Raw genomic sequence first — 1,153,433 nt, 5'->3', positions numbered from 1 at the left:
ATCATTGACTGTGTGGACTTACTGCCTGAATGACAATAAAAACACTATGCATGTTTCCCAGAAGTCTTACTCACCTTCAAAAACTTCATTTTATTAAGATTATTTCACATTATTTGCATTCTTTGTTTTCCTCTCTTTTTTCTCTGCTGCCTCTTAAGTCTCTCACAGATCATTCAGTGTGGATAAGGAGAAATAATTGCAAGTGATTGAGTTACTGTGACTTAAGGAGTAACTCTAAGACACCCCAGTGAAGCTTTTTCTAGTTTACTGAATACATTTAAAAGAAAAGCTGACCCAAAAAATGTGTTGTTATAGTGCCTTGGAAAGACAGTGTAAGCAAATATATAGCTTGTGGTTGAGATTAATTTGATTTATGCAGTTATGTTGCTCACCTGGTGATGAGTCCTATCTCATTTTGGAAGGAGAATTCTGTTGCTGTAGAACATCTGTCTCTCATTCTTTACATTTCAACCTATGATGAGAAACAGGTTCAAGAACACAGGATGTTCCCCTCTTTCCTAAATTCTGCAAAATTTCGTAGCTGCTGTTCATACAAATGATCTATTAAATTGTATGTTCTGAGAAGCATGTTTTGGTGGGGTTTTGTTTGTTTGTTTGTTTGTTTTTTGTTTGTTTGTTTTAAATCCATTAATTACTATGAAAAGTTTACATTTTAAAAAAATTAAAACAGCAGAAACTTTCTGCAAAGGGCATTTTTAAAATCAGATTTGTGCATTTCCTTTCTCACCTGGACTTTGTATGCGTCATGTTGCTGCTCCCTTTGATCTCTCCACCTCCCCTGCTGCTGAGAAGGGAACCCAAAGCAAATGCAGAGCTGAAGCACCTTTTCAGGGAGGTCAAGCAGCAGACCCTGCATGAGTCTGACCCTGTCTGCCTCCAAGTCATCTGTCCTCCCACTTTGGTCAGTGAAACTCAGCTTGACTTTTACATCTGGCCTCTCTCTGGGTGACAAACTGATATTTATTACCTTATTAAAGGATAGACATGAGAGAAACAAGGGGGTGTTACACCCTGTGCGGAAAAATAGATTTTTATATCCTATGGACCGAAAGTGTTTAATGTGGTCAAGAGGGCAGACGTGATAACCTGCATCTTGCAGTAAGAAAAACGAAAATAAAAGTGCAAGTCTTGCTAGCAGGGATTGCTCTGGCCAACAAGAGATCTTTCCCTACAAACAAAGATGGCACAGGTAGTGTCTATAAGAACGCACAAAATAATTACTGAGATCTTCATTACCTTTTTAATGTGATCTCAGTAGTATGGGTGCTTTTCTCTCTCTCTCTTTTTCTCGCTTTCTCTCCTTTCCTACTCCTAATTTTCTCTTCTTGAAATCTGGGTAATTTAGGGTTGGATGGGTTAGAGTTTGCTAAGTCAGTGCTTTATGAAATGCTTAATTTTGATTGAATCCTTGCTTTAAATTTTGCCAAATTCCTGATCCTCTAAAGTTTGCCAGTAAAGTTTGTTTTTTAACCTCCTCGGGACTTCTACTGAGTTCTCCTTTGTGCCACTGCAGGGAAATGTGGTATCTTAAGCTCCTTTTAAATAAACTTGCTGTGACCAGGGCCTTACACCTCTGTTCCAGGCAAGGTTGTGGAGAAGATCATCCTGAGTGCCATTACATGGCACATGAAGGACAGTCAGGAGATCAAGTCCAGCCAACATGGATTTATGAAAGGCAGAAGGGTCCTGTGTGACCAACATATTCTCTTTCTATGAAAAACTGTCCCACACAGTAGATGAGGGAAGGCCTTGTGGATGGTGACGTTAAAGGTCTTTTCCAGTCTTCACAATTCTGCAATTCTTTGTGCACCTATGAAAAACCTGCTTTTTTATCACTCATAGTGCACTATGAGAACTTTCCTTAAAGCAAAGAATTCCCAACAAGAAAACAGCTGAAGCAAGACCCAGGAAATTTCTGGTTTTCTTTGTGTTACCATTGAATTTAGAGCAGTTCAAGGCTTTTATATTTTAACATATCAAATATCTTGAGATTTCTCTTCCTTGGCACTAGAAGAAACCTACATTACAGTAGATTGTAAAGTTTATCTACCTAAAGTCAGAGGAATTCAAAAGGTAACCCAAGGCAGACTGGTTATTTCGATTCATGTATCTTTTAGAGCAAATCAGTCACTTTTACTTTGTCACCTTTGAAACACTGAAGCTTTTTCAGGGTCTGTGACAGGTTAAGAAGAAAATCAAGCCTCATGTCTGTAAAGTCATACAAGGCAGTAAAACTTCCTTGGGAAATGTTTAAGGGGTCAAAATCTGAAAGAGTGTAAATAAAATACCATCATTGCCAGGACACCAAGTCCTAGTGTCATTAATCTGACAAATGAGTCAGCCTTCTACTACTATTTTTTTCCCATGTTTTTGTGTTCATAAAATATCACAGAAAGACTTGACAAGAATCCAAAATACTTGACAGCAGAAAGTATAAATACACATTCTCGTTGGTTTTCTTTAAAGGTATTTTTACACGTTTTATGATTGGAAATATTATGCCCTATCTAAATAGCCTGTGATCTTTAAGAGTTCTTTCTCTTAATTAATTTTTTAATGTGCCATTGTTGATTTGCTCTTTGTGACACAGGTATAAAATTATTTGGCTGGTGGCTGGTAAGACACCATGGAGGTGTTTAACAAAGCTTTTCTATCTGATTCATAAAATTCTGTTTCTATGGCTTGCCTTGGAACAACAAAATACTTAAAATTCAAAATTCATATGCTTCTGAATGGGTTTGGGAATTCATTTTGCTATCATCTTTGATTGTTGTTGTTAAAGCAATCCAGGAATTGAGAAACACATTAGCCTAACCCTGGGGAAATACATGGATATGTTAAAGGCTGGAGGAAAGCTAAAGGCTGGAGAGATAATGAATTCACTAAAGAGTTTGTTTATGTCAACTCTGTCTCAAAAGGTATTTTGAACCATGAGAAAATAGCCCTTCCCTTTGGTCCAGCTCACAGATCAAAGTGGCCAACAGACCTGTGTATGTGCAAACCTGTCATCAACTTCCTGGTACAAGCTTTGAAACAGAGCTAAAGGGCCCTCAAAACAATGGTTTAATACTGTTTTATCTGTGCTGGCTGTCACACACGTGGGAACAAAGGAAAAGTGAGGCACTGATAGTCTGCATCATTTTTTCAAGACTGTTGTGCTTGTGACATCAAGAACTCTATCATTAATTTTTAACGCTGTACAGAAGTGGGAATCACAGTAGTCGTTCAAAGGGCCTGATAGTACATGTTAGATTCAGTGCTGAAAATTGGTCATGACCCTTCTTTTCATGTGTTGGATATCACTGAAGATGAATTAAATGAGGGAAAAAAAGATCAAAAAAACCCAACATGAAACTTAAAAACCCACTTTCTGTTGGATTATGTAAGGTACCAAACTTGAATTTCTTGGCATTTAAGGTAGTTTCCTATTTTTAGTGCATGACTTGGTTGTTTGTCTCTAATAGCATTCTCCAGTCATATTTTTATACTCTTTGCAGCTGAAAGCACAGCAGCATCATAGAAAACAATTAAAGCCCTGCTGTGGCCTGTTATGGAGTGACCCGTATTTTGGATTATTTATTCTGAACCAGAAGATAAATCTTTGATTTCAGGTCAGCTTGAGGCTTCCCAAAATTGTGGTGAAACAACACCCACAGTAAAATTTTAAAGCATTCTTTGTAACTTCTTACTTGCATATTTAGTCTAAACATCCATGCACACTGGGTGGGGAAAAAAAAGGATTATGTCCTAAAAAGGTGTTTCCTCTATGTGATCAAAAAGCGCTGGGTTCTGAAATTAGATTTACATAATTTGATGGAGCAATATTTGAGGCAAATTAACTGACTAAGCTTTATAATGTGTGTTCTACCCTACTAGACATTTGGGGGGTTTTTTACTGCCTTTAATTTCATAAACCATCACCTGAAATCAATAAATATTTATAAAGATGATGCTCAGGAAACATGGAATAGTATTGGCTTGACATGAATTGAAATAGCCTTTTTTTTTTTTTAAATAAAACCACAGGATTTTATTTAATACATATGTAAAATCTGTTAATGGAACAAATACCTTTCTGTTTTGCGGTTCATTCAGATTTATGTGGCTCTTTTCTGGCTTGTTTCACAAAATAATCTTTTCTACTTTGTGACTTTCCTTCCAAATCCCTGTGTTACTAAGCACTATTTATTTTAAAGCTTCCAGCATTCAACAGCAAAGTAATTTGATTTGGTGAGGATATGTTTTCCCTTTAATTTCATCATCAGTTTCTGCTTGGGATAAAAATCAACCCAGCATTTCCAGCAATAAAGTATTGCAAATACCTGGTGAAATTGTGTCTCAGAAAAATCAAAGGAAAAATCATTCAAAATTAAACTAGAAGGGAATTTAATGTATTCTTCCCTGTGAGGGTGAAGAGGCCCTGGCACAGGGTGCCCAGAGAAGCTGTGGCTTCCCCTGGATCCCTGGCAGTGTCCAAGGCCAGGCTGGATGTGGCTTGGAGCAACCTGGGATAGTGGAAGATGTCCCTGCAGATGGCAGGGGTTGGAATGGGATGATCTTTAAGGTTCCTTTCCACCCAAACCATTCTGTGATCCAGTTTTCACCCACTGAGTCCTGATTTTCCTTTTCCTGGTGGATTAAAGAGCAGTGGAGGAGCAGATGTGTTCAGTTCCCTTTCCCTCTCTCCACAGGCCTTGATTATTGCCCACTCAATGGGATGGCAGGATATGTTGGAACAGATCTAGTTGTGTTTCTTCTGCCAGATGCTTCCCATAAGGATGTCCTTATCTAGGGGAGGTTTGTGCTGTAGAAGTCTTTTGGCCTGTATGGCACAGTTAAAAGGAGCAATGCTCTGAGGTTGCAGTTTCTTTTTTCACCAAGGGGTTTTTCTACTGTATTTTCCTTAACCTAGACCAAATCAGTCTTTCCCAATACAAAAGACTGTGCCTTTATACATCCTTTCTAGAGACCCCTGCAGTGCCTTTGGACTTTTTTTCCTTTTTAAAAGCCTTGTTTGAACCCTTAAACTCTTCACATATCACCTCAGTCCCTCTGTCTTGCTTGAAGTATTTCTGATCTCAAGACCATTTTTTTTCAGTCAGGAAGGAAAAACTCAGTATTCCTGTCTTGTTTCAGCTATAGTAAATGCCCAGTTAAGATTTAGTGACCAGCTATTACCACTAGTTTGACAGTAACTTAGCACAGCCATTACCTGCAGTATTTGGCACATACTCTCACAGATGTATCCAAGACTGCAATAGGCCCTAATTAACCGCCTCAGAAGACTGACCAGAATTCATTAATGTGCATTCAGAACACTCAATTCATCATAGTGGGGCAGAAATGCAAAATTTTTCCCTGTTCTATGGCATGTGCTTGGGTGAATATATCTTGAGATGCTTCCAGAAAATCAGCCATTCTAATTCTCTTGTAAAACTTGTCCCAGCTTTACATCTGCAGTGATTTGGAGACGTAAGACCTGTAGCCCTGTAAAGAAGTATACTCTGCACTTCGTTGTGGAGGACAGAGGAGAAGAGGTTGAGAGAATTGGGTTTATTTTGCCTTAGCAATTGAAGACTAACAAGAGATCATATTGCTGTCCTCAGCTGCCTGGAAGGAGAATATGGGGCCAGACACTTGGATGAGCACAGGGAAAATATAAGGAACAACATATCAACTGAAATGTAGGAAATGTCAATTAAATATGAGGAAAAGCTTTTACTTCATGACAGACTATAAAAATGTTTATCCTTTGATGTATTCTTTGAGATTTCAAAGATTGATTGGACAAGTGCTTGTGCAGCATTTGGACTTCCTTGCGAGGGAGTTGACTCCATGATAAACTTTTTGTGAATCTGTCATGGGTTAGTACAGTGAGTTTTTTAGTTATAGAAGAATGTAGAATAATTCTCCAGGTCAGGACCTGGGAATTGCTTTAGAAAAGACAGGGTCCTATCACAGGATTAGTTGAAATATTGGCATCCGTTCTGACTACTGAAAATTGTTAGCTACGACTTTGGGAAGTACCATATAAAACCCCTTGATTTCCGTAGGTGGGTCTTTTCCTCCTTTCCTTTGGCCAGACAGAGACAGGTAACAAAGCTGGGCCTGCTGCTCCCTCCTTTTGGAGAGAGAGAGAGACAAAAACTACGAGCAGATTTAGCCCTTTCCTGACAACATGAAGCTTCCAGATCTTAGCCCTTCTCTGAGAGAGTAAGGAAGGACAGAGTGAACATAAAGAACAAGAGGATGAAGTCAGTAGAGCACGAAAGAAAAGACTATTAAGACAGAGGGTTGAAGAGTTGGCTGTTCCATTCTTACTTGAGCCATGGACATGAACTCTATATTTAGATCATTCCTTTAAATCATGGGAAAGGTATGTATTTGGGGAGATGATTGTTTTAATTTGTGTGTGAATTTGAGCAAAGGTGTTTGTGATGGACTAAGTAATATTAATGCTATAAGATGCTTGAACAGAGATAAAGATGAGAAGCCCCCTGCGCCAGTGAAGAAGTGAGAAGATATCTCTGTACCTTGAGATGAAGAATCCTTTGCTTTGGAGTTATTCATCTTTAAAAGGTGACACCCCAGTATGCAAAAGTCTAAGACCCATGACCAATAAGCAGCTTGGGAAACTGCTTCTGGGAGGGTCACAAAGGCAGGTATCTCTGGGCAGTTGTTTTTGTGACAGTTTAAAACCCACAAGAGAACAGTTTTAGGTTGTCAGTGGGATCCATAAGAGAGACTCTTCCCCTAATGAATTGATGAAAGACTATTGTCATATAGTGAACCTGACTGAAAATTACAAGTTTTGTCTCTTGATGTTGTTTTGTAAGAAAGTGAACGTGAAACTACTACATTAATTGGTGTTTCTGCCTGGTTTGGAAATTAAAACTATTACAGGATCCTATGTCATTGCTTCCTCTGAGTGGCCTTTCTGTACTGGAAAGTAATTTTATCATTTCAAAAAAGAAACACCTTTGTGGCTGCTGCTGTGGAGAGTGCTGAGTCTACCTCACCTCTAGTGGGCCAGCACATAATGGGGTATATTTATTTCATGCCAAATATTACTTAAAAATCTAAATGTAAAATATAATGTTTGTTTTTTCCATTAATGTGTGATTTGGTGAAAATGAATTAATCTATTAATGGCAAGGCAGCTTTATAGAATTTTGATTTCCCTCCAAGTCTTTTAAAAGACTCCTAATTTTAAATTATTGCTCCAGCCTACTAAAGAACCAACCAGTAAAATAATTTTTTTTACCTTTTCATTCTCTCGGTTAGTGTTGTGCCAAAATGAATTGCAGAATATTTTAATCATACAGAAACTTGTGTTAAGCTTAATAGTTTACAACTTCCAATGCTCTAAGTACCATTATGTTAACAAACATTGAAATATTAATTACAAGAATGACTTAATTGACCTTAAATATATATTTCACTGAATTGAAATGTTGGGTTTTTTCAGAATTATGAAGCAAGGGACAGGGGGAAAAAGAAAAATGGCAATAAATAACAACACAAAAATCACAAGGCAACATTTAAAAAAATTAATATAGTTTAGGCACAGAAGAGATTGATATCATCTGTTGCCGTGCAGCTTACAAGACCTCAAATTTCCCGTACTGACTCACATAAAACCTAAAACTAGTTGTTCAAGTAAGATATTTATATGTTAAAATGAAACAACAATTTCTTTTCAAAGTCTATTGAAGCATTATTTCAAAGCTTCACATGACAAAAGAAGAAAAAATCAGCCATATCCCCAGGTAGATTCTTTCAGTGGTTAATTATTTTTGCAGAAAGTAGTAGAGGGCTGGTTTATGCTTGGATGTTTGTAGCTCTCCAGTAAAACATCACAGGGCTTGTAGGCATTTGTCCCACCATGGAAAATGAAGTAATTCTGTCTCACTACCCTGTGCTGCAGAGCCCCATCATTCAGGCTCTCACATGGGAAGGGGGGGATCAAGGTTTAATATTCTCATCATGATGAGAGTGCTTTGTTCATGTGGTGAGGCATATTTTATTTTAGGGCGCTCACAGCCTTCCCAGTTAATGCCATTTATTATGCCAGCATGAGAGAACAAGGGAAAATAACTCCGTAAATTAGGGATTAGGAACTAATCTAGAGGGCCAGGATTTGAGACCTAACTCCACAGAATATATAAGCACCACAAGAGTAAGTGGAACACTGTCAGTGGGATAACTCCAGAGAAAGGCGTAATCACAGATTGCAGGTTAACTGGGATACAATTGTGAGTAATGAGAGATCTGCGATTGAATCTCTACAGGTAGAGAAGAAAATTGAATTTCCTTGCCCTGTCTCTTCCTTGAGTGCCTAAAACCATGGATTATTGACTAAAAAATGAGTGATTTTCCTTCCTTACTTGTGTCCAGTTGGTGTCCCCAGAATTTAAACCAGTTCTGGATTGCAAATTTCACTCAGAACTCATTGTTTTCTCTTTGCAGGTGGTGAAAGAAAGTAAGAGCTGTTTTTCGTCTTTCTCTGTTGAAATGTGGAAGCTCTCAACAAGAAGCTGAAATTACAGTAAACACAACTCTTATCTGAAATTTAGACCAGGTTTGATAAAAAGTATCAAAAAGTCATGTAAGGTAGATAAAAAGTTGGTGATAACACAGCCTTGGAATGAGACTCTGCTACATTATCAGTCAAGTGAGACATAGCAGATTTCAATGTGACTCCATGCCTTTTTTTTTTTTCTCTCCTTGATTTCATTTTAGCACAGTCCATTCAATTCCACTTTCATACAACTGTGAGGCAAAAGCTTTCTTTGCCCAGAGTCTTGAAAGTGCAGATGTATTAACTGTTGCTGAATTAATAAAGATCTCAAGTCTCATATAGAAATTGTGCTAATAATTTAAGAGAAGCCCTGTATAAATTCAGTATATAGTTCTTATTTGTATATGACAAAAGGAGAACAACACATTTGTTTTTCATATATTTTTCAATTTCCAACGCTTACTTTAACTGTAATTTTTTTTCATCTGGTTGCACAATTCCTATTTACCAACCTCTCTTTTCTCATCATCATGGAGCTACATTAGAAGTTCAATGTATATTCTTGTATTTCAAAATAAAATATGTTTCCAACAGAATTCTTATGTCCTACGGGGCATGGGAAATATTTCTTTAATGGGCTGAAACAACAGTAAGTAGTGAGAATAAATAACACAATCTGCTCTGCCTTGCTGTTGTTTAAGCTATTCCAAACTTTATAGAAATATTCTGGACTAAGCTTCCAGCAGGGCACTGTGCATGGAATTCACAAGCAAGAAGGATTTTAGAGCTGTAGAGGAGCGAAGTAGAATACCTGCAAGCTGTCAAGATATGTCAGATACTGAAGTAACCCAAATTTTGTCTTAAAATATATTGATACACACACAAATACAGTTCTCTCCCTTGCGCGATGCATATATATATGTATGTCATATATATAGTGATGTCCAACTGAACAGACTAAAACAGATTATCTCTCTCACCCTAACTACTCTATCGAATATGTGAATGGGAATTATATGTCTGCTCTAGAATTTTGAAAGGTTTTTGGTGGGTTTATTTTATATTTTTTAAGAAGAAACATTACACTTGAGGGTTTTTAGAGCACATTTTCAAGTGCCTTACTACACTTTGAAAGAGGCCAATTTTTTTCCCTCAATAAGGTCCTGCTGTCATGAATGAAACACAACAGGACACAGATTACTGTACAATTGAAAACTAAAATGTAGATTTCTTGTCAGCAAAAAAAAAAAACCCTGAAAAACACCAAACCTTGGTTTCCATGTAATTTAAATCATTTACAGTCTTCTCCCAGCACCAAGTATAATACCAGCTGCAATTACTTTTTTCCTCTGACCTTTTCACTGATATGTAGTGACATTATCATTTTGACACATTGAGGTAGGATAATTAGAAAATTAAGTGGATTTTTTACAAGTAGAAACAATCTTAAATTAATTTTGCCACCACAAGAGAGCTTTTCTCAGAACTGCAGTGACAGAGACTGACGGGGAAGTATCTTGCCTTGAGTGAAGACCCAAACATAACGTGTTCTCATATCAAAGAAGATAGGCAATTAGTTTCAGTGCTTCTAAATTATTATACAGCTGTGAGAGAAATGGGGGAAAAGCACACAGAGATTTCTTCTGTTGCATTGTTAGGGTGTTAAGTCCATCATATTCCCTTTCTATTTGCAAACCAGTGACCATATTTCTCTATCCAGAGAACTTTCTCCAAAGAGTTTGAGCAAAAGCTTCAGTGAACTTGATTCAGCATATTCAATTTTGTTAAACTTCAGTGTGAAGGATTACACATTATGGAGGACTGAGGAGTTCTGTCACCTTTCATGATAAGGTTTTATCTACTAAAAAATCATACAGACATTGAGTGAAATAGAACCTCTACTTCCTATTGTGTCCTTAGCTTTCCTTGAGAGAGGCTCAGGGCGAATAACTACAGTGAGATAAAAGAACTTCACAATGGCTCACCTAAAGCAAGGTGATATCAAAGCAGTGTTGACTCTGATTTCTGTGTAATTGGGAAACCATGGAATGGTTTGGTCTGGAAGGCACCTTAAAGATCATCCAGTCCCACCCCTGCCATGGGCAGGGACATCTTCCACTGTCACAGGTTGCTCCAAGCCTTGTCCAGCCTGGCCTTGGACACTTCCAGGGATCCAGGGGCAGCCACAGCTTCTCTGGGCAACCTGTGCCAGGGCCTGCCCAACCTCACAGGGAACAATTCCTTCCCAATACCCTATCTAACCCCACTGTCTTTCAATTTGAAGCCATTTTCCTTTTTCTTATCACTACAATTAACAGGTATTTGCAGACAAAGAAATGGAAACAACAGGTGGATTAAGTTTCTACCTTTTCCCTTCATAATCCTTTTTTCTTGATATACTATACAGTGATTCAAGTTATTTAGTCTAATCAATTGATATCTGCATTGCAATTAATAAAGTTTATTATAAGGAATTACTTCAAACATATTATTTCAATATCAATATACCCCCTTTTTTTTTTACACCACACCCATGTTATGCAATTTATATAAAAATTCTGAAATTAAAATAATACAAAATAAAAATACTTTATCTGATCAGCAAATTAAATTTAACTGCAAGTCAAAAAATTCTTACCTGTTTTCATGATAATAGTATTGCATCAATTCCCCAATTAATTTCTCTACAGACTCTCTCTTTGTAGATTCCTGCATGGAAAATAATTTCTTTGAAAAGTTAAACAGCACAAAGCAACCTTACACTGTCATAGAGAAGAAAGCTGTGATGGTTATGAACTTGTTGCTGGAACCATTTTTTTTAAATTTTGAAATATGTGTTTAAATATTACTGAAATTGAGTTTCTCACTACATTCAATACCTAACAATTGTTTTGCAATTTAAAATATGTGATTTTAGTAAAAAAAAAAAAAAAAAAAAAAAAAAACATGTCTAAATAAAAGTTATTTCTCATTTCCACATTGCATTTTCTGATGTTACTAGCTGTCACTTACCTGTGGGTCAAATGCACCTCATTGATACAAACCCTCAATCTCTTCATGGATTTCCTAACCACCTGCATTCCACTTTTATATGTGGGCTCTTTATGAGGAGGTGGGTTGATTTACTCAGGCAGTTATCTTCAGCTGTGCGTAGTTTTCAGCAAATCCTGCTGCCTTTTAAATTCTCTGTTGAATTCCTCCTTCTCATGCCTTTTTGTGTTATGTAAAATATAAAAGGCAAACGTTATATTGTCTCTCTCACAGCAGCTAGCGCACAGATCAATGCCACCACATAACTCCCTCGCATAAAATACTTAATGATTTCCAAGCTGAGACAGAAATTACCATTTTTTGGGTTGTGTCTAGTGATATTATAGCTATATTACTATGAAAATAAATATCACCCTACTGATAGAGACACTATTTATATTTATTAGTTCAGAGGTGTATGGAAAGAAAAATAAAGTTGTTAAAACTTTGGGGGAATAACTTATCCTGTTGGGCCATCATCCTGAAATGTTGAAGAGCTGAGTTGTTTGATCCAGTATCCCTTACATCAATGTTGAATGGAAACCTCTTCTGTTCATCTTCTCCTGGGTTTCAGAATGGGCACATGGCTTTCAACAGAAGCTGCCTCATAAATAAGGGATCTCAGTTATCACGATCTCCCAGGCATGTCACACCATCTGCCTCATCTTGCTGAAACCATGGTATGTCCAAAGAACATCCTCTCAGTCAAAACTTCAAATGGAAAGGTAGCCAGAATTTATTGTCCTAGTGCTACTTCATTTTTCCAAGGGGCAGTTTTATCATTCTCATAATTTGGCACAACCCTTGAAGAAGAAAACCCCCAAAAAGGCTCATTACACCATGGTCATACTGAAAATTCCTCCACCTGCATTTCTTACCTGACAGAAATGCTTGGCAGATTTAGGCAATATCGACTAATGCCTTAGAAATCAGTGATTTGATTCCCCCGTTTTCATGGACTCTTTGTATTATCAGGCTGTTAAAAATCTCACAGGTCTCTTTTACTTCCTGCTGAGGGGGCTGGGATTGTGTATCCTGGATAAAAGGAGGCTCAGAGGAGACCTAATTGTTTGCAACTCCCTGAAAGGAGGTTGTAGCCAGGTAGGGGTTGAGCTTTTCTCCCAGGTAATATAACAAGAAGAAATGGCTTCAAGCTACTCCAGAAGAGCTTTAGATTGTATATTGGGGGAAAAGTCTTCACAGAAATGCTTGTCAAGCACTGGAAAATGTTGCCCAGGGAAGAAATGGAGTCACCACCCCTGGAGGGATTTGAAAACTGTGTGGATGTGGCACCTGGGGACATGGTTTAGTGGTAGCCTTGGCAGTGCTGGGGAAATGGTTGGACTCGATGATCTTAGAGCTGTCTTTTCCAACCTCAGTGATTCTGTGATGCTCTGATTCTAGGCCACCATTCAGACATGAATGTCAAATGCAGTGATAAATCAGTGGAGGAGCAGGCCACCAGTCTGTATGCATTGTGTGAATATGAAGATTTTGGTTAAAATTTGGTGTACTTTACATAGGTATCTACTTCATTTGCAAATCCCTTTACAACGCTGGATGCCGAAGCCCAGGAACAATTTTCCAGCTAAGATCTTACTCCACACCTCATCTGCAAGGAGGGAGAAGAGGGCAGGGCTCCGTATTCTGAGTGAACAGCTCTTAAGAAGATCCTTCTCTTCACCAACAGTGTTCAGCAGCAAATTCCAAACTGGACAGGACAGAGTTAAGGTGGGAGAGATGCACAGAACCTAAAGGTGACATAAAGCTTCAGAAAAAGGCTTGACTGAAATGCCTGAGAGATGAGGCAGAAACCGTTCAGCAAATTGGAAATTGTGAGTCATTAATGATGCATATTGTTCAATTTACAAATTAAATTAATTGTGCTAAAAGTTCATGGTTGTGAGTCAAGTAATTTTTCAGAGTATGCACATATTTCGAACCATTAAGGAATTTCTGTGGATGGAAAGTGAGCTGCTTTTGATGATTATGTCTCTTTCTTAAGAACCCTAAATTAAATTTTTAAAATGTCAGGCAAATTATCCGTGTGAGCATTTCTGAGGCACAAAACCCTTTTAAGGATGTTATTCCTTCGTCTGGTAAGACCCACTATGCCTGAACATACACCACACGCTGCAGCATCTGGCCTCTAAGTATTAAAAGCTTCTGAAACTTCTCAGAGGCTGAAGTCATTATGAGGCTTATTTTTAAATTAATCCAATAAATTAAGCAAAAGCTTATTAAATTTAAGTTACATTTATTTTTTTTTTCTGTTCCATAACTATGAAAGAAAGAAAGCACTGCTTTTGTTCCCTGTTCATTAACTGCTGCACTGCAATTGTTTAGATGGCAAGTATGTATCTTACTCTTTTATCAGATTTACTTTTCTAGACATTAATTTGTTTGAGAGTCTATTTTTATTATTTTAATAACCTTTTTTTTTAAGAACAGTACAAAAGTTGTATATTCTTTAAACATTTTATTATTTTATTTACGTATTTACATTTTCTGCATGCAAGAAACACCCCCTCAAAAAACGCAAAAAAAAACCAAAATAAACCACAAAAAAACACAATAAAATGTATTACCTGAGAGGAATATGTACTGATTGGTAATATTTTTTGTGTTACATTTCATTCTGTGATCCTGGCTCCATTGAGGTGATGTCATAATTTCAGTTTAGAAGGCAGATTTTCATCTGGAAGGTGAAGAAAGCTTTTTCTCCAAGTTCATAATCTTATTTCTGCTTCTGCCAGAGGAATCTGTGAAACTTCTGGATGTACTCAGACCAAAATTCAGCTTCAAGCTGGGGAATTTTGCAGTTACATGGTTGAGTGGCAGACAGTGAGGAGATGCAGGAAAGTTCCTTTACCTGATACAGCACATAGCTGTGTTTCAGCTGGTGTTTCTCTGTAATCCCCAAGCCACAGTCTCTGTGGAAATACTTGGTAGAAAATTTGAAATATGGTTCTGTTCCAACTTAATGACCAGCAGGCTGATGATTCCTCCTCTTCCCTGGGCAGGAGATAAACTGTAGGTTTTTATAAGTAACAGGAGTAACATCAAGTTTCCATGATAAAAAAAATAAGAAATACTGCAAACATCCCAGTGTGAAGAGTCCTAAGGTAGAGGACAGTCCTTGCCAGAGGCATGAGGTGGAATAAGAAGGACATTTATGATGAATTTTAAACAGAGCCAGGATAAATAGCTTTTGAAACCCATTAAAACTTTTATAAATGTGGACACTTCCATAAAGTTGGTCAAGTTTCCTCAGCCTCCAGGAAACCCTCTGGAAATGATACCCAACTTCCATGGGTTTATGGGCACTGATAGTAAGCAAAACTGTCCTGAAAGAAGTATTTTAATGCCTCTCAGTGGCTTTTCTTTTCCTTAAATACAGACTCTCTGGCAGCCCTGCAAGTGTGAGCAGCAGTGGCCCACGAGCCATGAGATGACAACATCCCATCCCTCACTCCAAAACTGGCACTTTCTCCGTGTGCTGAGGGGCTGTTATTCCAAACCAGAGATTTCTGTTTTGCAGGGATGACTCACAGCCTAGTGGAAGGCTATAAATATTCATTCCAAAAATGCCAGAATCTGTCTGTCTCCCCAGCCTGTTTCAAATTAAAGCCTGCTGCTTGTATTGCAGGAGAGAGTCTGGGATGGTGGATAATGAAAGCTAAACAGGAACAGATCTGAGCAGCCACTGCTGCTGTGACATTCTGACACGGAAACATGGAACTAAGATGCTTCACCTTAAACACATCTTAGGAATCTTTCATGTAAAAAATCACAGTAGCATATACTAAAATATAGTGGTATGAGCTGTCAGCACACGAATTGCGGGCTAGGAAGCTATTTTTGATTAAGTGTGACAAGAAAAAAGGACAGATACTGAGTTAATAATCAGTTCCAAGATTAAACACACCTCTCTCCTAGCTTCACAGTGGATGGCATGTTCATGTTTTATAAATTCCTACTGTCTAGATCTCAGGAGGTGTGGATTTTTTTTTTTTTTTTCCCCACCCATGTCTGTTTTGAGTAACTTAAGGGGAAAACAAAACCTATTCTACTTTAAAAAATGATTCATTCAAAAAGCAATAGCTACAGGTAGACTTTATATGTGACTACTTCAAAAATGGAAACAATAACTACATTGTTTAGCAAGGTGCATGCATTCTGTGAATATTATGAAGTGTGACTGTTTTTCTTGTTGCTCTGGACACACTGTCAATATCTTTTTTTCTCTGGCTCAGCATGAAATTTTCAGAAATCAGGATTTGGGAGCCAACATGATTATTAAAAATGGAACGTACCAACGCAAAGTGTCCCAATGGTTCAATGAAGAATAATTTAAATTTGAGTGCTTAGTGGCATCAGGTACCATATTAGAAAGACAGAAGAATCCTGTCAGCTCCACTTAGAAACCTCAGACTCCCTACAAAGTCTTCAGCGACCCAGACAGTAAGTGGGCAACAGAATTTGGCATCAGGATTTCTCTTTTATCTTTAGGAATTTCAACCAATTGCTGAGAAAAATCCTATAAAACATCAGTGTTGTATTTGCCTACTCCTCTTAGATGGGCACAGTGTCACTCAATTGGTATTAAACCTCTTTTTAGGCAGCGGAGTTGTGTGACAGCTTTATGAAATTTAGTAGCAGGATTCAACTTGGTGTTTGAAATGCCTGAATCCAGGAATCTCTCTGTGGGAGCAATGTGTGGGCTGAGTGACTACTATATGCAATGTATCCTGGTAGTACTCTCAGAGGAGGTTAGAGAGCTCCAGATCACCCTGGAGTAGATACTGATATTCATTCAGTCAGAAGAGTTTCTCTTGTCAAGTGGGTATGATGTCTTAAGTCAGCCAGGGGCTGGATAACATGGTAGAAATATCAGCTTCCAGCACCATGTGACATTTCCTAGACTTCCTGAGGTGTTTTCTCAGGCTGTTAAATGGGATATGAGAAGTTGTTAATGAACACAACTTCATTGCCTTCAGGAATAAGGCTCTGTTAGAGTCCTGGAGAAGAAGAAAAATGGAATTTTTATTCTTCATTATACTTCCATCTGTGTGGGTGGATATATGGAAACAACAGTTCTCAAAGCTGATAGGAACAGAACTTAGCTCCAATGGCTTCTGCTAAAAATCTACCTTGTGCCAGGTAAACCTTGGTGTGATAAAATGTGGAAAGAAAATCTTCTGATCCAGACCATTCTGTGGTTCTACTGCCTAGTCCCCCACTGTCCCTGCAAATTCCAGTGATAAAAATTTAATGAGAAACACTCCTACTGCAATACTGCAAAAACCAGACACCATCCAAATTAATTCCCCTTGTCATTTGATCAGTGTTTTGCTTGAGGTAACAGGTTTCATAGAATTTCTCTTTGAAATGCTGTTCAAAGCATCACAAAACTGTGTGAGATGTCATCCACGGTATTTTATCTGTGCATGTGATAAGGTACATTTTGGGCTGCTGCGTCGTGTCCCTGTGTGGGGTGTATTTTATAGCATTTAATCACACTGTTCAACGTGTTTGTTTTGAGGTCATTTATGTAGACATTTCATCCAACACAAAGCTTGGCCTTTTAGCAGCAGGTAAAACTCTTCAGGGGAAATATTTCAGAGGGAAGCTTGAACACATGTGAAAGTACAGGAATACAACAGAGCGCAAATGAGGGAGGAAATTGAGAACACCGCTAACCCCTCTGCTGCTGACAGCATTTATTTCACAATGTGTCTGTGAGAAAGATGAAGGAAGAAAATGTTCCTTGGTTGTTTTTCCAGCGTAGAATCATAGAATCATTAAGGCTGGAAAAGATCTCCAAGTTCATCAAATAGATGAGCTGTATCCTGGTAGGATCTCCTTAGGGACCATTTTTGGTAACTGGCAGCCAAAGAAACTTCTAGTCATCTCTCGAGATTCATTAAAAAACCCTCTTTTTCTTTGTTCCCACCGATCAGGGATTTGCTCTGCCACCATAAGAAAGGTCTAGACAGCTTTACTTTTCCTCTGCAAGTCCCAGCTGCCATCGCCCCAGAAGGCCAATTTAACACTCAGTATGCAAAGCATTTTCTCAACCCCATTCTGCCCAGTACCCAGTGGGAAAAAAGCCATAAAAATGGCATTTCAGAATCAATGGAGAAAAATGTTCACATTTTTATTCTTTGATTTTCTTGATAATCTTTTACCTCTGAAGCACAACATCTCTAGGCAGCATCTGGCAACAGAACTGCTGAGAATTCAGCTGAGGGAAGAATGGAGTTTGACTTCTGGAAATCAATCCATAGGTGTGTGGTCTTCATCCCAGGATACAGGCCAGCAACATAAGGGGGTAAGCAAGACTGGAAACCACATTCAGATCCCTCCAAACCCAAACTATTCCATGAATCTGTGGTAAAGATAAAGATTGAGGGGGAGTAATTTACATTAAATATGAGTACATTTGCAGAAGTGTGATGTTATGTTCTTATGAATACTTTAAATAAGTTGTGCTATACAGGTATATTTCCAAACATAGAAGTGAACTTCTGTAGAGTTAAAAAAAAAAAAAAAATAGTTCATTAAACACTAAGGAAATGTCTTCTTAAATTTTGACAGAATATTACATAAAAATTAGAGAAAGTATTCTAACCATAGGTTTAATAAAATACATGATTAATATCACAAAAATGGTCCCCATTAAATTATCCTGAAAGATATAATAAATTACTTTGTTAAATTGCATAGAATATTAATGAAATTTTATTTCTCAGACATTCTAATTTTCATGACGTTTCATAGAAATATTATCAAAATGTCAAACAAAGCATAAAGAAGTAATCACACTCACAAAAATAAAAAGACATTAAAGTCACTTTTTCATACATAAAACATGTCCTTTAAGAGTACACTTCTTAAACTCATATATAAATACTAAACCTGGATTTTCAAAGAGCTTTTGAAAACACTTCTCTTCAAAAGAAACTTCGTTGTCATAGGATAAAAAGAAAAGTTGTCCCATGGATTAACTAGTGATTAATGAATGGGGGAAAAGGTAGGAAATAATTAAAACTTTTACAATTAAGGGAAGTTGCCAGCATATGTAATATAGAAAAGATCCAGAGAGTGAGCTGAGAAATGTTACTGATTATTCAAATTTACCCGAAGAAATAAAGGGAGACTTGGCTGTAACAGCAGCTGAAGGAGGACATGGGTCTCAGTGACAGGAAAATAATAAATTACATTAGATGTTGATGTGAACATTGAAGAAACATCCCATAATCACTTGAGATAACTCTGAGAAAATATTAATAAGTAGAAGCAAGACAAAAAGCAAAATGATGCTGGGTTATTGGAAGCAAAATAGAAAATCAAGGAGGAAATACCTTAAAGCCTCTGTGTAGCTTCTGAGAGTGGTCACTTCTTGAGTACTACCCCTTCTTAGGTCAAAAACCATGAAGTAAAACTGAAAAAGGTATGAAAAGGAAAGGAGCAAATGGCCAAATGCAGCAGTGTCTGTGTGAGAGATCAGAGAAAGCTACAGAATTCCAAAGCGAGCAATTGAAGTTCTGCAGGGAGGGTTCTTACAAATACAACATGTCCACCTTACATCCATCAGGTAGGGGTTAAACTTAGATGAAAATAAGGACAAACTCCTTGGCAAATTGATACTTGAGAATTTTCTCTGCATCAGCAACCCTCATCACTGAATTTTTTGATTATGCTCATTTCTGCAGTAGTAAAATGCCTAGCATCAATGGAATTTCTGCACCAGTCCCACAGTCAAACTTGTTGCTGTTTTATTTTTACCTGGAGAACAAAACCCAAACAGATTTTAAGTATTCAACACAAGTTATAGATCCAACATCTGGCCTTTATGGAGCAAATTTGCAGAGCTATAACTTCTGCCCTCCACACAACGTTATTAAAAAAAAACCAACAAAAAACCAGGATCACCTTGCAAAAAATCTCTGCTCGCCATGGTTTAGGCTTCTCTGAACCTTTAGAAGGCAGAAGGAAGGGTAATTGCTCAGCTGATGTAAAACAAGGCTCAAGGCTACAATTATTTAAACAGTGATGCCTGCTGGCCATGCCTCCAGCTACTGAGCAGAGCTGCTTCCCTCCCCTACAGCAAGTAAACTTGCAAGGGCTGATATATAGTGTACAAAAATGGGTCTTTTCATTCCAAATCCAGTGGCAGCTATGTAACTGCTGAAGTAATGGGTTTGTTTGGAAATCCTGCAAAGGCAGTAGAACATCTGCTCATTATAAGAAACAAATCTGAAAGTGATGTTTCAGTCTTTCAGATTATCATCCAATGAAGAGTTTTAGTAGGTTTTTCTGCGTGGTGAGATTTAGCCATCCTTTAATCATCCTTGAGGAACTGCCTTGGATTCAATCCAGTATGTCAATGTCTCTCTTGTACTGGGAAGCCCAGCATGGACACAGAAATCCAGGTGCACCTCCCCAGTGCTGAGTAGAGAAGAAGAAGCCCATTCCATCACCTACTGGAAACACTCTGTCTGAAGTGCATGTGTCAATTTTTCAAGGGTTTTGCGTTATTTTTCAGGGTTCTGAGGAATATAGAATTCTGGTTTGTTACCTAGATGCACATCAACAACAAAAAGCACTGTTTTCTTCAAATGAAAGCTTCTTGTCAAATGTCTATGCTGCCAAAGAACAGCACCTAGATCTGAAAAACTATTCTAAAATGTTTTCTTAATTTGTTACTTCCCCTTCCCCCATTCTCTTCCCAGGGAGCCTAACATATTTGTGAAAACTGTATCTTGTTAGAAATTCAAAACCACATTTTTCCTTCTTTGGAAGGACAAGAAGGAAGATAAATAGCACAGCACTCTGTCTGGCAAGGGGAAGAGTATGAAATGAGCCAGTAAATTAGGAGTCGACATGGTAACATTTGATTTACAAACCTGAATCAAAATTATGTACAGAAACAAAAGGCTGAAAGTTTCATACTCTTCATATGCTGTCATCTGTGCTTATTTTGTGTTCTGGTACCACCTCAGGATTCTCATTGTGGAGTATGTAAACTCTTAATGTACACAAAATAACTTGGATGATAAAGTCTATAAATTCTCTTTACTTTTATAATTACAATCAGTGATTCAATGGCTATTGAGAGACAAAGGGCAGGTAATTCTATATCTTCATAAAATTTAAAAGATAAAGAAGGTAATTGTGCTATCATGATCATCTAGATTGACCTTTCTGCATTGACTGAATCATTTCACCCAGTGAGGGAATCCTGTAACGATTCCAAAGGCTTGAGATTAAATGAGAATAGATTATCTCAAAGGCCTGGATTCTATCTGAATCTGTCAAAAATCTACCACACATTTACGAGCTCCTTCTTGCAAATAGGGAAATTCAGTAATTTGGAAACAAATGCCTAGGCTACATGGAAAAAAAAAAAAAAAAAAAAAATCATCTGAGAAGTAAATATTTTTCTGGATAACAAAATTTCTAAAGTCTAAAATTAGGTGAAGGGCGTCCCTGAAAAATGGATTTCTAAAAAGATTTTAAGAAAATAATATTTAGGTTTTTGCCCTCTGTATCCACGGCAGGGTAACTGATAATCCCCTTCCACTGACTGGAACAGGATAATGAATTCCCAAGTGTAATGACTCCTATGATGAGCTGCATGGAAAGGTTCTCCAGGACAATATGATATTCAAAACCATGCTGTGATCATTTGCTGACTGGTGCACTCCAAAGCTGATCACATCATCAGCCAGCAGGTGATATCACATCTATGTGAGGAGAAACATTCAATGTGTGAGGTTAAAATTTCAGGGAGCAAGCAGCTCTTTGATAAATGCATGCAGCCAGCTGAGCAATAAAAGCTGCAAGTAAAGACTCATCCACAGAGCAGTTTGGGTTTCCTTCAGTAAGTGAGAGTGGAACCACAGGAAAGGGACTCCAGCACCTGCCATGAGTCTGGCACTGCCAAATCAGGAGAAAGCTACTGCTTGACCAAAAAATATTTTTCATTACCATAAAATGTGTATATATTTACATATAATTTGGCCAAGTTCCATGGTTCTTTTGCTAAATATATGTTCTACTTGAGTGAATCTTCAAGCTGAATAAACAATATGAGATTTCATAAATTTTGAGCTGTAGGGTAATGCAGCAATAGTTATAGGGTATATGTGCAGAGATGCCTTAAAATTAACCCCTAGCTCTATCTGAATGCATTTCTTCATTTGCACTTCAGCCTTTAGTCCATGGGATTTTTTCTATTATTTTTTTTTTCTTACTGCATGAAACTTAAATAACAATGAAAATATTAAGGAAGCCTGAAGTGAAAAGTGGGTTTGAGTATAATCAGTTCCAGTGAACACCTGTGAGCTGCTATGCTTAACTGGGTCACAACTGGTGCTGTGGTGGAAGAGAGGGAGAAATGTGTGTGAGGAGGTTCTAATTTGCCATGTATTTGCAGTGAAGTAAGGTGGTTTTTAGCCATGCCCTCTTTCAGAGCAGCAGATTAGACCAGCCTGGGCAGCAGAATGGAGCACTTGGAGCAAGCTGGGCTAGTGGAAGGTGTCCCTGCCCAGGACAGGGGGTTGGAACAGGATGGTCTTTGAAGTCCCTTCCAAACCAAACCATTCTGTGATTCTGCTCCTCCCTCGGGCTGGACAGCATTTGTATGGCTCAGGTCATACAATCTGGGCTCCTCGGTACAAGAAAAAAATTACTTAATTTTGCAAGCATTTTTAATATATAATCTTAGAGCCAGAATAACTGTGCAAAAATCAGTACTCCACACAATATGAGCTTTAATAATCATCACAAGGCTTGCCAATTTGAATGAAACACTAAGAAAATGAATGTCAGAGGCTTTTGAGTGCATCATCTGTATCCAAACCTCGAGGAAATTGACAAAATCCTGGAGGACCATCCTGAGAGGAATACACCTATTGTGACCACACTTCCCATCTTTCATAAGCCAAACCACTCCTGTTCCTCAGACAAAAATCTGAGTACCAAAGTGATGAAATAAGAGTTGTTGGATTACAGCAGAGATGTGCATTTTGTCTCACCATTTAACTCCTCGTGTTCATAACCACGAGAGATTTCATAATGAGCTGGGTTTTCTGAAACAGGCAGACCCTGTGAGACATTTAGGGAGAAAACTGACATGCAGTCTGCTGTAGTTTCTGTTTCTAAAATCATCTGAGGTCTGAGGCAGTGTATGCAGAACAAAACAGCACAGTGTCTTTCAAGTACAGGAACATTGTCACAATCTGCCAGTTTTAAAGTAAAAAATGAACTGATCTTCTGGCAACTAGATGAAGATCTAACATAGATGAAATTTCAATACATGTGGGAGATAATAGTTATTCCTACTTTTGTTCAGAAATAAATTAAATCCTCACTTTGTCTTTGATTGTTCTGATTTGCTGCACTCTTTCCACTTTCTCTAAAATTTTGACTGCCATTCAATTCAGATTCCACCATGTACTGAGATGAAATAGACACAGAACATGTTCTGATTATATTCTTAAGCTCAATCATCATGGGTAAAAATTATCCATTTTTAGACTTACATCCCATCTTAATCAGGAACTCGATCTTGACAGATTTTGAACAAGTCAATCTAGAGGCAATTGGCTGTGTCTTAAACCATGTATGTCCCTAGAAATTCACTTATCCAAATGAAAATCTGGCATCTCAAGAGGCAGGGTCATTAGAACACATCCTTTTTGAGGGGTAAAAGAAAAGCAAGGAGGGACAAAATAGTAAGGAGATATTTTTAAATCTTAAAACTGCAAATACTGAGTCTGAAACATTTTCATTGAGTGCAGTGCACTCTGTATCTTTTTACATAATGACTTCTTAGTTGAGCTCTGCCCTTTCTCCACACAGCAAGGCATTCCATAGACAAATAAAATCAACATTTATATTATGGAATAGAATGGCAAAATTTCTATTTATTTTGTCAGAAAAAGGAAAAAAGTAGCTTTGCGTTTGGAGATGCATGCTGATAGCAGAGACAGCTTAAAGAAAGAAATTAAACTGCACTTCAGTGAACTAATTTAATCCAGGTGAACGTGACCCTTGTCAGAGCCCCTCATGCCTTTTTCATAAAGGGCACCAGTTTCATTTACAAGCCCAGCTCTGGCTTTAAGAGAACTCATGATGGAAGCATCTTGGCTTGCTTTTATCCCAGGATGCAGGACACATTCATGACATTTCTTCACACTCAAAGGAATTGAATTGAACTTTGTCCCAATGGGAAGGCATTTAGTTATTACTGAAATAGATCAGTACATGGGAGGAACTATTTGAAGAAAAAAACCACATCATTTACAAAGAAAATAACAGATAGTGACATTAATTGCTAAGCTCTGTTCTGCCTATTAAAAGTTGAATGAGGCATCTTGACAGATGATCTTATAATGATACACAGGGGATGTTTTTGGTGGTTTTATTTCTAACATACTCAGGATCTGGCTGGTCTCATTTAGTTTGAATCTTTGTACTGGGCAACGAGGTATCCCCAATCAGATGACCAGACCTACCACCACAGAGTTTTATCAGCTGCCAATAACAAACACTTAATATATATATATATAGAAATTACTCTTAACAGCAAACCTGTCTCTCCGATCTCCCAGTTCTTTCCTTTCATCCTGTATTTTGAATAAAAGGTCTTTAGAGACATGGTTAATAGAATATGAAAGGAAAGGAATGTATTTAATAACTCAAGGAATATTTCTCAATCCCACATTCCTTCTTTGGTGTTGCACAGGGAAGTTTTCAGCTTCATTTTATGGACCTCCTGAGAAACAGCAAATTTTACTACTAACAAGGCCATAAGGAGATTTTCCATCTGCTGAGTCATCTACAGCATGAAAAAGCCAGGTACCAAGGAGTGGAGGAATATGAAGGGTAACTAATGTAAAAAATTCTAGTTTAAGTAAGATGATAATGATCTCCTAAATTCTCTGTGCCATGGTTTCTTTCAGGCCTTGACCAAAACCCCATACTGGTCAATTGTAGTGATCAGAAAGACTGGGCTTGAAACAGTAACCTTGACTTGGAAATAGTAAGAGCTTCCACTGAAAGGAATGGAGCTCCCATCAGCCAAGTGCAGTTTGTCTCACTCTTCAGCAGAAGCTGGTAGAAAGATTTCAAAGAAAATCTTGTATTTAAAATACCATGAAACCCTTAAAGGGAACAAAAAAAACCCACCAAAATCAAACATACAAATAAAAATCCACAGAGGATGAACATGTGAGAAGAGTGTATTTAAAATGACAAATCTAAAGGATTCTCTGTATGGGATGCATCTAAATTATTTAGATGATAGAAGACACTGATAATATTCCTATGAAGCTGTTTTGATATTAAAATATGGCACCACAAGTGTTGTGTATCAGGAAGAATTTCTAAGTAATGATATGAGGAGATGTTTGCTACGTGTTTTATTTCCTGTCTAAAATGCTTTTAAAGACACTTGTTTTTCAATGAGATGGGTTGTGGAGGAGTGAAGAAAAACAATTACTCTGGAAGTGAATTTGTGAAATATTTATATTTGTTCACTTTTCCCCCTTAATTTTAAGTCACAGAATCACATAGAATCACAGAATGGGTCAGGATAGAAGGGACCACAGTGGGTCATCTGATCCAACCTCCCTGCCCAAGCAGGGTCATCCTAAATCAGAATGTTATCCTTGTGTAAATCAGTCTGTCACAGCCGGAGGGCTCATGCTGCAGAAACATGGAGCTGAAAATGATCCCACAGCCAAATTAACAATTTTGAGCCTTATCCATTTTTTTGTGCTCTTGTTTCACCAAAACAAGGGGTGACCTCCACACAGGAATGATTACACATCAAGAACTTATACAGGCTATGGTTCATTTAATTAGAAAACAAAAAGCAACCCCAAAAAAACCCAAAAACCAAGAAACAAAAACACCCAAAGAAAAACAACAACAACAACGAAAACCAACCAATCAGAAAAACTAATTTTGGACTAGGACAAGGACCTCAGTTTTCCATCAAGTATTCAACTTCTTGCCTGTACAACCTCAGCAGTCACAGACACAGAAGCTCCTCTTTCTGGGTCTCTTACTGTTATGTCTTCTTAAATGTCTAGATCTAAATAACGGTATTGAAGAATTTTATCTAAAAGTTGAGCAAGGATGGCCCTTGTAGAGAAAAATAACTTTACCAGAGCTCCTAACATGGTGAGAGGTCTCCTGCATATGCCCTCAGTGCAGAAGCTCCAAAAGCAGGCACAATGTTCTTGGATAAAAAAGACACAGCACTCAAAATTCATACTGTCCAAGTTTTCTTCCTGCAGTGGTTTTGATCTTAGCAGATCATGTTCTGCCATGACTGGAAAGAGAATATTTTACCTGAAGGTCATTCCTATGTACATGATCCTACATGACACTGGACTAATGAAAAACACAAATTTGCCTTAGTTCTACCACATAGAAAGGTTTCACTGAGAGAAAAATTATGTGAATTCAGTTTTGAAGTCTTATCCCCAGCAAGTTCACAAGTGCAATCCCTCAGAAAAAGGGTGCTCTGCTTCCCTCAGAACAACATATCCCAGCAGGAAGCCCCAGTGTATTTCTGTCCCTTTGTCCCTAAGTTTCGCATTCCTGGTGCCAGTTCCCTACATTCCATGTTTGAGCAATTCCTCACTAAAACCTCCTCATGAGCAACGTGGAGGAAGGAATCCAGGTGTCCCAGTTCTCCTGCAGCTCCTCTGACATCTCACCAGCCAGCCTCATGTAGATTTCTTGTCCACAGAGACATTTGAGTTAAGATTCAGGCACCTGTGCCCCTCTCTGAACCTCCTAATTCAGCAGTTTCTCATGGCCAGCGTGTCCTGACTGGCAAAGGACAGCTCACCATGACCTTGAATGAGATTTACAAGATTGTCTAAAAATTGACTGGGGAATTGTCTACTGTGCAACGTGTCCAAGCAAAAGCTGATGACGAAAATGCTAAATTCAACCTTTAATCCCTGCATTTAGCAAATTGCGGGTTATCTACACATACCATTGCTGGAAATGTGAGTTCTATTTGAATTGCTTTTGGTGTTTGCTGGATTTCTGCACTAATAACACTCGGTATAATTTGTTCTGTCACCACCTGTACTGTACTAATTTAATTTTGGTCCCACCCAAGCATCCATCTGCTTGCAAACAGCTACAACAGCCTGAAGGCTCCTCTGTAGGGTGCCAAGCTCAGGTGTGTACATGAGTGTCCTGCAGCAGAGGCAAAATAGCTGATGGAGAATATTTGTCTCTGCTGGGGTGAGATGGTCCCAGTTCTGTTCTCTGGATGAATAAAACCTTGCACATGGGAAGCAATGTGGTTAAGTGACATATAAAATCACATACAAGGTTCTGTTGATAAAAAAAAAAAAGACAAACTGTTGCGTGATACCAAAAAAATCTTAGCAAGAACAATATGCAAAACCAACTGATTTCCACAGAAAGGATTATGCTGAGTTACAGTGTAAAAGTACAAGTCAGCTTCTTGCATTGAAAGTAGAATTAAATAAAGTGTACAAGAAGTGCTCTAAGGTCTCGCTACTTCTATAAGAGACTCTCCCATGGACAAGTTCTAGAGTTTGCAATGATTATTCTGTTAGATGCTGCACAAACTAAGCAGAAAAGCAGAATATCATAAGAAAGGTCCTTGACATTTATAGAAAAAATGAGGGACATGTTCTGAAATTTAATTTATATTCTGCAGCAGACAAGATAAAAGTAAAGCTAGGAAACAAAACTGAGGGATGGAAATTCAGAGGTTGAAAATTATCCTGTAAAAAACTGGGGTTTTTTATTTAATAGTAAATCCCTACCAAGTAGGAGCTTTAACTTTCTGCTAGTCACATCAGAAAATATCTAAATTCACAGCTATAAGCAGCCTGCCATATCAGTATGCACAAGATACTTGGGTTTATGTGTTTCTTATGTAAATGTGCTTCTGAGTTTATAAACAAAACTGTAATCTTTCCCATTTTTTCAATAAAACCCTTTTACTTTGTGCTTTAAGCTTACACAATGTTTAAAGTGGAGTCAAGTTCATTTCACACTCACAGCACAGCACTTCTGTAAAAACAAAGAATCCAAACAAGTCAGCATAGAAACAATCACTCTGTGTCTTGCCTTCATATCTTAAGGACAGAGGTATTTTCTCATTAAAGTGAATAGATCAGTTTGCCCATGGCTGTTAGCAAGCAGGAAAAGGAACACAGAGGTACTGCCAGGCATGTTCTGTGTCATTTTGGCCAGGGGCAAGCCCATAAAGTCTCAGTGAAGATACTCAGGGGAAAATGTAACAGGAATACAAAGGGCTTATCCTGGGTACAAAAAGTGCCACCAAGTTTTTGAATATTAACTGAATTGTCACTTTTTGATCCATGCAGAGTTTTTACAGACACCTAGAGAGCTTAGACTTCTGCATTTTGAGTTCCAAGCATCCTTAACCCGCTGCAAAGCTGAGCACATTTCACGATCAATTTCCCAAATGATGACATAGGTTTATGACTCTGTTTAATGGGTTTAAATTAGTGTTACCCATGTTTTACCTGTCAGCTTCCACTGATGTGAATGCAGTGCTGTGTACTCCAGCATTAGCATTCTCTGTCCAAATCTCCCTGCATGAAGTACTGAGTGTCTGTTTAACGTGTATCATTTCCCCCTCTTTGGCAAAGCTGAATGCATGCACATTCTTCCCTTGACACGCTAAAATATCTAAATGCAGGACAGATTAGGCTCTGTTAGTTTTGCATTTTCTGAATAGAAGGTGAGTTCTTTTTCTGGGTTTGTTTGTATAAAGAAGCACTCTGTCCTCAAAGGAACAGACTGTGAAATCCCAGGAAGATATAAGAGGATTTGTGTCTTAGCTTTAAAATTTGACCCCATCTTCTCCATTGAATTACAGAAAGTTTCCAGACTAGCATGTGAAAACAAGTAAAACTGTAAGCAACAACAACAAAAAAGTGTATAATAAGCTGTTCACCTTCTAGGTTCTCTTCATGACCAACAGGATCTTTGAATTGTTTGGGCCCTTGGACAGATGACATCCTATGATACTTGACTTGATCTCACCTAGCTCATTAATTGCATTTAGTGTGATTAATAATTCCTTTCTGTCAGAGGTATGGTGAGCAGCTGAGGAGATGGCATTCAATAGGAATCAACAGGAATTCTCAGTCTTACACAATATTTTGTGCAGGGATAACAGCCTTGTTAGGAGAAATGTGTTCATCACTGATTTCAGCAGTCATCTCTCTTCCCACATCTCTCAGCCCCTGAAGCTCAGGGCAGGGACTGGGGGAATGAAGCTATGGAACAGAATATTCCATTTGTTGTGGTCCTTGTCCTGACCAGCTGGTCCAGTGGCCTGACCAGCTCAAGGTTGACCAAAAATTAATGTTGTCAAGGGCATTTTCCAAATGTTTCTTAAAACACTGGCAGGCTTGGGGCACTGATCCCAAAGTTGGTGGTAGGATCAAGCTTGGCGCCTTTTGGACCAGGGTCACAACCTGGCCTCTTGTCTAACCGGCATTTCAATGATTTACTCTTAATTTACACCAGAGCAAATGATACATGTATTTATATTTCCAAAGGGTTATTTAATATTAGAGACCTTTCAAAGCTAATATAAATCTGCATTTTCAACTCTGGCAACTATCAATTTTTGGCATTGTTATTAAATTAACATTTGATTCCTGAATTCAGTCAGAGAAGATGTAATTTTGGTCAATCTCAGAATTCAAGGCTTTGCTAGGAAACATAGCTATGCTTCCTATTGGTGACTTAAATAATATACTGTATATCTTTCCACAGTTATATTTTTCCTAACATCAAATTCCTGAGTGCATCTAAAATGAGAATTACACATTAGCCCTCGGCTGAAAATGAGGACGCACAAATGTCTGTGTCTGAACAATGCTTGTAGTCACACAGTTCTGAAATAACCAATGGCCTTGGGAGAAAAAACTAAAAAGCTTGTAAGTGTTTAATTAAAATATACCAAACTTTCTGAAAACTTAAATTTCTTGATTAATGTTTCCTGTTATTCAATAAAAAAATTCAGTGTTCAACAAACACTTGATTCCTTTTGAGAGCAGTGTTACTATCGCAGTATTCACTGCTGCCATATTTCCAGATTCTTGCTGGAATCCCTTTGAAAGCAGAATTGAAGCATTTGGTGGGTCTGTGCCACAGATTCAGAAAAAACTGAATTATTTGAGCCAAACAGGACTGCTAAGAGCCAGATTCCATTCCCTGCCCCTCAGACCTGAGTGCTGCCTTAACTAAAGGAAGTGCAGTGACAGGATATTGCAGACTACTGGGAGAAATCACGACAGAAAATAGTACATGGGGACTATAAAAATTTTTGTTTCTGCGAGTGGTCAGGAATGCACTTTAGGAAGCAATTTTTGGGGTGCAGATGAATGAATAAGTAGTTTTTCCTCTTCTCATATCTTTGATTTTCTGATATTCTGCCATTCATAAAAACATGTATGATTTTTTTCTTCTTGTATTTAAGTTACTAATGTATAGTGTAAACAAATACTACTTAAGATTTCCTTTTGTTTCCTTCATTATTTTCATCCACAACCGGGCCACCCAGAGTTATCACATATAAAAAGACAAAAAATACCTGGGCAAACAATACATATCCCCTTTCTTTGTAACTGGCCTCTTACATACCCTGTTCCTTATCATATATGATCCTGTTTTTCCTCCTCACAAATAGAATTAGTTTGCCTCTAAATATGGTAATTTACCTTAGGAGCAGGAAACTACAATTTTTTTTTTTTTTTTTTTTTTCTGTAGGACTGGACAATTATTGTTATTATTATACTAATTCTCAGCACTCCAGTGATAACTCTGAGAAATGGCATCTGGTATGAGAAGAATTCTGTTTTAAATGTACATTATGCATGTGTGTCCCCCTTTAAATTTGCTTGGCACAGGGCCAGAAAGATAAGGGTGACTAAAGAGACATGTTTTAAGATGATATGTCATTGTAGCCCTTTGCTAGCTTTGCGATGAATGTTTTAATTAAAGAGCAGCATCAGGCAGGCCAACAGCTGGACCAGATTGAGCTGTAATTCCTAATTTTCGCAGTTTGGCATCTTCACTTCTGAGATAATTGGAACACCCTCAGCCAGTTATCTCTTGGTATTCAGTATTTTGCTGAATATTACGTATATATTACGAATATAACCTAAATTTTTAAGGTACAGTATTATATAAAAGGGAAGAGGGCTGCTCAGTTCAGATTAGACAGCTCACAGTGTCCTTTAAAAGAGAAAAATGCCAGATTTGTTAAAATAAACTATGAAATAACCAAGTAGAACATGACCTAAAAAAGACCTGTCTTCAGTGACATCTTGCAGTCATTTGTCTGCTAAAATGCAGACAGATATTTATTGTAGAAGGGACAATGCTGGCTCCAGAAGGCAAATTTGTTCTGATGCTTTACCTGTAAGGATTTCAGATCCATGTTTGTCTCCTTTTATGGGATTCAAAATTGGGTGGAAAAATAGGATAGCTGAAACATCTCAAACATCTCAATTATCTCAATAAATTAACCATAATAATAATTGAGGTAAGAATGTTTTCTGATACTTGCACTTAACTTGTTAAAACTTTATACTTTTGCACCAACCATTCATAATATCAAGAATTTTAGAGAGACATCTGGTTCAGAAACCCGATATTTCAAGTCAAAACTTAGCTGATGCTCTGATTTAGACTAACATGACATAAAAATGTTTTTACTGAAAGTTATGATAACAGGTTTGGATCCTTAGAAGACACATTGTTTTGCCAGCTGAATGCAGGGGTGTAATGCCATGTACTACATCCAGTCAGCTCAAATCTGCACACTTTAAAAAAACAAAAACAAGTTTGAATTTATGTCCTACATTTAATAGACCACCTTGAAGTCCCTGGAACCTGTCAGTTTAACCCTTCAGAAATTTAAGCTTTCACTGGCATTTCTAAATAAAAAGCAACCAGGCTTGTTAGTAATGTAGGTTAAAAGGATGTTCAAAGGGATGCAAGAGAGAAAGAAAGGCTTTATCTCTTTTAAGGTGTCAAAAAATCTGAAAAATCCTCTTCCCTGCCCCATCACTGATGTTTTTCTACTGTTTTACCTCAAAGAGCTCAAGGAAAGTGGTCAATTAGGGAAAAAAAAAAAAAAAAAATTACTCCAGAAAGGTAAATTGTGAGGGGAAGGGGAAGGGGAAAGGGAAGGGGAAGGGGAAGGGGAAGGGGATGGGAAGAATTCCCAGTTGTACTACACAGGGTAAGGGAGTTTCTACTCTGTGGTTAAGTTAGAATGAGAAAAAATAATAACACTGAGAAAATGAAATGGACACCAGGGTAGGGGAAAGGAGGCTCAGGAGGGACCTTGTAGCTCTGTACAACTCCCTGACAGGAGGGGACAGCTGGGGGGGATTTAGGCTCTGCTTGCAGGGAACAGGGACAGGAAGAGAGGGAACGGCCTCAGGCTGGGCCAGGGGAGGTTTGGATTGGATATCCAGGAAAAATTCTTCACCAAAATGGTCATCAAGCTCTGCAATAGGCTGCCCATGGAATTTGCAGAGTCCCCTTCCCTGGAGGATGTAAAAGCCATGTGGATGTGGCACTTGGGGACATGGTTTAATGATGGCCCTGGCAGTGCTGGGGGATCAGTTGGATTTGATGATCTTAGAGGGCCTCTCAAACCTAAATTATTCTATTTTTCCTTAATAAAACTTTAGATTTTGTGCTCCTACCATATTGTGTGAATTTTGAATGACTGCATGAAAAAAGCTTAGAAGCATGCCTGGTGTTCTTCCTGCATTGCAATTGATACAATGAGTAGGCAAATTCTTCTTACCCAGCTCTTAAATTATACATTTGTTACTAATTTCTAATAGATGTTTATCTCAGGAGTAGCTGCATTTCATATTATCATTAAAATCTCATTGAAAAATATCTCAGGAGACTTTGGGACAGAAAAGGAGATATAAATGGAATATCCTATTAATATTCCATTAGGTTAATAATATCTGTCTAAGTGAATCATAGTTGTATTTGCTGCCAGCTTTTAAATACAGATTATTTTACTTTGGTATTTAAATTCCCATTGTGGGAACTAGCTGTGCTAGACCCTGTGAGCCTTTTTTTTTTTTTTTTTTTTTTTTTTTTTTACTGTTTATCTTGTGTTCTTTTAAATGTGTTATAGATAAATTATTAAGCTGGAAGCAGAGGTATAAGAAACAGAGGAGTCTAAGGCAAAATAATGAATTTGACATTGTGTCCAAAGCATAGGCACACATCTCAGTGAACACCAGACTCTGTCTGATTACACATTCATGCACTGCTGGGTGCTTGTTTATTTGCTTTGACAGTGGGTCCAGAGGAATGTTCAATGAGCCTTAATTGCCTTAATTTATACAGAACGGAGGACTTTTCTGGGATTACATTTCTCATCAGCTTCCAGCCAGATCTCTACACACTGGTCACTTCACATTTGTACAGAATGCGTGCTGCCTCATCAGAGACTCCACTGGGTTTGAAGAGGGGAGTAATTTTAAAGGCTAATAAGAGGGGATCAAATTGTTTCCTCCCGTAAGCAGAATAGAAATAAACAGAGTGGTGGTGGAAATTTGGAGAAGGTTGAGCTATTAATGTTACCTCACTTTTTGTGATTTTTATTGTCAGTATTGCTGTTACTCTGAAATGCAGATACTTCTACTCTAGGTTTTCAGTGGGACTTATTCCCTTTTGTACAGATGTACAGGAAAAAAATCAAATCAGCCAGAGATTTCTCATGGACCTATGGGCTCCATGTCCTTGCTTTAGATACCCATGTAGGTATTTTTTAGTGTTCAAATTGGAAGAACAGTAGCCCTGATAGATTCATTGTGCATGAGCTGTACCAGTCTTCTTGCTACGGTCTCATTGTTGCCCAGGAATTTTCCTGTTATAAATCTGATTGTATCAAAGTAAGATCAAAATTAAATCTGGCTAGATTAACAAATCAAAGCCTAGAAAAGGATCAGGAATTATGATAGAAGTTCATTGCACAGGGGCACACTGAAAGCCATGCTGTGCCTATTGTATGAAGCACCATAGTAAAAGAAATGTAAAGTGAAAATCCGAAGTCCTTCTGGAAGAGGAAAAGTCAGTACCAATAGCTTCAGAAAAAAAAGAGAAAATGGTAAGCAGAGAGACAAATTGGGAGTGATGCAAGAACAGAAGTGTTTAAGGAAATAGTGGTTGCTCTTCTTCCTCAAGGAGCTCATCAGTTCTGTGCCGTGGGTGTTTTCATAGACCAGCAATGTCTGTATCATCCACGGATGCCACCAGTTTTTTTTCTTTTTGCTTCAGTCAGTGTTCTCCAGCTGGAAACCTTGATGTTAAAAACGCAGAGTGTTGTGTAGTTATGAGTCACTGAAGTCAGTAAAAGCAGACTGAGCTTCCAAAGGAAACCCAGCACCAACCTGCAGATGGTGAGAGCTGTGCAGGCAGCAGGATCTTGGCTCCTGAGCAGCACTTTCCAGAGAAAGCATGTGGCTCTGGTGTCTCTGCTAAGTTTCCAGGGAAACTAATGGCTAAACTGAGTGTGTACAGGCTGTTCTCTGAGGTGGAGACATTATTTTCATGGGTTCACAGTTCCAGCTAAAATTTCCCAGAGGAGTGAGCCAGAACAGAGGAGCTTAGATGCTTACACTGGGATTGCAGTGGCTCATGTTGGTGCAACTACCAGCTCTGCCAGCTCACCTGTCTCATAGCAGAATAATAGAAAGAAATTGGTGTTTCACTCTACTGTCTGGGATTTTTAAGAGATCTTTACACGATCTGTGTATTTTTATAAGGAGAGAGAAAAATAATGCCTGAGCTTAAAAGGCACTTTAGCACTGTGGAGGACAGAGGAAGTGTTTAAGGACAGTATTACTGCCACCTACTCTTCAATTTTTGTTGATAAGTAACAAGCTCCAAAGGCAAATGTCTCTGCAGGAAATGAACAGACATCACTCTGCTCTTCTTGAAATTTTAAGTCTTATTTGCATAACCAATATTTGAAAGAGATCACAAAGATCTCGTGCAGAATAATTTGTTGGTGTTGAAGAACACATAGGTAATTTCTAAATCCATAGGTGTTTTCCAGTCAGTATATTTGTCTTAAAGTCCCACCACAGCAATAGAACTGAAAACTTTATTTTATAGCAATTCTGTCACTACACATTGGATAAAATAATTTAGAGGGCACTGTAGCAAAGTTCATTCCTTATCATTTCCAAGTGAGATACAACAACCATTGGGCTACACTGGCATAATAAAACTGTTTGCTTGTTAATATAAAGAAACTTTAGTTATTCTGCATGAAATTAACGTAGTTCATTAAAGAAAATCCAAAGATATTCACCTCCTGACACACAGGAATAGCTCACTTGCTGTGATTAGAGAAACCTGAAGCAAGTAGGAGTTATGGCATTTAAGTTGCTGGGCAGTAAAAAATCATTAAATCCTCATCCTGCATTTTGTTCCCATCACTCCTGGCACTGGTGACAGGCATAGCAAACCCCAGTTTGTGTTTTGGAGGGGAATTAGGCATCCAGCAGATACAAAAATCAGTTTTATCAAGAACAAGATGGATTTGGATATACTCCTAAGGAAATCTGAAACTCCTGGGGAACCTCTGCATCTTGAGCCACGTTGCCTGCAGATCTTCAGTTTAGGAGACACGGGGGAGAAATGTCCTAGGGAGATGTGGTTGGGAGTTTATGTCTTGAGTGCAGGATTCAGACTTGACACTTTAATTTCCTTTATGGATTCAACCCTAAATAATTTCCTTTTATGATTAAGCTGTGCTGCCCACAGGAATCTTGTTGCAAAGCAGCAAATTTGACATCACATGAAGGTAGTAATCTATAGATGGGACTGCATCTCCTTGTCAAAGATTCTGAACACACTAGTACAAAAAAAGATACAGAGAGAGAGAGAGAGGGGGGGAAAATGTTCACATATCATGAAAAAACTGATTTAACTTCCTGCCAGAAAGGCTGTAACACGACGTGAAATTAACGCCAGCAAAGAAGTGACTTACAGTTGGATTGTAACTGATTTAGAATTAACACTGTCCTTCAGAATTAAAAAAAAAACAAACAAAAAAAAATCACAACAGTACACAGAAAATTGTGTGAACCAAAATTTTCCCCTATCTGCAGTTCTCCCACCCTCCAGTCCTGCATTCAGGATTTTTTGATATTTTGGAGAAATATTAATATTTCTGAGACTTGTGTTTTTTCTTACACTGCTTTTTTGGTGGATTTTTTTGGTTGGTTGGGTTTTTTTCAGGGCTGGTGGGGCTTTTTGGTTTGTTAGGTTTAATTTTTGGTTTTGTTTTTTTTGTTGTTGTTGGGTTTTTTTTTTTGGGGGGGAGGGTGTTTGCTTGTTTTTTGTGGCTACAATTTACTCTAATGATATTACAGTATCACTGACCTTGAGTCTGTAGAAAGAAACGTAGATCAGATCAGCAACTCTGTATTCAGAATATCGATATGATTAAAGTTAAAACAGACTCACAAAAGCCAAACTAGAATGAGAACTTGCCAAAGGATGCACCATACTTGGCAACATGCTTATTAAAAAAAATAAAAAATGCTACATTAATCTGCTCAGAATATAGAATTATCATCAACAGTCACTGCTGAAAAGAATTGCTGTGGAACTGTGAATTTAAGCCAAAGTGACTGAAGTGTAGTTCAAATGCGTGACGGGAAGAGAGAGAAGAGATGGATATAATTTAATCACACTGTAAAGTCAATATCTGTCTGCAGGAACATTTGCTGTTTACTGCAATTTCCATAGGCCTCTTACAGACTTTTCATTCTTAAGTGGAGGCTTGCATAGGTTTTCTTCTGCATAAAGATTGTGAAGTAAATGCTGCAAACATCGTGGAAGCTCCCAGGATGGCTAAATATAAGGATATACATGTGCAGAACAAGTATAGAATTTATGCTGCTACTCTAAAAATTATGCAAGGCTCAGATTGGTGAATAGACACAGGAAAACTTTATCACAAGAGAAAGCAATAAAATAGGAAAACAAGGTTTTGGACTTATTACTTTTTAAATTTATGGTCCATGAAATATATTCAAGAGTTCAAGCCATAACTTCAGGTGATTTAAACTGGTAAAGTTCTAAGGAAAGGAAGAAATTTGCACTGAATTCCAGCATCCCAGAATCCTCCTCACACAGAGATGCCAAGTTCCCATCTCCACGTTGTTGCCACAGGTCACACACAGCGGGAGAAGATGACTTTCCTAAAAAAATCAGATTATACAAGGAAGCTGATCTGAGCTGACATGATTTGATTTGGGTTAGAAGATTAATCCAGACTTCAGCTGCCAAGGGCTTTTAGATAAATAGCACTTAGCCCACTTACACTGAATGGATTTTTTCTAAAGGAAGGAGTATTAATTAGAGCAGCATGGAAGTGAAAGAAATCTGAAAAGACTTAGGATTCCTGTGACAAAGGCTATGAAATACTGCTGCCTTCAGAGATTAGAGTGTTCATGTTCAGAATGGGATGAGTGTTCTTGTGATCTTCTTAGCTGCTGTACTCGTGGCTCATCTGCTGAGGAAAAAAATGCCTAAAGCACCGTGGAGAAAACAAAATAGCCTGGCCTGATTCAAAAGGACCGTGAGGACAAAAGATTTGAAATTATTTCAAATACCATTCCTGGCCTGAGGCTGAGCAAAACCTTAATCCCAGACAGGACAAGCATTGTGACAACTGAACATTCCAGTGCACTGCATGGGTGGCATCAGCTCCGTGCTGTCAACTGTCAGATGTGCTCCTTCCACATGTGCTACCATGTGGTGTGCCCTCTCTGAAGTATTCTTTGGTTTGGACATGTCATTACTCATGAGCTGGTTGTTCCATAAGTAGCAGAGTGTTTGGCTAGGTTGCCTCTAAGTTGAGGCTGTGGCATAACCAGAATTCTGGTTTGCTAAGCTCACTAAACAGCCCGTTCATCAAATGCTGTGTGGCTTAATTAATGCTGTCTGGGATTTCCAAATGAGGTTGTATTAAAACACTGTTCCAATGGCTGGAAATTTCTGCAAAACTGAGGACACTGACGCTCGGCTTCATGTTTCCCAAATGTCAAGAGTTTAGTCTAATATCATTACCATTTGGGACGGCTCAAATAACGATACGTAGAACTCTGGTTTCTTCAGAGGGCATTATATCAAAGGCTTATTGAAAGACAAGGTCTTTTATACAGTGTTTTAGTACAAAGGATATTATTTGTTGTTTCAGACCAGTGCCTCTTAGTAAACATCTTTACCAGTAAAAAAGTTGGAAAAAGACCAAGTGTCAGGAAGCGGATATCTTCAAGGATGGTTTTGGGTTCCTCCTTATGATTTCCCAGGCCCAAGTGAGAGAGTTATGTACTTGGCTCTTCCCATAGGCTTCAAGCTACTGGAGCCTAAAAATAGAATTTTTGACCACTGTCATTTCCCATAGTCTAAGGCACAAGAATTCCCTGTGGGAAATCACTGGAGATAGGTGACTCAAGGACAGGCACCCATCTTAAATGTGCGCGATAGGTGAGCATGAGTGGGGGTGTGAAACATGTCCCATAGAACTGGCAAAATTCTTTATAGATATTTTAAAATCCTACCTAATACCTGGATGTGGACACAGAGACTGGATCGCCCACACTAAAATTATGCCATTCAACCAAGATGAGGTAATGTTATGTATAGAGAAGCTTGACATCTATAAAAAAGTAAAATATTTCTTTCGAAATAAGAAATCCTGGAATCCATATTGAGACAGGCAGAAGAAGAATCCTTTCCACCACAAATTATTCTGTGAGTTGGAGAGCTAAGTCTCACTCTTTACTGTCCAGGCCTTACGAATTTATACAAACAAGCTCTTAGGACATCTGGTTCATATTGGGAATTTGGACAGGTCCTATCCCACTTGTGTTGTCTTCTTTTATTCCTGTAATTGTCATAAACAAAAAATTTACTTTGTAAATTCAAGTTTTGTAGCTGCACATGTCCTTTCCCTCTTATTATTGCTTGATATTTAATTACTTCTACCATGTCCTATAGCAAAAAGGGAATCCCATTTGAATCATTCAATGGCATAATTCTAGCAACCAGTTCCTAAAATACTGACTTATTTCCCCTCAGTTTTTATTGGTAGCATTAAAGTTGTGATCATTCCATTAATTCATTGTTCTACTAATAAATCACTAGCTACTGAAAAAGCAGAAATATATAGGTTGCACACTAGTGTTTATTAATATCAAAGAAACTAATATCAGTAGAACTTTCATTTTGTGCAAGCACAAAAATTCCTCACTTTGTGAAAAATAATTCTCTTGAATTAAAGGCAATGCTAAGAATACAGGGGAAGTTTCTTCATTGAATCACAGAATAGTTTAGGTGGGAAAAGACCTTTAAGATCATCAAGTCCAACCTTTAACCCAGCACTGCCAAGGCCATCACTAAACCATGTCCCTAAGTTTCACTTTTTATGTGTCTTTTAAATCCCTCCAGGGGCGGTGACTCCCTGGGCAGCCTGTTCCAATGTCTGACCACCCCTCCAGTGCAGAAATATTTCCTAACCCCTGATCTAAACCTCCCTCACTGATGTCTGGAACCTCTTGAACTCATTTCAGAGATGTCTCAGACAAGTCTTGAGTTTGTCTGCAGCTGTTTGGGACCAAAAGTAGGGCATGGAAAGTATAGGAAATAATGGAAGTGATAAGAGCAAGATACTTGTGGATAAAATTTAGAACATTGGGGAGATAGGAGTTTTCAAATAAAAGCTTTCTGAAAATTCAGTTCCTCATCCAGTGAGGGAATCCCTTCCCAGAGAGAGCAAATTACCATGTAATAAACTTGCAAAGCTGAAAAGTACTTTGCCTGTATTATGATGGCATATTGTGGATTCTTCAAAGCTGCCATGGAAGAATTAATCTGTTTCACACCTTTCAAGTCAGATATTAATTTTGTTGATACATCTCTATCTATCTAAATACACTTTTTTAAAATATATTTGCATATATACATATACATGTGTGTAATTATGTACATACAAAAATATATATAAATATAGACAATACATATTGATTAAAAAAAAAATCTCGGGTAAGAAATACATAACAGCATTTCCTGTCCATAATCTTATTTTCAGTAGGTTATCCCATTCACACTCATTCACCTTAGAGAATAAAATTTAAGCCATAACATCCCATAGTTTTCTGCTCAACTAAATTAGTTAGGCATTCCAATTTTTAATTGGAATTTCCATGTGAAAGAAATATTTTTAAAAGTATTTTCCATTTTTTTTCTGGAGAAGAGTAAGTCTTTTAAAGAAAGCATATACTCTGCATTTCTCCCCTTAAAGAACACAAATGTGGAACTAATAGTTAAGTTTTAAAACACAAATATCTTTAAAGCCAACAAAATTAAATTTTTGGAAACTGCTTTTGGAATGGCTGCTGAGTTATGACAGGCTCTTTCTGAAAGCTCTGGCAGACAGCCTCACACACTTTTCTTTTAAGATGGTTTATGATTAGAGCTCTGGGTGTAAATCAAGGAAAAAAGGTGACTATTTTCATTGGCTGGAGACTGAAAATAATCAAGCCTCTCTGTGGTCCGCCAAGATAAATACATAGGTAAGAAAAGTATTAAACTGCATATTTTCACTATTAACAGTGATTTTACATTTTCAAGCAATAGAAGATAAATGAAAACAGAAATATGTGGTGTCCTTCACCACAAGAATAAGGCAGGAAATAAAAGTTTTACAGATCTCCTGTCTGATGTGTTTATAACAGTATTCAGCTACTACCTGGTGTGCTTTTCATCAGTAAACTTCAAAGTACTTTTCAAAGCAGATAATCTTTAGGGAGATTTGGGAAAAATCCAACTAAAACAAATTTTGATCAGGTTTTGCATAAGAAGGAAAAACAAAACAATTTGATTTCTACCAGCTTTCCGAGGCATCAGTAAGTTTTTCACAGAAAGTACAAACTACACCTCAGTTCTTTTTGGTGCAGTACTTTGTGTTGGCACAGGCACCACAACAACCTGAAACATTGTCTGAGAAGGAATTTGCAATTTGTTTACCCCTTCTTTAAAACTGCTGTTGATTCATACAAGACTCTATGGAAATAACTTGGTTTTTAATCAACCAAGACATGAGTGTAGTTGGGGGCTTTACAGGTTTAGGTGTTCTCTGACTGCACATCTCTGTCATTAATGTAGGGAAAGGTAGGAGGACCAGTCACAAAACTGCTCAGAGGGGATAAAGGATCGCCACCATCAGGTTTCACGGGCAAGAGTGGGATAAAACTCCTTCTTGAAGAGGCAAAATCCTCTCAGTACTTATTTGCCCCATCCCTGGAAGTGTCCAAGGCCAGATTGGACAGGGCTTGGAGCAACCTGGGATGGTGGAAGGTGTCCCTGCCCGTGGCAGGAGTTGGAATGGGATGATCTTTAAAGTCCCTTCCAACCCAAACTATTCCATGATTCTCTGATGTTCACATGGCTCCCAATGCAATATAGTTCTCATAGCTGGTTTATCCTGCAAGTTGTGAAATATTCTTTCTTTGCTCAAAGTCTGAATATTTTATTGTTCATGTCAAAGAAGTGAAAGGTGAGAAAAACCAAACTAAAACTATTCCCTAAGATCCTTGCCAAAGCTTCTTCACTGACCCGTGTGATAGCTGGACAGGATTATTGCCAAGAAGAAAGGAACAACAAAAAAAAAACTCTTTAAGGGAAAGGTTTTCAGTGCATAAAAGAGATTCTTTTGTGTGTGTGTGTGTGTGTGTGTCTGATATGGATGCAGAATGCAGTGTTTGGTGACCCCAGAGACGCTCTCTTCTCCTAAGATGGATGGCAGTGTCCCTTAAACTTGTCCTAATGGAGTAAAGGAGTCTATTTCTGCTGAGCCCTTGTGCTGCAGAGAGGAGATGCATTAGTGATGGTGGCTTCAGTGCTGACTCTGTGCTGCAAAGAGAAACTCAACAAAAATCTCCATATTCATTTCACAAAGGTCAACGAACAGACAGCATTGCAATATATCTTTTAAGCCTAAGGGATCTGATTTTACGTTGTATCATTTTAAGTTTATGTCAATTTACTTCTCTGAAATTAGGTTAGCACTGAAATCAGTGGAGTTAGAAATGGCATAAAGCTGGAAGAAAGTAGTGGTGAGTCATGACTTTTATTTTCAAATAGAGGAGCCAAGTGTTTATGGTGGTTTCACTGTGAAGCCAAAATAAAAGGGGAGATTTGGAGTGGGTTTTGATGTCTTGTCTGAACCTGCAGCTCAGTGGGCATGAGTCCATGAAAACCAAACCCAAAATGCAACACATGCACACATCCCAGCTAACAAAACCTGCTTTTACGTGGCTTTAGCTGCAAAGTCATTGGCATTTGACATATTTTCCCCTGTAAAGTGTTCACAAAAGATCCGTGAATAGCCAGAGAGTGTTTGCAGGGAGGAATGGCTGCACAGAAAGGATGCAATCAGAAAAGATCTGATGGTTTACACAACAGGTAAAAAGAGAATACATCCAAAAAAACCACCCTGAAAATAAAGTAGTTATTCTCTTCAGTGATTTGTGATTCTACAAATTGATCAGGCAACAGCCTGAAGTCCTTCTGTGGATTGTTGTCTTTCTGAATTAGTGGTAAACTCTCCAGCTTGTATGCACTGAATCCGTACATTTAATGATGTGCAGCCGAGCATGGCAGCTCTCTGCAGAGCAGCCCACAGGTATTGTCCCCTTCTCAGTCACACAGCTGAGGACTGGGTCAATATCCCCCCAGTGCTACCACATGACCTGGAGAGTGATAGAATTCCAAGCCTTTTTTTACTCCTCTGAAATACAGTTGTGTCCTGGCCTCAGAATGCTGCAGTAAGGAGGGCAAGCATTGGCATGATGTACCACGCACTCAGCCAGTCTGTGAACACACAGCGTGTTCTAAAGATTGTGTACTGCTTCACACCACAGCAGTAAATCTGGGTCAATACAGGGCAGAAGCCCTCAAAGTTTTGGGAAAAACAAAAAACAAAAAACAAAACAAAACAAAACAAAAAAACCCACAAAAACAAAATACCACCAAAAAACAAAACAAAACAAAAACAAAACAAAACAAACCAAAAAAAAAAAAAAAAAAAAAAAAAAAACACACAACCAAAAAAACAAAACAAAAAAAGACCCACCCCCCAAATTTTTTTTTCTTCCCCCCCCACATTTCTGGATGTAAACTCTCTTACATTCCTTCTCCTGTCATATACCCAAAGCACAGTGTGAATTTTAATTTAAAAAAAAAAATCTTACATAAAATTGATCTTTCCCTTCTAGTTTATCTGTAATTAGTGACTTAGGCTTGACCTTGTCTTTGCCATCCTGAGAAATATTTTATACGTTTATTTTTACCCTAGAACTCTTCTAAATCAATTCTACTGTAATTGTTGTATAAAGGCAGAAACCCAGGTGCAAATCTTTCCTGAAACCAGAGAAGACTGGGGCAGAGATGTTTAGAGATTTGGGAACTGCCAAATCACAGCCCCATTCTTTTTCCCTTGGGAAATACGCAATGCAAATTGTGGAGTCCAGCAATACTGCCGAGGGAACAATTTGAAAGCTGTGAAGGCTGCAGGTAAGGTTGGACATCATCTGGGACAAAGAACTTGTGAGCATCGTGTGAGCAAAGATGGGGGAAGAACTGGAACAGAATGGCCCTGGATGGTTCAATCCAGAATGGTTCAAGAAATGGGCAGATGTGGTTCTTGGAGACAGGGTTTAGGGGTGGACCTGGCTGTGTTAGGCTGTAGGTTGGACTCAAAGATCTTAGAGATCTTTTCCTTAAAGATTCTATGATTTTATGAGAAATTTTTACTCATTCACTTAGTCTCATGGGAGAAAATAACATTAAAGCAGGAGTGGTTTTGGGGACCATAAATATACTGAACTGGCAAGTGTAGAACTGCATGTTCAATACCTATTTTTTAAAGTTCTTTTGTAGTGGCAGGTTAAATTAACCACTAAAACCCTTAAAAACCCCCACCAAAACTACTCCAGGCGCTAATTCTCTAATACAAACATACCCAGAGTGCTGATCCCATCATATACTATAGATAATTTACTTAAATATCTTCAACAGAAAAGCTTAGATCCACATTCCCTATGCAGCTAATCAAAAGAGAGAGGTTACAAGGGAATGCTGCAATGCAGAGCACCCAAGATTTGCTAATGTGAATTAGCAGAGTGACCAAGATTCAAAAAGATCCTTTGGAAAGAGAAATTTGCTGTCACACAGGCAAAAAACAGGAAGATACAGCACTAAAGGGAAATTATTGGTAAATGAAAACCACATCCAGGGGCTGTGTCTTTAGAACTTTGAACAGGAACCAAGAAAAATTTTAAAAAATAAAAATAGTTACATGTCTCTACACGGAGCAAAAGAGAAATGACAAAACAAAGACAATAAGAAGGTGCCAGAAGCCTCGTAGTTCTATGGATTATGAGTTCTTTTTTGTAGAAACACTCAGAACAGAACCTCTCTCTTTTAATGTTTTCCTCCTAAGGAGAAATGAGGCAGAAGAGGCTTTTCATGGAGATGGACTGCTAAAGAAGATGCTGTGAAGGAAAGCAAAGTACTTGAGAATAAATTATGTTGTGCTTGCTGGCCTTCCTTTTTTTGTTTTGTTTGTTTAAATTTTCAGATAGTTTCCTGTTTTATCCCAGATCAACCAGAAATATGGTACTATACAGCTGTAAGGGCCAAAAAAAAAAAAAAACAACAGTTTTTTGCATTCTTTAAAGTAGGTTCAGTTATTCCCATAATCCATGAGTGGTTTTTGTATAATCTGTTCATGATGATCTCCCATGTTAGAACTCCCCAGCTTGCCTGATCAATATATCCCAGTGTATCTTAGCCCTAACAGTCATTTTGCACCTAATATTTAACCCAAATTTTCCTCACTGTAAATTAAACAAACTGCTCTTGTCCTGCCTTTCAAGGAGATGGAGAAGAGATAATTGCTCTTCTCTACTGAGTTGTCCTCAGGATGGGTTCTGTAAAGCTGTCTTCTGTAAGCAACACTGGGCTGTGAATAAGTCCTGTAAACATCTAAAAAGTAATATCAGGCAGACCAGAGCCCAGTTCAATTCTTTTTTTTTAATTTTTTTTTTTTCCCTGCATATTTGAGGAATATTTCTATTTGCATTTTTGGTATGCAGATGTTAAAATTGATGTCATAAGGTGTGCCTCAGTCAACATGAAAAAACATCATACGTGATTCTCACCTGTCTGCTCCCTTGGTTTTTATGAAGTTATGACAACTTTCAATTTATTTGTCCTTCTGAGTTTAATATTTTCCATCCTAGCTTATGGCTGTTGCTGCTGGTTCCCACAGGGCTGTGAGATCTCAGAGGGTCTACAATTTCTGTGTGAATACAGATTAAAATTCCAACTTTTTCATTCATCCCTAGTGTTTGGATTCTCCCCCCTTTATTTTCAAATCAGAATTTTGTTTGCTCACAGTTCCTGTAAAAGTGAGTGGAGTTGCAAATGTCGAAAGAATTATGCTTTCAGTTTTGTTCCAATCCTTTTCTTCAGTTTGCTTTTGTTTTGCCTTGGTTTGTTTTTGTTTTGCTTTATTTACCCTTCTACCTCCTCATCTACATCACTGCAAAGAATTTGATATGGCACAATAAACTCCCCCATGTAAATCACATGAGCGCTGTAACGCAAGATGTTGCAGGGCTGAGTTAGAAATAGAAATGTCAGCCTTACTCTGAAACTTGCTGTTGAACACTGAAACCTGTCCTGCCTCTTCCCCTCATTCCCAGGTAAATGAAATTGAGAGGGAAAACCGCAGGAATAGGTCAGAGACAAAAAACAATTATCGAGGCTGGTGGTCACGACCTCACAAAAACAAAATGTGACTTAACTCTGGGAAAAATGAAGGTCCAGCAAGAGGAAATTGTCACAAATGCAGGGCCATGCTGGAGAAGCAAGATTTATCACTTGATTTGCGGGGTTGAGGTGCCATGGCCATGGCATCTCATGCTGGTTTGTGGATCAATCATTCCTGCACAGCTGCAGATTCTCCAGGGCCAGAGTTGGGAATCACAAGAAATAAAGGACATTTCACCCCATCTTCAGGAATGATTTCACCAAGAAATTTCTTTAAACAGCACAACGATGTAGTGACAAACCTGACTGAAATTCCCTTTCAAGATTTTGAAAGACTGCTGGAATTTTCCTCTTCCATCAGGAAAAACCTACACAAGCTTCTGTGCAAGTGGTTCCAGTGCAGCTGGACCAACTTTCCTATCCCAAAGCACCTGATACACTGCCAGAGAATCTTTAGGACTGTATTATAAACTAATTGTTCTCCTGGCTGTGAGCAGGATGAGAAGAACATTCTTTAGATGCAAAGACTTTTAGCATAATATTGAAAGTTCTCTCTCCACCTGCAGTCACAGTGAATATCCTTAAACTACATCCAGACAGCAGGACTGTGTTTACTACATTCCTGCTTATCCAGGTACTCCTTTTTCAAGGGAAGTGTTGGAATAGGAGACAGCACTTGTCAGCAAAGATTGCATAACTGAATCAGAAATATTAATTTATACATCCTTAGTTAAAATGGAAGTTACTGCAGTGAAGCAACTGTGCTGGCAGATATCTCCTGCTCTCTGCAGCAACTGAATTAACAGACCCTCTCACAGCATAACAGGAAGATCTACCTGAAAGCAGAGCTGGGAAGAGGGTTAAAAGAGAGCACAAGCTTCTGGTTTCAGTCCCAGCCATGTTATTAACTGCAAAATCAAGCTGCGTTTTCATCTAGGTATTGGCCTGAGCTTGTCTCTGCTTGTATTGCTGGGCACATATGAAACACAACAGTTTCCTGATGAGAAGATCACAGAGAAGAGTAATGACAATTCCAGGAAAGAAATGCCCCTCCTGTGCTGAAAGCTGCACCAGGCCCTGACCCATGACTCCAGCAGTACCAGGAATATTGGCTGTGCAAATGAATATTGATCACACAAACAGCAACAAGGATGCTGAGGTTCTGTCATCACTTAGCCACCATGCCGTGAGGAGAGGTGAGCACCAGAGAAGACAAAGAGCTTTACTAAGCCGGTGATGTTACTGCCTGATAAAACACTTGGGATGGTGTGAAGATCAATACACAACACTCAAAGGGTTTAACACACAGCTGGGTATTTATGTGATCATTAAGGTCAGTGTTCTTCAGCCCAGAGACAGGCACAGGTTGTGCAAACACCACCCAGGGAAAATCCAGCAGCAGGGAAACAGAGGAACCATGGGTCAGTCCTGCCCTGTGCTCAGATCACACCCACTGGCCTCCTCCCAGGACAGAAGGATGGATGGCAGAAAGGCAGCAGCAATTCAGAGCAGCACTGAGCAGCACAGCTCCGCAGGGTTCCTCCTCCTCTGCTTCCCTGGCATCCAGAGACGGAGCCAAAGACTGAAAGGCAATGCTGCTGATTTTCAGAGCCCTGCCAACCACCAGAATTAGTAAGTGTTCCTGTTATCTGCAAATACAAGATACCTTATGGGCTTAGGAGGAAGGTGAGTTTTGCTTTGTTCCAGAGAGGGAACATGGACAGACTTTACCAGAGCATGGAATGAACCTTTCCCAGAAGTCGCTTTTCTTCCTTCAACCAAGGGTTTAATCTGGTTTTTTTCTCCTGCATTTCTGTGAAAAGCTGAGCACATTCCAGTTAATGTGGTTCATTGGTTGATCATAAGGCTTCCATCACCTGAGGAGATATTTCCTTGAAAATTACACACCAGGGGAGTGGAGTGAGAATTTTCCTGGGGGATAAATAGGACATTGCATGGGCTGTGCAAGGAAAGGTGAACTACTAAGGAGAATATGAAGCCCTGAATAAATTGGAGTAGCTTAAATTGCAGACCGGTATTTCTGCACATATAATCTAACTATTGTGAAGTAGGCAAAAATACAAAATGTTTTGCTCTTGCTTTAATATAAGGGCAAATGTCCAAAACATTGAACAAAATATGAAAATATGTAAAATAGTGCTTCACACATGAGTGCATTATTTAGTCTACTTGTTCTTGTGGCTCTTTTAAGAGACTTTGATCCAAAGAGCCTCTCTAAATGCCTTGGACTGTATAGGTAAGCAATATGATTTTAAAATTAATTTTATTATTATATTGGATGAGATTTATAATTTATAATGGACAAGAACCGGTATTCCTGACAGTTGTCTAAGCTCTTTCTCTCTCTAGCTGGAATTTAAGAACAGATTGTATTGTTTTGTTCAGCAATGTTCTCTTTTGACTTTGAACAGTGCTGAGAAACCATAAGAAAGACAAAAGCAAAAGAATTAGCCTTACTTTCCAAAATCTAGGTGTAAAGACAAGGACAGGAATAAAGACTGCAAAGTGAATAAAGAATCTTGTTTACCTCATCATGTATTTTTTTTCAATAGACAAAATCAGAAATTATTTAAATAAGTTTGATCTAAATTGAAACAGAGTCTCAAAATTTCTAAAAACCAAACCAAAATAAAAATAAACCCAAGGCAAAACAAACGTAAGAAGTTGCCTTAGAAAATTAAAATAGATGCAGGCATTTGTTATTTTCAGGAAAAGGAACAGGCATGGGCTACCTGGTGCATGGTGGCTCTGTAACTGGCTTAGGTAGGGTCATTTGGAGCGAAAAGACTTCCCTGCATGATGGGAATAACCCCGAAACCAGACAGCCCTGCCTTTGAATCATTTCCCTGCCTCATACTTCAGAAACCGATGAGAACTTGAAATCCTGGGATACCTGAAATGACCTTTGAAAATTCATTCCTTACAAGTCAAGCAGATTGGCAAAGAACACTTTGCTATTTTGGAAAACATTAGTTTAAATCACTGCTTCAATAAAACATTGCCTTTATTGCAAATCCTCGTTTGCCTATGAATACGCACAGATCAGCTCTGGCCGTAACAGGAACTGCTCTGTTTTCTCCCATGTTTTCAAATTCTAAAATAAGATAAAGAAAAGAGAAAAATTACCTAAAGCACGATGAAAGCTATTTAATGGTTTGCTAGGAGAGCAGATATCTGTAGTGAGAAGAGCAAACACCAGCTGAGCTGGTTTGAAAATTGGGTTGCTGTGCTGCTTGGCACAAGTCTCACACTATCACATACAAAAAGTCTGCCATGAAATTGGCATTTCTGGAGTATTTCTGTAGCACCTACAGGCATATTCATGCATGACACTTTCTTAAGGTGAAGCTTTAGCAAATATGTCCTTTGCCTAATTTAGAACTAAATATCTGCAGAAAAGCTCTGCACAGAATTGAAATTTCCAGCATGCTGCTTCACCCCCAGGCCTTTGCCTTGCTTCCCTCCGTCCTCAAACACTCTCCAGCATCTGATGTGCAAAAGGTGAAGGGAAGCCCTATTAATCAACCACAAAGTACATTAAAGCACCTAAATAACTTGTTTATACAAATGATCTGCTCCGCTGTAAGTGATGAGGTCAAGAGTCCCATTTGTTGTGCGGTGCCATTTTATTGATGTGGCACGAGGCATCAGCAGCTGCAGTTTTGTCACGGTCTGCTTTCCATCCCTCCCAAGGATCATCACTCCTGGGCTGTCAGAGGCATCGAGTCTCCCGGTGCACGCTGCATGTTTGATAGAGCGCTGCCTCGGCCATTCATCATGCAAGGGAGTTAAATTTCCTCTGTCGATATGGAAATTCTGCAAGGGCAAGGATGTGTTATCAATTTTTATTGAGGGAATGACAGCAAGAAAGTGGGTCAGCCTGAGGTTGCCTTAAAGCAGCTTCCTCAAAATTATAATTATACTGACTTGCTGAATTTCATAGTGTGATTTAACTTTAAACTATCTTCCATGTCCTGTTACATACCAGGTCTCAAGGACTAACTTCTTTTTTTTTTTTTTTTTTTTTTTTCTTTTTTTTTTTTTTTTTTTTTTAATAAAGTGCATCCCTTTCTAAAAGTATAATATCACTTCAGGCAGAAAAAGGAGGATTTTGAACATGATCCCATGACAAGGTCATTGGCTATGGCAATAAAAAGAGATTTTCCAGGGTCTCACAGGTTTTTGGAAAACATTTTAGAAAAACAAATTTACTGACAGGGACATTTAGAAATCCCTCCAAACTATCAATAGTATTCAGATTGTCAAACAGGTGCAGAGACTAAAATAAAGCAATATGAAATATGTCAGGAATTGCAACTTAACATTCCTGTATTCATTAAGTGCAAGAATAAAAAAAATTAAAAAAAAGTTATGAAAACTCAAACCAGCTTCAATAACATCAAAATTCAACTTATAGAATTATGGATGATCAGTATTAACATAAAAAGATTTCTGAGGGAAGAGACCCCTTTGATCTATCAGACAAAAGTATAATGAGACACTCTGGCTGGAAGTTGGAGGGAGATATATTCAGAACAGAAACAAGGGAAACATTTTAAGGATGAATGGAATTAAAACTGGAATATTATACTTGGGTGGACAGTGAATATTCCATCCCCTGACATTCTTGAATCAGTAATTTTCGAAAAGAAACGCATTCACACATTTACAAATTTTTATGGGTTTGGTACAGGAATCACCCTGGTAAGGAGGAAAATAAATAGGCTGATGTAGAAATCTGTTCATAAATGCAATATCCTTTCACTAATCCAATTCTTTTTTCTTTCCTTGTACATTTTTCCTCATTATAGTCATGAGAACAACTGTCCACGGTTTTGGTTTTGGTTTTTTTTCGTCACTCCTTACCTACAGCAACAGAAGAATTGTTAACTCCGTTGAAGATATTTCATTGTCAATGGAGGAGCTGTGGTAAAGGACACAGGTTTTTTGTGGAGTTACTCTTCCATGACACCAAAACCAGCAACTGACATTTAGTGCCGGGGATGATGATACACAAACATTAGAGGATGTAATTTTTATTTCCAAGACAAAGTGACTATTGTGTAGGATGGGCTAGGGAGGTAGAGATATGGTAAATAACATCTGCAGTGGTTAAAATTAAGGAATGTGGATATCATTCTAGCAGAATCACTTCAAAAAGTTGGATTTCTTCCTCAAAGAATGATTTACTGGTGAAGTTCCCTTCCACTGAAGACCCTCTGCCTCTCCTCCTGTTGAGCATTTGAATAATCTCAGCATGCAACATTATCGTCTTCAGCCTGTGAAGTTACACACGGAAAAAAAATCAGGTGTAACAAATAAAATATTTCTTTTAATGTTTATTCTTTCTTACATTCCCTCTAATTTTGCACTGAGATACTGGCCAACACTAAAGAAATCCCACAAAAATGAAAGGACAATTTAACCCTACCTGTAGCAAATTTGCCCGGGTACAACTCTGTGCATATTTACATAAAAATCATTGAAATTGGCTGCATTTAGGTTGAGTGACACGAACGGCAAACAATGCATTATCCTTGATGTACTTATATATCTGATCAGAAATTCACGTGTCACAGAGAAAAAGAGGGGTTTAATATTCCCTAAACACGACAGGAAACAGAAGAGAACCAAATGTGTAACTGCTTATTCTGGGGAGGATTTTTTATTTCACTTTTTTTCTTCCTTGGCCCCATAAGCTGTTCTTGAACCAGAAGCAGCACTTGAGAGGGTCACAGGCTTGAACTTCTTTCTCTTTACACATTTCAGTTAATGTTTCTTTGAGTGGGGAAAAAACTGAATCTGCTGATCCCAGGGTTGAGCAGGCTTAGATTGATGCCTCTATTCTTTGCACCAGCAAGTGACCTTAATTCACATATTCCATCTATTTTAATATATGGTATTATTTACTGCACTGACTCAGTGTAGTACTTTTAAAATATTTATGAAAGCAGCCTTTACATACAGAGCATTGATGTTTATCCTTTGGCTGGTGCTAGGGAATGAGCAGTGCATGGCTTGAACAATGAGTTTGGATTATGCAGAATTTATTGATTTTCTTTTTTATCTCTTTCATGCCATAGACAGAAGCGTTCATCTGTTATAAAGTACAATACTCTTTTCTCCATGTGATAGTATTACTTTCTTACCAGAACTTTTTTTTTCCTAACCCACCCTGTCATTTGAATCTCCCTTTATGTATCTACACATCTCTTTTTTTCTTTTTTTTTTTGTTAATGGAACACAAATATTTTACTCTTTTCTTAATGTCCCATGTTCTACTAATATTTTAAGAGTGTCACGCTCTATTTAAGTGTCAGGATGAAGACATCTAGTGTAATCTCCTTTTCCTGTAAGTGCTTCTGACTTCTTTTTGTCTGTATAATTCTATCTTGCAAGGAGCCTTTTGCAAACTAATGTTCTTAAGAACACTGGAGATGAAAACAGCTCATCTACGGCATTACAGAGAAATGAAACTGGCAGTGGGTGAATGGCTGGGGAAGTGAGATATTAGAAAGAAAAAGAAGTAATCTAACCACAGAGAAGCAGTCAAAAGCTTATAGCTGAAATGAGGGATAATGAACTAAAAATGAGTAATGTGTGTTTCTTCTGAGTGAGGGAAATTCTGGTTGGAGTTTCCAGACTGACAGTTCTGAAGGATTTGTCTGTGAAAAGGATGCTGACTATGGAAAAGTGCAAGTTCTTCCTCATCACTGGGCATTCAACCTGTTCAAGGGAGGTTTTCTGCTTGCATTCAGTCTGTCCCTTGGGGATTTGGATCTATCAGGCATTGATCAGAAATGGTCAATTAATTTCATGTAAAAATCACCTTCAAGTTGTAATTGGTGGTGGTTATTTACATCCTACTTCACAGGCTGGTGTCTCTGAGGTGGTGCTAAACCTTTGATGAGGTGCAAAGAAATAGAAACAAAGTGAATAGCAACAACAACAACAATAATAATAACAATAATATTTTATTTAGGAGGAACTTTGAGAATAAGCATCTCCAGCTGATAGAAATAAATGTGGGTGATATTTGAAAACCACAGTTTTAACTTTACCTATTAAATTTGTTTGCCAGACTGGTGTTGGACATTTCAACAGAACCTACTAACCATAACACCTCAAGTTTTAACATTTCACCTTAAAAATGTAAAAATGCCTGATATACTAAAATAACTGTCTATGTTTGGAAACCAGGAGCATGGTGAAGCAGTAGTAATAATCACATGAGGATGCCTACATTTTACAGTCTGAAACTGTGAGTAATTATTTCATTAAATTTACAAAACCAAGTGCTGCTGTTGCTCACCAGTCCTGTGATCATTTTCCAGATTCAACTGGCCCTTTCAAATCCCTTCCCATTGGGAAGACCAATAATTTTTTACATGAGGCCTAAAAAGCCCCAGATACATTTCCTTGACCTGCTGGGTCACAGCTCTGCACAGTTGATTATTCTATTGGCAAAACCATAAAAGAGACAAGCTGGAGAAACATATTTAAAACTGAAATTTTAAATTAGAAAAAGAAAAATAATCTTTCCATGAAAAATGTCATAACCATGCAATTTGTAAAAAGCCATTAAGGGAAGTATAAGCTATTGTTCATTTTTATTTGTTCTGTTTTATTCCTTCTTTCTGTTTTGGTAGGAAAATAATCAATTTAACAATGCAAATTCATTCTACACTGACATAAAATCATTCACAAACTTGATTTTTAACTCCAGAATTAAATATATCTTGCAGTTAGGAATTACTGGAATATTATTTCGGTATGTAAATAGGTAGTGGATGGTTTATTTACTAGTTTATCAGTAAAAATAATCAAAAGCAATAAATTGCTACTAAAAGGCCTACACAGCAGAAGTTTTCGATTCTTCTTGTTGTTATAAGACTTCCATCACCACACAGACAATTTTTGATAATTTGGGATAATAGCTATTCATTTTGCAAGTGGAGTCATTTGTTGCAGCTAAATGAGCAGGGACATCTAGAAAAAATATAATTTCCAGGATCACAAATAAAACAAACTCAAGGTTTCCCCTTTTGACTTATTCATTTTTTTGGTTTCTTTAACTTGGGGAATCCACAGACCTAATCATAAAGCTTTCTTCTGGTCTGCAGTATTCGACACTTCTTTGATTATATTTTTGGCTTGTTTGTTTTGTTTGTTGACTTTCTATAATTAAAGCCACATAGTGATCAACTCACCAAAATTCCTCACCATTTCACACTGTAGTCCAGCTGTAGTCCAGCTGTACCTGTCTTTACAAACACCAACACAAGTTCAAAACTATATTTATCCATAGTCCTGTGAACGTGTAAAGCACATAAATCATCACTAGCTTTGAACAGTTTACCTAAAAATTAAGAATGTGTTTGACAAAATGTGCTAAGAATATTAAGGAAGTAAAGCCTCAGTTTCTTGTATCCAAAGCCAATTCCATATGTATCTAAGGTTTATTTACTAGAGGCACAACTTTCATAGGTTCGGATCTCTCTGCTGGTAGGCTGGGGTGAATCTAAAAATAAAATATTTTTTTTAAAGTTATATATAAAAATATATAAATATATATATAACCAGGGTTAATTAGAAAATTAGGTGGCACTGGACTATGGTATCATATTTAAAGCAGTATCTGCTTCAGACAACTTTACTCTCCAATGTTCTGGCAAGAGAAAAAACTGGCTAAAGCCTGAAAATTGAGCTGTTTTATCTTTTTTCACTTTATGACTGATAAGAAATGCCATCAACTGTACAGGAAAGCCTAGGAAACAAGGAATTTTTAATGCAAAATCTAAGCATCATCAGAAATCATCATTACCTTGGCTGCCATAGTAAAAAGCATTACGGCTGAAGTAGCTATATAAAAAATCAAACAAGTTTCCCTGAAGACAAGACCCAAGCCTTGCAATTTCCCTGTCAAATGCAAGATTATCATCTACTCATAAATATCCTACAGGGAAGCCAAGGGAACTCAGTCTGGTCACGTTTTATGGATATGCACCATATGGATGAAAGGGAAATGTCTATGCTGACAAAAGAAATCACTGAACAAACAAAATGTTATCTCTGGGGTCCAAAGACAGACAAATTTACATAAGAAATGAGTCACACAGTTTAAGAAGAAGGTTAATTTAGCATTTCAAAAGTTTATCCAAGAACATGGTCAGTTCCACGAGCTAAAGTCTCCAAGATTAGAAGGCTTTTTAAGTGATATTAGCAGGTTTAACCAAAAGACTTTTGGGAATTAATATAAGCATCACTGAATAAACTCTATGAGCAGTGCATTCTAGCTTTAGATTTTGTAAATGTAACAACAAAGGCTTAATGATAGTGGGTGCTTTGACAAACCAGAGCCCTGCTCTTATGGAAAATGACCCCAAAGTTAATTGCAAGCATAAAATATTTTGTAGCTCTTGCCAAATATTTGCTAAGAGGTGTCTTTGCTTTGGACAGACTGCTTAACATCTCCTCACTGTGCTTTTACAATTCATATATGAGTGCTCATAAAATATAGAAATATGGATAAATTAACCAAATATTAATCTGAATCCATATCTGAATACACTCAGACAGAATGAGAAGGCTGTATCTTTTCCTTAAGTGTGATTACTGATATCAGTGAATCTGAAAAGGTTTGAAGGCCTAATGATGCAAACAATGCAAAAACATTTGAGCCTCATTGAACCTGCCCAAAACTACCTGATCTAGAAACTGGGTTGGAAATTTGATAAACAAGCTCTCTCAGGAAAACTTCAGATTTCAGTTTCCTAATATATTTTTCAATGCCTTATTTAATATAATTTCCATGCTTAACATCTTTAATTCGTTTCTTGAACTTCATCCTTTGAAAGAGTAATTTTATATATATATATACACACTAACAGATCAGGGTGTTTGGACATGGAAGTTTTATCCTTCCCTCTGGTATTGTTACAGATGCACGACACAAAGATAAATAAATAAATGTCAAAGGACTATCTACTCTGGATTGTCTTTGAGGCCTGTTTTTGCACCTGAAAGAAAGACAAATTAAGATTGTTAGAAGTGATATGAACAAAGAAAACAAAGGGTCAATAGCCTTGGCCACAGAACAGTGTGTGAGCCTTCAGCAACATTTTCTAGCACCCACAAAGCAGCACTTTACCTTTAGAATCGAGTTGCAAGCTGCTTTTGTATTCTCAGGGACCCACATGTTTGTTTCAGCCTGCCTCCAACTTTGGCTATGCTGCCAATCTTCTCTGCAGCTCATCCTGACATCACCCATCTTCCTCAGCAGAAGAGAAATTCCTTTTTCACACCCCCTGATTCCTCTGCTTCTTGGTATTCTTGAAGAGCCTACACGAGCTCTCTCTATAGTTTTAAAGGTTTCGAGTTTTTAGATGGCCCAGTCAGATTCTGATACATCACAGACCACTTAATGTCATCAAATTATCTTCTGACAGACAGCAATCAGTTTTTTATTCGTACTCTTGAGTGACTCTGAAGGTTTCAGGAGACTGAGGAGTTGTCACAGTTTTTGTAGTTCACTGTAATTGTTTTCTGTGTTAGGGATTTGTGCTTTGTTTTGAATTTATATCAATCCATTTCTAAATTTCCACAATTATGCATGATTAAAGGTCCTTTAGCACTTGGCTTTTTCTTCAGAGAGAGTATTTATGTGCTCTAATGAAGCCAGTTCTCAATCTCCTTGTGAAAATCCAAATATTTATCACTCTCTGGCATTTCTTATGTCTTCAAAAGCCTTTATTTTGCCTGCTGTCTGCTCATTTTTTCACTTTTTAATATCCTAAAGTCACTGAGCATTTGCACTGAGTACGCAGTATTCCACTACTGGGGTCACAGATGTCACAGGATCACAGGAAAGTTATTGTTAACTTTCATTTTCAATGAATTAATCTCTGCTTTGTACATCAGGAATCACAGTCACACCATTGCACAGAAAGCTTGATTTTCTTGACTGTAGAACTCTTAGATCCTTGTAGTTCCTTAAATTTCCAGCACTCATTCTGCATGACTGGCATCCATTGCTCCATGGTCTCTGATACTTCATTCAGCTCTGCTGACACACGATTTGTTTGAGAGATCCAAAATTATCAAGTAAAGCAAAGCTCTTCATGTGACTGGTGTATCCCTTTTTCATTTAACAGAATGAACCTTGGGTTCAAACCTTGGGTCATGTTCAGATTTCACCAGGAGGAAATTCAGATCTGTCTCTAGGTGACTGATGGGCACATTCCCCATCTCTCAGGAATATTTGCTGTGAACATCTCCATCTCAGTGTTTTCCTTCGCCTCAATCTTTTTGACTGTGCATTTAACCTAGAAGACCTCCAGGAGCTCTTCCTCGGTCTGACAGGAGAATGGCACAAGGGATGAAACATTTGTTGAGGTCTCTAGATAACACCATAACACCACAATGATGGAAAACTTCACATTTGCATTTTTACAAGGACTAAGAGGAATTTTGTCCTTTCCACTTGGTTTTCACAAACCAAACCCATCAAGACCTCTCCTGGATGAGGTTATGTGTGTCACCAATAAATACACAGAAGCACATTTGGTTCACCATTGCAACCCTTAAAAGCTTGAAAGAGAAAACTTCATCAGCAGCAGCTGAAACAGGTGGAATCATGACCCACATACATTTTTCTGAATTTAGTTCCATTCAAAGTCCATCAAATGCTGTATCGTTACAGTTATGAGGTAAAACTCAGTCCTGGTAAAGATTTTTTTTCTTTGTCCCATAATTTTATCATTTACACCTCAGTCATCAGAACACACATATGACCTTACAGATATGCAAGTCACAGAGAGCATCTGGCAGCTTTGTGCTCAGCCACCCTTCAAAGCAGGTATCATTCACAAAATAATATAAGCACACCTTGGGGCACTGCTGTTTGCACCAGCATCTGCATTAATCTCTCCATAAGGAATACAGATTTTCATGGATTTTAGTTGGCGATAAAACTTACTTTCATATTGCCACTGCCTGACTGTCATGAAGTTTTTAAAACATATTTTAAAATAGAAAATAAAACTGACAGATTTCAAAGAACAAGAACACCAGCTGTATGCAAGTATTGAAATCAGGCAAGTTCTTGAATTCAGTGCACAGACTGAGTTAAAGGATATTTTATTACTTATTTTCTAGGCAAAGTGATAAAACCATGGAACAACAGGGTGGTTTGGGTTGGGAGGGGCCTTAAAGATCATCCAAATCCAACCCTGTACCATGGGCAGGGACACCTTCATCTATCCCATGTTGCTCCAAGCCCTTTCTAGCCTGGCCTTGGACACTTCCAGGGATCCAGGGGCAGCCACAGCTTCTCTGGGACATTTATTCATGTTTTGTTATCAGCTCTTTCATAGTCACAGAGTAATTTTACATTTGCTACAGCAGAGTGGCTCTCTTGACTGCCATGACCTTGATTTTTCCAGCAAAAAATCATCAGATTTTTTTTTTTTTCAGCTCCATCACACTGAACCTGAATTTGCTTCTGCAATTATGACTGATTAGATCAGCCCTGGCTGTGTTCTTACAGAGCCCTAAGAGGTATTTGGTGAAGGTGTCTTCTCACCAGTTGTTTATAATGTTATTTTTTTCCAGTTCTTTGTGGCGGCCATGGAGTCCATGAAATCATTTTGTCTGCCGACAAACCCACCTGGTGTCATTTGGTACGCTCTAGGACACTCAGTGTGGCTTGCAGCCACGAGCCCACAGGATATGTGTTTTTCTCCTCTAAACTCTGTCTAAACTTGAGGAGATGCCACAGCTCTGCTGCTGTGTTTGGAGTGGCTCCAGATCCCTGGTTTGCAGCAACTGCCTCCAGACTCTCACAGACATATACTTCTAGATATAGCAGAATCTGCAAGCTGAGGCCCACCCCAAAATTTGAATGTCTTGCCTAAATCAAGAGAAGTAATAAATTGTACAAGGATAAAAATAGCAGGAACTTTTGGCCTAATTCTGGTTGTAATCTGATTTTTGAGTCAGGAAGTCTTCTAGTGCTCATTTTTCTTCACTGAATATGTGGAACAGGGGATATTCCCAATACAGACTACTGTTCATTGCTTAGTTTAAAAGCTCCACTTCCCAGTGGCTGTGTGTTTCCACATTTATTCTAGTGGGAGTAACTAAGAAATAGTCACCAGCAGATATAAACCACAATATATTTTGTTTCCTTAGATGACCCATCTTCCTGGGACATTTCTGAACAGTCACAGCCTCTTATTGTGACTAGTAAAAATGGTTAAAAGAACTTATGCTTAGAAATACCAGAGCTGTGATTAAGATTTTTTTTTTTTTTTTTTTTTTTAAATGAGCCTTTTTTCTGGGTGGCTGCATGGCTGGGATTTTCCCCAGAAAGTCTTGATATAAATGAGCTTCAAAGACACATGTGAATAAAGAGATAAGAGACAAGGTTATTTTGGAGAGTTGAAAGTAGTGTATTGCTCTTCCCTGTATAAAATCACAGTTCAGCAAATCAGGCTATTGGGGTCTGGAAGAAAAGTCTTTCTTTCCTTTCTCCCTATTCTCTTCTCACTTGCCTCCCTATAAAAATCCTCCAAAACTTCCCTGAAGTTAATGAAATGTCACCAGAGTAAAAGGAATCAATTTCAGGCCATTTATGTTGTCTCACATTTGATCTTCTTCTTGATGTTTTACTTGTCTTTGTCTTCCTTTCTTATTTCCCAGGAGAACAAAATAAGCAGGATCAGAGCCCAGTTCATCACTGGATTTTTTACGCCAGCATAAAGCCATTTATTTCAGTGCTTTATGCAGGTATGAAATTTGATTTATGATGTTTGGATGTGCACATCCACAAAGTGATAAGTTACAAAGGAAGCATGTTAGAGAAAAGGTAATGAGATGAGATTCATTATGTTATTTTTCAACATAAAGTTTGTTAAGGATTTATTTCTTATTAAATGCCTGAGAGGCAGTGTATCAAATTTAAGATTTCAGAACCGAAATACAGAAAGATCTCTAACTGTCATAACAACAGTAGATAAAGTATCAATAATTTCTGTTTTGAATGCAATCTGAAATTGAATTTCCTTCGTTCTATGACAAAGTTGATAACAGCAAAATGAAACATTCCAATAATGTACATTCCATATTTCTGAAAATAAATATGATTTCTTTGTTGAACAGCCCAGAAACTGGCACATTTCATGTACAGAGACATTAAAGTATTAAAGTAAGCAGTGATTTGCAATCAGAGTAGACTAGAGCTTCAAATTAACATTACATTATTAATACAGTCCATTGCATTTGCCCATTCCTTATGCTATTACTTACAAAGTACCATTCTCTTTTGGTTTTGTTTATGCAGTTTTTGTTCATATTCAAGTAGTTTAAAATGTAAGTTAAGCAATATATCCCAGACACAGCCTGGCTTTGTTATTCCTCAGATGAAAACTCCTCTGAAATATTTTTGAACAATCTTTATTTCTAAAGTAGGTACAAACAAAATCCTTTCTCCTGATGTTGGCTGTGCCATAGTTACACCCAGAAGTACTGGAATTGTATCCAGAGGAAAACTCTGTTTTGTTTAAGAAAGACAGAAAAACTTAACTACAGCTATAAGACGTAGCTTTGATTAACTTCTGGAGACCAAATCTGGTTAATATTTTAATAAAAATGTTTCAAAGGGAAACATAATTCTGGGGAAAAAAAATGGTGAATGTATTCTGAATAGGTTTTACTTTAGAATCCAGTGTGGAGCATAATGTCACAAAAAATTAACTTTTAGGCATACTTGTTTTGGGTAGATTTTTGATGAAGTGCTTTACTCTGTATTTCAAAGGGAAAAGATAAAACACAAGGTTTATAATTCTTTTCACCAAAGCATACTTGAATAATACAGAACAATCATATGAAAAGAAAAGAAAAAAACACACTCACACACAAAAAAAACCAAAAGGAAAACAACAACAAAAAAACCCAACGACAACCAAACCAAACCAAACCGAGCACCCAACCTCAAAGGATTTGGAAAAATTATCTGACAGCATCTGCTACACTGCCACTTCCAAAAGGTGAATCATTTCACTTTCTGCCAATGCAGACTCTGTAGAAAACTTTCTCTGAATATCTTTATTCATATGTTGGATATGTTTTGTCAAACATTTAAAATATATCAGGCAAATTTAATTTTTTTTTCCTTTTTTTTTTTTCCCCTTGCAGGGGGAGTTACTGTTTCCTTGTTTAATATATTCTGGCCCCAAAGGAGCTTGGCATTTAAACTTGTGCATAGCTTTAAACAGAAGCTTAAAGACAATGACTTCTCACATGTTTGAGTACCTTACTGGGCTGGGACCTATAGGCCTAGCCCAATTCCAAACTGTCTTTTCATTCATTTTAATGAGTATTAGATTGGATGCTGTATGAATTTATTTCACCATTGTCATCTCCCAGTATTTCTCCCTAGGGACTGAGAGCAAATACTTGAGATTCAACATGTGTTGCTTATCACTTTCAATTAGAAAAAATGCCGTGTTTCCTATCTTCCTGCTCTTTGAATGGGTGAACACAGAAGGACTTTCCCACAGGATGCCTTTCAGATTTAAATCTCACCTTCTAGAGTTGCTCATATGAGGATTTGATTTTCATTTACTGTGCACATTTGTGCCAGTAAAATTTTACTGTCTTGATGCGTGCAGAAAGTGAGCAGAAAAGACGTGAGAATTTGAAATCCTTTGCTGCTAAATCTCTTTTACCTCTACTATGGCTGCAAAAACCAGGCAGAGAATTTAATTTTGCCAGTCATATTTTTCAATGTATTAGTAGAAATTTCTCTAAATCCTACAGTGCTGAGTATTGTACAAAGGCCAGTATAGAAGAAAATCTTTCAAGATCCTGAGATTCAGTTCAGAGCAACAACAGGAATGGCAGCCAGTGCCACACACACAGAGGAACTGAGGGAACTAAATGACAGCTGACAGAAAATGTTTGAATATGCATTAAAGCTGGGAAAGTAGTAAGGCCATTTTCTGTTTAAACTCTCACGTTGCACAGATGAGAATTGTTAAAGAGCTGCCACATTCAGCATCAGTGGTTCAATTTCAGTGGTGAGAAAAGTGCCTGTGAAGTGTTATAAGCACACATGAGTTGTATGCTAAATGGTTACATCTGATGATAAAACTTGTGAGTAAATACATAAAAATGTTTTCAGAAGAAAAATTTCTTTCCAAGCTGGGATTAAATGAGATAGTTTATACTTATCCCTAGGCACAAACTTGACATACCACAAAATTCTATAGAAATAGTTACAAGCCTAAACAATCAATTCACTTTACAGACAACCTTATAAATCATGTGGTGAGGATGTTTGTGTCTAAAAATGAAGAAAATTCCCTTCACACTTGAATAATTAGAAGCTAGAGCACAAGGGCATAGATGGGGAGAAAAAATGAAGATCTGCTTCTGCGGAAATAATATCCTAAAAGCTATTGGTTATCCATCCAACAGGACAGATTCCCTAACACAAGAGCTTCCTTTTAAATTAGCTCCTGTAAATTGACCAACTCAACTAAACATTGGCAGGATCTTATCACCATAATGCACAATGAAGTCTACACTATTAAAATTCTACTTAAGAAAACTTAGCGTGAGATAAGGCAGACATGAATGATCATTTACCATCAATCCTGATGACAACCATTTCCACTTTGCTATTGAAATTCCCTCCTTCCTACATTTTCATTTCCAAATACAATGCAACCACATGCTCTAATCAATCACTTATACATCCACCATAATTTTTATTTAAAGCCCTGTATCTTAGATATATAAGCCAATGAAGATAATTTATCTTCCCTCTTGCTTTCTGGTCTCACTAAAGGAACGGTAGAGTAAAGTAAGGTGGCACAGAGAGGTACCAGGTAAGATACGTAGTTTTAGGGTTCATTGGTATTTTCAACACTGACTTTTGCATTCAGAATTCACTCAGGGATGAATCACAGATGTTGACAACAATCAAGTTTTGTCCCAAGCCAGGGATATGTTTGTCTGGCACAGCAACACCCTAATGTGATTTTATTGTTACAGACTATGTCTAAGTCAGGATGAGCCACCTCGGCCATCTCTGCAAAATGATTTCAAGTTCAGGTTTGTCTCATGTGGTGTCAGGATGTCATGGAAACACAAAATCACTGAGTGGTTTGGGTTTGACGGGATCCTGAAGACCATCCAGTTCCAACTCCCCTGCCATGGGCAGAGACACCTTCCACTAGACCAGATCCTGCTGTGATTCATGGTCCTGAATTCCCTTCAACCCTAAGTGTAAGGAATTAGGATTTTAGTCATCACAGGCTTTTGATCTTTTACTGAAAATAAGGACTTTAATTTGAAATCTCCCTCACAGATCAGTGCAATGGAACAAATGAAAATTTTACTTACAACATGATTTGGTAAAAATGAGAGTTTCTTTATTTTTTCTTTCTTTTTCCTGGACAAAACAATCTAACTGAGCTATTGCATGGAATAATTTTCTAAACAAAGACAGCATTTCATTCAGTCTCCATCAGAAGGTGCCACTGGGGATTTCAGGTGAGCAAAGTAATAAATGAGAAGAAAAGAAAATAAAGCCAACAATTTTATCAAAATTCACAGTGACAATAGAAAGAGATATATATGTAAAATTATTTGAAATGTAGGCCCATGTAACAGTGGCTCTGAAAGAAACATGAACTAAAAATTACAATAAAGAAAAAAAAAAGGATAAAATGCAATCCTTGTGCATGGAAGTAAGAACAAGGGCTCAATCAGCTCCTGCAAATGCAAATTAAGACATTTAACATTTTGAAGAAGAGCAATATAATGCAGCAGGATGAATTTGTAGACAAGAACACATTCTGGGGACCTGATGGATTCCACCTGAACAGCAATTCACTTATGCTAACCTTAAAAGAAATATTTAGAGTGAGTCATGGCTCCATCTGTTTTCTCTGCATACAGAACAGGTACTGGTAGCCATGAACTTTTCATCTTAAAATATCAAGAGAACAAATCTCTGTCAGAGGCATTCGGAGTGTACCTGCGAGAGGAAAATTGTATTGCTAACAGAGTACTTTCACTGGTTGCAATCATGCTCCAGGAATTTAGATCCCAGGAATTTAGGTCTTACATTTGTAAGTGGTGTCAGAATAAAGGCAGAACCAAAAATTTCCTATAGCTAAGAAGAATTTGGATAGGACTGTCATATGTATCATACCAAACATAGGAGTAAGAGTAGGGAACAAAGAGTCTGATTGAAACAAATCCCCAGGACCCTTCAACAATTTACCTTTTTAGTTATTGATAAACCAACAGTCAGTTGGGAAAGTTTCACATGTCAGAGTTCACAATGAGTTGCTCTGCGACAAAAGATGAGATAATCACCTGTTGTAATGACAAAATGCCATTAATACCCAACGAGGATGAGATGCATTTGATATGTTTCAATGAACAACCTCCGAAATGAACTGTGTTATAAATCTCTTCTCTGCTTCTGGGCTGACCCATACACAAGGAAGCCTTGTGGGCAAGAAAATGTGAGCAAGAGCAGATAAACTAAGAAAGACAGCTTTCAACAGCATGTAGGATGGAAAAAAGAAAACCGTCTGCCCAGAAATGTCCTAATCTTCAGTGAACATTTAAGATCTATGTCCTCATTGACTGTCTTTACTGAATATATGCCTTAAATGACAAAACTGTGAGTTTGCCACGCTTGACTATCTCCCTGTCTGCCAGGTGTCTCTGTGATATCTTCTTCCTTTGGCAGCATTGTCAGACCACTGGCATTTGGGTCCTGACTAACCTCACATCAACCTCACACATTGCACAACACCTTAAGGCATCCCTTCAGTTCACCCCTTCAATATTCTAATATGAATATTACAATGCCTTTCCTCCAGGAGAAGCATGGGCTTTACTATTCCATGTCATCAGATCATTGTGAATGCAAGATAACTGGTTTACAACCATTTTTTTTTCTTTCTTACTGCTCATTAATAGGTCTGTGCAGACAAGGAAAATTTCCTCCTTATTTCTTGTGTACCTATTCATCCTGCCTGTGTGTTCTCATTTTTTATGAAGTTAGGTCGCGTCTTTCAGATAAGGCTGGTAAAAAAGCTCATATTACAAGTCTGAAATTCTTTCAAGAAGAGAATGTTTCACAAGAAAATGGCAGTTTCTGTGGAACGTCATTTAAGGAAAGTGCTTCAGACAAATATATTATATTTTGTCAAACTGTAAATTTCTTACATAAAGGTATTAATGCAGAGAAATAGATATTATATATATATATAAGCGTGTTTATTTCATATATATGTAATATATATATTTGTCAATACATATTCACATAAATAAAGAGCAAAAGAAGAAAATTAACTATTTTGCATAATAATGTAATAATGTCACGGGCTATGAAAACTGCATTTCGAAACATTTTCTACATCAGACCTATCTATTCCAGGACAAATATCCATGATAGAGATAAGTTCATCTGACTGCTTTATTAATGGGAAATCACTAAAGCTCTTTTTTACCTCTCGGTGTAAAAGGGATTTTTTACCATTAATTGTCATGAAAAAGAAAAAAAACTTTTTTTTCTCTATTATTACGTAATACTAATGACCAGCATGGCAAACTTTGACCCCTTCCTCTTACACTCATGCCTTCTATTTTATTCTTGCTATTTTTCATTATTGATTTCCATTGTCAATCAACAGTGAAGAGTGTTTCTTAAGGTACATATTGTTTTACAAAGTACATACATTATTACAAATTTACTTCCATGTCTGGTTTTATGAAATAAAAGGAAAACAGGTCATGGAAAACAAACCAAGGAAAATGAGGATTATTTAAATAGAAATAAACCAGATAGCTTTCTAAATGAAAAGAATGAACAAAATAAAAAAACAAAGCAAAAAATAAAACAAAATCAAAACCAAACCAAAACCAAACCAAACCAAAACAAAACAAAAAAATTTTGAGGTAAGCTAAAATTTGGCAAGACGAAATAGTTGCAGAAACTATTCAAAAATATCACAGGATTCTTTTATGTGTGAGAGATTCCTGCACTGCTCAGGAATGAATCTGTCTTGTTGCTACCGCTGCTCAGGCTCATGGGATGTGCTGCAGCGTGCAAAGACGTCGTGGTGTTTGATGTCAGCGTGAGTAAACCAAACTAATTACTGCAAGCAACATGCTGCCCTGCTTTGATTTTCCATTGGGATCCATTAAACATCAGTTAAGCCACGCACTCAGAGAGGTCTCCAAGAGCGAACCTAAGAGTTCGTCACAAACACATGGAGCACCTCCGTCTCGGGGTACCTCATCCCAGCCACTTCTCAGAAGCATCATAATAGACGGTGATAACACATCTGATATTTAAAACTAACCCATCTAATGTGTTTCTGTGTGAAGTCAGAATGTTGTTAGCCTCACGAAGATGCATCAACTCCTGAGGGATGCCTGCGGCCTCAGAAAATCGCTTATAAAAATAGCAAGATGCCACGATCGGAGGTGTTTGGAAAAGCAAAAAGATTTCAATAAAGATGAAAATAACAAACCATACAAAACAAAAGTAAAAGCTGTGCTTGGTGCAGGAAGAATCCATACACCTACTATCACACCCTGAATATGCACCGAGAGTTTCTGTGCTCTCCTTTAAGTATGTAATGATCTAGGAGGGGTTTATAGCAAGCTGCCCAATAGAAAACAGCTACAGGTCTTGAGCTACAGCTGAAGGATCTAACAGGTGCCTTTGTGCTGGAACTGGGCCAATTATGGTGAGGAGAGCATCAACATTTCTGGTTCTTTTCCTTGTAAGTGAAACCCAAATCCTTTCCCAATATGGGGACTCCTGCTAATGTGTGGGAGGGGGTGTATTACTATTACTATTACTATTACTATTACTATTACTATTACTATTACTATTACTATTACTATTACTATTACTATTACTATTACTATTACTATTATTACTATTACTATTACTATTACATCCATCCTCCTGGGCAATGCAGACCGAACACTGAGAAGACAAAGAGATGGCAAAAATTGCATTCAGACCACAGAATTATTCTACCAGTTCACATATTAATGCACAAGATTTGAGGCAGAGTTTGTCTTGGTTTGAAAAGACAGGTATCTGCTGAGGAGAGGAGGGTCCTCTCTAGGAATTGGGGAATTCCAATCCCTTCCCTCCGTGTTATTATAATCTGGAAGATTAAAAAAACTTTTTAGTAAGAGCTATGGGGAAAGGAATAACAGTCCTTTACTAGTAAATATAACAGGACAGACAAACAACAACAGCAATAATAATAATAATAATAATAATAATAATAATAATAAACAGAACCAAGAACCCTGAGGGGCTTTGTCTCACAAGTCCCGGGCAGTCTGACCTCTTGGGATCCCAAGAGCACCAAACCGAAACGGTGGAAACTTGGGCTGATCGCTGGAAATGGCGGGTTGTCCCCAGCAGGCAGGGGGTGTCCCGGCAGGCAAAGTGAGCAGTGCTGGAGAAGCCACGGTGACTGGACCCAGGCTGACCCAAATCCAGCAGGTGAAAAAACTCCGAATTCCTGGGCGCTCCAACAGATGATAGAATTCTCAGGACCGAACCCCTCCGTTAACCGTGGAATCCACGCAGCTACCAGTCGCCTGACCATCCTCCCTGGAAAACTGAGAGCCAAGAGACTACTACCCTCAGCTCCCGGGAGCCTTTTCCTCTCCCACTAAACTAAGTGATCCACTTCTTTTGTACGGGGCAAGCACCCTTTAAGCATCAATATTTAGTCTCCTAGCAACTTATTGGGGAAAAAATCCACAGGAAAACTTAGCCCCTAACAGAGTTAGAGGTCCAAATGTATGTGATTTACTGGCCCCATGAAGCTGGAGAGCAGTGAGGCCTCAAGTACAAACAGTCTGAAATCTTCATTTAGACAACATTAAATACATGCAACCAAGTGCTATATTTAAGTATGAGAGAAATATTTTTGTTTCCAGCATTCCTTAGGGCCAGTAAAATTCATAGCTGCAAAATCACTGAGAACATTCAATCAATTAAAGGTAGATTAGCAATCTCCATCAATAACATCTCCTTCTCCTTTACTTTCAGTTTTAGAGATTAAAGTTTCCCCTATGGAAACAAAAAAAAAATTCTCCTCATCAACCTCTTGATAAGTAGGTGTATTCTCCATCCATTGCAGGCTGCTCAGTTCTCCCATCAAACAGATTCTGTTGAAACATATTTTCATGTTGTTTTGAAATCAGCATGCAGACATGGAATTAAAAAACCCCACATGCTGTTATTCTCACTGTTCTTTGATCACCTCTCCTTGGGTATTTTTCTAGGGTCACACAAAAGGTCTGAACTGGTGAGGGAGCAAAAAAAGAAACCATAAAAGGGATGCTATTCTGGCTGAGAGCACAGGAAGCTCCTGAGAGAACCGGCTTCAGTTCCCTCTTTATTGCAATCTGGCCTTGTTCCTGTAGGCAAATCCTTTAAATGAGACTTTCTAAAAGTGCTTTATTATCAACAACTGGGGACAGACACTCAGAAGTGCTTCAAAACTGGGAGGCTACAAACACACAAAAATCCCCTAGCCTAGAGGTCTTTTGTAACTTTGGTTGTTCAAGCTCAGCTTTGTAGTCTTCTCTTTTGAAATCACCTGAGGATAACTGGGTTCGTTGCAAAATCACAGGCTGTCCCTTTTTTTCCCTATTTGTAAAATAAATAGAAGAAAATATGCTCCAGCTCTGGGCAAGGATGTATCATTAATGCCAGGAAAGCTGTTCAAGATTTGTGGTGATGTCTTGGGAAGGCTGACTTGGAACAGAGACTGGATAGACCAGAGAATAAAGTAGATATTTATTAAAAGCCTTTAAGGATACACCTTGGGCTGGACAAGAGCCTGGCCAGGGCTACACCCAAGGTGGACCCAAAATGGACAAAAAATGGACACAAAATGGTCACAGGGTCTCACACTTTTATAAGTATTGTTCCATTTGCATATTGGGTTTAATTATCCAATTGCAGCTTCGGGTTATGAAGTCCCATCCTTATTGTTTTCTCTCTTCAGTCTATTGTTGTTTGTGCTTTTGGACCTGAAAGTTCTAACAGTTTTCCTTGGTCTGCAGCAGAAAAAGTATTTGTTTTGTCTCCCTGCTCTGTGCAGAGAGCTGAGTGACGCTGAGTGTGAGGCTCAGAACTGCACCCCTGGGCAGCACAGAATCTGAAGAACAAGAAAACTGAAACTTAAGGCATCAGTGGACTGAAAGCACCTACACATACTCTTAATTCAGGTACATATCCAAAACCAGTTGATTCCCTAAACCCTATTTTAATCCCTAAATCTAAATTAAGTCCCCGGGTGCTTATTTGAAGCCTCTCTGAGTCTCTTTCATGACCTTTGATACGGTCCCACACAAAATCCTTGCTGCTGATTTGGAAAGATATGGGTTTGATGGATGGACTATTCGATGGACAAGGAATTAACTGGATGGCAGCATCCAAAGGGCTGCAGTCAATGGCTGCCACAAGAAGCAAGTGGTGTCTCTGAGGGTCCGTGCTGAGACCAGGTCTGTCCAATATCTTCATTAGTGACAGGGCAGTGGGAGCTAATGACAGCCAGTTTGTGGGTGCCACTGAGCTGAGCAGTGCAGCTCTGTTCTGTTGAGGGAGCTGATGCTATGCAGAGGGACCTGGACAGGCTGGAGAAGTTGAGAGGTGTGGACACTGTGAAATTCAACCAGGACAAGGTCCTGCAGCTGCACCGAGGCAGTTCCAGGTGTCCATACAGATTGAGTGGTGAATGGAGTGGGATCAGCCCTGTGGAGAAGGAATTGGGGGTATTGGTAGATGGAGAATTGGACGTGAGCTGGCACCGTGCACCTGCAGCCCAGAAATCCCCCTGTGCCACAGGCTATGTGAAAAGGAGCCCAACCGGCAAGTTGAGGGAGAGGTTTGCTTGAAGAATGCCTTGCCTTTTCATCTGGAATATTAACTCCAGATGTTTTGGTTCTGAAGGTTCATTTTCATTAAATTCTTAGAGAAAGAAGGGCTTTTCTAGATGGAGGAGTTTCTGCTTGTTTCAAATGCCAGCTACCTTATATGCATAAAATTTGAACAGTGCCTGAAAAAATAACACTAGGGCTTGTAGGAATGCACCCCACACCCAAGCAGGTGTCTCCATATAGGGAAGGGTTTCAGATTCACCCAAAACCTTTTAAAGGAAGAACACTAGAAGTTACTTTGCTCTCCTGACAGCAATTGGCTCAGTGCCAAGACAAAAACACTGATAGGTCTGTTTACCTGTTCCTCAAAAAAGTAGCTATTCTCTATTGGGCACGTTGCCAAAAAAACCCCACACAAACCATCCAGGGAGAGCACGAGGCTTCTCAAGGCATTCTCGAGGTGTTCTAGCAGGTGTGCGGGACCTGTCCCCACACTGTGTTCAGCTTTGTTGTTTGGTTTTTTGTATTATTTTCTTCTTTTATTCAAACCTTTTTGGTTTTTCAAGACATACTCAACCATGCCATCTTGCTATTGATTTACGCCATTTTCTGTGAGGTGCTGGACACCCTCAGAGGTATTGAGAAATTCAATAAGGGCTCTGTTCTATAGTCATATAATTAGCATTATTTTTTACATAACAGAATTGTAAATAAAAGAAAAATCTATCCATTTAAAAATGGATCCCTATATTTCTGAATTTATACCTAGAGAATGTTGGGGTGAATTGCTCTAAAACAAGGAGTTCCTTAACTTATTTGTCACCCTTCTCTCTTCTTTTATGCCCTCATTTCTTGTGCACTTAATTTACCTATAATAATTTAAAGATAACCCAATTAAAAAAAAAAAAAAAAGAACACCTCAGCTTTAGTAGCCTCAATAGGTTTATACCATGAAAGATCAAAATCATTAAGCAATATAAAATTGCACTATATACTATTAATGTATCTGCAATTAATCCACCCAAGCAGTGCTAAAAAATGATAAGTTTTTCCACCACCACCTTTGCAAACAACAAAAGAATAATTTGTTATTTGCTTGGTTAATTAAAAGCAACAAAGGGCTTTTAATTTTTTTTTAATTATTATTTTTAATTCTTTAACCAAGACATTATAGCTCTGCCCTGATCAAAGCAGAGTGTGTAGCAGGAGGTCTCTATGTGCTGATTCTTCAGAGAGAATTTATTGAGATGAGGTGCATTTTTTGTTGCTGGACCTTGTTTCACAGAAACACAGCAATAAACTCCAAACCCATGAGCAGATTGCAATGCACCCCACTATGGCCATTCAGTCAAATCATAACAAAATCTGTATGGTCCTTCTGAGAGTTTTACAAAGTGCAATTCCAATATGAGGAGACTTTAGTTTGCTTGTTTCTTTGACTTAAAGAAAAAAATCTGAAAGATTTGGACATGTTGCAGTGATAAAACAAAAATATTGGAATTGTTTTGGGTGTGTTCTGATATTCCCTCTCCATTTTCCTATTCAGCATCAATTTTTTGGTTAAAAAACTGATTATTTTGTTTTTCAGCAATTGTATCTAGTTCAACCTATTTTCCTCTGCCCTGGGGAAGACACAGCTCTATATCCCATTCATCTAGAAACAACACAGGTTGGCCTTGTGCAGCTCTGTATGTGAAATATTCAATTCCTTTCATCCAGTTTAAAGAATTGCCCATTAAGACCCATAAAATTAGAAGAAAATGCACTTGGGAAAAAAAAAAAAAAAAAAAAAAAAAAGGAGCAAGGTCCCAGAAACAGAGACTTGAGAAATTATTTATAGAACTCGTTTAAAATAAAGTGTCCTCCATTTAGAACTAGATACTAATCTGGCTGCCAAGGTGGGATGCAGCCTTTTCTGTGCTACCACAATTTAATAACACTACGATGATAATTAAAACAGAGTGAAACAGTAAGCTTTATAAATAAAAAGGAAACAACATCTAAGTCAGTTATATTTTCTCCTTTTATTGTGATTTTGACACAAATGAAGACAAGATATATTTTATTCATTTTCTATTTTCTCTTCAGGTTTTGCTTTATGGCCCTCAGGGATACAGGAGTGTGCATGTAACGAAGTCCATAAATTAAACCAAACTGTGTTTATGGTAATACAACTACATCTTTACTATGCGTTAAGTTAATGTGAGCAAACTACGGTTTTCATGGCAGTTCATTTGCATTTCCAGCCCTGCAGTTTCACAGGTATTTCGAGATATCAGTACTTTGCTTCTGGAAACTGCTACAGTGAAGGGAAAATTAAAAGTAAAAAAAGAAATAACAACATGCTCTAAGTTTTCTCATCCTAATCATTTCCCTTCAAATAATTTTCATAGACTCATAAAATCACAGAGCAGTTTGGGTTAAAAATGACCTTAAAGATCATCTTGTTTCAACCCCCTGCTGTGAGCAGGGACATCTATTTTTTACCATTCTTATATAGTTCTGCCAAGGGGTGGAGATGGGGAATCTGAATCTGTCTGCAGCCTGCTGCTTATTGATTATCAAGACAGCTGGATTATGAAGAAAAGCCCTGGGTTTAGGTCCTTGTTTATGAAATTACAATAATTTGAACCTCAGATGTTAAAAGTTATAATTTTACATCCATTAAAACCATGTGCTGCTCTCAGTGGGTTATTACAGACAATCTTCAAAGAGCAGAATCATCTGATAAGAAAAATCTGAAAAAATAGAGAAAAAAAAAAGCTTTTCCCTCTTCTCCAGGTGTTTGTAGACTCTGGATCAGGGATGAAGGCAGAAAGGTTTTCTTTTGATTCTTTGGTTTCTTTGTTTTAATGAGTGACCAGGACAAGGATTTCATACCAACGGGCACCAACCTATGAATCTAAGTTTTCATTCTGCACCTGTCTTTGCTCTCTTTAGTGCTTGAGCAATTCTTTTCCAAAAGAGATGACTGTAGGTGACAAAAGCCTCACCAGAAGTTGCTCAATGAAAGATGGGTATAGCCCTTCACCCATCTCAGCGTGGAGCACTGTGACAGGTCTTTTGGTTTCCCTGATTTCAGGGCAGATGTGGCGCAGAGAAAGGAGAGGGTACGATGGAGTGCCCCAAAAAGAAAAATTTACTTTTATGAGAAATAAAATAGGGACAGTGCCCAAAAAGCTGTGCACAGTGTAAGGACAAAACTCCAAAGACAAGAAATAAGTGAGAAGCAACAATATATAGACTTGGGGTGTATGATTCTGGAACCAATGCCAAATACAGAATGTAGACCACCAATAGGTAAACAGAACTTGGGTTTGTTAACCTAATAACTGCAAAGGTCCCAGGGAGGATACTTTTAGCTCACCCTAAGTTAAACAAATGCCTTCAGGGCTTGAAGCTAAGTTCTGCCTTGACAGGAGTGAGTCTTTGCTGGCCCTGTGCCCCTGCCAGGCTGATGCCCACACACTCCCAAAATGTATGACATCATCCAAATGTCCAAGTGATGCTCTAAACATCATGAAATTAGTGGTTATGCTACCAGTGATGGCAAAGGGAGAAGGAAACATCCTGTACCTTCTGCTACTGGAAGTCATTTTCATCTATCCAGTGGAGTGGTATTCAATAATGTTATACACAGAATCATGGAATACTGGAGCTGGAATACTGAGCTGGAAGGGACCCAAAAGGATCATTCAGGGCAGCTCCTGGCCCTGCACAGACAACCCCAACAATCCCACCCTGTGCATCCCAGGGAGTGATGTCCAAACTTTCCTGGAGCTCTGGCAGCCTCGGGGCTGTGCCCATTCCCTGGGGAGCCTGGGCAGTGCCCAGCACCCTCTGGGTGTAGAACTTCTTCCTAATTTCCAACCTAAACCTCCCCTGACACAAATTCAAGCCATTCCCTAAGGTCATGTCACTGGAAAAAAAATGAGAAAAAGATACTAACACACTACTGTTTCTTTCATAGATGCATTTCTCTTTCCTGAAATACTCTCAGATTTTCATAGACATATTTTCATGTCAGAAATATTGCTATTATGTCTCACTCCTCCTATAGTGATGATGGAAAAAAAGCAAATGTTTCATCTCCATATTATGCAGAAATTAATTGAGTGTAAGAAAGTTCTATTGAATCCAGCTAAAAATACCATGCTTTCAGTTGTCATCCCCAAGTCATATGCTTTTTAGGTTCTCGTGCAAGTGCAGGAGATTAGTACACACCCCATTTAATCTGATCATGATTGCCTGCCATTTTAGTTAACCTTTATTGGCACGCCTATATTGCCAAGAAAATATACTTTGAGAAGCCCCATTAATAACACTATTAATTGTTAGGTTGCTGGTATTTTTTTTCGGTTTTACCCATCAAATTCTTTAGACAGATAATAAATCTGTGCAGCCTAGGTTTACTGGTAGGCTGTTTGTTTTGCTATGTTTTTTTAACAATGCATTTGAAGGTTAATTTTCTGAGAAAAGGATACTTAAGAAAATGTCATCCTTACCTTATGGAGAGAAAAAATGCCGTAGGGGGTATATGGTTTGCCCCTCGCTGTACAGCAGGTCTGAATGCTGGGTTCAGCCTGGGTGATAAAACAGATAACCCAGATAATTCAAATGTTTATTTAAATTTAAATTTAATTATTTATGAATATTTCAAAAATTATTTTATGTTTTAGAATTTCGATTTAAATATTCATACCCTCCCACTTCCCATTCTTCCTCGCCTCCCACTGATCTATCCCTACCCGATTGTGGGTCATACAGACTGGGGGAAAGGATGTGGACCCAGATCCCTTTTATTCTCACTCAGGAACAAGACAGTGAAGCCTTTGAAACATCACAAAGGCAATGGATCATTTATTCCCTTAAGTGACATCTCTGCAGCTGATCACCACTGGCCTGAGGATTTTAGACCAGGGAAAAAGCTACAGTTGAAGTGACCTTTGGGTGATCTGTTAATCCTCTCCTCTGTCCTAAGGCAGGCTTCTGTCCAGAGCCTGCTTGCATCCCCCAAGCCACAAAATAAGTTCCTGAAGGAAGTGCTTTGATTTATTTTCCAAAAGCTTCCAGAAATCACGTTTTCTTATTTTCTGCTATTTTTCTTCTTTGGTATTACACTCTGACTCCATATGTTGCTTCCTTCTACTGTAAAGTTAATAAAGAAATCTCAGCACAATGTCCCCTACTCTTTGGATCCCCTCCACTTTCCTTGGGATGACAGAGCACTAAAGATGATATTTGGCAGACTAATTGTTATCAAAGGGATTTGAATGAAGCATCTTTACGATCACCTTGCTCTGCAAAAGCACAGACAACCCAGAAAGAGCAACATTTGCACCTCTGCACCCACCATAGATTGCACACTTTAAATAATTACCCTGGTTTATTTTTTTTATTATTATTATTGCTTTTAATAGACCTAGTAGAATGCATGTGTTGAATTGTGCTGCCATTTGAATAATAAACACCGCCCTCCATGTGAGTGAAAATTACAGCTCTGGCCTTATGGGCTACTGCTGAAACAGCCTTGTGAGTGAGAAATCACAGCACATCATAAATCCTGTCCAATACTGAAACTCATGCAGAGATAACAAGGTGAGAATGAGTCCTGTTTGTTCTCAGTTATGCTATCACATTTATGGCTGCTTAGCCCTTGAAAAACAAGTAAAACATTTTGTATCTCAACCATGATCTGCAAACAGAAAAAGAAGGCATAATTTAAGGGAGAAATACCACAGTTACCTCTTTAGATTTTCAGAGTTTTTTAAGTAATGTTGCTTATGAGCTGCTGTATTTTTATTTAACATGAAACAAGACAATCTTTACTTTACTACACTTTACTTTACTACTGCTTCCTTTACTACAGGAAGCAAAGTAGTAAAATTTCAGATGGCATTGAGAGCAAAGTTTTCCTTAACTGCAAATGTAGGGAAATTCGGAAATGACATGGTGGGATCTGAAGAGAAAGAAGCAGCGAGAGTTAACTTGGGACATTTAGTGATCTAAATTTGGAAATCTATAATTCTTTGGACATTTATTGTTCTAAATGTCTTCTGTCAAAATTATTTCTTCTTCACTGCTGGTACTATGAAATAAATCAAATAAATACCAATGGAAAGGTATCATTAGTTTCAAAAGAAATTTGAATACCAAATCAGCAAAGTCCACTGACAAAGCACTGAATAACCCTAAATGTTTTTCCCGTACAAACCAGGAGTGGTGTGCCATATGGTAAGAGGAAAAAAAATGTTATCCTACTGATAAACGATAAGTTTTTTAGAGTAAACTAAGCAATACTCCACCCTAAAGTAGGTTTTTTTTTCTTCTGCTCATTGTCAAACTTATGGCTCAAACCATCCTCAGTTATTCTCTGCCTGAGTACAACCTAAAGAATCTGTGTTTTATTTCACATGCTTATATTCGCTGCAACTCAATGTACAGAAAAATAAACCACCTATGCTAAATCATTATCCTTCAGCAGGAAATTAATTTATGGGAGTAATATTATGCATCTTTTGTCTAATAATTCTGGGTGTTTCCAAGCCCAGCTTGCCCCTGTCAAAGGGGGATTTCAAGAAAATGCAATGTGTTTCACTCAATATGCTACAGCTCTGGTGATAAGGAAGTTTCCATCTGACAGTAAAGATGCCTCCCCTCCTGTTGTCTCCCCTAGAAGCTGTTACCATATGATCATAAATTACCACTGGACAAGGACCTGTGAGATGCCTTGTGTATGTGGGTAATTTTCTAGCACCAAATAAAAGCAATTGTGTTCTTTCAGAGCAGCTTTTGTGGAGCTTTTAGCATCATATTTCTGGTTTTACAGAGAAAATGGTTTACAGGCACTAAATTATTTATGCAAGGTCAAATAATGTAGAAAAAGTTAAAACAGGAACAGAATTCAGAATGTCTCATTGCCATATCTGGGTTTTGACCAGCAGAATGTGTATTTGTGTTTGTGTGTTTGGGAAGATTATCAAGGCCACAGAAGAAGCCAGAGGCTCACAAATTGGTTCACACATCTAATTGTCTTCTTTGAAAATATGATTTTTCATATTTGCAGTGGTAGAAGACTCCTAGATCCATATAGGACACTGGATCCAAAGCTCTTCAGCAGGGCACTGCACAAAACTGAGATAATTAACCATATGCAATGCTGGGTAAATACCTTGCTGCTGAACTCATTTTTACATTCATTCCAACAGAGAAAATATTTTTCACTGGGCAAGGCCAGAAAGACCATTTTGGAATAGTAAGGACTGTTGAAGTGTGTCCTGAACTCATCACTCAATTATAGGACAGATGTTCACTTGCTCGATTCCCTCTCCTTTCTCCTGACATTCATTGTTTCATTTTCTGCCAAATACAGATTAAATTTTATGTGTCTGAGGAGTGATAGTTGGTGACTGCAAGACAAAAAACAGGTTCAGAAAAGCTTGCACAGTGTCCTACCCCATGGATAGTTATTGACCCCACACCAGCAGCATCACATACAGCAGCCTGAAGAACTTCTCTTCATCTATTCTAGAGATGACTTTAACAAAGATTTACTGAAGGATTGTTCTACCTCTGTGCAGGCATATCTCTAATTTATTGTTTAAGTAGATAAATAGAGAGTAAGTCTGACCTACACAATTTTTTAATAACAATAAGTGGAGGAAAAGGGTAACTCAGTCTACCAAGAATCATTTCCCTTGTATTAATGAAATATGCAAAATAGCCTTGTTTAAACAAACTTCAGTAATATTGTGCAAACTGGGAATCAGAATATTCAGAAATTCAAGTCAATTTTTACCTTGTTCATCCCAATAGCTCTCATTATTTACCTGCCATAGCAGGTCTCCATAAAAGTAAGGAAGGAAACTTCCTTAGGAGACATTTTTAACAGCAGTCAGGTCCAGAAATGTCATACACAATGGGATAACTGCTGATATAAAAGGAAATCCTGCCAAAATTCTTTTCTCAGAGAAAAAAAAAAGATGTCCATATACACTCACACAAATACACACACATGTGCAAACACACACGTGCAAACACACACACACATACACACACACACACACAAATTTCTTTGTTTATAGAATTCCAAACAGCCACGAGTAATTTAAGCAGAAATTAGATGAGATCTCAGCAGCTAAGCAGGACCAGCTCTCATGAATAACTTGACTGGGCTCAAAATTAAAGCTGTGTAGCCTTGGGCAAGGCATGATCACAGTTTTCATGGAACTGACTACTGGAAACATGTTGTTATGTTGATTTGCACAGCAGATGCCTGGCAGAGGCATTAAGATGGGACGTAAATATTCCATAGTACTATTTCTGTGTGTTGCCTGAAAGAAGATAACCAGCTCATGGATCCTGAGGTTCCATTCCTACCAGTGTTCCTCTGTGGCTGAGGGATGGTGCTGTTGAATTGTGGAATAAGGGCTTTACAATTAAAATTGTAAAGCAGGTATGTTTTATTTCCAGCCGGCATTCATGGGGGATTTTCCACCATACACACATACCTGGCCAAGACAGGTTTAAGGTTTAAATGCACATAGATCCCACAAAAACACACCTCCCTGTACACCCATTCCCTTCCCATCCTCCACCTCCTTGAGCTTCATATTATAATTAGTCTTCTCTGGTGCCATGCCTCCTGGTGGTCACGGGCAGGAGTCTTCTATAAAGTAACAAGTCTTCCTCCATCTTTGAGCAGGTACAGTAAAGCCATGGCTAATTCCCAGGTCAGTTTGTCCTGACCAAAACCAGGAGCCTGGTTCTTGCTGGTTTCTTAATCTTCTGGTTCTGCTTTATCAGGTCTTCACAAAAGCTAAGTCCCACTTTACTGAGTTTTAACAACATACATCTTATCTCTATGGCCTTTACCAAGCAACTAAATTCTTATGTGTTCTGTTACAAGTTGTTTCTCTACTTTTACGAAATTGCTAAATATGCTATACATTCCTGTTCTCCCCTTCACCTGTTTAAGCAGATTCAATGCTTCTACAATTCTGAATTTTCGTATTCATGTATGTTTGCCATATCACTCTCACCTGGTAGCAGGAGCCCAGCAGGACATCACTCCTTCCTGGGAGCTCCCACGGGTGTGTGATGAGCAGGAACCTGGCCACTGCCATGTTCTGGGACCCTGCCAGGCTGCGGTGGGAGGCTGGCACTGGTTCTGCTCTAAAGTTCTGCATGAGGCCTTGTGATAATTCCACAGTGCAGCATTCAGTTTGGTTTAGGATTATTCAAAGAGCTGGTTTCAGTTAAAATACCAACAGAGAAGGGCAGGAGTGGCACAGGAAGAAATTACTATTTTTCATATTTTTCATGCATTCTAATGAATTATTTTAATTAAATCCATATAAACTCCCAAACACAAGTGTTCTGCTTCAAAATCTTTTATTTCAGAAGTGGTGACATGAATCCCTTTGATTTTCTCATCTCCTCCCCTTCCCCTGCTACCAAGCTGAAACAATTAGATTAAGTCACTGTGAATTTGTGATTAGTTTCACTAATTCTGAAACCCCATTACTTTCTTGACAAAAAGGCTTTTCAGCTATTCATCACTACACCAAAAAGGTACACAATTTATTAGAAATGTTGGATCAGCAAGACAAGAACCAACAGAATAGACCAGCATATTGGCCTGGGTATGTCTGAATATTATTTCCCACCCAGCCCTAAGAAGATTTTGAGATTTCTTTCTCATATATAAAATTGACCCTAGGACAGCAAGGGTTCCTTGCCCTCTGCCTGGAGAACATGAAGGTAAAGCAATAAAAACAACAATAAGTTTGTATGGAATCAGGTTTTCTCAGGGTCAGGCACTTCTCTCAATCCCCCAAAAGGAATGCAAGTTCAGAATAGATTATAGGAATGCAAAAATTCCCATTTTTCAACACCCCAGCCCCCGCAAAAATCCTAGAGGATTTATTTAGGAAGAATTGCATGTGTGGATAATTTCAGCCCCTCTAATTCTGACCATTTGTTGTGTTTGAAGATGAAGAGATTGACTCCATTTCACCTGGCTGTGAAATAATTTAGTATTTAATCCTAGTTATTGTCTAGTAGCACTGGTTCTGAATCTGGCAAAGCACCAAGGTTTAAGGAAAGAATAAGGGAACAAATGATAACCTGAAGGGACTCTGGACATAAAAAGCCACACAATATATTATCGTTATCACTGTTAATATTCATTGCTAACACAGTGCCCTGAAATCCTAGGGCTGGACCATGATCCTAGCACACTAAATGCTAGTTTCCACAATAAAAAAGGTAAAAGACGGCTAACTTCTCTTAAGGGAGAAGAGATGTTGATTTATTCCTCAGGGAGCATTTTCTTTCTGTTAGTAAAATTGACTGATAAAGATAAACCACCAGCATCTTAATTTGGGATGCATGGACTGCTGAACCTTGTTTCCATTGTCAGAAACTCCAGGGAATCCATTTTCCTGTCAATGCGAAATCATCTCTAGTCCCAGCTGGTTTCTCTGTCTTCCTGCTGTCTGAGACATTTCACAACTCAGGAAACTGAAATATAGAAAGGAATTACTTGTCCGAGGTTACAGGGCAGGTTGTGGCTGAAACAGGAACAGAAAGTGTAGGTGGCAAAGCACATCACCTTTACTAAAGAACAGAGCAAGGTACCTTTTCATTCTCCATCTTTTCCTAATGTTTCTGTTAAAGAGCAATTTCAAGGTAAAATGTCCTTTTAATTCAAGTTCTTTGTTTGCTTTTTCTGGATTTAGAAGAAAAGACAACTTTGTTAGATGTCATTTTTGGTTATAGAAAATACTTTGGATTTCTTTTATTCAAAAGTTAAAGAGGACTCAAAACAGTTCTATCTAATTACTGCTGTAATTTCTCTTCCTTAGTGCAGAAAAGCAGTCTATCATGTTGATGGGGAAGGAATTTATAAACCTATTTTTTTTACTTGGAATAAAAAAATATATCACTTAGAAATGAAACTGAAAGAAAAGTTCTGAATTCCTAAATTTGTGCAAAAGCCTGATCTATAACATGGAAATAATTAATTGTTTCTAGATTTCAATAATGGGCATTCCCACTTTTCCATGCTAATGAAGACTGAAGGAAGAGTATGTCATTAAAGTGTAATCAAAGCTGGCTTGTTTAGTCAGTGATTGACAGGGGCAGAAGCAGAACCTGGGTTTTTTTCAATCATCTCACAGTAATACTTCAGTGAGACACTGAAGTGCACTGCATTAACAAAGATAATGCTCCCCCAGAAATTACATAAATGCAAATATACAACGCATCTCTCATCTCGTAACATTAATACGAGCTCAATACATAGCACAAAAGTAAAAGCAACCCGAAGTGGACTGCCACAAATTAACACAGTGGGACGGGAAATACAAATTACATAATGTATTTGTGCCACCTGAGTGGTGTGTAACACTCCATTGGTCGGGGACAATCGACTGAGCGGGGATGTCGAAGGCACACGGGCTAACCAGAACCCTCATTAGCTGCACAATGAAGTGAAGGGGGAGGGAAATCAATACCACCTCAGCAGCAGGATGAGGGCAGTGAACCTCCATCTGCAAATCCTCACTCGTGCCAATTGAGGTTTCTCATGCATCCGGCGCCTGCTGAAGTAGAAGGGGGCTAAAATCGCAGTAAAGATTTATAGGGCGAGTTCCACGGCGAGGCTTTTGTTCTGGTTTTGCCCAGAATGAGGGTTATCGAGCCTTGAGTAATGATTAAAGCAAACAGAGCAGGTTGTATCATGAGGACAGTTCATTTTCCCTCATTAAATGGCAAGAATTAGGTGTAAAAAGGACCAGAAGATTCAAGGAACAAATCTGGTCAATCAGTTGATACAGTCTTGCCTGGGCAGTCTAAATGAGAGGTATTAACAGGAAAAAATGAAGATATCTTCAAGAATCTACTATAGACTGGAAAAGGAGATTCGTGGTAGAAACTATTGCCATCCCTGTCACTCTGATTCTGCTGCCTTGAAGTATAGAGAGTTTGACACTAGAATTTGTATTAAATTCTGAGTCTTCCTATGGAAAGCTACAGAACAGCCAAAATTTACTTTGACCCACAATGAGTAAGAATTAGAATTACAGAATTAGAGGTAAAATGATTTAACACCTGTCTGAAAGGCCTTGTGCTTCAGAGACCAATGCTTGCCCAGTATCATATTTTTTCTCTGGATCAGAGGATTTATTGTTTGTATTACTCACTCCTTCTTCTTGGTCACACCATGTTTTTTTAATAGCAGACAGCTGAGAAGCTTGTCCTCATTGGAAAACCAGACCATGTTATTACAAAGCTTAATTCTCCCGTCATGATGCATAATTAAAAGACAATCCATTACATTTTACTTTAAATAACTTTTTTATTAACAACGTTTGAATTTGAAGCTGAGTTGATTATGATCATTATATTGTCCTAATATTAATGAAGTGATTACTCTTAGTTTATTTGTCATAGACCATTTCTAAAGGGAAAGGCAGATATGCCATCAGAAGATCTAATACATCTGACTCCTCAATTCAAAATCAATATGGTTTTAGTTCTATATTTTTTATTTCACTTAGGATATTCACAAGATCACAGTTCCAATTCTTAGAGTAGATGCTATCTTTCTCCTACATCACATTAAGAAGTGGAATACTGGACGTGAGTAATATATTTTTAATAGGATAGGCACAATCCCTAGGCCAAAAAGAAAAAGAAAAAGAGAAGGAAAAAAAAGAAGAAAAAAAAGAAAGAAGGACGGAAAAGCAAATCTAATTGTATGCAAATAAGATCCAGATTCTTTACAGCTGTAGTTCTGCCTTTGCACAGGGGATTTCCATGTTGCAGTTCACCGTCCATAAGTCCATAAGCTGTCAGTTCATTTTATACATCAATTACCCATTTAACCTGTACAAAATATTGTGAAATCCTGTATACCCATCATGCATTAATGACTGAGCTGCGCTGACCCCTTACAGTGTGCTCTTTTTTGTCCTTTCCTTCACAAGTACAAACACCATAGAAGACAGGAAATGCTCCAAAAAAGTATAGAATTTTCAGCTATTCTCCCATTTACCTTCAGGGGGAATAAACCACCTAAACTGTCATATCTGAAGACCTAGAAATTCACATTTATATGAAGCCTAAATATTTATATTTTTTTTCCCTAAGATACCAGGCTTCCTTTGAGGATATGCCCTTCCTGCTTTTTTGCAAGGTCAAGGACTGTAAGAATGCCAAAAGATCAGGTGAAAAATCATATGCCTTGCTAAAAATAAATATTTTACTGCATTATACTGTAATGTAGTAATTCATCATGAACTGCCAAAATTGATGGTTTCAGATTGCAGAAACAATATCTTCATTCTCTAATTTTTAAAACTGAAGAACAGCTTGATGTATAGCTGGAAGCTGGAAGAAAAAGAGATTGAAGGCAAATTTTGTATTAGTTTTGTGTGAGATGGGAATGTTCTGGCAAAAAAAAAAACTAGAAAAGATGTCTGATATTGTAACACAACAAGAAATTTCTCATTTTGAATACTTTTGGCAACACTTCTAATATCTGGTAAGAAAATATTTGTTAGAAATCTTAGCATCCTGTCAGAATATTTGCCACTGTGAACTCTGGAGTGTGACTACTTTTGACTGAATGATTTTTATGCTACAGAGAACTGTGAAAAAGGAGGTGCACTCCTGTTACTCAGACAGATGCTGAGGGCTCATCTTTTCAGAGAGGATTTGCAGGAAGGGCAATAGAATTTTTACTCATGTGTTGAGGGGAATCAATCAAGAAAATTTACTTAATAGCCCCATGAAATGCACAATTTAGTATTCATTTTCTTGATGGGAGAGGATGGATGGTTGTTCAAATAACATAGTCACATTTGCAAGAAGTGATTTGTCTTTCTGCAATTGCAAAGATTATTTTGTTATAAAACATTGGTTTTGCTTAGGACACTCAATGAAACCATGAAGTGAAAAAAAAAGAGCCAGTTTAGAGAAAAGTCTGATAAATTTGGGTATGAATTTCTGGTCAAGGATCTAATAAGAATTTTGAAGGTTACATTAATTTAAATATTATGAATTCCTGATTAACTGCTTAATTAAAATCAACTTTTCATTGTCTTTTCGAAGTTGAATTCTGAGTTTTTAACCCAATTGAGCCACTTCTCTACCTTTATATATTTTTGTCTCAGTTTTTATGAATAAAAAGTACTAGAATTTAAAAATATTATTTAATAAAATGTTTATTTAAAGCTTAATATTCTACTTACATAGTTGTTATTTTATATTTTTATTTATGATATTTTATATATTTTATTATTAAATCTCAAAGCCAAAGGTAACCATATAACCATGAAATATCATTAAATTATCATTATAACAATCTGTTACCAACACAGTCCCAGCTGCAGCTCAGTAAAAAGTGACTTTGTTACTCTCAAATATGGAAGAAAAGTTTCAAATTAGACTTTCATTTTCTTTAGAAAAGAAGAAAAATCTGAAAGATCAAAATTCTATTTTCTTAATTTAGACACATCAAAATGTGTAAAGATTAAATGATGTGACAGAAACTGTGCAAGAAAAGTAATTGTGACTTTAAGTTAAAAAGAATTGTCTTAAATTTTCACTTTAATAGATATAATTTAACATGTCAAATTCAAAAAAGTATGTATGCATAATGTAAATTCATTAAATCATGTACTTGCTCAAGCTTGGTCCAGATATTGGTGAAATTTATTCTCAAATTTTAAATTAGATTATAGTTAGTCAAGGATTTCTGTAAAACCCTTTATTAATCTCACAGCTTCCTGGGACCAGCAGATTTCACAATTCAGGGCATGGGCACAGAATGTAGGAAGGTCAGTTTTCCTCTAGTGACTCATTTGTACCTGTTGTGTTTTCATCCATTTCAGGAGAATTCCTACTGGTTCTGGTTGCTTCATCCATGAGGAAGACTGAAACAAAGGTCTGCAACTTTGAGACCCTTCAGTGTGCAGAGATTTCCCACGAGATGTTGCAGGCACAGCTGGGATCTGTGGGTCACAGCTCCATTCCCTAGCGTGTTCTCAGACCCAGGAAGCTTTCTTGGGGTGTAATGCTGACTTTAGGAAACCTCGTCCATCTCCAGCTCCTGCTCTCAGCCTCCTTCTGTCACCCTTTAGAAGAGGGTCAGGGCGCTGGGCTTTGTGTGAGACAGGAGATCCACCCCTTTCCTGACCATAAAAACTCCACTTATGACTCACCTGGAGCCACTTTGGGTGAAAACAACTAAAATTTTCCTCTAGCACCAAAGCAATGATGCAGCAACAAAGATTTATGAAAGAAAGAGGTTATGAAAGTAAGAGATAAGTGGGGAGAAGAAAAATAAAATAATTAAATATGAATAATCTAATTATCCTCAGATCAAACCCCAAAACCCTCTCTTTCCCTCTTTGTGTCTGTCTGACATATTGTCAACATTTTCTTTATTTCTGTGGCCAGCAACGTGTTCCCTGCCCAGTCCAGGTGCTCAGGCTGCTGCATCAGTAAGCATCCTTTCCTTGGCAAAGTGTTGTAGTCTTTATGTCCAATCCTTTTCTTAAATCTCCCTGGTGTTCCATTTAGATTTAAATCCTCCTTTCTTCCACCAAACACTATTGATCCTTAATTTATTTAGGAGGCAGTTTCAGCACTCCTTCTTCCAGATATTGACTTCCCTTACTGCCTTGGAAATGATAATGGCCCTTCAGAAAAATAGGTGCTATCTCCTGCACTTGAGTAGGCATTAGAAAAATATTAACAGCTCTCCCCCACTTGGGAAGACAAGGAGTAAATCTCCTTTTGGAAGTTTTTTTCTGTACACTGAACCTTATATCTCATATTAATGTGCAAAGTCCTAATGATACATCTACAGAATTGATGTTTGTAGCTCATTAGTGGGTGTTGGTTGAGACAGAAGTGAAAGCAAAAATATAAAATAGGTCCTAGTAAGGTTGACTAAACAGTCCTCTTAAGGAAAACGAAATAAGCCAGTTCACTCAGTTTTTTACATCAGGACCTGTACAAAAGCTGTTACAATTGCAATGTAATATCTCATTTATCTGCCTGAGGTATCTGCTCAGACTCTGCCTCACAAGGCATAAGTCCGTTATCCTAAAAAGAGCTCATGAGAGAGCAGCAACTTCTGCAGGTTTGCATGTTCTGTCAGAGGTCTTAATTACACCCTACCGTGGTTATGAAAGACTCTCTCATGTATCATCTGGTAAAATGCCATTCACCTATTTAATAGCACTTCTAACCCCAGAAATACCCCTTAAAACAACCTCCAAGAACCATCAGAAAACTTAAGATGCATCACAGTTGACAGCAAGTGACTCTGGAGCTGTATTACCCTGGAAACATTTAAAGGGAGGAAATATGTGCTCTTCAACAGCTGCATAGAGGAAAAATTGCATTTGAGAAAAAAATAGCAGCTCTGCAGAATGGTCTGACTACATTTTATATGCTCCTTTTTCCAAACCAGTGACTGTGATCTCGTTAATGAGTGTTAATGAACTACACCGCACACAATCTCCATGTTCCCTGGATTTATGGATGAAGAAATGATTGAGGCAAAGAGAAGCCAGGAGTGTCCCCATCTCATGGCACAGAGAAGGACTTGGGTGTCTGAACACATTGTATTGGCCGTCTTTATTGGATTCTCTGTATTTACACACACAGCTGGGAAAACAGACAGCCTGACCTTTAAAAAACATCCATCACGAAAATTTCCTCAGTGTTTTCAGTTTGCCTTCAATGAAAGGCAGCTTCTCTCAATGACAAACTCTGCTGGGTAATTACATTTGCTACAAAAAAAAGTTTGTTCTCACCTATTGTTCCATGTGTTTATTAAAATAAATCAGGCCTAATGCAGTCACGTCTCAGAGTGAATTCATCTCCTGGCAAAACATTTCATTTCCAGTTTAGACTTTCACTAAACAAAGATGTGGACTTCAATGCATAAAAGCAGCATAGATGAAGTCTGACACGAAAAATTATTGTTAAGGCAATAGGCATCATGCCCCACTAATTTTAATATATTTATTAGTAGCAACTGCTGCAACCTTTGCATAATAAATTTGGAAAGTAATAAATGTGCTAATATTCAGCTTGCAAAAGTAAAGTATTTCTTTCTAATTTTACAGTTTCCTGATCAAGGATGTGGTAGAAATTGTCTTCCTTTAACCCACACATCCTCTGACTGCCCTAGACTGCTCTCTAGAAGGAAGAAAAATAATTATTTCTTGCATATATGGTGTCTTCTTCTTCTCTACCTACATCTGAAGGAATGTTTTATCCTCCAGCAGAAAGAAAACTGGACGTAAACAAGAAAGCATGGTCCATTTTTAACTCCATGTCCTTGAGTATTCATTACAAATACAGGCCAACACCTAGCAGATCTCTTGCTACCCATTTCAGAGCACCCATGTTTGATTCGGCTGCCAAATTAAAACACAAGTGCTGACTCACCCATGTCAGTGACTGAGAAAGTGAGGGCTTACATTTACATTCTGAATTTGCTAAGGCAAATATGAAGTCAGGAGGTAGAAATTCCATTCATCTGTGCAGGAAAGGCACAAGAACAGAAGACCTACCTGTCCTGCAGCTTCTGGTCCACTTAGCCCATCTTGGACTTTATCTTAAAGATCTTTTTCAGCCGTAATGATTCTATCTTCCCAGTCAACAACCAGTATTACATAAAAAGGAAAACAACAACAAAGAAACCAAATCCTAGTAATATGATATTTTGCCAGAATGCAAAGAAAGGTCTCTGATCCAAAGGAGACTTTGGTCATGTTCAGCACCACTTTGAGGTAGAGCAGGAACAGGATTAAAACCCATGCAGAGAACGTATCATTAAATCCCAGATTTAAAAGCTTAAACCTAAATGGGGTTTCCCACTGGAATTAGATGTTTCTGCAAATTTGAAGGTCTTTTTTAACTGTAAATTGGAGGATGAAGGTGAAGTCCCACGTCACGTGAATTCTGAGGATAACTACCCTAAAGATTACAAATAAAATCATGTACTGCAACAGTGTATTCCAACTTAGAATTGTGACAAAATGTATTTTTAAAACTCTCTGTTGTGTTTCCCGCAGAAAGCAGACATTATTCTTCAGATTCCAGGTAAGAGGCTGAATTCCAAAAACGAAGAGGCAATCTGCAGCCTCACGCTGAGCAGAGAGCCCTCTCTGAACTGCCGCGTGCAGCGGGGACTTTAGAAGAACATACAGTCCAGTTGATGACAAAATGTTTGTTTCTACCTCCTTGGAAGTTGTAAAAAATCAATATCCCCATCAGTACCAGGTCCACTGGCTCTAATGGGCTCAGCTTTGCAACAGGCTTGGTTTTCAGTCTGCAGCCTGAGCAGGGAGGGAAATAAATATGTGTGTGTATCAGTGCCTTGTGTGTGTGCTTCTGAGGGAGAGGGATGTGCAGTGAGCTGGAAACCAATTAAATTGTAGTGGTAGATAGGTGAAGGAAAGGTCTCTGTAAAAGCAGGATAGTGCCAGAAGCTGGAGTTTATAAAGTACCCAGCATGCAGTGAATAATAATAACATTAAACACGTTCCGAACTAATTTACGTAGGGAGAATTGGAGTAAGAAAAGAAAAGCTTTAACAAAATGTCAAGTTCAGGCAATGAACCTGGAGGAGAAAATGAAAAGCTGTCAGATCTGATGCTTAAAAATATGCCCAATAGTACAAAAGAGCAGTTAACAATGAAAGGCTTGAAGACTACCAATACTGACTGCCAAACCTCACAGAAAATAACCCTAAAATGTTAAGTGGTTGTGATAAGGACTCTCATTGAGGAGATGGGAAGGAGGTGGAGGGAAAGTATGAGTCATACAACCAATTTGCCAAACCTCTTGCATTTGTCGTCAACATCCTCAGAGGATACTCTGATCCTCAAAATCCAGTGTGGCCTTTGGGTAGCTGCCAATGGAAAAGTGGCGCGGTCGGCCTGGAATCTCGCCTGACCCTGCTGCGCCCTTTGTGCTGCTGCACCCTCACTTCACCCTTGCTCAGGGTGCCCATGTTTCAGAGCGCCCATGTTTCAGCTGCCCAATTAAAACACTTGTGAGTGCTGACTCACCCATCTCAGTGACTGAGAAAGTGAGGGTTTATATTTACAGCACCCTTGCTCCGCACTGCAGCTCCTGCTGCCTCGCAGCTGGTGATGTGAGAGGCAAGAGAGGCACTAGGAGAGTTCAGATGAAATTCACCTGCCTGAGGTTAGAACTTGAGCAGTCCAGCGTGGGGGCTTGACCACCAATGGAGACGTCAATGGAGACGACAGTGCAGAGTCATCTCCAGAGGCTGAAAGACGTTCTGGGAAAACCACTTCCTCTTGGTTTCTCTCTCTCCTTTGTGCAGCTTCTGCTGTTAGTTTGCTCTAATGTCCACCTCCCCTTCCTCAGTTGTAGCCCAGTCTAACTTTGACACGAGGAGAGCTGTAGCACCAGTCTGAGAAGCTTCACTTCTCAGACTACTAAACTCATCAGTCAGGCATGGCCACCACTTAATTTTCTAAAGAATAAATAAAATAAGACTCTAGATATGGTCCCAGCCTGACAGGATGAAGAGAAGGGAGGAAGAAAGATTTCCTCACCACATTCCATCTTCACCCTGTTGAAAACAGCATGCTCAGGAAAAATATTTAAAAACAGTTTCTAGCCCTTATCTGCTTCTGGTAAGAAGCTGAATAAAAGAATGAAAAAGCACAGTGTCCCTAAGCAAGGGGACATTTGTTTAAGTATTTCAAACAAATGCAAAAAGTTAAACATCCCCTTGAACGCATGTACAGCCATATCTCCGTGTTTGGGCAGAACATACAGAGCTCTGCATACAAGGGAATCTCTGGGAATCAGTGAAGATTTTGCCATTAGAACAATTATTTGGAAGCAAAGCCACATTTATCCACATGTTAAAATCAAGGCAAGAAAAAGTTCTCTGTAAAGGGAGTAAATGGAGCTGCAAGCAAACCAGTTGGAAACTGTTGTTTTTATATAGCCAGACTAATTAGCACTGGTTTCAATTTTTGAATAAAGAAATAATTAGGAAAAGATAAGTCAGCATCCCTAATTAGTATTCTACATTGAGTAGCAAAGACAAGTGCAGTAGGTTTACACTGATTATTTTGAAATACAGGATAAAAACTTCTTGTTACAAAGATCCAATTTTACCTGTTGCAATATCATTATTTCCTAAAGTATTTTACCCTCAAAGAAATAAAGTTAAGCACTGAATTAAGCTCAAAGATATTGTCAAAATAGGGTGAAATTGTACACAATGTTGAAGCATTACCCTCTCCAGTCTTTTTGTAAATATCAACAAATGTTCAAGGCTTTTTAGGCTTTCTTGGCTTTCTTTCTTTCTTTCTTTCTTTCTTTCTTTCTTTCTCTTTCTCTCTCTCTTTCTTACTTTCTTTCTCTCTTTCTCTCTTTCTTTCTCTCTTTCTTTCTCTCTTTCTCTTTCTTTCTTTCTCTCTTTCTTTCTCTTTCTCTCTCTCTCTTTCTCTTTCTCTCTTTCTCTTTCTTGTTCTCTCTTCCTCTCTCATTCTCTCTTCCTCTCTGTCTATTTCTCTCTTTGTCTCTCTCTTTCTATTGTGTTATGGATTCTGTGTTGACAGACCTGGTTTGAAATCAAAGCTACACTGAATTTTTTTGGTTCTGTTCTAGTATTAATATCTGTTACCTGATGTGTGAGGGAAATCACTGCCACTGAAATCAGACACATAAAACCCCAAATCCCTCAAACAGAAAGGAATTTAAAAGATAAATGGTCTGTAGTGTTCCAGCAGTAGTGAAATGAGGATCAGGTGTCCAAGTTTAAATTTGGAGCATTTGCAATCAATAAGGGTGCTTCAGATTTGTGCCCGCATGAGAGCAGCATTACTTTTTGATATGAGCACAAACTTAAAGAAATGCCATATTCATGGATCCTGACATGGTTTCACAGGAGGAGCTTCCACGTAATGCTGGACAGAAGCAATTAAAAGTGGCAACGGCAGGTTATAACTGCAAAACACGTTCAGAAGTTTTTGTCTTTTTAGGATATCTTAGTAGTAGTTTTCCCATTGAGATATCCATTTAGACATCCTCTATGGATTAAAGGCATAAAAAAATCCCATTTCACTCCCACAGGTTTGCAAGCTGAATACCTGTCAGCCTTAATACAGGAAAAGAGAAAAAAATTTCTTTCTAAGTATAACAGAGATCCAGTTGGTAGCTCACCATTCAGCAATAACTACCCCATTCTGCATCTCTCAGCAAGAAAGACGCAACTCAATAAGATTTCACCAAATTTATTATAATGGTAGAATTATTGGAATAAGTCTACCAGAACATCTGAAGGGACTGATGGAGTATAAATACCATTTCCATTAGGAAGTAAGTATGAGTCAAAAAATGCCAGCCAAAAAGCTCTCACATCTGCCTGGGTGCTTAGTGCCTCCTGTTTGATTTTCCTGACAGTCAGTCATTTCTCTTTGCACTACATACAATTCTTTTCTTTTTCTTTTCTCTTTTCTTTTCTTTTCTTTTCTTTTCTTTTCTTTTCTTTTCTTTTCTTTTCTTTTCTTTTCTTTTCTTTTCTTTTCTTTTCTTTTCTTTTCTTTTCTTTTCTTTTCTTTTCTTTTCTTTTCTTTTCTTTTCTTTTCTTTTCTTTTCTCTTCTTTTTTTTTCTTTTCTTTTCTTTCCTTTTTTCTTTCTTTTTCTTTTTCTTTTTCTTTTTCTTTTTCTTTTTCTTTTTCTTTTTCTTTTTCTTTTTCTTTTTCTTTTTCTTTTCTTATTACTTCAATATGGTTGATATCGACTGTTGCAAGAGGCTGTCAAATTGCTGTTCCTTCATCAACCCTATTTCACATAAAGAGTAACACAGGAAAATAATTCAGGGCTTCTCTTTAGTTGTGAATGTTCTCAAGCCAGCCTTCCCTTCCTCTTTCTTACACAAAAATAACTAATTTCATAAAATACCACAAACCACAACAGAGAAGAACTAATGGGGGAGAAGAACTAATTTTGAAAAGATCTTTCTTTTGAGAATTGTTCAATGCTACGACAATCTAAAGATCCAGTGCACAAAAGCTGTTTGAAATGTTGTCTGGATAGTTAACCCCAAGGTCTCAAGAATTCATTGATAACTGAAAATTTCTCCTGAGTAAAAAAAAAGCAAAATAAAATCGAAACAAAATACAAAAGGAGAGCTGTTGCAGTCTGTTGTTGAAAAATCAATTGAATGAATGATTGAAATGAAAAATGAGAAGACTGTTTGAGGCAACTCTGAAATCTTCTCTACATCCGTGCACTCCAGGAGACTTCCTTGTCCTACAGAAAAAACTGAGTTCTGTTTTTTCAAATGTATCACTGCATCTAAAATAAATCAGAATATATTCTGGTGAACTGTTTGGTGACCATTTTTCCCAGCATCTCAGATCGTGCCAACATTGTTTATAAGCCAGCAATCTGCCTTCTGTGCTCATGATTTAACAAGATCTAAGTTGTTGGATAAAGGACAGGAACCCATGAGGAATAATTTCTTTAATGACACCTCCTGATTAAGAACTTAATTTGAGATCTGTCTCTTACAAAATTATTAATCCACCTAATGTTCTTTGCTCATTCTATGTAGGGAAAGTTTCTTTTATTCAAATGACAGCCAGTCATACATCAAATTCTCTGAGAAATTTTGTGATAGAGAAAGTTTCTCTATCACAAACAGACCTTTTTGGCTAGACCTGAAATTCTGTCAAATAAAACATGCTCATGTTTTAAAAGAACTTCTTTGAAGCTATGCTGACATTAATCTTATTTTTTTTTTCTTCTAGTCCTTTGCTGCTGGTGTCTGCCTCCATATTTTACTAGTTATGCTACTTTATCTAGAATAAATCAACTGATTGATGCAGCGTATTTCCCCATATAATTAATTTTAGACATTTTCAATACTGAAATTAGTAATCTTCCAAACCCTGGAATCAAGGCTCGACTACTAACAAATACTCATAGTTCAGAGGGCCCTTTGTCTAACTCCCTCAAAGCTTATGATACACTACCTTGGTTTGCTAATTCATTAGGGTCTGCAAGTTTTCTTTCCATCCTGAAGACCAGAGAAGCTCGATCATCTTTTACAGCAGGGGTAGGCAGCCTGTAGATGACAGGGGATGAGTGACCTGCAGCCTGTTATCGTTCTGACACTCTTCAGTGTGGAGGCCTGTAGGTCAGTCAGTAATGTAGATGCTCTCCCCTGGAGAGAGAGGAACGCTTCCAAGCATGTGGCAGCTCCCCTGAGGAAGAAACCCTAGGAGGCCACTCTCATGGCGACAAAATGTGTTGCCCCCATGAAGCTTTGTGGTTAATATGTTAATCAGTTATACCTCATTGGTTCTTTCCCTATTTCCTCCTTTTTACCCTACCGGATTTTGATCCTTCTGGTTTTGATCCTTCCCCTGATTGGTTCATTTCTCAAGCTTTAATGCTATTGGCCAAGTTGTGTAACCCTGCCCCCTGGCTTTCCTATATAAGTCCCTTCGCTCCCTGGTTTTTCACCCCTGGACCCCTTTGAGGGAGCAGCAGATTAAAGGTTCCAAGGAATCTCCAGATAAAGACCCCATCTCTCCTTTTGCGCCACCCTGAGAGCCCACAGCCCACACCTGAGCTGAAATCACCAGGCAGTTGCAGTCGTGCTCATGCTACCAGGACGTCCTTTTCAGGACGCTTCTCTGGGGAAGTCACAGCACTGGCCACCACTGCCTGTTGTGACGCTTTAGGGTGACATCAGTCTGCCTTCCATTAGTGACCATCCTCTCTCTACATGGGCAATGCTCAGCTCTTCTCCCACTTCTGCTTCTCAAGCTTTGCCTGGATGCGTTCTACCCCTTCCCAAAGTGAGCAAAACCCTGCCCTTGCCATCACTATTTTCAGTTCATTTGCATCGGACAGAAGCTGCTGTCCCATCAGTTGTCTTAATTTTCTTCACAAACACAAGCAGTCCTTCCCTTCCTGTGAACCCCAGACTCAGGGAAAGGAAAATCTGGTTTTAAAATGTCCTGTATCATATTTTTTTAATGTTAATGCCTGTTATAGTTCCCCACTTCCTTTGGTTTAATTTGTAACATTCCTGTATTTTGTTGTTCACCACAAATTCTTTGCACAAAACCAAACCTGAACAGGCAATAATCAGAGGTGAGTTGCAGGGCTGCTGTATTTAAAAATAGTGATAAATTTTTGCTGAGAATATAAAATTTTCCCTTGGTACAGGCTTTGCTGTATTTCTGATGTTTTGAAATCTAAGTAGGTTTTGTCACTATGTCAAATTAAAATTCCTAAGCTAAAATTGCTCCATGTAACACAATTTTTGATGTAGTTGAGGTCATTCCTTATTGAGAGTAGGGAGTCCACAATAAATTCCTCCCCAGCAATTTCATTACGTACAACTTTAATGAAGTAGTATTTAAAATCCTGTAACTCTCAGTGGTCTGTGATTTATGAACATCTGACTCCAGCATCTTTCCTTGCATTCTGATTTTTAACAATCACCAGCTCCATCAGATTTCCTTTCTAATTATGGTGTTGGCAACAATGCACACAGGCTTGTTCTTTGCAGGCTTTTTTTTTTTTTTTTTTTTTTTTTTTTTTTTTTTTTTTTTTTTTTTTTTCTTTTCTTTTCTTTTCTTTTCTTTTCTTTTTTTCCCCCCATGAATAAAGGATTATGATTAGATTAGGTTAGTTTAGATTTCATGCCTGAGAATTCAAACACGACTGGTCTGATTTTGCTTTCTCTTTAAATTACTACATTCATAGAATCTACTCTCTCTATACTTGATCTAATATCCATCTGGTGCCATTTAAATATTCTGGTTTTGGTATCTCCTGACTCCTTTCCACTCCATGCTGCAGGATAATAGGTTTTCTGGGAAATTCATGGATAGCCTGGATATTTTTAACTTTCGTCTTTCTACCCAGATCAGTCAAGCTTTCCAGACTATGAGGAGCAGTGCCAGATGCTGTGTCAGAGTCCAACACAGATGGAGACTAAGGTAGACGGTTTTCAGTCCCCCCGTCCTGGCAGTCCCTGAGCATGGTGTTTGCCGTCACTCCCAAAAGGAAATGGATAATTTTGATATCCTCCCAACTTTACACCAAATCCCATCCTCTTCCCCCAGCATCCTCTCCTCTGTGGCAAATGCCACTTGTGGATGCTCTGTTAATGCATTCATTCTGCTCAGAGCTGGGTTTTGCCTAGGTCAGCCACGAAAGGCCTCTGTGTCAAGAGCTCTCCCTGCATCCCTTCATTAACAGAACTGTGCCTTCAGAGGGGGAAACAGGCTGTGACTCACTCCAGCATCTGCTGGCACCATAAGGAATGGGAAGGGATGGATGGCTGGGTAGGGGGGTGGATGGATGGAGCCAAACTGACAGAGGAGTCTCTCAGTCCTAGTGACAACTTCTGAACATGCCATCCCCCAGCTTTCGAACCCTCTGCTGGCAGCTGAGCTGAGGACTTGACCCATGAAGGTGTTGCATTCACACTGCAGTTTCAGGACAGAAGAAGATTGAGGAGCTTCTGGCAGTCATGGTTCTTCCAATTCCAACCTCTCCTTGGCACTGCTCAATAGGAACTTAAACTAAACTACATTCCTTGTTCTCACACTTTCCCTTCTCTACCCTGTCAGTAGTGTGAACCAGCATAGAGAACAAAAGGATAGCAAAAGCTGCTGAATAAAAAAGAATCCTAATATTAAAAGATACTCTTGTTTAATTATTGAAAGGATTTATGGAGAGGGTGATGGATAAATGCCACTTGAAGGATAAAGTATGGGGCTTTCTACAAGCATGAGAGAACACCTCAGCTCTAACCCACACAGAGCATCAGTGTCAGAGCATTAGTGACAGCCAAAAAGAACCTTTTCCGCTTTAACAGACTGAAATAAAGACTGGACATTGGTAAGGATGGCTATCAGCAAGACTACAAAAATTGAGTAGAGTTATAGCAGTTAATGTTAAAAGTTCTGAGAAGTTACTGAGCGCCACCTTTTAGCTTTAATATAATTTTGAATATTACAGGTTAGCAGGAGACACAATGTAAAGAACAGATCATTACACTTCTGTCCAGTGTGAAATTTGTGAAATTCTTGTCATTTTTTATGGAATATCTAGTCCTATGTTCTGCAGGACCCTGGTTCTGTAGTGGACATCTTAGGTTTGCGCATATATTTCCTTGCTAGCTTCATGGTAAATCTTCCCAGCTGTATGAGAAACAGCACTGATAGGATTTAAAAGGTATTTCTCCATAGCAAGAATTCCTTGAAAATGGAATTTCTCTGTAATTTCTTCCCAGAAGATGCCACTTTTGGGGGGACCAGGGCACAAAACAAAAAGGGTCAAATCACTGTGTTTTTTGTTTGGGGGTTTTGTTTGCTTTATGTGGGTTTTTTTTGTTGTTGTTGTTTTGGTTGTTTGATTGGTTTTTTTGTTTGTTTGTTTCTTTGGAGGTTTTTTGGTTTTGTTTTTATTTGTTTGGCTTCCTGATTTGGGTTGTTTTTTTATTCTTTTGGGAAACCACACCTTGTACACTGGTTCCATCTCCACTTAAAAATAGAAAAATCTCTTAAGAATTTTCTGTCAGAACACGGCAAAGTAAGTGACAAGCAATGATCACATTTTCCATACCCTAATTCATGATGCTGTCTTTAAGGTTTGTTCTTTCCTCCCAAAATTTGGAGGTCACTGGATGACTGACATAACCAGAGGTAGAAAAACAGCCTTTTATCCATGTTCAAACATCTATTGTTTCTAACTGGACTACACTGAACAGACAAAATGGTGAAACCATGGATAAACAGGCTCCATATCTTCTGATAAGATTTCTAATAAGTCAGAAATTTGTATCTTTCCCAGTGAATTTGGACAAACTTGTTAAAATTGGATATTAACTTTAACCCAAACAAGAGGAATAATTTCCAATTATGTGAACAGACTTATCTTGTATATTCCTTGCATCTGCTGAAGTATTATATCTTTAAAATAAAATAACTGCTTGGTCAGAGCTGAGCTTCATTTCCCTTGAGTATAGGCTGTGGGAAACCAGTCTGTTTAAAGTTTTTTACTTTATTTGCAATTTTTTCCCTTTTGAGAAACCCATAACATCCACAGAAAGTGAAAGAAACATTTTGAAATGTCTGCATTTGTGCAGCATAGAAGAATGTCTTTAACAGCTGATATACTGAGCTCATAATTCAAACTGTCCCTCATTACAGACCTGAATTTATCTTCCATCCCACACAGATTTCTACTCTATCCCAATTTTTCTGCTCAGAGTTATTCATATCAGAAATGCAGGCCCATGAAATGCAGGGCAGCAAAAGTGTTATTTATGCTAAAGGAACCGATCCCACTTCTTATTTCAGCTTTCTGGCTGTGGGCTTATTGTGTCCTCCCTCTCGGGGCTGAGTCCCACATGGTATCTCACATTTGCACCCAAGCACATCGAGAATGTGGTGTCTTTGCCTCTGAGAGCTTGAATTAATCCACTAGGACTCAGTCATAAAGTACTATAAAGAGCTGGAGGCTTTATTGACTCCAAGCTCTCCGGATGCATTTTTGCTGTATGAATTATTTAAAGTCCTTCCCCAGCTTCCCTGGGGCCTTTTCAAAAGGAACTCACAATCACCTTCAGATATGCTCCGACCAACCCTCTCTTCTAAACCTGCTTTCTCTAAACACCCTCAATTCCGGCAGCATCTTCCTGGGAGGGGAGTGGAGCCCAACAGTCAAAATTTTCAGACCACTCTGCAGTTAGAAGTAATTATTATATTTTAAATGAGTGGCATTTTTTTTCCCCAGGACAATAGAAAAGACATTCTAATAATTATAACTGTTCTGATGCCCTGTTATACTTCTATACACAAGATTTATCTTCATAACAAATATGACAAGTGGTGTTATTTCAGAATTGCACATACATGGCTTTATACAGTCACAAAGTTCAAGAATACCTGATTTTAGTTAATTTGCATTAAACCTATTTAATAAAGCTATAATCATTCAGAAATTGTTTCAGAATAACAAAAAGATTTTCATTTCACAGTCTTTTTCAAGCACAATTTCTCCATGAAAATCAACTCAAAATTATATGGGGCACAGGAATTCATTATGAAAGAGGTCTGTTAATAGAGTCTGATGATTACTCCAAACAATGCTTCTGGGAAACTCAGTTCCCAAAAGCTTTCAGCTGATGAATCCAAGAGTTCAGTCTGAATATTGTTGTAGGAGATACAGCAATGAAAAAAAACCTAAAACATCACCTATAGACAAATTAATTACAGCTCTAATTCTTTTTTCCATCAGACTCCAAGTGGAAGTATTTTTTATTATTTTCTGTTCCTGTAAATTTAAGCAACATTTCTGTTGTTGTTTATGGGTAGTAAGGAAATCATGTTGTAACACATCAGCCAATTCAGGACACAGTAAAGAATCATCTCTACTCTGGATTAGAATCTCTGTTTCTTCCTTTTTCTTCTTCATCACCTGGGATTTTATTAACCTCCATTCAGGCCCAGGTAAAGCTTCTTCACCTGTTCATATTTACAACTTAGACTCTGAATAAACCATTCTATTGACTCTGTCTGGTCTCTCTTTTTCCAGCCCCTTTTCTTATTTAATTTTCTGGCTCAGCCAGGGTTTATTTAATAAGTTCATTCAAGTAGTACCAGGAAAAACCTGCCCTGCTTTGTATTTTTTATACACCACTCACAGTGACAGTCTTAATAAATAATAAGTATTGATAATAAGAACACCACCATTACCCCAGCTCTTTCCTTGAGCTAACAACAGTGACACAAGCCACCAACAACATAAGAAACCACTTTATTCACCCAACAGTCCTGACATTAATTCCCCCAGCAAACAAATAATTATCTAAATAATTTGTAAAATTGTCAAGTAGCAACCTGCTTTTTCTTTTGCAGCTCCCACTTATGCGATGGAATTTCCACTTGCAGCAAAATGCAATATTTAAATTGAAGTGTCCTGGATGCTTGTAAGATGCTACTCTTATCCTGAAGGGAGATCCTTACCTGGTGCACTTCAAGATTTCTTTCTCCTTTAAAGTTAATTTAAGATAACACCAGATGAGGATCTAGCCTACAGTTTTAGTAGGGCTCAAACCCAACACAATGAGAAACCTTCCTATTACGTCAGAATTGATAGATTTCCTTCTTCCCTCCCAAGAATCCACAGTACACAAAAGTGCACTTCTGTTGGATAGTGGTAGTTTCAGCTGATAAGAAAGGTGCATTTCTTGAAATTCTAAGATTTCATGGAATTCTATACTAGGGCCAAAGTTAAATTGCAAAGTCAAGGTCTAAAATTCCAAAGCAAGATCTCATTTCTTCCTAAATTGAGACAATATAATATTGCTGTCCCCAGAGACCAAGTTCAATTAAATCTATCATTAGGAAATTGGTTTCTACTGTATATTTGCAATAAGTTACTTATTTTCTTTTTAATTCAGGTTCTGATTCAGGCAAATAGATAAGTCTGATTCTTACTTCAATGTTGGAACTTTAATCATATTTGAAGACAAAGAATCCCCGTAATTTGGCAGGTCTGTATTAACCTATAGAAACCCCCAACTCATAGATTGTCAGAATATTTCACACTGATTATCAAAATAGCCTTTTTGGTTTTCTGAAAATCATTTTTAACTGTGAAGGAAAATCAATCTCTCCTATACCTTACAATCAATTTACAGGTAGAAGATTTTTAAGTCTTCCTATATTGTAGTTTCTTGGATCATGAAAAATGTCAGACACTGACCAAACAGGTATTAGGACAAAACAAACTAGTGGGAAGATATTTCCAGTTCTAACATTTTTCTGGCTGTTGAACTCTACATGCATCTTCAGGAATATATGGATGATTTTTCTAATAATACATCTATATCTGCAAAAACTATCAGGGAAAGTCTCTGCTTGAAAGTATAAACAAATAAATATATGCATTATGGGGAGTGATTCAAAGGTCATAAATGTCACAATGCCAAAGTTTTCCTGGAGAATCAACAATCAAAGTGGAAAAAAAAATTAAAATCAAACAATGCTACCCATGTCCTCAATATTCGCCTCTTTTCCCAAAAAACCCATCCTCACACAAACACAAAGCAGCTCATAAGTATTTCTAACTGAGGCTGAAGAACAGGCCTCACTATCAGAACTTTTCCACTTCTCCTGCACCCATTACTCCAAGGATCTGCCAAAGTAGGAATCTAGAAATCTTTCACAAACCTTTTGTTTCTAAAAATAACCAGAATTAAGTTTACCTCTTACACAGAGAGGGGCCATTGTCTACCAAAAAAATTATTTGCACCCAAGATAGAAAACAAATTTCTTTGGTCCTCAGTGGCAGTAAGGACAATGATTTCAGACTGATGGCAAAGGCAAAGCAAGATTGGTTCATAGCTTACAGACGAAAATCTCTAATTTTTCATTGCCGCTTCATTCTCCCCACTTATGCCTAACCAAGACACAGGAACAATCTGATCCCTTCTTCTGCCTGAATAGTCATATCATGTTCTGACAGTGGATACAGCAAATTCCACAACTGCTTTGGTTTGCATTTGCTTGAATTAAGAAAGAACAATTGAGATAGTTCAATAAATGAGCATATGAGTTCAGTTTCTGAGTAAAAGGTAAATCAATTAATAAATTTAATTTATTCAATCTTCCTGCATCATTGCACCTTAATGAAATCAGGACAGTAAAAGTCCATTAAGCTTACAAAAGTTTAATTTAATAAACAGCAAATTCTGTAATGTTCTCAATACTCTCAGGATCATTTATACCTTGAGGTTTTGCCCCACCAGTACAAGCGATGGTGTCTCAATTCACTTCCTTCTAGGACATAAAGAGTGATAGTGTCACAGAATCATGGAATTATTTAGGTTGGAAGAGATCTCCAAGATCCTCAAATCCAACCATCAACCCAACACTGTCAAGTCCACCGCTAATTCATGTCTCTAAGCACCACATTTGAACATTTATTGAATGTTTCCAAGGACAATATATAATTCACCTGTTTAATTATTAAATACAATTTATACTTTAGAATTTCCCTGCCTTTATTCAGCTGTTCAGTGGGCCTACACCGCTTAATATTCTTATAAATGAAGCACTAAGACTGTATCTGATGATAAGTTTGCATATCAAAATGGAAAAATGAGTTCGAATTGGAAAGACACAAAAAGAAGTGATCAGAAATTAAGAAACCATACTGATAAAGCCAAAGCCTGAATCTCTCAGTAAGAATTCACTATCAAATCACACTGAAAATACCTATTGAACAACACATAATCTCATTAACTTAAAGTGAAAATTACACTTAATTCTTATTCTCTGAAGGTATGAGTTACAATAAATCCTACTGACATAGTAGTGCTTGGGCCCAGGAGCTGGGATCTATTACAATCTACTTACCCTCTGAGAACCTAATTTCCACTTGAAATAATAATTAAAAAAAAAAGAAAAAAAGAAACTTAAATACATTGACCCCTAATACATTCAAAATGTTAGAATAAATCAAGTAGCAGAGTTAATAATTGACTCTTTACTAATGTGCTGCTATGAAAGAAATGAATTCAGTATGCCTAATGCGATCCCTAATTTGAAGCTCTAATAGTCCATTCTTCATATTACTCTTCCTGCCAGCTTCCAAGGTAAACCTTTTAAAGCATTTTGGAGAGGGACTGAAGATGGAATAAGAGAAAAGTTGTAGTTGCAACACTGTGGTCTGAAAGGGAACATAATTCACCACTTTATGCCGTATTTCCCACATCAGACAAATGATATTTGGGACTTACCTAGGGACAGAAACTAAAACTGTAGCTTCATTGCAGCAAATGTTATAAAAAGGCATCATACTTTAAATAGCAAAAGAGTGAAAGAAATCAAGCCATGCTCTGCCCATTTTTGAGGATGGAGCATGGCATGCATCGACAGAAAAAACTGAACAAAAGTCACACTGAAAACTCGAGACAAAGCAGAAAGTGGAGACAATATGTTCCAGTTGTTAATCAAGCTAAATACACACCCTCCCTCCCTCGTCAGTTCAGTGTCTGATTTTCTGCACACTAAATGTAAAATGTGCCTACTCACAGCCATTCCATTCTAAAGTTCCAAGAGCCACTGACAAAAGATAACCCAGCTTATCTGTGAAGGAGGGAATTTCCAGTGTAAATAATAAACAGTCAGAAATGCAATATTATACCATATTTATGTTATTATTTTTATCAGGGTGAATGGGAGACAATATTTTTCAGAGAAATCTCCTTTTTATTAGACACATTATCAGGTTTATTCCCAATATTTAATAAGGGAAGGGGCCATCTATATTGGTTCTGCAAAACCAGAACATGTAAAAATGTGTTGGGATGCAGTCCCTGTGATATCCTTGTCAATGTAGAACTACCACGAGCTATTTGGACTGCTAACTTTGACGACAAAATCATTTTCAACATGTAAATGTCAATAGGGGTTCCAATTGCTACATTTTCTGGCTGAATAGGAACACAGCATATGTAAAAATCAATATAGATATATTCCAACATATCTATTTTTACATTCCAGGAAAAGCAAAGTGAGGAATTAATTCACTGCTCCCTGTGGGCAGGCAGGAGTTCAGCCATCTCCAGGAGCACTGTGCTCCACCACCTGTAGTGGTGATGGCAGAGATGCGTTTCTCAACTTCTGGCAAAAAAGTTATTTTACGGATCTGTTGCTACAATAATCACTTTATACCATTGGTATTTAGTAACTGAAGCATTTTGCCTTCTAGTTTGATTTCAAACCTGTTTAAAACTCAATGTTTTCAGAGAATGATCAAATTGTATCATGAACTAAAGTATATTTCTAAAATAATCTAGATGTCATTTTCTGCATAAGGAATCTGAGCGTACTGAGTCATTCTGCCCACAATAGTCACTTGTCACTCTTAATAAACATACCTGAAGACTTCTCAAATTATTAGTAGATTCATGATGTTTGACAAAGGCTCACAACATATTTTATATCCACTGGGTAAAGTGGCAACTCTGGTTTACTTGGGGCTAATTAATTCTGACTTTCCTTCAGTTATGCTGCTATGAGATCCATGTTGTTGGGTCTAATATCACAGGAAGAGCTGTCACACCACTGATTCCAAGTTTAACTCTACTGAGTGAAAATGGGTGCCAGTGCATGGACACAGAGACAATGCTGGGAAGGTCTGGAGTGAGGATTTCCTGGAGAAAGCCTGGAAGTGTGAGACAATCACAGATTCATCAAAATGTTTAGCTTGGAAGGGCACCCAGTCCAACCCTTAAGCCAGCACTGCCAAACGCACCACAAAGCTCTGTTCCCAAGTGCCACTTCTACACAGTTTTTAAATCTCTCCAGGGATGGGGACTCCAGAACTTTCCTGGGCCACTTCTTCCAGGGCTCGACCACCCTTTCAGTGACAAAACTTTTCCTAATATCCACCCTAAACCCTTCACTTTTGGTTGGATATTAAGAAATTAACCAATCGCAACTTGAGGCGATTTCCTCTTACAACAGCATTGACAGACATCAGCACTCAAGCCCAGAGGCCAAACATGTAGATATCAGATGAAACAATTAACCATGAAACAGAGACATTCTCAATCAGGACCTGAGCTGATGATCCTGCAGAGAATAATCTTCATCACAGACAAGGCAGTCAGGTCTGTGAGATGGTGGGTTTGAATTCATGGCTACTGATGTCCTCTAACAGGTTAATATGTGCACATATTTTCAGAGGATTTGGCTTCCTGGAGCTTCTCTAAAATAAAGGTTGTCCCCAAACTCCTTTTTTCAGCAATGCAAAGAGTCATGGGCTAACCCTCAGTTACTCATTCATGTAAAGGTCTGTTCCCCAACATGATTCTTTGCGCTCAGACATTAATTTCTATTGCCCAGCTGAGAATGTCTGTTCCTAATTAAATTAAATCTGCCACTGTATCTAAGAGTCTTTTAATTTTTTTGCTTTCCAGTCTTGAGGACTAATAGATAAATAATTTTGATTTGATACTTATCACAACTTCCTAATAGTTTCATTAAAATTCTTTTCTTTGGGTTCTTTATGTTTTAGTGCTTTATAGGATTCAATTTCTTTTGCTAAAGACTATGACCTGCAAAATTACAGTGGTGAAAAAGGAATATTCAAAACCTGATATCAGATGATTTCACATTTCATTTGCTTTTTCGAACTTGAAAGATAGAAAGGAATAAGGTAGATTCAAGTTTGTTAGAACAATTTACACATTGCATAGAGAGCTTTGCTTTGCACCCGCCTCTTGAAACATTTGACTTTTTCCTGGTACATGTCCTAAATCTGTATTGTGATTAATCCCCAGCCAACACCAGCATCACACACCACTCATTTCCCGTCAATGAGGGAGAGATTTGGAAGGGTAGAAGGTCAGATACCACAGTTACAGTCAGCTAAAAGAGATTGGCATCTTCCAAGGAAAAAGTGATTTGGAAATGTAAACTCTATGAAGTATAAATCCAGTAATCCAGGAACAGATTGCTAATTACTTATACAAAGGAAATCAAGTTGATCTTCACAAATCAGCAGCAACTGCAGTTGTTTAGGACATAGAAATTACAATTCCATGCTCTATTTAGGAAAACATAACACTCTTTTAAAGAAATGCTACTGTAAAGCTATGGTAAATATTTGGAAGTTATTTGAGCTTGTAGTTAGAGCCACAGCCTGCCTTTTCTCCTGTGAGTGTGTGGATAAGATGCCACAGCTGCTGTTTCACAGTTATCCTTGCAGTACTGCAGTCAACTTTTATTATTACATATGTCATTACTTTATAATTCATAGGCAGACCTGTATCCTGGTACTTTTTAGGAGGTTATATAATAAAACACATTTGCTCTGCACAGCCATACGAGTCATTGACTTTTCTCCCAGAATCATGCAGAATTCATGATTGTGTGCCTATCCAAGGGGACACAAGCCCAACCACACCGAGAAAACTGAGTAGGTTGGTGCCAATGTTTTTTCTCCTTTTTGAACAATCAATTCCTCTAATGAGTTTTCCAAACCAACTGGGCTGGTCATGAAAGCAGCAGCTGGACTGGTCAAGGTTTAGAGGACAGTGCTCCCTCTTTTCCTTTTGAAAGGCCTCCGCAGTATTCTCTGTATGCAAGAATCACTGCAACAAGCAGGAAATGCTGAGAGGACATAGCTCAGGTACATTCAGGAGCTTACAGAAAACAGAGTAGAATCTCTGCTCTAAGACTGCTGTAGATTTTCAAGATTTGGAAGCTGAAGTTGGAATTTTGTAGAATGCAAACAGCAATGGAAGACAGAAAGTGAAACTCCATGCCTTCCACACCAATTCTTTGTGAAAGTTATCCTAGAGGAGATTCCTCAAAAGCACTGCAGACACTCTTTGTATAATCAGAGCGGAGTCTTTCCCATGCCCACCCCAAGAGAACTGCCAAGCAAGGACATGAGGAGATGACTTTATACTGCAGAATGTTTTTATCTGCATTTCAGTAACTCAGTGATAACGTGAATTATATTAAAGTCTGCAGCAAATAGATGAAATATAAAATGAGCCAATATTCCACAGAGGATGTGATAAAGTCTCTAGATGAAATTAGCTCTGCTTGTTACTTATATAGATATTTAAAAATTGATGATAAGGCATAAGAGTTGTGAGGACAACAGATAGTTCTAAAAACATGAGAAACAACACAACAACGGACAGGAATAGGATTAAAGAACAGGAGAACCCAGACTCCCTTACAACAAAACAGGTCTTCTAAGTCTTATCTTAACTTGTCCCTAGCTCACCATTGAAGATTATCTAAGTCCCAAATCCCAGAAAATCTTTCTTAGATAAGAGCTACAATGATCAGCTTAAGAATTTAGTGTATTTTGTTTGCCTTTGTTCATTGGTTTTGAGAATAATTTATGAAAGAGCAAAACTGGGATTTCAGTGAGGCACAATATAAAACAAGGATCAAAAGCATTGCACAGATACAGACTGTTAAGGAATGTTAAGGAATGTGCTGCTTGAGATGCTTTGTCTCAGTCAAACAATGCAAATCAGCCATGAGATTGATTTAACTGGGATTGCTGCTTATTACCTCAGAGTAAAACTGCTGGAGTATATTGATGAACCCAGCCCATTTCTGCACATATTTTATAGCCATCATCTTCTTCATCTTCTTCCACAGACAGTGATTTTGGTGGGGTTTTATATAAGATACTTTCTAGGTCTTTATTTAATTTTATACTGTTTTCACAGTCCCAAGAGTATCCAGCTCAGGAAATGCATTTTTCTTTCTCTGCATATGCACTTCAACGTGTTTGCATTTGTCATTTGCTAAATGCATTATGACACACCATGGCTTCAATTCCTTAAAGAATCCCTCCTATGACAAAGCGATTTGGAAAGCAGCTGATCAAGGCACTGGGCTTGTTAAGTTCCTAGTAATAGCTAAATCCATACGCTCCAGGAAGGTAACAGCAGATGCTGAAATGTGTTATTGCTGCTGGATAAGTACAGTTTGCAAAAACAATTTCCAGTAACAGGCTTCCAGTTTTCAGTTGCCGGCACATTTATTCTGGTTATAAAATACATACATAATGCTTTTGTAAAAATACACTTGGTAAGCATGCAGCCATTCCAGAGTGCTTTGATCATTGTGTTACCATCAGGATAAATTTCTGCTTAGTCCAGCTGCCAGAGCCTCTTGAGACTGTCTAAAGAACAATGAGGCATAGCTTCATCTTAAATGAATCTGGTTTAAAATGAGGAGATGCCAGGGGGGAACAATTCTTCTCCGTGACCTAATTGTACTTCCCCATTCATAACTCCTGTGTTACTGGCCATCAAATGCAAGTGTGACTCCAGGGTGTATCCAAAGGGACTCCAAAATTAGTGTAAAACTGCAAAACAGTTCTTGTCTTGGAGAATGAAATCTGAGATGCAGATGAGGATTTATGTACCATCATGCTCAATATTAGAAGCCCTAATTTTAGGGGACTTCAACTTCATTACCTACATGAGGAATCTTCTTGGGCTGCCAATTGAGAAATCCCTTTTGATGTGCTCACCAAGGAGAACTTAAATAAAAGCAAGCAGGGCATCCTCAGCCAAATGGTCAAATGTCTTCTCTGGCTTAGTGTGAGACTCTGAAGCAAAAATAAAACCTCATGCCATTTGACCACTATTTCATTATCAAAGACTACAGGATACAGTAAATTTATTTAACAACTACTACAGATTAGCAGAGTTATAATTAAGTGAGATACTTCAAACATTATATCTCACCACAGGGGACTCTAAGTCCCTCTGTTTCTTCTTGATGTTATTAGGTCAGAACCTGCTTCCTTCAGTTTTCTTCTTCACTTTCTTTTCTAATTACTAGCTTTTTATAGATTCCTAGTTATAACTGTGGAAAGAATTTCTCTGCTGGAATAGAGGCACTTTCTAATTCACCTTTGTCAAATTTTATTTCTCACTCCTTGTGGTTTGGACTGTCATATCCCCTCCTCCTTTTTCTTCAATTGTCTTCAGTTATGTTACTGGGGTTCTTTTCCCGTCAGTTCCCAGAGAAACATCTTTAGCTATGTAAAAGCAGTAATACAATCCAAGTTACTCTTTATTAGAGTAAAGATTTTGATTTTTAAATTTTTCTGCCTAGCTCTTTGCCTGTCAGCCCTGCACCTGGTTTACTTTAAGTCCTACACTGGAAATAGGTTGCCTTTAAAATCAAATAACTCTCCAGGACTTTAATATTTAAATAGAAGATTTTGTTTATTTGTTTGTTTGGTTTTTGGGGTGTTTTTTTTTTATTTTTTTGTGTGTAGGTTTGTTGTTGTTTTGTTTTTGTTTGTTTGTTTGTGTTTGTGTTTTTGGTTGGTGTGTTTTGTTTTGTTTTGTTTTGTTTTGTTTTGTTTTGTTTTTTGTTTGTTTGTTTGGGGTTTTTTTTGGTAACTGGGTACCAACAGCACAAACTACTTACTAAAGGAAGGACTTTGTGATTTATCTTTCAACATCACCGCAGCAGATGTGCCTTTCTTTTAAAGAAAAAAAATAGAAGTGTGAGATGCTCACCAAAATCAAAGAGTGAGAAGGAAGATGGGTTCAAAAATAGGTGTAGCAAAGACAGTCCATATCTACTCCAGCTTGTATTGAACTTGATCCACTACCATAAACCTACTGTTTCTTTTTAATCCACATTCAAACACAAAAGGGAAAATAATTCCAGCAGGTGAATTCCCTACAACAGGACAGTATCCCAGAGGGTGGGATGTTCACATCCATGTTTTTGGAGACACAAGAACTTTGAGGGTCTGGTCATGCCAAGAAGCAGAACTTCAGAGGCTTGAGAAAATAACCATTGAAAAATGAAGTTTAGGAGCATCTGGGGTAAAGTGGCAGCTGAACTTCAGGATTGCAGTTTTGATTTCAGATAGTCAAAACTGGAGGTGGGTGGGAGCTTATGAATGAGGGAAAGAGAGCAGGAGGGAAAATAAATACATACTATTTATATATGCCCGTGACATTAAATAATTGCAAGAAATATAGTAAGCGAATTCCATCCATCTGTCCCACAAACCACCATTAGTCAGTAGATTTTTTTATAAGACTCCTATCAGAAGAGGGTGTTGAGCCTTTTTTTTCACTTTCCCTTATGGATCACACTAATGAATCACTATTTTTCCAGCTATTCTCATTTCTTCTCCAAAGACGCACTTCATATTTCTTAATTCCAATTTTAATTATCTCTTTAGGAAGATGCTTCACTATGTGTGATTTATTGTACACAGGAATTAAAAAATAGACAAAGTGAATTACCTAATTCTGTCCTTCTTGCATTTTCCTACAGTGCATTGCAAAGTAGAAGGTGAAAATTGATAACAATTGTCTTGCAATACATAAAAATTTGGTGCCAATCCCCCAATTTGTTAATGTACAAATTGACTGCGTTTTAATTAAATAATACATTAAAAGAATAAATTTCCTGTTGCAAATGTTAATAATCAAAGTAATACATTGATAGTCAATGTGCATATGCAAATAGCAAACCCAGAATATTGTGATAATATACACCATATATTACTATATTTTTACTTACTTTTAGTTCAAAATCATTTCAAAGCTGGAAATATATATAATTGACAATACTTAAAATTTCAGGTCTGAAAAGTAGGTACATCACTACTACAGAAAAACAAACAAACAAACAAAAACCCAAAAACAAACAAACAAACAAAACCCACCAAAAAACAACAACAACAATTTAAAAAAAAAAAAAAAAACAAACAAAAAAAACCACCAAACAAACTCAGGAAAACAAGTAAATAATAGCTCTTGGCAATAAGTAAAATATCATCTAGTTCTTAAAAATCTAACTAATGCATATTTCTGTCATGTGTTGATGCAGGCAGAGGAGATCATCTGATTATTTGACAATAAAAGCATCTTTTCTCCCCCTTTTTATCTGTAAACGATCACAGTTTAGCTACTTCATTAACTCCATGCTTTAAATATTTTACTAGAAAATTTCTCCAAGCTATTGCTACACAAAATTAAAAACTTGTACTTGACCTAGAATGTCTTTTAGGAAGTCATTAATCTTCAATCCAAAGATAAATGATAGAGTTGTTGTTCTGATGACTAATGATGCTAATTGTTAAACTTGTGCATTTTACAGTTTCTTATACTTCTTTTTTCTTCTGATGGACTAAAGTGCCCTTCACTTTCAAAAGTCTCAGAGGATGAATTTACATAGAACATCAGCAAGTCCTCTCTTAACCCTCATTTGCTGAGTTAAATGATTGGATGTTTTATTCATTTATTGATGTTAGGCTGCTTTCCCAGAACAACCATAGTTTTTTCTTTTTCTGAACCTTTTTCATTCAGCAACGCTCATTCTTTACTACTTTATCTATAAGCAATAACTATTTTTTTTTATTATTTTTAGTCAGTATTGCCTTGGTTTTGCCCAGAGCATTATATTTGATATTTTAATGAGGACCTCATCCTCTAAACATTATTGTTTATCTCATACAAAAATGAGGAGTATTTTGAAAGAATATACATCTTTAGTCTAGCTCACTTTTGTCTGTTTTACATGACAATTTGAAACATGTTTTCTGAAGTTTCAAAGTACCCTAATGTAGAGCAACAAAAATATTTACATAAACACGGAATTAAGGAAACCCAGAGTGAAATTTGGCTCACAGACCAACATGCTCAAAACTGAGCTTGGTATTGGGGTTTGCAGACAAGATGCAGCATCTGGAAAAGGCTCAGGGCCCTTTGGACATCTTAGGGCGTTTCCTGGGAAATGTATGCTTGGGAAATTGAATAGCATGGAATCATGGAATATCCTGAGCTGGAAGGAGCCCACAAGGATCATCCATTTCAATGCCCTTCCCTGCACAGACACCCCAAAAATCCCACCCTATCCCTGGGAGCGTTGTCCAAACCCTCCTGGAGTTCTGGCAGCCTTGGGGCCATGCCCATTCCCTGGGGAGCCTGGGCAGTGCCCAGCACCCTCTGGGGAAAGAAGCTTTCCTTGAGATCCAACATAAATCCATCTGGGACAGCTCTAGGCATTCCCTCAGATCCCGTCACAGGTCACCAAAGACCAGTCAGTGGAATTTAAAAAGCTCCAGAGCTCCCCAAATCTCTTATGAGATACCTGAATACCTGCACTGACGGTGTTGATTTGATCTCCTGCTCCTACAATACAGACGTAGACAGCCTAAACTGGTAGACCTGCCCACACTGGCCACTGGTTTAGGTGTCTAATCTTGAAGCTGAACCCTTTTTAAGCCAGCTAAATTACAGAGCAGAAGAAAAATACCTTTCCCTCCTGCTTTATTGTGGAAAATAACCAAGTAAAACGATGTTTGAAGAAGCAGACATTAATGCAGCTTGTTTTGTTGTTTTTTTTTTTTTTTGTTCCCCCCCTCCCCTTTCTTTGTAGTGTATTTGCTATTGTAACTTAAGGACCTGCTGTCCTCATTTTTCCTTGGAAGCCACACAAAGCTTCTTAGGTAGCATTGCCTTATGCTTGTTACAAAACACTGCTGTTTCAGATTTCGGTATAATCTACCAAGTATTTATGGTCCAAGCTAAAATTTGCCGGCAAACTTTTCTTTTTAACTTTACATTTTGTTCACAAAGTGTAGAAAGAGTTCCAAGACAAGTGACGTTGTTCTCCTTTAAATCCTAGAGCTATTCTCATCAGAGTGAATTGAGAGAACTGAAATGATTTTTTATTTTTAAGCTGTTCTTTAATAAAGAAAATGTCATAATTATGAAAATCTGAAGGGGAAAAGAAAAAGATTGGATTTTATCATAGTTACCTAACCAATCTCAACTTGAAAACTGTGGAATTTTTGTACCTGCTAGCCTGTCTAGCAATAGAAAAAAATACCTTCAATTGTTTTTCTTACATTGCTCAAAAATCCATGAGTCTAAGATCTGATAGACATTTTTTTTTTCAAACACTGAACATTAAGTGACCAGAAAAGTGTAACCTGGCCTTCTGTGAGGTCCTAAGTAGCTCATAGCAGGGTTGAAGCTTTGCTTACCAGGTTCAAACTTTCATCAAGTGACATAAGCCTCAGTGAGTATAACATTGATTTGGTGATAATCAAAAGGTTGGAATGGTAAAATGTGTCTGAGCACAGAGCTCCTGGCAGTTCATTTTCAAGCCTGCTGGTTTCAACAAGGTACATAACTACTCACAAACCACAAAACCAGTTTAAGACATCAGAATTAGCCCCCCTATTCAGCTCCATTTATCAGTCCAACCATTTAAAATGCTGGAGTCCTGGATGATATTTAGCACCAGGATAAAAGGAAAGTAGAGTTTTAAAAAAATTATGGATCATGGATGAAGAAGTAAATCATATAGGAAACATATGCAAGAGGTTTGTTCTGCAGAAACAGAAGGGTGAAATTCTGTGTGAAAGAGGGATCGTTTCAACATTTTTCTCAATCCTCCCACAAACCCAGAGGGAAAGCAGGATTGTAAAATATGCCTAAGGTTCTACAGATCTGTGAGTGTCTTTGAAAACAATGCAGGCATCCAAGTACTGCTGTGCTCCAGACACTAGGTAGGGTTCCATAAAAGAATGAAACATCATGCAGATGAAAGATCACAGGAATCCCAGCGCTCACAAACTTCATCCACCCAGAATGAGTTACTGTCACGATGGCCACACAATAACAGATGGCTACTCTGAAGCAAAAGTGCTGCACTTCATACCTGAAGCTGGTTCATTAACAGAATATGCAAAACCTGAGATATACAATATGTTATGAAATCTTTCATGAAGGGTAAAAGTGATCTTTGTGGGCTGTGTTGCATTGCATTGATGGTATGACTGTAATTTTAAAGTTTAGTGCTGGGTTTAATAAAAAGCCTGAAGAATCACTGCAACCTGCTTTGAAATTGCTCAATATGGAAGTTTCTGTCACGAATTCAAAAACTTTCCAATTGGCAAAGTTTCTTACTGAAACTGGTTAAAATGAAAGAAGTAGTAATTTAAGTCTTGAAGTGGTTCAAATCAGTGTAATCTTTAAAGAAGGTCTGTTGATATAAAACTTTTGAAAATAAGATTTATTCAGTTTATGAACACACTACAAAATCTTTCTGGTCTTCTCTCTATGCAGGACTTCCAAGCAGACAGCAAATTATTAATAACTGATTATTATAGGCCTCAGAGTCTGCCCAAATTCAGCACCAGCCTCAATATGTTATAGGTGAATGGTGAAATCTATTAAGAAAATCTCTTGATTTACAGAGATCCTAAAGTGAGAGCATTTGGTTTTTCCTTGGTCTGTTCAAGCCCCGTTGTATCCTTCCCATGACTTGTCCAGCTCCTGCTGTTGAGCACCTGGATATTAAGATGCCTTTGTTGGTTCAAAGACCCTTCCAGTATCAGATATTTTCTCACTTGATCTTAGTATTACACAGCTAATTGCACTGATATTATAGAACTCTCCAAGCTTTTGAGCAATTTCTGGTACTCCATGAAATCTTCAAACTGTTACTTATGTTTGAACACTACAAAAATTTGCAGTTTCAGGTTATATCCTCACCATGGTTTTTCGCTGTGTCCCTCATGCCTGGCAGGCGCACAGGCTAGCTCAGTTCTGCACTGCGGCAGCGTGGATCGGTTGGGGTTACAGGCAGGGCGAGTAACCTCCTCCCGGTGGGTTTTTGGTTCCCCACAATGGCGAGCGGACCCGATGGCATAACGACTGCGGCGATGGAAAAAGGGCCGACTCTCTTGAGCAGGGTAGAAGGTAGTTTATTAAGGGGAGTCCGGCAAGGAGCTCCACCTCAGACCACTGCTGCCCAGAGAGAGCAAAGATCAAAGCTTGACAGCCACTTATAAACGGGGGAGGATCCAGGGGTGGTGACAACGGGTCAGCCAACCAGGGAACACGGGGGTGTAACATGGGGTGTCAACTTCTAAACCATTAACAAATCACAAGAGGGGAGGAGGGGATTCCCCGGGCACCAGCCTATCACTCGACGCCTCTCCTGGATCTTTCCAGAATCCAGGGAAGGGTCTCGAAGTGACAGACAGGGCGACCAAGAGGAGAGAGGGGGGACTGACAGGGACAGGTGCAGGGGAGGAATGATTGGCATAAAACGTCTGGTTATATAACTAACTCATAAGGAGGAAAACTATTACAGAACACAGGGGGGTACAGTGGACTGAACCATTACAAAAATAACTTATAAATCTTACAAAAATAACTTAATAACTTAATAAAACAACTCTCGCACCACTACAATGGTTTAAGCCCAGCCAGCAGCCAAGCCCCTCACAGCCCTTCTTTCATTCCCCCACCAGTGGGATCAGGGGAGGGAACCAGGAAGGTAAAAGCTATAGAACTCCTGGGTAGAGATAAAGACACTTTAATAGAGCAAAGCCCACACCAGCCACTGGGGAGAACATTACCGACCCCAGCCAAAACAAGCAAAATTATCATAAAATATATGGGTAGGATTGAATTCATAACTGTCACTGGGGAGCTGCAATGGACAGACAATTACTAATACATGGCAATACAACAATTTCTTTAAAACTACCTTTGAGGTCCAATGTAAAGCCAATTTTCAACATGCTTTATGCCATGTTAAAGTGAATTGCTCTAATTATGGCACCAACTTAAAAAAATGCCAGTGTGTTCTTTTCTGAAAAATGACTAAACAGTGGCATAAAATGAGAAAGAAGTTGCAGAGTATTTTATAGGGATGGAATCACAATAAGGCTGGCAGCCTCCAAGAAATATTTAATCTAATAAAGCTCAAAACTCTTAAAATATTAAGTTCTTAGAAAGAGAATATTAGGTTACAAATGTGAAGCACCTCCTTCTAGAGGAGACCAGCATTCCATTTATCAGCTCACAGTAATACTTCAAACACAAATATCACTGGACACAAGTCTTACTTTTATGTGCCAAGAGCAACCTATTATTCACAATTTCACTTTTAGCGACAGAACCACTCTAACTGCATTTCTCAGGTCTCTTATTCAGAGTGCTTAAAGATCACACTCTGAACACTCAAGAATAAAACTATCTGGAGCTATAAGATGAACTATATTACACAGCTGGCATCAAGTTAAATTGTTCAAGCAGTGAAAAGAGGTTAAAAAAAGAGTTCAAAGCAAAATGCCCACAAGTGTGCTGGTACAAGCTACAAATATTGCCACTGTGTTCTCACAGAGGTTCCTTACGCTCTGTTGTTATGATGGAACCTGGAAAAACAAAAAGAATTTTTCCACCTTGAGGCAGCATCCTGAAGTACACAAGAGGACCACTGCTTCATCATGGGAAACATCACTTAGGAGGAATATAAAGCTAGGACATCTAAATATAAAAACCCCACAAACCAACCTCAGCAAACAAAAACACACAAAAAAAAGCTGATCTCCATTTAATGTAAGAGGAATTGAAAAGCCTATTGGAAAAAAAGCCGAAATTGAAAAAATCATGAAGAATATTCCCAAGCCTACGCAGGCAGTAGTAGATGTAGTCAAGCTTCTGCAGGAGGTCAGATTTTGCAATTTAACTCATTACCAGCATTCAATTCCCAACTGTTCCCATCATTTCCTATTTTCCTCAGTCATAAAAGGATTCTGCTCACAAACAAGAAAATGTTATTTCTACACACAGTCTGCATTATCTTGATAAGGGAAGCACACAGACACTGGACACTAAACTGAAGTGGGCATTTGAGTTGCTGTGGGTTCCAGCACACAAGCCAGGCAGAATATTGGACAAACTAAGCCAAACACAGCAGTCACAACATCAAACATCAACAAAGAAGCACACTTGAACCCTGGCTATCTTTTCATTTTCACTTTATCATACACTTCATCCAAGCATCTCAAAACTCTTAAAAATATTTATGAAATCTTGCAGAACTCCGAGAAGCAAATTATCATGACTTGCCACTTTACAGACTGATACACTGAAATTAAAAGACAACTCAGCACTAGAGCTAGGGAAAGAATTTCACACATCTAACACCTTCCCTTCAGTCCTGAATAAAAATTTCTTAAGCTGCCTATAACAAGAAGTACTCAGAGACTCCCTGACAGATCTGAGAGACACATTTATATTAAATTCTATTAAATTGCAAAAATAGATGTTTTGCATTAATTGATGTTCTTTCTTGCCATATCTTCTAAAGAGTCAGTGAAGTGTTACTCAGAACTGAGCAGATAGAGACTCATCTCACCAAATCTCTCATCTCAAACAGGGCTTTTCAATGCAGATTCACAGAAACAGTCAGAGAGTTTGTTGTGAAGGTAAATTCAGATAATCCTGAGAATCTTCCTGAAAAACAAGTATCCAGATCTATTTATGCCTCAATGTACTCTAATCTGAACTTCCATATCTAATCGATTCCCACTCTCTTTTTTCAGTGCAGAGGTTATGATCATTACGTCATAGAATTGCTAAATTTGGAAAAGACTTGTAAAATCAACAAATCCAACCTTCAACCCAGCACCACCACCATGTTTCCCACTAATCCACGTCCTTCAGTGCCATATGCACATGTTCTTTTGAACACTTCCAGGAACTGTGACACCACCACTGCCCTTATCAGTCTGTACCAATGTTTTACAACCTTTTCTGTGAAAAAAAATATTTTTCTAATTTCTAACCTAAACCTTGCCTGGTGCAAGGTGAGACAATTTCCTTAGGTTTACTGAATGTTCTGTGTCACACGATGATATTTTGTCAAATATGTTTACAGACAAAATGCTCTAAAATGTATTGAATTAATAAGTTCCCTGACATAGAATGAAACTGGGATAACTTTACAAGTTTCCCATGATTTAGCTCCTTTGTATCATCTCAGTGTAGTGGCAGAGCATTTGGCCAACAATCTTGCATTGCTCAATATGGAAGTTTCTGTCATGAATTCAAAAACTTTCCAATAGGCAAAGTTTCTTACTGAAACTGGATAAAATGAAAGAAGTAGTAATTTAAGTCTTGAAGCGGTTCAAATCTGAATGTAACCTTTGAAGAAGATATCTTGATACAAATCTCTTAAAAATAAGATTGGTTCCATTTATGAGCACACTACATAATCTTTTTGGTCTTCTCTTCATGCAAGACTTCCAAGCAGAATGGAATAACAATGAATTATTAATAACTGATTAGTATTAGGAGTCTGTCCAAATTCAGGACCAGCCTCAATATGTTATAGTTGAATTGTGAAATCTCTTAAGAAAATCTCTTGATTCACAATGATCCTAAAATTAGAGCATTTGATTTTGAACTTGGTACTGGGAAGTGGAACCTAAAAAGGAAGAATTCCACTGAGAAAGTTGGAATATTCAACACTTCAGGCAACAGTAATTTAGATGTGGCATGGTGGATGCTGACTGCAAATGGATGGAAACATAAAAAAAATATTGCAATTTGTTCGTTGTTATCACCCTGTTTTATTTAATGGGCTGTAGCTCTTTGGGAAAGGAACAGCTTCTTCCAGCATTCTGCATGTGCACAGAGCCCTGATATCCATGTTTCTAACTGAACCTCTAGCATTAAAAACAGGACTCACTCTCAATCATGGTTAAAATTCTAGAAAACACTTTCAAGCATGCACTCTACATAGCCCCCAAAGAGAATTTTTCACTGATTGGCAGTGGTGGGGGTTTTTTCTAGTTTTGGGGGTTTTTTTGAGGTTTGATGGCTTTCTTTTCTATAGTCTCTTATTTGGACAGATACATTAATTCAACAAAAATTAGATATTCATGAATTGAATGTCAGTGAAGAAAAATGAGAGTTTCTGATCTAGTGCTTCTTGGTTTCTTGTGCTGCTTTAGGTTTGAACAGTGCAGAACTCAACATCCTCTCAGGCTCACTGTAAAGTACACAGCGGTGCTTTAATCCAATTCTCTATTCCAAAGCAAAGAGGGTGAAAATGAGGGTTTCTTGAGAAGAAAATACTTTTGCAAGATTATTTGTTTTGCCATTTTTTGTTTTCTTGTTTCCTTTCCCATATGAGATTCTTATGTTTTTATGGGACACCAGAAATGCAGAGTTTGTCATGTTTTAGAATGGGTTGGGAATTAGTGAGATATGACAAATGGCTGGACACAGATTACCCACTATGCAGGTTTCTGATTTAAGTTATGGTGAAAGCTGAGATCTAAAGGATGAGATGGGGAGGTAGAATGTGCTTTAATCTTTCCCTCTTTTAAAATTTCTTTCCCTATATCTCACATTTAGTACTTACAAGGGAATTCTTCCCCTATTGTGATAGATTTATCTCACGAACGCAATTATGTATTCTGTCCTTGAGGCTGAAAATGTTATTAAAGTGTTCTTCCTGCTACTCAAAGAGAAAAAAAAAATCTGTAGGAAGTGCAACACTTTTTAGAGTTTATGAATCCCAATCAGTGAGTCTAACTGTCCAATGATCTACTGAAAAGCCCTTATAAATTTTTAAAACATGACTGCATGTCCTGGAAAAAAAAGAAACCAAGAACTTTCCAGAAATTTTCAGTCCCAAAGGGCATAATTTTTAGTATTTTAAGCTCTGGAGTAAGCATTAAGGCTCCGTACTAAACCAGAACTGCAAATCTGCAGACATTTTTGATCTTTAATCAGTGAATATGATTGAGAGGTAGCCAATTAGTTTACAGCTGTGCCACTGCACTGATTTCATTGTATTCAAAGCTAAAAAAGTCAGTTCCTGTTAATATTAAACAGAAATCTTACAGCTTGTTAACATACACACAGCTACACAAGTTGCATACAACGTCAATGTTTCAACAGTTACATTCATTCTGAGGTAAGGAGTTCCTCTCTCAAGAGCTGTACTAAAGTATATCCTCTTCTTAATTGCTGCTTATCATCCATTCCCCTGCTCTATCCCAGTCAGTGATAACAAGATCTGCGTGTCACATCCTCACTACCAGTGGAACCTCACACCCTTTGGGAAGAAAGGTCTTCTCTTTTTGCCAAGAGATGAGGTGACCTGCCTTCCATTGCTTAGACAAACTGTAGACTGTACAAGTGACTCTGGAGGTCCTCAATCTGTCACAAAGCCAAAAAAATCCATGGCTAAACCTCCTTCCACATGCCTGCCAAATGTTTCTCCTCACATGTTGACCCACGCTCTATGGATCTTTTCATTTCCCGTCTTTCAATCTTTTATTTTCATTTCCTGTTCTGTCTCTAAATTTCTCTTCCCCTGTGCCCACTTACCATATGTTGTGTTCTTCCTGATCCTACCATCAAACAGAAATCCAGACTCCCATGATCAGAACATACTCATTGCTGTGTCAGCGCAGATACAGAACCATGGGAGGGTTTGGGTTGGAAGGGACCTGTCATCTACTCCAACACCCTGCAAGGACACCCCCAAGGGACCTTGGGAACAGCTTCAAACTGAAGGAAAAAAGGTTTAAATTGGATTTTAGGAAAGAATTCTTCCCCGTGGGGGTGGGGAGGCCCTGGCACAGGTTGCCCAGAGAAGCTGTGGCTGTCTCTGGATCCCTGGAAGTGACCAAGGCCAGGATGGATGGAGCTGGGAGCACCCTGGGATAGTGGAAGGTGTCCCTGCCATGCCAGGGGGTGGAACAAGATGGGCTTTAAGGTCTTTTCTAACCCAAGCCATTCCATGATTCTATGATCCTCAACTAGACCAGGTTGCTCATGGCCCCATCCAATCTGACCTTGGATGTTTCCAGGGATGGGCCATCTTCCACCTCTCTGGACAACCTGTTTCATCACCCTCATTGTAGAAAAATTCCTTCTTGTATCTAATCACTGATGGCCTACAGGATCTCAAAGAACATCAAGACCACCAGCACACAGCCCAAATAAGTGTCCATCCAGTAAGCCTGCCCAACAAAGGTGGAGAATCTTTCTCAGTTGTAGACTCCACCTGTTGAAATGGAAGAATCTGACACTATTATCAGACCTTCATTAGATTTCTCTGTTAGTAGGATTATTTCTCTGTTATTAAGATTATTTCCATTTCTATGACAGAGCACTGCTACTTCATTGTGTCTGGTTCTGTCCCCACTCCGGGCGGGAGGTGGCCTCTGGCTAGCTCGGGTCAACACAGCCACAGATGTTTCCAGTTCGGATGGGCACGCAGGCTATTTACCTGCTGGTCGGCTTCTTGGCAGCTGGACTCAATAGTGTCGTAACAGCAACGGCAGAAGAAGAGAAAAGGCTGGCTCTCAGCTTTGCAGGTTAAAAGATATTTATTAGCTGAAGAGCTGAGGAGCAGAGAGCTGAGAAGCTCCGAGCTGAGAGGATTTGAATCTCCCCCCTCCACCTTATAAGCAGGGGAGGGGTTCCAGGGAGGCTACAAGAAGACAACAAATCAGGGGATTCAGGGGGTAACAAGGTGTGCCCACCCCCAAGCCTTGGACCACTAAATTCCAGAGCTAAAGGAATTCCCCCCAGGGGACCTATCACCCGAAGCCCTCTCCCTGAGATTTTGCAATCTGGGAGGGCTCCTCAAAGTGATAGACAAGCTGCCCCAGAGAGGGAGGTGGGAGGACTGACACAAAACACCTTGTTATACAGAAAACACAAAAAGGGCTACAACACTGGGGATACAGTGAAATGAACCATAACATAAACTTCTTATAAAACCTAATAAAACAGTTCTGCACCACCACACTTCATACAACACGGTTTCTGTCAGGAAGTGGTCCAGAGACTTCTTCACCCTTCAGAAATATCTGCCAGACCATCCACAGTGCTTCATGGCTCATGACCACCTGTTGCAGAGATCCAGATCCTCATCACTTAAATTAAGAATATGTTTGTCTGCTATAACAATGATTGAGCTGTGCTGACTTGGGGATGTCTTGACTGATGGACTGTCTAGAGGAGTGCATCCATACACAAGCCAGGCATAAAATGAAACATTCTGATAAGTCCCCAAAAGTGGAGGAGGAATCCAGCTTCTCATGTCATCACCAAACTGGGAGGAAATAAGAAAAAACTACCATCTGGCACACTATTTCTTTGCCCCTGTGAACTTTTAAAATGATGATGATGTCATATTAATGAGGAGAAAGTGCTTAATTTATTAATTCATCTTTAAAAAATATGGGTGAAGTTGTGTACCTAGTCATGACATCTTTTCAAAATTGGATGCATTAAGGAATCCTATATTTGGTGTCATCGAATGATCTTCTGTAATTATGACAATGGGTAACAATGGCCATTAAAGTAATGACATTTGTCACCATCATTAGTGGCAAGAGTAATGAATAATGAGCAAGGCAAAATTTCCACAAAGACTTTATAGTTTTGTATTCCACCCAGCAGCAGGCTAGAAAAACACAGAAACAAAATAGTTCCCTGAGGACAAAAAAGTCTGGGTTTGAGGAAGACAGGAGAGAAGCTTTAAACTCTAAAACACACTGACAAAGAAAGATATGGATTAATGATGTGGCATTTAAAAATCCACCAAAAGTTAAATGCCTTGTAGGCAAATCTATCTTATTAGATCTGCAATAATATCACCCTATATATTCTTTTCATGAAGAAACACAAACTGGTTTCTAACGTGACTGCCCACACCTGGAGTATGGTTTCCCTGGTCCCCACAACTCAAGAAAGGTGTGGACAGACAGAGGATGGTCCAAAAGAAGCCTCAAAAATTTTCAAAGGACTGGAAAGACAAACTAAGTTGGGTCTTTCTTCCCCCAGAAAGGAGGTGGGTCTGAGGGCCCCTCATCACAGAATTCCGCTACTTACAGGGTGACTACAAAGAGGGTGGAGGCTCTCAGGGAGCCCATGGAGAAGGCAAGGGACAACAGGCATCAGTTGTACCAGAAGAGGATTCATCTAGGTAGCAAAATTTTTACGCTGAGAACAATCAACCACTGGAACAACCTCCCCAGGAACATTGTAGAGTCCCCATCACTGGCACTTCTCAAAGGTGACTGGGCAGGGTACTTGATAATCCCATGTAGGTTCCAAAAGTTGCGCCAGGTGATCTTTTAAGCTCCCTTCCAACCTGGCTGATGAATTGTTCTGTGATTCCAGGACTTTATACTGAATCTCAGGGATTGTTTGTATCCTCATCTTGAACAGAAAAAAAACCCACAAACCTGAATTAATATTCCAGGCAAGTATTTTGAGACAAAGGAGAATTATCTTTTTGCCCACTTACAAAAGTAATAGTTAATCTCTCTCTGTGATGCTTCCTAGTCTTGCTCTTGCATATAAACACAATGAATTCTAAATATAATAAGCTTTTATTTTCTTTCTGACATGGACAACCTGTGTATATGCAGAAAGGTACAGTGCATCTGTCTTGTATTTACACATTAAACTTCCATGAAAAGTGATGCAATGTAACATAGAGAATATTTCTGCCATGAGGTTTGAGGAAAAGACTAGGGCAAAGAACAGCTCAGGTAGGTCTACAATTCATACCATAAATACCCCCAAACCTGGTGTTATATGTTTGTTTTCTCCAAAAATAAAGGAGAACAAGCACTTTATTTGTGCTCATTCTGTCTGCCCAGATTGTCAAGCTACAGACCAAGCAGGGAGGAAATCTGACTAAACTAATCAGTGATTCCAGCTGAACTGTCTTTATGGAAAACCTCTTCCATCACCTGCAGGACCCCTACTGCCCACTTTAAAATTGGCAAGGATGACACTTAAGGCTGCTCTGATGTGCTTTTCTAGGACATGACATAGTTCTGCTGAAATGAATGAAAGTACATTTTATAATAAGTGTCTTGCTGGCTTTTAATGAAATGTTGCATTATTAGCAAGATTAAAAGAACTAATTATGTACAGTGTGGTTGAATGATGACTGGGGGAGAGACTTGATAACTATCTTTGCATTTGAAAACTGAGCATTAAGAAAAGAAAGGATTTTTAATTTTTAAGGTGGCAGAGACGGGACAGACATCATTAATAAAACAAAAAAAAGCAAACAAGAAAAGAAAACCACAGCTGGAAATTCACTGAAGGCAATTTTGGACTCAATATCAAATGGCTGTTTGTCTGCAAACTGAACTCTTCAAAGTGATTGTGAAATCTCTGTGAGTTTGACTACTGAAAGCACAGAGAGAAAAAATAATATGAAAAGAACCCAAATAATTATTCCTTGAATATGGAAACCAGATTGCCTGAATATATCTTAGACAAAATGGACAGCAGTGCCAGGAGGAAGGTCAAACTCTGGGCAGAGAGAATGATAATTCCTCCTGGTACTCTCATATGGATGTGATTTAACTCTTATCATGTGGGGATCCACAGCCTCTGAGATGAAAAACATCACAGTCAAAGACCCTAATACCATTTTCCTGGTATACAAATCTGTGAAACTCAGGGTTCTTCAAGCACAGTTTTGATACCATTTTAAAATAACGGGTTTAGAAAGAAAAATATTTAAAGCAAAGTTTAAATAGCAGCTGTGACCACCGGGTTATATAATCTATTACCTGTGCTACCAAGCTCTATAACTGTGTTGGAGTATAGTAAAACTGTCCTCAAGCAAAATAAATGGCATGAAAACTTAGATGAAGTGAAATCTTAAAGATAATAGATTTGATGATGCAGAGAAAGATTTTAATAATTTGACAAGGCATGGATAAAGAGTTTCACTAATTTCAAAATGGAGTTTGCTATTTTTATGTTTGTCTGTTGGAGAATAAGGCTTGGTGCAATATCCCAGGAAATCTCTACCTACCTTACAACCCGTAGGAATATTAAATGGAAAAAAAAAATATTCTCACCTGGAGCCTCAAAAGCTATGAAAACTCAAAATAAACAACTTTTTCCTTGGATGGAGCACTTTTATCCTCAGATACTGCTGGGCAGCAGGAGAAGAGCTGGAATAGCATTTCAGTAAATGCCCTGGTCTCTTTATCAAGGGTGGTAAAACATTTTCCTTTAATTTTTTTTTTTCCCATCCTCAGAGTGTTGTTAGAGACAAGCATGCATTAATCCCAGTATTTCCCCCTCTGGTCCTGTCTCCTCCCTCCAAAAACCAGAAGTAAGGGGCAAATAGCTGATGCTACTACTCCTAAGGCAGGCTCAGCCCTTCAGGAAATCAAAACAGAGTCTATGATTAATGTGACCAGGTGAAAAAAAAAGGAAAAAGCTCCTTCAGCTTCAAGAATTATTTTTTTTTTTTTTTCCCCTCCTCTTATTCAGCTGAGGACAGTGAACAGTCCTATGTTCAGTGACAGATGTTACATTCCAATGGACTGGAAATGTGATGAACTATCCAGTTCTGTCCCACAAAGGCTACAGTTTCACTGGAGCAAAACATGACAAAAATGGCAACCAACCAGCCCAGATTTATGAGAAATCCAGAGGACAAAGGATATGGAACATGATCAAGAACATAAAACACCTGAACTCCTTTAAATTATTGAACATTTAGAACATTAAGTTCACTAAATAAGGCTTAGTTGACAAAAAAAAATGAACAGGTATGAACACTATGTGGATTTGTCTGGAAATGTGTTAGAGTTCAGTGCACAGTCCAGAGTACATATTCTCTGCTCATTTGGCTTCTGTGTGCAAACTGTTTCTGTCTGTGCATGAGGACTAAAAAAGAAAAAATAGGAAAATTAGACTAGAATTACTACTTTGCACCATATTAAAAGAAATTAAGAAGCTCAACAGAAGTCAGATCAGAAAGGACCTTAAGACAAACAAAAAAAAAATTTTAGGTTTGATGTGGAAAAGAAGAGCTCACAGATGTGTGGTAAAAAATGGGTAGTAGGATCAGAGGAATGAGGTAGGAAGCATTCCTACTGAGAGCCCCTGATGCAAATTGTAGAGTAAAATAAACTTTATCCAGGGCATGAGAAGAGGAGGATGTCATAGTGAATATTCCAGACGATGAAGCTTGTGCATATTACTTGCAATTTTCAAACAGCTCTAGTGCAAATGTCATGAGGTGCTTTTTCCTCTCCTAAGGTATGGTGATGGTTTACTTTTCACAGTTCAAATTCTCTCTAAACTTGAAGAGCTCATCAGTAAATCCAGCTCTTTGGTCTTCGGCATGTTCAAAAATATTATTCTTTCAGAAAGAGCAAAGCCACACTTGTGGCCTCCTGTGTTTGGAAAAGAAACACAGTGAAGTTCGAGTGAGTTGTGGCTGCCCCATCCCTGGAAGTGTTCAAGGCCAGGTTGGATGGGGCTTGGAGCACCCTGGGATAGGGAAAAGTGCAGGAGAGGTTGGAACCAGATGATTTTTAAGATCCCTTTCAACCCTAGCATCTCTGTGACTATGACTGGATTTTTTTTCCTTCAGTATATATTGCAGTACGCTTTAGCAGGTAAGAGATAAGAGGTTGTGTCCTTGTTTTCATTTCTGTGAAGTCCACCTCCCCAACCAGAAAACTACAAACAAACCCCAAACTAACTATTTTATGGCTGAAGTTTCAAGCTGAGAAATTAGCAAATTTGAAATCAGAACAGTAGCACCCATTGTTTATTTTCTTTTCAAGGTGTTTACACAATGAGGCAGAGTGAGACTCTCAGTTTATCTGAGTTAGTCTCATTCTAAATCCCTGTATCAGATACTCTCCCATTGCAATTTCTTTTATACATAACAAGAGTTCAATAATATTTAAGAATCTTGACTTAAAAACTAGATGTTTTATAAAAACATTAAAGAACCAAGGTTGGTTCTTAATACAACAGGAATATTTCATCTGGCATCACTTGCCTGATTTTGCTGCTAAAAACTGTCACTAAAAACTGACTGTTACAAGACAATCAAAGTTTATGCTGAAAGAAAAAACAAACAAACAAACGAAAAAACAATTAAAAAATAAAAATCCAATAAGCAAAATAAAATTATAAATGAAGAAATATGACCTAAACTTTCAAAGGGAAATATTCTTGATTGATGTAATTCCATAAAAGACAAGAGTATTAATTATGAGCAAGACACCATATGTAGAAATCTTTTGTGTATTATATTCTGTGATGTGCTAGAATTCAGATAATTTGTTTTTTAATGATTAATGAAGTCAGAATCATTAGCATGTTGTGGTTGTTTTTTTGTTTTTTTGGTTTTTTTCCTACAAAGAATGAAGCAGATGGATCTGTCAGGGCTCTATAAAGTTCAAATTAAAGATGAAGATTTTCCTCTCCACAGTTTGTCTTCATTCTATGGGGGAGGAGGAAAGCGAGAAGGAAGAATAACTGCTATATCTTTGATCAAATCCATTTAGGATTCTTCATGAATTCTGAATAAACCCCTAGGTGTTTTAGTGGGTTTTATTTTCTCTTGTTTTTTAAGCATTTGGTTTTTCAAGTGGGTAAACTGTATTTTATTCCTTCTCAGGAAATTCACATTCTTATTTCTTAATAAGCCATTCCCAAAAGGCTTTCAAGAGGGTTGCATTGCAATTGGGGCCTATTGCTCTGCAGTTGCATTGTTACTAGAATTCAGTCTGACTCCAAGAAAAGATCTATAGACAAAACTAAATCAATTTAATCTGATTTAGCATCCTCCAGGGTCTTTCAGCAGAGGCATCACAGTGCTGACATTTGGGATCTTTTCAGATTATGCAACTGTTAAATCAGAGCAAAGAACCCAAACAGATCCTGAGATTTCTAGAACAGAAACACTTTCCCAAGAACATCACACAGAGCATGTGTTTAATGTCCAGCCTTCTGCATAGCTGCACAGTGGCTTTTCTCCTCCTTATCAGATTTACTAATCATGACAATTAGTGTTCTTAGTTTACTTGATACACAGAATATTCCCACAGTTGTGCTCCAGCCATTGCTCTGTTAAGACTCTCAGAATTCCAAATATTTCAGTCCAAGACAAGAGATCTTCACATTTGCTTTTTTTTTTTTTTTTTTTTTTTTCCTAAATGTAGACAAGAGTTGTGTGAAGGCCACGTGTACATCCATGCATGAAAACTGCTCACTCAGACTAATACATTGAAGAGTCTTTATCACACTCCTACCATGTCCTAATTACAAAGTGATCTTTAATAGCTTCCAGATTTAGCAGAGAGACAGACATGACAATTGATAGGTATCAGTTTGTCTGTCTCTGGGACTGAGGTGTCCACAGGGCAAATTGGAGACATGCAATCCAGGTGGATGTTCTCTGCAATGCTGTCCCACAGTGACACCCAGCTTTACGCCAGGGTTGCTTCTTCCTGGAGTTTTGAGGGTTCAGCATTGGAAAGATCAAATCCCATGGACCCAGACCTTCCTGTAAGTACAGGTAAGCTGCAGAACTGCCCAAACTGTCTGGGAGCCAGGAGAAACAATGTTGCATTAAATCACCTTACAGGAAGTCCAGTGATGACTTTTTCTATTACACAGAGCAAACAGTCCCAGAAGGGAGAGCTTGAACTCATGTTCCTCCCCACCGCAACAAGCTCATGGCTTGATTCCTCCAAAGAACTTTAAAATCTCTTTTGCACAGTGACACTGCCCAGCTTTGCTTGGATTTAATGAAATTTTTAACCTTTTCAGTCTTTCTAAGCTGAGGTGGCCAAAGTTCCAACAGGGTCAGGTGGGCAGTGCTCACTCCAGCTGAGTATCAGGCAGGCTTGGAGGGACAGGATCTCACAGCTGACCTGAGCAGAAGGAAAATCACACATGAGCCATGTAGATAAACCTTCTAAATTGGCTGTAGGTCTTGAGGATCACAACTGGGCAGCAAAATGCACACCAAGCACCTTGGTGCTTTCATGAATTTTGCCCCTCAGCCCTAATTCAAATGGTTATCTCTGGTCATTTCATTTGGAGATGTTGAGTCCCTTTCTGGTCAGCAGTGTGGTCATCAAACAATCACTCTAACACACACCTGAAATTAATTAAGCTTACCTGAGATTAAGGAAATACTATGTTGTAATTAGAATGCTTTCCTGGACACTATCTGTTTAATCACACGTCAGTCTGCAAGACTATAATTGAATCCTCCTAATTAATTTTCAACTGTCCACCACTCCACATTATTCTGAAAAAAAAAAAAACAAACCCAAAGCCTTCCCCAGCAGATTGCAAACAAACATTGCATATTTTTTTCCTCGAAATTGTTCTGATAGAAATCATCTTAATGAAAACTTGATACAAAATTTGAAGCAAAATATGAGCATGAAGATAATACCTGCATTTCCTACTGAAATAATGTGAAGGTTTCGATGTCATTGCAAGCAGTTACCTAAAGAGTTGAGAGACTTCACAGATATGTCTGCAGTACCAGCCTATGTGTTTCAGCAGAAAGAGAGCCTGCTGCAAGAACATAAACCTCTAATAAGAGGAGACATTTTTACTAAGCCACTCATGCTTGAAGTCTATCGAAAGATAATCTTTGGTACAGTACTTCCAGAAAAGAAGTGAACTGAAATCAATATTCAGTAAAAAACAGATTAAGAGGCTAAGCTAAAGAAATCAGAAGTTACTCAGCAGAGCAGACATTAATCTTCAAGATCATCATTGATCATGAAAGCAGGGGGTCTTTTTAGCTCTGGGGAGAGAACAATTCCTAAGGACAAGACCCTGTCTCTTTCACTTTAGGTGCAAACCCTTGTAGTACAATAAATTTTAAATCACCATATATTAATTTAAAAATACAGTGGGAAAAAAAATAAGGTTCAGATATCATCTGATGATGGGGAGAAAATCTAGTTTTGTACAAAAAGGAGCTTCTTTTTACTCACACTCTTGAATATGTCTTTGTTTTTCTATGAAAAAAAGACAATTCATTTCTGAGATGAAAGATGATCTTGCAGCCAGGAAATGAACATTCAGCAAATGTGAGTTTATTGCCAACATCTTCAGAGAACTTTGGCCAATTTAATTACTCCATAATGCCATTCCTGACTCCAAAATGTCAATAGTAATGGTGTGCATCCTTCCCACTCAGGTGGCCAATGCTTTGGACCTGCCATAAACTCTTTCCATGAAAATGAGCCCAAAATTTCCAAACGCAGAATGATCTGTATCACAACAGCTGTTTTTTCCTCTCCTTTGCTATATGTTAACAGAATCAATTTGCATCGAGGAATGAATTTCTTTAAACTTTTAATTACTGTTAAGATAAGAAGATGCAAAACCCAAAAGTTTCCCAGCAAAGAAAAGCCAAATGTCTTAAAAGGAACTGCAGGTGGAATGTTTGATTTTGTATCTGAATGATTAATCTCAGCAAATTAAAAAACCTATTTTAGTGAACAGAGTAGTAACTTATTTCCACTGTGACACAATTCAAATCCCGGTCTGTTCAGTAGTCAAAAAAATTATGAAAGGAAAATAATACCAGAAGGAATTAACAAGACATTCTATTTTGTTCTTCATTAAAGTGTATCTAGTATTGAAAATTGTTTATTATTTCCAACATACATCCATATTTTTTTGAGCATTTATTCAGCAGAGAGTATCTTGTAACCTCAAAATATCAAACTTCAAAATAAATTCAAATATTCAGTCCAGTGTTGTGTGTTCAAAATAAATTCAAATATTCAGTCCAGTGGTATGTGTTCAAAATAAATTCAAATATTCAGTCCAGTGGTATGTGTTCACGGCTGTAAAATGTTTTAAAACATACACCACCTAATTCACTTGGTTTTCTTATCCACTAGATCACTTTTTTCTGATTTAATGTTTTATTCGGATGCTTCCTAAAAAAAGTTTCACATTCTTAGATGGATTTTTCATTCTCCTTCACAATTCTTTCTTTTATCATTAGAAGAAGTATAAGTTTAAATATGTAAATACATAACTGCATCCCCAAAGTTGACAACTTTGAAATTCTCCATCTGCTATAAAAACAGACTCTTTTTCTTTCCAGGAATAGGATTTTAGTTTGCAATCCTAAGGTGAAGCTTCTCTTCCCACCACACCATTACTTCCATGGCCATTTACACACAGACAGGTTTTTAACTCTTTGTTTTCAACATCAAAACATGAAATAAGGGGAAGAGAAATTGTCTTCCCCAAAATACAAAAAGCCTGAAAACACAGCAATGATGAGACATTTAATCCTTTCCTTCTACTAGCACAAGGAAGACTCATGGATGCTGCCTCCGCTGAGGCGTAGCGACCTGGTTCCAGGAAGGACACGGCAGCCACACCCAGGCTGCTCGGACCACCAGCTCACAGACACCAATGTGATGGACGGCAAATGGCGTTTATTAACTGGTTACATGGGGTTATAAAACTTCTGTTTACTACGTCACTTCCTTCTGCTTACGTTACAAACTAGGTGTTGCTTAGCTTATCAAGGACACTAACCAACTAAGTGTTGAGGGAGGGGTTCTGTCTGCCTGTACAACGCGATATCTTCCGATCGCCTGTCCCTAATCTCCCACACATGGATGTTTTGGAGTGGGGAAGGACTGAGGGATTAAATATTGATTAAAGGATTGGGGCATCTGTCACATGAGAAAAAGCTGAGAACACTTGTGCTGCCCAGCCTGGAGAAGAGAAGGCTCAGGAGGATCTTCTCAGCATGGATAAACACCTGAGGTAATAAAGAGAAGAGAGCCCAGATATTCATGGTGGTCACTGAATGGACAAGAGGCAATGGTACTAATGGAAATACAGGAAATTCCATTTAAACACGAGAAAAATCTAGTTCATTGTGGAGGGATTGAATGCTGAAATAGGTTGCCCTGAGACATTTTAGGGTCTCCATTTCAGGCCTCTTCCAATCATCCATCAATGATTCTGGGATTCTGTGGTTTACAATAAATGCTGAACCTTCCAAATCATAGTGATGTAAATACCTAATTGTTGGTTTGGTCACACTTGATTAAGAACTCATAAGCATATTGCATCCTAAGCTTGCTTCTAATATCAATCACAGGGAACCCCAGTTGTTTCATCCCAGGTGACAAAACCTGTAAGTTTTAAACAACTTTCCTGTGAAATCTCTCTTCTCCATCTGAAAAAAAAAAAAACCCAAAAACAAAAAAAACCCAGAACACGCAGGGAAAAAAAAAAATCTACAAAACTGGACTTAGTCCCCAGGCATTTTCAGAGCTGCTTCTCTTTCTTATTCTCACTCCTCTCCCCAAGTCAAGTTACTGGGTTTTGGGGCTTTTTTTCCCTTTTTAAGTCTGTTCTCCCAGTGGCACCACCACCCCCACTGATAGGCTCAGCCTTGGCCAGCAGAGGGTCTGGCTTGGGGCTGTCTGGAATTCACCCCTTGAATATGGGGACAGTTTCGAGGAGCCACCCCTGTATCACCCCTGCTCACAAAAGCTGGCCACACAATCCCAAATCAGCCTATTTCCCACAGCTTCTGCAGCCTGTGACAAAGGAGAGCTCATCCTGTGATCTTCTACTTGTTGGCTTTGCTTTTCTTTTCTTCTTTCCCCCACCCTCTGTTCCTCTGATGTGAAAGCAAAGCTGTGTTTTCACTGCAAAGCTTCATTTCTTGTGTATACTTTGAATCTCACTCTCAATTGCTCCTGGTCTCTCCCCTGATCAAGCACAGCCTTCGTCCTGCATTTGTGCTTTCACAGTTACCCCAGCTAGAGGCTTGACTTTGGGACAGCTTGCTGGAGTTCAAAGCAATAGAATTACCCACTCTGAAATGAGGGAAAATTATCCCCTTGAACTGACAGCTCTCCAGTTGTTTACTTCCATTTTTACCTTGTGCTCTCATGACCAGGCACATTGTCTCCTGCTCTGTCTCTTTTCAAGCTGGCACATCCCAAAGGGTCACAGGAAAAGATGTGCTGTCTCAGTTAAACTTGGACAGCAGCTCTTCCCTCCCTGTGGGACCCAGCAGTCTGGAGAAGGGGGGCCACAACCCCAGTGTGACTTAGCACAAGGAAAATGCCTGATTCCTTGTGTGTCATCTTCAGGGTGAAGGTGCTGAGGGATAGGCCAGACTAACCTGCTGCTCAGATCTGGGTGGTGATCACCAAAAGGGACTTTGCAAGGCAAACATTAAGATTAATTCAATTACAAAGCTCCCAGACAATGCACAATGAAGGAAATTGTACCCCATCCTTATGTCTGGGTGTGTCCAAGTTCCTTGTATTTTTGCTAACTAGCTCTCAATTAAAACAGTGTGCGTATTTTCACTGAAGTCAGAAGGCAAAACATTTCCGAGCTTGTCAGCAGGGGAGGTGTCCTGCTGAAGAGGGAGACTGGAAAGCAGAGGTGTATATGATAGATACATCCAGGAAGAGCTCTGTAATCAGATTTTAAGTGTTTCTGCTTCAGTACATAGCCATAAATGTCACCTGCAAGTTAACTTTGTTGTTTATCAAATGCATGTTAATAAGTTAATTGAAAACCAAAGTGCTCTATTGATTGCAAATGTAAATTGGCAATGCTGTGGTCTCTGCCTGCCAGTCAACGACAGCAGCATGAGTCAGGGAGGCAAAAACAGAGTAAGGGAGCTGATTGCAGGAGGCACTGAAGGAAGAGATAAATTGTGGAGAACACTTCCATATTTCAGTATCAGCAGACTCCCTACAACACAACACAACTCTTCATGCAGCAGCTGATAAAGATTCCATCCCTGTAGCCTGTTTCTTTCAAATGAAAGCTTGGATGAGATGCACACAGACATCCCCAGTGCCCGACCACAATGTCCTTCAGGGAAGAGCAAGAAGCAGTGCTAGGTTTCAGGACACAGTCCCTCAGGGAGCTCTGCTGGATGGGATCAAGGACTCCAGGAACATCTCGCTCTTCTCCCCAAATGTACTTTTACCAGCAAGAATGGCATAAAACTTTCAAAGGAGGGACCATATCCAGAGCAAATAGATGCAAGCAACTGGCAACATTTCAAGAGGGTGATCAAAAATCTTTCTTTGGGAAGAGAGAGGGCAGCTTTTTTTGTAACGATGGGCTTTTCTGTACAGGATCTACCAAGGTTTTGGCAAAATCCTTTTTAGTAAGTGTGAACGCCTTAATGTTGCTTGATTTTTTGATAGTGATAAAGTGCATTTAGTATCAACAAAGACTTACTCAGTGATAGGGTCAACAAGCACTTAAAATCTTGGGTTTATAATCTACCCCTCCCTGCCCTTAAATTCCCATCTATCAAACATTATTTGTAATTTTTCTGTGAATATCATTCTGCATTGTTTACAATAATAAGACTCAAATTCACTTGAACTCCTAATTACCAGTGTAGTCTGAGTAACTCTAAATCCACCCCCTATTATTGTATTATTATGCAGAAAGGGTCATAAGTGGGATTTGATTGATGCTATTTGTTTCCTGCACACAAATGAGAGCATCCCTCTGAGCACAGCAGATACTGTCTGGAACAATATTTTTATGGAGATGAAGCACTGTGGAGACATCTTTTAAAGGGGAGTTAAAGTAATTCATGAGGAGCTGAACAAGAAAATCCTGAGTTCCTGTGTGTTGCAGTCCCATCTCCTACTGCTTTCCCCCATCATCTGTTCCCAAAATCTTTTCCCTGTTGCAATAATCAGCAGAGAGAAAGCCACTGTGATGCTCCAGCTGCCTTGTCGTGGATCTGGACTGTTCGCTGGGTATCTGTGCCTGGTTTCAATCTGCCTGTTCATCACTCAGGACGTGCTGCTGGAAACACTGGCTGGCCAACCAAAACAGGTTGAGCTTATTTGTTTTTCTTTGGTTGGAAGTACTGGTTTGGGTTGTTTGCTTATTCTGAATTCTCAGTAAAAGTTTTGACCCTTATCACTCTCTATTTGCCACTTCTGACAAATGGAGCAACAGTAATCAGCAGATTCAAAAAGCATAAAGTGCAAAGGAAGTATCAGGTACATAAAAAACTTCATCTGATCAGCCTCACTCACACACAAAATTATTCAGCCCCCCTTCTTCAAATCTGTTAAAAAGGTTTATTTCCAGCTCCACCAAAACTGTAGTAGTCAGGCAAACATATACTAATCTGATAATAAGTAATTTACATAAACATACAATCTGCTAATTTCAGATAGATGGGGAAGGTGAAGCCACATGAAATTTTTAATACTAGGGGGGAAAAAATGTACATAAAGAAAAATGATTTTGTTAGATACACAATAACAATGCTGTAAAAATCCCATAAGTCTTAAAATGTCAAGTGACAAATTATTTTATAAATTACTATTTAAGTCAAGTAGTAGTTGACTTGATTTTTTGAAGAAACTATAATTGAAGTACTTAAAATTTTTTGCTGCCTATATAAAATAAAATAATTGCATAATTAGCACATAATTACTTTCAGGAGTGACTAATTTTGGATTCCACTAAGTATGCATTAATTGCTATGCTGGCAACCGCAAAACAAAAAGTCAAAAATGAAAACCTTCCCCTGTCAAGGTCAGCATTTGCATTATAAGACCATCAAAATAGTGTAAAATCAATGGCTAGTCCAATATGCAGAGGCTGCAGGGCTCAGGGCAGTGAAATGGGAGGACAGCCCCGGATTCACAAGGCTTTGCTGGAAGGAGTCCAACTGGCCTCACCCTCCAAGGTCTGGTTTTGCACCCAATGAAGATGAAAATTTCCAATAGGATTAAGTTCATTGATGAGTTATTTATTGACTGTTGTTCATCAGCTCCACAGAGTCCACTTTGAAACCTCTTCTCCATCCTCTGTCATACTTAATTACTCCTGTTGCTCTGTTTGAGGAGTTATAAACTCACAACAAATGAGTAAGAATAAAACTATTATTTTATTTTATAGTCCATTGCTCCATTCACCAAGTTACAGTTTGTGAAGTTTAGTGTTGTTAAAACGCTTTTGGTCTTTTTTCTAAATTTGTTTTAAAGAACAAAAAAACCCATACATGAAACACCTGCATTTACATACAATTTTTTGTCTCCTAGGACATCAGGAAACATTAAAATATTCCTGCAGCCCACTAAATGTATTTACACTGCATACATTGCTGAGAAGCCTTTCTTCAGCAGGAGGTCAAACCCCATTTGATCTTTGAAACCTGTTCATACTTTTTTGTTGTTTCTTTGATATCAACATTTATCTTGATCCTGAAATCACCCAAGATAGTTGAGGTACTGATGATATCAAATATCCCAGTTTAGTCACCTCTTATTTCTATTTCAGAAAAAAACCTTACCAAATTGCTACCCCTTTTTTCCTTAATGTTGCCATACAGTGATTGTCCTTTTGCATTTGTACACATTTAAAATAAACCACTTTGTGTTTATCTGAAATATTAGAGGGTCTGGTTGTAGATTTTCAGCCGGGTCCTGCCCACATTAACACCAATCTTGCAGGGCCTTCAGGCAGATGTTTTTACTTCTGTCGTTCCTACATTTTCTGCTCTGCATCCCATCCATATTTCAGGGATCTCAAAGGGATAATTAGCTGTAATGGTCAGACTTAGAGGTGTCCCACAAGTCACATAAATGGCTGTGGAATAATCTAAGCATCTCAAAAATACTAAAAAATTGATTTTCCTATTTCTTTTCACTGCTGGAAAAGTTGTCTGTCTTTGGGCAGGAACAATAGAAGGAACCAATGAGGGAAAGGCATTTTTGCAAGTCTTTCATGGAGTGTGACCTTCAGTATACCCAGACTGTGAGGGAAGGCAACTCCTGCCAACCAGATTAAACTGTCAAAGTGAATGAATTTAAAGCCAAGGTTTTAACTTTCCACCTATTTACATATCACGTGGAGTTTAACGATTAGCAAATTAGACACAAATCATGTGCAAATCGATGCAAATTACTGGTTCACACACACAATGTAAGCTTCATTTCTCATGTTGGGATGTAGCCAGTGCCTGGTTAACAAGCATATGGATTTCTGATCCGGGGTAAATGAGCTACTCCTCCCTCTTCCCCTCTCATTCCTCCACTTGGCACAAACCCACCACATTTCGTATTCAATCCACATAATTCACTCAATTCTCTCCTCATGTCAGGCTTTGTGTAGGCAGGTAATAACTTCTAGAGTCATTAAATTAGTCTGTGTGCTTTCTCTAATTTGTGCTCCTTGGTTAGAGTTTTGTGGTCACTTACACTAATTAGAAATGCTGGGTTTATTAACAGAAGATATATGCTTTGGAAAGCTCCTGGAGATTTCCAAGGTGTTCATAGATCCCTGCAAATTTTGTTGTCTTGACTTTTGAACTCTGTCATATGTAACTATTCTGAACTGAGCTGATGAAAGCCCTTTGATCTCATCCTCATAATTAAAACCCATTTCATTCATTGCTTCTCCAGTGCCACTTTTTATTTCAGAGGGGATCTTCCTTTCCCCAGGAGAGACTACACACAACCAGAATCACAGACTCAGACAACAGTCATGACCAGAAGCAACCTCTGGAGGTCTGTTCTGCAAACTCCTGCTCAAAGCAGGACCAACCTCAGGGACAAATGAGATTTCATAGAGTCACAGAATGGTTTGGGTGGGAAGAGATCTTATAAATCATCTTGTTCCAACCCCCTGCCTTGTCTAACCTGGCCTTGAACATTTCCAGGGATCCAGGGGCAGCCACAGCTTCTCTGGGCAATCAGTGCCAGTGCCTCCTCACCTTCATTGGGTAAGAATTTTTTCCTAATAACTCAATTAAACCTATTCTCTTCCAGTCTGAAGCCATTCCTTTTAGTCCTGTCTTTCTTGGGCAATTCTGGAGTTTGGAAAATCTGCAGGGTCTGTGATTCTGCTCCCTACCTTCTGAGCCTCTGCTCCTGTGCTGAAGGGAAAATTACTTTCCTAAAATCCAGTGTGAATTTCCACTGCTGAAACACGTGGCCTTTGCTTCTTGACCTTTCATTGTGCAACCCCAAGACTCTCCTCTGTCTTCTTGCCATGTCACTGTAGGCAGTGGAAGGAAGATTGCTCCAATTCCCCTTGCAACTTCTCTCATGCCTGTGCTGCAGGCTCCAGCGCTCTCTGCTATACTCACACCAATTTCTCATTTTTTGAGGAACTCTGAAAGGGTTTCCTCAGACTCCCCAGTAGCAGTTAAAATAGCCAACTGTCCTTTGGTGTGCTGCTGCCAATTAGCTGTGAATTTTGAGTAATGAACTTCTTGTGGCAATTAGCAGCTACAATTTTCCCCTCCTCTCAGAAATTCTGTGCAGCAAAGACTTTCCTTTAAGGCCAGGTGAAGTAAAGGATGCCTGGAAAATTCTGTTTATCACCCTCAGACTGGTTTTGGACTGTTGGAGACAAGGAAGATCAAAACACACAAATCAAGGGAATATGCCCACTGGCAACCTATAATCCTTAAAACTCCTGTGTGTCTCACAGAAAATCCCACACAATGTGTGCATACAGCTAAACTTGAATTAAAAACATTGCTGACCTCCCAGCATCCATTTAAACTGCCTCAGGCTAGAACATCTATCTGGGAATGAGTGATTTTAGACCCTATCAGATGTGAATAACATAAACAATCAAAGAAATATGTATTCTCTGACATGACCCTTAATCACAAAAAAAAAAAAAAAAAAAAAAAAAAAAAAAGGCAATGACCTTGATTAACATTGTCCTGCTGAATATGATATGAGAGATCCCATTGATCATGGATTCCAGCAGCTGGGGACATACAGAGCCTTTGTTTTCATCCCTTCATTTAGCACCTACAGAATTTAAGGTATGATCAAAATAGAGGAGAACATTATACAGGCTGCATCTGTAATCTTCTGTTCCCTGCTGAATACAAAGCTCTTACATCTTTTGTATGAAATAAGAAAAAAATGCTCATATAACCTGGGCTCAAGAGGAATTGCCAGTTAAGTTTCTATTTTAATGTGTGTGCAGGAGGACAGAGTTAAAATTCTGCAGGCAGCTGCAAGCAATATGTTGTTGATGATTATCTATGTAGCTTCTACAGCATAAATAAGTTAAATGTGCTTTATTTATTTATTTATTTATTTATTTATTTATTTATTTGGGGTATTTAGGCCTTAAGAGTCACCCTTTAATGGAGAAAGGTGTTTTGTTCTGTAGCAGTACAGTGATCCCTACAACATATTAAAATATATCAATTTTTTCATTTTATTTAAAATGTTAAAGGCAACATCTTTCCCATGAATATTGGGGGTTTTTTTAAGCTTGCTTATTTCACAGTTCATCCTTCTCCCATCTAAGCTGCTCTCTCCTTTGCTCCTTGCCTTACTGCCCAGAGAAATTAATTCTGCTATGCCCATGGTTTTGCATGTATAAAACATCAGATACCAGCATTTTCTGACCTTCTGCTTCTTTCAGAATTCTAGTCATTATTCTGTGGCTTCAAACAACCAGGTATTTTTCATATTTTTTAGACTTCTCAACCATCCATCTGATGTGTCAAACGTATTAAGAGGCTTAGTCAACAAACATCCAGCAAGATGAAACATGCAGAAAACAGTTACAGTCTGAATCCCGGACAAAAAACATCTACAAATAATTACAGACCTCATTCATGAGCCCCAGACACAGTCAAAGAGACTAAGGGTACAGTTCTATGCTAAATCCAGTATTACTGCTGGCATTCACATTCCCAAAAGTTTAGAGCTCTGGAAAGGATGTGTGGCTGCAGCTGATGGCACACTGCTGGGAATTATCTCAGCAATGTCATGAGTCTCAAATTGTGCTCAGGATTTGCTTCACAGGAAGCTGTTCACCGGGTTAAGGGCCCAGGTTCAGTCATCATGGGGATGTACCCCTGTATTCAGGTCCTGAGGACAGCAAAGAGGGGGCAGATAATGTTTAATTGTTTAACAGTGCTTAAGAAATCTTTTATAGAGCATTGGGAAGTGAACGGAGAGTTTCTCACAGCTTTGGGTACATAAGTTGCTTTTGAAAGCCTGCCCTCCTACAGACATCCACTTCTGAAAACACCTCAGTGCTTTGGGTTTAGGAATTAACCTACATGGGCACTGCAGTGACAGAATTACTTCCTCAGCCAGGAGACTTCATTACAGGCCTGCACTTCAGATTTTTGCCCCTGCTGCAGTATATCACAGAAACTCATTAAACGAGGAGCCTGTGAACCACTTGCTTTGTATCTAAAAATAAGTTCAGTGCCTTATTTCTACCTTGGGATCAATCCAAGAGGGAGATGCTTTTCTTAAGGAATCCAAATGCACCATCATGAACACTGCATCCTTATTTTGCCTCAGAAACCATATGAATTCACAGAGCAAGTGAAAAGGTTGTGAGGGTTTTTCTCTCCCTTCGTCTTTCCCTTTCCTTTAGCTATTAAGTCTGGGCATTGTAAAGAGGGTTGAGCACTATACTGCACCCACAAAGAATTTAGAGCTGTACCAGGTCTGTCTCCAATGCTTCTGCAGAATCAAAATAAGCTGACATAAGCTGGACAATAGGATGGCTGGTTTTGTGCTCTCAGAGTTTTTAAACTGCTGTTGAGCTCGAGCTGTGATCAGACTGAAGCTTAACAAAAAAAAAGCAGAGTAACCCGCCCGAAACAACTCTCTCTAGCTTTGGATGGATCCTATTTATCCCTGGCAAAGTTAAGCCTTTCTTCTAGATGTTCACTCTGTGCACTTTATCTGCTCAGGATTGCTCCATTGTGAAGATGAACACAAGTGTGATACTGCTCTGAGCCACAGTTCCCTCGGGAGGATCTATCAGGCAAAGCTGTTGCTTTCTCAGCTTCTGCAGAAAATTCATTCCAAATATATATCCCATATAAAGCACATTTGATTTTTTTTTTTTTTTTTTTTTTTTTTTTAAATACACCTCCCCTCTCTCCAAGTAAATGCAGCTTCTGTTGTGGCTCAGATGTAGAGCCTTGGATCTGAAGCAGAGATAATCATGATCAGATTTACCAGGACATGATGACTCTGAATGCAGCTTCTATATCAAATTTGTGTATTCTCCTTCATCAGTGTTATTTTAATCTTTTCCACAGGCATCACCTCCAGACATCTTTTGAGCCATGTAGTTACCTGTGCAGGACATTTGAATTCCATCTTTCCCTTGATATGCCTGGTGTTCATTAACAGCCTGACATTAATAGGACAAATTTTTTTTTCTCTTGGATCCCAACACTCCAACGTGGTCTTTCATTGCCTTTGCAGATATAGAAATTTGGTTTTTTCCAATTTCCTACCTTTCCTCAGAATAGAGGAGCATGAGGGGAGTGATTGTGTCTCAACAAGCATTGAGACAAAGTAAAACCAAGAACTAAGTTTTAGAATCAGATAATTATTTAGGTTGGAAAGGACATTTAAGAACATTGAGTTCAACCGTTAATGCTGCCAAGGCCACCATCACTAACCGGTTAAGTGCCAGAACAGAGGTCCAAATTAGTAGTTTAAACCTTCATCCTTGGAAATTTTCAACATTCAACTGGACAAAGTCCTGAGTAACATGCTCTGGCTTTGAGTTTAATCCTTTTTTTTGCACAGGACGTTTCACTACAGACCTTACATATTCCCTCACAACCTAATTTTTATATGATCACAATACATAGACTATATAAAATTGTGAAGCAAAGGTGGGATTAAATATGTTCAAATTAAATCCATAAACATAGTCAACAGCTTCTTTGGAGTTGTAGTTAACTTTGTAGCCCATTGTTGCTCACTGGTCTCAGCTGAGGCGGACTGAGATACAGGACAGTGTCTGCAGGTGGTAGTGTTTGATTGTGCTGATATTTAGCAGAAAAAAGGAGCTGATGGCTTTGATTTAGGGTTTGTGATTTTACATAACTGACAAGCCAGGCAGAGTCTGTGTATGGGTGTTTTCTATTGCAGTCAAATCAAAACAAATAATATGGTTAAGGCACCATGCAAACTGTTTGGGATATTGTCATATCATTATGTGGCTTCTCTTTCTGACAAACATTACTTATATTTCAAAGCACTTTTTTTCCCCCAGCTTTCCATATGTCAGCTGCTATCAAAATACACTATTTAGAGTTAAGTGGGAAGAAAATTAAAATTATTATTTTTTCTAGTCTCTGATCTTCAAATGCTCGAAGAAAATCCCAGACACTGAAATGTGTGTTAAATGTCCAGCTTTATACATAACTCTAGGACCACTATACTGCCTGCAAAGATTGTCCAAGCACTAGAGGATTCCATCCTCAGCCTTGTAGCAAACAACAAACCTGTACCTTTCCCAGGCATTGCTTCAGTCATTCAAAGCTCATCTAAAATAGAGACCTCAAGACTGGGATAAAGATTCTCCCATTTCATATAAATGCTAAATATGACCATTTCTTTGGAGGGATACCAAGCTGTTCTATAGTGTCAATATGTGCTGCTAAAAATAAGAAATCAGAAGGAACAATACACACTCTTACACAAAGTGGCACTGCAGGAAAATTTGTCAGAGAAGCAATCTTCTGGGCAACTATTGAGGCCCTATATCTGAAATACCAAATTAGGTTCAGAAGGCACAACCACAGAATGGCTTGAGTGGAAGGGACCTTAAAGCCCATTCAGTTCCAACCCCTGCCATGGGCAGGGACACCTCCCTCTGTCCCAGGTTCCTCCAAGCCCCATCCAGCCTGGCCTTGGACACTTCCAGGGATCCAGGGACAGCCAGGGCTCAGGATCCTCACAGGGAACAATTTCTTCCTAATATCCAGTCTAAACCTCCCCTCAGTTAAAATCCATTCCCCCTTGTTCAATCAATACATGCCTTGTGAACAAACTCACACTTTTTTTTTTTTTTTTTTTTGTTTGTTTGTTTGTTTGTTTGGTGTTTTTTTTTTTGTCTCTGTGCATTGGAAAGCTGCAGTGATGTCACCCCAAAGCCTTCTTCTCCAGGCTGAACAATCCCAGCTCTCCCAGCCTCTGCTCCCAGCAGAGCAGCTCTATCACTCTGATCCTCCTTGTGCCTCCTCTGGACTGGCTCCAACAGCTCCAGGTCCTTCCTGTACTGGGTCCCAGGGCTGGGGCACCTCTGCAGGTGAGGTCTCACCTGAGCAGGGCACAGGGGCAGAATTCCCCATTTCCTGCTGCCCACACTGGGGGATCAGCCCAGGGCATGAAGGATTTCAGGGATGGGTCATGTCCAGCTCTCACCCAGCAGCGCCTCCAAGTCCTTCTCCAGGGCTGCTCCTTCTGCTCAGCCCCAGCACAAATGACTGGTCTGAGAAGTTACATGAGCACATGATCACACACAGTCTTTAAAGTTTCATCAGAACTGCTCCTAAATGGCTGCTTAAAGCCAAGTTCAGGTCATAAGGAAGAAGACATCCATCCAGTGTGCTTCCCTTATGGGAAATAAATGCCAAAGGCATTAAAAGTGTAGGTCCTTACTGTTCTTCAAAAAAATGGCTGTGTGAGCACATAGTAGTGTAGGATGTGACTTTGCATTTCAAATATTTTTGTTCCTGTCTGTGTATGAGTGCATTAATAAGGTAATGAAACATCTAAAACCAAATTCCAGGGAACATGAGCAAACACAAAAAGGAGAAAGTGCTGAAAGCATTGCAATATTAAAAGGAAAAAAAAAAAAAAGACAACACAAATAATTTTGCATGAGCTGAAAGGATTTTACTCAGTTCTCTTGACCTATTATGGAAAATGTTTTCTGCCAGTTCAGGTGAGGGTAGTACAGTAGTGGGCACAGTGCTAGGGAAGAGAAATCACTCAGATTAATTAGTAATATAAATGCAGATTTCAACAGGTGAGTGACAAGCAATTGCTGAAGCTGGATGTACTTCCAGTCTTAAATTCAGATAGTGATGTGAGACTGTGAGACAGCTATAGCATGTTAATGTAAAAAGCTACTCAAAAAGTTAAGATGAAGGTTAAAGCCTACTTTGAGCATGTACACTTCTGTTCCAAATTTATTGATGGATACGAATAGAAGAACAGTTTACCCATACAATAGTTTTACAGCCCCTGATTTCATGTGTAGGAAAAAGCATTAGTGCTCACCTCATGCTAATAGATTGCTGGGAAACAGGAACAAAGCAAAAGATGATCTACACTGCTGAGATTCAGAGTTTGATACCAGTGGGAAATTTATTTCAGACAGGTTTACACCATGCAGTGAATAAAGCACTGAGTTTGCAAGATTGCCTGTATGCAAGCTCACTAGGAAAGTTTGGCCAACAAATCAGCTGTAACCTTGAGTTTGTCACCAGCCTCCCATCCATTATCCTTTTCTCCCCCTTCTGCAGTAGCTCTTACATTGCATATTATGTCTCCTCTTTTCTACAAGGGATAACCCAGATCCCTCCAGTTTTCTTCAGAGGCAATGTTTCTTGATTTCTTATCACACTTCCTGCTTTCTTATCATACTTCCTGCTTTCTTCTTCAGTTGATCCATATTAGACTTGATTATGTATACCTAAATGTAGAATTTTGAACCCAAGTATGTCTTTTTTTTTTTCTCTTTACTCCTTTTTTTTCTTAAGACTTTGAAACAATTAAATCCAAGTTTAAATGAATTGATTCAATTCATTTCATACTTTGTTCTGAACAAATTATTATGGTGCCAATATTGATGGTGTATGTTTATTCACATGGGTAATTACTGAAGCCTCAACACAAAATACTTTCTGACCCTGTACTTTCTGTGGTTTATAATACCTGATATTTTTTCAAAAACGCCTTCTCCCCTCCAAAAATGTGACATTATCTGTGTAGGCTTTATATTTACCCTTATCCTATTGCACTGATCCAGCCAAATGGAGGCATCTGAGTGGCCTCAGATCAGAAACAAAATCCAGGCAGAAAAAGGCTGTTAATTCACTGGGCTTTTCTTAGATCTCCAGATTTTCAATACAGTTACAGCTGACCTTGAAAGTTTGGATTTGTGGCCGAGGAGATAATGGCAGAAGCGCTGATAGACTAACTAGTGTTTTGGGATATGAATCTGGAGATTACTCCCACCAGCAGTATATCATTCTGCAGCTGAGGTATTACTTATCCTGCTACTCTTACCTCTGTCAGCACTAGGAGTAGTTATCTCCCTCCATATCATTAAGGGAGAAAAATCCTGTAGAGTGGTAGGAAACAATTTACGCTTTGGAACAAGGAAAAAAAATATATAAAAGGGAAGAGAAGGTAGCATAATTTGTGTGCAAGATATAAGCTGCGGGGCAGTGAGAAAGGACGAGTCTCTAAGAGAGTGAAAACAAGAATGCAGCTATTTTACTACTATGAGAGATTAAAACAATCCTAAAATCCTTCAATAGGGTGTGGGGGTGTATGTGTGTGTGTGTGTGTGAAATCCCACACAAACACACCTAAGTCCTTAGGACAACTTTTTTAAAATTTCGAAGTATTTCAAGAATACTGATTACCTCACATATTTTCTCAAGTAAAGGGTAAAACTAATACTTAAGTCTTCACTGTATGAAAGCAGGTGATTTTAGTGGCAGTTGGTATGTTCAAGATCTTTACAAAATATACCACTAACCCTTACAAAAATCTAAATTACTACCTGTATTGAACCCAAATGAACTGTGTTTCCTGGAAGTAAAGGGAAGATTTATTCAAATTATGCTAATAATTGAAAGAATCCTTGAAGTAAAGGAAAGCTTTATTCAAATTATGCTAAATAATCCAAAGGATCCTCTAAGAGAAGGAACTGGTGATGTTAAGAGATCTAAACAGAGGCAGAAATCTTCAAAATTCAGCCTGGAGCAAATTTCAGTGGCTCTGGTCATATTCCAGATTACTTCAGTTGTTCAATATTAATCTTTTCTGTTGTGTTATGTCTGATGCTTGTTTGAAGAAACAATATTGGAAAATGAATTTAAAAAAAAATGGACCAGGACACAGGAAATAATTTGCAAGCTGGACATCAAAATTACTAGGCAGGGCAATTCTAAAGCAGTCAATTTTCACGCAGACCTTGGTGATCCAAGAGAATATGCTCTTAATCAATAAGCCTGTCTGACACACAGCCAAAGATATGTTTTGGGCTTACAGTCATTCTAAGGATGATTTGTAAATATTTTGCTACCAAGGTTTACTTTAAAACCTATAATATAATCTAAACATGGAGGAGGGAAGAATCAGGAACTTTCAAAATACTTCTTAAAGTGAGGTATGGGAAAAGAGTTGGTCTCAAATTCAGGATCAGTTGGTTTCAAATTGTCCAAGTAGATCATAATGCTCCACTGCTGGTGAGAGCCTGCCCTGGGCACGTCCGGCAGCTGTTGGGTGATGGTTCCTCCGTGTGCCTGGTGGGTGGACACCTGCCTTGCACCTCCACTCCATCCTCAGGGCTGCCAGGAAGCTGCTGGCATTGCTGCCAGTGCCTGAGGGAGAATTAAGGGGTGACTGGGTGACAGCCTGCATGTCCCCCTGCCTTCCCTCCAGGCTGTTCCTGCCGCAGCTGGAACCTCCTGGCATCACCTCGCTCCTTAAACACACCTTGAACCATCCTCACCGTGAGTGAGGACCAAATCACCCACCCCAAACATGCAGAGTGGGGAATGGAGGAGAACACAAAGTCTCACAGGCCCCACAAGCGACTTGGCTCATGGAAGAATCCTGAAAATAATTGCAGCAGTGATGAGCAAGTGACACCAGTATAAATCTGAGTTTTCTATTTCAGTCTGAGGGGAGGGAAGGTGCTCAGGAGAGCTGCAAGGGACTGGATGCTGCTGGGTAGATGCTCAGCCACCGTAGCTATCAAAGGGATGTGTAACTTTGCCCACTTTCAGTTAGAGAGTGCTTTTTCCAGCTCATCCCTTGGCACCATTAACACAATTAATAATTGCTACAAGTTGCCTGCTCTGCCCATGCTGGGAGTTAGCAATTTCCTAGGTAGCTGCAGATCCTTTGTATCAAAGTTACATGTAATGGTGGGATAAGGATGGAAAGTGAGGAAAGTGCAGCCTTCTTTCCACACATAATGTTATTGTACTCATGATGCAATACTTTCCCCAGTCCTTTTCCTGGCTAAGTCTAGGAAAATGCTACCCCATCCCTGCACATTCATTCTGTTCCTGTGGTCAAATACGGTTTCAGACATATCAAAGCAGCAATATTAACTACATTGTACCAAAGCCAATGGGATAAGATTGCTGGAAGCAGAATCACAGAATATCCTGAGTTGGAAGAGACCAACAAGGATCATCCAAGTCCAACCCCTGGCCCTGCACAGGATCACACCAAGAATCCCACCCTGTGCAGGTAATCTCCTGCCCTCACAAAATAGCTGCTTTTCCAGTGAACTGGCTGATTAGTCAGGACCCAAGCGCCTCAGGTTTTACTTTTTGCTTTGCAGGGTGGCCTTGGGCAATTACTTTCCACTTGCCCAAACTTCCCTTTCCTCCTGTATAAAGGATGTGAAAGTGAACTGCTTCTACCAAGTGCCGCAAGAGATTAAGATATTCTTTAACTCTGGGGGCCAGGTACTCACTTAACTGACTAATCTCCCCAGGCAAACATTCTTTTTCTGTTAAGAAACACAATAACCTGGAAAGGCACCAGCAAAGAGCCTTCGTTGGTGTGGAATAAAGATTGCCCTTATGTTCTACCAAGACTGTTGGAAGTAGTGCTCTGCCAGCTAAAGAACACAAATTATGTGGCAATAATATCTTGCCTGTACTTTCTGAGGAGATCAAATACTTTGGGCTAGCAGATTATGCACTTCTTATTGAGAATCATAGAATAGTTTGGGATGGAAGAGGACTTAAAAAACATCCAGTCCAACCCACCTGGAAAAAGCAGGGAAAGAGGTGGGGTCTCCTAGAGAAGAGGGTCCACAATAATTATTTCTTACTATTTAAATCCCATTTTCCTTGGGAAGGGGACAGTTGTCCAGCTGAACCCTGCTGGAGAAGGCACCTGCCACAGTCTGGGTCCCTGGTTTTCTCCTGGGATCACCTCCACACCTCTTGGAAAACTCACTGCCTATTATTCCATGCTGTGCTCTCCTGCCCAACCCTGCAGCTCTGGACTGTAAAGTGCCACGTTTTACAGCTGACAGTGAAGATGGCAACACTCAGGAAATAAATTCTGAGCCCCCTGATATCAACAGGCACCTTCAATCACACGGGGAGAGCAGAGCAGCTGCTGGCACAGCTCTCCTGACCTCACACTCCCTCAGCTTCCAATGGCCCCGAACAAGGCAGGAGCAGTTTAGTGACATCAGGAATAATTACTAGTTTGGGGGGGAAAAAATCTGCATCGCATTATTTTTTTTCAGCTGGGTATTTCCTCTCTTTTAAACCTGTGAGTGTCGCTGCCAATAATCTGGGAAGGCAGCAGAGCAATCTGAACAATGAACTAATGTTCATTCAGTCTGAACTAATGAACTTGTGCTAATGAATAAAAGAAATGGTCTGTGCTGTGGTCTTTTAAATTTAAGTTTTTAATTTTTTTTTTCTGATAACAGCGTTGGTATTAAAACAGTCTCTTTGTAGTAAGAAAATGGAATTCATGGCTATAATCAGAATTTTATTCTTATTGGTGAGCTAGAAAGAGAACACAGTCTATAATATCATATTGTTGGTGTGCCTCCACATTCACTGCTTATTTATTTCCCAAGAGCCTAAAACATTTTTACTTTCATCAGTAAAAAAGCAGCAATTTCCCATAATATCTTTCAGGTCATACAATGTCTATATTGAGGCTGTCACGTGTTGGTTCTTTTTCATCTGTGGTGGTTTTCTTTCTTTTGGAGGGGTGGAGGGTGTGAAGAGGAAGGAAAAGTGTTTGAGAAAGAATTGTATAACTGAGACTACATCCTAAAGCTCGCAGTCAGAAACTCCCAGGCAACAAGTCCTGCATCCAAGACACTCAGTTTTAAATGAAGACTTAATCACTGAGTTTATTTTAAAAGGAGGGGGGAAAAAAAAGAAAGGGGGCAGGAATTATTCCAGCTTCAGTATTTCAATATTGAGCCATACAATGATTTAATGTATCTTATTCCTGTTTCAGCCTGGTCATGTGCTCCTGATGGGATTTCTGTGAAAATTGATGCATAATCATCAGCAATTTATCTTCATCTGTTAAAAAACATACAAGTCTCCTCCATGAGTGCTCTTCCTGTGGCTCTGTCTGTCTAGCAGCTGACAATTGTCACATTCTGGAGCTTTAGGCTGCACAAAGGCTTCCCTGATGCTGTGGCTAATGGATTCACACACCTCTGCATTCACATTAATATTTACTGCTAATTATTGTTGCCAATACAGAGCAAATAAACGAAGTGAGAGGATTTGTTTGGGCTTCTGAGTGAGGCTAAGGTTTCACAGCAATATCTTAAAGCTGCAATGCATCCCATGAAGTTTTATCAGACTTGTGCCACACAGCATAGGGGAAGTAAATGCCAAAGCCATTAAAAACATAGGTCCTTACTGTTCCTCGAAAAAATCTCTCTGTGATCACATGGTAGCATAGAATGTAATTTTGTATTTCAAATATTTTTGTCTATGTATGAGTGCATTGATAATATAATGAAACATAGAAATAAGATATTACTGAACAGCTTTTCTGTGTGCAGCTATGCCAGGTGGAAAAAACACTATCAGCAGCAAGAATAAAGCAGCCAAAAATCAAAGCTTAGGAAGGCTCAGGAAGATTATTGCATTACTTCCAGTGCAGAGGAGATATAGATCTTAAACATATTCCAAATCTATTGAGGATTCAGAATAGTTTGGAGCGATCAGCTTTTGTCAATTTTATTGAGAGCTCTTATTTAAACACATATCCTAAATAGCAGGGATTCTGAGAAGCGTAAAATTCCAAACAGCCCACTGTCATCCCCCTGGGCTGAACCAGCCCTACCTAACTCAGCTTTGGTTAGAGCCGCCTGTCAGGGAAAACAAGGAAATCAGGGAAAACGGGATGGAAGTTGTGCAGCAACCTCCAACAGGTCCCTGACATGCCTGGCTGTCAGGGAGCACAGCCCTGCACCACAGCAGATCCGGAAGGGAAGCTCTGGATCACGGCCCTTCCATCAGACACAGAGCACATTGTCTGACACGAGATGCTCTGCTGGGCCAGAGGAGGATGCGGACATTTCCAGGAGGTGATAGGGATCCAAGATACAACCAATCACTTAAAGCAAGCTCAAGGGAAGTTAAACAAGTCAAACCAATTTCAAAGAACAAACAAAATGAGATAGGACTAAGGGGATTGGCTTTAAGCTGAAAGAGGGAGGATTTAGATTGGATATTAGAAAAAAATTATTTATTTTGAAGGCCCTGGCAGATGTTGCCCAGGGAAGCTGTGGCTGTCCCATCTCTGGAAGTGCCCAAGGCCAGGTTGGTGAGGGCTTGGAGCACCCTGGGATAGTGGAAAGTGTCCCTGCCCATGGCAGAGAGGTGGTCTTTAAAGTCCCTCCCAAGCTCAGTCATTCTATGACTCTAGGATATTATCATCTTAAAGCATCCTTAATCATTCATATTATCAAATATTTCCTGCCAGATTCAATGAAGTTTCGTTACTAGCTTTCATTCAATTAGGTTTTCCCTTCATATCTCCTTTTGCCCCACTTCAGCCCCCAAATCCTGCAGAAATCATTGTGTGGTTAGAGGCTGACGTGCCTCCAGCTGGAGGACGTGATGCCAGATATGTTATGGATCCTCATACAGATCCACCTACCAGCTCACCTTAGAAACACTTCAAGAAGAAATTTCACCTGCATTAAGTTTATGGATGTGAGATTGGCTGTTGAATGCATTACTGCAGTAGAAAAAACAAACGATCACAACAGAACAATGTTTTTTCCTCTCTCCATAAGAGAACACTGCAGAAATCCATTCCTGCTGAAGTACATTTTAGCCTGAGAGGTTCACAAATAGCAGGTTTTATTCTTGACACTCAGGATGGTTAGTTTTTAGATTTCATCTTTCCAGCAAGGTCCTTTCCCCTAGTGAATCAGCACTTTGGCATCTCATTTTCTCTCTAAAATGGGGGAAACAGTGTCTAGCATAGCAGGAGCACACAGACACACAAATTTTTGGAGACGAGAGACAAGAAAAGGGTCAGACAACTTCCTTTGTGCCAAGGAAATGATTGCACTGACTGGTTGCTTTATTTAGATGTAGTGCAGACAGCTTGCAGTAGGTCCATTAGAACTACCTGGCTCTTAATTACATTGACTTTTAAAAGCTTTGATTAATTATGATAGAGAGCAAAGGTTTCCAGCGGAGAGGTGACTGTATCAGAAAACAGCTCCCAATGCTGACCAGATCGGGTCATTGTTTGAAGCATTTTAAGTCACATAATAAACTGGACACAAAGTTGTCACTAGCAGGATTGTAGATGTTAAGAAATATTTATATTGTTCAAAGAGATCTGTGATTGAAGAAGACTAGGAATTTCCTTGAAATTTCTTTGAATTAGTGAAATCAAATGAAAGGAAGGAGAAAAATAACAGTTTGGGGTTTTTTGTTTTTGTTTTTGTTTTTTGTTTTTTTTTTTAACAAATCATATGTAATTATTTTTATGATTTTCTTCTTTTTTGCCTTAATTGAACTAAAAAAAAAAAAAAAAAAAAAAAAAAAAAAGCTTTTTTTTTTTTGTAAAATTCATTCACCATGTGAACTACAAGGTCTTGAGAGCCTATGTAAACAGAGTCAGATGCCTTGCATCTCTCCACCTCATTTCCATCCAAACCCTCGGTGGATTTCTCAGGTTGGTGCAGGAAGTTTCTGATATCTATGGCACTATTATGAAAAATTATATGCTTGCCTGAGTTGCATAAGGAACAAATTTGCATTCAATTCTCCAAAGAGCCATCAAAGGTTTACATGTCCTTGAAAACATCACTTAAAGTGGGATTCGTTGAAAACCAACTGATAGTGGAGCTTTTCAATGGCTCTGGGAAACCAGCAGAGGAAAATTGAATTACCCTCGGCCAGCGCTGCTGTCTCACCAAGAGCTCTGGATGGAAGCTGGATGACAAGGTGAGAGAAGATGCATAAAGTTACAGGACACAGGTCTCTCTGCCTCATTTTCCACACCTTTAATTTAGTAAAGGCAGCAATTTCCAGGGCTACTGCGTCAGGGCATGTTCATTGATGTTTCAAGTCCTGCTACTAAAATCAAGTATAGGTGAAAGATTTAAGAGAGTGAGATTCTGCTTCTGGACTGATTTTGCAGTGCTGATGTGGCTTCTTAAATCTTACTGTTGAAGACATTCCCACCTTTCCTGAGTTTAAAGTTATTTTTAAACTCTTGAAAATTTCTGATGTTGTTTTTCTCCTTTATGTTTACATCCCGCTTTTTTTTTCCTCTTGTTTTTCTTTCTGGCTTTTTTTTCCTGTTGCTTGCTTTATTTATTTATTTATTTATTTATTTATTTATTTATCTCACTACAATTATTATTTTCCTTTTAAAAGCCTCCTGGAAATATATCTCCTACTATTTTCCTGATAATCAACTTATGGGTATTTTTTATTATATTTGGGTTTTAGCATTACTATTTGAGGTAGAACCTACTGTAACATGCAGAATTGGTTTCAATATTGAAATTTAAGTAATTTGAATGTGCTTTATATAATATTTTTCTTTGTCACCTATGTTGTTACCCCATCAACCTTCATACTAAAGCTTAGAGGGAATAGATTGTAGAATTGATAACATGCTCATAGATAATTCTACTTGAATTTCAAGATCTGATTAAATCTGAACTACCCCCCAGCTTTGAAAATGCTGGTGGGAAGTGTGTAACAAACCTTCAGGGAAGAAGATATGATCAAATGAAATTAAATTGAAAAGAAAGAAAATTGCAAATGAAGTGACCACAACCAAATGTCCTGAGATGAAATGAGTTGCAGTGAAAAGGACCAAAACTTGGCAAAATGATCCACATTTAAATCTTGAAATCAGCAAAGAAAGATAAAAAAGAGACAGGAGAAGGAATGGGGGAGAAAAATGTTACAAAAGAAAAAGAGAAAATTCTGGAACAAAGTGAAAACAAAGTGAAAACAAAGTGAAAACAAGAAAAGTGATTGGGATGACATGGGATGCACAGAAATGGAACAAACCTCACCCACTTTATTGAAATTGCAAGATTTCATTGCTTTTCCTGAAAGGAAGAATTTGAAATCAGAGAATGAAGTGGAACAAACACTCTGGAAAGGATGTATGATAAAATCAAATGCAATCGAAAGAAAACAAACAAAAAAAATTCTAAATGGAGTGACTACGCCAAAATGTACTGAGATGAAATGAGGTGCAGTGAAAAGAGGTCAACGGGGGATGAAAGCAGCATCTCAGGAGAGCATGCATCAGCAGTCCTGGGGGTCAGGCAATATAACACAAGAGACACAGAGAAAATTCAATAGTCACCTCATGATGTATTGCTTTCCTTACTGCCTTCAGAATGGGGCTCTGTCACAAGCAGTACAGTGATACATTGATGCTGTAACTTCCCCATCCACCCCATCAACTCCCCTTTTCAGATCTGACACAACTCTCTATACAAAATACACTTTTTCCTAAACTAATCCTGGTCACTGGGATGTCCCTTCTGACTTTACTGTAAGGTGAGGTTACCACTAAGAGTTCAAGCTCAGAAATTCAGGTAATTGCCCTCAGTGGATTTTAGGGCCAAGCAGTCATGGGGAATTTCAGAAAAATTTCTGAACTTCTGAATGAAGTTTTATTTCAGAAAAATGAAACATAAATGGTTCCTTAGTGGGACCCACACCTTCGAGACCTTTCAAGCTGTTGCCCTCACAGGAGGCATCCAAAGAGCAATTTCCCTTTTGTACTGGGGCAACAAAACCCAGGGAAGCACTATGAGCATACATGTGCACATCCTGCGTGTTTTCCAGGGAATTAAGGATCCCTGGCAGCAACAATATGGGAAATCAAAGTGGGAAATATCAATAAAAACAACCAACCAACAAAACAAAAAGCACTCTAATAACCATTACTTGAAAAACCACATTCCCTACTTCAAATCATGGTCCTACACAAAGCATTAAACAGAAGCCTGATGTTGCATTTACTGTCTGCATAGAAACACCTGTACAGAGAGTGAACCTCAAGGAAGTACACACAGCAAGTTAGAAGTAACTTAAGCATGGTCTGAGTGAAAAAAGAACTCAAGCTTCCCTGCAATTTAACCTTTCCCTCTCTGCACATATTTTTTGTCCCTGACAATTAAGCATTTTCTGAAAATTAAGAGGTACAGCCTCTCATCTACAGTCTAAAATATAGGAAAAAATTACACTTTAACTGCAAACATCAAAATTCATTTCAACAACAAGTTCAATTTTAAAAAAATATTAAAGTTTGATTACATATATTTGATTTAATAGTTGAATAACAAAACCTTCCTCTCCTGTTTTTCCTTGCCATCATAACATCCACCATCTCTTCTCTTCTTCCCCTTCCTTCTACCAGGGGACAGAATAGGCAAATTTTAATTTTTTTTATTATTATTATTTTTTTAATACAGGCCAGTCCATGCTGATTGGCCCAGTACTAATTTTCTTCTGGCTGTAACGTGGTTGTTACACACTGCAGTTATGTGCAATAGTTTAAATCTGTGGTGATAAACAAACCGAACTTCCCCCTTTGGGTAGATTCGTACAGTCTCTCCTGCCTTCTCCCCACAGGGTGATAATAAAAATGAGACAACAAAAATCAAAGCACTAAAGGATGTCAGGTCCTCAGGGGCAACTGAGTCAGAAATTCTCCAGTGATTATGGAAAGGGCAGACAGTTATCTTTTCCTGATGGCAGTGATCCTTAAATTACTGCCTTAATTAAACATTTGGAGTTCTTACTCAGAGATGTATGTATTTCACAGAGAGCTGTGCTGCAATTTTAGCAGAGGAGTATCCTCCTGGCTGCCTGTGTTGTGGGCAATTTCATTCCCTGTCTCCTCCTCGTAGTTAGGGTTTGATTTGTTTATGTCTCTGTCACCAAAAACTGTCCCCCCTCACTGGAGTGTGTCCAGAGGAACCCACTAAGGGCATCAGAGGGATGGAGCAGCTCTGCTGTGAGGAAAGGCTGAGAGAATTGGGGTTGTTCAGCCGGGAGAACCAAGTTCCAAGGTGACCTAACTGTGTCCTTCCAGTGCCTGAAAGTGGCCTACAGGAAAGATAGGGAGAGACTTCACAGGGGCCCGGGGTTACAGAACAAGAGGGAAAGGTTTCAGACCAAGAGTAGAGTTAGATTGGATATTAGGGAAAAATTCTTCCCTGTGAGGGTGGTGAGGCCCTGGAACAGGATGTCCAGAGAATCTGTGGCTGCCCCTGGATCCCTTGCACGCTTCCAAGGCCAGGCTGGACAGGGCTTGGAGAAACCTGGGATAGTGGAAGGTGTCCCGGCCCATGGCAGGGTGTTGGAACTGGTTCATCTTCAAGCTCCCTTCCAACCCAGGCCATTCCATAATTCTGTGATCCTTAACCTGCTTTTCTCAATTTCTAGAGCAAATCAAACCTTAAAACTTTGGAATTCTTTTTCCTTTTCTATGAAGTTTCTCTGGCGAATTTTTGTCCTCATCTCATCTGTCTTGAGCCCCTCTCTTGCTAACACTTATGACAGTTCTTTAAAAACTTATTATGTCCCCATCAATACCTCCCTTCACTGTGACACTTTCTAGCCACTGTAATAAAGACTGCAAAAATGACCAGGATCCAGAGGACAAATTCACACCAACAGGCCCTTGTGGTTTATTGGAAGGACATAAATAAACCAAAAATAAGATGGAGTCTTCTCAGCTGAGATAACGAAAAATTACCTTGTCCTCTGAGATTCAAACATTTGTTAACTTAGGTTTTATTTTATATATTCTTATAATTAATAATCAAATCAAACAAAAGGAACATCTTTTTGCTTTGGATTTACACAGGAATTAGCCCAGTGAAGTCTGGAATTGATCTCCCTCTGTACAACAAATGCTGATTACAGTCCCTCCTCTCTAGATGTAATTTATTTATATTTTTCTAAATGATCATTAGTGAAACATCATTGAACTCATGGGGAAAAAAAAAATGATAGACAAATTATGTTCTGCTAATGAAGACAGAGAGAGAGATTCAGATCTTTCTATTTTGTATCTCACAGCCTCACTGGAATCTGTCAGAAGTTTGATGTAATATCTCATGAAATTTTATTTGTATACCAGCAGGTACATCCATGCCATGTAATCAGAGAAAAAAGGAAAATAGAAAAATTAATTAAACAACAATTCACCAGGAGGAGTGAGGACTCTAACAGCTCTAAGAACCTGGGTTACACTGGACCTTAGAACTACTCAAGGTTTTCAAGTGCTAATGAAATTTCTCTGCTAGAATTCATTCTTTTCAACAGGCAGGGACCAGAGAAATTTTCATAAAAGTTTCTTCCTCGTGTTGTTGATACAGCTACTTTTAGATCCTTCACATGGCTTTCAAATCCCAGAAAGAAGGTGGAGGGTAAACAAATATTTTTAAACTAAGTGTGATTTTTTTTTTTCCTTTTTTCTTCAGTCAGCTCTGTTAAATATATTCACTACATAATTTTGAAAGAGAAAAGGAAAAAGAAAAAAAGAAGAAAGAAAAAATCTATCTTGTTAATCATTTATGACATTACAAAAACTAAATTCACAAATTTGTTTTTTGGCTTGTATCACAGTGGAAGAGGATTTTTTTCAAAGTTCTTTTAAAGTCATTCACGTCACAATCAGTGTCTTGACTTGTGCTGTCTTTGAACTCATGCAATGTAAGGAACAGCAGCTCAAGATCTCAGCTCCTGTTTTACCAGTCATGCTGCACACATTGCTTTGATCTCAACCAAATTTAGCTGACCTTTCCAACAAAACCAGGACAGAACCCATCCAAGTGCATGAAAATTTTAGTCTTCTCAACCTAATTAAGGAAGAGGCAGAGAAAAGCAACTTCTTGAAGGAATATTTGGATAAACAATGACACCAAAGACTCAGTAGAAATTATTGGGCTGTAACCACTACTTTTCTTAGTAAAACCCTCTCTACAGCTAAATCAATTAAATATTTTATTTCTTTCTTTATTTTTTTTTTTTTAATATTGAGGGAAGTGTATTGTCACTAGCAAATTTCTTTTATGGCATCGTGTTCTTATCTACAGGGTATCTAACCTATCTTTGTTTCTGTGATTCAATTTTCCTCCAAAGTTCATTACTTTCCAATTTTTTCCCTTCTATCAGTGTAAATATACTCCGGAAATGCACCTTAGCTCTCCCAGCTCTCTTTTCTGTATACCTCCTGTTTTGTCCTTATTTTCTTGCCTCCAAGGACTCCTTTCAAAACCTTGTCTGTAAAACTGCAGGATGAAGAGAACTCAGCTTTAGTTTCTCTCCATAAAACAAAAAACAACAACAAAAAAACAACAAAACAAAACAAAAACAAACACACACACACACACACACGCACACACAAAAAAAAAAAAAAAAAAAACCACCCTGAACAACAAAAACTCCCTGCATTTACTCCTTATCACAAGTCATTTTGAAAACACAACTGGAAAATCACTCAGCCTGACTCCGTCTTTCTCAAGACAGCCCACAGCACATTGGGGTATAGCTCAAACAATGCAGGTCTGCTCGTGAAAAACCTTTGTCACCACCTCCAGGTTTAATTCCATAAGCCTTACATGTTTCTCACCCATGAGAACTCCCATTTCACTTTCAGACCACGATCTCAAAAGAATTTAACGGTATTGGGAGATTTGTTGTCAGTATTCCCATTCCCCCGTAAATTACTGACTTTGGAGAGCAATGTGGGGCCTTGACACTGATCCTTCTCTCCCTTCAGTTGTCAGAATTGAGTTTAACTTGGTGGAATTGCATTAGTGGAAAACCAGATAATGGTCCTAACTCAATAAAACACATTATTTGTTTATTTTTAATCTGGTAGCAGTCCCATTGAAGTTTGTCAGCCTTGAGTATATTCCAGAATAGCATCGAGTTTTGAGTGAGGGTTGGAATATAAAGGTGTTCAGCCTGAATACTTCCCCCCTAATCTAATACAGAAGCATATGTTTATAATTTAGGAACCTGTGATATGGGACAGAGAGAGAAATATTTGGCATGAAAACTTCACAGATATGCCTGTTGTAGAGGGATTTCTTCAGAATGGAGAATCATACAAAATGGCCAAATTGCCAGGCACTGTCAAAGGGGGATCCATGAAAAAGTAGATTCCAAATTAAGAACATTGTGTAAAATTTGTAGATAATCACATTGGATTTGGGGTCTTGATCATACACACATATAGATCTCCCCTGTAGCAGGACTTAAATGGTTTATTCAGTAACTGCCCCTTGATCCCCCCTTCCCCTGCTCTCACGTGCAAACCAGTCTCTCAGTCGACTCCCAGCGACTCCCCACAGCGACTCCTGCATTTGCCTTTGATCTTTCTGATCAGTTGTCAACCTGCAGACCCCCCGGTCTCTCCAGAATCCAGCAAAAATCACAGTCTGAAAAAAATATCAGTCTTCATTAGTTATTCATGATCAGTTTTAAGTTCCTCCAACTTCATGCCTAAATTAAGGGACTATTATTATCAAACTAAGGACCCCCACAGACAGGAGCTTCCAACCCCGGGTTGGTTGGTCTGGCTTGAAAAACAAGATTCATGGTAATTCCATAAAATCTTCAGCTCACATAAAGAACTTAATTTTAAACCTCTCATTTAAACACAGCTGACTGGCTTATCTCTATAACTACTAAGACTATAATAAATTGATCTTAATTTATGTGGGTGTCCAAATAATGGGGTGTAATGAAGAGGAGATTAGAATGATGTAAAAACTGTTACATCCTATTTTGACTGAATACAGTCTCAAGACAGATTACCAAATTAAAAGAAAAATATTTTGATTGCATTCTATGTGATCAAGATTTTGTCTGCTGTGGAAATGGCAAGCAGTTAAAGTGCATCACTGAAAGATAATTTGTGGAGGAGCTCTGAAGTAATATGCACACAAAAACCCCAAAAGCCTTCAAAGAAGATGAAAGATTTTTTAGGTCAGTTTTTGAAGCAGAGAAAACAAGAATATATTTATACAGATGATAGAAAAAGAAAAAGGTGTGATGGGTTAGAAGTTAAAATCACATTATTTCGAATAACAAGTGTTTAAAAGCACAACTGAGTCTTTATCATGGTGGAGGTTTTACTTTCCTTTAGGATAAATGGATGATGGGTTGGGCTTGGCCTTACAACTTTTAAGACTGTTCAAGATCTCTGCCCCTCAATAGACTTGCTCTATGACTTCCAGGCCTTATGTCCTGAGTCATAATTCCCTGTTTCTAAAATAGGGGAAAAGCTTTTTTCTGCCTCCGAGGATTTCTGGGAGGATCAATACATTAAAGATGCGAGACATCCAGATATGGAGGTGATGGGAACTGTACATCTCTGAGATGGATGGCTGCTGAATGGAAGCCAAACCCTCAGTTTTCAGATTCTCAGAGAGATTTATTATTCTGGTCCTTACAGAGTGGAGAGCTGCATAAAGAAAATGTGACCTTGAGATTCTGTGTCTCCTGTTTCAATTGCCTCAGTGCTCAGTAAAAAACCATGTAGATTGACCCAAACCTGCTCAATTTTCTGTTTCATTTTGGGGTCCCATTAAGTGACGATGCTCCTGCCCTGGCCAATCTTGCACTATTGTTTAAAAGGGAAGGAAAAGTGTCATCCTCTTAATAGAGTCTTGTACCTTGCCCTGATGTGATGGCTGAGACTGGAACCTCAAGTGCAATCTGGTGGTACTCCTGGTCTATGACAATCCCACCCGGGAAAGAACTGTGTCACTTACACATTAAGGTGTCACTCCTCTTATACCAGTGACTATCTTAGGCCTTTGCTTCTCAGTTCCTTAAGAGACACAAAAAAACACATTTCAAGGGAAATTCTTTCTTTTCTCCCATCCCACCCACCTGATCCATCAAGATATTCCAGCAAAGACCACTGCAAATGCAAACAAATGGATCAAACTTGTGACAAAATGGAGATGGATATGGTCCTCCTTGGTTTAACTTTTTCATTGCATTTCAAAATGTTAAAGCAAGTCTACCAATACAACCTACAAAACTGAAAACATGTCTGATGCCAGATAAAATCAAGAAAAAAATATCTTTAGAGTTAGAGAACTATTGTCGCTGAGTAAGGATTCAGAAAACAGAAATCAGATCAGTGTCTCCTAAACAGATAAAGTGGAGGTGGGGAATACAAAAATCCGTACTTGGAAATTGAGAGATATGGCAAGAAGCAGCAAGCAGGAACAAATCAGAGAGGGCAAAGTGCTAGAAGTCCAGGTTTTATACTCCTCATTTTAACATGAAGAGGGATTAGGAAGTGTTATTACTTCCCTTCTGTTCATTCACAGAGCACAGCTAAAATAGGAGAGAGGATTTTTTTTTTTTTTTTTTTGCACTCAATGAACAGAAGCTATGGAAACTGAGGAGAAGTAGGGTACAGCATTCATTTTAGTCCTAATTAAACACTTTCTAATCTCATACTGAGGGCAAAGTTCATCTGGATTGACAGAAACACTGCCAGACAAAAGAGAAAAGGAATGAGTCAAAATGGCTGAAATCTCAGCAAATGCAGCAGGAGAGGTTGTGAGATTTGTGTTCATACAACAGCAAAGGTATTCATTGTTTATTGATTTGTTTCACCAGGAATTATGTTACACACACAACAAGAAAGATGTCAGGTAAAGCAGCACATTATTTCCTGCTATTCAAGAATAAGCACTCTAAGAGCTCTCATAAAGACTTAACATAAGATAACTTAAACAGTAAAATAATAAAGAGAGTATTTTATAGTCAGGACTAGCCAGTGGGACCACTAGAGCATTTATAAAACAAAAACATGTAAATTGCACCAAAGAATTACCAAGGTCACAGAAATCATACAATGGACTCCAGTGTGAACTCTGTTTTCTAATTATGTAAGTTCACGTTAATTTTCTGTTTCTTTCCACAGAGAGGAGAGTGCTCAACCTCCTCCTGAATTCTTCAGTGCTTATTACTATAGTAACCAAATGCTTAAAAAACATTAATTAATTTTCAAAGTATCTCTGTGGAAAATTAAATCCATCTGGACATGGTCCTGGACAAATGTTTTAAGGGGGCCCTTCTTGAGCAGGTGGTTGGACCAGATGATCTCCAGAGGTCTCTTCCAACCTCAGTCATTCTGAGATTTTTGAGAAAAATAACATTGTCCTCATTTTATTGAAAGGGAACAGAGGTAGAGGGTGATTAAGACTGCTTTTTTTTCATCTCCCTCTCAAAACACATTTGTACAATATTTTAGGCATATTTGCATTTGTCTCTTCAAAGAGAAGTTCTTTCCATCTTTAGTTTAGTATTTTTGCAGATGAGGTACAGAGTTTTCCTTGAGTATCAAAGGACTGAAAGTCTGAGGACTGAACCAGCACTTTAGGATCCATCAGTCCCAGATCTTTTCTCTCCTGCTTTCTCTTTATCAGGTTGCTCATCCTAATTTGTTGATCTTCGGACCACAAACTATACTCCTCTCAAGCGGCTTTCTTGAGATAGTTTTCCCCACTTAGCATGCCTACACTTGTATTTAATGTAGGGGGAAGAGGCAGACACTTCTGTGGCTGTCCTTCCTTCTCCAAAACCTGTCACAGAAGATTCAGCTCAGAGAAGTCAACAAGAATATAAAGCTTCAGCTCAAACCCAGACTGAATCTTGTAGAGTTATGAAAAACTGAACAGACAGATTTACAACAAGGAAAGTCAGGAAATAACATTATTGAGTCTGATGCAGATAGAAGAAGTTTAATTCACCAGGTGTTTAACTACGGCAGCCTCACAGTAGTCTTTTCCCCTGTTAGGTTTAGACGACTAAATTAGGATGGGATTTTGTACCAGCTGAGCTTTCAATGTAAAAAGAGGCTTTGGGGTATGAGTTTTTGCCTAAAGCTTGGATTCTCTAAGTGGAATTTTACGGGCTTTAGGAAATTTATCTTGCCTGACATCACAGCTGAAATAAACCCAGCTGGTATTACACCAAGTAATTCTGGGACATAGTAGACTCTGCCTGGGAAAGACCTCCAGCCAAGGGTGGGAGTCACAAACCCAGCAGCCTCTATGCAGAGCATGCTCCAGTGCTGGGCTGACTTTTTCCAGCTAGGAAAAAAATTGCAGGTAGCTGGGTCTCAGTGCCATGCAATTGCAGTCATTTGGCAGGCAGCAAACCACATCAAATTAGCCCCACTGAGTCCAAATCATAAAATAAACCCTCAGAAACCACAGAGATTAGCTATCACAAACTTCTAATTTTGTTATTTATAGCAACAACAATAGCATAATAATCATGTTCTTGGGAGCCTCTATCCTAGCAGGCACACTAGTGGGTTTTTTAAAAATTATGCTGGTGCCAGACTGAAAATACGGAAGTAATAGGGAGGAAAACATGATTTTTTTCCTACTTAAATTCTTATTTTTCTTTCTAGAATTTTCCAGTAACTTCCTGTGATTATTCAACACTACTCCTTGGTTAAAACCATGTCAACTTCCAGCAGATCTGCCATCTTCACTGGGACATGAAGGGCAATTCCACCAACTTCAGCACCTCTCTTCACATGCTGCTCTTAGCTAAAGCAGGCAGGCAATGTCTGTGCAAACAACCTGGTAGAATTCAGTAACTGAAGCAGAAACAACTGATGATATTGTCTCAAAGTGCTTGCAATTTTTAATATTAGTGCCAGTAGATTAATTAAATCTGAGGGGGGTCTGAGAAGCAGGACCAAATAAAATAGATATGGTTGCAGTAGGAGGAGAGAAATACAGAGTAAAATCCTGTCTTTGGGTTGTTGTACCCCAAACTGTGTGGAACGTGCATTTCTCTGGTAGTTGAGCCTCTATTACACCTTTTCTCCCTGCAGCGTCACAGGTGAACAAAAACATGAAGAGGAGGAAAAAGGGCTTGCACCTTGTAGGAAATCTAGCATAAAAGGAGGTAAACATTTGATTCCTTTGCAGTGTGGTACATGCAGCGCTGGCTGACTTCTCTTTCTCCCACGTCCCCATTCCTTTTTCATTAAGGCCACCCCATGTCTGTGTTACACTCCCCAGGGAATCCTGATCAGTTCATGCTGTTTCTCTTTTCATTAATTTTTTCTTCTGCCAAAAATGCCATTTTTGCTCCTCTAGCCTTTGTTCTTTACCATGACCAGCCCCTTTCTATTCACACTCTGCCTGTCTTGCTTATTTGGGTGAAAATTCCTCAGTGAAAGTTTTGTGGGTGCCTCTGGGTTTGCACAAAATTCAGCACCAGCTGCTCTGCTTTTAATGGCAATCATAGCACAACATAACAAAATACACAAGCCATAAATGGGGTATGTTATGTCAAGTTTGAAAGTAAGAACAGTCCTAGAAGAAAAGTCTTTATGCTTGTTCAGTCTGAAAAGAAATTCAGCATGGAATTTCATGCATTAATTAGGACAGAAATAATTACTTGAAGTAAGATCCCCATTTTTTTCTTTTTCTTTTTTTCAGACCAGACATGATGATATAAAAATATTTCTTTTTTTTACTGTGCAAAATTAGAGTTAAATCTAGGCTAAGCCTGTTTACTTTCTTGAAATCTCGTAGTAATATATGATACTGCAAAGGCTTGAGGCTCAAAGGTTCTTTCATAAAAAAAAAAAAAAAAAAAAAAAAAAAAAAAAAAAAAAAAAAAAAAAAAAAAAAATCAGAAATTGCACGACAAGTAAGTGTCGTTTCCACGGATTAAAAATTGTAATGAATCAGGAGAATCAAGAGAATGTTCTTGTACCATCTTGATGTCATATATGTGTTCCATGACTGCATTTTAGAAAACCCTCTGGAGACAGGCTAACTTTATTATTCCCATTTTATAGAGAGCTGAGATAGAGAAGGAAAGACCTGTCACCATTCTCAAAATCTGCAGCAAGGTCAAATATTGACACATTCGTACTCTTCCAAACACAAGATTGTGCTTCCAGTACAAGTTGCTAGACAAGAACCCTTTTAAGAAAGCACTAATTGATTATGCACTAATGTGGATGTTGCTTTTAATGTGCTACAGATGCCTGGATACTGTACACACTAGATTTCATGTCTTTCATAAAACAGATGACCAGGTGTAAAAGAACTTCATAATAATATTTAATATCTTAGCTATTATGAGATTTTTTATTTTTTTTTTAATGCCGTTTTTCATATAGTGAAGCTAAGGATAAAAAGATACTTAACTTTCTTTCTCCTCTAACATGCCGTTATAAGTTATTTAATTGTGCAAACATATATGCAGAAATACAGTATACATGAATGCAAAAAATAACTTTGTGGCAAGATAGAATATAAATGTAACCTGCAGCTTTTTTATTACTTAGCTCTGAATCGTACCTAGAGATTCACTGAGATTACTGATGCAGAAAGAAGCGTTTTCTCAAGGTAGGTATATTGTTTATAGTCCAGCAGTATGCCTGCCATTGTCACCAGGTGCTGGGCATTCCTGCCATCTGCAACAGTGTTTTGTCCTTTAAAATCTGCTCACAGCTCTGTCACAAATAACAAAATACTACTCCCATTTAGGGTTTTGTGTGGTGGCCACAGCTGTGTCCAAAGCACAGAACAAGAAGTCATTCAGGTTATTCACACCGCTGAGATCTTCCAGGCGTCCTTCTAGCTACTTCATATACTTAAAATTCCCAAATAAATCTCTGTACAATATCAGTTTAACCACGTCAGTATTTTAGAGCAGGCTCATGGCTGCATGAGCTGAAACTGGGGAGGTTGAGACAATCATCTCCTCCTGTTGCTGTTGTGAGAAGTGAGAGTAGGAGACATCAGAAGATTCATCAACCCATATGTGTCAGATCTGCTGAAGTTTTATAATGGATTGGGCTTGGCAGAGATCCTCCTCTTGGTTTGCACTTGGAGAGGTGAAGTATCAGTTCTGCTGTTTGGCAGAGAACAGGAGCACTCATGGGTAGAGAAAAAAAAAAGGAAGGAAATTTCCCAAAGTGGAGGAGACAAGACATATGTGTGTCATTTCTGCATTTTGCCCTGCTTAGTTGCTGCACAGAAAAATGCATGGAGCAAAAGGATTACTGGAAAAACATTTCTCCTTCAGGCTGGGGACACAGGGAAGTGTCTCTCCTGGAGTCTGCAGCTGAGCAGATATTCCACAGACCCCCTTGCTGCTGGAATGCGGGGTGTAGGACCAGCAGAGCAATTAGGTATCGAGAGCAGATCAAAGTGCATTTAGGAACAGAAACCAAATATTTAAGTCTTTACACTTAAGAGGTTTAAAATTGAATAGATAAGTATTAGGGAATGTATATATAAATCCTCCACATTTCCTAAGGAGCTTTCCTTGATGCCATGCATAAAATAACTGCCTACTGTACAATATTCTGCATTATCTGCCAGCCACCAACAAGCAAAAGATGCTGAAGGAAACAAAACTTCAGTTGCAGACTGATGAAAATTCCTACTTTCCAATGAATAGCCTAATGGAAAGGTGTCTTCCATAAAGAGCAATTTAAATAATACAGTCCTTGAATTTTAGTCACAGGTATTCAAGTACCTGTATTTTAGCATTGTGGGCTAAACTAGGTGAAGATTGAACAGAAGTATAGAAAGCACATATGATTATAAAATCCTATTTTCTGAAAATTGGGATTAAAGAAGAAAGATCTACTTATATCTTGACCTGAGAAATTATTATTGCATTCAAGCAATCTAAATAGAAGGGTGCAATTTTAATTTAACAGGATGCAAATGCAGCTAAATTGCAGATTTGATTATTTGCAAAATTATTGTGTCATTCTTCTACAATTAAAATTAGGGAAAATGTTTTTTGTGGTCTGAAAATTCAGGCAATACTAATGCAGTCGGTATGTTTCGGATGTGAATCTCATTCAATAGTCAAGTGAGCCCCAATCAGTTTTCTCACAGAACTTGCATGTGTGAATTATAACTGACAAATTAGATAGTTGTCATCTGTTGGCTCTTTCGGGAAATAAGAAATCCCTCTACAAGATCATCAAATTAGTTTTCACCAATTGTATGAAATGATATTAACTGATTACAGGCCATGTTTTATTTATTTGGAAGTCTGCATCGGGAACTGATGAGTCAAATCCAACAAAACAATCCCAAGGGTAATTTTTATGAAAACATCTGTTTCAGACCATGGAGTGAATGTGACACTTCAAAAGGACTGGGGCACAGGCAGCACTCACACACAACCTCTGCCACAGGTTAAGAGGCTGAGCTGGGTTTGCATTTCAGCTGAACCACAGGAAACTGAGAGACCTGGAGGTGCAACCAGGTGTAACCTCCAGCTCTGGGTTGGGAAGCAGCAGATTGCCAGGCCATTCCAAACCATCTGATGAGGGACATCTCCATCCTTTCCCCAGAAAGAAATAACAAGGGGTTATCTTAGCAGGGGAAAGAAATTAAAATGGAGAAAGGAATGACGGCTTTCTCATCATGGTCCTTTCAGATCATTCCTGAAGGTTTTACTGCCATTGTCTGCTCAGTCTTGCAGATCTCGCCAGTGAGTTTTTGCACTGTAGAGAACCACTTGGAAAACTCCTGAATAATTCACTACAAATTGGTAAAAATCTGGCATTTTTGCCACCTCCGTCAGAAACCTTGACTGTCTGAACAGAACAAAAGTTTTCAAGTGTCCCATGCAAACCTAATATGTGTCTATTTCCATCCCCGCTCCGGGCGGGAGCTGACCTCTGGCTATCTCTGGTCAGCACAGCCACAGATGTTCCCAGTCCGGGGGACACGCAGGCTATTACCTGCTGGGTTGGCTTCTCAGCAGCTGGACCAATAGTGTCGTGACAGCAACGGCAGCAGAAGAAAAGGCTGGCTCTCAGCTTTGCAGGTTAAAAGATGTTTTTTCAGGCCGAGCTGCGGGAAGCCCGCAGCCAGTCCAAACCTCAGGCCAGAGAGGCCAGAGACCAAGAGCTGAAGAGCTGAGGAGCTGAGAGGCTGAGAGAGTCTCTCTGCCACCTTGTAAGTGGGGGAGGGGTTCCAGGGAGGCTACAACAAGACAACAAATCAGGGGATTCAGGGGGTAACAAGGTGTGCCCACCCCCAAGCCTTGGACCACTAAAATCCAGAGCTAAAGGAATTCCCCCCAGGGGACCTATCACCTGAAGCCCTCTCCCTGAGATTTTGCAACCTGGGAGGGCTCCTCAAAGTGATAGACAGGCTGCCCCAGAGAGGGGGGTGGGGGCAGAGGGGATGTTACAAGTCAGGTGAGGAGTGGGAGGACTGACACAAAACACCTTATTATACAGACAACACAAAAGGGATACAGAATTGGGGATACAGTGAAATGAACCATAACATAAACCTCTTATAAAAACCTAATAAAACTAATACATTCTACCAAATTCCATCATTGTAAGATACAAAAACACATTTGCTAAATCAAAGTGTATCTATTTCAGAAATAGTTATATGGCATTAAGAATTATTCCTGTGTAGAGACAGGGTGAAATTGGAGTTCTGAGAACTGCAGTAATCAGTTATAAATTAGAAGGAAATTCCACAAATAAACACACCAAATCTGGACTAGGTAAATAAACTCTTTTCTAGTGGTGTGACTAAACCACCTGGGAACTGAATAGGATTGATTTGTTTCTTGGTCATGTAACTAAAATTAATTTTGTGTTCCCACTTTCCATTTGTCAAGCATTCTCTTAAAATTACCTGTTAATTATTAATATAAATTTATTTTCATTTTAATGCCAATTGGGGATTTTTGAAGTCTTTTATAAACTTATTTAAAATTACTCAGTTTCGGTCTGGACTCAAAACTACTTTAGTTTTAGCCTATCTGTAATACTCATTAAGGCAAACCAAATGAAATTAATTTACCAACAAAAAAAACCCACCAAATCATATTCCTAACAAATTCTTGTGGATTTTCTAAAAAGAGTATAATAGAAACATAAAATATTTTGGGTTGAAAGGGACCTTAAAGGTCATCTGGTTCCATCCCCTGCCATGGGATGCCATCCACTAGACCAAGCTGCGGATGCCTCCATCCCAGCTGGCCTTGAACATTTCCAGGGATGGGATAAATACAGTGTAAAACACACAGTGGGAAATGCAGGTAGCCCCAAAGGACAAGTCACAGCACAAATTGCAGCTGACACAGGTAGTCCAGACTCTCTATGCAGGTCAGAGCTGCTTGAGGGGATGCTGTTGCAGCCTGACCTCCATGGAAAATGGACAACAGGAGGAATCTTTCCCACATGCTATATTTCAAAATTCGGTCTGCACTCATCTAAGAACATACATTCAGGGAACTGTTTTTCAGGGTTTGAGTAACATCTCTCTGTACCCTGAGCAGCAGTGCTGCTGGATTGTTTCAGCCTCTGATACCCTTCACTGCCCTCCCAGCCTTGTGCAGCGCCAAAAGAGCAGCCATGCCTTTTGCACCACCCATAAAAACCATGATTCACTGAGGGTTTGCAGGTGAGGAATGGTCATCTGCAATCCTGTTCCCTGAGTGCAGGGAACTCTCCACAGCACTGGGCTCAAAGGGACCGAGAGGAGGGAAAGGCGACAGAGGGGGCAGGAAGGGGAGGGAGAACCCACTGGGAGTCACGAGAGAAGCACGCAGTGGGCTGTGTTCATCTTCCAAGGCTTCACTTCACTTGTTCTACTTCTACTTTATGCCATTCCCACACAGAAAAATGATATTCACTGTGAACATAATGAATGCATGTCAAGAGCTAAGTATAAATAAACATATAAGGGGTTTTGGGTTTTTTGTTTTGTTTTGTTTTGTTTTCCCTAAAGATACAGCAAAAATCACACAAACATTGCAATAAGTGGGGAAACAAGAGCTATAATGGGAAATTCTAAAATACAGTTAATCCAAATGTTGCTATTTTTTGCAAAAATATGGGGCATACAGCACATAAAGGGAGTTCCTCAAATAACTTCAATGCTTTTCTGCCAGAATATTCTAAAGGGGAGTGACAAATAAACCACCTTTAAAATAGTATTTATCTATGGCAACAGATAATAGGTAGCAGCAAATACAGTCTTCCTGTTACCAAATTATATTACTGTAGCCTAAATTCTTCCAGGTGATGCGACTGCTGAAGCTACAGTGGCTTGGTTTAAAATATCTAATCTGGGTGTGTAGTTATTAATTATTTTGTGGGAAATTACACATGTATGCTGAGCCTTTTGTTCAATATCCTGTGAGATATAATCCATCTACACATAGGTAAATCACAAAATTCCAACTTCCATGAAATTATATAGATATACATACACATATAAATATGCGTATAAAACATCTTGTGTAGATACTCAGAATACTTTTTTCTAAATGGAGGCTTAGTTCAGAGGCAGATTTGATATTTTAGTCTTATCCTCCTGCATAAGGCCTAGGAAGATAAATCTGATGCCATCTTCAGCTGGATTTAGAAAGACTCAAAGAATTGTTCTGGCATAACCCTTAAAGCTTAACTGCGTGTAACAACTTCATGTTCTTCACTTTGGAAAAAGTTACTTCTGCTCTCCTGGATTTAGTGACACAGCAAAATGTCACAGATTCTTCTGCTCCAACATTTCAGAGAAAAAATGTGGCTGTGCTGGAGTCAGAACGAATTTTGCAGTATTTAAGCTTTATTCCTTGCATTTGCAAGTTAGGGCTGAAGACAAATGACTGAAGTTTCTGACTAAGCCCTGGCTCATGGGAAAAAAGAAAGAAGCACTGATAAAATTTCCAAATACTTCAGAACATGATACCTTAGGCAGAGAAAGGAGTGAGTCCATCGGTAAAAAGATTCATCTTAGGATACAGGTTTAAGCTCACTGAAGCTCACTGAAACTTTTCTACTTATTTTAAATGATTCACCTTATATAAGTTTTAGGTTCAATGTTATGATCTTAAAAAATTCCTGACAATGTTCGACCCCAGAGGTGTGAAAGTATACATCACATTTCTCAAAAAATTTCAGTAAGAAAAAAAAAAAAACAAACAAGTGTGCACATCAGAAAGGCCAAAACATTTTTGCTGGATGTACTCAGAGCAAAATTCCTCAATTTTGCATAATGAAATGATGTCCCTTTCCACTACGCCCACAATCAGCATGAATTGGTTTAAAAGAGGCTACACACAACCAGATTTTTGAAGGGGGTCAACTGAAACCAAACTGAAACAGTTTGGGGTTTTTGCGCATCTCCACGTGTGAGCTGTATATTCAGCTGACACTGAGCAGCAGGTTCAGCAGGGGAAAGAAGTTAAAATGGAAAAAGAAAGAATGCTTTTCTCATCATGGCCCTTCCAGATCATTCCTGAAGTACACTGAAGCTTTCACTGCCGTTGTCTATACAGTACTTGCCTGCTTTGTCATTAAATGGGTGAATCAATCATCACAGAGCCTGAATTCACTGAAAAAAATATTGGGTAGTGGAGCTGTGCCAGCTCTGGGAAAAATGGACCATTGACTTCTCCCTCTCAGTGACAAAGGGAAAGGTTCTTTCAGTAAAAGGCAGAATTGATGGCCTTTTCTTGTTGATTATAAAAGTCAAAAGGCTGAAGGGAAAATACAGCAACTGGACAGTGAAAAACTATCTTTGCTGAAGAGCCCACGAACTGCCAGCGGCACCAAATGTTTTGCTTTAGTTTGCATCGACACCCTGAGTGAGGTTCACTGACCAACCCTCTGGCCTTATTCACCCCATAACCATGAAAGTATAATAATGCTGATGACTCACCTCCTGCTACAAACACAACTCTAAGTTTGAGAGCCTCATTCTGATCCTTTGGATCAATAAAACATCCACAGCTCATTTCTACACACCAGTGCAGAGGTGCAGAAGCAGGAAGCACTTTTCCCAGTCTGACAAGCTGAGATTTACTGCTGTGGTGGATGTAAAGAGTCACAGAATGGTTTGGGCTGGAAGGGACCCTAAAACTCATCTCATTCCACCCCCTGCTATGGGCAGGGACACCTTCCACTATCCCAGGGTGCTCCAAGCCCTGTCCAATCTGGCCTTGGCCACTTCCAGGGATCCAGGGGCAGCCACAGCTTCTCTGAGCACCCTGTGCCAGGGCCTGCCCACCCTCACAGGGAAAAATTTCTTCTTTACATCCTACAACCTAAATCTAACCTCCTTCAGCTTAAAGCCCTTACCCCTTGTCCTCCCACGCACCCATGAACTGTACACTGTCCTCCTCATACACTGAGATAAGTTAATTGGTGCTCCTTGCTCCATACTGAAGCAGGCAGTACATCCTCACAGAGCAGCAGTACACACATGCTGCTGGATCATCTAAGACTGTATATTTTTAAAATATGTTGTAGAGCTTTTATCAGTTGCTTCCTTTCACATCCAGCTGCTTGATCTCTCTCCCTTTGCAGAAAGCCCTGTTCCATCCCAGCCAGGCTTCCTGGGAGCACAGAAACCAATCTTCTTAGGCAAATCAGTTTATATGCAACTCTAATAATGTGCTAATTTGAGCTGATTTATTGATGTCAGCATCCCACCCAGTGTGTGACAGCAGCTGCCCTGCTTTAAAGGATTCATAATCTGCCAATGGGGATAAAAAACTCTGCATTCCGACATCCCTTCCCTTTTCCAGGCGTTTTCTTCTGTGCCAGTTCTTGTGCTCCCTCATCTCAAGGACCAAAACTGTGTCTAGTCTGGAGTAGGCTCTCTTGGGGAAGCCTGGAAAGCCTGTAGTAATAGTTTTAATTTTGAAACTGGGCAGAAATACCAATTAATGTAGTGGTTTTATGTTTACTAAATTCTGGTCTTAGTACTTACTCTTTCTGTGAGAGAGAGACTAGGAGAAAAACAAAGCAGGCTTAACCTTAAAAATGAACAAATAGTTTTATTAACACACACTAAAAGAATAGAAAAATAAAGTTGGGGAAAAAAAACCCCAAACAGAATGAAACTCTGAAAACACTCTTCCCTCCTCTTACAAACTGTTAACTTTCTTACAAAACAACATCAAGAGACAAAACTTGTAATTTTCAGTCAGTTTTAGTATTTGACAATAGTCTTTCCTCAATTCTTTAGGGGCAGAATCTCTCTTAGAGTTACGGATCCCACTGATTACTTAGAACAGTTCTCTTGTGGGCTTTTTAACTGTTACAAAAACAACCGCCCGGAGAAACCTGCCCTTGTGACCCTCCCAGGAGCAGTTTCCCAAGCTGCTTATGGGTCATGGGTCTTAGACTTTTGCATACTGGGGTGTCACCTTTTAAAGATGAATAACTCCAAAGCAAAGGATTCTTCACTCCAAGGTACAGAGATATCTTCTCACTTCTTCACTGGCGCAGGGGGCTTCTCATCTTTATCTCTGTTCAAGCATCTTATAGGATTAATATTACTTCACAAACACCTTTGCTTAAATCTACACACAAATTAAAACAATCATCTCCCCAAATGCATATCTTTCCCATGATTTAAAGGAATGACTTTATAAATATAGAGTCCATTTCCATGGCTCAAGTAAGAATGGAACAACTAACTCTTCAACTCTCTGTCCCAATAGTCTTTTCACTCTTGCTTTACTGACTTTGTCCTGTTGTTCTTTATGTTCACTCTGTCTTACCTTACTCTCTCAGAGAAGAGCTAAGCTCTGGAAGCTTCATGTTGCTGGGAAAAAGTTAAATCTGCTTGAAGTCTTTGTTTCTCCCTCTGTAGCTCCTGGTGTTAGATCTTCAAGGCTGCACTGGTGAGGGAGGAAGAACTCACAGAGAAACATCAGAGATCGGAGCACTCAGGCAGTCCGGAATCACAAAAAAACCAGACAGGATCATAAATGCCTTCTCAGCCTCGGTGTAAATCAGGGTGGCCTCGGCCCAAATGGTGCCCATAGCTCTTATCAAGGGCCCAGCAGAGATCTCTCCCTGCTCCAGGGAAGCCTAGAGAAAGCAGCTGTTGCAGAACAGCAACCTCTTCTTCCCTCCGCCTCCCCAGGAGCCGATGGAATCCGGCCAGGCCTCAGGCCAGCTCCCCCCCAAAGGGGAGGAGCAGCAGGCCCAACTCGATGTTACCTGTCTCTCTCTGGCCAAAGGAAAGAAGGAAAAGACCCACCTACAGAAAATCAAGGGGTTTTATATGGTACTTCCCAAAGTCTCAGCCAACGATTTTCACTGGTCAGAACAGATGCCAATATTCCAACTAACTCTCTGATATGTCCCTGTCCTTTCTAAAGCAATTCCCAGGTCCTGACCTGGAGAATTATTCTACATTCTTCTGTAACTAAAAAACCAAACTGTACTAACCCATAACACCTGTTTGCACTCATCTCCCACTCTCCCAGCACCCACACAGGGTCAGGCACAACTGCACCCCTTGTGTCTGAACAACTCTTCTAGTCATTTTTCCCCCCTTGGGAGTTCACAGCTTGAGTAAGAGCTTATCTTTCAGCTGGGTGAAAAGAATCCCGTCTGAATTTAGCAGCTTTTTTTACATCCAGCTTTTGTACTAGGGGGTTTGATCCAAAAACCTATGGCAGCTTCGCCAGTTGTTTCAAAGTGATTTGGAATGGGCTTTTAGCAACAGGATTCTCTTCTGATGAACATGATTGTCCCACAGAGGCTGATAAGGTGCACGCAGCCAAATGGTCCTGGGCTGTCCCTGCCACTCACCATTTAAGCTAGGGGGCCCTGTGAGTACATCTAAGAGAATGACAAGTGTAATGCATCATTTTTTCCAAGTGCTGTGATATTGTAACCTGCAGAAGAGTTCTTTGATTCACGCTGGGTTAAAAAACAGTCACTGATTCAGTGCATTCTCATTTGGTGTGTTCTGGCCCAGTAATTTTTTTAAGGCACCTCTTGATTCCACTAGACTGCAGGAACCCCTAAGGAGAAACCAAGGACTCATTCAGATCATGCCATTCAACCTTATTCTAAAATCCCTCAGAATTTATGAGTATTAACCCGGACATAAAGTGTCTCTGAAAGTTACTGCACATTGAGCAGGCAAGTCTTGATTCAGAGACAATTTCTAAAGAGAGACTTATGCATTCAAACACTTTTATTTACACCAAAATCCTTCAGGAAGATCAGTTGGCTGCTTGTTCTCTTGGCACATGCAGCCGAAGAGAGAAAAGCACATTAAACTTCTTATTCATGCACAGGATATCTTCCAGTCTTAACATTTGGATGCTTCAGCCCGCAGCTCTGCATCATGGAACGATCACAGAATCACAGAAAGGTTTAGGTTGGAAGGGACGTCAAAGCCCACCCAGTTCCAACCCTCTGCCATGGGCAGGGACACCTTCCACTATCCCAGAGTGCTCCAAGCTAGCCTTGGACACTTCCAGGGATCCAGGGGCAGCCATAGCTTCTCTGGGCACCCTGTACCAGGGCCTCACCACCCTCATAGGGAAGATTTCTTCCTATTCTACCCTCTTTCAGTTTAAGCTGAAACCGATCAATGACTTCTGTACAGAGTCAATTTATTAAAGATTATCATACCCATTAGAATAAAAGGAACCATATAAATATAATTTATTTTAAAGATTTTTTTTTTCTTTCAGACTAATTCTACTTGTTTCTTAAAAAAACATTGTCCTGGTTTGGGACAAATTTGGGAGAAAACCCCTGTAGAGGATCCCTCTAAGGAAGCAAACCCAAGTGGCCCCTCCCTCCAACCGATCTGGTAAAAAAAACCTCTTTGGAGAAAAGTGGAAAAAACTATTTTACTAAACAAATGAAGTGCATACAAGTATAAAGAATGAATAATATGAAAACAATAAAACCTCTCCTTCTGAAGTAAGATGGCAAACTGAGAAAGTCCTTGCTGTGGGTGTAGCTCGGCTCTCTCTCTGTCTCTCCTCAGTCCCAGTCCCTCCGGCGCTGCTGGAAAATGCCGAGGTCCAGGCCCCGGTGGGCCGCAGGTGCAGCCCCCAGTGCTCCCCTGGGTTTTCAGTCCAGAGCAGGTTTAAACAGTTCTAAGAAAAAGGGAAAAAAACAGTCCAGGGAACTTCTCTGCCGTAGCTAGCTGAAACTAACTAAAAGCAAAACAAGATCTCTGTCCTGCAGTCTCTCCAAGCCTCCGCCGAACACCCCATCTGCAGAAGAATGTGGAGGAGTCAGGCAGTTTTCTCAAAACAAACTCCGCGCTTCTCCTTGCTCTTAGAACCAGTCTTAAAGGCACAGGACTCAATATACAGCACAAACAGAACAGACGATTGGGGATAGAAGCATCATAAAGTTACCCTAGGACAAAAATAGATAAAACCATTGAGAACTATAATTAGATTATGCAGCCACAGGACAGAGTTGATCTATATTATAAATGTTCAGTCCGTTCAAGGGACACATATCTTCTTTGGTTTACACTCTACTGAATTTCCTCCATATCTGAAATCTACTTTGAAGAGAACCTGGCACTAGAGACCATTAGGCAATGTTCGTGGTGGGAAAGTATCATATCTGCCCCAGACAACACTGGGGGAAAGTATTAGCAGGTAATGACATGAATTCCTTCAACAAGTTGAAAAAGGGAGTACAAATCAAAGAGCAACCATGGCTTCTTCCGAGAGGAGGAAAGCTGAGTGTGCTGAGGACATCTGAAAATCAATCCTGTCATATCCTACTTCACAGATCTCTCTGTCAAACCGTCCCTCCCATTGCAGAGTACACTGAGACTCCTGTGATTCTTTATTGAATCAAAGGCATTCTGACCAGATTTCTGTGCGGGTCTGTCTCATGGGGCACAGCTGAAGAGGTTTCTCAGCAGTATCTGCATCTTGCTGTATGACAGAAGGAGCAATATCAAAGTACCTGACAAACATGGATATCTACCAGCTTTTTTTCATTTTTCTAGATCCCTGTTTCTATCTTCAGGAGCCCGAATCTTGAGGCTTGTTTCTATCTTCAGGAGCCTTGACAAATCAGGTCCTTTGCAAGTACAAATAGAAAAAAACATAATAGACAATATCTCTCTGTGCTGTAACTACAAAGATATAGGCACAGACCTCAATTCCATTCATCCTGAAGTTTAGGTCACCCAGACCAAGCAGAACATGGATTGCATGGTACAGACTCTGCTGTCCTGCTTATCTGGGAAGCAGAAATTACAATTTATGGCCCAGAGAAGAAGACAAAAAGAGATAAAAAATATTTAAAAGATAAAAAGCCCACAGCAAAACAAACAGATGAACAAAAAAAAATCCACCCAAACTGCCCCACCCCCCCCAAACAACCCAAAAAAACCCACAAAAACAAACACACCAAACTTCAAATAATCTTAAAAGTAGAAGAAAACGTTGTCATTTTTTAATTATATGTCATGCAAAATGCAAGCAATGCTGAAGACAAACTGCTTTGGCACAAGTCATTGAAGAGCCACAGCCTTACGAATCAGAACCAGGGCTCTTCTTGCAAGAAAGAACAATTTCAGATTTTCCTGGACACCCTTTCTCCAAAACAAATAGCTGTGAAATTCCTACTTCAGATACTACTGGATCTATGTCAGCAGTAGAAGGTTGTTTTTATATTTTCTTTTACAGAGGCTGGACCATATAAAAATCACTTAAAAAAAAAAAAGTGCATGAAGTGTGGTTCCATCTTGCCAGTTTATTGGCTGGTAGAACTCATCCAACCTGAGTGAGCATGTAAGAATTAAGCCATGCCAAGTAGTAGCTGGCACAGTTTTCTACCCTCCAGAGCAAGGATTAAGCAAAGACCAGGTTTTTAAACTCCTCAAGTTTCCAATTTGGCTGTAGCTCTGCTTGGTGGGCAGAAAAACTGTTCCTGGCCCCTCAGAAATGTTTAAAATTACATTCAACAACTGTCCCCATGGCTTGATTAGTGGTATTTAAATATTTTTTGTACTTTTACAAGCTTAAAAAATATGTATCTTATTGTCAAATTGAGATGAAAATCATATGAACCGACCAGTAGTATTGCGCATTCCCAATACCCTGTGACCTTACACTGTGAAGATTAGAGGCAGCTCTATGTGCTAGGCTGGTAAATAATAGCTCTAGAAACTTGAAAACTTCAGTCTTAGGAAAGCTCAAGTCTGATCTCAAAAAAGAAAACCCTCACATATACTTGAATCTTCATTCAGAGGGCAAAACATTTCCCACTACACCAAATACTCCAAGTTTTACACTAAAATGTTGAGAACACCAGTTAAAAGCCATGGCAGAGAAGGAAGAGTTAAGTACAGCTCAATAAATATTATTATCCCCATCAGGAGGAAAGTAAGACCAAACATCCCCTTGCCCAAAAGCAGCTTCTGATCCCAGAATGGCTCAATTTCAGTCAGAGCTGCTGGTGAGGCAAATTAATAAGGAGATGAATGGGTTGGCTGATGTCAATGGGTTGGCTTGTTTGTCAGCATGAATGCCTCGTAAGATTAAAAGATCTCATCCCCACTAAAGGCAGGAACTTTGTTATTATGAGTTACAGAAAGCACATGGGATCCCTTTCATTTTAATATAATACTCCGTTAATTCAAAAAGAGGGATTCAGTTGATACACACACAGTTCAGCTTTTGATGTGCTGTTGAACATTATCTTCTGCTGTTGTTCATCTTTTGTTGTGAAAAGAATAAATCCTGTATATCTGCCCGACCCTGCTCATCTCTCTAGTCTTGTCTTTTTCTGTTTTTATGTTTTGGGGTTTTTTTAGTTGTATCTTCACTTTATTCACTAATATTTATAGTGAATATTAAAAAAAAATCTTACTCCCTCCCCGCAAATCTTTCATTTGGTGTCATGACTCTGTTACCTTTCTTGCATTAACATCAAACAGTTTGTCTGTGAAGACAGTGGCTCATCAAAATCACTTGGAGTAATTTCAATTTCACACTGATCACGTAGACCTGAAACCTCTCCAAGCAGAGATTTTCATCATAGGAGAAAATTTGGTCTCCTGTTGGGGTGGTGGATATTTCAGCACTGTCTCTTGTTAGCTCTTGCAATAGATGTGTCATGGGAGCTTACCTACAAAATTGAATTGATTGCAACAATGATTCAGGATTAAACAAGATTATTGTATTTCCTTCCTTCCAAGTAGCATTTTTGCTGCTCTTTTTTTTTTTTTTTTTTTTTTTCTTTTTTTTTTTTCCCCCTCTCTTCACTTGTACTTTGAAAGATGGCCATTTTCCTGGTTTTGTTCCACCTTTTCATTGCCTCTTTTGCCCCTTTCCTGATGTTGTTTTTCTGTTAATTCTCTTGCAGTTGCACCTGGATTCTTCAATCAAGATCATGGGAGTGGTGATGACAGGCAGTGCACAGGTTGTGAACAGTGTCCCCACAGCTCTCCAGTACAAAAACAGGAGCACAGAAAATAGAGCATAAGGACAAAAATATTTCTGGAGATCTATGGATGTGTCTCAGCTCTTCTGAATTTTCTGGTCGCTTTCTGTTCCTGATTTTTGACTGTATTGTTGTCCATACACTGATTTGAAAATTTCTTCTGCAGACTCTGAGATCAGTGTCAGAGATGAAATCTGGGGTTTTTTTTGCCAGGAGCAAAAATTTGGAGCCATTATAGGAATAAAAATAATTAATCACACATAGAGCACAATAACTAAGGCAACTAAATTTTGTGACAAGAAAATATTTACTCCTTTCAACTAACTCTGTAAAACTGCCCTAAGCCAATTCAATATATTGATTGTGAAGCAATTCTTCCCAGATTTTCTTCATCATGGAAGAATATTAAATGTTTTAGGTGCTATGTACATAAATTCAATGTTCCTTCAGACTTTTCAGAAGGATTTTTGGTTAGCCTACAACACTGTACATGTGTTCAAAAAGGCACATGTTGCATACTATGGTAATGAATGATCTGAAAAAGACTAAAAGACTGTGATGTTTAGATCACCAGAAAGATGAAAAAAAATTTTGAGCAATCTTGATGGTATTTTTTTAAAAAGGAGAGGATCCTGGACACCATGCATGAGTATTAATTTCTCTTCGGAATAATGGGTCTAGCTCTTAAGTTAGGTGCAACTTCCATGGCCTGTCCTAAGCAGAAGGCAAATCTTGATGACCTCCAGTGGTCCCTCCCAGGCTGCGTGATTCAGAGTCTTGGGTGCTGAATTTATTCTTCATCTCCTGCTCTTATTCAGAAAAGATAATTCTCTCCATTTTTTCTAACTCAGAACTTACTGCACTTTGCCAGGGTGCAGAATATATGCCTGATTTTCCCCGAGAGGATTCAAAACCGTGTCTTTCTCCAGGAGAATGCACTGCACCAGATTATAAATATTCCAGGGTGAAAAGTGGAAAGGATATCCCTGACCTCGTCCCTTTAGGTTTGATTCATTCCATATAATGCAATTAAATGGAGGGGGAGAGAGAGAGAGAGAGAGTTTAAGTCTCTAGCTTAGTTGATTCATTTCTTAATCTGGGAAAATTCTGGTTTATGTTTTCTGTTCCAAGGAACATTAGTGTATTTATATAGTACAGAGGTAAGAATACAGAGAACAAGGAATAATGTATTCTAATTTAAATCTTCAGACTTTTTCTCACACTTCTATGGTTTTGGGTTTTTTTTGTGAAATATGGCTAAATTCAGCCCCAAACATACTATAAAGCAGAACCCTATTCTTCCTGATATCCCTAATTTAGAATATCTATCTACTAATATTATGTTGCAGCATATCTTTTAATATTTACTCTTCTTCTCCTTCATATTACCAAAATAATTTTCCAGCAACAATATCCTTAACCAACAACCAATTTTTTTCAAAAAGCATCTCAGCCTTATCTGATTTCCCGTTGAGAAACTGTTATGGTACTTAATAATGAGGTGAACAGGATTATATTTGTATATGCATCTGTTACGTGTAACATGAACTATTATAATTTCTATTTTTTAAAATTAAAGAAAAACAGATAAAATCAGGGAGAAGATATATCAATTTAGGCTGCAGACTGAGAGGTATTTGCCCTATGAAAAACACCAGAAAACACACAGAGAACCATACGTTGTTTCTGAGGGGTAAAGTAAGCAGCTCTTGAAATGCTGGCATAAACCTCTCTTATTTTTAATTTTCACACTCCTCTCATCTTTTAGAAAATATTGCACTAGGAACTGCTGGACTCACTTAAAAAAAACATTGCAGTAGTGCTAATCCTGGCCTCCTTAGCTGCGGAAAGGCTTGAAAAAGCAAAACTCTTCTCACAAGACGGAACATGCTTTACTCATCTATTTGCTCATCAAGCTTAATTTATCCTTCATTGGAAGAGTTGATACAAAGTTCATTTTCATCTCAAAACAACCTTGACAGGCAGGAAAAATCACAATAAGTGGGGTTTTTTTTAAAAAAAATAGTTCTCCTACTTCTTATTTAAGACAAAACATTTTGATGTTTTTGTCATCATATTTTAACTCCTTATTTTCATTGATTGTTAATTCCTCACCTGCTATTGCATTCCCTAATATTCTCTCTCCAAGTGCATGCAGATTAGGATTCAGATATCCTAATTTTACATACCTTCACACCTGAGCAAGACACCTCAGGGTCCTTTTTTTTTTTCTCTCTGCCAAAGGCAAAAATAACTATTTTAGATTGTGATCTCCTTGCCCAAAGGTAGTTGTCTGCTTCAGGATGCAACTAGCTGCACACCACAGTCACTCGTTTATTTTCTTTACTAAAAGAAGAGCTTCCAGTGACTCACTGCAATAATTTAAATATCTGCACTGTAGAGTCTGACTGTTTGGTCAGACAATCCTGATCCCTGACATCAGACTTGGAAAATACTCGGGTCATTCAGCAAAAGTTTGGGGAATATCTGAATCTATCAATAGCTTCCCTTTCCCAAAATACCGCAGGGTTTATTTTTGAGGAGGACAAAATCTCTGCAGAAACAATCCCAGGGGTGCCAGCAATTGTTCACCTCCCCCAGGAACATGAGACAACAGCAGCCGCCACCTTCCCACAGTGCACAGGAATAGCCAGAACTTTCCAGGAGAGGACAAATCAGCCCCCTTGTTTTTCCCAGTGTTATTTATTGCTCCTCATTTTCCATCAGCTAAGTTGGAGAATGTAGTTCCCTCAAATTACTTTACACAGACATATAATCTATTTCCACCTCTTTCCACTTCTTTCCACAAAAAACAAACCCTCAGGTGACACTTGGGGACATGGTTTTGTGGTGGACTTGGCAGTGCCAGGTTAATGGTTGGACCTAATTACTTTAGAGGGCTTTTCCAGCCTAAATGAGTCTATGATTTAATGTGATTCGTGTTTAAAAGCCTGGCTGTAATGATATAGGGGTTTATTTCAATTTTTTATTTCCTGCATACTCCTTTCAACCAACAAAAAGCTGAGCAGAACTGTCTGTTGTCCTCAAGGCTCAAATCCTGTTCCATTGTTACTGACAAGTGTAAGATTTTGATTATTATGCAGAACACAAACAAACCAGAAGAGTTCTTTCTGTGGTCAAAAGCAGGAGCTACAGATTGCAGGGGAATGCAAAGAGCAACTATTTAATGGAAACTTAAAGCTCTAATAATAGGTCACAAAACTTCTTCCAACATAATTAGAATTTTGTCGTCACACAAAATTGCCCAAACAATTATGACACCATCAAGACAAGTGGTGTTGTCAAGATCAGACTGAAAATTTAGTGGTTTTTACTTTTCCACTCATGTCCGTCATTGATTTTTTTCTCTCCTCTTACCAGCTTCTCTCTAGTGACCAATTTATTAGATGAACAAGATTCCTCTCCTTTAACTTTTTTTTTTTTCTATTTTAATTGCCTGTAATTATTAGAGAAGCACTTGTGTTCAGTCACTGAGCAGTCTCTCAGCTAAACACTGTGGTTAACCCTCTTTATATTACAGTAATTTTACACACGTCAGAAATGTCAATAAAACAAACAGGCAGCTAAAAACTTCGGTTTATTTTATCACATGCTGTATCTACACACTGTAAAAGGTGGTTTTCCCTGAAAGAGACTGGAAACTGGGAAGTTTCTGACATTTAAAGAGGACATCCCATGATCTATGAGGGATGTGCTTTCAAACTGGAAATGTTGGTAACTGAGACCTCTGAAGATATGTAAAGAGTTTATGTGCTCACAGATTTTCAGCTGTTATTAGAAAAAAAAATTATATCTAAAAGTGTCTAAATTCAGCAAATACTCCCTTCAGGATCTCATCTAAAAGACCTGAGCCAGCAAAGGTATTATTAGATTTTTCAACCCCAACTGAAGTCCTACCTTAGGTGTTTTAAACATCTCTATAGGCACAATTCCTGGGAATTAAATATCAATTATTTTGTATGGTCAAATGATTTGCAAAAGTCAGAGGCAAGAGTTGTGAGATGTAGAAGATCTTTTGGAAGAGTGTGAGAAGCTCAGGAGCATCAAGAGTGTTTGGGGCTGTTGGAGTGAAGGGAGACATGGCTGGGGGGGAGAGATTTGGCCACTGCATCCTGCTTTTCACATCAGCTGCCCACAAGTGTCACTGCAGCAGTGCTGGATCAGGGTGTTACACTATTCATCCTCAAAAAAACACCACCTGCATGAACTGCACCTCAGGGAGGTTCTTCAGGCCCTCTGCAGCCCCGGACACCAGAGGTGAGTTACGACTCAAATGCGGAAGACTTGTCCAAGTCTTCATAAATTCTCTTCAAGATCCTGGCTATAAACACCCCCAGTTTAAACTGTCACAGCCCAAGAAATACAAAAATAACAAAAAAAAAAAAAATAACAACAACAGCAAACCCAATAATAATATACAGGGGGTGTATTTCACCTGAGGACACCCTGATGTCTCTCAGTCATCCTCCCTCAGTGTCCCTGGACTGTGACATTTTACTCCCTCTATCACAAATAAATTAAGAATCAGCAGTGTGCACAGGATATTAAAAGCAGCTCTGCTGAGAAGGGGTTCCTCTGTGAAATTTCCCTGCCAACACACAATTGCAACCCGAACACTGATACCACTGGTAGACAGCAGCACCATGGCCTAGCTAGATAAAGTTAAGATTAAATGGAAACCAGTGACTTGGAGCTAATGGGACTTGGAATCACTGTTTAACTGGCAGAGGCAGTCTGCAGATTCAACTGGAGAACTGATATTGATTCCTTAAATGAATACCAGTAATAAAAAAATAAATTATATTTAAAAAAAAAAAAAAAAAGTATACAAGCAACAAGACAGACTAGGAAGCGGGGGTGGAGCAGATGGGGGATACGGTGGAGAGAGACCATCTTGAGTAAGAACAGGCAGTTCTGAGGAAGGGGAATGCTAAATTATACATCTTCAACTAGTCTGTGATGTCTGATGGATGTTTCCTGGGAGTTATGCAACTCAGTAATTGCTGCTATTTTTTTTTTTTCATACCACTCTGATTTGTATTAAACCATTCAGCAAATGCTAATTTCAGAGTCCCTTGCCCTATTACTCATGATGCTTCATGGGTATCTCTGCTAGTGAGCAGATCCTTCAGCCTTTGTTCATCCTGAGCAATGCTTTTACCCCCTAAAATAAGGATTTGTGCTTCCCAGGGCAAAGTTGCTATGAACTACCTTTGACATTTCACCATACACAAGCAATTTGCTTAGTTGTGTGGTCAATTTCAAAAAAGATGGCTCTTGTACATGATACTCTTCATAAAAAATAGGCAAATTATCTGCCAATCTAAATTTGGACAGATGAAACAAATATCTTTGTTTATAATACTTAGAAAAATAGTATGTTTTCAGGGAAAGGGAAATAAGAAATTAGAACTTTTCTACTTTAACTAATTTAGATGTGACTGTTACAATTTGCAATGTTCCTTCTGAAATCTGAAAAAACCCCCTTGCTAATTCTAACTGCCAAAACCCCAAACCCTCTTTTTGTCAGTTTCTTGAAAGCAAAGGGTTTTTTTTTTAAAAAGGAACTGTTCAATAGAACATTTTCAAACAGCACTATTAAGTCTGATAGCAGCATGCAATTCAATCTTTTTTTGCAGGTAGATATTACACACAAGAATGATGATTTAATTGGCACAAAGAGAATGTCTAATCTATTGTAAGTTTTAATAATTCTTAGTTTATTGAATTGAGCAGTGAACATTAATTTCTTTATTCTACTTTTACGATGCATTATACTGTAGAAATGGCATTTTATGATATTTCAATTTCTGCTGTCTGTACTGTTTGTAATGTATCTGTCATCAATTTATGTATCTGTAAAACAAAGGGAATGGTTCTGCTTATTTTCTCCTTTTTTTGAGAAGTAATATTCCACTGATGAGAAGTGTTATATAGGAATCACTCTTCTTACCCTTAGAGAATTTTCTGTACATTTGCATTTTAATTACAAAAATATCATCATGATTATTTGCAATTATTCAAGGACAGGATTATTTTCACAAGCACGTTGAATACACGAAATGTCAGGGATTTGAAGTACATTTTTCTTTCACAAAAATCCCTCAACATAAGTTCCAGTAGTTGATCATAGGATAGAGTTTATGCCTCCATTACTACCTGACTTGGCCTTGTCCCTTTTCACATCACAAGAGTGTGGAAGGTGTCTCTGCCCATGGCAGGGGGGAAACTGGATGATCTTTAGGGTCCCTTCCAACCCAAACCGTTCCATGATTCTGTGATGTTTCTGTGAAGAATAACCCGAGACAGAAATTTGCATTTCCTAGGGACACAAAGCCAGGTGCTCAGCTTTATGCAGAGATTGTTAATACATGAACTTTGTGTCTGCATTGATGTTTTGCTCTGGGATTCCATGGGAGCCTGCACACTAAAATAGACGACGACTTGGAGTTCAGTCTGTGTCTCCTTCCAGAGTTCAAAAAGTTGAAAATGTGTTTTCTTGAGTAAAAGCTTTGTTAATTTTTTTTTCCTCTTTCTTTCCAGTTGAAAGAATAAATTCAGAATAACGTTCAAATCATTTTAGTAAGAAAAATTAATTTATTTTACCAGGGTAACATAAGGTTCTAAAGCAAACCTACACCATAACATTCCATCAAAAACGTGGTCCAATTTTACAGTTATCTGATTTCAGATATCTGGAGTTCAGGACAGACAGAAAGCTAATTGCTTGTCTTTCACACCTCATCCACAGAGAAGAAAGGACAATGCTCACTTAATCAGCTGCCATTTGACACTCATCTTTCAGTTTACTGTCCTGTCCTGTATTTACTGTGCCCTAGTCAACTCCAGCTTCAAAAATATAATTATTAGTATCTCCCCAAAACTTCTAGTGTGCTCATCACTTCAGAAACCGACTACTTCTTAAATATTAATTAAATAACCTTCGCTGGGAGGTTACATGTGTCCATTCTACCAAGGGGCAGCTGAAACATAAAGAGATTAAAATCCACTAAATACAAATAATAAGGATTCTCCAGCCTGAAACGTATTTTTTCAGGGTATTATCCCTATATCCTGGGTTGTTTTTTATTCAAGCACAGAGTCACTGACTTTGGCTGCTGATGCAGGAGCTCAGGCTCCTGCCAGTCACCATCTGGGATGTGAAGGTGAGAGACCTGGAAACGAGGGATGTTCAATTAGTGACCATTTGTGCAAAGATTGGTTTAAGTGACTCTCTGGGCATCACGTAATTGAAGGCAGAGGTTGAAATCTCATTTACTCCTGGCCTCACCACAAAGGTGTGTTCCTGCTGTCCCTGGGCTTGCTCAGCCCAGCTGCTGACAGAAAGTTGTAGGAGCCTGAATTGAGAGAGTGGGACAACAGGAGGCTCTTCAGAACGCTGTTTATTGCATAGATGATGTTAGAGCAGTCCTGGGTCGTGGGTGACAGAGCCACGCCTAAAGTTGCTAGCCACAGTTATGGGCAAGCCTGAAGTCAAGTTAGTTCTGGTTACAATGCATTATATATTCTTCTTAATACATAATAACCAATCAGCCACATACACAGTACCTTTACCATTACCTAGAGCCTATCATAACTACTATGTTGAATTAGTATGTTATAGTTTAAGCTTAAAGTTGTTTTTCTGGGTTTTTTGCAGTGGAAAATTCTTAGACCTATTTTTTACTAGGTAAAACCCTGGTTTTTTGTTTGCCTGTGGTATCTTTTGCTTTTCCTAAGACCTATTTCTGTTTGCTAAAAACATCTTTGTTTGTGGTCAGCATATCCTTTGCTCCAGCCATAAAACGTCCTTCAAGCTCGACTTAACCTTTGTCTTCTTAGTTGTCCAGTAATGACTGGCTCAGAAATTCTTAATTTAGACAGTTTTTATTGTTCTATATCAAAACTTGCTTCTGTCCCTCTTCCACTCTCAGGTTCCACATTCAGAGAGATTTCTGCCAAGCACATGTATCTGTGAAACTTTCTTGTCAAATTTTCATCTTTCCCAACAAAGAGGGTATTAAGCCTGACAGACAGCCTCCTCTGAATTCAGCCATGGTATATTCCCAGAACTCCATCATACTTGTGGGTTAAGACAGAATATTGCTTGAAAAAAATGTCTAAGTAATTTAAAACTGTCCCATAGTTTAGACCAACCTGGGAACAAAAATTTGGCTGTGCAGGTAGCAGAGAGTCAGATAGCTTAACTATTAGTTTTGCCTAATTTTGCCATGTAAAGATGTGCTGTCCGTAATGTTATGTCTGTTTCCATCCCTGTGATTTCCTCCTTGGCAATCACTCATCATACTCCATTTCCCTCAGAAATATTGCTCAGCTGACAGGCTCTGGTATCCTTCCATTGTCCTATTTTCTTTCTTTGAACAACATTCAATTTGAGGAGTTGGCAGAGTGAGGACACCTATGAGCAAATCATCTTAAACTGTCTTCATCCCCAACGGTGAGAAAGAGGCATTTCCCAGGGCTTGGTTATTCTCACATATTTCATGATTATGTGTGAGGACGTAATGAACTGGAACTCAGCTGCACCCAGCAGTGTCATCTTTGACTGCAAGATTTACGTGTCCCCATTAGCCCAGATGAATGTGAGTGATTTCCAGTCCTGGAAAAAAAAAAATCTGAAAACACAGCAATCCCTTGTGCCCTGCATCCACATCCTTCAGATGGAGAGAATGTTGGTATTTAGATAAACCAGTATTTAGATAAACCAAGTAACTACAGGCACACCAGCCCGACGCTGGTTCTGAGGAAAATAATGGTTGACACAAGATATAGCAGATAAAGACATAAAACAAGATGCTATAAATCACATTTTCTTTTGAAAGTGATCCTATCAAGCTAATTTAATACCTTCTTTCACGAAATTGCACATTTTTAAAGAGTATGGTGTCAGTTTTGCCTACTGAGATTGCTGCAAGGCATTTTTTTATGCCATTGAACACTATTGGGGCTAAAAAAAAAAATCAGAATCACCTCTAACTCTTCGTAAGAATATATAACAAGCAATAGAGCAAGAGGAAACAGCATCAGGTTCTATCAGAGCAGGTTTAGGTTGGATACTTGGGAAAAAGTCTTTACAAAAAGGATTGGCATTGGAACAGCTGCCCAGGGCAGTGTTGGAGTGCCCATCCCTGGGGGCATTTAAAAACTCTGTGGATGTGGCACTTGGGGACATGGGTCAGCGGTGGCCTTGGCAGTGCTGGGGAATGGTTGGGACTGATGATCTCAGAGGGCTTTTCCCATCTCAATAATACTGTGATTAAAATGGGACAGAATTAGTCCAGACTGTTTTTTTCTCAGTCAGTTCATAAATAGACAGCATAGAAAATGCCTCTCTTAAAAGGAGATACTTTGGCAAAAAGGCCAGCATCCAAAAAAGAGGCTCTTTTTAACATGTGCATTGGGCAAGTGCTCCAGAATGCAGAGCCTGGTGAGTCCTGCCTAAAATACTGAAAGTGAAGAATGAAGAAACCATCCTGGTTTCAAAATCCTACCAGGTAATAACTTAGAAGACCCTAAAAAATTAACCTCTAATGACAGTGCAGCAATTCTGGCTTAAATCAGATGATGCTGTCCTTTGTGGAAAAGTCTCTGATTCTCCTCAACACATATCCAGCTGGAACAATATTTTATATTTTGATGATATTTTTCCTCACAGAAAAAGTGTTTGTTTGTTTGTTTTTTTGTGGGGGGTGGTGTTTTTTTGTTTTGTTTTGTGTTTTGTTGTTGTTGTTGTTGTTGTTTGGGGTTTGTTTGTTTGTTTGTTTAAGAAAGCTTTGTTTGATCTAAAGCTTGACTACAGGAATATCAGTTGCTCCCTGTAACCCTTTAAAGCCTCAGTATAGATTTTTTTACTGTGAGTGGAAATTAATTTGCATTTTGAGATTCTCTAGTTATTGGACTTCCCCCTCTAAATTATGTGCTAAGAAAATACTTATGAAATAATATAACAAATATTTTTCCTCTCAAAGTAAATGCTGACAATTTCCTAGCCAAATCTGCTTGAAAATATTGCAATTCAAAGCAGGTAACATTTTTAAAGCATTTGTCTTGTTTTTATTTAAGGGGGAAGTGACAGGAGAGAGGGAGGATTTTACTTAAAGACACAGCATCAAAATAAAGAGTTTTGCTCTCAGCTATAGAAGGATAGAGTAGGAAGATTTGGAGCACAGAAATCTTCCCAGCCTTGGATATAAACTGAACCCTTCACCTCCAGCTCTTAAAATATTATGGCAAATTTATTCTTCATATCTATGACAGAGGTGTTCATGTGGTGCATCATTTGAATAATATCTTGTCCTCCTTCAGAAAAATTATTATCCAGGCTCTGTCCAACAGGAGCCAGAGGCTGTCAGACAGAGACCAGAACAGCCAGTGGCTGTTTTGGGCACAGAGCATCACAAGTCATCTCTAACTGTGCTGGGAACACAGAGAATGGCAAGAACCTCCTCAATTTGCTCTGAAGTGTTTTAAAATACAGAAATCTGATCGTTGCCAGGCTTCATTTTTGCTACCTGTCTGCATTTCCCCCCTGTTTGACATTTGACAGTGCTGATGTCAAGGTGCTCTGTGTTTCAGGAGTTATTCTTAAATATTCCAACGTTAACACCACCAGGAGCTCATTGGTTACACAGATCTCTGATTTCCTTCTGATTTTTATGCTCAGAGCCATTAGCTCCATGCCTTGTACTTGTGGCATGTTTGTGAGAGCAAGTTTAAATGCCTGCAGCAAGGCCTCAGAGTAGAATCAGAAATCTTGGTGGAGTCACAGTGCAACAATAAAAAGATACACACAAGACCAGCTGTAGCCAATATTAAACACTCAGCCATCAATTATTGATGAAATATGTTCCTTGTGCTTGCATAAGAATGCTTTTTAGGATACGATTATATAGAATACTTAGTGAGGCTTTGTCAAGTAAATACAGCTTCCTGCAGTTTGAATACCTTAGAAGCTTTAGGTTGTTTAATGTTTGGGTATTTTTTAGCCTATCTGAACTCACTGACTCAAATAATATGCTGCTAAAACCAAAGCTGTGAACACAGGAACATATTCACAGAATCAACAAATCATAGAATGGTTTGGGTTGGAAGAGACCTTAAACACTTTGTTTCACCCCTGCCATGGGCAGGGACATCTTCCACTGTCCCAACTTGCTCCAAGTCCCATCCAACCTGGCCTTGGGCACTTCCAGGGATCCAGGAGCATCCACAGCTTCTCTGGGCAATCTCTGTCTCACCATTCTCACAGTCAAGTTTCCTCAAAATTTCCAATCTAACTATACCTTGCTTTAGCCTAAAGCCATTCCCTCTTGCCCTGTCACTCCAGACCCTTGCCCAAAGTGCCTCTCCAGCTCCCTCAGGGCCCCTTTAGGACCTGCAATCTGCTGGAAGCCCTTCCCAGAGCCTTCTCTTCCCCATACTTGCTTCAAAAGCTAGTCTCACAAACTGGTATGTACAAGCCTACAAGCAGTAGGGAAAAAAAAAACAAAAAAAAGTTCACAAAACTATGGATTAATCTGGGCTAGGTGCTGCATTACTCCAGTTAAATACCAGTGATTTCCCCTTTCCTCTGGAGAGGAGCACAACAACAGGCCTGAGTCACTTCTCAAGTTGTTTCACATTTGGAGAATCCAAAAGCCACAGGGCTCACAGGGCTGGTGATCCTTTAAAGACACTCAGTGAACACAGTGCCAGTGAAAAAGGCAGAGCAAGCACTTGAAGCATGTTCTGCGTGCCAGAGATCTCTGCCACGGTGCCAAAGAGTCCCTCAGCTACTCCCACCCTACAGCTTCCCACCGCCTTGTTCCAGAGTTTCCTTGGCATAATCTGTGTTAGTCACCACAGCCAGGCATTCCAGGGGCCAGGCATGCCCAGAGTTGCCTGTCAATGGTGCTAAAGGGAAATCTGGGATAGCACTTTAAATTTTACACCAGAGAAAAATAGAAATCTAATAAAATGACAATAGGTTTCCAACTGTTAATCCGCTGCCATTGACTGATTTTAGATTGATTGAAGTTGAAAGAAATAAATATTCCCTTCCCTTCTTTTAAATAAAGCAAAACAAAAAGACACTGTGGAAAACATGTCCTTACTAACGCAAATTTCAACTGGGGTCAAACCACTACCATTGGGGAAAATAGATGCATAAGAACAAAATCCTTATTCAATTTCAGTGCATAGTAAACTAAGCTAACTTATGACTGAAGGGTCATTTTGGCAAAATAATTATAATCAATTTATGATAAAGAGAGGGTGTTTTAAATTGTCTGCTGTTTTATTTGGGTACATAAAGGATATAAAGTCACATTTATGTTACTGCACAGGACAAGGATCCACAGTTATGAAACATTTGCATTACAAAATGATATACGGTTTCTTACCAGAACCTCAGACAAAGATAATTAGATTAAAATATGTTTGTGACAATTTAAAAAAAGATTAATATAAACTACTGATAAAATTCTTCACAAGGGGCATCACTATTGAGGATGTGACTCCTTGCTTCAGTATTATCCATACTTTACTGGTGTCTAATCCTCCAATATATGGATTGTAATATAGAATTAATTGCAGATAGAAGATTTTACATAGCATAGTTATAAAGTTCCTATTCATTGATACACATTTATGACTTCAGGAGTGAGGCTCCTGCAATTCCTCCACCATTTATTGTCAAGTTTAAAGTGGTTTCTGAACGTTCCACATGGAGAGAAAGCTTCTGTGCTCACACGGCCTCCTACAGATGCTGTGTCAGATCACACAGGTTAACGAGACAGGCAGGCGGAAGTGGGAATAAAGGCAGAGCAAACAGGTTAACAATCCCTCACCGAACTTTGTGCCATCCCACACAGGCTGCTCCCAACACCCCGGGCACTGCAGTCAGAGATTTCATCTCAACACACGCACCATGCAGCAGGAAAACTTCCACACCCGATCACAGAAATCAGCCCCAAAGCTCCCCCATTTGGTGCAGAAGCTCTGAGTGTGTTGTAGAGGTCAGATAAACTCAGCTGCCACACTTGATCCCAAAAATCAACCACAAAACACCTCCATTCAGTGCAGAAGTTCCAAGTGTTTTGAAGAGATCAGATGAACTCAACTCCCACACTCCTTTCCATCGATGGTCTGGTTTCCTTCGCCACCTCCACCACCAGTTCCCGCATCTGCCAGACTTCTGTTTATTTTTTAAGCAATCTGACATTTTGGATAAAGATTATTTGTACCTCCAACAGCAGCCTAACCCAAATAATCAAACTAAATGCCCAAATACTGCCTTTTATGCCCTAGCTGCAGTAAACAACCCAAGTTTAATGTTACCCAGCACACGCACTTCAGCACCATGGTCTGCGAGAAAGTTTTGTGAGTCTTACAAAGGCACAGATCTAAAGTGGAAAAATTAAGTGTCTGTAACAAACACATCAGCACTTCAGGGTCTCTCTATGAGAGATGGAAAGCTCAGGAATAAAAGGATTTCCAGGCAAAGGAAGCTCTTGCTAAGAGGGCCAATGCTGAGTGGTTCCCACAGTGACACTTGTGAGGCACAAGTTCAGTTCAGGCAATGCACAAGTCCCCATAACATAAAACATGGAAATTAATCTCTCTCATCAAAACCTGCTCTAAGAAAACACACTTTGACAGAAAGTAAATAAAAATCTAACCCTCCCCAAAAAACTCGACAGAGCCAAAGTGAGGGAGGGCAGCAGTCAATTTGAAATTTGAAGTAGCTGGGAAAAGTGTCCCCAAAATGTAAGGAATTGCTGCAGGGAAATCTTAGAATCCTCTCCCCCTATTCTACATTGCTGGTCCACAGTGTGGAGCCCCTGAGGTGTTTTCCTGGGGTATCCCAGCCAAGTTATTCCCTGTAGCCAGGCAGCAAACCGAGCTCAGTGGTTTAGCAAAGAGGGTCTCAGGTCACTGCTGAGTGCAGCCTGACAGGATAATGCAGAGCCAGCTATCAGGCCTTCTCTCAGGGTAAACACCACAGAGTGAGTAATCCAAAAGGATTTTGCTTCTGACAAATAATGCTTTGGAGACAGTCTGGGATGGCCCAGCTTTTGGACAATCCTAATTCACACACTTGAGACAGAGAGCTGCACATCCTCACCCTGCAACACCTGGGGCAGTGGCTCCCCAGCCAGCTTTGAATAGACAGAGATTGCCTGGGAAAAATGGTGGGGAGAAGGAGATGATCCCTGGAGAAAGGGAAATTGGGCTCCAGAACAAAGGGGAAAGACAAGGGAGGGAGCACTTCATGCAGAGAAGGGCATCTGAGAGGTGCAGGCATTGAAGCAAATGGGAAGGGAATTTCATTGAGGACAGTTTCCAGTCAAAAAGCCAGTGATTGATGGAAAACAAGCCTGAATTCAGGGAACCAGCTGCAATAATGCAGTGGACAAATGCAGTTGTTAATTTTGGGGGTTTTTGTGACTATCCTCTTTCCTCAAGACACTTTTGCATTTTAGTTCAGTAATATTATGGCATAATGAATCTTGACTTTTACAGTTATTTTAATCTCCTTATAAAAGATTACTGTAGAGAAAAGTAATGTCTTTTCTGTGTTCAAACCCTGGATAACTTTTTCAGCCAGTGTAAAATGCCGCTTATCAGGGATTTACTTGCTCAGAAAAAGGCTGTGGGGCTTTTTTGCAGGCTCTGGTTTCAGCTGCAGCTCAAGCACAGTCAGTTTGGTTATCTCCAAGTCATATTCTGTGGCACAAGATAGATTACATCTCAGAAAACAACACAGGCCATACAGAGACTTGGACCCATCTGAGTAGTCTGAAGTGAAGATCCATGAGAATTCTGAAACCATTAAACCTTTGTGAGATGGATGCACCTGGCCCACGTTTTCTCTTGCAGAAATTCATGATAAAGGACAAAGCTGTTTGACAACATTTCCTCTGTCCCAGGCCACTGAAAAAAAAACTTCCTGATGCCATCACAGTGGGGAATTATAAGATGCCCCACCCAATCAGGTTAATATAAATAATGATGCTTCCTCCTGAACACAAAATGTTGAGGAGGTAGGAGAAAAAAAAAAAAAATCATAACATAATCAGTAAAGTAATTTTATAGGCAAGAACAGAGCTTTCAACAGCTTGACTGCAAACCTAAAATCCAACGGCTTTGGAAGGAGTAAGAAGAAAGTGAAAGCAGAATATAAAAGAGCAAGGTGCTCTTTAGGATTGAATTAATAATGTAGAAAAACCTCCCAAGTAAGAAACGCCAATCCTGAAAGGAAAAATAAAATGTCACTGCAGTCTAAAATACTTCATCAATAATAAATACGGTTCACTCTGAATGAGGTCTGTTGGCTCATTTTTTCCTGTAGAAGTGCTGTAAATGCAAGTTACCGCCTACAAGCTGCCTTTGTTGCACGCACAAGAGACGTTCTGCTGCTCAGCTCCAGCAATTTGAGGAGGAGCCTCTGCAGCTCCTGCCAGCACCTCTGAGCCCTAACCAAACCAAACCAAACCAAACCAAACCAAACCAAACCAAACCAATGAATGTGAATCCCTCCCTTGGCAAGAGCCTTACCTTGCCCACATCCTCACAGCCAGGATGATGCCTTAAGTTTTAGCTTTCTCATTTTTCAGATTCTGTGCTGCCTAGAGGTGTAGCTCTGAGTTTCATTTTAAGTGTTAGAAAGTTCTCTTCACAGGGTAGTTAGACAAAACTATTCCTTTCTAGCTTGAGAACCAAGAACAATGGTTAAAAGTTTTCAGGCCCAAAAGCACAAACTACAGTGGGTTGAGGAGAGAAAACAAGAAGGATGAGATTTCATCATCTGAAGCTGTAATTGGACAATTAGCACCAATATGCAAATGGACCAAAATTAATAAAAGCGTGAGCCCTCATGACTGGTTGTCCATTTTATGTCCATTTTGTGCCCATTTTGGGTCCCCCTTAGGGGTAGCCCTGGCCAGGCTCTTGTATTGCCCAAGGTGTATTCTTAATGGCCTTTTAATAAATATCTACTTTATTCTTTAACTCTGTCTAGTCTTTGTTGTAGGTCAGCCTCTCAAGGCATCAGTTCTGGCACCCCAGATGAGACAGAATCCTCCATTCAGCAGGGGAAGCTCCAGGGGAGCAATTAAACAAAACAGGAGCTGTGGCTCCCACATAAATCTCTCTATTTATCTTCACCAAGGCCTGGGGAAGCAAAGGTCGGCATGCCCTCTGCAGCACCCAGGACATTCCAACATTCCCACACCACCTGCAGCCTTTCCATTTCTCTTTTGAAGCTTAATTGATGCCCTCTTTTCCTAATCAGCTGCAGCGAAGCAATAAACCCTGACGAGGCAGGCGTTATCAGGAGACAGCTTAGTATGCCCAACACAAGATGCTCTACAGGTCAATTAACAAACCATATTCTCAGCCAGACGTTTTTGGGAGTGAAACCAGTATAAATTAACAGGCTTCAGAGTTGCTTCAGTAATTTTCTCCCTCTGTCTCTCTTCCCACCCCCCTTACCCCCTAAGTTTGAAAGGCATTTGAGGAGGAGACTAAGGAAAAAAAAAAAGTAATTTAAGGAGTTTTTCTTCATATTTTTATTAAACAAAGGCAGTAGTTTCTGAAATGGAAACAGCAGCCTTTTGCAGTTATATTTAAGTCTGAAAGCAGATTTTTGCACTATCTTTCTGTAGTGAGGGAAGGAACTAAAAGATCCTTGTGCCTGGCTGTGCACAATTAAATGGTCTGGGGACATGAGTCAAGTTAAATTATAAATCCTCCCAGATTCATTTCATACAATCCCAGTGTGAAAGCCTTTATCCATGAAATCAGCTTACATGTACCATCTAATTTCAGATTGAGACTTGAAAGTTTCCCATAATCCACAAAATTTGAATCTGAAAGATGTAACAGTTTCACTGTGAAGGATGGTGACCACCGAGTCAGCCCTTCCAGGAGGGGAGTTGTAGGTGATGTGTGTTGGGTTTGTGGAATAATATGGGTAGATTTGATATCTGGAAAAATCAAGAGACAAATAAATATGTATCAGGGTGCTCTTTTTTGTTTTTCCTTTTTTAATCTTTCTGAGTGGTTTCTATTTGACTTGTGCTTTACTAAAAAACAAAACAAAACAAAACAAAAACCTTCTCCCCCCAAAAAAAAACCCCAAAAAACCAAAAACAAAACAAAAAAACCAAACAAAAAAGAAAAACAAACAAACAAACAAACAAAAAAAAAAAAAAAAAAAAAAACAAAACCAAACCAAAAACCCACGACAGATATTTTATTTTTTCATAAAATTCTTAGGAATCACACAATAGAAATTAGCTGAGGAAACTGATGGTGATAGAATAGGATGCAGTAACAATATATGTCTCAAAATGCAACCCACAACAGTACAAAAAATATTTTTACTGATGAAACATCTTTAGAAATTTAACAGAGATTACTGGTTTACATGTGACTATCTGTGTGGGTGTAGACTTAGACTAATCCAGTTTTATTTTTCTTATTATCAGCCTGGTTAGGGAGGTTCAGTGAGAGTCTCCAATATCTGTCTCTTATTCAGAGGATGCAGTGGCCAGTGGTTTAGGTCTCTTTTAGTCTGAAAATTTATATGAAACATTTACAGACTTTTAATTTTTTTCTTTAATATACAGCATATATTTACACAAAGTGGGATAGGAAAGCCTGCATCAGCCTGGATAAGCACAATATCACAATATGCTCAGCTGACTGCAATTTCACCATGAAAAATCCTTAGGATGATGAAAAGGGATGAAGAGAGACTTTGAAGATCCATCAAATCCCCATATTTCCTACATTCTTCCTCAAGATCTATTAAAATTTAAATGATAAAGGCTCCATACACCTTTGCATCTCTCTTAAATTTAACTTCAAATAAATACATATTTAAAGTTATTTTAACCTATTTCTTCACTTGTTTCCAAGGAATTAGTCCTAGAACTTCAAGATGACAATACCTGACCATGTCCTGTTTCATTTCAGGATTTGTTTTTTGAGGCTTCTTTCCAAAGTGTTTTCAGAGATGCCAGTACAAAATTCTTTTTATCCTCCTCACAAAGATCTTAATTTGAAAATTTTCAAGGTACAATCTGAAGTCACACAAGTGCTGTCACAGAGCTATAGACAGAGATAACCCCCTTTTCATGATTATTTTAAAAGCAAAGAAATTTTTAAAGGGACAGATTTGTGCAAAAAATCAAATCCCAGCCCTAAAATCTTAGTGGGTGAAACAGTGGTCTAGGTCCCCTTCAATCATGAGAGATGCTTCCAGCTTCTTCAGGCTGAAGTGATGGAAGTTTACTCATAAAAAAGAAAGAAAAGGTAGAAGTGGATAACTCAAAACAGGAAAAAAGATATTAAGAAATAAAGAAAGAGAAAAGGAAACCTTCAAGGTCTTATACAATACAGTTTTTTTGACTTCAGGAAATACCTATGATTTATGAACTTATATCACTCCTTCCCACAGATACTTCTTTCATGTGTCCATGCAAAATAGGAGCTCAGATGCAAACTTGTTTTGTTTTGTTTTGTTTCTTTTGTTTTGTTTTCCTACAATCACTTTACAAAGTCACTCTTGTAGGTAAAAGGGAAAAAAAGAAGATTATTTCTATGAGCGGTAGAAGTACTTGAAGATGGACACATTGAGAAAAGCTAAAATCTCCTCCTGTGGACCTGTGACTCATGTTCAGTGTACAATAAAGCTGATGTTTGAGATACCTGCAGCAGACCCTGTGCCCTCAGGCAGGGAATCTTTCCACTAATCCACACAAACACAAACCTGTGGTTTAAACTGCTCCCAGTGACAGGAATCTCCCACAGCGTGTGTGGGATTTTCGAGGCATCACTGCCAGTGAAGGGAGATCATAAAACTCTGCCCTTTGCTCCCCAAATATGGAAAATTGTGTGAGCACCCAAATCAGTTTAGATCAGGGCACTAGGGAAGATGCCTTAAGTTTTAGCTTTCATGTTTTTCAGATTCTGTTCTGCCCAGGGGTGCAGTTCTGAGCTCACATTCAGTGTCACTCAGCTCTCTGCACAGAGCAGGGAGACAAAACAAATCCTTCTCCCACTGGAGACCAAGGACAACTGTTACAAGTTTTCAGGCCCAAAAGCACAAACAACGGTGGACTGAAGGGGGGAAACAAGAAGGATGGGACTTCCCAACCCAAAGCTGTAACTGGACAATTAAACCCCAATATGCAAATGGACCAAAACTTATAAAAGTGTGAGCCCTCATGACCGTTTGTCCATTTTGTGACCATTTTGTGACCATTTTGGGTCCATCTTGGGTGTAGCCCTGGCTCATGTCCTGCCCAAGGTGTATCCTAGAGGCCCTTCATTAAATATCTACTTTATTCTCTAGCTCTGTTCAGTCTCTTTTTCAGATCAGCCTTCCCAAGGCATCAGGGAGAGGTGGAGAAGCTTTTCTTCCCAGCACAAATAACCAACTCCCTGAAAGACCCCGGACCTCTGAGCCCTCCGCTGTGCACTGCAGATTTACAGCTCTCTCTGAAGGAACAGGTGAACCTCAGACGCATGTGGGCTTCATGTACCACTACGACAAAGTACAGTGGTCTCAATTTATTCCACAATTATGGACCAAATGATGGAGCTTCCTTACGGCCTCAGGTGTAGACCATTAAGTAATAATGAAACTTGTGCGTGACAGGAGCTCCTGCAGGTTCCAGGCCTGGGGCTGTGTAATGCTCAGTGCTGCTGGCAAGCTGAGGAAACCCCGGGCCTGGGCTTAACAGAGCCAGACTGGGCTTCCACACAGCCAAAACACGACCAAAACCAAATATAACCCCAGTACAGACTGCTTCTGGGTTCATATATGTATGAATGATTCATTGGGGTTGGAAAAACTCTCTAAAACCATCCAGTCCAACCATTCACCCAGCACAGCCAAGGCCACCACTGACCCATGTCCCCAAGCGCCACATCTGCACATTTTTTGAACACTTCCAGACATGATGAGGCCACCATTTCCCTGGGCAGCCTGTTCCAATACCTGACAACCTTTTCTGTGAAGAAATTTTCCCAATATCCAATCTAAACCTCCCCTGGCCCAGCCTGAGGCCATTCCCTCTCCTCCTGTCCCTGTTCCCTGTGAGCAGAGCCCAAATCCCCCCGGCTGTCCCCTCCTGTCAGGGAGTTGTGCAGAACCACAAGGTCCCTCCTGAGCCTCCTTTTCTCCAGGCTGAGCCCCTTTCCGGCTCCCTCAGCCTCTCTGGGGGCTCCAGACCCTTCTCCAGCTCTGTTCCCTTCCCTGAACACTCTCCAGCCCCTCAATGTCTGTCTTGGAGTGAAGGCCCAAGATATATGTATATATATATAAAAATACACACACATACGATCTGCAGAGATCTTAAAAAACTCAGTACATCCCACCCTGATCTTGTGTGACATTCGTGCACTATTCCAGCTAAATAACAGCCACACCTTCATCCTGGGGAGTAGATTTCTGCTTGTCAGGTTTTTGGTCATTTCTCTGTATCCTGGAAATTTTTGCGCAGGCACACCCAGAGTACACATTATTAAAAATAGTTGCAGTTATAGAAAAATATTCAAAGAGATTATGAGATATTAAGATTTAAAAATGGATTTTTGTTTTCATTTATCCTCCTGCTAGCATCCAGATCTATGGTTTGGTGAGGAAACAGAGCCATAAAGATAATTTAATATGACCTCCTCAAAATGCCAGCCAAAGAACATTTCTTTTTAAAATAATTTCTACATGAAATATTTCAGGAAAAGAAAATAATAGATCAAACACATCCTTCTAGCAGAGCCATTACCTCTGAATATTCTAGGAGGCTTTGAAAACACATCTTCCTTATGTTTAATTTTTAGTGAGCTGGGATAAAGCAGGTAAGGATAAACATTTCACATTCCGCAGCAATTCCACTCTTTTCAAGCCCATTATTATGCAGGAGCTACCAAACACTGGAACTTTGAAATTTTGCCCAGAGGGAGAAGGTAAGATTGGGTAGCAGCTACTCACCTATGACACCTCACCTAACATTATCAAAAGAAGGAAACATTCTTCAAGTAATTAAATATTTATTCCTTTAAAGTTATAACTAGAGCACAAAAATACATATCTACCTCCCACAGCTTTTATCAAGCTGTCAAGTTCTCCATAACTTGGTGTTAACTGAGTCATAAAGGGAAAAATATCTAAAGCAGGAGAAATGTGTGAACCCTTGCTTGAGGATGCACTTGGTCATTCAGTGAGAAACAGGAAAAAAATCTTGGTTATTCCTGATCTCTGCAGGTGCAGCTCAGCAGCAAGATCAGGGTGTGCTCAACTTCCAAACAGGCGCCTGAATTCCCTGCTAGGATGGCGTGGGATAACGTGCCTGCCCTTGGACACAGCTCCAGACCTGACCTTTCACTTCTGGGTAAACTCCTGATGAAGTTTCAACCAAAAATCTTTATTCTTTTTGTCTCTTCAGATTCTTCCTTCTCCACACACATATTCATCATCTTACAAACTAACTGAACAGCCCAGCCTGGTCTGAGGGTTTGTTTATAAATTGTAAACAACTGAGTGTATTTATAGAAAGAGTAAAAAGAGATACATTGACTTATTTCCATTATAAGCCTTTAATTCAGATTCATACCAGGGGGATTTATTTAAAAAAACTCCAAACCTATTAATTTTTTTGCTTCAAAATCCAACTGAAATCTGCATTTTTATATGCAGAAATGTCATTTTAAGTCTACATATATCCATCCTCTGTATTAAAATTGAGTTTCAGAGAGACACGGTAACCTTGCTTTGTCCAGCTGTCTTTGAGATACAGAACAAAGCAGCAGATATAAAAATATCCACACAATATTTTTGTTTTCATAGGACTGTTTCTCTCTGCGTTTCCACACCTTGGTCCACCTCTTTCTAAGGTGTAAAAGATCTGAACTATTGACCAGCATTTCACACTCGGAGGGCAGTGTGGTAGGAAAATACTGGATCAAAGTGAATCTCTGCAGATGCTTTATCCCCTGCTCCCTTTTTGCCAAAGCATTTGTTCAGCTTTAAACCTAGGAAAACTATAATTCATAAGGAGCCAAGCACTTAAACTCATGTGTGAATTTAATAATGAGATTGAGATCAGTGGGCACTAGGGATTAAAAAGTGCTATGTCTCAGTAATGGACTAAGTTATTTTGCTACAATTCAAACTTCTATTCCTTCATAGTAATGACTGGCTCAGTAGCTCCTTGACCTAAAATACATATTTAGCTATGTTAATTCTTGACTTTCAGATTCCCAATTTAATAAATAAACAATGGAAAACAAAAACAAAACAAAAAACATGCAAACAAACAAAACAAAACCAAACAACTTAGGAAATTATTGTGAAAATTATCTACAGGCTTTCTGTGTTCTCTGATTTCTTAATCCAGGAACTGTCTCCTTGCTGAAGATGTGTATTATAAATTGAAATACCTTCATGGCCATTTTCCTGTGGTTTATTAAAATGGGAAAGCCAAAATGGGAAGTTTATCAAAATGGAAAGCCAAAAATTTTCTCTAGCCTTCTTCTTATAGCCACAGGTAAAAAGCTACAGACATTTCTGACTGATTTTGGTAGCTTGGGTGTCTAATTCTCACAGAGAAAATACAATGCCTGCCATATGAATACCAAGAAGGGTGACCACAGAATTTAAAACCACACTAGCAACTGTCCCCAGCTCAGAGAGGCCTCTCTGACCTTCATGATGACCTTCAAAACTGCCATTTGCTGTATATTTATCAGCTGGAAGCAAATTATATAAAAATAACTAAGTTTTGTCATTAAATATATATATACATATATTAACTTCTCCTGCATTTTAGGTACAACTTGAAAATTTTCCATGTTGTAGCTACACAGGAAGATGTGATACCTACACATATTTTGGCTGAGAATCAAGGTGATAGTCATGAAAAAGATGCAGATTTCTGAGCAAATGTGGAGTTCCCTTTTTTTAATGGAGGACTGTCTCTAGAGAATATTTCTGAAATCCACGTTATTTTTTTAATGCCTACCCTTTATACTACACTCAAAATTCTTCTAGATCTGTTAAGATTTGCAAGATTTCAAGATGGAAAGTCTGTGGGATGAATTCTCAATTGGTGCAGTTAATGGAATTATCATTGTGGCAATTGTGACATTGTGAAAATGAATGTCATTAATTTACTTATTTTAAGAAAGAAAAATAAATTGAACTTTCTGTTTGACAGTTCACTTTGTAACACTGGATTTTTGAGTTCTAAAGGCCAGTGGTTACTTTTTACTTATTTAGTAATTTCATAGAATCATAGAATGGTTTGGCTTGGAAACTAAAGACCATATAGTTCAAAACTGTCGGTGCCTTACCTGATTTAGTTTCTCCCTGCATGACAGAAGTTCCAGATTTTGTGATGCTTCTCATGTTTCCATGTACTTTTCCATCCCTTGTTTCAGAGGAGTGGACAAAAGCTGCATGAACAATTCAAACACAGGCACCTGCTATTTTCCTCTATCAAACCTGTCCTCATCCTGTTGGCTTTACTACATGAGCTGGGGACTGAACTGGCACATCCTGGTTGGTTCTTGGCTCATTTTTTTCATGTGAATTACTTTATCATTTATCAACGTTACATTTTATTGTGTGACCATGAAGATATTTAGAGCATAGATGGACAAAAGACAAATAATCCCTCCAAAAGTAGGATTCTACTGCCATGGACTAATTGTCCAGAATCACTCTGGATTCTTCCCTCACTGACTCTGATTTTCCTGGAGCATTTTACAGACACAGTCACTATTCTGAGTGGGTGACTGAACCCAGATTTCACTATGATCTTAACCCATGGAGACCCCAGCACTGGAGAGTCCACATGTCCACAGAGTCCATTAGACTAAACTTTTCCAAACTTGAGATGCCTTTTAAAGCAACAACATAATTTTAAAGCAACCACTGAGTTAATCCATCAGAATTTTAGAGGAAAACACTCCTGAAGAAGTTATTACTTTTATTCATGGCAAATTGCCTATTTTCCTTTTTCATGCAGCACACCAGGACATTTTTACTTGTCTGCTATTTGCTATTTTTGTCTTTAGTCTCTTTATCTGTCTTTTGTCTTTGTAATTTCATTTGTAAAGATCCCAATTACTTTTAGGGGGTAATTGTTACCACAAGCAATGTCAGACTCCAGGGCTTTACAAGAAAGCTCTGCAAGGACTTCCCCACCTCTCATATATTTTGGTCATGTCTGCACTCTCCAGCTCTGATTGGGGAACTGCTTTTATTACACAGTACAACCAAACAAAGCAAAAATAGTAATTTCCTAAAAGACCTCTGAGAGTACATTTCTTTACATAGACTGTGTAGGAGGGCAATAGAACAAAATTTGGTGCTTTGCTATTCTGAGGAATAATCAGCGTATCTGAGACAACATCCAAACATCATAAACTCTGCAAGGGCTACACTTGTCACTATTGGTGTCACTCAGTGTTTACCACAGTGTTCCAAATTCCCCGTGAGACCATCAACATTCCCTTAACTTGATAGTATCTAATTATATGGAAAATTAACAAATGCTCGTTTTCTTTTATATAGTCACCCAGACTTTTTGATAATGATAATACAAGCTCTGTAGTAAAGTAAGTGTTGGTGGTAAAAAGGAATTAAAGTAGATATTTGTGCAGTGAACTTTGCACAGGTCTGTGAAGTGTGGCACAACAGATGATTCCAAGGTTTTGAAGCGCCAACCTTACAAGTGAATAAATTGAATTATCTTTGTGATTGTTCTGCGGTGTTGCATATAAACAAATAATTTCATCCCGCATGATCTCGTATGTCTCATATGTACTGAGGGTTAAATCTGTCTCAGATTGAAACCCTGGTTTTGACCCACTGACCATGTTTGGCTTATTCTGGTTATTAAAAAATGAGAAAATTCACAAAAATTAAGAATAAAAAAGAAAGTATGAGGCAGAACTAGTAACTCTATATATCAACTATGATTCAGGAGATCACCTGTGCATTAAAGGAGATGAGCCAGATTGAGGATTCCCAGGTTAAATGAGTTTATTGAGTTAGTGGTTACAATGGTATGTCAGATACCTGTAATCCAAGCTACACCTACATAATTGCCTCTAAATTCTCACACTGTCAGTTTCCGTGTCTCTAAACATTCCACCACCAGGTCTTCTATTACTAATATAATAATAATAATAATCAGAATAATAATCATAATATAAAAGGCAATGTCAATCACCATATTGTGCTTCATACTCCACCATAAGGAATTCAATTGGCAAAAGTAAACCTCTGGTCATAGTAATGGGATTAATTGAAATGTGAGCAATCATAACATTACTAGAATATAAAGAACAAAATCTGGTTCAAAAGAAGCATTTTTAACATGAATTAGTTTGAATCTGTTTTAAAAATTCACATACTATAATGAAGATGACTTAAAAGTTATATCATTTAATTAGTGGGCCACACATTGAAGCATATTGGCTAGTACATTTTTGCACTGCAACAGAAGCAATACAAGCTTTATGGTCTACTATTACAATTCCTTTTTTTTTTTTTCCACTTAATATACCTGCCAACCTAATGTTTCTTGCATGCATAAAAATTTCGGGGTTTAGATTTGAATTTATCATTTATTCCACATGTATACCCCCACGATGCAAATTCTTTGGCCAATTTAATGCTATTGTTTAGTTTAAAAAGGAAGCCTGGAGTTAAGTCCACTTAGCATCAGAAGGTGATGCCCTGAATTTTGGGCACTGCAGAGAGTTATTTACTGGAACAGAGTCTGAGGTCACATGCAAATTGTCACTTTGTCCCCCCCAACCCCATGCCAGATGCACACAAGTCGGCAGGTATGCATACAAAAAAAGAATACAAAACCCTCCTGGTAAAGCTCAGTGGTTTAGAATGAATCCATAGCTTTAAATTCACTTAAGGCCTGTACAGGGGAAATATGTTTCTTCTGTGACCCTCTCCTCACTCTTGTCTGATATTCTTCTGGTTTTTCTCTCTTTACTAGAGGTTTCTTCTCAGGGGCCTTCATCTTCCAAGATACAACGGGAGAGTTCACTGCAGCAGTGCCATAGACCTTCTGATATTTAGTAGAAGCCACATATGATGCTTTCACTGTAAGGACCACAGCATTCATCAGGTTTTTAGCTGCCTGGATGAGAGAAGTGGCACTGTCCAGCTACAAACAGAAAACAAAATGAAATATAGCAAGGTTACTCCAAAATAAAATACAGCAAGGACATTGCACGGCTGGATCACTGGGCCATTTCCTGACTGGAGCCTGGATCCTTCTAGATCTCATTAAAGATGGAGTAAATCCACTTCCTCGGGGTTACCTTGGAGTATCCAGCACTGGCAACATCATGCACTGAACAGTAAAGGTGAGACTGTGGTACCTCACACTAAAGATTTTAATAAGTTAAAGGAAAAGCTTGTGTTGTCTGCAGGTTGTTTTTTTGTTTGTCTCTGAGTTTTTTTCTGGTTGTTGATAATTTTTCTACAGTTTAAGAAGTTTTCTGTTTTCTCACAAAAACCCCTTTACTTCTCACTTAAACCTTTAAAAATTTACTGTTACGTGTCAACTGCAAAACAGGTCAACAGGGACTTTCCCCAAGTGTTCCAGTTTGTTCTAATTATTCCTGTTAAGCCCAGGGTAACACCCCCAGTGATGTCTACAGGAACAGTGTGAGGCCAGCACTGAGCTTGTTAGAGAATCCCACCTGAAAAGATGAAAGGAGGTTCTGAAACCCCTGCAGAAATGAAAAGATGAGACCGTTAACTGCAGGTTTTGGCAGCTCCTGTAATGTGTGAGTTACTCATAGTCTCAAGGAATGTTACTTTGTGGTTACCAGGCTTTTTGTGTCTTTGCGCTTCTCCCATGCACCAACCTGCCTGAGGTTCCTGGGTGTGCTCGGGATGTAAGAGCCCTTAAGGACCTGCTGAGCTTCAAAACACCAGGACTTCCAGTCAGCAAACTTCCATCACACACTGAAGTGAAGTACACACCCCTGGCCAAAATTTTCAAAAGGATTTCGACATATAATGGGGACTTCCAAGGCAGTGTCTCAATGTTCCACAATGTGAATCAGGCACTCACCAGATCCAAGCAGATATTCTCAAAGTAACACGTCCTACAAATACGCTCCTAAGGACTGTAGCAAGCAAAGCTGCTACTTATGATGTTCAATTATCCCTTTCCTAAAACACTGAAGCGTGGGATTCACTTTAAATTTTTTTTTTTGTGGTAAAGCCTTTCAGATATACAATGGAAGCTGCTTCAATTATTTATGTCCTTCCCACACTGTAGGAATGATACGGGATGCAGTATTACTTTACCTCTTTGATTCCACCCCACATGTTCAGTAAGTTTTTTAGCTAATTTTAATTAGTACAAATGGCCTGTGCCACTCCAAACCTTTCTTGCTCCCTACTGTGGAAGCATATGGCTCTGTAATATAAATGCTAAGCAAGGTAAGCAGGACAAACAGTCACAAGGTAATAACAAAAGCCACACCATACTTCACCTCAAGCATTTTAAATCATTAAGAGAAGAGTTCAGGAGAAATCTTCGGAAGTGTCAGTGACTGATGTGAACAAAACCAGACATTATAGAAAGCTTGTATCTGAAACTACATTAATCTATACTTACCTGGGGTATTTTATTTCCTCTGCTTTGGCCTTAAACTCATTATGGTTCACCAAATACATAAACAGCCACACAGTGAGGTAAAAACCAAAAAAACAAAGCACTTTAATGATATTCATGTACATGGTGCCATTCCCTGAAATGCACAGTTAATTGCTTGCTCCTAGTAAATATTTTTCCTAGGGACTAATTTGTATTTCTGTTAGTAAAAGAAATGAAGTTAAAAGATGGAAAATTACATTACATGGCAGAAACATGACTGTTCAATAGGGAGTAATGAAATATAATCCAGTCTAGTGTTATTCTATAACCACACTGCTGCATGATTTATAAGGCAATCTGTATGTTTGTTGGCAAATAACAGATCACACTCTATTAAATTAGGATATTCTAATTTACTACAGAGATCTACAATCAAGCATTATTCATTGTTAAATGATTCTTTTTGAAACACTGGTGGATTGATATTGAATATAAAGTGATACCATCAAACAGTGTTTACTTCATAATCAGTGTGGATAAACTGACTGGATTGAGCCTCTCTTACACATTCCTGAATGAATTCTGGTTGCTGAAGTTTTCCAACAGCTTCACATTTTCCACCATGAAAAGCTGTTTTACATACATTAAGAAACAGAATAATTAAAGGAAGCATTTTAAAATGAGGGGGCACCAAAATACGAGGCTTAAACCCAAACACAGAGCTCAATCCACACCTCTGAACATAGTAATCAGTAATTTTATGGACATTAGTGATAAGGGCATGCAGACTCTTGCACTTCTTCATGACCAGATGCAGGCTACAATGACCCCTCTTAGGAAACCAAGTTTTGTATTTTGGTGACATTTTAACTCTCTTCAGTTTCAATATTCTGTTAGAGTAGATAAGAGCTACCTGTTTTCACCATTATTAATCACATTTTAAGATGCAGATACTCAGCCTTTCACCCCAGCATCCACTTCCGAGTCTTGGAACCAGAAAAGAGACATAAAACCTCATCACAGGCTATGAGTGTTCTCCAAAATCTGCTGATGGTCATTCCATGCATCCAAGTTGGCCACCTAAGCAACTTCCAATGATTTTCTTATGGCCTCCAGTTCCTTGCTTGTATTGTGGCTCAGTAAAGAAGAATTAAACTGAATGAACATCATTCCAATTAACATGTAGATCTTCCTACACCACCGTGTTGCTCCAGCTCTAAGCTGTGCTTTGCCACACTGGCACAAAGCTGGAATGAGGCAGCAGTGAATCAAGCCCTGAGTGAGTTAATTCCTTACAAAATCTGGGCACAGAAATACATGCACTTTTCCCAACATTATGTTAACAATAAAAAATCATTAGAATGAAAATTAACATTTTAAATAAAAGCACCACTAAGAAAACTACTTCACAGTACAGAAGGCAACCTTTACTCCCTGTAATACCCACAGAATTATAACAATGAATTTTGGTCCTAACAGCCAACAGAGCCTTTGACCTTCTGCAAAAAGTAATGGTGTTCTGCTGCTTAGACCTCTTTAAACATATGTTTGCATGCTTTTAGGGGGGAAAAAAATAATAATAAAAAAACCCAACGCTCTCTCAACCATAAAAGATAAACATAGGTTACTGTCCCACAGAACTCTAAGAACAGTGAATGCTGAGGAAAATTAAAAATTCATAAAGAACCCAAGAATAACTGCACTGGACCTGGCCACGTAGAATAATTAAGGTTGGAAAAGATCTACTAAGAATATAATTTCAGGTTTACTTCCGACTAGAGAAAATCCTTCAGGTTTTGAGGAGTTTTTTGAGCTGCTTATCAGCTGTTCTGCAATTTTCCTGCGCTATTTGCAGAATTTTCCAGAATCTTGAGATAATCAAGATTTCTTGCTTCCTTTACACATACGCATAACCTAAGTAAAATAACCAGCAATTGCAATGGCAAAATAGCTGAAGAAATGGGAGGGAATAAAGCTGGAAATTTTTGTCCTTAACAGTAAAGCAATGAAAAGAGATGTTCTCCCTGCATTGTCACACCGTTGTAATGGGGAAGAGAAAATCTAACTTCCAGAGATGTCTTCATATTTATTATAATAAATATCCATAAAAAGTAAGGGAAACTGAGGGAAAAAAAAAACCCCGTCTTTCCGGTGAGTAAGGACACAGAATGGGTAGTTTTAAAAGAGCTGGTTGATTTAGAATGTTCTGTATTGTTACTGCTATTTTTAATAAACCTTGAAAAGTGGGTGAAGACATCAAAAGAATGGTAGATAGTTTCTACTCTCAAAATATTTGAGCGATGAAAATAAAATGACCTGTGAAATTATAGGCCAGCTCAGCTGACAGCAGTCCCAAATTAAATGATGCAATGTCTGTGACAGACCCCATAAATAGAGGAAAGAAACACAGTTAATGGTAAGCGAAGGGCTGTGTGGGTTAAAATATTTTCAAAGTAACCTACATCATATTTTGGTATGATTAAACTTTGAATTGCTTAAAATAATGCTGTGTGTATAATTGGATCTTTGAAAGGTCTTTTGCTTAGTAATACATGACAGTTTGATTAAAAACTCAGTTGACACAAAACTAACAAGACACATACATAGAAGGATTCCAGATTCCCCAGCAGCTGCTTCCAGAAGTACACACACACACACACATACACACACACACACACACACAAAAATCAGTGCTCAACAGAGAATTTCGCAGTGGGGTCTTGGAGAAACCATTTGGAGGCTTCACAATATTAGTATTTCTGCTAAAAACTTGAAAAGGAAGCAATTAATTTGACAAAATTTGCAGATGATAATTGGGAAAGTGTCAAGTCGTGCAGAGGGCAAGTGATTGACATCTAATTAGCTGCTAAAAGTCACAAAAGTAGATTTAGTTTTGGCCAGATCTACAGCAGATGATCCCTAATCACAAAATGAGGCACTTTATTCTCTGCAGGATCCCAGCCAATCACTCCTTGAATACACAAAAAGGAGGAGACTGATGAAATAGGTTAAATTATCATATTCAATTTATCATCTGTCCACACTTAGGGATACTGAGTCCCCTTCTCAATTCAAGGACAATACTGAGGAACTGGGAAAGAGCTTAAAGAAACTCAGGAACAAAAAACATCATTTATGGGAATGACTCAGCCAGCTCTGTTTTTCCAACTTTCTAGTGAATGATTAAAAAATGAGTTGACTGAAATCAGCAAGTATGTGGTAACAAAGCCGATTACATTTCAAGTTCCACAGGTTAGACAAACATAAAACAAAACTTAAAGGCTGAGAGGTGAAGCAGGCCATTTTAGTTATTAATTACCTGAAATTATTTATTTAGCAGCTATATTAATTAGTCACAAGTACTCATGAAAGATTGATACTATTTCTTGAAATTGTGAAATCAATATTGGATGTTTTTGCTTAATATGTATTTACTATCGGACATTTTTAGGGAACATCAATTCAGGGAGCCTGTGCACCAGTTCTGCAGGAAGGCAGCTTAGATGATAACAACAGCCCCTACTGACCTTGAAAGGTATGAAAACAAAAAATTAGTATTAGGAGCTATTGATAAATAAGAGTTTGGTCTGGTTCACTTTGTAAAGATTGGAAGGAGCAAATATATTTTATTTTATGTTGAAACAGAACCTGTAGCTCCTCAACTACTCTTGGCTAAGATTTGATTTGTCCACCTTCAGCAGGTGACCTAGGCACTACCAAGCCCTTAAGGCTTACTGTGAATTCTGGGTAAATTCCTTGCTTCTCCTCCTTTCCAAAGGAAGTTCACACTTTCCTGGAAAAGGTGCAGTTGCTCTTATCACACCCCAAAAGTCAATCAAGATTCTCCAGAGAAAATAAGGTTACACTTAAGCAATTATGAACCTGGATGGTAAATCAGGAGTATAGATTTCTCAGATTGTATTCTAAAGCAACAAAACATTTTCCTCTCAGCTGCACTTAGCAGTAAATCCCTTCCTGTGTACACAAGAGGTATGCAAGACAAAGATCTTATTTATAAAATTACATCTTAGGTTTCTGTGGCACATTTCACACATAAAACACGACCCTGTTAGAGGGAGCCAATGTGAGAATGGCCTGTTTGCTATCCAGAGGCTCTCTTCCCTATGGAAGGAGACATCTGCTCTTTATCAGCACTACTATGCAATGGCTGAGGGTCTGCTTCAGTCAGTCACTTCAAAATGTTCACAGGGCTCTTGCTAGCTACAGTCCATTTTGAGAAAATTATCTCACATACTTGAAAATCTCTCTCAAAGAAGTCTTTATCTGGAATGCAATGTGCTCACAATACTGTTGAAAATGGATCTGTAGCTACACAGAGAAAGTTGAATTGTACTTCCTTTCCTAGCTATTTGTTTTCACATTTGACTGCAATTAACTTACTCCTTTATACATGATGAATATTTAATTCATTCTGGGGGTAGTTTTGTTTTATAGGTGCCCAATCCACTGAATAACCACCCTCATCTGCATTTTTTCAATTACAGGTAAGAAACCCATGGGATTCCCAAGCCCATTTGGTTGTATTAAACAAAAGCTGCCACGTCTAAGGACAGCAGAAAGCACAAAAATAGAGCAATAACTATGGGTATCTTCTGTCTTCTATGGACTACTGTCATTTTAAAACACATTACCAACTGCTGTATGCTAATTTGCAAAAGCAGAAGCAAATAAAAATACTCCCAGAACTGACATTCCCAGTAAAAGTTAAACGGGCATAATAGAAATGCATTTCTACATTTGCATTACTTATTCCAAGTAAATTTTTTAGTATTTTAGAATCAAAAGCATAAATGACAAAATGATATCCTAATTCATTTGCTTTGAGAACACTTAATGTGAAAGCTCATATTTTAACAACTGAAATGGTGAAATGACAAAAAGACAATTGGAAACACCTGTAAGTTAACTAATTACCTAATTACTTAATTAACTAATTACCTAATTACTTAATTTATTTTCTGGAAAATAATTATTACTGGTATCTTTCCAGCCTGCAGGTCCCAAAGGTGAAAATACATTTTTGAATTTTTGATAGATATTAGGTTTTTTTCTATTCAGGAAATGCATTTACAGTGAATAAATTATTTCTCCAATACTATTGCTATTAAAAAAAAAAAAAAATTACAATTTTTCCTGTAGTTACCAAATATAATGTAGGTTATTTCCTCAGTATTTAACATATAACATTAACATCTTGTTGCATTCCTTTCAGAATTTAATGGGGGAAATTATTTTGACCCATAACAAAAAATCTCTCAGAAATATTTTATTTTCTGTTTCTGCTCATTATCTGCCATTTCACAGGAGGAAAAAGATGCCGAATCAGTACAATCATTGCCACTCACCAGAAACTCTGTAAGGACAAGCAAGCCCATACAGCATTGAAATTTTAAAAATTCAATTCCTTTAGCACTCTTTTTCATCCTGCAGCCCTGTCTCAGAACTTTCAGAGTCTGTTGCTGAATTAAAGTATTTCACAACAATCTGAATGCCAAAACATCTGGAAAAAATCTACAGGACCAGGAAGAACTCTTCAGTGAATAAAGCTAAATGAGTTTTGTAGACGGGAACAGGATTTCACTCCACAAATTTGTTCGTTTATACCACAAGTTTTCTTTGCTAAGGTGGAATGTAGAGGAAGAAACACTTTCTGCAACAACTCACAACTGAGAAACATGGGAATGAGTCTTCTGCCATGATGACTTCAGGGGCTTTTTCTTCCAAATCTTTCTCATTCTGCACAGAATGAATGTCTGGAGGATGATGCCAAGGGTGGAATGTCCTGGACAAGAGCAGGATTGTCTAATGGCCATCAGAATTCCAACGCTACCTGAAGCAAACTTGGCACAACCACATTTACAACTTCAAAACCATTCTGCCCCATGGAGTTTGCTCTGAGTTCCTGGATGATTAACAGAAAATAGAATTTTCTGTGACTGATTTAAACCCAATATTCAAGAAGATAAAACGTCTACAGAAAGATGAAGTCCAAACTGTCATGGGAGAGGCAAACTTCAACTATAACTAAAACTTTTTTTATACTGCCAGGAGGATTCCTGAAGAAAATTGGAGTATGAAGTCTGTCAAAACTCAGTATGAAGCCCAATAAAAAAGCAATTTACACTAATTTACACAGGGATTCACATGTCTGAAGTCTACCCAAGACACAACATTGTCTGAACCATAGGTCACACAAAAGCACGGGCAGGTCTCCATCAAATACATCAGTACACATTTCCATTATCATATCCAATTGCAGCTAAATCTGAAAAAAAAGAGGAAACAGAGGATATCTAACTAATCTGTGCTATTGATCTCCCTGCTCTCAACTGGAGTTCTGACCTGTAATTTGACAACAGAAATACATTTTAAAAACCCAAAATAATCTAGTGCTGTTTCAAGCTGAGTTTTAGGAGTAAATTTTTGTTCTTTATCCAAAGAGCAGATACAATATAAAGGAAAAAATAACATGTCTTTCTAAGACTCTTACCTGAAAGAAGCCCAATCATGTCTGGTTGGCTGGAAATTGTACTCAGTGATAAAATGCAGGAGACTTCGGATAAGAAAAAAAATCAATAAAGCACAGAAACACTCTATGCTTTACACAAGTAAATGTGTTATCTCCTGCTATTCCTCCTGATTTTGTCTCACAGAAAACAAAATGAAGAGCGGCATAAAGTGGGATTTAAGACTGCAATGCTGAGAAATGTGCTATTTCCCCAAATTCTTTTTTAATTTGTACAAGTGTCAGAGTGGTATCTGTATGTGATTTATCTCCACGTCTTCAGCTGTGAGGATCTGCCAGTTTTTGAGGCAAATCTGCTCCTTCAGCTACTTTCTTGTCTCTAAAGTCATGCTTGCCAGGTCAGCACAGGGACACTTTTGAAGATAACTGCTCCATGGGCACAGCTGGCTTTTCTCAGGGAAGGGCTTGGAAAAAATACATCAAATGCATCAGAATAATAAAATAAATAAAATAGTAGAAAAAACTAATATTTATCAATAAAAAACCCTAATATCTATCAATAATAGAAAAAATAAAATTAAATAAAATCTTGTTGTAGAATGGAAGATGATACCAGGAAAAGTATTCCTGGCTTCCTAATATTTGCCTGCTGTTGTTCATGAGTATTTTATGTCTTGCAGAAGCAGATAAAGGCTTCGATCATTCAAGATATTGATCATTTTTGAGGCACTAAAAAGATTTTACTTCCTTGGAGCTGAGGGTCTTTTCAGTGTTGCTCAACTCAATCAGTGAAAACATTCCTTTCTCTGATTACCTGAACACTTTCCAGGACTTTACAGCAATGTGCAATGAAATTAAAAAAAAAAAAAAAAAAAAATCAGAACTCCACAATAGTCTTCAAGGGAAAGCTCTATTGCAGTCAAACAGAGCTGGCTTAATTGTATATAACAAATAATTCCTAATGGAAATTCTATCATTTTATACCAAATAAATTATTTATTATTGACTGTTTTATTTATTCGGCCAACTCAATCAATGGTTAGCAACATTCAGTAAGTAACAAGAGTTCCCTACTAGAAGGAATTTTTTCCCCTGGTCAATTAGTGAACAAACAATTTGTAAATGCATCTGTTCATTACGTTTTTAACTTTAGCTAACACTACATGTCATTAAAACCATTACAACAGGTAACAAGTACCTGTTCTTAATTACTGCAAGCAAATGAAACCAGAACAAAACAGAAACATTTGTAAAGGCTGTTGCAATTCACAGGGAAAGAACAAGTAAAGATGACAGCAAATTGAGCATAAATTGGAATGAATAAAATCTTGCTCTGAATTCTAAGGGCTCATTTTTATTACTCATGTTTTATTATGCAAATATTCTTTAAGGATGAAAAGAACCTTTTGAGGTCATCTAGTGCAATGCCCTGTTGAAAATTTGAATTACATGAGGTAGTTCTGGATTTTGCTGAAATTCGGGTATGTCCAAGGATGGATAATTTCACATCTCTGGGCTAGAGAACTCCACCCTGCACTTGAATTTCACTACTTTCCAGCTAAAAAATGTTTACCTTATATCTAATTGGTATTTCCCATGTGAAAACTTGTTTTTACTGCTTTTCCCATCCCTATGACCATGCAACTCTGACAGGTCTGGATCTGGTTCTTCTAATCCCTCCTCAGAGGAGCTGTAGACAACAGTATCTTCTCTGAGCCTTGTTTTTACACGTGCATATGTATCTATGACCTGCGTAGATGATGTTGGCAATCTCATTTTCACTGCTGCAAGAGCAAGTGTCCTACCCAAATGGGAAAAAAAAAAGAGTAATTGTAGAAAAGAAGGAAAAAAATACATTTTTAAAAAATTTTTAATAGCTCAGTGAAAATGTTTAAATCCAGTACTACTATCTTCAGAAAACACTTCCATTAGGGATTACAAATTTACCTGGAGTCTCCTTTCCTTTGCAGTTCAGTATTTTACGTAATATTTTCCCTGAGCAACAAATGCAGAAGTACTGGTATCCTCAATGATTCAAATAATCCAAATTATTCCTGTGCTCTTCACCTCAGGGCAACCATCCTTCCACAAAACAAATTATTTCAACCACATCTCCAAATCTTGCCACTAATCCAGAATTTACATAAAGGAGGGGAAGATACAGATTTCAGAAGAATGGTGAAATAAAAAAAAGCATTTGCAGAAGCTCTTTTCTTATAAAGTTCTTACATAGTGTACACCAGTCGTAATTATCTACAGACTTGACTGAACTTAGTTGGCATCAGAAAAATTCAGACTGAGTGTCTTTAAATATTAGTCATGATCCACCATGGCTGGTGTCACTTGAACCCCCAGAATTTTTTCAGAAGCCTCCTATTGAGCAATTTCTCTAGGAATGAAAGCAGGCAAAATGGGGCTGTTCCTAAAATCCATTGACTTGGTGTGTTTGGTGACTGAGTTAAAGTGTTCAGAGTTTTCATTTCTACAAATTAAGTCTTATCCTGCACTCAAACTCCCTGATTTCAGGTTCTGGACCAAAAGATTCCAGACTCCTCTTGTACTTGGTGAAGAAGACCAGGAACCACTGACCACTTGAAACCTTTCATGGTTTCTTTCTCTATGAAGATGGGCCAGAGCATTTTACCTTTTAAACTCAGTTTAGAGATCCTAAACTGCATTAGAATCCTAAAGATAGTATAGTGAATCTGGGCGGGTGCTCAACATCTGCAAAAAACCCTGTCCTTGGATTTGACCTAGTGGTCCAAGAATTCAAATACCTTAATGAATGTTTTTGAGACTGTTTTCCTTAATTCTCTTTTGGTCCCCAAAAGTGTCAAATGGGAGAAACCCACAAACTACAAGACATATAAATTTCTCCAATCTCCAGAAACTAAAGAGATCAGACCATCAACACAGAAAATTTACATAGATAAATGCTTCTTAATAAGCAATTTAAAAATTTCTGATCAGAAGAGAATTACGTGTCAGCTTAGTTCACAGAAAGTTGAATTTACTTACATATCAATATAAACCCTGAAAAGAAGCCCAAGGCTAAACTCTCTCACTCTGTACACACGGTATAATTCACCCACTCATGCCTCTGTATTTTTTAAGGTATTACCAATCTAAGCAGTTGTCAGTGTCTACCTGAAATAAGAATCTCTGCCCTCTGGAAATGCCTCTTGAGTTCCATGTAAAGGAAGGCTCCAGCGAACATCTCAGATGCAGATGTTTACACTTGGCTAGATGAGTCAGTATTCACACAGCAATAGAGATGAGAGCAAAAACCTCTTCATAATTCAATTAAAATCTTTCTGAATAATAAAACAATCAGTTTCCATTACACCAGAGACCTACTCTCATCTTTTTGCACAGCTGGAGTGCGGCAGCCTCCCACTGTTACTGCAGGATTTCTTTCTATCTTTTTCAAAACATACTTAACTTGGGTGAAGTCTTTCTCCTGTTTTTTGGGGGGGAGGGATGGCAGTATTTGTGGTTAATTTGTTTTTTGGGGGTTGTTTTGTTGGTTTTGGTTTTATTTTAATTTGGCCATCCAGGGCAGAAACTAGAATATCAAATGGAAGACAGAGAAATGCTGGTCTTGAATGTGAACTGAGTCATGAAGGAGTATGTAATGTTTGAAAACCATCATGATTCTATAGATGTTTTCTGCCTTGAGCATGGCTCAGCATTATTTGTAGAAAGGAAATAATGACAATATTTACTTCTGTTTTCAGTTATACCAGAGTACACCATGTGTTTGCTTTGAGACACTCAGATCGGACTGATAGAAATCCAAAGGATTGTGATTTAAGAGAATCATGTTTAATGTCTTTCAGTGCAACTGTCCCAGGATCAGAAAGTCCAGGGTGTTAAGGCAGTCCTGGTTTCCTCCTTCCCCTACACTCAGTTCAAGTGCCATGGAGCATTTGTGTTGCAAATTCAAACAAGCTGAGGCCGAGCTTTAAAAGGACTGCAATTAAAATCAACAGGATTTGTCTAGAGTCCTCTAGAATGCTATGCACTGTCATTGTGAATTCTCCTGCTTAAACAAGATTAAATCCACACAACTCGTGTTGAGGCAGTGGTGTTAAACCAGCCCAAAACTGCAGGGAGAAAGGGCAGGGGGAGAAGCATCTCCTTGCCAGCTGACATGGTTTGGGAACAGATGGTGCATTTCACAGCTCTCCCTCACTTCTCACAGAGAAAAAGAAGGTAAGAGCCAACCCACAAAATTTTAATTCAACTTCTAAGAGAAACCAGCCTGGCAAATAGAGAAAAATTGGGAATTTCACATAGCTGCTTTAATCATACTGAAAAAAAAATGCTTGATCCCTGTAGATGATCTTACATCATCAAACTACAGCTCACGCTTTGCCATTATGACTGAGGAATAAATCTTTCATTTAAATGTTGATCCCCTTAAATATATAGGTATAAATAGGCTAGTGAATATTTTGGGTTTGTTTTGAGATGATTATACACAACGTGCTTGCAAGTATAAATTTTTTAAGAATACTGCATCAAAAATTTCAGTTTCCTAATAATTTATGAAGATTTAACTTATTTGAATTAGCGTGTATTGGAAGAAGTTTCTCAGATATTTGCTTTAAAAGTTTTCACATTAAGCACTAAAATCAGCTGAAATCTAGGCCTTATAGTATTTTAATTTTATGTAATGCACATGAAAATAACATTAAACAAACTTTGTAATTGACTGAATACACATTTAAGCCTATGCTGTAAAATGTAGGAATCTGTGCACTTCAGACATCTAAACATTTTTTTTAAATCATAGCTGCCAGTAAAATAATTTAACAGGGGAATTATCTCAGTAAATGTAACATTAGTTTATTTGTTCTTCCAATGTTAAGGTACTCTGCCAAACTCACAGCCTGTGGTTACCTGGACAAAAAATTATTATTAGAATTGGCACAGACAGATTTCAGGTTAATTATTGCAACAGTTCATGTAATTTGGAATATCTTTCCCTCGACAAACTCCCCACTATACAGAAGTCAGCCAACTGCTAATTTGCTCATCTTACAAGACAAATTTAGAATGCAAACTTTTCTGGATTCACAGTAATCCGCTGATATCTCTGTTCCACGACATCCCCTCAGTGCTGATCACTGCCTCTGATTGACCATCATTATTGAATGACACCAATTCTGGTTCCCTTTTCCCGATACTTACACCAGTCTAAAAAGAGTTTATCTTTCTATTCCACCAAAATGCTTTTGTATCATTGAAGTGAGATTAGGGCACTTAACACTTGCTCTTTGTGTTCTATAAATTCTGTGCAAAAACTGAAGTCTCCTGCATTATGCAAGAATAATTATGTGCTAAGGCAATTTGATAAACTCATCAGCAAAGGATGTGCTTCGGATCTAAATTAAATTTTACCTCCAAGCATTTGCCTCTGAAAAGAACAAACTTCAAATCAGCTTTAAGAGCAGCAATTCCCATAAAGTTTTCCCAGTGAAACATTAGAGATTGACTAACCTGTTTTTTGTCTTTGTTTCCTGAACAGATTGAAGAGTGATGGGGAAGCTAAATTTCCTAGGCAAGTTTGGGGCTTTGCAAAGGAAGATTTGGAGATTTCAGTGTTTGGTTTACTAAGGGAATAAAGAGTAGTAATAAAACACCTTGTGCACATTATTCAAAGCTAGAAAAGCTGCCACCTGTCAGGGAGACATTTTTATATTCTTGGTCATTATTTTTCTCTTTGACAGGGAGGGAAACAACCACTTGTGAAAGTTTTGGTAGGTAGCTTTGTAAACAAGACTCTCACCCCTCCTGAGCTCCATTTACATGTCCTATGCATTGATACAAAAAGCATCCCTGAGCCATCAGGGAGGAATATCTATCCATCACTATGGACCAATTCCCAACAATGCCACTGACCACAAGATGGAATGGTCTGCACCCTTACCCAATTGCTCAAAGCCACCTAGTCACCTGAAAACAGAAGTACTTCATCAATCAGACCGTGAATCCCCACTGCTGAAAGGGCTGTGACTGCACTCTCCTTCTTTGATTTATTGAGGACAGGTTGCTGCCTCTTAGATCCTCCCACTGGGATATGAGCAGACCCCACATGAATCTGGTAAAGAGCTTTAAATGAACAAGATTTGCAGTATCCCTAGGGCCCAAAATCTTCATATGATCCTTCTTCTGCCCTTTAGTATGAGAGCTCTGACATCTTGACAGCTTTAATAGATACCCAGGAGGCAGAACAAGAAAGGAAGGTCTTCGTAGTCCATCTTGTCTTTTTTAATATGCTGAGGGATATTAAAACAGTGAAGCAGTAATACCTGGGGCTGAGGGAAATAGGTAACAAGACAATGCTTTAAAGTAAAATTGTAACATTTAGGTAGTGAGACAAAAAACACACCAAGAAAGTCAGTCAGCATCATCCCTGCTCATCTCAAGTTCTTATCAAAGAAAGAAGAAAAATCAAATGCTTTGATTTATAATTTCAAAGGTTAAGACTGAGTTACATCTCTTCTGGGTTTTCTGCTTAATTTTATGTCTTCCACAATCTACCTTTGAATTTTACTTCATCTACGAAAAAGGTCTATATAATTGGCTTGTTGTCAATACACAGCTTCATAAATATTCTGGATAAAGTGAATAAAAACAGTGATAGAGATTATATATAAAAAAAATCCTGTCCCATATAAACAGCCATTATCCACAGTTAATAATGATAAATATATAAATAACACCATCTTTAATTGTAAAGAACTTCAGGAAAATTATGGCCCAGCACTCTAATTAAATACTGTAATTAAATTAATGGAAGTTTAGCAACTGAGTTCAAGGGGACCAGAGCCTGCCTTTTCACAGGGCAAGATAAACACTGAAGGATCAGTTTAACCATCAGCCAATGGACCACCTGTGCAGAGAAACGTGGCCATTGCTTGGCAGGTGAAGTTAACTCTAGACAGGGAGGAAACGCTTCTCCACAGGTGACTGAGACAACACATGCAATTAACTCTGTGAGTCCTATGGTTAATTAAAAAAAAAAAAAAAAGAGAGAAACTATCAAAACCTCCCCCCATTCTCATGTGTCTTCCCTCCACCCCCAAAGCTATAAAGAAAGAGATGAGACAGGAGGTTACTCACCGTTGAGGAGTCACCGCTTCCAGTCTCAAGCGTAGCTCCCTCAGCACAGGTGGGTGGGTGGGTGGAAAGTTGACTAGCCCTGCCCCCATCTATGACATCACACTCTACCTCATAAAAGGTAGTGAAAGTGCTCTGAACTCCAGTCTGATTTCCGAGAGATACAGAAAAGAGATAGTGAGAGAGAGAGCAAGAGAAATACTGTGCCGTAGGGTAGAGGTGAGGAGAGAGGGGAACGTGTGCTGAAGGAGCTATGCTTGGCCAAGGACACAGGGCCTCCTCCACGATGAGTAACCCCACGAGCTGGGGGTTCCTCTCACTCCTTCCCACAGCACAGGGTCAGCCTGCTGGCCCCACGGGGCTTGCTGGTTCAAAAGGGGAACATTTTTGGCATGTTTTGATGACAACCAGAGAGGACAGAAAGCTCTATCCCAATTAAACGCTGACTGGCATCAGATCAGGCATGAATTTGGTCAATAGATTCCCAAGTGACTCTATTTTATTTGTGATTTTGTAGAGCCAAGCTGCACAAAAACACCCACACCACTGCAAGCAGCTAAAATTCCAGTGATTGCAACAGGAATTATGCTCATGTTCCCCCATGTGGGATAAACAGCCAATTCACACCTGTAGATTGACCCTTGAGTAGAGTAATCCAGAGGGTTGGGCCTCCTACACCACAGCAGGAGGGAGGTCGGTAAAAGAATTACAGTTTTCTTGCATTGAAAATGAGAACTGACAAACTGTGCTGAAAGAACAAGTGAGGGAAGTATAAAAAATTCTGGGCATACATTTATTTACAGAGCACACTTTCAAGTTCCAGAAAATATCAATAAAATTGCAAAGAGGCGATGTTTTTAAGGATGTACATTTTTAGACAATGACAGCCATACAGGCTGAGGCACACTTTTTTTTCAAACATCCCAAACTGGAGGACTTAAAATGGGATATTAAGTCTACTTTATTGTAAATGGTACTTTTATCATCCAAATTCTGGAAAAGCAGGTTTGGGAGTAAACATAATTGCTTATATTATCCACTGGGATTTTCTTAATAACCTAGCTGTAGACTAAAATTGAAAAAAAAGTAGTATATTTATTATTTTTTTTTTTCTGCTGCTTCACCTAACTCCATTAAATAAAACTGCTTAGAGAATGGGGGACTATTCAGTGCCAGTAAAGTCTGCTAGCCTAAGAGCCTGCCTTTTGGAAGAGGAAAAATAAATACTACTTAAATGTCTTTTCAGGGTATGTATTATAAGCACATGGAGTTAATATTGATGCTTTCCCCCGGGCTTTTTGGTGCTACAAGGTTCATGTAAATTGTAATCCAATCATGATTAGTTTTTCTGTCTTAATAATGATTAATGTGCATTCCCTGCTCTGTCAGTGTGTTCTTTGCTTTTCTCTCCTTTCCTTCTACTGAAAAAAGGAAAGTGTGTGACTCACATCTAGTACCAGTCACTCCACCTAATAACAGAGTCAAGCATTTTCCTTCCTAACCTTCAAAACTTTTATCATTGAGGTGATCCTGCAGTATTTGCAGATGTTGCTTTAAAGCAGTGCATTTGTGGAACTAAAAACTCAACAAGTGGATGCCCAGTGGGCGAAATGAAGAGTTATTGTGGCTGTTAGAGATGAGATGTAACTGCAGGAACACAGTGCAAAACTAGGCTGCAGCTGAGGAATGCTAAATGATGATAGTGCTGTTCATAATTTAACTGTTTTCTCTGTACATCATCGCTTGGTTACAAACTATTTGCACATTTGAAGACAGAGAGGAGGAAAGCCTCCTCTGTTCCCCTGTCTTGCATCCACTCCTTATTAATATTTATGTCTAATGGCCTGCTAAAGAGAAAAGAAAAATCCAATTTTTAAAGGCTTTTATGGTAAAAAGTACCAAGTAGTACTCAGTGAATTCATAACTTAGGTAACCTATGGCTTGACCACTGCACCACAGTTGTTTTTGCCAAATAAAGTAGGAACTTATTTCGAACTCCTGTGACCACCAGACCTGATGAAGCCTATGTGAGGTTGCTCCTTCTGAAGAAGAGAAGGATGTTCAGAGGCTAAAATCTTAAATATCAGAAAAAATACACATGTAACAGCAGTTCTAAGATCTTCTAAAGAGAGAGTTTAGAGGGATAAAGAGTTGTCTTTTATTAGGATGAAACATATGGAAGAAGCACAATTAAATCCTGGAAAGACTGACTATGGCCAAGGATATTCTCCAGAAAAAAGATAAGAAATATGGAAAATTCCACCATGATAATGTGATACAAACAGTTCAACAGATTGGGTGGCAGATTATACCCCAGATAGTATTTTGAGGGTAGTACTATGTAAATTTGAAATCTTGTTTTGACCTGCTTAGTATGATATCTGTAGCCGATAAAGAGAATATTAAGTGAAGGGCAAAGTTAAGACTGAGCTGTGCACATAGATTTAAACACATTACTGAATAAAAGCAGAGAAAGAATACACCTCATGAAAGCGTTTTTAAAATGTATATACGCAAGAAAGTAGAGAAATCTTCCAAATGCTCCAAGGAACACAATTAAGATTAATTAAATAAATGCATGGAAATGCAGAGAGACAGTAAATGAAGAGTTCAATATCAAATATTTTCTTGAGGGACGTAAGTTAAGCCTAACTGAATAAGAAAACTATGCAAATGCTGTTGAAGTAATTGATTTAACCACTTGCACCCAAGCATCAGAAATCAACTTAAAGTAGGGGTCCATGTTTAGTCTGACCTCAAAGATCTGATGGAAAAAAAAATCCAAATGTGCTTTCTTTCTTGCTTAAAAGGATGAACACGTGGTGGGAAAGGCAGGCACCATACAGGCACCTCTGGGTGGTGTCAGTGAAGTATGAGCAGGGAGAACCAACCCTGCAGAACCATGACCCAGACCGGTACAGACACAGAAGGGAAAAAGGGATGGATTGTAAGGAATTGAAACGAGAGCTGGAAAAGGCCATGTAAAAATGCCAAAGTGACACATATCATAAAAGTCTGAGAGCTTAACACAGACACACCTCTGACCCAAAGAGAGTCAGCTGCTGTATCCATCAGCATGATGCATAAGTGGGAAAATCCTTTTTGTACATTATCTGTCATCGTTAAGGAATGATGAAATATGGAGAATCATACCTGACACTGAGTAAAGCTGCATCTTCTCTAACTTCTTGACAATGGAAATGCTGAACCCAGCTGCAGGTATAAAAAGGGGATGAAAATGTTTCTGCAGTCTTTTGGCTCAGATATTGATGCTCTAATCCAGTTTTACAGAATTGTAATTTGGTTTTTGATGCGATTTGGGACACATTACGTGTATGCTTCATCTCAGTTTCTAGACATACTATTACCTACCTGGTAACCCAGTTCACAAGGTTTTGATGATGTATTAGTCAGAATCAGAAAGAACTGATGTTTAAAGAAAGCTTTTGAGAATACCTAACAGTAAGAGGTTAGGATTGGTTTTTCTGATACTGGGTAGCTTTTTACTTTGACTTCACATGAATGTCTTAATTACATTACACAAAACAAACCCTTTTTGTTGAAGCAGCTGCTTACCTGTCATGTAAGATTAGATGTGGTAACAGAATTATTCTTCCTTTGCTTCTATGAGGTACATTAGTAATAATTTTAGTCATAATATGTCCCAAGTGTGGAAGAAAATTTTTCAAAGGTTAAAGACAGAAAGCTAATTTTAACCTTCCTCACTCAGTTAGCTCTCTTCCTAAAGGCCATTATGACCTCCCTCATTTAATGGAAACACATCTCTTTTGTGGATTTTATTAAAAACTTCGTTGTAAGCTATTCTGTTCAGTATTTGCAGTTGGTTTTACTCAGGCTGGAAAAACCTGCTGTAGTTTTCCCTCGAGGGCACATCTTCTTGTCTGTGGATAGTTCTATGTGTGTGTTACTTGTCTGCAACTCTGGTTATCAAGAAATACAATTATAGTCAAAGCAACTGACGAGTCTGAACTTTAGTTGTTATTCTTTTAATATCCGCAAAAGCACCATCTGATAGTACTTTTAGAAGCAGGATTTAGTGTCACCACTTTCCAACTCAAGGAGTTAAACAATTTCAAGAGCTACAAGATGCACTTCTGTATAAGAAATGCAATCCAAAATCTCCTGTTATGGGTTAAACCTGTCATATGGAAATTCAGTCCCCCTAATTCCACGTGCAAGAAACAAACCTCATTTTCATTTATGGCTTTGGGATTAGCAAATCCATGCTGTGCATTAGGGAGGCCAACTGAGACTGCCCCAGGGAACAGGAATTCTTATTTAATACAAACTGGTGATTCTTGGTCCCAAACCGTCTCTTTTAAAGGCAGTAAGACAGGAAAACAAGTGAACATAGGATAGCACCAAAGTCCTCTCTTTCCTTACAGTAATTCTTAAAAGAAAAATCCTTTGGGACCATATCTTAGGGTGTGTTAGAATGGTCTTTGAGCCCTGCTAATTATTGCAGGGCTGGTGTAATTTGTTCATCACAAAGCCATTATATTCCCATTTTGTTCCCAGCTCCTTCAGCATGGCCTGGAATAGGAAAACAGGCTGAAGTGAAGCTGTAACTACTGTAGCAGGTGAGCTTTGAATTTTTGAGTGGCTACAATTTTTAAAGCAATTGCAGTATGTAATGAAGCACATACAATAGCATTTTCATCAATTCTCTAACCTTTTTCTATGGTCATATTTGTTTCAAGCCTCACTCTTGAATCTGTACCATTTTACACTGTTTTCAAGGAATTAAATGGCTTAATATTGTTTGGTATCAGAAATGCTTTTCTTGGCAGAAAATTGTTCTAATGAGAAATTTCAATAAATTTAATCTTCACAAATGCATGAATATTAGTCACTTGATAAAGCACAAGAGCATGTTCCTTGGAGCCAAAACGGTTCTTAATAAGGATAAAAGTCTGACATGTCTACATTTAAACCTACTGAATGCAGATATATAGATGGTGTGTGTACTGCTTGTCTCCATGAATATATTCTAATGAAGACAAGTGCAGTGTAATTTTGCTTTGCAAATTAAATTCCAGATAACACCTTTCCATTTATGCAGGATATATTGTTTCATATTTATGTGTGTTTATACATGCATTCATATAAAATGAGTTATTTTCTTTGCCCTAAAAATAGCTTTATATATAAAAAAATTGAAGCTTCAAAAGAACCAAGATTATTGCACAAAAAGTATTTTCTTGTTGGATTTTTCAGTTGTGTCTTGAGCTCTGTTCATCTGCCTTTCCTTACATAAACTCTGTCTACCACCATCCACATTCTCTGAAGGAACAGCCATACAATAATAAAAATAAATTAACCTTTCCAGAGGCTTCTGCACAGTTTTTTCTGTGGATCACAGTTATGATCTCCCTGATGCCCAAAGCTCAGGGTACACACTATCATCCAATCCAGCGTCTTTTATAAAGGCAAAACCCTGTGAACTCCCTGACACAGGAACAAGCTCCTGCAGGATCTTTCACATGGCTGAATCAAAATGCTGTACAATCATCACTTAAAAGAGACCTCTGGAGGACTCTTGCACAACTTTTAACTTGCAATGAGCTGACTATCAACATTAGATCTTCTCAGATGCTACACTGTCTACTCCAGGCTTGAATCCCTCCAAGGAAGCCAACTTCAAAAACTCTCTGAGCTCCTGGTCCATGTTCCCTTTACTGAGATGCAACAGGTAAGCTACATACAATGAACTCAATTCCTATTATTGTCAAATATTTGGGAGAGGTATTGCAAATGGCTTTAGAGCCACTACTAGTACATCTATTTATGCCTCTTTTTTTTTTTTTTTTCCTTTTTTTTTTTTTTTAACTTATCTTTAAGATGTTTCATAGGATAATTAGAAATTCCTCACTGTTTTAACTTAGAGAAAGCCCTAAACAGAGCTTCCATAAAACACATCATATATAATGAATATATGACCATGAGGGATTTTATCAGCACTCATTTTGATTAACCTGCATAACTCACTGGTGTCTTTGTCCTTTAGGAGTAGTAAATTGACTCAGTGTCAAGATGATAAATTTTTTATGTCACCACATCATCAGGTAGTCCCTTCATGGACAGTGTACCAAGGGACATTCTGTGCCTAAATTCTGAGACTCCTAAATTAGTCAGTTCAAACAAATTTTTTCCAGATGAAGGTTTATCCAAACCTGTATAAGTATATACAGTATAAAAGTATATATGCTTCACATAGCCGTATATTTTGGACCCAAGTACACTTACTATGGCTGTGTTTCACCCTTACACATATCAATATATCTGCATACATTCACACACTTATGTAGAAGTTACTTAAATATATCTCCAACCCAAACTGTCCAGCTAAAACATCTTTCTGTATTTTTCATGTCTTTAATGTCTCTCAAAGCAGATGACATGAGATACTTGAATACACAGTGTAGATCAAGGTCTCACTTTCACAACCCAGCCCCAGCCTTCCTGTCCTGGAAACTGTCTTATCACAATGTCAGAACAAAGACCCTGAGTTTTTTATTTTCTCTCCCTCCTTGTTATATTACGAGAGTAGAGATCATGGTGGAGTTCAACAAACTTTATGGTCCTGACCTCATCTCAGTCCTTTCCCAACACTGCAATTCTTTGATTTCATACTCCTATCTTGCTTTTTGTTTGGCTTTCTTCTGCTGAACATGTCATATCTCCTATTTCTTTGGCTTAATTCTTTATTATTTCCTAAGTGTTGTTCTCTACCCTCTGCTTCCACAGAATCACAGGATCAACTAGGTTAGAAAAGACCTCTGAGATCATTGAGCCCATCCTATGACTCAGCACCACCATGGCACTGAGTGCCTTGTTCAGTCTTTCCTAAACACCCCCAGGGATGGTGACTCCACCACCTCCCTGAGCAGCCCAATGTCTAATCACCTTTTCTATGAATATATCCCTCCTAACGTACAAGCTAAACCTCCTCTGGCACAGCTGAAGACTGTGTCCTAATACTGTGGCTGGTTGCCTGGGAGATGGGGAGCATCCCCTCCCTCCCCTTCTGCCCACGGTGCTTTGGATGCAGATGCAAAGTGTGGTGTGGTTTCTGGGCTGCACATTGCTGGGTCACGTGGAGCTTTTCATCAGCCATCACCCCCAAGCCCTTCTTGTCAGGTCTGCTGTCAGTCCATCCTCCTCCCAGCCTGTGATTGTGTCAAGGATTGCCCTGTCCCAGCTGTGTGACTCTGCACTTGGCCTTGCTGAACTTCACTAGGTCCTTCCAGACCCTCCTCCTCAGCAGGCCCCTCTGGATGACATCCCTCCCCTCCCAGTGGCACCACACAGCTCGGTGTTCTCACAAAACTGAGGGTGCCCTTGATCCCACAGTCCATGTCAGTGACAAAGATGTTAAACAGTGCCAGTTCCACCACCAGCCTATGAGGAACACATTCATCCCTGGTGTCCACTTGGACAGCGAGCCCTTCACTACAACTCTGAGTGTGACCATGCAGCCAACTCCTTATTATTGACTTCTCTACCGTTTAGAGACAAGGATATGTGAGCCAGATGCTAATTTCTATTATAAATTTATAGCAAAACTCATTGTGGTGCTAGCTGAGTCCTCCTTTGCACTCCTGAGAATCTTGACGAGAAGGAACCCAACAGTTTTGTAAATTAACCAGATCTCCCTTTCGTTCACATAATCCTCCATTCTTGCCTGGTTCAGGAGAATGAAATTTCTCTGTTTACCAAACTCCACATCAACACTTTTCCCATTCTCTTAAGCATTTTAAATGCAAAGGTTCTCTCTGACTGCCAACTTTAAAACAAAGGGTAATACCCTAGCAAGGCTTTCAGCTTCACGGAAATGAAACACCCCATCAGTGGCTCTTAAGTAACTGCTCTTAATCCAAATCCAATGAGAGACGGCCTTACTCACTTTTAGTAACAGGTGAACCCCAAACTACCTGATTTTTCTTTGAGTCTATAGAATTTATATGTAGTAACTTGATACTTTACTGCCCACATGGTACCAACTTGCTTGTACAGTATGAGGTAGTTTAGAGTGATTCAGCCTTAATTAAAAGAAAAGTAGGACATTTAAGCCATTTTTATTAGATGTAAGATCCATAGGCAGAATTGATAGGGAAACTGCTGGTGAGCTCATCTGAAATAAATGCTGGCTGCTCACTGTTATTCTCTGATAAATATTGAGGCTCAGCCATATTTGATGAGGCCTGGCTCTTTCTGGTTACTTTACTCTTATCACTGATCACAAATAAACATATAATTATTTTGCAGTACATCTGTATTTGTTCAAACTTTTATCTATCCACCCTCCCAGCCCAGGTGTTATGTCAATTTTCATGTCTTACCCAAAATTAATGGAGTGGCTCCAGCCCTTCACCTTCCTGTTCCTGTTAAACTCCTCACTTCAATTCACCGAGCAAGAATCCTTTAAAATAACTTCCAAACTTAACTACACTGTCTTGTATCTTCAACAGAATACAGGAATCCTTCTCAGGGTATCACAGTTGAGCCTGTTATGTTAAGATAAACAGGACTTGGAAAATAACTGGGAACTGGGTCCAGCTAAAGTGTATGTTTGGAGTGTGCTTTAGCTATTGATTCTGTACTTTTGGACAGTGTTCAAAGGCACGTGGCTGCTACTCTGTATGACACTGCATATCTGTCTGGTTCAGAAGTTTAGGACAGGCAAATTTTCTGATAATACAGCTGATTTTATCTGTAGGGCTCTAAATCAAATCAGAACATGATAACGAGCTGCCTTGGATAAGGGATTTTCTTAAATTCTGCTCAATCTAATCCCACAGGAAAAACTATGCCAAATCTACTAACATAAACAAAAGCTTTAAAAAAATGCAAGCTAAATGGATAGTAGGTAAATGAGCTGAGCACCTTCTGAGCTGCAGTAAATGGGACAAATGGATATTTATTCTAGAATAGGAAATGAATATATAGATTTGTTTTATTGCAATTCTCTTGCTAACAAGAGGCAGACAGGAATGCTAAGAAAAATAAAGCAGCCCTAGAGTTAGAAGTCTGTTGGTTTTTGGGTTGTTTTTTTGTTTTGTTTTGTTTTTTTTTTTTTTAAATCCAAATAAGAAACATCATTAAAAGCAACTCTATTGAACAAAAGTAGCTCTCACAAAAAAGCAAGGCCATCAGCAAGAGCTAAGTATATGTAAATGGGATTTACTTCACTGTGAGCAGTGTACTCTCAGCACCTCAGAGGATTCATTCCAATACAATACTGCAAGTGATTATGAAGCAAATATGCATTACCTTAAATAAACCAAAGCAAGAGACAAAGCAAATTATTTTGAAGTGCTTTTACTCTGTAATTTCATTAAAGGAGGTTGTTTATTCTCAGAAGGGAACTAGAAATTGAATATTGAAATCTAAAATTACAGAAACGTATATCTGTTTATGGACCAAGGTCAAAGAGAGTTTTATTAGGAACAAGGCTATCATCTACTCAGAAATATTTTTAAAATATTCTGAAAGTTTTGATATTAATTTCTTTTTGCTTTTATCTAACATCCTCCTCACCATTTTTGCTTATTTTCTTCCCTGCAATCTTTTTTGGGTTTCCAGAGCTCCTCACTGTAGAACTGATATTAGAGTTTTTTCCTTACTTTACTTTTCAAAACTCCTTTGGAATCAGGAATTAAGAATCTCACCTTGGAACATAAAGGGCCAAGCCACCAGACTGTCTAAATTGTCCTTGCCCTCTTAATATTAATGAGGAATTAGCTGATGTGTGCTAACACACAATTGATTGGTCTTACTCAACTGGTAAAAATAATTTTGCTGTCTGCATTGAGGGAGTCTGATGGGAAAGATCAAAGAAGAAAAAAGCGGAGAGGAAAAGGAATGATAGAAAGAAAAGGGAAAACAACTGTGGGTTCTTTACTGAAATAATTTACAATTCAGGACTGTGACATTTTCTAACTTTTTGATCTGTTTTCCTACTTGCAGCAAAGTCACTGATGCCAAAAAGGACTCTTCATATGCTATGCTAGAATCATATCAATCTATAGAGGAAAAAGCAAACAAGATCATCTTTATGCTTATTTTCAGAGGTGAACCATAGTGAACTACTGATTCTTGGGGGGAAAAAAAAGAAATAGAAGTATCATCAAAAGACATACGGCACATTAAATGTTATGTACACAGTATTTTTGAAGTTGTGGCAACATATTTTTCTCTAACAAAACTGTAAGAACTGTGGGGTGGCTTTCATCTGTCTTTTAGCTTTTAATTGGTTTTATGTCTCTTTCCTTTATATATAAATATTCATACACCCACACCAAGTTTCAAACATACATATGCATACATTCATTTAATTTCTAAATATTGATTAATATTCTTAATAATGAAAAAATTCAAGCAGAGATCCTACTCCCCATCACAGTTCTGAATCACAAGTCATCTTTTGGATCGATCTGAATTGTCTCATGGTTCTTTGTAAACACAGTAGTAAATTACAATATTATCATAATTGTCCTGGTGCTTGATATTTACATCAAAACACTTAAATATAGCACAATCACAGAAACTTACTTCTGTAGTCATAGGCTGGAAGGCTTGAGTTCTGGATTTCTCTCGTCTTTCTAACATTGTACTGTATGCAAGTTGCCAAATAATGGTATTTCATTTTAGTATAAATAAAATACTGTTTATTTGTAATTGGCTATCCAAGAGAGGATGAAGAAGAAGATGGAAGCAGAAGCAGCAAGTAGACAAGCGGATGGGGATGTGCACTTGGATACCAGACCTCTGGATAGCAAAGGAGCATACAGTACCCAGCACCCTGAAGACCAACAGCTCAGAAAACACTGTCAGGAAAGCTCTGCACTGACTGGGTCACATCAGATCACAAGATAATGCTCTCACAAAGGGATGCACAGGAGTTCAACTCACTATACCTCCTCCTGCTCAGAGCACCAGCAGAAGAAGCAAGCTGGACATTCTTCAAATTTTCTGTAGGTCTGTTTTACAGGGAGTTTGAAGCAGACCCAAATAATTTCCGTGGTTGGAGCTCATGTTGCCTTTGAGACTGACTGTGAAAACCCCACCAAACAGAAACACAATGGTGATGGAGCCTCGGAAGCAGCAGGTGCCAACAATGCCAGACTGGAATGATGAACCCAAGCAGTTTGGCCACTTATAATTCCACAACGGATGGGGATGTTCCAGGAACGAGGAGATGCGCAAGGTTCACAATGGCTTATTCAGCATCCACAAACACTGAATAAAGAGACTCGAAAAAAGAAACACACACAACCACAAAAGCCAAGCCAGGAGAAGCACTGATTTGGGGAATTGTTTGAGAGAGATGAACATGACAACTTGATGGGTATGAAAGGCTGGACCCAGATGGCAGGAGGTAAGAAAAGATCATAGCAATTACGATGCAGCATAGCTGTCAGTGATACAAGGACAGACCACGCCGTTGGTGTCAGGAAAATGGAAGAGGATCTTTTCATTGCTGTGGGAAGATCAAGGTATTAAAATTACATATGTACATACGTCAAGAAGTGAAGACCAATTGCAGGACAGATACAGGAACCTTTAAGCAGCTCCTTTTAGGACTGTGTGCATGGCTTCAGAATGCCTGATCCAAGAAAGCCTGGCAAATGTTTAAGACCTTCTACGGTGCTTTGCAAAAAAAAAATTAAAAATGCTATGTGACTGAGAACACTTTCTGTGACTTCTGATATGTTTGAGGAAGGCCAGTGATGCCACTGGGGAATCTCATGGATGGAATGAAGGGCTCAAGTCTGTTGTCCTAATAATCTTCGTACTTGATTGGGCTTAAACAATGAAAGGGTGCTGTTTCAAAACCACATTTGGAAACAATTTGTTTTGAGCGTTTTGGGTCTCACAAATCATTATCATTTTGAAAACACTCAGGAGAGAGGTATATGTTACAAATTTACACATGGTCTGTACTTGAGTTAAAGGATAACAAAGGCGTCATGGGGCTAAACTAGCGTGAAAGAAAAAAACAAAATCGTGAAGAGCAGTTATTGCTTCTTCTTGGTTCTAGCCCACCTCCAGAGGCTCAAAGGCCAACACAGGAGAAGGAAAAAAAAATTAAAAATGTAGGAAAAATCGTTGCTTATAATATTACTGCTGCCTGTCTTTATTTTTACAAATGGTTGTGTGTAAGAAGTTTGTAGTGTTCATTGAAAATAACTGAAATAGCTGGGTGGTATTAGAGTATATAATCACTGTGCTTGCAATAGGACTTGAAAACAGCATATGCATCAAAATTTAAAATATTTTGCTGGCCTTCAAGAGTCTTTTGCTAAACCTAGTGTGCATTGGAACCTGAGTGAATGAATCCCATTAGTCATCACCATCTTAACAATATGCACTTCATATAGAGTTGGCTTCTGTACAGAGGAAGGAAATTACCAGTACTAACAGAGGAATGACAATTTATAATGAGCAAATATACAAAAGCTCCAAATAATTATAATATTCACAGCTTGACAATGACTTTCTATGCTATGAAATTACTTTTCTTTTGGAAGAATGAAGATTCTACAAGGTTAGTATAAACAAAGGGTAATTGGAAAATCAAATTGCTCTACACACGTTATTGTAAGGCCTGGAATAATGGTGATAGAATTTAAAAAAAAACCAACTTGCTTATGAATCAGTGGATTTTTGTTTTGTACATTATTGCAACCAAAAATACTCCCTTTCAAGTGCTACATGGGAAACAAATGGCTAAACTCAAATCCCAGCTTACCCCTGATACAATGAGTTCTCCTCCCAGGTTCTGAACTTCTGCCTTCACTTTGCTGCAGATATTGAGCTGGTGGCAGTACAGGGCAATGCGCTGCAGGTAGGCCAGCAGATCCTGCTTGCAGGCTGAGTCTGGGCACTGCAGACAACACAAACACTCATTAGATGGAGCTGAGTTCATGGGATTAAAGACAGGTAATCAGATAGTGGCAGTGTGTGTGCATTAGGTGGATCTATTCCACTTTGTCTTTACATGAAGTACTAGATAAAATGAGAAAACTCAAATTCTACCTTTCATTTAACTCAAGATCTATGAGTTGCAACCTAAAGATGCACTCTGCCTTTCTGAAAAATGAGAAACCTCTTTATCAGTATTATCAAAATAATAATTTTAAATTATGCTCTGCATTAATTAATGGAATTGTACGGAGCAGCCAAAAGACTGGGTTTAACTTGAAAATCCGGGTTGCCTGCTGGATGTCCAAGTTAACATCCAATACATACCAGTTAATGTCCAGATAAACCCAGTTCTGAGTGGTTACCCCCACTCTAATGCCAACTCTTGTCTGCCTGGCAGCTCCCCTGGCATTTGTGCAGGCGTTCGGAGGATTAGGTCGGGTCGAATGTGACGGATGCTGTGAGGGTTTCATAATCAATAGAACTAGAAAGGGCCCCAGTACAATTTATTCATAGTCTCTGGGACTCTTAATAGAAACTGCATCATCCCTCACAATATCAACAGCATAACAAACAACAGCCCCTTAGTTAATATTCAAAGTCTTGCCTCAGGAGAACAGACCTCAGTAATTCACTCTGATGAAACAGAGCTGAAAGGATCCACTGCTAACAGCATGTCTCCAATAAATGCTCTTTGGGGCTACCCAGCAAAGTCTGACTGACAATGTTCCTGTATAGCTTGGGGAACAAAGATTCCAAAGCCTTTTTATCGCCTCACAGAGTTTATGGTCAACTAAAAAAAAAAAAAAAATATTACCAGAGCACTTCAAGAAAAACTGATAGAACTAAATGTACATGAGTCAACAACATCACAGCTCCTACTTTGAGATCACTGCTCTGGCCCCAGCACCTAATGCTGGCAAGGAATGTGCTCATGGTGAAGTAGTTGGATATATTCTTGTTCATAACCCCAAAAGGAGTCACTTGGCTTTTCTTTCAGGCATTAACCCCTAAAAGACCTCTTATCCCTACCAGTGCCAATTTAATATAAAAAATATTTACTCAGTTCTTGAAGCCTATGAATTGAAAGGATGAATTTAAAGCAATACTTCTGCAGAGTTGTCAAGGCTTTAAATATAAATACCTTGGAGCAAAAAAAATGCAAGGGCTCTCTCATTGGAACAATAATTAAAAATGCAATTGTCCACAAAAAGTTTATATTACATGAAGGTCTCCAGAGTTCTGAGAAACATCTTTAAAGTGCAAGCATTAAAACAAATACTTCATTCTCACAATAATTTCACCGTTTATTATTAGGGTTAAAGTCCTCTGAAAGTTAAAATGTGACTCAAGTCAAGGCACTCTAAGCATAACAAGTCTCCTTCTGTTTCTTTCTTTAAAATATTCCACCTCTGCAAATACTGCAGACTAGGAATTTCATCAGCTGACAGATGGATTTCTTCTTTCTTGTGTTAAAATGAACAGATGCTACAATTGAAAGACTGGAATGGGTTAACTACAGGAAAAAATGCTTGCTGCTGCTGAAGACCTAAACCTAACATTTCTGAGGTTACAGGAAAATTGTCAGCTTTAGGGTTTTTGCCACTCTGGCCCATATTCCATGGCAGGGTGTGTTAAACACTACCACACCCTTAACTTGAAGAAGAAAATGACATTCTTATTTTGAAGAAAAGAATAGAGGCAAGTCAGTTACCCGATTCCAGCAAATCTTCTCTTGATGAAAATGAAATGAAAAAAACTACTGGAAATTTACAAATATGATGTTTAATTTGCCTGAATCTAAAATTAGCTATACAGGACCTGGATTTGAAATTTGGCTCCTGACTTTTAATACGATGCTTCCTCTTGTTCTCAAGATGAATAGATAATCCAGTCTGAAAATATATATACAGCAAAGTCATCTGCCCAGCTGTGACATGAATTTGGTAAAAGTAAGTGAGGAGACGAATCCCACAACATGCACAGTACACCAAGGTAAACCAGAAAACAGGGAGTCAGAGAACCTTGAAGGAGAGAAGTGCCAAATCAAGGGGAAATTGCTGGAACAAAGAGCTGAAAAGAATCTAAGGATTCCAGGGCACTTGGCAAGGGGAAAGGAGCATCCAAATCCCTACTGCTTTTTTAACAGCAAATACATTTTGGCTGTGATGATCTCACAGGTCTTTTCCAATCTGAAAGAGTCTCTGTCTAATTCTAACAGGCCCAGAAGTGAGGCTGAGGAACAAGTCAGGCATTTCTGAGCTTTGGAGACACTAATTTATGACTTTCCTGCTCTGCAAAATGCTGATGGGTCTAGAAGAACCACCTTCTATTCAATGGGAAGATCAGGATCCAGACCCTCAACAGGCAATTTTCTGATAAGACAGACTTTTCCTGCAAAAGGCAACTCATCCATAGAGGTTACAGTGCATTTCAGCTCATTTTGGGGCTACCTGATCAGCTACTGCCCGTGCCAATTTGTCCATCCTGGATCCTGCCTCTGCAATCTTCTTGGCTGCATTAATGACATCGGATGTATTCTTCAGGGGGCCTTTCCCTCTGTGAAACACAAAACAATTACCCACAATCTCAATAAATCACGAAATGGAATCAGTTTTAGTGACCCTGTTTAGTGCTCGATTTTAAAATAGTAACACAAATGTCTTCTTAATTTATTACAATTTTGCCTTTTAAGTACTTTATAGTACAGCTTGATTAAGAAATCTGTCTGCTGTATTTCCTTTCCCTTACAAAATGCCTCACTGGCAATTTAGTCCGATGGTGCCTTCAAGCACATGAGCTGTACTTAATAGTATATGCATTTTTAAGTGCTCATTAAGCCAGTGTTGTTCCTGGAATACACAACTATTTCAAAATTATGTGATTCCCAAGCCAGCGCTAAATGTTCAGCCCATCATGTCAAGGGCAAGAATGTCACATTTTAGAAAAGCTATTTTTAGTAGATCTTTTTGTTGGAAAATAAAGAGAGGTGAAGCATAATCATTATGTTACACACTTGAATGTCACGCTTAAAATGTGTATAACTAGCTTTAAGCCTGATCTTTCACTATATTTTTAAGATGATACACAAAATTCCGATTTTAGTCATTAAAGCTACTAAAATGTATTAAGATAAAAGGTGTCCGCAGACTCTCCTGAGTTTGCTTCAGACTCAAAACTTTAATCTGTTTAATCTGCTCGTACCAATAAAATTGCTGCTGCTCCTGAGAAAGTCTCAGCTGTGAATTAATTTTCCATTTTTTTTTAATGTGGAAAATCACAATATGATCTAGCATTTTTTAAATGAAACAGAAGGCATTTTTTTTCTAAGCACAACATTGCATTATTTTTGGAATGTTTTAAATCTATAATGGCAAGAATAACATGCTGAAACATATTTCCCTTTTAATCTTCTTTCTGGAGTTTCATTACCACCTTAAACAGATGAAATACAAGTATATTTAAGTTCACTTTTGGTGAACTTAAAACTGCAGCAAAAATACTTCTTGGTGACCTCATGTGCTTCAAAATTAACTACATGAGCAGCTCTGTCACAAACTCCATGCATTTGAAAAATTATTCTATTCTAACACTGCTGAGGTTACAGCCAACCAAAAAGGTGTGAAAGGCTTGTTTCTGTTTTAATGGAATATATTAAACAACTTATTATTGAATCTGATTCAGACAGAGGTGCACTTTGATACTTTGATGTTTTTATTTACTTCAAATGTGTCAGTAGTTTTTATATCATTCTCAAATTAGTTTTCTTCTTTTGATGCTAGAAAACATAATTATAAAACTTTCAATTTCATGTTCAATGTATCAAAGGCTGTCCAGGAGGTTGCAGAAACTGTGCATATTCTGGGCTGCTGCTTTAGGGCATCATTTTGTCCTTCCATGATACAATGGCACTGTTTGGGCAGATCTCACTCTATTTTTTGCTGGCAGAAGGATCAGAGACACCAATACAAGAAAAGTAACACAGTATTCTGTAAAATATCATCTCCATCCAGTCCACCCCCTGCCACTCTCCCAGGCTGCTGCAAGGCCCAACCAACTGGCCTTGAACACTGCCAGGGATGGGGCAACACAAAGAGATGAAAAAATGGATGCCTGTTTTTAAACCTGAAGAAAACCAGGAAGATTTTCATCCTGTTTTGTGTAATCACATTTTGATAAATACCATTTAAACTTTTGAACCCGCTTTAAAAATAAACACTGAACAAAATTTAATTTACTACAGTGATCTGGAATTCAAAGAATCTTGTAAACCATTCTCCCTGGTGTGATTAACAATATGACCATAGTTAAAGACAATAATTCTGTTTACATTGTATCATTAATGAATGGCCTTTGGACACTCTGCGATCAGAGAAGAACAAGACATCAACAGAGAAAAGAAATGAAAGCAAAAAAAAAATCATTACTGACAGACTCCCACGAAGCAATAGATCAAATCAGATTCATTTCATTGGAGGTTTTTTTTTTGGAAGGAAGTTCAGTGTTCAAGTGATATAAATAGTTTTGCCATTACTTTTGATTGACACAAATTGTGCTGAAATGTTGAAGGTTCAGAGAGGCACATGCATTTAGATGGGTACTAAACGAAATGTCACTGGAGTGTCTGTAAGGTCACAGACTAACTTTGCTGCTGAAATACAAAATGATCTGCAAATAAAAGAGACCTGCAAATAGCACAAAAACTTCATGTGATTAATCCCATTTGGACAAATACCCAGGGCAGGGTATACGATGAGCGATCCTTGGCTTTGCATCCCCAAAAACCATAGCAAATCACCTCAAAAGGGTACAAAGCAAGGAGAAAAGGGAAGATGTGGCACACCTGAGCTCCTCAGCTGGGGTTGTTTTGTCCTTACCTGGTGAAATCTGTCATCTCCATCATAATCATGCACATCTGCTTGGCCAGCACAATGATGTCATTGCCACTGTCATCCCACTTGGCCACCTCCGCATCCAGCTTGCTCTTTTCTTGGTGGAATATCTCCACCTGCTCCGCAATCTTTGCCTTCTCCTCCTGGGGCAGCTGAGCCATGATAGCCTGGAAAAAGAACAGGAGTTGGGCATGAAAAAAGGAAGATAAAGACTAGATCTTTCCAGTGGTCCCAACAGCTTGTGTTTCTTTTTATGGGAGTTGAAGATGCCAAGCAAAATCCTGTAGGCATTTGATTTCTGTCAGGACAGGCAAAAGCACATTCACAGCATGTTTATGCCTCTTCTTGCACTTTCAAGATGATAAAATTTATATTCATGATGTCGTTATTATTCACCAGTTGACAAAGGAGGATTAAATCTCGCTTATGGGGAAGAATAAAACGAGTGACATTTATGGGAGAAGGCAGACCGAATTGCCATGTCTCCCCTAGTCTCATCCTCTGTCAGAGACAGAGGATTTCAGGTTAACACAACAGTAAAATAAGCTATGACACACAAGACAATACACTTGAAGTGAATTGTAACAAACATATCTTTAAACATATTTAGTGTTCTAATTTTCTCTTGGAAGAGATGCAAAAAGGCACTGAACAGGTTGGTACTGATCTGCCTCAGCATGAAAAAAGCACAAAGTTCCTGCCCCCCATCAAAAAAAAATCCCTAAAATATTATAATAATTACTCTTGAAGATCAAATGGACACTTTGAATAATGATTTCCAAGTTAAGCTACTATTTGGCTCTAGGGGTTCTGAAGACCACATTATGCATTTAATGGGGTGTGACACATATTTAAGTGTCATTACATTTTTTTCTTGTTTATGTCACTTTCAATCAACTGAAGTCTTTTTCTACATATTCTTAAAATGCTCGTGGCTTTTAAAAATTCGTAATTGACCTTTTCCAAAACTTAAATTAAAAAGGGTTATAAACAGTAGATCAGAAAATGCAAGTTAATCAAATTAAAATTCAAGACAAGTTTTAATTAGGCCTTATCAATGTAACTCAGCAGTTTCAAATGTCAGCATAGTAGACTTTGCACAGAAAAATGCAGTGTAAGTCAAGCTAATAAATAAATATATAAAATGAGAACAGAACTCATGAAATAGAGCTGAGGAATTAACTGAAGTTGAGAGAATGTGATAGGAGTAGTGAAATCTGGGAAGTTTATCTGTGTGACTTGCCTGTGGTTTCTTCAAGTGGCAGCTTCACCTGAACACTCTTTAAACTGGTGAACAGTGGTTTAATATTTCTGTTCCAGCTGCTGATGTGCTTTCAAAGCAGCCATATCCTACAGCAAATGCAGCCCGTAAATTCCAGTTTTATTTCTCCTGAAGACCAACACAAGTCTTTCTACTGAAACACTAACAGCCTTACTGAGTAAGCATATTAAACAAATCCATTACATTGCACAAATAAAAGTGTTTTGCATCTTTTCCACAGAAAAGGTTCAGATAAGATTCTGTTCTGCTCAGCACTCCAGACTGGGGACTGGGCAGCTTCTGCTTAGCATGTTTCCCTTTTAGGTTTTTATGATTTGTTGCTTCATGTGCCACACTGCACGTTACTCAGAACTGTCTTCATGATGTTTATACAGCGTGAAGCTGATCAAAGCAGAAGGTTTTAAGTGCAGCAGTAATAATTACCACAATAAATGCAATAGAATTTAAGACTCCTAAATCCCCAGGTGAACTCGATTCTTAGCAAGAAAAATTACTGCAGTCTTTACTTGGGTTTCAGATCAAGAAAGGATGACATGCTACCCAGTACTAAATGTAACCAAAAAGATGAGAAAGGCTGTGAAATTTGACAAAATAATCTGTACTGCATCTAATTTTTGTTATACCTGAGTTTTGTTTTAGTAGTCAATACTTCGAATATCTCAAACAGGGCTTTATGCCGTTTAGAATGTGAAAATCACGAAAGATGGTCATTTACATCCAGAACAGTTCTGTCACCAGTCTCACAGTAAGGAATGCAGGTAGTTTTTGCCTTAGGGATGTCATGATAAAACTCCAGTTTTTCTGATACATGCTATGGTTTACTTACCATCTATATTCAATTTTCAGGAAAATAATTTTAAGACAAAAAGAAATCTCTGCCCATTCCACCGGATCCATGCCTTGCATTTCTCCCACACCGCTGAGTAAGCTTGTTTCAGATTTTGGTCACTCTACTGTTTTTTTTCAGGGTGTAAAACCTTTGTGTCGAGCCCCAGCCTACAGCAGCTGAAAACTCCTCTGTCCTGGTCCTCTGAGCTTTCTCAGCATCTTTGCCTCTTGGTCTTTAGGTCCTCAGCCCTACAAATCTTCTTCCAGACTCCAAGGTAAGAAATCCCCATTCCAGTTACCAACTTTTGCTGGTGTTTGAGTGTGTGGGGAGGACGCTTCTTATTTAGTCCATAGCTTCACTTCTAGCACATCAGAACAAACCAGACTTGTGTTAAAAAGACATGAAAATCATTCAGATAATTCCCATTTTCTCACTGGTTCTCTCCTGGAAAATGTTAAAAGGCTTTTCTTTAAAAAAAAAACCTTTATTTCTAGGCAAATATATTTTCATGATGCATAAAATTATATTCTGATTTTTTCTTTTTTAATAATCTGAGCTGAGAAGCTTATGCAGTAAAAGGTAAACATTCATCAGAGGGTGGCACAATCCTGAGTGTTAACAGGAATATTCCTGAGTGTTAACAGACTTCACTTCCCCAGCCCCTGTGACCCCGAAGCACTCATCAGCTTAATTTGCAATCCCCATGCACAAGCTGAGGTCGCAAATCACAGTGACTGGAGTTTATCATGATGTAATTACCCTGGTAAAATTACATTGACTCAGTAGCAAATGTCTTCAATTACAATTAAATTACAGGGACTACTCAGTAGCTTAAACAGATCTTCTTGACAGGTTTGCACACTGGGAAACATGACTAATGTAAGATTTCTCTGGATACAGCACATGCTGCCCTGATGGGATTTTTTTTTTTTTTTTTTTTTTTTTTTTTTTAAATTTGCTGTCTACTCCCACAGTTTCAGCACATTCCAAACCTGCAAAGCCTTCTCTTACAGCACTAGCTGGATCAAGTAGCTGATACTAGGCACCACAAAAGCCTCAAGATCATTCAATAAATGCTACTTAGAGAGGTTTGACATGAAAAAAAACCTTCAACAGCTCCGTTAGCCTGGTCCCATCCTTTCTTAAATGACCCTGAGGACTGGAAATAACTCTCTTTGCTTTCTGAAGCAGAGATTTTATTGGTCACTACCAGACACTCACTGGAGGCACGTGGGGTTTGGACTCACCCTTGCACTCTGGCCAGCAATGAGCTGATCATCCTCAGTCTGGACACTCGTTCGGCTGCGCACATCATAATCCTCCTGCTCGAAGTCTGAGTCGTCCTCCAGCTCCTCGGGCGTCTGGAGAGAGGGAGACACGGGAGAGAAAGCCACAGAGAGGGGATGACAAGCTTAAAAAGGACATAGAGTCCTAGGCACAGTGAGCTCTTATTTCATTGACTACCTGCCCAGGAAATACTGCTCCATTCTCTGAAATGAACTTGCCTGCCCCAGCAGTCAGGAACTGAAATTGAATTGTCTTAAAAATTAAATTGTTTCAACCCTAGTTTTCTTTACAAATGGCATTTGTCATTACCTTGCCACAACTTTTCTTGCTGTGATTTCTCTTGTCTGTTAACATGATGAATGCAGTTCCAGGAACAAATATCCTTTGGAAACATTAACAACTGGAATGCAGTATTTCAAAATAATGTTATTTCGTATATAAATGGACACTAACACTATTATGTTACTGGAAGCTACACGTAATCTTCGAAAGAGAAAGTAAATACCTGGGAAAAAGTAGCTAACATCCTGGAAGAAAAATTCATCAAAGCAAGTAAGAGATTTCCCATTGAAAGAAATTGTAAATGATGCCAACTGGTTTTGAAACATGAAATTTATAATCTGTGTAATCTGGTTTGTTCACGTGGTCCTTTTCATATACAGAGCTTTGGAATTTGACTCATCCCCCAGATGAGACCATGATGTCTCCACTGCTGGTGCTAAGAATGATGGGAGGGTTTCTTGGAAGATTGATAAAATCAAGTTATGCATTTTCAGGCTTCAGATTGCTTACTGTTGAAAGGAAGGAGAAAAAAAAAATAATTGATGGATTTGTTCATTTGGGTTTTTTCATCTTCTAGCAAAAATTTCAGAGAAAAAAAAGTTCTTATTTATACACAGAAAGACAGTCATATTAAAATCACTATTTAGTACCATATTTAGTAAAGATGATGCAAAAAATCAAATCTTTAGAAGGAAGATTATATTCCATTTTATGGTTGAATAGCATCTGGTACAACAGCCCGGCCATGAGTGAGTTCTGAGAGTCCCACACATGACAAAGGTAATAGGAGAAGAAAACCACAGGAATTGCAGAGAAATCCTCACCTCCCTGGACACCCATCAGCCCCAGGGACAGCCTAGAAGGCAAAAGCACTACAGAAGAAATCATCCAGGCTGGCATTTGGAGCTTGGAGGCCACATCAAGTTTTCTAGCAGAGGTGCTAATCACTGCCAGTTGTCATTACAGCTTTGTCTGGAGGATGCTCAGTCACTAGGAACGGCTCCAAGCCCTCTAACGTAACGCAGAGGAGGCTTCTGGAGATATTTCTGTTCCAGCTTGGCTTCCAACACCAAGTGCACATCACTGTTTGTAGCTGCACCGTGAAGTGCACAGGATGGGGAGAGTAAAACACAGCCATCTTCATCTGATTTGAAGAGTATGAATTAAATACGTGTTTTTGTGCTGAGCGCTGGAGGAAGAAATAATCAAGCGTGACAGTGTGGTAATTAATGAACCTCGGTCTGCACCTCTGAGGAGAGCGTGCACAAAAAGTGTGTAACAGCACAGGCAGGAGAAGAAGTTTAGATGAAAAATGAATTTACCTTCTCTCTACTGTCACAGGTGAAATAGAAGGGTTGGTACCCATCATTACAATGACCAATGGTTCTTGTTTTCCAATCACCTTTAATCTCTTTGTTCCCTCTGCTCAGCTGCCCAAGGGCAGGATGAGACCTTCCTATCTGTCATAAACAAGCGAGCTACAAAGAGAATCCTACAACTCCCGGAGCAAAGAGTATTTTCTATCACAAGGCCCAGCTTTTCATCTGCCTAGGCTTTGCTGTTTAGAGCAAGAACAGCGCGAGAGCTTCAACAAACCAGCTGGCTCTTCCCCATCCTCCAAGCCCCCCCAACGAGCCAGTTTCACTGGTCATTGCAAAGCCAGTACCCTTTCACACCCCAAATACACTCCTCTAGTGTCTCCTGTCTCCACTTTTAAAAATAAGATAATAAAACATAATGTGCACTCCTTTCCAAGGCTTTCATAGCAGTCATGTAATATTCAAAATAGTAAAGTAAAGATGTAATATTCAAAATATTGCATCTCAACATGGTAACCAGTAAGGACATGAGGTTGCCTTATAAAAAGAAAAAAAATATTCTGAAAATTCCATGCAAGGACTTATTCTCGAAGAAATATCCAGAAAAAATTGTATTGCTGTTACTATCTGACATTCATAATCTTAAAATCTGTGGTCTTTAAAAGACTGAAATTTAATCGGTATAAATGTTGAACTTGGAGAAAATGTAGTGCAAACCAAAAGGGCAAGTAATGCAACTGTTAGCAATATACTACAAGCACAAGACATCTTCCTGTTTCCCCTCTGTACAAGTGAGATCTAATTCAAAGTGATCTTTTGGATTCACTCTTTTCATGTTTTCAAGTGTGGTGAATTTTATACTCTCATTTTCTTCCCCAAACAGCTGCATTTTGCATTAGGGTGAAGAAGTAGGGTTAAGTTTTATCTGTATGCTGCCATTTCAAACATTTTCATGCTTTTCACCGTTGCACCATGCTTTGTCTTAGCTCATCCCCTGGAGATGCAGCACACATAAAATATAAAGTAGGGTCTCCCTTTTGTTTAGACACAAAGGTACCCAAACCCCCTATATATATATTGAATTTGACTCAAAAGACTACTCTTAACAAGGCCTTCTAAACATATCAGAACAACTCTAATTTTTGTGCACAACTAACAGGACCTTGATATTTAAAACCTTGTTTCCAAGACAACAGAGTCTGAGACTTCATTTCTCTGAGCTGGGAGACAGAAAGACTGATTCTGTCTTGCAAACACCTGGATTGATGGTTACACAAATGCAAGAATCACATATCTGAGGTTGGAGACAGCTTCCAAACAGAGCTGACAGCCACCAGTGGCAGAAGAAACTAGAGTAATATTCAAAACTAATGGATTTTATGCACTGATTGATTCCAGCAGAAATGGATCAACTTCTTTGTAGCACAAGCCATAAGACTTCCCAAGACTACATTTTTTTTCAACTACAGTATCTCTACTACACACAACATTCATCTAACTCAGAGGAAGTCTTCCAGTGAAGAAGAATCTTTCACAATCCCAGATAAATCACACAATAAATATATGCTTTCCCTTTTAAGATGCATGTTTTATTTCTAATATGAATGTGGTGACTTTCAGCTTCCAGGCATTGGAATATATATATTTTTAATATCTCTCTGGCTATTTGACTGAAGAGCTTGCTGAGAACAAAATATCTTCCATATCTGTCATTTTTTTAATCATTTGTGACTGCGGTATGAAAATGTGAATTATACAAGTGTAAGACATAAAATGGCATATATATGCAGATTTATAAATTTCACCAACTCAAATGTGTTTGATGAAGACAGAAACCCCACTTTGCTATGCACTTAAAAATTGTAAGATGCAATTACAAGAATTTCAGCACTGTGAACACCAAGTCAAGCCAAGCTTGTAATGAGAGCAAAGACTGAAGAGATGAAAAGATACTCCCCTATTTTTTATAATGAAAATTCCCACTAATTCTAAAAGACAAATAGGAAAACCCCCAGACTTTACAAAATTCTTTTAAATCCAACTCCATGCAATTCTGTACGTTTGTTTTTGGTAGCACTGCAGCCTGAGTGACTCAGCTGCAAGCAGCACCTGAGTGCCTCAATCAGAGAACCTCTCTCACTGCAGATCTTCAGTTCTTTGGTGATTTACAGTAAAATCCAACACTTCAAATCCAATCTGAGGAGCAGCAGGCACTCAGGGGAAACACTGGATCCCACAACACCCTTTATAGACAGGATGCTTCCAAAGATGATGGGATTCTGCACCAGATCTGGTTTTAGAGGACCTGAAATGTTGCAGCACTTTGGATTTCACCACAGTGGCTGCCACAGAGGTGGTGGTGGCTAAACCTGACAAGTCTGGAAGAGGAGAAGAGCATTAACACACCCAAACAGTTGGGGCTGAGGTCTTCTCCCAAGGACTGTAAATCCCTTAATGACAGAACAGAATAGAAATGGAGTTAATAATAGAATAAAATATCCCAAATTGGAAGGAGCTCATGAGGACCATCAAAGTCCAGCTCCTGATCCTGGTCCTGCACAGGACATCCCAATGAGACACAACTTGTTCCTGAGAGCATTATCCAAATGCTTCCTGAACTCTGTCAGGCTTGGTGTGAGAGACTGGAACTGTGGAATGGCTTAAACACTGTTAAAAAAGGACTTTGCCATAGTGACAAAATTGTGTAAAAAGCTGTGACCACCGAAGCCCCGTTCAAATGTGCCTCCTGAGGGGAACTGGCCTGTGAGTTAAACCACTTGATGGGAACTTGAGCAAAGGTAAAGGTGGCACTACTGTCCAGGTCTAAAGAGAGGTGTGAAGAGAGCTAAACAAGGCTGGGGGAGAAGAATCAGCTCTGGCTTGGTTTGATGGAGGGGAGGAGAGATTTTGGGTGTGTGACAGGGAGGGAACACCCACCCTGCCTGAGCCACAAACTGGCTCAGCTATAAAACCCACCCACCCTGGGCCAGCCACATCCATGGGACATTCACAAGAGGGGCAGCAGAGGAGAGGTCATAAACCAGCATAGAACCATCAAAGACCCCCAAAACACCCCCAGACTCATTGCTGAGGCCTTGCAGCAGAGACCTGCACGTGATGCCAAGAGATGCCACAGTTCTAGAGTCTGTTGAAGCAGGCAGTTTCAAACTTGTCCCCCCCAGGGGAGGAACCAGGCGTTCCCAGCTGGTCCAAACCATTAATCCATTGACTCTGTGTTTTGTGCGACCCTCACCACTGAGAAGACCAGAAGAAGAGGATCAATGAGATGCTGCCAGGAACCACAGAGTGGTGATAATTTCTGCTTGATCTGTCACTCTTTCTCTCCCAGCCTGCCCCTCTTTTTCTTTCTCTCTGTCTCACACTACTGTTAAACAAAATCCATACTATCAGCAGCTTCAGCATATGGTCTCATTTGCCCCTTAATTCAGGCAGAGGCAGCTCTCTAACAATTTTAATAACCAGATCTTAACATCAGGTGCTGTGACCACTGCCCTGGGGACCCTGTTCCAATGCCCAACAACCCTCTGGGTGAAGAACCTTTTCCTGATATGCAACCTAAACCTCCCCTGACACGGTTCCAGCCATTCCCTCACCTGCTAAGACACTCCCAGAGGGCATCTCCAGGCAGCACCCCAAAGAATCAAGTTTACAGATGTTTAAAGTCTACTCTGTAACATGAACTGAAACAGGGGAAGAGGGAACACCTGGATGTTGGCTCCAACAGTGCACTCCTGATCCAAACAAATGCAACACTCAGGTCGATGTAGATGCCTCCAAAAACAAGGCTGCTAATGGCAAAGGCCATGTTTAAAACCAGTAACAGCAAATTGGCCTTGGAGATGCATAAGAATGAGAATAGGTGCCATTGTGAGTCCTCCTGACTATAGAGAAGGTTTCTGGCCAATAACTGAGGGAATTTCATAAGCAGCTGTGAAAACACAATGTGCAATTTCATCTCTATGCAGTAATAGGAAAGGCGTTGGAATGAAGTTACTTTCTATTTAATTTTAGGTTCTATAATTATACTCTTAAATTCATCTATACTACTTCTTAACTTGTGTAAGAGATCTTTTTCTTCTGTATAGAAAATAATAATAGTCCTCAATGAAAAAAATGAGTCTCCCTTCTCCTCCTGAGGGACAATAAATTCTCCTCTTTTGAAGGAAAAAGAGAAGAACAGAGACTATCCACCCTTTCCTTCAGCTTACTAAAAGTAAAAATACCAACCAAAATTAATTTTTAAAGCGGCTTTATTTACTCTCTGGAATGAGGAGACTCATCTCAGATAAATTCAATCATTCACGGCTTGCACACCAACAGTCACTGCCTGAAAATAATTGTGTCAGATGCTCTAAAAAGTTTGCAAGATTGGATTTTTTTTTTTCCTTTTTTTGTCATTCTGAAAAAGTTTTACTACCTGAATTAAAGGGTGCAGAATATTTGACAGATTATTAGATGAAAATATTCTAAAGGCTTTTATAGCCTCACCCTTAATTATACATCCCATTTTAGTGTGAGATGTTCAGATGGAAATGTTAAAGACTATCTCAAAGTGAAACTAATTTTGTTTTCTACAACAAATAAGGTTCTGATTCAGCAAACTCTGGTCTGTGTAAGCTTATATATGTGGATTTTTCCAGTTAACTTACGTGGATAATGAGTCCATTTATGTGCTTTAGTTCTCTGTCTGGGTAAGGAGTATTACATCGAGCTCCCTAAATAAGTTAATTGTCTGAAGGCAAAAATAAATCTTCCTAATCTGGGCAAACAGAATTCGTTAACTCATATCATACAAGGGGTGAAAAGTAGCAGTGATATAATGGCAAAAGTAACTCGGGATTTTCCTAAGGGGACTGAGAACCTGAATGCTGATCAGCTCTCCAGGTACACAGAACAGTCAGGCAGCAACAGTGATCAGGTCTTCAAAATTCAAAATTTAAAATTAAAAACATCTCACCAGGATGGACATTTCATTACAAATACTTGGGGGTAACTCTGATGTACAGGGAGGTGCTGGAAGCTGGAACTCTGTGTAGGGGATGGGAAAACCTGGGTTTGTAGGAGATCCCACCTGATGATTGACTCTATGCTACAATCACAATTTGAAGGGACTAGAAAAGATTGAAGTGTGCTAAGAAGTTGTTCCTGTCCTAAGAAAAGTTTGGAAACTGTTGTTACAGATGAAGGAACTAGGAAATCAAAGGGAAAACAGATCCCTTACCATGAAGATATTTCATTTCCCAGAATCATAGAATGCTGGAATGGTTTGGGTTGGAAGGGACTTCAAAGCCCATCCAGTCCCACACCTGTCATGGCAGGGACACCTTAAACTGTCCCAGGTTGCTCCAAGCCCCATCCAGCCTGGCCTTGGACGCTTCCAGGGATCCAGGGGCAGCCACAGCTTCTCTGGGCACCCTGTGCCAGGGCCTCACCAGCCTCACAGGGAAGTAATTCAAGAAAAGATTCCCTCCCCTTCCAGAAGAGCTGCCAATCCTGCACACCCAGAGAACAGGATGGGTTTGTCCCTCTCACAAGCCATGACTGTAATTCAGGCCACCTGGGATGAGCACTGGGTATGAGAATGGAATTTATGTTTGGCAGTTACAAAATTAAGCCTGTCAGAAGCTTTTTCTGGAAATGTTAATACATAGTGACAGATGACTAAAATGGAGCTATTTTGGAGTGTTCCAACTGCCTGAACTCTTACTGCAGTGCCATTATACACTCATGACCACAAGTGCATGTTACCTGTTTGCTCAAAAGGATCAGTTGATGTTTCAGCCCACAAAAATTTCCTCTATGATGTTCTCCATAGCTTTACTTGTACTTGGCTTTCATTAGGGCAGATTCAAGGCAATTTGGGTTTCAAATAAGTTTCAGTTGCTGAAAAGATGTCCAAACCAGGTTTGGTTTGCTACTTTTCTTTTTTAAATCTTTGTCTGCTGACTAAAGTGAAAAGCAACACACACCTACTATCATAAAAATGACGTTCTATGGTGTCATTTATTTGTTTATTTATTTTATTAAAAGATGTCTAAGCAAATTGAATCAACTCGTTAGTCAACACTGAAATAACATGTTTTGTACCTTGGTAAACATTCAAAACCATCCCTGCAGTGGCTCACTGGAGCAGCAAGATAATTTATTCATTTAGATTAATTTAGATTTTAACCAGACCTACCTCAAATCCCAGGCAGCACACATATATTAGGGAAAAAAACCCCAAATAAACAAAACAACAAAAATCTACGCAAACTCTGAAGACCTTGGCGAATTAATGCTATTACTATGGAAACAGTAATGAAGTTTGCATCTATTGGCAGTTGCGATCAAACCTTCTCCTAGCTGATCAACACACTAATTGTGATTCAGCTACTAAATAACCTCATCTCTTTATTTACTAACTCTTCCGTTGTTGCACATAGTTCTGTTTTGTGCCCGTTTCAACATCAAGCTTTGCTGGCTTATTACAACACATAGCTGATTTCAAGCAGCTTTTGTGTTCCTCTTAGCCATGATACCTTGCTGTAAATCCCAACTTTCACTGCCCAGGTGCTTTACATACCCTGATCATCAGGACAGCTTTCCTGATGTCCCGAACTCCATCGTAGACCAGGCGCGAGGCGTCGATGAACTCATTCTCCTCGAAGGGCTGGGGCACGTTGGCACTCAGGGCTTCGATGGCCACCTCCACTTGCTCAGCAAAACGTGGCATCACTGGGTTAAACACAAGGAGAGGCAGCAGGATTAGGCACCTTCTCTCCTGAGCACTTTCCTGCTGCTCTAGGGCATGGATAATTTCCAGGAGACACGGCACACGCTCTCCTTGTGGATGGGTTTGTACCCACCCTGCACATGGACAGCTCTGGCACTTTATCTGACAGCTTGGAAATAACCATCTCTATTCTCTCCTCCAACTGTGCAACAAAGAATAGAAAACTTCCTGCAAAACCTGTGATTTACTGACTTTTGAAAGGCTGGGAGACACCTGAGCAGTCAGAAAAGTTCATGTAAGAGCTTTACAACCTGTAATGAGCACAGCAAATACTTGTATCGAGTGATCAAAGCAATCTGCAGCCATTATGCCTGCTAATTTACATAATTTACACTCTAGCTCATAATAAATAATAATAATTTTAAGGGACAAAATGTAAAATCAAGGATATACTTTTGTGAAGACACCTAAATGGATCTCCTCTTTCTTCACTATCACCATGTATATAGCACAAAACATAGCCACAGATATTGGCTAAAAATATTATAATGTGGTATGAACTTATTTAATATACAACTTAAAGCGATTATTTACTTTTGTAAATGGTCTCAGGGCATTGCTTGAAGCAGCAAGAGACTTTTCTTCAAACTTCGTGGAGGATTCCTTTGAAGGTATAATTGCTTTCTGCAAATCGTGTTTGCAGAAAAATAACTCTTCCCCAGATCAGTCCTCTAAATATTCAAACCCAAATCCTACAAACATGAACATCAGGTCTCACTGATTATAATGCACATACATTCCTGTACCTGTTTACTCCTCTTCATAATTTTAACATTAATTTTGGAGGGCCGTGCTCATAGAGGACATAATGTTTCACTAGAAAGCTGGATTAAAAAAAATGCAGTTGGATTAATTCTTAAAAATTTAAGGAACTTGGATCAAGTTTAGGATTAATAGATAGCCATCTTTTCATCATATTCACATCACTTTTATTCTAGCATTTAGGTATCCAGATCATGTATCACTGACTTTATATTCTGGCAATATAACTAGAAGAACAGGAAATGATGATTCCCACAACAGTTATTGCTTTTTTTGTTTGTTGTTAAAATATTACCTTTTCTGCCCATCTCTTCCCTAAACCCTATTTTTAATACACTTATTGGTAACCTGAACCCTGCTGATGAATACAAAGGGAAATTTCCGGTGTTATTTTCATCAAGAGCAGTGACATTCTTTCCCAGGAATTTCTACTGTGGTAGGAAATCACATTTTCTTCTTAACTGAATGTTCTTAAATTTATTTTATAGTATCTGACTTAAAACCACAAAAAACCCCATGATATAAGAATAGTTAACATTTTGAAGAAGTGGCAGCAACCATGAGCTCAAACTTTCTGCTTCTGGCATTTAAATATTACGCATTGGATGCAAATGAGGAAATCTTCAAAGGGATATAGTGATTCAAATCTTGTTTATACATACATACATATATATATAGATAGATAGATATATACATATACATATACACACACACACACACACACACACACACACACACATATATATATATATATATTAGACAGATGAAAGAACAGATTTGTATTTTCCACGCAGATAATGTTCAGTAAGTTCCTGGGATACCCTGGAGAAACAGGAAAAGGAGACAGAAACAATAGACTTTAAAAAAGTAAACATTACAAAACATTGCTAGGCAGAGGGGAAACATTTTAATTAGAAAAAGAGTTTGAGAGAGATGGAAGGTTTGGATAGAGTATTTAATAAATGCATATATCAAATTACCTTAATTAATAGAACACTTGAAAGTGTAGCAGGAGACTAATACGTTTGCATAAGGAAGTCTCTAGCCTGAACATCAAAAAGCAATCATTAAAAATACAACGTAAACAAGTAAACCTAAAGAATAAACCAGCAATTATTTTGGGTTGTTGGGATAAAATAAGTAAAACTAGAGATGCAATAATGACAAAAATAATAAAAAAGGAGGAAAAGAACCCTAATACTTAGGGTTAAATTAAATTTAACCTTAAATTTCTGTCTACAATTTCCTAACTAGCAGAGATGGTCAGGTATTGGATATAATTAATAGTAGGTGCAACAGGCCTGGATTAGGAATGGGCAGTTTGAAGAACATCTACATAAGCATAAGGAAATTTATCTTTTACATATGTGTTCAAATTAACAGAGTATAGTAAAATTTACCCTGTAGTTCTTAAGAAAAAAGTCAAAGAAATTTCTGAACCATCTTTGAGAACTCAAGAAAAACAGTAATGGTGAAAATTCCAGGGATTAGGGAAAAAACAACAAAAAAAGCAAAACTAGTCTGTTTTAGATAAAGCTATATAACCCTTATATAAAGCCTCATGTAAAGGTAGAGAAGAAAGGAAGGAAGATTTATACTGTGTTCAACATAATTTCAGTACCCAGAAATAAAATGAAACATGATGTGGAGCAATTAATGTTTAATTATCTGCAAATAATCAGCAGATGCTGGACAGGGAATAGATTTGTGGAAAAAAGTTGCACCAAGATTTTACAATAGCTTGACAGGGCAGTGACAGTGGGGGAAGCAGATATGACACAGCCAGACTTTGTCATGGCCATGCATGACATTCTTAGAACAAAACCAGGGAAATTTAAATTAAATGATTATAAGGTGGAAAGTTATACTTTGTTCATATTCCTGAACATGAGGTGCTCATTCCTGACCACATTTATTACCTCCACTGGGTGTGGAAGTTTCTCCCATCAGTTTTGATTTTGCAGACCTGGCTATAGTTTAGTCCCTAATTAACATTACTACATGTGAACATTATCTGCCGTTTCAAAACGGGAATAGATATTAAACTGATTTATGAATTTCTTGCTTGCCAATCATATTTTTACATCAGTGCTCACTTTTGATTGGACAAGCAATAAAAAAATCACCTAAAATGGGGGGCTATTACTTATTGCTTCTGTAAGCGTATGTTGTCATTTAGTGCAGTGAAGTTTTTGAAAATTGAAAACTGAGTTGAGAAATGTGTTATTCTCCAGTTAAGGTTATTGAGCTCCAAGAAAAAAAAAAAAACCTCCAGTCTTTCTTCTCTATTATTTACCACACAAAGAAAGATATTCCTGCGCCAAAGGTGAAAGAACCACAAGTAAAATCCAGGCAAAGGCATGAATTTGAATCTGGAGCTAAAACTTGTAAATGCATCAGACAGAGAATGACTCATTTATTATGCACAGAGAAATTGGCTATAAATTTTAGATTTAGAAGCAAATCAATACTTCTGGGGAAAAATTAAACACTGGTTTCTTAGTCTGAGCTGTGGCCTTGAAAACAGTCACACATGTGCTTAGACTGAAAAATGTGGTCCATTAACATCTCTCAGCCTAACTACATTAATTAATTAGGCACCTGCATAAATGTTGACAGAATCAGGTCCCAAGTTAATAGCAACACTTCACTGACTTTGTCATTCCAACAAAATAAAGATTTTAAAGCCTTTCTGTGGATGAGTTTTCAATGGCACTGAAAGCAAGACCAATGCCAGCAAAATCTAGGCAGCTGGAGAAAAACCGGGAATCAGCAAAGTTGAAATTACTTCCATTTTATCAATTGATGAATATTGTTACATTACACTTTTTTTTTTCTGATGCAAAATAGAAATCCAGCATATCACCATATGTGAATTCATGCCTTGATCAAACTTGTATTTTTTTGTGAACCACTCTGTTCCACAAAGAAAATATTTTCTCTAAAGATCTTGTTTTTCTCCCACCCACCAATATCTCCTACATATTAAAACTATCAAGTAATTATCTGTTTCCTAAAATATATATTCCGTGTTGACTTTTTCTCCTATGGCAATCAGTTTGTACTGCAATTTTTGTAGTTAGAAACATCACTGCAAATTTTGTTTAGTGATATGGGAACAATAAGATCCCTGACAGACAGAGAAATGTTAGGTTACGTAATAAAATTATTGAGATAAAAATTAAAAAATGTTTGGGCGTTCTCGTTCATAGCATTAGAACAAAAAGTTTCATTAATATGCAAGATTAAATGAATGCCTTGCTGATTTATTGCACTTTTATGGCCTTACTATTTAGGAACTTGAATTCCTCAGAATCTTAAGTAGATAGGAATGTTCAGAAATGTGGAAAGGGATAATTAAGACACAAAAAAAGTAATAAAGGTCAAGGACCCTCCAGGTGCATGGGTTTCTAATTCTTAGTAGCATCAATGGGAGTCAGGAAATTTGGTTTGGTTTTGTCCCACTTCATACAACTGAAAGTTTGAAATCTCTTTCCTTACACCAGGCAGAGAACAGTAGATGCTTCCATTAGACAATTAACCACACCTACCCTAATTTAAGGACTCAGGTTTGGCTGGACAAAATCCTGATTTTCCTGTGCTCACTAAACAGAGAGGGAGGTGCTTGGCTTAGACCAGATGTCTGCTTTAGACAGCCCAGTTCTGGCATAAATCAACCCCATTTGTGCACCAATTCCTGGCACATTTTTGGCTCTGAATCAGGATGAGCACAACGTGGCTCCTTTGCATCCCAACCCCCCTGGAACTGAAGGGTTCCCAGGGGTCTCATCTTTGGGGCCATTTTGCTGGCGAGAAGACAATTTCTGAAACATATCAGCAGAGATATTTCTAAGAGCTTCATTTTGAAAAGACAAGCACCTACTTGACTCCTTTCAGAATCCAGGGATTGGATCCAAGGGAAGCACCCTTCTCAAAGACCAGGGGTTGTTCCCTGGAGCCAGACTGTCCTCAGAAAAATCAGATATTTGAGCTGCAGAGAAGTGACTGCTCTCTGTACCCACTGCACCCAGCTGTGCCCTCTGGCTGGCCCTCATAGCTCTGTATTTGTTCAAGAATTCATACCTGTCCTCATGAAAACTGATTTTCCTTACGCCACGTTGATAGAGACACATCATTGAAGGTGCCAATCACCTTAACTAAGTAGCCCTTAAATGGCTATAAAAATCTGGTCAGTAGTGGGTAAGATTATTCAAGAAAGACTTGGCAGTCTAAAGGTTTGGACAACTACCCTGTTAAAAGTTTCAGGATCCCTGAAAATGTCTGAGCTTCTCCTAAACATCATAGTTGTTTGTGTCACATAAATCAAGAAAATTATCTGGAATGATGGGCAGGATTGTAAACTTAAGGTTATCAGGGGAGACTGAAAAGGAAAAGAACCATGAATGATTAATTACAGAAAAGAAAAGAAAAGAAAAGAAAAGAAAAGAAAAGAAAAGAAAAGAAAAGAAAAGAAAAGAAAAGAAAAGAAAAGAAAAGAAAAGAAAAGAAAAGAAAAGAAAAGAAAAGAAAAGAAAAGAAAAGAAAAGAAAAAGCTTTCTTAGGAAAAAAGCCCAGCCATCAGCCATCATTCAGATTTAAGAGGTTTTAGTATTAAACAATTATAAAGTTACAGCTTAAAAATTTCAGGGCTCAGGATGAAATTTCTTCTGTTGGTTTTTGTGTGGGTTTTTTTGTTAGTTTGTTTGGTTTGGTTTTTAAATTTGTTAATTTACTTAACTGAAGAAAGAATGCAGTCTACTGGGAAATTCAAGTATTTAAAACAGGTATTTAAAAGATCATTCCTAAGGGATATCTGACATCCTCTGTCAAAGACAGCCCAGTTTCTCGGTTTTGTTTGAAGGATGAATAAGGAATAAAATATGATACCTTATTTAGCTCAAAGTGTTTGTCAAAGCCTGTTTCTAGAAGAACTGTACATTCCTTAGCAGAAAATACTAAATACTTCACAGAATGTTTTTAAGTCCTGGTCTCATATTATATAATTTACATTTCAGTCATGACTATTATATTGCTAATTGAAAAGGAACAGCTTTATAGAGGTCTACTGAAATATTACATAACATATCATAGAATCACAGAATTATTTGGGTTGGAAAAGATCACTCAGATCATGGAGGGTCCAACCATTCCCCCAGCACTGCCAAGGCCAGCACTGACCATGTCCCCAAGTGCCACATCCACATGGCCTTTAAATCCCTCCTGGGATGGGAAATCCATCACTGCCCTGGGCAGCTGTGCCAGGGCTGGACAATCCTTTCCATGAAGAAATTTTCCCAAATATCCAATCTAAACCTCCCCTGGCCCAGCCTGAGGCCGTTCCCTCTCCTCCTGTCCCTGTTCCCTGGGAGCAGAGCCCAAATCCCCCCCGGCTGTCCCCTCCTGTCAGGGAGTTGTGCAGAGCCACAAGGTCCCTCCTGAGTCTCCTTTTCTCCAGGCTGAGCCCCTTTCCAGCGCCCTCTGGTGCTCCAAACCCTTCCCCAGCTCTGTTTTGTCCAATGCACAAGACCATCTTTTCCCTTCCTGCTGTTTATTGATTCACTTTTCCCGTGATGAAATGGTTAAAAGTCAGGTGTAAAATAATGAATATCCACACCCTACAACCGTTTGCAGTGAACATAAGACTTTCAGGAAGAATCAGCCTTCACTGCCAAACACTGATTTAGCCACAGCCCATAAAAACAAAGTTCTCAGGCTTCCTGGAATTTATGGCCATGTCCTGACCCTCTGGCCCCCTTGTGTGAAGTCTTGTGGCACTTCCCAGAAGGCTCCAACTTTACCTGTGGGTTTATGCAGCCAAGCAGACTCACATGGGAACGGAAGAAATGGATTTGCTCACGTGCAGCCCAGGTGAGATGGACATTACAGAAATCACTGCCACATCTGGAGCTACGTTACCAAGTGTTGGGAGACAGGGATGCACACACTAGAGGGAAAAACACACCTTCAACCTTTGTCCTGACTGAACTGCCATTCACAGAAAGATAAATGTCAGGGCAGAAGCCAGGTACATCCCAGAGTGGACAGAGGAGGATAACAAATGTCAGCTGCAGGGACATTTGTGCCTCACCAGTTTCAGCTGTCTCACTTTCCTGTCCACCTGTGAAAAACTACTCACAGTGAGCATCCCCAAAATATTATTCCTGCCAAACAAAACTCCCTTCAGGTTAATATTTAAAATGAAAGCAAACTCTTCAGAAAATTCCCTCAAGAAAGCAGGCTCATGCTCTTGGACACTAAGTAGGTCATGTAAAAAGCAAACAACCCTTCCTGGCTTAGCTATAAGTTTGTGTATATCAATATGTAGGTGTGTGTAGGCAATGGGATGCAAGGAATACCAGTGCTTTTATTTTAAAACATTATTGTACAGTTCACACTTGTATTCACAAAACATTCTGTTGGAGTTGTTGGATGGATATTCACTCCATTTCTCTGCTTATATTTTCTAGGCCTTGTAAATTTCTTTCTACTTCCACCACTACCCCCCTTATCTCAAAAAAAAGGGCTTTTAAGAGCATAAAATATTTTCAAGAACAGAGACTAAATAATAATAAAATAACTGGTTTATGAAAATCGGCATTTCTCTTATATTAACTCACTGTTTATTACACAAGGTTACTCGCACATCCAAAATAGATAGCCCTTTTATTTTTTAAACTCTCAATGAGTTAATTCATGTCTAAATCTTGAATTTTCTTTGATTATGTAATCCTTGTCTTGACCGTCTTGCATTTCTGGAAGATCTTTAGGTTGTGGAGAACAAAGTGGAACTATGCACTTGGGGTATTCAGCGAATATTGTCCTATAAGCACAACCTAACAACTTCAGCATTGATGCTGAGGCTTTTCAGCAGGAAAAAGTATCATTTCTCAGCTGCCCATCACAATGCCACAGTTTTCTGAGATGATGAACTAGCTCAGAACCTTTCTACCAACGCAGAGAGCACAGATTTAATTGTTCCATTTACCTAGAGAAATTAAATCAAAATATCTTTTAGTCTTTTCTTTTCCTCCCAATCAGCCCAAACAGCATTTTCCTTTTGGCAAATTTTGCTGCTGCCTATGCACCTGTTAACGAATGCATCATCTCCAACCACAGCTCTGACCCTGAAGTGTCACAAGATTTCCCTTTCTGCCTGTTGAGAACTGATCACTTGTGCTTTGCTCGTGCCTTGTCACCAGCTCTTAATCCATCAAAGGCCTTAACACTCACCCCATGGTTACCCATTTGCCAAAGAGCTGTGCGTGCAGGACATCAGGAAAAGCCTTTGAAAATCTGGATCAACCACATTATATTCTTCTTTAGCGTTGTATTTAATTTTTAAACTCTAAAAGTGGAGAGAAAAAGAGCTAGCACTTCAGCTTTGAGCTACTGTGGTGATTTATTCATCTCTTATCTCCAATTTAATTGCTCTATAATGCATTTTATATGATTTCTTAGTGTATTCCTCTGTATATTGATCAGAGTTTCTCTGGTTAAAAATTCTTTGGGTCAAACCAAGCAGTAGGGGAACACAATCTTGGGTGTTCTCTGGTCCTTATGTAAAATACCTTTTCTTTAATAATGCATTGATTTTTTTTTTTTTTTTTCATTTTTTGTTGGTGACACCTCGACCTTTAGATTTCAGTTAGCAAAACTTTAAAGAAAATGCTACAGTACTTTGCAGAATAAAAGTCATAATTTGATCAAAACTCCTGGATAAATGATCTCATGTTCTCAGGATGATGGTACCCATAAGTTTTACTGTAACTACCTGAACTCCCATAAAACATGAATTTAAAATCATTTATTTTTTAAATAGGCTCCATTTCACATCTTTTAGCTCTCCCTTAGATCCAATATGTGGTGGTGTGGGTTTTTTTTTTTTTGGTTTTTTTTTTTTGGTTTTTTTTTTTTTTTTTTTTTTGGTTGTGGTTGTTGTTGTTGTTTTAATTACAGCTATGCTTAAATTCATCTTCTTGCTTCTACATTTTGTTTCCTTCATATCACTGCTGAAAAATCCATCTTTCCCAGATTTTAGTATTAGCTTTGGTAACATCATTGAGCTGCCTTTAAAGTTTGCCCTACTCACACTGATAAAACTCACAGGCTTATTGCTGAATTGACAGTAGTGCTGATTTTCAACATTAGTCCATTCTGATAAAGACAAAATGAAAAAAAAAAAAGTGTCAAAGCAGAAGTCAGAGTGACCTACTTAAAACCAGGGAGTTACAAAGTTACTGGGATATTTTTAAAAACATGCTAAAAGCTGAAACTCCAATTTCTGGTGTGAATCAGACGATTTCAAATTTCCAACGTCCTTCTCGGAGTAACCCAAGTAGTATGGTACTTGCTGTTCCAGGATGGTTTCCAGACAGCCCAGTGCAAACTGGAGCAAAAAAAAGAAAAAAATCCTGGGAAGTTTTCACAGCCTTTCCCAGGCAGTTCCAGTCCTACTTGTCCTGCTCTTATCCCTATCACTTTCCATTCACCTCCTTTCATCACAACCTTGCAAATTCTGCTCCAGTTCTCCCGCCTTATATCCAACCCTCTTGACCTTTAAAGAATGCTATGGCTTCTTCTCCTTCCTGAACCTCAAAAATCTTGGAAAATAGGATGTGGCCTCATTGCCTGTTCCTTGACTTCTTTCTAGGGACAATTCTTTTTATTTGTTTAGGAGCATGGGCTTCTTGCCTTTGGTTTTTACAGCTTTTGCAGTAATTGCTGAGTACATTTCAGTCTCCTTCTTGGTGAAGGCAATGGGAAAGTCTCAGCTGGCCTTGGTCACTCTGGGTGCTGAGCAGGACAAGAGTTCAATATTCAACCAGCAATTCTGCTCTGTTTCCTCGTACTTCCCTCCCTTTCCTTTTGCCTTCATTTTGCCTTTGCTTTTAATTTTCTTTCTCCTCTTTTTCCTTTCCACTCTTCTCTCCTTTTCCTCCCCGCCCCTGCCATGGACAATTCGTAACAGGATGATTTCACAGCTTTCTACTAATCTGAATAACAATATAACATTATAAACAACAAACAAACAAACACATCAAAACCAAAACAAAAAAAATCAACCTCCAAAAAACAAACGCAAAACCAAATAAAACAAAAACCAACCAACCAACCAAAAACCCAAAGAAAAAAACACAAAGAAAACCAAAAAGTACCTTTAAACCTACCAAACCACAAAAAAAAATGAATTCTGAGGCTCTGGTTTACTCCTGCACAGGTAACATCCACTAAAATTTATGAGTTTGGTGTTTGCTCCCAGTGAGCCCCATCGACTCTCTGGCTTTATAGGTTTCCTCCTGGATTTATAAGAAAATCAGCAAGGGAGAACTAAGTTTTTGTTATGGTTTTTAAAGGAAAATGAAAGTACTCTATTTTGAAAGGACATTAACAAGTCTGTCACACCCCAAAACTGCTGCCAGAGATAAGAACCCAGCTTCTACCCAGTACTTGGCTTTAAATGCAGTTTGTGAGGCAAGCATAGGCAAATGAAACACTAAAAACCCCACCCCATACATTCCAATGGCTGTAAATTAAAACAAAGAACAAATAAAATTTGGAGGTGAGACTGGTTATTGAAGCATTGCTTGCAGTTTCCACTTCTCGGAAACTGTCAACATCATTTTCATGAGGGATTAATTTTCTCCCCCTTAAAAATTAAAAAACATTAGCAAGGTGCCTATCTTTCCAAAACACTGTATCCATATTTCTCCACTGTGGATCCCACCCAATACTCACAAGAACACAGTGAAATCTCTGGAACAAGAGGCTTGACTGAGGCTTTCCTTTTCTGAGCTGACAGTTAAAAGTAAATAATAATTATAAGAGAAAGGTAATGTGCTTATTTTCTTTCCATTATAATTTAACTATTTTTTCCAGCTTTCAAAAGCACTTCATTTAAAACTAAATTAAGGTCAATTAAAAAAAAAAAAAAAAAAAAAAAAAAAAAAAAAAAAAAAAAAAAAAAACCAAACCAAAACAAAAAAAAAACATAAAAACACACACACACAAAAAGGAAGGAATAAAGATGAAAACAGTGAGATGTTCATGACTGTGCTTCCTTTGAGATTTTGATGTGCACAGCTGTGGATAGAAGCTGGATCCAAATCAATCACTGCCACCATTCTTGAGTGTTCAATAAAATCTGGGCAGGAACTTGAGGTGAGGAACTGAAAGAATATTGAAATAAATGTATGGATTCATAGGTACCCAGATCATGGAATCACAGAGGTTGGAAAATACCTCCCAGACCATCAAGTCCAACCATTCCTCCAGCACTGCTGTGTTCACCACTATGCCCTCTCCCCAAGGGCCACATCCACAGCCTCTTTGAACACTTCCAAGGATGGTGATTCCAGAACGGCGTGGGGGGATCTAAATTCCATTTTAGCCACTTTATTCTAAGGCGATGAAATGAGTCAGTTAATTCTGCTTTTTTTAATCACACAGAAATTATAATCAATGCCTTTGTAAATGGCCTGAAAAGCTGTAGATAGAAATTGTGCTCTAATATTAATGATCCACATTCACAACTGGCAGAAATTGTTTCAGCTTCATCAGCTTCATTGAATTTGGGCCCATTCTGTCCCCTCAACTAGTGCTACACAATTTGTGCATGATATAAAGTTCTTAATATTTTAAACATAATATTTTATTTTTTTAATATTCACAAATTTGTTTACACTTTATAAAATAAAAACGTAAGTAAAAACTTGGAGTTGGAGGAACAGGGACTTGTTCTTAACTATTGGATCCCAACATTAACACATTGATGTTTTCAAGATGCACTCAGTCAAGAGTTTATAGCACTAAGTTATAATTCAAATTATTTCAGAAAATGGATTAAATATGGAATATAAATATTTTCTGTGCATATTATTGATCTATATAATGGCACTTTATACCTGCCCGTTGAAAAAAATGTTAATAAAAAAAATTATAGAATGTTGGGTCACAAATTTTAGCTCAATAAAAACCTCGAACCTACATTTTGTTTTGAATAATAAAGAAATTTTAATGGTAGGAAGATTTCTTCATAGCCCCTCCTTGACCAAAACGTGATTTTAACAGAAGAGTGCAACAAAATATTTTACCATGTCAAACTGAACAGATGATCTTCTTTCTGTGAATTCATAAAACCAGCTCATAAACTTTTAAAAATAAGGTAAATTTACAGTACTTATTCCACTGATCTCTTTTTGGGTAGTAAAAGTAGGCTGACATTAACCTAGGGGCTAGAATACCACGAGTAATATTAAATCGTCCCAAAATCAGGGTTTTTTTTAGCTTATTTTGTTGATTCCTGTTCTTAAAGCAAACACAGAGACTGCAGAGCTAGAACAGTTTTGCTTTTCCATCCCACAGGGCAATTCCTGGGCTTCAGTCCGAGAGTCACATCTGATGTGTCCTGAACTGGTGCAATTTTCATTCGTTCCTTCTAAAATAATCTTGATGGGTTTAAACCTCAGATGAACAAGTGCAATCAGGGAGGGGAGGATCAGCTCAGACACTTCCAGACAACCACAATTCGTGCACCTCTATCCTACCAGGGCATCCGATCAGTGCGTGGAAACCCAGACTGTGAAGTCAATGAAATTTGGAGTGTGATTCACACAAAACCACCCAAACCCACTGCTTTCAGATGAGAGCACTTGCTAGCACTGCCTGCACTGAGTCATTGAGAGCACTGATACAAAGGGCTTTAAAATGACCAGCACAGACCTAATCACCCACACTGAGATGAATCCAATCCCTGCTCTGGAAAGGCAAAACCAGACTGAAAAAATAAAAGAAAATTTTCCCAGTCTATCACTCTAGCAGACTTTTCTACTTTTATATAATCTACATGTTTCATACAATTTATCAGACTTCTATATTTTTTCAATCAAGTGGTGCATTTTCAGCTGCTGATATGTATCTTTCAATGAAAAGTTGTTTTGTTTAGCAACACTTCAGTCGTCCACAAGTACATCCACCTGCAGAGACTAAAGAGTAATGTGTGCAGTGATTTTCTGGAGGTGCATAATCCAAAATCAATCAACTCAGAAGAAAAGGCTGTGTATTATTTATTCAAATCATAGAAACTTTGATGTAGCGGCCTAGTCTTGATGTGTTACTGAATCTCCTCTCTTATATGGCTCCTGTCAGTATGACTTCTGCAACAGCACTGAGCAGAGAATAAAAAACACACTCACGGCCATGAATTTGTTTGTATCTTGTTTTCAAGAACAGATTTCCCTCTGATTTACAGACCTCAGGGAATCAACTGAGAGTTTTAAACGACCAAATAAGAGCATTTCAATAATTCCTTCAGCATTACAGCAAACTCACCAGTTTCAGAGAGCAGCTTGGTAGCTTCCAGCACCTTCTCCGTGTAAACCCCGGTCTCGTAGTTTTCCATCTCTGCGTTGATGATGTGGATGACTCTGGCCGCACGGCCCCGGATGGCACCCGCGGTTCTGTCCAGTGTGTCCACGTCCCCCTCTTGCAGAGCAATCACACACTTGTTCACATCTTCCAGGATGTGGTTTTCTGGAATTCAGGTAACAAATAAAGCTCGTTCAATTTCACTCTTCCTCACAGCAAAGCTTACTGATTTGGGCAAATGTCAGTATGTTAAAAAAATTGGTACCTACCTTTATCCAGGCTGCAAAACAGAAGCCCTTCTGTGATATTGTCACATAATATAGAAATCTGTGTGATATTTATCTTTAGTAGGGACTGGGATACATTATCTTACCTCTACTCTGCTCCCAACCTGTAATTCCTTGAAAACCAGTCACCTTAATTTAAAACATCACACTGAATTTTATCATAATGAAATTGTAATTAAAATGAATGTAAAAGGGAAAGCAGTCAAATATTTTGTAGATTCTCTAATAAACAGTTGGGCAATTTTCTGAAGGTGAATTTACGCTCTCCCATAAATGTTTATTACATTTGGCTCATTTTTGCCTAAGTAAGTCAGAAAAGAAAATAAATCACATTGAAAACACAACAGTAAATGGCCTTTGTAGATAGCACAAAACCTGGGCATGAGCAGTTCATCTCCCTCACTCCATCTATGCCAGAGAATAAGCTGCGAATTTCTAATAACACACACTTATAATTATTTGTGACTTGGCATGATCTGAAGCAAGAGATGACAACAGTGACTCTGCTCAGAGGAGCTGGTATCAAGCACCTTTATTGTATTCTTGGGAGAAGCATTCTTATTTTTCTGGCTCTGAATTAGGCCCTCTGCTCTCACGTGCTGCAGTATCAGAATTTATGTAGCATTCTTACACACAAATTATGTGGGAATTATGACCATTCTCACATACAGATTATGTGAAAGCATGCAGAAGACTTTGACTTTATTTCTCTGCAGTCAGTAGAGTCAAAAATAATTTTAGCAAGATCGCGACTGAATTTCATATTTGACCAAACTCAGTCTGAGAAACTCAGTGACTCCAAACAGCAACTTGATTTTCTGCTAGGGACACCTCTAAATCAAAAATGAAAGGCTGTTCTTTGTAGTAGTAGTAAAACAGAATTAATTAGTCCACCGACTGTTTTTTGTTAATTATCTTTTGCCACTAAAATGAATGACTCACTAATCTTCACAGTTAAAAATTCTAAGGTTGGATCATTTGATGGTTTCAGAAATGTTTTACATGATGTCAAATTTTACAGTACAACTTTGGATGAAAACTGAAAGTCCCCTGAGCTGTGAATCTGAGTAACTTGCAAGGCAAAATTCTTTGTTTAAAACACTCCTTACTCAGAATGAAAAGCAGTGCTTAATTAAATTTTTTCCTCACTGTTTCCCTTTCACCATCACCAAACTGCTTTTACAATGGTACAGACAAATCTTGCCCAACAAGAAGCAATATATGAATTTGGACAGTGCATTTGGAATATGAAATAACTTCTTAAAATTATGGCCAGCTTTCTTCTGGTAGCCACCATATTATTAAAACATACCATCAAATGTGACAGCCAATATGAAGAGGAGGAGGTGTCATTTCAGGAGGTACATTTAACCAGATAGTGGCATATTGAATGCTTCACTGGTTTAACATCCAAAAATAAAAGTATTTTGTGTAAGCTGAGGCTTCCAAGCTTTACAGCAAGAGCTACAGGCTTTCTTTTTCCTCATGTTTAACAGAGATGTCTGTGCAAAGAATTAGGAAAAAAGAATCTAAACTTTACAGAAATAATACTTCTCAGCTGCCTTGGAAAGTTCGGATCTAAGTCAAAACTCTGTTTGAAGGAATTTGAGAAAAGGAAATGAAAAAATGAAAAACCCCATCATCCATTCAAATTACTGCTGGTTTATGTGTGCAAGCACTTGGAGTAAGCAAAATCCTCAAACAGATTTCCAGCTCTGGCACATCGACTGGTTCTGCAGTTTACAGCCTGGTCATCCCTTTCTCTTAGAAGCAGTTCTGCCAGAAAGTGTTTGTCAGCTTCAAATCTCAAATAAAAATCAATGTGCTCACAAATTCTGAAGTACCCTTCTATTCAGAGAGATCATTTTCATTTTCTTGCCATGGCTTGCAGGAAACACTTGCAGAGGAGTGTAATTAACTAAACTAAACCATTTCCCTGTTAATAAGAGTAGCAGGATAAAACCAAACAAGATAAAGAGGGCAAAAAAGAAGAAAATTACGGATTTTTTTTTTAAAGGATAAATATTTCTTCTTTCAATATTTTTTTTTCTCATTCACTTCTTTGGGAAAATTTAGGAAATATCAAGGAAAATAATGTAGAACAAAACATAACATTTTGGCCAGACGGTCTCATGAAATTTGGCTCTTCCAAGACATTTGAGTAAGCAAAGGCCTCTTGGCACACTCTGTGTCCTTACTCACAGCAATGAAATTCACCCTTCTAAGTGAAATAGGAAAATGAGTTTTCTGCAGCAGAAATTAACCCAAGACACCACTTTACAACTACAGCATTCACTGGGTATGATCAAATTGTAACAACACACTCTGCCACAAGCTGTAGCACTTTACCAGGAGGATGGAGAAAAGACTGAGACCCAGGGTCAGTGTTTTTCTGTTCTCCATCCCTTCTTTACCCTCCCAACCCAAACCATCCTGTGACTCTGTAAAGTTCACCTGTCCTCCTCTTGCCCCCAACTGCACGAGGATTCCAACAATTTCTACAAATACTCTCAGCCTGTAACAGGTCTGGAACACATTTTTTAGAAGGTGGACAAAATCCTGCTTTGTGCCTGAGTTAAGACAAAGCTTCCCTAGGAATAGAAGCACAAATAGGTGCTATTTTCTGGGAGGTGAAGAGCCAGCCATTGCTACCAGGGATTAATTAACAAATTAATTGGCCCTACTGAGTGCAGAAGATCAGCATTCCAATACAGACAGACTAATGGATTAATGATGTTTTAGTAATTATAGCTTTTATCCCCTCTGACCCAATACTTTAATTTTGGAGTATATTTTTAGAAAAGTCTCTTGACCCCAGTACCTGAAACAGAGAGGAAATCATCCACTGAAGTGATGTCATCAACAGCCTCGGTGAGAACTCGCACCTGTTTCTCCCACTGGTCCTTAAACACGTCCATGTTGTCCTGGGCTACTTTGCTCTGGGGTCTGGCAGCCAGCGTGAGTGCAGCATTAATTACCTGTTAGTCAAACCCACTTGTTAGAGCATGAGTGGATTTTTTTTTTTTTTTCTATAATTTTTTTTTTTTTTTTTTAAGGGAAAGAGCAAATAGATTGTGGACTGTGTCAAAAATACACTACTACAACCCATTTGATATAAAGGGTCTCAAGATGCATTTTTCACAGTTCATGGAAACTGGGCAACAATCTCATGACAAAGACAAGGCTATGCTCTTCTTCTAATGCTTTTAAGAGCTAAAAGACTTCTCAAGTACTTTTTAGCATGACTCTTCACTCACCTGTGGACACAGACTATCAATCTGTGTGGCTGCCATACGGACTAACTTCACACCTTCTTCATTATTGGAGATTGAACAGGCCAGATTTGCAACCTGCAATGAAGGCATGAAATCATCAGGATGAGAATCAAGTTCTAGGCAGGTGAGCCATTTTATTCCTTTCTCTGTTCTTATCAAGCTTTGCCTGAAATGAATTTTTTTACAAGAGAAATAATACATCTTCTGTGCTGGTGAACAGAAACCCATGTAGATTATTTCCTTACCAGCAAACTGAACTACCCATCATCTTTGGATTTTTCTCAAGAGTCCTCCTTCACTGTCAAGTGATTCACATCCTCCTCTATATCTTGAAAATTATCTACTGATAAGTCATTCAGGGAATGCAGAACATCCAGACATTTATCTGTACATTTCCTTTTCTCAGTTTCTTTTTCCTCTTATGAACTATATTCATTATTATTGTAGGTAATCAGGCTCATCCATACACTCTGAGCTTGGCAAAAGGAAGGATTTTTTATGTCCTAACACATAGAATCATACTTTTGAACCCATAATCAAAACTGATACATTCACTGATACTGGACAGTTACATATCTCTCAAATATCTTCATTGTTTCTGATGGTTTTGTGCATGTTAAAATAATCTTATTTTCAGGTGGATAATAATAATAATTTCAGGGGAAAAATAATTTTAATTTTAATTTATTAAAAATAATTTTCATTTTCAGGTATGTGTTTATCTGCCCTGCAGTAAAATATCCATTAGTAGCAGTAAAGTAACTTAGAGATGTGAAATAACTCTGTTGAAACCTTGTTCTGTAATATAGGTCTGAAGATCTCATTCAAAGATCTTTAAAACCACATTTACTTGCCCTGGCACAGCTTTGGGAAGTCTGAACCTCTAAGACTGAAGGCTATTTGGATAAGATAAAGACTTGGAGAGACATCCGAATGAGATCTAGAAATCAAACCACATCTCCAGACACAGCAGAGCTGTAGCCCTGTGGCTTGGATTCCAGTGAAGGAGCATGTTCTCCCCACTCAGACAGCTCTTCCAATAACCCATTCCCAAAAGCTTTGCGCCAACTCCATGAATTTGTCCTGGGTTTTCCAAACAGCAATTCATGTCCAAGTGCACACTGTGATATTTAAATCATTAAGGAACATTTTAGGATATTTTTTAATCATCCAAGATTACGGCTCTTTATTCTAATCCTCATTAAAACAAACTTATAAAATTTTAAATATGCTTCCTTGATATTATTCACTGTGCCTGAAGGCACAGCTATCAGTTGGAAATGATTCATGAATTAGTTCAAATGCCCCCATCTTTCCAATTTTCCTCCAGTCTCCCCTTGTGGTATTAATCTGTTCTCCTCTGCAGTGCACATCCCTGCCTTAGCCCTGATCCATCTGTTCTGCATAGAACCTATTTCACTTCCAGTTCTGTGCAGCGTGGTTTGCATAAATCAGAGTGCCAAAGCCCAGGCAAGAAAAGAACCCAAGGCTTCAAAGAGTCTTGCAGGCATTTTCTAGTCAAGATTTTATCATAATGTTGTGATTTTCATTTTCATTTCATGATGAGACAAATAAGTTGGTCTGTTTGTTAACAGCCTTACAGCCCTCATGTCAAAAACATTCTCCTGTGCTGACGTCTTCCAATTAATTTACCGTTTTCTGTAGTCACTTCTTTGCACAGATCAAACAAAACACTTTCATCTTCACCAGAAGCAACAGCTAAGCAGGATAATATTTGGAATTCATTAACATGAGTGGAAATTACTGACTTTAAAAACTAGTAAATGACATTAAGTTTAGCAAGAGTCACCTTCCTGTATTGGAACTAAGTGGCTTTTCAGACTGCCCTTACAATTTGTGATTAAAAGGATGAGAATTTGTCCCAAGGCTTCAGATGTAGCGTTTACTTTTTTATCAGACAAAAATACATGACTGAAGGGGGCTGGATGTTGTGAAATGGCCATCAAACTATAAAGCAGGTCTTTGAGTTCCTCTGGAAGGGAGCAATGCAGATATAATCAGCAAAAATAAAGCTTATTTCTTCTCAGTGTCTGTTAATTACTCTTTAAATAGAATCTGATGAGATAATATTTGGATGTTGTAAAGTGCCCTGTTTTTTTGAGAAGGAGGCAGACACAACCTGATAAATCTCTTTTCCCCCTTTTTTTTTGTAATATTGAGTTCAGCACATTGTTTTGGGTGTTACTATCAACACAAGAGTACAAATGTAACTATTGCTGCATTAAATATATATCAAAGAGCATTACAGTTATCTGTTTAAAAGGCATGATGATACACATCATGTATAATCCTAAGTTTAATAGTTAGTGGTATATTTCAAGCCTTGCATAAATCTATCCCTGTATCATCAGTAGTCAGGTAGCAAAACTATTCCACAATCCAGCAGGGAGTGTGCCAGCCTGCACCACGGCAAGATCTGATTATGTCAAATAAACACAGAGATAAGCAAATTCCACAATGGCAGATGCAATCTGGATAAAATTGAATCCAGCACTACAAACCTATGACTATACCCAAAACTTAATTTTTAAAAAATGGCAAGAAATAGCCTTTACTTTCTCAAGCCTGTGTTTCAGTGCACAAGCATGGATTTGTGAAACAACACAAGCTTTAGGTGCACTCCATCACCAGATACCTCACTTTTTAATTACTTTGATTGACTGTGTTATCAAATACACAGTCAAGTCACCATCAGTTAATATTCTTGGCACAGCAAGGTCCACGCGCATTCTCTTACTTGATAGAAACCACAAAGTAATTCCCCCTCCTTAGTTTATTATAAATTCAGCAACTTCAGATATTTTTCCTACCTAGAACTATGAATAAAAAAAATTAAGACACAATTGCAGCCCACTTAGCTGAGATACTGGGATTCAGTGCCAAACTGATCTTCTTGGACAATGGATAAAAAAAGGGAGGGGGTTGTTCCAGGTGCCTGGTTGGCTCATCCTCTAGATTTCAACAATCAGCATTGTGCTTGTTGGAAAAGGTATTAGTGAAATAAAAGATGGTTCATTATAAGTTCTTTTGCACGAGTATGTTTAACAGAACATGCTTTGTGAAGAACACAGACACTTTTGAGGGTGAGAATCTCCTTGATGTGCCACTCCTGTGCTGGATGGAGCAGAGAGCTTGGAAAGGAAAATAAAAAGGCTGCGTATTAGTGCAGCTGCCAATTTACCAAAACTTTGATTTGAAGCCTTTACCTTTGCACTTCAAATGCTCTGTCTCCATCAAAGCATTGAAGGGGAAGTTTCCTGAAAGGCTATGGAAGCAACCAGGTAGTTAATTTCTTTTTCTTTTTTTTTCTTTTTTTTGCTGTTTACTAAGTTCCTTGAGCACACTGAACTCACTGAGTGCCTAAAGAGAATTTAAGATTGTACTGAGATCAATGTGAACTGTCTGAAGAGTATTTATATCAAAGAACACATTTTAAATACAAAAATCAATGAACAGTGAATCATTCTCAAATATACGTGGAGAACTTAACAACAGTGAAACTGCTGTGTAGATGAGCATTATTGTTCAGAATTTCAGGTCTGCTAAGCTGCTCTTGGGCCATCAAAACAACTGCTGAACACATTAAACCTGTCCTTGTGGAGCATGGAGAGGTAATGAGCAAGAAGATAAACATCCACCTCCAGTGATGCTGTATTTTTTCAGTAATCACCAAATTCACTGAACCAATCCTAGCACTGGGGATGTGAAAAAGCAGGAACCAGCTCCTCCATATTAATTTCAATCCGTGGCACTGAAAGCCCAAGATGTATTTCTGCATCTTGCAGTATCTGTCTTTAATCATGCAAGGAGTTCCATTAGTTTCAATTTTTAAAAATACATACAGGATCAGTTCCTACAAATTTTTTTTTGTTTGGTTGGGGTTTTTTTGGTGTGTTTTTTTTTGTTTGTTTGTTTGTTTGTTTGGGTTTTTTTGTTTGTTTTTTTTTTTTGGTTTTTTTTGGTTTGGTTTGGTTTGGTTTGGTTTGGTTTTGTATTTCAGCCGCAGTTTCCTGCTGGATAACAGATTGGCGTGGGGAATGACTTTGTTTCTAATGCAAATTTTTATTACTCTTTGTAATGACCTTAGGACAGGAAAACTTTATTTCTGCCACTAAATTGCACTCCAAACTATAAAAGTAATCAAGGATCTTTCATATCAATTTACATTATTTTTATACTGATTAAAATCTGGTGTAGTTACCTTTCATTGTGGTTTTAAATGAGACTATTTCCATTTTTGACTTGAGCCCTTTGTCTTATTAAAGGTAACTATGACTATCAAGATGTATTGCGCTCTTCTGACTACCAAAATCCATTGACTTCTGGTTCAAAATTAAATTCAAAGATTTAACATGGCCATTTGGAATTAAACCTAAGTGAAAAGGTCCAAAAGAAAAAAAATCTATTGCTTTGAGGAAAAATGTTAAAAAAAAGGAGCAGTATGAGCTACCACAAAAGAGCACTAGCAATGAAAAAGCTGCAGAATATTCTAATTTTTAACATTCTCCTTTTATTCTTTCTTTTCTCACCATAAATTGCTTAGAAGAAATGATACTGAAAAGGCTTTGTTCAGCTTCCCCAACCATTTAACCTTTCAAAGCTAGAGAATGAAATCTATTTCTTAGTTTCTTAGTTTTCCATATTTTTTGTAAATATGTGATTTCTTCTCAAATAGTTTTATTCACATCTTTCTATTTATGTAATTTATGCTTTCACTGCAATTAACTGGTGGAAGTAATAGGAAGAAAAAAAAATTGCAAGAAATTATTTTTTATTTTGGAAAATGCAGAGTAATTTACACAAACCCAAGACGCTGGGTAAACTTATATGTCTACACCACACATCTGAGAAGCTGAAACTTTTTGAGTGATTCAGCTTGAGTTGAAGTTGGTTTAAGTCAGAGACTTCTGCAGCACTCACAGGGGACTAAAGCCAAGCAAATAATCAATTATCATGTTCAGCTGATGAGACGTAACTTGCTGAGCTGTGGCGTCTCAACTATTTATAATTATTTATCCACTCACTTAGTAATTTATCCAGATATTGTTTCAATCTCGGAATCTTTCAAAATTCTGACATATATTAATGTTGGTACCGCTGTAGGCAGCCCAGTGATATTCATGGAGCCACAAATAAGAGATTTTTTTTCTAGAGGAGACCAGAGTTTAAGCCAAGTTACCCAAGATCTTCAACTTATTTATCCTCGCTGTACTCACTCAAGCATTCTATTATGAGCAAAACTCTATTTATCACCAGACAGGATGTTTTTGCACATACACAAACAAGTGCCAAAAAAATCAAAATGTCACTGAGAGTACACATTGCAGCAGATTCCTGCTCCTCATCATGCACTGCAGTGCCAGCTTGTACTGCCATGGAAATATTAGACTGTGGCCTCTCCCTCACAGCCTATTCCATATGGCAGGGAGGGAACCTCATACTGCATAATACGGCAAATTTTCCCCCATTTATATTAACCAGTCACTTCTCTACATAAGAGATGGATTTTTAAGTTCACCTGTACATATGTTTCACATCTGTTAAATTATCTAACTGCATGCAAAGCCATAAAAAAAGGCATTTCTTTTATAAATTAACAATGCACTGATTTGCCGAGTTTGGCGTTTGCTTTGAAAATTTCTAACACCAGACCCTGAACATATTTAACATGAACTGCTCAGACATTTACCATATGTATCTAAGGAGACCGGGACCAGCAGGATGTTAGAAAGCTACAGAGCACTTCAAGCACAACAGCTGAATGTTTTATTTCATGTCTTATATGCTGCCCACTGAACCTATGAAAACCTCTTTTCACTCTCAAAAGGTCAACAGCATTTTCTCTCATACTTACTACAGGGAATGAGGCTTTTTCACTCCAACTCCCTCGAGACTTCCTCTGTATCAGATTTAGTTGAAAGAGCTTTAAAGATTCCTGCTTTTGGTAATGCTCCAAGTACCTCAGCCTTCAATGAATTCAGAGGGTCTTTGTCTGAGATTTCTGAAGGAAACGTAAGAGTGTTGGGAGCCTCACGTGTACAGAAAGCTCAACTCTAAATGAAAATATCCTAATTTTAGACTATTTCAATGAAGTGTTGTTAAATCATTCTGAATCTCCTTCATTTTCCAGGACCATTATGGTGCATGCCACAATTATGGCCCACAGGATGGAATAAAAGGGAGATCAAAAATGAAGTACCTTGAAAAGTCCTTCTACTTCACTATTTTCATAACTGAAAAGAAGCCAACATTGGCTCATGTTCAATTATAGAGCTGCCAGTGAAGAATAGAAGAAAAAGGTATCATATTATTTTTGATCCTTTTAATATCAGACAATAATGATTTCAGATATAAATAAAACTATTTAGTAGAAGTAAATACTGTCTCTTCTTTGCTTTCTCTTTATACATGGAATTTGATCACAAAACTCTTGTCTTCCTGACACAGCTCAAGTTTTTACTCCACACTGATAGGCCTCAACTGTGATAAATATGCCTGATTGCAAACTCCCTACTGTGTCTAAAGACTTTCTGGAAGAGTGGGACAATCCCTGATTTTAGAGCACCTTTCCAGGTCATTGTGATTTCTCAGCAAGATCATCCACAGAATTCTCTATGAAAAACAGGAGAAAGCAAACTGATTAAAGAAAAAAGCAGATGATTTCTCAGATCATTTTTCCAATTTAAACCTGAGAAAAATAAATTATAAATTACTTCAGTTTCATTTTTTTTCTTTTTCATTTTCATTTTTTTTCAGGGTTTCAGTTTTACTTTACTTTCATTTGTAAAATTATTCAAGCAATGCTGTTGGACACTTGCAGTGGAGCACTGCCTAGAACTATCAACTGCTGGAACTATTCTCAGCTGGAATCAAAGGGCCTGACAGCAACTGCCCGAGTTCCTACCTGAAGATCCAATCTCACAATTAAAAATCCACATCTGTCAGGAGTACTCTGTTCCACTGGATCTCTAAATAGCTTGAAATTCAAGCACTTTTAAAAAGTGGGTGTGGATGTTAATCCCCAGAGCCGAAACCAGGGGAAATGCTTTGTGCTGTGACTGGAAACTCCCTTAGGAATTATGGAGGATCCTGCCTTGTTTTCTTAGGGGTGTGTTTGTGAGCCATTCAGGTGGAAGGGATCTAAATGACAGAAGCAGTGGGGAGCCCAGAGGTGAGGGCAGCAGGAAAGGATTTCCCTCCTGAGGTTCACTCTTCCAGAGTTGGGAAGAGGAATGAACACTCAGCGTCCTCCCTTCAATGATTTGCTCACTCCCTTGATGTAATTTCTGAGTTTTCTCTCCATACATGTGCACCCACTGCTAAAAAAATAAACAGCAAACAGCTGGAGTAAGCCAAGAAGAAGAGCAGGACTTAGTTAAGACCAGATTTGTACTTTAATTTTAACTGGCCTTGAACAATATCTGCACAGATAGAATGCAGTGACTCTTTCTCCTACAAGAAAGCACCTTGTAAAGATGCAAGGGATCTGTTCCCTGTTGTTCATCTATTCAGGTGGATCATGGAGTAGATATCCTGTTCTAAACCATGTCACTCACATGATTGCTGCAAGTCTAGCTGGAAGTGATTGATTTCATTTACTGACTTTACTGGTAAAACTGCATTTTACAGCACATTGGTACACACTTTTTCTTCCTTTCACAGAGAGCAATGGTAACATGCTCAACTACAAGAATCCCTTCTGTAGAGGTCAGAGATCCTTCTCAGTGCTTTTCCACCTCTGTTAGCTGGATTGGGTTACTTTTCTGTTTAAATTGATGATAGGTAATGGGTTTCAGACACTATTCCTCCATTACTGGTCTATTCACAGTGAAACACCAGTGAACAAAGGATGCAGAGGAACACAACAAAAACTACAGCACCGCCTCTGAAATGTCAGACACATTGTCACAGACAACTGAACCTTTACCCAACAGTAACTGTTACGTTCCAAAATGTGCAAAATGGCCAAAAGAATTTCTTACTTTGGTACATCAACAAAACTCAGGAAGTTTTGTGTATTAATGCTTTCTGGTCAATTTGCAACCAAAGCTACTGCTACTAAAACTCATCATGAATTATGAGCAGTGTATCCTGAAATATCCAAGGAGCAAGAGGGCACTTGGTGTCCTATGGAAACAAGATTTACAACACTGCAATGTGTGTGAGTCGATCCCATAAAGCAATTTTGACAACAAACCCCTGGCAGTGCTGTAATTAATAGATATTAATAGCAAGTAGTTACCAAAGCGATCCATCTATCTAATAACAGTCCACAATTTTGGCAAACTGCTCAGTGACCCTGGGACACGGATGCGCGCCTGGCTAGGCTGTGAGAATTAAACGTTGGTTATATTATCTGCAAGCTGTATTTTGACAGCTGTTGAAGAAAAAAGAGGGGACTCTGTTGGAACTCAGAAAAGTTCAAGACATTAACAGAAGCTCTGAAGGCATTAACAGTGTGATATCAGACACCCCAGGGTATAAACAAAGCACAAATTATAATCACTGATCCCTAAAGAAACATAACTTGCAAGTTGGATAGAACCAGCTTTATTTAGCTGCCCAAAGTGGATGGAGCTGAACTTGGCAGGGGATGCAAATAATAAGAAGGGCTTGTAGAGGTACATCAGCCAGAAAAGGGAGGTCACAGAAAAGTGCATCCCCCCTGACAAGCAAGACTGGCAAACTGGTAACAGCACATGAGAAGAAACTGAGTTACCCAACAATTTTTTTTTTTTTTTTTTTTTTTGCCTCAGTGTTCAATAGCAACCTCTTCTCAGAGGAGGGACTGGGGGAGCAAAGTGCCTCCTGCTGACAGAGAAATGAGGTTTGAGACCACCTGAGGAACCTGAACATGCACAAGTCTATGGGATACAATGAGATGTGATGCCTTGGGAAGGTTGACCTGGAACAGAGACTGGACAGAGATAGAGAATAAAGAAGATAATTATTGAAAGTCCTTTAAGGACACACCTTGGGAAGGACAAGAGCCTGGCCAGGGCTACACCCAAGGTGGACCCAAAATGGTCACAAAATGGACAAACAGTTACGAGGTCTCACACTTTTATAAGTTTTGGTCCATTTGCATATTGGGGTTTAATTGTCCAATTACAGCTTCAGATGATGAAATCCCATCCTTCTTGTTTTCTCTCTTCAGTCCACCATTGTTTGTGCTTTTGGGCCTGAAAGTGTTCCTTGGTCTCCAGCAGGACAAGGATTTGTTTTGTCTCCTACTCTGTGCAAAGAGCTGAGTGACACTGAATGTGAGGCTCAGAACTGCACCGCTGGGCAGCACAGAATCTGAAAAACATGAAAACTGAAACTTAAGGCATCAGATGCACCCCAGACTCCTGAGGGAATTGGCTGATGCAGCTGCCAAGCCACTCTCCACGATATTCACAAAGCCATGGCAGTCACGGGAAGTCCCAGGTGGCTGGAAAAAGGGAAACACTGCTCTCATCTCTAAAAAGGGTTGAAAAGACGATCCTGGGAGGTTCACCTCTGTGCCTGGGAAATCCTGGAACAGAACCTCCTAGAAGCTCTGCCAAGGGACATGGAAAACAGGGAGGTGATTCAGGACAGCAAGCACAGCTTCACAAGCTGAGGGAGCCCCTCTGCCCCGCTCAGGTGAGACCTCACCTGCAGAGCTCAGCACAGAGAAGATGTGGACCTGCTGGAGTGGGTCCAGGGGAGAGCCACAGAAACAATCAGAGGGTTGATTTCCTTACTAGGGGTGAGTGAGGAAATTTAATTTGGAGTGATATTTTAAAGGCTCGCAAAATCCAATTCAGAGAAAGACTGATTTTACATTAACTGAATTTTTGTGCATGAATAGTTTATGAAATATTTTTTACAATCATTTAGTAATGGCTCAACAGGAAAGCAAAACTAAGTCATCTGCCCAGAACCAGAATGCGTAGACAAGGCAACAGAACTGGATGTTCCCTTTCCCATTCTTCCTGTCAGCTTTAACCCTGGCGTGGAGAGAGGGCTCAAAACATCATTTAACTTGTCTGCTAGCAGCCTTTTTTCTGCTAATAAATCGCCTTTTCTCTTGGAAAAGTGATATTTATGCTTATTATCCTTACAATAGGAGTGTCTGATGCTAAAAAAATAAATATCCAGAGTATTTTGCAGAAAAGCTGTAAGTTGATATGAGGTATTTTCCAAGTTTTGTATTATAAAAAACTCATCAGTCCATTATTCCTGATTTTTTGTCCTGTCAATGCCCATCCTTTTTGTATGACCAGAAAAAGAGATTTCTTAAATATAGTTGTTTACCAGCAGCTGCATTTATACCAGTAAGGTAGACACAGACCTGAGCACTCGTCCTCCTTTTTCAACCATAAACATAATCCTAGGCAGAGTTTCGCCCTAAATTACCTCTTCTATATTACACATGGTCTCTCTCATATCTATTAAAAAGATGCTGGCCAAAAAGATGGCATTGAGAAACCTCGATGTGTTCTTAAAGATATGACAACGGGGTGAGAAAAACTGCTTTTATATTAAGGTCTCTCTCCTCATTTGAATTGGGGAATATATTAAAAAAAAACCCAACAAAACACAGTATTAATTATTTAATGTGCTGGGACATATATTCTCAAATTATAATTTCTCTTAATTTAAAACCACACTCTTAGGAGTTTTTGCATAGAATTTTAGTTTTGTTATAGCAAATGTGGAAATTTTCATCTCAGTTGTGAACTCAATCATGTTTATTTGACTAAAAACTGTCTGAGCCAGTCTTGGATTTTTGTCCTAGTTGTTACATGTTTGCAGTTATGTGTATGAAAGCTGATTACCTTTGCAAGGGATCATCATTAGCCGATAAACACCCAAAACCATTTAAAACAAACCCAGATAAGTTATTGTGTATTACAGTGATGATTTTGTGGTTTTTTTGTGTTGTGGCTCTGCAAAAAAAAAAAAAAAAAAAACAACCCAAAAACCAAAAAACCACCACCTTGTCATATGAATGCAGCTCACACACAACTGGTTTTTAATAATGAGATTTTAAACCAAAAGCTCTCCATGTGACTTTCAGCATTAAACAAAAATTGGAAACAAACATATATTTAAGAAATCAATACTGACATCACCATTCTAAACAGAGCTGCAGATACCTTTCATTCACTGTGCTTTGATTTATACTCCTCCTGGCATGCAGAGATGAGAACAGTAAGTCAATTGTCTCTGCTGTTAGTTTTAATGGCAATAGCAGTACGACTCTGGGCTTTTTTGCAAATTGGCATTTGAAAGTCAAGGGCCAGTAGGTCCACGATGAAGCTGCAAAGAGTACACCTTACTAATTTTTTTAAGCTTTCGATTAATTTAATTCAAAGGAACAGAGAAGCCTCAGTGAAAATTAAATTCAATGAAAAATTAAAATTTAATGAAAATTAAATTTCAGTGAAAACAGGCAACTGTTTTGAGGGCACAAACCTTATTATCCTCCTAATGCCTCACTGAGGAAAGAGTTTACCTCATGGCCCACACTGGGGAATCTGAGTAGCTGAGAAATTTCTTAAAATCTGTGGGCAAAGCTTCACTTGGATCTGACACTTGACCACAAGCTACAAATCTCTAAGAAGCCATGATTCACCCTGTCTGCTGTTTACAGAGCTGCTCGTCTGCGAGAAGAAACTCCTTCTTCCTACAAAACCACAGCAAGAACTGCACATCTGAAGAACTTCTGACTGGGAAGCAGAGTGTGGGTACATGAGGACAGGCTTGGAGCTGGAAGTTGTTTCAATTTGCCTCCACAAGGCCTCCTGGCCATTGGGATGTGCTGAAATTAACTTTTAACATCACCCTGGACGTCTGAAACCCTGCACGGGGCCAAGAACAGCTCCAGCACTTGGGTTTCAGGTTTCTGTAAGAACCTTTTAGTAAATCACCTTTAAAATTAGCCACAGGTGAATGAGTGATGAGAGTAGGTTTTTCCCCCAGTGTTATTGGGAAGTTTTCCTTCATCACGCTACAGGTCACCATTCAGATTTCCAAGAACTGTTTTTAGATTAAATGATTTCTGAGATGTCAACCTGAAACAGGAAAAAACTGAAGGGAAAAAAAAAAAGAAAATGCAAGGACATATACAGTAAAATGGAGCATTATTAAGTCCTCTCTCATGCTGCTTTGAGACCTGATAATTTCAGTCAATAATATCTCCACGTATGGTGATGGATGCTACCTGTATTTATATTTTATTAACCCACAGACTGCCCATCTGTGAAGCAGGTGGGGGATAACCCTCTGTCCTTCTTTTGGAGCAGGCAAATCAGGTTTATTTCAATATTGGAAACACGGTGGCTAAATCTGATTTAATTTTTCCAGGAGAGCAGATACCACAGAACATCCATGTCTCTGCACTGAAATTAATACAACACCACCACAAATTGTGGAAATCAGAGCCTAAAGGACACCTGAGAGATGATGCTACTGCCTGCAAGCAGGATCAGCTGTGCCTGAACCGCTGCTGGCAGGTGTTTGTTTCACTTAGAGCCTGCATTGATAGCAGTTGCATGGATTTCTGTACATGCAACATTTAATTAGGGAAAACAAACAGCAGCAGTGTGTGAGGAGGTCAGATTTACTGCACTGCCTGCAAGGAGTGTGCACCAGCCTGTGCTCAGGGCCCATTCAAATGGATATTAAGAGACTGAGTAGTGACAGCAACAGGAAAATAAAAAAAAAAACCACCAAAAAACCAAAACCAATAAACCCCCTCAGCACATTTCTCCTTTGCAGACTCAGTGTGAGCTAAAATAGGTCTGGTCTGTTCAAATTTGTGAGCAAACACAACAAGGAAAAATCACATTTACCTGCTGTACAGCAAGAATTTTTGTATCCCTTAGACCATTTTTGCTTAGAGAAAATTCACAGAACTTTAGGACAAAAAATCCAAAAAAAACCAAGAAACAAAAAGCCAAACAAATGAATAAAAAAACACCCCACCAAAAATAACATAACCAAACCAAAAACCCTTAAAATGGGATATACCAAGAAGATACCACCAGTGGAGGCGACATTTTAAGCTAAAAGAAGTTCTGACATCCCTTCATACTGTCTTTTCTTGCATGTGCATTTCTGTGCTTGGATTATGACCCAAAGGATTATTGGTTGAGTCTAAAAAATTAATCTTTTAAATTAAATTGCCACAGTTACCCAGGTTCTTACAATACCTTTATGCACTTGGAGGAGCAAAGAAAAAATAAAAAATAAAACATATCTTTGAAGGATTTTTCTTTCTCCCAGAGAACTTTGTGCCATCAGAACACGTGACATGCTGGAGCCTCTGAGGTGTTTAATGTGTTGTTATTGCTGTCCTCACTCAGATGTCTGTAATAGCTCAGTCTCCCCAAACAACGCAAAAATAATGATAAAAGTTCTGCTCACTCTTCATGCTGTTTAAAGTGGATTGCAGTCAACTCAATTCTATTTATCTGAAAGCCACTCCCTGTCCTTATGGGGAGAAACAGCAACAGAAACCCTGAATACATTAGAAAAGGTTGGCAAATTTTAAATATGAATTCTTTAAGTTATGTGTGTGAGAGCAAGAGATAAAGGGGATTCAAGTGCAGCTAGACACAAAGAATTCAGCACTTCCACACTAAAAGTGCTATTCATTGTCTCACTCAAGATTTCTATAAACAGACACGACTCCCATCAAGCCTCACACAAAATGATGAAGCCTCTCCACTCAATTTAGCCCCTGAGACAAAGCTGGAGATCCTCAGCTCACTTCTCCATCAGCACAATGGCATTCCAGAAATGTTCAAGACACTGTGTGTAGAAGTATCTCTGTAGTGCCACCCCATGTATTGAAATTAATAAAACAGTATCTTCTAAATGTGACAACTGATCACCAAAGCTTTTCTTTCACTGGCATGAACAAGGCATGATTTCCTGGCCAAAGAGCATGTCATAGTCTACACGAAAAATTGTATATACCATTGCTACCAGAAATAATGAGTAATGCAATACAGAAATACATCAATCCTATACCCTTTTATTCTACTAACCCACAACTCTTTCATGGTTAATGTGTAATGTATTCACTGAACAGCCATCAGCATACATTTGCACTCCCACAAACTGGAATTTATTCATCTAGCTGCACAGAGGGATTTGTTAGTTATTGGGGGTCAGCGAACACAGCTTTATAAACTAATATGGAACAGGAAGGAACTGCATCAGAATGGAGCCAGAATAACAATAAGATAAAGAGTCAGGTGAGCATTTTGTGCTTCAGCTCTTAAATACACTTTTCCCCCCGCCACTGTCAGGGGGGGAAAATATATATATATATATATATATATAAAATTTATTTATTTATCCAAAATCTTTACTTTCTTTCCATTAATATTTTGTTTCTCTCTTTAAAGCCCTTGACAGCTGCCCTGCTGACAGCCTCCTGCCAGCTGAGAGGGCAGGGGAAGGAGCAGAACCAGTGCAGTGACTGTGGCTGGCCTAAGCGTGTGACAGGGGTTCCTCTCAGAGACAACAGGTCCCAAGCAGCAGCACATGCTCCAACTTCTCACTGCTAAAAGCTTTAATCCTACCTTTTCCTCTGCCCTTCTCCAAAAATGTGCTTCTGATGTATCAAATTTATGATTCTTCCTGTGTATTTTGCATTACAGGGTCATCTGCCACAGGAGAATTAATCCTGATTTTGCTGGTGCGAATGACAGGAGAAATGAGCTCCGTGGTTTTGGGGTAACAGCTGTTGAAAATGTTTATTTGTGTAAGCTCAAGGAAATAAATTCCATTTCTGAGGCACCGGAAATAAAACTTACCCTAGACAACTCCCATCTGAGAAAGCACCTTTTCTGTGGGAATGACAGACAAATTGTCTATTAACTGCTACTTACACCAATGTTACACTGCAGTCTTAAGAAACACATCAAGAAATGAGGTAAAATCACCCAGAACTGTGTGGTTACACAAGAGTGACATTTGAAAAATATAACACCACATACATCAACAGCCATGCAGGTATTCAGGACTGTTTAAATATTAAAATTTCAAACAAAACAAAACAAAAAAAAAATCAATTTATCAACTGAGGTCAAAGTTCCTAAATTTTTGTTTCCTAGCTGTCAAAACCCAGTATCAATAAAGGCAAATGGACTTGCGCTGAGGATATTTGAACAGGACAGGTGCTGAGAAAACACTGGTGTATTTAAGACGAGCATTACTCATTTCAGAAGTTCACAGAGGAACAGCTGATTTTCAGGTTCTGTTATTCCCAGTTCAGGCAAGCATTCAATCTGAGAAGGGAGCACAGAGGTGATTTAAATTTAATATCTCGATCTCATTTCAAGAGAAAGGCTTAAACGCAAACACAGTCAAGTTGAAAGTCTCAATGTTCTACTTGAATTCACATGATTCATGGCAGGGGAAAAACAACCCTGCAGTGTTTCAACAGCCTGAGAAATGCTGGTTTCACCTACAGGGTCTAGAGGAACCCAAATTCAAACTACAGACACTCAAACTAACATTTGACACTCAGAGTAACATTTAACACTCCAGCTGATACTCAACACCAGCATTCAAACGAATATTCCAGCCAGGAATAAATATTCCTCTGAAAAATCCTAAATATGAAACAGGGCAGATACAGCATTCATCTCCAGTGTTATAATTAGGCATACTGGACTGAACTCATGTTCTTACCCTGGATTTACGCAGTGCAATTGAAACCCATCTTCAGCCCTCAGTCAAATGCCAAATATGCTGCTGAGAGGGCTCAAGTGGTAGTTCTTTCTCATAAGAAATGCTGCTCAAATCATAATTTAGATGCCCAAATGTGCTTGTGAAAGCTTCTCAAGTATTTTGAAGCGTTTTTATCCATTTCCAGAATCATTCATTGGCTTTAGCGAGCTGTTCTTCACGTTAGAAGTGCACTCGCGTATTAACCAGAATCCCGTTTTTCCTTTAAATAAATGGCTCTTTTCCTCAAGGTACTGAAGTCTTTACTGCCCAGTTTTCTGTATATTCACATCAGAATATGCAAATGTGACAACCTTGCGCTCCTTCCTCTGTGAGACCCGTACCCAGATTGCTGATATTGGTTTGCAGACCCAAGCCAGTATATGGGAACACAGGCTTTCATAAAACTCCCTAAATGTGGGTGAAAACAGGACAAATGACAGCACCACGAGTTTCAAGCAGCTCTCTGAGTGTTTTTTTAATAGGCTATCTAATCTCTATTTGCAGAACAGGAAGTAAATTTATTAAATTTATTAAATTAATTAAATAACTAAACATTTATTAAACAACTAAACAAACTCTCTCATTTTGTCTGCTCTGAGGGAAACACTTTCCTTTATACAACGGATAAGCCTATTAGAAAAGAATTCCCACACAACCCGAGTAATTCTATCCAACTCGAGAACAATTCATGAGGATTTTAGAGTGTATGTTTCTTTTCTGGACTGCTTTAAAATTAACCAGGAGAATAATCCTCCTTAATGTTTACTTATGGCCCAGCTGCTGCTATCAAGCAGTTTTCTGCTTTTAACCAGTTAAAACCTCATGTCCACTGTAAAAAGGTAGATAATAATGTGCCTGGTTTAAATTGGGAGAGCAGTTTAACTTGGCAGTGATGTCTCAATCTGCATTAGTCTGTTAAACAAGAAAAAACAAAAAAACCTCATGATGATAAAGCAGAGACAATAAGAATTGTAAGATTTTTCCTGCTGCTGCACTATTTTTCCAAGCTAATTTTACAGCAGGAGGTAATGAAGGGCAATGTAATTCCAGAAGAGAGGCTCAGCTTCTATCTATAATATTACAAATTTGAAAATCAGCTGCTGTAAGTGATTAAAAACTTGTGTGCCCAAAATGCATTCATTTTTCTGCAACTTCATCCATTTAACAAAAACCAAACATTATTTTGACTCAGGCTCTCGGGTTACTAATGCTTTCTGCAGCCAAAGGAGCACTCAGGCTTTTCCTTCTGCCTTAGCACTAAAAACTGGCATCAGCAGCTCAGAGCAATTTGTAAGAAAACAACTTTACAGAGCCTCAAGCTGCTTCTGCTCTCACGTCACCAACGAGAGAACCAAGGGAAAAACTTGTGTACCAAAGGGTCATGGCTGGTGACATTTTCCAGCAGGTGAGAATCTTTGTCCTCTCCCATTCCACCTTCCCAACAGCAGTGGGGTCTCCTTGATTTTGGAATTTGGTGAGAAGAAGAGTTGGTATTTATCCATCCTTGTACAACAACTTAATTTTTTAAGACATCTTGGAACATTTCCATGCTTTGCCTGCAGGTGCACAAACAGCTTTAACCTCTGCAGGCCAGGATCCAGAGCATTTTTCCCCTTTCCACTGCCTTTGTAGCAAAGTTTAAACACTATGCAGAAAAAACTTTGGGATTCAGTAAAAATCAGCACGATGTTTTGTTCCAAACACAATTCCAAACACATAATTCTGAACTTCCTTTAAAGGGAGTTGGAAATAAAATAGTCATTTGTTGGAAAAAACTCAGGCTAAAGCAGATAAAAGTGCTAAAGCAAGGGAATTCTAGTTCTTGAAAATCAAAGCAATCCTATCTAACCGTTTATGTCTTAAAAAGAAAAACGTGTCAGCATTTGCTAAATGGGGTATTTCTTCAACAGTGAGCAAAACTTAATTAAAGAGAGTAATTACACACAATCCTTCATGTTGATAGTATATGATCCTGCTTTAAATCGCTACAGGGTTTAGAAGTTCTAACATCTTTACTTTTTCTAATAATATTAGCTTATTTTTGCAAAAACTAAAGACAATCGATACTCCTTCAACCCAAGTAAAATACAGGATTCTCTCTCTGAAATCACAGATCACATATCTCAGTGTGTTGACTTCCAGGTGAAAAGAATTCTAGAATGGTTTGGGTTGGAAGGGACCTTAAAGATCATCCTCTGCCATGGCAGGGACACCTTCCACTGTCCCAGGCTGCTCCAAGCCCTGTCCAACCTGGCCTTGGACACTTCCAGGGATCCAGGGGCAGCCACAGCTTCTCTGGGCACCTTGTGCCAGGGCCTCACCCCCCTCACAGGGAAGACAAGCAGAGAAAATAGAACATGAAAATTTATTTCCTTCATTCCTGGACAACTGTGGCTCTCTGAGCACATAAAAAAAAAAAAAAAAAAAAAAAAAAAAAAAAAAAAAAAAAAAAAAAATCAAGAAAGAACCAAGATCATATCATGCTGCTATTGCATTTTCCCCCAAATGCATGTATTAAATCCTGTGTCAACTTAATTTTCTCTATTATCCATGGACTGTTTTTTATCAAACTCACTTTTTTTTTTTTTCCCCCCAGAAAAGTCTGTTGGTTTTTGTAACAGAGTTTATCAGATGTTTACAAAAGAACCCTGACATTTCCACATTTCAGCTTAAGGAACGACATGAAGAATATATCAGCTGAACAAAAATGAGAGGGATGAGTAAAATAGTTCCAACGGCAATTAGTCAGGGCATCATGTTTGATATTACACAATTCTGCAGTAAGCATGACCAAGTTTCTAAAATATGAAAGAGTTCCCACACAATTTCAAAAGATGTTACTAATACAGTAATTTATCCTGTGTCTTTCCTCCAGATCATTATTGCTATTGAAATTGAAAAGATATATGGCTGAGGGGTTTTGATTGATTATAAAAAGAGATGACAGATTCAGGAAAATTCTCTCATAACAAGAGAATAAAAAAAAGAAATTGCACCAGATGTATGATCTGTATGTGAAATACATGCCAAAAATATAGCTGTTTAAATAATATAGTTTTTTTGCTGTTTGGTGGCTGCAAAGAAAAATAATCACCAAAAAATTGTGTCAGATTGATAACAAGCAAACCTATTGGCCAAATCCAGCCAACTTTTACAAATACGTTGGCTTAAAGTGTATTTCTTACCAGGAAAACATTCATACAAGATATTTCACTCAGTTTCTCCCAAGTTCCAAGTTTTCCCAGAATAATTCAAACCTACATTAATACAATATGCATTTCTGTATTTAACATCCCCCATTCACATTTGTTGAGGGGTCAGGAGATTTTGTGATCAGTTTCTTGGATTAATTCAGGAGCTTCCGAGTCGCTCCCCCTGTTATTTTTAAACAAACCCACTACTTTTACCTGCCAGCTTTACCCTTTACTATCAAGGCTATTTTCTTAGTGTTTAGGTTAGCATCTGACATCACCCCAAAAATGTAATGAGCTGTCTTATTTTTCAGTCCTCTTTTCATTAAAAATTTCTGCCTTTTCTTCATGGAACTGACATTTTCCAGCCCCACAGAGTCACATGCTAGAAATGAGGGTATATTTATCCAACCATTATCACCAGCTACCTGAGAGCTCCAGCTTCACAGATATTTTATACATTCCTGAGATTTTTCAGGGCACTGACATGACAAAATACATGTCAGTGTGTCAGAAAATAGTTGAAACAGCCCAACCAAAAAATGAGGTGGGGGGAAAAAAAAAAATCAGATTAAATACTAACTGCTCCTACCCTCCTCATGATCATCCTGCCCATGCACATTTCAACAGTTTTCTGGGAAGGAACTTTGCTTCTCAAGAACAGTACCGCAAGAGTCTCCAGGCACAAAGTGATTTCCACAAATGATTAACCACTATCCCTTTAGATTATCCATGTGTTCCCAGTAGATCTTCCCTTAAAATGCAACTCACTCCTGTAACAAGGGATGTAAAGGGTTGCTTCACAAAGAGATGTTATTCTACATCTGCACTGTTAAATAAGAGAATTCCATTGAATTATCTCAGCTCTTGAGTGAGTTCCCTGATCCTCTTTTATTCAGAATTACAGATGTATCTACAAGGCCAAAGGTCTTGGACTCAACTCACTGAGGAGCTGCCAAAGAAACCTGGCTTACCTCGATGGCCATCAGACCAAGTTACTGCAGAGCAGGGGAAAGATTAAGAAGAAACAGAAATTCTATGATCAATCTGATCAATCACAAGGAATCATAACAATCCTGACAGGTTACAAGCACAGATGATAATCTACTGTAAGACTCTCATTTGTGGGAGCAGTTTTAAAACCTAAACAAACCAGATCAGAGCTAAAGCATCAAAACAGAAGCAGATAAAGATGTTGAAAAAATGGTGATAATTTAAGAAAATACTTCACTTAGAAGAGTCACATGTAAAGAGAGCAGCAGAAACTGCGAGGCACAAAGAGTTCCCAGGAAGTTTGGGGAAATATGACATTAGAGGAAGCTACAGAAATGTTTTACAAATGCATCCAAGGTAAGTGCTTGGGAGGAAAAATAACCTCACATTCTGGCAGGATTTTCAAAACAAAATTTAGATTTGTGGCCATTGTGGGAATAAAATTCTGGAATCACTTTCCAAATTGCTCTTTGACATAGAGCTTGACATTTTCTGGATTTTACAGCTTAGAAATTTGACTCGAATTAGAAATTAGATTATTGAATACTTAAGAGAATTTGAATGACAATTTACTTTCTCACACTTTATTTGTCTGACATTCAGTCTGTTATAAGCAGGGTTTTAATTGCCACCTGTTTAGGCTTTTGGTTTGTTTGTTTGCTGTTTTAGTCTTGTTTGTCTTTACAGGCAGCCTCATTCACCTTCACAAGAAGTATTCTGCTCGGCTGGGAAGTGCAGGATCTCATATATCCTATGAGAAGAATTTAATTAATTTGAAGTTTTAATTCTGCCCCAACCATCTTCTAACACAAGGAAAGGCTCTCTTAGACATCAAGATGAAAAAATAATAATGATAATTATCATAAGCATGACAGAGTTGCAGAATGAGGCACAAACATGAAATTTAATTTAATGAAAAGAACTTATTGAAGATGATTATTTATATAGCAAAGATGTATTCTTCACTTTGTAATAAAGTTGTTTATGAAATTAAAGCAGAGTTTCAAGCCACAATACTCTTCCTTTATTTCTCTCTTCTCCACACTTTCTATGAATCATCTCAATAAAAACTAAATAAGTCTCTCCTGTAAGATTCAGATTTCCATTTCTTCATGCACAGAAATATAGCTGGGATTTTTTATCTTCAAATCTGTATTACAACAAAAATGTCATGCTTAGAGTACAAGACATGAAGAAGAACACACAAGAGCTTGTTTTTATTTATTATGTTACTGAAGAAAAAATCACACAGGAAGAACGAAAATGAGTATAGAAACCTGTACAGAAAAAGCTGCAGGGAACAGGATCAGTGAGTAAAAGAAATAGATTTCTCCCTACTGTAATAACTTCTGTTGAAAGCATCTGTATTATTTAGTTGCATAAAATTCTTTTGTCCTTTTTTTGAAAACATTTGGGGGGGAAAAAAAAAAAAGCAAAAAAAAAAAAAAAGCCATCTAGAGCTAGACTTCATAGTGTGCTCACATCCGGTAGAGGAAAATCAGTTTTGCATTGTGTGTGTAATCAGATCCTGGTATATGGCTCTATCTGTAACTGCATGTACATTTGTAGTTGGTGTAATTGAAGATATCAGAACAAAAAGCCCTTGTACAATGCACGTGATATTTGCCCAGCAGCCCAAAGCAAGCAAGTATTCAAATATGTTGCTGCGCTATCTCAGTCATATTGTTTTTTTAGAAGACAAGCATTCCATATATTTTGCTCAATTTTAAAGAACATGCCGAACATTTTTTAAAATGTGATTCTATAATTATATTTATATACATACATATATATATTAAAAAATGTAAATATTCCATGCCCCAGTCAGTGTTAGCTAAGTGCATTCACACTCCTGCCCAACAAACGGGACAGGAGCTGAAAGGAGGGAGCCTAAATTCATGTATGAAAAGTTAATCCAGGATGTGAAAAGACGTAATAATAATAATCTCTAAAGACAAGGTGCAATAATAATCATGTCTAGAGACAAAAAACTGTTGAAAAAGGGTAAGAAAATGTTAATGAGACCTTTATCCCTCTCTCAGAAGCTAAGGGCAAGGGTCTTTTTCAACAGCTTTTCAGTAACTCCTATCTTTTATATTTTACTAGATATATAAACTTCTAGTGTTCATTTTTTCTGGAGGGGATTGTATCCCTGAGTTTTGCAGTGGAGTACCTGAGTTCCTCCTGGAACTCTCTGTTAGAAAATAAAACCTGGCCTGCTAAAGACTTAGAGCTGGTAGCTAATGCTCTTAAAACCAGCCTCAAAGGAGGGTAAATCCTGAAGAAATGGAGCTGAAAACAACAGAACAGTGAGACCAAAGAGAAAACTTTTTTAAAATGGCAGATTGAGATGAAGCGTGTTGAGCATTTCTTCAGCACCACTTGTCAGGTGCCAGTGTTCCAAGCCCTGTTTGTCCTCCTCAGTCTCTTTCCAACGACAGCAAAAAACACAAGCATGACTTTGGAAACTCTTACTAATAAAATCCATGAGCGCTCCTAACAATGTTATTTTCACTTCTTAGTCTTGGTTGGAAGAAAATCTAAGTTTTCCAGGCATTTCATCCCTCTGGTTCTCATTAAAATCACCCGAAATATCTTCTGATCCCATGAAACCACTATGAAAACTGTCCTCCTCAGCTATTCCAATTGCAGGGTGTCAGCTGGCACTCGTTAGCTTGGTCTAGAGAGTAAGGAGTTCTTGGAAGTTTATTTTATGGTAATGAAATCAGTTGAGCTACTTAAATGGTGAAAGAAGAGGTCAGCCAAGATGCAGTGTGTCCCATCTGTTGTGTTACAGTTACGAGCCGAGAGAGCTTTCCACGCACACAAGATGGAAACAGGAGCATCTTTGACAGAGACTGCAAACTAAAATAAACTTGGGGAGCTCAGACAGGTAAAGATCCAAGTGATCATGGGCAGTGGCTGCAGGATGTTATTCTTTTGCTGCAGATTAAAAGAAAATAGCAGGGAAACATACCTTCAGCCTGCATGAGGTGGGAAATGCCGATGCTCCCCAAAGACACATGCACTACTGGTTGTCTCACTTGCAATGAGACTTGATATTATGGTGTTATTACAAGGGAAGGATTTGATGTAAATGAAGCATTTCAAGCTCTCACCAGAAGGTAATTACATGCACAGAACATTCCCTCTTCAAGAAGCTGAGGGAAGATTGAGAAGTACACCACAGGAAAGAGCAGCGTCTTCTGTGGGAAAAGTTTTTGCCACAGGCAGGATTTTTGTATTGGAGGTTCACCATATGCAACTCATCATGACCTGTCGAGAAGACATTTTTTCCCCTAACTGTCTAGGATCCACAGAATCACATCCAGAGCTGGAAGTGACCCACAAGGATCACTGATCCAGCACTTGGCCCTGCACAGACACCCCAACAATCCCACTCTGTCCCTGGGAGCGTTGTCCAAACCCTCCTGGAGCTCTGGCAGCCTCGGGGCCGTGCCCATTCCCTGGGGAGCCCGGGCAGTGCCCAGCACCCTCTGGGGGAAGAGGCTTTCCCTGATGCCCAACATAAACCTCCCCTGGGACAGCTCCAGCCCCTCCCCTGGGTCCTGTCACTGTCCCAGAGAGCAGAGATCAGAGCTGCCCCTCAGGAGGAGCTGCAGACCCTGACGAGGTCTGACCTCAGCCTCCTCCAGACAGAATAGACCAAGTGATATCAGCTGCTCCTCACAGAGCTTCTCTTCCAGACCCTTCTCCATCTCCATAGCTCTTCCCCTGGATGCTTTCTAACAGCTTTCTATCAGACAGGATCCAAGGGAGAGTTGCAGAGATGGCAGATCCCTACAAAGATGTGTAAGGGAGAAGAGGATCTTCAGTCAATGCCTCACACATATTTTGCCTGATTCCTCTAATTTGGAATAGCAATAAACACCTTCTAAAAGTCCATCTCTATGCTGTGCTGTCCCAGAGGGTGCAGACAATAGCCCAATAGGTTAAAGGCAAAAGTTGGGCAAAATTAATTTTGTCTTGCATGTTAGCAAGGTTCTAGCTATTTAAAATGAAACCTGGAAGTCTACTATGTTTACTTTTACTGGCTTAAATATAGTAGAGAGTAGGCTGCATCTAATGGTTTCCAAACACTCAAAGTTTTTTTGCTCACTTGTATCTAGTCTACTATTTTAAGTGATATGCAAATAACAAGTCAACCAAAAGTCAAAAGATATTACGATTAAAAGCCAGAAATTGGAACAAGGAGTCTGAAAGTCTCACTGATGAACAACTGATAGAAATCACAGATCCATTTTTCTCCATCTGCCACAGGTTCACTAATAAGTATTGCCTATGAAGTGGAGATCATATTACTGATTAAATTAAAGAAACATTTTGAGTCAAAAAACCCCAACAAAATAACAAACAAAAACCAGAAGAAAACACTCCAAACCCCAAAAAGTCATGCAAGACAGACATTTGGTGCTCTTGAGCACTAAAATGTGTTTGAGGCAAGAAGCATGACCCAAAGAGAACCTGAGCTGTTGTAGTTCTAAGTTCAGTCGAGTCAGAAGCCCTGGGTTTACACCTGGTTGATGGACACCGCCACTGTGTCTGTGAATTTGGGGGATGATTTATCATTTTACCCCAACTAAGCATCTTTTTTTTTACACATTTGACACATTCACCTACAGCGTGCAAAATGTCAAATTCTTTTGTGTCAAACATTACAAAAAAGGAAGGAATAAAAATTGCTATTCTGCTTTGAAGAGGTTGGAATTAATTCTCCTCTACAAGAGAAAAGACTTCACAAAAGCAGGTAACAACAAAGAACGGGATTGGACTCAGCAAAAACACTAGGGAAGAATTTTTTTTTTTGTATTTGTAACTGTGAGGCATAAAAATGATGAATCATTCCAATGATTGCTACCAATTTCGGGTATGTTTGGGTAACACCTCATTCATTTGCAAAACAGCAAATTTCAAAAACGGGGACAGAAATGCAAGTTTCTCAGCAGAATTTGGAGTTTTATTAGAAATAAAACTAAAGTAAAAGATGATTTATGGCCATGATATGGATGGGAAAGGAGGTAACTTCTGCAGCAAAAGGCAAAGACAGAGAGATGTAAGGTAAGACCTAAGGTAAAACTGTACTTGCACATTTGCTCCCCAGAGCTCCTGCTGCTGCCTGGCTTTTTGCCATCTCATTCTCAGGACATCATTTCAGATGGGAAAACTGCTATCAGTGACTTTCAGAAATGAAAATATATGGTGTGACTCAGAAGTGCCTTTCTAATGCAAGGAAGGATGGAGAGGAGAAAAAAAAGACAAGACTTTTACCTGGGGTGTAAGGGGGAAATATGGAATAGTAGAATATTATGGTACATGTGAAAGATTCATTAACTTCAATTTTTAATTGAGCAGACAGTAAATAAAGGACTGACTGGAAATAATCATATTAAATGAATGATTTATGGCCTTAATGCTTTTATCTGTTAGGCTTTTGAAAATCGTGTGTCAGAAATTAGTGTAATTAACACTTACACTGATGTAGAACCTTCTGGATAGCTCTGCCAGTGATCTGTTCATCCTGTTTGTTTATTTCCCAGTATCCAATGAAATGGGCAAAGACTACAGGAACACTGCGATATCTGAGTGCAAGCCAAGGCATAAAATTTCATCTGCTCTTGCTTTCTCTTACACAGACTGGGAATGTGAAGTGTTGCAGCTTCCTATTTGTGTTATTTAAGTGTCTTATTTTCTTTAAACCAGTGTGTGTTAAGGTAACTCAGTGATTAGCTGCAACACCATGCATCATTAGAGGTTTAATATTACACAATATTGTGAGAACTACTGTCAGTAGCAGCTATTCCTACCTACACTTCACTTTGCAATGTAAACCAACAAAATCACCAGACACTTCTGTTCAATGGGATGTCCTTTACCACTGTTATTACCTGAGAGGGGTCTCATAAAGCCCCAGGGATTTTCTACTTCTGCATAAATTCTACATCTATATTGGCATCCCAGCAAGAAAGATTCTCCCAGTGAGGACTGAGTCAAACAAGGTATCATTATTGCTTCCTCTTTTCCCCCTCTCCCATCTAAAAATTTCCATGTTTTACTGTTAATACACACTGTTGAGTGTCTTCATGTTCCTTCTGACATTGCAGCAACAAAAATTTCTGAAATAAAAAAGTATCCATGGCCTTTCGGTCACACCACAAATAGGTTTCAGACCTTATGGTTGCTCTTACCTATTTCCTTGGGCATGGTGATATTTCCAAATCCCTTGATGCTATGAGCAGTGCAAATGGTGTCTTGGGAAGGTAACAGCTCCACATAGCTTTGGTCAAAAACTGTCCTTATTTCATTACAACTAAAAGAAAAACTAAGAGTCCATTGATTGGTGCCCCAAAGGGTACGAGTGTGAAATTACAGACGATGAGGAGACAGCAACACCACCAGCTCTGGCTCTGTGATAAAAGGTTCTCATCACAAAGCAATGAGCTTGACTCTGTCACCCAGATGTAATGACCCCATTATCAGGGTGATGGCAGCAGCCTCTCAGTTATTCATCTTTCAGAGGCCAGACCTGAGTCCTACAAACCTTTTGACTGCAGGAAGTGCAGGTGTTGATAAAATCTTGACTTTTCCTCCCTTCTCTATCTTATGCTTTTTTGAGCATAACATATTGTAAAGAGATTAAGGCTTACAGAACCAGTTTTCCTCAACTTTTTAAGTCTTGGAAGCACATCAGGATCATCAAAACAGTAGTTTTAAAACCTGTGTACTGTGAAACTAAACTTACTGTTGAGATTACACTTTCATGCTAAAATCATTTTCTCTGCTACTTAAAAGTTTCTTAAGAAGTTGTCCTCAGGCTGAAGTTCCTCCTGCCTGCTCTGAGGCCATAGGAAAAACTTTCTGGAACTTGAAGAAAATCCACTTAATTGTTCTATTTGATTTTCAGAAGGCCAAGCTTTGAAATAAAGCAGTGAAACCAATGCTTTTTCATGCTAAGCCATGGAGTCAGTCCTCCTCTATTATCATCAATATTTCATGAAAGATTTTCTAGTCAAGTGTGATCCGCGCATTTGTTATAATGTTATTCTAGCCGAATAGTGAGGTGCTTGGTTTTATCTTTGGAAATTTAATTAAGGTAAAAAAAAATTTCAAACACTAGGGAGAGTTTTTATTAGGCTTATGGTATTTTACTCTGTAATACATAGATATTTTCTGAATGAGCTTGCTACTTTTTTATCTCATGAGACTTTACAATGTGTCTTCTCTTTCATAACTGAGCCCAACTTTTCACCTAGGATAATGCTGACTGAGAATATTTTATTTCTGGATCCATATCTACACGACATGATGGATTTTCTTCTTGAATCCATGGGTTGTCCATAAGTTTAAAAAAAAAAAATTCATGAGAAAAAAAAAATCTAGCCCCGTATGTGATTGACACTCAGCAATGACATTACAAGCAGGTATGAATAAATTTACTGAAAATTCACCCTAAAGCCTTCTACCCCAGCAGCTCTCCCAGATTCCTATTTCTCACAGCTTGCTCTGTGTCCATTTGTATCATCATCCTGATTTCTCCTGAAATTTCCTTCATGAAATTCTGCAGCAAAAGATTCCAGCAGGAGATGAATATTTTGTCCAAATAACAGCTATCCTGGGGGAAACAAAGACATGGTTTATCTGACCCTACTGCTTATCCTCAGGATCTGCTTTGACAGAAAAAATATTTTAAAGCTGCACAGGCCATTCAAGGCTGAGACTATCGGTGTCAAAACACAACAACAGCAGTTACTGAACCAATCCAAAATGGCAAAAGATGCATTTTATTTCTGCAAACACCTGGAATTCTAGGAAAACACAAAAAAGAAGCAATGTGAGATATACCTATGACTGGTTTACCATAACCACTATGCTTCTTAGAATCCAGCTAATGGGGAGAGCGGAAAAAACAGGGTAAAATCCACTCTGACCCCCACATTGCATCACCTGAAGCAAGAGACACTCCAGTGCAGTTCCTGTGTACCTGGACACTAGGATTTAGATGCATATTTTTTCCGGATTAATAAATTAATAAATCAATTTTACAGACCACTCAGTGGTCTGTATTTGAGTATCTGACATGTGTATTTTGCCTGCAAAACCTTTTAAAAGCAAAACTGCTGTAACTTTTGTTCAAGATCATGAGATTTCTAGATAAAGGGTTACAATTTCTTCTTTTGCGTGACTTCAAAACTCCATCATTAAATATGCCATTCTGTGCTCAGATCTTTGACAGGTATTTTCACTGGATATCCAGTCAGTTTTTGAGCAGGTCTGAATGGTCTCCAATATTTCAGACTCACTATTTCCTTGTAAATAATTTTTTTCAGTTTCCTCAGTACTTACAGCTTTTACTGAATTTTCTGACTTCTTATACAGTTCTCCCCCTCCATTTCTGCCCTGAAATGGCTCAATTATTAATGACAAATTCCCTTTCTCTACAGCAATTTCTAACTTTGTTGTGACTTTGGAATAACAGCATAGATTCCTGTATTTCATCCTTTCATTCCCCACCATTCCCATTATTTCTCTTACACTCTGAGCTCTAGGACAGGCTATTTAATTAAGCTCTTACAGCGTAAGATGCTCATGTAAAAACAAAGTGCTTAATATCTACTGATTGAAATATAACCCTGCTAATACATCACACAACAAAGGCCAAGATGCTAAAGTTTTTACAGAGTAATAAAACGTTAACCTGTCTTCAGTAGCAAAAATTTATCCAACACACAGATTTTACAAGACAGATTGTGGTGCCCATTTTAAAGAAGCACAAGAGGAAAATATCAGTTCTGGTTAGGGCACAAATAAAACACTGTACCAAATAGGACCAAAGAGTAAAAAAATAAAGAATGAGCGTAATTAGGTGGGGCAGTATAGAAAACACCCTTTCTGAACATCCAACATGCCGGATGTTGTACTGCACCATGGTATACTGAGGTTACAAATTCAAACAACTGGTTTGGAGGAGCTAAGTCATTAATTTACACAATCAATTAATTACCAAAAGTACCAAGCGCTCTTGATTGTTTTATTCACAAGTTCTAAATCACACAGACTGGGGTGTGATCAGATTGTAAGGGATAGTAGCTATAAATGGATGCTAGAGTTTGTAGGAGTCCTGTTATTTTGGGAAAATATGAATCACACAGCACAGAGCATGATCAGACTGAAGTGAGTCCCCTGCTCAGAGGATGCTATCCACTAGAAAAATATTTTTTAAATATTAGCAATTAAAAAGGGAGTAATTTGATTTCACCTCTTTTAAAGAGGCCTCAAATGAGCCTGGTTAAAAGTTAATTATTAAAAAAAATAAAAAATCAGGTAACTGGAAAATATTGCAAAATTATTACGAATAAGTTTTGCTGCAAGGAGATGACCAGGTATTTCTCATGAAAATAAGTAACAGAGAACACATAAAAATGTGAAGGAATGACAGAAAAAATGTGAAGAGGTGGTCTGACTATGCTTTCGTTGGTAGGAAATGTTCCAGCATTCTTTTCCTGTGTGTAAAATCACATGATAAGTCATTTGCTAATGAATTATGACCTCCAGGAAATCAGATAACAGAATCAGCACAGCACTGGCTTTATGTTTACAGTCCCAAAGCTAAAAACGCTTTCAAGTTGACATGGGAGATTCTGCAGCAATTTCCCAGTTAGTATTTTTCCAAATTTAATTTTTAATCTTCTACTCTCCTGGGAAGGAAGAAAAACATCATCATTACCCACAAGTTGCTAACTTCATGTAGGATTTGTTTCTTATTTACATAACAGAAATATGTGTGAACAAATGAAATTGTCCTTCAACCATCTTGGTGTTGCTACGAAATGTAGAAGTGCAGCAGCCTAAGAAAAAAGGGACAAATCAATAGAAAGTGATTACTCAAGAGAATGGCAATAGTCTCACTGACTCTGGTGTGCTTGTTTACTCAGGTGTTTATGGGTAGGAAGAAATTTTGGAAACAGAGCCATATTGCCAAAGTAGCCGTGAAATAAAAATAATGCAGCTGACAAGGAAGCTCCTCCTCCTTCCAGCCATCCTGGATTCCTTGGTTTCAGCAGAAATCTGCCAAGGGCAGATGTTGAGGGATCAGCATCTGCTGTAGCCAAGCTCTCCATGTCAAATTGTTTCATTTCCCCCCTATTTCTGTGTCAACAATGCCGTTTACAGACCTGAGGTTCTGCAACTGTTCGCTCTCACAGCATACACCAAGCCTTGGAGATGGCACTTTGTGCCTGACGGCAGTGCTGGCTTTTGGACAAAAAAAGTCATGACAATGCAGGCACTGAGTATTTACCTCCTTTAATAACCCACCTTCTCCAGAGGCAGGAAGACAAGGGGCTCTAAAAGTCACAAGGCGGCAGCTATTTCTTTGTCTCACATTTTCTAAGGCACTTAGATTCCATTTCAGCATTAATCGAGATACCAGAAGATGAAACTGGCACGGATCCCAGTGGAATACCAATATCCAGTGTTCAAGTCAGTAAAAAAGGCAGGATAAAGAGTTCACCCATGACACTGCATTACCAGAAAGTTTTATCCTGAAAGAACTGAAGTTCATTTTGCCTCAAAGGCATTTATCCCTCCAAGGAGGAGAAACAGACATCAGACCTGGCTGCAGGAGGGACTCAGGAACTTCACTAAAAAGTTCAAACTTTTCATTGTCTCACTGCAAATAACCGGACTTGAGGCTTTAGCTATGCCAATACACTCCTGATGTTTACTGGGAATTAGGAGCATCTGCTGCCCACACAAGGAAGAAAGGCCTGGGATGGAAATTAAAACTGAGCTGATGAAACACTAGGACACAAAGGCAGCTCACAGCTTTAATTTCAAATAAAATCTCTCAACTTGAAGAGCTTGAATGAAACTAATCTATGACCTTCTTAACACTCCTTGATTAGACGCAAGGATTACCACCTGCTAAATAGTACTTATCTAGCTTAATGCCAGCTAAAAGAAAAATGCAGAGTAAAAGCTGATCGGTCCGTAAGAGTAAACCCAGGGGTGTACACATTGTTCAGGATGCAAGTTGGGTGCAGAAGCTATGCCAGGATATTGACACTTTTTCTCCATCATCAGAAGCAAACAGTGTGTGCTCTGATGAAGCAGCAGTGTGCACTTAAAAAAGAATAGAATATATCAAGTATAAGTGAAAATATCAGCAGGAACAGTCTTTGTTCCTTGAACTAAAGCTGCAGAAATAAATGAGCTTTTTTTCTTTTCCTTAGGTTTCTTCCTCTGAGTTTTGTCTGTCTTAAATTAAAATCTGTCAGTTTATGAATTTATACAATGTTTACAAAAGCACAAAGAAAACTGCCATCTATTCCTTATGAAGGCCACCAGTGCCTCCTGTAAGGGATCTGAAGTGCCACGTGTGAACCCCCAGCTCTGCATCGACCTCAAGTGCACTGCGGAGTGACACAGAAGATCTTCACTCCCTAGGAGAAAGTCTAGTTTTGCATTTCTTTTGGAGCAAATACTCCTTGTGGTTTTCTGAGAGTTATTTCTGGAAAGAAAAAAAAAAAAAAACAAAAAACACCTGGTTTGGATATTAGTTGTATAATGCTGATGTAAATTGAGATTAAATCCATTGTGAACCACCAAAGTAAAATCTTCTTTCACAATTTCCCCTCTTTTCTCTCATTACCAAATGAGAAGGGGTCACTGAGCAGCCCCAGCTCCTTGTTTTGTGTGCTGTGCATACTGACAGTGGTTTTTTCTCCCCTCCTGTCTTCAGCATGCAAACTTGCTTTCACATTTGTGATGTGAAAGATTACAGTCAGTCTGAATTGGGGAGCTCCAAATAATACAATCCTTAGAAAATTAAAGGTAGCCTGCATTGCATCTCAGGAAGAAGTTCAAACTCGTTTCTTCTTTTTCTTTTTTGTAAAATTAAAAAAGCCCAAGCCCCTAACTGCCCAAAGGTAACCCCATTATCCTCTTCAAAGTGGCAATTACATGGAGAAAATTAATAAAGGCTCCTGCAAACTTAACGGACAGAGAGACTATAAACCAAAACCAGAATGGTGCTGTTGGATTTCATCTGCTACCATCCAACCTTATGATATCATTGATGTGCTTGCACTATATCAACCTTAAATGACCATAAACCATTGCCCAAATCAGTTCTTCCTCTGGACAGGTGTTCTTACAAGGCAACTTTGATTATCTGTGGTGTCTCCAAAAATCTTACGATTTCGTATGAGGCGAAACTGATAGATCCATGTGGGCGCCATAAAATTCTTCATAAAAATCAATTCATGCAAAAGTGGTAAGGGGCTTTTCAAAAGTTCATTTTTAGGTGTTTTAAGTAAGGTGCTTCATTCAGATTTTGTTGGGAATAAGAATAATGCAACTGAGTTTCACTCTTGTAAACGTTCACTGACCACCAAAATGGTGAAGTATTTCCATAAAAGCATTTAAACTCCCCAGACTGAAACAACTAGTAGAAAGCTCTTGGACTTATGTCCATCCTTTTGAGAATGGAAAGTCTGATCCAATCCACTATAATCTGAATTCCAACTGAGCAGCCTGCTACCATGGCCCTTAAGAGTTCACTGGATGCTGAATTTCATCTGCCAGGAAAACCTGTTAGAATTAATAATGCAGTTTTTCAAGAAACAGTCCAGGGGACCAACAGTTAAACCAAGTTTAAACAGTTAAACCTTTACTAAACAGAATAATGAAAATTATTAATTAGCTTCCTTATAGTGCTTTGATAGATGCATTGAATAAATCAGTCAAGTGCCTTTGTGTGGCAGGTATTAGAATTATCTGTCATTATCCTTATGCTACTAATGAAGGTGCTTGGGCAGAGAACTCAAATGACTTCCCAAGGTCACATCTGAAGTTGGCATTACAACTCAGGCATTTACTTTCAGTCATCAGAGCTAATTTCTTAAAAAACATAAAGGGATTCATGAGATAAAGATCATGACCTGGAAAGGCACCATCACTTCTCTAACCTCAGTTTCAGAAGGCAGTAAAAAAAATTGAGAGATTGGCTGTGAATAAACATTCCAAGCAAAAGAGTTACCCATCCAAACCTGGAGTGGTACCACCTAATTCTGTTTCATTATATTATTATGTTTTATCCTAAGAATCTGTCTGACAATTTGATTTATTTTGTATGATTTACATTCTAGTTAAGTGACACCTCACTCTGTGTTTCCAATAAAACCCACAGACAAATCTAGTTGTCAGTGAATATCTCCAAAAATGACATCCATCTTTGTTGTTATTAATGTTATGGTAAGAGGTGGGGAAAGGAAAATATTATAGAATGAAAACAGCTTTTGAGAGAAGATTTAAATATTCTGCAATATGGAATATAAAAGAAACTTAACCTCCTTAAGGCTCAAGCTGACAAAATATATTTTTAAAAATGTATTGGCTATGCAGAGAAAATTTTGCCATTTGTATTCAACAACTATCAAGAAGTGCAATTTTTTTCCCCCTCATGATGGAAAAAGGTAGGTTTCGTGTAAAGAAATACTAAAACATGTATTATTTTTTCCTGACCTTTTGACAGGCTGCCTATTGAGCCTGGTAGGACATCCAAGTAATTCAGATTCAGATTTCAAAATTAATGATTAATACTAGAGACTTTTCACAGTATTGAATTAGCAGTGCCAAATTCCTCTAACATGAGCAAGTGCAACTCCACGCACTTCAGCAGAGCTGTGTTTGCATATCTTAGCAAGCAATTCTGGCCCCGTGCCTGGGAAAGCATCTTACATTTCATAGTCACTTGATTATGTCTCATCTTTAAACCACACTTTACTATTTGCAAGATACTTGACCCACAAAACCAGAGAAGTCCATCTGCTAAGATTCCATTGTGCATCAGTAAGTAAAAACTATGAAACTATTTGAAGTGCAAAATCTAGTATAAAAGGAACATAAATATATTCCAAATATGTATTTGCTTCTGCAGACTGATGAACTTGAAATTTGGGGTTAAAATTTTCACATGCAATAGAAATTCATTTCTTCAAGATGCTTTTCACCTGAACCAGAAATAGTTCGTACAACTAAAAGGGCAGTTCTTACAACTAATATCCCCCTAAAAGACCCCATCCTTGGAAAAGGGTAAGAATGCACCCACAAGCCAGTACCAGCTGTCAGACGCACACAAGATTCAATTAAGAATTTGCTTCTGATAGTCTGGAACAATCTAAATTGAATAAAAATATTAGGTATTAGGCTCGAGAAATCTATTGATGCCAATGTGGTTGCTTTTTGGCAGGATACAAGACAGCCACATGTCAAAAATCATTAACCAACCTCCAGTTGGTTAAAATACAAAGTCTAGTGTAATGTTAAGCTTGTAAAACCATGAATTAATAACTAAAATTGCTCTTTGTTTCTTGGTTTCATAGAATCATAGAATCCTACAATGTCCTGAGTTGGAAGGGACTTTAAAATCCATCCCATTCCACCCTCTGCCATAGGCAGGGACACCTTCCACTATCCCAGGTTGCTCCAAGCTCTGTCCAACCTGGCCTTGGACACTTCCAGGGATGCAGAATCAGCTTTTCTGTGGGTATCAGGGCCTCACCACACTCACAGTAAAGAATTTCCTCTTAAGAACAAAGCTAAATTCTCCCTATGACAGTTTAACACCATTACAATTCTTTCTTCTTCCCATTAAAGTTGTGGGTTTTTCTGGCAGGGAGTTTTTGGTTCTTTTTTTTTTTTTTTTTTTAAACTATGCCCCTAAAAGGTATTTTTCCTCCTTTGATGCCGTTACCTCTTGTGGTATTTTTAAAATATCTACTTAGCTATTTTAAACTTTTTAATAATGCTATTAGACCTGTCATTGCAACACTCTGTCGCAAATCTGTGGAGGATGTGACTGCTATAACACTAACCCAACATATGTTCACTGCATGTAAGCCTACAACTCCACTGCCACTATAATATTACTATGAACAAACATTGTGGAGGGGTTTTCCATTTGTTTAGGTGTGGGTTTTTTTTTTTTTCCCTCTCTTTATATACCTACCACCTATTTCCTTTTTCATTGCCACAGCTCTAGTCACAAGGAGGGAGCAACAAATCTTTGCACACACACAGGGGCGGGGACCGAAGGCTGCTGACAGTCCTGCGATCCTCTTGCAGACAACAGCAATAAACTTCACTGGATTCAGCATTGTACAGAAATTTTAGACACCCCAAGACCTTCCTTTAGGCACCTACAAGTTAAGTACTATAGCAAACACCTGATTCCCAGAGCAGAATAAGGTACCTTGACTCCCTGTCTGGGACATGGCAAGAATGAGATGCTCCAGAACATTTGAAAAATCAAACCCACTGCAAAGACACATCCAGACACTTATTTTATGAGGAAACTCTCCATATTTAGTCAACATTAACCAAGAAACCCTCCCTCTCAGCCTCAGCTCAGGCTCTACATAATTAGGATGAATCCTGTTTTAACATAAGGCATTCAGAGGTATAGTTCAGTATAGAAGTTCCCTAATTTAATTTCTCTTTGCTAAATAGCACACTGTGTGACGAGAAAATGCGTTGCAAAGGGGCTACAAAGCCTTCAAAACATTTCTAGTCCAGAAAAATGCCACACAATATTATTGAGCAAATCACTGGGTTATATTTGTCTTTAAAAACACAAGCATTTTTCACAGCCAGTTGGAGGGCAAACTAAAATGATTATTATCATAATTTTATTAGGTGTCCATTCCATCAGTATCCAAGGTTTCAATCATTATATTTTATACTCCTCATGGTAGAATAAACCTATTTCAATATCATCCTGAAGACTTGTAATTATCTCTGGTTGACTTTACAGTGTGTCTCTTCAGAAAGAGAAGATACTATAAATATTTGTATACTTATATATGAAATACAGACCTCTCATGACCATGTATATTCTAAATGCATTGACCTCTCTGTAGGTCCTTTCCCCTATTTTAGTTCAGACTGACAAATAATTATGTTTAGAGGAGTTCCTGGCCAGGACCAGACTATGAAGCACCAATTTGGCTTTTTACTTAACAGACATTCAGCTCAATTGTACCGTTAGGGATGCTGAATGGAAATTTACTTTTGTTGCTCATGTCTTTTGACAAACTGCTGGAAACACCATTTCTTAACATTCTCAGTTGCTTTAATTAACGACTAAAACACAGCACTTTCCTCTGTCCATCATCCAAACATTTCCTGGGCAATCACGGGCATAAAGTTGACCAAAACTCCTGAAACAACACCTCTAACATTTCATCCAGTATATCACTTTTCCTGCCTCTCCTAGAGGTTCCAGATGGAAATCTGGCTGTGTCAATGAGGTCACTTACCTCCACTAACTTGTTGGCGTGTTCACGGAAGACCTGAGCATATTCCTTCACTTCTTTCTCATTCCCGCTTTTCGCGGCCTCGATGAGGACCAGCAGTGGGACGTTGGTCTCCAGGAATGAATCTGATATGTGATCCATCACTGCCTTCCGGAGCTGTGACAAAAGAGAGCCGACCAATAAATAAAGGACGTTCATCAGCACACGTTCCCGCTGTCCATATTTAAGCACTGATGTGCTGCATCTCGCAGCGTTACGTGGGAATTTGGATTTTTTGCTTTCATTTTTCCAATATTTCTGGCAAGCAAAATTAAAAACTTGAGGGTCTATGTTCTGCAAACCCCTCCTAGGATTTGTGCTGACATATACCTAATCCTCCTGGCCTGAATGGATCTGTACAGAATGATGATGATAACTCATGTAAGACGTGGCAAATTGATGAGAATTGAAAGCTCCGCACTACTTGAAAAAACAGTTCAGCTCACTAAAAAGCCAAATATGGATTAAAGAGCTTAACTCCAAGCAAGCATTAAAATATTAGCCTGAATATTTCTAAGCCTTCTGTAATTCCTCCAGTGAATAGTATTCCATGCAATAATTAAAATTTTGTGTAGCAAATGCCTTGTGTTTTGTATTCCCATTCAAATAGCTCCAAAAAGTATAAACAGAAAATCTTTTTGGCATTTTCCAGGCAGATTAGAAAACACATTACAATTTATTCTCAAGGAAGAAAAAAAAAACCACCTTACAAGTTACTGAAGATTTAACACCTATTAGTCCATATAAACATCTATTTGAAACAATATTACTGTAAGAATGATGTCACTAACCTCTTTTCCACCTTGCTAATGACCACTAATTAATGTCAAATGTCACTAAAATTTGAAAGACATCCAGAAAGAGTGACAGAATTCTTAAAAAATTCTTCCTGGAAGCTGAATTGCTCTGTAGAATTGTGGATCAGAAACACCTTGATTATGTTTTCTCCAGCTTTTGGGTTGTTGAGAATGAAAAACTGTGGACTTAAAGAGAAGCTAGGAGCTATTCAGCCTGGAGGCTTGGGTATCCATTAGTCTCCTTAAATCATGCATTTTTAGTTAGATGAGGCATCCAGAGAGGTAATTTTCTCTATTCTGCAGCCCAGAGAAGAAAGCTTTAGCTAGACAAGGTGCCATCAAAACACCCAATCACACCGAAAACTGGCCTATTGTCAGACATTGCAAATACACAATCCAAGATGCATTTGCTGTTTGATGATAGCAATTCTTAGCTCTGTTTGAATAAGAGGAAAGCTAACTTTGAATATTTTCCTTCATTTCCTGAGTGCTGCAGTAAAAACAAGCAAAGCAAAATAGCTTATATGTGCTTGCAGGGGGTATTCCTTTTATTTCCCCCACGACTGAAGCAGTCAAGGTATTAAGCAGTTCTCAATACTCCTTAAAAATTAATTCCACTCAGATTCAGCCTGGAAATTTTCTTTCCACTTTCAAAATGATTAAAGGTACTCAGAATAGCTAACTCAGTAACACATACAAACAGGGGGAGGACAGAAGACAAAAAGAAGAAAAGAATCATCTATCAGCAAGACCTGCCAACAGTTTGGAAGCTGGTGTGTGTTTGCTACCACCTATTACATTTCCATATTGTACTCTTTATTTTTTCCCTCATCAATCTGCTGCTATCCACTTGCTGACTCTTATTTTATTCTTACATTTAAAGTTCTTTCAGGCCATGCTTTGGGTCTATTTGCACAGCATCTCACACAATGAGACCCCAATCCATGAATTGTTTTCACAGGTACAATCTCAATATAAATACTGATATTGCTCCAAGTACATCAAAACATTGCAAGAAAAAGAAGAAAAAATATTCCAAGATGCTCAGCATCAGAGAAAAGTTCAGCAGCGCAGCATCCTGCATTCTAGGGTTGATAGATTTCCAGTCAGTATTTATAAAAAGTTTTTTACTTAAAAATTCAGACACATGGTGGGATTCTTGGAGTTGCTCTATGCTAGACAACCAAGAGTTGTTCTCAATGTGGGTCCCTTCCAACTCAGGATATTCTGTGATTCCCTATTAAATCAATAGCTTCACTTATAGCCAGCATTAAGGGAGAAATACTGCCAGGGAAGGTGCATCATAAATTTGCATAATTCTCCTCTGCAGACATCCATTTCCCAGGGCTTGCTGGCAAACCCCAGGTCAGACACCTCATTTGCGTATCCACAGTTAGACTTTAATGCCCAGTGTACCGAAAAAGGCCAAATGGTAGCATTTCCAGGGGAATACACAAAGCTTTCAAAAATCCCATGTGGCTTCCAGCTCATTCTCAGTGAAAGATCCTTAAAAAGTTCTGCTTGCTCAAGTTCAGCATGTGCCAGCAAAAACCTACTGTCCACCGCACTAAAAGAAACCTTACTTTAAATGCTGAATGAGCACCGACACTTTTCTGTTTGTACCCTGCTGTAAGGAGAGATCTGTTCCAAAGGCTTGTATTTATTCAATGAACAATCAATCCCATTTTTAATCTAAGGTAATGTGGCGTTATAGATCGGGTTATAACAATATGCCCCACGGAATTCTAACAGTAGCTTCAGGATGTTCAAATAAGCAGCTTATTTTCATCAGTGTTAAATATCTTCAGCCTACAACCACATACCAGAAATCAATAAAAAGGACAGCAAGAGCATCAGCTAACCAGCAATTTGGGGGTTGTAAATATACAGCAGAGCCCTTTCTGAATCAAAATGAATGAATGAATGAAATGGATATCTTGTTTCTAATGGTAACTGTGTGCTGTCCTCTGAAGTTCATAATTGCAGCAGCTGAAAAAAAAAAAAAATCTGAATTCTAACTGTCACAGATTTAATAAATACAAAATTAATACATTCTATTTTTCTTCTGCTGTGTTAATCATAGATGTCAGTAGCATATTTCTGGCCCCTCTTGTAAACAGGCATTATAATTTCTTTAGGAATTTGTTATCTGAGTTTTAGGACGCCCTTGCATGGAAGTTGAAAGGTAGAGTTAATGGGTTTTATGTACGCAGGAGACCACAAATTTTACCATCCTTCAGCACAAGCTGTAAAGAACGACTTGACAAAATCATTTGTTAAATGTGACAGCAGTATGAAGGCAAGACTTTCATCCAAGAGCTGAAATGGATACATGACAAGGTAATATTAATGGCACAAGACAAGACATTTAAAAGTACTGGCTCACCATTACCAGTCTATTTGATCCAATTAGGGCTATTCATCAAGGTAAATAACTACTGGAGAAGCAATCTTGTGCGCTCCTGTGCCTACTGCAACAAAGTCCAGTCTAAGTGATGGCTTGTGCACCCAGAGATTTCAGTTTCATGCAGGGGGAGTCAGTTCAGAAGGGAGTGGGAGAAGGCTGTGACTTGACTTGGAATGGTCATAAAGCAAGCAGCAAAAGCCCATCATGTTTTATTCCAAACCCAGCACCAGAGCTTTGCTCATGCACCTGCATTAACAATTGCCTTTGCAATGCCTTAATTTATGCTGTGTTCTGATGTAAATATTATGACACACACTATTATTCATAAGACAATGCTTTAGGTTTCTTTCCCCTCACTGGATTTTTAATTTAGAGATGAATTCAAAGCATGAATTCCACCACGTGAAACTTCATTTATTAGAGGAGGAAGCATGTTAAACTAAGGTCCTGCTTACATTTTTTCAGAGAGAAAACTTTATTAATGTACATAAAGCTAAGAGATTAATAAATTTGCCAGATCAACAGAAAATATAGAAGGAAAACACAGAGACCTGCAAACATTTTTGAAAGCATGAATGGTGCACAGGCAGATTTTATGTCTTTCCAGTTCAGTCAATTTTGTCAGTTTATGGTGCACAGTCAAGTTGGTGTTTTTGATAGCATCATGCTCTACTGTTCTAAGCACTGTTTAGGGCTGTTTTATCATTGTCGGTTCACAGCCATAATTGAGCTCAAAGAGGTTAAATGCCCACCAAAATGATGTTTTCCATGGCTATATAACAATTTTAGAACCAAAATGTCTCAGTGCTACTTACAGTCTAGTAGAGAATTAAATGTCTGATCCTGCCACTGGAAGGTAAAGGCACAGCAGGAGATTAATGACTCCAGCAGATTGTTAAACTTTATAAAGCCTGGCAGTACAGAGCTGCCTGTAACAAAAGTTTACCAAGGAGCACCTTATTCACCATTTTCCATTTAACTGGAGCAACCGAGCTCTAGTTTACACCTCCAGAGTGCTCCCAAACAGGCATTAACTCAATTGAAAGGGATGAAAATAAAGCCTTCTCCACTGCAGTGAAGGTGTGTCACCTCCAATATGCTGTGAAATTGAATTCTGAAGAATAAGGCAGTGACCATTAGGAGCTGCTGCAGTACAGCGCTAAAGAGAAAAGTCTCAGTCAGTTCTGCAGACTGTCACATGAGGATGTGACCAAAGAATGGTAACTTGGGGGATGGGGACAGCAACGCCACCAGTTCTGTCTTGGCAGATTAAACAGCAAAAAGACTAATATTTAGAACATGTATCACACCTAGACACTCAAACTACAGATCTATGGAATGTATTAAAAAAAAAAAAAAAAAAAAAAAAAAAAAAGGTAATATTTGAGCCAAAGATAAGTCAGGAAGAAATGCTGTTACAGAGATAGGCAGTACTTATTAGAATCATGAAATGGCCTGGATCTTAGAGATCATCCAGTTCCAACTCCCTTGCCATGGGCAGGGACACCTTCCACTATCCCAGGGTGCTCCAAACCCTGTCCAACCCGGCCTTGGACACTTCCAGGGATCCAGGGGCAGCCACAGCTTCTCTGGGCACCCTGCGCCAGGGCTCAGCACCCTGACAGGGAAGAATTTCTTCCTAAAAACTAATCTAAACCCGCTCTCTTTTAGTTTGAGCTTCCGGATACATTTTTCCATATATGAGCTTTCCTCTCTCTATAGAGAATCTTCCATAATCAGGAAAAGATTTGGGGTGAATTTGCCAACAGAAAGCAAGTTGAAGTGACAATTTTTGACCAAAACTTTGAAAGAGTATAAGAAACACACACAAAAATATTCCTCCTAGTCACAGGCCACTACAAAGGATTCCCCAAAATGGTTCATGGCCGAAGCATGGAAGAACCCAGTTACCAAGTGCTAAGGTAACTTGGGGGGTTTAAATCAACCCCATTGATTTAAATTTGTTTGCTTGTTTGTTTGTTTGCTGTGTTTTTTTGCTGTTGTTGTTTTTTTGGAGTTTTTTGGGGGTTTTTTTTGTTTTGTTTTGTTTTTTGATTTTTGTTTTTGTTTTGAGGGCCTAAGGTGGGTGATTTATCAATTTTCATGACAGAAAAATTTTATACCTCCTTTTCAAGAAAAAAACCAACATTTTTCAGTGAGAGCAAGCCTCAGGCTTGCTAGCAATATTAGTGCAGTTACATAAAAGCAGAGGAAAAAATGATACTTTTGGGGAAGGATTACCACATACCCCTCAACCATGTGAGGATTATCAGGGCATGAACTCTGTCTTTCATGTCTGGATAGAACAAAAAATACCCAACCCTGATGGCAATGCTGGGATTCTATTAAATTTTTATTATTTCTAAAAATCAAGAATTATACAGGGGATTAACAGGTAGAGGGCAGTACAGAGATTCCCATCAAAAATGTGAGAAAACCAGAAATACTGGTAGGAACTGGGCAGACAGTGAAAAGCATCAGGGAAGTCAAAATAACCCAGAAGTGAAAAGACAGGGATTAACTTTTGCAATCTCTATGACCTGAGAGAGTAGAACTGTGATAAAGTGAATGTGGGAGGATGAAATTGCAGAACGGGAAATTACATGTAGGAACAAAGAAGGGAAAAACTATAGGTTATCCCAGCAGAGAAAAAAAAAAGGGATAAGACTTTGAAAAATAACCTTGTGAAAACTGAAGAGGACTGTAAAGTCTTGAAAATGTCATCAAAACTGCAAATCTAAAGGTTCTGATGTAAAAAAGGTGAGACAAAGAAGAAGGTCATGAGGAAGAATAGAGATAATTGATTAAAAATTTGAAGATTAAACTAAGAACCACAACCCATTGTGTAGCTTCATACACTGTCTCAGGCCCTGTTGAAATGATACTTAAATCAACTAGGGCAGCTTTGGAGCTTTATGGGGTTGTTTAATCAAATACAGTAAATAAATAAATGGAGAAAAAGCTGGTTTGAGGAGATGAAACAGCTATTTGGTCAAGATGGGAAGGAAATTGTCTATGAAAACTCATAACGAAGTTATACTCATTATGAGCAGTCAGATCCAATAAGCCTTACAGGTTTAATACAATAAATGTCACACGTGTCACACTTGTAGTCCCACCCAACCCAACTCCATGAACAGCCTGACACTGGCATAGTAAATATTGTCATCAGCTTCTCCAAGACCTAGAGACTGAGCCCAGTGGAAGCTGGTGACAGCTCTTGGGTAGACCTGTCTGTTGAAGTGCCAGACAATGGCTGAAACAAGACTAAAAATTGATTGTGTGCCGCAAAAATGGATTTCTCATCATCCTGTCCAAGAGTCACTCAAAGTCACCGGCAGATCCTGCCCCATGGACAGAGATGATTGATATCTGATACTATCAATTATCATCCATGCCTTTCAAAGAGCCCTTACAGCAGCCAGATCAGTCTGGATTTTGTTCCTGGGTTTGTTTGGTTGGGGGTTTTGTTGTCTTTTTTTCTTGTTTTGCTTATACTTTGTTTTCTTCTCCTTTGCAGTAATTTTTACACAGTAAGAATTGGAAATAGAACCTTTTGTACCTGGTTGCTTAATTACAATTAGAACATAACATTAAAGATATTTCATGATGCTTAGAAATAGTTAGTGAACAAAATTAATGTCAATTAAGAAACAAATGTAATGCTGAAATCCCATTTGGCAATTAAACTCTATGTACTTTGCCACTGCTCATAAAGCCATTAGGAAGGTGGAATTAGAGAAGTCTTTGGAAAAGGATTATGTTTTCCTCCACATTTATAGTGCTCCCTACCTCATGCTACTGCATTATTGATAACAAACACCAGCATTTGAAGCTGTTGTTATGAATCCAAACTTCTCTACGTTCCTTTAGCTGATGTGACTGTAGGTCATTCTCAAGATGACACTACAGAACAGTGAAAGCTTCTTTATGTAAAACAATTATCAACAGAAATCTCTTGAAATACGTTTCTGGTGGGTTTTTTGTCTTTTTTTTTTGGTCTATTTTGTAGGTATTTTTATTTATAATATAGCAACATTATACACTTCCACTGAGCTTCTCCCACATTTACAATGACTTTTATCAAAAAGATTTTTAAAAACTCCATACTTATTCCTCTGCAGTGATTACAGAGGTAGGCATCTTCTAAACACAAAGATTTGTTGAAATATCAGAGGTTTGATGAGGGCTCATTATTTGAGGAATAATACACAAACTATGTGCAGTAATCTCTTCCAATGCAGTAGAGCTCTCACTGAGTTTTGCCTCCTAATTCTTCTCAAGGCACTTTGAAAGGCCAACCCTCTGCTCATGACTTCAGTTAAAATATATACATATATATATACACATACATATGTATATGTACATATATACATACACACACACACACACACACACACATATATATATATAAAATGAAGTCCCTATTTCAAAAAGCAAAAGCAGCCATGGTTACTACACTGAGGGTTTTCCTGAAAGAAAATAATCCATTGTGTTATGTTACAGATCAAAGTTTCCTTTGTTTGATGAAAATGTTACACACTGCAGCCTTACCCAAACCTACCTGATTTGGGCATGGTTCCCTGAAATATGGCACCATATGTGCATCAGTAAACATTATGTGTAGACTAAATTAAACCAAGCCTTATAATTAGGCAGTAAGGAAATTACTGCAGACCTGAAAGAGTAAATCAGCAATATTAAAGCACTCTCCATTTCCTCTGGAGCACTTCAGAGCACCATAAAAACCTCAATGTCACAGTGATAAAAACCTACAAGTGCATTTTGAGGGAGATAAAGACATGTGCATTCAAAGAAGTTCAAATCAAAACCCTTATTGACTGTAATTCAAGTAACAGTGCATTTTTCCTAATTCTTTAGACTGGATTTTTAAAAATTTTACTAGCCTGAAGTAAATAAATCAGTTATTCTCCCAAATGGGAGCAGACAAAAAGTGTCTGATCAGCATGCCAGGGGCTCACAGCTCTTTCAGACCACATTGGTGACATTCAGAGTGTCCCTGCTCCTGGGGTCATAAATTCAGTGGGAGCTGGAAGAGCAGAGAACTTCATTGAGTGGAGCATCGCTGTCTCTGCCTTCTAAGCCAGTGTCACACCAAACTCCAGCCCAACACCTCTGTACAGCCTGCAAAACCTAGAAAACAACTACAAATCTAGAAAGTAACTCCACACAATGCAGTGCACCCATATTAAATGAATACACGTAGCCCTGGCACAGAAATAAATCTGTATTAGCATTTGATAGACTGCTTTTGGGAAGGCAGCTTCCAGATTTCCATATTCACTGCAGGTAAAAATCAAACCTATTAAGCAACAAGGAAAAGGTGCTGAGTTTCTCACAAGCAAGAGCTGATGCCACAGGTGGCCTTGGGTTCAAAGAGGTTTAGATTAATTTTTGGATGGCTCCCTTTAAAAAATGCCAGCATTTTGTCAAGATGTATTTCCTTGCAACAGAATGGGGCAATCTCAGTAGTAAGAGCGCACTTCCCCTTGCAAACAGCCAGAAACTCTTTGGAAATACAACACAGACTCCTGTGGATCATCTGTTTAAGTGTGACCTTGCTTCAAGTCTGCCTTTGCAAAATAAATCTGACTAAACATTCCTGCAAGACTAAATTCTGAAGTTGCAACCTCCTTGGAAATTTTGCTGCTTCTTCACACTTGCATGAAGCGCTGCATCTTCAGAACACCACATCAACTCTTACAAACTTTCAGTGTTACCTGAGCTCGGGAAGGGCTGTGACCCTTTCATTCTCTGTTTTCTTCCCCTATTTAAATTATACAGTTCTTGAATTAAAAAATAAAGCCCTCTTCAGGATTTATAACCTTACCCACTGCCCTCCTGTTTGCAAGGAAGGGCACATCAGAGAAGGAGAACACACTTCCCCAGCACCCCCAGAAATGCATCCATTGCTGCAGTCTCTACTGGCTCCAGTGGATAGCTGGAAAGTCAAAGGACTCCTCACTCAAATCTGCCTTTAGGGTGCCTAAATTAGAAAGCAGATTGTTCATGATCCGCCATGTACAAAGAGTTTATACAAAACACATCCTTGAAACCCCAAGTCACCCTCCAGAAATGAACTCTCCAGTGACTGTAAGGGAGGCCAAAGGAAAACCACTTCTTTACATCACCACCTGATTTCTATAACTGACATCAGCTGGTGTGAATTTTCAGAGTTCTCTTTCCTCTTCCCCCTGTCCCCTCAGTATGAGTTATTTTATTTCTTTGGGTGTGCTCTTCATTGTTTTTGGGAAGCTGAAAGGGGATTTTTATTTAACATACATTGAGTTTGATTAGAATTGGGTTCACTGTTTTCCACTGAAGATTTTGTTTTACTTTCTGAGTGCTTATGCTTCCCTTGGGCTTATATCTTAATATTCAGATGCTGTGTACCTCGTAATGCTGGTACAACACAGAATACCTCAAGTGAGGCAGCTTCACCTTCAGAAGCAACTTTATTTTCTGAGCTTCAGATTATTCTTCTGAAACTGGACAGTCAGTCTTGCTTGTCCTCACAGAGGATAGTAAAGAGAGGATAAACAAATAAACAAAAAAAGTTTGTTAATCATGATTTAGAGATTTAATTTCTAGGTGGTGCTGGCCCTCCCTACAGCACTTGCAAGTCATCTGGTCTGGGTGTGAGACAGCAGCTTTGCTGCAATAAGATGATGATAAGATTTCCTCTTCTGGAGGATGTCCTACGTTCTCCTCAAAAGATTTCCATTCTGTAAAGAAGCAACCTATGCATATCCTTGAGCAGAGAGATTTAAGCCCACAGACTTAAAACATTATGTAAGTGTCTATCCATAATATAATTGACATTGTATGGGTTAGCTGCAATAAAATCTGTTCCAACAGAGCACATTCTTTCAGTTTTAGGTGTCCCATCAGTCCAATTCCATGAGTTAATATTCATGCTTTTTATTCTGAGAGTCCTTCTAGAGTCCACATCAATTTTTGGCAGGTTTCAAAGTGCTAATTTTATTTTATTTTATTTGATATACCCTAAATAGCATTTATAAACAGCAATATAACTTAATCTACGTGGAAGTGAGTGACACAAAGAGCAAATGGAGACACGCTGCTGCTCAAGGGCTGGAACAGAGGCAGATGATAAATAAGCCTAAGAACATGCTGAGGCCTGGGATCTAGTTTTAACTGGTGTAACCCATATTAAACAAAGGACAGCAAATTTCAAGCCCTTTCAGAGACCTATGAAGTTGATAAAAACTGAGTAAGATCGAGACGTTGTCCCCGAGGTCTTTGTTTTTCTAAATTTGCACGAATAAATTACTCAAGGTATTTGTCTCATCAAACTTTAAGCTTTTTCAAGCTTTAATTGTAGCCTAATACAGCTACTATCAAGGATTTAATGATCATTGTGGGTGCCTTCAGCTCAGGATAATCTGTGACTAAAGGATGATGTGATAACTGTAGATTGAAGGGAGGGATGTTAAGGAATATGGCTGATACCAGGCTGATGAAAATCATGCCCAGAGTCCACCAAGCGTCTTACAAAGGAATTTGCAAGAGCCCATCTTAGCACAGGGGAATGTAAATGACTGATCAAATATACATAAGGGTCATGTGAAAGGATGTACTTACTGCATTATACATAAAGAATTGATTAGAGGTATAAAAAGGGCAAATGTGACCTGGATTTTTTTTGGGTTTTGCAGAGTGTGTGCCTGGTAGAAAGACAGCACAGTCACTATTAATACTAGTTCATGGCCAAACCTGATTCTGAGTACCCCAAAGTGTATTCCCATTCCTAGGACACTGATAGTGGCTACTGGGAAAAGCAGACACTGAAAAGAAGCCATTAATATCCTAACCCATCAAAAACAGAGAAAACTCATCCAAACCAATGCAGAAATCCTGGAAAACCCAATCTTACAGCTTTCAGCCTATACAGGAGCTCTGATCAAATCACCAGTAACAAGGAAAAATCCCAGATACACCTGAAAGCCGTTTGTGGGAAATCATAAAGGAAAACGAGTTCCATGCCACTGTGGAAATCACATAAGGAATTTATTTATGAATAGTAACCTGCTGTGGTTACACAACACCGATGTTACTGCAGTGGCAGATAGTAGAGGAGAACAGAACCATACTCTGGGCTTTACTCTCTGGACTGGCTTTCTGCAGGAATGATGCTCACCAGAGTAAATCTGCCCCCTTTATTATTTTCTTTTTTTTTGTTTTTTAACACATAATAATCAGTTGGCCAATTTTAAAACCATCTGAACAGAGAGAAAAGGTCTTAAGGATGGTAAATTGCTGGAGTTTGATAGGAAGTTGTCTGGGTAAGGAGGAGAGTGACCCAAATCAGTGTCCTATGGAGGGAATTTTGTTATGTGAAGTCGGAAGCTGGCTGGCCAGAGTACCCCCACAGGTGCCAGCCCATTCCTCTCTGGATTTCACCTGGAGTAACAAATGAGCCTCAGATGATGAGGACTTAGCAGGGAGAATGATGAGCAGGGAATGAGAAAATGAGAGGAAACAGGACCTGAGATTATTGCTGTAGAAAGCCCTACATAGACAGTACAATGCTACAGAAAGCAAAATTTAATTAATTCAGCTGTTCACAAGTTTGGTTTTCAGTTCTGTGTCTACACAATATGGATTCCTCAGAGGTTTGTAGGATGCTGTCTGGAAAAGACAATCTGAGAAGAGGACTTTTTTAATAAAAATAAGTGCTGAAGTGGAATGTTTTGCCTCAGACGGTGGTGTGAAGAATTCTTTTTTCCATCCTCAAAATTACCATCTTAGCTACTACCTGTATGTAGCTACTAAGAGGATGTTGATGTTTTTCTGTTTTTTGTGGTACCTGTCCAAAAGGCTGAGCTGGATTTTACCCAACAACACACAAAGGCCACAAAACTATAATCAAGTAGCAAAAAAATGCATTTTGAGACTGCACACCCAAACTTAGATATATAACAATCAGATTAATTTCTATTAGGCATCCATTCCATTAAAATGAAAGCCCAGGATGTCAGCCTAAAAGTGTAGAAGTATTTATCAGAATACAACTGGAAATACAGTTATTTCAGGACTTTCTACTCCACAGTTCCTATTAATATATATGTTTTAATGAAGTTTTGTTGCCTAAAACTGCCAGGAGAAGCAGAAATCCAACATTAGGAAAAACCAGTACTTTTTAATTTTTGCTTTATTCTACTTCCAGATGAAACATGAAAATTTAAAACCTAGCAAAACGCTTTGAAACAAAGGAAAATCTCCCTGGCCATCGTAAAAAATGAGGGTTTAATTTTTGGTATTTATTTATATGCAAATATTTGTATTTGCAATGCTAGCCTAAAAATAAATGAACAACTTTCAAAATGAAAACTGGAAACTTCTGGAAAAAATCCACAATAGACTTTTCAACACTCTCAGGTTCCTTTTTTTTTATAATTATTATATATTTTTAATTTTCAAAATTAAATTTCTGGGTATTTTTTGGAAGTTTTCCATTTTTTAAGAAAATTATCATTTACTGTGGAAATTATTTCATGCAGTATTTCTAAGCAGCTTTAGCAATAACATAAACCTCAGCCTGTAGGAGTTGGATGAATTGTCCCTAACAGCTGTATGAGAGTACAATTTCCAGTATAAACTGAGAATTAGTGGTTTAAAAAAAAATCCTATTTCTTTCCAATTCCTTCCACTTGGGTGCACAGGAAGCCTTGAATGGGCAAAAAAATAAAAAAGAAATAATACAGGCAGGCTGCTGCAATGGCGGCACAGACGGGTGGTATTTAAGGCCAAACAAATGGTTTTGGTTATTCCACCTGGAGTGGAATGAAGCAGCTCAGCTCTCAGCTGGAGCAGGACTGGGGGAATGGCAGCAGGGCAGCAGGTGGGACAGCAGCGGTGGTGACAGCACGGCAGTGACAGCACGGCGGCTCTGCTCACACAGCTCCGGGCCGTGCTGTGCCTCCAGGAGCTGTGACCAAACGCTCTGGCGTGTCCCTCCTGCTCCTCTCTCTTTCAATGTCACCCCAGAGCTGCAACGCTCAAAATGCCTGAAATTTGGGATTACCTGTAGCATTTGAACTCTGGGGCTGGTGTGTCTGTTTCTTCCTATGGAGGAAAAACAAACTAACAAAAGAATTGGCATCAACCAGCACCTGCTGCTGGCCTGGCTTGCTGTGCCACACAGGGAATGATTTCTTTGTTTAGATTTTGGGGTGGTTTTTTTTTGTTTTTTTGGTTTTTTTCTCCAAACTACAGGCTTGCATACCAGCGGGAAAAAGAGATCCCAGATCTTGCCATTTGGCACAATTTTTTATCAGATCCAGCACTTTCTCCAGCTTGTTCAAATTGCAAGGCTGATTCAGCCTGGAGGAGAGAAGGCTTCAAGATCTTCTAGCACCTTCCAGTAACTAAAGGGGCTACAAGAGAGCTGGACTGGGATTCTTGGGAAGGGCATGGAGTGACAGGACAGCAGGAAGGGCTTTCCACTACCAGAGGGCAGGGTTACAGAACAACAGAATTTTTAGGGTTGGAAGGAACCTCTGGAGTTCATCCAGTCCAAGCCCCCTGCCAAGGCAGTGTCACCTGGAGCAGGTGTTAAGTTCTTCCTCATGTTGAGTTGAAACCTGTCCTGTTCCAGTTAATGGCCATTAGTCCTTGTCCTGTCACTGGAAAGAGTCTGGCACCATCCTGTGACCCCTGCCTTGGAAATATTTATATGGATTGATGAGATCCTTCTTATTCCAGACTAAACAAGTCCAATTTTTACAGTATCTCCTCATGAGGGGGATGCTACAGACCCTTAATCATCTTTGTGGCTTCTGCTGGACCTTCTCCAGTACCTCCTTCTTTAAATTGTACTGAGGAGCCAGGGTTAGATTTTAGGAAGAAATTCTTCCCTGTGAGGGTGATGAGGCCCTGGCACAGGGTGCCCAGAGGAGCTGTGGGTGCCCCTGGATCCCTGGAAGTATCCAAGGCCAGGTTGGATGGGGCTTGCAGCACCCTGGGACAGTGGAAGGTGTCCTGCCATGGCAGGGTGTTGGACAGAGATGGGTATTGGGTCCCTTCCAACCCAAACCACCCTGTGATTCCATCAAACTCCAGTAAGGAATGGCTGCAGTAAGCCATGAGCTGGTGAGATGTGTCTGCTTCCAAGAACTTGCTCAGTCTGACTTAGGTTGATGTTCTTACTGGCAGTTTATAGTAAGACATATAATTAGATCTCCATAATAGTTTCTCAGCTCCCAGGAGTGTTTCAATGATGAGTTTAAAAGATGTAATTCCATCAGAATAAGCAATATTGAAGTGACTGTGAATTGTGAGGAGGAATTTTAGCACCACGTGTTCCATCCACAATCGTTTCCCATGTCTGCATGTTATGCAGATAATGAAATTGAATCTCCAAAATAAAGAGCTAAGTGACCTGGGGAGAAAATGAAAAATCAGTCTTAGATGGGTGATTACTGAAGACTTGCAAGGGAGCCTGACTACCAATTGGAAAAAAGAAAAAAAAAAAAAAATCTGTCTGTATCATCTATATCTATATCTATCTCTATATCTATATCTATATTTTTCATCACCAAAATGTCTGTTGTAGGTTATCTAGTTCTATGGTATTGACATTAAACTTCCAAAGTCTGAAAAACAAGCTTTAAGAGGGATTCATTAAAAACAAAAGGCATGATGATGCTCAAAGTTGGTTGTCTCTCCAGTGATTTTGCCCAGAATAGAAAGACTGAAATAGTGGGACTCTGTAATCGCCACTGGAGCTCATTTCCTCTGGATCTTCAGGCCTCTCTCCCCAGTCATTAAACCAAGCCCTCAGTGTCACCCTCAAATTCTGGAATTTAGCAGGGAGTGTCCTGGCATGTCTGGGCAGACACACACAGGCACGGGGCTGATTATATTCATGTGATGAAGCACAACATCGATTATGATTCTGAAGGATCATGATTTACAGTCAGAATGCACATTGTTGAAAGCAGACTCCATCCTCCTCTCTGTTTGTGCAAAACCCAGCACAATTATGATTTAATCTTGATTAGTTTACTAGCAAGTGCCACAATTTAATAAACATTATACCTACGTGATTAACTTTCATAAATATCAGAAACTGTATTAAAATCTCCAAGGAGGAGAATACAATATCTGCGCTTCACTTTACCCACATCCAGAGTTCCAGCCTCTCTGAGGCTGAACATTCCACGGGGCTGAATACACATGAGAAGCACACAGCTTATTAAGAAAGGTGCCATTTTTATATCACGTTTCAGAGTAAATTTGGCTTTAGGGATGAGTAATTCAGGCAACTGCTGAGAGCCTCACACAGAACTAACTCATGTGTTAGTCTGCTACTTCCTTAAAGCAGTGAGAACAGAGGTGGGAGGCAACACATGGTCCCAGCTCCACTGCAGAGCCGAGGATCCCACAAATTTGGAGGTCAGAACTGCAGAGATCTTTCTTCTGTCATTAGCTAAGCAGCAGATGTGGCGCCAGGCTTTACACAGGAGACTCAGTGATTCATATTGTCTCTACATCCACTGCGATGGGGTTGTTATTTGGCAAAATAAGCTCTGAGAAGACGGTCTGCAAACATGTCTGCTGAAGGTTAAGAAGGAGGAGCTGAAATAAACTGAGTTTTAGCAGTGCAGAGTACTGATTTCAAAATGCCTACAGGGGCCACTCTTTCTGAAACTATTGTGCTGTAAATAGGCAGCTGAAGATACATTTAAATCCTTACTTCATTGGGCAGTTTTCTGGATTTGGGATCACTTTCACAGAGACCAGGTGGAATTTTCATTTTTATAATCATTATCATCATTATTACTATTTTTCTTATAATCATTATCATCATTATTATTATTATTTACCTTTAACAGAAAATGCAGAATTGGGGTCATCTCAAAGGGAGAAAAAAGAGGTCAAAAGAGGCAGTCTGTCCTGCCTTAACTTGAAGGTCTAAAGAGAAACAAAAAGATTTTTCCCTTTTGGTTGCCAATCTCCTTTCATTTTTCCATCTCAAGCTTTTCAAATTAACCTTTCTTTCTTATCACAAAACACAACGAAAAATGTAATAGAAGAAAGCCAAAATCTATGGTTTAAACTAGATTTTGCAGTTATTCATAAAATCACGGGACAGTTTGGGTTAGAAGGGGCATTTAAAGGTCATCAGGTTCACCTCCCTGTGCCATGGGCAGGGCCATCCTCCATGAGATCAGGTTGCTCAGACCCATCCAATCTGGCCTTGAGTGTTTACAGGGATGGGGCATCCACCTCTCTGGCAAAATTGTTATTTATTATGACTTTCTGTATCTTCACAGGATCTTTATTTAATACATTTCCTCGGAAGTTCTCTTTGAACATAATTCTACTCTTATAATTTTTCTTTTTCATATTCTGCTCATCTTTCCTATTACTCCAGTGAGGGTATTCAAATCAAACACAAATAAGCACATATGCCAGTGTTTTTATGACTGGGGCTTTTGGGCTGCCAAGGCAGGGAAGGTCTGGACAATCTGCCTCCCCTCCCACATGGAAAGACCATTGGGGGTTACACTTGGAATAGATTTCTTTCTCCCTTTTTTTTTTGTCTCAGGAAATGCTGCTCCGTTGCTTACTGTCATGTGCAATGTAAGGCCGTATCTAAATGAGGACACCAATTCTTTATACTTCCACATGTGGCAGAATCAGTCTGAAACTGGAAAGAAACTATTTCCTTGGAAAATCAAGAAGAATTAGCAAAAGCACAGCTCACCTGTCTCCGAAGGTCTCGTGTTTTCTTGGTCATCTTGTCAATGGCAATGTTGAGTGGGTCTCCCTTCTCCTTCCTTCCAGTCTGTTAAAAACCAAAAATTACAGAGTTAGAGAAAAAATCCTTCAGGTAATATAAACTTAAAAAAAAAAAAAAAATAGTAGGGATATATCAAAGGAAATTTTTGCAACTTTTTTGTTTGCTACCGTCAAGTTGTTACTTCCAAAGTAATATTTTTAACGTGTTTATGTGCAGGAGGCACAAAAGATTATTTTAAAACAATCCTAAAGCGATAAGAACAAAGATTAAGGTGACTCACCGGAGAGTTCAGAACTTTTCCACCAATAAATTATGTGCATATATTACAGCTAATACTCCAAAAAATCTGGCAAGACCTTTCACTATAAAATGATTATTAAGAGTTTCTAATCTCCATCCTGCCAAGCACTGGGAGTGTTAAACATGATAATAAGCAGCAACACAGCTTGAGGACAGAAGGAAAATGGTCCCTACGCCTGTAACAGGAATCGTATTGGCAGACATTAGGTTCGGTATAAAGAAGAATTCCACTTAAAACACTTTCCTGCAGGAAGTCTCAAAGCAAAACTCCTCACGAAGATTAAAAAGGGGGGAAAAAGCCTTTTGTGGCTCATAACCAATGGGGGAAAAATACAGTTTTTAGGTTCAATGGCACAAAAAGCATTAAGTGACTTTGTTAGCTTTATTACCTTTCTCTTAAAACTACTCTAAAGATTTGTCACATCTCTTGCACATTGAACTCTGTTTGAGAGCTTTTCATCAAGAATCAAAATGATCTTCCATTCTTCCTGGCAATACTCTTTCCTTCCCAAGGCTGTTTTCAAATGCTCCTATTTAGACTTGTTCCTTGCATATGATTAAGAGAGATTTTCTCTCTCCAGCTGAGTCTAATAGCACACATTTCTGGGAGCTATTGAGAAGTCACTTTTGGGGTGGGATGGGGATTAAAGACACCCTTTCAATGATATCCTCTCACACATACAGCACAGTTATCAGCCCTACATTGGCAAGAGGCCTCTGTTCCAGTCTTTGCTTCAGGCATTCATTCCTGCCTGTAATTCTAATTATGACACGAGGCCACAGCTTTTATGATCATTTAGAAATCTGTAAAACCCATCCCTTTTTTTTTCTTTAATATAGAAATTCAAACATAATATCAAGTGCCACCAGAATTTAATACAAAACATAAATTTACCTCTTAGCTTTCTAAAAAGGATCCATTACAAATTCTGGAGTTAATCACGCAAATTGACACCAGAAAACAAAGAGAGAAAGCATTTGCTATCACACAAGAGGAGGCATCTGTGTCACCCGCTGATATTTTTATCTCACTTTTCTTGCGTTCATCCTTTGACTGAGTTCTGGTCCCCAGCTGAAGAACCGTGTCTCTTTAGCCTGAGCAATGTCAGCACAGGCTTTTGGTTTTAGATGTCCCAAATTCAGTCCCTGGTATTTTGTTCAAGACAGCAGCTGTCATATCTGCACACAATCAAGCCTGTTTTTCAAGCTGAAATTTCACAATAAAGCTGAGGCAGGGAAGTTTGGTTCGGGAAGTCTCTCCTGACTGTTGGAATGGCACAGCAGGGACTGCCAGATGAGCCAGTCTCAGCCAGGTTCTCGTTAGTTAGAATACAGACTTATATTCTAAGAAAACGTAGAAAACAAGAAAATTACTCCAGCTGTGTGCTGTGCAGTTGCTGAACCAAGTTTCTTTGGTAACATTCATGTTTTGGGATGCTTTATTTTCCCAGTCAAATAATTCAATTTATCTTATATTCTTTAAATTCTTCTCTTCCTTCTCATTGTTTAAGCTTTAATGGACTGGCTTAGAAAGATCCATAACCACAGAAGATATGTTAAGACTTTTTTTTAGGGCAAAGATAACCTTCATTTGTCACTTTTTCTTTCCTTATTTTTATTAAAATCAGGGAATAATTTGCTAAACAGTCCAAAATTCCCATGGGTATTAACAGAATGTGAATAATCAAAGAGCAAACACCAAGACACTTAAGACTACATAGAGATGGTATTTTACAGCTCTCAAATAAAACAAGTGGTTCACCATTCCTCTTCACTGATCTCATGCAGGGCAGATATATTTTGTATTCACCACCAACATGGTGAGGTCAAGCAATTAATGCTTGGCATCCACTTTGGGGGTCAGAAAGTTGTCCTTGAGCGGGAACTTGGGAATCCTTCCAGGTTAGTCAGCTACAGGATACAGTAACACTAAATAAATTAAGCATTTGAGAACCTGCACCATTTAGAGGACAAGGCTCCTGGGCATTGGGGGGGAAAAAAAAAAAAAAAAACAACAAAAACAACAAAAACAACAACAAAAAAAAACCCACAAAAACAAAAACAAAACAAAACAAAACAAAAAAAAAAAAAAAAAAAAAAAAAAAAAAAAAAAAAAAACAACAACACCATGAGAAATAGGAGAAATTTTGTGATTGACCTCGAAGGTTGTAATTTAGGTTCCTAATCTGGGTGTTTTGTATATCTCATAGGTGGAAACTCTCACTGAGAGCAGGCCCATGGCAGCCTAAAATCCAGTACCCCTCCTAAGCCTCCCTTCAAATCTATCTGGTAACTTTTTGTCTCCAGTTTTAAATAAACAGTGTTTATATAAACAGTGGCCTTTAAGGTACATCCTATTGTGAACTATGAAACAACTGGCAGCCCTTCTGTGACCCTTAGGCCACACAACACAAACTGTCAATATCCATCTGGCTGGTCCCTTGCCCCTCCAAATCAGAGCAAAGCCTGTTCTACATTGCTGTGTGCAATTGCCCAAATCCTGCCTCCATGCTGCCTGAGATGCTAAATGGGATGTGCTGGAGAACTAAATCAAATCAAGAGATCCAACTGAACTCTCTCAACGGCAGTATTTTATTAACTCACACAAATCCGGATGAAGTCTCCCATTCTGCACCATTTTTACTTATCCAGAAATTTTTAAGTGTCCTTCACCTGTTACTTATAAAATGGCTACTGCCTTTTAGTCTGTATAAAAGCCCCCTTCTTCACTGTATGATTTCAAAGAAATTTGTTTAGTAAATCACATTACTGAAAAATAACTAGCATGGCATGTGATGCTACATAGCTTCAGGCAGGTCTGTCAAACACCATCTGCTCTGTGCTGAAAATATAAGTTTATTAAAGTTTATTTATTTAAGTCCTTAAATACTCTTATTTTATTGTTGCTCTGTGATAAATTTTTGGCCTTCATTCCTAGAAGGGATGGAAAGGAATTTATTTATTTCCTGAAAAAACGAAAAAGCTTGGTATTGAGCCGTTTGCCATTTCCCTGTTAATCTTTCTCTGCAAAGGGAAGAAAGACACTTTGGGATGAAAAGGAAGTAAAAATTGCTGCTGGCATTGGGTTAAAAGGAGAAGGAGGAGAAATGCACAGAATTCCTTGAACGCCAAAATATCCGTATTCAAGTTCCTATGGACAGAATTACATCTATTCATGGTGTAATGAGGAGAACTTTGCAACAGGAGAATATATTAATCAAGTCCCTGATTTCTTGTGACCATTAACAGCATTTGCATACTGCTTGTACTTGAGATATTTTCAAACTATTTTCTCAGTCTGAGTTGCTTCCATCCTAATTTCCTTAGAGTTTTTTCCCTGCCCATCTGGTTTATTCTCAGTTCAGGATGAGCCAATTCCCAGGGGCTGTGCTGGCTGCAGACTCCCCCAGCTCAGGAGAGGGTCTTCCACTGCATTTCTACCCCAAGGTTTCAGTTCCCTCCCAGGTCACTCAACTCAGCTCCCTGAATATAATATTCAAGTGTTTTCAAGCTTGATTTACCACCTGACATGAGAAGTCGTGTGGTTTCTCAGCACATCCATGTCTGGAAAGTGGAAGAAATCAAGGTACTGACTGCTCAATTATTCCAGAAAATGCCTACAGTCTCAAGCACTGTCAACAGTATTACCTGAACAATAAAGACAGGGCACAGTCATTTATATTAAGCAAAGTTTGAAAAGCCTTACAGGTAAAGCTGCACAGTATTAAGGCTAGAACTTATCTATACAGGGAACTTCAGCTTCATTTGGTTGGGAAATGAAAAAAAAATAAGAACAAAAAAGCTCTTAAGGATGGTGAGAAATTTCAGCATCTGCTGGATGCCAGAAAGATCTCTGCTAAGGTATAGCACTGGTATTCCTTTTCACAAAGACCTTTTCCTCTCCTTCCTTTTTCCCTTTTTACAGTTTAAACTGTTGGAGTAAAATATTAAACTCCCGAAATACGTATCACAACTATTAAGGACATTTACATCCCATGATTTGCTCATTACAGAGCTCTTTTGATCAGCATGAGGTACTTAACAGGACATTTTTCTAGCCCTGGAGAATATCACAGAACTAAGACAAGGACAGTCAGGCCAATCAGCCCAGAAACTCGGTGTATTTTAGATGAGATATGGTCAACCTTGGAAGAAGATGCTCCAGACTGGAACTGTGTTGCTGGTTTTTAATAATTCCAGAAACCACTAATGAAGAAATCACAGAGCTCTAATTTCAGCATATGAAACAGATGAAATTGCTACTACCAAAATTAATTTTTTAAAGACAGATGTTATTGTAATGAATATCCTTGCATTAAAAAGTTAGGATCACGTAGAGATGTATGAGAAGCAAAGCCAATACTTTGAGCACGTTATTATGAAATAAAGCCAGATGAACAAGGATTATAATGATAACCTATAAAAGAAGAGGATGGAGAGCCAAGAAATACACAGAAAGTGGGGTAGCTGCAGGCCTACAAAATAATGTCACAGACAAAACACCAATGTGTATCACAACTAAAGGAATTATTGTCAGAGAACGCTATTTTCCTTTAAAGTTTGTGATTTAAAAGCTCAGAGTTTCAATTAAACAGTAACAATATTATTAACAATAATCTACATAAGATGTTTTGGAATCACCATTTTCAGACACTTTTTTTTTCTCTGCTGTTTTAGATGTAAGCCAAAAATATCTGGGAGAGCTCTGTCTCCTAAAACATCAAATGTTGCATGTGCAAGACACCTTCACTACTCTTTCAAGTAATTCAGCCTCCAGGAGACAGCTGGAAAGATTATCTATTGATCCAAAAGCTACCAAACACTGATCTATTTTTATATTTTCATCATCCCCTAGGTAGAGGGCTCCATTATTTACAGGTTATTCAGAACTTCAATATCACAATGTTTTATTAAGGCATAAATTGCTGCTCAAAAATATATCTGTCCCAATATTTTATTTTAAATGTTGAACATCACTCCTTGAAAACTATGCCAATGTTCAATAGCCCTTTTAAAAGTGATTAAGATAAGCTTAGTACTAAAAGGATAAACATTTTGAACAACAGGCACAGGCTGCATCAGTGCTTTTAAGCAGAAATCTAGGTTTAAACATACCAATACATAGCCCCTTCTGACAGAATAAAATTCATTTTGGGTCAGGAAAAGGCTAAATAATATATTCCAGGAGAAACAGAGACTAAATTTCACTGGAAGTTGAAAATTCTAGCAATTTTCTAGGGAGATGGGTCAGGAAAACAAGTTTTATAGAATCTGTATGGTTCCTCTAGAGATGAGCTGAAGAAGACTTCTTAAAATAATATGTTTAAGAAAGATTGAATGTTAAGAATTCTCTTGGGAGCGTGGTATGAACGTGAATTACTGCTGTACTCAGTTAAGTGATTCTATTGTATTTTTACACGTATAAATTATTTTTGGTTTAGAATTTATTCTAAGGAACTACACTAGAGGTTCTGCAGTTCCCTATTTTCCAGCTTCAGTTTTGCTACAGAAATTGGTGTTTCCATGTCCTCTTAATAAATCATTTATTATATCGGGAGGAAAAAAAAAGGATAATTTTGCACATAAAGGGGGTAAAAAGGTTGCATATTAAGGTCTTTAGACCTTTGTTTAGGTGGTTGCAAAGGAGAAAAACTGAGTCACCACAGATAAAGTAAAAGACAGAAATCATGGAATCACAGCATAGTTTGGGTGGGAGGGGACATCAAAGCCCATCTCATTCCACAACTTCCACTATCCCAGGTTGCTCCAAGCCCAGTCCAACCTGGCCTTGGACACTTCCAGGGATCCAGGGGCAGCCACAGCTTCTCTGGGCACCCTGTGCCAGGGCCTCACAGAGAACAATTTCATCCTAATATCAGATCTATACCTGCTCTCTGTCAGTGTAAGGCCATTCCCTTTTGTCCTGTCACTCCATCACTTGCAATTATTCCCTCTCCCTGTTTCCCGCAGCTTCCCTTCAGGCACTAGAAGGCCACAGTGAGCTCACTCCAGAGCCTTCTCCTCTCCAGGCTGAATAATCCCACCTCTCCCAGCCTTTGCTCCCAGCAGAGCTGCTTCATCCCTCTGATCATCCTGGTGCCTCCTCTGGACTTGCTCTTCTCTTCCTGGCTGGTTTTATACTAAAGGGTGCATTAGGAGTCACAGGAATTAAATGCAGGACTTCCTGCGACATCTCAGCATTCCTTGAAAACATCTTCTCAGTATTTTCCAGCTCTCTCTCAGAGGAATAGAACCGCATAACGCTGTTTGGTTACAAGCAAAGACATTTTTGTCTGTTCAGGCATTTAAGAAAAAGTCTCCATTTGATAACAACACTTGTCTGTAATGTTGGCTCCCACACAGCTCCCTGCTGGGTCGCAGGGCTGGAGCAGCTCTGCAGGTGGGGTCCCACCTGAGGGGGGCAGGGGGGTGGAATCCCCCCTTTCCTGCTGCCCACCCTGCTGTGGACGCTGAGAAATCCCATCTTGGTCAGGACGTGGCTGCTTTGTAACAAAACACTGAATTACAGCCCCTTCCCTTCCACAGATACTCAGTTCTAGAATGCCACTGACTAAATAATCTGCTCATAAATGTATGATACAGGCAATAAGTTCTCCTTAAATAAAACAATCGCTCTCAGCAGTGTTTAATTACCCTGTGACCAGTGAGTATGTCTGGTTCCAGGGTAGCATGAATAATTATAACTATGGAGAAAGCTGGGGAAGCCACATCCTTGCAATCTCAGATAGTAAATAAAGTCAATAAAATTAAAATGAACCATGAGCTGGACACAGTATCAGTACCTGAGGTGTGCAAATCTTATCCTTGGCCTGCATCCAAGCAAGTTTTATCTATGTCTGTACATAATTAAAATGAAGTATGTAATAAAATAAAGAAATAATAAAAACTGTACCCATTACTGGTTGAAGAAGCTTTTCTTGTTATATTTTATGTATGTTTTTTTAATGTAGGCCACATCACCGCAATATCTGAATGCCTTCAAGTGGTGAATTGGTGAATTAAATGCTTTGTTTAAAATAGCCACGTGCAGCTTCTTCTTTTAACCTCTCCAAAGCGGAAAAACTCGTGTGCAGGGGAATATTTTACTTTGGTTTGTGACATTATTTTTCTTGGTTTTGCATAATTCCCTCTTGTAGCTACTTCCTGTCTTTTGGCAATAACCAAAGATTTCCAGAAGCGTCATCAGTGGCAGCAGTTGCATTTGAAACACCAGATCAGGGCTTGACCATCTTGGTTCCCAGGTGGCAGCTGCTATTATTGATTGATATTTACCAATAATTACGCACTGGCATCTAAGGGTCCAAAAAAACCCAAAACAAAACAAAAGAACTGGCTGAAGAATTTACATTTAAAATTATATTAGAGGCTGCAAAAAAATGGAGAACTTTTTCACTCTTGAGAATGAAGGCAGCAATGTTTTGGGTTTGGTGATCTTTTTTTTTTTTTTTCCATTTGTAGAGGACACACTGAATAGTTCTGTGTTTCTGCGTATTTTTGAAGAAGGGTTTCCAAGATCACCGTGTGGTGAGGACATCTTCCTGCTTTTCTAGCCACTAGCCAAGACTGGATTTTGCAGCATTCTAAGGCACTGAAAGTTCAGAAAAGGCATCTGGTGGGACCTTCCTAAGGGACAAAGCTTGTGTAACTTCCAAATCTTGTTGATTTTTATTGCATAAAATACATCCTTTGTTTGGAGGGTTTTTTTGACAGGGAGTGAAAGCCATGCAGCAATAGGAAATTCTTCCCCTTGGCTGGAATATCCTGCTGTCATATAAGAGGTGTGTCATTTAATTAAATTCAGATTATAATGTAGCACACTCTGCCACTCCAGAAAGCAGTGATAGTGCTCAGGGTAGGATCATCCCATTTAATTTTACCATTCTGAAATACTGAATCAAATCTAGTTATTTTAGCTCCTTCCATATTCAATATATAGTGACAGGCATTTTTAGAGCACCCATCTGTCTTGCATATTTATTTTAATACAGAGTACTTATCATCACAGGGGATTGCTTCTCTCCATTGACAGTGGAAGGGAGCTTGAAGTACTTGATGATTAATTCTTAGAAGAATACTGAGTTACATGAGATAAACTGCCTATTTAATAGCTGCAATGAGTGTCCAGCCCTCCTAAGGATCAGGCTGGAGATCTTGGACCAATGTGTGATTTGCATAATTTTCTTCCAGAGAATTAAAAAATACAGCACTAGAAGGGCATGTTTTTTACAAGCTTCTGCACAAGACATTCCTGTCCTCCCAGGATGGGATATTTTGAGGTTCTGGGAAAAAAATCCACCTTCTTCCCACTGCCTGAAAAAAACACACTTCGTAACTTAGATTCAACATAGAATCTTAACACTTTCACGTCCTCCCCAGCTGGCAGCCTGTCTCAAGTGGGGTCCCTCAGGGATCAATATTGGGCTCAACATTGTTCAATATTTTCAAATAGGCAAAAGAGAAGTGGGTAGGCTGAAAAGGCCCAGAAAGGGGCCAGGAGGATGATCCAAACACTGGGAATGCCACGTGAGGAAAGACTGAGAAAACTGGGTCACAGAAACACCACAACTCAATGAAGAAAACCCAAAACCCTCTCCAGTTATATCTGCATTTCTCTAATCAGATAATAGACATAACAACATCACCCTAATTTGGAACTGAAGTTTGCTGATAACAGGGAGGGAAACAAGGTACTGCAGCTGGAGGAACCAAGGATAAGAACCTGAGGGAGGTTTTCTGATACGTCCTCGAGAAATCTCTGGCAGTGTGTGTGTGTAATGTGATCTCTGTCGCTGCGAATGCAGGGGACAAGAGCGTTAGCATGCAAGTCCATTTCTCATCCTCGTTTCTGTCCTACTGTCCTTGGGAGCTGATGTCTGCGAAGCTTCCCCTCATCCCTTCCTGGCTGAGGGGTGCTTTTGTAACAATATGTATTAGAATTTTAATCTGGCGAAATATTTCTTGTCGTTGAAGAACATCTTTTCCTTTGCCATGCCTACTCAGAGGACTCAAAGAGGAAAAAATCAGGGTTTTCATAGAAGAAACTATGCACATTTCTATTCAGGAGATGCTGGTACAGAAAATTGATGCTGTTATGCTTAAATGCTTACAAAAAATAGATTTTTTGAGGAAAGAAATGTGAATGATGTAAACTGTTATAAAAACATCAGCCTCACTGAAGCCACACTAATTTACACCAGCTGAGAATCTCCCCACTCATCATTTAAGCAAAATCTTGCAGATGTTTCCATTTAGAAGGTCAGAAATATTTACTCTAGAATTCAAAATTATTCTAATTTCTTCACAGACTTCTACTTGCAAAGGGTCCACTACAAACTCCTCATTTAACCACCAACTGCTTTGCAGATGTAAATTGCAATCTGACTTCAAATTGCTCCTCTTAATCTAAAAAAATGAGAAAAAGGAGGTAGTGCACAATTTTTTCTTCCCATTCAGATATCAGAGCCCTTAGTGAAAGACTATGTAAATAAAAAATGTGAAAATTTACCTACTTTAATACAAGATTTTAAGAAAAGTCAATTCTATTATTTTAACCATAATAATGTTCCTGAGTCATATATAGTTATTAACAAAGCCTTGTGTCATACATTCTGTTAAAATTCTGTTGGTGAAAAAGTTGATGCAATAGAGGCAACTAAAAAAGAGGAGAGGTAGAGAAGTACAGAATGTCTTACAATGCATAATGAACAATACTTCATGCATCTGAACCCTGAAATATACTGACTGAATCTTTGTCCCTGTAACAGATTAGTGGAAATCCCAGTCAGAGCTCTTAGTGGAGGTGCTATCTGGTATTTCTATCAGTTTTAGGTTTTATTCACTACACAGCATCTATAGATCTTCTCTTCCTGGCTGGTTTTAGACTAAAGGGTGCATCAGGAGTCACAGGAATTAAATGCAGGACTTCCTGAGACGTCTCAGCATTCCTTGAAAACATCCTCTCAGTATTTTCCAGCTCTCTCTTGGAGGAATAGGAGAACCACATAACGCTGCTTGGTTACAAGCAAAGACATTTTTGTCTGTTCAGGTATTTAAGAAAAAGGCTCCATTTGATAATAACATTTGTCTGTAATTTTGGCTTCCACAATGTGGATCTTTATGCATTTTCTTTTTTTCAGCAAAGAAGCTTTTTAAGCAAATAAGCACCTCTGAGAAATGAAGTGACCACTGGAGCTTCATCAAAGTATTCACATTTACAGGTATCAAATGAACATTTCTCATGAACATATTGAAGCTCCAACTCTGCAGTTCCATTTAGGTACAGAATTACTGTTCATGGCACAAAGACAGGCATTACTCAGAATTCAACCCCCCGCAAATGTCACATGTCTGTGCCCTGGAAGCACAGAACCGTTTTGGCTTACAGTGCTTTGATTAACAAATATCACTGAAAAATAGGATTTCAACTGGTTGGCTGCATCTGTCACTATGCAATAGACCTCTGGACAAGATATGTATTGACTATTGCATCTGCATTTCTTTCTTTTTAATTGCATTGTGCTTATATTCCTTGGGTGATCCATGAGGAAACAAGTCTTATGTCCACTCAAAAATGTGGTCATCAAGGCAGGCAGCTGAAAGTCAACGGCAACTCAATATTTTTACTTATAACAAGGGACTAAATGCTTTATCTGATTAATTGCTACTTTTTCCCCCTTATCTTGCCAGTTTCCTCCAGACCTCCCAGGGAGGTTTTTTTCTCTGTGCATTCTCTTTAATAATCCAGCTTCCTCTGAACACCTAATTAGAGTACAGAGTGAGACAATATTTGACATAATTTTGGGTGATGTTTCTTGCATCCATTGAAACCACTGCTGCTTCGCAGTGCTGGATCCTACCTGGCACCTACTGTGCGTTCTCCACAATTACCTGTGAACGTGTCAGACTTTCTGAGGGCAGTGACAAGTGCCTGGCAAGAAGGGTTTTCACTCTGACACTCTTCTGTGAAAATGCCACCTTCAAGCACACAACTAGTGTGAACTTTAATTGCACATGTACCATAACTTCAGTTCCTGTTTGAAATTAATGGAGACACGGCAAAGAAAATGACTCGATCCTCATCATGGCAATTAATCTCTCAAATTGAGTACAGGCTTCTTTGTGTCCACATGCTCCTCTGTAGGATATCACAACTCGTGAGGCAACAGGGATGAAATAAAACAAAATTAAAGTTTTTAAACTCCAACCAGAAATCCAAAAGAATTCAAGAGCAAAGGACCAGCTCTGTTTTCACAGAGCAAAGCCATGGTCTATTCCTGCCACTGCCTCAGATCAATGTGTTAAATTATATCCATTCAAAATACTTGTCAGTTTAATCAGAGGGAGTGAAACACAATTAGAGGGCATTAGTATAAAAGCCAGCACAAAATAACAAAATGTCCACGTGGGATATCTGAGGCAAAAAAGCCTGTTGAAAATAACTCTGTGACATTTTCATCGAGTCTTTTTTACAGAAAAAGAAACCCTTTGGAAATACTATTACAAACTAATTAGGCATAAAATAATGCTTTACTTCTACAGACTGATTAGAGGCCTTATTTCTTCTTGTAGATATCACAAATATTTTTGGCTTTTGTTTTGTTATTAGAATAAAATTAAATGCATAAAGATAAAGACCTTTACTGAAATGATAACTAGTGCATTTACAAAGCCTCTCTGTGCTCCCTCTCAAGTCAGCATGAGTTTTACCATTATTTCCACTGAATGATTGGAGCATTCATTTTTCACGGAGACTCCAAATTTCCATTGAATAAAAGACTTATTTTTGGAATCCTGAAGCAGATGACTTGGATTAAGTGGGTGAAATGGGAGCAGGGAAGGGTAGGGATGACTCCTTCTCCTGCTGAAGGCCCAAAGGAAAAACAAATGCAAACTTGCTCCAAAATCCCTGCCTGGAGTCCCCAGGTGGGATATGCTGGGGTGGGCACTGTGCCCGGAGTCCCTCTCACTCCTTCACCCCAATCTGCACCACAGCTCAGTTTCACTGGAATAGGTAAAAAGGTACCCAGTTCAGAGGTGGAAAGGAAATAAGGATTTCTGAACCCCCATGACAGGAAAGCAGACTGAATCCCTACATGATCCTCATGTATTAAAATTAAAACATAGGAGGTAAAATAATCTCTATGTGTGCTAGAATTTTATTTTTTTTTTTAAACCCCTGTTAATGCATGTCTTCAGGATAGAACTGAAAAAAGCTGGAAAAAGCCTTCTCCTTCCAGATCTAATTGGATTTTTAAAATCCAGAAGAGATGGGGGCTTGGACTTTACTCAGCACAGTGAATCTCCTGGAACAAGGTGACTTCACTTTTTTCAAGAGCCACAGTGCATAACCCAGGTCTAGGTGCCCCTGTGGTAAAATCACTTAAAATTATCATCTTGAATTCTGGGCTCAGAGACTTGGAGGACTTTAATTGGATTTGGCCCTTTATTTTCTATATTCATGAGATAGTAATTAATCTGACCATCCCTCCCTGGTCCACAGGGTAATTGAATGAATAGCTCTGCACAGCACATAAATGCCTCCAAAAAGAGTTATTACTATGACTGTGCAGTGTGATGAGTTAACTCTGCCCTGTTGGTAATGATGGCATTGAAATTCCTACAGAAAGTTCCACTGGAGCCCATCTCACAGCTAATGGGAAAGGAAGAAAGTGTGTGAATATGCAACATGCAAAACCACTGCCCTTTAAAATAGTGACAATTAAAATTTAATCCTATTTTTCCAAGTTTCCTCACCACACCTTCATCTTCTGGCACTATTAAAACCCTGAGAATACCTCAGAAGGGGTTAAAAGCAACTTAGTTCTTTTGGTAGATTGCCACAAAGACTTCTTGTAGGAAATGAGGTGGAAAAAATGTTAAGGAATGTTACATGACATCACAGCAGACTGAAACCTGCGGTTCTAGTGCAATACACGAAATAAATTTGAAACAGATGCTAATTGGCACCACCTTCACTCTTATGTTCATAAATGTAACTGAATGAGACTTCAGAGGTGCCAGAGGAAGACGAGGCATCCAAAGAACATTAAAACAGGCTTGGATTAGGTTTGTCAGCTCCAAAGTTATTTATATCTATCCAAGTCAACCAGATCCTTCTGAAAATTCATCCAATGACACGACACACATGTGTACATTTTTAAAAGGACTGAAAATCTGCAGAATTGAAATTCTTAAATTACCCTGGATATGCCTTCCATTGGCATCAATGTTGGCTTTGGAGGTGAACTCCAGATCTGAGGTTGTACTGAGCTGTTCTCCACAGGAGATTTTTCCCTGAGGAATGGGCAGGGGTTTTTACCAAGGCAAACAGGGCTGTTTACAAGTCTCAGTACAAATCATGAACTGCCGCAGACATCTGCAGCTCTTTGGAATCCCTTTTAATGACAAAAGCTAACAAAACTAACTCCATGTGGTAAAAGTGCTGACTGACCACTACATCTGATCTGATCCTTTCCCTCCCAAAAACTTGATGTTACAAATCAAACTTATTTTTAATATATAAGGATATCAACCATTTCAAATAGTGCTATTCTAATAATTCAGCAAATTGGCCCTTCTGTGACTTCGATATCAATTTCTGTATGCAGCATTCCACACTTCCTATTTATTACTCTATTCTTATATGCCACAACCCACAATTCCATCTTTGATATTATAATTAAATAAATGCCTACTAAAAGAATTATTTCACTAAAACAGGAACAACTGAGGGACTTCTGCACATTCCACACGGTTGTGATGTGCACCAAGAGGAGAAACAACAGGATCCAGAGTCTACAGGAACTTGACTCTACTCCTAATTCCCAGCCCTGGCTTCTAATAGACTACATTTTAGCGATTATTTCTTCAGTATGGCAATTAGTGTTAAGGGTGAGTCAATTCCATGATGATCAAATGCCTAAAGAATTTTTTTTAAAAAATAAAATAAACTAAAGCTCGGCAGGAGAGGCTCTGCGCTTTCCACACCGCATGATGCTTTTCACTTCAGAATTACCAAGTGAATTACTGAGAAAAAGTTACTGCGAATAAAACGGGCTGCACTGTGTTAAGTAATTATTTCTAAAGTGTGAAATGGGTAGGAAGTATCTCATCTCAAAGTAGTGCCATGATGCATATTACCTCTCCGGTATAAAGTGAACAGTCTTTTTTTTTTTTCTTTCCTCCTTTTTTCTTTATCTTGCAGGAGCAATCACAGGAATGAAAACTTTATTTTTCTAATGATTTCGTATGTGGGAGAGAAGTGCAAAGACTCAACCTGTGAAACTGCTGTGCTCCACTATTTGTACTGTGCTAGGGTTTTGAGGAGGACTTCTCAAGTTTCATGAGCTGTCAGGAAATCACAGAATGGTTAAGGTTGGAAAAGACCTCTAAAATCGAGTCCAACAGTTCACCCAGCACTGCTGTGTCCACCACTACAAACTCACTAAATTATGAATATATCTGGGTGACGTTCCCCATTTAAGGAATGCAGGATGGAGTTGTGGTCTGCTATGCCAAAGACCAGCGCTTCTGTGAGTATTGAGGGATGCACTTCAGGGATGATTTGATTTTGGAACAATGCACGGCACCACTTGCTTTAAGTTTGTCTTTCAGTCATGTCATGCCACACACCCATTCTGTCCCTCAGTCTTGGAACCAGTGGTGGAACAAGGTCATTTTAATCGAAAGGTACCTCACAGCACGGGGCAGGAAAATACCCTCCTCGCTTCTGAGAGAACAGGGGGGATTCTTGCCATTAATTAATACCTACATGCATAACGACAGGCTGCAAGAAGAAAAGGCAGGGCGGTGTTGTTTTTGTTTGTTTGTTTGTTTTGTTTGTTTGTTTTTAAACAATTGTTATTAAAAGTTGCCAGGACTGAGGAGAAGAAAGGGGAAAAACCATGTAAGAATCAAAGAGGAGCTTTTCCCAAGACAAAAGGTGACACAAATTGGTTGTAATGACCTGGCCAAATACTGCTGTCTATTTAAAGGATAATCACACAGACATTAAAATATTTATGCAGCATTCATGTGAAATTCAATCCCAGATCAAAATCAAGAGATAGAAGAGATTAAATAAGAGAATCCTAGTTCAGGTTTAATAACTGACAAGCATGATTATTTTTCCTTAATATTTTTCCTTAATAATCTGTTTTAACAACATGCAATACAAGCCTTTACTTTATTTTGTTCATACACATAAAAGATTCATTGCAAAAAGATCAGAAAGGGTTGCTTCCTGAGATTAAATATCACATGGATATCCAAATCATACTTTTCAGGGCTGTGACTTTTGAACACTCAGAGCCATTCAGTGACCGCCTAAGATAAAGAGCAAAAGTGCATCTACAGAGTGTAAACTCATTTTGGCATCTGTCCTGAAACTATCTTTGCAGTTTGACCTTCAGAGGAACTTCACAGAACACAGATGGGTTGACTAGGGCTGGCCACAGGAAAGTGTTTAACAAGTCATTGTTGCAAAGCAGTTGGAAATGATGCAGAACGGGCTCTAAACAGACCAAGTGAGCTTTGCTGAGATAGCTGTGTGTTCATAGCTTGTTCTCTGGCATCAGGAGGGGAATGGAGAGAACACCCCAGTTTTAACAGAGTTTGGGAATGGTATGTTATTATTTTCCATTTTTAATACTTTATTATTTAATTGGTTCAATGATTCAATTTTATGATTGCGTAATTTAGTTTAATGTTTGAAATAATTTTATAAATGTGTGTACTTCTAAACACAGTAACTGTTAGGTGGGGTTAACCTGTATTTAGAGGTAAAATGCCAAGTCATTTTGGAAGCTTCCCTGTGATGTAGGAAAATGACACAAAGCCACCAATGCTACATCAGGAAATTGTCACATTCCCTGATGGCTGCATTCCTGGTGGACATGGACAGGGAGCGGACAACCTCAAATCCATGGCCACATCAGACAAGGTACTGATAAATGTGAGCCTGTTTAACCTCACATGCTCATGCAAAACAAAAAGAATGAGTCTACAAAGATAGTATTTCATCAACTTCTCTTTAGACAGACATCTATTTCTTTAAAAAAATAATATCCTTAAGTTTACAACTGTGTGTATACATTTGCAGATATTTTTAAACTCAAAAATGAAATTTCTTTTATTAAATGGCTTGCTAAATCAAGAGAAGAGTGCCCATCAATCACTTAATATAGATAAAGAGTAGAAATTCTGATAAGGAGTGCTTTTTTTAAAAAAAAAATTAGGCTGGTAGAACGATGGCCTACGCCAGCATTCAGTTTGACTGATGAACTTCAGAGTAGTTTTTTTACAAAAAACAGCATTTCCTAGTGAAATTCTCTCCTAATATCACTGTGCTCTACAAAAATGCATTTTTGACACCAAAACCAAATTGCAACAACGTGCAGAAAAATAATTTGTTGCCTCTGAAATCTGTTTCCAAAATACCACATAACTTCAAATTTTATCTAGACAAAAAGAAAGTGGGATGACACAAATTTATGCATTTCTGTGTATATAATGCTTTTGTAATTCAAATACACCACGTTTTACCATCAAACCACCAAAATAAATCAAACTAAGCATGTTTTCTTGACTGGTATCATTATTATTTTCAATGCAAAGAAGGACAGTGCCCAATGTTATGCACTGTGTAAAATACCTTAATTCATTTGCCATTTTTTTCTTTAATGTCACTGCCCTCCTCAGCTGGGCAGGATAAGGTCAAGATAAGGACAGGGAGAGATCCCTCACCAGTCCTGGGCAAAAGAAGCTCAACAGGGAGAAATTCGTTTAACTTCTTACCAAGCAAATCAGAGCAGGACAATCAGAAATAAAATCAAATCTCAGAACACCTTCCTGGCACTCAGAGAAATTATTTAGAACAGCAAAAATTGAAGTGAAAAAATATTTTCTTCTGAATACAGAATATCACAAAAAATTTTGGCATTGTATCCTCATGACCTACGGCTTAAATCGACTTTTGAATTATATAGACTTAACCAGTTTTGGTAGCATTGCTGATATCTTTTTCTTATAAGAAAAGACAAGCATTACTAGAATTGGTTATTTCTGTAAACCTTGAATCCAGTGAGTTAAATGTGACCATGATTCTTCCCTTCTGTAATAAATCCTAATAACCCAACTGGATTTATAAGAGCCTATTATACAGCACATTCATGAATATAGACCAATTTTCAGTTTCCTGGACTAGAAATCATGATCATGTCTAATCTCCTGTGCCTGACAATAAGTTTATGATGTTTAGTGGAAAAGCTCACTTACTTCTGAGGTCACTGAAAGAGATCACGAACTACTTTACACAGCACAGTTTTTAGTAAAAAGAAAAACTCAAAAAAACCAGTAGTAGGAATAGAAGACCAATGTAAACTCCGAGTTCTGGGGTTTTTTTTCCCTTTTCTTTTCTCACGTATTTTTGGAATGTCAAAGGTCATATTTTGAGGTTGGATGTCCCATCTCTGGGCAGGCCCCATTCAAGGTCAGGTTGGACAGAGCTTTGGTCTAGAGAAAGATTTCCTGACTCACGGCAGAGAGGTTGGACCAGATGATCTTTAACAGTCCATTCTATGATTAATTTAGATTCTGAAGTGTATTTTTGATTCAGTATGAGTTTGTTTTCCTAAACAGAGTAATTGAAACTACCCAAAACCTGCCCTCAGTATTAGCAGAATAAGAATTAATTCACCAGTCTACGAAACAAAACTTATATTCCTGAAAATGTCCCAGATTTCCTCTCTGCATTCTCCCACTCTCCCACTCTGTGGAGCAGCTTTGAGATCCTGGTTGAGCTCTGCTAGAAAAATGCACAACTGTGGTTGGATCAGCTGGGGAGTTCAGTGGATTAGAATGAGAATTTGGGCTCGGATTTGATCTCTCACCACCAAACAAAAGGCACGACTCGACCTAAACCATACATAATAAAAACCACAACTTTTTGATTTCCCGCAGTTACACACAGTAAAAATTATTAATTTTTGATTGAGCACTGTAAAACCAGCCTTTAAAGACAATAATCTTTTTAAATGAATGCACAGAAAACAAGCAGACCTGTTTACTGCTTTAGAAACAGAGGGTGAAATACTGTTTTGTAAATATTATCTGCAAATATTTATTTTTAAAAGCCAATAACCTAAACATTCTTCTACCCAAGTCTTTATTTAAATCTCAATTACTATAGCATCAGAGAGCATTCATACAGCTAAATGATGCTTCAACCAGCTTGCATTGATGAATGTTCTATGACCACTACAGACTAACTATAAAATATTTTTCATTTGATCCATTTGCAGGACTTGCATAAAACTAGCAAACAAGTTGAAGGGGAATAAACCCCTCTAGTGATTCCTAGAATCCACATTATAAATATAGTAGGGCAATTTTAACAAATTTGGACATTTCTCTTTTCAAAATTCCTCTTTGAGAGCCCTTGTGGGATGATCCCCCTCTTTACATTCCCTTTCAAGTGTCAAAAGCCCACTGTACTGAACAACAAAGATAAAATCTAGATACAATAATGGCACTCTGGAGATTTTGAAATAGACACATAAACCCAAAAGAATGCTGCTTAAAATAAAACTTTTTTTTTTTTTAAAGGCATTTTTAATTTTTTTTTTTTTTAATGTCTTAAGAGACTGTGCTTCAAATATCTCCATGCATGCCCATCAGTCAGAAGTTTCCTTTATTAAAACAAAATCAGGAACATTTTGCGTGAAACGAAGATACGGAAACTTCAAACTGAAATATTTGGAGATCTGGAAAGACAAGAGCTTGCTACAGCAACCACAAAACATAAATAATATTTGCCATCCTCCTACTTTATCATCCAAGCCCTTCCCTGTTCTGGGGCAGTTGCCACCTACTCCCTCTGTATCACTTCAGCAAAGGCTGCAAACGCTACTCAACATTTATTTGATGTTACACAAACACATGCAAATCCTTATGAATATGTATAAGCACAGAGACACGCCTCCAGAACGAAACTCAACTCCCTCCATCAAGGTCAGCGTCCTCAAACTCACAGCTCCCAAGCCAAGGGGTCTGACTGGAATGGCCATTGCAGTGAGTGGGAAAGGCGGATTGGGAGCAGTATTGTCACAGAGGATCCCTTCAGGCTGTAGGGTTCAATCCTTTGTCTCTCCAGTTGGTAGATTCTTAAATCTTTTCTACTTTTTCTTGCCCACAGGTTCAAGGTTTGCTCCTCTAAGTGGCAGTTTGAATGTTTATATAGCTGAATTTCCGCCTATTTAAACGGTCTCAGATTGACCATCTGGCTCATGGTTTTTTTCTTACAACAGAGTCACAATTCTTTTCATGTTCCTTTCTTTTCCCTCCTTTCATACACTTACTAAATAACCCGGGTTTCCTCTGACAGACTGTCAATACTCTGCACAACACCTGTGTGTGCTCTGAATTTGCTCTGCTTCCAGAGAAGTGCTTTTGAGATTGCACCCATGGCTCAATACGTTTTCTTTGCCTCCTCATTCATCCAAGTCATTCTCGTTCACCCATGAAATAATTTCTGGACTTGAGATACCTGAAGAGCCTGTGAGGCTCCCGTGGAGACACCTCCTGGTTTGTTAAGCTGTAAATGCAACCCCTCAATATATCCCAGCTCTCCACTGTCTCATTGCTTCCATTTCTTTACTTCAATGTTGCCCCAAATTTTTGACCAATTGACTTTCCAGCCTCCACTCTCTCTGGCCATACAGGATCAACACAAAGGCTTATTTTGAACAGTGGGATTGGATGTTGTGCCTTCACAAAGACACATGAATATCAAATCTGGAGAAGATAAAAAAACCCAAAGAAACAACAAAAGGGAACATTTCACAAGCCTAAGAAAATATAAAAAAATTTAAATTCTGTATATTCTCTTTTTAATCAATGATTTAGCACACTGATTAGTATGACAGCTAACTGTATTTGTGCAAACTCAATAAAAGGAATTGAAACACAAAATGTTGCAAACTAAATGAAATAATAGCATCAGTCATCTCTGAAATCATTATCACACTTGAGAAACATAATAAAATTCAAGTGCATGAGCCTTTCCTGGAAATTTCCCACACACTTTTTGAAGACATCTGTTCAAAGCAAAAATGTAGGGTAAGTTTCTGGAGAGAGAATTAAAAAAAACAACAACAAAGAAGCTGTATCTTCCTGATTTCCCCTATAGATTACATGATGCAGAGCAATTTCTTTAGGGCATTATGTGACCTTTTCCGCTTGTCTGAACCTCTCCTGCACTCTGGGGTGCTCCAAAAGAAGCCCTGAATCAGCTCTCTGAAGCTTCTCATGAGGAACAGAAACGGACTTTTAGCCTGGCTTTGCGTCTTCAGACTCATCTTTAACTCGTTCATCCCATTTAAATCGAGTGCTGGTGATAAAGGGACACCCCCAGCACCCACAGGAGCCTTTTGCTAATGCATTGTGAACAAATTTAATTGTTAATTTAAATGTAATTTTACATTTCCAGTATTAGACTTTGTCACTGTTACTACCCTAATCTTCTTTCCTTACTCCAAGGCTACCGAGCATCTTTATATTCACAGATTTTAGTTTTAATTGCACACACAACTACCCTAAATTATTAGGCAATGTACCAAGGTAGCAAGAAATTTGCATTATAGCATTTTCTCCATATGCTAAGCGGGTTAAACTAAATCACCCATATGCTAAATTCCTCCCTGCTGTGAGTAAAACCAAAGAATATGGTCTTTGTACATCTGTAACAGACTGCAGAACTGTCCCGACCTGCTGACAGCTTCAGCAGACCTTGAGGAACCAGCACCAGTTGCACTGGGTATGTTTTTCTCCCAAGGTTCTAAATATTAGATCACTGGGTATATGTACATTTGCATAACTTCTGACTCAAAACTAACATTTTTACCAGTTACATCAAATCCTTGACACTTCCCCACAATATCAGTACCTGTAAATTTATTGGGTTTTGCCCCTGCTCTTTTCCAGTATTGTATTTTTTTGTATCTGCTTTAAATCCTTCTGAGTCAGCTCTGCCACTATTTTCTCTCCTCTCTCACTACTCACCATTTCAACCTCACAAATTCACAGCCAGTACTTTCCTGCCTTTCAAATCCAGCTGTAATTCCTAGCTCTCCATTTACAAGCCATCCTTTAACCCATCCCCTCACAAAGAGCCAAAGTGCCTTGACCAGCTCAGCTTTTCTGGCCACACAAATATCTGAGATTCACAGGAGAGGAGAAAGGATTGCAAAAGCTGTCGGTGGTTCCTGCCTTAAAACTGCAAGTCCAGTAAAATTTTGTCCAGTGCCAGCTCTGAGATTCCGTTCTGGCCAAATGATCTGGCCTGATTTGGGAACCAAAATATGGGACAAAGAACAGGGAGCTTAGGGAGAAAGTACTTAGGGGGGAACTTGTAACCCACAAGGAAGGAAGCCAAATAACTCTTTAATCTGCAGGGTAAAATGACTCTTTGGGAGGTGGTGGTGCCAAATCCTCCTCCCAGCCAAGCTTTTCCTGTGTCTGTGACACAGGTGGGACCTGGCAAATAAAATATTTCCAAAGTTTATATTACAAAGATTCACTCCTTTATCTCTAATTCATGAGACATGGTGCATAATGAGACACACTCTGCACTAAGTGTCCAAGGGATATACAGATCCCAAAGGCATTGGGATTGGGATCAGCCTTTGGGATTTCCTCTGCAAATGCTTCTGCACAGCTGATGATCAGGTGCAGACAAAATACCACCAGCACCTTGTGTGGCCATTGGCATGTGGCCACCTCCTGCTGCAACCCCCTGAACCAATGCAGGACTGGTGTCCTGCAGGAAGGAGTAGCAGCAAGATAAAACGAGAAGATCATAATTAGCAACAGAGATATTAGATTTTACCATCCTGGGGGAAAAAAATAAAAAAAATCCTCTAAGCATTTAATAAGGGACATGAGATTTGAAGCTGCACTGAGGGAAATTTCATATTATACAGAGCATTTACAAACTGTAACATGATTCAGCAGAATAATTCCATAGAGGTTTCAGGGCTGCGGTGTCAAAAGGATGGAGCAGAGTACCTCTGCATCCACCTACTGCCAGCCCTTTCCAGACCCCGGGGTGGGGATGTCTGTCTGGAAAACAGCACGAGCCTGGGTGTCATCAGCCCACGCGTGACAGTGAACCCATTCAGAGAGGCAGGCAACATGAAACAAAATCTGAGACACAAACAAAGGAATGAGAAAGCCACCTCTGGACAAGCTGTTCTTTCTTCTTTGCACACCTCAGTAAGGTATTACGACCTCATGGGCATGAAAGCCAAATCTCTGTGTAGGGGTGAGCCGAGCAGGATGTTTTGTGCAACAAGGTACAGAAGAAAAGGGTTGGATGCCCGCGGTGTCAGTTTATGACTTCTGAAGCACAAAATCTCTGCTTCAGCATAGGAATCCTGCATGGTGTTTGCTCTGTTTAGTCTCTGTTTACCTTCTCTATCTATTTATAAGCAGGAATATTTCATGCAGGTGTTTTGAAAATAAATGACATAGAGAAATATAGTGGAAGTGCAAAAATACTATTGCACTAAAAGCTGCAGATGTACTTTAGATAGGTGGAAGGGCCTAGAGTATTGGACAGGTATCAAATAAATTTTAAGAAATATTATAATAGATCATTCCACATAAGCTAAAGTTTCATGGAAATGCAGTTTAGATAATAATAATAATAAAAAAGTCCTATCAGCTTGTCATTTATTGTGTGTGTGGGCTTGTAAATAACCATCCCAACAAACCTGTTTGGGTGTATTCCCAGGAGAAAAACACTATGGAAAAAAAAAAAAAAAAAAAAAAAAAAAGGAGTTTTATTTCAGCTCGGAAAGCCAAAGGTGCCAAAGGGTCACCGCTTTCAATATATTCTGCATGTGAGCTGGTCACTGAACTGGGATGAAACAGGGATGAAAACCTGAAGTTTAAGGCAGGCAAATATACCTGCAGCTTAATGCACATAATATATTCCAGGCCTTCACTGTAATAGTTAATAATGCCTTTGAGAGTCTTCAGGGGCACAGCTGTCCAGCTCCATCAATTTTTACATGTAATGCAGATAATCAGTAATTCAAATGTTATACTGAGCTCACAGAGACAGAATATATGAATGTAGTAAGTCTCCTCACAGAAGCTCTAACGCTAGAAATGAGGAGATGTATTTATTTAAAATAGTAGAATCTTGTTTCATATTAAAATAAAATTTAAGAAAATCCATAATTCAGCACAAAGTGATTTGTGTGTTTAAGTGAATGCTTACAATTCTCAAGCTCTGTGGGAAAGGCTGTTACACAATGAAATGGTGGAGATGGGAGCTGCAGTTGTGTGGGCACCTGTGGGATCAGAGCAAAGACGAAGGAAACTCTTTTATTGTGAGTTCTTGCAAATTTCCTTATTTAAATTACAGAGTTTTATTCAGACTCTACAGACTTTCTGGGCAGGCAGAGGAACGAAATATGCATTGCACTCCTTATGCATCTTACCTAAACACTCTTTCCTTCTCATTACAGGACTCAGGCTCAGCTCTAGAAGAGGAGAAAATCTATTTTTTTCTTCCTGTGTCTTGCTCATGAGCCTCAGATGGTACCGAGGCACAGCCAGGTAACTTCAACCCAGGCAAAAATTGAGAGGAAAAAGGGAAGTCTTGGTGTAGGCAAGTTCTTCCATCACCACCGTTTGATGCAGGTACTTCCTTTTTACACACTTTCATTAATATAATATAATTATCCACACTATATAATGAGCTTTCTACCCACAGCAATTCACTTAGAAATGACATAGAAAGGTTTTTTTTCCTGGGCCCATCAATATTTCATATCATACCATCATTAATGACCTGGGTCATTAGCACATGGAATATGCTTATCCAATTTGGAGGTGACACCGAGCTGAGAAGCACTGAAAGTGCTCAGGAGAGCAGAATAAAAATCCAATATGATTCTGACAAATTGCACTTTATGTCCTCAAATAGGAAAAAAAGAGAGATGCTATTCCAACAGGGTCATGTGCAAAATGTTCACTCAGTCAGGAATAACAGCGATAAAACCCAGAACAAGTAGCAGCTCTGCAGAGAATCTGCAGAAGAGATCTTGCACATCATGTGGGGACCACGAGCCATCAGTGTCACCCAGGTGCCACCAAGACAGGCGCCCTTCTCCTGCAGGAGCACCCAGCAGCAGCCAGGACAGCCTGTCCTCCCCATCAGCAAGGCCTCAGCTCCTGTACCTTGGGGTTTGTTTGTGTGTATACAGAAAACGTGATCAGTTCAGGAGGGATCCAAAGCAGATCAAAGGCAGTTACCAAAGATCAGTGTAAGACTGCAGCAACAGGAGAAGCCTGGGAGCACGGGGCTTGTTAAACTGCTGGAATCTGAGAAGTGAATCACAGAATTACAGATCACAGAGTAGGAAGGAACCACAAGCATGGCTGAATCCAGCTCCTGGCCCTGCACAGACACCCCAACAATCCCACCCTGTCTCTGAGAGCATTGTCCAAACCCTCCTGGAGCTCTTGGGCTCATGTCCATTCCCTGGGGAGCCTGGCACACCCTCTGGGGGAAAGAAACTTTTCGTTGAGAAGTTTTCAGAGCCTTCAGGAGGAGCTGATGTGTCAGGAATGACCAAATAAATATTGTCTTAGAGCAAAGGCATGGACCAGGTGATTTCTTGAATCCTTGGCACTTCCATGGACTGAGAAGGTTCACAAAACAAGGACTAGCCCAGTTATAAATGAAAGAAAGAATCATGTCAAATGGAGCTGAGTGACTTTTCAACTTATTCAGAGGGGTTTATATTTCTTAAAGAAGACTGGGTTAGTTGGGAACCTCAAAGTAAAGCATGATTTATAAGGAGGCTCCAAAATACAGTCAGGGCTGAGATTCAAAACTTTAAAGGTAATGCAAAAGCCCTCATCCCATCACTTTGGTGAGAACCCACCTCAGCTCCAGAGGATCTACAGATCAAAATACACATTCTTAAACTCCGTCTCTTCTCCATATTCTAAAACAACTCAGCACTGAAGTCAAACTTCCTTTAGACTTCATGTAAAAATATTTTAAAAATTAAAATAAAATAAGCCCCTAAAATGGCTCCACTGTTTTATTGTATTTTTTACTGGTTAAAGTAGAAGCTAAATGGCAGGAGTTTCTGCAAAATATTATGTCTTATATATTGACTAAAACTCTATTATTTTCTTTAGGGATTAAGTGCAACATTGGAGAAATCAATCTTTTAGACTTGGCTTAGTAGCGGCCTTGGTGCATGATCTTAAAGGGCTTTTCCAACCTAAATGATTCTGTGATTCTACACTTACTGCACCTATAAATATTTTTCTGTTTCTTGATATTTTGATTAAGCTCACTGGATTACACATTTCATATGAGGGTGTTTTTAATTCCCACTCCGTGAAATGTTGTTTGAATTTTATAAACTGTCAAGCAAAACTTAAATTTACATAGAATTTACTCCGTTAGCCTTGACACAATGTTATGTAAACTGGTATTCTCTAAAATTCCAGCAGAAAATAAGCACATTGCAAGAAAGTAAACATATTTTTACAGTCTCCTGTAGTTTCCAAACTATTCAGTTTTGTAGATAAACACCTAGAAAATCAACTTCAGAATGAAAAGTAAGGAGAGTGATGTAGGTATATAGCAAAAGTAGATTTTTTTTTCAATTCCTGCAGTTGTTAGGCTAGAAATAAACCATAGAAATGGCTATAGGGGAAATTTCACTGTATATATGAAAGTAATAATTTATATTTAAAATATATATAATAGTTAGAATGCAATATCTATTGTAACATCCACCATTTGCTCCAGATTTTGATGGGGCCTCTTAGGTAATGTCACATTTGCAGTGTCTGAACAGAGCATTCAGGGAAAATCCAGTCAGCAGGCAAAAAGGAGGATGTCAATGTGCTTGTGAGCCATCCAAGGAACCGTCCTTGACAAACACAAAGGAAAGCCAAACACCTGTCTGCCCATTATCCACTACCAATCTCTTTTAATATCAAACACCTTCACATTTCAAAGGATACCTCAGTCTGTAAAGCACTGAAAGAGAACAAACACTCACAAATTACTGCATTTGTAAAGACTACATGATCATGTTTTAAAAGCAGACCAGCAAACAGAAAACCAGCAATTTTGGTTTGGGCTCATAAAATAAAGATCTTATTCTAAGTCAATATTTTATTTGATCATCGACATGAGAAAATTTTAAAAACTAGAAAAAGAAAAAGCCTTTTTAAAACAATCTATTGAGTCACTGAGTTCAGAAATACTTGCTCATACCACTGAGACAAGTTTCAAGGAAGAAATTTTTTTACGAAAGTGTGTCGTGGTTTTGGCTGGAATAGAGTTAATTTTCTAGAGTTTCGGATTTAGGATGAGAATGGTACTGATAACACACGGATGTTTTAGTTATTGCTCAGCAGTGCTTACTCTAAATCAAGACCTTTCCAGTGTTCCGTGCTCTGCCAGAGAGCAAACACATAAAAAATTGGGAGCGAGCATGGCCAGGACAGCCAACCTGAGGTGGCCAAAGGGATATCCCATACCATGGGACATCATCCCAGTGAATAATCTGGGGAGAGTTGGCTGGAGGGGCCAATCACTGCCTGGGGATGGGCTGGGCATTGGTCAGTGGGTGACAAGCAATTGCAATGTTCATCACTTGTTTTGTCTATTATTATCATTATTATTACTATTATCTCTTCCTTTACTGTCCTAATAAAGTGTCTTTGCCTCAACCCACGAAGTTTAATATTTTTCCCCAACTCTCTTTCCTGTCCCAGCCAGCGGGAGTGGGGACGGTGACAGCGAGTGGCTGCGTGGTTTCTGGCTGGCGTTAAACCCCAACAGCCCTTTGGTGACTGCTTTTCCTTTGCAGGCTGAGATAGAGTTTCCATCCCACATCCTCGTGTCCTCTCCTTCGTCATATGGGGCAACCTGTGAATGCTGTGAACATTTATCCTCTCTCCTGAGCAGAGATTTACTCCCAATAGCTGAGATACAGGTGGGGAGTATGTTGGGACCAGGATGGGGTGGGGAGGCCATGGCACAGGGTACCCAGAGAAGCTGTGGCTGCCCCATGATCCCTGGAAGTGTCCAAGGACAGATTGGATGGGGCTTGGAGCACCCTGGGCGAGTGGAAGGTGTCCCTGCTGAGGGCTGGGGCTGGAAAGAGCTGGACTTTAGGGTCCCTCCCAACTCAAACCACTCTGTGATTCCATGATGTGCAATACGGATTATTAAGCAATATCTGGATTATTCACAAGCAAGGACTTTCAGGAAGCAATGATATTTACTACCCCCTTCAGAAATTGTGTGATCACACCAGGAGCTGTGGGATTTGAATGGCTTTTACCAGCAGTTAACTCAATGCTCTGCTGTGCTTGGTGTTTCAGTCAGAAATAACTGGCAATGACCTTTCCCAACGCACGAGATCTTCGGGACACATTCCTAAACCACATCCTCACTGATGCAGGTGGCATTCAACGGGGTTTTAGCAGAGCAAGAAACTAGAGACACACAGTTCAGGTGCAGGGAAAGATCCACAAATGTATGCTCTGCACTCCCTAATAGGAGCAACAAGGTCTTTCCAATACCAGAACAGAATTTTTGATGAAGTGCCTGGTGGTGAATTTGAAATACTAGCCTGGGGGCCCTGATGAGACATAATTCATTCCAGAACAAATCCAGCTTCTACATCCATTCCTCTAAAGTCATTATTGACCCAAGGGAAAATGCTGGCCTTAAGCAAGTTTTAATAAAGACTCTGGTGGAGTCGTTTCTGCAGCACTAAATGCGATAATGAGAAACAAGCCACTTAGCTGCAATAGACCCAGGACCTGTATATAACCTGAAAGTCAGTTTTCTGAGGTTCTTGGGATTCCTTCCAGAGATGAAACAGGCATCCAAAAGAGATTTAATTACCTTGCTCACTAATTTGTTACATAAAAATCAGTCAGGCTTAAATGGACCAATATTCTGCTTGTCCTATATGAGTATAATTTATTTTAATACTGTTTCTGTGAAGTAAAAATATCCATGGACTAATCAAGTCTGGGTTGAAAATCAAGGTTTTTACTAAACCAATAAAAGTGTGAACATATAAATCTGGCCTTAAACATCGCTCTACTTTGGAACTTTTCTTCAGTTTATTTTAAACAAGAAATGTTTGCATCTGTGACTCTAAGACTTAATATGAAATAGCAATATTTTCTACAGACTCTGGCAGATTGAAAGTTTCTTATGGCATTACTGAAAGTTCTCTGTGGATGAAGTAGGTTAAAAAACCCTGATAAGTAGCATGTATTAGTTTTAAGTTAGATTTGTAGCTATATATTTTTTTAATAACTATCCTTCACTCTGTCCCTTTCTAACCATCACCCTCAAAATAAAACCTTGCTAGACACTGTGGAAGTGATTTGAAAATTAAACTGCAGTCTTGATAAAGACAGATAGAGAAAGGACCCTTTGTGTGACTGTTATGATCCTTAGTCTCCATCCCAGGCAGAGCAAGCACAATCTTTTGTGCCTGTGTCTGATGTCTGGCATTCACTCACAGAGAGATGCTTTATTTCATGGCTTCAGATTCTACAGGCAAGTACTGAAGTTGTGAAAGTCAGCAGAGGAAAAACCAGAAATAGGCTCCTCCGCACTGGTGCTTTGGTAATACAATTGATGGGAGAGAACTGATGCACAGCGAGGAGAGGATGAGTGTGGCAGTGCTTCAGGCAGGAGGGAAACTGGAGAATATTCCCATGGCTAAACCATACAGTGAACCCCTGGGCCTACTCCTGCCCTCACCCAAGACAAGCTGTATCCAGGTATATCGTTATGCAATTCACAATTTTTTACAGCTCTGATCAAGTTTACTATGTTTACCATGAACAGCAAAAATAAATTCAGCATTGATCAGCGGGAGATACACTTCATAGCCAGACCATCAAACTGAAAGCCAGCCTGCTGTACTTGCAGCAAATCCCTTCCTTTATTTTACACAAAGAGAAGTTTGGGGTACTAATCCTTTTTATGAAAACTCCTAAAATATGTTCTAAAGTTATGAGGGAATCAGTATGTGCTTTATGATCCAGGAAGATTGGCACTTACGGGCCTTTATTTATCATCTTTCTTTTCGGTACTGTTTGAGTTGAAATCAGATACTGTGTGGTAATTTCAATAAAAGTAATATTGACTCACATTTCTTTGAAACTCATAGCTATCTATATGGACAAGATGCAGGGGCGGGGGCACAGAAAATATTACTGGTTTGAATGAAGATGAAATGTCAGGAAGACTGGAGTTGCCATCTACTGGAATGTGCAACGAATGACAACTGCCATGCAAAAAAATCCTGAATTTCAAGCATTAGCCACAGTAACAGTCCAGGTACGTCGCACTGGCTCCAGAACAAAAAAATACATACACAAAAAAACCAATCAAATATTATAAAGGAAATCTCCAACGACAAAGAATTATTCTCCGCTCAGCTTTTGAGAAGTCAGGAGATGCACAAGGAGGCTGTGTCAAACCAGTCTTATTTGCCTGCATCTTTTATCCACATTCAGCAATAGATTATATTTATCGTTCCTCATCAGAACACTGATAATTGCACTTGCCAGCTTCAAAAGCACAAAAGAATGTCAGAATCTGAAAAAGAGAGAATTATAAATTCTTCAAATACGGGCATCTAATCACCACTGCATTTTTAAACCAACACTTTTTAATACAAGATAATATTTAGAGTATCTTCATCTGAAGAAACACAGAAAAACATAACACAAAACTTCTTAGAGCTGCTTATCATCAAAGACAGTTACTCCATATTAATTTTGCTGTTCCAATAATGTGTAGTAAGTTCATACCAGTAAAAAAAAGTATTCAAGTACTCACTCTTGTGCTTGTGGATCATCTAAAGCAGATTTTTTGTTTCCTACATCCAGGTCTTGCAAAAGACCAATTATTTAGCTAAGAAAGTTAATACAACAAGTCTTTACAGCTGGACAGACAGACACCGAGAAAAGAAAGCAGAAATGCCCTGAAAGTGACTGAAGTGATACCAAATGAGGAGATTTGATGCTGGTAGCAGCTACAGCCTGGAAATTCAAGGTATTTGCAGACATCAACAGATCACGACCCACCTCACAAGACCTATGCACCAGGATTTTCTGAGAGCAGTTTAGTATTTTCTCACATTAAGTGAAGATGTTTATTAGTTTCTTAATAAATGGAGAGTATGAAGTGACTGGAGAGAACTATCTGACATGTGAACTGTGTTATTGTGATTAATGGAGTTCATACATAAAAGGTTATTTCTCTGGAAAACGTCAGATTGAATAATTACTGGAATTACTCCCAAAGGGCTTTAGAAAATGTTCTGCCCAGTTTCAAGTCACGTTCTTATCACAGTTTTCTTTTGACTAGAGGGTGACCATTAATTGCAGTTTTAAGTAAAACAAGTACTGTAAGAAATTCATTAAACATTATGAAAAATGATGTATTTCTTTAACAGTCTTTGAAAGCAGCTTTTACTTTTTTACCCTTGTCTTCAGGCAATACAGCAAAACCAAATCAATAAATAAAGTGGCTTTCTTCTGCCTTTCAAACAAAAAAGACACACTGTCCCTGTTTCCCTGCACCAGATTAGGTATAGAATATCCTAGAATTGATGTATTGGAATATTACTGGCAATATTATTAAGATAAGTAGGGAAGAGATGATAGCATGATTTGGTCTCTTGGATTTCTTAAATCTAATCAGTATTTAATGGATACAACGGTGCCAGAAAATCCAGACAGCCAGAGAACACAGCTCAGAAGCTTCTGAATGTGTTTCAGGGAAGAATCCCAAGGTCAGCACTACTTTGCAGTGCTGCAGTTGCTTCCAACAGGCTCCAAGGTCCTGTAGAGTCAGGGCCAAGGAAAAGCAGCACAGATCAAAGGAAGGGATTTTCTTTGGGCTGAAGATAAAGAAGCCAATACCACCCAACTTCATCCCACTGGCACTAGGGAAGCTTCTTCCCACCATGTTTTCAATGTCTTCTGCTGCTCATTGCTCTCATGACCCTCATGGGAACAGCTACAAAGTGACTTCTGCTGACCTCATGTCAGTGCACAGTCCAAGTCCAAGCTCAGCTGCAAGATAGGCTGCAGAAACCTCACTGCACAGACACCATACCTGGGAGCATCGCAATGCACTGAATTCTTGTCCAACAGCTGTTGACTTCAACACCAGAATTGTGTTGATTATTATAATATTCATTATGGGGGTGCTCAGCCTGGAGAAGAAAAAGCTCCAGGCAGACCTTAGAGCCCTTTTACCTAAAGGAGCTCCAGGAGAGCTGGGGGGGACAAGGGACAAGGGCGTGGAGAGCCAGGACAAGGGGGAATTGTTTCCCACTGTCAGAGGGAAGGGAGGGATGGGATATTGGGAAGAATAAATCCTTGACCATAAAGGACAGTTTGCCCAGAGAAGCTGTGGCTGCTCCATCCATGGCAGCGTCCAAGGCCAGGATGGACAGGGCTTGGAGCAACCCGGGAGAGTGGAAGGTGTCCCTGTCCATGGCAAGGGTGGGAATGAGATTATTCCTTGAAGGTCCTTTTCAATCCAAAATGCCCGTGATTCTCTGATCGGGACACAGCAAAAGATAGTCCATGCTGGGCATTATGCAGGGACATAGGAAAAGACAATCCCCAAAATTAAGAACGGGAAACAATAAAACCTAACAAAAGTCAAAAACAATTCTAGATGTAAGAAGAAATAGAGCCCAAAACAAGAAAAAAAAAAAAAATTGAGATTCAATTAAAATAAGCAAATTGAGTGTCTGGACCTGCTTCAAGGATTGATTTTTATCAGGTCTGGCACTCACTATTGTGCATTGCTGAATCACCTTTAGTCCCCTACCTGCCATGGGTACACAAACTCCCAGCCAGCGTTCACAGACCACACCAAGCGTGAAGGGGGATCATTCAGAAGTTTCACACCAATGGTTTCCCAAAGTTTTAGGATTGCTGTAAGGAATGTTACTAGTGCAATCGTGAAAAGTGGGTATTTGTCCACAGCCACGTGTGCATCACACAGCCTCCAATTAAACACATAAACAACTTTTCATAGGCAAACATATCTGAATAATGGGCAGAAAACTACAATATATCTTGAGCCACAAGCATTTCACAGATACCGACCTATGGTTTTGATTTAGAGGCTCTAACTAATAAAGCCTGGCTTTGCACCAAATCTGAAGAAGAAAATCAAGTACACTCTTGTCAAATCATAATTAATTTGTACTACCAAAAAAAGAGCAGAACTAAGCCAAGCGTACTTTAAAAATGGTCTCTAGAATTCAAAACGCTCTGTAAAATGTCCTGTATCTTGAAAAACAGGATGATATTTTCCTGCCTTTTCAAGTTGATTACGCATCTTTCCACTCATTTAAAATATAAATTGAGTCTTAGAAAACAATAAGCTCTTCATTTTACAGGGATATTAAAGATTCAAAAGTACAGCAGTAGGAGAGGGAATTTTATTATGAAACACAGCTGAAGTGAACCCAACAGCTTTGTTACTGTTTGTCCCCCAAATTTGCTGTTTCACCTTTAAAAACATATAAAATGTCAGGCTAATTTACATTCATACTACTGTACAGATTTTGAGAATGTATTTGGCGTATTCTTTCTAAAACCTTGGAAAATTCAGGATTTTGGATATGTTACTAGAATGTGCTATGACTTTTTAAGTATTTATTAAGAGTAATGGAGTAACACAGACTTTTGATTACATTGTATTGTTTCTTCCTTCTAAGACATTAAAAGTCTTCAAACTACATTAAAACAAAACCAAATAAGAGTCAGGAATGCATATTTCAAAGACTGCCGTTGGATCTCACAAAATTAAATTAGCTGTTGTGCAAAGCTGAGTTTCTAAGATTTCACATACACCACACACAAACCTCCTCCACTATATAAACTCTCCAGTAATGCCTTGAGTATTTTTAAGTTGGTTTAAAAAAAGAAGGTCAGGTTATTCTCTATTTTTTTTTTTTTTTTTTAGAAGGCATGACTATCTTTTGTTATGCCTTTAAATATGTCCTTCTGAGACTTCTGACCCATGACTATTTCTCTTAGACATTACATCAGTTGCAAAATAAAACGTAATGAAACCATAAATATTGCAGGTAGTCAACAAACCATCATCTATCAGCTTGCAAAAATCACAATGACTTCTCTCTGAAATATGAGTCTTCAACCTGGTTTCTGCATTATTAATTCTGTCTGAGAGCTAATGATCCAGAGGCCCTCTAATCTCCCTGTAAGATGCAATACACACGCGACCAGGATTTCAAGGCATTTCATCCTGAATTTTCCCTTCAGAGCATGGATATCACGGAGCAGTAGGATGAAAACATAAAAAATCCTGCCTTCCTTCTCTGCCACAATTCACCACGAGGAGCACACGAGTGATAATGCCACAGCCTGCTTTCTGAAAAGCAGCGTTTTTCTGCAGAACAGCCCCTTTGCATGCAGTGACAGGACAAGGGGGAGTGGGTTCAAACTGAAAATGAGCAGGTTTATGGTAAAGAAGGAATTGGTCCCTGTGAGGGTGGTGAGACCCTGGACCAGGTTGCCCAGAGAAGCTGTGGCTGCCCCTGGATCCCTGGAAGTGGCCAAGGCCAGGCTGTAGCACCCTGGGATAGTGGAAGGTGTCCTGCCACGGCAGGGAATGGAACAACATGGTCTTTAAGGCTCCCTCCAACACAAGCTATTCTCCAATTTTATGGTTCAATTTTTCTGTGGAGTCAGTTCAAACGGTGTCTTATGTGATGGAAGAGAACCCAATAAAAGTCTTCTTTCAATTTCAAAGTACCAGCACCAACTTCATAACTAACCTGCATTTCTAGAAATAACATATCCACAAAGGCCAGCATAAAGTTTTTGTCTTTTTTGATTGTGCTTTAAAATGCATCTGGAAATGAGCACAAGAAATGGATTAAGAAAAACTGGTTGTCTAATGCTGAGAACAGATTTTCTGTTCTGGGAACATTTTCCAAGAGCAGTTCATCCTCTTGTAAAAAGACTTTCCAGAAGACTGCCAGGAACAGCTTTTAACTTGCTCATCCTTGTTTTTAGTAATTGATTTCATAAATTCCTCTCAATTCTCGATATGTCCAGCACTTTGAAAAGCTAGAAAGTGTTCACTGCCCCTCAAGTGATGCCATTGGTAAAAAGAATGAAGAGTTTTGCATCTGGAGGGCTATTCCAATGTATTACCAATGACTTCTCTACATCATGGTGTTACCTGCATCCCCAGGTGAGACCTCACAACTTCCCATGCAACACAAGTTATTCCGGAAATGGACACAAAATGCCGGTAAAACATGGACTCATGATGGGTTTAGGGCCATAACCAGTTTGGCTACAGGGGGGATTTTTCACAGTCCTAAAAAATCCTGCTATTCTGTCACTTTATCCAACCTCTTGGCAAGTCTGAGTAAATACACCAAGAACCAATCAACCAACCAGCCTATGGACCAACCCCAGCTGCAACACTGGGAGAAGTGACAACCACAAAAGAACAGAACCTTTCAGCTGAAAAGAGTCTCAAAGCACAAAGACCATTTAGCACCAGAGTTCATAAAAAAAATAACCCTCACAGGTGAACTAGCAACAGTAGCATTGGGCACAGTAGGTGTATTCAAGAGTGTGGATAAGCTGTGGCCCTCACTGCTTTTAAGAGAATTGGAAATTAATTACAGTTGATTTGCTGGTACCTCTAGAAATGCTTGGGAAGGTGTTGAGACAAACCTTTGCGGAGTGTCTCGGCCAACTAAAACCTTCACACTTGCTAATCATTGCACTCCACACGTGCTTCCTCCCTGACTCCCTAAAACATTTTTAGAGATACAGATTGGCAAGGGTTAATCAAAACCCAAGGTTTACATTTTTGCTTTTCCTGTAAACCAGGAGTTCCGCCAACCTGGTAACGTGACTGTAACACACCGGCCTTTGCCTAGACAGGATGTTGCATGATCTTTATGTGTTGATTAATCACAAAAGGATAATTTTACTTCTTGTCTTTTTCCCATTACCCCATGACATTCAGCACTAACACTGTCAAGAGTTTTGCCATCATGTCCAGAAATCCAAAGGTATCTTCACAGATACTTAAGACAGTCAGTCCTTTTTTAGCTTATTCAAGTAGTCTACCAGTCATGAATGGAGGAGAGAGTTACTTCATCATTACCTCATCATACTCTGGATATGTTGTCCTAAAAACTGACATTTCTGCACTGCACTGACAATTCTGCACATGGGTCTCTTCTGTCAGTGGCTTTTTAGAGCTACGCATGACCACCTGCAAGTGAATGTGGTTGATGAGGATGGAATAACTGCAATGAGACAGAAAAATGTTTATCACCTTGTCAAAAACAATAAAGTAATTTACATAAGAATATCTATGATTTAAAGGTAGCCACAAATCCAATGTGTCTGTCAGGTACGTAAGAATTTAATGGCACTTGGAGCCACTAGGACTGTTCTAGTCAAAATCTTGTATGATGTTGCTCATTCTTATATCTATTAAAACAGACGTAATAGAACTGGACTTCTTATCAGCTGAAATCCTAAATTTTATACAGAAGGGGCAGCCAATAAATGTTCAGGATGACCAAGACAAAAATACAAGAGAAACAACAGAATTAGATTGCTTTATCTTAGGTTATGTCTTTTTCCCCCCTTTTCTGTTTTTAAATGTTTCTTTTATACAAAATGCCATGGTTCAGCACACTTGAAAATTAAAGACTAGCAAAGATCAAGGTTTGAGTCCTCCCATTCATGAAAGGAAATTAAAAACATCACTAAGAGCATCACTTTTTTATTATTCTGATACAAACCACTCAGAAAATACCAAAAGGAAGAAGCATACTCAGTAATTGGTTGTTTTGCCTTTTTGTATTTTGGTGGAGAATTTATTAAAAGATGTGTCTATGAAGAGTTAGATATCAGCAGCCACATTCTGATCTCATCTCAATCTGTCCCAACCCCATCAATCCTGGATTGCAAATTAAGGTAAGGTAAATATCCAGGCACAAACAGTAAAGGAATATCCAAGGAATTAGCAAGAACTAAATCGTTCTGAGGCCAGTTAAATTATATGGGACATTTAATGGTTGGACTGGATGATCTTAAAGGTCTTTTCCAATCTTGATGATTCTATGATTAATCTGAACACAATATTAAAAATGTGTAGAGCAAATACATTGCAAGGTGTTTTCCTTTCCCAGCCTGAACAATTCTGACCATCGCTGCCAGTGAATTACCCTTGTCATGACTACAAGAAGGAGCCTCCCACCTAAACTTTCTAAAACTTTATTCATGTTGTTCTTCTGTAACCTACTTTACATTGATTTAATCAGGCTCCTTTAAACACATACTAACTTAGTTTCCCATTCTTAAAATGTTTTATAATAGCACATTTAATAAAGCTAATTTAAATCTGCTAATTTATAGAGACTTGCCAGAGGCTTTGAAACTTCAGAAAATGTGTAAACTTAACAGTTTGGCTGTGATAACAGCTCAGACAGTGGAAATTAAGCCCTTTGCATTACAATCATCTTCAAAGTGGATCCCTGGTTTGATTGCAAAAAGGGTACATTGCAAAAATACAGTAGTACACCAGTTTACAAAAGATATTTCAGATGCCCCAGTTCTTGAATTTGGTCAGTACTGTGCCTCAACATCACAGCCTCAAACATACACTGAGGTCTTTCATTTTAATACTACCTGGATTCTTTCTTACAACCAAATTTGGGACAAGAGCAGAGTTTCTTATTGAATAGCCCTCTGTCAGAGCTCGGAGAGAGTGCACTTAGGGCCATTAATTCTGGGTCCCTAATTCTGGTTGTCAGTCTTCCAGCTGCTGCTATATAGGATTGCTACTGTCTGCTCTAATTCCTGCCTTTGAAAACCAAATGATAATGGATTATATGCCAGAGTGGAATAGGCACGTTGGTTGGGATCCAAGCTGTATCCCAGGTGATAACAAGGAGAAGCAGCGAAAAAAAAAATCAGCTCTTCAGTGATGTATCAGGGAGCTTCATGCCTACCAGAAGAAGTCTTTATACATAGCTTTTAAATGGTAACTAAGTGATCCTTATCATCATCTGATTTGCAGAAAATGGTAGCTTTCCTTGAAGACATAATTGAAATTTTCAGGGCTACTGTTGAAGACCTCTCCCCAAGTTTTCACATGGGAGAAGGCATCAAGGCTTCCCCCATGAAGACTTGTCGGGTGGCAGATTTTTAAGGGACACAGCCTCTCTGCTTTGAAGCTTTTCTCAGTTTCTGCTAAGTTCAAGTTATCCTTTAATTTTTTCCCCTGCTAATTGCACCAAAAAATATTCGTCAAGGCAATATGGAATATATTCTTGGATGGGATTCTTTAGCCTCCTCTGCTTCAATGCTTTTTCTGTTGGTTCTGTCACTGCTTTCCTTCCTGCTTTTGTGCACTGAGAAAGAGAATTAAGGTGTACTGCAACCAGTGGACACTTGCATAAACAGCCTGCTTTGAATAAAACAGCATGATCTGGGGAGAGGAAAACCACCTTCAGCTCTCCTGCCCAAATGCTAAAACATAGATGAGGTTCATATACTATTAAAGCATCACATTTTTGCTTTGAGACCACTGAAATGCTGTGAAGAGCAGAAAAATGTAAATAAAATGAACAGGGAACATAAAAGCACATTGATCCCCAGGTTCTGAAACCCCAATTTAAAAGGTTTATATTTGTAATTTATTTAAGACTGTTTCTGGCAAATCCATTAGTAATGAATCTCCTTCATACGTTTTTATTTTTATGCACAAGAGCTTTAAGTTTGCCAGGACTTCTGCAAAGCAACTTTTACTGCATCAAATTACTGCATTCCTTGATCTCTCTCAGCACACACTCACAGCAGTCACACTCAAACACAACATTTAGCTCTGCAACAGACACCTCTAAAACAAGGTATTGCTTTTAAATTAACACAGTTGAGAAAAAGAAAGCAAGCACAAAAACAATGGTTTTGCCCTGTCCCTCCAGCATTTTGCATCCGTTGTCTGCTTAAAATCAGCACGATCCTCTGCGATACTTGTATCCTAAATCCGTGGGGAACTTCTTCATTGGGTATTGATGCAGAATTGGGAGCTGTCAGCTCCGATCGCTCTCACCAGCACACGGGCTCGAGACTCTATTTCATAATAGGAAAAGATGGCCAGCATTTTTCTGACAGAAATACCATACATTTTTCAGTCAGTAAAAATTACAGAGCTCATTGACGATGCCTTTCCCATAGAGAACGAGGACTGCAAATTATCCAGCAATTTTTTTTTTTTTTTTTTTTTGGTACATGGAACAAAAAACCAGCACAATCTGCAAAACTTATTAACTAATGGGGTTTGAAACCCCCTCTTTGCATGCTGCTGACATGCTCACAGCATCCTATGCATTGATCTTATTCAAAAACCACAGTAATCTTTATGCTGGTAGAATTTGAGTTCTGTGTGCCATAGCATACACTGCAAAGAAAAAGGGAAAAAAAAATAAAAAGCCTTTAGGAAAGGCATGTGCTGAACACACAAAATACGCAGGATGGAAAAAGACCAATATAATTAAAGCTTATATGAAATGAGACATTCCTATTTGCAGAGCTCTGGCTGCATTTCTATGAGAAAGAATGCACAGAATTTCAAATCATGCTCTATTTAGACAAAGTCAGAAGAGAAAAAAACCCCAAAACCAACACATTTTCCCCCCACACACCCCTCAATACCCCACCCGAAGACCAAAAGGCAGATCTCATCATCAGAATTAGAGAGAAAAGGCAATCCAAAGAGACTGGTTTACATATTCCTTCCCAAACCAAGTAATCGAGTCTCTCCCTCTCCCGGCTAATAGCTTATAAATTCAGGCTTTAAACAAAAGCATCCAAGAAAAAAAAAGAGAAAGAATCCTAATTCTCAAGCTTCCTACTTAGCACTGCCTCGCTTTTGATGATTTGTGCGGCTGTGTGTGCGTGCCTGTTTGAGAAATGGCGAGATAGGCTTAAAGTATTTTCCATTTCATCAAAGAGCATATATTACTTTCCTGGTTCGCTCCGATGTTGGTTTTATGCCCACCCCTTTTCAATCTGCCCATGTCTGAGATGCACAGTGCAGGCGTACAATCATGAGCAGCTTACGACACTCAGTGAACACTGGGTGCCTCTGCATGCTCTAGCAACATACTGCTCAGCTGAAGGGAAGGGATTCTGGCTGTCTCTCTCTGCTCTAAGCATCACCTAACAAGCAAAGCGAACAAAGAATGGGAAATAAAGCGACCCTTAGCCTGTCAGTGAATGAATGGTAACCTCTCTCTGGAGTAAAGGTTGTGCCGGTCCATGGTCGTTGCAAATGATGGACATTAAACAGATTGACAAATCCTGTGGAGTCGTTAGTAAAGAGTTTGGAGTTTTTTTCACGCCACAGTGTTAACTGCAGAGGAAAGGACAGAGGGAGAAGGAGAAGATCAAGCTCATGTACATAGTTCTGAAACTTGCAGGTCCTAGGAGGCAGCTCAAAAGCTAGCTGGACAAGCCTTTCGCTCGTTGAGCAGAAGCGAAGTGAGACATTGTGAGCTTGCCAGCCTTGCACAACATTGAAAGGGACTGAATTTGTAGCACAGAGGGGTCTTTTTTAGCTCTGCATATAATTAGTCCAAACACAAAGGAAGCAACTGAATGGAGGTTGTCACTCTCTGGAAAAGGGTGGGTAAGACACTTTTTAATTAAATTCTTTCATGAAGAAAGATTTTTTTTTTTTCCTTTGCTGCAGCATTTAACATGAACAAAATCACTATCATTTTACCTTTGAATGTCTGTGAACTTTAATGCTGCACAGCTCCTGCATGCTATAAAGTGAAATATTTGCCTCTGTGTTTGTTCTGTTTGCTGTTTTGCTTTGGTTTTCGGGCTTTGTTTCGTCGGTTTGCTTTTTTTTTTTTTTTTTTTTTCTTCTCCCTTAAATAAAATATGATGTAGAATTTGAAAAGATTCAATGGACATTCTCAAGCATATTTGGAAATATTCTTGCTAATGGATTTCCTTCTTATTGGTCTCTGTTTAAACTGGCTGCTGAGGAAGCCCCCGGGGTTGATATTGTGTACGCTGGGTATCTTTTCTAAAATGCTTCCAGCTGTGAATAGTGGGTGTCCACAGCTCTGTCGGTGTGAGGGCAGGCTTTTGTACTGTGAATCACTGAATCTCACAGAGATGCCTCGCAACCTGTCGGGCATGATGGGCTTGTCTCTGCGGTACAACAGCCTTTCAGAGCTGCATGATGGACAGTTCACAGGGTTAATGCAGCTCACGTGGCTCTATCTGGATCACAATCACATTTGCTCAGTGGAGGGGAATGCCTTTCAAAAATTGCGGCGAGTTAAAGAGCTCACCCTGAGTTCCAACAAAATAACCCAACTGCCCAACACCACTTTCCGCCCCATGCCAAACTTGCGCAGTGTGGATTTATCATACAACAACCTACAGTCTTTGGAGCCTGACCTGTTCCACGGGCTGAGAAAACTGACAACTTTGCACATGCGGTCAAACGCCATCAAGTTCGTGCCAGTGAGAATTTTTCAGGACTGTCGCAGCCTGAAGTTTCTGGACATAGGATACAATCAGTTAAAGAGCCTGGCTCGAAACTCTTTTGCAGGCTTGTTCAAACTCACTGAGCTGCACCTCGAGCACAATGACTTGGTGAAAGTGAATTTAGCCCATTTTCCCAGGCTCATCTCCCTGCACTCCCTCTGCTTGCGAAGGAATAAAGTTACCATTGTAGTAAACACTTTGGACTGGATATGGCAACTCGAAAAGATGGATCTCTCCGGCAACGAAATCGAATACATCGAACCTCACGTTTTCGAAAGTGTACCTCATCTCAAATCCCTGCAGCTGGACTCCAACCGGCTGACCTACATCGACTCCCGAGTCCTCGACTCCTGGAAGTCCCTCACGAGCATCAGCCTCTCTGCCAATGCCTGGGATTGCAGCCGGAACGTCTGCGCCCTGGCCTCCTGGCTGAGCAACTTCCAGGGTCGCTACGACAGCAACCTGCTCTGTGCCACCCCTGAGTACGCCCAGGGAGAGGATGTTTTGGACGCCGTCTACGCCTTTCACTTGTGCGAGGACAACGCCGACCCCACAAGCGTCAACACCTTCTCCCCGGTGACCAACAACAGCGAGCAGACTCTCGGCTATGGCTCGGCCACCGCCACCTACGACGTGCCCGAGGGCGACGAGGACCGGACCACGTACGCCGTCACCATCACCATGCCCGGCGAGAACTCCGAGAATGCCGTGCAGATTCACAAGGTGGTGACGGGCACCATGGCACTGATTTTTTCCTTCCTCATCGTGGTTTTGGTGTTGTACGTCTCCTGGAAGTGCTTCCCAGCCGGCTTAAGGCAACTAAGACAGTGCTTTGTCACACAGCGCAGGAAGCAGAAGCAAAAACAGACCATGCACCAAATGGCTGCCATGTCAGCCCAGGAGTATTATGTTGATTACAAACCCAACCACATTGAGGGAGCCCTGGTGATCATTAATGAGTACGGATCTTGTTCCTGTCACCAGCAGCCAGCGAGGGAATGCGAGGTGTGATTTTCCTTTGGGATTTAAACAGTGTGCAACCAAATAACAGTGTGCAGGCAGACAGTGGCATGGGGTGGGGGGGGGGGTTGCTGGGCTTTGCTGGTGATTTCTGACGTGCACCCCTGCCCAAATTGTTTAAGGGAGGCTGTCCGAGAGACTTGATATTTTAGCTTTATCGTGTCTTAAAAACCTTCAGGACAGCCAATCTTAAGGTTTCATATGCTAATACTCCCTTTGAAGATCTGTCAACATTCAGGAATCTGAGAGTGTAAAAAAGGTACCAATTATTGATCTTTTGTAAACTAAGAAAACTGTTTAAAATAAAAACAAATAGCATTTACAGTTTTTACAGACTGGTGTATATTACCTGAATGGTTCCCTGTATACAAAATGCAACAGTTTAACCTCTCTCTCTTAGTGCTGAGTGTTGAAATGAAAAGTCGAGGAGCAAAGAAGCCACGTAAAATAGAAAGCGTAAAATTACCCAGGTGGCTTCCCATTGTAATTAGCACACATTCACGTACATCCTGTTGCTGAAGATATGAAGCATGACACTGGAATTCTATTTTTGTTAATATGCTACCTGTAACTGGACGTCAGTACAACAAGGAGCCAGAGCACCTCAGAAAGGCTGAAGTTTTGCCCGTGTCCCTAAGACAGGATTTCTGAGGATTTTTATGTACAGCTCACTTGTTAGTTGCTGTAAGATCCATAAAAACTGCAGTATAACCCCTAAAAGTATTTTGTATTAAAACTGATAAGATTGCAAAGACTCACTAAAAAAAAAAAACAACAAAACCCAAACAAGTGAAACACTGCCAAAATGTGCTCATCAGAATTTTCTTTAATATAAAAAAAAGGAAAAAAAGTGCTAAATTTAAGGGCTTTTACTTGCATTTGCCACTTTTATGCTTATTTTGGGCTATGCCAAGAGCAAAGATCACCTCATTTTGTGCCCCGTGGTGCCATGGTGAACGGAGAAGAGCAAAAGCCATTATTTGGGTTTTAGTGGTGAAACTCAAAAGCAAAACCACTGTCAGGGCAGGACAGGGAGTTTTCAGAGCACCCTTCTGGGTCCTGTAGCAAAGTGCTGGCAAAGCCCAGCTCGTGTCCCTCCCTTTCACCACCAGCCTTCACTAACAAAACAACCCCAAAACCTCTGCAGAGGCTGGAGGCAGATGCACCCTCCTTTCTAAGGACTGAAAAATGGCATTGATGGATATAAGCAGTGATTTCATGATGTAGAATCCCACAGCTCTTTTATCTGACTGCCCTTAAATAAAGGCTTCCTTTCCTTTTATTTTGGATTTTTCATTCCAGAATGTGAACAAGCAACTGATTGATCTTTTCACCAGCTCCTCTCACACTAACTGACGATGAGGGAGTTTTATAACATCAGGCAGAGCATCTTGAAATTTTCTTCCTACAGCATTACATGCAAATAAAATGTTATGGATAATGAACTGGGTGACATTTCTATGCTTTGTACTTGTTTCTCTATCCTCAGGTTACCACCAAGAGAGGAACGATTCCAAAATCTTACATGTAATTTTAATGTAACACAGATTTTTTTTTTTTTCTTTTTTATTGCATTAAAGTGTTACCTACTCTTAGAAGGGTACAGCAAGCATATAAAGCAAAAAACAGGCACAGAAGAAATCATTTGTTTTCTTGCATAGTAGGTTTTAGCCATTAATTTTAAATGTAAAGAGTGAATTTTATTTTTTTTTTTTTCTGACTGAAGCTATTTTTAAGGAATCAGAACTTGTTTTCCTCTATTTGGTACATCTAATACTGTGTATTGTAAAACATGAAAATAGCCTCTTAATCAAAATTTTTACTCAGAGACTATAATGTCATCTGTGAAAGCAATGAGACTGTGTACTGGGAGAGGACAGTTTCACAGAAAATTTAATGAAAATCAACTGTTTTTCTTCCCCCTAAAGCCACTGCAAATTCACCCACAGCTTTCAAACAAGCAAGCACTGTTAAACCCAGGCTTTTCTCTCCTTAAACAAATGCACATTTCTCTCTCTGTGCCTCAAGCCCACAGGGGCTCCCAAGAGACCTGAGCAGTTGAGTGTCCATGAACAAACCTAACAGGAAGGGCAGACGGAAGGTCCAGAGCCCCTCATCTCTTTGGGTTCCTGATCATGTTGGAAGCAAAAGCACTTTATGCCATGATAACTGAGGACCCAGCTATATTTATTTTCCCCATTAAACCCTACTCTGAAATCAATAGGGGATTTAACTGTGAAAAATTCGCTCTCTAACTTTGGACTGGGCTATGTGTTCCCCAAGCCCCCAGGCAGCACTTGGTTACAACCACTTGCCAGGAAGCTTCCAAAATCAACCAAGGTTGTTAAAATACTGTCTGCATATGGTAAAATGAAATATGAACTGGCTTTATTTTGATAATGACCCCCTGTTGCTATCAGGAAACGTGTTGGTGCAGTCATGGTTTTACCCCTGTGAACCTGAGACAAGCCTGATACCAACGATCATCCCGTGGTTGTATTTCCATGTATTTTTAGCATTTTTGTGGGTTGTGTTTCAAACACACGAGTGATTGCGCCCCTCTGGAGTTATCCCTGCTGTTTATTGGTGTTAGCAACTTCCAGCTATGTTTGCAAAGACACAAGCACTTCTGCCTTTGGAATTTATTCACCTCTGTGCTCCATGCATCTCGCATTGACAGCCCGAGTAAACTGAAGAGAGCATTTTCCTTTGGAGGTGCAGTGACTTCTTGAGTGAGAGCTGATTTGGGGTTTGCCTGTTGCCACTTCTCCTGGAGAGAGGTGATGCCCACCAATGACTTGCCACCCTGAGCAGGATGATGGATGGATCCCTCCATGGAGAGCAGAGCACTTATTAAAGGATGTATTTCAAAAAATCCTTCTGCAGAAATCTTTTCTAAGGGTAATCCCTTCTAGAGACAACCTCCTGGCGAGCCCCAGAGGATTTCTGGAGACCTTGACACCCTCTGAATACTTACTGGAGAAAAGAGGGTGTCACTGCTGTTACATGGCATGAAGGCACTCCACAGGGTGCCTACATCCAGGCTGAAAGTTTACATGAAATATGTGTGGGTAATAAAGAAATAAAAGAGCCTGTATGTCCTCTCAATCCAGCTATTGCAAATCTAGTTATTCATCCTGCTCCAGGCTACTTGCATTGGTGTATATGAGCGTTATTATATTTGTACTGCATTTAGAGCAACTGCAGGGACAAATTTTCCCTAACTCTTTCTTCTAAATTTCATGTTCAACAACTGCCCAGAGATAAGCTATTCCCTCTCTTTTGATGCCTTTATTCTGACCTATTAAATGGCTCCAAAATCAAAAGGAAAAAAAAGAAAAAAAAGATACTTTTTTGGTGAGTTGTGAACAGTGTTTTGTCCATTAAATGCCTGAGGAATATCAAAGGAAAGGAAGTATTTTAAATATTTCCTTTTTGATGTTCCACTGATTAGGACTAATATCTCTTTTATAATTAGGCAATTAACATTATTTTTTTATATATTTCACTGTCTTTTTGCACACAAGACAGGGTGAAAAGCAAGCAAAAGCACTACCTTTCCTGAAGCTGGTTAACAGTAGCAGTGTTACAGATCTCTAATACGCATTCTCTTGCTGCTAACATCAATACCCCCTCACAGTGCACCCAGTGCTGAAGGAACTGTTGCTGTCTATGCTTTGAATGTATGTAAGGGATGATTTATTTTCCTTTCTGCCTTTTTTTTTTCCCTTCCTTTCTGTACTATTAAAAAAACCCCCAATTATATGAAACCATAGAATCAGTGCTAATGTACCACATTCTGTTTCTGGCCTCAAAATATAAAATACAAAGAAATTCTGTTAAAGCTGCCAATTCCCTCCTTTGCCATGTCTGGGTGCTGCAGGGGGTGAGCCCAAGGGATGACCCATTCCTTGTGGTGACAGCAAGGATGTTCTGCACCAGGCTGGCACAGCCCCCTGCATACCTGTGCCACAGAAAGACCATGAATCATCCCTAAGGATATTTCTGTCTGCTTTAATATATTCTGTATGTTTTCATGGCTAAGGCATTGAGGGGTAGTTGAGACAAGTCTATTTGATAATTTTCTTCAGTTCTGATAAAAACAAACAGACAAACAAACAAAAACCAAGCCTTATTTGCTTTTGAGATGGACTACATTTGTTCCTTGTGTGTGTCTCATTCTGCATTAACAGCAAAAGGACTCTCTGAGTCCCCCTTCCTCCCTCCTCCAGCTTCTACAGTGGCATTCAGAATGGCAAAATCAGAGTGTTTAATGAGGAAGCTCATTTCTAGTGCTATTATAATAATAACAGCAGTGATAATAATGAAATTAAGAGGAGACAAAAGATAAGAGGAAAGACTGGAGCAATGGCAACCAAATCGGGGTGTTACTGGAATCCTCTGCCTCTTCCTTTTGTAAAGATGGTTAACTTAAAGAAGTAGCACAGATGAAAAACCAAGACTGAGGGTGGGTGGAGAAAGCAGTTTTAAAAACTGTGCAAGCAGGGATGAAACAGCTTCTGCAAAGGAGGGTACAACACTAAATAGCTCCATTCAGCAGGAGAGAGAAAAGGAAGGGGTAAAGGGACGGGATGAAAGGAAAGATGAGAGCTGGTGAGAAGGCAAGGGGGGCACTGTGCACACATGGGAAATGAGATTTTTCCGTGCCTTCCCCTCCCACGCTGGGGCTGTGGCAAGGACAACAGCCGGGATTTAAGGAAGATGCCCAGTATATCTCTCTCTCTCTCTCCCTGCCTTTCCCAAGCGCATGGAAGGAGGCACTGGCAGACACGCTTCCCCAAACACACGTGCCCACAGCCCTGTCATTTCCTCTGCCACCTCCCGGTCCCTGGGAGCACCATGTCCCCCTCACCCACCACTCTGCCTGCTCAGCTCCTGCTCTCTGACACCTTTTTTTTTCTTTTTTTTTTTTTTTTTTTTTTTTTGGGCTGGATTTCTTAGCTATCCCAGTCATCCCAGTCACAGTTCACCACAGGCTTGCTAGAAAATCAGACTTTTCTACCCCCCAAAATATAAATATATATATATATATTTTTTTTTTTTTTTTTTTTTTTTTTTAAATAAATCCTCCTCTAGAGGGATGGGTGATCTTGAGCTACTGCGGATTCTCCTGCTAATTATATCTCCACTCATAGTCAGCTTTCACATTCACAGCTCTAATGACAAACAGATCCGAGATATTTTTGCTGTGTTCAATTTGCCATTATGCACCAAGGTTATACTTTTCCTTGACCTGCTCAACCCAGTCTAATATTAACAAATTGAGAATTTATGCGGGTTCCTTTCCAAGCATGAAGTTGATTAGGAATTTAGGAAATGCTGGTGATTTAAAGATTAACCTTTCATATAATTACTGACATAAACCAGAGCTATTAAGGTATTAGAAAAAACTATTCAGAGCATATTCTACATTAAAAAAAAAAAAAAAAAAAATTCGAGCCATGCGAAAGACTTTTCATACCAGCCAATTTTTTTTTTTTTTTTTTTTTTTTTTTTTTTTTTTTTTTTTTTTTTAATGGCAGAAGAAAAACCTGGTGAAAGGAAAGGAGTAAGCACAGCCTACCTCTAAACTTATGGGGAGGAAAGCAAAGCTTTAAAAATAATACAGAAACCAAGCAACAGTCTTCTGCTGGCAAGACACAGCTTGTAATTGGGTGGGTGGCTGTGAAGAGCTGAGATGAATGCTGCAGAGCACTGTAATTTTATTGCACCCTGTCTGCTCCAAAGTGAACATATTTCCAATGAAATCTGTATTTCCGTGAGAACTGGGCAATTTTTTTTGTGTGTGTTTGTGGTTTTTTTATTTTTTTTTTTATAAAGATCACGTCACTTGTTGGCATTCAGGCACAATTCTTGAGGCTTTAAAGCAATTACTGTTCTTACTCGCCTTTGCTGGGGTGATAGCTGGGGGAGACAGTCCAAGGGAAGAGGCTGCACTGAAAGGAGTTTGAGCTCCAAGTCCCAGATTTGCATCACAAGAGAAGAAATTCAGTTGAAAACAAACACCAGCTTTTCACCTTTTCCTCCATCCCTCCTCTTCCTAAAAATCCAAATATGCACATCGCTGATAAAAACCAGGGATAGGTGGCAGTGGCTAAAGGATTAATACTACGCACATCTGTGCTTGGCAAACAGCACCTACTATTCTGCTAAGGCACTTTTATTTTAAATCATTTCCCTACTCTCATGTTCTTCACATCCTCATCACACACAGTAACTACTGCCAGAAAGATGTCTTTCAGCACGGGTGCTATGGGAACATGACCAATTCCCTTCAATTTCTGAGTTAACAAAGACTAAACCCAAGATTTCAAAGGCAATAGGTAAGTAGACAAATCTACTCCATCACTGAATTATCACTTTTAGCACAGCAGATTGCTCTGACTGATGTGATTAAACACTAAGCCCAGTTATTCCTTTATTACCAACTTTAATCTGACACTTTTTTGCTGATGTCTTTCTCCTAAGAGCACAACACGGGAGAGAGGGTTAAAAACTGTATTTTTGGTAAATTCTAAGATTTTAAAAATATGCTTGGACGCATCAAATTGATTTAAGGGCTGATCCAATGAAAAAAATGCAGCTTATGTTTAGCAGATCTTCCTGTAGTAGCACACCTCTGTACCCTAGTGGTTACAGTCAGGTATGAGCAAACATCCTCCTGTGGAGAGCTGGGGGACTCAAACTGAAAACAGATTTCTGAATACCTTTCAAAATACATACCTTCCCTCTAATGTTTAACCCTTCTTAGCCATTCTCACGTTTTTCATTCCCAGAGCTTCACAGACAGGGTGATTCAAAAAAACAAGAGGGGGAGGAAGAAGAGGAAAGCCCTGAAAAATCCCCAAGTAAGCTGCAAGAACAGTCCACAGCTACTGAATTCCTGAGGTTTTGAGTCTTTTCACAACTGTCAGCCCTTTGAAACACGTCTGCTAACAACCCTCTCTGCAGGATGAGAGGTAAAGCGAGCACCCAGGAGTAAACCTGGATCTGTGTCTATGCTCCAGCGCGTCTCTGACAGCCTGGCTTGCTTAGAGAGCCTGGCAAATATTACAGAATGTTAATAATAATGAGATAAACCATCTAGGGATTTTTTTTCACGACCCCTTTTTTTTTTTTAAAAAAAAACTTGGTTCCATAATAAAGCTTATCTTGGCAGAAAAATCTACTTCTCTGATCCACATTGTTTCCCAACACAGTTTTTTTCCACAGCAAACAGAAATTTGTGGCTGCCGCTCAAAGGTTTGCAATCCTCGTGCTAAAGAGGCCACTGGATGTCAAATGTTTACCTTAATTGCATGTAAATGTCACTCCATATTGGACATTTTGTGTTTCCTTACCAGAGAATTCAGCTGCCTCCACCTTCACAAACTTTCCCCCTGCACCGTAAGGCCCTTTCCAAACTGCCCAGAACCCGCTGTTCCTGTCAGATCGAATTCTCAAACAACTGGATGCCATGAATTTATTCTGTAATTGCTGTAGTCTAATAAATTGGATGTGTATCCTATGGCCTGAAAGATGGAGAAATCTTGGGAGGAGGAATGCAGCTGACATTCTCTGCCTGGGGAGATCCCACAGGACAAAATCACTGCGTGGGACAGTGCTTGGGAAAGGTGGAGGGCACAGAGCACCAGCTGAAATAAAAAAGGGGGGGGATTACATGGGATAGAGGAAATCACTGCTAAAAAATAGAGGGGAGAATTGTAAAGGGGGCAGTGCCCATAACAGATTAATCAGAAAGAGATTTAGATGATAACCAACACAGCTGCTCCTCACCAGGGGATAACAAAGCTCTGTGATGATTTTGGATGACAGAATGAGTCTATATAAACCTACATCTTCAGTGGGAAACTGAAATCCACCAAGTCCCAGGGAGCGGAACCCTCAGCTTATTCCTCTGCGCATCTTGGCTTTGTCATGATTGGCTTTTTGGTAGACTTTTACAAGCTTTTGCTTTCTTTTTTGCTGTTATGCACAGAGCTGAACCCATGGAGATTGTGCTTTTGCTTCATGGGGAATAGGTAGGCTAAGCCAAAAGTTGTTTTCTCGATGGACGGCACTTCTAGACTGAAGCAAACCTTCTTATGCTGCTTTGTGTGTCTATTTCTCTGATTCTAGCAACTGATGGGAATTCCATTAGGTTGTTCTAGCTGGCGGAATGAAGAACTTCCCAATAAATTCCCTGAGTCGTTTTATGAAGTTATGCTGAGTATCTTTCCTATTAAGAAGAGTTGAAAGCATTTTTTTCCCCCCTTGGCTCTCTTTTCCCATCATGTAGGATACTCCAGCCCCAATCTGTCATTTTTCATTAGCACAGGAGTCAAGCTATGGCTACTAATGAAAACTCTTAATGAGGATTTGGTGAGTAAGTTCTGGAAAATCAAACTTGAAACAAACAAGCTAAAATCTGTGTCAGATCTATTGTTTGTAAGTATTAGAAATCAGGAAATGAAGGACGGTATAAAGCACTAGGGAATTTAAAGCAACAAAAGTCCAAATATTTGGACTTTTGAAGAGCTTTTGACAAGATATTCAGTTTGCCATCAATAAGACAAGCTCCATTGTCATTGAAAATTAGGTAGGAACTCAAAAATACAGTGGCCTTTTATTGATACAGGGAAAAAATGAAGCACAGTGTGGTCCCAGGGCTGGCACTGTTGAATCATCTCAGCTATGATCAGGAACTAGATGTCAGTTTGCAAATGAAAGGTTATTTATATTGTGAAAAATAATGAAAATCGTGTGGATGTGCAAAGGGACTGCCAAAGGCTGAAGCATATACAAGCTTTGATGGATGAAATGCTGAATTGTCAAATACAAAGCAAAAGACAAGATCTAAGGGAAACTATTCGTCCGTGCCTCGGTGATGTAAGCTACAGGCAACAATTGGACAAGTGTCTTCCAGGGTATTGCATTAAAATCTCTGCGGGGGGGGGAGGAAAAAAGAAAAGTGAAATAATATGTCAAATGGAACAGCTCTCAAGAAATTAAATAGTGTGATATAAACCACTCCGATGGCTTCACCTAGAGAATTCTGTTAAGTTAGAAAAGGATCTAAGTGCTAGATAAGGATAAACTCCTGCCAGGTAAAAGGATGGGCGATTTGGGAAAGTTTGCGAGGAGGGAGGAGAAGAAACCGGAGCTCCAAGCGCGGCACGAGAGGAAAACGTGGATCCACCCCCCCTCTAGCGGCCAGTGCCCGCCGGCTGCTGCAGAAACCACCCAAAACCACTGGACTGCGACTTTAAAACAAGCACACACCCGTCGCTTTTTATTCCCCGTTCAATTTTATGTTGCTTCACCGTATATTATTATTTGCTGTTCCTCATTAAACTGCCTGCTGCACTCCTGTGTTGTTTCTTGTCATTACTCGGTGCACAAGCTGTTGTGCAGATGGATTTTTGTTGTGTTTTTTTTCCCCCCTACCTGACTGCAAGAAGAGGATACAGAGTGTGACAGGGGCCACACACACCGTGGCATCAGGAACAGTCATCAAATTAAAAAATAACATTTGGAACTCACTGTACAAGACATCATCGATGCAAAAATAAGGTATTAAAAAGAAGGAACAGTGGTACAGAACTATGGAACTAATTTGGTACATACATCCCTAAAACTTTTTAGACTAAAAAAGATACTTTTTTAGAAACAGCATCTGGGACAAGGCAGTGGTTTTTTGTTTGTTTGTTTGTTAGTTTTGGTTTGGTTTTTTTAAATTTTTTTTTTAATTTTTTACTCATGGACCAGAGTCACTGAACTTCCGTGTTTCCAACCAACCTGCATGCCCGGGGAAACTGAGGCTGGGTGAACCCTTCACATACCCACACCCTAAATACACAGATTATTCTTGATCACTTCTTCCTCTGTCTTCTGTTAGGACACGCACCAAAACTGGAAGAATCCCCATTTTTTGCGATTTTTTTTCCAGATAATTCAATATAACAGTCCATTTTCTGCTGCTATTCTTTAACAACCTACCCTAGGACACTTTGTGGAGTGAGGAGAGGAGATGCTGAGCTGGGTGCACTGAGAGGGGCTGTGAGCACTGAGCAGCAGCTCAGCCCCATTTCTGGTTGAGGAAACATCAAACATTTTGTCAGAACTGTGCGTTTTGTTAAATGTGCACTTTCTACCCCCCAAAAAAAAAAAGAGGAAACCAGAAGAAACCTGGAGCAGAAGTGAACATCCTTCAGCTGCATCTACTGCATCCTCAAGCTAATGCATTCCACTGTGACAGGCTGTGCTTGTAGGGCAGATGAGAAGTCACAAGGAGTTAAATTTGCCTCTTGTAAAAATCTTTCCATCACTTCCATTTTCTCAATCCCTGCTTCTAGCAGTGATTTTTAGGATGCAGCAGGTAAATTTATTTATTTGGTAGGGAGAAATATTAACTAACACATGACACCTTCCTACAGGCAATTTGCTAAGAAATTGCTCAAGAATGTATTTTTAATTAAGGTTTGTAAGACACTATGCACTCTTGGATGCATTTTAATAATTAAAGCAGGGCTGCTGCCCTTCTATAAATTATTCTGAAATTACCTGTTGATTATCTAAGATGGTGCCTTGTATCCTATGGTGGCTCAGATGGAGCTCAGAGCACCCTTAATTTAATTTGAATAATTAGTTGGTTCAACTGAAACTGAAGAATGAAATCACGAACAAGGCACATTTTGACTTCTCACATCTTAAATTTCAAGAAAAAACACATATTCAATGTGCCTTGATAACGTGAGCTTGTTACAAAGTCAGACAACAGATTATTCAAAAGATTCATATATAATGATGTAAGCAATTTGATCTTCCATTACCAAATTAATTCATTACTGGCAGATTTGACAGTCCATTTCTTACTGCTGCCATTCCAGACAACTCTTTTATTCATTTTATGACCTCTGTCAAGAGAGATTCAAAAATGAGAATGTAAAGAACTGCACAGACAATTTAAAAAAATAACAAAAGGCACTCGAGCACTGTGGGGACAGGCACAAGAATCAGGAGAAATTTCCAGGGAATTCTAAAGAAAGCAGAATCTCTTCTCCATAAGGAAAGAGATCCAGGTGATCCACCCATGACATCTGTGTTTCCATCAATACTTTGAGAAAATCCTGAATTTATTTCTGATACTTACAGTAAGGATTACAAGTGAGAGATTTGGAGTATTTGACTGAGCACCTCACACTGGGTGGGGATTTTTTACCCATTGGGTTATGCAATAATAAACTTAGTTTTATACAAGAAATTAGTATTTCTATCCATACAACTTCTCCATCTTACTCTGTCAAATACAGATATATTTATATATACATATATAATATTATATATATATATATATTTATATATTTCCTATATTCCTCCTTACAGCTGACAAAAGCTAGATCCTAATTTTTTATAGGGCCATGAGTTTCTAGACATTGAAAAAAAAAGGGGCTTCTTCAGAATAACAGGCAACTGTAACCAATGCTTTTCCCTGAATCTCATTACTGGGGTAGATCAAGCAACAGGTTCCAGATTAATTTGTCACCTATTAATTAACAATATAATTTTTTTCATTCTAGATAATGCATTTTATGGAATACCAGAAGCAGGTTTTAGTATTAAAATTATCTCAAAGGCTTTACCCAGTATCTGCCACAACTAAAAAAAAACAACCAACCAACCAAAACCCAGAAAATTTATTTAATCATAATTTCAATGACAGATGATTTTTCCTTTCTATAAAGTGAAATCTTAAAAGCAATTTAATTAAACTGAACAATAACTGAATTACTTTAACCACTCTAAGAATTAAAGCTGCGGATTCTCTCTCCAGACACTGAAATGCCAATGCCAATGATTGACCATAAGGAAGAAAACCTTAAGAAAACAAACTAATCTGAGCAGGCTTTTCATATGCTCAAATAAGACCCCTCTTCAGTAACTTCAATTATTTGGATTTTCAACCATGATTTTTTTACCTTTCTATAGCATTCAGAATGACAAGAAGGTGTCAGAAGTGACCATGGGCTCTGAAAATCAGCAGAGTAAAATCTCTGAGCAAAGTCTGAGTTCTGTTTAAAATTCTCACTGCTTTTAGTGAAAAAAAAATTAAAAAAACAAACCCTAAATGTTCTGCTAACCACCTGCTTCAGCCCCCTGGTGTGCCTGACAAACCAATCACAGCACAAACCCAGCCCTGTCCCAGCTGCAGCTTTCCAACACCAATGACATTTACCTGGATACGCCAACATTGTTTGCAACCAGCATAGAGTTGGAGCAATTTATTTTTCTTTTTAAATAGTGTTCCTATTTTCCCCTGCTTCAAGAGTTTTATCTAACCTATAGCTAACCTTGGATGAGTTTGTTTTCCCCTTCCAGGAGTTAAAAAGAGAAAGTTTCTGTACGCGGCAAGTATTATTTGCTAAGTCTCTTCTGCGTGTATCCTGCGCTTCCAGAGGATTAAAGAAGGAATTTTGTCGCTGAAAGAATAGGAAAAGAGATTTGCAGATGTAGCAATCTTGTAAAACCCTAAGCTCAGAAAAACATTTGCAATGCCACCAAGAAGGAAAAATAATTTCCCAAATTGTCCTAAGTCTCTTCCTACAGAGATTAAAACTGCACCTCCTACGTGACTCTTTTCAACTGCTTGCAGGAACAGGCCAGCTCCCATTCCCTTCCCATGATTAAGCTCAGGAGTATTTCACACCTGTCTCTTGGTTCCTGTATTTGTCATGTTAGGCATTTTTTGCAAGGTGAACACAAGCTATTTTATTCAGAGATGTGGGGGAAAAAACCAACCAAACAAAAAAAAGACCCTGGTTCTTGCTGCATTAGTCAGGTTTCCATCATATGAAGAAAAGCATCAATCGGGATGAAAACTCTAGAAATCACTTCTTTTTCTATTTTTTTTTTTTTTTTTAATTCTTGCCAACTACATAATTACACCTCAAATGATTTTGTGCCAGGTGGTTTGGCTAACAGATGGAATGGTATATTTGTTCACTCTTCATAAACCAAGCTCCTTTCAAAAGCTGGTGAGCCAAAAGTATCTAAATTATTGATTGGCAGCTATATATGCCTAATAAGTAATTAAACTAGCTACAAATTGCAGTGACTCCTGTGAGCACTTAAAAAAAAATCATATAGAAAATATGTGATTGTGTCTTTCCAGTAACATTTTTAAATCACGGCAGATAAAAATACTGGTGTGAAATGATGCACTATAGACAAAAGAGCTTTGGTAGGAAGCATCTCCGAATTGTCTAAAGCAGGACACTCTGCAAAACAGGGATCCATGGCTGAGAGAGGGACCTGTGAGAACCTCAGGAAGTTCAGCAAGGCCAAGTGCAGGGTCCTGCCCCAGAATGAGAGAATCCCAGGCACAAACATGAGGCTGAGTGGAGAATGGATGGAGAGCCGCCCTGGGGAGGACGTGAGGGTGCTGGAGGATGAGAGTTGCACAGCCCAGAAACCTCACAGGCTGATCCCCCAGCGTGGGCAGCAAGGGAGGGGGGACTCTGCCCCTGCTCAGGTGAGGCCCCACCTGCAGAAATGCCTCCAGCCCCGGGGTCAACATCAGAAGGACATGGAGCTGCTGGAGAGAGTCCAGAGGAGGCCACCGAGCTGCTCCAAGGGCTGGAGCCCTTCTGCTCTGGAGCCGGGCTGGGAGAGCTGGGGGTGCTCACCTGGAGAAGGGAAGGCTCCAGGGTGAGCTCAGAGCCCCTTGCACGGCCCTAAAGGGGCTCCAGGAGAGCTGGAGAGGGGCTGGGGACAAGGCATGGAGGGACAGGACACAGGGAATGGCTTCCACTGCCAGAGGGCAGGGATGGATGGGATATTGGGAAGGAATTGTTCCCTGTGAGGGTGGTGAGGCCCTGGCACAGGGTGCCCAGAGAAGCTGTGGCTGCCTCTGGATCTTTGGAAGTGTCCAAGGCCAGGCTGGATGGGGCTTGGAGCCTGGGATAGTGGAAGGTGTCCCTGCCCACAGACAGAGCTGGAACGAGATGGGCTTTAAGGTCTCTTCCAACCCAAACCATTCTGTGATTCCATGATAAGATTAAAAAATGTTCCTGTAAGATTATTTTTCACAATCCCAAACATTACCAAAGGCTTACTAAACCAGCTAGAGCTTGTGAACAGATCTAACAAAGGCAGTCAGGTTCTCAAGACTCTCCAGACAACAACTCCTCAATATAACGACCACTCAGGAGGGAGAAATTAAATTTCGACCAAATCACGAGGTAACTATTGCTTTATCCATCCTGCTTTGGGAGTTATCTGGGGCTCATTCATTTCTTGCTTGCTCATCCCAAAAGGAAATCCAGAAACTTTTGTTTTGCATGGAATGGCCAAGAGTCTATTTCATCACGATGTGTCACAATGATTGGGGATGTGCTCAACACACAGGGAAGGCAGAGAGTAAATCCCGCCCAGCAGGAAGGTGCTGGGCTTGGAGCACACGGGCAGATCAACTGTGCTGAGGAGGCACAGCAGGCATTTGATGAACAGCACATGTCAGCAGGCATTTTCCAGCCGGAAACAGCCTGGATTTTCTGCTCCTGTGCCCATCAGCTGGGCTATAAAGGTACAAGAATTCTGTGACAGAGCCGACCCTGTCCCATTAAACGTTTCCCTGAACATCTGCAAACAGCACTGATTTCCCAGCCCATGTAATGATCCTCGTCATAATCCCACCAAGCTGAGGGTAACAAAAGATCCATTTCCCACCCAACCAGCCCATGGGAAAATAGTAATTAATTTTAAAAAAATGAAAAAATGAGAAAAGCTTTTTGTCATTGTATATTAATATCTGTACTTCTGCTATCACAGAGCTGTGCCAGAAACATTGATTTAATAGGCACTGCAAAGCAATTACCATGCAAATAATATTAGCCAGCAATTTATTTTTTTTTTTTTTTAGTGAAGTCCTTGTTTTGGCTAGCAGACCACAGTAACAGATTCCAATAAAACTGGGTAATTGAAAGAAATTGCAAGTGTCTAAATAGCTGTGACACCAAACATATGAAGCAGCAGTTCTCAGCCTGGCCTATTGGTCTGCTTGTGATTTCAAATATGGACAACCTGGGGAGCCAACAAAGGAACAGCCTACACAGCAAAAAGAGAGCACTGAAGCAACCAGAAGGAAAGATACTGAGGAAAACTCTCTTCATAGTGACATTGGTAAGAAGGACAATGGAGAAAAATGCAGAGGGTTTTAAGCTTCTTAGAAAACAGCATTCCTGCCTCAAATCCTTCCTTTTCCCCTGGTTTCCTCCATAAGAAACATATTTTTTGAAGTCTATCTTTTTTTAAGCAATATATGCTCATCTATTTATAGCACAGGATTGGAGACTTGCTTAGATTAACTGAAATGTTAAGCTCCATGTTCAGCTTCACAAGTTTCCCATTGATCCTCTTGCCTTGGATTGATCAGAGCAATAGGATTTCACCTAAATCACTTTTGTGTTCTTCCTGTGACTACCAGAAAACGAACTAAGTTGCTTAGCTCACACCAGAGTGCTGTGACATTCACAAATTTAAGGAAACAGCCCATTGCAAGGCCTAAAATATTAAACTCCCATACAGAAGAGATACTGACAGCTGTGTACTTTGAGATATAATAACATGGCTAACAATTAAATGATGCCTCCTAGGAAATCTGGGGCAGGAAAACATGTCACAGTCAAGTCTATCATCCCTGGAAAGACCTTTGAAGATCATCATATATATGCATGGACTTTCTGAGCAGGGCCAGCAGAAGCCAGAAAGGTCACTGGAAAGCTGGTAAAAAATTCCAGTAGTGAAAGAGATGAACAATTTTTACAAAAAAAATTTCAGACTATTTGAGAGAGCAAAAACCTCATCATATTTTCAGCACTCAGTTCACTACTGGACTGAATCAAGAAGCAAGGGAAGAATAATGGAAAGATCCTGTGCTGTGTCAAGCAGGTTTATGTGCGAACTCAACTTGTTACTGAATCTGTCTTAATGTAAATGAACAAACATAAAGGTATCATAAAGCATATGCCTCCTTTGAAATAAATACCAGTCTCTTAATGTCTTTATATCTCTAATAATCTTAATGATCTTAATTACTAATAATCTCTTAATTATGTTAATCTTGGCTTACAACAATACCTATGCTGGCATGATAACTGAATTAATACTTCAGCATTTTACAGTCAAAATCTGCCTCGTTTCCTCAACAGTTCTTCAGGCAGAATGGCAGCTGACATGACAAAATCAGGCAGGAACATATTTGGCATTTGCCACAAACCTATATCAAGATACACAGTCTTGACTCCGTAGCTTTGCCAAGGAGTAGGAGGATTCGCAGGCAAGGATCCCAGTTTTAGACACCGGAGTTTTAAATACAGTAGAGGTGGTTAATAACGCACCAACTCTCTACACCTGAATTCAGTGCTCAGTGTCAAAGCTTGCATGGATTTTCACAAACTGGTGGCTCATAGTGCTGGGCTGATTCTGTCACTTCTGTTTCAGGTGTGACACTTTTTGGCAGAGAACAAACCCAGGGTCACTGAGAAGAAGTTGCCATAGGCATTACTGTTCCCGTCTAATTTGAACAGCAGGATGTCTCCCAATCCAAACACGGATCAAGGGCTGGTTTTTTTCCCTTGGAATGGAGGTTGGCCTAGAACTGCTGTGGCAATAAAGTCTAAAACCACAAAATCTGTAGGTGAGTTTATTTCACCCCTCACCACAGGAGCCCCAGAGGAAGCCAAGCTAATTGAGCATAAATTGCAATCTTCCTATTCCATGTAGGCTTTCACAGCCAAAAGGTTATTTCTAGACCTGTCCTACGTGTAGAAGTTGGTAGCTCAGCTCAGTTAATTTCCAAGTCTGAGTTTACCACAGGAATCTAAAAGACTGACAGTGACACCAGGATCACAGAGAAACCAGAACCTCCTTGGTTATGGAGTTCTTCCCTTTGCCTCACTCCACAGATGGGAGCTCAGCGTGGCTGATGCTGATTGAACTGGAGCACGTCTGGAGAGATCTGGAGACAGATTTTTTTATTTTTCCCCCTCAGGCACATCACTCCATCAAGAGCTTGGCTAAATCTCACACCAATCTCTAATTCTCAGCTATCAAAGCTCCTAAATAACCTTGTTGTCTTCTTTCACCGTCAGGGGCTACCTAGGTTTATTAGACAGCTAATACAACACAAACACTGGTGATTAGACCATTTCCTTAAAACTCTGTGAATAAGTTTAGAGATTTGAAATGTATCAATGCCATCAGAAAAGGAAAAAAAAAAATTGTTTTAGATCTGCCATGGTAACTAAGAGACATGATTCTCAGATCACAGTCTGGTTCATCCAGAAGGTTTGTACTCCTCTAGTGATGTTACAGTCTTCATTTTTCTGGAAGTTTCTGCTATATTTGTGTATTCAGCTGGCTGACTTCAGATTTGTCAAAGGTAGGTGAAGATTCTCCAGAATTATGCTGGCAAGGGAGTATCAGCTCCCCCCAGATATCTGGACGATTCTTGGGAGTGTAAAGCCAGGGCTCTGGACACAACATTTTCTTGCATGGATAGAAAATGAGTGGTCTCACATTTCAGAGTCAAGAAGGAACAGTCCAGAGCCACACAAGGACACACCCCCCCAGGGAGGACAGCAGCCTGCTGGATGAGACTTTGAACAGCTACTTCCAGAAGCAGCCTTAATTTCAGCAGTAAATTCTACTAAAATAACTGAGATCACCTCCAGCAAGGTCCTTTATCTCTGACTGATTGAGCAATACAAGTTTCCCCAGCAAGGCTCACCAACTGTTGCACTCAAAATTCACACCACACTTCAGAGAAATCGTCTCAAGCAGGTGAGTAATGCCTTTTGAAAATAGCAATGTGCCCAATGTCAGAAAAAAGAACTTGTAATAAGGTAGTGCCACCAGAATATCAAATGGCTGAATTAGAGCTAATTGAATCCTTTCAATCTAGGCTGGTGTCACCAGCCCGTAGAACTGCATCAGGTGATATTCATGGGATAAGAAACTCTATTCCAGACAAAAGTGGCTCTGAAAAACGACAAGTCTTTTGTAAGGGAAACTGTTCAATCGTCTTCTGTTCTGTGCAGGGTGAGATAAGAAGCAATCAGCTCAATTTGCAACAAAAGAGATTTGGATTCCATATTAGAAAGCATTTGAAAACCGTAAATATAGTTCACACAGAAGAAAAAGGAAGTTCTGTTTGTGCCCAGAATTTTGGCATTTTAATCCTTTATTGCAACTGAACTGAATTAAGACTCTTCCAAATAACTGTCGATATTATATCGCTTTTTAGAACTGAAACATTTTGCATTCTACTTCGAAAAATTACGACCTTCTTCATTTGCGTCACCTCATGATGTTTTCTTAATCTAGAGAAACCTACACACACAAATATTTAAGTGCAATACACATGTGCATGCACGTGTATTCACGAGTTTCCTGACAGCACACAAACTGACACGTAATTAAATCATTAAATTGGATTAAGGGAATTGTCAGGGAACATCTAACCTTGACATTAAAGCTGGTGTGTAGTGCTGGGATCCTGAGGTGTGAAATCCCTGAGTGGCCATCAGCTCCCAAGCAGGTCCATGGGCAGCTATGGTGAGAACCTCACAGCGAGGTTCGATAGAAAATTTGGTGTCACTCAGCGGGGCACAAACTCACACTTTTCCTTGGAAGAGTATCCATATATTGTCACTAATTCACTCTGGACAGACTGAACACTACTGGTCTTCAAGGTAATGGAAATTCCTGTTGATTGGCAGCACAGGCAGACCACTGCTTAGCAATTTTGAAAATAAAGTGTAATTGGAGAGTGAAACAAAGACATGATGTCAGCTTTATTCTATTTCTTTGTTTTTTATATAACACAAAGGTAGACTAGGACAGAGGTGTACATCCCCCGGTTTATTTTATTAAGCTCCTAGTTTATAAATTGGACTATTTTTTAGTCTTTCTTTTTTTCAGTTGCTTTCATTCCAAGAATTTTTATTGTTTCAGTTTAAAGAAGGAAGATTGCCAGAAGAAAGAATGGGCATCACTAGCTTGGATTGTTCTTATTCCGAGCAGGACTAAAATTTTAACAATTCCAAATGGGTTTGATGACAGGGATACGGAGCAGCTTAATTCAGCAATGTCTTTACACTTTAATTCTCTAAAATATTGCATACAAGTGTATTAAACATTGTTATTCAGAAGCTAAAATGACAGGGGGGAAAAATGGAAAGCATTTTAAGAATCTATTTAGCTTACTTGCCTAGAAAAAGTCAAAATCAATTGTATCATTCTTGACAAATGTGGCTATTATCAACACGCACCACTGATAAGGATTTTGCAGCATCCTCAGGCAAAATCCTTCTGTGCTGTTTTCTCATTACTCCTATTACACTGTCTTTAATTCTAATCTAAACCTTTTCTGTTGCAGTGTTATTCCAGAACTATTTCTCCCATCCAGTAGGAAAATGAAACCTGTTTATTCTATTCCACTTTGCAGCAGCATTTTTCATCATTCAGGACCTGGAGGAAAAATGAGTGCAATTTTCACTTCTCCAGACAGCAGTTCACTCAGTCTCCTCTCATAGATCTTATTTTTTCTAGGTGTTTGATCATTATTTTTACGTTCCTTTTCAATCAGACTTTGTCTTTCTTGAAGTGTGTACCCTAAATTGACACAGCATTTAGCAGTGCTCTTACCAGGGTGCTGGGGTGATGCATTCTGCTTAGAATATGTTAGAGTACCTGGCTGGCCCAGGAACAGGTTATGGTGCACTGTAACTCATTGACATCCTTTCCTAAAGAATCACTTCATGCTGCATTTGTTGTCCCTTTTTTATAAACTGCATATTTTGTTAGGTAAAGATATAAGGGAAGAAGATGAAGGTAAGATATTTAGGATGATAAGAGGGCTGGAGCACCTCTGCCATGAGGAGAGGGGATGTTCACCTGGAGAAGAAAATATTCCTGGGGGAGCTCAGAGCCCCTTGCAGGGCCTAAAGGGGCTCCAGGAGAGCTGGAGAGGGACTGGGGACAAGGCATGGAGGGACAGGACACAGGGAATGGCTTCCCATTGCCACAGGGTGGGTTTATTTGGTATATTGGGAAGGAATTGTTCCCTGTGAGGATGGTGAGGCCCTGGCACAGGGTGCCCAGAGAAGCTGTGGCTGCCCCTGGATCCCTGGAAGTGTCCAAGGCCAGGTTGGAAGGGGTTTGGAGCAGCCTGTGATAATGGAAGCTGTCCCTGCCCATGGCAGCGGTTGGAATGAGATAAGCTTTGTTGGTTCTTTCAACTCAAACCATTCTGTGATTTTATGCTTTTGCTTTTTTATGAATAAATATTGAAGCTCTGCACATCCACACTTACTAGTAATTAAGAATTTATTTTTTTTTTTCTCACTGTAGTCTGTGTTTTATTTAGTATCGTAGTTGCATTCATAAATTCTGTCACTATTGTGTATACATGAGACCACATTCTTTTAAGGAACCACTTTGAGTGAAGCAGCTCATTCATCTAATTTGATCACACATAAATACGTTTGCACAAGCAGAGTTGTTAATTTATATGCCTATTTCAGCCAGGCACTTAACCAGAAATATTCTTACTCAGAAATACACTTTACAGTGACTTAAACTGGGAATAAACCATTCAATTTAAAACAGTAAGTTCTTCCTCTCACAACCTGCAGTCTGGAAATAAACCATATTGGAAAACACTTTTAGAAATAAATTGAAGACAATTTTGTTTCAGAAAATAATTTACTAATCAGAACTATTATATACTGGGCAAGACACAACTAAACAATACTATTTTATAAGTATATTGAGGGCTTTTTTTTGTCATATGAAGTAGTTTCATTTTCTTCTCCCTCCCAGGGAATGGCAGCTCTCCTGGGAGCGCTGCAGTGCTTCCTCTGGATGTGGCCCAAGTAAGCTGACATCTGACAGACACCAGAGAGGTGAGAGGAATTATATTAATTTTTATGAAAAGCCAAATCTGACTTTAGAATACCTCAAAAAACAAATAAAAAAAAATCAGATAATTCAGTATTGTCTAAAACAGGGTTAAATTACACCCCAAATATTATTTTAGGCTCAGATCTTTGTTGTAAGATTTAATTAAATGTTTCTAATAAAAAAACAAACAACAAAACAAAAAAGCACATATCTTTATATAAGCTTTAATGAGAATATGAATATTCAGGTGGGAGATGTGAAAGCTAAAGCTCTGTAATGACCAGATTCAAAGGTCACTGAAAGCAAACGGAGACCTCACATATCACAAAATCACTGAATGGTTTGGGCTGGAAGGGAACACAAAGTCCATCTCATTCCACCCCCTGCCATGGGCAGGGACACCTTCCACAATCCCAGGCTGATCCAAGCCCTGTCCAGCCTGGCCTTGGACACTTCAGGGACCCAGGGGCAGCCACAGCTTCTATGGGCACCCTGTGCCAGGGCTCAGTACCCTCAGAGGGAACAATTCCTGCCCAATATCCTATCTATCCCTGACCTCTGGCACTGGGAAGCCATTCCCTGTGTCCTGTCCCTCCATCCCTTGTCCCCATTCCCTCTCCAGCTCTCCTGGAGCCCCTTTAGGCCCTGCAAGGGGCTCTGAGCTCTCCCTGGAGCCTTCCCTTCTCCGGGTCAGCACCCCCAGCTCTCCCAGCCTGGCTCCAGAGGAGAATTGCTGCAGACCTAACATTAATCAGCCAAGATCAGCCCCTAATTATCAATACACACAAAGGTATCTCACACAAACTTCTGATTTTTATCACAAATTCCCTGTATTTTTTTCCCCTTTGCCTTCAACAGCTGTGTGCACATGAATCTCCTTTTCCTCGTCTCCGAGGCTCACGACTTTGGGCTGTTCTTTCTTATGCACTTTCCCATCAAACAGCTTCTTCCTCCACACCTTGCTTGCCTGAGGTTTTTTTTTTGTTCCATCCTATCCTGTCTGTCTGCAGATCTGGCACCAGCACTTCTTCCTTGTCTTTCGTCTCCAGCTTTATTCCCTTCCACATTATCACAAGCAAAAACATCTTCATGGGAGCAGTCCAGAAAGGGTCTCTGAGTATCTATGGCCCTTGGCTACAAACCTGAATTTATCATTAATTACTCCATATCCAGCCACACCCTCAAATTTTTTTTTTTTAATTTATTTTTATCTATGACAAGTATTTTTCTTCTTTTTTTGCTAAACTGATGCACACATTTCCTGCAAATGCATTGCATCCTCACGGCTCACTTTAACTCAAACCATGAATTAAGCTAGAATGCCTTCCAAATATACTGAATTTCTAAGTTTGCCTGTAATACCAGGTTTTCAGACATTTGCTCCAGTTTCTGCATGGGTCGTAATCACTGTGGGACATGCTTTGTGGAGCTGCTTTGTATCTTCATTTGCATTCTGAATGTAACATTTCACTTTTTTTTTTTTTAATATGAATTTTGTTGTTGTTGTCACTTGTGACTTTAGCATTAAAGCAGTATCACAGAGTAACTTTTAGAAAAGTTTGGTCTTTAGGAAGTTTCTGTTCAGTCCTAATTCAGGCAAAAATTGCCTGGATTTAATGAAATCTCTGACTAAATCCTGACTGACGTAATACTTCGATCTGTGAACACTGGGAGTTTTCCATGACGTAAATGAATCCAGAGAAGTAATCTAGAGACATATTATTAACAAGAACATTTATATATATATGATTTAATGCTAAAGATTACCTAATTGGAGATACTTTTTTGGTACATATGTGTGAGTAACTGTCCTGAGCTTTACTGCTTCTCCATTACAGTTATTCCCAAAAATCCTTCCCATGTGGAAGCAGACAGAAATGCATTGATTAGAACACAATAGCAACTCTATTTGGTATATTCAGCGTTAAATATATATTTTCATGAACTTTTTTTTTTTTTTTAACTGTCTCCTTTTCAGACTTTAGAGCAAAGGATTGCCAAGAGTTTGAATCCAATCAATTTCTTTGCGAGTTCACACAACTAATTTGGATAAACTACCCTTGTATTTCACATGGACACTCCAGGATTGCTAAAAGCAGCAGTTCATCTCTTCATTCCAATGCAATCCCCAGCTGAATTAATGAATTCACTGCCTGGCCTTGAATCTTTAGTATTTGATTTAGCACAGGCAGAGTTAAGTCCCACATATAATCCCCCCCTGGCACCTCTCTCTCCCCCTCCCCATATATGTGTACATATAAGATTATCAATACTATATATCTATATATATATATATATGGATATGTATATTCATGCTGATATTTCTGTTCCAGTCATGCCACTCATTATCAGTCAGATAAGACTAATCCTAAGAATTTCTTGACTTTCTTATATTGCATTTACCATAATTTAGTATTATTAAGTAGTTAATACTTATTGGTGTCTTCTGGAGCTCTTAGAACTGATTTTACCAGCAGAGAGTGTGCCCACCCTGCTAAAAATACAGATGCAGTGGAGAGAGCCTTTAGGAGAAAATAAGTTTCTATTATAAGGACAGAGACAAAATGCTTCCTTTAGTCCCTCATTAGTTATCTATTTTAATTTAACTGATGCTGTTGTTCTGCCTTTAGCAAACAGAGCCTTGGTGAAGGCCCAGCAGTGATCCCCAGTCAGGAGTGGCAAAGATCCCACAGAGATTTCAGCCTTATCAGATAATAATGCTGCTGCTGAAAGCCCCTTCATCAGGATCTTTATATGGCTCTGCTAAAACATTTTTCTTTCTGACTTGCCAGCAGCCAAACTAACAAGACTTCAGTGACAAATGATCTGTTTCACCCTCCAGAAAGGAATCCCAGCTTGGTTTTTAGGACTGTTTCCATTTTTATGTCTGAACGACCAGACAAAGACATATCACCTTTCAAGGAAAGCGATGATGCAATCTCAACGTTTGGAGAAATGTCTCAAAAACATCATTTCACCACAGTGTTTCTGTCTTTTTATTTGATGGCTTTTGGGAAAAGAAGAAGGTATATACAGAGCACAATAAAAACCTGAGCTACAACATGATTGCCTTAAATTCTTGAGAGGCTATTTCCCAAATTAAGCAGAACAAATGAATTATGTATGTTTTCACCCTTTCAGGGGTGGAGTCTGGGAAAGCCATGTATCTGCTAAGCTTTTTTTCATTATGAGTTGATGCAATGACAGAGTCATTGAGAACAGGTGTAGCTGGGACTTTTGGAGGCTGTTTAATATTTCCCTTTCTCCTTGTCATTGTGTCATGACCCAGTGCCAGCAGGAGGATGAGGGGTTTTTTTGAATGTCAGACTTTTAAACAAAGTGAGTTTTGTTCAATTGCTAAGTTTATCTTAAAAAATGGTTACTTTTTTTTTGGTAAGAGATGTCCTCCTGTAAGGAAGTCTTGACTAAAGCAGTTAATTTTCACAGATGCATAAAAAATCAAACCAGAAGATATTTGCAAAGTCATCTTGTAGTCCTACAGCTTTCAGAGAGGGCAACAATATCTCATTGACTTCAGCATCAGATCTACTTCTTCCAGTTCAAGGACATGATTTTTGTCTAAAAGCAAACTGGTCAAGTTTGAGCTGGACCAAGTCCATGTTTGTCTTGACCCTCTTAGTCAAGACATTGTGGATTTTCAGCTTTAATCCTCCTTGTATTCATTTCATTCTCTCACAAACCACTGGAACTAAGAGTTACATAATCAGCTTCAATAATTTATCTTTTCTTTTTTTCTTTTTTCCATATCCATGCCTTTCAAACACCTACATACATATCACATCCTCCTGAGTTGCTCCAGATCCAATGTTTGAACTAATTCTTCATGACAGAATGTCAATGTCAAGCATTATTGAGCCTTAAACAGAGGCAGTGATTGCCAAGTGTAATATTCCAGCACCTTCCCAAGCAAACTGCTGAGAGCTGATTGAAGGGAGGGTCTGATTCAGCTGCACTTACCTACTTTTCCAAAAATAGCTTTTTTACCTCTTTTTTTCTGTAACATTGGTTTCTGTGCCTTTGCTCTGAAGGGTGAAACAGTTCATTGCTCTGAAGGCTCATATGAGAATTATGCTCAATTTTCATCACTGGAGCAGAAAAAGCTGTGAAGCCAAGGCACAATAAAGACACTTGACAAATAATGTGTGGTCTGCTTTCCTTTCCTTTCACAAATGGAATGGGAATGAGAAGATGGTGCAGCTCAAAGGAAATCTTCATGGGCTCTTGAAAAATAAACACAGAGCTCAAAATTGTCTTTAAATTTTGATTCAAACATACTTTAACAACCACTGTTAAGGTGGGTGACTCATAAAGAGATGGTATTACACAGGCAGGAAAACAAAATTATGAAAAAAAGTGGACTTACTTTTTAAATTACTGTAATATATTACTAAACCATCTTTATACACATACATCTTTAAGAAAATAATGACAAAAATCCAAGCCAGACCACACAGGTGGAAATTTGGCAAAATTAATACTCTGTGACAACTCTGAAATTCCTGTTTTCAATTTGTAATTCAGCTGAGTCGATGACAGATTTCTCCTCATCATCACTGATTTATGAGCTCATCTTGCCAACTTTCCCCCCCTTCCTACACTTTGTACACAAGCTGAGGCAGTGTTTCATCCTCAGAACAAAGGGCAGCATTTCAAGGAAAAACGATCAAATCGTGCAAATTCATTACTGCCTTTTGAAATTAAGGAGATTTTGTCTGGATGCCACAGCTCAAGTACTCTAAGAAAAGGACACAAACAGAAAGCAAAACTAAAAGAACACCATATGATCTGTCTGAATATCTCAAACATATTCTCTTTTTTCCCAGGCTTTTGGATTTTAGTTTGGGTTTTAGCTTTTTTATTTATTTAATTTATTGGTTGTTGGTTTTCTATTAGATGAAACCTGATAATTTGCTCATATTCTACTTTAATAGAAGGACTTTTATGAGAAGCAAATGAGTTGTTGGATCATTAATTAGCACACTGCTACTAAGAACATGATTAATAAGATGAGTAATAATTCATCTAACATTGATATCATCCAAAGAGGAGAAATGCTCAATGAGTATCTGTTCAGATATTTATAAAGTATTAGCTGATAATGGAATATTTCTTATTCCAGAGTTAAGAAGGAAGATATCAAAGAGTAACTCCAACAGAAGCTGGAGATTTGAGTCAGAATGTTTAAGTGATTTGTGTTAGAGAATATTAACAGGTCTAGTTGGTCAGTGCTCTGGGGTGGAAGTGCAAAAAGTACACAAAGAAAAATGGCCATAAAAATGCATTTCAAAAGTCAAACCCAACAGAAGGGGAAAAGAGGATTCTCTAATATAGTTATTTTGGGGCTGGAAGTTTTACAACTTTTCCTTTTAGGCAGAGAAACCTCACCGAGTACTCAAACATCTCAAGAATTCCAGCATTTAACTTCTCAGAGTAAAACTTACCACCCAGTTCTTCTTGTCTCTCCTTCCCCTTTTACAACTGCTATCATCTTTTTGACCTCACACCTCCAATCCAAATGATAAGGCTTGGAAGACAAGAGTGTAGCCATGCAATTATGGTATTTTTATTATCAAGTAGTCCGTGTCCTTGTATGGAGCTGCAGAACAGGCAGGTAAGAGAGCCTGGCTGATTCTTCTGATTAGCTGAATAATCAAGCAGTTGTTTCTCCAAATGACCTTGCCTGTTATGATACAGTTTATTATCAGCCTCCTTACACTGCCTGCTCTCTAAATACTCCTCTCTCAATTGTAATCTCTTCCTTGACTCAGGAGAATATATTTTCTCCCTTACTTTTCATCCCCTGAAATTGTCAGCATCTCTCACGGTGCTTCTTCTCTGACCTCTTGGATCAAGGTAATTGAATGTTTATATCTTGTTTAAATGATACCATTTAAAGTTTCATTTCAGTATCAGTCTTATTTCACATCACATATGATACACACAAGTTTCTGTAACCCTGCCAAGAAAGGAAATTTCTACAGAAACACCAGGATGGGTTAATGTTTCCAGTTCACTTATCAAAATCACATTAATTCATTCAGCCTGAAATTCATACAGGAATTTGTTAATTGTATTCAAGGGTCAAGCTCTACAAAAACCTTGTAAGAAGGTTATTGTGTTAGAGTTTCTTGGTTATGTACTCCAGGAACAGCGGTGTGGAAAGCCCAGTGTCTTTAAACAACCACATTTGCAAGAAAAAGAGTGTTCAATTTGAATAACTACCAAGTGCTTCATTTTGCTGTTGGTCCTACAGAGACAATTCAGTTTACTGGTCTCAAATGCTAGAAAAAAAATAAACAAATGCAAGTAGTTTTGTTGATGTAATTTATGGAGCTAGTTTAGAAAAAAACATTGAATGTCAGCAAAGGGAACTATTTTTATCACAGTCTATTGTTTAACAACCCTTCACGGTCATCAAATTTAGCGCACCTATAAAGTGCAAGGCAGCTGCAGGGGATGAACCAGCAGTTTAAAAATACCAAAGAGCCAAAAATTATCCAAGCCGCCATCTCCCTGATCCACTGATACCGCATGGAAATCAAAAGAAGTACATACACAGTTTTTACAAAAAGTTGGCAGAGTTTTAAAATTAGGCAATTTTAGGATGCAGTTCAAGAAATTATTAAAATTTGGAGAGTGGGTGACTGCCCAGAGCTGCATGCTGAGTTACGGTGCTCAGAAATAAGCAGAGAAGTCCTCACAAGCCTGAGGTGAAGTCCACGGAAGAATGTTGTGACATGCACCAGACGCAGAGGACGAAATTCACACTTAATGGGAGCTCCTGAATTTCATTAACTTCTGAGGAGCTGGGCTAATTTCCATCACAGTAATGCACAAACCAAATGGATAATTGAACATTTTTAATGGTCCAAGCCACCATAAGATAAAATTTCACACAAATAGTGTTGTAGGGGGGTTGATCTTGTTTTTGTTCGATTTGCATCCTGATGGCATGGGAAATAATTAATCATTGGGCTCACTCTCCAGTTTCCTGGAGAAAAAAACTGGAATTGCTTGAAAAAGACTTGAATTTTTCCCCTGTTTCATTAGGTTTCATCTAGCCACCAAGTATTTGGCTCTGTATTGACTATTTTTGTCTTTCAGCTTCTCTTCCTGCTGCTGTCAAGCCCACATCCCTTCTCTCCCCCACTGAAATCTCCATCACCAGCTCTGCCCTTCAACCTCCCTACCTGCTCTTCTTCCCAGCATTCTTGCAGGATTTCATCTCCTCCCCTGGAGTCAAAACAGCTCAAAGATTTGGGCATTGGAAAGTATTTCTGTGAAAAGCTTGCTTAAAAATCTAAAGGAAAAGTAAAATCACAACAAGGAGCTGGAAGCCTGTTCCAAGGAGCAATGAAGGAGAACCTTTCCCCACCTGGCTGAAAAGCTCCAAGGCAGCACAGGGCAGACTCTTGTTAATGCTTGGCTGAGTAGTATTTAGCTTAGAAATCTGGTGTGTGTACCAGCCAGTAAATATTTGATCTGTGCTCTTACACTGAGTGTACAGGGCTTGCAGAGCCTCCCTGTGCTCAGCAGAAGGTGCTCAAAAAAAGGGACATTTTCCTGATGGTTTTACCAGTGATAGAGCTGGTGGTGACCCATGATCTTACATTGCTGCAAGAATAACCCAATCCCAGCTAAAATCCCACCGTTCCAAAGGAAAAATCACAGCTATTGTCAGCATTTTGCAGCAGCTTCCTAACTACTGAGTGTATTTATGCAGGCTAACAATTCAATTTTATTTTATGAATGACGTTTTATCTTCCATTTTGTGCTGGACTATTCAAGAGAGAAGCAAACATTTCTGCTTTGGCCACAGCTCTGAATGTGAAGGACAATCAGAGTCTGTGAGGCAGATGATTTTTCATTCAGATGGAAACAGCATGACACAAATAGCTGGCCACTACCCCAAAAAATCCATCCTGCCAGGCTGCTTTACAATTGTCCACTTAAGGATGGATCACCTGGTTCCTCTCCCTGATTTTTTTGGAGATGTTTTCAGCTAATGCTCTGTTATTGCCAGGATTCAGGGGCAATATTTAAGTCTGTTTTTCACTTGTAGGGTTTGGTATTTTCCTAAGGAACTGAAATTTCTTAGAAGGTGCTCAAAACCATATCTTTGAGTAGGTGGCCTATGAATTCTCCTCCTGTGGATAGTTTTGAAGTCAGCCAAGAAAAAGTGGTTTTGGTTGTGGGTTACTCTTCCTTTGAGGATAGATTAGAATCAGGACAAAACATGATCAGCAGGAGAAGTAATAAGGCAGTCTCTCCATTGCTAAATGACCTGCCATAGCCTGATAGCCATGGACTAATGCTATTTATTCATAGAATCCACTTTTTATTCCTTGGACAAGCTTATCAAAGTGACAAAACCCATTTAAACCTGACAGAAAACACAGCAGACATGAAGCACTTCTGTACAATCACATCCAGTTAACTCTTCTCACATCTTCCCTTTGGCTGAATGTGGGATTTCTACATACTGGACCTTATTATCCCTGCCTTTCAGAGACCTTTGATGTCTCTGTTAACATTTTGCAAAGAAACTTTTGTTTTCAGTTCTGAGATCTCTAAGATCAAAAGAACCCTTACTGATAATAAAAAGCCTAAAGTTTTCTGTGTTTTGGGGCTTTTGACTTTGAAATACCTACAAAAAAATCAGTGCAAAACGAACAGCATGGAATTTCACAGAATTTCTGAGGTAATTTATCCAGATAATCTTGGCCTCTAACAATATAGAGATAATGTTAATCAGAACTATTACTTATTAACAAGTTCCAAATTTACACATGCATCAGCTTTGGTCTCAACATCCCTGAGTTATGAAGATATCCCAATCTTTCAAAACCACTTCTCTTTGTCTTTTGTGCCACAAGAAAAGGAAGTGGATTCTCCTAAGGATCGATTTTCCATATATGTGTCAGAATATTTTAGTTCATAGTATGCATCAACAAGTGGACATAACAAAGGAGAAAAGAAATATCCTTGCTGAGGGATTGGGATAGATGATGCTCAGGATAAAAACTGGTCTGTTCAGGAAAGGGTCTGCATTAGCTGGTAGCTGTTGTTAGACTGGGATGGGTTTCTCTAAATCAGGGAGCCCTTTCCAGCTCCCTGCTTTCTAATCCTGGGGTCTGATGGTGGACTAAAGGAGAATATTTCATGCAAGCTATTAATAATAATATCCTTACCAATACTGACCCCATGGGTGCTTGATAGCAAATGTTTTACGTGAGACCGCAGCACAGTCTGCATTCCTGCATTCCCTGCTCCTAACTCCTGCAAACCTTCACACTCCTCGGGTTTGTTTTTGTCAAAAAGGTATTTCCACTTCTTTGTATGGAATAAAGAGCTCCAATTCAAGCAGGGAAAATAATTACAAAATCAAATGAGAACAAAGCTGGAAAATGAGTGTAACGCAGATCTGCATTTATGGCTGAAATCAGCCTGGCGTGAGCACAGCAGGGACGCCACACGAAAGTCACCTGAATGTAACAACCACAGCTTTGGAAATAAACTGAAATCATACCTGCGAGGAAAGAGAGGTGGCTCCTTCACATTTTTTTTGCAGTGCCATGGAATATTCTGTAGTTCCAAATTGTTCCTGAGCTAATTTCAGAGTTACTGCTACAAAGGCATGTGCAGGGAACACTCATCAGAAACTTGAATAAATGAATTAATTGAATTCATTCATTAAAAGGGAGAGATAGTTCTGGCATAGACTCATTACTCACTAGCCTAGTTACATAATTTTTCTAGATCTGTTTATGATTCTCTGTGTCTCAACCTTACACGTGACAACAGAGCTCCTCTAGGAAGATAAACTGATCCACAGACACACATTTTTTCCACGCTAATCTTCTCCTTCAAAGAACACATAAACAACAGTACTGGAACTCCTACATAAATCACACAACTCAATAACTTTTCCACCTGCATATTTTTCTAATCCTATCTTAAAAGATGCTGTGATTCTCCACAAGAGAAAAAGGAAACTCTTTGTCTCTGCAGATGAACAGCAAACAGAAGATAAAACAACCCATAGAAAGTCAATGTTCAGGATTTTTTTCTTTTTAAATAAGAAAATCCTGCTTCATCAGTATTAGACAATTTTGTCAAGATTTTATTTCTCTTTCGTGAACTCACTCTCTGAAACGAGGAAGAGAGACAAAAAAATAATTGCAACAGACAAAGGGCAGAATAAATAATTCCCCTTGTTTAACTGTGTATGCAAACTGAAAGTTGCAATGGGAGACACTACTTCCACACTTTTATTGTTTTGATTGCCAGGTTCAAATTCCTGTATCAAGTCAGGTGTAGCGTCTCCTGTACTTCAGTTATTCTGTGCTAAAAGGCTGGTGGGGGTCTGTGTTTCAAAACACCTCCTGCATTCCACAAAAAACCTCCATGGCATAAGAAATGGCTTTTGTAACCCTTATTTTCAGTAATTTGTCCTGGTGTATAAACATACAAACACACACATATTTGTAAATAAACACAAATTGACCTACAAGGGCAACAGGCAAATGAAAGGCATAACTGAAAGCCACAGAGCAACATGTGTGAAATTATGACTTGATTGAAACAGATTCCTTCCATTATTAGAGATAGCCCTCTATTAATATTAATTTAAGGCTAAATAACTGCAATGCTTAATTATTTGATTAATCAGGCAGAAAGCTCTTCTTGGAACCTCTCAATAAACTATTACAGACCATCAAGGCTGAGATCCCTTGTGGCTGAGAAGCTGGAACAGCAAGTCATGGGGAGATGTGGGGTTTTCTCCTCCTATATTTTTTCCTCAAGCTTGACAATACTAATTTTGAGAAGATGGGGAGAAGAAATTCTGAGCAAATCAGGCCATAAAATTGTACAATTGTATACAGTTATGAACAAAACTTCCTTTTTTCCTTTTTTTTTTTTTTGTTTGTTTGTTTGTTTTGTTTTTTTTTGTTTTTGTTTTTTGTTTGTTTTTTGTTAGGAAGGTGTATATATTTTGAAGTCTAGACATTTTAGACACAAACATTAAAGCTTTCAGATGGTATCTGAGCTGAGATTATGTGTAACCCCACCAGAATCTGACTCAATTGATTTTTAAGACCCTTAACAGTCTTTCAAACTCTACGCCTGATCTATTTAATTCTGCCTGCTGCCAGGTACCAAAAGGATTATGGCTTTGCACCTGCTAGAAGTAATTGATTTAGGATGAGAGAAGTCTAATTCTAAGCATAGAAGTGATAACCAGATGGGGATGCATTCCTCAAAGAAATCCAAGCCCTCTGTAAGAATAAACAATGGTTTAGGGAAAATGAAACCTGGGTGGTGACTCTGAAGGCTGCTGAGAAAGATGCTCAGTCATGGCAGTGAAACATCAGTGATACCAACGCCATTCTCAGAAAGAATTGTGAAAATCTGAGGATCGCGCTGAAGGTTGTAGGGGGAAGTCCTCTCTCCATACTCAGGCTTCCCAAATTGTTTACCTGACCCTGACAAAGCAGAGACACCAGCCACTATTTTTAGGCTAAGCAGCTCGCTAAGCAATCAGTAAAACAGAAAAATCAATATTAAGTGCATGGTGTGACAGCCCCTCTGCTGGGAGTTTCCTGGTGCCCACCACAGAGACCATCACTGATGAAGATCACCAGATGCACATGCTTTGTTTCATTGCCAAACAAATAACAATAACAGCTGAAAACAAATCAGCCCATTAGCATTGATTGAATGGGGAAGGAATTAAAAAATAAATTAATCCCTCCTAGTCAGAAGAATTGGAAAGAAAAGTCATTAGCAAAATTTCTGCAAAGACTCGGGGTTTAGAAAAGAAACCCTTTGACTCTTTTCACTTCAGAAGCCTCTTAACAAAGTGATATTCTACAGTATCTTTTTACTTATTTATAGATATCCAAAGTGAATGCGATTATGTCTTAGTGGAAATTATTTATATAATAAATCATCAGACATCACCAATGTAAGAAACTGTTTTGACCATCTATTTCAAATTAACTGAGTTTTAAAGGTTAAATTGAGCTTTCTATTGTAGCTACAGACTGCAGACTGTTATAAACTGGGGAAAAAATGCAGCCTATATAATTTCTATCATCATTAAAATGTCATGACATTCAGTCCATAAGCTACAAAGACCATTCAAAGAAAATTGAAAGGAAAAGAGATTTTTGAAATAAATGACATGACCTTCCGTTCTTTACCACTGAACAGAAATTAAGGTGAAGTTACACACTACTAATGCCCAGCTTGCATTCACATTCCACCAACCCACCCCCCCAAAAAAAAACCAAAAAGAAAACTACTGAAAGCATTTACAAGAACTCCAGAAGAATTTGATCCCCTAAATTCTTGGATATCTAAAAGTTTGGATGATAATACAGCATAGCTATCAGAATCATATATGTAATACCAACATTCTTTTATGAAGCTCTTTAAAATCCGTAACACCACTGCAGAAAATCACCCCCTCTTTTTAAGTATCCGTGACCTTCAGTAACTCAACCTCTAAAATATCGTAAATACACATTTCCCACTTATTCTCAGTAAGAAACAAAGGTGAGCACCAAGTGTGGGAATTTACAGCCTTCATGGTGTCTAAGGCCAGATTGCAAACTCTCATCCTATCGAGACCATTTCCCACTGAGGTATTGGTGCGGCAAGGCTTGAAATCAAACACCGGTCCTATGGTCAACACACCATTTTTCTTTCCAGCATATCATTTGGTCAGACTGCAGGAATGTGACCTGGAAAATTGGGAAACCCTGAGCCATAAATTATCCCACACCTCTGCCAACAGGTTGGGCACTGGAGCAGCTGGGAAGTTTCACTTTTAATCCAGGTTAAGGCACGTGGCACCCCTGAGCCTCCTGCTGGTGCTCAGTCTGAGCTGAGTGACTTCACAACTGTGTTTTCTCAATATGCAAGAGTAACAAAATGTAATAAAAATGTTAATGAGGTAAATTAAGTGCAAGAAGTTAAATGATGCTGATAATATCATAACTCTGTGTCAGCTATCTTGTGCGCAACATCCACAATGAGTTAAGGGAAGGAGGAGGCGTTTTTCTTTGTATTGAACATGACGGTTCTTGAAATCTAAACAATCTCCTCAGATAATGATATCTATAAATTCAGAAAGAAAATATTTTTCAGGGCTGTGGAATACCTTTTGTTCAGATGTTAATTTTCCATTTGGTTTAGCCAGGAAGGAAGGAAGGAAGGAAGGAAGGAAGGAAGGAAGGAAGGAAGGAAGGAAGGAAGGAAGGAAAGAGAATTTGCAATATACCCAAAGAGATGTTGAAAAGAAAATAGACTGGATATGCACTGGTGACAGAAACCTGGTTTCTTTCTTGCTCTGTGCTTCTCATGTATTTTCCCAGGAGGAGGGATGTGCTTGAATTTCCAGGTATCTGAATTGTAGGAAACAGCCAGACTCCCCTCACTGACATACTTCTCCTTTTGGTAAAATCACAGAGGAGGAAAATGAGAGGCAGAAACTGCACATCCCACTGCTGACTCCCCTGTGCCTTTGCCCAAGCTCACACCAGCCAAAGGAATACATGAGTACCAAAGAGCTTCAAATCCTCACTGCAAAGTTTAAGGTAAGCTCCCTTGGATTTCTTAAAATGCAGAGCACCTCAGTGGTCCCAAATGACAAGTTGTCTCAAACTGGAAAGTCAAAAAAGAGAAAAGAGGGCAATAAAAGAAGAAGAAACAAAAGGAAAACCAAAAATAAATCATTTACTCCCACTGAAAATGCTGGCCAGGAAGAAACAAAAGGAAAAACAAAGAGAAATCATTTAATCCCACTGAAAATGCTGGCCATGAACTCTGGATTGCTTCAATATACTGTAGACATTTTTGTCATTTCACAACCAGCCTTTATCAGCTTCACTTGACAGACACAAAATGTACATTTTATGGCAATAAACTGCAAATTCCTGCTTTCCAACTTTATTCTAAAATATGTACTCTTGGTAAATTAAGCACTATACACCTTGCACTGGGTATTTTCTTGATTGTACACTAAGACTGGTTCATTACTGACATAAATACTGGCACAGAGAGTGCTGGGATACAATGCAATGCATACTGAGATCATGCATCTACTCTAAATTTCAATTATATGCATCCCAGTGTATATATACATATAAATATATATAATAATAACTTTTTTTGGCCTCTCATGCTGCAGTCACTTGCAACTCATGTTCCTTTCCCTGAGCTCTATACATCTCACTGCACTCTATTTTATCCACTTGCACTGTTAATATTTCTCCCACACCTGCATTTCCTGACCTGTGGGGGCAGAGGTATCAGTACAGAGTTCAGCACAAAGACGTGGCACTGACTGCCATCGTATTTGAATTTATTTGCTTTCAAGAGAAGTCTAGTGGTTCTCAAACAGAGTTAATTCTGGTTTATTTTTTCATGACTGGATAAGACTTGACTTCACACTGATGACTTTTCTCCACCAGAAGCAGCCTAGATCTTCTTGGAATTGCCTATACCTTGTTTTCCTTGACTTTCTTGCACCAAGTTTTATTACACCTGCCTGGCTCCAATACTGGCCCCTTTTACTATCATCCTGCTGCACTTTTACTGTCATGCTGCTGCACTACACTTACACCTGCCCTGCTGCTGGAGAGCTGGAGTTGCTGCATTTGATGTCTGACCCATCACACCCTCAGCCTCCTTCTTTCCCAGTGCCCAGGATTTTCTGAGGCTGAACCATCAACCCACTGTACATCTCTTGCCTCCTCTGCTGTGTTGGGCTGCCAAAACAACCTCACAGTCTCTTAGTAGGTGCTGTCTCCTTTTTATTACTTCTCTACATTTCTGTCATTCTCATATTTCTGTGTCTCTGTTCTTCTGGAATACCCATCCCCGAGGATACTCAAGTTTGCCTGGATAAGACCTGGGAACAATCTGATCTAAGATGACCACAGGCGTGGAACAGACACTTTCACAGGTCCTTTCCAAACTGTTTTTCTGTGCTCGTCTCACAACTAAATGGGAAGGAGGATCTGAATTGTTCACTCTGTCTTGATGCTGGGTATTACCCATGAAATCTTTACAGCACCATCCAATCTACCAAACTTTGCTCTGTATTTTCTTGACTTCCTTTCTTTTGTATGGAACTCTTGCTTACTTTTTTTTTTTTTTTTCCTTTTGCCACCAACACCCTTTGTTACTTCATGGGTGCTGAGATGAAGTAATCCTGTACCCAAATTCCATGTATAGCTCTCTGTCATCGCTATTTGGAGCCATTTCATTTGCTCCGCTCTGCTTTTCTCAGCAAATGATTCACAATTCCCATGAACACTCCTGCTTCTAATTAGAGATTCGTTAACATTTGCAAGGCTACTCCCAAATACCACAGTTCTAACACAGCAGTGTCTACTCTTTCAATTTTCTATTCCATGCAAGAGAAAATGTAGAGTGCTCGTGAACAATGATCACAACCCACTGAGGGCATGAATCATCAAAACACACGTAATTCCTTACCTTAGTGCCTAAATAACTTCTTGGGCTATTTCCTCCCCAACAAAGGCTTAGAAATTCTTAATTCTGAACTTGCAATTTCTGTTGCCACTATAAACCCAGTGCTTTTATGCTGGTTGGATGCCTGGTGACTCTGGCTGCAGCACCTGTGGAAATTTATTCCATATTTTGGACACAGCAGACAGTGATTACTGATAGCTGGTTTCAGGTAACAGCATTTAAGAGACTCTGTACCAGTAGTGAGAAACTCTTGCTTCGTGCTGGGGCACTGGCAGAGATTCTGCAGCTGCAGGTTGTCTTCAAGACTCACTTTCCCTTATCTCCTCCAAATATTTATTTCCAACACCTGACTACGTCTCCAGTTTTAAGACTGTAAATGTAAAATAATATTGTAATTGTAAATAAAGCAATGTATTGACATTGTAAATGTATCATTTTAAAGATGTAAAAGGTTGGCACATGTAACAATGGAGATCCAAGACTCCCAAACATATTTAGCTTTAGAATATTTGGATTAAGGAAAAATCTGGTCTTTGGGGAAGACCAGAGATGTTTTGTCCAGAGAATCTGTGGCTGCCCCATCCCTGAAGGTGTTCAAGATCAGGTTGGACAGGGTTTGGAGCAACCTGGTCTAGCAGATATCCCTGCCCCTGGCAGGAGGTTCGAACTGGATGGTCTTAAAGGTCCATTTCGACCCAAATTATTCTGGAATTATCTAATAAGACCCCAATTTTTGTTGTTGTTGTTTTTGTTGTTGTTGTTGTTTTGTGTTTGGGTGGGATTTTTATTGTTGTTGTTTTGGGGTTTTTTTGTGTGTGTTTGTTGGGTTTTTTTGGTGGTTTTGTTTGTTCGGTTGGTTGGTTGGTTTTTTGTTTTTTGGTTTTTTTTGTTTTTTTTTTTTTTTAATTTGTTGGTCTTCATTAATGGAGTCTTTAGTGAAGACCCATAAATAATTCCACTGAGAAGCACAGCTGGGGCACAGCTTTCCCACAGCACCACAGAGAAAATGAGCAACAGAGGCTTAACTGAAAGTCTTGAATCACTTTTCTTTACCATAGAAAGAGAATGTGAAGCTCTCCCCTAAAGGAAATTTTTTTATGTAAACCAGAGTGGATTACCAGCATGGCCCCAGCTGCTCTTGGATTAAAATATGGATCTGCAGTTGCAGAAATTAGAATCACCCAGAACTCTGCTGAAATTGATGTCATGATGCTGTAAGGGATGTATGGAGGATACATGATGCTATAAAGGACGCAACCTCAGAGGCAGATGGTCTGATCAAAACCCTCCCTATGTCTGAGAAGAGTCTTACTGATTTTTATAGGATTTGAATGATTTCTTATTGTAATAGAAGTTCCTTTGTTGCTGGGGGAAGATATTCTCCATTATTCTGCATTTATAAGTTAAAGCATGTCTTGGTAACTTCCATTAAAAAAACCCAAACCTTCATTTACAACTTTCTGCTGATTTATTCCACTTTAATTTCACACAGATCATTCAGAAATAGGCCTGATCTACTGCATCAGATCTTCTTTTTCCTTAACATCATCCTAACACCCCGAAGTGATCAACAAGGCAAACACTGTAACAGAGTTGGCTACTTTTACTCCTTGTAACATGTAGGGCTCATGTTACAAGTAGTAAGCAAAGTATTTCTTTTCAATAGTATTTAACAGCAGCAGTGAAAAAATCACTATGAACATCTTCATTTTCCTTGCATCAACAAGAAAATATGGCACAGAATCAGAGTAATAAAAGCAGAGCTCAGCCACCTGGTGAGGTAGTTTAAGAATATTTCTGGAATAGTCAAGTGAAATTAAATCTTCTCTACTAAAATTAAACAATGGAAATGATGATTTTAAAATATCCCTGAATTGAGTGTATTTCTGAGGATGCTTCATCTTTAAATAATACTTTCAACATAAAAATACAATTTTACCTATTAAAAGAAATCTAAATTTTATTTCCAGGTATGGTGAAAAGATGGAGAAAACAGAAATGCCGGAAAATATGAATTAAAGAAAAAAGTAAATACACTTAGGGTTTGAAAATAAGGCTCAATAGCTGTTTTCACATTGTTTTCCTGCATGGGCATTACCACAAAATGTAGGTTTCCTCTGCTTTGCTTTTTTAAAACTGTCCTTCTGAAGTGTATTCCTTGCTTCCTCACATATTCCATTTTTCACTCTTCAGCCTCTCACACCATTCTCTCCCCTCTCTTCTCCTTTTCCTGACAGGCAGTTATGTGCTTTTGCCCTTGAGCCCCAACCTCTCCCGCAGTGCTGGTCCCCTGCTCCACCTAGTGGGATCACTGCTGCTCCAACAGCCTGCAATGCCCAGGGGAAGGGATGGGGAGCACGGGGAGCCTGGCCTCGGATACAGCTCCAGGCTGTGCGGCTCAATACCCAGCTACATTTAACTCCGAAGCCCACAGTTCATTTTATGAAATGTGGAGCACAATCCAAAATTGCTGCTGGTATGACCTGACCACAGTACCAAGAGCTACGGTTCTCAACACCTACGGATTTTACAGAACATCACAACAGTGTTTTTATCTTGCCTTTATCAAACAAAATTAAATGCACACCAGCAGCTTGATATTAATACCCAAAGAGCCAGCCCTGCCTAAAGATGTACAACTAAAAGTAAAGAGAATTTGATGCCAGTCCTTCCAAGCCTTTACAACAGACTCGGAGCGCCAATTTGGTAAATAAAGTATTTAAGCCCTCAGTGCTATGTGGGCTGCTGTAAGATTAATATTTGAAGGACTTTGGCAATGCAAAAAAGGTCTTTAGTTTATTTTCACTCTAGGAGTCATTGCCAGCATCAGCACCATGGCCAGCATCAGCACAGGAAACTCGCTCTCTGGTTATCTTTTTAATACCGATGTTTTTGTGACACGTCCATCTTTTGCTTTTGTTTATTCCCTGTGCACGGGGCCCTGAAGCACTGACTCGAGGATGGTCTGTCCTTAGCAAACACTAAATAAACGCAGATCTTACCACTGGACTCAGATTTATTTGCAGTGGCGACAGCTCAGTTAGCATGTCGCAGGAATTTGGAATTTAACTTGGCTGGGATTCAGGGCCGCAAAATGAGCTCACCTGAGCCCAGCCAGGAGACGGTCTGCAAATGTGTTTCCCACCAATGTGACATCCAGACTGCATAAACCCCTCAAGAATATGATCCTAATGTCAGTGAAGTTGGGAAGACTTGTGAGGACTGAATGCAAACTCCTGGTTTTAGATTTTGCCAGCCTGTGGGACAAGGAGGCTGCTCTCTCTGTTGGATGTCAAACACCAAACTCACTCCTGCTTCAGCTGGTCCATGGCACACACACACACACACGCACACACACACACACACACACACAAATGACAGAAATGCAGACATTTCTACACCAGTCCACAAAACTCTGCAGATCACAACTGCTTTAAGTATATGGCAACTTCAAAACAAGACACATTGTAATGAAGAAAACACCCATGGCTACCTCTTCAGGAGAAATGGGGTAAGTGAACAGTTCTAGAAATTATTCCTGGAGTCCCAGCAGGACTTTAAAAGCGCTGTCATCTTTTATCAGTGCTAATTACATATGGTTGGAACCACCAAATCCTCACCTGGAATGTATAAATAGGTATTTCCAAACCAATGTAGTCAAGTCCATAAAGTAGTTCGGGCTCCTCATGCAGTTAATGAACAAGGCCATTCAGGGCAGAGATGGAATTACTGGCTGCCACAGGTGGTCTGAGTGTCTCCAAGTTAGGAACTGAACTTGCTGTTACTTTCTTTTTGATGCCTTAAGTTTTAGCTTTTGTGTTTTTCAGATTCTGTGCTGCCTAGGGGTGCAGTTCTGAGCCTCAGAGGAAGTGCTGGCTCTCTTCACAGAGTAGGGAGACAAATCCTTTTCCTGCTGGAGAACCTGGACAATGGTTACAAGTTTTCAAGCCCAAAAGCACAAACAACGGTGGGCTGAGAGAGAAACAAGGATGGGACTTCATCATCTGAAGCTGTAATTGGAAAATTAAACCCCAATATGCAAATGGACCAAAACTTATAAAAGTGTGAGACCTTGTGACCGTTTGTCCATTTTGTGACCATTTTGGGTCCATCTTGGGTGTAGCCCTGGCCAGGCTCTTGTCCTGCCCAAGGTGTACCCTTAAAGGCCATTTAATAAATATCTACTTTATTCTCTAGTCTGTCCAGTCTCTGCTCCAGCTCAGCCTTCCCAAGGCATCACCTTGGCGCGGGTGAGGGTCGGTAGCAATGCTGAGTCCCCACAGCAGGCACAAAGCAGAGCCCCTTTACTGCAAAAAACAGGCATTTTGAAGCAGTTTGTCCCTTATCAGTTACATTGTTTTAAAACATAACAAACATAATTCAACCGACCACATACACCACACTGTGGACATGCAATGGTTGCATAACTTGTTTTTCTCTCTCTAATTCAGCTGATTCCCTTTCTGACAATCCTTTTCTACTCAGCTGAAATAACAGGCGTGAGCCATGGTTTTACAAGGCCTCTCTTTTATAAAGCCTTACTTATCATGGTTTTGGTTTAGCACAACTTCTCTGACTCGGAATGCAAAACAGTAGAATCACAGAATGGTTTGGGTTGGAAAGGACATTAAAATTCATCCAGTTCCAACCCCCTACCATGGGCAGGGACACCTTCCTCTATCCCAGGCTGCTCCAAGCCCTGTCCAGCCTGGCCCTGGCCACTTCCAGGAGAGAATAGCAACGTGGACTGCTCTGTTGCATTGACTGCTGATCTGAATGGACGTAAGCAGCTTCGGAAGCTCATGCTGAGCAGTATTCAGGAGGTGAGACCACTGCAAAGAGAGAGCACTGCAGCACTCATTTTGCTCTGATGCATGTGTACGTATTTATCTAATAATTCCAAGTTACTGTGACTCCAGCACCCAGGATCTCTGACCATAAATGCCACTCCACTGGAGAGAAAAGCCTCATGCTCAGGCATGGATCCCTGTCAGCAGCGAGCAGAACTGCTCTGCAAGTCCCATCTGCTGGGAGGTCAAGGCTTCATTATCAGAACGAGTAAACGAGAGATTAAAATGGATTCTGGCCAATTGAGCACATCTGCCACGGTGCAGCATCAACCACTGGAGCTCTCGGGGAGATGGGTTATTAAATGGAGTTTCTCCAGAGACAGAAAAGTTGTGAAAGGCACAGCTGCCTCTTGCTGGGACAAATCCTCCTGACCCCACCCTCAGGAACACCCTTGGATGTGTCCCAGAACTGTGTGGTCTCTGAGGTGACAGTGCTCCTGTGGCTCTCATGTTCACAAGTGGAGACATAACTAAAGCAACACGAAACTTCCCGGCACATCCCTGCTCCCCTAGCATTAACACCCAAATTATAAATTTCTGGCAAATTCTTCAATGTGGCTCATGAACACAAGTGAGAACCTTAAGAGATTACATCAACCTATACTAAAAAAAAGGAGTAACATCCCCAAAGAATCTAATTTCCAATATGAACCCGAATCACCTGGTAAACACAAAGCACCACTGTCCACAAAGCTAAGCACATGGATGCTGGTGAGAATCTGATGCTGAAAACGGTGGTTTAGTGATTTATTACATTAATTTTATTCAATAAGATTAAGTACTGAACTGTATTTTTACCAGGGAATAAAGTTTGTTTGTAAGACACCTATTTCACTCCCCTTGAGCTATCTACAGAAAGAAGGAAAAAAATTTTCATATTTTTCTTTCCAGGTGTTTTGAGGCATCAATTAATCAATGCTTCAGGTTCTCATTAAATGCATCACTCAAAAGAAGCCCTAAAAAAGTGAGTCTTTTTAAAAAATACAACAACAAAACCCCACAGATGCTCTGATTTTCGTCATGAATTTTTTTTTCCTTTTTTCCATAGTAGAATTTGGTTTAGTAATTCTCATGTAGAATCACAGAATATGCTGAGTTGGAAGGGACCCATCAGGATCATCAAGCACAACTCTTGGTCCTACCCAGGAAACCCCAAGAATCCTACCATGTAAAGACAAACCTACATTTTTAATAACCAATAATAATATAGTTCTAATTCTAAATCCTAAAGCACCACAAAGTATAAAATAAATATTTATAAATTAATTAATTAAAGGCTAAAAAAGGTTTTTGCTCCCTCTTCTTACTGTCCCGTTGTGACTAATTCTTTTTTTAAAGCATGAATAACTCAGTAATTATACAAAAATCTCCTATCTGTAAATAGAACAGGAAGAACAGTGAGATGCAACAGGTCCAGGAATATATATATATATTTTTAATTTAACTCCAAGGATGACCAATTTTTTAGGCTCAGGTCCATTCCTGCAGCAGTTGATGCCAAACTCCACTAGGTGTCATCTACCACTGTATTTCTACTGGGAATATGAAAATGCTGGCACTGAGCACATCTCACGTTAATATTTCTATATATTAGTCCTTCCTTCTGTTCAGTCCTCGGGATGTATCTATAAATTCCCATTCTATATATTACTTATGCAGTATCTTATTATTACAGCCACTGTCAGTACTCTTAATTAAGCTTATTTTCTAAGAAAATACACTTTTGTGAAGGCATGGAAAGCTGCCACATCCCCAGGAAAAATGAAATAAAAATCACCAAACTAATTCCAACGGAAAACAAAACCTGTTCCATGCCTTTTTATATGACATCCCTTATGCCTGAATGCTGCTATTTTGGGGTGAACACACCGTTTCTGAGATACAGCTAGAAAGAATCAGTCACAGAAACAAAGAGAAAGGAGTGAAGCTGTGTCAGGGAGGGTTAGGGTGGATCTCAAAGAAAGGTTCTTCCCCCCCCGAGGGTGCTGGGCACTGCCCAGGCTTTCCAGAGCTCCAGAAGAGTTTGGCCCCAAGGCTGCCAGAGCTCCAGAAGAGTTTGGACAACGCTCCCAGGGACAGGGTGGCATTGTTGGGGTGTGTGCAGAGCCAGGAGTTGGACTCGGTCCTTGTGGGTCTCTTCCAGCTCAGGATATTCCACGATTCTGTGATTTTTTCAGTCTTGTAATAAAAACCTTCAGTGTTTCTGAGAGCTCAATAAATATTCTGGAGGTACCAACAGCACTGTCAAAGCTGCAATGCTGAGAGGCTGACACTCCTGGGATAAGAGCTGGAGAAGCCTGGTAATACCAACCCACAATAGTCCTAAACTAGTCTAGGGATCCGACTGTCTTAAGACAGTCTCTGCAACCCACCTCATACAACTCAAATCTACCTCTGGTCATTAGAAATGCAAATCAAACATTCAGCTGAGATTCCAAACCAGAAAATCACAAGACAAGTGCTGTTTTCAAACCTAGAGTGGAGTTCATGTAACATCAAGATAAAAAGGTATGGTTGCTGCTGCCTGAGACACTGATACTGAAATGTGATAAAAAATCCTATCACTCCTGGTCAAGACTGATAAACCCCAACTATACGGACTGAGAGAAAATTGCTGCCTGTGCGTTCAGCAGCACAGGGCTGTCTGTGCAAGGAATGGGACCCAGAGGGACTTGTTGTGTTTAGAAGAGTAAATAAAACCAGAAGGGCGTAATATTTTGAACAACTGATACCTCTGGAAGAAAGGAGCAGCAAAGACTGACTCAAGTTATAGGGAAAATCTACCCAAGAGCAATTAGATATGACAATTAATTTCAGTTAATGCAAAAAATATGAGTAACCATTAAAAAGGTTAAGGTTTATGAAATTACTTCTCAGTTGGGAATATGAACAACTATTTTTAAGGTGGACACTTCTCTGCTTATCAAACTTACATCATACAATTCCCGTTGGAAGAGTTTATGAAAAAAAAAAAAAAAATCAATGGCTTTCTGAAGCTGAGATAATATTACTTTTTAATTAACTTTGTAATATAACCCTGAAAATGAACACATATCACAAATTAAATTTGATTTTACTTTTTAGTTTATTATGCTTCAACATTTCACTATCTCAAGACACAGTATCTATTCTCTACCTCAACGAAACAACACACTATAATGTAGTGAACATTCATCTCTGATAAGGAACCAGATAGCACCGGCCAAGTGCTAATAATTTTCATTCCTTCTTACTGCATTACTTACAAATTGTGTTTCCAAGCTCAGGCCCATAGATACAGTTTTTAAAATGTTGCTTTAAAATACTGCAGAATTATTAGTTATTTCATTTTGCACAGAGTTCATGCTACCCATTGGACATGGGTGGCAGGGGTTGGAAGGGGATGGCCTTTAAGGTCCTTCCAGCTCAAGTCATTCTATGATTCCATGGTTCTACATTTTTCTGCAGTAGTTCATAAAAGAGCTAGACTGGAAAATTTCCCAGAATTTCCGACTTCAAAGTGACTTTTGGGAAGCATATTTGGCAAACTAACTTAAGGTAACTGGTAAAAAAAAAACAAGGGGGGGAAAAAAAGAAAAGAAAAAGAGAAAAGCTCTCCCTGTAGAAACTTTGTATTTTCTTACAATTTCATGCATGTAATCAGTGTTTAACTCCACAGAAAATGTTTCCTTTATTATTAACAAAGATAGCACAGCCCGAGTCACTTCCCATGTGGGTCTCTGTTGTATCTTTATTCCTGCAATGTCTCCTTTCCTTTCCTGGCAATGACTTCCCTCAATCCAATCTTTATATCAATGACCCTAAAATGTTGGTGTGTTGTACAAATAACGCAGTGTCACACTGTCTATCTGTATGCCAAATCCCATACGCTGACTTTTCAAGTGAATTTTCAAATGGCTTCTCTCAACAGTCACTGAGTGGAAAGCTTTACACAGCCCATAGATAGCTGAGCACCTGAAGAAGCTTAAATTCCCACTATTATGGGAAGCCTTTCCTCCCTTACCTCACATGTACATTTATTTGCAATATTTCATTTTAAGCAGTGGTTTATAAAAGATGCAGTAGTTGGGCACCTGTGATTTCAGTAGGAACAGTCAAGTCAGTCCTAAAAACCACATTTTTTTCCCACAATATCCCTGCACAAACCCTTCGGGAGGAGGAATCCCCCTGTAATTAACAGTTGATCTTTTCCCATCCTCCCTTTTCTCACTCAATCAATTCATTATTAGAATTAACCAGAAATTTCCCAACTTACTAAATACCTTTGCATTTCCCAGTCAAACCCCCCAAAACACATGTTCCTCCCTCTTCAAGAGACATCTGGAAATCGGACATGAGAAGAGCCCAGTCTTCAAAGAAACTGCAGGAGCACACAGGGATCTGTAACCAACCCAAGCAAACTGCTGAAAATTCAAATTATGAGATAAATCTAATACAGCTACAAACAAAGATTTACTCTTTGGCAGCTTGGTCTTCCATGACCTGCCCTTTAAGTACAGAGGGATTCACACCATTTCCAAGATCGAGACCATGTATTTTTGAAAAATCCAGAAGAGCATGTCTAACATTAAATACTATATACTGGTTGTAAAATGGAAGAGAAAGTGTGATTTGAGAGCCAGTTTTAATACAGAAATGTTTCCACAAATGCTTAAGTCAGGATGATCCTTTTGGGTCCCTTCCAACTCAGGATATTCTATGACTCCACACCAGCCAGATCTTAAGGTATTTTAACAAGCATCACCAGGAACACAAACTGTGTGATGTGTTTTTCTAACATGGAACAGGAAAGACTGAGCTTTACCAGAAGAGAGGACATCAGATCAACATAACACATTAATCTTGCATGGCCAAGACCTGCTCGTGGTTGAATTTTCAGACACTTTGTACAGAGTCTACCAGTGCAAGAATTGTTTACACTCCCTTCTTCCTTTGTGAACCCAAATCCTTCATGGATAATGCTGAGACTGGACCAGACCTGGAGTAACAGGTTAAAAAAGTAAGAAAAACCACAACATAAACCAATCTGTGGTTCTACAGTTCTGTCATTTCTCATCAATACTTTCCATATCCAATGTCAGGGATGTAAATGCAGAATTTCTGCCTTCTCCTGAAGAGACCACTGTGTCAGCATTTTAACTGTTGACCTCAAAGACCTGCCAGCTTCAGCTGTATAAATAGTTCAAAGAGTCATTACTTCAGGGCTTTTGTCTGTGTAACGGTAAGGAGATAACAGGCATTTGGTCCAGGAAATGTTACGAGTTGCACAAAGGGATCTCAACCTGCCTCACGGCATGCCTGCTCACATGAAAATGCCCCTTTTATCTTTGTACATAAATACACAGCAACCTTTGCAAAGTCTCCAAAATATTTCATTTTCTTGGGAGAAAGAAACTGTAATTGGGTGGGCTGTGCTCATTCTTCCTCCTGCTAGTTAAGCCACAGACATTCATCTTTCCACAAAGAGCTCAAATTGTTCCCTTCTGCACTTGAATCTTTTGTTGTCTGATTTTAACTGACCCATCAGGCCATAAACAGCGGCACAAGGCCCTCACATCTATTAACTGGTGTCATTAGGAGTCCTTCCTCATTTATTGTTTAGAGGACTAACACCTCCTAGAGAAGAACTGAAAGTCTCATGAGCAGCCACTCTGAGGCCATGCTGATTAAATAAAATTCCTCATTAAAAGATACCAAGCAGCTGGGCCTGGCTTTTTGAGTATACAGACGTTTTCTATTCAGGTTCAAATGAATAAACAAGGTTTCATTTGTGGTTTTCTTTATCCTGCATTATTCCCCTCTCGGAGCACGCTTCTGGCTCACTGTGAAGAACTGCAGAATTATATCCATGTGACTTAAATTTCACCTACGTCTCCCAAATAAAAAATATTATTTCCAATATAACTGCTGCCAGAAAACATTCATCAGCTGAAGGCTGTGAAACTTCAATTAACAGGTGACCTGTAGGCAGCATTGCCTGGCTGCGGGCCGTGAACACACATAAAGCAGCGCATTAAAACCACCGCTACATTAAACAGCTTCACAGAGCACCGAGCACCTGAAGACACTTTGTTCTCTTTCTACCTTCACAAAGGAGATTGTCCCCTCACCAATCCTGCAGGACACAAAGGGTTCTTAGGGAAAGGGTCTGATTGCAAAACACGGTTGTGAAGTGATGGACAACGTAGAAAGACATTAATAATGGGATCCGTTCCCTTTAGCTGCCTGTGTATTTAACAAGGACATTATACAGCCTGGATATACAATAATAAGGTCACCCTACTTGCCTGGCCTTGTTAATAAAATAATCTCATGCTGGCTGAATGGAGGTGGCTCAAAGGGTGCACAGGAGCGGGAGGAGGGCTGGGAGGTGATGGAGCCCGATGGCTGCAAAGCCGTGCCCAAGCTGTGCTGCCAGAGGGGATGCAGGAGCAAAGAACAGACTCTGAGGTATCTGTGGTAGCCTAAAAAAACCTCCTGTCAGATAAATTGCCTACTGCCAGGCACGCTCTTAAACGTTCTGGTTTAGACTTGCTTTACACTTGCGCAGGGGGAACCACACAGCAACTGGAAAATCCTGAAATGTATTCAAGAACCTGATTAAATTATACTGTGTGACAATTCTGTTAGACCCAGCAGGGCTGCTATCTGTAAACCAGGCAGTTTATGGAGCTCTTTCACAGGAACAAATCCTACCTCAGCAACTATTCAGAATTTCTGATTCCACAGGCGATGGGATCTGTCTCTAAAGCCTTTCACGAGCCTCTCAGGAACCTGCTTCCTGACTATGTTACTAAGTTTTCTAATTTAAAACAAGCAACAAGATAATTTTTGGCAACATTTGGAAAAGGAAAGTCTTCTCTTGACTGCTAATGATGCAAATGATATAAGCAATCTTGGATCTAATTTACCCTCCACACAGAACTCTTGCACAGAAATTGTATTCATTCAGCTGACAACAGAATTTACTCACAGTTAATAAATAAAAGCCTTTGTATGATATAATCAATGACACAAACAAGTTGTAGCACTTCTGTATTTGTCTTCATCCACAGCTCTGTTTTAACAGCTTTCCAAGTCTGCCAGACTCTTCTGTCCTAAGGGGTTTTTTTGCTTCAATAAGCATTTGATGGATTATGGACACAGTGAAATCCTATATATCAAGAAGATTTCTGCTTTGTCTGGTCTTCTCAACTTTCTTACGCCTTCACTGCCCTGTAAAGATCCCAGGAACTGATGGGTCGCTGGGTCAAGTAGGTCAGCTACCTCCCTTCAGCATTCAGAAACTACTCCCTGGATTTTCAGGGAATAAAGGAACATGAGGAGTCAGCTTTCCCAGGGCTTGCTTCTGCAGGAAGAGTAGAAATAGGGGAAATCTCAAAACCACTAGGTTTCTGTGGTTCATACCTTATTTTTCTAACACGTACCTTCAGTTGCATTCATTATCCCTTATCAGAGCTATTTAAGGTCATAACTAAAAAGAACCATCCCAAATGTGAATGTCCTTTCCCATGACCAGGCTGGGAATAAGCTATTATCATAGGAAGTTGTCTAAATTTATCTGGTTGAGGCCAGCAGGTATAGAATCATAAATCATTAAGGTCAGAAAATACCTCTGTGATCACTGAGTACAGACATTAACCCAACGCCATCGTGTTCACCACTGAGCCAACTTCCCAAGTGCCACATCCACCTTTGGAACACTTTCAGGGATGGGAATTCCACCCACCATCCTGGAAAACCTATTCCGATGCCTGGACACCCTTTCCATTAATAAATTTTTCCTTATTTCTGTCTTAGGTTACAATGCAAGATGTAACCACAGTATGTATTCTATGACCAGCTGTTAAAACCAGGTGGGGCAGTGTTCCTTATCTCTTCCATGAACCATTCCTCGTAACTCCGGGGGTATCTGCTGTTAATGGGCCATCGAGGCTCACTGCAGGACTGATAAAATTTCATCATCCCATTGGGAGATGCTCCACCCAGTGGGAGGAACCAAGCATTCCTACCTGGATAAAATCTGAGATTCAGAACAGCACAGCATGTTTGCGCTGGATTCCCAGAGAAGACCAGACCCATCTCATCACTGGATCTTAGGAGGAAAACATCACCTTTCTACAGGATCATTGCTTCAACAGAACCACATCTGTCACTGCAGGAGGATTTGATTGGTCTGCCACCAATACCCTGACCAACAAGGTGTCAGGTTGTGTTCTGACTCTGTCAGTGTTTTCTTTCTTTCTTTGTGTTGTTTTTTGGTACCACTACTTTTTAATTTTCTTAGTAAAGAACTGTCATTCCCATATCTTTTGCCCCTTAATTTCAAAGCTATAATTTGCAGGGAGGGGATCTATATTTTCCATTTCCTAGGGAGGAAATTTCCTTCCTTAGCAAGTACCTGTCTTTCCAAACCAAGACAATTTCCAATCTAAACCTTCCCTGCTGCAACTTGAGGGCACTCCCTTTGGTCCTGTCACTACGTGCCAAGCAGTGCAGAAAATTTCACGTCAATATACAATGGGATAAAAAAAACGAAACAACCAAACCCAAAACATAAATATATTCATTTAATTTTTTTTTCATATTAATTGGCTTAAAATACGGTGATATAGAAGAATCCATTGTTATACGAGCAGAAATCAGTAACTAAGAACAATTTACTTGTCTTATCCTGAGTTATCACAGCTGCTCTGAACATGTTTTCAGCCTGACTCTTATGTAGCACAACTGCACCTAAGGGCTCCTTGACAACCAAAGTTTCATCCTGCTCCTATTAGCATCAACACAATTTGGAAAATCCACCATAATTTGGAGTCAAAAACGTAACACCCACGGATATTGAAAACAGCAACCCTGCAACAAATTCCTTGGATTTATTTTAATAACTCCTGGTAAATTAGCTCTTGGGGGAGGTAGGTTAACATTGACAAACACACAGGGGAAAAACAAAAAGGGCTCTACTGAACAGCTCTAAGTAGATTTGAGGCACTGGTAACCCAAGTGGTTTCCCTGAGTCATTTCATAATATTCAGCTGGAACATTCTAGATGCTTATTTTAATGAACTGACTCAAAAGGAAAAGCCTGCATATGGGTAGACTCATCCCAGATGTCTGGCAGACCAGATGAACTGCGAATAGTGTGTCCTTCTGACTCAGTTTCATCTGAAGTTTTACCCTTCTCTACAGGAGGAAAAGACTCTGAGTCTACCTGTGACGGTGGATAGAGATTTATTTCCATGATTCAATACTTGGGCATTGAAGCTGAAAAAATTCAGAACACCAATAAACTCCTAAGTGAGAATAATAAACCCAGAGGAAAACTGATCAAGGCTCAGTGAAATCTTTGGATCAAAGCTGTAGGGGAAAGATGTGCTGGATGTACTGGATTTTGGGCAGGGGACAGGGACAGGACACAGGGAATGGCTTCCTACATCCAGAGGGCAAAATTAGAGGGCATACTGGGGAGAAAGCCTTCCCTGTGAGGGTCATGAGGCCCTGGCACAGGGTGCCCAGAGAAGCTGTGGCTGCCCCTGGATCCCTGGAAGTGTCCAAGGCCAGTTTGGACGGGGCTTGGATCAGCCTGGGACAGTGGAAGGTGTCCCTGCCCAGGGCAGAGAGTTGGAAGAAAATGTTCTGTAAAGTCTTTTCCAACCTAAACTATTCTGTGATTCCATGGTTCTACATCCACTAATCTGAGCTAGTTAACACTCCTGGCCAGTCTAAACCAGAGCTCAGGCAGAGAGAACAGACAAGACCCTCAGCTGGCAGCTCAATTTGTCATACTTCAAGTAACTGAACACATGGAATGACTTTTTTTTGAAAGGTTCTTGTCTCTTTTCCACTTAAGAGAGCTGAGGCTGACAGGGGGTTTTTTTGGGGAGATGAAGTTGGATGAGATACATTATTCATCACCTTCCCAAGTAGCATGGACTTAATCACCAGACATAATGCAAGTGGAAATTTATGTCATACGTTATGCCAAAGGTCAGATTACACATAATCAGAATGGCCCTTCTGACTTTAAAATCCGTAATGGCTACAGATTAGGAGCAGGTCCCTTGAAGGCAGCACAGTTACATGGATGGGAAACTGATGTGAAATGAAAGTCATTCAAGACAACTAGGTTATATTTCTTTTTAATAATGGATGTCAATAAAGAAAGCTCAGTTCGTTTTTAAATGACTGAACTTTTGAAGCGATCTGCTAATGGCTCCTGTGACATTGACAAAACCTGAACAACATTTATCAGGTACATAAAGCTGAGAACATGGTCTGTATCTTGCACTAGAGGAATTTTCCCTAAGCTACCTCGTTCTTGCTGGCATGTTTAGAGAAAAAATGTCTTTTTCACATAATAAATATTACTACTGTCTCAAGAGACAGATGATATTAATTTTTTTCACTTCCCAACAAACCAGTATTTTTTATCTGCATAGAAGATTGTTTTGAGTTCTGTCTGGAAAAAAATGCCCTTTAATAAACATAATGTGCTAGCGTGCTAGGCAAAAGCTGAACATCATCAGATTTACATTATTTTAAATAAAGATTGTCTGAGAATGTTTTAATCTCCACCCTGTTCAGCTTCAGTGTTTTCACAGGGATTTGCCAGGGGAATGCACCTGAATAAGCAGAAACGGGGTATAATGTGAACAGGACTGAAATTTAATGTCAAAAGAGCCATTCACAATTATTTGATTCTATTGATTCACAATACAATCAAAGAACATATTTTTCTTAAAATGTGTACAATAAACCCTTCCTATTTTGGCATCATCAAGATTCTCGTTTCAATAGGACCAGGGGTTTTGCTGTGGCTACCACATCCCTGGAAGCGTCCAAAGCCAGGCTGGACAGGGCTTGGAGCAACCTGGGATAGTGGAAAGAGGCCAGGGGTAGAACTGGATGGTCTTTAAGGCCCCTTCCAGCCCAAACCATTCTATGATTCTGTGATTGTTTTCCCCATTCATAACAATAAAATAGTCTATCTGTCCCTATTATTTATTTTTTAATGGCAGTTTCCCACTGACAGAATAGAATTATGTACTTTAATCATATGCTGACATTTTTATTAATATACTGACACAACAGAAACAAAATAATAAAGCCCCAGAGAAATGATTATTTAGTGTGCCTGGGATGGGTAGTAATGCACAGCGGGTAACAGAAGCCAGATGTTACAGCTAAAATTTTATCTGAATTATTGTTAATATAATTTCTCTGTAATTTACTTACCTGAGGACTGGCAAGAATTTACTTTAAAAACCACTTGGACTCTCGGAAGAACTTCTAAACTTATAATTGAACTGGACAAGTTGCCAGCTTGCAGTAGTTGCCTCAGAGATTATAAAACACTTTAAAGAACCCCACCCTATAAAGCAGTTAAGCCTAAATTGCAAAAGTTACAAGTAAACCCCACAGAGGAAGGGAACACAACACCTTCCAACCATCCATATTGCTCTGGCCCCTCCTAACCAAATGGAATACAGAGAATGAAGTAGTTCCAAAATGTTTAACAGACAAAAATCCTTGTTAATCTTTCTAACAAGGAAAAAATTTTTACTGGCCCCCAAATCTGCTGACTTGAACATCCTTAAGCATCCTTAATCTCAGTAGGAGCATCCGGTCTATGATACATCTCTACACTGGTGAGATTCCTCAATAATTCACAGCAAGGCAAAAAGAGTCAGAGAAATAATGAAACCGAAGTAGGAAGAGGAATTAAGTCTTAATGAACACAAAAAGCCCTGGATTATGAGATGAATATTGTATAAACACAGTCCAAATCTTAGTTATATCCAAAGGTTGCAGTTTCAAGATAAATCTTTTCTGGAAATAAAAAGTCTTCTTACCTTTGCATCATAATCACTGCTAAGAAAATGTGTAAGTAAAGTACTTTATAGTTTTCTTTGAATTTTGATTAAATTTATTTGCATTTAGGTTCTGTTTCTCTTCCATTTCCTATCAAAATTTTCTTAATCAGTTGTACAAGATTTGTTGTCTGTTTTTCTCTCCACAATTTCCATGTTAGAGATCTTAAGAGTCACCTACTCCACGCAGACACATCACTAAGCAAGGGTAGTTGAGCAAGATATAATTAAGTTTTTTAAACCTTGAACAGTACCACCACATCAGTAGAATTTTGTGATTGATTCATTAAGAGAAACTCTTCAAGAAATTATCTGGTAACAAGGAAAAATTCCCTCATAGATCTGTATCCTGTTAAAAGATCAAAGACAGTCAATTTTGCCAATGAAAGGAAGTTATGATTAGAATCCCACAGGGATCTGCTTTGGTTCTTTGCTCATCTTTATGTCTCTAATTGATCTAGAGCTGGTGAAGGAGTGAAATCTGATTATACACCAAAATATTCAGCACAGTTAAAACTAGATGGGTATTAAAGTGTTGCATCACCCTAACAGCAGATTTACAACAATATTTCCTATTTTAGCAGTTCACTCAGGAAGGAAATCTTGTGTTAGCTTGAGTTGTTCTGTAAAAGCACTTTTATAAATGAACAGAAGGAATTATTTTGAAAGGCTTAGAGAACGACACAGAGACCATTACCCATTACCCTGTGCCTGCAGTGCCACAGCTGAGCCAAAGAACAGAAAATACAGACAAGAGTAATAAAGGTATGAAAATTCTTCCATTCAAAATGAGCTTTGTGGAGAAAGGAGAGGAAGAAAAAAAAAAAAAAAAAAAGAAAGGTAGACCTATGCATTTATAAACTTAATGGAAAAGGTGAATAGAAGGTAATTATTCATTGCTTTCATTATACAAGACCTTGGGGAGAACTGCACTGAGTGATTAGACAGGGGAAAATAAATACTTTGTAATGCACAAACATTTGTCATAGATATCTTGCAGCCATATATTAAAGAACTCCAAAAGCAGTTAAACAAATTCAAGAATTATTACACAAGAATATCACAGATGCAACTTAACTTTTATCTGAGAAATGCCTTGAATCTAAAAGGGAAGGATAACTCAGCACTTATTGATGATTTCAGGAGCTGTAACCAGCTACTCTCAGAAGCAGTTTAGAGATCTTTGATGTCTCTACCTCTGCAGATACAACTCCATCTTTAATTTGTGATGAACATCCTCACTTCTCTCCACCCCATATTTCCCAACACCTCCAGCTGCCCTCCACAATGCACCTGTCACTCCCAAAGCCCAGGATCATGGACTCACAGAATGGATTTGGTTGGAAGGGACCTTGAAGACCATCTAATTCCACCCCCCTGTCCTCGGCAGGGACACTTTCCACTAAGCCACATTGCTCTGTGTCATCCGTAAGATCTCTTCCCATCCAACTCTCCCAATCTGCAATTGGGTCCATCCATTCCAAACCTTTTCACACAACTCTGAGCACTTCCCATACTCCTGCCTCACATCCCTTAACCCAGAGAGAATTTTTGGCTGTCACAGCTCCTTCTGTTCTGTTTGATGAGGCTCCAAATTGTGCACTGACAGCTACCAGTGCTGGCTCCTCTCTGATGCTGAGTTCTCCTACAAGTTTCACTATCCCTGGAGAAGCAAAGTCCTTGCAGCTACTTTCACAAAGATCAAACCCAGCAAAACCGCTCAGACAGAAAGCTGTTCTCACAAATTGACAGGATTCTGGAGGCCATAAAGGAGAACATGAAGGAGAACACCAGGTATTGCTTGTTTCCAGGCAGAATGGGTCACACTGAATGATTTTAAGAACATTTGCTTCTCTTCTCAGTTCTCTGTTTGAGGAGGGGGAAACATCCTGTGTCATTTACTAACACGAAGTGCTCTTCTGAAGTGTGAGTGCTTCGTATCTTCAAAAATCAGGTAATTTATTTAAATGTCTAAAAATGGATATAATAGGAAATTATTTCCTTTCTGTCAACTTTAAAAATTTAAAAAAAAAAATACACTGAGATTCAAAGTGAAACTCAATAGTTTCTGTACTGTTGTATCTTATCTTAGATTGGCTTAAATAAAACCCTTGAGAGCTCCACCACGAGCCTATAAATGGGTTAGACTTCTGTGTTAAAAATGCTGCTTTTCCAGAAGGCATAAATAATTGCTGGGAGAACGACCAGAAGTCTCATCCAAAGGCAGTAGGAAGACTCCTACTTACTTCATCATACCTGGATCAAGCCCAAGGATTGTATTATAGCTTAATGTATTTTTATACTGGCACTGCAATGAATTCCAACAAAAATAAAGCTCTAAAATGTTAAAGGGGGAAGAATAGGTTACACTGCTAAATCTAAGGAAATTTTAAAATGGATGCACTTCCTACACCCAGAGCATCAATCCTGCTCTTCTATTCCTATCTACAACAACATAAAAGTCCCACTAGGTGTAAAAATCTCCTCCTAATGCTGTCTCCTTTTCAATATGTACAAGACAAAATGCACTCCGTAAACTTATTTCCCTTCACAAACTGTTATTTAAGTAAGAATTTCATCTCCTCTTCTGCTCCTTGTTTAACTCCTGCATCACTTTTCTCCAGCTCTGAACATTTAAAGAGCTTTATACCTGTTTGATTAAATTCACGAGGCTGTTTATTTCTTGCAATGATTTAAGAAATAATCTATCAGTGGAGTTCTCAGCTCCTCAGGACAATATACTTGGGAACACACACTCTTCTCTTTTAGGGATAAATCAGTTTTTTAACTCCCATTGCTGAAGTCAGACTCGGAAGCATCCAAATCACCTGGACTGGAATTCCTTCAGGAATTTTCTTAGAGCAGGTAAGAAAAATGTTTTGGTTGCTTCCGTTTAAGGTGGAAGCCTTTACCTAGAAACAGAAATTATCACCAGATTTAAAAAAAAAAAAAAAAAAAAAAAAAGAAAACCACCAACCAAATTATGTTCCTCAAGTAATTATTGGTGACTTTGTATTTTGCACTTTCAAAACACGCCAGGGAAGAACTGGTGAGCACATTTCATGAAAATTATCGAGATGTTATGGTGGAAAAAAAACATGGGATTTTTTTTTCATCACAGAAGAAAAAGCCATAAAATCTCATTCCCTCACAGAAGTCAGGTCAGCCAGGATAATGAATCTTGAATGTGAGCATTGCTTGTTTTGTTGTTTTTTTTTTTTCTCAAAGCTGTTAGAATTGGAGTGCTGTTGTTGGTTTGGAATCTAGTGCTGTACACCATGAATTTTAGAGTGGAATGTTGTCAGAGAGACAAAAGACTGCAGGAATAAAAGATTAAGGGCAAGAGGGGGTGAGTTCATCAATGTTTGTACTTCTCGAGGACCTGAGCATTGGCCACATGGTCCTGCTGCATCACTGTAAGGTCCTTCATGTAAGCAGCATTGTTGATTTTTTTTCCCCTTGCCCAGTGAAAAATGGTGGCAATTATATAAAACTGCAGAGCTACCAAGAATTTAATTTTGTGCTTTAACAATACAGAAATTAGGCACCGGCACAGCTTCTCTAAATGAGATTTGCTTCATTTCCCTGTCTCCTAGACAGAATGCTCCCTCCTTGCAGAATAAAATACACCAAAAATTATAATAGCCCAAGGGAATCCCCTCGACCACGGATCCCCTCCAGAATTTGGCTCATGGAAAGAGAAGTGTTGGGAGGCTCCAGATAGCAGCCTGAAGGAAACTCAAGGCCCATGCCTGTCCTCAAACATTTATTCTTTCCCTTCCCCCAAATTAAAACAGACTCATTTCTTCACCTTACCCTAGGTCTGCTAATTCCTCCTAGGCTTAAAATTAAGTTTGTTCAGATGTAGGTTAAACATTTTTCAGCTGCTGAGTTAATGCACGACTGCAGGTCCCAGCAGGATCTGTGTCCTGGCTGGTAAATGCAGCCAACTGAGCCCTGTGGAAAGACTCAGCAGGTAACAGCACCGAGAGCAGCTCATAGCTTGATAGTAATGTCAGCATGCCAAATTATGCTCTGCTTAATTGCTAGACACAGAAGGAGAAGTATATCAGTGGAATAGAATTTGTAAATAAGGATTTACGCATTAGAATTGGGCTGGGTTTGGAGGCGGACTTTTGTTTTGGTTTCTAACTTGGCCAAAGCTATTACATACTAAGTATGATAAATGCACTGAAAAGTTACTGATTGTATTACTGAGCAAATCTAAAAAAGAGAAGCATACTTTAATGTCAATGGATTTTAATTTCTGGTATCACAATAAAATCAGCTGAAATGCCTATCCTTCCTCCAATAATTTATCTTCCAGGGATTTTCTGCAACAAGCATTAATGCCCCTTGCTGATCTAATGTCAGTGATATAAGTATTTATTGCAGGTTTTGATTAGCTCTGCTATTATAATTCACGGAAAACAAGGCACAGCACAAATAAGGAATGCTGTAAATCTTCAGAGAAAGCAGAAGCAATCAGGTTCCTAGCAAGGCTTGGGCAGTTTAGGCCCAGTTTTAATAACACACTTTACTGGGCACTTGGACTAAGCCCATCTAAGCATTTCAGGCAGGTGCAGAATTTTGTGCTTTAACACGTTAAAGCCAAACTTCCAGGTGTGCAAACAGAAGAAGAAGTGGGCATTTTTGGTGACGATGCAGATATTTTGGATGCCCCATCCCTGGAGGTGTCCAATGCCAGGTTGAATGGAGCTCTGAGCAACCTGGGATAGTGGAACGTGTCCCTGCCCGTGGCAGGGGGTTGGACAAGATGAGCTTTAAATGCCCCTTCCAACCCAAAGCACTCTGTGAGTCTGTGATTGAATATCGAACATCTCCCTTCAAGTTATTTGGAGCAGTCTGGGATTGTGATATCTCTTGGAGACTGTTCACATTGTTCCAGTGGCCAAAGGACACCCACTCCTCAAGAGAAGTCTAAATAAGAGCTATCTGAGAGTGCAGTAGCAATGTAAACTGATAAATCTCCTGTCAAATCTAACCGAGAAAGAAACCCAAACCTCACGGGTTTTGGCAGAGCACCCGGTTCTGTAACAGAAAAATAAAACAAAACAGAACACAACAGCATAAAAATGAAAGAGCACATACTGCAGCTTCAAGCTTTTAAACAGAGTGACTTTGGGGTGTGTTTATAACTTTTTTGAAGAGGGGCATTTGTTCCAAGCTGTGTCAAGGTGAGCACTGGAAACAGTCTCAAAGGAAGCACCACTGCTTCTCTTACCATCATGGAGGTTTACAAAGTTTTTCAGACACTTGTGCCTGCTTCAGATGCCAAGCCCATTTTGTTTTTCCATTAGTGAGCTTGGCATGATGCTTTAATTATTCCTTAGGAGGCAAGCATAAAAATATAGGGGTGCTTAATGTAGTGACAGAATTATGATGTGAGTTATGCAAAATTTATTCCCCTTTTAAAATACATGGTTGCAAATTATCAAGGAACTCTACAGCTGATTTAATTTAATGTATTTATTTATTTATTCATTTATGGGCAGCAAAGAGAGGTGACTGCTAGATTTATAAATATATAAACCCTAAAATTATTCTGGCATTTTTGCCTTGTACATATCAGACATAAAGTTCCACAGAAGTTTGAAGGAAGATAACTTGCATTACAAGGCTCTTCCCACTTCTAACACTGGCAATATTTGGCACACTGATTTCTAGAAGACGTAACTTAAGAGTAAGAATTCACCTAAACCAAACCCTTAATATAAAGAACTTAGTTTATGAGGAAGCCGACATAAATTGTAGGGACAGAAAGATCAGAAGCCAATATGTGAGGCTGATTAAATATTCCACAGAAGTCAGTTTTATATTATAATGGAGAATCTGCAAGCAAATTTCCATTGCAAATGTCATTCATCTATAAATATTAATGCATAAATATTAACTAAAGTTATTTCATACAGCTACATTAATAGACCTTTCATATTCACGATGTAAATAAAACAGTTTACTATTTTTAATTTTATTACTTGTAAAACAAGATTTCTGGGCACATTTTATGTAACTAAATTATATAATTAACAAAATAAAATTATGGCTCTATGTGCACAGCATGGAAGATGAGAGTCATCACCCCAGGTGTACTTACACTTCGCAGGAAGAATTGTGACCATATTAAAGATAACAGTAAAATGTAAATTTCAATGAGCAATATTATATTGCTTTCCACATATACAATTAAGAATGCTCTGGAGATAACTAGAATACTCAAACACAAGTTATTACTATAATCATAATGCTGGTTGAAAGCCATTCAAAAAGAACCCTGAAACCTCCCAAGCTCTGCCAAGTGATGCCTGTTTGAAGGTGGAATATGCTCCCAGGATAAATGGCAGAAGATCTTTAGTTGGCAGATTTTAAAACATCACAGTAGGAGAAAAATCCTGAATTTCTAGGAAAACGGAATGAATCACCTATTTTTTTTTTTTTTTTTTTCATTCATCTTGCAAAACATTTCAAGAGATGGAGCCGGGGGTTGGAACTGTATGCTCTTTAAGGTCCCTTCCACCCCAAACCAGTCTGTCATTCCATTGCCCTGGCAATGCTCTACTTCAGCAAGGAAGAGAGAATGAAAACGAAGAGCTGTCACGTAAATTTGGGGTGGACATTCCCAAAAATGAGAGAACCAAATCTGAAGGCAGATAATGGGAAGGAGCACAAAATTTATTTTACCCAATTTCAGCCACCCTAAAGTTGTGCCTATAAACTATACCAGACAGGAGAGAAATGCACGTTCAGAGCCTGATTCCTCCCATGCTACCACAGCACCCAAGGCAGTCTGAAATTATCCTCCTGCCTCCTTTTGCTGGCAACATGGAGAACATTGAAATGCTTAATTTTAATTGTCTAAAGAGCAGGTGAAGTGCAGAAAGGGCTCCTTGACTTTGCACCTGCAAGAGCTCTGCGTGGCTGAATCAGCACTGAGGGGAAATGAAGAAAATGGCTCCAAGAGAGATTTCCATGACTTTTCTTCATGCATATAGAGAGTAACACAGATAAATTTCATTCCTACCTCGCTCCTGAAGTAGCACAATTACAGGCTGCTCTTTTTTGGGGGTGAAACTCCTGAGTTTGCCCCAAACACACACGGTTGGCACTCTTCTGGTGCAAGACACAAAACAAAGAGAGGGAAAAACTGTGGCAGGTTTTCCTGTTGGAATGTGGCGTGAACTGAACTGCACTGTCCCGCTCCGAAAGTTGGTCTAAGCCTCGTGGTAACTGAATTTAGGGAAAATATATGAGGTGATCACTTGAAAGTGATTTGCTGCCCACAGAATGTGTGGATGTCCCCATTCCTGGAAGTTTTAAAGGCCAGGTTGGATGGAGCTCTGAGGAACCTGGGACAGTGGAGGGAGTCCCTTCCAACCCCAGGGGTGGAACCTTTAAGGTCCCTTCCAACCCCAAACCATTCTGGGATTCTGAGATACTTTTAAATTGTACCTGGAGACCAAAGCCTGAGTGAAACACTCTGGTAGTCAAGGTATAAATGTATTAATGTATAAAGTTGTATTAGTTTTCCTAATCTAAGAATACTCAGAGAACTTTTCCAGATGATTATGGGGCACTGGTATCAAACATAATCTAATATTTTCCTGTCATTTATTAACTTTTACTTTCTTATTGTAAGCAGGAAAAAATAATTGTATCACATATGCAAACTAATGCTTAATGAACTATCTGCAAATCAGCATAGCTTGGCTCTCCCTAAATATAGAGTATATTTCTCCAGAAAAATGAATAAAATATCAGAGTGAATTCTGTACTGGTGGCCCCAGCATTAACATCTCTGTTCCCAAACCTTGCAGATGACACAGCCAGTTGAATAATTTTCCCCTGCAAATACTCTATAAATACAAAAAATATATATTGTAAAATATAAAATATAATATACAAACTGATTTTTTCTGTAGTATTTATTAATTTTTTTCTTGAAACATCTGCCAGTTTCATGAACCAGAGCACATTCTCTGAGAAGAGCAGAGACTCCCTGGATCTGTGATTCAGGTATTTCCATATGTTATGTGCCTGTCACAGCTTTGCAAGAGGTTTCTAATAAAGAATTTCCCAGTGCCCACACAGGCAACCCCTTCCAAGATGCACAAAGCCTAAAGTCACAGTCTTGTCCATTTTATAATTCAAATAATCTCACTGCAGAAATGCCTGTGAAATAAATAACAACATTTGATTAAGGAGTCAAAAAAATGCAGCGGCGGCAAATTGCATCCAATATTCTGTTTAGGAAAGTACATAAATGAAGTTTTTGCCTTAGGGCAGGAAATGTAATTTTCTTTCACTTTAGAACATTTAGCATCACAGGATCCAAATCTTGCTGATAAAAACGTCGAGCCATATAAAAGTCTTTTCCAATAAATCTGAGCACTTTTAATCAATGTGCTTATCACAGCTAAATATTTATTTACTAATTAAAATCTAAAACACAGGGCTTTTAAGATTAAGAGAATCGAGCCAGAAGGCCTGTATTTGTTGAATGAATGCTGTGCTGTTTGCAGTCTGAGGTTTGTGGCTGTTGAGCCCTCCTCCACACTTTTCCATACCGGTGCAAGCTCAAGCATGATCCTGCTCGAAAGAGATCACAAAAACCCCCCTCACTTCATTACCGCTTCATAGAAGGGCGATAGCAGCTCTGAAAATACCTAATTCTGAAAATTCACATTCAGGAAAGTGCAGGGGACACATCCTAATTGCCACAAAGAGTCTGCAATGTCAACCCAACCTCCACCATTCCCTGGGGAGCCCAACCACAAGTCCCACACGCCTAAGAGACAACTTCAGTAGTTCTGCTGTCCACAGGAAGCTTCTGTTTCCTCCAGTCTAGGCCAGGCTTAAGAGCAGACAAACCCATGAGTTTACAAAAGCTGAGGTGGTAAAAAACTTCTAAATTCAATTTAGTGAGCAATTGTTCCATTTGGGGATGGAATCTTGTCTGCCCATGTTGCAATTGAAGTTTCTTTATGAGAATCAAATCTCACCTCACTGGCTCTACAGCAGTCACCGTGTTTTTCAGCAATTTTATTTTCCTCTCGCACTTTGCCACTGGAGGCATTACAAAAAATGGTTAGATATTAAAAAAATACTGAAATAATTTAAAAAAAAATACTTTTAAGGTATCTTCAGTGTTTCTTCCCCTCTCTCTTTCCAGTCAGAACACGGCCCTGCTCATAATTCTGAATGGCTCTGGCTCTGGCTGCTTTTACCAGATGATTTTAATTTTAGAGTAAAAAGAGGTTCTTAAAATTAATTTATTTTTTTAAATTATTATTATTTTTTTTCTTGGATAACTTCAGCTGGTCCCAAGCTTGTTGAGCACATCTTGAATCAGTCTCAAATGACCTTAAGTTCTGCTGCTGTTTTTCCCCATTGAAAGGTTGTTGCTCAAGCCATTCAGTTATGCAAAGAAAAATCCAAAATTCAGTGGACAGTCTGATGTACAGCCAGGGTAGCAAACACTAAACCAACAAATTATATTACAATAAAAACAAATGACAGGTGAAACTTGTTTAAAATTTTTACTAGAACCTTACTAGCTAAGCAATTTGAAACTGTTTTATCTTTGATTTTCTATTCAATCTGCTAAATCCTGACATTTTCCAATATTTTATCTGCTACTGGATGGTAAGATTTAAGATAAAAATAAGATAAAAAAATCTTATGAATGGTGCATAACACACTCGAAACTCTAGAGAAGAGACCTGAGCAACTCTGCTGTGGTGAGATTCTCCAGGCTCTATGGAATTTTCTCTTCACATTCCCTCCTTTACCCAGATGCCCTCAATTAAATACAGCATATTCCAAGGAGAAGAAACACCAAATAAGGAAGGGATCGTCTTTTGAGAAGCATATTTATTAGCCAAGGCAAAAATCATCTTATGAAGGGTTAATTCACAAATACACAGAGGAGGATCTACAGAAGAACAAGGCAGTCTTCCTAAATATTTCCTTAATTATGAAAACACAGGGAAATCTAGAGCCACAGAGAGAGAGGTGTGAGTGTATCACACACAACCACTTCAAGGTCACGATACCACCAGCTGCTTTACCTGATGAAGCATTAAGGCAGTTGGTAGATTTGAACAATCCTCTCAAATAAATCCCATTACTCAGTCTAAAGGTTTAAAACCAGGTACACATTTAACATCTTTATGGCAGGAAACTGGAAAGGCTCCTGGCACAGCACATTTTTGCACAGTTTACATTGCCCACCAAACAACAGTACAAAACCATGCCGCTCCAGCTCTCTACATATTTATTTTTAAACAATTATCTACATTTGACACTAAACTACTCATTAACCATGCAATTCAAACATAACCTAAACTCTCCTGCTTTGTTTAAAGTGTTCTCCCTATGCTTTTGATTCATTCCTTCACACCTTTTCCTTCTAAAAACATCCTCCATGCCTGCACTCTTTCTGATTTAACAGATTGGACAGTGGGGAGATCTCTTCTTTACTGCCAGGGAATTGTTGAATTTAGCAGCAGCATATTCAGGGAAGAAACCCCAGGAAAAACCTGTACTCTTTCTGGAATGGGCTACTCTCAGTCCTTAGCAAAGGGAACATCACTGGGAGGGGGGGTGGGTCACTGGTACTGACACAGATCACATCAAACAAACAAACAAAAAAGGATTAAAAAAAAAAAAGATAAAATTATGCTGCTACAATTACAAATTAAAATTTTAATACCTGTAATATAAATACTCAAAGCAGCTACAATTTTAAGCCAGCAATTAAAAGAAGAGGGGAAAAGAGAAGAAAAAAAAAAACAAACTAAACACTTTCCAGAATGTCATTTGAAATAAATTAATCTCTGCGTTGAAATGGAATTTTATTAAGTTTGTCAAGTGTTTTAATGAGCCCTTCTTGTTAGAGCTCACACAGAATCGATGTCTGAAGGGAAGTCCAGCTCCTCAGGCTGCAGCAGCAAAATTTACTGACATATTCTTCCTCTAATAATGTATTATCTTGACTTATTCTTGATATGAGTTGTCTGGTCCTAACAGTAAATACAACCATAAAGCAATGAGAAATCCCAGCAGGATGATGACACTAATTGCACTGTCTTGACTTGAATTCAAATTGCTGAGCAGTAAATGAGATTACTAGCCTAAAGAAAATCTTAATTTAAATGTGCAGCTGCATTTATCTCATCTCAGATACAATTTTCTGAAGTGCTTAAAAAAAACTAATACCAGGCAGGCATCGAAGAGAAACCTTTATTTCTGAAGGTTTTCAAGATAATTAAGTGTCCTCATGTGCTTTGTTCTTTGGCCGTATTTTATAACAAGCAGTAATTTGCAGGCCAGAAGAGAAAAAGGAGAGAATTTCTTCAATTGTTGCTACTTTTTCTGATTTTCATACTGTCTTCTAATTTTTGTTTTCCAACATGGAATAGAGAATCAACGAGTTAAAACAGATGAAGTTTCAGACCCATGACTTATAGATAGTCTCTCTTGAATCATGTCATTTTCTTGTAAGCATTATAAAGCAATAGAAAACCTTTAGAAAATTATTTTAAAATATTAATTAACCTACCAATTCTAAATATAAACTAATGTGCCAGTTTTTTTCAATTTAGGGATTATGCAGACAAGCTTAATTAGAAGAATAACAAACAGAAGTTGTGTTTTCACTGTATTTGCATATGTGTCTGTCCCCAGAATAAGTGAGATTTCTCTGCAAGCATTTTTCTTTTAAATTTGGAAAATATGTGGAATACACACAGTTAATAGAGGTTCCTACACTCTTGGATTTGCAATCCAAGATGATCAGATTCTCGGGCAAAAGGGAGGACCCTGACTGGACCAGGAAAAGTCTCAAAAGTAAAAAAAAAAAAAACCAAAAAACCAACCCAAAACAAAACAAAAAAAAAAAAAAAACAAAAAAAAAACAAAAAACCAAAACAAAAAAAACAACAAAACAAAACAAAACAAAACAACCAACAACACCAAAATTCAAACCAACCCCAAAGACATTTGAGATAAATACTTCGGAATGGATTAAAATCTTGCTGTAACATTTTAAAATGAAGATTTTTTTTATCAGGTATGAGATCAGCATCTTGGTAAATATGTATCATGCCTGCTTTATGTTCTCTTTCAAATTTCCTAAGCCCTTATCACCCTTAAGTAATATTTATTACTAATTATGTTAATTCAGAGTGTTTAGGGAGTATTGTCCATACTCCAGAACTCTTCAAGCAGCTTCCCAGAGCAAACTGGATCAGGATTTAATGTATTTCCATTTGGAGCAGAAAATATAATTTCCAGCTGCAAAGCCTCTGTACATCACAGGACCTGGGGCACAGGCAGTATATTAGAAGTTTTAAGGAGGGTTAAGGCTACCATCACTCGACTTCTCTTCTCCCCCAAGTAAATTTGCACCTGAATTTTATGTCTGCTAATGCAATAGGTTTTTTAGCTCACAGTAAACATCAGCTTGAAGAGCAAAAATCAGGAGTAAGAAAATAAAGGAGAGGGGGAATGTAGCGATTATTAACAAAACTCCCCAATATTTTGACCTGAGCACAGAAATACATTTGCAATAGAGATCTCTACTCTGATATATATGTAAAGTGCCTATAGCTATATACACCAGGGTCAGGCCTGAAAATACAAATCCCTCCTCCTGCTCACACATTTGAATGCTTCTTCATGCAGCTCTGCTTGCCTCAACAGGAGGATTTGTATTGATCTCCATTTGAAAGGCAATTCTTTATATAATTGATAATTTTTCATCCCTTCATAACTCCAGGGTGGCATTTAACAACGAAGCCCAGCAGCCTGTGCAAGTGCTGAAATGGAAAGGTCAAGGACAAGAAGAAGTTTTTGTGAATTGCAGCTCTTGCCCCACATTCCTTCCCAAGGTTCTTTTTGAATTAACAAGTTCTGTTGATGCTGAGCAGATGGGGGGTGGGGGGAACAAACCAACCAACCAACCAACCAAAACATGGGACCTGGTTTGTGTCTGAGTTACATGAAATAAAACTTCTTGTTCCACCTGGCTCCTGCGCCTGACTGTTCTGGCCATCCCCTGCGCTGGCCTTGGCTTTGCCACCTCACAGCAGCTCTGAAAAGCTGAGTTCTGTCAAGCTGCGAAAAGCAAATGCCAACTGTATTGTGATAAAAGTCTCAAGATGGATGAATCAAGGTCTGCAGAAAGAGAATTCTGTCCCATTCTCTACTTTTGATGGTGAAAATGGTTGGAGGAATAATCAATGAGAACCCTTCTGTTTTTCAAAGGTACATAAGCACTGAGGCAGACTGAGCCCTTCCTCAGTCAGAGCCCACCCTGCCTTAAAAAGTTAACAATAAATCTATTTATGTCACCCCTAGAAGGACCCAGCTTCTATCCACAAGGATCAATCGATTTATGGTGCAGTATTTTAAAATTACCTTCCCTCTGGGAAGATGCATATTGGTAAAAGCAAAAGGAGCTCATGTTTTTCCAGTATAATATTCAGTTATTAGCACTCTTTGCTCTTTTCTTTTCCCCACCAGAGCATACATTTGTTAAATATAATCATTATTCTTTAACTCTCTGGCTATATGATATCCAATGATGTTTTCCAAGTAAATGTAAACAGTCTCTTGATTCAGCATAACTGCACACTATCCTATGATTTATTAATGCTGGTGACATTTCAGTCCTCCAATTTTTATAATGATCCCACAAAAGCTGTTCTATTAATTTAAAAATGTAATTGTTAGAAAGGAAATCTCAGAGATCTTACAATTATGCATAATGCTGACATAAGACTGATGTTATCTGTTTATTCCTACCATGATGATTAATCCCAGCATCTATGGAATTCTGTACAGGAAAGCTTGCGTGCACGCATGTTTTTATTTTCTTTATGTCTCCATTGCTATTATACACTTCTAAGGTATGGTCTTTCTCGCTCTTAATTGTGGTGTGATTTTTTCATGGTTTATTCATTTGGGGTTTCTGGTTGATGGTTTTTTTGCTGTTGTTTTTTCTGGTTTTAGTAATTCCTTTTCAGAAATTCCCAGAATACTAGCATTATGTGTTTAGAAGACAACTTCCATTTAGGGATTTAGCTCATGGTCTTCGAGTAATTCTTTCATGACTATCTGTAAATATAAACACTGTGGTGAATCAAGTCTGTGACTCATCTAATTAATAAGCATAAAGCATCTTATAAAAAAGAACTTAATTCAAAACACAGGAGTCTTTCAGACTGACCTCCTATACCAGCAATGTCTGCAGGAATGTTAACAAGAGGCAGCTGGAAGTTGCTAGAAAGGAGAGTGACAAAGGGAAGGGTGGAGGTGGAGTTACAAACCACAAACACAAACCTAGAAATCTTCCCTTAAAAAAAACAAAATCAATAATGGATAGACTGGTATTCTTTTCCTACAGGAAATGATGGATGCTCTGCTGAGTATTTTTGGTCATTACAGTTTTGAAGGAGTGACATAAAATGTGATTACACATATCCAGTTTTGCCTTCTGTGCTGCTGAAACCTATCCTGTTTCTCCTCTTTATGATTCCTGAAGTACCATGTGCTTGTACGGTGCAGCACAATCAGCTCTGGTTCATACCTAATGATTGCTTCTATGGGAAAAAAAGATGAAAATGAAACATTACCACATTCATTTGCGTATGAAAAATCTGCAGATAGATTAAGGGTTGGTTTCATTTCATTGAAATATAACCCTGTAGAAATGAGACATCCAGCCTAAGCAGTTATCCAGGCTGTCTTTACATGGGAGAGAAGGCAGTTTCCTTAGAGGATACAGCCCAATCATCCCGGGCAAATATTCTGGATTAGGACATAATTCTGCTGAACACAAGATCACATCTGACCCTTGCATTTCAGATAATTGGAGTTTGGAGTCAGATTCTACTCTCCATGATTTTCCCAGGACTATACAACATGGCAAAGGCAGAATCATCAGAGATTGGTCTCACAAGTCCCTTCTCCACAAGGACATTCCCTGGACATCCATATGACTCAAATGTTTCCATTTTCAGATGATGCATCCATCACACAGGAGAAATTCAATTCAGTTACCCAAAAAATGTCATTTTAGTGGGCACCACAGTTAATCCAAATGGATATTTCACAGGACATCACTAATCTGCCCAGAGAAATGAAATTCCCAGTCATCCACTCACAGGCCATGGGGTATTGAGTATATAAATTGTCTGTATCAGGAAGCACCACATATTCTGTGATTTTTTGAGACCGCGTAGAAAATGTGAATGGAAAGCTCCAGCCTCTATATAAGGTAACCAAATGTTTAGAAAGATTAGAAAAGTTTGGAAGAAAAGTGGAATTTGAATGGAAAAATACACGATTTTTTTTTTTCCCCAATGTTAAGACTATGCCTACATATCCCTCATCAACAACTGTAGAAAAATGGAATGTCATTTTTTATCCTTTTATTTTTCATAGAATCTCCTGTACTCCTGTTCTTTCTTCCCTGACCCTATCTACACCTGCTATAAAATTCTGGTTTCAAGAACTTCTTCCTGTCTTTACCTCAAATCTTTCTAAATATGGTGGAAATCTTCCCTATCCACTGACTAAAATATTCCCAAATTGTTTTTTACAGTAGTTTTTTATATATAAAAAGTATTTTATGGTACTTTAAAAATAGGTTTTAAAAAGAAAAAAGATGTTACTTGTTTAAGAAAGTCCATTATTCCATTTGAGGAGCAAAACAATATTCTCATGGTAAGCAATAAAGAAGCACCATGATTCAGCAGCCACATAGTAGGAATTACAGCTGAGTCGTTCAAGTTGCAGGAGAAAATGTTCAAAAACTCTTGATTTTGATTATAGAAACTCAAAGAATTCCATCCACTTAGATGCAACCATAAAATTGGACATGTTATGAAAAATACCAAAGAAGAACAATGTTCAAGTGCGTGATTTGCTGAAGTAAAGCAGAGGTCGGCTTGGCTCAAGAGAAAAAAGGACTCCATCTGTTCTTGCACTTCTCCAATATCCTCTTGGATACTTAAAATTATATGACACATAGATTCTGATGCTGAAAAATTAAGAGATCCTTTCTGGAGAGTAAAGGCAGGCCTGAAGAAAGAGCATCAAATCTAACGTTACATGACTTTGTTTTCTGCATTGCTGGAGGACAAAGCCCCCATGAAACAGAGCCTTCACAGCATCTGTACAAACACACTCTACCCTGGGGCTACAGAAGGCAAGAGCTACTTTACCTCCCCTTTTACTTCAATTTTCCAGCTTTATTCTGCCTTTTTTTTCCCCTTTTCTTCTTTTCTATAAGCCTCAGCTTCCTGCTGACTTATGTAACAGCCTTTCCTTTATATTTTATTTTATCTTCTCCTTCTGTGACTTCACAAACCCAGCTGCTGCTGGTGTTTTCCTGAGTCAGCCAATTCTGTGGAACATGAGATGGAGCAAGTGTTCCTCTACCACATCTCCTCTCATTTTTACACCATTTCATCCACTACCTCGCTTCCACATGAGTGAAATGGTCCATCAGTACTTGCTGAACACAACAACCATCTCAGGAATGGCTGAAGTCTCTTTCTAAAGAAAATACACATGCTATAATTTATTTTAGCAAAGTATACTTGGGGAGAAAGAAGAAGTGCCCCCAACTTCCTTGGCAATGAGTAACCAGCAATAATAACAAATAAAAAAGAGCAGAATTGAAAATGCAGGACTCAAAATGGCCGAACACAAAGTCTGAGCAGCTTGAGGTCAATGAACTTGGCAATTTAAGCATTGCAAGAAAAGAACTTTTAAAAAAGACAAAATGGTGATGTTGTAATTAAGACACTCCACTGATGAACAGACGTCTTGCTTGACTTGGGATATGGCACCAGATTCCTGGAACAAAGATAGTGCTGCTCAATTAAACTGCTTTTCTATCTGATGGGGCTACTTGAGTAGTAAAAGGTTATTATATGGGACCACCAGCAAAAACTCTTCTTTACTGTAGTCCGGCTCTTCACAATTAGACTGATAAAACCACTTTACTCATGGGTTGCTTAGAGCAGAATTCATTCTTTAGGATCTTGTATATCTACTGCAATGGGCCTCCAAGGCATTTCTGAGAATTCCAACTACCATCCCTATTTTCACCAGATTCTAATTAGCTTAATTATCTTTTCATCCACACTTTTGCCCTAATATAATTCATATTCTTCAACTCTTGCACATTTTTCAAATGCTGTTGTATCTTTTTCAAACTGCTACAGCCTTTTAAAGGATGGTTGCACTGTGGCAATAACCAAAAAAACTGTGTGAGTGAAAGATTTTGTTTGCTTTGAAGAGAAAAGGGATGGATAAACTCATCATTATTTCAAAAGAGAATGCATCTTAGGAGGCACATGTAGATATTCTTCTGCTGCTGTTTTACACCTAAGAAGAAAAGAGAGAGGGAAAGGCACAAAAACAGGGGGAAGGAGCAAAAGACAATAACAAAGAGAAAGAGAAAGTTAAATGAAATAGATACCAAGGAGATGACTGAAAGTGGAAGGAAAACATGAGAATCTCCAAACATCACTTGGAAAAGAAATATAATCCTCACTCCCTTTTTGCTAGACCCTTGCTCAGTTTCTTTTTTACCTCTTCTGTGGATAAAATCTCAAGCTTTTCTTGCTTTAGAAAGTATGTCCTCACAACTTAATATCATCACCTAGGTTTTGTATGACATTGTCATTAATTTTTCCCCCCAAGTCCTCTTGAGACTTGTCAGAAGATGTGAGGAAACAGTGTCAATCCCTTTATTAAGGTCATTTACCAACCCTCCTGACACTCATTTAGCCAACTGTTTTCTTAATAACCCTAACACTTTTATAATTTCCACTGGTACTCTGAAATTTATCCAAGAGTTAGCAGCCATCACAATGTCCTCAAGGGAATCTGTTTATACTTGGCCAGATTTTAAATTTCAGAAAAACATTATCTGAGTCCTTTGCTGCAAGATCTTGCCAGAAGCATGCCACTAAAGCCTTTCAGATTCATCATTAGGATCGTAATTTTCTACTGACTTGATTTGATTAGACTTTGCTTGTCAAGACACTTACTGGTGGGCCAAAACTGGACACAGAAACATATTTTTAACACAAAATTAGTGTCTCATGCAAGCCAGTGATGCTCTGAGGACTGTATGGAACTGGAATTCCCACTTCAGGAAAAAAAAACCAAAAACACCAACAACCCACACACTCACCCCACACGCCCCCCCCAAAAGAAACGACCAAACAAAAAAAAAAAAAAAAAAAAAAAAAAAAAAAAAAAAAAAAAAAAAAAAAAAAAACCAACAAAACCCTGGAGATGAAGAGAACGTGTTTTTAACAAATATTACATTTTTCATCATGTAGAAATGACAGCTTTATAGGAAAATCAAGATACAACTCAATTATCAAATATTTTCAGTTTCCGTGAGGTATCTGGAGTACTCTCATGATAAGCAAAAACCAGAAAAGTGAGCAGGGATCTTTGACAGCTGATATAACCCAAATTTAGCCAAAACTGAGAGTTTGGATATCAATGCTGCCCGTGGAAAAAGGTTATACAGGGAAAATTCCAATCTGCCTGGGTTATCCTCTTTTCAGAGGGCTTGGCCACACTGCAGAGCAAAGGGGAGACATCCTGAAGTCATGTTTGCTTCAGATCCTCCACTGTCGGATGTAACTCACAGCCACACACAGGAAAATTCTCAGAGCAGCTGTAAGGAGTGAAGCTCAGTCTGAGCACCAAGAAAAGGCTGCACACTTTGACAATACCACACACACACACACACACACAAAAAAAAAAAAAAAAAAAAAAAAAAAAAGTTTAGGCAGTTTAGCATCAAAACTGAAGAGAGGACTCTGAAGCTCACCCAGAAGGGTTCCTGTATTTTTCCTTTCCTGCTGCCTATTCCTATTTCCAACTACAGCCTTTCAACTCACGTAATTAATGAAATAAGGAGAATCATTCATTATATAACAGGGATTTATCTTGGAGCATAAGTCACTGATCAGTGGTTATAATCAAAGACTGAAATAATTTTAATTAAAAGACAAGTTATGCTGAGGCCATTCCCTGCCGTTTAACCTGGGAGCAGAAACTCACGCTTTATCTTCAGCCATTCACTGCAGAGCTTTCTGAATTTTGGGGTCCTGCCTGTTCCCTTCTCTCCATTTCATCTTTCACCAAATCCATTTTTCACAACCAAATCTTTGTGTCTCAACTTTGGTAGTGCAGAGGAGTGAACAAAAAAAAACCCAGAGATCTTTCTAGCTTATAGTTTATAATGATTGAATTAATTAATATCATTTAAGATGATCATGCTAAAAATAATGGCACTGCTTTAAATTCATAAAAGCAGAACTACTTGATTATTAAAAATTAAACATTTTTGGTTTCTTCTGTTAAGTGTGTATTTTCAGGTTAAATAGGCAGCTTTCAAGACAAAAAAAAAAAAACAAGTTAAATATTAGACACTGTAGAGAACTGAGAAAACTGCTGTTAAACTACTAAACTCACCTAAAATAAAAAATAAGACAAAATTAATATTTTAGGTCAAAGGCAAAGACTTGATATGCAAAATACAGCATTAAAAGTTAAAATACCACACTACAGATTTGCATTCATTTATCTAAGGAGAAGTCTATGCCAGCTTCATAGGTGCATCCTCTCTGTTAGGAAATTACTGAAAATACCACAAAACCTCCCCAAAAAAGCCAACAGACAAATTCTGCTCAGCACACACATGGAGAAAAGATGGATGATCTATACACCAGAAACCAAAACCAGTGGCAAGAGTTTTCACAGAGCAAGCTAAGCTTTACAAATTCCTGTTTAGTCAGTTCTTTCTCCTGCAATGTACAAATTTTCAGCACCAAATCTTTTTTCATGTCCTTCCTCCCACATAATAAATCAGAAATATTTTCTGGTATTTTCCAAGGATAACTGATGCAGTATTTAAGCTGCTTTTGAATAATGCTGAAAGGTACCTTAAGCATTAAATATTCAGCTTTGCTGCCAAACATTTAATTTTCATATTTTGGATATATATTTTTGTACTTCATTATATGTATTTTAAAGAAGCTCTCCACTTCTTCACATACACACACCGATATTTAGATTCCTCTATGTTTAAATATATGTTGAAAGATAACAACCCAACTTCAAAATCTTTCTCTCATTATAAAATACAGACACTTGGGAAAATAGTATTTTATTAATATATATTAAAGACTCTTAAATTTTGACACCATATAATCCCCTGTGTAAATCCTATCAATGGGAAAACTTTTCATACAGTCCCTCAACTGGTTTGAACTTGGCTGCGAACTTTCACGGACTGTCACCCCTCAATGCAGTTTATTATGCAAAATGAAACAAAATTACACATTTCAAATGATGCTTTTCAGATGCAGCCTCGAGTCAGTTCTCACCATAACTAAGACAGGTCAGTTGTGAAATCTGTGAGCCCCATTAGCCTGTAAAAACTGTTATTTTTCCCTAGCAACTGGAAAACCTTTTTTTTTTTTCCTCCCTAAACTGAAGCCACTGATCTTTTAAAACTCTGGAATGCTTGAAGAGTTTGAATTCCACGGATGTATTAGACTTCCTAAGAATTCACAAAGTGCTGAACAACTGCTGTGGTTCAGGAACACCCGAGAATTTCTTGGACAACAACAAGTTACCTTTTTTCCTTAAGGTAAAAGACACTCTAACTTCGTAACAAAGCTGGGTTAGGTGAAACATGAAAACACAGGGCTGCCTGTGAGAATATTTAGCAGTAAATTTTTGTAAGAATGGTCAAGAGTTTCTAGTGATTACAGTAGAGAGGGTTATGCAGGAAAGCCTGGAAGATTCTTGGGGGTAAAAGGGAACAAAATGGGGGGAAAGCATGACAATTTCTATGATATTTGTGTTTTCAGGTAAGAAAATGGAGCTGGGAAGGGTCTGGAGCACCAGGAACAGCTGAGGGAGCTGGAAAGGGGCTCAGCCTGGAGAAAAGGAGGCTCAGGAGGGACCCTGTGGCTCTGCACAACTCTCTGACAGGAGGGGACAGCCGGGGGGATTTGGGATCTGCTCCCAGGGAACAGGGACAGGAGGAGTGGGAACGGCCTCAGGCTGGGCCAGGGGAGGGTCAGGTTGTATTCTGGGGGAAATATCTTCATGGAAAAGATTGTCCAGCCCTGGCACAGCTGCCCAGGGCAGTGGTGGAGTCTCCATCCCTGGGGTGATTTAAAAGCCATGCGGATGTGGCACTTGACGACATGGGTCAGCGGTGGCTTTGGCACCAATTGGGCTCAATGATCTTAAAGATCTTTTCCAAGTTCAATGATTCTGTGGTTCTATGACAAGTATGAAACCATTAATAAACGCTATGATAACCACAACAAATGGCAGCCATTAAGATGACTACAAGTTTGTCTTTTCTGTTGTAAAAGCACCGTCTCATTTTTAATACCAAAGTGCCTTTGGAAAATACTTCTTAGGAAGTCCTGCTCATTGCAGTAGCTGCCCTTCAGCTGAAGAGTATCAGAAGAAAGGAAAAGTGAAGTGCAGGAATTAACCACAAGAGGTATTAAAGAAAAGATAAAGTACTCTTGGCAAGAAGAGGGGGAACTAAAAGCTGATTCCTTCTTGCTTTCCCTAAAAGAAAAGCACAAAATAGTAATTCTGCAAGGCATCAGCTTGAATGTGACCCTGTGAATGAGAAAGTCATTCAGAGCTGTTTTTTTTTTTTCCTTAAATAGTGCTACAGATTTTATATCTGTTTCAGCCTAAAGTTGTGAGTGTAATGGAAATCCCATTTGGGTTGAAAAGTTATTGGAAGCAGCATCTTTTAATGGACAAGGCATTAGACATGGTAAAATAACTTGGGATATATTGCTGTAGATTTCTGTGACTTTGAGGAAAATAACAGACAGTACTTATTTTCCCTATCTGCAAAATTCAAAAGTGATACTTTTTTATCCTTTGTCATGTATTTTGACATCTCTAGATAAAAGGCAAAAAGACAGATAAGTAATATTAAATTCTTTATTTGTGATGAATGCAATTATCTTCATCCATATACTTTTTATGGCCTTTTTTTTTTTAAATTGAGTAGTTACATGAAGTTTCAAAATCCAACTTTATATTATGCGAAGCGGTATTATTTTAGAAAAAGAAAGCATAAAAGATCATTACACTTGACAGATCCAAAGGATAATTCAACCCATCAAAAATAGGTGTCTTAAGTAACTTATGACTTTTTTTTTCCTGTGTGTCTCTCCACTGACTGACTACAGAAGGATGATTATCTTATATTATGTGCAAAACTTTTCCAGAGCTGTGCAGGAACCCTATAAGCACAGTAAAACAGGATTTGGGATCTAATCTCACAGTTTTGGAGTATGAACTATGGAACTGTCATCAAGCCAGAAGCTAAACGCACTAAAAGCCAGATGAGTGAATCTTACCTACATGACCACAACTATTAATGTGATTGCAGTGACAGGAGAATTTTGGTGCTAAAAATCATATGTTTAATTGGAGGGGTATAAAAGCACACTGGAGATTACAAGGTTGAGTCTCTAGAGTGTATTTTAAGAGTTTATTGCCAGAATTTTATTTTGGCTATGGGTTATTCTTCTTAGATGTCTGGTGGATTTAGTGATCACTGAGCCACTGCTCAAGGGATTGCTGTGGAATCAATGTGACAATCACTTTATTATCAGGGAAGAGAAGTCAGACTGATGCAATTATTTATGAGTTCAGATTACACTGTCTTAAAAATTCCCATTCCTTTATGTTTTTAATTAAGTTGAAAAAACTTCAACAGAAACACATTTTTCTCTTTTTATATATAGCATTAGGACTTCCATCCAACACATTCCAGTGCCTAAAAGGGTTCCAGGAGAGCTGGAAAGGGACTTTGGACAAGGGATGGAGGGACAGGCTTCATTGAAGGAATGGCTTCAAACTGTCAGGGTACATGGTTAGATGGGACATTGGGAAGGAATTGTTCCCAATGAGGGTGGGGAGGATGAGCAGAAGTTGATCAGAGGAGCTGAGGCTGTCCCTGGATCCCTGGCAGGGTCCAAGGCCACTCTGGATAAAGTTCTGAGCAACCCGGGCTACTGGAAGGTGTCCCTGCCCATGGCAGGTGGATGGTTTTCAAGGTCTCTTCCAACCCAAACCATTCTGATTCTGTGACTTCTCTTCAACACCTTAAAGTCTGAATGAATCCAGCTGCGCTCATAGGAAGTTCCTCACTATTTAGCCCCAACTCCAGAAAAACAAAGTAACAAAGACCATTCAAGTGAACTATCTGGATGTAAAACCTACACACTAATATATGCATATAGGCTCCTTTATAAATAAACCATACTTTTCCACTCATTTACAAATATAAATAATTGCCCAAGTTCAGTTATCGCCCCTTTCGAGCTGAAAAGCTGATATAAATAGCTTTCTCCATGAAGTTCAGCTACTCAAAATAAGAAAGACATTTTAATATTGCAAAAGTAGCTAAAGCCAATATTTGTTCTGCAGCAAGACCGTGTGTTGTTTTCTTCTCTACAATATTTTGAGCTGTTAGAGAGACATTGCTATATTAAACCTAATGGATTTCAAATTAATTCAGCATTTATATTCTGATCATATTTTCCATCCTATATCTGAAAGGATGCATTCAGCTGATAATAACAGGCTACAGGAAACAATACTGATTATTTGGAATTAAAGTGGCCAAGCTGAAGCTATTTCATGCTGGAAGGAGCCTATCGATGCCTTAATTTGCCAGGTGCAGTCAAGTCATTGACACAAGGACCAAGGAAGGGACAAGTCAAAGTTAACTGCAGTAGGACTGGGTGTTTGGTGATGGTCCTGACTTCCTCATCCCTTCCCTTGCCCAGAACAGCATCCAGAAAAGCTCTGAAAGCTTATTCCTCCTATTTTTAATGATAACAATCCCAAGAAAGTACAGGAATAATCCTATCTCAGAGCCGTGGGGTAACTCAGTGTCATATGCAGACAAACAATAAATGCTAAGGGGGCACAACCAGACACAGCAGGGCTAAATGCTGAAATCACACAGTAAATGTAATAAATGCCACATACCAACCTCCAGATATCGCTTTATGTGCATGTAAAGCAATGATGAGCAACATTAATTAATTGGCAACGTGAGCTTGTAGCCCAGAAATTCAATTGTGCCCTGGGCTGATATTCCAGCGTGGGCAGCAAGGGAGGAGGGGATTCTGCCCCTGTGCCCTGCTCAGGTGAGATCCCACCTGCAGAGCTGCTCCAGCCCTGGGGCCAACATCGGGAGGATGTGGAGCTGCTGGAGAGAGTCCAGAGAATACCACAAATATGTTCCAATGGCTGGAGCCCCTCTGCTTTGGAGCCAGGCTGGGAGAGCTGGGAGTGCTCACCTGGAGAGGAGAAGGCTCCAGGGAGAGCTCAGAGCCCCTTGCAGGGCCTAAAGGAGCTCCAGGAGAGCTGGAGAGGGACTGGGGACAAGGGATGGAGGGACAGGACACAGGGAATGGCTTCCCATTGACAGAGGACAGGGATGGATGGGATACTGGGAAGGAATTGTTCCCTGCGAGGGTCATGAGGCCCTGGCACAGATTGCCCAGAGAAGCTGTGGCTGCTCCAGGATCCCTGGAAGTGTCCAAGGCCAGGCTGGACAGGGCTTGGATCAGCCTGGGATAGTGGAAGGTGTCCCTGCCCATGGCCGGTGTGGAACAAAACGAGCTTTAGTATCCCTGTCAACCCAAACCACCCTGATTCTCCGCATAAGCAGAAATGTTTCCCTGCTATCTCAGGGGTGGCCTAACAAGGTGCAGTGCAGCACCCACCCCTCAGCCTCCTGGCTGCTCCCCATGGACACAGCCATAGATTTCTGGCTGCAAGAGCAGCACTGATGTTCCATCATTCCTTGGGCCTGGCAGTACTTAATCCATAGGCAAATGGTGCTGCTGCTGCCTGCCAGCAATACCCAAATAAAGCAAATTTATGAGCCTTTGTTCTTATCTCCATCACCAACATCATCACAAAGGTGAAGTGTAGAGATACACATTTGTTAGAGACTGGAAGGTTTATTTTCATAAGGAAACACAGATGAGCTGCAATACTCATTGTGTTTAGCAATTTTATCCAAAACACATAATAATGCCAATTGCCAAGGGAAAATGGTCCCTACACTGGGATCCTCCTGAGGTCTAACACAGCAATCAGTAACTGGCACAATCTCATTTTCAAGTCAGAAGGAGGTTTTGACATCACTTGCCCTGGCAGCCATTATCTGTCCATGAGATGGGAGCAACAGAAGAGCTGAATCACCAGCTACCAAACCCAGGCAGTACCTAAAAAGTCACAACTTTGCACTTCTATAGCTTTTTCATTTATTTTAATTGCTTAGCAGTCCACATTATCTGCCTTTGACCAATTATCTGTACTTGGTTGCACTGCTGCCTATTTTCATATGTGTAATATACTGCTGGACATCTTTCAACAGGTAAAAAAAAAAAAAAACAACTATTTATCTGCATAAATCAAAACACTAAAAACCAAAAATGTTACATTTATTATGATGAAACAATTTAAAACTGTGCTTTCATACATCAACTGCCTTGCAAATTTCTGTGGCTTTTTTGTTCTCCCTACTGAATATATTTTCATAATTCTTTCCCGTAAGTATAAAAGTTTCCACTTCAGAACTTGCAATGTTCTCCTATTGCTTCTGGGTTTTTCTCCACCACAAGAGATTTGTAGTCTTCTCAAGTGATGAAGGTCATGGATTGTTTTATCATACAGCCAAGCAAATAGCCAGAATTTGGCCAAGCAGCCCGAAGTCATTTTTCAAGTTCTGCAGCTCCCTGCCACAGAGAGGTGATGGAGCCCGGAGACTTCACTTTAATTAATCTCTCTTTTCCCTCATCTCCTCTTGATTCAAAGTGGGTAAAAAATTGACCTCATCCATGACTATAGAGATTGTTCTGAAATTTTACTAACAGTTCACTAATAATTAACTGTCTCAAATCTGCCCAAATGTGAACCATTGTGAACTTTGTATTCAGCTAAGAAAAAAGAAAAATAAAACCTCCACCAAAATGTAAATCACAGTAACTTTACTTTTTAAGGTGCTCTTGCTCCACAAGAGAAATCTCTTACCCAATAAAAGACCATACATACACGCCTGTAAATAAATAACTGTGTAGCAGCAAAAAGCAGGAATAATACAGTATTTTGTATTGGAACCTACATCTGGTCTAGCAAATCATCCCCTGTGGCTCATTTCAATCACCTGATTATGATCCTTAACACACCTGCTTTACTTTACGATTAATAATGTTTACACCTTCCCTCTGAGACTCATCTAAGAAGGGCAAACAGCCCACAGTGCCCATGGGCTGGCCTTTCTCCAGGTGCAAGCAATGATCCTTTACCACAATGACACTTTTCTAGGTCAAAATAAAACAAAGTAATGTGCAATCCAGCCCTGTGCTAACCAAGTGAAACACCTCAAACTGTTCCCAGCTCCTCCCCAGCAGCCAACAAGAGCTGACTTTCGATCATTGCCTACAACTGTAACTGAATCCAGACGAGTATCTTAAAGCAACAACAAAATATCTATGCAGTTAGATTTAAACAGAATTCACTTTCCAGTGAGTTATACAGCCTAAAACTCATGGGTAGATTTTAGCTCAGGAACTTAGAAGTGATTTTTTTCTTGCTAAACTTGTGAGTTTGCCCCATCCTGCTGGGCAGGAAACCATCACCCTCCTGGAAGCTCCAGCTTTTTAGGGGAAAGCAGAGTAGGGAACAGCACTGATTTCCCAGCCCTGAATCTGCACCCATGCCGCTCACTCCTGCAACAGAGGTGAAGTTCCTCACTGCAGGAGACGGGTTTTTATTGCTCAGCTGCAAACTACAGGGCAAAGAACCAACCACAGAAAATTACACAATTGCCTATGTTCAATTAAAACCAAAAAAGATTACTAAAGATTATATAAAATCTAGATAAACACAAACAGAAATAAAGCTATAGATCCAGGAAGATAAGGGAGCAGATCCAGAGATGAGTGCCAAGGAAATTAAACATTAATAACGCAATGCCTGTCTCTACAGAAAAACGTATTTTTACTCTGAAAAAAGATTAGAGGAAGGATAAATAGTTCATAGCAGCTGTTTGACATGTCACTAAATATGCATTACTGGGAGATACTTCACTACAGTAGCAGTGAAATGGAAGAAGAAGCTGATAATCATGAGAGCAAGAAAATGTAGGGATTTCAACAGCTGGACCTCTTAAAAAGAATTGATATTTCAAATTTAATTTTGTGAGTATAATCTACATGAAAAAATAGTTATTCATGAAGGCATTGGTTTCAAAACTCTTGAATATAACAGACTCATAAAGAATTATCATTTGAAAAAAAAAAAAATGCAAAGCCAACAAGCCCACCTGATTTTCAACAAGGAGCCACAATTGCCTAAAGTAGAAGAAAGTGGATTAAAATATATATCTATATATATGCTTATGTCATGCTGTAGACAGTAAAGAAAATTCAGTCTATAAATATGAGAAAAAAAAAGAATCTGAATCTGGATGGAACAAATCACAGCCACTGGAATGACGCCCTGACATCTCCCAGCAGCTCCTTCACCTTCCCTACTATCACTTCAATTTTTTTGGTTTTTTTTTTTCTTTTATTTTTTAAAAACATCTTATTGCAAAAAAAAAAAAAAAAAAAAAAAAAAACCACCCCCAAAAAAACACAGGAGATGCTTCCAGCTGACTTCAGGTGTGAGCCAGGCTGTGAATCTGCTGGAGCTGCGCCTCTCACTGTCCTCTGGGCTGGTTTTCTGTATCAACCTTTCTCCCTGCATCCAGGATTTCAACGGCATCACTGTGCATCAGACAAAGCTGCTGCTCTTCCCTTTGCAACACAAACCCTTCATGCCAACCTCAAACCCAGACTCCAGGTACTTTACTGAAATAAATACCCTATTCTACCTGGTATCAGGTATTTACATTATGTTGGCAGTTTAGACACAAGTGAGTGGGAGTAAAGGACTAAACTCCTGTCTCAGTTTTCCCCTGAGGTTGTTCAAATTATGATCAAGCTGTTTTTTGAACCAGACACTTTCCTGTGTCTCTTATACAGCATAATACAAACTCATTCAAAAAGAGATTATTCTTGTTTTTCTGAATCTGGACTCCTAAATGAAGTCCTCCTGCAGTTAACTCTCTTTTAAATTATTTTTCTAATGCACCATAGGATTCATCTATGTGAGAACACTGGTTCAATTTACCCATTCACAATTTGATTTAGTTGAATGCAACCTTGCTTTATTTCCATTTATCTTGTTACAGTTCCAGCTAATGGGGAATTGAGTGAAGTTCTGGCTCAGCTGCACAGAAGCAAACAGCTGTAGAGATTTAAGATGCTCCTGCTCTCCAGATGCTCATTCTGTCCCTCTGCCAGATCCTACTGTCCCTGAAAATCTGGCAGAAGTGGGTCTGTCCTACAGCCTCAGGCACTGTGGCTGACATTTGTCCTGATGCAAAGGAATTTTCACACATTTTCTCTCTTAAATCTAGTGAAGATGCAACAACCTTCAGAGAAGGGGCACAACAGAGCACGGACAGTGTCACATTTGAAGGTGACTTTCCTTTGCTTATGTCCTGCTGAACAGCACTGGGTCACATGGAGGGCACCTTACCAAAACTGCCCTTTCACTGACACGAGAAAAATATCCTGCACTGCCATGTCCCAAAGGTTTTCAAGTATTTTGCATAATTAATAGATTTATCTGGTCTGCTTGAATTCCTTTATGTCATGGAAATTTCATAAATTTTGAACCACTTTGTAGGTCCCTTCCAGCTCAGGATATTCTGTGACTCTACAACCTGTCAGGTCTGTTTCACAGAACTACACATAGAATTGCAGCACAGTTTGGGTGGGAAGGGATCTAAAAAAATCATTCTGCCATGGGCAGGGACACCTTCCACAATCCCAGGCTGATCCAAGCCCCGTCCAGCCTGGTCTTGGACACTTCCAGGGATCCTGGGGCAGCCACAGCTTCTCTGGGCACCCTGTGCCAGGGCCTCACCACCCTCACAGGGAACAATTCCTTCCCAATATCCCATCCATCCCTGCCCTCTGTCAATGGGAAGCCATTCTCTGTGTCCTGTCCCTCCATCCCTTGTCCCCAGTCCCTCTCCAGCTCTCCTGGAGCCCCTTTAGGGCCGTGCAAAGGGCTCTGAGCTCTCCCTGGAGCCTTCCCTTCTCCAGATGAGCACCCCCAGCTCTCCCAGCCTGGCTCCAGAGCAGAGGGGCTCCAGCCCTCAGAGCAGCTCTGTGGACTCCTCTGGACTCTCTCCAGCAGCTCCACATCCTTCCGATGTTGGCCCCAGGGCTGGAGCAGCTCTGCAGGTGGGGTCTCACCTAAGCAGGGCACACAGGATCTTTTCAAAGCGACAAAGTGACAGCAGTTAAACATTTAACACAGTACCATTAAACGATTTCCCTTTCAAGTTTCCAAAGGATTTGTCTCTGAGTTCTCCTGGGAAGGGAGAGCAGGGTCATGGAGCTCCTCCATCCCTGAGCAGCTGTCTCGCAGAATTGACCTTTAAAACAGATCAAAGGGAGAGGGTTTCTACCTCCATCAAAGGTCAAGTCCAGGACTAGTTTTCATTTCTGTGTCCTTCCTTGTTTCCTTGCTCAAGATAGAAGCCCAGAACACAATAGCAGAGGGCAAAGTTTTAGAATAGTCTGTCTGCCCTTCACAAATTTTCATGTTTGTGGAGTGTTTTTATAAAATGAATGTGTATCATTCCCAAGTTGCCACTTTGCTGTCAGATCTCCCAAAAGACTATTCATGGCATAGTACAGGTGATAGCTCATGCATGCCAACTATGTTCTCCAAAATCATCCTCCCACCAACATTTCATGGCTCATGATGTCATAGCAACTACCTAAACTTCCACCCAGCCAGATCTGCCTGGGAGCCCATCTGTCACAACTCCATCTAAAATGATATGAGTGGCTCTTTAGAGAAAACCACACTGAATGTGAGAGGCTGTATCATTTAACAACCTCATTTTTTAATAGATACGGCAACAGTTTGGGTAACGTCATGGGGAAAGTGGAACAGAACTCCCAAATTGCTTAAATATTTTCATATTGGCTCTCACAAAAGGTAAATCCTGTGAAATGCACCCAATCATTGTGGTTAAACATGCTGTTAACCACTCCCTATCAGAACCTCCTGATACTACAGCAGAGTTCAGGCTTTATTTGATTCCATTTCCATGTCTTTATCTTTTTCCCTTGGAACTCAAAGGTTATTTCATACACTACAAAACACCTTCAAGTAATTACAACCATCTGACTGCACTGGGGCCCTGGCATCCCTTCACACTGGAGTCTTGAGGACATTTGCTCTCTGAGGGCTATTATTCTTCAGGTTTTGTAAAATTATTTATTGCCTGGAGTTTTTCTTAACAGATTAGCTGACAAAACTATATTGTACAGAAAAAAAAAAAAAAAAAAAAAAAAAAAAAAAAAAAAAAAAGTAGCACTTCTATTTTCATCTATTTGCTTTTGAAATGAAATACATTAAACTTTAATAAAGGTGTTTATTACTACATTTTTACTCTTAAAAGTCCAAAAGCTAAACCAGAAAGCCTTCAGAAGAAACTCAGCATCTCTAATGTTTTATATTCTGGCCCTGCAGGTTTGCTTATGTTAATTGCAGAAGGTTTTGGTTTTTTGTTGGTTTTGGGTTTTTTTTGTGGGTGTTTTTTTGTTGTTGTTGTTTCTTTGGTTTTAGGGGGTTGGCGGGGGGGGGGAGGTTGGGTTTTTGGGCTCTTTCTCTTTTTTTTAGTTAAACATTTTTGTTTCTTATTGTTTTAAGAAAGGTGTTTCAGACAGCAGCATTTTGTGATACTTAAAGGAAGAAATGTTGATCTTATATCTCCCCATTTCAGAAATAAATCGTGTCTTGAAAGGACTTTTATCCAGCCTTTTTCTCATTGCATGGCTTATTAACTGACATAAAATTCATCTCTCCACTACTTTCCTCCTGACATTAGACTAAGAATCATGGGAGACTTTGTTTCCTTGCTTTTATCCACCTTCTAGACAAGAAAGACTTCTGGTAGTAGCCAAAAATATCCACCAGAAAGTTCTTCACTTGGTTAGCTGTAGCACCTCAGCATAAGGTAAAATACCACATTCTGTGTTTCTGCACTGAATAAAAGCCCAGTGCAACGTCTGAGCTGGGGTGGAACAAAGCTGCAATATCCAGACAGTGAAGTACACTGGGATACAAAGGTGCAGATCTTTTGCTTGGGTGCATAAATCCTGGGTTTTAAACTGCCTGACTCACACCCCACAAAGAACCCTTTGGTAAGGTCCATCTGCATAATCCCAAATTACATAGGAGCTTGGAGGAGAAAAAAGCCAAAAATCTTTTTACAAAGTAAGAGGAACCAGTGTGATTATTAGATTAGATCACAACGGCACTCTTTTTATGATGGGTGAAGTATTTAACAACCAGGTAGGAATGGTAAATGTTAAGGATATTAAGTAGTGCAGGTGTCTGACTATATCTATATTTATATATATGTATATAGCCATATATATGTATGTATCTCTATATATATATATCTATATATATGTCTGTATATGCATATACATAGATAGATACAGATATATATATATAGATACAGCCATATATAGATATGTAAAAAAGTGTGAAATCATGCTGCAAACTCAGGTTTCCAAACAATGTTTCCCCACACGTTCCTCCTGTAGTGTAAAAAAAAAATAAATATATATATATAAACCAACTCCCAAGATAAGTGTGTGTCAGGAATAATTTGAGTGTAACATCACCAAAAGGTGAAGAAATTATCTGATTTCTTTGACACATTCATGTTTGCAGATTCACCCTGCAAGGACTTCACTCCACCCCTCCTCTGTCCATGTAGTCCTTTTCCTGGTGCTTTTTCCCCACAGTAGGAACGGATCACCAGCAACCCCAGAGAGGGAGGGAGGGAGGCTGCCCACACCCTCCTACCATGACAGCCTAAATGGGCTCTCAGGTAAAATGAAAATGGAAACTGTTTATGAACAACACCACAGCACACCACGGAGAAAAGCAAGTTCTGTTAAGCTATATATAAACCAGAGGAGTGAATTGGAAATTTAACATGAAAGGCAATTTCCCAAGAAAACTGAAACAATTCCATTTGTGGCTGGAGGGAAGAAATAGTCTGCATAGTGGATTAAAAGACTGACAAATATTTCTGAGGTATCTGAAGATGGACAGCAGTAGATAAATCCTCAGTGCTTTTCAAAGGAGTCAGTTTTTTCCAAAGCAGTAAACATGACAATCTGGTATTAGGCTAGAGACTTTATTTACCTTGTAACTACTTTTAGTGCTTTCATAAAAACTTTCTCTGCAGCATAAAGGTATTCCAGATGTTGAAGCCCAACCTCATCCCAGTTCCCCTTATTTCCTGATCTGCTATCACTGAGTTTGCTCCCACTGGATGCAGAGGAGGGGAGGAAAGAAACCACAAGGAAGAAGGATGGTCTCTTTAGCATCTCTCCACAACTCATCTTCCCACCTGCACTCCTGAACTTTTCCCTGAAACAGTGAAAACTTATTCCATTTCCCAGAGCTAAGGGATCTTTCCTTCCTTTTGTCCAAGGAAGTAGAATCTGATCTGCAAAGCACTTCATTATGGCATTTAATAATCTGGTTTTCCAGAGCACAGAGAGAAAACAGATTGGACACCAATACTTTTTTAACCTTGATTATTAAGGGAAAAATATAAAAGCATTCAAAATGATAAATTCTGATTGAGGAGGAAATAAACATTACAAATCATGTGTTTTCATGTTTTGGTGCAGCATTTCAGCCATCTGCAAACCACCCCATAGCCTCACACTAATCTGACTTTCTACCTCGCTGCAGGTTGACATCTACTGACATCAGATTTTAAAAATGCTTCAATCAAGATCTCTATAATCCTCATAACTAAAATGTCTTTGTTCTATTTTATGATCAAACATTTCTGGAAAGAGAGCCACCAGTCCCAGCAAGCACTCAGGATGCTCAGAGGTGAATTAAGGCACAATAAAAAGCTCAGTAATCTCCCAAATCTCCTCAGAGCACACGTTTGTTTATCACTGTGCCTGCAGACTCTTACACTGCAAATGTACTGGCAACCATTTCTAGCAGACATGAATATCATTTGAAAAGTTTAAAGATGCACAGAAAAAGCAATCAACAGCCTCAATAAGAAATCTCAGGAAAAAAGTAAAATGATTTGGTAAACATGAATGATTGATAAGTTCTTCAGTGGGAAAAAAAAAAGTTGGAAATTAAGAAGCAATGACCTTTTATACCCATCCTTCAAGTAGCAGGTTTTAGAAACTTTTGTATTGCCCATAAAATTAGCTAGAAGATAAATCTCACTATGGTGATTTGCTCTTTATAAAGTCCAAAGCCACTGTTCTGAATTCTCACTGTATAATTACTTCAATACAGATAAAGCATGAGTCATCTGTTCTACTCTAACCTTTGCATTTAAATTTGAATTTTATTCCTGCTTATCTTTTTTTCTTAAATTGATATTACTGTCTACTATGTTTATTAAAAACAACTTAAAGCCACACTGCATGTCAAACTCTGCAGTGAGGCACCATTAGTTGTGTTATTTTAATTAACATGTCTCAGGGAGATTACAATTCTAATAATTTCTTTTAAACTATGTCAAAGTTTTCTCACTCTTAGATGTCAGATTTTGTTTCCTGTTTCAAGTTATGCCTTAATAACCCAGGAGGCTTTTAATAAATGCTCTGCACACCCAGGCAGGAAACACTGTCCTGTTTCTCTGGTAACAGCAGAACCCTGGATGATTAGGCAGTGTCTGTAGCAGGTTCCCAAATCTGCCCCCTCTGGATCTCTTCCTCCTGCCCCACCCTCAGTGAGACAAAATTTCTAAAACTGAGAAAACACAGTCCCAGAACGAGATCAGTCAGAATCTCCTTCTCTCATTAATAAGGATGTCCTGGGGCAGGACTATAATTGAAAGGAAATGAAAAAGCAAGCCCACCACATCCAGACTGAGAAGAGTTTAAGGCGCAATACTTGGGGTCTCCCCACATTTGGCCGTGACTTACCAAAATCCCTGCATGGCAGCCTGGGGCAGCCAGCTGGATCTCTTACATGGCAGCAGGGTGAGCTTCTGTGCACAAAGAAAAGCTTTAGTTCACACCTTGTTTGGGTGAATTTCTTCTGAGGTTTGGCCCCAGGTATCCAACAGTGGCTCTAAGACACTGAGGCAGGAAGAAAAGACTCGCCTCTTGAGGCTTAAGGGGGTTGTTGTTACTTTTAAAAGTTTTTTACCCCCTTCCTCCCTTTTTGGTGACCCAGCCATGAGATCTGTTTTATCTCAGCCATCATGGAACTGCAGTGTGACATGTTCTGCTAATCTGAATAAAGAACAGGACAGCACTTGTCCAGCATGTTGAATGGGATTCCCTTCCCTCTGAGGGACCCTTTTCCATGATGGACAGGAGCTGACTGGGAGGCTAGGTGCCTCTCAGAGCTGTCAGGGGGCCCTGCAGGGAGATGACTCTGGAGAAGGTTTTGCAGATCTCTTGCAGAGAGAGCAGGCAGGGACATGTCATCTCAAGAACTCACACACACCACACTGAGACACTACAGGAATACCTGGTTTTGTTGTTGTTGTTGCGTTGTTCTGGTTTTTTTTAATGTCCCTTTTCTTAATTAAAAGATGAGTGGTCCATTTACTACCATCAAGATACTTTCACAGTCTGAAAGACTATGGAAGTCTTTCAGCTCTTAGTTTTTGGACAGCAGGACATACTGACATCTACAATTTCACTACTGACAATTAAATTCAACACTGCTCTCCACCTTTCCTTCAGAAATCCAAACAAGATTAAATTAGTCTGGACTGTCTTCTCTCTCTACCTTATATATTAAAAAAAAGTATTTAAGATTTTGGTACTACAGTCAGTCTTAAGACATATCATGTAACTAATCTGCCACCGTGGAAAAGGGAAAAGCAGACCTTTCACTGCAGATTTTAATTTGGGTCTTGATTATAAGTGAATATCAGGATCTTTGAATGGAAGAGATTGAAGTCTTACCTACGAAAAAATAATCAGGAAGTCTTTACACAAAGCTCAAGTGCTTTGTCTCCGCTTTTGTTCCACAATGCAAGACTACAAGAAAAAAATCAATTATTGTTGCTCGATCTGTATCCATCAAATATGCTTAACAAACTCCTTTAATTCTACTCATCTCATCTCTTCATTCTTACATAAAAGCATGATGTATTTCTGCCATTTCAATTACTTCTCACAATTCTTTGCTCAAGTTCCACAACCCTTTTTCTACTGTTTGTTGAATTTTCCTAGATTTTTTGATCCAAATTACCTGAGTCCTACCATAATTTTCAGAATGTCGGATAAGCTTTCATAATTACTTGTCAATGCCATAATTCTTTGCATAGCTCTCTACACCACAGTGGGTCTAACCTGCAGAAAGCAGCAGCAGAGAACTCCCTGAGGTTCACCTGAGGAGGGTGTCATTTGATTTTGCAGTTTGTAGCACACCCGTGGATTTTTTTGCACTCATTTTCTCTAAACTGTTTCTTGCTTTTCTTGCCATTTGAATGAAGTTTGTCCCTTTCTCCCTTCTGGTGAGAAGAGAAGGGAAAAAAAAAAGAAAAAAAAAAAAAAAAAAAGGATTTGGGTTTCAGAGTCCCTCAGTGAATGCTCAGAATGCTTATTCTGAATATAGAACCCAACTCACCTAGGAAGGAGGAGTTGCAGGAGCCCTTTAAGCCTAAAAACTTACAAGTAGACACAAAAAAATCAGCTCAAATCCACCACCTTTTCTTCAGCTGATGCTCCTTCAACATTCACATTTGTTCACAGACCGCTCCAGTCCCTGAGCAAGATATTTTCAAGCACCACTCAAACTTGGGAACCTTTCCCAAGTGCAAGGCTCTGTTTCACCCCCCTCTACTTACTTGGCCCTCCACACCAATGGCAAAAAAAAAAGTGAAAAAAGAGGTTTCTATGTGGTTACACATTGCTGCTGGTCCTGTTAGAAACTGCAGCCTCTCTGGTTCAGAGCAAGAGAGATTGCTGATCCCAAATATTTCCCATCCTCACCCTCTGAGGTTTTCTATAACCCCACAGAACAGCCTGTTCTCAATCTGTGTTAACGAGCTGAAGTGACACCAAACTGGGGTGGAGGAAGGGCTTCCCCTCCCTCAAACCCTGCCACAGTCCTAAGGAGAGCACAACTCAAAGTTCTGGACATCCTGCAGCCATTTGTTATGGGAAGGTTGGAGAGAGTGCTTGGAACGGTGCCACAGAAGGAAGATTTTGGGTCAGCTGAGAGGCACATCCTTCCCATCCTTGTTTGCCCCAAGCCCCACCGGAATGAAATAGCCAAGCAGAAAGCACAACATCAGACAAAATGATTTTATTGTTTGAAACTCCCCACACAGCCTGGCCTGGCTTTTGTCTCCCTGGCACAGAAGGGTACCTGAGCAAGAGGAAGAGGAAGTGGATAAATGTGCTCTGAGATCTGTTCTTCTGGAAGCCGCGTTGTTCAAGTATCATTTAAGAGCTCCTAACATCCCCTTCAGACCCTTGTTGGGGAGTATTTCTCAGGTGAAGAGCTCTCCTTTCCCTAAATCAGACTCTGGATTTAGAAGCACACCCTAGCTCCTACCTCACCATCGGAACTCCTGAGCACAGCTTGGCCAAAAGCCTATAGAGTGAAGGAGTATTTAAATTGCTCCATGGAATTGTGACAGCTTCCCCAGAATAACCTCCTCACTAACTGGAGAGACTGAATTTGTTTTTCTAAGAACTGAACTGTCCCAATTTTAGCCCAGATTTTGCTAAAACACAGTGTAAAGAGAGAGTTCACCTTTGACCAAGAATGAAATCCTGCTTTTCAGAAGAGGTTAAGGTAGAAAAAAGAAGAGGGGGGAAAAAAGAGAAGAAAAACATAAATACCCTCAAAGCAACAAACAAACAAAAAGGTGTTTTCAATTCCAAGCATTTAAGACAAAACCCAAAGGAGACATAAAGCAAACACTGCAAAAGCTTCTGTTTAAAAATCTATTTCCAGGAGAGCTGAATGGGGACAGAGGAGGGAGAAAAGCGGAGGAAGAAAAATTCACCCAGACAAATCCTTTTCTGCCCTTATCCCTCATTTTAGCCTTCAGTGAATTTGCCCACATGGTCTTTCCCAAACCTTGGGAAGTGGTGGAACCGTAACACAGTGAGACTCATAAATAAGAAATATATTTTGATTTGTTTTTTGTGGGTCACTACTGATCCTGAAGCAGTTTCCAGATTGACGCCACTGACCTGCACCCAAAAGGTACATATGGATTTTGGCACCATTTCAGTACCAAATTCTTGCAAAGGAGAGTTAGAACACTTTGCTAACAGTAGCAGAGTTTGGCAGAGCCCTGTAATTAATGTCCTGTTGCTTTTCCCTTTTGTCAAAGTAGTCAAAATAATGTCATATGAAATGATTTATTTTTGTTTGTTTGGCAGCTCTCCAGCATTTCAATAGCAGGGAGGCTGCTGTGCTCAGCGTTGATTTGTCCCAGCACATTATATTTGTACAAATTCAACCCTGTAGTACACAGCCAGGCAAGGGAATAACACAAAGTTTTTTAATATTCTGCCTTTGCAACAAGCAAACAACCAGAAGAGTGTATTTCAATTTTTGCCTGGGGATTAACATACAAATGTTCTGGAAATTAGGGATATAATTATGTGAAGTCAATTACAATTTTCAATTACTTATTTCCTAAGGCTTTATGCTCAGCAATGTTGGACATTCTGGGCTTGTAGCTCCTCACAGCCCTGTTTATCATCTACAAACAAAGAAACATCGCAGCCAAATGATTCAGAATAAAAGGTTTTAAGTATTTTGCAGGTAAGCAAAAGTGAGCAGAGTTGCATCTCAGCTTCACAAGGTATTTGGGGTGTCTCGGGGCTCCTGACCTCGCAAAGCTTTTGTTATGCTGGTGAGAGCAACAGAGAGCTGATGACACAGATATATTTTTTAGGGCTTAATTGCAATACAAAATAAACTTACTGATTAATAAAGCCAATATGTGCGAGTGCATGTGAGCCTTTGTCAAGTCTTATTCACAGTTTATACCTAATAAAGAAGTGAGAGTCAATTAAACTGCACCGAATGTAATCACAAGCCCATGAATTCTTTTTTACTGTATTGAGTTACAGCCTTGCATACTAATGGATCATATTCATTTCACTTTTTCCCCTAGAAGTTTCCTCTGCAACGTGGTAATCACAGAAATTGCAGCTTTTTTGTTTTGGTTTGGTTTTTGGTTTTTTGGTTTGGGTTTGGTGTGGGGTGTTGGTTTTGTTTTTGTTTTTGTTTTTTTTGGTTAGTGCTATCAGAAAAAAAAGTACATACGAATTTTAAAAGAATCATTGTTTCCTTGCTTTTAGGAGACTCTCACATCTGTACACCCCCTGCATCACACCTCCAGAGGCAGCACATTTGGGAGTTATCTGCCACTTCCATGACTGGAAGAGTCAATTCCAATATTTTGCAGAATTAGGAGTGTCAACAACAGAGACAAACTATGCCGAGGGAAAGGTGACAGTGGATGGGGAAGGGTTCCTCAGATAAAGCATTTGTTCAGGGCATCTTAGGATAACTGAAAACTTCTTGGAAAATGGGCAAAGGGTAACTGTAAGCACCTTGAAGAGATATTCTCTTCTCTGTGAGAGAAGATTCTTTGTTTAGTCTTCCAAAAAATTTAGAAAAAAGATGATAGTTACACATCAAGCACAGCATGGGTAATGTCAGTCTGGAGAGGACCTTGGCAGGCTGGCAGAACAACTTCTGGGGAAGAATTCTATTGTATTCTGCAATTAAATGACTATAAGGGACAGGGTCATTTTTTAGGTGTCTTGTAGGTAATTCTGTGGTTCTTTAAAAAGACGATGAAAAGGCAAATCTGAACTGAAGGAAGCCTTAAAATATTTTATCTGGATTTTTAAGTTCTGTAACAGCAAACCAGCTTCTGTTTCTAGGTTATATAAAACAGATTCCTATCTATTTGTTATTTGGCTACAAACAGCAAAGAAGTATTTAAATTACACATAGCTACAATTGTCATGTTTTTCAAGCAAATTACTGAACACCCTTAGAAAATCTCTTGAATATATCTATGTACTAATGACCAAACTCATTGTTAGTGTTATTCCTGCTATTCACCCATTACAGTCCGGGTTTGAAATCTAAACCGCGTTTGATAAAATGAGATTTTCATCAGGTACCTACTGCCAGCCAGAAAAGCAAAAAATAGAGAAAATGGCCATTTCTATTTCATATTGCTTAATATCCATCACTTTAATGGAAATGAGATAAAGTAGATAATGGCAGTAAGAATTGTATTAGCAGCACAGACATATATTACATATTTCTCAGAGGTACCATTGTTGTAGCATTTACATTGTTAATATTAAAATGTCTCGAGCAGCACAATCCAATGTAACCAATATTATAAATATTACCTTTAATATGAGTTGAATGAGCTTTTAACCTTGAATTTGATAGTGTTGAAAATAACTTTTACACTTACATAACCTAGCGCCTTGTGAATAGCGAAATACTTTCCCCCTCAAATAAATCTTTCTCCAAAGCAAAACTTCCTTGCACTATTCTTAGCTGTAATTTCCACTGCACATTAAGTGATCATAGACCTTTTCTGTATTTCTTTTAAGTGTAACTCAGAGGCAGAAATGTCAATTTAGATGAGGCTTCTGAAGCTAATGTTAAATACAAATAAAGACTTTAAGTAATATTCCATTTTGCAGATGTTTCATTAAACAAGAGTGTACAGGAAGGTTATACTCATGTTGATATATCCTAAGTCCAAGTTGAACTGTGGTTTAAAATGGTTTTTGAAAATGAATATTTAAAAAAAAAAAAAAAAAGAAAAATCAAAAAAAAAAAAAAAAAAAAAAGAAAGAAAAAAGGCAAGCAGCTGTGTCAGGAATGAGGCAGAAATGGAAAGTCTGAGTATAAAATAATGTTGGGGTTAGGAAAAAGGGAATTGTTGGCTTCAGTCTGCAGCATGCTGCAGCACGTCCAAGGAAGAAACGGCAGGGCAGAGCTTGGGCAAAGGAGAAACTGAAAAATCACACAAGACTAAGAAGATAGTACAATCACACATCCACACTGGCTGTCAGGAAATTTGATTATGCAGAAAAAAAATTGGACAGAATTTAAAACACAAATCTGAATGCCTCTCACTGTGAAGAGCTGGATAACCACAAGGTTTAAATTTATGACACAGGTTAGAAACGAAGAGTGTGAAACTCAGCTGCTTAATCTAGGGACCACTGGTAAGAATTTGTTTTAAGTCAGGCAATCATCAAGTGCAAATGGTACTGGAGGGAAGATCTATTACTCTAAATAAGTTTAATCTACCTGTGAATAAGGCAAGTGCAATACCAGGAGTGTCGCGCAAGCACAGAGAGGAAATAATTGATGGGATTGAGTAAGGCGGTGAGTTATCATCTGGAACACTTCTTGTCATTTATGTTCCAAAAAGAGGAGTCTGGATGAGCAAAACAGGAAAAAAAAGAAGTTAGGAAGGCCGCAAAAAGAAGTTTAAAAAGCTGGAATCGTGCAGTTGTAGCAAAAGGAAGACTATGAGGAGCCACTGTGAGAGTACTCTGCTGAAAGATACGAAATGGAATGGTGCAGACTAAGATTTAAGATGAAGGACATGGTTGGCAGAAAATTATTCACATGTGAATTGACTAGGAATAAATACAACCCCAAAAATACAAAATTCCTGATAGTAACAAGACTGGGGATCTGAAACAGCCCATCATGAAATAAGGGGACAAAAAAACCCCTTCATTTTAATGACTATCCTCATGGATTTGGAAGCAGGATTAAAAGACAAGTCTGCAACACTGGGGGTCTGGTGGTAAGAAATGTAAGAGGCTTCTTTTTGGCTTTATTTTTTCTCTCATAAATAGACATTTAAGGGCACACCAATTGATTCCCAGTGTGGGGCTTTCACTCCCTAAGATGAGGCACAAACTCTTGTCTCCGTGGCGCACAAGGAACAATAGAAAAGTCCACTATTAAACACACAAGTACTGTTTTATTTTTCATAAAATAATGGAGTGATACCGCAATGAGAAAAAGAAAAATACTCAATGTCAGACCTCCCAAGAATGACATTAAAAAGTTAAGCAGCACTTAGTCTTCTTTAAGGTGTCATTTCTGCTCAGCATAACTCTAAGACACTTAATGCAGATGGATGGGCTGAGCAGACTCTGCAAAGACAAGGTTTCCTTCTTTACATCCAACCTAAAAGCTTTTAAAATCCCTCTGTCAGGAACGATTTGACTGTGGATCAATTGCATCCCCCTGCCAGCGCAAAACTTATAATGAGAGAGGATCGCGGGGAAGAAAAACCACATTTTGATAACTGACAGTAAAATGAAACACTGTCAATGTGATGGGCTGCAAAGCTGAGGCTCTACATTAACCTCACTTTGCTCTCATCCAATTAGAATTGCAGCTGGGCTGTGTCTGAGTGCTGCCACACTTTGGGGCTGCCAACAAGTTCATTTGTGGTGTCTCTCTGTTGGCCTCATGAAGAACAAGCTCTGGGACAGCCAAGGTTTCATGGTTTGCAATACGGATCAACTCACGAAATAAACATTGCCTCCCTTCACCTTTGATACAGAGGGCGTGCAGTGCCTGCATGTAAGAAACAAGTCAAACATTCTCCTGGTGTTCTCCTGATTTATGTACAGTCTGAGGTTTCACACAATTCCTAAAGCATAGGATTTCTGTGGATAAAACCATTCTGATCTAAAAAGGAAAGATCTGGAACAGGACTCATTTCTTCCTTATATTAAAGAAGAAGACATAAAAAGTTCGTAATTTATCCTAGTGTTCTTGAAAGAAGAAAAAAATAGTTTTATCCACAAATAATATATTTATCAACATACTAAAATGAGAGTAATTGAATCAGCTTTCATACATATCTATAGGAACAATCAGACTGATCCCCAGGGTGAGAGAGACCATTTCCCAAATGCTTGTATTCTATGTGTCACTAAAATTAGAATTCTCCTCACATCATCTCCATTTAGATCATAGTTTTCATAATGGTTCTAATAAATAGCAATAATACTGGATATTTTCAAAGAACAAACTGGCGGCTTTATTCTCATTTCACAATACAGCCTAAGCAAAAGCAAAAAGAAAATAAAGTAAATGCCAGACATGCAGGGAAGACTGGGAGCAGCTCCATTAAAGTCAATAGTTATACATAAAAATACATAAAACGAGGAAAGAAGAAGAACAAATGTCTTTAGATAATGTATGAGAATCACAGTATGAACCCTCAGCAGAGATTCATCTACAAAGAGAAGTTAGTCAGGAGAACTGATTTTTAACTTGCCATTTCAAGCTGAAGGGGGAAAGAATAAAAATTTCAGAGCAGCAGCATTGTCTGAAGAACTCTTTTGTGCTTAAACAGTAAGTTCTGAACAATTTTAAAGCTCAAAGTATGGAAATTAGCATCACAATCAGTTGCTTCTACTGCTTTCATCTGTGGTTGGAGCTTGTTATTTAGCAGGGCCATCAATTTGGCACCTTCAGTGACCAAAGCATTGCTTTAAAAAATAAGTCTTATTAGCCAATGTATTTGCATTATTTTCAAAAGCTTTAAAGTATGATATTTTTTCATGATTTAACAAACTGTAAGCGTCTTTGATTTCCATCCCTGAATCAACTCAATTTAGCTGGAAAGAGGGGGGAAAAAAAAGAGGTTTCTTTTGTTAAGACTTTGTAACAAGTTTAAACAGAGGCTTTATGGAAATCTCGTGGTTAAACCTCAGCCTGCAACAAAGTAGTACCATGGGACTGCTCACTCACTGCTCTGCCCCACAGGGATGGGGAGGAGGGCCCCAAAAATGGAAAACCCAAGGGTTGGGATGAGAAGAATTGAAATAAATAAATAAATAAATTGTTGTTGTTGTTGTTATTATTGTTATTGTTATTATTATTATTCATACTATTAATAATTGATGATGATGAAAAGAGAGAGGCACAAAGCCCAAGAAACACAAGTGATGCACAGTGCTCAGCACCCTGAGCCCAGCCCATCCCTGAGCACACTCCTCCAGATTATAAACTGGGACGATGCTCTGTCATTTGGAATATCCCTCTGGCCAGCTCAGGTCAGCTGTCCTGGCCATGCTGCCCCCGGTTTCTTTTTCTTTTACAAAGTCCTATAGCAAAGCAAAATTTTTTTTCTTTTTTTTTTTTTTTTTTTTTTTTTCCCTGGAGAAAAGCCAGTTTAGCAAAGGGACTGTTTGCTGCATTGTCTCTCCTCAGCTCCCAAGTAACTCCCCTGCATGAAAGCCCTGGATTTTTCTCTCCTCAATCCCTCTCTCCAGCCTACCCCAGTTTTCCCTGAGCTGACGGTAACAGGGACATTTTCCACTGTCAAATCCCTGCTGCAGTGGATCAGCTACACCAAATTACCCCATGCAATGTTCCAGAGAGTACAACTCAAGGCACAGCCACACAATTCCCAGTTCTGCCCTTTGCCTTTGAGTGATGCTGTGCAGGTCACACCACCTTTCTATCCCCCTGAGATACAAATATTCAATCTTTTACTAAGCAATTTGAAGCCTACAATTAAAAAAAAAAAAAAAAAAAAAAAAAAAAAAAAAAAAAATTAAAAAAAGGCTTTTGTTTTTTGGGGGGGATTTGTTTGTTTGGTTTTGTTTTGTCTGTTTGTTTTTACTTCTCATTAGTGACCTCTCCGATTTTCTAATTTATTTTGGGTCCACTCTTCATTCCAAGAGGAATGAGTTTGTTGGTAGAGGAGGAGGAAGTGCAGCAGGTTTGGCAGCATGCTGAGTTCCAATACTGAGCCTTTAAGGTGTATATTCAATTCCAAGATCCAGGAAAGTCAAGGAGAGGCTATATGGTGAACCCAATCAGTTTAATAAATATATTCCAGCTTTATGGTGCTGCAGATGCTCATCAGTTGTTTGCTTTTAAGTAAGATTTATTTAAATAATACATCCACCGAATCAATACAATGCCACCTCTTGCTGCATTTTTTACTCAGCTCTCACCTAGCAAATCAAAATATTCAATAGATTTATGATGAAATTCATTGTCCCCAGCTGCTGCTGGGTTTTACATCCTTTCACACCTAATCCTCACCATCTGCACATTCAAGATTAGACATGATCCCTTGTGGACCTTGCTGCGTGCGAGCATCCAGCTCAGTGGCTCAGACAAATTTCTCTCATCACTCAAAGCACCCACAGTTACTTCACAGCATTACAGAGAGGCTCACTGGAGCCACAGAAATACATTCATATTACTTGGCAATTATTCAGCACCTGGGAGGATTATACTATTAAATTACTCGTAGACTGCTAGCACATAGATGCTACAGGTTTTCATGTGTTTCAAAAATGAGTAACTATGGTTAGTGTCTGTTTAGCACCATATTAACACAGGGCCTGCCTTATTACACTGGTTTGGAATTCAAAGTAGGCATCTGATTGCTCAAAACAATCTATGTACAAAGTGTATACAAGCACCTTTGAAAGGTCAGTTCTAAAATGCTCATTATGGTTTTGGCATTTCAGATTTTTTTTTTTTTTTTTTTTTTTTTTTTTTTTTTTTTTTTTGTTATCATTCATAATCTTAGTCCTGAAGCTGTTTGAGCAGAAAAACACACAATGCAGTTGGATAACTCTAAATACTTCATCCAGTATGTGCTGGATAATTCACCTTTCACAACATTCAAAGACACTTCCACAGCTTTCATCAACATTACAGAGTTAACAGCACCATTCCTGGCTACAAGGCCTTTGAGGTCACTGTCATCTATGGCTGCAAAATCAAACATTAAGCTGACATATCAGCTGTTAATTGCATTAAATGCTGCTGCCCTATTCGTTGTTTTAAAGTTATTTTTCTAAGAAAAAGATCCTAACATCCTCTTTCTTGGGAGAATTAAAGCCTGATCTACATGACAGCCCAGATATGGAGCTACTTTGGTAGGTGGCAATTCAAGAAACAGAAACCTAGGGTTACCAAATCAGTTTGAGTTTTAGTGAACATGTGTAATTCAATTGAAGAGGACAGGAAACGATGGTGACACCAGCTCCAAAGCAGGGGAGTGACACAAATTCAGATGACCAGCACAGAGCCACTGTAACTGAGTGTGACAGCAGCAGTGCATCCTCTAAGGTCATGGCATGCTCCACATCCCAGATGCTTTGGACTTTGGGAAAAGGGGTTTTACACACAACCAAATTCATTCCATGCAAGTGGATATGAGGGGTGAAAACAATCCTGGCTCCTCTGTTTAGATATTCCTGTAATTCTTCTGTCTTTGCTATCATTTATTTCTGCTTCACCAAAGTCCAAGGTGTGCTTTGGATGGGGAGTTTGAATGCAGCCTGTGTCTTAAGAATAAGCTACTACTTAAATTAGAAATCAAATCATGCTAAAAAAAAAGCCTATGGCAGTTGTCCCAATCACAATGTAAAATGAGCAATATTTTAATTTAATATAACAGCTCTCCTCCTCTCTAAAAATTCTGGCTCTTGAAGAAGTTTCAATCTATGGAACAGAAATAACAATTTTGTCCTAATGTATTTTCCTTGCTACTTTCACAATAATGAATAGTTTTAAACAAGAGAGGAAAAAAAAATTGTAATTTGTGTCCTGGAAAAACACCTCTATTTTTGGAAAAGCAATGAGCATGATTATCTTCTACTGAAGCACAAGAATAATAGGTATTAATGATGGCACTTCTGCTAATTTCCTAACCCATTCTCCCAGCTGAATGAAGCAGGGTTTATTCAGTGAGCCTCACTGAATTCAAACATTTGAACACCACGAGGTGTTCAGCACTATTCAGCACATCCTAACACTGCAAATACTGTATTTTAGCTCAGTGCTAGATAAAGGATTAGCTGTACTGGCAGGCCTCTGTAGCAAATAGTCTTTAAAACAAAATTAGCCTTTAGAAAGAGTATTTTGAAACAATCAGTGAACCCCAACAGCTTGGGGAAATAAAGTGCAAATCTGCAATAATAAACTCTGTAACTGCATTTTATTGTTTTCAGTGATTTTTCCATGGATCTCCTATCCCCTAATTTTAGAAAACAACTGTCTCACTCAGCAGTTTTTTTAAATATAAAAGAGTCGTTCCTAGGAACATGATATATGGATGTAACTCCCTCATGTACTAGACAGAGTTATTCTCTCTAAGGAGTAACCGTAAGAAAGAAATGAGCACTGGCACAGAATTCCTGGTTCATAGACCTGAAATTTAACAGGAATTGTTGTAACAGATGGGAGTCTTTGACCCCCCAAAAATGGGTCAGTCCATGTTCTTTTCTAAAGCCAAGGTGCATCTGTTCAGTACCTGCTCCCACAACATTCACGTGCAGACACCTGGAGCCGCAGCGCCCCACTCCCATCCCAGCTGGGCAAAACCTCCTGCCAGCCTCGGCGCTGGATTCCTGCCAGCCAAGTTGGAAACTGGCTCTTGAAATGCATCTGCAATTGGGAAGTCAGGGCCACTGTTTTCACACACACATCGACCTGCTGAATGCTAAGGAACTGTTCTTGAAAAAAATGACAAAAAATACCTTGGCACAACTATTCCTTCAGGAGCTTCCCCAGGAGATGGGGAAGGGGAATCGCCCTGGCTAAAGGAGGTGAAAATCTGCAGCTGATGTGAAGTGAATGAGACAGGCTTTCTGCTGGGAGGACAGCAGATGATGGTGTAATTAAATATTTACCATAATGAGAGGTCACACGGGAGTGTCCATAAGCAAAGCTCGCATTTGCTCCTGCCTGCTTGGCCTTGCAGCCCTCACAGAGCTCTGTTAACAGCGTGTGTGTGAGAGTTAAAAGTAATTATACACACACACACACACTTCACCCACACGCCAGTTTTCATATGGTGACATTAACATCCCTTACGAATTAATTAAACCTAACAAGACACCCATAATTAAGACTTCTGAGGTTTATTATTACTCTTTTACTATTGGGAAACAGACCCAGGGAGACTAAGTACCTTATCTAAGTAAATGAATCTTTAAATTACAGTGCAAACACAGTCCAGCGGCCCTGATTCCCAACAAATTGACTACTTAAACACTGAAGCCTTTGTGCATGGGCATTAGACAAATTGTCTGAGTTTAGCTGTCAGTGTATCCTTTTCTGGATGAAAAATTATTTCTGGAACTAGATATCAGCCAAGTTGTGAATCTTTCCCTTAAAAAAAAAAAAAAAAAATCAATCCTATACCTGTCTGAACTTTTAATTGTGAGTGTTTGCTTTCAGATGACTTTCAGCAACACATTTATGCTCATCTCCGTGAGATGCAGGAATAGACCCTTTACTAAGCCACTTCTCTAATTATTGAAATGTTTTTGCAGACTGAAAAATGCATTAGATAAATTATATTTTCTATCATCAGGCTGTCTGATCAATTAAGACAGGAGCACACACAGGTATCGAGGCAACACCTGGTTATTTTTTAACTTTCAGCTACAGTTCTTGGTAAAAAGCAATGAAATTTTAGGGGATGCTTCATCTTCTGGATCACAAATAAACACTAATAACAGTTCTGAAACATGACCTTGAGGTAGCCTTCATTTTCAAAGGCCATTTCTAACAACTAGAGAAATAAGTATGGGAAAAATGCTTAAAAAATGTTTTAAGTAATGAAAGTTGCAAGCCTACAGAGGATCTGAAAGACCATCAGTCTAATGCAGGGTGGCAGCTCCTATATTCCTAATGTAAAGGAGCCATATAACAACCTACAGTCAAATCCATTAGGAAAACTAATCACCTACCGACCTCAAATCACATTTTTTTTACTCTCTGTTTAATTAGAAAATCACTGAACAAGGGCAATTTATAACCATCTGCATCCAGCCCCTTATAAAACTTCTGTATGGGTGAGCTCTAGTGAGCCCTTGTGACGCAGAGTGGCACAGGAAGTGTCACCTCACCCTTGCACGCCATTCAAACTCAAAAGAGAACCACACACTTGTCTTTTTAGGCTTGAAATCCCTCATTATTGATCCCTGGAACATTAAGATGTTTCATGGCTTGTTTGTTCCCTAAAAATAGTAACTACATTGTGTTCAAGTGCCACTTTTTAAGGAAAAAACAAAACACAGCGAAGTCAGACAAGCCTCAGTGCGCAGGTAGGTCAAGACTGCCCAAATCCACTTTGGAAAAGACAAAATAAGTGATTTCCCAAAAGCTGCACACACCATTTGCCTCATCTCTCAGCCACTCCTGAGGACCTGGGAATCCTAAAATTCCAATTTGGCCGAGCTCTTGTCTTTCTCTCCCCCACCTCTCCAATTTTTCCTGGGCACAAACCTGTCCTGCCCCTGCTGCCAGCCAGGTCATGGCTCAGTGTCTCTTTGGTCTCTAGCACTACTTCTTGCAGAGAAACCCAACATGATAAAACAGACAATCAATGCCTGTATCAATCATTCCAGCAAAATTATTTGAATTTATACACTAAGCAGTGATAGCAGCAAACCTATGTTTTCAGTTTGGGTTTGGGTGGGTTTTTTTTCCTCTCTTTCATTTCCATTTTACCAACTGGCCTGGTTTTTCCCTGCTGCTAAAGGAGTCAAAGTAGGCACTTCACAACCACTCTGCTGCTTTCTTCTTGCCCATTTTTCTTTGGTTGTGACTTCCTGCTCTGCTGGAACTGCTCTCAAACCAGCTTGGCTGGAGATGTAAACACAGAGAAACTCAGAACAACCTCCACCAGCAGCACCAGGAAACAGAATCATTTAGACATGTTCCAAGTACAACAACACCTTGTCAAACACAGCAGAAGACGAGCTGGGAATCAGCCTACAAGATACCTGAACCAAAAAAAGATGAAAGCTGGTTGAACATCGGTTAGTTATTAGAAAGAATTGAAAATATCAGTCACACAGCAATCTCTGGAGAGGTGATACTTTTTCCCACTCCTAAAATCGACAGATAAAAAGGAAACAGCCACAAAGTAGCATTGCATTTACTCATCTCTGCAACCTTGCCTTGGAAAGGAATCCCTGGAAGTGCTCTGCTCTCCCTCCTGATCTATACAGGCCCTTGGAAAGGCTTCTCAGCCGTCTGCAGACATCAAAAGTTATCAACCACTCCAGCAACCTGCTCCCCTCCTGCTCTGCTCCTTGGCAAAAAGAGACAAGTGGCAAACAAAAAATGAGAATTCACAAACCATAAATCCTTAACTGTTGTGAGTGGGACAGTCAAGGGTATATTAACTAATACTATTACATGACACACAGAACACAAAAATTTGGTGCCTGGGGTACTACTGGTTTTAAGGCTGTTCCCATCTGTGCAGCTCTCAGTGCTGCTTTCCAGTTCATAGGGAGATATTTTTACACTTAGCCCTCAAAATATTTTCTCATGGATTTTTACAGTCTTATTGTGGAAAAGCAGGACCAAACAGTATCTTTCTTCTCTGCTTGATAATAAGCCCACTTCGGAGCAACATTCCATGTATTTAATTTTTCCACCCATACTCGAAACAAAAAGCTGAAGATTTACAATGTGTGACATTCTTCTCACCTACATCTCACCTCCTCCTTTTTAGTCTCCTGCCTAATTTCTCTTCTTCTGTCTTTGTTTAATTGTACCATCTATATTTCTTTCATATATCTACCCTCCTTTACTTCTTCCTTTTACTTCTCTGTAGCAAACTACTCTCACTTAATCCATCAGCTTTCTCTTCTCACCCAGCACGCAGGTGCTTGGATTCTGCAGATGTAGGGGCCAAAACTCTTGGTCAATTTTATCAAGAACATGGAGAGGGAAAAAAAAAAAAAAAAAATAGGTGAGAGAAGAAATAACCACACTTTACCAAAAAGTAGAATACAATGGTTTTAAGTTGAATAATGATGCTTATACCAAGATCAAAAGCACAGTGAATCACAGACCTGCAGATCCTCCTGTGCAAGAATTAATGTTGGAAACAATAATTCCCAAACAAATAAAGAAACAAAAGACCCAACAAGATACATTTTTGCTTGTGGGCCAAAAGAATGTAGGAAAATAACAGTGGGGAAGAGAATTTAAGTGCTGTCAGCTTTTCAAAACAACACTTCACTCCATGATCTAGAGCACTGGTACTCCCTGTTTAAAAATTCAACTTACCTAGAGCTTTGACACTCCCTGTCTGGAAATTCAACTTATATTGACATTTTCTTCCTCCCCTCTGTTTCACTTTAGCCATGAATCACCTGTTCTGCTGCTCCTGGGTGCAAGCTGCTATTAACAATCTGACATCCTTGCCACTGTGCACTAAGCACATTCCAGTGCTTGCTCCTGCTGATTGCAAATGGGACACAGGGATCTCTCAGGTAAAATTATTTATTATAGGATCATAATGCATGGCTACATTTATGCCGTGGTGGCCAGCAGTGCCTATCTAGCAATAAACATCTTAGGAATAAGCAACTCAGATACAGAGCATGAAAATCTGGGATGGAGAATTCCTATCTCCTAAAAAATACAGACTTGTCTCCCAGTGGATCCATCGGATCTACCAGGTGATTTCAGCATATCTAATTCTTATTTACTTTTCCACTTCTGTCTGCTTGAGTTTTTTAACAACTTGGTGGGTATGTGTCCCAGTTCCTGTATTATGTTTTACTTGAACAAATTCATATTAAATTTGAAACTTTGCCTCATTTTCCCAGCTCCACCTGAATGCAGCATCACCCATCAGCTCATTTGCAGGGCACAGCTGTTCTCATCACCCAGGTATCACCAACAACCACCTCACTTTGTAAGAGATCAAGGGTGGGGAAGGTACATGAAATAAATATACCTGGAGATTTAAAAAAGCTGGCTGAGAGATATTAAAAGCAGATGGAAAAAACCCAAACAAAATACTTAACAGTTGGGGGTTTTTCTGTCTTGTGGGGTGGTGGGGGGAGGAGGTGAAGACAACCAAGAGAATAATAAAATTATCTGGCTTATGAAGAGGAAATATACATGTGAAACACAGAGTTAATAGTGGCTGACTTTGCCTCTTTTTATTTCCAAATTATTGGAAAATTTAGGTGTGATTTTTTTTTTTCCCCCCAATCTCCCCCCTACTCTCTAATTAAAAGTCACACCAAAAAAAAAAAAACAAAAAAACAAAAAAAAAAACCCAAAAAAACCCTCATTCACTGATAAATATATGGAAACTTTAATAGTTACCAGAATAAGTGTGCTATATATGGGTACAAAATTAAATGCTAAAAGTAGAACTATTTATCATGCTGCTTTTACTTTCCCATTCACATGTCTTATATACATATATCCTAGTTTTTTTGGAGTGGGGCTATATCTCAGAATTCTAAGTCCCGTCCTAACAAACACGGATTTTTTTTTTTTTTTTTTTTTTTTTTTTTTTTTTTTAATACAGCTCTGTGCTGAAGAGCAGCAACGTCACACTTTATCATTCCATGATTCAGGAAGCATCACAACATCTGGGACAACAAAATCGTGACCTACACGTCTGTCTAAAATAACAATATCACAGTTTTGAGGGCGGAAGGAATCCAGTTCACCACCCACATCCCTTTATACCATGACTGTTCTTAAGGAACATCATTTCCCTTTCCCAAGTGCTGATGGCAGAGCCCTCACACTGCAGACACCACACAAATACCACAGCTTCACTTTTTGACATTAATGGGTTTTCTCTAACATATGATGGAGAAAATGCCTCATTTCTCCCCATCATCTCCCAAAGAGATGCTAAGTGTCTTTAGTCAGCTGTGACGACGCCACCATGTGTGACAACATTCTTACAGCTTTGAAAGGAGCAGGAAAAAATTTCAATAGTCTGGGGAAAACAACAGCTTCTTGTATGCAATGAAAAGAAGCTGCCAACTAATAAGAAAAAGACTGTTATTTATTTTCACATGCAGGAAACTGAGAATCAGACATGACTTCAGCAATGTCATGAGGGATCAGAACACAGGGCAAGCACTGAAGTTCAACCATGGCTGCTTCGAATTCACGTCACAATAGTAATCAGGTGTTGATGCTGCTTATCCATGGGGAACTGGGAGCAAACCACCTGTAAGGAGACATTAGGACACACTGAGTGTGTTAACCCATCCCACTCCTGACATTCCAGGAGATTCCACTTCTGGTGGGCCAGGCACAGTCTCTGCTGCGAGGAGACAGGGGGTGAAAGCAAGTTAAAAGCCTATACCAACATGAAATCACAGTTAATGATTACATGATTCTTTATTACAATTAGTGATTACAGAACACAACCCTGCCTTGGCACACACACTCCAACTCCATCCCACACACCGTGCTCCCTTTCCCTTTCCCATGCCATAGTCTCAGAATTCAGCAGAAAAACCTTCAAATTCCAGATTTTGGAATAAGAAATTTACCTATCACACAAGGGTGTGGTGGCTTCCCCAATTAATTTAAAATGCACATATTATTGAGCATCCTGCTCTAGTGGGAGGTGTCCCTGCCCACGGCAGAGAAGCTGCAACGAGATGATCTCTGAGGTCCTTTCCAACCCAAAGCATTCAGTGACTCCACGATATCATTTATCTATTATCTCACAACTAGAAAGAAGTGCACTACAGTGCATAAGTGCTGAAGCTCCAGCTCATTCTCACCTTGCTTGTTGCAGTTTTACTTAGTTAAGAGATTTGCATGAAACTTTCAGATGACACACAGTACATATGTGCAGACACTTCAGTATATATATATTTTTTACCCCATTCCCACTGTTGTTGAGTGAAATTATGGCATCTCTCACAAAAGCAGAACAGAGTAGACTGTTACAACTCTACTACTAAGAGACAGAATGTGAATAAATGATCCTGAATGGAGTGGTTTCTATAATTGCTGAAAGCCTTGTGACATGGGCTTCAGGCTGCACCAGAAACCCAGGGCAGATCTCTACCAGATATTCATTAAACCAATTTTCTCGCATACAATAAGCTATTAAGGTCATAATGAATATCCTATAACAGCAATTGAAGAAAACAGAAGAAATACCACAGTCAAGCCCTTTTCTGCAGTACATTAAACTTGTTTTCTACTCCACAGGGTATGCACAATTTTATGTCTTATTTCCACAAAGAACTTTATAAGCAAGCTAGAGGATTTACTCTGATTTCACTCTCTATCTCCACACTAAGAAGAAAGAAAAAACCAGAGCATGTGCTGCAGCACAATTATCTTCTTACAAACAAATCTCTAGCAACTTCAGGAAGAAAACAGATTCTCACAGAATTCAGTTAACCTCTTGGGTAAAACTGCATTTCTAAGTATAACTCCATGAATTTGTAGACAACAAACAGGCAGTATAATTTAGTGTTGGCTTTGAAATACACAAAAAATATTTTACTGGGCCAACATAGCTCACAGCACTAACTCTCTGAAGTACTCAGCAATTCAGAAAGGAAAAATTGAGTGAATGCTGGAATTAATTTGCTCTACCACTAGAGATGGGGTCCAGCTCTATATATGGGATATGAAGTTCAGTTTCTTTCAATCCACACACATAATTATGTTCCATTTTTGTTAAACAGATACTGCAGAAAGGGGTTTGTTTGTGGGTGCTTTTGTCCTTTTCTCATTTGTCTTGGCTTACAGGAGAACAGAGGTTATGGGAGACAGTTCCAAAATACTTTTTTCCCCCAAACAAACCTTTATAACATAAAAATATAGCTCAGCTTTTGTTAATAAGCCTTAACAATTTGGTGGCCTGAGATATGTTGAGGCGGTAAAAGGATTTAAAGAAGTCAAGCTAAAATCTTCATGTTTCAGGTACTATTTTAGAAACACAGATTTTTGTCTCAGACAGCTTTAACTTCCAGTGGCATTCGTAGAATCACAGAATCAACTCCTAAATAACAGCAATAAAGGAGCGAAGACCCAAGGTTTGTTTGACACTGCCTGGATGAATTCTCAGCTCTTCAGTGGCTTTTCCTGTGCTCCATTTTCTGATGGCAATAATATTTTAATCTGTGCTAACGGGTGACTGTCAAGTGATGTTACAGCATCCAGGTAGGGACAAAGTGATGGCTGCTCCAAGTCTGCCCCTCAAAGGCAAAACCCTAAATCCAATTATAGCAATGCAGCACCCTCCTGCATGGGATCTACCCTACTTTTACAGACAGGTCATTTCAAAATACTCCCTCCCTTTCTCTACTGTTTTAATTCAAGTGGGCTTTGTTTCTTTATTAATTTTCAAAATCTAGCTAGGAGAATCAGGGAAGGGTTAGCCAGTCAATGTTAAAGACAGATGAATAGAGGCTTTTGGTGTAATTTTCACTGACTCCATCAAATTATTCATTTTTATAATTTATTTAGTTTAAACTCAGCATCTGATGCATGGTTGTCTTTGATTCAGTGTGACAAGAATATAGTTTACTGTTAAAGATTAATCATGTTCTTCTGTTCCCACTCTCCTTCTGCTCTTAGATTTAGGAGGATGTACTCAACTGGAGCTTGATTTTCACATTATGAAAAAATCTGGTTTAGATTCCATGTATTTGTAATTTATTCTTTCACATTTCTTATTCAATAGTAATGTAAGTAACGCATGTAATAAACACACATTTCATTCATTCCTTTTGTACTTCACTAATAAATGGTGACTACTCTCACAAAGTCCTTCTGTTTATCCATGATTCTAAAATGTGTAGTTGTCTGTTTCTTCTTTGTGCTTCTCACCTTTGAAATGCCCTTATGGTATTACCTCTCAATTTATTACCTCTCAATGTATTTTAATTGGAAAAACTCTAGCTCCTGATTTTGGTACAGGGAGCACTGCTACCTCCCCTCTCCCAAGAACCAGCTCCCACCATCACCACGCTGTAAGAAAATGCACGTGCTGCACACCCAAAAATGATATTTTCCTCTTTTTCCCTGGAAATGTTCAAGGCCATGCTGGACAAGGCTTGGGGCAACCTGGTTTAGTGGAAGGTGCCCAGGGGGTGGAACTGGGTGACCTTTAAAAGTTCTTTCCAGCCCAAACCATTCCATGATTCTGTGATTTTCTCTTTTACTTTTGATGTTAAACTTCATTTTGTATAAAGCCTGCTGTGTCAGGAGCAGATCTGTCATTCCAAAACGTACCATGTATTTATCAAATCACACTCATTAATAACAAAAAAAGGAATAAACCCATTTTTTTGTCTTTAATAATCTCATTCATTTCTTATCTGAAGCTTAACAAAGCCATATTTTCACGGTAAGTAGCAATCCTTCCCACATGATTGTCATCAATGTCTACAGAATTGTAGCTTTTATTTTAAATGGTATTTAAAAGAGGTTCTGTCATTTCTAGTTGCAAAGATAACTGCTGAAACATGAAAGCAAGAATATCAATGCTGTAGCTGCCTCCTAAGCCTGACAGATGCAGCGCTTCTGCTGCTGCTCAGAACAAGATGCTGAGCAGCCATGGTGAAATTAAGAAAAAACAAAACTAAAAATGATTAAAAAGAAAACACATAAGCAACTTTTCTCACTTGGTGTTGTTCCTAAGAAACTTGTGAGAAAACTCCTTTCTTTCCTGCTTGTCAAATATGGCAGGATTTGATGATACAAAGAGACAATTAGGAAGAACTGGAATTGAAAAATATTCCTTTCAAAAGCAAGCATAGGATCCTGCACAGAGGAAAGGAGAGATAAAGATGGGAACAGAGGGAAGGAAGGTGAAGGAGGACGGTTCACCCAGCTTCACTTCTATGTTCACTCTGCTGTGGCAAAGTTGTTGGGTTTTTTCCCCCTTTCTTGACTTCCATCAAGAGAAGCCCGTTGCCCCACACGTGATTCTTCAGCTGCAGTGACCTTGCAGGGCCCCTGACCCAAAGGATTTGTGCCAACCCTACACGCAGCACTGCAATCCCACTGCCTGTGAGGGTTGCGATGGCTGGGACACAAAACGGTAAATTTCTTTGTGATAACACAAATCTGCCCCACTCTTAGAGCTGGAACTCATCTGAATCTGAGACTTAAATCCAATTCTAAAACCATCTATTCAAAAAAAGAAAAAAGCTGCATTCTCTTTCAACACAGAAGTAATCAAATAACTGGGCTGAATTGCTGCTGATGGGTTTTACCCAATTAAATTACTACTGGGAGGGCAAAAGTATTGGTCAGCTCAGAGTGCAGCACATAAAAATACTGTGCACCAGAAAAATCTTAACAGTCAAGGGGTTAATGGCAATGCTAGAATGAAACGTATAACACTAATCACTATATATTGTCAATTATTTGCAAATGTGTAGATAAACAAAGTAAATGGATGTGGTATATCCCTTTCAATAAACTAAATACTGAAAACCACATCACCAGGAATTAGACAAATTAGCTGCATATTAAATGAATGCAGTAAATAGAAAAGTTTAAAATATAACACATCTTTAAAAAGTGAAGAAAATTCATTTCTGACTAAAGGAATGGGCAACACTGGGATCTGAACTGAGAAAGCCTCAGTTCTACAACTACATCAACCTTTACTGCAGCTCCACACAGTTAATTGCCCTGGGATTGACTGAACCCTTCCCTGGAAATGGCCAGAGCATTCCAAGCTGAAGGAGGATAGTTTTATGGAGTGCTGGTCGCTTTTAATTCCTTTATAGCACATTAAAATACAGTCACTCTTTTAGCCATTTTAACCTTGTTTGGCACAAATGGTTGCACTTGAAATTCATTGACTTAAATGGTCCATAGAAGGTGTCATTAAGAATTGCTGTAGTGGATTTTTTTTTTTTTTTTAACTTGCAATGCATTTAATTATTAATGTCTCTCCATCATTTATGGCCCATTGTTTTTCAGATTTTATACATCTTTCACCTTATCTGTTCAAAGAGTTACAAAAGCCAGAACAAAGAATTCCAGATACAAAGACATTCCCAGTTATCACTAGACCTTGCAATAGTCCTGAGTGTCTGTGCTATGAGTTTTGGTGATTATATCCAAATATCCAAGGTTAGGCTCAGTAACAACCTGAGGGCAACACTGTCTTTACAAAAGACAATCTAGAGATACTATAGGTTTGTACAATGTACCACTGAGTATATTTGCCATGCATATATATATGCACATTATTTTTTTATTTGTTCTTACTTTAGGATGACCTCTGAAAATAGTTGTATTTTTGTTTCTTTGATCTACAGTATAACTTGAGGAATACAGGTCAGCTCACTGAATTTCAGTAACAAGAGGGACCGTCACCTTCGTGGTTACGGTTATAAACTTCCGGTTAAAGATTATTAACTTTCCTAATTTTTCTTTGATCCACTCCAGAGTTGTTAAGATTTAAATCTGTAATCTTCAAACACTGATCTCCTTTCTGTAAAATCCAACAGCAGAGTGACAAGCAGGGCTTGTCTTTGACATAAAAAAGGAAAAAAAATCCATAAAACTACCTTAATTCATCTAGCCAGTACCTGTCTTTACTTCTAGATTTGGTTTTATGTATTTTAAAACAATTACTTCCTTTGTAACATTGTTGAAGTAGTCAAGGACAATCTTCTTTCTTTTTCTGTACAAAAACAGAATTGTAAGACGAAAAACCACTAAAGCAAGAGTTATTTATTTATCTTTCTTGGAATCATCACCTATTCCTTTCAAACATTACCTATAATTTTACTGTTCTGTAAATAAAACTGGACCAGGTCTTCCAACAAACCTCTTCCCTCTGGTTGCTACTTCCCAGCAGTACATCAAAAAGTAAATTCCTGTTTCTTATCTTGGAGTAATTTATCCCAATCCCACAAGAGCAGCCACAACAACAATTCTGAGCCTCTCCGCCATCACCTCCAACTTCCAAAGGGAATAGCTGGAAATCCTGGAAATGGATCTGGTGAGAGGAAAACAGCTATAAGAGGAAGCAACTGAGTTGAAGGAACAGCCCAATTGAAAATATGTATTTTGGAGCTCTCAAGGTGACTGAGAGCCAGGGAATTTCAGGTGAAAGGGCTGTTGCAGAGGTGCCCATAATTTTCTCAGGCTTAAGTTGGTGGTACATAAATCAATATCGAACAAAGTACTTCTGGAAAAAAACAAAACCCAGCAAACCAAACCCCACAAGAATATTTTGGAGGAAGAGAAGTGAAGAGCAGAGCAAGAAACCCAAAATTCTGCATTCTTATGACATAAAAGCATTTATCTTAAGATATGTATTATATATGTGCAGTAGAAAAACAAAAGGGTTTATTACACGCATGAAGACTAAAAAGAAAATAACATAATTTGTCTAAGACTTGGGCTTTCCGTGAGAGTGCTGATTTATGTAGATTTACACAGCCTGAAAGATCGTGTTAAGATCACAGATACACTGACTGAGTCCCATCTCACCAATTTTCTTCGCTAATCTTTGAAGAAAATTATCTGACAAGAGGTCATGAAGCCCAGAGCTCTTGGTACCTAAGAATATGTTCTTTCCTTTCCTGGCCATGCTCTAAACCAATTCTAATCACCACATAATATCAATTTAGCACATTCCAGGAGAGCATTAAATAGCATATCTCAGCTTGAATACCAAAAAGCAGAAATACAATATAAAACCAAAGGGTTCAGTGTTGTAAACTCCTCACAGCCTTGGACACCATCTCTGGACATAAAGGGGGATCAGACATACTAGAACTCTCCTTTGAACTTTTTAAGCTTTTTGTAACTTGTTTGTGATGCTGATTAATAACTCGAAGAAATAAAAGAATCCATTGACTCACTAAAGAAAAAAATGTGTGAATATGTTAAAAAGCAAAGGAGGAAAGACATTTGCAAACACTTTTCACGGCACATCTCTGTATGTTTATGTCTTCCAATAAAGGTGTATTTTCGAGGGGGGAAAAAAAAAAGCTGATATAACAGTAAACTTTAAATTTCAGGAAAAACAAACTGAATCTACTTCAACTTCCCAAATATGACATTAAGTCAGCGTGAATGTATGTATCCATTCTGAAGAACTTGTATGGAACCACCCTAGAAATGAAGTAATGAAAATATTTCTTTATGTATCTCAACAGAAATTTGGATTTAGCTACCAAAAGCTTAACAGAGAGTAGCAGTGTCCAGTTCAGAACCGTGCCCATCATGTACATTTTTTTAAACCAGCACAAGAAGTATAGAAATAAAACTTGTCTCCTGACTTTTTAGCAAATGCATTTTAATTTTCAGTCTCCTCTTTCTTTACAAGAACGTGCTTTAGCTCAGGCTGGGGAAGCATTCTAGGGAAAAATCACTTCACACTTGTTCCATGGATAAATTTTCCTCCTAGGCACCTCCTGTTGCCTGTGCTGTTCTGTGTTTTCAGAAAGTCGTGGGAATCTTATTAGAAATTGTTTTCAAAGGAACCTGTGCAATTCATTGGGCAGATTGAATTGCAGAAAAAAGAAAGTCTAGTTCACCAGGTTTCTTCCAGAGCTGGGAATACAGAAGCAGCAGCTTCCATGGGTGTGTATATATATATGTGTATATATACATATATATGTATGTGTGTGTGTGTGTGTGTATGTGTGTATATGTATGTATGTATGTGTATATATATTTAGGTTTGATAATTCAGTATAAGCAGAACAGAATGTATTTTCTATATAGGAAGCAAAAAAATCAAAACAAAGTATGGAATAGCCAAGAATAGTCCTAAAATTTTTGCACAGCAACAGAGAAACCAAATCTTTCCAAGTCAAATAAGAACAACTTCTACAGGAGACTTTTCCTCTTATGCATTCAATGCCTTGTCCAGAGTTACAGTAACAATTAATACTGCAACAATAACAAGGTTTGCTAAGACCATTCATTACAATTTTGTAAGAAAATATAGCTCTAATCCCTCATGTCCTCAGTGAAGAGCAGGTAAACTCTATTTTTATTGCTGGTATTTCCTCAGTAAGTAATCCACACTGAATAATCAAGACAGAATGACAGCCAGGCAATCCAGAGCACTGACAGAGCCTCTCCTCCCAGTTTTTAATTTTCAACATTTAATTCATTTGGGCCATTATTGCTCTGTTACCTCCATTTATCTTTTCTGCCTACACCTTGTAATAAAACATAATTACTACAATATGTTTATTTAAATTATTATATATAACACACAAACACACATTCTCATACACACACATATGTATGTACTGCTTATTCATTATTTTATCTAACTGAAATCCTATGTCACAGACTAATCCATGGCAAAATATTCCCGGGGGTTTAAAATGTCCCTGCACAATACTCATTATAAATGGAAAATTAATGAGGAAAGTTGCTTAAATATTGCCCCCACTTTCCCAGAGATTGGAAATTAACAGTTTGGAAGCAAATATAAACTCATTTTGATATGTTATGTCTTTAGCAGTAAATAAGTCATATTGTTTCTCAAAATTGCTATTAAATTAATCTGCTGATGTATTCTGAATTTTGCTACAGCACCTGCCCAACACAGTAAACACTAACTCCAACTATATCACTCATAAAATTCTGTTATTCAAGTTACAGAATGGTTACAGATATTGCTGACAAGAGATCGTGAAAACTCCAAATTTAGACAGCCCCTGTAGGAACTGTGACACAAATATACCCAGACAAATTATGATCTAAACAAACTAAATAAATAACTAAATGGAAGAGTAAATGCTGGGTCCAATCTTCCAAGAAAGAAAAAAAATATCAAACTGAAGAAGGAGGAAAGTGGGGATTTTCCTTTTTTGATCCTATGTCTTCAAGTTTTACAGATCTTTAAGAAATGCTAAAAACTGCAGTAGAATAAACTTAATAAATTATTTTGATTCTAATACAGGAATACTAATGGGCACAATGGTTTCTTGTTAAATTACTCAGCAGTTAGTAACTCTAATTGTGCTATATTCCCACTTTGGGAAAAATAATCAAGCATGATCTCAAAAGACATTAAGAAATTAAACCCAAATGAAGGACACGAATAACTTCACTCACTGGGAACAACTATGTCTATATATATTTTTTTTTCTTCTGTTTTTGAGGTGACAGTGGCATCAGGGATTTCCTATGTGCAGAATTCTCCCAGTTCCACAAAAAGTCCAGTTCTAGCTCAGTCTTTTGCATTTTCCAAAGGACAAGAGGCAGAAGAGCTGCTGCAACACTTGTACTGAAAATCATCTCTATTCCGTGACCATTTCAAGCAAATTTACTTTCTCATTATATTTGAAATATATAAAAAACAAGCTAGCCAGGCTATGAGATCACCAACTAATCCCTTTTCCTGCTGCACAAACAAACATGAAAACATCTCAATTTTTTCTCAATTTCTCCCCTAAGTTTTCTTGTTGCTGCTGAAATGTGTTTCTGGTGGGGGGAATCACATGGTAGTTCACATCCTTTGGTCAAAATGTGAGATTATTTTCACTGCCAGAGAGATTACTTGTGGATATACAAATACTGCATTTTTTGCTTGAGTCATCCAAAACACTGGCCTATTGATCTGGTACAAATCAACGATGACAAATACCAAATTTCCTGCTTCCTTCTCAAAAAAATTGCAGTTCAAATTATGTAACACACAGAACATCTCAATTTAGCATTGCTTGAGAATATCAGAAAAAAAGAATTTGGGAAATGTGATTTGTCTTCTTCCATTGATATTATCAGGAGCTCTTTCAAGACAAGCATTACAGAACATTCCCCTTCTCTTGATTCAACTCTAAATCTAAAGTTAACCATTGAGTTTTGTACATTATAATCCAACCAGGGTGTTATAATCAAGCCCATTTTGTGTGTGTGTGTGTGTGTGTGTGTGAGGGGGTACAAGGAGTGTGACTGGGGCTGAATTTATGTAAAGGAAGGCTGAGAAGTTTTCTGGTGAAAGGCTCTGTTGATAAGTGGTGGTTAGGAGAGGAAAATTGGTTATTCAATGAACAAAGTGGTGTGTAATTTATTTTACTTCATTAGATGCTGAATTCTTCAAACACTGCTAGGAATTAGAATGCTTTGAAACTAATTATTGTAAGTACATTTAATCACAGCTTTGAAGTTACTTTCAACATTGCATGTTCTTTTTGATTAAATTGTATCTTTCTGCCATTCCACTACAAGTACCCGGTTCAAGGGCAGAAGAGGAGAAAAAAAAACCAAACAAACCTTTCAAAAGTCATAAATAAAAACAACAATAATTTTGCTGTTTTTTTCTGAAATATTTCCACAACCTCCTATTGCTACGAGTGTACCAGCTCCTGCAGAAACTTGAGTACAATTTTGAATGCATAAAAATTATCACAAAATTAAACAATTATGTTATTACGCATGGTGCAAATAATTTCAAGCAGAGAAGAAAAATAGCAGGGAGCACAAAGATGTACTAAAAATGCACTTGCAAGGTGCATGGATTTTTTTTTTTTGAGCAAAGATTAAAGGAGTTCAATAGACTCTCTCTCTCACCCTTGCTTCTTTGTACATATAGTACTGGTAATTCAAGCTGTCTGTTATGTGATATTTCTCTTTATCATGATAAATGATGGCTGAAAGGAGCAATTTTGGTTCAAGCCTGCCTTCTGCTTGAAAGAAAATTTTGGTTCAGTGATTTAAGCAAGGCAAAAAGCACCGTGAATCTCCTCCCAATTCCCGAGCTTGACTTGGACACGAGCAACCGGAAATTGGATCAGTCCAATGAAAGATCACAAATGGAGCTTCAAGGAGCTCTGCTGATCTCCATGCTCCCCAGTCACCTTCTCCATTTTCAAATGTGCATCTTGTACTTCAGTGATTTCACTGGATGTCAGCTGGTTCTGTAAAGTTCTAAGTGAAGAGAATATTTTTATACTCTTCTGAGTGTCTTTTCTCTTTTCTTTTGCAGTGTAAAGCAGCAGTACAGTAATGCAGGACTATGCATTACTTTAAGTAAGTCCTATCCCTGGAAGCATTCCAGGCCAGGTTGGAAGGGGCTTGGAGCAACCTGGGATTGTGGAAGGTGGGTGGAACTCAATGATATTTAAGCTCCCTTTCATATTCTCTCACAGATAACTGGCATACTAAAGGAGAGAAAAGCACTTTTTCTTCAAAGCTTTCTTAGGATTATTAACTGTCTGCCCAGCTTGTAACAACAAATGGTAAATTACCTTATGGCAGAAATTAATGTATTTGATAGCCAAATGTTTTACTTTTTCTTTTTTGTGTTTCCATTTGTACAACATGGGCACTTTACTGCCTTTGGCTGAAGGGCTGGGAAGGTTAACTAGCTAAGATTTATATTGCAACTCTGCAGAGAAGTGTTACAGCCTTAAATAGCAAAAAAAAAAAAAAAAAAAAAAAAAGTCCCACAGAAACAGAGAAACAAATGTAGATCTCAGTGGGCTAATTTCTCATAGTTTTGTAACAGGAAATAGTAACAAAGCTGCTAATCTGGATCTCCAGAAATAAAACCAAGAGGAAGGAAGTGGGAAAAGGCAAAGAGTGGCCTGGGGTTGGGAGCTAGTGAGGGCAGTTAGAAATTTCTAGAAAAAAAGTAGGTTAAGGAGGTAAAATAAGCAGCAATTCTTTAGCTGATCAAATAGAGAAGTAGCAGTATACAAATAACGAGATATCAAAGGGAAATAAAAGAACATGTATTGAATATTATCATCAACACTGGAGAACAAAAGTATGAGAGAACAGCTCTTTCTTCTTCAACTCCAAAGCACAATATTCAACAAATAATTGCAGCCTATCCCCAAAATGTCACCTAAATAAAAGAAAAACAGAACAACACCTTAATGGCACAAAGCAGTGGTTCTGCTTGTTCTTTTTACTTTCTTTCTTAATGACATATTCCATCAGTTCTGAATTTGTCAGAAACAGTGATTAGAGGAGGAAAAAAATCTCTTTTGTTATCATCTACCTTAAACTTCAAAGCAGCAGGGACACTGAGTGAAACATAACTCTATCAAAGTAAGCACTTATAATTCTTCAGTTTGATATTAATAAATTTACAAGGCTTTCCTGGTCATGCTGCTCAGAACTACCAAAAAAAAGCACATCACAGAAACTGTAAATATTTGGAGGCACCTTGTTTTATTTTGCCTCAATCTATGGGCTTCAGTGCACACAGCCTATCAAGGGCTGGGGGAAAACCAAAACCCCCAAACATTTTCCCTGCCTGTCTCCACAGAGAAAGACTCATTGAATGTTATTAGGTATCACTCACCCACTTGACATCCATTAATTTCAAGCACTGGCCAACCAGTTCAAATCTACTTTTTATGCAGGAAATTTTCTTTAGAAGTATCCCACATCCCCGCTCATCCTGGCCGTTCCTGTTAACATCATGTTCAGCCCATCTTCGAACATCCAGATCATCAGAATCTGGAATCAGGCCTTAATCTGTTTTGCACAGGATGTTGATAAACCATTCCATGCTTCCCAATCAATCAATCAATCAATAAATAAATTTCCATTGTGTAACTGAACTGCTGGACAATTTCTAAGTAAACTGAAAGACTCCCTAATATTTGAGCACCCTGAAACTGCAAAAGATTTTGTACTGAGTTTCTGTTGCAAACAAGAAATATCTCTGCAAATGTCAAAATCAAATTGCCAAGTAAAAAGTAATTTGAAGTCTGTTCGTTGTGGGCCATATAATTAGGAATATTATTTTAATAACATTCTAATTCTTGAGCCTTTGATAGTGGTTAAGTTCTAAACCAGCAATACATGGCTTTTATTGTGTCCATGCTCTGCTTTTACAGCAGCAATATTGATGTAAAATATGCCACACTACACAAATCTGCATTATATGGGCTTCAGATTTCATTTTTAGTTATCTACATCTTCTTTACATTTTACAATGTCAGCTCCTCAAATGGACCAGCTTTAGATCGTTAAATGCAGTCATTGTATTTCTAAATCATAGCCAGGTTCAACACAGAACAGAATTTAGGAAATTTATAGTTACACCTGGATATTTTTCTTAAAGCCTCTATAAATATATTCTCTTCATTTTGCCCTGTTTCCCTTGGATTATTGTGCAGGAAAACAGGACAAGCTTTCTGGAGTCTTGCTTTCTCAGATCTTGTGATGCTGTCATTGAAACACTTATGCACAAGGTAACAAGAAATGCAGATAGAGCTGTAACTATGCAAATGTTTGAACTCAGTGACAATGAACCACCAGGGTCCAAAATAATTCCAGAGACAAAGAGGAAGGGAACAGTAGGAAGCTGGACTCCTTTTGGGTTGTAATCGACAGCCAAATAAATGACAATTTATAAACAACACAATAAAAGGTTTAATAGTTGGGGTAGTTTTCAATGTATATATATCAATGCATGTAAAAAACACAAGAAGACCCCCAAAACTCATGAATCTTTTAAAAGCATATATATATACATAATGTTTCTTATAACAGTATCAGAAAATTAACAATAATAATAATAATAATAATAATAATAATAATAATGGTTTCACATATTCAAAATTTTCTAAATTATTCTGATCTGAATCTCTCTGTAATTCCTTATTGATTACAAGGCTTCCTGCAAGATTTTGCAGATTCTAAGTCACCATCAGCACTGTTGTATCTAGAGGTTTTATTTCTCATCATGATTACAATTGGACTGCAAATCTTCATAATCTTCCAGAGAATTGTCAATATATAACTAAAAGTAACAGGAGAGATGTCACTGGAATTAAAAAAAAACAAAACAAAACAAAACAAAAAACACCACCACAAGGAAAAGAGAAGAGCATGCAAAATATTTAAATTCTTATTATAGGAGGAATTAATTTTTTTTTTTTTTTTTTAATCTATGACATACTTTGATAATCCATTTGCTCTACAAAATGGCATTATGTAGAGCTACCAAAGCAAAAGTCACCATGCTAGAAATTCTGTCAGTTCAGTCTTTTACTCACATTGGAAAGAAAACCATCTTTAAAATATTAAATACAGCTGTGGGTTTTAGTCCCTCAGTAACTTCATGACTGTGACCTTCATAAAAGGCTTGGCAATCTCACTGTCATAGATCTCATCCAGGATATTAAGGAGAGACATTGAAGGTCAGCACTGAATTGCCCTGATTGAATTCAAAATCTAAAATCAGATTTTCACTGTGCATTTTCTTGCATTTTCATAATTTAAATTCCCTTTGGTAATTAAAGAATACAAAAAATGCCTTAGAACAGAGATTATCCTGTGGTGACCATTGCGGGTAGTTGACAATGTGGCTTATTTTATAACTGATGTTCTGAACAGGAATGGGAAAGGAAAAAAAAACAATCACCACAACATGATAAAACTATTCATCCTGCTCCTAATGTATCATCTGGGAGGTGTCAAACTGACCATGACTGGGCACCTACAGCAAATTGTTTAAGGGATAATTTGGTATGTGATGGAAAAATAAAGAGATTTGGGAGTAATCAGAAGACACACAATTATTTAGAATTCCTAGTTCCATTAGGGCTTTACCAAATCTTACCTCAGTCCAGCAATATCAGAGAATATCCGATTACATTGAAGTTCCAAACCCATGAATGTGTCCCACAGATATCCTTAGTGCTTTCATGGAGCTGCCTTCACAGCAACCTCAGGAACCAAGATCTTCAGTGGGACCAAAGAGAGTGGGATCACCCCACTGTAAGGAGTCATGGAATGGTTTAGTTTGGAAAAGACCAGAAGGACCAACCAGTTCCAAGCCCTGCCATGGGCAGGCACAGCTTCTACTGTCCCAGGGTGCTCCAAATCACATCCCAGCCCGGCCACGGACATTTCCAGGGATGGGGCAGCCACAGCTTCTCTGGGCACCCTGTGCCAGGGCCTCACTACCCCCACAGGAAGAATTTCTTCCCAATATCTAATCTAAATCTACCCTTTTCCAATTTAGTGACCCAGCAGCCCAGTGGTTAAGCAGGAAAAAAAAAAATCTAAGCCTTCCAAAACATAAATAATAGTTACTGGTGTTACTAACATTTTAAATTATTGTGGTCAAGTTTATAGTACAATTGTGCAACAAGTACCATCATTTATGAACAGTAATGAGATGTTTCCATTCTAATATCTAATTGTCATTCTGTAGGTATCTGCAGTCTAGAGTGAGACCAAAATGCCGACTTAGACAACAAGAAAAATCTAATTTGTCTACCACACTCGTCAAAAAAATCAAAGTGAAAAAGATCAACATCTCCTGGGCAAGAGCTGATGGTTTATGATAGTTCCTATCACAGGTTTTGCCGTATTAAAAAAAAAAAAAAAAATCAGAAATAAGCCAATTGCTACTGTTCATTCTCCTCATCATTATTTATATTGATCGATGATTTTTCAACTCCCACATGAAGGGAAACCACACCCTTCACTGCAGAGAACCAGCACTCTGCAGATTTACCAGAGCCTCCTCTTTCTACAGAAAACACCAAAATACTTCCCACAGCAAACATTCCAAGGCTGTCACAATGCCCTCACTTCACCAGATGGGCTGTTTGTAGCAGAGAGGGGATGGAAGGACAGGAATTCCACCAAAGCACAAACCACAGTGTGTGTGGGACCGGCTGCTCAGCGACGCCCCAGGCAGCACACACAGCCCTCCTGTTCTAGAATATTCACTGTTTTTCAGAACAGATTTTGCCATTATTTCTGGGACATGTTTCTGTGGGGGAAGGAATCACAGGGAACCTCTGGTCGACTGTTGTCAGCAGTTTTCGTGCACAAAGAGCATATTGATCTGCACTCTGCCTGGCCTGGTAGCTAATATCTAACAACTAGCTATGACTATTTAGCTACATCATCTAATAATGGCCAGTGATTTAACATAACTTACTCCTCATTTTTAGGACTAATGTAAGACAAAAATGTCAGTATGTCATTTATTTGACTCTGCAGTTTAGACCCCAAATTCATCTCACCTGGGGATGGTTCTTCTGCTTCCAAGAGCTCCATCCACAGCAGCAACCGAGCTGCACACACACTAAAAGCCATTTGAGAATCCTAAAAATGACTCCCAAAGACCCCAACACACTTTGTCACACAGAGATAACTTTCACAATGCTCCTCCACATGCTTTTGCGGCATCCCCTGCGGAGTCTAATAATTCAGGATACACCCAACTTTGATGTCATTCCGAGTCAACATATTTGAGTGAGTCTGTAAATCAGTCCCAGAGCTCTCATTACCTCCACTGCCTCAGCCTCCTTACTCACCTCATGGGCTACACACACAGAATTTCCAGGTTACCCAAGGCGGAATAGGTAGAAGAGACTCAAACCCACGCAAGCGGACTTCATATCACGTCTCCCAAAAAGAGACTTTCAGTGGTGCCCAGTGTCTCCAACAAGAGTCATTTGTAGAAGGAAAATAAAGTCCTGTGAAATTTTAAGTGAGGATAGAGACTGCAGCTGTCTAGGGCACCATACCTTAATTTCTTGGCAACTGCAAACCACCTTGGGAATGCTCCATAATGAGCTCAAGCAAGAGACAGGACAGCAAAGTAGTACTAAAAATGATATTTCCAGAGCCCTGACATCCTTTGACAATTTAGGAACTACCCAGTTTTGTTTCTGAGACTGCTAAATTACTCTGAAACTTACTTTTTAACAAGAGAACTTCAGGATTATTGTGATATGTCTTGAGCTGCTTCACATCTCACCACCCAAGCTGATCAACCATTTAAAGACACAAGTAAGATGATTTAAAATCAAATATTCGAGTATGTTGTGTCTTATCTACTATAATAACAAAACTTGATTTGTTTGTCCAAAGTTGTTTTTCTTTTTCAAAGCACAGCCTGAAAGTACAAAATAACTTCAGGTCATTCTTCAGGCTTTCATCCCGCGCTGTGTGCTGCTGTCAGAAGAAAATTATAATGCTTTAAAAAGGAGTTCAAGGAAAAGCCTAGAATCACGTCTAGCACAAACTCTTCTCCAGAACAAACAGTCCATGACAGAGGTTTTCTTCAGATTTTATCGCAACCTCATTAATAGGAAAATTTCAACTAATTGGAAAGTCAAACTACCTACATTCCTTGCTTTACCTATTGCCTTTCTAATGAATTTCTATACTCTCACAACATTTTTATTTGCATTACTTAAAATGGCAAAATTATGTGACTGGACAAGTGTCTTCCCTAATATACCATATGGTGAGATATCTCATAGTGTGATAATATTTAGCAAGAAAAGATCTGCTCATTTCTGCAAATCCCCTGTTGCCCAAGCCCTTGATTAGACAGTGTTTCTGTGGAATTCAGCTATCTAATTAGCCTGCTTGATTATTTGAAACAAAATTAGGTCTCCAAAATTGTTAAATCACCATGTACTTTTCCATCACATTGATTTGCTGCACGTGGAGAAAAGCCGAGTAATTCTCACCTGAACACTTCCCATCACACAAAAAGAATGACAAATCCATGGCTCTCCACCAGTTTGCCTGAGTTAAAACACCAGTGACAACTCCTGAAGAGTGGTCCAGACCCTGTTAGAGGAAAGGGGTTGAAGGAGATTCCTGTCCCATTCGGATTAGGGACAGACTGGAGCCACTGAGTGAACACAGTGAACACTGCGGGGATGGTGACTCCACCACTTCCTTGGAGAGCCTGTTCCAATGCTCAACCACCCTTTCAGCAAAGAATTTTTTTCTAATATCCAACCTGCACCTCTCCTGGATCATCCTGAGGCAATTTCCCCTTCTTCTCTAAATTTCTTATCTTAATGCATGCCTGAAACTCACGGCCCTACATCACGTAATCACTGGCAGAGCTTTCATCCCTTGATGTCATCTGCTTAGCAACCACAGAACACCCCAGGGAATTCCATGCCCATGATGGAATATTTTCTTTTTTAACAAAAGGGGCATAAAAGATGGTCTGTTCCGCATAATCCTATTTTGCTCCTCCATATTAAAATTCTGTTAGACCCACTCCTACTCGTGATTAATCTCATTACAATTCAATTAATTTGGGAAGACCAGCAACTCATTTTACACTACCATAATTATTTCTGTAATGCCAGCCAAAGCAAATTACCTTAATACATAACAAATTGACATATGACAGCTCACATTAAAGGTTCTTCCTCTCAAAAAAGTAGGCACAGTTTAAGGAAATATAAGGAACGTACCTAACACTGCAAATGAATGTAGGAGAAATGGAGGGAATGCATGTGAAGTCCACAAACATATTTTCCCCATCATCAAGTCCCATTAAACTGCCAGCTGTAACTTTATTACTCTTCCTCATTTTTTTTCTCAGGCATCCACTTCTTATTTTGATCCCCTGTTTGTTGTTAAAATGGCAGTAATGTTTTACAGAAATAGCCTAAAATTAAGGAATTGTACTCATTGCTGCAAGTTTTTAATTCCTTTCTCAACATACTTTTCCAACATTACAATGAAACCTCTGGAAAATCTAATTTCAAGAGTAATTTGTATTAAAAACAAATTAAACCAACCCACCCTGATTTATTAATATTATTCAGCTGTAGCTAACTCTCAGCCAAAGGTTACTCAAAGATAACAAACTGGGTGACACCAGCATAAACTTTGCTGCTGTATTTCGGTGCTGCTGCTGGGGTATGTGACTAACAAATAACAGTAACTAAGCAGATCTCAGTGGAAGAGCACCACTCCAGTCTAGGACCTTTTTGTATAATTTTAGGGCAATTTTAAGGAAATAAATTACCAAAATGCTTGGCTGTAAACAAACTCTTGGAACAGGTTGCACATTTTAGGGGTGGAGTTACCATTTCTAAAAGTGCTCAGGAAGAAAAAGCAGAATTGGAGCTTCAAAACATGATTTAGTGGCCATGGTGGTATTTGGTCAAGGTTGGACTTGATCAGGGAAGTCTTTTCCAACCTTAATGATTCTGTAGGGATTCGAATCCCATCCCATTCTTTTCAGCTTTAAGAAGATGCAAAGCAGTTCTCAAACTGTCCACCTAAATTTAACACACTGTACTGCACGACTTATCACAACATCTGCCTTCAAATATATTATTCAGCTGAATATGAGCACTACCTCCACATTTTTTTTAATCAACTTATTAAATTGCACCAAGTTTCTAAACATTATATGTAAAACGACAGGTTAAAAGGATAATCATACACACCATGTAGGACCAGACTAATCTCTTTTCAAGAACAGAATGACAAAGCTAAATATATATTTGAGAGCTTAGCATCTCTTCAGAGATGAGTAGATGTAGCAGTTCAGGTTCTAAATGAAGAAAATGGTCAGTAAGAGATGGTTATTTGGAAGCTTGGCCAGTAATCAATAAATTAAGTGGTCTAAAATAGGATAATCAGGTTGGACATTTAAAACGAACAACAATAATTACTGTTTCATACAGTATCTAATTAAATTCAGAAACTCATTGTTGCACGGAAGCTCAAACATATGAGTGGGTTCAATAAGTCTTTAGCAAAAAGAGTGGATTATGGGTCCACAGATGGCTATTAAAGCAGCGATTCAGATGCTAATTTCAACTCAGGAAGTTTCTAAATCACAGCCTGAGGAAGCTTGGGAGATACAGCAGGGAAAAGCTCACTCCACACTTTCCATGCTCCTTGAACTCTTTGTTAAACAACTCTTACTGGACAGGGAGCTGAAGGTCAGGTCTCACCCACTCTGACGGCTGGGTCCTGGTCTTATTCATTCCTTGCATGAGTTTCTGACTTAAAAATATATCTGCTTAAAAATAAATTCGCCTTTCTTTTTTATCTTTGGAGTTAGCAGAGGAGCATTTTCTGCTTAGTTAGACAGGTGAACACAAACTTCAATATTTCCCCATAATTTTCAAGCACAGCCTTTTTTACCTCTGTGGGACACTCCTGGCTCATGTGCTGCTGTACTGTAAGAGACCTAATGATCATTTGAGAGGAAATATCTTTCTAAATGTTGGAACTGACACAGAAAATATCTACAGGTAAAAGTTCTCACAAAATCACATTTTTTTAAGGAATTAAAACCATTATATGAACAAAATACATTTTTCCAAGAGACAACAATCAAAATTCAATGTACTACAGGTGAATTTTTAATATCATAACATTTCAGTACTTCATCTGTGTGCTTAAATTCCCTGGTTAAGATGGCAAAATAATTACTCATTAAGCTCAGGAAAGTGTTTTCTTCTGCAGGCATACTCCTGTGACAAAGTACAGCATTTCATTTAATTTTGGAGAAGATTATCACCTACCAGAAAAGGGATATAAAATGCAGTAAATCAAACTACAAACAATAACACTGACTTTGGGGGTTTTTATTTAGTATTTTCATATTTTATTTTAGTTTTGTAGTGACAGCTTGTTTAAATGCAATTGTGTTCTTTGAACATAATAACAACAACACCTGGCACTTAGAAATTCAAATTATGTATGAATTCTTTTGAAAATAACAATGATTTGATTCACAGGCATCAAGTGGAAACTACCAGTCACAACATGACAGTGAAGAGAAAAATGTTTTACAAGAGGAACAGAGTTATGGCACTTGACGCCAAAACTGGGACGGGGTAGAGATTCATGTTCCCAGGTGTTCCCTTACAGATAAAGCTCCATAGAAAAACCATTTGGGAACTCCTTTCTCCTTCTTTTTTCTCAAGGTCCTCCCCTCTCACACAGCTTTCCACAGTTTTTTTCTCAGCTCTAGCACAAGTCTTGCTTTACAACAAAGAATAGCATGAATTTTATTTTGTGGTCAGTTTGGCACAGTAACACTGTTCTATCACTTCTTTGGTGCCAGGGCTTTGTCACGTCAAAGGCACAAGGAAATTCTTTGGGTTTGATATGACTTTTCAAATTAATCTTGAGATTGGCAACTTTGAGACTTAACACTTTCAGTAAGTTTGAAGTTCATGTATATTAGTAAAATTACAGAGGGAAGTTACCACTTATTCCATATATAAGAATTTAACTGACAAAAATTCAATAATATGAGCAAGAGATTTCCCAATTGTCAGCCCAACTCAATAAATAATTGCCTGGTGATTAGTACCAGTAAATCATTCACACTGCTTCAAAAATGTTACAGTATTAAAAAATGGGGATGAACAAAAAAGAAGAGACAAAAATTGTTATGAAGTTCTGCTCCATTCTACTATTTGCTTCCTGACAGCTCTGTGTTCTCATTCCCTGTTTCCATTTTTGAATACCTTTAAGGTTCAATTCAACACCTGCTACTTTTCCATCCTTTCTCCAACTTTTTGGGAATTTAGACATAATAAAGAAAAATAGACGTCACCACTGAAAGGAGCAAAGCAATCTTAATGACTAAAAAGAGGAAAGCCTCTCTTAGACCTCTAAATTAGAATGAAGTCCTTTCAATGAATCAGAATGGATGCTCTCTATGCTGGGGAGAAGTACACTGGGGGAAAGCAAAGAATGAAAAAGATGAAGAACAGGTAATTTAAAAGACAAAAGGAGAAAAATATAGTCAAAACACAAAATAAGTAATAAACATCAGGTACCGAAACAAGAGAGGAAGGAAAATAATGAGGACTCAAACAAAACAAGATGTTTCAGTGAAGAAAAGAACACAGCTGAGCTTTTCATTTAGAATGTGATGGGCATACAAACAATAGAACGTGCATCCTGGTCTTTCAACACTTTCAAAAATACCTATTAAAAGAACCTTGTGCAAGTTACAAGCTGCACTTGTGAAATCTGAAGCTTCATTTTTAAGACTAAGCAAAGACAAAGGCAAAATTTGTTGAAATGCGTTACTTGTCTGCTCCTGAGCACTGTAATTGTGCTTACTCTGTATTCCTGCATGCAACATTGAATCCCTCAGTCTGCTGCCAGGTTTTCATTCCATATTGTGTATTATTGAAGTGTAAAACTGCTGAATGCGCCCCAGCGCGATTTTAATCATATTATAGACAGTGTTCCAAGCCGATGTAATCAAATGCCTTTAATTATGGCAATCAAATATATTATCAGTTTACTACTGCTAACCCATATTGGGTACACAGAACAGCCTGGAATAGCAGGGTCTGCTATTTACACATGACTCAGTTCAACCTCATGGCAAAACACCTCATTCAGTTTAGGTGCAAATATTTTCACAGAATCACGGAATGGCAGGTTGGAAAGGGCCTCAAGGATCACCTGGTCCAGCCTTTCTTGGCCAAAGCACAGTCTAGACAAGATGGCCCAGAAACCTGTGCAGGTGTATTTTAAATGTGTCCAGCATTGGGGAACCTACCACTTCCCTGGGAAGATTATCCCAACGCTGACTGTTCCTGTTGGGAAAAAATTTCCTCCTTGTGTCTAACTGGAATCTCCCCATCAGTGACATGTACCCACTACCCCTCTTCTTTCTCACCAGCACTTTGGACCCTGCTCCCTCAGTGTCAAGCTCACCTCACTGATCCAGTCAGCCCAGTGCCAAAAACTCCCCTCGCCTCTTCTAGGCACATGGATTCCATCCCTCCAGTATCTCTTTACTGATTATCTTACAATAAAAAGAATGGAAATGTATGCTTTATATAAATTTCATTAAAAAAAAAAAATTAAAATGAGAGAAATGGGTTGTTTTATGGGAAATTCACAAAACAAAGTCATTTATTTATTTCAGATTCCCATTACAGACAGGGAGAAAGCACCACTGGAGAGGACTACGGTTGCCCAAAGAGACTGTGGAGTTCACCATTGGAGAGAAAGTGAGAGGACAAGGCCCTGAGCAGCCCCGTCATACACTGAAGGCAGTTTTGTTTTGAGCAGACTTGATCAGATACCAACCCCTGGCTCCTTCCATCAAAAGGTATTCTCTGATTCTGCATTAGCACAGTAACGGCAGTCTTAAACTTCAGTTCTGTGTGCTAATGCTGGGAGAAAAACTCTAATGCTATGATGTTATTGAGAATAAAATTCACGGTGAGAACTACTAAGAGGTCATTAAGTTTCCTTGTTACGTACATTGAGTTTGATTATCCAAGTAAATTACAATTTCTCACTAATCAGACAATCTTTGCAGCACAATACAACAAGAAGCTGCCATAGTTACACAAGTGAATCAGTTTGAGGGGGCCATGAGAGTTGTCATGATATTAGGAATTCTATTTGGGGAAGTAATTATCCACACACGATGCAAATGATCAAAATCATTGCGAAGTTAGTAACAAATGTGGGGTTTACATGGCTCATTAGTATCCATGATACAGACACACACTACAGAAAGTTTCTTTGTCACTGAGAATCACAAGTACTGCAATATGTTTTTCCTTGACTTTAACAGACAGGAGTTCTGTGGAAGAAGAAGACCACATCCTCTTCTTTTATCCCAAAATTCTGTCAGGAGTCAGGATTCTTTTGTTGGTGCAAGGCTATGAAAGGAAAAGGGTTATCACCTGTGCTGCTCTCAGAAAACCTGAGGTATTGGGAAAGTAACTGCTCCCTCAGCCGGCAGGGAATAGCAGCCAGGTCTGGCAGGAAAACTCCCAATGTAGGGTGACACAAGCACTGGAATATTCACAGGATAAGATCAGCACCCGGTGCTGGGAACTTTTTGCATTTCAAAGCCAGGAAGGGGATTCATTGACAATTCTGACATCAAAGGCTGAGTCATTGAGGGGACTCACTCACTGACATGGAGCTTTAAATACTTTCCCCTGCTGCATTAAGCTCTGAGGCTGCACAGTTCGAGAGATCACAGGTCAGGAAAAGGCTGCAATTTAAACAGGTTGGGACAAATCTTGGGATACCAGCACCAGAATCTAAAAATAGAAAGGTTACTGCAGGAGCAGTATTTACTTCTCTTCTTAGCACAGCCAAACCCTTGACTTTAAAGATTATCTTGTTTGTTATTAAAGTAGTTAGCTAATTACAAAGGCAGCTGTATTTCCCTGTAATGACCGTGATTAAGGACGTGAATTGACCTCAGTTGACTACTGATTTTTGCAATTACCTTTTAAGTATGATAATGGGCATTTAAATGTTGCATCTGAACACAAAGTACCTCTTCCAGATGCAGAATGAGTTTGTCCATCAGGCAATAGATTCATGTTTTTCTTGAGATGGTTTTCTGGAGTTTTTGGCCCACTGTTGGCTGTATCAACATTAGTAAGCAGCAAAGTATCACAACACCAGGAGAAACTGAGACAAAGGTAAGATTTTACAAGGTTTGTGAAATTCTGAATTGAGTAAACAAGAACTGTCAAGATCAGAGTCAGAAGAATTTTAAAACAGGGTATTTGAAATCCTAACTTCTTATTTTTGAGACGTTAAAATTTGTCCAAATAAAAGTAAATATAACAGCAAGCTTATAATTAATATTATCAGAACAAATATCACCACCTTATTACTTATGAGTTGGACATCTATAAACTTTAATATAAATTAATCAGAGGTTAGAACTGTCCTTAGAAAGGCAAATTAGTCCCTCAAAGCCATAAAAAAAATACAATCCCATTTTAAATCCATGTTCCAAAGCTGGATTTGGATTTGTATGCTGGGAAAAATTTGGTATTGATTCTAGGCTTTTCTTTTCTCACATCCAAGAAGGAACATTGCTACCAGTGCTGAAGATGTTACCTGATGTATACTTGTCAGAAAATTACAAAAGCAATGATGAAAGATAGAAGCCAAAAGTATAATTTTATGAGTTCAATGGCTTATGAAGGAATGAGCACTACCTCAAGGCAGGATTTTTGTACCAAAAGGCAAAGTCTATCAACAGAACAACTTGGCATTTCCAAACTATCATTTGGCATTTCATAATTCCCAGGTGACACTTTGGATCACAGAATGCTGTCGGCTGAAATATGTGAAATGAAAAACCTAGGACCAGGTTATCTATACATGTACTTGGAAAAGTAAGAAACAGAAGTGTCACAATTTTTTATAAACAGCACGAGACAAATGAAAGAGGAAATGAAGTTAAAATAAAGGGTCTCATAAATGAAAGTCTTTGTGATCACAAGACTATCAGCAACCAAACAGGAGCAGTACAAGGTTCCAACTTAGGAAAAAAACACCCTGAGAAGAGAGAGTGAACCAGAGATCAGCAGGAGAGAGAAATTCCTTCCAGATTTCTCAGGTGGAGCTGTTTTGGTTATAAAGTATCTTCCACTTCCAAACACAGAACAAATCAGATAATATCAGAGAATTCATGGAGAACACAGCAGCTGATCACTCAACATCTTACAGAATGACAGAATGGTTTGGGTTGGAAGGGACCTCAAAGCTCATCCAGCCCCACTCCCCTGCCATGGGCAGGGACACCTTCCACTATCCCAGGTTGTCCAACCTAGCCTTGGACACTTCCAAGGATCCAGGGGCAGTCAAAGCTTCTCTGGGCACCCTATGCTCTTTGGCAGAAGAAAGCAAGGGACAAACTGCGTTGAAATGCACCAAGGGACAATCCAAATGTTGAGAAGATGTATATTTAATACATATTTTAGGCTTTCAAATATTTTCCTCACTAGTTTTTTCCTCCAATGTTTGTTAACTTGCTATTTGCTAAAGCACTCTAATATTTGTAGAGTGTCTCAGAAACCTCATTAATCACCTTCTAAAAGCACTAAGCCAATTAGTATGTGTGGCACCCACCAGAAGAGAGCTCTGAACTGTGGTGTTGTCACCTACTCCTGTAATAAACTGCTGTCATCATCATTACTCCTAACAGCGATTCAGTGTAGATGTTTTACAACACACTGCTAAAACACCAGGCTTTAAAACTGCCATCTCTTTAGGAAATGATTTCTTCAAGGGCCAATTAAAAGAAAAAAAAAGAAAAAAAAAAAAAAGTTCAGTAAGTTAATAAATGAGTGTCTCAAATTTTCAGAGTTCTCAAACAACTCTGTTGTTTTGCTCTCCTCACTAGAACTAGCTCATATAAAGAGAAATTCATATTTACCCAGTAAGGTATCTCTTTAAATCTTGTTTTAACAAGTTGCATTGACACACAGGAGATTCGTATGCAGCATATCAAAGTAAGTATTCCTCTGTTTTGCTCTTTGTGCGTGTGTTTGATATAAAAATTAAGGAGAAAAAAACTGCTTAAGCTTTAAAGAGAATGATTCACCACAAAGATTTAATTCATTGAAAGGAAAAGACTACAATGCCTTTGGAAATAAAAGCAAGAATGCTAACACCAAATCTTAGTTCTACAGGGAAACAGAATTTATACAACACAGCTCAATATCCACAGGTTACTTATATTATTCACAACTTAGTAACAGCCTACACTCCCATCATAAATTGCAATAAAGCTTTTCTTTATGAGAACATCTCCTTTCATCTCCAACTAAGAATGTAAAAATATACTACCCTACCTAAAATATGAATTGCATCACTTCTAAAAATATACTGGCATCTATATGTGTCCCTTCACTGGAGGAATTTTTAGCACTATAACCAGGCAGTATCCCAACAGCTCTTTCAAGAATTAGCAGGAAGAAGAAAGGGGCAAAAATATCTGTTTCACTTGGGTCAGGCAGCCTCACTTAGCATCATATGGTTTCTGCAGGCTGCCAGGCAACAACACTGTCTGGCAATTCTTATCTCCACTTTCTAAATTTCTGAAATTGAAGGTGCAGAACAGCAGAAAACGTGCATTAATAAGCCCAGCATTCCCACTTGGGTACCTTCTCCCATATTCCCCCCACTGGTTCCCTACTCAAACTCACTCAGTTCGATTTTTGCAGCAGGGCATTTAAACTCTTGGAATAAAAACAAAACAACAAAGAAAAGGAAAACAGGGAAAAATGCATGAACTCGGTTCAGTACTCATGATTTACTAGTAGTAAATCATCGAGTATAGCCCAAAGGAATGTTAACAGGTATTCACTGCCTTCAGAAGAACTTTACATGATTTGAATATTGCTTAGCAACACCGACTCTATTTAAAGGGCTGTGACAATAACATATGTACGAGTAGGTCCAGAAAATAGCAGCTTCATGACATCCATAGCAGTGCTTTATCCACAAAGCTGGATTCTTCTGCCTTATGTTGTTGCTCTCTCAAGGAGCAGGTTCTCATTGCAGAACCCAAACAAGACTTAAAAGATCAAAGCAAATAGAAGACTTAGATAATGTCAAATAGACCACACACTTTTGGCTTCTAAAAGCTTAAAACCATGGTTCTAGCAAATACATTCTCATTAAACTTACTATTTATCCTTTCACAGAAGAAATTCCTACATTACCAAGTTCTGCCCTGTGCTTATGAAGCACCAGAACATCTTTTATAATGGGCAAATTGAAGGTTTGCTTAGCAGATGAAATAAATATGAAAAATAGATGCAGTGGGAGTTCTGTTGCTGTATCAGATAATGAAGAGGGGACTGGAGAGGTGACACAGAGATGTTCACCCCAGCCTAATCCTCTCAACATCCTACTTCATTCCCACACAGCATTGGACTTTGCTAACAAGGTACCAGTTTCTTAAAGTAAAATGGTGGCAGCAAGTCACTGTAGCATCTATTAAAAACACAACAGGGAACTGGGTTTTGTACAAAGTATTGGCTTTATCAGCTTATTGCAGTGGAATTGCTGCCTGTGTTTAAGAGTTAAACCACAACATGGGACTGACGAGCGCAGCAACAACGACAAAAGCGATACACGTATGTCACTGTGGAATACGACAGCAGACATCGTGATAGGATAAAACAGGCGTAGAACGGAGATTTGGGGACATTATTCTCTCCAAGTGGTAAATCATAGGCACGAGAGTGATGAGAACTCCGGAATCGCTGCAAAAAAAAAAAAAAAAAAAAAAAGCCATTTGTGGTGCAGGGCTTTATCCACCCTCCAACGCCCGGAATAATGCGGCAGGGCTGCCACCTGCTGGAACTCGGCAATGCACAGCCAGGAAAAAGGCCGAGGAATCAGCCACTGCTGGATGGAGAAAAACAAGAAGGAGTGGCTGCTTACAAGGGAAATTGTGGTATTTATAGTAAGAGCACGCAGATAATATTGGATTAGTCAGGCATCCGAGAAAAGAGCATCAATATACTCTCAAAGTCCTTCAGACCAAACCACATTTAAGGATCCCGACTTCAGCGACTTCTCTACACTTATCAGGAAGGACTTTTATTTTTTTTTTCCAAAGGGTTTGGGCAGTGGTCCAAGACACACGAAAAAGATAGAAGAGCAAACAGAACACATGCTAGCCCAGAAACATTCAACCCACTGTAATGCAACTCAACTGTAAAAATCGACCATTACCAGAGTTACAATACCATGAAAACACCAGAAAAGACATTAACTGAAGTGAGGTTTTTTGGTATTTCTATTGAATGGAAAGAATATTCTTATTTTTACACAAATTGATCAAATTAACCTGCATTTCAGACCTAAAAAGTACAGCTTTTCCAAGTAAGACACAATTTCCAAATAAATTGATACATGAATATTGTCTTACAAGTAAACCACTGCCACTTGCCTTTCTTTTTTCTTTACTGCTCTGTATCTCCTTCCTTATCTCTACCTTTGTATCTTCTTCCTATAATTCCTCTTACTTTTAATGTTTCCATGGCAATGGGAGTAAAAAAAAAGAAGATTAAATATGCTTTGTGTATTTCTTTTTTTACACAAAATTTTGGAAGATGGCAAAGGGAAAGAAATAGTATCACATATCCTTCAGACAGCAATGCCAGAGTCAGGCCAATAACTCTTTATGCAATTACAAGGATTTACCAATTAACAGCTATTTGTATGCTATCTTCATGAACATTTAAACTGAGAACAACAGCTCTAAAGACAATCTATTAAAAAAAGCAGAGGGACATAAAGTAAGAAAGTATAATCCAACAGAGAGTGAAAGTTAAAGTATTTCAAAATACTTTATACCCTAGAACTGTTAAGGGTTATTGGATACCTTCTGGATAGCATCCAAAGTGTATTCTGCATTTTTATATTGAAGTCTTTATATTAAGGCAAAAAGCTGCAGATCTACAGTTAAGAATAAATGGATCTTTGCATCTGAAATTAAAATTAAGTAGGGGAGCCTATCCAACACTTGCATTTTTTCAACCCTACTCAAAGCAGAGGGTTCCTCTTTAACAGTTCACTTGTTGGAGGAGGAATTCTGCAATTAAACTGCAATCCCCACATCTCAAGAACATGCCAGATGCCCTAAAAATGTAAGTGAGACCATTTATTGTAGAAATAGTTTGGAATGTAACAAGGAAGACTTCATTCTTTTTTTAAAGCCCTCTCCTTAAGCACCCATGGATCAGTAACAGACATTTCCATCTCTTTCATGGTAACAAAGACCCCCTGTAGATGTTCAGCACAACACTCAAAAATATACAGAGGTGTTCGTGGCAATGTCTTTAAAGAGAGAATTCCCCACTTGGGGAATCTGAAGACCAAAATGCTTTGCTACTTGTAACTGTGCAACTTCAGGAAATCTGAGCTTTTCTCTCCTCCTGCCCCACAGCCCCTCTGCTTGGGTGAATGTATTTCCTCTGAAAATGGAAGCTGGGAGACATCCAAAGTATTTGTCAATTAGGTAAAAGGGAATAAGTTGTTCTGGTGATTTTTTATGACTTTTTTTTCTGTGAGAAAATGGTTTCCCAAATTAAGCCACTGACTCTAAAACTATTGTGTCAAGGTTACGTTTAACTGGGAAAGGTAACCGGATTATCCAATAATTGTTGGGAATTAATATGACATTATTTAACTTCTAAACACAATCCAGCTTTTAGTCTTACAGTAAGCATAAACATCGAAATCACTACACTGGTTCCTTTTTAATTTTATTTAAAAATGGTTTAGACCAGAGCTGATTGAATTCTGCCTCAGGTTTTTCTGCAAGATATCCATTTTAAAATCCTTTGGTCGCTTTTATAGACAGCTGAAGTTGCTGCAGGACTTTCCATTTCTTGCTTTAATATTCAAAGTCTGATAGATGCTGGTTCACTGATATTTAGAGATCTGGTCTACTTTCAGAGGAAAGAGGTATTTATATTCCTCAGGCAGTTCAAGTACTGAATGTATGACAAGGCTGTGCAGTATCTACAAGTATGTGAACCCCAGAAATTCCAGTTCCATGAGTCAGATGAAATATTTCTCTGAAGCACTGCTAACTTTAGTCATGCAAATATTGTATGTAAAGAGAATCTAAACCATCCTTCAAAAATTCAGATGGGTTGGAAATTATATGAAAAATGGGCTTTTTCTTTCCTGTGCAGAATATACATCTTAACTCAAATGGTTCAAATATCTTTGGGGATATTCTTCCTCTTTACTTCTAGTCCACAAAGGATCCATCACCACCTTACAAAATGTGAAATGCTCCAAAGCTTTACTCTTGCAAATCATATTGACCAATTGGTTTGGGTGTGAGTTTTTCAAGATTCCAAGATTCCCACAAAATTAACGTAATTCTTTCAGATATTTGGGTCTCCACAGACAATGGAGAACACTGATTAACCCTTAAATTATACTTTGAACCACAGGGAGTTTATACAAATAACCACCAAAATGAAAGTTTTCCTATACTGAAGTTCTGATGAGATGTTTAAAGCAGCTCTTTATAAGAAAGCAATAAATATTGGAGAAGTGTACATTACTTGTGACTGACTGATTTCCATTCCCTGTCTGCAAGTGCTTACACAATTAACCTTTTGACATGAAGATCTCCTATTAATAAGAAATCTGGAATGTGTGCGCCAAGGAGTTTATAAGTTAATATGATGTATTACTTGACTTGTCTCCAGAAAAATAAGCACACTGGCCTGTTATTGCATCTCTAACCACCTATTTCATGTTCAAAACAGAGTCCTTATAATTTGAGTAATCCATCTTGAAATAATTTTTTGTGATTAATTCATGTTTTCCCCCATTAAATCCTCAGCCAAGTGACAATACATACTTTTATATGGAAAAAAAAAATTGATCTAAGTATATAATGACTTCTATTTCAGAACATAATATATAATTTAATGTATTGTTCTTCATCACTAAAGTACATCATCATTTTTTCTCACATTTGGTGGGGTTTTTCCTCACTTTAATTGTCTGTGAAGGTTATTGCAGTTTACAGCTTAATATTGAAACCTTTCAGGCCTTCTTGCCCTCTGACGTGAGTTTTCTGCAGGACTAACCAGACCCTTCTCTCACTATTTGGAAATCTTCAGAGTTAAGCAGTCTGGATGGCAGCATGTGAACTTTTTTTCCTCTAGAAACGTATGACAGAATAAATTTCCTCCTAAACAAAACTGTTTTCTTCTGGAAGCTGTACATTCCCAAAATAAAGCACAACCTTTCAGAAGATGTGTTTCCTCAGAGTAAGAAGAAATTTCTTTTTCCTCTTCCTTTCCTTTCCTTTCCTTTCCTTTCCTTTCCTTTCCTTTCCTTTCCTTTCCTTTCCTTCCTTTCCTTTCCTTTCCTTTCCTTTCCTTTCCTTTCCTTTCCTTTCCTTTCCTTTCCTTTCCTTTCCTTTCCTTTCCTTTCCTTTCCTTTCCTTTCCTTTCCTTTCCTTTCCTTTCCTTTCCTTCCTCCCATCCATCCATCCAAGAGGAAACCCCCTGAGAGTGAAAAGTACCAATTTGATCCTTCTTAGGGTATTTTAAGAGTCTGAATGAAGGTTGGATTTGATGGTATTGAAGTTCATTTTCAACCTCAATGATTCTATGATTTCCCACAGAATTTTTCAAACAGGGAAAAAATGTGCAATAAAAATGTGATTGATTTCAAGGCACTTGCAATATATTGTCCATTTCTCATACTCTCACATTTAACCGAGGTTTAAAAGTATAAACAAAACAAAAGCAACAAAAAGAAATTGATAATGCAAAACTACACACAGGTTTAAATAGATCTTTTTGAAAACCATGTGAAGGTTTTCAATTAGAAATTATTCTTGATGGTATTTGTAACAGCTTAATTTGCCTATTTAAAATAGATATACTGCAATTCTTTTCTCAAATGCTCTTCTCCCACTCTTAAATGACACAAGCTCATTTAACAACTGGTAGTCAAACATGTTCCAAACTGCAGAGGATTATTGTGAAGCAAAAATAATTCTGCCATTCTAAAAAAAGTGGCTGGCAATTAGTGATTTCAGTTGGCCTTTTCTCCACAGTGTTTATCAGAATGTTATATTTAAGCCTTATTAAAATGTACAGAGATTCTAAAACCTTAACTATAGATTTCCTTGCTAATTCTCTGTCAAAGTCAAATAGATAAAATGTAAATGTGGAAACAACCTTAGACAATAGAAATGGAATGGCCATATTGGATAAAAAATAAATTGTATTAATCCACCAATATGGTCTGTATCACCATTTGATTTTCCAGAGCAGTCCCCTCTTGAATGCTTAGCTTCAACTCTCTTTTTACCTAAGAGTAGCTTGAAACCTAACATGGACAAGAGAAAATGAAAATGGACTCTTTTAGATTATATTTATATCTACTAAAGTTAAGCTGTTGGCTTTTTCCTAATCCGAACTATCAGCTCCTCACTAGAAAATTCCCTGTCTATGTCAGAAATATTCTACCCATAATTGATGGCTTGGAGAACACATGGAGGATCTAAACTATTACTGAGATTCTTTAATTTATATTCTCAACTCATTTCTCCATCAATCTCATCATTTATTTGCATAAAACTAGAGCAATAAAGTTTAATTGTTTTGGTTTTCCATCAAACTGAAATGGATCGTCCAATTCTGATTTTGTTATTCAATATTAACAAGATATCAGTGTATCACAGAATGCCACATTTTGTTTTACTGGTTTTTATCAAAATAAAGGTGAGCTGGGCTATAGCTTTAGACATGCCCAGCACAAATTGTCTTCAAAGGTTTTCCCTTTGGCAAGAGGAAACAGTGAGGGCACAAAACCTCACATCAATTTCATGATCACTTTTCTGTGTGTTTCCAGGAGGAGAAAGTTTATATGGGTGAAATAAAAGTGTGAATATAAAAGCGAGGTGCACATTCTGGCCTGCCTCTTGCCTGCCCTTGCTACACACAAAAAGAGGATTTAAATAGAATCATAGAATCATTTAGGTTGGAGAAGACCTTCAGGATCATTGAGTTAACTCAGCACAGCCAAGGCCACCCCTAAGCCATGTCTCCAAGTGCCACATTTACACATAAAAGCTCTTTCCACGTTGAAAAAGCTTTGGATTCTACAACCTCCACAGCCACCGTGGAAAAACTGAGCAAAGACTGGATCCAAATAAAGACTCACACCGTATTTTAATTTCTAGACAAGTTGAAAAGGACAAGAAATACACAGGTATCTTGCACCACTTTTTGCAGTATTATATTTTAAGATCTATATTGTTTTTCTGTCTCTGCAGGTTGCTGAAGCCAGTGCTCTTCCTTACCCCTTCTGCATCTCCTGCATCAATGGCTGGGCCTCCCATTCCCATCCCCCTTTTTTGCCTCTCCCACCACAAATTGTAAGATAAATATTAAAATGGAGAAAAATACAGAGAGAGTCTGTGTCATTCAGCAGTGAAGCACAGACTGCCTTGTAGAATGGGTCATTTCCGTGGCACACTGGAACAACGATGCAATGCAACCTCTGGAAAGCCTTAAAAAGAAATATTTTGATAAAATTGCCATTTCTTCCCTTGATTTTGCCAAAACTGAACAACTGCAGTAACTACAGGGTTTCTCATTGACTGTAAGGCAAACACAGAAAATTAGAAACACTCCAATTGTAAAGAGTGGAATAATTATATTAAAAATTAATGCAATTAACTAGGTACTCCTGAATATCCAGCACAGGCGTTAATTATTTGCCTTTTGTACGTGCTGAGCTCAAAGGTTGGATTAAAGCTCTTTTTGGTGAAAATTTCATCAAGCAAAGACAGTCTTTGTACCTTGAATAAGACAGGCTACACACACTAAGAAATTAATGCAGGAGGCAAGCCTGCAAGTCAGCGTGGTGAAAGCATTTGCGGAATAATGATAATATTTACTGTCTTTCCAAATTTTTATACTGTGCATAAAACTTTCCAACTATTATAAAGAATAACTCAGAGACAGGTGACAGAACAAAGTTACTGGTGTATCTGTGTTTCCTTGTGAGAATGTGTTCATGCTGTACCTATTAATAAATATCAGTGAGATTAAATCATAATAACATACACGGGCAATTGAGCATGAATTTTCTGAATCACTGGAGATTGCTACCACCGCTATTTACAGGAGCATGAAACAAATCTCTAATTATATTAAAATATAGGTGAAGGCTACATTAAAGCAGAGGAGGTGTAATGAAGATTAAAGAGAAAATATACCTATACTATTCTTACAACGAACAGATAAAGACAAAAATTACCATTTCCTGTTGAACAGGGAAAAATGCTTTTCTGTTAATTAAGAAGAATGAAGTGAAAATAATAGTTTGCACACAATAGAAATTCTTCATGGCTTTAAAGATGTTAACAGCAGAAGGTGCATTTTGGATCACATTCTGTCGTGCTCAGGCCTAGAAAAATAGGTATGAAATTCCACTCAGTGTTTTGAATAAAGATTATAATGTCTCGTACAGGAAATAAAGAGAAAAATATTTACATTTACATTTGTGTCGACTTCTTTACACAGTATTTCAGACAAATTTAGTTCAGAAACAACCAACAGATATATCTAAAGAAACAAATATTGTTTTTGTCCCATCCTGCCCTGCAGAAGATGGAAAAGCAACTTATTTTCATTTATCTTGGCACTGTGGTTGCAACCCACACACCTATCCTTGGAAGAGCTCTGGCTGACACTTCCCAAAGCAGGTGAGACCCCTCATTTCTCCCCATGCCCAGGCTCTCAGTAGAACGTGGGGGCTCTAACAGATACAGCCTGCTCTGATTTGAGAACTGACCTTTCTCTAATAAGAGAAGCACAGCTGCTGTTTTAAAACAGTTCTCCAGATGAAGAAAACTTCAGGGAGACATCACCTACAACAAGGACCTACTCAAACTTAAATGATTTCCTCCCAAATGTTTCTCACTAGTTATGGTTTAGGAACCTCATTGCACAGAAAACTAGAAAAAAAGGAAGGAAAACCACAAAAATTGTATATTTGAATGGCAATTATTTTCTATCCCCCAGCCAGTTCTTGCAGTTATTTTAAAATGCCAGAGAATTCACTGCACTCAGATGAAGGCACTTGTTATTTCTTAGTTGTGAATGAGACAATTTCAGGGCACAAAGTTCAAAAGACAGCATTCACAGAAAGCAATAATTAGACTCAACTACACCAATATGCTCTTGCAACTGAACAGCTCTGTCTGGTGGTTTTAGGGTCAGAAATTTAATGTCGCACCATTTGGTGTAATGGCTCTGGAAACTGCTTGCTTGTTTTCACACCTACAGTGGAAAGTAATTAAAGTCAAATCCTTTTAGCTGTAATTAGATGCCAGGACTCATTTAAACTGATTGCAAGAAAAAAAGGATCAGAAAAATGAAAGAAACCTCAGATTTTATAATAAGCAGATCAGTACCTTCTCTAGTCTGAATTTATTCAGAAAAGAAAATTATTTTGTAAATGCCTGAAAATTACACACCTTTATATTTTAGTTTTGCCGCAAAATATCAAAAATACTGAAGAAACAAATGTACGTGATTAATGTATTTTTAACAGAGATTTTATATTTCTACGCATAGGAAGTAATTGTATTAAAATAAAACCATAAAAACTTACATCTTCTTATTTGGTACCACTTAGTGTTTGGTTCAGCCTTGAGAAGAGAAGGTTTTTGGGGTGACCTAATTGGTGCCTTCCAGTACCTGAAAGGAGCCTATAGGAACGACGGAGAGAGAGAATTTACAAGGGATGGAAGGCCAGGACAAGGGGGAATAGCTTCCCACTGCTAGAGGACAGGGATAGATGGGGTGTTAAGAAGAAATTCTCCCCTGTGAGGGTGCTGAGGCCCCAGCACAGGGTGCCCAGAGAAGCTGTGGCTGTCCCTGGATCCCTGGAAGTGTCCAAGGCCAAGACTGGACGGGGCTTGGAGCAACCTGGGATAGTGGAAGGTGTCCCTACCATGGCAGGGGGAGGAATGGGATGTTCTTTAAGGCCCCTTCCAACCCGAACCAGTCTGTGACTCTATGATTCCACTCCTTCCCCTTGGGATAATGGTGAATCCTGCAGCACTAACAGGCTGTGAACCACAGACTCTTGTCTGTGCTTGCAGGAGTTTTCCTTTAACTATTGAATTTAATTCCACAACCTTCCTGGACCTCTGAAGAGGTGAAAGCTTGCTCTGAGATTAGAAAGAGAATCAGCATGATTTGACAAGCCATTTGACGTATTTGCCTGTAATAACTCTGGCATTGCAACCTTCAGGGGGACAGAAAGCTGACAGCCAGAGAAAGGATACAAAGAATAGAGTTCTGTGACTACAAGCCAATCTTCAATAAAAAGCACCGGGGATTTTTATGAGGGGAAAAAATAGATACATTTCTAAGCTTTTTTAAAACCTTTCTCATCTGAAAAACAAAGAACTTCTGATTGTGAGATATACCTAGTGATCAACATAAAAACTTGTATAATTTGAGCATAAAGTAGTCAGAAAGTCCTGCACACGAAGATAATTTGAGTATCTGATGCACAAATCAATAGTATTCAACTGTTGGAGGCGTTTTGACTTCAAAATCACATAAAATTGGAGAGAGTGTTAGAGAACTAAGACTTTGGAGTCTTTGGAGAAAGAGTCTTAGGTTTGTTTTATCCTGGAAATGCCACTTCACCACAAAAACTTTCAAGTCTGTTTCTTATTTTTCCTTTTTATCCTTAATTTAAGTCATGAGTCTTACGGCTTCTTTGAGATTCTTGGCTTTACCATCTCAAGTAATTTTATTTTGTTGCCCTCAGAAGTCCTCTCAGAAAGGCCTCAGCCTGGCTCACTCTACAAACACTGACGATGCCAGTGCAGAAATGTAGAAATCTCTCTAAAACTCCACATATCCCAATGTCTAAAAACACTCAAGTATTTTATTCTGCACATAATCCTGGAACAATTGGGAAAACTAATTAAGCAGTGAAGCATATAAAGAAAAGTGAGCAACACAGCCCAAGACAGCCATTAAAAAAATCAGAATATTTCTGGATGTAATTTATTTACACATTTTCTACTCCATTAATTTGAAATGAAAATGTATTTATCAAGTCACTGAAAATTTTCCTCCTTAAATATGCAAGTGTATCTTCTGGAATTTCCCAATATTGAGTCACATAAGCTGTACATAAACATTAAAACTCCAAAATACCATAAACTTGTTAAAGAGCAAGTTTTTCCTCAATGTACTACAGAAATGAAAATTTATCAATTACATAGTCTCAATTATTTTCCATCTATTGAGACTTAAAATTATATATATATGCTTGGCTGAAGACAGGTATTAAGGCTGGGGAGAAATTCCTGAGTTACCAGAGGAAACATTAAATATTCCTAGGAATATAAACTTTGATCAATGTGGCAGTTCCTTAACTAGAAAAGTTTCTAGCTGCATATTTAAGAGAGGGTCATTTATTTAATTTAAACAGCTTTTAAGAATGCCAAAATCTTAATAGCATCTTCATACACCTGGGCTAAAAAGAGTAATAATCCGGCAGGAAAAAAATAAAATAATTACAATGCTGATGGTTTTCAACTATAAGTAGCATTGATTTAACCTTTGACAGTACCCAAGATGCACAAGGTAAATTTTTTGTACAAAAAGCCCAAGTCCCTGTCTTTCCCAAAGAAAGCCACAGGCTTTTTTAAACCTGTTCACAGAACTCTGTCACTTGTGGTGCTATCCATCAGGATTAATATTGGAAAACCAGATTATTCTTCTTAGGAATCTTACATCGGTAAAGTAACAGTTCGAAACAGCAGTCGAAACATAATGCGAGGCAAGAGAAACAGTTTCAACAACTATTCATCCATATGAAATAAATATTTAATAATTAATAAATAGTTAATCTTATGTTTTTAAAAATACATTCCCCTCCCCCAGAGGTAGGCGTGGCTGTGTTACTGAGAAACAAGGAAATTATTAATAAATTATTATCTACACACAAGTGACGATGGACAACTCTATAAAAGACTGAGTCAAGCAGAATGGCAGTGAAATACCGCATGTAACACAGCACGGTTAACCCAGTCTCACAAGAAAATAACAATTTCTACCTAGCTTCCAGTAGAAATTTACAGAGAATTGTATTTAGAAAGAAACATCTGGTGAGAAATTGGATCTAGTGGGTCCTGCTCTGAGCAGAGAGCTTGAACTACAGGATGTCCAAAAGCCCTTCCAATCTCAACAATTCTGTGATAGCAGTGAAAAATGAGGAATTAATCCAACTCACGCCATAAAGACAACTTTGATGATTTGGGGATTTTTTTTGGAGTTGATGTGGGAAACACTGGGGTCCAAAATGAGCTCTTTGGAAATGAGAACAATGATAATCACATCCAGAATCCAAAATTATTGAAAACTGGGTTCCAGGAGATATCCCCCACTTTTATGCTGTTGACAGGACACTGTTGAGATCTGCGTGGACATTCATGGTAGATTTCTTTCGCATACATTAAAGAAAACACCAGCACTGAATTTTCTGGAGTTCTTGGTTGGCAAAGCCAGGATCTGACCTGGTTTCACAGCCCTGTGTTCTCCCTCTGCTCCTAGGTTTGTCTAAAGACACAATTCAGAGTAGACCGAGAAATTTAGAAGCAATCTTTTGTTCCCTCGTGATGCAACTGTCACAGAAGTGCTCACATCAGTGTTTATCCTCGCACTGACAAAATCCTGAAGGAAATTTTAAAAAAATTAGATGAGCTTGAGCCCCGGTCATCTATTTTACTAAGACATTTAGTGAATCAATACAAAACCACCAAAACAAAACCCCAGGAATGTATATATTTGAGTAGACCACAGAGGAAGAATGACATTATTTGTAACTATTATTCCTCCTTACTCAGTGAATAGCTTCAGTAAAACTCATCATTCATTAAAAATTATTCATCTCCCTTGGCCTTTATCCACTGCTTCATGTTTCTAATGAACTTAATGTAGCAAGTGATGTAATCAGACAAAAGCATGATGAGAGCTCTTTCTGCCACTATAGGCACAATCATATTTAATTAAGAATTTATCATTAGCTGAAGGTATTAGTTAACTATTACAGGCCCACAGGTCTAGCTCGGAGAAGCAGCTTCCTCATTAACAAACAAGTGCTTGGATCTAATTGCTGCCTCTTTAATCAGCTCGGTGCATTAGTATCTCATTAACTGGGCCTCACAGAACAAAATTATTGCTTTGATACCACTGGAAAGGATTAAAAAAAAACATAATAAATTCTTGGAGGCTCTATCCAGCACCCCCTCAGGAAGGAGCAGGTATGAATACCCTTTAATTACTACCTGGAAACAGTGAATGGAATTAAATTCTAATGAGTGAAGCCTGGATAAACGTTTCAATGTGGAACGAGTATTCCTCAGTGAACTGCACACTTCCCTTGCAGACAGCGACTGAAACAGCTCAGGGATGGAAGGATAAGGTCCAGCACCTACTAATTTTGTCTTCTATTTCTACAGACATTTTACATTCATATTTCACTTTGATCCCACATATATCTAAGCTGACAGCAACTTCTTTCTTCTCTAGGTATTACACTATGGAATTAAATAAATGTAATAGCCACTAATTTTGTGTTTGCTTAGCATTTTTCTCCTGGGTAGTTTTTTTTGTGATTGGTTTTTTGGGGTTTTTTTTGGTTGGTTGGTTGGTTGGTTGGTTTTTGGGGTTTTTTTTGTTTACTTTTGCAAGAAATCAATGAACATTCTGGATCTTCTTGCTTTGTTCCCTTCACTTCATGAATATTCCTTCCATAACTCCATAGATCAGCACAGGATTATCATGGATTCAGGAGATCTGTTGGGAATCATATCTGTTGGCCTGTTTTGAAGTAGGCACTACTACCTTGTAAGCAGAAGGTCCCTAAAATGTTTCTTTTTTCATACCTAGGAAAAAAAAAAGAAGTTGCCTAATATTAAACAAGCAGTGTTCCATTTGTTCATCATATTAATCCGAATATCAACAGGAAAAAAATTCCAACACTATCTGCACTCAAACCTTCAAGCGATTTTGAGTTGGGGATTCAGTGAGTCAGAGCTTCCATCTTTATGTACAGAAATTTATTAGGTCCCACAGCTTGGCAGGACAGAACAAGAGAGGTAAAGTAATCTCTTTCTGCTTTCAGGACAATTTTCAATAAATAACTTGAGCAAGATAATGCTGTGGGAACAAAAAAAATCAAGCTGAAGGAATGTCTGCTATAAAAGTGATTTTTGTCTGAATAACAATACTCTAAAAATAAGTATTTTTTTCAGAGACGAACTGATTTTTCACTGAAGAATAGGTCAGAAATACAAGTGCAATAAAATATTATTTCAGTTTTTTCTAACACTGTAATGAGCAATCTGATCCATTATTGCCATTTTGAAAAAGGGAATCAGAGCAGCTAATATTAAAAAGAAATGTTTCTAAGTAGTTTCTTTTTAGACAATAAAATAGAGGCAGGCTTGTTTTCCTTTCACCTCCAAGAGACAATCATTCCAATGTGAAGGAAAACTACTTCGTATTTTTAAGAAAATCTTCTAAAAATGTATAAACTTTAGATTTCCTTGCAAAAAGAATCTTCAGTTTCCAGTTTACGCTCATACACCCACTGTCAAAAAGATGGAATTCAAGTTATTTTTTAAGACAAAAGAAAAAAGACAGCAAACGTGCAATTTAGGAAACTATCCAACAGTAATACAGGATATCAAAGGTCTGCCATTGGGCATCACAGCAGCCTTTACTTCGATCACCTGTAATAAAATTATCAGTGCAATGTGAGCACTGCTGCTCTGGAGGGCACAATGAGTTGCAGATCCAGCAGGGTAACAGGGTTGTGTGTACTGGGAATCGGGGAATCACAGACTGGTTTAGGATGGAAGGCGCCTAATGATGCCGTTTTGGTTTTTGCCTCTTTTCTTTTTATATGTTCTCTATAGTCTTCGCACATATATTTGTAGCTCTGTAACCTATTGTTTTCATGGCTAGTTTTCCCACTAGTTTTCCACGCCTTTCTCTAGATAAAAAGACAAAACAAATTCCAGAACTCCAAGCCTTGGAGGGTACAAGGCCTCTATCCTATCTTGCTTCTTTTTGAGAAGCAAAGCCAAGAATAACTCTTCAAGATACATTTTCACAAACAAAGTACACCTAATACCAAAGGAGGGACTCCAGAGAAGAAGCTTGACCTGGGAAAAAATTCCGTCACCATTTGTCCTCCTAACTGGTGCTTTTTTGTCAATTATACTAATTTGCTAAACGTATAAAAACTGTATTCACCCCATGTGGGTGAGCTTTTTTGGACATTCCTACAGCTGCCCCTGGAGATCTCCAAATAAAGATCCACTTTTATATTACCTCCCATACTAATATAATCTCAAGTTTCATTTCTAGGTTGAAAAAAGCAACACTTAAAACTCATTCAGTGTCACCTCTGCCATGGGCAGGGACACCTTCTACTGTCCCAGGCTGCTCCAAGCCCTGTCCAACCTGGCCTTGGACACTTCCAGGGATCCAAGGGCAGCCACAGCTTTTCCAGGTGAATTGCTCAGGAGAAATTCTCATTTTAGAGTCTGTGCAGCACCCGCCAGTTACCTGTAAACCAGGCACAGGTGAAATCTGTGCACTGAGCACAACCATAATTTGATATCGAGTTAAAGACAGCACTGTTCTTCCTCCCCACATTGAATCCTGCAGGATCCTCAAGAGTGTTTTGTCTTACGGCAATCACCTTAATTATCCATATTCAATACCTGTAGATGGCTCAAGTGATGGCAAATTCCTTTCTTTTTCCCCCCCTTTTTCTTTTTTGTGAGTTGTATTCTGTGCCAGGCTGGTAGCTTTTTTTAATTCTGCTTGCTTATTTTTACAAATAAGCAGAGTTTTCCAATTTTTAATACGTGATTCATATTATAATCATTATTGTTATTGTTTATATTATCTCTTTTTTTCAATATTCACAAAGTCATGTGTTTTTTCAGAATACGGTAGGAATTAAAACACAAGAAAATACCAAAACAAATTTTGGACAGTCAAGCTGAATTTAAAAAAATCTCTCTGAATTTAAAAAAAAAAAAAAAAAAAATCAAACTTTTACGGCACAAGAAAGCAAATTTTCTTAAATATAAAACCCCAGCATTTGAAAATCAGCCCTAACTTTCCTTGTTACCAGTGTTGGAGATTTAGAAGCTTAGTCTCCAGGTCAGTTTTTCTGCTGAGCTTGGTGAGAACAACTTTCTCTTGTTATTGAATTCAACAGTTTGAGATTGAAAAGGAAGTCATTCTGTCCAACTTTTCATACATTTCAAAGATAAAGAATACAACAAGCATTTTTAATTAAAGCTTTAAAATTAAACCACAAGTGTTCTTCATTAAAAATATAGCAGTTTGTCTCCTACTAAAATAAAAAAAAAAAAACTAAGACTTTTAAGTAAGTGCTGAATTATTGTTCTTATGCAGAGCAACAGTTCTATGCCTTCTCCATAAAGCTCTGAATTTGCCATTTCACCTGTCCCACTCTCTTTTTTTTTTCTCCCCCAAATCCTCTCTAATCTTCACTCCTTTGCTGTTTAAGCAGTGCTTTTCCTGACATGGATTTTTATTTTGTTATTTAATAACTATGTAAGCAATAAGTTGTGTATATCTTAATAACATTGACCTCTGCCCATCTGAATATTGGCATTTAAAGCCATGATGCTGCTGCTTACAGATTTGCAGCATTCAGTGGATGTTGGCACTAAACACAAACAATTTACACAGCCCATCACACTTTTAAAAATAAATACAGTGAAACCAACATTTTTTATCTTTCTATCTTGTAAACGTGCTATGTTTCCATGTTTACTTGGGTTCATGGTATTTTTTTGTAAAGTGTTACCCCCGAAAAATACATGCAAATCAGCATAAAATAAAATATATAATTTTTGATACTAGTAAATGACAAAAAAACCCCAAACAAACAAAACACAAACAAATAAACAAACAAAAGCTGTTGCTGTCTCCTAAACAAGATACATCAGCAGCAGTATCTACTGACAAGTTAAACTTCAGGAATCTAAAAAGTTCAGAAAATAGCCTAAAAATGCCTATACAATGTTTTGAAGAGATAAAAAGATTAAGGCAGTGAGGAATTGGGAAAAACAAGGAAAACAGGCATTGAATTCCCTGCCTACTTTACGCTTAGAGTTGCTCTTTCAATCTATTAATATCAGCTTAATTTTTCAGTAAGTGCTGCTGGTTACACTGACACAAAAAAAGAAGTGTGAAGAAACAGGACTTCTATTTAATTTGTTTTTCACACAAACATGCAAAATATTTGATTATTCACTTCTTTTATCTTTGCCTAGCAGTGGGAAATCCTTATCAGTAAAGAACAGCACCCAAATTACAGCGTGTGTTTGCCTCTTCCACAGTCCCATTCTATGGCAGTGAACTCCAAATCTTCCTGTTAATGACTGCAGAAGGCCAAGATTTCATCTACAAGCTCAGTTGTAATAAAGAATTGCAGGCTAAGATGATCAGATGATTCATAGATAAATGAAAAAAAATATATGAATTCTACATAAATCTATCCATCCTCCTGTCAGGGAGTTGTAGAATGCAACAAGGTCCCCCCGAGCCTCTTCTCCAGGCTGAGCCCTTCAGCTGCTCCTTATCAGACTTGGGCTCCAGACACCTTGAAATCATAATTAATTTGATAGAAGGAAGGGAAAAACACAAAAATTAAATGAAAAAGGCTTTAAATTGAAGAGACTCTAAGCCATTGCTGCCTGACTGGTCAGGGAAAGCGGTCAAAGATATTGGGATGAGCACGATGTTGGTAACAAACTGATGTTTTAGTTTTTACTGAGCAGTGTTTGCAGTGAGTCACAGATGTTCCAGCTCCTGACACTGCCTGGCCAGAGCTGGCTGGGGGCACAAGGAGCTGGGAGGGGACCCAGCCAGGACAGGCTGAGCCCAAGTGTCCAAAGGGATATTCCAGACCCCAGGGCATCCTGCTGAGCAGGAAAACTGGGGGAACTCAACCAGGGCACTGCAACTGCTGCACAGGGACCAGCTGGGCATCCAACAGCAGTGGTGAAATACTCCACTGTGCATCACTGCATCTGAATATTCTTTATTACTACTACTATTACTATTATTATTATTATTATTATTATTATTATTATTATTATTATTATAGATCTCTGTCCTGTTAAAATGACTTTATCTTAACCCATGATTTTTAATTTTTTTCCGATTCTGTCCCCCATCCCACTGGGGAGGAGTGAGGGAGCAGCTTTGGGGTGTTAAAAACCACAACAGCATCCTATCCCTCTTGGGTTCTCTAATTCCCTTTGGAGAACTGAGGAAAGGCAGGAGCCTCCTCCACCTTCTGGCACAAGCACCTCACCATCACCTTGTACAGCAGAAGAGGACCAGAAAGACAGGAAATGGCTCAGAGGTCCCTTTTATCATTCTCTCACTCTGCCAAATCACTGATTAGCTACTTTCAGACAATAACAGAAGATTTTGTTGCCAAGGTGACCTCATTTCTGAGAACCCAGATCTCTTCCCGGGTGATTACATTTCCAAGCTAGAGCCCTGAAGGGGGGGGGAAAAAAAAAAAATCCTCAGTGCTTGTATTTATTTTAATCTCTGCACTCATCTCTAATTTTTAAAGGAGAAATTAGTTACACATCAAAAAAATTGAGTTAGTGGCTCATTAAAGACAGGCAGAATCTAAATGCCCCACTAAATTTATAATGGGCAGGCAGACATTTCCAAACTTGTGTGGCATAAAGTCAAGACTGTGAGCAACAGATCACTCACATCCTGCTGAATGTCACTCACCCTCACTTCGGTGAAGGCAGAGAACAAAGGAACAATTCCTCTGACTTCCCCATATTTCAATTTATCCATTGAATAACATCATCATTATGCCTTCAACACTCACTAATAACAATTAGTGTCTTAGCACAGAGTAGGAAGCATGAGATGCTGAGATCCACACAAGAAAACTTGATTTTCCACAAAGCCCAAGGAAAAAAGAAGCAAACAGAGACTTTGAGATTTCTCTTACCACACTGAATATGGATTTAAAAGGTTCTTCCAGAATCTAGAGCATAATATTAATTTATTCTTTATGAGTGTTTAAAACTCTGTGAAACACTTGGTTTCTTAAAGAACAATTAAGAACTCAACACATACAGAAAAAGAAAATAGAATAAAATACATTAACAAACAAGCAGATTGTGCTGGAAACTATCCCCAAAGACACACTCAAATTTTACTGGATTAAATGAGTCTCAATACACCAGTGAAAAATGCTTTCAACCCCCCGCCCCCGCAAATAGTCGGGTTCCTGGTTAGCAGATGAACTGCACACAGGGAGGCTGGGATTCAGATCCTCTCTGATTTTTCCCCCTCCTGGCTACACATTTCAGAGGGGAGAGGCAGAGGGGAGCAATTAAATTCCAATTCTACTGATCAGCCACATCCTCACCCTCTCAAAAAAGAAAAGTGAGTGCAACAATGAAGCATGGGAGCCTATGGCAAAAAAAATGCCTTTGGGAATGAAAACAGAATATATGAACACAGAAAGTTCTTATTCCTAACCATTATTTGAAAAACAAATGTTCTATAAACAACATGGCTCCAGTTAAATCTTATCAGAGTGGCTTGTCAGACAGGACAAAAGCAGCACAACAGAATTATTTCCATTATACATCTCTGCATGTATTTTTAAATGTGTTAATTCTTCTCACCCTTGTGTAGAACATGAGACCTCTCAGAATCTCCAACACAGGATCAACTGCTAAAGAAGGTTTCAGTATTTTTCTGTTCCTAAATGAACTTTTACAGTACTAATATTTAAATTATTAACTACTATGAGTGTCTCCTTTATTAATTAAATGCATACCATTCGTAAAGATGTCTATAAATACTAACACCACAATAATTATATTACTGTGATTTTCTCTATGAAAATAAAAATGGTGACAGTCTAATGACATGCCTGATTGCATAATAAAATATCATTAAATTATCTTCAGCAAAATCATTTAAAATACTCAAATTTGAATTGTTTTCTTCACCAAAATGAGACTCTTGCCAATGCCACCTAAGTATCCCAGCCAGATATCCAGACTAGATGGGGCTCTTTAAAAGCCCACTAATTTCAAACTGGAATCCTCTTTTAAAAAATTTAAGTATTTTTAAAGGCTTATATCACAGAGATGAATAGGTAAAGAAAATCCAAAATCCTCATAAATCACATTTTCATAGTTTGAACACAGTTTATGTCACACAAAATGTGTTTTAATTTGATTAACTGAAAACACAGTTCACAACTGTTGTGCCAGAAGTCCAAGAACATTCAAGAAAAAACAAGAAACAGAAACTCGAAGGTGAGTCCTTGACTCATAAATTGGCACAACCACAAATGCAAATCATTGTTTTACACATTTCCTCAACAAATACAGGCACTGAGAAATCTGCAGCATTCACTGGGAGTCTCCATTCATTCTCTAAACCAAAGAGTCCCCTCATTAGCTTTTACTTCATGAGAGACTTGCAGAACATCATTTCAGGCAGAATATGCATAAATCAACCTCGCTATTGGAAGTGAGAACTGGTAAAGAATTTATCTGCAAGCATCCTAAGTTATAATGACACAGGTAACAGAAGTAAATAACGTTACTTTCTTGGCTTCGAGACTTCAAGCTTCAAATTTAGCTAATTTATTTGCAAGCTGCAACGCTGTATTTGGGCAGGAACACAGATCTATTGATAACTTAGAAGTAATTACAAACTGACATAGTGAAGTGTGCTTGAGCCTCATTTACATGTATTTTATTTCTTAACATGAAAAAATAAAATTATTCTTAAAAGAAGTTACAGAAGAAATGTATCTTAGGTTAAAAAAGCCCAAAAAATCTAAAAGATAAAATCTAATAATAAAAAATAATCTTTAAAAGCCTAATAAGCACTTTAAAAATAATTTATTATTGCATATTTCAACCATTTTTGTTCTTTTCCTCTGTAAATGATTTAAAATAGAAAAATGAATTCCCAGGTAGGTGATGAATGCAAATGGAGGTGATTGCAAAACCATTAAGCTCCAAGGTAAATTCTCATCGTGTTAACTTTGAGTTAACATTCCATAAATATTAATTCTCAATTTCTCAACAGTACATTTTAATTACTGGTATCCTACAAAAAGACTCAAATAAATTTTTGAGGAGCAGAGAATACAATGACGAGCTACCACATCTAGTCCTGCCCGGAAATCCCTGGATGACTTCAGCTATTGAAATCTTTCTGATAAAAAACATACAGTCATACCATGGAAAAAGAGAGAGTAATTTAATTTGGTGAAGTAAATCACGATTTTCAAATGAAAATGAAATTAAAACCATGGCAAGAGGATATTTTATTGTTTTTGGGGTTTTTTTCTTAACCGTATATAAATTATCCTGAAATACACTCTGCTTGTAGAATTTGGGGCTCTCACAAAGAACCAACGCACGTTTCTTCTCTACTGAATTTACTTCAGTAAGTTCTAAAACACAGCTAGTGTTTTAAAAACAGCCAGTCCAGTAACGACCATTTATAGTTTTCCTAATTCCAGAAAAAAAAGAATGATACTGACACTGTGGCCCTTCTCCATTATACTAAAATTACCCAACTTTTAGCTTAACAATTTGCACAGGCATTCAGGGGTTGATTGGGAGTTATGCATCCCTTCATCCTTCTACAAGAAATCCTTATCTATTTTTAACTCATATTCAGTTTTTCTGTTTCTCCACCACCTGGCAGAAGCATCAGTTCCATCCCACTCTGCAAAATGCCAGGAGTAAAAATTTCTGTCAGCTGGAAATGGACAGGATCTCAGGATATCAAATGAGCTGTCACTGTGCCCAAACTCTCTTAAATATCATAGAGTCATGAAATAACTCAGTATGGAAGGGACTTCAGAGGTCACCTGCTCCACCCAGGGTCAGCTGGGAGGCAAAACAGAGCTCAGAGCTTTACCCAGGCAGGTCTTCAAAAGCCCCACAGATGGAGGTTGAACCTGTTCCAACACCTGACTCTGCTCTTGGAGGTAAACTGATAATTTTGCTAAATGCTCAATCCTTTCACTACAGAGAAGTTTCCCAAATTTTCTTAGATTTCCCTGCTAGGAGTTCCCTGGAAGTTACAAGTGCTAGTTAGGAATCAGGAAGGAAACCACCACCTGGAAGATGAATCCTTCCCACAGAGACTTCCTTGGGAGCTTGTCCTGCATCCTCTTCCTCCATTTCAGGAGTGAAGTCAAAGCCACTCTTAGCTACAAAAGCTTTTTGTCAGGACAACAAAGCAGATAATGTTTATGGGCAACTAAACTCACACGTGTCCTTCAGAAAACAACAATAATGATGAAAACCAGATACTGATTTCCACTCCCTCACCACCCCACAAAGCTATCCATCTACATAAAAGTATTTTAAAAGAACTCATTGAAAATCTCAGAATGCCAGAATTTGGGTTGGAAGGGACATAGGGATGATCCAGTCCCACTCCTTGCCATGGGTAGGGACACCTTCCACTATCCCAGGTTGCTCCAAGCCCTATCCAACCTGGCTTTGAACAATTCCAGGGATCCAGGGGCAGCCACAGCTGCTCTGGCAATCTGTGCCAGAGCCTCATCACTGTCATAGGAAAGAATTTCTTCTCTCTCCAGCCTTCCTATAGGCCCCCTTTAGGTACTGGAATTTTTTTAAAGTTTTAAAAAGGACAGGAAGAAACCGTGTTTTCCCAATAGACATGACCCACTTCTGCACCTTTATTTATTTAACAAAGTAAATACACCAAGAAAAGAAGAAATGCTAGTTCTAGAAGCTAAATAAAACTGCAAATATTTAGAAGTGCCCCAAAACAAAAACAAAAACAAACAAACAAAAAAAGGATACAAGGCAAATAACAAAAACTGAGACCATCATAAAGTAAAACCAAATCAAGTTTATAACTTTTTTCAACTACGTTTTTTACTATCCCTCTCAGAGAAATGGGATCGCAGGTGCCAGACACACTTTAATATGATAAAGTGACAGGTGAAGGTTGCATTTCATATCCCAGTGTCAGGCTCCTTCTGCTCCCTTCCAGCTGAGGTCTTCCCACATTATGTTCCAGGTAAATCTTGTCAGTTATGTGTCAGGAAATTTGGAAAGGAGACAGGGAAATGAAAATGACTCCAGTAAGAGTAATACAGACATCAAGATCAAAATGAAAATGGAAGAATTGTTCCAAATTCTTAATAACATCTTTGAAAAGGTCATTTAGCAGCTCTGACTTTAGGTCCTTTCTCCACAAAGAAGAAATGAACGACGTAAAATGGGTAAAATTTAATACTTTATTTTCCCAAGACTTACTCAATTAACTAAAATACCATGAAAAATATCCTGTCCAGCCTCTCTTTTAATTGAGGTTTGCAGCTCACAGGAGGCTGGGAAAAAATGCTGAGAACCTTAAGCAAAGAATTGGGCACATTTAAAAAAACATCCATTTATCTGGTGGGAAGTCCAATCCTTCAGTAACCCAGGAGTAAATAAGTATTCCTTCTGTATTAGGCTATGATGGCAGTTTTTCCTTTTGGATTCACAAAATCCAGTTATAACAATACTTAACAAAATGCCATTAATCCAGTGAGACATAATTAATACCTCTGCAAAAGCCTTTGGTATCAGCAGAACAATGAAAAAAAATCTGCAACTCAAGCGATGATTTGGATGTCCAGATTTAAAAAATGAACTACTTTCAGCTGGTACTCAGAGAAAAGGTCAATAAAGAAGCCAAGGGTCTCTCCTCCCCATGCTGACCTGGAAGACCAGGCTGCTGGTCAAGGGTGAACACTGTGTTTAAAGAAAAACAATGCAGATTCTGAGAAAAAACAGAAATTTTTATTTAAGAAAACAATTAAACAAAACAAGAAATATCTCCAGCTCTCAGATTGCTGATGTTTCATTCAGTGATTGAAATTAACAGGATGAATTTCCTATCCAATGTAATTCTTAAGTGTGTGGTATTTCAAAGACTTGAAAAATCCAGATAAACTGTGTCTGTGTCCAGACTTTTATTTTCCCAGCAAAGGGCTGTTTTGTGTTTTGGGAACTCTTTTCTTATACCTTTCACCACAAGTGTGAAGCTATTTAAGAAACTTTGTTAAATATTTTGCAGAATACAAATTTCACAATGGACATGTACTTAATTTAAGAACATCTTGCTGTGAATCCAAGAAAAATCAAGTTATCTGTTAGCTGATGTACAAGAAGTATTGCGACAACACATACCTACTTTTTATTTATAGCTCGTTGTAATAGAACATTAGAAAACTAGAAAACAGGTTTGTATTCTATTCTTGGTGGACATCACTGCTTTATTACTGAAGATAGATTTAATTTCATTTCCATCAGCTGGCGTTGCACTTCAGTTATTATGGCTCCAATGGGTGTAATGAAATGTCACTGCTCTGCAAGGCGAGACTCAGGAACAACATTATAAAATCAATACCGTGGTCAGGCTATTCTGGCATTCCTAAGACTTATGGGTTACTTTATAAAACTCATGTGCTAACTGCGTTAAGGTCGCTTTCCTTACATCCTCTAGTTTTCAATTTTCTATGATATTGAAAAACTTCAACCGCTCGACACAAATTCTCCACATTTGGTTCTATCCAGTGCTAGCTCCTTACAGAAAGTCTGATGGTTATTGCTTGTTATAATAGACAAGACCAAAGATGCAGAAAACAGCAAGTTTAACTCGATTTAAAAGCCCTCTGCTATGTATTGCTGAAAGCTCCCTCCCTTCCTTTCATCAGATTCTTCTTTGGGTTCAATACTGCCAGTCATCCAGGGACTCAAGAAGCACTTGAACAGACCTGAAAATGATCCAGCCTGAGCAAGGCTCCATCTGAAATTAAGCCATAAGGTCTCCTCCAGCAAGCTCTCCATGCTGAAGGCTGGAAATTTGGAATAGCTGAGCTCTGCTGATGATCAAGCAGTACAGTCATGGACACAGTCATGGCTTGGAAGAGAGGATGCACGGCTCAAGCATTGCAGCTGGGCAACAAAAAGGTTCCCATTTACGCACAGACAGCGGAAACATTTTGCTTCTTAAGCTGCAAAATGTGCAAACTGGCAGGTTCTTCCCTGCCAAGGCAAAAATTGTTCAGAATATGCCGAAAAAAATATCAGCCTTAAAGTGAATAAATATGATGTACATAATTTGTCACATACTCACTATCCAATGAGCTCATGAATACTCCTTTAAGTACATACACTTGCTACCTTTATTAATCCAGATGTCAGAGAAATGTATTTCACTGAAAAGTTGGGCAGAACTGGTTACTCTCTTCCAGACCTATCAGTTAACAAAGAAATCAGCCACGGTAAACTGACATCAGGCTGGAAGAAAACAAACCAACAGGGTTGTACAGCCTGGAGAGGAGAAGACTCCAGGTAGAACCATCCAGCACCATCCAGTGCCTACAGGAGCTGCAAGAGAGCTGGAGAGGGACTTGGGACATGGGCCTGGAATGACAGGACAAGAGGGAATGGCTTTAAAATGAAAGAGTGAAGGTTTAGATTAGGTATTAGGAAAAAATTCTTGCCTGCAAGCATGGTGAAGCCCTGGCACAGGGTTCTCAGAGAAGCTGTGGCTGCCCCTGGATCCCTGGAAGTGTCCAAGCCCAGGATGGACAGGGCTTGGAGCAACCCGGGCTAGCGGAAGGTGTCCCTGCCCTTGGCAACGGGTGGAATGAGATGGCCTTTAAGGTCTTTCCATCCCAAACCATTTGGATTCGATGGCTCATGAGTGTGACTGTTTGTGCTCTGTGCTGTGTCAGGGAGAGGGAACTGCAGAGACATGGCACCACTCATCACTGGAATACACACACACACAAATCCAACCCTAAGAGCTCCTGCCAGCACAGCTCAACCAGTCCCAGGTTATTACCCTCACTTCTTCTCTCTAAAGCACAGCTAGCAATTAACATTGTGTCTAATACATTTTAATAATGTCATGGAAAAAAAGATTGGTGTGTCTCACTGTCAGTTCGGGTGAAAAGAGAGAGGCCATGTTTTTGACATAATAGACATGAACAGCAGAGAAATCTCTTAATTGCTGTGATTTTTTTTTCCTCCTTGTTTCCTTAGATCCACCCTGTAATGAACATACAATTTTAATCAAAGCCCATTAAAGAAGTATTGCTCCTTTTCTCTCATCAACAAAATAAAAAATTACACCAGACAGTGAGAAGTTATTGCAATGACCAGAATGCTGAGGGTCTCCTAATCTGTTTTAGCATGTTTTGAAAAGATACTTCTTTAAGCATAGTCAGTGAGGCTGAAAAGCTGCACCTCACACCATCACTCTGCTGTGCCTCAGATCTGGGCACACAGCTCAGTAGCCAGACACCTGTACTACCAGCTAAATGTTAATGTATTCTGTCAAAACCAGATTACCTTCCCCACTAAATTATTCAATGTCATTATTCGACTCGGCCATCTGCAATCCTAATGCCTTGTGTTCAAAAACTCGGAGCTCCTGCTGTATTATTTTTGTTTTACATTCCTACATAAATCCGCTAAACGCAATATGTTACAGCGAATCCACAAAATCAAATGCAATCTGCTGGGCTGTAAAACACCAGTTACTGAAAATCGAAGGGTTTATTATAGTAACAATTCAAGGAGTCACTGAGCAGTCTGGGTGGGCTGAAGGTCGAACCACATGCTAAGGAACGAGTTAGATAACCCATGCTGCACAACAAGGTATGTGTTTGCTATACATAGCATGGCCTTGAACCCATTCGTGTATTTCATATCTAATAAAAATCCGAACAGTTGGTCTGATTGGATTTTAAGTGATGCAAATTTGGAAATCAAATAGGCAGACTCCCTTTAGACTTGGTCTATTTAAACCATAACTGTAAAGAACCGCAAATTACATTTACGACGCCGTGGAATTCTCAAGGGATCCAGTAAGAATTTTACCGTAGGAAAAGTATTCATCATTTTAAATTTGTTATTAACAAATCAAAATGTACACAGCCTGTGATGCTCTTTCGTTTTGTAATTGCCATTTTGCTTACATGGCAGTACAAGTGTAACCACTCTTCAGCAAATGGAATGCTCTCTAGTTTTCATAGCCATTTAATTATATGCTTTGACAAAACCCAGTTATATTATTGTCATTCTGTTAGTCTGGCAACACTAAGTAAAGAGATAAAATACCACTTACATTTCCCAGACTACAGATTAAGGTGTGATTTGGAGACCAGGTTCCCATTCTCAATTATAAAGCAGAAGTTTCATCGTCACAAATAAATTTTAAAAGCAATGATGGTCTTGAATAACTTTCTTCCTGTCACTTAACACTCGGGGAGAGACTTCATTTGCCTTTGGTTAAGAGCTGAAAGACAGACAGAAGCTGAAAATGCGACACACACACCCTCTACCCAATACATTGCTAAAAGGGACCACATAGAAACCAGAATAAAAGAGAAAAAAAACTTATTTTTCCCTGTTATTAGGGTCTCCACCAGAAAATGACCACATCCTAATTCTCAAGGCAGATTTATGAGCATGGGCAAATCACAACAGTGTTGACATTTTTGTGCACTTTCACACCCAAAATTCATTCATTTGCTCTGCTCATGATCTGACACTGTTGTTATTCCTCCTCTGTGCAGGGAGTGTATTTTGGCACCGATTCTGACGTCTTAGAGGAAAACCCTTTAACTGAAGTAATGCTTTACTGCACATTTTATAATATTTTGTGACGAAGAAAAGTGCATTGGCAACATCTTCATTTCTGCCACACAGTGCAGCCACCCTGAAGGTGCTGCACAAGGTGTGGGATTTTTGTTGTCAGGTTTGTTTCAAAAGTGAGAGTTCAGGATTGCAGACCATCCCTGCTCCAGACCTCCACAGCTAATTTTAGGCAGATTTTCCTCAGCAGGAATTCCTGCTGCTCTGGAAGCTACTGGTGCTAGTGAGAGGCAGGTATAGCAGGAAAATTGCAGCAGGTGGAAATAAAGTGATCATATCTCAATGGATTAGGCTGGATACATTTAAATGATGTAGCACATTCTGTTTTGTTTCAGTATTTGAAGAATAAATGCAGGTTAAAATGCATCATGTCGACAAAACATGGTTCAAAAAGGTTTTACCAAAGTATAGAAGTTTTCACCACCTTCCTTGAGTAACTCACTCCATTCCTCCCCTTCCCAACTCTTCCTGGACTAAGCATCTTGCAAAACTCAGGAGAAGAAGAGTTAAAAATAAAAGGACAGCTGGGTCAAAATGATGCAAAAACAGCTGTTCCAGAGGCCTTTGTAAATCTCTTAAAATCTTAATGCTCGACAGACTGTTTAAGTAAGGATCTGGATTATTCACTTTTAAACAGTATCACCTTTGGTTCAGAACTCCCTGAACCATAAATTGCTGAAGGCTAAGGTAATAAATTTTTCAAAGAGGAATCACAATCACAGTATGTTTGCCAGGTTCTTATATTCTTCTCGAGCCATCCCCTGTGACTATTATCAGAGATAAGATACTAGGCCAGATAAAGCTGTATTCTGAGCCCTTTTATGCTCTTATTTCCCCAAATATAACCAGCTTCTTTGAAGATAAGACCTATTCTCAGCGCTAAGAACCCATACACAATTATCTAACATCACTGAGATGAGCTCTCAGAAGAATATGAGCAAATCATCATGTGAAGTTATTTTATTCTCAGTAACAGACAATCTGCTACGTCCAAATCTCCCTGAAATGTGGGACTGCTGAAAGGACTGTGGCTATTCATTGGCACAATGTGTTTGAAACACTTTCAAAAACGTCTTGATGATGTTGCCCTTCACAATCTGCCTTCTTTAAATTCTCCTCTGTTTTGGGTTGTTGTCTGCATTGATTCTTACATCATTACCAAGCTTCCCCTGTGTATGATCTAGTCATGGTAAGAGAAAAGCATTCCAAGAAAATAATCCAGGGCACTTAAAATTCAGTATATTTTGAAGGTAGCAATCTTGGGGGTATCCACGAGGACCTGGTTCCTCACTCACACGCCTGAGTGATACGAATCCAGCCTCAAATGAGCAACCACTCCTCACCCTAAGCACCTGAAGCAACCTAAATTCATGAAGATAAGCAAAAATTCTACAGGAAAATTATACTAGAAAGCGAATATAGAATCACAAAGTGGTTTGGTTAAAGCCCATCCAATTCCACCCCCTGCCATGGGCAGGGACATCTTTCAGCAGCCCAGCTCGCTCCAAGCCCCATCCAGCCTAGCCTTGGACACTTCCAGAAATGGGTTATATCATTCTTGCACTATCACCTGTGCAAAATCATTGTACTTTTGCATTTCATGTGTATTTTTTAATACATTCTCAGAGAGGAGGCAATGAGTTTAATTATCTACCGAAACAAAATCCAGTAATAGGCAAAGACTGTCGCAATAACTTCCTACCCACAAGAGTTTCTGGGGAGGATAATATCTAACAGATACACTACAAATTGGAAAAAATATTAGAAATTGATATGAAACCCTAAGAAGTTGAGTCACCTGAGCTATTTATTTTCTAAGAAAAAACAGTGTGCACAGAGTTCTAGAAGTAGCTGTCCCTCTAACTCCTGTCTGTAAGGCACAAAGAAAAAGACCAGAAAAGCAAAGCTATTTACCTAAAAATCTAAATCACCCTAATGCAGTTAGACTACTGTGGGCTTGGCCATCTGGCTTAGAGGCTCATTAGTAAAGAAATGAACCCTTCACATAAAACACAGTTGGGTCATTCCAAGCTAATGAACCTTCAAGTTTTATTGTTTTGTACACACAAAGGGACATAAATCTGCCTGGGAAGTCTGGCCTTACACACTCCAAATCAGGCACACCTTTAACTGATTCACTCACTTATTTAGTTACAGTGAAAGGACAGAAAAGAAAATAGAAAGAAAAAAAAATTTTCAAGCATCTGTATTTCTGAATCAACATGCATGTCAGTAGTTAAATCCTGATATTAAATTGTTGGGGGGGAGGTGTTTTGTTTCTGGTTTTTCTGGTTTTGGGGGGGGGGGTACTTTTTTTGTTTGTTTGTTTGCTTTTTAAATCTGATTTCATAATTTTAATTAGAATTCACACTGACAAAATATTAATAATTGAGCATTTGGAAGGATCATGGGACAGCTCTCCAGGCAGAACACACCAGGAGGAACCAGCCCCCATAAAATCCAGGACCCAACTCTCACAACATATACAAAGAAGTTTTAAATTTTGTGAGTTAACCTTACTGCCTTTCCTGGGGATACTGAGATACTGAAATCAGGCACCTCATATTCCAAACTGAATCCCTTACAAATACACGTAGGGATGAACAACATTCCCTGACATCCATGGGATTCAGCTCCATCTCCGCATCCTGGTAAGCAGAAATCAAAAATACTGTATGAAGCACAAGGTTTCATGCTCACCTACCCAGTCAGAAGAATAAGACATAATTTTCTATTGAATGAGTGGGTTTATGACAGACATCAACAATAAAAAATTCCTCCTCTCACTTCCTTTCTCTCTTTTTATTTTTTTTATGGTGTGTTATTGGGGTTTTTTGTTTGTTTGTTTGTGGTTTTTTAGTTTATATAGGATATTTTTAAAAAGTAAAGATTGATGTTTACTCTTGTGGATTAATATGGTGAGCTAGCTATGACACTGACCCCTGTTGTATCTTGGATAATAACTTACTCACAATAAAGTTTGCCCTGCAAGGCCTTTAGTCATTAGACCTATTGTTCAGCTTCAAACAATAAAAAAGTGTTTAAAAACAAAATAATGGAGTTTGCTAACAAATTAGTTCAAGTGCTTGAAATTTGTAACTTCTAGAAAATGCTAAGAATCTGATTGCATCCATGTGGAGGACAAAAAGAAGTTACAAGAAAAAATCATCATAAGGTACTTCATAGAGAAAATAAATACGCAAGCAAATGGTTTGGCCATTTGACATCCCAGCAGCTTCTGCTCTGCTCTATCAGAAACAAAACCCCTACCATTCAATAATCTTAGGAAATTCCCTGGGTGAATGGTCCCACAGCTTGGGAAAATGCAGCTTTGGGCTTTTTGTCTCCTTTCCCTCCAAAATGCTATAATAAAATCCAAGTGATGTGATTTTCTGCAGATTCCTGGGTCTCAGGGGCTGCAGGCATGGGGGTGATGTCATTCCGTGATTCCATCTCTTTCCAGCGAGAGTTCACCCAGGGTTTGGTGCAACAGCTTAAGGGCACCAAAGGTTTCATGACATTAATCGTCTCTGGTTAATTCTACCTTAACTACTTGCTTGGCTTAGCCTTAAAACCCAATTAAAATGTAATTTATCTGATGCCAGGGTTCAAGGGCATCCCTGGCAATGCATTTGACAACCTCACAGTAACCACATTATTACACACCGTGTACTTTAGAGCACATCCCAACAGGCTCAGGGCCACTGAGAGCCACACAACTGCATTTTAGGCATCTCAGTAAGCAGAAATACAAAAACTTCACTGAAACTTTAATGCATAATTACAGTTACGATGCATCTGTGTTGCCATTCTCTTTGTCTTGTTCTTTTTAAATAAATGCAAGAATTGGACAAGGCTGCAAAGATCTGACAAAGATCTAAAAATCCTATATAATGCAGGTATTGTGAAAAGGTGAGGCCAGTATGTTACCCTAAACTTAAACACAATTTACTTTATAAAGCAGATAAGTGTAAAGCTTTGGTACAGAATCACAGAATAGTTTGGGCTCAATGGTATCTTAATGATCATCGAGTTCCAACCCCTTCAGATGGACAGGGGGACAAATTAATTGACAAATTATAGACAAATTAATTTCACAAAATGATAAAATGCTTCATTTCATTCTGTTGTACCAAAAAAATTGTAAACAAAAATATTGTAAACAGTTGCAATATCTGTTAAAAGGCAACGTTCTGAAAAAGTTTCCAAATATTATGAAGACTGAATCAATATTCCAAAAAATAATCCAATACAAAAAGAAAATTGCTTATTCCTTCAGCTCAGTCATCTCAAAAAAAGAAACAATCCGCCTACTCTTACTAAGCAAGTTTTCAGGGAACTGATTACTGCAGAGACCTTTTCTGTCTTCCATTCCTCAAGTGAAAATATAAAAAACAACTCTATGTGCTTCCAGCATCTGGTTAACACACAACTCTGGAAAAAGCAACAAGTTACTGTGTCACAAGACGCGATGCCTTTGCATTTCTATTGCACTTTGGAAGTTGTAAAATAATTTCCCAGATCAAACACCAGACCCCACCAAACACTGACATTTTTGGTTTCACATTATCATACATTTCACCTCTGTAGAAGTTGGAAATAATTCTGTATAAGAATACACGTGCTCTCAAGCATTCATGTACCTATAGCTGAAATAATTTAGCAAAAAATGCAAGTAGAATTTACCACTTCATTTCGGACACTTAATCCACTTAATACTAATTTTATTAAAATACTTTTTTCCCGCCCAACAACCTTTTGAATCTATTTGTTTCTGAATAACCATAGCAACGAACAATGTAACATCTTTTCTTTGTGTACTATTACATTTTCTTGGATTACAGCTGTACATCAGCATGCAGATCTTCAGTGATGCACAAAACATTTCTGATGTGCAAGCATGCCCTCTTCTGGATATCCAGCGCCATCATTTCAGCTGAAAATCCCCTAAATTACAGCAAATTCCTCCTACACTGCCTTGCAGAGCCTTGCTCTCATTTGTAAAAACATTCCTGGTGTAAACAAACAAAAATAATCCAAACCAGTGCAGGATTAACTGCAGGTTTACACAAAACTGACATTTTCTGTAGATTGGATTGTTAATGGCACTGTAAATACTGCAGAGACTTTACTGATAGGAGAAGAGCTTTGACCTTTCCTGAGGTGAAGTGCATCCTTGACTATCCAAACGCTGATCTAATCATGTGTCATTTTTGTCTCAGTTTTCAGTGCAACAGGCAAATCAAAGCTATCCAGAGGTTGGCCACTTACAATAAAAATTCAGTCCCTCTGCTGAGGAGAATCAGGTAGTTTTCAATGAAAATAAATGAAAAAGAGAGAAATCCCATGTCTTTGAAAACACAGATGTTTTGCACCCCTTTCAACAGTCAAACACTACACTTATACAATTACTGAAGGATTTTTAATGTGAAACAGAAGAAATTCTGTAGCCTCCGAGGAGACACATATTTTTGGTCTGGTTTTCTGAAAGCTCACTAATTGTAGTTAAGTCCATGCTTCTTTTATTTTGATTCATTCCCAGTAGTTCTATAAATGCATTGGGAATATTTTTCTTGGCATACAAAAGAATACAACACCCAACAATGTTAATCTGGATTGTGTAAATACTGAAACTAAAATCCAGACACCAAAAGCAGGTACATAGAGAGCTAATAATCATATTATTATTGGTATAATATAAAACACACAATAAACTTCTCTCATATTGATATTGACTTGCAGACATGGAAAAACAACAAATTAATAGCCCATAAATGCTAACTTCAGTAGAAATAAAATTAGAGAGGTTATGAATCACACTATATAAACAAGATTGATTAAGGACTTACTTTCAGGTGGACAAATAGCTTTAAAAACATTTTAAGACACACTATGAAATTGAGGCAATGCTTTCCAGCATTATCAAAAGCACCAAGTCATTACTTCCCTAAGAACACACTTCAGAAAAAAACAAAACAACTAACTAATTAATGCAAAATTAAATGAGTTGAACATGAAAACCATTGCATGAAAATTAAGTTTTGAGGGGTTGGTATGCTTTCACTTTGATTGTTGGGGATTTTTCTGAAGAAACAACACATTTTTATTTTCTCTGAATACACTGAAGTTTAAAATTATCAAATAATCTGACAAGATACCAACAGTACAGTCAGACCTTTCATATGCATACATACATTTATGAGATAAAACCATGAAGAATAACAAAAACATTTCTCAAGAAAAGCAAGTTTCCTGAGTATTGATAAAATTGCAGTCCACTTACTGAACCATTTAATCCTAACTATGGCATATAAGAAATTAATATGGTATTTTATAGGAAGGCAGTTTGGGTTGTTAGTCAAAAACAATGAAAAAATCATCAAAATTACATCCCACACCATTTTGACTGTTGTGCCATTCATTCTGTCATGTGTTGGTTTTGTCACAGCTTTCAGTTTAATGGGCAAACCAAAGCCGAACACTGAATTATACAATTTTTAATGTGGGAACAGCAAGACATTAAAACTTTAATGAATTCAGACTGGCATGACCTCAGTTTTAATGTTGAGTAGGAGAGGCCCAGGCAGACTAAGCCCTACAGGAACCGAGAAAATCAGATTTGGATTTACTGTCAGTCTAGAACATTTCCCTGCTAATTTGGAGGGAAGTATCTTGTTAGAAACATCACTCAACCTAATATGTCAATTCAGCCTCCGACTTCATAAACCTCCTGTGATTTATTTACATTTTAACATGACACACAACGCCTTCATAATGACATATCATGGTCTGCCTTTAAAGACAAAGAGCAAAAAAGGAGGCAAAAATGTACTCTATTTGATACCACCAAGGAAAATCCAGCACTACGGTTCAAAAGCATTCCACAAATATTAGAATCAAAGAATCAGTAAGACAGCTGGTGATGGATGAGATAAGGAAAGAGGGGAAGCCTGTGAGGCAGGAACTGCTCCTTGTCCTTGTCAGTGAACTCTGCTGTGCTGACTGCCCTGCCCAGGAGGTGCTGGGACATTCACAGGTGGCCTGTAGGTGTTCACTCTGCTGAGGGGCCACAGTGGGCCATGATGGGCCCAGCTGCACTCATGCAATGGGCAGCTGCATCGGATTAAGAAGGCGTCAAAGACTCCAGAAGTGTCCCCTGATGCACAGCATCCCATCATCCAGGTGTCTCTTATCCACAACATTCCACATCCAGGTGTCCTTGATCAACAGTATTCCACATCCAGGTGTCCCTGACCCACAACATTCCATCACCCAGCTGAAGCTCCCTGCCCCAGGGGAGGTACCTGGGTGTTCCTACCCGACCGTTCACCTGAGTAAATACAAACCCAATAGATGTGGTGTTTTAGGGTTTCCTTCCACCACCTGGTGAGTCCAGTCTGTGACCATCATTTTGACCAACTGCCATCAAAATTGCAACCACCAAGTCTTGTCATGAAGCCTTCAGGTTATGAGCTATTTTTGCTCTTATCCTTTCCTTCTCTTTCTTAAGCATTTTCATAAGTGAATTTTATGCCTTTATATTGTCATATTACTAAAGATGAGAACCAAAATGCCTACACATCTGTTTTTCTCTGACCAAATTAGTCTACAATAAACCTTACAAGTGTATATTTACAAAAAAACACCCATTCAGGGTCTTTTCACTCTAACTCACCCCAAGGGAGTGGATTTTAACAGGTAGTTGAAAAGAGCAAATTACTTTAGTAAATTTAAAGATCTACATATCCCAACAGGGATGTGTAAACCTGCAATCAGAACCTGAAATCTGGGCAATTTTTTAGGATATTTTTCATTTCCAAGCCATGAAATTTCCTTTTCTGAGCTTTTTTATTTGCTTCTGATTGTAAACACTGGTGTGGTTCTCTGGATCTGATAAGAAAAACATAGCAAACACAGAATATGAAATTACAAAACCAGGAAATTTGGGAATGAATAAATAAATCAAAACTAACTTGTGCAATTGTAAATGATGCAGCATCTACTGAAAAATAATGGACAGGCCTTAGGATGAGGTCCTGACATCATCAAAATAGAAGAGACAGAAGGTTCCTGAAAAGGTGGCTGAAGTCACACTGCAGGCTGCATTATTTGGACAGTGATTTATGTACGGTTGTGAGCAGTCAAGGCACTCAGGAGGGATTCATAAGTGCACAAATCTTAAACTGACCAAGAAGCAATGCACAGAACATCTGGGAACATATCCCATTCCTCCAATAATAACTACTGTGTTTCTACCTGTTCAAGTACACAATGACAAAACTGCTCTAAAAAAGCCAGGTGAATAGTAAAATAGTTCATTTCCAGCTTGAAATAGTGGAAAGCTTTAAACAAGCTGCTGTCCTCTAAAAATTATTTGGCCAGCCAGGAATTTGACAATGGTACTGATGGAAAAACTGCCCTGCTGCTCCAGCCATGCCTGAATCAGTCGACGCTGCTGCTCCAGCAGTCAATCTCTTGTCACTCACCCCTGATTCCTCATCTCAGGACAGCTCTGGACATTCCTCTGTCTCATAACTGTAATTTACTGCTCACTGTCACCCAGATTAACCTCACACGAGTTATCTCCAGAGCTGAAATGTACACACCAATTATTGCTTATCTTAAATATGAATTCAGATGAAGCTGTTAAATGTGACAGCTGGCAGTATCTTGAGAGTTTATAGATTTTTCAGTTGCTATCGTGTTTTTCGTTCTCCAATCAAGCACAATAACCAGCTGTCTGCTAAGGACATTTCATCCTCATGTACTGCAGCACTGTTTTTCCTTTGAGCAATTCCAATTTTTTACTGATATATTTGTGAAGAGAAGATGCCAGCAGGCCTGTGCTTTCTCATTTGTTTTTCTGCTATTTTGTCTTTTCAAGAAATGTCATTTTCTTGTCTGTAGGGAACAGGAATTAGAGCCTATAGCAACACAGGAGTGAGCAGGTATCAGGGATGGGTAGTAACTTTAGAGAGTAAAATTTCAAAGAGCAAACATTAAGCAACATTACCCTCATGGTAACGCAGGGTCTTCCTAAAGCACATTGCACAGGATTGCACCCAGATGGTTCTGGAATGCTTCCAGTGAGGGACAGTCCCCAGCCTCTCTGGGAAATATGTTCCAGTCCTCAGATGTGATCCCCACATCTAACCATTAAATCATCAGTAGTAATACAAGACTGCATTAAGGATTGATCATAGCACTCAGACACACAGAAATATTAGCTGTCCCAAAACCCAATTATAATTAAACAAACAAAAAAACAAGCTTCTCTTAACAGGGAGCAGGGAGTGGGAGCAGGAACACGGGCTAGGAGGCAAAGCAAGGCAGGAGAATGCAAGTTGGCTTAATAATGAGCCCAAAGGCTTAAAGAGGAGAAAATCATATTTGAACCAGCTGGGAAATGCCTTTTCAAATGCAGATTTGAATTAATGCCAAGCCAGTACTGGAGTGATTACAGAGGTCTTTAACACTCACGGCTTACTCACTTGTCAACTGCTTTCCAAATTTATCATTGATACACCCCAGCAACACAACATTCAGTCTGTCTCTGGCACTGAATCTGATGATGTCAGAGGGAACTCAAAGAATCCTTTTTTAAGCATATTTTTCTAAAGATATAATTTCCTCCCCTTCTTATGTTAATCAGACATCAGCAGCACCCTGAGTCTTGCTAGAAAGGGTGCCCAGCACTGGGTTTGTGTTGGCAGTGCATTTCTGACCCAGGAGTTTAAGAGCTGGAACTCCCAGGTTCCTGGTATTTTTGCTCCCTGACAGCCTGCAATACAAATCATGAAGGATCCAGGAGAGAAAACCAGCAGGAAACTAGGCCCCAATCAGAGCTAACCATCCGTTAAATAAGGCTTTCATTTAAACAAATGGAAAACAATTGCATTAAGAGCTTCTGTGGTGCTGCATTTAGGTCTTCTCTGTAGGACAGAAGCCTAGAAATGTAATTTTATTTTGAAATAAATTATGGGATTTATCACATATACATAAGGAGCTGAAAAACACCCTATCAATTTTCTCTGAGACCCAGGCAAAAAAAAGTCGTATGACTCAGCTGACTGAGAACTCTCTTACCTTAGTTACCCAAAGTAACAGATTCTAAACCTCAGATGAGTTCATGACAGAAATAATAGATACCATGCTGGGAAAAGATTTTGTCAAAGTTACTCCTAAGGCAAATGAAAATATGCATATTTCTGGATATACAAAGAATAATGAAACAGTTTATATCTCATCTCCACAGAAGTTCTTGCAGACGACTCGCAGGGATTTCCCTTGCAGAGGGTTTAGATACTGTGAGAAGCTGGTCAATGCAGTAACTATACAAATACATAATTGTTCATAGAATTAGTAAAGAGCCTAGGGACTAATTAAAAACATTATTTGACAGGTAGGAAATGGAGCAAATCAGTATTTATCTGAGGAGAAGGAAGAAGAAACCAAAACACATCTTTTATAACAGTAAATAACACAACCGCAGAAGCAGCACCATTTTTACTCACTTAAGTTGAAATCTCCCCTATCCTTCTTTCTACCAACTTTTTTTTTCAGATTTTTCTTGGATGCCAAAATTTTGAAAGTATTTACTCTTTCTTCAATTCATAGCCCTTTCCTGCAGCTCTTGAAGTTTTGTAAGAAACACCTCCGAACCCAAGTCATAGATGCAGATGAATGAAAAGGAACTGTTTTCAGCTGGAGAAGGACTGAACTAAGATTGACTGAAAAGCACATTGCCAACACCCTGCCCTTCATCATCTGCATCCTTTAAATATCACCACCAAAGGATTTACTTTGCAGTATGTTCATTTGATCAACACTCATTAACCCCCAAAAAATCATAATTTTTCCGCTATCATCAAACAGAAGAAACCCCAAAACATGAATGTCTGATTAATTTCACAATCTCTAAAGCAAGAGCAGGAGTGCAGTGGTTTAAAACCATGCAGACAGAGGGTGTTAAAGATGCCCAGTTTTGCAAAATCAGCCTTGATCAGATTTAGGACTGTGTCACGTTCGGTGTGTGACATTCACTCTTACCCTTTTGAAACTCATGAAAGCTTTAAAACACTTTCCAAGTGAGATCTTTTACTATACTGAACATGCTCAGAATTATTGAGAACCCAAGAAAATCAATCCACAGGTTTCAAGGAAATAGGTTGAGTACCAAAGCAAATTGTGCTAGGGCAGAATGGGTGAAATTCAACCCTTGGATAACAGGAGCTGCCTACAAGCTCAGGATTTGATCTTCTGTCCTGGCTATGGAGACTTAATTAATGTATCAGAAAAGTCCAGAGATACTTAACTCACCCCCTGCCCATATTAGATTGTAACAGTTGTCATCTCAATGGCTCTTCAGGCTCTCTTGGCAGTATTGATCTGATCTCCAGTATTGATCTGATCTCTGACAATTATAACTGAAGCTTAAGCAACGGAGGCTCAAATGATTTAACGAAGGAAGGAGTCTGGCAATTTGTCCTTTCCTGGAAAATACATGACATGGAAGTGGGGCTGGCAGCTACAAGCTGACCCATGGAGGATTCAAATGCCTTGGAGGGGCAGATTGAAGAGTCAATGCTCAAACAAGCATTGGAATTTTTTAACCTGGTATCTTAAAATGGCTTCCACCCTCAAAGAACTGAATTGACCCCCCTACTTTACCTGTCCCTATGTACAAAAAAACTAGATTTAGCCATAGTAATATGTAATCTTGATCCCATTCCTTGTAACTGCTAACATCAGCTTGGAAATTATCATTGTGAAATTCTACCACACCAGATCTGGTAAAATCAGAAGTACTGCATTTTGTGTAATTTAGGCATATATTCAGTTTTTATAATGTTTATTCAATAGGTATAAAAAAGTCTTATTTAAGTTGACTACATTTCAGGATAAAGCAGAAAAAAAATTACAGGGGTCATGCAAGTTAGACTAAGAAAGACACAAAAAAGGGGGGGAAAAAAGACTGTTTCAAAACCCATATGCAGAAACCATAAATGCAGGTGCTCACACCATTATGTGTTTAAGTAAAAATGATGAAATTATATTCGCAACCTTCAGTGTGGTCATAAATGCCTGCAGGAATTTAAAACTCTCCTTCCTCTGTAAATGCAGTCAGAAATAAAATAAGAATGTTTCTGGTCCAGGGGCAAATTGCATTGTTACCAAAACTCGTTGTACCGAAAAAGAGGCACCACAATAAAACAGAGGCCACCACTCATCAGTTCTCAAAGTTTCTTTGAAAGACCTTTAAGGATTGCACCAGTATTGCTCCTACAAAGCAAGATTTTGTAGGAAGAAACACAACAAGTTCTTTTCCACCACAGCCTCATCATCCGGCATTTAATGTTCTCTTTTATAACTTCTAACCCATAACACAGCAGCAAAACTTCACATTCATTCAACCTTTCCTAAGAACCTGTCAACCATCACTTCCGAAAAACTAAGGAGCAAATAATGTTTTTCAATCAAACAGCTATTCCTTGAAGTGACTCTATTACATGGAACAATATCTTTGAAAAGCAACATTTAAGTTTGAAGTGTAAAATGAAGTGACTGAAGGACTGAAGTTCGCACTATTGGTACTGAACTACATCACTCTAACAACTGTAACAGTACCAAAGAATATAACAGGTATACAGACCTTAGTTAAAGGTCTATCCTCTAACACCCTCTTCAGCATGATTTTGATGATTCCAGCAAAATGGGATCAAAATATGTCATCTAATACTCTAGGAGCAACCAAAGACAAGAAACAGCGAAGTAGAGGATGCTCAGTTTGATACCTCTTGGCAAACATTTTAATTTTAAAACAGGTTGTTGGTGTTGCTTTGGTCTTTTCCCCACATCCTAAAAAGGACACAGCGAGAGAACACCTGAGTTTTAATACAGAACGTTGGGTGGAGAGAATTCTCTGTGACAGGCTGTGCAGAACAAAGGTAACGGACTGCCAGTTCACACCACACTGAACAATTCAACACCTCTGGAAACCCTACCCAGAGAGTTGTTTTTAAGATTGTGCGAACAGTCTGTGAACTAGTGCTGAACTCACTGCTTTCATGGTAACTGAGTATTTCATAGGTCCATCAGAAAGTGAAACCTTCAGTGGTTTAACCTCCGCACCAAAAAGTCAACCTCTTATGAGTAAGTACCATCCTAAAAATCAAACACAATGACCATCCCACAGGGGCAAGCCTGCTGCAAATTACCCACATTCATATTCAATAAGAAAATAATTCTTGGGCCATTTTTGCATTTAGATTACTCACCATTGTTTTCATTTTAGAAAGTATTCTACTTCTAAAGGAACTGCTAGTTATTACATAAGAAGAAACTTTTATGCCGAATTCACAGGGAGCACGAAGTCACTTGGCAGGTACAACAACATCAAATCCCCAATGCCTTAAGTTTTAGCCTTCATGTTTTTCAAATTCTGTGCTGCCTAGGGGTGCAGTTCTGAGCCTCATATGAAGTATGTTAGTAAGCTCTCTTCACAGAGTGGGTAGACAAAACAAATCCTTTTCCTGCTGAAGACCAAGGACAACGGGTACAAATTTCAGGCCCAAAACCACAAACAATGGTGGACTGAAGGGAGAAACAAGAAGGATGAGACCTCATGACCAGAGGCTGTGTTTGGACAACTGGGCCCTAATATGCAAATTAACCAAAACTTTTAAAAGTGTAAGACCTTGTGACCGGTAGTCCACTTTTTTGGGACTATTTTGGGTCCACCTTGGGTGTAGCCCTGGCCAGGCTCTTGTCCGGCCCAAGGTGTATCCTTAAAGACCTTTTCATAAATATCTACTTTATTCTCTAACTCTATCCAGTCTCTGTTCCAGGTCAGCCTTCCCAAGGCATCACTGAGCTTCTGATCATACCCAACTCCTGTCAAACATTTGCAGAGTATTACAAAGTTCTAACAACTCAAACAGCACCGCCAGTACGCTGGGCACAAAGCCGTGTCACTACTTCTGAGACACATTAAAGCAGCTGCAGCCTCAGGGAGGGTGAGGCACCCCGAGAGCGAGCAGCGGTTGTGACTTACGTTGTTCATGTACTCAGAGAGCAGGTCCTGCAGGGCCTGGCGCACGGCATTGCACTCGGCCACGATGCGCTCGCGCCGGTCGTCGCGCGTGCACGAGGAGTCGGCCATGAGCGCCGCCCCGCTGATGATGCTCTCCAGCCGCTCCTCCAGGGACGGCCGGAACCGCGCCTCGCTGAACGTCATCGGGTCCAGGATGATCTTGTTCTGGAAGGAGAAGGAAAACAGGAAAATGGTGAGCAGTCATGGGTCTCTGGCATTTTCAGTGCCTTCGGAGAGGTTTTTTCAGTCTTTCCTATAAATAATTTATTCTAGAATACCAGGTTGGATGGGACTGCAAGGATTATCAGAACTTTCTTGGAACAATTATCTACTGAATTCCTGAAAAAGTAAGTAATAGAGAAAAAAAAAATTTATATCTATATATGTATGTATGTATGCATGTAAATCCTGGATCCCTGGAATTCTCCAAAGCCAAGTGGGACAGAGCTTGAAGCAACTTGGGATAGTGGAAGGTGTTCCTGCCCATCGCAGAAGCTTGGAACAAGATAATCTTTAAAGTCCCTTCCAACCCAAACCTTTCCATGGTGCTAAACCAGTATTATTCTTTCACAAATATTCTGAAAAATTTCTTGGCTCTTCAGGACATTCATATCCAAGGTGTAAGTTTTTTATTCCTGAAGATAGAGTGGGATGTTCTCCATTAATAATTTCATTCTGATTATTTTTATAAGCAGCCTACACTGCTGAAATTTTACTATATTACCTCAATATTTCATGAATTTAAAAAATTGAGGAAGTTAAGAGTGCAAGGAAATCATTACTAGATAATGACACACAAAAATATGACATCTCTGATTTCCATTCTGGAGAGCATCTTTTAACAGCTTTTTGACTTTTTTTGGTTTTTAGTCAGGAAAAAAGTGCTGGATTAGTTAACTAAAAAGGGAGCACTACATGAAGACAGTTTGAAAACATCTTCAGTTTGTCAAACAGTCTACTGGTTAGCAAAGTATCTTTATTCTACTAGAAAAAGAATTGATTTTCAAAGAATCTTTTCAAATAAAGTTTAATTCCTAAATTATGATCTGCTAAACACTTGTGTACTGTATCAAACTTATTACCAGCTATCAAATAGGTTTAAACCACATTGATTCTACTCTTCTCACTGTAAAACTTCATGTTAACTTATGAGTTTTGAGTCACTGCTGGATTATATTTTGGCCTGCTTTTCTCCTTTTGCAGTTCAAGGTAAGAAATACAAAAGCAATAATCACCTGCTCCCACTCTCGAGCACATTTACAACACTACGTAATCCAGGAACCTTTCGTTAAAAGTGTGGTAAGAAATCTCCTAATTGCATACGGACTAAAATTGCTCTGTAAGCGGTGCACTTGTTATTTGAGTTTTAAAAAAAATGAAATAGGAATGAAAAACGTAAAAGTATTCTGATTTCTAATAATCACACACATTTTATAGCACATAAGATTTGTTAATGAACCATTTTAATTTTCACAATATTCTGATAACTTTGTGATTAGTCTATTTCTTTCAAAATCCAAGAGCAATCAACAAGTGCAAGGCAAATGATACAAGTAATTCGAAAAAAAAAAAATAAAAAGGCGAAAGAGTGTATCAAAATGTACATCAAAATTTAGGAACATGACACATAACAAACAAGTGCCTTTAGCACTGAAAATTCTATCTGTTTATTATTAATCAGAAAACACTTAAGTTTATTCAAATATATTCAAAGCTAAAGACAAACTCCATTTTCTTAATTTCAGCAGGACAAGACTCTTAGAAAAGATCTTATTTCTCAATAAAAGTTCCAATTCACACACAGACCCCATAACTCTCATTACTATACAGAGAAAGGAACACCTGAGAAATCCATAACTTAACTGAATCCTCAGCAGTTAGATAGTAACAAACACAAGGAATTTATGAAAATCTATTATTTACTAAAAGGACAAATAGAAGAATTTTAACCAGATAATGTATTGTTCCAGCTCTAGGAACTGCTGACTTGGCAGAAAAAATGCTGCATTAGCCAGGATGTGAAATAATGTCTCACATGTATCTTCTGGGGTCGGTGTTTCACAGCAGTAAGCAGAGCAGTTTTTACAAGCACCTAAATTAGAAATGACTTCTCCAAGAGTTAGGCCTGTGCATATTTATGTAAAGGGGCTTTTGAGCCAAAGGGTAATGCTTGGGATTTTCAGAAATCAGCTGTATAAATTCATTTTCACAACCTCATATTTCACACTGCAGTAGCAAGACTACAGTTGCACCAAATGAATTATATAAGCAACTTATGGAATTAGCAAGAAAAAAAAAAAAAAATTGAAAAAAATAGCTATTTGTTTCAGATTCCTAACCAATCCTTCCAGAAATGCCTCTCTTTTCCTCCTCTTCCTCACAGCCATAGGTGTAAGGTTCTCTATCTACACAGCAACTTTCAAACAGATCTTACACCTCTCAGCAAGTCATGAATCTCATTTTTCTCCTTAGATTTGAAGAAATTCAGTTGTACTCAAAAATTTTTCATCCATATCCCAATAAAACTTTTTGCTTGTAAATCATTTGCAGGCATAAATATTATTAAATATTTGTTTGGGATATCTGTTAATGACAATTCATGATTACAAAGTAATTTAGGTTGGAATGAACACCTGGAGGTTATATTTAAACACCACCTTAAAACACAGACAACTTCAACATCAAGCCAGGTTGCTCAAGATTTCATCCAGTCAAGATGAAAATTCCACCCTTGGGGATTTTCCAAACCTCTCTGCCTACCGTTTGAGTGCCTGATCACCTACATGGGTGACCATGAGTGACTTTTTCCCTTCCAATATCCAGAATTTTCTCAGAATCACCTTGTGCCAGTTGCACCTCATCCCAACACCACAAACCTCAGTTTTGCTTAAAATATAACAAATAATGATGTAGTTACTTTCTGATGGTTATAAATAAATGATAGTTCTAATGATTATAAATAAATGATAGTCTAGACGTTTACTCTAAACTTTCTCAAATATCTCACAAGGAAAACAGGCTTTGGAGTTTTGGGAAAAAAGGAGAACCAGCTCCATGACAGCTCCTGATGTTCAGTTACCCAAGAAATACAATTTTTTGCTTACAAAAGTTATTACTCCACTTCAAAGAGAACCTGGTGCCAAAATTCAACTTCAGCCTGTATTATCGACACCTATAAAATTCTTACACATATATTAACGAGGAAATAATGTCGTCTTGGAAAGAAGAACAAAATAGTTGGCAGGAAATCTGGCTAAATAAATTTCTTTAGAAGTTGCAACTTCCCATCACTTATTAAAAGCCAGTTAATGAGTGATGAATGTAAATGAACTGGAACACTTTATATTTCTAATTAGTTACCTAACATTAGAGCCATAAATCAAGGAGTGATATCCTAATTCAGTTCTTATAATTAAGTGTTTCAAATCTCTCTATAAATGTTCAGATTACTGTAAACATACATCATTTTTGGCTGCAGCTGCTGAAACAAAATCCAAGAAAATGAATTTTAATATAATTGAAGACTTGTTTGAAAACTGTCAAAACTTGTGATAAAATCTTATTTAAATATAGTTAACTATTTTCTCTTCAACTCTTTTCTTTTCCTTAAATTATATCAAGGTGTATTTACAGAGAAGTTGCCATGTTTTAATAAATATTAGAGACTTCTGAAAATAAACCTCTTAGTACTAAGTACTGTTATAAACCAACTTTCTCTTGTTCAGAAGGAATTAAGCTATCTGACACACTAAAAAACTAGAGGACATGACTTTGGAAATTTAAAATAATGGATGAATTATTCACACTTCAACTAAAAATACTGAGAATAGCCATATACCCTACATAAATGTATTGTATAATCAGAAAGCACATCATTATTGAAACTTCGTGACATTTGTCTGGATTAGAATCTCATTTTCAATCATACCAAAAAAATCTTCACTTTTATTAGAAATAAATATTAGAAATAAATATTTATTAGAAATATTAGAAATATAATGCAAAGCAAAAGAAAAACATTACATTGATAATTTAAAACAATTTAAGAACTCAAAAAAACTCTAGAATTACTGTATCATTGCCTGCATTTTCCAATTAAATTACTTCATTATTATGTGCAATTGCCTTATTGCACATGAAAAATCTGCTCATCCCCTAGTTTGTCTACGTAGAAAGTCTTCAGGAAATTTCAGCAGCTTCTTCATACCTCTGCCTTGTTTACTTGTTAAACACATTTTAATTAATCTATTTAGAATGTGAAACCTTCAGGGCAGAGACCATTTCCTAACGTGGTTCTTAATGATTCAGAAGTACAGAATCACAGAATGGTTAAGGTTGGAAAAGACCTCTAAGATCGTCAAGCCCAACCATAAACCCACCATGACCACCATGTTCACCACTAAATCATGTCCCCAAGCGCCACATCCACAGGGTTTTTAACACTTCCTGAGACACTGAATACACAACTGCCCTTAGCATAAGGAAAATCCAATTTTTTAGTTAAATGCCACTGCAAAGTGTGATAGATATTTTACATAAACAATGCCACAACCACCAGACAGCAGGAAAAACTGACTTTGTGTAGAAGGCAGCACATGATATACTGAGGGACCCGGTTATTCTGAGTAACTTGGAGACAGGACTGTATAAATAAGAGTGTTTGATGTATTTCTTTGTCGGAAGTGCCTGAACTACTGCGAAAACAAATGCTGTGTGCTAGCAGGTTTGGTTTCTGCACTTTTGTCCGTTTCTCCTGCAATGCTAACAAGGCTGTTGATCTCCTGCTCAGCAATAAATCAAATATCAAGTGTTCCTGCCTGCCACAATGCTGTGTTACACACACACACCATACAGCTGGAAGAGTGTGACAGAGCAATGCTACGCTGCAGCTTCCAATGAGCTGCTCTGGAGTGATGAAATAACACAGAAGAAGTTCACAGGGGGCTTCAAGAGAGCTGGAGAAGGACTCTGGACAAGGGCATGGAGTGACAGGACAGGGGGAATGGCTGTCAGAGCCAGGGTTAGATGGGATATTGGGAAGAAACTCTTTATTGTGAGAGTGTCAGTGGCTGCCCCATCCCTAAAGTGTCCAAGGCCAGGTTGGATGGGGCTTGGAGCAACCTGAGATAGTGGGAGGTGACCCTGCCCACGGCAGGGGGTGGAACAAGATGGGTTTTAAGTTCCTTTTCAACTTAAACCAAGCTGTGATTCTCTGACCTTTCCCTCTGGCACCAGACTGGATGCATCCACAGCAGCTTCACAAGCATCCCACTTGGGCAGAAGTGCAGAGCCACGAGCAGAAGCAACAGCCCCACCTTCCCAGCCCCCTCTCCTGACTGCTCTCCAAATGCAAATGGAGATGCTGCTTCCCTGAAATAGTGGTGGAGTTCACTTCTCACGTACCTAAGCTACAGAAGCATCTCAGAGATACTAAATAAACATGAGCAAAATAGTGGCAAAGTGTGGTCTAATTAGAACATTTCACTTAGTGCTCTTTTCAAGCTATTATTATATGTAACCCAAAAGAAAATTTACTGTTTTTGATTTAAAACTTCTGATATTCATACTTACATTAACAAGAAAATAAGAAACCTGAAATAATTTGAATAATAATGCAATAACTGTACGGCTACAGAAAACACATTTTCTTATAGAAATGATAATTAGGTTTTAAAATTATGTTTCTTTTCTGTGTTTTTAGTACATCTAACAAATTTGTGCTTGACGGTTCATTACAAAAATTCCTGTGCAAATAAACCGGCCTGCTGCAAATAGGTTACATGTATTTTGATAGGGAGGCGCGGGCAGCAGTTGGTGTGCTGGCAAAAGGCTTTTTCTACCACCAAAAGAAATAGGAGCAAAGTGTTATGGTTAAACTCTAACAAGTGTTTTTGATTGCTAAATCTTTCCACAATACTAGTTTACTATACAACAGCATTTCAAGGGAAAAAAGATATTTCTAGACTTAAAAAAAAATAAACCAGAAGCCCACTAGATGGTGCTCCTATACAGCAAATACAGCTCAGCACCATTCCCACTGCTAAAGGGAATGAAGGCAATGAGATCCTAACCCACAGATACCCAGAGTGGTTCCCATTACAGAGATCACATTTTTGCCATGAATTTTCTACCAAAATCTTGACATTTCCAGTGCTGTCCCCTGTGCTCTGGAGCTGATCCTTTCCACAGTAATATATAAACAAGCCCACATATACACAGAAGAGGTTGTAATGGGAAATGCAGCAATAACTGAAAGGAAAAGCTCATTGGGCCCCTCAGCATCATCAGGATCCCAAAAATTTACTCTGACTCTTCCTCATTTGAGACATCACTTCAGCATCCTCAAACATACAGCTCTGCAAACAGGTGAAGCTTTTGGGTTTAGCACAAAATGCAACATTTTGCTGTTGGTGATTTTTTTCTTCATATGCAAAGCATGACCAGTCTGATGTTTCCCCTCTCAGGGGAGATCTCAGGAGTGCAGAAAGTGGCAAAATATCTCAATACTGCACAGAAGTTTTAGAAACATTGAGGTGCAGCCTGGCTGCCTTCACACAGGAAATGGTTGGCTTGACACTATTGCTGCGTAAAAGCCACTTCAGCCACACCAGGGACAAAAAAATCCAATTGTATTTTGGGGGTCCTAACACAAGAAATTTATGGACTTGGGGGAATGAGTCTAGATGACACCCACAAAGTTGATCAGAGGGCTGGAGCCCTCTGCTCTGGAGCCAGGCTGGGAGAGCTGAGGGTGTTCAAGAGAAGAGAAGGCTCCAGGGAGAGCTCAGAGACCCTTCCAGCACCTAAAGGGGCTCCAGGAGAGCTGGAGAAGGACTGGGCACAAGGGATGGAGGAACAGGACAAGGGAGAATGATAGGTTGGACAGGACTTCGAGCAACCTGGTCTAGTGGAAGGTGTCTCTGCTCATGGCAGGGGGTTGGAACAAGATGATCTTTAACACCCCTTCCTACCCAAAGCATTCTGAGATTCTACAATATTTCATCCAAATCCATACATGAGGTTATCTGAATTTGCACTTGAATGTACACTTTCACCAGTGCACTCCTAGTTAAATTCAATACAGAGCTGCTATTATACAGAAATTGCCATTTTCCTGGGCTAGAGCTACTCAAGCTCAACAGGTCTGGGTTCAAATTGCTGTCAGATGTGCAGTAATATTATTCCAATTGTTTCTTATGAATTTCAGTGGTGAAACAAACACATTTCAATTCTTGTTTCAAAGCTCACATTTTGTCCTGTTCTCTGCAGCATCACAAATCACTTCTCCGAGGAACATATTTACAAGCAAATTGCAATTCCATAAACGTTCTGCAAAAATCCATTCTCAGATAATCTAGCAGTTATTTGTCCAAAAGGGAACATTTTAAAGGTAGTCACTTAATGACACAGCATTTCTTCTGCCACATTTTGACAGCTCTTAATTTTCGTACCAAAAAAAAGCAATCTTTGCTATGGCTATACCCAGATATTTTGTCTTTTCAGTTTCCCTGTAATGTCTTCCCCTCATTACACACTTACTAGATCTTTCACTCCATTTAAGGTGTACTGCATTCTCTAGCCATGCAAAATATTCCTAAAGGAGCATTAATGTATTCACAAAATATGGTATGATTAATTATGAGCTGCATTTAACAGACTGGAGGACAGTGACCAGTGTCATCAGACACTTTTTCATCAAATGTAGTCAGCTCCAAAATAGTTGACTTGCTCAGTTCAAAATTTCATTAAAGATTGAATTATTTTGCCTCTAATTTCCCAGTTCAAATGCTGCTCATGACAAAAAATAGTAGAATTTCTGTACCCTGGGACCTATCCCAAATACATAAATACCTCAAGTACTAAAAAACATTTTAACCACCTCTTTCAATTCTGAACCATATCAAATCAAAGAATCATGCCTGAGTTGGGAGGGACCCACAACGATCACCCAGTCCAACTCCAGTCCCTTCCCAGGGCAGCACCAAGAGTCTCACCCTGTGCCTGAGAGCATTGTGCAAATGCTACTTGAACTCTGGCAGGTTTAGTGCTGTGACCACTTCCCCTCATATTCCCCTAAATCCCTTTATAACCCAGATTATTTTTACACTCAGAAATCAGAAAGTAAAGGGGTGACCCACAGGCTCAGCAGTTCAAGATGTGGCAAGGACCAACACTGCTGGACTGCAACTTTAAAGCCAAAATAGAGAGAAACAGTAAATCCAGTATTATAAAACATCAGATAAAACAACATCAGCTATAGGGCATGCCTGTTTGGATTAACATATATTAAAACTAAGCCCTATATAGTTCTTCTAACAAATAAAATATCATTTTATTCCATTGCTAGGGGAAGAACTTGCACACAAAAACACGACAGACAAGGAGAAAAGTCAGCTAAGCCATCTTATCAGTTCTTTCTGGAGCAATACAGAAAACAACAGATAATTGTTTTTGGCATCAGCAGAGAAAAGGGGGTTTGGTCCTTTTTTTTTTTCCTTTAGATATCTTCTCCTTCCCTCTCTAAACCAGAGGATTTATAAATTCTATTTAATTTTATTGCAGATAATTCAAGCCTTGCTTCAAACACAGGAATAATCCTTTTTATGGAGTTATGGTGCATGCATAGTAAACAGCTTTATATTTACAACACCATTACACCCACCTTCCCAGCACTGTACAAGAATGATTGCCCTCATTTTTCATATCCAAATCTAAAGGAAATTATTTAGAATTGCTTAAAATGTAAAGCATTGTATGTTACCCAGCCTGAAACCCCTAGAATCTGAATTGCCACTGTGATTAGCACTTCTGAGGTGTTGTCAGCACATCCCACTGACACAGCTACACTCCTTGGGACTCAGGAATTGTAATTCCAGTTCATATTCTGAGAGGAAGCTCCCTCCTACTCACCAGAGATCCCAAGTGCCCAGTAAATCCTATTTTTGCCCATCACTGCCCCTACTCTATTCCATCATGGAGAACCCATTCCCTAACAATCTGTGTGCAGCCCTTGTTGCAGCACAGACAGTCACGGAATCACAGAATTGTTTGGATTGGAAAAGCCCTCTAAGATCATTGAATCCAACTCCAGCTCTGCCAAGGCCACAAATAACCCCTGCCCCCAAGTGCTCCATCCCCATGGCTTTTTAATTCCCCCAGTGTTGGGGACTCCACCACTGCCCTGGGCAGTGGACAAACCTTTGGGTGAAGAAAACTTCCCTGATACACAGTCGAAACCCCCCTGGCGCAGGCTGAGGCCGTTCCCTCTCCTCCTGTCCCTGTTCCCTGCGAGCAGAGCCCAATTGCCCCCGGCTGTCCCCTCCTGTCAGGGAGTTGTGCAGAGCCACAAGGTTCCTCCTGAGCCTCCTTTTCTCCAGGCTGAGCCCCTTTCCAGCTCCCTCAGCCGCTCCTGGGGCTCCAGATCCCTCACCAGCTCTGCTCCCTTCCCTGGACAAAACTATTCCTTTACCTTATTTCCAGACATAAATGTAAATTTTTACATCCTCATATATTTTTACCCCTTCACAGTTCTCAAACCCACACCAGTGTTGATGCCATCTATCTTCACCTTAGTTTTCACCCCATTCAGGTTTCCTGCTCCTTCTCATTGCGTTTCTTCCCACTCAGTAATTTCACTGTCTTTTTAAAAATCTCCCTCCCCACCACACTCCAGTTTGATGTGTAACTTCTGTCTCTGCTGCACACCATGAGGGCTGTGGGGACGACACCAGATTAATCCATCCCACAATTTAACATGTGCCAACACAGCAGTCCCTCGATAACCAGAACATGTGGGACCTTACCAGATCAAAATTGCCACTACCTGAGTGAAAAAAGAGCCTTTCAGAGTTCACAGTAAGTTCTTCAAAAATATGTCTACACAGCTTACATAAATTTGGCCAAATGTCATGAGTAGGAAATAAACTGTGCACCCCCATTTCCATTAAGAACTGAGAAATATTTCACGAGCATAAAATATATGCCAAATTTTAATAACAAATTACTAATAAAACCAGAAATATCTGTTTTTAAATGATCTAAGATTAAAGCAGCAACAGGGAAGTTAAAGGACAAAGCAACAAGGCATTAAACATGTTCTTTTGTCATAAATCAACTTCAAACAGGACTTTAAAGGAAAAAATCTACTAAAAAACAGATTTATGAGCTCTCCTTATTTCTACATAAATTATCTCTGAGAAGCAACAAATGGCAACTACCTTCAAAATTTTGCAGGTAATAACTCACAGGTGACTTTACACAACACCCAATGTATAGAGTGTGACAATTATTAAAAGACCTAGTTAAACACAATGCCTGTGCTTCAAATAGGTAGAATAATTAGTTGTATTCCATGTGATGATATTTTGACTGAAAAATATTCAAATTACTCACATTGCAGTTATTTGAAATGCTCAACCACAGAACTTGTGTTCCAAAATTTGAAATAATGAAGGCTGAGAAGTGTTAAAAATATGGAAAAAAACTGTACACTTATTTTTAATATAGAATAATCCTCTTGGCACATAATGCAGGGTTTAGTAAGCACTTCATACCAAACACAAACTGATCTCAATTAATATGACTGAGACTGTAAAATAAATATTCTGTAAAGTTATTTTCATTAGAAAATACAAAGTTCCTTTCCCTTGCTGAAGTAATGTACTGCCACCATAAAAAGCAAGGTTTTTTTCTCCACCACCTTTTTACTCATTACATAGTTTCACTAGTCTGGTAATATTGCTTGTTTTCCTGGTTGTAAAACATAAAGGTAAACTCACAATCATTCCTCCATCACCAGCTGGAAGTTTTGACTTTTCCTTGGAGGTCAGGAAATGTCACGTTTGTAGCAAAATTAGGTGTGAATAAATCTCATTCAACAGCTAAGCAGTGAGTTAGAAAATGGATAATATAATTGTTTCAGTCTCTGTATAAGTCAAAGTTTTCATTCAGTTTCCTAAAATGAGAAAGAGAGAATTCCCCAGAAATGCTGTTTTTCCACATGTAATTATGAACAGAACATGCCACTATAGCTACACATCCACACACATGCATGGCTCCTGCAACATCACGGAAAGTGGAAAAGACTTTACCTGAGGAGAAAAAGGATGAATATTTTCATAGAGCCCAGGGGACAATATCTGGTGTCTCGCACAGTCTTCACTACATTTATTTTCCCCAAGCACAGCGACTCTCTTTGCATTGAATAGCAGCCTTTTTTTTTCCAGAAGGCAGCAGCAGCATCATCAGTTTGGGACTGAGAAGTCACATGTTTTCTGTCCCTGTTTGTGAAACCTTTGCTGTCCATAATGTGCAAAGTCCCACACAAAAGCCAGAATACAATCAGGCCACACAGGGACATTATTCCCAGGACCTTACCAACAAGGGACCCATGAGCTGAGGGGGCCCTGAAAACCCTGAGGAATTCTTAAAATCTCAACCCACAGTAATTGTGCAGGAAAAACCGCAGATGTAAGAATAGATGGAGACAAGCCCAGTCCAACAGGCTGTGAGATGAACCACCTGCACTATACCTCCATTTCCAACCCCAATCAGCAGGACTGAGCAGCTCCTGATTGCATGTGACAGATGCTGGGATTGCAACCTTGTGGCTTCATCAAAGTGAAAAGGACACCGTTCCCCAATAATAAGTTCAACAAATCTCTGCCTTAAGTCAAAAAGAAAGACGAAAATATTGTCAGAGACTGTCTGCAATAACCTTTTTCTTCACTGCCTGAAGAACAATCCTCACACGTGAGATAGGGGGAAATCATCAGACAGGACTGCTAATGAAATTAACAGCTAAACAACTAGCTGTCAGGAAAGTTGCTTATGTGAACCTGTATGTATTGCTGGAACAGAGGCTGCTGAACTGACTGCTATCAACTGTGTCTGACAGATGCTTTTTCCATAATTAATGGATTAACATAGTTCATGATTCAAGTTGAATGTTAATGTTTCCAGGACACTGAGCTCCATCACCATCTTCATTTTTTTGTCTTGTCTTCCTGACTTGTTAGACAAAGATGATTTTACCATTCAAGCAACCCAGATCTTGGTCACATTGATGCCTTAAGTTTTAGCTTTCATGCTTTTCAGATCCTGTGCTACCTAGGGGTGCAGTTCTGAGCCTCATTTCAGTGTTGGCTGTCTTCACAGAGTAGGTATACAAAATAAATCATTTTCCTGCTGAAGAACAAGGACAACAAGTACAAGTTTTCATGCCCAAAACCATAAACTAAGGTGGACTGAAGAGAGAAAACAAGAAGGCTGGGACTTCATAACCCAAAGCTGTAATTGGACAATTAAACCCCAAAACATATAAAAGTGGGAGACCTCGTTACCAGGCGTCCATTTTGTGACCATTTTGGGTCTACCTTGGGTGCAGTCCTGGCCAGGCCTTGTCCTGCCCAATGTGTACCCTTAAAGGCCTTTTAATAAATATCTACTTTACTCTCTAGCTCTGTCCAGTCTCTGTTCCAGGTAAGCCTTCCCAAGGCATCAACATAACTAAACAGCCAGATTAATCAGACTTTGCATTTTCTAGAAGTATATAGTGAGATTTGCCAAGGATCCTAAGGATAAAAAGAACTATTTTTCTCACTATCCCAACCACTGCATATGAACACAAATAACTCCTAATTAGCAACAGACAACTATTCCTCACTAAAACCAACACAAATTGATGTCTGCCCTTTGCCTGTGCAGTCTGAGGAAGTGGATGTGAATGAAAAAAGGAATTTGAGTCCTGTATAAGAACTCCTTATCTAAAAGCTCAGTAGGTTGTGTGGAGAAACACCTCATTTTCCACAGCCTGCTGATACTCACATCAAACTCATTCAAAGCAGCAGCGAGTTCTCCTATGCCAGTGTGGCCCTTGTTCTCATCAGTGGGCGAGGTGGCCTGGGCAGCATTGGAGATGCCAGCAATCGCTTCCTGCACCTGCTTGAAGACGTAGTCCCTGTTGGCCCTCGTGGCTGCGACGTCGGGGTGGCGGAGGAAGGCCTGCGAGGCCGTGTACAACATGGTGGCGTTCTTCTTCAGAGCCCCTCGGGCTGCAGCCATCTCGTCCCTGCAGTGAGGATCCTTCAGCTCCTGGATGAAAACACACAGCTTTTAGAGAGGGAAACGAAAGGGGTTGTGTTAAATGTATTGCCTTGAGCACCCGGGCGTGAACGCCGTGCAGTGGTTTTGCAGAGATGGAATCAATGGCAGAACCATAAATCGCTGCAGGAATTCCTTTCCTGCCCAAGGAAGTCCAGTCCTTCTGTGTCACTACAGCTGTTACATTCTACTCACAGTATCTTACCAAAGAGTCACTTCCCTTTTGCAAAAACCTATTAAAAATGTAAATAAAACATTCAAAATTACTCTTCCCAAACAACTGGATTCCTTCTGCTGAGTCCATAATGGCAATGCAAGTGCAACACCCCTCGTACAGCAAGCGCCTGATTTTTCTAATTACTACACCCATGTCCTTTTTTAAAATTATCATACGGTAGACCTTTAAAAAATCAGAAGTATTACATAGATGAATATCACAGAATCAAAGAATTAACTAGGTTGGAAAAGACTTTTGAGATCATCATGTCTAGCCTGTGACCTAATACCATATAGTTTTAGTTATTAAAGACCTACTAAATATGTCTCTCAACATTTCTAATTTGCTTCCCTTCATATTTTGCTCTACTCATCATTTTGAGTTTGTATACTTAGAATATAATGACAGATACTTTCTTTTGCTTTCCCAGACAGCAAGAATCAGATACTGCACAATATGTTACCAGAATTATTAATTATTATTATTTAACCCATGATTTTTTTTTTAGTTATAGTGTATACCATACTGTCCTTGAAAGCCTTACAAACATTAAGACAGCCCTAACAATAAACAAAACTTTGTTACTTCTATTTAAAAGCTGTGAACAAACCAGTCACGAGAGCTAAACAGTTTATTTATGTTCACACATTGAATCTATCACGACATTGAAAAAGGACCCAGATATTCCAACCATTTGAAGGTTCTACCCATTGATGAATTTCAACCATACATGGCTGACAGGTCTTCAGAGAGATTTTTTTGCCATATTCTTGTGTGTTCAATGAGGACTTAAGAAATACAAACATTAATTAACCTTCACATTCTTCCCTTTTTCCCATATTTGGTGCTTTATTCCCACAAGGGAAGTGTCTGAATGTACAGAAGAGCACTCTCCATATAGTGCCTAAATTCTGCATTTTTAATTTATTTGTCTTAGTCAGATGGTTTGCTTTTCTTTAGTCCTGCAAGGAGCAGGGAGATGGGCTTGATGATCCTAACAGGTGTCTTCCAATTTGAGATATTCAATAATGAAATTTCAATATAACCCCCCAAATGGTATTTTTTCATTAAAAAGCCCCACAATCATGATTTAGAAGTAAATTGCCATTACTGCATTTCAGAAAATAAATAGGTAATGAATATGAAAATAAATAGGATGAAAACGGAAAGCCAGATTTTCAAGTCCTGTGTGCAATGCAGTAGAGAGACATCCTTGAATTATTGCTGGTATTCAAATATAATTGAAGTTGGAGAGACCTTATATAACTCTACAGTATCTTAAAAAGAACAGGGTTCAGGGGAAAGTTATCTTTATTGCAAAGTTGTACAATGACTGGCCTTGAATAAATGTTATCATGACTTTCTGGTCTCTTTTTCAGCTGCCTTAGCAATGAATAAATGGATAAATTATTTTCTTTTAATCTGAAAATTATTAATAATGGTTTTAAGCACAAAGTAGATTTCTGTTCCTCCTGAACTTGAATTATACTGAACTAGCAAAGAGCTCATGCTTTGCCAGCTGTCAGAGTGACCTGAAATCTACATAGGTTAGAATTAAATGGGAATAATCATTGAATTAATACTATCCTTAACCTCCTGAATCACTTCCTTCTTCACTCTTCAATCTGTTATTAATTGCAGCCTCTTGGAAGCTACTCTTAAAGAAACGGCCCTTTTGAGAAACTTCATCACATTCAAAAATAATCAGTGCATATAAATTATAGGCCATGACATAGCAACAAATGGTTCATTGCACATTTTAAACCAGACTTGGACATAAAACACAAGAACTTTAGAATTAAGATGGACTTTTCCAACCACTCCTGTACTCACCTGTTGTCGCCTCGCAGCGACATAGTTCAATTTTACCATTTCCTTCCCAAATTCCTTAAAGCGATTGGCTAAATCTTGCTCATTTGTTGCATTTTTCACAGCTTCTAGTGCCTCCTCTACCTACAACGCAATAAATCAGTTCCGTCAGCATTTTAATTCACTTCACAGAAAGCCTGTGACTCCTCCACCCAATACTCTGTCTTACATGGACCCAATTTAGGTTTCACATCCATCACTGTACACATGCTTTATGAGAGTCCTATGAACTTTAATTAGGTTTTTAATAGAGCAGCTGTCACTCTGCATTACTGTCCATTTACTGTGCCTTGGGATCATGTAAGACTAATGTCAAAGATATCACAGTATTAATTTCCCTGCTCACACTTATCAGATGAAATATTTAATATCTGAGGGGTTTAAAACAAAATACATGAGTATGTTCTTAATGTGTGGTAGAGGTTTTATGGGGAAACAAAAAAAGTTATCACTTCTGGACAAAAAATATATTAAAAGGAAATTCAAACTTACCATTATGGTTGAAATTTACCCTGATAAATCCAAAACACTCTATCTTTGTGAAACAAATGATAGCTTCAGCTCAGAGTATTTGTATTTCTTTTTTTTCTCAGCTCTGAGCTTTCCTTCTTTAGTTATTTAACACTGAGGAAAGAATCTACCAAAAAAACACACCTGCACTTATTCAGTGACACTGTAGCTAACAAAGATAAAACCCCAGTTATACCAACAAGTTGATCTACCAAATGTATTGTGAACCTCTACCTTATATGCAAAGCAAGAAGAAATATCTGAAGGGATAAAATGCTCTTTTCATGCAATAAGTAAAGGAAACATTACTGTGACTAGATGGGAATTCAAAGTTGTGTTTCTCTCCCTCAGAAGATAAAAATGCAATTCCAAGCAAAAAAATTGAGAACTGAAAAGATGCTACCAATCCTTCTTGCTAAAAGCTATTGTTCAGCTAAAAGCTACGGTTCATAAGAACATGCGTAACAAATTTTCCCCTCAAAAGGCAAGGTCTTATTGGGATGGGGACAAGCAGAGGTTTGCAGCTCTCCAGACACTGCTGGGAATCAATAAATTCAGCAGTAGCTGGTGTCTATATAGTTTAGAAAGGCACAATTATGTGCAGAACCTGTCTTTTTATTGCTTGAGTTGCTCTGTTTTCCTACCACTGAGAGAGTATATTTTGATTTTGAGCTTTTACCTACTTACTGCAGATTTACAAATTACAGGGAGTAGAGTAGCAAACTCATACATTTCTATTGGAAAATGCGTAATTCAGGAACATAAATTCATAGCTGTTACCTTGAAAATTATAAACCAAGTTCTGCCAATTTACAAGCTACAAGCTTACTCAGAATCCAAATTACCTCTTCTTTTACTCTTAAGGAGAACAGAGATTTTTAAAAATGAACTGACTGCCTTACCATCAACACAAATTGCAAAAGCATCCTTGTATGAAATCTCTTGCAGAGCTTCTTGCAAAATATGCACATTTTCCTTTTTCATCAAGAAACATTTACATTAAAATACCTTCATCTTTATTATGTTTGTAGTGTCAAGCACAGACATGACAAACTGATACACATTTTTCTACGTCCTGCTCCATATGAAATAGACTTCATGAAAAAATTGTCAGAGATTCCACTCTGATTATCAGATTTCAAAGGATGCTGATCGTACTCTGTGATGTCAGTTGGAGTTCAAGACCACAGATTCCAAAATTAAGAAATCAGTTATGAGAAATACTAGAAAGCACAGGAGCACAAGCCCCTTTTTAATGGTATTTTTATTATTACAATTTTCTTTTTATTATTACAAATCCATTCTGGAGTTCTCCATCCTTGAGAAAACACTCAGCTGACCTGTTCCTCTGATTAACTAGGCTGAAGTTAATTACAATAAATCTATAATTCTCTGTGTGCATGACCACATACTATAACAGTACATGGTTTTTTAATGTGTTAACAAAAGCTTCTGCAATGACCACTATTTCTAATTTTAGCAGTGCAAAAGATAACCTGAACGCAATGACCAAGAGTCCTTCCAGAAAGCACCTCCATAAATTTCCTCTAAAATACTAATTAAAATGCACCATTTCCTGGGAAGCCTTTGACATGCTTTCAGAGAAAACTGATTACAGCACAATTCAGCATAAATTAGGCTTCATTACTCTGACATGCAGAATTATTTTAGTTCATTAATTTTATGGGTAACTTACACAAGTTTTTGAAGGTTACCTTTGACTCAATAGAAGAGCTGTTCCTTCATCAATTTTCTATAGTATAACCACTTTCCCCCCCAGTAATTCATCTGCAAATTCATCTGCAAATTCATTAGTAATTCACTAAAAGCAGTTAGCATTGTTAAGTGGTAAAATAAGGATATTTATGTGTTTAATCCTCAGAAATAAATTACCCTTTTTACCATGAAAATTAAAGTCATAGTTAAGGCCCTTATGTCGAATTTTGCCGAAAACAACCAGAGATCTCTGACTTCTGAAAGAGAACTTGTAATACCATTAGATAAATGCTGAGATTACAAAGCACATTGCCAGACACAGCCTTTGCAAATCTGGGGTGCAAACTGTGCAAGGAAATCCACCCGCTTACAAACCAGCACTGGACATCTGTATTTTACATAACAGAGTACTCCGCTGCAAAAGAAATCTCAGATGGGACAACAGAATTTCTCATTGCCGGTGAAAGAGCTTGAATACAAATTTTCATCATAATGTTCAGAAAATAACTGTTGTTTATGATATTCAAGTGTTTGCCTTGCTAGGAAAGGACATCTTGAATTACAGCTACACGGCGCATTATAGAGAGGAAAAATTAAAAGCATATTGGAGAGAGACACTGCTTACACTGCACCCAACCAGAGGCATGTGCTGACAATTCTGAGAGCAGCATTTGATTAATTAAAGCAGAGCTCACTAGAACCTGCGCTGAAAAACAGGCCTTTTTCCTTATGAAAAGTGTTTTCCAGCTATTCATGTTATCTGCACAGTTTGCAAGTTGAAGGGTTCTCACTGTTTTTCCAGAACATGAGATTGTTGTGCAGTTACACTGTCAAAAAGATAAATTAAAAAAAAAAAAAAAACAACCCAAAAAAAACAAACCACAACTTTCTGAACAGTTGCTAAAAAGAAGCAACTCTCCATCTCCTCTGTTAAAACCACACATGCACTCTGCAGGCTTTAAATATTCTGTATATGACTTTCTGCACAATTTTGTTGTGTTTCAGAGGTTTTTGATGATTTGTTTCTGCAATAAAAATGTATCAGTGCAACAACTAGGGAGAGTAGAAAAATATATCTCCTAGCTTCAAATGAAAATCTTTTTAATACTCCTGTATAAAAATGTGAATGGTGGTGGTCAAAAGTGAATATAAATATGTTCAAACTATCTGGTAATTTTTAATTCCTCTTTTATTCTTTGATTAGACAGTTGTACTATTGTCTCTCTCAGAATTAAACATTCAATCTTTAGATATATTCAGAAGTCAGAAAGAGAAAAAAAGAAGAGTAGACAACTATAGTACCTAAACTGTGCCAGAAGACAAAAATACTGGGACAGGAACTGGGATAAGATGTAAGTGGAGCAAATGCTTCAGCTCAGGTCAGAGAGCTGATTAACAGCAGTATTAGTCCAGTCACTGAAGATTGCTCACAAATTTTGCTGTAAGTGTTCAAATATTAATTTCTGCAGGATTATGAAAATGAATGAGACTAATGCAGAAATGTGTTAACTCCTACCTCTGATCTGCACTTTAAGAGGACAAAGTGGAGAGTAAGGAATGAGGACAGTTACCTTCCTAACCAATTTATCCCCTTTTTGCCCGCGCAAAGCACACAAACCCAAGAGAGAAGGTGAAAAACACCTACGATTTTGAGGTGTGAGAGGAGCCTCATGACATCAGCCATGTCAGCCAGGATGAGCAGGCGGGTGACAGCCGAGAGTAGGGCGCGGGCAGCGCGCACCATGGTGCCCCTCTTCACCGAGGAGCAGGGGTCGTCCGCGAACTCCGATGAGGCGATGCGCATCGTTTCCCCTGCGAGTGGAACACAAACGGTCGCTCTGGTTAGCTTTCTGCCTTGAGGTTTTTATTTGTCCACGAAGTATAAATAACTCACTAAAAGCTAAACTAAGTGCTGTTGGGAAATAAATCAGAGAACCACAAAACCCTTGGGTTGGAAGGGGACCTAAAGCCCATCCAGTTCCATCCCAGGGACACCTTCCACTGTGTCAGAGCAACCCAAGCCCTGTCCAACCGGGCCTTGGACACTTCCAGGGATCCAGGGGCAGCCACAGCTTCTCTGGGCAACCCTTCCAGGGCCTCCCTGCCCTCATGGGGAGAAATTCCTTCCCAATATCCGATCTAACCCTGCACCCTGGCAGTCTGAAGCCATTCCCCCTTGTCCTGTCCCTCCATGCGTTGTTCCAAGTCTCTCCCCAGCTCTCCTGGAGCCCCTTTAGGCACTGGAAGGTCTCCCTGGAGCCTTCTCTTCTCCAGGCTGAACAAGCCCAGCTCTCTCAGCCTGGCTATGATTCACAGATTTTATATTAACCCAACCTTTGCTGTTTGTTTCCAGTGCAGAATCTCAAAAAGAAAGTATTTCTAATGTGAAATCAAAGCATATTTACATTGCTTTTAAGACCATTATAACAACATTAGAAAAAAAATCCCAGATGGCAAAACTTCCCATGAGACACTGTAAATAATGGGTGAGAGATTTAATACGGCCACAGTTATTAATTCCCATCAGAACTCTTTTCCTTATTGTATTTACCATTAGGACTGAGTGTTCAAGTTATAATTTGCAAGCAGTGTATCTTGAATGATAAACTGACAATATACAATTTCAAAATACAATTCAAGTGGCTCATTTCTAAGGCTACATACTCCTCTTAGCTTTCCATAAGGTTGGCAAAACTCTACAAAATTTCCGAGAAGAAAATTAACAATCATTGCTAGATAAAAAGGGAACAAACCAGATTTCTAAACATACTTAAATGCTATATTGCTCAGCTTCACAGAGCTGAAATTCAAGGTAAAACAGAAAGCAAGGTTTCTGGAAGAGGACCACAGTTTGCTGTCCCTACCTTCCCATGCATTTTACCCATGTGCCAAAAATCACTGAAACTAGGAGCAAGGAATTCTGCCACTACAAAGATTTTTATAATATATATTTTAATTCAAACAGTTATTTGAAAATTTATCCACAATTCTTGGCTGAGAGTGGGCTAAAAATTGAAAATAAAAGTTCTTTATCATTATTATTGTAATTATTATTAGTCAATGACTCAAATATTTCATGTAAAAGGAGATATTGAGAGCAACCACAGAACAGCTGAGAGCCCAGCATGTGAGCAAGGGTTAGAGTTTCCTAACTGGGAATTTGATCCCAGTGCTGGACTAGCTTCATCTAACCAGTGTAAGATTGTAAGGCATCATCGTGCCTTCAATAATTTATTGAGGGAAAGCAACAATTCCAGCTTTGTGTAGAGAGTTGCACTCTTGGAGCATATTGAGTTGATTGAACCCAAGGGGACACAAACCACAGGAAATCCCAGCAAGGCTTTTTCCCTTATTTAAGCTTTAAGTAGGATTCAGATGAGATGGAAGCGATTCCAAGCATCCAGCAACAAAACTCTTGTAAGTGAAAGTACTGAATTTTAGAGAAATCCAATCTGAAATGGCATCCAAAGCAAGCTTTCGATTTTGGAATCAGATGCCTGCAAATTGTTTAAATTCCATTTTGGTGCTGAAGAGATTTTACCATTTTCTGCCAAACTGGCAGTGTGTTGCTTCAGATAAATATTTAAATTGGATGATGAAATACAGAAATAATATTTGGTAATGGGCCAGTGGCACCAGAAAAGCAAGAAGGAAAATTATGTTCTAAGCCTTGAATATCCAAGGAGATAACCCTAGCAAAAGATTCGAAAATCAACACTCAAGGGTAGAGGAAAAATGCACAGAAGGTCAAAAGGAAACAAAGAGAGAAACAAAACCAAAAAGCTATTAAAAGAGCTTGGATTAGATATTTAACCTTAAAAGGTCACATTAGGTGAAATAAGTCTCCAAAATAATTAAGCAAAAATTATTAAATAGAAACAATCAAATAAGCAAAACAAAAATATGAGTATAAAAGTTCACAGCAGGTTGTTTAAAACTCAACAAGATCTAGTAGTTCATAATTTAGACTCTAATAGCCAAAGACACCAGCAGTTATGGGGAGGAAGGCTCATTTGTCTCAGTGCCAATTAACATATTTTAATCCTTTTACAGGAGTGGTAATAAACTACTCTTAGGCTAAAGGCAATACTGGAGCTTCAGCTAGCCCAATTATTTTTTAGAGAAACCTTTTTATCTGGAAAAAGTCAGCCCTACGTTTAGTCATTCATTTCTTTCCAAATGCATTTCAAGTTACTCTATATTAAATTACTTTCAGTGAGAATTGGGTCAAGACAAGAAACACATCTGAAGTCATCAGGTCTCATTCCTTGCCACTGCAGTCAGTCAAGTGATAATATAATTAATAATGATCTTAATATGATAATAGCTACACTCCTAAACTTATCAAGTTTCCATCTTAGAAACAGCTCAGACATTTAACCCCAATTAATCCTGCGTGAAGTGGGAAAATCACTCCAAAATTAACTCCAAAATCTGACAGGTTTTTTTCATTAGAAACACTTCAATGCCATACTGCCTGTACTTGTAGATAATTAAAATCCATTTCTTCTCATGCCCCATTTGTCCTTCATTTTCACTGTGTTCTTCTTCCACTCTTGTCCCTATGTCCCCTCTTGGCTTTGTGCATTTTTGTGAGGAATTCTGTCTCTTCTAATTGCACACAATATCCATTTCTATAAACATCACAGCAGCCTCATGAAACAATTCTGCTTCTGGAGTACAAAGGATAAGACCTGCAGGTTTCTAGGACCATTTGCAGCTATGAGAAATTTTCGTGGAATTCCAAAATATCCTGGGTTGGAACTGTAGGGATCACTGAGTCCAGCTCCTGGTCCTACACAGGACACCCCAAAAATCCCACAGTATCGCCAGAGTTAAAAACAGCAAAAGTTTATCAGCAGATGATTGCAAAGGTCACCAAAAAAAGCTACTGGAATTTCATGGCAAACTTAAGGTAAACATCTACCTGGGAGAAAAGGATTGAACCAAGACTTTCGATGGTTAATAGACAGAGGGAAATGTCATTTTTTCCAAAGCCCTGAAGTGTTTATTAAGAAAGACAGAAGATGGGCACAGAGCAGCAACCTAGAGAACAGCTGAGATCAGTAGGGAATGCTGACAATACACCAAACACCTGGAAATAATTACCAGAACAATGACAGATTGATTGGATGCACCACTCCTGAGCAGTTCTCAAATGGAAGAAATTAATAAAGCTACAGTCTAATTAATCCATTTCTTTCAGATTTTTCCTTCTACATGTCCAAAATTAAAAGACAGAACAACTGATCCAAGACATAATGGAAGTATTTTCCTCGTAATTAGAGCAAAAGCACTGTTACGAAGCTATTCTAAATTATAATAATATATAGACCCAAACTGAGTTGCACATTCCATATAAAAGAATGAGGATTATACTGAATCATTATATGATAGATTTGAACAACCCATAATTGTTAATAAGGTATATTTAAATTATTTAAGCAGGTTTTAATCCTTTCATCATAGATGTTGTCATGTTAAGAAACAAAAGCAAACCCTTCCAGATGCAAAGATCTGCAATTTTATCCCCCTTGGTTTTGTCTAGAAATTCACCAAGCAGAGTAGGATCACTCGCTTTCCATCCCAGTATATATCTGAACAGTTAAATTTTAGGAATAATGACCTTACTCTGGTCTTGGATGGTTGGTTTCTCACTGTCTACATTCCTCCTACCTTATTAATCACATTGATTATTTACCATGTCTCTTCAAACATCATATTTTCAAAATCCAGTCTCCGCAACTGAACATGTTCCTTTCAGTATTAACCTCTGTTTGACACTATCAGAATGTGGGAAGTAATTTGCAAACCATTTTCATCCTGCATACTTACTAAATACAAATATACATTAAAAATTCTATTCAGAATTCTAAAAGCTTCACACAAATGTCTGTTTAGTCTTCCCTTTCCTTAACAGCTCTTTTCTAAATCTTTACTACTATGTCCCCTAAACTTATCTCCTCTTCCACTTGCAGCTGGGACTTTGTGCTCCATCTGTGAGAGAATGACCACTGTTCTCATCATTTTAATGGATTTCAAGGCCAGAAAAGCCATCTCTGATCAAGCCTGATCTTTTCCAGTCACATTTCAGCTCCTAGAGTTGTGTCTCTGGAACTGATTGTACAGACAACCCAGTTCACTTACATTTGATTCACTTTACATTTGACATTTAGATAGAGCGATGGAAGATGAATCATTCTGCATTTTAAAGCACAATGGATAGCCTTAAATCTAGTAGGTATTTTAGATTCAATGTTCTCTCTTAGATCCAAGAACACACCACATCATTCAATTCACGGACCATTAAAATATATAATTTTAATTAACGGAACTCCTTTTCTGAGGGAGAGAAAATAGCAAGACTACAGAACTTTTAAGATATTTGGCCAATATTTATGACAATGTAAGACAATTTATCCATGAATGTTATGTTTTAGAAAGAACTTTTCTAATTAATAGTCAGATTAATAGTGTATTTGGAACATTGCTGATACACTTAAGTGCAATAAAGCACAAATTTTAATTGAAAACTAAATTGTTTGGGATGTGAGGATACATTAGCATCTCTAATCCCACTTTGCAACTCAGCTGCTCTCCATGGGTTAACATCCTTCAGGGACACACTAAACTGATCTGCCTTCACTGAACTGGAGAGTTCAGTGAACATCAACATGAACATTTCAGATGCTCAGCACTGTGTTTGAGAACATGAAAACACATTGGACCTCTTGAGATACCAATAAATACAGAGGCAAATTTAAAACTCAAGCTCAACTGAATTATAATGATAATGTGGCTTTATTTGTATCCTGGCAAAAGTCACGCTGCTAAACTACAATGTTTGACAGAAACATGGAGTATAAAGAAAGAGTATAAAGAAAGTCACAGAAAGGTTTGGGAGGAACCATAAAGCCCTTTGCAAGGAACCATAAAGCCCAACTTGTTCCACCCCCTGCCACGGGCAGGGACACCTTCCACTGTCCCAGTTTGCTCCGAGCCCTGTCTAACTTGGCCTTGGACACTTCCAGGGATCCAGGGGCAGCCACAGCTTCTCTGGGCACCCTCTGCCAGGGCCTCCTCACCCTGACAGGGAAGAATTCCTTCCCAACTTCCCATCTACATCTACTCTAAACTCTTCTCCTTTGTCCTATCAGCAAGAAGTTCATCTACCAATTTTTCCACAACAACTATGCTTATACTAAAAATTTGAAATCTCTAATTAAAATATGTATTTTCTTCCTTCTCCAAATGCTGCAGAGTTGTGTCAAGATGCACATTCAAAATGAATTCATCACCTAAACAAGAAACTACAGTGGAAAATGTTAGGAAAAGTTGCTGTCTTTCTGGTGAACTGTGCATGGAACATTTATTAAAATCATTACTGTGAAAAAGGACTAAAATGAATGGAACTGACAAAGAAAAATCTGTAAGTCCTAGTGATTAACATCTTGAATTTAATAATTTAATGGGTTTCTACATAACAATTTATTAATTTAAATAGAACTGTCATTAATAAATATAACGTATCAGGTATAGACGGGAACAACATTTGAAAAGCACCCAAAATTCACGGGAAAGGAAGCACTCCAAGAAAATGACTGCGGCATTCAGCATTAGGCACACAGATTCCACCATTCTGGATATTATTTTCATTCTGGGGCATGAAGAGGCTCACAAATACTGTACAGGAAAGCAAGTTAGAGGGTAGATTCTATCTGTGCCCAAGGCACCGTGAACTAAGTTCAAAATCATAATTAGAATCAGTTCCATCACTCTCTATTATCACATTAAAAAAAAAAAAAAAAAAAAAGAGTTTATTTGAAATTGGTATTTTTTGAGATAAGATTCAGTTCAAAGAGTTGATATTTTCCAGCAGGATGCATTTTCATAACAAATTTATCAAAAAAATCCCAGCGATCTGTGAAAAAGAAGGAGCAGCAGGTTGCTCATTGTCAGCACATGGGAAGCACTGTGAGGAAGGGGAAGGATTGATGATGAGATTGATCAGTCTGGTGGATTATCAACTCCCTATTTGTTTTGAGGGTCACTTTTGCATGCCTGCTAGTTTATGCTTTCCTTACACTTAGTTCCTGCCTGAAAGTCTTGACAGAAGTAGTAAGAGCAGCAGGGAGCACTGCTTAATCTGGGGGACAAACATGGTTAAAAGTAAAAAAAAACCTTCCCACAACCCCAGCTGGGATTAAGAGGAGAGGCATGTTAATGTTGGACAATTGAGAGATTTGCAGCCAAGAGAGAAAAATAACAGGAAAAATTTAAATACAAAAATTTAGGAAGATACTCCACTATGAGAGAGCATAAGAAAGGGGAAAAGCAGGCATGGAAGCACAGGGAAAATCTACAGTATAGACTTACAAAGGGAAAAAGAGGAAAAAGAAGACAACATAAGATACAGAGAGAGCATCTGCAGATTTGCACAGAGAAACAGATAGAAGGTACAAGAGCACTTTTAAAAAATTATTTCTTCTATTAGGTCGCATAATCTTCACACATTATCTATGATAACCTATATTTGAGATCCAGTACAGTTATCTTTTTGCCATAAAACAACAAAGATTCTAAATTCATGCTCAAAGCTTACATGCAAATTAAGTTTATCTTTCCAAAATTGGGAATTACATTTAAAAATTAATTTTCAGAGACAAAAAACCCAACAGTTTTTTACTGAATTTTACTTGGCAACATTCTAGAAACCTAAGAATTTCTTGCTAGTTTCAATGGGAATTCACATGCATGGAGTGACGCCTTTGCGTTAATATAAGAGCTCCCTTATATAACTATACTCATTGCTTGAATGTTTAAAAAGTGCAAGAGCTTCTGTGCAGAGATAATGAGATAACTGAGCTTCATGGTGTGAATTTACATTCCAGTGCAGAGATCAAAACATAAAACTGATCTATAGCCCTCCATCAACACCCAGAAAGGCAGATTGCTGTTATGCACACGAAAAGGCTCATAAACAAGACATGTTTATCATTAGATTTGTAGTGAGAAGAGGAAGAAAGGATCATTAGTCTAAGCGTGTAACAGGCTTTTTTATAGGTAATAAAAAATTACCTCTTTTTCTAGGTAATAGAAAAAACTATGGTTGAGTGTTAGGACTGTCCTTCATACAGGGCTGTCCTAGGGTAACTTTATGATGCTTGTATCCCCAATCGTCTGTTCTGTTTGTGCTGTATATTGAGTCCTATGCCTTTAAGACTGGTTCGAAGAGCAAGGAGAAGTGCGGAGTTTGTTTTGAGAAAACTGCCTGACTCCTCCACATTCTGCTGCGGACGGGGTGTTCGGCAGAGGCTTGGAGAGACTGCAGGACAGAGATCTTGTTTTGCTTTTAGTTAGTTTCAGCTAGCTAGGGCAGAGAAGTTCCCTGGACTGTTTTTTCTTCCTTTTTCTTGGAACTGTTTAAACCTGCTCTGGACTGAAAACCCAGGGGAGCACTGGGGGCTGCACCTGCGGCTCACCGGGGCCTGGACCTCGGCATTTTCCAGCAGCGCCAGAGGGACTGGGACTGAGGAGAGACTGAGAGAGAGAGCCGAGCTACACCCACGGCAAGGACTTTCTCAATTTGCCATCTCACTTCAGAAGGAGAGGTTTTATTGTTTCATATTATTCATTCTTTATACTTGTATGCACTTCATTTGTTTAGTAAAATACTTTTTTCCACTTTTCTCCAAAGGGTTGTTTTTTTTTTTTTTTACCGGACTGGTTGGAGGGAGGGGCCACTTGGGTTTGCTTCCTTAGAGGGATCCTATACAGGGGTTTTCTCCCAAATTTGTCCCAAACCAGGACAAGGGCATATATAGGACCTGGGCATGGCAGAAGGGAGGCTGATGGGAATAGAGGCTGGAGATGGCTCTGAGCCACCTGGTCCAGTGAAAGGTGTCCTTGCCCATGTCAGAGCATTGGAATTAGGTGAGCTTTAAGGTCCCTTTCATCCCAAACCATTCCATCATTCCACAATGTCCATCCTTTCCGGGACGCAGAGCAAATCTCAGTCACAAAGGATGAGAAAATGCTGAGGGACTGAATTCCTCCTCTGCCACAGTCTGCAGCAATAAGAGGAGCTGTTCTTCTGGTACTCAGGGCTCTAAGCTGCAGGGCAGAGATGGGAACAGAATGAAGCCCCCAAAACTGGTTCTACTCCAGTCATTAATGAATTTATAGATTCATTTTTATTAGTTTTCTATGGCAGTAGCCAAGTTTCAGTTCTAGCTGGGCTTTAGCCCTTGCCATTTTCTCCCTTCATGACCTCCAAGCGTCCCCATAGCTTTCCTGAGCTGCCTGTCTCTTGTCCCTTTCCACAAAGGTCACAGACTCTCATTTTTTGCCCAAGTTCCACTCAAATTCCCTGTTCAGACAGATCAGTGTTGAATAAATAAAATAAGGAGCAATTAAAAATCATAAAGTCCACCACAACAGGTGAAAAGTAGAGGTGGCATAATTTCTGAAAAAAATCCACATATATTTCGTCACATACTGCAGAAATCACATAATATGAACAGAGGTTAAAAACGGACATATCTCAACTAAAATTAAAAAAAAAAAAAAAAAAGAAAAGAAAAAAAATTTAAAAAAAACCACAGACCTCAAATCAATCGGAAATCGGAACAATTACAACTCAATGAAATTTGCAAACATCGAAAATCAAAATCAGAGGAGAGCCTACAATTTCATTTTTAGTAGATATAAAAATAACTCTGAATTCCATCAGCTATACAGAACAGGCTCCTTTTCCCATGTTCATATATAAACAGCAGTAGGAATATCTCACAGATCTAAAGTCTAAAAACAATTTGTCTCTGATAAAGGGATTAAAACACAGAGAACAAGATAGCTGGAGATCAGAATGCTATAATTTGACACTTCTCAGAGGAAATCAGTGCCTGTTATTTGATTATAACATTTTATATTCCCTCACTCTGTAAAGTATTACAGGCCTTTGTAGTACGTGAAAAATGTACTTCAGAAAAAGACGTGTTCAAAATGGTAAATGGAAAGGCAATAAATTAAAGCCTTTTATATACTGACTAAGCATCTTTTAGGACTCAGATATTAGAAAATATATTTCAAATTTTCATGCTGTCACTTTTAATACTCCTCTCATTGAATACCACTTTCTGAAACCATATCCAAAATTAAAGCCTAATCTGTATGGGAGAAAGAAGCTTTTATAAAACTTTTGAAGTTGGATGACTGGCATGGAAAATGCAGTAAAAAATAAAGAAGACAGAACAAAATGTACTGTAGGCAAATAGAAGGACTGAGCAGAGTGGCAAGGAAGACTCCCAAATAAAGTTTAGTGCTCCAAGGACTACTTGTATCCTCTCATTAAATGACACTAGGTAATCACAGAATCATGGAATGGTTTGGCCTGGAAGAGACCTTACAACTCATCTTGTTCCATCCCCTGCCATGGACAGGGGGACCTTTCACTCGATCATGTTGCTCCAAGCCCCATTCAACTTGGCCTTGAATCCTTCCAGAGGTGGGGCAGTGACTTGGTTTAAGACCATTTAAATAATTTGGACATTCCAAAATGAGCCACCTCCGCTTAATTCCTACCAATCCCTTACCACCAGTAAGGAAAGATTATGAGCAAATATAAGTGCAAAAACAACAGTTCACTAACAATTGGAGCAGCAACAGGCAAAAAACAACAATAAATAACTGCTAGATACAGAACTGCCCAATCTCACAAACCTCACGGACACAAAGAGAGAGCTGGAATGTTGGAATCGGCCTTCCCAAGTTGGTGCCCATCTGAGGTGGCGTGTGGCTGAGGGACAAAGGGAGGATGGCGCCACACCCTTCCCCTCCAAAAGGACGACTGTGGGCCCCAGGAACTAAGAGACAAGATGGCAGCAACCCATACCAGAAAGGCAGGAGCCCATGGAGCGGTTCTAGAGGCAGACAAAAATTCATCTCACGTGGGGTCTGTGCCGCTCCCACTGTTTGTTCCCGCCATTTACAGGCTCTGCCGCAGCCGCTGTGGTGCGTGGGGGTAAAAGGACAGGTCTGACCACACAGGCACATGGTAGCCTGACCTCAGGAACCTGCTGACTTTTCTCACTGCTGCCAGAGTTTGCAAAATTCACCTCAAAACAGTTCCTAGTTGCAAAATCCATCTTTACCAGTAGCTACCGTTGCAAGCATAAACAACCACATCTGAAGCGAAGCTCCCGCCTTCCACAAAAGCCGCCACGAGAGGAAGAGTCTCTGCTCCCACAGCCTGCTCTCCTGGAGCGGAGCCACTTGTGGCAACCACAACTTCTCTGGGCAACCTGTGCCAGGGCCTCTCCACCCTCACAGGGAGGATTTTCCCCTAATATCAAATCTAAACCTGCCTCCCTTCAGTTTAATGCCATTCCCCCATTACTGAGCAGAAATAATCCTGGCAACGTGGATCCAAACTCAAGATCCTCACATGTTATATGAATCACATAAGTATTTACACTTTTAAAAATGGAATTCCTGTGCAGAATTTACTCAACAGACAGAAATTTTATTGTCAAAGTTTGATAGTAATTTTTTTCTTTTTTTTTTTTTTTTCTTTTTTTTTGGGGGGGGAGTGGGAGTGGGGGTGTAATCATCACAAAGTCATTCTTGTAATCTTCCAGTTAGTTTTTGAAAGACTGAAAATTCACTGTCCAGTGACGGAAACATAAAGCAATGACTGAACCTTAAGCTCATCTCCTTGACTCCTCCCTTCAGTATACTGAAGGGAGAAAGCACACTGATACTTCTCAATTTAAATATCCCAGACAAAGTCTCTACACCACTCCTGATCTCCCACCAGGTTCCCTGTCCATCATTAGACAGCTGGTGAAACTCTCAGTTCCTTTGCTCTGCTAAAAACTTCCATCACTGACCTACACAGTCATCTGTGGTCACTCCAGTGCCAAGCTAAAAGGAATTTCCTTCCAAATACTTTTGCTTCAACAGACTAAAATAACTCACTTTCCAGTTCAAAGATGACTCAAACTTTTCCTTTTTTATTTCCTTCTTTTTTTCTTTTTTTAATGTTGAAGAAAAATAATTTCAGTTCAGAATTTCTGCCTAATGAATCAACAGTGATTTCATTTCGCTGCGACTCAGAGCATGTTTCAGTAACACATAAATCAGAACAGCTTCAAAAGGGGAGGTTGAGGTGCTCACCCTGTGGTGCTCTGCAGCTTCACAGAACTGTTCTGAGGGGTCAGGGACTTCAGCTCCTATCTCCACATTGAATTACGGACAGAGACAACACAAATACAGATTTCATGCGTGGAGGAAATCTTGCAGAACATTGCTCATGGTTAGCTGAAAACTTAATTGAGAAGGCTGTACACTAAATGCTGCCGAGGATTACTCACTGTGGATTAAGCCTACCCAGTCTGGGAATTGCTGCTGGAAGACAGAATAGGGCAAGATAACTGCCTGTAGTACCTTTACTAATTTGTAAGATTTTTTTTTTCTTTTAATAATTTTCTTAATTTAAATCCTAAATTTGACCTGAATTCAGAAATTTCATGCATACTAATGGTGGTGGAGTCAAATATTTACTGCAAAACATGACCTAGTTACAGTCCCTTGATAGGGATTTTTTTTCTTTTAAATGTGCTGCATTTCTGCAATACTTTCTCAAATAATACCTTTACTAACAGTAATATTTCTTCTAAAAGAACAAGCAGTAATTTTAGGATTTGATTTTAATATTCAAGTCAAATATTTCTGGAGGAAACACTACTTCCCTATCTTTCAATTTCTGAGTATAATTTAATTTTTGACAACTGTCAGAATTTGGCATGTTAAATGAATGTAATTCTGATTTTATCCTGATATAAAGCCACAATAGTAATAAATTCAAGAAAGACAATGTTAATAAATATAGTATTAAAAAATGGCCAAATGTATTAGTTTATATTATTTTTCAAACTTTTATCACTGCTTTTGCAAAATCCGTCTCAAACTGTCATGTTCAGGCAATATATCAAACTACCCTTCATATCAAACATACCCTGGAGATGGAAGTCATTTTCACAAATTTAAATTAACATGAACTTAAACAAAACACTGAAAAGTGAAATGAGCATCAGAAAAGCTCCAGCCAAGGCTAAACAGAAATAAATATTTTAGAAATGATACAGAGAATAGAGAAGCGAAGATCTTCAGACAGCCAGCTGGTTTACCAAGAACCAGTATCATCAGCAGCTCTTCCAAAAAGCCTAAACCATGTGTACAGAAAATCATAAAATCATGGAATGGTTTGGGTTGGAAGGGACCTTAAAAGACTGTCCAGTTCCACCCTCCCTGCCATAGGCAGGGACACCTGTATGCACTGCATTTTTTCTCCATTTTTAGTTTTCTCCTTAAGGATCAATCCTGATCAGGAACAGAGGGGAGCAGGACAAGACATTGGTGCTGTTGGGTTTGTTTCACTGAAAGATAAAATAGTTTGGGTTAGAAGGGATTTTGAAGGTTACCTAGTCCATCCCTTGCAATGAGCAGGGACGTCTTAACTAGACCAGGTTGCTCAGAGCCTCACCCAACCTGACCTTGAATATTTCCAGTGATGGGGCATCCACCACCTCTTTGGGCAGACAGTTCCGGTGTCTCACAGAATCATAGACCAGTGAGTGTCTGGTGCAGTCAGCCATAAATATAAATTATATATGTATATTATACATGTATATGCATCCATGAGCTGTGTATGTGTGTTTGTGTGCATGTGCCTACTGCAAATACAGGGTCAGTCTCATTCCTGCTTTGAACTGAGGCCATGGAGCTGCAGTAGCCTCACTCCTGCTTTTGGGACCCCCTGACCCTACTTTTCTGTATAGCAACTCTCAGAGATGCTCTACAAGATCTGCTTTTTCATCAGAAGTGTTTTAAATTATTTCAGAGCAGGAATTCTAGTGTCTTTCTGCAGCTCAATACTCAGAGAACTGAAAGATAATTAATGGATGGAAAGGAGTCTGAAAGAGTCAGCATTACAGTATTTGCATGGAATGGCATTTAGAGGGCCAGATTCCTCAAGAGGAGCATTGCAAACATGAGTAACAACTGAAGTCTTTTCCATATGTAACAAGCAATTCAAAATAGATAAGGAATATTCTTTATTAACAAGGCAAGAGTTTTCAGGCCACAGCTCCAGTAACTTGCTGAATAGAAGACTTCAAACCTTTGTGCTAAAAAGCTTTCAGCCCAGGCATGAGCCACCAGCTAGACAAAAATCAAGTTGCAGAGCACCACATCACAGATATTACTGGCAAAAAAGAGAACGTGTTTATTGTATACACAGGTTCTTTCAAAAGTGCAGACCACAATTCATTGTCCCATTAAGGAGCACTGCCCACGTGCCACCCTTCAGGATGAATAGGAATTCTAGTTTGTCTAAAAAATCTGTTTGCCAGTAATTCCTTTCCACAGACACTTTCTCCTCTATCGAGAACTAGCACATGCTAACTTCTGTAAGCCAAAAAGAAAGTTCTCATATACTTCAGTGAAAGAGTTTATAAATAAACATAGGGAGAACATATGTTTAAGAGAAAAGATATGGGGGGTTTTTGGTCCAAAAAAAAGTATTATCTAGATTCTAGAGAAAATATTCTAGATTCTCTACATTTCTCTCGAAACCATCTTTCATAGAATTTAGTTTTAGTTTTAAACCTTAATTCAAAAAAAATTCAAAACTAGATGGTTAAAAGCATTAAAGCACTAAAAATATTATTTTTAGTGTGTTCTGTCAGAGAGAAAAAAATTGCCAAGGAAATTAAAGTCACTTTCATGCCTCAGAGATGTTCACCCACAATGTTAAGATAGTCAGAGAGTCACAGGTCACATTCTTTTTTATAATATCCATAAATCTGCATGAACAAAAAATTAAGTCTATGTCAACTTTACCCTGCCTTAAAAAACATCCACTGCTATTTTCTGTCCCTTGATTGAAGTAAGCATTTCATATTCTGGTATGAAATTTTATCTACCATGCTTGAAAAGAAAAAAAATTAAAACACAACGATCAGCAGCTGTTTCTAAACTAAATCATGTTTCTAATGGAAGCTGCAGCTATATGCCAGAAAACTTCCATGAAAATTACATTAAAATCAGGCAGCCACCAGCACATACCTACAGACAGATATTGCCAAAGCCATTTACCAGACAGAATAAATTTACATGAATATAATCTGTTTCCTTGTGTTGCTTTCTGCAGCAACAGGCTGTGTCTTAACAAATTTAATCAAACCTGAGCCCAGCGGACCTGTAGTCCTTGATAGATTTTTGTGTCAATCATGGCCTGAATTTCTCCTCCACAGGGAATTTCCTTCTTCTCTACTGATCAATAAATGACCAGTTGCATTTAGACAACTTATGCTGTGAGTACAGTATATACTGTACTTTTCAGTCCTGTGAGTACTTCTTCACTTCTTTGCAGGGTTTGTAGCTTCACTCTTTTTGGTCACAGAATCATGGAATGGTTTGGGTTGGAAAGGACCTTACAGATCATCCAGTTCCAACCCCTGTCTGCTTTCCTTTCTCTCTAATATAAAAAGACATGAATGATAAACTTCCACATTTCCCAGGTCTTCCTTGTGTTCCATCTGGGAGATCTTTCACACAATTCTGACAGTTTCAGAATAAACACCCACACAGCAAAGCATTTAATGGCCCAGCAACTGGATAATCTCACTTAGGTCGTTTTGAAGTATAAGTGCTCCTATTATGGAGTCATTATGGGATAACAGAGATACACAGGGATGAGCTTTAGGCATCAAATCTTTTCTTTTTTGCTCTTTGTGTTTTCAGAATGGGTTTCATAAATCAAACCCATTTATCACCGAAGTTTTCTACAGCCAACAGAATTTACCCTTCCACACTACAGAAGGAACAAGAATCTTAACACCACAGACCCTCTCATTCATTCCAAAGCATTTTGCAATGACACAGAGCATTTGTTCCACACCTATCAATGGAAAGCAAGAGTCCCTGGAGTGAATTGCTGCCTTTAGTAGTACACAACAGAGCCCAGCAGGAAATGAGGAGCACACCAAGAGCCGGCTCTAAGTGCCGCAGACATTTTTAGGTTGACGATGTAATTATCCCAGCTGGAACCCCGCCAGGAAATCAGCCAGGAGAACACAGCCTCAGTTCACTAATCCAGCTCTTTATGGCACGGAGCTAAACACATCATTTCACATCACACCAGGGCTGGTCTCGTTTACACGGCTCGTGGGTGCTAATAATGGTGTGTGGTGTCTCCTGCTCTCCTCATTATGGGATCGTGTTGAACAGGCCCCCAAAAAAAGCTGCTCCACTTTTCTGACAGGCTTTTTTACCAGCCTGGAGTGTTGACAAGAGATGAATGTCTGCGTCATTCTGTGTAACTCTGTTTAGATCTTTTTTCCTCCTCTCTGCTTCTTCATTGTTGTTTGGGTTGGGTTTTTTTTCTAAATACAGGTTAAGAAAAGAAAGTCTTTTTATCATGTAAAAAATCAGAAATTCAGTCTAGAAAAGAGTGTGCAAGTTTAAGTTGATGCCTCTAACTCAGGAGAAGGCTCCTGAGGAGAAGCTGAGTCAGCATCACAAACCCAAAAGGAAAAATGTTATAAATTCAGGGAGAACATGGGCACTCATGTCACCACTGAAGATGCTGAGCTACAACTTGACACAACACAAAATAAGTCATGTAAGCAACAGGAAACTGAAGTAATTGACAAATTAAATTAATGCCAGAACAGCCAGGCATCAGCATTACAAAACTAAAAAAAAAACCCACCCAACCAAAACCCCACCATCACAACAACTAACACCCAGCAGAAAAAATAATCAACAAAACCCATAAAACCCCACTAGAACACTGGAATATTACTGTACATACAGCATACAGCAAATACTTAACTTATTCTGACATACTGACAATTGAGTATTTAAGAAAATCCAAACCACACACGAACATGAAAACAGTGAAACCAAGTACACAAAGAGTGGAGAGGAGGAAAAAATACCTTCAGGATAGACCAGACTGGAATATTCTCTAATCAGTGCCTATATACACAAAATTTAACCCTGCCTTCTCATATGATCACTTCAGTCCAATTTTCACAAGATTAAAAAAAACATAGTATGAGTTCTGGGGGAATAACTAGCTGAAAATCAGCGTTTTACACCCAAATCCTTTAGATTCCTTTTGAAATCACAGTTGGAGGCCTCTCAGTCTTGTTCTAAAACCCAGGGATGATGATAACTGGCAGATGGTATCTTTAGATTATAAGATTTACAATGGAATAAACCTGAAAGGTAGCTAATTCTGCTGCAATAAAGATAATTACAATCAAGGTCAATAAAACTGAAACATTTTGTCACAGGCATATATTGAAAACATATTTTTCCCCTACCACACAGGTAAATTAAAAAGCACCTCATACCCATTTTATTTTTTGAAAGAAAATTGTCAGATATCGTGAGTATCCAATACCCAGAAAATAATTGTCTGATATTGTTGTTATACCTGCATTTTCAGGCTTTGATATTATTTGTTTATACAATTGAAATCACAAGTACTTCTATACTGCTGTTTTATCTGGTTGACAACTGTTAGATTGTTCAGAAACATATGCACCGTAATCCTAACTTGACATTTGTACCCACAGGCCTTAAACCACTGCTCAGATTTAGCCAATTGAAAAAAAAAAACCAAACAAAAACATAATCTTGTCAAACAGCAGAATTAAAAACAGGCTGAGAAAAGAACAGCAAGCTTTCACACCGGGCAAAGCTTTACTCCCATCAAGCATTTTTTCCCGCATACCTTGTTTTCGAACATCTTCTACAGCAGCAACCAACTCCTCCTTGAGATCCTGGCTCTCTTTAGCAATTTGGTCTCCTTTTTCCAAGAAGTTTTGAGTGGCCTGCTCCACTGAGGCAGCCAAAACATGAGCCTTCTTTGAGCGCCCTTTCTTCTTGCCAGACGGTCCTTTATTGCTGGTGTTCACAAGCGTCGTTACCTTTGGGCAGGAATAACAAGTTTTTGTCAGTTTGAACAATTCCCCAACTATTTATAGGAACACCTAATTCAATCCCTTCTGTGCCCTGGAGGGAATGTAGTGGCCGCATGTTTTGAATAGATAAAATTGGAGGCATGAAATCCAGCAGCACTTCCCCAAAAGAGGGTTTTCCTTTTAACCTCTCCTCAGTCTGGGCTAAGCAAAGCACAGCCGAACAGCAAAAAAAAAAAGAAAAAGATAAGAACCAGGCACGGCAGGGCTGTGGTGCCAAAGCATCATTTTTGTCACTGGTTTTCATTTTTAAAGAATGAAGATGCTGATAAAATGGAACCTGAACAGACAAGGGTCAGAAATCATTCAAAAAGGAATTGTCCCTTGAGATAATGTAGTGGCAGTGACATGCAAGTGGTGACAAAAACATTGTGGCTGTTTTCCAGATGTGAAAGGCACGAAGAGCTCCCATTGCGAAGATTATACAGGTTAAAACTCTTTGCCTTAGTGCTGCTTCACTCTGCTCCTAATATTTTGTCATAAAACTACAGCAGGCAGTGAAATGATCCTACTGGTATTTAAACAGAAGGAAACTCTGCCTCCATGTTTGCAGAATCTCCTGAAGGAATTCTTTATTGAGCTGTCAATAAACTGATTAGAAAGCTTAAAAACACAGCACAGTGTGTACATCCCACAGCTGAGTGCTGGGCAAAGAGGGAATCCTGCATGACTCCAGCAGCACCAGCCTGCTGCTCTGCGAAACAGGAATATTGAATTGGGTACTATCAGGTGTTAAACACACAAAAAAATAGCACGGGATCAATAACGCTCAGGGATGCAATTCTCCCTAACCAGGATACAAACCAGGGCACCTGTAGTGTTGTATCAGTGTTCTAAGCCACAAATTTACTCTAAGAAAAAGACATGCCTTTGTAATAAAGATATTTCACTAAAAGATTCTAAAACAAGTATGAAAATTCAGTCATCTCATCCCTGTAAGAGTGACAAGGTCTTTGGTACAGTTTTGACCAAAAAGCCTTTTGCCACACTCTTTGTGCTACATTTTTTTTTCCTCTTTCAATCATGTTTGTTTTTTTTTTTTTCAAATCACATCTAAAAACTACAGACTGTGGAAGAATAAATATTTGTACCTATATCTGTATCTATATCTATATAGATATTTATATCTATATTTCTATCTTGAAAACACCATATGCATGGATATATTGGAAGAAAAACAAATGTATCCCAGAGCCTTCTTTCAGGAAGGAGTCTGCCTGGCTATTGGAATTTAATATTCATCCATCATATGGAAGCGGTTTTTTTCCACTATTTAGATCAACATATAACATTTTCTTTATTAGTTTTCCCTTGCAAATATTCCTCATGAGATTTCCTGAAGATCATTTTGTCATAGATCATTGTCACTGGCATCTAGTCATGGACAACTACAGAAACGTAAATAACTCTAACCCATCACCAAACAACAAGAAATGTTTATCAGAACTTCCTGATGTGGAAATAATGATAAATTAAAATAAAATATTTAATAATATTTTATTTAAGGCCTTTCTGAAATAAAAGAACTGCTTTGTCCTATGCCCCTTAATATGCAGAAATAGAAAAAAATCACTTAAATTGTCTACAAGTGCTCAAAACCTTCTGAGTTAAGAGCTTCTGTGTCAGTCTGTGTAGAGCAGAACATGTGCACGTCCTAGAGGTGAAGAGGATCCGGCACTGGCAGAAAACCTTTGCTAATGTTCTGAGCTGCTGAGTCCAGAACTAACACAGTCCATGGGAAAACCCAAATTACCACAGAACACGGAGACTTCTTCTACCACTTCTCACAACACACATCTAGGAAACAGCACCCCCAAAGTCAATCCTCTTTTTCAAAAGGAAATACTGTTGTATTCTGTTTGAGCCCAATTCCTTCCTAAATGCTTTGCTGCCTTTCTTTTTTTTTTTTTTTTTTTTTTTCTTATTTATTCTGTTTCTACCATTAAAAAAATAAGTTTCCATCATGTCAAAAGCTGGCACTCAGATATAGTCATGGAAGAGTGCCAGCAAGAGAGAAAAAGATCAAAAAGGTGCTAGAGGCTTTGTTTGCCAATGAACCTCAATGGTTTGTAAATTTGAAGCAAAGACTTTAAAGTTTTAAACAAGACCTAGTGGCATGAAATCCAAAAAAAATAACACCTCACTGTCCTCTGATCAACAGCATTCAGATGAAGCAAGGAGAGAAATCTCTCTCCATGTGGGGCTAGGACATTCCCTTGCAAAAGGACAATTCTGGATTCCAGTCTCTGCACCAACAGGTTGAGTTCTGGATAACACAGAGCTCTCATGGGAAGAAAACCACTCATAAAAACTGGAATATAGCCATTTTACCCACCTTGTGTCAGCTTCTTTAAATTACATTAAATTACAAGTTAAAAAAAGCTGTCTCTTCCAAAATTAGAATTCCTGTTCCAGAAAGTCAGCTGTACTGGGACAGGGCGAAGGGGAAGGAAGGCTTCTGATACCAGTGACAGAAAAATCCATGGCATATTAGCATCTTTCCCATTTTTAAAAAGCCAATAATCTATGAATTTATATAAATTGCATGAAAAAAATGAAGAAAAAATAATAATAACCTTTTTATCTTATTAAAATAGCTCAGTTTTCCAGCAGGGCTTTAAAGCTAGCTGGTTTATTTTAAATATCTTACCCCACCTAAAGTGGTACAAAGAAAAGAACATCTCCATCAGCTTCTGTTACTGATTAATGCAGAACCCACCTCAAATTCTGTACAATTATCAAATATATCACTTGATAATTACCATAAGCTCATTTGGCAGCCTCATAATGATCCTGGCTTTGTGATCACACTAGGGAACCTTGCTTTCTTATTTTATTAAAGAAGCTTCACACAGTCCTAGCACAGATCTCTGCTGGAATAACAGAACATCACTAATTAATAGTTCAGCCCCACCCTGAATTAAGGCCTACTTGCCCAGCTCCACAGCAGCACAAAAGAAAGGTGAGGATGTCTTTGCTAAAAGCAGAAAATTCTATTAGCATGGATTTCCCCATGGCAGAGGTCACGTGTGGGCGGGAAATGCCAGAAGTGAAAGGGGATAGAGCTGGATCACACAGTTGTCAAATTAATCCCCTGTCAGCAGCTCCAGCTCACACAAGAACATTCCTGGCTCTCTGAATTAAACAGTCTTCCCCACAGATTTCTGAAAGGGCTGGGCCACAAGTTTAAGAGTTGTAATTCTCCCCCTTTGCCTTCTCTTTGCTCAGTATCTGCTCAGAATTGCATTAGTTACCCAAGACTTTCCATAACCACATTAAAAACAAGCATATATTGACAATTATTGAGGCAAATATTGATGGAAATTTTTTTCCCTTTTTTTTTTTTTTTTTGAATTATCCTGCTAATCCTTGTGGTTCCTCTCTGGTCCCTCACACAGGACAGATGCCTTGGTATTGTGTTTTCAGCACAGATTGAGTGATGAAAGGACTGAGAGCAGCCCTTTGGAGAAAGGCTTGAGGACACTGGTGGCACATGGAAGGGGGACTGGACCAGGTGATCTTTAAAGATCACTTCCAGCACAAATGCTTCAATGATTCTGTGATTCTACAAATTTAAATATCAATGACAGAGGCTGTTGAGGAGTTTTGAGTGTGGACAGCATTTATGTTTCCCTGTTTTTAATAAACCAAAACAGGCAAATCAAATGCAAGTATGTCCATTATGAAAACCATTTGCAAAAATACTTGGCTCTGGTTGTGACAGCTGAAAGGGTTTCTCTAAAGAATCAGTAATTATTTGCAAAAGAAAAAAGAAAAAAAAAAAAAATCACTATTCTCCCCTATGCCCCTTGTATTTTTTTATTCTTCCCAGTGGCATTTCTTGGATGTGAACTTGAGTTATTCCTCCCTTCTCTACTAAAGTTAAGATAAATAATACTTACAAAACACCAAGCTCAAGTTCAAACTTAAAATGTTTATCACACCTCATCTATTTACAATATTTATAAGCTCACACGCTATAGAAGATAGACTCATAGATCACCAAGGTGCTGGAAACACTCAATGACATGAGCAAAGACATTTCAGTGGAAGGGCCCTTTCTCTTCTGGGTATCAGCTGCCCTTCCACTCCACTGCCCCATCTCACTGCCTCGCTGGCTGGACTGTGGTCACCCCTCGAGCACTCAAAATCCTGCTGCTTCCAAAAGAAGATTGTTTCATCAGAGGAAAAAATAAATAAATCATTACAACTGCCTGGAAACATAATCTCTTTTTCTGAACTGTCTCATGGCTGGGTTTGGTTGGTTTTTTGGGTTTTTTTTTGTTTGTTTCCTTTGTCAGAAGACACCTTTCAAAACACCTGGAGAAGAGAAGCAGATTGTGTTGGGGGTTCCAGCACCAGCATGGCCATGGGAAGATCTAATTTGATTCCCTGCTGCAAATGAGGTAGAGAACAGACTTGAGCACTGTGTTTGCGACCTTCCCTTGGACCATCCAGCAGCAGAGCAAAGAGATGGAACTTTTCTGTACAAATTCCTGGCTCTGCACACCAAAGACTTATGTTATGATGTGGTTCTCAGCAGTAGCTCATTAGCTGATCCCACTCCAACTTCAAGGTGTTACTGAGCAAAATACAGGAGATAATGCTTTCAACAACTACTTTTCATTCACATACAAAACAGAAAAGCAGCTAAATTGGATTTTTTTCCCTATTTGTGCAGAAGACCAGATAACTTGCTGGGTTTTTTCCCATATTTGTGCTTATTCTCTGGTGCCACACAAAAAAAAGGGGGGGTTTTCCCTATTACACCAATATGTGTGAACACAGCTGTTCTGCTGAGCATGATTCAGTCTGTAACACAACTCCATTTTTTGATAATAACTGTTCTTCAATTTTCCCTATCAACTTGAATAATTTGCCACTGTCCTTACCCCATAAATCATAACAGCTTACATAATTAACTCTTGTAATTATCTCCACACGATTAGCACCAGCTGGCTACCCAATTCACAAAACTGAAATTCCCTTTCTATTCTACATGGATATTTGGATTCCCATTGATGAACAGAACTTTGCCCATCCACACTGAATTCCAGTGGTTTAACCCAGCTTTTTGTGCTCCTTCCAGCTCCCCTCAGAGTTTGCAAACACCTGCGGGTTAGAGGCATTCAGAAATAAGCAGACTCCTCTCTCTAATGCATAAATTATTAGCTAGGGTGCTACAAAATGCCAGTGCCACACCTCCCTTTCGGCTGGGAAGCACCCAGATAACTGAGGCAACCCTGCTTAGAGCCAGGATATTTTATATTTTAATCCAGTGTAGCTCGAGGACAGTGAGCAGCTCCGATTCACGTTTCTGCTGCCAAACACTGATTCCTGAACAAATCTGCATATTTCCATTCCACCCACACGATGCACCTTTAGGATGTAATTTGGTGATAGCAACACCGTTGCTGCTAATTTCTATTTTCCTTATCAGTGCTCCCACCGCAGGAAGAGGTTTACATCCTGGCCAATGTGACGGAATATTATATAAAGCACTTTTAAAGTTCTTCAGCAAGCATTAATTCTCAGTGGAATTTCCAACTACTTGTTATGTTATCAGAAATAATTAAAAACAAAAAATAAATAAATAAACCACGCCACACTTACTTTCCTCCTACAAATCCTCCCAAAAAACTATAAAAAAATTTCTGCAACAGACACACAAATCTGAAATATGTTTTCACAAAACATATTAAGAAAACGAAGAAGAGAAAAACACAATTAAGTGAAGAATCATGGTTATGTTCTCCTACAAATCTTCATTAAAAATGTATACAACCGTCATGAAAACCTGCAGCATGTTTTCACTGACTCTCCCATAACTGAAACAAGAATCAATATAAATTAAGCTAATAAAATGTCTCCCATAATACAATTTGCCTCTAATTTGTAATAAATTAGGCGCAAAGATTATTAAATTCTCCTTTTGTGACAAATTTCTCCTGTTAATTGGCACTAAAGGACTGTGATGCTATTTAGAAGCCAAATATGAATTCCAGGAGTTACCTGGTAGACAGGAAAAAGAGATTATGTTAATATTCCACTCATGAAAGACAGATTTATATTCCTCAGGTTTCCCAAAGATTCACCTGCTCCTGTGTGTTACTTTGAGGTTCCTGACACCTTCCAGTTGTCAACTGGTAACTCCAGGAGCTGACCATCTCTTGGAACTGGCAGCACAAGCAGCAACATCCACTACAAGATCCCCTCTCTGTGCTGGCAGGACTGCAAAACCTCACTTTTAAGAACTAAATAATCCCATTCCTAAACACAGGTTTCAAGTATCTTGTTAGGATTTTGGCAATTCCAGCTTGTGCCAAGAGAGAAAAGGTGAAGCAGGTGTTTAATTGGAGCAACTACACATTCTTTAGCAAAACCATTGGCTTAATCTGACTCCTAAAAAGTCTGTTCAATGCCTTTAAATGCAAGGAAAAGATGAAAGTCAAATTTCAAGATGTTCCTCTCAACGTGTTAATTCACTGTGGGTTTAATTGCACAAAAGGGTTTGATCCCAGTCAAGTCCAACAGCCAAAGACAGAACAGAAACCATGGATTCCCTTTTTTTTTTTTTTTTTTTAATGTTACACCAAAGCACATTAAGCTTAACCATGCCCATGGCTTGTGTTAAACATGCATTTCCTCTTATCTCTTTCTTCATTATGTATAAGAGTAGTTCATGATCTTACTAAGATGGAAAGAGGAACAAGAATTCCTCCCCACACAATGGCCTAATTTTGGCAGGATGACCGTCTTAGGGGCCAGGCTGTGAACTGAGGGGCACAGCATTGTCTTGAGGGTAAGAAATGTGGGTTTGAAGTTCCTCAGGTTCAGCAGAGAAGTGAACCAGGTCTTCTTCCTTCAGAGGTGACCACTTTACCACTAGGGATATTTTATAAGGCAGGCTGCAACACCAGAATATTTGGTGCCTGCCTTCTTATAAAATATCTCATTGTTGTGTATCTCCCTGTTGTCTCATTTCCCCAGTGAAATAAGAAGAATGAGCCATTTTTTAACCCTGAAGCAAGATTTCAAACCAAGTACAAGCAAACTTGTGCTTTATTAATCACCATGTGATGTAAACTCCCCTCTGCAAGCTCAGAGTTCAGCATATAAATTCTGGAAAAGGACTGGGATTTCACAAAGCTCCCTTTCACATCTCTCCCACTACATCTTCTAAATCTCTCTCCTAAGCTTCCCTCTTGTCTTCTCTTCTCCATGTGTTGAAAAGGAGAACTAATCATGTAACTTCTGTTTATGGATTACACTCCCAGAGATGGGTGCCTAAATGGACTTGGCACCTCCAAACTTTTGAGTCTTCCAAAACTCTAAAACAAGGATCCTACTGGGTCTTATATAGCATAGATTGAATTTTAATTGGAGCAACATTTGGCAAATCCTTTCTGCTTGTGATCCTGTCGCTATCTTCCTTCTGTTTTTCATTGTCCAAGTGAGACAACAGCACGTATCCATGTGGGAACTTAAAATGTTGAAAGCACCAAAGGCAAAGTTATTTGGCTCCAAATGATCTCTGCGCAACTCAGCAGTGGTTTAGCAGACCACAGTGCAGAAACCATTCCTTTAAAGAGTAAAACATGAAGTTTATCTTACCCCGGCTAAAAAAAATCAGAAAGCTGGAATCTACCTGATAATTAGTAAATACACATTAAATGCAGTGACCTCAAAGCAGCCAGAAATGTCAACTTCCAGTAGTTCTGTGTTAAATTATCTTGGCAACCAGTGAGCAGTAATTGAGGATGAAGTAATTTTTTGCCTTCAATAACTTTAGTTAATTTCTCACAGTCAATAAGTTATTACTACTGCAAGCCCCTGCTGACATCTGCTATTTTCCTTGTTAATTAAAACAGTAAATGCCACTGATGCCATAAGTGTGCGTTTTTCTACAGTTTTACCAACTTTTCGTTTTGGGGAAAACTTTGTTGCACTACTTTTGGATGTAGAAGAGAAGTCATCATCATCTGCAGTTTGCTGTCAGGATATTAAGCCCCCCCCCCCCCCCCAAAAAAAAAGCTGTCCACAATCTACGTGAATGATAAAATAAAAGTACAAACCAAAAAAACGTATAAAGCAACACCTCATCCTTCTAATAACCTTAATTTCTTCCAAAACTGAATACGGTGCTAGTAGTCAAGCTTACAAACACATCACATGCAAAATGTGAGATATGTAGTCAATAGCTATGTATTATTATCACAAAATTAAGCCTTGTGGTACTCAAAGGGTATCAAAAATGAAAGATTGCTTCTATTATGTATTGTGTGGGAGAAACTCAACAAGCAACTTTTCATTTCCATACTCAGTTATCAGTATTAATCCATCAGAAATGAAGCCACCTTGGCATAAATATTATCAAGTGGATCCTCAAAATCTCAAAAACACCAAGACAAGGAAAACGCAAACATCTGTAGCTGAATTAGAACCAAATGCAGGTACATTTATACTCATGTCAAAAGTATCAAATCACTTGAGAGCTGTAAAACAAACAAACAAACCAAACCAAACAAAAACAAAACAAACCAAAAAAAAAACAAAAAAAAAAAAAAAAAAAAAAACAAAAAACAAACAAACAAACAAAAAAAAAAAACCTACTTGGCATCACACTGCCTCCCATTCCACCAACAGCCTTTATTTCTCCCAGTTCTTCAGCAGAACAGAGAATAAACCCAAAGGGTGTCGGGCTGATCCAAGGAAGATACTGCATTTAACCACATGAGGGCACACCACACTAGAGCAACAGAAAAACACCAGTGAAATCCCTGGAATCATTGTACTTGTGCCGTTTTATTGGATCTGTAGGAGAGCACGAGCCTTGGCACTGTAAACAGCACACGCCTGACAAAAGGAAATTCTAAGCTGGTATTTAATGCACTATGTTCTTGACACTTGTTGTTGGTTTAAAAATCTGTTCACAATCTTAAAAGCAGCAGCATTTAAGATGTAGTTATCAAAGGAAGTCAACCACAGAGCAGGCAGCAAGTTGTACTGGCTGGGGTGGGGGGAAGAAAAAGGAAAAGTGAGATAGCAATGGCTTTAGTGAGGTTCTACAGCTTTTTGTAACCAATTCAGGGGGTGTGGACTCTCCACCCCTTGAAGTGTCCGGCCAGGTTGGACACTGGGGCTTGTGGAAGGTGTCCCTGCCCATGGCAGGGGGTGGAACTGGATGATTTCAATATCCCCTCCACTCCAAACCATTCTATAATTACACCAGGGAAACAAAACAAGCTTTATTTCCTACCTTACTAGGTACCACATCTGGAATAGAAACTTCAATATCAGCTTTCTTTAGGTTTTTTCTCTGATGACTCAGATATTGTACAAGGAGAAATAACACAAAAAGGATTTAAATAATCCTTATCTGGATACCAAAATAAGATAGCAGGCAGCTACAAAGGCAGGTAGAACAAGATTTATGTTTCTCACAGGCAGCTGATCTCCCCAGGCTTCCAGCAGCCAAAAGAGAGACACTGGTGCTCAGGCTGATGGAACCACCAGGAGTTACTCCCTCAGAGTAATGTTATTGTTTGTGAACTGCCCTAAACAGCACCAAAACCAATCTCATACATCACTAAATACCAAAGGCAAACGATTCCCAGGAGTTTCTGTTTCAGTTAATGTAAAGTACTCTAAGTGAAGGCAATAAAATATTTCAGACATATGTGGTGAGTTAGTGCTCCGGTTTCTCTGTAACAACTAATATATCTTTTTTTAATGAAAAACTTGCCCATAAAGAACAGCGGAAAACAGAAGCAAGCAATCTTCCACTCTATATATACATAGATTAAATCAAAACTCCCCCAGAATGGATACTACTTAATTTTATGGGAAGGTCTATTTTGAATAGTAAGAATAATAATGAACTTAACTTCTTCATGCTGTTCCATTGCACTCAGGCTTATGTTATGAACAGCAAAGAATATCCTGGTGAGATTGCAAATCCAGAGCACCTATGAATTCTCACTCAGGAAGGCAGAAGAGAGTATTCCCTGAAGGGTGCTTAATTTAGGTTGTTTATTTTGCACATTTCACACACTGTATAAAATCTCCATTGCCAACTTAAAATTCTAAAATTAGCACAGAACGACAGAATATCCTGAGCTGGAAGGGACTCACCAGGATCACTGATCCAGCTCCTGGCTTTGCAAAGACACCCCAACAATCCCACCCTGTCCCTGGGAGTGTTGTCCAAACCCTCCTGGAGCTCTGGCAGCCTCTGGCAGCCGTGCCCATTCCCTGGGGAGCCTGGGCAATGCCCAGCACCCTCTGGGGAAGAACCTTTCCCTGAGATCCAACATAAACCTCCCCTGGGATAACTCCAGCCCCTCCCTTGGGTCCTGTCACTGTCACAGGGAGCAGAGAGGGGAGCTGCCCCTCTGGAGGGAGCTGCAGGCCCTGACTCTTCTCCAGCTGAACAAGCCCAGTGACCTCAGCCACTCCTGAGCCTCCACCACCTTCGTAGCTGTTACACACATCATTGTGACTCAATTTAGGCTGGAAAGGACCTCTGGAATCCCTAGCCCAGCTCCTCAGCTAAGCAGGGACACCTTCAAAGTAGGACAAGGATTTGTTCCAGTACTGCCATGTCTGGTTTACTCGTGAGCCCCAAAAAGGACTCAGTACTGCAGATGTGTTCTTAGAACAACTGCTTAGAGGGGAACTCTCAGTTCCCTTCACTCTCTATTATTATTCTTACGCTAAACCCACGAACACAGCTCCATGTTGATGCAGCTCTCCAGTCCCACGCTCTGAATTTTCCAGCAGGACTCTGCCATTCTCCCTGCAGAGCAGTGCTCAGTCAGCCTCTACCCAGCCTGCATCACACCACCAGGTGACTCCATCCCCCTGCAGGACCCTGCACTGGCTTTTGCTGAGCTTCCCTTGGTTCTGCCAGCCCATTTCCCCACCTGCTGAGATACTCCTCATGCCAGCCCTACTTCCTGAGCCTATCAACCTTCTTCCCAAATTGGTGTTTTCTGGAAATTTATTGAGGGTGCATTTCACCCCACTGCCCAGAAAAATGACAATACATTAAACAAGGTCACCTTGATCCCAAACCCTGCAGAATTCCCTTGCAATTGGTGGCCATCAATCTTCCACCCCTACTACTGAAGTCCAGAAGTCCAGCCAATTTTTGACCTCCTTTGTAGTCCCCATATCCCCAGAATACTGTAGAGAGACCGAGAAGGCAAAGCCTATATTTCATCTACGTTTCTCTCTCGTGTACCTTTTGCACATCAACGCAGGAAAAAAACAAACAAACAAACAAACAAACAATCCTAACAAAAAAACACCACAAGAAAAAGAACAGAATCATGTTACTACAAACAACTTGTGTGAGAGATTTGATGGAGTCTGTAGAAAGGTTCTCTAGGATCTTTTTGGGGTTTGGTTTTTGGGGTTTTATTTCTTTTTTTTTTAATACCAACTGACTGTGCTCTCAAGTCATTACTGTACAGCTAAAACGAGATTCAAAGCTATCTTTTGATGGTCATGCACAGGGTGTATCTGCCACTGGAGATCAACCACCTCATCCACTTAGGCTTGGGGAGCCTCACATCACTTCCCAGTACAGCATATTTCATTAATTAGAAGGGTATGGTGCAAAGGCGGTACACAAATACGGAATCATAGAACCATGGAATGGTTTGGGGTGGAAGGGATATTGAAGACCATCTGGTTCCAACCCCTTCCCATGGGCAGGGACACCTTCCGCTATCCCAGCTTGCTCCAAGCCAGTCCAACCTGACCTGGGATACTTCCAGGGATGGGGCAACCACAGCTTCTATGGGAAACCCATGCCAGGATCTCACAGGGAAGAATTTCTTCCCAATATATAACCCAAATTTCACTTTTTCCAGTCTAACTCTTTGCTTCTTGTCCTACCACTACAATTCCTGATGAAGAACTTGGCTGCTCTGTAGCTCCTTGGATACTGGGAGGCGTTGTGAGGTCTCCACACAATCTTCTTTCCAGCCCCAGCTCTCTCAGCCTGTCTTCATAGGGGAGGTTCTCCTGTCCCCTTCTCAACTTCATGCCTCTTCTGCACTGGTTCCCACAGTTCCATGTCCTTTGTGTATTGAGGGCACCTGAAATGCACCCAGCAGTGCAAATGGGGTCTCATAAGAGCACAGTAAAGGGGGAGAATCACCTTCCTCAACCTGCTGGCCACACTCCTTTGCATGCACATTTATTTTGGAATTTTGTCACTGGGGACCTGCCAAGGCAGTACAGATGCTGATGCAAGCAGCCTGTTGTTCAGAGACAGAATTCCGGACAAGGCAAAAGAGAAAATTTCCAGAAACCTCCTTTGGTCAAACTTGAAGTAAGCACTGGCTTTCTCCCAGGCTTCTCCAGGAACTGATCCATCTCTGTCCTCCTCCTGCTGTTCTAGACTTTTTTTGTCAGAAGAACAGAAAGCAGCAACATCATCCCACGCAGAAATAACAGCCGCTTTTGTCCCACACACTCCACAGACAGATCTAGTTGAGGAAACATCAACTCTTTTTTTTTTTTTTCTCCTTTGTTTATTTCAACAGAACCATGAGTAATACCCGTAATTATGCCACTGCATACGGCACCTAAACCTTCCTGATCACCCCAGCACTAGGCATTTGTCTGCCTACCTGATCCCTGGATTTGGGATTGTGTTTTTCTCCCCCATGGCAAAGTTCAGGCTGTTTTCCCCTCCTCCTGCAAATTAAATACTCCTTCCTAACCCACTGCCTCTTGCCACTGCCCCCATCGGCATCGATTTTCTAAACAGCAGCACAAAACCAGTAACTCTGGACTAAACGTTACCCTGTGGTGAGGGAAACAACAACATCACAAAATTTGAAGGGCAATAACCTCAACTGGCAGTGACAGCCAAGGAAAGTCTTGAAAATGTAAAAGAAAAGAATCTGATATATATTCCCAGCACTAAGTGGCAAGTGGCAGAACACAACAGGAGGTGCCAAAGAGAAGTTGGTGTGTCTGAAACACAAAGTGACATTAAACTGGTTTTCAGCTCATTCTGACTAAAGCAAAGAGACACAAAATAAGTTTTTTACTAAAACCCAAATGCATTAATTAACACTAAATATATGAACTTCAGGCTGTATTTGTAAGAATAAGCTATTTAACAGAGATGTCATCCTTAACAGCATATAATTCCATACTACATTTTAACAACAATTATCTCAGTAGGCTATTACTGCTAAAAATTAAAAAAGAAAAAGAGCAGATCTTTTCAGTCAGCCTCTTAACAAGCACATCTAAACTGTTTTCTTTAATTATTAAAAGGAAAGCCTTTAAAAAATGCCAAAATTCTCCAGCACAAATGTTAGAGAACACAAAGCCCTGTAACACAAATTTCCCTTCCCACTAAAAACTGCTCAAGCAAAGAATGGTTGTTCTTCACAAATGATACTTAGAAATGTTGAAAACCACCCAACATTAAGTCTTTGGGGACGCAGTTTAATTTCTCTGCCTTCAGAGCAATGCATAAAGTCAGTAGAAATCTGCACATCTCTAAGTAGCCAGGAAAAAAAAAAACAAAACCCGCAAGGATTGACTTACAAAAATCCAAAAATTTGCAAATAAATACGTCTGAATGTAGAATATGAGAAGTTTTAGGCAGTTACCACAGGGAACTTGTAACAGCTGGTAAAAATACCATCCATAGTATAACCTAGGAGACTCCAGAGACTGGGAATAGTAAAATTAAGATTAGTATCTATGAGTGGAAATGTTTGTTAAGTACCACAGTAAAAGCAGAAAAAAAGGATTAAAAGAACAAGCATTTAGTCAAACTAAACATAAAAATTCTTCCACTCTGCCACTTGAAAGCTTGCACATTAGGCTAAGTACTGCTCCTACTGCTGCTTCAAGGAGCGTGTTTATACTTGGGTTGGGTATTGTTTGTGTTCTTTTATCTTAGATATAATGAACCTCTCTTTATTAACCATGTTAATTGATTAAAGTTTAATTTAAATATGAATGCATCTCCTACACTGTTTCTAGATAAATTCTCATTTTTGCGTTTGCTGTAAACTGTATGAATATCATTATCAAGGAAGAAATACCCGATTTTCCTTTTTTTGTTGTTGTTTTTTGTTTTTTGTTTTTTGTTTTTTGGGTTTGGTTGGTTGGTTGGTTGGTTTTTGGTTGTTGTTGTTGTTGTTGTTGTTGTTTGGGGTTTTTTTTGTTATGAAGACCACAGCTCTGTGTTCTTAGAGAAAATATTCTCTTACAATTTTAAAGGGAATTACATTTCTATAGAGTAAAAGACGAGCCAGGTGTGTTCTGGAGTAAGTTAACAGAAGACAGTTTGTTGTTAAATCACTGTAGAAGATAATTCTACATCACTGAACAAAACCTTCAGTAAGATTTATTAATCAAATTCTATAATCTGTCATTCATGGGGATTATCCACCAGGATGACATAATGATGAGTAACTGAAACCAATACTTTCTTTAATGCAAATGTATGAAGTTTTGGAGGTGCCACCAGGATAAGAGAGCTATAAAAGGTTATAAAAGAGATATAAAATATATAAAAAACATTTGATTGTTACAAAACTGTACTGGAAAGATTCCCTGCCAGAGCTGCCACTGCATCTCCTCTCTCACAAGCTCACAAGAACAGCTGGGTTTTTTTGATCTGCAGCCCCAACAAGGATCTTTTTTAGGCAGCAGCACTGGTCCATCGTGAACAGCAGCCGATGACTTGCAGCTGGTCCTGCCCCACCAGCAGCCACAACCACACCAGATTTCCACTTGGCTCACATAAATTGTCATATTCACCAACTGATCGAGTTAAACTTGTGCAAAGCCCACTACGGCCAATTATTGTGAATTCAAAACCAAGACCAAGCCGCTCAAATGATTTAACATACATGATGATATAGTGTTAGCAGAAATAAGAGCCCTTATGCAAAGATTGCTTGTATCACTTTGGTGTTTAGGATTTAGCTATCAAAAGTTATGATCTTGAACTTTTTCACTCAATATGTAAATATTGGACCTCTTCAAGGCAATTCTCTTTGGGACTCCTGACATTTAAAATAAAACAATGGCAGAAGGAGCAAATGAACTTTCTCACTTTTAGTGCAGGACAACACATTCAGACTCTATTCCTATCTATTAAAATGCTCCATTTAAAAATCCTATCAGGATTGTACTGCAAGCTGGTTTTGCTCTTTTGTTCCAATTATTTACTTGCTCCTAATACTTTTTGCCTCAAGTTTTCTAATTAACAAATAAACAGCCAAACCTTTCCTGTACACACAGGTTTTGATGACAGAGTGCTACCTAAAAGAAGTTTCCTACAAACTGAAAAGATAAATGTCAGTCTTACAAATTACACTTATTTATTACTATTTATTAAGAAAACCATTTAGTATTTCAAATGCCTACTTTTATGTTTGAAGGCCTTTGTTAAGTGAACTGGTTTTGCAATAAGTCTTAGGCCAAATAAATGTGATTTGCTGTGTTGACAAACTGTTGGAAAGGTGGGAAGAGGATTTAGAGGTAGGTGTGGGAGTGCGATATAGAAACGCACGTGCCTAACAAAGGTTGTTGGCGTGATTGAGGTTTTTGTTGGATTGTTTTTAATACTGAACTACAAGAAAAAATAAGAAACATCCTGTGGAAAAACCTTTAAAAGGTTTGATCAGTTCTACATGAGACAAGGAAGAGGAGAGACTGTTCAGTGCATACATTTCAGATAAATAAAACAATCAGCATTCTGAAATTTAAGGAATTAGGAGATCTCTGCACTTTATTGTGCAAACCAATAATCTGCATTTTTGATACAAACTGCTAAGTAAATCTTTTATATATATCTGGTTGGTCAGATTGTTTCTGAAACAGGAAAACACCATCTCCAGATAACAAAAATATATTGATATATGCTGAATTGTTGAAAGTTAACCCACAACTTCAAGAGAAATGCAGAAGAACAATCTCACTGCACTCATCCCAGTAGAGTCACATAGGTCTGCAACAGAGGGGCAGCGCTCAAAAACACGTCCACAGAATTATTCAAGTTATTAATTTGTGAAGGAATTGCTTTAAGCTCACAAGAAACTCTCTAAAGCTTAAACGCCATCTTAACAAACATCTTGAAAACATCAGCAACTAAGAAGGCTGAGTCCAAACATAACAAGTGTCTTTTTTGGATGTATTTATATGAAATTAAGGATGGGATTACACACATTGAATAGCAGAAAATGTTTCTTTCAGGAAGACAAACAGATTCTTGTGCCACACAAGAATAATTAGAAAGATTTACATCTCCTGGGTCACCCTCTCTTTTCTAATATTCCTCGGTGTATTCAAGATTTGTTATAAGTGCTGATTTTAACAATTTGAAAAAATTGCACCCATGACTGTGAATACAAATTAATTAAAATAAAATCAGGAGGAAAGATTACATTCTTAAGCAACTAAATTAACCCAGGTCAGCACCCAAAGATTGCATGCAGTATTACACAAGCAGAAACTGTTTTCATTAATATATTCAAATTTCCAGAAGAATTAGAAGCTGGTCAGTACTGGAATAACCATTGATATGTTTATTCTCCCTCAAAGGCTTTCTTGAGAATTCAGATTTCACAGAAAATGTTGTGGGTATTTTTTTTTTTTTTTTTTTTAATCATGTTGACTATAGAGTAGGCAAGAGAAAATTAAATTACATGGTAAAAAAATAAAGTTATAATATAACATGAAAACAAGGGGCAAACAACAAACCTTGCCTCTAAATGAGGCAGGATTTGCCTTTAAGTGACAGATGTTGTTTTACAAACACAGTTCACACATAGAACACCTTCAGTATTCCCCATATGTGTCACCACCAAGCAAACCCTGATGTTTTCCCACACAGCCAAATGCAGGTGGAAGTAATATGCTCATGAGGCTTAAATATTCACTTTTGTTCATAAATGAAATAGAAGTCACAGCTAGGACATTAAGTTAGACAACCTCAGACAATTGCCATAGAAACCCAATTACATCTGTTAAATATTTCTGGCCAGAAATTGAATTCAAGTCATTAAGTATTTATGCTCTCTTAAATACAATCTGTTGCAAATGGAAAAAAAATTATTTAATATTTGATTGCACAAGCAAAGACTTTCACACTTGTTAATTTCTGAAAACCCCAAATACTGCCCGTTTAGCCGCAGAGGCTCTGAAGGCTGTTGTTTTCCTGCTATTTCACCATCCCTGATAAACTCTGCAGCTCCAGTAGAGGCTGGGAAGCCCAAGGAGGTGCCCTTACTCATCGGGCACACGATGCTCCTGCCCAATAATGAATCCCAACACTGCTCTGCTCTGACTCGGGGGCACAGCTTGCACTCACAGATAAAGCCCCCATTTAAAATCCCATTGCCACGAGAAGAAGAGCTGCTGATTTACCTCCAGCCTTCTTTTTAAGAAGGCACTAGGTTGCTTATTAGTCTCAAAACTTGAGCACTAGCTCAGGGAGAAGCCAGAACTTCCTCACCAAGAATATTCTGGCTCTTCCAGACTAAGTGGAAAGGAATGATTTGTTAGGAGAACAATAGGTCTTAGTGCTGACCTGAAACTATGCAGTCTCTAAAAATAATAAAATGGAAAACCTACACATACACACTCCAGAGGAGCACATTCCTTCCTTCTGTTTAACACGGAAGAAAGACTCGCCCTTTCAGAGATAGCAGAGAAATATCCCAGAAAAAGGTAAAACACCCACAATATTTAGGTAAAGTTACATTTCTCATTATTTCTGATTATCAATCTCTGTGTGAAGACAGAGTGTGGTTGTTTATTCTTGACCCAGGCTTTGTTCTCAATCCCACCACTTAATAAAAATCTTACAGCTTTCTTAGACTAGCAGAATCTGACAATCTTTTTCTTCTTAATGAAAAATTTCTCGAGAACTGAAATGGAAGAAAGGTCAAAAAAAGCATCATAGCCTTTCCTGCTTGCACTATGACAAAAAATCTTAATATTATGCCTTGTGTTTGTTCACGTCTGTTTTTTCTTTTCAGGAAATTGCTCAGACTGTAATCATAACCTTTCCCAAAGCCCAGAATAATATAACTCAATAATAAATGTAATTAAAATGTAACAGCTAAGATCCCTGGACTCAAGATGTTACAGAGTACCTCTGCTCATCAAAGGTCTCCATCAGTTTTCCTACTTTCTCTCGGGCCTGTGATAGAGATCTTGGAAGTGAAATACTTCAGCCTTCAAATTCAGCTGAAGGAAAATAAATAAAGGGACATAATAAATAAAAGGACATAGGAATAAAAGGACAGAGGAAAGATACCCGAGAACTCAAGAACAATTCTGGCAATTTGATATATGAATAAAGTGGAAAGGAAACAGATGGCACAGTATGCATAAAATCCACTATTATGCTAATGAAATTAATCAAACTAAAGCTGACCACAAAGTAGCACGGAGGACACTTGCTGCATTTAGGGATAAAATGGGAGACAAACTTCAATGTTAAAATAAAAAGTTAGCAGAGAGAAAAAAAACAAGGATATACTTAAAGCTGTTGTTGTTCCAAAGGGATGCTGTGATTGCCACTGTTGACTAATGGTCAGAAAGGGATAGGAATGAAATTTAGCAAAACAAATGACAAAAAAAAATCATTCTGGCACCATATGCATGGAAAAGGTGTAAAAATATCTGGGCTGTCTCACCCTAGCCCTCTGTCCTTGCTGGCACTGGCACAGCAGAACCAGTATCTACTCTGGTTTTAAAGACCTTGAAACGGCCCCAAGCTGCAGCAGGGGAGGCTTGGTTCAGGTGTCAGGAAAAGGTTTCTCACAGAAAGGGCTGTCCAGCATTGGAACAGACTGTGGAGTCACCATGCCTGGGAGTGTCCAAAACACATGTGGATGTGGCACTTGGGGACAGAGTGGAGTGGTGAACGTGGTGGTGATGTGCTGATGGTTGGACTTGATTATCTTAGAGGTCTTTTCCAACTTTAATCATTCTTTGATTCTATGAACACCATCCACTGCATGACTTCCTTGGGAAATCTGTTTTAATGCTTCCCCAGTCTTACTACAATAGAGCTTTTCCCGATATCCATTTGCAATCTTCTGAGTTAGAAATTAGGTCCATTATTTCTCTTCCTACCCACTCCTGCCACAGAAAACAAATTGCCCCGTTGCATCCTCACATATTTGAGAACTGCTACATTCCACTTCACTCACCTTTCCTTAGAATAACTGCCCCATTTTGTCCCATCTTTCTTAGAAAGTCATGTTTTCAAGGTTTCTAATCTTAGTTATCACTCTTATCTAGACGCCCTGTAATTCGAATCTTTCCTCAATGCCAGGCTTAAACTGAGCATCGTATCAAACCTTGGAGGGACAGACATTGATCTCTGCTCTCTGTGACAGTGACAGGATCTGAGAGAATGGCTGGAACTGCCCCAAGGGGATTTATGTTGGATTTCAGGGAAAGGTTCTTCCTGCAGAGGGTGCTGGGCACTGCCCAGGCTCTCCAGGGAATGGGCAGAGCCCTGAGGCTGCCAGAGCTCCAGGAGAGTTTGGACATCACTCCCAGGGATGTCCAGGGTAGGATTGTTGGGGTGTCTGTGCAGGGCCAGGAATTGAACTGAATGATCCTTGTGTGTCCCTTCCAACTCAGGATATTCCCTGAATTTACGACCTTACTTGACCAGTACAGCCCCACCAGGGCTGAAAAGCGTGGACTGAATATTTTTTAGGATGGTTTATCTCTGATCCACAGCTGATTTAGTGCAGGCCTGTTCAGTAAATCACACCACTCTTGCCATGCTCATCTGTGAGGCACTACAATTCCTTGTCTCCTCTGCGATGGCAGGTCACTGATGTGTATTTATGCAGTTAATTACACTTGGCCAAAGGCAGAGCTTTCTAATTGTCTGGACTGAATTAGATTCTATATTTTCAGATTATCATTTGCACTTTGCCAAGGTTATGTTGACTCCTCATTCTATCTCCCAGCAGGCATCCAACTCCAGCTCAAGCTTGGTGTTGAAGGCATTTCTCCATTCCATCATCTGAACCTTCAGTTAAAACACTGAAAAAATCAGAATGCCATTTGGTTGACACACCTCTATTGACAGTGAAACCAGGGAGTAAATTTCATTCCATAGCTGCTGCACCTAAACCATGGCTTCCCCCTGACAATGTCACTTCAGGCAGTATTAAGAGTTTTTAAAAAGTCAACATACATAACACCAGGCTCTCCTTACTTAGTCAAGTTTCGTCCCTGACAGAGGAACTGCAAAAATTCACATTTCTTACACCCTGTACAAACACCACGAAAAGCGCTGACAAGAATTAGCTGAGAATCATATCACTGCCTCAAAAAACAGGCAGTGGAACTGGAACAAAAAAACTGATGAAGGAGAGTGACTGGAGAGACCAAACCTTCCTGCACACCCCCTTTGAGAAACCTTCACCAATTTCATGAGCTACCTCCTTTTTTCGCCCAAACCTGAGGCTGAGGAAGTCTTGGCTCCTGACAATCAGTGGTTCAAGGAAAGAGATCCCTGAAAATTTACCCAGCCAAGCAATCTCCCACAGACACCTGCTCCTGTGATGCCTTTACTTTTAGCTTTCATGTTTTTCTGATTCTGTGCTGCCCAGGGGTGCAGTTCTGAGCCTCACATTCAGTGTCACTCAGCTGTCTGTACAGAGCAGGGACACAAAACAAATCCTTCTCCTGCTGCAGACCAAGGACAACTGGTACAACTTTCAGGCCCAAAAGCACAAACAAGAAGGAGAAACAAGAAGGATGGGACTTCACGACCCAAAGCTGTAACTGGACAATTAAACTCCAATATGCAAATGGACAAAAACATAAAAGTGTGAGACCTTGTGGCTGTTGATCCATTTTGGCTCCACCTTGGGTGTAGCCCTGGCCAGGCTATTGTCCTGCCCAAGGTGTATCCTGAAGGCCTTTTAATAAATATCTACTTTATTTTCTAGCTCTGTCCAGTCTCTGTTTCAGGTCAGCTTTCCCAAGGCATCACCTGGGCACTGCTAAAGATGGGATCAACCCCCAGCTCAGCCTGGCAGCCCTTCCCAGCATCAGATCTTAGCAAGGCATCCATCCTGCAGGGGATTTTGCTGGTTTTCAATGGGGCTTTGCCTCTGAAAGGGCCTGCCTGGATGCAGCAGCTGATAATTCCTATGTCAGTGCATTATCCTCTTAGATGGCTGGAAGAAAATTTCAACAGAACCGATTTTCGCCATCAAGAAATAATTTCATGGCTACCAGAGTACTAAAAACCATATTTGATCCCACCTGAAAAATCTGTTTAGAAATTGCCTAGAAACTGTGCAGCTCCACGGGTATGTTCAGAGATGGCCGTAAATCTGCCCAGACCTCCCCGTGCTGAAGGCAGAGATGTGTTAGAGCAGCTGGATGAGTGACAGAAATCATTCCTCGTGTGCCGTGCCGGGGTATGGCACTAACACCTCTGCTGCAGCACCATTTTAATAACCTTCCTGCAGTCTCGGCATAGTAAAGGCCATGATGTGTAATTTTTATTCTAACATCTAAAAAAACACCAGAATTTTAAAGCTTGAGTATCTCCTTTAGCAAAACACAGACTTTTTTTTTTTTTAAAAAAAAAGGTTTTATCTCTAATGCTCCTTCACAAGTAAAAGCACTTCTGTTTATTCCGTCTTTGAATAATCTGATTTTACATTTACATGTAGGAATCTGTATCTAAAAGCACACATGATTTAAAATAAATCTAGGGACACTTGTGGAATCTACAAGGTAAAATTTTTATCAGTCCTAATGCTTTTTAAAAATGTATTTTACAGGCAATTTCCTGTCACACATTAATAGCAAAGATAACATAGATGTTTAAAATATTTTTACGCAACTATAAAAAGAATTAAGATTGTATCACTTAAGAAAAATGTCTCTTCAGTAGAGCTACAGAAATCAATCCAGTCCTATTGATTTCACAGGCTAAAGGGAGTAAGATCCTATTTTTTTTCCTCTTTCTTTGGGGTTTTTCTTTTTTTCTTTTAACTGCCACTTGTTCATGACAAGCAACAGCTAAAAAGAAACCGAGGACTGAAAGTTCCAGTTCTTACCAGGGAGGAATTTCAAGGAAAACCTGCACCCAGCATGGCACTTAAGTATGTCCTTAGCACTAAACAAGTACTTGCAGTAAAATTAGCAGGAGTTTCAATTGCTTTCATAAATCAAGTGAATAAAAATAAACCAGTAAATCCCAGAGTCATGCAACAGAATTCTAAGATACCACGTTATAAATGCCACAGTATTTCTCGCAGCACAAACCTGTAAGGATGAGAAAGTAGAAAAATTAATTCCTCTCAGCTCATAAACAAATAAGTAGAGAATATTAGACTTGAGACAATCTGCTACTAATACTCTGCTTTCAAGTCTTTATGGATTTGCATGGAATTATATCTTCCCTCTTGCTCCAGTTTCACACTCTGGCTGTTGATATTACACCACATTTTTGTGAAGAGGCTCATTAACAGTGATTTTACCATTTCCAGCCCACCTTTACTCAAAAGTGTTTTTCTTGCCAGTGTTCTACAGCCCGTTTGCTGAGCAGACCCAGTGTCCCCATTTCTTGCATGGCAGAGGTGCAGCTCAGGGAGGCACCAGAGGGAGAAGAGGCTGCCCAACGTGGCACTGGCTGCTTTGGCTTTTTGTTGCACTTGAACCTTCTCCAAAACGTGGCCAAGTGATTTCCAGGCCTCTCTCCATCAGAAATCTCAAAATGAGCAATAAGCAGGAAAAATTCAAAAGTTCACAGGACCTTTTCCCAACATCTTAGTTTTTCACCCTTTTTTTTTTTTTTTTAAATCGCAATTTCACTCTCCTATGTCAGAGTATTAAAAAAAAATCATTGCTTTGAGTAACGCGGATCTTAAATCAGCAGCGTTTCTATAACTTGAGAATCTGAGAATCAAAGAATGGTTTAAGCTGGAAGGGACCGTAGAGATCATTCCATTCCACACCTGCTGACATGGGCAGGGACACCTTCCACTGTCCCAGGCTGCTCCAAGACCTGTCCAGCCTCGCCTTGAACACTTCCAGGGCTCCAGGGGCAGCCACAGCTTCTCTGGGCACCCTGTGCCAGGGCCTCGTCAAAAATAACATCATAATGCTTGCAAATCTTCCCGTTTTAGTTATGTTTATAAATACTCCAATTTTGGATGAGCTGATAAAGTTTGGATAAAAAGAATGTATTTTCATTGTATCCTACTGCTGGGCAATCATGCCAGGAAAAAAACAAATACTAGCAAAAACCCGTGGAGCAAACACTAATGTTTTACAGACATTTTCTTTCAAAGCATACTGGCGTATGATCCCTGCAGTACCACAGCACCTCAAACGTGTGTCACAAAACAGCAGCCTCTCTTCTGAGCTCCAAAAATTTGAAATTGCCTAGGGCATTCTCCAAATACTTGAGGTTTCTGTTATTTTTCTTCTTTCATGAAGTAAGACAACTGCTCAGCTGTCTCATCCAGCAATGTTTTATTCCAATCAGCCACTTCAGAAGCAAGGCAAAGGCAGGTCAGATTTTCATTATGCCTAGATTTTGCTGATCCTTTATACGCATCTGGTAAGAGACTCGGGGACAACCTTGTTGTCATAAAAATTTACCTTGGGAGGATAAGTCTGCAAGCAGTTTCTTTGTTTTGGATGAAGTGCTCACAGTAAGTCAGATGAGGCTGTTCTGTGAGCACTCACTCCACGAGCATTTCAGCCCTTGAAGGGTTGTGATTTTCCAGATCCCATCATTTGCTCCCCAGCACACCCAGTTCCCATCCCTCCAGCTGCAGAAGGGCTGACTGGCTCCCTGGTGCTCCCATGGGAATGGATCAGCTGCCTCATGCTTCCCTGTGTGGAACAACTTACAAAAATAAGTAAAAAAAAAGGTGTATGCTAAATTAAAAAATAGGATACAGCAAACAGAAATGCTGGATAATTAGCGAACCATCATTTGCAACTCATCTCCAAGCAGAAGCAATTTTAGAATATTAACTGTGCTGGGGGATACAATATAATCAAAAGTTTTACATGGGGGAAAAATATTCGAAACATATTTTCCAAATTAATTTAGAGCCAGCATCAAACAATCTGATTCAGTTAAACTTCTTTTTTTTTTTTTTTCCTTTGTCCTTCCCCACCAATTTTTGTGTATCTGGATTGCCCTCCTCTAAAACACCTCCCATAAAAGGAAAAAGATTTGAGTAATATGTGACTCTTGCCATAAAATAATTGAGCATTCAGGTCTAAGGTGGTTAATCATACTTGATCAATATGGTCAACAGGATGTGGTGACCTCATCAATATGGAAAACATAATGCAAAATGCTGTTATTTTTTTAATATATGCACCTTGTATCAAGACAGAATCTTAACTAAACCCAAAATCCATTAAACCTAAATCTAGACTAAGTCTCAGAAACATCTGAAATACAGAGATTTAGTTACTTCAAAAGAAAATGCGTCAAACCAGAATAAAACAATAAAAAAGCCTCAGATCATGTTTTTTATGTAAAGTTCTTCAGTAACCCGTACGAGATTTACTAAAGTAAGACCACAATAAATAAATTTACAAGGACAAGCAACATCATAAAAATCCCATGAAAAGTAAAAATGAGTTGTGCAGGAGTATAAAACAAAATTACAAATGTTAATAAAGGCTTTACGAATATCAAGTTCTCCACATATTCTCAGTGGACAAAAGTGGGACTTAATGACTCCAGCAAAAGGCACATTTTGACTCCACAATTAAGTTTTTGATAGTTCCACCCTATGGAAATGGAAATGCTTCCCTGCTGGACTTCTGTGAAATGAGATGCTGATTACACATATTCATTTTCTGGCTCCATAAGCTCCTTGCAGAGTGTTCAGGAACTGTGGTGACAAATCCATCACCTCACAGAGTGCAGAGTGACAGCCCCACAGCCCCACCTCGACACAGCCGCGTGCAAGTTTAGAGCGGCCACCGACGAGGAAATCAATAGGATAATGGTCTGTACAGTAATGGGTAGTGAGATGGAGAAAAGGAATATAAAAAATGATATATTACATTCATTTTTATACCTTCCTTTGAAGCCTCAGCACTCTGATGGCCACATCCATAAAAGACACGATAGAAGAGCTCCTGACTCACTGCAACTGAGTTGACTCATCCCCAGTGTGCACCACCTTTGTAACTGCCAACAATTCAATGCAAAATTTGCAACTAAATATGCACCTCAGACTGCCAGTTCCACAGAACAGTTATAACAGGACTGACTTTCCAACGAAGACTTCTTTAAACAAGCCTCATGAAACTCGATATGCAGCCAGCCAATGAATCCAGACCCAACAGGCTGTTAACCCGAAACTATTTTCTCTAAAACAGGTAATTCTAAACTAATAAATGCAACCCTGCTGATTTCTCCCCTTTCCTGTAATAAAAACACACAAATTCAAAAGCTGTGTCAAAGTCAAGGGTAAAGAAGAACCTGGAAGCGGATTATCATGGGAGCCGTAAGGAACACTGAAACAACAACTGGAAAAGCAAGGAACTACTGTGGAGTTTGGCAGAGAAAATCAAGGACCACCACAGAGTGTGGCCTGAAGAAAGGCACAACAACCTCAAGGTAAAAATTGCAGAGATTTCTAATGGTTTTTTAAAGCAATCATTCTGAAAAGAATTTAAGAGTACCCAGGTTTTATATCCAGGAAGAATAAGGAGGAAGGAAAAAAAAGAGAAGAAATTATCACAGAACCTAGACTGATGATGTAATAACTAGATTTTTCTTGGCCAAGGGGAGTATTTGAAAGAATAGACAAAAATGGTCAAATGGGAGCAGTAAGACAATCCTTCATAAAGTCACTACAGGAAGCTAAAATCTGAAACTGAACTACTCCCACCCTCGCCTCCAACATTCTAAAACTGCTTTCCTTCACAAAATTCCACTCCATAAAGAATGAGACCTTTAATATTTTCAGTCATCTCCCTTCCAGTTCAAAAATATTTAATTGCACTTTTTTGACATGCAATTTCTAAGTTTTGTAGGTATTTTGGAACAGGATGGGGCCTGGGGACAAACCCAATTGATTGCTGAGAGCAAAGGGCCGGAGGGGAGCCCACGAGGACGAGGATGCTACAGAAACTTAAAGATCCTTTGGGTTCCCTGTCCCAGAAGTCTTGTAGAAAAGGCTGCAGAAGACTTTTGAAGGATCTATCCCACTTCAAGGCAAATCAGCTTTAGCAGCATCACGGTTAATGAAAGAGAAAGCTCATAAAGCATCTTAATTTATTCTTAAGTTTTTGAAATAATTGGATTCTAATTTTTCTGCTGACAAAAGTATGTATGAACCCACTGTTTGATTATACGCAAAACTCACAGAGCTCAGTACAAACTGATATTCCAGCCTTCCCATCTCATTTCCATGAGAGATGTAAAATAAAAGATCTATGGATGTTTAATGCCTTTGCTGGCTCATCCAGCCTAAAGGGCTTGTGCTGGGTTATCACAAAGCTAAATAAATAAATAAGTTAAAAGTACTGAAATCAAACAACAAAAAAAAAACACAAAAAAACCACAAAAAAACACAAAAAAAAAAAAAAAAAAAAAAAAAAAAAAAAAAAAAAAAACAACCAAAGCACAAATTTCACAGCCAGCATCCCTCACAGACTCCAATGTCTACTGAGAAAGCTGCAGGGCCAATCACTTGAAAAAAGAACACAATTGTGTAACTTGATTGTATCAACTCTTGGACACTTTCAGTTCAGTGAAAAAGGCTGAGAGGTATGCAGAACAAATGCATTACTAATCTCTCATTAAAGATGTATAAAACATTATGCAGTGACCTGCTACACTGAGCTCAAAATTTCAAGCTTCAGTTTCAGAGTGCTTAGTAACTTTTGTTCAGTAAAATTTAAACACCTGAAAAAGCTCTAGGATGATGATTACAATAATCATTTCCACTCCTGCAGCTTGTCTACTGCTAGAGGAAAGCTAATTTTTAAAAGAGATCAAATCCCCTAAAGACCAGTACAACTGCTGCAATTTTTACCAGTGTCAAAAACTATCCTCCCCACCATTTCTTCAACAAAAATCTAACTCTACTTCCTACACACTGTTCAAAACAACTAAAATGTCAGTAGAGATGGACTCGCAGGATGCCCTCCGAAAGCGTAAAACAAAACCTGACAGTCAACCAAGGCGGAAATACAGGAGAGCCCCTAACAAAGACACTAAAATCTCTAGCAACAAGGTACCAACCAAAATACAAAAATAGAAGATAATTTTCCTGATTTATTTTTATTGGCCAAGCAAACCAGCAAGGAAGTAGAAACTTCTGCCTCCTGAGCTGTCTGCCACACAGAGAAGGGGACAGGTACAGCTCACAGCCTAGACTTTCCTCTTCTGTGCTCAAACACAAGCAGAGTTAAATTATCTTCCAGGAATTCTTGAGAGTTGCAGTAATGTCATTAAAAATCTGCTGTGGATGAGAAGGGTCATGTGTAAAGTGGCAGTGATTTCTGGCTGGAACCAAATAATGTGACCCTGATACATCCTGAACATGTGAGCTGGAACGCTGTTGGATCCAGAAACTCCAAAATGAAGTTTTCTATTTGACAGTGGATTTAATCATCATATACGTGGCTCATAAAGAAAAAGGGGATGGACCATTATAAAATTAACTCACTGATCACAGCACTGCACCAAGGATACACCTGCATGTTTCCAGCTACTCTAACAAGTATTTCAGTTGTGTCAGACAGGAACTGCTCAAATGAAAACCATTTACTTTTCCATGAAGGGTAAAAACACTACCACAAACTTTGTTAATCCACCACACATCCCAACAGTCAACAACATCACACTGCACATACGTGAAAGCACCGAGTCCCTCATCTTAAAAAGAAACAAAAAATATAAATATTACAGGCTATGGAAGCATTCACAGAGATCTTATGAGGTGGAACATAGGAATGTAGCAGATTTAAAGAATATGGACGGAGGACAGAATAGAAAGAAGAAAAACAAGACAGATATATAGATACTAAAATAGATATAGCTGTTATGCTTCATATGCCTGCATCTCCCTCAAATTTTTGCATCCTTGTCAGAAAAATATAAAGCTACCTGCCAATTAATGTATTTCAAGCAGAGCAGAAAACGCTTAATCACTCCACACTAAGGGTGTAGATATGTGTAATTCCCTGGGAAAAAAAAATTGAATAAATTAATATATATTCCCTGGAAACAACTCCATATTCAGAATCCATTCAGCACACTGGATTAATTATGCTTTTACATGAACACCTTCCAATGGAAGTATTTATTATTAGCATAAGCAGATACAATAGATTTTCATTACTAGGGAGACGAAATGAATCAGAAAAACTAATTCCCGGTGCAAATCTCTTTTCTCCAAAACCCTTCTCTGAAAACTTACAGATTAATTGTTTGTACAAACAAGATAAGGATTTAGAGCAAGAAAGTGCACAGGTGTCAGCCATGTCCAGTGGTGAGTCTATCCTGGAGCTGGCTGGAATTAGCTCCATGGATGTGGGGAAGTTTCCAGAAGCTTCTCACTGGACCCTGTAGCTCCCTCACTACCAAAACTTGGCCATGCAAACCCAATACTTTTGGTTTATCCTTTTCCACACTACTAGCTTCTTAAGTGAAAAATTAAGCTGTATTCCTTACTTTAAAATGTTACACATAATCAATTTCATCAATTTTCATCTTTAAAACATGTTTATAAAGAACAATACTCACATTACTAGGTTACTTTGTTATGACTGTACTTTTTTTTGGCTAAACACTCTTTTATTCATGAAGAAAGAGAGGAAATTTGTGCAGATTGTCCCTTGTTCTACACTGACCCAAGAAACTGAATGAGAATGAAAATTCTAGCACTGACTTCATTTAGGATATTAAAAAGACTTATTTAAAAAAACTGATATCTACAAAAAGGAAAATTTCTACTCAGCAGAGAAATATTCCTTGTGTATTTGTCAAAGGTCATCTGCACAACACTGAATTAATCTGTGTTGAATAAGCTAAGCATGAGATATATCCTTAATACTCTTGTTATAAGTTAGTAAAAGGTTTGAAGTCTCATCAGTGAGCATCAAAGTACTACAGGAGTACAGAGAAATAGACTAAATAAGAGAGAAATTCCAATATAGAAAAGGGAAAATATTATCATCTCATTGAAAGAGACAAGTAGAATAGGATATTTCTTCCCAGTCTGAGCATTTTCTGCTCAGACACATAATATTCAGGAACACCAATCACTGATGAGCTTGTGAGGAAAGATATTGAAAATTAATTTACCAAACAGGGCAATAAATATGGTAATTTACACCATGTGCTAAAGGCACAATTACACCATGTTCTTAAGGCAAAATTGTATCTGAATTTCTCTGGCTGAAAATCAAGGTAATCTTTAAAATACACCAAAAGCTCAGATCACTCTAGTTGGAAAAAAAAAAAAAAAATCATTTCATAAAACAGTCAAAGATTACCAAAAAGTCTACTTGGATCCATCAAAAGGTGCACACCCAATGGAATCAATATTCCATAGAAATTAACACAGGAAACAAACAGAAAACAAACCAAAAATATCCATGTACCCATGCCCTGAATCCTCTGAACTGCAAATAAATCAGTCAGTCTCCAGAAATACGTATTGAAGGGCAATGGAACAGAAACTGCCACTGCTTCTCAGAACATGGATCATTAAAATTAGGTTAATTAGCACCTCAAAGCAAAATCTTGTAATTAGGGTATTATTTTTGTAATTAGGATTATTTTCTATCCTTTCTAACTTTTGCCGACTGATGACACACACAGCTAATGAAGTTAATGAAAAAGAAGAAAGTGAGTAAGATTTTCAGATCACTCTGAAGAATGAAGCTAAGATGGATTGCAAACTTCAATATCCAAATTGCCCCCAAAGTCATTAGAAATACACATATTTAATCACAGAGGTGGTGTATCTATTTTCTCTTTCCCCTAGCAAATCTGACTGATAACAGAAAACAAGCAGCAACCCTGCTCCCTGCTCCCTCCTTGATTCATAAAGAGAGACGACCCATCACTGTAGGGTTTTGTTCTTCCAGCAATAATTTTCCCAGTTTTATGACTCCTGGTGGACCTAAAGCATCTCACAGAGTTATTAAGATTGGAAAAGACTTTTAAGATCAACAAATCCAACCATTAACCGAGGACGACTAAACCACACCCTCAAGTGCCACATCCACGCATTTTTGACCACTTCCAGAGATGGCGACTCCCTTAACGACTCTTCCCATGAAAAAAATTTCCCAAATATCCAACCTGACCCTCCCCTGGCCCAGCCTGAAGCTGTTCCCTCTCCTCCTGTCCCCGTTCCCTGTGAGCAGAGCCCAAATCCCCCCCGGCTGTCCCCTCCTGTCAGGGAGTTGTGCAGAGCCACAAGGTCCCTCCTGAGCCTCCTTTTCTCCAGGCTGAGCCCCTTTCCCAGCTCCCTCAGCTGCTCCTGGGGCTCCAGACCCTTCCCCAGCTCCATTCCCTTCCCTGGACACACTCCAGCCCCTCAATGTCTGCCTTGGAGTGAGGGGCCCAAACTGACCCCAGGATTTAAAATGACCCATGAGTGCCACACTTCAAAAATATATCCAATTCTTCATCAAAGATTCAGGTGGCACTGATCTTCCCATCTTTCTAGGAGTACTCTTCCAGCTTGTATGGAATTTACATTTTCTTTTTAGTAGATATTCAGTTACCATTTCATTTTCAAGCCAGAGGATTTTGTAGGATTAATAAAAAACCTTCACTACAACACAACCTCTTGCTCATACACAAACACACACTGCTTGAGATCATAATACCTCTTACCTTACTAAGTTACTACTTCTGCAAATACCTACTCCAAAATCCTTTCTGAGGGCGTTTAATGCTGGGCTGTTTTAGTTTCAGGGTGCGAATCCCATATTACAGTTTAGTTTAGATTAGAATCATAAAACATTATTTGCACTGTTAAGTGCTACCAGAAATAGTCTCAAAATCTATACTGGCAGCAAATTTAAGACAATTTCTTTTTAATTGATAAGCCTTTGCGTAGAGGAAATGCATCCAAAGTCTTTAGGCTTCCATTAAAAGACAAAACCACAATAATTCACATAATTCTTCTCTGATCTCATTCCAATTTGTCAACAGCTTTTTTGAGAAGGGGAAATCCTTCCAATAATAATCTCATTAACAAACACTAATAATAATGCCTAAATAAAATTCACTTTACACCCAGCAGCTGATGCACTTATAGATCATTTTATCATGTTGTGATGAGCTCACAGTCAGTTGGATATTTGAGCAACTATTTTGAAGTTGCTGCTTAACAAACCATACCAAGACCTTGCTCATTCAGTATGTGACTAAAATTCTTTTTCAACACATTGGATTCACATTTACTGATGTGAAAAACATTTTTTTTCAAGTTGCCCCCCTGCTAAAGCACTACATTTGTATGTCAAAAATATCCTAGACTTAAAAACATTCCAGTTATATAAATTATTATATTAGCATTTGTATCTGCTGCAGTGATTCTGAAGTCTTTAATTTAACCACTGGAAAAATAAAATGTGTCAAACACTTTGAGTAAATCAAAGTTTATGATATCAACAAGAATTTGCTTATCAGCCAAAATGAAAAACCATTTCTTATTTTGTATCAATGCCACTGCCTTTTAACTATGCAATCATCTTTTAAAATATGATATATCAATCCTGCTTTAATTATCATTTTTAACATAAACAAAGACGAATGTAATTTGTTAATATATTTGTTGACCCTGAGAAATTTTGGAAGTGACAGGTAGTTCACAAGATATTCTGAAAACAACCCCAAAACACAGAACTGCTTTTCAAGCAAACTGGGAAAAATCACCTAAAAATGTAACCAAAGCAAAATTTTCCTCAAAACCTTTGGATGTTCCTCTTCTACAGGAATGACCCAAATTAAACCAACAGGATTGTTAAGAATCTGCTGAGTTGTGGATTCAGGGACATGAAAAAGGCTCATCTCTGTTTCACTAGGCCTCTCTATACATCTTTAAGGACGCAGGCAAAAGAAAAACACTTCAATAACTAGTCTGATCTTCCTGATTAGAGTTAAGAAATCCCAGGCAAGAACATTTTCTGAAAAGTCTTCCATGAAAGCCGCCAGAAAACCATCTGCAAGAATAGAACTGGGTTAGAAAGCTGTCTAGACAAGTTCCAAAGATACTATTTCAGGATACAGGATGGAGACAGGATCAGGGACATTCCTGGGCTCCAGCAGAGAAACTGCTTGCAGTAATTCTTCCCTACACTTACAGGAAAGAGTCAGCCAGGCTGGACAGGGCTTGGGGCAATCTGGGACGGTGGAAGGTGTCCCTGCCTGTGGCAGGGGGTTGGAACAAGGACCTGTCAGGTCCCTTCCAACCAAACCATTCTGCGAAGAAAATGGTTTTGTTCATATCACACAAAGACAAAAACACTTTCTGGTAATGCTGAGCCACTAATAATTGCCTAATGATGAAGAAAATTGAGGAGTTATCCAATGCAGGGAAAATCTAGCATTTAATACAAAGAATTTCAAATTAGAGCAGGTTCATTTTAGCCATGAGCTTTCTCAGTCACAGCACACCGAAGATACTCCCAGCACAATCTGCATTTCCAGCTAGGATACACCAGTGACAAATCTTCTCACCATCTTTCCACACTGGCTTGTGCAGCAGGAGAGGAGAAAAAGCAGCCATCATATCACATTGTTCTGAGTTAAGAACCATCACTCCATGAAAGCAGAACATGGGAGTAATGGATAAGACCTAAAGCCCTCTGAGACCTCGTTCTCCCCCCTGCAAACACCAACCTGCACATGTATAAACTCCAAAGTACAAACACACCCATGAACACCTCTAAACAGTGAATAAAAGCAGAGGCACAGACTGACAAGGTCCAGACCTTACAGGACACCGCATGCCAAAAATACCCTGCAGCTTTCAAGCACCGGAGAGTAAAAATAGAAAAGACAAAATTTAGCTAAAGGTTCTCCTAGACAGCACAAAAAGTCCCTGAGAACGCTGAGAAGATCCCAACTAGAGCTGGCAGAGAGGCACAGATGTTACTGAATCCAGTGGCAAACAAGAAACAGGGACGGCCAGAGCACAGCAGATGCCTCTCACAGAAGCCAATGGTTGAAAAAACATTCTGAAGTTAAAAGGCAGCTGGTAGTTTTCAGTTCAGGAATTATTTTAAGCAACACATAGTACAGACTTAGGACAAGAGCAATGTTGTGCCATGGGAGGTTTAGATTGGATATCAAGAAAAATTTCTTAACTGAAAAGGTGGTCAAGCACAAGAACAGGCTGCCCAGGGCAGTGGTGGAGTCGCCATTCCTGGCAGGATTTAAAAACTACGTGGATGTGGCACTTGGGGACATGGGTCAGTGGTGGCCTTGGCAGCACTGGGGAACAGTTGGACTGGATGATCTCAAAGGGTTTTGCCAGCTTAAACAATTGCATGACGCCATAATGCTGGAGACAGAAAGGAGGATTCTCCTCCCATTCAGAATAATAACTTCATAAAAATGTGGAAAGTTCAGTTTCAGAGAGAAAGGTTCCATATCTCTTTTGTGATACGATTTGTCTTGCCGGCATGGAACAGCTATCACTTAATCCATGCCAGGGAAGGCTGGTGCACAGTCCAACCTCCCACCCTCCCAGAAACATCACAGATTTGGGACTGCTCTGACAGAAAGACCTTAAACAAGAATTAGTTTCACTATTGGGAAAATACTCCTGTTCATGTAAAAAAAAAAAAAAAAAAAAAAAAAAAAAAAGATAGATAGATAGATAGATAGATAGATAGATAGATAGATAGATAAAAATAATACTAACCTAATATTGACCTTATTATACAACTGAATTGGGTTTGAATGATTAAAAAAAATAAACCTTTATAATTAATTTCCCCTTCGGTCTGTCTCGAAGGCGACTTCAGCTGAATCCAGCTATCAAATAAAGAAATTGTGGAGAATTCAGTGCAATTACTAAAACAAGTGCAACAGGTGTCAGGCAAGTAAGTGCTCCATTACCCATCCTCTCCCAAATTTGTCTGAAATATGTGAAGACATTCACCAACCCAACAAAAAGTAAAGCTGTGGTTCAAATGCAGCTGAGAAGACTAATAAATAATGTATTTCCTATGGAAAAAACCACACCAGATTTAGGGCTCAAGTGCAATAAAACCAAGGTTCACCAAATGTAAGCAATACCTAATTGACTGGAATGGTTAGGAGTACAGTTATATTTATAAATTTATGCCAATATAGACATTTGACGATTTTCCAAACGCGGAGTACAAGGGATTGGATTAGTCCCAAGTTAATGAATAATAACATCAGCCATGATTATTATGATTTTCTACATAAACAACACAAAGTAAAACTACTTGGAATGTTACCCAAGGACTTATTTATTTCATAGGTATGGGCAGTTAATTTACTGAGTATTGCTATTATTTTAAAAAATGCAAAATCATTAACCATTTGGTTTTGTCAGCCTTATGATATACTGTTACTTCCTTTAAGATGCTGTAACTGGCATCTTAAATTTATCGGGAAAAAACCCACAAAACATGCACTGCAATCAGAACTGTCTCTTCCCAGCAAATCTAGAAGGAGAAAAATGTGTCATCCTGAAGGAAAACAGAATCACTCATGAACAAATTGCAACAGGAACGCTCACCATTATTTGTGCTGCTGTTAAAACTCTGCAATAACAAATAACAGTCCAAAAATGTAAAGATCCTAAAAGGCCCAGCTGCTGCATGGCTCTGGTAATAAAGGCACAGCTGTAAAACAGCCACATAGGATATTTAAAATTCCTAGGCAAAACTAATGAAAAGAACCACAGACTGACATTAGAAAATTAAAACCTTAGCAACAGAGCAATTCTCATCTTCTTACCTTCAAAAACTTGACACAGTTCGTTCATCTTTTCATCCATGTGTACATGTATGATTATTTTTTGTTATTTTTCCAAAATACAACTGCAGGGATGTTGGTGGTTTATAGTTGGCATTTATTTATTTTATCTTCTTAACATATATATATTGCATTCATATTCTTCTTTAATTACCACTCAAAACCACCAAAAACATAAAAAAAAATTCCCTGACTCCTTATGGACAATCTCCAAAAGTCTTATTTTTCAGCTATATATAAAATATTGTGTAGTTGCAGTTAAAACATTCCTAAAAGTGTAATTCTTTTTTCTTAGGAAAACCACCCACAGTCTAACAAATAAAATGGCAATCCAGTTGGTTACTATGCAAGAAGGTGAGAGTAACAGGCAGCAAGCCTTGAGAATATGTTTTAGTTATATATAGTTCCTTACAAAATGTCATGGAATCAAAAATTATAAAATTTATAATTAAAAAAAAAAGTCAGAAAACAAGACTAGCAATAAATACCATTACCTTATGCTTTTTAGCTAATTGTGACACTAAAGCCAGAGAAAAGAAACACACTCCAATTAGTAATTTCAATGCTGTGGAGAACAGAAATCCTAGTATTTTTTTTCCAGCACGTATATCTTAGAAAATCTCAGAAATGACAAGTTAATAAATGACGTGACAGGCCCTACCTGCTCCTCTTCCACCATGACAACAAGCACTGGGAACAGGGTAGCCCAGCAATCCCCTCACATCTCTGACAGCCACACAAAGTTTTAATTAGTTTGCTAGTTCAGGGCTTCCTAGAATAAATGCAGTTCTGTCATTTCTAATGCATTCTCACGATCAGTTAATGGATTTTCAGGTTTTTTTTTTTCTTTTGCCTCCAGCTCAGACAACCTTATTGTCTAATAATTTCTTCTAAATCAATTCCTAGGTTATCCATATTTTCTCATCTGGAACACTAATGAACTTGTCTAAAATTCACTTTTAATGCACCATTCTCCTACCCTGACTCACGGAGGTGTTCCTTGTCAAACCCACATGGCATTTCTGCATTACTCTCTGAAGTATCCCTAGAAACCAGTGGATGTGCCACCATTTGGAAATCTGTCAGTCACATGCCTATACATACACTGAGTTCAGAGTCCAAGTTCACAGATACAAAGGACTAAATCAGCACTTTTGGAGCCCTAAAACTTGTGTACAACGATTTCCAGTTTTTCCAGTATTGTCCAAAATCATACGCAGCTTGGCAAACAAGAGGGTACTCTGACTATTCAAGTGTGAATACCAAAATAAAACATGGATTTGCCCTGGTGGTGATGGAAATCACAGGATCAAGCAAATTTTGGCTGCAGGGGACTCAGGATTTCATCTGCTCCAAACTGCTGGTCAAAGTTCCTCTGCAACTCCCTGAAAGGTGGTGGCAAGGTGGGGACTGGCCTCTTCCCCCAGACAACCAGCAAGAGAATGAGAGTACATGGCCTCAGGCTGTGCCAGGGGAGGGTCAGGTTGGACATCAGGAGGAATTTCTTCACCGAAAGGTGGGCAGGCATTGGAACTGCCCAGGGAGGTGTTGGAGTCCCCATCCCTGGAGGTGTCCAAGGAAGGACTCCGTGATGTGGCACTCCGTGCTCTGGGCTGGGGACAAGGTGGGGACTGGTCACAGGGTGGACTCCATGATCTTGGAGGGCTTTTGCAACCTGAATTACTCTATGGAAGTAGGACTGCCTTCAAAGGTTACTCGGGAACTTTTGCAGCAAAGTTCTGCTGCATTTTGTGGCCATTAAATCTCTCTCTTCTCCCCAGTGACCTGTTTCAATGACTTCAAAGAATCACAGAATCACTGGCTTGGAAGAGACCTCCAAGATCATGGAGTCCAACCCAGCCCTAACACCACTTCAACCAAACCATGGCACCAAGTGCCACATCCAGTCGTTTTTTAAACACATCCAGGGATGGTGACTCCACCACCTCCCCGGGCAGACCATACCAGTACTTTATTATTCTTTCCATGAAAAACTTTTTCCTTATGGAAAGAACTTCCCATCTCCGTGATCTCCTTATTCAGCAGCTCATTTGAATCCACAAGTGGACTTCAGAGCTCAGATTGAACGGGAATAAATACCTATACATTTATATATTTATTTATTTATTTGCCAAGATAAAGTTTCAAATTAGATGTCCTCTCTCTCAGGAAGGAAATTGCTTTGAAACTTTCTACGAAGATCCAGTCTTTGCACGTGGCACGGGCAGATTGTGATCGAAGCCCCCACAGAGGTAAACCAGAGACTATTCCTCACCTAAGCAGACTGCAAATGCAATTTCAGGCGGAGGAAAAAAAAATAAAAAGTCTTTAAAACTGGGATGATCGTTAACTTATCTGAGAAAAACAGAAAGAGCAGCTGAATAACCTCAGCTAGAAATGCAAGAGATAAACACAATCTGAAGGTAACACATTTTTCATCACTTGAAGCTTTCATGATTACACTTGTGTGGATCATATAAAACACGTTTTAGTCAAACATAGTCCACTGGAATCACGGTAGAGGGAAATAAGCCAAACTACTTACTTTCCTAACACAAGAAATCAAATATCATGTTCAAAAAGGAGGTTTTTATTTTATTTATTTATTCATATTATCTAGAAACCTATGAAAAGAAGAAATCAGAATGGAAATATTCATAAAAGTTGAATAAAACAATAGCCTAACATTTCTCTACTCTCTCTTGACAGCATTTTATTTTCCCTAGTCTCCTTGACACGCTGCTAAAATAGAAACACATTGTTCCTCATCAAAATACAATCTTGAGAACATGAGTTTTTATCATTGAAGAAATCCACATCCTGCAGCTCAGCTTGTAATTTCTTGATTTACATTTGCTCAAGCGTACTATCAAACAAAGGTGTAGCTGAGCCCAAAGTTAACCCAGCACCTGGTGAAACTATGAAGCTACAATGGTACTTTTCCTTCTTGGCTGATGTTTTCTCTTCTCTGGGCACAGCAGTGGAAAATAAAGCAAAAGGAGAACAGGGAATTCCCTCACACAGGAGCCAGTAACTTGGGTTTCACAACAGTTTGGTGCACAGCAGCTTCACTTGCTGGGCCAACATCAGTACTAGAATAACAGAGAGCTGGCAACCTCATTTTCAATTGGTTTCACAGTGAATTCAGGATTTTAGTCTGTCTTTCATATCAAGAATAAAATTTTCAGGGTTTTTAATGCAAGTTAATTACCATTTTATCACCATGTGGAATGAAAGAACTCCCTGCCTTGAGTCTGTAAAGGCATGTACACAGAGAATTTCATGTCCAGAATAATTTGTAGAGAAACAACTTATTTTTTCTTTTTTCAAAAAACAAAGAAAGACAAGCAGATGTCATTTCTTTGGAAAGTGACTCACTGAAACTGCAGAGGAACCATACAGAGACATCATTTTGGGGGAATTAAAGAAGCAGCTTTCCATTATTTACAGCAACTCAGAAACAGAAAGGCACCAGGCCTCTTCACACACCCCTAGTGATGGCAGCATGAAATAGAACAGGTTTTAATAGTTTCTGTAATTTGGATGGTTGGTTTTGGTTTGTTTTTATTTGGAACCTGTCTTTCATGGTGAAATAATAAACCAGGAGCACAGCTCAGTCAGATCCCTATCTTACATTGACTGTTAAGTTTCTAAATTGCTTTATAAGACAGACATAAGTAAATAGTTGTTGCTACTGTATTCCTGCTCACATTTTGAGAGTATAAATTATTTAGAACAAGAGTCTCTAAACACATTTGAACAGAGCTTTCCAACAGAGATCACGAAAAAAAAACTGCTCATGTTTTTATTATCAAATACTATTAAGATAAATACGTAAAAAGAGTAAATACAGCATCAGGCTGAAGAAACAAAACAAACCAAAGATACTTGCCTGGGTAACAAGTGGCTCCAACAGCCTCTCTACTGTGAGAGTCCTGATTTCCAAACTTTTGGGGTCCCATTTCAAAATGATAGGTGATGTTGCAGAAGTCATACTCCCTGCAACACAGAAAATCACACAGCATGAAAATTATTAGCGCAATATCAATACACTGCTTAGCATTTATTTACAGAATAAATACATATAGCCACATATAAAATACTTCTCTGTAATCCTGCTGGTGCTCCTCTACTCGCAAGAACTCCCAGGTGCACCACTGCCACATCCAGTGGGTGTTTAGATGTTTATATTCTGAATTCTTTTTACTGCTGTACCTCCAACACCACAGCAGATGGGTGTGTCCTGCAGGAACCACATCCCATGGAGGGCACAGGCAGGAGCAGGTTTATCCTTAAGGACTCCACCTCACCGAGAGACCCCAAACTAGAGCAGGGGAAAAGTGTGAGGCAGGAGCAGGAGTTTTATGATCTTACTACAACCCCCAAATCGCCCTGCACCACTCGGTGCACCACTCGGGAGAGGCAAGGAACTGGAAGAGTCAGAAGTGGAATAAAACAGATTCAACAGCTCTGTTCAGATTTTTGAATCAAACCTCCCCCACAGTATTCAGCGTTCCTTAATTTTGCTTCAAGAAGAGGAGCACACATTTGAAGCCAAAACAGACTCTCCAGACCACTTTAGGCTTAAAAGCTTAAACAAAGCGCAAAATGAAGACAACAGCAAATTGCTGTCATTTTATTCACCATTTCAGGTTTTCATGTGATTTTCTAGACAGTTGATTTCATGTTGGAAATTCCAGATACAGAGAAGTCCAGCTGTCAGGCTATAAGAAACATCCAATGCACCTCATTGAGCTGGAAAGTGATTGAAGTATTTGGTGACAAGCAAAGCCACATATAAATTAACTTGTCCACCAAACCCAAGAAGAAAGAAAAATCTCAAGAAAAAAACTGTTCATTTTAAGTAATTCTGATTTAAATATTTCCCTTTATTTAAAAATTAAAATGAAAAATTAGAAGTCCCGTATACCATGAGGACACCTAACGGGTAAAGACAAACAAGTAAAATCATACTGGACATCGGGTGAGATTCAAGTCAAGCCCCTCTTATCTTAAACATCCCAAAAGTTTTAAATAGTTTTCTCCAGAAAACAATTTCAGTATTTTTAACTTAATAACTTTGGCATTTCATCTTAGCATTCTTAACCAATAAGCTAATTTCAGTAATAAAATTTACAAATAAATAAACGAATGAATCACCACCCTAATTAAGGGAACAAAATCAAAGGAAATTCAGCTGTTGCTCCTTGAATCACAATCCACTTCATGAAGCATAATTCAGTAAGGTACTTACTCAGGATCTAGCAAGTACTTTGTATTTTTGTATTATCCAGTACATATAAAATAAATTCTACTGCTCTACTCAGGAGAATGCCTTGAGTAATCACTATCAATCAATATAAACAGACTGGTGAGTCTCTGCAGAAGATTCTCACTGGGTTAAAATACTTGCTCAAAAAGAGAGGCATATCAGAACTCCCTAATCAATGTATCTATAAATCACATAAAAAAAACCCATTAGCCTCCTCTCAGTTGCAAACATTTGCTAGCAGAATTATCAGATAATATCTAGTGAGTGCTAAAATCACTATTATTCAGTTTCCACTCTTCCACAAAAAACCATTAGGTTTCATGTTTTACAGTGCTGAAAACACCCAGACATGATTAAAGAAAATTGTGAGACAGTTTCCAGTTGCTGTAAACATGGTTGATGTGGGAGCCATCATTTTTCCAACAGACAATATTTAATTGTCTTTCAGAGCCTGTTTCTTTTTTAAATAAAATTGGTTGCCACTCCAGTTGGCCTCTGGAATTCAAAAAATAAGTCTGAAGTAGACAATTACCCTAATTGGTTGATTATGAGTTACAATATTTTCAAATGTGTAACAGTCTTTCTTTTCACTAAGCACACTTTTCCTCTCTAAATACTAACATGAGTACTCAAACTTGTCATAATTAAAAAAAAAAAAATTCAAAGCTGTACCATAGTCCAGAGCCTACAAAAGCAAATTGATTTCAGTAGATGGCAGTCATGCAGGTGGTACTAAAAATAACTCAGGTCATCAGTTGTTACAGACAGAATATGGCCTTGGGTTCAACCTTTACTAAAAAATAAAAAAAAATATCCCTCAGAACTCAATATGAAAGGGTGAGCATGGCTTTCAAATATAAAAAGGGCACATGCAAGAAAAAAACCTTATTAAAAACTTATGACAGTTTTTCATTTGCAGTCAAATCTACACCACAACAGCAAATAAGCAAATAAAAAGTAAAATTAATGTATTTTTCTCAAGACTCCTTCAGCTGCTGTTACAACAGCAATGTTAAATGACAAGATTAAAAAGAAGTTACCTGCCCAAGTTTATGTAAGAATAGATGGAGTATTTCCTCTATTGCAATTTCAACACTGAACTTCCTACACCAAACAGGCAAACAAGGACTGCTCAGCTGGATAAAGGACAGGATACTAAGAGTATTCTATCACTATTTGATCAAATATTCCCCAAAAGTAGCTTTAAGTACTCCACTGAAAGTAAATGTAAGTTAAAAGTGCTGTAATAATACTGCCATACAAGTACACAGACACTGCAGTGCTTAAGCCAGCTCCAGACTTCCTTCAAGAATATATTTTAGGAATTCTATTGCCTGTGTTTCTTCTTCCTTGAGCTCATGCCAAAACATCTCTTGTTCTAAGCTTGTAGCTCTTCTTAAAAGCAGCGATACAGAAATGTCTTTATCCAGCTCAGTAACGTTCAGTGTGAGCATTTGTTTAGCCAGTCTGTCTTCAAAGCCTATCTGTAAAGCAAGTAAGTATTTACTTCAGCAAATACTAACAAGTATTTACTAGAACAAGTGGAACAAGTGGGGCTGAAATCCACATCAGTAGAACTCTCCATTACATAACAGTCCCCAAACATCTAACCCCACACCACCCTTACCACCAGCCTCTTCACACAGCCTACTTCACTTTTTGGAACATCCTACGAACCCAAAATGTTCAGCATGTGGAATTGTTTGTCTGTCACACTACAGCTCCTTGTTTTCCTCCACAAGGGATCCACTCTCCGTGTGACCTACACAGAGGAGCTTGCTGAGGGTCAAAGTAGCTCAGGAGTGACAGTGCAGCTCACTTCCATGCTGCAACTCCAACGTAAGCGTGAAAATGTTTAAAATCTACATAAGCAAAAGCAACATTTGCCAAAGCAAAGTGATTTTTTTTTTTTTTAGAAATATAAACATTGCCAGTCTTGAGCAGGCCTCCAGCTGTTAGTCCAGCTGACATCTGCAATGCAGACATGAAGGACAGATGGTTAACATTTCATTCAGAATAAAGTAAAAACCCTTTCTACCTGACTTATGGCAAAGCTGTAGGATTAATCAGCTGGCAAGAGTAAATGGGCAATGCTGGCAGTTCAAGTCTGTACTTCCAATACTCTATTTGCTACTGGAAGGCAAAAAATGATATTCATTAGTGAAAGAAAGACATCGAGCAAGGTAGAAGATCAGTAAGGTGAGAGGATTCAAAAGGCAAAATAGCAATAATTTAGCCCATCTTTCCAAATAGTAGTTAAAATACTAACTTTTTAATACTCCATGTTTAATACCTGATGCTTAAGGCCTTTATTTGGACTAGTGAAGAAAATACGCTTTACATCTGATTCTCCCCCAGCAGTCACCACCCCAGATTGCAGTCCCCATGTCCAGATCAATGGGGCACCTCCACACATGCCTTAAACCCACCTGATCTCCCAGCTCAGCTCTTCCTGCATGTTTCTACCCTTTTCCCTTGGTAACAGGGCTGTGAATTCCAGCAGGAACAGAACCTGGCTGAACGCTAACTAACCCTACAGAAGGAAAACAAGTGCTCAGCTTCGTGCCTGCCTTTGAAGCCATGTTCACAGCAGCACAGATAAATACCAAACCTGTAAGAGCAGCAGAGGTGGAGGACAGGGCAGCCTCTCTAGACACAAGCTGGTTTAAGATGAGTTAAAAACCGAACAACACAGTCTGCACTTCCTTGGTTCACATCTGAAGATTGAGAACCACGTCAAAACAAACACCTCTCTGCACAGAGACAGACTTCTGTGTGGAATACGGAATTCCTTCCAGCAGGATACACAGTCTCTTGAGACAGAGAAAAAAAAAAAAAAAAATCTGACTGATTTCACAGACATTTGCTTCACTGGGAGGTGGAAATCTAAACACATGAATGGTTCTACCCTTGAGTCTGCCTACAGAGCATAACAGCGCTTAGAGATGCATGAGCTGGCTCTGGATTAGCTCAGGTACAGGGGAGGTGGGAGCACAGGACAAACCAGCTCAGACAGCAGAAATCCTACCAACACACAGCCCTAGAAAGCCCACCCCTGGCTGACCTGGCTGGCAGAGAGAGGGCTGCACTGAGATATATATATATACACACAGATATATTTATATATATAAACCTGGTGGTACATATAGCCAAGATTCTGTTCCCTTACATTTATCTGCAGTATTGAGCAATGCAGTTGCACCTCTGCTCTGACCTGAGCAGCAGAAAGTGTAGCTACAAGAGCTCTGATCCTCAAAGGAGCCTGGTTTCCAGCACAATTCCCAACCCATTTGCTCCTTCTCTGTCTCTACTCGCAAGAATACAAATAGAGACAGAAGGACAAAAAGCAAGAGCGCATAACAATTGCAGGGAAGGGAAATAAAGGAGAAGTGCTAAGAGGACAGAGCCTTACAATGAGGACTAAAAGTGCAGCGGGGAAGGGAATAGAGAACATGCTTTTCTGCAGATAAAAAAGCTGTTATCATTAGTCAATGACAGCCCAGTACAGCCTCCAGCAGATCTGGCTGAAACAATCACAGTTCAAGTGGGTACTTCCCACCACCTTGCTTAAAAAAAATGGAGGAGAAAGGAAAAAAATAATGAACAGAGCAGGATGGTTTGGAGGAGTATACGGAATATCCATCTCCACACTTGAACAACAACTTCTTGACATACTCGTTTGTTTCATGAATGTGACTCCTCTCTTCTTTCCTAAAACTTAGGTGGGGAAGAAGCAAGCCAAACTAAACCTTTAGGCCCCATTCTCAAGTTTAACCACGCAGAGAATTTTTAATTGGAGCTTTTCTAAGCTCTCAACTTCCTTTCGGATTCACAGCCCTCTCCCCTTCCGCTAACCCTCCACCTCCACAGTGGGGTGAGATTCTGCTTTGGCCTCAACAAAACCAAGTTCTTAAATGGGAACAGCCCATGATGCAAACTCAGATTTCTAACCAATGAACCACCAAGGAAGGAGGGAAAAGGGCTTTAGGAGGGGAGGATTACCGTGGTAACAGAGCCGGTGGGACAGAGACCATGGAGAGCCCTGACACGGGAACTGGCAAGCTAAAAAAAGGCAACGCTGGAGTGATTCACATTTTTCAGTCACATTAACCAGCTCAGTCTTGGAGGAAACAGCTTACACCAAGACATGCATCAGGCGGGAGGGCAAATTGCCTTCAAAAACCAAAGAGACCCTGAAAATCCCCCATGGAAGGTGCAAACACCATGGTAAAGGCTGGAATAACAGAGAGGCTGTCTCTGCTTCGACTAGAAAGTCAGCCAAAATTCTTGCAAACCTTAACAGCATGCAGTGTCCAAATAGTTTTTATCTACTCTATGTCCTAGGGAAATAATTCCACTTTAAGGGCTCCCACACCTACAGCTGCAGTCTGAGTGCCTGTTCGGGCTCTCCCGTCATTCAGCACTCAGGCAAAGTTTATTATTTAGAAGATCTTCACTCCAGGGGGATGTTATACCCAATAACCAATCCTTGAAACACCTAAATTTCTAATGGTTGGTTCTCCATGAGGAACCTGGTGATTTAAGGAGTGCTGTCCCCAAGAAGGATGAAAAATAGGATTGTTCGCATTTCTTTGCTTTAATAAATATTACAAGTAGAACCACATGAAAAGTAATTTACTCCAATACGAGTAAGCAATCAAAGTGCTTGAAAGCTGCTTTGAACAGCCACACATAAAATTCCTGTATTCAAACAATTCATCTTGCATTATTTATACAAGCAGGCTTTTTTCCACTGAGGAACTTTCACAGTCAAGGTAGGAGAGTTTCCCAAAAAGCTCAGTGAAAATAGAAGATTTTAAGGAATCTGAACCACAAGGCAGCCCAGGCCTCGGGAAAAGGCTGTCCTGTCTCTTCTGTACAACCACAGATTTTCCCACAGATTGCTCTGTATTCACACAGCTCCTCAACACCTCCTAATAAAAGCCCTCTCACAGCTCTGGACGTGATCAAAGCCCCTGAGCTCAGTGCTGCTGGGAGGCTGGTTCATGTCAGGTCATGCTGCAAGCCCAGGAAAACCAAATCATTTTAAATCAGGTCCTCAGTGTAGGACCTTCTCTATCCATCATATTTGCCCCCAAATGATGCAAGTTTCTACATGTAGCAAAGTAACATCTTTAAAAGACATAGAAATTACTGTAGATATGCTGAATTTACAGAAATTACCTTCCTTTTTAGTAATAAAACCGTAAGTTTTGAAACTTTTTTTTCTGCTTCTACGTAAGGCAACATTATTCACACACCTTGCAGGGAAAAAAAAATCCAAACGAACATTTATTCACTTCTTCTATTTCACTTCCTATTTTTCTTCATTGTATGAACTTGGCATTTGTAATCCAAGCTCTCATTTTACAGAGGCAGAGAAGTACTAAGAATCTCTGGTTTCAATGAACACATTTGCTCCCCTTACAACACAGAATTAGTATCTCAAGTTCCAACAGTTCTTCAAAAAGAGTTCTTGAACTTAATCCTAACCATGACTTTGCAAGCTTCTGCTTCGGCGTGCAGGAGTCATCCTTTCACCAAAAGAATCCTATTTACAATTCCTCATCCTTGGAAACTACAATTAACCTTACCTCTGTATTACCCTGCAGCTGCTCTTCATTTCTCTGACAGAGAACTCTTTATTCCAGGCAGATCAACCACTGCGGCCTCCAAATGAAACAACTGACAGATTTTCCTATGGAGAGTCAAAGCTTTAGGGGATTTTGAGCTTTTTTTAGTTTGGTTGGCTTTTTCAGGAGCTTGTCACCCTGCTGGTTTTACTAGAATGGCAAGGCTATAGTAGCATCTCTACACACATTTCCCTTTCACTAAATTTTAAATTATCCAGTTATTCATCATTTTAATTAAGAGTTTTTTCCTGTTGTTCCTCCAGGTGCAACATTATCTTCCTGCATTGAACAGAATCTTTCAGTTATGTGAAGTGCAGACAGAACCAGCCCAAAGCTTGTACAATTTCACTGCATGACAAGAGTCTCCCCTTGCCCTTGGAAAGTCCACAAGCCCCTGCAGCACGGAGAAGGAGCTGTGCCATTTTCCAGCTCCATAATTAACACACTAAATAGGACTGGCTTCAAACAGTGAAGCTGTTTCAGTGGAAGTGGAAGCACAGCTGACATTCTCCTCAGCAATTAATATCTGGGGTCATTAACCACCTCTCTGAACATTCCCACAAACTTCCAGATGTCACATTGTCCTGTATCTGCATTTGTCCAGCTGCTCATCAACTGCCTGTGAGAAATTCCTAAAAATCTCAGAGAAATTTATCCTCTAACCTTGTATGCATTATATCTGCTCTTCCTTTAAACATTTTACAAAAAAGTGGCTCTATCCGTAGAAAAACCTATTCAGAATAGGCCTCATTCTAAGACAAGCCACAGGTACCACTCCCTAATTATTTACCACCAATCCAAAAAAAGGACAAAGTAAAAATCTGCAATGATAGGACTAAATGTTAAGAATAAGAACCGAACTGCTTAATTCTGCTTGGTCACTCATTATTGAAAACTTTCCTGATGTTATTCTTATGCTGATGGATGTTTTAAATAAAGCACAGTGCATGATGATGTCTAAAAAGTTTTATCTTCCCCAGCTGTGTGTTCACAGGATTTGCTGTAGTTCTGTTAGCTGGGAAAAACTGAAATACAATGTGGCATAAGAACTGCATCACCATTATATTCTCAACAGAACTGACTGAATTAAAGATAATAAAGCTCTGTCCTTGATAAAGAACAGTCCTTGATTCAAACAGAAGGGATGTAGACAATCAGGGGACATGTACAATTTCTAATGTAAAAGTTGCCATGTGAAGCCTTTAAAGAATGTGACTTCCAAAAAAAAAAAAGTAGCTGTTTTTCTCCCAAAACTTACATACAACTTTAGGAAAATGTCAGATAAAGAGAGAGAGAGAATAGGCTTCTAACACTTAACCTCTCTTTAATGCATTATACATTTGGACTAATCTTGATTTTTTTTTTCCCCCTTACTTTTCCTGAGTATGCAGAGTATTGAAGACAATCCAGAAAAGAAGCAGAATTATCTCAGAGTAAGGCTGACAATTCAACATTAACCTCTTACAAAAAAATGAGAGAAGAAGATACTTTAACATTCAACAAAGTATTAAAAGGGGCGGGGGGTAACAAAATTAAACTGGGTATCACAAATTTGCAGATTTTTATTTAAGAGAATTTTAGAAATCATAAAAACAAAAAAAAATAATCAATTGTTGTAACAGACTCCCCAATTCAGGCAAAGCGAATGTAAGCTGAAATTAAACAGGTTCTTCACAGAAATAAACAACTTATAAGATTTCTAAATAGGAAAAAAATATGTATGAGGAACAGGAACCTGAGACAAATTTTTCATCCCTGCTTATTTTAAATTCAGAACTTTACTGTCTCCATGATAAGGATTACTTTAAGCAGAACTGACTTCATTAGAAGATACAGTGCATGATATGGAGGTGATTATACTAATCACATCTCTTCCTTCCTGCAGGACACTGTCAACAAAAAACAAAAAAAGGCAAAGGATAGGATCTGGCTTCATTTCCATAAGTCCTGTACAGCCAGGCAAACACACAGAAGGTCATTCTGTAGTCCCCAAAAACCAACCAGGTTTCCAGAAAAGTCGATTCACATACTCCAGCAAGAACTAAACTGCTTTTATCCAAGTGAACTCCAGACCCCTTGAACTCCAGTAGTGAACACGACACAATCTACAGCACCACCTTCCATTAACATAAGGAGCATATAGATTTAAGAGTTCCCACTAATTATAAAAGTGCTGGAATGGGTCAGATAGGCCAGTGACATCAGGAGATTTATGCTCCATGGCAATACAATTCATAGAGCTGCAAAGGCACTGGCACTGCCTGGTACAATCCACTATTTGTTTAAAACTACCCATAAAACACAGAGAACTGTTTGATCATAGAACGGACACATTGGAGGTGGTTTGTTTTAAGCAATATTTCTCCAAATAAAGGGATTAGTTACAGAACTGGAGCTGATATAATCACAGAATGGTTTGGGTTGGAAGGGAGCCTAAAGCTCATTATGTCCCACCCCTGCCATGGGTAGGGACACTTCCACTAGACCAGGTTGCTCCAAGCCCCATCCAACCTGGCCTTGAACAGACAGAAAAATCACAATCTAGCGGCAGCTGATATTTCCATTACACATACACAGCAGTAGAATAAAAACTCATCATCGCAAATCAGTAATTTCCTAACCGTACCAATATTTTAAAGTTTCCTCCTTTACGTCTTACTATGAACAAACCCAGTTTTCAACACAGTAAATTTCTTTGATTTGGCTCACATCCCTGTCTTTAATAACTCCAGTGTATGCTGCCAGCCACCACAATGATGCATGAATGTTCCTGGGCTTTAGTGGGGTATTTGCAGCAGAATGAAAGAAAATGAAGCAGATAATTCAATAGTGACAAGTGTCATCAGAGTTTCTCTTCACTGCACAGGCATGGGAAGTATCCACAATCACCATTTGTCCCTGATCAAGGGATGTTCAGCCTTTGAGCCCAAGCTCCTTTCTGTTTTGTTCCCTGCATCCCAGTAGGCAGTCAATAGGTGATTCTGCTGCCCTCACTAATCCGTGGCATCCTATCACTCCTTCTGCTGCCATGTACAAAGCACTCTAAGCTCATTCCTCCTGGCTGTTTTGTTGTTGTTCGCTTGGTTTTAACTACAGGTTTACATGCCACTCCCTTAAATACCCCATTTGTCCTGGCTAATTCCACTGTGCCATACTATTTCTTCAAAAATAATTCTTATCACTGTGGCTCCAGCTCTCTACTGTGTGAGAGCAGACTGACGGGACTGTTTCTCATCTGCTCTATTCTATTAATGCTCCAGTCTGCAACAGAAAATCTAATTTATCATCATCAGCCTGTATTTTTTGATTTCAATGTAGTACTTAGAACTAAACATGTTTTTTTCCCCACCTACTCCATGAAGAAAGCAATCATCCCAAGGACAAGGGAGAGGTTTGTTTTTTTTATCTGAGATGTAATTGTGTTGTCCTCTTAGCTTTAATATGCAGTCCAAGCCACCATGACCTGCAACACCTTCAGAACATAAATACCTTTTCAATAATGCTGTGATTTACAAAGGCCCAGCATCATATTTTATGAAAAAATCCTTGCCTTAGATTTGTGTTAATCAACGTCTGAAATAGAGGGAAAAAAAAAACAATTAAGGAAAAAAAAACAAAACCAAACTTAAAAAATCAACCAGAAAAACAAACAAACAAGCAAAAAACCAAAACCCACAACCCAAAAAAACAAAACCCAAGTTAAAAAACTTACTGGCAAACCAAATCTGGAGGTTTTTAGTTTACATCAGTCAACTGTCATACACAAAGAGGTTTAAATTCTACCAGCTAGAACTTCTATGGGTCACTGTTCTGGATATTTTCAGAATTTTCTTTTTCATTTAGCTGCTGATATTTATGGTGTGACCACAAGTGAAGACAAGACAGTTCAATACAGTAGTGCCCAGTCTAGACTACATCTGCAACTGGTAACTGAAAGAATTTCTCAGATTCATCACTGAGACTTTAATTGGGCCCTCTGTCAACCCCTACTTTGAGCCACATCTACTCATATCTTTTTGTTCAAAGTGAACCAGAAACAAGGCAAGGGCTTTGAATTAGCCATTACAATAAAGAAAATTCAGGAAGAGAGAATCAAAATTAAAGGGATTTTTGAACAAATGTATCTCCTTCAACTGCATCCTTCCAGGGCTGAGCTCTTCCTTCGGCTTTGCTCTCAGCACTAGCACTTTGTGCAGGTTTGCTGGGTAGCAACATATTTTACCATGTCCTTGAGAGCCTGAAAAACTCCATTTCCACCCCTGTTACAACACATTGGCAGCACACCTGTTTGGGTATCTATTCATTACTCTTCAGAAGGCATCAGGGTGCTGGGAATGCTACAGGTTCCATTCTCACTTCTGGATCTCAAGCTGCCTCCCTGAGCCACCACACAGAAAGAATTCAAACTACAGATGTTTATTATTTACCTTTAGTTTCATGTCCTTTCCCTCTCTTCTTATGTTTCCAGGAAACCTAGTTACTGACAATAAATTAACTGATCGCAGGACTGAATACATTACTGAAATGCAGAATGCCAGCCCACAGAATTTGATTATCTCCCTGTTCCTCCCTTCTTTCCTTCCAAACAAACAAGAACCATGGGGCAGGACTGCTTTGAAGTTCTTACAGTGGCAGTGAAAAAGACAGATTAAATTTAACTTTGATAGATGCAAAGTGATAAAAACCAGGAAGGACCAGGATCCTGCCTGCATACATAACGATGGACTCTGAATTGGTTATTAAAACCCAGGAATGCAATCTGTGAATTATAATAGCTTTCTGTAACACCATCTTAACACAGAGCAGCAGCAAAAATAAGGTGAGGAATTATTCTAAAAGGGAACAAGAACAAACCAGAAAACATCATTATGCCATTATAAATCCATACCATTAATATAATTTAGCCATCACTTTCCTACAAAGAATATTGCAAAACAGAGGAATACAGTGGCAACAAGGGCAGTCAAGGACTTCAAGGAAAAACTACAGAGATTAAAGAGTCTTCATAGTGCAGAACAAAAGAAATCCTAAAATCATAGGAACATAGAATATCCTGAGCTGGAAGACTCCCACAAGGATCATCAAAATCCAACTGCTGGTCTGGCACAGTTGAATCCCAACAATCCCACCCTGTGCATCTCTGGGAGCGTTGTTCAAACTCTCCTGGAGCTCTGGCAGCCTCGGGGCCGTGTCCATTCCCTGGGGAGCCTGGGCAGTGCCCAGCACCCTCTGGGGAAAGAACCTTTTCCTAATAAATAATAATAATATTAGCAACCTGTAGTGTCATGGATAAAATTAAACAATGTTTTGCTTTTGTCTCTCCCAATGGAGGAAAAAAAAGTTAACAAAACCCTTTTGATGTTATCCAGAAAGGTTTGGGAACTCACTGTCATACTGCATTACAGATGTGAGAAGTTTACATCAGCTGATAAAATGCCCTAATTCATTCATGAAAGGGAACAGAATGGGAAGAAAACACACAAAAAAAAAAAAATAACAGACTGCCCTGAAGCTGCTGAACTGCAGGCTGCCTGAGGCTTGAGAGAAGTCCAGGAAACCTATCAGGGAGTATTTTCCTGCACTTCTACTCAGAGGCATCAACCACTTCATCCCCTCAGTAACTGGAGTGTAAAACTGTTGACACCCCAGCCTGCTGCCTACTCTGGTTTGGAGAGCAAGACAAATCACTTGGAGGCAATCTCCAGCAGATAAGGAAACCTCCAGGGTACAAAAGACTGGGCCAGCTCTTAGGAGTGAGATAAATCTCCTCCTTTTCCTCTCCCCGTGTTTATAAAGCAAGAGGGGCACGTGGTGCCAGGCTCTTAGAGCAGGAATGGCTTTGCCCTGACAGGGAGGGTCTGGAATCAAGGAACCCAGCAGATCTGAAGGGAAACACCGAGAAGGCAGCTCCAATTTGCCTTTCTAGCATCAGCAGCTTCATTTACTAAAAGAGGCGCACAGAGGAACCATTCAGCTTCGCACAGAGGCATTCATGAAAATTACTTCTTGTCACAGACTCACGATGTTCCTGGAGGTGAGGAATCACTAATGAGAAGGGCAGGCATGGAAAAAACCTCAAGGGTTGAACCGGGGGTGACATTTTCCTCTACACTATCTATACGGCAGTGACACATTTGTTCTGCTGTCAATGTTCTCACATCCTGACAAGAGGGAGGTTCAGACAACTCTCCATGGGTTGCTGGTGCCAAAAGGGGTAGAAAACACAGCAGAAAAAACAGATTATGCACATTCTATATGAACTATTTATTAGGCAGAAAGAGAAGCCCTGTTTTTGTCTTCTAACACAGAACCAGTAAGGTTGGAAAAGACCTCCAAGACCATCAAGTCCAACCTCTGAGTATCACCATTCCTGCTAAATCACGTTAAGCACCACATATACTCATTTTTTGAACACTTCAGAGATGGTGACCCCACCACAGCCCTGGGTAGCCCCTTCCAACACTTCACCACTCTGTCAGTGAAGAATTTTTTCCTACTATCCAACCTGAACTTCCCTTGGTGTAACTGGAGGCTGTTTACCGTTGTCCCCTTCTCTGCCCTTGTGCCTCCTGACAGCAAAGAAATATAAAAACTACCTTTAAGTCCCTTTCAGGTTGATCAGCTCCTTAGTATCATTTTAGTTTCACAGGAAAATAAAAACTCCTATTAAATCTAATATTCCAAATTTTTCCTGCACCTCTTCCCTTCCCTAGCCCCTCAACAGTTCACACGTTCCCCAAAGCAGCAATACACATTCAAATCCTCTACAATACTTTTAATCCATGATGATCTTGCACAATTACTTAATTGTAAGACAGCAGATAATGAGGAAATTCAAAAGAAAGTGAACTCATTTCAAGAAATAGGATTCTATTTAATAGCACTTAATTATTTCCTCAGATCACAGAAAGGAAATCAAACATTCCTACCAGCAATTAATTTTTTAATATAATCAGTGCAAACTCAACTGAAACCAGATATTAATAAGAAAATACTTGCCTTTTGAAAGTTTAATTTAATTCCAAACATACAAAATACACTATAATCAAAAATATATCAATAAACTACTACTGTTCTATTTCTACCATCACAAAAAAACATTCTAAACTCTCACAGTGGGCGAAAAATTAATTATGTATGAAGTAATAGCATGAAACCCCAGGTACTGAACTTCCATTACTTTGAAATTCCTTGTTAGATACAAATTTGGGAACATCGCCACGGGGCTGGCCTCATAAGGAAACTTCTGAGCAAGGATTGGTAATAAATGATAAAACTTTGGAAGAAAAAACTAATTCTGTGCAATTCCACCAGCTTACTGCAATAAGCAAAGTAAATTAAAAGAATAACCTAAGATAAATCTTAGCTATGCAAGACTTGCAACAAAATGTTTCACAACAATGAGCACATTTAATCAAAACCATTTATGAATCTAGCCTATTAATATACGCCGAACCCAAGCCTTGTTCTACAGTTTATAACTGAATTACACAAAATGCTAATCCCAGAATTTCACTGTTATCTTGCCTACTTCTATATGGCAAAATTTGTTTACACAAACACAGGTCTGAAATCTACAACTAAACGGGGTAATTTAAGGTAGCATTTGCTAAAAATGGCAATACAGGAAATCAGATTTATAGGTCAGAGGTTTTTGCCAGGAATACCACAGCAATACGTGTGTGCGCGCATTATTTTTAACCAAGACAACTCAGCTTATTATTTTTCCTACAAAAAAAATAAAAAAGTATAGTTTATAAAGGGCTTAATATTTTATTTCCATTGCCACTGAAACGTCATGCTCAAAGCCTGCATTCAAGCAGACCAAATAATGCCATTATTGTAAATATTTCTTGTTATCAGACATGTTGACAGCACTTATTTGCCATCCTTTATGTTTGTCCTGGGCCTTCCTCTCATTTGTAGTCATCTCAGGACAAAGGCAGCACTGCCTCTGAGAGTGGGATGACCTAAAGGGAGCAGACCTTCAGCATCCATCTTCACTCATGTCACCTTCTGCATCTCCTATACAGCTCTCTTCAGATGGGGAGCCACACACTTATCTCTTCCCATTAATAATTTTGATGCTCTGCATTTCCTCTCAAAACATGGTATTCATGCCTGAGAAGAAAGCATGAACTCAGAAGAGATTATTTTGTGGAATTTATTTTGATCCTGCCATCAGTGAGACAAGTGCATAAGAGGAGGAGAAAAATGATAATTTCTTAAATATTCCTGATACAATCAGTGTTCTAATCACCACTGCTGTTTCTTACTCTTATTCAGAGTTATCTATCCATCATCCACTGCTCCATTCTCTCAGTATGCCTTAAGATAATGTTTCATTCTACCAGCCAGAAGCAGAGGAATGAAAAGTAGCTCAGTTAATCCTGGGCAGATAAAAGCCATTACCAGTGTGGACCCAGTCACTTCGAGTTCCATTAAAATAAACTTAATTAATTTAAATGTAGCATTTTCAGGAGCAGCTTTGTACACAGTTGACCTTGCTCAAACAATCTTCTGCACCATCCTGTCTGAATCACATAAATTGTCTCCTTTGTCACTTCACTGCACTGTGGCTGTGATTTTTCCTTCTCATATCCTGTCCTTATCAGCTGCAAAACCACAAACACATCCCAGATATTACTCTGTCTCAATGGTATAATTTTGTACTGTTGTTGTAAATTATAGCTGAAAATGTATGGAAATCCACAGTTATATACTAAATATTTAATTTGCCTTCTTGGGAGATAATTTAAATATATTTATATGGGTGAAAATTTGTTGTTGATTTAGGAATTATTCAATTTTTTTCTTTATTCTTACTCTTCCCAAAAGCAAAACAAACAAATAAAAATATATGTGTACTTTTAAGTGAAGTAGGAAATTCGAGTTATTCCTTCTAGTTAAAAGGAACAGAAAAGCATTTATAGTTCTTCCTGAAATTAAAAAGAACCATTTGACAAGTTACTCTAAATTTCCACATCCATCACAGAAGAATATAATATATGGATGAATATTATTAGGAACACAAAACTGTACAAGTCAGCTTTCTAACATAGGAGAAAATTCAACATTTTTGTGCCTTTCATGCTTAAACAAGAAGGAGCCATAACTTGTATATCAGCAGCTATACACGCTCTACCTCCTTCTCTAAAGTGACAATTGCTGAAGTGTTTAAATAAAAAATTGCACATAACTGGTTTGATTTTTTTTTTCCCATTCATAATTCTGCACTTTGCATTCAAAATCAGACATTCCATATGACTGCTTGATGAGGAAATTTCAAAGTCATTTCAATTCTGTTTCAAAGTCCATTTCAATTCTGTTTCAAAGTCTATTTCAATTCATAGTTTTGGCATGTTCCGGGTATTACCTGCCTTTCCCACTGCCCACTCCCAGCTTTCCAGTGCCTACAGGATTTCCAGCCAGGGCTGAGAGTGCCACAGCCCATTTCCAGTCTCACCTCGCAGGAGTCCCTCAGAGTTTTCCAATCACACAGTTCAGGGCTGAAATGGGATTTGTCCCAGGGTTTTTTTGTTAATGTAGCTCACAGACGGCCCAACACTGCACACTGCTGATCCCACAGAACGCTTCAGCATCCAGCCTGAATCCCAAAATCTGAATCATGGCTCCTGCTTACAACAACCTGATGAGTTTTTCATGCATTTGCCTGCAAGTTACCATTTCCTATTATGCAACATTAGGCATGAGTGGTTAATTAGTTTTTCCCATATGCCAGCGCATACGTAAATTCCAATTATTAGCAGTGTTAGCTTACACAAATTACCTTTAAATCCAATATTTGCATATCTTCTGGTCTGCACAGCCTCCTCCAGAAAACAGCATTTATGTTTTGGAAGATTTTATTAGTTCTTTGAAGAGATCTGTGTTTCCTGATATTTAACCAAGTATTTAAATGATCATTTGCGTCACCAAGGTCTCCTTCGCTTCAGCTGAAACACTGCAGAATCTGAAGCAGGCTCACATATAGTAACTGAAGGGCATGATAATTCTGTTTCAAACGTAACATTATTCCTGCTCAGTGCACCACTAAAACTCATGAACCTGAGAGTGCTGGATGGAACTTGATAAAAGCTGAATGGCACTTTCCAGTTTCACTAAAACAAAGCAAAACAAAAGGCAGAGCATTATTCCACTCAAATCAGTGAAATCTCCATTTACTGAACTCCCATTCTTCCCTCCTTTATCAGGAAAATAAGGAAATATATTTGATTAATGACTCCACCATCAGTCACAGTGAAATCCTCTGGGTACAGAACACACATTTGCCTTCATACCGGTGCCACACTTTTGATTTTTTAAGCAGCTACTTTTCCTATAACCTGGGTAGAAACTCCTCAGGTAATTAAGGTAGTTCGTACATGATAAAATACTCAAAACTAAGCAAAATACAGAGCCAGGTTTTCTCAAATTCATATTTATTTTGGAAGGTACAATGGGAAGGGAAAAGCAGTTAAAATACGCCAGCAACTCTCAAAAAGCTAAACAGAAAGCAAAGTTCCCATTGACAGCCACATTATGATCTTTGAGATTTTTCATGAGAGGTGTTCGGGGAGAAAAGGAAATTTAAAAAAAGCTAGATTTCACAAAATTATAAGCAGAACAAATCAAGGTAAAATATGTATACTTCACTTAAGACTCTGGTATTATAAAGCACTTCAGCTTTGCTTCATGCTGTTTAACTCCCACAGAAACTTCCAAGTCATTTTCTTATACTACAGAAAAATGCATTAATTTGTCCCTTTTTATTTTTTTCTGGGTTTTTTTTGTTTGTTTGTTGGTTTGGTTTGGTTGTTTTTGCAGGGGGCTGTTAATAGGGGGGTTTTTTTGTTGTTGTTGGTTGTTGTTGGTTTGGGTGTTTTGGGGGGTTAGTTTTGGTTTGGGGTTTTTTGGGTTTTTTTCAGTCTGTTGGGGTTTTTGGTTTGTTTTGGTTTGGTTTTTGTTGTTGCTCTTGTGGTTTTCCTTTGCCATCTGTGGAAACCTAAGACTTGGGTATCAAGGAGACATCTGAACAAGGTTTTGGACAGAAAGCATTTCAGTATCTGCCGTGGATACACAGATGTTTACTCATGCCAAAATGTGAGAACGGAATTCCCTCTCTAACACAAAGGAAGCGATCATCGGAAAAAAAGACCACACAGAAGACAATCTTGTACCCAAGGAAACAGAACAGCATCCCATTTTTCACACCAGATTACACAAGCAGTTACAAATTCTAAAGGAACTAAACTAAAACAACTCCTTTCCACTAAAAGAGAAAGGATATGATTTTACAAGCCCACTATTACGTTTTCATTCATAAAATCTGGGAACAGGGCCAGACCTGACTGCATACATTCCATTTGACCTTTCAGGAACATTTATTTCAATGCAGAACCTCCACACTAATACATAACTTTGAATTACTCCACTAATGCCAGCCACAGATACCACCTCCCAGTGAAGCTGGAGTTATTTATAAAATCCTTTTGGGATCATAACCCGTAAAGCATCCGTCCCACAGATTACACCAGTGAGCCTGGCTGTCTACAGAAAGTGACAGCTCTGGATGGCAGTGATGCAATTCACTAAATTGTGTTGATTAACATGGAACCTTGCAATAATGCTCCAAGGAAATAGCTCCCCTTTTCGATGACTCTTCAGCTCAATGGTGCCCAAATTTTTCAGCCAAGAAGAACATTAGCTTAGCCTGTTAATATTGAGGTGGCTCCAACTACAGCAAGATGAAGGCAACCTACTCATGGATGGACGTAATGGCAGCCAGAAATGAAACAAACTGTGGTGATTGCAGAGTTTACAACTTTGCAGTGTCCACATGAAAAGACGCGGCCCAGCCCAGGATCCCTCGTCCTACCCAAGACCAGAAGCTTGTGGGGAGCTGTTACTGTCAGAACAACTCCTACACTTCACACTTACCTTCTCTTCTCCTCAGAGACCTTTTGACAGCCAGCCCTACCACAGGTAATTTTCCTTCTGGGTGTATGTTACACTGGAGTAGAAGCCATGGAATTTTGTTTCAAATCCTTCCTCAGCTTTTGGGTTTTTTTAGTAATTTCAAGGTACCACCTCATCTGTGTCATTCTCTTTCTCTGCAATAGACGAAGAGCGTTTCCAGCTTGCCAAAGGACAGAATAAATAAACTGGTTTTGTGAGACATTCAGTGTTATGATTTCAGCTATACTGTGCTATGCAAGAAAGGAGAATATATATTACATTTAGAATGAAATTTTAGTGTACTCAAAGTAAGAGGACTTGGTCGTTGAACTGACTGGCAGCTAATTAATTAAAAAAATAAAGGAAGACTATCATTACTTTTCATTACATATCAGACTTTTTAAATATCTACAAATTTTTAAACTCAACTCCCAGGATCCCAGGCTGGGTCAGGCTGGAAGGGACCACAGTGGGGTCACCTGGTGCCACCTCCCTGCTCCAGCAGGGCCATCCCAGAGCACAGGGCACAGGATTGTGTCCAGGCAGCTCTGGAATATCCCCAGGAAGGAGACTGCACAGCCTCTCTGGACAATCTGTTCAGTGCTTGGTCACTGCACAGTGAAGTTCTTCCTCATGTTCAGGTGGAACTCCCTGGGCTCAGTCCCTGCCCGTGGCTCTGGTGCCATTGCTGGGCCTGGAGCAGAGCCTGGGCCTGCTCTGACCCTCCCTGCACACAGGGACACAAGGACAGACAGGGACAGACAGGGACACCCAGAGACGGGCAGGGACACACAGGGACACTCAGGGTCACCCAGGGACACACAGGGACACTCAGGGACACCCAGGGCTGAGGGCCCCTCTCAGCTGAGCTCCTCTCAGGGCTGAGCAGCCCCCGCTCCCTCAGCCTCTCCTGGGCTCAGAGTTGCTTCAGTCCCTTCATCACCTTTGCAGCCTCCACTAGACCCGGTCCAGGAGCTCCAGGTCTCTCCTGTGCTGAGGATCCAGAGCTGGACACAGCACCACAGATGAGCCTCCCAGGGCCAGACAGAGGGACAGTATCACTCCCTGACCTGCTGGCAATGCTCTTTCAAGTTCATTTCCACAGAGCTGCTCCAGCCAGGTCACCCCCAGGCTGTGTTTGTGCCTGGGATTGCTCTACCTGAACTTGGCATTGCTGAATTCAGGAGTTTCTCAATGCCAAAGTTATTTGCAATAAATGAAACAACTCACACAATTTATTATGCGTTTGAGCCATGCTATCTCAGTAGATTCACTAAAAACCTTGGCAAAATAAAATTCAAATACTTACATGGTACATGAATTTCAAAGACAAACTAGATTCTAATTGGAATTTTTCAGACTTTTTATCATGAACCTAATGAAAAGCCTGACACTCAAGTCTCATACATTCCCATTCTTCAAATTATTTGAAATAACTTTAGTTTTCTTTTTAGGCAATACTTGCTGATACTAGAGTCAATCCACCACATTTAAGTTACAATTATGACCCCGAGTGCTGCAGATTGAGATAGGATTCATCAGGAGCTGGGCAATTCAGAAGTGTGTTAGGATGAGAGGATCTCACAATAGTAGAGATTTCTGTCTCCCCTTACAGACCATGATACAAGCTCTAAACCTGCTCTATTGAAACCACCAGTAATTTTCTCTATTGCCTTCAATCACTAAAGATTTGACTTCCATTATATAAGATTGATGACGACTTCACGGTGCTTAAAAGCACCAAAAATTCTCAAATGCGATTTAACCCCTAGTCTTTTTGAAAGCCAGCTTTTTTTTTCCAGTTTCTTATTTCTTTTTTTATTATACACACATGTTATCACTTTATTAACACCCTTTGGAGAATACTTCTATATTCAGTCTAGCAGATGACTTGTCCCAATTCTTTCTTCTCTTAGTAGTTTTCAAAAACTTTTCTACAACTACCTTTTCCCATCAACGCAGCATTTCAAAGATGTGTTCCTTCCTGCTGACAGTTTCTGATGATAATAATTGCACTTTTGCTAGTTTGTTTTTAAGTCAAACATACACTGAGCCCAGTGCATTTAAATGTTTGTAAATAAAATTAATTCTGTACATATCAAACTGGCAAATAAATGGGAGGGCAAATTCAGATTCCTTTTGGTTCCCTTTATAAGATCAAGCTGATAAAGTGTGACAGACTTAGCAGAACTGAACTTTATTATTAGTCAGAAATAAAACCAGTGACCATAAAGCCAACATCCAATGTGACCTGTTTATTCTCTTTAGCCAAATTTTCTTATTTCCTATTATACCACTAACTCTGAAGTCCAGAGACAATTTCAGATTTGTGAGCAGACAATTTATGAGCAGTATCCCTAAAGCCAAAAGGCATGGGACAGTGCTAAGTGGCCCAGAATGGGATGATTATTCTCAGTACTTCCACTCAAAGGTTGACTCCTATTTTTCAAAGTTTCTCTGTAATCTCTTCTGTTATTTAAATGCCTCATGCATACACAACAAAAACCCAGTGGGAAAAAAAAAAATAATTTCCATAGCAACTCTTCCAAGGAACACAGTTCAGTCATTTGTACCATAAAATTTTATATTTTATGGACTTTGACCAATGCTTTTCTTTATCTTTTCTTTTTATTGTCTTTTTTTTTTCTTTTTCTTTTTTTTTTTTTTTTTTTAATATGGCTTTGTCTGTGTTCAAGTGGAAATATTAATATTGGGCATGAAGAATTTCATAGGAACTTATTATTAAAAACTAAACTTCACCAGACGAATGATCCCTAGAGGAACTGTGATTCTAAATTCATTACAAGCAAGAATTTGCTTTAATATTTGAAACAGCTACAGTGGCATCATGTAAAAATAGAATTTATACAGATTTTTACATCAAAAAATAATTTTCTGCAGCAAAAAGATACAGAAGTAAAGAATAATCGAGTGCAAGGGAATTTTTTAATTTCTTTTTCAATTTAGATATATTTTTTTAAGGTTTTGGAGTAGATTGATTTTGTAAAATCTTTGGGGATTTGCACACTTTGCACTCTCATGACAAGGTCTCACCATGAATGTACTATGTAGAGTATAACCATTCTTTTGGATGAACAAGTACAAACTATCAGCTCCAAACATCTCAGAAGAAATTTTGATTCTACTGCACAAATCTTAACTATAATCTTAGTCTTAAAATATGGGATATTTATTCTTACAACATCAGATTTGACAAGATGCATGACATTCCAACTCATTTAAGTGAGATTATTTACTTAAGATACACTTGGTTATATTCTTGCCTATTACAAAATATGCTGGTACTGGTTTTCTTTACAGGAAAAAAGGGATAGCTCTTCTCAGGAGAAAATTCCTATCCAACAGTGCAAAATCTCATTGCCTCTTCCTACTAGGGAACTCCCCTGATATAGAAACAAAGGCACATTCCAAGAATAATTTTACTTACACAAGAAAATTCAAGCTAAGTTGGTAAACCAGACTGGAGATCAGAACCAAAAGAATGCAGACATTTCACAAGCAATTTTTTGTTTGCTTCTTTTTACACGACCAACTTGTCCTTCTGTTGAAGCCACCAGATTTGTGTCAAAAAATTATTCCTGGGTAAATTCATTCTTTGCTGCAATGCTGAACTTTGCTGAAGGAGCCTACAGTAGAGTATTTATCAGTATTTATCAGTATTTTTATCTGTTATCAACAGAGCTCCAAATTAGCCCCACTCAGAGCAGAATGCCACATGAAGTAGTGGCTGGAAACACAACAGACACTATCTTAAGCCCATCTTCTCATCATTCTGTAGGACTTCAGATGACAGATCTGAAAAAATAATTATTAGGAACATGTAAACAATGTGACTGAAGCTACCTCAAAGTTCGTAACAGCCAGTCTAAGAAACTTCTGGGTTTAAGGCACTAAACGTTATTGATGGATGAGGTTTTTTATTAAATTCATTAATAGGTAATGGCACTCAAACGCAGAGACATCAAAGCATCCAATATTCCAGGAACCTCTGAGAAACAGTTAACGGTAAAAGGGGAGTCTTCAATCAAAACCAAGACAAAGAGTGTTTTTATAACTGAATGGCCACAGAAACTGTTAACTGATTAAAAGCACACAGAGAAGTGTGTTTACAGTCTCAGAAATAACCCTCACAGGTACTGGTGGGGACAGGCAAGTGACAAAGATCTCAACCTTTGATTTAGCTTGGCTCATCCTTATGAAAGCTCTCCCACATTTAAAGGGGATGTGTTAAGCACGACAGAAAATTCATGTAAGCTTCAAGAGAAAAAGGTGTGGTAGAAAGGGGAAAAGGAGAGTGCGAACTGTTTATCTAAGAAGGATCACAAAGTCATAGAAAAATCAAAATTACTGATTGAAGAAGTACAGAAGCTTTACAAAAAGCTCTTCTCCTTTAACCATTGTCATAGATTAGTACAGTTTGGTTTTTTAGTTATAGAGGAATGTAGAATGTATTAACCCATGACAACCACTGACTTAAAAATTAAAATAAAGCATCGCAGAAGCAGTAAAACCAAATATATCCCAATGTAACAAAGTCCAAAGGCCTTCACCTCTAAATTATTCACACTGAAAGGTCTATAAATATTGGTGACATAAAGCAAAAAAAGGAAAATTAGAATGGGAAAAGCCTAAGTATAAAAAGCACAACTTAGGTTCTCTTTCATCACATCAATCTCTCAAAATTATCAATTCAGGAAGGTATTAATGCCCATTAAAATTAAACAAAATCCTACTCACTAGAACTTCCAAATCCTCCAAATACCTGGAGCAGCAGCAGCACCACTGAGGTCTCCACTAAAAGCAAGAAAGGCCAAAAAGCTCATTTGATTATGTAAAACATCCAATTTTAATCAAGCAATCAGTTGATTACTCTAGAGAGAGAGGTCACTTAAAAATAACACAAAACAGAAATAAACATTGACTCCTGAAAGGAGTGAGGAGGAAAGGCAGGACCAAAGAAAACCTTTTCCCAATCTGCCCAAAAAAGACTTAAAAATGTGCTGTTCTCCAGCTTCCCAGCAAGTCTCCAGAACTTCTCCATGGGCAACTGAAATATGGCTGGTTCTGTCATTTTTACTCAGACATCCACATGCAAAAAACAAAAATCTGCCCATGGGCAAGTGGCAGCTGGAGCAGCAATCGCTCCACCTTCCTCATTTTTGCACAACACAGCTCTGGAGTGAAACCTGGCTTCACATTCCTGAGAGATGATTTCAAAATAATATAAAAGGCAGTGGGTGTTAGTAAGTTACCAATATTGTCTTAAACTGAGCCTCAAAAAATTAGAATCATTGAGACAGGATGTGTCACTCAGTGTCCTTGACACCTATTCTATAAGATGAATTATTAAACCTGCCCAGATCTCTTCCATCGGAGCAAATTAACAAGATCCTGTTAATTTGAAGCAGAAATCACAACAGAGATCAACAGCAGTATTTGTTCTCTTATAGCATTTATGGGTTTTATTCACATCAGGTTTAGAACTTCTGATCAATACAATGAACTTCCGCTCACTAACATGAAAATTAATGAGCAAAACTGATTTAAATTGCAAGTTCATCAATTTATAATGAAGCTGAAGAGAAAACCTCTTTATAGTTTCCTTTTTGCCAGCTTTTGGAAATCGTACCCAGGAACACTTTTCAAAATCAGATTTTATTGTTTGGTTGGTTTTTTTAAGTAAGTAATAGATTAAATTTTAAAACAATCCTCAGTATATTTATTACACCCAAAATAAACAGAGAGAGGCAGCGTGTAAAAATGCCCTTTATTCTCTGCAGGAGATCTCGAGGTCAGAACTCCATCTGCATTTTTTAGCGCTATGCATATACGCTAAATCACAGTTGGATTTATGTTCCAGCTTTGGAATTTATATCACATCTATGTCATGTCTAATTCCACACCTTCATTCAAGGTTCAGGCTCTAAATCATATTTTAAAATGCTGGAAAGTTTTGTTTCTTCTCTTCACCTCAGCATTTAAAAAAAAAAAAAAAAAAAAAAATCAGTATAATAACCAGAAATCTCCCACTTCTAAAATTGAAAGAATATGATAATATACATACATACCCAAAAAAATAAATAAAATCATTTACAGCTACAGATAACATTTTTTACACAGATTTAAACGGTAAGAAAAATAATGCATTCATCCTGCATATATAGTCTTAAAATAAGAACTATTTAAATGCGAATGTTCCGTATGTTAATTAAAATTTCCATCCAAAAGTTAAACAAAAATAAGTATAAAAAAATAGTATCCAGAACTCTTTAAATGTAAATTATTCTAAAAAAAATTAAAATTAGGCAAAGGAATTTAAACACCACATAAGCAGGCAGACAAAATGGAAGACCACAAAGGAAATGTAGAATATAATGACATTGTGTCAGTTTGTCAAGCATTGACTTCTAATTTCAATTTTAATGTTAGTATTTTCCATAGATATGATGCGTAGAATAAATTGTTTTTACAGTGATAGATGGAAACTAATGTTTCAATGTGAATATTGTGGCCCTTTTTATTCCCCTTTCATTAGGAATATAAATGACAGATAGTATTTAAATGTAAATCAACTAGTTTTAGAGGTCACTGATCAAGAAGAATGATTTGCCTTTAGAAAAGTAACTGATGAGGAGAAAAATGGAACTTCAAGCTGTTTTTTTTTTCTAATCACAATTATTTAATATGAATTAGAAGTACAACAAGGAAACCACAAAAACTGAGATACAGGATGCCTTTCCTATCGTGAACTGCATTTCGAAACCATGGAAAAAAACTTTTGGAAAGATCATTTGTGATCACAACAGGCACACATCTGAAAACATTGTTTAAGGGGTAAGAATCCTGCATTGTCAAAAAACTAAGCCATAAAACCTGATAGGTCTTTTCCCACTTTAATTGCTTCAATTTTGGGCCTTGTGCATCACGAATTACCCCACAGCAAAACAGAGCTGTTTAAGACACAGCTCCACTGCCTAAAACATCAGCAAAAACATTCCAGAGAAGAGCTGATGGCCTTTCAAATTTAAGTTGTGGCTGCCAGCAGCATGTGCTTATGTTACAGAGGCATTCCTGTGCTCTTTTACACTACCTAATAATTAAAAATAAAAGCACAGAGGTATCTGTATCTATTCCATACAAACGGGCTATCACATTCCGTATCAAAAATAGAAAAAGTGGTCCTGTTTGTAAGAATATTACTAATCTAAACAAAGTGAAATTAAAGAGCTTTATCCACTGTGTGTTATCTGGAAATATATGGTGAGGAAGAAAGATACAGTGAAATAATAATGATGCTGTAACCATTTACTGATAGGGCAAGTCTTCTTCATTACTCTTTAACTACCTAAGAGTTATCTCTATTAAATGAAGCTTTGAGATTTTCAAAGAAAATAATTATGTTTACAATTCACTTTTGTTTTGTCCATACACTATTCAAAAGTCTAGGCCAGTGTCTATAGTTATTTTCAACTTTTATCTTCCTTTTAAAAAAAGTTAAAAAATACTTTATCACACTAAAATGTAGCTCTAAAGCAGTCTCTTGAAGCCCTTCTGGATTTAAACAAGTTTCAATGTAACAGAACTTCTCGGAAGACGGAGCGGAGACAAAGATGAGCAATATATTCCAACTAGGCAGTTCAGCATCCTTCTCATGCATAATGCCTCCAAGAGGAAAGTAGGATAAAATATCTCCCTGCTGGCCTTTACTTTCAGTCCTTGTAAATTTGAGTTTGGCTCCTTGGGGTGACATCAGTGCTTTGCCCCCTGTGGATTGTGGCTAGTTTGCATGGGAATCACAAAAATCACAGAATTACTTAGGCTGGAAAGGCCCTGCAAGACCATGGAGTCCAACCCGTGACCAATCCCCACCTTCTCACCAGCCCAGAGCACTGAGTGCCACATCCAGGTCTTCCGTGGACACCTCCAGGGTTGGGGACTCCAACACTTCCTTGGGCAGTCCCTTCCAATGCTTAACAACTTTTCCATGAAGGAATTATTCCTGATGGCAAACCTGACCCTCCCCTGGCACAGCCTGAGGCTCTTCCCTCTCCACCTGTCCCTGTTCCCTGGGAACAGAGCCCAAATTCCTCCCAGCTGTCCCCTCCTGTCAGGGAGTTGTGCAGCGCCACAAGGTCCCTCCTGAGCCTCCTTTTCTCCAGGCTGAGCCCCTTTCCAGCTCCCTCAGCTGCTCCTGGTGCCCCAGATCCTTCCCCAGCTCCATTCCTTCCCTGGACATGCTCCAGCTCCTCCAGGTCTCTCTTGTCATGAGGGGCCCAGAGCTGGACACAGAATTCAAGGTGGGGCCTCACCAGCACCCAGTACAGGGGACAAGCACTGCCCCGGTCATTGCTGTTTCAGAGAGCAAGGAGGGGACAGATTTTAACAAGAATAATTCAGTGAATTCCTAAAGCAGAACATGGGGGAAGGAGAAAATGACCAATTAATCCACCTTCCACTAGGAAGAGATTCAAATACTCCAAAGGCCAAAGCAGAAAAATTCCTCTGACCTAAAATGCTGAGGGTGAGGACGATGTCCTTCAGGCAGCTTTGTCAGTAGATTCAGTTAGGGGGGGAAGTAATTTTTTGGGATCTGAAAACTGAACTGGACTTGGACAAATGTGGTTGGAAATGCAACCTCTAACTTTGCCTCAAAGAAAGATTCTCTAACCAACCCACAGCCTAAGTTCCTTCACTTACTGGGACAGGAATCGTGAACTCAGCACCTCTTACTAAAGATGCACATATGATTACTACAAACCCCCATTTTCCTTATCTCCCAGTTTAATAAAACATCTCAAAGCTACATTTCCATGCTGTAGAAATTACAAATCCCCTGTATTTTCCAAATGTGTGTTGGAAAAGAGCACGGATTTCTGGAGCAGGTTGCACTCCAGAGCATTTGAACCCAGCACCAATCAGCCATGTGCCACAGTAACACAAACCACGTGCTCAATATCCCATTTCTGAAACTCTGGAACAATACAGGAATAATCAGAACTAAAAGAGTGACAATTATTTTTTCCTTAATATATGAAAATCACCGTGCAGCTACAAACTCCGTTTTCTACAAAACTGTCAATCTTTTCAATAAAGGGAGAAAGAGATATCTGTCAGAAGAAAAATCAGTTAAAATGCCTGACGAAAAACCATGGCTTTTCATTTTAATACTGATAATTACAGAAATTAAATAATGCTGGCAATGGTATGATAATAATTATACACACAGAAAAAAAAAAGGGAGCAGATTAAGCAAATTACTCAGAAAAGCTGTCTCATGAAAGTACATACTTTAAGTTTTTATATTTTTTTAGACAGGAAATGGTGATATCACTTAAAAAAAGAATTATCATCCATTCCTCTTAGAAAACAGAATTTGTGACATCACTTACAGATTTCTGATCTACACTCTCCAAGAGTATCACCTTCATATCCATCCACTAACAAATTTTAACACAACTAGATTTGGCTACAGCCCAAAAACTTAATCCAAATAAATAAAAACCAAAAACCACACTGCAAGCCATTTCTTTTTCTTAAAGCAGAACCAGCTGGATGTGCTGCTCAGAAATCTAATTTCAGCTGTAACTGAAATAATTTCTTTTGTATTCCAGTTGATAGTCCAAGTTTACTACACACTGGCATCTCAGCAAGAACCTGTCCAGCACAGCTCGTCAGTGCTGCCACAGCAACATCATGGTGAAAAATCATCTGGTCATCTTGTCCCACGTTTCATCCCATCCAAGGACTTTTGCTATGTGAAAAAATGCTCTGAGGGCAGGAGCCCCTCTCCTCTGGAGCCAGGCTGGGAGAGCTGGGGGTGCTCAAGTGGAGAAGACAAGGCTCCAAGGAGAGCTCAGAGCCCCTTGCAGGGCCTAAAGGGGCTCCAGGAGAGCTGGAGAGGGACTGGGGACAAGGGATGGAGGGACAGGACGAAACAGAATGGCTTCAAACTAAAAGTGGGAAGGTTTAGATTATATTTTAGAAACAAATTTCTAAATGGGTCGTGAGGCATTGGAGCAGAGTGACCAGAGAAGCTGTGGCTGTGGAAGTGTCCAAGGCCAGGTTGGACAGGGCTTGGAGCAACCTGGGACAGTGGAAGGTACTCCTGACCACGGCAGGAGTTGGAAGTGGATGTTCTGCAAGGTCTCTTCCAACCCAAACCATTCCATGATTCCGTAATCCATCAAAATTTCTTCATGCACTGCAGTGCTGGGCTACTTGAACATCTCCATTTCCTGCATCTAAGAGATGCTCAAAACAAAAGTGCTTTGCTGTTTGGTAGATGCGGGAGGGCTTCTGCTCCTGCCCCACGACCCAGGTGCATCCTGAACATCCCTTTCACCCTTGAGGTGTAACAAGAGCTGCATCTCCCAAGCTGCACACTTCGAGGACAACAGCATGTGAACCACAAGCGGTGCCTGAATTGTGGCAGCGAAACACAGGGACTAAACAGGTTAACTGCAAACTGCAGCTTCTAATTTCCTTATTTTATTCTGGTGTGAACAAATTAACAAACTGTTATTAGCCTCAGTCAGAACTGAACCAGTGGAGGAAGAGCTGGGAGGAAATTTCAGGTGCCACTGAACTGGAACTTATCTAATGAACTTGCTGTTTTGAATTCCTGGCTACATTAAGTGCTATTACTCTAAAGGCTTAGAGGGATCTATTACAACAAGAAGGAGAGGGGGGAAAAAAAAACAAAAAAACTTTTTTTTTTAAATTTCAAATTAAAAAATTTAATACATCTGATGCAATTATTTCCTGTACGGAATAACAGGCCCAGGCTTTTCCTTTTCAATCCCACAGTACAAATTCACCATAAATTTGACATCAAATCCATGGCTGGGCTCAATGATCTCAGAGGTCTTTGCCACCCTTAACAGCTCTATAAATCCAAGAAGGAAACCAAGAAATCACTGTCTCTAGAACAGTCTTTTTATTCTAGCTTTGCCTTTGCAGGTCCCAGATGAGATTTCTCAATCATTTAAGATTTCATGCCACATAAAGTTTGCTGCACAAACAGGAAATTCAGCATTTAGGCAAATCAGCAGCTCTTTTCAACCCAATAATTATTTCTTTTATAAGGAGAGAAGTTTACAACAAAGTTATGCAAATTGTCTCTCTAGTTTTTTGGTCATTTGCTTGTTTTTTGTAAATAATGCGCACACTGTTGACTTTTAAAGTGCTTGAGAAAAGTTTTTAATAGCACAGCCGCACCATGGAAGAGCTTGACTATACTTTTATTGCCCTATAAATGGAAAACCAACTCTTTTAAATTTACTAATTCATAAATTATTCCAAAATATGATTTTTTTTAAAAAACACAAATTTTGACTACACATGCATTTTCAGTGCTGTTTAACATTTGAATTCTTCTACCATTGTTAAATTTCTGCAGTGAGTCTAAGTTCCCATCATACAACCATGTTCTGCCTGAAATCTTTCCTGAAATTATACCAAGGGCATCCCAGACTAAGGGAGGGGGAGGGTTTAACAGAATTTTAATGTAATATGTTCCACCTCATGATTTTATGTGTCAGCTTCCATGTATAACTTTGAGTTTCTTCAAAACCATGCAAGAGGGCAGAAATTAATCGATCTAATGATGATGGATATTTTTGGCCAGCTTTTTACTAGCACTATGAATGCAGCAATAAACAACTGAAATGAAACACTGAAATTATCAATTACTGTTTACATACATCTCCATTCAAAGTGTGATTTTATTATGACCTCAGCCTTAATACATGCAGAAAGAAATGTTTAGCCTTGCAAGTAACTTGTACAAAACTGCTCAGTAAATTTTCACTTGTTCCAAGTATCAATATAGAGCATATTCATCCAATATTTGCCCCCAGCCTAAATGTTCTCTGATACAAAAATCCAGAAGTGAGACATAAGAGTATCTGCACCCCCAAGTTAAATGTGGAACAACTGGCAAAGACTTACATCAACATTCAGGTGACCAAAACAACCACTCCAAATAATGTTTTACTGCTTCACCTTTCTTCGACAAGGACTAACAAACAGTGACCAAATCAAATTCTTTAACTACCTGCTACAAGCACAAAGATCTTCCTGACACAATCCATTATCCACCTGCCTGCAGAAAATCAGCTTAAATGTTGCTAAGATTTCTCAGAAGGAAGATTTTCAGCCTGTTCAGGCTGGCTGCCCATTACTTGAAATAAAATATTTTCCCAAGCATCTTCTATTTTCTACAGAAGAAAGAATTAAAAAAAAAGAAAGAAGAAAAAATAAAAAAACAGGTAAAGTGATGGAAATTACAATCACCACAAGGATAAAGAGAATACTAAAACCAGTTCAGCCACAAAATCTGAGTTATTTGGTAATTTGGGATCATTCATGAAAATTGACGCAATATAAAAAATCAAACATAAAACAAAAACAAAAAAAAAAGAAAACAAAACTAACTATTTCTGAAGGGAGTGGGAGTAGTGTGGAAAGGAATGACTAAAAGGTTTTGGAGGTCACAGGGAAAGCAACAGAACTGCCACGGTGCATTCAGTCTGGATACTCAGCTTTTAGAGCAGTTACCAAGAAACAAGAGGTACAAAAGGAAGTCACGTGGCCTCTAAACCTTCTATCTACAGAATCACACTCTCAGTGAAAAATGAAATTATCTCTCTGTCCTGTTATACAGGTATTATTTTTGGATTTCTTCTTATGTTGTCCAATCCAACCTACACCTAAATCTTCCAAGATATTACTCTTGTGACATTCTGACTCATCAATATACCTGGAGCTGTGCTTCCCCCTCCTCTTCTTGATGTTATCATCCTGCACCTCACTGTCTGCACTCTCTGTTAACAGCAATCTTATTCCATCACATGCACTCAGAAAACTACTACAAAGGTACTTCAGTTTTTTTGTAAAGTCAGTGCTTTCTCAAACTTCTTCCACGAACTAAATCACCTCTCTGCATCACTCTGCTCACCTTCACTTTTAAAGCATTTCAAAACTTCACTCAGACACCCACTGGGCTGCAGTTTAATGAGCCTTCCCTCCTGCAGCACTGACGGTTTCAGCAGCATCCACCTGTTCCTCACCACTTCTTCCTATCCAGACACTCTGCTCCCAGTTCTGCTCATACAAGGACCTGTTCTGGTGCAGAACAGAGTGAAATGAAGAAGGAAAAAAATGTCCAGGTTTGGATTAAGTATTTCTAAAATGAAAGTTAATTTAGCACACATCAACCGTGGACAGAGCACAGCTCTGGAGCTGGCACAGAATGAGAATTGTCAACAGCAGCTGCTTGACTTAGCCCTGGAGCTACTGGAATTACTGAAAATAAGCTTTCTGTAACAGGACATTGAGTTCAGCTCCAAACATCCCATAAAGCGGCTGACTAAACTGTTAAACAGGTAACGCTGCACCCTCTCAAAGGCTGGGCTTGACACCTGCAAGGAAACTCTTGCAAAGAACCCTCATTGCTTCCCCTCAACCTCCTCCCAGCACTTGACCTGGCTGTTCCATGGAAGGAAACTCAGCAGCGGCTGGGATTGGGATGGGTTGTCATCACTGACCCTTACTTCGGTGACTGATCCTAACTCTGCGTTTGTACTCCATCTGAAAAACTCCAGCTGCCACTTGGAACAGAGGGGCTGACCCTGCTTTTGCCAGGTATTTACACTGCACTCGGCACAAAACAGAATGGGAACGCTGCCCAAGACTCATAACCAAAGGTACTGCAGTGAGTGACACCCCAGCCTGCCCTTCCCTGTCAAAGAGTCAAAAACCATTACAGAAACCATCGCTACCCACACCACAACAGCAAGGGGAAGTTCTCTCATTTCCCATCTCCCTATTTTTTCTTGAAACAGAAATTCAATCTGGAAGTGCTGATACAATGTTCATCAAATCACAGGCTGGTCTGGGTTGGAAAGACCCCTAAAAAGCATCCAGCTCCACCCCCTGCTATAGGCAGGGACACCTTCCACTGTCCTGGGGTGATCCAAGCCCTGTCCAGCCTGGCCTTGGACACTTCCAGGGATCCAGGGGCAGCCACAGCTGCTCTGGGCACCCTGTGCCAGGGCCTCACCACCCTTCAAGGAACAATTCCTTCCCAATATCCCACCCATCCCTGCCCTCTGGCAGTGGGAAGCCATTCCTGTGTCCCGTCCCTCCATCTCTTGTCCCCAGTCCCTCTACAGCTCTCCCGGAGCCCCTTTAGGGCCGTGCAAGGGGCTCTGAGCTCTCCCTGGAGACTTCCCTTCTCCAGGTGAGCACCCCCAGCTCTCCCAGCCTGGCTCCAGAGCAGAGGGGCTCCAGACCTCGAAGCATTTTTTCCCATGGCAAAAATCCTGGAATGGGATGAAACACAGGAATAGAAAGAAGGGAGCTCTTGCACCACGACACAGAGAACCCTGATCTGACATTCCCTTCTCTCTGAACCAAAGTGTCTGGAAGCTTCAGTGCAATTTTTGCAAACCACCTGTCTTCCAGAGCAGGTGGAAAGGCTGTTCGGAGAGCATTTTTCTCCAAATGGAATTTGATTAGTACACGAACCTTCCATGTAATGTTCTTATAATGAGTAAATTAGTAGGTGATATAAACCTCTGGAAAAGGGAAGACTGTAATGAAAACCTTATTATCCTTTTTACAGTAAGGCTGAACAGAAACTGATGCTATGTTTAAATTGATCATGGTTTTATTCCCACCCCCAGGCAAACCTGCAGAAACTCAATGAGCAGTGTGATTTAATTAAGTATATGTATAATGAACAATTTTCCTGTCCTTTGAAAACAACTGATTTGAAGGAAGACTGCAGCATAATGACTGACATCTGGGTTCTACAGCCTTTTCAATCTGCACAGGATCTCCTATTACTGACTGAAGGTGAAAGAATCACAAACACAGAGAAAGGAGAGGAAAAATAGTCTTAATAAGCTGGGAGCACATGAATTTTAAACAGCTGAGAGAAGTGCAGCAACTTTGTGGAGTTGGTGGGAAGTCTGCTATGCTGAGAAAGCTTTTCAAACATCCCCTCTGCTGAGCCTGGAAGAGGATGCTCAGGACACCCAGGGACTTGAAAGAAATCTGGAACTGCTGTGGATTAGAAACTGCCCTGACCGTATCCATCTGTACCCAAAGTAGGACAGCTTGGAAACAGGACAGACAGCACTTGTCTTGGGAAAGCACTCTAGGAAATGGTAGAGAGTAAATATTTTGCTTTCCAGATATAAATCTCTGCTCTTGGGAAGGAGAGAGCAGCGGGGAATGAGACAAATACACAGAAGTTACTCAGCTTACTTGGTTTTGTCCTAACTCCACAGAGGGAAGAAACCTGGCTGACCTCTAAACTCAGAAAATTCCCTACACCAGGAAAAAAAAAAAGGCATTTAAATGTGAATTTTTTCTGTATCTCTTACATAAAGATGTCTGAAGAACAGTACTTGATCCTTAAAATATCCAGCACTCTGCAACTGTACTTTTTGAACCAAGAGACATCTATAAACACACATGGTTACAGGCTGTACAGTTCCAGTGAGAGAGAGAGAAACTGTTGGGTATTTCACTGAGAATCCTCAAAATTCATTCATCTGGAAAAGCAGCAGCCAGATCCATATGGTCAGATCACATAAATCTGAGATGCTTATGGTTCTGCACTACCATGTCCTCTAAGTGGCCATTCCAAAATTATTATGGAAATTTTGAAGGATTACCTGTTCTCAAAGAAACTGAAATTTTGAATAGAAAAAAAAAATTCAAACCCATTATAAGAGGTTCAGTGCAAGGGCATTTCTAGAGTTTAAAGAATTTTTTTAACTGAGGCTATGATGTTACTCTCAGAAGGAAACTGACTTCACCACTAATGGATCTGAGAAAAATCTGGAGAAGGAGTGCAGAAGAGTACCAACTCAGAAAAAAAAATACATAGCTATAGAGATATTTAACAGAAAATCCAAGACACAATGGTACAGTAACCGCAGTGTTGTATTTTGAATTGTCTGCAACCTGTCCAAGCAATTACCATCACTCCGTGCTCTGACCACAGAGGAAACCAATATATTTTATCTGCTTTTCAGTCGTCAAAACGTCTCTCCAGTCTGACTCTTACTGGAACTGAAAATCCCCCAAATCAAAGAGAAAGACAAAAAATGCATTTTCTTCTCTACCAACGTTTAAATATGCAGTAACTTCTTGCATAAATACATAAAAACCTGATGTTTTATGATGGGATTAATTAACAAGTGATTAGCATTTGCAGGCTAAAGGAAATGTGAGAAGTGAATAGGTGACAATGGAATTCCAGTCCTTCAAAAAAAGCAATTTTCCTAACATCAGATTCATTTTTCCACAGAGGAACTTTTCATACATAGTTTTCATCTTGATAGTGAATCTTTGATCAGTGCCTCTGAAAAAAATAATCTCTGTGAATATTAAGAAAACAAAGGAACCCAGATAAACTCAAAAAAGGCAATGAAACTTTCAAGCTATCAGGTAAATAAATTATTTCAGGCACCTCGATGGAATACAAAGAGTTTCCATATAGGATTATGATGGAAAATAAAAGGGTTTAAAATCAAAAACAAACAAACAAAAAACATGAAAACAAACAAAAACAAGCAAACAAAACAAAAAAAAAAAAAAACCAAGGTGAAACTGGCACCCTTTCAAATGAAGTAATATATTAAGTAGTGATAAAAATTGGCAAAAAGCAGCCAACGTCAATACAGGATCTAATCACGACGCTCTCTGTGCTATGAAACCTGACCCTGAGGCAGCTGATGTATCTGAGACAGGGGAACAAGGGTGAAACCAAACATGACTACATGGAGAGCTAGAAAGTAATTCAATTTTAGTGACATGGTATTACTCATTGTATCCATTTCCCCTAAAACACCTCTAACCAACACTTCAGTCTCAGCCATCTTTTATGGAAGCTTCCCTGTGAAGACCCTTCAGAGGCTGTTTCACAACAAGGATCTTCAGACTCGGTTTTTTTTCTTCTGGGCCTCATCCTCTTTGTCTTTTACCTTTCCTACCTCCCTTTTCTACCTGCTGCCAACTCTCTGCAACACTTCTTGCTTCCAAAGCGTTTGAAAAAGATTCATAATTGGTTTTCACATCTTGAACGTTTTTGCAGAATTATTTTAGTCTCCCGTATAACGTTTTGGGCATGGAATACTTGCACATTATGATACCTTTTTTTATAAAAATTCTCTTATCTAAAAGTAGCTTTCGCTGCTCTCCTGAGTCCTCATTGCCTTCCCCTCATTTTCTATTTTAACCAATATTATTTATTTTCCTTATTTCCTTGAAATGGTTGGACTCTGTGATTTACCAGTTCTTTTCCAACCTAAATGATTCTATGATGCTGTGAAGCTTCTCAAGAACAAAATCCCAAAGTGTTCTTTTTAATTGCCTTTTAATCATATCTCCCTGCAAGTGTAGTTCTTTCCAGAGATTAAACACTACCATAGTGAACTCGCCTTTTTCCCCCACCTCCTACAAGGCTTTGAACCAAAAGTTCTGTGATCACTGTTTTAGATGTTTTCAACAGTAGCGGTTTTAGTCCCAAACACCTTCAAAACCAAGTTTTCCTCTCCTGTGATCCCTGACTACACTTCAGTAAAGTTGTCTTCAGACAAATTCTGCCTCATCCTCACTGAGACTTTCCTACTTCACTGCAGAACTTCAGTCCACGCAACAGAATTATATTGCCTGTTAAAACAATTAACTCCTTTATTTAATTGGATTCTGAGTTTTCTGGAATGTAAAGAACAACCTCACATCTTCCCTTTATAACGTGTACAATATCAACAGTCCCCAGAAGGAACTCCCGCCACCACTTTAGGAAAAAAAAAGGTGAAGATTAAAGTGACTATTTCCAATGATTAATATAAATAAATAAACAAAGCAGAACATTCCATCATAAATCGCCCTGTTCAGATTGCAGATCTTACCAAGCTCAGCAACCGGGGGCAAAAGTGGCTGGTGAAAATGCATTTTCAGTGCATAAAATGGACAACAACATGGGAATACCATGGGGAAAAGTAACTCTACTTTAAATGTAAAATGGTCGGCTTGAAAATGGCAACTGATCCCAGAGCCCTCTGAAAAACTAAAGCCCTGCACAGCTTTGTTCAGGGAAAAAATTCAAAATACTTGTATGTCACTATCTATTCTACATCAACATTCTTAATACCTCACATCCTTCCACCTCCACAAAGGTCTGGCAGAACCAGAAGAAGTACACATAGGGTCTCCAAGACAGGAGACATGGAATGCTTTCCATATGAAGAGACTCTAAACACACCTCATTATTCAATTTTTACATAAATCACAGAGAAGAAATATGATTAAACCATATCCCATCCCTGGGAGTGTCCAAGCCAAGGTGGACAGGGCTTGGAGAAGCCTAGGAGAGGGGAAGGTGTCCCTGCCCATGTCAGGGGGTGGAATGAGATGATCTTTAAGGTCCCTTCCAGCCCAAACCATTCCATGATTCTGTGTGAACACAGACAGCATGGAGACGAACAGAGCTCACAAGAGTTCCTATGACACAAGAGCTTAAATGCAGCTCAAATTCTTCACTCATCAGATTTCAAACCATCAAAGAGGAAACATCTCTCCCCTCAGATTCGTGGATGCAGGATGTTTCAGACATGAAGGAAACATTAAGGAGGGACTCCACGAAACAATACCGTATCTGTCCTCAATTAAAAACTCTGGTCCAGTTGCTGCCCTGGGACTCAGGGAGTCCACTGACAGCTGGTTCTCAGAGGCTGGCTGGAATATCCAGGGATCAAGCAAACCACACACACCCTCTTGTTTCCAAACACCACCATAGAAAGAAGGACAGATTTTATTATTCACTTTCCTTGAGATCAGCATGCTTAGTATTTTCTGAGTTGCAGAAATCTCTGCACAACACATGCTTAGACTTGGGCATTTTGGCATTCCAGAGATGTCATCAGACCAACCCACAATTCTGCTACAATCCTACACTTGTTCTAACACATAACACTCGAGGAACTTCATCAAACTTTCAGTTTGATGTGCTGTTTGTGTTCAGCTCACTTTCAAACTTTTTAGGCATCCACGTGTTTATGTTTAGGTTTAGGAATCAAAGCTCCTGAAATTGAGTCAATGGAGGAACTTCCAAATACTCTTCAAAACATCCCAAGCAGATCTTCCCAGCCCTATTAAAGTTCTACTGAATTCAATTCATCCCAGTATTTGCTGATTCACAAATGTGTAAGACAGCACTTCCCAAGTCTAATTAAAACTTTCCTCATATGTCTGTTAAAAGCAAAAATATACTAAAAAATAAAAAAAAAAAGCAGCAATAATAAACTACATGATCCACTGCACAAAGCTGGATGTCATTCACAAATCTATCAGGTTTTATTCTCCACATGAGACAACTCACTGCATGTTCACTCCCTTCAATCTTCAAACATTTTGGTAATGCATGCAGGTAACAAAGCTAGAATGGTTTGCTTGTGAAAAGGGAGGTTTTTCTATAAACCCAGAGCTTGCAAAGGTGCAAGAATTTGTACATAAAAGAATACTTAGCATACAGTGGAATATTTAAGTATCAGAGACATTCCTTCAGTGGGATTTATCCATGTATCACAGAATAACAGAGAAATAATGATAATAATGAGGAATTAGTCTACATAAAAGAAAAATAATCAGGTAAACTTGGCCCAAAGCTAAAAGGAAATATCAGCCAAATATTGGTAGGGTTTGCCTGAGATTTCCACTTTCTTTACCAAAGAAATGAACAGAAAGGCACAAAGCCCCAAAAGCTCACTTTCAGTCTGAATTTTATGATGATACACTATTCTTGGTCAAAATGTAATGGAGAAGGCAAGAACGCTGAGAACAGTAAAAACCAGATTTTACTCTTGGTCTTTCATCAGCCTGTTTTTATGGTATTTGACAGGAAGCCACCCTAGCATCCCCTAAAGAGTAAGAACACCACAAAGCTTAGTTTTATTGCCCTTTTCATAAAAAGTTCTTCAAAAGCTCATGTTTCATCCATCTTCTAACTCCAGATTTTTCAACTTTGATGTTAGGCTTTAAACAGACAGGTATTTTAAACTTCTTTTCTTGTTGTGCTTTCCACTTGCACATCATAACACCTAACCTCTCTTTCAGAATTCCTTCTACTCGTTTTTACTGCTTCATGCAAGCCAGAAGAGTGCCTCCACTACTTTTTCACTCCCCATTCTGTACCTGGCAGAAATCTCTGTTTCCTTTGTTTGATTTGAAATCAGAGAGTTTTAAGAAACTAGACAGCTCCTCACAACAGCAGAGGAAACATACAGAGAGCTCTGTTTTTCTCAAACACAAGACCTATCATTTTACCTCATCTAGAGAAGAAATAAACTCTACAATTCCTTTAAATCAGGCCATAGGCTATAGTTTGTATTATCAATCATAACCATTACTCAAATCCAAACAGTTCCAACATCCACAGGCCTTCTCTATTAATAAAAGCAGCAAGACCATTTCTCAAACTGAAATGCTATGTAACAGTAGCAGACAACAGAGCAAATTAAAAATAACCAAGTAAAATGAACAAAACATTCCAGTAGGTCCCACCATCCTCTGCTAACTGATGAGGTTGTTCCTCTTCTTCCTCCCAAATCTTCAACAAACTAAGTGTTTACTTCCAGGGATGGGATTAATAAAAAATATGATGACAAAGGGCTCTCTTTTTCTCTACCTCTGAATTTCCCCAGTCTAAAACAGATGTCACACAAGTCTTGGTCAAAATAGCGACCTGTTCTGTTGTGGGGAAAACTCACTTTTTCCCTTAAAATCAGTTGAAACCATGTAATCATCTAAAGAAAACAAAACAAAAAAACAAAAAACAAAAAACAAACAACAACAAAAAAAAATTACCTAGTTGTTTCTGGCTTGTCACCTCCTGGATTTAAATGGAAGTAGAAATGTGGGCTCTTTGATCATTACAGAATGTTTATGAAGCTGCACAGAAATAATTCATAGTGCTGGCCTGTGACAGCAAAGCAGCACTAAAGGAGACAGTGATTTAATTTCCAACACCTCAGCGAGCCCTGGGTAGGTGCTGTTACTACAAAAGAGGAGAATCATCCTTGCTGAAAAAGTTCTTCCAACCTCCCCCTAAGCCAGGGCAGATTTGGGCAGAAGGGCTGTAAAAGCCAGGAGTCAGGGATAAAATGTGACATTCTTTCTAGAGGACAGGGAGCTGTTGCTTAGGAACTGTTTACAGACAGATCCTGCTGGTGTACCTAAAAGAAAAATAAATTAGGTCATTCTTGGCCGGAGGTAGGAGAGATCTTTATTGATATAAAGCCCTCCACGTCTCTCTTTACTGTCAATAATTAACAATCTTTTAGGAAGCCTGTTTGGATGCTCTTTTAACCAACAACTGCACATTCCCAATGGCAGAAATTACCCATTTTGAAACAATCTGGTGGGTAAATTGACATCACAATTCCCTCAGGAGGGAGGCTGAGTTCCTGGCATAGACGGTGCCATCATAGGAAGGCACTGGCATCAAAAGTGAAATTAAGACAGGGTGGGGACAAAGTGCAATTAATCTTAATTGTTGCAGAGGGGAAAAGAAAAAGAAAAAGAAAAAGAAAAAGAAAAAGAAAAAGAAAAAGAAAAAGAAAAAGAAAAAGAAAAAGAAAAAGAAAAAGGAAAAGGAAAAGGAAAAGGAAAAAAAAAAAAAAAAAAGGAAAAAAATACGACAGTACTACCAGACCAAAGGAAAAAAAATTCTGTTCTACTTTTTAGACGCCTGATGAAACCAGGTCTGCTAAAAATGAAAGGGAAAAGGCCACAACACTTCTTTGAAGCCATGAGAGAACAAAGTTCGCCTTGAAGAACAAAAAGGTGAGGTTGGAATTGGATCCCATTTTTAAGGGAAGTACTGAAAGGAGTTCCTAAGTATCTAAAACAAAGTGGTAAGCAAGCACTTACTGCTCAGAGAAAACAAATTCGTTCAGAGCAGATGGGAAAGAAAAATTATATCAATCCAGAGCCAGTTTTCTCCTCCACATAAATAATCCATGCTTGAACAATTTTTCCTCATATAAATAACTACATTTATAAGAAGCCTCAAGTAAGAAGGCTCTTATATCATTATTCACTTAAAAACCACTCCAAAAATTCAGACAAATCACTGCTTTCTAAGTAAAAGAAAATAAAACGCACAGCTTGCGGTAATAAACAGCTCATTGTCATCATTCCAGAGAAAGCAGTTTTTTTCTCTTCACTTAAAAATAAATGTAGCACAGGCTTGTTTTCTTATATTGAGCAAATCACATCAAATGAATGCAAGTATTAGAACACAGAACCTGACATGGAGAGGGGACAAACATCACAGCGACAACCTCAAAAAACAAAGTTGGGTGTTGTAGAACAAGCACCTCTGGTTGAAACTTCAAGGGCAGATCTCGAATGTATCAACGAAGCCCACATTCTCTGTAGTGTCAGCAGAAGGTCACCGTGCCATTCTTAAGGCCAGAAAAATAAGGATCAGGAGAGCCTTTGTAATTCAATCAAAGTTCCTGAACTCTAAGGACAAACACGAGCCTGTGTTGTGACACCATGAGTGACAAAGACACTCTCTTAGGAACTCTTGTACAGGTGCAGTTAACGTCTAAGACACAAGTTTGGGGTTTCAAGGGTTCTCAAAACCTCGCTCATGTTCAAAGTCTGGGAAAATCATTTAACTCCTCCACCCAGTGCATGGCTTCCCACCCAGAGAAGGTGGCTCATGGGATAAGATGCCACTCCCCTATGCTAGAAACACAGGCAAAAACAGCCAAGAAAAAGGGAGTCTTAACAACCACAACTATAATTATTCACAAATTCATCTAGAAACACACTTTGGATTAAAGTAATGCTAATTATTTAAAAAATTAAAGATAACATGGCCCATTTCCCAAAGGCTCCCAAAGCCACATAGGAGACTTGTGAAGCGTGGAGGAGAGACCAACCTGATTTTTATTCATGTGTTGTTGAGCTTATCTACATGGGAAACAGAATTATACTCTATTTAGCCCTCTGTCAGGTTGTTCAGGTTTTAAAATAACTGTTAATGAAATCACAAGCCTTCAACACAAACAGCAGCAACAAAAATAGCACCAGGACAGAAAACATTGGACTGCAGCAACGCTGAGCCAGTGTGGAGCAAAAAAGCATCTCCCTACATTCAGCTGGTTTGAAATTAAAGCCGAAGAATAATAGATTGCATCTTACTGAGGCCTCACTACAATGATTTGCATTTTGTAGCAACGTTCACAGAAATGCACCACTTAAAAATTAATTTTTCCTTTGGCTTACAAACTGAACTTAGCAAAAACTAATTCAGCATGGGAAGTGCTCATTACTTTAACACATAGGATATCTGGAAATCACCTGAAGCACAATAATTTATCATAATAAAAAACAACATTTCCTATTTTTCAGCTTTCTCACAATACTGTACAGAACTCAATTTTAACACATTCTAATCGTTTTAGCTTTAAAAATATTACTGATGCGTAATTTGCACTCCATTATTTAGAAATATACAGACATACTTTTTTTTGATCTGAAGTTTATATTGAATTTTAGGAACGACTCTTAACAATATTCTTTCCTTGAAAGAATAAAATCACAGGATCACAGAATCACACAATGGTTTGGGTTTGAAGGAACCCTTAAAGATCATTTCATTCCAAACCTCCTGCCATGGGGAGGGACACCTTTCAGTAAAAGGTGGTGGTGAGTTTTTGCTTTGCATTTTCTTGAGAGATGACTTTGATAAATATGGCTAAAAACCCAACAACTTCTTTAATGGTGATTAAAGGTGGCATGGTATCACTGCTGGGACAGAACAAATCCAAGTGATTACACCAGATTTGGTGATTACCTCCACAAATCCATCTATTTTATTCAGTGGGATCAAAAATGAAAACACAACAGTTATTCTTCAGACACCAAAACTTCCTTGGAGAAACGAATAATGACAAAAAAGATTTCCAACATACTGACTGTGATCACTGCCCTTGACACATCTCGCATCTCTCCGTGTGATGTTTCCCACAGTACTCTGTGTTTAGAAACACAGGCCCAGAATTAATTCAGATTCATCACACAGAATACAAGATACATGTCTGTAATACCCAAAATTTAAGCCATTTGAAATTATACCTCCACTTTGCCGAATTTGCTCTGAAATGCCGGTTTCTCTCATGACATTTCACCGTCATTTCATGTACCCTGCCACACTAAAGACTGACCCTGAGTTGTGGTTCCTCCCAGGGCATCTTTCCACCCACCTCAGCACCTCTGGGGAGAAATACTTAGAGTGAAACTTTTCAAGTAACTCAGTGCCTTGGTATGGCTGAGGTTGTTTGTGGCACTGAGTTATAACCCAGAGTACACTATCAGACCTGCATGAGACCCATGACGTAAGTGAAAAACAAAGCTGAACACTACAAGGTCTCTCCTTCATATTTAGGGAACTCAATCCACCTGCAATGTTTCCTTCTACAGGTCCAACATGACAAAAGAAGCTTCTCACTTCAGAGGAGAAATAGTCTTCAGATTAAATCAACAACACAAAAAAATAGCTCATTAAAATGAAAGATTGAGCAGCATGTATTGTGTATTTGCAGCAGCTCAGAAATCAGATGCAAAGAAGAGCCTGATGTACCAGACACTTATTGCTAATGTTTTTTTTAATGTTAAAATGGCAAAAAAAAAAAAAAAAATCCTGCTCACATAAATCATTTGCTTTCTTAAGCATGTAACAGACACAATCAGAGCTCACGACTGCTCTACAAGGTAACACAGAAAAACATTTGAATTTTATAGAGATAGAAGCAATTTATGTATCACTGTAAGAGCACACAGGGCTGGCTCCAGCCACACTTTTTAAAAAAGACACAGACACAACCCACAGCCAAAGGAAGAACCAGCTCCAGAAGTGTTCGGTAAGAGCTTTGCAACACTGATGAAAATTCTGCAATTAATTTCAGAGGATCAAGGATTTAATCTTGCATAATCTGAATACCCAAACTAGTCCCTTAGACAAGACAGCCAGAAACCATCTGAATGCTGGAAGAGGCTCCTGGTAAAATAAATCTTTCTACTCAGTCCTTGTTAAGTGTTCCTCATCTTTTGCACATTTCTTGAAATTGGAGGAACAGATTTCAGATTCAAGGCACTGAATTCACTGCAAAAGGAGGATTAAGTGAAGACCAGAGTTTAGATTCAGTAGAGGTCCTCCAGTTTTATTTTAATGCATAAAGGAGGTCTACCTGCTCAGTACTTTTTCCTTTTTTGTATTTACATACTTTCATCTTAATTGTCCTAGGTTACAATGTAAAATGTGCCCAAAGTATGTATTCTATCACCATCTACATGAAATGTTGAAACTAAGTTGTGCACCACTGTTTCCCTTGCCCCCTCCCTCCAGACTATCTTCTGTTAATGGCCCATCAATGCCGTCCTGCATGACTCATAGATAACTCCCTCCAGGAGCTATCTTTGTTTAATGGACAATCAAGGACCCATTACAAAACTGATAAAATGATATCAGTCCATTGTGAGATGCTCCGCCCAGGGGGAGGAGCCAAGCATTGCCACCTGGATACAATCTGGGATTTGGGACAGCGCAGGCAGCCTTACCCACTGGATTTCCAGAGGACAGGAGCTACCAGACCTTTCCACAGGAGCACTGCTTCAACAAGACCACTTCACCTGGACTGCTACCGCCACGGTTTCAGCTTGTATTCTGACTCTGTCAGTGATCTTTTGTACCACTGCATGTGTTTTATTTTATTTTACTTTTTTTTCTTCCTCTCCTATTAAATTGTTTTCTCTGACTTGGAGTCTCTCGCTAGTTTTGCCTTCAAGCCAGCACATAATAAAAGGATGTCTAAGTAGTTGAAGCTGTTAAAAGTTTTGCTGTGATGTACCTGTTCCGCACCCGAGATGCAATGGCCCAGAGGTGACTCCCATTCCAATTTCCAATTAAAGCTAAGTGGAAATTATTAAAACCACATTTTTTTAAAGAGTTGATTTCAAAATTCTTTCCTCATTTACGTGAGCTTGCTTTCACCCCAATATAAAACAATTTAATAATGAAAAACAGCACTGAAAGAGAAACATCTGAACCAGCCTGGCCAAAGGGTGAGTGTAGAAGGCCACACAAAATTTTTGGAGATAAAATCAGTCTGTGCAATTTTCAGCAGTAATTTCAAGCACACCTGAAGCGTTTAAACTCCAGTGTCTCATTTTACAGAATCACAGAATATCCTGAGCCGGATATCGTTCCCCACACATCCAGGGCTGTCCCATCCCAGGTGCAGGATGCAGGACTTGCCCTTGATAAATTTCCTGTGGTATTTCTCTGGGGAATGTGGTTTTCAGTCCGACCTTAAAGGTTCCTTTTGTGTAATCAAACATTGATTTCTCTGATCCACCCATGTCCTAATCATTACACAGCCCGTATCACTCTGTTTCAAGAAATATTTAATTACTGTGGATTACCCCCCAAGGGTTGGCCAGAAAAAGCTTTAGACATCACAAATCCTGCAGCACCCTGAGGGTGGCACAATCCTTTCTTCTGGATATCGTGGCAACAGAACAGACCTCACACCACTTCTAATGTGTTTATGGTGCAGAGAGAGCAAAATTAATAGTTCCCCATTTTTACACCATTATGAAAACTGGTTTTTAAAAAAAAGTATTCAAAATATCCATCCCTACTGTTTCCTCTTCCTCCTGACTGATCTTTTTATGACAAATCAGCCAAGAAGCTGTTCTTGGGCTATGCAATTTTTTTTTCGTTTGTTTCTTTTGGCTGACTGTCAACCACCCAGCAAAAATAAACTCATTAAGCTGACAAGAGACCTGAACACACTCATGTTGTCAGTGCATCTCAGCATCATTCTCGTGAACCCAAAAGCCATAAAACAATTAAAATAAAGTTAAGCTGACTCCACCCTTAGGATGCAACCAAGTTTGCAAGGATCTGTCAGTCCAACGTCAATGTCTGGCAGCATCTGAGCTAAAGGGGATGTGCAGCTTCAGCACATGTCAAGCCAAAATAGTGCTAAAACTAGCAGCAAAAAAGGAGAACATGGAGTGTGGAGCCTCCAAAAAAGCATCTCTGCCACAATTAGAGCTCTCAACCTAATTGTGTTTGCAAGCCTACTATTTTTGCAGCCAATCCACACTGCTCTGTGTTGAATCTGTCCAGTTATCTGGGATTTTTCCTTTGCTGCCACCACATTTGTAGTTTGCTGAGCAGATCCCCAGCTTAAGGCTCACACGGAGCCTTGCAATCAGCAAGGTTTCTACTTAAAAGCAAAAGGGAAAAAAGTTACCATGACTACTACAGTCACTCAGCTTTCTCAACTACTTCAAGACATTAATTCTGAAGGCTTTCTGGCTATGTTTGCATAAAAATGTATGCTTCCATACTACTCTGTCATGTAAATTAGGTTGTGCTGCAGCGTTTCAGATCACCTGGGACCATTCAATACCTTTGGCTGGCATTCCAAGAAGCCTCAACAAGAAGCAAGGTGATAGTTTCACTGATCACATTAGGGAAATTATAATTAAATATATTAAATATAATTAAAACCAGTAATAAAATGTTGTTTCTTACCCAGCCAAATGAAGGTAAATTTCTGAACACAGATACCCCAGACATTTTCTAGTTCTTAGGCTGAATTTGTAAACAAAATACAGTTGGTAGAAATTACAGAATTAGAACAAAGCAAACCATAAAGTATTTGCAGAAAATGCTTTGGAAATGCACTGAAGTTATTAAGAAGATGAGGACAGCATACAGAGAATGATAAAAAGTGTATGAGATTTGATGCTGAATGAGTAGAAGACAATCCTGCCTAGGACTTGTGTCCCCACTGCTCTTTATCACCTCGAAAGCACCTGAGCACTTTCTCTACACTCACCTGCATCCCCTGTGCTCAGGCCTGAATGCAAGGATTGGAATTTGAGTATGAAAGGAAAAAAAAAAACCCAAACCTCAAAGTTGTTCAAGGATGCAATTAGTGTGCGAGAGCAAATTAACGCATTGAGGGATTCAGTTTGCTGCCTTAGCGAAGCACAGAATTCTCCCTAAGCCACGCAAGGAAAATTAAATCACAGGCTAGAAATAGTTCTTCTCTTCCCTTTTCTTCACCTTCCTGTTTCTGCTAGGCATAAGATGTGACCCAGAAACAATACTCAGCGAGGCCAAGAGTCCAAAACACGCCAAATGAAATCCAGCTTGAATTTTAGGGGGATCATGGGCCACCCATGGAAGCCAAGTAAGAGTTCTGCAAACTCTGCAGTGCTCCCAGCGCTGCAGGACATTTCTCGGAGAGTTTTTGTCCTGATTCTCTCCCTATACCACCCCATCCTCCTCCACTCACAGGCTTCCTGATGATTTCTTGTTCTTAGAAATATTTCTTCGGAGCATCCGAGCGCGGGGAATGTAGATGACGGAGATAATAGAGACGTTTAAAATTAGACGAAGCAGCTGTAATTCTGAATTTGCATTTCTGACTTGATTATAGTAAGCACTGAAGACTAGCTGCACAAGATCTAGAAAGGAGTTACATTCTGCAATAAAAATATATGAATCTCTCTCACTTTGACCCCATTAAGAGGAATAAAAAGGGTAACAAATGGTACTTTTATGGAAGTTGTTTCTTTGCTATTCTGTAACTGCATTTTAAAGAGTCACCTGTGGCTTTTAATTGCCAGAATTAAAATAAACAGCTTTCCTATATTTTACAAATTGAAGAACTATTCTCCTGCTTACCCTGGATTTTTTCTCACTTCATATTTTAGCGGTTATTTATTTGACACCTTTCCTTATAAGCCTGTACAGTCTCTTATCTGAAGAGTAAACATTTGTAACCATGGGATAACAATTTATGAAATAGTTTGATAAATTCTCTACCAAAGTTAAGCACAGATGACACAATTTTACTTAAATATTCTGTCACAATAAAAAATGTTAGAATCAATCTTGTTTTATTTTTGTAAAAAATGAAACAACCATTTTCATCGTGTGATTTTTTTACAGAAGTGCAGAAGAAAAAAATAGCATTTGGGTTCTATATTCAAGGTTTCTCCATAAATATCATGAAGGATTAACCATTAGTAACTTATCACAGATGGTAATTTTATATCTGGAAGTAAAACCTGATTACTACACTCAAGAAAGTTAATATTTAATGACAGAGGACATCACACCTATTCTCTGTTGATTTATATTCATTCATTTACTTAAACCTATTAATTTACAGAAATCTCCAAATTAATTTAAAAGTTACAGAACAGCCTTGAAGAAGAAATTTCACTATCCCAAGAAGCATAAAAAATATTTTTCTAGTTGTAGCTAAGGAGAAAAAATACCTAATTTCATAAAAACATCTACCTCAGGTTTGCAAATAATTCTTATGCCTCTTTTTAAAAGAGCTTATTTATTTTTATTCGTGTGGATTTCTGGAAAGGACACAACTATTGCTACTGACATGATGGCACTACAACAGAACTAAAACCAGTGCTAACCAAAATTTTACTCCATTTTTTAAGGGCTTTACTACAGTCCAACTTGAAAGTTAAATCTCTAGGAAGAAGCCTTTTGGAGTTTCTTTTGATGTTTGAAAAGACACAGAGAAGTGATAAAAGTGGTTTTGTCAGCTCTGCACAGGATGGACACAGCTTCTGTATTTAAAACATAAGGAATATTTCCAGTGGATCCTTTCCTTACAAGCACAACTGAGAGAACTGAGAGATTCAGCTGCTCCTGCTGTGCTGAATGGGCTTTAATGGAGAACTGCCATAAAAAGAGATTCAATGGAATATGGAAGAGTGGGTTTTGTTAGTAAATAACAGCATATTAAAAATTAAGGTTGATTAGTTGTAGAAAAGGGCAAAGTGAAAAATCTGTTTAGAAGCTCTAAGTAACTTAAAAGTTTAAGCCCCATTTGCAGAAGTCACCTGGGCAACTGGTGAGCCTCCCCTGACTGAAACATCTTCTGCTTTTTGTATTCAGAATTTAAGTTCCACTTACATTCAAACTGCCTTCCATTTGAATATTCTTGTCTGCATTAAGCATATTGTAACATATGCTTGTTGTTTTTTTCATACAGAGCTTCAAAGAAAAAGACAAGCCCGCAAGAGAAAGAAATGCCACATAATAATGACTGTAACACCAGTAATAACAGCAGATTGGAGTATCTACAAAAACATTGTTAAAACACTCGGAACACAGAAATTCTTTTGTATAACTACAAAATCTACTGTTTTTCTTACCTCTCAAATGCAATCCCTGTGAGATGTTCTTAATGTTACAGGATTCAGCTTCACTTAACTGAGTAACTCTCATTACTTAAGAAGCCTGAAAACTTGGGCAGTCTCTGCTGCAACGCTGAAAATGTCTCTCCACTGTTCTCTGTACCAGAATACTAATGCAGGGGGTGATATGGCTGAAAAGCACAGCTAGACATAAAATATTCCAGAGGAGGGGAAGAAAAAAGAAAAAAGAAAAAAAAAAGAAAGGGGAAAAAAAAAAAAAAAAAAAAGGCCTGGCTATCAGAAAATGCTGATTCAGCAGAATTAAAGTATGTCAAGGAAAAGATGTGCTTTCTCCACACAACCAACAAGAAACTACAGCTTTCCTCCTGCCTCTTACAAAGTCAAAACACTTTGTCTGATGACAGCACAAGACATCTGAAACAATAAAATGGGTATGGGGGTTGAGATAGTGCTGCTAGGGGAAAAATTGTTCATTTTGCTGGCAATTTTAAAATTCACTTGCTCATTCCATGCTAAAACAAAAAAAATTATGCAAAACACAAGGCACACAAAAAATCCTGTCTTCCAAATGTACTGGTAACTGATGGTCACAATAGTTTATTTCCCCAGAGCGGCTGATCTTTTGTTGTACAAATATGCCTTCAACCTATCCTAGTGTTTATAAACATTCACCAATGCCTTCCTGTACCCAACCACTGCTTGGAACCAGATATCACTGCTTGCTCAGTGGCTCATGTGTGACGCTGAGGAAACCCGGAGAAAACTGAGATGTGGAGCTCTTATCCAGAAACCTGATACAAAAATTCATTTATGGCTGTGGAGTGCTGAGCATGCCCAATCAAAGACTTGATACAACAGTGTTATCACTCTGGGATATATTTTGGTGTACAATGGATTCCTCTAAGACAGTAAGAAGCTACAACACAATAAATTAGAATCATAGAATAGAATCATGGAATGGTTTGGCTTGGAAGGGACCTTAAAGACCATCTGGTTCCAACCCCCTGCCATGGGCAGGACACCTTCCACTAGCCCAGGTTGCTCCAAGCCCTGTCCAGCCTGGGCCTTGGACACTTTCAGGGATCCAGGGGCAGCCACAGCTTCTCTGGGCAATCTGTGCCAGGGCCTCCCCACCCTCACAGGGATGAATTTCTCTGTATTTCTAACCAAAATTTCCCCTCTTCCAATTTGAACCCATCACTCATTGTCCTGTCACTACAGTTCCTGATGCAGAATCCCACTCTGGATTTCCCGCAGCCCCTTCAGGTACTGGAAGGTGCTGTGAGGTCTCCACACAACCTTCTCCTCTCCAGGCTGAAAAACGCAAACTTTCTCAACCTATCTCCACAGGGAAGATGCTCTGGAACCCTTAGCAACTTCTTGGCCCTCCTCTGGACTTGCTCCATCAGTTCCATGACCTTCTTATATTGGGGGCAGCAGAACTTAAAATGTTGTTAACTTAGTTATCAACCAGTTTTTTTATACAGGACAAAAGCTGGCTTCTGGTCTTTGTCCTCACTTCTTCAAATTTTTCTTACATTAGTCTTTTAAAAATCCTGTCTTTTTACTTTCCAACACTGCTCAAGGAAGGCTAGACGCACCTCAAGTGCTGTGTCCAGTTCTGTCCCCTCAGTTTAGGAAGGACGTTGAGACACTTGAGTGTGTCCAGAGGAGGCAACGAGGCTGGTGATGGGCTTGGAACACAACTCTTGTGAGGAACAGCTGAGGGAGGGAGCTGGGGTCGTTTAGCATGGAGAAAAGGAGACTCAGAGGTGACCTTGTCACTCTCTACAACCTCCTGAAAGGTGGCTGTGATCAGCTGGGGGTTGGTCTCTTTCTCCAGGCAGCAACTGACAGAATGAGAGGACACAGTCTCAGGCTGCCCCAAGGGAAATACAGACCGGATATTAGGAAAAAGGTTTTTATGGAAAGAGTGATCAAGTACTGGTATGGTCTGCCTGGGGAGGTGGTGGAGTCACCATCCCTGGATGTGTTTAAAAAAAGACTGGATGTGGCACTCAGTACCATGGTTTAGTTGAAGTGGGGTTAGGGCTGGGTTGGATTCCATGATCTCAGAGGTCTCTTCCAAGCCAGTGATTCTGTGCGTGATTCTCTGCGTGTGACTCAGCAGCAGTTTGCTGGTACAGGTGCTGTTGATCCAGCTGGAGGATCTCACCCATCAGTACTGGAGCTCCAGAGACAAACAAGAGCTGCAGCAGCCGGTTGGCTTGGAAAGCTGTGCCTCAGGAATGTTTTCAGAGCACTTAATCCTAACAAATGTAACAATGTAGTGTTTATAAAAAATCAACAAGTTTATCTTAGTCAGGAGTAGCTCTCACCCTCCTGTGAAATACAACTTTCTTTTTGTAACTTTCATCTTCCCTTCCCATTCTGGTCTTTTTTATATCTTCTTCTTGCATTTTATATCTAAGGGAACAATTCCTACAGACCTGAGCCACAAAACCTCCCATCAAGCTATATCCTAAGCATGCCACTCTAATTACTAACAGCTTAGTGCTGCTACTCCTGATTTCCGCACATTGTCCTTCCCATTTCCAACTGCATATCATATTATTTATTTACTTATTCTTCCATGTGAGTGAGGCACAGGATGGCCAGAGAAGCTGTAACAGCCATGGGATCCCTGGAAGTGTCCAAGGCCAGGCTGAACATTGGTGCTTGGAGCAGCCTGGGATAGTGGAAGGTGTCCCTGCCCATGGCAGGAGACTGGATGATCTCAAAGGTCTCCTTCAACCCAAACCATTCTGTGGTTTTATGATTATTTCTGTATAGCTGCCCTTCATCCTTCCATGACTATTTGATATTATATCTAAATTCAAAGTATTCCTTTGCTTTATGCACCTATGAACAATCTGTGAAGCAAGCGAATAAAGAGTTCAGCTTTCTGTAGCCAAGCCTTGGAATATGCTGTATTAACAGCAAAGCCTAGTCACCTAAAATGCAATTTTAGGTGAATAAAACGTCATTCTGTCGCTGTAGACAGGAAAAAAAAAAAAAATCTCATGCTGGTGTGTTCAGACAGCATGTAATACCTGCAAGGCATTGTCATAACTACCACAATTTGGCCACAAAACAGATTTCAATAAATACTGTCGTTATAATTCATATGTAACAAGAAGAAAAGTGTTAAGGGATAAAAAAAAAATCATACTTTCTGAAACAGTAGGTGTAAAAGAACTAATGGGGAGGATGAAGAAATTTCTTGGCAGCGGGAAAAAAGCAGGGGGGAACTGCAGGAACAAAAGAAATCTCAGCTGTCACACAGGTGTGGTGCTAAACAGGGATTCTGAGCTATACCAATAGTGCAAAAGGGCAGATATATTCAAAAAGTAATTCTGCATGAGCAAAGAAGTGATGATTTGCTGGTACCTCATGAGAATATTAATTGCTTCTTGATCCCATGGCAAACAGTTTTACTTTGCAATAAACATTTCCTGACAGCAGCACTAAAGATCACCACGGTGGAGCACTCTCAGAAGTGTCCAAGTTGTCTATCCCACCAACAGGGATCTTTAGGAATTCTGAAAATCCTGGGGAAATTCCCGAAGTCTGAATGAATGCTTAGGTTACAGTCTTCTCTCTAAAAGATCCTGTGAGACAAAGGTTTTAACCACAGCAGGGTTAGAACAAGGGCAGTCCTGAACAAAACAATAATTAAAGAAAAATTATATGGGCCTCAACTGATACCTCAGAGCTCTGTAACAAATAATAGGAGTTAAAATAATGAAAGCTGACTTTCTCAAATGATTGTGGTGTAATTCCTTGATAGGACTGATACTTCCAATTGACAGGAATATCTGTCTGTACGCATAAACTTCTCTGGCACTTGGTGCAGCGTTCTGTGAGAGCCTGCACATTAAACTGGTGAAGAACTGGTAAAGTGACATCTCAAAAAGAAAAAAAAAAGAACAGCTTTTGAGAAGAGCTCATCACAACGTAACTCAGATTAACATGGAGCTCCCCAAAGGCGGAGCCACTACCACAAAACACCTTTTCAATTATTTGTAAGTCTACACCATAAATCATGACATAATTTGCACAAGTATAAATTGATAGAGTGCTACATAACTGAGATAAATCAGTTCCAAAAAGCCATCAGGAGTGTTGGGTATAATCAGTCAGTGCTGGAAACAAAATGGTATTTAAAAAAGCCACATACAAAGTTATAAAGCTGCCATCAGGAAAACACATGCCAGTCTACGGAATGATAAACTCTTGTGGAAAGAAACAGTCCTGCAAAGGGTTTGCCACAGTGAGAGTACCCAGATAAAAGGAGATGAAAATGCAGGGCTGCAAATGAAGGTTTAATATGTAAATGTGATGCAGAAGCAGGTGAGTAACACCAGAGAGGTAATATTTAAAGGTACAAAACACTCCTGAGACAAGGTTCTGGTGTCCTGCATGCAGCTCATGTTTTCATAAAAATGCTGAAAAAGTGGATTTGGAAAAAACAATCCCCAGAAACTGAGTTGTGAGGAAAATGCATGCAGTGACAAATTTAAAGAATTTCAGTTCACTTGGTTTTTCAAGTAGATAAGAGAGGGAATACTGGGCTACAGCAGATGAACACTTCCATGGTAAGAAAATACTTTGAGTTCTTTAGCATAGTGGCGAAAGGCACATCACTAACCAGTGACTGGAAGCTGAAGCCAAATAACTTAATAAACAGCAGATTCTCTACCTCTCACTGTCTTCCGATCAAAATTCCAATTTTTCTGGAAAACATGTTTCAGCCAAATGCAAGTTACTGCATTCAAGAGTAACTGGATGAAATCCAACTGACTACAACAGTCAAGGGGTCAGAGCAGGAGATCTAATTGCTTCCTTCAGCTTTCAAGCCTCAGCCTACAAATACTCTTGGTTTTCAGTGCTTCAAAGGCATTTCAGTAGTACCATGCATGCTCAACATTAATATTAAAAGAGCTCTCAGAAAATCTGCATGAATTACAGTTGTATTTCCATGTAAGGGCTCCAGTGACACCGGAGCTTTCCTGTTGAGGCTTCTGTCACCAGCAGAGCCCATTAACGGAATTACAGCTACCTTGTACCCAGCTGAGGTGGTGTTTCTGTAAACAAGCATTTACACCATTGCGTGCAAAACTTCACCCTTCAGGGCAGTACTTTTTCTCCTCTAGAAAGAATCCTGTTTGACCTGGAGTATGAAAAGGTCGATACAATGCATTGTATCCATCACAGGCACTACAGGTAAAAAAAAAAAAAAAAAAAAAAAAGGAAAACCAGCAGCATTGTAATAGCCACAAAGCCAGGAAAATCTGGTGCTCGAATCAGCAGCACCGTTTGAGCCTGCCCCTGTTTGTGGTCCTCATCTACCTGGCACTCCAAAACACAAACAGCACTCATGGCACTCTTGACAAGTCCAGCATTTTCCAGGAATAGATGCCAAGGGGATGTAAAACATTAGCGTAAAATATCCAGGCTCACAGAGTGGTGCTGTAGCATCAGCTGCTGTGGTATCTGTGTATTTCTAAAATAACAGGGGGGTTGAAACGTTTCTATCTTGGTGAAGTATGAACTAACTTCAAATTCAGCGAATGGAAGTTTGAAAAGGCTGGAATTGTCCGAAGCTCGCAATCAAATAAATGCTCCACAGGAGAGAGAGACACAACCACCAAGTGACAGAGCAGCACCCTAAAAAGAGCCCAGGCATCACACGCAACCAGCGAGACACGAGGGAGGGCATTCACCCCTCCAACCTCCAGAGAAGGAAGCACCTGCCACCTCACGCTACAGCCCGCTGTAAATGTGTATAAAAGTTTCTTTTCCCGAAGCCCTGGCACACAGATGTCCCGCCGAGCATCCCCAACGCCACTTCCCAGACCCAGACGGGCACGGCAGCCAGGCAAGTCTGGCAGCTCCCCACCACCACCAGCACGGCCGAGCAAAACTTCTTCCACTCCAAGAAGCCCCACACAAGGAGACACTTCGGCTGCCGTCGCCTTCCAGCCAACATCCCCACGGCTCCTCGCAGAGACAAAGCCACGCTTTAAACTTTCGCTCCTCGCCACCGGAGCAGATCCTCTGCTGGGAGCTGGCACCTCTCTCGGGCTGGGCGCTGGCTGGGATGCGCAGCGAGGGCTTGGGAAGGTCTCAGACCAGGGCAGAGGCCTAGAGGGAAGGGATGGAGGAGCCGCCCGCAGCCCCCTCCCCACCGCCCAGCCCCGCTCCCCGCTCCCCTTCCCCGCCGGCTCCCGGCTCACAGCGTCGGAGCAGCGGCCGCCGCACAGCACAGGGAAGAACAGGGGGATGGAGAAAGGGAGCAAGGAGCCTCTGACGCCTGAAGAAAGGAGAATAATTTCAAACAATACCCACCAAAAAAAAGGAAAAAAAAAAACTTAATGCGGAGCCAGGTTTCACCTCGAAGTGATGGCGGGTAAATAGATGAATAAGTGAAACAACACACCTTTGACCCTCTCTTTTCTTCCCTAAATACAATCCCCCCCTCTTCCCGTAATAAACACACCACAAAATGACCACTGATTAGAATCCATTCTTTACAGGAGGGGGGATTATCTCTGTGACCGACTCTGTCTCTTTCTCTCTCTCGGTCTTTCACTGCGCGAGAACTGAAATTGCATTTTTTAGGGGGGGAAAAAAAAGGAATAGCGGGGGGGGCGGGGGGGAGAGGCAAGATTATTATATCTGGAGGGTGCGAAATGTGGGCACGGGGAGAGCCTGGGGGATGGGGAGGAGTGGAGAAAGGTGGCTAAGGAGAGAAGAAAGGAAAGGAGGACCAGGAAGCGCAGGGAAGGATGAGGGGAAGGCGAGATAAGGGGGAAGGAGGATAAGGAAAGAAGGATGAAAGGAAGGAGGTCGGGAGGAAGGATGAAAGGGAGGAAAGGATGAGAGGAAGAAAGGAAGATGCTTTGCCCTGGCCTCACCTCAGCTCGGTGGGTGGGGGTGGGAGAATCTCTCGCCGCCGCCGCCTCCTCCGCCGCCGCCACCTCCTCCTCCTCCCCAGCAGCGCCGGTCACTGACGGGCCGGCTGTGCGGCGCGGCTCCCTCGGCCGGTCCCCGCCTCCCCGCTCACCCGGCTCCCTCCTCCCGCCGCCGGCCCGAACCGCGCTCGCTGGGCTCTGAGCGGAGCCGGGCGCTGCCGCCGCGGCCGCCCCGCCACAGCCACGGGGGGAGGAGGCGGCAGCGCGCCTGCGCCGCCGGGGGCTGCCGCCGAGGGAGGGAGGGATGGAGCCGCTGCCGCTCCCGGCTCCGGGGCCGGCCGTGAGTACGGAGCGGGCACGGCTGCGGCGGGTGGGGGGCTGAGAGCGGGGCACGGGCGCTGCGGGAGCGGGGGACGCGGCCCCGGCACGGGCGGTGCGGAGCGGGAGGCGGAGGGGAGGCACGGCAGCGATGGAGAGAGGCTGCTTACGAGTGCGGGTTGTGACAGCACGAGCGGAATGGGCTCACGCTGAGAGAGAGTGGGTTTGGGTTAGATAATAGGAAGAAATCCCTCCGTGTGAGGATGGGGAGGCCCTGGCACAGGGTGCCTAGAGAAGCTGTGGTTGCCCCATCCCTGGAAGCGCCCGAGGCCGGGTTGGATGGGCTTGGAGCGACCTGGGATTAGTGGGAGGTGTCCCTGGCCGTGGCAGGGGGTGATGGAACGACATGAGCTCCGGGGTGCCCTTCCAGCCCAAAGCATTCCGTGACTCTCTGAGGGCAGTGCCGGCAGCGGGGGCTCTCCAGGGACAGCGCTGGGGGCTGTGGCAGCAGGGCCGGCGCCAGGAGCTGGAGGCGTTCTCTGGGTGCCTTCCTGTCATGCTCCCGTGCGCGGCCTCAGCTGCCTCGAAGGGGAAGATCGGTGGGTTATGGATGCACCGTCGGGACTTAATGCGAGAACCTCCGTCCTCCTGTTCTCTTAGGCTACAAAAACTCTGTGTATGTGTTTTCTTCTGTGGGTGCTCGGCAGCCCGGCCTGACAGGACGGTGTAGCCAGGTGGGGGTCGGGCTCTTAGTCGCAGGGTGTCGGCGACAGCCTTAAACTGCGCCAGGGGACGTTCAGGTTGGACATTCGGAGGGATTTCTTCACAAAAAGGATGATTAGACATTGGGATGGGCTGTCCAAGGAGTCACCATCCCTGAAGGTGTTTAAGGAAAGGCTGGACGTGGCATTCGGTGGTGTTGGCTCGTAGGTTGGACTCGATAATCTCAGAGGTCTTTGCCAACCTCACTGATTCTGTGATTTGCTGATTCTGTGCACCAAATACCGGGGTTTGGTCCTCTCTGCAAAGCCTTGTGCTTTCATTTCCCCCTTATTCCAACTGTATTGCTCCAACTTTTTTTTTTCTTTTTTTTTTTTTTTTCTTTTTTTTTTTTTTTTTTTTTTCCTGCGCTGGCAGCACCTTCTGCTGTCTCTTTTGGACAGAAAGTGCTGCCACCACCCTGCTCCGAAACCGCTGAGCCCCAAGTCCCGTAAAGCCCAGCGGTGGAGGATCCCTGTGGAGCGTGGGTGCCACGAAGGGATTTTGCCATTCCCATGCAGTGCCAATCCCACTGACGTGCTGTTGTTCCAGGCATCCTTTGCACCTCTTGCGGCATCCATCTGCTTCCCTGGCTTCTACGTAAACTCACAGGCAACAAGGAGGAGAGGAGGAGGAGGAGTCCTCCTCCTCTTCTACCTTTGCTTGACAGTTTTAGGCTTGCAGGGATCTTGCCAAAACAATTTCCCTGCCTCAGCCTATATGGGAATGAAGTTAGTGGTACAGGTACCTGTTAGGCCTCAAGTAGAGGCAGCAGTTTCCAGTCCTTTTCTTCTCTCTTCCCATATAAAAATATAGTCAGGATCTATATTCATGCTTGCAGTGAATAAGTGAGGAGTGGAGCTGCATAGGAACCTTCTCTCAGGGATTGAAACCGGGGGAAAAAAAAAATTCTTAGGCAAGAACTCATTTAAATTATGAATTTAAATGTGACCAGATGCTTCATGGCACATACTTGGTGCAGCCATGTAGCTGGAAGTAGTCAGAGTCAGTAGTGTACAGAAATACTTTGAATTATTTTAACCTCACAGTGTCAGGAGTGAGCCAAGACCATGCTAAGCTGACCTCCCCTTTATGACGAGATGCAAATTTTTTGGTGCAAGGCAAACTGGGGATTTGGTTTGTATCTTTAATAGGCTTCCAGGTGGCACCAAATTCCTTTTCTAGGTACTGTTATTGTCCTTCCCAGCCTGTTAAATGGAGCCATGTGATGTTAGGGAACTGTTACCTGCAGACCTTCTGTTTCTCACCTACATTTTTGTAGTCCAAATGTTTTGGATTGCTGGTTCTTCTAGGTAAGGGCAGTGCTTCCCTTTGCAGCTGGCTGGTGTGTCGTGAATATTAATGGCAACAAGGAATGTTCCCAAATAGAATATGGTAAATTACCTCCTGCTTTATCACCGTGCATTACTTTGCTAATTGAATGTCAGCTAAATGTTCCTCCGGGCATCTGACTGAAATGAGCATGAGCTATAGTGTACTTGTAAGACCACAAATAATAAATAAGCATGATTATGAAAAATAGTATTTCTCCCCTTCACCAGTAGCAAGGCTTCAAATTCATCTCTTGTAAATTTGAACCTAAGGACTCATTCAGCTGGTTTCGTATGTTTTTGTTTAAAGTGTGTCAATTTCATAAATAAATGAGATTACTTACCTAGTCCAGTTTACTTTTATCCAATACAGAAGACAAGGATTGCTGGACTGCTGCTAAGAGATCTCCTGGAATGCCATGAAGAAATCTGAAGATCTGGAAGCGCTGTGTGAACTTATTTTTTTCATGGTCCTGGAAGTGGCCCTGTCACTTCTTTCTTTCCTTTAGGTTATTAACTGATTTTTGAAATCACCCTTATTTTTATCACTGTCTCAAGGAAAAGGAAGAAAACTGAATTTGTTACCACTGTTTACTAAAAAATGAGATAAGCTGCTGAGCTGCTCAGTGAGTGAATGTGGCTCACACCAGCCAAGGGAGGCCAGCTGACAGCTCCAAACAAAATGCTTTTGACTCCATGAGATCTCCCAGTGCCAACATCCAGCTATGGAGAGAGAAGAAACATCACCAAACCTAGGAAATATTGGGCACTTGGATTAGCAAGGCAGACAAAAGGGCTGTCCTGCTTAAGGGAAATATGCACAGATGCTTTTTGTTGGTTTTTTTTAAAGTTCTGTGTCAACTGTGGAACTGTCACAATCTAGAACCCAATTATTGAGTGGGTTTTTTGCAAGATGAACCCTCTGACTGTGCCCTTTCTCCTTGTTTAGCTATGGAAAAGGCCATCAGGGAAGGAGTGGAATCATTGTTGAGAGACACCGATGCAGGACCTGGATCTGTGAGGACAGAGTGACCAACCAGGAGAAGGATGCACGGGAGAATCTGTGGTGGCTTGTGAGCTCTGGGATTTCACAGGATTTACGTGGCAGGATGAGCATTTAGGTTCTCTTGGAAGAACTCAAAGCTGGGTGGTCCCTGGGATAACGAGGAAAGGAAATCAAGGGAGGGTGAAGTTGCTGTGCTCAAGGAACTCTGCATTGTCAGTTGTGGCTTTACAGGCAGACTTTTGTTTCCAAGGGTATCACACAGCAAATTTCAGCAGTCCTGGTTCTCAAATATTAATCTATAGTTTGTTGATGCCCAGACAGATCTGAACATGACTTTCTAAATAATCTTTTGACTTTCCTTTTTCTCTAATAACAACATTAGAAAGGAGGGACCTTGACATGATGTAGTGCAATGTAAATGATTTTCTTCTGCATACCATTAAAATCCAGCAAATACAGATTTTCTCCATAAAATTACATGTGATGTTCTCTGACAAGGTTACTTTAATAATGGGGATAACAAGCTAAAACTTTTATCTTTTCCAGCATGCCGGAAGAATTTACATCAAGGATAGATCTAAAATTGAACTGAGCATGTTTATAAATATAATCACAATATTATTTTGTCGTGCTAATTCTAGCTTTTTGTCTTTATTTTTTTCTTTTCTTCTTTTTAATGTAATAATCAATTTATCTCTTTTTTTTCCCTCATATTTGGCTTAACTGGACATTTAGAATTTGCTATAATATCTGTCACATAATTTATCTCATTTTTTCCCTCTGTTTTCTTTTATTTTCCTTGCATCTAAGTGCTGTACAATACCAGCTTCTTCAGTCAGACTTAATGTTTGACATATTTTCAGTCTTACAATAGCTTAGTCTGCTTCTTGAAGTATGACAAACTGTGTTTTTTATCTCTACATCTCGCTCTTGTGAGAGTGCCACGGCAGGAATTACCCCCCTTTCCCCCAGCATAAAGTCTCAGCATTGTGTCTGTGTACACTCAAAAAAACCCTCCACACCTTTTACTCATCGTTCCTGTTGTAGGATTTTCTTCTGCACCAAGAGAGGTTATTGCTGGAAACCGTTTTGATTGTTTGCTTCAAGAGTTCTTACGTCTTCTGTTATTATCTCAATACCTCTGTGTCTAAATGGGAGTTCTTCACCACCTAATCCTGAATGCCTGTTCCTGTTTGTACTGCATTTGTGCTTTAGTGAAAATGAGAATTTTACAGAGCAGGGAAACTAGGACTAGTGGGGGTTTTTAATGAAAAGAATCATTTAACTAATATCTAAGTGAGAGAAATTGAGGAGGAAGTATCTCGTAGGCAATTCAAACAGAATTTGAAAGCTGCAGGTGGAATTTGGAACTTTAAGCTTCTTTTAGGCCCAGTGATCTTTAAAGACAAACCAACTTGTTGCTTGAATGTAGATGGATGGCTACCTGTGCTGAAGGGAGGTTGTCAGCAGCTCTCAGAAGATCTTTCAGTGCTTTATATAATAATACATTTCCTTTTGGGCTTGACTGAGTGCACATAAATAATCCAGGGATTGCCTAACATCACTCCCTATCCCTGAACACATTTGGCTATCTGTATTTCGGTTTGGGTGTGTCAAAATTATGTCCTCCTTCTCCTGTGCAGGATATTCTGGGTATACTCTGCCACCCCATTCTCTGGCTCAGAAGAACCTGCCAGGCAGAGCATCCAGGGGCTTACCCTGCCTCAGACCCCTGAATTGACTTGCAGGCAAGCAGCAGATGCAGTTTCGTTTGGGAAAAAAAAAAAAAAAAGTGGGGTCTGTCTACACACCGTTTAATGTCAGCGGGGTTGGGGCAGATACCTTCACTGCTTTCAGAAAGCTGAATTTAAAAATTCGAAAGAAGCACAAAAAATACACCTGCTCTTTGCTGGTGTTGAACTTGGATCAATGCCCACCATAGCAGGCTGTTAAAAGGCCTTTTCCTTAAATAGCTTCTTCTCAAAACCATTGGGAAAGGTTTTAAATTTTGTTTAAATTTTCCTTCGAACTTCAGTTGACGCCACCAATTGTCAGAGCAGGGGGTAGTGTGTTTGTGTAGATCATCTCTCAGCCTTTAATTGCAAGAAGGGCACTTTGCAGTAGAATTGTTGGGTCTCTGTATTTCCAAGGGGGATAGAGAAAGAAGGGTTTAGAAGTTTTGCATGTACTCAGAGAATGTGATATAAATTTTGAAATATTCGGTTCAAATGCCGTTACTTCTTTTTCTCACATTTATGAAATGAATGTGTTTTTGTCCCAAGGACTGAGGCTCAGGAAAATGTATCTTCTCCACTCTCCTTGAATAACAGACCTGACTTCTTTAAAGCTGCCTCAGTTTCTCTACCCCAGAGCTTTCTTAATTGTACATATATCAGAAAAAAAAAAAAAATCATTTTCTATCCCTCCTCAGAGCTCTCCTTTCCTACAAGCCCCTTGTTCAGACAAGCAGCTCTTAGGCAGAGAGTGCTGCTTCCCGTGTTGACCGCCACCTTCGAGCTGTTTGTCTCCCATCTGTTGTTTGTAAACACTTCATGCCTTGTGCTGCTGATGTTGTTAGCTCCTTGGAAAACAAGTTCTATTTTCCTATGTTTGCACACTGCATCAAAGCAACAGGAAATCTGTCCATGACTTGGAAGCCCACGCAACGCCAGAATAGGTTTTTTTTTTTCCTTGCTGGGGATCTCAATTAAGGAAACTTGTCAGAGGTAAACAATGATGATGCAAGCTGTAATTCAGCGTGGTTCATCTGTGCACAGAATTTGTGTCCAGGGAGTTTTGTCCAGGGAGGAGAGCAAGGAGAGGGAGACATCAGAGGAGGAGGGAGCTGGGCTGAGAGAAGGGACAGGAGGTGGCAGAGGAAGGAGGCAGAAGGTGCACAGATGAAGAGCTGCAGGATGTATTTTTGTCTCATGCCTTTGCAGAACTAGTTAAAAGGTGTCTTCTGGAACTTCTCTGTCCCTAGAATCCCTTTCTTTTCCCAGCCAAAGAAAAGCATAGGGAGAAGGATTAATACCCAGATCTTAATAACTGTCACAAAATAAGATTGACTTCAGAACTGTCAGTGTGAGGAGCAGAAGGGTTTCTGTGCTGCCATGGCTGCACATCCAGTTCAGGATTCTGCTCTTGAAGAAAACAGCCAATGGATTTGGCTTCAGGGAAGGTACTGCCCTCAAACCTTCTGCTTTTTCCATTATTGCATCCTGCTGTGCTTTCTACACATAGGTAAGATGAAAAGCTGTCCAATACTTGTTCATCACAGTGAAAATTGCTGGATTCCTCAGTATCGCAGTACTGTTCTTCAATTTCATGAGTATTGGGCTAAGTTTTGATCCTTTCTCAGGCCCTATTATACAAACTCCTGTTGCCTTTATGAGATTTATAGAGGGTAGAACATGACAGGGATTTTTTATATCTGATATAATCTGATATAATGTTGCATGTTGGTAGTCTAGAGGTAGCTAGGTATAGAACAAGAAACTTGGGTTTAGAAACTTTTCTTCTTGTTTATCGTTTCTGCTTTGCTCTACATTAATGATTCTCTGTGCTTAATCAAGGGTTAAAGCAGATGGTTGTGATATATGTTTTCCTAACAAGAAGAAATGCAATCAAATGTTTTTTCTATCTTTTGAGCACAAAGCAGTGATTGAGACTTTTTTTATTTACCATAATGTTTACATGAATTATTTCCCACATCTTAAAGAATATAAACTTTATAATTCCTTTTTTTTTTCTTTTGACAGAAGCCCAAGACAATGCATCTCTCCTGTAAAAATGCACAAGAGACTTTCAACTAAAACATGGCCTGAAGAAAGTTAATGAAGTTGTTAATAGTCTGTGTCACAAATGAGAAGACTGTGGATGATTCTGGTTTTTTCCTTCAGGCCTTAATGAGTCATGAAAATGATAGAAAGCTAATTTTTCTAATGGAGCAGGTTCTGTAAGTAAAAGAAGAGGAAAAAATCAAGAAAAAACTAAAATACAGACATCTGATGACAAGAGCTACTACTGGTGGTGACCAGTGTGTTGTAAGCTGGAATTTTCTTGAATCTTAATGGTCGTTTTGACCTAATTTACTTTTTTAGAAAGGTCAAAAACTTTTTTTTCTGCTAAAGGTCATGTACTTCAACTAAGAAATCTTCTCTCATCTACAGAACAATACAGCAACATAAAATTCAGGTGTTTTTCATTCTGAACATATTAATGGATCATGAGCAATAAGCCTGGAGTATTTCACACCCCTTTGCCCTGCCCTCATTAAATAATTCCTTTTTGTGCTTGTGTGTGTGAAAGATCCCAGGCTTATGTAGTTACCCAGCAGCAGGGTCATCCACTGGAGCCTGGAGATGGATGTAATTTCACACAGAAGGAAAATGACATTCTCAAAACCCACATGGACCTGATAATTGTGAGAGAAGTGTGAGAAGAAAGCTCCTTGTAAAACAAGGGTGCCACATTTAGATAAAAACCTTGATTTCAGTCTCAGAAATGCTGTGGACGTTTCAGTTGAATAATGCAGCTTTATTGCTTCTGGAAATGGTTGCACCTCTTGGTCAATCAGGTCAGGTTCTTCCTGAGGGCTCTCAGGCCTTATACCTCAAATGGGAATGGCACTGCAGGAATATTGACATTTTCACATCATTCTTCCTATCGGAATAACAGCTCAATGAACTGCCCCTAAAATGAAAAAGAAGGAAAGAAAACCGAAAATGCTTTTTCAATAAATTGGTGATCTTGCTCAGAAATATTGAAGGGACGCATAGCAAACTAGAGTGGTCACAGGACTTGCAACAGTGTGTTGTGTGGGGAAAAAAGCTACCGCTATCCTAATTGGGGAATTTCTCTGACAGGAAACTAGGATCCATTCCACTTGACAATTTCTTCATGTAAACTACATAAAATATTTTATAAAACCTGATTGATTTCCATAACAGAATTTTGGCAGTTTAAAGCGAAACGTGTTGCTATGACAGTTCCTACAAATCTTTTAGCTTTGTTTTGTATTATAAATATGTCAAAATGAAGCCATTTCTGTCCAAACAAAAAATCCCCAAGCTTTATAAAATTGTTTCTTACTTGCCAAAGTCAAGATGAAGGCTAATTTCCAATGCTGTAACTTAGATCTGCATAACCATAAACCCACAAGGACATAGCTTTGGTCTTATAAATAAGTAATGTCATTAGATACAGTATTCTTAGTTTAATTGACTCTGTTTGCTACTCTGTATAACAGTGAATAAAAAATAAAGGACATGTAGCATTGGTGAAACCTTTTCTAGTGGTTTCTGAACTGGAAGTCAATAAGCACAAGCCAGTGCCAGAAAATGTTGTTGGGTTTGGGGTTTGTTTCAGTAGTAAAATGCTGAGTGAAATCTAAGTGGATGCAGGGAATTGCATCTAATCCTTTGTAAATAAGAATCAGGTGAAATGTCAAAGGCAAAGACATAAAAATAGCACAGATTTATCATGCAGACATCGCTGATGAAACCCCACATAAGGAATTCATTTCATTTCCTGCAAGTGGACCACTGTAAGTAAAAAAAGTGTCTTTTTATGGGGGATATTTACCAAGTTGGCAGTTGAGTCTTTTCCTTCAGAGGTGTTGAAAGGACTGGGTATTTTCAGATTTGGGATTTTTTTACATCAGAAGAAAATATGTTTAAGTTGAAGAAGGAATTTCCAAAGATAGAATTTATTTCTGTGAGGCAATAGAGTTGCTGAATTACAGTCAAAGCAATTTCTTAAATTAAAATTCATATCTATTCCTCCCTTAAATTAACCCAGATGTGTCCTATACATGAGTTAAGCATGGGTTTAATCACAGATTATCAACTGAGGGTTATCTCCTCAGAGGGGCTGAAATCCATGTCGCTTTGTGCTGTGGTCTCTCAGAAAGTGATTCAAGAACGACAACGTGGCAGAAATAAACACATTAATTTTGTCAGGGAACTAGAAAGCATTTGATTAGTGGCAGTTTATTTTCTGACGATGTGAAGTTGCTGAGAAAGAAGGAAAAGGGAATATCCCTAGGAAAGAAACAAGGTGTGCAGAGACCACACTGAAATAAAAGCAACAGAGGGTGGAATATTCTGAAAAGGGATCTGGAAAAGAGCTGATTTAAGAGCAAGGAGATGAAAGACTGCAGGAGCCAGTGGTACTTATATTTTTTCAGCACATGGAGAAAGGCTTTATGCTCAAAGAACTAGAACACAGACTTTTCTCTTGGTCTTTTCTACCCCAAGCCATGGAGCTTTCTCAGAGACATAAAGCTGTTGGGAATGGGAGAGAAAGGTGGTCAGTAAGACTGTGATGAGATGTTACAGAGCCCTATGACAAGTGATCCTAATCATGAAATTTTAGAAAAATTCCTGGTTTGATGGGTTTTTTAATATATTCAAGCTCTAGCTAATTTCACTCTTCCCCCCCCCCCCCCCCCCCCCCCCCCCTCCACTGGACATTAATACAACTCTTGCAATTGATTTGAAGGACCAAGATATGCATTTTTTATACTTTTATTTTAATGCTTCAGTGGTGGTGGTTTTGTTGTTTTTTTTTTTTCCCCTGTTAACAGGTTATAAATGCATATGGGTTTGGGAGAGTTTGGAATAATAGGGAGTAAAATGGAAAGTGCTCCTGGGAAATCGCTTATTTATATGAAGCTGATGAGAAAACAAGTGTTTTATGGGAGGGCCCTGACTCTTAGGGGATATTTGGCTGGGGGACAGGGTACTTGCTGGAGCACACATTTAGGTGTGTCTGTTATTGCACTGCTTTGTGTTGGGAGTGGAAAAACACTGTCTCTCAGGCACTTTTTATTAGATACTTTTATATATTTTTTTTCCTCTAAGTGTCAGCATGTGTTGGGCATATACAGTCTGATTCTGTGGACTTCTGTGTCCAGAGAGTTCTGATATCACTGAGCCATTACAGTCTAGACATGGAAAATACGTGTAAAACTGGCAGCTTGTCTAACACAACTCGTTTCAAGGCTCAGCAGGTGTAAATGTACCAGTAAAAAAGACTCTAGTGCCAAGAATATCTGTAATTGCTACACTGGGTGTGATCACATTTGAGGGAGCAGAGTCATAGAAATCATAGGAGCAAATGACAAAACAAAAATGTTCCAGAAGATGAGGAAGACTCAGTAAAAAACCCCCAAAATTTACTATTCAGTGTCTTGATTTTCTAAAGGTAAGTGGCCAATACAGGCCATCCCACGAGGTGCTCAACTCTGTGTTACTGATAATATCTCAACTCACCCTACAGTAAAACTTACTGTCAGAGTAATTCAAACCTGTGATTTATTTGACACTGTAAATGCTTTAAAAACCTTACTAATGATTTTAGAAAAAGACATGCAAACAAGCAGAAAAAATGAGCATTATTCAAAGTCAATGTGGGTGTGATGCCTTGACCCATTTAGAATATTAAGAAATATGCTGCATTGAAGTATTGAATATAAATTTTCATTATGTGTTGAGTGGCCAAAAATATCTTAAGAGCCTTTTAAGGTGATTTATAATAACATCTTTTCCCCAAAAGTGGGTCAGGGCTTATGTAGTCTGCATTTCCAACATGGGTCCCTCTTAAAAGGAAAATCCCAATGGTGCAGAAGAAGCTAACACAGCAAAAGAGTCCAAATCCTGTATTTTGTGATGTCCTTTGACCTTGATCTGCCTAAACCCAGAGCAACACCCGCAGGACCTGGTCTAATACATATTAATGGCAAATTATCTTGAAATACTTGTCTTCAGTGCTGCAAAAGTGCAATGACGACGATGATAGTGCTGTGTACTGGCTCCTTGCTTTGCCTCCTGATAAAAACTCCCTGTTTCTCACTAAAACAGCAAGAGGAGGTGATAGGAGGGAGGCTCCAGATTACTGCCCAGGACATGGGGTGGTGTAAGAATAAAGGAATAATGTGCCCTGAATGTGACATAGCAAAGCACCTAATGGGATTAGCAAGGGTGAAAAGGGAAGGAGTGAGCAAAAGTTGCCACAAGATTCTCCACCTGTTCATGTAAGACCTTAATTCTTGTGCCTGTTATTAGTTGCAGGGAATTATAAAGTTGTAAATTACAAGGTAATTTGATGAGCTACAGCTGCGTGGACATCAGATACAGGTTGAAAGTGTAAAAGTAAGATACTGAGCAAATAAGCTTAAATAATACCTTGTTACGCAGCTCACATCTCCCTTCTCAGACTTTTTTTGTAATGTTATTTCCAAACACTAAGTTTCAGGAGTGTTATCTCAGTAGGCAAATATTCAGGTATTCCAAGACATTCTAATACACTGAGGACATTTACTTTAAGTCTTTTTTTTTTTTTTCCCCCTCTATAAGGTGACAGTGGTTATCTCTTGAAAAATTGCCCAATCTCTTCCCTGTTTTATCTCCAGATTACCTCTGAAAACTGTATCATTAGAAATTGTAATTAAACTCAAAAAGTGACCAGAATAGTAATTGACAGAAGACTTGGCATCTGCAAAATGGGACTTGGATGCTTAGATAAATGTGGTGGAACAGAGCTGAATGGCCCTTCACACGAGTTCAGAGCAGTGCTGGTAGGTGTGATGTTATGTAACACACCCATTAAACGTGCCTCATCTGGGAAGACGAAGGGGAAGTGTTTTAATGAGTCAATCTAAATTGCTGAAGGAAATGGCCATAATGATGGAGACTTGGGAAATTATGTGTGCTTAGATGTGGGACTGCAGCACAGCAGAGGAGGTGGTGGCTCTGGCTGTCACACAGACCTCCTGCGTGTTGGCTCAGATGTGCTTTCCGAGGCTTCTGTGCCTTTGCGTTTCATCCTAGAACCACTTCAGTGTCAGTAAAATGGAAATTAGAGATCCTGTCTTCCAGAGCTAAAGGGAAAAGCGGACTGCAGACCAGCAGACTACAGTTTCAGGCAATAAATGGTTTCCAAGCTCTTCACTTCTCATGCCAAACAGGAGGTCTGGACACTGCTAACCCTCTCCTCCTGCTCACTGAACAAGAAGGTTCCAGCAAATGCAATAAAATTAGGTTCCTGATTTTCATTCCTTTAAATTAGTCTATAAAAATGTCCCTCTGTTAGGAACTCTGTCGTACAGTCAGGTATCAACTTAAGGCACCCAAATTCTTTATTACCTCTTCTCTTGCCAAATTCATCTTGGTCCTGTAAGGTCAAGCACCCTTTCCCAGACAAAACCCTATACTAATGAGAATGAGAAACACCAGTTTTTGCACCACAAATTTAAAGAGATGGAAGAAAAACCTTTCAGCCATAGACTTTTCTGTACTGACAAGAGTAGACTCAAAATTATTTAAGTATGAGAGACTAAAACAGTCACGGTATTGCAGCTTTTCTGGGAAAGCTCATTTTAATGGACCTCCATATTCACTTATGCACAGAATAAGCTCGTCTATGAATAGCATTAAAGGACTTAACTTTCTGTGGATTTCTGTCCTGTATTTTCTATACAGATTCTCCCCAAAATCTTAAAGTACCTCCAGCTTTTATTGTGCCAGGTTCCTGACCCCCCTCACGGCAAGAAATGAGCACGTGCCACACAAAGCTTGGCTTTGCCAGTTGTCCTGCTAATACACATATGCTGTCAGACCAGCTGGCTCTTGGCAAGCAGCAGAGGTAAATGTCAGGTTCTTTCCTGTCCCTTGCTATGAGGAGAGCACAAAACTGTCCCTGAACAGCACAGTGCAACCAGAGTCCACTGGCTCAGTTTTGTTTCGACAGCCTCCAGTGTGGTAAAAAATTAACAACAACAGAAGGGTCAGATGCAAGGGGGGGAGGAAGGAAGCACGTTGCTCTCAATTTCTGATGAGAAATTTAAATTTTGTGGTTTTCATTTAAGTTTCCCTGTCCTAATCCAAGTGGGGTTACACAACTGATGAACTGTCTTAAGAGCATTTTTTTTTTCTTCTGTCAGTAAAGGTGCATTTATTTCTTAGTAGTGAGAAATGAAGGGACAGATCATCAGATGGGAGAGAGCAGTGTTACTCCATTCAAATAAGATTTATATCTGGCACTTGCTGGTTCTGGTCTGCTCATCTGCTTGTGTGAAAGGAAAAGAAATCCTCCTACCTGATTTTATCAGGACTATCTGGTTAGAGATCAGATTGACCTCCTCCACCATTCACCTTAAGAGTTTTTAGCCAAATCAGGTCCATCAGGGGGTTGTGGAATAGTGGGGGAATTGTACTCTGGCATTTTTGGGGGGGTCATGCACAGGGGGGTGAGCAAGGATGAATGTTACTCCCAGATTGATCATGATTCTTAAACATGGAAGAGAAAATGTGTGGAAAAGGTTTGCTGTAGGAAGAAAAAACAAATGAGGAATGCTCTTGCTCCCATGGACTGGCCAGGCTGGACAAAACATCCAGGATAAATGTGGCTGCTGAGCAGCCAGTGACACCACATGAGAAGAGCTTTAGCGGGAGAACAAAAGTGACTCTGTTTTATCTTTACTGCTGATTAAAGTCTGCAACTACTGTAGCAACAAAATTATGCACATTTTAAACAAAAGCCTGCACCGTGTCACAAGCAAGAAAAACAAATCACAGGGTGCAAGGCAAAGCTTTCCTCAGAAGCGCTGATGTTAACTCAGTCCCTCTCCCACAGTGGCTGCAGTGTCATATGAGCTGGGGACTCACTGCCCTGTGCCAAGCAGTTGCCAAAATAGAGTTGTTTAACCCTTCCCTTTGCTTAGATGAGCCACCAGAAGTACCAACCCTGGGGCAGAGAGAAGGGGTTTTAATTGATACCTTCAGTGAAAGATAGGTTCATCCCAAAATGCCTCACCAGACCCCACACCCCTCTAAACCGAGCATAAAATACCAAATCCAGAAGGCCAAACAAAAAAAAAAAAAAAAAAAAAAAAAAAAAGAGGAAAATAATCTATGGCATCCTGTTAAAGAAAGCCACTCTGCAGAAAGGATTTAGTACAGGGAAAAAAAAAAAAAAAAAGTCAGGCATAGTTTTAAATAAGTACTACATAACATAAGGAGGTCTGGAGAAACTCTAGAGGGGTTTGCTCAGTATTAAATGATGATGAAACATCTGTACATTCCATCCATCACCGAGTAGGTGAAAGAACATTTGATTTGGCAAATTACAGAGAGGCTTAACCCTTCAGCTTTTACAGAGGGGGAAAAAAAAGAACAGGTTACACAGCCTTAAAAAAACTCAATTTTTCTTTTGTGTACACAGAAGCAAATTTATGTACAGCCTTTTTGTGTGTACAAAGCTGTTTCTGAACAGGTAGTCATAAAAATATCAGTTGTTCTCCTACAATGAAGAGCGTTCAAATATACCAAGGAAATGTGTTTTATTTAAAAAAGAAAATCATTTAATTAAAGATATAAATGCAGATTTAGATCCTGCATATAAAGGCCTTGAGATTTTACATTGCCAAACTCCAACCCGTTATTTGAGCTGTAGTCCCAGCTTAAATTCCAAATCGTTTTGCCATCCTAAAGCTCGTGGATAACAAAACATAAATAAAACAGACCCACAGTGAATCTTTTCTATCCTGCTCCATTTCATATTGCTCTGCTCATGTTTATTAACCCTTCAAGAAGCACCTTTCTTCACTGTGCTTCTACCGAAGCAATTAGAGGATAACATCTGGCCACAAAACCCCTGCTAGAGCAGGCAGCTACAAAGGGCCACCTAATTTGGGGAGTTTCCACACTCATCCACAAAATAACAGCAATCCTGAATTTTAAGCTGTCATAGAATTGTGCAATGGTTTGGATTGGAAGGGACAATAAACACCAACTAAATCCAGCCCCATCCATGGGCAGGAACATCTTTCACTGTCCCAGGTTGCTCCAAGTCCCATCCAGCCTGGCCTTGGACACTTCCAGGGATCCAGGGGCAACCACAGCTTTCCTGGGCACCCTGTGCCCGGGCTCAGCACCCTCACAGCCAACAATGTCTTCCCAATAGCCCATCTAACCCTGCCCTGTGTCACATTAAGTTATCCCCCAGCCAAATGTTTGAACATGAGCCAAACGTCAGTCCTAGCCCAAGTATCACTAATTCTGTCTCTAGAAGCTGCTTCCTTACATCTCTTCAAGATCCAAAGTCCGTTTTTTGCTCAAGCTGACATGAAACTGCTGCTTGAAATTCCCTTTCATTCTGAGCAAAGGCCATGACACAGGGCCAGGGTTGTAGCAAAGTCATTTTGGGGAGCCCAGAAGAGCACCCCCTCAAAGCAATTGCCAGCTATTTTTTCCATTTCTACCCTGTTCAAAGTTCAAAACAAAAGTTACTTTGAGAACACGAATCAGGGTGTAACATTGCCAAAATGCACGGCTAAGCAAGAAATGTCATTCACTCAAGCCATCACCGAAATGTTTCTAATTACATCCCTGACTAATTACATTACTGTATCCCTTTTAAGTAGTGGTTTTAAAAGTAAAACCCTTGGCTCAGAATTTTTAGGCAATTCTTCCTATCAACTTGAACCAACAGTGTTTAATCGGGTGATAAGTTTTCACACAGAATTGCTGATTATAGTCCCAAACCTGCAAAGTGCTGCAGGATCAGAGGGGGAAGGGATAATAAAAATAATAAAAAGAATGGAGTGGATAATTTCATATTCAGCTAGGAATAATTAGTGCAGTTATTTTATATGATATCCTAAGGATATACTGAAACTCGCTGTCCTTTGTGTGATACCAGAAAAGGACACTGCAGATCCCAGTTGAAAACAGGCCAGAAATCTGAGATCATTGCTCCTCACCAGCATTTCTGCCACTGAGTGGGACATTTCCATACAGCTGGAAGTCCCGAGTCTCCAAAAGTTGTCATGCAATTCAGCTGAGGAGCATTGGAGACACAGCTAATGCTGTTCCATTATCTTTTGTTTCTTAAATAATTTGGCTCTGATGGCGTGAAGAAGCCAAAAGTCCCTGGCAGTGTCCAAGGCCAGGCTGGACAGGGCTTGGAGCAATCTGGGACAGTGGAAGGTGTCCTGTCCATGGCAGGGGGTGGAACAAGATGGTCTTTAAGGTCCCTTCCAAGCCAAACCATTCTTTGATTCCATCATAGCTTAAAATTCGGGATCATTGTTATTTTGTGGATGAGGCTGAAAGCTCCCAAAATTTGGTGGCGCTTTGTAGTTGCCTGTGCTGGTGGCACAACTACAACCAGTTCTGTTTGTTGTTCTCTCCCACCCTCATCTTCCACGTTCAATCATCTCAATATTCATCAAGTCATTGCATACTGATGGCCCAGAGGGTTTGGGAGCTATTTAAAACACACCAAATGTAGCAAAAGGTGTCCAAACCCTCTCCAACATTTTTCAGGCCCTGAAAGTGACACCTTAGCTAAATTTTCTGATGTTTAGTGTCTTGCAAAAGGCCTAAACTAATGGGTACAGATAAATCCTTGAAGGAATACTTCATCTCTTGCCAACATTCTTGGCAAAATTTATGTTCTTGTTAATAGTTTTGTACTTAGACATTAAACAACCCTTAAGTGCTCCCACTTGGCTGTATAAATAAGGTTTTTATTCATGTGAATATTTCTGTTCAGCATATTTATTGAGAGATACCTGACCCAAGTTTAAATCTGGAAAGGACAGGAAAAGACAATTTCCATCCTTTCCTGGCATTTGGTTTGGACTAGAAATAAAAAATCCACACTAAGGTCCAAATATTTTTGTGGCAGGTGTTACACAAACCCTAAATGGAGGCATCATTGCCCAGCAAACTTTATGGATTAAAACAAAAATACATGAAATTGGACATGAAGTCTGAATTTTCACATAAGCGAATATAGTAAGGTATTCAAACATTTTAATCATTTATGTCTCTGAGTACAGGAAATTGTTCTATCAAATATTTTTGATGAATATAAAAAGAAGCTGAATCACATCAAGCAAAATATGTGCATAATGTTTCAAAAAAAGGATAAAGCTGAAAAGGATAATTTCAAACTAAAATTAGTGTTTAAAAAATCAATTTCTTTATAGTAAAAAATAGAGTTTAAGAAAGAATTTTAATTACTTTGTGTAAGGTCAAACAAATACTCTTTCAAGTCAAAATAATTTAATCTTCCTTTTCATTTTTTGCCAGGCTGACTAGAAATGAAAGTAAAATGAATTATCAGAAGAAAGTATTTCAGTCCACGGAAAATAACAAAAACGAAATGAGGCAATTAGGCATTTTTAGTATTTTTATTGCTGTTAATGCAGGGTAGAGGTTGGAAGTAAACAAGCAGCAAATGGAAAATGTGAGTAGGTTACATGAGGAAAATGAGCTGCAAAGCAGGATTTAAAGAAAGATAAGGTAACAGATGTTTGGATTTTAATGTGATACTTCTACATTTGACGAGCAGTCCAAGGGACTGCGGAGATCCAGGATAAATTGACAGCTGGACAAAAAATTTTGAGAATTCTGTGAAAGGTCGGAGTTCTAATGGGTTAATGGATCAAAAATCTGGGAACCGCTGGGGTGCAAGCACAAAGGCAAGAAACCACTCCTTGCTGGAGAAGTGCACTGGAGGCTCCCGCTGAGCCTTCATGATTTGGGCAACTTTCCCCAGATTTGGGGGTCTGGCTCTTCTCAAAACCAGCGAGTGACAGGATGAGAGAAAACAGCCTCAGATTGTGCCAGGAGGTTTAGACTGGATATTGGGGGAAAATTCCTCACCCAAAGGGTTTTCCAACCCTGGCACAGCTGCCCAGCGCAGTGCTGGGGTCCCCATCCCTGGAGAGATTTAAAAGCTGTGTGGGTGTGGCATTTGGGGACATTGGTCACTGGTGGCCTTGGCAGTGCTGCCTTAAGAGTTGGACTCGATGACATCAGAGGGCTTTTCCAACCATAAGGATTCTATGTAAGAAGCACCAATACAAAATGTCACGGATATCAACGTGCCTCATTTGCTTTCCTCGTTTTCTCATCCAGTTTTCCTGTCAAAAGCCCCAGTGGCATTAAGCCACCCTGGATGGTACATGAGGCACAAGGTCCCAGCTCACTTTTCAAAGTAGTTCTTATTTGCCAGAGGGGAGAAAATGTTTAAAACCCTTATTTCCAGGACTGTTTCTGTGCTACCTGAAATCTACTCTGTAATCTGTCTGTTATTTCCCATTGCCACCAGGGTCACACCTATGTGGAAAAAAAGCCTCGGTTAAGAGGCTGTTTTGCTTCCTGTATTTCAGATGTTCAGAGTTTGACATTGTTCTGCTGCTCTGTGGACAAAGATTATAGTGTTCAAAAGCCATGCTCGCCCCTGGATAATTTGTTTGTCCTTATTACAGTAAATTTGTATATTGATCTTTATTATAGTATCATCTAGCAGGTTGTTTAGCGTCCACACTCTGTCATGCAGGGCTCTGCACAGCTATGAGGGAAGAATGCAGAGTAGGTATTATACCATACAGGAAACAATATATTATATTTTACACATGTGATTTACATTTATATGTAATAAAGAATTATGTGTGTCTGAACAAGGAATTTTCCTTATATCCAACTGACTGTAGCACTTAGAAAATATTTTTTGGGTGTGTGGGGTGGGGTGTTCTTTTTCCTATTGCCCTTTCATGATCTCTTTTTCTTACATCATGATTTCTCTCTCACATTAATTTTGTTGGCAAATTTCTCAGAATTTCACTGAGATGAATTTTTCTGCCTATTATACGCCTCTACTTTTTTTTTATTATTATTGTTTAATAATCTCACACTTGTTAGCATTTGGACGGATATCATAATAGCACAGCAGCCATGCTGTTTTCGTTGGCCATTTCAATGAAGAAAAATACACTGTGACATAATAAATGGACATAGAAGAGAAATTAAGTCCCATTTCTCAGAAGAACATCTTAAAGTGAGCCTATATATATAGGCTTAAGTCATCTAAATGACTTGATGCATATTTTTATTTTAGTATCTGCAGTAAGATGGATCCCAGCCCATTAAAACTAAAATTTCCAGAAAGACAGGCACTCTGATGTATCATCTGTCAAGGTAAAGCGACTAGGAACCTCTAACTGATATGATGGATTTTCACTTTCCTACTTGCTTCAAGAAGGAAGAAAGTGTGGAGCTGAACAGCTGGTAACATTTGCTAAAAGATTATGGTGCTGAGATTCTGATTTAAATTTGACTTTTTGGTCGTAAACACATGAAGCACACATGAAATGTTCTTATTCCTTAGCATATTTTCACTTGAAATGGGTGATTCAACTGCTTCCTCTATAAAACCTATATAGTATTAAAGAGCAAAGAGGTCTCCAACTGAAAAAAAGAAGTATTTCCTGGAAAAGGAAACCATGCAAGAGGCTTAAAGCTTTCTCTAGGGTAGCTGCTACCACCTTCTGTAAGACTGTTGAAACACATGTAAATGAGAAGTTTAAAAGTATAGATATAGGAATATTTGGCAATATAATGAGACCCTTCCCTACATTGTCCCCTTTAGGCTTAGAGAAACAAAAGTATTTCCTGGTGTACATCTGCAGATGAACCACATGAAAATATCTCTGGCTGCTTCCACCGTATGATGTAAATTTGGAAATATTTTAGAAAGGATGTGAAACAAGCCCACAAGCTGTCACAAACACTGTTAGCACCTCTTATACGTGCAAATAAAGAGAGTAGCCCACGTATTTGCGGCCTTTCACCAATCAGGATGCAAATTCTACGAGATGTTTTGGCAAATTTCAGAGGAAAATACTGGCTCACTAAAGCCAGACCAAGACCCTCAAACCCATTCAGTTAAAAGCAAATCAGTCAATCAAGTCATAGTGTTTTCAAAAAGCCATCCAGAAGTGAAAAGCTGAAGCAGCATGAGAAACTCTGATAAAAATAAATTATAGAGTCCTTTAGTGGAAAAGACATCTAAGATAATAGAGGAAGACTATTTTAGTGGTTTTCTGAGAGGAGTCTGTAAACAAAATGTGAGCATGATCCATCAGAACTCTGTAAAACCTAAATAAAATCTGGATTATAAATGGGATAAGTGATCAGACAGCACCCCTACATCATTTATCACCAAGAGCTTTCAGTGATAAAAAAGTAAGAGCAATAAAAGACTGATTTCACAGACATTCTGAACGCTTTGGTGAGGTGGCCTGATTCAAGTCAGAGAGTAAAATTAAACCAGGGAAAATCATACAAATAGGAGAAGAAAATATGTCAGATATTTCAGATATGACACCACGCCTTGCAAAGTAGTGAGTCCAAAAGAGTGTTTGGATTTATAGAGGTCTGGAAAGCCTTCTTTACAGCCAAAGACTAAACAATATTGATTTGTTTAGTTTATCTGAGGAAAGATTATGATTAAGTCACCTTCTAATCTATAAGTAGGCACACAGAGAGAAGACTTCTGATAATGGAAAGCTCTTTAATCTGGCTGACAGAAGCGTGGCAAAAGCCAATGGACAAAATCACTTAAATCATTTTGGAAATGAAACACACATTTTGAAACCATGGGGGTTCTGTGTAACAAATTACTAAAGCAGCTTATTGATTCCTCCTATTTCGAGTCTTTGGGGATGTTTTTCTGGAAGAGCTGTCAAAAGTTACAGCCTTGATGCAAGAAGTGCCCTGTGAAAGTGCACGAACTGCACCAAGTTCAAATTAAGTGAACATGTTGGTGTCTTCTGATTTTATAACCTATGAATTTTCAATATTAGGCCATAGTTATGCATGTCTGTAGCTTCTGAGATAAGTTGTGTTGTCCTTTGGGGAAAAATAAAGCTGATAGTTGATAATTCTATTATTTTCTTTTTATTTAATGACATCTCCCAATCTAGCTGGCTGGTTTATGCCTGCTGGAGAGTTGGTGTTATTTAATGCTTCCCAAACATATGTCTCTGGGCTTCATTTTGTACACTACAGCTCACAGATTCTAAGAATTAATATCTTGTATCCATCATTCTCCCATGCGCATCACTTGTTGGTTTTTTTCTTTTTTGGGGGGGGATTGTCCCTGATATTTTTAAGAAATCCAGAAAACTTCCTAAATACTCTTGTAATCTTCATTTCTGTGATATGTTGGGTTGTCTCTGCATCTATCGCTGCAGCTGAAGTTTTGGATGTGGTTTTAGAAGTTTCAAGTGGGACCAATCTCAGTGGGAATATTACAGGATATTGCTCAGAATATATATTGACAGATCAGTTTGTTTATTGAGTAAGAGGGAAGAATTGGACAGCATTTTCTAATCCCAGTAAATTATAGTTGATTTGTTTACTAAAAGGAATCAAGACAGGCTGATTTCACAAGTGCAAAGGAAATGGGGATACCAAGCTATAAAGGGGGTGTGTGGAGGGTGTCATAAGTTGTGCTCATCAAGCACTGGAGGACTTGAGCAGAGGTTTTGTAGCAGAAATGTTCAGGGAGGGCACATCAGTCCTAGTAAATAAAATTGGTGAGAAGAGTTTTTTGACCAAAAAAAAAAAAAAAAAAAAAAATCACCTTTTTTTATAATGCAGGAACTGGCAATAATTTTAACGAACGGTTCTGCTGGCAGGGAGTGACTCACTCCGGCACAGTAAAGACTTTGTTGTTAAAAGTACTTACACTCACATTAGGGGCCTGAAATCATCCCAGACATAATGGCTCACTTTGAAAGAGCAGGAAACATTAAACAGATTGGCCAATCCAGAGAAAATAATCATAGGAAAATTTATTGAAAGGCAGTTCACCAAATAGCATATCCTGCAGTTAAATCCAGTGGGTTTTGCTCTCCTCATACCAAGTCTCCAGCCTGTGATTTCTGCTCAACAGCATGACTCTGTAAAATAGGTCTTTCCAAGACCATAAAACTAGGAGAGATTTTGGGGCAAGGACTGCATAAAGATAGAAGCCACAATAAAATCCTTGTTCTGCAAAGCGGAGGGAAACCAGTGCAGCAGTATGATTCATCCTCCTTAACTTCAGCCATCCAAAAGGTAGGTGTTGAATCAAAGTTAGTCACTCCTTTTTTGTCACTTGTGGAGGAAGATGTGTCCTGCCTGCTTCAGATAACTACTTTGGGAACTGCTATTTAGAGACACTTTCCTCTCTCCAGTGCCTTGGAGGATACCCAAGGAACAGCCAGCAGAAAGCAACATCTTCCAACCTAAATCTAGACAGGATTGCTCTATCTCTGGGTTGCCAAGAGAAGCTGTGGCTGCCTCTGGATCCCTGGAAGTGTCCAAGGCCTGGTTGGACAGGGTTTGCAGTGTCTGAACTAGTGGAAAGTGTCTCTGCTCAGGGCATGGGGTGGAATGAAATGATCATTAAGGTTCCTTCCAACCCCAATCATCTCAAAGTCCCTTCATAAGGCCCACTGTGCTGAAACCAAGGCTCTGAAATTCACTCTCTTCAAGGTGTGTGCACAAAAGTGTGTTGGTTTCAGTGCATACACAAGGTTCAGTGAAATAGCTAAATAGAAAGAAATCAACAGATAGCCAAAGTAAAATTTACCACAAGACCCCAAGAATCACACTTGGCATCTTCAGCCCATAGCAAAAAAACCCCAAATGCCCCACATTCTGAATCCCAGTGAATTGAGATGAGGTAAAAAAATTCTGTTCAAATGAGATTATTTAACCAATATACTGTGCCAGCTGCTGAGTGTTCAGGGGAAAAAAAAAAAAAATCAGCAATGAAAGTATAAAAAAGGAATGAAAGAGAAGTTCAGATTGGCATTGGATTAGATTGTCATGGGAAAGGAACAGGAAAACTGTGGCATCATGGGGGCGGTTAATAAACCACATATGCAGCACTTGGGGGCATGGTTTAGTGGTGGCTTGGGCAGTGCTGAGGAAATTGTTGGTCTTGATGATCTTAGAGGGCTTTTCCAACTTAAATGATTCTGTGATTTCCCTTTTTACAGCTCTCTGCTTCAGAATGATTTACTGCAGGGTTTGTATTGATTTACAATTATTAGACAGTTATTGTAATTTATGTTGATAAAGTAATAAGGGACTACGGAAAATATTTATTAAATATGAGAAACTTTGTAGCATTTGGACATTAATCAAAGTTGATCATCTACAATAGATGTGCTAATAAACCATAAGTGAATATTTAACCTGCAAACACGATGAAAAACTGATAGATTACCTCCTTCAGGAGCAGAGAGACTTTGTGGGAATTTTGAATTATTAAATTGTGACACAGTACAGGATTTAGGAGTGGGAAGCAAGTTTACTGTGAGATTTTCTTTTTTAGTTCCTGAGATCCTGATAAAAAGAGTGATGGAACTAATTTTGTTTCTTGTTGATTTAAACATTAAAAATCCCTGGGTTTGCAAAAACGTTAAAAACAGTTGTAAGAGTGAGTCAGATACTCTATTGTATAACAGAATCATTGGCCTTCTTTGATTTTAGTGCAGAAAGCATAATAAAAAAAGAAAAGCCCTCAGGAACTCAGGCTTCTCAGCACTTTGTTGCAGATGTCAGAGAAAGAAGTATGAGGGGTCAGTTTAGCATTTGCACTAGTGACCTGATTAATTGGAGATTAAATGATCGTTTGTTCAGCAAGCGGTGCAGAAGGCTGGGCACACTTCCCTGACCAGCTGAGCCTGGCTTTGCTAGGCACATCTCCAGGCTAGGGGACACTTCTCATGCTCGCCCTGTCCTTGGAAAGGTGGAGGGATGCTGGAAGGGACACTGCCTGGAAAGGAGTTAATCCATTAACTCCTCCTGGTTGATTAATTTTCTGCTTCAGCTCATTTTAATTCTCGTTCTGCTGATTGTTTCCTTTCAGGGAGGGCATTTGTGGAAAGGTTATCAGCTTCTTGGAAGGACATAGCAGAGCCTCCAAGCACAAACCTAGCCCACTTTTCCAAATAAACAGCTACAGACAAATCCTGGCTTCATTGATGGGAATGGAAGTTTTCAGAGAATGCAGAATGGTTGGGGTTGGAAGCAACCTCTAAGATCATTTAGTGGTAGTCCAACCACTCCACTCAAGCAGGTTTTGAATATCCCCAAAGAAAGAGACTCCACCACCTCTCCAGGCAGTCTGCTCTACTCTCACAGGAACAAATGTTTCTCTTCATATTTAGGTGGAACTTCCCGTGCTTCAGTTTGTGACCACCGCCCATGGTCCTGTTGTTGAGTACCACAGAAGAGTGTGGCCCCTTCCTCTTGACACCCACCATTAAGATATTTGTATGCGTTGATAAATCCCCTCTCAGGTGTCTCTTCTTGTGGCTGAACAGTCCCAGCTCTCCCAGCCTTTCCCTGTAAAGGGAAATGCTCCAGTCCCCTCCTCATCGTTGTAGCCTCCATTGGACCCTCTCCAGGAACTCCATGTCCCTCCTGTCCTTAGGAGCCCAGAATTGCAAACAGCACTCCAGATGAGCCTCAAAAGGGCTGGGCAGAGGGGCAGGATCACTTCCCTTAACTTCCTGGAAATTCTCTAATAAACCCCAGGATCCTGTTGGCTTTATTGGCACAAAGACACACTGCTTGTCATTGACACTTCTTATCCGCCACCACCCCGGGTCCTTCTCCCCAGAGCTGCTCCATCAGGTCACCACCAGCCTGAGCTGGTGCCTGCGGTTGATCCTCCCCCAGGTGCAAGACCCTCCATTTGCATTTGAATTTCAGAGCTTTGCTAAAATTCAGAGGTCCTTTTTTTTTCCTTTTTTCCCCTTTTTTTTTTTTCCCCAACAAAGGAATCAAGCACCAATTACTTTTTAGATAACATTCCACTGCTAAAATAAATTAAAAAGTACCGGCTCTACCATTATCTTAGTTTTTTAAATATCACAGGATTCCAGAATGGTTTGGCTTGGAAGGGACCTTGAAGAGCATCAAATTCCAACCCCCTTGCCATGGGCAGGTGTGTCTGGTTCCGTCCCGCACCAGGCGGGAGATGACCTCTGGCTAGCTCGAGTCAACCCAGCCACAGAATGGTCCTGGTTCGTTTCGGCTTCTCGGCTTAGCAGCTGGACCCCAAAAGTGTTGTGACAGCAACAGCAGCACAAGAGAAAAGGCTGGCTCTCAGCTTAGCAGGTTAAAAGATGTTTATTAGCTCCAGAGTTGAGGAGCAGAGAGGCTCAGACCTCCGAGACTGAGACGCTGAGAGAGTTTTTTCCTCCCTCCTACCCCCTATAAGCGGGGGCCAGGTTCCAGGGAGTACACAACAAAATAACAAATCAGGGAATTCAGGGGGTAACAAGGTGTGCCCACCCCCAAGCCTTGGACCACTAAAATCCAAAGCTAAAGGAATTCCCCCCAGGGGGCCTATCACCTGAAGCCCTCTCCCTGAGATTTCGCAACCTGGGAGGGCCCCTGGAGAGACAGGCTGCCCCAGAGCAAGGTGGGTGGGAGGACTGACACAAAACACCTTGTTATACAGAAAACACAAAAAGGGTTACAACATTGAGGATACAGTGAAATGAACCATAACATAAACTTCTTATAAAAACCTAATAAAACAGTTCTGCACCACCACAGGCAGGGACACCTTTCACTGTTCCAGGCTGTTCCAAGCCCTGTCCAGCCTGGCCTTGGCCACTTCCAGGGATCCAGGGGCAGCCACGGCTTCTCTAGGCACCCTGTGCCAGGGCCTCCCCACCCTCACAGGGAAAGATTTCTGGTGCTCAGGGTTATTCTTCCCCAGGTGCAGGATCCTGCATTTGCCTTTCTTTGAGATTCACTGGGTTTCTCTTCACCCAGCTCTCCAACCTGTCCAAGGTCCAGCTGGATGGCCCCACAATCTTCGGGTGGATCAGCCTCTCCTCCCAGTACTTTATCATCACCAGATGTGCTCAGGGGACTCTGTCCCTTCATCCAGGTCACTGCTGAACAGTAAGAACAAGACTGAACCCATCACTGGCCCCTGGGGCACACCACTACCTCCAGGCCTCCAGCTGGACTTTGTGCCACTGGTCACAACGCTCTGGGCCCAATGAAGATGGTCAGCAAAGACCAAAATTTGGCCTTAAGCAAAATGTTTCAGCTCTGAGTGATGTGTGTGTTAAAAGCAGTGAAAATTGGTTGTTTTTCAATTAGGACTGAGGAAAGGAGGAAATGGGCCCTGACGCTCCGTGGTCAGTATGGGTGGGACCTGCAATGAAAATACAATTGCAGTAGAAAACTGCTTTTAGCAGGAGAGCCTAATGGGAGGTGTGAAACATTAAGCTTCGTAGATAGGGATCCTCACTACACAGAAGTTGGTTATGATCACCAGAGGAAATGGTAATGTTATGGCAGCTACCAAGGAGGCATACGATGCATTATGAGAAAGATTAGTCTGAACTGCAAAGGCTTCCCTTAAACTATCTTAATTAAAGGTCATTCAAAACTTCCCCCAACATCTTATCGAGATCGGCTACAAAAGTACACCAAGTGCTAAAAATTTCCTCTGTGATGTTTTGATCTGTTTGAGCCATTAATATTTAGCTTGTGTCCTATTTGCAGATCAGAATTGCCCGCCTATGGAAATGGAGCTGTTGGAACTAATTATTCCATTACATGGGATGATTATTTTGTTGTTCCCCACCACTCCACACCACCAGACTATTCTGCTTGCTCACAGAAATGAGTCTTCTCAAGGATTTTTATTTCCCAATCACAATATTGATACAAAATACATTCCATCCTTCCTAGGTATTCACGGCACACGCTGTAACAATCCATCTGTTACCAACACCCTGCTCTGCAGAATGTTTAAACTGTGTGAATTAGGAGGAAGAATGGGTAGGATTTCTTTCGTTAACTATATCTGTGATTTGCTCAACACACTGGGCATGGGAGGAAGGAGAAAATAGCTTGGCTGATGTGTAGGTTTTTAATATTTTTGACTATTATTTTTAATATTATCAGCTGTGCTGTCCCAGCAGAACTTGTAATAACAGTAATACAGCCAAACATGGCTGTTAACAGAGCTCTGGTCTTAAAATACTTAAAACAGAGATGTTCTGCTATAGTTTCTCTGAGGACCCTTCTCATAGGCGTAATCAATGACAGAGGTACAACCTGTCTTTATTACATCCTGTCAGCAGCGCTGATGTTTCCCAGGACTTTTCCCCCACCACATTTGTATCCAAGATTCATCTGACTGTGTCACTTGGACATTCACAGATTTACTTCTGCTGTTCAATGTAAAGATGATGTCAATACCCAGTAAGAGATGAAACCGTCTTTCACTTCATACTACGTAATAAATCAACTTATAGACCAGGGAAAATCTGCAAAAGATTATTCTCTTTATCCACAAGACCCACATATCCAGAGCTTCCATTTGTGTGCTAGATAGACTGGAGGGTGGTAGTGAGAAAAAACCCTGTAGGTATATTCAGCGATTTTCTCCTTGGCAGCATTTAAAAAGGAAACAAAAGAAGTTAATTCAGTACATGCTTCAATGTGGTAAATTTTAGATCGAAATGCTGCTTGCCCCCAACATTTTTATGAGTTCCAGGTGGAAGTTCTATGGCCTCAATGATTCAGCAATATCTGGAGATAGCACAACCCATCAAAAGTGCAGGAATTATCCCGATCCTTCCTGTCTGCTGCCAGTAGAATACACAGCCAGCAACTCCTGAAGTCTCCCTCCGGCATTTCTCTGTTGGATTCACATAACATGCCAAAGAAATGATTTTTCTCTTTGATTACTGCAGTAAAATAAAAGGCACTGAAAAAGCACCATCTCAGAAACTTACCTTGCAGTTACATGAAAAACCCAGCTCCCTGTATAGAAACGTAATGAGGAGGGAGTCACGGTCGTTACTCCTTTTAACAGCACTTTAGAGTAACAATGCCATTTGGAGACCCTTGCAGCAGGAAAGTCAGGAAAAGCAAGTCAGCAATCAACTCCACAGGCCAACAGGCTAAGATATATCAACTCCAACTTTAGTGCATTTGGACTCTGCAGAAGTTCCCTGTGTTGGCTGAAATGCAAAGGCTGGAGCGCAGCAAAATTTTTCTGTCCCGTTGGCTTTTTCTATCTCTTTCCATCTGGCAGTGACTCTTAGCAGTTAAAGCAGGAAATGAAATTCTGGCTCTAAAGGTCCAAAATAGAATTATTGTCTTAAGTAATGATGAAGAGAAAAAAAAAAAAAAAATATATATATATATATATATATATATATATACACAGCTTTAAGGTACAGGTGCTTCAGTTTTACTAAACCAATTTAGAATTAGGCAACTAAGCACCTTTCAAAAGCTTACAGATCCCTTTCAAGTTCTGGTCCTGCCTCTCCCCAGCCCCACTTCTTTTGGATTTCTGAGACAACAAGAAACATCTGTGGGTTTTTGTAATGCTTTACTTTCAGCCCTGCCAGTTACGTGCTGTTCTAATTAGAGTCAATGAGAGGTGTGGGCTTCTACTTCCCATGTTAAAACATTATCAAATGAAACAGAGCGTTTTATTCCAGCCTTTTTACTTGATTCAGCACATCACAGGTGTGGTACTGAAGCTGTGAATGTATTTTTTGAGGCCTGGAGAGGGAGAGAAGAGGGAGCTGTCCTAGTGCATTACAACCATTTAATTACTCTGGTTTTACAACAGGTCTAAGTGGAACAAGCAGAAACTGACCCAGGGAGCACAGTGACCTCCCAAACAGCACAGGCTTGGCTATGCAAGGCAGTAGCTACCAAAAAAAAAAAAAAAAAAAAAATCCTTAAGAACTAAGGTTAACCTCAGCGCAAGAATTTTGTATTTAGCATATTTTCAATACAGAAGGAGGACATTTGAGGTCAAAATCTCAGGAGCCCCTGTTTAACACTTACTATTCCCCTTTCCACCACCTCTACCCATTCCTGCTACTAGACTTGGCTGGCTTCACACCGCACTGAATCGGCAATTTTTTCTCTTTGCATTAGAGAACAAATTCAAAAAACAGCCATGTGTATCATGAATAGAAAGGCAGGGAGGGGATTTAAATCAGCTGGGAAATTCCAAGGCTGGAAACACTTGTTTGTAGCAAAGAGAAACTAATGGTCCTTACTGAGTAGCACAATGTTCAATTCTGCTTTCTCACCACTATTCCCCATCAAACAGGGCTGCAGTTATATATTTGTCTGGGGAAGGATAATGAAGAAACTGTGAGTAGAAAACAAAGAGCTTGTCACCAGTCAAAGATTAGCCCATGTTGTAGCCCAGACATTTCCCTGCAAGCAATATATTCAGCAGAGCATAAAACTACATTTTACTGTTCAAGGTGCATTCAAATACTGAGGCGATAGCAGGGAAATACACAACTTTTAACAAGACAGCAAAATAACTTGGATTTCTTATTTGGCTGGGAGATTAATTTCCTCAGAACTTGCCAGATGTTCTGGAGAAAAGCAGATTTCTGCCTAGAGCTGTTTGTCCCATCAAAGCCCAATGGTCTGACTTGTGTCAAAAAATTGGGAAGGCAATCCCAATTTAGATACCAGGTGCCTGCTTTGGAGATCCTTGATTAACTTGAGAAAATCCAGCGTTCTGGCGTTCAAACAGCAGTGAAATTACATCTGGAGGAAGATCAGACTGGTATTTTGCCCTGCAAAGGGCCATAAATGTCAGTCACATGTCACACATGACGTTGGCATTTATCTTAGCGTGTCAGTAGAAGAGAATAAGTGGTGAAATATAATTCAGTATACAAGAGAATTGCTTCTATATGGCTTTGGGATGGTTTCTAATTAATTATTCAGAGGGAAAAAGAAACCCCAAAAAAACAACTGTTGGTTCCCAAAGGAAATAGAGAACAAAGTTATTTAATGAGCTGCCATAAAACACAAACAAGTTCAGTTGGCATTATGCAGATAAGCTCATAGAACTTTTTCAAGATAACAGTTTAAAAAGGGGACGTATTTCAGAAGTTCTAATAACATTACCTCACCGTCCAGCTGTTTATATTGTACTTGCAGCTTCTTTGAAAGGATGCCAAAATAAAGTAAATTTGAATATTATCTGCAGTGAGCTTCTCTATGGAATAATCACCAGACTGCTTTTCATTATACCACAATTATATCATCAGCATCTAATGATCAGAATGCAGAGCAGCTGATTATTTTCATAATGCAATTACTTCATTACATCTTAGAAAACTCAGCTGCATGCAAACAGTTCTCTCCAAATAACTCATTTGTCTGATTAATCATCTGACGGGAACTCCTCTCCCTCTTGCCCCCTTTTAAACGTTCACCTGTTTTCCCTGTGCTTCCTGTCTAACTCGGTCATTACAGCATTAATCACTCAGGAGGAAAGAGGAAGATGGGCTCTTTCTCAAAATGTACAGACAGAGCCAGATTTTCCAAGTGAGGCCAATGCAGTTGTTCACATAGACTTGCCCTCGTTACTTTTGGTGTGTCCAAACCTCGAGGCGTGCATATAAATCCGGGATTTGTGCAGGGGTTTCTTGGCTGGCAAATGCAGATGGCTAACACGATGCTCCCTGGTACACTTGATGTGTCTGGTGGGTGTTTTATAGGCAGACATTTCCAAATAGCTGAATTTAACCCTCTGCTCCTCACTGTCAAGAGGAATATCTCTGAGGCTTTTGCTTGTAACTGCTGTCTTTAATCCTAGTGGAGCAAACCAGATTAAAAAAAAATATAAAAGGCTGCAGTGTTTGATTGTTCAGCAGGATTGTTTATACAGAGATGCTGGAATAAAAATAATTAGCACTTCTAGGGACTTACAGCTGTAGATCTGGAACCTTATTTGGGGAGAAAAAAAAAGAGTTAGGCTTACATTTAGTCTGTTCCTTTTGCAAAACTCAGTGACTCAAAGAAAAAATGTGAGGGCCAATGTAAGTGCTTCTTTTTTGTTGTTGTATTTTATGGTGCTTTGCTCAAGTTCACAAATCCCAAATAAGAAGGCCAAGGAAGATCACACCTCCAGACTCCTAATCCCTCTCCTGACAGATAACCACAGTACATTATAGGATCAATCACATCCTCAGAAAGGGAGAACTTACAAAAGAAAATATTTTAGGCAAATCTACTGAGACCTAGACAGAAGAAGAATGATATTTAATTGAAAGAGAATCTGAATTAAATGCCCATATGAGAAACAGACTTATGAGATTGTAAAAGAAAAATTATTGTGACAATTATAATGGCAATAACAATACCATTAGAGATAGGATTCTTATTGTAGAGGCTTCTGTCATTTTGGGCAAGTAATTTATTCATTTTCATTTCCATAGACTAGTATGCTGATAATCAGCTTTACTCCAAAGGGTTTTTCTACAATTTAGAAGGGGAAGAAATTTGTAAAATTTCAGCTCCTTATGCTTGAAATCTAATTACAGCTGTAGAAACCCCTCTGCCTAACGTTTTACTTCATAGGGGTCCAAGCCACATATTTCACAGCTGGGTTTCTCCACAACTGTTACACCTCTGCAATTTAATTTTGTTAGATAGGTGATGAACAGCAAGTTTAGGCTTGATTTTTAACAGAACTTTCCACTGACTGCATTTTTACAGTTCCTCTTTAAGAAAGTTAAAAACCCTCCCAGTGAAAAATACAAACTATAGGATTCCAGGATGGTTTGGGTGGAAAGACACCTCAAAGACCATCGTGTTCCAACCCCTGCCATTGACAGAGACACGTTCCATGGACCAGTTCACCCTCCAAACCTTGTCCACGCTGGCCTTGGACACTTCCAGGGATCCAGGGGCAGCCACAGCTTCTCTGGGCATCCTGTGCCAGGGCCTCACCACCCTCAAAGGGAAGAATTTCTTCTCAAGATCCTATCTAAGCCTGCCTTCTGACAATGGGAAGCCATTCCCTGTGTCCTGTCCCTCCATCCCTTGTTCCCAGTCCCTCTACAGCTCTCCTGGAGCCCCTTTAGGCCCTGCAAGGGGCTCTGAGCTCTCCCTGGAGCCTTCCCTTCTCCAGGTGAGCACCCCCAGCTCTCCCAGCCTGGCTCCAGAGCAGAGAGGCTCCACACCTCATAGCAGCTCCATGGCCTCCTCCGGACTCTCTCTAACAGGTCCAGGACTTTCTTGTGCTGAAGAACCCAGAACTGGGATAGCCCTGACCAAGGTGCAGCCCCTTGCCTTGGACATGAAGTTCTCCTGAGCCCATTTCCCCAGCTTGTGCAGTTCCCCCTGGATGTCTGTGTTCTTTTCTTGCACCAACTGCACCCCTCAGCCTCGTGTCACCTGTGAAATCACCAAGGGTGCCCTCAATCCCACTCTCTATGTCGCTGATAAAGAGCCCTGGTCCCAGGGCAGAGCTCTGAGGGTCACCCCTCATTCCTGGCCTCCACCTGGGCATGGAGCCACTGACCACAGCTCTCTGGATGTGTCCATAGAGCCAATCCTTTATCCTCTGGATACTCCATACATCAAATTTGGGTTCTCTCCAGTTTGGACAGAAGGCTGTCATGTGGGACCATCTCAAAGGCCTCTCAGAAATCTGAGTAGTTGAGGGTCTTTCCATCTTCCCTGGGCATATTCCTGTTCTTTGTTCTGAGAAGTGTGGACCCCACTTATAAGACATGATTTGTTTTAAACCAATTGCCACCTCCTCCCTGAATACTTCTGAACAAAAGATTTGTCAATATTTACTACAGATTTTCCTGAAGCCCCCAAAATCCTCTTCAAGACATCAGATGTGGTTCTGCTATGGGGAGATATCACATCAGGAACATATAATAAATAATCCAAATGAACAGCACATCTTATCTGCAGTGGGGATTCCAATCCAATGCATTAAACTGGTTAAGGTGGTGCTTTCTGCAGCGCAGGTATAGATTGGAAGAACTTCTGTAAAACGCTTTACCTAAAGCCGATGTAATTTGGAGAAAAGTGCAAAAGAGAAGGAAAAAAGCTGAAAGCCACATAGAACTCAGCTGGAGCTTCTGCCTGCGCTGTAGGAGTGTCTGCACATCCTTGCTGGGTGGCTTTTACTGGGTTTTAGGGTTCAGGAAAGCATTTGGAGGCACTGAAGGGAAAGCTGGAGATGCTCGTGACTCGAGCTGTGGAAGCTGCTCTCCTGTCCTCTGTGCTGGGGTTTGGGCACCTATAAAGAGCTTCACGTGTGAAAAACACATCCTGCTGGATTAACAGGACATGGGCATCTCCCTAAACCAGGAGCCAGGCTGCCTCTGAGGAAGCAGCCAGCAAGATGCTTGCTTCTCCCTCCATGTACCAGTAAGCAAGTTTGGTAAACACAGAAATAATTTCTTTACAATTCTCCTTCTTAGGATTCTCCTTCTTAACTGCTCTTATTCCTAGCAGCTCTGGGAGGCTGTTAGTTGAATGCCTTCCCAATTTCTTCAGCACTTTAAACCAAGCCATTTTCAGTTAGTAATTTTTTACAGTTTTTTGAACACATCGTTACCAAAAGACTGGCGGAATTTGTAACAACCCCCCTAAATTTGTGGCAAATAAAGCATTTCAACAAACATCATGGAAACATCCAAGTAAAAACCACCTAGTTATGAACCCTTTGAAGGACACAAACTCTAAGAGAACAAAAAAGTCTTCTGGATATTCCCAAAAAAGTGTGGGAAACAATTTGCTGCAGTGTGATATCTTCACATTCTACATGGCATCAAAATGGAGGAATAAAAACCCCATCTGTGCCCCTCATTAGGTGCATGTTGTTTATTGTGGATGTCACACTGATAATACAAGGGAGATATTACCCGGTGCACATCTTTCTTTTCACTCAGCTGGACTTTCGCCACCGGTTTCAAAGAGAACATATTATCTCATCATTAGAGAAAGCCCAGGAAAAACAGAAAAAATAGGTCATCATGTTCAAAACAACTACGATTCAATGCTTCTGGCCAGTTATTTTTGTACACTGTGATTAATTTAAGTTAATTTAATTTAGCTTGTTTTAATAATTGCATAACTTTTATCTGGATGCCCATGCCAGATGGCTCAACCAGCCTGAAAACAGGAAGATGCTGTAATTGTGGCAGCCTAATAACATTTATTTACTACAAGCCTGACTGTCTGTGACACTTGTCAGAGCTCTGCATATTGTGCTCTGCACTGTATTGCTCCAGTGCACTTCACTTCTAGTGACACACAATCTTTCACCTTTACCAAATTTTATGAGAAAATTTGGGGTTTTAATGCACTTTTCCCCTTTTGTGCTTCTTGTGAGAACTCCAAGTGCCCCAGTTCTGCCTCTTTGGCTCTGCAAATCATCAGGTTAAGCTGTGTGCGTCAGCTTCCTGGACTGATCATGGCCCTGATGATTTCTGTGCCTCAGTAATTATCTCACAACATTTGGACAACAAATGCATCTTCAGGTTGTTAATTCCTTGATCCAAAATTATGGAAGAATTCTACCTCTGATTTGTTACAAAAAACCCCTTTCATTTTTAAAGCTGGAAAATGAGTAACTTAGTGCTTTTGAACAAGCAGCATTTCCTTTGTTTATGCTTATTTAATTTCCATTTGCTCACAGTTAGGAAGCCAGTGACTTTTAATTTAAGATTTAACACCAATGATTTCCAATATTCCTTCTCTCTGACCTGTGAGTGTGAGTCTCATTTGCCCTCGTACAGCCCACAATTCCTGAAAAACTCTTCTGTGAACTTTTTCAGAGACTGAACAAATGAGACATATAAAGTAGAAATACTGATTTAGATAGTTTGAAGGGAAACTTCTGAATTTTGGAGCAATTTTGGTACATTCAGTTTATTTTCTTTTTTACAATTGCTGCCCTGAAGATTGCCTGGTCTAGCAGCTGATCCACCTCTCAAGCCATGGACAAAAAATATGGATGTTCTTGAAAAATTCCACTTCTGCTGCTGTTTTTCTGCACTTATGGAGAAAGAGATTGTTATAAATACACACCCTTGAGTATGTTGGTGCAAAACTTCTATTTAAATGAAATAAATTCATCAATATGCATTAATTTGGGACATTTGCCTCTGTCATCCCCATCTGTGTTGTGCTAACAGAGATCCAAATACTTTTGTCAAACAGCAAAAGGTCCTGTAGAAACATATTTTTTCTCACTTCTTACAGAAATAATGTGTCATTTTTATGAAGCTTTTTAGATAATTGAGAAAGTTTTTACTGCTGAACTGAACCAAATCTTTTCCTTAGAAAAACTAAAAATCAATTGACTTGAGAAATTTCATTAACAGGGACCAAACCCTATTTTCAGTGAAATCAGACCAGTGGGAAATTTGCTATGCTTGACCAGGGACCCATATTCTAATTACAATTAATCAGTTATCCCATATATTTTTCTGCTCTTTTCCAGTTCTCAAATAATTTGCAAATCACACTGAATTTCTTGCATTCTTATTTCTTGTCTGGAATTGTTCAATACTAATTTAACTGGATCCATTTCAGCTCATGATGTGTTCATGCACTATTTATTTAGATTTAAGGCATATTTTTTTTTTTTTTTTTCTGACTGAGAGAGGGTATTCTTCCCTGAATAAATGTCTGAAATATCAAAGTGGGGATCATTCAAAAAGAAATGATCACAAGTTATTTGGAACTCTTGTTTTGTTTATTGACCAAATAAAATGTGTTTGTGTTTTCTTTTTCCTTCCCCATTATCTATTAAAAGCCATGGGGAAAGGAAAGATGGGGAAAGGAAAGATGGGGAAAAATAAAGAAGACAATAGCCAAAAATACTGATGTGCGTTTTGTTTTGTTTGAAAAACCAATGACTGCAAAATTCTGGGCAAAGAGAAAAATAAGATTTCTTGAGAAATGGTGGTTCTCTTAAAAAATAAAAAGAAATAAAAAATCTGTGATGTCTTATAGGAGTATGACAAATAAGAGATGAAAAATAACAATAGTATAATTTTGTGCACATAAGAATTTAAGTGCAGAACAGGTGCTCGTTGGGCAAATATCTGATTCTACAGAGTTCAGTAAAAAACAAGAAGTGAAAAACCATTCTGAGTCTAAATGAACGTTTCTGGATGCCAGTTTTACAACAGTCAGATAGGTCTGGACTCACTTTCTTGGGAATGGATAAATTGGAACATAATCCAAACTCATTGCTGGAAAAACTCCCCTTGATATGAATGGACTTTGGGTCAAGAAAGGAAATAATGAGTTGGAAAATGAAAAGATGCAAAGAGTGGTAAGGAACTGTCAGGGCAAGAGTTGGACCCTTTTTGTTTAGGCATAAATCACAAATTTCTCCCCTCAGCTAGAACAGGTGCAAGTATCAGGGACTGGCATCCTGTGGATGCTTCCCAGGGCATGAAGCACAGGTCCTTGGGGTTTACATTGCACCAGGGGCAAATTCCCTCCCCACCTCCAGTTTCCTGTAGCATCCTCTTTGATCCATCACCTCCATTCTTGGCAGTTTGCAGTTTTTAAGTCATTGAGGAAAATTTACAAATGAACTTTCCCAATATGCTATATCAGGTACAGCATTTAATTTGTCTTTATGGTGTCCCAGGATGATTAATTATGTTCTGGAAGTGCTTTGTGTATCTCAAACTTCTGTTTTACTGAATTTTTTGTGCTACCTCTTTGTTTCCTGAGAGTGCACCTGCTTCTAATTATATGCAGATGATATACAATTATATCTTTAGAGGGATTCAAATGACAATGTTTCCCTGACTTTTAGTGCTGCCTTTCTGACATAAACCTGTGGTTTAGTACAGGTTTTAACAAAGCTAAAATCAATTAATCATATACCTTGAATTACATCGGCTTAGGCATTGTGAAAGAAAAAAATTGAGAGCTGGAGCCTCTTCATTTTAAAATGGGCCTGTATCAGGGAAATACTGCATGAATATTTTAACTGCTTTTAAATCACTATGGTATTTTCTTTTCAACAATTCTCATTCTCACAGCCAACTGTAGCAGCAGAATTTTGAAAATCAACTTAGAAATTGATGACGACCTCATTAGAATCCTAATTTTATGATTCACAGTCATCTAGAAACTGATTTTAGGCATATAACATGATGTCTTTGAGCATGACTAGCTCTTTGAATACAGAATCATTACAATCAAAAGTTGGCTAATGAGCCATAGGAAGTATTAAACTATAGATACAAATAGTGTTTTCTGAAGAGGTCGTAAGCCTTGATAATTCAAGAAACAGGAGAAGGTAAAATTCAGAAAATACATTTTTTTTATTATTATTTTTTCAAACCACTTTATTTTTTATTATCGTTTTAGTAGATACCTAGGTATTTTCTGCATGTTGGCAGAAATTTCTTGTTATCATTTTAGCAGATGCCCAAGTATTTTCAGCATGTTGGAGGCAGGAGACTATGAGCAGTCCTTGTGAGTTATGTGTAGAACTCTGCCCAGATGCCTTTGTGTGGAAAAGCATTTACTCACTGAATACTATATTATGACTGCTTCTTCCAGAGCAGAAGTGCATCAATCCTCAAAATATTCCCCTAATTCTGCCCTCCTGCCAGGTGTGTCCATGCCCACCCTGCCAGGTGTGTCCATGCCCACCCTGCCAGCTCCATGGGCAGGTTGCCAGAGTGCTTTGCCACACCAGGAAATGCTGCATTTCCACTGCCCATCTCCACCTCGGGAAAGAGAATTTAAGGGATGCTCCAAGCCAGTCTTGGATCTGCATAAAACTTTTGGAGTGATGTGATTAAAGATGGCAGTCCAGGCAGTACTGCGGTGAAGTTTTTGTTATTTAATAGCTCTGCAGTGTTCTTAGGAATAATAAAAGAAATTGTGTTGTAAAGAGCATGTGTAGATTGGTAAAAGGAATCCGTTCCTGGTACAGAACTGCAAATTTACTGACAAACCTGCTGAATTGGTTTTTGTATCCTTTATTCCTTTCCTGTTAGGTAACACAGAAAAATAATCATCTTTCTTGGCTATTCTGGACATGAGAGAGGGTTTCCTCTATATTCAAATCAAACATATATATTCATGGAATATTGACTTGGGGTTGGAAGGAGCCCCTAAGGTCATCCAGTCCCACTCATCTGCCAAGGGCACGGACATCTTCCTCTGTCCCAGGTTCTCCAAGCCCTGTCCACGCAGGCCTTGGACACTTCCAGGGATCCAGGGGCAGCCACAGCTTCTCTGGGCACAGTGTGCCAGGGCCTCATCACTGTCAGAGGGAAGAATTTCTTTCCCTACAAGATCTCACAGCCTACACAGACTCTACAGGATTGATCCAAGGGCTCTAGTTCAGGGTCTTGTCCTCAAGCAGAGGGTGGTCAATGAAATCAGGTACTAATTCTGTACTGTGTGTTACATCAGTACTTATGATTTATTCTATTTAGCCAAGAAGGACATGCACAGACGCAGGCTTTAGGAAGATCTGGCTCAGATGAAGAGGGAAATGGTTATATCATTATCCTCATCATTTCATATCCATTGGTAAAGATGCAGCAAACCTCTGGGCTGAATGATTACTAAATTATACTTTCCACATCTGCCCTTCTATTACACCCTCTATCCACTTATCATAGAGTGTAACTGAGGCTTTGCAGCTATTTATTATAATTTTCAGTGGAGAACAGTTAACCTTGTGTTTGTAGATAACTTCTTTTGACCTGTCCACTTTAAAGCAAAAAAAACACCTCCAATCAGTTTATAATGGTGGAACAGAGGGAGGAATATAATGATATTGATGAAATGGATATAAGACTACTGAGGCTGCATTGTAATTCAGTCCTGGTGCTGTTTGCATCTAATAAAATTCTTCTCAGGGAATTTTTTTTAAGCTGACCTCTTCAAAGTAAATCACAGCATGACTCACTGTATCGCCAGTTTTCATAATCACAGTGTGTGAGATAAAGCAGAGCTGCAGTCAGGCATGCAGCTACAGGACAATTGCAAACCATCATCCCACTGGAAACGAGCAGAGAAATTCAATTAATACTCCACTTTTGTTGAACAATCAGCAAGGATTTGTTGTGTTTGCTTGGAAGAGGAAATGGCACTCAGGGTTTCAGCACTCAGGTCCTGACCCTGCCACCAACCCTCTAAAGGTGACCCTGCTGATGGAAAGACCATTTTCCCATGGTTCCTCTGCAGCTGGGGCTTTTTGGGATGCTCTGTGGCCACTCCTTCATTGGCAAGTAATGTTAGAACAGATCTGTGGGGTGAAATACTTGGCCCACCATGTGTATGTTTTGAGTATTTTCATGGAGGAGTAACACCAGTCCTTCAAAAATATGGTGCGGCAATGTCTCAGGTTGCAATCCAAGATGTAACCAAAAGTTTGTATTCTGTTACCAGCTGCTAAAACCAGGTGGGGCAGTGTTCTTTATCTCTTTCAAGACCCATCCCTCGTAACTCTGGCAATATCTGCTGTTAATGGGCCATTGAGGCTCACTGCATGACCGATACAATTTCATCATCCCATTGGGAGATGCTCCACCCAGGGGAGGAGCCCAGCATTCCTACCTGGATAAAACCTGGGATTTGGAACACCAGCACAGCCTGTTTGCACTGGATTCCCAGAGGAAGACCGGACCCATCTCACCACCACCGGAACTTCAGAGGAAAACTCCGCCCCTCTACAGGATCATTGCTCCAACAGAACCACATCTGTCACTGCAGGAGGACTCGACTGGAATGCTCCCAACACCCTGACCAACAGGTTGTGTTCTGACTCTGTCAATGTTTTATTTTAATTTTCTTAGTAAAGAACTGTTAGTCCTATTCCCATATCTTTGCCCGAGAGCCTCTTAATTTCAAAATTATAATAATTTGGAGAGAGAGGGTTTACATTCTCCATTCCAAGGGAGGCTTCTGCCTTCCTTAACAGACACCTGTCTTTCCAAACCAGGACAGGCAGCTTCTCCAAAGCCAGTCCACGATGGCAACCAACATGCGCTAACTGGACACAGCTCATTCCAAATTTAGTGATTTTCCAAACCACTCATGGAGGCTGACCTGAGAGGATAAGCTGACACCATCCATGGATTATGAAGCTTCCCATCAAGTGGAAATACTCCAGCGATGTACAAAGTCTGTTTCTTGATTCCACAAAGTCTGGGCAAGCTCCACAGTGGTGATCTGAGAAGAGGACATGAGTTTTAATGCTGAGTTTTACATCACAAGGTGATTTGCAATAAAACTACTTCAAAGAAGAAGCAGCTTTAAAATCCTTCTTAACTTAAGCTCTTCTTCCTTCTCCCCAGACTTAATGAAGTTTTATTTACTTTTAAGATAGGGATTCACTTATAGGATAGTACTGAATGGTTCTCTCAGCCAGGCTCTTTTGAAACTGTATTTGCCTACTGCATGTGGCAAGTTATGAGGCTTAAGACATCTTTTAGAGGGAGAAAAATCAACAGCAGTTGCTGATATTTTCAGCCGTATGGTCCTAATTTCCTCACATTCAGGGATCAAAATGCGGAGGGGGAAAATGCAGAAATAGTAGAGTCGTTTAAAAATTTTATAGCAGCAAACATGAGACAGAAAACAGACCCTTGCTCACATGTGCTTTGGATGCAGGCAAGACAAATAGAATATGAATACAACATTTTTCTAGTGAAAATGAGTAGACATAAAGAAAGAAGACCCAAATCCTCCTCTTCCTCCTCCTATTCAGACCCTACTGAGGTATCGCTGCTCCCCTGGATGGGAGTGGAGGAATTCTGTTCCTTGCATCACTGTCTCCTCACTGGGTAGCTTGAATTGATTGCAGCTGGGGCTGCTGGGATGTTTGCTCCCCATTAAAAGCAGATTTTTTTCCACTGAGACACTGTGGGAAATACACATTCAGGCGTGTGGGAGTGGAGTCAAGCTCCAGAAAAAGAAATGAAAACGACCTCGTAGTTATTTATGGAGAAGATTCCGGTGAGTCTGGAGTCATGGACTGGACTGAATCACTTTTTTTTTTTTTTTTTTTTTTTTTTTTTTTTTTTTTTTTTTTTTTTTTTTTTTTTTTTTATTGTTCACATCTCTGCTTTCGTTCCTGCTGCGTCATGTCTATTTATCTACATCTGTGACAGGTGATAAAGATGTTTGGTTCATCTTTTTTGCTGTTCAATGTGTGGAGAAAATGCTCGCAAACCAGGATGTCTCCCTGAAATGCCCCTGCAGAGGCCCAATTTAACCACTCTCATATTCTATCAAATTCCCTCTCACACTGATCCCCTCTTGCCATGGGAGACACTCACAGCACTGTAAAATTATAACAGGTCCCAGGCTGCCCCAGAACCAGCAGGTGAAAAAATAAATTTATTCCACTAAGGGGAGGTTTTATCTTAAAATATTTCACACAGAAAAGAAAAATCACAAGGAATATCAGGAGTCAGTGTAACTTCCAAAACTCTGATATCACAATCTGTAGTACTACACACTCACAGGGATCCTGAAATACTTCAGATTATCTGCCACATGCTCCTTGTCAAAGTGGTTGTACACCACTAAGCTTTCATTAGAAGCAGAATTTCTTTTATCGTGAGTTTTTAATGGTTTCCCTTTGAATTTAGAGATCTTTAGATACAATCAGCACAGAAGCCTTTTTTTTTTTTTTTTTTACCCAGGTTTTCTTATCACCAATCCTTCTTTGTGTTCCTCTTTATTGTAGTAGTTATGTATCTCAAAAGAACAGCATGGTTGGCAGCCACTAGCTGTGATTGTGTTCAGGGCAGGACTGGTTAGCAGGAGGAACGTCTTTCAGTGTGGAAAATAAATAAATTCCCACATGCTTTTCAGTGCCTGCCAGAAATCATCTTTCTGTTTACAGCTGAATGGCCTGAATTGCCTTTTTACATATACAGATGAACCACTACTCTGAAGGTAATCAAAAGACCATTGCAATGTTTTAGATGCTGATCCCTGAAGCAGAATAGCAAGAAGTCCAGAATTGTGTTTAGTGGAAAATGCAGGTTTCAAAATGTATTTTCCAGGCTGATGTAGAACAGAAATGAAGTTTTGTAAATGCATTTTTGGTGACAAATACAAAACAACCCCTTGCCTTCCTTAGAACCCACGGAGATTCTGGTGTCCGGAGCTGTACTGTGAGGTGTGGGGAGGCTGGATTCAAATTCCTCCTCCTTGTCTGTTGAAATGACATAGAAAGAAGTAATCCTGGGCGTTCACCTTCTCAGAGTCTCCTGCATTTTTCTGTCATTATTCTGTACTGGGCGTTTTCTTGGGGAAAACTAAGAAAAATTGCATTTGATGGGAGTATTTTTTTCACTGAATTAATGTACTCCTTGGGTAAAAATTTTTCATTTGGACAAATGATCTCAGGTCTTGTGCACATCTGTGGGTGAAGGTGCCTGTTTTGTGCACACCCGCTGCTCCCTGCCAACCCAAGGTGTCACTTTGGGCTCGTGCTGGCACAGTGACACCTCCATCTTCAGCTTGAGGCAGCAGCAGGTCTGACCTTTCACATTTCCCAGCCAGGCTCCCAAACACCCATCCCCTGTGCTTCCAGAAAATGCATCCCCAAACCTGGGAAACCCTCACTAAAATTTCAGATACCCACCACATAACTGCTGTCATCTGCAAAGTCCCTGGCTAGCTCCCTTCTGACAAGGTTTGATATGGTGTAAGGCAAAAATGCATATTTATCCCTGTTTTTATAATATTTTGTTATGGCATATTGCCTCGCATCATCAGGCCATACTCTGGAACTGATGAGATTGCAGCTGTTTGGGGCATGCATCACCAAAATTTTATAGAGTGCCTTCTACTCTTGATTTTCAATTGTCACAACCCAAAAAAGATGTGCTGTTTCACAGCTTGGGGCTCTAAGTCACAGGAGATAAAGTGCATATTGGAAGAGTAAATTGAGTTTTTTACTTTAAATGGAAGGAAAGTCATAGTTGGGGTAGAGAAGAAATAATAAATCTACTTTCTGGAACAAATAGCAGCTCTCATGGTTTCCAGCAATAAAAGTAGGAAGAAAGGCCTAAAGACATGAACATTTAAACAAACAAGCTGAAGATCTTAAAGAAGTGACAGTGGGAGCTCTGAAAACTGCTGCCAACTTTCAAAAAAAAAAAAATCCCACTTTTATTTGTTTGGGTTGTTTTTGTACAGGAAGGAGGTGGGGAGAGAGAAAGCATTTTAAATAAGGGCTTCCTAACCACATGAGTTGAGGTAGGAAACTATGTTTTCATAGTGGTTGCATGCAGAGAAATTGTTATTTAAAAAAAAAATTTAGAGGGGAAGCTGTTAAAAAAATAACAGGGGGAGGAGAGGAATAATAAAATAACAGCAGATTCTCTGAACCGTGAAGCTTTGGGGAAGAATAAACAACCAAACCCCTGCCCCTGGTAGATATTTCCCTACTGGATTGGCTTTTCATGGCCAGGTTTTGGTGATGAGGGGGGTACAGCGGTGGCTTCTGTGGGAATCTGCTGTAAGCTTCTGCCATGTCCATGGAGCCAATTCCAGGAGGAACTGCCCTGCGGCCCCCAGGTCAGTGCAGAAGCTGAATTTGCTTTAGCCATGGTGGTTTTTGGTGAGGGATCTCTCTCTGTGGGAACCCTTGGTTACATTTTCTCTCCCTGGTCCAGCTGTGCACAGCAGTGACAGGGTGGATTTGGTGGGCTCCTGGTGTCCAGCCAGGGTCAACCACAACATCTGCCAGGAGAAAAGTTCAGGTAGACAATGTTGCCAAATCCCTTCTTGGGGCCTTCTGTACTCACTGGTGTCCAGGGACTCAACTACAGCAGCAGGAATGTTCACACTCCCCTTGGAGGGTGCAGGAGCCTTGCTGTGCTTTATAACCCAATTTATCTCCTTCCTCCCTCCTCCTGTGAGAGCCACTAACCAAACTTCTGTCTTGGATGTATCACAGAATAGGAAGGGACTTTAAAGCTCATCTTTCTCCAGAATTTGCCATGGGCAGAGACACCTTGCACCCAGGTTGCTCCAAGCCTCATCCAACCTGGCCCTGGACACTGCCAGGGATGGGGCAGATCTGCCTTCCTCGCTTAAATGTTTGAGGAAGGGAAGTGTAACCGTATTGCAGCTTCCTACTCTGCCTCTTTTTTCTTTCTTTGCTTAATTTATGACCCTTTGGCAAGTTTATGCCTAACCTTCATCGAGCAGAGGTTCTGCAGAGAGATCTCTGCAGAGACAGGGCCTGCAGCAAAACTGAAAGCAAGGCATGAATATGTTACTTATTTTTTCACATCTAATATAGTCTCTTAAAATCTCTGCACTTTATTTGGAAGCTGAGCAACATGGACCAGATTCCAGTGTAATATTTCATTAACTCTGTTGGAGTGACACCACTCTGTTGGTGTGCTGTGTTATTTAATGCTTAGCCACAGACTTCACTGAGATGTGGAGCTCAGATGCCAGCATTCTTGCTAGGAAAAAAAAAATATTCATGTTAAGGATTCACATCACCATTCAATTATTAATTGCACCTTAATTGGCTGTCATAAATTCATTTGCCCTTTGATCTACAACAGTGATTCTTTGGCGTTGTTATGACTGCCTGCAAGCATGAGTAATGACTTTGACTTCAATGCAAAGATGTTAGAATAGTGTTGCTGCTACAGCTGAGGTGGCTGAAAGAAATTGACTTGTGGAGGTAGTGGGAAGGTGGAGAAGTCACAGATTTCCAGCATTTCAAAGCATGATGATTTCACACCAGAGAAGAATTAGACCAGCCTGCCAGAACAGTGACTACACCAACATCTATCCTTGTGAATGAATATTAATAGAAAATAATTAATTTGGCCTTTCAATACCTAAACAGGGTCCGAGAGTGGGACAGGGATGGAGAGACAGGACAAAAGGGAATGGATTCAAATTGCCAGAGGGCAGAGTTAGGTGGGATATTAGGAAAAGAAATCTTCCCCTGTGAGGGTGGGGAAGCCCTGGAAAGGCTGCCCAGAGAAGCTGTGGCTGTCCCTGGATTCCTGGAAGTGTCCAAGGCCAAGTTGGATGGGTCTTGGACCACCCTGGGACAGTGGAAGCTGCCCATGGCAGGGAGTTGGAATGAGATTGGCTTTATGGTCCCTTCCAATTCAAACCATTCCATCATTCCTTAAAATTATATGATTCTATGATAAAGGAAACAAATAAATAAAAAACAGAGCAAAACTGAAGAGCTAAAAGGTGCAGCCTATAAAACAGATGGGTCCCGTTTTCTGACAGCTCAGATAAACCGGGAGGCTGCTCTCGGGCTGAGCCATAAATCTGAGCTGGCTTGGTGCAAAGTGATACCAACACACAACACAAATCTGTCAGGCAAGGCTTTATTAAAACTGCACGGTTTCTGAGTGCATGGCCACAGCACCCTGGAGTTGGGGAAAAAAATCTCATCAGAGGGGAGTCCTGACAAAGGTGTGTGTGCTCGGAGCCCAGCGCGGGTGTCTGGCAGCACATTCACCCGCCCAGCAAAGTCTCACATCCCTCCCTGTCACTCCTGCATGTCAGAAGACACAAACTCCTCCACAAGACACCCTGTAACAAGAACAGACACTTGTGCAAAATGCCAAAAGTCACGAAACTCCACGGAGGTGCATGAAAAGGAGTATTTTTAGCTCTAGTGTAGAGCTCTACATATATAATCTGTAGAAGGATGTTTTTTCCTTTGGGTTCCCTGGTAAGCCTTCCACTGGAAAATGCATGTTATGAACAGAATGTGTCCCAGGGCAGTCCAGGAACCAGCGGCTGACTTCTGTACAAGCAAGCTGGCAGCGGATCTGATCCAGGTCAGCAGTTAGAGCAAGAACATCCAACTGCATTACGTAACTTGGCAAACTCCTTCCTTTTCCAGGCTCCTGCATATTCAATGTACCTCAGTCCCTGCAGCTTGAAAGTACAGGCTCTGAGGGAAGAGTCAGCTTCGGATTTCCCACATCTTGCTCTGAAATAACCTGTCCCCCTATCCCCATGTTCTACACATTCAGTTGAAAGAAGATCTTTTTGTGCACTACAGGCTTTTGGCTCACGTGGATCTGAGCAGGCTGAGGGCAGGGTGATACCTGGCTCCCTTTACGAGGAGGACACTTCCCTCATGCTTGCTGCTGCAAACATTGCTCTCCATCTCCAAGGAAACAGGCAGGGAGAGTCACTTTCATTCCCCAGCTGCTTCCAGAGATTCCCAGGAATGCTGGGGGTCCCTCTCTCTAAGGTAACAAACTGGGATTTTTGCATTCTTTCATTGCTGTTGCTCCCAAGCTGTTGCGTGAGCTTGGGGTGAGTTGCTTCCCCTCTCACTTTTGGGCATTTTGAATTTTTAACTCATTCAGGAGACCCGCTTTCTGCTTTTTTTGTTGTTTTCTTGCTGGTTTTCTTGTAGTTTTTTTAATCACTATTTTTCTTATATTAATTTTTAAAAAAAAACCTTCAATACACTGAGATTTTATGGCATTCTGGACATCTTCTCTACTTCTTGCAGTGTGAAGAAGAGAAAATAATAAACTCTTTAATGTCTGTCATGGGCATCTTCAAAAAGCATCCCTGGTGTCCTAAGGGAATGGCTAACTCCAACTATCAGAGGAATTAAAGGAAGAATGAAACTCCATCCTGCTACAGGATTTCTCTTTCTTGCAGCAGAAAAGTTCTCAATTTTGTTCTGCATCTGTGTGTGTTGGGGTGGGGAAGGATGGTTTAAAATTTCATCTTCAATCACAGAATCCCAGAATGGCTTGGGTGGAGTGGACCTTAAATATCATTTTGTTCCAAGCCCCTGCCATGGGCAGGGACATCTTTCACCTTTTACCAAGAGGGTCAGCCTGACACAGGAAGGATTCAGAGCTTTTCTCCTCCCCAGATATCTCACCCTGTGTGTTTGGCAGGTTCTGCCTGCAGCCAAACCCCCCATCTGCCTGGCCCCCTGCCATGCACTCAAATAAACTGCACTCACCACTTTCACACCTCCAAGTGTCGAGAGCCTCCTCTCTTGGCAGAGAGAGGAATTCATGCCTGAGCACTGCTGAATGACAGGGAGACAGGAGAAAAACCTCTGCAAAAGCATCAATAAAGCAGCAGCAAGGAATCCCTCCCTGATGCTAATCTATTATTCCAGTCCCACGAGGAAGGCAGATGTCACACAGCCCAAATCTATTTCTGGCTCACAGTCTCACCTTTTAAAACCTTGATTCTCCACAGAGAAGGTGCAGTTGATCCTCAGAACCAGAGGATGCAAAGAGAATTAAAAGTGCTTGAAAGGTGCTTACCAGAATGCCAAATATTTGCAGTAATGAAAAAATTCCTACAATATTGATGACACTTTGGCTGGATATAGAATTAACCATCTGTTGGGACACCTCTTCTAGTTCAGCCCTTTCCCTTTTGTAGAATCACAGAATCATTAAGGTTGGGAAAACCCTCTAGGATCATCCAGTTCCACCATTCCCCCAGCACTGCCAGGGCTGCCCCTAACCCCTGTCCCCAAGTGCCACATCCACATGGCTTTTAAATCCCTCCAGGGATGGGAGTTCTACCATTCCCATGGGTACCCGGGGCTTAAAAATTCTTTCTGGGAAGAAATGCTCCCCAGAATCCAACCTAAACCTGTCCTGGTTCACTTCTACTCAAGGGTGCATTGCATGAGTACGAAACCATTTTCACGTCCCTGCTCTCTTTGACTGCCTGAGGTTTTGGGCACACGTTGTCTTTACTGGGTTATGAATATCTTCAGGCTTTACTGATTTCAATCAGTTTGTTGGCATTGAGCACCTTTGGAAACTGGCAGATTTGTCAGTGCTTCATGGCATCCAGAGCCAGGAGGGTTTTTTCCTAGATTTTTACAGATTCAATGGTTCAGGCAAGGAGACACAGAAGAAAATGATTTTATTATAAGGCAAGAAAAAGAATCCAGAGTCCAAATTCCCTGATTTAAACTCAGAATTAAGAATCAGAGAACGGCCAGGCTTGACAGGGAAAAGTGGGGGTTTTTTAAAGGCTTTCCAGGGAAATGGCACGTTTTTTATTTTATTTAATGAAGAGACAGCATATTTACGTTACCAGTAGTAATACTTTTCAAATGAAAATGAAGCCATGAATGCACATCCTTCTCTCCCTGAAATTCCCTTCATTCAGTGCAAGCTTTGCATAATCTAACATTTCTGTACCATTGATATCAGACTTGATTCTTTAGTAATTACTGGAAGTGCACACAGCCACTCAGCATTAGTGCTTTTTCATCTCTCTGAAGGATTGACATCTCCATGTCTGGGATAAGCTGAATTCTTTGCCTTTGAGTCATTGAAACTCCAAGCGTTTTGCACTCAGAAAAAGCACAATAATTTAAACTAAATGCTTTTTTCTCACCAAAATTACCGAGCTGCTGGTGAGGACAGCTCCAGGAATGGGCATTTTGGAGCACTCACCACAGCAGCAGCTCACATTAGCATCCTTTGGTCATTCCCTCTTGCTTCATTATCCTCTCCTTGGTTTAACCTCACATCACCTCCTCATGGGAGGCTCTGGGCTGCAGCTCGCCCACCAGCAGCTGAAAGCTGTTCATCTCCACCAAACCCTCCACATTTAACCTTGCTGTGTTTGGAGAGCCGGGGGATGGGAATTCATCATGAAAAATGGGGCTTTGTGTGGTTGTAGAAGCGAATCTGAGTCGACATCGATTTATTCGCGGTCTGTCTTTATGTCGTGTCAAGCTCCCTTCGGGCGCAATGTGTAATTTTTGCCGCTTTTCTTCAGGCCCTCATTCCCACGTCTCCACCTGTGATGTGGCTGATTTTAGGGGGTTGATTTCCAGCCTAAAGCATGCTGAGGGAGAGGGTCTGAGTGACACCTGGACCTGCTCCCCTGGTGCCAGCATCGCCCCGTTGGTGATGCTGAGCCTCGGGGGCAGCCCTGGGAGCCCCGGCGCTGCCTCTGCCAGCTGCAGATTTTCCAGCCTTAAACAGATTTGTAGCAATCAGCAGTTCCCAGTTTCCAGAGGGACACAACTATGTGTTTCTGGATGGCTGCTAGTTTTTCCTCATCTGAAAGCTCATCCCCATGGAACAGGAAAAAAAAAAAAAGAAAAAAAAGAAAAAAAAAAAAAAAAAAAAAAAAAAAAAAAAAAAAAAAAAAAGCCAGGGCAAAGCCTCACACACTTCAAGAACTTTCTTTTTTCTCAGTTTCCCCTGAGCCTGTCCAATGTCCATCAGCCTGTTATCACTTCTGCCCAGCATGATGAGCCCTCTCTGAAAAATAAGACCAAAACCAGCTGAAATAAAGCATAGAGGAAAAAAGAAAAACAGAAAAAAACCTCCAGACTGACTCTCGTTCCAAAAAAATGATGTTCCAAAATGTTAAGCGAAGCTTAGATATCCCAAAAGCTTTAAACCAGACTGGGTTTGTATCTTTTTATATTTCCTTGTGGATATAACATCTTTGTTGAAAAATGGTTGGTTTAAAACAAACCCACAAACTCTTCTGAGGAGAAGAAAAAACACACTTTGAAATTATTGACTTTTGTAATGTGGCCTATATTTTTAATGCAAGTATTTTTAGTGCAAATACAAGGCTATTCTATTACATCAAAATTCCTGGCACCGCAAACACATGAGGAGGTGAGAAGTCAAAAAAAGGGATGCACTTATTCCACATGGCAAAATAGAAACCATTTCAATTTTCAGGAGAATAGTTTTCCTGTGGGTTCACCTGTTACACTTAGATATGTCAAATGATTGTAACATATATGTTCTGACACATTTTAAGAATTACAAAGCCTAATCAGACGTCTGAGCTGCCAGGTTATGTAATGCAAGGAGGGGAGGAATTGAGGTCAGAGAAAATCTGATACTTGTATGATATCCAAATAAAAGCAACACTTCTGATTGGCTAATTTTTAACAGTCCTGGGGTATACAAGGTAAAAGAACAAGTGTATTCAAGAAGAAATAATAAACCCCCTATGGCAGCTGTCAGAATACAAAACACAAAATAAAATGCTCTTTTACAGGTATTTAAAGCCAGGAGCATCAGCTGGAGCTTGATGTGACTTGCAGATAAAAAGAAAATCTGTGAGTCTTAAATATGCACAGGAGGAGGAAGATCACAGACACACCACAGGGATGGCATTGATGCCCTCTCCACTCTAGGCATTCCAGCTAATTGCTCACTGCTGCCTTGTGGCAAAACCCATATTCAGTGACTGTCACAGGAGCTGAGATGCTGCTGCTGCTACTGATTCCTGATGCAGATGATGGAGAGAAGGTCCTTAAAAAGGGTAGAAGCTCAGAATCTGTGTAAAATTAAAGAGCACAGCTCATAAATCATGATTCCTACAATCCACACAGCTGTTAACTGCCTGAAAACATCTCAGTAATGCTTGTCCTGGTACAGATCCACCCGTCCTGTAGCAAGAATTTTAACATCTGGCTTTGATTTAAGCTGGAATAGAGTGAAGGGATGTGAAGAAATCCCAAAAAAACAAACACCTTCACAGGACACCCAAGGACAGACAGGACTGTGATCTCTGCCTCAAAATACAGTGACTTAGGGAATGGTGCATGAGGTGTAAGTGCTGAACTGAAATCCAGCCTCTGCCTGAGAGCCTTCATCTCTTCCAAGAGAACAAGAAAATATTCAGCCCCTGACACACAGGGATCATTTATGGGGTGGTGAAGGAATCGTTTGGGTGAGGTGTTTGCCATTGGGCTGTTTTGAAGCTGCTACTCTTTCCAGCCAAAGAACAAATCAGGGGACCAAGAAAACCAATAATATTAAAACAAAACAAAACAAAACAAACAAACCAAACAAAACAAAGCAAAACAAAACAAAACCAATCTCAGGTTACTGCCTTTTTTTTTCTGATAGGTAAGAGAAGAAGGTAATTCTGAATTCTCTCCATCTCACCTGGACAGCTTAAGCACATTCTGTGTTAAATTACAAGAACTGGAAGCAACTGAAAACCAGAGACCTCCCCATGCTGAAGCACCAGGCTACAGACAGACACATTTATGTCATTTTTCTCTCCTGTACACATGCATTAAATTGTAGCATTAAGAAGTGAAGTACAAAGTACCCAGAATAGCTCAAAGTTGAAAAAAAATAAATTTTTCTTCTGCAAGGTGAAACAAGTGGGCTGAAACCCTTTCATGATGAAAAAGGTGGGTAGATGAACCTCTTGCTTTCAAGCTGAGCTCCTCAGCCACCACCAGATGATGTGAAAGGTGCTGAGTGTCACTTTGAAAAGACAGCAGTGAACTCCAATCATCATTTTCAAAGAGAAGGAAGCAATTTCAGAGACTCTTGTTATTCAAGGACAGGTTAAATGTTTGTACACTCTCCATGCAAGGGCTGGGGGTGCTGCATGGATTTCTCTGGCTTTTTCTGAGTAGCCCTGAGGCCCTGAGGCTGGACTGGCTAGAAAAGCCAGAACATGACAGTGAAATAACCAATGGAATGGGGTTTGGAGAGAACCCAACTCCTGTTTAAAATGTGTAAACTAGGCCCCAGAACAAGCCCTCTTGGTGGAATAACCCCCAAATGCTTTTCAATGGTCATGTCTATTTTTTTTAATCTGGTGTTACACCTCCTCTTCTGTGCAGCGTGCGGAGCTCAATGCCTTTGCCTATTTGCCTTGCTCAAGTGGTTGGTAGATTTTGCTGTCCATTTGTTTAACTTTTCCTCTGCTGAGGGAAACTCACATTGCATCAGACTCTGATCTGTGTCGGGTTCACCAGGGCAGTGCTGGCATATCATTATATCAGATTGCAATGTAACATCAAACTGCTTTGGCTTAATCATGTTCTATCTTTCAGGGGGCAAAAGTTCCCATTTTCTCATTTGTTCCCAACTATATGAGGCTCAAAAAATACCAATTTAACACTGCTCTGAGAATACAAGTCACCATAACGCCTTGTTTCAGAAATACAAGGTAAGAAATCAGATTTTTGCATCAGAAAAATGGTTCTAAAAAGTACACAGAATAAACAGCAACCATATACACTTATTCCTAAAGTGGTTCCATTGGAGCCCTTTGATAGGAGCAGAATTAATTGCAGCATTGTGCAGCAGAGTTGGACAACCTGGGGAAAAATATTTTGGACATTCACACCAATGGAAAGCTGAGCAGTTTGTTGCTGAAATCTCTGTGTTTTATTCAAGAACGTTCAGGTGGATGATGTTTATCACAATGTGGGTACCAAACAAAAACTGCCCAGGGATGCTGTAAGCGTGCCAAAACAGTCTCAATGGGACTGCTCTCGCAAACATTTTGGAAAGCTCTCTTTTCAAAAAAACCACTTTGCTAGTGCATTGTGTCATGTTGTGGCCATGCCTCACCCTTGCATGTGATTTGGTTTAGTGGGTCAGTGACAAAGATTCGGGGACATGTGGGAATTGTGCCCTGTCTGCATCATGGGCTGGGCAGATATTTCCCTGGGCAGAGGGAAATATCTCTGTACTTGGAGAATGATTCCACAGGATTGCTCATTTGTGCTCCCCATGAGCAATTTCTGGAGGCTGGGTCCTTTTAAAGCCTGGAGGGTGGTTCAGTTTGCAAATAATGGCTGAGTCATCACCTACAGGGAAATAGGGATTATGGAAGGATTTTTGATTTTAGAAATATGTCATGTGAGGATGGTGACACATCCTACACAGATAAGCCATGGATAGAATCACAGAATCACAGCTTGGCTTGGGTTGGAAGGGACCTTAGGGATCATCTAGTTCCAGCTCCCTGCTGTGGGCAGGGACAGCTAATAATAATCATCAGCTCTGTTCTTCTCAAGAAAATAGGTTTAGAAGTAGAAAAATCTGCCAACTAAAGACAGTTTGGTATTAGAGCAGGGAAGAAGATGCCACTTCATCGCTATATCTTTTAGGACATGGTTAAATCAGTCATTTTCAGAGACAGTTAAAACACCCTCTATTTGTCCTCAAAACATTGTCCTCAAATTGTCCTCTAAACTAATTTGTCCTCTACGTACATGACTGGATCCTGCAATGAGAACCATTTAGGGTTTGCCAGACAGGATTTCAGGATATGGGAGATGCAAGGGGGTTTAGATGGAGTGGGAGCACAGCTTTCAAGCTGAAGCAAGACAGGCAGTGAGGGGTAATTCCCTTTTGATTATGCAGCTCTGGTGCCAGCTCTGGATGCCTAAAGGAGCAGGGAATGCTTCCCTAACCCCTTCATGGCTGTGTGGCAGCTCACAGGATGTCACATCTCAAGAGCATGAACTGAGGCATTTACAAATGGATGCCCAAGTTTGTCTTGTTGAAATTAAAGCCAAAGGTGTGAAGGTTGTTTTCAAATGAAATGTGATTTATCTTGGTCACTTAATCAGGAAGGAAGATAAAAAAAGGATTATATTGAAGAGTTTAAGGAATATGTTTACTGTCATTATAACCAATTCTTGGCAACATAACAAGGCAACAGGACTAGCTTATTGTGACTAATGAATAAAAGGAAATAATTTTCTCCACCCACAAACATCACAGCTGGATAGAACAATACATAAGGATGTCATTCAAACTTACTGTTTCCTTTATTTAAATACTTACAGTAGCAATCAGGATTTCCAAGAGTTCAGAAAAAATGATTGCAATCAAGAAATCTGCAGCCATAAACTGATTTGCAGCCTCCCTGATTTCCTTCCTTCTTTCTTCCCTCTCCCTTCTGTGTGGCAAAAGGCAACGGGAAAGGAGTCCCAGCAAGCCAGCATTAAGGGTTGTTATGTGCATAATTAATGGCAGTTTTCTGTTTTGTCATATTAATAAACCAGAGGGCAGAGAAGCATCTCCAGGATATCAGAGACCAGGAGGAGAAAGGGTGCAAAGGTTAAAATATAGTCCATATAGGTTTTTTTGGCTCATATAATATCAAAGTAGGAGGGGGAGAGCATTTCTCCAGCCATACAATTCTGAAACTGTCCTTACAAAGCAAACCCCTGGCTTCCTGGTGCTCTTTAATTCGTTCTTTATACCCTCTTAAGGACTCACTGTGTGTAGGGATGAGGCAAGCCCTGCTTGGAGTGCAGGAGTTTGCTGATGACTGCTTCACTCATACTTGAGCTCAAAGATATCACACAGGGTGGATGGACAGAAGTTAGGCAAAAGGAATGCGCAAAATTTCAGGGGGAAAAAAACCAGAAAAAACTATTTTAAAAATGATTTTTAGATACCACCAGCTGTCAAATGTTGTTTTTTATACCATAAACTGACAAGAGAAAACCAAACCCAGGCCCACAGGGAAAGCTGTGCCTTACTAAGCCTCTTGGAAAGTAGTGTTTGACTGTCATGCAATTAAGTTTATTTGAATTAATCAGCTTCTTGAACTGTCTGGGCAAATGTTTGCCCTTGAGACAGTTGATTTGTAGCAGTTTTCAGTGATGCGTAACAAAATTACCCTAAAAATCGTACTGGAGGTCTGGGTAAACAACCACCTGTAGGTGATTTCCCATGAGTTATAGAAATTTCTCTCAACCAGCAGCCACTGCCCGTAAAATCACCCTGGTTGGAAGAGACCTCAGGAGATCCTAAACCAAATTTTCTGCTCAGAGCAAGGGCAGCTGAGAGGGCAGCCCAGAGTGCTCAGGGCTTTGCCCCTTCAGCTTTTCAGGGATGATATTCACCCACAGCCAGGCTCTGCATCTGTTGCACTCACAATGGAAATCAACCCCCTAAAATCAGCCACATCACAGGTGGAGACGTGGGAATGAGGGCCTGAAGAGAAGCGGCGAAAATTACACATTGTGCCCAAAGGGAGCTTGACATGACATAAAGACAGACCGCGAATAAATCGATGTCGACTCAGATTCGCTTCTACAACCACACAAAGCCCCATTTTCCATGATGAATTCCCATCCCCCAGCTCTCCAAACACAGCCAGGTTAAATGTGGAGGGTTTGGTGGAGATGAACAGCTTTCAGCTGCTGGTGGGCGAGCTGCAGCCCAGAGCCTCCCATGAGGAGGTGATGTGAGGTTAAACCAAGGAGAGGATAATGAAGCAAGAGGGAATGACCAGAGGATGCTAATGTGAGCTGCTGCTGTGGTGAGTGCTCCAAAATGCCCATTCCTGGAGCTGTCCTCACCAGCAGCCACCACCTGTAAAAACACCCTGGTGGAAGAGACCTCGGGAGATCCTAAGCCAAATTTTCTGCTCCGAGCAAGAGCAGCTGAGAGGGCAGCCCAGAGTGCTGAAGGATTTTCCCCTTCAGCTCTTCAAGGATGATATTCACCCACAGCCAGGCTCTGTGTCCATTGCACAAAACAAAATGTGCCAGAATAAATTGTTTTCAGTTTACTTGTTTTACCTTCTATTTGCGATAAGAGCATGCAAAAGACCAGAGAGTGCAGTTTAGCTGATAAATGGCTCTGCTTTAGCCACAGCAGTGTCAGTGCTTGAAATATTTCCACAGGGATCTACCTGTGCAAACAATATTTAAATGAAGAGGCTGTTGACCCAGATTACAGCCTCTAGATGCTACTGGAAAAATAGGAAATGAACACCACAATAATTGAAGTAAATAATTGAGTGTCCTAAGGGCTAGAATGAGGTTCTTACAGTGTTCTTTTCCTCTGCAAATTAATTTTGCCCTATTTTATGTACGATTGCAGTGTAGCTTTAATTTTTATCACCACATAAATAGTATAAAATAGGTTTTATTGGTGCCACGGTCCCTTTTTGCAGGGAGATGGTCTTGTAACTATTGAATGCACTAAAAAGAAAACTCTACTACTTAGCTGCATGGGCAGGAGTAGCTTCTGTGTGGACATGGAGGGAATAAGTTTCTGCAAGCAGAGCTGCCAGCAGTGTGTTTCTGTAGTGTGCACATTTTCAAGGCAAGGTAGGTCTCTCTGAAGAAAGAAAACAAAGTATTACCTAGGGGTGTTTGGGACATTTCTTAGAAATTGCCTTTTCTTTGATGAAATGCAGTTTCATCAAAACATATTTTTTTATTATTTTTCTCGAAGCAAACTAGATATCAATTTTCTCAGAAAAGGCATTTGGGTGCAGGTGGAATTTCTTGTAGAATTGAAAAGAGATGGGGATGAGGGACACAGAGCCACAATCCCCTATTTCAAAGAGCTATTATCTCTGTGGGAAAGAGACACAGGGCACTGAATCTTGTATTCCTGACAAAATAGCTAGATATGAGTGGTCCAGGTGCCATAAGGAAGCAACATGTGACACCACTTGCTTTCCTTGCTCTACAGATTTTGTAGGTATCATTTTGGGAGGGGAGCTCAAGAGGCACCTGAGCTCCAACCATCTCCCCTTGAGAAAGTGTCTGAACCACTCAAGGGCTGAGATCCTGAAATGTTTTGGAAATTCCTTGGATTTTTTTGGTCAGAACATGCTAAAACTTTTCCTTCCTTCCTTCCTTCCTTCCTTCCTTCCTTCCTTCCTTCCTTCCTTCCTTCCTTCCTTCCTTCCTTCCTTCCTTCCTTCCTTCCTTCCTTCCTTCCTTCCTTCCTTCCTTCCTTCCTTCCTTCCTTCCTTCCTTCCTTCCTTCCTTCCATGATGCCTTACCTTTTAGCTTTCATGTATTTCAGATTCTGTTCTGCCCAGGGGTGCAGTTCTGAGCTCACATTCAGTGTCACTCAGCTCTCTGCACAGAGTAGGGAGACAAAACAAATCCTTTTCCTGCTGGAGACCAAGGACGATGAGAACAAGCTTCAGGCCCAAAACCATAAACAATTTTGGATTGAAGAGAGAAGACAAGAAGGATGGGACTTTACAACCCAAAGCTGTAATTGGACAATTAAACCCCAATGTGAAAACGGACCAAAACTTATAAAAGTGTGAGACTTTGTGTGTGGTTATCCATTTTGTGACCATTTTGTGACTATTTTGGGTGTAGCCCTGGCCAGGCCCTTGTCCTGCCCAATGTGTACCCTTAAAGGCCTTTTAATAAATATCTACTTAATTCTCTAGCTCTGTTCAGTCTCTGCTCCTGGTCAGCCTTCCCAAGGCATCACTTCCACTATCCCAGGCTGCTCCAAGCCCCGTCCAACCTGGCCTTGGACACTTCCAGGGATCCAGGGGCAGCCACAGCTTCTCTGGGCACCCTGTGCCAGGGCCTCCCCACCCTCGCAAGGAAGAATTCCTTCCCAATATCCCATCTATCCCTGCCCTCTGGCAGTGGGAAGCCATTCCCTGCATCCTGTTGGTCACTCCATCCCTTGTTCAAAGTCCCTCTTTTCTTGGAACCTTTTTAGGTTCTGCAAGGTCCTGGAAAGTCTCCCTGGAATATTCTCTTCTCCATGCTGAACAGCCCCATCTCTCTCAGCCTGCCAGCATTACCCTCACAAACAACGCTCCAGCACTCAGGTAAGTTCTCTGACATTTCAAATTACTGGAAATGCTACTCCCTCTTTACAACCAGGAGTACTACTCACATCTTCAACTTTTCTTTAGGAAGCCAGGTGAGGGTGGTGTTTCCTTGTACAAAGGGTCGGGCAGGCAGGCAGCAAAGCAGAGTGGTCAGCATCCCTGGGGAATTCCAGTCCCTGGATTGCACACACAGCAGGTGGCTGGGATGAAAAAAAGAGATGAAAGCAGAAGGCTGAGAGATTAAGACAACAATATAAAGAATACTTTGGATGTCCAAGTCCCTGCTCAGCTTAATCTGCTCTGCAAGTCACCAGCTCAGCAAAGCTGAAAACATGGTTAAATCCAGCTCTCCTCCACCAAACTCTGGGACACGTGTTTAGTTTTTAGCTGGGGACGAAGTGTTCTGCTAACTACGGATTGACTGCTGGGTCTGAGCCTGAGGATGTTGTTAAAGTAGTGGTGAGAGGAGAAGCAGTTAACATTATTTATTAAAAAGCTTTTAACATCATTCCATACAAAAAAGCTGCATAAGAAAGCCATCTATCATGGGGTAAGGTTCTGCCTGGGGTTAAAAAATGGTAAAAAGATTTAAAAAAGGGACAGACTTGATAGTCACATTTCAATGACAATTGTCAAAGGAATCCACAAAAGAATGAAGCCCTGTAATATTCCTACAGGGACATTGAGTAACCTGAAGTGTAACTATGAAGAGTTGGGTTTTTTATCAAAAGTCATTCAAATTATATGGTTATGCTTTTTAAAAACTATTTTATTTTCACAAGGTGTAGTTTATGATCACCCTGAATATTTCAGTTACACTGTGGGATCCCTTGCCTTAAAACTGAACTCCTTGGAGGATGGCTTCTACTTTCTTTTTGACATGAAAAATATCTTGCAAAGTCCAGGCAGCAGCTGAGACAAATACCAACAAATATTGTAAATAATCTGGAATAAGGCCTTCAGCAGCACTTTTTTGTTGTTGTTGTTCCAGAAAAAAAAATGTGGTTTATGTGACATAATTTAGATTGGCCAAGACTAAATAAGACTTTAGAGAATTCTAGATGGCCAGACTGAGCTCTCTGCACAACATTCATGACAGATGAAATTTGCTGCAGACAAATTTGAGGAGACACATGCTGGAAAGGAGAATTCAGCTGCTCATATGCATAGCTGAGTTATAAATTAACTGTAATTATTCAAGAAAATATCTTGCAGTCACTGAAGACCACTCCATGAAAGCATCTGCCCAGTGCACAGCAGGGATCAAGAAGCAAAAAAATTGCCAAGATGTATTCAGAGAGGGTAAAGTTTTAAGGCTGGGAATACTATAAAGCCATAGCAGAATACTATAAAGCCATAGCCTAAGTCAGAGGTGTGCAGACATCTTGAACACTGTCATCAAATATGATTCAGAATTAATTTACTGTGAAGAGAAAAGATTCAGGAAAAAAATTGTGAGGGTAACACTGAAATAAGCAAAGGTATATAGATTAATAGAAAATCTCATTTTCCCCTCTCTTGCAGCACAAGTTATGGAGTTGGCCACTGTCTAAAAGATGAACTGATAGAAGTCAGATCTTGAGAGGGTTTTTTTGTTTGTTTTTGGGGTTTTGTTTGTTTGTTTGTTTGTTTGTTTGTTTCATAATTAAAATGTGCAACATATTCCTGCAAACTCTCAGCTCAAGAGCTTAAACACCTTCAAAAGAACTGTCAACATTGAAACTTAGAGATGGGTACTCTAAGAAGTGACATAACCAACAAAGTGACAGTAAAGGACATTTGGAGGAAACATCCCCTCTGGCCAGGTTATTGAATATATTTCATAGTCATTAAAATCTTCTGAGGGTTTTACACTGTGTGTTCTCCAGTTTGCCTGCAATATTCCATCTCACATTACAATACTCTAAGGATTTCTGGGATATTGCCAGATTTCTATGTGTTCTGGACTGCTTAACCTGTCTGATTTGAGGAATCAAACTTTGTGAGAGGGAAAGCATCAAGCCAAAATGTTGAAATAAAATGTCGAAATAAATGTTAAAGTACAGCAAACTCAGAAAACAGAAGGAAAAGTAAAATTTAGACCAAAAGACTTGATAAATGAGACTCCAGTTCATATCCTTCAGCAAGCCAAAAGTGTAAGAAAATAGTTCAGTGAAGAAAAAGAAATATTAGGCAAAACCAGCTCTGGGAATTATTTCCCAACAAAAACATTTTAAGGATGTGATACACAAAAATCTATTTTTTGCTCCTCTATGCAGTTGATCATGCATTCCTTCAGGCAGGAAAATCCTATTGACTAAACAAGATTTATGTTCAGGGAGCAACAATGGGATCAAACTTGAGGAACTAGGCAGTTAATACCAGAGCAGGGCAAGAAGCAGCTCTTCTATCGTGGCAAAAGTATGGGGGATTTGAAAAATAATATGTCTGTATATGGAAAAAAACTCCAAAACAACATTAATTGTGGGAAAAAGGGAAACGGAGGGAGGGAGGGAGGGAGGGAGGGAGAGAGGGAGGGAGGGAGGGAGGGAGGGAAGGGGTCCCTGCTCAGGGCTGGAGTTGTTAAGTAGATGATCTCCAATGTCTCTTCCAACCTGAACCATTCTGGGACTCTGTGAATTTCCTCATGGAAGTGAGATTACCACATTCCACTCCTGTACAACCCTGCTGGAGAAGTGACCATCCGTTTTGCCTGCAAGCAAGATGGAAAGTGTTTGTTTTTCCGTAGCTAATTCCCAGCTAGAGAAGGTTTCAATGTGTCACTTGTGCCTGCAAGTCTAACATTCATGGCAGCCCACAGATCACTCAAACAGCTTTTAGCTGCAATTCTGTTTTCTTCCTTCTTTGCTCAATTTATGCCAGACCAATATTCTGCAAAGTATTTCAGTATCTGGCAGCACAGAAGATTGATGTAGATCAGGCTTCTCAGTTTCCCCCATCACCAACTTGGCAATAACAGCCAAAGAGAAGAACCTTTTACAGCACTGAATGAAGAATAAATCTATACAAATTTAATTAACCTCTGCAGAGCTTATTGAATCCTAACCAAGTTTAGTCACAGTTCTGTAAGTTTGGAAGTGCTTGGCATATTTTTGACTCTTGTACAATAGTTGGAACTGGCTATATCTACATAATAAATTTGTAAAATGAAATTAATAGTTGCTCTTGTTGGGGTTTACTGGTGTAGGAATTGCCAGATACACAAGCAAAAAACCCACTTCTGCTATAAATAGCACTTCATTTATTTTTCTGAAATGCAGATAACTAAAAAAGAAGAAAACCAAAAATAACGAAGGTGACATGAATCGATGGACGGAAATGAAATAGCAACATTCTTTTCTTCTGACTGGGCTTAACATGCCTGGTGCTCTACGGGTCCCAAAGATGTCAGTGTGAGTTATGTCAGCTCATGCTGAAAGAGTGGATTGAAAATGAGTTGTCTGGATTAATCCACCCCGCCTCCTCTGTTTCAAGAGGATTGAGTTAAAAACTTATTCCAGCACTGAGGACCCCTCAGTGCTACCTTTGTTATTTATTGTTGTTCAAGGCCGTCACTCCTCCACCTCGGGTTCACTGCCCAAGGCTCCAGTGCACAAAGCGGGGTGGGCAGGAGGTGTTTTGTCATTGAAGGATTGGCTCTGAGAATTGAAGGAGGGAATTGTGTCAGAGGGAGGTCTGAGGAGGGAATGAAACCGTGCTGGAATAGGCAGCAAGGCTTTACTGAGCTGCTGGAGGGAAGTCAGGAGGCAGCTCCTTGCAGTAAGGACACAGAGATAGGCACAAATAGCCAAAACCTTCTTTTCCACACACATTCTGAGCCCTTTGCCAAAGCTCTAAGTGAAATACAACTACATCTGCTGCATTGGTGACTCTTTCTAACAAAGTGGAAAGGAGTTCTTGGACCTGCCTTTCTTCCTTTGTGGTTAAATCCTTGTCCAGGTGGTTTTGTCCTTTCCTAGAAGCCCACAGGAAGCCTCTGTCCTGCCAAGCTGACTTAATTTCTTAGTCACACAGCAAAACATAATGCTTTAAAGAAGTCTCATGAGGAAGTCAAGTGTGACAAAAAGACAGAGCTTTAAACAGGATCTCAGGTGAGTGTTTAGTCTGGTGTCCTGATGCCTTGGGAAGGCTGACCTGGAACAGAGACTGGACAGAGCTAATAGAATAAAGTACATATTTATTAAAAGGCCTTCAGGATACACCTTGGGCAGGACAAGAACCTGACTAGGGCTACACCCAAGGTGGACCCAAAATGGTCACAAAATGGACAAAGGGTCACGAGGTCTCACACTTTTATGAGTTTTGGTCCATTTTCACATTGGGGTTTAATTGTCCAATTACAGCTTTAGATGATGAAGTCGCATCCTTCTTGTTTTCTCTCTCAGCCCAACGTTGTTTGTGCTTTTGGGCCTGAAACTTGTAACACTTGTCCTTGGTCTGCAGCAGGAGAAGGATTTGTTTTGTGTCCCTGCTCTGTGCAGAGAGCTGAGTGACACTAAATGTGGGCTCAGAACTGCACCCCTGGGCAGCACAGAACCTGAAAAACATGAACGATAAAGCTTAAGGCATCACTCCCTCCATACCAGCCCAAATTCTGGCTTTAATGCCAAGAAGAGAGATTTCCATGGAATAACAGTGCAGGATTCATGGAGGGGATCCGTCAATCCTTGCCCATCCACTGCAGTCACCCCAAGGGGAAAAACAAGGCTCTTTTCCATTAAAAAATCCCTGGGTAACATAGTGGTCACCTCCCTCCTCAGGAGCTGAAGGGAACAAAGTATTTACACTCTTGAAGATGGTCTGAGTGGACAAACCCCTGAGTGAAAATCTGGCCCCGAGGGTCTCATACCCAGTTTCTGGGTCTGCTGCCCACCTTCCTTGTCTGCCACTCTCATTGTGGACATTTTAGCTTCTCTTACTGATTTCTTTGAGTAAGATTTAAAGAGTAAAGTAAGAATATATAAAAACTAAGTTTGGGGTTTTTTTTCCAATTTTCACCATTAAAAATACCACATGTCCTATCTTTTTAAATTAATTCTCCTTTTTTTTTACCTTCCAGTACCTGAAAGAAGCCTATGGGAAAGCTGGAGGAAGACTTTTTCTATAAGGGCATGGGATAACAGGACAACAGGGAATGACTGCAAACTGAAAGAGAGTAGATTTAGATGGGATGTTGGGAAGAAATTCTCCCCTGTGAGGGTGGGGAGGCCCTGGCACAGGGTGCCCAGAGAAGCTGTGGCTGCCCCTGGATCCCTGGAAGTGTCCAAGGCCAGGTTGGACAGGGCTTGGAGCAGCCTGGGACAGTGGAAGATGTCTCTGCTCATGGCAGGGGGTGAAACAATGATCTCTAAGGTCCTCTCCAACCAAAACCATTCTACGGTTCTACATTTCCATGCTTTTCACAAAGATTCCTCATAACTTTACTGTTTTTTAAAATCAAATATAAAGCATGTTATTTTGCCATTCATGAACTCACTTGTTTTCTCTGAGACGTGGGATGTAAGCTCAGAATATCTTAAAGTCCTTGTAAATCTCCAGAGTAAATGTCATGGTCAAAAAGTTAATTTCTTTGCCACACTGTGACTTTCTTCCATATAGTGAAAGGTCAAATGTGCAGCAGATTTACTGAGGCCAGAACAACATCCTCATAAATTTTGCTTCCCTCCTGTAATGGGCCAGATATTTGCCTTATTTTTCACACCTCCATAAAAATATATAAATGTACTAAAAGACATCCAAACTTCATATCCCCTAATTAATAATATCCTTAATAATAGAAACGAAACCGACCCTGGAACCCTTTGAAAGGGAAGCACTTCGCTGCACGTGTTTGTCTTGCTGCAGAGACAGGAGAAGAAGAAATGTGATAAATAATGGTGATACAATGCTCTTTGTGGAAAGTGTTCAGGTGTCATGGAGATGATCTCAACATTGATATAAAAGACTCCAAAGCAGAAGTGATCTTGGACTAGTCCCAAAATTTCAAGTCTACTTGTGAAGCACAAACAACACTTTCCCTCCCTCCTAACATTAAAATACTGATTTCTGGAGCTGCTGCTCACATCACACAGGGTTTCTCTTCTCTGTCTAATCAGAAATGGAAGACTTTCAGTGCTGAAATATCTTCTTTCAGATTATCAGCTGGCAGAAGCCGTCCACTGTCCATTACACACCTCTTTGCACCAGCTGAGCTTCTGACCGCAGATGTTTTCCTGCCAACGAGCAGGAAATGAGCATCCAAGTGAGGCAATAAGAGCTCTCTATTAATTATTCATGAGAAGAAGAAGAAGGAGGAGAAAAAAAAAAAGCTACATTGTCCAATTCATGGAATGTATTGACTTTTGGATACCTCTGTGGCACAGGGAGGCAGGGCTGTCCACACTTGCAGTGCTGCATTACTTGTGATTAGGGGAAACAGAGTCCATGTGGCTCAGAGCCTTTGGTGACTCATTTTTCATTCCAAATGTGCACTCATGTGCTTTACTCACCCTTTGTCCAGCTGGAAAGGATGTGCAGAGAGCAGAAACCTAAGCTAATGTTTGAAAATCCTTTAATGTAGAATAAGCTAAACCAGTGTTTTCTGTAACTGGAGGACAACACAGGTTATATGTCATAGTTCAGGACTAAGAGGCAAATGCTGGGCCTGTAATGGAGGTGGAGATCTTTGTTTTGCAATGACAAAATTCCTCTATTTTGCACATAAAGTCTGTGTATTATTATATGGTTAATTTTCAGCTTGCGTGGAAACACAACTGCTCATGCTGCATCCAAACGAAACGATCTCAGGCAAGAAAAATTCCTTGTTTAGGCCAAATGGAGAAAAGACCTGAAAAACTTTACATGATGTTGTGTGAAATAACAGAGTGGATGCTTGAGGCCAGTCAGAGATTTCAAAAGTCAGAAGGAACTGGGAGGGAAAAACACTAAAGGTTAAAGTGCAGGTGAGGAGGGCATGAAAATGAAATTTATCACATGCTTATGAGGTTTGTTATATTAATATCAACACCGGGTGGGGTTTTTGCATCTATTCCTCATCTTTTCCACAAAACATCATCAGCCTTCACAGTAGCTCAATGCATCAGGATACAGGATACTGGCACTTCCCAGTATATCAAATATATGCACTCACATTTTGCAGTAATGGTCATTACTCTGGGCTATTGTGCAAATAGGTCTGAATGGATCTTCTAAAATTCCACTTTAAACACTGCCAGGAAATGAGGAATGTGTGATCCAGTTGCAGAAAGAGCTGGGGAAAGGAAAATGTATTATCCAAATGTGCATTTAGCTGAGAAGGGGCACTGAATGCTCCCAACCCTTGTGAGCAATACCATGAGATTAACTCACTGCAGGCTGCCAAGGGCTTGTCAATGTATAATGTTTAATTATATATATCTTATGTTATAATTACTACTCGTTAGTAGATTGGCTTGTTCCATTGTCAAGGCATGCTAATAATTGCCATTTCTAGATAAACCATAGCCAAATACAAAACACCTATTAGGATGATTATCTTTGTAAGTAGAAAAGAATTAAGCTCAAATTAGTTTGTTGGGTTTTTTTAAAAGGCAGCTAATTATTTAATTTTCTTCTGCTTACCTTACCAGGGTTTTGCTGAGGATGAACATATTTTCTACCCTGGCTCTTAGCCAACGAAAGAAAGAAGATGGAGGGTAAAGGGGGAGGCAACCTTGGTCATTGATTTGCAGTCTTCATTGCATAAAGGCATAATAATTATCTACCTCTTTGTTCTGCATTCCTCAGGTAGGAAAAATGATCATTCCTAAGAAACAGGATTACCATTCCTGGTGACACAGATCCAATATAATCACTGCTGTTGGCTGGCGCTCATTAATATCTACAAGATTCCTGCCCAAGCCCAATCTAATTTAATTTTCCGTATGTTGGAACTTTTTCCCAATTTCCTTTAACAAAAGTTTTGTTACTCAAAACACCATAACTTGGGATTCATAGGTTGTTTTCTAGTGCTTCTTAGTCACTTTTTAATGAAGAAAGGCACTTTTACTCCTAGATCCTTTATTTAGAAATGAAGTGTTTAGTTTCCATTTCACATGTAAGCGATGGAGAAGGGCTGATCCTTATCTTGGGTTCTCTGCCCTCCTGCTCTGTGACCTCTGGAAGCAGTCTTAGGAGAAAATGAAAAATAAAATTTCCATTTAAGAAGTGAGATATTATTATTTAATACCCTTTTTAAATTATTATTATTATTATTATTATTATTATTATTATTATTATTATTTATTTTTTTAAAATAGCATGGGACCCCTTCAAGTGTATTAGGTCTTACGTAAAGGCACAGAGAGTCATCCGGTCCTCAGGGGAAGTTATTAAAACTTTCAATTTTTCTTGGGTTTTTGCTTCATAGGAATTGCACTGGTTGGCACCAGACATAGAGCTGGTCCTTTTCCTGGCTGGAATTTTCATCAGAAAGTCTCACATACCTGTTCAAATGCTGCTAAGGGCCTAAAATAGAAGCACTGAGGTCACATCTGTTCTGCACGTGGAGAGGAATGGGTGGGAACTTCAAGGGAACAGAAATGCAAAGGAATTTGTCAGTATTGTGGTTGCTATCAGTGGGAACTCTGCTTGTCAGCAGGGTATCACAATCAAAAAAAAAAACAACCCACAAATCAAAAACCCCCTCACCATATGTGGATTTATCTAAGCCATGTCCTTACAGAAGAGTTGTGGATGAAGAAGTGGAAATGAGGAACAGCAGCATTTTGACTTCATCACTGGAGTTTTTTGGGAGGATTTGCTGCATAATTTTTTAAAGGTAGCAACGTGCAGCTCCTCAGCTTGTCTGGAGCTTTTCCACAGGTAGGATGGTGCCTGGAAACCAGCAGTGCTGAGTGACTGGGAGCCAGCAGCTCAGCACTGTGACTGGGACAAAGGAGAATCCAAACAAACCTCAGGTGGGCTCACTGCACGGCTCCTGTGTGGGGTTTGAATATATGGAATATAAATGGGAACCAGGCCACAGCAGGTGTAAGGTGGGACAGAAGAAGAAGGAATAGTGCCTGAGGGTTATTTTGATTGGATCTTCCCTGTTTGCCTATTTAGCAGAGTTTTGGTCATGAAGAAATGAGCTCAGACTCTGTAGAAATGTTGTGAGACCCAAGTGAGTGGGGGTGGTAGAAGAGGGAGGGATCTCAGGCTTGGTCAAACCCATCCCTGTGGTATTTCTCCCCTCTGTAGTCTGTAAAAGCACACTCAGGTTTCCATCAGGAAAAATTCCCTACATTTAGGCCCCAGACTCATAGAAATGAAGATGTAACTGCAATTTGCAGAGCCTCTTGTCCTTTAACAATCAGATTTGATGGTCTTAAAGGTCTTTTCCAACCTTAATGATCCTGTGAATCCACGATGCTGCAGCCACATCACAACAGGGCAGTTCTTGCATTTCAGATCTTGGGGTGCCTTTGCTGTCCTCCTCTGAGTTCCTGCAATATCAAAACCTTGTTTACAAGGAAGCAAAATATCAGGAAATGATAGAGCAGGACAAACCCTCAGGAGACTGGAGAGCAGCAGGATAAATTTGGGGGCAGCCTGGGCCTGCTTTGCCAACCAACAGCCACTTTTTATGAGAGAGTCTTATTAAATAATGATGACTCACTCTCCAGACAGTAATTTATTTATATGCCTTCTTTAATGTTTTGCAAATCACTGCTTTAAAAAATGTCCAGCTGGTAGACAGGGAGGCTTGGGAGACAGGGAATGATCTTGATAGAGAATCAGATTAAATAAAAATGACATGGAATGACAGCGGGGACACGTGGTTGGAAATGAAAAACACAACCATCCCCCAAGCAGAAATGCAGCCTCATCGCTGGGACTGGTTGCTGCAGCTTGAGAAACCAAATTCTTAGTGGATCCAGTGAGACAAAAACATTGAAGAAGATAGGAAGAGGAAAGGAGATGTTGGCTGATATTTAGTGACAGCGTTTCTCCCAGTCTGAAACATTGATGAGCTTACATTTTTACAAGCCAGAAGCGACTACTTTGATATCATAGCCTGAATTAAAAAACATAAAAAGAAATGTTATGCCTTGTAAAGACAGACCAGTAGAACCAGTAAGAGACAGAAGATACTTTTAAATTACAATTAATATTGGAGAAGTGGGTCTAGCTCACACAAAGAAAATTAGCATATTGACCACAGGGGAGGTTTCAGTGCAGGTTGTAGCAGGTGTGACAGCCTGGGTTTGATATCTGGGCTGGCAGAAGGGTAAGGACAAGTGGAAGAGACAAGACTAAAATCCCTGTTTGATTTCTAATTCTGCCTGAGGACCTCCCATGTCCGTGTGCCTTGAATCCCCCAAGAGTCCATTCAGTGTCATGGGTACAAACTGCTTTATAGAGGGCCAAAGTGGGGATTACCAAGGGTCTGGCTCAGTTTCAAAGATGATGGAACTGAGTTTTAAATATATTAATGGAGCATTTAAAAATCCCCCCTTAACTGCAATTAATATCTGAGCATTTTAGGTGATGCTCTCTGCCACTGTCCCAGGCATCTCCTCCATTCCCCTCATGCCTGTGACCTGCTGGACGTTTCTGCAGCATCTGTGCAGCCTGGAACAGCTCAGCTTCTCTTGGCATCTCACTTTGAGATGATTATTAACTGAAATAGAACCTGGACTTTTTGACACCACTTCCATATCTGACCACCTGCCTTAATCTGGGCCTGGGTGCACAACCTGCATTCTTGAGCCACTCTCCTGTCTGGAGCTGGTGCTTAAAGCCCACACAGGAATTTTATTGTTTGCTGGACAGCAGGCACTTGGCCAACTCCCTCAGAATCATAGACTCATTTAGATTGGAAAATACTTTTAAGATCATAGAGCCCAATTTTTCACCCAGCGCTGCCAAGGCCACCTCTAATCCATATCCACAGATGCCACAAGGCTTTTAAGTCCTGCCAGGGATGGGGACTCCAGCACTGCCTTGGGCAGCTGTGCCAGGGCTGAGCAACCCTTTCTGTGAAGAAATTTTCCATAATATCCAATCTAAACCTCCCCTGGCACAATTTGAGGCCATGTCCTCTTGTCCTGTTGCTTGTTACCTGGGAGGGGAGACACCTTGCTGTGGTCTCATGTCAGGGAGTTGTGCAGAGCCATGAGATGCTCCCTGAACCTCCTTTTCTCCAGCCTGAGCCCCTTTCCCAGCTCCCTCAGCTGCTCCTCACTCTCTTTAGAGGATAAATTACAGCTGTTCTGACAACCTGGCCAAATGCCAGGACAGTCCATAGCCCCTCTGTGGAGGGGGCAGATGCTTCACTGCAGATTTAAATAGAGCCAAGGCCCTGCCTGGGGTTATGGTGCAGCCAGCCCCAGCCTCCCCTGCCCGAGCTCTCAGCTGGCTGGACGTGAGCCAGCCCCTGTCAGGAAACCATAAAGCTCCCAGGCCATGCATGGTTGTTCTCCTGCAGGAGCACTAATGCACTGATGTGGTTATGCAACTCCTGGTGGGGGGCAGTGAGAGGAAATCAGGTCCTGGTGTGTGTTGACATCATCACAACTTCTCCTCCAATGTTCACATATTGATGTTTCCATCAGTTTGGGGTTTCCAGGAAGCTCCTGAGATGGTTCAGTCTGAGAAATCTGAACTCCTGTGTTTTATCCCCCTCCCAGTTGCCAACATTGAAATCACTCTTGCCTTGGTTCACATTCTCATTTTTTAGGGGTATCCTGAGCTCCTCAGAAGATTCAGAGGTCCTTTCATGGGAAGATAAATGCAAAAGGAAAGAAGGACTCATTATTAACAGAATTCTCCTTATTCCAGTATAGTAAAAGAGGTTTTTTTTACAGACTGCTGTAATTTCCCCAAATTAATATTTTCCATGTTCTTTCAGCTTTCAGGGTAACACATCCGTTAAAAAAACTTTTTTTTTTTTTTTTTTTTTTTTTTTTTTTTTCAAATAGATCCAGAGGCACGAAGTCAATTGATGCTCTGGATCTGGGTTACAGCCTGCTTCCAGGTGACCACCATGTCCATGGGTAGGTGGTTGTCCTCGATGGAAACCATTGCCTATCTTTGCCTTTGCAAAACTTGCCACCTTATCTCAGGACACTCTGGAATTAGCTAACGCTCCCTATTGGCTATAGAAGGGGCACAGGTGCGTGGCTATCACTAAACTGCTGCCCTAAATATCTGTGAAGTGACTTTGAGCTTTAGATTTTGGCAGGCATTGGTGACCTGTGCTGCTGGACACAGGTGTGACACAGGGCTCTGATGTGCCACTGAATTCAGGCTTTTTTAATTACCATTAACGTGTGATTAAATACTGTTGCTTGCAAAAATAATTAAGTTCAAAATTAGGAGTAAATCAATAGCCAATGATTTCTCACATCAATTCTTTGCTCCTGTGACTCTAAACCTGTGGTTATTTGTGCTGAGTTTTTGCTGTGAATTTCTGTGACGGAGAAGCATCCACTGCAGAAAATGCTGTGTAAAACCTGTTTTACACGTCAGCTAAGTCAGACCTCTGCCAGGTCTGTGTTTCCTCCACACAGTGATCTGTCCCAGACCTCAGCATAACTCGATTAATGCTGCATTTCTTCTCAATGTTTCCATCAGCAATTCACATCAGTTGGCTGCAAAGCGTTCTGTCAATAAATCCTCACCCACTTCCTGCTTTATTAAGTAGGGAAACCTCTGGGTTTGGGACTCAGATGTCTGTTTCAGCCCGCACCAGTGGAAGGCAGGGCAGTATGTGGAGGCACAGCCCCATAAGGGAGGGCTGCATGCCCTGCAGCTGGTGCTGGGATTCCCCTGGGACATCTGGGATAAGGCTACTGGCAGCGCCCTTGGAAGGTGCCTGGATGGAGATGGGGGGTGTGGAGGGGTTGGCTCCTGCCAGCTGCCTTTTTGTGCAAATCCACACGCCCAGGACCACACAAGACCCAAAAACCCGTGACCTTTCAAGGTACTCTCCAGTCACTCTCATTGCGATTATTGCACCAGGTGCTGTTAGCCTCAATTTGCCTGCTTTCCTGCCTGCTCCTATCTTTTTAATTTCTCCCCTCTGCTCCTCTCTGTGCCTGGATGGCTGTGGAGAGCGTTCAGTTCCACTCAGCTGTGATTTCAGGGAAATCCTTCCTGACGTGCAGAAGCGGCGAGGTTGGGGATTTTGCTCCCTGTCCTTTTTCTGAAGTGTGTGCATTTCCTTGCACGCTGCTCTGTTGACTATACACAGGCTTGGCTCCTCAAGAGACAGGAAGGAATATTGTTTTGGTCTCCAGACACTTTGCAATGTCACAAGCTCTTTGTGCAACACATTTAAAATTTAGTAGTAAGAAAAATGAGGATATGTGTGGGATGGATTATGCAACACAGCAACGACTTCTGGTGATTTTCCGTCTTAAATATGAACTTCAATATAACTTAATTGTTATTTTTCTATTCTCTTCCCTTAACTCCAGGTTTCATATCAACATCACAGCACCATTCAATTCCTGCTGGCTGAGGCAGCTTTAATTCGGGGTCAGAGTCAGGAATTCTGTGGATTTACTCCTGTGCAAGACCACAGTGAAGAGGGAATTGCAGTTTTTCAGCCTGGCCTCTTTTTCCTAGGGTCCCTTCTAGAATTTTTTCTCAAGAATCTTACACTTGAGGAGTATGATGGATATATGCTAATATGTTCTTGGTGTATGTCTTAAAATTCAAACAAAATATGTAAGTTAAAAAAATAGCTTGTTGATAAATTTAATTAACTCTTCCATTGGAATGAGCTGTTTTTAAAAACTAGAAATTAGACTGTGGAACCTGATGTGGTGGAAAATGGTCAAGGAAAGATCTGAGTTACAAAAATCACAGTGTATCAGCACAGACTGCTGCTGTTGAGAAGGTATTCTTGACCTGATATTGATAATTGCTGCAGCATTCAGTAAAAATTTATCTCCCTTCTCCCCCTTCAAGCAAACTAAAGAATAATTTTAATCTACATCACTGGAACTGGTTGGGTTTTTTATTTTGATAGATATTTTTTCACTGCCCTTGTCCCTGTTCAAACAAAGTAAAACCCTGAATAGCTGTAAATTATTTAATTTATCAGGTTACTTACTCCCTTTCAGGCCCTGCCTTCATCTTCCTCATTATCTGCCTGGAGTCTTCTGTGTGCAAAACTTGATTTAAAAATATGCAATTTCAGATGGAAGGATTACAGCAATTTTATCCCTCATTCAACCAGTCCAGCCCTCATCTTGAGCAGTGTCATCTGCAGCATTTAGAAAGGGTCTTTTCCTGAATTTTTTTTTTTTTTTTTTTTAATTCTCAGTTATCATTTAACTGAGAGGACAGAAAGGACACAAAACTCTATGGAAAAACAGAAAAGAAACTAATTTCCAAGATTTCGCAAACCATTTCATCTTGTTAGGAAAAAATTATAAACTGCTTTGACTGGGAAATAAGACAGAGGTCTCAGCAGATTTATGTTGCTGTGATAATCTGAAGCTATCAAGCATCGTGGGATGTGTCTCCCATAGCCAACTGATAAGCTTTTGGCAAATCACAGAATCCCGTGATTTGGAAAGGTTGGAAAAGACCTTCAAGACCATCAAGTCCAATCTTTGACCAAGTACCACCGCTCCCACTAAACCATATTGTGAAGGGCCACACCTACCTACTTTTTAAACACCACCAGGGACGGTGACACCACCACTGCCCTGGGCAGCCTGTGCCACTGCTTGGCCACTCTTCTAGTAAAGAAAGTTTTCCTAATATCCAACCTGAACCTCCCCTGACAGAACTTGAGAACTTTTGACCTTGTCCCATGGTGACATCCTATAAGGAGAAATCACTTTCTGTTCCCTGTTCGACCCACACTGGCTCCTTCTTATATCACAAATCAAGAGTGGAATCACTCTTTCCTCACTCACATCTCACTTTAATTTCTTTCTTCTAGCAAACAAGAGTGTAATATTTTCTGTTTAATATCTTTGTTGAACAGGGCTGGCTAGAAGTGTGTGCACAGCTCCAGATGAGAAAACAGCTGCTTCAGAAGGCACAATTAACATTTCCTGATGGCTCCTCGAAGCATTCAACCTGAAGCCTCCAGAATCACATTTGTCTTTTAGATGGCTTTGCCATGTCAGTGCCTCACAGCCATCCCCTGGCTGACCAACACACCCTGTCATGTTTTCCTCTCAGCTATTTGCACTGGAAATCTTGAAGCTTTGTTAGATTAATAGCCCCTAATCTCCAAAAGTGTGACCTTGTCACTTCAAAGTGTTAAATCTCATCCCATTTCTGTTATTCCAGTTCCCATTTAATTACTTCAGTAGACTGAATGCCTCTGTGTCAGCGATGCCTCTTGTCATCAGTTTAATTAGTATACTCTCAGTTTTGCCAAGTTTATTAGTGAAAGCATTATCAAGATCATTGTCAGCACCCAATACTTATAATTGTCCTTGGAAAATCACTTTTCTTCTTCAGCCCAGCCCACTGACATCCTCTCACTGCCTCTCATCCTCTTACTTTCCTTGCAGCTACAGTTCCTCCCTTGTTCTTCCACTGAACTTTCTGTGGAACACCTTATTAAAAATTTCACTTCTATTTAAATGAGCTAATCTAACATTTAAACCAGCAGTTTCCAGGAGATGAGTGCCTGTGACAACAAAGAACTTGTTTCCATATCAGTGACAAAGAAGGAAATGCTTTTCCCTTTATGATATCAAGATTCCTCACTGATGACATGTGCCATGCAGAGTTCTATCCCCTTGGAGAGGCGGCTTTGAGTACGAGGCTGGATGACACATATCTTATCTCTGAGGTTCTTCAAAAGGAACTTCTTCCGTGATTAAAAGGAATCAGCCTTGAGAGACAAGGAAAGGAGGAGAGCTCCAAGTCCTGGCTATGAGAACAGGTTTCCAGATGGGGTTCACAGTCTCCAGCCTTTCTCGAGGATGGACAAAGCCTTGTGTGACTTGCTCTGACCCCAGAGCTGATTGTGCTTTGAGCAGGGCTCCTGATAGTCCTTCCAACCTGAATTTTCCCTGCACTCTATGATCCCACATTTTATTTTACACCACCTTCCTAAAGATGATACCTGATCTCCAGGGTATCCACATCACCCCATCACCAGCAGAGAGAAAGACAGTTCTCCAAAGACAAAGCTTCCTCTATAGAGACCCTCGGTTAAAATTAATTGACCCCCTGAGGTTTTTTTGGATGGATATGTTTTCTTATTTGCAGAACTAAGAATGTGATAAAAAGGAAAGGTGTCTGAATACCTGCTGTTGTTTTTACAGGAGGTTTGTTCTTCGGTTTTTAATTTATTTTTTCTATTTTCCCTACTATAGTTTGACATGAAAATCTCCTTTCACTACTTTGCCTAGAATCGTTATGAAAAAGCTTTCTGCGTGTACATGTTCAGAGAACATAAAATAAAGTGGCCTGAATTGCTGGGAACAAACCTCAAGCTCCTCACAGACACCCAGAAGAAACCACTGCGTGCACATAACACACCACAGTGTCTGCACTCTTTCCCAGCCTATAAACTCTGGCTGTGGAGGAAAAACATAGAAAAATATCACCATGGGATAGGGGGCTGCTGAGGCTGAGATTGCCTGAAGCTAAAGGCTGAAATTTCTTCATATAACACTGAGACAACTTTTTTTTCCTTCTGTCCTGAGGGCAATATTTCACTCAGCAGTTCCTTAAAACAAAAGGCTGAAGAAATATTACGACAAGTCCTCCAGTGATTTTTTTGCCACACAAACCCATATAGCCCCCATGGTTTTATTCCATTTCCCTTTAAACATCAGCTACTAATGAATAATGGGCAGGTTGAATGTGTTTCATATATGGGATAGAAAATAGCTAGAAGAATAAAATGCTTAGGCTGGAAAGCCAAATAAGTAAAACTCAGGAAATGCCACAGTTTAAGCTGTTCATGCAACTTGACCTTGACTTTGTTGTGGCCGGGCTCTGGGTTGCAGTTATTGCATGTTATTTTCCAAAGGCACATGTTGCAATTAGGCTGTTTCATTCTGCTTCTCTCTGACCCCCACTAAGAAGTTTCACATTTCCAAAAAAAGCTCTGCTTATTATCACTTGGAGTTCTCAAGCCTTCTTGTCCCTCTTGTCCTCAACATCTGTCCATCCCCAAAAAATGAAATAAAATTAAATAAATCAATAAACTAACCAACAAAAGTAAGGATAAAGTATCTCCTTGATTTTTTATATATTTTTTTATTTTTAAATTTTTTTAATTTTTTATTTTTTTTAAATATATGAAATTAGGAGAGCCAGGGGTGTTGCTTATTTCAATGCGGCCCTTGTGTGATAAAGCTGTGTTTGGAATTAAGTGGAAGGTGGCAGTAGAAATCTTTACATCGGTCCACAGGTCTTCTGGAAAAAAACCCAGTGTTCTCCACTGGAAAAAAAAAAATTGTTCTCCATTCAAAAAAGCAGTGTTTTCCATGGGAATAAAGCATTGTTCTCCACTGGAAAAAAAACAGTGTTCTCTGTTGGGAAAAAAAAGTGCTCTGCATTGGAAAAAAAACAGTATTCTCCACTGGATCCCTGGGGTCTGGTGCTGCTGGGAGGGATTCAAGACTCCAGCAATGGGTGCTGCTCTGAAAGCTGTGGTAAAATAACTCAAAAGGTTATGAAGGGTTTCTGACCCTGTAGAGACAGGAATGGAACAAGCCACTGAAACACAGCCCAGCTCCTTAACTGGAGGACCCTTCTGCCAATTACCCCCCGATCTTCTTTCCCTTCTTCATCCCTACACAGAATGATAGAAACATAAAGTCATGGAATGGATTTGGATTAGTTGGAATGGTTTGGATTGGATATCATTCCTACATAGAATGATAGAAACATAAAGTCATGGAATAGATTTGGATTAGATGGAATGGATCAGATTGGAGATCATTCCTACACAGACTGATAGAAACATAAAGTCATGGAATGGATTTGGATTAGATGGAATGGTTTGGATTGGATATCACTCCTACACAGACTGATAAAAACATAAAGTCATGGAATGGTTTCGATGGAATAGTTTGGTTTGGATATAGTGCCTACACAGAATGATAGAAACATGAAGTCATGGAATGGTTTGGATTGAATGGTTGAAAGTGGACTGAAAGACAATCCAGTTCCAGCCCCAGCCACAGGTAACAATCTTCCACTAGACCAGACTGCTCAGAGCTCTGTCCCACCTGGCCTTGGATGCTTCCAGGAATGGGAAATCCACAAATATCCAACACTGGCATTACCCCACGGATGACCATGATACAAATGCACTGACAAATCATCCTTCTCATAAGACAGTTTATGAATCTCTTGTGAAAGTACCTCTCACAGACTTTTGAAAACGATGTTTCTTTCTCCATTAGTTTTCTTTCTTGGCCTTGTAAACACATATGGAGGGAATTAATTTTACACAGTTATTGTCTGTCAGTTACTACTTTATGTGTCAGGAGGTTTATTTGGAAAATTAGGGTGCTGCTCCTTCAAGCATTAAGCAGATGTTCACTGCTCACAGTGAAGGCAGCCCCTGAAATCCATAAATTATTTGTATGTGGGAGGCTAAACAAACCTGCCTGCATTTGCAGGAGCAGGGACCTCTTAGCTAAAAATAATGCATGTTTTGGATAAAAGTCCAAGATTTCCAGTGAAGACAGCTGGTCCAGAACTTGTCACAGATATAATGTTTTATATTTTTTTTTTTTTTTTTTTTTTTCCCTTCCCCAGTGATCACCTATTAACCCTATAATGGAAAAAGGGCAGCAGATAGACCTAGACACAGAAATAGCAATGGTAATTTGTCTGTTTATGTTCATATAACCCCAGCATATGGTGGCTCACCCTCCACAATGCTCTCCTCCCCCAGTCTGATTAAAATTTACTGAGAAGGGAGCTATGAATCTTTTTTTTCTTGTTAGCATCACATATTAAAAGGTGACAGCTCTATCATACCATAGCAGCAAACATTTGCCTGATGCCTGAGCCACACATTTCTCCAGGCTGACAGAACTGTTCTTATTCTTACACTTCTGGACACATGTGACCACATTGTAGAGCACATTGATGCTCCAATATGTTTTGGAATTTGTAATATTTTTTCCTTTTTTTTTTTTTTTTTTAATAAGTTAAGAAAGAAAGTTTATGCTTTTCTTTCTTTCTTTCTTTCTTTCTTTCTTTCTTTCTTTCTTTCTTTCTTTCTTTCTTTCTTTTCTTTCTTTCTTTCTTTCTTTCTTTCTTTCTTTCTTTCTTTCTTTCTTTCTTTCTTTCTTTCTTTCTTTCTTTCTTTCTTTCTTTCAAATACGATCACAATCACAGAGTAGTTTGGATTCAGAAGGACCTTAAATACCACCTAGTCCCAACTCCCCTGCTATGGGCAGGGACACCTTTCACTAGAAATTTTGAATTTTAAATAACATTTAATATAGCCTTTATTTTCTTTCTGATGGAAACAGAGTGGAACTGGAGCAGGTCCCAAATGATGTCTCATGAGAAGAATCAGACTGTGTCATTACTTAAGTGCTTTCTGCGTCATTTTTCTCATTTCCAGAGTAGAAATATTAATAACAGGGTTTGGAGACGTCGTCCACAATAGAGAAATGGCCAAATTTGTATTTCTGCAGGAGAGGAAACTCATTTAACTCCAGCTGTGACTCAGTATCCTGAGGAGATGGGTGAGGAGAGCACGGAGCCTTCCCGCCCCACTCAGGAAGGGCACAGCACCCTCAGCCAAGTGCACTCCTCCTGCACTGCCAGTCCTGATTTTGATTTTAACCAGAGCATTTCTAATTTCCTTGATTAGCACAGCTGAAATCCAGCTGAGAGCCCCTTCTCCTCCCCTCATGCCACGAAAGGACTGAAATCTCTGCTGGTCAGGTTTTTCCAGCCTAATGGTCCCTGTTGAAATCACCTCTTGACTTCTGGCAGTGACAAGGGCTTTGTAAATCCTTTCTTCCAGGGATCCAAACAGAACACACTTCCCTAAACCTTTATATTTACAACAAAGGCGTTCACATCTCTGCAAAATTCAGTTTCCTCCCACAATAAGCTGCACATTCTAATTTTTCATGAACGTCAAGTTTCTGGACTGCAATTGCAGATGTAGAAACAATTGCAATGACAAAGAAAACCCCAAAACAGAACTAGAAAAAATGGAAAAAAGAATAACCATTGTCTTTTCCATGCAGACTTATTAGACATCTACCCATGTTAAAAGGTTATAGAGTAAGTGAGTCTTCTTAAATCAAGTACAATTTTTTCTCAGGTTTTCATTTGTAGGAGACTACAATAAGAAACTGATGGCATAATTTGACTTTTTAGGCCTGAAAGTTGTTTAAGGCCTTTGAAATGAAGGAGGCAGTGAAAAAAAAGATTTTGGGAGGCAAAAAATAAGGAAACAATGGGAAAAACTGATTAATATTGTCATGACAAAATAGCTTCCTTCAGGGGACAACAAACTGGGTTGATGTACTGTGTGTACCAGAAGCTGAAAAGATTTGTGGAGCTTGGGTTCAATTGCTGCTTTTTCTGGAGTAATTTTCATATCCCTCTTCTCCCCATCACTACTGAGGAAACCAAATTAGTCCAGGGGTTTGGAAACTGAGGTGCTGCCTGCTGAAGTGATTCACATGGTGATATTTATAAAATCCAGTTTGAATGGAGCTTGGAAAAACCTGGGATGGTGGAAGGTGTCCCTGCCCATGGCAGGGGGTGAGCAAGATGGTCTTTAAATTCCCTTCCTACCCAAACCATTCTATGATTGAATTTTTGATGTGAAGAAGAAAATGTTCCCTGGACTCAGGCAGTAGAGATGGTCCTACTTTGGAGACATCTGAACTATTTTGAGTTCTCCTGGAGAACTTCAGAGGCTTCTTAACTCAGAGGCTTCAGACTGTAAGCTAGCACAGCACCAGGCACAGAAAATTGAATTGAGGTGTTAAGGATGGGAGATCACCTTGATGTTCTTTGACTTCTTGATTTGTTGTCTCTTTTCTTCCTTGACATAATGCTGTTGGCTTTGCTGAGGAGTTCAGGCAACATCAGACCAGATTTCTTTCTCTGCAATGATAAAATTCATAGAAGTGAAAAATGAAATATTTTCCTGCTTATGCTTTATTTTTATTTCTCTTTCTGTCTTTCCCTCTAAAAGAAGAGCAAAGCTTTGAAATTAAAAAAAAACTCCTTCCAAGCCAGGGCCCTGTAAATGTTGACCTATGTCTTTAAGCAGATTCATGAACACTTGGGTCAAATTTCAAACCTTCTCTGTGGGTGGTGACCATTTCCAGAGCCTCCACCTTGCAGCCTCATCCTTTCACAACCAGCTCTTCCCTCTCACACCTAATTTTTTTGTTCAAATTTTTACCCATTAAAGATAAAAATGAAAAGGCAAAATCAAAGTGAGTTCTTCTTGTGCAATGACTAATGTGATTAGTGTTATTGTATAGAAGAGGTGGTGAAGCTGCAGTTTTGATCTCTCCCTACCTTGGCAGCCATAGACATATTGAACAACAGACTTTAAGATCTCATGCTCTTGGGCAATGGGTTTTGCTCTTTGAAGTGCTTAATTTCCCTCTCCTCCCCCTTCCCTGCTCTCTCTTTCTTTTCTTTTTTTCTTTTTTTTTTTTTTTTTTTTCCCGTGGGTGGGCAGGAAAACCAGAGAAAACCAGCCTAGATTTTTCCACGGTCTCTAACCGAAACTGTGATGGCCCTCACAGTTTGCAGTGTGACCACCAGGATCAGGAGTGTGTGTTTTGAGCTGTTGGTTTTGTGTTGAACACGGTGATAACTCTTCCCTGAGTCCCAAGGTGCTTTATGGATGTAAAAGGGCAAGCCCCATTTCGCAGCTGGGATATCTGAGGTGCAGGGGGGTTAAGAAACCACTTAATTTAGTGCAGTAAGTAATGGAGCTAGGAATGACTATTCACCACATCTCCAGGCCCTCATGCACTCATTTTGGAAATGAAGTAAAGAAATATAAAATGCACAAGAAAACAATAGAATCATAAAACAGCCCAGCCACCACCACCATCTCCATCTGCCAACCCTGCTCAGTGCAGAATAAAACCACTTTTTTCTTATTGCTCCCTGGAGTGCTGTTTGTCATCAGCCTTGCTGAATTTTTCTCCTGTTTTTCTCAGTGTTAATCACAATGGTGGCGGGTCTGAACTCTGATTGAGGGGCTAAAATCTGTGCTTTTACAGGAGGTTTCTGCTGGTGGCATTTGCTTGAAGTCCATGAAGTTCTTACAAAGAAATTTGATCAATGCAGGTGGTTATTAACTAATTAGTAAAACTTCAGTTTTTAATCCAGAAATCTGCCTGAATCCAGGTCAGTGCAGGATGGGGTCAGAGCACCATGTCCTATTCTTGTAGGGACAGGAAATGAGAAGAGCTCCCCTGAGTTGAGGTGTTTACAGGGCAGAGTTCACCTCTGAGTTAGTTCTTGAGCATCTCTTTTGAGCCAAGCAAGAGAAAGAAATGCTTCTACAACAAATTGTTTATCTCACCACTCTTAGACACCTAAAATCCACACTGTGATGGTTTGCACTGTAAATTCCTATCAGAGCCATTTAAATGACCAACACATGTGGACACTGGAACTACCTAAAATCAAAATTTAGAAAGTGAATTCCAAATGAAATCATTTCATCTACACAACTGGATGTGGCAATCAGTGCTGTGGTTTAGTTGATATAGTGGTGTTTGGTCAAAGGTTGGAGTCGATGCTCTTGGAGGTCTTTTCCAACCTTAAAGATTCTGTGATTCTCTGATTTATTTCTTGGTTTGGTATAAATATTTTCTTTTCCCTGAGCTTATGTAATTTTTATACATGTCATTACTTTTGGATGGAGAAACAATTACAAGAAATAAAGGCTGAGGAGAGAAGAGGGTTGGAGTGAACACTGGATTGTCTAGTCCAAATCCTGGCCCTGGACAGGACAGTCCCAAAAATCCCACCCTGTGTCTGGGAATGTTGTCCAAACACTCACTGGGCTCTGACAGCCGTGGGGCCATGATCCCTCACTTGGGCTATGAGATAAAGGACCTCGATTTATTTCAAATTTCATTTTGGTGCAAAGGGTCCAAAGCGTATGAAATGTCGACAAGGAGATCAATAAGGTAGCACTGCACAGGGGGCCTGATGATGGCAAAATCCTATAATTACTAACTCTCAGGGCAAAAAATTACTGATGAATTTAGTCATTACCAATTATCTGCGTGGCATTTGTCTCCTAGAGATCCTGCACTGTACTCACAGGGCAGGCCCTGTCCATATTGACAGAAAGGTCTGCACCTTCAAGACCTTATTCAGCCTTATACCAGAATGAGAAATGGCTGCAGAAACCACTTTTTCAGCACAACAATGGAAGCTGTCCTCCCACAACGGCAGCTTTGTGGCTTTTTTCCTGTATATTGCTGTGAATGAAGGCCATCTATTGAAGGTAAGAGCTTGGTGGTACATTTCCCTCTGTGTATTATTTTGCCAACATGGTTTTCTCCTCAGTTCCAACAAAGTGGAACAGATCAAACTCACAGTTTTATAAGGACAAAGTTTCAGGCAGAATTTCAGCACTGGGATACAAGTTAAATACACCTTACAGAGCCTCTCTTTAGGTCAAAAGTTAAAAATAAGGCAGCAAAAGTACTGGTGTTCAGAGCTCACTGTTTCCACCATCAACCTCCCTGTTTTATAGGGCTTATAAATCAGCTTTGAAAAGTTTCTCCAGGCTAAATTTTGGCATAGAAGGGCACAGGAAAGACTTGGTTTACTAAAACTCATTAAAAAGAGTTTGATGTTTTAAATTACACTGAAGCAAGAGAGGAAAAAATTCTATTTCTGTGGCTTTCAGCGATTCCTCCCCCACCACCCCATCCAATTTGAATTAAAATGCGTCTGAATAACTATGCTATGGTACCACTTTCTTTTCTTGTGGTGTTGCCATCAAGTCTTTCTGTGGGTAAAACAGACCCTTTCTAATCTCCAGAATGTGCAGCTCAGCTGCTGAACGCAGTTGGAAAACATTTCCATTTCAGAAGTGGGGTTTTTTGCTTTGAAAACTTTGTAAAATCTGTGGCAACTTAATCCATCTGAGACCAGCTGAACACCCATTTATTTCTCTCTGCTGACCTCAGTGGACACAGGGAGAAGCAGTGTAAGAAACAAATGTGACTCCTTTGGATAGTTTTTCACTGGAATTATGACATGGATGGCTGGAAATGAGAAATTAGATGGAATTAAGCATCACTAGACAAAAAGGGACCCAAGTGAAAAGAATCCACCATGAACATCCATCCCCAGTGAGAGGCTCTACATTAATTATTGCCACTCAGAGCAGGGATCTTGGAGACCCTGCAGACTGGAGCAGCAATTAGGAAGTGCTTGGAGGCAAGAAGGGGTCTTAGAGATCATTAAGATGGGAATGGAGATCCAAACCACCACCACGGCCCTGTTTGAATTCACATCTCTAGTGTCTCCTGAGAACGATGTTATCTCAGGATAGGCAATTCATCTCAAAAGGAGAGGGGAAAACCACACAAAGGTGGCAAAGATCGCCAGGTGTAACAATTTCTGAAATAAGGAAAAAGAGATGGCCAGAGGTGTGTAAGAGTTTCTGCAATAAGGAAAAATCCTATAAAACAGTCCCTTTAGCTTAGCAACAATTGGGATGGACCTGATCAGACACATAGAAAAGAGTGAGTGACATTTAAAAAGGGAGCAGGGAGTCATTACTCTTCCTTTCTTGAAATACACAGAATAGGAGACATCCAGTCCAATCAGTCAAGCAGCTCAAAACAAACAAAGTGAAACAGAATTTCATATGGAGTGTAATTAAATTACTCCATAAACTGTGGAAATCAGAATGATTGTCAGCTCAAAACCTGACAAGACTTTTTCAAGGAGTACATTTAAGTTTGGAACCATTAACTGCAGTGGCAAGTCCTTACGCCACTTTCTGCCTGAAGGATTTGCCATGGAAAAGATTTCACTATAAATGTCTTCTTAGCTATCCACTTTCCCATAGGATCTGCCACTGGATAGTATCAGAGGCAAGGAATTAGCTTTGATGAATTTTCTGTCTCATTCTACACAGTTCTTTACAAATTCTTTTCTTGCTTTATTTTTGGGCTTATAAATTCCAGCCCTGGAAAAAATGTGTTTGATTAATTAAGTTTTATAGCCTGTGGGAGGGGAAGTCTGTTCTGAAAAGCTTAAGAAAGCACATAAATCTACAAAAGAATGAGAGACACTGTGGAGATGGGGAGGGTCAATTTTCAGCAATAATTGTAGCTGGATGCAGCCAGTTATTGATCCGCTTCACCCTCCTCCTGCATCTTTTCAGGGAGTTTCTACATCCACACCTAAATCTGCAACTGTCCTTGCTGTCGTGTGGTTGGGATGATGGATGGGGACACCTGGTGCATTCCTGTCACAAAATAAAGCAACACAGCCCTTTATGTTGGCTTTGGGAGCAGGGCGGAGCCCAGGGTCACACATTTCATAACCCATTATTGCTCCTGAAAAACAGAAGCAGTTAATTCATCAAGTGTGACAAGGTACTAAACTGATTTTGCCGGCTCTTGAGGGGTGAACATTGTTAATGCCACAACCCCAGGATTCTTATTATTGAAGAATCTTGGTTTTCACTTGAGAAAAAGCAATTTAAGGATGGGATTCAACCTGCTGAACAGATGGAAATCATGGTATCATAGAATCACAGAATGGTTTGGGTTGGAAGGGACCTTCAAGACCATCCAGTTCCACCCCCTGCCATGGTCAGGGACACCTTCCACTATCCCAGGCTGCTCCAAGCCCTGTTCAACCTGGCCTTGTGCACTGCCAGGGACGCAGGGGCAGCCACAGCTTCTCCTTATCCCAAGTCCCTCTCCAGCTCTCCTGGAGCCCCTTTAGGCCCTGGAAGGAGCTCTGAGCTCTCCCTGGTGATGCCTTCAGAAGGCTGACCAGGAACAGAGACTGGACAGAGCTAGAGAATAAAGTAGATATTTATTAAAAGGCCTTTAAGGGTACACCTTGGGCAGGACAAGAGCCAGGCCAGGACTACATCCAAGGTGGAATTAAAATGGTCACAAAATGGTCACAAAATTGATGACCGGTCACAAAGTCTCACACTTTGATAAGTTTTGGTCCATTTGATATTGGGGTTTAATTGTCCAATTACAGCTTTGGGTTGTGACGTCCCATCCTTCTTGTTTTCTCTCTTCAGTCCACAATTGCTTATGGTTTTGGGCCTGAGGCTTGTTCTCATTGTCCTTGGTATGCAGCAGGAAAAGGATTTGTTTTGTCTCCCTACTCTGTGCAGAGAGCTGAGTGACACTGAATGTGAGGCTCAGAACTGCACCCCTGGGCAGCACAGAATCTGAAATATATGAAAGCTGAAACTTAAGGCATCACTGGATCCTTCTCCTCTCCAGGTGAGCACCCCCAGCTCTCCCAGTCTGGCTCCAGAGCAGAGGGGCTCCAGCCCTCGGAGCAATTCTGTGGCCTCCTCTGGTCTCCCTCCAGCAGCTCCATGTCATGGGATGATTAGTCTGGGTTTCTCAGTCAATGAAATCATGAAATCAGTGAGTCCTTACAGATTCTACCTTGTGAGGCTGCTCGAGTTGTTTTCTCTCCAGGCAGTGACTGAGATCTCAGCTAGACCTGGAAATCCCAGAAAGTTGGACATAGCAGAGATAAAACCTACCCTAAAATTTACTTATTTAAAATAAAAGGCTGCTGAAAATTAGCCAGAAAGACAAAATACAATTTAAATCACCAGGTAAAGAAGCAAGACATAGAACTAATCATAATTCTTCTGAGCTTTTTTTTAAATTTTGAAGCCATTTAGCTTGATCCAACACACCTGACTACCTTTGGGAAGGAAAAGGAAAGTCCCTATAAAAAGAGAAGCTCAGAAGTGCTGGGAATTAATTGTTTGTGGCAGTTTGCCTGTTTTTCACACTGTGTTAACAAGAGACTCTTGCTCCAGAGCACACGTACCTTGGGAGTTTCTTTATTGTTTCGAAAGGTTTACCCAGACCAAGTTATGAGTTGTTCTTTGAGTCCCATTGCAGGTTATTGTTTTTTCTTAGAACACCAAATTGTGTAATGTAATGAAGTTATTGAAATAATCTCTGCTTCCACCTAGGAAGGACCTGCTGCTCCCAGAGTAACTGAAGAAAAGCCTGAAGAAATAAGCTGACAATTACATAAATTCTCAGGCATACATAAATGGAATATCAAATGTATTTGTTCGAGAAACTTCCTGCAGCAGGGGCCAAGCTTTGGGCTGGCAATACCTTCAAAAAGTGTTTATCTTTCTAAAAGTTCCTCAGATATTATTTTAAAATATTTTTCAGTAGATAGGATCCATAACAACAATTTCTGAAGGTTTGGATTAAGTGTGGAGGCAAATAAGAGAACATCCAAATCCCTGTTGTGATTCAGTAGGTTTGACTCTGTTAAAATGCCCCTGTACAATCTTGTAGAGGACTTTAGATACATTTTATCAATACAGGACTTTATCTGTGAGATGTAATCACCTGCTTAACTTAATGCACTAAAACTAGTCAGGTTCATTAATTTTATCTTCAGAGATAGTGAGTTTTCCTTCTGAAAATCCTGCTTTTCCGTAAAATGAAGAGTAGTCTTAAAGAATATAAATTCCCTGTTAAGCTTTGAGGCTCATTTTTTTGTTGGTGTTTTTAAAAAATTATTTCCCCTTGAGGAGAAACAGCCACCAAACCTCCTTTAAGACCCTCTGAAATGAAATGTACCATATTTTGAAACTGGTTACAACTGATCAGCAGTTGAATAAAATCTTGGAAGACAAAAGGAGCTGTTTAACCCACCTGAATTGCTTGTTCTTCTGAGGAATTACATTTTACTTCAGAGACTTCTTTTTTTTTTTTTTCCTGAGAAATATCCAGATATTACACATAAAACTCAAAGCAACTTTTTTTATTTTTTTCCAAACATAAATTCTCATTAGAAAAATTAGTTTAGACCAGTTCTACAAAACATTCTCCTAAAAATGAACATTTGAACATGTTTCCTGATGTGGATTTGGCTCCTTATTTAAGAGTACAAACTTAATTTGGTTTCAAAAAAGAAAAGAGACCTTCAACACATCAGAATTTCAAACCCTTTTGTGAGAGTTTTGGGTGGACACTGTCAGGCACTTTGCTGGTTGAATTTAGTCAGAGCAGAGTGAAGAGTTTTAACATGGTGTTGACAACACTGGCTTAAGCCTGTTTGCTTTTGCTCTAAATACTACTGGGCTTTTTTGCCCTAAACCATTGCAAAGTCAAACCAATGAGTGGGTAGACATGAGCATTTTATGGCCTTTTGTTTTTGCAGAGAGAGAGAAAAAAATTATCTGCCTGTATTGTGTTTAATAGTTGCTGTGCACCCAAGCAATAATTATTAAAAGATGCAGCCAAATATCAATATGACCTGAAATGCTTCACTGCATCCTGCTGCAGCTCCTGCTCTGTAAACCACATTCATGGAGACTGAGGGATCCAAGGGGTGCTTGTGTGAGTGCTCCCCAGGGAAGTTCATTCTTGGCTGGAAGCGATGCCAGAGCTGGGGATCCACCCAGCCAGGGTGAAACTCCTCAGCATGGAGGTATTTGACACCTCAGAATCATCCTGCGAGGGCAGGGGATGGCTCTGAGAAGAGTGGGACAGGGAACAGGGAACTGAAACATCTTCACAGCCCCAGAATGACTGCACAGCACTCCACGAGCTCACGGTGAAGCAGTGGGGTGCGCAAACAGCAATTTGAGCTGTGACAAAGCTAATGCCTGACACAGGAATTGTTAAGGTTTTGGTTTCCTTTTCTTCTCTGCCAAAGTCAGGATAAATAATACGCAGGAAATGCCAAGCTCGAGTTCGGACTTGGAATGTTTATTATATTTTATCTTTTTACAATATTTACAGGCTCATGCACCATGAGCTCTTAGAAAACAAAGGTAAAATGGAGCGCTTCTAACTCTTTCCAAGGTTATTTAAGTGATAATCTCCCAATTACAATACGGCACCTTTATTATTTATACTTTTGACCCAATAATGATCATCCAAGGCCTGCAATGCGGACATTTTTCACCCAATTACAGAAAACCTCCCAAACCCATGAAGAAGAAGGAAGAAGAAGGTGAAGAAGAAGGAAGAAGAAGGTGAAGAAGAGGGACTTAGACAACACCCAAAATCCTCCATCTTGACTCATATGTATTAATATACACTAAAACCTCAAATTCTAAGTTTCTAGGATTCCAACAGGGAATTAACAATTTTCATTCTTTACCTCACTGGTAACCAACTAAACATCCCCCAAGTGGAGTTGTGGATGCTGTGAAGTTAATGCACATCTGTTGGCTCTGTGCTGGCCAAGAGGCCTCTGGAAGCTCCCTGAGGACCACCCAGAGCCTGTAGATCATGGGCTGAAAATCACAGGCACTTACCCAAACCTGAATAATCCTGGGATGGAAATCAAAATGAAGTTTCAAAATTCAAAAAGTCCACGGCTGTGTGTCAGAGCCTTCCAAGAGAAGAAATGGCACAGATCCTACTTGGCTTCCAAGCTTCACTGATTTATGAATGAGATGGTAAAAGCCCTAAGAATTTAATTTTAGGACTACTTTATGTTTTCTGGTATGTGTCCTTGAACTTTTCCAAGGAAAAAACAAGAAAAAAATGTTCAGCATGGGAAGCCTTTTAAAACTTAGCTGGAATTTTTGAACATTTAACAGTCCTAGAAACTATTTTTCAAGCTGCTAATCATTTCTGTGGGGAAAATATTAGATAAAACTAGAGACTTTGTGCATGGTCCCACATTTGGAGCTGCTTCATAGTTAAGTTGTGTCCTGTATTTCCATACTGAGCATATGGGCACTAATTCTAAAGATTTTAGAAAGTATTGATCACTGCACTGATTCTGTTCATGAGTTTCCCATTTTTTTTTCCCATAGAGGTCTTCAGTATATCCAATATTCATTGGATCCAATTGTCATTTCTAGGGTGTATTTACCAGTTCTATACCCTGAGATATTTGAATACAGACCACAATAGGTCTGGCTTAAATTAGATTGCTGACTTGAATAAAATCAAGGTATGTTGGAAGATTATGTGAAAGATTGAAATCAACAGACCTAATGCTCATTGAGAAATCCCCACCTATTCTCTGATCTAGGGTGGCTGAACATGCTTTAATCTTAGTGTCACTGATATTTTGAGGTAAAAACAGGCTATCTGAAATAATTCTGAGTGTGACTTACCTAACCTATTCAATTGCACTTGTGAAGCGTCTTGAGAATGGCATGGCCAGAGTCCCACTCCCTGTGAAGGTCTAACTTCCTTGAGATCCATTAAGAAAAAATGTAAATCTGTCCATAAATTCATAGGATCAAAGAATTGCAGAATATCCTGAGCTGGAAGGGACCCACAAGGGTCATTGAGTCCAACTCTTATAGCTTTGCAATTTATTTTCAATGTATTAATTGTTGAAACAATTGTTGAACGTCAGTTTAGTTAAGCAAGCCCATTTTTAACATATGTAATACATTATTTTCAGCCCATCCTTTTGCTGGCATGAGCCCTGCTGCAGTTTTAAATTCAAACAGCCTGGAAGGAGGCTTTTTGCCTGAATCCTTTTTCTGTTGAAGGCAATGGCAGAAGTCCACTCACTTCATGGGAATAAGATCTGGCACTAGTGAAGATGTTTGGCTGAAGATTTGCTTGAAAATCACTTTCTTGGGATGTGATCCCTGTTTTGCAGACAGTTTGGATATCTTCTCAAGGATATGTCCCTTCTTAGGCAAAATGTGCAAACTTTATGCTTCCATCATGTGCCTAAACTGTTGATGATGACAGCTAAGCCCAGCTCCTGCTTCACAGAACTAACTTATCTTCCTTTTTTACTGACTGAACTGGAGTTGAGGGACATAGAGGTGCCACACAAGGTCTGAGCTCCTGGAAAACCTATGTTACCTTTGAGGCAGATTCGTGTAATGAAGTGCAGTGCTTCACTTTTAATTTTGAGCCAGACAGGGTGATTCCCATTTTCTTTAAATATCATATTTATCCTCTTAGACCCTGTTTAGCCTCTAAGACATTTCTGCTTCACCAGAGGCAGGTATTTCACACAAGTCCTTTTCCTTCCCTTCTTTCACCTGTCCTACGCAGCAGGGAAAAAGTCTTTCTTGAAAGATTCTCCCTTTATCCTCTTAGCAGGAAGCCGGAAATTGCTTCCTTGCAAAATATCTGATAAACTGGCACTTAGAGTCTGACAGTGGAAAGACACATCTCTTTATTTCCTTGGACTGAGGTGGAAATTAAAGTTATGTTAGCTGTCTCCTGGGGTATTGATCCTGCTGCCTTTGGAAGGCTGCTGATGTGCACTTTTTGCACAGATGACCTCAGTGAGAAGCGTCCTCAAGCAGAACCCCCATGCAGCCAGCAAGGACTGCTGGATTCTGTGGAAGAAGCCGTGGCTTATAGCCCTGCTGGCTGGGGTGTTTAGAAAGGGGTAAGGAAGGCAGGTTGATTTTCCTTCTGCTTTTCCTCTCTGTTTCTTTACCCTAATAATTATCTTAGTCAAAATCTCCAGAGAAAATTATGAAATAAGTGACTGGAATTGTTTGCTGCTCTGTGTTGCAGCACAGCTCTGTAGCTGTAGCCCATGGAGGTTTGTTCTCAGCCATGCAAGAGATAGGTTGAAAAGCAGACAAAATGCTTACCTGATTGTAAGATATCACAGGAAAACATGAAAAGAGTGGGACTGATGGAAGAGGTCTCCACAGGAGGGCTTTCCCCAGACTAGGACAATTATTTCTGTACCATTTCAGACAGATTTGATCTCCTTCATTCTACAAAAGTATCCTGCAATGGTGTTTTCACTGTGTCCCTCAATGCTGGCATCCTACCGACACTCCTGATCTCAGCCTCCACTTTCTTCAGCTTCACAGTTCACTCAACAATTTGATCATTCTCACTCCTCCTCCCTGGATTCCCTCCAACTGGGCCATGGTTTCTTTCAGCTGTGGTGTCCACAACTGGACACAATATTCAGTGGAGATGTAAACCCAGTTTATGCCTCCCTGAGGGTTTTTGTCTCCACGAGAGCTTTTCTCATCTCTAAGTCCTTCACTAATTCCGGGGTTCCAGCCAAGAGGCAAAATGTTTGCTTAGCGAAGAGCAGGATGCAAATGTTTAGCAAAGCTTTGCTCTGGATGATTTTTTTTTTTTTTTTTTTTTTTTTTTTTTTTTTTTTTTAAGTTTTGAGTCATTGAGACAGCTGAATAGAGGGGTCATTTAGGGTGGCATTTATCAGATCAAGGTTTCTCACCCACTCAGGTGCAGCAAAGCAAACCTGGCTCCATCTCTGCCCACTCCCTTCTGGGAGGCACAGGGATATATTCCCTGCCTTGGTGTGGGGAGCTGCAACAAGCTGAGGTGTGAAACGAGGGGCTGCACTCAGAGAAGGGCTCACCATGCCAGATATTATAATGTTAAATGTGTGCTGAACACTTCAGGAGCTGTCGGAGGATTTGGTTTGGAACAGTTCCTTGCAGCTGGTCAACAGGTAGAGGTTTATAAATGCTTCCCTACACTGCTTCAGCTTTTTTTTTTTTTTTTTTTTTTTTTAATTATTATTTGGTTTTGGTGTATTTGTCATTCAAAGATGTGAAGTTTTGTTGAAAATATAAGCTCTGACCAGATTTCAGTCTTACTTGCTAAAAGCTTTACTATATGTAGTCATAATTTTAAATGCTAATGTGTAAAGAGAAAAAGAAAAACAAAAAACAACATCAAATCAGGGAGAATTTAGAAAGGAAATAACAGAATTTTGTGGGATTTTCCTTGAATTTTAGTGCAGTGTTTGAGCTGCCTCCCTGTGACTGACACCTTGCATCTCCAGTGTGTTTGGCAGGCTGCAGGCTCTAAGCTGAATCCTGTCTGTGTGCTCAGGACTGATGGAATCAAAGACTTCATAGGGGGCAAATGCTTGTTCACAGATAAAACAGCCCAACTTTCCAAGACTGAGATTTTCTAATCAGAGCATTTTAATTTAAGTGATCATGTACAAATATTCAGGGAGGTGATTTCAAGAGCAATGACTCCATAGGGGCTGTTTTCCTAAAAATGTCCAACAACCCCCTCACGCACAAGCTGCTGATTCATGGGCAGTTAATACCAGATGTACAGATATTAATAAATTCTCTGCAATTCTATTCCTTGTTTGAAAACTGGGGCTGATTTTACTCACACCTTAAATTTAAACCTGGGTTTGACAATAATAGTATCCACATCAGTCATGCACACGTCCAGATCACCTGCCCACATTGTGAAAAGAACAATGTCTTGTCAAGGGAAGAATTTAAAGGCTCTAGATCAGCTTCTGAATTTGTGTAACACTTTGGGGAAGCGTGCCAAAGCTGTAATGCAAGCCTGGCCTTTTTAAAGCCCACTGAATTGCATTATTAACCTTGGAGTAAAAGAAGAGGGGACCGTTTTCAAATTTTATTTTGATAATTATCATTCACAAGCGATAGAAAGCAAACAGCAACCTTCCCCTGGACACCTACTCCTCATTTGCACATCCTAATTACTTACATTTGCATACACATATGAAAACACGGTGCTTTCCCCATTAGTGCTGATCACATTCCTCATTAAGTTAAGTAAATACCCCCAAAACACCAACACAGTTGTAGCCGAACCTGACATTGTTTTACACAGACTAACAGCCAATGAATTATTCTGGTTTTCAGTTATGTTGGATAGTAATTTTAAAGAGAAAAAAACAACAACTACATGGTTTGATACTGGAAACAAATGAACCCCTGGTTAGGTCACCTCATGACTCTGTTCTGCATTTTGGTCTGCAGTTCTCAGATGCTGGAGAGCTGAGCAGCTGCTGGCACAAGCTGCTCATCTGCAGGCAGCTAAAACAGCATTTCCTCCCTGCGAGTCCTGAGTTCAGTTCTGGGCAGCCCTTGAATCGCTGCAGCAACACCATGGGCTCAGCAGAGCCCTCTGCTCTAACCACAGAGAGTGTTTAGAGGGGAGGGTGGGAATAAACACATTACATTCCTGCCTGGAACTTAGGATGGGTGTTGCATAACTGTAGGTGTTATTTTGTGGGTGGGATTTTGGTGGAGCTGGTTGGGGAGCATGGAGATTGTTTTTTAAAAAGTGCTGTGAAGTCATTCAGGCCATACCTGGAGCCTCTCGATGGCACAAAAATTCATCTCAGAATATTAGGTATGAAATGGTCATGACACCAGGATGAATATTTAGCTTAAACCCAGAGTTTACATTACAAGAGCAATACCTAAATCACAGAACTGTCGTTTAGCTTGGGCTGGAAGGGAACTCAAAGGCCACCCAGCTCCAACCCCAAAATATGCTGGATGCTCTGAAATAGCTCAGTGCTGGGCTGTTTTGGTTCCTCAAAGACACGAGCTCTACAGCAATCCCAGTGTTCTCCTGCCCTGCCTCGAGCTGAGCTGGGCTTGCACCTGCTCTGCATCAGCAGAGCAAAGCAAAGCAGGCACAGAATACTGATCCTGCTCTGGGAACACATTCCTGCTTCCAGGTGTGCTGCTGCAAGTAGGAGAGCGCTGGTATAAGGATGTCAACTTGCTGAAACCCTTCAGTGTTTCACTGAAGGGAAAGGACAAGCTCATTTTTCCTCGAGGGAAAGCTGTCAGTGGGGAAGCTGAGAGGTGCCCTCCAAACACGGCGGTGTTTAAAGGATGCTTTAATAATCTGCAGGAGGCAGTGAGCAGGGGAAAAAAAAAAAGGGATTTGAGGTAGCTCCCATGGTTTCCAAAGTAGGAGAAATCCTGACGAAAGGTGCCTTCCAAGCTGTATAAACAGCAAAAATAATGTATAGTATATTGAAATACTCAAATGCTTATTTTATACAGCTGGCTATAGAACTTCTACATTGATTCAGCTCTAGTAGATCTGTGAGTCATTAGAAATAACTTAATGAAAATGTTTACTGCGAAGGCAAGGTCAGTGGAACAGAATTGTTAGTGTGCAATGAAAACCACAGTGGAGAATAAGAAAGAAAATGATATAAACCTATGTAAATCAAAATGCCTTTTCGCCTTGAATCCCAAGTGCAAGTCCAGGCACCTAAACTCAAAAGTGGACTCAGGAGAAATGGAATTGAATCTGTGGTTTGTAGCAACAACTATTCCAAAATGCGTTCATTCATCTTAGGAGAAAATGATCCACACCATTTAAAATATGAATAAATAAATAAGGTATAGAGATTATGTAACTGCAGATGTCTGTTTAGCACTTTCTTTTTTTTTTTTTTAGAAGACATAATGTTTCCTGAAATAGAAAGGCAACTTTTTTTTAAACTGGAAAGAGGAATCATTTTTGCAGAAAAAATCATAATTAGCCTTTGGACTGCACTGCACAATGATGTTGTGGTGATTACTAAAGGTTAAAGATGTTGTTTAATAGCAGGTGAAAACCTGGGGTTCCTGAGGTTTGGATCCTAAATCACTCCTCTTTCCTGGCCTCATTTCCACCTGCTGGACTGAGGCAGTGGCCTGTGTCCCGGGCAGGACACACACACCCTGATGAGTTAATAGGTATTTCTCTGAGGGAATGAGATTAACATGTTTAAACCTTCCCTCTTTCTTCTTTCTTTCTGAAGGCTGGTGGAGCTTGACAGCTCAGAGACTTCTCTGGTTGAAACTGAGAAACATGTTCAAAAGAGAAAGAGATAGAAAGGCTGTCAGATCAAAAGAAATGAGGATAAAAGAGTCCTGCTTGTCCCTAGAGAAATGTCATTTGCTCTAGGCTGAGGTTCAGTTCTCATCCTGGAGCAGCTTCTTAGGAGACTGATCCCAGAATGCCACCAGGTAATTCTGGGGAATTGCAGAAGATTCTGTGAGTGTTTCTAGGGTTGGATGAGCACTGAAGCTGGACAAGGCTCCTCCGGATGGGGAGCCAGGAATGTGCCCCTGGGGAGGGTGGCTCTTCTCTTCCCCCCTGCCCCGCTGCACAGCTGGAGGGGCAGGATGGAGCTGGGGACAGGCAGGGCTGGGTGCAGAGGCAGAGGAGCAGGAGGTTTGCTCGGGGAGAGCCAGGGCTGAAGCCTAAATCTGACGCAGCAGAACTTGAAAAAGTTGCAGAGCAGCTTGATCAGGAAACTTTGCTAACCTATTTCTGTTTGCTGGAAGTGTCGTGTGTCACGCAAGGCTTTTTGCTTCCTCCCTAGCTGCAAGATATAATTCTCTAGTAATTGTGGATATTTATTTTATACTCAGATAAGCCTTTCCTTTTCTCTGACATTTTCCCTGCGAAATAAGGATGTCTTGCTTCTGATACTCCTTTTTCAGCTTGTAGCACTAAAAGAGCAGATGCTGCTTCAAGAGAGTGAAGAGTGAGTACTTCCAACCCAACATCACCTACCTGGGATCAAACAAAACCGTGTGCAGGAATAAAATGTCTCCAAGGGACATTTTGTTGTCCGTACACATCCCTTTTGTACAAGCACAGTTTGGAAAATGAAATACCTTCTGCCATTATATGCAGCTAGAGATTCTTCAGAGTCAGGAAGTGCAATAAAAAGCAAAGCTTCATGCGCTGTGTGCAGCGTCCTGTGCAAATAGCCCAGATTTTATCTGTACCCTGCTGTTGCTGCCAGAGAGCAGTGGTGGAAGATTTAGACGTATATTTTGATCTCTGCATCCTCTGGTTTGCGTTGAAAACTTTTCCATTGGTCCTCCTGAAGCCTATAGTGAAATAAACTCAGAAGTTGACTTTGCAAAGCCGGGCTGTAACTTCTTCATCTGCCTTCACTGCGGGGAGCCAGCAAAAGATCAGGTGCTCAAATAAGTTTTGAGAAGGAGATATTGTGGGGCTCCAGCGAGGACAGATTCCATGAAAAATCCCACTTGTTACCACTGGGATAAATTTAAAGGTGTCTCTGCTGCTCCTGAGTATCTGTACAATGTCTGTAAAATCACTGAGGCAGTCCTTTTGTGGGATGTACATGGAAAAACCCATAGAGATGAATGAGTTTTACTCAGAGGTCAGGCCTATTTGCAACTTATTCAAGTGAGACTAAGGAGCAAAACTTTGAAGTGGAAGCTGTAGAAATGCAGCCTTGAAATTGTTTGTTTGTTTGTTGGTTTGTTGGTTTTTTGGGGGTTTTTTTGTCATTTCAGGAAATGTATGTGTGTGCCAAAGCATCTCGTTGTTCTTCTGATGTTTTTATCAGATCCATGCAAAATGCAGTTGGTTCCAGCCTTGAAATGCAAATTTGTCTTGCACTGCTCTTGCTGCGAGTAGGAAGACTAAAAATACATATGTAATGATGTTCCTGGAACATTTCCAAATGTCTTTAGGTGATGATTCTGTTGTGTTTTCTTTTTCCTTGCTATCCAATATAGTGTTAATTTTGCAGGCTCATTTCGGCCAAAATGTATGGACTTGTATTTAAATTCTAAATTCCTCAGTGGATAAAATAACTCAGCTATTAGAACAACTTTGCCAAGTAGGTAGGTCACCAAAATGGAGCCTGAAAAAAAAATAGAGTAAAATTAGGTTTTGTCAATTTATTATGCACACATCTGGTTTTGTGATTTTCTTGTTACTTTCAACATTCTTTGCAGTATTAGAATCCCCAAACAACCCACAAGCCTGGTAACTCAGGAAGGCTTATAACTGAGGCAGGTCTATTTAATTTTGTTAATGGAGAAAAATGAGAGAAGTAACAAAAAAGAAGCATAATCATCATAACCAAAGGTGGTTGTTACAAAGCCTTCTGACTAATGCCAATAGAGACTTTTGAAAGTGGGGATATTTTAAGCCTGATGCCAAAAAATATGGGTTTAGGAAAGCATACAAAAGTGACTAAAGTGTCAGAGTCAGGGAAATTTTCCTGCTAAAACCATATTTCAAAACTGTCCCGAGTGGAGGCAGAATTAGATTGATTTCAAGAGCTAAGTTTAATTTTTTTATGTTGACTTCATGCTCCTGGGTTGGTTTTTTTTAACAGGAACCAGGAGCACTCAGACCTCCTGAAAACCAGGAGGCATTTTAGAGATTTTTGTCACATAAACCTAGAAGCACAAGATGGGACACTTTGAGCTGGCTTCAGTGACAAATATTTAAATACAGATGTACTTGTGGGATAAATCTGGTTGAACTCGAAGCCTCCAGTGTGGGTATTTCTGTTGGATTCAGTTGCCCACTTTGCCTCCAGGCACAGATCTCATCCTGGAGCAGTTTTCCAAACCTGGTCACGTGAATCTTCCCCTCCAAGGGCACATTCCTCTCCCAGGAGTGTGGGATGGGTGTCGACACCACAGATGTCTGAAATTTGAAGAGCTACATCTTGTCCTGGATACCAAAATCCAGGCACCATCCTGTGAACATTTTGCTCCTTTCTCCTTCCCTTCACCACTTTTAATGTATGATACAGCAATGCCCCTTTAATGATTTCTTTTCCACGGGGCTCAGAGGTGGAAGAGATTTATGCTACTTGGTAAATTTAACTTCATACTCGGTGCAATAAAGAAAGTGAAGGTGCACTTAAGAGTTATAAAAAATCTTGGCTCTCAAACCATAAAATTTCCGCAGTGTGGGTGTTTCAGGTGTCTTATTGCTGAATGTGCTCAAAGTAGCCTGAATGGACATCAATGATGGGAAATCAGTATCAGGAATGTGGTAAATCAACGAGTTGTCTGGATAGCAGGGTGAGGTTAAATATCACAAGCAATGATATCAGAAAGTGTCTTGAGAGATAACCACGTATGAAATTCTGGAGAAAGAGGCTTTAAGGTAAGGCTAATAAAAGATAACATAGCTAAGCTGGAGTGATTCAAGGTGAAATTCAATTCCCAGAAAATTCTTGGTGCTTTGAGGAGAGCGCATTTTGCTATCATGTCTACAGCTCCTAAAGAGGCATGGCAGCATCAATCAGAACGAAATATAGTTCAATAATTAGCTGCAGAAAAGGATCTGAAATTATACAGAGCATCAACAAATAAATACCTGAAATGTTGGACAAAATTACTTGTGTTTAATGAGAATCAACTTAGCTTCATTTAAAATTGCTGTAGAGACTTAAGGTCATTTCAGTCATCAGACAGTGATGATTTATTCCCTAGAAACTAACAAGCACACTCCAAACCTAAATAGAAGTGAAGGATTTGCAGCACATTACAATGTTCTATATTGGCACAGAGCGAGAAGCCTTCCTGAATGAAAGCAAATGACTTTCTGTGGCTGTAGCATGGTAATTGCTTGAAGAACAACAACAAAAAATCCCAACAAAAAAACCAGGAAGCTATTTCTGAAATACAATGCACCGACAAAATAAGAAATGAAATTGAATGAGAAAAAATATATCTGCTGAGGACAAAATCAGACAGCGGGGAGAATTTATAGCCCTGTGCTAATTTCCTACTATCAGACACTGAGCTGGATTGAAAAATGACAGAAAGGGGCTTTATCGAAAAGATGTGGCAGAATTGATGGGTTTGAAAGATGACAATCTTCATCTGAGCAGATAACAGAGATTCATATTCTTAGAGCTAAATGTTAAACTTTCTCATAAAAGTGAAGTGTTTGCACCTAATATATTTAGAAATTAGAATCAGGAATTGCTTCTCCTCCCATCTCATCCCCTATAGCTTTTTGGAACAAACTAAATGGCTTTCCTCTGCTCGGGAAATCAGGTAAGTGCCTGCTGAGCCTGTTTGCTCATTTACTGCCATCACCAAGCTGAGAGACTTGTGAATGTGTTTGTAAACAGTGACTTACGGGGCTCTGAGTTTGCTGTGCTGCAGGACCATGCAGGTCACGTAGTCCCGTACATTTTCTCCTGCAGGCTTTCAAACCAAACCTGAGCAGGCAGGGTTTGTGAGGGGCAGGGGAGGCCCACGTGCTGCACAGAGACAGGGCCAGTGATTCACTGGCTGACAGTCTGCCCTTTAAAATAAAGAGTAGCAGGGGATGAATCAGCTTTACCAGGATTTAAACCTCAGCCTTTTACTTAAATGCATAAATCTAATTTGATCTGTTTTGCCTAAGCTTCTGAAAAGCTCAGGAATGCTGATGGGATGGCTGAGCTGCAGCTTTGGGGTCTCCTGGACCCTGTCTTGCATTAAGGTCAGCCTAGGCAGCATCTTCAATATTTCCTACCTTAATCTGCAGCAGTGTCCACCTGAAAGCGCCTAGCAGACCAAAGATCAGCGTAGTCAAAACTGAATTTTTATTCCTTTCCCTACCAAACATCCACTCACTCGAGTTCTTCAGACACAGGCAACTTGTGTGCCCTTCTCTGTCTCTCTGCTGGGTGGGTTTGGCTTGACTCTGACTCATCTCTGAGCACTCCTGGCATAGCCAGATCTAAGCTATATATAATTTTGGGTGATGCAATGACTTCAGGATTGAGGAAATCTCTTGTTCAGGTCATTCTCATCTCACACCCTCATTTACTCTTTCCCCTGACAGCCTCTTTCTCATCCATGTAAATCCTTTTCAGAGAGAGGTGAAATGACTGTTCCTGTAATTTCACAATTTCCTTATCATTCCACAATTTAAGGGAAAAAGGCACTTTTCCCCATTCTTTTTGCATTCCTTTATTGGAAATCTGCACAGAATTCAGCACAAAACACTTGTGCACTTTCACAGAGCCCCACAGCCTTTACCAACCCTTCTGATGGACTCTTGGTTTCCTTATGCCTCCCAATCAAAGAATCTGTGTGTATTGCATAAATGTCATGGTTTAATCGTCAAATATTGATGGATAAAACTGCAGGAGAAACATATCCACTGCTTGTCTTAGGGATGGAAGTCTGAAGTGTTTGGTAAGACCATTTAACACTGAAATATTTACTGTATAAAAGGAAAGCCCTGCTAGCAATGTTGTGATGGGAGAATTGGATGCTAACACGTTACTTTATATAGTAAAGAATTATAAATGCAGCCACAACAAACAAAATCAGACACTGGCCTGGAGTCTGGGCCTGATGGAAGCCTATTTGAGTTATTATTAAATCCCATCACCATTAGGGCACAAAGAACTTCAGCTCAGGACTGAGCATGAGAGTGGGAGCAGGATTCACCTGCCTGCTGTCTTTCACATAAATATAGATGATGTGATCAATTATACAAGAACCAAGCTCCTTGCTGGCTCATTTCTCTCCTAGCAAGAAATCACAGAAATTTCCAGAAGTTCAGATCTTCCTAAACTCCTCAGAAGCTGGGGAAACACATCAATGGAGATTGCAGACCTCTAGCATGTCTGAAACCATGAATAAAATAAATTCATTTGTGAATTTGATTTGTGATTACTTCTGCACTGACATGTTTCTTGAAGCATCCTGCTGTCTTAATTGCAGACCAATCCTTGCACTTATAAGGATATCACACATTTATTTTGCAATGTGAATATCACTAAATATGTATTTTTCCCCCTGATTTGGGAGGAAAAAATTCCAACTAAGTATTGCTTGCTTCTGGTTAGCTGGTGTTATAATGGTGAGAAAAGCTGTGAAAGGGAGGGAAAAAAAGTGGTGGCTCCAGGCAAGGTGAAGGCTGAGATTGGTGTGATGCGTTTGGCCATGAACTGGTTAAAAGACAGGAGGGCAGAGCCTCCTGGCAAGACAGCGAAACAGGTGGACAACTTTGCCCAAACTAGAACTCCTCTCAAAGAGGGGAGTGCTGGAGAATCTGTGATGAAAGAGTCGTAAATGAATATTCCAGGAACCCAGTAAGATTTGGGCTGTATCTTTAACCGGCGCAAACTGGAGTTCACGGAGCGCTGAATTGGGGCTCGGACCTGCTGCCCTTTTCCTACCTCTTCACTGAATGAAGTGGTGGAGAAAAAAAAAAAAAAAATTGATCCTACGCAGGTGTGTGAACAGCAAAGTATTAGCAGAGATAAGGAGAAGTCATGGGGAGAGCAGAGAGAAGATATTCCATGATATGCGGAGGATATGCAGCAAGACAAATCAGGACACTACAGAATACTTTGCAAATGTATTCCCAGCCTTAAATAAAACATTTCCTGCTAAAAGAAATATTTCAAGAAGATAACCTGGAGCCAGACTGGCTGCAATCAGTGAGATCACCACAGGGCAGCACATCAGAAATTTTGGGGCCACGTTCACCCCTCCTTGGGTGGAGGCAGCTCTTTTTCAGCCCTAGACTGGATGTGAAGCTGGCAGCCAGTTTTTGTGCTTGCACTGCATTCAGGGCATGCAGAAACATTCCCTCCCATGCCATAGACTCTTTTATTGCTCCTAGGCTGCTAAAGGATTATCTGTAATTCAGGTGATTTGCAGAGAATTCCAGTAACAGTCTCTCACTGAGCCCTGTGCAAGAGATAACGATGAAAATGTATTTCAGACTGGGAAAATGCTTCCTATCTCTTACCCAGTCAAAAGTAATTCCACAGCAGCAAGGTACTGTACTCTGAGATGGATTTTAATCTGCCTTACACCAGTTGAAATTAGAGAAAGTTCAGGTGGAATCAGCAGAGTTGAGGTAACATAAATCAAATCCTTTTTCAGCGCAGCATGTACGGAGAATTTTTTTTTTTTCTCCAAATAAAGGAGGATTGAAAAGCACAGTTCTCTTTCCCTACGTATGTCTTCCCTGAATATACTGATGAATTTCAGGTGGAATGAGTTAAGACAGGGCTATGCACGAAGGGGATCAAGTAATGTTGACAAGAAGTAGCTGGTGACAACAGCAGTTAACACCAAGGAGGCCAAGAGAGGATTTAGTGGTTATGGCACTATTACACAGACTGCTGGAGATAAGGCAGAGGCAGGAGGAGGAACAGAGTCAGCAGAAGACAAAAGCAATGAAAGGAGCAGCTTAGACACTAGGAGAGCAAAACCACTTAGAGGTATTTGTGCTCTTCACCCAGGTGCTTGGCTGTCCTGGCAGTGCTGTGTCATGACAGGAGAAGGGAGCCCTGTGGGTGGGAAGGGTGTTTATTTACCATCATCTGTACAGCCAGGCAGTTACACGGCCCCATCACCAGCAGTTTGCCCAGTTTGCTTGGCACTCTCATCACACCGGTGGATCAACTGGAGAAGGATTTGTCTCCTGACCCTCTGGTGATGCCTGCGGGGCCCTGCCCTGTGACTCAGTCACTTACTTTCTACTCTTAATGTCACACAGAAACTTTGTGCTGTAATTTACTCCTCCAGCCCGTGTCAAGAGATTGCTTTTCATAAGGTCAGTGGCATTTTCAAAGAGCAAAGCAACAGTTTTCTGCAGGATGCTGCTGCCACGTCCTGAATATGCACCATGCCATGGCCAGCCAGGCAACACGGTGTTAGGAGCATTGATGTACTGACACAGAGCAGGGGAAAAAAAAGAATTTCTATGTGCTTTTGAACTGCTTAGAGCGCTCATTCAGCCAACAGATTCAAAGAATTGGAGACAACACTCACAAAACTGTGCTGAATAGGGATAAAAGAAGCATGGATTCAGTGCTTTCACCCAGCTGAGTGCATCAAGCTGCAGCTCTGTGACAACACCCTGCTCCTGTCACTACAGACAAAAGAGCTCTGAAGGCCTGGCCCTGCTGACCATCACACTCTCACAGAGGGGACAGGCTGCCAGCCCCAAGCATGTGTGCTGCCCAGAGGATTGGTAATTATCATCTCTCTTTTTAACCACCCAGAGGCCAAACCCCCTCTGGAGTTCTGTATTGATCCACACGAAAGAGTAAAATTCTACTTTTTAATAAGGAAAAGCAGGTGGAGGCTGGCAAAGCTGTGGGTTTTATCAACAGAACTTAATTTTTCTTACTTAGTTTTTTGCTTAAATGTGAGCATTTGGGGAGCACCACGAAAGAGGTACTCATCCACCTGTACCCAGCTGTCTTTCAAACAAGGAACAATTTGGAAGATCTTACCTTGCAACAGCAAATACTCACCTTTTTTAACTGAGTAAGAGAGAGAGAAAAACAACCTTCGCCTCCTTTTCGTCTCCCTGTTTTTAACATGCGCCAACTGCCCCAAAATCTCTTCTGGCAGCTGGGGACCAGCAAGCCAAATCTGGGCACGTGGATTTCCACCTATAACCTTTGACCCTCATCCCTTGTGAGGGGTGGTCAGGGTGTAGCCATCACTGTGGACATGCAGATTTTTAGGATTGTGGCCACAGTGACCCTGAGGCTATTTCCTACTGGCAGCAAGCTGCAGAGCCGCCCCAGCAGAGCTGAGGACAAGGCCCCCGGATGAGGTCAGTGTAATGGTTTACATTTGGCACGAGCATCCCCTCGGGCCTGAGCAAAGCTGCGCCAGAGGAGTGGTGGGAGCTGCACCGCATTTAAATGAGAGCCTGAAAAGCACTCCGAGCTGCTCAGATGGCAAAGACATCTGCACCAACATCCCCAGCCCAAGACTATAAAAGGCACAGATCTCCAAGTGCCAGGGCACAGCACAAGTTTACCAATGGCATGCAAAAATCAAGACAATACAGGCTTGGCCACTGATCTGTTGAATCTGTTACCCTGTTACCAAAAGGAGCACCCCCCTCCAAAAAAAAACCACCCCAAGAAACCATTCAGCACAGATGACTTCAATGAGACTCACCCCATCTCCTGCAGCAAGTTCATTTCCCACAGAAAATAATTGACAGAGAATGACAGTTGCAACCCTTGTGTGTGTGTGAGAGAGAGACTGTCTCTGTATCTCAAAGCATATTTTTATGAGATTTTGGAAAGGAGCTGGTTGGGGATAATTGTTGCTGGAGACAGTGAGAGGCACTGAAAGCACCAGCAGGCATTTTTTGACTAAATCCAAGAAATTCTTAAAATGTAAAACGCAGTGTGAAAGGGAAAAAAAAAAAAAAAAAAAAAGAGAAGAAAAGAAAAAAGAAACCCCACTAACCTCCCCCAAACCCAAACTCTGCAGTTGTGAAGCCAAAAGAGCCCTCTGAAGACAGACTGTAAAGTTGACTCCCTGCAATGGAGAGTTCTCGCAATCAGAGAACACACAAGCAAGAATTTTTTTTCTTTCCTCATGACCTGGAAAAAAAAGTCTTTGATATTCTGGAGGGAATTAGGAAAAAAAAAAAATTGAAAGTGGGTGAACTTCACTAACAGCCTTCTCCCCTTCCCTGCCCCTTGGTAAAAGGATATTTTTTGACAGAATGCTCTCCTGTTTGAAAATGCTTTTTTTGCCTGCTATTAACTATTTTTCTAGGAGTTTCCTATTTCCTTTCTGAAGGCTTATCTCTCTGATTTATTCATATTTCTTAATGTCCAGAGCTTTACCTTATAGACAACAACAAAATTAATTTGTGGCTGGGAAAGGGACCTGGAAATTGTGATGCTTGGGAGAGCCAACACATGCAGAAGATCTGTAGTAATATTTTAAAGGTAACAAATTAAATCAGTAATGTATTTTGCTCAGTTGCTTCTGGTAGGTTATTACTTAGCTGGAAAATTCAGAAGTAAGTAACTAATAGGAGTTCTCTGGCCCAGGACACACCTCAACCCTCAGATATTTTCCTCTGCCTCCAGAAGATTCCAAAAAGGAGATACACCCATATCAATAAAATCCTTTGCCTTATTTTATGAAATACAGGTAGACTTAAAGCCTTTCCTCTGCAGCACTTAGCAGGTGAGCCTTATATGCAATATAGGGAGCAGAGCAGCCTTTTTCCTATATGGATTAGCACACAGGAAATTTTCTTCTGTTTTTTATAATTCTTCCCATATAGTTGTGTTTGAGGTCCCCTTTCATCCTCCAAGTGGGTAGGAGACACCCCAAGAGAGGGAATGCCTCACTCCACAGCATGAGAGTGGCTCCTCAGCAGTGCCCTCCTCACAGCAGATCTTTGGATAACACATGGAAACAATTCAAACTGGCATCAGCTGCAAAAGCAGCTACAGCTTCCCATTAAAAAGTAATAATTTTTCATTGCCTTAAAAAAAAAAAAAAAAAAAAAAAAGGCTTTTCATTTGATTTTTCATCTTTGCTCTACAGTTGAGACTCTTTCATGCACCTGTCAGTATGGCAGTGCTGCCTCAAGAATGAAATTTCCTCCAAGCATCTGTTTCAGCTGATTGAATATTCCCTTACTGTGTAAGACGAGTCCATTGTCTGATGAATGCATGTGATTTAATTTTTGAAACAACGTGTCAGGGACTCCTACAGCTTGTGTATGCAAATTCTTTACATCTATAAAAGAGCCATCATCTTTGCGTCTTGATGGATCATTTTCAAGGGATAAGGCAGATAATTAATTTATTATATATATATTTGGTTGAAAATATGAAAGGGTGGTTTAACAGAGAGAACAATTAAGAAGATGTGAAAAATTTGCAGGATTAGGGGTGCTGGCAATGCAGATTGGGTTTCCTCACAAAGAGCCTTTGTCAGGGCACATTGATATTCTAGGTAAGTCCAGACACTTGTAGGGGGTTTTTTTGTTGCTGTTGTTGTGGCTTTTTATTCATGGTTTATTTTAGGTTGTCTTTTTTCTTTTTTCCTTTTTTTTTTTTTTTTTTTTTTTTGGTTGTCTGAAGTTTTACAGTAGCTGCTCTGAGATGTACAAAATACAGAGCCAAACACAAAATTAAGTGGAAATGGGAAATTAGTTTACTGTGCAGTACAGTCTGGCTGATGGATGGCCGCAGTTCACTTTCAGCTTGCTTTGAAAACAATGCTGGTTTACAAGTAATCTTTGTGAGCTGACTCTCCTTTTCACTCTTACAGAAAATAAAATAATAATTAAAAAAAAAAAACATAAAAAAGCTTGTTCTTAACTTTAATTGACTCGACATCATTACTTTGAAATAAAACCCAGGCTAAGACAAGGCAGTTTGGCACTTTAGCCCAAGTTGCCACTGTAAATTAGAGCCTTCCTGAGGAGACAGCCCCAGGCTGGTGTAAATCAGGAGCAGCCAGTGCAGGGGCTGGGAGAGCACCTCTGATCCAGACAAACTCACCAGCTCAGTGACTAGCAGAGCACGGGAGGTTGTCGTGGCTACAAAGGTTTGGAAAAACCAAACACCCCAACTTTTCCAGGAGTTTTCCCACACATCAATGATGTCCAGTACTGGTAGATTTGGCAAACCTGCCTCAAGCTGGCATCCAAATGTGAATGACTAGGCAAGGGACACACATCAAACTGCCCCACCAGGCTCAGATTATTTTTGTTGCAGCCTGTTTGCTTGCCCATCCAGTCCTTTAGTGCCAGAAACTTTGAGTAATATGGTCCCAAAATGGCCAGAGCCAAAGCAGCTCCATCCTGGCTGAGCAATCCCAGGACCAAGGCTGTCTCTGGAAATGTTCTGTATTAACTGGAAAATGTTCTGTATTCATGCAAGCCTGCTGCCTGCCCTCCCCTCAGTGGGCCCTTTCACAACTGGATAAGCAATTCTGTCTCTCAAGGTTGTCTGATAAAGCTTCAGACCCATCCTGATGTCCATGAGGTAACACAGTTTCAGAGATATTGAAGAATACTCTGGCTGCAGTAAAAGCAGCTAATAACAGCTCCTTGGGGCTCTCCAAAACAGGATATTTATTTTTTTTTAAACCACCACAAGTATGTGGATTCCAACATCAACCTCATGCAGTGTGGAATAATGCAAAGATTTCCTTTCAAGATTTAAGTATTGTGGGCAGGTTATGGATTTGTTTTTTATTAAAACAACGGGGATTTTTCTGTGTATGCTGATTCATTCCATTTTCTTTCTAATTTCATAGAGGAGAAAGTGCCAGAAACAATTACAGGGCAGTTGCTTGGAGGACTCAAGGCAGGTGGCGGTTGTCGTGGAGAGTGCAGAGGGCTCTTTAGCCACACAGCAAATAATCCTGTATGCAATTGGAATAATAGCAAGAGACTGGTTTGGGTTGAAAGAGACCTTAAAGAACATCTCATTCCATACCCCTGAGGTGGGCAGGGACACCTCCTCCTAGACCAGCTTATTTGCTGAATGTCTTTTTCCTCTATTTGATGCTTAAACCAACATTTTTCAGGGGATTGCTTGACAAGCTTACTACTGGGTAGTAAGTGCTGCCACAACAGTGACAGCAGCACAGACTCCTATGCCAAAAACTTCATAGCTGGTCACAGATGTTTATCCAAATCCATTACCTTAACCAAATGATCCAACCTCCACCTCAAAGCCCCACTGACCAAGGATGAAAAAAATGCTCAGGTCCTCGCTGCCAAGTTGTGTCTTCTAGAAATGCAGGCTGCCTCTCGCTAGTGCTACTCTGGGAGGTTACAACCAAGCTCCTGGTAAATGTAACCGGGAAAATCAGGGAATGGCAGCAGATTGTTCCCACCAGGGGTAGTTTATCACTGGATTTGACAAGGAGAGGGCTGGCAGGGCGGGTGTATCCGCAGGGGAGGTGAGGTAATGCAAGCAGAAGCATTAAGTTTCCGTGGGGGTCACGTCTTCATAGCTGATGGCACAAAATGCAATTAGAGAGGGAGGAAAATTAGATTTAGTGACTTCCCATCTATAAACACAGGCGCTCGAGCTGCATTTTAAAGCAGTGCACAGTGAGATGCAAAGGACTGAGTGGCTGCTTAATTTGAGAGACCAGCTCCTCAGTCTTAGGCCAAGATAAAGAATCAAGGGCAGCTATCTCAGTGTGGAGGAGATTGAAGATTAGAGATCTCTTTTAAAATATTCATAGAATGCTTGAAGTATTCCATGGTTATCAATGGATGCAAGAAGTCCCTGGATAAGATTTCATTCTGAACTACAGACTCTGAAGATTGTATATTCCTATTGAGGACCAGGAAGGGAGGATGGTTCTTCCTTTGTAGGTGAGCAAATTTCTGTCTGAAATGGATGTTTTTCCTGCAAAGTTATTACATAATCCACTTCATTAAACACACGATGACCCACCCAACCTTTTTAATGTCCACCACCTATGAGGCAACTGACTTTATTCTTCAGTTTTAAAAGGAAATAAATTGTTTAGATTTTATCTTGTTCTATGACTTTGAGCAGCTGGAGTCTCCAAGTTGGTAATCTGCAAAACTCTGCTCTAACCTCTGGATTTCTAGGAGCTGCAGCAAGGACTCTTTCTGACAATGATGAGAAAGAGGTTGATTTTTGTCTAAAATCATGTTCAAGGAAAGAGTAATTTGTTCATAATGATACAATATCTATTTTCAGATGGCTCTATTTTCAAAAAGTTGCCCTCAGCATGTTTAAATAAACACAAACATTAAAACATAAATGTACAACCCCATTAATGTTTCTTTGTTCTTTAATGGAACAGAGGAAAAATCTGCCAATCCTTTGTCAATCCTCTGGTTGGCTTCCACTGAGAAATGAGAAGATATAAGGCATTTCTAACAGGGTTTAAGTTATGTCTCAAATAATAGTTGTGAGCTTGTGTTATCTGAAAGGGGAGGGAAAATAACTGCTTTAACTTGGAGTAGAAACCATTACATTGGGGATTTCTAATGGAACTTTAACTATACAAGAGTTAAATATTTGATTCCAGTACACTGTCTGTAGGAAGAGTAAAATGAAGAGCAGTTTTACAAGGCTGTTCATCTTACCTCGAGATAGATAACCAAACCAGGAGCCTGGATCCTACCTGTTTCCAGTGAAAGAGTTACTTAATGAAGTATGACTTAATTAGTTGGTATTTGACGTCTGGCAGTGGGATAAATCCTAACAAAGTGAACATTTTGAAAAGTCAGGCTGAAACCACATCACAAAGAACATTCACATAGACAGGAAGACATGTATAAATCACACCACTTTTCCTCCTTCGCAGACATCATCACTCACAAATCATCTTTAATGTGTGTTATAAAGATAATTAATGGCCCAATTATAACTTATTTTTTCCCACAGTACTTGAGACACCCAATGCATGTAGACATGCTCAGAAGATCTCAGAGAGTGACTGCTTGCATCTGGAGGAGCCTGGAGATCTTTGAAAATCTGCTTCTGAGAGGATTTGAAAATGCTGCCCTGTTTTTTAGCCTTTTTTAAATATGAACTTTCCTGCTGTTTTGTTCATTCCTTACAATAATGAAATGCAGCGTGGTAGAATGAGGGAGAGATTCTCTCCAAGCACGTTTGGAAGCTGCACAGCAGCACTTACAAATTGCCTTTTGACTGGAATGATTCAACCACAGAGGCTTGTTAACTGCAGTCATAGATGTACATAGCTGGTTTGTTAAAGACTGGCTCTGCCAAACAAATCAACATCTTGTAGTGTTGCAAGGAAGTTGAAGCTTGGACTCCTCATGCAACAAGAAGAGGCTGCTGGTAAATCCCATAGCGTTGCTTTTGTCTTTAAATAAAATATGGTGTGAATTCAACATAAAAGCAGACATCGAGCATGTTGTCTGATAATTTGGCTTGGGTTCTAATCAACAGTGTTTACTCAAGTGAAACGTGGTGATAAATACTCTGAATCAGAAGCATGTTGTGATGCGCTGCAAAATCCTCTGTGTTAAATTGGCTCTTTCCCCTCCTGACTGAAACATTGTTTGAACAGATACAACAGAAAACAATTTCTTCAAGGAACCTTGCAAATCAAACTCTGGATATATCAAAGCCTATTGAATGAGCCTGAAGCTTCTGTAACTTAGAAAGAGAATGTCATGGGGTGACTGTGTATCCCCAATCGTCTGTTGGGTGCAGGGGGGAGGGCAAGCGCGGTTTGTTTTTCCCCAGGAAAACCCTGCTCATCGGAGTGACCTTGAAGCGGGGGAGTTGGAACACGGCAAGACAAAAGAAGCTCTGTTGTTTTTTTGCCCTGGCAGTTAGTTAGTTTAGTGCTAGCGTAGTTAGACGCTGTAGAATAGCTGAAGCTTTTTGCTTTTTGCTTTTTTTTCTTTTTCTTTTTTTGTCCTTTTTTCCTTCCTTTTTGCTTTTTTTTTGTCCTCTCCTCGGAACTGTTCCAACCTCTCCGGACTAAGGACCTGGGGAAGCACCGGGGGCCTCCACAGGGGACCCACCCCACCAAGACCAGCCCTGCACATCTCCTTTTCTCCCAGCGTCAGCAGAGACGGAGCGGTGGAGCACAGTGACGACCCTCGAGGAGACTTTCTTTAAGTTTGTTATCCCTCCGTAAGCGGCACGAAGCTCTTGTCATCGGGTATTGTGCTGGGAGTGCTTTGCCTGTTTAATAAACAGGTTTTTTCCACTTCTCTCTGAGGAAATCTTTTTTCCCGAACCAGTTGGAGGAGGGGAGGGCGGCCTGTGGGAGGGTTTCTCCCAAAATCTGCCTGAAACCACCACAAACTTATTGGCGCCCATACGTGGGGCACGAGAGAGTGGAAAAACCCTGTACTGATTAATATTTAGCAGTCAGTAATTATGCTGTTTGACCTCATGTCTCTTGGGATGGGGGCCTTGCTGTGTTTTGGATCCTTAGGCTTCTTTGAGGTCTTAATACCTTTGTGGTCCTTAGGTTTATTTGCATATCCAGAGATAGCCCCAATATTGTCACTAATACGCAGTTTTTACAGCAGAGGGACACGGATTAGAGTAGCTATTGGCCTTGGTTTAATCATAATCATTTGTAGGAAGTTTATAAAGGTGCTGAGATCTTTTCCTACTATGTATGGGTCATGGTTATGGTTATTCACCCTGTTTGTGGGAAGAGGAGCAGAGGATGAAGCGTTGCAGTCTTTTGTTTCCTTCTTCTCCTCTGAATCAGTTAAATCATTGCTGGAGAATGTTGAGTTTCCCCTGAGTGTTAAAGAGACCATCTTTCTGGTATGTCATCTGGTAAGCCTCCTCTATACAGTCTGCAGCTTCTCTAGAATATGGGCTGAGATTTCTAGAGAGGCTGATAAAACTCCTGACCCAGGCAGAGGAAATCCTGAGTGGTGTGGAGAATGGGAGGATATGGGCCAACTCCTCAAGGAATTCTCTGACCCTGTAGTCTGGGATTTTCCACGGGAACAAATTCAGAATCCAGTGGAGTTGGGGAAATACCTGAAAGAGAGGTACCATGATGGCTCTAAGGGGGAGAAGATGGCTGCAGTAAGCTGGGCCCTGGCATATGCTTATCGCACATTGCTAGAGACTGTAGGGCAGCAGACAGAGGCAGGGGGGAAGGGATACAAATCAACAGCCACCCCAGTCACTCAGGCTACAGCCAACACCCCAGTTATGAAGCCAGCAGCTAGACTAGAACCTGAACCTGAGTTGGCAGCTAAAGCAGACAGTAAGCCTAAGCCCCTGGCAGTTGCTCCTGCAAAGAAGCATACAGTCAAAACCGATCGACCAGTGGACGATGATGACCCAAGAGAAGGACCTTCACCAAAATCAGAAGCCAAAGCTTCTAGCGCAGGATCAGAAGCAAATATTGATTCCTTTTCCCTGAAGGACCTTCGGGGCCTAAGAAAAGATTACCGGCGACAACCTGACGAATCTATAATTAGTTGGTTAGTCCGTCTTTGGGATGCTGCAGGCGAGGCTACAATTCTGGATGGCACTGAAGCGAGGCATCTGGGATCCCTGTCACATGATCCAGTCATCGACCAGGAGATGATGAGAGAGGCTAGTCCTTGCAGTCTCTGGATACGGGTCCTAGGAAGTGTGGCAGAAAGATACTTGTGTGCAGATGATCTCTATATGCAGCAAACCCCATGGAAGACCATAGAACAAGGGATTCAACGCTTGAGAGAAATGGCAGTGGCAGAGATGGTTTTCTCAGATGATATAAACACTAGGAACCCAGACTTGGTATCATGTACATCTGTGATGTGGCGAAAACTTATACGACTCGGGCCATTAGAATACGCTTCTGCTTTAGCAGTAATGAAGCGGGAGGACATGGAGGAAACAGTGCTTGATATGGCAAAGAAGCTCCGAGCATATGCAGATGCTGTGCATGGCCCAACACACGCCAGGATCGCAGCTGTAGAAACACGTCTACAGAAACTGGAGGATAAGATAGATGAGAACCATAAGAAACTCAGGGAGGAGATTAGAGAGGACCTTCTCCAAATCTCAGCAGTGCAGATCAGAGGTTCTGGTAGCCAACGTAGACGCTCCCCGGCTAGGGAGAGAGGATACACTCCACGTGCTGAGCTGTGGTTCTTCCTGCGGGACTGTGGAGAAAATATGAACAGATGGGATGGAAAATCTACGGCTGCCCTGGCACAACGGGTGCGTGAATTGAAGGAAGTCAAGACTCAAAGAGGGAGTTCCACCAAAAGGGAAGCGGCTCCAGTTGCCCGTAGCCGAACTGCCAGGTATGATGACGATGACATGTCCGACCCCCTTGAAGGAACCTCTAAGACATATGCTCAAGGAAAGAAGGATAACCAGGCTTAGAGGGGCCCTGCCTCTAGCCAGGTAGAGGCTAGGGAAAACCGTGTATTTTGGACTGTGTGGATTCGTTGGCCTGGCACATCAGAACCACAAAAATACGAGGCCTTGGTTGACACTGGTGCGCAGTGCACATTACTTCCATCAAGACATGTGGGGGAACACAGCAGCAGAAGTGTTTGAGAAGGGAAAGAAAATCATCCAGGTCCTCCTGGAAGCTGGTTTCGCTATCAAGAAGAGTAAAGTTAAGGGACCAGCTCATGAGATCCAGTTCCTGGGAATAAAGTGGCAAGATGGACGGCGGCAGATTCCCACTGAGGTCATCAACAAGATTACAGCGATGTCCCCACCAACCAATAAGAAGGAGACGCAAGCTTTCCTAGGTGCTATAGGTTTCTGGAGGATGCATATTCCCGAGTATAGTCAGATTGTGAGCCCTCTCTACCTGGTCACCCGCAAAAAGAACGATTTCCACTGGGGCCCTGAGCAGCAGCAAGCTTTTGCCCAGATCAAGCAGGAGATCGCTCATGCAGTAGCCCTTGGCCCAGTCAGGACGGGACCAGATGTGAAGAACGTGCTCTACTCAGCAGCCGGGAACAATGGCCTGTCCTGGAGCCTTTGGCAGAAGGTGCCTGGGGAGACTCGAGGCCGACCCCTGGGATTCTGGAGCCGAAGCTACAGAGGGTCTGAAGCCAATTACACCCCAACTGAGAAGGAAATCTTAGCAGCCTATGAAGGAGTTCAAGCCGCTTCGGAGGTGATTGGTACAGAGACGCAACTCCTCCTGGCACCTCGACTGCCTGTGCTAGGGTGGATGTTCAAAGGGGAGGTTCCCTCCACCCATCATGCCACTGATGCCACATGGAGCAAGTGGATTGCCCTTATTACGCAGCGCGCCCGTATGGGTAAACTGAATCGCCCTGGGATTTTGGAAATAATTACCAATTGGCCTGAGGGTGAAAACTTTGGCCTCACAGATGAAGAACAAGAGCAAGTGACACGGGCTGAAGAGGCTCCACCATACAACCAATTGCCAGCAGAGGAGACGCATTATGCCCTTTTCACTGACGGTTCCTGTCGTATTGTAGGGATGAACCGGAAGTGGAAAGCAGCCGTGTGGAGCCCCACACGACAGGTTGCTGAGGCCACTGAAGGAGAGGGTGGATCAAGTCAACTTGCAGAACTCAAGGCTGTTCAATTGGCCTTGGATATTGCTGAAAGAGAGGGGTGGCCGAGGCTCTACCTCTATACCGATTCATGGATGGTAGCCAATGCTCTGTGGGGATGGCTGAGGAGGTGGAAAGAGGCTAATTGGCAGCGTGGAGGGAAACCAATTTGGGCTGCTAAGGAGTGGAAAGACATTGCTACCAGGGTAGAGAGACTACCTGTGAAAGTTCGCCACGTAGATGCCCACATCCCCAAGAGTAGAGCTAATGAGGAACATCGAAACAACGAGCAGGTAGATCGGGCAGCAAAAATAGAGGTCTCAAAGATTGATTTAGATTGGGAACACAAGGGAGAGTTGTTCCTAGCTCGATGGGCCCATGATGCCTCAGGCCATCAGGGCAGAGATGCCACCTATAAGTGGGCCCGAGACCGAGGGGTGGATCTAACCATGGACAGTATTTCTCAGGTTATCCATGACTGTGAGACGTGTGCTGCCATCAAGCAGGCCAAGCGGGTGAAGCCCCTATGGTATGGCGGGCGATGGTCCAAGTATAAGTATGGGGAAGCCTGGCAGGTTGACTACATCACCCTTCCCCAAACCCGCCAAGGCAAGCGCTACGTGCTCACAATGGTGGAAGCCACCACGGGGTGGCTGGAGACCTACCCTGTGCCCCATGCTACTGCCCGGAACACCATCCTGGGCCTTGAAAAGCAAGTCCTGTGGAGGCATGGTACCCCCGAGAGAATTGAGTCAGACAACGGGACTCATTTCAAGAACAGCCTTATTAACACCTGGGCTAGGGAACATGGCATTGAGTGGGTGTACCATATTCCCTACCATGCACCCGCTGCAGGCAAAGTGGAGAGGCACAATGCATTGTTAAAAACCCAATTGAAAGCATTGGGTGGGGGATCTTTCAAGAATTGGGAGCAGCATTTGGCAAAGGCCACCTGGTTGGTCAACACCCGAGGCTCCACCAACCGAGCAGGCCCTGCGCAGGCTGAGCCTCTGCATACAATAGATGGAGATAAAGTCCCAGTGGTGCATGCCAGAGGTCTGTTAGGGAAGACAGTGTGGATCAAGTCTGCCTCAAGTTCAGACAAACCCATTCGTGGGGTTGTCTTTGCTCAGGGACCAGGTTGCACATGGTGGATAATGCAGAAAGATGGAACAACACGATGTGTACCTCAGGGAGATCTGATTGTTGGGTGAAAATCATTTACAAACATCACTGTCTGCTGAATGTTATTGCCATTGTCTGTACATTAAACCACGCAGAATGAAATAGAAGGAAATGTGTAAGTGAGAGGGTATTGCTTGTATTCTTTTTTTTTTCTGTGGGGAGAATGGATGGAAGTTTTATGTGGAATATATATTGGTTCTGTCTGTAAATCAACGATATGGGGATAAGGGGTGGAAGATGTCATGGGGTGACTGTGTATCCCCAATCGTCTGTTGGGTGCAGGGGGGAGGGCAAGCGCGGTTTGTTTTTCCCCAGGAAAACCCTGCTCATCGGAGTGACCTTGAAGCGGGGGAGTTGGAACACGGCAAGACAAAAGAAGCTCTGTTGTTTTTTTGCCCCGGCAGTTAGTTAGTTTAGTGCTAGCGTAGTTAGACGCTGTAGAATAGCTGAAGCTTTTTGCTTTTTGCTTTTTTTTTTTCTTTTTCTTTTTTTGTCCTTTTTTCCTTCCTTTTTGCTTTTTTTGTCCTCTCCTCGGAACTGTTCCAACCTCTCCGGACTAAGGACCTGGGGAAGCACCGGGGGCCTCCACAGGGGACCCACCCCACCAAGACCAGCCCTGCACATCTCCTTTTCTCCCAGCGTCAGCAGAGACGGAGCGGTGGAGCACAGTGACGACCCTCGAGGAGACTTTCTTTAAGTTTGTTATCCCTCCGTAAGCGGCACGAAGCTCTTGTCATCGGGTATTGTGCTGGGAGTGCTTTGCCTGTTTAATAAACAGGTTTTTTCCACTTCTCTCTGAGGAAATCTTTTTTCCCGAACCAGTTGGAGGAGGGGAGGGCGGCCTGTGGGAGGGTTTCTCCCAAAATCTGCCTGAAACCACCACAGAGAATTATTTAAAGAAGATTCAAATTGAAAGCCTTGGGGTTTATTTTGGCTTTTGTTTTAATTATGTCTCTGATAAACTCTCGTCTTTATGATTTTCTTTAAAATTTTCCCCAATTTTATTTATGCAAGTGAGAATTGGGAATGCCAGCATGGAGTCACAGAGAAGTGGGAAGGAAAGAAGCCTTTCCATAAAACTTGTTTAGATTTTTTTGATAGCTGCTGTGAATATTTAGAAGACTCATTTCAGCACTGCTGCATTTCATTGTTTGGGCCTCTGGGCAAACCAGCCTTCCTTCTTTCCTTCCCAGTATCCTTTCCTCCCGCTTTCCTTCCTCCCCCTTCAGTCCCTTTAAATCCTGTAAATGCATAAGAGACAAACACTTCTCCCAGGGAAGCAGAAAAAACCACAAATCCTGCAGGACATGCTTCCCCAAGCAGGCACAGCCTCCCCAATCAGCCAAGGATCCCAAGGACAGATGAGCCCCTGGTGAAAGCACCCAGGGAGGTGCTGGGGCCACTGCTGTGCTCTGCTCTGTTCTGTGAGCAGCAAACCACAAACTCAGAAGTGCTCCATTCTTCCTGTGACATTTATGACCAGATTTTCCAGCTTTAGTTCACTTCCTCATGCCTGATGTCCCGAGGAAAATCTAAGCCTTTGAAGTCTTTTTCCTTGATGATTTTCACTCCAGTTAGAGGTCCCTGGAGGCCCTGAGCCTGTCCAAAGAAGGCATGAGGATGAAGACAAAACCTTGACAAGGGGAATTTGGGCTTGTTTCCTGAATGGTCCTCGAGGTCTTTGGAAAACCTGGCCTTGAATCTCAATTCTCCATCATACAGATGGGGAATTATCCTTTCCTATATTTCTTGTACACCCTGTTTGCTTAAACTCCTTAAGGATGGTCTTTGGTGAAGCACAATGGGACCTTCATCCTGGTAAAGTTCATCAATTCTTCAATAATACAGATAGTGCAGAGTCACCTCAGTTCCCACAAATGAGTATTGTGCATATAGTGCATTGATTTTTTCCCACTTAGTGAGCTTCCCCTTTCTTTTCTCCTTTCTCCTCTGATCTTTTTGATAAAGAAGATACAGATTTATGAGGTCAGAGGCCTAACAGAGAAAGAGAGCAATTTAACTGTGCAACAGTAAAGAATTCTGAGCAAAAAAATATCAATCTGCAAAGAAAGAAAAATCAAAAGATAAATAAGAAGCTGAAGAAAGACCACATTTGAAAGAAAATTCTCCTCTAAAGGAGATGAAAGATGAAAGGCAAATGATCTTTAACATCAAAAAGCACTACCCAAACAGAAGTCCAACATGATTTTCTTCTAAAATAGCAAAGGGGAGAAACAATTAGACTTAATATGAAAGATGGAGAGAGAGCTGGAGGGAATTTTAACTCAACAGAAAACAGTGCTAGGAAACAGAAATGTGAAGCAAGTGGGAGCCAACAGGAAAGGAAGAGCATCTGCAGGCTCAGAAGGCCACACAGCAGAATATTATTTTCAAGAGACATATCTCTAGTTCCTTAAGCCTTGATGGAAATACCTGGTATGGAAGATTCAGCTGGTTTTTGGCATGTCGGCTCTGCAATTTTAACTGGCAGATGTTAACTGTCCTTCCCATCAATGTTCTGTCCTCACTGCCCCCCCTGCCCCCATTCATTACCAAAATGATGAAACCTCCTGGTCCATTCCTGACCAAGGAAATCCAGACAGCAACATCTGTGCAGGAAATGCATTTTCACAGCAGAGCTCATTTTAGTGGTGACCCCACGCGAGCAGCTGCTTGACAATAGACTAAAATCCATTTAAAAATGCCAGCTTGAAAGAGCAGCTGAAGGAAAGCTGGGCACACACTCCTGAAATATAGGCCAGAGGTAGCAGAGTAGATTTTCTTTTTTGAATTTGAAATGAGGAATCCTACTCAGTGACCTTCCCAACTAAACAACTGTGAATGGCAGAATGCATAGTAACCTAGATGTAAAATAAATGCATTGTAGCCACCCTCCCCACACAGAAAAAATATAAGAATTTGGTGTAGATATAATTCAAAGCAATTTTCAAGGCATTTTTCTGTCTCTGCTATCATTCACAGTAGGAGTAAATGTCACAGCAGCGGGTAAATCATAATCCTTACCTTTCTGTGGCAAAAAAAAAAAAAAAAAAAAAAAAAAAGGCAACAAACCAAACCCCCTCCAGTTTCCTTTTATAAAATGTTTGCTAAAAACCTTGATTTATTGTCTTGTAGGCATGGAAAGTGAAGACCTGCCTGTAACCTGTGAAGCACAGAAAATGAATGTTAAAGATGCATGATGGGTCCCAGTTAGGATAAAATATTAATAATGTGAGTAGGGCTGTGTGGATTTTGCAAGCCTGCTGCCATCTAATTAGAGCACATTGTTTCCTAGCAGAGTTATAATAAAAATGTTTCTCCTGAATATTCCCAAACTTTCTGCTTCTCACCCCCAAAGTGCTTGTGAAAATTTGGAATATATTGTTGTTTTGACTTATTTTTGTTTGTTTGTTTGTTTGTTTGTTTTGTTCTCTGCTGCATAAGTGATTGAAAATAAGCATTGAAAATGGTATGTTGTTTAGAATTGGTGTCTAAGCATCATACGTAGCAAAAGCAGGACCTCTGGACATGTTAAGACAGAGGTTTCCAGCCAATGTGTCACAGAACCTGGGTCATCCAGGACGCTCTAAATATTTGGAATTCGGGCAGATGTCTTGTCACGCTCAAAACCACCTCAAGTTTCACTTGGCTCACACAAGTACTCCTCTCATGGTTATTTATTAGCATATTGTAACAATTTTAGATTTTTCAGGAAGAAATCTGTCCCTGTGAGGGTGCTCAGGCCCTGGCACAGGGTGCCCAGAGAAGCTGTGGCTGCCCCTGGATCCGTGGAAGTGCCCAAGGTCAGGCTGGACAGGGCTTGGAGCACCCTGGGGGAGTGGAAGGTGTCCCTGCCATGGCAGGAGTTGGAACTGGATGAGCTGTCACCTGAAGTTGCCCATTTCTCTGAATAGCTGTGTACAGGTGTGACAACTTTTTTCTAAACATCTCAGATAAACAGTTGTGTAGGATTTGTAGCTGTTCTTCACAGGGTAAAGAACTGACAGCTGTGGACAAGCCCCAGGGTGTGGGACTGTGACTAAAACCAGTTAATGAAAAGAGAAGTGTCTGAGCACTTTAAATATTGACAACAATTGGTGTTTAAAAGCCATGAGCGAGGCTCAAAGACACAGCAAAGCTGGCTGATAAATCTCTTAAAACTGGACATTTACTTTCTTGCCCTGTAGTCGCATTCGGGTAACATTTGCAAGTTCTCCTTCCCATCAGAAATTTTTCTCATTTCCTCAATGCCACATTTACCATGCCTTGGTTTCACCAGCTGGTACCAAGTGTCAGCACCTCAGCAGTGTGACCCTACACGGGGCACTGTGGGACCCAGGTTGAGACATGCTTTATCACTGTAAAATCATAATTGCCACAATCAAAGGTTCCTGCTCATCTGTCAGTGCAGACCTTGCACCAGAATTTTTTTCAGAAGGTCATTTTGCTGTCATCACCTCACCTGAGTATTTCACACAGGACTACCTTCTCCTTCACAAGGTGTGGCAGGGAATGTTTCAGTCCTTGCTAGATGGCCATTACTTCAGGACCTAGAATAATTAAGCAATAATTTCTCAGTTAATTCCATGGGGTTTTGGGGTGTTTCCAGCCAACCCTGTCAGAGAACTGCTTTCTCCCTCTTTGATAGGAGGGATAGGATAGGAGGATTCAATTTAAAACAAGAAACTAGACACCAGCTTCACTACAAAGTCTGAGTGTACGTAATAGTAAATCACAAGCATATTTTGGTTTGCATCTTCCATCTAAGGATGCAAAGAATTTCACAAGAAATCTTGTGTTTGAAGCCACACTACTGAAAGTGTTAACTTGAAAAAGGCAACTTTAAAAAAGAAACTGCTGGGGATTTGCCTGTAATGAATGTAGGGCAAGATCGGCCATTGAGACTTCACTGTATTTCTCATGTGATCTATTAAACATGGTTGTCATTTCCCATCTGACATGATCTCATTTCTTACTCTGTTGATAATAGTCAGGGCTCCTCACATAATTGAAGACAGACTCAGCCCCTGGCATTGACTGTACCAGGAAAGCACCAGGCTTTGATTGAAGACCCAACATGAATCACAGTCTACTCTCACCAGCACAGAATTGTGTCAGATGAATGAGCAACAATTTCCTGTTAACAAACTCAGATTATCAGGCTAAAATTTTTTTGGTAACAAATGAAAAGGCTCACAGATGATCAGCTGAGGTGTGCAGCACAAAGCACTCCAAACGCAGATCTTGCCCAAAGTGTCCCAAAACTTTTTGCGCTTTCAGGAAAACACCCAAATATCTGGAGCTTAGTTTTGGTTTCTCTTGGTCAGGGGCTCTCTGACTCCTGTGGTGACAACTAACAGCTCAGCTCGCTTGTTATCCTTGGGAACAGTTTACAGCAAAAAGTGTGGCTTTGCTCATTAACATCCCAGTCATAAGAGTCATCCTGCTCATTATCATCCTAAGAAGGGTACTTGAACAGGTGTCTTCTGCAGAGGGACATGACGAATCTCCATCCCTTATAGGTACAAAATTCATTAGACATTTCTTTTTCTTTCAGTACTCCATTTATCTTTTGTCATGGACCAGCAGTTTTTAATTCTTGGTTTCCTACAGCTCTTTATCTTCTCGCAGGCTGGAGTGGAGTACATGCCTGTCTGATCCAGCAGAAGCTGCTCTCTCTAGTGAACTGGAAGAAATGTGTCTAAATTAGAATTCAGCTGAAAAATAGGACTTCCTATAGCTACTGCAACACTGAACTGTTTTGTTTGGGGTTTTTTTGTACTGTTGGAAAGACCTAAGATGCCGTTTTGTTATGGTGCTGCATTGTTTTGTATGACATAAATCAGACAACTCTTTCTTTGGTACCTCTGCTCAGACATGACTTACATCTTTGTACAAGGTGCCAAATTAACTGTATGTATTCCACTAGGATTATGAATTTTCAAATACATGAGTTGCTCCAGGTGATGACCTGTTTTTGGCAGAAATCCTTCTTTTTTCTTGACTCTAGGTGATGAAGTTCCTAATACTGGTGCTTTAGAAAATGCCCACAGTCAAATAGTCTGAGCAGGGGTTGTTGGGGAACCCTTTTTGCCTGCTTTGGGCTATTTTAGACATTTATCTGAAGTGTGGTCCAGAAGACCAAAAATCAGAGCCCAGGTTCCCATATGTACAGACCATGGTAGGGATTGGGCAATAATTCGATCTGTAGGACTGAGTTACTGATGAAGCACACCCAGAGCAGTTTGAAGGACACAGCAGTGGGTGTAGGAGCTAATCTGAAGTACCTGATCTCACTGCCCAGCCCTGCCTCCTTCCAAGACAGTGCTCCTCCCCAAAAAGCAGATTTCCAACAGAGTTTGGGAGTGAAGTTGAGTGCAGGAAGAGGGAAGGTGTTTTAAGATTTGGCTTTCCATCTCATTACCCCCACTCTGATTTGATTGGCAATAAATCAAACCATTTTACTCAGATTTTCTCTCCCCTGTCCAGCTGAGGAGGGGAGGGACACAAGGGCTTTGAGGGGCACCTGACATCCAACCAGGGTCAACCTGTCACAAACAAAATACTGGAAAAAAAAATCTCAGGCTAGATTCACTCATGAGTCTTTTCCCTTCCCCAGAGTCTCAGAAGAGTGTCCTTGACTATCTTGTGTGTGCTCACCTACTTCACCCCAGGATTTTGTTTTTAAATTTACTTTTACAAAATTGTGATTTTACTTAGGAGTATGACAAATCACTGCCCCTGTGAAATTTGCCTCTTTCCAGTGTTACCAAGATGGAAGAAGTTACAGCTAAAGCACATAGTTTGTGATGGAAGAAAAAAAATGCTGAACTTGCTAAGCCACGTGGGAGAAATGGGCTTTAATAAGGGCATAGACTCAAGTCTGCGAATTCCCTGCCTGAATTTCTCTCAATGTCAGCAAAGCACATTTGTGTTGAACTTTTTCAATTGCCTCGAGTTCAGCCGAGGATTAGCTTTGCACTAATCTTCAAAAATTGGGAATGACCTTAACATTTTCTGCAAGGTGAGCTCAGACACAAATACGGGAATCATTTGAATGTCATAAATTACCTCCACTCTCCTCTGTGTGTGTGCGTGCACATATAAGTAAACAAGTCCTTGTGTTTTGTCCTTCTAAAGAGCCTGTGGAAGTTTCTTCAGAGCTAGGCTGACAAATTGAGTGTTTAATTTCCTACAGAGGCAATCAAATTTTGCCTGCTTCTAAATCCCCCTCCTCCTTTTCAGCTTCCTCTCCCTCACTTCACATTGTCTCCAAGTGAACAACACATTTCTGTCCTCTGAATTTGATTTTGTGTATGAGGAATTTTGAAGGGGCAGAATATTAAACATATGAACACTGAACAAAGAATCCAGTAAGGTTTTCCATGGCCTAAGGTAAACCAACCACTTTGTTACTGCATATCACTTCTGAGCTTTGACCTTGCACAAGCAAACAAACTGCTTCCCAAAAGTGGGAATCTAATAATGCACAAAAACCTCAATAAAAAGTTATGACCCTTATCCTGACCCTTTCGGAGCTAGTGCTACCAGGCATTCCATGCCAGGGCATAGCAAAGTATTTATCATTAAATTATAAACCAAACACATTCCTTTGCCAGCCATCCCTAGTTCTAGAGGGGTTCCCAAAGTGGAAGGAATATATCTGATAAGCCAAATAACCTGACAGTCAGTCTAAAATTCCCCTGTGTATATAAAAATATGCTTAATTTCTACTTCTGCCAAAAAGCATTTAATCATGTGCTTAACTCTGAGTCCCATCAAAGGCAATTACTGTGAGGAGGGGACCATTTGGTATTTCTGTATGCAGCCCATCTACCCACTCAATATTGAGGTAAGTGCTTGCTCAACATTTTCAGGAGCACTCAAATATCAACAAATTCTTGATGCAAATATATTTGATGGGCACAGGTTTGGTTTTCTCAGTTACAAGTCAGACAAAACAGTCCATGTGAATTTGTATTAAAATATGCTCAATATATTTTAAGGTCTTCATAGATAACTCCAATAATTTATAAAATGTCAGCTTAGTCAAAGCAGCCACTAAGTTGGCCATGGGCAACAAACTATAGGAACTATGATGGAACAAGTGACTTTAAAGCTAAAACTATCTATGTTCAATTAAATAATGTTGTTTTGAAACTGTTATAGCACAATAACCTGTTCTTCTCCACAAGCTTAAATATGAAGAAAATACTGCAACTGTTGTTCCTTACGGTGAAAAAAAAAATTTACAAACCACTGATAGTCCAAGGAGAACTACAAGCAAATTAGGAGTCCGTCATGAGCTGGATTCATCTTGGCTGCATGTTGAGGTCAACGGCTTCCCAAGGAAAATTTCTTGCATGGAATTGCACATGCTTGATCCTACTGCCATACCCAACACATTTTCGTGTTCACAGATGGTCTGGGGAAGGGTCTGGAGTACGAGTCTGGTGAGAAACAGCTGAGGGAGCTCTGGGGGGGGGCTCAGCCTGGAGAAAAAGTGGCTGGAGGGAGATATTATCAATTTCTATAGCTGCCTGACAGGAAAGTGGAGCCAAGTGGGGGTCAGGCTCTGCTCCCAGGGAACAGGGACAGGACAAGGGGAAACAGCCTCAAGTTGTGCCAGAAAAGGTTTAGACTGGATATTGGGGAAAATTCCTTCACCCAGAGGGTTGTCCATCCCTGGCACAGGTTGTCCAACACAGTGGTGGTGTCCCCATCCCTGAAGGAATTTAAGAGCTGTGTGGAAGTGGCACTTGGGTGTGCAGGATAGTCATGGCCTTGGCAATGCTGGGAGAATGGTTAGGCTTGATTATAAAGGTATTTTTCAATATAAATGATTCTATTATTCTAATTCCTTACTCTTTGTCTTAGCACCATGAAGCTGCAGTGCCAGAAGAGGATTATTCTGTGTTAGGTGCTGTGGAAACACACCCTGAAAGGAAGATCTTCCCTGAAGAATTTAAATGTAAAAAGAGATGAAGAACTAATAAATACGATTAACCTGGGAAAGAGAGGAAAAGGAAGGATTAGAACTGCTCAGTATCACAGGACACAACCTCAAGAGAACTCTTGAATTTTCAGAGAACAGAAACACATCTGGGAACACATGTACCTGTCACAGTTACATTTGCCCTGACAGCATCCTGCCTTCCTGTCAGTCTAAAGGGTAGGAAAACATAACCTGTGGAGCATCCCTGTACCTCTTTTCCAGCTGCTCTTGGAGCTTAGGTTTTTTAGCCTAAAGCAGATGCTGGGCGTGCCTAAACACACCTAAGACAGCTAAAGCTAGGGAAGATGAATCCCAAGTGATGGGAATTTGAATGAGAGTTTTGCCTCAAAGTCAAGTAGAAAAGGCTGGTGTTTGCTTGTTTTTATTTTAAGGTATGTTAAGAAAATTTTTCCCTGCCCTCAGCCGTGATCCCTTGCCTGAAGGATGACACAAGCTGTCTGAATTCTTGGATGAGCACAAGAATGGCTAAAGAGAATGAAGATAGCCCAGAGGGATCACAGACAGGGATTATAAACTCAGTTCTGATCTTGCTGAGCTTGAATTGGTACATAATCACACTGAAGATGATGTGAGTTTGCCTGGAGGGAGACTGGAGTAAAGAGATCAATCTCTGAGCTTCCTGCTTAGAAAGGATGAACATTTTTCCTGAGACTTCCCTACAGGTGACTGACAGATCAAGATCAAAAAGGACCAAGGAAGACCAAGGAAAATGCCCTTATAAAATACAGGAAATATTTACCAGATGAGGGAGGAGGAGGCAGGGTGGAAACAAAGGTCTGAATTCATTTTTTGATTCTGGGCTTGCTTGATGATGCCATGGCTACAGCTAAACTGACTCTGTGTAATCTCTTTTTGTCATTGCAGAGGGGTTCAGAGGTGCTCCAATGCAGCTTCCAGCAGACTGCAGGTATCGGGAAGTCTTTCTGGAAATCCAGATGGTCTCCAAATATTTTCATCCTTGCTCTTGGCAAGCAGAAGATACTCAGATTAGGAACACCTTCATCTGTTTAGTGAAGTGTTTGCTGTCATTCTTGGAGGTTGCCTCTCTACTACTAAGTAAAAAGGGGAGGAAAAAAAAAAAAATCGGCAGACCTGAACTACCTTTTTGTGGTTTGATATGAGGTCATATAAGTGTGTTTTGGAACACAAAGCCTGTTGTGGCAGATTTGTACAGGGTGGAAAGAAAGTTCACACGTTCTCCACAAAATGTCCCAAGGGCAGCCCCATTCCCAGACCACTCCCAGGCAACCAGTAGATGATAATAAAGCACCATGGAACACAGTGATTAAACAGTTTGGGCAGTCATGGATTAGCACTTTAACCAAATTCCCTGCTGTATCTGACATCAAACAGTCAAGAACCTGGAGGAGCATTCCCTGGCAGTGGTCTGCTCTTATGATTTAATTCCCCAAGGAGCAAGAAGAGCAAAATCCTCACACAGAAAACTTAAAAGAAAAAAAAATAAAAATCAACAATGCAGAACTTGTATAAATCAAATTCTTCAGTAAAAGCTATGTCTTTCTACTGATCCATCCCACCCACTTAAAGGCATTTAACAGAAAGGAGTATATTAAGACTTAAATGATCTTAGGTTTTCTCCATCATCAAAAAAAGGAAGCAGAAGAAATTAATTATTTAAAAAGTTTAAATTCACCCTTCAAGAAGTGTTATTTCTATTCAATATTTGCATACTTGTTCAATATTTAGTCAAACTCTAGTACAATATAGAATTTCAAAATAATGAAATTTTTTGCCTATTCCACCAGTGATTTCTGTTCTCCAGTTATTAATCAACACCAGTTATAAAACTTTGATTGCCAAATAACTCCAAGTAGGGATAAAAAACCACCAACCCCTGAGGCAAGACTTCCTGTCTGTCAGAAGTACGGAGAAGTTGGTCTTCACATTCACAATCACTGCTAACCTAAAAACAAAGCAAAAAGCATCTTTGCTATATGGAAGGCATTGCATAAAATTTAGAAAAGGGAATAAACATCCCATGCAGAGTGAGAAAAGGAATGTTCTTTGAGTTCCAGGTCATGGATAGGAGTAAAACTTCAGTAAAGGCAATAATAGCACAACTAAAGCCTTTGTAATAAAGGATGAAACAATATTAGCAGAGGCTGTTTGCAGAGGAGTTGGATTTTACTCCTGCAGAAAACATTAGAAAGGGGGAAATGAAATCACAGCAAATACAGAGAACAAAGAGGAACACAAATGAGTGAGGAAAAAATTCTACATGGTGAGGTGGTCACACTGCTGCTTTCCTCTTGAGGGAGCCACTGGTACCGTGGGTAGGAGGAGGTGATTTGTATTCCACTGTGCGGAGGTGAAGGCATCTTCTCCACGTGGCAGCAAGAGCAGCAGTGTCTATCCTACTTCACAAAATGATGGATCTACTGTCCTGGTTAAGGGCAAATTTGGGAGAAAACCCCTGAATGGAGTCACTCTGGGGAGCAAACACAAACAGCACCTTCCCCCAACTGATCTGGGAAAGAATTTCCTCAGAGAAAAGTGGAAAAAAACTGTTTTACTTAACAAACAAAGTGCACACAAGTACAAAGAATGAATAATATGAAACACAAACACCTCTCCTTCTGGAGTGAGATGGCAAATTGAGAAAGTCCTTGCCGTGGGTGTAGCTCGGCTCTCTCTCAGTTTTTATCAGTCCCAGTCCCTCCGGCGCTGCTGGAAAATGCCGAGGTCCAGGCCCCGGTGCGCCGCAGGTGCAGCCCCCAGTGCTCCCCTGGGTTTTTTCAGTCCAGAGCAGGTTTAAACAGTCCCAAGAAAAGAAAATGAAAAAACAGTCCAGGGAACTTCTCTGCCCTAGCCAGCCTAAAAACTAACTAAAAGCAAAAAGATCTCTGTCCTGCAGTCTCTCCAAGGTCCGGAGAAGAATATGGAGGAGTCAGGCAGTTTTCTCAAAACAAACTCTGCACTTCTCCTTGCTCTTAGAACAAGTCTCAAAGGCACAGAACTCAATACACAGCACAATCAGAACAGACAGTTGGGGATATAAGCATCATAAAGTCACCCCAGGACATCCATCCAGGATTAGAACAGCAACATTCCAGTCTCCACCAGGTCAGCTATAAGACCTTGTGTCTTTGGAGCTCACAACCACAAAATCCAGCCCTGAGCTTCCACCAACCCTGCAGGAGCTGCAGCTTCCTCACCATCCCTTTATGTACCTGTCCCAGAACTTGCCCTTATGCCTCATCAGGAGACACAGGTGCTGGCCCCACTTGTGTCCATCCCATGGATAATGGAAGGAGCTGGGAATCTGTGCCTTGCTCCGGATGAGCTGGGCAGTGTTAATCACTGACTGATTAATTAATGCCTGGAGGTGTTTACCCAACACCACCTCCAGGGAGGTCAGGGCTAGTAAGAGATCTGTCACCTTGCAGCTCCTGTAAAAGCCTCTCAACGGCAGATTTAAAATTATTTATTATGGTTTCTTTAATATTCCCAGTCTTGTGTATAACTGTCTAGGAATGCTTAATCTATGGGTTTTTATTTGTGTGTACTTAGAAATAAACACCAACAAACACAAGCATGCACCCATGTATGCAAATGAGAGGCGCTGGGCACTTTAAGTCACTGGAAATCTGGTTTGCTGCCATCAATCCCACCCTTTTCCATGTGGGCTCATTTCCTGTCTTGCTTTATCCATACAGAACAATCACAGGGTCATAGAATAGAATATCCTGGGTTGGAAGGGACCTACAAGAACCAGCAATCCAGCTCCTGACCCTGCACAGGACACCCCAGCCATCCCACCCTGTGCCTGGGAGCATTGTCCAGGCATTTCTTGAGCTCTGTCTCTCTGGGGAGCCTGTTCAGTGTCTGACCACCCTTTGGTGGAAGAACCTTTTCCTAATAGCCATCCTAAAATGCCTTTTTGTGCCATTTCCCTGAGTCCTGTCACTGCTCACAGAGAGCAGATATTGGTGTTGCTCCTCATGATAATGATGAAGACCACGATGAGTCTCCCTTCAGTTTCCTCTTCAGGTTGAACAAACCTTCAGCTACTCCTCCTATGGCTTCTCCTCTGGATTCTTCATGATTTTTGTGGCCTTCCTTTGGGTGTTACAGCCTTATATCCTTAATCCTGGTATATCCTTATGACATGGCTCAGGAAAATGGACTGGCCAAAATCTAGATGATGATCAAAATCTGACTGGTTTCTAATTGCATCAGCATCCAGAGCAACCTAGCTACATAATACTGCATAAAATATCAATGTTTCTAACAAATCTGGTAGTGCCAGTTGGACGATGAAGGCAGGAACATGAGGCTGTGGGTGAAGGAGAGGGAGTGATTGCAGTAGCTCTGGTTTGGCTGAGCTAAAGTGATGCCTTAAGTTTTAGCTTTCATATTTGTCCTGGGGTAACTTTATGATGCTTGTATCCCCAACTGTCTGTTCTGTCTGTGCTGTATATTGAGTTCTGTGCCTTTAAGACTGGTTCTGGGAGCAAGGAGAAGCACAGAGGTTTTTTTGAGAAAACTGCCTGACTCCTCTATGTCCGGTTGTGTCCCCGCTCCGGGTGGGAGCTAACCCCCAGCTAGCTCGGGTCAACACAGACACAAAGTTTCCAGTTCGTTTTGGCTTCTCGGCTTGGCAGCTGGACTCAAAGGTGACAGTCAACAGCAGCAGAAGAGAAAAGGCTGGCTCTCAGCTTAGCAGGTTAAAGGATGTTTATTAGCAGAGATCTCCAAGCTCCGAGGCGAGCGGCTCGGAGCTTCCAGGCTGAGAACCCCGCGGCTGAGAGCTTCTAGGTGGAGAACCCAGCGGCTGAGAGCTTCCAGGCTGAGAACCTGGCGGCTGAGAGAGTTTTGCTCCTCCCTCCCACCCCCTATAAGCGGGGGAGGGTCCCAGGGAGGATACAAAAAAGACCACAAATCAGGGGTTTCAGGGGGTAACAAGGTGTGCCCACCCCCAAGCTTCAGACCACTAAAATCCAGAGCCAAAGGAATTTCCCCCAGGCTACCTATCACCTGAAGCTCTCTCACGGAGATTTCACAATCCGGGAGGGACCCCGGGAGTGATAGGCAAGCTGCCCCAGAGAGGGGGGTTGGGGCAGAAGGGATGTTACATATCATGTGAGGTATGGGATGATTGACACAAAACACCTTATTATACAGACAACACAAAAGGGATACAGAATTGGGGATACAGTGAAACAAACCATAACATAAACTTCTTACAAAAATCTAATAAAACAGTTCTGCACCACCACACTCCTCTACATTCTTCTGTGGACGGGGTGTTTGGCAGAGGCTTGGGAGAGACTGCAGGACAGAGATCTTTTTGCTTTTAGTTAGTTTCAGCTAGCTAGGGCAGAGAAGTTCCCTAGACTATTTTTTCTTTTCTTGGGACTGTTGTTTCAACCTGCTCTGGACTGAAAAAAACCCAGGGGAGCACTGGGGGCTGCACCTGCAGCCCACCGGGGCCTGGACCTCGGCATTTTCCAGCAGCGCCGGAGGGACTGGGACTGAGGAGAGACTGAGAGAGAGCTGAGCTACACCCACGGCAAGGACTCTCTCAATTTGCCATCTCACTCCAGAATGAGAGGTGTTTGTGTTTCATATTATTCATTCTTTGTACTTGTATGCACTTTGTTTGTTAAGTAAAATAGTTTTTTCCACTTTTCTCCGAGGAAGTTCTTTCCCAGATCAGTTGGGGGAGGGTCTGTTTGTGTTTGCTCCCCAGAGGGACCCCATTCAGGATTTTTCTCCCAAATTTGCCCTAAACTAGGACAATATTTTTCAGATTCTGTGCTGCTTAAGTGTGTAGTTCTGAGCCTCATATGAAGTGTTAGTCAGCTCTCTTCTCAGGATTGGTAGACAAAACAAACCCTTTTCCTGCTGAAGACCAAGGACAATAAGTACAACGTTCAGGCCCAAAAGCACAAACAATGGTGACTGAAGGAAGGAAAGAAGAAGGATGAGACCTCACAACCTGAACATGTAAGTGGACAATTAAATCCCAATATGCAAATGGACCAAAACTTATAAAAGTGTGAGACCGCGTGACCAATCAACCATTTTGTGACCATTCTACGTCTATCTTGGATGTAGCCCTGGTCAGGCCCTGTCCTGCCCAAGGTGTATCCTGGAGGCCTTTGAATAAATACCTACTTTATTCTCTAGCTCTGTCCAGTCTCTGTTCCACGTCAGCCTTCCCAAGACATCAAAAGCACCGTGGGACTGCACCCTTGGAGTGTAGTTAGGTGATTTACAGGCATCCTCACGCATACACACGGCCAAGAGCGTGTGTGGAAAGAAATGTGGCAGAAAACTTTGGACAGACAGAAGAAGTACTGGTAATAAAAGCTTCAGGGAATTATGGTACCTTGTCTGTCTGTAAAGTTTGGCAGCCAAAAAAAAAAAAAAAAAAAAAAAAAAAAAAAAAAAAAAAAAAAAAAAAATTAAAATATTAGCAGACCCCTGGAAGAGAGGAGGTTGGCAAGGGAAACTTTCCCAATCTGAAGAGGTTCAAATGTGGAAATGAGGTGTGAGCCCTGCCATCAATTTGAAGCATGGCTGATGGAACACAGCGAGCGTGCTCATGTGAAGGCAGCAGAGACGGCAGAGGCTGCAGCAGATGATTCACAGCCACATGGTTCTCATCCTATTAAATGGAAATGAAGCATCCACCGCCCTGGCGGCAGCTCAGGGGAGGATTGTAGCTGTGGCCATGAAATAGCAACGGGTGAGGGATTTTCCAATTATTCAAACAACAGTGAGCAAGAAGGGCTGCCCTCCAGCTCAGAGATGCCATGAGTGCTGTGGCTATAGTCACACTTGCAGAGCAGTTATTTACAAAGCTTTATAAGCTTCCCTCAGCTCAGTGTTGGAATTGGGCACTGAGAATTTCAGACTTTCTGTGCTGACAGGCACTGACCCCCAAGCAAACACTGCATTTGACATGAGGCCGTGGAGAAGGCTTCCAAAATTGAGTGATAGCATTGGGATTGTGGGTGTGTATTTTGGATAGAAGTATGTGATATCACATGGTGGAAAACACAGAGTTTAAGGTTTTAGAATATAGTAATATATATAAAGCAAGATGGAGTTTTTAAGGTGTAAGCTAGTCCTTCTTTTTCACCTTCTTCTTCATGGGTTTGGGTGGTATTTTGTAATTGGGTAGAAAACTCCTCATTGTGGGCCACGAGTGGTTGGTTATTGGGTTAAAAGAAAAAATAATTTAGGTGTCCTTTCATAATTGGACAATTCATCCTTAAAAGGCCTTGTAGAGAGATAGAGATAAAGCCATTTTCTATCTGTTAGCTAGAACTCACAGCTTGTGAGACTGTAATGTAGATAAGAATTAATAAACATCTGAGTCCAAACATGAAACACTGTCTCTCGAGCATTTAATCCCAAATCTAGCAAAAAAAAAGAAGATAATAAAGCAACAGCTCAGCACACATTTAACTCACAACTTTAGGGCTATGGGATATAGGGACTCATCTAGATCCATGAAAACCCCTCTCCAGGAAAAAAGTTGTATTATACTGGAAACCCACATTGGGGGTTTTCTGATTGAGGTCCAGTCTTCCAGAACCAGGGAAAAGTTAATCAAAATCAAGGGAAGTGCTTCCATGTCGCATCAGTTGTGGACAAGGAAGACACAACACTTCAAAGGTTCAGCAGCCCAAGCCGTATTTTAATGTTACTGCCTATTTTTATACAGTTTTCAAAGTCACTGTGTTTAATTCTAATTGGTTAGTAACTTTCTTGCCACTCAGTTCATTGGTTAGAACGTGCTTGTGTGTGTACATGCTAAGGCTCTCTCTTTGCACAGGTGTTTATATTTTTTATTTGTGGATTCTCACGGGATAGACTTTTTATTCCTCACAGATGCAAACTGCCTTCTTACAAGAATAGATTGTTGTGCAAACCGATTCTCATTCTTATGATTCTTTCTCATGGGAACTTAACAGGCTAACTTAGCTTAGTCAAAATAGCAAGGCCTAATTTTACAAGGCCTTTCTTTTATAAGGTTTTACCTGTGTGTAACTCTTCTTGTCTTCCATCATCTTTGGATCAGGCTCTTAATGAAACCATCTGTTCCAATGCATCTTCACAATGGGAAAAACCAGCTCCAGGGGAAGTTTGAGACCCTTGTTCTTTGCCTTTTTCATCCTTCACCATCTGCCCTCTCTTCTTCAAGTGAGTAATAAGAAGTTTTTTGGTGCCACAGAAAGAGAGGACAAGTGAGGCACAGCCCAGAAGGTGTGGAAGCTGTGGACATGGATCACTCACCACTCCTACTAGGATGAGTAAACCTGTGATGGCGTTGGAGCAATGAGTGTGTCCTGAAGCCATTCCTGAGGCGACAATTTCTTAGCAGGAGTGTGGGAACAAGCACACAGAGGTAAATGCAGGTATTGCAAACTCCACCTTCTAGTTTTCCTCATCCTGCCAGGTACTGAGCAGTGCTGAGTCAGTTTTCTATTAATTTTGTTCTCTCTTCCTTAGGAAGTTGCTGCCAAAGAACAAGTACCTTCAATCAACAAAAAATAGCATCTTGTACAGAAATAGGAGAGCTACACAAAATCAAATCAAATGGGATTTAAAAAACATATGGAAAGAAAACACCTCCTAAAAAGCTTGACCATCCTCAGCTCAAAATTCATATAATCAGGAGCAATATTGAGATTCCCTTTTCACAGGTTGTTCTACTCATCTGTCTCAGGTGTGGCAAAAGGAATTGCTGAGGATTTGTTGCTGCTTTTTCCCTCTATGTCTATTCTGCCACCTTTACTGACTGGATGATACATTGGATTTTATTTTTTTTCCCAAAAGGAAACAGAAGCAGTTCTATTTAAACTCAAGGCTTGACTCAGAGCCAGCAGAAGTCATTCAATGGGTGAAAAGATTTTCAGCCTTTTCTTTTAATTCACCTTCAAAGACCATGTAGGTCTGCCCTGCCAGGCCATCAGACAGCGTGTAATCTACACAGGGATGTGTAAGTATTGAAATACAGTCACTGAAACAGCATTTTCATAGCTTTTTGTATAACCCATACAGTCAATGAGAAAACATCCCACCTATTTGAAAGCAATATCTAAGGATGGGATCAATGGTATTTCCACAGGTGCCGAAATCCTTTTCCATTGACTGCTGAGAGCCCAGACAATGACCTTGGGTCAGGCACTGAGCTTTTAGATGCATCTACATAAATGAGTAGCCTTTTCTGTAAATTCTCAAGGCTTTCTGCTCCTTCCAATTGTCAAAGGAGAGCTTTCCCTTCCTCTGATACTCTCAGCAGGACAGCCTGTGAATCAATCCACATACTTCTTCACAGACAAAAATGGTAATTTTTTTCTGCATTCCTGGAGCTGGAGGGGCTGTAAATGTTGTCCTCTTTGCTTTTTTTTCCCTTGAAGCTGCAATAGGTAAGGCAGTGAGATCTTAGCAGAGAGGAAATTAAGCTCAAGAACACTCAGTAGAATGTCCTGTCATGTCATGTGGGAGTGATGCAAAGTTAAACTCTCCCCTGCAGTGGAGATAAAAAATTTGTCAGGTTCAGGTATGGATGAATATCCCTGCTACCAGGGACAAAATTTTCAAATACTGTGCTGCTCCAGGTCATTCTTAAATCACACTGGCTGTTGGAATAATTGAGGGGCATAATGTGAACTCAGAGACTCATGGTTATTCTCATAGACAGCAAAAATATTATCTTATTTTTTTCTGCATTAGTGGTCAAAAAGTAAGTTAGGATTTTGATAAGAAAATATGATTTGTGGGTTGGATTTCACTTCTGGCTCTTTCACACTTGCCTAGAGTAGTGCCTAAAGTGTCAGTAGAGCTGTAGGACTTCCAAGGTTCCCCTGAAAGTGGCTAAAACTTTGACAAAGCATTGCAAGCATGTCACTGAAAAAAAAATCTGACTGGGGTTCCGCTGCTGTGGAGAACAGGAGTCTTATCCACTGCCTGGGATGGGTGTGACAAAGCCCTTGAGCACCTAATTTCAGAAGCAATCAGATCCTGTCCAGGCTGCTGAGTGAAGAAAAAAAATATTTTTGCAGCCTGGTTGTTAGGAAAAGTGGATGAAAGATTTTTAAGGTGCTTTTAGTGTGTACTCAAACCTGGCTCAGATCTGCACAAGACACCTCTGAGCCCCTCTGTCCCTCCAAAATACTTGCTCTCTATTTACTGTGATCCTCTCTTAGGTCTGCCAACCTCCTCTCCACTGCTGTGCATGGAAATGATCTTTCTTTAAGGCTGATAATAAAATGAATGGGAGTGTAGCAATGCAAAGAACGTCGTATTAACACCTCCCCCCCCCTCCCCCCCAAGAAAAATTCTCCTTGTCGACTTTCTGCAGTTAACTTGAAAAGCACAACAAAGTTAATACGCTGTCAACACTCAGCCCTGAAAATCCAGCTGGGATCTAAAGATAGCAGATCAAAACCTGTCACTGGAATGGGGGCATAGTGCTGCTGCTGAACAAGCTGTTCTAATATTTACAGGTTGTTTTAAACAACAGTAACGTTCTGATTCCCCCGCTGATACAATCCCCTCTCACCGAGGGTGCATTGCAAATATCCTGGATAGTGGCCCAGTGTCTCCATCTGATATAAAGCTTCTGCTGGTGGCTGGCTGGAATGCTGGATGGTGTATGGCCTCCAACTGCTGGCTATGGCAGGAAGATGCATGAAGCCATGCGAGATAAGAAGGTCACAGGCAGAGCTCGCTGGATAAATGCTTCCTTGAGGATCTTTTCTGGCTGATATAAGTCAGTTGTCCCAAGGGAAAAAGAACATTTACGAAAGTCACAGACGTAACTGCCTTCAGAGCAAAATATCACGCGGGAAGTCTTTGATATAAAAGTGCTTACATTCCATGACTGAGGTTTGGGATTTTAATTTATTGCTCTGGTCAGACTAAAAAAGAGCTTCTGGAGGTTTAAATGCTTGCAAAGTGTTTCTTTACCTTCCCTTAAATAAAATAGCTAAATGTGTGGCTTCTGTCTGCTAATTTGAGCTCAGCCAGGGATGTTTTAATTGCAGCCAATAACAAATACACTGGTGGTGGGTTGGGTGAGTCCCTAAGTGCTTGGAAACCTGGAAAAGTAGAAGTGTCTTTCATCTGTTTGTAGTTCATGGCTAAGAAATCTGAACGAGATTAAACCCAAAAGGCACAACTGGCAAATTTCTTTTTTGTGGGTTGAAGCAAAAAAATGCCACAGTAGGATAAGAGGCTGGACATGCCCAAGACATGTGCACTCACTGCCCAGAACCTGCTGTGTCCTGGGCCGATCCCTCAGGGTGGGCAGCAGGAAAAGGGGGATTCTGCCCCTCTGCTCTGCTCAGGTGAGACCCCACCTGCAGAGCTGCTCCAGCTCTTGGATCCCAGCACAGGAAGGACCTGGAGCTGATGGAGCCAGTCCAGACGAGGCACCAGGATGATCAGAGGGATGAAGCAGCTCTGCTGGGAGTGAAGGCTGGGAGAGGTGGGATTGTTCAGCCCAGAGAGGAGAAGGCTCAGGGGTGACCTCACTGTGGCCTTCCAGTGCCTGAAGGGAACTTACAGGAAATATGAACAGACACTATTGACAGGGGCCTGGAGTGACAGGACGTTGGGGAATGGCCTCATGCTGGCAGAGAGTAGGTTTAGATGAGATATTAAAAACTAATGATTTATTTGTGAGGGTGTTGAGCCCTGGCATATGGTGCCCAGTGAAGCTGCGGCTGCCCTTGGATCCCTGGAAGTGTCCAAGACAAGGCTGGATGGGGCTTGGAGAAGCCTGGGACAGTGGAAGCTGTCCCTGTCCATGGCAGGGAGTTGGAACTGGATGATCTTTAAGATCCCTTCCACCCCAAACAATTTCCCACTTCTGCAATTCTTTGACAAGAGAACTTGCTGCATTGTAAGTATCTTGAAAGTCATGGCAGTAGAGAGGGCTATTGGACTGATTATTCTTTATAAAAGAGTGTCTCAGAAGTGCACTCTTTGCAAGAAGAACTGTACTCAAGAGCACTAGCAAGGCCTAAGCAGATGTGAATGTCACTGTAATTTCCTTTTTCTAGGGTTTAGTATAGTCCAGATGTCAACAGCTGATGAAATGGATGACCCAAAAGCTCAAAAATGTTAAGAAATCAAGACATCTTGACAAATAGATACCTGCTTGTCCAATATAACCAAGACTCAGTGAAAAAAAATTTAATTCCTTGCTTAAGTAAGATTGAACATCCTTAGAGGACATTTTGGGAACGCACTTCAACAATCCATGAAATACATTCAGGAACACAGCTGCAGGGAAGGAATAAAATGTAGGCAATTATAGAGAGGCTTGAAAAAGATACAAACTGGGCAAATTGTATGAATGTAATTGAATAAAAGCCTCCATTTTTCATCAAATTATTCACTACGCACTTGCAAGGTACTTAAAAAATAAAAAGGGGTTTTTTTTTAAAATGAATGTTTGGGTTTGGATTTAGGCAACATAAATGAGGTACCTTAGTCTGTCTATCTAAACACTGCATGAATTTTCATTGTAATTAGCATATGGAGATCCCAGAAACAGCACTAGAATTTAAGGGTCTTCAACAACATTGAAAAAAGGGATCATTTTATCTGTGTGTTAAATACAAGAGCGGTGCCAAGCTTGGTACATCGCTGTCATAAAGTTTGGCCTCGGGTCATAACTGCTTGAGCAAAATGCAATCCAAGATTAAAAACACCCTAAACAATGGGGTTTAATGGCAAAGATAAGTAACTACTTGATCTAAACTCTCAGAGGCTCATCGTTCTGAAAATGCACTGACTTGAACACTATGAAAGAAGGTGCAATTAGGTCTGCATGTTTTAAAATCCTTATCTTAATGAATGTAGGAGTTAATATATGACTACAAATGAGGAGAAAAGAGGGCAACAACAGTTCTCTGGAGTTAAGAAACTGTTTTGTCTCTACTTTTCTGAGTCTAAAAGATGGTGATAAAATGGGGGCTGGGGTGAAATGAAAAGAGAAAGTCACATGGGTTTATTAAATAGAAACTTTGAAAGCACAGATAGATCTGATTGGTCACCATATGAAACACAGTCTGAAGGGAAGGGCAAAGCTTGCTTTGAAAGACAAAAACCATGCTAAAATGGTGCCAAACTTTACCCTTAGCGAGTGTTATCTGACATCTAGGAGCTGTGCTGCCTCACTCTGCCCTTCCCAGATGCTGTCCTCAACGTTGTAGTATCAAATCTCTTTGACTGTGTCATCATAAGGATTTTCCCTGACTGCAGCCAACAGAGCAGCTGAGTCTTGCAGTAGAAATGGAATAAAAGGAAATCCAGATAAAAAGACAGCTAAGAATGGATGAAACAAAAAAAAAGTAGAGAAGAACTGAGGTGAGGGGTGACCTTTTTCGCATTCCCAGGACTGCAACGCTGCAGGGTAGCAGCCAGATCCTCAACTGCTGCTGAGCTGATAGAGAGAGACCCAGATTGAGCCTTCCAGGCTTCACAAGGATTCCCAAAAGTAGGATCCTTCTATAATTGGTGGAGACTGTCCCACAAGCCGAATGACAGGGAGATACTTGTAAAAGAAGAGGCACTTCTCTTCCTTTGCTGGCTTTCAGAGCAGGAGTTTGTTCATGTTTGTAGAGTTCAGGGGTGATTTTTGAGGCACGGATCATGGATTTCTGAATACGGGTCATTGTCAAGCCCGAGATAACCTGAAAGGGATACAGAGGCTTTCAAGCCAGGGCTGAGGTCTCTTTCCTCATCTCTAATCTGTGTCCTGAGGGCTAAAGTGTCAAGAAGGTGACAATCAGATTATTTTAAAAGGGTAGAAAGGAAGACTCAGGGAACTGCAGACCAGTGAGCCCCACCTGTGTGCTGAGAAAATCATGGAGCACATCCTCGCGGAAGCAATGTCAAGGCATGTGCAAGACAAAGAAGTGATTTGAGACAGCCAGCAGGGCATCACCAAATCGTGCCTGACCAGATTGGCACTTTCCAGGAGAGAGTGACTTCAATAGTCAACAAGGAAAGGCCAGTTGGTTTCATCAACCCCTGTAGAGGGGCATAGAAATCAGTCTGAGAAGTTAATTTTAGACTTGCAAATCCATGGTTTTTTAATACAAATTCCCAAGTGGATCTCTCTTTTTTTCCAGCCAGGAAATGATGACAAATGGTACAAGAAAGGTAATCTTACTATCAGGGGGGAATGCAGATAGTTGTGTACCTTTGGAAGTTCTGGTGAGAATTTATAGATCTCAGGTCAGCTTTCTTCCAGAGCACTGTGCTTTGGAGAATAAAATCCTACTGTTTGTCTTGAAAGAGTACAGCAGAGTGCAATTAAGCTTATCTGAAATAAAAGGGATATGTATTAAAAATGTCAGATATATTGTGTTGCACTGCATTATTTGGTGATTGAGTGGTTAATTCTATGGGAGAAATATAATTCTGATGCCAACTTGTGAATTATATGGATCTAGCCTGCTGGCACAGATCACAGATGCGTGAGGGGTTTTTTTTGGTTGGGTGGTTTTTGGTTTTTTGGGTTTTTTTTTGACTATAAAATGAATGGTTTAAAGGGAAAGGGAACACACTCAACCCCTTTTTAAGGGATCAGAGTGACATTTCAGCTTTCATTTTAACCAAAATATTCTGTGTTTGGATGTTGTAAATATTACTGTTCAGTAGACTAAGTGTTTAAAACAAAGCATTTAATGCAGTCTTTTAGAAGCGACATTTCAGTCTTGATCCACATAAAAACCCAATCCAAAAAAAAAGCAGTCCAGCAAATAAATAAAACCCCAACCACTGATAAAAATAAATCCATCCATAGGAATTCAAAATTCTTTCCTCATCAGAGAGCATGAGGAAAGCCAAGGTTTTTGAAAGCCAGTAATTTTATTCAGAGCATAGCATGTCCTGAAATTCCACCTTCTTCAAGGTGTCTCTAGCTGAGCACCTGAAGCACCTGCAATAATTAATTGCTTTTTCAAAACCTGGACGAGGACCCAGATTCCAGGAATTGCTCCCGGTCAGGACAGCAATATTTGGTCCATTGACGAGATTTCTTTCTCATGCCACACTCTTCTGCGGTGCATGAAAGAGAGGAAATGTGCAAATTTCAGAGCGACAGTGAAACTTATGCTGAGCTGGAAAGCTTCCAGCAGTATTTTAGATTCTACTGCAGTACAGACAAACCCAGCAGTAACAAACCTTGTTTGCCATTAGATATGTTTTCTAAAATAAATGTGGAGGTAAAATTGTCAGCAAATTGGACCATCTGAGGCTTTTTACTTTCCTCCAGATTTATAGCTATAACACCCCTGAAAATTTTTAAGCTAGTATCAAATCCCTGCAGAATCTTTATCCTTCTTAAACCAAATAATTGTCTTCTGCAGGAATACCAATTTTCCTGTGCCTCTGGACTTGTAGTCTTTGATAGAAATTTCTTTTGGATGCTAATTTATTTGGTTATATTACAGAGAGAAAAATCTCTTTGCAGCCAGTTTCTGGTAGGGGAAAATAATATAAAACTACACCATCAGTGTGTATTCCAGAAACATGATGAAAACTAGGAATAGGAGAAGGAAATTACGGGTAATTTGTCCTCCTGGATATATGGGATTCCCCCTAGGATTATTCACCCTAAGTGGCCATGCAAAGAGGCTACAGAGGACAATGCGGATTAAAGGGTTGGCATGGGTCACTCAGGGGTTCAGATTTATTCTTGAGCTGTTGCAGCTCTCTAAAAATTTGGCACCTTTCAAAGTGGTTGTTTGGACTCCCAACAGTTGTTGTGGGGAAAGGAGCACCTCTGGAGGATTTGATTCTCATCCTAAGGCAGGGGTCTGTGATAAGTAGATAATTTTTCTTCAGAAAAATAGACTCAGCTCATATGGCTCTCATTTCCAGACAGTTTTTCCTTCAACTTTAGTAATTTAAATATCCCTTTCCATGAAGAAGCTACTGGTGGGCCAAAAGCCCACTTGCAGCTCAGATGAAGTGACATCTGACAGGAATCAGAAGGACTCCAGCCTCCAGGTGTCTCCCGACCTTTCCTCCTGGCTTGTCAGGTACCTCTGCAGTTTTCAAGACCGATCAAGCAGCATGCTCCTCTTTCTTTTTCTTCTTCAATCTCTTTGAGAAATAACTTGTCTGGTAAGGCAATGAGTTTCACAGCTTTGGTTGGCTTCTTAATTTTTCTGCATATGGAGGTAAATTTATTTGCCCTTTGCATTATTAAAGATGATCAGTGCAAGTCTGGGGTGCTAATTGGCACGTCTCTAATTACCTTCTACCTTGGACTCATCCCCCAGTGTGGGCACCAGGGAAGGGGGGATTCTGCCCCTCTGCCCCCTCAGGCAGTGCTGCCTCCAGCCCTGGGGCCAACATCGCGAGGATGTGGAGCTGCTGGAGAGAGTCCAGAGGAGGTCACGGAGCTGCTCCAAGGGCTGGAGCCCCTCTGCTCTGGAGCCAGGCTGGGAGAGCTGGGGGTGCTCCTCTGGGGAAGGGAAGGCTCCAGGGAGAGCTCAGAGACTCTTGCAGTGCCTAAAGGGGCTCCAGGAGAGCTGGAGAGGGACAAGGGATGGAGGGACAGGACACAGGGACACAGGGAATGGCTTTGGACTGCCAGAGGGCAGGGATGGATGGGATATTGAGGATGAATTGCTCCCTGTGAGGGTGCTGAGCCCTGGCACAAGGTGCCCAGAGAAGCTGTGGCTGTCCCATGATCCCTGGAAGTGTCCAAGGCCAGGCTGGAGCTTGGTTTGGAACAATCTGGGACAGTGGAAGGTGTCCCTGCCCATGGCAGGAGTTGGAACTTGATGGGCTTTAAGGTCTCTTCCACCTAAAACCATTCTGTGATTCTGTGATGCAGACACTTTTCTGTGACATTTCTGCATGACCGACAAGTTGCAGATTTATGGAGCCATCTTTACACTGATTAGTTACCAGGATTGTTAAGCTTATGTGTTTTCTCACAGATGTCTTCAAGCAACCTAAAATTCCACTGATACAGGGACCAGAACTCTGAATTCCCGAGGACTTGCTGACAAAGGGTAAATGAAAGCCTTCAGGTTCCCTCTGTGAATTCACACCAAGACAGTGACACTGACATCCTTGTTCCTGCCTGAGTGGGAATTTTTCTAACCTGAAAAAAGTACTGAAAAAACCCAAAGGAGCAAAAATAACCATCAAACAAAACCCCATACCAAACTAAAACCAAGCCAAAAACTCCAAACTGACACCCCTTTCTTTTATTGATGCTGTTAAACTACTATAAGCAGTAAAATATCTGCATCAGCAAGAACTAAATCCTTAAAACTAACTAGATGTCTGACTCATAATGCTCCATTTAGGGATTGTCTCTTTGATCCCTTTGGAAAATAAGCTTATACTTTAAAACATGTGATTTCCTCTTTTATCAAGACAAAAAAAGAAAAAAGAAAAGAAAAAAAGAAAAAAGAAAAGAAAAGAAAAAAGAAAAAAAAGAGAGAAAGAACACAAACAAACAAAATCAAACCTCATCTGGTGTTTATGCACCTTTTTCTGAGTGAACTAAGGAGATAACAGACTGGAAATCTTCAGACGGCAGAGCTTTTTGTATTACTTTTTTTGGTTGCTTTTACCTGCCTTTAGACTTAACTGCCAAGACTTCATTGTTAATCTGCAGAAGTTTTGGAAACAAGTCATTGTTCCTGCAGCTCTGCAGGTTGTGGGAAATGATATTTCTGAAGCTGCGTGGGTCTCAACAAACCAGGATTTCAAAATCTTCATTAACCATAGGTAGCTGCTGCTCCAGTAACCCTACTGCGTTCTCCTTCTCTCTTGCTAAGCAACAAGACAATTAACTTGACCGATGTCTTTGTAAATTTAAGTCAGATTTTCAGCAGTTAATTACAGAAAAATGGTAACAACATTACACTTAAGGCCATGCAGTTTTCATTTCAGGAGAAGCGATAATGTTTTCTGCAGACCTGTATGCTCTGAATTACAGCAATAATTTGAAATAGTTATTGTAATAATCCCTGCAATGATTAAAGTTTCTAGGGCAATTTGAAGGTAAGAGAGAAACCTCAGCGCTGTTAAGGCAGAAAAAAATTATTAAATGAATAGTTGAGGTGACAAGTCAGAGAGTTAAGGCAGACAGATTGTGGGCCTTATTCTGTGCTGATTCCCTTCCCTAGCAGTTAGGGGAAATTTTCTCACTGTGCCTTCATTTATAGCAACACCTTTTCAGATGCATTGTATCTAACACTTATTGTTCAAATTCTCCAGCACTTCAAAATTAAAAATCACATGATTCCACAGTTTCTGCCTTCTGTGAATAAGTCACAAAGCGGGATTTCATCTCCAGGATTTTCCTGTCAATGCACACCACACAATGGAGTATTTGCTGCTATTCTGATTTTGCAGCAAGTCTGATAGAAAAATCCTGCTTCATTTCTGAACTCAAAGCAGGAATTAAGGTTGTATCTATCTTTTTTTTTTTTTTTCTTTAAACCAGGTCTCAGCTCAGGTATGTATTCTCACTCCTTTAAAAATAAAACCAATAATTTGGACAGGTGGCATATTATATAAATCACATAATACATAGTTGGATTGATTTAAATAAATATTAGCAAAAAAAAATTTCTTCTTGGTAAGTGCCTGTGAATTGATCTATGCTGTGATGTGCTGCTGTGCTTACAGACCATCATATCCTGAAAGAATTTCCTGCCTTTTTATTGAAATAAGCTCGGGTTGTCACTGCTTGGACAGCTACAGCTGCAGTTCATCGTTTGAGTTTGAGCTGCCTTTGGTCCTTCGGAGATCAAAACTGCTGGTCACCAAAAATTTGGCTTTTCACAAAAAATGCAGCTACTGCTGTTGTAACGCAATATACTGCTGTGTGGCTGTTGCAGTAAAAGCCTCACTTCCTGGGGCTATCAAGACACCTGGATGGAACAACTTTCTTGCCACTGCAGCATAACTCTATAATGTGGGTTTATGCTTTATGCAGCAGAGATGCAGGGAACAGAGTTACATCAGTGCAGCAACCTAATGCAGAGGAAAAGCTCTTTACTTCTGCAAGTCATCATTCCTCGGAGGAAGGGATGTTGTAAAACACATGTCCTCTGTTAGAGTCAGCACTGGTTAGAGTTTAACTCTCCTTGAAGCATTCTGGGAAAAAAAAACTTGCTACAAACATAGCTGATAAAATATCTGTTTACTTTTTCTCACACTGACAGGCTTCTCTCTGGTGGCCAACAAGAGGAAGCCAGGGAATGCCTGGAGTTGTGTCCGGGGAGGTTTAGGTTGGATCTCAGGGAAAGGTTCTTCCCCCAGAGGGTGCTGAGTACTGCCCAGGCTCCCCAGGGAATGGGCACGGCCCTGAGGCTGCCAGAGCTCCAGAAGAGCTCAGACAGCACTCCCAGGGACAGGGTGGGATTGCTGGGATTGTCCTGTGCAGGACCGGGAGCTGGATCAATGATCCTCGTGGGTCCCTTCCAATTCTGGAGTTTCTAATTTTCTGTGACCTTAATGGTGCTGCCCTATTGAGTGTATTGGATCACAGAGCAGCTCCTGACATTCCCAAATTCAGTGCCACTATTTCAGAAGAGAGACTGCCTCCAATTCACACCCCATTTCCCATGCAGGCATTGGGCAATCCTGTCAGACAACTCCAAAATGCTCCTTTCCAGAAAGAGCACTTTGCAGAGACGTTGGAGCTGCTTTTCTACCCTTGCATAAGGACTCACTCTTGTGTCTCCTTCCAACCTCCTCCCTACCTGTTCTGCAAGGCTTGCCACAATTTTAACTTTTGTCTGCCAGTAAAATTGCTTTGTCTATATTTGATTGCTTTCTGTAAATTATTTGATAATTACAGTTCTTCCCTCCATCTCAGTGAAGTGTAAGTGATTCTGACAGTGCTACTGCAGGGCTTGTGAAAACAGAATGTGGGAAGAAAAGCTTGTGTTTCACAGGGGAAGGCAAAACAGGAATGAATTCACAGCAAATATTGAACTCTTAAAGGAGGGCTCGTAAGAAGCACTGGAACTGTGGGGTGGCTGATGTCAGTGTAGAGCCCTCAAAAATACATAAAACTATATGCATAAGGCTTAAAACTAGGACAATCAAAATGCCCAAATACTTGCCTAGAAAGAAATGAAAAAAGATTTTAAATATCTACCTGTGGGGTAGATAATCATCAAGGATCCCCTCTTAATTTATTTTATTGAGACATAAATATAAATCTAATACTGGTAGTACCAGGTACCGACCTTGGCTGAAGATAAGTCCCAAAGCTTTTTTGCTTTATATTCATAAAAAAATATAATAGAGATGGGCTTTATTCCTTTGTGTGATTTTATTTCCCCTAGAGCTTAATGAATAAAGATAGACATTCTCCCATTAACTGGACTCACTCCTGCCTCAGTCATACTTACATTCATTATTAGCTTCCTGAGAAGACACAGCTATGTGATCTTATGTCTACAAACCCGGCTCTGCTCCTGCTCCTCCCTCCATCCTCTCCCAACTTTTGCAACTCAGTCGATACCAAAAAAGATTTGAAGGGGAGGAGGTAGGAGATCCGGAGAGAATTCAATATCCACAGGGTGGGGAAGAGAATTAGCATTCTCTGAATTGAAAAGACAGGAAGAACTGACATTAGACAATTTATCTGGTGGCATCTGGCCAGGCTCACAGGCACTGGCCCAGTGGCTGGCAGGCATCTCTCTAAAACAGGGATAACACACATTGTTTCTCACCCAGCAAGACAGTGAGAGTCTCAGAGGGAGAGTTGGAATTGATGCTGTGAAGGAACAAACCCATAACAGAGCTGGGTTTTTACCTCCTCTGCTCACAGAATGGCTTCCTTCACCCTCGCTTCATTACATTCCCAGGAACCACAACCCTTTCGTTCAACAGAAGTTACTGAATTTACTCAGGAGAAAACAGATGGAATTTGGAAAACTTAAATTAGATGACTTCAGAAAACCCTCTGGCTTTAAATTCTGTGAAGCTGTGAAAAAATACGCAGATCAAAAAGGAAGAATAAAGTGAACTCCTAAGTGACCTGTGGCGGTGGGTAGTAGAAATGGACTGTTTGGCTGGCCATGGTCATCCAGGTGGGAATCTGCAAGGCCATATAACTTTTAGAGTCAGTTATAAACACACAACTGCGATTACATTTTAATATTCCTGATCAGTGTATGACACCTGACACTGTCCAGAGAAGCTATGGCAAAGTTGGGCTGGAGGGGGCTGAGAGCAACCTGGTCTAGTGGGAAGTGTCCCTGCTGGAACTGAATCAGGTTTAAGGTCTCTCCCAAACCTAATAATTCCATGATTCTATCATCAAATTTCTGAAAAGGTGCCTGTGAAGTACAGTGAATTCACTGGATAATGTCAATCACCATGGAATTTTTTGCTCATGTCTTGGTTTTGATAGACAGTTGTCTGCCAGGGAAAGCTAGAGCGTCCTTTGGAATGGAGAATGTAAACCCCCTTCCTTCCAAATTATTATAATTTTGCAATTAGGGGCTTTCAGGCAAGTATATGGGAATAGCAGTAACAGTTCTTTGCTAGGAATATTAAAAAAAAAAAAGTAAAATACAAATGTAATAGTACAAAAAAACAAGCAACGAAGCAAACAAAAACCCTGACAGAGTCAGGGATATGACCTGGCGCCCTGGTGGTCAGGGTGTTGGAAGCAGTCCAGATAAGTCCTCCTGGAGTAACAGATGTGGTCCTGTGGAGCAGAGATGGTCCTGTAGAAAATCCAGTGATGGTGAGATGGGTCTGGTCTTCCTCCGGGAATCCAGTGGAAAAACCAGATCCCTTGTGTCCTTCAGCCCCAGTTTTTATCTAGCTGGGAACAGCTGGCTCCTCCCCACTGTGTGGAGCATCTCACAATGGGATGATGGAATGTGTCACGTCATTGGTGGGTCCTGATGGCCCATTATCAGAAGATGTCCCCCTAGAGGATGGAGGGGTGGTGAAAAAGATAAGAAACACTGCCACACCTGGTTTTAATGGCTGGGCCATTATCAGGAGGCATCCTCCTCCTTCCACCCTGGAGTAAGGAGGATAAAACATCTCCCAAAAAAGCAGCTTTCAAGAGATGAAATATAATACACATTTTTAGGTTACAATCCAATACAGCTCAACTCTAATATTTCCTTTCCCTCTTTGAGTGGGATTAACAACAATGGGATTTCAAGTGGAATAAATGAAACTGTTACAAGAGGGAGCACCTGGGAGAAGAAAATAAGACAAACTGGCCAACACACTCTTGTGCTTTACCCTTTCACCTCTGGAGACTTGATTTCCAAAGTCTTTTAGAGCCCAGCAGGGAAGAGGAGACAGAAGAAAAAAGGGAAAATTAGAGGCTGCTGGCCAAATTTTTGTATAATATGCATCCCTTGAGTAGTATTTTCTCCTAAAGAACAATCCCATCAGGGACCTCTGAGCCTGATTCCAATGGTAACGTTACCCTGATGGTCACTGGTGGGGGAGAGAGGAGGATCAGGCTCTCCACACACAGTCCCTTGGCACAGTGAGGTGCCAAGGCAGGACAGAGTGCATCAAAGAGGATTTTGTCTGACACAGCACTTTTTTAAAGGGATGTTTAGTTTCCCAGAGAAGTGGGAATCTTGCCTAATCCATAATGACCCAAATCGTTTTGAAATACGTCCTTCTGAGCGTGTTTGGCCATGTAGTTTCTCACTGACAAAATCCCTTGATTTTCTCGGGGTGTAGAAAAAGATTAGTGCATAAAAGACCATCTGTCTCCATGCTGCTGACAGGCTAAAAGATGGTCTTTTTCCTCTCTGTGGAACAGGTTGCAACCCTCCCAGTCTGGAGGCTGCGAGTGTTCGTTATCGCTGTGAAACACCAGCCTGCAACAAGCACCTCCTTTCCCTCGATTTGCTGTCCTGGGATAATCCCCTGGCTGCTCCGTGGGCTGACCTCTGTGTGAGCTCCTGGAGCCCCTCCACACCCCAGGGACAGAGGCTCATCCATCAGGTATTGATGGTTTGGCTCCAGGACTGGATATAATCGTGCCTTTCTGCCAGGCAGGCAAGCCTTCCGTCAGGAAAGCTTTCCATCCTGATAAAGTCTTCTGGGAAAGAAGGGAGAGTTTTCCACCTGTCAGAGGTGGCAAACAGACATTATTTCCTGTGTTGTGGCCAGTGCCGTGCAGTGAGAAGAAAAGAGGTGTCTGAGTCTCATTATTGCTCACACCAGTGCAGCATTTGGGGCCTGGGGCTTTTCCATATTGTGCGCTTTGCAAACTCAAAATAATCACCACTTCACTTCCTGGGGGATTGGAGCATGAATAGGTAAGACAGGCAAAGAAAAGAAAGAATTATATTCCTGTTCCAGGGGTGGAAAACAGGCATGAAGAGACTGAGCAATCTGCCCAGAATATCATGGGGTGTAAGGTCAGATGTGGGATACATTCAAGTCTTTTCCCAATTTATTCACTATATCTCTGCAACTTTCCACTTGGGTTTGTTCCCGTTCTGTCACCCCAGGTATGTGCTGACACAAAATATAACCACATTTGATAGTTTTAAACATTTACAGCAGATAGATACAGGAAGCATAATCCACTGTCATGGATCACTCTGTCCTCGCTTTTAGGTGCCTCGTAAAAACTATAGTTACTTCCCCCTTACACATCACACATGCAGTAGGCTAGTTTAATATCGGATTAATATTTAATAGTTTTCAAAATGTTATGCTATCCTCAGGGAAAGATGCTTCCTGAATGTAAAATGTACTCTCATATTTGGTGGATTTGAGTTTTGCACATGTCATTGGATCAGCTGCTGCTGTTACCAGATAGGCTTATCTAGATCCTGACAGAGGTAAAAAATTGTGTGTGTGTATCTTTGGGGTTGTGGTCTGTGTATCCTACCAGCCACATTCGGTTCTTCATTCTGGGGGTCTTTTATTTTTCTTGGAAAAGAGACTCAGTTTCTTGCCTTCTCCCCTCCCTGCATGGTTTTTGGTTATCAGAATTCTCATTTCCCCATCCATAAAGCATAGATAATAAAATAGGGCTGTCTGCAGTGTGAAAGTGTAACTCCTGGCACCAAAACACAAGCCACTGTAGCACTGATATTCCTGGCAGGCCATTGAGGGCAACAGGGGGCTTTCAATACCTTCTTATTGGTCCATGTGTTTTAAGAAAGAGAAAAGCTTCAGTCACAAATTGTTTAGTATAAATTATTTTAACTAGTAAAAGGAAGGCAAGATCAGGAGACAAGTGGAAAGCCAGGAGAAATGTTCATGGCCCTTCTAAGTGGAAGAAGGACAGAGACTCCAGCACTGGCTTTTTTGTTGTTGTTGTTTCCCTATATTTATTTAATTATTTATTTAATTGATTATTTAATTGTTTTTATCTGGGAGTTCCCAGAGTTGACAGAGCTTGTTAGAAAATCTACCTCAAATCCTCTTTCCTGAGAGAAGGTAGTTTTATCTCTCACCAGAGAATTTCCAGGCTCTCCAAGAGAGAGGTTTGATAATATTTTCTGTTTCCACCATGCAGGTAACACATAATCACAGAATGGTTTGGGTTGAAAGGGACCTTACACATCATTTACTTTCAATCCCCCGCTGTGGGCAGCGACACCTTCCAGCACAACACCAGGTGGGAGCTTCCTTCACAGCAGCTGCCCCAGTTCAGGGCTGTGCCACGTCTGTGATGTGTTTGGTAAAGCACCAGAGTCACAAGGCTGCGGTCTTGGTGCTTTTTCCTACAACTGCTCAAGCTCAAACTTGCCATCAAGGTTTTCCAGCTCTTCGGCTATTTCTGCACGTTTGCCAGTAACAGGAGGCTGTGACAACAATTGTACTGCGTCAGATGAAAATTCCAGCATCCTTTTTCTGACAGAAATCAACTCTGGATGCCTGGGAAGAGCTTGGGAGCAGGCATGCATGTTGCCCTGCTTCCTCAGAGGGTTTGTGAACCACTCTGTGAGCTTGTGCCTTAGAGCTGTGCTAAATGAGAGGTGGTGTTTCCACATTTAGCTATCCTCAACATAGGACACTTTTCCCATTAATCTCTTGGGAATCATCACCTTTGGAAAGGACCTCCACAATCATTGAGTCCAACTTCTGACAGAGCACCACCTTGTCACCCAGACCAGAGTGCCGAGTGCCTTGTCCAGTTATTCCTTGAGCACCCCCAGGGATGGGGACTCCAGAACACCCCAGATCAGCCCATTCCAGTGCCTGACCATCCTTTCAGTGAAAAAATTCTATCTGTTGTTCAACCTGAGCCTTCCCTGGTACAGAATGAGGTCTTTTCCTCTTGTCCACTCACTGGCTGCCTGGAGGAGAGGCTGATCCTCACCTGGCTACAGCCTTATTTCAGGGAGTTGTAGAGGGTGGTAAAGCTTCCCCAAGCTTCCTTTTTCTCGGGCTAAGCAAACCCAGCTCCCTCAGCTGCTCCTGGTGCTCCAGTGTGGGCCTGACATTTCTAAGTCTGAAGAGATTTTAGCCTGCTAGCAGTGCTAAGCGTTTCCCAAGGGAAAAATTCTCGGGAAAGTCTCTTCTCAAAATAATCTTGGCAAAACAACAATCCTTTCCCAAAACAATCTTTCTCCAGGTGGTGTTTTACTGTTTCTCTAGTTTCACCAATGGAATCAGAGAGGTGTCGTTCCTATTCACCAATCATGTTGGGTCTGTATCAGACTACCTTATAAAAGGTGGTAAGAATTAGACAATAAAGCCTTCTATACTCTTTGCCTTCTGAAATATTTGGAGTTTTTCATCTTTCTTTCGTGTCTTATGGCAACACTCCAGACCCTTCTCCAGCTCTGTTGTCTTCTCTGTGCATGCTCCAGTTGATGCCTTAAGTTCTGGCTTTCATGTTTTTCAGGTTCTGCGCTGCTCAGGGGTGCAGTTCTGAGCTCACATTCAGCGTCCCTCAGCTCTCTACACAGAGCAGGGACACAAAACAAATCCTTCTCCTGCTGCAGACCAAGGACAGCTGTTACAAGTTTCAGGCCCAAAAGCACAAACAACGGTGGGCTGAGAGAAAACAAAAAGGATGGGACTGCATAACCTAAAGCTGTAATTGGACAATTAAACCCCAATACGCAAATGGACCAAGACTTAAAAAGTGTGAGACCTCGTGACCGTATGTCCATTTTGTGACCATTTTGGGTCCACCTTGGTTGTAGCCCTGACCAGGCTCTTGTCTTGCCCAAGGTGTACCCTTAAAGGCCTTTTAATAAATATCTCCTTTATTCTCCAGCTCTGTCCAGTCTCTGTTTCAGGTCAGCCTTCCCAAGGCATCAGTTTCTGGCAGCCCAGATGGGACTTGAACCCACAATCCCTGGCTTAGGAGGCCAATGCCTTGTCCATTAGGCCTTAAGGAAGAAGAGCTTCAGGCATCACAGTCCCTCAATTTCTCTCTTGTCCTGAGGGGCTGAAAACTGGACAAAGCACTTGAAGTGTGGCCTCAGCAGTGCCCTGCACAGGGGATGGGCACTGCCCTGCTCCTGGGGCCACAGCACTGCTGACACAGGCCAGGTGCCATTGTCCTCCTGGGCACTGCTGGCACATGTCGAGCCGCTGTCAACCAGCACCCCCATGTCCTTTTCTTCCAGCCCACTTTCCAACCACTCTGCCCCAAGGGTTTAGTTTATCTCTGCACTGATGTAAGTTAAGTTTGGCCCATTATATCCTGTGCTCACTCAGGCTGGGTACTTCACAGCTTTTCAAATGCTTATTTAAACATGTGGGAGAGGCTTTCTGCTGTGCAGAGGATGTGGATTTTAAAAAAAGGTTTTGTTTCATCCTGAGAAAGCCATGTTACTCTACAGAGAAGCTAATCCAGACTCTTGCAGGCAGGAAGCTGAGATGGTGAGTTTTAATTGCCAGCTAAAAAGAGTCTGAAATGTGTAGATTTCATTTGTCATACTGGGATGGTTTGCCTGCTTCATAACCTGTTTGCTAGGAAGGGTTCAAACCCACTGCTGACACTTTTGCTGCCCACTGCATATCTACAAGCTTTTTGCACTGCCATATGCTCCTGGGGTTGTGCTTCCACCACTCTTATTTCAAATGGCAAATTTTGTGATTGTTGTGGAGCTGGCAGGAGCAGAGTAATGTATGTGCAAAGTTGCGTCTCTGCATCCATCCCAGACGGGCGGCTGGAGCTTGAACATGGTCCTGCCTTCCCTGCCAGTAGATTAGGAAAGGATTAGGAATGATAAGGATACTAGGGGGAAGCATCATTTCATGTCTGTACTGCAGCAATTCTTCAGCTGGCATCAGCCTCCATTTGCTCTATGTTTACATATGGGATCCACAAGGGAGATGCACAGAGAGAAACCAGGAAAGCCCAGAAGCAGAAGGCAAGTTTTCTGGCAATTTTAATTCTTTTATATTCAGAGTAGTGCGAGTCTGCAAGACAACTGCAGCACACATGGATTGGGTTGGATTAAGGATTTGGGTGCTGCCCAGCATTTGTGTTTCTGCTCCATCACAGACTCCCCATGGCCTTGGACAAGGTATTAATAGCCAGGTGTGGATCAGTAAGGTGTGAACATACCAAGCACAGAAACTGTGAGAACGACCATCAGGTGAGTTTTGGTGTCTCCACCATCAATACAAACCAATACAGAGACACAGCTTGTGAATGGGCAGGGTGAAAGCTAGTGTGAGCTTCTCAAAGTCAGCTACTTTAAGCTAACATGGCATAAATATGGGTATTTCCATGTCAGACTCCATTGGAAGGCACAGGACAGACCAGAGGATGGAAAACAGGTTCCTAGATCATGAGCTATGATCATAAAAATTAGTTCTACAGCCCAGCCATGTGCTGAAAGGAGCACTCACACATTCCCCATCCTATGGCACAGATCTGATGCCACCCAGTCTCCCATGTCCCACATATGCAGCCAGTGTCCTCACCACCAGGATGTTCCAGCCCACCTCTGGAAACTGTGTCAGCAACCTGGCAGAAATTCAATAGCCACGGGGATGGAGGGAAAGTATTTGTGACTAAACATGCTGTAAAATATAAAGTAATTGAAATTGTGGTGTTATGGGCTTGAAGGTTAGCACAGATATGAGAAAATACCTACTAAAAGATTCTCTTTTTTTTTTTTGGCTGAAGTCCCTTTCCAAAGAACTCAGTTCTCTGTGGAAGTAAAGTTGTTGTGTCAGGTAACAGCAAGCGGCATATTTTAAACCCACTACACTGAACTTATTAAAGTCACGGAATTTCTCTGAGGGTTAGAGTGAAAAAGTAGTTTCCCTGGCTATGAGCTTCCTGGGAAAAATCTTCAGGATGTGAGACAGTGAGCCATCTCCTAAAGCAGAGGAGAAACGCAAAGCATGCAACTCTTAAAGCTCATCAGAGAGCAGGGCACCTGCACCAGGCAATGCATTACACAAATGGACATGAGATGAGCTAAAAGGTCATTTTTTTCTCCTCCATTCTAAATACGGATCCAGAAGGAAACATGCAAAGAGCAAGGCCACCTCCTGCTACCAATTATCCAGGAAGGTAAGAGTCCAGACTGTGCCACAGAGACCCACTTAGACTTTCTCATCAAAATGTGGCTCTGGCAAGGTGAATACTCTGGGAGGTCAAATATATTTCCACTCAGGGCAGTATCACTTCCAAGAGCCTGAATGGAGGATTAACAAAGATGACTTGACATTTACCTGGATTCATGTGCAGCTAATAGGGCTGATAAAAGTGCTCCATGAATAATGCATATTGGGTAATTCACAGATGGAAAGATTCATCTTCTTCCGTAAGCAGAAGGGATGGGGGAGGGTGGAACATCAGACAGAAAAGATTGGTCTTTAGATCCATAATATCTTTATCAGTAGAAAGAGAGGTCAAGGTTTCCTGGTTTAGTACCATAAGTGCTTCCATTAAGGAAGTAATTTTAATTACATAGAAGGTCACAGCCCCATCTTTGTTTTGAGGGTTTTTTTGGGGGGGAGGGAGGAGGAAGGTGGGATTTAGAGTAATTAGCAAAATGCATTCATTGCAGCTGATTTCTTTGGGGGTGGTACATGGAGGGGCTGAGCACTGTGCTGCAGAGGCACAGAATAGCTGAGCTCAGAAGGGACCTCTGGAGATTGTCTGCTCCAAAAGCCACGACCACAGAAACACCAGCTACAGCAAGGTCTCCAGGCAAGAATCTGGGACAGCTGAGTTTGAAAATCTCTAAGGATGAAAATTCCACAGTTCAATCACCCTGAGAGGAAAAATGGTTTTTAACCTTGTATTTAAATTGTTTATTGTATTTCCATTTATGACCATCATCTTTTGTCCTGCTACTGGACACCACCTGGTCCATCTGCTTTACTCAGTGTATTTTGTACACCTTGAAAAGATCTCTCAGAAAGATAAATCAAATCAAGTCAAATCAGTCTCAACCCTCTCAGCCTTTCTTCACTGAGAGATACTCCAATCCTTATTCACCTTTGAGGCCCCTGAGCCAATGTTACTGTGACCCATTGTGGCAGTATTTTGACCATGGATGCGGTGATTTCTTGTGCTCCCAGGAAAAGGTGAATGTTTGGGGGAACATTTCCATGTCCCGGAGTGCAGCTGACAGGAACAACCATCCACCTTGTCCTGCAGTTCACAGAAGGGGTGACACGGTGACTGCCTGTCTTTGTGCATCTGGTGTTCTTCAAAATCCAGCTTGTGAAATCTCTTGTAAGAGAGGCTTAGAAAAAAGATGTCTTGCCTGGAGGCAGGATTAATGAGGTTGAATCCTACTGGTGGCCACAGAACTGATGCAGTTTGAAAAGCACTGCTGTGGGGTTTTGTTCATTACTGTGATGGGACCGCAAATCAAGCACAACTTTCCCAAGTTGTGGGAAAGGTTGTGCCTGGATAATTCAGTATTATCCCCTTGAAGACCACAGTGCCTTTTAAATTCAAAAATCTGGGTTTTACACAGACTAGAACAATTACATTTCTAATTAGGACAGCTCAAAGCAATTTGGTAAGGCAGAGGAAGAAAGAGAAGACACTGTCCTTGCTTCTCCTTTTGACTTCAATCAGCTCAGTGGTTTTCTGGGTTTCAAAAAATTCTAAACAGCAGCTTTGCTCTCTCCAGCAGTCTCCCAGTCTTGACTTGTTGTATTCCAGGTCTTTGCTCAGCTCTCTGCCTGTGTCTTCCTGTGCCTGCCCTATCCTTCAGTCTTGAAGCCTCCTTGAGGAGACCAATTAAGCCTGGAACAGGCTTCCCAGGGCAATGGCTACACCATCAAGCCAGTCACGGATCAAGAAGTGTTTGGATGCTTTCTGGAACAGGGTGGGATTCTTGGGGCGTCCTGTACAGGCCCAGGAGTTGGACTCGATGATCCTGATGGGTCCTTTTCTACTCAGAATATTTCTATGTTTTCATGATTCTTAGTCCCAAAGGCACAACTCGCTGTCCCTCTGCAGATTTCCATCTGTCCCAGTCACTTTTCCAAAGGAGTGTGGCCTCTGACACATCTTTAAAATGCCAGATTTCTTTTGCCATAATCAATCAGCTGAAAAGGCTCTGTCCTGTTGATACAAGAGGGCAGAAGGAAGTTCCCCTGGCCACCAAAATTCTCCTTTTCCCCACAGATAAAAATTAATGTGTACTTCAATGCAGTGTCCTCGAACCAAGGACGTCCACTTCTTCATTCCCCTCTAAATTAGATCTGGACTTTAGTCTGAAGTTGCATTTAAATAAAGGGCAAAATTCCTCCTGCTTTCAACAGAAGGAAAAATTCTTTGCTTGAATTTTACCCAGTCAAGAGTTCACACTTGTCTTGGTAAATAGGAGAAGACATCCCCAAGCTGGTGAGAGAGATTCTGACCAAACACCCTGAGGCTGCACAGAAGGGTGAAGTCTTCAGGGACACAAAGCCAGGACATCTGCCTCCAACCCTGGAGTCTGCAGGGACAGGACTTGGGCATGCCTTGACTTCAGTGGCACAGTGTGCACACAGCTCCCATCATCATGGTTGTCCTCTGCCACCACCACGGGCCCTCAAAGAGCAGTGACACCACTGCCAAGAACAAAGATTTTAGAGCTCCCTAAAGGGGTCCAGCTCAGCCTGGGCTGTGCCCACAGACTGGTCATGAGCAGGCGACACCAATGTTGGTGAGAAAGGGAGAAAGCATCATGGAACAGGAAACACTGACAATCCATGTCCTGCACAAAATCCTCTGTATTGTGAGTCTTCTAAAGCAACATATTTAATGAGGGGCTTTATGTGATGATTTGTAGTACTTCAGTCAGTGGAAGTTTAGGCTGTTTGTATATTCACAAACTGTGTGAGACTGTGTCTGTCTGTGTGTGTGACAGGCACTGGCAGCCACATCTCCTCCGGGACATATTTGTGGAATATCAGCTGTTTAGTGCCATCTTGTTCACTCAGTGGGCGAGCCAGAAATGACTGTGGAACAAGCCCAAAACAAGCCCTTCCTCTCCTGGAGGATCTGATGTCTCCTTTGTCCTGCCAGACACGAGCCAGGTGAAATCACAACCTGGATGCCCTGTGAAGGCTGATCCTTGCTCTCCATTGGATGTGCAGTATCCCAGGTGAGGCTTCCATGCTGTTCTGACACTGCATCCAAGGCAAGGATTATTGTTTTTCTGTAAATCGTGGCTGAGCTTTTACAAGAGGTAACTAGTTTCAGACTGAATTGTCTCCAAGCACATTAGACTGAATGCAAAGGGACCTGAGATTCAGCTACCAGAGTGGAGAGAGGAATAACAGTGATGTGGGGGAGAAAAGAATCAATTTGGTGAAAACTGAAATAAATCAGACCACAGGAACTCCTCCACTTTGTGCCAAGTGGAAAAAAAAAAAAAAAAAAAAACAAAAAAACAACAACTGTTGGTGAATAAAAAATTTTAAATATTTCTAATTCAGAGCACCAGGGAGGGAAAAAAAATTAAAATAAATAAAGAACCCTACTCCCTAACTGGAGAAAATAAGCCCAGCTGCCAAAACACTGACCCTGGGTAGAAGAGGCACAGATTTCACCCCTGATTTTGCTTTGGTGTGTAAAAAAACACATCTCCACAACTTTAATCCTTTTGTTGTTGGCCATAAGGGGCATAATTATTTCTGCTATTGCTTTTCCAGTTTGCTTGTCCATTTTGGGTGTAGCTGTTTGGAGACAGGAGTAGCCTCTCCTCTGTGTGTGCGCCCCACCACGTGCTTGGGTTCAGGGAATATTGAACACAGAGTGGGACCCTGCTGCCAAGAGGATCTGAGGGACAAAACACCACCACAGAACTCACCTGAGGCTGCAGTCTCTGAAACAAGCAGCTCATCCATGTAAAGCAGACTCCAGGCTCCAGGGAATACTGACATGGAGGCAGAGAGAAGTCTGAGCTAGGCTCACTAAATCTCTGCTTCATTTCACTAAGGCAGGGAAGAAGAATGAGTTTGAGCAGCCAGGACAATTAATAATTAAGCCTCATGTCAGGTGAAAGTGTAATTAGTAATGCCAGATGGAAGTACATCGACAGGAGGCACAGAATGCTCCCTCTCCCTTGGAATATGCCACACGGCAGCCACACAAGGTGCTCCTCCAGGAAAGCAGGGACTGAAATCTCCTCAAGCAGAAGATGGAATTGGATTTAGGTTTATACACACGGACTGATACCACAAGCCCTGGGCAATTGGTTAACATGACCTGCTGTGATTATTTTGTAATTCTTATGCTCCTCTCCCCTTTATTTTCTATTTATGCTGCAGCTACTTAATGAGGTGTTTAAAATCCTGAATCGTTTTGGGAAAAACTTGTGTGATGCTTTCTGTTGGTAAATCAGCTTCTCACCTTCCATTTCTTTTCCAGTTCTCAAGCTTCTTCCATGGAGAAAACATCCAAGTAATTTTAAAAGGTATTTTATTTTATTTTATTTTATTTTATTTTATTTTATTTTATTTTATTTTATTTTATTTTATTTTATTTTATTTTGAACCAACCCTTTAGTAAGCAGGCTGCCTCACTGCAGACTGCTCACTTCCAAACCGAGGAGGAGGAACTCATCTAACAATAATTATAGCACAGTACTTCCCTTGAAGCACCCCCAGGAGGCTCTCTTTATCTGGGAAAGGTATTGGAATATTCACACCTAATCACCACGACACAGAAATACAGTTTTTTAAAGGGGGAAATCAATTCTCCCACAACATTTGGAATACTAACAATGTACTTTGGTGGAGCTGAGTGGTTAGACAAGATCATATATCCAGTGCTGATGATCAGTCTGAGAGGGAGGGGGCAAAAGGCGACAGTGTTAGTGTTAACTGTAAATAAAGCGAAATTTATTAACAGAAAGGAAAAAAGAAAACTGTCAGATGGTTCTCTCTTCTCAGTTCAGTTCCACAGCAGTACAAAACCCCAACAGTGTTGATCCCTCAGGTTAAAGGTCTGTTTTGCCATCCTTTGTGACATTGACAGGGTTTTTTGCTGCTGGCAATATCCCTTGGGATCTGTGGCACACAGATCTTCGACACTCACCTGGAATTCTGGTATCTTTTCCCTCTGCTGTGCCCCCTCACTTTCTTTTGTGAGTCACAGTGGTGGTAGCAGTTCTGCCCCCTGAGATCACATTAGGGACTTGCAGAGAAATTCATCTGACGGAAAACTGCATTGTCAACCAAACTTAATTTTTTTAAAGAAAAGTGTTTCCTTCCTGTAGGGAATTCACAATGTCTGCTTAAAAAACTCCAAACAAACCCCCAAAGTGAAATACTTTCATCCTGAATCTTTCATTTTATGATTTGAGAAAATCTATAGGGGCGGAGCTCTTTTGTTTGCTTAAGAAAAAAATCCATTGTCCTACTCAACGAGACTTTTTGAAAGAAAGTGTATGTGGATTAGATATTAGGAAGAAATTCTTCCCTGTGAGGGTGGTGAGGCCCTGGCACAGGGTGCTCAGAGAAGCTGTGGCTGCCCCTGGATCCCTGGAAGTGTCCAAGGCTGGGTTGAACAGGATCAGCCTGGGACAGTGGAAGGTGTCCCTGTGGTGGAATAATCCTTAAGGTCCCTTCCAACCCAAGCCATTCTGTGATTCTAAACACAGAGGGTAGCTGAACAAATCTGACCTATTTCTTCTCTACAACATCCTCATCTCCTGAGAATTTCAGTTATGTCCCATTTGTTCCTGCAGTTAGCCCACAGTGCTTCCTTCTTTCCCTCAGTGTTTTTGTCTATTTGTTTGTTTTTGTTTGTGGTGGGGTTTTTGTTGTTGTTGTTTTGTTTTTGGTTTTGTTTTGTTTTTCCTCCCTTCCTCCCATCTCTCCCCTATTCCAAGGTCAGTGCAAATAAAGACATCTCTGGAAAAACATGGAGAAACCTGGCATTCACTGTTTTTGTAGCCCCAAACAGAAATCACATTAAAATCTGAAGTTCAGTGAGTCTGTGGATGTATGCATGGATGGATATGATTTATTGGATGTGTCAGGGGTTCATTTCATCTTTAAACAGGAAAACCATGAGGTGTGACTTGACGACTTATTAAAAAAATGTCACACCACCTAGGAAGAGTGACACCATAAAATACTTACACATCCAATTCCTGAGAGGGGCTTGTCAGAAGGATATCCCAGCACACCATTTAATGGGAAAAAAGAATTGTTCATGGATCATTAGTTTTGTTTTTTACAAACAACGAGTCCAGTTAATTTTGTCATATCACTGGCTTGTGTTTGCAAGCTTCAATCACTCCTTTAAAACAGCCCAGCCTTCCCAGGGCACACGGAGTGAGAAGGCATCATTTTAATGGGCTTGTACCTAATTAAAATGTGTGACATTCAGAATGCAGCTGGAACACGGCATAAAAATGTAATTACAGGACAATGCATCATGTCACGGACAAGTGGCTAAATGTGAGCATGTGGTGGCAAACACCACGCAGGAAAATCCAGCTTGAACCAGGCTCTTCCGAGCACTCGGGACTCTGAGTGGTTCATCCAGATGTGGCAGATGTGTTTTTACTGTGGATAAGTTTCAAGACCTGTTTTGCAATTTTCCAAGGTTCTGTCTTTGATGTCCTGGTGTCGATTGACCTCTGTCCTCACAGGGTGGTGGCTGCTGTAAGGGACAGTGTGGCAAACAATGTTTGATTCCCAGGGGCAGCGTTCGGTCCATATTTGGGGTTTTTGCCTGATATTGCGTATTCCAGGCTGCTTGGTCTCCTTCAGTGCACCTGCTAAGGAAATGAACATATGCCACTGTCCCAGGTTGCCCCAAGCCCCGTCCAGCCTGGCCTTGGACACTTCCATGGATCATGGGGCAGCCACAGCTTCTCTGGACATCCTGTGCCAGGGCCTCCCCACCCTCACAGGGAAGAATTTCTTCCTAATATTCCATCAAAATCTTCTTCTTTCTGTTTAAAAGTGTTCCCCTTTGTCATATAAGTCCACGCCCTTTCCAAATATCCCTCTCCAGGTCTCCTGTTCCCTTTAGGCACTGAAGGTGCTGGAAGCTCTCCCTGGAGTCTTCTCTTTTCCAGGCTGAACAATCCCAATTCTCACAGCATTTCCTTTTAGGAGACAAGCTCCATCCCTCTGATCATCTTCATGGTCCTTAGAAAAGCAGTTTCAAACAGCAGCCTGGATTTCAGAAGGCAGCTCACCAAAAAAAAAAACCCAGCCTGAATCAGAAAGGCTCCAGAAAATAATTTGGAAATGATGATTGGATGGGCCAGTCTGGACTGTGTTTGCATAACCTGCACTAGTGGAAGGTGTCCTTGCCCATGGCATGGGGTTGGAACTAGAAGATTTTTAAGGTCCTTTCCAACCCAAACCATTCTGTGATTTTATAACTGAGGTCTCCAAATAGATGATGAAAGGAAATACTGCTGTATGGGCTGATATAGTTAAATATTTTTGTGTCCTAGCTTTCTCCCCCTCTGCTTTTCAAACTGCTTCTATTTATTGCAGATAATTAATTCTTTTTCTTTCTTAGCTATGAGCGTTGGCTCACACTACTGTAAAGATTAAAGGCTTATTGTTCACTTAAAATCTTGCTAGAATTAACCCCAGATTCTTAACTTAGCAGTCAAAATGGACTCCATGCTGAAGTCAGCAATTCTTTTTTAAAAAGGGAATTAAGAATATCTATTTGTCTGCTTTTCAAGGAGACTAATATTAGAAAAGGGAAAAAAGGGGATAAGGATAGAAAACAAAATGTACCAGTACTGTTAGATTTATTGCTTTTATTATAATTTCTTTGGCTTATGTAAATTTAACTGAAGGTTTTCAGACCATTAATCCATAATACCAACTATAGCCCTCTTTGTTCTTAATCAAAAATGGATGGATTTGTAGAAGAGGGATAAGATTTTCGGAAGTACCTAATGCTGGCCCAACTCTACTTTGATGAAGTTGGTGGTGAGAACTCCCTCAGAAACCATTAAGAACAGAGTAGAGCAGAGCATTTCTGAAACCCCTTCCAGAGTGAAGTGTGGTGAGTGATAATTTCTGAGAGCACAGCCAGGGCTTCAGCATCTTGGTTTCCATGTAGTTCAGTTTATTCTTTCTTTTTCTGTCTTAAAACTGGTTTGAGCTGTTTAAAATCTACATCCCAAATAGGTTTTGTGGACTCTAAAGGAGCCTCTTGAGCTCTTGTGGTTGGGTTCAGAAATTTGGAGTGGCTCGCAGAAAAGTGCACTAAAAGCACACGTAAGGGAATTGGGAGACAGCACAAGCAGCACTGTTTGAAAGCAGAAATGAGACAAAACAATGTGGCAGGAATGGGTTTAGAAAGTCTCAATGTGTTTATTACTTGCAACTGACACAAGTCCCTAAGGTCAGTAGTAGTTTTAACACCTTTGCCTCTAGAATCCAAAGGGAAAACCAGAAAGCACAGAAGAAACAAACACGGCAGATGAGTCCTGGTGCAGAGCTGGGAGAGAGGAACTCCCCTGCAGCATCAGGAAAGAGAGTTCATGGAATTACAGAATGGTTTGGGTTGAAAGAGGCCTTAAAAACCCATCCCATTCCACCCCCTTCCATGGGCTGGGACATCTTCCACGGGCTGGGACATCTTCCACTATCCCAGGTTGCTCCAAGCCCTGTCCAGCCTGTCCTTGAACACTTCCAGGGATCCAAGGGCAGCCACAGCTTCTCTGGGCACCCTGTGCCAGGGCCTCCCCACCCTCACAGGGAACAATTCCTTCCTAACACCTGCTCTAAATCTAAACGGTTCAACCAAAGCCTTAAAACATCTTAAAATTCCCTGTGGTTCAAAGCATCAGGGCTGGTGGGGCTAAATTTCAAGCCAAGCTGCCCTTTTTTGCTGTCAAGGCCAATTTTGTTTATCCTTGTCAGGGGGAAGGACACAATGTGTGACAGACACTCATTTCCTGAGGGATCAGATGGAGAACACGACATAAAGTGAAAGAACTGACCTGGTGGCTGTATCTCTAACTGGCCAAATGCCTGTGAAAACATACGGCCCCTTTGCCAGCACAGAGGCTGGAGGAGAGGCAGTTTAATGGGGCTCTGCACACAAGTTTTAGAGCCTTTCATAGCACAGATATAAATGATACATTTCATCTTTATATCACCCTTCTAAATCACTAAAAAGTAAATTTAGTTAATGCTGAAAGGCAGAAGCCCTGAGCTGCTGCTTTGCTTTGCTATTTATAGTGTCAGAACCAGCTCTGGCTTAATCTTCTGGGTGTCATTCAATATATTTCTGACCCAACCAGGTAGAACAGAGGATTTGGCTGAATTTCCAGGCTCTCAGAGATTTTAAGACAATCCCACAGCTTTTGCTGCAAGTAGTTTTTGCCATGTACTGATAAATAATCTCAGGGAGAGTGTAATTGTCCATAGGGAAATATCAGCTGCAGACCAGAAAAAAAAATCCCCACCAAAATTAAAAAACACAACACCAAACCTCAAGCAACAAAAAGTACACACAAAAAAAAAATTAGAAAAGGGACATACTGACTTCTTTTTCCCAGCAGATGTCTTTGCTGAAGGCCCTCCCTTCCCTGGCTCTATTTCTGCCATGTTAATTGTCATAACTACGCCCTGTAGCTCCTTGGTAGGAGAATTATCACAATTAGCCTGTGACTTCACACCAGCTGTCTTGGCACAGACAAGACAACGTGCTTTGGACCCCAAACACCTGCAAACCCAGCCCATGGTGGATGTTTGCATGCTAAACCAAACAGCTGTTTCATTTCAGGCTTGTTCTCTTGGTGAGGCTGGGGGAGAGAGGTGGAACAACGTCAATATGCCTGAATGCCATAATTTTCCCTTTCTGAGGTATATTCTGTGCATTCTCTTCCAGTGTGCTGCCTGTCAGCTGATGGAGGAACGGCCCCAGCAGTTATCCAGAGATTACACAATCTGTAGGGTTCCATATGTTGGTAGCTCTGAGTAGCTAGATAGAATGGGGGCAGGGGGTGAAAGAGAAAAAAAAAAATGCTCCACATTTATTTTGATTTATTTCTAATTACTCCCTTTCCAGGGCTCGGAGAGGACAGTTTGGTTTGGTTGGTGCACTTCTGGATGAGTGTGGTCTGGGAGCTGGCAGGCAGCACTTTGGCAGTTTTACCCCAGCGAGTTTAATAACCCAATGAGGATTGCCCAGAACAGTGGGATCAGATTCATGGAACAAACCATGAATGCATTTCTGTTCCCCAGTAACTGCTCAGTGGGATTATTCCAGATTTAAATGTGGGTGGCATCAATTTGAAATGCAGATGGTGTATCTTATTAAACACCATTTTAGCTATTTGTAATGCTCAGAACAGTATTTGCCCTGAATTTAAATAACGATGTACAGTATTTGTTAAAAAACATGCTTGGGCATGTTTTGTTTAATTAGTGGCTCGAAATTTCCTAGCATATGGCTTGTCATTTGCTAAAAAGATATGCAATTATGGAAGTTCCTTGAAGTTTTACTATTCAAATGCAAAATTAACTTGGTATTTTCAGCAGTTAATGGCAGGCCATTAAATATAGTATTTACTAAACAAAAGACATATAGGAGCAGCTGAGTGTGCCTGTGCCATCTGTACCTCGAGCATTGTGCATCTTTTGGTTCACAGGAGGTGGACTGGACCCACTCTGCTCCCAGAGTTCATTACCAAGGTTTTCTGCACTTCAGTGCAGATGACATCGTGTCTGGTTATTATCTTTAAAGGCCTGGATACCGCTTTAGAAACATCAATTTAATTTTTATACTTCAGGAAAGCAAGCAGACCATCTGCTTAGAAATGCCAGCACTTTCTGAAGAGCTGCAAATTTTTTTTTTTTTTTTTTTTTCCTTGTCAGGTTTTGAATGGCCTTTTAAAGTTTTTGAAATTTTTAGTTGCCTGCCTGTTCATTTTTCATTAGGAAATGGAAATGAGAGTCTGGAAGACTAAAGGATGATGCATGGGGTTTTTTTACTCCCTGCTATAACTTACCTGCTCAGCTTCTACTCCTCATCACGACAGATGACTAATTCAGCATCTCCACCAGCTCCTCTCGAGCCAGTTCCTCCATCCAACACCTCCATCATTCCCCAACACCAGCAGAGCTGATGGAAAGACTTGCCTCAGGCATCTCCACCCCCCCTCATTGCAGGCAGTATTATGCACTCAAATGAGTCACAGATTGGAGGATTCTCATTTTTACTCTGGAGAGAGACTTATCTCAGGAAGCGGAGAGGGAAGCAGTGAAGCCTGATGAAGCAGTGAGAAAGGAATGACCCCCAGCCTGACACATTCCTTCCCTTCACAACTCTGATTTCATGGCTTTATCACATGCTTTACTTCTTCAAGCGCAGACAGCAGGATTCATCTCGGTGCATTATAGACACATACACAAGAGCCAGGCCCTCCTAGGCTGAGAATTTATGCAAGAAAGAGGCCTTTTTAGGATTTCACCTCTTCTATACATTTCTCTCTTGAGGAGGTGAATGATAGCAGTGAAACCCCTGTTTCTGATTATTAACTCTGAAGGGAATGTAGGTATCTACACTGAGATACAGACTCCAAGTGAAGAAAAACTTATTGTTGAAACCTTCAGGTATCACTGAAAAATTCCTGTGGATTTTAGGAAAGTCAGGGTTTCACTTTGTTTCCTTTCTAATCACAACTATATCTTTGTTCAGTAGGAACAAGATGCTCAGCTCATCAGAGGGACAACCAAAGCCCTGATCCTTTCCAGGGTGAGCTGTCAAGCAGATGAAAAGAGAAACAAAACAAACCAGAGGGGAAAAGGTGGGAAATCAGAAGCATTAATCCATATCTCTGTTTCTTTGTGGATGGTATTTATCTTCTCACTTTAGCCAGAGTTGCCAATACTTTTGCTTATATTTTATCCATCTTTCATCCCACTAGCCTGACCACAGTATCTCATCATCTCACTGATCTGCTTCACTCCCTCTTTGGTGGCTTTTTCCAGGATTCTCCTTTGATTTACAGACAGGACTCCTGCATTTACCACCACGCTTCCTTCTGCTCACTCCTCACTCTGCCTGCTCCACTGCTTTCCCTGATCACTGCTGATTTCCTATCCCAGCTCTGTTATTTTTTTCATGACAGTCTGAGCTCCCTGTCTAATGAACAACTCTCCTGTCTCCCAGCTCCCTGCTAATGAAGATGGAGAGAGCTTTACCTCTTCAGTCATAGAACCCTGGGCAATACCATATAGCAAAAGGAATTATGATACAAAAATAGGTCCATAATGTGCTCACTCTTTCTTCTTCTGTGACTGAGAGTGACTTCCTCAAGAGGAATGTTTCTTTTGTTATCCACCTTCAGCTCTTACATCCCTGCCCAGTGATCAATTGTTTTTTGTGGGGCAGGGGGCTCATGCTGTGCAGAAATGGGAGAGGAAGGGGAAAGGGAAGGGGAAGGGGAAAGGGAAGGGGAAGGGGAAGGGGAAGGGGAAGGGGAAGGGGAAGGGGAAGGGGAAGGGGAAGGGGAAGGGGAAGGGGAAAGAGAAGGGGAAGGGGAAGGGGAAGGGGAAGGGGAAGGGGAAGGGGCACCTTCTGCTAGACCAGATTCTTCATCTAATGAATTGTCTTTGGATTGGTGTTTCTTTTTAACTTATTAAGACCTCCAAAATGCTTCATTTTTGGTCCAGACATGATGGGAAGAAATATCATTTGATCTCCTGAGTGGATGTCTCTTGATAGACAAAGGGCCATTTTTCTTCTGTAGAGAATTAAAAGGGAAGAAATTTAAAAATGCACCAGGCCATTAATCCTTTTTTGGCTTCAAATTGTTAGTCCAGCAGGAAAACAAGCCCACACACGCCAGAAGAAATCAATGAGACTTGATAGCAAAGCATTAGAGGAATAGTGGAGGGAGGGAATAACATAAACTTTTAAAAATACAAACACACTCTAAATAAATATGAAAATATGACTTTTCATCCCTACAATCTGAATGGAATTAATTGTTGTCCAATTTTGACCTTCTTAGGTGCCCCAAAGTCTAAACAGTGTTCATGACATTCAGTTAAGGGCAACTCCAAAAATACATTGAATATTCAGAAGAAATTATAATAAGGATTCACCATGAGGAGCTCATTCCTCCAAGCTGTTGAGAACCAATGCTTGGGTTCCCTGTGTTTAGGGACATAATTTCCTAAGAAGAAGACATAAAAGACACCTCGACAAGTTGTCATTAAAGATTTCATGGCAATAGCTGTGAGTGCAGGAATTCCTGCCCAGTTGCTGTGGCAAAATTCACATTCAGTTGATTACATTTTGCCTGCTTACACTCAGGCTGCATTTTCAATTCCATGTGTCATTCTCCTTGTCTTCTCATCTTAAATTATTGTATAGTGCTGCTGTGCATTATTAAACAGTTGCCACATTTCATCCCAGTGGATCTTGCATTTAAATGATGGGTTTACAAAGGCTCTGCTGCTTTGTTAAGTTTGCCTGTGCAGCTGGTTGAGGGTTTACCTCAAGAAAAAAAAAATTCCTTCCAAAGAAGACTTCAAAAATCACTGGGTTTCATTAAGTCTTTTCCCTCTCTCATTTCCCCCCCTATGTTTCTGTTTTGTTTTGTTTTGTTTTGTTTTGTTTTGTTTTTAATTGAAAATTAAATTAAATAGAGGTATTTACAGGAAACGGTGTTAGAAATCCATGTTACTAACAAAAAATATTTTTTTCCCAATTAAACAATGAAAATCATCCCAACAGTATTTTAGCCATCTGCTTTCTGGATACTACAGTGAAATAAAAAAGAAAGAAAGAAGGAAATAAATTCAAACAACTGAGAACGGAAACAATGGCTGAGCTGCCAGTATCACAGCAGAAAACTTTCAGTTGTTTCCAGCAAGTTCTTTTTGTGCATCATCTTCTGAAACTTGAAAATTTCAGAAAGAAAAACTGCCTTTTATTCTGTTCCTTAGCAGTTGTATCCATAAAACAAAACCCAAGTGCAATTTGTTTCTTAGATTAGAGGCTCAATGAGACTGGGATCACTGCTCCATGAAATTAACCACCCTGTGTGTAGGCTGAGGGAACATTCCTGAAAAGACAAAGTACTAGGATGTGTCCCAAGGAGGATGCAGGGGCTCTGTAGGGTGTGTCAAGAAATGGAGGACTTAGTTAGAGGCAATGATATAAAATACAAATGTTAGAGGGTGGTGAAAATGAGATACTGAAGAGAGGGGTTACCCGTTGGTACTAAAGACCAGGCTGGATGGGTTTAGAGGAACCTGGGGTAGTGGAAGGTGTCCCATGGCAGGGGGTTGGAGCTCAAAGATCTTTAAGTTCCCTTCCAATACAAACTGTCCTATTGTCCTGGTTTAAGGCAAATTTGGGAGAAAACCTCTGAATGGGGTCCCTCCAGAAGAGCAAATTCAAGCAGCCCCTCCCCAGTCGATCGAGGAAAAAATCCCCTTGGAGAAAAGTGGAAAAAGCTATTTATTTAACAAACTAAATGCCCACAAGCACAAAAATTGAACAATATGAAACAACAAACCTCTCACCGTTCTGAAGAGAGATGGCAAAACTGAGAGTCCTTGTCGTGTGTTAGCTCGGCTGGCTCTGTCTCTTATCAGTTTCTCTGGCCCTGGAAAATGCCAAGGTTCAGGTCCCTGCAGGCTGTAGGCATGAGATCTGAGTGTCTTCTGGGTTTTTCAGTCCTGAACAGGTTTAAACAGTTCCAAGAAAAAGGGGAAAAAACAATCCAGGGAACTTCTCTGCCTCAGCTAGCTAAAAACTAACTAAAAGCAAAGGAGATCTCTGTCCCACTGTCTGTCTGTGCTGCAGACAACACACTCCAGGAGCAGGATGCAGAGGAGTGAGTGCAGTTCCTGCAAACAAACCCTGACTTTCTTCTTTCTCCACCTTTGCTCTCAGAACCAGTCTTAAACGTGTAGAACTTAATATACAGCATAAACAAAACAGACAACTGGGGATACAAACATAAAAAGTCACTCCAGGACACCTATGAACCTGTGACACGATTCCATGGCATCTGTCATGCTTCAGCTACTGTTCAGTGGCAAATGAAGAACTGAGATTGATGGGCCCAGTCAGGGAAACCATCACAGTGTCTGTGTGTTGTGTTATCTTGGGGATAAAACAATCCCCAAATGCAAAATTAGAGTAGTCAACACCCTTGGGAGAGAACTCAGTCTATTTTAAGACATGTGGAAAGATCTCTAAGGATGCAGATTCCCTAGAAAACTTTAAAAAGCTTTAAGGCATCATCTCCAGTTATTTATAGACAGTTTCACAAAGTCAGCTGCTAAAAGACAGTGAAATCAGTGCTGTGGAGTCCTTTTAGAAACAATGAATTTCTCAGGATGAGTTCTGATTGGGCTGAACTCCACACTCAAACGTAAATATTTTCTATGGCTTGAAGCACTGACTGCAGGGGTAGCCCTGGGCAGACACTAATGCACAGGTAGTGTAGGTAACTTTGGAAAGCAAGAGCAAGCCAAGATGTGCCACACTTTGGAAAGGCATTGCTGGGTCCTACTCTGAGGAAAATTTCCCCTTGTGTTTTTGAAGACTCCTTGTCTGACCATAAATAATTTCCAGCTCTGAGAACAGGCGGGATTCTGCCTCCCGGATTTCATAGGAGTTTGTGGTGACTATTAGGAAGATTTCAGGAGATGTGTATTACTGATATATATATATAAAAAAGAGAGGCCTCCCATCTCCACCTGTGCTGGATCCAACCTGTGTTTTAAAGGAAAGGGGAGATTGCTAGCAAATAATCTGGTTTAATGGGGCTACAAGGGAAACATAAACACAATGAAGCTGGAAGAAAGCACCACTATTCTTCATAATTACCTTTTTTTTTTTTTTTTTTTTAACATCAAACTACATTAAGCAAAATTGCCTCACAAATTAAAAGCATCTTTAGAGCTTTGTAGCTTGTGTGAGGGACAAACCAGCACACAGAAGTCTACTAGATGTGTTTGAAGGGACTGACTCTTATTTCATCTAAGTTCAGTAAGCAAAGCAGCATCTACATAAGTGGAATCCTCAAGGATTTTAAGGAAGTGTTTAGGATGAGGCTGGGTGGGGCTTGGAGCAACTGGATGTAGTGGAAGTTGTTGGATGGTTTTCCAACCCTAACCGTCCTGTGATTCTAAGAATAGACAAGCGTTTTGTGATAGCCCAGTTTAGAGGTCAACAGGAATTGCATGGGTGAATTCCAACTGTGCAGCTCATTTTAGCTTCAGATAATTCTATGAACACCAAGTAATTAATCCTCAAGCAGACAGCTAGAAAGGACAGTTAGGCAGACATGCCAATGAATATTTAATCTCCTTCTTCTTCTTCTTCTTCTTCTTCCTCCTTTTTTTTTTTTCATGGTCAGTTTTTTGGAGTAATTCCACAGATGGACTTGTTGGTATCAGCTCGTTAGAAGAGGAAACAACTGTGACATGGTAGATAAGATACATTTTTAAAAAGTAATCCTAGAGGTGATGTAATACTGCAAGCAGAAATCACTCCTTCCAGTGGCACATTGCAGAGAACAAATGAAACAGCAAAATGTTCAGTGACACAGATGCTCGGGGGACCTGCTTTGGGACTCCTGCTTTATCTCTAACTACAAAGGCAAGATTGTCCCTTCTGTGCAGCAAGGATGTGCCAGAGGAGGGGCTGCTGTGGCAGAGAACAGCCACACTAAAATCTCCCAGCCCTGAGCTTGTCTGCTCCTGTTTGCAGTCACTCGCCCCTTCAGGCCAGGCTCAGGTGCAAAGCCTCTGGACCTGGAGCTCAGACCAACCAGGGAATTCTTGTCTGGGCAATACGAGGCTGGATTTTGGCACTCCACATCCCCACCTGTGTCAAGGCACACGCCGTGAGTCCAGCCTGATGGATTTTCCACCCTGAATTATGCCCTGGCCATCTTCCAGCCAGGCCATTTGGGACTATGATGTTGTTAAATCCAATTCCCTTGCAGGGTCAGGATTGATCAACACAAGGCTTATTTTCAGCAGCACAAAGGAACGTGTTTATTGGCCAAGTCCTGTACCAGTAGGAAATGTGAGTAAATCTTCCTTTGCCTTCACAAAGGTCAGATTTTCAAATTGCCCTCAAGCATGTACTGTACCAGGCCATGAGAAAAAGCATTGAGCACCTTTGTAACACTGAGGAGAGGGAGGGCTGTCATGAACTCAGCACCTTCCAGGAGCCGTTCTTCAGGGCCCTCTCATTCCACTTGAGCCAGGACTCAATCCATATCCCAGCTTAAGAAGGAATCCTGCCTATTTCTGCTGGTTTTGCTTCAGCAGAAATGTGAAACCAATCTGCTGGCTGATTTTAGCTTGGATAATTACGTTTCACTCACATAGATTACTTTATTCGTTTCAAAGGGGGGAAATTACTCTCTCCTAACTCTTCCAAAGCTCTTTGGTAGCGTGAGTAGGAAAGATGAAATTGCCCAACCCACAAGAGAGGTGGCTGTGTTTTGATGGGGCATGAGATTCCCCTTGTAGACAAAGTGTTTTGTGCGGGGAACTTCAGTCCATGTCCAGCCTACATGAAAGATGGAGAGCTATTAGCTCCTTTCTGAAGTCTCACAGCTCTCAGCCTGTGATCTATCTCCCTCAGCCTGGCTCTCATGTATCAGGCTGGCTCTCTGACAGCTCTTCTGGGATGGCTTAATAAAGCCCTATTAAATCCTCATTTTCCCATTGTAAGCTGGCTGGATTTTGCCTTTCCTTCCTCTACCACCAGCCCCCTTTCTTCAGGACCCACTCTGTCAGCTGGGCATTGTTTGTTGTTATCACCCAGTTTAGCTGAAAGGCTGCTTGGCTCTGCATCCATCACATCTGGAGGAGCTGGGATTTTCCAGACAAGATAAAAATCTTGCTGGTGACCTAAACACCCACTTCTGCATCCCAGCATCACACCATCCATCCTTGCCTCTGCCTGGCACAAACTGCAGCTCCTAAATTATTCCCTACTGCTTTGAATGATCCTTCTAGAGCCTGCTGTGGGAAATATATTTTAACTTATCTTCACCCTTCTATATTTCTGAGGCAAGCTGGTTTTTCCCCTCTGTACCGCATCCAGTATTCTTATATTATATCTTGGGCATTAAATCCATCACAAGTTTATCTTTCTTATTCTTTCCTGCCCTTCTTAAATTTCTTCAGTGTCCTTATCTATCACATCACTCATTCCAACCATGCTATTTCCATTGTCAACACTTTGGGTGTCACTCTGATGCCTGAAACATCCTAATTTTTCTCATCTTTTAAGTATGTGACCCAAAATGACATCCTGCATGAATCAAGGAATCAGAAGCATTATCCTTATGATTATTCATTAAACAGAAGTTTTAGGACAGCTAATGCATATGCATAAAGTTATTGTTCACCAAAGTCTTATTGTTCACTCATTCTGTAAATTGTTCCTGCAGGAGGAAATTTCTCCAGTGTTTGTGGAACACAATAAAAGACACACAGGATGGGCAGGTTTTGAAGTGCAATGGGCAAGATTTTCTTGCAAAACTCATGATATTTGGAGGTGTTGAGCTCATTCATTTAGTCAGACCTGGTGATCTACGAAGGCTTACGCACATCTAATCTGGATGTTGCCAGGAGTCCCACAGATTGTGATGTGCAGGAGGAAAAGATTGGCCTAAACCATTGCATGGGCTGGATTTTGTTTGGGTAGGAGTTGTAGGTAATTCTACTCATCAGCTGTGAACTTACCTCAACTTGGCTGCTGAAAGGATTAATATTTTTTAAAATATTAGGTTTTTCAATTTCTGGAGTTGCAGCAGTTTTAATGGATTTGAGGTTTTTGACCTTGCACTTTTATTCAAACCAAAGAGCCCAGTGCTGAAAAAAAAAAAAAAAAAGAAAAAAAGGCACAAATATATTCCCTGAATACCTTTATGAAAGAAATGAGATAAAAGAAATATTCTTTCAAAATTTCCCATTAAATTGTTGTGCCATTAACTATATTTCAAAAGCTGTGGATGTTGAATGTTTTGGACAGTGGAAGATCTTCCTCACCAGTCACTTTTTATCAGTACTCATGCTAATGTACTCAGCATTTGCCATTTTCTTCTTTTGAATATCCCTCTGTGGTTACTATTTTCTCACTAAATACTTAAATACCTTTTTTCGTCACTTTGTGCTTCTATACTCCCTCTGTCCTCTCATGGGCAAAGTATGTTTATGTAATAATGTGATTTGAACAAACACCGAGATGTAAGAGGAAACAGGTGCTGGACATGAACATGAACAGAAATTCAAGACATTTGCCCTAAATTACAGTAAAATTTTGGGCTCCCGTACTCCAAGCTTTGCTAAGGTCATCTACTTGTTAGGCCTTAGGCAACAGCCACCTGGAAAGGAAAATTTGAGTTCCACAAATGATCCTGAAGATGTGTGTAATGGTTTTAATTTAATAAAACCGGGCAGAAACACCAGAAACACTAATTAATGTAGGGGTTTTAGTGTTACTTTTGTGGGAGGGAGAGCTCAAGAGAAAAAATAAACAAAGCAGGCTAAAGCTTAAAAATGAACAAAAATAGTTTTATTAACACACACTAAAAGAATAGAAAAAAGAAGGTTGGAAAAAAAAATTAAAACAGAATGAAACTTCAAAAACATGCTTCTTTCCTCTTACAAACTATTTTCTTATTGAACAACACAGAGAGACACAACTTAGGATTTTCAGTCAGTTTCACCACTTAGACATAACTACTCATTACTCTAGGGAGAAGAGTCCTTCTAAGATCTTTTTATGAAGATGTTTGCTACAAGACAAAATAGTCCAATGCTCTCTGTTACACATTCTGCTGCCGCCTGGAGTTTTCGCAGACTGTGATGTTCTATCTGCAGAGGTTCTCAGTGTATCTGGGCAATTATTTACGAATACTTCTTCTGATCTAAAATTATCTCTGTCTCAAAAGGCTGACACCTCCCTTTGACCCAGGAGCGGGGGTTTCAAAGTTCCCAAATAAATCTCTATTACATCAGTCCTTATTTTGATTAGAATAGCATTCTACCCAAATAATACTAAGATGCTGCAAGGAACAGTTCACTTCTTCATAATTTACCTTAGAAAAGTCCGGTTAAAAATGTCCACTTCTTCAATCCTATTCCAATATTATTAGTTCTTTCACTTCTAATCTAACTGACTTCATGCAGTGTCTGTTCCATGTACTTTCTGGTTTTTTCTTTCTTCTTTCTCTCGAGGAAGAATTGTGCTTTAAAAGTTCCATGTTGCTAAGAAAGGCTTAAAATCTGCCTGGGCTTACAAAGTCCACGTGCACGCGCCGGGCTGCAGGGCTTCAGAAAACAAGAAATGCAAGGCCGTGCTGGTAGAGGAAGCTGATAAATGCTTTTTTTTCCACCCCTTGGTCTCATCCAAGGCGGTCCAGCTCGGAGCTATCACTAAGCTGTAAAAAGGCTTCACCCGGGCTGTTCTCATGCGGGCAGCAGCTCTCAGAGGCTCAGCCGGCAATGAGGGGCCCAACCTGGGCTCCCCCCGCTCTCCATGCAGGCAGCAGCTTCTGGAGGCCCGGCCGGCAATGAGGGGCCCAACCTGGGCTCCCCCCGCTCTCCATGCAGGCAGCAGCTTCTGGAGGCCCGGCCAGGCCCGGCCCGGCCACTCAGAGGGGCAGCAGAGCCCGACCCGGACCCGGTCCGGCCCGGCCGCTCAGAGGGGCAGCAGAGCCCGACCCAGGCCTGGCCCGGCCCGGCCGCTCAGAGGGGCAGCAGAGCCCGACCCGGACCCGGTCCGGCCGCTCAGAGGGGCAGCAGAGCCCGACCCAGGCCTGGCCCGGCCGCTCAGAGGGGCAGCAGAGCCCGGCCCGGGTCCGGCCCGGCCGCTCAGAGGGGCAGCAGAGCCCGACCCGGGCCTGGCCCGGCCCGGCCGCTCAGAGGGGCAGCAGAGCCCGACCCAGGCCTGGCCCGGCCGCTCAGAGGGGCAGCAGAGCCCGACCCGGCCGCTCAGAGGGGCAGCAGAGCCCGACCCGGGTCCGGCCCGGCCCGGCCGCTCAGAGGGGCAGCAGAGCCCGACCCGGTCCGGCCCGGCCGCTCAGAGGGGCAGCAGAGCCCGGCCCGGGTCCGGCCCGGCCGCTCAGAGGGGCAGCAGAGCCCGACCCGGTCCGGCCCGGCCGCTCAGAGGGGCAGCAGAGCCCGGCCCGGGTCCGGCCCGGCCCGACTACAACGTTACCTCATGGCAGATCACCGAAGCAAGAGAGTGGGCAGTCTCTGCAGATTTGTTTTAAATGTTCCTTCCAAAGTCGCACTTACAATTCTCATTGGTCAACTCTAGCTGCCAATATCCCAGCCTGCTTTCTGATAAGTCCTTGTCCTCCCCCCGCAACTCACGCTGCGGTCAGGGCAGGGCACAACATTTTACATCTCTCTGTATCTAGAAAACAAAATTGTGCTAACCCATGATAATGTGAAATTTTTAAAATCTGAAATCAATGGCAAAGAGGATGCATTGCTTTATTTTTCCTTACTGCATTTTTGTCCTGCAGAAGTTAAATATTCCAGTTTTTCACTCCAAATTCACTGAGATAGTCTGACCACACAAAGCCTACCTGTGTTTCTCCAAAACAAAAATGTGCTTCCCACTGGTGTTGCCTTTTTTCTAGGATGAGCAGGAAAAAGGGAATCTGTATGCTCTCCTCTGTGGAAAAGACTTAGGCAGACTGCCAGGAGCTGGGAGCTTGGAACATGGACAGCTGTGCTGTCAAATGCCTGCTGGGCTGGGAAATTTGGGTTTTAGTCAAAGGACTTGCAGTTCTGGTGTGCCTCTCCTATGAAAAGAGGCCAGATGAGCTCTCGTGGTGCTGGGAAGCCTGGAAACATCTGATCCTGAAGCATTCACACTCAGAGCTTCCTGAAAATTTGCCCAGCAGTCAAGGAGCCCAAGTTCACTACTATTTGTAGGTACAGTTTCCTTGGTCTTCTCTGAAAATAGATACACTAACTAAAATTTCAGATCTACAGTTTCTAATGGAGAAGCATTTTGCTCTGAGAGCTCCTAATTATAGTTACAGAGTCCCTCCAGAGCTTCAGGGCTGCTTTCCAAGTCACAGCCTTCACACTGGGCTTGCAGGGAAGCAAAGGGAAATGTTGACTGCTTCTTTTTCACTGGAAAATTTCCCCTTTATACATCACTGAAACACACACACAGAGCTGGAGAGAAACGTTTTCTTCTTCCAAAAAATATGATATTAAAGTGCTGTAGCACATTACAGAAGTAAATTTTGATATTTCCTTTGAAACACTGGGATTCGTATTTTTGAGAAACCTTTCTTGGCCACCAGCTCTAACCTGAGGAATTGCTGGATGGACACGAGCTCACGTGTGCTGGAAAGGAGGGGTGGGGTGTGAGAACAGTGGTGTGCGGAGTGTCAAGTCTGAGGAAATGCAGCCAGATAATGTGACAACAGGGATTAGACTCCATAAAATTTCAGTGTTGTCCTTGAGAGGGAAGTCCTGGAACGACTGCATTGCATAACAGCAGCATCACTTATTAAATGTGTCTTGTAATTAGTGTGGAAGCCATTAATGACAACTTGCTTCAAACCCAAGCAGCTGGCACCGGGACCCTCTAGGTAACTACAAATGCAAGAGCAAGAGGAACAGGAATAATTCAAATCCACAGTACAGCCAGTTGCTGTTCTAAATCCTAAGGTATTAACTTTTTATGCGTATTTCAATGACAAACCAGCTCTGACACCTGTTCAAATATGTAACCACTGAATCTGGAAGAAAAAAAAATGGATTTAATTATTTGCTTATTTATTTTATCGGCACAGCACTAGTTTATTTTGGTGTAATCACTTTCATTCATGTCTAAAAAACCCTCTCAAGAAGCCATTGTGCTCTTAAGAGCATCACTATCATAAATCAATGTAGCTGCACTGACTTTAGAAATGCTCCCATGATTTATTTGATTTGTAGCAACTGTGGATCCAACCCTCCATTGTTGGGTGCTTGGTACCAGCACAACCCACCACTGAACTTTACTAGAAGAATCTCTACTTTCCTTTTTAAAATTCTAAGCCTGCATAGTACTCAAACCCAACTTTCTTGCTATTTGCAAAGGCCTCTCATGGAGTTCAGTGGGAAACTGAGGCTCTTGACCCTCTGCAGGACAGGACCTTAGAGTTGGAAGGAAATGCCTGGCATCTTGTACAACCTGCTAATGTGCTTGTGCATTCATGCACAGTAATTGATCTTACAAGCCTCTGAGTGTTCAGTGGACTTGCCATTATACCATGAATATTTTATAGCTGCACCACTGTAATAACAGTAATTACATTTGCCCTTTTACAGAACCTTTTACATAAGGGTTTCAAGGTGGTTTATGGATGGTAATTAAGCCCCATGGTCTTCTTGTGGAGTGAGAATTATTATTACCTTTCTGCAAATGGAGAAGCTGAGGTACAGAAAACCTGAACTTGACCTTGCCCAAGGTGATATCTCAAATCACTGCCAGGATGAGGAGATGAATTCAAGGATTCCTGCTGCAGGGTCGCTGTAGTTATTTATTTCACTTGGATTACGCCTCTGACTGCAGAAAAACTTTTAAAGTTGAAACTGTCAATATTTTTCTATTATTTGGAATATCACACATTTTCTTCCTGCTCTGAAGAGCTGCTGTGCCTCCCACCACATCCTCACAAAAAGCCCCCACATGTCAGAAGGTACAAAAAACCCCAGTGCCAAGCAAAAAGTAGCCAATACCCAACCGTGACAATTATTGGCGTGCAGTTGCCAACGAGACAAATCCCGTAACTGATTGGTATCACTTGGTGCCCTTTGAACCTCAAGAATTGGAAACCCTTGGTTCTTTAATGATGGAACTTTGTACCTTGGCTGAAGGAGGTTTGCAAAATATGTTTATATGTATTGATCATTACATAGCAATATTAGTGACAGTGCCTTGTGTACTTCACTGTGTGCAGCAAATGATGAATAAGAGCATCAAGGAAGTTTTTACAGTTCAAGAAAGAGGAGGAGAGGTGAGAAATGGATTTTTAGAGGATTCTCAAAGCCTGGCTGAAAGCTCACATAGTTTTGTACATCTGTATACCAACTCTGAGATAAGCTGGGCTGACTTAGAAAGGCCATGGAATAGAGAAGACATTGAGAGAGAAATTGAATAGGAAACAAGTTTCCAAGGATGGCGTCACAAGCAGATCAGACATTTTGGAGAATTATAAATGTGAGAGATGAATTGTAGCAAGACCACATGGGGTAAAATAACAGGTGATTGGTGTTAGAAGTATTAGCAGCATTGTGTGGCAAAAGCTAATAGGCTGAAAAGGATTTATAAGATATTGTAACAAACAAATATGTTGGCTTCTGAAGAATGGTGTTGAGTTTTACAGCTCTTTTGTTTCACCCTTCTACAAGATTGACAACGGAATAAAATCTTTAAAAACACCTCTCAGTTGCCCCGTCTCTGTAGAGCTGGCTTTTTCCAATACTCATCTTACACAGAGATTCCAGTGGGGACCTGTCGCTAAGGATTAACCCAAGTACCAACACAAGACCACTAATGCTACCCTGAGCCGCCCGCAGCTGTGAACAAAGCCCATGGCTGAAAGGCGCTTTTCTCTCAATTGCTTTGCTAATAGTGAAACAGTGTCCCAAGGTAGGTTGTAAAGTCGCTGCCTGTCTTGAAATGAATGGAAATGACTGGCTGTGATTGCTGTCTCGATAAATTTATTTACTGCCACAATGCCAGCGCTTGGCTGGGCTGTAGAAAGAATGTAATTATTATACAATGATTATATAATGAAAAGCACCTATTTATTGCAGGAAAATGAGCACATTTCCTGAGTGGTACCTCAGTCTAAGTGGGGCGCAGGCTCACAGTCAGAGCAGGGCAGGGCAACATTCGGGAAGGTAAAACTCCAGCACAAAATTCCCGAGCAGCGAGCCCACACGCACAGTAGAAGGAAGCTGCGGTATTTTTATCTCAGTCGCAGCTCAGAGGGAACATGAAGCGTCTCCACTTTTCCTGCTTCAGATTTAATGTGACTGGAACCACGTGTAGGATTTCCCCGCAGCTGGGGAACAGATGGTGCCAGGTTATGCAATGTGGGATGTGGGGACAGCGAGCCAATGCCCCGGCCTGCTGCTCCCTGTGGCACTGAGCTGCTCTGGGAGAGGAGAACCCTCAGAAAAACATACATAGGTATAAAAATGTTCTCTAAGAATACAGAATCCTGGCTTCACAGAAGTAACTTGAAATTTATCACTTAATTCTGCCTGTTCAGAACGTCCTTCAGGGAGTTCAGAGACACGTTTGGCACTTAGGAAGACACTGTAATTACTGTAAATGATGTAAAATCCTTTAAGCTATGAGAGATTCGACCAGTCTGATCAATACCTTGCAATAACAAGGTTTAGCTTGGTAAGAACTGTTGTTCAGTAATAACATGGTTTATGATTTATTCTGCTTAGCTTCCGAGTTTTTAGTCCAACAAGCCTGTGTATTTGAACAAAACAGAGTCACAGAACAGTGGTAGTGGGCTGAGACTTTTGGGTTTTCCCAGCAGGAAGCAATGGGCTCCTGGCCTCATTGGAAGTTGAAAGGGAATGAGGAGGGTGCCAGCACATCCAAGATAAGCAGGGATAAACACAAGACCACCCCTAAGCACAGAAAAATACCTGATGCAGACAATATACCTTGATAAAGGAGTTATTCCCTTTGCACAAGTTTCCCATCCTCTTTTTTTTTTTCATTTTTCTTCCTTGTGGGATCTACGTGTGGGTCCTACCCCAAAAAACAGTGGAGTTTCCTGTTCCTAGCAGGGTTGTATGAGCAGCTTTCCTTTTATTCTTTAAAAGGAGATCATTCATGGGGAAAATATCCAAAGGAAACTACTTGCTCTGTCTTTGGCTATAACTACTCATCTGAAATAAAGCACTGGACATGGCAACATCAACTGAGTAATGTTCCACAGATTGTAGGCAGCAGCTCTCTGCACTGTATGTTCTGAACAGAACTGTATTTTAAGTTTAAGCTCCAATTTGCAAATACCTTAAAATGCCTGGAAATTTTGTCACTACCTTTTACTTACTCATTTCAGCTCTTGTGCCTCGGCACCTCTCAGCTTTGATGCATTGAGAGTCATTAGCAAGTAAAACACTTTGAATATATGCTTCTGAGTTTATGTTTCTGAACACAAGCAAAAACTCATACCCATTAGTTATTTACTGAGCTTGAGACTGCTAAAATATATCTCAAGGAAGTTAGTGGTTTTTTTTCATTTCAGTTCATCTTATTGGGAGTTTTTTTAATGGAAGTGTCAGCAGGTGAGGAGCTCTTTTATTTTTACATGCACTATATGCACTTTACATGCCATTTCATTAAAAGCTGTTTATGAACAAAACACTTAAAAACAGATGTGAATTGCCTAAAGCATTTTCCCCTATTGTCTGTGCTTAGGCTGTTCCCTGGACTCAATGGTTTGATGGACTTCTGTTTTTCTTGCATTACAGGTTTTTGTCTCATGCATGTAACAAATGAAAACCATGAATTGGAGTGGACGTAGCATTTTGAAAACCACAAAGCATTTGTTTTATTCAAATTATGTTTACACAGGGATTATTTCCCCCACCAGTACAATGCAGCTGCCTCTGGCTTGGAAAACGTCAGTCTTTAAAAAGAAACATTGCTAAGTGAAAATAACTTTATCTCATATAAAACTTGAGGAGGAATGTAGGCTTGCAGAATGTAATTACTCATTTGGATCTTAGCCCAGACACCAAAGCTATCATTGCCTCTTTAGCAAGAGTAACTTGGAATCTTAAGTGGTTGCACATAATGAGAGCCTTGATTCCGCAACCTTTCTGGAAAATAAAATTTGTATTACTAGTATAATGCTTCCCAAATATTTAGCAGTAATTGCACCTATGATTTACACCACACTTTGAACAAGAGACCTCCAGATACTCTGTAAAAGTAAAGGTGGGTTTGATTTTTCAGAACAGCCGTGTTCACTACTTCTGGATCTCCACATTTCAGAACCTGAAAAATGTTGTCTCAAAGGAAATAAGTGACTCTGTTCTGGCCCCTGCATCCATGCAGAACTCCTGTGTTCCAAAAGGGAGGTTTCCTGCCCGGATCCCTGGCAGATGCAGCTGCAGGGATGTGGTCACACGGTAACCACTGTGACAGCAGGAGCTGCTGTGAAGGATTGGTTCACCTCCCAGCCTATTGATTTTGGGGTTTGCAGCAGCATTTTTAGCACTGGTGTCCAAATCCTGGATGGATTTGTGATAAAACTTCCATGATTTTTAAAAGCAGTGAGATTCCAGAGTGGGCACATCTGTTTTCTCCGTGATGTCCAACATCAATGCCAACATTTCTAGCCACAGAAAAATTGGTGGGCATGTTCCAGCAATGAAGATGTTAGCTTTTTCCTTCTGTATCCTTGGCATTCTCATCAGTCTCCCCAAAGGATTCTCTGTCTTCCCTTCCCAGATTTTGAACTATTGCCAGACTGTCATCCGTGTTATTTTAACATTGTCTTGGTAAAATATCTGACCCAAAATTGGAGGAAAAGGGAAACATCATCCAAATGGTATTAAAATCCATATTTTACATACTATGGTAGTTTCATAAAACCTATTGGAAAGATGGGAAGAGAGAGAAAAGAATGGAAGTGTGTAAGGAGTGACACATAAACAAAAAGAATAAGGATGTGGAGGTTTTCAATTTTTTCTTAAACAAGGAGTTTTGGTCTGTCTTAAACTGTCAAGGTTTTTGGTCAGTGCTACCTTACAAGATGTTATAGAGTCTGTTATGTGAAATCTCTGTAATAATAATTAAAGCAAAAATAGTTCCCCTCAGTTCATGATCATAGAACCACAGATTTAAAGAATAATAAAATTAAAGAGTCATGGGATGGATGGTTTGGGACCATAAAGACCCTCATTCCAATCCAGTCATGGACAACTGGCTCTAGGTGACCCGGCCTGAGCAGGGAAGTTGGACAACAAGACCTCCAGAGGTCCCTTTCAAAGTCAGCCTTTCTCTGATACTCTGATGCATAATTCTATGACCCTGAGTCTCAATATCTTTCAGCTTTATGAAACTGAAGATCTTCAAAATAAGATTAGAGATGTAAAAACATCTGGCTTTACAGATTCTCTCCATCTGTCGGAAGTACAAATTCTTCTAAGTCTACCAATTGGTCTGAAAATCCATTTTTCAATGCTTCAAATGCTTTTTCACCCGATTTAAAATATCCTAAACCAAAAGGCCTCTAATTATACATTGTCCCGGGGAAGGAAAATTGCAGGTTTCCTGCATCCTGCTGTTGGATTTCATGCTGCACATCAGAGAGGGGGCAAGAGGTAAAAATAGGTCAGTGTGTGGTGGAGCAGAGAGCAGCAGGTGAGAAAGGACAACAGAGGTGCCTGAGAAATTGCCCGTAATTGTGGTCCAGCCCTTCAAAAATTCCTGTTAAGAGGCAGAACTAGCCACATGCTATTTTTCAGTTGTCTATGAGCCTCTCATGATAATGAGAGAAACTTGGGGTTTTTTTCTGCCTCTGCTCTGTGTCTGTTTGCAGCCACATGAAGGGGGAGGAAGAAGTTGTTTGTTTCCTTACAAATTGATAATTGAAATCTTCTCCCCTTTTAACAAGCTCATTCGTCTTCACAGCACCTTTGCTACCAGGCAATTTCTACAAATCAAGCTGAACATTCAATCTGTGTTGTTTTTAATGCTCTTTCTTGCCAATATTTATAATGTGCCTTGAAAGCTGAGGCAGACCATGTGCTAGATATTTAATATTAATTAACGTGTCACTCCCCAGAACATGCACATGCTGAGGAAACAAGTAAACATGTTTAATTCTACCAGAGGTGTTGGAGGCCCTTGTAAATTGCTAATTAATTTTAAAGGTGTCCCTTCCTCCCTTTCTTTTGGAGATTCATTTCTTCATGATCTCCCCTCCTTTTTAATTGCTGCAATTAAATTCTGCAACCTGAATTTCACTTCCATTTTGCCCACACTTCCATTGCCTGTGACTCTTTCAAGTGAGATTAATAAAACTTTTTATAATTGCTATCAGTGCCTTTTCAGTAGCACCCAGTGGGGCAGATAACTTTGGAAGGAAAGAGAGGGTTTTGGAGAAGAAGATCCCAAAAAAAACAGCGGACATGGAGGTGACTAATTTCACAAAATTTGTGTTATTTCTACACTGTGCTAAATGCATTCAAGAAAGGCCAAGAAATGTTCTGCCATTGATATATTGTGAGTCAAGGCTAAGATAACAGATAGAATATATAGATATTAACAACAGATAAGGTAAAAGAAACCCTAAGAGGCAGCTTTGGTCTGTGTGATAAGGAAACTGTAAAAGTATTATGGAGCCAAAGATGATCAGAAAATCAACGTTCCCTTCCCTTTTCCGTAACAGAACTTAAATCTTGCCTTCAGGACATCAGTAGCTTTGGGTCTGCTCTCTGTCCGTGTGAGATTTATTTTGTGCTCAAAGCATGTAGGATTGAGTTGAAGCATGGTGTCTTTTATGCATAGATATCCCAGGTGATAAATTAAATGGCCAGTCCAGTGATGATCACGCACAGATTTTCCCTGCCTCCAGTGTTTATTTCCTGTTTTCCTTTTCCAAAGCAAAATGTCACACAACTGCGGTTCTGTCTTGGTGGAAATAAAAAGAAAAATCAAATAGAATAAAAGTGAGGGGCATTTTGTCCACTCTCAGCAGCTTTTTGGAGGTGGTGTTGGTTAGATTTGCTGCACCCTTGAATCATCTCAAGCTCAGTTCCAGTAATTTTCCTATAAGAATGTGAAAAAAAAACAAACCCTGTATCTTGGAATTGTTAGTTTTTCTGTCAAATGTCATGTAAAAGCCATTAGTCTGAATTAAATTCCTAATATAAATCGGCTTATTTCTGACTTTATACTTTTCCAGGAGATTCCCATGTAGTCCTAAACATTTCCTGAAGCTCTTCCTTCAAGATAAAAGATCCCTTCCTATATTTCTTCCTCTCTCCAGCTGCCTTATTCCTCATGAAATTCCTTCCTTATCATCTCAAGAGAAAGTTAGTGCATTTTTAATGTCTAGTTCCCCCTTTCTGGATTAATGTGGGATAAACCTAATCATAGCTGCTGTTCAGAATAGCACAATGCCACTGATGGAATTAATAAGGAAGGAATGAAAATATGTTTTCAATGTCTGCCCAGCTCTGTCCTAGAAAGTCCTTCAGATGGGCGTGAACTGAATGCTCTGGGTTTAAGAGATATTAAAAAATCCTAATAAACCAAACCGGATTTCACTGAGCTCTGCATGTCCTGAGCTCCTTGTTACCCCACCTCCAGCATATTGGTGACACGCCAGCAGATTGATCTGCAAAATTTCTGTTCTTTATGACATTCTATAAAGTACTTTATGGGCCAAAAGACAGATATATCCCTGTCTTACAGAGCTTCCAAATTGCAGCTTAATTAAAGCACTGGGAGACACAAAGGGAAGACAAGGGCACAAGATAAAAATCAGAGGGTTGTATCCTTGCACAATTCCCATTACCCTAAACAGAATCGTACCAGGGAATGGATGTCCCTCAGCAAGATATCTTTTATGACACTGTAAATACAGCAAAGAAAATGCTCAAGTTTTCATTCTGTTGAACAGGGAGGAGGGAAGATCAGACAGAAAAGGAGAAGGCAGAGTCTTTAGGGAATAAAAGGATCCCTGGCACAGGATGACAAAGATCCTCAGTGGGCAGATTCTTGGCAAAAAGGCAGCAAAGCTGTGTGGTAGAAGCCAGGCTGAGGCAGTGAAAAGGCAAGGGCAGAAATCTCTGGGTGTGCCAGCAGAAGGACCAAGTCAACTCCCCAGAGCTGCAGGTTCTGCGTTGCTGTCACAGAAAGCTGCTCTTTGTGTTGGTCGAGTTGCTCTTTTTCTCTTTCCTTAGGTTTGGGAACTGGTGCAGAACCCATTACACAGCAAGTGCAGAGAGGAGAGAGAAGGGTGATAAGCCCTCTGGTAAAGTCATGTGTATGTCATTACATTTTGAAAATGTGATGTAGTGACAGCCAAACTGAAGGCCCTTGGACTCAATAGCAAGGCACAGGTTTATTTCAGCCTGACCTCAAACAGTTAAGAGTGATAAGAAACATGTCTGGGGGAGATGGAAAAGCAGTATTTGACTACTTTTTAGAGATGTGACTGTGTTCAGGCAAATTTAAACTGCCAATAACTATTAAAGCTGTTAAGTTTGTTTATTCAGAATGACAACGAAGGAAGATAAATAGTCCTGTCTTAGAAAGAGGTAGAACAAATCACGTCCAGAAACAAGCCTGAATAATTAATTTAATCACAGAACCACAGAATACTGAAGGAAGGATCTCACAAAGATCGCTGAGTCTGACTCCTGGTCAGACAGAAGGACAAAGGACAACCCCTGCAGTATCACCCTGTGCCTGAGAGTGCCAAATGAGCTCCTTGAACTCTGTCAGGTTGGGTGTTGTGACCACTGCCATGGGGAGCCTGTTCAGTGCCCAGCCACCCCCTGGGGGCAGGACCTGGTTAAAGTGAAGAGACTGATTTGAAAAGAAGGAAAAGATGAACCTTGACTGATGTAAGGCAGGTTGCTTTAGAGCAATTAATTAATTATATGCAGATAGTGCTTCCCTGTGAGGGTGCTGAGCCCTGGCAGAGGGTGCCCAGAGGAGCTGTGGCTGCCCCTGGATCCCTGGAAGTGTCCAAGGCCAGGCTGGACAGAGCTTGGAGTAACCCGAGATAGCGGAAGCTGTAAATTGGAACTTTGGGTGGAAAGTTTGGGGCACTGACAGTTTGGATTCAACAGTGAGGGGTTTATACCATGAAATATTAGGGAATTAAGCAATCCAGTCCTTCCAGAGGGATTTACCTACAAGGACATCCTGAACAAGCATAAGATGCTGGTTTTATTCCCAACATCTTACAAATAGCTGGAATATTCTTAGCCAAACTGAATTACGCATCACTCCACCCCAAAAGCTGTTCAAACCAGTGTGTTTTATTGTGCAACTGGGATGGACTGAGAACTCAACTGGTGGCTGTCAGGGAGCTGGCACTGAGTGATAATTCAGTGCTTTTAGTCACATCCACATTCACATTTACTTGGAAACTAACAGAGGGGAAAAAATAATACAAATAAACCCAGAGGGGTTTTTGCTGAATTTTATTGAACTAAAAATGGAACTATGAAATGAAGTTGGTCAGGCAATAAGATGTATGCACAAAAAATTTTCAGCTTCAATATGAGGATAATTGAAAACTGCCAAAGTTTAACATTAGCCTATTAGTAGGGGTTTTGGATTAATATTAGAGCTCCAGATGGGGAAAAATGAAAGGCTTTCCTCCTCCTTGTGGTATGTGTTGTGCTGCAAGTAAAGAGGGAAAGTACCTAGAGCAACACATAATTAGTTAATACCAGAAAATGGTCCTTCTTTGTTAAAATCAGCAGCTTGTGTTGAGATCCATAAGTGGCTGCCTCCTGGGCATTGTTCTTTAAGCACTATTAATTGCAGCTAATGGTATTAATTGCCTTTTGCGTTTGTCTGTCAAATGTGGAAAGAGCTATACATTGCACATGCAGTCTCTTCCTGATCTTCCTTTTCAGAAATAAATGTGGGTAAGACTGAAGAGAAGAGGCTCAGAGACATCCCAGTTCTGTGTGAGGAAAAATCTCACAAATCTCCCCTAGGAGAGTTGGAGCATTTGTGCTCAAGCTTTGTAATAATAACGGGGTTTGGTTTAATATTTTATGGAGAGATTTTTTTTAAATTGAATTGGAATTCCGCCTTAAGTCTTCATCAAAAAGACATCTACCCCCCACCATGCCTAATTCTTCCCACAGAGCTGCAGATTCTGCTTATTTTTTCTTCGGGATAATAAAGCAGTAGATCTGCTCACGGACAGCGCCCATCTCACACGGATCAGAACCCTGGCATGTGCTGCTGTGTGAGTGATGTTGTGCCTGTCCTGCACAGCAGCTGGGAGAGGAGCACAGGTTCCCCTGTTGTCTTGGGTTGCAATATGTAACCAAAAGTATGTATTCTATTTTCCATCTGTTTAAACCGTTTGGGGAGGTGTTCTTCTTTATAATTCGTTTAACCCACTCCTCATAACTCCAGGGTGGAAGGGGTGGGTGTCTTCTATTAGTGGGCTAGCTGTTAAAGCAGGTGGGGCAATGTTCTTTATCCCTTCCAGGACCCATCCTTCCTCCAGGGATATCTGCTGTTAATGGGCCATCCAGGCTCACTGCATGGCTGATACAATTACATCATCCCATTGGGAGATGCTCCACCCAGGGGAGGAGCCAAGCACTCCTACCTGGATAAAACCTGGGATTTGGAACACCAGCACAGCCTGTTTGCACTGGATTGCCAGAGGAAGACTGGACCCATCTCACCACCACTGGATCTTCAGAGGAAAACTCCACCCTTCTACAGGATGATTGCTCCAACAGAACCACATCTGTCACTGCAGGAGGACTTGATTGCATTGTGACCAACACCCTGACCAACAGAGTGTCAGGTTGTGTTCTGACTCTGTCAGTATTTCTAGGATTTTTTCTTGTTTGCTTGGTGGGTTTTTTGGTTTTGTTTGATTGTTTGTTCGTTGTTGTTTGTTTGTTTTCTGTACTAGTACATTTGTATTTTTAATATTCCTAGTAAAGAACTGTTATTCCTATTCCCATACTTTTTCCTGAAAGCCCTTAATTGCAAAATTATAATAATTCAGAGGGAGAGGGTTTACATTCCCCATTCCAAGGGAAGCTCCAGCTTTCCCTGGCAGACACCTGTCTTTCCAAATCAAGATGCCTGTTCAGCCCCGGCTGTACCTGCATGTGACCATCTACAGCCTCATGCTGAGAACCTTGCCCATAGAACAAAGTCTGTCACAGGACTGTGTCTCCAAAATAAGTGTTACTATAGCTCAGGAGTCTATAAATGCCAAAGCCACAAATCATTTCCCATTATCATTTTGCAACTGGGGCAAGAAAACCACCACAATTTATCTGGGATGTATAAACACTGAGCCTGACAAAGATCTGCTGGAAAGATTCTGCTTCCAGATGCTCCATCCAGGGCTGCACAGGGCACAGGGGGAGCATTGTAAAACCACTTGGGCAAAATCCCACAGGTTATTCCTCACTGCCCAACTTCTGCTGTCATTTATAAATACACAGGTTATTTGGTTTCGTACAGGACAGAATAAGATGCCCTACAAAAACCTCGGTGCTCTCCAGCAGAGGGTGGAGTTGTTGGGGTGTCCGGTGCAGGGCCAGGAGCTGGATTCGATGAACCTCATGGATCCCTTCCAGCTCCAGATATTTTGTGATTCCATGGTGATAATCAAGGTGCACTGGACCACATGAGGGGGAGAGGCACAGCCTGATCTTCTAAACCATCTCTTACTCCCATCTGTCAACGTGGGAATTTGTCCATGCAGACAGACAGACAACAGGAGAGCAGACAGCAGACCTAGAGTGTATCAAGATTATTGTGTCCCATCACTTGTATTTACATTGGACTTTTAAGTTAAAATTTCAAAATTTAGATGTTTAATTTGTAGCATTAAAATTTAACAAATTTAACAAGTTTAGATCAAACAGTAGACTTCCTTTAAGTCATGCTACTGTATCAGGGTGTTTGATGCCAAATTTGGAGCAGTAATCAGTGATTTCCAAGATGTAATTGGAACAGCTCAATTGGCAAAAATAGGGATTTGAGCACCTGCCTTACAAAATTGATGTCAGCTTAGAAATAAAGAATATAGCAATCCTTAGTGACTGTTGAAAACTTTGGTCAAAAATAACTCTAGAAGTCAGGGTCTTCACTTTCTGAAAAGTTTAGAACTTACTACAATGTAATGCAACATTTAAAAAGCCACTGTGTTCTCTCAAATTCATATTTTTACTTGCTTTTAGGATTGTTGGCAATATCCCTGTGGGACTCAAAACCTGCAGGAGGAAACTGGTTTCTATGTGACCATTTCAGTGCAAAGTTTCAGCTGAACCTGCCACAACAGGAACACAGAAAGTCAGAGCAGTTTGTTCTCAGATCAGAGAGAAACAGAGACATTGGAAACTTGAGCTGTGGTGATACAGATCTTTATCCAACAGGCAGCACAACCTGGAAATTAAAAACCTGCTCTCATCTGTTGCAGTACTGAGCCAGCAAGTGTTTCCTGCAGAAGGCATGACGTGAAAAGTTATTTTAATAAGTACTAGAGAAGTGTTTCAAGATTTTCTAAGGGAAACTCTAAGCCATAAGTCTGGTACAGAGAAAGAAAGAAAAAGAGTAAGAGAGAGAGAGAGAAAAGGAAGGAGAGGATGGAGAAAGGAAGGAAGGTAGGAAAGGAGAGAGGAAGGAAAGGAGAAAGGAAGATAGAGGGAGAAAATAAAAAGGAAGAGAGAGAGAAAGAGAGAGGAAGGAAGGCAGGAAGGCAGGAAGGCAGGAAGGCAGGAAGGCAGGAAGGAAGGGAGGAAGGCAGGAAGGAAGGCAGGAAGGAAGGAAGGCAGGAAGGCAGGAAGGCAGGAAGGCAGGAAGGCAGGCAGGAAGGAAGGAAGGAAGGAAGGAAGGAAGGAAGGAAGGAAGGAAGGAAGGAAGGAAGGAAGGAAGGAAGGAAGGAAGGAAGGAAGGAAGGAAGGAAGGAAGGAAGAAGGAAGGAAGGAAGGAAGGAAGGAAGGAAGGAAGGAAGGAAGGAAGGAAGGAAGGAAGGAAGGAAGGAAGGAAGGAAGGAAGGAAGGAAGGAAGGAAGGAAGGAAGGAAGGAAGGAAGGAAGGAAGGAAGGAAGGAAGGAAGGAAGGAAGGAAGGAAGGAAGGAAGGAAGAAAGAAGCAATGGGAGGTAGGAAGATGAACTCAGAGGTAGATTGTTAAACTCATTTAGCAGTCAAGCAATGCTAAGATAGCAGCTCTCTGTTATCAATGAGAGTTGTGCTCCAGGCAGAATTTCCTTGGCGCATTATTGACCTTTAAAATTACATCCTACTCCCAAATATTGCTCCATGCTGCTATCTTTTATTATACTTGGCTTTCTTACAGCATTTGTTTATCAGTCTGCTCTTCTGTGTTTACCTTCAGCCTTTCAGAAGCAATTACAGAGGATGGGCGTAACTCAAATAACAGGTACGTCACAGAGACAAGAGAGGCTAGCAAAGCTCAGGATGAAGGAAAAAATGGGGATGGGACTAGGGCTGGAAGAAGGAAACAGTAATAGAAATGATATAGAGGAATCCTGTCACTTCTCATTAGGATTTGGCAGCACTGCAGCATAAAATATGCACAAAGTGGCCACCCTTTGTCAGGCCAGATGTCAGGTGCACGATCTGTGAAATAACACCGAGAGATGCTGGTTGCACAAGGTCACAAATTACCCTTTGATAGACTCTGACCTTAGAGTTAACCTAAACCCCACTTTTAGCAGGTGAAGTTGCTGAAATGCTCTGTTTAAGGAAGGTAAAGTGGAAAGGCCCAGAGATGCAACAAGGGATCATCCTACTGCAGCCAAGCAGGGATTCCATGTGGTTTCAGGTACAAATTGCTAAATCAGTCTTCTGAGTCTTGCCTTGAATAGTACAGGAAATACAAATAGAATATAATTTCCTCCTGATGTGACTTTCTTCTTTCTGGAAGGGTTCCCAGGACATGGCTATCCCAATAAAAGCATCATTGTTCCTGCTCCTGTTAACGTTAGACCACAGATCTCTCCTGATCTTCATTCAGAGAGTGAAAAACAATCTCTCACTATGAACAGTTCAATCAACAGATACGTAAGTAAAAACAAGTGGGAGAGAGCACTATGCTGCTTTCTGGAGATTTTTGCACTGTGAAGTAGAAAAATACTGTAAAAAATAAAATGAGATGAATAAAAATTGAAACACTGTTTAAAACAAACAAACAAACAAAAAAACCCCATAGAATGGCTTGGGCAGAAAAGGACCTCAAAGTTCATCTGGTTCCACCCCCCTGCCATGGGAAGTGACATATTCCACTAAAGTGGATTCTTTGAGCCCCATCCAGCCTGACCTTGAACATTCCAAGGTGGTAAAATTTTCCTTGAGTCTTCTTTGCCTTGATAATGTCAGCTTGCTGGTTTGTCAGGTCTGATCTTGCCATCTCAGTGCCCAGGGCTGACACAGACACACTGAATTTCTCCAGGCTCCTGTCAGGCAGTGGAGAGATGGTGGGAACACGGCAGAGGGATCTTCCCTTACTCCTTTATTCATAATTAAAATTATGAGCAGCCTCAGACTGACAGCTGAGCAAGCGCCCAGCAAAGTCACCCAGGCAAAAAGGACATGAGGTTGCCACAGTGTCTTTAACTGGAAAATCAGCTTTGATTCCAGGAAACTCCCTGGGAATTTTTTGGAAGAAGCTTCATTAAGTCCTTCATGAACACTGGTGGGCTCCATGTTGCTCTAATGAGGACAAAACCCAAGGAAAAAAATGCAATTGAACATAAGGGGCATCTAAACCCACAGATCTCCTACACATTTTCTGCTTTGTGCTGTCTGCATCTCATGATTTGGTCCACTAGAGTTCCTCTGTCATGCACAGGAAAAACTAGGCACAAATTATACAAGGATTGGATGCTGCTTGGTTGAACCCCAGAGCCTTTTCCAGAGCCATCCCTTGATTTGTGGAGACCTATTAGCATGAGCCATCCTCTCCACCTGTGAAGATGGATGAAATAGCCTCTCTCTGCCTCACAAAAGTATTATAAACCCATTATAAAGATTACAAGGTGCTTGGAGACCAGGAAGGTGTAAGAATTATGAACAGATTATGATGTCAGAGTTGCACTGAGACCCCTGAGCTCATTTTCATGGATGCCTACAGTTATTTGTCAACAGTTAATGATTTTTTACCTTCATCTGCACAAGTTAAATTCAAAGTTGGGGTGTAGAGCACATTTGCCAACATATTTCAGTCAGTTCCATTCGAATCCTGGCTTATCCCAGCCCTGGAATTATGTTTTCCAGTACACATGCTCTATCAGGGCAGATTCAGATGGAACAGGTTGCCCAGGGAAGTTGTAGAATCACTGTTGTTGGAAATGTTCAAAAGTGTAAATGTGACACTTGGAGACGTGGATCAGTGGTGGCCTTGGCAGTGCTGGGGGAATGGCTGGAGTCGATGATCTTTGAGGGCTTTTCCAGCATTTATTATTCTGTGATTCTATGAATAAGCCACTTTTGGGAGAGGGAATATTTCTTTTTCGTGAACTTGTAATCAGATTTTCTCGCGGATCAGCAGCGAGGCCACAGAGTATAATGGAAACATTTGCATAGACTTTAATAGGCTTTGTGTTGGATCCATAGCATTGTGGGATAACAGAGTGTATTATTACTTCTTCATCTAATAATCCCACACAGAAATGGCCTTACACATATCCCATTGCTTTCCAAGGATAAAAATACCTCCTTGATCAATTTTGCCTCCCTGTTAAATTATTCTGTCAATTATTCGGCAATTTTGTTTTTCTCACAATGACTGGCATTGCAAACACCATTTCCATTCATTTTCAAATATCTGTGCAGAATTTATGAAGAATTCAAATCCTCTTTATCACAACAAACCACCGTGGAAAATACATGTGTGTTGGTGTTTATGTCTTTGTGTGTCCTATCAGGAACTTGGCTCATTTCCCTCTGATACAATCAATGTGTGTTTGTGTGGTTTAGGACTCAGAGCATTGCATTTTCCCATGGTTTCATTAACTATGTCAGACTTTCAGATGAATGTAATTGCAAGTGCCAGTCTGAAGAAATCCATTTATTTTGTGGCTATCATCATTAGGTGGAACTGCTGGAAGTTTAATTCTGCCCTGTAGAAGAGATCCACAGAGCAAAACACCTGAGTGGGAATAGCTACTGCTTTCTCATTTTGTATCAGGAATTACTCATCAGATCATACTTTCTTTCTGCTTTAAGCACATTTTCACTAAGTTCTCCATGCAAGGGAATTAAAAATTCAGGGAAATTGTATCTGAGAAATGCTTCACCCTGCAAAAATATAATATTTATCTCTGGTGTGAAGAGTGAGGATAGCAGCACACTGGAAATTTACTTCAGACCCATGGACAGGCTTTTGGCTCATCCCCTGGCCTAGATGGTTCTTGAATAACCAGGTGCATGGCAGCTGCTTTGGTTGGGGTCCAGGACAGAAGGAGCCTCACTGTGTTACAGACCCTCTCCAGAAAAACCCTTCTTTCTTCCCGCATGGCCCAGCTCTCAAGTGTGCTGAGCTCATATTTGCTGGTTTGCCTGTGAAAAGGGGTTTAAAGTTAATATAGATAGATAAAATGCCCCTCAGGCCAGATGGCAACCCCAAAATAATAATATCAGGGCAACCTCATCCAATCTGGCCTTGGACACTTCCTGGGACGGGGCATCCACAGCTTCTCTGGGAAACCTGTGCCAGGGCCTCACCACCCTCACAGGGAGGAATTTCTTCCCATTAGCTACTTTAAATCTACCCTCTTTCAGAGGGTAAAACCACTACCTCTTGTCCTACAAGTACCAGATCTGGGTGCTGGACAGGGTGATTGAAGCTTTCACTGAATCCTTGTGACATCATAGAATTCTGGAAGATTTTCTGTGCTGGGAAACCTCAGAAAGAACAGCCACTCATTCTTCAAGGCCAGGCTGGGCAGGGCTTGGAGCCACCTGGGATAGTGGAAGGTGTTCCTGCCCGTGACAAGGCGGGTGGAATGAGATGGCCTTGAAGGTCTCTTCCCACCCAAACCATTCTGGTATTCTATGAGTCCTTCTGGGTCTTAAATTGTTTTGTGAAATTTGAGTTTTCTTTGGACTACACAGGGCAGTACAGCACTTAAAAAAATATTTTAACCCCTCAGGAAAATACAGCCTGATAATTTGGGGCTCTTTACTTAATGAAGGCAAGGCTGAGTGAGAAGAATTACTAACATATCCTTTCTTACTCTGCTGTGTTTCTCCACATATACCTTGGTGGTTTGAAAATGTTCTCAGAGGAGATGAAAGTTTGAGTCCCGTCGAGCAGAAAATGAAATTGAACCTGGAGAAATGCTGCAGCAATTCAATTTTGGGTTCGAGGGGGTTATTTGTAGGGTTCTTTTTTCTGCTCAAGTGCTTTGATCTGCTATTCACACTGCAACCCTGTGAGATTGCTCTCTGCTTTCCTGCTCCAGGAGAACAACTCCCAGACCTGGATTCAGCACACACTCCTGGGTGTTTCGTGTAAACGACTCAGGCCCCCAGGCAGAGTCAGAAGAAGAATGCTGACAAGTAATTTGGGGATTCAGATGAGAATTAAATGTGAAACAGGTACCGGCAACCATGCTCTTCCCCTCCAGAGAAGTAATTTCCTCACAAGCATGAACAGAGAATTAGGATATTTAGAAAATTTTCAGATTAAAAAAAAAAATCTAAATGTCTGTGGGTTTGGGGTGTTTGTAACAGCTGAGGAATGGGACTTTCTTTCTACCCCTCACAATCATCCAGCCCTCAATTTATTTTGTCTCCTTGTTTTGTCCTACACATGGCTGTGTTACAGACTCCAGAATTTTGTGAAAGTCCCAAAGATGCACTGAAAGTGGTTCCCAAATCACAGAACTCGTTATTTCTCTATCTTTGCCTTAACAAAGAACCACCTTCCACCAGAAGGAATTTACAGACCGACTTTCAAACTTTGACTGTGACCTTTAATATAAAAAAGGTGCAGACAGAGTTTGTCTTTGAAATAGGAACATAAAAAGTGGAGCAAGGGGCAAAAGGGCCTCAGATATTACAAGTGAGCTGCAGCTGCAGGTGGAAATGAAAGGGAATGTCTTACAGAAAGAATGAGATGTCTGGAGAGAGCAGAGTCCAATATAAACAGCTTTTCCAAGGGCACTCAATCCTCATTAACATGCTCTGGGGCTTTGCTCCTCCCCTGTGACGGGTTTGAAGAAGGATTTGAAAATTTACTTTTGCTTCTAGCAGGTAGGCTTAATTCCCCATCTAAAGCTCACTGAAATCAAGGAAAAAAAAGACTCTTGTTGAGGTTGGTGGACCTTGGCTCAGTCTCTCTGACATTTAGCTGAGGTAGCTGAAACTCCTTCCCCTCGAGCCATGCAGAGGTTGTGTGGAACTGAGCTTTCCCTCTCTGTGTGAGGTATAATAGGCCATAGTTGAACATATTAATGAAAAGGGAGGTCAGAAATTTTACTTTCTTGTTAGCTCTGTGTCCTGCTGCTCACACACTCCCTCCCGGCACTGGGGTGGAGGAGAGAACTGGGAAGGAAAAGAAATTTGTGGGGTGAGATAAAGATGGTATAACAGGACAGAAAAGGAAGGGAATAATAATAATAATAATAATAATAATAATAATAATAATACAATTTAAAAAATAAATAATCCAAACGAGTGATGCACAATGCAGTCCCTCACCACCCACAGACTGATGTTCAGCTGGTTCCCAACCAGAAGTCCCAGCTTTCCGCAGTTTATAAAAACACCCCACTATGCCACATGGTCTGGAATATCCTTTTGGATATTCCCTGGCTGTGTCCCCTCCCAGCTTCTTGTGCCGCCAGCCAGCTCTGGCAGAGCAGTGGGAGGAGCTGAAGGGTGCTTGATTCAGTGCAAACACTGCTCAGCAGCAGCTAAAAATCCATGTGTTATCAAAATAATCCTCACACTGAATCCAAAACACAGCACTGTGTTAGATACTGGGAGGACACATAACTCTACCCCAGCCAGGGCACACTGCAAAGGCTCAAAATTTGGTAAACGCTCTAGAAGACTTCGAAGCAAAATCACAAAACATTGGTGAATATGTATATGTATATATGTGAAAGCCAAATACTTGGAAACAAATTACGTTTTTCCTTTGTGGTTAAAAAAAAAAAAAAAAAATTCAGGAAGAAAGGGGAAAAAGCAACTATTTGCTTCTGTGTTGCTGTAAACATCTGTTGTAGCAAAATAACAGATGTGGGTGCGGAGCAAGATTCACTGCAGGAGATCAGCACCTGGCCTGGCAGAGCAGTATCCAGGGCTCTGGAACAGATCCACAGGCTGTGCTGTTTGTGATGCACATCAGAGCAAGGGATTTCGCAAATGGGCTCTCAAAAAGGAGCCTCCTGAGCTAAAAACCCATCAGATTCTGCATGGAGGAAAAGGCAGAAGGCAAAAGTTTAATTTCCCCCCATTCCTCAGATCATGTTTTTTGCAGGGAAATCATTCCTGTTTAGGACTAACAAACATTATCTGCTCTCTCAAAAGCAGGAAGTCTCTTTCCAGAGCTTGGCAGAGAGTTATTCCAGTTTTCCACTGCACAGTAGGTTGTTTCCACTTTGTATTTACAATCCAGCTCTGTTATCAGAACTCCTGCAGGAAGCAGAGCAGATCAAGTGCTTGTCTTTTCTCATCACCTGGAATCCAAACCCTGTGCTCAAGGACAGAGTCTTATCCTGCAAGGTAAAGAACAGCTTCTTATTCATTTTGGTGGAAGTTTTCACTGTTCAGACACAAAATGAGTGTAGATTACCCAGAAAAGGTGAAAAAGGGAGATAATTGTGGCACGAAGCCATTAGGACACTCCTCAGGAAGAGGATCAGGGTTTGAATTAAGCCTGGGGACAAAGATACTGACCTCCTCTTCAGGGACTAGATCATAGAATAAAAGAAAGGATCAGGTTTTTAACAACCTTAAAGCTCATCCAGTTCTATCCCCTGCCATGGGCAGGGACACCTTCCACTATCCCAAGCCCCATCCAACCTGGCCTTGGACACTTCCAGGGATCCAGGGGCAGCCACAGCTTCTCTGGGCACCCTGTGCCAGGGCCTCAGCACCCTCACAGCAGATGTATTGTGTAAATGCAAAACGTATAAAGTAAATGTTAAACGTATAAATTACATATAGATATGTATTATAAATAAATTAGAAACTGTATTACCTGAAAATCAACTGCCAAAGCAAGGTCACCCCCTTTTCACATGGTTACATGGACTGTGGCTTCAGGTGGCATTGCCTTTTGCCATCTCTCTGGTCCCCCCACATCTCTAAAATCAAAAGCCAAAGTTCCCAATATCTCTTCCTCTTTTCCCCTTTTCACCCAGACTGTGATTTGGTTGTGAGATCATGCAAAGTAGGACAGGACAGGTACGACTCAACCTCATTCTCCAGGCTCTTGCTGGGAGCGCCAGACCAGGTAAAGACAGGGAAGGGCTCACAGCATCCCCAGGCATGGCAGAAAGGAAAGTTTTTCCATCCCTGTGAGCTGTGTGGGGCCCCTTTCCAGCCAGCCACGCTCTGTGCATGCCTCCCACTCCAGTTCCCTCAGGCAGCTGGGCAGAATGTGGGTAATCTACAGGGCTGGCAGGATTTAGGGCTGAGCGAGCTCCAGTGAGCCACCCTGGGGCTGAAAGATGGATCAAGGGTTCACCTGCCAGCCTGAGAGCCTCCGTGCTTGCAGGCAGCATTTCCTCACTAATGCTGCAACAACACTGCCCGGGAGCACCTGCGGTTTCACAAGGGGATGATTTAAAAACCTCAGGAAAAAATCGACAGCACTGATGCAGAAATTAACTCTGCCTTGCAATGGACATGCAGTTTGACTTCTGCCTGCACCCCACTGCACCCCACATCATTTGCTGTGCTCAGACCTCTGTTTCAGACATTTTCTACTGAAGGTTTCTGTAGGCTGTCTTTCGTAAAAGAGATAAACATCCATATCCTCAATTGCTTCCAAAGAACTCTTTCCAGATCATTATGCTAAAGATTGTTTTCCTGTGTGGAGGCTGTTACTACTACCTACAGAGCTTGCTCTACCTTGACAGCAATTGTGCTGGTGATTTTTAACACACAGGATTCACCTTTTCAACTTTTTATTTTTTTTTTTTTTTAAATACATCTTCAGCGCAAACTTGAGGATAAAATCGGTTTTTATGAACATTGGAATAGAAGAAAGGGTGTTAAGTTTGAAAGCCCAATTTTCACTCCATCAGCTCGGTTTAAGCCACGTAGCATCACCTTCACTGATATAAAATGCCTAGCTCTAAGCAGAGAGGCAGGAGGAACAGCAGAGCTGCTGAGATGTTTTACACAAACCTGGCCAACCCTCACCACCAGCTGAAAACCAGATGTTATCTTCCCACATCCAGAAAACTTGAATTTCTCCCCTCTACGCAAGAAAAGCAAATATATAAGTATCTTTCCCAGAGCTGGACTAAGCCTTGTGAAGAAAGCCATCATCTCGACATAATGCCATAACCAATTGAGCTCATTCTGTGTTCTGACTTCTTCCTGGAGGTCAGGAGGTCCAGGCCATGGAAATCAGATATTCTATCCTGCAAGAAGCAGCTGGATCCCCTCCTGGATGACTTGTGGGTATCCTGTCAAATCAGAAGCTTAAGATAGTTGGTTTTGTCAGTCTTATGATCTTTTTGGCACACATAACAATTGAAAAATATGGGAACCAAAGAAGAAATATCTTCATTGTAAAGCTCACAGGTGACAAGACAAAGGATTTCTGGACACCACTAACATTTTCAAGGGTTTAGAAGGCAGGGAAGGGAGCAACAGGCTGCAGGACTGACAGTCCTACACATGGCCAGAGTGTAATGAGCCTCCTGAAGATGTATTAAGTCTGAGGGCTGACCTGCAGCCTCCCAGAGTGGCTTAACAACAGCAAGACAACTTCTCTGGACATGCTGTGTAAAAGAAATGGTTTAAATAATGACAAAAATAACAAAAAGTATCAAACAAAAGAAATATAAGTTGAAAACAGTGTAGAAAAAATTCTTGCACTCGCTAAGGCAGTCCAAAAAAAAAACACCTGAGCACCTCTATGCTCCTTCTTAAATGCTTAATGTTTTAGGAGGGCTAAATTGGCCTGTAGACTGCCAATAGAATCTAGCCACATTTCTGAGGAACAGCTAAACAGACTTACCAGTGTTTTTGTCTTGGCATTCAGACAACCGTCAGGATAGCAAAGAATTTTCTGGGTCCTTTACCTTATAAGAACAGCAAGGATTGAGTCTTAAACCTTTCCCTGCATGGAAACGCCTGCTCAGGTGTGGGGTGCATTCCTACTCAGAACCAAGTTGTTCACTACTTTATACAAAGAGGAGTTGATGTTGTAGGTGCTGGAGACACAGGTAAGGAGCCGCTGGAACAAAGTGTAAGACTGAAAATAAAGGTACATCATCTCTATCAAGGCATAAAAGCCACAGGCATCCAAAGGGAACACTTTTCCCAACATGTGGAGTCCAGCTCCCTCCTGGAATTGTCCCTGCAGTACATCCCACACTGTGAGCCCAAGGAACTTGTTTGGAATATTCCAGTAGCCTTCTAAGATCTTTGTGAGCTGAACACTGTTATTTATGTCCCCAGCTGTGCCAGGGTGAATTCTTCCTATTATTTTTTATTGACATGCTAGAGTTACATAGCAGCTGCTGTATCCAGCCTAATTTTAAGTATTTTTTTGAGCAATGGGATTTTTCTCAGTTTCCTTGAGAGGATCTTCTGCAGTCTCACAGATCAATCTGCGGGGGAACAGCTTTCTTGATCCCTGCTTCCCTGGGTTCATCCCATCACTTGAGAAATTCTGCACAGACCTTTTCATCAGAAGAATGAATGTTCCCAGGATAAATTTTCATGTTCTACTCTTCACTCAGATTAAAGAGTTTTATCTGTGCAACGGGGCATTTCACAGTTATGGAGTTAACATATTTTAAACCACCATGATATATTTATAGGCCTCCTTGCTATACATTGGCACTTTTCCTTAAAGGTTTCTTAAATTCTCCCTAGCCTGGTAATGATTTACAACAAGTTCACAGATCTCCTAACCTTATTTTATTTATAAATTCAGACATCAAAACCCCACTGCCATGAGGGGAAGTGGTTTGAGGAATTCATCACAAGAATCTTATTTTGTGTGCAAGTTCTGCTTCATTCTGGTTCGTCAACCTCCCCTTCAAGGTATCCTTAGCAGAAGTTTTCTGCGTGTAAATTGGTGATAAAGGTGGTCAATTAAGAATCCCTGAAAAGTGTTTCTTTATTGACTAACAGCCTGCAGAATTGCATGTTCTTCCTTCCTGAGAAGCAAGGCTCTTCATCATGATTAATTACTGTCAAATCTCCATAGGTTTGTAACAGCAAGATACAAGATATCTATCATAAATCACCAAATACAGAATTTATTAGAGAAAATAACAAGAGGAACATTTCAACTGTCTCGATGAATTACACACAGGTGGATCTGGCTCAAGTGCCTTCTCTGAGCAGTAATAGAACCCTATTTTTTTTTTTTTTTTTGCCCCCTTTTTTCCTCCCTCAAATATTTCATAACAGGTCTGTTGAAAAAGGGTTCCTGTACCATTCTTGTACATCTCACTGTTCTGTCTGAGCACTGCTTGAAATAATGAATCAGATTTAGATGTCTGCTATCCACAAAGCATGAAGGCAAGCTTGGAAAGGATTTGGAAAGGAGTTACAGGAGGAAAGCCTGAGAGAAATAACTAAAAAAATGGGATTCATTTTCAAAATTCATGTAGACAATCTGAGCTAAGAAAAAAGCAAGCTCATTCCTTGAATTTTACTGGCAGCTAAGGGGTCTGTAGTATGGAAACAGCAAGTCAAACTTTGTGTCTCTAGGTGAATTTTGAGAAATCATGTCTAATTTTTCTATTTAATTATTAAACACAGAACACTCAGCTTCAAACTGGAGCCTTTCAGGCAGTGGTGGATACTTCTGTAGAGCATAGGGAACAGCTTGACCTAACTAGACATTTGCTGCTGCATTTTCTATGTCTCTGAAAAACACACGATGGACAATCCTCTTTCCACCTTTTAACTGAGTGACATCTTCACTTACCTATAAGCAAGGAAGCCAGTTAAAGGCAGACAATTTGAGGGACGAGCAAAGTCATGACTGAAGTGGTGCAACAACAATTCATTTAATGGAAAGGGACTGCAAGTTTTGAGGAGATTACTTTACTGGGGAGGCAGCTGGATATCTGTCCTTAATCCCTTTCTCTTCAGCCCTGAATGGTTATGAAGCAGGAAACACTGCCAATGTTGATGAGGGAAATCTGCACCACAAGGCTACAAAACCCACAAAACCCTTTTGCCAATACGATAGGGACTCAGAAACCCAAAATATTGATTATTTAAGCACCAAAAGCAACAGCAGTGATCACCAACTGGTTTCCCAACAGAATAAAACACTTAGATGTTTGTAGTAGGTAAAGTATCTTCTGATCTGTGCCACCAAGGATACCCACATGGAGAGAAGCATCTTTGAATCCAGACCTCACAAAGCAGATCAGCAGGTTCCACGTGAGAAACCAGCCAGTGCTCATGCTTATTCCCTGCTGAACAACCTATCCAGATGGTGAGAATTAAAAAAAAAAAAAAACATGAGGGTTTTAATTGCACACCTTTGTGCCAGGCTCAAGTTCCAATTCCCAGGCGAAGAAATAATCCTGGTGCTCCAGGGCCATTGCCAGGAGTCTGCAACACTGGAAAAAGGGGTTTGGCAGCATTTTGGACTGCCAGATTTGCACTCTCATAGCCAGCAGAGGGAACTTCACTCTCATCTGGAACAAGTGGAAATTTGCATTTCTTGCTTTTCTTTGTGCCCATTGTTTAGCTGGAACAAGGGCAATCCTGAGGAAAGGAGGTGAGAATTAGAAATGGCAAATTATTATAGGACAAGGGAGAAAACCATAACATGAGAGGAATAGGAGAGGTGAAATGGCAGAGAAAGGTGCTGAAGCTAAGACCAGAAACATGACATCGAACAAATCTTGACATTTTATTCTTACTTCTAACTGGATCTTGTAATTTACTCTTTTTCTAAGTATTACATAACAGTTGCAAATATTTGGAGCATCAATTCTTTGCAGACAATGCAAAACAAATGAATATGCTACTGCATTTTCTTTCCTAAACAAGAGAATATTTTCTGATTCCTGTGGGAAATTAAATATTTTTTTGCTGCTTTTATACAGGACCATAGTTCATTCCTGTTAAATGCAGGATGTCTTCTTTCCTGGGAGGCGTTGACCAGCTCTAGAAACAATGGAAACATTTACTTCTGTATGAATGAAAAGTTATTATGAATTTTCTAGTCTGGTGGGTTTTCAAAATATGAAATACACATTATGTCAAAACAGAGGAGATGTAGTTGTAATCACTCTGATGCACGACACCTGATTAACAAAATTCACAAATTTGCATTTAGGAATAAAATTCCAGTTGAAACAGATATTCAGCAGGCAGCAATGAGGTTTGAGGACACAGCCAAGGTACGTTCATACAACATAAATCAATGAGGCATACGGGCCGAACAAACACATGAGCAGGGGTAGCACATTTCTTAATGAAAAAGTCAGGAGAATCCTGGCATGCCGAGCACTCTCATCACCAGCCTCCATTTGCTGCTGAAAGGACCAAAGCCTGGCAGCAGGACCCAGGATCACCTTGAGGGACAGCAAACAATGCTCTGCTCGGGTGATGGATGAAAACGTGCACAGGTTTCTCATGACTCTCCCCAGCCAGCAATCCTCAGCCATCCCTCACGGTTTATCAAATCATTCTGATTGGAGATGGGCATGAAGGAGGGGATGAGAGCCCAGCTGATATTTCAATGTGCTGGAAGACATCAGTAGCTTTTTTTTAATTCCTCTTCCCTTTTGCTAATTTGGTGACCCTCCAATGTTTTTCTCTGCAATATTTCATCCAGACAGGTTTGGCTTTATTGCAGCCTCAGGCATCCATGCATGCAGGTGTTCCTAAGTAATCCTTGGAAGTACCAAGCATGAGCATTAAGGTTTTGCCTCAGGCAAATTTGAGGAATATTTGAATTGGGCAAGAAACGGGTATTTTTGTGAACACAGTAATATAAAATATCCATAAACTATGAACTATGAAAAATGTGCTGGAGCATTCTGAGTGCAGGTTTTTCCAACCCAAGCTTACAAACAAGGTACCTAGAATTCTCCAAGGAGATTGGTAAAACAAAATAGAAACAAAAACAAATAAACAAATGAAAAAGTTAGCCAAAAAGGGTAAGAATAGGAAAAAATAGCCTACCTATGAAAAGTAGCCTTGCAGGTTAGCACAGGAATCAATTGCTAACACCTGCTGCCCAGGCACATATTGATAAATTGGAGGTAAAGGATAAATTGGAGGCAAAGACAAAGAGAAAAATGATTAGTAGGAAGAAGGGACTGACTGCTGAGAGAAGAGCAGAACTAATGAGGTAGAGCTTGGCTAAAGGAGAGCTCAGGAAAGGGGCATAAATCTACCTGTCTGTAAGCTGAATACCAAACCAATACCAAAGGCAGGGTTCTTCAAGTTGGTTCATAGCAAAATTGGGCGATCTGTGAAGGAAAATAGAGAAAAGAGTTCACTAAAAAATGCATGTGGAAAGTGGAAATGAAGATTCCCATCAATTTTGATTGACTCTGATCTTTTGATTGACTCTGATCTTTTGATTGACTCAGACCCCTTGCTCCAAGCTGCTGCATTTGAAACCTCTCAGTTTTGAAAATGCCAGGTTTTGACTTTATCACATTTCAAATGATGCTTCAAGATTTAATGTAGTTACACTTTACTGTTCACAAAACACTTTTGTGTTTTTGGACTGTTTTGTTTGACCTGAAAAATTTCAGGGAGAAGAAATGTGTTTCCTTTCCAATCAACCTTGAATAATTCTCCTCCCCTCAGTTTGGCAACAAAACAAAAGAAAAAAATCAATTATTCACAGAGCTCTACTCCTGAGGGTACAATTAAGAATAACTGGAAGAAATTAAGCAAGAGAGAATGTAGGCTTAAATAGCAGGGTGAGCTTTTCTCCTGATGAGAAACATGGGCTTGATCTTGAAAGTCACTGAGTGCTGCTGGTGAGATGCTCGGTCTCGTTACAGCATCCCACGGGAGATGCCAGCAGTGTTGGAGCACTATTAAATATCCTGAGAGCGCAGTTTAAAGTCACACTGGTCATAACTGTTTGGAAACTCTCTTTGGGCCATCAGGCATTCAGGTTATGTTGTCCAAAAAGGGAGGTGATTACCCAAAATCATCTCAGTTTCTGTCTCTATCTTGTATCTTTGAGCAACAGCTCATTTAACACTACTTAGGCAGGGATTTAATTTCCTTTTTTACAGAATCAGTGCTGTAACAAGTCAGGCAGAATTTCTGGACTTCCTGGATAAATGTAAAAGAATATTTATATTTAAGGAGCTTCAGGCTGGGAGGGGTGGGGTCAGACTGCAATTAAAGCATAGAACTATGGTATAGCATGTACATGTCTAACAGTAATAGTATATATAGCACAAAAGTGTAATTAACTCATCTAATTCCAATCACTGGGGATTGGAACCATTGCAACTATTTCCTTTCCTTTGGGGGTGGAACTAGGTGAACTTTGAGGAGCTTTCCAGCCCAAAGCATTCTGTGATGCCATGACACACTCTGACCTCCACATGTCATGGTTACCTAAGTTTTACTCACATAATCCTTTTCCTTTTACTTTTTCCTTTTCCTTTTTTTCCTTTTTCCTTTTTCCTTTTCCTTTTCTCCTTTCTTTTTTTCCTTTCTTTTTTTTCTTTTTTTTTTCCCTTTCCTTTTCCTTTCCTTTTTCTTTCCTTTTCCTTTTCCTTTCCTTTTTCTTTCCTTTTCCTTCACTTTTCCTTCCCTTTTCCCCATCCAAAATCCACCTCTGTGTTTTTCTACTGGAATATAAAGGACTACCTTATAAAAATTTCCATGACAAGTATGTGATTTACTGATAAAAATTTTAAGTTTTTGCAGACCCTCTGACTATTGTTGTTCCATTTCAGCTATGGGCACACGCAAATCTTGGCTGCTCCCTTCCCCTTGGGAGTGGGATGCCACAGGATGGTGTATTGGTATTTTGTAGTGCTTTATTTTTAGCTGTGGAGCTGTGCAATATAAAAGTGAGCATTTTAGGAAAGACTGCTGCATTTAGCACTAGGATTTCCAGCCCAAACAGTAATATAAAGAACAAAATTGAGGTTATTTGATGTGGCCCATTTTCTAGACACAGTTTTGATTGGCATTAATTATATTTACAGCCTTTACCAAGGGGATCTCAGATAAGGTTTTCCATTATTTTGCGTGGGAGTGACGGATGCAGGGTGTCCAGCCTCACTCAATATTATCTCCCATATTATCCCTCTGCCTTCTGGAATTTCAGTGCAGTGAAATGATTTATTAACATTCACTGCAGCTTATCAGCTGCTCCTCTGCCAGATCCATCAGTGTCTCCTGAAAGTTGTCTGAACTGGCTGATCATGAAAGGAGGGGATTTGGTGGGTTTGGTTCTTTATTCCATTTATAAACAGGGCTGTCATCACTAAAAGTACGGAATAGCCTCTTGTAATTTTCCAGGGTGGAAGTGTTTGGGGACCACTCTTGATATTCTGTGATATTGTTCATAATGGTTATCCTTGTCTCCTGCAAAATTTCTACCATTAATAAGATTTTTTTTTTTCTCTTAATATATTTTAAAATTTCTGTGAAACAGCTTACAATGGTTTTTACCCTCATGCCATCAGCTTCTTTGTCAGTTAATCTCAGAATTTCTTGGTCAGAGAAGTTGTATTTTATTTTCATTTCTTAAAATTTTAAGTTTTCCTCATTTTTATTTTGGCTTGGGATTTTTTTCAATTTCTGCTTTTCTTTCTCTCACTCAGATGAGTGTTCAGTTTATTCTTATTTGATCTTGTCTTAGTGGGGTTTTTGGACTTTGAATCTATATGCTAAAAGGAAATCTGATTTTTCCATCCCTATTTTTTATTCCTGCCTCCGTTGGCTCATAATTTTCTTCACCATTGGGAAATCACCCTGTTGAATGACTAAGTGAAAATATTTCTGCTTAGGCCTGTCCTCTCTTTATCCTGCATATAATCAGGTTGTGACCACTGATGCCTTAGCAACCATCATTTTCTAGTCCAGTGATTAATTCATTTTTAGTCATCATACCCAGATCCCCAAAAGAGTTATCTTATATTCTGTGTGGCACATGTTCTTTGAAATGTCGGGGCATTCTGGTGGAAGCAGGCTGGATGATATTAAATTAACAGCAGAGGAGCAAACACCAAAAAAGAAGCTCATTATATTTTTAAATCAGCACTTCACGGAGAAAAATAAAAATGGGGAGAAATGGAGAGGTTTGAAGCTCTCACAAAGGGTGCTTAGAATGGAGGCCAAGCAACCCAGCAGAAATGCAGCAAAAAACCAAATCAAATCTCCTTCTCAACTGGCCCACACATCAGTTCAGAGAGGTGCAGGAAAATAATTTAGCAAGTGAGATATATTTAATAAAGATGGTCCCAAAACATCTGGAAAGCCTTTTCAGTTCAGAAGGCTATTAGGATGTGAACGTGTATTTATTTGGTCTGCCTCTAAGTATTTCCAGAGAGCAAAGATTTAAGAGTCCATTCTAAGACAAAATCCATCTGTTTCTCCAACAATTTTAAAAAACAGTTTACTTTCTCTAAAATTAACTTGTCTGACACATTGTCATGCTTGGTTACCACAGCAACAGCAGCAACAGCCGTGCCACGGGATATTAATTTTATCTGAATTTTTACCACCTAACTTTTTACTTGTATGTGTGTAGATGTGTGTGTATGCAATACAGAGCTGCACCAAGCTCCCAGCCAGCTGAAAATACCCATTTTCTTTGCTGACAGGCCTCAATAAAAACACTCATCCCAATATTATAACCCCATGATTTACTCTTTTATCTAGATGCAACCAGCAGTGCTCTTAGTTTTCTATAAACAAAACATGCAAGGGTCTTTCCTGCTGAACCCCCAGATTCACGGGGTTTCACACCCCAGTCCTGACACACCCACACCACCCTGAGCAAGGGGCTGAGGAGGTGGGAAAGCATTTTTGTGGCACCACAGAAGCACAGATTAGAGCTAAGGGCATTTTTATCAGTGTTTTCCCATTTCCTGCATTATAAAAAAATGGAATTGGTTCTAATGGGGCCCGAGTTATAACAGGAGCTCAGAGGCTTTATCATTATAGCATCTCCACTGTAACAGTGCAGGGAAACTGTGGATTTCCACAACCCGCCTTAAAAATAGGTGTGAGATCTTTCCTTTCCTCCCTTCCCCCCGTAATTTCACCATCTGCCATCCACATCCACAGCAAAGCAAAGCAAACCCAGACCAATCTTCTCCTGCTCATTCTATAGAGCTGGGGATTGCAACGCAGGCAAAGCAGGGCAAAAAAAAAAAAAAAATCTGATATCATTTGTAAAGTCTTGTAAAGGTGAACTTAAAATTTCATTTAAGATGACAGAGTAGTAAAGGGTACATTCGGCTTTGGTCTTTCAGAGCTGTCAGTCTGTTGGATGGCCCTAGAAAGCCTCAACCTGCGAGAACTGGAGTTAAAAAGAAAAAAAATCAATAAGAAGAAATTATGCTGGCAGTATCAGAATCAATAATTATTTGGAAGATCTCTTCCTTGCCCAGGAAAAGTGCTAACCAAAGGAAAAGAATGACCTGGGCAACCTGCCCACCACAGAAGAAGTGGGGGAAACTGGAAAAGCTCCTCAGATCCCATGAAACACTCTCTATCTAAACTTGGAGAGCCTGTCAGTGAAGTGCCAGGAAAAAGGGGTTGTGAATCAATTCTTGCTGCACAATTTACAGAGTGATGTTAAATAAATGCTTTTATAGCTTGCATATTCTAATAGATGCTTCTTCCTAGGTCATGAGTACTTTTTGTGAGTTGAATCAGTTTTAGCAAGGACCATAACGTTAAGGCAGGCTACCGAAAAGAAAAAGTTAAAAAAAAAAAAAAAAAAAAAAAAAAAGCATTGCTTTGCTTCACTTACTGATCAAACCTCTGCCTGCAACAAAATTACTGAGAAACCCCACCCTCACAAAGGGTTTTTCCTCTTCTTCTGTCCTTTATGCTCAGTGAAGGACGTCCAGGAGGAAGATTGGCTTTAGATATCAACTTGGGACACCACCAAAATGCAGAACAAGTTAAAACCGAATAAATCCTGTCCTAATAGCGAGCCAACACAAGAGGGTGGTAGAAGCATGTCCGGAGAGCTTTTTGGCTGCTATGGAAACATCTGAGGCTGAGGAACTGCCGCTCCGATGTGCATCCATCGATTCCTCCCCGTTATCAGGAGGTCAGAGGCACCGCGGAGCTCCTCATCAGCATTCCAGGTGGGAGGAGAGACGCCGTGAGCTGGGATCCACGAAGTCGGGATCTTCCTTCAGGAAGGAAAGGATGATGTTCTGCCTGAGTGGGGACCAGGCAGAGCGCACCAAACAGCCAGGCAATGAATGAAAAGGAAAATAAGCACAGGCAAGGTGTTACAGACGGGATGCGTCCCCTGTAGGAGATGGAGCGCCCCCTGAAAACGAGGGCTGTCCCCTTCCAGCCTCAGGTGAGTTGGGAAGGATCTCCCTGGGATTCTCAGCCAGCACTAAGTGATAACTTGGGTGCTCTCTGCACCTGGAGCTGACAGTACCCACGGTTCTTGCTCCAGGATATCCAGCTGGTCCCTTCTGAAACCACACTGCAGCAAGATCAGGAATTCAAATGTCAGGTAATTCAAACCAGGAGTTCAAACGTTCCAGGTCACCCAGCCAGCTGCTGTTAGAGCTTGGATCCCCAGAGTGCCTGGTCCCTGCTCCAGAAACCAGGGAGAACTTGCTTTTTAACATCTCCTACAGCCCATCTGTGCTTGTTTTGAAATGTTGTCTGGTTCCCCTTGAAATTAAATACTGTCCTTTCAAATCCCAGTTGTGGTCACAAGACTTTTCCTGTAATGTCAGTGGTGGGTGCTTCATGCCGGTGAGATAATGCTTGGATGTCCCAAAGGATGTCACATTGCCACTGGAGACAGAAACAACATTGAGTCACCAGAAATTGTGTTGAATTTTAATATAGCAGGCAAGGGGGAGGTTGGGTGCTGGGATTAAAATCTGTACCCAGTGCTGTTTTCCTATAAGAACAAATTCTGCTTGATCTATGTGAGGAAAGGGTGGACCTCAGCTGGCAGAAGGGAACACAATTGCACTGCTGACAGCAGAACTCCCCTGTCCTCCATGGCCTGGGATCAGCCCATCAACATTTCCAGCATCCCAAATCAGAAGAACATTTAAAAATGTAGTGGTAATTTTATACTTGAGAACTTTTTCCAGCTGGGTGCCTGTCTCAGTGGTTTTCTCTTCTTGACTTAAGCAGTAGAAGAACTGCAAATCAATTTCATCAGGATTTAATTAAATTTGTGCTGTGACCTGCAATGCAGTGTAATCCACATGAGTGAAATCTCTGATTGCAGCGGGGCTGAGCATGGACAAGAGGGTTTGTTGTTGGGACCTTCTTGCAATCAACAGGGCCCAGCCTGTCTTTCTAATTTATTCAGGAAAGTCCTGAGCAAATGAAATTACTTCTCAGCCTGTCCACTTCAACCTGAGCATGAGGCAGATTAAATAATATATTCAGAGCCCCAAATAATCTGCACCAACCTTAGAGTTCAGACTGGGATCCCCAAGGGAGGTTCTTTGGTGTCAGGACAAACAGCAGCACTACTCTCCGGGGCAGCATCTCCTTCCCCCATGAAAACTCAGTGACAAATCAATGGATGGTGTGAATTCTCTGGAACCGAGATCCTGGTTTTGCAGTGCAAGCCATTGACTCCTGACCATTTACAACAGTAATTAGCTTAATTACCTTCACTGTAGCATTGAGCAGACATTTTAAATGTCAAAATAGGGATTTTTTTTAAAAAAAAATTCTGTATTATAACTGTATTCAAACATGACAGGCACTCAATTCAGTACAATTCACCTTGATGTGAAAGCCACAGTCAGTCAGATTTCAATGCCAAACTCACTGAATTCATGTCCTTGTGGGGGTTTTTTGTTTGTTTGTTTTTTCTGTTTGTTTGTTTTTTCACTTACTTTTCAGAGCTCAGTCCACTGCACAATTGTCTGCACTTCCTTTGGGAGGAAGCTTCATTTTCAGAGGGGGAAAAGAAGATCCTAAGCACTGTGCTCACCCTGGAGCACTGAGGATATTTCCAATCACCTGAGCCACTGGAGACATTCAGCAACCTGAAGAACAAGGCTGGTGCCCTGCAGTGGATTCCATAGTCTGTGCAAAGATTAGCTGGGCCCAGGAAAAGGCTTTTCCAGCCTGAAGGGTTCTGGGGTTCTACAAATCCATGTGGGACTCAGCTGCCCCTGGCTAACCGCAGCTCACTGAAACTTTCATCAGAGGGTGGTGTGACTGCAAATTTTAGTGCCAAAGACAAAACCAGGATTTGTGGGGTCCCTGGAGATGGATGGGCACCCACTGACAGGGAGAGGGTTGTTTAATCCTAAAGCTTTTTCCATGGAGCACCTTCGGATATGTGACAGCCACAGGGGGAACCTATATTACATTACAGAAATGTAATTTACATTGCTGGTATTCAACCAAAAAAAGAGATGTAAGATTAAGAAACTCTGTAAATGAACATAAATAAATGGTGTGATTCAGTTCAATGATTTATTAATATTCATAAATACTTTTAAAAAATAGTCATGTCTCATGCAGATCATTGATTTCACCCTAATCCCCAGTAAACATTTAAAATTTCCACAGCATTCCAAGGGGAAAATGTGATATTGGAAAGCTGAAAGATGTTTTCCAGCAGAGCTTCTACTCTTAGACCCTGCCAGCTAAAGAGAATCTGATTTGGAAAGGTGTCTATAAACTGGAAACTGGCGAGGAGGTTTATATGGTACATAAAGCAAACATTCTCAAATTGTGATGCTGTATTATCTGCTTCAGTATGGATTTCACTGTCCAGTTTCAGGCATTTCACTTTGAAGGCATAAGCTGAAATGTAGAAAGCCCAGTCCCAAGCATGGTTAATGAAGAATAAAAAAATTCCACTGAATAATTCCCAAACATTTCATATACTGAATAAGGAAAAACAATTTGAGCAGTGCAAAGTGAAACAAAAATGTTTACAAAGTATTAACTGAGAAGTCAATAGAAATACCCAGTAGTTATCCACAACAATTTAATTTAATAGAATTTTTAATCAAAATAAACCCTTATATCATTCTGTACATAAAGGCATTGAAAATTAAAATTTTGCTGGGCATAAATCCTTACCCTGATGTTGGGACATTTTTAATCTGTTTCCAGCTTGTCCCTGGAACTAGACATTGGCTATTATTTAACGCCTTTGTATTTTAGCATCTCTAGCTCTGAAATCAAAGTAATGTTGTTTCTGACTTACTCATTTGAAATTTTGTTTATCAATATGTTTAAAGGATTTCAGGATCCCCATACAGGAAAGTAAAATATTTTCACTGTCACTGTGAAAACCCCATCCTGCACATTCCTACCTGCTTATATGAAGAACAGCTGTAGTTGTCTTGGAAAAAAATAATAATTATTAATGTGTTGTCTTGGTGTAAATGGCTTTGCATGAGCAACAGAGCGCAAATTCCTGACATCGCTTGGTTTGGCTTGGTTGTGAATACTTAAAGAGTCTTCCAGGGTTTATGATCATGGAGTCATGGAATGGTTTGGGTTGGAAGGGACATCAAAAATCACCCAGTAATGGTGCCGTGGGCAGGGACACCTTCCACTGTCCCAGGCTGCTCCAAGCCTGGTCCAGCCTGGCCTTGGGCACTTCCAGGGATCCAGGGGCAGCCACAGCTTCTCTGGGCACCCTGTGCCAGAGCCTCACCACCCTCACAGCCAGGAATTTGTTCCCAACATCCCATCTAACCATGACCTCTTCCCAAAGCAGAAGAAAAAACACGAGGGTAGCACCTTAAAGCCATCTCCACATAAATCCATACCCCATGGCCACCCACCTGCGCTTTGCAGAAATGATTGCTGTACTCCATGCATTTCATGGCAATGGACATTTCCTACTTGTTGAGAATTACTGGTATCACTGGTGCGGGCTTGGGAAAGGCTGCCAAGCATTTGTCAACTTTTTGTGACGAGTTTGGATCCAAAATCAGCTGAGATTCCTCATCTGTTAACTGAGAGTGATTTAATATCATTCAGTCCCTTGTTTATCAAGATCATTTCACTACCAGGGTGCTCCTGCTTTCCACGTTGTACACATTTGGGGCTGGAGCATTTTTTTGTTACTTCAGAGATGAGCTTGAGTTAATGCTGCTCTTCATGTGCCTGCCAACTTCGAGTGTTGGAGCTGCTTCTTTTTGTTGTTGTTGTTAAAACAAGAGCTTAGCAGTGCCATACCAGTTTTAAATATATTAATACTCTTGATGTATTAATACTCTTGATGTATTAATATTCTTGATGTATTAGTGCTCTTGATGTATTAATCTGCTGGGAAAGTGGTTTAGACAGAGGACAAAATTAATTCTTGTCTTGTTCCCGCATAATTTTAGCAGTGTTTTCAATGATGATGCCTTGTGTTTGGCATTTGTGAGTGCTATGCCCAGTTTGGGGGCTCTCCAGTGCAAGGAAGGGTGGTGAACATGGAGGAGAATAGAAAAATACAAGGAAAGGTGCAAGGAATGTGGTGCATCTAGATTTAAAAGCAAGATCAGAGGGTGGATCACTCAACACACAGAGGTCTTGCTCAGTCCAACCTTCTTCTGTGAAGCTGTGATTTTATACAACATGAAAGAAAAAAAAAAAGGCAAAGGTTTAACATCATCAAATAAAATCACAAAATTGTAGAATTGTTCAGGTTGAAAAAGATCTGCAATATCAAATCGGCGTGTTAACTCAGCACTGCCAAGGCCACCACTAAATCGTGTCCTCAAGTGACACATTCACATGGTTTTAAATCCCACCAGGGATGGGGAGTTGTCTTGGTTTTTGAAAAGACAGGTGTCTGCTATGGAGAGGCAGGCCTCTCTAGGAAATGAGGAATTTGAATCCTTCCCTCTGTGTTATTATAATTTGGAAGATTAAGAATAAAACTTTTCAGTCAGAGCTATGGGGAAAAGGAATAACAGTCCTTTACTAGTAAATATAACAGGACAGACAAAAAACTAACAGCAATTATAACAATAGTAGAACAGAACCAAGAACCCCGAGGGCACACGGTGGAAGCTCCGGCGCTGATGGCTGGAAGCCGGGCGCGGTGGACTGTCCTCCGCAGGCAGGGGGTGTCCTCGGCAGGCAGAGGTGGCAGTGCCGGAGAAGCCGCAGCGGCGGGACCCGGGCTGACCCAAAATCCAGCAGGACAGCGAAGAAACTCCGAATTCCTGGGCACTCCAACAGATGGTAGAATTCCCAGGACCAGACTCCTTCGTTAACCGTGGATTCCAGCAGCCGTGGCCCGCTCGGTGCTCCCCCCCCGGAAGAAGAAGAGAAAAAACCGCGAGATCCCCCCACCCTCCGCTCTCTCCGGGAGCTTTTTTCCCTCCCCCCAAACTAAGTTATCAGTTCTTTTGTCCACGTTAAGCACTCAGCACTTAGTCTCCTAGCAACTTGGGAGGGGGGAAAAAATTCCACAGGAGACTTAAACCCCAACAGGAGTCCACCCCTGCCTTGGGCACCCTATTTTGGTCCTTGACAACCCTTCCCAGGAAGAATTTTTCCCAAATATCCAATCTAATCCTCACTTAGTACAATTTGAGGCCGTTCCCTCTCCTCCTGTCCCTGTTCCCTGGGAACAGAGCCCAAATCCCCCCCAGCTGTCCCCTCCTGTCAGGGAGTTGTGCAGAGCCACAAGGTCCCTCCTGAGCCTCCTTTTCTCCAGGCTGAGCCCCTTTCCCAGCTCCCTCAGCTGCTCCTGGGGTTCCAAAGTCATTCCCAATGCCACTCCCTTCCCTGGCCATGCTCCAGCCCCTCCAAGTCTGTTTTGTATGAAGGTCCCAAAGCTGGCCCTGGGATTTGAGGTGGGGCCTCAGCAGTGCCCACGCAGGGGATGGACACTGCTCTGGTCAGCAGGTGAGAAGAGCTGGAGGTTTTTGTGCTTTATCTGTGACAGTAAAGCCACCTATTGTGTGTCCCAATTTCAACAGCTGCAGTTTTCAAGCACACCAAGCTCTGTATTGACATTCCTTACATTTGCTGACTGACCACCACTTGAATTTGGGGAGGTTATAATCAAAGCAGAATGAAACAAACGTTATGTACATTTAGCATTATTGTGACTGTGATATTCCTGCAATATTCCAGCTGGCTCTGCCCAATGGAAGAGTTCAATCTCTGGTTTCCAGAGCAGAGCCAAGCACTGCAACACTTTCTGCATGTCTGGAAATTTATCGCCCAGACAGCCTCATCTCCAGGGTCAGAAATCATCTGTTCCTGACCTCCAGCCCGTGCACACCTCCACCAACATCCCCTGGGAACTGCTTTCCTGTCCTGCCCTGCTCTTCAAAAGCTGTCTGAGACGTCTTTTCTGCTGGAAGTGAGAAGGAAATTCCTGCAGACACCACAGCTCATCAAGTCCTCCTCAGTCTCCACTCACCAAAGTATTGCACTAAGGAGGGAAAGGGGGATCAGGAAATAAAAGCAATACCTGCCCCATCAAACAGCCTCACATCCCCCTTTGGAAAGGTATTGGGACATTAGAGACACAGGACCACTGGGAGATGTCTTAAAACGTAACTTGTTGCCTCAGTCTCAAGGACTGAGAATGTCTTCATGCCAGGAGTTCATGGTCAGTGGTCGCAAGACCACAGGTTACAAGGGGTTTTAAAGGTTTATTAGCCAATAATCTACTGCCACACATATTGTTTCAACTTTCACACCAATCCCTAATTAATTTGTATCATGCATCTTGCTGCAATGCGGACCATTTTAACCGATCATCTAATGACACACAAACTTACAGAACTATAACTTAAAACTTCTTATTACCTTCATAACTACTTCTACAACTTAAACTTTAAACGCTAAAACTTTCCACTACCTAGCTTAACATGTTTCTGCTTAAACTACAAACCCACATTTTTACTCATGGTCTCTACATCTGGAAGCCTTTTCCAAGGTCTCAAGTTGAACCCTGTATTAATTTTTTGTATTTGGGCCAGCATGCACAAGATTTTGGGAACTTTCTGTGCCTGGAATTCCCACAGAAAGGGTGTGCAGCATCAACCTCCCTGGGTGCAGGATTTTTGGTGGTAGAATGAGGACTGGAAAGGTGAGAATAGGGAATTTCTCTGCCAGAATACGACATGTTCGTACCTCTTCACCTGAGAACAGAGGGTGCAGAAATACCTAAGGCCACTTCCTATGAACTGCATAAGTTCATCACACAGCAGTCAATGTGAAAATCTCTCCAAGAGTCACCAGGTGAATGAGCTGAGGCAGACTGGCTCACCAGCAAGGCTGTGCTCTCACCATCCTCATATTCCCGTCCTGAATATTGCACAGCAGGGATACACCCGGCTGCACTCCATGGTAATGGCTTCAGGCCAACCCAAAGATCCCAAACCCAGCACTGCCACCCAGTTTCAAGGCAGTTTTCCCCCTCCACATAAGTTGTTTTTATCATTACAGTAGGTTAGCACAAGAAAGGACTTTTCATGAAAACAGCTTCTGAACAAGGCATGTGAAATAAGTGGACTGGCACTGGGAATTTGGATCAATAAGGAGCTCTGTGGAGTACAATGGATAGGGAAAAGAAATTTGTCTCTGTTCTGCCACAGATCAAGAGAGTAAGATATTGATTTTTGCTCTCAGCACAGTATTGACCTAAGAGGGAATTGCACTTGGTGACAGAGTGTGGTGGGGCTCAGGCCTCTCTTTGTATGACCTGCAATCTCCAGTGGGCTCTGGGATACGAATGGGAAAGTGAGCAATGATTACTAAAAATAAAATAAAATAAAATAAAATAAAATAAAATAAAATAAAATAAAATAAAATAAAATAAAATAAAATAAAATAAAATAAAATAAAATATCAGCAATAGAAACATGTCTGGTAACAACTGCCACGTCTCCAGAGCATCACTCATCCTCATGCATCTGAGCAATATCCCCCTCCAGAACTAATCCTGCAATTACACAAATGTTTGCTTAACTAAACACAAAATGCCTCTCAAGTGGAGCAAAGGGTTCCTGGGCTTGATATTTTCAGCAAAGAGAAAGTGAAGCAACTTGGCCAAGCGCAATAATCTTCTGATGGATACATTCAGCAAACAATAGACTTCTGCTTGGTGTTTGCTGTCAGCCTCAGGGGCACCAGCTCGGGGGGGCTGAGGCCTCAGGCTGCATCATGAAGATAAAATAAAGTCAGCTGTGGCTCTGTGGCTTCTTACGTCCCTCGTCTTCCTTAATGTTGGAATACAGAAGGGAGCAGAAAAACTGCCAAGAAGCTGCCTCCTTGAAGACTTTCTAGTGCCAGGAGACCCCAAAAGACTGTAGGAAAAAAGAGCTGTAGGTGGGAGATGAGAAATAGGTGATTCAACCCATGGGGAGAGAGATCACAGGGAAGGAGCTAACATGGGATGGCAGAAATTAGCCATTCATGGTTTCATGGCAATAGCTAATGCATTTTTAACACTTTCTGTAAAATAGGCTTTTGTTTGTTTCTATGTTATAAAGAAATAATCCTTCCCATAATTTTTTTACCTTTTTTCTACAAAAGCAAGTTTTGGCACAATTTTGAAAAGCTGCTCTCATCTCTCCCCAAGGTTTGGGGTGTGTTTTGTTCTTATTCTATTGAGAAGCATAGGGTAAATCTGCCCCAAAATGGATAGATTTCCATTTCTAAAATGCCACCAATAAAACAGGAGCGAATGCCTGTTGTATGAAATGGGGAAAAAAATTATAAGGTCATAAGTTCCTTTTGTTTTTTGGAAGTCTCGTGGGAAAACAGGGCAGGTCAAGGATGAAATATATGCACAGCCATCCTCAAAAAAGGAGACAAATCTCTTCTTTCTGGTAGGACTCCCAGGACAGAATTTTACCACATAGAATCGCAGAATCATGGAACCACTAAGGCTGGAAAAGACCCTTGGGATCACATCCAAGTGTCAGTTTAGCACCATCACCAAATATCTCCTGGGTTTGTTTCTAGGTGTAAATGTTGTGTTCAGGCTCAGGCAGAAAGGTTTCCCTTTCTCCAGCTTTTATCTGCTCTCCAAGGCATCTCCTGAGTAGGTAAGATCTCAGGCTAAGGCAGAGGTTGTTTCTTGTACCTGAGGAAATATCCACCATAAACATAGTACATTTGCCTTCCATCAGAGACCATGTCAGAGCTTTGTGAGAGATCTTTTCCTGCGCTTTTGCCTTTTTTTTTTGATTATATTTCCAACACTTTTTATTTTATTTTTTTAGACCAATAAACAGAAAATGCGACACGTCTGAAAACTTTGACACAGAGAGGCTGCTAGAAAAGACAGCTAAAATGCCACTCGTCTCTAAACAGACTTGATGGGAAAGGAAAAAAGAGTATTTTCAGATGGTGTGTGCATATGGAAGGCACCCATTAGTGTGGATGTTTCCCAGAATTGCTCCTGCAGCAGTTAAAGAATTTGATGTAAGCTGAAGGAGTGATAAATTGGGGTAAGAACATTGCTGATCCAAAAAATGGCTACTTCTCATCATCTATGGCCTGAGAATGGAAACTTTAGTCTTTCCTTAGTCAAAATTCTGGAGTTTTAAACTCAGGGTTTTTTTATATAGAGGCAGCCACAAGAGCCTGCTTCTTCCTTTTTCTTTTGTTTTTTTTTTTGTTGTTGTTTGTTTGTTTGTTTTGTTTTGTTTTGTTTGTTTATTTGGTTGGTTGGGGTTTTTTTGGTTGTTGTTATTGTTGTTGTTTTCTCTTTTTTAGTGGATTAGACTCAAGTGGTTCTCAAATTTTAGTCAAACTAGGTATAATTTTTATGTTAAACTGGGCAGGTGCACCACCATGTTAAAGCACTAAGTCCTGCTTCAGCTGGGCTTTTATGTGCTGGTTTTTCTTTTTCAGTTCCCACCTGCAAAGGTCCGTCAGGTGAGCTTGACCTCAAGTTCGATTGCCAGCCGTAGCCACAAAATGCACATTGCTTTTTATTGCAGTTTATTTTAAAGTATCTGGGTATTAAATTCCCATGGAAATCTGAGACATGGCTCATAAAATGTCATGAAACACCTTTTATACCCCAGTGCCAGTTACCATCCATCTCACATGACAGCCTCTTCCCAAAGGGTTCTGCAAGGGAAAGATAACCATGCAGCCAGGAGAGGTTCTTTAATACACAAACATTTATTTAAAGGTGACTCCTTTTATTAATCCAGTTATTAATTGATCTTGTGGGTGGCATCCCATCCCATGGCATGGGGTGTAATACAGATGATGCTTAAGGTCCCTTCCAACCCAAACCATTCTGTGATTCAATGATTAATGTGTGACCTTCCTAAGTTTTCCTAAAATTTTTATGTCATCTTGGTAATTGTGGAGTTCTCTCTCCCAAAATAATAATAATTTTGTTAACAAAGATTAAAAAAAAAAATAAATATTGCTACGTGGTAGTATTTTCCTTGTTAAATTCTTACAACTCAGTGATTCATTCCTATAAATCATACTACTCGGTTTTCATTAATTCCTTTTGTTTTACGAGAAAATTATTCTGATTTTTAGTACACTGTCTTCTGTCTTAGCAACATCAGAAAGCTGAAACACTATTTGATACAGGAACCAAGACATTATCTTAACCTGCCTCACATATTCTCTCAGTTTTAAAGAAGTCTTCATATTTCTCTTCTTAGCCTTTTGTTACCCAAACAATCCTCAAGATGGAGACTCTCAGCAATTTCAGATCAGTAGCTGGGACACCTAAGGAAAACACATGGAGGAAGTAATGAGGTTTGGTAGTTGTACACATTTTATCACATTTAACTTCACCCCTAGGACTAAAATTTTACAGATTCATCTAGGTCTTATTTCGAGTTCCAGAATTAGGCCAATACACTTTTTCAGCACATCCTTCAGATCAGTTCTCTCAGAAATCCCCCTCTCTCTTTTCTCCAGATCGGCATAAGATACAGCTCTGAAGGGAAGAAAAACACTTCAGGATTCTGTTTTGAGCTGGTTCATCTGTGATTTCTCAGTGACAATCTCTCAGTGACAATCTGTCTCATGGAGTTTGGGCGCTGCTCCGCCAAGTTCAGCATGTGCTCCGTGTGCTGCCAATTTCCTGCAATTGTCTCTGCTCTCAAGGGCTGGTGCAGCTGCCTGTGTTCATCCCAATGATGGAGAGAAAGGTCTTAAAGTTCTGGGGTTTTTCATTCATTTCAACAGACCTTGGATCAGGTCTTGGTGGCTCCTGAACATAGGGGAACATAATGAAAGCAGCCTTGTGCAAAGGTATTTGTGTGGGGGAAGGAGGGGAGGGAAGAGAAAGGGAGAAGAGGAAAACAACTTCTTCTTTAGTAGGGATAAAAGATGAGCTTTTGAAACTTTCCTGACTTCTCTAAGTTTCTTGTCAAAATCCTTTCAGGTATGTGCTTGAATATGTTGCAGCTGAAAAACTGCTATTGCTTGACCCCATCAAGACCTCTGCTGAGCTCCTGTCATATTTGAGAAACTCTTCTTCGAAATGCCCTCAGTAACAAGCCTGATAGTATTTGGAAATAATTGGGCTCCATGTTACCTTTTACTTTTTCCTAAAAGCCGTGTAGTTTTCTCCTTACTTCACTTTCTATCCGTGTGCATCTTTTGCTGTTCTGAATCACAAGAGAAACTCTTTTTTTGTTGTTGTTTTCATTCCTACCTGCATATAAATTCTGCTATTGCAAGAAAGTATTCTATGAAAGAATCATTGGAAAAATCATCTGAGAGACACCTCCAATGTTATCCTGCTCACAGAACCACAGAATGGTTTGGGTTGAAAAAGACTTTAAAGACCAACCAGTTCCAACCTTGACCATGGGTAGGGACACCTCCCACTAGCCCAGGGTGATCCAAGCCCTGTCTAACCTAGCCTTGGACACTTCCAGGGATCCAGGGGCAGCCACAGCTTCTCTGGGCATGTGGGGCCAGGGCCTCACCACCCTGTGTATAAGGAATTTCTTATTTAAGTTCTAATTTCTTGACTAGATTAATGCTTTTTTGTTCTTCGTGTATCAAATGTCACTTCCTATTTGGAAAAGGGGAAAAGTTTGGGAAACAAAGTCTGAAGAAAAGTTCTTGTTGCAAAGGTCCTTAGCCCAGTATAGGTCAGAATATTGCTGTTCCCAGAGCATTCTCCCTAAAAGTCAAGACAAAGGTGGGTAAAGTAACTGATGGGAGAACACTAAACTAATGTGGAGAGTAATTTCTGCAGGGCCTTCTGCCCACTGTAGCTCATTCCCCACACAACTGTTCCACATCAGTGAGCATCACACTATTTTATTAATCGTATTAATAAAATAGCATCCAATAGGTTTTCCAAGGCACTGGAGTATCCAAAGCTGATAGATCCATGCTCCCTGTAATGCAGCTGTTTACGTTACTTACAACTAGAACCAGCCTTCTGGAATGACAACTTGTAGCTTAACCCCAGTGTCTTAAGAGCAAAAAACCTTCACAGAATTGAATGGGATGGGACTTGACATCATTTCTTCTCACATAACAATGTTCTCTTGTAAATTATCAGCCCCAGCAGTGGGGAATGCCAGCCTGACAAAGCACACTTTCATCTTGTTTTTTTTCCAGTTGCCCCAGCACTGTTTTTGCAACTTTTACAGGGCATTGTTTTCTTATAATTTTCAGCAGAAATGACAGGCAGTTCTTTTTCCACATCATTAATATCATTCCTGCCTCTGGCACAATATGCTGTGCAGAATGAACCTTCCCTTAGCCTGGAGGTGGAGGATGTAAGTTTTCTCACGTTTTAGCCAACACAAGAGGGGATGGGGTTTATCCAAACCTGTAGGAATACATTTCAAAACCCAAGAAAATTATTCTATTTAAGGAAAAAATTTTGGTTTACCTTTGAATATATAAAGAAGCCAAGCTAGAAGGTTCTGTGCCCTTCTCATCAGCATTGGCCCAGTGCCAGCACAGGGGCATTGGTTGAGCTTTGGAGGTGTTTCTCAAAACCTGTAGCTGCTCCTATTGGCAGTAATTAAAACTGCCCCTGCTTGATCATCCTGTACTTAAGAATGAGTTCAGAGGTGCTCAGGGTTCTTTGGGTGTGTCTTAGCAGGGTGTCAGGGGCTTCTCTGATACCTGAGCTCGGCTTTTGCTTTTTTGTTTCCATGTGGTGGTGCAGAACTGTTTTATTAGGTGTTTATAAGAAGTTTATGGTTCATTTCACTGTATCCCCAATTCTGTATCCCTTTTGTGTTGTCTGTATAATAAGGTGTTTTGTGTCAGTCCTCCCACTCCTCACCTGACTTGTAACATCCCCTCTGCCCCAACCCCCTCTCTGGGGCAGCCTGTCTATCACTCTGAGGAGCCCTCCCAGATTGCGAAATCTCAGGGAGAGGGCTTCAGGTGATAGGTCCCCTGGGGGGAATTCCTTTAGCTCTGGATTTTAGTGGTCCAAGGCTTGGGGGTGGGCACACCTTGTTACCTCCTGTATCCCCCGATTTGTTGTCTTGTTTTATTCTCCCTGGAACCCCTCCCCCACCTATAGGGGGTAGGAGGGAGGAAAAAACTCTCTCAGCATCTCAGCCTCTCAGCCACTCAGCTCTCATCTCAGAGGTCTGAACCTCTCTGCTCCTCAGCTCTTGAGCTAATAAACATCCTTTAACCTGCTAAGCTGAGAGCCAGCCTTTTCTCTTCTGCTGCTGTTGGCTGTCACAACACTATTGGGTCCAGCTGCTAAGCCGGGAAGCCGAAACGAACTGGGACCTTCTGTGGCTGTGTTGACTCGAGCTAGCTGGAGGTCAGCCCCCGCCCAGTGCGGGAGGGAACCAGACACATTTCCATATTTGTTATTTTCTCTTTCATTAAAACCTTCGCTTTACAAAACATACCCAAGGAGCCATTTTGCTATTATTAAGCCACTCTGAGAAGTTGCAGGTCAGCCCTCAGACTTGATACATCTTCACACTCTGGCCATGTGTAAGACTGTGTCACAAACCCATTCCATAATGCCAGAAATTCTTTCCTCCTGTGTGCCCCAGCTCCATGGTTCTATTTCCTACTGCAGCTCTCCATCCCCCCACACAGTCATCCTGCATGACTGTATCCAACATGGACAGTGGAATTTCACTGGGACACAGGAGAATGACACAGGAGATAAAACAGGCCTTGCCTCCATGTTCCAGACATTCCACTTGGAACATGTCACCTGCAGTTGGGAAGAGTTTTTATACGGCAGCTGAATCTAAAATGTGTCGGTGAGCTGGGGGCTCCTTAGGCTTGCTAGCGATGCTGGAAGGAATTCAGTCCTATCAGAGCTTTCATTCTGAAAATCAAATAACTAACTCTCATTTTTGGATGATATAAAAATATTTAAAATAAACAGAACTTTGTAAAGAAATGCCTAATTTTGTGGGGCTTGGAAACAAATAGAAGTTCACAGAGAGACTAAAATCCTTTAAATGACAGAGTGATTTCTTTTCCTTCTTTCCTTATTTTGTGGTGGTGGGGTTTTTTTGGGGTTTTTTTGTTGTTGTTGTTGCTGTTGTTTTGTGTTTTTGTTGTTGTTGTGGGGGGTTTTTTTGTTTGTGTTTTTTTGTGGGTTTGTTTGTTTGTTTGTTTTGTGGTTTGGGGTTTTTTTTGTTTGTTTGGGTTTTTGGTTTTGGGCTTTTGGTAGTTTTTTTTGTGTGTGTGTGTGTGTGTTGTTGTTGTTGTTTTGTTTGTTTGGGGTTTTTTTCCCCCCCGCCTTTATTTTTCTTTATTTTTCTTCTGGTTCAGGATCTTCAGAATTTATGCAACCTTTGTGTAAGTCACCATAGAAATCTATTTGGCTAGTGGAGTTTGCCAAGGATTTCTGGTGAGCAGATTTGTGGGTGTCTCTGTGTGTGTGAAAAAGGGAAGGGAGAGTTTTGCATTGCAGACAGTGCAAGCAGGACCAAGCCAGACATCTGATCTGCATGAAGGAAATAAATAAATAGATAAATAAATAAATAAATAAATAAATAAACAAACCACCAGCATAAAGGAAATATCTGCTCTTCTGAGTGCAGAAATTTAGGGAAGAAAATGAAGGAAGTTTTCTTTGTTGGGACTGTGGATGAGACTGGAAACTTACTCCAGGCTCTAATGGATGCTTAATAAATTATCCTGGAGTTTCTCTGAAAAATTTCTCTGATTTTCACAAGCCTATAGCACCATGCCCATTAGAATTACCAAACCTGTGCAACATCTCCCTAAGAGTTAAGTTTCATCCCCATTTCCAAAAAATAAACTGAAGGTTGCTGGATGTCTTAAGTCATCAAAGATGATCTTTGAGGTTCCTTTTAGCCCAAAGTTTCTGTGATTCTATGCTTTTATGACTTGGGTAGAAAAACATGCAGATGGGAGTAAAACCCAATGATTTCTGTGACCCATGGAATAACCAATAATTGTTATTTAAGATGATGAAGGAGGAATAAATAACCACTTTATCCCAATGTACAATCCTGTCTGTATGTGCACTGTAAATATTTATCCCAATATGACTGGCTTTCCATCAGGATAGGTCTTATTTAGCAGAAGGAAGAGAATAGATTAGTGTTGATACTCACATTCATTGAAGGAGCCTCCACCATCTGTGAAACTAATGTGACAAAACAACATTTTCACACGTCATTTATTTTTAATTTATTTTCTGGTTTTTTTTAAGAAAAATAGTCTAATTAAAGGAAAGATTGTGAAGGGGAAGAGCAGGAAGGGAAGAAATCTCAATGCAGAACTTGAAAGCACCATATTGCAATTTGGGATTAGAAGAGGGAAAGATGAATTTGCATGTTGATGCCTTTCATACTTATTCAGTTAGAAAACTGTTTATGGAATGCTTTAGGCACAGAACATTACAAACATGCTCAGAATTTCAGCCACTCAAAATCACCAACAAAAACATGCTCTCTCCTTCCATGGAGGAAGTTCAGAAGCCAGAGGCCCCCAGGTCAAACACTAGAACACTGGTCCAAAAAGCAGCAAGATCTCTTTTGGAATTCCTCTCCCGGTGTCAGTGCAGGGACCCGAGGGAACAGCTGGAGCTGGTGTCAGGGGGATTTATGTTGAATATCAGGGAAAGGTTCTTCCCCCAGAGGGTGCTGGGCACTGCCCAGACTCCCCAGGGAATGGGCACAGCCAGAGGCTGCAAGAGCTCCAGGAGAGTTTGGACACCGCTCCCAGGGACAGGGTGGGATTGTTGGGGTGTCTGTGCAGGACAAGGACTCAATGATCTTTGTGGGTCCCTTCCAAATTGGGATAATTTATGGTTCCATTAAATGTTTCTTTTTCAAAATTACTTTAACATACATGCTTAGTTGAATGTATTGAAGCTAAAAATTAATTAATACATGTTGCTAGAACAAGCAAACATGTATGTTTGGTTTCTCCAACTGGACAACTGAATCAGAACAGGAAAATCAGAAAAGATTATACAAAATATAAGGGAAAACTAACCAGAGCCACAAAAATCTGTTCTTGGCAGCTCTAAGATTCATCTGTAGCAAGTGAAAAACAAGGAAAGTTTCCATAATGTTTCAACAGAAAGTGGGAGTTTTCAACAATTAATGCCAAGAGGTCACAATGTTTAATGTCTTTTTTATTTCAGCCTTCACTAAAATAATTATCCCTTGTCAGATACACTGATAAAACTTGCACAGAGCAAAAAGGCCAACCTAGAAAAGGCAAGTGGTAAGAAAACCAGATATAAAACACAGGGGGGTGTGATGCCTTGAGAGGCCACCTGGAACAAAGGCCAGACAGTGTTAAAGGAATAAAGTGGGTATTTATTAAAAAGGCCTTCAGAGGATACACCTTGGGCAGTACAAGAGCTCTGCTGAGGCTGCACCCAAGCAAGATATACAATGGGTCACAAGGTTTCACACTTTTATAAGTTTTGGTCCATTTACATATTGGGGTCAATTGCCCAATTACAGCTTCAGGTTATGAAGTCCCATCCTCCCAGATTGCTCTCCTCAATTTGCTGTTTGCACTTTTTGGGCCTGAAGCTGCAACCTGGTGTCCTTGGTTCTCGGGCTGGAAAAGGATTGTTTTGTCTAAGTAAACTGTGAGGAGAACTTGCTAACACTTCATATGAAGTTCAGAGTCACACTCTCAGGCTGTACAGGATCTGAAAAATATGGAAGTTAAAACTTAAGGCATCAGGTGTGGTGGGAGGTATTAAAAGCTCCCACATAACTTTATATTGTTTAATTACCTTTATGGAGAGAACTGGTTCTAGTAACTCCCAAACAGGTCATGATCCTTCTATAGAATGGAAACCTGAATGAATAAAACTTCTAAACAAAAAAAAAAAAACCAAACCAACCCCCCTCAAAAAAACACAAACAAAACACCACACAAACAAACAAACAAAATCCCACACAAACCACAAAACATATTGTCTATCTTCTTAAAACCCTCTGAGTTCAGCACTAAGGAATTATTATCATCATCCCCAGGATAAACATAGACAGTAAGGAAATCAGGTGTTTAGGAGCTAATGTGAACATATTCAGTACCAAGAAATGTTTCAGGCCAGTCTATTTTCAAGACACAATAATAATTTTAAGGTGAAAACTGTTGGTGTCAAAACTTAGCTTTTATGAACACTTTTTTTTTTACTCTTATGGTGACACTTTTTATGTTATGGTATAGATCATCCTTGCAGTAAGATGTGAAAGATTAACAGAGTGTCCAGAGAGTGTAAGTGCTCTGTAGAGAGTTCAGAAAGAGCTGAAAAACTGTCCTAAGGTTGTTAAAGGTTCAGACAGAGACACATGATGCTGAAACGCTCCTGAGCTTGGTACTGTTGCATGTCCTCTAATCCTGCTTAATAAAACATTGTGATTTTAGGGTTGGAGATTCACAAAAATGTTTCTAGTACTGGAGAGGATAAGTAGAATTCCGAGTATTATTAATAAAGATGGGAACCATGGTACTATTTATTACAAACAAGTGCAGCTTTCTATATTCAGACAGTGGTGATCAGCTTTATAAATGCAGAATAAGGAAAATTGGTTCAACAGCAAATCCACTGAAAAGAGATTTATGGAACTTCAATGTGAAAACTATCAAAGGAAACTCAAACAAAAAAAAATCACATTTCTGGAGAAGGAAAAACCTTATCCTGTATATATATATACACACTAATTGCGATATACTAATATACTTGTATTTTGATGCCCAGAGAAGCTGCAGCTGCCCCATCCCTGTAAGTGTCCAAGGCCAGGTTTTATGGGATTTGGAGCAACCTGGGATAGTGGGAGGTGTCCCGGCCCATGGCAGGGGGTAGGAACTGGATAGGTTTTAACATCCCTTTCAACTCAAACCGTTCTGTGATTCCATGATTTGAATACCACACTTGAAACCAGGACAACACCAAAGGGAAAAAAATGAAGAAAGTGTAGTGAATGAGCCTAGAGAAAACAACAGCGGGTGAGGCTGTGGCCAGGCTATTCAGACACACCAGAGGAAACCACAAAGGCAAAAAATTATTCTAAATATACACAGAGATAAGACAAGATACAAAGAATAATTTCCAGCTAGCAGATCCCTGAGGATAAGAGATAAACTAAATTGTCATTTAAGATCCCTATGCATTTTTATTTTTTTTCTATTACAAAATCTCTTTGAATTTTATTTTCTATTTCTACCTCCTAGAAGAGGGCAGAAGTTTTTGAGTTTGTTTTGTTTGTTTTTTTGTTTACTTGGTGTTTTTGTTTGTTTGTTTTGGGTTTTGAGTGGGATTTTGAACATATATGTAATCTTTTTTTCCTATGATTCTGGGGATCACTTTAGACAGAAAGTTGTCATATATATATATATATATATATATGTATAACATAAAATGAACACTGCAGTACTCTGCTGCTCTTTTGTGAGCCCACATTGCTTCTCCCAATTATGAGGGAAATTATTGTTGTAACTCCTTTGGACCTAATCATTAGTCCGTTACTTTGGCCATTCTTTCACTTTCCTACTTATTAAGTTGTGGTGTATTTCCCCAGGGCTTGCAATAAATCCATAAATGCCGGCAATTTGACACAGGGATGCATTGTTAGAGCAGCAGGAAAGCCACGGCAGTTATACAACCAGCACATTTCATCCCACAGGCATCGTGGGGCACAAATAATGGCTATTTTATTCTTAGCCTTGCAGAAACCAAATTGCAGATGCTTTACTTGCAGTTTTGAGTCTTTGTTCCCATGGGCCAAGGCATTTAGAAATCTGGCGCTTTCATGTTGGTGTGATATTTCTCCCAGGCTCCTCAGGAAATCTGACATCATGTTTTGTGACATCTCTTGCAGATAGCATTTTCTTTTCAATTGCTCACCCAAATGTTCCCTGCCTGTTGTACACAATATAAATTAATATCACAAGCTGCTGCTATACTCTGCTGCTAAAACTTAATTTGTTCTTTGTATTTCTCCTGTGAAAAGCGGCTGACATTTATTTCTAATGCTCAAATTAGAGAAGAAGCTCAGAAATGAGGTCTGCAATTAGGCAAGGAATTCAACAAACCTCAAAGAATTCACGACTGCTGTTTTTTAAAACCAAAGATCAAAATAAATTCCAGAATGTATATGAGTTTGAATAGCCATTTATGCAGTGAATAAAGAACAAGAGAATTGTCTGACTTCAGAAGAGTTCCAATTCAAAAATAAATGTTATAAATGTGTAAAATTTTAATTATGTGGCAAATACTGACTAATGTCATCACCATGAAAAGAATGGATAGAAGATACACTTCAACTAAAAAAAAAAAAAAAAAAAAAAAAAAAAAAAAAAAAAAAAAAATAATTTTCATCATTTGAAAGCAAGTAAGTGAATGAATTTAGAGAGAAATGTAGATTTAAAAAAATTAATTATATCTTACAAGGTTACTGTGAGTCAAGAGAAACACTATGTTTAGCTGAAACTAAAGAAGCCTTAACATGTTTTGCATATTTGGAATTGTTCTGCTGCTTTTTATTTTGGCCACGGCAAGTGGATCTTTTTGACTATTCTCCACACTTTATCACTAGACATGAAACAAGAAAGCAAATGCACAAAACAAATATTTGCTCAGCAGGTGAGAAAACCATGTCAGTTGACCCTGCATCAATAAGAACCTTGGGCCTGCAAAATACACTAACAGAACTGAGCACACTTCTTTATTACCTAATTTATTACTTGTCCCGAGTTTTGCTGACGAAGGAGTTCTATCAGACCATTTGAAGCCTATGAGGTTTGGAGGGATGATTACTGAAAGCTCTGCTTCCCTATCTTGTAGTATCTTGGGTTGCAATGCAAGATGTAACCAAAAGAATGTGTTCTATTGCCAGCTGTTGAAACTGGCTGGGAACGTGTTTTTCTTTATCTCTTTCATGACTCATCCCCCTCCAAGGATATCTGCTGTTAATGGGCCATCCAGGCTCACTGCATGGCTGATACAATTACATCATCCCATCGGGAGATGCTCCACCCAGGGGAGGAGCCCAGCATTCCTACCTGGATAAAACCTGAGATTTGGAACACCAGGACAGCCTGTTTGCACTGGATTCCCAGAGGAAGACCGGACCCATCTCACCACCACTGGAGCCTTCAGAGGAAAACTCCACCCTTCTACAGGATCATTGCTCCAACAGAACCACATCTGTCTCTCCAGGAGGACTGGACTGAACCAACACCCTGACCAACAGGGTGTCTCATTGTATTCTCACTCCGTCAGTGTTTTCTTTTAGTTTGTTTGCTTTTTTGCACTTCTACATTTTTATGTTTGATATTCCTAGTAAAGAACTGTTTTTCCTACTCCCAAATCTTTGCAAATTATAATAATTTGGTGGGGGCCGGGGGTGGGGGCAGGGTTACATTCCCCATTCCAAGAGAGGCTCCAGCTTTCCCTGGCAGACACCTGTCTTTCCAAACCAGGACATGTACTCATGCTCTTTCTCCACAGAGAGGCTTGCAGGGATATGAAGCCTCAGCTCCAAATTTACCAGGGGGAGATGTGAGCTGTGGTGCCATTAAACACCTTTTTGCTCAGATACTAGTTAAGAAGGTGGGCAAGTCCTGTATGCATTTTAATATGAGAAACGGCAGTGTCACAGTGACTATCTTGCTTCTCCAGGCATTACCAAGCAGCTGGAACTGTGATGGAGAGCTTCAGGCTCATGTTTCCATGTAGTAGTATTCAGGGATTTGCAAAGGAATATATTTTGGTCCCAGGGTGCCACTTATCCCGTCCAATTAACCTTGCATGGATCTGGGACTGCCTCACATAAAGCTCTGTGCTGCCTGCAGCCTCCATCCCCTGCAGGGTCCTGTCCAGACTCACATCTCAGCAGTCAGAGGGAACTGTGCATTTTTGTCTTCAACTGAATTAAGCGATAAATTTATCTTCAACCTAGGGATCTCAGTTTGGCTTCGGGCAGGAACACGCTCCCAGGTCTCTAATATATCCCTTATAACATTAAGTATTTACTAAGCTAAATCAAGGCCTAGATTTGACCTACAACTCAGCTTCAGGTGTTTCTCCCAGGCAGCAGGAGACTCCAGCACAAGTCCCTTTTGCAAATAATATTTAATTCTAGCTGGAAGGGGAAGGACCAAGAGATGCCCATTTCACAGCAACGTGTATCTCATGGGCTAAGGCGCAGACCCAGCAGGTAGGAGGAATTGGCACAAGTTTTCATCCTTTTTCTCAGCTACAGGAGCTAAAAACAAAACAAACTTTGCACCAGCTTCAGGATTTGAAGTGCTGCCTCTGCAACAAAATCTTGAAAGTTGACAGCGCAGGAAATTTTACTGACTTTTTAGTACAAGTTCTTTGTAGCAGTTTGACACCTGCCACCTTCTCCCTCAGCAGTGCCAGCAGCAGCAGCTCAGGCACTTAGCTCAGATTTGTGGAATCTATCAGACAATTGGAGGCCTAATGGGCAGTGCTGAGTTTAACTCTGCTTTGTCAATCTAACAGAACACACGTGTCCTCAGACACTTTTCCTGTGGGAGAGCTCAGCAGCTCTCGGTACGAGCTCATGGCAGCAAAGAGAAGTCTGCAAGTTTCCTTGAACAAAGAAATAATAATAAAAAGCTTCATTTCTCCCACTTGTTTCCTGAGACACACTGACCTGGGCATTGTGCTGAATACATCAGCCTTACAACCCTTCTTGGGCTCCCAGTCCCACTGCACAGAGACATGGATTAAGCACCCTTTTTCCAAGAATTTATATTCCCATTAGGAAAGAGACAAAGATGGTTTTGTTTTGACATATAACACTGCCTACGGAAGCCATATGCAGCATCACTAGAAAAAAGCAGGAGTGATACTCACTGGTACCTACAGATTTTTTTTTCCAGCAAAAATACGTATGCGACCAGAATATTGATCTTAATATGCAGAACAGGGGATGGAAGTGCCAGAAAAAGGAGAAAGATTATTTACAAAAACACATAGTGACCGGACAAAGGGGAGTACATTCACACTGCCAGAGGGGGGGGTTAGATGGGATATTGGGAAGAAATTCTTCCCTGTGAGGGTGGTGAGGCCCTGGGCCAGGGTGTCCAGAGAAGCTGTGGCTGCCCCTGGATCCCTGGAAGTGTCCAAGGCCAGGTTGGATGAAGCTTGGAGCACCCTGGGCTAGTGGAAAGTGTCCCTGCCCATGGCAGGGGCATGGATTGGATGGTTTTTCAGTTCCCTTCCAATGCAGTCCATTCCGTGATTCTATGATTTTGTAGCTTTATCAAAATGTAATAGAGAATAGTCACTTTTCCAAGATCCTGGATGTCCAGCAATCTGGATGAATCACTTCCTTTTTCACTGCAGGGCAAGATGTGACACAGAGAAGTGACAACCTGCGATTAGAAATGGGCAGAGTGGGAGACAAGAGGGGTGGGAGGTGGGACGTACAAACTTGCTAAATGAGGCAATGGCCACAATCTGGTGAATGGTCCCAACTGCACAGACAATCAGGCAAATTAGTAAGATTGATGCTCAAGTTCTTTTCCTGTTCACACACCATGATAGAATTCAATATTCATAGAATCACAGAATCATCAAAGTTGGAAAAACTTTCTGAGGTCATCCAGTCTGAACAGTCGGACATAGTCTCAGACTGTGTCAAGGGAAATATAGGTTGGACATTAGGAGAAAGTTTTTCACGGAAAGAGTGATAAAGTACTGGAATAGTCTGCCCAGGGAGGTGGTGGAGTAACCATCCCTGGACATGTTTAAAAAAAGACTGGATGTGGCACTTGATGTCATGTTCTAATTGAAGTGTTGGGGCTGGGTTGGACTCTATGATCTTGAAGGTCTCTTCCAACCTACACATTCTGTTATTCTGTGATTAACTCACTACTGACCATGTCCCCAGGTGCCACATCCCCATGGCTTCTAAATCCCTCCAGGCATAGGGACTTCACCACTGCCCTGGGCAGCTGTGCCAGGGCTGGACAACCTTTTCCATAAGTTTTTCCCATAACTTCTTTCCAAAGAAGTTTTTCCCAACACCCAATCTAAGAATCCCCTGGTGCAACTTGGAAATATGCATGTCCTCTGGAGTACACAGAGGCTGAACTAATGTTAACTTATTCCATTTGGGATTGTAAGGGTACAAAGAAAAAAATTGCAAAGAAGCAGCTCGATTTTCATAATTTTTTTTTTTTAAGTTGTTCATAACAATTTCACAGCTGATAGCTGCAAGTGGTGACTTTGTAACTATCACAAATGACTCACAAGCACAGCAAAAGCAGTTTTTAGAAGGGATATTGCAACATGGTCAGCAGTACTTGTGAAGAAACTCTGTAATAAAAAACAGATTAGCTGGTCAATTTATCAGTAAATAAATTCTTTTTCCACGAAAGAGTCCTTGTCAAGCTGTATGACCAGAATATTCAATTACCTTTCATAGTAAATACAAATCACTTTACAAGACTCTTTCCCAGAAATAAAAGTAAGAGGAAGATAAAACTGAATAGAAAATGTTATCCCAGCCATTTCAACCTGAGTCTCCCAGACGCCTTTATAGTGCTTTTCTGAGCACATTTCACTGGAATTCTAATCTTCTGTTTTGTTAAATATAAATGGTCTTCTAATAATGAGAGCAACATGGAAATTGCAGATGCTCAGAACTTGTGTATGATTCATCCACTTGGGAATATCAAGGCTGCTTTCACTCCCACTTGCAAATCAAATGCATTTTCCAGAACCCAAATGAATCATGGTGCCCCACAGTGGCCAAGGCCCCCATACCCTTCCTAGCAGACATGACTTTGAGTCAGAAAATACCATCAGAGATGAAATATTGTTGATTTTTCCAGTATTTCCAGGAGAAGAAAGGCGGTGCAAGCACGTGTTGTGAGCTGCGAAGTGCATTTTGGGGCAGAAGGTTCTGGGGATTTAGGAAGAGTTCTTTGGTAGGTGAGGAATAAAATTTTGGGATAACATTGATGGGAAAGTCAGTATTTCAAACAGCTCCCCAGAAAAACTAATCATAGAGTCATGGAATGGTTTGGGTTAGAAAGCTCATCCTGTTCCTCTCCCCTGCCAAGGGCACGTACATCTTCCACTGTACCAGGTTGCTCCAAGCCCTGTCCAGCCTGGTCTTGGGCACTTCCAGGGTTCCAGGAGCAGCCACAGCTTCTCTGGGCACCCTGTGCCAGGGCCTCAGCACCCTCACAGCCAGGAATTTGTTCCTAATATCCCATCTAACCCTGTCCTCCTTCAGCTTAAGGTTGATGAGTTGCTTTCCCCCACAACTGTTTGCTGAAGTTCATTTTCTGACCGTTCTGGCTTGACCACATCCAAGTACTTTACAAATGTCTGCTTGCCTCTTGGGAAGTATTTTACAGTTTTAGGATTCTTTCCTGATCTTTCTGTTTGGGTTTGTCATTGAAACTATGTTCACACCATATAAAAGCCACTTGAAAATCTTTAATGAAACACTGATGGTAGCCTGAAGTGTGTAAATATATTAGTACCTTTCTGTAAACCTGAAAACCCCACACAGAGACAGAATCAAAGCCACTTGATTAGAAAAGAAGCAGGAGTAGTACTTGAAACTTAATACTTCAATAGAAGATTTTTGATATTTCTCACCTTTAAGCCCTTTAGGTTAAGAAAAAACACTGCCTGGATCATATCTGAATTTTGGTCTCCCAAGAGCCACAACTGTGAGGTAAACCAATGAGAAAAGATTTTCTGAGAGATTATTTTTTTTTAGAGATTTCTAGAGAGTTTGCAAAGATAGCGATTCACCCCTAATTTTGACTTTATGTGTTTATTCACTGTGGAGAGAGGGGGAACAAAAGATGGAAGGAAGGGAATGATTGAACTTGCAAAATATATATCTACATTTTGTCTACTCAAGCATTTGTCAGAGGTCTGGTTTTGATTGGGTTCCTCTGAGATTCCCTGAGAGATATCCAGGTTTGGACTTCAAAAATAAACACACAGGACTGAAACTGTTTGTGCCGGAATCCAGTTCTTGGCTGACATTACCAAACAACAATTTCTTCACGTAGACACATCAGAATTTCCCCAGATATATTAAATTTTCAGTCATGGAAATGAACAAATATTCTGGAAACTGATTTGTTTTAATTGTTTGGCTTATCCCCAGTAGGAGCAATGCAATATTGACAGTGTGTCCTCCCCCTGCTCATGGGCACAATCGGTGCTATATTCGAGCCAAGAGGAAAAATATGAGCAGATTCTGTGCTATTTTGGCAAAATTAAAAGCCTTGAAATGACTGTGGGGGAAAGCCTTGTGGTAGAGATATCAGAGTTTCACAAGTAGAACAGCCTGAGCCTGCATGAATTTGGGCTGGGTTAACTTTCCTTTGTGACTAAGCCACAGGAAAATATTTTATGCTGGCAGCACTCTGAGCTGAAAGATTTACCTCAGGCTAGAAGTTTCAATTTCTTGCCAAGGGCTCTTTCTCTGGGAATGACAATGGGGTACTGAGGTGGGCAAGTAGATCTCCTTGGAGGGCTTTTCCCTCAGCTGATACCTAAGAAATCTCGTCCCGTTTAGACTGAACATAGAGGACAGTGCTCAGCATGTTCTGAGCACAGCTGCAGAATTCTTGACCCATGTTTGGTAGAAATTAATATGCTGGATGAAAATTTCTCTGTGAAAACTAGCTGGACTGAGAATAAAAGCAAGTCCAGTCTAGCACAACTTGGCAGATCCAAGGACCCGTGCAAGGCCCACTGGGGAGTAAGGACTTCCCTTTCTGTGAGCTGATGGCCTGGCTGTGGGGCAGTTTCAGGGATATATTTGTGAGGGTGTGGTGGCTTCATCCCAGCCTTGCAATGCTCCAGTTCTGGGTACCACATGGAGGTTCCTCGCTCCTCAGCACTGGTGAGACTTCCCTGCTTGGGCAGGTTGGGATCCCAAGCACAAGAGCAAGAAGAAGACATGAGAGAGGATCCTGTGAAAGCCCTGAAGGTGATTAAAGGCTGGCAACACCTGTAACATGAGGAGATGCTGAGTCAGTTACGGCTGTTTATCCACCAGGAGAGAAGATCTCACCAACACGAGTTGTAGCTGATGAGTACCTGATGTGGAGACACAGATTTTTCTCAGCAGTCTCCATTGAACGGACAAGAAGCAATGGGCAGAAATTGAAATACAATAAATTCTATATAAATACAGAAAACTGTTGTGGAGGTTGCATGGACACATCATAGCAACCTTTCAGTCTTTGGAGAAGGACACTTCATCAGGAACAGTAGTGACAGGGAAAGAGGAAATGGCTTCCAACTAGAAGACAATAGATTTAGATTAGATATTAGGAACAAATTCTTTGTGAGTGTGGGGAGGGCCTGGCACAGGGTGCCCAGAGAAGCTGCGGCTGCCCCTGGATCCCTGGAAGTGTCCAAGGCCAGGTTAGACAGGGCTTGGAGCAACTTGGAATAATGGAAGGTGTCCCTGCCTGTGGAAGTGGGAAAACTGGATGGTCTTCAAAGTCCCTTCCAACCCAAACCATTCCATGGTTCTATGAATAATAACTGAAAGCACATAGAAGCATATTCCAGCTTTTTGGACAATGGTCCAGCTCCACTGAAGTCTGCAAGGATGTGGCCAAAGCATTGTCACAGCTGCCCTTGCAGCAGGGAGAGGACACATTCCGCCCCACAGAGTGGCCAAGGATGGAGTGGGGGACCTTGGGGGCAGACTTTAAACATGCAGACACTAACAACGAGGCTTCAAGATTTTAATCACTGTTTTATGTGTGCCACGCACGCCGCTCTCTTATTTTGGGAACAGCTTATTACTCTGTCTGGTCTGCTGCAAATGCTAATGCACGTAGATGCTAATCAAGATTCCTGCTCTGCTTTCCCGCCTCACCTAATTGGATTGCATTAGAGCTGGTTTGGGAGTCTGCACTCGGAATCACAAATGGAATTTGGATCACGTCTCCCTGGTCTCGGTGTGGCAGCAGCTATGCTGCAGAGGAACAGGGGGAACAGCCAGCAAGGCCAAAATCTCAGTGCAGCCAAATAAATCCCTTTGTCATGAAAATAAACATCCTGCAGTTGGATGTGGTTGCACACCTCACTCCAGAGGCTCTAGCAGAAGTACAGGACTCTATCATTTTGCGACAAGCAGCAGAAGGTTTGGAGTGGCTACAGGAATGGGGTGAATCTGGGACGTGCCAGAGGCTGGTTATTGAAATGTGGCACAGTAAAAAAACTGTGACCTGACTTTGGGAGGGAGAGAGTAAGGAAGGGGTTGTAAGCTCCTTCCTCCTGCTGTGGGTTTGGCTTATCTGGTTTCGATGCCTGAGGACAAGCCCCAGTAGCTGCCCTTTGGTTCTCAGTGCAATATTTGGACTTCATGGAAGTAATTACTCATAAATCATAAGGAAACAAAAATAAAATTCATCACTTAGCTAAATTCACCCAGTTTTAGTGTGAACTCTCTTCTTCCAATGGGCCAGTTCTGCAGTTATTCATATTTTTATTCAGTCTAAAGTCGGTATTCTCAGAAGCAATACTTGGATGACAGATTCAAAATTTTCTGAAAAGAAAAGCAAGGTGAAAACATCTATCTTGGGGGGGGGGGGGGGAAAGTTTATTTCATCTTTTAGTTTTTTCCAAGCTTTTCAATGTGATGCGATTGAAAAGAAAGACCTATGAAAAGTACTGAGTTACTTGGCAACTTTTACCTAACAATCACAACCCTTTATATGACAGATGATAGATGATGTATGATATATATAATATTTAGCTGATAAAAAATGCCACAAATATTTGTGGTCAGAAATTCCTCAAGACAAGAGATTTGAATGAAAATGATTTGGCAAGATCTGGAACCAACTGCCCTGTAAACTACACTGACTCCAAGCCCTCATTTATTTTTGATAAACAACCTTGTCTGCTTTTTTCTTTCCTCCACGGAGAGTTTGAAAACATCAATTTTTCCATCTCTAAACAAAATCTCCAAGTGTTGAGAATGGTTCATTCTGTCCTTTTTGAGAGAAATGGGAACAAGAGATCAGATATATTAAAAAGTAGAGCCTGGAAAATATTGAAATACTGCTAAAATTCATGGCACTGAGCCTAAATCGCTTCAGATTTGGCTCGTAGATGATAATGTCATCTTCACTGCTTCCCCCTAAATACTTACCTAGCTACCAAGAAGCAAACCTGGCTTTTTATGTATGTTGATGTTATTCACTGAGATTAGTTGTAAAACTGTCTAATCCAAAATATTTTTGATTATTTGTAATTTTATTACAGATGGAGCCCAGGAATGAGAAAGAACCAGGAGTTCTAGGCACAAGGTTTACACATTTTTCCTTCTAACACTCCAACTCAAACTCTCTCGGTTCCTAACTCAGTGCTACAACACATTGCTGTTTTACAATTTTCTTTACGTCCTGGCAGAAAAAGAAAGAACAAGAGGAGGACAGAAGCCACTACTCATTTTGGCTTTTCGTGGAGCAAAAGACTGAATGGGTCCCTCTCAGTGGGAAATGAACCCCAGGGGCTCTCCAAAGATCCAATTTGAACCCATCCATGGGATGTGCAGAGGTTATGAGCACACCAAGATGCTGAAGAAGCTTGAGAGCCATTTAACTTTTAAGGTGAAAAAACAATCTTTACGTGGCATCTACTTGATTCAAAGAGAAGGGTGAACATTAAAGAGAGAAAAGAGGTACTGAAAGGGAGTTCCTTGGCAAGAAATGAAGGTGTAATAACCCCAGTATGATAATTGCTACTGTCCTGGTGGTTATAGTTATATTTAACATGTTCAAACTCAGAGACCGCACAGCAAAAACCCCTTTGGGTTTCGTATAAATCAACTCTCCTGTTTATTATAAATACAGCCCAGACTGGGAATCAGCAAGAGCAGCGATGAAAGAATTACTTCTGCTCCTCTGAGAAGCCTGGCAGCTTTCCCTTTGCTAATGCTTCCTCTTTGTGTCTCCTAAGGGTTCAGCCCTATTTGCTGCAATCTTCCTTGTGGGTGTTCAGTGCTCAGTCTGTAATATCCCTGCCAGCCTGACATTGAGTAATAGCTTTCTAAAAATGCCTCGAAGGCCATTTCAAGTGTGGCAAAATGGTCTGTAACAAAATAGGTAAATGCAAAAACCTCATGGGATTTATATAAAAAGCCCCTGAAGAAGGCAAGGAAACTAATTGCTGTCTGTGTTCAGCTGTTCTGTTAAAACATCTTTTGCTTCAACACTTTTCATGGATACAATGCTAATACATTTTCTTCTGGGGAGATGTAGCTTTTCTCACATGAACGTCTATCATCTCAGGGATAAGACATTATTCAGGTCAAGAAACATGCCAGGAAAAAAAAAAGAGTCACATATGGGAGTAGTTTCAGACATTCTTTTCCAAGGCCTTGCAGAGCCTGGTGGAAGATCCTTCCATGTGTCAGTCATCTCCACAGCCCCAGCTTCTGATTGAGAGGTGCAATAAAATCTCTGGTAATGGTGGGAAATGGTAAAGTAGATCTACGGAAAAATCTTCTGTGGTGGAAAATACTTCTGTCTACATAAACGTAACTATAATCTGTACGTGCTAACTCGTATGTGAAATTTTATTCCATATTTATAAGTACTAAGGGTTGACAGCCATCTACAGAAGATGACAGAACAGTCTCTTAAATCACTGTTTTCTCAGGAATCAGCTTCTCAGGACTGGAAAGAAACAAAGAAATAATGCTTTAAGATTGAAAAACCCCCTGCGGGATAGATGGTTGCCAAAGACTTTATCTTCTGATAACTATCTTTTCCTGTCTCTGCTGGAACGGAGGCAGAGTTGATGAGCTCTGTTGAGGCACATTTTGTGGCTGGGTTTCTTTTTGTGGCCCTGACACACAGTGTGTGTGCGTGCTGCCTGAATGCTGTGCCGAGGCTGAGAGGGGGTGAGACTGCCCTGGGTGGGGGCCTTACCTCGGTGTCATTGGAATTTCTCACCAGAGGTAGAGAACAGTGTGCTATCAACCTGTGAGGATGTGCCACTCTCCCTACCACAGCGAGGAGCACCTTAGAGACACTCTTAGCGCAGAAAACTTCACAGGAAATAGATTTGGCAATCAACCTGGCAGCTCTCGCTCCAGTGAAACCATTATCTCAATCAGTCACATTCTTTTTTTTTTTTTTTTTCCCCAAAGTAGACACTGCAGGGTGTAGCCTGACATGTCCAGATTTTTTTTTTCATAACTGTTCTGCTTTATATTTCTCTTTTTTTTTTTTCTTTTTTTTTTTTTTTCTTTTTTTTTTAGCTTTTACATTTCTCTTAGCTCTGCCAGCTATTGGGAAGCTTTATTATTATTTTTACAACTTTCCAAATCCACTGCAGGGTTATAACAAGCATTTTCAATGTCTTGAGGCAGTTCCCTCCTGCCTGTTGCCAAACCACTTTGAGTAATGTGGCTATTCAAAAAATAAATACATCTCTCTGCAACACATCTAAATGTGATCCTCTCTGAAAATGAGTTTAAATTCCATACCACATCTTTGGCTCAGAGGTTTTGGGGGATTTTTTTTAAATCCCTCTCTCTCAAGTCTTTCAGTCACAGCTGAAGTTTCCAGGTATAAAACTTCCAAGAGTCTTATACATGATACAACGAAATTCTGCAGTAGAAATGACACAAACTTTTATCCACTTGTTGGAGTCAGATTATTTCAAAAAAGAGGTTCTGCTCAAAGCACCATCATGTTCCTCTGCTCTGTGTGTTTCTGAAGCAGTCATAGCTTTCATCACTTTGCTTTCAAGAAGCCTTTTGCTATTTCTCTGTGTGCTGAACTACAGGTGCTGAGGACCTGTCAGTCTGAATTACTTTCATTCTCAGAGTCACTATCAGGAGCGGGGTAGAAGAAAATCTTGTTAAGAAATAACATCCTCTGCTTTTCTGCATAACCACATTTATGCTAAAAAAATAAAATCTTTAAAGGCACCTGCTTGGTGAGACCTTCTGAAATTAGTAAAAACGGACAGAGAAAGCAAAATATCTTTAGAGGTTCTCTGCTGCACCCACTGAATTTCGTGACTGAAAGCCCTTCTTTCAATCACAAACACCTTAAAAAAAATAAAATAAAATAAAATAAAATAGATGCAGAACACATTCAATGTAAAGAAAGGTGTCCTAAGGAAACGAAGATTCCAGCTAGCTGGCTGTCCTGTTATAGTTCTTGTGTCACCATGACCCAGCTGCTGCACGGCACAGACCAAGCACCCTTCTCCGTGGCACTTTTAGGAAGTTTGGCTGCAGCAGAGCCCTGCCAGCCATAAGAGATTGTGGTGCTGGTGCCAGTGCTGGAACAATCCAAATGGGCATCTCAAGGACTCACAGAATCATTCAGGCTGGGAAAGACCTCTGAGATCATCAAGCTCCACAGTCAACCCAGCACCACCACCACATCCATCACGCACCATATTCTCAAATCTGGGATTTCTTTTCAACACTTTTGGGGGTGGTGACTCCAGAATTGCCCTAGGAATCTTGTTCCAGTGGTTAACAACACTTTTCCATGAAGAATTTGAGGCTGTTTCTGCTTGTCCTGACCCAAGGAGACTCTGCTCTGGGCCTGCAGAAAGAGTCTGTGGGTCAGCATTGTCCTGGAAGAGCAGTGGTGGCCTTGGTGTGGGTAGAAAGAGGGTGATAGGCAAAAATAAAAAGATGGAAAGTTGTGCAGGAGAGAAGGAGAAGGAGAAGGAGAAGGAGAAGGAGAAGGAGAAGGAGAAGGAGAAGGAGAAGGAGAAGGAGAAGGAGAAGGAGAAGGAGAAGGAGAAGGAGAAGGAGAAGGAGAAGGAGAAGGAGAAGGAGAAGGAGAAGGAGAAGGAGAAGGAGAAGAATTGAATGGGGTTTGGGTGGCTTAACTCAACAGCTCCTCTGTTTTACAGCTCTGCCTACACAGCAGCTAAAACCATTTTTAGGTGAAGGGCCAGCCAATTTGTTTCCAACATCTTTTTTAAAAGAGATAACCAAGCTGGCTTGGGGAAAGCATGCAGAGATATCAGGAGACAATTCACAGAGCTTTGGGATGGACTTGCAACTGGTGAGGAAGTTGATTTCACCTGCAAGAGGAGGGAAGCTGCTAACAGAAAAGATCGTGCTCGTGGGCAGTTCACATTTCTCTAGCAAGCTTCACCTTCTGGCAAGAGTTGCTCAGGAAACCTTTTCCACAGTGTGATGGTATCTGACAGAAAATTGTAGCTGCTGATGGAGAAAATGCTATGTGCCTAGCCAAGAAGGATTTATCCATCTGCTCCTCACTACTAAAAAATATCTGATTATAATGGGAAAGGCCTAAAAATATTCTTTAATTTTCAATTAAACCCTTCACTGCACAAAGCACTACACAAGATTTTATTTGGGCTCCTGCTCAATTTGTTGGAACGAGATCATCTTTAAGGTTCCTTCCAATACAAACCAGTCTATGATTTTATGAAACTCTTTTTTTCTGTTAACAAATGTACAGATACTTGCTTTAAAAATCACTAATTGTCAAAATAGAAATAAAAAAGACACTCTGACTCTTGGAGACAAATTTCATCCATAACTCAATTGAAAACAAATTTTAATAACCCTTCATGACAAGAAATGAATTGAAAAATATAAACCATGAGGGTAGTATGAAGGTCAACATAAAACTTCACATTGAAATGGTGCTCCAGTGTTTAGAGAAGAATGAGCTGTGAAAATATATTGCTTTTGGCCCACAGAGTCAGACCAATGGACAAGAATGATCCAGCAGAGGGTTCTGATTGAGCTCTGTGCATTGCTGGCATGGGGCTCCGGGAATTCAAACCTTTCTGTGTGATTAATAAATACTGAGTTAATGGGCAGAAGGGACCAGCAGATCAATCACAGTGACATCTTGCAGAACAAAGCTCATGAGACCTCATCCACTTGTCCTGCTCTCTTCCCAGAAAAACATCCAGTCTTGATCCATGGAGAGCCAAAGATAGAAAATCTTCTGGCTCCCTTGGGACCTCATTTCACTCTTAAAAATCTCTGTCCTTCCAGCCACTGGAACATCCCTTGTTTAATTCTTCCAGCTGTTGTTTCTCACTAATATTTTCCTTTCCAACCTAAAAAAAACCTGTTTTGCATTTGTGGTTATCTCCCCACAGGAAAAGTAACATTGTTGTAATTATTATCTAGTAATAATTATAATTTATTATTGTTCTAAGTAATGCTGATAATCAAGTTTTCTTCCTCATGTTTCTTCTTGATAAGAGTTTATCGGTGTTTGGCACTTCTCACAGCCTTCAAAAACTTTTTGCAACTCAATTCTTTATTTCTTCAGGATTGTCCTGGGAGACTTTGCACAATGTGGACACAAGCCCAGTAATGCTCCAAATGTATATATTAGGTAGATGTTGACAAATTTAATCTTCTTGTTTGAAGGGTTTCTTCATTCTCCCAAGACAAAATTATGAAATGTTCACATACTCAGCGCTGTAATGAGCGTTACATTGCACATTTCTCTATTTCTCTAGTTTCTGATTTCATGTGGCCAAATGTTATGTCTGACATGCAAAAATCTAATAAAATTTTAAAAACTACTGCATTATTGCAATTCAGCTGTCAATTTAAAGAAGTAATGGAATGTATTTACCCACTAGCATTGCACCTTATTCTAAAGTCAGATCTGGTTCAGTCCTCTGCCTTCCACCTTGTCAGTTGCACCTGAATTTACTGATCAGATCATCTTCCTCAAGGAGAGGAGGCTGCTGTACTTTCTGATTTAGAGCTCACTCCTGACCCAGCAATCACAGTTCTCATTTTAAGTCTGTCACTGATGGTGGCCTGAACCATGAAATTCAAATACTCCCTGGCTGTGAATACGATTGACAGCCTAGCCATAGGTGTTTGTAGTGGCTGAACTCCAGCCAGCAACCAAGCACCACACAGGCCCTTGGCCACCCCACCCCTGCTGCCCTGCCTGGTGGGATGGGGAGGAGAATCAGGGAAAAAATATCAAACAGAGGGGTGAGATAGACACGGATTAACAACTGAAATAAAATAATAATGATGATAAAGGGAGAAGAAGAAGAAGCAGAAGAAGAAGAAGCAGAAGAAGAAAGGTACAAAATCCAAGAGAAGCAAGTGGTGCCCAACACACTTGCTCCCCACCTGCTGACCAATGCCCCGCCTTTCCCCCAGGTTAAATATTAGGAATTATGTTCTATGGACTGGAATATTCCCTTGGCCAATTCATCCAGCTGTCCTGCCCATGCTCCTTCCAGGAACATGCAGAATTGAAAAGTCCTTGATGCAGACTAAGCATGACTTCGTAACAACCAAAACATCAGGGTGTTATCAACATTATTCCTGTACTGAATCCAAAACACAGCACTGTGCCAGCTACTGGGAAGAAAATTATCTCTATCCCAGCCAAAATTAGGACAATGTCCCACAGAGCCTTTTCCTTGGCCTGCTCTGTTCTCCCAGAAATGGTTAACCATGCCATAAGAAACGCACTGTTCTCACTTTTGCTTTGTCATCATCTGGCTAAAAATTATGAGTGATATTTTATACAGATGCATTCTGTCTGTCTGCATTTTGTGAAAATGAGGCAATCTGAATCTGATTCCTCCCCCTCTGCAATTTTCTCATGGGATTCATCAAATCCCATTATGTTCTCACTGAAGAAGGCACTTCTCTCTTAAGCAGTGTGAGTCAGTGCCAAAAAGGTGACAGTCAGGAGTCAGAGAGAGCAACACCCACAGGTTTGGTAATTGTCTGTAGAGAGGAGGAAAATGAACTAAACATGAGATAGACATTTATTAAAAAAAAATTATGAAAATGTGTATTTGTGATACACACACATCAATCAGGGAGGAGATGTTGCCACTTGCATCAAAACCCTCCTGACTATTTATAGAGAATCCCAGAGTTACAGAATGGTTTGGATGGGAAGGGACATAAAGATCATCCAGTTCCCACCCCCTGCCATAGGCAAGGGCTCCTTCCACTATTCCAGGTGGCTCTAAGCCAAATTCAGCCTGGCCTTGGACACTTCGAGGGATCCAGGGGCAGACACAGCTTCTCTGAGCAACCTGGTCGAAGGCCTCACCATCCTCACGGGGAAGAATTTATTCCATATATGTAACCTAAATTTCCACTCTTTCCGTTTGCAAGTAGCATTTTATTACTTCCCTAATAAAATCACCCCTAATTAATGTTAAGAATGAAGAAAATCCTACCATGTTTTCCTCTTTGAATTTGTGATTGGATTTTGTTGTTGAGAGGTTTTTATGGCGAGGATTTCCCAAGCTATTTAACCACCTAAATCTGTTGTACTCTGAAACTGCAACACCTGTTTTTTTCCAGTGTGATCCTGATGTGCCCAATGCAAGCAATTCAGATATTGAGCTCTACATATTTACTCTGGTCACATCTCTAGACTTATTTATCCTCCTGTTTTCTCACTCTTTCTACCCTAAAGCCTCTGAAAACCCCCCATGACTCAATTACTTTCACTAAACCATTCATGCACATGACACTGCACGACGTGTCTATGTTAGACTAAATAAAGGCTTTTGGCATCAAGCCCCTGCCTCAAAGCATCTGCATCTTGTTACAGGCTGCATCCCATCCAAATGCCAGGCTCAGCTCAACAATTTCACAATCCTGTTGAGCAAACACAATGGAATGTGGTTATTTTGCAGAATTTTGCTATAAATCTGGAGAAAAAATTGCCCTTTGGAGGTTTACTGGTCATTGAAACTTACAGGATTGCTTGACCACATGAACAAACCAAAAATTGTTTAACCAGGGCTGTTATGTTGAATCCATCATATTTTTTGCATGTTATTTGGTTTCACCATCAAAACTAACTCTATTTTTTTTTTTTAATCACTAAATTATTAAAGCAATTGAAAGACATGGAACTGAAGATAAAGGTGATTTAAACCAAAATAGAAATCCAAATTTATACTACTTTGTGGTTATTTAAAACAGGTTAATTTAAGACCTAAGTAGATTAAAACGTCATACTGCAAATGGTTTAAATCCCTGGTGGGGCAAAGTTAACCCAGATGGATTTTTGTATTTTTTTTTGTGTTCAAGGGGCCTTTGCTCAGTATCTTGCAGGAAACTGGATGGTTAATGAGGTCAGACCAATACATTCGTTGGTCAGAAGCAGTCATGCTGTCAAAACATTATTTGGGAACTCAGAAATTCTCAACCTTAGGTCTCATTCTGTCCTAGTAGGAATGATATTTAGAGGAGATATGTTGAAGTAATTAGGTGTCCCATGGGTGAAGATTTTTATTCACATTACACATTAGTTGGGCCATGGTTGGCTTTTATTGGAAACCTCAGATTTGGGCTTCCAGGTTCAAATGGGATTTCAGAACCAGGCTTGTTCCAAAAGCTAGAAATGAAATATATAGAAAAATCAAATAGAAAATGAGTTGGACTAGAAATGAGCTGTGAAAGACAACACTGAAATGGCAATGGAAGCCCTCCTCACACAGAATCGTGGAATATCCTGAGTTCCAAGGGACACACAAGAATCATCGAGTCCAAACTCCTGCACTTCCTGGGCAGACCCAAGAGTCCAGGAGGATGGAGAGATGCTTTCTCTCAGAAAGGAGAGGAGACAGGGATATTCATTATCCAGGAGGACGAGGTTTTGTCTCAGGATACTTCACATTATGAGCAAATCTAATCTGATTATCAGTTTAAACTCTTGCGTTTAATCATCCAGAACAATGACATGGTTTAACTGGAGTTTAGGATGGCCACAGAAAGAAAGAACTGAAACAGATTAGCTGAGACAGCAGAAACATCTTCAGCCTCAGAGGCTTCTCAGAGCAGACAGGATGGGTTGTGCTTGTCCTGAAGCAGGGGGATGGACAAAGTGACCTTCCAAGGTCCCTTCAAGCCCTATTACCTCCAGTTTAACAATCCCCACGTATAAATGGATTAATAGGAATGGATTAATTCAAATGCACTAATGACAGGGTCTGAGGTGGGAGCTGAGAACCACAGGTCTGCCAGGATGGTTGCAAGGCTTGTTTCTTTTCCTGCCCAACAATTCTGGGCTGAAAGGATTTATTCAGGCTATTAAACAAGAAGCTCTTTGCATGTTCCATAGCTGGATGGCAAATTTAATTTCCTGAAGTTTGCAGAAGCATACACTGAGGTTAAGGGCCAACCAGAAGCACATCTTCTTCCTCTACTCTAAAGGTTATGGGGCAGCATGAGAAAAAGGCAGGTGAACCAAAAAGACCCTGGTGAGAGTGAGAATAAATAATTTAGTCATCTTCCAGCATTTGATTCTCTCTGTGCTTGTATAAAATTGTTATTAATTCTGATATAATGTAATTCTCCTTTCAGGGTCACACTTACAACCCCCGAAGAGCAGGTCTCAGCTGCAGCCCATGTTTGTTCTGCCTGTGTCAATCTCTTTTCCAATTATCACCCTCTAGATCCCTTTGCAAACAAAATCAGTACATGCAACTGGCTGTGAGACTTTTGGGAACAACAAACAGAATGAGGTTTCGAAGAAAAGGTCAGTCCTGATCCATACCTGACATCTCTCTCACTCTGTTCTGAAGCTTCTGTGAAGGGACTCAAACTAAGACAGACCTGAGTGTGAAATCTGACCCTTTATTTTGAGTAATATGGGATGACAGGGAAAGAAAGGGGAAGAAATTAAAATCTTAGCTATTTTTAAATTTATTTGCCAAGAGAAAGGGGGGTTTTTTTGTAGGGTTTTTTTTTTTTTTTTTTTTTTGAAGAATGAAGCTGAGCAGATTGATAGAAATAAATTAAAATCTTTCTAATTCTGCACAGATCTAGGCCTTTTTCCCTATTGCCAGTATCCAGACACACTTCCTCGGAACCTGAGAGCTTTTAGTAGGACATTCCCTCATTCTTGAAAGGTTTCAAGGCCAGGTTGGACAGAGCTTGGAGAAACCTGGGCTACTGGAAGGTGTCCCTGCCCATGGCAGGGGGTTGGAACATGATGATCCTTGAGGTCCCTTCCAACCCAAACCATTCTGTGACTCTATATTTGGAAGGAAAAACAAAACAAAATGAAACAAAAAATAAGCAAAACAACGAAAAAAGCAGAGATTAAATAGATTAAAGATGCCCAAGGAACAAAAAGATCACTTTCCCTGAGAAAGAATCTCTGACAAATTTACTTCAAGTGAAAAAAATATCTTAAGCCAGTGAAGAACTGTTGTTTTCAGGACTCCCCTGGGTCTTCCTTATGATAGCTCATATTTTTCTGCTTGAAAGACAACACAAGGACAATAAAATACTTACGATTCCTGCTCACCAGAATAAGACAGTGAAAATTTTGGGGGTGGTCTATGTTTTTTTTCAAGAATGGGATGCCTATACGGGAAATACCAAATGATGCATGAAGATAAGAAACAATTTTTAATCACAGACACAGTCACTGCTTAATGGAGCATACCACTGAAAACAAACAAAATGATAGGGTGGAGGGCCTGTAGTTGAGGATCCAAGACCAATGATATGAATTTTGACTATTCTAGATAATTTTTTTCTTTCATCATAGAAGGGTTGAGCACTGATAAAATGTTTCATGGAGACATCTGAACATAACCAGACGGAGGGTTTTGATGAGATTTATCTCTGTTCCTTTTCATTGAAATCTGAGGAGTTATGGACCTGAGCAACTCTACTCCAGGTGTGTCACGATCTTACAATAGACAGGCAAAATCACAGAATCCCAGAATGGTTTGAGTTGGAAGGGACATCAAAGATTATCCAGCTCCACCCCCTGCTATGGGCAGGGACATTTTCCACTGTCCCAGGTTGTTCCAAGCCCTGTCCAAGCTGGCCTTGGACACTTCCAGGGATCCAGGGGCAGCCACAGCTTCTCTGGGCACCCTGTGCCAGGGCCTCACCACCCTCACAGGGAACAATTCCTTCCCAATATCCTATATATCCCTGCCCTCTGGCACTGGGAAGCCATTCCCTGTGTCCTGTCCTTCCATCCCTTGTCCCCAGCCCCTCTCCAGCTCTCCTGGAGCCCCTTTAGGCCCTGCAAGGGGCTCTGAGCTCTCCCTGGAGCCTTCCCTTCTCCAGAGCAACACCCCCAGCTCTCCCAGCCTGGCTCCAGAGCAGAGGGTCTCAAGCCCTCGGAGCAGCTCCATGGCCTCCTCTGGACTCTCTCCAGTAGCTCCACATCCTCCTGATGTTGGGGATCTGCAGCTCTGCAGGTATCACAGCCCTTCATTCCCACTGACCAAACTATTGCAGCTCTTTCCACACCAGGCTTGGATGCTCACCATTTACTGGAGTGTGGTGCCACACACTTTTGGGACATTATCAACTGTCCTGTCCCCCTGAGGTCTATTCTGAAGCTCTTAGAAATGAGGAAAGCACTGCCAGTTCTCACCCTCTGTTTTTTGTACCGGGGTGCTGACTCCACTCCACAGTGACCCTAGAAGGGACAAAGGCCAGAAGTCACCAGTTTCCCTGCTGAGCTCAGACCTCGAGGCATCTAAAGAGAAAAATCTAGAGAGCTTATCACAACTCTCACTGGAGATTTATTAATGGCAGAAATGTAAACCCCGTTCAAGAATTCTGACTTGGCTTTGCCCACCGCAGACTCGTGAGCTGTGCTGGTGGAGAGGGGAGGCACTGCTAACCTAGGAAAGGCTGCAGCTGTGAGCACCAGAGGAAAGATAGCAGCCAAACCTTCTACAAATATTACATGGAAAATCTCTTGACTTGTGTTTACTGAAAGGCTTTAGCGGGGATTATCACTGAGCTCAGTCCATTCCTGCATGAGCTGAAGGACAGGATCTCATGAGCACTGGCCATAAAAGACGCACATTCTTAATCCCTGGACTCAGAGATGGATGTGAACTGCTCACTAAGCAACTATTCACTATTTTGAGGGGTTTTAAATGCTAAAATGTCCACATTTGAATCTACTGCCTGCAAGAACATCTGCAGTTACTGGTAGCTGAGGGAAGAAAAAGTAAACAGCTTAAAGTCCCTGGAAAATCTATTGCTTTTCTTTCCCTGCATTGCAAAAACAAGTGTTAAAGCACAGGATGAAGCCATTGAAATGTGTTTTCAGTAATACCGGGCAGGGCAGAGTCAGGCAGGGACAAGGTCACTTTGGGATGTTAATGAGCTGCTTGCTTGACCCTGTCTCTGACCCAGAGCAAGTTTCTGTATTTCATTAATTTCACCCCTTCCTTGCTCTCACAATCCTTTTCCCTCAATGCCAACCAGCCTATGTGGAAATACTGAGCTCTCTTCTGGTATTAACTGCTGTGCAATGTGCAAGATTCAGCACAAGAAATGTGTTTCCATGCACGTGCAGGGCGGGTGCATCCTTTGTTTTCACAGAATCATGGAATGGTTTGGGTAGGAAGGGACCTTAAAGACCATCCCCTTCCAACCCCTGCCACGGGGCACCTTTCACTGGACCTGGTTGCTCCAAGCAGCATCATGTTTTAGTGAGACACTTCATATTTCTGCAGCAAATTATGTCTGATGGATTAAGAGGCAGGAACTTGCCTCCTGCTGGGTCTATCCATGCACAAACAAGCCATAACCACCTTTGTGTCTGGTTCCGTCCCGCACGGGGCGGGGGCTGACCTCCGGCTAGCTCGAGTCAACACAGCCACAGAAGGTCCCAGTTCGTTTCGGCTTCTCGGCTTAGCAGCTGGACCCAATAGTGTTTTGACAGCCAACAGTGGCAGAAGAGAAAAGGCTGGCTCTCAGCGTAGCAGGTGAAAAGATGTTTATTAGCCCAAGAGCCAAGGAGCGGAGAGAGCGCTCCGGGCTGAGAGCTGAGTGGCTGAGAGGCTGAGAGAGTTTTTTCCTCCCTCCTACCCCCTATAAGTGGGGGAGGGGTTCCAGGGAGGACACAACAAAATAACAAATCAGAGAATTCAGGGGGTAACAAGGTGTGCCCACCCCCAAGCCTTGGACCACTAAAATCCAAAGCTAAAGGAATTCCCCCCAGGGGACCTATCACCTGAAGCCCTCTCCCTGAGATTTCGCAACCTGGGAGGGCTCCTCAAAGTGATAGACAAGCTGCCCCAGAGAGGGGGGTTGGGGCAGAGGGGATGTTACAAGTCAGGTGAGTAGTGGGAGGACTGACGCAAAACACCTTATTATACAGACAGCACAAAAGGGATACAGAATTGGGGATACAGTGAAATGAACCATAGCAGAAACTCTTATAAAAACCTTATAAAACAGTTCTGCACCACCACACACCATCGCCTCTGTTGCTTTCCATCAGTTTTTTGCCTAAAATTTGGAGTCAGTAGTACAAAAACTTTAAAGCTGTGCACATCTCCTTTAAATGTCCAGGAGTCATGGGAAGCAACACTTAATGAGGACCTTACTGTACAACTGGCTTCTCTCTGGAGAGGGAGAAAAGCAGAGTGAACTTGGGGATGCACAGCAGCCCAGTATGTGGCAGTGCACAATGGAGCACAGAAGTGGGAATTTTCCCTCCTAGGATGGAGAGGGAAGGTGTATTGCTCTGATCCTCGCAGCAAAACCCACAAGTCTCAAATCTCATGACATTGCCCAAACTTGGAGAGCGATGGACATTAAATACCTTTCACAATTTGCATGAAAACTGGGGTAAAATACTGCCAAATCCATGCTGCTGGCTTGGATTATTTTACAGCTTTGCAGCCTCTGGCTCAGAGCATAGTCCCACTGTGCTGAGCTGTAAAACTACAAAATGAAAGGATTATCTTCTTTGCCAGTCTAACCACATGACAATAAACAGCAGGCAAGTCTAGAAGGAGAGAACACTATGAGGGTATTGCTCAGCATGTAAGGAAGACAAATGGTTCATTTCATATACCAGTAAAGGGGAAAAGGCACAAATGAGAAGTGACTTGCTCAAATGAACTTCCCCAAGTCCAGCAAAGTGTGGGAGGGGAAGACTCTTCAGATGTAAAAATCTGCAACCTTCATAGCAGCCAAGACATGAAATCAGGAGAGCTGTAGCCCTCTAGCAGAGAGGACAAAATATTTCAGAAGGATTACCTGAAAGCACCACAAGTTTCAGATAAGACCTGGGTTAACACTGAAGTCCAGATAAAAGCCCACAAGTTTTGTCACCTGTAACTGTTTACAGCATTTCCAGGCAATGAGAAACAGCTGTAAAAGAGGTAACAGGGCACAAGGCTCACCAGAGACTCAGCGCCAGGTGTTTTGCCTTCCTTTATCCAGTCTGATGCTTCTGACAGCTGAGCTACCTCATTTAAAGGTGCTTGGGAGGTGTTTAAAACCTCTGTTGTCAGCTCTCCCTGTGCTGCTCCTGGTGACTGTGGACCTGAGGTTCCTCAGGTAACAAATAGAAACTTCCAAGGGATTAAGGGGAAAAAAATTGACTGAAGTGCTCCAATGGAAGATTAGTTATTGTGAGTTAAATGTGTTTATTGTGAACTACTGATTGGGCATAGGCAGAGAAAGCAAGAGGTAACTGAGTGAGGTTCTTGTAGATTTTGGCTGCCTTTAACTCTGTATCAAATGAGGCACATGATAGTCTTAACAGGCATAATTTTTTTCTAGGTGCTATCTAAACAACTAAGAGCACTCTGAGATGTAGAATATTGGGAAAATGGAAATAAGGGGCTTCAGTTTTGAAAATGATGCTATGAATCAGTTAACTGGAAAAAAAAAAAAAAAAAATGATTAAACCTAACAAGCTCAAGGGAAGTAAACAAGCCCGCTGCTGGGAATTGTTTGGGGTAATGTGTTTCTCAGGTCACCATGTCTGCCTAGGTAATTGCAGGGAACTGCTCTCTTTAGTAACATGCCTCTCCAGCACAGAAACTTAAACAGCAAAATTTGGTGAAATATGGGGGAGTTTAAAAGAAAAAGCTGTAGGTTAAGGACATCCTTAACTAAAAATCAAGGCCATGTTGTTAATCTGGTGAGAACTCACTCTCTTCCCATAGGAGAGGAAAGAATCTTGTCTGGGTGAATCTGTTCCTCCCAATCTGAGTGGCCAGGTGTACACTTTACAGCTGGGCTAAAGAGAAGGGATCTAAAGGAGGTTGAAAAATGCGATAGTTACCTTTTTAAGTTTTAATTGATCTAAGAGGCAGATGCAGCCTCTATTTAGAAATGGCACTTTTCATATCACAGGCTTGTTGGTGGGACACTGACCTACATGAAACTTTATGGTCCCTGAGTAGAAGAGGCTCTAAAGCACAAGTAAAGAAATACAAGGTTTATGATATTTTGGATTCCTTGTTTTTGAAAAAAGAGGAGAGTGTTGTATGAAAGGATCAAGGGTGCTAGAAGGGAGAACTGCACGTGGCTGTGTGTTTATGGAGAAGGCTGCTGCAGACTCCTGGGTGCCTGGTGGAGCACAAGATAAGAAACATTTCACGATTTAATCCAAGAGAGTGACCTGGGCCAAACAAGACCTAAGGACTTTATCACTTTTTGCAACTAGAACTACCAGAGCCAGATGGGTGTTGGTCACTTGCCCCAAGCAAAGAGCTTCAAGTTGTGCCAGGGGAGGTTTAGGTTGGATATTAGGGAAAAATTCCTCATGGGAAGGGTTGACTGGCCAGGGCAGTGGTGTAGTTACCAGCCCCAGAGGGATTTAAAAGCTGTGTGGGTGTGGCACTTGGGGATGTGATTTAATGCTGTCCTTGGCAGTGTTGGGTTAAGAGTTGGACTCGATGTTCCTGAAGGTCTTTTCCATGCTTAATGATTCTGTGGGTCCATGGCTCTGTGCTCCATGAGCCTCTGACATTCAAAGCCTCAAAATTAAACAATACTCAGCAAAAGGATTTAGTTTTAAAGTATACTCCCCAGACAAGCACTTCCACTCATTTCCTTGGAGAAAACCTCCTCCCCAGCCTCTAATCACATCTTTCATGCATCAGGATAAGTCTTGTATGTATATGAAAATTTACTGCCCCAAATTGCTCAGGAAGGCGTCGCTCCCCGACTGCTCTCTTTGTCTCTGAGTGCTTTGCAAACGTCAGATGATTCTGAAAGGCTTCAGGGTAACTTCTCTGGTCTGGAAAGCAGGATTTTGGAACACAGGGTGGGGAGCTGTGGTTTCCTGAGAGAATGGATTTGTGCAGCAGGTGTCAGCACAGCACAATATTTCATTTCTGCCAGGATCAATCTCAATAATTTGGTTCTGGTTACTCAGCTGTTAAATCGCATCCTGACGCGTGTGTAATGCAGTCTGTGCCTGCCCCTTTTTGCTATAATTTCTTTCATTAGTGTTCAGTTGTGTTTTTCTCTGCTTGCTGAGATGGTTCTTCACCTTATTAGGCTGTGCAACCGCTTGATAATTTTTTTCCATCATTTAATGTTGCAGTGAAAAATCTGAAAAGAAGCTAATGCTGCACCATATAATCCATCATAAATGTCTCAAAGACATTTAGGAATATGACTCAGCTCTTAGATGACATTTTAGTTATCAGTGTTCTAATCCTTGCAGCTTTAAGTCCAGATTTCAAGGCATTTAGGCAACTGATCTCCAGTAAATTAAAAGGGGAAAAAAAAAAAAGAGAGAGAACATTCATCTAGGACCTATCTTTGATTCAGATTTTCATCTGTGAGCTCTCAGATTGTGTTGAATGCTAAAGCCAGACTTGGTTTTATCCCTTTGGGAAGATAACAAGACAGGAGGAGAAGGAAGAGGAGAGAGACCACATGGAAAAGAAGACAGTCTCAAATCTCTTCTCTGATCAACTCTGGAAGAAGTTTTTTAAATCCCAGAAAAGAATTGAGTCTCAGACACTCCTGCAAACACATCTCTTTAAATCTTCACCAGAAAAAAAATCCATTTTGGGTAAATAAATACTCATTGGAAGAAGTGTTTGACCTTGTCTCCTTGATAAGATATTGGGAAAATATAATGACCAAACTGTATCTCATTTTCTGGCTTGTTGGCTTTTAGATGCATTGGAAATTGAATATTTGCACAAAACAAAGCAACTTCAGTGTGACTAATTTATCCAAACCTCAAGTTTGCAGCTGCATCTTTGCAGAAAACTTATAGTTTGTTTTCTGCTTCCAATCAAACACCAGTGGAAAACAAAAGCAAGTTTTCCAAATTCCAGAGCCCCGTAACAGTGGGGCAAAGCCAGTTTCTTAGGTTGCAACGCAAGATGTAACCAAAAGAATGTGTTCTATTGCCAGCTGTTGAAACCAGCTGGGGACGTGTTTTTCTTTATCTCTTCCAGGACCCATCCTCCCTCCAGGGATATCTGCTGTTAATGGGCCATCAAGGCTCACTGCATGGCTGATACAATTCCATCAACCCATCGGGAGATGCTCCATCCAGGGGAGGAGCCCAGCATTCCTACCTGGATAAAACCTGAGATTTGGAACACCAGCACAGCCTGTTTGCACTGGATTGCCAGAGGAAGACTGGACCCATCTCACCACCACTGGAGCCTTCAGAGGAAAACTCCACCCTTCTACAGGATCATTGCTCCAACAGAACCACATCTGTCACTGCAGGAGGACTTGATTGCACTGCTCCCAACACTCTGACCAACAGGGTGTCAGGTTATGTTCTGACTCTGTCAGAACCTCACCTCAGAGGGAGGGGGTTTATATTTTCCATTCCAAGGGAGGCTCCTGCCTTCCTTAGCAGGCACCTGTCTTTCCAAACCAAGACAGCCAGATAAGGACTCTGTGTAAAGGGATAAACCTAGACTTCCTCTGGATGCACTGTGATGTCTCAGCAATACCTTTGGAAGACCCCAGAAAATAAATCTTCCCAGGGAACCTGGGATGTAACTGAAGTTTTGGGGCTGTGGGAACAGTTGGGTGATTGTGTTCGTGCCCACTGGCAGACAGAAAATTAGCTACTGCAGGAATATAAATTACAATGGGGTCAGGGGGGTGTGTGGGGAGGGAAGTGGGCTTTGGAAGTCTTGGCTGCACCTGAGCATCAGACTTTAGCATGCAAAAGAGCTGCTGATTCTCTCTCCCTTCACTGTCGTCACTCACATCAGGTGCAGTTTTTGTGGTGTTGGCATCAGTGCCTTGGACTTGACATTGGGATGCTCCTGACTCTGGGCTGGTGACCCAAAGAATTATTTTCGGCATGTTATCTGAGCATATTTTGTTAATATTCAGCCTTTTTTTCCCATTACAAGGAGAATTTGACTTTGCCTCAGGCTTTTCTTTTGTTGGAAAGCTGCTTTTTGCAGGGATCACCTGCATGATCCTGCTCCTCTCTGCTCAGGAGAAATTCCTCTCCTTTCCTTGGGTCCTGGTGACCATATCCAGCACTCTTCCTACAAACCTCCAAATTGTCCCAATGACAGGTTGGAAAATGAGGAAAGCAGAAATAGCTTGAACTTTTTGAAGTGTCTTCCAAGTTTAATCAGGAAAGAGCTAGGGCTGTTTTCTTTGGTATGCTCATGGCTAAATGACTTTATTAAATTACCTTTTTGATCAGCTAGAAGAACAGTTTGGAACTGACCAGATCCAAAATCCACTAAAGCCCCAGGGGGTGTTTTGATAGCTGTTAGTGAACTTTGGGAAAGAATTTGAGAATGCAAAATCCAAGCATTTGCAATGAGTGTAATTGAAGATGGTGAAGGAAATTCATGGTAAGAATTGTTGTAAAACATTTATTTTGACATTTTGCAATGTTCTTTCTTGCAAATTTACCTCTCAATTAGGTTATAAAATGTGGTGGTGCAGAACTGTTTTATTAGATTTTTGTAAGAAGTTTATGTTATGGTTCGTTTCACTGTATCCCCAATTCTGTATCCCTTTTGTGTTGTCTGTATAATAAGGTGTTTTGTGTCAATCATCCCATACCTCACATGACATGTAACATCCCTTCTGCCCCAACCCCCCTCTCTGGGGCAGCTTGCCTATCACTCCCGGGGTCCCTCCCAGATTGTGAAATCTCCGGCAGAGAGCTTCAGGTGATAGGTAGCCTGGGGGAAATTCCTTTAGCTCTGGATTTTAGTGGTCTGAAGCTTGGGGGTGGGCACACCTTATTACCCCCTGAAACCCCTGATTTGTGGTCTTTTTTGTATCCTCCCTGGGACCCTCCCCCGCTTATAGGGGGTGGGAGGGAGGAGCAAACTCTCTCAGCCGCTGGGTTCTCAGCCTGGAAGCTCCGAGCCGCTCGCCTCGGAGCTTGGAGATCTCTGCTAATAAACATCCTTGAACCTGCTAAGCTGAGAGCCAGCCTTTTCTCTTCTGCTGCTGTTGACTGTCACCTTTGGGTCCAGCTGCCAAGCCGAGAAGCCAAAACGAACTGGAAACTTTGTGTCTGTGTTGACCCGAGCTAGCTGGAGGTCAGCTCCCACCCGGAGCGGGGACGCAACCGGACAATAAAATTTTGCCACTGTTGTCTTAAAACTTGAAGCAAGTTTTGGTAAATTATTTGCCGAAGCTTGGAGCAGAGTTCTGGGGAAATGAATGTTTATTTTTTATTTTTCATTCTTCTGAAATCACTACTCTTTTTTGCCATGACAAGTGAATGAGATGCTACATAGCCTTTGGAGATTTTTTTTTTTTTTTAAGCACTGTTCATTTATGAGATCCTGTGTAAGGGGCTGGGAAATTATACAAGTGCTTTCTTACAATTCGTCCACATACTCCCACAAATAATCCTAAATGTTCTTAGAGCAATTGAATGCAGGACAATATCCTAATAGGTTCTTTTAATACAGAAGTCACTAGAATTTTTGCTGTCACTTCCAGCCCTTCCCAGTGCCCACTATTTCATCTGCCCTGGATATAAATCTGCTTAGACTACAGGATTTAAGTGACAGAGGATTTCTGTTTCTGCTTCCCCACCAACACTACAGAGGGGCTTTGATGGCTTCTAGGATTCCTCCAAACAACTTTGTAAATAAAAAGATGATTACACAATAAGCAAAAGAAAAAATGCACATGAAAGCATATTCAAATCAAGAGAACTGATAAAGTGGTTCTCTTGCCAACCACCTCTGGACCCAAAGAATCCCAAATATCCGGAGCATAGAAATTACAGGAATATCCTGGCTTGCTGTGGCTTATTTTCTAGGAATGCAGGCAGCTGTGGGTGTGATCTTGTCCACAAACACATCAAACAGGTTTCTTGTGCTAGCACATAAATTTCCCAACTTGAAAAATAAATACTTATTAAGGCTGTTTTGTTGTATGTGTGTTTTATCTTGAGGATTCCAAAATGCTGTTAGCCTTTATCAGGTTCTTTTACAGTGTGGTTGCACAGCTCCAACACTCTGGTTTGTGGATTATAAATTACATCAACTGGCATTCACACACGTGCAAAGATTGCAGCCTGGTTCTCCTGAAAGGGAGAGTGAGCAGGGGCACGGTGAGCAGTGAAAGGAGCTGGCATCTGGCTTAGTGCATCCTTGGTCTCCCTCTTCTGGCTCAGCTGGAAGGAGCTGCTCCATCCAGGATGTGCTGCAGCTCAGTATCCCCCTCCTGCCAAGAGCTGAGACCACACTGGTGAAGAGAACAGGTTAAGAAGCATTTTTTTTCCAGTGCATGGCTGCAAGTAGCAGCATGGAGAACAGAGCAGGGGGAGTTTCCAGTCAAGCTCTCCACCCTTCTCTCTTTTTTTTTTGTAGTGCATCAACTACAAACTTTGAGAAAAATCATCAATACTCTTTACTGCACACATGGAGTGGGGAGAAGGGATGAAGGAGATCTGGAAATATGAGTGGTGAAATATATTCAGGTTGTGACTCAGGATGTTCTGTTACTACTGAGCTCTGGCTCCCGCATTTTCCCTGCTGGATGGTATTAAGGGTTTAGAAATTCTTAAACTCAGTCACTAAGTTAAAATATCATTAAAATATCCACAAATACGGGGGGTTGTACTTTTTTATACTGATCCAAGTATTGTCTCAGCAATGTTGGAATTCTGGAAACTTAGATTTTGAGGTTTTAGTACATTGTGATACATGTGAGTAAAGATGGAGGGCTTTGGGTGTTGTTTGAGTCCTTCACCTTCTTCCTTCTTCTTCATGTGTTTAGGTGGTTTTCTGTAATTGGTTGATGGAGTCCGCAATGCAGGCTTCAAGTAGTTAGTTATTGGGTTTAAAATAAAAATAATTGAGGTGGCATTTCATAATTGGACATGTTGTCCTTGAAAAGACCGGGTAGAGATAAAGTACTCCATTTTACCTTGTTTCTCTAGCTTGCTAGTTAGTGCTCGCGCCTCGTGAGAGTGTCCAAAGATAAGAAACAATAAACATCCAAGTCCGAACTCGACATCTACATTTCTTGTGTATTAATCATCCTGACCTTGGCAGAGATAAAGAAGACAGAGCTGCAACAAGTAAGACCAGGGCAGTGACTGTCCCCCGTGCCGGGCTTTGCAGAGGTACCTCGAATCTTGGGGTCGGTTTGGGGCCCCTCAGGACAAGACATTGAGGTGCTGGAGTGGGTCCAGGGGAGGGAACAGAGGTGGGGAAGGGTTTGGAGCCCCAGGAGCAGCTGAGAGAGCTGGGAAGGGGCTCAGCCTGGGGAAAAGGAGGCTCAGGGGGGTCTTGTGGCTCTGCACAACCACTCAAAAGAAGGTTGTGGCCAGGTGGGGATTGGTCCCTCTTCCTAAGTAACAGGACAAGAGGAAACAGCCTCAGGTTGTGCCAAAAGAGCTTTAGGTTGTATATTAGGGATTATTTCTTCACAGAAAGGGTTTTCCAGCCCTGGCACAGCTGCTGAGGTTAGTTGTGGAGTCCCCATTCCTGGAGGGATTTAAAAGCGGTGTGGATGTGGCCTTGGCAGTGCTGGGGGAATGGTTGGACTCTGCTTTTAAATTATTCCATGAGTCTTTAAGTCACCCTGTCAGCAAAATCAGGTGGTAGTTTGAGTTTCTTCTAAAGGGACTTTGATGTGAAGAGCACATTTTGTATTCCTTTTCTTTGCCTTTGGCATTCTGAGCCTTTCTTCCCTAAACTGGTCTGTAAGTAGTTTTGTTTTTCTTTCTTATAAAAAAAGAGTGGTGGTTACAGCTGTTAACATCTGACTTTAAAAAATGCAATTTCAGACTCCTGTATTTCACAATACTGGGGGTTTTGTGTATTTTAAAGCTGGGCATTTAAACTCTGAGTAACAGCATCGCCCACTTGAATTGGCTTCCTTTTCCTACACCTGGCTTACATATGTGTCACAATATGTGACATTTATCAGGGAATTTGGCAAGAGAAAATGAAAAAAATGGGTGTTAGATGGAAGTGTAAGCTCTGAGACACAGGAGGAGACCACAGAGGAAATGGTTTGTCTCTATTGTGAAACTGCTGCCTCTGAAATACAAGGAATTATAACCCACTCTTTGCCTGTGTATGGTCCTGTTTCTGACACTTTTGGGACTTTTAACCAGAAATTTTATACAAGAAACCTCTGCCTGTATATATGAAAATAATATCAGAAAAGCTGGATTTGTTTTTGCTGTGCTTCTTGTTGCTGCTTTTGAGTTTTCCTCATTGTGTGCCTCCTCATTGATGATTTATGTGTGAAGTCAAAACAAGGCTTCTGAAGTTTGGGAAAGAATTTGTTCTTTTTGGGGGGGTTTGAATTTCCCCTCTTTGTTCCAATCTTTCCTTTGGAGAGACATGTGGCAAGTGTGGAAAAGTCCAGCAAGAACCTGCTTGATAGGAGTTGCAGCTCAGCCTAACACTTGTTCAAATTTTTTAATGCCATGATTGGGCTTTAATAATAATAATAATGGTTATAATAACAACAAATAAGAGAATACAACAAGTCTTAATCTTATTAAGACTAAGAATCTTAAAATGAGAAAATCATCCTAAACCTGACAGGGTGCAAGCCACCAGTTTCTACAAGTAGTTGCTCATTGGCACTTAAATACCCTGACTTGCCCAACTCTTTAACTCTCTTACAGGGATAAGGGGATTTCTCTTTGCAGCACAGATTAAAATTGGAACACAAAAAAATTAGAAATAACGGGGGCAGGGGGGTGAGGAAATAACTTCAGCAAGATTGAGAACGGATCCTGCTTTTTTAGGGAAGAGGGAAGTTAGCTTTAGCACAAAAACTCTTTAAGCTGAGGATTTAGGAGCACAGGGATGAAAATTGTGTGTAAATTTACAGAGGCAGATGTGTGAGCAGTGATATTCATGGGCAGAAGTGAGGGTGCCCAGCCATGTGATGTGGCACAATTTGTGTGCTGTTCCTTGGGATCTTCTGAGCTCCAATTAGTGCAACACTGAGTGCCTGAACTAACCCTAGAGGGCTCTCACGACTCAGGAACAGAAAGGATGGGACTATCAGAGAGAGGCTTCGAGCTCCCAATTTTCTCCTTTCTTAAGGACATACCTGCTTTATGCTTATGTGTGTGCATTGGCCCAAGGGTGCAACGGTATTTTTGAAACAGAATTAGAAAGTATTTGGGATTTTACTGTGCCCTTCCCTTCATGCAGGGAGAGAATTTTGTCATTAAACAGAATTTTAAAAAGATTTGTCAAATCTATTGACAATTTCAAATAAGTCATTAAATCTCAGATGGTGAGCTTCAATTCTTGGAGCCATTTGTGAGAATTATGAAAACAACTCTGAATTGGAAAATGTAAAGGTAATATACCTTCCCTTCATTCAGAAGGCTCTGGTGTTTAAAAAGTCAAATGCAAATATGAGATCTGTGATAAAGTTCTTCCCTGTGAGTGTGGTGAGACCCTGGCACAGGTTGCCCAGAGAAGCAGTGGCTGGCCCTGGACGTGTTCAATAATTCTCTGCTTTTTTTCTCCCTCACAAACATACTTTTAAAACAAAAATATAATTTGTGGTTTGGTTTTGTGTTTCTTTTTAAGACATCCACTACTTCGAAATTTTTGGGGCCAAGTCCAGGTCGTATTAATCATATTTACCCAATCCATAACATTTCCTTAGCACAGTTTCATGTGCAGGGCAATTTTTCCACCTTTACTGCCTATAACTCTAATTAAACCCTTGAACTTAAAAGTGAAAATGCCCTGATTAAGGAGATACTTCTGTTGCATTAAGAGAACACTTTACATTAAGGATTTTCAAGTGACTGTTTATACACTAATGATTTTAATCCTAATGAGGACTTGATGTTCTGCTCCTCCAGAAGAAAAAGCCCTGGTCTCAGCACTAAAGTGATGCAAGCTTTTATTTTTCCTGACATTCTAATTATATATGAGAACAAAAACAAGACAGCACTGCTGGCATGTCAGATGGAAATTTTTTAAAGAGGAGAATGGCAAGAAACTGGTTGTAGCCAAACTGGAAAATCCCACATTATTATTCAGGATTCGTTCGTTTGGCTTTAAAAAAAGCAGGAAAGGATTAATGCCAGGCATATTACCTTTTTCAGCTACACTGGCTGATCAGAAAGCATGTTAGTAATATGGTTTAAACATGAAAGATAACCTGGCTTGGGTGCCAGTGTACTCAAACCAAAGTGTAAAACACAATAAAAAATAAAGCTAATCTACCAGAGGAACAGATTTTTTTCCCTGAAACATGACTAATTACTGAGGACTAAGAGCTGCCTTATATTTTTGGATCTGGCATAAAATAATTCTTTTGCCTTTTGAAATGTTCACCCTAAGATTGTATTCAAGCATCAGAAGTGGTACAGCTCTCATGTCAGCAGAGGGGAAAGCTTTTCCACTTTGTGGCAACTTTCTCCCATGAAAAAATATCATACAGAAAAGAGTAGGAGAAATTAGATATAAATATCTCAAAGTTATCTGAACAAAAAAAAATGCTCTGACTGCTGGAGGTTGGGGAGTTGAACCTTACTTTGATATCCACTGGGGTATATCCCAACATTCCCATTAAAGAGAGCATTCCCATGAAACATTAGCATTTAAAATCAAATAACAGCTAGGATGGGAAAGAAGAAGCAGTCATAGTGTGGTCTCCTGAAAAGCAGAAAAAAGATTTGCTGGTAAGGGATTATTATTGCACAGTTTAGGAAGGACAGATTGGCAGAAGGAACTGATTCATGCACAGCACTGCAAAAGTAAAGGTTTGGATTTACATTTTAAAAGCATCAATTTCTGCAAATTTCCACCATGCACCAGAAAAAAGTAACCAAAATTAAGTTTAAAAACCTGTAAATTTGAAGGATATAACCAACATCTCCTGAACAGCAGAAGAGACGCTGGGGAACACTGAAGTGTTTGGGCATTTATTTCTTTTCCTTCTAGTCCACAATATGCTACCCTTTACCCTCTAATCCTGTCTACCTTCCTGCAAAATAAGGCACAAATGCCTCCACTAGATAAAAATGAGAAGGACTTCTTGTAAAATGAAATTTTCATTTCCAAGGGGCCCATGCAAGTCTTGTTTCAGGCCCAAAGTACTACAGTATTACTAAATTAACTACATAGTCTCAAATTCAGTATCTTTTCCTTGAAGTTATTAGTGCTTTTGCAGCCTGAAATCCAGCTGTGAGAGAAAAATCCTTCTCATTCTTGTAGCACCAGAAGAGATCTGGTAGGTGTGTGCTGTACATGTAGAATAACTACCTTTAAAGAAGAGATACAGGATGTTCAGTGCAGGCTCTGGGCTTCATTGCATGATTCAATAACCCTTCATTAAACAAAGACTTTTCAGATGCTTGTAATAATGTGCATTGCAGGGAAATAGAAAAGGAGAAACAGTCTGACAGATTTAGAGTCTTTGCGTCAAAGGATGAGCTGAGGAACAATAAAGTAGATGTGGATTTGGTTCTGATTTTTTTTCTTTAAATACTGTTTTAGGCAAGGCAAATAGACCATAATTTCTTTAATTAGCATCTGCTGAAGCACATAGAGCACTTTAGAGAAAATTAAGGAGAAAAAAGAGCCAACTGTCTCCTCCTCTTCTTATTTCCACCTTTCAGAAAGCTAAATAGACTAGAAAGAGGCTGCTGGAAAATGCCAGGATGGGAAACTTCAGCCCAGACTAGTTACAGTTCTTGTTTTAGGTGGCCATTAGATGTTGGAATGTACTTTGAGCAAGGGTGGGGCACAGGGCAGATGCCCAGGGACATTTCTAACCCAGAGCAAGAACTGTCCCCCAGGGCAGGGCATGATCTTGTCCTTGGGGCTGGGGACAGGGTGGGTGGCAGGTGCCTTGAGAAGCTTTGGGGACGTGCCAGGTACCCCTGGCTCCATGGAATGCCCCAGCATGGCAGGGATGGGGCCTCAGGAGACAGCTCAGGTGTTTCTTGTCCTTTGATGGGGCACAGCCCAGCAGGGGATGACCATCAGGGTGGCTTGGACAGGATGGGCCCTGGGCTGTCTCCAGCCAGCCTCTGTGGTCCCTTCAGGCCTGTTCACCCAGACCCGCTGCATAAACTTTTCTCTCACCTCCTCCAGGCCATGGCTGTGGCAATCATGTTCCTCCTGGCTGTGCTGGCCACCCTGCCTGGGCAGACACGAGATCCACAAGTTGATTTGGCCATAGCCCAGCGGATGCAGCAGCACGAGGAGTTTCTGCACCAGGAGATGTCGCGGCTGTGGCAGGAGGTTGAGCAGAGGGCCCTGGCAAAAGCTTTCCTCCACGCTGTGTTTGACTTGTTATCTTGGGCTACTGTGGCAGCTGTGCTCCTTCAATTCTGCATGCAAAAGCAGCTTGGCTCCAGCAGCTGTCCTGAGCAGAAAAACTGCAGCAGCAAAGAGGACAACAAGGAGCATGATAATGAGGAAGATGAAGATCTCAAAGGAGCACAAAATGCTGCCAGGTCTTTGGCTTGGCCCGCCCTATTTCTGGTGCAGGAATTGCCCGACCTGAGCAGGAATCTGAAGCAGCTGCTGGGTGACTTCTTGATCAACCGAGACATGTCACAGAACGCTCTCACACCAAAGATTTCCCCACACACTGGGATGAACAGCACCCGTGAATTCCACAAGAATTGAATCTTCTGCCAGCTCCTCGTGTTCCTGCGGCCACCCCCTGGTCACTTTTCCATCCTGGAGCAGGACACCATGGGGCAGCACCCAGAGAGCTGCTCTGACATCTGTGTGGTGCTGGAGTGCTCCATGGAGCATCTGATGGGATGAGTTTTTCCTTGTGTTTTTTCTCCATTACTGGGACAATGAGCTGCCTCAGGATCAGAGCTCACTGCTCCAAGAAACCCTCTGCACAGGCTCCTACTTACACCTGGAGCAGATCTCCAGCTGAGTGCAAAACTTGCTGTTTTCAGCCTGGCTGTGTTTGCCTCAGTGCTGTCTGACACTGACTGCTCCTGCAAGTTCCTGGTGAGCCCCTCTGAGGAGCAGAGCTGCTCTGAGATGGTTTTGGCAGTGCAGGAAGGCAGCACAGGCAGCTGCCTGATCCTAGGCTAGGCAGGAGCCGGCTTTCCCAGTGTGCTGGTCTAACTGGAGCACAGTTAGACTGGTAAGGCTCATGTGGGCTTCTATTTTCACTTATAAAACTTGAAAACAAAGAGAGATGTCACTGCTGATCTGTGCTTGTGCAGTGTCAAGGTCCTTTCTGCTCAGCTGGTGTCACCTCCAGGCTCATCCACATCAGTCTCTCAGGAGGGATGGGAGCTGCCACCACACTGGGGCAGAGCAGGACAGTGGGGCTGAGGGATGATGGAAAAGATGAGGGGACCTGGGGGGCTGGAAGGGGTGCACTACACACAGCACTAGGGGTAAGAATACGAGAAAACCCCAGAGCATGTCCTCTAGCATGAAGCTGTTATAAAACAACAGCTCAGGCAGCTTTGCAATGAAAGTAGAAAAGACACATTAAGTCAATCAGAAACTAATTTGGTCAACAAGAATGAAAAACGGGTTGCTGGGGCTGTGTCTGGGATGCCTGGTGACGCCTGCTCTGGTGTGGTGGTTTTCCACAGCGCTGAGGCACACCCAGATGTGGCACAAAGCGTTCACATGGATCACAGACTCATCCATGCCTGTGTGAGCCTGCTGATCAACACCACCTGAATATTTGGGCCAGGGGTTGTGTTTATGGGGACAAGCAGTCAGGTTTCAGAGCACTCTGTGGAAATTAATTTTTAAGGATGTTGCTTTGGTCCCTTGCAATGTGAAATGATGAAGGTTGCTTTTTTTTTCTCTCTCTCTCTCTCGCTTTTAACACAACAGCAATTTTTGCCTTTGGGGACCTGCTTTAATTAACAGCATTCTCTGGTTGCAGATCAAAAAACTGGGGAATGAAAATGAGTTAAAACCTGGGCTTTTGGACCCTAGGAGTTTCTCCATCCTACTGAAATTGCAGAAAATGAAAGTGTTTTGTTTTGTTTTTTTTCCTTCTACCAATAAAATATTTAGATGTATTCAGCTAAATCTGTTTCCTTGTTTTGAAAAGAGCATTAACAAGTGTTTGAAAACCACCTTGAGTACTGTGTGCATGTATCACTCTGAGTCTTCTGTCCATTTCTGGGCCCTTCACTTAAAGAAAGACATTGAGGAGCTGGAGATGGGTCTGGATCAAAAGTCCTGTGAAGAGGAGCTGGGGTTGTTTAGCTTGGAGAAAATCTATGGGGAAATTATTCTATTGAAAATGCCCTAGGAAACGGACAAGTATAAACAACTTTTTCCTGTCTTTCTCCTGCCATTTTTCAAAAATTCACAATTCCGGATCATTCAGGAATACCTGCTTTTCTGTGGCTGCCGAGAGCTAGAGTAAGAGGGCAGAAGGATTCAGTTTAGTGTTTCCTTGTAGCACAAGTGAAACTCTGGGTACCACAACTCCCTCTGGAAATGTAATGTTAATTGTAGTAATTTTATGTTGACTTTTGTGAGCCCAAGGTTTTTATTATTTGAAACAAGATGATTTACAGGTTGACAGCCCATCCCTGGAAGTGTCCAAGGCCAGGTTGGACACTTGGAGTAATCTGGGATAGTGGAAGGTATCCACACCCATGGTAGGGGGTGGAATGAGATGAGCTTTAAGGTCCCTCCCAACCCAAACTCTTCCTTATTCAATTACTCTTCAGGATCGAATTATTTCCTTACCCTCCCTTGTCCTTTTCCCAGCTTTAGATCCTGTAGGTGCCCAACCAGAAAGGTCTCATTGAGGACTCCAGTGGGTTGAGAAGGTCTCTGAGGTGCCCACTCCTCTCCCTCTGACAACTTAAAGCAGGTCCTACCAAGCAATTTTCTTCCATGAAGTTGCTTCAAAAGCTGGACTTTGATAATAATAACTTTTCATTCTTTCCTGGGCAGAAGGAATTTTACTTGATTAAGAACAAGAGCATAAGGAAAATTCTTTCTGGCTCCAAATTCCATGAATATCTCTATTTTCCATGCTTTTTTTTTTCTTCAATAACTCACAAACACTATTACAAGCTTGTCAGAGGAAACAGGTCACTGCAGTTTATAAGCTGCTTAAAGCACGCAGCAAACATGTCACTGATACTGAGGTGCTGAGAAAAGCCATCAAAGTAATATTCCAGGATATTTTTAAGTGGTCACACTTCAAATTTGCACTCTACGGGCATAAATTCCGTGAAACTAAGAGAAATGTCTTTCTTTCTTTCTTTTTTTTTTTTTTTTTTTTTTTTTTTTAATACTGTGCAAGCAATTGAAGTTCCTTTAGCTAAAACTGAGAAATTAAAGCCTTACTTTACTAGGGGCTTTTTCATGCTATTCTAAGAAGCCAGGAGCCCATTGTATCATGAGGCTTGTCCAGAAATCACAGAAATATGTTAACTTGTGCCATTCACAGCCTGAAAGGCCAGGACATGAGCTCCTTGGGGACAATCAATGCATGAAACCCTTCTGCAAATCAATTACTTGCTCACAGAAATTTAGAGTCTCCAGAAAATCATTTGTGAGTTTTTCTCCCAGTGTGATGCAGAATCCAATGGATCTATGTCTAAAACTGCTCACAGATATAAAAATGCTGCATCTCAAAGCAAACATATCCTTTCCTCCGAAGAATGAGTAATTGCAGTATTTTTAGATTCGAATTAATCTAATGTTAATCTAATTTTTAAATTTATTTATTTATTTATTTAGTATATGGCTGTAGTCAAAAGTAGCCACCATCAACTAGAGGGATGAGGTATAAAAATCTCCTCTATTTTGGCCATCTGCCTTTTCAAAAACTGTGGGGTGATTGTGATATTCTGAGAACTGGACAGCCTGGAATTTTTATTATTTTTTGACTACTGGCCTGAAACATTCACCTGAACAATTAATTTGCCAAAACTTACTGTCCTGGGGTGACTGTGTATCCCCAGTCGTCTCTTGGGTGCAGGGGGGAGGGCAAGCGCGGTTTGTTTTTCCCCAGGAAAACTCTGCTCATCGGAGTGACCTTGAAGCTGGGGAGCTGGAACACGGCAAGACGAAAGAAGCTCTGTTGTTTTTTTTTTCCTCGGCAGTTAGTTAGTTTAGTGCTAGCATAGTTAGACGCTGTAGAATAGCTGAAGCTTTTTGCTTTTTTTTTTTCTTTTTCTTTTTTTGTCCTTTTTTCCTTCCTTTTTGCTTTTTTTGTCCTCTCCTCGGAACTGTTCCAACCTCTCCAGACTAAGGACCTGGGGAAGCACCAGGGGCCTCCACAGGGGACCCACCCCACCAAGACCAGCCCTGCACATCTCCTTTTCTCCCAACGTCAGCGGAGACGGAGCGGTGGAGCACAGTGACGACCCTCAAGAGGAGACTTTCTTTAAGTTTGTTATCCCTCCGTAAGCGGCACGAAGCTCTTGTCATCGGGTATTGTGCTGGGAGTGCTTTGCCTGTTTAATAAACAGGTTTTTTCCACTTCTCTCTGAGGAAATCTTTTTTCCCGAACCAGCTGGAGGAGGGGAGGGGGGCCCCATGGGAGGGTTTCTCCCAAAATCTGCCTGAAACCACCACACTTACCTACCTGTGTGTCTACAGGTACGCATGGATACATGTGGTACACAAACAAACTCTTCCAAAAAATTCAGAAACAGCTGCAGGTTGGGTAGAGGTTGAAGAACTGGCTTGGATTTAATTGTTCTCAGGAGCCAGGATTGAGGGAGAGGTCTGGAGCCCCTCTGCTCTGGAGCCAGGCTGGGAGAGCTGGGGGTGCTCATCTGGAGAAGGAAGGCTCCAGGGAGAGCTCAGAGCCCCTGCCAGGGCCTAAAGGGGCTCCAGGAGAGCTGGAGAGGGACTGGGGACAAGGGGTAGAGGGACAGGACACAAGGAATGCTTTCCCAGTGCCAGAGGTCAGGGATAGATAGGATATTGGGAAGAAATTCTTCCCTGTGAGGGTGGTGAGGCGCTGGCACAGGGTGCCCAGAGAAGCTGTGGCTGCCCCTGGATCCCTGGAAGTGTCCAAGGCCAGCATGGACAGGGCTTAGAGCACCCTGGGATAGTGGAAGGTGTCCCAGCCCATGGAAGGGTTGGAACAAGATGATCTTTTATGTCTTTTCCGTCCCGAACCACCCTATGATTCTAGAAATTGCAAATCCGACAAGCAACAGCAGATGTTCCTCCTCATTGCTCAAAAGACTGAGCCCATTTTTAACAATAATTGCTTCATATAATTTGTGCTGCCTGGTGGAGCACAAACATCCAACCAATCAGTCTTTTGTTCTCCTGTCACCTGAGGGGAGTCCCTGGAAAACAAAGAGGACATCTCAATCTGCACATCAGGGGAGTTCCTGCATGAATAGCACTGATTGAGGTTTCTAACAAGAACAAAAAATTCTCATTCCAAGCTGAAAATCTCTTTTGTTTTTAGCTCAGTTTCCTTTTGAACTTCTCTGGAAATGGCAGCTTGATTCTTTTACCATCACTAGTTATCATAGCTCCCATGAAGACAGTGATATTCAAACCAGCCTATTCCAGCTCCACTTCCAAAGTGTTTCAGGAGTTTTGTCAAACTTATTGATGCTCTTTCAGTATTCAGCAAGAAACTTCACCTTTTTCCCCCATTTTTTTCCCAACAACCATATCATGGATATTTCCAGGTCCCTACATTGTTTCCAAGAAAAAAAAAATGGCTTTTTTTTCCACTTCTGCTGACCCATATATTTCTGAGCATGAGAGAAACCTGAGTTTCATTCCAAGATTTTTACAAGTTGATTTCCCAGTTTGCCCCCACCTTTTACTGTCACTTGATGGTGATTTGTCCCTCACCAAGTGCAGATAGCACCACTGGCCTGTCTCAAGAACCTGCCAATTAATGATCTCTGGAGCTTGGCCATCTCAATGACATTCTTAACCTTCATCAAACACTGCTCTGCATGAAGCCAGATCAGATTAGAAGGGCCAGAATTGCAATCTCAACTTAGTTTGATCAGGTAAAAATTGCTTCAGTTTGTTTTGTTTGTTCAGGATTTTTTTTAAATTTTTAATTTTTTTTTTAATCCGTTATTACAGTGTCTTGGTCTTAGGTCATTTAATCTGCCCCTGATTTAAAATTCAGTGTAAATATATGCAATTTCTTGAAAATGTTAACAAAGATTAAGCTCATCCCACCCTGTCACTCTGATGCCCCACAGTTACAGGTTGCCTAACAAAATAGAATTATTACATATCTGGCAGCAGTTATTCTCCTTCCAGGTAGTATAGAAGCTGAATCCCACATTTTACTCCCGCTCTCTCTATTTCAGTCCTTTATCATCCTGAACTTCAATTCATAAGAATAAGCCACAGTTGGTCCACTCTTTGTGGTTCTAAGGTAGTGTGTATATGTATTAGGACCATATATTTTCATTTAGAGGGAGTTTTAGATAAATAACTCTCTTTCTACACCAAGATCAAATGATCAGCAGTGATCCATACCAGTCCAATATCTCAAATGGAAAGGAAAAACTACCACAGAACATAGGTTTTTCTCCATTAGAAGTAGTCAGAGTTTCACATCTTCCTTAACGCTTGGTTTGAGCCAGGTGCAATTTGAAAGAACACCTGAAATCCTGCACTCTGTGGTGCAAATCAATTGTAATACCTGATAACATTGTTTGTATGTTGATATTTCTACAACTTTCTCATTTGTAATCCGCAGAGGAGCAAGTTTGTCATCAACTAATCCTTTGTATAAGCTTAATACCTTGCATGAGTGAAACAGGAGGTGAGTCAAAGCAGGCAGTGATTCTGGGAGCGCTGTTCATTACAATCATCATGCCTTTAGCAGCTTTGCCAGCTCTTCAGAAATGTTTAATGTTTCAATTCAGAACTTGAACAACTTCTGGTTATTTATCAAATGAGCTTCTTGAGGGGGAAGGGAAAGAAAAAGAATGAAAAATTTTCTAGCTCAGAGCTTGAGTGCTTGCTGAAAATCCCACTGCACCCTGAAGGTTGAAAAGGATCTTCGAGGACTCGCATCCTGAAAAGAGCAAGAAATCCTTTAAGAATAATGCATTTTTCTGAAAATGTAACTCAAATCCAAGCAGAATCTGGAGAATCTAAGATTATCTGCAGGTAGTTTTTTTTCCAATTAATATGTTAATGTTAGTCCAGTTCCAGTTGTTGGGTCATTTTCTCAAATAATATTTATTACAGAAATGGGCTGCCCTATGTGCGACTCGTTTTTCATTGATTCCACCATTTCCACTTCAAAATCTAGAATCCTGCATGCTTTGTCCTTAATTTTTATATGGGTGAGTCATTTAGTTTTGTTTTTCATGGTGTATATATTAAGAAAAGTCTTTATTTAAAGAACTTCAGCCTTGTTCAATTACAATGTGCGTTGTAACCAACCAACATCTGTGATTTCCTTTAAGGGAAGATGTCCTTGGTTGCAACCAAGTACCTAAGAAGCCGGGAGAGAAAAAAAATAAAAAAACCCAGAATTTTGGACTAAATGATTATGAAGTAGGATTATTTTAACTCGTGTCCTTTCTCTCTATTATACCTACCTGCTGTATACTGTGCTCCCATTCTTCTTTTAAGTATACAATCTCATTCCCACGTTATAATTTTCAGTAAGATCCCTCTCCTTTGCAGAATAGCACAACCTCATTGGGGTACAACCATGTTTTTTGGGATTTTGGAGCATTTTGAAGGTAAGAAAAGACAAATGCAGATGACAAATGGCACACATTTAGCTTTAAGGATGACAGCTGAGAAGAGCGGTGAATTCCCCATAAGAAAAGCGGATGCTTTCATCAAAGGTAAGTTTCCTGCCTAAAGGCAGACAGGAAAACAATAGGTGAAACTATCTGGGAAATCCTGTACCAGAGATCAAGCAGGAAGATAAATTTGCTCCTATCTCTTTTCTGACTTGCACCCATGAATCCCAATGGTAGGAATCGCCATCTGCATAATCTTTTTCATGTGTTCACTGCCCTGAAAATATTTGCAGCAGCAGCTGAGCTTTGTTCTCTGCTCCTCTGCAGAATTCACACGTAAATGTGTCACTTTCTGTGTTTTTTGTGGCATCTGAGGTCACTGGAATGACAGAAATAATCAGTTTGTTACATATTTGTAGAATCCTGTGGGAACCTGTGGGGTTTTTTGGCCTGAACAGCTCCGAAGTCGTGGTGAAATCAGGTTTTGGGGTAGGAGCAGAGTTATCCTAAACTGCTGGAGGGACTTGGTGAGTACTTATCCCAGATTTCCAGGGGTGGCTTGAAAGAAAACAGCCTCAGCTTTCACTTTTATTGCATCAGTGCTGTGCTTCATCAAGGGCCCTATGTGACCTTTCCTTTTGGCAGCACTGCAAAGTTTCCCCAGAGAGCTGCATCCAAAAAGAGCCAGCATTTCATTCCATGTGCACAGGAGTGCAGTGTTCTTGTCTGGGGGCTAGTACAATTAATTAAGCTAAAGGAAATTTGGTTTGTATGTTTGGTTCGTGCATTTTCACAGCTGAAGAGAAGGATAAAATCAGCTAAAATTTTTTAGGGGGGAAAAAAATCCTTCTTTTTCTTTTTCTTTTTGTTAAACTAAGCTTCCGCATCAGCTGAATAAAGCAGTGGGATGTTTCCATGTGCTCCTTTATCCCCACTCTTTCATGCTTGTACACCAAAGAAAGCTGTTTACAGATGGAAAAAAAAAAATGAGATAAATACCACAGTCATTTTCCAATAACAATTCCCTTTTCCCCATGTGACTGCTTTTCTTCAGAAGGCATCTGCTCACCAAAAATAAACATGAGGGTATTAAATATATTTTTTTTCCTGTAAGTCATAAGAGACCTGATCATCTACTAAAATTGAAACTTGTCTGGGAGATATTCTAGCAAAATTGAAAGGCTTATCAGAAGTGCAGAAAACAAGCAGAAAGAAGGCATTTATTTTCCTGAATTCAGAAATTGTTTGACAAGAACTACCTGCCTTAGTTTTCATATTCACGGGAAATGCACTGGTTTCTCTCCCAGGGTGTCTCTTCCTCTCCTGGCCTTCAAATTTATTTGTTTTTATTGAAGTGATAGGGCCTCAGAAGCAGAGCTGCTGAAGGTGCCATGAGCTCGTGATTGAAAGGCAACCACAGAATATTAAATACTGGTGATCTAAATCTGAACCTTTATATAGATGGATTTGGACAAAAAAATCCACATTTTATATATATTGCCATATCCAATATATATATCCTGAAGGAAAGACATTTTACCTTCAACCATGATACACATCTGAGATCTGGATTGTCCTCCTCATCCTATATTATATATCAAGAGCTTGTTGGACATCATGGCACAGATTAATCTCAATTTTAGGCAAATGTGTCTAAATATACAGCCAAATACAGGCAATTGGGTGTTTAGGTGCTCTGGGAATGCCTTGGAAAAGCCTTTCCCTTCTATCTGTTCAGGTAATTGCAGCTTCTGTAATTGTAGATTCCACTCATTTGTGAACCAAGCTTATGAGAAAAAGAATCTTAAAATGTAGAAAGGTTGGGGTTTTTTGTTTGGGTTTTTTTTTTTTTTTTGGGGGGGGGGTTGTTGTTGTTTGTTTGGGTTTTTTGGTAAATAATAATAATATTTTAAAATAAACAATAATAAAAAATGTTGTGTCATAAGGCAAATAGCTTCATGCTTCACATTTAAATTTCATATCTGCAAAAGGCATTGCTGAAATTGTGGTATTTAGTTATTCAAATCAAGGCGTGTTACTCCTGCACCTTGCAAAGGTATGAAAAATTGGTGTGTTATCTAATGAAATATGTATTACTGAGCTTTGTTAATGTTGCAAGAGATAAAAATTTTGTTAAAGTATTAACTGTTTCTTTGCTTTTAGGCATTTGGGGTTTGCAGCTGATGGAATTGGATACTTTGCTGTCCCCAAGCCACCTCCAGGGACCAACGCTAGAAGTGTTTGATTTGTATGTAAGACCAAAATATGTTTTTAATCTGGACTCTTCAGCCCTCCTAAAACCATAGAATTCATCCCCAAACAGGGTTGTACAACCCAGGGTGACAGATCCTACACTGCCTCAACAAGGAATTTTATTTGCATTGATTAGATCCCGTTGTGCAATTAAGAAACATAAGACAAGAAAAGCTTTCCATTTCTACAGCAGTGCACCTAAAGAGCTCACAGTTTCTTCATCAAATAACGTACAATAATTTTAGATGCTGTATTTAGTGGACTGCCTGCAATCTGACAATTAACACCAATTAGCAGCAGCAAGCTCAATTCAAAATCAACATAAAACCCAGCAGGTTGGTCATGCAGACACATCTTTCTATCTAGCAAAGACATATTAAAATTTCATGGCTGGAAACTGAATCTAGGAAAATCCAGGCCTATAATTAGGTCTGAATATTCCTTACAGTTGTTTCAATTAATCATGGGAACATCTTAGTAAGGACTGTGTGAAATTTGTTGTCACTTGAAGTCTTTAATTGAATCTCATGGCTCCAAGTAAATCACACGCTGTGGGCTTGTTGAAGGGAGACATAGAATAAAAGACTACAGTTTCTGTTATTTAAATAACAGATGGGATAATTGGATTTTATATTCTGAGAAACATGCCAGCCAAAAAAAGTTCAAATATAATTGAATTAGTTGATCTAATAAATCAATACTGAAAACTTGCCAAGATGACAGATCGCTTCCTCTTTAGTCTGAGAGCAAAACAAACCCCAGCCTGTGTTAAACATATATCCAGGGCAGCAGAGAGCATGAAAGTCAGCACATCTCTCCATGCCCTTAATGTGAGTGCTATTCCACAACCCCCTAATTACTCACTGTGTCAGAGACCTGTTAAAAGTTATAGGAATCTCTCTTTAGCTCATTTAATACCATAAAAAAAACCCAAATCCCAAGAGATTTGCTGAAATTTCTCCCAGTTGTTTCTGAAATAGCAGAGCAGTTTGCAAAGACAGGATTATCTCGAGCCACTGTAAATAGCTGTGACCCAGCAGATCCTGAAAACATGAGCTCTAATTAATTTCTGTCATTCATTAGCTCCCTCTGCCACCAGTCATGCCTGATGTGAAGGTTTGTGGCCCTATAAAGTTCTGCTCTCCTTTGCTGATCATTCTTTTGCGAGTTCAATCAGAAGGTAACTATGATAATCCTTTTAATTTTATTTTTCATCCAACCCTGTAACAATTCAAAGGTCTTCCTACTCAATCATTTTCCTCATCATAGACAGACTGCAGAACATTACCTTTACTTTGTGACCATTTTAAAATATATATCATCAATAATCCTGTGAATTGGTACTGTTTAATTCAAGTAATTCCCCGATTGCTATCAGAGAATTTTATTCTAGTTCATTGTCCCACAATTCATCTGGGTTGAACTATTCCATCTGGTCTTTGTTTCCACAAGCTACCCACATTAGGTCATTCAGGAGTTACAATAGTTATTTTTCACACATTAAAATGTATTTTTTTATCCAATACAGTAGATCTCCTGAAAGAAAGTAAGCAGGGAATGGTATTCTGAGGAAATTGAAGAGTGTTTCACAGCTGATCTCATCTCAGAAAGTGATTCATTATCAAACACACTGAAGAACACTTAATTTCATGCCAAGTAGCTGCAAACAAGGGGACTGTGCAAAGAGCCCTTCTAAATTAATAGAAGTATGTTAATAAAAATGTGTTTAATAGGTCCTTTGAAATGTCATCTATAGCACTTGGGGAAAAGAGGCTTTAGTAGGAACCTGCTCTGAAAGACACCGAACAGAAGAATAATCGTGATGCTCAGGTCTCTGGGATGCTCTGTAACACATTCAGGAACCATTTTGGGGGGGTGACAAAAAAATCTGGAGCTTTTGTGGGGCTGGAATAAAAATCCCATCTCTCCTGCATTTACAGCATTCCCAAGTGACAGACTGCAAGCATGTGGCTTTTGCAGAAGCAGCAGCAGACCTGGAGAAAATGGTGTTGCCATGATGGCTTAAGTTTTATCTTTCATGTTGTTCAGAGTCTGTGCTGCCTAGAGGTGCAGTCCTGAATTCTGGGTGTAGTTCATATTAAGTGTTGGTAAGCTCTCTTCGCAGAGTAGGGAGAAAAAATAAATCCTTTTCCTGCTGCACACCAAGGACAAGTACAAGTTTCAGGCCCAAAAGCACAAACAACAGTAGCTGAAGGGAGGAACAAGAAGGATGGCACCTCACAACCTGAAGCTGTCATTGGACAATTAAACCCCAATATACAAATGGACCAAAACTTATAAAAGTGTGAGACCTCGTGACTGGGGGTCCATTTTGTGACCATTTTGGATCCACCTTGGGCATAGCCCTGGTTAGGCTCCTGTCCTGCTGTCTTGGATTATGTAACAAAAAAAATGTGTATTCTATTTCATCTGTTGAAAGATTATCTCTTGTACCTCCAGGGGGACGGGGGCGGATGTCTTCTGATAATGGCCCAGCCATTAAATCCAGGTGGGGCAGTGTTTCTTATCTCTGTCACCACCCCTCCATCCTCTAGGGGGACATCTTCTGATAATGGGCCATCAGGGCCCACCAGTGACATGACACATTGCATCATCCCATTGGGAGATGCTGCACCCGGTGTGGGAGGAGCCAGCTGTTCCCAGCTAGATAAAAACTGGGAATGAAGGACACAAGGGATCCGGTTTTTCCACTGGATTCCCCGAGGAAGACTGGACCCATGTCATCACCTCTGGACTTTCTACAGGATCATCTCTACTCCACAGAACCACATCTGTTTCTCCAGGAGGACTTACCTGGACTGCTTTCAACACCCTGACCAAGAAGGTGCCAGGTCGTATCCCTGACTCTGTCAGGGTTTTTCCAGGATTTTTGTTTGCTGGCTTGCTTGGTTTTTGTACTACTACATTTGTATTTTCCCTTTTTTTTTTTTTTTTTTTTAATATTCCTAGTAATTCCCATGTCTTTGCCTGAAAGCCCCTAATTGCAAAATTATAGTAATTTGGAGGGAAGGGGTCTACATTCTCCCTTCCAAGAGAAGCTCTAGCTTTCCATGGAAGACACCCATCCTTCAAAACCAAGACACCTGCCCAAGGTGTATCCTTAAAGGCCTTTTAATAAATATCTACTTTATTCTCTAGCTCTGTCCAGTCTCTGTTCCAAGTCAGCCTTCCCAAGGCGTATCTTTGACTCTTTCTGCCAATCAAGGCAAAATGAGACTCATGCAGCATGAGGACATCCTCCCAGGGAATTGTAAGAGCTGGCTTGAGGAGAGGAAACCCTCCCTGGTGGATGGCAGACTATTCTTCCTGCCCAAGCATCACCAGAAAACCACTTTGCCCTGAAATAAGTGGAGTTTTCCATGGCTGCAGAGCTCATTAGATCAATTGCGACAATCTGTGTGGCAATGGTATCTCATGGGGGTATCAGAACTGTAGGAGCCTTCACACAGACAATATCCAAGCCCTCCAACCTTTGATGTGTCCCCAAGGCCTGGTTTTCTTCATTAAATTGCTTTGACTGCCACAAGAAGAAAGGTGGAATAAAAATTAAGATGCAAAGAAGTGACAGCTCATTCACTGCTACCTGGCTTGTAGAATTAAGATGACGGGAGCCTGGTTTGATGAGAATTAACGTTTTAAGGAAAAAGAGTATTTTAATGAAATGCGAGCATCTGCTTCTCTTACTGCGGAGACATGAGGTTAAAAAATAGGAAATACAGATAGGAGAAGATGGTTTACTCTGACCAGTTTTCTGGGGGATTTTTTTAGCTGTTGAAGATGTAACAGAGCAACAGAAAATATGACAGAAATACAAACATTGGAGAAGAACAAACTACATTTGCAGGTAGTGCTCATTTGCTTGGCAAACCACGTGGTCATTTTCTGAGGGATGAATATCATAGCCCAAAGATGGGGAACCCTGAGCAGTAAAAAGCACCAAGTGAGCAAACAAAAAGCACTAATATCTGGTCAAACACAGATAAAATCCTGAGGTAGCTCCACAGGGGCTTTGTTGCTTTATAATTGCGAGCAACTCTGAATTCTGCAAGGTCTAATGCTGTAAAGTTGTGCTGTAAACACCTGCTCATCCCCGGCTTCCACGATCCTGGTGGTTGCCCCAGGTGCCATAGCCATGCCCTGTGGGATGTTTGCCACCAGATCTGGGCTTGCATGGGAGCTTTTTGGCTCAGCTAATTAGATTCATTCAGTTAGATTCATTAGACTCGATGATCTCAGAGGTCTCTTTTTGCACTGCATTCCCCCACGACCAGGTAGATCTTTTCTATATAAGGAAAAGGGGTCCAGTTCCACCCCAGGACCTTTTAAGGGAAGAACACCAGAAACATCTTTGCTCTCCTGGCAGTAATTGGCTCAGTTCCAAGACAAAAACACTGATGGGTCTCTTTAGCTGTTCCTCAGAAATGTAGCCATTCTCTAGTGCGCTGTTTGCCAAAAAACCCACCTAAATTGTTCAATATTTAAGGGAGAGCACAAGGCCTCTCGGCCCGTTTTCAGGGTGTTGTAGCAGGTGTGTGGCACCTGTCCACACACAGCAGCTTTGTTCTTTTGTTTGGTATTATGTTCTTCTTTTAATTAAAACCTTTTTGTTTTTTCAAGACACAGTCTATCATGCCGTGTCACAAATTATTTTAAGCCATTTCTGTGAGTTGTTGGACAGCCCTCAGAGCATGTTGGACCCTCGTGGAGCTAAAAACACCTGGCTCAGCAAGAATTCCAACAGTCTCTTCCAGCCCTAATGATTCTGTGGTCTCAGAAATGTTGAGGCTCAGCATTTTTTTCCTCAAGGGAATTCAGAGAGTCTCAGCCCCAGTGTCGGTGCTGCCTGGGGTGTCACACACCTCCTTGGGCCTGCACCTCTTGGGCCAGGCTGAAAATTGTGCAGATCCAACCCGCACAGCCTGAAATTCAGATGTTTCACAAGGCAGCAGTGGGAAGAAAGAGCCAGGCGCAATTTTACACCTGGCAGCGCCACCGCTCACTAATTCAGCATCAGCTGTGCTGTAAACAACACTGAGGTTCCCAACACGAGCTTTTCAGGCTTCTTGCGAGTTACACTGATCTTTTAACCACTTAATCTGATCTGATCATTGCTGAAACATGTTCAGAGTGAAAATGCCTGGTTGTAGGACCAAAAAAAAGAAAAAATGAGTGACAGAATTGTGGTTTTGCACAAAATGACACCAGTTACCAGCCTTCCCCTAGTGGTCGCAGCACCAATTTTGTTGTTGCTGATCCTTAAGCTCTACACTTTAAACATCCAAAATTTTAGGAGTTCGCCAACTTTACCATCCTTGTGTTCACCACAGGCAGCTGATTCCTCCCCTTGGTGTTCTTCCAGACAGGCATTTCAGCTGGAGCAGGATGAGTTTGACCACCCTTAAGTGCAGCAAAGCTCCAGCTTGGGAAAAAATGTTTGTTGGAATGGGCTGGTGAGGATTAATTTTCATCTATTTAAAGCTCACTGCTTGAGGCAGGCACCTGTGGACATCAAGGGCTACTAGAAAGGGCCTGGGACCACTGTCTGAGGACTCCATGCAGGAAGAAAACCAAATCTCTCAGTCTGGGGACTGCCCTGGTCCCTGCTGGGTGAGAAGGCAGAAGAATCTCTCCTTTAAAACAAAACACAAAGGTCTGCCTGTGGTGTGTGCTGGAGGAAAAGCTGCTTCTTTTTCCAGAGGGATTCCTCCATGTGAGCTGAAACCAGTCACATCCCCGCCCTGGAATCACCCAAAGAGGCCAAAAGAATTACAGTAATTTCAGGTTTATTTTAGGGGAAAAAAAATTAAAATAAATAAAGGTGGTGGCAGAAGCACCTGGGGATATTAACTCAGTGGTCACCTCATCACAGCACTGCTGAACTTAGAATAACTGCCTAAACTAACTTTTGACTGAGCAGAGGATGTAATTTAGGGTGGATTTCAGTGAGAGGGGCTGCAATGACCTTGGTGAACCGCTGGTGAAATGTGGCAGTGCAGAACTGCACAGTTTGTACAGCTGTGTGCCTTTGATGGGAGAGCTGGGCCAGAACTGGGCCAGGAGGTGGGAAATATTCCAGAGGTCAGCAGTGTTTACCCTGTCAGATAAAAAAGGAGTGTTAGTGCTGACAAAAAAGCAGTCATATTTTCACAAGTGCATGAGATAAATTAGATCACTTTTGAAAACAATTCATATTTTTTGCAAAGAATCTGAAAGTTATTTATATAGCCTTTATAACCTGATGTTTTTTCATTTTTGATACCCTTAAACCTAGAATCATTCTCTGTGGTTTCCAGAGATGAGTTAGTCCATATTTTGGTCCTGAGGTAAGATCATGCATAATTTTGACCTTTTCAGATATTTTATCCAACCTGTTTCCAAAACTCTCCATTAATAGAGTTTTAGCAATGTCCCAGACAATTAATTTCAACACTGCACTATCTCTGGTTTTAGAAACTTCTTTAAATTTTTTTAAGAAGTTTTTTATTGTTGTTGCAGTTTATGTATCTCACGTTTCTTTCTGCATACCACAAATACGGCACCAGATTTCTTCCTTGTTTTTGCTGGAACAATTTCCATATATGCAAATATATGGAATATGTATCCAGCATGCTGGGTGGTGAATGAAATGGGGATGTCAGCTGTGGATCTCTGTTCTGTGACACATTGCAGAGAGCTCCTGATGTCCTGGGAGTAGCAAAATAATAACTTTGTTGTGCAGCACTAGGTGGAAATTGCAAAGGAATCTGTTCCCTAGAGTGGTTATAGTATATATGTATTTTTTTTAATTGCAGTGAGATCTTTATGAGTATGTTTGAATGTGAAGCCGGATAAAGGTGATATAATGAGGCAGCTAAACCATTCTCCCAATAGCCTCTGAGGTGCAAGAAGGGAAAAATAAAAGGCAAAGGTGATGTTTAACAGCTCCTTGGCAGCACCTTTATCCTCCTGTGCCCTGTCAGGAGCCAGATCCCAACGCTATCAACCACTTTGAGGCCAAGGTCAACAGTAGCTGAGCTGCTGAACCTACAGACTGAAACAAGCTGCTCTGCTGGGAATTAATTATGTCCCTCTAAGAACAGGCGGGACCAGTCGGTGATGCAGCAGGAATTGCTGCTGGTGATCATTAGATGGCAGCCTTCCTTTAGCTTAGGGAGGGAAGGTTCTGAATTTGCTACAGTTCCTCCAACCCGCATAAAAAAATTAAAGATCGATCCTTCCCACCTGTTGTCACTGGCAAGTTTTTGTATTAGTTGCTAAGTCGACCCACCACCCACACCAAATTCACCTCACCCACCCAAACCTTCCCAGCCAGCGCAATCCAAACCCTTTCCCACTTGCAGCTCATGCCTGACCCACAGAGATGCAGTGCAGTGAAAAGGGAGCACATTCCTCCCTCTGCAGCCTGGGCTGGAGGGATTCATGCACAGAGTAACCCAGTCCATGCAAAGTGATTCCAGGGGATTTGGCAGGACAACGTGGCAGGACTGACAAAGGATTTGGGAATGGGAGAGAGAGCCCTGGATTGTTCTGCAACATTCAGTGTTGCATTCACGGAGCATGAAAATAATCTTAGTGACCTTGACTTGATGCTTTTTCATTCCTCATCAAACTAGTGTTTTCAGGACATGATTTTTTTTTACTTTACGCTCAATAACTTTCTTTAGGGTGCCCATGCTGATGGATTCTCCTTTCATCCTTTTTAAACAATAATACAATATCCCTTCTCATCAGCAGAGGATTTAAGCTGTACAGGAAATTCTTTTAATTGATGCTGTTGCTCATCATGCATTGAATTGACTGCTTCGCCAGGTCATGATTTTTAGTGCCAAATTGGAGGGATTTTAGTGAGTGTCCCTTCTATTTTCTTGCTTTGAAAGGCAAGTTTTTAGCTTGCAAATCAGCTTTAATATTCTTCCAGATCTGAGTGAAGTGAACCTGGTTAATAGAACTAAACATGGAATAAAACAATCTCCATGCTCCATGAACCAATAACACTTTTCTCAAGACACAGAGAAATTGTGTAATATATTGCTATGGAACTGATTAGGATGGGATCAAATTACACCTAAAATACTCCTCTAGCTTCATGGCACACAGAAATGAAGCAGAATTAGCAGTATCTGAGGTGAGGAGTCCATGCTTATTAGAAACCCAACTGGTGTGTTTGCTAAATTTATCAGTGCACCTGATAGGATGTTAAAACCAATAAAGCAGCTGACATTTACTGGTTGGAAATGTAATAAAATACAGTGTTTCGGTAACTCGCCGTTTAGCAGTTCCCAAATTGATGCTCCTGCCATGGCAAATTGCACAGCATCATTTAATTTCTCCCAGCACCTGCTCTGCAGTTTGTCTGCAGACTTTTTGCCACATGGAAGTGGAGCTCTCATTCATCCCTGCTCCCAGTGGTGGTGGTGTGAGCCCTCCAGCTCCCAGGGATGAAAGGGAAAGGGAAGCTGGCTGAGCCACCCACGCCTCTGCTGCTGTTCCTGCTTTTATTATGTTTGTACTCAAGGGCTCAGAGGTCCGTGTTGTGCTTGGTACTGCACTGAGAGGAGCACACAGGGCTTATCACTTAAGTAGAAATGTTTCAGTCGGGATGGAAGGAGAGTTGTAACACACAGCAGCTGATTTGATCTCACTCCTGCCTGGCAATTTTTAGTGGAGTTGGTTTTTTTGACTATGTGGACAAGCAGGAAGTGAGAGACAACAGGAGGCTAAAGGATGAGTAGACTAACAGGGAAGGAAGGAAGTAGAGGGGGAAGGGAGGATTGTGGAGTGAAGGGAAGAAACAGGAAAAAAGCAGAAAAATTGAACTGCTTGCTACAGACAGCTCCTTGCAGCCAGAGGTCTCAACCCAGGTGGATTTAAAAAAAAAATTAGTAATTTCTCCAAGGCACCTTATTTAGGCATCCTGTTGCCTTGCATTTTCAATAGTACATAGGTGGAGATGGGAGCCAAAACTTCTAAAGATTTCTCCTCTGCCTCCAGTGATGATGGTCGAGTTCTGGAGGGACTGCTCCAGATGGATATGTGCCCCAGATGGACACCTAAAGTTAGATGGGATTGATGTTTTGGTGTTTCCAAAGGGTGTATGGTTTGGCTGGAGAGCTCCCCAACATCACCCCACGCCCACTGAGTTATTGGGAAGAGGGTTGACCTAAACCAAACACTTTACAACTTTATTTGTCCCATGAGTCTTTGCTTTGCCTGCTGCTATTTCTGCCAGTTGGAGAATTTGGAATTTTTTTTCTGTAGTTCCACTTAACCCCCACTGGCACATGGTGGAGTCTATTAGAAGTGGGAGAGTATCCTGGTGTATCCTGACTAATCTGCTCTTCCTCCAGCATCAGTTACAACTTAAATGGAGTCAGTTCCCAGAAAAAGAAAAGGAAAAGCTCCCCATAAACATCATTTGTCACAAGTCCTTAATATCATACTTGCCTTTTAGCCTTACTCATCAGCATCCAGAGGGGAAAAAAAAAGCCAAGCAAAAAACATTCTGAATAAATGAGATTTGACAGAACTTTCCTCAAGAACAATGGCTTTAAAACTGGCTGGAAAAACGTTTTTAAAAATAGACCAAATTGATGTGTCACCTTCAATAACAAATCAATCTTAAGAAGAAAGAAAGAAAAAATCTGTTATTCCCCTTCCATCTTCTCATAATCATTTTTGAAGTCTGGGTTTCACCAAGGAAGCCTTTTCAGTTCATTCTTTTAAAAGAGTTGAAGAGTTCCTCCATTCATTTTTCTTTTTATTTTTTTTTTCCTTTTGATATGGCAGCATGGTACAAAACACCTTTCCTGTACATATGGAAATAAAGGATGTAAATCCACGTTCCTAGACCATGAAAATATCATCAGTGTTGATGAAATTAGGCGTATTCCTACTGCTGCTGAATAAATTATCAGAGTTGCTTTCATTTACTTACACATAATTTATTTTTTAATCTCTCGCTGGCTAAACAAAACCAGACAGTGTAAGATCCATTAAAAAAAGCCAATAAACAATCACTTCTCTGTGAATCCTGGTAAGCTCAAAGAAGATGTAGGCAATGCTGCAATTCCAAAATGCCCTCAACAGGACTGATGGTTTCATACATCTGCCGATTTTACACTAAAACGTTTTTTTGCACCCAAATATTTGAACTAATGTTCACTGAAATCTATGGCAAGAGGGCTGTTGATTGTAATGGGCTCTGTGCAAGATTTGTAATTTCAAGCTACTGCTAAATGCATCTGCCATGTCCCAAAAGAGACAAAAGAAGAGCGGAGAGGTTTCTCATTCCTCACCACCTCACTGGGAAGTACAAAGGCAAAGCTTTTGGAGGATACGCACTGACATGCATTGGTAAATTATTACAAGAAACTGATAACACTGTCCCAGCTAATTAGTTGCTCAGGAAATAATCTAATGACCACTTGGCACCAAAGATTCTTCACACCTAACTTCAGGCTCATGAGTGGCATGGCTTAGCCAAGGTCTCCAGCTCAGTTAGTGGCTTTTTTGGGGATTTTGCCACCCTGAAGCCCTGGGGAAGCGTTGTGAACTGGGTTGTGAGCTGGACCAGGACACTCACTCATTTTGTCTGGTGCCTTTGGGAACAGTCAATTTCTGTGTTTCACACAAAACTGCACAGGAGAGCTGCAGCACAGACCTTTGCATGAAGAAATGTAGGAAATACTCTCTCCTGAGAAAACCTTTTCCTAGACATAGAAGTTGCTTTAAATCCTAAATCATTCAGGGGACATTTTATTTTCTGATATAAATCTGCTAACTTGTTACCTGACTCCTACATTCAAACTAAACTCCCTGTGGTTTAACCCACACTTTTCTCAATGTTTGTTTTTGTCACCTGACAAGCGTAACAAGCCCTATAATATATCACAATGTAATTATTGCTGTAATCACCAGCTGAATACGTTAATTATCAAATGATTGCATGACAAGGAAGCCTCCCAGACAACACAGAGCTAGATTTATCTGTGCTGTGTGCTGCTACAAGTGCTCACACCTTGGGTTAGGATTTCTAGGTCTTTAAGATCATTGCTAAGGTATGCCTGGTTCTTTTTTCCTCTCCCTTCTCCTACATTCTTTCCCCAAAGTACGTTTGTACACACTTTACAGTCTCACTTATCTTAATTTTCCTACGTGATTATTTAGGATAATGACTGCAGCAATAGAAATAAAGGGACAGCAGAAGGATTTTGCCACAGAATAGGTCTATTACTTTGAGATAAGCCTTGACAGTTGCATCTTCTGAGTAAAAACCCAAATTGCTGGATCATCCAGAGTGAGTAGGCGAGAGCTGATGGATTCAGAGCCCAAGAATCCTGATTTTAGGTGCAGTCAGCCAGTCCTTTATGTTCCTGACAGGACATAAAAATGCAAATACTGAAACAAGCTGAGAGCAGCTTCACAGTGCTGAAGACCTCAAACATCTTGGCTTTTATCAGCAGGGATAAGAGTTCAAACTTGCAAATATAATAGAACTAAAACAGTGTTTTAAAAAATCATTAAAAAACCGCTTTATTCACAGGTGAAACTACTGAAATCTTTGAAAAGCTCGAATCTAGACACATTTTGGGGAATTCTGTGATTGGAAAAAAAAAAAATAATGGACTTGTCCAAATCAAAATTACTACCTTAGGAACTTTGGATAAATTTGATATCTTTTTTTTTTTTTTTTTTGATTGCTGGCAGTAACTGATCAGCATCTTCACATTGTAACATCTTCACTGCAAACCCACCAAAGTCTTGTCTCACTATGTCCTTACATCATACAAATTATATATTATATATATACTACATAAATTATACACTTTTTAAATATTAAGGAGATTTTCCTCTGGGGAAGAAAAAAGAAGAAAGTTGAAGATGGCTATAAGCTTATTATTCCAGGTCACTAAAACTTCATACTAAACTTTATGCATTATTGAGATTTTAATATAATTTCCTTTAAAGAAATAACTCACTGTGTTCACTGGAACTGTGTTTAGTAATAATGATGTTCAGAGAACATAATTCCTCCTTGACTGGAAAGAAACTTCATCAAATATTCAACATAAACTTTTACAAGGTAAATATTTAATTATGTGTATGTAGTCTTGTAATTGCAAAGTAATGATTTGGTTCAATATAAATTTCCTCCATTCTAATATTTGTATGTAATTAAAAAAAGTTCAGGCAAAACTTGTGATGAGTATTTGAAACCTGAATAGGATTTTAACCAGATGTGTTTTCTTGACAGCTCTAGTAAACATATTGTCCCTGGTAATATTTTAAATTAATGCAATACGTCCGGTTTGGAGTTGGATGCATTGAATGAACCAGAAGGCTTTATGGGAAGTTAGCTCTGCAGCAGGAATATGGCAGACATGAAAACTTTATCTGTTGATTAATATCCCCTCTAACTCCACATCCCCAATGTGATTTTTTTTTTCTCATTTTGTTGACTTAACAGACTCCAGTTCTGCCACTGGATACAGTAAGAGATGATTTCACAAAAACTCTCCAGTCATGCTGAGAACATCACCAAGTTTTCCTTTGTCTGCATGAAAGATTGTGTAGAAAACTAATTTCCCCATGGAGAGCAAAGCAGAAGTTCCATTGAGAAAAGGGAAAAAAGCAATCAAGACCGCCCCTGCAAAAGGTCAGAATCAAAACTTAAAATAAAAATTGAAGTATGTAGGCCACTCTTCAAAATACTTAACTGAAAACATTGGTTAATTGGCTCCTGAATAATGAGCACTGATTCACATACAGTGAATAATGGATAATAAAGGCAGGTTTGTAACAGGGAAAAGCCAGGCAAGCTCCAAGGGATTAACACGAAATCCCAGGGAATACCCTGCAGGTCAAATTGGTAAAGTAGAAAAGCTGTTTTTTGATAGGCTGAGAAAAATGAGAGCAGGGAGATGAAGACAATACAAATTACTATGCCATGTTATCCAAACCAAAAGAAAACATTTGTAGCTCCCACTCACTAAAATCACGTTAGATTTCCAAGTCTTTTCTTGACTAATATCAAACTCCTGATCATTGCAGAGGCAAATGAAGCAAGCAAACAAAACCTGCTCTTGACCAATCAACATCTCATTCATTCCCTGTGTCCCAGTATTTTTTGGTTCTAGTGCAGGAGTTTTGGCTTTGGAATGAAGGTCTGGGAGAATCAGTATGGCACAAATATTCATCAGTATGGAAAATAAAACAGAATCACAGAATCACAGCGTGAACTAGTCTGGAAAAGACCTTTGAGTTCAACAGGTCAAACTTATGACCTAACACCACCTCATCAAGTAAACCATGGCACTGAGTGCCACATCCAGGGATGAGGACTCCTCCACCTCCATGGGCAGACACCTCCCCGCTGACCATGGTCCTGCAGGGAGACCCCTGTCTCTAGGTGTAAGTTCATCAAGTAATTTTAAATGCAACTGAGTCCCAAAATTATGCAAAAGGACATGACGGTTCTGCATCTGGAAAATGTTTTTGAGCACATTTTAAGAGCTGTTTTAAATCATTATATGGAATGTCATTGTCATTACTTATTATCAAAGCTCTTAAACTGTCATAAAGTTGTTTTTGTTCTTTAGAGATATTGCTACCCATAATTATAATTTCTTCAGAGCTCACCTCTGGAAAATCGTAGATGAGATTTCTCACAAGCCTGCTCCAGTTCGACAAGCATCCTAGTTTTCTGCTTTCTTTCAGCAGTGGTTTTGGGTCTTAATCCTTACTTTCAGGATTACTTTCTTCTTTCCCGGGATTCTGTTCTCCTTTAATCCTCTGAAGACTCCAACAGCTTCAAGTCCTGCTAAAATACGGGACACCATTTGACGCTGAGAGGTTTGGGTGTCTTCATTGAAGACTAGAAGTTGGGCAGCTGTAAAAGAAGTCCTTTATTGCATTGCTAAATCAATCTCATGAAGGCAAAATTATTAGAGTCTGCAGCAGTACGCAAAAGCCTTTGAGAGGAATGAGATTTGTCTTTACAAACAAGCCCTGGGTCTGCTGGTAGATAAAGCTAGCACTGAGAGATAAAAGAAACAATGGAAAGGATTCCACTGATTGATGAATGGAAAAGAAGGTATTTGTCTTTACAAACAAACTGTAGGTTTGCTGATAAATGAAATTGGATATTGAAAGATGAAAGAAACAATGGGGAAAACCCATAAATTCCATAAGGATTAAAAATTAAAAGGGAGGGTTATACATTAAAAGGGGAATCTTACGTCTTGGGCATTTCAGGAAGCCTATACCTCTCAAGTACCTCAGCCAGCGGGAAAGGAGAGAGGGAAATGTGGCTGGGAAATTAGGATAAAAAGGAGGCTGCGTCCTCCAAAAATCTGAGAGACCCCAGGGGAAATGCCCCATGCCTCTCCCTTTATTTGAATAAAGTAAAAGGACTCCTCTGTCTCCTTTTTGGACAAAAACATCTGGCGTTTGTGGATTAATTTTCCTAACACATTCTAACATGAAGTTTCTAAGTTCCAAACAGAAGCAGCAGCTGCAGCTCTCTTACTGTGTTCCACAGGCGCTTTATCCGTAGTAGTCACAGCAAGAGCAACAACAGCTGCATTGGTGTTTTTCGTGAGCCTCCTCCAACATTCTTTCAGTCACTCTCTCAGTGAGGAATTTTTTCCCTGATGTCTAACCCAACCAGATGGCCGGACTGTGTGGAATATAACACACCGACACAGATGGTGAGGGAGTCCCCTAGGGGAGGCACCTGCTGGACCTGCTGCTTGCACCGGAGAAGGAATTCTGGGTGACGCGATGATTGGAAGCTGCCTTGGGCACACCAATCACAACATCTCAGACAAGTAGGAAGAGGGGTGAGTACACTGCTGCCCTGGGCTCTCAAAGGCCAGACTTTGGCCTGTTCAGGAGTCTGGTTGGTGATGTCCTGTTGGAGTCCAGGGCATTCCTTTGGCTGCCCTGGAGGGTCAGAGACCTGGACAGGGGGGTCTGGGACCCTGGCCCAGAGCCCAGAGGGACATTGGCTTTGATCTCAGTCCATGGGAAAGGCTTCCTGCACTGTGGGAGTGATTGCAGGCCACAAAAGTGTGAAAGATAGTAGTTTAGCTTATCACAGGGTGAAAAAACAGTAGATTTGGGTTTTTAGCATTGAAGTGAATGGGGGCAAGATGGAGGATTTGGGGTGTTGTCTCCTGCTTCTTCTTTCTTCTTCTCTCACTCCATTTTCTGCAGTGACAGTGGCACAAAGTAGTTTAAAGAGATTGGGTCAAAGTAGGGATGACCTGTTTAGTGTAAGTGATAGGTATTGGCAAATAATGATAAATAAAGAATACGTAGCAATTAGCATAAAAGATAGAGACAGCCCTGCACGGGAGGAGTCGAGGAGTCACCAGATGCCTGAACAGCTGCAAGGACCTTTGTTGGGCACTGAGAAAATTGTAAGATAAGAAATAATAAACAAAGCGTGCAACCTTGAAAAATCAGAACCTGAAGACTCCGTCTCTTTCTTGCGTTTGGCTCAGAGCTTTGCAGAGGGCAAAGAGACTCTAAAACCGCCTGAATCTCAGAGGTAAAACCCGAGAAAGTCCCTTGGGAGGCAGTTCCTGAAGGGCAGAGGAGTCCAAGAAGGCTGGACATGATTTGGGAAATCTGAAAGGCACAGCAGCAGACAGTCCCCATGGGGCAAGCACCAGTGGGGAGGATTGGTTTGGATACTATGAATATTTCTTCACAAGCAGAGTTGGCCAGCACTGTCCAGAGCTGGCACATGGAATCCCCAACCATGGAGAAATTAAAAAACCATGTAATTTGGGGATGGGGTTTAGTGGCGGCCTTGGCAGTGCTGGGTTAACAGCTGGACTCAATGTTCTTGGAGGGCTTTTCTAATGTAAATGATTCAGTGTTTCCATGATAAACACACGATTAAACAGATGTGTTCTGCTGAATCAGGATGTGGGATCAGCAGCAGGACAAGAACTGAAAGCAGTAATTGGAAACACAAGAAGTTCCAGCTCAACATGAGGAAGAACTTCTTTATGTTGAGGGTGGCAGAATGCTGGAACAGCTGCCCAGGGAGGCCATGGAGTCCCCCTCTCTGGAGACATTCCAAACCCACCTGGACACATTCCTGTGTCACCTGCTCCAGGTGACACTGCCTTGGCAGGGGGTTGGACTGGATGATCTCCAGAGGTTCCTTCCAACCCCAACTATTCTGTGATTCTAATATTTTACCTTCTGTTTGAAGGATCCACCTTAATTTAACAAATCAAAATTTAGGAAAGTTAGTTTCCTAAATGACGGGTAATGGATGGAGAGAGGCACCTGCATGGTTTTCTGAAACATATGTTGACATTTTTATCTAAAGAGCTTTGGTATTACTAGGGGATTTCATGTAAATAAATACTGACTGTGCAGTGCAATGTTGGGGCTGTTTAGTTTAAGCTAAGTGTTCTCCACATTTTCAGAAAATGCAATTTTGTTTCTGTGTGCAAACCCAGGTATTTTTCTTTTACCTAAGGTTAGTATTTTTTGTTTGTTTGTTTGTTTGTTTGTTTGTTTATGCTCACAAGCTGCATTTAAATTCATTTTATTCTTTTGAGTAATAAGATTTTCCATTTATCATTTCTGGGAATGAAGTACAGTTTTTAGAGGAGAGAACAAGATATAGAGATGGCCCAGGTTTGAAGTCTTCTTATACTTTGCTATTCCATGCCACAATGTAAAGAAGTGATCCAGGAAAATGCTAATCACCATCATTATTTTTTTATTTGTAATGGCTTTTAGGAACTTGTAATTTTAACATGTGAGCATACAAAATAATAATTTATTCCAGCAGCTAAATTAAATCAGGGAACATCGATCATTCTGTTGATGAAATAATTGGGATCCTAGTCCTGTTTTTCAAAAACTCCAGTTCTAACCAGGAAATGCAACTTTCAAAATGTGCAGACACGGAGTGATAACTCAGCCTCAGAACTGTGTTTATAAAGACAATAAATATTAACTGGTTCACAGAAGCCTGTCTCTGAACTCCAGCTGCAGCCCAGCAGGTGATGCAGCTCCCTAGAGTCTGTAAGAGCATCAGTGCCAAAAGAAGCAGCAAAATGTTCATATTAATTTGCTATCAGAATTATTTCTTGAAGTTCGTTTTGTGGCCCTCATATCAGATCAGTGTGGGTTAGTCCAGGAAGAAGAGCCACCACTGAATTAAATTTGAAGCTGCCTCCCACCCCTTGCAGCAATTCTTAGCACAGAAGCTGCAAAGGTTAAAACCAGAACATGGTCCTTTACAGGTCAAATCTGTCCAAGATAAACCCTCAATACAGATAAAAGGTATTTCCTAGATTAAAAGACATGGAGCAATCCAACTCCTACCCTCCAATATTTTTGTTTTGATTCCTTTTCATTTATTTTCTTTCTTCTCAATGCCCATTCCTCAAATATTTAATTCTTCCCCACTCTTTAGCATCTTTTATCTTTTCTCTAGGCTGATGCAAGTTCTATGCTTTTTTATTTCCTCTACATCTACTTCTTCATGTAAAACCCAACTGCTCTGCTTTGCCACTGTAAAGCAGCTTTTATTTAGCCTCCCGCAGTTCTGATGTATAAAGCTGTGGCGGGCATCCTGCCCACCTGAGGGTTCACCAGCTTCCTATGAATTCCCCCAAACTCTGGACTGAATGTCACCTAAAGCTGGAGTTTCATTGCTGTCTGCTTCTTACTGTTTGGTGAGAGTGATAAAACATTTCCATTGGCTCCTCTATTCAGGTTCAGGGAGAGTTTTCCAGGAGAGCAAAGTAGATCTTAAGGGAATATCAGGGTTTATTGTGCCTGAAGAGCATTGTTCAAATGCTCCATGAGCTGGGCCAGGCTTGGGACTGCGATAGATATTTTTTGATAAATTTGTGTTCTATATGTTATAAACTATAAACTGTATTACAAGCAGAGGGTGTCCACCAAGCTGTGGAAACCTTCCTGTTTGCAAAGACTGACTTGCAAATGTAGAGGCTCCAGGCAATATCAGGGTGAAGCCCAGATTAGCAACCAAAAGGAATGGCCAAACAAGAGATGTCCCATCCATCAAGGAAGAGCCACCTGCCTCCTCCGGTGATTAACACATGATACCAATCTAGAAGAGGAAGACCCAGAAATGCCACTATCAGCATCCCAATACCGATTTCTCTGAACCTCATTCAGGCGTCCAACTCTGCCAGGAAGAAGCATTCAGGACCAAGCAGCCAGAGAAAGAAAACACATGAATATGTATTTCAGATAAGAACTAACAATAAAACTGCCTCAGGGGAGAAAAACTGTATAAAACCTGCCCACTGGATCTAGGCAATTGTGAACAGGGGAGAACTGGTTCATTTGTGACCGTCTCTACGTTCACCCAACTTTAATAACCCCGGATCAAAGTTGTCTCTTTTACTGTGGCTATTTCAGACTGTTTTTATTTTTAAAATGGCAAAATAAAATTACTTTATATTAAATTGGCTACTGATTTTGGCCATAACAAGCTATAAATCCTTAAGGGCACTCAGGTACTGTGTTACTGTGTTAGTTACTAAAATTCTTTGCAGGGAAACAACCCTTTAGTTTTATCTCATGGGGTCCTCCATACTGAAATGGAAATTCACCTGAGCATTGCTTTACACCTCAATTTTTTCTCAGAACTTTACCCCAAACAAGACATAGATTGCTGAGTCTGAAAAGACCCAAAGAACAATATGATGGTGGTAAAGCTACTCCAAGTATTGAGGAAAATAAAATATAGACATATATTGGAGCAAGCATAGGGAGGTAAAAGTCAAAAAGACACACACAACAGGAAAAGCTCTAAGCTTGTGAATAGAAAATATAAATATTAAAGAGAAATTTACATGCTGAAATAATGACTTTAGTAGCCATTTGATGTACTCAGTGGCTATAGAATAAGATTATTAATTCAATAATAATAATAATAATAATAATAATAATAATAATAATAATAATAATAATAATAATATCTAGCTTGTATATTCATTTTGTCCAGAAAATCACTGAGCACTTTACAAAGGACATCAACAACATTTTAGCACTATTTTAGATTCTAAAATTCACCTGACAGAGGATTTTAAGCCAAAATCCCTCTGGGGCCTGCTTTTGAATTTTGGTCATGATGGGTTCCTCCTTTGTCCATCAGCAGTATTTGCAAGTCTAAGCAGCCTGGCAAAATTGTACCAGGTGTACACAATTTCTCCCTTTTAATATGTGAGTGATATTTCTTTTTCTCTGCAATGACTCATCAGAGCCAAACCAGGGAAAACAACTTTGCTTTTACACATTTCCAGAGCCAGACAACAGAGTTGCTTTAAGATTTTCCCTGGAAGGTTTTCCCTTCCATGTAATATTCAGTGGCACCCTGTTCTCCAGTCTGAAGTGTTTCCAACTGCACTGGGATCATTCCTTGACCTTCCAACAGCCTTCAGCCACATCTTACCTAAAAATATGTTTGAGTATGATCATCCTAAGACATGGTGATTCAGAAAATTAAAGCATAGTAAAATCCAGTTATTTCCCTCCATGTTTAGCTGTGACCATTGGGACATTTTTAGTCAACTAGAAACATTTAAAATGTTTGCAAGACTTTTTTTGGAGGGTCTTGAAGTAGCCATCAACATCCCTCAGTCTTTACAAGGGCTATGTCAAGAAAAAGACTAAAAGAATTTGCTTGATGAGCAATCACTCTGGATTTGTTCAACCAATACTGGGAAGGAAATAAAACCCACCTCAAGAAAGCAAACCAAAGACCAATAAAAAAATCCTCTAGGAAATTTTTCTCATTTATTGACCATGTTAAATGATTGCTTTAAATATCAAATTGCTCAGAAGCTTAGAAGGCTGGAGAAGAAATTGTTCTGTACCTCCTGCAGCTCCCTTCATGCCTCACGTTCAGGGGTTGGTGCTCCTTCAATCTTATATAAATTTGGGTGGAGTGAGGAGAAACACTGAGAGTGGATAATTTTATTTTATTCTCTGTGTCAGGTCACAACTTGAGTGATACCCACTAAACCATAAAATTTTATACACAGCCATATAAAGCATGGGACATTGGGCTACACTTGTTTCAATCTCCTACTGTTCAACCAAACTTCAGATCAAAGAGGAATAACCCACATTTCCAACACGCTTTGAAAGATGAGGAAGTGCTAACATTCCACAAGTAAAAAACCCACCAGATAAAACCATTGCTAATCTAATTCTGACCAGGCCTGACCTGGTCTCAATGAAATTAGATGTCTCTATGACTTTAAAACCAGAATATTTTGGAAAGCCTGAAAAAGATCATGGAAAAGATTTGGAAGCCAAAACATTTTTTTTCAAAGACCAGAAAATAGCATTTATTGTGTATTTTCCAAATTTTTTCATGTTCTAAACATAGAGTCATAGAACAGTTTGAGTTGGAAGGGATCTTAAAAACCATCTTGTTGCCATGGGCAGGGACCTGGTTGCTCCATGCCCCATCCAACCTGGCCTGGAACACTTCCAGGAAAGTGGGGAATTCCTACTCCTGCTTTGAAGGAAATATGAGTAAGATACAGGGTTAAACACAGTTGTGCCAACACAGGTTTGCCTGGAGCCTGGATCAGATCCCAATTCTGCGATGAGAGATGTGTCCCTTGACTGTGAATCTTTTCAAAAATTTCACATAAAGCAGCAACCTAGAAAAAAATCTCAAATCTCATGTGTGTAGCATAAGACAGGATTGTCATTGTAAACAAGAAGCAACGGCCCAGGGGGAAAGGAGACAATAACACCTGAAACAGCACATGCCTTGAATTTTGGGGTATTTTGAAATCAATTTATCCACTATTTTATCCAATTTGTCTCCATTCCCTGACACATCATATATGCTTCAAGGCATCCCGAGATGCCACCATCTGTCTCAGCTTTAACACCAAACTCCATTATTTTGCTCATCCGCTGAAAAAGCAGAGTGTGGAAGAGTGCTCCCAGCAGATGGATTTGATACAGCAAATACAAATAAAATTCCCCGGCAGAAATCAAACTCTCACTTACCCATCGTTCACTGCAGAGGGTGCTGTCTGCCCACATTCCTGGTCCTTAGGAATAGGTGGGAAAAGAGGGATGTGAACTCTTTAAAAGTTGATAAGGCCTGCTGTGGGATATTACTCAAATGCTCTAAAGTCTTTCACAATTAAAGACATAAAGTCACATTTCAGAGTCACGACAAAGTAACTCACAGTGGACTAAAGTCACTGTCATAGCCAGAGTGGAATTCTGAGCAAGCACAAGGCAGTCAGCCCTGGTTTGAATACAAAAAACATTTTCCTCCCTGCCTTTAATGAAGTTTAAGTCTTTCTGAAGTCACTCACAGAGGCAGTGATGCTCAAGTATAAACAGTAACTCCCTCCTGGAAAAATAAATCACAAATTTTGGGGGATCTGTTCTCATACTGAAACTCAAGACAACAGTTGAAATATCAGAATTTTGCTATGAAACAAGAAAAGTGGGGCTCAAAGACAGTCAGTCCTGTCCTGTCCTTTGCATATTTGTGGGGATGTCAAGGCAGATCGTGATTTCAGCTGAAGCCACTCATCTGATAGCACAAAAAAAATCAAATTTTTTTCCTTGAATCTGGAAGGGTTTGTCTGTTGTCCTGTTTAACGTATAACAGTGTTATTTAAAAAAAAAGATGAGCATCTTTGGTATGCAGGGAAGATGCCAGATTTTCTCTTATCATTTCCCTTCCGACCTTATGCTCTTTCAATTTCTAGTTTTGAAACAGGCTGTTCTGTGAACAGTGACCACCCTCCCAAAAACTACCATCTGATGGGAAATTAATGCTCTTAGATTAGAGGAGAAGACCTTTCCATGTCAGGTAATTTAGCTGGGAACATTTTCCTTCAACCAACAGATCCTTACACTTGACTTTTGTCAAGTGCCTGAGTGTTGTTTGTCTAGGAGCAGAGAGGATAAATAAACCAGAACTCCAAGAAATGCAAAGTATCACCAAACCTTCAGGAGATACTTTTGGCAGCAATTAGTAGGAAGATGTAGCCCAAGGACAAACTGGCTGCACATTGCACACAATCAGGGAGTTTGCTACAAAGAATTAAAGCAAACTGGTGGCACTCAGGTCTTGAGGAGTGAGTGACCACAGGGGTGTTATGGGAACCACAGGAGGGACCAGGGTTTATAAGAACCAAGTTAAAAATGTCACCAACATCCCCCTCTGCCATATTCATGTGAGACAGTACCTGCAGAACTGCCTCCAGTTCTGCCATCAGCAGAAGGCCATGGAGCTGCTGGAGCAAATCCAGAGAAGGCCATGGAGCTCCAAGGGCTGGAGCCCCTCTGTTCTGGAGCCAGGCTGGGAGAGCTGGGGCTGTTCACCTGGAGGGGAGAAGGCTCCAGGGAGAGCTCAGAGCCCCTTGCAGGGCCTGAAAAGGGGCTCCAGGAGAGCTGGAGAGGGACTGGGGACAAGGGAATGGAGGGACAGGACAAGGGAGAATGTCTTTAATCTGAAAGAGGAGAGATTCCTTAGACTAAATGTTAGGAAGAAATTGTGGCTATGAGCACGGTAAAGCACTGGCATAAGTTGCCCTGTAGCTTCCCCATCCCTGGAAATGCTCAAGGCCAGGCTTGGAGCAACCTGGTCCAACGCAATGTGTCTCTGCCCATGGCAGGGAAGTTGGAGCTAGATGATCTAGAAGGGCCCTCTCAATTCAAACCACACCAAAATTCTACAATTGTGTGTATCTGTGACCTTGTCATCTCAGAATAGGTGATTTGGAAGGAGAAGGTCAAGTCTAAGTGTTCACAAGATGGAGTAATGTGACAGTCCTTGGAATACTTTTGAGAAGCCAGTAAAAAAATTCTGACTGTGACACGGGAGACAGGAGCACACTGGAAACTACAACTCCATGTGAACCCTCCTCTGAGCAGAAATTGAAGGATTGTGGAGACAGCAGAAGGGATTTCAAGGCAGAGATGCATAACAGCTGATTTTGGAAGGACAGGAGCTGCACCCCTGGCTTTTTTAATTCTCATCACTGTAAAAAGATGTGCTAGTAGGAAACCCAGATAATATGGGGCTGGGGGAATTTTATGAATAGATAAGAATTATGTAGGTGGAGTCATGGTGTAATTCTTCTCCATCACATAACCTTCAATGAAAATTTGGATTCTTTGTTCCTAATCTTGCAGCACTTCAAAGCTTTCTCCTGGAGCCAAGGCTAAGTGCTGTTGAAGTGGTGTTTTTTCTGTGTGAGACGAGAGCAGGGACACAACAAGGGAGGACAAGGTTTAAAATCCAGAATAGTCTTAAAAATCATGACAGCTAAAATTAGGGAGGGGGGAAATAATCAGTTCTGACTGTTGTTATCCCCAGTCTTTGAGTCTTTTGCTAAGAATTCCTTTTTCTTTGAATTCTGCCTGCATGAACCTAAGGATTGGAAATATCAAGGCTTGACTGAGAAAAAAAAGCAACTCTTGTCTACAATACTGAGTCAGTTATTTACTCACCTTCCACATAATGAATCTGCCTTGACTGCTTAAGGAAAGCTCATGAAATTAGAGTTGAATTGAGTGAAGAACCTATTGCTTCTATCCCACTGAAGAATCTTTCGTGTCAATTAATTTTTCTCTGCATTAGGCTAATGAAAGTGAGTCACAAAGATTTGGAGCCAGTTCTAAAAAATACTTTATATATTTAATGATCAGCATGAGTTCATGGAGTTGTTTAAAAGCCTTCCCTCAACTGAACACAGATATGAATCTAATTGAGGCAACTAATAGTCAGAAATATTTGAAATGTTAAGTGTTGGAAACCCAGCGGATGAAAATTTCAGGCTTTCTGTGCTAAAATGGGCTGACCCTCAAGCAAGCACCACATTTGACTTGAGGCCTTGGAACAGGCTTCTGAAATTGAGTGACAGCACTGGGGTTGTGAGTGTGTAGTTTGAATAGTATTGTGTGATCTCACAGGGTGAAAAGCTTAGATTTAAAATTTCAGTATATAGCAATACATGTGAGTCGAGGTGGAGGACTTTGGGTGTTGCCTAGGTCCTTCTTCTTCACCTTCTTCTTCCTTCTTCATGGGTTTGGGTGGTTTTCTGTAACTGGGTGAAAAAGGTCCACATTAGGTGGTCATTATTGGGTCAGAAATATAAGTAATACAGGTGTCACCTCGTTATTGGGGGATTATCAGTTAAATAACCTTGGGAAGATTTAGAGGTACTCCATTTAACCTCATTTCTCTAACTGGATAGTTAGAGCTCACGGCTTGTGAGTCTGTAAATAGATAAGAAATAATAAACATCCAAGTCCAAACAAGAACTGCAACTCCCGTGCATTAATCCCAGCCTTGACGGAGGAAAAGAAGCCAGAACTGTCACAGTCAAGGATCTGGAGATACTTCCCATAAACCGAGGGGAAAAAGGGCACTTTTGGGTCTGTGTGAAGCTGACAGACCCCTGACATTCCATGGACACCTACCCTGTTGCCCCCTGAGCTGCTCCTCTGTGCATCCCCCGGGAGATCTGCCCCAGAAAAGCCACCCAAGGAGCAGCTGCTGTGCAGACACAGCCCTGCAGAGCCATTAGGGATGCACCAGGACACCTCAGACGGGGAGCAGGGGACTCACACAGCCTCACACAGTGCTCCAGGGTGTCCAGGATTTGAAATTAAGCGTGGAAAAACAAGACGGAATTCAGGCCATAATTTTTTTGCGGTGTGAGCTGTAGCAAGGGCCAATTAACCTTAAATTTAAAGGATAGGCACTAGAACATTTAGTCAGCTAAACTCTTAGAAAGTGATAACTTTAGGAGAATTTTGAGAGGGTGGAGAAGAAAGCACAGTGATATTTCCAGTTTCAGAGCATTTTAAAAGTAATTAAATAACTGGTATTTTAGTGAAACTGCTTCTCACAAAACAGCTCTTTCTCTAGAAAACATGAATCCTACAACAGACACATAGTGATTTTTCCTCATATCAAAGACAAATACTATCTTTAAATTTGACCTAATTATTTTATTTCATATATATGATATACGATATATCATATATCATATATGTTATACGACATATCCTATATCCTATATCCTGTCATATATCATATATCATATATCATATATCATTAATGTTTATTTAATATTTATTAATATTTATTGATAGCAACTTTACTATCCTCTTTTTAATTCTTAATTCTTCCTTTTTATTTTTTCAATTTATGTGGAGTACAGATATGTTTTTGATTGAACTCTCCCTCTGCCTTTCATGTCAACAAGACTCACCAATCTCAACTCACCAGCAAGGACTTGCATATATCAGCACTAAATTCCTCCAGGCTCACAGAAAATTGTTCACATTCAGAACTCTCTGAGAGTTGCAGAGTGCTCTAATTTTGATGACATATTTCATGTAAAGAAATTCTGGGTAGATAGGCAGTACCATAAAATATTCCCTTTCCAGCATTATATTTCTACAATTAATTATAGAATTCAAGTCTGACAAGATCCTGGAAGATTTTTCTGGTCACTGGCTCACACATCAAGATTCAAACAGGTTGAGCTTTGATGGTCTGCAGCAACTGTATAGAAAATATATGAATTATCTGCTGTGACACTCAGCCATGCAATAGTTACTTGATACATTACACTATATTTGATACTAATTTTGAGCACATTTAACACTTCAGCATTTGAGCAAAGATTGCTGAATCACAGAGATCCAAGGTAAAATGCAAACAGCAGAGCTCCCCTGACCCCTTTACTCACCACACTGACAATAATCAGCTGATGTGTGAAACTCAGGGAACAGGAGCATTTATGAGTGTTATTAACAGGGTCAATACCATCACTCTACACATGGTAAATTCCTTTTTAATGTTGTGAAATATATTTCTGCATTGTGGCATTTTCTGTTGCTGTTATCTTCTCTTCTGCCTTTGAGCTGAGCTTCACAGAAGCAGCAAAGACCAACTCTAGACCCCAGGGTGAAAATTTTGGAGCTCCAGGCCTGGGGAGCACAGTTGAACTGCAGGATAATTTTTTTTTTTTTCCCAGATTGAAAAAAAGGCAAATAGAGTTTTAAATTTCCTAGGATAAATTGCATTAATGTGGGATATTGGCAGAAAGAGATACTCTCAGGTCTTTTCCTTGTTCTTGGGAATTGCACTGAGCTTCTCTCCCACCTCGCAGATCTTTCTCTCACGTGCTGCATCTCCTCTCTGCTCCTCACCACACCTAACTCTGAATTTAAACATCTCCTTATTAGCTGTTCTATTCCACTGTGCAGTAGAAGCTTTCAGTTTCACATCCTGTCAGATTTAATTACAAGCTTCATGCTTTCCTTTACTACACGTGCCTTTGCTGATGTTTAACCAATCCCTTTTTGTTCGGGGAAGAGTAGGGTTTACACAAAAGCTCTGATTATGCTGGAGATAATTGCATCTTGGTTTTTGGAGGATTATTCTGCTTAGGTATCTATCCCTACGTGCTCACTGTTGCTGCCACCATCTCCACAAAGCAACAGACAAAACAATACCGATGGATAAATAACAGTGAAGTCACCAATAATGCAATTTTTCAAGGTGCAAAATGAACTTTTGTGTTCTCCTCCTTCTCCCAGCCTGCAGGGGTTGCAGTCAGTCCATCACATGTTGTCTCTGCAGTTCTTTCCTCCTTAGGGGAGGACTCCTCAAACTCTTTCCCTGCTCTAGCCTTGGGTTCATTCCACAGTCCTGCATGAACTTCTCCAACACAGGTCCTTCACATGGGCTTCAGACTTTCAGGAACTTTTTCAGGGTGGGTCCCTTCCCACTGGGTGCATCCTTTAGGAACAGGCTGCTCCAGCAGGGATTTCCCATGGGGTCACAAACCATGCCATCAAATCTGCTCCAGAGTGGGCTCCTCCATGAGCTGCAGGTGGATCTCTGCTGCCCATGGAGCTCCCCGGGCTGCAGGGACACAGCTGCCTCTCCATGCACCAAGGACTGGGGAAATCTCAGATCTGACGCCCGGAGCAGGCTCTGCCCTTCCTGCTCTGCCCTTGATGCCTTAAGTTTTATCGCTCATGTTTTTCAGGTTCTGTGCTGCTCAGGGGTGCAGTTCTGAGCTCACACTCAGTGTCACTCGGCTCTCTGCACTGAGTAGGGAAACAAAAAAAATCTTTCTCCTGCTGCAGACCAAGGACAACGGTTACAAGTTTTCAGGCCCAAAAGCACAAAAAACAGTGGGCTGAAGAGAGAAAACAAGAAGGGTGGGACTGCATAATCCAAAGCTGTAATTGAACAATTAAAGCCCAATATGCAAATGGACCAAAGCTTATAAAAGTGTGAGACCTCGTGACCGGCTGTCCATTTTGTGACCATTTGGGGTCCATTCTGTGACCATTTTGGGTGCATCTTGGGTGTAGTCCTGGCCAGGCTCTTGTCCTGCCCAAAGTGTGTCCTTAAAAGCCTTTAATAAATACCTGCTTTATTCTGTAGCTCTGTCCCGTCTCGGTTTCAGGTCAGCCTTCCCAAGGCACCAGCCTGGAGCTGTAGGGCTGTTCCTCTCACATATTCTCACTGCAGTTGTGCAGGTTTTTCTCCCTTCTTACACACATTATCCCAGAGACATCACGGCTGAGCTCAGCCTTATCCAGCAGTGGGTCTGTCTTGGATCTGGCTGGAATTGACTCCATGGACACTGGGGAAGCTTCCAGCAGCTTCCCACAGAAGCCACCCCTGTACCAAAGCCTTGCCATGCATACCCAATGCACCTTTTTATTCCTCTTCTAAACCTGATGCACACATGGTCTGACCAGGAGTTCTGAGTAGCTTACCACAGGTTTGCTCTATTTTGTTTCTAGATGTAAATATCCTTTTAAAGCCAAGTTCTCTTATTCTTGAACTGAACTCTACTTTTTATCTCCTTTTAAATAATCACAGTGGCACTTCCAAGATCTTTGTCACTTTTTTTTTTTTTTTTTTTGCTTTTGTTTACTTTGCCTGTCTTTGATTTATTCTACATTGCTGCCTGACATTTTATGGTATATTGGTGGTTGCTGTTAGTTACTTCACTGCTTCTTCAGCACAGACAACACTCAGTGCTTCCACCTTATGCAAAGTGACATGTATTCTACACAGAAGCATGGAAAAAACAGTAAAAACTGCTTCAGTTACTTTTTTCCCACGTTCAGGAGAGATTATTTGCATATTTGGAGGCAGTAGCAAAAGGACCAAGTGACCTTCAGTCAGCTGAAATTCTGTTTTCCGTCTCTGTGCCTGTCAGTATGGGTGGATTTCCTTTTTCTTTTTCAGTCTTCTATTTTATTTTAGTCTGGGTTGACTTCCTCAGCACGCTGGCACTGAGCATCTCACAAGGAAGGAAGGAAGGAAGGAAGGAAGGAAGGAAGGAAGGAAGGAAGGAAGGAAGGAAGGAAGGAAGGAAGGAAGGAAGGAAGGAAGGAAGGAAGGAAGGAAAAGGAAGGAAAAGAAAGGATCTGATGATTATGCCTTTATTTAGCAAAACTTGCACATTCCATACTCTGACGTGGAGAACACTGTCAAAAAGAGAGTCCTTGCCAGGGAATTATAAAGCGTAGTTGCAGCACATGAATTTAAGTATTGCTTGAATGTGTTTAGGTGAAATACGGTAAAATACATGTAATATTTACAAATATCTGGGTTTGCTGGATTTTTCCTTTCTGAAGTGGGTTTAGAACTTTTCTTTCCCTGCTTGCACCAGCAAATTTCAAGAAACTTCCAGTTTCAGAGCTGCTTTAAATGAGTCTTGTCTTACTCCAGAGGGACAATCAGGTGGCTGCCTTCTTATTATTTTTCCTTTTCTAATTTTTCTTTCAGAATGAAGACATTTTGCTTTGCTGTGTAAGACAAAAAGGAAGAGCAACAACCAGCCCTCTGTGTTTCCAGATTTTGAGATTTCATTTTCACAGCTGAAGACCACATTTGGTTTTGATGTATTTCAGCCTTTTATTTTTTATCTTTTATAGTTTGTTGTTGTTGTGAATTAAAAATCATCTGAGTATAATTAAACAGGAATTTAAATTAAGGAATTACAGGAATAAAATAAAACCATCCTCCCCTGATTAAAGCACAGTGTTTATCTCACTATTTGAAAGAGTAATCAGGACAAAATTCTCATTCAAACAGATTCAGTGCTCCAAGGCTGGAATGATCGGTGTTCTCTCTTTTCAGCCTCACTTCTCTGGACTGAAGGGAACTGAAATTACCCTCATAGTACCATGCTCCCCAAGACTGAACTTAATTGTGAAAAAATGAAGGCTTTGAACTTGCAGGGTCAATAGTGGTGGGGTTTGATGTGATGTAGAAGCTTTTTGCTCGGAAGTGACTGAGAAGAAAGAACTGTGCACACTGAGAGATCACAGAGACACACTGACTCCTTCAGGCCTGTGCTCAGAGAATTCCTGGGATCTGGACACGCTGCTGAGCCAGGAAAACACATGGATGTCCCTAAGTCATGTTCAGCAGTGCACAGAGGAGAACAAATTGCAGAGTTACAGAAACACAGAATAATTTATGTTGGAAAAGAACTCCAAGATCCTCGAGTCCAACCTGCAATTGATCACCATTTAGGGCAGAGCACTGAGTGCCACATCCAGGTGTTCCTTGGATACCTCCAGGGATGATGATCCCACCACCTCCCTGGGCAGCCCCTTCCAATGCCTGATCACCCTTTCCATGGAGGAATTCCTCCTGATGTTTAACCTGACCCTCCCCTGGCCGAGGCTGAGGCCATTCCCTCTCCTCCTGTCCCTGTTCCCTGCCAGCAGAGCCCAAATCCCCCCGGCTGTCCCCTCCTGTCAGGGAGTTGTGCAGAGCCACAAGGTCCCTCCTGAGCCTCCTTTTCTCCAGGCTGAGCCCCTTTCCAGCTCCCTCAGCTGCTCCTGGTGCTCCAGACCCTTCCCCAGCTCCATTCCCCTTTGGACACTCTCCAGCCCCTCAGTGTTCTTCCTGAATTGAGGGTCCCAGAGCTGGACACAGCCCTGGAGGTGTGGTACAATCACTGCCCTGGCCAGGTTCTCACATCAGACAGGAAATTCAGATATATCAAACTCGACTGAAACAAGAACTTTAATTTTTTTTTTTTCTTTTTTTTTTTAAATACGTGGGACAAAGTTTTCTGAGAAGACTTCCAGAATAATTTTGCCATCAAATCATATTGTTCTATACTGGAGAAATGAAACATAGGAAAGATCCAGCCTTGGATAAGGAAGGGAGAGACTCAGCTGTTTTTTGTACATTAAGTGTCTTCAAAAGGCTTGGGCTAAATTAACTTCACTTTAGGACACTTGCAGAACTGAGAGACATTAGAAGTTATTTTTTTACTCCTTATGGGTGATGATTGAGCTTTCAAAGATGGAAATAGCTGCCATAAAACTGGAAAGAACCATCCATGCAAGCATAATAGTAAAAGTTTCTACAGGCAGCCCTCCACTTCTATCCCACCTAAAAAACAGATTTTGCTCTAGAAAACAGTTTTGGCAGAAATCAACTTTTATATGTGACTAAACTAATATCCATTGTTGTTGTTGTGTCACTTGGTGCAGCTCAGGTGCAGGAATAAACAAGTAGTAAATAAAGTGATCTTTAGTCTTTTCAGCAGTTAATGAAGCCTCAGTGTACCTGGTCCTCAGTGCCTCCCAGAAGGGAGGAAAAAGCAAGAAGAAATCCCTGGAAGCTGTGAAGTCAGAGTTCAGTTATGCAGATGCCACATTAGCAGGTATGGACCCTGAACTGGCAGGAATCCTGCCATGCACTTGGATATGAGAGATTTATCTGTTAATTTTTGATAGAAACACACACTGATGGAAAAGAGGGATCTCCTGATAACCTTGTAAAACAGTTGGTGCTGTCATATTGAGGGAATGAGGCAGATATTCAAAGAGAATAATGGATCTCCTTTCACTTTCCTGAGCATATTTTTGTTATTTTCCCTTAGAAACTTAATTTGGACAATCCCACATGGTTTTTTTAAAGATGTATTGTTAAATCCCTTACTGCATGGACCATAACAATATGAAGTTATTTCACATATCATTACAGATGGAGCACCGTGCAAATTTAAAAGCAGATATTCTGCAGATCCATCGAAAACTCACTCACTCACTTCAGCCAGAACTCTTTCAAAAGACCATGATTCATCAGGGAACAGAACAATTTCCATGTCTAAAACACTTTCTTCTTTTTTTTTTTTTTATTGTGTCTCTAAGTACCTCACAATCAGTAGAGAACTGTCATTTTCAAGCCCACTTTATGTCATGAGCTAAGTGACTAACCTGTTCAAAGTGTTTAGTGTCAGCTTGGAAAACAGAAAAATCCAGACAAAAGGAGAAAATTAGCATCCTGAGGAGTGCAAAAAAGCTCATACAAAGATGAAGATTCAAATAATCTCCATTTCAATCTTCTGAAAAATACTCAAAGGCCTATGAGAAAGGAGTTTCACTAAAGTTTTGGCTGATGATATATCTGAAACTGAGTTTTCCCTAAACAGAAAGATTTATCACACTAGAAAAGTTGGCTTTTAGAATGTGTGAAACTTTTGAGTAGCTTTTGGAGCACTGTGTGAAGAGTCAGAAACAAATGCAACAGAAGATAAAATGCAGGCTTCTCTTAGTGTGGGTAGATAATGACAAAATAACTTGATACCTTTCTCTGAAAAATTAGGATTTTCCATGAATAACGATACACATTTAAATCTGCGAGTGTGGGTAGGGTACAGCACCTGCTCAGTGACATGGGGACAAAGCCAGAATTCCACTGAGGGGACACCAGAAAAAGGGGAGGTGACATCAGGCAGCAGGTAAAGAACTCACTGGAAGAGTTTCGCAGGAAACAGGACTCAGGCCTCAGCTCATGTCATGGTTTCTTTTATGAACTGGCACAAAATGATGCTGTAATTCAATTTCCCAATGAAAAGCTAGATTCTAGCTAGAAAATGCATCTTCTATTAACAGAAAAATCAGGACTTTATATCTTAAAAGCTGCATGACCTCAAAGACTGGAATTAAAAGAAAGCTTAAAGGAATTTAATAAGGAAAAAAAAGTAAGATTGCATATTTGGAGACTGACCACAGACATTTCTGTTGTGAATTGGGACACAGCAACTGGAAATGAATGAGCAAGATGAGAAAGTGAGAAAGTGGTGCAGCACAGCTGATAACAGGGTGAGGGGGAAGTGCTGGGGTGATGCCAGCAGGGAGGAAGCTGAATGCAACAGCCACAAACTGTTTCCAACAGACTGAAGGAAAATTGTTTGCCTGGTATGAGAAATGGAAGAGATCCCATTTGAAATGCAGTGTTCACATCTCTCTGTTCATGGCCAACAAAGACTGAACCCCGAGGAGGTGTAAGGAGAGGGAGTGAGAGCCCTCTTTGGGATGGAGTTAGGCAAAAGCAGCCTTGGTATGGCCAAGTAAAAGGCCAAGAAGAGCTGGGATTGTCCGCTGTCAGTATCCCAGTGGAACAAACTCCAGGGATAGAAAGGATTTTTGAAGCTATTAAAAAAAAAAAAAAAAAAAATTTAGAACAAGAGCATCTTATTTGAATGAGTCAATGAGTGTCTGAGCTGATAACAAAAAGATTTATGGGGCATTCACTTAAGAGTTAGACTTGGTGATCACTGTGGGTCCCTTCCAAATCAGAATATTCTGCGATTTCACACTGGTGAAGTCTTGGAATTGTATTTAATAGAAGAGAGAGAAATAAAAGTGGTTTTGTAACAGCTGCCATGTGGGATTCAACTTCAGTTTCCATCTCTCACAAGAACACAGGATGCTCTTTCTGAGCAAAGTACCATTCTCTATTTTGGGCTAAATTATCTCCTGGCTAAGTGCTCATCTCTGAATCTGCAGAGCAATGCAATGATGATTTCTTTTCTGGCAGATGACAGCATGGAAAAATAATGGCACCTCTGCAATTCTTATTTTACCCTCTTAGAGTAGTGCGTGATGAGAGAAGACTCCCCTCTCTCGATCCTGAGAGGTGTGATGCCTTGGGAAGGCTGACCTGAAACAGAGACTGGACAGAGCTAGAGAATAAAGCAGATATTCATTGAAAGGCCTTCAGGATACACCTTGGGCAGGACAAGAGCCTGGCCAGGGTTACACCCAAGATGGACCCAAAATGGTCACAAAATGGACAAACAATCACGAGGTCTCACACTTTTATAAGTTTTGGTCCATTTGCACATTGGGGTTTAATTGTACAATTACAGCTTTGGGTTGTGAAGTCCCATCCTTCTTGTTTTCTCTCTCAGCCCACTGTTGTTTGTGCTTTTGGGCCTGAAAACTTGTGACAGTTGTCCTTGGTCTGAAGCAGAAGGATTTGTTTTGTGTCCCTGCTCCATGAAGAGCTGAGTGACACTGAATGTGAGCTCAGAACTGCACCCCTGGGCAGCACATTCTGAAAAACACAAAAGCTAAAACTTAAGGCATCAGATGGATGGAGATGCTGATGGGTTCCTGTGTGGCACATCATGATCGGTGCCCTCCGACTGAGAGCTCCTCTCTAAACTGCCCAAGTTCAAGTGTTTACACTACTGGGCAGCACAAAAAACTGAAATATGCTGCTCCACTTTAAGGATCTTGCCATTTCAGATGCTTTCTCTTAAAAAAAAAAAAATAGTATTGGTTGCATATGATCTCTTAACCACTCGGAAAAAAAACACCTATATATTATTTCATTTGTGCTCAGCTCTGAGTTGCCTAATATTGCAACTGGGTTTTATTCATAATATAATGGCTTTTTTTTTCAGTTCAGTTAATTTGATTGAAATTAAATTAATTGAAAAGTGAAGTGGATTTCTATTCAAGCTCATTGCCCTAAATTTCTAGAAACACTGCTCCTTACAGTGTTGCTTCCCCTAACTTTAACTTTTTCCTCTTCTGTGTTTAAATTAATCTTGTCACTGCAGATTTCAGTCTGCAGAACAGAAATGTTCTGTGACGTGACCTTGAAGCTTCACTGATGGTAAGGAACAAAAACTGGTGCTCTTCATGGGGCTGATCATTTGGGAGAAATAGAGATTCTCACAAGCACTGTGTAGATTTTATCTTATTACTACTTTTAAACATGAACAACAGAACAGAATGAATCTGGACTCTCTGTTCTCAGCTGGTGAGAAGATTGTGGACATAATGTGCTCTGACACCTCAATCAAATTTATTTTGCATCCTTTTTGCTCCTCCTCCATTTTCCTGGAGCTGCCCAAGTCCCATCACCTGTTTTTTAAGACAGCACTTAATGTTGCAAGCACCTGTGAAAAGTGCAGTGTACCCTTACCAGACATTGCTAGAATGCTCTTCCTAAACCATCTCTTTTCTCGTCATTATTTCCTCATGTAACAATCTCAAAGCCTTGCTCTCATGCCCACATCTTATGGGGAAAATCAGAATTCTTTGAGGCAGGATAAGAAAGTAAAAAACCCCAGCATGATCCTGTTTCCATCTTTCTCGCCATCTTTTCAGGAGGACCTGGCATGATTTCTGATTGGCTTCAGCAAAGCAAGAACCCTTCCTTGTCAATATTATTCCAGGTGAGACTGTCTTACAGCTTTGTTTTAGCAGGATGACACTGAGAGGAATGTTGTTTATGGTGGGTGTAAAAAAAATGCAGGATTTGGCTGGAGTAAAACCAGAGAGATGGGGCCTATTTCACTTGGGTTTTTTAAGGGATAACTCATTTGGACCTAGTTTCAAAGGCAAGTTTTAATTAAAAGCACATTGTGCAGATTTGTAAGAAAGTGGCTAGCTGGTAGAAGGTCAGCTATCTTGTAAGCAGCAAGTCATGGGAAAATTGCACTATTATGGGTTACATAAGCATAACAAAGCTTTCATCTATAATTACTATTAAATTCGTCCTCTTTGAATAGGCTCCACAGCTCTGCTGGCCTTCAGGGCTTTAGCTAACACGGGGTTTGACTTTTTGCTAGTGAAAGATACTTCCCAATCAGCAAAGATTATAATGAGACCTGATTCTGTCCTTTCAGTGGGCAAAGGAGAGAACAGAGTACAAAGGCAAAACAACACAGAGAGAGCTGGAGCACAAATTGCAGCAGACGTAAGTCAGCTGGTGATCCAGGACAGAGCAAATTTAACCCCAGAAAGTCTTTGTTCATTTTTGAAACCTTGAAGACGGACATGTCCTGAGATGACAGCTGATAAAAAGGGACATCACTTGTCATCTGTAAAGAGTAGACAGGTCTTGGGCAGTGTGATGTATTCAGAGAAAGGAGAATGATTGCTTATCACAGCTGTCCCAGAAATTGTGCCAGGGAATTGATTCATCCTCGGGTTCAGAGGTTGGAATACAGATCAGCACCACAGACATTGGCTGTAGGGAGCAAGGAAAGACAAGGAGAGGGGCTCAAGTCTGGCAGATGAAACAAGGATCATCCAAAAGTCAACACAAATCTTCAAGTGTGACACAGAGCTCCTGGACCGGGTCTAGTGGAGGCTGCAAAGGTGATGAAGGGACTGAAGCATCTCTGAGCCCAGGAGAGGCTGAGGGAGCTGGAGCTGCTCAGCCTCGAGAGGAGCTCAGCTGAGAGGGGCCCTCAGCCCTGGGTGTCCCTGAGTGTCCCTGGGTATCCCTGAGTGTCCCTGTGTGTCCCTGCCCATCTCTGGGTGTCCCTGTCTGTCCCTGTCTGTCCTTGTGTCCCTGTGTGCAGGGAGGGTCAGAGCAGGCCCAGGCTCTGCTCCAGGACCAGCAATGGCACCAGAGCCACGGGCAGGGACTGAGCCCAGGGAGTTCCTCCTGAACATGAGGAAGAATTCACTGTGCAGTGACCAAACACTGAACAGATTGTCCAGAGAGGCTGTGGAGTCTCCTCCCTGGGGATATTCCAGAGCTGCCTGGACACAATCCTGTGCCCTGTGCTCTGGGATGGCCCTGCTGGAGCAGGGAGGTGGCACCAGGTGACCCCACTGTGGTCCCTTCCAGCCTGACCCAGCCTGGGATCCTGTGATTCTGTACATGCTGTTGCACACATTCTAAATACAAAGATGGACTTCTAGCTTTAGCTCTTTCCGTATTGCATTGTTATAACCAAGAGCAGAGAGCTCCTATATGTGTTTAGGTATATATAGGGCTAATCTTCGATGTCCTTCACTGAGACACATTTGCTTTAGTTCTGATCGATTCATTCAGCTGTATACATGTCCACAGAACAACATCTAGCATTAATGAATTAACATCTAGCATTAATGAATTAGCATCTAGCATTAACATCTAGCTTGCTTGGAGCTGGACATGGCCTCTGAGGCTGGTCTTAAGTGTCACTGGTGGTGGCTTTTCCTTTCAAACTCTTTTTTTTTTTTCAAACTGATAGATGCCCAAGTAAGTCAAATTAGTCAAAACAAGTTACATCTGAAATCTTGACATGACCCCCATCCAAAGTGAAACATTACCCTGCTGACTGGACATGAAAAATGCAGTCTCAGGTTTATTTAAAAGAAGTCAAACTCAAATAAAGCATCATTAGCTCAGGTGCAGAGCAGTGCTGAGCATCTTTACTGATAAAATAGTGACTTGTGAAGCAAAATTCTTTATTTATGGTTATTGGTATGCCCAAAGTTAATGTCGTAAAATTCTGGCTAACTGATGTTTTGTATGGATTCTAATAAATCTAATATATTTTCTTTCCCACAGCAGGACATTAAGACATTGTTTCTTGCAATTATTTTGCCCTAGGACTATAAATCTGCTAATTATTTCTATTTTACCAGTTAGGATAGTGCAGGTCGTATTGTAAGTTTTGAAGAAAAGGTCACCTAAAGAACAGAAAGGCCCCTGCATTCTGTCGCTGGTACATGACCAGGTAACTCATGATTGTGCTATTACGATGCTGTCTGGACCACTCAAGCTCTCTAGAGAGGTTCTTCAGCTTTTATCCTAAAAACACACTCAGGTTCTCCCTTCTTCAGATCATTTTTCAGGCAATATTATGTTAATTTATATAGATATTTATTTTTATTGAAGGTTCTTTATTTCCCTGGGTATTTTCTGGCTCTTTCCACAGAGTACAGACAAAGAATTACTTCCTTTTCTTTATTACATAGCACAGAGCCAAAGATCTGCTTATCTTATTTATTACACGAATTATAAAATATTTAAAGGTACTTTTCCCCACTTAAATATTTCAGTAGGTACATAGACTTAGTGATGTGCGAATTCTGGTTCTGGGGACACAGAGACGTGAGCTTAACTTTACAGATAAATGCAAGGGGACCACCTGTGCACACATTCTTAAGACCGGAAATTTAATGTGCAATAGAAGCATAGCTGCCATAGCCACTTTTCAAGGAACAAGACATGGAAGTGTGTTTTCCCAGCAGGTCTATTTTCCTTAACACCTGCTGCCATTTTCCTTGAGGAGTATAAAATGAATCCTTGAAAATATGGTCTCAGATCAAGAATTCAACGCCCAGGACATGCTGCATGTAAGCTTCCATTATTTGGGAAAACAGCGTGAAAACACACAAACATCTGGGCAAACATCTGCTGGGATCATTGCAACTAATTCATCCGCCATCTCCCTCTTCCTGGGCTTTTCTATCCCAGTTTCCACTACTTGAGCAAACAGGTAATTTTTGGTTGAATTTCAATGCATAATATTCCACATCATCTTTCCCAACACCATTTTTTCCCTCAGTTTCTCTTCCTCTTTTTCCATATTAAGATTGCAGGATTTATTTTTACCTGCAGCCCAAGGAGTTAATTCAAAATATTCACCTGCAGAGTCCATTTTTTCACATCTTATTCTCTTCCAAATAACAGAGTTTGGCTTTCAGATTTGGAAGTGCTTGTGCAGCGGTTCTTGCAAACTTACGGCATGGGAACGGGATTATATTTTTCTATCAAATATTACAACAACAGGATTTTCTAGACATGGATTTCAACAAACTGGAATAGGAAATGGAAAAGAGAGTATATGGGCTTTCAGTACTTCTAGTAAGGTCTGCCTTTCTTTCCCACACTTACAATATATGGCTTGGGAAAAGAAAAGAGTATATTTATACCAACAACAACAACAACAAAAGGCTTGAGGCTTCCCACCTTTCATTAAGTTCTGTATGTACATAAAACATATTTCGACTTCTTAATCAGGATCCTTGAAAATTCAGGCTAAATATGTTAATGAACACTGCTCATACCTCGAGGGTTAGAGAGCATCTTGCAAGAAATATAAATTTACAACTGCAGAAGGTCTTGAAATTGGAAAGCAAAATTGAAGGCATGATTGTGCAAATATTAGCACAACTCAGAACGATCACATTAATCCAGTTCAGCTGGTCATGATTTCCAAGGGCTTGAAGCTGACTAGACCAGAAAGATTAAATAAAATTGAAATAATGTTGCTGCTTTATACCTGCTTAAAGTAATCCAGGATATCAGACTTAATGAAGGTTAGGATTTTAGGTGATGAGTTTGTGTACGTGTGAGACAAAAGAAGATCCTGAAACAACAGCACTAAAGCTGTTTGATGGCCTTCCCCTGCTTTTCTACAATGTGCCTCTGGATGCACTGTAAATACAAATCCATTTCCATCTCTGCTTCCATTTGGGGAATTGTTTCCAACTTCCTGCCCTTCTTGCTTTCATCTGGATATCCTTCCTAATCTCTGCGGTTAACAAATTTACAGAGACCTTTTCTTTTCAAAAGGACCATTTGATCATCTAAGTCAGATGAATTTTTCCTGTGACCATGAGAGGTAAAACCCGTATGTCAATGGGTCTGGATTTCCACTGTCCCCAGAGCTCCTCCTGGATCTGAAGGATCTCCTTCTCTCAGCAAGCAATTAACCAAAAGCCACTTGTCAACATCCATCTCCACAGTCCTGGAGCAGGGGCTGTGTTTCAAACTGCCCAAAAGCCTCATGAAACCATCATGAGCTATCACTTAGACACACATGCATGAAAAAATCCCATTATTTCCCTCTTTTCTTCTGTATTGTTCTTGATTAATATCTATCTCCCCAAAATACAGCCAGTCTCCATGTGAAATTGGTACAGCTCCTGTACCAATTGGTACCTGTAACCAATTGGTTTTCCTGGTTCCAGTTGCTGTTACAATAGGTGCTCTAATTCTCCTCTCAATTTCTCTCTAGTTTACTATGTCCAGATTTTCTCTGGTTAGTCAAAAAGTATTTTATTTCCTTGTATTATATCTCAGTGCAGGAACTTACTTTAAAAAGCAAGTCTCCATCTTCTCCTCTGATAAACTCAGATCTTTATCCCCTTCTCACTGTGTCACCTTTCAAATATTTTATTTGTCTCTTTTCTGAATCATCTGCCATTTTCCCCCCAAAAAAACTTTCTGATGCAGAAAAGCTTCATGTCACAGAACTCTCAAAGGCAGTAGCAGTAAGAAAGTCAATCCAGTATTCAGAGCCAAATTAAGAAAATTCCAAGTTGTTTTTATTGCAGGAGAATCTGCAAATTGCTATAAACATAATACAGAAGTCCTTGTAGCAAAAAAAGATTCCGTTTTGGAAAATGCTGTTGGATTTGCCGACAGACATGAGATTCCAGATAAGAAAAGAACAAAAAAAAAATGTTAGTAGCAGCAATGGTAGTAATAGTAACAAAAAATCCCCAGTTGTGCTGTCCTGAATCTGCAAGAAAGGTTTACTTTTAAAATAAAAACAAATATCCAAGTTAGACATGTGAAGAAATAAAAAACTACAGAAGATCTACCCAACAGTTAATGGACTCAAAATCCAAAGTGAAAAGATAAAGCAAAAATAAAGGACCTTAAAGTTGCAAGTTGGCTTCAAACTGAAGCCTGAACTGCAGTTCAAAGTGGAAAATGTGGATTTATGTCAAGAGGCCACAGATTAAGATCTGCCACCTGCCCTGAAGACTTTACGCTCAGAGTAAATCAAAATGAGTGTCTCTCTGGGGATTGCTGAGTGCAATGGAAGGAGACTTATGATTATAAAAAATGCCTCGGGGCATTTTGAAAAAACTTTTTTGTTTAGAAATGAATGACCCAAACTCTGTTTTCTGTTATCCTGCAATAAACCCATTGTAACTCTCCTGATAAACTTGGCCTGAGTGCCACGGCTGTATCTAAAATGCTAACAATCTATGATGTTTCCAGATTGTAACAAAAAATATTGAAAAATAAAACCGAAAACCCTGACACAGTAAATCTGGGAAGATTAACTAGAGACTCCTTAAGTTTTTGGCCTAACAGTTTAAAATTCTGGACAAAACCCAGAAACTAGGACAAAATTTTCAGCTGAACACATGATTTCTGCGAACCCTCTTTTCTCCCCAGCTGATAAGAAATAACAATATTTTGTCTCCTAATCCAGGTCATAGATAAAGAATGTCCCCATTCCAGTACTGTAGAAACTTTTCCCAGTTTTAAAAAAGTCTTACTGCAATGGATAATGGAAGCAAGGAACAAATGCTCAACATTAAAAATATCTTTACACTAGGTGTAAAGATACACAGCAAAATGCAACCACCAAAAGGAAAAAAAAAAAAGAAAGGACATAAAATCATCATTTCAAGAGAAAATAAGGGGGAAAAACTCAATAATTATCAGAAAAAAACATCAGAAAATAATGAATTGTTGCCATTAAGCTATACTGTGGACATCTGAGACAGGGACTGCAAAAACTGAGCAATGGGGAGGCAGCAGAGAAAGTTTGTAATGACTTAAACATCCCAATGTCCTCAGAAGGCCAGGACTTCAGATCATCTTTGCAAAAAATTGACTTTCTTCCAAAGCCAGAGGAGAGGAATATGTGTTTCTGAGGGGTGAGGAGAGATAATCAATAAAGTGAGAAAGATGCAAACACACAATGCCTACAGGTTGCTTGGTCACACACGCTGATCTCTGAGGCATTAAAGCTGAAAGGCAGAAAAACTGTTTCCTGGAGGTTTATTTTGTGCACAGCATTATTCTCACTAGGGCCCTGTCCATTTCTTGGCACAAGAGGCAGTGTCCCATGTGCACACTTGGCTCTTCCTGTCCATCCAAGCACTAAAATGGAGAGTTCTTAAATTAAAATATTAATGCACTTTGAAAAAAAAAGTGAGAAACTTAGAGAGGTTTCATCAGGTATGTTTTGCTCCATTTTCTTATCTTATCACGGGCAAGGAAAGTAATTTCTAGAGGATACCATTACTCAGTTCTTATGCAGAGCATTCAGATACACACTACAAGAAACTGTCATGGAATCACAGAATGATTTGGGTTGGAAGGGACCTTAAAAAAACGCTATTCACTTGTTTTTGAAATTTTAAAAGTTTAATAGTAAATAAGATGGTTATAAAAATAGAATTAGAGTAAAAAATTGAACAATTAGAGTTAGGACAATACAAGACAATAAAAAAACAAAGTTACAGACATCTGGGTGCCTCCCCGAGCAAAAAGCTCCGACGAAGGACCCTTGCTAACAAAGGACCATCTCTTAAAAGCAATAGCCTGTTGAATATTCATATATTTCATACATGATGCATAGACTCTATTCAAACAAAGAACCGTCTCTGGTTAGTATAACTTTTTTTTCCTTTAAACTCTGCGGCATTCTCAAGGCTGAGAGAGGCAGGAGGAGTTGGTCTCTTTTGATAAGGAAGTAGGAAATTCTTGTTTTCTCTGAAAGACTTAAGTTTTCCTGTGGTTGGCACACAAAAACTACACTTTAACTACAAAACTATATTTACTATACTATCAAAACATTAATATGACATTAACAATTAATACAACATAATACATATAGTAAATATCTTGCATAGAGCCATATAATATGCATTTTTCACAAGACCATCCAGTTTGATGCCTTAAGTTTCAGCTTTAGTGTTTTTCAGGTTCTGTTCTGCCCCGGGGTGCAGTTCTGAGCTCACATCCAGTGTCACTCAGCTCCCTTCACAGAGCAGGGAGACAAAACAAATCCTTTTCCTGCTGGAGACCAAGGACAACTGTTACAAGTTTTCAGGCTCAAAAGCACAAACAACGTTGGGCTGAAAGAGAAAACAAGGATGGGACTGCATAACCTGAAGCTGCAATTGGACAATTAAACTCCAATACGCAAATGGACCAAAACTTATAAAAGTGTGAGACCTCGTGACTCTTTGTCCATTTTGTGACCGTTTTGGGTCCACCTTGGGTGTAGCCCTGGCCAGGCTCTTGTCCTGCCCAAGGTGTATCCTTAAAGGCCTTTCAATAAATATCTACTTTATTCTCTAGCTCTGTCCAGTCTCTGTTCCAGGTCAGCCTTCCTAAGGCATCAAGTTCTACCATGGCAGGGATGCCACCCACGAGATCTGTTGCTCAAACCCTCATCCAACCTGAACACATCCAGTTTAAGCCCATCAGGAAAATCTCTTACCTATGTTTTTGTTGCAAAGTTAAAATTTGGGCTGAAAATTACCTCTCTTTAGTGTGTTTTTCAAAGCCTTTGATGAATGTGGTAAATGACGGGGAAAGATCACAGCACAGGTGGGCAGGGATGTATGAAGGGGGTTTGGGATGAGGAACAAGATGTGGGAGATATCACTTGTTCACAGTTGAGAGTGTTTGAAGGGGTGATCCAAATGAAGAACAAGCATCCAAAATGGAAATTACAATTTTGCACATCAGTGACTTGTGAGAAAAAATGGGTGTCAGTGCGTGGTTGTTTAAATAAACTCCAAATTACAAACCCAAAAGCCTTAAATACTTCTAAACTAAAGTTTAATCACATTACACAAGGGTAGTATGACAAGGGTAGGATTCCCTTTGCTGTACCCACATGACAAAATCCCTTAAGTGGATCTGTGCCCAAAGAGCCCCCCTGAGGAAGCACAGGAAAAGAAAGGGCACTGCAAATTTAAACTGAAAAATCCAAAAAGTTGGTTGCGCCACTTTCAAATAACACATCATTGGGCCTCTGCATGACATGGATTTCAAGTGTTTCGCAGCAGTGGATGCCTGATAAACAAAAGCAGTGTTATTGCTGAATAATTTGGGTAAGTAAATGAAACTGTTATTATGACTCCAGTACCCAGAGTGTGCTCTCACTGTAGGATTTCATCCAGAAAGGATGCAAACAAAGCACTGAGAATTAGCTGCGGCCAGATGAGAGCAAAACAGCAACAAATGAAGGCCAGGGAAATGGGAAGATGAAAGCTTCATGGCAGCATAACTGTCCTACTTCTTTGAGCCAGTTCATCTTCAAAGCAAACTGAAAGCAGATGAACCTGGGAGCAGAATCCACTGGGCACCCTGGGCTCTGCTGCTCCTCCCCAGGGAGATGGGAGGGAAAGGATGGGAGGGACCAGCCCTCTTCTCCTGGCGAGGACTGGCTGTTCTCACCCGGGGGTATCAGAAGGATTTCAGCACACTGGACCTCTCCATGCCCCCACAAGACCAGTTTCTGTTTTGTTCTGTGGTTGAGAAACCAAAGCTTGGGGAGGTCAATTGACTCTTGGCAGCAAAGCTCCTCATTCCTGCAGAACATAATCCCTCTTCCAGTACTCTCTGTCCTGGAAAGTTAGCCAGGAAGACATAAATTTAAATATTTAACAGAACTAAATATTTAAACCATCTCAACACCCACCTCTTTCCTGCTCTATTCCATTTCTTCACTCCTTCTCTATTTCAATGTGCTCATGTTGCTTCTTCCTACACCTCTTCAGGTGGTTTCTCTCCCTGAAGCCCCTGGTTTGTATTATTTTTACCCTCTTAGTCATTCTACTGCTGTTTTCTTTCCTCTTTTATCCATCACCCCGGAGTGTGCAGTGTTTTCCAACACACACTGGCTTGATGAACAGAAATTCTTGATAAGCAAAGCCCCTCATCTGCTCCAGGTATTCCTCCCCTCATTCTAGTCTCCAATCTGGGGTACTATTTGATTCCTACATGGCTCAGTGCTGTATAAGGGCCACAAGAAATGACCACATCTTGGGATGAGTGTGACCAGAGAAGCTGTGGCTGCCCCTGGATCCCTGGAAGTGTCCAAGGCCAGGTTGGATAGGGCTTGGAGGGACAGTGGGAGGTGGCCCTGCCCATGGCAGGGTATGGGACTGGATGATTTTTGAGGTCACTTCCAACCCAAACCATGTCCTGGCTCCATGAATTGAGTGTCCCCAACACCACCACAGCACTTGCAGGTGCACCAGCTCCCGGTCCTGCACCAGCGGAAACAGGAACAGGTTTTTGAAAAGAGCTGGAGAGTTGCTGCTGCTTGAGAACCTGTTCTGAAGACTATCAAATCCATCTCTGCTTGTGCCCAGCGATGTTAAAGGCTGCTGGAAATCACCATTCTGCCCTACTGGGCCAATCAGCTGAGCAAAGGATGATGCAATGGAAAAGTTCATCCAAATTCCAGAGCAGGCAGGAGAGGAAATCAGTTTAGAATCATGGAATGGTTTGGGTTGGAAAGGACCTTAAAGATCATTTAGCACACCCCCTCACCCCAATGTGACTGTACACAGGTGACAGGTCTCACAAGTGAAGTATTACTGGAAGAAGGAATGTGTCAATGCCCTTAGGAAAGCAAAGAAAAGACCCTGAAACAAAAATGATCAGAAAGTTAAAACCTGCTGATTTTTGCAACACTTTGGAGACAGTTAAACTCTCACCATTTCATGTTTTTTATCATTTTTCTGTCAAGTTCTGAACACATCTTACAGAAAAGGGCTGGTTGGTAGTCACTAACATGACAGTGTCTGTACTTACACCTCTTTTATTCCTCTGAGAGCTATGCTATTATTTTTGAAGTTGTAGATTTGTGTCAATAATCTATTTGTTCAGAGACTTTCTGCTTTCCAAGCTCCACCTATGTTGTCACTGACTCAGAGACAAACTAAGACAGAGGTGTCCAATTCCATAAATCGTTCAGCTGCAGCATTTCATACACCTGTCCTGGATAATTGGATATTAGTCACCTAAAGTTTTATTTCAATTCCCTGGACTTCTACATGGAAAGACAGTGAGTAATAATGTACAAAGACTTTCCTTGTTTCCAGCCAAATCAGTCCATCCACTCTGAACAGGAGTGTTTGTATGAGGAACAATTGCTCCTTAACCCCCTGACTTAACAAAACAATCATTTGCCCAAAGAAATGAAACAGCAGAATACAAAAAACAAGGAAGTTTGACCTGAGCACCTGTTAGGAAAAAAATGTTCTTTTGGATATTTGCAATCAAGGCATGCAAAACTCTCCTATTATTCCAGGATTTTATGTCAAAGAGAAACACAAGCAGGGTTTACTGGGAGCTTCAAAGACATTTCCAGCGACACAGGGGTTGGATTTACGGCCCAAGGATTTGCTTAGCTTCTCCACAGAAGCAGGCAGTGAAAAAAGCAATCCAAAATCAACTCTGGAGTTCCAAGACACAAGACAAAGTAACTTTTCCCTGAGCCAGGGCATTGTGCAGGGTAAAGCACCAGGCACATGCTGCCCACTGGCACCAACAACAAAGGCGCTCTTAAGCCCACTGAATCCAGAAAATGTGTTTTTATTTCAGAGTCTGATATGAGTGTGTAGTCAAACATTTCTTCTCTTGGATTCTGTGAAACTGCCCTTCATCTTCATGTATAAAATACAAATTTCTTCCAGCAGGGTTAGTATTTTTCATCCTGGTTTTCACCATGCTGGGCATCCCTGGTTTCTGAGTAGGCTGCTCAAGCCCTACAGCACTGCAGGTGATTGTTCCCATTATTCCCATTCCTGGTTCAAAAGGACTTTCACAGAGAAGTTCTTCTTTCATCTCAGTGCAATCAGTTGGGAACAATTGTGGTGGAAGGAATTTTAAAAGCCAGGTTGGAATCAATGTGTGAGAAATCAAGGAAGGCGACAGGCAATGGCCAAAAAATAAAGAAACTGAACTTCAGTTTGTTTCAAATAGCAGGACACTAGAGGGAGTGTCTGTCCTTTTCCTTCCCAAGACTTCTCGGGAGACTAAAGTGAAATAATTTCCTGCAAGCAGTGAGTTAAATGCAGTTCATATTTAATCACACAGGATCACTGGAGGTGCATAAGCACAGCACTGGGTCACCACACTGGCTCAGCACCGTGACCTCTGCTCTGCTGGCTGCTCCCACAGCTGGAGAGTGCTTCTCTCCTTCCCTGTTTTCCATCCCCAGGTAGGATTGCAACCTGCTCTGTTCTCACTCTTCTGTGCTCTCCCAAACTCCTCTTTCCCCCTTAAATAATGGTGACAAGAAGCTCCAAGTTCTGCTGAATTCATCAGGTTAGCTGATAATCCAAAATAAATCTCTAAATCAAGACATCATAAACAGACGGAAAAATTTTAAATTTCTAGTTGCAGTTGGCAAGTAATAGTTTTGCAAATATTAAGGAAAGATGAGAATATACATTTAGATATATTTTATGTAATTATATTTCTAAGACTGGTTTGGGTTTTTTTAAATTTTTTTATACATTAACATGCAAAATATCCAAATAGAATCCAGAGAAAAAAAACCAAGTTGAGACCGAGGATATGTTTCAGAGCATGTTACCTGCATTAACTCCATGCATGACTAAAAGTGAAGGTGAAGCATTCATTTATAATGACCTAACACACCAAGTCATTAGGTCCAAATAGGTCATTGAGATCCTCTTTGTTCTGCAATCATTCAGAACCGAGCTCATTGCCAGAAAGGGAGAGAAGGAAATTTCAGCCTCCCTCTGGCATCACAGGGGCCACAGAGCTACAGCAAAGAAACTCGGAGATAAGAGGAAACTTCTTAACAAGCACATGCCAGTAATTTGGGAGGCTAATTGGTGCAGAAAGCAACATCCCGAAAGTTCCTGGAGAGATTAGATGGAAATTAATTACAGTGATTTTAAACACTTTGGAAAACCAGCTATCAGAAGTGACAGTCTTGGATAGGACCATAAAATAACTGATTAAGTGGAAATAAATGCAATTGGATTTGGACAACTGAATCACAGAGAGCCAAAAGGGGATGGATTAGAAAGTGATTAGGCTAATCTTGAAGGGCAAGTGAAATGAGAGGAATTTGCCAGTTCTTAAATGCTGTCATTATATTTGTTAATGTGGACAATATTTGGTTTTGGAGAGGTGGAGCATAAAAAAGAGGTGCACGAACTAATAAATTATTTAGCAAATGAAGTCATACCACACTCCTGTAATTCCCCCTTCCATACACCAAGGAGAAGGTAGGAAAACAAAGCATTTAGAAGACAAATGGTAAGTGGAAACATTCCCTGAGAACAACTCTCAGTATCTCGAGCTCCCACATTTTTGCAAATTCCAAGAAGGGTTAGAAATTCCTACAGACACTACAAGCAGGAAAACTACTGCAACATGTGGGGGGACAAGGTGTAAGTGGGGCCCTTAAAGGTTAGATAAATCATTCTCCAGAGTCAGGAACAGCTACATCTGTCTTCCTCTAATAAATTGCCTTGCCTCAGAAAGAGTTTACCGCTTTGTGCAAGAGATCAGCCTGTTCTCTACAGCTCCGTGTCGCATCTTTCACCACCCCTGGGAGACAGAAAAGCTGGGTAAGGCAGCACACTGTTCCTTGTCTTGTCCTGCCTGGGCTCTGGGTACAGAAACTTTAGACACCTTTTCCAGGTGCACAGAATTGCCGTAATTTGGATATCTGAGCTGTGAATTCATGAGGTCATTACAGCCAGACCTGGTGACATCTAAATTAAAAAGGTATCATGATGTCCATGAGAGGTTTACAGCCCTTTCAAAGAGACTGTAAAGAAATAACAGAGCACGGAGAGCTGATTGTGTAATTCAGTGTGAGACACTTTGGAGCTTTTGGAAAGCTTTGGAAATACACCAGTTTTCACCAACGTGTTGAATCGCTTCTTCTTCCTTCGAGGTCTGTGAGTGTGGGCTGCCACTGCCAGAGAAAATGCCATAACTGAGTGTCACCTGAGAGCTGTTTGTCACAGCACTGAGGAGTCCAAACTGGGAGAACACCACAGGCTTCAAAAGCCAAGAATACAGAGAGGGAAAATAAATGAGAGGAACTGAAACACGGTGCTCTTCAAAACTCAGGGTATGTGACCCAGGGCCACACAGAGGCTCCAGGCAGTGCCAGGAGCTTCCTGTGCTCAGGTACAAACAGACACAGAGACACAGAATCCTCCCCAAAGCTGGAAAAAGCCCCTGATGAGAAGTTAAACACACAGCACGTAGTAGCACTCAGGAAGAAGCCTACAAGTACGAGCACAGCTTACAAACAATAGTTACTCATTTATTATAAATCTACGGCCAGAAATCCCCATCCCCACCTCTGGAACCACTCTTAAACCCTCACAGATGGGTGATGTAGAGGGGTACAGTGAAAGGGTCGCTCAGTGCTTTGCAGCCCATGGGGCAAGATGAGCAATCCTCGAGGTCCAGATCTGAACAAACCAGTTCAAAGAAGAATTTGTTGCTCTTCTTTGGACTCTGATTTTGATGTTTTACTCTGGAGGAGCAGGGTACCAGACTTGAATCATTCCTTCATCTGAACTGCCAGAACAATTCTATGAGGCTGCAGCTCTGGTTAAAAGGTTGAATGAACGTTTTCCCAACCCTATGGCTGATGGAGGATCCAACCTCAAGCAGAAAACTCTTTTGGAAGCACTGTTGCCTTTATCAACACAAAGAGCAAAGGAAGAGTTTTAAAGGAAGCAAACATGAATACTTTATCACCCCATATTTCATCTTTGCTGTAGAAAATAAACCAATCTTTACTCAGGTTCCCAAGTCTGAGTTAAACAACTTGATGTAAAATCCAAACAAGGTGAGGATGATGCAGTGGAGAGTTTTCATTAAACAGAGCAAGTAAAAACCCCAGGCTCCTCTGTAACCATAATTCTGCTTGCAAACACATGAAATCTGCCCTCTGAGCAGAAATCTCTGACATTCATGGTTTCTTGTTAAAAGCTGAACATCTGAGTGAAAAGAAGGCTTGTTTTCTTGATCAGCAATGCTGAAGGCAGCTGAGTTTAGTCACAACAGGTGATTTAACTATCAAAAGAGGGGAAGAGAGGGAGATATTACAGGAAGTAGCTTGAATAATCAAAGTGGGAATTTCTGGATTAATAAAAAGGAAAGTTTTTGTTGTGTGAACAAAATCAAAGGTGTTATGGAAGGAAAAGGGAAGGAAAACTTTGGAAGCAGATGCAAAGTAGGAATAACTGATATATGCTGCCTTCATTGTTCAGTTGGTTTTGATCTCATTTTATGTGTTCAGGGCCATGAAAGTACAGAAGATTCTGAAGGAATATGCTACATTCCTTTTCAAAAAACAGGAAAAAAAGGACCAATATGTTAAACAATGATTTTTAAAGTCTGGTATCATTTTAATCAGATAAACAGTAGAATACAGTGCTGGCAGAGGCTCCAGAGATTATTCCAGCCAACACCTTAAAACTGGTATTTAGACAAACCTGAGAGGAACACTCTCACAGTGTTTCCCAGACTGCTTTTAGTGGGCAGTGGAGCACTTTTGCACCACACAACCTTTTCTAGGGGTCAACTCTCCCTCTAAGAATATTCTCCTGGGTAGATAGAACAAATCCCTCTCACTGTACTTTAAACCATTTCTCTTTTCCCATGTGTAGTGAACATGAAGAGGGTGTTTCTATCTCGGCTACCTTTAACTCAGTGGCAGACTGAGTCACATCTCCTCTCCATCTCTAATAACCAGAGCTTTAGGGTGACTTTGCATTGATTTTTAAAATGCTTGAGACGTGTACAGCCCAAACGTAGCTCATCTCACTCATAGTAACATCTGCATTTCAGCTCATTACTCTCATCCCTGTTCATGGTCAAGGGAAACAGACACACAGCTCTGGAGCTCTCAGACACATATCTCTGGAGCTCTCAGACAGACACACATTTCTGGAGATCTTGGACAGACACAGCTCTGGAGTTCACCGGCAGACACACATGTCTAAGTCTCTGTTGATGACACACAAGGTGTTTGCTCCCCTGAAGGTGTCTGCCCTGGAGAAGGGAGATTCAGCTGTCTAATGGGGGTTTGATACCACTCAAGATGTTTTAGAACGCGTTGGACATATGCATGGAGCAGACAGATGTGCACAGCCTGGGCTGATTCCTGTGCCATCCCGAGTTCACAAAATTCCTGAAAATATTTTTGCCCTCTTTATCGTGGTTCTTCAATAAATTCTAACCCATTCCCCTATATGAACCTGTACTAAAGCACAGGGGGGGTTATGATCCTGTTATAGAGGTTGTTTCAGAACCCCAGAAATTTGGGAGTTATGAGCCTTCTGATTTGTTTTCGACTTTACCTAAGGTCATGGAAAATGCTATAGCCTTTTGCACTAGTGCCAACATGTTCTTCAGCACCAACTGCTCCTTTTATATTCTCTGCTGTTTTCCTGAAAAGTATAAAGAGAGAAATTTTATCCTTGACCTCGGTGTCAGGTAAATAAGTAAATAAGATATTTTGCTTTCCTCTCAAGAAACTTTCTATATTCAAGGTACTTTACAAACCCTTCCATACTCCCATAGTGATTTCACCCCATTCCCATTTTACCAGTTCTGGAATCTTTGTCCCATGTTTAATGTCCCTGCCTTTTCTGTCTCAGTTCTGCTTCCCCCCGCTGCTGCTGAGGATGGATCCCAGGATGTGGGGAGTTTCCTGGGCTGTGAGTGCACACTGCTGGGTCAGGGGGAGCTTCTCACCAACCAGCACCTCCAGTCCACTCTCCCCAAAACCTGCATTTGTGCTTGGGATTGCCCTGACCCAGGTGCTGGACCCTGCTCTTGCAATAAATTACAGCTCATGAAGTTCCGGAGGCAGAACGGGGAGGAGCCTTCCAACCTAGGCAAGTTCTTCTGCAGCGTTAGGTGCTTACAACACTCCCCTCCTACTTCTTATCCACTTCCTTGCTTGAAACAGAAACAAGCCCTGTGGCAGGCTGGCAGGGGATCCACACAAAAAACTTCCCTAGTTTCTTCTACCAAAGAAAGAATAATATGAAAAATATCAAAGTGGCAGCCTGAGGGGACAAACCATCTACTGCCTCTTCTCGCTTGCCTTCCTCATCTGAACACAGCGGGTTCCGACACAGTCCAGAGGAAAGTTGTTTTTCCAGCAGAAGAACAAATAAGGACAGATGGGGGATAAAGTGAATAATCAGAAAAACAGAATGATAATAGGGTTAGTATCTACCTGCTGGTTACTTCACAGCTTCACCAGGACGCGCATCTGAAAAGCAACGAATCTCCCAGCCAGGAGCAAAAGCCATGAGTTTCATCAGTGCTCATTTGCAGGCTCTCTACCCCAGCACAGAAACCCTTCTGGAATTATTTACGACCTGTAAAGTCAGACAACACACTCCAGAACAGTGGTCTCAGCTGATTTTGTTTTTTTCTAAATGCCTTTGGTCAGAAATGCTTGTGCCATTGATGCACTGGTCAACACAAGCTTCCATGAAAACTGAGCATCATTTGCTTCCTTCTCGATGACTTTGGACTCACAGATATTTGAGCACACATTCTTTGATTGCTGCTAGGTTTTTATTTAAGAGACCTGTGGATGTGGCACTTGGGGACATTGGGTAGTGATGGCCTTGGAATGGCTGGGCTCGATTATGTTAGAGGTCATAAATAAAACCCCACCGTGTAAATCGCAGTGAATGTTGTCTTATGATTAAAAGTGTTTGGGTTTATAAGGAGAACGAAAGCAATAAAAGCAAAAAAACTGAACAGGCAAAGGAAGTTTTGTAATCACCTATGCTGATACCTCCAGAATAAAGTTTTCACCAAATAATTTATGCATGAAACCTCATCACATCGACAGGAACCAGGACACCTTGAAGGAAGCATTCACTCTTTCAGATTTTTTAGGTAAACAATTCAAGCAGCACTTTGTGGACAAATAGCCTTTCTGCTTCATGGATTATACAGAAGGATAAGGCTTTGAAATTAAAACAGAGTTTTCTACTATTTGAGCTTAAAAAAATTTTTGATTTTTTTTTAATGTCAGAAATATTAAGCTCTTAATCTGCATGTATAACAATTGCCAGACCATGTTCACATTATTTTTTCAGTAACAGTTGTCATGTAAACACAGTCAACTTTATTAGTTTTTCTTGAAAATTCTTAATCCCTCCATCCCCTTTAAGCCATAGTTAGTTCATTTTAGTAGACAAGTGCAAGCAGTTGTGTACTATAAACCTGTGTGTCCACCACAAATCAAAGTTGATGTGATTAAAATGCTTTGTTTTCACTTCCTAATCTGAGCATTGCCAGGAAATGAAAAGACAAAGCAGATTTATGCAAGTATATAACACAGACACAGAATTTTCTTAGATCAGTTTGCTGGAATGCTATTTCTCCTATTTAAACTCTTGAAGAATTTAGAAAAACACCACTTCCTATGCTAAATTCTGAATTTCCTGAGGGAAAGTTACCAAATATAAGTACATTCCAGTGAAGTTTTAAGTTGCTTGACGCTTATCAAATTTAATTATTTTGCCTGAATTATCTTTCTTCAGCTTAAAATTTTATTACTGAGATAAAAATCAGTCATTTATACTGAATATATTAATTAAAAAGAATAAAAGAAAACCTCTTTTCTTGAACTCACTGAAATTTTGAAGATAAACATACAAGCACTTTATTCTAATGAGATAATTTTTTAATTTTTTTTTTTTACAGCTACGATTTGTGTTCATTAATCACATTTTTGTTATGCATTTTTAACAGAACTTTATAGCCTTCCTAGAAAATATGAGTTCACATTTACTGTAGAAGCAGAATTCAAGCAATGAATTGAAGAAAAAAAGTGAATGCTCTTACAAACTGAACACTTTGTAAAAAGGAAAGTGGATATTTTCCATCACCTGTGGTGGAACTCAGGTTTCTAAGATAACCTGTGATTTAATAGGAGTGGGATAGGACAGGAATATTCTCTCTGGGATGTTTTTGAACAATATGTTGTAAGAAAAATTACTTTATCCTCCTTGGCCACCAAATCATTTCATCTGCAAGGCAGGAAAATTGAAATACAAAACAAAACAATTTTAATAGGCATTGCCTGGAAAGGTACAAATCTGAGAATTTTCAGCTCAGAAGTTCAAGTTCTCTGCACTGACTGAAAACAAGGCAGTTATTCAGAAATACAGACATTGTCTTTGTTCCTTCTCTTCATATACATGTCCTGAAAAATGTAATTCTGGGATTTGTTGTTTGTGCATTTCTTCTTTTGGCTTCCTAAGTCACTCCCAGAAACAGTAGGGATGAAGCAGTTGCCCATCCCATTATTTACTGCAACTCCTGACAGTCTGTCAGCCTCTTTCCACCACCAGAAACTCACGGGGTGCCTGTAGATCAAGGGCTGAGTCAAAGCTGGGACTGGGGACACTGGGGTTGACTGTGAATGACATCAGGGTTGGTGTTGGATAAATGAATTGTCCACATTCTCAAGTAACCTGAGGCTGGAATGGCTTTTCATTGTCCTTAGAGACAAATTTTGCTTTTAAATTAGTGTCACAAAGATAGTTACTGTGCAGAAAAATCAAACTCCTTTTTGAGGCTAAAAGAGAATGGAAAAGGTCAGGAGGCCTGAGAAATCTCCTGAAAAATCTTTTATTGGCAGCTGTCAGGGAACTGTTTATCTGAGAACTTACTGTTGTTAGAAGTTTATTGGTTTTGTTTATCTGAAAATTTATTATTTTTGAGAGTTTATTATTTTTGTTTATCTGAGAAATTATTATTTAGATAGGGGTCTGAATCAGCTAAAATACATCTGCCTCCAAATGTCATGACAGGCATTTTTGTTTATCTTCAATTGCTCCTAGAAGCCCACACAGCAACATTTTAAAGCAGGGTTGAGATCAAGACGTTCTTGGATTTAAAATTTCCTCTTGTCACCATCAGCTGATGATACTGAAGGAGAAAGATGCCCAGAGTGTACATGGAGGAGGCTGTTGCTCAATATCCAGAAACACAAGTGTCCTAGGGTAACTTTATGATGCTTGTATCCCCAATCGTCTGTTCTGTTTGTGCTGTATATTGAGTCTTGTGCCTTTAAGACTGGTTCTAAGAGCAAGGAGAAGCGCAGAGTTTGTTTTGAGAAAACTGCCTGACTCCTCCACATTCTTCTGCGGACAGCGTGTTCAGCGGAGGCTTGGAGGGACTGCAGGACAGAGATCTTTTTTTGCTTTTAGTTAGTTTGAGCTAGCTAGGGCAGAGAAGTTCCCTGGACTGTTTTTTTTCCTTTTCCTTGGAACTGTTTAAACCTGCTCTGGACTGAAAACCCAGGGGAGCACTGGGGGCTGCACCTGCGGCCCACCGGGGCCTGGACCTCGGCATTTTCCAGCAGCGCCGGAGGGACTGGGACTGAGGAGAGACTGAGAGAGAGCCGAGCTACACCCACGGCAAGGACTTTCTCAATTTGCCATCTCACTTCAGAAGGAGAGGTTTTATTGTTTCATATTATTCATCCTTTATACTTGTATGCACTTCATTTGTTTAGTAAAATAGTTTTTTCCACTTTTCTCCAAAGAGGTTTTTTTTTCCGGATCGGTTGGAGGGAGGGACCACTTGGGTTTGCTTCCTTAGAGGGATCCTATACAGGGGTTTTCCCCCAAATTTGTCCCAAACCAGGACAACGAGCAATTCATCCCTCCAAGGAAACTGGCTGAGATGGATGGGATGAATTAGTTTCCAATTCTGCCTCTCTCTCTCTGTTGAAGTTGAGGGAAGTTTATAAGGATAACTTGTACCAGATAACCAAATTTCAAGCCAGGAGAACTCTACTCTGCCACCATTAAAAGCCACGGGTAAGTGAATTGTAGCACTGATACCTGACAAAGACATAAAGCCTAATGTTTGACAAAGTGCTTTTCAAAATGCATGAAAACACCTCTATCACCACAATATAAACAGAGACCTGATAATGAAGAAAGAAGATGTTCTGTCCATGGTAGAACAACACACACCCCAAGCTTGACTTCTCTAAACTTTACAAAACCTGAGAAGAAGCTGCCTAGTAAATCAAAGCAACGTTTTGTTGTGAGGAAAGGAAGAATTCAATGTCACAGTGTGGAACTCAGGGCCGTTTGGGTTTGGAGTCATCCAAAATGCTGCATCCAATGTACCAAGGCGATGTGACCAGCCAGACACTTTGAACTGAGCCACTACTGAACATTTCAAACTCCCTCCCTCCCATCTCTCTATGGGCTTCTTTTGTGCCATCCTTGAAATTATACTCAATGCCTGGGTTGAACTGCCAGATATATTTGTAAAGGACCTGGAAACACCAGTCACACTGCTTAGGATGCAGTCAAGAGTATTCCATTTTAAAGTATTTTAGTTTTTATTGGGTTTTCATGTTCTTATTTTGGTGTCCTGATCCCATGGACTGTGCTGGCTGTGTAGAGTTGAGCTCCAGGCCTATTTTTATTGACAGCAGGGATGTGCACAACAGGGGAGTGGGACAGCAGCAGATAATAAAAAGGTATAAAAAGGGTGCATGAATCGCTGCATTCTGCCATTGTTGAGTTGCCAATCAAAACCCACATTATTATTCAAAAATAGGTTATTACATCCACAGAGATGGAACCTACCTGTCAATCTGAAGTGTTTGTAGACACAGTCTGAGACCAAGGTCTAAAAATTATTTGACTGACAACTGTGCCCTGCACTGAGAGCAGAATCCTCTCCTCCCAGTTTTAATTATACGCCTCTCATAAACTAATGTAGTTAAAAAATATTAACTAAGATGCAGCTGTGTTTAACTATGATTTTTTTTTTCCTTAATCTTCCAGAGTGTTCCTCAGTATTTGTGCAAGTCTAGGAAGCAACTGCTTGACATGGTAAGCATCATTGCTAAGCTGTCTGCCGCTCATGGAAATTACAGCACAGCAAAAGAAGCAAGAGAATTTCCACTGTAACCCAGGACTCTTAGATGCTGAAAACTTTCAGAAAACAAAAGGGTTTTAAGTGTGAAATTTTTCCTGTCACTCTCCGAGTTGAGCAATTGGAAAGGAAAACAAGTTCCACTTTTTCTCACTTGGTATTTCCATTCCAGCTTGTTCTCTTTTCTCGTGTTGACTCAAAACGACTTTCACGGCCCTGAGTGCAGCTGCAATGTCCTGGCTCTGAAAGCCTTGTACTTGAAAATTCAAGGACAATGAATCAATTGAATATAAACCAACCTGGATAAGTTTAGGCTAGAAAAGAGAATTTCTGCTGATTCTATGTATTGTGTGTTGTTCTATACTAATGAGATATAATTGAAGGCTATTTTAATCAGGATGGGTTATAAGGTTAAGGGACTTTTTTGTCTTTCACTAAGTTGGAAACTAAATTTTCACTACACTTTGTGTCAAGGAGACCAGATACCTTTCTAAAGAACTTTTTCCAAAAAGACTCTAAATTTTTTTTGTATTTTTTTCCTGAGTTGTCTGCCTTGAACTTTATACATTTCTGTTTTTACAATTGCCATATGGGCTTCAGTTATGATAATTTGTGTTGGATGCTTAGGTATTTTTATACATTATTTTTATGCCTTTTAAAACAGGCAGATGGAGTTCAGCTGAAGTTTGTAGAGCTGTAAACAAGTGGGTTTAAACCAGGAGGGGTGTGAAAGGCTGTGCCAAGGTTGCTCCCTGTTATTTGTTTAATAGCAAGAAAACATCAAATCTCTTAAAGTTATATTGGCATCAGGAATTGCTGGGTAGTGTAAGAAGGAACATAACCAAACTACCAAGGTTCACTGTACAAACAGCCCTCCCAGACACAGGAGGAGTTCCTGCTCTCCAAAACCTGCCTTGCAGAGGGGGATAAACATAAAGGACTGCACGAATAATCAGACAGGAATGGGCAAGGAAAGCAAGGAGCCTCCGGTAAATCTGCTGGATTAGACAAACGAACAGGTTCTGTTAACATTTTCAATGTGACCAGTGGGAAGATATTGGAAGTGACCAATTTACTTTTCTTTGTCCCATCAGGAGAGCAAAAAGTAGATGCCGGCTGGAGATGCTGAAAAAAAGAGGTTGTCCAAAAGGACCTTTCTCAGACCAGAAACAGGCAGAGGACACTGAGACTCCTCACTGATACAATCTTACATGAGGCCTGCGTGTAATGAGTCCTGGGGTGACTTTTTGATGTTTGTACCCTCAGCTGTCTGTTCTGTTTATGCTATATGTTAAGTTCTGTACCTTTAAGACCAGGTAACCCCTGATAAGTAACAGCTGAGTTAATTAACCATCACAGCCTTGCCCCTGATGAGTAACAGCTCTCTCCAATAACAGTGAGTGAGATAAAAGAGGGGGATAGCTGGTAAGGGGAGATCATCGTGGAGGAGCTGCCTTGAGGGGCATGGAGCAGAGACTCATGAAGCAGGGTCCTGGGGAGAGAGACTCACTGCTGGTGACTGGTTCTGAGAGCAAAGGGGGAGAAAGAAGACGTGCGGAGCTTGTTTTGAAAACAGCATTCACTCCTCTGCGTTCCTGTTCCTGGACTGTGCTCATCTGAGGCGCAGACAAGCAACAGCACAGAGACCTGCTTTGTTTTTAGTTAGTTTTAGCTAACTAAAGGCAGACAAGCTCTCTGGATTGTTTTTCTTCCTTTTCCTCAGGTCTGTTTGAACCTGTCCTGGACTGAAAAACCCAGAGAAACACCTGGATCTCATGCTTGGGGCCCAGGACAGCATTTTTCCAGCACCGGAGGAACTGATAAGAGACTGAGTGAGCTGAGCTACCCACAGGAGGGACTTTCTTAATTTACCATCCCACTTCAGAGCAACAAGAGGTTTTATTGTTTAATATTACTCATTCTTCATGCTTGTGGGCACTTTGTTTGTCAAATAAATAGCTTTTTTCCACTTTTCTCTGAGGAAGTTTTTTTCCTGGACCGGTTGGGGTGAAGGGGCTGTTTGGGTTTGCTTCCCAGAGGGACCCCATTCAGGGGTTCTCTCACAAATTTGCCCTAAACAAGGAGAGAAGGTGTATTAAGTTCTGAGGGTGTCCAGCACTTCTCAGAACGGCTTAGAACAATTGTGAGACAGCTGGTGGTGCTTTGAAAATCAAAAGGCTTTAATGAATGAGAAAATAACAAACATTACAAAACCAAAACAGAAGCTGTGCTTAGGTGCAGGAAAGCCCTCACACCTGGCTAAGGCGCCCCAAAAAGCCCTGACCACCTCTGTGCTCCTTCTTAAGTATGTAATGTTTTAGGAGGGTTTTTTGGCTTGCTGCCCAATAGGAACACCTACAGATTTTGAGAAACGCCCTGAAGATCCAACCAGTGCCCCTGTGCTGGCACTGGGCCAATTACAGAGAAGGAAACACAGAAGTTTCTGGTGCTTTTCCTTAAAAATCAGGGGTGAAACTGAAACCCCTTTTCCTTATTTGGAAACGCTCGTTTGGGTGTGAGGCTACCCTGCAACGCCTCACCACAGCCTCAGGCTATGTCTGGGATTCTCTCCACCATTACCCACCAGGGAGGGGCTGGCAGAGAGATGTTTGCTTTCGGAAAGGGAGATAATGCATGGGGGATGCTTGTTATCCGTATTTAATATGTTAAATAGGGGTAATTAACCAGGCATCTAAACTCCTTCCAGAAAAAAGAGTAAAACACGGGAAACACCCAAATCTGCAGCTGCAAGGGAAATCAGTGTTATATCACAACTGTTGCTTGATTTCTTTTTAGTCCTGCAATTATGATAGGATAAGGTTATTAATTAACATTGGGTCTGAGAAGGAGAGGAGGATTCTCTGCACAGCACATCGAGCAGGGCACGGTCCCAATCAGGGTCTCCAGACAATAAACCAGTGTACAAATAAATGGTTATTTCAAGTACCTAAAGCTGTTGGTGTGATTTATATCATTACCCTTTATCAAGTGCCTACTAAATGCCATTGCCTTTTAATACAATTTCTTGTGCTCCTGTGTAAATTTTTGGAGTGTTTTAGGGCACTGAAATTCATTATAGATATGACTAGAGTGACATTTGGTTTAATTAATTTCTGTATTATGTCACAGCTTGAAAGAAAAGCAATCAGATATTAGTAAAATATGATAGCACTCTGCTCTTTTCATAGTTTGGAAGAACCTTAAATTTGCTTATGGGACTACCTTGGAAGTTGATGTGTAAAAGCAAAATAGCTCTCTGCTCCTCAAGGGCTGTTTGGATTGGGGTTTTTTTGTTTGTTTTTTTGGTGTTTTTGTTTTTGTTGGTTTTTTTTTTCTTATGGCAGAAGATGGTGTTGATAAAGTCCTGGTGTTGCTGGTGGCAGGGCCTCCTTGCTCTTGTTTTAATCAGGTACAATGGAATTCCTGTCTTACAATGGGGCTTCCTTGGGATTGTTACTAAATATTTAATTATAATTCCCAAAGAGGAGTACTAGGTTCAGCTTCTTAGATGACTAATCCCATGTCCAAAAAACCAGGGATAAAACTTAAAGCAATTTTATCTAGTCCTAGCAGTGGTTAAATCCCAATTCTTCTGTGGAATTCCTTGTGCAGAATCCCTCTGGTTCAATGATCTCTGCAAGCTCAGGTGGTCAATTATGGTTTTTCAGGACAGGGGCTGGACTCACTTTTCAGGCAATATACCAGATTTTAGAGGTCTCTGGAAATGGGAAACCTACCTTCAGCCCCAAAAAAATTTGTAGGTTGGACTCTGGAGAGGGATTCACCAATCTGGGTGTGCAAGATAAACAAAAAGAAACTGAGATGAACCCAGTCAGAGGCCTAAGACTTTAATTCCTGAAAACCCCAACTCCCAGGAGACACTGAGATGCTGCTGCCAGGGGCTGCTTTACATTTATCCCAGTGACTTTTTAGTACAGCAGTCAAAAATCCCAACATCTCCCTTTCTTTGCCACAAACTGGCATATTCCTGCTTTTCAGGGGTTTATTTTACAGCAAAAATTAGCAGGTGGGCTCAAGGAGAAAAGCTTTAAATCGTGCATATAAATGGCAGCTATTGCTTGGATGGGAAGTAATTAAGACCTTGATGATAGGTTTAGCTCAGGAGGCTGAGGAAACAGAAATAACACCCAGTATTTGCAGTCATTAGGCACGGGAGGATCTTGCCAATTAAAATCCTACAGTGAAAGGAATGCATGAAGCATTTGCAGGGTGATGACTCACAAACCTGCTAAATGAACAATTTTTCATGCCTTCACAACTGGATTTCTTCTCACCTGATCCCCAAATAATATCAGACTCAATTTATGCTGAATTAAAATACACTGGGGAGATAAATAATTCCCATTCCTTCAAAAACACACCTGGACAAAAAAAGTTCAATTGTCATTTAAGTTACAACATCCCAAAAAGCAAAATGATGTTGATGGATATTTTTATCCAAGGGTAGGTTTTGGTGTGGTTTAGACCATGATGTCAAACTTGTGTGATAGAATGGGCCAGTCTGATATTACTGCTAACATAAAATCACTTTTATTTATTTTTTTTAAAGAAAGGGGGAAAAAAAGGTGTAATCAAAGGAAGGGGTTAAAAATAAAATTTTTAAAAAGAAGAAAGACCAAAAAAAAAAGGTTTCTTGCAGCATAAAATCTATGCAAAAAATATAAAATTAATACATGCTGTGTGGGGGTCATTTTACACAGTATGAGACTTGGTTTGATTTAAGCCTGAGAGCTGCCTTAATTTCAGATGCTTTGATTATTGTAAACATTATATCACACAGGGAAATCTTTCTCTGCCTTAGGACTGCCTATCCCAAGTATGTCCCAAAATAATAAGATTGCCTTTGTTTCTCTTGTTGCCCAGAAGGAGACTTATATGGAGTTCCTAATCAGTAATGCAAAACTGAAAAAGAAAAATGCAGTAACTTTTATTTTAGACCATTCTTTAAGAAACAGACTTTCCCCCCTCCAACTTTGCTCCATCTTCCTAAAAGCAGATTAATTGAATGTATTATCATTCTGTTAATAGTATTATTCTTCGCAAATGCTCTCGTTTAGTTGACAAGGTGGGGTTTGGTTAAAGGACCAATCATTGTCACTGGACCCGATGATCCTGGAGGCCTTTTCAAATCTAAATGCTTCTGTAATTCTGTTTGTCACACAGGCATTCACATTCTGTCTGCTAAAAACCCACCTGGATTTCACTGGGATGAAATTCACTTCAAAATTAAAATCCACTTGCATTTTACTGGGATATTTGCTCAGGTCTCACTAGCAGGGTGTCAAGTCCCACTCATGCATCATTTGTCGTCAGTATCTTAAAATGTGCCCAAATCACTCCCTAAATACAATAAACATGTAGAAAGAATTGTGTTACATGGCCATTTCTGCAATTGCAGGGAGAATTTTTGTGCAAGTCTGTGTTCTACGTCTTGCACTGATCAAGACAATCAACTGCCCATCGCCCTTTCCCTAATTATTATGTGCTGCCCTTGCAGTTGGCTGTTCATCACCGAAGGCCAAAGCTTTATTTAAGTGCTCTACCAAAATTTTAAGTGCTCTACCACTTGTTGCCATAAATGTCTACAGAAAACGTGAAGGTAGTGTTTTATCCTGCTTAGTATTTAAGGAAAATGACCATAACGTTTTGCACTCTGCTTCTTTGCAACACAGTTTTAGAGAATTCACTAACTGCCCACTGCTTGTTTTAAATCAGGATGTAAAAAATTAATGCTCTGCTTTTATCTGCAGCTTTAAAATGTAGAGAGAGAGGGGAAAAAAAATTAAAAAAAAAAAAAAGTAAAAAAAAAAAAAAAATCCCTAAATACATTATAATCAAGAGATAATCCGAAAGGCTTCCTTTAAACAGATTTTTAAGGCATTGCAGCAATCTAAAGGTTATATAAACTTCAGCTAAGCTTCTTAATATAGGTGTTTAATCATTATGGAGATTTGATTTTTAACTTAGTGTCGGTCAAAAAGGCCCTCAGCCTAGCAAATATATGAGTTAAACTTGAATGCTAAGCAGAGATTATTGGTTCTTAAAGCCACCGTAACATGAGTCACCCAAACTTGAGACTGTGGGTAGACATTTCTTTCAAAATATCCATGTTTCTGGGGGGAAAAAAATAATTAAAAGTAGATTAGCATGTTCCCAGAAAGAAAATGCATTCAGATAATGCAAAGTGCCATAGAGGGAAGGATAGTTCTCATACTTTTCTGACCTACAGGATTTAATCTTTCCTTATTAAAATTTAAAAAAAAAAAAAAAAAAAAATCACTAGAGCATAGCCTCTCTGCTATCCACCACATCATAAAACCTTTGTGAATAATTTGGCTTAAGTAAACACCCAACACAATATTGGAAGTGGAGATGTTTCTTTCTCATTTCAAAGGAAAGAGGATTCAATAACCTGTTAGTGTCCTGGTCAGGAAGACCAAGCTTTAAAGTTTGGAGATGCTAATTAGCAGAACAACAGCCTGTTTGTTTCTCACTGGGAATCTGTTCTTTAGAGGGGCTCTGAGAGTTCACAACACAAAAAAGGATATTTTGAGAAAAGGAGAGGAGGCCAAAGCCAGCAGCTTTCAAGAGAAAAGCAGAGTATTTCAGGGGGGGGTGAGCACTGCAGGAGGGTGAGGGATTTACTCTGAGCACTGACAACGAGCAAGGGGTGCAAATGTGGAGGAGATTTACACAAGGTTTGCTCCTAACGATACCCCCTTGCCAGTTCCAACACTCCAAGAACAGGAAAGAGGAGCACCGGGAGCTGAGAACTAACACAGCCTTGCTGTGTCACCCCCCCCTCCCCAGCTGAGTTTTCCTCTTTGATCTTATTCAAACTTCATTCTCAGAGGGAATCAATTATCTGTGATCATTGCCAAATGAAAGCACTTAGAGCTGTTATTATTGAAAATATATTTGTTAATGTTTAGGGACCTTCCCAAGAAGCTTCTGGCTTCTACAGCATTTGAAATGTAGGGAAAATAATAAATTTTAAAAAAAAACAAGAACTTTAAATCTGCTCTTGTTTTCTTTCAACTGAGAAATGTTCCTTCCACGGTGATTTGTGTCATTTAGAGGGCCATTTATTTGCATAAGGAATAGAATTTCATTTTTTGCCAGTTTTGTGTTGCTAAAATTGCTGTTTATCCCTATGCAGCTCTTTCTGCAGGAGTACTGTCTTGTACAAGTCTGGTAAATAATAAATTTAATTTCTTTGTGTGCCAAGTGGAACACAAATTCAGTGTGGGGTAGCATTCAGAGCTATCAAAAGAGCTCCCAGAAAAAGATTTTGATGAGATTTTACATTTTCTCTCAAAATATCATTTAGCTTTATGAGAATCCTGGATTGTAACTATTCAGGGTAATGAATAAAAGACATGACTCATGGCTATTTTTTTCTCCTTTTTTTTTTTTTTAATGTTTTTGGTTTTGTTGTTGTATTTTGTTTTGTTTTGTTTTGTTTTGAATAGGGGGATGAATGCAGTTACTTAAAATACGATTGGTTTGTGAGAACTTTATCTGATCCAACAGAGCCCAGGACAGTAAATCAATATTAATCAGGTAATACACTCAGGGGAAATCAGAGCCATCGTCCCATTTGGCACAATTATTTGTTACATTTATGAGCTCATCCAGTTAATTAATTACTATAAAACTCATAGTCTGTCAGAGTGGGACGCTCTAAGGGTTTCTCTCCTGTTCACAGAGCATCTAAAATGTTTTCCATTTCACAGCAAGGGTGCAAATGTCATGAAGAGATTCCAGTTCTCGCTAGCTGCACAAAACACTGTTTCAAACAGGTATCATGAGATGGGAGTGAGCCAGAGGACTGAGTCTCTATAAATCAATTAGATAAGATTTTTTCACCTGTTAGTTATTTGCAATATCTGTTCTTGTGCATTGTTTTTTAATGAAAAAAATGTGGGCCATTATTTGGTGACCAGGCTCTGCAGGACTTGGACAAATTTGGTTTGAGTTTTCCTCAGGACTACACCAGCTGCAAAGAGATCCAAAGATGTGCCAAGGGATCTAAGGAGCTTTAAATCCACATCCTACAGAGCTTATTTTGTGGAAAGAAAAAAATCTTGTGGATAAAAGAAGATGGGAAAACAAGTCCAGGTAAAATCCTGCCTGCATTCTGGGAAAGCTTGGACCTGGCTGAAACACCTTGGCATTCCCCCTCAAAAGGCTTCAAAACCGCATCCAAATTAAAACTTTCATAATTTGCATGGGTTCCTAGGAGATTTGGGGACTAAACAACAGCTTGAATTATGTTATCACCAGAGGCTCCGTGCTGTTGTTGCATGATGATGCTGTTCCTTTTGAGTGCTTCAGCCCTTCACCGGATTTGTAGGATGCACATCATTGAACCAGAACCTTGTTTCCTGTGCAATCAACCAATTCATACCTTTTTTACATATATTAATTGTGTCTAACTGCTCTGGGCTTTTACTGTGGGAAACAGCAGCGGAGAATTTTCTACCTTGGGGCAAAAACTGAAATAAAACCCACTAATTCTTCATAAAAAAAAAAGAAAATATTTTGTACATTGAACTCTGAGTAAACAAAGGGGAGGGGGAAAAGCAAATAAAACCCAAATAGATAAGGCAGAAATAACTCAATTATAATCATACAGTTCATATATTCATCTTCAAAGGTTGCTGGCAGGTTTCTTTAGAAAAGAACTTTGAGCAACAGAAAGCAGAGTAGCCCAGACATGAGTTGCAGGTTTCTCTCTCAGAATTCTGGCACAGAGAAGTTGGAGAATCTGGGATTTGGTTATTGGCAGCCCAAATGTCCTTCTCTTCTTGCCCAAATGACTGGACAAGGGTTGCATGAGTCTAAGGATCTGCAAGAAGTAGAAGATTATGACATTGACCATGACGAAAAGTCCGGGAGTGCTGCTGCCAAAGCTCCTTCCTCCATGTGCCACCACCTTCAGCTCCTGAGGGAGGAAAATTGCAAAGACAGCTTTAGAGCTGCAGCTTTACAGCTGTTACCAATCACCTCAAACTAAGGTAAAATAGTCAGTTTTCAACAATTGTCCAAAACTTCAAATTACTTCCTACTGAACTCGTTTTCAATCTATTATGTCTCCATTTCCTTCTTTCTAAAATGGAACAAAGCCTTCTGTGCAGGAGGAGTACATTCTGTTGCTGTCACCTGGTTTTTAAGTCAAATTCCAGGATTTTCTCCTTCATTTTTGCTTTTCCATTTTTTTTTTTTTTCCTGAACAGTTCTCAATCCCAACCTTCTCAGTGCATTTCTAGCACATCTTGTTTTGATTTACTATTTGTTTGATTTCGGTAAATAGTACAGGGGAAGTTGTCTAAAGTGATGTAAAGTAAGTTTTGAAAACAGCTGCAGTATTTAGAATGATAATTGGATTGGCCAGAGATGAGTCATAAGTAATGAAATGCAAGGAATAAAAATTTGATGCTATCTTGTTTGGCTGAAACAGAGTTTTATTCCTTCAGGCCAAATGGAGTCAATAATTATGACTTCTACTTTCTATTTTTATGATTTTTTCTTTTTTTTGTAATTTGTTTAATATAATGGGATTATGCACCATACTAAAAGTGAAACATGGTTGTTATGTGTTTGCTCTAAAAACATAGCTATTTTTGGTTATGATCTCAGAATTATTCTTTTTCCAGTCAAAGTTCAATTCATTGCCTGTTTATGCATTTTTACATTAGTATCACCTGTAAGATTTATGAAAAGTAGCAATGAAGTAATAAATATGACCTTTCTGCTATCAATCACCCTTCACAAGGGACAATACAAAAACATAACTTGTTTTCACAAAGTCAGGAGCCAAAATGAGAAGTTTCAAAACCAGACTTAAGTATATTCAGGAAAAAAATACAGGAGCAGATAAGAACTAGAGGAAATTATCTCAAGTTGGAGAGGCTTAGATGAAATTTAGGAGAGAATTCTTCAGTGGAAGGCTGTTCAGGGAAGTGGTAGAATCACAATCCCTGGAAGGGTTCAAGGCGTGTGGTTGTGGCACTTGGTAACGTAGTTTTGGGGTGCACATGGTGCTGGTGAGGAAATGGTTGGACTCAGTGACCTTTCCCAACCTAATGATTCAATGAATCTATGAAATAAAGTGAGAGAAAATCCCCAGCTCTGTGAGGGACAGAAATATTTCTATCAGGGACCCAGCCAAAGAGCAGGAAGGAAGAGAAAATATATTAAAGATATTTGTAGGGAAAACATGTCAAAGCCTCCATTCCTCACAGGTCTGAGGTCCCAGGGGAGGGGCTGCACCCAGCACAGAGACACCCAAGGTGCTGAAGATGTTGGTTTTCAGCCCAAAATTCACTCAGCTTGATAATTGGACTCAACACCAGCCCTATCAGGGCACCCAGAGGAATGGGGGCAGCAGCCTTGGAGGGGAGGTAGTGTTTTTTTCTCCTCAATTCAAATGCGATTACAGTTTAGGGTGCAGCAGGTTATCAAGCAATGCACATCAAGAGATAAAAAATCAGGGAAGGATTTGGAACTGCTCATTCAAACTGCCTCATTCATTTCTATTGGGTTTTTTTCCTTTTAACGAGTGAGAAAAGGTTATTCCACTTACATTCTCTTCAAGGGAAAAAACCCAACACATCTGGTTTGATGGGCTACCAGAGACTTACGGGCGTTTTAAGAACCTTGAAAATGAATCCTAAATGTTTGTAAAGCCAGATTTGCAGCAGTATTTAACAATGTGGATCTGCTGTAGGTTTAAAGGAGAGATAGAAAATCAGAATACTTAATGAATTGTCAGGCCTCATTGCCTTTGGCAACCTTTTCCTCCTACAGCGCTCAGAGACACGACTGTGAAGACAAAGCAGAGGGTGCCACCAGGTCAATGCTGAATTATTTCCAGTACGGTCTCATCTCAGACCTTTGGCCTCTGATACATACTTTCATTATGCAAACATTATCACTAAACCTTATAGTTAAGCTCCTTTCCCTTTACAACAGTCAGACTTCTTTCCTAGGCCAGAAAAACTAATTTAGCACTGGGTTTGAGTGGGGGGATTTTTACCAAAGTTTCTCAAGGTGAAGCCCAACAGTGGTTTTTTTATTATTATTATTTTTTTTATTTGTGATTGCAATTGTAATTGTGAATTATTTTTCCTTTTTTCATAGAATCACAGAATAATTTGGGTTGGGAGGGTTCTCAAAGACCATCCAGTTCTAAACCAAGCCACAGGCAGGGACACCTTCCACTATCCCAGGTTGCTCCAAATCCCATCCAGCCTGGCCTTGGACACTTCCAAAGGATGTGGCATCCACAATTTCTCTGGGCAACCTGTGCCAGTGCCTCACCACCCTCACAGGGAAGAATGTGACCTTTTCTTCTTTTATGGTTTGGCAGAGCACAAAGAACAAGCACACAAAAAAAAGGCATAAAATTTCCATCTGATAAAGGTATAACACCAACAAAAAAAGTATATTCAAGGTTGATGCAGTCACTGCTGTGGAGTTAATATGTTACTCCACACAGGGACTTTTGATGTCTGACAGCAGAGAATCTATGCAATAGATAACTTTTCCTCCAAACGAACAAAAAGCTTAGACTAGAATTAAAGGAAGATTTTCCTTACCTCACAAGGGAATTGTGTGTTTATGAAATGGAGACATTTGGACACAGTTTCAGCTTCACACGTGACTTGCAGAGGCTCCTGATGCACTTTTGTCTGTTGCTTGCAGGACACACATTTAGTTCCAAGCTGAAGCAGTCGCATTTCCATATCCCCTGTGGTGAGTCCTGCGGGAAATGAAGCAATGTGACTTCATGCTTCGGGGAATTTTTGTACCTCTTGGAACATTTTAAACTTCATATTCCTGGAAAGTGAGGTTGTTATAGCAAACCACAGCGATAAGGGCAGATTTATGGAGAGACAGTGCTATACTTCCTTCTTAATTCCCTTAGAGGCCAAATTCTTCTCAATGTGCATATTCAGCTCATGAGGACTAACACTGGCATATAGGGTAATTCAGCATTTATGCAGGGGTGGTTTAGCTGCATTTCCAACTGGATTAATTTTCTGTAATTTCCAGGAAACCATGGGTTTAATACACCTTTCAAGACCTCAGTGTGGCGTGGTTTGTGTTTCCAGATGAGCTGAGGCAGCACTTGGCTGATAAGAACGTGCCAAGAGGGATTAATGCTTTCATTAATGGATAATCAATTGCTTCCCTCTTCCAAACATGAACACGAACACAGAATCAAAGTCCCACTATCCCACGTGCTTTGACAACCTGGTGAGGAATGAGACAGATTTCAATTATTTTGCAGCATTTTGGAGAGTTATTGCTTGACAACAGGGAGTTAAACCCTCCACTTCCCAAGCTTCTCCAGCAAGAAACAGACGAAGTCATCCTGTGAAAACAGTTTAGGAGTTGATTTGCATTAAACAATTCTCAGCATGTTCATGTAGTTTACAACTAACATCAATCACAGGGAGAAGATCAGCAATTGAAATGCTTGGAAAAGCTTCCACATGGAAAGTGTTTTGCAGAGTTATTGTACAGACAGACAATATGAAATTTATTTGGTTTGTGTCTTCCAGGAGACTGTCATTGATTAGTCCTTGCTGAAAATGTCAGGATTTGAGCCTTAGATCTGGACATCCTGACCACTGGGAAAGACTTAATTTTATACTGATAAATCCTTCCTGGGGCAGACATGCATCACGTCCTGGAAATGTCCATTTCTCTCCACTGTGCAATGACCATCCAAGCTCAGACACATCCAAACACATCACTGACATGAAGAGTTTGATGAGATGAACCACAGCCCACAGATCAGAAAGATGAGTTACTACAGCAACCCTAACCCAACTTATCTCTGCATTGATATATCAATATTGTTTACCAATCCAATTATTAATAACATACTATCATTTAATGTCCATATATTAATATTATTTTATAATTAATAAGTATTGTATTATTAGGGAAATTTCTATTTTTGCTGCAAATTTTAATGATAATTAATATTTGTTAACTTAAGAAGTATTTACTACTTAAATAATACAAAATTTATTTTGTGGGAACAGACCCTTCATCTTTTAAGTCTCTTAACTCCTTAATAGTCATATTCCAGGTAAATTTATTACTATCTAATTTACAGTATTCTGAGATCACAGATAAATTTTCCACTACCAAAGCTATCCGCAGCAAGAGGCACAACTTTGGTAAAAGACCCAACACATGGGATTGAGGGATACTGAAATCAAGATTGCAGTGCATTCAATGGTGCTGGGATCAATCATTCCAAATAGGAAAGCCAGGATGCATAAACTTCACGGAGATAAAGGGAGAAGAACAAATTATTTCATCTGGCATTGCTCAGAGAAATAGCATTTGGAAAATGCAACTACTGATGTGAGATGAAGAGCTCTGTTAAGGGAGTATCAACCATCATAAGGACAAATTAAAATAAATTAATAAAATAATTCGACTGTCATCAGAATACTCGTCCAGATAAAATGTTATATACTGATTGACAAGGTGCCATAATTGTCAAACATCCTCAATTCCAGAGTTTAAGATTCTCTGAAAATATACAAAGTACAAAATACTCAAGAATCAGAAATATGTGTGTTGCACACAGCCATCTGCAATTGTGGTGGTGCGAAAGATTGATTTGTTATGTTTTTGCTGATTATATAAGGGTTTTCTGTAAATTTTATATAAGATTGCATGATGGTATGTTCCGTTGTATCCCCCTGTTCTTTGTAATAGTTCCTCCCCCAGTGAGTTGTTATGTAAGGGTTCGTTTCTTGTCAATCATCCCTCCCCCTCACCTGCCCCTGTCAATCCTCTCCCTCTCCCCTTGGGCGCCCTGTCCATCACTTCAGGGCCCTTCCCTGGCTTCTGGAAAGATCCAGGGAAGGCGTCGAGTGATTGGCAGGCGCCTGGGAAATCCCCCACCTCCGTCTTGTGATTGGATCCCTGTTCCAAGGTTGACACCCCCTGTTACACCCCTTTGCTCCCTCATTGGCTGACCCATTGTCACCACCCCTAGTTCCACCCCCATTTAAAAGTGGTTGCACACCTCTGCTCGGGGCTCTCTCTGGGCAGCGGCTGACCGAGGCGGAGCTCCTCGCCGAACTCCCCTCCAATAAACCATCCTGTCACCCTGTCAGAGAGTGCCGACTCTTTGTCTGCCGCCGTGGTCGTACCTTCATCGAAGCCCTGTCGCTGGTGTAGGGAGCCAAGGCCCCACAGGGAGGAGCCCAGCCTGCCACCCCAACCTCACCACGCGTTAGCTGCAGTGCGTGCTGAGCTGTCCTGTGAGCTGCGCCAACCAAGCGCAAGGGACACTGCGACATGCAATATTATAAACATTAACTCTCCTTACTCTGTTGAAACAAGTTAAAACAGATTAAAGTAATTGGAAAGACATTTTTCATAAACTGAATGCTGGCACGCTGAGTGTTATCAAGATAAATGCTCTGCTCAGACCAGCTCTCCCTGCTCTGCCCACTGATTGCCCTGAGCCGAGAGGAGACATTATAAGATATCCAAATGGTAATTGGCAAATTCACCTGGAGTGAAGTATGCTCCAGAGTTCAGAGGAGACATGAGCCAGCCCTTCCACCCTGACTCTTCCCAGTCCTCCCACAAACATCCAAGTGTGAATGAGCAGGAATCACTGCTGCCTGCTTGGGTGGGAGCAAAGATCCATTGATTCTCTGCAGGGTTAAGGAAAGTTGAGGGAGTTCAATACCTCTTTTAATCAACACCTTCAAATGAGGGATAAAGACCTCTCCTTCCAGCCAGCGCTGATGCTGTACCTATTTTCAGCCACATTTTCTTGATTTGCTCAAGTTATTGTGCAATTAAAGGCACGAATCGGGGAACTGCAGACAAAAGAAAAGCAGCTACAAGATTGCCATAAATGGTATTTATATTTACCATTAAGAGTGACTCATCTCAAGCATGGGCAGGAGTAAACAAACCGAGCTATATAACGAAAAATCTGCAGTTCACCTGATGCTTCCAAGGTGTAACAAGGTTGTTGATACTTGGTATTTTCAGGGTAAGTTTAGCCTTATCCTGGAAAAAAATATTAATAGGGTTTGTTCCTTTTCTGTATCCAAAAGGAATTTAAAAATTTGGATTACTTCTGGAGAGGAAAAGCAAAGATGGGAGTGCCAAGCAGAAACAAAACCTTGAACTGGGACAACCTTGGAAATCTCAGGCGGCAGAGCATTTTCTGAGGAAGGTTTCAATTGACAGAGACATTGACAGGAATCAAGGCCATGCACTGGAGATGTAAGATGACAAATTCATGCCACAAGCTATAGTTCAGTCAGAGCTTTGCTTAATGTGTCTGTCCCTTCACCACGCTGTGAATGACTACAGGGACTAGTTGATTTTCTTCACTAGAAAAAACCTTGAAGACCCACAGGCAGTGGAGAAAGGTCTGTGGTGCAGACCCAGGAAACCTGGCTGAAGAGATCATTTTCCTGTGTTTAGGGACTGCTGGAAAGAAACTTGGCCATGGCGTCTCTGGTTAACATAAAAACTGTTCACTCCTGAAAGACGCAAGAGTACACGTTCAGATCTCCATTTTTGGACACACCGAAATCTATAAATATGGAGGTAATTGTGGATACACAGCATGAAATAGCTTTCAGCTCAAAGTGAACCCTACAAGTGCGTTCCTTCCACTGGCCTTGCTTCCACAATTTCTCTGGATAACAGCAAAGAAACTTGATATGGGCTTGGAAAACGTCGTGGAGGGAACCAGTTGTTCAGTTCCAGCATTCTGCCCTGGAGGCACTGAAATAATGTCAGAAATAACTGATTTTGCTGACAAAAATAAAGTAGGCGCCAAAACATACCAGTAAGGCAGTGAAATGCAATTGTTGGGGACAGAGCTGAAAAGAAAATAAACATAATTCATTCTAGATTATTTATGTTATAAATAATAATTGCTAATTGTTTCAGTCAGCATCAAGAATAATTTGTTTAGTGGCTCATTATACTTTTCTTTTTTTTAAATTATAGGAACAGAGACACAAATATAACATGGCAGATGTACTCTTAAAATTCTGTGTTTAGGTAAGAGTTTCCTCACTGACCCTAAATTAAGGTTTCTGAAACTAAGAAATAGCTTTTTCCCAGTAAACTCTGCTATTAAATGGGGAAACTTGGATGGCTGTAGAAGGTTTGTACAAATACATTGTCTATTTGTTTTGCTGATGGAAGAACATGATCCAGACTTAGAAGCAGGGTGGCCCCCTGTAAAGGAGGAACCTGGGCTCCAGAGTGTCCTCCAGACCTCTGAGCTCTGTTACAATTTGGCAGGACCATTTAAGAAAGGCACTTTGCTGGCTGATTTTTATCATAGCTCTCTTGCAGGCCATACAGAATTCCCATCTCACCTCTCAGCGGGTTTAAGGATACCTCAGGAGCATTTCTGATCCTGCAAGGAATCATCTGTAGCCTGGACACCACCGTTGTTCCAGCTGTGGAGATGTTGCTTTCTTTCACAGGACTCTCAAGGCATTTATTTGGGTTTAGGTTGAACCTCTGTAGCTTTGAGAAAGCTGCTGGGTGCTCTGCCTGTGGTGCCTCCAGATCTCCAAATGCAGAAGTGGAAGCTGCTGTGGGTAGGGGTGTCCATCTCAATAGAGATGAAGTTACATCTCCACTGCCAGGTGAGGGTTTGAATTCATGGCGCTGAGGCTGAGCTCTCAATCCTTTTCAGTGTTTATGTGTTGATTTACTCTTTGGCTTTAGTCTGGAATGAGCCAGCTGGATATTCAGGTGGACAACACACCCCCAGGGCAGATGTGACAATGCAGGACAGGCAGGACAGACAGGACAGGACAGGCTGGCACTCTCTCCACTTTCAGCTGCATAAATCATCTCTTCACCCTCACCAGACTCCAACAGAGGAATCACAGGATCCTAGAATGGTTTGTGTTAAGAAGGACCTTAAAGCTCATCTCATCCCGCCTCCCTGCCTTGGGAAGGGACACCTTTCAATAGATCAGCTTGCTCCAAGCCCCATCCAGCCTGGCCTTGAATCCAATCCTTCCTGCTGTCCTCCTTCAGCTGTCCAACAACTGGAGCATCTCCACAGAGCCCCTGAGCCCCACCTTTACCCCTCTGCAGGAGTCCCAGCAGTGAGTGCCTCTGCCCTCATCCCGTGTCCACTCCTCTCTCTCTTCATGCAGCCCACACTCCACATCAAGCCAGCAGCATTTCTGCTCAGAAAGGTGTAATTCAGGAGAAAGATAATGCTGTAGGGGTTAAAGACAACCACACTTTGCACTGGGAGAAAACAGAAAGCCAGCTGCTCTTCACACACCAGCCTCAATAGGAGCAGATAATTAACAGGTCTGTCAATCAGCAAAAACCTGTGCTACCCACAGATTTCTGGCTTTAGGCCTCCCTTGTGATTAAGGTGGAGGCATATGTACAGAGGAAAGCAGAGGTATAAAGACACACTTTTAACAGCCAAGACTGACTAACACCAAAAAGTTGCTTTGGGAAACACTTTGCCATGATTGGAACGCTACATTCAGACAGGAATTCATATTTTAACATTCAGGAAAGTCACACAAATTATTCAAGGGGTGGAAAGCATGCCGTGCACTGAGACAGTCAATGGATATAGTTGCTGCCTCGCCTCTACCAAAACCTTGCCACACAAACTGAATGCACCACTTAAACCCTTCACCCCATTCATTTGGGATCATCAAGCTGAGATTGAATTAGAAGAAAAGAAGAATTGTTTTACATTGTGTTTGCAACACTTCCAGAACACGCCTCAGTTTAAGCCTAGCATTGCTTAATCAATATTGAATCAAAGACTGAATAATTACTTCAATCCACATTATAAAATTAACCTCAGCTATCAGCTAAGATCTTTGGACTAGAGGTGGGACAAAATACATCTGCATTGTCCTCCAAATGTTCAGGGTCTTTTCTGCTGAGCGTTAAGATAAAGAGAATATTGAACATTCATGCTTCAGAATTCTATGTCCCCTGGGTGAATTGAGCAGAATTAGAATTTTCCTCAGTACAACCTGGGGCAGATCCGTGTGTGTGTATGTGTGATTTGTTTTGGCTGGGTTTCATTCCCTCAGCTGGAGGCAGGGCAGGAGCATCACAGGTCAGCATGCAGTGAGGCAGACAGGGAACAGCTCCTGCTCAGACTCCGCTTACATCTGTGTCCACAGCATGCATCAGGCTGGGGGTCAGTAAAACATCACAGGGATTGCTGCCATCCACTCTCTGATCCTTTTTCATCTGCTCAGGCCCCACCTGCTTCTTTTAAGCTGCAGGACCTGTGTTCTTCCATACCCACAGCACCTTGTGAGGAATGAAATGGGAAACATCTCATTCTACAGACACCAGACAAACAGAGTCCTCAAAATAAATCAAGGGGCATGTCAGGCAGCTGCAAACTTGTTTCTTTCTTCACAGAATCACAGAATTATTGAGGTTGGAAAAATCCTCCAAGGCCATAGAGTCCAACCTGTGACCAAGCCCACCTTGTCATCAGCCCAGAGCACTGAGTGCCATGTCCAGGCATTCCTTGGACACCTCCAGGGATGGGGACTCTAACACCTCTCTGAACAGTCCCTCCCAATGCCTGACCATGCTTTCCATGAAGAAATTCCTCGTGATGCCCAATCTGAACCTCTCCTGGCACAGCTTGAAGGCGTTCCTTTTTGTCCTCTCACTTGTTCCTGGGAAAAGGAAGCTGACCCCCATCTTGCTCTCCTACAAAGTCCAGAGTGGAGCTGTCCTGTATCATGCTACCTCAAAAACAGTTTTTGCATCTGTCTCAAATTGATTTTCCATATACAGATATTGAGGTAGGATTTAATGAGCAACCCCAGTCTTTTCCCCTCACTATAAGAAAGACATTTAGGGCAACAGAGCTGGGAAAGGGTCTGGAGCACCAGGAGCAGCTGCTGGGGGCTCAGTTTGGGGAAAAGAAGGCTCAAGGAGGACATACTCACCCTCTACAACTACCTGCAAGAAGGTTCTAGACAGCTAGGTTTCAGTCTCTGCTCCCAGAAAACAAGTGGCAGGAGAGGAAGTGCCCTAAAGCTGGGCCAGGGGAGGCTTAGATTTGATATTAGGAAAAAATTCTTCATAGAAGGAGTTTTCAGGCATTGGAACTGGATTCCCAGAGCGGTGGTTCAGTCACCACCCCTGGAAGCATTCAAAAAATGCATGAATGTAGCAGTTGAAGACATATTTTAGTGGTAAACCTGGTGGTGATGCTGGGTTGATGATTTGACTTGATGCTCTGATTACAACTTCAATGTCTCTATGATTCTATAAAGTTTAAGGTTAGGTGAGACCTTGACTTTTATTCTGACCTCCTTTTTATTACAAGTCCTAAAAAGAGGGTGCACAGTCAGCAGATACATTTAGTAGATTCTTCTTTGTGTGTTTCAGTTTCTCATCAAAACAAGCCCAGTATTTAAGGGAGCCCGTGCTCACCTCAAAGAGGTGTTGCAAAAATCAACTACATTTATGTTTCGAAGAAAGAGCACTGTATTATTGAGACTGACAGTTAAATCCGTAAGAATTTTGTTATTTTGGACCATATGTACTGAAGGCAGGAGCATCACTCATGGTAGAGGGAGGAAGATGGAGAATGAACTCTTTTAGGGAGTGCTGTCCAACCAAGGCCAGAAAAGACACAGAGCTCCTGCAAGAAGAAACGTGAGATGTGATTTGATAACTTAAAAACACAGGCACGGAGTGGATGCCAGAATCAGGTAACCAGGGAATCCTCCCTTTGCCTTTTCCTAGTTGCAAAATTGCACCTACAATGTGTTCTTTGAAAAGAAAAGAAGGATGCGGTGTTCATGGGCTTTTATAAAAACACAATTCTTGCTTGGCTGGGTTTGTTCGTCTTCCTGCAATGTGAGCATTGCTGGTATTTCTAGAATAATTTTCACACTTGTGATTTTCGGGTCTTCTCTGGCATCTCTGTCCTGTACTTTTCCAGAAGTGCCTTGGTCAAGTGTTCTTGGTCATAAATGACAAAATCAGAGAACACAAGTTTTATCTGCATGAAATACATGTAACAGAATTCATTAAAGACCATCAGAGAAACACCAGCTTTTAATTAGATCAACACCAGCAGTGTTGTTATGATGTTTTGCACTTATGTAAAAGATCCCCTAATAGATCTCATGTTATTCATGATAAATTTCTGATCATTTTGGCAATTCTCCAATACTTAAAAAAAAAACCCCACAGTCCATCCCTTTGTTCGGATCTAAACATTTCAGCTTACCAGCTGATCTTGACATTTTGCCCGATCTCTGAGTCACCACAGGAGGCCTCAGGCAGTGGTTCTGGTGCTCTTCCCACCCTTCCCTTCAGGAATTCAGCACAGGACAGGGAGTAGAACCATTATCTCCAAGGATTTTGGTTTCCCTCCAAAACTCTCTTGCTTGCCTGACATAACATACGTCCATATTCCCTGCCTGACATATGTTACTAAACTGTGAGTGGGTTGCTACAAACATGTTTTACTGTTCCTTTAATTTATGCATACCTACAGTGCAGTTGATTTTTACATAACATACCTCTTCCTGGGCTACAGATTTGATATTTATTGCTGAGGTAGGTGAACTGATAATCAAAAAACCACTTTGCTTATTTAAAACATTTATGTCAGATTAGCTGAAATTGTTATACACACACCATATTTCGTGTATTTTTAGTTAATTTTCAAATAGTATTCTTCTCTCAAGGAAAAACTTCAGTGTGAGTGACAATTAACTCTAAAGGAAATTTTGGATTTAATTCTATCCTTGGTCACTAAACAACTCAATACATCTTTAAATCCACTAAATGTTGAGTGTTTGAGGGTGAAGCTTTGCACCACCTCAGGTTAATCAATTACCAACTCCATCTTGCTTTTTTGACATTTTAAAACCGTATAACCTCTGCACTAATGAGAATTTCACTGCTGTTTAACTGAAAAAAAAAAAAAAAAAAAGTGATGCATGGCTGCCGTGTAAGTTAAACATACATGGCACAGCAGAAGAGGCAGACAGGGTGTGAGGATGAATATGATTATGCTACTTAATGCACAGACATCCAAATGTGAATTTGCAGATTGAAGGGAGGAATTCTCCTGTAAAAAAAACAACCAAAAATATGCCACTGGTTCTTTAATGAGCACAAGAAGTATACTTTGATTTCCTGCTGTATATGACTGATAACACTGAGATCCAAAGCAGACACCTTTAGTCCTTGTTCATCCTCAGCACACATGGACACACCAGAGGGCAGAGACTTCTCCTCTCTGATACACAGAAGAAAATGTTCTTGCCATCAGGATGTCAACCCAGAACAGGGGAATCCTGCTTTTAATTCACTTCTCAATCCCAGTAAAGCACCTGGTAGGTTACTGAGCACCAGCTGCATCACTCTCTTGAAACCAACAGAGAAAAAAAACTCCCTTCTGTCTTCAAGGGCTGCTGCCATGATAAATGTTTTTAAAGTTACAGGCAGTTTTGTAATAGACATCCCCTGCAGTGTCTTCAGACAAATCTGCTAAAGATGAGGGTAGATGAGCAACTGCAGGAGAACCATTCATAATAAATACACCTGTTCACCCAGAAATATCTTTTAAAATTCTGCTCTAAACCCAGAAGTCATCATAAAACTCATCCCTAAAATTTATCATCAGAAAACATTCATATAGTTCTGCAGGAAGACAAAATATGTGAGTACAAAAGAAGGTTTCTTCCTAAATACAGAACTAAATGGACATGAATTTATTCGCATCTTTCTTTTCAATGATGTTCAAATACAAACAGAATCAGACCATTGAAAAATTAAGAGCTACAGATCTTTTTTTCAACACCAGGTTCTCAGTTTTCCTATAAAATTAATACATTCTCTCAAATGTTCTTCAAATACTTTTATTAATGGGGAAGTTTTTCTGACTCTCTTGATTTCTGAGGCAAAGTCTCTTGGGATTTCTTCAGTAACCCCAAAAAATGAGCATCAATATGATGGGTGAATTGGCTGAATCCCAATCAGGAGTCAGTCTCTTGCTCTTCTGCTAGGGAAGAGTAGCAAGGCAAGATTTGCATTTAAATCTTTCTGTTATAGTCTGTTTTACATATTTTTTTATTATTATTATTTTCAGAAGATCTTTAATAATAAAAGGGGTTGATTTGTCTGCTTTGCAGCATTATTGATATATCTACAGGCTACTCAAAATGAAGGACAGTGCCCAAGTGAGTCCCATTTCCTATTCAGAGCACTGAAATTCTGAGTAAAAGTTGCACAAGGGGATTTTTGACATCACCATGGCAATGACCAAAGACTACAACACAAACTGGGAGAATCTTAAAGATACTCAAAATTTAACTGGTTCTGGCCACGAGCTACCAAGTCTGCAAATTTCAAGTTCTTCCTTCTTTGAGCAGCTTGGATTAGAGAGCTCCAGATTTCCTTCCCACCCCACATCCAGCAGTAATTCAGTAGGAATCTGGGCACACCTGACCTTCCAGACCAGCCTTGTGCCAAGTGCCCTTTGAGAAGGATCCCAAATCTGCTGGTGAGTGGCTCTCTGTGGTGGCAGCAGAGCAAAAAGCAGAGGGTGATGGACATGCACAGCCCAGAGGTCAGGAAAACTTCTCCAAATTTTGTGGGGCAGGAGGGTTTTCCTCACTGTCACAGTTTCTCTTCAGGCACAGGAGTCTGCTGGGAAGAGTTTCTGCTGTGGAGGGATCTGTGGAGCCAAAACACATTAATCAGAGCTGAGGAAAGCACATTTTATCCCAGCACCTCGTCATCTCTGTGCTTTGTTGCCCCAAGCCTGTTGTTAATGTCACCTCTAAAATCCCATTAAAAATGGAACCCCTTCAGGGCCTGGGTTAGGTCTCTTCAGAGCACCCTTTGGAATGCTGCGCAAATATTCCTATCAGACCCTGAATGAAAAGTTAATAAATTCCAAAATTGTCCTCTGTGGAGCAAAAGGGGAGCAAACACAGCAGCCACTTAAAGCAAATCATAATTCATGATCCGAAAATATGCAACATTAAGCACAGCCATACTTTAAATAGCAAGAATTACTTTGCAGGGCTGGAGAGGTTATAAACCACTTCTATTTGTATTTCAGGAGCACTTACAATGCTTTGTTTTGAAAGCTTTATATTATCTTGTAAAATCAGCTCAGAAAAAGACATTGTTTTGTCATTGTCACCACAATGATGGCACCAACTTGTCTGTCTCTGTGCGTTGTTCTCCACGTATGAGAAATGAAGATCCCACATATTTTATTCTTTCTCCTCTTACAGGCACTGAGTGGGGTGCAGCTCTGCCAAATGGGAATGACAATTTCTCTAAAGAAATTAGAAGCTCTCAAAAAACACCCCAGAAATATTCTTCTGACAAAGCAGGACCTTACCCTGCCCCAAATTCCCTCTCATCCCTGGTGCCTTGCTTTTAACCCTGCAACTGGAGGCTTCTCAAGCATCCTTGGATGCCTGAGAATTCTGGATACCTGCAGGAGGAGTGTTCAGTGATCCTGAGCTTGCACACCTTTGTTTTTTTTAAAAAAATCAAAGTGTACTGAAGAGAGCAGCTGACACAGAGCTGTGGATCTGTCAGTGATTACTGGCAAGCTTCTTTGGTCCTGGATTCTTACAATATTTACCAACTTTAACCTTTGCATCTCGTGTATTAGTTGTGATTGATTCATGTGCTTCTCTGTCACCTTGGCAAGTTTTTAATACAAGGTCAAAGCTATTTTATTATTATTATCTTGAGTCTCCAATACCTTCCAAGTGTTCAAAGCTCCCATGTGAAGAGATAAAATACAGTTTTCTAAAAGTTCATAAAATTTACTTAAGAAAAATAAACAGTAAGAATTAATCTTCTATCACAAAATGTTGCTTTTAATCCACTGGTGTCCTGGAGGACAGGGAGAGGTTCCTGGAGGAGGGGTTGTCCTCATGGGCACAGCTCGCAGGAACTTTCTGAACTTTGCTGTCGTGAAAATATCCAACCCCCTTCTAGCCAAGGTCAAAGCATGCAAATCCTCCTGTTTTCCCTCTTCCTCTTCTGTAGCAAACAGCATAAAATTTTCATCAGTTCAATCTCCTTTTAGTTTTTCCCTCTAGAAATAATAATAAAAACTCCAACCCCCTTCAGCTTTGCATTTTATCAATTGTGTTATCCAAGGGAGGGATTGATGATGACCCAGCCTAGGGTAAATGAGGAACACATAGATGTTTTCTGCACTTGAAACAGCTCCTTAAATTGGCAGCCCTGGGACATGGATTTCCAGAGTGCCACCCCTTGGAGCAGATCAAGTCAATCCAACATTTGGAAAGTCTCACATCAGCTGGGACACATCTGCAATATCTCTGACAAAAATATTTCCCACTCAGCACAGAGCTTGGCATTGGTCAGTAGAAATCGTTCTTGTGGGACAGAAGGAGTCGAACAAATTTTCAGATTTTAAAAAAAAAAAAAAAAGTGCAAACAACTCAAATTCATTGATTCTGGAATATCAAACTTGAAACCTCCTAATTTCAAAGAAACATATTTTCAAAGGAACATAATTACAGGCTCCTTTTTGACTTTAGCTTTTTTTCCTATTTGTATTTCATGAGCTTTACATTTGAAGGAATTTGAAATTCGACTTTAGGCCTGGAAACTGGGTATTTACAGTACTTAAATCTTCAAATCCAGCATGCCAGATTGAATTCACAGGAATGGGAACCTTCTCCTTCCAAAATCAGTTCAGCTGGTGTGACACTGAGGAAAGATGTGCCTGAAGGAAAAGGAGCCTTTTCGTAGTGAGGGTGAAAATCACTGTTCAACACTGAAAGAAATACTAACAACTCAAAGGGGTCTTACAGTGGTGTCAGGTTTAAAAGATAATGTGGGGATGGAAGGAAGGACACTGGACAAGAGATTGAAGTGAACCAGCCACAGAGCAGGGACCTCATTACTTCCAAGAAAATTCCCTGGAGGCTTTAAAGGATTCCTAGACTTTATCCTATCCCAATTTTTAAGAGCAAAAGTTATGGACAGACTGGAAGCTCTGCCTTCAGCTCCCGATTCAGGTACACAGCCATGAAAGGCCACACTGTTTCAGAACCATGAAACCACACAATGGCTTGGGTTGGAAGGACATTAAAGACCATCCAATTCCACCCCTGCCATGGGCAGGGACACCTTCCACTGTCCCAGGGTGCTCCAAGCTCCGGTGTCCAACCTGGCCTTGGACACTTTTAGGGATTCAGGGGCAGTCACAGCTCTCTGGGTGCCCTGTCCCAGAGCCTCACCACCCTCACAGGGAACAATTTCTTCCTAATATCCATTCCAAACTCTTTTCAGTGCTAAGCCATTCCCTGTGTCCTGTCCCTCCATCCCTTGTCCCCAGTCCCTTTCCATCTCTCCTGGAGCCCCTTCAGGTCCTGGCAGGAGCTCTAGGTTCTTTCTGGAGACTTCTCTTCTCCAGGTGAACACACCCGTGTCTCCCAGTCTTTTCTAAAAGGAAACACATTCCATCCCTCTAATAATTTCTGTGGCACTTCTTTGGACCTGCTGCAACTAAAAGAAGAATGTGGACACCCTGCTCACAGCCATGGGGACACCAGCTCTGTGTCCCCAAGCCGTTGCCCTTGACTAGAGGCACCTTTTGCAATCCAGCCCAGCTAGAGCTGGTGGTTCAGAGTTTGCTGCCCTCATCTACAGAGATGTAGAGCCTGCAGTGCACTGTGCAGCCATTCCTGAAAGCTGAACCTTCATGTGAGGAAATGGGGCAGCTTCACAGCCCTGACTCTTCTCTTTGACCTGTAGTTGCTGCAGCACCGTGAGAGCCAAAGGTCACAGAGCCTTCGGGCTTATGGGTGGGCAGGTGTGCAGCCAGGACACATCTGTCTGAGCTTCTGGGTGCTCTGGGGGCTTTGCTGGGAGCTTCAGAGAAAAGATCAGAGAGCAGGCAACACTAACACCACATTAAAGAAAAACCTGTGCTCACTGAAAGGTCAGCAGTGCATTAAAGCTCCCAAAGCTACTCAGAGACGCCTCTCACTGATAGACACATTCTTGATGCACTCAGGGGAGGACTCCAGTGCCCTTCCTTAAACTGTGTCTGCACCTAGGAGGATGAGAAATACATTCAAGGGACAGAATGGAGCTATTATTTTTAATTCTTCCTTCAAAAGAGAAAAAATAAGAAAAAGAAAGATTGCTGCTTTGAGCTAGATCCACCTAATTCATGCAGACAGCCTCCATGGTGGGACAGCATCCTGGGAAAATAGAAAAGCTTCTTCCTGACCTCTTCCAGCCTGTCTTTTCCCCATCTTTTAATCTCAGATGCCAAACATCTCTCCATCCTCCTCTTTCCCCCTTGGATGCACACTTTCTTCTGTATCTGACTACTACAGACATTCTATTTCAACATTCTCTTCCTTGGAATAAAATGCTTCAGTTCTTTCAGACTTTCCTCATTGGGCATGTATTTTTAGGAGCTACTCTGTATCTTAAAAAAGTAATTTTCTCCAAGATAAGAGCTTGTGAATGTGTTGTTTTCCCTGTAGACACCTAAATAGCACCACAGAGCGCAACCTCTTAATGCTGACTTCCTTTCAGAAACGGCTCTATCTAATTAGTGGCTCACCAGAGACTTTCCTAAGCCAGACATCCATCTGAGGAAAAATCGCTTATGATTGCTATGGACAGATAATCCCAGAAAGCCACAAGAAGAAAGAAAATTTTCTGGTTAATAATGTGCCCTCAAGAGACTAAGCTTAGTTCTGTTCTCTGAAACCACTGAATAGGCTCCAAATTAAGCCTGGAAACTGAAGGGGGTTCATCTGGAAGTGACTGGAGGAGGAAAAGGGAGAGGTCTGGTCAACAGAGGTTTTTATGAAGAGTTTCCACATCTTAAAGCACAGTGTATGATCTCCCTATTTAACCTCCACAGTTCTAGAGGTCTGAAATTTGCCATCTTTGCACACAGCTTGCTGAATACTGAGCATTATTTTGGTGATCATCTGGACTTGGTTTCAGGAGGAGCTCCTTGACTCCACAAGACTCCTTGGTCTGAAGTTCAGAAAAAAATACCAGAATGCCAACAGCATTGCTTGCTACTGTGTAGTTTTGCTGTGTTCTTTTTCCAGCTGAAAAGAGACTAATTAGCCTTTTTTACATGTGTTCTTTGCACTCGCTTAAGGAAAGAAACATCATCAGCTACAACTTCATCTGCTCTTCCCCAGCCGCCCACTTCTCAGCCTGCTTGTTATTCCTTACCTCATTAACCTGTAATCTGAAGATAAAAGTGGTTATTGATTTATTTGTTTATTAGATTACAGAAGGCAAATGATTTCTGGACCTGGTTTTTAATCTCTATAAAATCTGTGATGGGAAAAAAAAAAAAAAAAAAGGAGATTTGTGTAAGTGTCCTTTCCAAACCCAGAGGATCTTCACAACAAAAAAATCCCAAATTAGCAACATTTCTCCACAGTGGAAAAGCGTCAGGCTGCTGACCCTGCCATGAGTCAGAGTGTCTGAATGGGCATAAATCACAGAGAGTGGTATTGATTGACTTCAGTCACGCTGCATAATTCATCACTGTGAGCAGCAGCATCATGCATTGCCCCTGGACAGCACAGCAGTTCCTGCAGCATGCTCACACCACCAGAGATTTCCTGATTTCAGAGCCTCAGGGCAGCTTTAGACAGCTTGTTCCTCCCCACAGCAGTGGGGTTAAGGACATGGGCAACAAGGATGTGCCGTGGCCCAGATGAGGACAAGTGAACCATTAAATATAAGTAATTGAAATATTTATGGTCATAAAGCCATGAAGTTAGGCTGGAATAAAAGCAACAATTTTAGAGCTTTTCTATGAAGCACAAACTTACTTTGGCTTGGCAGTGGAATTAAATGAATGCTGGAAGGTCCTTTTTTGTAATATGCTCCAATGTTGCATCATTTTGTCAAGACAGAGTTTCTTTATTGAAGAAGTCTTTAACAAAAGGAGTCAGAGTCTACAACTACAGCTCAGATTTATGGGCTGAACTGAGAGGGCCTTGAATTTATTTACTTTAGTCTTCCCTGTAAAATCACTGGAGGAAGTCAGGCATCTCCAATGACTTTCCTCTTAGAAGGGCTAAATAAATTACCTGTCAGAGGGGTTTTCTGTAGGGATTTAAAAAAAAAAAAAAAAAAAAAAAAAAAGGAGATCAGCTTCCAAACTTAGGCATCTAATTTTGAACCTGGAAGGTGAAAACAGATCATTTTCCTTATTGGTTTCCCAGAGTAACTTATCTCTCTGCAATGAATTTAATGGCTCCCTGCAGAGCATTCAGGTAGTTAAAGCTGAGAGCAGCTGGATGAAGAAGAAAAGCCTGGGCATTGGGAAGGAAAGAGAACAAAGTACTGAAAGCAGAGCATGAATGAAGATATTCAGGACTTAACTGCCTTTAAACTGCCAAATGCAACTCAAGAAAGTAATAGGAATGCCCTTAATTCACACCAACCTTCTAGCTGGCCCAATTTTCTCTGATTTTCCCTCAAATGTGAACAGAAAATTTTAAAGGCAAAGTGTGGATGAGGTACGTGATCTCCTGTTCCATCAGTTGTTTTCCAGCACACAAAGTCAGAGTTGCAGTGACAGCGGTCAGGTGAAGCCTAAGAGCAGGCCTGACGTTAAACCCCTGGATAATTGGCTAAGTAATAAAGCATGGATAGTAGGTAAGGAATAAAACAGGGCTTGCATGAAGGTAAGTCAGTCAGTGTAACTGGCCTGAGCAGTAGTTATTAAAAGTCCTCTTTATTCGTCTTTGAGTTAAATTCCTCTCTGACTCCAGTGGCAAACTCCAAGTCTCACAGATTCGTGAGTAGGTATGTAAAGCATATTTATTTTAATATTTCTGCACAGACTTCAAGAGAACCAGTGTTGTCTACACAGGCACACTCAGATCTGCGCCTCAGAGCCTTTGGATTTGCCATAACTAACGCTTCATTTTCTTCCTTTCAATCCATACCCAGGATTATTGCAATGAAGGTGTTAATGTTTCACACTCCTCAGAAAACTGATTTTGAAAAGGGAAGCTTTCAGACCAACAATAAGCCTTTTCAACCTGGATACAATCCACAACACATGAAAAGTAGGAAATACAGTCACTTTTTTAACAGTTCAGGGTTTGTGTACTGGAAGAATTCCTTGAGTTTTCAAGCAATATCAATACCCTGCAGTCTGCTTCAAATGCCCATACCTGAGGGCTGTGTTTTAGAGAGGAAACAGAATTAATGATGTGACAATAACAAATGTCTGCTGTGCCATGCTAGGGAGACCTCTGACTTCACACAGTAGTGCTGACAGCCCACAGCAGCAGCAAGAGCAAGTTCAAAGTTAAAACAATACTAGACTTGTTTTTAAACTTGGACTTAGTTTTGGAATTGAAGTGTAGCCTGTGGCAGTTTTATGCTCTGGTTCACTCATTTTCTTAAACCATATTTTGTATCTCAGTTTATTTTACAAGTTGTAAATTGTGGATTTTTCTAACCATATGAGACACTCATGCAGAAAAGGCTGCACGGACTATAAAAGACAAGAACAGATCTTTGCATAACAGTGAAACTCTTTACTCTCAAGAAAAAAACCAACCATAAATCACATTTGCAAGAAGCATATGGAACAGATGAGGGTAGATTCTAGGTTACTTGTATACAATCAGTATGACTTTAGTCTTGTGTCTTCATGGTCTTGAACAAAATCTTTCAGCAAGATACACTCCAATGAAGATGGAAACAGCGTGAGTGATCCCAAACACAAAATGCCAAAGGGGAGCTTTGTTTGTTTCTGCTCTCTCCCACTTAATGAGCAGATTTCCACAGCTGCCATGTGCCCTCATGCTCATCCCAAAGCATCCCTGAGTGAAAAGACAACTAAGGCAACTGGTGTGTTCTGCAGCGCATGATGTTCTTATTCTAAGATGGAGAGCTGGAGAGAGTTTATGCAAAGTGGAAGATAAACTCAAGAGCTTATTTCTTCATTTATTTTCAATAAACCTGTGTCCTGTTTGCAGCCATGAATTCAATACCAGAGCAACTAAACTGATGGATTTGCTGCAAGCCTTCAAATCTGTTCAAGATATCATAAATTCCAGTTAACCTTCCATCCCACTTGCTGTCAATCCCAAATGAGAAACAAGATCTTGTCCAAGTAGACCCATGACTCTGCCTAAACCTCACAGAATCCCAGGCTGGGTCAGGCTGGAAGGGACCACAGTGGGGTCACCTGGTGCCACCTCCCTGCTCCAGCAGGGCCATCCCAGAGCACAGGGCACAGGATTGTGTCCAGGCAGCTCTGGAATATCCCCAGGGAGGAGACTCCACAGCCTCTCTGGACAATCTGTTCAGTGCTTGGTCACTGCACAGTGAATTCTTCCTCATGTTCAGGAGGAACTCCCTGGGCTCAGTCCCTGCCCGTGGCTCTGGTGCCATTGCTGGGCCTGGAGCAGAGCCTGGGCCTGCTCTGACCCTCCCTGCACACAGGGACACAAGGACAGACAGGGACAGACAGGGACACCCAGAGATGGGCAGGAACACACAGGGACACTCAGGGTCACCCAGGGACACCCAGGGACAGAGAGAGACAGACTGGGACACCCAAAGACAGACAGGGACACCCAGGGCTGAGGGCCCCTCTCAGCTGAGCTCCTCTCGAGGCTGAGCAGCCTCAGCTCCCTCAGCCTCTCCTGGGCTCAGAGATGCTTCAGTCCCTTCTTCACCTTTGCAGCCTCCACTAGACACGGTCCAGGTCTCTCTTTTGCTCTGAGACTTTCTGTGCCCACAAAAGGCTATGGAATTGCCCGTGGTCTCTGCTCTCATGAAGGGAGTTATGAGATGATGTCTCAGGGGGTCACTTTTGGGGCCATGTTGCTTTTGTATACTTTGCTGTGAGCTTACCTGAGGGACAGAAGAGATGTCTGCATATGACAATACAAGATCTCCAAAACCTGCCAGTGAATTTTGCATTTTACCAGTCATTTTCTACTCTGAAGGATGTTCTGCATGTCTGTCTAATTATAGCAAAAAACTGTACAGATTGTGTCAAAACTGCCCACTATTATCCGGGCTGAACCAGCCACAGCTGACAAAATATGCACATCCCCTAATTAAGAACATTTGAAAACCAACGTATTTAAATTAAGAAAACCTCCCAACCTTCACTTTTTGACAAGTCACTCTGAGATTCTCAGAGGAGGAGGAGAAGGACAGCAAGAATATTTTAGATTTCTTCCCTCATTTCTTACCTCTGTAGAGCACTAAAATAAATTACAATGTGCAAACAATACGTCAGAAAGAAAGGTTTTGGCTTGACAGATTGCAGGGCACAGCATTAGCTGTAATTGTGTTGTTCTGAAGACCTGAAGTACAGAACATAACGCACTTGAAATGCTTTTGTTATTCTTGAGATCTCCAAATGTTTAGACACCCCAGGTGATAGCTTAATTCCTTCACCCATTGAAGTCATTGTGTAAGAGAGCAGAACACAGCTTTGCTAATAGTACAGGAGGACTTCTAGCTTGATTTTCCCAAATTTCAATCTATGCTGGTGATAATGGGATCAAAAGCAGCAATTCCATCTGGATTCCTTATCTAGGTATTACAGCTCACTGTCATTTTGCGGTGACAACTGCACTTTGTGAGGTAGACATTTTTCCAATCACTCGCAGTTCTGTCCTCCAGCCTGCGTTTGAAAGTCGTCACTTCCAACCAGCTGCAACTTGATGGTGACAAGGACCAAATTCTGCACCTAAGAAGATCCCATGCAATCCCAGATTCCTGGTGTGTTTTTTCTAGGGGGCCAAACACTAAATTGAGTAATTAAGCTCTGTGAAGATCCGAAGTCCAGGTTTCATGTCTAAAAAGTGATGAGAGGGCAAGAAAGGGAAGAGAGTTGTTATTCACCACAAAGAACAAAGCAGAGACTGCTCTGGATCTCAGGGCATCAGTGAGAAAATTCATGGTGAGAAACTGAGCTGTGCATCACTTGTTTAGTATATTTTAAGTCTTTTATAATTATAATTTTTGATATTATCATCATTAGTTACTTTCATCCAAAGATTTTTATTCAAGAAAATGGTATTAATTTTAAAATCTCCAGTCAAAGTGACCACAAATTAGATTTCTGGTTAAGGTTTTCAGTGCTGAAGGAGATTAATTCTTCAAACAAGAACATGGCAGAAACAGATTTAGAGTGAAAGATCTCCAAGTTTCAGTCCATTGTCTTCCAGGACTTGTTTCAGCAGGAGGGAAAATGTCAGTTTCAGTTGTTTTGCCACTGCCCAGCTTCAGGCCTTTTACCATCCGATTGGCTTCTGCAGGTTCATTTTTCTGCCTTAAAAACATGGAAATCCAAGTCTAGAGCTCGTGAAAAAAAGACATGTTGTAGCCAGCTGTTACTGGGAATAAAAGTCAGGCTCCAAGAAAAAAAAATTACAAAAAAATCAAAGTGTTCCATGATATACAAGCAGAATTTGGTATGATTATTGCTTATTGGTGAGAAAAGCTATTTTTTAAAGAAAAAAATCATCACACATATATATATATATGTCTGTATACTTTTATGATAACTCTAATAATCAATAATTAAAGGAACTCTGTTAAATCCTAAACTAAGTACTGTCTGAAATTCATTATCAATAATGCTTTTTCACTATATTGTCCAGGAGCTTGATCTGTAAAAATTGGATGTGGCTAACAAAAAAAAAAAAAAAAAAAAAAAAAAAAAATCTAGGAACAAGGTTAGAGGAATTTGATTTGCAAGTAGGTCAACTTGTGGGAGAAAAAATACTATTAAAAAAATTGATATCTTTTTGATAACATTTTGACATGGAAATTACTGTTAAAGCAATTCAGAAGCCTTGATGAAAACCACATTGAATCAAGGTGAAGAAAATTTCTGTTTCTGAGTTGGATCAGAGTCCAGTTAAAATCAGTGAAAGAGAGACTTCAAGAAGAAAAAAAACCAAAATATTTTCATAAATAATGTGTTTAGTCAACCTGAGGTTTGGAAAAAGGGAGAACAGTTGTGAGACACTGTCTTGGTTTTGAAAGACAGGTGTCTGCCAGGGAAAGCTAGAACTTCCCTTGGAAGGGAGAATGTAAACCCCTTCCCTCCAAATTATTATAATTTTGCAATTAGGGGCTTTCAGGCAAAGATATGGAAATAGGAGTAACAGTTCATTACTAGGAATATTTACTAGGAATATTTAAAAAGCAAAATACAACTGTAGTAGTACAAAATTACAAGCAAGCAAACAAAAAATCCTGGAAAAACCCTGACAGAGTCAGAGATATGACCTGGCATCCTGTTGGTCAGGGTGTTGGAAGCAGTCCAAATAAGTTCTCTTGGAGTAACAGACGTGGTTCTGTGGAGTAGAGATGGTCCTGTAGAAAGTCCAGTGGTGACGAGATGGGTCCGGTCTTCCTCCAGGAATCCAGTGGAAAAACCGGATCCCTTGTGTCCTTCAGTCCCAGTTTTTATCTGGCTGAGAACAGCTGGCTCCTCCCCACTGTGTGGAGCATCTCCCAATGGGATGATGGAATGTGTCATGTCATTGGTGGGCCCTGATGGCCCATTATCAGAAGATGTCCCCTGGAGGATGGAGGGGTGGTGACAGAGATAAGAAACACTGCCACACCTGGTTTTAACGGCTGGGCCATTATCAGAAGGCACCCACCCCCCTCCCCCCTGGAGTCACAAGAGATAAGGAAAAACTTTTCCCAAAAAACAGCTTTCAACAGATGAAATAGAATACACATTTTTTTGGTTACATAACCCAAGATAGACGCCAAGAATCCTTTTGTTAAACATGAGAAATGTACAATATTTCTAGTCACAGACCAACTGTTAAAACACCAAATACTTCTGTTTCATCACTGGTTCAATAAAACTTATTGATTCCCTGCAGATGGCAGTGGTTGCTCTCTATTATCGTTATTTCTTCATACCTTACATGATCGAGAATCTGCAAAATTATCTTTATGTAGTCTCAAACACTTTGAGAAAAATAAAAGGAATTTCATTTCACTCCATATATTTAAGATATTCCTTATTCGAGGAGCCACATCTCCAGTCTTTGCCCTGGTGTTTTCACATGCAATGTCAAGCTTTCCTCCAGTTTTATTTATTCATTTTTCTAAACATTAACTGGTAAATCCATTTTGGAGCTCAGAGTATGCTGCCCAATAATTTCATGATTGTCCTGATTTTCAGCAGTTCCCAGTCTTACACAGGGCAATGATTTTAATACTCATACTACAGCCACTGAAAGATGATAAAGTATTTTATCTACCACTCTAGACAGTAGGTCTTTTTTTCTTTTTTTGGCTGAAGAGAAAGAGCACGGCCTGAAGTACCAAAATGAAATATTTAATGGATTTTATCTCACCAAGGTAACATCAAGCCATAAGTAGTTATGAAAATACCTCCTTGAAGTATGGAATATTATGATGCCCAAAGCTGGTGGTACTTCAATTGTTCAAAATGTCAAACATAGTTTTTCTTCTCATTTGCACCTCAAAGCACAGCTCAGGAAGATAAATACTTTCTTTTGAGTTTCGGTGTCTCTTTTCCAGGCACTCATGAGCACTGCTAATTAAACTGTGAAGGTTTTCACAAACTGCTACTAACGAGCAAGTGGAGGAGGAGTCGTTTGCAGGACAATTTACCTTGTGAACTGCAGAAAAGAATTAAGGGTTCTTTATTTCAGTTGTTCCTGTGCAGCAACTTCTCTGTCAGCTGAGCCTCTCACTTCTGAGGGGCATTGGAGTAGGAGCAGCTGCTCCTTGGGTGAAAACATGAGCACTCTGGATGCTTCCTCCATTGTAACTTCCCTTCCAGAAGAGGCATATGGGGTTTTTAGGAAGGCGGATGCTACCTGAGCTGATGCTGTCCTGTTCCACCTGGCTCTCATGGATAGAGCTGACGTTCCCAGCCTTTATTAACATCTGTGCTGCACACAGCGGGCCAGTGTGGGTTGGATCACCTGAAAGTGACATAATTGGGAACTACTGATCAAAATCCTAATCCGTCTTCTCATGGAAGCACAGAATGGGTTGGATTGGACCTCCAAGATCACCCAGTTTCAATCCCTGCCATGGGCAGGGACACCTTCCACTGTCCCAGGTTGCTCCAAGCCCTGTCCAACCTGGCCTTGGATACTTTCAGGGATCCAGGGGCAGCCACAGCCTCTCTGGGCAACGTGTGGGCCTCACTAGCCTGGGTTTTAATTTCTTGATACATTCCAAATATAATATTCAGAGGTCCTGAGAAAAAAATTAGTGCTTCCCTACAGTGAATAAGATTTTGATGAATTCTTTTTCCCCCTGTAGCTTCAGGGTTCCTTCCACAAGCATAGGGAGGAAACCATCTCATCAAGGAGTGGGGTTATGGATTTCCCGAGGGTCAGGGCTGTACTAATCACGTTCAGTACGATACTAAGGACTAAATAGATTTGGAATTATGCTGTGGGAGGCACAATCCTTAATGCAAAGAGAATCTAAAGAAAGATGACACAGAGAAAAGATCAACATAGTAAATAGATAAAGCAATGCAATGGCAGTAGGCATCACATTGGTCCATTTAGGAAGTGAGAGGACACTGTGAGCAAGGATGTGCTCAGAGAGAGCACAGCTCTGTAATCTCACCACTGTCTGTGCCAATTTCCCAATCAAATGTTAAGTTTTCAGAGCTGAAGGATATCTCACAGTGAGACAATCAGGGCCTTGACAGAAGCCAGGGGTGTATCTGACTTGAGATGGCAGCAGCTGTCCAAAGCTGTGCTCACTCTGCTCTGAGCTGCAAGATCAGAGTTGCTCTGTCAGCCTTCAGAGCAATTTACACTTCTAAGGTAGGGGTTTAGCTCAGGGACTTCATATTTGATTGGTTTAACATCAGTTCCAATCATCTCTTCCCATTATCTTCCTTTTTTTCAATGCCAGCCTCACTGTGGTGTCAGTCATGGACAATTGATTCCTTCTGTTTGAACTCCAGGTTGGTTGTTCAGGAGTGCAGCAGGGAAATCTTGCAAAATGAGTCTTATCTAGGAGGGCAGGGTTTAGAGGAGGCAGTGCCACATCCTGAAAATGGTAGGACCTCAGCTGCTGTGGAAGTGTCAGGAGGCTTCTGCAGAATATTGCTCATTTCTTCAAGAAGACTGAATTCCAAGTCTCTCTTTGGAACTGAGTCCTTTGTAGGGGACGGTTTTGGGATCACTCACCCACCAGTACAGGTAGACACACAGATTACAAGCTTAGGGCTTCTACATCTTGCAAAAAACCTCAAGAGGAAAAAAGACTCTGTTCCTAGGATTTCTGACAACCCACCATCAGTCAGCATGCCAAACAGGCCATCTCTGGGAAAAATTGGTTTGCAACGCTGAAATTTGCAATAAACTCCAGTAAACGCTGTGTAACAGAGTAGTTTAAAGCATGGCAAACATTTCAGAAGAGCTTTCACAGGCTCCTCTGTGCTCACAGGCAATTACCAGTTTATAACTCTTCCTAACAGAGATCCCTGTGGTCATAATTGCTGGTTTTCAAGATCTGAGAATCCCAAACATCTCCCTGATTTGCCCAGTGCCATCATCCTATAATTATGTTAATAGAAAAGACTGCTTTATCAATGCCATAATGAACATCTGCAGATTACAGTGGCAGGTTTCTTCTTCAATGTAAGATACATGGGATGGCACCATGGAAAAATAGGTTTTGTTCCAGTCTAGAATGCCTGCAGTGAGACAGTTGACCCCTCTTCCTGTCCAGCAATATAAATGGATTAAAAGAATTTAAAAGATCCTTTCATAAGATTAATGATTATAGTCTACTAAAAGTGTCCTAAATTATGATGGTTTTCATTTGTAAGCTTATATTTGTTCTTCCTTTTCAATTTTTTTTTTTTTTTTTTTTTTCTCAGCTGGTTGAATGGTACTTTAAACATGTAAGGAAACAATGAGCTTATGTAACATGTTCTCATCGCACATGGATCACTGGGAACTTACTGAAGGCAAAAAACAGCTCAGCACCACAAAGCTCTGCTTAAAAAGTGAGGGTGGAAAAAGGCAAAAAAAAATAGTCTCCAGATGGAATTAATTTAGTCTAACCTTTATTTTTTTTTTTTTTCACTTTCCAGTGTGAGCTAGACACCCAAGGCTTTCCTAAGTATTGAAAGAGAACTGTGCAATTTTAAATCATGACTCACCAGACATCCCTTACACACCTGCATCAGGAGCTGACTCATCTTACAGACTCATTTGGGGAGACTCACTTGATTCCCACCAGATGGCCAGGAATCCTAGAGGGATTAGCTCTGGTGTAGATGTTTGCACTGCTCATGTTCACACACAGTCTGTGTCCTTCCTTCAGCAGACTGATTGCAAAGCTGAAATTCCCACCATCCAGATTTTCATGTTTTGTGGAAAAGGCTGATGAAGAAGACAGCTGAGAGACTAAGATGAGAAAATATTTGGGGTTTTAATTTTTTTTTTTTTTTTTTTAATATTGCCTATTTATATTGGCTCTTCTGGTCACTTGTAAATAAAACCTCTTTACTTCAGAAATTAAGTGAAAGTTCTTCCATAAAAACATTCTGGTCCCTCCTGTGGAGCCAATCCAGTTTATAAGAAACATTTTCAATGGCAAATAATGGAACTGTTGTTCTTGGTGGTCAACTTGGGTAGAAAAAACTCCCCAGAAAGGAAGAAGTAGGTTGTTATTGGAATCTTCAGTCTGTGTTGCATTAGCTTTAAGCACTAGAGAAGACCAGTAGCAACTACTCTCCACTAATTAAATTTACTCCAAAATGATCAACTAGCTCTGTTGAGAATTTATACTGATCTTCTCCCATATTATCCATTCAAATCTGATTATAGGAAACCAGTAGCAAAGTGAACAAAGTCTGTTTTGAAGACTAAGTAGATGTAGAGAAAGGATAAGAAATATTTTGCCATTTCTTGGATCAAACTTGAAGCAGGAGGTCCAGGAGAGTCTGCAGGCTCTGTCTACTCTGCACAACACACATTTTTCTGAAAAATAAAGCAGGGCTTCCGTGACATTTTCAGCAAATTAAGTAATATTTTATCCAAATATTTCCAACAGATTCTTGGTTCTGAGGTTCAGGTGTTAGTTTAGAAGGCATGGAACAGAAGTTGTGAGTGTTTCAGTGCACTTAGACATTTTCTTAGCTTTGTTGGTGGATTGAATTCCACCTTCAGAGATGAAAAACTAGAGCACACTAGGAAAAAAGGGAGAGGGTTTTCATGTTAGATGGACAGTGCAGATAAAAAGGGCAGAGAAAAATGGGCAAGAGTGTCTCAGAAGTGCTAATCTACTTCAACTCAGTTAATGCAGTAGTATAATGAACACAGCTTTAACAAAATCTTTTAACCTTTTAAGGGTAGCATGAACACAGCTTTAACCAATCTTTTAATGCCATCTCTTCAATCATCTGGTCTGGCATTGTAGAGTTCTTCTGCACTGCAACCGTGTAAGATGGTGGCACTTCCTGTTTTCCAGAAGTTTCTTTAACAAATGACAGAAAGACAGACATTTCTATCAAAATACTGATTAGACATACTGATGTCCCAGATGCCAGAACAAATATGGAAGTTGTTTCAAGCCTTTGGCATCTGTGACCACAGATTTGGAGTGATAGCAGCATGTTCACACAACTACTGCAAGTCTAACTTCTCCACACTTTAAAAAAAAAAAAAAAAATTAATTGTGTCATCCCTTCACCTCAGTTCTAAAACCACCTATGTTTTCTAAAATCATATGATATCCCATCACAGAGTCACAGAATGGTTTGTGTTGGAAGGGACCTTAAAGCTCAGCTCATTCCACCCCTGCCATGGGCAGGGACACCTTCCACTAAACCATGTTGTTCAGAGCTCCATCCAACATGGTCTTGAAGATAGAGTCTGGTCACTAAAACACCTCTATTAATCTCTAGGCAGATATGTCCGGTTGAGTCCCCGCTCCGGGTGGGAGCTGACCTCCAGCTAGCTCGGGTCAACACAGACACAAAGTTTCCAGTTCGTTTCGGCTTCTCGGCTTGGCAGCTGGACCCAAAGGTGACAGTCAACAGCAGCAGAAGAGAAAAGGCTGGCTCTCAGCTTAGCAGGTTAAAGGATGTTTATTAGCAGAGATCTCCAAGCTCCGAGGCGAGCGGCTCGGGGCTTCCAGGCTGAGAACCCCGCGGCTGAGCTTCTAGGTGGAGAACCCAGTGGCTGAGAGAGTTTGCTCCTCCCTCCCACCCCCTATAAGCGGGGGAGGGTCCCAGGGAGGATACAAAAAAGACCACAAATCAGGGGTTTCAGGGGGTAACAAGGTGTGCCCACCCCCAAGCTTCAGACCACTAAAATCCAGAGCCAAAGGAATTTCCCCCAGGCTCCTATCACATGAAGCCCTCTGCCGGAGATTTCACAATCTGGGAGGGACCCCGGGAGTGATAGGCAAGCTGCCCCAGAGAGGGGGGTTGGGGCAGAAGGGATGTTACATATCATGTGAGGTATGGGATGATTGACACAAAATACCTTAATATACAGACAACACAAAAGGGATACAGAATTGGGGATACAGTGAAACGAACCATAACATAAACTTCTTACAAAAATCTAATAAAACAGTTCTGCACCACCACAGGCAGAAATAAAGATGAGATCATAATTGATTTGTCAAAAGAATAACCCAAACCATTCTGTGATTCTATCAGTATGTGATTAAAAATTAGCTGAAAATGCTGAAAACGGTCTTTTGTGAGGGAAGAGAGAGAGCTGCAACCAAGCACGGGTGCTGGGGATGGCAGATAGTAGGAAGCTATAAAAGTTGGCAAGTGTCACACATCTAAAAAGCACAGAGTGCCTGTCAGAGTGCTCTCTGCATTTTGAACATTTATTTTGAACCAACGCTGGGCTGAAATGTGAAGGAATTGGTGAATTTGTCTGAGGAGAGATGTGAGTGTACAGGGACGAGAAGCTGTTACTGTCTGATCAAACAAATTCTATACGTCAAAGATTCAGAAGCCTGGAATTACAGCATGAGATAGCCTAAAGCTTTGGGGATCAGACCAAACTAAAAATTAATGCAGGGACTCCCAAAAGGGATTTGTGGAGACAGAATAAATGCAGGCACTGCTCGAATCTGTGTGATTCCTTTAGTGCTGGCCTTTGGATCTGGTTTATGAATAGTGATGCCAGCAAGGAGCATTGTACACTCTGCGAGTCACAGAAAACAGAGAAAGGGTGTTTGGTGCTGGGATATCAGGGGTTTTTTGTTGTTGCCATAATGCCATTATACCTGGGGTTGTGAAGCTCTTGAAGTTGTTCATCTTCCTTTGCTATTTCTGTGTACAAGCACTTAGGAGAATTAATGGTGTTATTTCCTGTAATAACCTGTGAGCCCGAGTGTTGCTCTGACTTAATCACACTCGTGTGTTGCCCACATGGTTTTTTTAGCATGTGGAGACTTTGAAAAGCCTTAATAAAAGAAGCCAAAGCCTCTGATGAGTCACAGCTGGTTACTCATAGGTGGGATTGACTCCTAAGGGGTTGGCTGCCCCCTCGCAGACCTGCCCTTCAAAATTCCCAGGAGTTGTCATGCTTTCTCCCACGCTGCCCTCAAGAGCAGGAAGAGGTCTGTAAATATCCACACAATCACCTTGTTGTCCTCTAAATCAAACTCTCAAAGTGCCCAGAGAGGAAGGAAACAAACTCAGCAGGGAGTTGCAGCATTACAATTTTATTAATGTGAATTTTCTTGTGCTGTTCCTGTTGATTATTTTCCAACATGTTCTGCTTTGTTTTAAGGAAGTTTTCTAAGACAAGCACAGTCATATACATTGACATTTTATATATTGCCCGGCAAAAGAGCACCTAAAGCTCATCTTAGACATGAATAGCACCTGGCAAAGCATTGCATTAGTGTGACACCATTAAACTGTGAGCATATGTGAGGCTTATAGACCATAATTAAATCTGGATTATGTACAGGAGCTGTATCAAACCTTGCACTAGATGAAGAATAACTCTTCTTCCCCTGATATTGGCCTTAGCAGCTGCTTGGAACTGGTCAAAGGATTCTGAATTCAAACTGTGGCTCAAAAGGGCATAACTGGTTCCAGAAGAACCATCTGCACACACTCAGGGAAAGGATCTGCCAATGTTGTCAGCAGTGGCCAGGCAAGCCGGGAGATTGGACCAGAGACAGCTGAGCCACTGAGGCAAATAAGCCTTTTCACTGTGTCTTCAAACAAGGCTGTTTCTCCCCAAATTTCAAGCTAAATTTAAAATTGAGATTGTTTGCCAGTACCTTCTTAAACAGGGACAGTTTGTAGGGGTGGAGATCCTTTCAGCTGAAGGATCGGGTAAATTACTTGGACATAAACCCACATCTAGGGTTCAACAAGGTTTTTAAGAAGTTAAAATGTTTGCACAAAAATGGTGGCCTCCAGTGCTAGGGAAAATGGCTTATTCATACCAAAACCATATGGTCGTATATCCTTCTCCAAAATTATATTCTGGAGGGAGTTTAAACAAAACAAAAAAAAAATCAAAATTTTACATTTTGATATTAAAATGTAAGTCAACACTATACAATCAATGCCATTGCCCCTGAAAAGAGTTTCTTCAGATGAAGAAAGTTATGAGCCAGAATTAAAATTCAGAGAAAGCAATAGCATTTCAAGGCCTAAGGTTATTTTCAGGGAACAATGTAATTGAGAACTCAAAAATAAAATCTATAATTATAGCCAATAATGGGAGAGATGGGTAAATATTCAGGACAGAGACATCTTAAAAAAACTTATTTTAAGAGGACACTTAAAGAAGTCTTAGCATGTTTATTCAATACATTCTGACCATGACTCTTGACAGCTTTAAAGGGTACTGATACCCTGGGAAAAATGGTGCTGAATAAAGAAACTATATTCATAACTAGAGGCCAATCCCCCCTTAACAAACAGTGATCAAACAGTTGTGTGGATCCTTTCTACGAGGCTGGCAAAGACAAGCCCCATTAACTTCTGGCAAAGAGGGATTCTGGTGCTCTCCAACTGCTCAGAAAAGATCTTACAGCTCACTCTGCAACATGCCAAGAAAAAAAAAACCAAAGGCTTTGGGTCATGTGGGTTTTGTTTGTTTTATTAATATATGAAAGTGTCTCCTGGCTGTTGGAAGGGAAAGGTTTTGACCAACAGATAATCACTGCCATGAAAAATGCCCATCAAAATGGCAGAATTGATCTGGAATGGTGTACTGAAAGGAGAGTGTGTGAAGTGACCCCATCTCAAAGGATGACCCAGAACCAGCATTTTTTGATCCGGCAGTATCTGCAATTTTTAACAGGAAAATGGTGGCAGTGGCTGTCAGTAAGGAAGAGCACTGCTGTGGAAATCTCAGATTATTTGAGATTTATTGCCCTTGACACCTAAAGGTTTGAATTTCATCATGGCAACTGTTGATTCTTTTTGCTGCTTGACTGGCCTTAAGACCCTGAAGTGTTCAAAGAGCTGCAGATTTTCCATGAACTCACTTAGAACTAATTACTGCAGCTTCTAGAAGGCAGGCACAGAAGGCTTGGGCATGAGAGCTCCAGGAAAGTCTGGAAAACGCCAGTTGGTCCTGAGCTGAAACAAGAAGACTTGAGAAAAAAATGAGACGGACTTAAGAAAAAAACCCTTGAAAGAGAGAGACTTATGAAATTTCTGGGGAAATTCTTGCTGGCTCATGAGGTCACAAAGCCGAGAATGACCCAGCTGATCATTCACATCAAAGGACACTTCTCTCCACTCTCATCACCAGAAATTAAAAAGTGGTGAACACACCACTTCCTTATGTGAACACAAACCCATTTCTGTGTGCCAGTCCTAGAGATGGAGAGGCGTGAGTGATGAAATCACCTAAATTTGCTCTTCATGGGAGTGCCAGCCCACTCTGGCAACACTGTGATCCACCAGACTTCTTAGGGGAGAGAGAAAATTCCACAAAAAACATGGAGAAGCTGCTTACAGCTGCTGGAGACATCATGATGGAGAAACTTGTTATTTCTATTTTCCCAAACACAACTAGAAACTTCTAAACCACCAGTGTGTGCTGACAGTTCTTTTGACTTATACCAGCTTTCCCAAGGCCTGTAAACAAAGAAATAACTCAAAAAATAAACTAAACTATGAAGACAAGGCTGCAAAATGGGACATTTTGAAAACTGCCTAATTAGCACTGACTTGATTACTAATTGTGCCACTTGAGAGGCAATTGCTGATAGTCCTTTAAATTTAGGTAATGGACGTCCCACCAGGGATCTGTGGAATTGGAGCAGTTCTAGAGTGATTCACTGACAGCAAATTTCACACCTGGCATATTTTAGGCACCTGCCAAGTTGTGAAGGGTGCCTGTATCAAAACAACAACCAACTGTTCACCAAGAAACCAAAAAATCTGTGTGGGCAGACTATCAAAACCTTCAGATCAAGGATGAACACAAAGAACTCAAAACTCAGCTTGATATTTGCCAAGGAAGAACTGACCTAGGGTTGGACTTTGCTACCTCCTTTGAGAGAAGTTTGGGATGCTCATTATAGAGAGGAAATACAATGTCATGTAGAGGGACTATATACATCAAAATAAGCTAAAGTTTATGTCCCTTTGACCTACCAATTTTAATACATTTAGTGACGTAATTATTACCTGATTCCACTGTGAGTCACACTTAAGATTTTTTTAAATCTGTTTTTCTCATCTTAATATCTTATATTTCTATGTGCGCTTTTCTGGTTTTATTTTGCTTAATTTTGGAATTACACACCCTGATTAACTTTTTACTGCATTTCTAATTGTTTCTTGTACTTTCAGCCTTAGTGCTATCACAGTTTTTTATTGTCTGAGAATTAATGACATTTGGTGAGTTAATCTTGTTCTAGGCTTCAATCAAAACAGATTAGATCATTAGACAATGTTATTGATGCCCAAGACAGCTACAACACAACTAGGGGGAAACAGTCCCAGAAACCTTGTCACAGCTGAAGGCAAGATCAAGATGGGTCAACACATTGGTGACTCATTTTTGATAGAAATGAGTTTCTTTAGTTTTGAAAAATCAGCAGTACAGGGCCAAACAAGAAAGCAGATTGACTACAAATTTACTTCTGTAGTTGATGTTTCCTTCTCACTCAAGAGGGATTTGCATCAATCTATTTCACCTTTCCAACGTTTTTGCCAATTTCCTGTATGTGAAGTAGGTTTTTTTCCCCTCACACAAAAAAGAGCTCAGAGTTTTTAGGATTATTTTCAAAAATGTCTTTAATATCAATCTATAAACGGGAAATTTGGGGACTGGATTTTAGTTTTACTCGCTCTAAACTGCTTTATTTTCTCTCATTTGGAGCAAAAAAGAAAAGAGAACTTAGAAGAGCAGAGAGGCAAAGGGAGTCCTTCAAATTCCTTTTAATACTGCCTATGACACAGGATAAGAAAGCAGAGATGGAAATAAAGCCATGTATCTCCATAGCAAATCCATCAGCCAGCTTCCTTCTGTCTCTGTCTCTCCTTTCATCTGAAAGCCCTGATGTGGCTTTACCTGAACCATCAAGGAAAGGTCAATAAATCCCAGCACTGAGACTGGATGGCTGCTCAAAGGAGCCTTGAAACTGTCAGTATTCATTCTCTGTTATTCTGACCAGAGACAATGCGGAGGGAACTTGTTTAGATCAATATTAGTTTTGAGCTGTTGGAGTGTTAGTCTGAGGTTGTCTCTTCTTTCACTTACTGAAGTTTTTATTCCCACAAACAGGAGGATTGAGCAGCTCTGAGTGGAGAAAAGCAACACAATTTACCAAAAACAGCCTTGGGGTGTTATGGTTGAACCATGGGAAATGGATTGTAGGATCAGAGAATTACAGAAGCACAGAAGGGGTTTTAAAGGACCATGGTCATCCCCAGGCAGGAACTCCTTCCACTGTCCCAAGGTGCTCCAAGCCCCATCCATCCTGGCCTTGGGCACTTCCAGGGATCCAGGGGCAGCCACAGCTTCTCTGGACACCCTGTGCCAGGGCCTCACTATGAGAAGGAATATATTTTGTGTTTGCCAGTCCTAGCAGAAGAGGTATTGAAGGTTTTTATGTGCCTCCAGCCTGATCGGTGCTTTCATGCAAAAAACTACATTCCTGAGCCAACAGAATCTATGTGGATTTTAGAGTATTTTAGGTAGTGATCTATTTAACCTGAAAAGTGAACTCAGGGAAAACTCACCTTTCATAATCAGCTCCAAGAGATATAGAATTATTTATTTTATTTTTTTTTTTTTAATAGACACAGATATTCTAGAAAGGGTGTGCGTGTGTAAGGCCACATGAAAGTGCTGATTGCACCTGAAATACAGGAACAAAGCTTCTGGATTTAGCAGTTCACTCCAGATAAATATAAATCATGTCAAACTGGAGGAGGCTTTCAGAAGGGCTGGGAGGAGGGAGCTGGAATGGAAATCTCAACATGGGAAAAACCAAGAGGATTTTGTGTATTAAGTGATGAGCTGAATGGAAGATCTGATTGCCATAAATGCATTGGGGTAGGAATGAAATCACCAGTGAAATTAAGACAGGGAATGGACAAGAACAATCATGACCAGTAATATATTTAGGTTGGAAATTAGAAAGTGTTTTTTGCTATTTCAGAGCAATGCAGCTCTGGAAACAACATCCCTTTAGGACTTGCAAAAGCAATTAGTTTGCAAAAGGTAATAAACTGGGAGGTCTCACAGATCCCATGAGAATTTTGGAAGACAGGCATAACATGCAGAATTATTTGGAGAAATTAAAGATATGGTCTGAATTAAATAGGTTGTTGTTCAATGTAGGAAATTAAAAGATACTGCTTCAAAATGGGAATAATCAACTGCATGGAAACAAGATGAAAAATTCCTTGCTACAAAGTTCTGTAGAAAAGACACATGGAAAGAAGAGTGGATAAAAGAAATCAAGAGTTAGCCTGGAGAACACACTCAAGAGGGATTTGCATCAATCTGTTTCATCTTTCCAACTTTCATGCAGAGTTTATGTGCATGAAGTGGCTCTTTTCTCACTCAACACTTTTCCGAGAAAGGAAGGCCCAGAGCTTTTAGGCCTTTTTCACAATTTTCCTAATATTGATTTGACACAGGCACATTTTGGGAACTGGATTTTACAGTTTTATTTACTCTAAACTGCTTTGTATTCTCTCATTTGCAGCAAGAAAGGAGAACTCAGAGAAGTGAGGGAAATCCTTCCAATTCCTTTTAATACTTCCTGTGACACAAGAGAAGAAAGCAGAGGTGGAAATAAAGCCATATATCTCCATAGGAAATCCATCAGCCAGCTTCCTTCTGTCTCTGTCTCTCCTTTCACCTGAAAGCCCTGATGTGGCTTTACCTGAACCATCAAGGAAAGGTCAATAAATCCCAGCACTGAGACTGGATGGCTGCTCAAAGGAGCCTTGAAATTGTCAGTATTCATTCTCTGTTATTCTGACCAGAGACAATGCAGAGGGAACTTGTTTAGATCAATATCCACTAAAGGAAAAGTAGTTTGAGCTGTTGGAGTATTAGTCTGAGGTTGTCTCTTCTTTCACTTACTGAAGTTTTTAATTCTTTGAACACTTCTCGCCGAATTTAAATACTTCTTACCAAGGTGTCTCCACCACTGCTGTTAGTGACAGGTGTGAGAAGAAACACACCCTGCTTTTCTCAAGCTGTGGGAATATCCCAGCCACCTCTCCCAAAACTCGAGCATACAGAAATAGATGGGCACTTCAAAGCCTAAAAAAGGCAATAAGAATGGTGAGAATTTTGGAAAAGGAGAGCTTCTAAATGAATGTCTACAGGGACCCAGAGTAGTTTGATTTCAGGGAAAACTGCATTCCTTCAAAGAAACTAAGTTATTAAAGGTTTAGAGAAAAAAAAAAAAAAAAGGGGTTTTTTTCCTCTTATTCTTGTCATGCATTCTTCCTAATTTAATTTATTTGGGTTTTGTGCCAAGCAAATATTTTAGAAATACTCAAAAAAAAGTTGCAGTGTTTCTTAAGCAAGTTATAAATCTGATGGACACATTTCATAGAAGCAAGGCACACCAAGAGAGTCAAATCTGGAGTAATGTATCAGACTTCATACATGTCAAAAAATATAATAAAAGCAACATCTAATAGATTCCCAGAAGCTAAAAATCATCATTAATGAAATTATGTGTTGGTATTTATTATGCAACAAAACAAAAATAAAATATTTCCCTTTTTCCCATGCTGGTCTACAAATAGAAGCAGCCCCACAGCTTTTACAGATAATTCTACACAGTCAAAAGCAGTTATCTAGATTTTTCTGTCATTTCTAATTAATAATATCATGTCATGCACTTAAAAATTTCCACAGCATGGTGACTAATTACCACAAGGCAAGACATGTGCAATTGATCTTTTAAGCTGCTGTGCTAATTGCAAACCTGCCACTTGAGGGTGTTCTAAATATTGATTTCTGGTGTAAAGTCTCACTCAGCTTTTCCATATGGACATTTCAGAGATGCTCATTATCGTGGTGCTCAAGTGTATGAGGACATCAACTTATTTAAAGGGATATGAGATAGTTAGGAAGGGAATTTGGCACTAAAATAGCCTGACTTAAAAAAAATTAATAAAACAGAAAACTGTTTCTAACACATGGCAATGTGAAAGCCTGGAGGTTAATTAATCTCTGATAATATGAGCAAATTTGAAGTTAGGAATACAACAGCAAGCAGTGCTAATTTTCAGTGTCCAACAGTGAATATGTGAATCTTTCTACTTCTACTCTTTCTTTGTTTTTTTTTCTTTGCCAAGGAAGCAGATGACTGGGAAAAAACCCGAACCAGTGACAACAAAAAGACCCAGTAAGAATAAAACAGAACCATGCTCTGCCCAGTGGGAAAGTATCAGAGGTGACTCAAGTAGAGGAAAAATCCAGCCCAACCTCTGCAGATGTATATGTACAGAAAACAGCGAGAGGATTGAGAGATAATAGAATTAGAATGACTCAGAATGGTAGAATTTATTAAAACTTTATATTCCACCCACATATAAGGGATAACAGCTCTTTCACTGGGGGGCCAGAACTGTTGTAGTAGTAGAGATCAAATATCTTTTCTGTGTGTTTTTTCGGCAAAACTTTTGGGATTTAAATCAAGATTTTGGAAGGGAACAAAACTAAAGTCCTCAGGGTTGTCCACTTCCCTTTTTGCATTTGCAAATGCAGTTTGCATTTGAGTCTGGCTAGGGCACAGCTCAGTGCAGGGCAGAGGTTTGGTGACTGCTGTGGGGAACATGCCCCAGTGAGGAGGAGCAAGTTAAGGCCAGGAGTCACCTTTACGTGGCTTTGGAAGACCTAAAAAACACAACCAAGAACACTCACTTTCACACAATAAGCCCAGTTCTCTGTATTTGAATATTTTCAGCAAGAGAGTTTAGTCTTGAAATCCTCAAAATCCTCTTGAAATCCTTACGTGTGCAATCCGTCACAACCCATCAAGGTTTTTTCCAATCATTGCTCAACACTTTATGTTCAAATTACTAGAGATGGGCTTGGAGCAGGCAGAAAATGGAAAGGTTCCTTGTTGCAGGAGAAAACACATTTTAAAGTTCATTTTAGAGGAGAATAATAAAGTTATCCTGGAAAACGGCTCCTGAGAGCAACCATCCCCATAAGATTAGTGACGAACCTTCAGCTACCTTGCAACAAAAATCAGCTGATCATTTCAAACTGAAATATATCAGTGTCAGTCATATGGATCTGAAATGCATGGGTTTAGTGTTCATTTTAGAGCTTGGAAAGTTTGGTTAGAAAAGTGGAAATTTTTAGCAAAAGTGTATTTTTCACTATTTGACATTGATGGGGGGAACTCTAAACCCCAAGGAAAATTCTTTGCCAAATCTTAACTCTCTAACTTAGAAATGGACTAGGATGAATATTGCAGTATTGGTTCTTGACAAACTTTTCTCCTGTCATAGGAGGAGAAAAAATAGCTGCAAGTATTCCCTTTACAGCAATGCCTGCCTGGTTTTGTGGAAAAGGAAGAGAAATGACAACTCAGTTCAGGAACTGCTTTTTATACATGTCATCCCTCACTTGTGGGAAGAAAGAAAAAAAAAAAAAAAAAAAAGAATGTTTAAGATCTAAGCACCAAGTTTTTTTCTTTCCTTCTCTTTCTGTTTTGTGTATTTTGGGGCTTTTTTCCTATGTTGGTTTTGTTGGGATTTTTAGGAAGGAATAGTTCATAGAGCACAAAAAATATTCCAAGTGTTTCATTCTCAGAATATTCACTTCTTGACTGTGTGATCTTTTCCTTGCTCAGGGCTATAGAGGCCATACAAACATCCTTGGTGGGTTTCAAACACACACTTAGTGTTATTTATAATAAAGAGCAAAAAAGCACATGGCTGCAGGCTATAAGAAAAGAATTCCTAGATTTCTCTGGGCTCCTTGACATGTTGATTCATAAGTCTCCTTAAAAGGATACTGGGCTAACTGCATGTGTGCACTAAATGCTTTAATGGGGTTTTTACTGCACTATTAACTTTAATAACACACTTCTATATAAAATAAATACATAGGCTGGAAAACAAGTAATCCCTCAGTTTTGGAACAGAGCTTTGGTTTCAGTTTAAGTGCTTAAGATTTTAGGTTGAAGACTGTAGTGATGGTGAGGAGTGTTACTGACTGAATGAACCACCTATCAAATCGAACAGGGGGTTTTAAATCAAGCAGCACAGAAGTTAAACAGAAAAGGTTCCAAAATATGCTTGCTACATAGTATTCTAATAGTACACTATTCATAGAAAAATCATAATTTAATTATGCTAAGAATCTTTGATAATCCATCCCTGCACATGTCCAGCACCAGCTATGCATGTAGAAGACACAAATAATACTTGAACTGCCTGTCTGGTAAAAATTTCATTTATCCAGGCTTTATTCCTCCATGGGTTTAAATGATTGTTGTAGAGCTTGTCCAAGAAAAAAGGAAATTGTACAGGAAATATTAACTTTAGTGAAGCATGACTCCAAAGAAGAGCAATAGCTACTGCCCACAGACTACCACTGGCCTTGGACAGGCAAATGGATGAAGAAATAAGGCAAAGAAGAATTTCTGTGGCTTCATTTAATTGAAGCTTCATTTATATTCCAATCTAAAGGAGAAATTATAAAAAGGAGGCGCAACTCTTGTGTGCAACATGCTCCAGAAGGTGTCTATGGGGAGTGCAGGGTACTTGGCTATTTATAACACTGTATGTTAAACCAGCTGCAATATTAATAATGTCAAAAAAAAAACCCCCATCAGATATTCAGTGTCAAAAAATGTCTAGCTTCCCAGTTCACAAAACTTACTTTCAAAAGGTCATGTGAGGTGATTAATCATTTTTAGGACATTTTTCCTTTGAGAAAAGAAAAACATTTCTCACCAGCTGCCTTTCAATTCTTCCAGATGTGCTCTAAGATAGAATCACACCACTCTATTATTATTTATACTTTCGTTACACTTTTTAATTCCATCTGAAACATCTCACACATATCTTCAGAAACCTGAGTCATTTCTGCAGCTGCTTCTGAGATTTATACCTTTCCTGACACTTACAGCCTAATTTTGCCTCCATGAGAAGTAAGACTTACATAGAAACCAACCTCCCAAAGTTTATCTCATCTGGTTTTGGACACACTGGGATTTCAGTCTTTTCTCATCCTGCCTTTAAGACACCATTTTGTACAGATACTTAAAGAATCAGTAAAAACTGTTTATAAAAACTCCTAGTTGGTGGAAGGGGAAAGGATTCAAGAGGATGGCGAGGCTGTGCTTTAAAAACAGAATCAGAAAGACCTCTCTCAAACTCCCTGAGCTTCCGTTTCTGGAAATGGTGGAATTGAATTATTAAGCATTTCACAAGCACGTCATAGAGAGGTGATAAAAATATGGTCACTGGGGAACTGTCAAGAAGAAATTCTGCTAAAGCACCCTAATTTCCCTCTCTGACTGATAATTTAGCCTACGTAAATGGAGAGGTAGAAGGGGAAACAGGTCTTAAAAGTTTCATAATGCTCTGCTATGATGTTCTCGACAAAAGTTAGGGAATATGGCCTATATTTTACTCATAAATCAGAAAATTGTTCCCTAAATACTTAGAGCAGAAGAAAAGGACATGCATTTGGTTATCTGTAAATGGGAGGATGTTTCAGGTGGAAGTCCAATGGAATCTGTTCTGCTTTAATGTTTTTATTGATGAGTTGACTATGGAGATAGACAGTGATCTGGTAGCATTTCTAGCTAGTGGGCTTGGAAAAAAACCCTCAAAATACTCTGGGAAACAGAACTGGAATTTTAGCTTGGTAACTTTGACAGAATTTCTGAAATCCTTGTGGAATCATTCAACTGAAGAAAATACCAAGTGGTTTAAGAATGAATCAAGAGGAACTCTGAACAAAAAGGGCCTTTATAAAGGTCCCCACCCCACACTTCCGGGCTGAACACAAAGTAGAATCAGCATGGATCCTTGTGGAAAAAGTTGAATTCTAGTCTGGACTATATTGGTATAAGGTCTCTCTTCTTAATTTGTACAGCAATGTCGTCAACTGAAATTCTGCTTTCAGGTTTGGGCACTGAAATTACAATTCTGGTCATACTTGAGTGAGTTTTCAGAGAACTGTACTGAAAATGAGAAGAGGTTTAAGAGCATGACTTGGAGAGAAAGGTTTAGAAAAACTGGTTTCTTTTAGTCTAGAAAAGAGGGGATTGAGAGGAGAGTTTCAGGGGGTTGACAGATGAGATATTGTCCAACACATTGGAAGCAGATCCATCCCTTCCTGTTCCTGTTTCAGAGGTGACAGCAGGCCTAGGAGACCACTCAATGATCCTTCAAACCTTATGTGTGTTTGAGAAAATAGGGACAAGGGAACAGTGAATCACACATACTGGATGTCCCTGTCCTGCCTGTACTTATTGGTGTGATGTGCTGAGCACAAGCACAAATCCATAGAGCTGAAAACACCCAAGGTCTCTGTTGATCTAGAGTCAGCTTTTCCAGGAACGCAATTTTGGATTATTAGCACTCATCTTAGCTCTCCATTAAGCATCTCCTTTGAAAGGAGCACACACTCAGCCATGTTGTGGAAGGCAAAATCACTCAGGATCACTATGATCACCACAGACCTCGTTGGCTTTTGAAAACCTGGGTATTTTCCCTTTAGTACTTGATGTGGGAAGAGCTCAGATGTCTAAGATGAAAAGGGGCCATAGCTGTTTCTGCTATTAAAATGTCAGGTACATTAAAACCTCCACAAATTATGTGTGTGTTTTTTATTTTCCCTGAGACTGAGCTGCTTGAAATGGAGAGAAATATTCAATGTGAGTCAAAATATTCATTCAGCACTGTCAGTTCTTGAAACATCCTCCTTTCTTGCTCCAGGTCCAACATGAGCCCATGCTTTTTCTCTCTGTAAGAGGATTTCTTAGGACATCCAACATGCGATGAGTTTAAGTGTATAATCAACACCCAACTCATCGGTGCTTCAATAACCCTAAAATACTCATAAATGCTTGACTTTACTCTGTTTAGTGCAGTTTTTACATAATATTTTCTTTTCACATAAGAAATCCTGAACTGAAGAAAAGTGACAGGAATGCAAGCCAAGAATTCAGTGGAGGTTTTTTGGGAAAGATTGTTCTGTAATGAAACCTTTGCTCAGATATTCATGCTCTGTACAGGTAAATTTCACTGCTGGACTGAAAAAAGCAGGAACTAAGGTATGTCAAAATCTAGGAGTCACTTTAAGTCTACTCAGGGCAGAACCAACACACTTCTACTTCATATCTCTGCAAACTCCCAATGGCAAACTCTCTGCTGAAGGTGAGTTCTGGTAGAGAATCAGAGAATGATTCAGAAAACAGAAAATTAACAGAAATCACATGAACTAAATCATGTTTGAGATGACACAAGAAAAAAAAAAAAGCCCACAGCAGTCAGTTTTCTCCTCATTATTCAAAGCGACTTAAAAATGTTGATAGCTTCCCACATGGAGCTTGCCTCTTGAACCTGCTGCTGTAGAACTCTGCTGGGGCTGTTCATGGCCCCTTCACTTTACCAGCCATGGGAGCAATTGCAGCATTTTGTGTTTCAATGCTGCCCCTGAATGCTCTGGAGAGAACTCCTCACATTTACTCTCACCAGCTCAGCCCCTGCACTAAGCAGAAAATCTTCACCATTTCAGCAGTGCCTTTGCAAGTCCTTATTTTCCTATTTTCTTTTTTTTTTTCTCTTTGAAAGAATGCTTAGCTGCTGGCTGCAAATGAAGGCTTCAGGATTTGAAAATGGCTCGTGGAGACTGTTCCCATCCAGTTGTCTAATTTATGGGGTCAGGAGAGAACCACAGCCACTGGTTGGAGGTGGGGTGCATGTTGAGGAGCAGGAGCTGAGACACCTGATTGAGATTCAGCTGGAGCAAAGAGGACATTCTGCACCAAATCATGATGTCAAAGATAACCTGATGAGAAGTGAGAAGCATCTAAACTTTGAAATGCATCCTGACCCTGTTGGATTTCTACCAGCAAATTTCTAATTTAGAAAGAAAACTATCATCGGATGCAAGGGTTTGCAAGGCTGTCAAATCCTTTAGTGTCGGTGGCTCTCCAGCAGCCTGTCAGTCACAATGACCTTGACTTTTGAGTTGCTTGGAGTTTCTTTTTCAATAAAATTTTCACTGATTTTGAACATCAAGCTACACAGAGGAGTCTGTTATGAAGAAACAAGATTTCCTCTTGCCAGAGAAGCGTTTTGTTGTTACGTTTTGCCAGAGGCTCTGGAGAAGGGAATGGGAAGCCACAGCATACTTATTTATGCAGATTAAACTGCATAAATGCAATTATTAGAATGTGTTTTGCCATTATTCTTCTGCCCTGCAGAAATATTTTTATGGTGCAGACAGATTTCTTCAAAAGTTCTTGGGAGTTCTGGAGGCTCATTCCACTTTTCCAGTGTGGGCTCTGCAGTTGCCCATACACTTTTTACTGATTGTACTTAAAAAGACAAATATCCCTGTTGTCCACCGGGAGTTGTTCTCCAAAATTGGGCCTGAAGGTCCAGGTGAGCAAGAAATTGAATGGAAGTCCTGTGAGTGTGATCTTTGTGACTATAAATGCCCATCTCCATCCTTGTCAAGAGGACAGGATTTTCCACTTATCCAGAATTTTTGATACATTCTTTTCCCCACTTTTTTGGTATAACTGATCAGTATTGTTCTGAAGAACATGTTTCTACTGCTCTGGTGACTTTCTTGCTCTGCACACCATGGTGCCTTTTTTTTTTTTTTTTTGGCTTCTCAGGGAATAACACACTTCCTGGAATGTCTCTGTGTTTGTAACTTCTTTATGTTTTACAAGCTACCCAAACTGTCTTCATAAATTCTTCATTTGTGTTTAAATGAAATACGAATTTTTACTTTAAAATCTCTCCCATCACACATCTTTAATCTTTTTACTGTTTTGTTAGCTCTTGATTTTTTTTTCCCTATGTTTTCTTGAGATTTCCAGAGATGGTCCATTTTTCTTTAAATAATTTCTACCATGATAGGCTATAAATTTTGTCCTAGGATCGCTGCCTTCTCAAACTCCCAACAATATATCTGCATTTCAAATGCACACAGCACAGTATCTGAATGCCAGCAAGGCATTTAACCTTGTCATTTTACCTGAAATTAGGTATTCAAATTTGTCCTCTTTGAGTTTTGCTATTTTGATTTATTAGTAAAACCTTCAGGTTGCAAGTTGCCATCTCAGGGTTGGCTCTGAAGGTGTTTTAAAAGCACTGCAGATGGAAAGGGGAATTCTCTGCCCTAGTAAGAGTTTGTTGGAGATTATCCATATGCAAAATTAATTTGTATTTCGGCTAGACCTGATTTAAAAGGTTCACTCCATTATTTTAGAGGTGTATTTAAAAGGCCCTTCACTCCTTTAATTTATTGCTTTGGAAGCAAGACACGTTATATGTTCTCCAGCCCTCTGGCTGGATCCATAAAGAGATAAAATTATCTGTTTACACCCTACAAAATCCTGACAGGTACTGAGTCCCTGCCAACCAAAGCTGTCACAAGTTCTTGAATGACATGAGGAACAAGGAAGGTCTTTTTTCCTTTTATTTTTCCTTCTTCTTACAGATTTTATGATTCCATATGCAGAGAAGTCTTTTGCAAACAGGGATATATTCCCCCCTTGTTGAACAGCTGTCGAGGTCTCATAGGATGCTGTTAATAAACCCCTGGCCAATAATTTGAAATGGTTTTGCCTGCTCCTCTTCCTCATTGCTTACCAGGCTTCCCTGCATTTGTTTCTCCACTGGAATGCTGCAAATTCTTGCACAATTCTTATCTTACACAAGACCTTTTAAAAGTCTGTTAGCACAGCCAGTCCTTCCCCACAGAGAGGCCATTTCTTCTGAGCCGCTGAAGATCTCCAGCAGGAGATAAACCTGTCCTACAGTGTTGTACAGCTCCTTGGAGCTTAACAACTGGATTCACTTCAATACCCTTATGCTGACATATTTTTATTGACATATTGACATAGATTCCTTCTAATTCAGAAAGGATGCTGAGTCTTTCTGCCTAAAGCTTGAACATGTATTTAGGAAACACTCTTCATTTGAAGAAGTTCTCGTATCAACAGAAAGGTGCAAGCTTTGCCTATTTTCATAGAGTTCAGGTATCTCTGGTGAAGAACCTGGACTCAGAAAGGAATCAGTCCAAACTACTAAAAAAAATTATTAAAGGCACACATAAAGACAGTCACTGCAAAACAGAAATGCTGTTTCCCCAGTCTTGAAAGCTTTGCTAGACCATTTCTGTCAACTCAAGAGAATCAAAACTTCATCTCACTGAAAACACATGAAGCCTGACATGGTCAAAGGCCAAGGTTTCTCACTTTTGCTTGGAAGAATGGACAAGATGAGTATTCTGTTTCCACACCTTTTTTAATATCTCTAATCTGCACGTTATGTCCATCAAGGGTCTCTCAGGAGAGACATCACTTGCAGAAATGTGAATATTACTGGAAATGCCATTCAAAAGAGGCCTGACTTAGCCTTGCTGCAAAGACATTAAGGTATAACAAATAAAAAAGATACAGTGACAATCTAAATGATTGCAACCTCTTTGCCAAAAATGACCCAAAACTCTTTTGGCAAGGGGGTATCATTTTCTAAAGTGGTTGTGCACAAGGGAGCCTTTCTCTATGTCTAACACTCAGACCTTGCCACCTGAATACAAAAGTGAAAGCACAAGGAAAGTTCCTGTAGGATTTTATTTTACCTACTGCACTCCTGATGTCCCAGCGTAGCGAAGTCACTGTCTGAAATCACGGAATCAGTGGAAAAGCCCTTTAAGATCATCAATCCCAGCCATTCCCCCAGCACTGCCAAGGCCACCACTGACCCATGTCCCCAAGTGCCACATGCACACGGCTTTTAATCCCTCCAGGGATGGGGATTCCAACACTGCCCTGGGCAGCTGTGCCAGGGCTCCCAGTTTCGCAGTAACATCAGCTGTGAAGTCTATAAAAGCCTTGCAGTTTCAGTAATTTTGATTTCTACAAGGGAGTCAAAGCCAAAAGTCTACAGCATCATTTGAAGCTATGTGAACCCAAATGGAGCATGGAGGCATTTAAACCCGAGACAAGAATGCTGCTTTTCCAGAAGCCCAACTGTGTACTTTATTATTCATTTTCAGGATTCCCTATGTGATGTTTTCAACAAGATTCTTTGGACTTTTATACCTTTCCTTGCTATGTATTTTATGGACCATCACAGAGTATAAGAAGGAAATTTTCATCTCTTACATCACCACAGATTTCCCACTGTTGGCACCTACTCCTCCAGTTGATCCATCCCAGCCAGAGTTTTTCTAGGCTGGGCAGAATAGGCTGATCTGTGTCTTTATGTCACTCTGCACTTGTGCCAAAGCAAATTAGGATTTTGGTTGGGTCCTTGATGGTCCTCAATAATCTCTTCGTGCTAATTCCCAGTGTGTGCAAACAAGTCTGTACAGAGAGAAGCCTGACACTGAAATCTCTGGATAACGTGCCCATTCCCAGCGTGTGTTGTCTCTTTTCAGGGTGAGAATGAAAAGCTTCAGGAGCCTCCATCATTTGGGGTTTTTTGTTTTTATTTTTTTTCTGCAGCAGCAGCACCAGGATTTCATCCAAAGGATTGCCTTTCTCTCCTGTTCCTCCCTGTTCCAATGTGCTTGGTTTAATTCAGAGCTGGGTTTTTTCTGGAACAGAGGACAGAAAAGGATGGTAGGGTTTTGATACTGATGTTTTTGGATCCATTTAATGTTTTCAGTAATTTCCAGCCAGGCTCCTCCTCGAAATCACATGGACTTACGTTGTACATTGTAGTATCCTCAGTCTCCGTCTGCCTTGCCACTCAGGCCAGCTCGGTGGTTTGTGGAGGAATACTACCAGCGTGTGGGGAACAGAGCTCCAGCGGCAATGCCTTGGGGAACCCTGAACCTGTTGAGGCTCTTTAGTCCCAGGTTGACTCCCACAAGAACAAGAACGAAGGTGAAGGGAAGACTCTGATTCAAGGATAAGCTCCAAAGGGTCTATTGGAGGGAAGTCTGAGGGAAACACAAACTCCGGAGGATAAAAGAGGAGAGAGCATGGAGAGATGCAAGGACAAGAGCCCTGAACACAGCCTGTGCATCGGCTTAAGTACTGAGGGGGGTCGGAGAGATGTGTAAACAATCGAACCACCAATGGGAATAACAGGGGAGGAGTTAGGGGAGGAGAACTTCAACATGGGAACCAATAGGGTTCTGGAGTAGGAGGGATTACATTAACAAGTCCAATGGTGCGCTGAGGGAAGATTGATTAACAGAGAACATTCTAGGAGAAAGGGAAGAGTTTACAGCGACGGACAGGGAAAGTAGGTTGGATTAGGGTGATGGTAGAGTAGTGGTTTGCACATATAAGGAAATAGGTAGGAGGATACAACTTTGGGAGAAACCAAATCCTGCAGAAACAATAGGGGAAACTGGATTGAACCAAATTAACGAAATACAAAGTACATATCATTTTTATTTTACCTACTGCACTCCTGATGTCCCAGCATGGCAAAATCACTGTCTGAAATCACAGAATCAGTGGAAAAGCTCTTTAAGATCCTCAATCCCAACCATTCCCCCAGCACTGCCAAGGCCACCACTGACCCATATCCCCAAGTGCCACATCCACGTGGCTTTTAAATCCCTGTTACATATCAGGGTATTTATTGCCACTGTTATTTACAAAAGTCAAAGATCCTCAGCAGGAAAATACCTGTAGAGCAAAGTGTCTGCCATGGAGAGACAAGAAAAAGATTAGATTAAAGGAGGATGAAGTTAGTGAGGCTAAAAAGCTTTTGAAAGCCAGGACAGAATGTGTGTGTGAACAAAAAAACAAAACATAAAACTAAGAGCATTCTCAGGGTGTTAGTTCTTAGCCACTTGTTTCTACTGCATTATTTGTCAAAAAAAATAATACTTCTTCAAACTTCTTCCCACTCTTTAAATCCCAGTCACACACATTTCTGCTGCGCACCAAGATTGATTATTCACTCCATTGTCATTGCCTGTTGTTCACTGAATTCTGACCTTTTCTTTTAATTCAAGGAAATTCCCGCTACAGACTAGAAAAAAAATAATTCCCTGTTCTAAGAGATGACTCATTTCTTTGCTGCCACATCAGTTTGCATGGCATATTTAACTTTGAAATATTACCGGAACAGGGGAGGAGAAAAGAAAGATGGGGATCAAAAGGTCATTAGTAACTAATGTGTTAGGAATGCAGGTGAATTCCATGAGAGTTAAGTTAAAAAAGGGATGTGAAAAGATTTCCTGATGAAAATTGAAAGGGTCAGCAGTAAAAAATGATGGGTTATCTTTTGGGAAGATCTCAAGCCAACTTGAATGCATTAAAATAAGAGAACTGGTAAGATGATCGATATTCTCCCAAATATGAAAAGATCCATGCCAAGCTCAAACCCTTTGGACCGTGGCACAGCTCTAAGTGGCCAGAGGAAGATCATGAAAGTCAGCCACCAGTCAGGCAGGAAATGTACCAAGAGCAATGGGAAAAAAAAAAATGGTGGGATCAACACTGAAAACTCTTCTTTTAAAAATCTTCTTCAATATGTGAGGAACAACTCACCCCTCCCCTGCTCAAGTGTTGATTGCTCTGAGCACTACCTGGAGTTCTTGGAAGATGATGAGCTTCTAGAAGCAAGGAGATGATAACGAGTGTTCATCAGAACACTTTGACACTGGAAAGACAAAGTAGGAGAAAGCTTTGTTCCTTAGGACTGAATTTCCTTCTTATTTTCAAGAAGCTGCATGTGGAGAAAGGAAGAAATTTGTTTGCTGGGCTCTGTCTTATCAAACTCGCAAAGTTATGAAATGTGAATGTTGAAGTGTGATTGTGACCCCAGAGAAAAGTTTAGGACTGTGGTCATGTTGGGAAGTGTGAAGATGAATTAGTCATGCCACTACTTGGAGCATTCAAATAAAAAAAATACATTTATTGGAGTAATTTTTCCCACTCAACAACAGAAGGACTGTGTCTACCTGGGAAAGGGGAAACACAGAATTGATCTTAAAAATCCTCACCGTATAATTCACAGTGGAAAAATGGGGGGGAAGCCCTCGCTGAGGAAAGGTGATGGAGTTTTAAAAGAACTACAATATGGTTTATAAATTTGCCTGGATCAGAGGAAAAAGTGACACTCCTTCTAAATCAGTGCTCGTAACATGACTGACCCCTGCAACGAGTTATGGGCTATCGTCCGGTATCACCTGGTACAGTGATCTCAAAGTCTTCTTTTCCTCCATTGTAATTTTTCAGGCATTTAATCATGAAGAAAAAAAAGTTTCATAAAACCATTATTCCCTCAAAACTCCCTTTTCAAGATTATTCCCAAACTGCAGTCCACAATTTCAGCTCTTCCACAAAGAAAAACCGCAGATTCAAAATGAAATCACAGAATCCTAAAAGGATTTGGGATTGAAGGGACCTTAAACAGACATCATTCTACCCCTCTGGCATGGCCAGGGACACCTTCCACTATCCCAGGGTGCTCCAAGCCCCATCCAACCTGCCCTTGGACACTTCCAGGGATCCAGGGGCAGCCACAGCTTCTCTCATCTCTTTTGACACTAAAAATTCCTCTCTGTCAATGGTTGTTCAGTGACTATATTTTATTCATTAAAACAACAAAAAGAACTTACAGCAGGCCTCCTAAAGATGAAATTGGAGATCCATTATAACTCAACCTCCAAGCAGAAGCAGGCACAAATAGGAAAAAAAAAAAAAATACACCAACAAAAAAAAAACACCAACCAAGCTTCTCTGTAAAAAATCTGCTTTACCATGTTTAAAGTGTTTGCCTACTGAGACTTAGAGGTGCCATTGGAGCTCCTTTACAAGAATAGGCATAATGTAGGTATTACTTCAACAATCTACTACACAATATACCAAAATAGTGAGTTAAAGCTCATTAACTCAACTACACAGGCAAAAAAAAAAAAAAAAGTGGGTCCCGACAGCTTGGATTTGACAATATCTGCAGTTAATTTATCAGGCAATTATCTGTCTAAGAAGACCAAGATAACAGTGTTATTGTTGAAAAGCTCAGTCTGGATAATCCATGTCACACAGAGCCCTCACACCACAAGCAGGAAGGTGACTCCCCACAAAACACATGGGGCACACCCAGGAGAGCTGAACTGAGATTTGGGCAGGCCAAGAGCACAACTCCAGGCGGTTTTGGAGAATTTGTCTGTTTGCTGTTGCTGCATCTCTTCACCTCTGCCGTGTTTGCTCTGTAGACTTTGCAATTTTTGTTGTTTTGAAAGAGTTTTACTTAATTAATTAATGTTTACGAAGTAGAGGATGCGGCAAATGCTGTTATAACTCTTTGAAAAGTGCCTGATTAAGATGCAAAGCACAGCCAGAACAGCTGTCAGAACAAACTCTTGTGTTGTTGATGCCCTGACAATGCAGAAGACAAGTCTGGATACAAATTCATCAGCAATTAGTTCTTCCTTGAGTCACAAAATAAATTCTAAAAAGTGTTTCAATGAAATTATTCCCTGCCTCTCTTTTTTGTTGCCAGATCATTCAATAAAGGCCCTGTACTGCTTCTCTGGGTAGTTTCATCTCTTCTGAGCAAGCAGTTAGCCGAAGTCAGTGAGATTATCACAGAGATAATTAATTTATCAGCTACTTGCTGCTGTTAACGTTTTCTTGTTGGAAGAGTCATTCTGGGTCAGGTTTTTTCACTAAGGTAAAAAGCATCAGGTGGACCAAAACCCCAAGTTGTCATAAAATCGTTGTCTCCCACTGAATTCAGACTCATGCTGGCACCAGCAGAACTGGTCCATTTTGTTTTCCAGCACCAACTAAGAAACTGAAAAATTCACATCATTTGCTGGATCATAAAACTCTCCACTTCTTCACTTTTTTCCCCTCTATTGCCTAAAAATGTCTTGATTCACATCACTAACATCATTCTGAACTACTTCATTTTCTGCAGCTGTCCCATGCTGAAATCCCAGGGTAAGCTGCTTGGAGGTTCTGACTGGCACAGTTCTGGATCTCTTTTGAATTGCTGTGAATGGAATCACAGGAGAACACAGATTGAGGAACCTGAGCTGATACATGACCAATGAAATAACCACCATTATTCTAACCTTTAAAAGACTTTTTTGAAAGAAAAGTTAATCTTTACAGAATGCAGCCATTCCTTATGACCTTGGATTAAATTAGCCCTGTTTCCATGGGAAGCTTATTCTTTAGGCTCAGCCATTGCTGGCTGCCTTTACATTAATTTACAATAGCACCTGGAGTCTTCACCTGAGCTCCCATTATGTTTAAGTGGTGCAGCACCTCATTGTAACCAACAAAAGTACTTGAAGGGATGCAGAATAATATCAGAAAAATGTGTTTAAGAATAATCAGTGAATGTGCATTTTAAAGGAAAATAGCTTTTATGAAGGATATGTATAGACACATATCTGGATACTTAAATACATTAGTGAAGGAGTTCCCCTTTCTATTCAAAATTATTTTCTGATACTGTAATTGTAGTGCTTTTCTTACTCCCTGCCTTGAATACATGAACAGACTTATTTTTCTTTTCATTTGATTCCACTGAGGAGAAGTGGATTTAACCCTTCTGACAATTCAGGAGCAATCTTCTCCAAGACAGAGACAGAGCTGAGGTATTTTTTTTCATACAAAACCCATGGACCTGAAAGAATTTGGGTGTCCTGGGTTTTTTACAGTTGTTTTCTGTATCACTTATTCTTGTTGCTGACTTTGGCTGAATGACCAGATTTCCAGCTAAGTCCCTCTGGGACACTAATATCTTCAACCTTATCTTAATTTCTAATTTTAAATTCCTGTAGAGATTCCTCTCTGCTATTGTCCCAAATGTGTCAGAGGGAGCTGGCACCTGTGTACACAAGTGTGAATAAATTCATCCCTAAAACTAAAGAGAAATAAATAATTGGTTTACAGAAAGGGCTGTAACTAAGACCACAACATAAACTTGTATAAAGTAGCTCCCTATCTTTCTTGTAGGCTCCCTCCAGGTACTTAAATACAGGGGAAAAGGAAAAATGGAATCACACAGACTGAACCTTTCTGACTTTGACTCTCAGTAATACACATAAAAAAAAAAAGTTTCTAAATATCTAGGAGAAAAATAGGCCACTGAATTATATTTTATAAGGAAAATGCCAAGAGTTTTCTCTCTGCAATATATTTATGTAGAGGTGACACAAGGAGCAATGCAATATTTATCTTTAATTTTTGGAAAGATTGCTGTGAAGACAGAATCTTTTTGTAGCTACTTAGTAATGTAAGACAAAAATGGAGAATGGAAGATTTGGTCAAGCAACAGGTAGAAACTTTGCAGTGAGCATATTTAAGCAGCTATAAGGGAAAAGTTTTGTGTTTATCGTCAGAAGATTTTAATAACAAACTTCTAGAAACTCATCTGTGGTGCAAATAGACATGACCATGTCTTGGAGAATGGGAAAGGCAGCCCCTTATGGGTGCTTTTAACTTCAGCTCTGGGGGCAATACTTGAAACAAAATACAAGAAAATCTTCAAAATGTTAGTATTCAATCAGGCTTCATTGGATTTATCAAATGGTTTTCTGCTGCCTGCCACTATTTAAATACCATCATCTCCTATTCTTCATCCCCCTTCCCTGATAACACACGCACAAGATATTTTTCATTTTAAGATGAGCCTCACATAATTCTAAAAGACAAATCTATACATCCTGCTCTGGCTCTAACAGCAGCTTAGATGGAGATGTCAAAGTTTGGGATATCAGCAATAGCTGACGCAAATCCTATCTCATGTTCTGAAATAGGAGAGGATGTGAGGGACAAAACGGGAATAAAGCGTCAGAAGCAGCAGGTAGAGAAGACTGAAAATAGTTTGAGGCTGGAAGGCAGATTAGAACAGTGAAAGGCGCTGTTATTCTACCTCTCATAAAAAATACAAAAGGACTTCCTGAAGTATATTACAGAATCACACAGGGTTCAGAAATTGGTTATGAAAATGATCAGGGTGCTGGAATAAAAATTTCATTAGAAGAGATTGAAAGATTGTAGGATTGTTTACAGAAGAGATGAATACAAGGAGGTATGATGAAAATATATTAGATTTTGAGAAGTTAAAGGAAAGAGCTGCTTATTCTTCATTTTGCTGTATCTAAAATCTCAAAACAGAAACATCCATAAAGCTCTCCAGTTTATAAATGTCATTAATGGAAGTGCTGCTTCTTGAAATAGGAAAACTAGTTACAGTTTACCTATTACTGCTGAAATGTGGCATTGAGGATATGTGAAAATAAATACGACATATTGGTAAACTATAATGATAATTACAGCAATAATTGCTCTGTTTTACCTCAGAAAAATTATTGCTTTTTCAAAGAAATAAGTCTAAATTTGCATCTCTGTAGAACATTTGAGATGCAGCTCACAATTATCCCCATTACAGTGGATTTCAGAGGTATCCTCGCACAAAATTCATGATGGTTCCCCATGAGCAGATAAGTATAATGGACAAATTAAAATGTAATTTGGTTTTTGCTTTTTTCTTGTGCTATTACCACTGTGTGGAACTATCCTGGCCAAGTTCAGCATCGATTTGCTCTGACACACTCCTCTGTCTGCCTCTTGAAGCAGTATCTTCTTTTGCAACACATTTTATTACTCCAGAATTCACATAAGGGAAGAAAATTATAATAATTTCATCTATTTATATACGTTCTCTGATCATACTGTTAGAATAACTCACCATTAAAAAAATTTGTTCAGGTATTCGAAATGAAAATGAATTTAAAAATGCAGGTGCATAGGGCTCCTTTTTATTTCAGGAAAATTACCTTTCATGGAATGCAAGTCCTTTCCAAGCTCCTGTTTCTCTCACTAGCCACCCAAGGGTCCCCACGCTTTGTCTTCTCTACTTGTGCATGTAGTTCTATTGTCCTGATCACAGCAGCACCAGTGGCCTTTTAATTTTTTAAGTGTGTACATTCATAACGGCAAACGTAATGGCGAAATCCAGATTTGCTTCCTGACACCCTGATGTCCAAACTTTGGGTATTCCGATCACCATTGGGCTGTTTTTCTGGCCTCAGATAAATTTATTTTGGTGTGCAAATTTCACTCAGCCAACCAGGCTGCCACCCAAAGGAGCCCCTGGGTGCCAGGTCAGGCCTTGGCACCTCTGAACAAGCCAAGAGCACCAGGCAGGAGCAAAAAGTGATGTAATTACACACTGGTGGTGTGGAATCAAGTCCTGCAGCTCTCTCTGGTGATTTACATTACACTGATGAAACTGCACTCATCTACAAGGTTATGGAAAAATTAACAACATTAATCAATAGGTGAAGGAGTTTAATATATGGAAAGGCTTGTAGATGAATGGCCAGAAACAGCAGTTCAGGTAATTAATGAAAAACAAGGTGGTCGTTACACAGAAACTATTTAAAAATTACAGCACTTGAGTGTCTTTAATTTTGGTAGAAGGTTCAGTTACAAAGTGTTCAGAGCTTCATTACAGCTCAAACTGAACTTCTAAAAGCATGACCCCAATTTGGAAATAGCATTTCCCTTAAGAACCTAATCACTGACATTGGCAAGGTTTTCACTCTCATTTAGTATTTTTAACCTCTGCAACTGGAGGGTTTGGGTAAATCTTTAGGAAAGAGCAAGAACTGCTTCAGAACTAGAAGCACCTCAGAAGTCCGGTTGCTGTTTCACATTGAGAAGTTCCATCACAGTAAATCTTCAATTCTTCAAATGCATATGAGAAGCATTAGGGAAGATTGTCTTTCATTAATTCCAAGGACATAAATACAGAATTGGAAGAGGTGGACACTGAGCAATCAGCATCAAATGCCACAGCAGAAAAGCTCTCGGTCCTGTAGTGTTGCAGTGTACCCCCACACCAGAACAGGTGTTCCCATATTAGGAAAAGAATTTAAGCCTCACCCCTGAACTTTTTAAGGAAGAAGAACCAGAAACTTCTTTTCACCATAATTGGCCCAATGCCAGGACAAAGGCCCCTGTTGGACCCTTGAGCTGTTCATCAAGGAATGCAGCTGTTTTTTATTGGGCAACATGCCAAAAAGCCCTCCTAGATCGTTAAATACTTCAGAGAGAGCACAGAGGTTCTCAGGGCTTTTGGGGGTGTCTTAGAAGGTGCAAGGGACCTCCCTGCACTGTGCACAGCTTTTACTCTTTTGGTTTGTATAGTTTGTTATTTTCACTTTAATTAAAACCTTTTTGCTTTCTCCAAGCACCTCCGATCAAGCTGTCTCACCAATTATTCTTAAGCCATTTCTGGGAGTTTGCTGGTCACCCTCAGAGCTTGATACACCTGCGTTGGGCTCATAACACGCTGGCCTCACACAGCCACGTATCGCTGGAGTTGTGTGGCTGTGCTGAAATTCTCCTGAAGGAGAGATTCTCCATCATGGTTACCAAGCACAGTTTTTATGCAAGGCCCTTGGTTTGGTATTTTGCTTTGAACCTCAGCCCTTGCAGTAATACTACGTAGAAAAGGGGTTCTGACGGGGAAGGAAAATGTGAAATTATGAAGATATTTATGACAAAACCTGGTGAGTTTTTAATAATAAACTGTGGACATCTGAACACTAGAGCTGGACATTCTGCATTGGGCTAGATTGAACTTAGGGGCCTCAGTAAAAGTAACCCTGATAAAAATATTACAGAGACCTTATTCATTTGTATAAAGGTTTGGTATTGTGTTTTTTTTGTTTTAATACAGGCTGAGATCAGCCAGATCCTCATTATATCTTTTACTACATGTTTGTAGCTAAACACCAGGTGGGCAGATGCAGCAGTAAGAGGTGGGATCTGAGCTCCTTCAGCTTCAAACCTGACTCTATCCTGCTCCGTGGGTTTGCTTTGCTCAGAGCTCCACCCCTGTATTTCATTTTCTGAGATCATCCTTCAGATTCACAACATACTCACTACGGCAGAGCATAAAACCTTAGAGATCATTTATGCTTTGGAAACAAAGACTGAAAATTTCACAAGGCCTTGCACATCAGCATGCTTAGAATAGAAATCATTTCATAGTTTTTTTAAAAAATAAAGTAAAAGAAACAGTTGGAGTGTGAGAGGAAAAAAAAAATCTTTGCAATGTACAGTATGCCTAGTTATACTAATTGTGTCTTGCAAGTATAAACCATGGAAATACAAGTGTAAATAGCAAAACTTTATTCCAACAATGTAGCAAGCATTTGCTTGTAATTTCAAGGGACTGATTTCTAGGAATGATCAAACCTATTGGGATTTGGGTTTTCTTTTTAGTGATGTAGATTTCTTCAATGATCACCAATCCCAGCTTGACAAAAAAAAAATACACCCAGCAAATATGGAACCATGATTTGAACTGCATTGAATATTTATATACTGGTATTGAATACCTTACACAGAATATCTAAAGTGTGTGAAAACTTGGAGAGGATTTTTTTCCCCTCTCCCTGTTCTTCTGTACCTGGGATGTGAAACTTTTGCAGTGGAAGCTGCAGCCCAGGGGCTCTGTATTAGAGCTAATTTACCAAAACAGAAGCATCTGGTTTTCCTCAGCTGTCTGGTAAGGTTAAATAATTCTGGTTTGAAATTATTTCAAGGACTTGTAGCCAACAGGTTACATCATGGGCATGTAATCTAATTTCTCACCACACCTGAATACCAGGTCTAAAATAAGTGCACAGTAATGCAGAATAAACAATTCTTACAAATTATTTTTCTTAAGTGACCACATAAGAAAAACTATTAATAATCCAACCACTTTCTCTACTGATATTTGATAAGGAACTTTTGGTCCAAGCCATGAACAGAAAATATCTTATTATGCTGATATTTACTACTTAAAACATTCTTTATAACAGGCTGGAAAATAATACCATGTAAATGAAGTGTGTTTTATTGTATACAATAGGAAAGTAAAAGAAATTTCCCTTTTAAAGGAAATTGTGGCTCAGTGAGTTGAAAATCCTCATATCAGTTTAGAACTTAACATATTGCAACAACTTTGCTGCTTTTCTTTCTCCTTGCTGTGCTCAAGCAAAAATTGTCAGCTGAATGTCTTGGAAAGAACTGAAAATTATGAGTTGACTTTTACATGCACTGATTATTGGGCCTCGCTTTGATGACCTCATAAGAAATTTATCAACCAAGAAAATTCTGATTTTTTTAAAATTTATTTAGCATAAGTTGTTTTCCTTGTCCCTTGCACCCAAGTTTAGAAGCATCAAAAGAGCCCAGCCATATTATTAAAACTCTACCTAAAAGTACCTGTTCTTTTATTAAAAACAAACAAACAAACAAAAAATCTCCTGAATGAAATTTGCTTTGCACCAGCTGATATTAAAATTCATTTAAATATGAAAATAAAGAACCAAACCAACCCTCAAATGCTCTTTTTTTCCCTTACTTTCAATACAGCCTCTCCTAAATACATGCAAAAAGCTTAAATCCATTACAGAAAGATTATTGACTCAGAAGGACTCATTGATAAAATAAAGACTCACTGGGAAGAGCTCCACTAATTGGCAATTAAGCCAGATCATTGTCTATGTAGAGAGAGAAAAGCTGCCGATATTTGGGTTTTCTTGTGGAGGATTTTTCAGCTGCCTGTGAAAGGAGTGTCTGGGGGAAGTAGAAAAGCAGTAACTTTGTTCAAGGCTTTTATAGAACTGAAATATTGTGCCTGGAAAAAAAAATCAATTCTTTTTAATATTAAGCAATGTTGGCTCTTTCAGAACTAGGTGTTTGCTCCTATTTTTTTTTTTTTTTTTTTAAATTTTAATGACAAAGATATTTAAGACAAAATCAACATCTCTGGTTACCTGCAGAGTATGAAAGAGCATAAAGCTTGCATAGGATATTTCCAGCTGGTGTTAAATTCTTTAGGGACTCCCAGGTTTTTACATAAAGGTCTTGGGAGAGAAAGCAGGAAGAAAATAGGTGTCCCAACATTTGAATCCTTAGCTTTTTCCTGACTAATTTAAATAATAATTTAATAGCAATTTTTTTTTCCTTTTTCTGTTGGTCATAATGTTCTTGCGTAGCTGCTGTAGTGGAGAAATCACTGCATGCTAATTTAGAAATTATGTCTCTAAGCTGTGAAGGCAAAATCTGCTGCACCTTTTCTCATCTCTTCTTGGTAAGGTGAAAGAAAAGGTGCAAAATAACTTTCCCTTCTGGGTGTAAGTGAAAATAAATGGAAAAATTGGGCTTTCATCCACCTGAGCTGCTGCAGGTCCCTCCATCCACCCCTTTGGTACTTGTGTTCCTTCCCTGAACATCTCTCAGGTGGCATCAAAGGAAAATTAGACAGATGCGTTTTGCTAATCTGAATTTTGAAGAGGCTTTGAAACATTTCCTTCTCCAGGGGCAAGGAAAGCTGTTCAGGTAGTCCTGGTTTGCTTTTTGGAAATACAAATGGCACAGAACTCCAGAGCTAAACTTCTCTTCATGACACCTCCCAGTGGTTTAAGACTCTGATATGAATTTGCATGTGCATTGCACTGTCTAAATTCTGAGAAGATCCCCTTAAGAATCAGCCTGGGAAACAAATTGAGCAGAATTAGGGGAAATGCAGGTTTTTAATTTTTTTTTTTTTTTCAAGGCTCAATTGAACAGCACTAAACATGCTGGCGGTTATAATTAAAGCAGTCATCATCCTAAAATTTTGCTAAAAATTCACATTCCACCCTGACTGGAAAAGATAAACATATTAGAAAATTTGTAAATAATTTGGTTGGTAATGCATGAGGTGAAAACCAATTTTTTTAAAGGAAAAATAAGTTTCTTGCTTACTGGCTCCACGTGGTGAACTTGGGGGTGTCCTGACCCTTAAAGGAAATCAAATATTGATGTGTGTTGGAGGAGCCTGAGCCTGTACAACACAAAACACAGCATCTGAAAAATATTCTCTTATCAAATTTATGGGGAGATTGGAGGAACAAATACCAATTTGCTGATTTGGTGCTCGGGTGTGGAGGGTAATTCAACTTTAAGCTCCTGGGCACTGCTGTGAGTTCCCAAAGTTAAAGGCAATCAGGTCAGTAACAGGAGACTGAAAAATTCAGTTTTGTGTGGAATTCAACCCCTGTTCCCAAGCCCTTCACAAGTGCGTGTTCTACCAAGAGCTGGGAGGAGCTGACTCATCTTCATCTTAAACAAGCATTTATATTCCAAACGGTATTATTTGCTTGTACTCCTGTACAAATATGAACTGTTGTTCATATTTGGCTTAAAACAATCTTAGGAGTTGAATAGAGAGGTTGGAGTAAGGTTATTTCTTACCAAGGCTTTAACTGGTCACTAACTCCTCTGAACACACAGAATTTCGTATTCCCCCAGGATTACTGGCTTGCTGAACTGCAAGAAGCACCTTTTTAATTTCCAAAGCACTTGAATCCTTCAGGCAAATCTGCGTGTGGGATTAATCAGTAATCCCATTGGTGATGGGATTGCAAGCAAAACTGTCCACCTTTGCTCTGGGATCTTCCTGATTGCTTCCTCTCCATGGTGGGGAGAGCCCTTCTTTGTTTGCCTGTCAGCATATCTCCCAAAAGAAGATTCAGCTGGCCACATGTTCTTAGAAGAAAGGGGAGAGAGGATGGGCAAACAGATGGTTTGGAGAAAGAGTCCATCATCATTTGGGATTACACAGCAATCCATTTGCTAGACAATTCCCCTGGACCTGAGATTCGTTAATAGCTCCCATCCAATTTATCTTCCTCTGCTGCTCATCCATAGGAGAAACTGCCTGGATTTATGCTAGCTATCTTTTTTTTATGGATGAAACACTTGCCCTAAAATTCTTGCCATTTCTGCAAACCTTGAGCCAAGGGGGTGCGCATTTCTGTTTCTGTGCTTGTTTTGATGCCTCCCTCTCATTCTCCATCTGATGACTTCTGACTTCAGCACCAATCCCACAGCATTGCCCATCCAGCTGTGGGTTGTCTCAAATATCTGCCTGACCTTGCTACCACTTACAGGCTGCTGTGACACGAGCACTGTGAAGAGCGAAGGGGATTTTTGGATCCTCCATCACTTCATGTTCTGTCTGGGTTCCTCCACAGAGAACTTTTAAAATATCTCACGTACCTAGCAGGTCCCTGTTGTGCAGCTTTGAGCAAAGATTACCCAAGAAGCCCTGGAGAAGTCCTTGTCTGCCTTCTTGCTGTGCTCCTGGAGAACACAATGTATTTTTTGTGGAGAATAATGCTCTGACCCTCTTTACCCTGACCAAAACATTGTGGGCAGCGTGCCGAACTCGCGTTCCCATGACGCATATATTTATTTAAATCCTCCTCTGCCTCACAGCTCTTGGTGAAATTTATCACATCGCAGGTCACAGCCACAATTTCTTCAAGAGGGGGAAATGTAAGGTTACTGCTCAGGCTTTTGGGAAGTCCTCCACTGTTTTATTAAAAGGGTATTTACTGGGCTGCTGCTGACACAACAGCTGTCAGCTGCAATGCCAATCGATGTTTTCAGGCATAATAAACTTGTCTGAAAGAACTTGCAGAATTTTTCACCCCACAGTAATGGGTAAATGCAAAGCTATGAGTGAATAATGCACAGGGAGGGCTTCCAGTGCACACCAATGAATGAAAACTGTCAAGGACACTCTTAAAATTCTCAGTATTTTTTTTACCACAGACTACCTTCTGTATCTTTACAAGAGACCTGGTTTCCATCACTTTTTCCTCGTTTGTTAAGGTCATAAAAACACAGATTATTTTGGTTTGGAAGGGCTCTGAAAGCCCATTTTTGTTCCACCTCCTGCCACAGGGTAAGGACACCTTCCACTATCTCAGGGTGCCCCAAGCCCAGTCCATCCTGGCCCTGGACATTTCCAGGGATCCAGGGGCAGCCACAGCTTCTCTGGACAACCTGTGCCAGGGCCTTACCACTCTCACAGGAAACAGTTTCTTCTGAAGATGCAGCAGTGCTCTACCACGACCTTTTTAAGGATGTCACCATCTGGATTTACACCATAAAATGACAGATCTCTCAGTGCTTCCATACTGATGTGGTTTTGCTGCCGTTTTGCTGTGCTTCTAAGAGGGAATGAACAACTGTCAGGAAGCTCAGGATGATCCAGAACAAGTTTTAACTCCTGGAACTTCAGTTCTAATGTCGGGTTGTGCCAGAATTCCAGAATTCACAATTCTGAGTCTACAATTAAATTACTGACAAATAAATAAGTATAAAGTGAGGATCCTAGAGTCAGAACATAAATAAAAAGAATTTCATATTTTTATCCCTTAATATTCTGCCACTAAAATTGAGACTTTTAAAAACATTGCTTATTTTTAATAAGAAAGTCTGACAACATTGTGCCCTTTGTCTCAAATCTTTGTTCACATGTATTTTGAGATTCTTTTTTTTTTTTTTTCCAAATCATGAAGATCTGAGTGATTATATTCCTTACACCTTCTGGTGGCTGCAGGTTCCCCTCTGGTCAGTGGAGAGCAGCACCTGACAAAAGCTGGTATTGCTGGGTCACTGCTGTCCTTCCCATGGCCATAAAAACTCCAGGGAGCTCTTGGATTAGAGCTAGTGTCAAAGGGAGAAAGAAATTCAAGGCTACATCCAAAGGACTAAATTCCATATGACTCTATCTCCTTTAGAAATATATTTGAGAAGCCTGTGAGTCACAATAAGGGACCTAAAATATAATCAAGATGTACCTTCTTTCTCCAGGTACAGCCCAGTTTTATGAAAACTGGGAATGGAAGTTTCATCAGCTTCAGAATTTGGTTGTACAGCCTTCCCTTGGGGCATTTTTCCCAGCTTCAGTGAGATATGTTTTTTTCTTTGCTTTTAGAGAAGAATGCAATTGATTTGCAGTTTTAAACACTGCACACACATGCTGAGTGGAGTTTGTTGGGTGTGAATCTCAGCTGCAAGTTTTTGTGCCATGTCTTGGGTTGCAATGCAAGACGTAACCAGCAGTACATATTCTATTGCCAGCTGTTGAAACCGGCGGGGGACGTGTTTTTCTTTATCTCTTCCATGACCCATCCCTCTTAATTCCAGGGCAGGGGTATCTTGTGTTAACGGGCCATCTGTTAAAAACAGGTGGGGCAGTGTTCTTTATCTCTTCCTGGACCCATCCTCCCTCCAGGGATATCTGCTGTTAATGGGCCATCCAGGCTCACTGCATGGCTGATACAATTACATCATCCCATCGGGAGATGCTCCACCCAGGGGGAGGAGCCCAGCATTCCTACCTGGATAAAACCTGGGATTTGGAACACCAGCACAGCCTGTTTGCACTGAATTCTCAGAGGAAGACTGGACCCATCTCACCACCACCGGAACTTCAGAGGAAAACTCCACCCTTCTACAGGATCATTGCTCCAACAGAACCACATCTGTCACTGCAGAAGGACTTGATTGCACTGCCACCAACACCCTGACCAACAGGGTGTCTGGTTGTGTTCTGACTCTGTCATTGTTTTCTTTTTGTTTGTTTGCTTTTTTGTACTTCTACATTTTTATTTTTGATATTCCTAGTAAAGAACTGTTAATCCTATTCCCACATCTTTGTCTGAGAGCCCCTCCATTTCAAAATTACAGTAATTTGGAGGGAGGGGGTTTACATTCTCTATTCCAAGAGAAGCTCTGGCTTTCCTTGGCAGACACCTGTCTTTCCAAACCAGGACGTGCCAATACCTTAAACAACAAATAAATATAGACTTTCTCTCTATGTTTAGGTGAAATACTTTTACTTCATGGAAGTGACAATCTGGAATGACTCTGTACATCACGCAGCTCTTAAATGTCTTTTATAATCAGCTGCAAACACTGGTATTTGAATATTGTGCTAGAACTAGGGAAAGACTATGAGGGTTAGAAATCAGCTTTCCCTTTGCAAGACAGAGTTCAGCAGGACTTAACCTAATCTGTTATCCTGAGGGATTTTGCAGCCCAGGCTGGACCTTGCTCCAGTCAAGCAGGGTTCCTGAGTTCATGGGTTCCTGAGCTGTTTATGTTTCCAACAACCACAGCCAGGGTTGCTGATAGCTCTCTGTGTGCAGATCTCCATCCACACCCACACCAGAGCAGCATCACTCTGGCCTTGGGTTCTCCTCAGCAGTTATGAATTTTGTTGATACAAACCTGGGGAGTCGCTGAGACCTCAGAGGCTTGTGGCCTTTCAGAGGGACCTCAATAGGCCGGAGAGAGGGGCAGAGAGGACCCTCCTGAAATTCAGTTCTCCAGGCTGAGCCCCTTTCCCAGCTCTCTCAGCTGCTTGTGGTGCTCCAGAGGTGCTCTTCCCCAGCTCTGTTCTCTTCTCTGGACACTTTCCAGCTCCTCAATGTCTTGTGAGAGGCCCAAAACTGACTGTGTTAAACTCTCCAGCTTCACTTGCAAAGAGAGGTTACACATCTGTCATTATTGTTCCCACTTTTGGTCTATTCCTGGGTTCCTGGTAGAATTTCGGCAGAGTAGACATCAATGCTTATTTCACTCCCAGCAGAAAAATTCTTGATTTGCTCCTGTAGAATATCTCAGAAAGAGACACTTTTATTACCCACATTAAGAGAACAGGCAAAGTTGAAAGTTAAAAACATATGGAGTTTCTGTGTTATTGCAATAAAAATCCAGCGAGCTGTGAATATCTTTCCACATATGTGAGGATATTTCTACTGTTCAGTTCTCAGCTTTATTTTGCCACAATAAAATGTTCGGAATTTTCCTTCCCTAAGAAGTGATGGGCTCTGTCAGAGGGGGAAACCTGGTGAGGCCAGAGGAGGCCACCAAGTTGATCAGAGGGTTGAAGCACCTCTCCTGTGAGGAAGGGCTGAGAGAATTGGGATTGTTCAGCCTGGAGAAGAGAAGGTTCTGAGATGACTTAACTGTGGCCTTCCAGTCTCTGAAGGGATCCTGCAGGAAAAATGGAGAGGGACATTTTACAAGAGTCTGAAGTGACAGGAGAAGAGGATAGAGCTTCCCACTGCCAGAGGGCAGGGATAGATGGGATATTGGGAAGGAATTGTTCCCTGGGAGGGTGGGGAGGCCCTGGCACAGGGTGCCCAGAGAAGCTGTGGCTGCTCCATCCCTGGCAGTGTCCAAGGCCAGGTTGGACAGGCCTTGAAGCAACCTGGGCTAGTGGAAGGTGTCCCTGCCATGCCAGGGGGTTGGAACAAAATAGTCTTTAAGGCCCCTCCCAACCCAAACAATGCTGTGATGTTTCTGGTGGGCTTTTTTTTCATCACACTCTGACTGTGAATTCCTCTAATTCCTCATGGAGCTATGGACACCTCTGCATCTACTAATGAGCTTGCTGTCCTGAGAAGGAGGAGGACATAGGTGAGATACATCTGGTGAGTGGTGGGACACAGAGATTCCCCCTTGGCAGGACCAATGAGAAAAGAGGTTCTCCCTTCCTCTAAACACCCCACAGCAACTTTTATCCACTCCCAACATTTTCCATTCCAACCCCAAATCTGCTTTGTCCCTGCATCCCCTAATAAGTTCCACACCCAATAACACCTGCTATCTTCTACAGCGCAGTGGAGAAAGGGCTTTTTTGGTTGACTGGCTGTGCTGGATTTCACAAGGTCAGTGGTCAAATCCCTCTCCTTATCCCAGTCACTAAAGTCTGATCTTCCCCAGCTCAGTGGGAGCCTCCACCTGGTATCCTTCCCCCATCCTTGCAGGGCCTTTTAGTTATAGTCACCTCTGCTCAGTGCACAAAACAGTCTATGAGCAAACAGCTATTCATTAATGGACGCACTTGTTCCGTGTGCAAGTTGTAAACACTGTCAAAAACAATTTCCTAATGCATGTTCAGAGGTGGGTGGAATAAAGATTTCCTGGGCAAATCTTAATGTTGCTTATTATTGATTTTTTTTTTTTTCTATAGCCCCCATTGTACACGAAAATTTTCTCTTTCTGCTCAGACACATTAGGAGGTCAGGCAGGGCTCCTTGGTATGATTTTTTACCTTTTTCATGAATGCCAGCAATCTTTACTTATTTCAAAAGCTTTAGTTATCTCTCAGGGAGGGGAGGGGTGGCATTTCTTGGAGCAGGAAGGAACCCGAAAGCTTATTGGCTGAGAGGTATTCAGAGGTTTTATTTTTAAAAGCTGAATAATCAGATATATATGCCTGAATCCTAAGAACAGAATTAGCTTGTATTTCCATGCTAGTTTTTCATTAGCTTCAGCAATATAGTTTAATTCTGAGAAAGAAAAAAAAAAAAAAAAAGCCATTCCCATTGCATGCATGACTTTATCACTGAGCCAGGAGGATTTTCTCATTCGGTTTGTCAAGAGAAAAAGGGAAACAATAAAAAAATCCCAGCAGCAAAACCTGACCAGTTTTTGGTTTTGTTTTTTGTTTTTTCCCAGTGGCCAAAAAACCCACAAATTTATTAACAAACCATAGAATGAATAAAACTGTAAATATTTGACAAACCACTGTGTTCCATTAGACCAGCCAGAACACCTTTCATCTTTTCCTATTTTTGGACTTGTTTCCTCTGGCTTTGCTCAAACTGTTATAGTTATTTTCCCTTGTCCTCCTGTAAATGTGTATCCAGGAAGGCAATAAGTTCCCCAGCTCTCAGCAGTGGTGATGTATTTAACAGTTCTGAGCACAAAAGTGATTTAAACTTCACCTGTTGAATCCTTTACACAAATACTCATTCATGAGACCTCCTGATAGGCAGAAACATGCCTAAACCTTCAGCTGGTGAATATTTATCTTTCACTGTTTATGCAGCTGAGCAAGTGGAGCTGGAGCAGCCACTCGTTGGCAAAGCCAAACTTTTGTTCCCAGTCGTGATAAATGGGGCACTTAACCTTTCAGGATAAATGTGCTTCCCTCTGGACAGCCTCCCTTGGAACAGGGCTTCTGGTTTCTTTTTATTTCAAGCTGATTGAGGAAGCGTCAGCACACGGGGAGCAGTCTTACCCTCTTCAGTGAAAATTACTTGGCTGGCCTTGATGTCAGAGCAGAGACCATGGGATAACTCAGGTTGGGAATCGCTGATCCGACCTCCTGCACAAAGTAGAGCCAACACTGAATTGAGACCAGGCTCTGCAGGGCTTTATTTTGTGTGGTCTTGAAAGACTTCAAGGATGGAGACTGTGCAGTATTTCCAAAAAACTATTTCTTTTGCATTAATTTATGATTTCAAGTGCCATAAAATGGATGCTGCTAGTCTGTATTAGCATAATAAAAAGGCCCCAAGGTCATACAAGTGCACGTTTCACTGCCATCAACTTTTAAACCACTAAGTCAGTGATAATGAGAAATGTAAATGGTTGCTATTTTCCTTCTTAAAGGTTTATTTATTAAATATTTAAATGGGATTAAAATCCCCAGATTCCTGAAAAAGATGATTTGTTGGTTTTGCCCAGCAGAGTGTTAATACATTCATTTCTCCTCTGCTAACTCTTCTGCGTGGAACTGCTTGAAGCAAAGGTAAATGTTTCCTCAATAAATCATGATGGGTGATGCCTGAACTGGTGAATAAATATTCAATAGCAATTCAGTACAAGAATATCTGTGCAGCTTGCTCTAGGTGACCCTGCCTTGGCAGGGGGGTTGCATTAAACAATCTTCAGAGTCCCTTCCAACCCCAACTATGCTGTGAATACATTCTTGTATTTTGGAAAAATGAGATGGACTTGTTCATTAATTTAGTTTTACTTTCGATGAGGTTTATAGATAGAAACCTCTTTAGACAAATGAGCTGGTATGAGAAGCTTTAGTAATATTGGAAAATGTCAGTGTGAGATCCTTGATTAGATGGCAAAAGGATCATTAAGTACAGTTACAATGTAATTTTAAAAAACCTAATTACCGCCCTACATGAATTCTTTTTGCATGAACTGAGGAGATTATTCCATATCCCCAAAGGGGTTTGGGGTTTTTATTGAGGTTTTCTTTTTGCATATGTTTACAGTATCTTGTACAGCAGTTTTTATCTCTGCCATTTCTTTAGGCTTCAGAGTTGCACTTATGAGCAGCGCAAGGTCACCTCCTCCAACCTGCTTTTCACAGAGGGCAGGAAACACAATTGTTTAAGATAAAGCTGGAAAAAAACTTCCCAGGGTTTTCAGCCCCACCATCCATTGACATATAATCCATGGCATATAACAAAGTCCATAAACAGAGAAAACTCCCTCCTGATCTGCAAAAACAGGTAAGGTTTGTGTCCCAAATGTTCTTTCAACAAATTATTTGGAACCTTGCTCATTAAGCTGCCACAAAAGCTTTTACACTTGTCCTGGAAGAATTGGCCCAGAAATTATTTTATTCTTGTACTTTTCCCTTAACTTCATCTCTTTATTCCTCATATTTTTCACTGGAAGTGACATATGTCGTGTACTTAAAAGCAGAACGTTTGGCTCTCTCTTAGTAAGTTCTACAACCTCAGATCTAATGAAGAGATTGGGGTTTTTTTAGCTTGGTGGGATGAATGGCGCTGTGAGCATCTTCCTGGTCTTAGCGGTGCCAGAAGAATCTTAGGTTGTTCAAATAAATTCAGCCTGGATGGAAATAAATAAAGGTTAGTCAAAGACTGTTGTCATCAGCAAACCCTCTCCTCTGGCTGCTGGTGTCAGGCAATTCACTCCTTCCTGAATGCAGAATAAATCAAGCACTCTTCAGTGCTTCAGACCGGGTGTTATCATGGAGCTACAAACCTGTGTTTCTCTGAGGGTTTTTCTACAAATTCTTACTTTTTAGTGCAGTGTGACTTGCTAGGAATAAGCACCAACCCTTCATCCCTTGGCCTGCACTTTCAGAAGCACCTTTCAAGACTTTGTGCCTTCCCATGCCCTCTCCAGCACAGAAGGACATTCAGATGTTCCGTGGTGCGGAGAGAGCTCACTGACAACTCTCCTAAAGACAGGGCAGCTGTAAGGCTGCTCTAAACACCAACTTCCAGTGGTGCAGGCTCAAAGCTAAATCATATTCACTGTCCCCTTTCTTCTATGCCTGTAGGGGCTTCGGAGCACCGAAAACCTCATTTATAAAATGCACAAGTCCACCGTGAGCCCTGGTGTGCACACAGCCATTGCAGTTTGGGAACGCACAAAAGGCCTGGACATGCTTCAAGTGTTCCCCATGTGTTGTCATAGAATCATGGAAGGGTTTGGGTTGGAAGGGACCTTAAAGAACATCTAATTCCAACCCCCTGCCATGGGTAGGGACACTTTTCACTGCACCGCCTTGCATTATTCAAAGGAACATCTTGTTTAGAAGCAGGACAGTGAGGTAAGGAGACTATTGTGTCTCACAAGGACAGAGAAAACATGGGATAACTGCAGGAAAGAAGAAGACTTAAGATCCTGTTAGGTTCTGTATCATCTGTCACTGTGCAGACTGGGGACACTCAGAATCAGAGGCCACTTTCATAGGTGTTTCTTAGCAACATTAGAATGGGAGTTTTATTAGGAAATAATAATTTTATTTTACTAAGAGGAAGGTGCCTGTTCTTCCTTCCAGCATTACTCAAAGAAAAAAATCAATGTAAACTAGAAGCTCTCCTGCTAATTAACCTCCCTTCATGAGAGAGGTGAGAAAAATTTAAAAGATAAACACATAGAAATAAGGTGCATTAATACCAAAGGGTTTGGTGATATTTTTGTGTTGATCATCAGTAGTGTTGAAATAATGAAGTTGCTCATTGGACTGAACTTTCAAGTGTAGGAACAGGTAGATCTCCTCAAGTAAGCAACTGGTTCTACAAAAGCTTCTGCTGGTGCAAAATCCTTCATTTTTCAGTGTCACTGCGCAGGTATTCACACTCAGCAAACTGGTTCCATGTTCAAGCATATTGAATTCCCGATGCAATCGAGCACAGCAGTGAACAGGAAGAGATATTGGTGTTAAGCAAAACAGGCCAGTTCCTCTTCTGACACAAAATGTGTCAGCAGGAAAATGATGAGTTGCATTTGAGAGAAGACTTGACTGCTTGTATTTTCCTCTCTTGTGCACTGTGATTGTTTGGGCATCACTTTTCCTTGTATACCAGGGTGCAGGCCAGGGATGTGATGCCTCAAGAGAATCATCCTCAGGGGGTGGGCACTGGCCAGCTCACACAGCAGAGATGAGAAAGGGGAATAACCTCAGGAAGTGTGAATAACACTGTGAAAAATAACAGTTGATTTTGTTAAGGGTGTGTGATGCAGTGGAGGCTGAATGTGTTCAGGTTAAAAACACAGGGAAGCAATGCAGATTTAAAACTTGAAAGTAGAAAACTTCCTTAGCTTTTAACATGCACATGATTGTTTCACCCAAAGATTTAAATCAACCCACAATCAATATCCAGATTATTTATCCATATATGATCATGAAATATGATCAGATTTTTTTTTTTCCCACAAAATCCTGTGAAATTTTGTGAGAGGACCACATAAAACATTTATTTTGTCATAATTGCAGTGGTAAAATCCCCTTGATGGGAAGGGATGACTTTGATTTTTCTAGAGTGTTCTAAACACCAGGTGTTTGCCCAAGTGACTGTGATATCAGAACCAATATGCTAGTTCAATAAACCATATAATAAATATAACAAAAAATTTAAACCAAATAATAAATATTCTCTAATAAACACATCAGAAATCCAGGGATTTTTCCTCTTCAGCTCTTCCATTGCATTGCCGTGTTGTAGGGATCTACAGGCAGGCTGGTGAGGAAAATGGGATTTTGATTAAAACAATGAGGGGCTGGAACAGGTCTGAAGAATGGAATGGAGAGGGAGAAAGGTCTGGAGCCCCAGGAGAGGCTGAGGGAGCTGGGAAAGAGGCTCAGCCGGGAGAAAAGGAGGCTCAGGAGGGACCTTGTGGCTCTTCACAACTCCCTGACAGGAGGGGACAGCTGGGGGGATTTGGGCTCTGCTCCCAGGGAACAGGGACAGGAGGAGAGGGAACGGCCTCAGGCTGGGCCAGGGGAGGGTCAGGTTGGATATTTGGGAACATTTCTTCACAGAAAGGGTTGTCTAGCCCTGGCACAGCTGCAGGGCAATGTTGGAGTGCCCATCCCTGGAGGGATTTAAAAGCAGTGTGGATGTGGCACTTGGGGACAAGGGTCAGTGGTGGCCTTGGCAGCGCTGGGGGAATGGTTGGACTCAACAATGTTAAAGATCCTTTCCAACCTGAATTATCCATACTTTTATTCAAGGCCACCTGTTACCACCTTCACTTCCATCTTAGTGAGATCAGCAACTCTTTATAACCCTTGTATGTTTTTTCAGCTTAATATTGACTGTCTGAATTTGTCACAATTTCCCTTAATTAAACTTTTAGCAATATTCTGCCTTCAGAAAATGATGAGTAATAACGAACGTGTCAAAATTACTTGTATTTATCACTGGAGATGTATCATGGTCCTCAAAATGCTATAAACACATTACAAATTTATGGGTCCAAAATTTTGTTGCTGCCACCTCCAAATTCTTCACAACTAAGAGGAAAAGTGCATTTCAGCAATATCAGAAACTGTCTTTGGAAACCTGCAACACTTCAGGATAAGGGAAAATGCAAAGGCTGATTTGAGATACATCCCCAAGAGAGAAGAGGAAGCCTTGGCGGATCTCAAATACCCGGATGTGTGTGACTATATAAGTATGAAATTATACAGAGGAAAACTGCACGTGGGTGAATCCTCTCAACCCAAAACTGCTCAAAACAATGATCTTAATGGGGAATTAGCTTATTTCATGTAAAAATTCATCACTGGAGAGTGAGCTCTTCCTCTCTGTCAGCTTCACCCCTTTTCTAGACATGGTGCTGATTGTTACTGAAGTTTTCTTGACAAGAGTTCGTGATGGTACCAGTAACTTCAGGAGACCTTGGCTTTACAGGAGCTATGGAGATGCTTCTCTGGGTGGCCCTGGATTTCCCCTATGCCCTTGAGGGCAGAGCCCTGAAAGACTCAAGATTTTTATTTCCTACTCCTTGTCAATACAGACAAAAAAATTGCTGTTATTGAAGGCTTGAGACTTTTATGTAATATCATAGGAGAAAGATGTTGATGAATTCTAAGTGCATCTGACTATAAATTGGTCAATATACCGCTGGAAACAGAGAGAAGAAAAAGAGGGGGAAAATATTCAGCCTCAGATGCATAGTATGGAATATAAACATGCTAAAAATATTCTGTCCTGGGCTTGTATTGTTCTGACTCGATGGGAAACTGTCAGGGATTTGTTTATTTATTGATATAGAATGCCAAACTCTTGAAATATCTGCCAGCATCTTTTAGAGGCTTGTGTAATGGCAGTTATATTGTATCTGACATGTTCTTCAGCCGGGAACAGTCAGAAATAGGATGGAAAATGCCTCTTCCTTGCTGTGGGTTTTGATTTCCATTAATAAAAGTTAGTCTGTGTGTGACACACGGAAATAATAACAATCCAAAATAAAATATCTAATATTACAGTAAGCAAAAACCAGCACATTTTTCCTGTTCTTGGGTGTTGTTTTAGAAAAGTGGTGGGTTTTTTTTCCAGTGGCTTTCACATTTCATTCTGTTTATTTAGGTACACGGTACAAATTCCATATAGAATATCATCAAGTACTAGGAAACTGGGGGGTGGGTTATGGAGGACTTGTCCACAGATATATATATATATTTTAAGACTGCAAGCTGCAGTGAGAGTAACTTTGACAGTATTCATAAAACCCAAATAAAGTCTGTACATTCTGCTCAACAGAAAAAAAAAATTACAAGTAAATACATATTATTCAATTTTTTTTGTTTGTTTACACTGGTCCTTACTCCTACTGTGAACATGTTTCCTTTGGATTAAATAGAAGGAAGAAGAAAAGAGAAAAACAAATTTTAAAACAGTAATTTGGGGTTCTCACAACTCTTACTATATTCTTTTTTCTGTAATTGGCTCCCAAAATGAATTCAGTCACCAGCAGCGTGGTTAGGAGGAAATCAATCAGTTGGTGGAATAATGGGGATGGTTTTCAAGTGGTGATGCTGTAGCACTGGCAACAGAAAAGTAATTTTTTTTTCACTAGGAAAGAAGTTGGATTTCCCCCTGTGGCTGTTGAAATTGAGCTTATAGGTAAATTTGTTTTCACAGAAGCAACCTCTCTTGTCTCCTGCTATTGAGATACTGTCTGCTGTCGTCACGGAGTGGTCACTGCTGCAGCACTGGAGTCTGCCTGCAGAATATTTATAACTGCTGCTTACTTCAGTGAGGGAAAAAATACTTTCCCAAGGACCTACTGGCTCATTATTCCTTTCTGTTGCTCAAAATCATAGAAACTAAGTGCTGGAAGAGACCTCAAGAACACATTTAGTGTGAGCAAACATAAGTTAAATTCAGAGGGTGATTTTTTTTGAAAATTAATTGGACCCCATGGGCTTATAGTCCTTTCAGAGAGATGTAGGATCATGGAATCCCAGAATTGTTTAGGTTGGAAAAGCCCTCTGAGATCATCAGTCCCAGCCTTTCTCCCAGCACTGCCAAGGCCATCATTGACCCATGTCACCAAGAACCACATCCACACAGCTTCTGAATCCCTCCAGGGATGGGAACTTACCCTGGGCAACTGTGCCAGGGCTGGACAACCCTTTCCATGAAGAAATTTTCACTAATACCCACTTTAATTCTTCCCTGGCCCAGCCTGAGGCGGTTCCCTCTCCTTCTGTCCCTGTTCCCTGTGAGCAGAGCCCAAATCCCCCCCGGCTGTCTCCTCCTGTCAGGGAGTTGTGCAGAGCCACAAGGTCCCTCCTGAGCCTCCTCTTCTCCAGGCTGAGCCTCTTTCCCAGCTCCCTCATGCCAGCAAATACTTGGATTATGGAGCACGTAAGTCATCATATACAAATAAACCCTCTGATTTTTGGGGCAGAGTAGCCCTGAGGTTGCTCCTATTTCAAGTTATAAATTGATCAGAAGGGTTTGGTCAAATGTACGTGGTCCCAGAAGGAAATTTTGATATCTCTCTCTCTCTTCTTGTAACAACTTCAAGGAACATAACCTGTCATGGCCGTGACCTGGTACCTGGTACAATTGACCAGCATCACCATGGAGTGAGATATAGCAGAAGATTCCTAATCCTGGGATGTTTCTTGGAGAATCCTCACACTGCTGGATGCCAGGGGCAACCTGCAGGCTTGGCTGCACTGGGGACAGCACAGGTGTGTGACTGGGAGCAGGAAACATCCCAGGCTTTGAGAAAATCTTGATTTCATGAGCCTCCCCATGCTGGTGAATGCAGGATTCGTCTTTCATTCCCATGCTGCTGAGTCAGGATTTGGGAAGGTTACCCTGGAAGGAAACAGCAGCACTCACATTACACTCATCTCTGAGCAGATGGATAAGAGGTGTAAGCAGTGTCTTTATTCTGTTATCTGAGCTAACAAAAACATCTTGCAGCAAAAACAAATATCTGCTGTTCAGGAATCCAAAACACTCATTTTTGCAAATTAGTTTTTTAACCTTTTTATTCCCAGCGCCTCCCAAAGGAAAAGCACCTCACGCTGTCTTTGTAAACTGTTCCCACACACATAGCAACATACTAACGACCCCGCTGATAATTTCCTTTGGAAAGGCCGTAACTGAGCTTTCCTGGGACAAGTTTGCTGCTGTTGAAGCGGGCTCAGGGGAATGATTAGAAATGTTCAGTTGGGAGCTGGTTCAAGAGGCCAATGGCTGCCTTGACAGCTGGAATGTGCAGGAATTTTGGTTTACCAAAAGACATCCGAGCTCTTCTTGACCCCGTGGGATTGCATTCTCGCTGGTAGCTGCTCCAGGGATTGTTCCAGTTTTTAGAGGTCCCTCTCCCTTGCTCAACCGACACTGAAAATTTGGAAGACCACAACAGGAAGATGTGTGAACAGTGAATAGCACCAGAGGGGATTATAAAAAGAGCTTTTTAGCAAACAAAGCAATTTTTTTTATGAGAAGGAGTATGGCAGAATTTTGGGTTATGAGTCAGTCTGATTTTAACAGTCTGATAGGAGAGGATGTGTCCCATCCTCTGGAGTGGGAGAAGCAGATTTTGTGGCAGTGGCAAAAAATGAATAGGAATTAACTCCAAAGGTAACCTCTGCTCACATTTCGAGGACAGAAGGCATCCGAATTCAGCATTTTATTCAATACCAACAGTTGTCATTAATGACAATAAACCAGTTTTCCATAGGAATTCAATTTCCTGCTGGCTTTTGCATGCCCAGCCAAGAGTGTATGCTTTGCAAGGGGGACTGTAACGTGTGTCTGTGGAGGAGGAGGTCAAATACCACAAGGACTTTGTCAGTTTTGCCATCTCTCTTCAGAATGGTGAGAAGTTTTATTGTTTCATACCATTCATTTTTTATGCTTGTGGGCATTTTGTTTGTTAAGTAAATAGGTTTTTCCACTTTTCTCTAAAGAATTTTTTTTTTCCCTGACCAATTTGAGTAGGGGCCATTTGTGTTTGCTTCCCAGAGGAACCCCATTCAGAGGTTTCCTCCCAAATTTGCCCTAAACCAGGACACCACTGTAAAGAGGTATTTGCCTTCTTTAGGACACGCAGTGCAGCTCAGTAGAGATACTTTCCATAGCTAAAGGCATGGATGATACCAGAGCCTTTAAAATTTCTCTTAAAAAGATCTCAAAAGAAGTTCTGGCAAAGTACAGACTGAATAATGGCTTGCAGTAAACCCAGATAGCTTCTCTGGGTTTTGAGTGGAGAAAGTTAAGTAGGCAGAGGAGGATGTGGAAAGAAAGCTTGTAATAAAGCAGTGTTTGAGAGACTTGGCTGCTGGTGACAAGGCTGCAGCCACACTGTGGCCATAAACAGCTATAGAAACACCCCCCAACACTGTGTAACCGGCTGGAAAGTCCCAATGAAACACCAAAAGCCAAAAATTAAATGTGGCACAGGACAAGAAAACAGGACAGCTTCACACCTGTGTGTCTTCTACATGAGCCACAGTCCATAGGGGATCCCTTCACAATGAAAGCTGGAGCTGGGCACGAGCCAGGGCTCAAAAGTGGGGTAGGAAATGCAAGGTGAGGACACGGAGGTTGCTTGGTCCATCAAGTCATACATTTTTCCTTCTGTTCTCTGTAAGCCAAGCCATCCCCCATGTCAATCTCGTAGAATTAGTCAGAAATAAGGCAGTTCCTGCTTATTTCTCAACCAACAGCCAGGCTTTTACCTTCAACAAAAAACCCTGCCCTTTTTTAATACCTGCTGTTGAAGCACTGAAGGTAACACTGTAGCGCCTACGTGTGCAGCTGTAAACTCATCACCAGATCCTCAAATTCATGCTCAGCCCTGTTCTTATCTTCTCCACTCCTCCTCTATCTCTTTTGGTTCTTTGGCCAGTGAAAGTAGTTGGACCACTCAGGACATAGATAATGTTTAAGGAGGAAACTGCTGCCTGAGCACACATATCAGTTTTGAGAGGGCCTAAAATCTCCAAGTCTGATGGTTTTTGATAGCCAGGTGTTTATGAAGGCATGGGGTTAACCAACAGGAAAAGGGACTTGTGTGGAATTGGAAGCCTATTTGGTTGGAATTGAGTGTCCATTCCCTAACATGCTGCTCCACTGGCCCCTGCCATTGAGGTCTCCCAGACGTCTGTGCTCCTGGATGCTCAAGTGTGAACTTCCTCACATTTCTCACACTCCTTTCAACACATGTTTCAAGGTGAGGTATCACGGCTGAGGCTCCTCCCTGGCCAAAATCCCTTAAGGGACAAGACTGCTCTGCAAGCAAATTCTTGGAAATTTATTTCCTTGGAAACAGGCTGTCTTGCTTCTCCTCTAGGGATTCTTGTACTCATCTAATAAGGCCAGATGAGAAATCTGCCCCACTGCCACCTGGGTTGGTGGACATTCTTTGGCACTGACAGGTTAATGTGACTTCTGTGCCTCACTCATCTGGAGCAGGAAAAGAATTCTCTCCACGTTCAGCTTCACTGGTGTCACTGTATGTTATGCCCAGAGAAGCTGTGGATTCCCCATCCCTGGAAGTGTTCAAGGCCAGATTGTTTGGGACTCTGAGCCACCTGCTCTAGTGGAAGTTGTCCCTGCTCATGGCAGGGGGCTGGAACTGAATGATCTTGAAGGTCCCTTTCAATCCAAACCATCCTGTGATTCTGTGACTTTAGTTTTTCTGACTAAAGGCTGTTTGCATCACTTAAATGAGTTCAGCCACAGAGATGCAGTGTGGAATCTTTTCAGGGTATCTGCCACAATTACTATATCTGAGGGTCATGAGCCACAAATAAGCACGGTGTTTATTTTAGGGCTGTGTTTAAAAAGAGAGCTAAAGCTGAGATTAATTTTGTAAAGTAGTCTGAAAAAAACAATAATCTATTTTAATTGCTATTGCAACCTGCTCCTCAGTGCTTTTTTAAGCCTAGTAGAGACATGAATGGAGAAATCACACACCCAGTAATGTGACTTATCCCAAGAGCAGATGCATAACAGGAAATAATTAACATGCTGTGGATCTTACCACTGCCTATGGCACTGCAGTGAAAAACGTAGCTGTCCAAACAGCTTTTATTTTTATCAACAATTAATTTGTGCCCAGAAAGAACAGAGATGAACTTGCAGAAAACTTCTCAGAAGGGCTACAAGGAAGCAGAATAATTTGAGGAGACAGGGTCTAAGAACATTTGGCCAGGACGCAATCCCAAGTGTACATTTGAAGTGAACACCTGAAAATTTAGAGTGTGAACTTGAAGTAATTCTTCACGTATATGACTTCAGGAAGACTATGATGCTCTTAATTAGTAAAGACTTCCTACATAACAAATTAATTCTTTCAGTTAATTTGTTGCATCATACACAGTGCAGTTTAACTTCTGTTTTCAAGGGTGTGACACCAAAAATTCAGATGAATCAGAGGAGTGTCACACTTGTATGTCCTTCTTGTTGCTGAATTAGCTGTGAATGTAGGTAATATGGAGCGAATCTTAATTTTCAAAGATCTTTCTTACTTTGGGATTACAGCAAAGGGTCTGCAAGCACACAGAGAGATTTTGGTATGAAAAAAAGAAGAGAGAATAAAACTATTTCACAGAAACAGTTATGTTATTAATGTCTGAAAATGCAATGACAGTATGTCATGTAGCACAGTGGGAGAGATGAAATGCATTATCTCATGTGCATCTAAAGACTAAGAAAAACTGAATTTGTAGAACTCAGTGCAAACCTTTTATGGGCAAGACCAGGCAGGACAAGAAAATGGAATTGGTTTTTGGTATGTTTGAGTTTATACACTAAGATCTGTTTTCTTGGAAGCACTGCACTCTATATTCTCAATTCTCACACTGAAAACCAGGAACTGAAACACTCCAGACCCCCTTCTGACTGTAAAAATTTTGCAGCCTTTCCACTATCTCCTTGGAGCCTGAAATCAACAGATGGATTGGAGATTTTTTGTTTCATGTGGGAGAATTATGGAATCAAAGAGGAGCTGCAGAGCTGCTCATCTGCCATCTATCAGCAGGATCACACCCAGCTTTGAGGTACAATCCTTTACGACTTTCCCAGACAGGTCCCTAATTAAATTACAACCCAGAAAATGAGGGCAGTCTCTGCATGGCATTTGAAGGCATGGCAGACTGGTGACTTGGAAAGGAGAAATTAAGCAACTTTGGGTTTGGCCTGAGGCTGTTGAAAGGGTAGTGGATCATTTGTGCCAAGATTATTTCTGAAAGTCACTTTTACTCTTTCAGTTTAGTTCATTGTTCAGATTCAATCAATGCTTCAGATTAGTTCTGAAATTCTTTTGCTCATTCTCAAGCTGGTTCCAACCACCACAAAACACAGAGATCCTCGGAAACCTATTGATATTTGGGGGGCTTTGTGATCTGCCTGAACGGAAGGATGAGACTAGAATGGTACCTTGGGGTGGTTCATGCTGAAGGAACTCAGATCTCCACCATGTTTGCTTCAGGTGACTTGGGATAATCTGAAATTGATCACTGTCCATCCTGGAGCATAAAAGGCTTCACACAGTTCCCGTGTCCTTCCTGCTATGTGATGGGGCATGGATGCCCTGTGGAGCTCCTGATTCATCTCACTTATAAAATACTTCAGCCCTGGATGACACCCACCTTCACACGCCTGCAGGGCTATTGGGGGTTAGATTTGTTTCTTTTTTACTTATAGAATTTTTTATATATAAGTTGCTAGGAAAATGATTACTGGATACTTATGGGTACTTAAGAAAACAAATAAGTGGCCAAAGGAGAGGAGTGTAGCACCTGGCTACACCGCTTTTGGCCTCTGGGAGTTTCTCTTGGTGGGGGAAGATACCACAAGTTTTGGGGGCAGGTAAAGGATGGGGCTGGGGACAGCTGCTCTCGCTTGCTCTTGGCATCAGAATGAGGACAGCCAAGCTGTTGCTTACTGCAGGGAGAATTCACTGTTGTTAGGAAAATTAATCCACAAACGCCAGAGGTTTATGTCCAAAAAGGAGACAGAGGAGTCCTCTTACTTTATTCAAATAAAGGGAGAGGCCATGGGGCATTTCCCCTGGGGTCTCTCAAATATATGGAGGACGCAACCTCCTGTTTATCCTAATTGCCCAGCTGCATTTCCCTCTCTCTTTTCCCATTGGCTGAGGTACTTGAGAGGTACAGACTTCTCGAAAAGCCTAAGACCTAAGATTCCCCTTTTAATGTATAACCTTCCTTTTAATTTTTAATTCTTATGGAGTTTATACGTTTTCCCCATTGTTTCTTTCATCTTTCAATATCCAATTTCATTTATCAGCAAACCTGCAGCTTGTTTGTAAAGGCGAGCATCTTCTTTTCCATTCATCAATCAGTGGAATCCTTTCCATTGTTTCTTTTATCTCTCAGTGCTAGCTTTATCTACCAGCAGACCCAGGGCTTGTTTGTAAAGACAAAGCTGTCATTCCTCTCACTGTCACTGTCACCACTGTCCCGCCCCCACCGCTTCTTCAGCACTGCCCTGGGTCTTTGCTACGCTGTAGCCCCGCACCCCCTGCACCTGCTGGGACATCCCGCCATTCCAGGTACCACCGCGGAGCTCCTGATACATCTCATCCACCTGCCCAGGATTCCTGCTCATCCCCGCCATTCCAGCACCCACCGCGGAGCTCCTGACACATCTCATCCACCTGCCCAGGATTCCTGCTCATCCCCGCCATTCCAGCACCCACCGCGGAGCTCCTGATACATCTCATCCACCTGCCCAGGATTCCTGCTCATCCCCGCCATTCCAGCACCCACCGCGGAGCTCCTGATACATCTCATCCACCTGCCCAGGATTCCTGCTCATCCCCGCCATTCCAGCTACCACCGCGGAGCTCCTGATACGTCACATCCACCTGCCCAGGATTCCTGCTCATCCCCGCCATTCCAGCTACCACTGCTGAGCTCCTGATACATCTCATCCACCTGCCCGGGATTCCTGCTCATCCCCGCCATTCCAGTACCCACCGCGGAGCTCCTGATACGTCACATCCACCTGCCCAGGATTCCTGCTCATCCCCGCCATTCCAGCTACCACCGCGGAGCTCCTGATACGTCACATCCACCTGCCCAGGATTCCTGCTCATCCCCGCCATTCCAGCTACCACCGCGGAGCTCCTGATACGTCACATCCACCTGCCCAGGATTCCTGCTCATCCCCGCCATTCCAGCACCCACCGCGGAGCTCCTGATACATCTCATCCACCTGCCCGGGATTCCAGCTCATCCCCGCCATTCCAGCTACCACCGCGGAGCTCCTGATACATCTCATCCACCTGCCCGGGATTCCTGCTCATCCCCGCCATTCCAGCTACCACTGCTGAGCTCCTGATACATCTCATCCACCTGCCCGGGATTCCTGCTCATCCCTGCCATTCCAGCTACCACTGCTGAGCTCCTGATACATCTCATCCACCTGCCCGGGATTCCAGCTCATCCCCGCCATTCCAGCTACCACTGCTGAGCTCCTGATACATCTCATCCACCAGCCCAGGATTCCTGCTCAATCCCGCCATTCCAGGTACCACCGCGGAGTTCCTGATACATCTCATCCACCTGCCCAGGATTCCTGCTCATTCCTGCCATTCCAGCTTGGTGCTCCTCAGAGTCCTGCAGGAGCACCAGGATCAGACTGCCCCAGGGATTTGTGAGGCAAAGCCTCTCCTCCATCCCTTCCTGTCTTGTCTGAGGTTCTTGACTGTTTTTCTGTTGTTAATGCCATAGTTATTGGTTTTTGTTTGCCTTGTTACACATACTAGTAAAGAACTGTTATTCCTATCCCTCATATCCTTGCCTGGAAGCTCCTTAATTTCAAAATTATAATCATTCTGTGGGAGGGGGTTTACATTCTCCATTCCAAGGGAAGCTTCTGCTCTTCCCTGGCAGACACCTGTCTCTCAAACTAGGAGAAGGGCCCAAGCTCTGGAAGAGATGTCACAGCACATTCCCTCCAATGAGACCAAAACAGAAAGCTGATGTTTGAATCCCCAAGATTACTGCAAAGCCAGAGAGGACCAGCTCCAGACAGAAGCTTCTTCCAACTAATACTTAAATAGTTCCACACATTAAAGTCATATAAAAATCCATAATCTGTTTATTGCTTGCCAGTGCTTGGAGATTTAACATTAAGAGCAGATTTTTTTCCTAATTTCTTTTCCCATTTACCTCTTATAATAACATGAGTAGGAAGAGAAATGCTCCTTCACTCTCACAGAAGACAGCAGCTCCCAGGTACTAACCTTGGAGAGTGGCACGACTGATGCCCAAAATGATCTCCATGGTGGCAAGAGAGGGAATGAAGCAAGGGTTTGGGGAGGAGAGGGAATACAGACAGCACCAAAAGGAGCCAATATTCGCTCTATAGGTAAACCATCACATTACAGAACTCGGCAATACAAAATGCTGCCGCTGAGAAGGAATGGTCTGAGGTCTCAGAGCAATTCAATATTCCCATTCAATTTTTCCTCTTGCTGCCTAGCAAGAGTGGAATTTGCAGTTAATTGAGCCACTGACAAATGACCGAGGCAAAAACAAGCTGATTTGAGGCCAATTAGCAGCCATGGGGTGCTCATGACTTTGGGTCATTTCATGAGCTTTTTTTTTTAAGCTGACCACACATTCACAGGCAGGATGCTTTAAATAAAATCATAGGAAACTGAATGCTGGTTTCTCTGAGGGCATTTGGGATCTCTCCAGTAGGGCTGGCTTGCGAACTGTGACCAAAAACATTTGTGCAATCTGACATCCCTTAGCCTCTGATCCAAATCTAGAGGGAAATTGAATAGTTCAATAAACTGAAGGCAACAAACAGGAAATGTGCTTCATGCGCGTGCTTCTCAACCCAATCAGAATTATGAGGTTTGGGAAACTTTTTAGGCTTTTTTTAATGGAACAGACCATCTTGTGGTGGAATTAGGTTTGAGTGTGGGCAGGAAATCCATGTCATTAACATTTGTGTATCTCCATTTGGAAATTGTATATTCTGTCACGTTCTTCACCGGGTCGTCGTTCTCTCAGGCAGCCTCTGAGTGTACCAGAGATTTCTCAGAGGGAAAAATGTGACCATAGCTCCAAAATGGCTGTTCTCGTTGGAAAACAATGGCTTAGAGAAGGCTTGAATGTTTCTGGAAGCAGCTGATATTCTGTGCACAGGATTGTTGAGGAAAGGGTTAACGTGGTGATATGAAAAATGTGTGGTGGAGGGGAGGAATTGAAAGTACAGAAATTATTTGATTTGGCACAGTCTGGGGCAAAACTCACTTCTTAGAGTCCTCTCCGTGCTGCTTCAGTGAATTGGCTCTACATCAGCTGCTTTAAATATAAATCCTCACAGAGCAGGTTCAGATTATGTAGCAGACACACCCTGGAAGGAGAGTAAGCATATGTTAGGATATATATTCAGCAAAACTTCATTATCCTCTAGATTGGGTTGTTCAATCATTCTGACCTCCGTCTTAAACAATTGCTGTCTGAGGGCCCTGTTTGACTCAAAGGTCCTCTACGTGGGTAAGGACAGGTATGCATTGAACAGTACATAAAGGTAAAAAAACCCAAGCCATTACAAATAAGTACTGTTTTCTAATAAGCACTAAATTATATGGAATTAGAAAACATAAATATGTAAGTTGTTATTTTTACCTTCTACATAGTTCACGGTAAAGGAAGTATCAGTTTCTACACAAAAGCAAATTTCTGCTAAAGAAAATAGTTATAAACACTAATTTCTTAAGAGATTCATTTTTGCTTCTTTTTTCTGTAAGCCTAGATTATTATATTCACTGTCCAGAGTTCACAGGCTAAAGCAAAGAAGTTTAATGGCAAATAATACACACTGAAAAATGCAATTCTGTGTTCCATGTCATGTTTTGTGACCTGATTTTACAGCCATAAATTTCGGCAGTAAATTTGTCCATCACCACTGGCCATGGGCACAAACTGAAATGCAGAATGTTCCATCTAAAGAAATGGAAACATTTTTTCGGTCTGAGGATGATCAAGAACTTGTGCAGGTTTCCAAGTGAGTCTGTGCAGTTTCCTTCCTTAGGAATACTAGAAAACATCCAACTACACACAGTCCTCTGCAACCAGCTTTGGGTGACCCTGCTGGAACAGAAGGTTGGACCAGAGATCTCCAGAGATTCCTTCCAAATTCTACTGCTCCATGACTCTGTGAATTCTCTTGGACATGGGAAAATTATCAATCCTCAGTGTTCTTCCTTCTCAAATTAAGGCTTAGCAACAGCACACAGAAATGTCTTTAAGAATTGCAGGGTACAAAAAGTATTTTGTTTGAAAGGTCAGTGTGGGTATTTTGTTCACCACCTCCAAATGCACATAACTGTGAACTTCAGTCTGTCTAACACAACATCATCTGCCAAGACTGAGCAGTCAAGTGGATAATTACCTCAATCTGCAGCTCCTCCAAGCTGTCCCACCCCTCTCCTGTGGCTGAGTGATTCTTTGGGGGTTCTGGTGTTCGATACCCTTGCAGATGCCGAGAGGCAACCCCAGAAGGAAACTTCAAGGAAAAAAAAATTGAATTTCTCCTCTTGTTAGCAAGAATGAAACCTGCAGACAGGATGAGTCCATTTTTCTATTATAACATGTCCTCTGTTTGCAAACATATTGAAAATGCCACAAAAGGTTTTGAAGTGACAAGCCCGTGATTCATCCCACTGTCACCTCAGCTCTAACAGACTGTGTCACTCTGCTCCAATCACAGGAGCTTTAAGGGAGGTTTGGGAGAATGAGGAACAGATGAGAGGAATTAGAATTAAAAACATCATTAGCTAATATAGTGTAAAGGCAGGGGAAAGAGTGAAGCAGAGGGTTTTACAGCAAGTGTAGAAAGAAATTGCAAAAAAAGAAAAATGGCAGCTTCACACTTGGCTTGCCTTTTTTTTTTATTTTTAGCATTCTTATAAAGGGAAAGTCCAGACTTTAAATGAGCAGCACGTAGCTCCCAGAAATACATTAAACACTCATCACATAATTGTTTTCTCTCTGTCTCCTCTTGCAAAGTTAAAAAAAGGAGTCAACGTTTGAACACTGGGATAGTCTAAGTTAGAGATAACAGTACTGAAGGCAGAGATGTAAAGCAATCAGGAACATAGAACAGAACAGTTGCCTGACAGAGAGAAAAAGGACCCTTGATCAAGGGGGCTTGAAGATGCAGCTGAATAATGAATTAATGATTCTCACAGCCAGCTGGAGAAATGTTATCACCCTTCAGATCACACTGCAGCCGAACGTGAAGCCGAGAATGTGCTTTCTTATCTCTCTGAGTCTCTGAGGACTATATATTCCAGGTGCCTGATAAAGAGAGTTTCCTCTGCTGGAGCACTGCTGAAAGGCTGCACTGCAAGGCTGAATGAATTTTATAATTCAGTAATAGCCTTGGCTCTTTTTTTTTTTTTTTTTTTCTTTCTTTATTTTTGGAACAAGAGCATAACTTTTCCCAGCAAAGGGCACGGATCCACTTTCTTTCATAAACACTAATGGCCAGTCCATTTAATGATGTAGTTAAGAGAAGGATTTAGGCAACTTATTTGGACACCTACAGCTATTTGACCTTCTGCTCTTTATCCTGTATCAACAGGACTGTTGAGGGGAGGAGAGAGAGAAATTGGCTTTGAGGGGCTGATGGTCAGCACTGGTTTTGCCACAGAACTGAAAGATCTACAGAATACATGGAATGAAAAAAACCCAGCTGGTCCTTATTGCTAAGCAGGATACCAGAGACCCTTGAAGTTTCACTCTTTTGTATGAATTTTGACTGATCCTATCAAATCTGATGCATTGTTAGTGTTCCTTGTACTTGCCCATGTCTTTAAAATTAATCAGCTCCTCTGAGCACTCACTCAGATTCCTGCCCTTTCCCCAGATAATTCACTCTGGGCAAAGAAAGTGCATTTCTCTAAACCTCTGTACTCCACTGATGCTGGATACTGGTCATAATGTTTCCCACTGTCTTCCATATATTTTTCAGAAAAAGGTGCAAGTTGGCATCCCTGAATTGAAAGCTCCTCCTCCTCTGTTGTGGCTGCCCCATCCCTTGGAGTGTTCAAGGCCAACTTGGATGGGGCTTGGAGCAACCTGGTCCAGTGGAAGGTGTCTCTGCCCATGGCGGGTGTTTGGAATTAGAATTATGTGACCCCTGAGCATCTGGACATAGGTAAACTCTGGATTTTGCCAGACAGGGCTCCTGAAGCCTCCTAAAGAAACTTTGAAGTCATGGGACAGCCCCAAAAATTCTGTGGAAAGTGCTTTTTCCATGAAAATCGTTAATACTGAAGCCTCATCTTAGTTTTTTTTTGCATGTAGGTACAGCCAAGGGTACATCTCAATTTGAGTCCCAATGGCCATTAATGCCACTTTAACCCTTTCAAAGCTTTAGAATATAAGAGGGAAAGAATAGCAGCATCTCTCCTCCTACCCTGTTTTCAATTCCAGTAGACAATCCCACACAGCAAAGTGAGTTTAATTGTCAGTAAATCTGTCCCCAAAGGGAGCTCACCAGTCATCCAAGCCCACACCAGCCTTCCCTGTTTTAAAACCTTTAGCTGAGAAACATGTAAAGCTCATTTACTGCCCCCCAAAATCTGAATTTAGAGCAAACTCTGTGATTACTACAGCATGTTAAGTATTATGAGCTAAGATATGAGGAGGAAAAGATGGATGAAAAATTATGGAAAGATGGCCTCTGTGTCGAAGCATTAATTTACGTGATGCCAAGGAGCAATAATCCAAAGAACGTGAAAGCTTGTAATGTATAAAAACCAATATTTACTCCAGGAGTAATAACAGAGCTCTTCATATGAGTAACCACAGCATCTGTAATGCAATTCGTGATGCAAAATTGCTCAAGAAACTCTATTAAACTAAAGAAAATTTGCTAGAAGGGACAATAGAATTAAGGACAACAATAAATTGGAGAACAAGCAAGACAAGGATGTGGAAAAGACCTTTTACACAAATCAGCAGCTGGAGGAAAAAGACACTGGAGACAAATAGGGCAATAAAAGGAGCAGCTATCAAGATTTCTATATCCCGGTCTTTGGAAAAAGACCATTACTCCAGAGACAGATTTGAGCAAGCAGGTGGGAAATATAAATGACTATTATGTTAGTGGACCAAGAGGATGATTTGAATGAAAGTGATGGTAACTGCTGAGAGCAAGTGGGAACAGCTTAACCTCCATGAGAGATACATTGAAGTCATAATCATTATATGTAGGGATTTTATTGCCTTCAATTAGTGCCTCTAGGTTTTGGTGAAGTGCCCAAGAATTTGTGTAGTTACTGATGTTACTTTGGTTTTTTACCTCTGGCATTCAGTCTCCTGGCTGCATTGCCTACTGAATAGGGTTATTTTTCATTTTTTATTTTAAATATTATTGTTCAGAGCTTTGGTATTTAGCTAAGGAAATTATCTTGCAGAAGATTATTGTTGTCTAATGGATCCTTTGGGGGTGGTGCTGTGTATCTCTCTATAACTGTATCTATATCTATGTCTAATTTATATCTATAATTCCCCTTCAATCGTAGTGCCCCATCACAAACCTTCCAGGGTTCTGGAATTACACAGAAAAGAAAAAAACAACAGGAAGATATTTTCTTCGCTTGCTGCTTCTGAAGGTTTCACTTGCTCTATTTTCTATTCCTGTCCTTTGTATCTCATGTGTTGGAGATCAAAGAAACATGAGAGATTTAGAATCAAAATAATACACAGTGAATGGTAAGACTGTCTTGTCTGAACACAATTCTCTGTAATTTTTTGGTCTTAATGTAAGACTCTTTGATAGCACGATCCCATCCTATTGATGTTTTGTTCTTTAGCTTCATCTTTCATCCTGTGCCTGTGACACCTGCAGGGTGGTTGTTCCAGGACTGGGATTTTAGACATCCTTCCAGGTTTCACAGTGAAAAGAGAGTCCCTGCCCTGAAATGGTGATCATGGAAGCATGGTTTGGAAGTTCTCCCTTTCTATTGCCCTCTTCCAGGTCAGGAATATTGAAAAATTGGTCCCTACAGTACATCTGGATATGCGCTACATATGGTCCAACCAGGATTTATTGGAACAGTTCTAGACTGTGGTTAAATGCCAGCAAGAGGGAGCTTAATTTTTCAGATTTCCAGAGCTCTTTATTGCTCATGTGGAAGCTGATCTGATGTCTTGATTTCCGTGGGGGTATGCTAATTTCCTGCCTGCATTTAATGACCCCATAAGCTCCTGAACCCACACAGCAAACCCTGAAAAAGGACTTCACGCTGTCACTTTCTGAGGAGGAGTCTGTATCTCCTCTAATGACTATGTCCTAATTACCTCTTGTGTTGATAACCAAAGATCTGACACTCCAGCAATGTAAAACAAGTTAAGTTTGAGTCAAAAGTACATGGTGTTCCTTCCTTGAAGCTGGGAGTGTGGGGATATGCATTATTGATGAGGATTTCTATATCAGTCCAGGTTGGTTCTCCTTAGGACAGTCTTTTATTTCTATGAAAAATGAAAGCTGGTCTTATGAATACTAACCTGCATTTCATATGGGGATAAGAAATGGGCACATAATCTATGGGCAGGACACTGGAATATCTGTATTATGAGTGGCTGTGTTGTTCAGGAGTAATTCAAGAGTTCCCTTTCAATTAACATTTCTACAGTTGCTAATTAATGATGTCAGTATGGAAGGCGTGGAACGACTGTGTGTGTAGAAAAGCCCTCAGTCCCTTTTCATCATTTGACTTCTGCCAGCAGAATGAGTCAAGGCTAGACCTAACTTTTGAGTGTTATTTGGTAATTAATGTAGTGTCAAGTCTTAATCAAATGTACAAAAATACTCTGTTGCCTATTTGATAAATATCCTCCATAATACTTCAGTCAATATTATTCACAGATTTCTCGACAAAACCACTACATAATTCTTCTTTGTAATCCCTCATTGCTGCTGTGCTCTCCTGAGCACTGGCTGATTCACAAAGGTGGGTAAAATACCTTTGTTGCCAAGCTCAGCTCTGTTTCATGAGGATGCAGTACCTGTGACATATTCACTGCTCACTCTAGGCCCAGCGTTTTATCCAGTCCCATCTGTTCACCCGCTTTCATGAAATACTTTTAATCTCAGAAAAATACGTCACTTATGGCAATCCCTCCCTTCCTTGGTGATTACTGCCCTCCAGGAACTCTGTGGCAGCATCCAGAGCTTCCAGTGCCTCCCACTGCCAATTCCTGTGTCGGGGAGCTGCTCCACTGTCAGGAAGCGCTTTGGGGCTGACAGTGCTCCCTCTCATCCAATGTCTCTGTGGTGACTCCAGCTGCCCACGAGGACAATGAGCTGCAGCATCAGGCACAGAAGCAGTCGACAGGGCCACAGCCAACCCTCCAGGGGCTTATTGTGGCTTTTGTACTGTAGGTTACTGCCAGGGAATGACCAAGAGGAGGAGTTTATGGATCAGATGTGTTGTTTATCGGCTTGTTAAAGGCCAGCCTGCACCAGGGCTGGGCAGTTTTCTTGTGAAGGGTTCAATCTGCTTGGTACAATCAGAAATACCCAGCAGAGAAAAAGAAAAAGCAACTGACTACAGAGGCACGACTTGGATGGAGCAGGAACAAGGTTGATCCATATTACCTTTGATGGAGCACTGCATTCCCCCAGAGGTGAACAGATCAGCACCCCTGATCACCACCACCACTTTTATGGAGGGCTAACTTTGTCAAGATTATCCCTGAAATCAACTGAGAAATAACTTTTAAGATATCCCTTCTGTCCCAAAATAGGTAGAGTGGAAATAAACATCCTCTTACCACAGACCACAGGTAATAGCTTAGAAATACTAAAGTTAGAATGTAGACTTGTTTGATCCAAGGTGAATCTGGGCCTGAACATGCTTTGACAGTGTAGCTGAATGATCACTGAAAATTCCTCTGGATTCATAACGCTGATAGAGTAAAAATATTTCAAGACACAGAGTGAGGAAGAAGAATCTTGCAAAATTCACCTCCAAACCCCACACTCCTTCCAAAATCCACAAGAGAATTGATTAGTTAAATGCTTCCTCATGATTTTAGCAAGTTTTGCAAGGATAGGAACCTTTCTTTCTACCCCCCAGAAAACACAACCTAATGAGCTCCTCTAAAGGGCACTGGGAGCCACTTCAGATGTTTTCCAGGATAGTCCTGCTATTATGCCTGAAAAGAGGGAATTTGCCACTCCCAGGAGTGATAGTCCTGAAAAAATTGGAACCGAATAGCAGGAGTGAGTGGCTTTCATAGGGGAGGGAAGCAACAAAAGGATTGTGTAGGAAACTGTACTGCTGAATATATGCATTAGTGACCCAAGAAAAGTGTATTAATGATGAGGCTGGCAAAATTTTCTGCACATGTGAGTCTATTTCAAACAATAAGTACAAAAACCATCTTGTGAAGAATTGGAAAAACACTTTACAAGATTGAGTGAGAAATAAAAGCACAGAATAAATTCACTGTGGATAAATGTGAAGAGGGAGATGAATGTAAAGGTGGATGCCTGAAAACAAATCTGATGGGCTTTCACCAAACCATTATGACTTGAGTGAGAGCTTGATGGGGTGGCAACAGTTCCACGAAAGCATAGTTGCAGAGCTCAACAGCAATCAAAAAGTGCTAAATTGAATGCTAAGAGTCATTAGGAAAGAAATGAAAAGGAAAATAGATCATTATGACACTGTATAAATTCATGGTTCTCCTAGCCTCTGAGCACCATGAGGCATTTGGCCACTCAGTGTGCTAAAGGAATTGTAAAAGAAAAACCACTGAGACTGACAATGAGTACAGTTAAAGACATGGAGGGATTTCCATACACTCTGGTCACTGATCTGGGAAAAAAAAACTGAATTCAGGGACTGTACAGAGGTATACAGAACCATGGGCAAAGAGCAGTAGGGAATTATTTATTTTCTCATCAAATTCAAAGCCTGATTTAGCAGGTGCTCAGGTGAGAAAGACAATTTTTCTACAATATGAGGTAGACGTAGGAACCCTTTGGCAAAGTATAGAATTTAGGACTCAAGAGAGAACATTATCTATTGTGAATTATTAAATTAGCTCAGGGAACAGCTACTTCCATGAAGATATGTTTGGGTGGCTCAGCTAGATTTATCTCCCTTCATCCTTCTTGTTGTGGCTCAGTATAGAAGTCACCAGACTGGGCAATAAAAACCAGCAAAGATCTTTTGAGAAGATCAACAGAGGAAGGCATTTTATTGTGCCATGTGCCATCCAAGGTCTTAATGTGATGCCCCTGGAGCAGGTCCAAAACGAAGGAATTTTGTTTCAACCATTGTTCCAGAGTGAGAAATTCCTTAGATCACTCGGATCAGCAAAGGGCTGTGGCTGCCCAGTGAGTCATCTCACTGGAGGGGAAGCTCTCCACGTCTCACAACCTCCAGCTTTGACTGCAGCCCTCTCTGGTCCTGACTGCAGAGTTTTAAGATGCTCTCTGCCATCACTTAATTGGTTCCGTCTTTCTGTTGATGGTTGACTCCCTACAAAGGACAATGTTTTATTTGATGCTCATTTGTAAATTTAAGCTGATATATTCAGCTGTGAGTGGGGGCAGCTCCTGCACAGCCTCCAGTTCTTTCCAGCATGCTGAGCAGAGCCAGGAGAAAAAAATGTATAGAACTATTTATTAATAATTAATTGATTCCCTCTCCAACAGTGGGGTTTGGCAGACACTTAGAGAAATGTACAGAAATGAGGTTCTTCTTCCAGGAATCCTACCCCAGCATTTGGTGACTCATGAATTTCAAACAAAATCTTTGTATTCAACAATCTTCAAAGACTTTGCCTTCCACTGATTTTGGAATCCATGGACTTCTCACAGCCAGCAATCAACTTTCAGGTTATTTCCACACTGGTGGCCACACCAACATTCACCCTAATCTTTCAACCCCAATTTAAAATTCTAGATTTAGTATTCAACATTTCCCCTTCTGTATTTTTTGCAACTTGGAAGGCAAACTTATCCAGCTTAGTTGTTCCTCACAAATAAGCTGTTCTGCAAGCTTTGCCTCTGTTTTTTACTCCTGGACATTAGGGAAAATAAGTTTGGGAAAAGCAAATTACCTTTAGTAACAGAGAGCTTAGCTAACTGAATTTATTGCGTATCAGCTGTCCGTGGTGTACAGCAGTGTGACCATGTTTAGCCTAAGGCAAGTGCAAGGCAAAGTATTTCACTTAGTTAGTTTAGTTTGGGTTTTATTAATGTCTGGAAAAAATGGAGTTTTTGGTTTATGGTTTGAGGTTTTTTGTTTTTTATTTTGTGGGATTTGTGTGTGTGTGTGTGTGTGTGTGTGTGTGTGTGCGTGTGGAGTTTTCTTGCTTTGTGGGATTTTTTGTTTTATTTTTTTAATTAAAGTTTGGACCTCCAGTTAATTTTGATATTGGTTCCTAGAGTTTATTTTTTGTCACTTTATGACAGTCTTCATTTTTCTCCTGGAATGCTCTTTCACTTTATCAAAGACTGAAAACTGCACTGAATAATTTTTCTTTTCATTCATTTAAGCAGCTTGCCTGTATTTCCAAGGTTATTTTGCTTTTCACTGTCTGCTTTTTACATGGCAGTATTTCTTTTCATTGCAAGATTAACACAACTTTATAATATTACACTGTGAGGAAGAAACTGTTGAACCCTGTGACTACAAAAGTAAAAATATCAAGTGCAATAATTAGACTCATTATGAATGGGGAAACTAATATCCATCTCATCAGAATTTCTCTATTAAATTATGATTGAGGATTTTTTGAGGCACATGTATGCAGTAATATCAAATATTTCCTAGGTTCTTCTTCCCTCTCCACTTGCTTTTGTGAATATTAGAGAAGGGTGGGAATATTTGACTTGGGGAATGCTAACAATACATGAGTTAGAAACCAAATTAATGATGCGTTAGAGATTTTGACACAATTTAAATTCATTTTTACTGGTCTAGCAGAACTTTCTCCTGACAACCTCCATAATCATGTGTGCTTGTTGGGATCAAGGTTTTTTCATTAATTATTGAGAAACAAAAGAGTCTAAAACACAGAGCTTGGGCTTTACCTGTGTGTGTATTCTACAGGACACAGGAAGTTTTATCTGAGGATCTGGAGGCACTGAAAAGAACAGATCTCAACCCACACAGAGGAGAAAAAGCCTTCTTGAAGGACAAACTGGCAACAGGAGAGTCCAAGAAATATCTCAAGCCAGGAATGAGAGTCGGTGAAAGATATGAAGAGAGAAATACATGTAAAACATAATTTGTAGTAGGGCTGCCAAAACCTGCAATGAAAATGAACAACGAAATGAGGGACAGGGCTGCGTGACAGCTCGAAAAATATGGAGACTGTGACATGAGCATTTGACATTTCCCCCTAGTCAACGTACAAGGGGCAGCCCTTTTCATGCCCTCAGTGGAGTAGAAGGAGCTTCATCCTCTTGAACAGTCCTCCAGGGAGCATGAAAAGTGTTTTAAGTGGTCCTGTCTTATCCATCATGGGATCTGCTCAGGCTGCCCCTCTTGAACCTTCCCTCTGGACAGCCGGAGCACTCTGGCTGTGGCACTGGGAGCAAAAATAGAGTGAGTGGGAAGTGTTTGAAGCCTTGGGAAGCAGCAGAGATAACTGTAGCCTGGCAGAGGGTTTTTTGAAGTATGAAAGGGCAAGCAGAACTCCTTAGGTTCACCAAGAGTTGAGGACTGGCTTTTTTTCTTTAAAAAGCATGATTTTTTTAAGAAAGCCTTTCAATGTTATCAACATTTATTCATCTTGGACCTTTTTCTTTTTTCTTTCTTGTGGGATTTAATCCAACAGAAGGCAGGTGGCATGGAGAAAAAAGATGGTATGGGGAACAGAGGGAGAGGTTCTGACAGCCTTTAAGAAACACTGGTGGGGGGAGGATTCCCTATTCAAAAAATCTTTTGCTTCCTAAAAATTAGGTTCCATCTCTGACATCACATCAGATTCAAAGAGATGTAGATAAATTGAAGGGCAGATGAATTGAACCATTTGATTTTTGTGTTCCTCTAGGAAAGAACAAAAGAAACAGAAACTCAAGGTGACAGATCCCATGGATAGCCCTTTCCCCATTTTACTGTGGACAGAGGGCAGGTCTCCAGTTTATCAGCAGTCCTGCACATCAGGGAACAGCACGCATCCCTCTTTGACAAAAAATTGGTGCCGGCTCTTTCTGCAGGTGGGAACAACCTCTCAGTCCTGGCAAGAATGATTTTTTTGGGTTTGGGTTTGGGTTTTTGTTTGTTTGTTTGTTTTTGTGTTGTGTTTTTTTTGTTTTGTTGTTGTTGTTGTTGTTGTTGTAGGGTTGGGGGGGGTTTTTTGGGGGGGGTTTGGGTTTTTTTTTGTTTTTTTTTGTTTTTTTGTTTCCCAACCAACATCTATTCTCCTATTTCGTGTCTTCTACCCCACTCTGGTCTCTTTCCACTTGACAAGCAAATGATTTCTGAACTTGTCTGGTTGCTTTTTGACAACAACCAGTTTTCTGAGCCTCCACACTTGTCCAGCTGCACTGAGGATGAGGAGAATACGAGGACATGATCATCCTATGTTCGGTCTCCCAGGCCACCAGCTCTCACACTTGAAGAGAAGAACAAAATTACACTAAAGAAGGTATAAATGAGTATGTTTTTAGATTTGCTCTATTCCAGTTGTAACTCTTCCATTTTTGATTTTTCTCCATATTACAGAGAATCCTCCATTGGATCAAATACACAGAATATTTCTGTGATCTTGCTGCAAAGTACTGCCAGGAGCAACAAGAGATAGGTTTAAATAGTTCAGTGAAGCTGACATTTTAATATTAAGAGACAGGGTGAGTTTACTCCTCCAGAGGCATCTCAGAGAAATCCATGTTCCCCCTATGCCAAATTTAGGTGCAGTCAGGGTGAGTGGCCAAGGCAAGGGAGATTATCTCTGTTTTAATCAAGAAAACAATAACCCAGCATTTTATAAATAACTGATGAAATTTTTGTAGTTCTTCAGGACATCTTGCATGGGAAAATGAATTCCTGAGAGTAAGTGTTTCTGTAGAAAAAATGTACCAATTACAGAATAAAATCACAGAACTCTAAGATTGGAAAAGACCTCTAAGATCATCAAGTCAAACTGTTAAATGTTAAGGGCCATTGTAAGAGACATTTCTTGCTCCCACCATCCAGCAAGGCTGCTCCTGTCAGCCTTGTCCTACACAACCCTGAATAAAATTGGCAGTGAGTCATACGAATTAATCAGAAATACACAGAGGTCTTGCACGGAGGGGGAGAGTTTTATTGGTTCCTGTAGTCACACAATTTTTATACCTTTTCTAGTGCTTCCAGTACAGATGTGAGTGTGGAGAAGAGGGACAATGGAAATTGTGCATTCCCAATTTAGATGTTTCTGACAGACTTATTTTTTCAAGTAGTTCTCCCAGATATTTCTCTGAAATTCATTGTCGAGATCTTCTCCTCATCACCGGCTGAGGCTGCAGTTATTAATCGGAACGAACACGAACCTTAGTTGAGGGAAATAAGCACAGCCCACAAAAAATGAGTCTCTCCAGATTCCTAGGCCTGAGTTATGCAGGAATCCCACCCAGTAAACCTTGCAATAAACCACATACCCACCAGCTTACAGAGGGCGGTGACATTACCAACACTGGCCACCAGACAAGTGACTGGAGGGCTCACGACCAACTTTCAAATTTTGTAGTTTCTTCAAAGAGAGGAAGGGAAAGGAATGATTACGCACATACTGGACCATTTGGATTGTGAATCACAGAGTTACGTGTTGCTTCCCATACCCTGCTAGGTCATAGGATATACCAATTTTCTATTTATTGCAGCCATAAATAAAGTAGTTTTCAGGAGATGGAACAAGGAATCCAATCACTGGAAATCCCTTTCTGGCAATGGTTACTCACTACGAGCCCAAACCTGTTCATCAGCAGCCTTGCACACCTTTTGCTCACATAGTTTGGCTGATTCACCTTCCAGGAAAAGTGATTGATTTGCTCTTGAGTGACCCATTTCCTCCTGAGAGGTGTCAGAGAGCCCTTATCAGACTTCTTGTCTTTGCTTTAGTGTAACTTGGCTTGGATCCTGCCTGACTTTCTCTGGGTTAGAGCGTGCAACTCCTCAGCTTTCTCACTGCCTGGCTCGAGGAGATGGATTTAGAGCAAGCTGGCACAACCTCTGTCCTAGAGGAAAAGTGAGTGCCAGCTTTTTCATGTTTTGGACTGAAGTTAACACCCCTTGCAATTTAGGAGACAACCCTGAGAGTGCTGAGGGCTAGCTAAGGGAGGACTCATTCCCACAGTCACCTCGAGAACAGCTCCATCCCACCCTCTGTGCTGATGTTCCCCTCCCCACAACCCCTCCACATCTCCAGTTTAATGCAGATTAAGTCCTACTTTCAGTACTTATATGGTCCCTGCTGCTGAGAGATGGGTTCGTTGTTCTGATGGAAATTTTTAGTACTCCTAGAAAACAGTGCCAGCTGGAATATTCACCCTCTGTGTGTCCAGCAAAGCAGCATTTTCCATTTCCTCAGTAAAAATCCTCTTGGCTACAGCGAATGCTGCAGGAACCCACACACTCATGCAAACCAAGAATGACGCAGAACGGGATCTTGCAGATTGGAGCTGCAGATTTGAAGACGAGGAACAAAATTGGATGCTTCAGAACATGAGGTTCATCTCCTCCAGGTGTCAGTCAGGTCACCATATCTCAACTCTGTGACGTTATACAGCAATAATAGATGTGCTCTGCGCAGGCAGGGCTGTGCCAGCAGCACTCGTCCCTTTATCAGGCAACTGCTTTTCTTGGTGCACGCTCATGGATTTCCAATAGTATCTGTGAAAACAATCTTGTTTTGGAAAAAGTTTTGGAGTAATATGTTTGAGGATTTCTGCATGTAACACTGGGCCGATTCTCAGCTGTTGACAGAAATAATTAATTTCATTATTTGCATATATTTTTAATTCCTGGCATCTTGTTTCCTGTTTCCTTTTTTAGAAAAACAAAAGCCCCTGATTGAGGTCCAGATTCTCAAATCTTTTGTTACTGAATAAACACTGACTTACACTAGTTAAGAAAACAGCATGTAGATTTTCTTGGGTTTAGAGTGGGGGGTTTATGATTTTGGCTTCCTGGGTAAAATATATTTTGTCAAAAAACTGTCCTGGGAGTGAAATATATCCATACTACTCATCACACTCAGGCATTATATTTCATTGGTATTCCTCACTGTGTTGTCCCTGCCCTCTTGCACATGAATGCAGAGGATCTGGAAAATGTCCAGCATTTGAAACACCAGTATTCACTGGTGGAGCTGATGACCCACAGGGACAAAACTGGAATCCAGGGCAATGACACTCATTATCAAGATATTTTTTCAGCATAATCTGGTTCTTCCTGAGGCAGATGCTCTTCTAGTTCTGCAGAATACACAACGCTCTTTATTTTTTTTCCCCAGTTTTTCACAAAACTTCACAGATGTTGGAGACCTGAGACAGCTTGAGCCAGACATATAAACCCAGAGGAATGTCATCAGGATGTGAAGTATCTCAATCATCACCTACTGCTGGAACTTTGCACTTACAGCTCTGGACCAGCCAAGAATTTTGTCTACTCTCCCCATGGGTTTGTGCCCTCAGTCCACGTCAGCTTATTAAATGTAACCTTAGGATGCAGCCCAGATCTGTTGTGCAAATGTACAGAGACAGGCTGAGAGCTGCAGTTGTTCAGCCTGGAGAAGACAAGGGCTCCAGGGAGATCTTATTGTGGCATCTCAGTACTTAAAGAGGACCTATAAAAAAAGAGAGAGAGACTTTTTATACTGGCAAATAGCAATAGGAGAAGGAGGAATGATTTTAACCAAAAAATATTACATTAAATGTTAGGAAAAAAGTCTTCCCTGTGAGAGTGGTGAGGCCCCAGCACAGGGTGCCCAGAGAAGCTGTGGCTTCCCCATCCCTGAAAGTGTTCAATCCCAGGTTGGATGGGGCTTTGAACACCGTGGGACAGTGGAAGGTGTCCCTGCCCATGGCAGGGATGGTTGGAACTGGATGGTCTCTGAGGTTTCTTCCAACACAAACCATTCCGTGATAATTTAAGGATCTCTTCATCAGTGCAGGATGGTATAAGATGCTTGGAAGGAAAAGTGTAATGCATCAGTGAGACTAATCTACTTCTGCAGACCAGAAAGGCTGAAGGATATTCCCCAGAAGATCAGTGTGAGCATCACAACTCTGCTCGGAGACCTGCTTAGCCGTGCTTGCTTCTCAGAGTGGGTAGCAGCCCCCAAAATCACACAAGGGCTATAAACTTGTACTCCAAGAACTCAGGGCAGTAACTTGCTGAGCAGTCTTGTCTTTGTCAGCAGCAATGATTGTGCTCTGAATGCCAGCAAGTTTGGCTCTCCAGGGTGGTACAGCAGTAAGGGGGCACTTGGAGTATCACTCAGCCTGTTTCACTTGCTAGAAAAAGCTTCAATCCACAGCAAAGCAAGGAGTTTTTTTAAAGGGGTCTAAACCAGATTCCTACCTGGTAACTGCTGCTCTTGAGAGCTCTGTTCATTTTGCCCTGTCAAAGACTCTGCCTCACCCACTTCCCTCGCCTCAAAATCAGCCCCAGGAATGGTTTGCAAGCAACTATGTGACAAAGCTTCAGTGTTCTTGGGTGGGTTTTTGGTTTGGGTGGTTGGTTTGTTTGTTTGTTTGTTTGTTTGTTTGTTTGTTTGTTTGTTTGTTTAAATATAGGATCATAGAATGCTTTGGGTTGGAAGGGTTCATTCGAGGCAGTCTGGTCCAAGTTTCTGCCATGGGCAGGGGTATCTTCAATTAGATCAGGTTGCTTGGAGCCATGTCCGAGCTGACCTTGAATATCTCCAAGGATGGGGCAGCCACCACCTCTCTGAGTAGCTGCGCCAGTGTTTCATCACCTCACTGTTAAAAATTTTCTTCATTTTATCTTGCCTGAATCCAACCTCTTTTAGTTTAAAACCTTTGCCCTATTGCAGCAGACCCTGCTAAAACTCCATCCTCATTTTTTCTGTATCCCCTTTAGGTACTGGAAAGGACCCATAAGGTCTCACCAGGCCCTTCCCTGCTCCAAGTTGAGCACAACACACAAATCTTCTCAGCCTGTCTCCATGGCACTCACAGTGTCTTCATGGCCTCCTCTGGACTCATTCCAAGGCTCCTTGTCTTTTCTGTGCTGAGTGTGAGCACTAACTCTGGTATCTGACTGCAAACTGACCCAATGCAATCACAGGTCATGACAGGCTGAGAAAATCCGGCTCTCCCCACGCCCAGCAGAGCTCTGCAGAGAGCTGCAAGGAGCCCCTTGCATACACTGGGAATTCTGTGGGTGAGAAGTGACGGGGCAGCACAAGGCACTGCTCTATTCTGTAGGTGCATTTTGCCAGGCCTTGACCTATCAGATTCCTGTTCAATGTCTCCTCCTGGCAAGAAAAGAGAAGGGTTAACGTTTCTCTTCTTCTTTCTCAACAGCAGCAGCAAAGATTTTAACAGGGCACGAAAGCAATAATCTGTGTCCCTTCCTTCCTTTAACCTTTAAAGGGAGTTTTGTCTTCCCATGAACTCTGCTTCTGCTCAGAAATTTGAGCTAGCTATGAGGAACCTGGTGTTTTAAAACCGATATAGATTTCTGGTCTGAGATGCTGATGCTTGAAAGGATCTGTGTCACCAAGCCTTCTCCCTGCCTCAGCTGGTGTCATTTCCTGATGTTTAAATGGATTGTTCCTTTTTTGGTTTTCTCATTGATCTGTCTCATTCCATATTTTGGTATTTTTCTCAGTCAAGGGTGTATATATTATCTCTCTCTTTTACTCCAACAGAAAAAAATCCTCTGAGTCTGTGAGCTGTGCACTGATCTCAGACCAAGATATCCTGCTCTCATTTTCCACCCTGCTCTCCCAGCTTAGTGCGAAGCAGTTAGGATGAGAGATTACTGTCTCCCTCAGGAGAACACTTATGTTGTTCAGCCCCATATGGTTTTGTGGTATTTAACACACTCTTATGGCATGTGACCAGTAATACACAACTAAGGAGCTCAGGGACTTTTGGAATTCATTTTTCTATTTGCATTTCCAGCTGTCTACAAACTTCAGAAAACCTGATCTTTGCTTATATACATCACATGCTAAGATACTGTGCTTTAACTTGGTTGCAGAAATCTCACCCTGTGAGAGATGTTACAACCCACCCTAGAATGTGGGGGTAACCCTGGTTCTTGTTAATAAATCCCTTAGAGTAGATTAGAAAAATATCACTGAATGACAAGTGTTTGTAAATACACACATGCAGGGTTTATTGCAGAACAATCTGATTGCACAGGAAAACTGCTATGGAGCCATTTTGGTTGTTATTGTCTATAATAAACAGCAATATAAAAGCATAAAAATATCATTTAACAAAATGTACGAGAAAGAGAAGAAAAGGAGTAAAAAGATCTCATCACCCATAGGCTCCACGATGAGACTTAGAGCAATTTCACTGTCTGTTGGTCATGGACTGCACCCATCAGATGGTGAAAGAGAGCCCCAAAACACCTCATCTATTGGGTTTGTAGTCACTCAGGTGAACAGTCAGGTACTAACACCCAGGAACCTCCCCTGGGGCAGGGAGCTTCAGCTAGGTGATGGGATGCTGTGGGTCAGGGGCACCTGGATGTGGAATGTTGTGGGTCAGGGACACCTGGATGTGGAACGTTGTGGATCAGGGACACCTGGATGGTGGGATGTTGTGCATCAGGGGACACTTCTGGAGTCTTTGACGCCTTCTAATCCGATGCAGCTGCCCATTGCATGAGTGCAGCTGGGGCCATCATGGCCCACTGTGGCCCCTCAGCAGAGTGAACACCTTCAGGCCACCTGTGAATGTCCCAGCACCTCCTGGGCGGGGCAGTCAGCACAGCTGGGTTCACTGACAAGGACAAGGAGCCGTTCCTGCCTCACAGGCTTCCCCTCTTTCCTTATCTCAACCATCACCAGCTGTATCCTGAGCTGGGCTGTGCTCACCCTCGGGTACTCTGCACATCTGCAGCTTTCCCCTGATTGTTTGAGCCATCAGCATCCCAGTCTCTCTTCCGACATCATTTCTGGATGCGTTCTTGTCCCTAGACCTGGGACTGGACAATAATATTCCCTTTATCTTGTCCCCAGTTCCTGTCACAGTCCAAATCCCAGTTAGGAGCCGTGGCTGGGGAGGGGTCCTTCAGCGGTCACAGATGAGCAGCCTTTTCTTTGCAGTTTGCTACAGCAGGCAAAAGTCCTCCAATAATTTTAGCATTGTTGAAGCCATGAAAACATCGACCATTCAGTCTCTCACAGGAAATGGTGCTTGAGTGCCAAATGTCCTTTCCAAAGGGATAACACTTCTGCTCCTCAGCAAATCCAGGAGCCCATAGAGAGGAACCAGGCGTGTGCTGGGCTCTCTCCTGTCTCCTGCTTGGACAGTGCCCACAAAAACATGAGCTCTTCAGTGCAAAGACTGACGAGTGGCAGCTTTCCTAAATAAGTGATAATATTTTAATGGAAGGAAGGCAGAAGAACGACCCAATACGGAGAATGTGGCGGTTTGGCTGACAAACAGAAATAGCTGCGGTAAGCACCCGGGAGTGCTGAGGGAGTGAAGTCTGGCAGGGTGGCAGGGCAACCATGGTGTGACACTAAGAGCAACAAAAAACTTGCAGTGACATGGTTCTCACCCACCAGTTCTTTTCTAGAAGTTTATTATATTGAGCAGGGCCCTTTCTCAGACCAGACTGCATTTGGATGCTTGGAAATTTGACAAAAATATCTCCTGAGAACTGGCCTGTTTCCTCTCTTTCCAAGCTGACCTTTTAATGAGGTTTCGTTTTGCTTCCATAAGCTGAGAACAGAGTGTACGAGACCAGCACAAAATGTGCATTGTCTTTCTAGGATTTCACATCTCATCTATTCTCCTACACATTTACACTTTCTAGGGAAACAAATCCTAGGGCAGTTTTCTTTGCCCAGTGAGAGATGTGTTCTTTGAGCAACCAATAGAATAAATATACTTACCCCTAAAACCACCTCTGTTCTGAGAGGTCCTAAAAGTACCACGTTTTCACTGTAACTTCTTTCATAGCTAAAAACAACTCTTCCATTTAGGATGGTTTTCACTGTTTGGTTGGATTGGTTTTCCTCAAACAAATAAAGGGGGTGTTAGCATTTCTTGTGTTCATGAAATGAAGATAAAAAACCCCTTTTTTAGACTATTAACAAAATAATATCACATTCTGTGGGATTTGGTTTTTTTGGTTTTGGGGGTTTTTTTTTTTGCAATACAAGGCCTTTCTTCTACTGATAAACCAGCATTAGAATTCCAGTTAGATGAGTGATGCCCAGTTAGATTTATGTTACATGGCTCCCCAGCATGGTCGTGTTTGCTGAAGAAGATCCAATTTCAGGCGCATCACCCTCCAATCTAATACAGAACAAGAGGAAATGGCCTCACGTTGTGCCAGGGGAGGTTTAGATTGGCTATCAGGGAAAATTCCTTCATGGAAAGGGTTGTCCAGCCCTGGCACAGCTGCACAAGGCAGTGTTGGAGTCCCCATTCCTGGAGGGGTGTAAAAGACATGGATGTGCCACTTGGAGACATGGTCAGTGGTGGCCTTGGCAGTGCTGGGGGAACGGTTGGGTTTAAAATTTTTTTCTGACCCAAATGATTCTGTGATCTACCAGAGGATCACAGCACACTGCTCTGCGCTGCTGTCCTGAGGCTGCAAATTCGATCTTTATCCTGCTGAATGTTTAATTGAAAAGCTCTGAGCCAACATGTGGATATTTTCCAGCAGTTCCTTGCAGCTCAGATCAAAAAGACAAGGGATAGAAAATAACTGCTTGATGGGAGACAGGGATTCATGCACCTTCTCCTCAGATAAGTGACAGAGAGCAAAGTGTTCACACTCCTGAAAATTGTGATAAAGCAGAGCCGGGCACTTGTAAGGTTTGAAAAATGGAAGTGATTATATTTCATAGATGTGCTTGCACAGACATAATCCTTGTTTATAGGACCATTCCTTAAATGGTGTTTTGGTCTGTAGATCTCAATAACAACTTTAACTGATCGAAATACATTCACCCACAGAAGAAAATAAATAGCTTGGTTCAACAGGATGATGGCCTTGGGTATTCCAGAGTGAGACAGCAAACAACTTGTGATTCACTCCCACAGTTCCTCCCAGTCTTTACCATTGCAAATAGGTGTGGATTCAGCCTGTCGGGTCAAAGGGGATGGGACATGATAACAACAGGCACCAGAGCGAGAGTTCCTGGGTTTGGAAGAGACTTGTATTACATAAATGTCATATTTGTAAGAGCAAATCAGAAACCGTTTAGTGGATGTCTCAGGCAGAACCTCAAGGACAGCTGGAAGTCACGAGGTAGCCACAGAAGGCAGGATTTGTTGGGCTGCTCAGGGCAGGGATTGGGATGCCCCAGGCTTTCTGAAGGCAGCTGGCACATCTCATTATTTGGAGGGGAAAACAAACAAATGAAGAGCTCAGCGCTGGACAAATACAACTTCAGGGTGACTTTGCAAAACTGGATTCTAGTGTTGTCTCCTATCAACAACTCATTGTTGCTTTGTATAAAGTCCCTGAGGTGGTAAAATACAAGGGACTGTTGCCCTCAATCTTCCTGTTGCTCTAGATAAGGATCACAGGCTTAACAGAGTTGGTACTGAGTTACTAAATTTAGAGATGCAGAAGTTATTCTTTGTCCGTATATATTTTACTACTTTTGTGATGCACTTAAAATAACAAGTTTATGATTTGTGTTTTTCTGTGGAAGAAATTAAATCAAGTTTGTAAGGACTTCCCTCCTTCTTTCATGAGCCTCTTACAGATAATTTGCTGCAGGAGCTAGAGAGACTAATTTGATTTTGTAACATATGTTCCTATGGACTTTAATTTTACTCTGATTTTCTTCATTCTGGTGAAAAAAGATGTCAATTTACATATGTGAAAACTGCCTCTTCAGCCTCTTCTTCCTTTTCTCACTTGAAGCTCCTCTGGGAGCTGCAGAGAGATCAATATTTGAAGAAATGGCACGGCAGGTGTAACCTCACTAAATATACCCAAAAGAAATAATTCAGTATTAACTCAGATGATTTTCTCTTGTGGTTGAATCAAATGGACATTTAATAGAACTATCGGTATTTTCATATATAAGTTAAAAATAAAGGTAAACACATGAAAGGGCACCATGTCAGCACGATACACCGGAGCCAAAATTAATTCAAGCAATGACCTCTGGGCCAGACTTGTGGCTGTGTGCAAGGAAAACTCTGTTAAAAGGTTCCATTTCAATTAATTCACCTTTATGTGGTTATAGGGCCACAGGAGCATGAGGAGGTTGATACTGAACTGATGACTTTTGGGCATGGATTAACTTCAGGGACTTTAGGAAAAGGACTGGAGAAGACAAACAATGATCCAGAGACGTGACCCCATCCCTTGAAGATCCCCTTCTTTGATATATTTCAAAACTGGTAATAAATATTTATAACATGGATCAGGCACCTACAGATTTCCATTTATTACTGTCAGAAACAAGAGATACACTGATTTAATCATCACTGCAAGGTCTTTCATGCCTCCACTCCTATCCCATCCTAGCTGTGAATTGTCCAAGAATTCCAACCCTTTTCCTCACTGGATAAACACTCTTGCACTGGTGGCTGTGAGTCACAACTTGTTTCCCTGCAGCCACTCCCCCTTTCACTGGGAATGTACAATTTCACTTCAAAAATTATATCTTCCTTGAATTTGACATGAAAATGGCAAAAGCTGCCCGGCACACTGTGGCTCAGCTGTGGGGAGTAGGAAAACTTGTTTTAGTAGTAATTAACAACAGCGAAAGAGACTGTTCTGTTTTGTAGGTTTGACATTTGAGGCACTGAGACAGTAAATATAATTTGTCCAGGGCTTAGATTACAGTTTTCCATTCCCCTCCACATTCAGCATGAGAACAAGGACACTGATTTTTTTATTAACAGCAGTGAAGACACAAAGAGAATTCTGTGAGATGACAGCAAAAAACCCCCAGGATTTCTAAGTTAAAAAGTCAGAGGTTTATGGAGGAGATGGTTTCTGTTTGGGAGAGAGAAAATAATTGATTTTTTTTTTCTTTTTTCTTTTTTTTTTTCCTTTTTTTGTGATTCAGACAAGTGCTGGTGAAGAAACTACTGAATTTTTGCCTCTTCATGCCAGGGAATGGTATAATTTTAAAAATTATTTTTTTCAACTTATTCATGGTGAGCTATAATGATAAAGTCTTTCAAAGCCAACTAGACTTACATTTAAAGTTAAGGGTTTGGCTTCTAAAATCTGCTTTCTGGCACTCAGACTTCTGCTGGCATCATCCAGTCCTTCCTTCTCCCAGCAAATATCTAATATGTTGGCTTTAAATATGGTAATTTAAAAAAACAATATATATATATCTAAGTTGCTTAAATGTTTTCCAAAGGTTATCTTACCTTTTATGGAATTAGTGACATTTCATTCCACTCTAACATTCATCCAAGATCACAAAATGATAATGGGAAGGGGTCAAGAAGAATTTAACCCAGCAAAATGCAAAATGAAAAAAAAAAATCCCAAATAACAAATAATCAAAATACAATAATACCAATTATTTTAAATGTGGAATTTGATATTCAACCTGAAGAAGTAAGTCTTGGCATTTTGTTGTTCAGCTGAAATTGACCTGTGTGCCACCAGAAATGCCAGCTGTGGGTTTTAACGTAAAAGGCTTTGTCAAAGGGATATTTTTTGATTGCTTTTCCTTTCAATGAATCGATAGATTCCCTCTTGGTGTCTCTTCCTGCCTTCCCTGACACACTTCTGTTGACTGAGTGCCAAAGGAAGGGCTAAGACTGATTCACATCTGAAATCTTGTGCTGTAGTGCACATATTGGTGTCTGCATTGCCAAGAAGAGCTTTACTTTTGTTCTGAACCATGCAAAGGAGAAAGATTCTGCTTTAGTCATATGACTCTTGCCTTAAACCATGAGGTTTTCTCCTCACCATTTTCCACTTCTATGGCATGGATACTTCAACAAAACTCCCTTTCCCAGCAGTTTCCTGGGTCAAACCTCTTCCCTCCAGATGTTCTGCTCACAGTCAGCACAGATAAATGATCTTCAAGTCCTCTGCCCAGCAGATGGGAATGCATAAATTATTGGCACCACCTATTGGTGAAAAAGGCAAATTATGCAGGATTTGAGGGTTAGTTTAAACATCCTCAGTAAATACGACTTCAGACATTGCTCCTGCTTTGATTTATTTAATGATGTGACCCAGCAAGTCCACTCAAGCTTTGCATTTCCCTGTGCCACAGACAAATTTGAGTTCAATGGTGATTTGGGATGCATTTGGCAAGGGGTCACGCAACAGAGGAGGAGACAGGGCATGAACATACAGGTGGAGCAGGTCTCCTGAGTCCTACGTTCTCTTAAGTATTTTTCCCTTAAAATGCAAGCAAAGATGAAAAGGATTTTTCCACTCCATCACAAGCAGCAGCCACAGCTGGTCCATGAGTCACAAACCAAAGTGGTTGCCTTTGGCTCTTGTGACCAGGAAAGGAGTTGTGTCATCCAGGACTTGCTGAGGCAGATGCAAAATGATGGAATTTCACGAGCAAAACCCAGGAAATCCTGGGATCTGCACAAAAGATGGTGATGTGAAAGGAACTGCAGAGATCAAACCCATGATTTGGAGGCAAAAGCACCTGCATTTTTAATTCCTGTGCTCATCCTGATTCTTGTGTGGGAATGTTTTCTGACTGAGAAACAAGGCTGAGTTGAGATTTTTGTGGTGACCCTCAAAGAGCAGAAGGTAGTGGGAGGGAACTGAAAATGTTGTAGGTGTTTTGAACAATTTCCAACCAAGAAGTTCTCGTTTGAATTATCTATTATAGACTGGAAGTGGTGGAATACCTCTGAGCCAGGGTTGGTTCTTTGTGGTTACTGATGGATGGAGTGATTTGCATTTCCACTGAATAAAAGAGAGGGGAAAGAGAAAATGGCATTTTGCTTCAGGCTACATTTTTAAAATCCCGAAGAGTTATTTTGTTGTTGATATTAGCCCTAAGTTATCTGCTGAGATGAATTTTTAGCTCTTGGCGTGTTAAACTATGCATTCAGGAGAGAGCACTGGACTCTGGCTCAGCCTGAGCTAATTGAAATGTGGAAGAGATCTGATGGATACTTTGGGAACATTACAGCTTACCCTCCAAAGTTTCCTTGAGAATTTTTTTTGCCTTTTCCCTTCCTAGACTTGGAAAAACTCTTCTCCTTCTCTCTATAATCTCCCACACAAAAGATAATTACTTGTTATTCTGGATGTCAAGGTTATTTGCTGTTATTACCTTACCCAGCAGGATGGTCTCTCTTCTGGTCCTTTCTTTTCTTTTCTTTTCTTTTCTTTTTTTTTTTTTTTTTTTTTTTTTTTTTTTTTTTTTTTTTTTTTTTTTAATATTAGAATTAAGTGGGGACACTTGATAGACACAGACTCAGACTTTCTGAAAATTATGTGCTTGATCTTGTCTACAAGGTGCATGGGATAGGACTGCACAAATAGCTAAGCTCATATACCTGAATTTCTTTTTAATGAAAATATTGTTTTACACATGTTCAATTTTATCTTAACCAGCACATGGATGAGGTAGTGCTAATGACAGAGAAAAATTCATTTGCTAGTTGGTTGTACTAACCTGTCAGAAAGGACATTCATAAAGATGTTCCATCACATCTGATCTGCTGCCTTGAATAAGTAGCAGGGCAGCTTCAACCATCAGAGGGTCAATTTTCTCTCAAAAAATACACCTCTCTTTAGGGTCTTCTGCTGCAAAACCCAACCAGAATATTTATTTATAACGGGTGTCTATTGTCATTAGACAAGCTGAGGATAAATAATTAAAGCCTGGAGACTGAATTTAGAAAGTGAGAGTTTTTATTATTACTCTTTAGATTTGTGAACCAGGCAGTGATCCACAGATCATCACCACGCTGTGAATCCATTTTAAATGGAATGAGAAGAAAGTAGGGATTTCCTCAATCCAACAATTAGGATAACAAACCCTTTCCCGACAGCTCCTATGCTTGGGGAGGCTTAGGGCATCCTGCATGGTTTGCACCCATGACATGCAGCACAGTACTAAGCAGGTTTTGAGCAGGGAATGGTCACATTTTATGACAAAAAGCCTGGGAAAAAAAATATATATATAACTATAGAGGGGAAATGTCAACTCAATTTATTTCTCCAGCTCAAGTCTGGTCTGTAAAGTGGACATTTAGGGGCAGGTGTAGTGCAGGTGATATTTGTAGTCTGATTTTCATGGGGACTTAAACAGACCTGCAGAAAACAGCAGTTTTTGAGGGTGTGTCTTACCCAGTCAGGACTTATTATCTTAAATGATATTAACTTTATTGATATTTTATTGAGATTATTCTATCCAAGATAGAATCATAGAATCATAGAATGGTGTGGCTGGGAAAAGACCTTCAAGACCATCTCATTCAAACCCCCTGCCATGGGCTGGGAGTTTTCCACGTGACCTGTTTGCCCCATCCAGACCCCACACTGCCTGTGGGCAGCCAGCTCTGAGTATTTCCAGTCAGATGGTGGCAGATGAGTTTTATGGATGGCCTTTCCCAGGAGCCTGCAGCTGTTTAAACAGTCACCCCTTGGGAGCCACAGCACCACGGCTATGTTTGACATCGTTATACCTCAGCAGGGACAGGGAGAGCCATGGGGACAAGAAGTCCTTCCCACTTCCTGGCTTCCATAGCTTACTTTAATTGGTAAAACTATGCTCCTGTCACTGGAAAGGACGTCATAAAGTCAAACATGAACAAAAATCTTAAGCTCAAGAATCTGTTTGCCCCGAGGCTCAACAAAACCCTTCTGGGTAAAGCTGTGTCTCTGGGGAGTTGGAGCACCAGCAGTGGGAGGAATCCCTTGGAAAGGGGACAGGCCTGTCACACCTCCCAGAACAGGACAGAGTAAACAATCCCTGTGGCTTCCTGCCAGCCCTTTTGTTTGTTTGTTTGTTTGTTTGTTTCCCCAGCGATTTTTGGCTTTTCCATCTGAACAAGCACGCGCATCCTCAGTGTGGAGTCGTCATCTTTCTGGAGTGAGAGAAAAATAGGTCTGCACACATAGATGTGAAAATCAAGGACAGTTTGGTGATAAGATGCCTTTTTCCTGCTTTCACATTGCGTTCAGCATAAATTCACAATTGGAGGTGGTACTTAGTAGTTCTCACACTTTCAAACACTTTATTTTTTTTTTTTTTTTTTAGTTAATTGATAAATTTTTTACAGGAACAAATAGTTCTGATTTGTGACTAAACTCTGACACATACTCTTAAACAGGCTCCTTTAATCTAAAGCTGTTTATGCAAGCCTGTTTCATTTGTGATGGGGATAGACATGATCCACTTTACAATTTTAAGAACACAAAGAACTAGGATTTGACGATAAACCATCATCTCCTTATAAGTAAGATAACAGTCCCCTAGACACTGTGTTTCATACAGCCAACATTATTCTCATAGTACATCTGTGATAAAAATCATCTTTATGTGCTCCAAAGATAAAATAATTCTAAATACAATGCTGATATTGCCTACAGTTGTTCTGGAAACAAAATTTATGTTTACTCTCCAGCCTCGCTGCTGTACACTCCTCTGTATAAAATCAGTAAGAAATTCAGATTTTTTGCTCTTAAATTTCTACTGAGTGACAGCTGCTGTTCTCCTGAGGTTAATACTTGACTCCAACCTTTTTATTTTCTTATGGAAAGGGTCTTTGGGAGGATGACCAGGTCCCACTCCTTAAAGTTTAACACAGCGTGAGCAGGTCCTTGCTCTTCAGGCATCACACTGCATAGGATGAGAGGGTTTCTTCCACTTCAGTTTTCCTCCACAGCACCCCAGCCATTCCCCTTTCAAGCTCAAAAGGAAATAATTGTCCATTTCTTCCATGTGGCTCCAGGACTCTTTCCCAGTCTCCCAAAGGTAGAGGTGCCTTCCACATATACACACTGCTGACCTCATGTGGAAGTTACTTTGGATCTCAGTCAAGACTCTACATTCAGAATAAAATCAATAATTAATACATTTTAAAGCTTGGCTTTGAGCACACTTCTCACAAAATCCTAGCAAACATTTTAGACCTGTGAAACTGTTAATGAAACTTTCCCAAAACTGGTTTGGTCTGGTTTGGTCTGGGCTGGTTTGGGTTGGGTTGGTTTAGTTTGGTTTACTTTGGTTTGGTTTGGTTTTTCCCAGAAAGCAGAATCACAATGTCCATAAATTTTATTTCACTATTTGTTTTTTTTGAACTTAACTTTGTTTAAAAGCTTTAGGTATCGAGATTAACCCATTGAAAGCATGATTTGATCACAGATGTCCTGTTCAGTGTTGCTCTGATACACTTGTTTGATGGGTGCTTAACTTTCATTGATGTGACAAATGAAGGAGAAATGGAATGTTCTGGAACACAAGGGAGGAGTGGTGTATCCAGCAGCCTTGAGACTGCAGATCCATGTCACAAAGGCATGGGAGATGTCATCCCAACGTCTCCATGTCTCCCACTCTACAAGAGCTCGCTGTATAAAAAGTTCCTATGACTGGGAACTCAAGTTTCATTCCATAGGGGTTTACTTTGGAAAGAAAATTGTTCCTGCAGCCTGTGTCCATGTGATCTCTTCCAGCTTCTAAGTGCAGCTTGGGTTTATTCCAGCAAATGTTGCCACATGGAAAATACAATAGCAAAAGATTTCTTGCAGTTGGATGGAGACAGAATTGGAGTCTGAACTCCAAGCTGGCTCCAACTTTTGCCTCTCCAACATGGACAGGCTGATATCTTAGCTCCAGGCTTTCCTACCTGTTTGTGGAGCAGAGGAAGGACACCGTGTGACCATAATCTCATAATCAATCCTGTAAAAGTTACCAGATAAAAAGGTATAAATAGCTTTTGGAACAGGAACTGGAAATGAACCTCTGCATTTCAGGAGATAGCCCAATTCCTTTGGCTTGCAGATGGCCTTCCTGCCACCCTGCATTGATCCAGAGGAGATTTAATCCCTGCTGTGTAAAGACTGTTTCAGCACAATGGACAAAGGATGCTCTCCCCTGCCTCCCCAACACGTAGGCTGCCTGCTGCCAAAGCCATTAGTGGAGCCTCACAGGAGAGTTTGAATCTCCACAGAGAGGATCTGGAAGGCTTTCACCTTCCCAGGATACACTTGAAAGGCAGCAGCAATTATCTTCTCTCTCTGCTGCACCCCAAGAGAGCAGAGAGAGCCTATTTCGTTCTTTTAAGGGCACAACTGTAGTTAGTGCTAGAAGAGGTGGCCTAGATAGTAAAGATCCTGGTGAGCAAGAGCCACACACCAAATCTATGGAAAGGGAAGAGTTTAAGGCACAGAGAATTAGAGGATCACAGAATCACAGAATCACAGAATGGCCTGGGTTGAAAGGGACCTTATGGATCATCTCATTCCACCCTCTGCCATAGGCAGGGACACCTTCCACTATCCCAGGTTGCTTCAAGCCCCATCCATCCTAGCCTTGGAACACTTCCAGGGATGGGGTATACTGATGTCTTCTGCTCTGAGTCAGTCAGACATTGAGTATCTCCTTTGAAACCATGCTTTTCTTGAGGCTGAAGGGACCAGCTGAGGGGTCAGGAAACATTCAGTTAGGTATTGTAACTCTGCAGTTCTTGCCACCAAACATAAGGTTTGAGCAGAAGAATGCTCTCCAAGATGTGACTGGTGGTATCCTAAGCTAGGCGAAGCCTTGCTGCTGGCTGGAGGTTTCCCCCTCTCTCTCCATCCTCATTCAGCTTCTCAAGGACTCTATCAGATCCAGTGTCTTACATAAAGACATTTCATTTAGGTAAGATAAATCCTATTGAGAACCCCTGAATTTGGTGGTTTTAACCTCCGGAGTGAAGCTTTTCTAAAACTGGAAGAAATGGCTGAGCTCACCCAATATTTGTCTGCTTCCTCATTTTAGACAACAATTTTCCCATAGTAGGCTTGCCTTTTAGCAAGTGTGTGTCTAACTTGCTGGCACAACAGCATCTGAGTGTTAGAAATGTGACAAGCTGGAGGTGTGCATTTGTCACTTAGAACCTGCTCTGCTTTAAAAAAAAAAACAACATATTTTGCTTTTAGGTTTCCTACAGCCGTCAGCTTGTTTCAAAGTGAGACATCCACAGCCTTTTGCAGGAGGCATTTCAATGGCAATAATGATATGTTAGCCAATGAACAGTGATTATGGCATTCCCAAATCTCCTCTTTCCATCATCTGTTGAACTGGTTTTTATTTTTAATTAAAGTTCCTATACCAGCTAAAAAACCACAGAGTTCCTGTGGGTGAATTTTAAATGAGCGTATCAGATGGAAAATATCGATTTCCAGTCAATTCCTCAGGGGGGGAAAAAACAACAAAACAACAAAACCAACAATACAGCACATATTTCACAATGGAAAAGTTCACAGAGGACACAGGAAATAGGGAAAAATATTTCCTTCCCAGTTCAGTGCAGGAGCTACACAGAGTGTTCTAACTCAGAGAACATTCAAACAATGTCCACTCCTCAGGCAAGGTCAGCACAGCAGATGTGGCTTCAAGTTTGCCGCTTGTGCAGCGTGAGAACAATCCCCAGATAATGGGAAGACCTTATGGGGAAACCATGGAGTGTCTTGGCCTAACATGATTCCCTGAGTGTCATTTCTACATTGCTCAATGCCCTTGGGGCTGCTGGAGCTGCAATGATTAGGGGGGAAAAAGAATGACTTTGGGTTAAATATCTTTAGCGGTTGCAGGGGGACAGGAGAAGGAACCATCCAGGATCCAGGGTTTTCCTTGAAGATCATTTTAAAGGATGCCTTGCTCCCCCATGGAGTAGTTGCATAAAAAGAGATATGGAGTCATCTTAGGATAAGATACATCCAGTCATTACCTAGATTTTGAGCCCCTCTTGGCGCTACAGTTGGCCCCTACCATAAAAACTAAATGTACACATGGCCTTTGTGCTGGTTTGGGTGATTTCAGGTTCCACATCCAGCTTAGTGAAGTCTTAATCCTTGACAGAGCTTTCTGCAGTGCATTTCAGAGAAGACAGGGAGATGAAAACATGAATTACTCTTAGCACTAAAAGCAGGGCATTTTCCTTGGAAACTTCTCACAAACCTATCAAAAAGTGAGACCTGTCCAAATAAATACTCAATTCACTGACAGATAGAGGTTATCCATTTGCAGTGTTTTATCTTAATAAAAACATTAAGAGGATGGAATTCCCTTTCCAAGCTTTTGGAAGGGGAAGAACAACAACATTTTCAAGAGATGTATGTGACAGTGTAAGTTAACCTTTGCAAATCTGACCAAGGTCAGGTGACAAAGTCTGGAAAATAAACTTATAATTCTCCTTTATCATGTGGGTGCTACGATTTGCTGGCTCTGGATTCCCTCACACACAGATGTGAATCAAGCTTTGGTTTTCTGAGCATCTGCTATTCCACAAAGTAGTAATGAATGGGAAGCTGAAGCTAGAAAAACTCCAATGTGATTATATATATTTGGTTTTTTCTCTGAGCACATTGAACCACTAGCACAAGCACACAGCAAAAGCAATAATATCCTCCTTCATGCAGGGATCTCTGAACTGGTGGTCAGGGTTTTCCTGGGAAAAAAAATAACTTAGGCAGAATTGTAGAATCACTCATTATTGCTTGAAGATTGCACTTTGTTTGCAATCAGCCCAAATGTTTTAATAGTATTTATTCTGCAACTGAGGAAAGTAAAGGGTTAAAATTTATTTATGTGCCTTAGTGAAATGCATTTGTGTATACAAAATTAACTAACGATGACCTCTTGTCATAGAATCATGGAACCATGGAATCAGAATAGTTTGGGTTGAAAGGGTCTTTCTTTGTAAAGGTCTTTGAGAAAGATCAGAGTCTGAAAAAAATTTTACCTTAGTCATGGCTCTGGAACAAAAATATCCACCTTATCAGGAAATAACCATGGATAAAATCATGGCAATTCACGTCTCTGAGAGCTCACCTTTTGTTCTCACCTGGTGGTGTTCTGTCCTCATCTCTGGGAGGGCAAGGTGTGAAACTTGCCACCTTGTGCATTGGAGTCAACTATTCTGTGGAAAAATAATCAATTTAAGTGTCACAGGAATGAAGAGCTTCCAATTAATTTTCTTTTTTCACTCACAAAAGCTTTAACAGAGGGATTGGCACCCATTTTCCTTGCTCCAAAATGTGGGTCCAGTGTTGGAGTGATTGAAAACTTCTTGAGCATATTTAAAAGTCCTGAAGTCAGAAGTCTGATCTGTGACTAGCTCATAGTCTTTCAGATGATGTCATGGAAATAGTTTTGTTAAAAAGCAAAGATCTTTATTTTACCTCCGTTCTGTGCAGGAATGGAGACAAATAGAAACCCAGAATTGTCAGCTTTGGGTGTTTCTTTAACTTTTTCACGCCACTATGAGGTTTCTTTTGCATTTAGTTGTAAGAAGTTGTAAGAAGAGATGCCATTTGGTTCTAAGTGCAACAAGTCCTTTAAAGTCTAACTCCTGAAAAAATGCACCATCTTTTTCTGCATTTTTCGTTACAGAGACATCACAATACCAGACAGAGCAGTGAAAAGACTTTGCTCTGAAAGCAGCCAGGTGAGTTCAGAATTATTTTCCCATTATGTCAACCAAACAAGATGTGCCAGAGCTCCTGTTATCCCTCTATGTTGAAGGATATGGAGAGAGTGGAGGGGAGAATTTTGACATTAAGCAATTATTTATGGAGCAGTTACATTAATGTCTGGGTTTAGGACCCCATTTTCACTGTGAAATTTCCAGATTGCTCTTGCCCCTAAGCACAGCCAAGGTTATACCAACAGCTCTACATGGTACCAACAACTCTGCATGCTCTATTTACTGCCCTGAGGTCACTTGGTGCTGGAGTTATTGGTGAAAATGACTTCTCTCCAAAGCAGGTGAGATGGGGGAATTGGGGGATGTTTGAAAGCACAAGCCTGCAGTGGTGGAAGACAAGGCGGGAGACATCTTGCATATTATTGATCTGTGGTTTTAGCTTTCAGGCTAAATTTTAACTTTCTAAAAACAGAAACAGGAGGCAATCATATCTCAGAGCAAGGACCAGAAAAAACTATTAGTTTCCTTTTGATTTTCTACAGCAATATACAGCATATGTTATAGCAAAACTACACAGCAGAGCTGCTAATATTTTATGCAACACTGAGCAGCAGAATTGATGTGATTCTATGCAATTTCATAAGGGCTCTGTGTGTCTCATTTCAAGAAGTATTAATGCCTAACCTGGAGATACAATTCCTTTATGACTGTGCTGTACATAAAATTGGGAATAGCAATGAGGATACAGTGATAGATCATCTTTGGATTGTCAGGATGCTGGGTGAGAAATTAGAATTTCCCCAATTTGGGGAAAAGAGTGATGGTGAAAGTCGTGTTCTAGATATGATCAAATACACTGCAATAGCTATTGTGTAATTTTCTCTGCATTTCTCTAACTGTTCAAATGTCATTTGAGTGCTTGGATATGAGAAAGTATAGAAGTTCAATTTAATTTATCCAGAAAAAAAGCTGGAAGCTTTCCTGATGCCAGGTCTTTGACCAAGCTGAGCACAGATTTCTGATCCGACTGCACACGTCCATTTATCGGAAAGATTCACAGCAGGGTTGGATATCTGCCAGAAAAGCTGAGCAAATTCAGATGGAAGATCAAAACTCCCATTTTTGTCTTCCAAAGTTTCAAAACATGATGTCAGTTTACCACAGGACATAACAAGGTCACTTTCTCAAGTCTTTATATCAAGGCAAGTTGGCTTTCTGGAACAGCCTGGTCTAGCTCAACAACTCAGGTCCTTAAAACTGTGAAATTCCTCCTCTTGCCTTTGTTTTGTGACAGGTCACTCCAGATGACTCCTGACCTTAAATACAAAAATCTTTGAGTGTGAAGAGATGCAGAAGGGAGAGAAGCACGACATTTAAAGGACACACGTGTTTGCTGAGAATACGGGTTCCATAGTCATCCACTTGGATGACTCCTTCCCTGCACATCCCATTCCCAGATGAAGTGATCTTTCTGCCTGGTTTATAGAGAAATGCATTTCATGTAATGGTTATTTTCTTTTTAAAAAATCTAGGGAGACATGATCTGTAGGCAGTAATAAAAATCCTTGCCCTTTCCATCTGAAAACAATGTCTGGGTTTTTACGGTTCACTGTAGCAGTGCTGCCCACAGGGATGATTTTCAATATCGCTATGTCCTAACAGGGTAAGAGTGATATTTCTACAAAGCATCAAGAGTCTCCTTGCTCAGATGATTAAAGAACACAAGAACTGAGATAATGATCCCGATGTCCACATTAATACCTCCTTTAATCTTCATGGTCAAAGGCAACCAAAAAATCAAGTCTTGCTTTACCTCAGAGGAGGGGCTGATGGGTTCTTTTCCAATGTCCTGTCCTTCCCGTAGAGACCAGATCACAGAATTATGGAAAGGTTTGGGTGGGAAAGGACCTTAAAAACCATCAACTGCCAACCCCCTGCCATGGGCAGGGACAATTTCCACTATCCCAGGCTGCTCCAAGCCCTGTCCAACCTGGCCTTGAACACTTCCAGGGGTGGGGAATCCAAAATTTCTCTGGGCAACCTGTGCCTCACAACCCTCACAGTAAATAAATTCTTCCTAATATCCAGTCTAATCCTACTCTCTTTCCAATCTGTTCCTCCCAGAGATACAAAACTTGAGCAGAGTGTGATGACTAGAGAGAGGGAAGCTGGAAAGGCAGAGGGGAAAGCAAAAGTGAAAGCTCCATAGAAGATATCCAATTTTCCCCCTGCATCTCCTCCTTCCTGAACTTTCAGTTTCCCCACATCCCTTTCAGCACTTCATTTTCCACAAGTCCCACTTGCCCCTTTCTCCTTGAAGATACGAGAAAAATTTATATCTGCAGGTCCACAAATGGCTCTTCATTTATGGTCAAAAATGCTTCTGTACAAGGCTTTATTTGCACATTAATAGATCTGTGTGCACACCCCCTTCCTTGCTTAAAATTATCTCTGAGTCTATAATTACACGGTAAGACTTTCAGCCTCCCTTTCTCCTGCTGTGCTTCATAGCAAACACTATTTTATTGTTTTTGTTTTAATCTTCTGTGTTTCTTCAGCAGATTGATGGCACATTTTTACAGCTCTGGCATTAACACAGAAATAATGATGTTCTCACCCTGCCCATTTCTAGAGATGCTGCTGCACCCTGGTGATTTTGCACCCCAGTGGGTTTCTCCAATCTTATCAAGGACATTCCTAGTAACGACAACCGTGCACAGCAGTGGTCCTGGGAATATCCTTAAAGCATTTTATGTGGTTGAACATGAGCCCAGATGCGCCCAGGTGGCCAAGAAGGCCAATGGCACCTGGCTTGTGGCAGCACTCGGGCAGCAGCAGGGCCAGGGCAGTGCCCATCCCCTGTGCTGGCACTGCTGGGGCACCTCCATGGCTGGGGGTGGATTTTGAGCCCCTCCCAACAAGATCTGGAAGGGCTGGAGAGAGTCCAGGGAAGGGAAGGGAGCTGGGGAGGGTGTGGAGCACCAGGAGGGGCTGAGGGAGCTGGGGAAGGGGCTCAGCCTTGAGAAAAGGAGGCTCAGGAGGGACCTTGTGGCTCTGCACAACTCCCTGACAGGAGGGGACAGCCGGGGGGATTTGGGCTCTGCTCACAGGGAACAGGGACAGGAGGAGAGGGAACGGCCTCAGGCTGGGCCAGGGGAGGTTTAGATTGGATATTTGGGAACATTTTTTTCATAGAAAGAGTTGTTAGAGATTGTAACAAACTGCACAAGGAAGTGGTTGAGTCACCATCCCTGAAAGTGTCCAAAGCCTGTGTGGATGCGGCACTTGAGGATATTATTTAATGATGAACACCGTCAAGGTGCTGGGTTGACAGTAGGACATGATGATATTACAGGTCTTTTCCAGCCTTAATGATTCTATGATTCTATGAACTCAAGCTGCCTGGGCACAAAGTTTTCTAGTTCTTGGCTGTGTTTTCTAACTCAGATATGTAACAGTGGCATGAAACTTGTGAAAATTAAGCGATAATGCAGAGATTTTTGTGTTTTGGTGGGGTTTTTTAATATGTACACAAATGGAATATCCAACTTTAAAAAAAAAAAAAAAAAAGAAAAGAAAAAAGTTGAAGTTATGTTAGGGAAAATATGTGTATCCACTGATCCTGCATGTCTGTAATTAATGCCTTTGGGTTATCAGTTCATCAAGCCTGGATTGTACACTAGAAAAAGACTTATGAAAGTACAATTGTGGATGAAAATAACACTGACAGACACTCCTCCTACAACTCTCAACCCTATAAGCCAAGTTTAATAAGATTTTGTGTCAGGAGAGCCATCTCGTATATATTATGATCTCTTATGTTTTTTAATTATGTGACTTCACAGAAGAGGAAATTTCTGCTTTATGTCCTTTCTGAAGGAAGAACCCACTCAAATTCTCACAAAAACGTGACCTCTGCATCTCACTGCTGCCTTAGAGATCCAGTGCCAGCAGGAGCTCTCTCCAGTGCTGGAATTGTCTTCTACTTCCTACAGAGCCTGTACTCTTTGTTTTTAAATTATTTTCTTCTAAACTTCAAATTTCATCAGCTGGCTAGAGGGGAAAACATGAGGCTGAGTCTCTCTCAGGAGCAGAGTACACTAAAGTTGAACTCAAACCCATAAAATATCGAGGTCTGACATGATGCAGTGATGTTTTTGAATACTCCTGATTTAGATGAAGCAACCTTGGAGTCAGACCCCAGAGCTCCTAACGGGCTGTGGCAGGTGTAATGCTGAGAGGTGCCAGGCATGTAATTTTCTCCAATTAAAGTAATTACAAGATTGATGATCAATTACTGCACTTCTGAAAAACAACTGGGAATCCCTCAGCCACGGATGTTCTGAATGACTGTTTAATACTTTCTGTCAGAGATATGATAATCACTGCTCTGTGTGGAGTATCGCATTCCCCAGCTCTCTCACACTCAGCTGTCTTTTGGCAGGTTGTTTCCGGCTGTATTAAAATGGCCTCACAAACCTCAACTAAATTCCTTTCTCATGCAGTTTCTTAACTGCTTCCAGAAAGCTCGTAAGATTGGATTTCCAAGGTGTAGGAATGGTGAACTGGGATAAATCCTTTCCCTCTCTGTACCTTTTAATATTTGGTCTGCAACCCTGATTTCAAGAAACGAAAATTGGTGTGAGTTTTATTGCGAGCTAAGCCACCAGTGAACCACTTTTCTGTCGCTGCTCAGCGACCTGTTGGAAACTTTTCCTGGTTAAAGAATTAATGCTGCATGTCACGGGTGCAAACTATGCAGGATGCCCTAAATCTCCCCAAACACAGGAGCTGTCAGGAAAGGGATTGTTATCCTAATTGTTGGATTGAGGAAATCCCTACTTTCTTCTCATTCCATTTAAAGTGGATTCGCAGTGTGGTGATGATCTGTGGATCACTGCCTGGTTCACAAATCTAAAGAGTAGCATTAAAAACTGGCACTTTCTAAATTCAGTCTCCAAGCTTTTATTATTTACCCTCAGCCTGTCTAATGACAATAGGCACCCATTATAAATAAATATTCTGGTTGGGTTTTGCAGCAGAAGCCCCTAAATCATCCTCTCAGAAGAGGAGAGAAACCTCACAAAGGCTGAGGAAAGAAAAAGCAGATTGCCTCTGCCCCGAGATGCCTCTGACTTGCTGCGAGCACAGTGCTGAGCCAAAGCAGAGCTGTCGGGCTGCAGGAGCATCCTGTGACAGCACAAAAATGCAGGCGCTGTGGTTAAGAGGGAACATGAACTCCCGAGGGAACCGTTCAGCATCAAAGGGGTGGGAGTTCATCAAGAAGCGGCCTGGACTGCATCCAGGGCTGCAAATGAGTCCACAGTTCATGATTATCCCAAAGAAAATGAATGCAGTAATGCTGTGGGGTTGTAAAAATGGCTTTTCCAGCAGCACAGCCCTCCTGGACACGAGACTGAGAGCTGCAGGACAGGAGAGCCTGGGAGAAGGAGAAGCAGCTCCAAGAAGAGACCTAAAGGAAATCCCTTCACCTGCAACAAGAAACACTGGCAGGCAGGGATGGAAGGGTGAGCAGAAACACGTCTGGGTGGCACAGAAGGGGAAGAAAATCAGCAAAGCCCTGCCAGCCCATGGAAATAGGAAGGCACATTAGGGCATGGGGTTTATACAACACAGAAACCACTGCAAGGGTTTGCAGAAACCCTCAAGACCTTCAGAATCTTCTGGTGGAACAAAGATGGTTTGAATTCACTGCAAGGCTTCACCTTCAGGTGTAGCAAATGGACTGACATCTTCACTCCCAAATTCTCCCCATCCTCCCCCTCAGCAGCACAGGGGAGTGGGGAGTGGGGGCTCCAGCTACGAATATCTCACAGCCAGGGCAGCCTTTCTTCAGAGATTTTTGATTTTAGGAAGAGGGTCTCAAGGGTTAAATGTTCTATTTATGAATCCTGCCGAGATTTTGTGGTGTCTCAAATATACTGGTGTATTTTTAGACAGACAATTCTAAAATTAGCCACTCAGCCTTCCTAAAAACAATCTGCCACACTTCAATAGTTCCCACTGATGCAACATGAATACAAAATATGTTTTAGTTCTCTACCACCAAACAAAAGGAAAATGTTTCTCCCTCTAAGCAGAGGGAGAGGAGCATTTTCTTGAAGCGAACAAATCTCACATCTCAATCCTGCCATCCTTAAAAGGCCGTGCTTGGTGAATCATCAAATTTGTGAGGGAAGTAGAAAAGACCCTGAAGACCTCTGCACTTTAGAATTCAGGTGGAAGACACAGGGTTGTGTTGTGTGTTTTTTGGTTTTTTGTTTTTAGTAAAACAATGCCTCAAAATCAGACATTAAAAGGGATAGGTATCGTCAACTCTGTAAAGTACTTGCTAGAGATTTTCATGATAAAATCAGATTTTTGTCTAGGATACCAGAGGTAAAATCCTGTCTCCATGGGAGTTAGAATTTCTGAAGGATTTTCAGATCTTCAGAATTTCATCCATCTTGTCCTCTCTGTTTCTTGTTCAGCCATTAAATAAAAGGTGCCATGCAATGACAACAGAACTTTTAGCACCCTCAAAGACAGGCAGTACCAAGAAGAGCTTTTTATTTTGAGGTGCTTGGATGGGTTAAATCCATGTCATTCTTCCAGTGCTGTAGAATTTTGGTTATCCTTGACTTGACTGAGGCTTTCAGCCTTTCTCTGATGTCTTTGGGGCTCGATGATAACTGCAAACATCATCCAAGTTCAGGCAGTGGGGCCATTGGTTGCCATTTGGGTCAAAAAGGATTTGTGGGCTGGGGAAGGGAGCTCAAATACCTCCAATACCAAGCACTTTGCTCATTCCAGATGATGCTTCAATTCTCCATAACTGTTTTGGGAAACAGAGCCCTGCAGGACACAGATTATCCTCAGCCACTTCTGTCAAACAATTCCCTGTATTAATTTCAAAATCCCACATCTTTTGTTGTGTGAAATCGATTGTAAAACTGTTACGTGTTCCTTGGAGACACGGTTCCAGCTGATTTTTGGGAACTTAAATGACAGTAAGTTGTCATCTTGCTGAACAGAATAATAATCACTGTTGGTTTTGTTCAGGTTCGTTGCCATAACTAAGATTCCAAAATAATTTAAAAGCAGGGTTCATTTTTTCTTGATGGGAGATTTCTTCTTGAATACTCAGATTCATCTTATCCCCCACACTAACCACTTTCTGATCTCCTACAATGTTATGACAACCGTACAAATAGGTAAAATATTTGCTCTTTGTAAAAAGTAATAATTTCCACAGCCAAATGGAGTGCTGACTGTGGTGGTGGAGTTCCCACCCCACATCTCCTAATTACTTTACAAGCTCAAAGCAATTTTGCCATCAGGGTAAAAACTTTATGAGTAAATCACTTTTAGATGACGTTAGTTAGCCCACTTGGGTTTCCGAAAAGCTCCGCTGAGACCAGGTATAGGACTATTTTTACAGTCTGAGAATACTTTGCATGGAAATAAACTGACTTTTAAATCTCCATCTCGAGGAGGTCTTGTGGGACTCTCAGTTGTTTGTGCATTCAGGATCCTACGCACTGGCTGATGAGTGAGTCATGCTGCCTGACACCTTATCTGCACAATACCCTGCAATCTGCACACCGGGGCCACAGCAGACAGGGATTTTACTACTCCTGGCTGCCCAGGCTAAAAGCTAAAGCAGAAAATGGAGATTTTTTGTTTGTTTGTTTTCTTTCTGTGTCTTATGAAAATCCAACATACTTTTTAAAATTGATTCAGATTTGCAGTTAAAACTAACAGGAAATAAACCTTCCTTGCCTCTGTTGTCTCCTTCGCTCTTTCTTTCCTTTGAACTGCATCTCATTTATTTGGGTTAATTGATGTTGCTTCCCTCCAAAAGAGAAATCTGCTTTTACGCATTTGAAAGGCAACACAGAGTTGGTTTCACATTCTTATCTATACGAGAAAACTCAAGTCCAGGTCTGCATGAACTCAAGATTAGACACAAGTGAGCAAAGCAGCTCTGACATCAGGCAAGAGCCATCACCAGCATGTGCTGCTTCCTGGGGTACCCAGAGAAATTTCTGGCTTGTCAAGCCCCTCTGTCTTAAAATCTGCATCTTTATCCAAGCCAAACACCCTGATCTTTACCAGACAACAGGGCTGGGTGACAAAATTCCCTTTGAGTGAATCCATTCCTTTTAGAAAAAAAAACCTGTCCCTTAGGATTTAAAATAAACAGGTGACAAGGAATCAAGAAATCTCTGGGGAAGTTGTCCCAGTGATTAATTTCTCTAACTATTAAAATATCTCTTCTTTATTTCTGGTCTGAATTTCTCCAGAAGTTCACTCTAGATTGACCTTCACCTATTACAATGTCTTTTTCTCCTACATGGAAAGGCTGTATCCTCCCAGGAAGGATGTTTCTGTAGATATACAGAAATGTGACCAAGTCAACTCTTAACCTCAAGAGCGCAGCTGAAGGGAAAGCTTTTAAATGTCTTGATGAAAGTTGTAATCTAAAGGCCACTTCTTGCTGCTTTTTAAAAAGCTTTTTACATTTTTTTTCAGTGTTTTCACTGAAATACAAATATTTGACTCAAGTAAAAACCAATCAGTTTCGCCAGTTAAGGTTGCATTCAATGTAATGAGTTCAAGAAGCATCTGGACAACGTCCTTAGACACATGGTGTGATTTTTGAGGTGTCCTGTGCAGGGCCAGGAGTTGGGCTTGATGATCCTTGTTGGTCTCTTTCACCTCAGGATATCCTGTGATTTGATGATTCTGTACTACAACCCATCTGAAAATCCTCTAACAGGGTGTCAGAGCATCACTTTGGCCATAGATGCAATAGCTTTGTTCCTCTCAAGGGTTTCTCAGCCATAACCCTGCTGTGGATGATACTGACCCCTTTAGTGCTGCACTTTCAAATCCCTGGATGAAATTTTTCTCTCATCCAGGCAAACGGAAGGAAATGCTGATGTTTATGCCCTTTTTTGTTCAAAAAATATACCACAGGAGTGGAATAAAGTCACGTGGAGGTATCATTTCTCCTTGGGAAAGAGGGGAAGATAAATTGGAGGAAGGTGCAAGTTTGATCCCACTGACTGAATTCTTGTTGTATTTAAGGGTTCAGCGATGCCAGGGTTGTTGATGCTGCTGCACTTTTCTGTCCTGGCTTACTTGTGGGAAAGTAAGCTGCTGCCCTGGAACAGCCTGGAAAAGTGATCCAGGCCGGACAAAGGAAACCTGTCTGTGTTTGAACTCCACACCTGACAATAGTTCACCTCCTACTTCAGCTGCCTAAAGTCTAAAACTCTGTAATTTAAGCCATCAGAGACATTACAATGTTATTTCTTTGCTGTGCTCCGTGTGTGGTGGTGCTACAAGATGACCTGACGTGGGGATTTGGGCACCGAATCAATCACCCAGAGGGGTTTTCACCTTGGCTATTGCATTAGTCTTGTGGTCCCTCTTCATTTTGGGTCTAATCTCCTTGATTGTTTTAATTCAAGGAACAGAAACCTATCAGATACATTCATAGTGGACTGTTTGCACTTTCTGCTCTTGACAGACCAGTTCAGTTAGGAAATGTCTCTGAAATGGTTTACTAAAATCAGGAGCCTGGTATGGTTCAAACCTTTTATTTCACTTCTCTATTGCATTGTCTGTCTAGACAGCATCTATTTATACTTGGCCGTTCACCTAATTCAGACAAATAAGTTCATTTTGGTAGAAGCCCAGCTAGAAATGGCACAGACCTTGCCATCTCTGATCTTTAAACCTGAGCCATCTCGCTATGTACCTACCAAAGTTCCTGCAAATGAGAGATTTCCAAGCAAGGAGAGATGGGACATGAGTAGGAGGGGATTTAAAGCACCACTGCATGCAAAATCACAGAAACAATCTGATCTGAGTGTACTTAGTCTGTGGAGGCCCTCAGAAACCCTTCTCTTTCCTCCTCTCCAGACTCCCACCACTGTTATTCATTCTCTGATCAGTGCTACCTTCAAAGGAAGATAAAAACCTATAATAAGTCACACCTACTTGGAATGTCCTGCATCATGGGCTTGAAATTATTTTCAAATCCATGTTATGGTTTAGCAAAAGCCTGGCTTGCACCTGTCTTAATGAACTGCAGATATTCTGTGCTCTGATAAAAGGTCAATGCTTTCTCAGGGGGCAGCTAAAGCCATTTTCTAATATCTTGACATAGTGTGTCACCTCTAAACCCTTTGGTCCAGCCCCCCCAAAATGCAGATCAAGACCTGAGAAAAGCAAATGCTTGACTTTTTCACTGGAAAAGAAAGGATCACAGGATGATTTTGGTAAATTTTATGATGTATCTGTGAACAGGAATTAGGGGAAGGAGCAGGACACATCACTGGCTCTAAGATGAGCTCGCTGATGGCGTTCACATTGCACAGCTGAATCCATTCTGTCCACCTGGACCAGAGCTAATTCTGTTTAATTGCACAGCAAATGTTCATGCAGGGTCTCTTCCCACTCCAGGCATTCTGTGATCCATGAACCATGGCAGGTGCAATCTGGAAAACACCTCTTTTCCATGTGGCTGTTAAACTCTTCCCAGTAAATGTACACTTGGAGGAGGATTCCCAGTTAAATCCTGCTGGGTTATGGGAGAAAGTTGCTGAGAGCAAGACTGATAAATCACAGGTGGGAAGAGACTGAAAGGAACTCCTGCTCAGTATTCTCGATCCATAAATCTGGATATATTAACAAGTTGTTTTTTGATTTATTCTTTTTTCTTCCTGGCTGTCTTTTTCCTAAAGTGTCCCCACTCTTCCATGCTCACCAGAACTAGCTGTTCATCAGAGACAATGTGCACTTCTCAATGAAGGGATTGAAAAATAAATTGATTTTTTTGTTGTTGTTTTTTGTTCTGTCAAAGGTTCTCAGGCTCACTTCTCTTTCTGTTCTTTTCAGTGTCCCATGGCTGGTGTCCCACTCCGGTGGATGGAAAGGATCACAAAGTTGTCCCAGTCTATTTCTGTCCATTGTCCTGGACACTGTTTTTGGAATTTTGGAGACAGAAATAAAAAGTTCAAGATTAAGGAGGACATTCCCAGACAGGGGAGAGCTCCAAAACCCAAAACACTCCTTGAAAAAAGGGGCAAGTGCCTTGCTCTTGGATACAGTTTGGAGGAGAGGCTCCAGTCAGTGCTGTCAGCCCCTGAAGGTGATCTGATCACTCCCTTGGGGCAGCACGGGCAGCAAGAGCTACTCTGCGAATCCCAGGATTATTTAATCTTGATGTGGTTTTGTGGAGCTCCTCTCTCATATCTCCAGTGAGCCCGAGAAGCAGAATCTAAACTGATGAAGGTTTTCTGAGGTAAGAAAAGGCCTCTGTGCCCTCGTAATTGCCTCAACAAAGGCAAAGACAGAGTTTAGCCGTGTACTTTTGGGATCCAGGGGCTTTGTCCATGGTGCTCAGTTGTGACAGTCAGTGACACCTTTGTTGCAGTCCTTGCTCTACCTCACAGGACTGGGTAAATGCAAGAATAAATGAAGTTTGAGGTCTGGTCATGCCCATCATTAACAGGGCCCTGGCAGTGCCAGGGACAGATGAATTTGAAGGAAGCCCTGGGGACATGAAAGAACAGCTTGCACAGAGCAGGTCTTGTGTTAAGTTTCTCTTTTGACAAACTCTTAGTTTAGGGAAGGTGTAAGGACAGCAATTAAATTTCTTGTGCTAAGAAAAGCCATTAAACATTTGGACATTGAAAGGTTCAAATTGAGCTCGTTGCAGCTCCCAAAGGTCATCTTTCCCATTCTTCTGGAGAAAAAAAATAAATAAATAAAAAAGTGGCAGACAATATACCAGGTTCTGAGGCATTGTTTGCCTCACCTGAAACTGCTGTAGGGAAATGAGAAAAAATGTCAAATTGCTCTATATGGGGCTCCTGTCCCATCACATCCTTGCTTAACTGCTTCTGTATCCCTTGCTGTGCCAAGTTATTCCACAGAAAAAGGGCATTTCCACCTTTTCAAGTGGAAATTTCATGATGGGACAGGGCCAGGAAGACCCACAAAGTGAGCTGAGACTGTCAGGAAATGCATTTTTGCTTGACATTAGTGAAAGGGGTTTTGGGTTTTTTTCCTTGTCTAATGACTGCCCTGCGAGCTTTCAGAAATCACACAGAAATCCTCACTCTCCATTTGAAAAAAAGCTGATTTTGTCACTTCCAACAAATTGTAAGGAGAATATAAGGAGTGCAATGAGCCTGCAAAAGTGCACAACTTACTATGCACAGGAGTTCTGCTTTTATTTCTTTAGTGTCTCCTGCTAATAAACCTTTTTCTAGCACCTCTACTCTCTGCCCACACTGCAGCTGCAGGGGACCTTCTAGACAGGTCTGAGGGACTGAAATTTGGAGATAAAGGTATAATAAGTTCCCAGCTGGGGATCAGTCTTTTCCTCCAGGTAACAAGTGATAAAACAAGAGGAAACAGCCTCAAGTTACCCCACAGAAGGATTAGATTGCATATAAGGGAAAATTTCCTCATAGAAATTTTGAGGGTTGTCGAAGATTGGAACAGGCTGCCCAGGGCAGTGCTGGAGTGCCCATCCCTGGAGGGATTTAAAAGCCATGTGTATGTGGCACTTGGGGACATGGGTCAGTGGTGGCCTTGGCAGCGCTGGGGGAACGGTTGGACTCAAAGACTTTAGAGGGCTTTTCCAACTTAAACAATTCTATGATTCTGTAACATCAAAGAAGTGGCTGTTTCTAAAGAGATTTCCAGCTGCCCAAGGAGTTACTGCAGCAAGCCTGTTGCTCCCACTCCTGTGCTTTTCTTTTTTCTTCGTAAATATTTCACCCAGACCCTACAAGAATTTATGGCTTGTTAGCCAAAAAAGCCAGAGGCATTCATTCATCCCATCCTGCAAACCTGGATACTGCTGGCGGGTTCCCAAGGCTTCCTCTGAAGGACATTCCACAAAGGCCAGGAGTCAGCTCTCCAAACCCCACCAGGCCTCTTTAACCTGTTTTTTTGGGAGGCGAGAACTTGGCTGTTGACCTTTTTGGGGTGAATATCCCAGAAGAGCATTCATAAGGTTGGTAAAGCAAGAGGGAAGGAGAATTTTATCGCTGATCCCTGTCCAGCCTGGTTATGGCTCTTCCTAGCCCTTGTGTCCAGGCAGAAGTTTTTATTAATGCTCTTTCCTGCACTGGTTTGCTTAGCACCACCATGAAAACCATCATCAACAGCAACGTTATCCAATGTGTGTTCTCATGCAGCTTGTGCACCCCCCTGCAAGAGTTTGGAGACCCTCCAAGAGGACTTCCTCTGGGAGCTGGCTGTGCAGCCAGGCAGCTTTCCCTGCTACGAAACATTTCCTGATCCACTCTGTGTTTTTTCCCCTGGGAGCACCCTCACCATTTCCTGTCCCGCTGGTGTCTGCCCCTTCACACGCTTCAGATGCGTGTGGCACCCCAGATCCCTTGGCACCCCAGCCTGGCCATTCGGTGACATGCCCGTGCCATGGCAGCTTTGGAAGGATGGCTCACAAATGCGTATTTAGGTCATTAAACAAAAAAACTTTTCCTTTAGTTCTGGTGTTTGTGATGAAGGTTCCTGCTGGTGGATGCAATCATGTGGCCAAGCAGCAAATTCAGTGTTTCTGTGCTGTGTGTTTGTCTCCTCACAAAAACAGAGTCCTGCAGCTGTATTTTTTCTTCTGATGGAACACCATCCGAGGCAGAAAAGGGAGGCAGAGACACCCTACAGGTTATTAAAAATATTAGGGGTCATGAAATAAACTTCCTCATCCCCCTGCAGTAAACTTCCTCATCCCCCTGCAGTAAACTTCCTCATCCCCCTGCAGTTCTGTGCAGTCTGCACTGAGGCTCAAGAGCAGGATTTATTTTTATTAATGACTCGGGGATGAAGTGTGAAAGGGTGGAATCGTGGGATATCATTTAAATATAATTTAAAATTGGCATGAAAAAACAGAGCAGCAATGCCCCTGCCCTGACTGGGGAGCAGAACTCCGGATTCCTGGTGGAAATGAGTCATTTCTGTTGCCTTCCATCCGTGACAAATGAAGGGTAGCACAATCACAGAACCACAGAATATCCACAAGGATCAACCAGTCCAAATCCTGGCCCTTCATAGGTCTACCCCAAAAATCCCACCCTGTGTTTGATAGGGTTGTCCCAATGCTCTTTCAACTCTGGCAGGATTGGCCTGACCAAAATCCCAAAATAATGAAGAATGAGATATTCTGAGAAATAGCCAAAGCAAAACAAAAAGTGTGAGAAAGACCTGTTGCCATGGGAACAGCGTGCATCAAACTGATGTCAAACATTCTGCAAAATAATCTCCCCGAGTTGTAAAATGCAGTGATAAAGGAGGAGAGAAAAGGAAGCTGTCAGTGTTTTATTTATAATATTTTTTTTATCTACCTGCTTGCCTGCGTGGTGTGCATATATCACACCCACACTCCCACCCACAGCACACAGCTGTCTCTCAAGTTTCTTAGGTCTGCTCCAGAAATTCAGGCGGTGATGGGGGAGGAAGGCGAAGAAAAGAAAATAAAATTAAATAGCATTCAGATCTGGCAAGAAAAAAGTAACTCTGCATCTTTTTAGTAGCAGGTATCTACCTGGTACTAAAGAGGAGATTTAGGGGGCAGATTTGCAAGTTGAAGGGGGCAGATTTGGTTCTCATGAAGATTCCCAGATCCGTTCCTGCCACACTTCTTCCCAGTTGAATGGCCCCAGCACAAACTGATGCCTGGGGTGGCACGAGGCTGGTCCTCTGGTCCTCCTCAGGTGCCGGAGTGTTCAGTGAGGTGACAGAAAAGAATAACTGATATTTCTTCACGCCCCCCACCCCCACCCCGTATTGCAAAGGGAGAAACACAAGCTGGTGATGCCCCTATGTGCTCGTAGAGGTGGTGAACACAGCGAGCTGCTCCAAGGACAGAGCTGAGGCCTGAAAACTCCTTACACTAGTATTTCTGTAGCCACCCGAGGAAGTGTCGGGGTCCCCTGATGGGATCTTGGAAAACCAAGAAGAGCTACCGTGATTTGCAGCAAAGCAAGCAGAAGAGAGAGCAGCAGCATCCCTGAGGGCTGGAGTGGGTTTGGAAGCAGCAGCTTTAGCAAGCAGCAATTATTTTTCTGTAGGAAACAAGAAAGTTGTTTTCCCATTTGGCCCACACCAACCTCTGTCTGGCCCTGTTTGAACTCTTACAGAGATTCAAGCACATATATCCAGCTCAACACAGAGTTCCTCTGATATTCCCTTCCCAATTTTCTGAGAGCACTTCCAGAGTTCATTAATGCAGACCCTCAGCTCCGAGGAGCAGTGGCCTCACTGTCTCAAGAGTGTTATCCTAGTTCTGCCACATCCTGTTGTTTCACCTTTGTTCTGCTCCCAGGCATGTCTCTCCTTGTTCCATACACCCCCTCTGCTGCCTTGTTCCCCTCTGGAATCTCATCCTGTGGGTCCTGGTAAACCTGACCCATTCAGAATCACGGAACCACAGAATCACTGAGGTGGGAAAAGACCTATAAGGTTATCAAGTCCAGGGGCCAACCACCAAGTTTCCCAAAAATCTTGTCCTCCAGCGCCACATCCACAAGTTTTTGAACCCTTCCAGGGGTGGTTCACTGGGCACCTCCTCCAATTTGCCATGGTTCTTCTTGTCCCACCCCTGTCAATTGCATGGACAATTCCTCTTCCACAGTTTTTGCCAGCCTCCATCCCACAAATTACTCCCTGAAAATATCCCTGCTCTCCTCAAACACAGCCAATTAAGAGGCCTTTGCAAAGGCCAGACACCAAAATTGCACCACAAGAAAATACAGGTGTATGGTGTTCTAAATCCATGAAAACAAGGACAAAAAAAATATAGCTTCTGTAAATCTGAGCAGCTTTTTATTCCAGGTGACTCTTTGGTCCCTTCCGTGGAACCTGCACAGGAAGGTTCCCTGCAGGGGAAGAACATGGAATTTCAAATGGGTGAAGTTTTTCTTTAGCTCCAGGTTCCAGGTTTGGTTTGAATTCTTAGTATTACTAGTGGGAGGGATTGGGGCCAGAGCAAGTTAGCCTTTTGACCCAATCTCACAATTTGTTGCTTAATTAAATGGTTCATCTGTGCTCCTTCAAAGTATGTGACACCTCCCTGATGACCTCAATAAATTTTTGGGGTATAAACCTGAAATAAGACACTACATGTAATTAATCAGATATATCTTTATTGATGAAGTAGGATTTTGTTCTACACAAAGCTGAATGCCTTTTTTATTATACCTTTATTCCATGTTTCAGTTGATCAAATTTTGCCACTGGATAAAAGTAAGTCTATTTTGGATTTCTATTCAGGAGTAAACCAATTTTGTGCAATCAAAACTGTTTATGGGAAGCACCTGATTTCAGTGAATTGCTTGTTTCTAATACAGAAAATCTGTGAGAAAACATGAGCAAAACCATGTTATTACACATTCTGTCTTTGACACTTCCACCAGAAGAATTGATGTTTTCTCATATGAAACAAACTTTCACGATAAAACTGCTGCTGCTTCGTACAAGTATCTACTTTTAAAGGTTGAAATAAGGATAAACATAGCCACCTTTCCTCCTCTTTTGCACCTGATCTGTGATTTGTAGAGTCAATTTGCAGCTTTGAACTCTATGCATAGTTGCACCAGTAAGTCCCCAACACTCCCAGTGAACAACCACCTCTGCTAGAAACTTTTCTCCAAAATGAAAATAAAACTCACCAGACTGTGTGATAATTTGGTCTTCTGTCTAGATTTTAGGATTTAACTGGATTGAGAGACTTTTTTTGTTTTATCTTCTGGAGTTCCTAACTCTGGGACAGATGCATTTCTGCATTGTTTGCAGCTTACAAAATACTTTGGGGTCCTTCAAGGTAGCCCAAACTCCTGACCCCATCTGTCGGTCTGGAGCTCTGACAGATCCAGGGAAATGGGGAGCTTAGGGGAATTTTAAACTTCTGATGAGGTGCTCCAACATGTAGAAGGACAAATGGTCTCGATTCTTTCCAGACATCTTCTAGGAGATACCAGTTTTCTGAGCTGAAAATGAACATTTTCCTCAAGCTGGGCTTTGTGCTGTGTTTTTATTATCCACCTACTGAACTCCACATGAGGCAAAAAGGACAGAGACCATTACACCTTCTAATATTCAATATAAATTTACTGGGAAACAGGGAAGATCAAAGAGTATCAGTGTCCCCTCTGCTTGTATCTGCTGCGTTCTCGTATCTCCTGGAAATTCTGGAGCAACCAGCCCTGAACAAATCAATGCCTGGAATCACAGAGGGGATGGGTGGAGCCTTCTTGCTTGGTTTGTTTATGTTTTGTTAGGGGCTTTTTTGGAACCAATCTGAAAGGATGAGCTGTTATTTATAGCTGGCCCTGTGCCAGGCTGCAATTTCAGAACTCCAAGCAGCCTGGAGGTTAACCTTGGGAGAGAGTAAATCTCATGCTTTCACTCAAATTAATGAACATGAGTGCTGTTGCTTGGCTTTTTGACTTTCGCAGGGACAAAAAAAAAAAGGCAATAATAAAAAAAAACCAGGTTGCTTTGGTCTGGACTGCTCCACAGTTACAGTGGGTTTGAAGTTTTCCTTTCCTCCCCTGCCACTGTTTGTACACCACTGCTTCAGAAACAGCACAGTCTCAAGGAATGAGATGGGTCTCCACAAAGGAGAGCTTTTAAAGTGACCAAGTGATTCCAAAAGGAAACAACAAGACTTTTAAAACTCCAGTGATGTCATGGGCTATTTTAGGATTTTCAAGGCCCAGTCCTGTTTGGTGAAGACCCCAGAAAAAAGAAAGCCTAGGGATGGAATTTAAGCCCTTTGGACACAGTCCTCTTGTTTTATCCAGTGTTTCTGTCCTTGAACCTTGAACCTGCAGCAGCACTGGCTCTGACATATGGGCAACTCTAATGCCTAACAGTAGAGTTAGTTAGAACAGTTAGAGTTCTTACCCTTCATTCTGGAATTTGAAATCAAGCCACAGGGAAAACCCCCTATGTGTCTGATACAGCATTTGCCAGGTGCGATCTGACAAATTTTCAAGAAGGAATGCAATAAATTAATTGTGTGGATGGAGAAACCCCAATTTAGGATGGGGGGGGGGGGCATTACAAGCAGTAGCACAGACATCATCTGTGGTCAGCACATGATGTCAGCCTTTTACCTCTTTTTAAACAAATAGGTGTGGATTTACTGTGGAAAATTATGCTTACTTTGGTCCACTGTCCAGCTGCTTTTCCTGATGTTTCTCCAGACATTCCTGCTCTATTTCACTTCAGCAAACTGATAGGAGCCTGTAGAAGAAACAACTGGATTTGAGGTTGAAATAATCTGAAAGTGGCCTAACAAGCACCTCATGCATCATAAATGCATCCTAAAATTACAGGATATTTTTTTCTAAAGAGATATTTTTTCTGCTCTCTCTACTTCTGCACACTTCTCTGGTATTAAAAAGTGGTGTTGAACATGGATGGGAAGAGCTTTTTTCCCAGAACTGACAGATGGATGTGATGGTTTTTGCTGTAAATTATCAAACTCTGATAGTGAAATAAGATAATAAACCCATGCCTGGATTCCCAGAGTGACATGTGAAATTGACATTGCAAGGGAGTGACCTTCTGGACAGAGTAATGCTCACAAAAATTTCCTTGGGGGTCCTCATTTTGATGAATGTATTTAATTAAACACTTTGGATACGCAAAAGGATCATCAGCTGGACTAAAAATACGCTGTGAACAAAGAGCCATAGGAAATAATGGCGTTTTGTGTTTCCCTTTGTTTACTCCAAGAGAAACTGGAAGCCTTCCCTGTGTTTGGATTGGTGCAAGTGTCAGTGGAAGCAGAGAACCACTCATCTCAACTCACCAGTGGTTTCCAGCTGTGCTCCACGGACCTCCCTGCTGGGTGTGGGAAAGATCCTTGCCCATTGTTAGTCAGCTGAAATTCATAACACAGATGCCTCTAACTCTAATTGGTGCAATTTTACAGCTGCCAAGCTGAAGAGGGCTGGAAATCACAAGGCCCAGGGGCTCAGCTGGTGCAGGCTGATAGTGCTCCACCCTGACGTCAGCAGGCTTGGCTGTGTCTCCTTGGCTGGATCAGGATAGATCTCATCATCTGCCTTTGCGCAGTCCTTTGTACTCTATTCAGCACAACCTGCTTAATCCAGGGGCCACATGTGCCAGGCAGACCCTGCTGCACAGCCAAGGAGCATCTGAGGTGAGTGTAACCTCAGCAAAGGTCAATAAATCAGGCGATCGAGTTGCCAGTCCTTGTTCTTGCATTACCAGTGAATTCCACACCTTTGTGCACATCTCAGTGTTAACGTCTCTAAGGGGCTGGAAAAAGGTGGCACAAAGCCAGAGGCTCTGCCTTTTTAAAAAAAAAAAATTTCTGTGAGAGAGGGAAGCTGGGGGGGGGGGGGGGGGGGGGGGTTGAGAATTTCTCCCTCAGGTTGCCCTGAAACCCTTCCTGAATAAATGAACAACCTGGTTCTGAACCAGCCAGATTACAGTGCCTCCAACTTGTTGCATCATTGCTCCTGCCACAGGGATTTCCACCATGGAAGAGTGGATTTTAGTGAAATAATGCTTTGGGAAAGCTTTATTTTTCCAGGAAATTTATTTCAGTTAAAGGAAATCCCTTCTTGGGGATGTTCTACAGAGCCTGCTGTGGGCATTTAACAAATGCAGGTAGTGGCTTCTATCTCATTTGTGGAAGATAATTACTCCTCAAAATGGGCAATTTTGAAGGATTCATCTGCTCTGAATCAACACCTGCAGTCCTTTACTCCCCTTCCCTTGGCCAAAGGAAGTTGTTCTCCTAATTATGAACCAAGCACGAAGCAACCAACAGGTATGGAGGTGGCACAAAGCAAAACACGATCTCCAGCTCTGTGTATGTCTGGTGCCATCCTATAAAATATAAAGCAATAAAAAACAAAACAAAAATTGTCAAAGCACAGAATTTTGAAGAGAGACAAGGCTGTAGGTCAAGTAGGGTGCAAATTGCAAGCACACCCCACTCTCCAACCAGACACGCCAGGGACCCTCCCAAACTGGTTACTGCCCCCAAGGAGATGCAGGAATGACACAAGATAACCGAAGCTTTGGGGCCTAATTGAACCAAAAGGGTTGTCCAGCCCTGGCACGATGTCCAGGGCAGCGGTGGAGTCCCCATCTCTGGAGGGGTTTAAAGGCTTTGTACTTGTGGCACGAGGGGACATGGGTTAGTGGTGGCTTTGGCAGTGTTGAATTAATTGTTGGACTCAATGATCTTAGAGGGATTTTCCGATCTGAGTAATCCTCTGATGCTCTGAAAAACCCTATGAAGGCCTCTCAGAAATCTCCCCAGTTTAGAAGCTTTCCATTATCATCACAATGTTCATTGGTGTGTCAGAGAAAGCATCCACACCATAAAATCTGGATCCAGCACTTGGTGCTGGATGCTCTGAAGGGGAACCAACATATTTGTATCCAGACTGAGCAGAAAATGCCATGCTGTCAGAAAACAACAAAAACCAACAACAACAACAAAAACCAACAACAACAACAAAAACCAACCAACAAACCAACAAATTAAAAAAAAAAAATTAAAAAAAATAAAAACACACAAAACTCCACTAAGTTCCAGCAGCAGTACAGAGCAAGAAGAGCCAGTCAGTAGTAAAGGAAGGCGGTGTCAAGGAGAGGAAGGGGCTACTGAGAGCTCTTCATGGAGCAGGAAAAGGAAATCTCTGGTTTTTTCCCCTTTTTGCCACAACCCCCCTGAGTTACCCAATACAGAAATGTCACTCAGAGTTTTGCTCTCTTTAGGGGGATGTTAAAAGAAAAGGTAGAAGTGGGAAATTGGTATATTCCAGTTCTGGGGAGATCTTCACTCACAAACTCAGCCTCATTTCTGAATCCATACCAATGGCACAAGACGACCAGACAATGACTCAAATGTTGTCAAGCTCTCATCCTACAAGCCTCCAGAAAAAAATATGAGGAAGCACTGTGCTATAAATAACTTTCAGTCTATATTTTCAGAAAGCCAGGGAGATTGGACATGCAGCAAGTCAGCAGAACAACCACGAAGATTTGATGATTTCCTCCCTGACTGATGCTCATTGCCCTGGGGACTCCAATTCAACCTGAGCTTCTCTTGTCAGGGTGGACAACTCATCCCCAGCTGATGGGAACCAACCAGATACAACAGGAATAGCCTCTGGTTTTGATTTTCATTCCAAGCTGGTGTCGGCATATAAACACTGAGATCTGCACTCAGATTTAATTACTCCTAATCAAGTAAGACTGTGTAATAAGTCCACCTTGCCAGATGCTTGTGTAAAAACAGGGTTTTCCTGCCCTGATGTCAGCCAGAGGTTTTCTGCCATGCATTAAAGAAAGCAAATAGTAAAATTCTTCTCCATCTACTGGAAGTGCGCATTTTGTCCACGTTTGTTAAAAAGATTAATGATCAGGATTAATGAGTCCTCTTGAACTTGGTTTGTGACAACTCAGATATGCAAATGACAAATAATTCTTGTTTTCCCAAATATGTAAGAAAATAAAGAAATAAAATAATGTTGAGTGATTGGAAGTAGTAAAACTAATCAGTAAAACTAATCCCTAAAAAGGGAAGCCTGGATGAAAGTAAAATTTAACCTCAGAAGGGGTTTTCTAACAATCAAACGGTAGTTTATTTCAAGAGTCTCCAGGTTAATCTGTGTTTTCATTTTTTTCAGCATTGTCATTTGAAAAATGAAAATGTAGGACATAAACTGGGGGCATGAAAGTAGGACTGGGGTATAAAACACTCCTCCAGCTGGGAAAAAAGTGGGAAAACTTGCATACCAATTCACTTTTCCAGACACACTGCTCAGCCACTTGGCCAGGGCGTCAGTCACCCATGCTTGGACTTCTGCACTTCTTTCACTCCCACCCTTTGTCACTGAGCCTTTCCCGGCAAATAAAAATGTTCCTGCTGGGCTTGCTGGTGTCCCAGAGCTGACCCATCCTCCAAGGGCAATGCCCTGTGCTGTTAAACTGTCCACGAGTTCCTCTGGGCAGTGACTCCCAGTAGATCTCAGTTATGTGAAGATGGAGAACTATTGAGGAGAAACATCTCTTAGTTATTTAAATTTTCACATGATTTGTCATTTTTGGCTCATGCAACTCTTGCCCATTCAGCCGTGCGGTCTCTGAGTCTTCATTCACCCTCCTGAGTTGTTCAAAGTGGAAGGAGCTCGTATCAAGGATTTAATTACATCTTCTTGGTTTGGTTTGGTTTGTTTTTCAACTGTCCCAGGGCAAACAGACTCAGCAGTATAGATATCTCCCACCCTGAGTTTGGATGCAGAGGGAAGCAAAGTTTTCTGGAATGAAGCACAAGTTAGTGGAGAAAGATCTGGTGAGAATCAGTGGTAGCTTCAGGAAGACAGACCAGAAGCTGGAGGCAGGTTGTGAATGTGAGGCTAAATTAGGAGCTGGCTGTGGTTTTATGACCAAATCAGGGAGAATCTGTCTCTCATTTTGCTGCATATGCCTGGCTGGGGCTTTTTCAGGAGCCTTTGCATGTTCTTGTAAGAAGGCACCCCTGAGGTTACAGGGTGATGTAGTCATCACCTTGTAGCCATCCTGGAATAGGTACAGCTCTGTCCTGAGGGGAGGAAGAAGAGCTTCTCACCAAGCAGAAGACAGAAAACATTAAAAGAGAAACATTCCCTGTCTCTCCTTTCACAGTGAGTAAATCCATGCTTCCCTGCAGTGAGCCAAGTGAGTATTTTGTCAAAGCCACCAGTTCCTGGATTTTAATTTTTCATGGGAGGCTGTGTCAGATCACAAAGCAAAGCAGGATAAACCCAGCAGAGAGACCAGCACCAAAGCACTGCTGCACTGACAGAAAGCAGAGCTGCTCAGCCGTGTGGCAGCAGGAATTTCTGTTGGAATAGGTTGCTTGTAGCAGTTTGAAACAACACTGGAGACCACACAAATCCTTGTTCTCCATATTCACTGCACTGCATTCAATTCAGTTTCTTCTAATGAGATAAAAGACAGCCCTGGGCTTGAGTCAGCTGGGAGCAGAGTGTAAATGCCTGTTTTGAATCCTCAACATGCGGCTGAGTGCTGAGACAAAACTGAGTAATCCTGGGAGATAAGGGTGTGGGATTGGGGGTACTTAGGTCTGTTCCAGACTCAGCAGGTGAGTCTGATGAGAATACGTGAGTTAGTCACCCTTGGATTGCTTTAGCACCCATGAAAACTTATCCAGACACAATAGAGGGTGACGCATCTCCTCCTAAACTGGGTTTTCGCCAGTGTATCAGGAGAATTCTCCCTCTTCACTCTAATGGAAGGTCTCAGTGACAGCCTTAGGGTGAGACATCTCATTTCAGATTTCTAAAAGTTAAGGGAGAGGAGCACCCTCTGTAACCTCTCCTTGATGCCATATCTATGAAACAGGAGTAATAGAAAATGAGAATAATGGAAAATGAGAATAATGAATCTGTGCAGCTCAGGGAAGCTCCAGTAGTGAGTGGTTGAAGGCACTAAGGAAGTTTGCTGAAGGTGAGTGGAGTTGCACTGGGGCAAGGATGGAGCCCTGCTCTTGGCCAGCCATGCTGTGCTTCAGTTGCCCTCAAACTGAAAGAAGTTTAGATGGGAAATTGGGAAGGAATCCTTCCCTGTGGGGGTGGGCAGACCCTAGCACAGGGTGCCCAGAGAAGCTGTCGCTGCCCTTGGATCCCTGGAAGTGTCCAAGGCCAGGTTGGATAGAGCTTGGAGCACCCTGGGCTAGTGGAAGGTGTTCCTGCCCATGGCAGAGGGTGGAATGAGATGGTCTTTGAGGTCCCTTCCAGCCCAAACCAGTCTGTGATTCCACAAATCTCTGATTTTCCTCCCACAACAACCTGCAAGGTGATTTCAGTGCTTTGCCCCCTTGGAGGACGCAGCCGTGAGTTTTCTGACTGACAGTGGTTGTTGCTCATGCTGTTGTCAGTGCAGAGAGCAGGGATGGTGTGGATGAAGCCCAAGGGAAACCCTCTGCTGATATCCTCCCCTGAAATGACGGGAAGGTCAGAGCCACTTCCCTGCATCTGCCAGAGCCACCTCCCTTTCCCATCCCTCCCCCTGCTCTGGGGACAGGCACAGCGCCACTGCCAGAGCCAAGCTTGTCCCAGGGTTCATCAAAATGCTTCTGAAGGAGTTTGCTGCTGCAAGAAACCAGATTGCACAAACAGGCAGATGTTTGCAAGCAAATGTCCCAAGGAAGACTGAAATCCCAAGGCACTTTTTTTTTTTCATAGCTTGCATCTCAAGCGCTGTCAGGATGCTCTGATCACTCACTGGAGACAAAATATACGGAAAGGAGCAGCAGAGACAATAAGAGGTGGAAATTTCCAAACGGTGCCTTCAGTCATGATGAGAGATGGGGTTTGCTTACAGGGTGCAGCAGTGCCCTGAAATCCCACCGGAGACTGGGGCCTTGGTATCTATGGAGGCAAGGAAAGCTTGCTCCAACTCTGATAAAACAGATAAGATGTTGTCCTCCAGAGGAGAAAAGGGCCTGGCTGCACTCCTGCACCTGATTTGCATCAGACAACTCACTTCTGCCATCCACAGTGGCCACAGCCTATTGTGTCCCTCCTGAATAACCCTCTTTTACTCCCACATCCTCGCTCAACCAACACCTTGCTTTCCTCTGCTCAAAGGGAGTCCTAGGACACATTTCAATACATTTATACTGAGCCATCTCTTCCTTGTAACCCCCCGTGCAAAGAATCATCTGTCAATGTCATCTGTCATCTCTGTAATCCAACAGGCATTTCCTGACGTCCAGGAAACCAGCGCTGGAGTAAGTGGCTAAAGGCTTCTTCTAAAAGTCTGCAAGATCCTTGTAAAGGCACATCTCCCCTCTCCCATCACCCACAGCGGTGGGATGACTTCTGTAGCTCCTACAGAGAGATCAGCTGCAGGCAGATACAGATTTCCCTTGCCATGTTCATTCCTCCCCTTCTCCTGGGAAGTTGTTAAGGTTTGTGCATATTTTCAGGTGCTACAAATCTTTCTTATATTGCAGCACCCAAAACTGCCACAGTACAGTCCCAGGGAAGGTTTATGTTGGATTTCAGGGAAAGGTTTTTCCCCCAGAGGGTGCTGGGCACTGCCCAGGCTCCCCAGGGAATGGGCACGGCCCCAAGGCTGCCAAAGCTCCAGGAGCATTTGGACAGCACTACCAGGGACAGGGTGGGCTTGTTGGGGTGTCTGTGCAGGGCCAGGAGCTGGATTTGATGATCCTTGTGTGTCCCTTCCAGCTCAGGATATTCCATGATTCCATGACCTTTCTTCAGCAGAAATTCTCCACTTCTCTCTTTTCCTCGGGTTTCATAGTTCTTCATCTCCTGTGCAGTTCTTTCCTGTGCCTGGTGCTCCCATCCCTCCAGGAGAATTTTTCCCATGGCTTCAGGCAGAAAAAATTGCAAGAATAATTTACCCACCCTCTGAGGGGACTGGCAAAAATTGCATCCAAGAAAGATGGCTTCATAAACAGGGTCAGGGAAGAGTTGTGCCCAGCGAGCAGGCCCTGGCACGGAGATTTATTCCAGCAGATGTGAGCTGGGAGCTCAGCTATGTGATCACTGCTGTGTGAGACCCTGCTGAGTCACACTTGGTGTGTTCAGTCACCCCATGATCTCATCCCTTGAAACCACTGCCTAAACAACACCAGTTCTCATTTCGTTTCATGTAACACAACTCATTAACGTCACCGGGCCGCACGCTGGCTGAGGGATCAGCTCCTGGGAATTTTTGGAAGGGACCCTGGACCGCGGCCCTCAGCCTGTCTCTCTACCTGTTGTCTTTCCAAACAAGCCTGGGAGAGGCAACCCAGCCAAGCCATCAAGTGTCCAGTTACTGCAGTGAGACTGTCTGGAGCCTCACATGAAATACGCCTGGGAGGAGTCCGAAGCTCGAAGCCAAGGCTGGACAGGGAATTAAAAGGTCCTATTTTGGGTGCTCTTGCTGAACATTCCACTTGAAGGAATTTCCTCCTTTTAAGAAGGAACATGAAATGGTCAGACGCCATTAAAGTGACTATTTAATATTTTGATTTTGTGTGTCATCAAAATGCAGCCAGAAATCTTCAGGGCAGGGCATGAGGAATGTCCTAAGGACAACTCTCAGAAGATTTTTCAGCTACATCATCCTTGGGCATTTTTTAGCACAGGAAAACAGGGTCTCACATCCTTGATAAGCTGGGATGGAGCTTTTTGTTCTTATTTTTTGTACCTTTTTAGAACTTCCTTACAGGATTTCAAATGTAATCTCTATAGAGGGAGGGAGGGAAGGAAGGGAAGGAAGGGAAGGAAGGGAAGGAAGGGAAGGAAGGGAAGGAAGGGAAGGAAGGGAAGGAAGGGAAGGAAGGAATTCCAAGCCTCCTGCTGCAGGTCAGTAACTTCCTGGGATAATCAATCTTTTCTGACTGTGTGTTTTAGATTTCACACAGCAGCTTCCAGCAGCATCCCACCAGAGTAGCTAAGTAATCATGAGACATTTGCAAAGACCTTGATATTTCACCTTTTACAATAAAAAATTAGAACCAGACTAGTCTGAGAACCTTCTACCCCAAAACAGTTTAGGTTTATGCTTTCCCTGATATTGTATGGAAGACTTACTCTCACATAGACTGAAGATGGGTTGGGGAAACATTAAAAACTAGACTGTTTGATCAATAATATCATGTTTTCTGGCTCTGGTTTATTAGCGGAGATGCAGCACTAGATTTATGCAAGACTTTCTGAGTTTCTCTATGAAACTTTTAAAAAATCAGCTCTTTTTTGTCAATAAACTGGCTTGTAAATTGAGGTTTCAGTTACAAACTCAGTCATCAACAGAGCATGGATGGTTTCCCTAATCCTCTGTTTTCCCAGCCCACACCAGCAAAGGTAAGGCACTGGCACTTATCTTTTTTTCCTTTGCCTCTGGATGGCTCAGGGTTTTGATACTGCAGAGCACAGCAGGACAGTACAAGCAGCACTACATGAAGGTCCTTTGTCCTGCCAAATCCTTATACAAAAGTCAGGTGTGGGTTTATGGTACTTTTCCATTTTCAGTTCCCTGTGGGAGTCCTTCCACATCTCTGATATGGATATAATTGACTTTTCTTCCTCAGTGATCATTAAAACCTCTGAGCTTTGCCTCTCTTTGGACTTTCTGTTCCCTTTCACCATCCTCTTCCCTCACCATGTTCATATTGGCCTTTGCTGAGACTTTTAGCCATTATCATTCCCAAAGTGTGGACAACTTCTGTGTAATCCCCTTTTTTACCTCTCTTGGCTGCCCAACTGCTCCATGTCCTCACTCTTTCTCTTTTGACACATGGAGGCAAAGAGGTCTTTACTCCTTGTTCCTCATCCTCTGCACGACCTGTTTCCCCTGCTGCTCATCCTGGGATCCTGTCACATCTGCTGGAACTCCAGATTTCCACAGAAAAGGACCAGAAAACCACAAAACCTTACCTTGCATGCCCATGGCGCAAAAATAATCTGTTAACCTTTTACTGCTCCACGAGGCTGTGGAGAGCCAGACCTGCCCACCTAAACAGGCAGGGAGAACTTTTCCATATCTTTTTATAACTCCCTGCTCTGTAATTCAGTGGTGCAGCTTAATGTGCTCAAAATTGCACCTTTTTTCCCTCATAGAAGAAAAGGCTAAATGGCTGGGTTCCATCCTGCTTCCCACTTTGAATAGGAAATTGCTCCTTAAGCAGCCTCCTCCGTGCAATCAGGGCTGAAAAAAATCAAAGGCACACTCCCTCAGGGTCTATCACACATGGAGAAATCGAAGTCCATGTGGGAATACCCATCCTGCCTTGTCAGTGCTTCTGGAACAGGTTGTTCTCTGGCAACCAAAAATCGTGGCCAAAATGCTCTTCTGCCAGCTGGTTTCTGTATGTCAGAGGCTGAAGGATCTTCCCAAACATGTGTGTCCTCAGGGCTGGATGGAAGAAAGAGACCATCACTTGCTCAGAGTTGTTCCAGGGATGTTCTGTGACCCTGGAAGTCCTTTTTTTTGTTGTAGCAGAGCTGCTCTTCTTACACTAGAAATTCACCAATTGGCGTTAAAACAGTGGCTCTCCAACCCAGAGCCCAGTCCAGGACAGAACCAGTAATTGGGGATTACTAAACCAGTAATTACAGTCATTAGAGAACCAGTAATCCCATCCCCAGGATCTGAGGTACTTCCTGACCAAGCACAACCCAAACACCAACAGGTTTTCAGCCCTGCTTTTCCATGGTTTTTATTTTCTGGTGAAGATCAAGCACTCTGGAATTCACTCATGACATGGAAACAAAAGAAGCAGCAAAACTTCAATAAAATGCTCATTCTGTAAGACGACCAAGAAATTTAGCCCAGACCACACAGAGAAGACTCAGCACAGGTCAAAGGGAGGAACAGGAAACCAACACAGATAAGATCCACCTGCTTCCCCAATAACTAATGGCTTGTACAAATTTGAAAATTAGCACAAAATTATGTAGTGTGTGGCTAAAAGTGATTCCTGATTATCTCCACAATGCACTAACATCTTCTCAACCTGCAGGTCCTAAAGAACTGAGTTACAGGGGAAAAAAAAAACAAAGCAACAACCTAATGACAACTCCCCATATGAAATGTGGGACTGACACATTTCATCAGAGTGTGAGGCTCTTTGCAGTTTCATTGGCTTGGTTGGTCATATTTTTTGAATCCCAGGCATTGTTTGCGAACAAAGAGAGTTCAAGAAATACCCATCAAAGAGATCAGGCATTTGTACTAAAAAATAAGAGGCTTACCTATCAACACCCTACAAGGCAGGAAGTAAATTAAAAAAAAAAAAAAAAAAAAAAACCACACCTGACCAGCTTGTACACCATAGATTGAAACTTCACATCATCCCTCCAGCCTTGAGTGTTCTCTCTGGGAATTTGCAATGCTTGATGAGACTTTAGACCCATCCTTCCCACTCCCTAGCTGTGGATCAGTTTCTGCAGCCTAGCCACACTGGCCAGAGGACTACCTCTGCTAATTACCTCTGCTAATTAACTCCCATCCCGTTGTGGAATGGATCACAGCTCACAGAAGCAGTACTGGATGGCAGAGTGAGCTTGCCTGAGCAGAGGATTGGCTTTGTGGGAAAGCTGTTCCCCACGTCTTCCCTCATTTTCCCTGTCCCCAGGATTCAGGGTGAGTTTTCAGGCTGGCCTCAGAGGGTGGAGGGGAAATCAGAGCTATTCCTTGTCCCCCCGGGACAGCACTGCAGGTATTAAAGTTAGTCTGGGCCCTTGCCTTTAAATCCAGATGGCTTCAGGATTTAATTAGTAAGTTGTTTGTGCTTTTTCTTTTCTCTATTGAAAACCAAGCCGGCCCCAACCTTACGAGGAATACATAAAACATTTAATTTATGAAGTTCTGGGATGTCACCAGCAGCACAAATGGACGAGGTGACCAGGAAAACACTTCAAATGAAAACCAGAGCAAGAGGTGGCAAAGGGAGGTTTTGCACAAAGAATGTCATCTACCTTTATCAGGAATGCACTCAGGTGAGCGGGGATCACTGCAGACCCCATTTTAGGCAAGGATTGCAACAGGAACCCCTCTGGCTCAGGGAAAGGGGAGCAGCAAATGGAAAATGCCTTTCAGCAGACAGGAGTGGCATGGGTTTGTGATTAGATGCACTGTTAGGCAAATGCCAGCTTGATTTTTAGCCCTGAACCAACTCAGAATCACACACAGAATATCCCATGCAGGAAAGCCTGAGAAGTTTTAAAAGGAAACAACTTTTTATTTTATTTTTGAACATTTGGCAAATGCACCCAAGCCTTGCATTTGAACACCTCCTATGAATATTTTTTCTCAATAGTCAATGATTTCTGGTAGCCTTTTGCTTTTCAATACAAAAACTTTTCCCTCTGTTTCTCTGCCCAATCCTTCCAAAAGAACTTTTGCCCTGTGACTTCAAAAGATGTCACAGGAGATGTAGTTTGATTGTGAGGCCAGAAAACCAAGGAATTGCAATGAGATGAACCTGAATAATGCCTCCTAGGAGGACCTGGAACATTTTCTGTGGACACAGAAAATTGAAGCCACCACACAAAAAAAATTATTCTCTAATAAGTAAACCACAGTGTTCTGATACAGAATAGTTCAAAGTCGGTATCATCCCCACAACAACCTCAGGATGATACTCAACACCTCATTTTTATTTTGCATGAGAAAACACCGTGGTGGCAGAGCAAGGAAAACCACAACAATTTCAACCCATACACAAGAGCTTCCCTTTGAATAATAAAACTGCCTTGAAGTTCAGTGCTCAGAGTTCAAAGGACCCCGGCCAAATTCAGATCACCAAGCATTAGGATTTCTTCAACCACTCTGTTGACATTCTTTTGTGTATTAAAGGCTAACAGATGTAAGGGGGAAGGTTACCTCTGGTGATATTTCGTCCCAGGTACAACAACAACAACAAAAAAATGACCCCAGAAAACATAACTCTGTCCCGATTCTGGGAATTGCTATATATTTCTTGGAAAACACACAAGAAATTGTGCATTTCCCCCTCAGCCCGTGGGAGGACACCGTGTGGACAAAGCAGTTTTGAAGGGGTTCACTGTTTTGCCTGTAATTGCAGTCATATTTGGGGCCTGATGGGGTTTTGTCTTCTATATTTACCCATTAACGATGCTGTTACATGTTCTGAGACCTGTTAAGTGTAAACAGACGTGGGCTTATCAATGCCGCAGCAGTGCTTTCAACTCCCTCGAAAAGCAAGCACTTGTGCTCCTGTTTTGTGAGTAATAGGCTGGTTTTCCTTTTCAGTTGGAAAACTTACGAGTGGGAATTTATTCTGAGGTGACAGAGGGAGAGTTTGGGTCATGGAGTGCTCAGAACTCATACGCTACCTGAGATTATCTCACCTTGAGTGAAACCCACCTCTCCCCAGTTCTGTCCCCCCAAACATGCAGGGATGTGGTAATTCCTGGAGGAAAAAGAAGAAGGGTGATGGAATAAAAGTTCTGCCACTCCACCTGCAATGGAGCGGCTGAGGCACCTCGTGGAAAACCACCCCTGCACATTTCTTGGTATCCACCCAAAAATGTGCCCACCTTGGCTTCCAAAACACTCTCCATTTCTCCTTGCCTCCCACTCAGGGCTAGTGCTGGCTTACAAAGGATTTGGCTTAGAAGTAGGGAGGCAGAGGTTTTTTTCCTAAAATTTGTTTCAGACTCTAAATAGCAGAAGAACTCTTCTGAAAACCTTGCTTTGATGGTCGGTGACGAGCAGGTGAGTGTTTGGCTGAGAGCTTTAGAAAAATCAAGCCTGTGATGCTGAGTGATAGAATATATAGACAGAAAAGAGCTGATCTCTTGCTGACACTCCCCCCCTACCCCAGCACTGCAAAATTGCTCTCAGCCATGCATTTTCCTGAATCCATTTCCATGCTAGACAAAGGTTTGTGCTTTCAACCTGCACAGGGGGGAATGGATGAGAGAAAGAGACAGCATCCTGCTTCTTGGGCAAAAGGCTCCTTAACGAGCACAGTCTGAACTAGCACAAGGATGGGAAGTTGTTTTCCTCCTCCCACCCACTTACAAAGTCCAAACTGGGAGATTCACACTGCTGGGCACTGCTTGGGGGTCCCCCATATGATGGTGGGGGTGGTGGTATATTTGGCAAAGTGATGGATGAAGTGTAGGCAATGGCCACAGGGCATAAAAAAGGTAAGGTTTGTGCTAGTTTTTTTAGGTCAGCTAAAAAAGAAACACACAAACCAACCCCCCCACATTTATGGCCATAGTCCTTCTTCCAGGTCCTGAAAACTTCTTTCTTATTAAACCATCCAGTAAAAGCTAAGGCTGAGGAAAGATGCTATCTCTCACATGAGACACAGCCGACGGAAATAAGATTCTTTGTTTAGGGCTTGCTGATCTGACCTCCTTTCAACCATAGCCCCTGCTCTCTTCATTTATTAAATCTGTTATCAGACTTACTGGGGTATAAATCCACAAGTATACTTTTTTTTCTTTTCCTCCATTACTAGGAAGATCTTCCCAAAAAGATTGTGGTTCTGAAATCCTAAAGAGTCAGGCACACCATGCTTGGTTTTTTAATCTCCCTCCTGGTTTTTCTTGTGCCAGGGAGGCACAAGAAAACTAAACTAAACTAAACCAGCTTCTCCTTCATAAAATGGCAGAGTAACATCAGCCCCACAAACGCACCTGGTTTGCAGTAATGCAGACAGGATTGGGATTTGCTCCAGGTGCAAAGCACTGGAGAATCTGACACAGAGGGCAGAGCCAGGGACATTTTCTTTCCCTTTCTTCCTTCATGTGTGCTCCTTGTAACCTTGACCCACCATGGCCTGTGCTGGTTCATGCCATATTTCATTCATAACACGAAATGTTGAAGATAAAAAGCCAGGATCAGGCACTCCTGAGAGAAGAGATTTCCCTTGCAATAGAGCAAATTATTCACTTCTTTGCAGGGAGTGAACAATTCACCCCCTGGATATGGAAGTGCTCCTTAATCTAAATGGAGATCAAAACGAGAGCTCTGAACGTGTTCTTACATTAGCAGAGAGGAGACATCAACCCTGCCCATTAACTCTCTGAAGGTGCATAATTAGAGTCTGGAGTTAGAACGAGAGCTTTTGAGAGAGAACTAAGGTTTGGTTTCTTTTTTATAAAGGTTCGTTTTGTGGCAAATATCCTCTTCATCCCCCAAGTCTCGTGATCCCACCAGAGTGACGTGGTTGAAGGTACTCATTTGAGAAAACAAATCGCTGGATTTGGTTCAAGAATCAACAGAGGAAATCCTCTTTCTCCTGTTAGCTGGAGGTTAAGGTAGATGTGATGTTGCCTGTTGGGATTAAACACCACAAAATTTGCTGTGTGTTTGGGGTAAGCAATCACGCTCTTCTTCTGCCACCAGCCAGGCTGATGAGGCTGAGGAGCTGTGTCATCCCAAAACTGCCCAGCTGCTCCAGCATGACCTGATGCTCTTGCTGTAGTGCCCCATCCTCCACAGGGACACGAGCAGCACCAGAGTCCTGCTGGATTTATTCAGGAGAAGATGACGAGGGGGGGACAATTTCCTCCCCCTGAGCACATACACGGTGTCGTTGGGATATTAATAGAGGCTCCAGGGCTTCAAAGTAACAGTAGAATCTTTAATAAACTTATCAGCTGCCTTCAGGCTGTTGTCTACAAATCCCAGAGGGAAGTGTGGTCCTTGGACTGCCTCACAGCCCATGAAAAGTAATTAAGAAATCAAAACTATTGTCAGCGAGCTGAAGTTTGCTATTTGGGGATCTGCCACTCAGCAGAAAGCTGTGAGGTGCCTACAAATGGGGGAAAAAAAAAAAAAAAAAAAAAAAGGTTGAGAAATTACAGAAAGTGAAATTTACAAAAATATTAGAACTTGCAAAAAAGAATTACCCAAATCAGCATAACCCCCAGCTGAACTGTTAATTCTAACACCTTCGCTTAACCAGGATATTGCAGGGGATGGTGCATTTCTTCCTCCTGCAGCACCACCACCCCCGTGGAGCAGCTGTGCTCCTGCATCTCTTGCCATCAGTGGACCAGCTCTGGCTTTTACCCACTGGGACCTTTCCTGAGAAACACCAAGCACTTTGTTTTTCCCTTGATGGTGTGAAAAATCTCCAGCAGAAATGACAGGTCTGGGGCTCAGATTCCAATTTCTGCTGGGAGAATTTCACTGTCGTTTACAGCCTGTGCTGATTTTCACGGGCTACGTGCTACCAGATCTGTGTTTGCTCCTTGCTCTCCCCGTTACTATTTCATCTTTACCTTGTAACCAAAATGTTATCACCTTTCATGAAGTACTTTTCCTGCTCCCTTTACATCAGGTATTTTGCTGCTGGAACAGTGAATTTCCCTCCAGTGCCACCTGCCATATGTTGTGTCCACTCAACGTAAAGCTGGATTGCCCGTAAGATATTAAAATAATCCCCATTCCTAAAAGGCCGACAGGAACCACTTTTATTTGAGCTGCAAAGGAGAGACCACAGCCCAGCAGAGCTGGGGTGCGAGGCTGTAAGGGAACAAAAATGCACATTGCAAACTCAGAACAGGGAAAATGCTGCTGCTGCTGCTGGCTGCCCTTTGCCTGTGCCACAGCACCCCATGAGAAGCAGAGACCCCAGATGAGGAACCACCTTAAAGGTCACAGAATCATGGAATGGTTTGAGTTGGGTTGTAAGGGACCTTAAAATTTACCCAGGTCCACCCCCTGCCATGGGCAGGGACACCTTCCACCAGCCCAGGGTGCTCCAAGCCCCATCCAAGCTGGCCTTGGACGCTGTCAGAGATCCAAGGACAACCACAGCTTCTCTGGGCACCCTGTGCCAGGGCCTCACCAGCCTCACAAGGAAGAATCTCTTTCCTTAATCTAAATCTTCCGTCTTGTCCTGTCACTCCATGTGTTCTTCAAAGCTCCCTTTCCTGCCCTCTTTGAGCCTCTTCTGGGGACAGAAAAGTGAGAAATTGGTGAGAAGAACCACACTGTACATGCTGGACTGACAAATCCAAACAGCTGAGCCTTTCTGGCAAGCACTAGAGGATGCTGCCTCACCCAGCTCCTCTGTAAGCAGCTGGAAAAAGAGACCAGTCATCACCACCTGAATTCCTATGATGGGTGGATTTTTGAGGACTAAGAGTCACTGCTCACCTCTGTGCAAGAGAATTCCTAAATTAAGAAGGAGCCGGGCTGCAGGGCAGAGAGCAGCAGACACTCTGTGGTGCAGGACATACATCCTGCTTTTCATTCTTCCCATCTTCCCAGCTCAGCTTCATGTGGTGGTGCAGAACTGTTTTATTAGATTTTTGTAAGAAGTTTATGTTATGGTTCGTTTCACTGTATCCCCAATTCTGTATCCCTTTTGTGTTGTCTGTATATTAAGGTATTTTGTGTCAATCATCCCATACCTCACATGACATGTAACATCCCCTCTGCCCCAACCCCCCTCTCTGGGGCAGCTTGCCTATCACTCCCGGGGTCCCTCCCAGATTGTGAAATCTCCGTGAGAGAGCTTCAGGTGATAGGCAGCCTGGGGGGAATTCCTTTGGCTCTGGATTTTAGTGGTCTGAAGCTTGGGGGTGGGCACACCTTGTTACCCCCTGAAACCCCTGATTTGTGGTCTTTTTTGTATCCTCCCTGGGACCCTCCCCCGCTTATAGGGGGTGGGAGGGAGGAGCAAACTCTCTCAGCCGCCAGGTTCTCAGCCTGGAAGCTCTCAGCCGCTGGGTTCTCCACCTAGAATCTCTCAGCCGCGGGGTTCTCAGCCTGGAAGCTCCGAGCCGCTCGCCTCGGAGCTTGGAGATCTCTGCTAATAAACATCCTTTAACCTGCTAAGCTGAGAGCCAGCCTTTTCTCTTCTGCTGCTATTGACTGTCACCTTTGAGTCCAGCTGCCAAGCCGAGAAGCCAAAACGAACTGGAAACTTTGTGTCCGTGTTGACCCGAGCTAGCTGGGGGTTAGCTCCCACCCGGAGCGGGGACGCAACCGGACATAGCTTCATTACTCTGAAAACAGTCCAAATAAACCACAGGAATACGTGGAGTTCTTCTGCATCAAGATAACATCCCTCAAAAAGGGAACCATCCCTGATGGACGTTGAATTTACCTCCAAAATGTGGTATCACAGTTTCTCAGTCAGTGGAGGAAGGGACCTGACTGAGAATGGGTCAAGCATGTGAGGATGCAGCTTCCTCAGGCAGGACAAGCGTCGTACTTGGATAACCCTGAGTGAACGTTTCTCTGGTTTGTTTTTTCTCACATAATTCTATTCCTTTTCTTTCTGAAGCTGTGTAAATATTGGGCATCCACAGCATCTTGCAGTGAGAAGTGCCACAGGTGACAGGATGACTTGTGAAAAGAATTCTTCTTTTCTATGTCTCCTTTCCGTTCCTTTACGCTGTTGACAAAAAAAAAAAAGAAAAAAGAAAAAAAAAAGGGCGGGGGACACAACAACAGGACCCAACCCAACCTTTTTGGTCTTTTAAAAAATTCTTTGAGTTAGATATGAAAAGAAATTAATTCTCATTTCTTAGAAATGGGTGAAGTTATATCTGAAATCCAGCCAGGAGGGTTCTCTTCAAGTCAGAAATGAATTAGAGGAACACCAGGGTTCAGCAAGTGTGGCAGGTGTGTTTAAAAGTGACTAATGTATTCCTGAAAAAGAAAAGAAAGCTTTTTTAGTCTAAAAATAAGAAGATTGAAAGGAGGATGTAATAGTCTGTCCAGCTTTAAAAAAAAAAAAAAAAAAAAAAAAAAAAAAAAAAAAAAAAAAAAAGAAAAAGACGATTTCTTTGTGTTCAGGAAATATCTTTTGGGTCAGGGCAGAAATTAGTTTCCTGTTTAGAAAACCAGATTTTGATTAATATATATAAAAAATATATATAATATATTATTTAAAAATTAAGCAATTCTTTTCAACTGTAAAGCATCCAGCCCATGGGCTGGGGCGTGTGAGAATAGCCAGGACTGGGTCAGTCACCCCACTTGGACAGATGGACAGATTTCCTGTCTAATTCCACTTCCCAGCCCACCTGGCCCCATCATTCCTGCCCTCCCAGCTGCATTCAGAGGATCACCAGTATTTGATAGTGACACCTCAGCTTTTCCATCAATCTTTCCCAAAATGGCTTGGAAAAAGAAACGCCACCTTCAGTTTCTCTTCCTCTCTCTTCTAAAGGCCAGGTCCTTCCCTCTCCCCATTCCTGCTCTCTGGTCCCTCACTTAGCTCTGGACACACAGAGAAGATTTCTCTCCCCATCCAGGTAAGAAGAGTTTTGGCAGCACAAAGCCAGTTTGTTTTCCTAAGAGTTCTACTTCCAGGGTACCTCTATCACGACGTCCAGCAGGACTCTTCTTCACCTTTGTATGAGGCTCCCCTTTTGGAAACTGCTTTGGGGGCATGAGCAGCTTCACCTCACCGCATTTATCTGCATGGAAACGCAACTTTTGATGCGCTTTCGGTGCATGAGCAGCCGCAGCTTGTCTTGGCAAACTGTGCCAGGGTCTCACCGCCCTCACAGGGAAGAGTTTCTTCCCAAAATCCATTCCAAAATCTGTTCCAGTGTGGAGCCATTCCCCCTTGTCTTGCCTCTGTTTCTCACCATTTCTAAAGCACCACTAACAGTGATTAATTGTTCATGTTTGAAGGGAATTGGAGGCTCCCACGTGTCTGACAGCAAGCAAGGAGTAAGGGACTTCCTGCAGAGGAAAGGGAAAGAAGGACACGAGCAGATCCAGCTAAAAGTGATCTCATCACACCAGCGATCCACACACTTGCTGAGATGACTCCAGAAGTTATAAGGACCAGAGCTTTAAAACAAATTCTCACAAACAACACTGAAAGTTAGAAGAATGGCATGTTTGAAGCAGGTTTTCTCGAGCCTCAGACACTATGGCAAAACTTTTTCGGGGCTATGCAAAGTCCCCAGACCTGTGGCAGGCCAGATATTCAGTAATTATAAAAACATCTCACAGACATATGAAGCAGAATAGCTCTGGTGAGGATACCACTCATCTGCCAAATGAACAAATAAAATCCAGTCAATTTTAATGGTTTTGGTTGGCAGTGACATGGGAGTTTCTGTTCACTGCTCTAGAAAATAGAAAACTTGCAGCAGCCCTGTGGAGTAGGGAAACTGAGGAATAAAGCACTCTGAGCGGGTCTCTTCCTTTTAAGCCTCTTTTCCTCAGGAAATCAGCCTGTACACTCCCGCTGTGTGTGCTATCTGCCTTCCTGTGTCAGCCCTAAAGAAATTTTAGCCCTTTTTAAAGCATTAACTTAATTTGACAAGCCCAGGAAAGCCTGAAAGATATTATGGCACATTAAAGATAAAATTTGCATTAAAATACTGGTTGGGAATGACCCCCAGTGCCTCTGTGATGAGAATGGGGGAGTCTGAAGCTTGTTTCACTTCAATATTCCCCACTCAAAAGACATGGACAATATCTGGGCTCCGTCTTTATGTCCCTCTCTCTTTTGATGCTCTCCAACCCCATGACCAGTATGGCTCCTAAAGGGAAAAAAGAGCTTTTATTTTCTGCTGATTCTTTTCAGCCCAGAATGGCAAAATGCTGCAGACAGCGTAATGTGAGCTAAAGGCTAAGAAAAATTAAAACACAAGTGGGCAAAGAGTGTGGCTTTTATCTTTGCCTTGTTATTCATGCTGCTGTCTTTCTCAGCACTTCTCTCCCAGTTGTCTGGCAAATTAAAAACACAAGGAGATAAAATAAAATAAAAGATTTCATTTCCAAAACTTCCCCCACCACCTTTTTTTTTTTTTTTTTTTTTTTTTTTGGTGAATGGTTTTCAAGCCCTTTCTGTTCTGCTGCGGATGGGACTCCTGCAGTCACACTTTCTTCCAGGCATGAAAGGACTTCAAACACTCAAGAGCTGTGCTAAACATTTGCCACACGATGCAGAAAATCAATAATACCATTCTGGAGAGCCCCCAAAGCAGAACAATTCTGGTCTACATGCACAGTCCTTGCACCCTGGGATCAGCTCTGTTTTGCTTCTGGGTGAACTGAGGTGCAGAAGCAGCCTGTGAATTTATTGCAGAATAAGCCAATACTCTTAAAATACTAAGTGCAGCTATAACTGCCCCAGTGAATGGCCTGCCCTTTTCCAGAACTGAATTGTGAGGCTTTTTGCCTTTTCTCTGCATCGTCCTGCACATCCCAGCTTGGAGAATCCAAGGGATGAGCTGAGAGCCATGAAGTCCAATAAATTTCCAGCTAGAATGTGACCAGCCACTGCTGAGCGCCCACCTGCCCACAGGTGCCAATTGCTGCCTCAGCAGTAAACGAGGAACAAAAGGAGATTTCACACATTAATTCTCTACTTTTGGACATATACAGCGAAAAATAAAAAGACTCAGAACTTGTTTTCTAGCTGCAAGGCGCACATTGTGTTCACACCTTTTTTTCTCCCCAAACAGGATTGCCTTTTCTGTTGTCCTGCCTTTTGGGAATGATCCTTGCCAGATGGCATCCCCTGAAACTGTGCTGTCTAGGAAAGCACCAGCACAGGGTGAAATCACACCCAGGGGATACAGGATGGTGAACCAGGGCTGAAGTCTCCTCCTGGGGCTGTTTGGGGACATCAGATGGGAATCATTCTGCAGGATGAATGAATGAACCAGTTCAGGGATGCACAGACATGGATTAGCCATGTCCTGGGGGTTGGAAGAAGTCCTGGCTGTCTGCAGACTGTGCTGGCAATGGGCCCTTCAATGAGGATTATTTTATTCATGAACTCCAGCTTTGTCCCCAAAACCTCTGTTGTAAAAACATGGTCAGCCTCAAATGATAAAGGCAAGATTTGCCATTTAGGATTGATGAGGTGCTGGCAGAGAGTAGAACTTGTCCTGGGGATTTTACACGTCTCATTTCTACCTCTGGGGACCACCAGAGCTAGAGAGGCAAAAAAGCAAAACAAAACCACATATTGTCTTTATTTTCTCATCGTGTCCAAGAGAAGAGGAATAATGCAAACATCAATAAACACAATGGCTCTGCTGGGAGAAAATCCTGTTGAGTTTGGAAGGGGCTGTTGACAGAAAACTGGAAGCGTTGAAAGCATCATTTTGTTCGGGCTGTTTATAACTATTGACAGTGCTGCAGTTGGAGGCAGATTAAATGGGAGGCAACTGGAGATTTAAAGCAAGCCCAAGTGTGTTTAGGATGGGGATGGGCTGTGCCCCATGCTCTGCTTTAATTGCCCCGGGGCCCTTCTCTGAAGTGAACCAAAGTCACCTTTTTACACCAAAATTTCAGGCTGATTTTCTTTGCTGTTCCCTGCACGGCCAGTTGAGTTGGTCAGGCATTATCAAGTGTGAAATCAGCAGGAAAGGCTCCCTCAGATACCTGTCAGCAGCAGGCAAAAAATACAATAAACTGAGCCACTGGCCTGCCGTGCCACACAGCCCAAGAGCAGTGAACATCCCAACGCCAAAAACTGCTCCTCAGCCTGTGCTGCAGAGGAACCCATGGGGCAGACGTGCAATGATCCCTCACAATTTTTATGGTCTGTGAAACGCTCCCCGTGACCGCTTTGGGCGAGGAGCCATCTCCTGCGGGCTCTGTGCAGATGTACAAAAAAAAAGCTTATTTTCCAGCTGCCCTGCCCAAATTCTGCTGCCACTTCCAGGGCTGCAGCTCTGCTGGATGAGTCCTTGCCATGGCAGGACGTGGAGATCATTGCACGGGGCAAAGGTTTTTTACATGGGACTCTGGCATTGTTAATCACCAAGTGCCAGAAGGGCTTTTGCAGCTTGGAAAATAATCGTTTTCATGCCAATGCATTATGGAGAATTTATTAATAAAGTGTTCTGGGGGATTAAAGTATGCTTTTTCCTTTCTCAGACAGTGGAGCAGAGTGGGCAGATCGGCACACAAGAGACTCATTTCTATTTCCAGCTCTGACAATGGCATAAAATACATGAGTGGGGCAAGTCAATTCACCAGCTGTTAAATGAGGTAAGGAATCTTGCCTTACTTTAAAAAAAAATGTTTTGAGAACCACTAATATTAAAAAGACCTCAACAGATCAACATAAAAAATAAAACCCAGCATTATTAAAGCAAGCTGCTTTAATGCATTCTGCAGATGACTATTACTCAGAGGCAGCAAGAAAGGGCAAAAGAGTCAGTGGTGACTTTATAAAAGCCATTTTTATCTTTTCCTGCTTTCCCTACTCAGTCCTTCCCTAAATTTCTGCTTTTCACAGAGAAAACTCCCAAGGTGTGGCTTTGCCCAGGATCAAACCTATTT

The 1,153,433-nt window shown here is 40.3% G+C and overlaps 2 protein-coding genes and 3 long non-coding RNA genes across 14 annotated transcripts in view; 2 read left to right on the top strand and 3 right to left on the bottom strand.

Moving 5' to 3' along the window:
• LOC120753288 (uncharacterized) overlaps positions 1–11,593 on the bottom strand; it is a 16,134-nt gene extending 4,541 nt beyond the window's left edge. The window contains exons 1-3 of the long non-coding RNA XR_005701049.2: positions 11,555–11,593; positions 11,181–11,251; positions 393–472 (exon numbers count right to left, since the gene is read on the bottom strand). This is a non-coding gene — a long non-coding RNA (uncharacterized LOC120753288). The remainder of the gene's footprint in view (positions 1–392; positions 473–11,180; positions 11,252–11,554) is intronic.
• Positions 11,594–201,137: 189,544 nt separating this feature from the next.
• On the bottom strand, positions 201,138–663,903 carry CTNNA2 (catenin alpha 2). Of its 6 annotated transcripts, XM_040064118.2 has the most exons (19): positions 631,321–631,353; positions 607,592–607,698; positions 568,433–568,628; positions 551,270–551,436; positions 547,363–547,482; positions 545,037–545,303; positions 532,173–532,376; positions 316,944–317,024; positions 299,948–300,100; positions 263,671–263,763; positions 263,235–263,391; positions 260,091–260,291; positions 246,792–246,943; positions 238,565–238,678; positions 235,192–235,373; positions 232,768–232,873; positions 230,142–230,276; positions 217,370–217,513; positions 201,138–202,302 (listed from the first exon to the last, which is right to left on the bottom strand). In XM_040064118.2, exons 2-19 carry the CDS (start codon positions 607,691–607,693, stop codon positions 202,015–202,017), a joined length of 2,862 nt encoding a protein of 953 aa, XP_039920052.1. In that variant the 5' UTR covers positions 607,694–607,698; positions 631,321–631,353; the 3' UTR covers positions 201,138–202,014. The 6 variants fall into 6 exon arrangements, with proteins under 6 accessions (XP_039920052.1, XP_039920048.1, XP_039920047.1 ...); XM_040064114.2 differs by lacking the exons at positions 217,370–217,513; positions 631,321–631,353 and adding an exon at positions 663,807–663,903; XM_040064113.2 differs by lacking the exons at positions 217,370–217,513; positions 631,321–631,353 and adding an exon at positions 656,884–656,904.
• LRRTM1 (leucine rich repeat transmembrane neuronal 1) lies at positions 356,513–360,288 on the top strand. The gene has a single exon (XM_040064119.1). The coding sequence runs from the start codon at positions 357,432–357,434 to the stop codon at positions 358,995–358,997; it is 1,566 nt and encodes a 521-aa protein (XP_039920053.1). The 5' UTR covers positions 356,513–357,431; the 3' UTR covers positions 358,998–360,288.
• Positions 663,904–664,096: 193 nt separating the features above from the next.
• On the top strand, positions 664,097–672,502 carry LOC131378550 (uncharacterized). The gene is made up of 3 exons (XR_009207811.1): positions 664,097–664,143; positions 667,161–667,284; positions 670,979–672,502. It is a non-coding gene; the product is annotated as an uncharacterized LOC131378550 (long non-coding RNA).
• Positions 672,503–690,728: 18,226 nt separating this feature from the next.
• Positions 690,729–694,107, bottom strand: LOC120753139 (uncharacterized). Of its 5 annotated transcripts, none has more exons than XR_005700983.1 (4): positions 694,013–694,107; positions 693,569–693,675; positions 691,849–692,189; positions 690,729–691,751 (listed from the first exon to the last, which is right to left on the bottom strand). It is a non-coding gene; the product is annotated as an uncharacterized LOC120753139 (long non-coding RNA). The 5 variants fall into 5 exon arrangements; XR_005700986.1 differs by lacking the exon at positions 693,569–693,675 and adding an exon at positions 693,139–693,233 and having other exon boundaries at positions 694,013–694,103; XR_005700985.1 differs by lacking the exon at positions 693,569–693,675 and adding an exon at positions 693,139–693,211 and having other exon boundaries at positions 694,013–694,088.
• Positions 694,108–1,153,433: the final 459,326 nt, after the last annotated feature.

Source organism: Hirundo rustica, chromosome 5, assembly GCF_015227805.2.
Source record: "Hirundo rustica isolate bHirRus1 chromosome 5, bHirRus1.pri.v3, whole genome shotgun sequence".
Lineage (NCBI taxonomy): Eukaryota > Metazoa > Chordata > Aves > Passeriformes > Hirundinidae > Hirundo > Hirundo rustica.
The sequence above is the reverse complement of the archived record's forward strand: the minus strand, read 5'-3'. Positions and strand labels throughout refer to the sequence as shown.

Coding starts and splice junctions, on each gene's coding strand:
- LRRTM1 (XM_040064119.1), top strand. CDS start 357,432: ATGGATTTCCTTCTTATTGGTCTCTGTTTAAACTGGCTGCTGAGGAAG.
- CTNNA2 (XM_040064118.2), bottom strand. CDS start 607,693: ATGACTTCTGCAACATCACCTATCATTTTGAAATGGGACCCCAAAAGT. Junction 568,629..607,591: donor TGGAGCCACTTGTTACCCAG/GCAAGTATCTTT, acceptor TCCTGCCCAAAG/GTAACGACGCTTGTGAACAC. Junction 317,025..532,172: donor TCTCTGAGTACATGAACAAC/GTAAGTCACAAC, acceptor GGTTTTTAACAG/ACTGGAAGGAAGGAGAAGGG.